Source organism: Rhea pennata, chromosome 3 (assembly GCF_028389875.1).
Source record: "Rhea pennata isolate bPtePen1 chromosome 3, bPtePen1.pri, whole genome shotgun sequence".
Classification (NCBI taxonomy): Eukaryota; Metazoa; Chordata; class Aves; order Rheiformes; family Rheidae; genus Rhea; species Rhea pennata.
The window spans coordinates 40,172,287-41,264,997 of NC_084665.1; the positions used below are offsets into that span (position 1 = coordinate 40,172,287).

At 39.7% G+C, this 1,092,711-nt stretch overlaps 10 protein-coding genes and 2 long non-coding RNA genes across 19 annotated transcripts; 7 read left to right on the forward strand and 5 right to left on the reverse strand.

The window, feature by feature from the left end:
- Positions 1-18,465: 18,465 nt before the first annotated feature.
- AHCTF1 (AT-hook containing transcription factor 1) lies at positions 18,466-74,120 on the forward strand. Of its 2 annotated transcripts, none has more exons than XM_062572107.1 (36): positions 18,466-18,542; positions 26,428-26,554; positions 27,765-28,018; positions 31,568-31,748; positions 32,525-32,732; positions 34,273-34,389; positions 35,962-36,046; positions 40,753-40,903; positions 43,733-43,865; positions 43,953-44,134; positions 44,558-44,619; positions 45,452-45,580; positions 47,903-47,993; positions 48,078-48,167; positions 48,329-48,469; positions 49,274-49,378; positions 50,197-50,290; positions 51,524-51,647; positions 51,773-51,829; positions 52,982-53,128; positions 53,876-54,063; positions 54,242-54,386; positions 54,476-54,607; positions 56,155-56,302; positions 56,390-56,540; positions 57,088-57,198; positions 57,853-58,042; positions 59,321-59,524; positions 60,772-61,201; positions 62,773-62,875; positions 63,791-63,897; positions 64,806-64,984; positions 66,369-68,226; positions 69,012-69,145; positions 69,585-69,691; positions 71,879-74,120. In XM_062572107.1, exons 2-36 carry the CDS (start codon positions 26,434-26,436, stop codon positions 72,069-72,071), a joined length of 6,852 nt encoding a protein of 2,283 aa, XP_062428091.1. In that variant the 5' UTR covers positions 18,466-18,542; positions 26,428-26,433; the 3' UTR covers positions 72,072-74,120. The 2 variants fall into 2 exon arrangements, with proteins under 2 accessions (XP_062428091.1, XP_062428090.1); XM_062572106.1 differs by lacking the exon at positions 18,466-18,542 and adding an exon at positions 18,618-18,706.
- LOC134138138 (kinesin-like protein KIF28P) lies at positions 73,484-107,534 on the forward strand. Its single transcript, XM_062571386.1, has 24 exons — positions 73,484-73,537; positions 76,109-76,297; positions 76,660-76,863; positions 79,611-79,646; positions 82,360-82,584; positions 84,659-84,813; positions 85,371-85,482; positions 86,579-86,646; positions 87,889-88,031; positions 89,361-89,482; positions 90,008-90,082; positions 91,091-91,181; positions 91,928-91,982; positions 92,357-92,480; positions 94,176-94,320; positions 96,492-96,610; positions 97,937-98,044; positions 99,830-100,104; positions 101,062-101,196; positions 101,836-102,002; positions 103,856-103,962; positions 104,781-104,928; positions 105,167-105,354; positions 107,373-107,534. The coding sequence occupies exons 1-24, from the start codon at positions 73,484-73,486 to the stop codon at positions 107,532-107,534; spliced, it is 3,207 nt and encodes a 1,068-aa protein (XP_062427370.1).
- On the reverse strand, positions 107,339-118,289 carry SCCPDH (saccharopine dehydrogenase (putative)). 2 transcript variants are annotated; one of them, XM_062572108.1, is made up of 12 exons: positions 118,063-118,289; positions 117,817-117,929; positions 116,870-116,950; positions 116,288-116,417; positions 114,794-114,843; positions 114,144-114,274; positions 113,401-113,518; positions 111,089-111,208; positions 110,945-111,001; positions 110,286-110,397; positions 109,373-109,454; positions 107,339-108,907 (listed from the first exon to the last, which is right to left on the reverse strand). In XM_062572108.1, the coding sequence occupies exons 1-12, from the start codon at positions 118,265-118,267 to the stop codon at positions 108,802-108,804; spliced, it is 1,305 nt and encodes a 434-aa protein (XP_062428092.1). In that variant the 5' UTR covers positions 118,268-118,289; the 3' UTR covers positions 107,339-108,801. The 2 variants fall into 2 exon arrangements, with proteins under 2 accessions (XP_062428092.1, XP_062428093.1); XM_062572109.1 differs by lacking the exons at positions 117,817-117,929; positions 118,063-118,289 and adding an exon at positions 117,510-117,810 and having other exon boundaries at positions 116,870-116,945.
- Positions 118,290-144,471: 26,182 nt separating this feature from the next.
- On the reverse strand, positions 144,472-205,570 carry CNST (consortin, connexin sorting protein). Of its 6 annotated transcripts, none has more exons than XM_062572111.1 (12): positions 205,485-205,570; positions 203,403-203,508; positions 188,263-188,700; positions 180,478-180,677; positions 175,677-175,707; positions 172,812-172,898; positions 172,224-172,338; positions 169,676-169,697; positions 169,402-169,498; positions 163,567-164,450; positions 156,382-156,517; positions 144,472-148,837 (listed from the first exon to the last, which is right to left on the reverse strand). In XM_062572111.1, the coding sequence occupies exons 3-12, from the start codon at positions 188,648-188,650 to the stop codon at positions 148,632-148,634; spliced, it is 2,166 nt and encodes a 721-aa protein (XP_062428095.1). In that variant the 5' UTR covers positions 188,651-188,700; positions 203,403-203,508; positions 205,485-205,570; the 3' UTR covers positions 144,472-148,631. The 6 variants fall into 6 exon arrangements, 5 of the variants coding, with proteins under 5 accessions (XP_062428095.1, XP_062428099.1, XP_062428094.1 ...); XM_062572115.1 differs by having other exon boundaries at positions 180,478-180,623; positions 205,475-205,562; XM_062572110.1 differs by having other exon boundaries at positions 205,475-205,562.
- A 162-nt stretch (positions 205,571-205,732) lies between these two features.
- TFB2M (transcription factor B2, mitochondrial) lies at positions 205,733-215,653 on the forward strand. The gene is made up of 8 exons (XM_062572116.1): positions 205,733-206,172; positions 206,856-206,944; positions 207,800-207,953; positions 208,314-208,462; positions 210,024-210,113; positions 211,985-212,047; positions 213,365-213,516; positions 214,919-215,653. Exons 1-8 carry the CDS (start codon positions 205,812-205,814, stop codon positions 215,103-215,105), a joined length of 1,245 nt encoding a protein of 414 aa, XP_062428100.1. The 5' UTR covers positions 205,733-205,811; the 3' UTR covers positions 215,106-215,653.
- A 9,913-nt stretch (positions 215,654-225,566) lies between these two features.
- SMYD3 (SET and MYND domain containing 3) lies at positions 225,567-639,415 on the forward strand. The gene is made up of 12 exons (XM_062573635.1): positions 225,567-225,755; positions 277,198-277,261; positions 284,315-284,422; positions 285,564-285,621; positions 291,953-292,089; positions 556,095-556,162; positions 558,645-558,747; positions 566,699-566,809; positions 585,498-585,585; positions 589,031-589,205; positions 630,544-630,652; positions 638,540-639,415. The coding sequence occupies exons 1-12, from the start codon at positions 225,592-225,594 to the stop codon at positions 638,639-638,641; spliced, it is 1,287 nt and encodes a 428-aa protein (XP_062429619.1). The 5' UTR covers positions 225,567-225,591; the 3' UTR covers positions 638,642-639,415.
- LOC134139224 (uncharacterized) lies at positions 369,098-382,702 on the forward strand. The gene is made up of 3 exons (XR_009958091.1): positions 369,098-369,122; positions 372,776-372,843; positions 382,518-382,702. It is a non-coding gene; the product is annotated as an uncharacterized LOC134139224 (long non-coding RNA).
- A 20,712-nt stretch (positions 639,416-660,127) lies between the features above and the next one.
- KIF26B (kinesin family member 26B) lies at positions 660,128-962,366 on the reverse strand. The gene is made up of 15 exons (XM_062573637.1): positions 962,304-962,366; positions 961,606-962,007; positions 868,331-868,864; positions 840,600-840,766; positions 766,446-766,629; positions 721,992-722,198; positions 720,257-720,350; positions 717,910-718,172; positions 714,792-714,975; positions 707,060-707,219; positions 681,535-681,697; positions 677,029-680,467; positions 664,609-664,811; positions 663,069-663,219; positions 660,128-661,162 (listed from the first exon to the last, which is right to left on the reverse strand). The coding sequence occupies exons 1-15, from the start codon at positions 962,364-962,366 to the stop codon at positions 661,014-661,016; spliced, it is 6,363 nt and encodes a 2,120-aa protein (XP_062429621.1). The 3' UTR covers positions 660,128-661,013.
- Positions 754,793-763,261, forward strand: LOC134139225 (uncharacterized). The gene is made up of 3 exons (XR_009958092.1): positions 754,793-755,102; positions 758,749-759,541; positions 760,391-763,261. It is a non-coding gene; the product is annotated as an uncharacterized LOC134139225 (long non-coding RNA).
- A 20,082-nt stretch (positions 962,367-982,448) lies between the features above and the next one.
- On the reverse strand, positions 982,449-1,015,027 carry EFCAB2 (EF-hand calcium binding domain 2). The gene is made up of 7 exons (XM_062573638.1): positions 1,014,993-1,015,027; positions 995,798-995,882; positions 990,808-990,880; positions 986,026-986,105; positions 984,305-984,347; positions 984,110-984,176; positions 982,449-983,085 (listed from the first exon to the last, which is right to left on the reverse strand). Exons 1-7 carry the CDS (start codon positions 1,015,018-1,015,020, stop codon positions 982,970-982,972), a joined length of 492 nt encoding a protein of 163 aa, XP_062429622.1. The 5' UTR covers positions 1,015,021-1,015,027; the 3' UTR covers positions 982,449-982,969.
- A 21,321-nt stretch (positions 1,015,028-1,036,348) lies between these two features.
- On the forward strand, positions 1,036,349-1,049,929 carry HNRNPU (heterogeneous nuclear ribonucleoprotein U). The gene is made up of 14 exons (XM_062572117.1): positions 1,036,349-1,037,317; positions 1,038,309-1,038,420; positions 1,038,555-1,038,628; positions 1,041,091-1,041,230; positions 1,042,623-1,042,722; positions 1,043,576-1,043,688; positions 1,044,097-1,044,360; positions 1,044,611-1,044,730; positions 1,045,237-1,045,365; positions 1,045,720-1,045,888; positions 1,046,416-1,046,655; positions 1,047,101-1,047,303; positions 1,048,321-1,048,392; positions 1,048,804-1,049,929. The coding sequence occupies exons 1-14, from the start codon at positions 1,036,564-1,036,566 to the stop codon at positions 1,048,855-1,048,857; spliced, it is 2,544 nt and encodes an 847-aa protein (XP_062428101.1). The 5' UTR covers positions 1,036,349-1,036,563; the 3' UTR covers positions 1,048,858-1,049,929.
- Positions 1,049,930-1,061,888: 11,959 nt separating this feature from the next.
- Positions 1,061,889-1,066,381, reverse strand: LOC134139228 (cytochrome c oxidase assembly protein COX20, mitochondrial). Its single transcript, XM_062573639.1, has 4 exons — positions 1,066,157-1,066,381; positions 1,063,602-1,063,716; positions 1,063,375-1,063,438; positions 1,061,889-1,062,797 (listed from the first exon to the last, which is right to left on the reverse strand). The coding sequence occupies exons 1-4, from the start codon at positions 1,066,187-1,066,189 to the stop codon at positions 1,062,656-1,062,658; spliced, it is 354 nt and encodes a 117-aa protein (XP_062429623.1). The 5' UTR covers positions 1,066,190-1,066,381; the 3' UTR covers positions 1,061,889-1,062,655.
- Between the last annotated feature and the right edge of the window lie 26,330 nt (positions 1,066,382-1,092,711).

Below are 1,092,711 nucleotides of genomic sequence, written 5' to 3' on the forward strand. Positions count from 1 at the left end.
AAGATTACACACACTCTCTCTCTCACACACACACACACACATACACACACATACGAAGTGAACGGAAACACAGGTATTCCAGTGTGCATGCCACCATTCATATTCGGACTGGAAAAGCAATATTCTGACAATTTGCTAGAATTTCGTTATCTTATTTTTTGCAAGCACTTGCTACACTCCAGTAGCAGGCGTGCTGTGAGAAGGCATAGGGAAAAGCATTACATGGCACATGGTATTTTAGAGTAAGAGATGGCGCCTGCCTTACATATAAAGAAATAAGGTGTACGTGATGGAAGACCACACTGAACTCGTGATCTCTTCCTGCCCCCACAGCTCATTTCATCAGCTTTCACCACAGTGACTGCTGAACTCTCTGCCTTGTAGGCAATTCTCCTCTCTCAGCTATTTATATAACCTCATCAGAGCCACATTTCCCTGCTATATCAAGCACACCATGCCTGTTTCAGCTGAATTTTTTTCGTGTTGCAGATGATACTCTACAGTGCTGCTGCAGCGAGGGAAGGCCCACCGCTATGCTGGGAAATGTCACATTTCCGCGCCGCGTGTAAAAGGCAGGGAGGCTGCCCAGCTGCTCGGCAGCCTCGCGTGGGCACGGACCGAATCCGAGCAGAGCGGGTTTGCCCTGCAGGGCGAGAGGGGGAGCCCCTCTGAGAGCCCCTCGCGCCCCCGTGCCATTCCCACCACCCCTGCGGCAAGGGCCCCAGGCACAAAACACTCCTCCTCGTGCCTGGCGCGGCAGGGCACAGGAGCGTGACCCTACGGACATCTTGTTGCCCTGATGGAAACTCGTGAAATGACTCCTGCCTCTGCTGCAAGAGAACAGCTAGGCAGACAGCTTGGAAATCTACCTCTATCAAATGATTTGTCTTTGCCATTTGACCTGAAAATCTGTGTTCAGAGCTGTAAGTCCAGCGTGCACCTGACGAGCGGTGGCAGTATCTTATTTTATTGCAACCTGGAGGACACGGAGGGCTGCTCATGCAAGAGCCGCACAGCATTAGCTCCAGTCACAAAGCCTGCGGGAGCAGATAGCCTCTGTTACAGTCCATATGAAATAACAGTTACAAACTTAGAAAGGGCTTAAGTAGAAGAAACAAAGAAAACGTTCAGAGTGGATTTCTAGAGGTCTGGGAAGCTGGCTCTGTCTACAGAACGAACAAATTTAAAATAGCAGCAAGCATCACTCCTAGAATAAAAAGTTTGTTTCAAAGAATTAAAATATGTTTCTATCAATGGAATAGCCTAATTTCTCTCCTAAATCTGAATCTAAATTCTCCATTCTCTCGGCTGGGAGTTCAGAACCAGCATTTTGGTAGTAAATATTGAAGTGTGTAGTAAATACGAAAGTGTGTACCAATGCTGCCTTCTGAGCAGCAGGGTGAAACCCTATTCTTGCAACTTAAATCCTATACTATAACTTAACCTACTGGTTAGTACGTTATTATACCACTAGGTTAAGTTATAAACAGCAAAACATGGTGACCACCTCAAAACTGCGATGGACGCTCTGGAGTTGTAGCAATTACACTGGACCAAATTCAGGCTTGGCGACTGGTGCTTCACAATATGTCAAATGGCAAAATTCTCCCTGGCTTTAGCAAGGCTCTAGTTTCATCTGTGTTTTAGCTATTCAGATATATTTGTCGCCAGTATCCAGTGATTTTCAACACTGTTCATCTCCAACATCCAGCGATGTGTTAGCCGTAACAACTTATACGACTTTTGTTTCCTAAGGGAATATTTCCGTTTCCACCATATCTGACTATCTGTTTTACAGGTATTTTCAGCATTTCTTTTCTGCCAATGTCTTGGTTTCTCTGTGTGTTATCTAAAAGGAGGAGTAGAGTATATTGTGTTTGTACCATCAACACTTTTCTCTGCTTTTGCTATCAAGGTAATGCTGCCCAGTCCATTTTAGCTACCTTCTTGGGCAGAGATAACCACGTGCGCACCTCAGCTGCGAACATCTATCCATTTAGCAGGATGGAGGCCAACTCACACAGTACTTTCTTCCCATAGCAGCTGGCTCAGCATCCTCTGATGGCAAAACCTTGGGCCATTTGACCGCATTTAAATAACTGAAAGTTGGCACTGGTTTTTGCTTGTTCATGGGGCAGACCAATCAATCTCCTTGAAGATTTTCCTCTCCAAGGCCTCCAGAAATAAGGGATGCAGAGTTTAGAGCAGTGTCAACATCTCCAGCTTCCCATTTCCAGACACCACCTGAAATGGCAGATCCTGAACTGTGACTTGGCTCTGTGGAGTTAGTGCTCCACTATCTCCTCTTGCCCCCTTGGGTTTTCCTCTGCTGCCCTTAAAATCGACTCTCAGTGGCTGTTTCCCTTCCAGAGGATTTGAGCTTGAGGCCCTCCAGGATGCTGTATTTGGGATTTTGCCACCCTGGAGAGGTAAGTTTGCAACCTACTTACATCTGTTAGGAACAATCTTTATCCTTTTCTGTCCAGCATACAGCCTATAATCCCAGGTGGCAAATATAAGCCAGTGGAGGAAAGAAAACTAACCAAGTTTCCCTCAGTAAAAACAAGTGAAAGGGGAGAAGAACAGAACGGAGCCAGATTCATGCTCTTCAGCAGGCCACGAAGGAGGTGGACACTGGGCTGGCTCCCTAAGCCACACATGAGGCTCAATGGGGTCAGCCCCTAGACCACTCAGACCAGGGTGCGGACCATGGATGGTGCATGGCCAGGATGAGCCAGCTTGAGAATTCAGCCTTGGTCAGACAATGAGCGCTGTGGGACATTCAATGGCAGCACCAAACCAGAAAACAGCTGTGCACTGCTGGGGACATCGCTGGGACTCTGAATGAGGAGTTTCAGGTAGCAGGTACGGAACAACAAGGCCAGTGCCCTCTGCCCAGAGGAGTCAACCCCCACACTTAGCTCTTTGGGCTAGGATAAAGGAGCATTTCTAACATCAACTCTGATGCATAGCACCAGGCAGCTATACGTGCACAGTGTGTCATCCTTGCTCTCAAACTGGTGTTACATCCTCTAGGCTGGGTTGATGCTAGTGGCCACTGCTTGTCTGAGTCGCCTGGGATGCCCATTTGGCCAAGCCTTCGTTTACACTGGTCTGTCCATGCCTTTTGTAGAGTGAATGAATGATTCTGGGCTGGAAAGGCTACCAAGAAAAGGTTTAATGCCTGGCTTTCCTAGAAGTAAGACTTTATAAGATGGTTCTGATGTTGCTCCATACTTTCCCACTTGCCTAAATTCCTACTGTTCCTGCAGTCCACACATAATCCAGTTACATGTAAGTAATCACTAGCATTAATTTGCAAACAATACTTGTAAGCCTGTGATCCACACACTGTTCTGGCTGAGCCCTGGCTTTACTGGTCAGCTGACACTAGCACTGTGTTTCACAGTTTTCCCTGCTCCGAGCACATCTTGTCTGAGGTCTGCTGCCACCATGCCACTCCTGGTCCTTGAAGGATGTGATGAGCTGCTCACAGCCTCAGCCATTCCTTGCTTCCTTTGGCTGAAGCAGGAATTGGGAATTGAGTAAACCAACATTTGAATAAATCAGAGGAATGGTTTAGATTATGTGGCATTAGAAGCCAGATGCCCAGGGTTATTACGGCATTATAGAGAGGAAAAGTTCTTAATGACAGCAGTGGGTCTGCCTGGACATGCCACAGGACGTTAGCTTTTGAATGCTTTTGATGAAAGCACCACACTTCCTGTATCCAACACACTTTTGTTTGGGGTTTCCTGCCTTGCTGAAATTCTGTAAAGAGAAACAGTCAAGGAGAGATGACTCACAGCCATGCTGGAGGCTGGGTGATGACTCAGAGGTGGAGCTGGCTCCCCAGTCCTCTGGAGATTTATATCGCAGGGCCTGTGTGCTGAACGCAGGCAGCGCTGGGGCTGGAGAGTTTCCCAGCATGCCCGATTCGCTAGCAGTTGTGGAGAAGAATATATGGACCTCTCTTTGGCATACGTTAGCTTATTCTTTGCCAAGAATATGCTGAATGTTCATCTGTTTCCATTTGCCTTAAGCTTCCGTGAACATGAGTGACCAGAGCTATTCACAGTATTCCAGACAGAGACCCGGCTGCGCCTACACAATGGCACCAAAACCTATGGAAAATACCTGGCCTGATACATCCTACAACTATGTATATAGGTTTTTTTATGGCTGCATCACACTGGGAATTCATCATAGTCTTGCAATTGATTAACACACTTGACTTTTTACCAGAAATCCTCACATTTCAGCCCCAACTCTTGCAATTTGGCAGCACAGCTGTGAACAGGATGGCAAGTTAGAGGCATAGAAGGTGTGAATCGGTATGCACAGCTTGTGGTACGTAGCAGGTGGAGATCATATGAGTATGAATTCAGTGGTGACTACTCATGGCACCTAGCTGGGTCTAAGGCTCTCCACAGGACTTGGAAGCTGAAGAGACTTCATCCAGCCCAGAGGATTGCTCAATTTTTAGTAATTTATCCCTGTGAGAAGCAGATCTCAGTGGCATATTCCAGACAGAGCTGTTGTAGGGAAGTTGTGGCAAGAGCAGAGGGCACCGTGGCTTTCATAAGGCAGAGGAAAGGGTCTCCCCTGTCAACATACTGCCCTGCTGCTGCTGGAGGAAATGGCAGCAAGAGCTACCAACTGCCGGCAGATGAGCTCAATGAGCAACACAGACTCCTTCTGGGAAAAAAAAAAAAAAAAAAAAAAAAAAAAACGCATGCACAGCCAAGGTAGGACACTCCTCCTTTGTCCTGCAGCTAAGGGAGATAAGGCAAGTAATGGTACATCATCTCGAGTGGAAAGGGGAAAGCAAAGTTGTTATGGGCCATCTCCCCTCCACAGAACGAGGAATGACAAAGGCAGCCAGCTTGAGAAACAGCTCACCAATACCACGTTTCCGAGTCACACCGGCCAAGAGGACAAAATGCTGCTCTTGGTGCTGGGTTTGAACCTCTCTGGTGTTGTCTTTAATTTTTTCTAATTATCAGAAGGACTTCCAATCACAGCAAAGTGTGTTTTGGTGATGTTCTTCTTCCCTCAGTCTGAGGAGATGTTGACAGCCTCGTTTCCTACCTCCTGCAATTCTTCAATTGCTTAATGAAGAGTATTGTCACATTATAAGTTTCTCAGACTGTGGGTTACAAGTTTCTAACTTCTCATTCAAAATGATTTTATGATTTTTTTTTTTTGTGATTCTTTTATTGCTATAGCCACAGACATTAAAAGTTGCACAAGTTTTAGGCAATAAAAAAAAAACTTTAAAAATATTACTTCAATAAAGTTATCATAATTAGTATCTTTTTATTTGAGAATGTATTCACACAGTAAGGAATTAACTGTTTTCAGGAAAAAAATGTTTATTGCCAGTAAATGACTATTATTTCGACTTGCACAAATAGTTGCTAATAATACAAGATGGGCAGGGAGAGGAGCACGTGTCTGTACCAGCTGCTATTGCGTTCTTTCCAAAAAGCATAAAGAAGTTTTTGGCAGTCCTTGCAAAAAGATTTTCTTTCTTCCTCTTCAAGCACAAGTGTAACAGCTGTTGCCTCTGGCAAGTATAATTTTTGCCTTATTTGTGCTCATCCCATGCAGAATTTTATAAAAGAACAAACAAACAAACAAAAAATGGTAAAAGTCATGCAATGAATCAAACTCATTTCACATGGCTGGAACAGCCAAGTGAGGAAAAGAACATTTGGCCACACAAAGACATAATGGCTCTGAAACCAGACCTGTCTGCTTTAAAAACCTAGAAAGAAGTCCAGCAGAAGGAGGAGAAAATATCGCTGCTGGTCACCGCACAGGACATGGCCTCGGATTTCCTTCAACTTCATTTCTGTTGCTGTATCTATAACTGTGCTTCTTTTTCACTTTGGCAGCAAGTCCCTTTCTCGATAGAAACTATTTATTTGTTCTACATCGAGCTACAAGAAAGCACCCGTCCGGCGCCAACTAAACGGCTCCGCAGGGATCCTCTGCGCGCGGCCGGCCGCCTTTCTACACTCCGCGGGTGACAGCCACTCGCACCTGAGCTGCACAAGCAGGTGAGAACACATCATTTTGGTGGCTTGTGCAGCTTTTTCTTAGAGTTTTCCAGTGTCACAACAGCTTCCTCACCGCTGGGGCTTTCTCAAGCTGGGGTAGTACTGCAACCAGTAACTCCTACAGCCCTAGCCACACGAGGCAGCTCAACCTTCGCTGAGTAAAGCAAAGTCACTCAGTACCGCAGAAAAAAGTCACCTTCTCAGAACAGCGAATGCCTGAGTTTCTGATTTTTCTTCTTTTTTGCAGCCAAGCTGCTCAGTCATCTTCCTTAGCATTATATCTGCTTCCCCTCAGTTGACTGTAAGATTTTAACAAAATATGTAATTTCTGGAGTTCAGTACCTTGTTTCTCTCCTTTTCGTTCAGAGGACCTCACCTTTGTCCTTGTGTTTGTATCATGGGGATGTTGCGTTATATTTTGGTGCTGTCCAAAAACACTTTAGACTGAGCTGAAATAATTTGGATCAGCTCATTGCAGAATAGTCTCAAAAGAGATATTGACTATTATAAAGGGCTTGGATTCCCTTGTTAAAAATGCAGTAGGCTAACCACAATAGAAAATCTCAGCACATACTTCTAAGTGCATGCATAGGGCTCAAGTATATAAATCTCCAGGGTTATGTTTCTCAGGCTACAGCAGTATCTTTTTTCTGATGCTCTTAACAGGCAACACTGTCAAAAGCAAATGCTAAACCTAATCCCCCTTCACAGGGAGCTGATTTTAATTAAGAAAGTGGAAGATGCTGACCAGCTACCATCACATATGCAAGCATTTTAAACAATTTGTGATTCTCTGGAAAGATTAATAGCAGCACAGAACTTCTTGTTCACATAGCATAGTGCTCTAAGAGAAGGTTTTTTTATGAAGCAGCTAAATAAGGTGTTGGAGATAAGGACTATCTATAGGTATGTGTTAGGGTACAGCACTGTTAATCAGCACCAATTCCCCCGCACCCCTCACTGCCACTGCTGGACATACTTTGTGTTAAAGTTTGGTGCTTAGCCCAAGAGCCAGCAAGAAGCGCTTTTATCTGAAAATAATCATTTGCTGAATGTTGAAAGCTTTATTCACCTATGCGTTAGCTCACTTCAAGAGCAATACTTCAGCCCAGTAAAATATTAAGGGTTTGCTGCCCCACACCCTTCCTTGCCAGTGCAGCGCGCTTTGGGAGCAGTGTACCTTACAGAATCATAGAATCAGTAAGGTTGGAAAGGACCTCTGGAGATCATCTAGTCCAACCTCCCTGCTCAGCAGGGTCACCTAGAGCATGTTAGACATGGTTGCATCCAGGCGGGCCTTGAAGATCTCCACAGAAGGAGACTCCACAACCTCTCCGGGCAACCTGTTCCTTGTGCCAGCTCCTGCCTGCCTGTGCTCACCTCATGCCGCGCGCCTGAGGGCGAGCCCACGGCACCCTGCGGCCCTGGGAGGAGCTTCGCCCTGGTGTCCACAGGGACACGGGGCAGCCAAGGGGGGCCGAGGGGCTTGGGAGGAGGACTCGTGCTCACATGGTTTAATTCCAGCTGAAATGCGGAGGAGCTCTGCTGGCATACAGACTACAGTAGGATAATTTGTCATTTGCCTAAAATGAATGATCTGGATGTGGGAATGACTGGGTGAAATTCAGTGGTCTTCTTTTATGCAGAAGGAGAGGTTAGAATACCAGACTGTTTTCTCAGCGGTTAAAAATCCATGCATCTTTGTTCCTCAAAGCCAGAGCCAAGCCACAGTGCGTATTTTTAGGTAGCACTTTCTGTTGAAATCAACAGTGAATTTGGATTGGAAGTCAATGGAACCATCTGGCCCTCTGACAGATCCTTGTATGCTGTTAGCTCTGCAAAATCCAAGGAAGGTAGCGTGACTCATCCAGAGAGAGCAGCTACTGCTGGAGCTGTTCCTCGGGTACAGTGCTAGCCTGCTAGGCACTAGCCATCCCTCTAGTGTATATTTAATTTAGCGGTACGATCTTTTGAGCATGTTTCTTAAGAGGCAGCAGCCACCGTTATGGATACCCAGATCCATTTCTAACTACCAGGAGCAAATATACCCTAACAAACAGTGGCAGGAACGGGGACACCTGGCTAGTATTTCTGGGTCAGCATTTGTTCTGTAGCATGACTTTTGGCAAGAGATTTCTTCTTATCATAATTGTTTCCCCTCCAGCTCATCAGGCTGCAAGCCCTTCATGAGAGGCTGAGTGTAATCCTGTCTTTTTACAAAGTCTGGTGAAACAGGACTCTGACTTCAGCCAGTGCATCTAGACCGAACTTACTCAACTGATTTTTAGCAAGGTACATGCAAAAGGAGGGTGGGCTCAGCACCCCAATGCCCAGTGGCAGCAGAGGTAGGAGCACATTGATGTGACTAAGAGACTGTGAAGAAATCCAGGCTCTCCTCTAGGACTGCAGGAGATGTCCCATGGCACAACTACGTAAAACTCACTCACAGTGATATCCCAGGCCAGAGCTGTGTAATTCACAACTGGAGATATGTATAACGACACTGCACTAGCTTGTCTTCCTTTCCCTGCAAATTCCTGTTAGCTTTTAAGTTTTCAGTCCTTTTCTGAATCTTATAAAGTTCTGGATGTAAATAAGCCTCCAGAGGAAGAAGCTCGGCACCGTGCAGCGCAGCCAGGCAGGGCCACGCAACGCGGGGCTCTCTCCGCATCGTCCTGCTGAGCGCGGCTGGCGGAGGCTCCCATGGTTGGAAGCTACCAGGGAGATCCTCTGGCTACGAGGACTCAGATCATTTCCATTCTGCTGCGTCCAGAAAGGTGCTTTTTAGCTTTGAAACAGTGAAGGAAGAAAAGCTAGAAAAAAAAGTATTTATTCACAGTAAATCTTTGTTGCAGCGGTTAGGAGGAGATTCAGCAGATTCAGAAGTGATGTATCCTTAAAAATCGTTCACCCCAGAGGTCAGAGAGGCTCTTTGCAGGGTGCTGACTTTGTGTCAGACCCCTCTGCATGTAAGAGGCTGGATAACCTTTGCTCTTCGGCATATGTGGGTCTGACCCAACAGGGTGCTGACTGCTTTCTGCCAGGCGCTAAGCACCCATTGACAAATGAGGCATCTTAGCGCCTCGCAGGGGGTCACTAGCATCTGGCAGAATGAAATGCAGCATGGCTGAACACAGACAGCCACACAGTAATAAATCAGATACGGTAGTTGCTGCGCAACTCAGCAATGCTTCTCACACAGCTGGGGACTTTGACATTAAACCTTACCTGTGCACGGAAATTACTCTTTCTCAAACCATTTTCAGGAACTGGTCTCTCACAGATGGTTTGAGGACACACGGATATCCTGTGCTCCCCAGCACGCTGCTGTGAGGAACTTTTGCAATTTGCTTTGTCTGCTCAGAGAGGGACTGTCGGATATTGCGTGCTTCTAAAAAATCTGTATTTAACAATAGTTTCAACATATGACCACATTCTCTTTGAGAAGAAGTCATACGATTTGTTTTTCTTCTTCAGATTATATTTTTCATCTTTCAGAGCTTCTCTACACAAGTCTGGATTTGATTGCTTGTATGTTTTCTAATTTACACCTTTTGCTATTTTGATCTAAGGCTGCACATGGAGACTGTAACTGCCAGGCAAAATGTGTAAAACAGCTTAACTTGATTTCTTCTGAGGTTAATTTATGTTAAATTAAGACACTACATGTGAACATGGCAGAAACAATCTTACACATGCACTATTTGGACTGAGATAATGAACAGTAGACACCAAACAGAGTGATTTTGGCGCCAATGAGAGAGTAAGCTGCCCTTAATTACTGAAGTGCTTTTTTTTTTTAGATTTCAGAAATCATCTGCAGGCTAGTTTGCAGCACATCAGCACAGCAACCTGGTTCTCCGTTTCAGTGCACAGCCTGTCGCTACTCTGCTGCATAAATTGAGTTCAAAAATACCTCTGCACCAGAAATCACTGGGAAACAGTATTTTAAAGCTAGATTTTAAGTCCTCACTCTTTAGGATTACTTTTCTTTTCACATAAGCAAGCCCATCCTTGCTTTCTTGCAATACAAAAGGTGATGAGGGTCTGCCAGAGCTGTAAGACTAACCCATGGAAAGTTCAGCATTCCCAGCACCTGTGAACACCTTCTTCTTTCAGGCCTCCTGATACGGTCTCTTTGAATCTGACAAAGAACATCACAGACAAACAAACAAATGACTAAATTTATAGGCAAATGGCTGATTTTAGAAAGACTGCCACACTATATTACATTCAGAAGAAAATCTAATCTGCCATCTATTCAGTCCTTTGAACTGCAAAAGCATCTGGTTTTAATAGCCATCTTTTGATAAACAATTTTTTTGTCTCTTTAGAAAGATTCCAAATAACCCTTAGAGGATCCTCCTCAGGCTATGAGCTGTACCAAACAATGCAGGCTGCACAATAACTGCACCCATCACTGCTGTTAGAGGGAAGGAAGGCAGAGAGATTGCAGCAAAGCAGATACATTTCTCTCCGGGGTTATTTTGTCTCCAGACATCCATCCTATAACATCAGCCACAGAAATGTGGTTGAGGAACGGCAAGAAGTAGCAGCAAGGTGTGGTGACATACTAATACACTTGAACCTTATGCCGAAGATTTAGACTCAAAGCACTTGCAAGGGATGAGGTTGTTAAAGATTATGAATACTCAGCTTCTCACTGTGCAGATGCCTACTGCTGCTAGCAGAGACACCTGAAAGCCAGTGGTGGGTGCACATCGATCCCAGCGGCCACTGTACATGTGAGCAGCTGGCCACAGCTTCACCTTCAGCCTAATAGACCTGAGGAGGTGATGCCACTGCTCCCTACTGCACACACTAGTAAAGGGTTGAAATTACCTGTAGGTCAGAACTGCAACTTCAGCTCAGAATTTTTGTTTTCCCCTTTGTCAGGAAAAACTCAGTTTTGGGCTAATAAATGTTGGGAGGTATCAACAAAATTGCAGACATAAAAAATACTGCTTGAACAGCAGGATGAGTTCAGTCACACTGCACACATGCTATGCAGGATCTTCTGTGGCCTTCCTGTGTATGAGAGTACCTGTTGTTTACATTGCAAAGGATAAGCCCTAATCTTCTTGTGCAATGTAGACCAAATGGTCTGGTCTACCAAGTGCCTCTGGAAGGGAGATGTTCCACTTGTAGACTGGTGGATACTTTCATCATGTGACCTTCACATCACATAAATATGGATATCAGTTATCAAAATGGCAAATGAAAGGCTGGTGGAGAACTCAGGAATCCCCTGCACAGTCAGCCGACAACAAGCTGAAAATCCATGTTGCGAACCCAACATAAGGTGCAGCCCAGGTAGCACAGCTTACCCTTAATTTGTTTTGATATGTTAGTCACTTTTGACACATATAAGCAATCAACTACCTTTACTTTTAGGAATGTAAAAAGAAAGGGTAAATAAGAGTGGATCATGAACTTCTCTACAAAGAATGGTAATACATAATTAGAAACTCTTTAATCTTGTGGAGTTATTTCGCCTTTCCTTTCATGACCAGTCCAGATAATTGCAGTTTTACAACTGTCTAGTAACGCAACATACAGGAGAACCTCATTTTAAGGATATTTAATTGGCTCTGCACTAAACAAGGGGTAACAACAGCAGCTACCCAGCCCCGATCAACCAGAGTGATTCCTCATGGTCTTCTATAGCTGCCCAAAAGCCAAGTTCCCCTTTCTGCAACTTGTCTAGGCACCTTCAAATGTTAGATGACAGACATACTCATGTTCCCATGTTATAATCACGCCAGACACACCTCAAGCTCCGTATATTGACTACTGCCTTCTTCACTTTTTACTCAAAATAGCTAGCCCATCCAGCCTTTTTAATTTTTCCCCACTTCTGCCACTCTCTCCTTGCCCTTCTCCCCAGGTCACTTACCATTAGCCAAGGGGCAACGTCTCTTCCAGGCTGCTTTCTGCCGCTGCCTGTGTTACAGTGGCTGCAAGAAGCCACCACCGTGTCTCTCGAGCACTAGCTGCCACGTCCTATTTTACACGCATCAGCAGTGTGGAAAGGAAGGTTGAACAGCAAATTCAGAGCATGGGTGTTACACTGCTGATTGATAGGTGATAGCCTGCACCTATGCAAAGTGTAATGTCAAACAAAATCTGAGTATTAAACTCTGCAGGAAATCCTGACTCTTAAGTGCGCACGTTACTGGACTCCTTCTACTCGAGCTGGTGGCAGCTAGGTGTTCCTCCGGCAATCGAGCTGTAACATTTCTTACAGGATGAAACTGAAATGTGACCAGTACATACTGTGCTGTCCAAGAATGCAATTTCCATGGTCTCTTAAGGTCCATTTGTTGCTTGAAATGCAGACATTTCTCTCTCTCTCTTTTTTTTTAATGGCAGCATGACTTTTTAGCAACCATAGTTCCAACCATCATTTAATTTCTTTCTCTTGGAAATTCTGGAGCACTCCCTTTATATTAAATTATTGCTGCTGTAGTGGAGAATATCAGAGATCATGTTGTACTAATTTTGGTTTATTATATTTCTAATCACTTTGGGTTTGATATTCAGAAGCACTAATTAACCCTTTTAATATGTAACACTAGTAATGCCCTATAATTGATTTAATAGAATTTTAAAAGAAAAAATATACAGTATTTATTCTAAATGCTTATAAGTAACTTAAAGGCAAGAAATATATAGAACTAATTGCTAGCATTCCACAACCAGGCACACTGAATCAAAAAACAGTTAAATTAAGATTAATCTTTAAAAACCCTGAAACAAATTGAATCAAGAAATCCTCAGTTGAAACAATTCATAATTAAACTTGCCACCCAAACAACATCAATTCCTATCTGCTGTGCCACCAAACTACCACTGAGGTATTTTGATATTTAAAGACACAGGATACGTTTTCACACACTTTCTCTCTATGTAATTACTGAAGGACAGAATTAAATTGTATTTATTTCTTGTGTTTAAACTGGGCACGTTGTATCTTTGGGATTATATTTCTGGGTAAGTGTAGCCACACCTCTGAGCTGCCCGTGTTTATAAATAATCCTGTGCTTGGAAATAATTATTACATCTATTGATTACTTTCTTTTTGTTTCACCTGTAAGTTCTTGGTACACACTCACAGCCTGAATTCCATTCTAACGCAGGGCTTTCGACTTGCTTAGTTTTGGTAAAGCTTATTGAAAATTTCAGACTGTGAGCAGCAATTAAGAAGTGCTCATAGAGAATACTGCCACATGCAACTCAATTATTTGAAAAAAAACGCTATCAACCTTAACGTCAGTTTTTATTTTAGTTTTTTAAGGCTGATTTGCAGATAGCTTAATGCAACATAGAGTTAACTGGTTAAACTGGACTGACAGCTGCATCGCAGTGACAGAGTGGCACAAAGCAGCAGGCAGCGTGAGCAAGTCTCACCCATAATTAGATATTGACTTATTGACTTGGAAGGAAGGTTGCGCTGCTGAGGATGCCATCGGGGAGCTCTCTGTAATTTAAAAAATGCCTCTGTGCTCTTCCCTTGCCTCTCCCAGGAGATCAGCTTTGGCAAGGGAGGAAGCAGCGTGGGGGTCGCGTGCCTGGCGGTACCAGGAACAGCCCCTGGCACCTGGTGCTTCCCCACCACCCCCGGCTACGCAGCTTGGCACCTTCTCCAAGAGCCGATGTGCTGCTGCCGAGGGGGCTCTACTTGTTGCTTATGCAAGCCTAACAGTTATATCTGGCAATCATTAACTTAGCTATGCAGGAACATTACCTTTTCAAATATAACCCGTGTGCTAGCTTTTGAAGAATTTTAGCAGCATGCAATCTGACGACATTGTATTAGTTGAGTAGCCTGATTTTTCTAGCTTACCTGAACAATTTAAATTTGGATACAATTTGTGTACAATTTCAGCTTCTACTTCTTCCCCTCTTCACTGCATCTTCCTTCTTCCCTTCTCTACTTGCACAGGATCTCACTGCTTTTTTTTCCATTTTTTTCTCCTTTGGCTTCCCCTGCACTGTCTCACATCTACTCTCACTTACCCGCCAGTTCATTGATCCTGCCACAGACACAGCACTTTCTCATCTGTTTTTGTCCTCTAACTCCTCTGCTTGCTCCTGGTTTGGCCATATCTTATCTCCCGAACCACCTCCTTCTTGTTTTCTCTCTTTAATCTCTCACTGTTCTCTGGCTCTTCACCATTACAGTGAATGCATCTTGTTAAGCCGCTTTACTTTTTACAAAAAAAAAAAAAAAAAAAAAACAACAACAACAAAAAAATAATCTTCATACACTTCTCTCTCTTTTAGCTAACATGCATCTTATTTTTTCTTTGATTTGTAAACTGGCTGGAAGCTTATTTACAAGAGGCAGCTGGAGTCCTCCTCCTCCTACTCCATCTCTCGCCTGGTGCCTGCCCCTTGCTGTCAGTCAGTGTTACTTTTGCTAGGGTTTCCATTGACCTCCTTGTCATCAGCTACAGCTCTCCCTCAATGTCTTTCTTCTCTCGTCGGCCACTGTTCACAAGTCAGCTGTGTTTCTCTTCCTGAGATGTTATTCAGTGTCTTTCACAATTCTACCATTCCCTTTTCCTTCACTCACTCATTCAGCAAGTCTTTTGGAGGATCCTCTTTATCTTTCACACTAGACTTCACTAGGGGTTGCAAAAAGCCCTCTCCTTGTTAAGCCGTATCACAGGGATAATCTCAATTGCAAATATAAATCCAGCTGGGACCATAAATCCAACCTGGGAAATTCCAGATCCAGTGCTCTATTCAGATTATTCTCTTAAAGTAGGATTAATCTGACCAAAACTGAAAGGAAGCAGTGTAGGGGTCTCCATCCGAACCGTCTGTCTAGACTCCCTTTACAACCAAGTGACCGTCATCTTATTCTATAGCAGATATCTAAAACAGGTCAGATGAACAGAACCCCAGAATAGCCTCTTTTTCTCCACTACCTGCAAAGGGAGCCCCACTGACTAGCTCTGATGCAGATGTCTGCACTGCAGATATTTAAAACTGGGGAAGATGAATCCTAGACCTTTTTTCCAAATGCAGGCTGTGTCCTTATTCAGGCCACATCTAAGCCTTGCAAGGTTTGTGCTCGCTAAAATCTCTGATATGAAGCCTTTCTGTCTCTGTCCAAACATCTAAAACTGTTGTCCAAGCTGTTACCATTTTGAATTATGATTATTACAAAAAAGCTTTTTCTGTCCTTAATACATGCCACTTTGTCCTGTGTATAATCACCCTCAATGATTCTGCAAAGAATATTTCTCTAGCTGATCCTCTGATGTTGCCATGTCTATCTTTGCATTTCTCCCTAGCTCCTTGTTCACTGTCATGTCAAATGTGAGCTGCTTGCCTTCACTTTTAAGACCTTTCATAGTCCTTCCCAGCTCTGCCTGTCTCACGCATGGTCTCTCAAGCATAATCAAGTCAGTTCTGCCATCCCCTCTGCCTGCGTTATCACCCACTTTGGTACGTTTTCAAACACAGCCCTACACGCTTCCTGTTGCCCAGTATGATTGCGAGGAGCTGTCTGCACACATCTGCAAAACTGACTCATCTTCAAAATTCTCCTTTTCCTTACTGCCTGCAAAAAGGGATAGTATTAGACTTGCACTTTTCACTTCATGTTTATTTTCTACCTTTCCAATGGCTAACAGGGCAACCTTAATTTTACGTTGAATGTGCTGATTTTTAACATATGTTTTCTTACTAAAAATAAAAGTGCAGCAAAATAACCTACCCCTTAAAATCCAGAGGGGTAGGTTGGACTGCAGAGGAGGGGAGCAGGCACTTATCAGGCCAGTTTTGGAGATTGGCAGGTGTTTCCTCTCCTGGGAAAAAGGAGGTGAGGAAAGATGTGGGTGTCTGCTAGTCATCTTTGAATCACACAGATGGTTTGCTTAGACTATATTCCACAGTGTTCACTGAAAATGTTTCATATTGAAGTTTTTTATTTTCTGATTTTTATATTGAATAAAACAGTATCCTTAGAGAAACTCCGAGTGCAACAGTGAGTCCTTGCTGTTAAGGGAAACAGAATAGTACTTGCTTACAAAAAGTTATTGTTTAGAAAGATTATATTGAAATCTCAGGTGAGATTATTTAGCGTGTGTGTGTTAGTTACCTGGTTGTTTTTCTCAGTAAGTCTTTCTGAACATGATTTACTGTGTCGTGAATTTAAACATTCATCTCAAAGTTTTGCTGCCCTTGCTCCAAAATCAATTAAACACATTAGAAAGTGCTGCTGAAAGAGGTCTGGCAGACAAAGCTGACATATTGCGATTTCCACTTTTATTGTTTGTAGGGTTCTCTAGGACATACAGGTAGGAGTGTAAGAGAAAAAGTAGGTATTAAACTGCCTGAGGGATGCTTAATAGCTTTGATATTTTCTGGACAAATTGTACATTATAATGAAAATAATCTTGAATGTAATGTACAATGAATCTCCTTGTGATGGGTAATACGTGAGTTGCAGAAAACGTAGCAAGAAAGTACAAATTTTCTCCTTTTGTTTTTAAAGGTGAAACAGAAGTCCTTGTGCCTTAATTTAAACTGTAAGGTGAAAAGAAATGATGCTGCAAGCACCACTGTGAGTTCAGTAAGTTTTACCTAAATTGCGACAACAGCAAAGCACTTGAACAGAAGAAATTAGGTGGCTGTCATTTAAGTGTGTTACTGACTGTACTATGCTCTGTTGAAGCTGGGAGGGCTAATGGATTTCTCTTACTTAGGCAATAGAGCCCTTTTGGTAACTGAATAAAAGAAATACCAAACAGACTTTTGCAGAACGATTAAGTGTATCCTGGATGTTGGTGGGGATTTGAAAACATGAAAAAGAACAAAAAGCCTTGTACTTGGCTATCTAGAGAAAAAGTTGGGGTCCTGAGTGCAACTGCTCGTTGGAAAGGAGGTTGGAACTCTCTTCTGTCACCCAGTTCCTGTCCAGTACAAGAAAGTAGGACTTTGCTCATTCTTTGAACATAAGCAGTACTGCACTAAAGGTACCTCACTGTTATCAGCTTCTCATCCTGAGTGAAACAACATCTGGAACATCAAAAATCACAAACTAAGATTGAAAGAATAGTAATTTAAGTGCAAGGTGCAAAGATACATCCTTCTTCTAATGTTGCTGATGTTCTACCTCTGAGTGGCAAAAACTAAACAGCTTAGTGTCTTGCCAAGATGCTGGTGATGTTGCAAAGGAAATGGGAAGGTCATAACTTACTGTGGCAAACTGACCCAAAGAACTATCATTGTAATGGCTGCAAAGAATAGTTTTGTATAGTTAAGTGCCTCTCGTTAAGTGCCTCTGCATTCAGTGGAGAATGTGCATCATAGTCATGGTTTTCATTTGTAAAGAAATGCTTATTTATGCTGGCATATAGGTATGTTTTTAGCCTAAAAAATATATCTAATATTTAGAGCTAATTCACTTTTAAAACATATTAACAAAGAATCAAAACATTCTTAATTCCCAGTATTATTTCATTAAATGCTAGCTTCTGCTTCCTTGTTGTTCAGACTTTTGCAGTCAAGTAGAAATAATCAACTGGATAATAAATTAGAAAATCCATCAAAAATCAAGCAGTTCTGGAAATATATTTTCAACAGGTAAGTCCTCTTCCCTCAATCACAGTAGGAATCAAAGAGAGACACTGTCTCTGGTTACGGTGTTTACATCAAAAACCTGTCTAGCACTACTTTTCTGGGGTCTCTGTGCTTGTCTAGATCTGATACTTATGTTTTCTTTCTGCTTTTTTGTAGGCTATTTCTATAGCTGAAGGTATTTTATTGGCACTCAATATATTTTACTGGCAAAATACTGCTGTCATAGCCCCATTTGTACTGCTCAAGCTTGGATTTTAACACAGAACCACCGCCATCACAGGCACCTAGCACAGTGGTAAGCAGCTCAGCAGACTGACTGCAACACAGCTGCCACCACCTTCGTGCTGTCGCTAGCACTGGTGCGACTGCAGCTGTCGCAGCTGCAGCTGGGCCAGTGCAAGTCTGCAGCAGGGCCTAAAAAACAAGCCCGCAAATCGCTAGTACGAAGCCAAACGCCCGCCGTGCGGAGGACTGAGCGGCCCGTGCCGTGCAGCTGTCCTGCGACCGCTGCTGCCAAGGGGTGGCGATGCCCCCGCCGCCAGGTCGCCAGCCGGCACAGGCGGCGGAGAAAATGGTGCCCGCCTGCGGCCGACTCGTGACGCCGTCCTCCAGGGACTGCATTTCCCAGCGTGCCCCGCGCGGGGCCCGCCCACGGCGGCCGGAAGCTGATGCTGCGGGGCGGAAGCGGCGGCCGCAAGGCACGCTGGGACGCGTAGTTCGGAGGGGGCCGCGCGGCAGCCCCACCCCTGCAGACGGCCGCCGCCCCGGGCCGAGCCCCGCGAATTTGAAAATTCCCGCGGAGGCCGCAGCCGCTCTCGCGAGATCTCCGCCCCCCGCCCCGCCCCCGGCCCCGGCCCCGGCCCCGGCCCCGCGCGGCGGGTGAGCGAGCGAGGCAGGCGCCGCGCGCGGGGGGGGGGGGAGGGGAGTGAGCGGCGCGGCGCAGCGCGGCTGCGCAGGCACCGAGCGCGGCGCGGTACCGCCGGGCAGGCCCGGCCAGGCGGAGGCCGCTCTTAGCGCTGCGGGAGATGTCGCCGCCCTCACCGGCACGTACCGGCGGGAAACGGGGGGAGAGAGGAGGGGGAGGCAGGCGGGAGCGGCGCCGGGAGGAGGCGGCGGTGGCCGGTGGCGGCGCCGCCCCCTCCCCCCGCCAACAGCAGGTACCGGGCGCTCCCGCGGCGCCTAGGCCGGGAGCGGCGCCGCTGGCGCAGCGCGGGCCCGGCGGGCTCGGCCGCCGCCGCCCGACCCCTTACGTAAGTGACCGCCGGGGCCGCGGCCCCGCACGTGGCCAGGCCGCGCCGCCGCCCGGCCCGGCCCGGCCCGGCCCGGCCCCGCCGCCGCAGCCGGGGCGCAGCACATGGGAGGCGGCGGTGCGCGAGGCTCCGCGGCGGGAGGCGGCAGGCAGGGGCCCGGGGGCGTGGGAGATGGGCCGACTGTGGCCGGCAGCGTCCCCGCCTGCCCGCACCTCTCGGCGTCTCGGTCTTTCGGTGGGTTTGGGGAGGGGTTTTTTTTGCCCCCCCCCCCCCTTCTGTCTCGTTTTCCAGGAGGAGGCGGGATGTTTCGTTGTCCGCATAGAGCGGGGATCGCGGGAAGAGGACGGGGTTTAATGGGGCGAGCACAGTTTTACAGAGGTCGAGTGCGTTTTGTAGGTCTCCCCGGCCTCTGCTGAGGGTTTGGGGGACCAGCCTTTCCTCCTTCTGTGGCCAGCCCAACTTTCTCTTGCGTGTTACTGAGCGTTTCTAGGGCTCTTAATTTTTGTATGAAGCATGTATCGTGCTGCAGAGTTGCTGACTTAACAGAAGTAGCTTGATTTCTTCCTTAGTAAACCGTGACTCCCGGTCTGGAGCACAGTGTTAGTCTTTCAGGTCTATTAACTATTGTCTGATAATGTTTGGTAGAATTATGCAAAATCAGGGAAATTAATTGTCTTAGGAACACCAAATCCCATTTAGAGCATATAGTGAAGTAGAGTGGTTCAAATGATTTTTTTCTTAGACTCCATCAGTCTAGACGATTGTATCAGTCTTGGCTGGTAGCTGTCATAGGCGTATGGGCAGGCACGCAGCGCTGTATCCTGTTTTGCTGAGGACAGCTCCTCATTCACTTATTGCATCAACTCATTTTGCTGCATTTATTTGCCTTGGAATTGCTTTTCTAAAACAGTGAAATGAACCTCATTAGGCTTCTATTAATTTCAGTCTTCTACCTAGTAAGCTGTCAGATGTGATACTAGAGAAATAATAGTGACAGACCTTCGGTGGTGTTTCATTTGTGTGGTAGACAGAATGCTTAAACTAAATTGATAGGAGAAAGCAACAGAAACTGTGGACTATTGTATGTGTTGCAAATGTTTTTGTAGTTCAGCCTGACAAATTACTACTCGTGAAGTATGTTTCAGACTCCTATGCTGGGAAGGCCATGTGATGGCATACCTTGATGTTACGCTGGAGATGCCCTGTTAACTACTACCTAGAGTAGTAGACATCAGCCAGGCTGGGTTTGGTGCCAAGAAAGTTAACATCTGCATCTGCCTACCCTAGCCATACCATGTCATACAAGAAAGAGCGTTTTAGCACTGACTTGAGGAACTGCTAGCTTAGCCACATTAGGGATTGCAACTCTTGAATAAAAGCATAGTCATGTTAGAGAATAACTGTGAGAACTGGTTGGGTAGACTTGGCTCTAGTGTCAAATTCTGTTTGATTTTTGTTTTTGTTCTTGTGTTTAAAAAAAGATCAAGTCTGTGGTCTGCGTCAAATACAGGTTCTTAGCTGTTGATGGCTGGGTGGTTGATGGATGGGAGCTGAAATTCTTTTTCTTTCTCATTTTCTGCTGTTCATTTTCGCTTCTCTGAGAGTTTATGGAACATCCAAACATTCTGCAAGGCAATCTGTTGGCTGCATTTTAGTGAAATAAGCCTGATTCTTGCATTCTGATGCAGATCATTTCTGTTATGCTATTGGCTTTTTTTTTTCTTCTTTGGACTAAAATTTATGGTTTGGATTAAAGGGGTTTTGCTAAAACATCGTTTTTTCTCTCTCTCTGCAGAAGTGGGGAAAAATAATCAAGTACTACTCACTAAATCACCTGCTTATTTTAGTCTTTCTGCTGGAGTAAAACATGGCAAAATTTTAATTCACTGAACCTGACTACTAAAGTGCAGGAGGTGTCTTAAATTCTACTGCTCCTTCTGTAGTTGTGAGTTACTTCCTATTTTTCTGAAGAAAATGTCATGGAACCAGTCATTACCAGTAATTCAAATAATTCCATACTTATCATCTATACCTGTTATCTAACAAAATAAGCTGTTTTTTTTTAAATACTGTTTTTCTTTCACTTCTTTTATTTGGTTGCTTTCCACTTACTTCCTTTGAAAACGTGACCTGAATAAGCATGATTCTGTGTCCAAATCCATTCTCAGGTCACCAACTAACTCTTCCGTGCAATTACTTTAGCTTGCACATCTGACTGAATGAAAGAATGATGGCTGTCAACTGCAGCCTTTCTCAGTGACATTCTCATCGTGATAGTGAGCCTCTACATGAAAGAGGGAGTTAAAAAACAAACCATTTATGTCTTGATATACATTATATATTAAAAAATCCTTGATCTGTATTTTTTAAAAGGAAAGTGTTTCTAGCTGTCTTTGCAAACTGTGTGTAGTTTCACAGGCATGTGAGCCAGTGTAACAGTTTACTGCTACAAAATAGAGATGGCTTAATTCCCTCTGTTCCACCTGCACTGTTGTGCCTGCTTTCTTCTGCGAACATCAGACCTCTCTGGGAACCGGTTTAACTCTCTAATCTGACAGAAACCATTTGCTTGTCTAGGTTAATTTCCTTCCTATTTAGAGAGTTAACTTGGCTCATAAAGTGGTCTGCATAGTGATCGGATCAATGCAAGGTAAGCTACAGGAATGCAGTGCTTGGACAAAGGAGCAGATGGAGAAATGGGAGGTGGTAGCAAGGCCCCTAGGCCTCTCTTTTGGTGGCAGTGAACTTACCATGCTTTATGAAATCATACCTTCAGCTGCATGTAACTGGCCCTATTTTTGTTTTTTTTTCTTCAGTAATCCAAAAAGGTTTTGTCTTTGAAGCTGATTTTCATGTATTTGTATCAGTCAAAATTTATTCCCACAACTCTTGCCTTGTCTATATACAGTTTTGCTAGAACATACAATTTCTAGAATGTTTTTCCTAGAGTCTGTTGATCCAAAATAACCATCATCAGACTTGGACTTGTTTCTTCAGAAATAGTTTGTGATGTTTGTAAGTCATAAGTACCTTGGATGAAGAAGGAATGGTAGTTTTGGCAACTTGCACACAGATCACTTTGGTACAGGAATACCACTGAAAGGTTCTGTTCCAGTTTACTCATGAACGTGGAGTAAGCCTGCAGCATTTCACACCTCTCTGATTTTTAACAGACAGAAATATGAATATGATTATCGTCATTATTTTCAAAGAAAGCAGAAATGCAGTTAGTGATGGATATATCATCTGAAATGAGAGGCTTCATGCTTTTAACCCATTTCAGGATGGGGTCACAGGATTTTTCTGAGCAAGTGTTTTTCCTTTTTTTGGTTTCCCAGTAGTCTTTTGTTTAACTTAGTAGAATGATGCAAGTAAAACATCCTAATAACTAGATCAATAAATACTGTTCATAATTTGTTATGGAGTTTATATGTCCTTGTTCCGTATTGTCAAGCCAGACGTCTAGAAGAAGCATGCAAAATGCCTGTTAGCTTACTAGAGAAAAGCTGGACATGGCTGATGCTCTGGTGCACTTTCTTGCACTTTGATATACTTACGTTTCAGTTAACGTAACTGCAGTATGTTTAAATTTAGAGTTACAGGAATGGTCCTGGTGTTGGAGTGTTGCCTACTTCATGGTTCTGCCTAGCACAATGCGCTGAATACTAGAACCCGTGACACATTTGATCCGTAACTTAGACAGGACTAGACTATGTCAAGGTGGGAGCTCTCCACCAGAGAACTGTTTCTGGTTTGCTGTGTTGTTTTTTTTTTTTTTTTTTTATCCCAAATCTCCTCACAACAGTATCTTAAAATTTAATTTCTGGTTTGGCTGCACAAAGATCAGACTTCTCCTTGCAAGTGTGCACTTGCCCTGTCCAGGTAGGCAGTAGCAAAGGAAGGATGACTCTGGAACTGTATTTGAAATCTCACTGAGAGTGTGCACTTAAGAAGCATACTTGAACATCCTTGATAGCAAACCTACCCCACTGAAAGCTTCTTGTTGGCTCTTTTTCTTAAATCCATCTTGCTGCTACTGTAAAATAGCGTATTAGTAATCCTGAAGTACTTTTTTTCATCACATACACTTGGATTTTAGATGCCTCAGCACTTATTTACAAAAAAAAAAGCTTTATTTTTTTCGCTATGACCATATGTTCTTTTCTGAATTTCACATTATTTTCTACACTCTACTTCTTTATTAAATGTTGTCAAAAATCAGTGTTTCCCTTAAAGGAGCATTGATGAATAGAAAATTTAAAAATTGGCTATTTTGTTGTTCATTTGAAGAAACAGTAAAAAAATATTCTGGAAAGCTTTTCTGTTCTTTGATTGTAAGCACAAGAATGCCATCGAATTGGCTCTGATCTGGTTCACTGCTTGCTGCTGCATCATCTCACTTCTGTGTTTTATGTTTTATGTTCTTTTTCAGCTTTTGTCATTGCTAATTCCTGCTGGAATTAGCAGGGGAAAAAAAAGTGATCTCTCTTAGAGCAGGCAACTTATTTTCCAGAAGATTGTCAGTTAGACCGTAAAGTGATTGCCAGATACAACATAAACAATGAAGAGGTGTTTGTTTGGCATAGTCAGAATCTTAGAAATCAGTTAAGATTCTGGAGATGACATCTCTGATGGACACTGGGACTTTGAACAGCAATCGCATGTTTCAGATTCTTTTCTTTTCCATTTATCTCCTTATCTTGCCTGTCCCATAAAAACAGTAGCGGTTGGCAGAAAGAAAATAAGAAAGGCATAAGAACACATTAAGTTGTATTAAATGAGAAATATTTTGGGTGAGTTTTCTTAATTTTGAGTTTTTTTCTAGTCAGGATGTTTTTCTGTTTTGTGTTTTTTTTTTTTTTTTTGTTTGTTTTTTTTTGGGGGGGGTTGTTTGATTGCTGCTGCTAATGGCATAGTCTACTTTTGGTATTTATTTTATCTCCTGCTCCCATCTGTTCCATTTCTCTCCTTCTGCATGTGCTCTGCTGAGTGGTCCTTTTTGTTTGTCACTCAGTATATCCCTATTGCTTTATCCTGCACTTATCTTGAATATGAATTTTCTGCTTGGTTGCCTCCTTTTTCTGCTCTTTCAGATATATTACCTGGCTATCTTGTTTTTTCTCCTCTGGAATTTTTCCTCCTGTGAAATATAGGAGGAATGTAGGAATGACCACTCCTCTTTTCTCATTCCACATCACAGTGGTGCTAAAGGCACCTATCGAAACAGCAGGCTGCTAAAGGCATTTACAGTGTGCTATTCACCAAATATTTCTGTTAGTATTTGGCATTATGGCTTATTCATAAAACATAATTATTAAATCATTACAACTGTGCTAGGTCAGACTGCTGGTAAAAATGTGGAGCTTTTTACTCCCTAGTCATCATGTGTACAAATGTTCATCTCATTATTATTTCAAAATGATGACAGTTACCAAAAGGAAAACCCAGCCTAACTATTGCAAATAATTTGTTGTCTCATTTGGAACTTCATCTGTGGTGATTGCGAATGCTGGCAGAGGAAACAATAGATCCAGAGTGGTCTGGCTGGCTGACGCTAGCAGTGTCCTGCCCTGCAACCGGCAGCAGTTTTTTCGAAATGTTGGCTTGTTCTTAGTGTGAGAACCTGAATTACACTTCCTTTGTTTCACACGTTAGTTGTTTTGATGCTGGCAGAAGATAGTGAAACTTTAACCTATTTTCAGATAGAGTTCTTATGACTTGGAAGTATAGTGAATTCCAGTGCTCAGCTTGTAGCATGATCTTTCTCAACAAAAGAAGAACAATTTATATAAATTACACTATATAAATGATTAAATTATTTATAAGCAGTTGTTTTCCTTTTAATGACTGTTTTATTGCTAGAGCCTAGTGTTCAGAACCGGTAGTAACTTTGTAAATTGTAGGGAAACCATATTGTTAGTGCATGTTGGAAGAAACAATCATAAAACTTTATATGCACGGAAGTGTATATGTTGCATTCAGTGCTATATAAGTTTACATGTACATTTAAATGGCCTCTGTACCACTTTGTAGCATAGTATAAGAGTTTGATGGCTGGATCAGATCAACACCTAGAAATAGTGAACTGCTTATACTTATGTCTTCCTTTTGAGATTTCATGAAGGAAGCCATGCCATTTTAACAAGATAATTAAATATATCTTGTCTTCCAGAGGCTTTTATAATAAGTCACAGAACTTGCAAAACTTTTATGTGAAGTAGTGTATATTTCCATGCGTATGGATTATCTCTTAGTCACCTATTTATCTCCAATTTTGTACATCAAGCTTTAAAGTTTTCCCACAAAAGCTCTGTCTTGACACACTGAAATGTGAACTCTGTGGCGCTCCTGTAGATGTGTAAAGACTTTTTTTAAAGGACTTTAAATTTTGCAGAGATGTGATAAGGAAAGTCAGGTAGAAGGAAGGGAATGAGATAAGAGGATTTACGTATAAAAAGAATAATGTTTTATAATGTTGCATGATTACATGTGCATTACAAGTGTATGGAAAAATACTTTCTAATTGATAAACTGTAAAAATCTATATTGCTTGTAGTGTAAAAAGTGGCAGTGTGTTTTCTGGAAAAAATCAAAATGAAGATAGTTATACACTTAGTATCTCTTCATTCCTCTGGATAAGCAAAAAGTGAACAAGATACAAATGATTAGTAATGCATGAAATTTGCTAGAAGATAATTGACAAAAATATAAGTATAAATTGGAGGGAAAGGACAAATAAAAACTTACTGAAAAGCCTTTTAAATAAGACTTTTCAAGATTCTGTTTTACTAGCCAGCATGAGTAGACTTCAGCTCAGTGTGTTTTTTTTTTTTTTTTCCACTTACCTGTCAATACCTGTGCATCACTTACCACAGTAAGTGGTAAGAGATCTCTCAAGCGTCAGAAAAGCAAACGGTCCTCCCTTTGCTCTGTTGTGAGGTTAAGAAATAACCTGAATGCTCTTGCCCAAGTTCACCATAGTTGCTGCAAGAATGGGAACTCATATTTGACAGATAATGTAAATAAAGAACATGTTTTAGTTGTTAGTATCTCAAATTGTACAGGAAACTCAAATAAGGGGTGTAGGACTGAAATGGGTGAAGGGATTCAAATATTTTGAAACACGTTTTAGAAAATCCTTTTATTAATAAGGTTCCGTCTTTATTTCTTCACTTCCTCCTCCTTTTCTTTCATCCTTTCTCTACCAGCAAAAGAGGAATGCTCTTTCTTCACGCGTAGAGAAGATAGAAATTCAGTTATTTATCCTGCTACTAATCAAAAGATTGAGCCTCTGAAAACATAAGCTATTTTCTGTTGTCAGAATTATATGTTGATGGATGCATATTTGGGGTAAGATGTATGGAGAAACATCTAAATGCCATTGATTACAAAGAAAAGGAGCTACAGGTGATGTATGGGAAATTGTGCACTGAATATTGATTAAACTCCTATAAATCTCAAAAATCTTTATGGCTAGAATGAATTTATTTTTTTCACTGTTTGTTTATTTACAGTGAAGAATGCGAGACCTAACAGCTCAGGTAACGAGCAGTCTCCTGCAGTTTCCAGAGGTGACTATTCAGGCACTTGGGGAAGATGAGATAATCCTAGATTCTGTACTTCGTGGGAAGTTTTCTGGAGGTGAGCCTTTTCCTTTAAATTTTGATCTTGGTCTTGACATGAAGACATTCTTGCCTGGAGATTACCTAAAGCTGGTAAGTATTACCAGCTCTATCAGGTTGGTGCTGTTGAGAAGCACCAGATTTAGAGAGAATTAAAAGGATGTTTTAACTATTAAAAATGCTATTGTTAAAACATTAACATAATTAAACTTTGAAACTACAGCAGTCTACAGTAAAGACTAAACCACTCTTGTGCTATTAAAAGCACTTACTTTAAACCATGCTGAATCAGTGAAGCCTTTTCAAATTTTAATTAACTAAAAGACATTTTTTCAAAAGATAATAGTGTTGTCTTGGACCATATTAGCACCAGCTCAAGCCTTGTGATCATCATGATGTCATATGCAGAAATACTTTAGTTCTTGTGCAGTATTACAGAGGAGCTTTACTTTCTTTTCCAACCTGAGTAAGAACAGAAGGGAGAGTATAAAACTGTTAAACACTGCAGCCATAATTCCAAAGTGTTTAACAGGATGCAGATGAGTATCCAGTGAGAGTTTCTGAAGTAGCTGAGTGGATTAGATTCTTGACTTGCCAAATGATCTGAAAAGAGCTGGATGTGCAGCTGGATTTCTGGGCATCTGTTAAGACCAGGTGGAATCTGCCTGGTCTTAAATGCAGTAATACAGTTAATATTTTCTTTGAACTTAATGTAGATCCGTGAAATAAAATAATTTTTAAATTCTTTATGGAGTCAGTATATGTAAATGTTTTAATTTACTAATGCAGTGCCCGTTTTAAGCTCATTTCACCCAATTCCCTACCCAAAGTAGACATATGCCCAATAAAATTAGTAAACCAGAACTGATTTGTTATTCATTATATTTGAAAAATACTTCTTAAGATTTTATTCCTGTACATGTTTGGATCTTTTTAATAAAACAAACCAAATATGGTGTGGAGATTATGGCTTAGTACATTGCAAACTTTATTCCAAACAATCAAAACCCTTTCTCAGTGCAAGGAAGACGAGTACAAATACAAAGTAATGAGGTTGTTAATTGTAAGGTCTATTGACTGAGGATTTCAATGGGTGGTTTTAAATAATTGATGAGAATTAGGTAAGTCAGCCTTCCTCTGCTGGGTTGTGAGTATTTTTATTGCAGAAAAGGGATAATGTCTTTTCTACTTGAAATATGCTTCAACCAGCTTTCTTCTTTTTCTTCTAGGGAGAAATGGCCTAGCGTGGTTGGCATGTGGTCCTCAACTTGAAGTAGTGAACTCTGTGACAGGAGAGCGGCTCTCTGCATATCGTTTCAGTGGAGTAAATGAGCAGCCTCCCACTGTTCTGGTGGTAAAGGAGTTTTCCTGGCAGAAGAGAACTGGATTACTAGTTGGGTTGGAAGAAGCAGAAGGAAGCGTTCTCTGTCTGTATGACCTTGGAATATCAAGAGTGGTTAAAGCAGTTGTTCTTCCAGGAAGGGTATGTGCTTCTTAATCTGAGAAATGAAGCTTTTATCTTGTTATGCCATGTAATCCCATTTCAAGAAAAGTTTCAGAGCATTGTTTTATAGGAAGGATTTATTTGGTAAGAGAGGATTTTTTTTCTGTCTATACTGCATTAACGTACTGTCACTTCACAGGATCCAGTCAAGAAGGTCTTGATGTAAGTATCTTCAATTTAATGTCTCAAATTATTTTTTTGAGACATATTCATAGTAAAACAAGTTTTCTGGTTTTACTGGAGACTATGTGGTTTCCTAATACTCTAATTCCATTAAAAATACATTGAAAAATAGCTTTGTTTGTTCTCTATGTTGAGAATGAAAAAGAAAAAAAAATTGCTTTGTAGTGTCTGTAATACACGTTTCCTAGATGGTTAGTTTCTGTCAAAAAAGTCTTTAAAATATTTTAAATTTCCACAATTGTTGTGTTGTAAAAGACTTAAAACATACATTCTCTTGACTCAAACTAGCAAATAGATGACTCTGGAACAGAATGTATTTTTGTGTTGGTTTAGGATACAGAAAAGAGCATTTAGCAAGTGAGTTATCTGACAGATTGTTGAGAGACTGGCTTGCAATCCAAATTGAAGCTTCTTTAAAGTAATTTTAGGGTTTGTGATTAGAATCTAAGATTAGAGTCTATTAAGCCAAAAAGGAATCATCTTTGATATGGGACATTTTAAAAATCTCACAAATAGGTTATCTGTTTGATATTTTTTACTGAGTCGATGGCTTTTATTAGTTCTGTCTTAAACTTTAGCTTCCCTATTTGAATGTTTTTCTACGTCTGCATCTCCGTTACAGTGGTTCCAGGTCCTCTCTTCCCTAGTTGTCTATTTGAATTTGTGCTCATTGAATATTCTTTTTGTATAGGCAAGGTACACTGATGTAATACTATTTTCTCTACTTTTTCTAACATATAAACTCAAATAATGTAGTACCACTTAGTCTCATTGTCTGCATTCTTTTTTGAAAAAGAGTATGGTTATGAGTATCAATTGTGTTAGAGAGTTCTTCTATAGCACAAAAAGTAATTCAGGCGAAAATGTGAGGGGAGGAAAAACTGGCTGTTCTGTGATAAATAGCACAAATTACGGAGTAAAGCCATATCTGAATTTTTACTGTTCTGCCCTGAATGCTCTTGAATTACAAGCATATTTGGTTTGTTGCTTTCATTTTGGTTCCTATTTTTTTTTACTATTATATTAGTTAGATTAGCGTGGACATGGGTGTTGCTAATTGGAGTATAAGTTTGGAGTTGTGAATTGGAGTAAGGATAAACAAAAACAAGTAGGTGAAACTTAAGCTTGCCCACTCTCCATTTCTTTTGAATTTAATTATTCTGTAGCTCGTATTTGCATGTTATATAATGTATGACTTGGTGTTTTAATTCTACCTAAATGTTTCTGTGATTTTTCACACTGATTAATTTTAAAAGTAAAATGTGGATCTATTCTTAGCTTCATTTTCTGCAGTTTGTGTCGTTTATTTTTGAAGACTTTAATGAGCACTTTAATTTATGGGCTATATTCCCTACAGGTATATCTTCTGGAGTCAGTTAAGCTGTACAGGTTAACAATAACTTAGAGTAACTCTGGCTGAAGGTGCCAAACCATTAATATATTAACACAGGGTAGTTATTGTGAAAATGTGACTACATTTTAGTTGTAAGAGTAGGCAGTAAGTCAATCAGAATGTCAATGAATGAGTTCAAAAAAAAAGCCAACAAACCTGGATTTTTTTTTTTTTAATGGAACATCCCTGATTGCTATGGAATGCTCATGCAAAATGAAGTGGAAATTTGAGTATGTTACTGCAATATTACTTGCAATAAATTCTAGTAAAAGCAACTCTAAATTGGAAACATTAGTTATATTAAACTGCTTTATAATGTTCCCACTTTTCAAAACTATTGAAAAGTATTTTCACTTTTTTTCCTGATTTATAATGAGGAGGCTGAAAGATAGCATTCAGATTCAGTGAGCTGAGAAAAGTTTTCTTTGTTTGTTCCCAGAATGAGTTGGCAATGGTGTAGGAGAATATGAAAAGCAAATGCATAACACAGTGGAAAAATATGCTGTTTCAGGAGCTTCTACATTGAAAATTGAAGTGTTAAAACCAAGAAACACTTTTAGAAAATTATATTTGCAAAAGCCAAAAAGATTAATTTGGAACCAGTTGAACAATGGAAAAAATCTGTCCAAAGAAAAAGAAATTAGAAGCAACACTTATAGATTGGATGATTTTGCAATGCAAGGCGTGCTGTATATCTCTTCTCCTAATAAGTCATCAAGACTTGGAGCAGCAAGAATTTGGATAATCAGAAAGTTTTTGATAATCCTTTGAGTAGCAGGATAGATGAGAAATTTGATTTGTAGGAAATCTGAAACAAAATGAAGTAATCTAGGTTAGTATAGACATGTCCGAGATCATTACTGTGAGCAAGATGAAGGGTAAATTGAGAACTGTGGGGCTTAGGGATTTGGTTATTTTTTTTCCCACCTCTGAAAAAAACAAATGCAGGAAGAGACTACCTTGTGATGCTCACCTCTTTTGATGTAAATTTTTCTGCTAGTTGCGTTGTGTTACAGTGCTTTACTTTCATATGAAGATGAAATGATAGCCCGTGTTCTTCCTTCGTATGGCTTTAGTGCAGGAGTCTTTGGTTTTATCTCTGCTGCTCTGCTGTCAGCATTGTCCTGGGATGTTGTAGATGCTGAAATGTTTTGCTTTAGTGTAAAATAGTTCAAAATAGTTGCATGCAGACTATTTTGAACATTGAGGAGTAGAATGCACTTCTTATTTGGTTAGTTAACTTTTTATCTAACAAGCTGCCATTCTTTTGTTGTTGTTTTAGGCTGGCTCTTTTTTTTTACCTTTTTTTAATTAATGTATGCAAAAGAACTGATGTGTGTTCAATATTTTTTTTTTAACTTAATCTGGTAGTTATTTTAATCTCTGTAGGGGACAGTATCAAGCTTAATAAGCCAGTATCCGTCTTCAACACTTGCTGGAAATATTTCATTTCTGTAGAAATGGTATGTCTGCCAGGCAACTGCATTAGTGCCTTTTCTGACTTAAAGCCATGATTTGACCTAATACAAGTTTGGCAAAGAAGGCATGAACTATCATGGCACTGATGGGCTGTGAGCAAAAGGAGAACTACATTAAGTTGCAAGTCTCTTATTATATGTAAAAAAAACTTCATGATATCTTAATTTTAAAGTTGTATTAGTATTAATTGTTTTTCTTAAGTAGGAAACTAAATTGCTAATCTGCAACAATAGAGCACTCTATGTTGAAATTAATTCAATTAAATAACTAAGAAATCCTAGTAAATTTGAGATGGTAATTTTTGTACAGGGATTTGATTTTCTTAAAGTAATTGGAGATAGTACTTTTCTTTCAAATCTTATGATTCTGCATTTATTTTCTTGTTTCTGATGTGCTAATTCTGGCTTAACTGTTGAAAAATTTCTGTTTAGCTTGTCAAACAGCTCAGGTATTAACTTACAATTTTCCTGTAGGTAACTGCTATAGAACCCATAATTAATCATGGAGGAGCGAGTGTGAGCACACAACATCTTCACCAGAGTCTGCGATGGCTCTTTGGTGTGGCAGCAGTGGTTACAGATGTTGGACATATACTTCTGGTTGACCTTTGTTTGGATGATTTATCTTGCAGTCAGAATGAAATAGAAGCATCAGGTGAGTTTACAGTTTTTAAACTCAAAACTCATTTTGAAAGTAAGATAACTCGAGTCTTCTAAATAAAGAGTATGTATCTCATTTTGAATATGATAGCATGCAGACATTTAGGACTGCTCATAACAGGTGATGATTTGACATCATAGAGCCCAAGTTGATTAAAGATGGAAGTGATTTAATACTGCTTATAAATTTATGCCCTCCTCCCTCCAAGATCCTTAAGCCATTATGATTCTTGTCAGTGAAGTTTAGGAATTTTATTATCCGAATCATTGCACCTGCCCATTAGGAAGATGTGTCAACCAGAGGCACCCTATTTCTTGGGAATGTTGTTCTGCTTCTGTTAAATGACTTGTGACAAATTGTAGGAATACTTTAAGAAGAGATTTCATTCATCCAAACGCATGATTTTTAAGTTGGAATTTTAAGTTTTGTATTCAGGTTGCAGCCACTGTTCTGCTATTACAGCAGCAGTTCCATGAGTTGATACCACTTCAAATGACTTTGTCATGAAGCCCAATGTCCAAGAAGAATCTGTCCATTATAGTTACACTCATACCTAGTTTAAAAATATGGGGCAGAATATCAATCCAGTCAGAGAGTGCCTATGTTCTTTGAATAAATAGGAAATGAAAATAAAAAATGGAAATCTTGAATAAGAGCATATTTTGCTGGGATAGTGGAATTTAGATCATGCATAGAGTCATTTTGAAGTGTTCAAAATGCATCCTAAATAGAATAACACATTGTTTTATTGCATGATTTTGTGTGTGTAGACCTAGAAGTTATCACCGGAATTCCTGCTGAAATTCCGCAAAGAAGAGAAGCTGTGACCAGAGAGGGGCGACATCTCTGTTTTCAATTACAAAATCCTTCAGGAACAGCAATATCAACCTTATGCTACATAAGCAGAAGCAATCAGCTGGTTGTGGGTTTCTCAGATGGTTATCTGTCACTATGGAATATGAAAACTTTGAAGAAAGAGTAAGTAGACCTTTACGTCTGCTCATGCCTGATAGTGCAGGGATTTCAATTTTTGTGTAAGAAAATATGTTAAAATAAGGATAACTTTTTTTTTTTCAAGGATTGAAATTCTTGAGTTTAATCTTGAAATACTTAGAAATCCTCTTCTGAAATAACTATTCAGTGACACTTGCATAAAGTGGACCTTCTTCTCAATGAACCAGGGTTGTTTTCCTTATTTATTGTGCCAGTGAATTGAGGAGTATTGGTAAACATACTGCTTCTAGTTATGTTAAACACGATGTGACAAAACTGTTAGAAGGAACTGTCTCATTTCCTTATATCTACAGTGTTCAGTGAAATGAGGAAACATATATTTAGAATAAACATTTTTTAAAATTATTTTTCAATACCACTTACTCCAATTAGGACATAACTTGCAAAGCTTCAATACATTAGTAATGTAATTTTGCTGATAATATTCTTAAAAGTGTCCAGGATGGAAATAGTGAGACATGAAAATACATAGTTGATAGGGGCCTGAGAAGGTATTTTTCCCTACATTTCAGCCTTGACTGAAATAGGAGATTGACCAGTTATAAGGCAAGGGTGTTCATCCTGTCGCTTTGTTCTCATCAAACCTAAATGAAAGTTTGCTTAGAACATTTGGAGATTAGCATAGGGACATGTAAATTTATGGGCAATAGAAAGATTAGGGGATGATTTCAAACCTGCCAAAGAACAATCTCACTTGAGATTTATGACCAAGGTCAGCTAGAGATTCACTAAGCAAATCTGCAGTGACTCACCAGAAATTATTAGGTGCGTAAATAGATGATGGAGGAATAAGTAGGTGGCAGGAATAGAAAGAAGATTATGAAGTTACAAATAAAGTTCAGAAGTCTAGAAAAAAAAATGCTTTTCTACGTAGTCCAAGTGAAGAAACAAGAAACTGTTTGTTAGATACTGTTCTGGGTTTGTTCAGAAGAAATTTGACGTTTTAAATTCTGTATTTAAGTAAGCTATGGCAGCAGGAGCAATCTTTTGCTTGGCAATTGGGATATTCATTTAGAAGAGGTTGGTGTGAGTCACTTCTGGCAGAGGAGGATGTAAACCCATTTTTTTTAGTATTTCATGGACAATAAATTCCTTATACCTCAACTGTTCCGTAAAAAGTAGTCACTTCCTTGTCTTGCTCCTTTGGGGTTTAAAATGGAAGTGTAACCTTCTGTCCTTTGAAGATGTGCATATAGTTGCTCTTCTCTCAGAGGATTCTTTATGCATTCACTTCTACTCCTTCTGGATTAAGATGCTAAGTAAATTATTCTGGATTAAATAAGATCAACCTGAATATGCATTGTTTTACATTTGTTTGGGCTTACATTTGCTTCTTACCACCCATTTCCTGAATTGTAAAAAATCTTTTATGATTAATGCTTTCTAAGTTCTCAAGTCAGGCATTTTCTAAAGAAGAAAAGCTGTGGCTTTTGCATACCTAGCATGATGCGAATAATCAGGGTGTGTAGGCTCACCTCTCCCCCTCTCTCCCCCCTTTTTTTAGGTACCACTTTCAACTTGAAGGAGGAAGGATTCCTGTCTATACTGTTACTTTCCAGGAACCTGAAAATGATCCTCGCAATTGTTGTTACTTGTGGGCTGTCCAGTCTACACAAGAAAGGTGACTAAAAGCTCTCTGTAACCAGTTGTTTAGTACACAATCTTCAATCCGTTCCTTTTGCCCTATTCTGTTAATTAGGAAATTGATTATATAATAACATTTTTCACTAATTAAAGTGTTTGTTGATGAAATCTAAAGATGACTGTAATGTCATGTTTACTCTTTTTGAGCCTGTGCAGTTTTTTTATTTCCTTCTTGGGCAAGCTTAAAAATTGTAAATATAGGACTGAACTCCATTTTAATTTTAGAACTACCACTAACAGATTCCTAAAAATGAGTAGTAATACTTCTAAGGGTACTGTTCTGCAAAATATATTTGCTTTTTAGAGCTGGTAACAATTATAGAGCTGGTAGAGTTTTGCTGAAGATTTAGCCATGTAGGGGACTCTCTAATACAGCAGGGGTTATGCTTACCATACAGCTTTTGCAGGACTTAGCAGATGTGAAGAAGGACCTTCCAGTTACAATAATAATGGCCTCAAGAATATTTTTCTAGAATAATTTTTTTTCTGTTTTATTTGTAGTTTAAAAGTTCTAAGAAGTCAGTCTCTAAGGAAACATTTATCATCATAGTTGTATTGTAGTCCCTTTTTATTGAGTTTAGGATTTAACAAGGTGCACAGTGTTGTTATATCTGAGCACTAGTGAATCTTTCTGTCTGTTTTATATACTTCCTCTTAGTTTGAACTGTGACTTTGAGATTTTGTATCTTGCATTTGTTCCAATTGCCATTGTAGAGTTATGTGCTTATATTTTCAGTGAGTTCACTAGAAACCTGGTTTTCATGCAGTTCCTGGTTTATTCAGAGTTTCTGAAAGAAGGCAAAGCAATAGTGGCTATATTTTTGTGCTTACATTCTGAAATTATTTTCATTATTTCTTGGTGATTGCTTCATAACTTGCTTGATACTTCCATGATGGCGTTTGATAGCATCAAGATACCATTAAACATACAGTTTAGGCTGTGCCAGTCTAGCAGCCTGCTGCCACCAAAGGAAAGAGGTCACAGTATTGCTGATTAACATGTGCCAACTTTGCAGTCTTTGGATTCTCTCTGACTCAATTCAGATTATCTTGCAGAAAACTGTGTCTGAACAGAAAAATCGATGGTTTCTTTCTGGGCTAATAAATCAAATCAGTATGTAGAAGAGTCTGATGTATGCAAGAGAGAAACTGGAATATTGTTTTTATGCCAAGGGAAAAGGAACAAGATCTCTCTATTCCAGTGTGAGCAAGCTATTTAATTCAGCTACAATCTTAGGTTTGAATTTAATACAGATTGGATCAAGAGCTGTGAAGAACTATTGCCAACAAGTTTTAGTCAGTGCAACACATTAAAGCTTTTAGATTATATGGCTAGCATTTGTCCTTGGAGCGTTTGTCAATGTCAACATTATCTCCTGTATGTTTTAGATCTTAATGTGACCAATTGTCGTGGTTTGAGAAATATTTTTTTTTTCCAGCAAGAATATGCTATTAAGGAAAATTTCACTCTAGACCTAATAAAATAGTAATTTTGCAGAGGAGTATAAAACAATTTTGTAATCAAATTTCATTATTTATACTATTTCAGTGAAGGTGATGTTGTGAGTTTACATCTGTTGCAGTTAGCATTTGGAGACAGAAAACGCTTGGCATCAGGACAAGTGATGTATGAGGTAAGATGTTCATTTATGTGAAAATATAATTTTCATTAAGTGATTATCAGTTAAAAATCGGCAGGAATAATATTTACCATCAGAATTATCATCAGAGCTGGGCCTGTTTAGCCTGGAGAAGAGAAGACTTTAGAAGAGATCTTACCAATGCCTATAAATACCTTAAGGGAGAATGCCAAGAGTATGGGGCTGGACTCTTCAGTGGTGCAAAGCAACAGGACAAGAGGCAACAGGCACAAACTGAAACCCAGGAAGTTTCACCTGGATATGAGGAAAAACTTCTTTCCTGTGAGAGTGGCAGAGCCCTGGCAGAGGTTGCCTAGGGAGGTTGTGGAGTCTCCTTCTCCGGAGATGTTTGAAACCCACCTGGACACAATCATGTGCAATGTGCTCTGAGGTGACCCTGCTTGAGCAGGAGGGTTGGATTAGATGATCTTCAGATGTCCCTTTCAACCTCAGCCATTCTGTGATCCAGAGATAACTGAATCTTTTTTGTGCTGAGTCATCTTGGGGCACAGCCTGTATCTGTGTATCTGTACCTTTTTGTAAAAAATTCATGTGATTTTTAAACCACAGTGCCCTGTGTTCCAACTAGGTTCATCTGCAAAGAGGTCAAATAAATTCAAGGACTATGGCCTTTGTTTTGACCAAAGGCAACCTCTTGAGTTTAAATTCTGACCTTTTTCCTCTTTACTTAGTGAAGCTTTTTTTCTCATTCGTAAATGTTGCTTCTGAATAGATAACTTCAGCTCTTTGGAAAAGATGATGTTTCTTTAAAACACGGTATCTATTAATATAGATAATTAATACAGACATTAATTATCTATATTAATATTAATAGATATTTGTTAATATAGATATTAATAATGATATCTATATCATAATATATACACTACTCTACAGCTCTCCATTTCGGTTTTTAACTTTGAAAAATACTTCCACTAAATTCACTTCTGCATCTCTGATACTGCCCCAAACACTTTGACAGGTTGATGGGAGAAAGTTTCTTTAATCTTCCTTCATTTTCATTTTTCATACTTCTTCATTGTTTTATCACCTGTTAAAAGTTATTTTTAGCTACAGATTTGTTCGTGGGAAAGACTTGTTCTGTCTGCTTGTTTGGAAAGAAGTTGTCTATGTATGTTTCTGTCATGGCTACTTTTTTATTTAACCTTTTACTATTCAGCAGTTCTTTTTCTTGATCATCTTAGTTTCCTGACAAGGTACGACAAGTGTCAGCTTTCCCCTCAAAGGATTGAAATGTTTCAGCACTTTGTTAAAATGGAGCCATTAGAAATTCCAGATGATGCTATCCTTGAAAAAAATCATACAAACTGATCAAATAATTTTCCTGTGATCATGATCTGAGAGAATTGCAGTGTAGTTAATCTAAGAGTTATGACCCTCAACAGACTTTGCAACTAGTAGCACATTCAGATTCCAGTCTCTGGATTTGTAATGTTCTGCTGCCACACTGTTTCTGGCTGCCTAATGACGTGTGCTATGGAAGAGTGAAGCAGGGACCAATCTTACAAAGCAGCTGAATAGAGAACTAAGCAGCTGTTCTCCTCTATGGGGAGAACAGACATGTTCTTCAGCTAGCTTACAGATTTGCACCTTACACGCATAGCATCATACCAAGACCTTGTAACACCTACTACTGGAAAAAAAATCACTAAAAGAAGGATCAAGACAAGACCTGTGATCCACAGTTGATACGAGGGACACTATTTTTTTAAAAAGCATTTCAGAGGTTTGTTGGTACTGCAATGTCAACTGTGCCTACAGCTACAACTGTGAAAAGGTCTGTGTGATTCCAAACTCACATATGCTGAAATATGAAGTACTTTTGAAAACTGTCTCAGGGTTATTTTTAGATTTTGATGGTGGCGCTTGAGAAGCCTAAGAAGATGCTAATTCAGAGAAATGGATATAGTTGAGACTATCGTTGAATTCCAGTTCTGTTTGCCCCTATTTTCCTGCTTTCCATCATCTTCATTACCGGTATACTGTACCGTTTTTCAGACTCTTGTCAGCCAAAGGATATTAATGTTCGAGGCAGTGTTTTGCTTTCAGGGAGATTCTGAAGCTTTTAATACTTAGGTCTGTCTGCATGGCTGACTGGATCAAGTTTCTTGACTATCTTCAAGAGCAGAAAATATTAAAAAAAAAAAAAAATCCAGTTTGCCGGGCACAATTTCAGTAAATGGACAGAAATCTATTATTGATAGAACTCAGAGGAGTTTGAAAGACCTCTCTGTTACAACAGTGCATTATTTTCCACAAGGTAACTTTAAGGCTACGAAACAGTGCATCTTTGACTTTGTGTCACGGCAAAGTCACCCTGAGGCTGTTGAAATGTGTTGGTTTGTCCAAGTTTGACATCTGTGTGTCAAGTTTCTGTCTCCATTGCCTTCAAGATTGGTTCAAGTAATTAAATGTGAAGGTATGTTTGGATTGCACTTTCAAAGATCTTTTTCATGTCATCTCAGTAATTACTAAATGTAATGTTTCAAATCAAGATTGTGAAGCTTATCTTCACCATAGTCCTATGCACTGCTTGTGGATGAACAGAGTATATAGTCTGCTTTCGTATCGAAGTCTTGGACCAGTGCAGCTCATTTGAAAACTATCTTTGTAGTTTACTTAACATCTTCCCTATAAAGGCGTTACTTAGCTTAAGAGTTTCTTGCACCAATGGAAATTTTAAAATACACTGTTCTGCTACAGGAGTTGCCTTAAGCAGAAATTTGTTTTGGTTTGTTTGGGGTTTTTTGTTTGGGGGGGTGGGGGGGGGAGGAGGGAGGGTGCCCCCCCCTTTCCCCGACTTCCTGGTTGTGGCCCTCTATATGTACCTACTGGTACATGGATGCTGTGTGGATGCTTACGCTGCTCACAGGTCAAGTATTATTTTCCTTGTTTAGTTCAAATGCCTCTGATTTCAAAGCTACTGAGTTCTTAGTTTACATACCATTTTCCTACGTTTATTGTAAAAACTGGTATCTCAGAACAAGGGGAGAAGTCTTTAACCTGACTGCTGCTCAAGTGATACAGAAAATGTATATGAGGGAGATGCAGATGGTTTTGATTAGCAGTTTTCTTTAAAATACCTGATACATGCGCTGAATGATAGGAAAAGGATTTATGCCTAAACACAATGAGAATTGCTGATACCAGGATATTTTGGATTATCTGAAATTCAGTTGGATTCATTTAGCAGCTCTATCTGCTTACCACTCACAATACTTTGCTTTAAATTTTGTTCTCAGTGGTATCTAAAAGTAGAAATTTCCAGCAGTTAAAATCACCTCTAACAGATTTATAGAGTTCTGTTTTTTTTTATCAGATAAAACAGTCCTTCGGAATGGTGAACCACTTGTATAATGAAATATCTTTCATTTAAAAATTGTTTTTAGTGATTATTCCCTCCGTAATAAAAGTGAGATTCTCTACTCAGGCGTCACACTACTTTTTCAAAGAGGTGGTTAGATATTTCTGTCTATTCTGTATTTGTCTGTTACGTTTTTCAGAGCCGCTTGGTAAAGTTGAAAGGACCTTGCATACTACCAAATAAGTTTTAGTATTATCCTTTTTAATAATGAAAGACTTTGAAGTAGCCTTGAAAAGTATTTGTAGCTTTTACTAGAAGGGTTAAGAGAATGCTGGTCTCTTCTCAGGTTGGATGACTTAGAGTTCTCCAATGAGAATATATTGTTCTGTTGCCAGTTCATTTCAAAGGTCTAACAGAGCTTAGAAAGCTTGGGCAGAACCTAGCAGAACTGATTTTTCTGAATTTGTGGAGCTGCTGCTTGTGCACGGTTCGTGCATTCATTAAACACTGTGTTGCATGGTAGACAATTTGAATCAATGGAGCATTTGGAAAGACAGTATTTAAGTTAATGTTTAATTAGAAAGCATTAGTGTCCGAGGTTCAACACAGTACTGCTGGGATTTTTGAATATCTCAGAGTAGTTTACCCACTCTGTAGTAACCTGTGGCCTTACATGGCTTGATATGTAGCACGTATCTTCATTTTCCCTTTCTGCTGATGTTGTGCTTGGTGAAGGAATTGAGGGATGTTTCACCCTTTAGTTTCTTTGACAGAATTAGAGGAGGAACTAGTGAAGAGCTTTCACGGTCTGAAAGAAGATTACTAATCAGTAAGGAGTTCTCATACCTGGAACAGGGGGATGCATGTTCATTGTAGTGGTGTGTCTATAGAAAGTACCTCTCAAGAGAGCTTTAACTGCAATAGTTTCATGACTTCTCTAACTTCGACTACTCTCTAATCAAGACATAGAGTGAAGAATTTCGTACGCATCTGTATTGCATACAGATCTATCTTCATAGATAAATGTCTTCTATCTTCTACAGATTTATCTTCATAGATAAATGTTGAGGTTTGTAAAGAAACCTTGATTCTGCAGGGGCTTCTACCAAATATTTGGAACCAGGTCATGTTAGGGAAACACTAAATTGTGAGGATAGGGAAAATCCTTATAGCCAAACTTTTCAGTTATCGTTTTACACTTCAAATTCTCTTGCACATCAGATGCAAGATTCTATTTACAATCACAAATAATCTCATCAGAGATCCAAAATATATCTCTTATCGTATTAGATGCATACAATCTTTCATATTGAGGTGTAATAATACATATTTTAATCTCAAAATTACCTTTTCTTTTTGCTGTTATTTTTCCTAGGGCTTGGAATACTGTGAAGAAAGGTACAGTTTAGATCTCACGGGTGGAGTCTTTCCTTTGAGAGGACAGACCAGCAATACTAAATTACTCAGCTGTCAAACTATAGAAAAATTTCGCAACCATGTTGACAGAGAGGATAGCGTTAATGAAGGTTTGTTCCATGTCCGTGTTGTATCCATGTTTGATTGTTCCTAAGGGACTTTTTTTAGAATCTGAGCAATGAATGTTATGGTCTACTTAAAATCTAAAAGTTAAATATCTGTATAGAGTAGCTGGTTTGACTTATTTTAAAAATAAATATTAAATGCTTGACTTGTGTTAAAATGCATAAATTGACAGTGCAGTCTGTCAGAAGAAATTGTTAGTGAGTGAATATATTAATGCCAGAAACTGTACATTTCTGTGACAAAAGATTTGTTTCACTAATGCTTAGTTACTTTTTATCCCAAAGTTTTAAAGATAACTGGATATGGTGTATTAAAGTGATACGCTGGTTAGGTCTTTTCAATAATTTTGACTTGTTAACACTGTTAACAGATGATTAAGTGTGTAGAATATTTTTATGTGCAGCAAGAGAAGAAAAAAAAGATTGTTTCTACAGGTACCATGATAGTTATGTTATCAGAAAAGGCAGCAGCAAATGATAAGCAATTCCTTTCTTTCTTCATTTCTTCATCTAGTTTTTTCTTTAAACTGGCACTAGTACATCAAATTCCTGATACTACTTTTTTTTAAGGAGGTGTCCATATGTGAAAGTAGCCAAGCTGTTTGTTTTATTAATAGTCAGAAAGGAATAATTGTTATTGAAAAACATCTTCAGTGTATTGGAAGAGTTAATGCCAATAATCTTATGCTTATGTGAAAAACTGATCTATTTGGGAAGAAAGTAACACTTTTCATTCGAATAAAATAATATGTGTTTGCTGGTGGAAGATTATCTTTTTGGCAGGTAAGATATGCTTTAAACGTACTAAGCTTGGAACTTTGTACTCTTTGTACGCTATCTGTCACTTCCTTTGCTTGAACAAGTAAAGATAATTACGTGATAAAAAGTTAGTACTTTTTATAATGAGAACATTGAAGTCAAGGTTTATAAAAGTGAATCTGCTCTTCCTGATCCTTGGTTAAAATAACACAAATTTCTTGATACGGGCTTGCCTGAAGATGTCATTTCCTGTGAATTGTCAGGTAGTTATGATTTTCTTGGTACTGCTTTTTAGGGTTTTTAGTCTATTTTAGAACAGTGAGTGAGTACCTTTTTATGGCCAACTTCAAGATCATAGAATGGGACTTCTTTGAGGGGAGAGAAAAAGATTTTATTTTATGCTAGTTGAAATACTGTAGCTGTGTTTGGCAGATGATCTGTATAATGCTTCAGCATAACTAAAATTAATGCTTTTCAGTTTTTGATTCCTCTAACTATCTCTTCTTTTGGTTGCTTTGAAGAATAAGAGGGTTCTCTCTATTGGTTAGGATTGTCCCCTGGATTTTTTTTTTCTCCTGTTCAGACTTACACTTGCATCTTCCTATCCAAATTTTTCTCTAAATCTCATAGAGAATTTCTGCATCTAACAGCTCTTAAGTAATGGTTTTCTTCGTCTATGTATGCAGTTGAAATTCCTGTTGTGTCTTTCACCATCTTGCAATAATTAAACATCCCTGGGTTTATAAATTCAGTTACACTCCCTCTTTGAGACTGCTGCTGCAATGATAGTTTTCAAAGCTTTTTGTTTTTCCTGCTTACTCCGCTTCGAAGCCTCTTTTCTTACTGGTCTTGTCTTTTCTGTAACATCAGAGTAAGTTAGTTGCATGATATTCCTAGCCTATTTCTCTGTGTTATCTTTGATTTAGTCCTGAACTGGTAATTTCCATCTCATGCTGTGATGCCATCCTTCCTCTGTCAACAGCCTGTTAAAGTCTAACAGGAATACCTGTGTTTTTTCTTCACTTGTTGTATGTTTCTGAGGAGAACTCCTTCTAAATACTTCTAAAAAAAAAATTATTGTTATCCTTATTTTCACTCCTTTTCTGCATGCCTCATGCTTCATAAAATATCTGTAATTTTTCTACTGGTTTCTAATTAGTCTTTATTCACCATCTCTTCAAGTTAAATTCTAGGTGTGGATGAGCTTTTGTTGAATGTGTGTCGAGGCTAGCAGTGAAGCTGTTTTCTGAATTACAAAAGGAATTGTTATCTTCAAAGATAATTTCAGCAGTTGACAAAACTGGAGCAGAAGTTCACAATAAAACATAGTAAAATAAGTGAGAGTCCCTAAACTGTAACCATGAATTCAGCAGAGTGGAACAGAGAGAACATTTTGCCAAAAATTGTTTTCTTGTTTTTCATGCTATTAGTGCGAATCATGTAGCACTTGCTTTGCTTATATCTAATGAACGCATTCTCTTTAGAGAAGACGCATTGTTCTGCTTATTGAGAGTACTGAAATATAACATTGTGAATGTTTTGCTTTTAGATTAAAATTTTTGTTCTAATTTCTCAGTGCTTTTATTTTGTGTGATAATTGTGGTCTTCTATTCTGAATATGCCGAAAAGCACTATTCTTAAAACTCATAAGTGAGGCTAATCTAGAAAAACAGTGCCAGCTGAGTTTTGCAACTGTATATGATAAAGTTGCTTATTCATATCCTTTCTGACAGTAGCAATGTATATGTTTCTAGCATAATTTTTGATAAACTTTTCATCTAGCTAAATATTTTGATCAGTTACTGATGTATGGAAAATTAATTGCAAATAATATGTATTTGATTTGGTTTAGAATTGATATGATTTTATCAGAAAAGGGAGCAGTATGACTGTAACCTATATTAAAGATGTTCAGCATTCTGCTAAATTTCTTATTTTTAGTAAGTGTTTAGTGAGTGGTATAACAAATTAAGCTAAAATACAGGTGATAGTGTTTAAAAAAATCAGAAATCATGTATTTTCTACAAATAAGAAGCAACATCTTGTCTCTTACAGTAATATCTCCTGACACCAGTGTATCAGTCTTCAGCTGGCAAGTGAATACATATGGTCAGGGAAAACCATCTACTTATTTGGGCATCTTTGACATTAATCGCTGGTATCATGCTCAAATGCCAGATTCACTAAGGTAGATTTTTACTAAGTTATTTTCAATATCCTCACTAATAACTCATTTGAATGTAGATGTTTAATTTATACATATGTTTCCTTTAAGGCCAGGAGAATTCCTTCATAATTGTCCATATTTTGCATTATGGTCACTGGATGCTGTAGTAAGCATGACTTCCCCAAACCTAATTTTGGACGTTCTGGTACATGAGCGGAGTTTAAGTCGCGGAGTTCCTCCATCTTTCCCACCACCTGAGCAGTTTTTTAATCCAAGCACCTATAATTTTGGTAGGTATTTCACTGCATTTAGTAGAAGTAGGGTTAAGAATTACAGTCAAATGTTACTTATTCGTTATTTCTCACTTAAAAAAAAAAACATAAATGCAGCTATGACAATGTTGTACTAACAAGGTATTTAATATTGGGAAATGTATCAGATACAGTCTGCTGAGTTCTGAGTTTCAGTACTCTTGTCATGTAGACTGTGAAGTCACGATTGTTACAGAATTAAATGGCTTTGAGCTGAAGCTCTTCTACCTCAGTAGGAATAGATAAAATTTGTTCATGCACGTAGTGATTATTTGTATAAAAAGCTTTTAAGTGACCTGATGAAGTAAGTGGTTACTCATCTTTTCAGGTGTCCTGTCTTAAAATGGTCATAATGTGGCTGTAAGAGTATAGAATTTTGTCAAATGATCTTTTTTTCTGCAGATGGTACTTGCTTGCTGAACTCTGGAGTGGTTCACTTGACTTGCACTGGCTTCCAAAAAGAGGTGACCTTTTATGTATATTTATTAAGAATAAATTGACATTGACAAGAAATTGACATTTTCTCAGTTTTATATTGCACTGCTTTCACTGTAAGAGACCATTTTATGCCTGTCCCACCCATCTACGTAACTGCAATTGTATCTTGCCAATTTTATAGAAACGGTTAAGTCCTAGATCTACATCTGGAACTATAAAACTTAGGTTGACCAGTGTTGAAGCAGGATCACTGTTGAATGCCTTAAAAGGAATACAGTGTTACTGCAGGTTCAAGAACAAAAATGTTGTGGAAGTCAGAAAGAAAACTGTTGTTTCTCAGTTAACCATCATTCAAAGAGTCTGTGTGGTTCTTAGTCAGGATTTTCATCCCTAATTAATTTTAAAAAGGAGTGTAGAGAAGGGACAAAATGTTCTTTTTTTTTTTTTTTTTTTTTTTTTTTTATTATGAAGATGAATTGGGTATTTGTTTTGTTGCCAGTGTGGCCAAATTGTAACTTTTGAGCATTGCACAGATCGTAACAAGTAATTCTTGGGAGGATATAGTGAATTTTTAGCTGACTAAATATTTGGGACATAAATAGTTTTTTACAGGATTACAGGTTTTACAGGATTTTTTAAAATAAACTGTAGCTTGTACATTTTGTTGCCGTCTTCAAGACTACACAGTCATTCTTACTCAGATGATTCAAATTGCTGATCTTCTAAAGCGTGTGATTGATGCAGCCTTTCTGACCGTTTAAGGGAGCATTTATATTTCTCTTTGTCAACAGTTACTCAGAAGTTCCACAGTTGAATAATAAGTGTCTTACCAGTTACTTTTTTTGGTTGATATTTCAGACCTTGAATTTTTTAAAGAAATCTGGTCCTTCAATAAATGAAGCCATTCGTGATAGCTACAATAGATGTCTTGTAGCTGGCTTGCTGTCTCCAAGGCTAGTTGATGTCCAGCCATCCAGTTTGAGTCAGGTGAGTGCATATCAAGAATCAAGGGGGAGTATATATCCATAATATATCTTACCTGACAGGCTGTAAAAGCTACAAGATGTGACAGTCTGATTTTCACATTGTTTGCTTGTTGCAGTGAGGCACAGGTGTTGAGTTGTTGACTTCAGTTACAGAAATAATAGTATACTTAGATTGAAACTACTGAGTTCAGTGGGTGCAGTCTTTGAATTCAGTCTTTAGAGATCCATCTATTAATTCTGGGCTGCAGATGAGCCCAAGGAAATGTGCAGTCAATGCTGGCCATGTGCAATGAAATGCCTTTTCCCTTGCGAACAGCCTTTCATCCCCGTGAGATGCTGTAACAAGGGGTTCAGTTTAGTAGCAGACAATAGGGAGGTCTCACTCAGATGGGAACTGCCGCAGATGTCAGCTAGCTGCACTGAGCGCATGATCACACTGTCTAGGCGGCCAGCTGCTCCACCTACAGAGGTGCTGTTGCTGGGAAAGTGAGAGCAGTCCTCTCCCTGCCCTCCCTCTCCTGTCTCTTGGATTTTTCAACAGATTTGGGAAAGTATGTTAGGGCAAGTAACACTTCTGTGCTGTGTGGCATCTGAAAGCAATTTCTTGGTAAGTTGACCTGGCCCATAGACTATTTATCTTGCAGACCTAATGTGGACTTTTAAATATGAATTAATGTTTTGATTACTCAACTTCAGTTTGGAAATAACTTGAGAATTCAAGAAATTCTTGAATAACCTTTGCTAAAGTGCAAATGTACTGTCCAGAGTCTTATTACAGATTTGAGTGGGTTTTTTGGTTTGTTTGCTTTGGAATATCAGTAACAAAAATTTCAGAATTATCGTGATTGAAAAGCTTGATTTGGAGTTTTCTTTGCCACCATAAGTATTGTCTGATGTGTTTCCTCCTCTGAAACGGTTCTGAGAAAAAGATGGAAAATAATGTTTATTCCAATTAACGGGAAAGTGCTTTGACTGGAATGGTATTACCTATGGAGTGGAAGGATAGTTTTGAATATCTTTTTTAAAAAAAGAATAGAATTCAGTAAAATGATACGAAGAATTCTTTCTCCTGAAAGAAGTATCAAAACACAAGCCAAAATAAACAGCTTCTTAATAGTGCATGGCTGTGCATAACTCTTAACTTCCTAAATTATATGAGTGGGAAAAATATAATTTCTCTATATTTGTTCAGTAGTAAAATGTGTGTGCGGATTAAGGTAGAATGTGTGTAGAGCAGGAGGAACAGGCAGGCACCTTTTATAGAAGGACTTTCAACTTCAACCAAAGATAGTAAATTTAGTAGTCATTGTGATGGCACTGAAGATAAAACTGCTACAAAATGAAGTAGATGTGTATCCAGTAAAAAATTTTGATGCGCTTCAAGCTTTCAGGGTTTTTGTTCTGTATTTGAAATGTCCTATATTTGCTTCTTCTGTTTTCTCCTTTAAAGAATTTTTGGGGGGAACACTGGAAGGCTAATTTTTAAACCTGGCTTGTCAGGATAGTGTGGGGAGGGGCACAATACTAGTAAATGGCAGTAACTGAAGAAGGAAAATGTATATATACTTTACTTTCGCCTTTAATCTCTCAATGGAAAGGTTTTAATTACGTAATACATATAACAATTGTAGTGTTCTTGCTTTGTCCAGCAGATCTGTGCCATAGAGATGTTACTTTATACTTACTGACTTAAGGCCAATTGCAGTATAAATAACTTATAAATGTCTTAAAATACAGAAAAAATTAAGTAGCAGATTTCATTATAATGCAGTATTTGAGCACTCTAAGCTTTAAATATTTTAAGATTTAATTTACAGTTTCACTTTTCTGTCACTTTAAAGGATTAGATCTTAACGTTTTGGAGCTGGAAATAGTTCATTGTCTTAGAAGTCTAGAAGGCTGGTTGGCATTAGCTTCACTGTTTCTGGTATGACTGTTGCTGGTTTGCGTTTGTTCTGTCCTCTTCGTGCATTCCTGAGTGAGGTGTTTTATGTAACAGCATGCATAATGGGTGTTAGCAAAGGATGTTAATCAAAATAGTTAATTGGATATCAGTAAATTAAGACTATAATGCAGAGACATGTAGAAAAAGATTACATTTGGCCTTCAGTAACTGGAAATGCCAGAGGAAATTCATGTGTTCTTCATAGCAGCAAACTCTTCAATATCTGGCTAGAATTAAGAAAAACAATGTGAAATTAGGTACGTATGTACTAATTGACTTTTTGATGTCTGAATATGTATACACTTAGACATTTACTGTTGACAGCTCAGATGCTGAAAGTATGTAAAATTCTCCATTTACTTTGTCTGTTATGTTTAGGAGGAACAGCTAGAAGCAGTATTGTCAGCTGCTGTTCAGACAAGTTCTCTAGAACTTCTGACTGGATGCATTAAACATTGGACATCTGAAGGTAATACTTAGACTTTCTTATTTTGTATATTCTTGGTTTTGAAAATGTTTTATTCATTTTTTTTGTTGTTGTTGTTATTTTTAGAGCAACCAAGTTCTGCTGCTAATTTGCGCTTTGTTCTTGAGTGGACGTGGAACAAAGTAATCTATACGAAAGATGAATTTGACCAAATATGTGAGTATTAAAGAGCAGTCAGTCATTTTGCAAGCATTAGATTAACCTTTCTGAATCAAGCTTATTCAGTAATATGACTGTATATTATATTACACACAATTTTTTAATTGTACTTTGAAATTGTTCTATATGCTAATGACTTAATATTTATCTCCGAAAAGGTGTTCCGCTATTTGATGGCACTTGCAACTTCATTGACCCACAAACTGTACAGTCTCTTCAGCACTGCCAGTTGCTTCTGAGCAATCTTAGCACAGTCTTGAACTGTTTTCTAACAGAAGCACAAGAACTTACTGAAAAAGGTTTGTAATAAAATTACTAAATATTTGGTATATTTTATTATTAAATTAGATTTTTGATTTGGGATTGTGCTTGGGTTGTAATCATAGATACATGAGCTTTTATTATTTTTGCTGCTTTGCTTTCATTGTCATGCTTGGAAGGCAATCGAGTTTAGCTAGGAGAAGGACTTAAATCTGAGAGTGAGGAAAAGTTGCAACTCCCTCTTAATATGCATTGATTTTAGGGAAGTGATTTGTCATGGAGTTTCTGCAAGTGTTTACATGGGGAGGTTAGATTCAGCAAGAAGTTATATAAATAGCTGGATTGAAATTACAAGAATTGAATAAGATAACACCGAAAATTGTTCTGAATTCATAGCTAGCAGTTGTTAGTGTTACACAAATCCTGTATACAAATGATTAGAAGTTATAAAGGAAGCATAAGTAAGTAATTTGTAAAATAAATTACTTGAGCTTCTCTATTTTTTTTTATATAATATAAATTTTTCTTGGCATATTTTTAAAAAGTGTTTCTGTGCTATAGTAAAAATCTTTGCTACATTAAAAAAGTCTTATTTGTGAGTGCCATTAAAAGCTCAGGCTTTGTTTTTGTGTCAACCTTTAGTCGGTTAGATGCTTTGTAGGGGATTGTTTTCTGTGGGTGGTGTTTTGGTGATAGTGTTTTATTCCTTCAAATAGGAAAGTGATTTAAAATGAAAATCAGATGATTTTTACAGTGTTATTTTGTTTTCTATATAGGATGATGAAAGGAAAAAAGGTTTCTTTAAAAAAGTTTTGCTTATAAAACATCACATACATTTTCAGGTTTTGCAGACTTGACAAACAAGCAGGTTGTGACTAGCCTCATTTCTTTGTATGCACAAGTGGTCATCTGGTTCTGTCGATCCAGTCTCCTTCCAGAGGGTTTAGGTAAGCTTAAACGGTGGTCCATTTGCAGCGGGGAGACTATCCAGGAAGTGACTCCTACGAACACATTCTTAGCTATGTTTTTGTAAAAGTATCATCAGTAACAAATAGTACTATTACAGAGATAGTGTATGCTGAAGTTCGGTTGGTGAAATTGAGATTTTTACAGGTTTTTTTTCTGTTTTGTTTTTTTTTTTTTTTTTTTCCTAATACATGATGTAGGATGATGCAGCCAGTTTCTTTCCTGGATATTCTGTAGAAGTAGCTATAAGCCTCTCTGACTTTAAGGAGTTACTTGTGTCCATAACTTGAAATATTTGGATTTCTTTCAAAAAAATAAAATAAAACAAAAAAAACCCCTATTAAACAGCAAATAGTGGAATGTTTGTTTTTTCAATAAAAACATTAGTTAAATATTGGAAGTAGTTTATACAGATACATTATATATTTCCATGTCAGCCTTAGTAAAGGCCTTACAAATGCTTATTTCACATACTCAAGAAAAAACCCATTCCCTTTTGAGATCTGTTTTTTTTTTTTTTTTTTTTGCTAGAGTAACAGTTATCACTGAAGTTAGCTTACACTTCATGTTCTGAAATTCCACATCAACCATAAACTTCAAATGATGCTTGAGACAAGAAGGAATTGAGTATCGTGCCTTACTTCTATTTTAGCAAAGGCAGTAATAGAAGGGGCTTCTTTCAAAGCTGGAGGTTTGCTTGTGCCTAGATTGTTTCACTTGTACAATTTTCTGTCTTTTTAGTCTTTTAAAGTTAATATCTAATTACTACTTTAACTTGATTTTACTTTCTTGCCTACAGATGATGATATGCAGTTATCTAGGCCTTTCTACAATTATCCTCTGATTCAAAGCTACTACACTGGTCATCGGCAGAAACTTGAGCGTTTATCAAGGTAAGATTTGTTCAAGAACTCTAGAGTGCTTCCACTGCAAGCTCAGAATTGTAAGTGAATAGCTTTTATATGAACAGTTGTTGTATATTTACCATCACTATTCTTAAATTCAGCAATGCATGTGCTCTGATGAGTATAGAATTCACTTTTCTGTGTTGGGATGTTTATATATGTCTGTGCTTAGTACCAGTGCCTTGTGTATTCATACATTCATGTGCATTTAAACTGGCTGTTGAATAAAAGTAACGTTCTCATTTAACCTCTCTTTCCTGAGCTAGCTAGCTTTTAAATATATGGTATGCCTTGGATTACATGATAGTAGATTTTTATTTTTTTTAACAAATTGTATTAAAATCTAAACACAGAAATTCCAATTCTGAACATCAAACAATTTTAGGCTGTGACTATGAACAAAATGCCACAAGATGAGCCAAGGTGGAACCTGCAATGTATTAGATACTTGATGTTACATTAAATCTAAGCTTACTTCTCAAAGTAACTTGTGTGCGCACATATGTATTCCTTAGAAGCATATGACATTTAGTGTACTTGGTCTGTTATTTGTTATTGGGACAATGACAAATCAAAAGGTGGCATCACAGTCAGTAGAGGACTCCAGTGTTTTGAGAAATATAGTCAAAATAGTTTGGATGTGTAATTGTAATTCTATATTTTTATATAAACTAATACTGCTTCTATCTATATACCCACCTTTATGAAAATAAAACTTCTGTAATAGCAGAAATGAGATGATGAAAACAAATTGCAAAGTTTCTATTGTTGTCTCACAGTTGTTTTGTTAGGACACTCCAATTTGAGGTATTGGATTTATGTAAAAAAATTAGTCCTGGTATTTTGATAGTCAGATTTCTTCTATTAGAGGACTTATTTAAGCACTTTAGTTTACAAATATTTGTTTACAGTTCCTTCCATATTAGTAATACAACAAAAATAAAACCTGACAGCCAAAGGTCATTGCAACTTCTGCCTTATTAAAGAAAACTATAGGATTTCTATTTTCATCTCCTTTAATAATTGAACACAACCTAATGAGCACCTCTTGTCTGCCTTAGAAATTTTCATGTGTATTTCAAGTGATGTTTACTTTTTTTTTTTTTTTCTTTTTTGACTCATGGGGCCCTTTTTTTTGTTTTCACTGGAGGGAATCTGTTATAGTATGAGGTTGGAGTTAGTGTTTTCCTCTATCCAAATCCTTGTTATCTTTTATTTCAGAGGGAAATGGGATTCTGACTGCTTGATGATTGATGGAATGGTTTCCCAGTTAGGAGATCAAGTTGAGAAGCTGTGGCGGAGGGATGAAGGAGGAACTGGGAAATACCCACCTGCTAGTTTACATGCAAGTGTTAAGGGTTTTTGTTGTTTTTTGTTTGTGGGTTTGGGGTCTTATTTATTTATTTATTTAGAAAAATAATGATTTATTAAAGCTGAGAATTTCTAAAGCTTTTCAAATTTTCATTACAGGCACTGCTGGATCTCTATTTGTTGGAAAATATTGAAGAAAGCTACAAACATGCGATTGTATCCTTTCCTGTTATTCTTATTATACCTTCAATACATGCACAGATGTTTTAAGTTTTTAATAATGTTTTTTAATCTGTGCTTCAAATAGAAGACAGGTGAACATGTTTCATTTAGAATTAAGTAGTAAATGGCACTGTTGCTTTATTTCTTCAGTTTTTTTCATGATTTTCATTTTTGTTGCAGAGCTTTTCCTGATGCTAGAAAAAGTTTTTCTAAAATTAAACATAAAAATTGTAGCTTTATCAAAATTTAAATTTTTTTGAACACCCATGTCTGTAGCAAATGGGTTTCTTTTTAGTATGATTTACTAAAATATACTGCTTCAGAGCAGAAGGAATTCTAGCAATGGTTTACCAATACACTTTTTTGCTGAAATCAGCGGTTCCGTAGCACAACTAACAGTGCTTGCTTCTGTTCTATTGAAAGTGCAAGCACACAGAATAATAAACAGATAGAAAAGTCATGGGGCAGAAACTCGATTTCTTAACTGCTGGATGTTTACACTGTATAATTACTTCTGTTCTGATATTGTCACTTAACCAAGCAGGGAGGGGAGCAGAGAGTGAGGGCTTGAAAAAACTGCTGTACCCTAGAATTGTTGTATTAGAATATGTCCCTAAAAATGGATATCAGAATGAGAAAATGGGCACTACCAAAAAACGAGGCAGAGATTGTTTTAAATCCAGATTTTCTCAGTCAGAGCTAATTTGTAGTCTAGGGACAGCATAATTTGTATTGTTTTGCATAGTCTGGAAATGGAAAAAAAAATCAAAACAAACATGGAATGTGTTTGTTTCGGTAATTAAGCTGTGGGCTCTTAAATGTTTTGAATGTCCAACTGGCAGCTCTGTTGACTAAATAGAGAGAGCCTTAGCTTATAATTGAGTTATTTAAATATCTAAAGTTAACCTTTATGAATACCTTGCATAAATCAGAAGTGTTTTTTTCTGTTTTTTCAGAACACATTTTTGTGTTTAGGAGCTGGCTTTCTTTGGGTTGCAATAGCTTAAAATGGCAAAAATTATACATTACTATTTTCTGCTGCCTAACAATTTCATATTCTTATTGTAATTGCTATCTTTTGTAAATGTAATGTGAAAAAATTTAGTCATACAAATTTATTAGCCTTAATCAGATACTTGATATCAGACAATTTATTTGCTGCTAGATATAATGCATTCCTTTCCAAATAAAACAGAAACTTCAATTGACTCCTTCCCAACTGCCTTTGCTATCCCTTGGGGTCTTGTTAAGCTAATTCAAGGTTTTTGGCTTCTAGATCATAATGATTACGAGGTAAGTATGTCACAGTTTTGTTAGACATACATTATGGTACAAACCTATAATCTAGAAAAATGATAAAAATTGGTGTTTAGCTAATAAGTGCTTAAAAAGTTAGAAGATTTTTGTAGTATTTATTGTAGTTACAACGTTCTCAGCAGCACTGGGCAGCAATAATGAATTGCAGTTTAAAATTTTATTTTAAATTATTTAAAATGAAATTGATTAAAATGAAGAAGAAACCAACTTTATTAGTGGTTGATGTTTGAATTTGCAAAGTCATCTATTCAGGTCATCTTCAGCAGAACAGTTGAGCACTTTCTCAAAAACAGTGTTGTGATTATTTTAAATAATAAAGCTATGAACATAGCAAGATGTGAGGCAGAAGACTGCAGAAGTGACTTTTTAGTTTAATTCATGTTCTTTCTGTTGCAGAATGTTGTTCTTTACCTGTTACGATGTTAGTATAATCTATTTGTCTGGGAGAATAACTTACCATGTAGTAAGTCATGTTTACAAAAAGTGATGTTTGTAGACAGATCTGCTTAACCTTAAATTCTTCTTTTTGAGACATCTATTTTCATCTATATAATTGAGTCTTTTTTTGTGCAAATACTTTACAATTTTATTTACTTTTTGTTAGTAGTAGTCATATAAGTGTAAGTAACATTCATATGTACCCTTCTTTGAGAAGCTCTTGAATGTTTTTGTTGTGGGAATGTGCCTCTATATCTTAATAAACTTAATTTCTAACTTCTACAGAATTCATTGGCCCTTCTCTTTCATCCAGCTACAATCAAAACTGTGTCATGGCAACATAAGAGAATTGTTCAATCCCTCATGTGCCAAGGAGAGCACAGGCGAGCCCTCAGATATATACAGATGATGAAGCCGTCAGTATCAAGTAGTAGTGAAGTGCAACTTTTCCTCACTGTGTTGTTGTCCAATAGGTAAAGAAACAGACAATATATACAACTATGTTGGCATCTGAATATGGTGAAAGGTGGAGAGCAAATAATACAAAATAAATCATGATGACCTTAATAGCCTGTACACTTTGATTGCAATAGTTTTGGGCATAGTCTTGGTTATACTATTAATACTCCTTTGCATCGCGAAAAATTGCAGGTGCATGGTGGAGGCTTGGAGTCTGTTGCGACAGCATACTACTAAGCTAAACATAGAAGAGCTGTTAAAACACATGTATGAAATCTGTCAGGAGATGGGACTAATGGAAGATTTATTGAAGCTACCCTTCACAGGCACTGAACAAGTAAGTGTGGGCAAGAAAAATCTTACTTGCCTCTTTAAAAAGAGGCAAAATTATAATAGTTTTTTGAAATGTATTATTTTTTCCCGCAGGAGTGTTTAGAGAGGTTTTTACAGACTAATGCTGGTGTTCAGAATCATGAATTTCTCTTAGTCCACCATCTACAGCGTGCAAACTACATCCCAGCGCTACAGTTGAATCAGTCAATGAAGGTTAATCTTATGGTAAGCATAGCATTTCTGTCACAGATGCAAGCTTCTGTTCAGTGTTGTTAACTATTACTTGTTAGTAATCAGTAAAAGCTATACTTTCAGCATTTTATATTCTTCTGGGCTTTTATACCATTATTTGAAATGTTATAGGTAAGTTTCTACACCTTAAGTTACAGTCGAATCTGAAAGTTGAACAAAAACTTTCCTTTATCCAAAACTACTCTGTGAATTTATAAACTAAATGTTACAGACCATTGCTCACTCTACTTACAACAGTTTGTTTAAATCTGAGGAATAGATATATCCTTTTTAATCTATAGCTATGAATTCTAATTTTCACAAGTCTTGCATTACGAAAGTGTCAGTTTTTATCAAATTCCTACCAGTCTAGGGCAATTTGCTTCCCAGAGAACAATGTCTGCTTTTATTGTAAGTGGTTCGAATTAGGCTAAAGTACAAAAACCTGCTTAAGTTTAAATGTACATGCAACATCAAGAGATTTTAACACTTGAAGAGCTCCAGTTCTAGAAATTAAGGAATGAATTCTGCATGACTGAGAGAGTAATAATTCATTATAATGTATTGAAGATACGAGGATATGAGCAAGTCAGTGTGAAGTGTGACCTTTATCTGTTTGAACTGTTTTTCTGTGGGTATGTTGTTACCACAGTATCAGTCAATCTTAACATTCATTTTTTCAGATACATGTGCTATGTGTATGTCAAATTATTGAAAATTGATTTGTTACTCCATTCTATGGAATGAAGGGTATGTTGTATGTAAAGTATTGTGTCTTGCACCCAACTTTACTTTTCTACCTCAGCACAGTCCAGATGCCATCCCACACACGAAATTTGTTTGCTGCTTTCTTTCTTCTTCAAACTAAAGCATGAGGTCTGCAATTCCACATCTTTCATGTTAGCACTTGAATGCCAGAAATTCTCAGTTTTCTCTTATTTTTGCGTCCCTAAATAGATTGTGTGTTACATGAACCTTATTACAAATCCGATGCATTTGCTGTTTTCTGGAACCATAGTTTTCCAAGGAGTAAAATTTATAAAGTGATCTTGGAAATTGTTTTGCCTTTGAAAACTTTTATTCAGGTGGATGATGTGTATATAAGTGTAGTTATTTTTTTCTTACCTATTTTGATACTCAAGTCGTTTGTATAAAGTAATTTGCTGTTGCCATGTATCCTGAAGTCATCCAAAGCTTTAGTAAAATACCAGAAAGTCAGCCTTTTATTCAGTAAGCTGTTCAGAGATCGGAATCACAGATGATAACAGATATATCAGAATAAGTTTCTGCGGAGTGCCAGAATTGTTATAAAGTTGCAGATTTTGTTACTGTGCTAGTCTTCTATATCCTATGCTAAATAATAGTAGGCAAAATTAGTGTGTGCTAAATGGTAGAATTTGCAGTTTTGTACAGTAGGTGTATCTTGCGGATATATCTGTAGAGAAAATCAAATTATTTACAAATTAGAATATCACAAATTGTTCTGTGCAATGTTTTGTTGTCATTAGTTGATTTTCTACTTCATTCTTTTCATTTATCAGAATGATCGTGATCCTCGCTTGAGAGAGAGATCAGTTGCCAGAAATTCTATATTAGACCAGTATGGCAAGATACTTCCTAGAGTTCAAAGGAAGTTGGCTATAGAGAGAGCCAAGCCTTACCATTTGCCTTCATCAGTCTTGAGAGAAGGTAAGCTTTAGGGGTAGAATATAATGGACAGCTAAGCTTCACTTTGATTACAAAAATCTGATATTTTTCCACGTCTTTATTTTACAGTTTCACGACCAAAGCCATTATCAACAGTGGCAAAACAAGCTAATGCAGGAAATGTACATACAAGGGCAACTTTCATCAGTAATGTATTGTCAAAAATAGGAGAAGTATGGGTAGGAAATGAGCAGAAAAGCAGTTTCTCACAATATGATAGGTAAGAAGCCTTTCACAAAGTTTTGTCTTTAGCTGCATGTTTGGAGACAGAGCTGAAAAACACTTGAGTTGTGTTAGTGACTTGGAGGTGAAGTTGACTTTAAAGTTTTTTTGGTTTGGCTTTTTTGCACACATTTTATATATATGTGTGTGTGTGTGTGTCTGTGTGTAAAATGTAGTAATAATTTTCAGAGAGAGAGAGTTTCCATTAAAACAATCTTGATTATAAGAATATTTTAATATAAAGGTAAATGTCTTTAAAGAATTTAAGTTGAAGGAAAATACAGGAATACTAAAAGTATGACTGCATCAGTGTGTTGGTGTACAGATTTTGATAAACTTGATTTTGTGATCAAACATTAATCTACCTCTTACTGCCCAGTTTCTGCCTTGTTTTAGCCTTTTTACTTTAAAACAGCAGAATTGTAAACTGCAGAAAATAGGTTAATAATTGTCAGACCACTTTCTGTAGATCGTATCATGAAATAATCTTAAATTTCAGACTGTAGGTGAATAAAAGTCAAATCACATTTTCCTTCTAATTCTAGCCCTAGAATTACAGAACCACCACCAGTCATAGCACTTCCTCTTCCTGATGCAGAGTTGCCTGATGCATTTGTTGGGACACCAGTTACAAAATTTTCACAAAAATGTTCCAGGTATAGTAGATTTACAGAATGAGTATTTCAAATAGATGTGAAAACAAGTTTTTTTATGCAGTCCTTATTCTAAATTTTAAAGTATTTTCAGTTTTATGTAGGTTCTGTCTTAACACAGTAGTGAGTTAGCAGCACTAATTTTAGTACTACTGAAGTACTATTCGACTAGAACTAAATTTAGTAGTACTACATATAAAGTGTCTTCCTAAATAATATGATTCTCATGCTTATGCTTTTCATGTTCCAAGTGTTTTGTTTTCATTTAGTTGTATTTCCTAAAGGAGAAAACTTAGGTGTACACCTAAGGGGAGAACTTGAAGCAGTCCTAGCATTGAAATGTACAGAAAAGAGAAATTCTCTTCTGACACAAAATTAGCATAACTTGCGTAACTTAAAACTGGATTACTCTTGCTTCATAGGTCCTGATTTAGAAAATTAAATATGAAATGTAAGGAAATAATAAAACAGAAGAAAATGCCTCCTATTCATGGCCTTGATGCATCACCCCCACAGTGAGAGCATATTAATCTGTCTTCACCCATATTTTTTCTTCATTGAATATTTTTGCTATGTATTGTCTCAACTCTTTTGAACCCAACTTGATTCTTATTTCCCCCCCCCCCCTTTTCATATTTTAATTGTGTATCTTGACAGGTTGCTGGATTTGGTGGTTCGTCCTGTTCCTTCATGTTCTCCAGCACAGGATGATAACTGGCAGTCACCATGCAGAGCTTCTGCTTCATACATGACATCCAGCCCTTTGCAATCACATGGTTCCATCTCGCAAAAGAAAATCTCAAGAACATCAGAGTTAAATTTACTAGAGACTCCTCTTGTGGTTAAGGTTTGTATTAATAAATAAGTAAATAAAGTATAAAATTTCTGATAAAACCAAAATCACCTTAGTATATAATGACATGGGATTCAACTTGTTATACATTTTCAATATATATGTGGTGGTTCTTCATATAATTCTTTTGGAAGCAACACGTTGATAATGATCTTGAAGAGGACAAGATAAAACAGATAAGAGGACAAGATAAGACAATTTAAATTGAACATTTAGTTTGAACTTAATTGCAATATGCATATTGTCCAGTAGCTTCATGTTGGCTTCTGGACAGAAATGGAACAAAGCATGTTAAAACTGGGCTTTTCTGCATATTTAGACACTTACAAATGTAATTGGTGAAGTAATCTTCATTATTTAAGTATTTAATAGCTCTGTACAGTTCGACTAACATACCTAGATTCAAGAATGTATGTGCTTCAGTTTCTTAATCCATTTAGATGAATGACAGCAGCTCTAGTTAGGCCAGATGTCAGTCTTTTTGTCAAATTCAGTGATAGCTTGTTGCAGTAGCTTTAGTTAATCATTGTTTATGCGCTAAAAATATATTTCCGTTCACTGCCATTGTACTGTATCCTGTAAGCAAATAACACTTGCCCTGGGACTGTTCTTCTTGCCTTCACCTAACTGAATAACAAAACGGTAGTCTCTGAATTACAGCCTCTTTCTTTTTATGACATATTGCCCATGTTATTAAGCCATCTTCATTATTCATCTTTTAATACTTTTGATACCTTCAAAATGATTTTTTGAGCTGGAATTAAGAAGACCTTGACACTTCCAGATGAAGATGTATTGGTATTTCTACAGCACACAGTATCATTTAATTTAGTCCAGTGCACCATATCACTTGATTTATGGAAAAATCACCGTTGCTCTTTTGACTGTTCTTTCATTTTCAGGGAGCAGTGTTTTTAATTCTTGGGTCCAAGATAACCTTTTAAGTCGTATGCCTTTCAGAAGAAGGTGCAGTGCAGAGATTAATGGGATGGGAGATTACACAACAGACAGCATGATGCTGTATCTTTGTTTCTTCAGAAAATGAGTTTTTAAAATAACTTTTTGTATTCGCATTAAAAAATGACAGCTAGCAGGTTATGTCATTAAGGTTGTGATATCTTCTGAAAAAGAGAACAATGCAGATGCTAAATCTTTTCCTCTTTGCTGGTACAAATCCAATTTGCAATTAAAACTAAGACTTTAGACAAATGAAGTCCTCAGTTTTAAAGGTTTAACAGGTTTTAAATCAGATAATTCTATTTTTTTCCTTAGAGAGCTAAAGTTTTGGCCACATCTGCTTCTGCTTCTGGTTTTCCTGGGTTTACTCCTCAATCCATTCTCAGATCCAGCCTTCGCACCACACCCCTAGCAACTCCATCTGCATCTCCAGGTCGATCAGTTACTCCTCCTTTACGAGCCAAGGAACCTAGAATTTCCTTCAGGGAAGAGAGCTCAAGGGCAAAATGGACTGCTGGGGTAAGCTGGGTTGCAGCTAGTGATTTTTACAGCACAAAGCTTTTTAAACTGTGATTTGGTTTAGATGTTATTAAAGGTTGAAAAAACATCTGTGTAACTCCTTGTATTGAGGATTGGAATGAAAATTAGAAAAAGAGCAAATTTGAATTTGGTGAAAAATAGTTATAGACCTGCAAGCATGTGATATTACAGGAGCCTATCTGTAATAAATATGAGCGACCTTGACAGTTCTGTTACTTAAGTGTTGCTAGGAGCTGTGACTGTTCAGAACTGCTAATTCAGTTTCCTGCCATACCTCATCAAATGATAGGATGGTAGGAAAGCTAGGAATTATAAATTGAGCCACTTATTTTTAAATGGCTTCTTTTTTTAAGCCTTGTGAATTACACTTATTTGAAAACAAAAGAAGTCATGAGCTGCATATATTTTCGATCTCTTCTTGTGAGGCTGTGGTTACTTAACTCCTACTGTTAAGAGTTGTACTGTTGTCTGTTCCCCAACCCTAAGCTTCCCAGTTTTAATTCCTGTCTTGCAGTAGGGATAGTATTCATATAACTGTAAAACGAAGTCAGACGAGAGTGATCTACCTGAAAGTTGTCTCCTTCTACTCCTCTCACATTTTTGTTTTCTTTGATTCACTGATGCACCTTATTGTGTAGTTGCAGAAGTAACGAGAGCACGTGCTGGTATCTGCATGTATTTTCTGTATTTTATTGAAAGACCTACCAAGACTGAGGGCTACTCAATTGTAACAGAAGGTTCTTTCCCCTATATAAATTGCTTACTAATCGTAGGGTGTGGCCAGATTAATTTACTTGTTTCATGCTACAGCATAGAGTATGTTGAAATATTTAAATTGTGCATACAGGTTAAAAGAGCAAGCAAAAAAGAAAGATTTGGAAAGTGCTGTTACGTGTGCAGTGTTCCATCTTTTTGAAAACATAGTAGTGAACCAGATCAATAGCTTGAAGGTGAGACTATAAATAATCACTAATGAGAATTGGTTTGATTTAATTTTCCAAGGCTGTGGAAACTCATTAGGCAGTCAAAACTGTAATCAACTTTTACACTCAGCTTTGAAAAAAGTGCTAGTATGACAAGTAATTTTTAAGTAGGTTGCTTAAGGTAAAGCTTCTAAGACTTATAAGTATTATCAGCATGTTTCCATTTCTTTCTTTTTTTCTTGCCTTAGTAAAGCACATGCATGTTATTGATTGTTTACTTTTTTTTTTTTTTTTTAAACAAAGGTAGTAGAAGATGATAAAAAGCAGTCTGGAGCTTCATCTGAGCATCATCATGTAGTGGTGGACAATGATGCTTGGTCTAAAAGCAGAGACAAAACAACTCTGTTTACACTGAGCAATCCTGAGGATGATCATGCTGAAGTGGAAGAGTCTTCAGAAAGCATAGTTGGAGATGGTTTGGAGAAGATGGAAGTCAGCAAAGAAAATAGTAGCTTCTCTGCCAGGTCAGACCAAACTACTTTGGAGTATCATGATGCAAAATCACCTGGCGATTTTGAAGATGATATCATCTTTATAGCCTCTAAACCAGCTAATTCTTCCACTGGAGAAGTTGCCAATTTTCAGGAATCGGAGAAGGAAGAAGACAATGAAACGGTTGAAGACAAACCTTTCCAGATGGAACAATTGGATTCATCAGAGCTAGGGAAACAAGGTGGTGTGTTTCATCATGTGATAACTTAAATTTTTTAATTAATTCTTCAAATGTCTTCTAAAGATGTCTTTGAGTGCCACAGTTGATACTGATAAGTGTTCACAATTTTTTTTAGGCACTTTTGATTGAAAAAGCCATTTATTTTGAATCATTTTTCAGGTATCTTGGTCTTTATGAGTGCATGATGCTTTTGACTGGTGTTTCTTGCGAGCAGTTGCACTTCCTTATTGCTCAGTTAAATAATTTCCTTTTGGAAAATGAATTTGTATGGTTCCAGCTGTGCTCCGTCATTCTGCTGGCTTAACATTTTATGCAGATTCTTCCCAAATCTATTTCAGTTGATATTTGAGCTGGATTACCATTTGAGGCAGCCCAGCTGCTTAGGCCATGTTCATATTAGCACCTCTGCTGGCGGATTAGAGGGGATGTAAATCTTTGTCAGGGGTGCAGGGATGTAGAGCTGTGAATGATCGTTTCTTCAGGTAGTGCAGAACAGGAAGACGATGTGCCAATATGGCTGATGTCAGTGTTTCACAGTGTTTAGTCCATCCACCTCTATAAAGTTTGCTACTTTGGAGAATGGTATGCAAGTATCAGCCTACTGTCACTGAGATGTTAAAACAGTTCATAACAGTGACTGTGTAGTCACATATCAGTGTACCATATGGCTGAAATGATTCTTCAGGATCCTGGAGAGAGATTGTCACTATTGATGTTTCTGAGCCCCTTTTCTTTGTGGAAAAACAGGTATTTTCAGGTATGGACTTGCACAAGTAGAGAGGATCTGAGTGTTTGTAATAAGTTCAGAACATGTATCTGTCTTGTTTCAGGTGTCTTGTATTTTGACAAGAAAACAAAGGTGCTTTCCACTAAAAGTAATAATGATAAGGTACTAATGATTAAAGAATAATCTTGTGAAGAAACTTTGTCATTTCTGGGCTATGGTAGAAACAGTTCTGTACAATTCCATTACTCTGAAAACGTTACAAGGTAGTCTATGTAGTTCTCATTTGGCTTGAGCTAGCAAAGTTATCCACATCTGAGTACTGCCCGCAAAGGTGATTGATGGACTTAGAGGAGGCAGGCAGTAGAAGCAAAAAGGATAAGGAGGACACGTCTAAAACTGAACCTGTAAACATAAAAACAGGTTAGCAAGCAGTTCAGAAACCAGCTTTTTCTCTGACTCGCGCGTGCTCTCTCAGCTGCTGAGTATGTTTTTCTCTTTCCATCTTCTGGGAGAAGAAAAACATTGCAGATGGATAAAATCATTTTCTCAGCCTTTGGAGAAATATGGGTGCTATTCTTTTCAAGAACAACGGTCAATTATTAGAGTTAAGAACGTTAGATGCATTCTTGTAAGAATGTAAACAAAATACCAGTAGTGGTCTTGTTTTCTTACCTGGGAACGTGTCAAACTCCTTCTTGTTTTACTGGAAACAACAATTCGAACTTTCTGTTGAAGTTTCATTACATCAGTATTCTTAATGTGTAAGAGGCTTGTTAAAACTCATGTGAGTGTTTTAAAAGAATAAGTACAACAGGGAAATCAACTGCTTGTCTTATTTTTCTAGGATTTTTGGAAGAATTGGATACTGAATGTCCTGCTTTTCTGGAGGATGGTAAATCAATGCTTAAAGCTGCTGAGGCTGCCACTTGTTGGACAGCAAGTGAAAGGTAAGTTTATAAAATACATGTATCTTTGACTTTGCTGAACTATGTAACTGCTGGCTTTCTTGTGTTTAAAAACTGTATGATTTTTGACCTGATATTGGTTCTTTCTTTTGTTTTTACATATAATGGTTTTCTTGTATCTTGCTGTCTGTAAGCATAATTCATTAGGCATAAGTTTAGTTTGAATTGACTAGCTGTCATATCTGTCATTTGTTTCTCAAATAGCTGCAGACCTGAAAGTACAATGGTGAAGACTTCTTTCATTCACTAGGCCGTGTAAATCTTGTTACAGATTAAGTCTTATGAAGCAGATATTGTGAATTTAAGTCCCACTTCTGTCTGAAAATGATGTAGCTAAAAGTTATAACTGAGATTCCTGCAACTTAAAAGGTTTTTTCTGGTATTTGAATTCTTTCTGGCAGTATTTTGTACATTTAACTAATGTTCTTTTGTGTGCTCATTTAAGCATTTATCTATGAAAAGGGTAGACGTTTCCTTACAAGATGCTTTAAGATCTGCAACTGCTTAGTGATAAAGAGAAAATCTGATAAATGAAATAACTCTTAATTGTGTATGGTAATTTGTACTGATAGGAACTTTTGTTCTAAATTTACGTTATGGTATTTGCAGTCTTTCTACAGAACACAAATTACATATTATTATTTAATACAACTCTGTAATTAAGAAACCAGTGTTACATAGCTGGGGAGAATGTGAAGTATCTAATTCGTTGAATAAAACAAGCCCCAAATTGAGTGTAGTTATGTTGGGGAATGAAATTCCAATTTTTCTTAATTAGTTCTATTTTGAGACTTAAGATTCACGCTATAAGATTCTATAGTGAGAGAATATTTTGTAAACCTAATTTAGGTTTGTTATGATACTTTAAGCTGAATTTTTCTTTTTCTGTTTATGAAGTGAAATGAACCACCAGGAGTCCAAAATGTCCTCCTCTTTGGAAGAAAAAGACATACCAATTGCAACAAATCCACAGGCCTCTGAATTCCTGGAGGCAGACAATGAATGTATGTACCATATTTTGAGGGTGTTATCTGAGTTTAAGGAGCAGAACTCATAAGATTAAATGCGTAGTTTGCCATATCACTAAACAAGTGTATCATATGGAATAGAGCTACTATATTGCTGCTAACTTTCATCAAGTTGTAGAGAGAATATGTTCCTTAAGAAAGTGCTCGTAGTGAATGTTCCTGTTTTTGATAAAGATACTGAGAAAACTGATAAAATCTAAAATGTTACTTAAAGTATTTTTCTTAATGTTGTATACCACTCCTAATGTGTGTGCTACAGGATCTGCTGCTTGAGCTATTTTAAATGATGAGGCATCCTCAGTATTTAGGGTCTGAAGAAAAACTAACAATCAGTGTGCCTTTTCAGCCATTTCTTGTTGTGTTGTTCTTTTTGTCTCTGAACTTGACAGCTGATTTCCCTTTCCTCCTTTTTTTGTTGTGAGCTGTGTACCAAGGAGATATGTTTGGCTTCTACTTCTTGGAGAAAGCCTGATACACGTGTCAGGAGGAAAAACAGTATTCTTTCTCTAGCGCTCTCTGTTAATGGCAGTGCATAACATGTTTCGTAATTTCAGCAATATTTGGAGGCATGAGTTGTTTGCAGGCAAACTTTCTTAAATATTTAACGCTATTCCACAGAAATAGATCTTCAGTTATTGTATCTGATATTTTAGGATAGTCTAGGTAGCTTTGTTTTCTTCTTTCTCTTAATATAATTTCTGGCCTTTATTTGGCACTAGAAGAACTTTCTGGAAAAGTTCTGCGCTCAGGCTGTGACAACCTTGAGCAATGCTCAAGTATAGCCACATTCAGGTATTTTTAAGGAGCATACCCACAGAGTATTTGTTACTTAATTGCTATATAAATGACAAAGTTTATGTTAAAATGACATAAATCTTTTTCAGCTGTGATAAGTATCCTTGATAGTGAGGATGTGATCAGTACTCATTCAGAAAACCACCTTGAAGGAAAGGGTGTGGATTTACCTAAAGAAGGTAACCTAGAAGAAGCTGAAGAAAACGTTCCTTTCCTGCAAGAAGAAACACCAGCTTCTAACAATCTTCCTAAAACTGAGGAAATTAATGTAAGTAAGATTATTCTTCCATTTCTACAGAATAGAAAGCACTTAGAAAAGTTAGTTACACCAAAACACCTTAATTTCTGTATCTAGTTAACATACATTAACTTAATTATGCAATGGCGGATGCCTTTTGTTGTCTGTGTGTTTTCTGTATGTACGACAGAGAAGAGAATCTGTTAAGACTTGGACCTTTGAGAGCTGAAGTAGTACAAAAAAAACCCTTTTGGTTTAAATAACTGTGTATTCATTTGGTTTACTAAAGCTTAAACATTTATTTCTTATTTGGGTTAATTTTTATATATATATATATATATATATATATATATATATATATATATATATATAAAAGATCAAGAAAGATTGAGGAGTGCAGTGTTTGGATACTGGATATCACTTACCAAATGGCTAATTATGTGGGAACCTAACTCATTTTCAGAATGAATTAGGTGCTTCTATTCTTTATTATTTATTCCTTATTAACACAAACAGAATTTCCAGTAATGAGCCTTTGTCCTTTAATTTGAATCAAGTTAAACAGGCAGTTACTCTTTTGGCTCTTTTCAGCTTTGGGATTTGGGAGAATGCTGTAGAAATCATTATATTCTTGGAAATATTCAAGTCACTTACGGGAGTAAATTGAAAACTTTTAATGATTAAAAAGGGAGCGGTGCATGAAACAGCCTCAAATCTTCTGAAGTCATTCATGTGGCATTACAGTACAGGTTAAGCTAGCTACTTTCTTGTTTGTGGGTGTGTAAGTGTGAAAGGGGAGTTTGGACAGAGTGGTACTTGAATTAAGTCTTGAAGTATGGCATGTTTCTACAATATGATGCTCTAGCAACTTTTAACAAGATATAGGTGCCAAGAAACTAAGCAGATTCTGTGGAGAATACTGTTAAATGGCTCCTTTTTTCTCCTGTATTTGGCTAGCACTGTAATTTAAAGGGTTGAACAAAGATCTTAACACCTTGACTAAATTGTCTTGACCTATTTGAATCAAGATAAGAGCTTCCTCTTGAAATAAATAAAGAATATTACTTTTTTGTTCAACATAAAACTTTGAAAATCTCATGTGGATTTAGAAGAAGGGAAGAATAATTATTCAGTACAAGAAACTTAAAAACAGGAGGTGGAGGGATTATCACAAATGCAGTATGTTATTGCATACACTGAATATTCTCTTTTCTGTTCCTTAAATGCAAGAATTCTATCTATACTAGTATAGATTACATTGTATATTCCTAATTTTACATTAAGTGGTGGTCTAAAAGGAAAAGCAGTGTTTCGCTGTCCTCAATTCCATCTGTGTCAGATTGAAATTTGTCTGTGTGATAATTAATGATACATTAACAGATTTTTTTTTTTTTTTTTTTTTTTTAAACTTCAGGTAATTGAAAACAGTGAAGTTAAGGCACAGATCTCAGAAGAAGCACCTGAAACATCTCCCACTAGTGAACTACATTCATCAGGCAATCTTAAGCTTCAATATAGCTATGCTGCTATAGAACAACAGTTTGCATGTGATTTGCCTGATAATAATGATGGTGAATGTGATGCAGCTGAGGGAGATGGAGAACTTTTTATATCTCAGAGTAATTTTACACTAGTGTTGGAAGGAGAAGAAGGTGAAGTGGAGATGGGAGACCCATCATTAGTAGATGCTTCTAAACCAGCTAGCACAACAGCAGAGGAAAAATCTATGAACAGTTTGGGGAATACTGAAAACCAAGAACATGTTAGAAACTCAGTATCAACTGTAACTAGTGATCAGGAATCTCAAAATATTGCAGAGTCACTCCCATATGTGCCTGAACCCATCAAAGTAGCTATTGCTGAGAATTTATTGGATGCAATCAAAGACACAAGAAGTAAAGAATTTACATCTGAAGTTGTAGAGCAGTCTATTCATGAAAGCATAGGTAAAAAGATGACCAGATTCCAGAAGTCAAAAGCTGTCTTAACAGCTGTGCCTGAAGGAATGGAAGATGAATCCAGCATGCATCAAGTAGAGTATGTGGTCACCCCTAGAACGCGTGCAAGGAGACAGTTGAATAGAAGTCTAATTATTCCATCAACAGAGGATCAGCAACTATTAAAACCAGACAAACCGGTTCTGTTGGGACTGTCTACTCGGAGAAGTACCAGGAGAACAAAAGAAACATCTGAGACTTCTGATGTTCAAATAGAAGATAAGGCTCAAGATGAGCAAACACCTGTGATCCCTGTTACTCCTAGAAGAGGTAGGAAGCCTAAACAGAGTAATTCAGAAAAAGTAGAAAGCAGCCATTCTGAGGGACAAGCATTGTCCATCAGTACACAGTCCATCGCTGTTACTCCAAGAAGAGGATTAAGGAGAGTAAAGGAACCTGTATCTGAACTTTTGGAAGAGACTAATGAGGAAACTTCTCTTGCTGAAAGTAGCTTTCTTGCTACTACTACTTCCAAAAGGACTAGAGGAGGAAAAAGTTCAGTAGGAGATCAAGAAACTGGCCAGATTGGCACTGATCATAAGGCAAAAATGGCAGTCAGTCCTAGTAGAAGTGGAAGAAAATTAAAAAACATTAATTTACAGCTTACTGAAAATATTGTCACAAGTCAAGAGGTGCAGCCTAGTGACCAAGTCCTCTTACCTGTGCCAACTAAAAGAGGCAGAAGAAGAAAGGTGAGTTCATCAGAAGTCTCAGAAAATTCTGAGCTTGATCTGTCTAGATCATCACTTCCTCAAACAGAGTTTAAACTTCCTGTCACTCCTAGAAGAAGTGTTAGGAAGGGGGCTCAGAATCTCTTGTCAGATACAGAGTCTCTGTCTACTCAGGAAGACATACATTCAGGTGACAAAGTACAAATCCTTCATACTCCTAGAAGATCAACAAGAGTTATGCTTGCTAAACCAGAAAAAACAGATACTTTTGAGAGAACACCTGTGCAGCCAAATGAGGACCCAACTACACCCAAGACTACAGTAAGGACAGGGCGTCGAGGCAGAAAGAGCAGACTCCCTTCAGTAGTGGAGGAGAGCACAGTGGAAGAAACCTTTTCCCAAGGACCTGATGGCAGTCCTTTGCTGCTTGCAGATATAAGTAAATCAGGACATGATGAAACATCAAGAATTTTAACAGATCATAGCACTCGTATTACAAGAACCAGATCCCGCAAACCTGGCATGCATCAGAAAATATCTGTAGAGGAAAATGAGTCCTTCTTTTTCTCTCCTCCTCTTACAAAGCTGACAAAGAAATTAAAAGGTAGGTGTGATATTTTCTTACACAAAAAAGGGGATATTATAATCTTGTCAATTACAGCATGAAAAAAATCCATTAATATGGATGTATGTACCCCTAAAGAATGTAACTGTGCAAAAGTGAAAATGTGTAATGAAAGAGAGAATTCCTTTTTTGTCTAAAGACTGTTCGACTGGCCCCTTACAGTAGAAGCAAATGAGGAAGATGAAATGTTCTGAATGAAGTGAAATGTAATCTGAATTGTCATGACATTATTTTCATCAAATTTCAAAACATTAGAGAGAGATTGCTTAATATGTGATTGCCCTCTCTTTCGCTTGACAGAGAAATAAAGGATGCATGCTTCGTGATTTTGTTCAGATTTTTAACCTAAAATGAGCTGCTGCTTGCAGCAAACTATACAGCTCTTAATTATGTGATTGTCTTTCATTGACTTATGCTTTTCTGGTGAAGTTATTACAGATAGGATTTTTTTATGTTAGATTTTAAAATTTCGAAACACGTAAAGGCAGTTGACATCTCTTGACCATAAAAGCATTTCTGATTATGTAGGTACAGGTAGGATCACTGCACTCCTTTATCCTTATTTTACAACTTACTATAAAATGATGGATTTCAAGAGGCAGCTCCTAGGGAAAAGTATCTCCACGCTGAGTGCTTAGGAACCTGATCTGACTGACCCTTTATTTTAGGAAGTTTAAGAAATTAATTATTAGCTGGAATTTAACTTCATTGTCCTGTACATGTAACATGCATGCACATTAACTACATGTTGTTGTCATTTTTAGCTGAAAAAGCAGACCATCCCGTGCAACTTAAGGATTTAGACCCAGACTTGTCATCTCAATTTGTCTTTTCACCCCCTCTTTTGAGGTCAAGGAAGAAACATGTATCTAGTATTTCACAAATTGTGGAAGGACTGGTAAGTTCTGCAGTTTCCTCAAACTCCTGACTTTTGCTTTGTACCTCTTTTTCAAATCATACTTTGTAATATCTTGCCTTTCTTCTTGAAAGTATGTCTAGAAAGAAAGCTTTTAAATTAGTCAGTTAAATAAGCATGTTCATTCTTGAAAACCAGCTACAAAAATCAATTATATATTTAAGTTAAGAATGAATAAATGTTGCCTTGCCTTTAGCAAAGGGCATAGTGGCTTTCTTTAAACTTACGTGATTTGTTGATTTCAGAATTTGAACTTTTGGGGATGATGTTATAATTTAAGATGGAAGGTTTGTTTTTGCAGAGGGGAGTTGTGCTTTTGCAAATAAGAACTTTATTTTTCTGCACAAAAGAAATACTTATTTGTATTCTGTGGAAGTGTGAGAATTTATGGATGTGAGACTTTTTTTTGGCCTTAATTTAGGAGCTTCCAACTAAAGATGAAGAGGATACCAAATTGATAGAGTCTGTCGGAAAGCAAAAGTTGAAGAGAGGTAGAACTGCAAAAGCGAAACTGAAGAAAGCAAGCAAGTATGAAATTCTCTGGAACACTTATTTGCATCTTTTCTTGTGATAATGATTCAGCTGGTAGCAGCCTAACTTCCTCCTCTGGCCATGAAGTTGAAGAGGATAGGATTAGAGACCTTCTGGGCAGGCTAGACATCCACAAATCCATGGGCCCTGATGGGATGCACCCACGGGTACTGAGGGAGCTGGCGGATGTTGTTGCCAGGCCGCTCTCCATCACCTTTGAAAGGTCCTGGAGAAGTGGAGAGGTGCCTGAGGACTGGAAGAAAGCCACTGTCACTCCAGTCTTCAAGAAGGGCAAGAAGGAGGACCCAGGCAATTATAGGCCAGTCAGCCTCCATCCCTGGAAAGGTGGTGGAAGAGCTCATTCTGGATGTCATCTCCAGGCATATGGAGGAAAAGAAGGTGATCAGGAGTGTCCAGCATGGATTCCCCAAGGGGAAATCCTGCCTAACCAACCTGATAGCCTTCTATGATGGCATGACTGGCTGGGTAGATGAGGGCAGAGCAGCGGACGCTGTCTACCTTGATTTCAGCATGGCTTTTGACACCATCTCCCATAACATCCTCCTAGAGAAGCTCTAGAAGTGTGGGTTAGATGACTGAGGTGGATTGAGAACTGGCTGAAAGGCAGAGCTCAGAGGGTCGTCATCAGTGGCGTGGAGTCTAGTTGGGAGGCCTGTGGCTAGTGGTGTCCCCCAGGGCTCAGTACTGGGTCCCATCCTGTTCAACTTATTCATCAATGACCTGGATGAGGGGACGGAGTGCCTCCTCAGCAAGTTTGCTGATGATACCAAGCTGGGATGAGTGGCTGACACACCTGAGGCTGCCATTCAGAGAGACCTGGACAGGCTGGAGAGTTGGGCAGAGAGGAACCTCCTGAGGTTCAACAAGGGCAAGTGTAGAGTCCTGCACCTAGGGAAAAATAACCCTAGGCACCAGGACAAGCTGGGGGCTGACCGGCTGGAGAGCAGCTCTGTAGAGAAGGACCTGGGAGTGCTGGTGGATGACAGGTTGACTATGAGCCAGCAATGTGCCCTTGTGGCCAGGAAGGCCAATGGTCTCCTGGGGTGCATTAGGCAGAGTGTTGCCAGCAGGTGGAGGGAGGTGATCCTGCCCCTCTACTCAGCCCTGGTGAGGCCTCATCTGGAGTCCTGTGTCCAGTTCTGGGCTTCCCAGTACAAGAGAGAGATGAGCTACTGGAGAGAGTCCAGCGTAGGGCTAGGAGGATGATCAGAGGGCTGGAGCATCTGCCCTATGAGGAATGGCTGCAAGAGCTGGGCCTCTTCAGCCTGGGGAAGAGAAGACTGAGGGGGGATCTCATCAATGTCTATAAGTACCTGAAGGGAGGGTGTCAAGGGGAAAGGGGCAAACTCTTTTCAGTTGTCCCGTGTGAAAGGACAAGAGGCAATAGGCAGAAATTGAAGCACAGGAAGTTCCACCTGAATGTGAGGGGGGATTTCTTCACTGTGAAGGTGACAGAGCACTGGACCAGGTTGCCCAGGGAGGTTGTGGAGTCTCCTTCTCTGGAGACATTCGAGGCCCGCCTGGATGCATCCCTGTCTAACATGCTGTAGGTGACCCTGCTGAGCAGGGAGGTTGGACTAGATGATCTCCAGAGGTCCTTTCCAACCTTACTGATTCTATGAGTCTACTGTCACTTCTTACAAGCCAGTCTAATCATCTTTGCTGATCTGACAAACTTTTTTCATGTTAAGAGTTAGTTTTCTAATGGAAATAGATGAAGAGGTAGGAGGAAAGGGTAGGAGGTCACTCCTCTTTTAAATTGTAGTGTACTCTTAGATTATTTATCGCATCTTACGAAACTACACTTACAATCTTTAGTTCCTTATTTACAGAAAGAGAGGGACAGGCAACAAGTAAAGAAAAGTTCTTTTCTTGGACATGACTTTTGGTTAGTTCTAAAAAACTACTTTTTGCAGACATTTGCTTCTTAAAAGCTTGGGGGACTCTGCAGGTTTTTGTGAATAAGCACTGAGAATAATTGAGATGGTCTGATAAGAGATGAAAACAAAAGTAGGCTTATTTGTGTAACTTTCTGTCTTGATGTGATACACAAAAAAGCCCATAAATAACATTCTTGGGAATTGATTTTTTTTTTTTAATACTACTAATTTTCTCTGATAAATATTGTTGGTAATCAATTTAGTACTTTCCATGTTCTTACAGAACTACAAGAAAAGAAGGTTCTTGGTCACCTCCACCAGTGGAGATTAAATTCATTTCTCCTTTTGGAAGTCCAGTGGATGGAACAAAAAGTAAACAGAAAGAAACCACAGATGCGGCAGAAAAGACTCTACGAAAGAACAAAAAAAGACTGTCTAATTTTCCAAAGCCAGTTGTGCGCCGGAAGATGCTATAACTGTTTTTTAAGTTTGTAATGTACACCACTGTTTGTAAAGTCATCAAAATTGTGTGGATTAGTTTAAAAAAAATCATCTAATTTGGAAGAGATTTTTATAAATTATTGTAAAATTTCATAAACAAATGGTCTTCAATAAGTAACTCCATATGGAGTGTGATTTCCTCAGTCAATGCAGTTTTCTATTTTATATTAAGACTTCATACATTTATATAATATGTAAATACAGCTTATTTTAGGAATGTTGAATAAAAATGTATACTTCACTATGCTTACTGTCTGATAGCTTTTTGAGGGAATAATGGGTTGAATTACCTGTATCACTCAAAGAAATTTTAATGTTGGTTTGCAAGAGTTGCTGACCCTCAAAAGTGAGGCCAAAAGCTTTTCAAAAGTTTGCTTAGAAATACTGTAATAAGTAAACATTTAAAACGTGTTAGTTGTTTAAATTTTATAAATGATGTTTGACCTTCTGGCACAAATAATTGGGCTCACAATACAGCTGATAATTCCTTATATTCATGGTTAAGTTGTACTGTATTGAAGTCAGAATGTAAACAATTGTATTTTAAGCTGTGCAATATTTTTTTGTATTTGTCTTAAACTTTGGGAAAGCTGCTCTTGAGTTTATAAAACTAGATCACACCTCAGATGTTTCATTTTCTTTTTAATTTATCAGCAGAAACCTAACTATATAGAGGGTTTGATGCTTACAGTAGTATATCATATTTGAAGGGATATTGCCCACATAATTTTGGCTCAAGTTTCAAAATATTTTCATATATTTAGATTAATAGGAATACTACTATAATTGAAATAATGAATTGTTGTCTGTAAACATATTTTGCAATATTTGAAGCCTGCATATCACAGCACCAAAAACCTGATGATAAAGCTAACTTAGTCTGAGAAAGGTACAAAAAATGTACAGAAATCTTAGTTACAAACCATATTTTTGAATAATTATTCATTATTAATCTTGGGTTATGGAGTAAATATCCCTATAAAGTTTCAATTTGTAAAAATAAATGCAGAAGACTATTCTTTTAAAAGCAAACATGGAAGTACTATTTTGATGTGCAGTCTTTTACACAATTAATGGCGTATTTTATGTATGTTAATTTATATATGGATGCAACTTTGAAGAATACAAAATGGTGGAACCTGACATTAAACTTTTCAATTAGTAAAAGCTACTACAATTACTTTAAGAAATAATTTATGGGGTAACTAATACCCTTGAACATAATGAATGAATGCGTTAATAATGGACTAAGCTTGCAAACAAAGTTTCTTCTGTGGCCATGACTTTTCTATCTCAAAACAGGGAGTTCTAGAGAAGTAGTTGCATGCACTTTATTGTTTTTCTTCTTGGGAATATTCATGACTAAATGAAAATTTAGAAAAAGAAAATGCCAAATGTTGACAGTGTGAAAGTGGCAGTTCGAGTGAGACCTTTCAGTCAGGTTAGTAATTATTTACTCTGAGTATTTTGTATTTGAATCTTACAAAAATGTAAATATGTTCAAAGAGGAAGGAGGGAGGAATTTTCAGCCATATTTTTAAATGCGAATTGTACAAAGATGCTGTGAATAGCTCTGAATATGAGGTAAAAAAGTAAACTTTAGCACTGAAAAAAGTCAAACCTCAATATGTGTTCTGTGTAGTGCACTAAAGTATAAATTGCTGAGATTCTTGATTAAGTAGAATTGACAGAATGCAATGCTAGTGAAGATTGCTTAACAAGGTTTTAACACATTTGTTGTTTATTCTGACTATATTTTTTGTATGAAAACTACTTAGAACAAATGAAAACACTTCTGCCAACTTACTGATCGTTTGAAGTCACTCAGTCTTTTTATTTTGTAGCCAGCTTAGCTGAACTATTTGCAGCAGTGCTTCTAAAAGAAAAAAGAAAGTAGTACTAATATATATTTTAAAGAAAGGCGTTAGATATTTAATAACTTCCTAAAGGATTGTAATCGTCCAATAACTTTTATTTTAAAGGAGTTTTAATCCAGTTATATTAAAATGTTTTCCTCTCTTTTACTCGGCTATTTATATTCGATGTGCTGTTTTTAGATGCTTACCAGGTTCCCCCAGGTGGATTTTAAGAAGAATGGGAGTATAAGCATAATGTGTAGCATGGAATGGGATTTAAGAAAGTTGAGAGACAGAAGGAAATGGGGGAAAAAACAGGGTTTGGGAAATTCTGTGTTAGAGCTTGAAAATAGGAAAGAAGCTGAGTGCTAGCCAACAGTGAAGATGGCAGCTCGAGGGTGGTTTTATAAGGAAGTGGAGAAAATTGATTTTACTTATTTTACTCTGTATAGCTTGGTTCCAGGTATGCAAAGGGAAGTGCGGAAAAGATCATTTTAGGGTGAGAAAGATCCAGTGTGTTGGCAGTGCTTTTTAACAAAGAGGATGAACAGGGAAGGAGACTGCCTTTTTAAAGGTTAAAAAATGCATCGGGGGTGGGTGGCTGAGCGTGCTAGGAGTCTTCATACAAAATTGCAGGTGGCTGCGGGTGCATCAGAGAAGACAACAATATTAATATTCATGGTGCCAAAGAAGACACAAGGGGGCTATGAAAGAAAGAGGGGTGATATATTAATTATTATGGTAAAGTATCCAGAAGGGTGTACGTGTACAGAGAAACATAGAAACAAATCTCCCTCTCCCTCTCAAGACAGCATAAGAGACTTTTTTTTAGGAGCCAGATCAAAATTTCCCAGGAACTACTCAGTGCAATTCATCACTAAATAGAGGAATTCTGGTTTTTTTCTGCAGAGCTGCTTGAGAAGACCTGGGCGATTTCTCTAGAATGTTTTGGTGCATCTGTTTAGACTGGATGTCAGTGACTGATAAAGGCTGAAACTAAATGATAACAACTGTGCAGCTGGGGCCAAAACAGAAGGGGCTGGGGCTTCTCAAAAGGAAATTTCAGTGGAACATGAGTTGCTTTGGGATAGTACAGTCTCGCCTTTCAGAAAATGGAATAACTAATATGCATAATGGCAGAATTTATTTCTAGGAACCATACTAGGAAGAGAGATTCATGAAAGAATGAACGTTACTAAGGTTAAGGGCCATAATTAAAAGGCAATTGGTCAAGGCAACAAATGTTTCAGTAAAAGTGTTTCCCTGAGTTATCTCAGATAATTGACACAAAAATTTGTAAGGATTTTTTTTTTCTTCAAAGGTATAGAAGCCAAGAATGACAAAATCCAAATCCATTTTATTTTTAATGGTTTTAAAATATTAATCGATTAATATTGACTTTGGTTTATTTGCTGTATTTCCTACGTGCCCAGTGTGTGAATAAGGCCACAAATAACAAAGTCATTTAATCTGCTATCAGATGTTCCCATGCGTAAGACTACTCTCAGAATTGTCAAGATAGTAAGAGCAATGCATGTTTTTTGCCACTCTTTCATCAATTGCAGTTTAACTAATCAGAAATAACTCAATAGTTGTTTTACAGGCTTTGTTTCCTTATTTGTGGAAAAGACAAACTACAGCCAGGAGCAAATCTGTAGTTGATCAAGAGTTGGCAGTGTTTGTAACCTGTTAGTCTAGGCCAATCTGAAAACACTATGAAGTAACAAGATAGCATTTATTTCTCATTTTGTTTGTACCTTTTATCTTCTGTGCAAAACCTCCGGTTACTGAACTGAATGCTTTTTTTCACCAAAGGAGTCAAGATAATGGGTCTCTTTGCTGTGCTTGGAGAGAAATGTACTATTGTTCATTTTGAATTAAAGCTGTTCTTACAGAAAAATGCATTTTCCAATGTACTTTGCTATGTGGGTGGCCAATACAGTTTTTATAAGGCAGGGGGGAAAATGCAAGGTCGGTTACTAATCAAGCAGTTCATTTGGATCACTTACTCCTTGAGAGCGTGTTTATCTGGCAGGGTTCAAGAACTGAGTTGATGGTACACAGCTGTTGGCTTTAGTTTAAATACAGACTAATGTGCATTTTTAGCGAATGATTGACTGTTGCCTTTTGACACTGCAATTGTAATTTTAATACAGAGGGAGAAGGATGCAGGAAGTAAGTGTGTGATTTCTATGAACTCCAACAGCACAAGCATATATGATCCTAGGAATCCAGGGCACATGAAAACCTTTACTTTCGATCTGGCGTATTGGTCTCATAGTGGCTTTCTAAAGGACACAAATGGTATGCTCGTTTCAGCAGGATCCAACAATTATGCAGGCCAGGTAAGACTTTATTCAAAGAGCTAATTAAAAGCAGTTTTAGCTAATACAAAATAGTAAAACAGTCAGTTTATATAAATAACATACACAACAATAGTTTGTGTATATTTAGTTATTAACATTCCCCTAAGCGGAATGCAAAGGACTTTCAATAATGTGTTTAACTGGTTTGAAACATCGCCTGGAGTTTATTTACATTTCTTCTTTCACCCTGGAACTCTCAATATCTCAAGTGTGTTGTAAATCTTTATTCTTCATTTAGATGTTTACTGGGGACACTCCTACTAGACAGCAACGTTAATGTATTTGCTTGTCCATCTGCTACAAGGTGACATATCTATCCGCATGTATTTGGTTATTTTTAGAGAGAGGTCTTTCGTGATTTTGGTGAAGGAGTGCTGGAGAATGCCTGGCAAGGTTACAATGCCACTCTCGTAGCTTATGGTCAGACCGGCTCAGGAAAGAGCTATTCCATGATCGGATATGGTGCAAACAGAGGCATAGTTCCAGTTGTGTGTGAAGAGCTCTTCAAAGCTATTCAGAATCAGGAAAAGAACAAGCAATACCAGGTGGGATTAGCACTAATTCTCATTTGTTACCAAGATCTCTCCAGACTGTACTTTCAAATAGAAATGTTAAAGACTTTGTTAATTCTAAATTTTCAGATTAGCAAAAACAGAAATTGTGACGCTACAGAACAATGACTGCACAAACCACAGTGCATTCTTCAAAGAAAATAGTGTTCCATAAAAGTTGGTGTAAATCAGCTAGATTTACAGATCAAAATATGAATTTCCATCTGCCCCAGTGTAATTGATCCTTGACATGAATACTAAGCTTTTATTGGTTTTAGTTTTTTTTTTTTTTTTTTTTTTTTTTTTTTTTAACAAAAAAGGATCAGTCTTTGCATGGTTACCTACTGTAAACTGAGCTGATCTGCAATCTCGGTTAGGCTTCCTAACCTCTGCCTTCCACAGAGTATTTATGAGAAAATCTTTCCAGCCCTTTAGTAAAGAAAACTTTTTCTTTACGCCTTTTAAAGGGTTTTAGATTGTCATACTTCTTGCATGCAATAGGAAAAATGTTTTTAGCTTTGCAGTAGAACTTCTGTAGCTGCTGGATGCTCCCATTTTATCAGCGTGCTTCTCTGCTTGTAGTCCAGATAACTTGCGTACAAGTAACATGGGCACTTCACAGATCTGAGCATCACAGTAAGTGCTGAGTTTCCCTCAGGGTATACAGGAGTGCCTGCTGTCTGCTAAAATGTCAACCGGATTACTGAATACTGCTTGTGATTTATTCTTGTGTTACTGCCCTTAAGAAAGAACACCTTGTTTTCCCTAACTAGTTCCTCCTTCCTAACCACTGGTGCTCAGCCTAGTGCACCTGGAGACCCAGAGTTTTCTCTACCTCGTGCCCATGGACGTGGCTGCTACTTTCCTCCTTGCCGGTTTGTCCCGTAGCAAGGCTGAACACATACGCTGGAGATACATGCATATACACGTGCGCAGAGGACATTAATGTGGCTGGCTACACAGGCCATCACCAACAGGGCACTGCTTTAGCAAGCAGAGACAGCCCAGGCCTCTTCGTCCTCTCCAGCCGATCAGAATTGAAGTTCATCCATGCAAACACATGCGCCTCACTCTCTAGATTCACCCATGTGCGCACATTTGCAGGTCCCTTGAATATCAGCATGGCCTTTAAGTCCATCTTCTATCCATGCCCTGACTCTGGGCTTCCCGGTATGTGGTCTCCTCCTACTTGCCAGCTTGTCCAGCTTGATGCTCGCTAGCAAACAGCTGTATACACACACGGGCGTGCACGCACACACACACACACACACACACACACACACACACACACACACACCTTCCATTGCATGGGCTCCCAGCCTGCCTGCTATCCATGGCAGGGCACTGAGCCCTTCATCTCTTTCTGGAGGCAGGTTTTCCTCCTCCTCAGCAGCAGCTAGCCCACATTCAAATTTACTGGTGAATTACCCAAACACACCCACATGCATTGGGATGCAAAGATATAAACACACTGTTCCCCCTGCTTGCAGGTGCCCTAGACGCTTGGGCCTGGTGGCCTGTGGTTTCCACTCCAGCTGCTGGCAGACACTCACTCTGGTTGCTGGCACTACAAGCGTGGGCCACTATCACACGGTGTCTGACTAGAGCTGCTGGATCTTAATTCAGCCCTGGGCCCCAATTTGCAGGACCCCAGTTGCTGGCACCCCTGGCACCAGGGCTCTGTGCATGTAGTCCCACCAGCTGCTGCCACTGAGACCCTCCATTGCTCCCAGCACTGGCACGGCAGACACGGGGCTGCTGTCGCCTGCGGTGCTGAAGAGTGGGATTCCATGGAAAGATGGTTAAGGATTTGATGAGCGCGGTAGACTGCAGTGACCTGGTGCAGGCTCGGTCCAACACACGTGCTGACTGGTGGCTCTTTGCATGCAACTGGCCCCTTTTATCCATCCTCCTGTCTCTCTCCCCTCTACCCCCTGTTTCTCTTCAGTCTTCTGCTTTTTCCCATCTTTGACTTTTTCCTTGAATGTTCCTTGATAAGTTTTGCACAAGTCCTCCTCAAATATCCAGAAGACTCATATTCATCATGTTTCTTCCTCCCGAGCAAGGTCCCCTCATTTAGTGGCTGAAGGGTTTTGGTCTTTGTTACCATCTGGTTACCGCTTGCTTGTCAGGTTCGTGTCTCTGGGCATTTCGTTTATCAATTTCCCCTTTACTTCTTATTTCCTGACCTGACTGACAGGGTCTTTGATATCATAACATTAATGAACTAGATGCTCCTACATCCACCTTCCCCTACATAGGTAGTATATGCGTGCAGCCATTCATTCAGAAATCACTAGTGGAAACATTGGCTTTTTCTGTATTAAAACGGCCTTGACTCACTGGCTGGGCCACTCTGCTAGTTAATAGTGCCATCAAAAATTAACGTTTGTACTTCCGGGATTTTCTACAGTGCTATGTAGGTATTTATAAATTCTTAATATCTCTTGATACAATTAAAATGATTTATTGAAATACATCTTGTAATGAGTCTACCTAGGCAGTGATAAGGATTTTGGACATAAGAGTAGATTAAAGAAACACTGGGAAAAAGGGTTGTGATGAAATGATATGGGTCTAGTAAGTAATTGCTTGAATTCAATTTATTTTGTAGTTTGGGATAAAAGAATGTTTTGATCCATGTAACCTGCATTATTTTTAGAATGAAATGACCCTCCATTAAAAGTTTGGGTTTTTTTTTTCAAATACATTTATCTTATACTTATTTATTGTCTTTACAGATTGCTTTCAGTATGCTGGAAATTTATAATGAACAGGTAATGGTTTTGCTTTATTTCAATATTATCAAATCTTAATGTTTTCTTGTACATTTAATTCTTTTTTGCTTTAACTTCTTGTACAAGAATGTGTGTGCACATGTGGGCCAGCATCCCAAGGATCTTTCCCCTCCTAGTTCTGGCAGCCATGTGCTGCTGCAACATTTGAAGTATTTCCATCCTTTCTCTCTCTTCCCTTTTCAAAATATTAACCTTATCGCAGGAAAAGCAACTGCCTGATGGTACAGTTCTCTAACTTGCTGCTTGCTGCTTCTGGATCCTATGCAGTAATGTGATAATCAGCCTTTACATTCTCTTAAAATGGCTCTTCCAGCCATGCTGTCTGAAGTGGGTCTGAAGTGATGGACCTAACAGCATGTTTTTGCTGGTTGAGCTAAATGACAGTCTGGTACCAAAAGTCTGTTCAAGTTCATAAATTGTATCAGTGACCTGGATGAAGGGACAGAGTGCATCCTTAGCAAGCTGGCTGATGATACCAAGCTGGGAGAAGTGGCTGGCACACCTGAGGGCTGTGCTGCCATTCAGAGAGACCTGGACAGGCTGGAGAGCTGGGCAGAGAGGAACCTCATGAGGTTCAAGAAGGGCAAGTGCAGAGTCCTGCACCTAGGGAAAAATAACCCTAGGCACCAGGACAAGCTGGGAGCTGACCGGCTGGAGAGCAGCTCTGCAGAGAAGGACCTGGGAGTGCTGGTGGATGACAAGCTGACCATGAGCCAGCAATGTGCCCTTGTGGCCAAGACGGCCAATGGTCTCCTGGGCTGCATTGGGAAGAGTGTTGCCAGCAGGTGGAGGGAGGTGATCCTGACCCTCTACTCAGCCCTGGTGAGGCCACATCTGCAGTACTGTGTCCGGTTCTGGGCTCCCCAGTACAAGAGAGACATGAAGCTACTGGAGAGAGTCCAGCGTAGGGCTAGGAGGATGATCAGAGGGCTGGAGCATCTGCCCTATGAGGAGCAGCTGCGAGAGCTGGGCCTCTTCAGCCTGGGGAAGAGAAGCCTGAGGGTGGATCTTATCAATGTGTACAAGTACCTGAAGGGAGGGTGTCAAGGGGACGGGGACAAACTCTTTTCAGTTACCCCGTGAGACAGGACAAGAGGCAATGGGCAGAAATTGAAGCACAGGAAGTTCCGCCTGACCGTGAGGGGGAATTTCTTCACTGTGAGAGTGACAGAGCCCTGGAACAGGTTGCCAACGGAGGTTGTGGAGTCTCCTTCTCTGGAGACATTCAAGGCCCGCCTGGATGCAACCCTGTCTAACATGCTGTAGGTGACCCTGCTGAGCAGGGAGGTTGGACTAGATGATCTCCAGAGGTCCCTTCCAACCTTACTGAGTCTATGAGTCTATGAATCTAGAGTGAGACAGGGAATTAAATTTGGAAGACCTCAGGCCAGAAGTAGGCTCCTGAAGTAGTGTTGTTTTTCACCTAAATCGTCATACAGAGGGCTTATGTTTTATCTGTACAGTGGTGGATAAATAATACAGCTGGGCTATGAGTGGATCAAGAGGGACCCAGGCAGCTAAACCTGGTGGTAGGTTGAATGGGAGACCTCCTTTCTTCTTCACTACCATCATCTGTCAACAGCATGACACGATTGTCCTGCCATCCTTTTGGCCAAGCTCTTTCATTCTAGGCAGTGCTTTCCCCATTCTATATTACACTTTTTGACTTATTATGATTGCTCTTTTTTTTTTTTTTTCAGTTCTTTGTGATGGTTGATATAGGACATATTGCTAATTGAAAATGGGTAATTTGTTTCTCTTAAGCAGTGGCTTGAAGATGGTATATGCCTCACAGGACCAAATTTTTAGCTTTCTTTCTAAGGTTTACACATTTTTGCTGCTTGTTCATGAGTTGCATTCTCCATACCTTCCTCCTTGTTACTTTTGAGCCATGTGGCCAATTTCAGTCAAATTTGATGAAGAAGGCATGAGGAAAAAATGAATATACAAGAAAACAGACTTCATTAGTTTTATCAGCTCACAGAATAACTTCTCATCTCATGTAGTAGAAAGAGTTGTTAAAATGTATAGTGTTTTTCAACTTTGATGTGAAGGAAGCAGGGAGATAAAGGATTGAAAGTGTCTTGAGTGTGAGATGAGTAGTAAAAATGGGGGAGGGAGGAACTGTCTTGTGTTCACAGAGACTAGAAGCAGACCACTGGATATACTCTCCTGACAGACTTCTTTCACAGTAGGCATATTTCCTTTTCTGCATACTTGAAAGTCCTATATTTCATTTCTGTTTGCCCTATTCTCTATTTTCACCAAGGTCAAGAAAACAGATTTTCTTGTTGTTTACATTTTTAAATGAAGCTATTGCATCTTTGTCATCATGAACTATTTGGGGGTACAGGATAGAAGGCAGTATCCTACTATAAATTATAGATAATTGGAAAGGTGTAGTAGATTAAAAGTTAAAGTGCATGCACTTTCATGACAGTAACAGAAGCAGCAGGAAATAATGCTTTAATGCTGAATTTTCCAAATGTCTTTAGTTTATAGATGTGGGCTTTTAATGTAGTTTAAATTTACCTGGAAAATGGAACTGTGTGGGAGTAAGAGTGTCTAAAGAGGTAAAGCCAGAACAACCAGCGGCTGCCATTCAATAGTTTGTCTTAATGTTTTTGTACTCAAGTGTAACAGGTTTTACTTATTTTAGTAAAAAAATTTGACTGTAAATCTCTCTCTGTAGGTAACAGACTTACTCTCTAAAACAAAGAAGCCTGGTGGGCTCAAGATTAGAGAAGACCAGCAACAAGGTTTTTATGTCGATGGTCTGAGGCTGGTGCCTTGTGATAATTATGCACAAATTGAGAGGTTAATGGAACAAGGGAATAAGATGAGAACAACAGCTAGAACCACCATGAATGCTACCAGCAGTCGATCTCACATGGTCATCACGGTCCGATTCAAACAGGTATGAAGGCACTGTTTCCCCTATTCAGTATAACTGTTCAGTACTGTTAATTAATTGGGCCTGTTAGAAACAGCATAAAATGGATTTGTTGAAGTTTACGCAGACACAAATTCAGGGTGGGCCTGTTTTACCTATGGTCTGAAGTGATCAGGACCACCATTGCATACTAGAGCCTCTAGTAGAGCCAGCAGAAGAGAAAATTTTCATCCCTTGGTTGCAGTCAGCTGTGCCAGCTTAAGTGATTGGCACACTGCTCACCACTGCTGCCCTCTGAGTGGTGACACCGAAGGCAGTGACATCCTAAAACACAGTGCCTGTCTGCAGATTAACCCTGTCTTTAAGATCCTAAATGCATTTTCTAAATATTACTCGTGGTCTTTGAAAATCTATCACTAGTAAGCTGCAGTCACTCTTTATTCTTGGTAGCTTCTATTTACATATTAGCATTATGCTTAAATCCTGGCCTGAATGTAACAAGCAGCCCTGTAGCTGGCAAGCTTGACCATGTGCTAATTTAGCACAGTATATGTATGTGTCTGTGGCTTTCTCTGGTATCTCCCTGACTCCTTCCAAAGGAAGGCCAGCAGGTCAGCTTTGCAGTGGATTGGTGAGAAGATGGGACCAGAGAGGATAATTTGGACCTGAATCCTGCTAGGAAGGAAGCTGTGGAAACATGATGGAGCAATGCTCTCCTCGTTGTTGCAGAGCTTGAGGAGCTGTGTGTGCCCACAACCAGGTAGTGGGTACTGAGCAACTGCAGCGATGCCACTGACACAGTAGTTTGATCATATCACAGCAGTTGTACTGTGAAAGTGCCAGTGGAGACTGCTCCTCACTGCTCTGAAAGATGGACCTCACTCTCCATCTCCCGAATTTTTTCCCTTGATAAACTGATACATCAACAATAGTTTGTGTTGAAATCACCTGTGACCAAGCCGTCTATAGAATAATGTATTCAGGATAAACTCATGGTGGAGCTGGTTGAAGAGGAGGAGGATCAGGCTGGCCCAGATGTTAAAGTCCCATCTGCGCACTAAAATCAAGCTCAGCTTCCCACTCCTGCCTCGATAGACAGCTCTGACAGTGGCTTGGCCCCATGACAGGCAGAGCCGGTACCAGGCACGTCCAGCAAGAGAACAGACGTGAGATGTCCTATTTACCTCATAAGTATTATGTTTGCATTTGTGGGAGCTATGGAGCCAAAGCCATTTCCATACTCTCTTTTCCTGTGAGTCAGGGAGTGAACGATATTGCTTGGAGAGAGACAGCAACCTGGAGAGAAGGTAAACCCCAAGAGTGGCCTGAGAGAAGGAGCAGCAAGCTGAGGGATTGAGAGGAGCACAAAATGGTGGTGGTGGGCCTGCCTGAAAGACGTCTCCACGGTATCCAAGCAGGGCTCACTGAAATGGGCATTTCAGTTCGCATGGAGGCGGTTCCTTGTCCTACCCTCCTAACTTTAACTCGGCGTCGAAGCACTGCGGATGTCGCTGGGTGAGCCACGGCAGCGTTCACCAAAGCCACGTGGGGCAAGAAGGGGAGAGCTCTCTGCACCTGCCTAATGCTTCAAGAGGAGTTTAGAGTTACCAAAGTCAAAATCCTGGCCAGGGGCAGGGGGAAGGCAGATCCTGTAGAGATGGAGAACCATTGCTATGGGCTTCTCTATCAACAGTCTTCATGTTTGCTACGTTTTTTGAGAATCAGCGTAATGATGTTTATTTCACTTGAAGTCAAACTGCTCCTGAGCTGTCTGCCTTGCCTGTGAGTGCTGCTCATCATCCTCACTCAGCAAGGTCCTTCAATATGAAGATACAGCTTCGTATCTCGAATTAAATTCACTCCCTGTTCTTTAGTCTTCTGAAGTGTTTTGCTTAATTCAGCGAGACAGAAGTTCATTCATTGTTGGGTACACCTTAGTGGTCTTCGTATTAAATATATTCATATATAAAATGTTTTAATAACAGTATATATTGCAACATATTTCCTTGAGTTTCTGTGGAGATTATCGTTTTCTATATCTTAATATCAGAACTATTGATTTGATAATCTTTCCTTATGTTGATACCATATTTTGCAGATTTTTCTAGATGAAGCAATCACTAAAGAGTCAATTATAAACCTGGTGGACTTGGCAGGAAGTGAAAGGCAAAAATCCTCAGGATCTGAAAAAGACAGATTGAAGGAAGGAACCCGTGTTAATCTAAGTTTAACCACATTAGGAAATGTCATCAGGTATTTTTAAAAAATCCCTTTCTATAAAGTAAAAAGCAAAGTTCTGTGAATTAAAAATATAAAAATAAAAAAAGAAACAATCTTCCCTGAGTTCAGATCTTCTTTGTTCTGTGGTTAATAAAATTATTTAATGAATGAAGCTTCACTGCATGCCTAAGATGTACCTAAGCATGCAGAAACATAAAATAGTGATTTTTTCCCCCCCTCATGGCTTCTTACCCTATGACTATTTGGACTGCCTGTTCATTTTTCAAATTATCAATAAGTTGGGCAGCTTTACAGGGTTTTTGCTGAGTATAACTGACAAATCTTGGCTTTTCTGAAGCTCTTGCACTGAGCCATTACAAACAGTTATTTCATTTTTTTTAAATCTTGACAGTAAATTTTTTAGGTGTTGTAGGAAGGAAATTTTTTGTTATCGTAATGAATACACTGAAGTAGTTAATCTGGTAACGGTTGTGAAAGTATGACTTTTTTTCCTCTCTTTGTAAATTTGCTCCTGATAATTATACTTGCATTGCTTACCTCTTTTCACTAAACCCCTTTTTTCTCCTTAGTGCTCTGGCTGATGTAGCTACTGGAAAGAAAGTATTGCATATTCCATACAGAGACTCGGTTCTTACTAAACTCCTGCAATCTGCTCTGGGCGGAAATAGCAGGACAATTATGGTAAATTGATTCTTACAATTATTATCCAACTTTTCTGTTGAAATAGAATTGCATGGTTCTAACATCAGTGAAAATAAATGCAATTTAAAAGTTAAGATTGTTTTCTATATAGCATAATGGTGGGAGCTTTTTTGCTGGTCAAAATGGACTGCCCAGAGCTCTCTAGCAGTACAATATAGGCAACTCTGAAGGCTCCTCTGCTGCTATTATCTTGTGGAAAGTTTCTTGTCGCTAGTAAAACAAATATGTTATTCAGAAGGTCAGCGCTTTTTTTTTTTTTTTTTTTTTTTTTTTTTTTTTTTTTTGAATAGAAATACATCTGGCACAAAATCTATCCATCTCTCCTTAAAGAGGTATAGAAATCGTTTCTTTGGAAAGAGTACTCTGCAAATTCTAAATAGTTAGCTAAAAATCTCATAGCAACCTGTTTTGTATAAAAAACATGTTTGTAACAAAACTAAACTACAAAATGAAATAATTTCTAATTTTTATGATTGTGCTGTCAACCAGGTGTTGCATTCCTTGGTAAAACAAAACTGTCACAGACTCTTTTCTTTGTCCCTGATAGATTAGCTATACACTCCAGCATCTTTGCAGAGGCATTTTTTAAAGAAAGTGCCGTTAAAAGAAACGTGAAAAATATGAAAAGAACACATGCCTGTGTGGCAATGTTGACTTTAAATGTTAATAGTCTTAAAACAGCTTACATGAGTTTCTTCAAATACACTTTCTTAATTCATCAATGATGCGTTGAACAAATGCAAGGCCAAATTCTGCAGCTGTTATTTGTGCAAATACCATCAAAGTAATTTTGAGAGGATTTTTGGAGTTGATGGCTAAGATAAGCCAGAGTTAGCAGGATTCTAGCTTCCTTGTTATTAATTTTTGTACAAACCATCTGTATCTTCTCATCCTTCCTTCTCATTTCTTGCAAAAGTTTTGAAAAGAGTTAGTTTATTTATAGCTAACTGTCTAGAACACTAGGCTTGTCCTTTTATGTTTAAAGACTTAGCAGTATGTTTTCCCATGTTAATCCGTTTTTTAAAAAAACTCATTCAAAATCTGATGTTAGTTAACATTTTTTATATGTTTACAGATTGCAGCTGTAAGCCCAGCAGACATCTGTTATGAAGAAACTTTGTCAACCTTACGATACGCTGAGAGGTATACTTTTACAATTTTTTCTCTCTGGCATTTGTGCAAATTGCAGTCAGTCAAAAACAACAAAAGATACCAACTCCAAATGTCAGCAGCTCAGAATGAGGAAAGCGTGAATGTGTGAATAGGTGCAAACAGCCCAGAAAGAGCTTATTCTTTATTCATCAACTGCATATGTTTCTACAGCTAAAGGTAACTCTTTCCTGAGAATTATGGTCCCTTGTATGTGTTTCTTAATTCAGCTTCTTTCTTTCTCTCTCTCTGCTGGTAATGCAGCACCTCCAAAACTAACCAGAGATTGGGGTCCCATTGACTAGACGCTGTTGAAATGCAGAAAATGCAGATAATCCCTGCTCCAAGGAGTTTGTTAATTCTGACTCCTGATCCCAGTAATAGTGCTACAAAGAGCCATTCCTTGCTCAGGACCAACTTGCTTGCTCCTTTTTCAGTCTATTGGGATCTGAGCTAGAAGTTGCCCCCTCCTGTTGTTTGTTCTCCTCTTTCCCTTTCTTAGGCTAAGGATGGAAAATTGGCCTCTGGGCAGTCCTTTCAGTGATGCTTTTGCTGTGAATCCAGCATTCATATGCTCTTATAGCAGATCCAGTTAAAGAGAAGTCAGACGGTTAATGTCCATTATCCAGAAGTGGATCGTAGCGAAGTGACGTTGTGGACGCGGCTGCCTGGCAGTTAGCAGCACCAGGGAAGAGTTAATGTTCCCAGCACCGGTTCAGTTCTGGAAACAGCTGAACTGCTCTGAAGTGCTGGGGAAGCTTGGACTAATAAACTCTACAACTCTGAGCCAGCTCCGTGTGGAGGCAGTGCATTTCTCAGCATGCTTGGGGTATGCCCATTCCTGGATGGGGGAAGTCCATTTTTTATGTATCAATTCCACATCGTCCCACACTCTAGAGGTGCAACAGCTGTGGCTATGTTGCTGTAAGTCAGGGTTAGCTGGAGAAGAGAGTAATTTTCTCGAGATGGCAGGGGCAAAAGTGAACCAGGCTGTGATTCCTGTTAGCAGTACAAAAGAGGACATTAGATGCTTTCAGCTCAGGAGCAAAGTGGCAGTGAGGTTTCTTCTCACTTGTAAAGTTTCAGAACTCTGGGGAATATTTCTGAACAAGAAAAAGAATTAAAGCAGGAAAAAAAAACACATTTGACAGGAAATCTTGTCCTGTATTGGGATTGTCCATGTAACTGTCTTTTTTTGGTTTTTTGTTTGTTTTTGTGTATTTTCATATTTAAAAGGACAAAAAAGATCAGGAACAAAGCAGTGGTAAATGCAAGTCCCACGGAGAAGCTTATAAGAGAACTGAAGGCTGAAAATAACCACCTACTGTCCAGACTGGCTGGGCTTGGGAACGCAGGCACATTAGTAGCTGATGGAACACGTATGTATTTCAACATAAATATAGCTACAAATAACAAGTAGATCTTGAGTTCCCAAAACATTATCAGGAGGACTTTTGGTAGTCTGTAACACTGAAGAAGTATGGAAGAAATGCAGCCAAAGCGTGTCCACAAGAGAATTTTTTACAAAATGGATGGCAGAGAGCATTTTGAAAAATCTCTGAAGTAAGCCTAGTGGTTATCTCATTTGTGTTTGGCGATATGCATTTGCACATAAAATTCCCACTTACATTTTTTCATTGCTATAGTACCTCTTATCAGAGATAATCAAAGAGTCTTTAGAAAATGCTAACCCCAGTGTGCCAGTTCCAAGCATTTCAAAATCTCAAGTTCATGTAGGTATAGAGCACTGGAGACCTAGATTAACTCTGCTCAGTCTGATAAATGTGCAAGAGCATCCTCATGGTGTGAAACACCACCCTTATCTAGATAAGGGCTCCATCTGCTTCTGCTATGAGCCATGTAAGAACCAAAAAAACTGGGAACCTTTTTTCGGATGAGCAGATGGTCTTTCCTTACCAGTGGGCTCCCCACTGACTAGCTTATTTGCTGCTAATTTAGTGAGCCTAACAATGTTGCTGTGTTTCTGTAGATACAGGAATAGCACTTGAGAGACTGTGGTTTGGGATTTTTAAAGTTATTCAGACATTATCAAAACAGATACTATTTTAAAAAACTTTTTATAAAGAAAGTTAACGTTGCCTGTGAGTATTAGTCCCTATACTCTTTCACAGCATGGATGTGGGCACGTCCAATTGCTCAAAGTCAGATCCTTCATCGAGTGTTTTTGGTTTGCTCAAATTAAAAGCCCTCCAAAAGTCTAAGTAAGGCCACTGCAGGTAGAGAGGAGTGAATAATATTTCATCTTTAAAAGTAAGGGATATTATGAAAAGACGAGAGTGGACAAACATCAGAGCTGAAGGAAGAGATGGGGCATTTGCAATTGGTTAGTAGTTTGCAAACTCCTTGAAAGAGAATTCACTTGAGTTGGTTCTTGAACACACTCTGAGGACAGAGTATTTTACAGTGATCACCTCCTGGTTAGGGGAAGACAAGGAAGATGGCAGTTTTTGTTTTTAGTTCTGCATGGCGACTGCAGTAACAAATATTTCAGCTATTCAGTGGCAGGGTTGGTTTATGTCACTGAGTGCCACACAGTCCCCACGAGTAGCAGGTAGGTAACACGCTCTGCAAGAGCCAGGACATCTACCAGCACGTGGTCCCGCTTGCTGGCAGTCCTTGTGTCTTACAGGGCTTTTGCTATTTTGCACGTGCATACCTTGGTTGAAGGTGTCTGTCTCTCTGTTCAGAAGAGCAGCGGTGTTTGCTGGCTGAAAACGAGCGGTGGATTGAGAGCGCTCAGGTGGCGTGGGAGGCTCGGCTGGAGGAAGCCCGGGGGGAGTGGGAGCAGCAGTACGCTGCAGCCGCTCAGGTGAGCGATCCAGGAGTGCACGCCACAAGCTGCTGACCAACTGCAGATGCTTTAATCTGTGGTCTTTTAATGACTATAGCCTTTTTTGTGGTCTTTAAGATTCATTGCTCACATACTTTTCTGCCAACAGTGCCATGGCAAGACTCTCCAGGGAGTTTTAAGCTTGAGTAAACCGGCAATAATGCAGCCCTGTATTGTACTGTATTAAGGATCTGCAGTATAATATCAAATATCTCATGGGCTTGTATAGCAGAATTTTCTGTCTATTTCTACCACCAAAGTACATTATAGTTATTTGATTTTTATTTCGTGATTATAAGTTATAAGGAATTATTATTGAAATAAAACATGCTAGTGAATGTACCAAGCTGCCAAGGCAGGCTTATGTCATTTCCGTGTTCTTGACAGAAAGAACCAAAGATTTTCACTTTTAAATCTGCCATGAGATAAACGCCCTGGAACTTGAGGTTCAGGACAAATATTCTTCAGCTGTCTTGTAAAATAACATTGCTTTTAATTTTGAAGGTGTTTGTGAAAGCAGGCAGTGTTGATATGAATCAATTAGCCATGCCGAAGTATGTCAGCAGAAGGCTGGCACACGTATGTGCCATGGGGTGAATGGTGGGCTGCTGTGGAAGAGAGGGCATCTGAGGTGGCTGGATTAATAACTCATGCAATGCACACCGTCACTGAAAGGCCATATGCTGTTCTCCTTCCAGTTTCTCTGCAAGAATCATTTCTACTGCATTGCATGGGGGTAACTGCCAAACGATAAGAGCCAAGTGGATGCCAAGTTTGCAACTATCATATTTGTTTTATACTAATAGTGGATTTGCATATTAAAAAGCATTTACCTCTGTGCATAGGTAGCTTGCATAAATAAAGATGTTCAAGGAAAAGTTTCCTGTTTCCTCCAGTCACTTCTGCCCCATGTGTTGTTATTCCTGCACGTTGTACTTTGTTGTAGACTTAGTTGTGTGGAGCAAGGTCTCTGAGTGCTCGTACTGGGCCTCATTCCCTGGGATCCCAGTCTGACAAAGCTGCTGGGCACAAATAATACATTATAATCTCGTATACAGGTTGTTTTGCAGAAAGCATGTCTGGGGATAATTCCAAAATAATTATTTTGTTTTGCTTTAATATTTTTCTGCATGGAATAAAGCTGAACCAATGAAAGACCATAAAGCTTACAAGACTTAATGAGTTTCATGTGCAAAATTGTGTGTTTGAACACATGCGTTTTAATAATCTCCTTAAAGGGGAAGGGGCAGGGAGCTAACACCATCCAAGTTGTGTGGTCTGTAATTGTAACAGAAACACTAAACCAAGCCTTTTTCTCTGAGTTTTTTTCACTTCATGGTCAGAGTTCCTATGTGTTTCTCAAAACAGGATGTGTTTCAGGAGTTAGAGACTGAGTACATTTATCAAAATGCAGCTACTTGTTGAGTGTTTGCCATTTAGATTTTTTTGGAGGATGTTTTTTGACAAATTGCTTTATGGTGATTATTTTCCTTGTACAAAGAAAGACCTCTGTGTATATTACTAGCTGTTACTTCAGGCTTTCAAATGCATCCCACTAAAATACCTTATTTCTGAATTCCTGCTCAGGAGAGACGGATGATGGAAACATTTCCTTATCTCTTGAATATCAATGAAGACCCCCAGCTTTCATGGGTTGTCAAGCACTTCATTCAGGATGGTAAATTTTTTTGGTTTTTTAAGTCCTGAATACAACATATAAATACTACTTTCTGTGTCTTAACATTGACATAGCAGTGATCTGTAGTACTACGTTACTTAGACATTTGAGTCATGATTATCTTCATTTTCCCTTAAGCTCTTACCTACTTTTTCTCCCCATAAACTTGTGCTGCATTTGTCTGAGAACAGAGCAGTCTGGAGAGTTACACATTGTGAAGCATTTCTACCTCACGAGATGTTAAAAGACAATAGACAAATAAGTAATAAGAAATATCCAGGTTTATTAGATGTTAAAGACACCTCTTCCCCAGAAAACTAATGATTTGACAACATGAACTTTTATTTTGCAAGCTGACTGGAGCTGCCATTAACAGAAATGCAGATGTTTGTAGATCTGCTATGTTATTGCACATGGGAGATTTACACTGGATTTTTTTTCTGCCATCTGTTTGACAGTAATGGATCGGGTGGATTCCTAGGGGCTCCCAGATGCCTCTGTAATTATTTGTGTGTACAGTACCAGTGGTTGCATAGAGCAAATCCAGGGCCTTGTCTCTAAAGATACAATAATTTAGTATAAAGTCTTTTTTTAATTGTAGCACTGATATGAAAGGTTTGTGCTGAGCAAAGCTCTTCAAACTGAAGAGAAAAGGTAAGACTGAAAGCAATACCTTAATCATCACAGACCTGTTGTTGTTGTTTAAAGCACATGTAATCTATACTGGAATCTTCATTCCTCCCTAGGTTCTTGCGATGTTGGTCAATCTGCCTCAAATGCAATAATCCTAAGGGGTTTAGGGTAAGTACCTCGATTTAAGGGAAACTAGACACCTGTGTTCTTGATTCTCTTGTTGTTTGGATTGTCTATTTATCTGTTTAGTTAGTTAGTTCAAGGAATTTTACTACACTGCATAAGTATGGGTTACGGTTATTTTGAACTTTTTATGATGGCTGGTTAGGAGCAAGCTAGAAAAGATAATTAATAAATTTCTTGTGTTTCTAGAAATTGCCATTTATGTAATGGTAAAAAGTGTGGAGTTAAATGGCAATTTATTATCTTCCAAATTACGGTATCATTTTCTGTGATGATTTTCCAATTAAAAAAAAAAAAAAAAAGAAAAAAGAAAAAGTGAATCACAAGAAAGGAATCACAAGAAAATTTATATCTTTCAGCATTTTGGACAAACATGCAACATTTACAAATGCTGATGGCAAAGTTACCTTGACACCAGGAGATAAGTGCAAAGTCACTGTGAATGGTGTACCCATCACCGGGAAAACAAAGCTGCAGCACTTGGTGAGTGTTTTCTGGGGGCATAAAGCTCAAGGTGGAAACAAAAATTCAGAAAACAAAACACTCTGAGGATAAAGGAAAAAAAAAAGTAGAATGATTCCTGCTCACCGAGTCCTGATCCTGAGGCAAGATCTTAGATGTAGGGAAGGTGAATTTTATATAAAAATCTTGTAACTTTAAAGAAACAGCGTAGTCTAGTAGAGGGGACTGTGCACGCAGCCTTAAAAAGGCAGATATCTTGCTGAACACAGGGTGTTTTGGGGAAAACACAGGTAACTGTGCGTCGGATCAGGGTGACCTGTCAGAGCAAGGAGGAGTTTCGATGCCCCAGCAGCATCGGGTGGGACCAGGGGTAGCCAAGCAGCCCCTTCCCGGGGAGCCGGGGTGCTCCCGCCGTGGGCGCGAGGTGGGGAGCAGAGCCAGGAGCCTGCTGTGGCCGAGCCAGGGTGGCCGGCGCGGGGTCGCGCAGCCCCAGCTGCAGCACCGGAGTCGCTGGAGCACGAGGGAGGCGTGCGGGCAGGAGCCGGCCCGCGGGGCTGCTGCGGGCAGAGGGGGGCCGCCCCTCCTGGGACAGACCCTTCCTGCAGACCTGCCTCCTACCTCGCACATAACCAGCAAAGCTCTCTGGAAGTGTCTGTCCAGGGAAACCCGGGGTTTGAGCTTAAAAGCTCTTTTGCTCTTTTCTGACAGCCTCTCCTTTGGGAAAAGGCAGAGGACCAGGCGAACAGAGGCCACCCTGCCGGTGTGGCCTGGGCAGGGCCCCGTCTCAAAGGGGGACGTATTTTAAATGGGTTCCCATCTTGGTTAAAAATACACCGCCAGGTTCAAGGTATTTTCTCAGCCTCAGACAGATTTCTAACAGAGATGTGGATAAACTCCATGCCTCTCTTGTACGAGGACCATTAAGTAGTTGGTTCTGTTTTTATCTGGTCAGACCACAGTAGTATGTGCGAGTCTGTGGTATGTGAATGTGACAGACCAAACGTCAGAGGAATCTCATCAGGGTCCGTATTCATCACAAACGAAAGGGCTGGTTAATCAGCCTTTCTTGCCAGACGACGCTGTAGTCTCTTGAGTTACTATTTTGCTTTGTAAAGGGAGATAATATCTCTTCTTTCATGGAAGATAAATCTGTTAAGGGCAATCGAGTATAAAATTACTCTGGGCACCAGGAAGACTTCCTAGAAACAAAGCAGCTCTGTAGTTTGTCTGGTACAAATATTCCTTGTTGGGACTCTGTCTCTGAGGACCAGTGTCACAGAGGGTGATGAGATAGATGGAAACCAGATAGATACTGGGATAGATGGATCGTTACTCTGGGTCAGTACATTTGCTTTTATAGTCTGGTATTTAACAGATTTTTCGTCTTGAGAAATGGTGCGAATCTGATATGGTGATCAACTTCCCTTAACTTTGGTTGCCATGTTAATGGCAGCAGTGATTTTTAAGTCTTTCAGCTGTTGCTGCTCTGTGGTGGGTTTCTGTTATCCTAGGTTGACTCCCTCCTTGCCCGTGGGAGCACACAGGTCCTTTCCGTCTCTCAAGTTCACTCCATAATCACTTCTCTTTGCAACTTTACCCACTCAAGAAGAGTTTGCAAGTACTTTACTACTCTCAGTAACTCTCAGTGTCACTCTCAGGTGACACTTGACCTGTCACTTGCATGAATTTAGCAGCATCCTTTGCTTAATCCTTCAGGATCGTGTTATTTTGGGATCGAACAGTGCTTTCCTGTACGTTGGGCCACCTGCAGAACGAACAGACGAGGACATGAGCAGATACGATTATGATTTCTTTCAGTCAGAGTTGGCAGCAGCGGAAGGCTTGAGCGTGGATAAACTTGGTAAGCATCACTGTTTGCGCGCTGGGTAACGTTCTTCAGTGATGGCTGATGTTTCATCACACCCTGGATCATTTGCAGGCGGCATCCCAAGCTGTGTTTTCCCTTTGTGGTTAGCATGTTGTTCCTGCAGTGGGCTGGAGGCCGTGCGGTGCCTTAGGAGAAAGCAGCCTGAATCACGACAAATTGCATCTTGCCTACCTGATGCATACTATAGAAAGAGACAATGGGTATCAGTTTGGGGAACTTATTGAATGAATTTACATATTGTTTCATGAAACCAGTGGCTTTTCTCAAAACTGGTACTTATGTGGGGTTATTTGCAGTGTTGCATTCACAAACAGTAAAATGTGGGTTTGCAGTATGCCTCAGAATGAGCCAACTGACAGCTGAGATCCTGGAAAATTGTTTCAGATTTTATTTCAAACAGACCAAATTCTTACCAAGATTTCACTTGGTTTTCCCTTAATATTAGAATTGCTTGTTTTATTTTTTAAAAAAAGGAGCAGTAGTTACAAGCTACATTTGAAAAACGACATCAGATTACTTTTAATAATACATAAACACTCCAAACGAGAAGGTCATACGAGACTGCAGGCTGAGAAGTACACATGGACAGTACAGTGTGTCACTGCATGTTTTATTGTCTGGATATTTTTTCTCAGAGAAGTCTCTGGTGGGCAGAATTACCATATTTGTACCCAAATATGCTTTCCCTTTGTTTCATTGTCCCTCTAGCAGCTATCTATAGCAATTTTATTAATGTGATCATATTAGGTAATAGTGGTATAAAATATAATTATATGTATTTTTTTGCTGCCATCCAAAACCTTCCCATTGCTTTTCTAACATTTGTTTCTTTTTTCCTCCCATTTTTTCATCTTCTTATAATTTTTCATTATATGTTGGGGAAATGCTACCCTCCAGGGCTTTCCTTAAAAGCAGGGTTTTGTAGTTCACTTCTGTACTGTCCATTTTAATCCATTCAGTCCAGAGAGTGAAAGGTTTAGTTTGTGACAGTCCAAAGGTCTTGAGAATATTTGCTGTAGGTCTTCTGCATTCAGTTGCTTATCCTTCTTGGAGGGTCTGGGCTTGTGTGTGTTGCTTTTTTAATCATGTACTAATCTGCCAGGTGGTTTCAAGTTTCCAGATGGCTCTTACGTTTCCTTTTTCAAATTGCTTCATTTCTATAGAAACGTGCAGTAATTATATAGCATTGGAGAGCTATTAGCGTAATCGCACCCCTGACTTCAGGCCTTTGACTGAGTTGTGTTTGAGCTCCTGTGATTAGAGGCTTTCCTTCCTTACCGCAGTCCCTGGGGGTGGATGAGGGCACGCAGGTGGTTCTCCGAGGACTTGACTTAGATGCCTAAGACTCAGTAGCACTGTCATCGCTCCTGCAAGCCTGAGCACTGCCATGTAACGAACTGTCATGACATCCAGGCACACATTCTCCAACTTTCTAAGAAAAACTAACAGCTAATGATGCTCTAAAAAAATAGATCTGCACATTAACATCACCATGACAGGGGAAAATTGTGACTGATCCTCAACTGCATAACTAAATGCTGTAATTCTTCAGAACAAGCTGAGCCGGTTCTTCAAATATACTCAATTGTTTATATTTAAAATCTGCATTTTTCAATCTGAATTCCTTAAAACAGACAAAGAAAAAACCCCATAGAATTAATGACTGAATGGTGAAATTCGGTTCTAAGCAGCACTGACAGTGCTGTAGCAAACTCTGAGGTCAACTGAATCCTGTAGTAGTTTGGGAAAAAACTCTTCACTCATTATGCAGGACAGAAGCTATTTTCTGAAGTCCAGTTACTTTCTAATACGAGCAACTAATCAATCCAGCGTTGGAAAAGGCCAACCCAGGTTGTTGTGAGCGGAGCGTGCGTTTCAGCTGTGGCTGTTCCCCTTGCTCGCGGGTGTCGTGCGACGTGTGCAGGTTGGACACCAACTATGCAGCTCTGCGCTGCTCCTGCTCCCACAGCGCCTCGTGGAAACGACGTGGTCGTGTAGGCTGGCAAGGCGGCTATTTCAAAGCCGGTTAGTAGGAGGAAGGTGGCATGGGCCTTTGACAGTCCAAAGGCAACTGCTTAAAACTACCCAGAAGTTAGACTGCCGTTTCTCCCTCTGTTCACCCTATAACGCAGGGTTTCTAGCAGGTGCTGCCGGCAGTAAGGACAGCAGAGCAGACCCCAGCGTCCTTGCTGTGTTCCATGATTATATCAAGCTCATGCCACTGGTAGCTGAAGTAAATCAGATGAGTGAGGAGCTGAAGAAGGTAGGTGATACTTCTCCCCCAACTTCCGCAGGTTAAACTTGGTTAGTAAGTTTCTGAACATGAATAAAAACAAATGGAGAAGTCTTTTTCCCAGTAGTGTTGCCCTTGCAGTTGCTCCATTCCTCGTGCTTCTCCCAGCCTTCCTCATCTCCTGACAGGCGGAAGAGGAAACGCGGTGTGAACACTCCCCCTTTTGTGCAGCTCTTCCTCTTTAAGAGTGTCTCAGCAAACAGAATTTGGGAGTACAGATTGCAGGCAGTGTATCAGGCAGTTGCTCTGTAAAAATAGGCAAACAGAATCTGCCTAAGTGTTTTAGAGGAAGGATGAAAAGTCCTAGAAGAGAGAATTCTTTTTCGCGGTCATTCTATAAGATAAGAACAATGAGATTAATTCAAAGGAAAATCTAGATAGACTATAATAATTTCCCAGCATTTAAATTAACTAACTTCTGAGAGGTTTCCTAAAGGAAAGTGGAAATAAACTGAACAGTATAAGGATTCTTCTTTCTCTCTGCATCATGATGGAGCAGTAGGTGGTGTGCGACTGGCACACCTCGAATGAGGGAATTACAATGCTCCAGATGGTAAGGATGTATTAGCCCTTGCTCCCAATAGGTTCTGTCCACAACTTTTTTAATGTCACGCTCATACCAAAAGTTCAGACAGCCATGCCTGCCATACTGGTATTTCTTCATTCATAACAGTTCATAGATCTAGGAAATCTGTTGCCTTCTCCGCTGGTTCCTACCTCATTGCTAAAGGGAGAAGCAAATTTCTTCCATCTAAGTGGCAGTAGCTAGGAGTGATGCACATCTGTACAGAAAATGTTGGATGAGGAGTGTGGATGATGGGTAAAGAACCAACTTGCTGACTTCCAGGAAAATTTCCCAGTGGTCTATAATGAGCAGAGCAATGTTGCATCAATGTAAGGACACAGTTAATATAAGATCAGCAGCCTTCTGAAGGAACATTGGAAATTGGATGTTTGTCTAGTCTGCTAGACTTAGCTGGTCTGCTTGTCTAGAAACTGGGACTGTTCATCTGACCTCTTTGTATACCACATAGTAGTTGAAAGTCTCAGACCCTCATAGTACTATGTCAGTACAGTGACACTTAAGGAAGCTAAGGAAGCATTGCATTCTAGGTGCATTTCCAAAATGTGAAATACTGGGGATGGCAAATTCTAGACATTGCAGAAAGATTATTATGAGAATTTCTTTTATAAACACTATCACATACAGCAACTTTTAAATTAAAATATTCCTGACTTATGCAGAAAAATGTGTCTTGGTTGTTAATGTGCTTAAGAAACTTTTTGACTTAATAGGATCTCACATTTGAACTGAAGGTAAAAAATCTAGCTTCATCGGACTCCAGAGGATATGACCTACAAAAGGAAATAATAGTAAAAGTGACGCACGTAACTACTAATCAGGTAAGAAGGCAGAACCTGAGCCAGCTCATGTGTTAGGAGGAGGTTGTAATAGAAAATAAGAAATGGCAGGTGACACGCTCATCCTCAAGGCGCACACGTGGAACCCTTGCAATTGCTGTCTTGGTGGCGTGTCCTAACAAAACCACGCTCCTTTTTTGCCCTTCCACTCTCTTTGATGCATTCTTTATGTGCCACCATACATGAAGTACCTGCCAACACCTAATCCTGAATCTGTTCACTTCTTAAAGAAAAAAAAAAAAAAATCTATGTACCGCCTGCAGCCATTCTCCAGGAAAAAAGGTTTGTGCCTCGAGGGATGCTATTTCTGCACCTGAAAGAACTGGGTCTGCCTCGCCTTTTCAGCATACTGTTAGACACTCTGAGGTATTTTCTCTCTCTGTTCCATATTTTGCAACAGAGATGCCCCTGGTGAACTAATGCAGGAGAGTTTGATATAAAATTCTCCTTAAAAGATGTCTAAGTGCAGGGAGAGATGGTCAGAGGACCTCGCACTAAGGTTCCTTTCTTGCTGAGATTTTATTGATGGTTCCCTGGACTCGTTATAGCATGAGATCAGTTTGATCAGTGCTAAAATGTTCCATCATTGAAACCTCCTTCAAATGCAGCTGATCACAGGCTGCTTAGCAGCAAAGCTTCACCTTTTAAATAATGAAGGAGAGAACTTGCCTTCTTCCTTTCAAAAAGAAAAACTTTTTCAAATGCTTGTCTGTTACCATTTTATTTCATATCTTTGGTGGAGCCACTGTTGGATAAAGAAAAATAGTTTTACATTTTCCCTTCAGGTATTTAAGAGTTTAGGTTTAGACACACTATAAATTGTAACTGTAAATTATCAGCTTACAGGAACATTTTGTAATGTATCCTCATTTTGGTCTAGCGTGTTTGCCACAAATGCTGTCAATTAGTCTTTGAAATCATTGCAGCTGCAACATGCAATGTCTTTTTTTTTGTTAAAAGATTTGCAGTTCCTCTTTGTGTTGTTCAAGTGTTGGCATGGATGATGCCTTGGTAATAGATAAGCTTCTGTTGTGTGCTGTTCAAAAATAGAGACACCGGAAACATAAGAGGGAGCCTTAAGAAGTAAACCAGATAATTTATTTAGATTTTTCAGTGGTATTTTCTTTGCTACTGGTTGTAAGAATTAATTATATTGAAGCTATAAACAAGAAAATATCTGGGAAAGAGGGTTTTTTAATGTAGAAGAAATATATTAGCAAGTAATACTGGACTGGGAGAAAATAAACATGAAAGGTAGCTAATTGTGTTTTAATAAATCCTTAAAATCTCCACTCTGCCAGATGAATGATCTTTCATTGGAGCACAGACTTAAATCCTACACTACTTTATTGTATATGAATGCTCCAGGCAATGGTCTGTAAAATAAATCTTCTTTTTCCTTTTCTTCATGCTTCATTTTTTTGTATAAACTTTGAGGTAGCTTGGTCAGAAGAACAATTTATCATATCTTTTAAATATGAAATTTTAAGAACTGCAAATTACTTCAGTCAGTATAAAAGGCTGAAGGAATGAGTTTTGTTTACTCTAGAAAGAGACGACCAAGTCCTCCTGCACATTAAAGACTGTTGCAAAGATGATGATCAGAGATTCTTCGTAGTCCCACAAGAAAGACTAGAAGCAATAGTCTTCATTCAGCAAAAGGAGGTTAGATATTAGGAATGGCTATTAAAATGAAAATGCATTTTTTCAGCAGGTGACATAACACAAACTAGACCAGTTCATTTCATCGCTTCTCTGCTTCCGTAGGTGTGGGTATGGTCAAAGGCCAAGTTCGTTAATAGGAAGCTCCTAATGGAGGAGCTTTACCAGCGTTTTCGGGAAGGTGGCGACACGCACGTGAATCAGGACAGTGATCCGTTCTGGGACCCGGTGGAGGTTGTTCATGTGGGGTCTGCTCACGTCTGGCTTCAGTCACTGGCGTACTGCGTGCAGCTGGAGGAGCAGACCGAGCTGCTGAATTCGGAGGGGCTGGAGGAGGCTGTCGTGCTAGTAAACCTGTCTCCGTGCTCCAGAGACGGGAGGTGAGTTCATCGCTTCCGTACTGGAGAGTTACTGGTTACCCTTTTTCAAAGGAATTCAGGAAGTTCACTTGTTGAAACACTTGATTAGCAGCAAAGGCTGGAAATGCTGAGCAAAATGTGAAAAGGGGAGAGATTTGGAGACTTTACTGGTGTAACAGGGAGCAGAAAACAGCTCCAGCATCACTAGATGAGACCTACGAGCATTCAATCCTGATTTCTGCCTGTGCTGAAGCGCTATGCAGAGCCCCAGGAATTGTGTATTTTTCAAGCTGTCAGCCCGGCTGAACAAACAGCTCTGGCAAACCACTTTTGTCCTTCCCTGCCCCCGATGGAGCTGGCACCTTGGACAAGAGCTAAGGGCCAAGCTGGGTAGTGTCCTCCTAAGCTTTCTGGAATGGTGTTGGTATACAAGTAGCTTCTGCTCCCATTGCTTGGTCTCTTTCTTCGTAACTACCCATCTTTGTAAGGTTGGGATATTACAGTAAGTTTGTTTTAGTTGCAGTCAACACAGAAGCTCGCTAGTTTGAGGGAGAAAATGATCATATAATCAAATAGTCCTTCTCTATTTTGAAGGATTTCTATCTCCCTGCACTCCATTCTTCTTTATCTTTTTGGCCTTTTCTGTGGACATCTTTCTGTCATTCTCCCTGCATCTTGTTTTTCTCTCTCCAGCACTTCTGCTCTCACTCCAGTAACATCTGATAATGAAGGTTACCAGACTTCTGTCCTAATTTTGCTACCTTGGAGTTCTGCAGAAAAAAAAAAAAAAAAAAAAAAAAAAAAAAGTAGCAAACCAGCTTTATAAAACTCATATTTTGTTTCCTAGTAATTATTAATTATCAAAATGCGCACGTCATGTAAAAGCAGCTCTGCTCTCCGGCCCCAGTATCCTCCTCATTTGCGTTGTCACTGAGGACCTGGGTCAAGTACGTTGCACTGTTCTTTCTGCCTTTGTAGAATCCTTGGGGAAGACGATATGGTCATTGATCCCTTGGAGCTGCTAGGAAGAAGGGTGGATTTCCAGATTCGCATCGTAGAGTGCCTTGGAGTCAAATGGCTGCAAGATGCTGCGGGAAGAGGCATTCAGATAGGGTACGGTGCTGCAGCAGTTCCTCGTCTCCCCAGAATACTCCGCTTTGTGTTTCTGGCGAAATCCAGAGCAGTTTTAGCGCTTCCCCTGTGGAAGTCCTGAGACTGCATAAACCATTATCTGTTTTGCTTGTGTCTTTAAGCTATATCAACAATTTAACTTTGAATCTTTGATACTATAGGAGATGTGCAGCGTCCTCCCACAAATATTACTGCAATTTTTAAAGCTCTGTGTTGAGCAAGGATTTTCATGAATTCATTTGCTCTCCACAAAGGCATGGGGGAGGAGGGAAGTCTGAGAAATGTCCCATGCATTAGTGAATAGGCAGAAAGCTCTAAGTCTCAGAATAAAAGATAGAGTTATGAATAATTTAAAGCTATTTGTGCAAGTGCATTTTTGACCGCATGCCAAACTGCTGCTCTCAATGAAATAATAAATACTAAGAATTAATGAAGCATACTAGTATTTTTATGTATCATGTGTGAGACTGCATAAGGCATTTTACTGAGCAGAGAAGAGCAGCTGACCTTGAAATGACACAGTAACTGATTTTGCTCACCTTTTGTGTCTGTTCAAATAGCACTTTCAGAAAGTGGATTGTTTTTTATTTAATTTTTTATACTTTTGTTTTATCTCTTTAGGTACAGAGTTTATGATCTTTCACGGTCCTTATATACAAAGCCTATCTGGAAAAATATGAATCCAAAGATAGAAGAAACAGTCCACTTTTCAGCTCTAAATGCATCCTACGAGTTTTTGAATTATTTACAGAAAAATGCTTTAATTGTTGATCTGTGGGGACTTCAAGGTATTTCTTTCCGTGATTTTCATTTTATATTTCATAGTCCTCTTCAGTAATAGGTTGTAGATAGAATCAAAAACTGTATTGCTGCATCCTTATAGATACAAAACTGTTTGCATGTTGAACTATGAGTAGCTTAGTTGTTCAAACTCTTTAATACAATATTAGTTTGATACGTGAAAAATTAATTAGTAGCTGCCTGGTAAAATTTTTAAATGAAGATGTTATCCTAAACCTCACCGAGCTGTATATCACTTGATACTAAAAGCAGGCTCTGTGGAAAAGGTTTTGCTTTATAGTCAGACAGTATATTGAATGTGGTGGTCTGTACTTCAAAAACATTGCAGCAGGAAGGCCTAATGCATCCCCATAAGCGACAGCAACACTGCTCCACTCATTTATTGGTGGAGAAGCTGAGGAACAGAGGGGCTGGATAATCTGGCCTGAGGATGCAAGTCAAGTGGCCAGCAAGTGCAAGAAACCTGTGTGCGGACTGTGCTGTGGTTTAGCCGCAACCTGTGAAATGTGAGGGCTGCTTGGGTCACCTTGGGTGCTCGAGGCCCCGTGGCGCAGGAGCTGCTACTGGTGCTGTGCACGGAGCTGATGCATGTGTCCACGAGGCCTGCGCGGCACCTGCAGGGAGCCGTGACAGTGCAACTGGTGGAGAGCCACAGCACCTCCCTGGAAAGATAGTGTGGAAATCATCTAGTCCAACTCCTCTGCTCAAGCAGGGTCACCTAGAGCAGGTTAGACAGAATCACGTTCAGGCAGGTTTTGGATATCTCCAGAGAAGGAGACTCCACAACTTCTCTGGGCAACCTGTGCCAGGGCTCTGTCAGTCACTCTCACAGGAAAGAAGTTTTTCCTCATATTCAGGTGGAACTTCCTCAGTTTGTTTGTGCCTGTTGCCTCTTGTCCTGTCACTGGGCACCACCGAAAAGAGTCCAGCCCCATCCCCTTGACACCATCCCTTAAGGTATTTCCAGACATTGATGAGATCCCTTCTGAGTCTTCTCTTCCCCAGGCTGAAGAGGCCCAGCTCTCGCAGCCGTTCCTCATAGGGCAGATGCTCCAGCCCTCTGATCATCCTCGTAGCCCTATGCTGGACTCTCTTCAGTAGCTCCATGTCTCTCTTGTACTGGGGAGCCCAGAACACCTCCCTTGTCTCTGGTACTGTTCACAATTTGAAAAAAAAAAAAAAAAAAAAAAAAAAAAAAGCTAACTACTGTTTCTGATTGCCAGCTTTATGTGGTAGTTCAGTGGGAAAGAATCACCACCTGTCTGGCCAGTCAGGGTGGTCCAGAATGTGCCAGGACTGTAAATCATGCATTTGCTGTCACCTGGAGCTTCACATTTACATTTGCCAGTCCTATGGCAGTCTTTCAGTGGCAAACAGGACGAAAGGACAAAATGTAGGAGAGCACAAAAACCTGTGATATACCTATATATCTACATATACTACAGATATCTAGTTGGAAAAATGAAATTGAGTAGAATAGAAGCTCCTTTTCAGGATAAACCTTAGACATAGGGAGTTATAAGAATGGTGTTGTCAGACCTAAGATGGCCATATAATATTCTCCAAGATAATTTGTTAATTTCTGTTACAGTTAATTGCTGTGAATATTATTTTAAGAAAATAATATAGAACACATTTGCAATGAGATTCCTTATACAAATACTACATTTGGTTGGAGTTTTAAGGAAAAGGCTAATTCTGTCATGAATGAGGAGTTTTGAAAAGATATGGTGTTTATTTCCACTTCAAAATATTGAATACAGTGTACATTAAGGGCACCAATAGCAAAGAGAATGTGATAGCAGGTTCCTAACCACGCTGTGTCTTTGCTCTGCTGCAGAAGGTTGCACAGAGATGGACTACTCCTTAGATGGTCTTCTGCTCACACCTGAGGGCACCGTTATGGTTGACAATCCTAAAGCTTTGACTGCAAACGATGCTAGTCTGGTACGTGCACTTACATTACTGAAACGACGTTCTGAAAAAAACACCTGACGTTTTAATGGGAGTATGCTGTGACCAAAGGGTGCAGAAAGAGGTCTAATTAAGCACAGACCTTTGTACAAGCCCGAGCGCCCCCTGTGTACTGCTCTGAACCGCTGTCATGGATGACAGGGCCTGTCGGGTGCCAAAAGCGCTATCACCCAGCCTCAGGAGGCAAGTGGTGGAACGGCAGAACTGCTTTGTACGCATTAGCTGGAGCATCACAGTCAGGTACTTGGGTTATAGGCAGTTCTTGACCTTGCCGGCTTATTTATTTACATGAGAAATTAAAACAATTATTAAATAGTAACTTTAACAGTTCTCTCTGCGTGTGTATGCAACCACCGGTGCGCATGCACGCACACACACACACACACACACACACGCACACGCGTGTGCACACACACGCACACACACACAGAGCGAGACAGAAGAGAGCACATTAAGCTAAAGGTTTGTCCATAGCAATTGGAGAATTTTTTTTTTTTTTGCCACTTTCGCTAACGAAGTATTGTGGCAACAGGCCAGCAAACATTGGTAGCTCGGGCAATAATAAATCCATGTTTATGTGTTTAAAGGACTAATGAAACTGTAAGGAAGGAAAAGATGGCCTCCTGAAGCCTCAGACAAGTTTGTTTTCAAAATTCCAGCTATGTAGAAGAATGTTATAGCTCCACTGTCCCATTGGAAATATCCATTTGCAGTTGTTTTTTTTTTTTTTGATGGATAGAAAGCAGTAAGGATTTGGAGACAATACTCTACACTGGATTTTTTTGAAATAGGATACAGCCAACTACATGTCCGAACTGTACCAGAAGCTGCTGCACATGGAAGAAGAGATGGAGCTGCTGAGAGAGATCAATAAAGCTTTAAGAGAAGAAAATTTACTTCTTAAGAACAAGCTACAGTGGGATACAAGGCACCATGCAAGTGAGTACCTGTCACAAACAATGTCTCAGTATTTCATGCTTTTGCTGCAGTTCTCTCTCATTTACCAGCACTGCCTCAGGACGCAGGCTGTAAAGAGAGTTAGCTTATAGCCCATTGACTTTTTTTCCCCTTCTGACAAAGGGACTAAGGCTGTCACTTTCTGTAACAGTAAATTCAGGATTAATTTTTTGCTTGTCAGTTTAAACTTTAAAAATAATAATCGTCTCTTGCATTTTAGAGACAAAATCAGAGTCACCTACCAATGCAGTTAAGATGAAACAGTCTCTGTCATTGAGAGAATCTGAAACAATCTGCAGTCCTCGGACCAGCTGCGATGCAGAATTTGCTAAGGCCCTTAAGATCTTCTATCAAAATATGAACGTAGTAAGACAGCAATTTCTTCAGTTGAAGCACTTCAGGCCACCGGTACATAAGCTTACCACAATGTTTTAAACACAGGAGGCCCCTTGCCGATTCCAAGGAATTTTGTGCTAGTCTTAGCAATCTGATAATGAAGGTATCATTGGTCTCATCTCCTGCTACAATTTTAGTCCTGGAGTGAGACTTCCTGTCTCCAAGCATTTGTGCAGCACCCAAGGTGCTGTCAAGGCCTACAGACTATATACTCTGATCTGCTGATTATAACATTTAAAAAAATGAGCATGCTCAGCTCAAAAAGGCAAGCTTCTCTATAGAAGTGTTTGCCTGTGTGAAAGGAACACTTTAATGAGGCCTCTTGTAAGGAAGGGTATTTAGCTGGGTAGCTACTTAGCGCTTCTACAAAGTTGACTTGCCTCCACCCTCTTCAAAGGATTGCTTTCCAGAATGGGTCTTTTTTTGTGTGTGTTTGTTTTTTAATCTATATAAGCCCTTATTTCAGGCTCTGATAAATTTTCTGTAAGTAGAAAATGAAGCGCGAGCAGCATGATGCAAAACAACTTTTAGCCTGTGACTGACTGACTCCATATTCAGTAAGTCTTCTTGCCTGCTTGAAAAGAGAGAGCTGGTACTTTTCTGAAGCTTGCAAGTGGGGACTTCTGGGCATTTCTAGGTTTTCCTGGTATCTTTTTCAAAACTATTCCAGTTATTGCTTTAATAGCCCAAACCCTCAATTTCTTGCCAGCAACACTGAAACAGTCAGTTTTCTTTCCCTGCATAACCAAATACGAAGTCCTCTCAGCTAGTTTTGCTTCCTATTAGCTTTCACTATCAGTTTACTTGGTTTCCACTATTGTAAGTAAGTAAGTTTTTCTGTAGGTAACAAGGAACAAAATAAAACATATCCTATAGAAAAATTGGATAGAAAAGATGTAAACATCAATTTGCTTTGGCCTCTGATCAGCATGTTAGGACACATAGCTAAAGGGACATTCTAAACCTCAGCAGTTATTTAAGAAAAAATCCTGTAGCTGAGTACAATGAATCTGTGAACATAAAAAAGGGCTTAGACATTTTGTTTCTTCAGGAAGTAGTTACAAAGCTCTTCCAGGCCTTCAGACTGTCATGGACAGAGAAGCATGAGCTGAATATTAGTCCAAAAAAATCTTTCAGGCCTGGTTGCATTAAGAAATTAGAACCACATATTATTATTTTCCCTGTTTATAAGTAAGTTAACACTTGATTGCTGTTAGTAATTTTGCTTACTCCGGCCTAATCAGAGCCTGCAGTGTTTATAATAGTAATTGTGGTGATGCAGAGTGAAACTTGTTTTGTTCTCAGAAGAGAAAACATTAAAAGTGGCATCTGTTTTGCATAACAGAAATTAATTCTAGGCTTTACGAAAATACTGTTCCAGTGTTTTTCTCCATAACTACATGTAATGCTTTGAGGTAGGCTTTAGAATTATTATAAAACAAGTGTCTTGCTCCTGACCCTGAAACATTTTCTGCAACTAAATTGTTACAATGTATATGAACAAAGATATGCTTTCAGACCATCCATTTCTAAAACCCACTGCGTAATTTTCTGGGTAACTAGTAGAAGGATGATTGATTACTTTAAGGACAACAGATGCTGTCAGTCACAAGAGCTGTGCTGATCATACATCAAAAATGTCACCACGTGGCACTAAAACTCAAAGTAAGTTATGCAGCTAACACACACAGTAGCCACCATGTGGCTCTTAGGCAGGACACAAGCTGTATAAGGCTTAATTCCTACAGGCATTCTTGCAGAACAAGCAGTGCAATTTGTTTGGGCAGGACAAAAAGCAGTGCTTCCATTTCCAAGCACATCATTCCAACTGCAATGAGTCTGGTTGGCAAGAGAACATGCTACTATGATCCTAATTTTAGTTTATGAGGTTGTGGCTTGTTCTGTCACTTGCCTTAACTTTTACTCAATTACCACCTTTGTTAACCTGCAACACATCAGGTAGTCTTTACTGTATAAACAAAAAATGTCACGCACATTGATCCCAACTCATTCTTTTTATTATGTTTTAGCAGGAAGATAATCTGCAGATACTACGTCTTTTTACAGAGAGACGGTCACAGCTGATAAACAATTTTGGGAAACAACTGGAGTCTACGATCTGCAAGCTTAAAAGTGATGTTGCTGTTATAGTTAAGAAGAAGCAGGAATACATAGCATGTAGCAGATCTTGAGGAGCCACTTCTAAGAATACAGCTGAGTACAAGCAAGTTCTAAGTTTGTCATTAAATTCTGTAATGAGCACAGGATATACATCATAGCCAAAGCAAATGTTTTACCCACTCCCGCAGCATGTTTGTTTACCATTCACCAGTCCTTTAAAAATCACGACTTGAATTCATTTTTGATCTTACATCTGATTTGATCTATAGCATTTCTGAAATGCCTCCTCTGTAACAGTGCTCTGATTTTAGCAAGTTGCAAGTTACCAGAACTGTTCTGATAACATGTACATACGTACGTGTGTGTGTATTTATATGTACATAGGAAAAAAAATGGTTTTTTGCTAGGCCAGTTATTGTTCGACCACATTACAAAGGCTAGGTATAGACTTACAAGAGGTAATTTAATATTTACAGACAAATGCAGAGCTTGTTTCAGCACAGTTCAGAATACCAAACAGGTTAATTTCTTGCAGTTACTACCTTGACAAGTATTCTGTTGGAATAGTTGTACTGCAACTGTGTTTTCTTGATGCTCCTTTGCACACTGAATGTATTCTACTAGAATGATTTGTTCTCTTGACAGGATGAAACTGCACTGGGTCTTTAACTAGCTGTATATTACAACGAGGTCATACTGACAAGCCCTTCCTTCTGTTTTCTCTCTCTCAAGCTCACTCAAGGAAAGCTAGTAAGGCTGAAAGTCAAAAACTGTAAGACAGCAGTATCGTCAGTTGATCTTTAAAATAACCCAGGGAAAAAAAAACACTCAAACGCTTAAAAATTAGAACTCTACTTTTGTTTCACTGTGGATGCTAAAGCTTTAAAATTAAGATCGCTACAGTAACAGTGCCTATCCCAAACAAGCATGAGGAGTAACTGCTAAGGCACTTGTTATCCAGGGCCTGCCTGCTTTAAATAGTTGGGGGTGATGGAAGAAGGCTGTGGTTAATTGTCAAGTCAATTTTATAGTAGTGGCATTAGTAATTTTAAATTTATGCTGCGTTCTGCAACTTATGGTGAAAGAGATTGATCAGGTGTCAGTTCTAGAATTTTGGTTAATCACTGACTTAGTATGTTCATGAATTAAAACTCAGTACCCTTTATGGTTTGACTCACTATAGCAACTACTATTACTATTCTTAACTCAATTTGTCTTCTGTTTCTGCTGTAAACAACAGCACATTTAAACTCATTATTTTATAATTAGGCATTAACATCCAAATGAGCTTTTTTGGAATTAGACCAAGATGTTAGTTTATGCAGTCAAACTTTGACTTCAGACTTCAGGTTTGGTAATAACCAAGAACTCCACACCACGTTTGTTGAGGCGATCAATCAGTTTTGTTTTAGAGAAGGCAGCTCCTGGAGAATATACACCACCTCTGTTAATGAAAATCAAATGAGAAAAACATTAGTGGCACAATGACTGAGCAATACTTTAAAAAAGGAAAAGATCTTTTTTCCTGCCTAGAAGTCACTTTGTCCCACAGGAGAGGGCTTATGAGAAACTTGGCTTGGTTATAGTCATAGGTTCATTTTTGCATCCAGCAAACTTGACAGAAACCTTGCCCTTGTCTGAGAAGGCAAATACTAACGCAACAGGTGCTTCAAAAGTGGAACTATGTCTTCATCCTTTCAAACTGAAAGGTTGACGAAGGAGTGAACAGTTTTAAAACAAGTTGTGGTGAAATATCACCTCTTGCATAGCAAAAATTGTGTTTAACAGCACTTCCATTCAGGCGAGGTAACACAGAAATCCACACGGTTAAAATCTATACTTTTAAAGAGAAAAGTGTGCATGGTAACTTTAAGTTAGAGCATGCTGTTCTGTACAAGAAAACACTTACTGTGCAGGCAGACAAGCTGCATCTTCCAGCAGAGCCACAGCTGCTTGAACCATTGCAATTGGTGTAGCAATATAGCCAGGCTCTGACAAAAAGAAAGGAGATTTGTACAGTGTGTTGAAATGTAGAATTCATAATCCTAATCTCTCTCTTACACATTGCATGCTGAAGAATCATCTTCTCTTTGGTAATCACACAGCCATCCTCATCTGAGGAAAATGTTTCTGCATGGCAATCATCTCCATTAGCTGTGCAAGTCCTTAAGAGCCAATCTGGACAAATGCCTATTTCAAATACAGGCCTATAACCATGCAATTACCATGAATGATCACCACACAGTGTCAGAAGCCTCTCTATTACGAGAAGAACTTTGTCCAACCTGTACTTGAGTTCAGCCTTTTTGATGCAAGACTGCTGCATTCAGTTACACTTCCAGATATTTAAAGTAGCTATGCTTCATTAACTCCTTTCTGAGCATCCATCCTTGCATCCAAACTTGCGGTGACCTCTCCTCTCAAAAGGATGATCTGAACACAAGTGTGATACAGCTAGAAATGAGATTGTATCAAATTGATCTAGGTTTGCTTACAGGGGACTGGTAATAAACAGGTAATAAACCCAGGTTGTAGCAATGGAAGACTACCCTTAAGACACTCTCCCTTTACTGCTCCATTTTGAGAAAATGAAAGTTTATGTGGGAGAAGCAGAAGGGAAGAGAATGACAAGAACACACACTAGTTAGCTACTCTGAAACAAGTCAGAGTCCATGCTTGTATCCAAGGTAATACTCTAAAGGCTGCTGACTTTTGTCTATGTTACAAATGCTCTACCAGGGGGAAGGGAATGCAACATAAAGCTGTATCACAAAAGGGAATGTAGAACTGCAAAAGCAGTTTGCTGTTACTAACATACTTACCTGGCCCTTTCACTTGGGTACAGATCTTTACATCTGGTTTGCCTTTCTGGGGATCTTGCCCCTCACTGTATCCCTCACCAAAAAAGGTCATTGTAAAGGAGGTTTCATCCATCTGCAGTAGACAAGAAAGGAAGTGCAGTCACCAAAACTGTAGCTTACACCTATCAAACAGCCAGAAGTAATAAATGCCAAGTACACACCTAAAAGTGAAAGTAACTATTCTGAGTTATTGCTAGAAAGGTACAAATGGATTTAAATAATTTGGATATAATAATCACTTTCACTTTGATGGGATTACTATTGTTCTATCTAAAGTCCATTTATTTTCTCAGTGCTTCAGTCTGGAGTTTTTGCTACTCAGTCTCTTTTTGTGATCACCTTTGACATTTTGAGTACTGTGAGCCATCCAAGTAAATAGAACAGGCCCAGCTATATGATCCATTTTTGTTATGAGTTTCACATACTTTAATGTCTGATGTCAGAGGGCATGACTATTTAAATATACAAAGCTCTGTAAAGAGGCATACACAATGTGTATTTAGAAATGATTAACCTTTCTCTTTTTTTGAGACTAAGTAGTGGAACCCAGATTACTAATCCACCATTAGCGTAATTTAAACAAATTTCTTCATTAACTGTGATATAAGGCAGACAGTTACCTGTTTCTGGGTTGGTCCTTTTCTTGTAAAGCGTCCAGCAGAGAAAAACTCTGGGTACTACGTTATAGGAGAGAAAAAGACCAATAGTAAATTAAAGGAAAAAATCTCAAACCACTTAAGTCTTTTGTGTTTTACAACACTTACTTTTATCAGAAGTTTTCTTCCAAAGCTAAATTTCACAAGAAGAAGAAATAAAATGCCAGCAAACATCAGCTTCATAACAGAGCCCAAACCACCTACATTTGCATAAGCAGCATACTGTACCTATAGCAAAAACATATTTTCAGTTACAGATTAAGAATTTTTACATTGATTCATATTTCTAAAAATAAATCCATCCCAAAATCAGAATGCAAATTTTTCATGCAATATATAGCTATTTGAAAAGGACCTTAAAAAATGTATCTTACTTCCAAACAACTCTTTGAATAATGTTTCATCTTTAAAATTCATTGTGAGAATATAACTATAGAACAGAGATAGAATATGGTAAACAAGAGTGGAAAACTTTCAGAAAGACGTCTTTTGGTACCTGATTTCAGACTTGTTTTAACCTATACTTCCTTTCTTCCTCTTTATGCTTTAGTTTAAGAGAAACTGAGTCCTTATTTTAGAATTCTGGAGTAAGGATGACAAGCCTTTCTTATTAATAGTCCCAAGCACATTTTTAGAGCACTGTTTTATCATCTATATTTTATTAGTGCCAGTGATTCTGCACTGCTGTTCTAGATGTCCTTGGTGCCTGTTTCCTCTCAGGAAACTATGGCAAACAAAAACCAAACATCCCATTTTCCACCAGCAGTGATGTTCTCTTCATGTTGCCAGTACTCTGCATACCAGAGACCCAAGCATTAAAGAGTCCAGATAAAAATGAGAAGCATATAACCTCTTTGCCACAATGTTTACTACACTATACTTAAACAGTATGTCAGGAACACACACTGCAATTATGATGCCCTTAAAAGCTCCACAGACATCATAAAAAAGTCTCTGCACAAGTACAGAATTAAATATGTTTTATTCTGTAAGGCTTTTTTTAAAAAGTATACACAATGTAGAAAACATGTATGAATATTTTTACTGTATATTCATTCATTTACAATAGTGCAAAAAGTAACTCACTTTTACTTCAGTCATGCAGTTACTTGTCGCACAGAACAACCATCTAGATGTTCAACATAATTATTTTAATTCTCTCATGTGAACTACTGCATATGCAAGAACTACAGAAGTTATTTGCAGTTTTCCAGGATTCAGTGGTATAAAAAAATCATTGATGTATACCTCACAGGTTCTTCTGAGAACACCAAATACAGATATCAGCACTGTTTTGGACATTGGGACAGGAAAAGAAAGGCTTCAGGTTCTGTTTCCTATTGTGACTATTGCCTGCAGAAGTGACACAGCATTTAATTTACAAATGGCTAAACTGCTATCCAAGCTCTCCATGGTAAAAATGAACATAAAGCTAAAGAAAGCTGAACATAAGTGATCACTGCAGGCACCTAAAAACTCAGCATATTAAGTCTACTCAATCTTGAATGTATCTTCCAGTGCTTCCACAAAACACTTGACTGTAATTGTACTAGAATTGTACCAGAATTGTAAAAATTGTGGTAATCTAATCTGTACAGAATTCTGATTCTATACAGAAGGCAGATAAAGCACTGAAATAACACCCTCAGAGTATACCTCATGAATCATACACAAATTACATTTTGATTTTTGTTCAGGAGCAAGCATACACCCACACAGCACGAAAAAGGTGCCTTATTCGACAAAGTTCATTGTTATGATTGACTACATGCCACACATCTACTAAAGCAAGCTAGTCCAGAGATGATAAACAACATGACAGACTTCAAAAGCTACCCTAGGTGCAAAATTATTTATGGTCAGTATGAGAATGCTGTATTATAAGGTAAGGTAAATTTACTAATATACCTCAGTGCTTAAAACAACTCTACTGTCCTTGTTTGGGCAAATGTTATGGCAAAACAACACTCAGCCTTTAGATTTTGTGATCCTATGCTACACTGCCATTCCCTAAAATTGTGAAGCCTACCTGTCACACATTTCTGTGCCCAAGGCTTCCATCCCCTACAAGTACCTACCCAGAAGTCAAACTGCATGAGAACCCTACAAGAAGAGGAGATTCTTAGCAACCAACATGCTAACAGCAAAAAGCAAACTCTTCAGGCAGCACATCAGGTACAATCAAACAAACTAGAGCACCCAAAAGAACTTGGAACACATCAGGTCAAGCAACTTCCAAAGGTGATCAACAAAACAACCCTCCTCCTTAACACCAACAAAAGCACATTGCATTTTGTTATTATTTATCTAACTACAGAAACCCTGTTATACAAATCCTGCATGAGGAACTGTTACCACATAAAGGAAGGATGTACTGAAAATGATAATGAAGATACAGTATACTAGTAACAGTAACTTACAGGCGTTTCCTGCAACTGTGTGTGCAAATAACGCTGAGACCGTTTCACAACAGAAACATCAGATCCCATGAATGGAACAGAATACTCTTTGAATTCCTGACTGTAAAACACAAGTCCTCTGCAAATAGGAAAAAAAAATAAAATAAAAAAAAATCAAACAATATTCAAATGTTCATGCAAACAGAAAAGGACATTCATACTGACAATACCAATGCCAGCTTTCTCTCAAGCATTTTTAAGACGTTATCTATTTTCACTGAGCTTAAGCAAAGCAATACAGTGATTCCAATTTATTCTTGACTCAACTCCAAGTCCACATGCTGTATTCAGGATTAATTTGATATTCAAAAGAACATTTTCCTCACGTTTGTTTTTCTCCATTCTAATAATTCTGAAATCAAACTCAAAAATTTGCCATATCTCTAAGAGGCTTTTAGAACAAATAGCTTTGAGAGACAATAAATACTAATGCACGTTATTTTTCAGTAAAATATAAACAAGTAAGTAAACCCAAACATATCTTCAATTCTATTAGGTAACTGTATACGTGTGTATGTTTTACTAAAGTCTTAAATGCATCTTTTTAGCATTTAGTAATATGCACCATTATATATATATAATGATATATATATACATATATATATTTTTACATATATATATGTGTGTATGTATATATATATATAATAAAATAAATCCTAGAACTGTTAGAAGACCAGATATTTAACATCTTAGGATGCTTATACCTTCTTTTAAGTTTTGCACCGACTACTGGAACAGGGGTATATCCTATCTGTTTTCGAAGCTTCTTCAGATTGTCTTGATCTGAAAGGCCATAAACAGCTGACTTCCAGGTCCCATCATGTATACATGATCCCTGGTGATATATTATGAAATAATAAGTAATTCAGTGTCTAAAAGTTTGAGATACTGTTTTAATAATGACCTGACACAAGGAATTATTTCTGCTATAATAATTTCTTATATTATGATTGTACATGCCTACCAACCATATCAAAAAAGCCCAAAACAAGCAAAGAAAAACCCAGCCGAACACTGGAATTACTGACAACACTTTATATATCTGTTAAGAGTTTACTTGTTTATGGATCCTTCCCACATCTTTCTGCAGTAAGTTGTCTGCAAAAACTAAGTAATTCTTGAAATAGCTTAACACAGCTAATTTCATGCAGACAACCTATGCAAATGAGGTTTACAAACAGGTGTTTGCTTGGGATACTTTTATTACCTTCTAAAAAAAAAAAGGGGGGGTTCTTAGACTTAAAGAGCTGCCAGTTTGTTCCTTGATCTGAATTAATGTAATGACAGTTCTTCAAAGGGGCTATGTGTTATCACAAATACTTCTGAGTTTCTAAAAGAGCATAAAGCAGCTAACCTCAGGTCCAGATTTTACTGCCAAGAAACTTTCAACAGCCGTTAAGGTACCTTTAACAGAGGAGAAAATATAGGAGGTAATTGCTTGGGATATACAGTTGTTCTAGTTCACACAACTGGAATACACTGACAGATTCATCTGGCAGAGCACTGACATCACTAGAAGAGGGAGAATCAAATCTTTATCTTCAAGTAAAATAAACTAAGATTAAGTTCCATAGCTATTCTATTCATCAAATTTCATAAGCAAAGTACTTCAGTAAGGGTCATTCATATTATCTTTACTCATCAAATATTGTAATCTTTTATCTAGTTAATAAGATAACATACAAAAAAAAAGACTATCAAGAGGTTTTGGCTGTGAGAGGTAGGCTGTGAAAACGTAGGTGAACTTACGGAGTTTGGTAACATAGCTTATGTTTTGCAAAGGATGGTCAGCTGATGCACAGCCAAACAAAACTCCAAATTCTGCCCAGTTTTGCTTTGCTCAGTTTCTTTTGAGATTAAAGAACTGTTCCTGTACTAGCAAATTTAAATATAATAACAAACTGGATAGAAAAGTGATAAATACTAGAAAGTCAAGTAAGAAAGAGGTAAGAAACACCTTTACTCAAAATAAGTATCAGATGTCAAATTATAAATCCCACAATCATATAATCATTCACCTGCCTCTCCTTCTCCCTCAAATCAGATTTTCCTATAGATTAAGTTTTAATAAACAGAAAAGTAGGTTTGCTTTACACTGGAGTATATCAATTAACAGAAATTTTAATAGTACATATATGCAAACCATACATTTGGATACTCTAACTGGTCCTTCCAATGGAAACTCAAAAACAGATGCATTTGGTGGGATCTAGAATCTAAGTATGCTTCTGCTGAACAAACTGTCTGCCTTTGGAGTTAGGATCAAGTACAATTTGCATAGAATCCAATCGTATCACATCTATTCTTAAATGTATTTATTCTCTTTCAGTTGCTGTCCAGCTGTTCTTATGGAAAAAGTCATTGTACAGCACTATCCATCTACTTATGCTTCTATATCACCTTCTTAGTACATGCAGTACAAGAAGATGACTTACAAAACCTGATTATCTGCTAATTTGCATTCCCCTTCCCTAGCCTTCCCCTGTCCCAACTCTCTCTTTCTTACAAAATTCTCACTGCACAGGAGGCAGCATGCTGAGGCTTGCCTAGGGGTGCCAGCACGCTGACTGAACTGTGCTCTTCAGACAAGTGCAGGTTCTGTTCTTTCAGTGAGTAACATTATTTTGAATCCCTCCTCTACCTAATCACCAGTTTCCTCAAATCTAATACCAATGTGATTTGCTTTTAAGTTTTCATTTATCAGATCTGCCAGAAACTGGTTAGCTGGTAAATGGAGGCTGAAAGAGAGACAGAAAAAGTTCCCCCACAGGCTTTACTGCTTTAGAAAGCCAGATGAAAAACAATCTATGCTTCGTTTTCAGCATAAGGTCACACTTAAATAAGTTACCTTTCAACTTGTCTCTGGTGTACAGTACTCCCATATCTGCTGGTATAGAGTCAAAGCCACAGCTTCCAATGACATATACTCCCTTTTCTGCAGCTTTTTCGTTGTATTTCAGGTACATTCCTTCCAGAAACTAAAACACAATCACAGCAAATATTTTAAGCAGAATCATATATCTGGCAATACCCAACATTAATACCCATCAGCACTTTATCGCAGTACTCCACGTATTTCCAACAAGCCTCTTTAAGGCAGAAACATATTACTCCTATTTTACGGTATGAAACTATCACAACAGTGTAAAAAGTATGTAATCTATACAAAATTCCTACACGCAATCACAACCAAGACTGATAGTACAATTCCTAGGGTTTTGATTTCCAGAGGATTTCTGCGCAGCTCTCATCTAGAAGTAATAAAACTATACACATAGTACATATTAATACATTTTAACATTAATGCATCTTAAAGCTGCAAATCAAGAGACAGAATTTGTCATGTTCAAAAACAAAAACATGAGACATACTAAACAAATGCTCCTTTACTACATCCCTAATAAGGTAGTATTTTTCTGATGTCACATACCTGAGGTTCTCCACTGATGTCAATGCAGCTTGCACCATTTTCAACACAAGCTTTTACTACAGGTTCTCCAAAAAATCTATACTACAGGAAGGAAAACACCACACATAACAAAACCAAAACAAAACTGCAACACAATCCACCTGATTTGTTTTATTTAACATATCTACAATAAGAGTAAAGATGGGAGAGCTGCAGCTTTCTAAATGGGACAAATATAACTGATTTTCTGTTTTTTTCAGGGGGTAGGGACAAAAGAGGGGAGGGGAGGAACAGTGTAAGCAACTTCACCACTGGTAACTGAGTTAAGCGCACAAAGTACTCAGCCACATTTTCCCCAGGAGGTAAGATCACCAAGAACCACTTGATATACCTTATCTTGATTTACGGCTCTTGCATTATTATTATCTGCATATTCTCTGCTTACCTACGCTCATTTCAGAGATGTTGACATGACCTGGCTGCAGCTCTTGTACTTTGGTTCACTCTTGAGCGAGCTGCAAATTCTGTCACTGAAAATTTTAAAGGGGCCACAAACATAGACCAAGAAGTCTACAGGGGAGCAGGGGCTCTATTTTCATCCCTAATAGCACTTCAAATAAAATATTTTGGCCAAAACCAATCTTTTTGAACGGTTTCTTACGCTGCTTGTGAAAGGTGAAGGCACGCCCGCTGCGCTGCTGTGAAAGTTTTCTGACCGTGAATCATCATACTAGCGCATGTGGCACGAAAGTCTTGTGATCACACTGCACGTAGGTGGTTGGGTTTAACGAGAAAACAAACGAACCAAAACCCCAAACCACCGAAGCCCTGGATCCTATACTGACGGCTCGTTAAATTCCAGAGACCAGTGACGAGGTTTTCCGGTTAGCGTCGCAGATCTCGCAGCCCCAAGCAGGCGTCGGGGAGCGGCGGCCTGGCCGCCCGGAGCCGCTGCCGCCGGCACTCACCGGGCCCACGCAGTTGAGCACCAGCCGGGTCTGCCTCGCCATGGCGGCCAGCGAGCCCTCGTCGCCCACGTCGCACAGCAGCACGCCCACCTCCGCGCCGAGCGCCGCCATCCCTGCGCACCGGACACCGCCGTCATCTTCACACACACACACACGCCCCCGGCGCCTCCGCCGCCCCCCGCAGCTCCGCGCCGCCGAGCGCCTCGCCCCGCCCCGGCCTGGCCTGGCCACCGCCGCGGCCCCTACCCAGCCTCTCGGCCGCCCGCTCCAGCACCGCCTGCAGCTTGTCGCGGCTCCGCCCGGCCACGGCCCAGCGCAGGGGGCCGCTCAGCTCGCCCCCGGCCGCCGCCCGCGCCACCTCCTCCACCACGAACTGGCCGGTGAAGCCCGAGGCCCCGAAGACCACCAGGTCGTAGGGCCGCTCGGCCCCGCCGCCGCCGCCGCCCGCCATGGCCACGCGCAGCACGCGAACCGCCGCCGCCGCACTGCGCCGCGGCGCCAGGCAGCGGCCGGCACCACGGCGCGGCCCCGCCCCCCGAGGGCGGCGCGCGGCGCGGGACCCGCCCCGCCCCGCGCGGGCGGCCGTTGCGGCCGTTGGCGCGAGGGGGCGCCGGGCTACCCCGAGCCCTGCGGCGCCCTGGGAGGCGTCCGTGGCGGCGCGGCACGGCTCGGCCCCGCGCCGCCGCCAGGGCCCCCGGCCGCCGCTGGCGCACACTCGCAGCCATAGCGCCGGCGCGGCCCCTCCGCCCCCGCTCGCCTCGGGGGAGGAATAACCTTTCCTCTCATTTCACCATCTAGAAAAGGGAGAGGCGCTATCTCCCACGGGCTTAGGGGATTTGTAACATACCTGGAAGAGATAAACGTCCACCAGAAGTTAAACCAGGGGGGCTGGCGGCTGACAGCTTAAGCAGCGGTGTTTGTAGGGAGAGGTCGCTGTTACGGGTCTCACAAAAGATGCAACTCCACGTGAAGAGCGGGGCTCCGCTATGAGTTACTAACATACACATTTCAGCAGGTAGAGCACAGACAGTGTGGATGAACTAAGGACTGTTTTCAGTCCAAAAGAAAACTTGGCTAAAGTAAAACACAAATGTCTTCTCTCCAAACAAGTGTTTTAGTTTTGCTCAACAACAAAAGCAGGAGAAAAAATCCCCAAATTGATGTTCCCCTTGGAACTTGGGGGAGGGGGGAGAACAAGGGCCCACCAAAATGAATTGCCAGTGAATTCGCAACTGCTCGACTCAGTGAATCGTGACCGTATCTTCTGTGCTTTAGTGGCCAGATTGCTCACCTGAATCCCTCAGGGTCTCTGGGGAGGGAACCTGATGAGCCCCCTCATCCAGCCCCTTCTGGGGAGGATCTACCATATCTAAAACAGCCCTGACAGCTGCTTATCCAGTCTGTTTTAAAACTTCTCGTGATGCAGTTTTTCACACCATCACCTGGCAATCTACTCTAGCACTTCAATATCCTTGCTGCAGGAGATAGTAACCTAGATCTCCACAGCCTGTAGTTTCAACACCAAGCGCTCTCTCCTGTTCCTGGTGGATATAAGTAAAAGCTTATATACACCCTGAAGAGTGTATTAAAAAGGTGATACAAAGCTGGCAAATTTCATTTGTCTCTTCTGTCTTCCACAAATTAAAAACCATAGGTTCTTTTGATCTTTCCTCACAGGTCACTTCAGAGATACATCCTCCAGTTGTTCTCCTCTGAACTCCCTCCAGTTAGTTTACATTTTTGTTGATTTTAGTTTACATTTTTGTTGATTATCTATTGCCCATTACTAGGCCCCATATTCACAGTACCAGTGCTAAAGAGACTGAAAATGCTGTATGATATGCTTCAGGATTTATCCCTGGCTTTATATATGCCAAAACATTTGCCTTTCTTGCAAGTGTCACACTATTGATGGACATTTCATGCATGTCTTTGTGATCTGTTCCACCTCAAAGGCTTTTTCAAATTAGTGTTGCCCTGCTAGCCTTCTCCCATTTTGGACTTGTGCTAAAGAGTAATGTGAAGCTTCCCCAAATGTCCTTCCTGAATACATTTTAAACATACCATTCACTGAGGCAGCAAGATTTGCCTATGTGACCCTCATTGCCAAGTATCAGCTCACCACTCCTTGAGTAGTGCTGATCTAGCTGTTTATAGGGCTCCACCATCAACTGTATCAATGAACCAGCTCAGTCTAAGGACAAAACACAGACTAGGGGAGGGAAGAACAAAGAAGGGTTTTGGTTTTGTGGTTTAATCCAGATCATTGTGTTGATCTGATTCAAAGAGCAACACTACAAAACCAGCTCCTTGTGTTTGAGATCACTGAAGATCTCAGTAGTCAAGCTGGTCTCCTACTACCATCCTGTCCTTGCTACATACTGGGATCGTTTCCACCTGTGCTCATAATACTGTCCAACTCCTCCTAGCTGCTTTCCTCTTAGGCTTCACTTTCCCTTTTGCTACTAATTCTCAAAGTCTGTTTTCTTTGAGGCCATTGTCTTTGATCTTCCACTCTCTCCTCTTTTTTGTAAAACGTTCTAGCACTTTAAAAAAGTTGCAATAATAAGCAAAAGATATTTTTTCTCCAATTTGAAGTAAACAGAAATTGTATCTCATTTCCTCAGACTTAAGGTTAATTTTTAAAATTGTTCTTTACAATTTAGAGTTAGAGGAGACCGTAAGGACGATGCAAATTGCACAGGGATTCTGATGTAGCTTGCAGGGTAGACCAGGATCTTCACTCCTTTGAACTCCTGGCAAACTCCAGAAGTTTGCCTCTCTTATTTTCTTTTCCTATTCCATATCACCCCTTTTCCACACCTAGTCCCCCTTTACTCCCAGTGACAAGGCAGTTTATAAACCTAGGACTGTGGCTCAATCTTTTATAAGGAATCAGGACTACGCAAGCTTCCTCGGGCCATACTTGTTTGCCTGCATTGCGCTGTGAGGGAATGGCTTAGCAAGCACTAGCCTGTATGTGCCGCCGCGAATCCTCTCTCCTCACAGTGACGGCAAAACTTTACAGCAACCCAGGCAGACTTACCTTGTTTAGCAAGACACAACATAAACTCTCGAGACTCCATCTACTGTTTCACTGTCAGTTATATTTCTGTAAAAAACACCTGCTGGAGCATAATAAGCCATGTGAATTTCAGCTTCCACAAACAAGAAATGAGACTTTTAGAGCTGCAGAGTGATACCTGAAAAAAGAGAGACATATCGAAAAAACTACAGGGGCACCAAAACTGAAGAAAATTTTTGTTCTTTTCTTTCTTTCTTTTTCTTTTTCTTTTTCTTTTTTTTTTTTTTTTTTTTTTTTTTTTTGTTGATTACTTAAAAGATCATTATGGTAGCTCTGACAGTCTTGAGACCTGTGGTTGGAAAATGGAAGTCTTTCTGTTTGTAGACATCTCCAGTTTCACTCCAGCTCACTGGGTTAAAAAAAGAACAAAAGTAAAGTCTCTAAGCCAGTTTACATTCCTGACTGTGAAATTTAAAATTAGATAGGTAGGTTTCAAAATAGCAAACATCAAGGGAATGCCAAAGTTCTGATTTTAAATGGGAGGCTTCCAGCAGTCTTCACTAAAGGCAAAGGTTAACCTGTCTCCCTAATTAGTTTTGCCAACGCAAGATTGCAACAAATTATTCTGTGGGAAAGCAGTAGGATGATTTACAGTTTCTCCTTGTCCAATAGGAAGACAAGAAATGCCAGGATCTGCTGCCAACTTCAGATCTGCAAGGGAGGTTCCCACCTTAATCAGCTTTGGACACGTACAAGAAAATACACCACTGTTTCTTTTAAAATCTTGTTTTTCAGGTTTGAAGATGCTGGCTTTCTAAAGCATGTATCCACAAAATACTGCATTTCAAGTAATAAGCTTTTTAAATAAGAGATTAATCTAGATTGAGGGGCTGAACTAATGTAATTGCTATAACCTGTATTGTTCGTAAGAGACTTCAGTGTAAGCAATAGCATTGTACGATGAGATAAAAATTTCAGCACTGCTGAAACTGCTCTGTGCAAAATAACTTGATTGCTAGAATTTCTTGCCAATGTCTTTGGGAGGCAGAAGAAGCACACACGTGCACATACACATGCACACGAGCTTTCTCCTTTCTAATTCTTTAAGTAAAATGGAGCTTGTAGCCCTCTGCTAGCTTCTCCTGTTCCACCTGCAGCCTCTGGCAGGACCTGAGGAATCCACACAGGTATTTATAAGAGTATCTGCATGTCCCTTGATTTGCTACAGCTGGTGTTCTCTTGGAGTCCTTCCTTTTTATATATTTCTGGGACACTGATCTTTGAGATAAAGTTTCTTACATCCATTTATAACTTTAGGGGACTTTTCTTTTACTGGAGTGGAAAATGAAGATGTCATTCCCAAAGTACTTTTTATTTAAAATAATAATAAGGTGGCAGAAAGAATGCATTACAATGTTAATTACACAATGCTGTTTAAAGAGGATTTTTTTTACCCTATCATGATAATTGTCTTGTACCTCAGAGCATGAAATAAGATCACTGGCTTGCATCATTGCAAAAGTTACTACAGAACACATAAAAATAGATCATGAGTAGGCAGAAGTGCTGGGAAATTGAGCTGATTAATAATGCATGGATAATTTACTGCAGAACATGAACAATTCTGGTGGTGAGTATATAAGTAATGAAAATGCCAGATATCTAGGTATCAACTACAGTCACCCAGCACTGTAAGACTGTGAGAATAAATGTTCCAGGAACAAAGCCCTCTCATGGGATATCTTATGCTTAATTTATGCAAAATATTATTTTATTATCAAGATGGAACAGGCCTCGAAACACCATGCCATATAGAACTTGAAAATTCGCAATAAACTGTTCAGACTGGTACAATAAAGAGGATCCTGAAACTAAAACTGTCTCTCAGAATTCTGTTCAACAGCGAGTTGTTTGCCACATGTGACAGTTCAGTAATATTTTATCTTCAGGAAAACAAATTTTATGGAATAAAAAATAATAACCAAGAGCACAAAGTAGAATGGATGCAAGAACTGAAATTTAGTAATATGGATATTATATGTAGTAATATGGACGATATGGACAGCAATATGAAAGTCAAGCGATGCAAAATATTTGACATCTTTTCACATTGAGATAATACCTAACCCTTTGAAAAAAATTCTACAGACCATCTTATCTGAAAACATATATATGTAGGAATTGTCTTGTAGTATGTTATCATATCTGGTTTCATTTTCAAGCAAATAAAATCAGGTTTAGGAATAATAAATAAAGTTATTCTCCTCCTATTTTGTTTGTTTCTAAATTTGGAGATTGTAAAACAGGACATGGTAACCCATGACAGTTACAATCCCTCCCACACACAAATTTTATGAGCTGTGTAGATGTTCCCATTCATACACAACTCTAAACAATGTGTTGAAGAAATTAAGGCACCACTGGCCTATAGAAATACAGCAGAGATCACTGCTTTTGATTGCTGGTGTGGTTCAGACTCATCATTCAATCCATGTGGCAATTGCCACTTCTGAGACTGAATTTGTAACACTTACAGGTATGGAAAGACTGAAGATCCTACAGTTTTTCAGCTACTCTCCTACTTTCTTTGACAGAGACCAACCAAGAAAGTGCAGGGGAATAGCACATTTCTCTGATGGCATTAAGTAGTAACCAACCTTCCATTAGAAAGCTCTAATAAAGGTCATCCTGCCGTAAATTAAGAGATTAAAAAACAGAGTGCCCTTACTAGGTACTGCAGAGCTCTGCCCTAACTGACATCTCACTGGTTGTTTTGATGGTAATAATTACAGAAATATGAAATTGGAAAAGTCCACCCTAAGATAAGTGCATACAATTTCTCCCATAGGTACAAAGAAGTAATTTAAAGTTAACTAAGAAATTACAAAGTGAAATTAAGGGTCCAGAAAATGCAAACTAATCTATACTTGAGAAGTGATCTGAGTTTCAGACATTCGGTGGTAAGTTAAAACCTGAAATGCAGTAATGCTAAAAGAAGCGGAGGGATGAATGTTTTGCTCAGGCAATGGCTAATATGAGAGATTTTGGCAATGCAGAAAGTACAGATCAGATAGAAAAAAAAACAAAAATCTCTCAGCATTTGAAAGTCTCATTTAAAACATCACAGTTCAGTTCAGAAACTTCACTATAATGAATATGCTGATAAACTGCAGCAGGTTCCAAGAAACAATGAGAATTATCCAGGAGTGGGATAGAGATACTTACCAGGAAAAATCCAAAACATAAAGTGTGTATTACAAGTGCAAGCTAAAATTAGCTACAGAGGCTGGACAGCATGTTGCAAATATCTGAGCCTGTAAACCCCTAGGGCTGGAGAGTGGAGGATTTAGAATAACAAAAGAGCTGTGTCCTGGAGCACGCTTGGCTGAAGGAGTGACTAGCACACCTCATTGCTCACAGCACGGGAGGTTTTGGAAGGAGAAGGATGCCAGAGGTTTGTTAACCTAGCAATGGACAGGACATCTAACACAGCATGTGGGAAGTGGGTAGGACAAAACACCAGAACATGAACTTTGAGGAAACAATAACAACATGTGGCAGCAAGAATAAGGGGACTATTCCTTGTATCTTATTTAAGCAAGATAATTATAGAGGAAAAGGATCTATACGCTCTTATTAGCTAAAACTGCTTGCAAGCACAAACATACAGTCACTCATTGTTATTCTCTGTGGTTTACCAATTTTATTTGCCTACAGAGCTGCCTGGCGAGCCAAGGCCTGGCCCCACACCTAAGTACCTCTGTTCAGAGCATTTAAATGCTCTGGCACTGTTCACGCAGAGTAAAGTACTTTTCTTCTTTCAGACTGTATAAAGTCAGTTCACATGCACAGCAGGACTCCGAGATTGCCCAGTTTTATACATGGGCAAAACCAGGACTACTAATTTTTGCCACATTTGTAAATCACAGCTGAACTACGTCGGCATTTTCTTTCTCAAGAGTCTTGTAATTTTCTTTGATTTGATAACATATTCCATCTTTTGGCCTCCAAAGAATCTGCTCTTTCCCAGAACTATCTTGAACAGCTCCTGTGTAACGCCATCTATCCACTGTACCTGTCTTCTTTATGTTAAGGGCTAAAAGGTCAGACCTCAACAAAACCCCAATCTTCATCCAAGAACTACAACTGCTTGGCACAACCTTCTCTCACATCCTGCAAGCAGAGCATACAGTTATTCCTACCTAACCCCACAGCAGGTCTAACACCTTTGCCCCATCACAACCTCCCTTGAAGCCAACCTCTCCCACGAATGCTTCATCCTCAGGAAGTGTCAGAGTGGAAGAGAAAGGAATTAATGAGCTGAGGAGAAGTAATCGCACTGTGATGGAGCTTGTCTCCCTCCTGCTCATACTGAAAGGGTGAGAAGAGAGCACACTATTTTGTTTCATACAGATACCCTTGCTGAGCATGGATGTCCTGTGCAGGAGAGCTGCTGCAGAGTTTTGGGAGTGAAAGCAGAAAGACAAATGCCAAAAGCCCATGTTCCGTGTCACTATACCCTGCAGAGGAATTTCTATGCTGAAATAGGGGTGGGAAGCAGCACTTTGAAGCTGCTTACGCATTTCCCATGTAGCCACTATTATGTAGCCCCTAATCAAGCTTCTCATACTATAGCTCCAACTGAATTTGGATCTATCTGCAATATGGCCAAAAGCAAGATGTCTTTCATCTTCCTTACAGAAAGGATGGATCTCTAGTATCTGCAAAATTGGAATAGGGCACATTTTCCAAAATCTGCAGCTCACGAATACATCCTGTTAAGGAGGTTTCCAGAGAACTGCCACAGGACTGATAAACATCCATTTGTTCATTTCTGCATAAAGCAGCAGGTCAGCTTACAGACCTTACCGCTGCCTTGCCACACGACTGAGCTTAGAGTTGAGCAGTCAGCACATGTAACATTTACTGTGAGGATGGAAATAAAAACACCGAAGGCAATGCAGAGCCAGCAAATTCCCCTCATTTTATGAAGCTGACCTGCACAGCAGCATGCAGGACCAGTAACTGAACTGTGAGGAATAATAAAAAGTCAAATGATCCTACAATGCAGAGAAAACCTGCAGTGCAGCACGTTTTTCTCATGTTCTTGACACACTTCTGACACCCCCAGCTGCCTGGTTCTAGAGCCCTGCATCAGTTGTGTGTCAGGACAAAGCATCACTTCCCAGAGCAAAACCAATTCTCTTCTACTTTTCTGAACTGCTGGGATAGCTTGAAGGTGTCTAACTTGGACTGAAAATCAGTTATTTAAGGTTTTACTTCAGTGGTACCATCTTATTTTTCACCTACCAAAGCATGTTTGACTCATATAAAATAATGAGTTGATAATATTAACAGCTTTCTCTATGTAGCTGAGCATGTACAGGGTGGATAAGAGTAAAAGGTGCCCTTCTGATCTTCTCTGACATTCCTGCAGAGCGCAGGGCCTAAGACTGCCCTGGATGGTTTGGATGATTTTTCTCACTAATGCTAACATTTTATTCTTCTCTAGCAAAGAAGTTCCCAAGGTATGAGAAACCATTTTTACAACATTTTTTTTAAAGAAAAAAAACAGCTTATGTAACTGCATTAGTAGATTCCAAGTCTGCTGTGCACTGACTCTTGTCTGAACAAAAGCAGATACCTCCACATGTGGCTGGGGAGCGACTGCCTGACAGCAGATTGACCTGACTACTAGGGAAGCACATTTATTAAGGTTCTTACCATGAATCATTCCTGAACATTAGGTAAATGCTTTCACAACAGCAGCTGCAGCTACTCTGCAGAACCAGGTTGCTGTATACCATGCATTAAACTGCTTCTCTCAAAATACCAACAGCAGGAGCCCGGGTGATGCCTGAACCTGCACTGCCAGCTCAGCATGGTGGAGCAGGGTGCTGGTGAAACCAAATATGCTTTGGATAGCCAAGAGGATTATGCTGGGGGCATGTGGTAGTGGGAGAAGCAAAAGGTTGGGATCCTACTGAGGAGAGCTACATGGACAAAAAAGTAGAGGGCCTGAGATAGCTACACTTGTCTGTGGAGAAAGACATGCAGCAAGTGGGTCCATACCTGGATCTGAGGGTCTAACGCAGGGGAAGGAGTGTGGTAGGAGAACAGAGGCAGGCAGGAGCAGAAGCACATCGTTTTGGACCCATCCTTATGGTCTGGAAAAAAGCATCCTGGTAATATCCACCGATGATGAAACCCAAAGAAATTAAAGTTTGAGACCTCCCTGCTCTGGTTCAGTCTTGGTTTACAAATCATCTGCAATTGTAAGCTCAGTTTAATCTTCATAATGATATTACTAGGCAGACTATAGCAACTGTGCAGAAACAGTAAGTAAATCAATGCAAAAAATTTATTAATAAAACCCAAGATGTAACAGCCTGAGGTGTAATGTCTCCTTGATGATACTATGCTCAGAAACTATCTCTGAGCTCCCCCTAGTGAATTGTATTGGTTTTCTATATGTCTGCTGGCTACCATATAGCTATTGTTTGAGTAAGTTCAAAGAACAGCAACAAAGGATCTTTGTTATCTACTACTGTAGATAACACAAATTGAATATTCTCTAATGTGGCATTTCCAGAACAGGGTTTGGTAGAGGGCAGAAGAGAAAGCCTTTGGTCATCATGAGTGCAAATACATCCATCAGAAACAGAAGGCACATAAATCAGTTCACCTGATATCAAATCAGCAAACAGTTGACTCACTAATTAAAAAAATTCAAATTGTCCAATTTTCTAAATGGCATTTGAGCTCTAAAAAATGGTCACTGTAAGCTTTAAAAGGAGAGTCTACAATTCATTTAAATATCAGGGTTTGGGATCCTCCCTAATAACATCCCCTTTGCAAACTTTAAAAAGTTTTTTACAGTTGTTCCATTTTCAAGCCAAAAGTTTTAAAACTGAAAATAAAAAAGTTTCATATTGTCTTACTGAGCATGTGACTTGAGACACGTATATTCATCTTGATGGCATTTCTCTGCCTGTCAGTTATTTATTCCTGGAATGACGAATGGGTGTTTTTGTATGCAATGAGCTCCAGCTGCAGAGGCTGTGAAGCGTTGCCCCCAGCTCCTTCACACGTGCGTCTGCCTGTGTTTTTCCCACAACGAGGGAAGAAAGGAATACTTTAACCAAAACAACACTTGACTATCTAGTGCTCAGTATAAGCATCTTCTCCAGCTCTACTGTGGATTTGCTATGAAGTCGTACACAGCTGACGTTACCTATCTCTCTGACTTGATGCAAGGTCAAGCATGCTGGAGCCCTTGTCTCAACCTCTTGTCTAGGCACAACCACAACAGAAAGCTATCATCACTGGCATTAATGTTTCCTGACATTACTGTTCTTTGGCTTGTCAATTTTACTATGTTCATGAGACTAAATTTTGTTGCATCATTCAGTCACAACCACAAATTATTTTCTGTTCATATATTCATCCTTTTTTCAGGATTCCTGCACTACCAGATAAATCCCTTTCTCCCAGACATATGCCAGTAGCAATCTTTTACTGTCTTATCCACTTCTGGCTACAGCAGAGAGGTAAATCCCTAGCAATTTCTGTCCTTGCACCACCCTGGCTAGACTTCATTTCTGGAGTTCTCAAATCCAGGTACACATTTAGGAGTGGGCATGACAGCAGCTGCAAAGTAGATTAGAGCAGGGTGAGTGGCTGTTATGCCATTAGCCAAGGGAGTGGAAGCTGTAGGGGAAGTTAACTTACCCAAATGAGGAAGAGAAGGAAGAGCTGGAGCTTTGTATTTAACATTACAGAGCAAGCAGTATTTTCCTGCCCACCGCACTGGCCTGGTCAGAGGCTCACAAAGAGGAATATTGTTTCTTTGTTTCTAATACAGACCTCAGAGGGAGAAGAAGCACCCACAGGCTGGGGTGGCAGGAACCATTGCACTGTTTCTTCACTTCCTGGGTATTTGATCATGCACTAAGAATTTAATAGTACTTTTCAACATAGTAACTCTGTCCAGCCTTATAAAAAAAAACAACAATAATTCAGGCTTCCTTGGAGACTCACAGCTCCACTGACATCTGTGCTCAATCACCAGCTCTAAATGCAGCCTACAATATGCAGAGGTTGGGCCAAGGTTTATTTTTTAGCTGAAATGACTAAAGCTGAATGCGCTGCAATACATAACAAGAAATGCATAGTGTGTGAAAGGAAACATGCTGTGCAAGAAATTTGGAGCAGCATGGTCAGACTCCATATCAGAGAAAGTATAGGAGGCTGAAATCATTTGGTCTGGAGCTATGAAAACATAAAGGAGACATAAAACCAAGTTAATGGCAGCTAAAAAACAGCAGCTATCACTATAACAAAGTAAGTGCTGATGTAGCACCACCGAAGGTCCCTTAATAGACCAGAGTACTGTTTCATTTAATTACATACCAAAAAGCAATACTTGCCCTCCTCCCCCCAGAAGAAAGGTTATTTCTAATGATCACAAGGTTTCGTTCCCTTGGAAAATATTAAGACCCCTGATTGTCCTTCTTGCCCTTTATTTTTTGTATACAATACACAAGATTTTGTCTTTTCATGAAAAATGATCTGTCTTCTTTATAGGAATAGATAACAAGATCCAACAGATGAAGCTTAAGCTGAAACTAGGACATTTTAGTGTAAAAATTACTCATTAACATTTAAGCATGTAAGTCATCTCTGAACATGGACCATAGATGCCCACAGCACATCATAATTACCAGTTAAAAACAGATGCTAAATCTGCATGCCTGAATCAGATAATATTAAAAATAGCCTAATATATACTCTCAAGCATTAATGAGGTAAGCTGGTGCTTCACCAATTTACCAAAATCAGCTGGAGTGGAGAGTTCATTCAGCCTTGCTCCGATCTGAGGGGCAGACTCGTGCCGCCCACCTGCTATTAGAACCACACACCACGGACTTACTTTCCTCTCATTCACACCTACCATCCTTAGCTGTGTTCTTGTATGATCAGTTTGTGACAGACACATCCTGGTAAAAGGAATATGATTACTTCAGCCGGTTTTGTTTCAGCTCTAGCCATTGGTCTGGCAGGCTGCAGTTACATGGCAGACATTTCTTCTTGCTCGTATGCGTCACCTACTGATTTCTGGTGAAGGTGTAAAGCCAGCAGATGGCACTGCACAGTTGTTTGATCTCTGCTTTCGACGATTTACTGTTTCACATAACTGCTGACATTGGTCTGTGGACTGCGAGTATATGCTCAGTCCTATTTAGGATAGCTTTCCGTCTTTGGGGTCTGGACTGCAAAGCTGTTGTCCTTTATTTAGATGTAACTAGGGAGAGAGTAGGAAAAATCCAAAGAAGGGCAAAGTGAGTAAAAAGGTCTATTTTTGAAGCAGCAGTTTGGAGAGAACATACTGTACGGAGGTCAGCATTAGCTTTTAAATAATAGAATAAAATCCCAGATACTCACTTAGTTTTGTGGTGTCTGCTTAAAACTAAGCAGAAGTGTGTATGATAATGTTTTACTCATTGTTTCCTCTGAGGTTATGGGTTAACTTTGCTTTTGTAGGAGTACCTAGTCCCAATACCCAGTGTTCTCAAGTCAGCAGCCTGCATGCATGCCCATCTCTCTCTTGATGGGATAGCACAGGAAATGGAAGGGGTAAAAACAAATTTCTGCCAAAAATAAGGCTGAAGCTGAAAATATACTTCTTAACTAAGCTAGACTAAACACAATGAGAAGGCCTCTTTATACCTGGCCTCTTACTTCAAGAAGATTGTCTCTAGCTTTCCATTTGCTCCAGCTACCATAAGCCACCAAACTGTGGGGGGTCACTCCCTTTCTCCCCCTCTCTCTCTGACTTGTGGCCTCTTCTAACTTGCAGTCTCCTTGCAGTCTCCCTGGTGCCTCTGAAAGCCCTTCATTTCCAAACAGAACATGACCACAAGCCATCAGGTGGCTACCCATAGTTTACTTTATGCTCACAATTGACAAGGAGGGAGAGTCCTCAACTTGACACAGTGATGTTTTAACACCTCAGCAAGAGCTAATTTTAATTCTGCGCAAGTATCTTTCAAAAATTTGAAGCCTAATTTTTTTTGTTTGTGAGTAACTAAAAGATCTCAGAGGATCCTCCAAGGACCTTTGGGGATAGGGTTTGATGTAAGACATTTTAATAGCGGCTCCATGTTTGCAATACATGTTTTGCTGGCTAAATGATTGGTCCAACACCATTTTAGAGACATGAAGTAACACTTGTTGTACACTGTAATGGATGATAAATACTGAATCTGAAATATTCAAATATTATGAATAGATTAAAAAATACCTTCTAGTTTTTGAGTCTTTAAGCCACAAGGGAAAAACTTTTATATTAAAAAGATTAGTCTCTAATAAGAACATGCACTCTTTAATTCCAACTACAGGAAAATACTGTAGGACGTGATAAAACGAAGAGTGGAAAATACAACACAAACAAGAGGCCCTCAGCTCTGATTGTCAGTTGCCTAGGGGCAAGTGATTGCATAAAATATCTGAAGCTCCAACTAAAATGCTATGTAATCACTTAGCAGCAGATAAGGATTCTGTGTCTCAAAGAGCATATCCCTAAACGATCCCTACCAATACAGCCCATGAGCAGCTTCTTTCTCATTCAAATCCAAAAGTGATAGTGGTCTCAATTTTGTTCCCTCACTGGGTCCCTTTGCTTTCTCTAGGCTGAGCCAGCCTCATTTTTAAATACAGCTGTCTCCCTCCTGCATGCAGACAGTTCACTACAGCAGCCGAACAATATGGCACAGGACTCTCGTCGCTGCAGGATATGGATGGCACAAAGGCTACAGACAGCTTCTAAACTTACTCTTACAGGGAAAAAGCAGCAGATACTTTTACAGTGAACATGTTACTACAAACCTTGTCATTAATCACTGAGCAGCTCCAGGAATGCTCTCTCCCAATTTTGCTGCCCTAGAAACCCATTAGAGGCACCTGTGCACTTTAGGGTCTGTCCCAGACTCCAACAACCTTCTGTCCAAGCAGCACTATTGCCATCTGCATCCAAATCTCCAGTGTACTCAAAGAAAGCTGATATTACTGGAATTTGTAAGTGGTGAAAATTTAGTCTTCCTTACCCATCCCAGCTCGGTTATCCAATACATTAGTCATGGGCTGATGGAGCCAGGGCAAATTCCCATGGTAGGTGGAACCAAAAAAGTCATAGTCATCTGCCTCACAGCAGTGATCTCTTATCCAAGGTAGGCTGGATACAGCTCATCCCCAAAACCTGCTACAAGCCAGATAAATTGTTGAAAAGCTGTGAGAGATTTGACTGCTCGTCCCATGACTAACAAAGTGAGAGCAAGCAAGAAAGAATCAGACATCTGGAGGGCATGGTGGGACAGGCAGGGCACTAGCAAGAACCTGTTTTTCTGTCTTCTACTTTTTAGAAGGGACACTCAGGCCTTTCAGTGTAGCAGAACCAATTACACAACATAGGTTTCAAATCTCTAATTATAGTGCATGCGTCTGCCTCAATATTGCTGGAGGGAAACATTCATGCAATGATGCCATGGTATCTGTGACACCAATATCATATGCCATGCTGGTCAGAAACTAGTTCATGTCCAAGTTTTAGTGTCACCATTCCTGGTAGTAATTATGCCTTACAATTAAAAAAGAATCATCATTAAGGCTGCATATAAACAGAAGTGTTTCCACATGAAACAAGGAAATAAATAAGCAAAATGTTATAAGATTTATTAATAATCTGTGACACATTTTCAAAAAAGTCTAATTATTTAAGGGTCAAAGGATAAAAATGCAGTGATAATGACTAGTCTAATCTTTCATAGCTGGAACTAGGTCAACAACAAATTAAATTACCCAGACAGTATGAAAAGGATGAATTACACAAAAATGAAGAACCACTAATAAAATAGAGTTCTACACTTGCTAACCCACCTTAGAGGAAAAAAAATACATCAGGATGTTGGTGTCATGAAAAGGAATTGGGAAATGTCATTGCTGAAATACATTATTGTAAAAAAGGAGAAAATTTACTCCAGGATATTAAGATACTGGAACAATGGGAAAGTTACAGCAGCTGGTTTTGGAATTCTTTCAGTATGTCTTTCACTGAGAAAATAGCAGAATACTTGAAGTTAATTCACTTTGGTGCTAAATCATAACAATACAATATTTTGCCTTTTCTTAGCATTTTTTTTAAATCGAGTGTCTTGAAGCATTTTACTAATCCTAGGTAGGTATCACAGTCCTATTGATGGTAAGACAGGTATTACTTCTAGCTTACAGTGGCAAACTGAGGTGTGTGCCAAATCTTTTGGAAATTAAATTCCTCAACAGGGCCTCACTGCAATGGTGGAAGGGAAATTAAACACCCTTATGCCTCAGCATGTCTTAGAGAAATGCCAAGCTTGGGGATCATGGCTGCTTTACACGGCTATTCCTTTTAGGTAAGTAAGTACAATGTCTGTAGGAGGTGGAGGAGGAAAAGCAAGGTCTAGTTGTGCACTTGATGGCTTTGCTTTACAGAGATATACCATATAGTGCAAGTGAAGCATATGCAGAAGTCTTTGTGGTATCAGGACCTGTATGCTCTCAAGTAATATGACACATGTGCTTTTAAGCAGCAAATATAATAATAATAAAATGCATACTTACAAAATTGAAAGATCATCATTAATAAAATTATAGAAAATTTTCTGTGCAAGAACAATTGTGAAGTTTCAAAAACTGGCTTTGCTCTAGCTAGCTGGAGATAATGTTGCAACACTGTCAAAAGGCTTTTTCCTATTTTGCTATGATTTCATTTTGGAAGAAAATGACCTGATTTTTGAAGTGTTCTGATTCTGATGGAACTGCATATTTTAAAGTAATGCAGCTCTGTTGCAGCTTCTCTGAAGAGCTCTGCTTGTTAAGGTTAAGTCAATAAGCCAAATCCCAGAAATAAGGCTGCTTGTACTTTGGCTTTTGGTGCATATGTATTATGATACTATCTTTAATTACATTAAAGTATGCTGTTGTCTCCAAGGATTGCTGTTCATGTGGTCACTGGGAAGCTATTCAGTATTCTTTCTGCCTGCCTTACTCAGTGAGCAGATCCAAGTTAAAATGCCTCCTCCACACCAGGTTCTGCTTATGAAATTATACACTTGAAGTGATGGATTAGCATTAATCTCACTGCAGCATTTGAAATTCTTATTGTAAATATTGAGGTATTATTTTAAAAAGGATACAAAGGATAGAAGACGATCTCTGCCAACAAGACTGCATAGTATTTTGAGAGAAAGCTACACTACCATGCATATTAAACTTCTGCAAGTTAGGCCGAAGATAGATATACCATGTACAGGCCATTTGCTGTTTTGAGGGTGATTTCGAACTTCAAATGTAGTTACACTGGAAATTTGGAGTGTACCTAAACCAAATGCTTCTTAGGAAAGAAGACTCAAAAGGAAGCAAGTAATTTCTTCTGATGATAACCTGCAGTTCTGGTAACATTTAAAGGCCAGTCTCTCAGTAATTCACTTGACAAAACAATGCTTCTCACAAAAACATAAGCAGCAGCAGCAGCACGCTGCAACTTTTCCTTTTTTTGTAAAGAGAGATATTTGGGGTAAAGAGACAACAAGAAACAAGAAACAGCCTGAAGAAAGGACTATGCAGTTACTGCCCTTCTGCCTCTCTCTCCTCAACCATCACATTTGGAATAAATTGGCAGTGATGAGTATTTCATTACAAGGAAAATCCCAGTTAAACCACAATTTTAATCTAATTAATGCCCTTCTAAAGGCATCTTCTCACTCTAACCTTGGAAATCACGAAGCAGCAGCTCAGTCAGGCATGCCCATGTAAGTAATTCAGTGCAGGAAGACCTTACACTGAATTTTAACAAGTAACTCGAGCTGACATGATCCATCTAACATGTTTATTCCTGTTTTTTTTTTTTTTTTTTTTTTTTTGTGCCAAGGGAATAGGCAGCATTAAATGCTAATTTTTCTGCAATTAGTACTCCAAGCATCAACCAAAAAGAATAAGACATGCATGGATCTGAAAAACAAGCACAGCAACGTGCCCTATCTACCTACCATGCCATCTGCTTTTCCTGTTTCACTGAGAAGCTATGATAGCACCACTCTTCACTGCCACTACCTGGGTACGTATTTAGAACAAAATCAGCAAAAGCTATAACCTTGACTTTCTGCAGAAAATCCCACAAGGGAGTTGCTTAAAACAGGGATATACACAGAACTAGCAGGAAGGATACCCAAATCTTTCTGCAGTTAAGGGAGCTTCCACTGCCAACATCTCTGACAGGAGGGTGCTGCACTAGCGACTTTCTAGGTTGCATTTAGACCAGAAGCTGTGACCATTTGGTCCACCTTTTCCTTTGTGTCTGCCTGTCTGAACTGTCTTCAAAATTTCCAGCTAATAGCTTGTGATGGGAAATTTCTCAGTGAACCTGATATATCTAAATTACTAAATCTCTACTCATACTGTCCTTACACTGAGGGACACAGTAGGAACAAACCTAATGTGCATAAAGATTAATAGTATGAGTGACAGATATTTTAAGATTTTCTCTCAAAGCCTCTAATATAATACTTTCATACATGGCCTGGTCACATTGTGAACAGTTTTTTTATTTTTCAGATAACCACTGATAATATGTAGACTGTTAAAAATTTTGCTCCATTGCAGGTGGATTAAAGTGGGAAGCACTGGCAGGCCCAGCAACTGCAGATACCAAATACTGAAAGCCATCAACCCACTGCTTTTAGCCCTCACTCCCACAGGGAAATGCTAAGGTGCAAAAGCAATTTGTAGTTCTGTAGTCTTCCTCTCAGCTAGCTTAAAATAACAGTAAAATCTCATAGTCTAGTCATTATGATGCTAAAAAAACCCTACAGAAAATAAAACCAGATGCAATTTCCACATCTGACAGCATAGCACAAAAGTTGGCTGGGATACAGTAGTGTATCTTCCTATTTTTAAATATTTCTTTCCTATGTCTCCCCTGAAAAAGCCATCACATTCATAGAAAATTTGATGCTGCTATTGCTTAAGATGTTTCACTTATGAGCTTACCCTGACCCCACTTACTATAAGGAACAGCAAAATGTGTACTGCTATATTGCCACAGAGAACATCAAAGGATAATTATTCCCATTACACATACGGTGTATTGAAACACAGGAGGATTAAGTGACGTGCTTAATCTCACACAGGAAATTTGTGAAAAAGCAGGAAATTAAATCAAAGTCTCCCAAGTTCCAGCTTTGTGTCATTGTCACTTAATCATCAGTGTCCCCCAAATACTTCAAACCATGTCACAGCACATCATAAAATATTTATTTATATTGCTATTTTTGCCCTAAAATTGTAGTGTCCCCATCTCCTGAAGTCATTTATCCTATTCCAGCTCATAGGTTTATATTATTACTTTTAACCACTTTCATAACCACTGTCTATGCTCTATTTGCTCATATACAGCCTTATCCCCAATTTAGCAGATAAGGTGACTGAAACAGGACACTATGGGTAGGATGTAAACCAGTGCTTTATAAAGTGACAGCACAGTATCCATAGACATATACAATATGCCTCCCTTTTAACAAACCCAGCATCTCATTAGCTGTCTTCACTGACGCTGCAAACAGGAGTGACAAGTCAGTTGCTGAAGTTACTGATACACCCTGACCCTTTTTGTCCACCATAGTAACTAGTTCAGCACCGCTTTAACTACGCTTACAGTGAGCATTATTTTGACTCACGAGCATCAGTTTACATGGAGACTCATTAAATGTGACGTTTCACTTCCAAGCCCATTAGTTCTTGGAAAACAGCCAGTTCTTTCTTCTCTTTGTCCCTCCTTCACTTTGTGTCATATATAACTTACCCCCTCAGTGTGACTTACATTCTCTTTGGTAAAATCCAATAGGAGATCACCTACATACCCATTATGTAACACAACTTTTTAAAAAAATTCCCAGCTTCAGCCAAAAATAATCTCCTCCTCCAAACTAATGCGATTTATATGACGTACATAAAACCAATGCATTGTCTTTGCAGTGCTAATATCTGGATGCTAATGCCATAATCCAAATTGAAAAGCCTCTGGCAAAACTGCTGCAGATGTGACAGCAAGTAAAGGAATGAGAAACCATTTTTGTCTCAGCATCATTTCTGTTCAAGTTCAGGAACAACATCCCGAGTCAGGACTGCAAGACTTGCCTTTCTGGCAGTATAAATGGCATTTATTCAACTCCCTCTTTACTACCTTGTTCTTTCCCCAAATGCTGGTTTATATCTGCTTGTTGTTTTTCATCTTACACTTCAAGATTAAGCTGTATAAATCAGTGAAGTCTTGTTCTCTTGCATCTGAGTAGGGTCCAAGCTGCAGCTGAAGGGCCAGTAGAAATGGGTTCTCAATGATCTGTATCACTAACAACATAGTAACAGTAAATTTGTTCCCACGCAGTACATTTGATGTGGTGTTCCTACTACAGCATACAGCATGAAGATTGTGCACAGACAGACTTTCCCTTTCCACAGTACTTTGTCCGGTTGGGAGTGGGTGGGTGGGAGGATGTTACAGAAACATCAGTGTAATGTTATATTCCTATAGTAGAGCATGCCAAGAAGATGAGAATGAGCTAAGGATAGAGCCTGCAAGAGAGAGGCCTTCTGTCACAGGGAGGCTCTGTCTTTTCCCTCCCTTCCCCCAAACCTTGTTAAACCAAGTGCCCTGAGTCAGTACAGATGTTCAGCAGCAGCCACTCTGTTACTGCTGGAGCTCTTCTGCCCAGCCCTCACATCGAACAGGCTTATTTGCCTTTCTCCACTGAATCCTTATCAAATGCAGCTGCTCAGGCTCTCTACTCCCTCACCTCTCTCTCCAGCTATGTCTTGAGCTCCAGGTATCAGCACAATCATCATACTCCTTCTGGTTGCAGATCTGCAGTCCAGCAGGCAAACACTCCTGCTGCAGTCCTGCCTCCTCAGCACTGACAGCTTGGTCCATCGGTCCTCTCATGGAAAGTGATAGCTTTGGTTTTCTCCAGCCTTGGTTAGACTAGGCACTTTGCTCTTCTCACACATTTGTAGGGAAGCTGCCAATTCTTATGAATTGAATGAAGTCCTTATTAACTATTTTATCTAGCTGTCTTCCTGCTTTCTCCCTCTGCTAGCTTCACTCTCGGTCAGGTCCAGATGAACTGTTCCTTATCTATCATTAAAAAGCTGAACATAGTTGACTGTCAGGAGCCACCAGCCACGTGACACAACCACACAGGCAAATCTCCAGACTTCACTTCATGTCTTTATTCTAGTACAGAGCCTGGAATTGCTCATATGCATTCAGCAAAAAGATTTCAAGGCATGATCAAGCTTAGCTATATTTAACAATTTGCATTATTGGAAAGACATGGCTACGTTCCATACATTGGTTCTTGGCAACTTATCTTCCACTTCTTGCTCCATATTAGTCCACTTATTCGCTTGTAGTATACTGCCAGATGAAAAGGCCCTTTGGTACTGCTGCAGTAGAACTAATAAGGATAACAGCACAATTGCTCATGCCATAATGAGCTGTCTTAAGCTGTGTCCTCAGAGATTTCACAAGGGTTGGGAAGCAGCTCTCTGAAAGAATGGTTATTAAAGACAGATTACTGAACAACAGTGAAACTAGAGATACAGTGCAATTCTGAGGAAGTCATCTACTACAGGAAAAGCTCAAGAGAATTACTTAAAGTATTTTCTTCTGTGAAAGCTTTATATTGGATTACACACCACAGCGTCTTGGTATCTCTTCAAAGAGGTCCTCATTGCCCAAGTAACCCCAAACATGGCAAGATGAAGGCTTTAAAATTATTTCAACATTTCTGCCTTAGTTTTGTTTCTGAGCCTCCAGACATGCTTGTGTGGAATTCCCCTTGGGTTGAGATGCCCAAAATCTTGTAAGATAGGTCTCCAAGCTCAATGCTCTCGATGCCTGGGGGGAATCTAGGGGAAAATGTTTCTTCTTCTGGAAGGTCAAGATGCTATTCAGGAAAATAATGTACACCATTACATTATATGTGCCTCATATGCTATGGTGTATATGTTTGCATCATGTGGCTTTTCAAATGCCAGTGACTTTCAGAAGTGAACAGTGAATCGCTTTCCTCACAGCAGGGTTTTTGGAGATGTTAATGAAAAAGGGCCTCTTCAGCCATGGCCATTTTTTTTCTGGTCATATAAAAAAATATAGAGGGCTTACAGGACTGTCACTCAGAGGCAGGACTGAAAGTATGAATAAAATAAAATAAAAATGAAACCTGGGGAAAAAATGAAAAGCAAATGGTCTGCTATTTAACACTATAATTTAGGACAAAAACCCTGAATTTTAAACTTGCCATGTCCCTGACCTGCTTTAACCTATGAAATCATCTTTGAATTCACGATCGTGATGACGAGTGCTCTGTGATTGTATGTGCCTTGGAGGACAGCACTTTTTCCTTAAGAAACTCCTTTTTCAAGCATGCCCTTCTTGATCTTCCTGCAATCCTGGGGCTGTCTTGGCAACACTGCATCCATTTGAAGCTCTTTTTGCAAGTTTTCTGTGGTTTCTATCATTCCTTTGTTCAGGCATTTTAAAGCCCTCAGTCCTTTACTAGCTATTCTTGATTAAGGAAGATCTGCAGGTTTAGATTCTTAAAACATTTTAGGGTACACTCAGGATAGCAATCACTCTGAAATTCTTTTCAAAGGATCAGAATACATACTGTGCACTTTCTTCTATGCTGGTCTGCAGGCAGTACGATCTCAATCCTAGTCCTGAAGGAGCTTGCTGGATCTCCTGCTAGGAGAACATTTTATTTGCAGACATGGCTGCTGCTCTCACCCAGAGGAAATAATGCAGCAATGGGGGCCATGGGGGTGGGCTGTGTAAGGCTTGCTGCACATTGCAAAATTCATTCAGTTCACTGAAAATATTGTTCTGTCATCCTACTGCATGAGTTGATATAGATGATTCTTTCTAATGGGGCTACTTTACAATACATGAGTCACTTATTGCTAATGGTCATCTATTTTGCCTTTGTAGGTAAACCATGGGCTATTACTCAGGAATGAATTGGCTCAGAAAAGCAATGCCCTATTTATAGAGTAATAAAAGAGATAATACATGCTAAGTTAAAAAAATGGTTTAACTGCTTAGTTTTCCTCTTTGCCTAAGTGAGACCGAGAACTTTCAGTAATATAGAAATTGTAAGGGAAAAAAGAGTAACTAAAGGCATTTTGAGGGATGCCAAGAACATCTGATATGAAACATCTTTCACATTTGTAGACAGTGATGACAACATCCACTTTGTGATCAAAACATTTTTGCGCCTCAGAAGAACTTCATTTTTGCCAGGAGGCAAAATCTGGTGACCACTACTACTTTCCACATCGTATTGTTTCTTCACTAATGATTTTGGCACAGTGATAGGTACTGTACGAAGCCCAACAGAGCTGTGAGATTGAGGCTTGATGGTTTTAAATACAATTCTCAATAGAGAATTCCTCCTCTGCCTGCCATTGTTACTTTCCTGGTACTTAACAAAGCATGAATAGTAAGTGCCAGACAGTGAAATACAAAGAGACTACAGAGAACTTGAGCCTCATTTTCTGATGACAGCAGTTGCCATTTTATTATGTGTTCCCATGTGGTCTGTTGATACACTTTGTTTTAATATATGTGAATATCACATAAAATATGTGATAGCTACTATCAGTATGATGACACCAATTACTAAAAATACCCGAAAATGGTATTTGGACTTAGTGCTGCATACTAGAAAGGAAATTCATTTCCTGAATCACTTTTATTCCTCAAGATCACCACAAAAATTACTAGTATATAAAAATGTCTTTAAAAAAAGTCCTCAAACCCATCTGAAGTCAAACATATCACAAACAATAGGCTCACTTATCTTCCCTAACCTATGTTGTCTCAGTGGGCAGCAGAGCCATACAAAAGATCAGAAGATAGGTTTTAAGACCTTTGGCCCCACTCTGCTTCCCTCTGCTTTGTGACCTTCCAAAACCATTTAAATTCCTCCTACAGATTCTTACAAAAAATTCAGCAATATTTTAACTATGAGTTCCTCTCCTCTCCACCCTCAGTAAGCTATTGTGTACTTTTTCTGTTCCTATAAAAGGCAGTTGGGAAAAATAAAATCATTGACAGATGTCTTTATCAGAAATATTTTTCATCCTTTACCAATAAAAAGTTTTGATCATCTTGTATCAAAGCTCTTTATTACATACTCTCTCCTTTTCTGAGTTTTTCTATAGGGCACTGAATTCCACTAGCTCTGGAAAAGTAGTGTGAAAATTTCTTTACAACTCTCATACCCCTAGAGAATTCTTTCTTCTTAGTATGGTTTTGACTGTGTGCATACAAGTTGCATAAATTCAGTCTGAATTCCTGCTATAAGTGACAAAGACTGCAAAATGTTCCCCTTTGACTGACATTTTGATTGAGATGGAGAAGAAGTTGCAATGAAGTTGCAATCATGAAGACCTGGAAGTATTAAGCTGTACAAGCATGAGGATTCTCAGCATCACCTACAACTGGCAGGATTCTTGCTATCTGTAGCAAAAAGCATCAACTTCAATTCTTGGAGAGGAAGCTGATGATTGGATTAACATCACTCTAATAAAAAGATATGAAGAAAAACTGATGAATGATTCTTAAATAAGGGAGAGTCAAAAAACCACACATTTTTAGGTTTAACATTTATACAGAAGTAACAGTATACTTATGTTGCTCAACCTCTTGTACATACTTGCCTTCACTGTCACTTCTGATACAAATATTACTTTCTCATGAAAATATACCAGTTCAGGAGAGAAGAATGAAAACTGACAATCTGAAGAGATGTACTATAAAAATGCTGCATTGGCCCTACTTTAATAGATTACAAATAGCAATTGTGAAATGAGGTAATGTTTCGTCAAACCTGCAAGAACCAACAGTTTTCTCACTGCAGTGCTGCGCACACTGCACTGGCTGAAAAAACTAACTCCCACTCTGAAAGTTGTTTCTGGTAGTAGCTCTAGAGGTGACCGGCCTATAAAAGCACAATAGCGGAGCTTATGTTCATTTTCAAAACTATGCAATGAAATGGGACGTGACCATTAACTGTCAGTTGATAGAAGTGTTCTTGGAAACTTCCCTAACAGCCTGACAAATGAGTCTCTCATCAGGGGCCCAGTTTGACTAAAAGATGACACTTTGCCAGACAGTTTCTTGGCCAAAATGAAAAAGAGAGAGCTGAGCAATCCGCTGCCATATGAAGCTGCATTCAAGCTTGATTTCAAGACAGGGCAGCTCAACAATTATAAATTAATAGAGGAATTTAGTCTGCTATTAGCCAGGCCTTTGAAAGTTTGGATGTGCTTCAATAAAAACAAGCTCAGGATGAACTCAAGTGCAGAATCAGACCTTTGGCTGAAATTCACTGATATCAGCTCCATAGTATCTTAGCTGCCACAGAGTAAGTACTATAAAACAAAGAACACATACACTCCCCATAATCACCTTCTTTGAGAGATACTCACAATTATTATACAATGCTGAATAAAGTGAATCCTAGCTCATGTTAAGACATAATCTAGAGAATTATGATGATATCTATTCCAAAGTAATAATAAGCTAATAAGGAGTTGCAAAAAAGCAATATCTGAAAAATTATTTTTTTAAAAAAGGACATAATAATCGAATACTTTAGGCTTCCTTATCTGTCTATTTTAAAGACAAATATATAAATATAATAAATGTTAGAGCACACAAAAGTTAGGATGTGATGCTTCAAATATCACCTGTTAATTAAGAGAGTAGTGTAGGAATCAGCAAAGCTTTAAATCACTGCTACACGTTAACAAATCAGTAGGAGTCACTGACAATTCTCAGCACAATAGTTCTCATTATTTCAGTATTGCCTGTGGTCCCCTTACAGATTTTGAAATCTTGATATTGCATTTGAGAGTGTAAGTTATAAGAGGAAAGGGAGAGGCATACAGAATCCCTGCTATTATATGAGAATGGAGGAGGAGGACTGTGGTCAAAAAAGTGAGGAGAAGAGTCACAATAACACTGGTAGACACAATGCATGGCTTGGAGAAGAGACACCTTTGGGAAATCCAGTAGCAGCCTTTCAATACCTATGAGGAGGTTACCAGGAAGATGAAGCCAGGCTCTTGACAGTGCTGCAAAGCAGGAGATCAAGAGACAAGGCAAACTGAAATAAGAGATGTTCAGATGGGATATAGGGAAAGTCTCTATCCCTGGAGAGTTTCAAGACCTGACTGGACAAAGCCTGAGCATCCTCGTCTGATCTCTGAGCTGACTCTGCTTTAAGCAGGAGGTAGACTACTGAGGTCCCTTTCTACCTCCACAACCTATGGTCTTTTGAATGGCAGAATACATACTATTTCATGCTGGGAAAGAATGGTAAAGGAGGAGTGAAACGGAAGGAATAAAAGGAGACTCAATGGGATGAAGGCATGGACAGGGGGACAGCAACTCCCTGTAAAACCAGGGGTGTAAGAGCGTTGCTGAAGATGAAGGGACGAAAGCAGTGACTGAGTTCAGTGAACTCAGTACTGAATCAGCACAGCGGTGTCTATACAGTTGAAGACTAAGACACAGCCTTTCTGTTTTGGACAAAAAAAGCTAACTTACCAGTACAGGAAGCCCATCCAGTTTCCCCCAGATTGGCAGTGCTCCTGGTCAGGAGTCAGATGGTGATTCAGAAATGAAGGATCAGCTACTTGCCCTCCTGAAACCAGACATTATTTTTTACAGAAGAATTGTTTACAACAGTAAATTACTTCTACAGAGAAAAGCTACTTTTAGACCTCATCTCCAGGTTGGCAGATACTATATTATGATTAGTTTGGTGCTATGTTATCTCACAAGTTTCAGTGAAGTTCTACCAAAATCTCTGCTTATTTTCTCTCCTTTCAAATTCTAGTTTTCACTCTTTTTTGGCTATAAAGAACAACTTCAGAACACAAAACCCAAAGATAACAGAAGCAGCTAATTTACTCTTAGGAGTTCACTATTTTTAAGTCAGTTCAAAATTCTGGGTGGCCTCAATTCACTGGCTTTTGGGAGAAGGCCAAGGGACTGGAAGTTAGAAAACATAAGGTTGGTATGCTCCTGTTCAAATCAGAAGCCACTGGGTTGGGCTGGGTTGAGTTGGGAGTTGTTTTGCTATTTTAATTGATTTCAAAGAGCAGATTGGCCTGTGGTCACTAACCAGGTCATCCACCCAGTTACTAGGATTTCTGTAACTTACCATCTGTTTGTTTTCAGAATGATGCAGTAACGTAACATTTTAGTATTTTAAACACACCTATCTAAACTAGCCAAGCTCTATGGTTTTTCCTTTAGCTATTAAAACAAAGACAATCCAACCAAAGAATCCAAGAAGCTTATATTAAAAACAAACCAAACCTCATGCAAATTATCCTCATTTACCACTCTGTTTTGAGTTCAATCACAAAATTCTCAGTGGAGATATTGCTTGTTTACTTGAATTTTACAGAATACCCTGTCAGTTTTTTCATACATTTAGAAATCACAGTACCCAAAAAGGTTCATATATTTTCTTTGGGACACTTTTTATTTTATTTTTTTGCTACAGAATTCAAATTACAAGCTTGGGTGACGGTTTCAAATACAATTATTACTCCTTTTGCTAAAGGAAGCTAAATTTGTTACAAATAGCTATCACTCCTTTCAGATGGTCTTGGTTTTACATTATGGTACAAATTAGGCAACCGTGTTTCCTTAGGAGTATAAACAACCCTTTTGGTCATTGAGTGGACTAGTACTCAGCCACATAAGAATTCAAAATTCCAATCTACTCTACTTGCTTGGTATTTCAAGCTTGTCCTTTACTCCCAGAAAGCCCTAAAAAAAGAGTCTTCCTTTTGGTTAGACTACTTCCCGCTGTTTATGACCAGAGTACATGTTTTCCTCCAAGTATGAAAACAAAGGTACTGGAAAAAACTTTAAAACACAGAGTGTTTTAAACAGTCTAGTGTTTGTGTCTATAGTACAAACTTCTGCTGACATACCTGGGCTGCAGAAAACACACCTTCCTACTGACATTGTTTAGAAAACAAGCCTGTGGCACAGCATGGCTATGCTATGGCAGAGTGCTTTTCTTGCTCTAGTTACGCTGTTTGGGAAGGAGTGCAATTATGCCATCAGAAAGCTCTTTTTTGGCTGCTTATGCTGAATCTACAGCAAGAATCTTGTTGGTTTTGCTCTACTAGGAGAACCACTCTAATATATCTAAGGCTCAGAGAATAAACTGGAAGGTGGGGGCTTCTACTGGAATGCTGCAGCTGATTAACTGGCTACAGCTTTCTTCTTTGAAAGTACACTATCAACTTGAAATGCAGTCATATTATATGGAATGAGTTTTAGCTACTGTTAAGTACTGAACCATTCCCTGAATTTTCCTAGAAGCTACAAATGGTTTTATAACGGCATAATATTTTCCCCCTACTGCCAAGTAGAAAACCCATAGAAACAATTGCAGGGAAGGGAACAGAATAAATGAAAACTGTTACACACAAAGGGCAGTAAAATGCAAAAAAAAGCGAGGGCAAATCCTTGTTCCTCTGACTGCTTCCTACCTACAAGTCTTAGCTGTTGCTCATCATTATTTTACAACAAAATACTCAGAAAGAGGAATTACTGTTCAAATTAACTCTTTCTTTTAGCTTGGATTTACCTGATTGTAAGATCGCAAGCACTCAGGTCACACATGTGGGAGCAATGTCACTAACAGAAGAGAACATAACATAGAGGAAAGCCCTGTCAGGCCGACCCGCACACCATTTGGAGTTCAAGGCAGAGCTAATTTGGTTATGCTGGTAACCACAAGTTTGATAATGTACTACAGATCATGCAAACCATTGCCCTGACAGACTTGTCACATGGAGCAAGAATTAGTACCGTCAGTACCCTTCTATAAGGGAACGCAAACGGAAGTTACATCCAGATTCAAGTACTTGGTTACAAGTGAGGAGTGAACAGCTGAGACCAGGAGCTGGGCAGCCTGTGCATACGTGCCCTTTCTGCTCCCTCGAATCCTGAGAGACTTTGCAGGTGTGGTACCTTGGCACAAGCTGGGAAGGCTGGAGAGATGCTCCAGGCGTCAGCACAAGTGGAAGGTAGCTGAGTTACTTGGAACACCTAGTGGCTCATTTTTCATCAAGTATGTGCTGGCAAAAGCAGTGCCCTATCTCTTCATGATCTTCTTGTAGACAGTTCTGCTGATATTAGTGATTCTTCGCACTGGGAATATAGCACAAAGCTGACATACCACAGCACAAGATTCGGACCACAGACTTTAAAATGAACTGCTTATTAAAAATTATTTTGACTTTTAATAGCTTTACAGTTTCAAATAAAATAATTATTTTTAAATAGTTTTAATAAAATGAACCTAGAAGTAGAAGGTCCTTGATCTTCATATTTGATATACTTCTGCGTAAATAGTTTTATCTATATCTCTTGATCTTTTTGGTGATGAAGTGCACAAAAAATAAAGAGTATTTTTAAGCTGAAATCAACAGTTACTGTTTTAGGATAAACATGATATCCTGAAACGCTCAATGCAAAGCTGCAGAAACCCAAAATATATTCTAACTGCACAGTCATAAATACATATTTTAACTGAAATCATGCTTTTTCATTACTCTTGAGTAAATTAACAAAAAAGAAAAAAAAATCTTTAAAATAAAAACTAAATAAATAAACCCAGACTTAAAGTAATAAACTGAACCAGTCAGTAACACTTAGAGATACAAAAGTGCCTTTTCCCTTTTCCTTTATATTAGCCCAGCATTATAACACTCTGATAGCAACAGACAAAAAATATACCAAACTTCTGTTACTGAAACTAATGTTTCATTTTGAAAGCAAAAGTTTTCATTAATTTGGGCATTTAAAAACTGCTAGTTATAATATAAAGCTGCAAATGAGGCTCCCTATGGTATAAATAGCCTCTGCTGGAAAACAAAGGAGAGAACTCACACATGCAATTTATTCTAGAAAAAGTGATTTTAACTTTAAAAACCCGTTAAGTGTAACAGTGCATTAGGAACAATCAAGCTCGCTAGAGGGACGATTTGCTTGCAAATGCCAGAAAGCATGATCATTTAATGTTTATAATTCTGAGCAATATCTTGAGGATTTCACTTCATAATATTTTACAAAATAATATTCTAAATCTGAACATACTGCGTCATACAATGTTAGAAAGCAGGAAATCACTGAGTGGAGTGAAGTGCACCCCTCAAACTGCTGTTTCCTGAGGTGTAAAGGAATCATTTCATACTAACACCTTCAGCAAGGCGAGGTCATTATTTGTGCAAGAACAGTTGCCACATCTTGACCACAACATGGGCCAAAGGCCTGTGTATCTGATTCTGACTTTAATAGTCATGTCAGTGTTTCTCTCATATTCCACAACACAGGAAGGGCTGAGCACCACATGATAAAAATACCCATTTAAAATGATTCTTTTTACTGATCTAAATTTGTTTGTATAGCAGATAGAAAAAGAGAGAACAGATTTTACAATACAGGTGTCAAAACTGAAGGGGCAAATAGATGCAAATGTGCTTTGTCTGCAAGAACGAGTGCCCTGGACTATCAGCCTACTGTGCATCTGAAGTGAGACTCTGAATTTCTTCTGTTGGATCAGTCCCACTTTACTTCGGTAATCACTCATTAAGAGAAACTGCAACCACATAGTCCAGTAATCTTGTGCACTCATCTGGGATGTAAGAGAATCAGACATGAGTCCCAATTTCAATAAATATTCACAGACAAAGGCAAGGATCATTATTCCCCATTTACAGAGGAGAAACCGAGGCACAAAGTGATAACTGCAAGTCAGTGACATAGCTGGAAAGAAAACCCAGTTAGCCTGACACCTACTTCCAGGTGCTTTTAAACTGGCAAAAGCCACTTTACTATTAATATGAATAATTTGCTAAATATCTTACTCTTGTTTCTGTGCTCAGTGAGACCGATGATTTTCCTTTTTAACCTTCTATTTCTAAAACAGCTCACACAATACTGTGAATAAAGTTCCAGGAAATTTAGTGAAATCTGCCAGCAGATTTATCCCACTCATGATATTCACCATAAGTTATAAGATACATAGTCAGCCTGTTTATCACAGAATGAGGGCTCACAGAAGAGCTGCACTCTTCTCACTCCACCCAAATTATTACACGGCTCACCAGGAGAATTAAAATGGAGAAAAATAGTACGACTTAGAAGAAAAATAATGTTTTCATAAAACACAGACTTATTGCATGATAGCTGGAGGCAACACCTTTGCACAAACAGCTATAAATCAAAGCTGTCTTTTTACTAAGCTTCCAGAGATTGCTTGCACAATGTGTGGCAATGGGAGAGCAGATAGAAGACAGTTAATTTTCTTCTTTCTTCTTCACTTGCTCAAAATGTTGAAAAGATGTTTGCCTAATCTCAAAAAGGTGAAGAGAATGACTTTTTACTCTCCCATATGACACTGCTACAGCTTAAGATGTGAACATTTCACCACCTGGTTGCTAAACTAGAATTTTTCTTGATTACTAAGTAAAAGTACATCATCAAATATACATCAGCTGAAGGTGGCAAGTGTTACAGAGAACTTGAAATCACTGTTTCTTTCTACCCTCTCCAGTAATCATTGGTGAGCTCTTAGTGTGCTGTCTCCACTCATTTCAACTATGAGAAGGCTATCCAGTGTTTAAGTTCTTCCATACGCTGCAATATCTGGGTATAATAGAAGTCCACGTTGGCTGCAAAATCAGTACACACAGGGGATTCCATGTCAGCAAAGCTGCAGTACAATGCAGTTCCTCCAACGCTAAGGAAAACCGTTGCTATGCACAGCAGGATCAGCAAAATACAGGAGCCACCAGCTACTTCATCTGTAAATGTAAGAGCAGAAAAGGTGAAAAAGGATCATATACAAAACAATATGAATGTGTCTGAGGAAATCTGAGATGAGTTTTGTCCAAAAATTAGTCAGGCTGTAGACTCGCCTACTGATGCTCAACATGTCAAAGCTGCAAGAATACATACCAAGAATTGTACGTGTCTCTACCTACGCAGAAACAAATCAGCCTTTTAAATCTAACTACATAGCTTCACTTCTGCAACCTGTTCACTTTTCCTTGTTGATTTCACCTGTGGAGTCATACTATACTAGAGCACAATAAGCTTAAATTTGAGAATGTCAGCACAGCCAAAGCCTCCTCTCATGGAAATACTTGAAATGAAATTAAAGCTTCAAAAATAAAACAAATGGCAAAATTGTTTGTTTGTTCCTATTGCCGCTAAATGCACTGGAGTGAGCAGTTTGTGTTTACTCCTATATTTTCATTGTAAGAATAGAGGCAAACTCTCCAGGGTAGACTACTGTGAAGGTTTTTTCTATATGTATCAGTTGTATTGTGGCAACTCCTTGCATGATTGTTTATTCCAAGGTAAGAGCAACAATCTGCTGCATCCTCACAACTTCATTTATCTTTGGTAACTTGTTTGCCTGCATAAACACATCTACATTTTCTGTCAGAATGAAGAGGCTCTAAGAAAAAAGACTTCTGAACTTCTTTCATCCTACATCAGGACAAGGAGAAAGAGAAGGATACAAGAAGAAAAATTCAACACTTTGAAAGGCTGATTTAAAAAATAAAAAAACCCTTTCCTTCTGAATTACTAAATCTGTAGACTATCCAACAAATTTCACTTAAGAAACTCTCACTAAAATTGTATTTAAAATATAAATTGTTTCTAAATATTTTCAGGAAGAAGATTTGATGAGCTCCCTCTTGGGCAGTGAATGGATTTTCCTTTCAGTGCTTGAGAGACACTTTATATACTTCCAAGTGCTGAAGACCTCTATTAATACCATTTATTGGCTGGTACAAACAGTCACAGAATGTAGAAAGTACTATTGTCTGTATCCAGAAATATTTTTTTGAAGTTCTTTTAATTTAAATAATAAGAGATCTTAAACTCCAGTCAGGAGTTTTCAGTTCAGGGCTTGTTTCACTGAAACATTTGGCCAGTTAGGCAGGTAGAGTGGTCCATGCAGATGCTCTTAATTCTTTCAAGACATCTGTTTTTTTTCAGTTGCTTAAAACTCCTTCATAGTTGCCAAAAGTTAAACCAAATGCACACTTACGTACAGGAGCAAGAGCACTCTTCTACTGGTATTTGTCTGTAATCACATTTACTGAGGGTCACTTCACCCTGTATCAGCGTAATTGTGCAAGCCAGTAAGCTTTCGCTGATGACAGGCACATAAAGAAGCTCCAGCTCCCTTTATCATGGTTAAAGGCAGCCATTTGCCAGAAATCTACCACTGAACATTGCTACCAGTAACCAAAATGTATACAACTTTGTCCTTAAAAAAATGAAACTTCTCTCAATGTTTTGATATGTTTACTTCACTGGGCAAAAAATTGTTCTTTCGCAGAAATAATGTGTTGCTTTTCACATGTTAATTACATGTGAAACATGTTCATTAACATAATTCTTATGTTAATTACAGAGATTTGCGCAGGAATATTTAACTGCTGGAGTGAGAAGGTTAGATTTGTATTTTTAAATAAAAGTTTTACAGAATTAGAATAATTTCACCACCACAATTTTACTGTTTACAGTATTTACACTTATGGGTGCTGCCTGTATCCCAGACAAAATGAAAAATAATAACCTGGCTATGGTTGTTTACACAAAAAGCAGAACATAAGTCTACCCTGGCCTTTACACTGAATAATTTATTAAGAGTTAAAATTCAGCTTAGTTTCTCAAACAGACTCTACTGAAGTATAATGAAACTACTCCAGTATTAGAGATAAAAACTTGGCATTAGTTAAAATGATATTATGGCACAACAGTACAGCATCACATATCCTTGCAATCTAACAACTCTTAGCAAATTTTAATAAAAACACTCTGAGAAAGGAAAAAACAGAGTTCTGTCTGAAATGACTCAAGAGCACTCGAGTGCCTCAATCATTACAGACTACTGCAACTAGATAGCATCTTCTGGTTACAGCTTGCAGGGCTGCAAAAAAGAACTTGGGTAATCTCAGCGGTTTCTGATTGTAAAATAGTTCTGACGCACTAGGAAACTCATGCCCACATTAGGAATATACAAAGTTTGACACCTTAGGAGGTGACTGTATATAATATATATTTGTATTATAAACAATATTTTAAAGATACTTGGCACTTTATAAAACTATCTTTACCTCCAAAATATCCATCTAACTTATGTGAATAGTTAGTGAAAAAGAAAAGGTAAAGATTGGCAGAAGGGCAAGAAAGGATTACAGTGATATCATAACATTCTTTTAGCGGGGGGAGAGGTATGTGAGTATGCATGCGTGTGTGTGTGTGTTATATGTACAAATACAGACATATTTACAGTTTGAAGCTTAAAACTATTATTGCATTTTGGTATAACATTGTAAGAACCTGAAACAATGTTTGTTGACTAATGGAATGTACTGCCTACAAGAAACAATTCCTAGAAATGACAAAGAAAAATTCTCTATTTTAATGTTTCAAAATTTATTAGCAAACTAGAAATGATAAATATTTATTTCATGCAATTTAATCATAATGTGAGCACCAACACTGCTACTCCTGAAAAAGAGATCACATACATTGTCGATCTTTATGGATCAAATCTGGTTGTTTCAACTACCTAATCTGACCTTCTACAATAACATGAATCATACAATGGAAAAAAAGTTTGTTGGTTCCTAAATTAAACTAAACTTATGATACTGACACACATACATACTGAGGTGAGTGTGCATACTAACAAACAAAGAAGGACTGGTTGGAGACGTGAAGGTTGGGGGCAGCCTTGGCTACAGTGACCATGAGGTGGAGGAGTTCAGGATCCTGCATGGAGGAAGCAGGACAGTAAGCAGGATGGCAACCCTGGACTTCAAGAGAGCAAACTCTGGCCTCTTCAGGGAATCACTTGGATGAAACCCATGGTTATGGGCCCTAGAAGGAAGGGAGGGGGGCCAAGAGAGCTGGTTAATATTCAAATATCATTTCCTCCAAGCTCAAGAGCGGTGAATCCCTATGAGTAAGAAGTCAAGCAAATGGGTCAGAAGACCTGTCTGGATGAGCAATAAGCTCCTGGTAAAACTTCAACAGAAAAAGAAAGTACACAGAATGTGGGAAAAGGGACAGGCCACATGGGAGGGATATAGGAATGTTGTCAGAGTATGCAGGGATGAGACAAGGTCCATTTGGAATTAAATCTGGCAAGGGATGTCAAGGACAATAAGAAGGGCCTTCTTCAAATACACTGGTAGCAAAAGGAAGACTAGGGAAAATGTGGGGCCGCTGCTGAATGGGGTGGGTGCCCTGGTGATGAAGGATACAGAGAAGGGAGAGTTACTGCACACCTTCTTTGCTTCAATTTTTACTACTAATGCCAGCCCTCAGGTGTCCCAAGCCCTGGAGACAAGAGGGGAAGTCTGGAGAAAGGAAGACTTTCCCTTGGTCGAAGAGGACCGCGTTATAGATCATGTAGGCAAATCTGACACCCACAAATGCAAGGGCCCCGACAGGATGCACCCATGAGCGCTGAGGGAGCTGGCAGATGTTACTGCTAGGCCACTCTCCATCGTCTCTGAAAGGTCACAGAGAACAAGAAAGATGCCTGAGAACTAGAAGAATGCCAGTGTCACTCCAGTCTTCCAAAAGGGCAAGAAGGAGGATCCAGGAAAATACAGGCTCACCTCCATCCCTGGAAAGGTGATGGAACAGCTCATCCTGAATGTCACCTCTAAGCAGGTGGAGGAAAGGAAGGTGATCAATAGTTGTCACCATGGATTCACCAAGGGGAAATCCTGCTTCACCAATCTGATAGCCTTCTACGATGGAATGACTGGCTGGGTACATGAGGGGAAAGCAGTGGATGCTGCCTATACTAGTTTAAGCAAGGCTTTGACATCACCAAGGCTTTTGACACTGTCTCCCATAACTTCCTCCTAGGCAAGCTCTGGAAGTGTGGGCTAGGTGAGAGCACAGTGAGGTGCATTGAGAACTGGCTGAATGGCACAGCTCAGAGGGTTATGATCAGTGGCGCAGAGGCTGGTTGGAGGCCTGTAGCTAGTGCTGTTCCCCAGGCGTCACAACTAGGGGTCCAATCTTGTTCAACTTATCCATCAACGACCTGGAGCAAGGGACAGAGTGCCTCCTTAGCAAGTTGGCTGATGACACCAAGCTGGGAGGAGTGACTGATCCACCAGAAGGCTGTGCTGCCATTCAGAGAGACCTGGACAGGCTGGGGAGCTGGGCAGAGAGGAACCTCATGAGGTTCAAGAAGGGCAAGTGCAGAGTCCTGCACCTAGGGAGGAATAATCCCATGTACCAGTCCAGGCTGGGGGCTGACCTTCTGGAGAGCAGCTCTGCAGAGCAGGACCTGGGAGTGCTGGTGGACAACAAATTAACCATGAGCCAGTAAAGTGCCCTTGTGGCTAAGAAGGCCAATGGTATCCTGGGCTGCATTCGTGCATTCGGAAGAGTGTTGCCAGCAGGTGGAGGGAGGTGATCCTGCCCCTCTCCTCAGCCCTGGTGAGGCCTCATCTGGAGTACTGTGTCCAGTTCTGGGCTCCCCAGTACAAGAGATATGGAGCTACTGCAGAGAGTGTAGCGTAGGGCTACGAAGATGATTAGGGGACCAAAGCATCCCTATCATGAGGAAAGACTGTAGAAGTTGGGCCTGTTTTGCATGGAGAAGAGAAGACTCAGAAGGCATCTCATCAATGTCTGGAAATACCTTACAGGAGGATGCCAAGATGATGGGGCCAGACTGTTTTCAGTGGTGCCCAGTGACAGGACAAGAGGCAACAGGCATGAACTGAAACACAAGAAATTCCAACTGAATATGAAGAAAAACTTCTTTCCTCTGAGGGTGACAGAGCACTGGCAGAGGAGGTCCAGAGAGGTTGTGGAGTCTCCTTCTCTGGAGATATTCAAAACCTGCCTGGACACTATCTTGTGCAAGGTGACTCTGCTTCAGCAGGGGTTGGACTAGATGATCTCCAGAGGTCATTTCCAACCTCATCCATTCTGTGATTCTGTGTGTGTGTATGTGTATATATGTATTTGTATATAATATATATAAGCACATTAAAATAGCTATAGCTCATCTTGATTTATAAATTACAAATGATGGAGAATTCTTTACTCTGAGAAACTTGTTTTAAGAATTAAATGCACTGTCAAAAATAGAATGATTATTTTTACAATGGTATCTAAAAACTCTACCCATGGCCCTGCTGAAATAGGTAATGTATTAATTCAGAACCAAATACTAGTTTTTATTCCAAGCAATTTACATGCAAAAATTATACAAAGCACAACAGTTAGACCCCCCAAAAAAGGGAAAGTAATGAGACAACATTAACCACAATGAAAAGCATTAATCTCCAGTATTAGTATAGTCCACAAGTAATACTTTGATTCCAGTTTCTTTTACTCACATTTGCATTTTAAGAGAGTCTGAGGATTTCATAATAACAAGTCAACAAGTACTTGGCCATTTCCTTCCAGACAGAAAACAGTATGTTCACTGCAAAAGAGGCAGCTAAGCAGCTAATGTACTCAGCTTTTATGTTACTTTAATATTCTAACTGCTGGATTGACTGATTTCTGTTAAGAAGTGTTGTCCGTTTCTTTTATTAATAATTTTTTCCACATTATGTAGCAATACCTACAAGAGAATATCCCCTGGTAACATCCCTATGATCATTTATAGCAGTTTAAATCTGCCAATAGCATTATTTTTTCTCTCTCCCCACCCAACCTCTCAATACACTTTTACTCAGGATCATCATAAGAGGAGACACTGACCATTGCACAACTCAGATAGTCTACTAAATAGGATAATTAATAAATGTTGTTCATTTGAAGGAACAATAGAAATCAAAGCTTATTAAAACTGATATTCCTATAAGTCTCCACATTCTAGAGTTTGGTAATTCTTAAGACTCCACTGTAGGTCTTGTGGAAGAGGGAGAAAATAAACATATTGATAGGTATGTCTTACTCCTTTGGAATTATTTGTTCCCTTTTGCTTCATAAAAAGCAGAAAATGCTTTATGTGTAAATTGGAATACTTCTCGTTCATGTTCAGTGGTCAGGTTTGATTTCCTCAAAGTTTCAGGTATATGCAGGATCCCTTCTTGCATATGCCCCCAAACATCCTACCAAGCAAATCTGAAAGAAGAAACCTCCCATTATAGATCAAACTTCTGCACTTCCTTTAATTTCAGCATAACCAGAATGCCTTAAGAAAAGCCCTCAATCAAGCAGAGAAACAGCATCACCTCAATCACAGCTTATACTGATTTAGGATGTTTGGAAACTCCCCCCTTACCAAGACTTACCCTCACTGTCCCCAAATCACCTGCAAAATCTCTTTTTCAGGGCAGGGAACAGGGGGTGAACCAGCAACCTTCAACACTGAAAGGGGGGGGGGGAAATGGAGACAAACTGTCTCCTGGGATAGCCCATAGGGAGAAGAACCAGAGCTGGTTATGCATGCCACTAGCAGTAATTACAACTCTAAAGGGTAAAAAACATGTAAGTTATTGCTTCATCATGACACATACAGTAGGGATTCCTTTGTTTGGTTTATATGATCTTGGCAAATATGATTTAGATCTAGTCTGGAAGGACAACATGATGAGAAGCAGTAATTTCTTCAAAGTAAGAAAAGAAAGTTCTTGGCTTATGTGGAAAACAACTTTTTCATCTGTCCCTCCTACTTAAAGACAGAATGACTTCTGCAGCTACTATTATATCTTCTGTAGTAACAGCAATAGACTATGCTAAGCAAAAGCACACCAAAATAATATACAGTATTTTATGTGAGTCTATTTAGCCTTTCAAAAGATCCTGAGGTGTTTAGTCAAATTTAACAATACTTTAACTGCTAGCAAATTCACATGGCTATTTAACTATAAAGCAAGGTTAAATTTTGAAGTTCTACAATCCCAGACTCTAGTAGAAAGGCCTGGAAAGCTCTCTATGACAAAACATAGCAGACCTATTTCTTTTGCATCCCTCTACCTACACTGATTAGATTCAGAGACAAAACCTGTACCTCCCACCTTTAAGTACAAAACATTAATGAAAGGACATCCACCAGACATCAGTCACAAATCAGTCAGTCACAGGAAAAAAACCTGTGGCTTCAGTCTGACTAAGCTTTAAAATGGAAATGTACTTACTGTATCCTTATGTGTCCTTGTTACCCAAATCAGATATAAAATAATCTAGCAGTCACCTGCATCTGTTTCTTAAGTTTTGAAAAGCCAAGACAGTACGTACATACACTGAATGTCCACTTTGCTCTTGCGAGCAGAAAGGTCAGTTTCAGTTGCACCCCAAGAGCATATCCCATGAGTTAATAGCTCTAAAATACCTTGATCTAATGTGTCTTCCATTTCTTGGAATCGCACTCTTCTCTTTGTTTGTCTTTGCTGGACTTGAGCAATTGTTTTCCCTTTCCTGTCATCTCTCTTCTTTAGTATAGATACCAAACCTTCTGCTGGAGCAATCTGTCAGGGAAGATTATCAAAATCATTTGATGGTGAGTGGCACAACAGATGTTAGAAGTCCAGGCCTAAGATCTATTTAACAATGTATTTTGGAGGAAATAAGATAAACAGCGGAAAAATGATTTCCATTCTACTTTTCTTTTAAAAAGTGCTATCGTAGTACTTGCGAAACTGTATCTTGAATATACATATTTCTTAACATGCAGGACAACTGCAGGATCATTCTGCTGTCTAGTAGGTGGCTAAGATGATAATACTTGTCCTTAATTAGCCTCAAAGATAAATACACACAGACTGACTCTTTGGATCTTGCTTTGTATTGATCGCAACAGTTCCCTTGTAAGCTCACATTATTAAATCGCATGAGCTGGGGCAGTGGTGAGGAGAGTTCTACTCAAAAATACCACCATCAGAGGGCAGTAAGAGGTCAGTGACACATTGCTTCTGCCTCTCTGAAGACATAATCCTGTGCAGACTATCAAACACTTATTGTGAGATTAATTTTTCAGTGTTGCCACTGATTCTTCAGGGTAGACAATAAGCTAAAATAGGAACACACAAATGAAAAGAGATAACACTCCAGCCTTGTAATCTAATCAAACTACGCAAAAACATGCAAAACAGCTTGTTTGTATAGCAATGATCAGAGCTAAACAAAAATAGAAAGCAAGTGACTTTAGAACTTATGCCCCTAGACTTGTTTCACACTGTAAGCTTATATAATGCATCAATGCATGCTATAATCAGAGTGATGGTGCTTTGAGCTCAGAAAAACTGATAGCACAATCCAATGTGCACTGTACCAGCTATGTCACTTGATGTGTGCAATGATTTCACTGGTAAAGGTAGCAATTCAATTTGCATGTTCCTATTAGGGCAGTATTTTATACCCTTCAACTGGGCAAGTAATTGCACTGAACAACTCACAGAGCTGGTCACTGAGGATATATGCCTGCAGTCTAACATTGTTACCAAAAATGCAACTGAGAGGATAAAATTCATCTCTGATTCATTTCCCCTTTTGGTATTTACTTTTCCATTCATATTTTGATTATCTACCCAAGAGCCTGAATGGTTTATTTAATGAAACAATGCAATGAAGAACATATATAATGAAAGTGTGGAGATGATGTAAAGAAATTAAGTCATTCTATATAGGACAACTATTATTTGGCACAAATGAATCAAAAATAATAGTCTGCAAGCTTCTCATCACAACAGAGGAGTGCACTGGAGTGAAGCTTCTACTGGTAATGTTAAATTAGCCTTGCTGAACTGTCATGAAAATTTATCAGGCCAGGCAGAAAATGAATACTTACGCTTTTACTTCTTTATTACGACAATGAAGGGGGTTTGTGTAGGAGTAGATTAATTTGACTTATTTGCTTATGAGTGTGGAGATGGAAGGGGCTCCAAATTATGTCCTTAGAAAAAGTAGTTTATTTTAGGCCTCTATGTACGCCATTGGTTTTATAAAGAGGATCAATGTTTCCTGCTGAACCACCCACGCAACAGGCTAGCCACCACCAGACACGCGTTAACAAGTGCCTCAGACTGTACTTGTCAGGAATGCCACACAGGGCTGGCAGGGCATTTTTATGAGCCTGTCTGAGGATCAGTATGTGGTGGTCCATTCGGTAAGCATTTGTTCAACTCTGCCTGTTGGCTTTCAGCAGTTTTTGAACGACCGGGTTTCCAGGTCTGTCTCAGAGGGCCATCTCTGGCCGCTGTGCCTGGAAATGAGTGTTTCAGTAATGCAGTTATGTAAAAGGCAGGCAAAGGGAAGTCTGGCCACAGCGAGGTTCGCTTACTTTTCCTGTTAGCCTGCAGTGACTCCGTTTCAGGATTTATTTCTGCATGTATACAGAACAGAATGAATCCACATAGCACAAGTTTCTCTACACTAAATGCCCTCTTTCCCTTAAAATGGAGGAGCAAGGGCTTTTGATTTTGTAATAAAAATCAATATGCCCAGTGTTATTCTCTCGACCCAGCAAATGCCATAGATTATACTTTTAAAACTCTCTCTGACAAGAACATCTCCTTTGCATGATACACAATTCAAACCTAGACTATTTCTGCTGCCTTTGAATTCACTAGTCATGTAATTCAGATTTTAGTTTTGTTCTGCCAGGCACCTACAGAGCTATGTCTCCTACTCAGGATAGAGCTGATTATTAAAATGCAAATACAAACATACGAAATTCTTAATAAATCAATATTTACATTTCTCTACCATATTCTCAACTGAAAATTCTGTCATGTGAATATCACATTTTTTTTCTTATATTCAGTCATTAAAATGTTACTACTGTATCTAAGATCATCACATAAGAACAGGGTCTGTCTTGCTACAAATAAAATCTCAGTCAGTTAAAGCAATTGTAAACGTATTTTTCTACTGCACCTTTCATTTAGGAAGATATCAAAGCAATATGTAAATTGATTGGATTAGATCCATCTCCCACTAATGAAACTGCCAAGGAAAGTAACAGGACACAGACTGTCCTAGCAGCCTTAGCAGCCATGCTGGACTACAAGTTTTGCATCACAATTTTTAGGAGGCAGAAGGAACTTAAACAGGCAGAATCCAATTATTTAAATTGGAATTTAACTAGAGAATTGTGGTTAAAACAACCATAAGTCAAGCCTCTGCTCAGCTTGAACTGCAGGAGGAAAAATGTAGGTTTGCACCAGGCAGCACTGCAACTACTGTGTTACATAAAAGAGCTACTACATAAAAGAAGGCTATTGAAACATGGAATTTTTTTAAATTCAAAGTTAGATAATTAACAAAAGATGCTGTTGGAGCATCTACATAACTGAGCTTACTCACTCAGCTCTGCTGGCCTTCAAAACATTATCTGACTGGAGCTTTTATAATTACCATACAGGAACTGAAAATGGCACAGAGGTGTACAGTGGCACTTTAACCAAGTCATAAAGAAAAGCAGCAGTGACTGCTGGTTAATCCAATCTCTTAAATATTTCAGCTTTTCTCTTTTTACCACTAGTAAGTGATTCTGCTTCACACAGGAAAGTTCTACACTTTATCAAAAAAGTTTAACATGCTGCCTGCAAAATTAGAAAAAATAAGTTCCAATGAGATTACTTGCCTCTTCTCTTTTTTTAAAACACTATTTGTTAATAAAATATTCAAAAATTTCTTACATTATCCATATTTTCTTCAAATATGACCACCTAAATATGATATTTATTTTTATAAGCACAACAGAAAATACTTTAAAAATATGGTCCTAATCTTTGAACTCTTACAGAAAACAGATTTGATTTTTTTACTATTGGAATCATTCATAGCATACAGAAGTAAATAAAGCTCAGAAACACTGCAAACTGAGATCTAGGAAGAAAAGTACATTGTATGAAGTATTTTGGTCTGAATGCAGAGAACCATCCAAGGAAGAGATTTGTTTGTATTTTCTTCTGTGGGCTTTTTTCATTAGGCAGTTACTTGGCACTGGCCTAATTTTATTTCTAGCAATACCAGATTTTTTTAAAGCACTAATTCATAAGCATACCACAAACTGACAAAAAGCAAGATTGCCTTGAGTTAAGCTGTGAGCAGTGGACAAACCTTTTTGCTACAGTAATATCTTTGACATGTGAATAATTCAACTTTGAAAAGGAGCTAACTTAGTAGATTCAGTAGTTATACTATAATTAGACTAACCCCTTCTTGTGGTTAAATGCCTACTATGCAAGTACTGGGGCTCCATGACATGGTCCCATAAGATACTGCATAAGCATTTCAGGTAAAAAAACGTAATTCTCGCAAACTTAAAACACAGGACCCAAATCATGCAAGAGAACAAGGGATCTCCACAGGGCATCGCCTCTAGACTTAGTACAGTTCAGTGGAAACTTCATTTCTGCTACCAGATCAGCTGCCAGTCAATAGATATTCAATCCCTTTTTCAAGTCTCACTGTACAAACGATGTTATCCCCATGGTTACTACCCAGTGCTGTGGTAGGCAGTCTCATTATCTTTGCTTTCTGAAAGAAATCTCAAAAGATAATTTTATATTTGTAAAAACATTAAGATTTTGACGGTCTTCCTAAAAACCTGTCATTCAAATACAAAATTTATGTTATAAACTTTTACTTCATACTTCAAAGCACTCCTGCTTACACTATGATTAGGTGAAATACAGACTGACTAGGAAGTCCCATTAGTTATGTCCCTTTATTAAGGTTTGTTTGTCCCTTTATTAAGGTTTGTTTGACTGCTGGTGTGTCACGTCTTCATTTTCCCAGGTACCATACCAAAGAGATCTAAGAAGAGGTTACATACTTAAATCAGTTGCTGTCAACAGCTGACTGCACTTTAAAGCTTCTTGTTAGGAGCTTTGTACCAATTTGTATCAATTTAGTCTCTACATAACCACCATAATTTTAGAGAAGTCATCATTTGCACATTGTTGTGCATGGTCTATGCTGGTAAAAAAATATCTAGTATAAGATTGCACAGTGTGTGATTGCACAGTATATGAAATACTATTTCAGTTTTGTAATTTTTTAAAGCCAGAGTCTGATTCTGATTCAGTGGATTTTCAGCCTTTAATTAATTATGGTAAATGATAGACTAAAAGCAAGTGATACAAGGGATCTAAAATAGGGAACTACATAAGGTGACTCTGTTCTCAATATGGGGTCAAACAAAACCTCCTAACTGTAAATACATGGACACAAGTACTTATCCTTCCCCATTTTCAATACATTGCTATTACATCTCAATTGCTGAATGTTAATGAACTTTTGTCCTGCCATCCTGTTATATCTATGCTATTTCAAAATAATCTTTGCTTCTCCCTTCCATTCTAATTAATTTGTGGTAATTTTGTAAATACTTCCTTCAAGACAGGTCTTATCATAGTCACATTGATTTATATTGGCCTTTATAATCCATATATTTGTTAGCTTGATTTTGTTTTTCACTGTCACTCGGCACCTTTTACATAAGGACTCCATGTTGTTCATGTGGCTGCCAATGCATTTTCTAGGTATTTCTTTCAAAGCTATTGTATGGAAACATAATAATTTCATTAAATAGTCATAGCCCAAGCAATGCAACTTCAAAGGCTTCAGGGAAACAAGAAAGAAAGAAATGTTATGGCCAGGTGGAAAGATCAGTCTACTTGTCGAAACATTAATGGAATCTTATTTTAGCACTAAAACAAAATCAGCAAAAGCAAGCTAAAAGTGGTGATTTCTCAGAGGTGCTGCACACACTCAATTCCTGGTGGAAATTGGGAAAACAAAATATAATGTGTAATGAACCACACCACAAGCTCCTGTGCTGTCCTTAGCTCACTCTGCTCCACCTAGCAATTTCAGGTATCGCAGAACATCACCAGATGCTGCATATTACAAATTTTAGTTTGTATAAATTTAAGTGTCAAGGTGAAGCCTTCTTCCCTTCTCCCTGATTTAAACCCCCTGCCTCCTGCACAACTCAAGCTTCTTGCTAAGAAAGATTGGAAAAGACTCCCACCAGCCTCAGCCAAGATTACTCCTCATATGGCCAGAAAGAGCACTATGGAAAGGCTCAGGGTACTTCTTCCCGCTCTTTAGAGACTCAGTTGTGCCATCACATTATTGCACGTCTAGAAGTAGTACAGTAAAATAGAAATGAAACTACATTCCTGGTAAAGCATCATTGTCAATCACTGGGCCAATACAAACATAATTTTTCTAACAGTACAAATATGTTGCATGTATACCCCATCCTCTAAAATGTAGGTGGCACAAACACAACAATTTAAAAATAGTTTCTATAGGATTAATTTAGGATTTTCCTACCTGAAACAGTTTTGTCCTGTAGTTTAAAATACTGAACTTCCAGAGGACTCAAAAGAAATCTAATCCTGAGAGATGGATCCTGATACATGGGATGCTTCCTGACATCTCATAGAAAGACAAAGTGTTTTAGGGGTGGATCACGGTGCCTGATCTTGAAACTGAAACAGGAAGTTGTTTAGGTGGGGAGAAAAAACAACATACTCCACCACTCTTGAGATCTTGCCAAAGATGTAATAGCATCAAGCATGGATCCCCAGTATTTAGTTCCTTCCTTGGCTGCAATCCCTGAGAGATCACAGATTCTTGGTCTCTGTGCATTAGCTTCTCATTTTTAGAGAAGTAATGATACTTTATCTCCAAGGGACATTGTATTGTTAAATGCATTAAAAATAAAGATGCCCTAAGAAGATACCTTTGTTACAAGTCCTCCCCTCACCCAGCATTTTGAATCACATCATTTCATAATAGTCTCTTTTTTTCATTTAAAGGAAAAGCTTTTAAGGCCACGTGGCTGCAAATGCACCAAAACTAGAAGACAAATAAAGCAAAGCTATCATCACACACTTCCTAAACAAGTCCCAAAGCAATAAATCTTCCATATTTTTAGCTTTAGAAGCACTTATCATTGTTGTGGTCTATCAGTAATACATTAGGAAGGCGGATGCAAACTTAGAAGTTCTTTCTTACTTTTGGCTGAACAACAAAATTGCCTAAACTTGGAAAAATTGGCTCATACATGCAGGTACACAGCTTATTATACATGTAGTTCCTCTCGCCTTTGTTATCTGAGGAAATAGGCAGGGCAAAACAGATTTTATTCCTTGAGCAAAAATGAACATGTTAAATCACTTGCATTGTGCAGATCTCTCACATAATGTTAAAGTTACTAGGAATTCTCAGCTCTTCTCCTAAAAATCTCTGTGAAAAATGTTTTTATATATATATATATATCCTCACACACACTTAGAGTGGTTCATACTAACATGCAAAGTCTGATTTTTAGAGGCACAGAGCACTCCTCAGCAAGAGGGAAGGCAAACAGGAACTTTTTTCTGAATTAGCTTAGAACAAGTAAATACGTAGATTTGTTTTCGTATTTTAAAAGTGCTATATGAAGAAATATTTACGTATTTTAATGCATATTTTAAAGATGACAATACCCTAAAATATATAACTGAGATAAAAGTGAAATAAATATGACAGGTTTTACAGGATTCACAGTACTTACCTCAGCAATCTCTATCCTTCTTGCAAGTTCATCAAGAGAGGAAAAGCTGTCATCTAATGATAAAGCCTCCAGTGAACTGTAAGATGCTCGATCAGGTGAAATATCTGGAACAGTGTCAAAGTCCTCTTGGTTTGCTAAGTTTGCAAATGATTCTTCAGAGTCTATTATGTTACCATTTAAAAATCTGAGGAAGAATTCTTCTTGTTCTTCATTATTTACCTTCTCCTCCTCCTGTCCTGCTGTTTTCTGTACTTCCTTGCATACTTGTGAATGGGCAGTACTCTCATGCTCAGACACTTTATCACTTCCAGAGCACACGTTTGATGCAGATCTGTCCTGTGGAGATTTTTCATCATCATCATTATCAAGCTGTTTCTGCTGCTGGTTTAAATCACTGTTTCTCGGCTGTTCACTAGCAGTTTCTGAAGAGCCAGCAACCTGTTTTGATCTGAGCAGATTTCTATCAGCCTGTACATCTTCATCAGTAGAAACCAAATCAGTAAGCATAAAATCAGCATCTGTCAAAGCCGAAGTATCTACCATCGGCTCAGCGGAGAGTTTCACTCCAGGCTCCCCAGCTGAGTCTTCTATTTTTCTCACATCCTTAGAGAACTGTCTTTCTCTCAGCTGCAAACTGTTATCTTTACCGGCATCCCCAGACGATAAATAGCCCGAAGAAGGCCTGCCCACTGTCCCTGTGGACTGGGTGTGTGGCTCCAATGTTGATTCAGCACTGCAGTGCTGCTCCTCCATGTGGTCCTTTCCTGCAGCTACCCGAAGACTCCCTGCCTCTGTCAGTCTCTCCCTTCTGCTTTTACCTGGAGAGCTAGCACGCAGCTGTTTATCTTCTTTCTTTGGTCCTACGCCAGGAAAAGTCTCAGTACCTGAACGCAACAGGAAAACAGTACCAGTGTCTTTATACGACTGAAAGCATGAGCCGACTGCAGAAGCAGCATACTGTGATTTGATAACGTTGTAATCAAATGCTTTAAAATGCACTCCTATGCAGGGTAGGTATTTTATGCTTCTGTCACACTAAAGTTTTGTTAGACCTAAGCAGCTTGACAGGTGCCTCCTGACTCAGCACAGTATGTGTTTACAATGTATACAATGTGTTCACTTATGTTCTGACAGGCTAAAAACATACACTTTGGTAAGCAAAACATGTATTTAACTGTTTTCTTGAACAGGTACATTCCTCCTAAAGCGTATTTTATTTAAGTGCATCTCATGGCTGCGTGAAGGACAGATAAATGCACTTAATTACAGAAAACTCTGTCTTGATGATAGTGTATCTAACACACAGGCAGCTATCTGCATCTGGTTTAAAGAAGATGAAATCACACCAATTTAATAAATTCTGAATTCAGGTCTTTTTAAGTGGGTAACTAGTTCGTTTGGCTAATACTAAAAAAAAATTGTTACAATAATTTTACATAATAGACCACATAGTAAGATGTTGTTCTTTGGATGCGTAAGTTAGTTTACATATTAAAAAAATGCAATTAGATTCAGCTTATTTCTGTATTCAAAATTACAATACACATGGAAAGCATTTTTCCTTAGCCCACCTTTCAGAGAAATGAGGAGAATTCTACACAGAATCTACATTGTCAGTTCTGCATATGAACTGACTTAGTACTGATGTGATCTGCTTAAAAAGTAGTAGCTGGTTAGTGTAAGCTGTCAGTAAAATTATTAGGCATTAGCCATTATAAGAATCTCAGAGCCAAACCCATCTCATTAGATTTATGAAGAGAGAAAGGCACTATTTCAAATCAGAATACCAAAGTTAGCTTTCTATGACAGAAACTGTCTTTTAGTCCATATTTTATTAAGAACTAAGATAAGGATTTGTTACAGTAGGACAACAGTTATAGTAATAGCAATAACCCAAAACAACAAATTCATACCTCTAGAAAACAAACATTTGCATTTTTGAGTCACAGCTGAAAGCAGAAAGGTCTTATGAATAGATTAATGAAGGGATCTATCAATGTCCCTATTAAGTGTATATGTCTCACAAGAATGACGGAGTATCTTCACGTCAATCTTATCCTTTCTCATCTGTTAAAACATCACTTTAAATCCCAGCAATTTATTTCACTTGGTATATGAAACAGGGTCACATTCTCTTGTCTTAAAAAAACAATTTGCATTAATTCATTATAGTAAACAATTTTATTAAATTCTCAATTATCTCATTTTAAAAGGTAATTAAATGCAAGCTAGTATAGCTTGCATTGTAGTTTTCCTCACTAGAAAACATAGGCTTAGAAATGGAAAGAGAGACCACAGCCATTTCAAAATGCAGGAAAAAAAAAAAAAAAACAAAAAAAAACCAGAGCATTAACAGATGGAACGGGTACCAGGAACCTAACTTACGTAAAATGATGAAAGAAGAAATGGGTATGAGACAGGGACTTTTTGAAAATTAGATACAGATGACTACATAGCTCAAGGGATTTGTAATGGGATACTGAGCCCATCGTGTATAGGTCATGAGTTCAGACACAGGCTGGACTGTTGGTACAAGGTTCTGTTACCATCTGTCATTTTTTCCCAGAAGATACATCCACATTACAACAGGCACCTTTGTTGGCAGCTTTAACAGCAACATCAAAGATAAAATGGAGATACAAATTAAATCAAATTCTTTACTATGAAAGATGGCTGTTGAGGTCAAGGTCCTATTCCTAAGAAAGTAATAAACGATCCTAGCAGATCCTATCCATCTACAGAGGTAAAGAAAGTGAGATATAAAGACCATGGTTACTTTCCATGTCAAATTTTAGGCAGCTTTCAATATTTTCTTTGTACTTACTTCAAAACACCTGCTTTGGGCAATCACAAATACTTAAACACTTAAATAAAAAAGATGTTTTTCCTACTAAATTAAGTGAAGATGTACTCACCAAGACAGAAATAATTTTTATCTGTCACAGATGTAACAGAGTGTCTAGTGAAAATTTTCTTGTAGCAAAAGCAGTTAAGGTAATTTAGTTTTTTTTCCAAACAGAGGTATCATAAAATTATCACTTGCTTCTGCTCATCACAGAAACCTGTAGCTTCCATTTGTTCATTCTTTTATTTCAAAACAACTCTCTACTGGCACAATGCCATAGGTCATTACCCTCTCTGCTAGACTGTCTTGACAAATCCTCATCCCTCTTCCTATTTAAAAACAATTCTCATATGACCTAAAAGAAAAGAAGGAGTAAGTAAGTTCTTCCTAGCTTGGAAATAGAGCTAGAGTAAACACTAGAAAGTTTTCCCAGGTTCTTTATTAAATACATCATTTCATTAGAAAAGCTTCATAGAACACAGGAATTTGGTTATCTTTAGTTAACACTAGGGCTATTAAAACTTTCAGTCAGAAGCTGAAGAATTTTATGTACACAGTATGTATGAATTCTCGCCTTTTACATATACACACACATTTAAGGGCGCAGTTCTCTCTGTTGGTAAGCTCTAGGAGAAAATCTGCCAGAGGAAGTACGTAGGACAGACCTTTCAAAATCCTCACTCAGAAGGGCAGAAAACTAGTTCAGTGACTCTCCCAGCAATCTTAACCAATCTCTTATGGAGGCCTTGATGGAATTGAAAGCTGTTTCCCGGCCACAGTATCCCCAGGAGAGAGGAACAGTGAATTCTTTTTAGGATGAACTGCTTACAGAGGCACCAACTGCATTCTGCTATACCTGCAATAAGCAAATGCAGCTATTTTTGTTTTAGATTAGTAAAGAACTGTGATTTTACTTGAAAGATGCTATCAGAGAGCAGTACTCTAATCTCTGCTACACAGTACATACTCCTACATATAAGCTAATACTTCTTCCTATTGCTAACAGCTAGATAAAATCTTAATTTGGTCATACAAATCTACATGGAGGACAGTCTTCAAACCACCTGAAAATTTTCATTTCCTGTCTTACTGTAAGGCATCATCAGATGAGTTAAGTAATTCTCCCTGCAGATTGGCAGACACTTTTCTAAGAGAAGAAACAATTGTTTACATATTTACTTCTCATTTTTCACAATGTGAGAAAAAAAAACTCCGAAGATAAGCATAATAAGTTTACATGGCACAATGAAAAGGCTCATATGAACAAACATCTGGGTTGATGCTGAACAAGTTAGTTTAAATATTAGCATAGAATTCTGCTGGGGTTAATAAGCTCAGGCAAAATAGTGAAACAGCTCAAAATGGTCACATTGCTTCTAGTCCTGAGCTGAATCACTCATCCACAGCTTGGATATGTTTTGCACAGCACCAAGTGATGTATACAAGTCCAGAGTTACAGACTTGTTTTCAACTTATCCAGAGTTACATTCCTCAAGAACTTGCTAATTTCATTTAAAGCATCTTTTGCCCACCTTAAGCATTTAATTTAATTTGGGCTTCAAATATTCATGTTTGTATTGAAAATTCTCAGCAGAACAACTTTCTATTGGAAGATACAGCTTTATTAATTTTCAAACATTTCAGAGAAACCCAATGATTTTGATGGCATTTTGACAAGATTTACATTATGGAAAAGGCCCGAGGGTTGGTGTAAATCTTTACATCATGATTTATTCTCACAGTAATTTTAAAATGTCTAGGTGTTGTACTAGTATATAGTACATATATAGAAAATAGAAAATGCTCTTTAACTCAGAACTTCCAAATATTCAGAATTTCTGCCCTCCTGAAAGCTTTGGTTCCAATTTGTAATTAAAACAATAAAAATTTTTAAATGTCAGTATTTTTTATGGGACTTTTTCAACCATCTAAAACTAACGAACATAAGGGTCTTCTAATCTGCTTTCTGAGTCTTAGAATACGCTTTTTTATTTTTAATGTTTTACTTTTAGCTAGTTGTTTTACAAGAACAAAAGATAGATAAGAGGCATTGTACAGCTCATAGTAAAAGAGGATGAGTATGTGGAGAGTGTACTTGTGCAGAGAACTGTGATTCCCTTTCTTCATTAACTCCTGATTCTCCTGAACATTCTGGCTGACAGATGGTTACAGGGTAATCTAGGTTGAAAGGGATCCCTGGAAGTCACCTAGGCCAGCCATCATCTTGCGAGAAATTCTAGATGTTTTGCGAGACAGGTGTTCAGTCTAGCCACTATTTGGCAACTGGGACATGGCTAAGGAAAGAAAACTTTTGCCCAAAGAGAAGAAAAATAAACCATAGCCAAGTAGTCTACCACTTATCTTTCTGTCTGCATTTTAACAATTCATTAACTTGCAAACATTTCATAAGAACCCAATGATTCAAATAAACATTATTCAAACAAACAAATAGCAAAGCAGGAGAAAAATGAAAATGACAAAACTTAAAAAATTTTCAGTGAAAAAGATTAACTGAAGTATGTTTTCCTCTTTAAGATTCCCCCCAAAAGCTACCTAATTTTCTGTGCTGTTACAGAAAAACAAGACTACATCATATGTAATTAACAGAAATTGTTCTTAATATTGTTAATGATATCCAGTGGCCACAACTCAAAGTATTTATCATGGGATTGTTAACCACAGATTTTATACATATGAATTATGTGTCTTATATCTAGCTTAACACAATTTTGTTTCCGTATGCTCATTTAAAAGTAACTTTTATGATGGAGGGTAGACTTGTTTTAATTACAATTCTGAAGATCAATGACTACCTAAAATTGTTGCAAATGAAAACTAAAATTTTCAAAAAGGGATGAATCTGTGGGAATCCAACAAAAAAGCTGTACTTTCAGATGGAATATCTTCACAGTATTTACAGGAATACATACTTACAGTATATCTTTAAAACAAATATATGTTTATATATATACACACACACACACACATACCTGATTTAAAAGATGCAGCTTCTCTTTCCTTTAAATTTTCTGATTCCATTAACTGGAGGAAACAACTGCTTTCCCAGGTATTTTCTGCAGCTACTAGCTGTAAAATACAATAATATTTTCTATAATTTCTTGACTTAGGCAGGAATAATGCAACAGAGACATTCAAGCTTCAAACATTTTCTATACTACACTGGTAAAAGTATATCTAATAATATTAAAAATATATTTATGAACAGTCTTTGGCAAAGCAGTGTTCACATAAACAGCTTCTTACCTTATGTTTGGATGCAAGTGGCCTGCAACAATAAAGAAAATAAAAATAAAAATAAATTAAAACACTCAGTAATAACATTCTTTATAACAAATGTCAGGAAAACAATGATTCAAATCATATTAAGTCTTTTCTCTGCTCTAATATCAGCACAGAACACTTCTAACACTGATCAGCACGCTAGCACAGTTTCAAGTACAGTTCTATACCGTATGTGAATATCATCAGAAGACCAATTAGCACAAATATTGCTCTAGCTAATAGAGAAAGTACTTAAAAAGAAGTTACTGCAGCACACCAAGTGATCTTAATTCCTGTAAAAGCTTATGCTAAAAGGAACACTACCAACTTTAAAAATCATGTAAGAGCACAGTATCTACTAGTATTAAAAATATTGATTACTATAACAGAGATTTAGGGAGGAAAGAAACACTTATTTCATTTCTCATGGACTATTTATGTTGGAACATATTTTCTGGGCATTGAAAGATTTAGCAGTTCCTATTGATTCCATTGGGATTCGCAGGCGAATCATCACCACTAATAATCAGTGTGGACTTTGCAAACTGTGTAAAGATTCAAGCACAATTTGTTTTATCATGCACAGCATGACACAATCTTGCAGTCTTTCATATAGAAATGAAGAGAAAATTCTGAACATTTTGCATAGAGCTACTGAAAAAAATCACAAAAGAAAGTAAAGAGAAACAAGAGGGAAAAGACTGTCATACTCTCTAACATAAACTTTTAAAACTTGTATTGAATTTTAAATTTTGCACTTTAAACTTTAAATAAGACACATCCGAAACTTTCTTTAAAGTAAAGGTTTCTAGTATTCAGCTCCAGACCTTGTGTATTATAAAAAGTTACATTACTTTCAGTCACAAAAGCAAAATGCTCACATTTGCCAAGACCCTTGTTATTTATTTAAAATGAAAGTATTGTTTTAATTATGAAGTAAATTGAGTTTAAAGCTTAGAGAAAATACTAAGCAATAAAAATAAATAGCCTTTTGGCTAAATCTAGAGCGTTTTGGAAGAGCAATGACACAGAGAATTAGTCATGGCAAACAAACACTATTCTTAATTTTGATCAAATTGCAGGGCTCCTCACAAAACGAATGATGCTACATAACTGTATTTTTCTATCTAAACATGAGGCTGCAAAGAATTAGAAGGAGAAAGCAGAGCTACTCTCAACAAAGTGACAGTTCAGTGCCTATGGAGATGCTGCTAGTTGCAAGTATATAAATCATAATAGATGTGAATCTTAATCTGTGAGCTTGCAAGGTCATGCATAATGAAATGTGAGTTAAGGAACCCTGCAGGCACTCAGTGGGCTCTCTCACTAGCAGGCTGTAAGTGCAAATGTGCAGCTACAGCTCTAGAGTTGCCTCTCTCCCTCCTGTGGAATTGCAAGCTTACACTTCTCAGCGGTTCCCTCCCAAACGCACTCAGGCTACAAGTAAACAATCTGTCCTGACAGTAAACTTGGATGTTTTTCAGCTTCTGTACAGTCACCCAGGGAAAACTCATTGAAGTCAAAGTACACTCTCCATGAAAAATGGGAGCATTTTCACATTTACTACACCCAGACTGACTAGGTCAATGCAAATGTATTTGAAAAAGTTTTCTCTCCTCATCTTATTGACATCTCTCTGTCACGGATCAGTCTTATCACAGCCTTTGAATGTGGTTAAATTCCTCATATTGTTGGCTGATCATTTTTCAGAAACAGATGGTATTTTTTTCATCTGTCCCTCACACTCCAATGCCCAGTAGAGAGGGCATTCACCCATGATCTGGATTCAGATCACTTCTCCTTCCTGATGGGTACAAGCCCGTATCTGTCACGATCCAGAAGAGCACCTGTGGCACTGCCAATAGGTTTGCTGATATTGTGATACTGTGATATACTGTCAGGACACTGCTGAATCAGAGAAAGCAGGTATGAACTAAGATTTCTTAACTTTCAGAAGACTGCCAGACCAGTGAACTATAGAGTCATAAACTCAACAGAAGACCACAAGAATAACCAAACCACAGTACTTAAAGCATAACAGTTAGGGAATTATCCTAAAATACGGAAGATTTGAGAATAAATTCCTAGAGGGTAGGTTGGAATGCTGGGGTGTGAGCTGCTGGACAACTGTATTTTAAAACATTGATTAAAACAACAGGGATTGCAAGTACCATCATCAGTTTTGTGATCTACCTGTTCTTAAATTAACATTAGTTTTTGCTTTGGCTGAAAATATCCCCAAACTAACTCAATTTTTGGCAAAATAATGATTTGTTGAAAACAAATAGTTTGGCTCTAGTCCCTATAAATTCCTCAAAACATATTTGTTCACTGTGAAAACTAATGGTAACTAAAACACTGGTATTATATATCAAAATCAGCAACTGCTTTGTAACGAAATTGTCTCAAGTCAAAGGGATGCAACTTTTATTTTGGGATCAACTATTTTAAAACATCTATGCTAGTAAATAAGCAACAGCAGTGCTAACATATTAGTACCAATAAAGTAAAAACATTTTCTTATACTTACTGTTGATGCGAAGAACAAACTTTAGTAAGCTTTTCCAACTCCTCATTGCTCAGCTCTTTAGCTGCATTCCTCACTGCTGCAAATGGACTAGGAACGGTTGCTTTCCATTTTCTTTCTAAATTTGATCAAAAAACATTTTTACCCAAAGTGCTTTAAATTAATATTTACTTAACATAAAACTTTTACATTAAAATAAGAACTGGAAAAATATCAACAGCTCTTCTGTGTATGCTCCATAATCTTGTATCAGACTATCAAAAAAGTATCATATTTTGTTACAGTATAGCTTATTTTCATCACGCCAGATTCACCAACCCTAAAATAAAAAATAAGTACAAAATAACTGTAGATCAATCAAAGTCTCAATTAGCATAAAGAATGATCAACTATTTGCACTCTTTTCACAGATCCCAAAGAAAGGAATCCAACGACGAAATACTTTTCTCATAACAAGCTCACAGAAATTCTGATATACATGTTACTTTTGCTTTGTAACAGTTTTAAGCGGGCAAAACATATGCTCTATTATGTAGAAATAAAGAACAAGTTAACTCTTCCTTCTACCATATTAGTCCAGCCTGTACTTACCCCACTGCTCCTGAATGGAAGAAAGATTTGCAAGCAGCTGCTCATGATACAGCCGTTCAAGCTGAATGAATTTCATTGCCTTCTCATCTGAATGAAAGGTTAAAGAAAAATACACATATATATGGACATATTATAATTTACTTATATTTGACATCACATTTGAAAGGACAATCATTATGTAAGTGAAACAAAATAAACACAAAAAGTCTTATGGCTAGCATGTAGATTTCCGTGCAGACAAAAAAAGTAATAGCAGATATGAACACAACAAATAAGAAATAACCAAAGTTGAAAAAAGTTCCAAAAGTGCAGAACCTACTCTCTTTAGCAGTTACCTCTTCCCATATACCCTGAGCTTAACAACACTGTATTTTTCCAGAAAAGAGACCAACAAAATGTTACTATGCAAATAAGGGTTTTTTTAAATCATGAAAATGAAATCTCTGCAAAATGAAAAGTAAAACAATTATACAAATACAAGCATATCTATCAGGAAATACAATTATATGTCAATAATGGTAACCATTTGAAAATATGGCTCCTTCTTACTGAGCAGTTGAAGACAACATTAAAAACAATTTTCTCTCTCAAACTTTCAAAAGACACTTTCTCAACTGTTGTGTCCATAACTGTTTGACCGCTGAGTTCACCTTTTATCTTTTTGTCTTTTTTATGAGGATTATGCTTACTGCGCCTCTATATTAACAACTCCTTCTACTCCCATTGAGTTATCAATGTATTCATAAAAGTGCCCTGATAGCCTGGGAAAATTCTAGTTCCACCAAAATTAAGTTAATAATTGTTCTATTTAAAGCCATGTTTTGCCAGGCAATTCAAATTTAATTCTGTAGTACAGTGGGGTTAAAACTACAGTGAATGAGGTTCTTAGTAATGTAGAAAAAATATTTTCCATTATTCATATCAATTAACATATGGGAGTAATTGCTACAAAAACACAACTAGTATTTGCTGTTCTTGTTAGCCTCGTGCAACCCATATATAGCATAGCTTATAAACAGTGATATTAATGGAAAGAATATTTCTTTCTCCTTCAGGAAATCTGTTATTAGAAACAGAATTACAGATACAGCCTTAGAGGATCACAGTAACAATCTCCAAATTATTGTTAATATGAATTTCTACAGTAGATAAAATGCTTGTCACGGATAATTAATAGAATGCAAAATGATCAAATAAATTCTATTTTAACCTCAGGAAAATCGTAGCAAGCACAGAAGAGATAGCCTTCATAAATATTTATTATATAATAGTGTTGAATTCTACACATCAGGTGTATATTGCATTTTTTAAAAATAATTCCTTTGATTAGCTTTAAAGACATCGCCTTTCATTTAAAGCCACTTCTATGAAAGAGAAGCTGTCTTTCTATCATATTGTTTAATGTAATCTAAATCTACAGTATTTCCCCATGTAGAACCATAATCTACTACAAATTTTTTCCACTCTTCTAATTTCTATTATAGTCTTCGTATTTTTCCAATTGGTATTTTTTGAATTGGGATGACCAAAACAGAAATACAGAGTTTCTAAGACAGTGGCCAGTAGATATTTTATTTTATGTATTTCTTTTATAATAATGTCACAGTTATTTCTCTTTGTTTTTGTAATATAATTTGGCTGGATTTCATTTTTTGGAAGGATACCTTTCAGGGTTTCTTATGCTATGCTATTTAACTCCCTTGATTGCCTACTTGCTCGTTTTTGTTTGTTTTTATGAAGGTAACAAATGACATAATAAACACATAATCTGTAAATAAAAATTTTGAAATTTATGGTCATAGAATTGGTAAGGTTGGAAGGGACCTCTGGAGGTCATCTAGTCCCACCCCCCTTCTCAAGCAGGGTCACCTAGAGCACGTTAGACAGGGTTGCAGCAACAAGGACCCCCCTTGCTGAAGCCCAGGCTTGAGCCAGGGACCTTTAGAACTTTAGTCTAAAGCTCTTCTAGCTGAGCTATTTCAGCCCCCAGTGATGTACCTTAGTGAACCACATACACCTTAAGGACTACCACTCTTGCTTCTTCTTTTTATAGTCCAATCAGTTTCCTTTAAAAACAAACAGAGCAAAACCAGCTTCCACCTTTTCTAAAAATATAGTTCTACTTTAAGGTTTAATACGATCATTCTCTTCCAGAAATACTGAAATATATCAAAGTAATTATTAGCAGTTCAACTACTGTAACTTTCTGACCAAATTTGTTTGCATTATCTCGGAACAAATCAAAATAACTTCTTATCTGTGCCATTGAACTAGCTGTTCCCAGAAGCGATTACTCCTAGTTTCCTGTGACAGTTCCTCAAACCATCTTGAAGTGACATTTGCCTAACAAGCAACTGACAAAGAACATGTTGCTATTGTTTGATGATTATTGTTCTTCCTTAGCTCAGAATATTTGGGGTTTTTTTCTATTCTAGACACTAACAGTACATATTCAAACCCACAGTTATAATAATGGTGTTCTTACTGTAATAGTATCCTTTTTTATATAATAGAAAACACATCTTATCTAGATTGGATGTATTCCTGGTTACTAATTGTTAGAACAGAATTTTTCCTATGGAACGTGCTCTTTGAAAATATTTTCCTACTTCCTTGTTTGTGCACAACTACGGATGATTATATCAGCACAGCTTTTGAAAGTGCACTTATCATTTAACTCATATTCCAGCAGTCTGATTAAGACTAGCTAACATACTGTATGTTCACTCATGGATAAATTACAGCTGCAGACTTCTTCCTAACCTGATCCACATTCTGTGAGTCAATGGCAGAGTATTTTCTTTATGTTTTATCATGCCAGATTATTTTAATAAAGCATATCAATTTTTACAAGTAAAAGGATACATTCTTCCTTTTGAAAATAGGTTTCAGCTATCTGTAAAGGAAAAAAGAGAAAAATTAGGATTCTCTTAATTTTTATGATAGTGATAATATATAGTAAGAATTCATTTTAAATATCTGTTTTGCAGGTTCATATTTAGTTCGGATAAAAATCAAATGCTCAGACTAAATACACGTATCCTTATTTTAGGAAATATGTTCAAAAGGAAAATCAAGCAACATACAAATAGTAAGTCCATTCACACAAATGGATTTGCCCAAATCTTAGTTGTTTTTTATCTCATACAACATTTATTTAGCAATTTTTTGAGTGATATTAGTTTTAAAATAACCTAGAACAGAAGTATGTTTTTGACAAGAAGGTGGGTCAAACAGTTTGCATTCTATTACTGACCACTACTTCCTTATGTTTGACAGAAGTAAGATCACCGCTGAGCTCTCTCAAGCATTACAGTGCAATGTAATAACAGGGAGCAGTGAAGATCTCCTAATGGAGGAGAAAAGCAGAACATTTGGATCAAAGACCCTAAAAATGTTGCCTATGACCAGTTCAGAGTAACTTCCCTGTTTACATCACCTTATAATGTTTCAAATTTTAAGTATTTGAAATTCATCAGAAAAATATAAAAGAAGGACTATTTTTTTTTAAGGGACTCATTTAATTTGTTTGGGTGTAACTTTCTAGTTACACTCCAGTCATATGCCCAAGATAACAATCTTGAAGCCATAAAGGCAGAAGTTTGGTTAAAACTAGACGACAGATCTTCACATGGGTTACAGGACTAAGATGTCTCCCAGTAGATACTATGAGGCTTACAAAAAGTTGCAACATCTGCAATTAAGCTGTATTACAACTAGTCCAGCTGCAGAATCTAGACAATACTTATTTCAGCAGCCTTCTGCCACTTCCCTTCATGAAGCTGCACCTCTGTGCTAAAAAAATATTAAAGATCCCGTATCTCATGTGTCAGTACACTAAGCCAAACAACCAATATTCAAAGTTCTTCAACAACAGAGCAAGTCACAGAATTAACCCAGAGGCAGTTCTTCAGTTTTCACTGTAGCTGTTATGAAACGGAATACATCTGAGGTCCTTCCTCTTTAACTTACATTTCTGTAACAGAACAATTAAAATTGAATTTGTAAAGAGATAGCTCTGCCAAATAAAAATATTAGGAGAAAAAAAACCCTAAAAGTCCTGACAATTCTCCAAGATTTGTTCTCTTAGACAGATGTCAAATATAGATATGTCAAAAGAAAACACTATCAGAAAGTTTTCGCAAGAAATAAACAAACTTTGCCTGTTGCATTTAGAGGTCAAAATGTGAAGGAAAAAATATGGAAATTTAATATGGAAAGAAAAAGCATTCCAAAGAAGTTATTGAGGACTAGGAAAACACAACATAGGAAAGCCTATTTTAAAATAGTATTTCACAGGAATATATAAAAATATGTAAGTCAATCTATAGCAGTTCTAGTTCAATCAAATAGGTAAGCAAATGCTAAATGCTTCTGTAACAGCTACCGTATTAGCCAATAGCTGGGAATTGAACTGAGGATTTCTAAATCTAAGCTCTTAAAATGTCTAGCTGTAACATCTTAACAACTTTTCCCTGGTTTGGTAATTTTACAGCTTGTATCTAATAGATCACTGCAAAAAGGAACAGTTAATATATGCTCACTCCTGGCCAATACAGTAAAACATTTTTCATATCAAGATCTTGAGCATGCAAACAGAAAATAAAATTATTCTGGTATATCAGGCTATTAATGTATCAAAACTATATATTTTAATTGCAGGCTACTGAAACAAATATACTACCCTCTTCCTAGTGATGCTTTGCTTTCAACTGTCTCTTTCAAAGCCAAAATTGCAAGCATGGAAGTAGCAGAACTTCCAGAAGAAAAATCTAGATGCCAGTTAAGATAACCCTTTCTGCATCAATCAAGTAACTTTTCTTTTTCTCCCTTCAGAACCAGCATAAAGGATTCTCTCTTGAATTTGAAGGGCAAAGACATCATTGTACTACAGTCCATGTAACCAGCTCAGAGAACGTAAGTATCCAAATATAGTCAAAAAATGAGTGTGTTTCTAAGTAGAAACAGAACTTCCCTTTGAGTTGGTGGTAGGGAGTATTACAGAAAAGATACAGCTGATTTCTGGAAACAAAAAGATGTAACACTGTAGAGGAAAGCTAACATGATAACTGAAATGTCTTACTTCCCATTCCTCCCTTTTGGCAAATAATCTTTGAGATTTGCAACAGTAAGAACGTTTTTTGTGCTTGTCAGAAAGCTGGGCAAACTTTCCCAGAGCTGAGGAATACAGAAGGCTTTGTTTATAAATGGAATAAAACACAAAGAAAAAATATAAACCTCAGAAATCAAAAGATTTCTCACAGAACTTTGTCTCACAGAACTTTTTTACAATGTCATAGACCTTTACAAGCACTAACTGCTCAATCTTCAGCAACACTGAATATTGGCAATCTTGCGGTACATGGTGTAGCTAGGGCCATATCTGCACAAAATATCCAGTAACTCCAGGTAGCTGATATTCCTGAACGTTCACTTTGAGGCATTTCATAGCTGATACTCCAATGACTCCACATTCAGAGTCTCAAAATCTTTTGGCCATATCAATTTATGCATTCAAAATTTGAAGTCTTAACAATGAATGGGCACTTTTACAAAACCTCCTAAGTTGATTGCTCAAAAAAAGAGAGCAACTTTGTGGAGCACTCTAGATTACAAATTGGGTACTCCTGACTCTCAATCTTATTACTAATCACAACATCATTCTGAGTCCAGCACCTCTGAAAGGGAATTGGTAAATGACTTCTAAGAATTATTTTGCGTATTTTGTCTGCTACCTTGAGTAGCTTGCTAAGGATTTCTGGAGCTGCCAAATAAGCTCTGTATTTATGTTTATATATATATATATTTACAATCTGTAACAAATAAATGCTAAAGGAATCACATGGATCTCACACAATATTGGAAAAAAGTTACATCGTATTTTAATTAAAAGATAACTCTACGACAGTCTCTAATATTCTAAAGACTTTATATATTTAACGCAGACTTCTCACTAACTATGCCGAATGTTAATACTCCAGAACATCTGACACAGCTCTTAATTTTACATTGCGTTCTCTCACAAAGAAAAACATCAGAATATGACAGAATAATATTTGCCAGACTTAATACAGAAGTAGGTTACTGTCAGGCTGTATTAGCAACCTGAGATAAGACTGAAGATGACAGGTTAATCCACTTGGAAAGAAAAAAAAAAACTCTTATTAGAACTCATTTCACATGAAAATAGGAATGTTCTCTTTCAGATTCTGTATTTTTTCCCAGATTAAAAGGTGCACTATGATACTCGTAAGTTAACTTTCTTTCAAACATTCCATTAGAAATAGCTTAATAATTTTAGGGGAAAAAAAAGGTGATGATTTTTTAAAATCTTTGAATCTGGAAACCCACATTCTGTTCTCAGTTCTATCACAGTTTCTGTATGACCTTTAAAAAAGCTTTTCCTTTGTGGTTTGGCTTCCTCATCTGTACAGCAGCAGACAGATTTCACCTCTATACTGGTGATGATATTCCTTAACATTTGTAAAACATTTTGAGAGTTTTGCAGGAACTGCACTGTCTTCCCATGCGGACCTTTGCACTGATTCATGAGTGACCACCGAATTACATCTGGTTACATATGCAAATGCCTAATCTTAATGCTAAATGGAGACTTGGATAAAAATCAAATCTCATTGATGAGAGATCAATAATTTCTCTATTCAAATTGAATAAATTTCAAGTAAGTTAAGGAACAGTAAGAAATAACTTCACTCAAATATGGATTTTCAAAAAAACCAAAATCCACTACATCAAATGTAAAGTATCTATAATTTGTTACACTGAAGAGAAACCTCTCTCTCAAACACCACATCTTACTTATACCAAAGAGAATAAAGATGCAGGAGTGTCATCATAGCATAAAGCTTAAAATGAGAACAATCATCTGATTTTTCACAATAAAGACAATACAACTTTCTCAGATCAAATAATGTGTATTAGACACCACAGCCAAACAAGAAGTCTTCTGCTCCAATGTTAGTCTGACACCACTGAACTATCTATTAATAGCAAAAGAAGTCAATCCATATATCTATCTTGCGTCATAATCCCCAGAAAGAAAAACATACTTGCCAATTAATAAAAAGAGAATGTTTTTCAAATCCTACAGGATTTCCTTTTTCCTTGCAGATGGTGACTGTGCTACAAAAAGGTATATGCCAAGAAACCTCACATCTTAGCATTCATGCTAGTTCATGCTAGGAAGAAGTATGTAACAGTAAAAATAATTCCAGATTTAAAATGTGATTTAGCCATCAGTTGTCTTGTACTTACACCAATGTCTAAAACCATGTTTAAGCTACTTTGAAGAGAGTTTTCCTAAGTTTTCCTGCCACACCCTAGAATTTCCTCATTTGATTAGACTCATCAAAATCTAATAACTGTCAAAATGCTTGCATGGACAAGAAAAGTCTGTTTCAAAATATATTAGATGTCATAGAAAACCTGTAAGAGTTTCCTTTTATTTTTCAAGGTGATTTTTAGTTTTAACATGTATTAGAGAATTTTAGAGGAGATATGTGCCTTCAACATCCTTTACATATCAGAACTGCCTGTCTAGATATGGGTGTTCATAGGTGTAGAAATAATGCATCTTTTTCCTAATGAAAAAAAGATCTCAAATAAAAACAAAGTTTGTGCAACAAGCCAGACACGTAGCAAGTACCTGGTGGAGACACAGAGGCAGTATCTTTGAATCCATCTGTTCAACCTCTTCACGGAGCAAAGAGAAAAGGGATGGCAATGTTTGTTCTTTCTGATGAGAGTCTTCATTTGCTTCATCAGCACCTTCAGCATACGCAGAATCAGTATCTGTAACAAGAGTGTTTTCTTCCTTGATTTCTGTGGTTCCCACTGAAGGAACTCCTTTAATAAGAACAAGTAATTAGGTTAGGATTGAAAAATATATCAAGTTGCATTTCTAGGAAATTTTCATTATAAAAGCTTTAAATTAAAACTTATCTTAAATAACATCTTGTAAGTAGATAAAATATTGTTCTTGTCAAAGTGAGTTGTAACAGATTTTTCTCAGCGTCAGCTCACTTACCTAAAAAAACACACTAAGATCATCGGCTATTTTTGTACACTTCTAACCGGGATCTGATTTTGACTTAAAACAAAAAAAAAAAAAGAAAAAGAAAAAAAGGAACTGTTCTATAGAATTGTGAGAGACCAGGCTGACCTAAAATGAAGAGTTGGGGCTGATATTACAGTTTCAACAGCTAAAATCAATACTTAAAATTCAGGTCTGAGTGGGCAGAATTCTCCATAAAACCCTGTGATTTTTGATGCAACAGAGACAGAAAGTGGGGTTGTTCACAATGCAGTTTGGGGCATGTCATAAAAGGGCATAAAGAAGAAGAGAAAGAACAGTGGGCTCCAGAAAAGCAGGAACAGTTTGTGTGTTATTTTAGTGCTGGCCACATACTCTAGAAGAGTGTTTGGGAGTTTGCTGGAGTAAATTAGTGTGAGGATTTACCAATTAGCTGCCTGAGATATATGAGGAGAACATGAACAGAGTTCTTGGCTTGTCTCTTTGCCCACACCAAGGAGCTGGAGTCTGTACAAGGACAAGCACTGGTGAAGGAATGGTTCTGCTGGAAAGGACGATTCAGATGATAGCACAGTGTCTCTTCACAGTGAAAAGAGGATCTTAGAGAACAGAAGGAAGTAGATGATGATAGCAGGAGCTTCTATTTTGGGACACACAAATAGATTTCCAAGAGCATCATGTGGTAATTCTTCAGCTGAACGCAAATGGAGATATCCTTAAATATCTGCATAGCTTATTTGGGAGTCCAGAGGAAGAGCCAGTAGTGGTGGTCCGTGTTGGTACCAATGACACAAAAAGTGTAATTCCAGTTTAGCCTCCAGAACATCTTGCTAGGTGGAAAACTGAAATCTGCACAGTACATTCCCTACCAATTCACTGTTGCCAGCCTAACTATTTTATAGAAATGCAAAATTAGGACATGTAGGTGGAGGACTGGCAATGTATGTGAAGGGTAGTATACAGCATAACAGCACAAAAATATTACAGGAAAAAATTTATGGGTGTAAATGCTACACTGTTGTTAGAAATGCAGTATTCCTAGCATACTGCTGATTAGGTGACAGTCATCAGGAGATATTAAATGAGATTAAGGAAGATATAAATGTAGAGCAGGCAGTGGTAGTGGGAGAATTCAACTACCCACATATACACTGGAAGAGTATCTCATGAGGATGAAGGAAAATATTAAAACCAATGAATGATCGCTTCCTAGAACAGAGTCTTAGGACTCATCAAAATGATGCCATTCTGGATTTGGTCATGGATAGTACAGAACCTAGGACCTAGCAGGACCACAACACAAGTAACATTAACTGCCAAACTGCTGGCCAAGTGTGCAACTCCTTATTGCAAAGGGCTACCTGAGGGCTGATGGAACACTAGCGTGACTCATCTACAAAAAGTGGCTTGAGAAGAAATCTCAGAGACTGCAGACTTGGAAGTCTGCCTTCCATCTTTAGTAACTCACTGGAGTCTGTAACATGTAAAATCACAGAGCATATGAAATGACATTAATCTGTTGGGAAAGTCAGCACAGCTGCTGTGCAGGGAAAGCCTGCCTTGCTAACCTGCTAGGTGGTCAATAAACATGGATAAAGGGGACTCAGGGGGTACATGCAATTCCGAAAAACCCTTTGAAAACATTCCTCTTCAAAAGCTATTACAGAAACTAAGCTGCCACAGGACTGAAGGAGAGGTTCTTAAAAGACTGAAAGGTGGGTTTTAATGAGCACTTTTCAGGATGGAGAAGGGTCAGTGGTGAGATTCTCCAGGGATTGTTGAAGATTTTTATTCAGCATCTTCACTTCCTTCTCCAAGTCATTGCTAATCAGTGAGATCTGTAACTGTGCAAACATGAGTGGACAAAAAGGTAGCAAAATGAGTTTCAATATAGGTAAACGTAAAACATCTAAGAAAATCATCTAAACTATGCCTGTACAGTGCCAATTTTGAACCAGGAGATAAAACTCAGGAAAAATCTTGGACGCAGCTCTGTGAAATCATCAGTCTATGTGCAGCAGCAGTCAAAAAACTCAGCAAAATATGAGGCATCATGAGGAAAAGTATTGAAAACAAGACAGGTATTGAAGAAAAAATATTTTTGCTGCCTTGGAATGGGGATATTTTGAGTAATGTGTGCATTTCTAGCCTCTGTATCTCAAGACAAGCATAAAGTATTAAAGCAGCTTTGAAGAAGGCAACTAAAATGATTAAAAGGACAGAGTAAGTTAAAAGTTATGCTTCAGGAGGAGAAACTACTAAGTCTGGATTCTTCTGTTTGGAGAAGAGACAGCCGAGTAGGAATATGATTGAGGCTTGTAAGATTAACAAAGGCGGAATAAGCTGAATGGACTGTTCACCAAATTTGACATTACTCAATTAAACTAGTACAAAATCACTTAAAAGAGGAGAAGAATAAAGCAAAACAACTCCTACAGTTTTTGAAAGTTGCTGCCACAGTACAAGCAGACAATCTCAGTAGGTTCAAAAGGACAAACTGATGAACAAAACGGTCAGAAATGGCTACTAGAACAGCAGGCAGAGATGTACCCCCTAACATCCACAATACAGCAGTTCTGGATGCTGGGGAAGTATGAACGGGATGGGCTGCAAAAAGTGGTCAGGCCTGCACGCTTTCACTAAATACTATCTCTTATTACCAGTGTCAGAAACCAAGGACTCTGCTAGATGGTCTAGCAGTCTGGCCCACCAGGGCAGTTCTTATTTCGTGAAAACCATCTTCAATGAGAATCAGCAAAAAGGCCAGGAATTGACTACCCCAGAAAATGAAACTGAACTACGCTACAAGCTTTGTTATGATGACAGTGCTGCTCAGCAGTGTGAAGAGATGTAATCTCTCGCTTACATAGTTATACTATCAAAAAGATCTGCAAAAGCGCCTTTAAATGTGTTCCTTTAATTAGAATAGTTTCAGTACAAAGCATAGCTTTTATACAAAGTCGGGATCATGTTAGATGCAGTTTACCTGTACGTAATATTCTATATTAATGAAGAGTCAGTGTGTGCCTTGTCTTAAAATTAGTTTATCCCTCATATTCATGAACACAGATTACTTTTTCACAGAATCATTTTGAATTTTATACATTTACATAGGGCAGATTTTTTTAAAAAAAAAAGAACAGATTTTTTAAAAAAATTTTGGGATCTGTTAAAATATCTATATTATTTCAGAACACCACATGTCAGGGTAGTGCGTAACATCCATATTACCAGTGAGATACGATATGACATAAAACAATTGGTAAATTTTTTTTTTATTATTACTATTAAGCCAGTACTGATAGTGGATAAAATCTTTTTGTATAAAAGCACATCTTGTTTATAACATTAATAAAGCAGCACATCTTCTCATCTGAAGAGTTTCTGACATGAGCAAGTTCCATTTTGCAAGCAAACGGGAAACTTATCTCCAATTTGGAGCAACAAAAAAAAAAAAAAAAAAAAAAAAGGAAGTTTTCACATTTCCCAAAAAACAAATTCTGAACTTTGTCTACAGAAAAGAGCAATATCCTACTGGATTTAATTAAAAATCTCAATCCTGTACATAAAACTGATGCAAGTACAACGTAAGAAAGGAGTAAATACAGACAAATAATAATAATTTAAAAAAGAGTAACGCCAGTAATATATCCATGGCTGGTTTTAGTCCTGTCAAATATATTTCTGGAATTTCACGTTTGTTTAAATTATCTTAAAAATGATTTAGGCAACATCTAAAAAGCAACCTGCACAGGTGCTTGATGAACTTTGTAAACTCAAGTTACAGTGAATACGTCCTTTCCTGAACTAAGCCCATTTTCTGAAAATCCTGTTAACATTGAAAAGCAGGACATGGGGGGGCAGTGTTTCAAGCTAACCTATCGCTGCCTCATTCTGTAACCATCACCCTCTGTTTCCATGGCTTAGGCACTCGGCCTATTTCACATACCTCTGTGTTCTTTTTAACTGAAACTCTAGAGCAATGATTCAGAGTTAAGATTCAGGGCTCAAGAAAGGTATTCACTTGTCTGCTGAGAACTCCACCATTACTTTTTTTTATTATAAACTCTTTATACTGTCCAGAGAAGGAGTACTAATAATCTCTACAGGTGGCTATTTTTGCAGGTCTTATTGCCAGATAAAATATGAGTGTAACTTAGCATTGCTTTTCCTGTATTAATTTATGTCTCTGCTTTTCGAGTATTTACTTCTGCTTGCTGTGGGCCTGAAGCAAAAACAGATATAACTGGTTACGGGATATTGACTGGGAAGTATTTTTAGAGATGGAGTCAAGGCTGCGTTCAGAAGAACAGCTTTCTGTACAGCACATGATCATGAAACCAGAAAAGAGGGTCTAAATCTTTTAGCAAATCTTTTGTCTCAGAAAAATTGTCACTAATATTAAGCAGTTAATGATCATCTGTAACATCAAAATATGAATATTGTTTGAAATACGCTCAATAGTAAATACCACGAAAAACTTCATTTTAATATTATTGTGGTACTATTGTTAACGAATAGTTTATAAACTGCATTTTATTCCTACATATAGTTGCACTGGGAATCACCTTGCCCTCAATTTACTCCAGTCATTATGAAGCAATACATTACAGTCATTCAAGCTACTTCTGTCTTGTTTTATTTTAAACTGAAGATAGCAGCTGTGCCTTAGTAGTACTATAACCAGGAACTTTTCTTGAGGCAATAACACTTAGTAATGCTATTTCATCACAAAAGTGTTAGTGGCTCTTTATTTCATTCTTCCACTTGCCCATTCTTCTGTTCCTTAAAACAAACAAACAAAAAACCAGCACACAACACTGGATTCTTCAGGAATCCATCAATTTTACAGTGAACAGCAGATTATTTTTTAATAAAAGCAGGTGTTTCATGCATCTTTCTTATATTTTAAGAATCAAAGCTGAATTTTTTTCACTTTGCAGAATACTGACATTAAAAACCATCTTGTTCTATACTAGAATGGGACCAAATCCTTTATGAAAATAGATGTGAAAAAACGCAGAAGATAACTATCCGATGGTCAGGGCATTCACTCAGAATTTAGCAGAGACCTCAGGTCAAGTCTCTGCCTAGCCAGATTCACAGTAGAAGTTTCAACTAATGTTTTGATGCCCAGTTGGTATGTCAGTAATTCCTATGATACAGGGAGAATCAAACTTTATCGAAGTTTTCTTAAGAGTTACACCGAAGCAGCATCACACTTGCAAAAAGTTCCCATTTTGACTAATAGAATTTGTGAATAAAAACACGACAAAGACGTTTATTGGTGTTTCACTTTTTATTGTTTTGTCAGTGCTTCAGGAAATATAAATTAAGGAGCCCTTGCTACCTGCCTGAGAATGAGTTAGAAGTGCAAGTACGCAATATTTGGTATGAAATAAAAATATCAAAATAAAATTATGGATATTGTCCTCTGTTTTTTAATTGAATTTCAATTACATTGAAGAGCATTAGTCTAGCCCCCCACTAATAACAGAAGCTGCTGATACAGAAAATATGTATTTTTAAGGCAGAAGTGTCTTGGGGAAAAAAAAAGAGATACAGATAAGTAGAGGTGTATCTCTGCAGACCAAGCTCAAAATCTTGTTTGGCAAAGCACAGAACCTTCAGTAAAATGACTTTGCCTGTTTTTTTCATACAATTTTTCATGCAATTTGACTAGTTAATGTTCATTGCTGCAATACCTAAACACAGCCTAACCACTTCTCCTTCGTCACCATCCTCAAGCTGCAACAGAAAGAAGTTAAACAATTTACAAGAAAATATATGTTGCAGAATTTATCTTGGGGAAAAATGATCAAGTGCAAGCTACCATGTTGTACAGTATGTTGGTGAATTGCACAGTATGATTTCACAACATTAAGTAAGCAATTATGCCAAGGTTGATCATTTGGAAGAAGATAAATTTATTTTCAAAGAACAGGGATAATTTGAGTTCCACCTTTACAAATGTATACTGCAAGCAAATGACGCTCCGTGAATCATTACTGTTACTGAAGGTAGCATTACTGCACTGAAGGTAGTAGGGTTCACTAAAAGGAATCCAAGTATTAGTTCTGATATGCAGAGACTCAGGAACAGCCAAGATTCTTTACTAACAACATAATAGGGATTGTTCATAGGGATTCAGTTTTTAATCCCAGCAAAACTGTTTTAAACTTTGTAGAGTTTTGTCATGCGCTGAGACAGACACTGTCATTCTTCTCTATCATAGTTTCTAGGTCTCTAGATTTTTCATCAAATTTTGTGTATTTTAGCTTTCTAATTTTTGCCTTAAAACTGCCATCTATTGTGCACAGCTGGTTTTGTGGTATTTCTGCATCAGCTGATTGCATTTATCAACAGGAATACAAACTAAGGAAAAGAGAATATGGGCAAAGACTTTCAGTTTTCAGGCAAATTTTTCCCTTCCTTCTTCTCATTTTAGTTCAGATACCTCTGTTCATATATCTGTATTATATTTTAGCCATTTTTTTTCTGTTATTCCCCTCATCACAGATGACTACTTTTCAATTATTTATTCCAATCATTCTTTGTTTTAATAAAATATTTTCTTCCATTTTTAAATATTAAATCTATTGCTGAAAGCTATACTTCTGATTTTCTGAACAGGTATGATTCAATGGCTCTAAGAAACTTTGAAAGACACCAAAGAGATAAGACATACTCATTTCAGTTAAAATATCTGCAGCACTACAACACATGTGCCTTATAGTCTAGGGCATAAAGCTAATACAGCTAACACACTCTGTTGAAGTAAACATATCCTATTAATTTACAAAGGAAAGAAACATCTCAAACAAGAATATGTTATAAACATTTACATTTTCCTTATCCAATTTAAAAGATCTAAAGGAGAAGTCGTATCAAAAATTTGCAAAGTGTATTTGTTGAACAGCACATTACTGAAAATGTAAATCCTAGAACTATATTTTAAACTTTGAAAACCCTAAGTAAATTCTCACAGCAGCAGGCCAAGATTAAGATATTTGGTACTGAAACTAAGATTTCAAATCTTAACATTATATCGGGACACCAAAATTATCTTGTATATGAGCACTCAAACGATCAAAAACGTATTGCCTGAAATTCCGGCCTATGTGAATCAGAATTCAGTGTAACTTCCATGCTGAAACTGTGTACCTCTCTCTATTCTAGCTTCCTCACATGTTGCATTTGCTAGACATCAGTTTAAACACTGAAAAACACAGAAAAATCTAAAACTTAATCTGATTTAGTACAATTCTGAAAACAGTATTTTAGTGAAATTTAAAAACAGTTAACATGGTAACTAAAATATGTATTTCTTATTAGTTCACAGCTTAGAAGCACAGCTTTATTATTTAAAACAAACTATACAAAATTTTTAGAAAGTACCTTTAGATTTTTTACTGGAGCCTCTTCTGCTTCTTGGGCTTCTTCTTCCACCTGCCTGTTTTTCCGCAACAGGCTTTTTCTCCAGCTGGGGGTCCACATGGACATTTACAGATCTCCTTTCAGTCTCACTTTCCTTACAGCTTGGGGCACAGTCTCCACTGTCCATATTTTCATTATTATTGATGCTGTCCTGCTCACCATCATCCTCTCTTCCCATAGCAATGTTACTACTAGTTAGAACTTCATTCCCGTCACAGTCAAGCTGATTCTCATTTTCATCAGATGAAGAAGCCAAATGAGATGCCAAACCTTCCACCCTGCAGTCAGCAGGAAGACTGTCCTTTGAGTCTATTTGTAAATCATTTGGTGGAAATTCTCTGTCATCCATTAGAGCATTACTTGTTGAATCATTTAATCTCTCTCCAAAGATTTTTAGATCTAAAATGTAAAACCAGAAAAAAAGCACTTATATATTATAGTGGATAAGTAACCTTGTGCTTAATTCTTGCCGATCAAGAAACACATTAGCCAAGTGATATAGCTTAAAAGTATGGAGATATTCTTTAAATCCATTGCTCCACTGTAAATTTTAAAGCAAAGCAAATGACATACAAAATACATATCTATAAATTGGTATTTTTATCTAATTACAATCAATTCCAGTTTAATTAAGGCATTTTAGAAAACCTGTTTTAATCCAGTTGATTTTCATTTTTCATGACCAATAATACACCCTTTACCTTCCCAACAGTACTCAAAATGATATGACTGAGAAAACAAGATAAACAAGACCCACCACCCCATATAAATCAATGAGTAAAACAAAAATAATAATAATTCTTGTTGCATAAGAACATAGCTTTCTTGGGGGGAAAAAAACAGCAAAGAATAAAAGTAGAGAAACTTCCATTTCTGTCACTCATGATATCACTTCAACTATGTAAATAGGTTAATCCTGTTACAAGCATTAGACGTCAGTAGAACCTGCTTATTGACTTAAATTATCACTTTAATTTCAAGAAAACACTCAACATGACTTCAGTATACATAACAGCAGATGGTTTGTTAATAAAAAAAGATTTAATCCACCATCTACTCACAACAGGGGTTACTTTCCCTTTTTGTGAACATGCAACTGTAATCAACACTGTACTTAGATGCATATTTACAGGAAAAAAAAAGAGGAGTAACTTAGCAGCATGTGGTTCTTACCGAGAACCGAGGGCTGCTAACACTTGTATCAGTTGTGTCTACCTTTAGCTTTTAGAAGCATGGCAATACTGCTTGTTTACCTTAGCAACTATGCTGATGACATACTGCTCCACGTATCTCATATTAGATGTATCTGATGTGTTTTAAATAGTAAAGCCCAAAACTGCCAAGCTCCTTTGTGCTATAGAAGAACTTAGACAAGCATCCTTAAGCAGCTTCTTACCCTCTTCCTTCAAAGGGGAAGGCGTTTTAGAAAACCTGTCTTAACCAGGTTTTCTTCAGCCTTGTATTGTGGTATATAATGCTGAAATAGATGGAAGACATGCATACTAAAACGCACGATGCTGTTTCATTTTACTTATTAGCATTCAGACTGCAGAAAAACAACAAAAAAAGCCGTAGAGGATAAGTAAGTTCTCTTTCATACACAGGACTGTTTTTACATTAAAGATTACCAGAAAGATTTTCACAAAATCATTTTCCTATGTAACTCCTACAGTTGCTACAAGGTCTAGAAGAAAACAAATGTGACTCCCATCTTCAAGAAGGGCAAGAAGAAAGATAGGGAAACTACAGGCCAGCCAGCCTCACTTTGATCCCTGGAAGGTGATGTAGCAAGTAAATCTGGAAACCATTTCCAAACATATGAAGGACAAGATGATTGGGAGTAGTCAGCATGGATTTAAGAAGAAAAAAAAAAAGGAAAAAAAGGCTTAACCAACCTGATAGCCTTCTAGGATGAGATTATTAGCTTCATGGAAGAGCGGAGAGCAGTGGATATTGTTCATCTCAACTTCAGTAATGCTTTCAACACTCTCAAACATCCTCGTAGACAAGCTGATGAAGTATGGTCTAGACAAGTGGGCAGTAAGGTGGACTGAAAATGGCTGAACTGCCAGGCTCAGAAGGCTGTGATCAGCAGCATGAAGTCCAGCTGCAGGCTAGTCACTAGTGGTGTCCCCCAGGAGCTGACACTGCAGCCAATACTGTATAACATCTTCATTAATGACATGGATGATGGGACCACATGTATCCTCAGCAAGTTTGCAGACAATACAAAACTAGGGGAGTGGCTGATACACCAGAGGGTTGTGCTGCCATTCAGAGAGCCTCACAGGCTGGAGAAGCAGGCCACTGGGAATCACATGAAGTTCAACAATGGTAAATGCAAGTCTTGCACCTGGGGAGAAATAACCCTAGGCACCAGTACAAGCTGGGGCTCACTGGCTGGAGAGCAGCTTTGCAGAGAAGGACCTGGAGATCCTGGTGGACATCAAGTTGAACATGAGCCAGCAACTACTCCTGTGACAAAGAAGGCCAGTGGTACCCTGGGCTGCATGAGAAAACATGACCAGATAGCTGAGGAAGGTGATCCTTCCCCTTCATGCCGCACTGGTGAGGCCACTCCTAGAGTACTGGGCCCAGTTCTGGGCTCCACAGCATAGAAAATATATAAAGGGACTGGAGCATCAGTCATATGAAGAAAGGGTGATAAAGCTGGGACTGTTTAGCCTGGAGAAGAGAAGGGGAGGGTGTCAGGTGGGAATCTTATCAATATGTATAAATATTTAACAAGAGAGAGCTAAGAAGATGGAGTCAGACTCTTCTCAGTAGTATCCAATGCGGCAAAAAGAGGCAATAGGCACAAATTGAAACACAAGAAATTCTGTTTCAACATAAGAAAAGACTCCTTTACTGTGAGGGTGGTTGAACACTGGAACAAGCTGCCCATAGAAGTTGTGGAGTCTCCATTCTTGGAGATGTTCCAAACTTGAATGGACATGCTCCTGAGTGTCTTGCTCTAGCTGACCCTGCTTTGAGCAGGAGGGTTGGTCCAGATGATCTCCAGAGGTGCTTATCAACCCTAATCATCCTATGATTCCATGACTGTGAATCATTACATAGACACAAGCTATACCATAAAGAGAAAACTCCTGCTGTATCTGACTTTTGTACATGGCTTAAAATATTCTTTATGAAAACACTTCATATTAAGAATAAAATTCACTAGTTCTAGAAACAAACAAACAAACAAGGTATAAATAATACATTCCTTTTCCAAGCAAGGACACATTCAGACCAATTCAAATGTGTATGCAGAGTATATCCAGGGGAAACGTAGGAAGATGCCACTGCAAATTTTTCTTCAATATCTTTTTCAGTTTGTGAGGTTAGGAGGGAACAAAAGGGAAGGGCACAGGACTGCAGAGGTAAAAAGGACAGCACTAAAACTACCCTGTGCTCACATTCTGGCTACCACAATTCCTGCTGACCACTTAAAACAGCTCTTACCAGGCACAGCCCATAGACCCTTTGCAGCATTAAACCTCAATTGTCCATTCCTTTCTCCTCACTATTTCCAAGTATTCTGTCCATCTGTGACTGCCATTTACACCTTTCCCAAAATAACCTTTGCTAGTACTCCTGAAGAGCTTATTTCTAAAACGCTTTATTCTCATCGCAACATATATATGTAACACACACATACACACACACACACATATATATATGCATTTTTTTTGTACTAAGAGCTGTCAGGAAGCATAATAATATCATTTTTAGTAGCCTGTGCCTCCTCAGCAAATGTTTATTTCTCCTCCACTTAAGTACTCTTGGGTCACTCACTTCATCAAATACTGTCCTACTGGTTTTACAGGAGTGGCAAGACCTGGGCAGCTACACCTACCCATAGATAGGAGTTCAATCTGCACATGCCCTGTAAAGATTAGGAATTGGAAAGGCTCAGGCCAGGGAACATTGCAGTGACTGTGTACCAGGAGATTTTCAGGAGTAATGTTCTTGGAGAACAAGAAGTACAGAGGGTGAGGAGCCATCAGGAGCTACATAAAGCAAGTGGAAAGCTGGCATCAGATAGGACAACTCTATTTCCATTTCCAAATAGAAGAAATCGAGTGTCTGAAAATTTGTTCACCTCTTCCAGCTATACTAGGTTAACAAAAAACACTGCCTAGCCTATAAAAGCTATCCACCTTTTTCCCAAATGCCAGTCTAGAAGATCAACAAATTTCACACGTGAATGGGAAATATGCAAACTGTATTTTTTAGCAACCAAACCCATTTCTTTGAGCATCAAAAAGATAAAGAAGGAATCTCAATTGGAGGTATTTAAGAGAATGCGTCTGCTTATTAGAAGAAAGCTCCTTATTAAGGTCTTTTCTCTTAGTGAAAGTTAAATATGAAATGAAAGGCTAAAAGGAGGACATAACATAATCAGATCACCAAGTTATGTTTATAGATGATAATCATCCTAAAGTTAAATCTGAAAAGATTCGCTTCTTACTCTTCTCAGCTTATGAAATAGTAACTACTGCCCCTTCTCCAACTCCTATAGATCAGAGGGTACACCAAATAAAATAGGCTAAAGCTATTTGCCCAAAGTCAATGAAGTCTTAGTTTTAATAGCAATAATTAAAAAAAATCAGGAAGTCCTAAAATAACTCTCATTTCTATCAAGAGACAACAGTCTGTCCTTTCAATAGCAATCACAAGGAAAACAGAGACCTGAATGCATTTGAATACAGTGTTTCCTATTAGATTGTGCAAAATGAAGAGAAGATGCTTTTGACAAGTGACATTTTCTATAGAGGAAGTTAACATTTTGATAGAAAATATTAAGTCATTTCCTTTTAACATCTGTCTGAAGTGACAGAAGCTCTCCAGCTGAGACACTGGAGAGCATATGCAGCTAACATAGATCAACATTTCTTGGTTTATGGTTTTGAACTCTATACTTCTCGGAGTAAAAGTATCCTTTAAAACTACTCCTTTCTACAACTGTTATGACAGCTTACAGAATGAGAATCCAAAAAGAGTTGGTTAAAAAAAATTAGAATAGCCTTGTCCTTGATCTTGTAAAGGCAAACTTTTTTCCCCTTGTTTCAGTCTTGCTATCTGCCTTTGACTTTACCAAGGCACAAGGCAGGTACAGAAGTGCAGCTAAATTCTGTGAGCACGAACTTCAGCTCTGTCTACAAACAGAAGTAGGAACACTTATTTATAAACAAAAATGGAATTAAACCACTGGTGCTTTGAACTACATTTAACAGACCATTAACATGCTGTTAAAATGTAGTGATTATAGCACAAGTCCAAGATAAAAGGGAAAACACTCTGCCAAATGGCAAAGAGATAAAGTCTGTAGAGAAGAAATAAGCTGTATATTTGTTTGCTTGCAGTCTACTAGCACATGCATTAAAGAAGTATCTCAGTACTGTTTTAAGTAACTTAATTTCAGTTTTAAAAAGTCCATGCTCTGCAGTGTTCTGTTGTTTCATATAACTTCAGAGACTTAGTTGCTCTTTTGCGTGTGTGTGTATAGTACTACACTGCTTTTCTTTTGTCAATCCTTACTACAGAAGTATTACCTTAAAAACAATTGCTTGGACCTCTTAAAAGAGGTAAGAATTGGAAATTTTCCTGACCTGGCACAGCAGAAGTTAGAAGAAAGCATAAAAAAGAAAGACATCTTACTGACACTCAACTGCTCTATCCTGGAAACCAGATAGGTTTTGTGAATGTTTATTGAATATATAGCATCGTATTTTATTTGCTGATCTCAAAAATATTTCACAGTATAGATCAGGATCCTCACATTGTATCTGCTAGCAAAAGGCAAAATGTTTGAACATTCAAGAAGCTCATGACAAATCATTTTTGTATTCCACTTGACTGCCTTCATATAGTTCCTATGCCATAGATAATATTTTCCCTCCCTCATTCTCATGGCACTTAAGTCTATATAATTAACGTAGAATAATTAAGTCTTTTAATTCTTCTTTGAAAAGTTAGTTTTTCCATCAGATCACCTATATTCCTCTACTCAAACTGAATGGGCACTTCAGATTGGTTCTCAGAGTTGATTCTATCCAACCTTTTCATTAACTTTTGTGATGAACCAAAATTATAAAATCTGCAGTTAAAAGCAGTCCCAAGTACTTTTGAAGACTGAATTCATAATTAATTGTAGAAATGTAAGTGGTTCAAAAGGCAAAAAATGAAATTCTCTAAGACAAATAGAATGTACTGTGTCCAATTTTCTTCTAAAAAATGCATCTACACCAAATTGGAGTATATCTGGTCAGTCTCCTGTTCCACTGGAAAGCATCCCAAAGACAGGAAACAGAAAACTGCAGAAGTCAGTGATTTTTTTTTCAGAGACAGAGCACAAGAAAAAAGGCACAAGAAAATTCATAATGCCCTATCAGAAGCTAACAAGGTACAGCCAGGTATCTAGTTTTTGCATAACGCATACAAAAAAGGTTGTATACAAATAAGAATCTAGATCACAGTGAGGTAAGAATTTTAGAAAGAGAGTTTGTTTCATATTGATACAAAATATTTTACAAATCAAATACAAACTGATATGAAAAATATAGCACCCATGCAAAATGAAAATGTGCACTGCAAGTTATTACTGCAAATTAATTTCTACATACATGAAAGAATGTTGATCTTCTTTAACGAATGATTATTTTTACTTACAATTTAAGATGTATAGCAATGGGCAGGGAGCTCTAGACAACCTAGTAGAGTAGCTACATGGCATAATCCAAGAACAGTAAAGCTACATAAAATATACCATTACCAGTTTACTATCTTGCAGTAAAAATGACAATATCCACTATGTCACCACAAGAACTATTAAACAGGGAAAATACATTCTTTTGAGAAAGTACAAGGGTATTTTTTCTACAACTGTTTGCTTCTACCACTGATGTGGAATGCAAAACATCCCTAAAGCAAGTTGCATCATCACCAGAATGCTTCAGAGTGGCCTCACCTCATCATAGCCCAGAATCAGGGAAAAGCACTAACTGCTGAAGGTGTACTTGACCATCATACAACTTGCTGCAGAAGAAAGAGAAAGCAGATAAAGAGGATAGACATTTCATTCAACTATCATCATCTCACAGGGCAGACCACTTCCAGCTAGGAGAGTTTAGGCAAATTTGGCACCCACAAATCCATAGGCCCTGATGAGATGCACCCACGTGCAGAGGGAGCTGGCAGATGTTATTGCTAGGCCACTCTCCATCGTCTTTGAAAGGTCACAGAGAACTGGAGACGTTCCTGAGGACTGGAAAAAAGACATGTCATTCCAGTCTTCAAAAAGGGCATGTAAGAGGACCGAGGAAACTACAGGCCAATCAGCCTCACATCCATCCCTGGAAAGCTGATGGAACAGCTCATCCTGAATGTCACCTCTAAGCAGGTGGAAGAAAGGAAGGTGATCAGGAGCAGTCAGCATGGATTCACAAGGGGAAATCCTGCTTCACCAATCTGATAGCCTTCTACGATGGAATGACTGGCTGGGTACATGAGGGGAAAGCAGTGGATGCTGCCTACACTAGTTCAAGCAAGGCTTTGACATCACCAAGGCTTTTGACACTGTTTCTCATAACTTCCTCCTAGGCAAGCTCTGGAAGTGTGGGCTAGGTGAGTGCACAGTAAGGTGGATTGAGAACTGGCTGAATGGCACAGCTCAGAGGGTTATGATCAGTGGCGCAGAGGCTGGTTGGAGGCCTGTAGCTAGTGCTGTCCCCCCGGTGTCACGACTGGGGGTCCAATCGTGTTCAACTTATCCATCAACGACCTGGAGCAACGGACAGAGTGCCTCCTCAGCAAGTTTGCTAATGATACCAAGCTGGGAGGAGTGGCTGATCCACCAGAAGGCTATGCTGCCATTCAGAGAGACACAGACAGAGTATAGAGCTGGGTGCAGAGGAACCTCATGAGGTTCAACAAGGGCAAGTGCAGAGTCCTGCATCTAGGGAGGAATAACCCCACGCACCAGTTACAGGCTGGGGGCTGACCTTCTGGAGAGCAGCTCTGCAGAGCAGGACATGGGAGTGCTGGTGGACAACAAAATAACCATGAGCCAGTAAAGTGCCCTTGTGACCAAGAAGACCAATGGTATCCTGGGAAGGGTGTTGCCAGCAGGTCAAGGGAGGTGATTCTGCCCCTCTCCTCAGCCCTAGTGAGGCCTCATCTGGAGTACTGTGTCCAGTTCTGGGCTCCCCAGTACAAGAGAGACATGGAGCTACGGGAGAGAGTCCAGTGTAGGGCTACAAAGACGATCAGAGGAACAGAGCATCTGCCCTATGAGGAAAGGCTGCAAGAGCTGGACCTGTTCAGCCTGGAGAGAAGAAGATTGAGAGGAGATCTTATCAATATCTGGAAATACCTAACGGGAGGGTGTCAAGAGGATGGGACCAGACTCTTTTCACTGGTTCCCAGCAACAGGACTTTAGACAACAGGCACAAACTGAAACCCAGGAAATTCCACCTGAATATAAGGAAAACCTTTCCTCTGAGGGTGACAGAGCACCGGCAGAGAAGGTCCAGAGAGGTTGTGGAGTCTCCTTCTCTGGAGATATTCATAACCCGCTTCGATACAATCCTGTGCAAGCTGCTCTAGGTGATCTTGCTTGAGCGGGGGGGAGGGGGGGGAGTTGGACTAGATGATCTCCAGAGGTCCCTTCCAACTTCAACCATTCTGGGATTCTGCAAGTTATGCTCTGCCTTGTATCATATGCACAACACTTGATGGCTGGCGTGCGGCAAAAAGGCTATGTCTAAAGAAGGAAAAAATAATTGCGTGCAAGATTTCAATATCTAACTTGACATTCCTGCAAAAAAAATATTACCAACCTGTTGTGTTATCTCATACCATTGCCTCATTAGTTATTTATCTTATCACAAGATAATCTGATGTGCAATCCCATTACTGGATAGCCTCACTATGAGAGAATCTCATTAACATCCTCCTGATTGTGTTCAGTTTGCCCTATGTTCTGCCTTGAAAGAATGTACTAGGATAAAAATATTATTTATTTTCTGTTTCCATGTGCCAGATAAATGGTTTAGAAGGTCTATCTCTTGAAACATGTTAAGTCTGGCATCCTCCAGGAAGTACTCAGAAACAACAGTGGTTTATCTAATTTCAACGAATTTACAAAAACATCTGAGCAGGAACAGTTTGGTGGTTTGATACTTTCTGGCCTTAAAATAGTATTTCTCAAATGACTCTGGCATTTAAAGGCATGATTATCTTTACATTTATAAATAACAGGAATAATCGGGTTCTAAAAGGAAGTTCTGCATGCTATTTTCAACTTCTAAGCTTCATACTGCTTATTCATAGCTTTAATATACAGTGATGAAAATACACAATCAGACATAATCTACTCTTCCACATTTACCATTACTGTAAAAAATACATTTCAGTCATCAGCCAAACCCAAGTGTTTTGTCTGGGAACAAATAATATCCTTTATTAGAAAACTGACAGAGTTGGGGGAAAATTTTGCACAAACAAGCTCTTTTTAAGTACTCAAACATTGATCAGTCTTCTCAAGAACATTATAAGACATCGCATACCAATTTGGGGTATTAAGCTTTATCTGGATAAATTTCACATTTGGGTACACTGAGCAATATGACAGTAAAATTGGAACTCATCGTTTAATGTGTTAATTTTTATTTTTTATAGTCTGCAGCAAGATCCTGGAAGATTTCTCAGGTAGAAGTAGCAAGGCAGTTGAACAGATTGTTGTAAGAGAATAAAGAACCTTTATCGCTGCAATATTTGATAAACAGGCTAGAAAAACACGGGTTAAGAATGACCCATACGTAACTGGTCCTGCTTTGGGGTATATGCATCTCCCTTTAAGTCTTATGAGCATAAGTAATTTTCCTTTTGTACTCATTTCTGTTTTACTTTCAGTTGAATAACTCCCAGATTGTCTTTACACTTTTGAATAGGTGCACAAATCTGGTAACAAAGCATAATAAAAATTAAAAACATGACACTAGACAAATTTACGTAAGTATCTCATCCATTAGCAAAAATCATTATCAGTATAATTTCTAGCTGAAAAAGAAACGAATACAGACAAACAGAGTGAGTTTGGCACATGCCTACTAAACAACCATGAACAACTGTTTTGTATCAACCAGCAGTGAAAATGAAGTTTTCGGTCACCTATAAGTGAGGTTATAACTAAGAGTTCAAAGATCTTCATAGGATACCTTCTTCTCATAAAAAAAAAAAGTCAGATCAATATAATCCATTTTTGAGAACTAATCAACTCAGCTCATTCTTAGTCAAATTTTAACCACGTAATAAAGCTCATAAAATCTACTACCTCAGAAGAGAAAGCATAATCCTATAAACCAAAAAATTGCAGTATGATACAAATGCCTCACCATCTCTGGTAACAACTTCAAACATATATGAAAAAGCAGAAATTACAAAATACAGTCCCTTGAATAGAGTTGCAGAAAGAACCGGGCAATTACCTAAGACCTGCCCATGTAAAGACACAGAACATTCAACACTTCATTTACTGAGGCTGAATTTCATAATTTATACATGAGGAGCGAGCAACTGTAATAGCCCTGAAAAATACAAAAAAAGTTAGCATGGTCAAAATATTTTATTAGCTCCTAAATCATATCAAGGCCAGAGCAACTACAAATAGGAAAGAAAACTGTCCATAAAAATCTATGAAACGATGCATGTTTGAAAGTATTATGTGATTGTCACCTGTTTGATATCAAACCTGCAGGTCCAACAGGAAAGCTAACAACAGTCAAAGCTTATTGTTACAGAGCTTCAGTAAATGTCATTACTGGAAAATAAGAATACACAGCCGCTCTACAAAAAATTTTCACTAGTTGATTTTATATTTTAGAAAATAAAGAATGGTCCATGGATATGAACTAAGATCAAATCCTTTCTTTGCTCTGAACTTCCTGCATGAAATGGTTAAACTACTAGGTTCTCTTTAATTCTTTCACCATCAAACACACGAGCGAGAACTCAATCATGTATAAACCTAAACAGGCATATGTTAAACAGATCACAACCCCCCAGAATTAGTCACTGGTAATAGCTTGTCTGAAATTAATGAAACTGTAACCACTTAGCCCAGTGATGAATTTAGCCTTTAGTGCTGTTTTATTTCTTCGTTTGTCAAAAGCAAGTTATTAAGGTAGCTCATTTCAGTTCTCGTTCTGTAAATAGATGCTGGCTATATGAGCTGTCACTAATAATTTGCACACACTTTTGATTAAGTCTTGGAGAGGTTTTCTGATGTGCACAGTTATCAGTTTTTCCTATTACAATTTGAACATATGTTTGTAATACTTGAACATGTAAAGAGCCATAGAGTTAATCAGTTTTAAATCAGTTTTTTGAGAAATGTCTTATTATTAAGAACACTTTAAGTAGTTTCCATTTAAAAAGCATCTTTCAGTTAAAAAAAATCCCAAACTATTTCACAAAGACTAGTAAAACTTAGCATCACTATTGTAAGAAGAAGACAATAAAACTAATGTCACTTCAAACAAACAAATCTAGATAGTTTAAATGATATCAAGACAGAAGGCCAATCACAACCTAAAGACACACTGAATGATTTGTATTTCTTTCCTGAATTAATTTTGCTGTATTTCAGTGTAATTGGTCCTCCTTGAGAAAATATAAATCCAGATAAGAAACTAAGCAGCCACCAAGTTCACAGTCGGATAAAGAGTAACTTTATATGCCAGCTATCTAAAACCCTCCTGGGATCAAATGTGTAAGCTCTGCACTATAAACCTCATTTTATTTACAAAGACAATGATAAAGGCAGATGCTAAAATATTACCGAACTTCTAAGTTCAAAATTACTTCTAAATTTCAAGACAGACGCTCCCCAATTTATTTTGCCATTAGTCAACTGTAAGACCGTAACAATAGAACGAACAACTGTCAAAATGCAATGCGCACACAACTAAAATGTTGGTGTACAGTACCAGAACATTCTACCTTCATTTAGAGGCTAAAAGCACACAAAATCTGAATTTTAACCATTAGGAAAACCCCCCAAAACATATACTACAAATGTCACTACTGTTTTATGACATATTTTTCAAGTGAGCCTAAAAATCTTCCTAGCAAATGCCCATGTTACAAAGATACACATAGTAGGATTAATTTCTTTTAATCAAAGTTATTTTTTAATTAAACTTAACTTGCCCCTTAGTGTAATATTCATTTTCCAAACAAAACAAAAGAAGAAAAATTAAATCCATCCCATAGGTGGACAAAAATAGTTTTAAAGCTCAGATTATCAGGTCATATGTTAGAAACTCAGTTCAGAGAGAAAATGGAGTAGAGTATGAGAAAAACAGTAGAAGGAACTCCGTGTTCCTAAACAATTATGTTCCTAAAAAGCAAACTTGTAACACACCAAAACTCATCTGCACAGATATCGTACATATCATTTCTCCTATATATTTTCCTTATTTTATAGGTCAGCAATACATTTTCAAAGATATTACAATAAATATATTAAGTAGATAAATAAAAAGACTAAAAAAAATTGTTTTGCATGACACACACTGGAGGAAGACAACATTACCAGACTTTCCAAGATGAAAAAGATATACATATGAAGATGGGTTGAGTGAATTTGAGAGTCAGTGTGCTGACATGTACTTAACAGAAGTTAACAAAGAGGAATTCTCTGAGAGAAGTAATCAGCAGATGCACTTATTTTAATGTCTTTTACTCATTATTATAAACAGTTTAATATGACTTCTTGCATGCACACAAAATACATTTGCAGTAAATTTAGTGCTGACGGAAGATGTCACATTGATAGCCCTAGAGACTGAGTTGCTCTGTATACACAGAACAGATACAGCACAGAGTGAGAAAGGTTGTACCCCTGCCAAAATGCCTTACAATACACAGCTTATGCAACGGTCTTCAAACTAAAAAACTCCTTAGCCTCTCCACTGAAAATATAAAAAATATTGCTGTTTAGTGTTCATTATAAGGCAGAATAGATGTTGACAATATTAATAACATCAATAGGAACAGAACTCAAGCCACCAGCTCATTCAAGAAATGTGTTTTTTTCTTCTTTTTTTTTTTGTGCTGAATGGCTCTGTTATCATCTGCGAATTTCACTGCAGCTCTTGTAACTCTACAAAGTCAGAATGTACCTGGTGTGAAATATTTATTTTTAAATACCATGTTATTATAACAGAAAAATAACTAAAGAAGGGTGGTTTAACAAAAAGTTTCTTCAAATAACTCATTTTAATGAGCATAAATATATATCTAGTACTTAGAAATAATCTCAAAAACCAACAACCTTAACAGTTCCACTTAACTGGTGCCTGAGCACTCCCCAGTTATCTGTAAAATTGATCTAGCCCTTTTTTTAAAAGGCAGTAACTCCCAATTAATCAGGTTTTCAGGGTTTCCAGTGCCAGGCTGGAAGCCTTCTATACTGTCGTATGGAGCAGGCAGGTTTCCAAGCAACCTAGGACTCTTGCTTCTCCTTTTACTAGTAGTTTGGCCAAATAACAGAAGAAAACTCCAGCCCCCTAAATCCCAGCCTCTAGCCATTTCTCACTGCTGACAGACTACACATTAAAAAAAAGCAGTAACTCAAGGTTTACAGACTAAAGTGGCTTTAATTGCAATAATGGCTGACTTCACTATAAAGAATGATTTTCCTTTAGTAGGCAGATATCCAATAAAATCATCAGGTTGCAAACTTTCTGGATCTCAAACCCGCTTAAGGCACATGATTAAATGTTACTTCAGTCCTCAGGATTTTTATTTTGCGTTATGTGCAGGGAAAGGGAAAACAAAGGAACAGGACAAATAAATGAGGCTACTCCCTGGATCGTTTTCAAAAATAATTCATTCCGGAGATTATTTCCAAAATTTTTGATTGTATTTTGCCACCTCTTGAGTGCACAATCCTTATATTTTGAAGCTCTTCCCAATCCTCCACTATTTTCCTAGGTTAGCATCCTAAGTATTATAGCAAGATGACTTCAGTAGACTGACATGTAAATTAACATGATAATTCTGTGACATTTTGCATCGCAGCAAGGCACAGAGAAGTTTCTGTTGGTTCAAGTGTATAGGAAGTGAATTAATTTTCTTCCCAGTCTCTAAGCTAAGACGCATAAGTGATTCTTTCAGCTCATTTTCCAAACATAAATTCTGTTGTAAACTTTTTTTTTAGTTACATCAGAGATGATTTTTGCTCACAGGTAAACTTTTCAATATATGCATAATTAAAAAAAAAATCATCAGTATTAAGAGTAAATTCTATGGGTAAATTTCACAATGATTTAATCGTTAAATGGAATAGAGTGAATAAAATGGAAAGATAAAGAGTTAAGTTTCAGAAACAATGAGGAACCAGCAAATTTAATCTGTGTTCTGAGCCAAACAGTAGAATCTGCCACAATAAGAAAAATTATGATCCTGCACATTTCTATTCTCATACTATTTGTTTTTTGTGCAGGAGAGTACTTCTGCTGATCACAACGTATGTACTAATGCAATTTCCCCCCTTATCTAGCTAGCTTAGCAATATTTACTATTGCTAAGTGCTTAATACATAGCAAAATAATACTAAAACACTAATGCTTAAATTTTAATTTTAAAAATAAACTCTAAATGAGGCCCTATAAAGTAAACTAAATACAAATAAATTTAGAAATGAGGAGAAGAAAAACATCTCTTTATTCATCTGTTTGACCTGAACAAATAATTAGCACTTTTGGTTCAAACATAGGCTGGAATACAATCATTTGGGTAACCTTTTTGTTTTTTAAAAAAATAAATTGTCAGTTAGAAGGAAACAATAATTTCAGAGCATCCAACAACTAACTTAAATTACAAAGACATCTCCACAAGGTAAAACTATAAATTCAAACATTTGCATGTGGCAATAGCTGGATTAAACTAGACAATCTATGCCATGTAATCAGCCGTTAACTTAAAAATAACCCCAACTTAATGTTTAAATGTCCTCGGGATACACACTGCTGTGTGCTGATGACCTCCTGCACTTTAGTTTCTAAATAAAAAAATGTACAAAACTTACATCTTCCTAAGGCTTCAACAGTTTTTCAGGGACAATGACCAGATCTGAAAGAGGTAGTTCTTCATGCATGTAAGATTCAGCACACAAATGCAGCCAGGTTCTTCTTCTAGGGGAAATAAGGAGAATGATAAATTTATCCTTGAGAGATCCACAGTTCAATACAGGCAAGTGTTATGCTAAAGTGAATGCAAATGTGAACAAAAAATGTATCATTTCTAGTCTATGAAGAATATCAGGATATGCCTCTGTGCTTTACTCAGCCAACACTCCACTGAACAGTGGAGTGCTCAATTACTCTAAGGAGCTCATTCAAAGAAAATCTGAACACTCCTGAGTGCTGTAACTGGCAATAAAATGAATTATTTTTCTAACATTTCTGTGGCCATAGCTTACTGATAAACTTTGATAAGGGATGCTAAATCAGAGCATTACTAAAAATTTTCTCAAAGAAAAACCAAGTTCTTCTTGATCTTCTAAAAGACCTAAGAGTTACTGAACTACCAGACTAATTAATTATACAGGGAAAAAAAACTATTTAAAACATAGAAGTCCAGTTTAAAAATGAATTGAGGTCTATCCCATCATCCAGCTGAACAGTCTGCCCATTTCCCTTAAGAACCAAGGAAGACTATTACAGAACTCAGTATAAAAAAAACCAGAGTATTTAAAAATAAATCACAGATATAAAGAACAGCTTCATGCAACAAGGCTTCTCCAATGTTTGTCAAATTTGACCCAGCTCCGCTTCACACTACATACAGATATAGCAGGCAGCAAATAAAAAAAAATCCATACTTTTATTTGGGTCCCAGGCTCTGTTTAAAATATATGCTAAACAAAACTGCATTTTTTTAATTTAATAAGTGGTCAAGTGCTAATTTTCCATTTTACAAATAGGGAAAAGAGACATGGGAAATTAAGAGAGTTATTCAACATCTTAAAGAGTCTGCTTCTGAGCCATTAATTTGAGGACCACCTTGTGACTGCCAGATCACTCTTATGTTTGTGTAAACTACACAAGAAGTGAGGAACAATGTTTTTTAAGATCTTCTGCCCGCCTTCCCTAGAACTCCATCACACAGTGGTCACCCATCTGCCACTGACAGTTTTAGCACCATATCACTAAAGGAAGAACTCAAGTCACTCCAGGTTTCACTGAACTTGAATATTTTTTTAATATGGCCCTGAAGTTATTTCTTATTAAGGCATCAGAGATGATTGACAGGACAGTATTAGTGCTACTGAATTACCACCTTCTGGCTTTACATCAAAAATAACTGCACCAAAGTACCAGGCAGGAACAGGCCAACAATTGATTTTGCGGCAGATTTGCTGGGGCAGGATCCTGCAACTGCTGAAGGCAGCGAGGATGATACAAAGAGCCAAGTCCCGAAGTGACTACTCAGCAGCAGACGCAAAGATCAAAGAACTCCACGAAACGCGGAGACAAACCTCAGCCTAAATAACGTAGCTTCTGGGACTCTGACAAACAAACAAACAGAAATCGCTCCACCAGCGACCAGCAAAGCATTTCTCGAGGGAAGAAGCGGTGTCTCCGCAACATGGACTTTGACACACCGGGCGGTGGTGGTGGGGAGCCTCATCCACAGAGTAAGCGCCCTTTCCCGACCCGCGCAGGCAGCTCGCTCCGGAGCGGCAGGAGCCGAGAACCTGCTCACGCACCCTCGCTTCCCGGGCCGGGCACCTCCCCCCCCCCCCCCCCCCCCCCGCCTCAAGCGCAGCCCGCCCGGTCGCCGCGCGCCCCGCGGCCGTTTAACCGCCACCGCCGCCGCGCTCGCCTCAGCCGGGCCCCGGGGAGCCCCCGCGGGCTCCGGGGCAGGTCCCCCCGCCCCGCCACCGTGCCCGCTCCGGCGGGCGCTGCGCGGGGCCAGGCGGCGGCGCCGCCGCGGGGACGGCTCCTTCCCGCCGACCGGCCGTGCCGCCCCAGCACCCTCCCCGCGCCCCAGCCTCCCCGCGACGCGGCCGGGGCGAGCGGAAGGCGGCGGCGGTGCCCGGCACCAGGGCAAACGTCTCCTCTCCAGCGCCGGCGGCGAGCCGCCACCTCAGCTCACCTCAGCTCACCTCAGCTCGTCTCGGCTGCGCTGCGGCTCAGGCGCCCGCCGGCGGCCGGGCCCCGCGGCCCGGCATCGCGTGGGCAGAGCGGGGGGGCCGCGGCGGGGGCGCGGGGGGAGGGGCGGCCTCTACGCGCCGCCGCGGCAGGCTCCGGCGGTGCAGGGCTGGCACCATAGAGAGGAAAGCTGGCAAGAGGGACCTCCAGCACCCCCGGCGACGATAGAGCGGAAGGGCGCTAGAAAGGCCGGGCAGAGGCGGAAGTGACGCTCCGGTTGCCGCGGTGATCGCGGCTCAGGGGTCTGCCGGTGCTGGCCCGCGCGGTCTGGTGCAGTCGCGATGATGGCGGGGCGGCCCCCGCCGGGCGCCGCGGGCTGCTGCCGCCGCCTCCTCGCGGCGGCGCTGGCGGCGGGGCTGCGGCCGCTGCTGTGTGGGCTGCCGCCGTGCTGGGCGGCGGCGCGGCGGGCGGCGGCGGCGGGGTGGCCGAGCTCGGGCCCGGGCCCGGGCCCGGGCCCGGGCCTGCGGGTGCCGGAGGCGGCGGAGGCGGAGCAGCTGGTGCAGCAGGTGCAGCAAGTGCAGCGGGCGAGGGTGCCGGTCCGCCGCTTCATCGCCTGCCCCGAGCTGGCGCGCACCGTGCAGCGCTGCCTGCAGGGCGACGCAGCCGCCGGGCCCCAGCCCCTCCTGCTGGAGTGCGCGCCCGGTAAGCAGCCCCGCGGCTGCCCCCTCCCCCCGCCCCGCCGCTGCGGCGGCCCCGGGCCTGCGCCCTCGCCGGGCGGCGCGGCGCGGTGACCTTGCCGGGTCAGCGGCAGCCGCTGGCGCCAACGGGCGGGGCGGAGGTGCCAGGTGCCTGCGGGGCTGCTGGCTGCGCCTGGCCGGCTTCCTTCCGGGATCGAGGTCTGGCGACCGGCAGGACCGGCCTGGGCTGTCGGCGGGGCGTTAAGGCAAAGGGGGTCTCGGGTCTGGTCATGCAGCGCTTTGGAGGAAGCGAGTTCGTGCTTGCTCTCGGTCTTGGGTCAGTAACTGCAGGCCCTGGCTGAACGAGTGTTCCCGAGCTGCGTAGAGTTTTCTTAAAATAACCAGAAATAATGCTAGTAAGATTTGAAAATACATTTCTATTGGCAGAACAAAAAACAGTGGAAATATGAAATATCTTTAATGTTTCTGCACATCAAAGCTGGATGCTGTGTTTAATTTGCTGAGTAATCTTAGGGAAGCTGTGTAAATCCTTTTATTTTTTTTCCTAATTTTTTTTTGATATATGTTTGAACGAACACAACTTATTTCATTACTGAAAGTGATATGCACCAAGTGTTGTATTGCAAAAACCACCAAATGAAATCACTTAGCAAAAAAAAAAAAAAAAAACTTTTCCCCCCCTTTCAGGTCCTGGAGTCTTGACCCGGACTTTACTCAATGCAGGTGTTAGAGTTGTTGCTCTAGAAAGTCACTCGGCTTTTCTTCCAAACTTACAGGTAGATTTTTGATTTGCTACCATGTTTCTAAAATTAATCAAGGGGAAAATGAGAAATAAAATATTGTGACTGTTGAATTAAGGCGTTATTCTGATCATTGCTTGTAACATTTGAAGTAACATTTTAAGAAGGTAAGTAATATTTTGATTAGCACATTTAGCAAGAATCTTACTATTTTATAATCAATTGATTTGACATTGTGTGTATATTGGATTTTATAGTCTCGCTTTGAATAGATTCACTTATAAAGCGTAATATTCATCAGAATGATTGTGATACTGTATGTTTAAGCAAGATGTTTTGAGTATAGCAAATAGTTTGATTATTTTAATTATCTCACAATATTATTTAATTTATTGTCTAGCAATTGACTCGGAGTATTAAGACACTTACAAGTGTTACCCTTTCCTGTTCATCTTGGTGTCCTATGGATTCCAAGGTCATCATACATAGAGTCTTAGAAACTACATCAGAAAGACTGTGGCACTGTGGTTTGAAAAAGAGATCTGGAATTGAAGATGCTAACCTGATCTAAAATGTATATAAAAGAATTCTCTTTGCCCATGTGAAGAATTTCAGTTGTAAATTGTTAAGTCCTCAGCTGAATATAGTCTTCAACTGTTTTACAAAACATTCTTGCTTGCTTTAAAGCTGTAGCTCTGTGGCATAAAAATGTCAATGTCTTCCATCAGAGGAAGCTGCTTTTTGTGTGAGCTATGAGAAGTGACTCTGAGTTGACTCTTGTTGTCTGGATTCTGTTTTTAAGTAGTATTTGAACTCTTTGTTTGGGATGGATGTTTTGCAAGACAGCGTACTGTATCCACATTTCTTTAATTGAAACTTTATTTCCTTCAGTCCTTAGAAAATAGCCTAGATGGACAATTAAAAGTAATTTATGGTGACTTCTTCAGACTAGATCCTTTGGTCACTGGACCAGTGAAACCACCTGCTGTTTGTTCTGAGAAACTTTTTGAATCTGTGGGTGTAGCACCAGTTCCTTGGAGAGCAGGTAAATGCATATATGGCCACACACATTAGTGTTATGTTTAAAGGTAGCTTGGGTATATGTTCTACTTAATACATATGCTGGGTTTATACAGATTATATGCTTGTTGCCTAAATTTCAGTTTTATTCAGGTAACTTAATACCTTTAAAAAAAGCCCTTGTGGTAATACGAAATCTCAGCTACTTGCATGCCTTTATTAAAGGTTAAGTCTAATGCATACTGGGCTTGGCTTTGAATAAAGTTTGTCTCAAATAAAATGACCTAACAGACTTTTAAAATTGTTTTCAACTTACACATTTGCATTAGATTGTTCAGTCCATTCCGCAGTATTTTAAAGATATTTTTACTCATTACTGATACAGATGTACCTGTGAAAATTTTTGGAATCTTACCGCAAAAAAAAGAAAGAAACCTGCTATGGAGGCTACTTTTTGCTCTTTATGAACGCACTTCCATATACAGATACGGAAGAGTAGAACTCAACATCTTTATAAGTGAAAAAGAGTACAAGGTATGTGCAAAAGATTTTACAGGTAGTCAAGAATTGCTTCATAGACTGTCAGAATTGTTACATAGTTAATGTTGTATCAGAAAAACAAAATCTTGTGCATTTCCTTCTCGTTTTGTTTAACTTTTTCTTTTAACTGTCCGAAACTGTTCTGTTGTCACCTAACCAAAAATCCTTTAAATTTCAAGGCTGTCATTGTGAAGGATGGGCAGACTGGTTGTTTCCTGTTCTAATTTCTGAGGTGCTTAAATTCTGTAATGTACTTTTGCAACAAAACTGTTTAGTAGTTGCAGGTAGTAGTCAATGAGAGAGGGAATTCAAATGGCTTTGTGAAGAGGATCAGCATTGCTAAGTAACATACTCAGTAAGATGCACTTGTCTATTTGAGCTGATTTTTCATACAGTATTGAAGAAAATGAGGCAAAATATTAATGAATTACACATCTAAGTTCTGTACACTTGGCTGCAAATTAGCTTTCTGGGTTGTTTGTTCCCAAATTATTTTCTGTCCTAGGACTAGGACTAAAGTTCAGGGATTCTTTTTTTTTTTTTTTTTTTTTTTTTTTTTTTTTTTTTTTTGTGAAACTGTGAGGTTTGTACAGAGCCGCTAAACTTTGATTATTGGGGTATGCAAAGACTTCCACGTGTGCCTACACAATCTATAGTCTGTCCAACACAATGCTTTAAAAAAAGAAAAAGTATTCTTCTGGGCATTGACAGGCGGACACGCAGTTAAGTGGTATCTTTTTAATGGCCAGATTTTGAGCAGATAGAAGGCAGTCAGCCTATTCCTTCTAGGGCAGTCACTATGAGGCTTTTAGTTTTTTTACGAAGTTTCCCGGTTTTGCTGTGAGCTCTCTAAATATGTGTCAAATGTACTTAAGCAAAAACAATTGAAACCTCCTTCTAATGGGTACTGTTGGTTCATTTCTTCTGGTTGATAGTATGGAATGGCTTTCTAAAACTATTGTGTGAAATTATGTATACGTGTTACAATTTACTCTGCCTTGTTTGAGAGTAGCCGTGAGATTTTTGGGTTTTTTTGCCCTGAATGTTGCCTGATCTGTAATATTGATCAGGATAATGACTGCAAGCTGCTTAGGGTTCACTGTGAACAGTGAACCTGATGCTATTTTAACAGTCTTGGTTCACTGTGCTTGTATCTTACTGAGAATATTCTCTCATAAATGTAGAGGTATTCAAGAGCTGCTAACTCTGCCCACATTATTCTTGTACAAAACATGATGTCTGCTTCTCTTCTGTATGAAACTCTACTCCACCTTACGAGGGACCAGAAAGTGTAAGCTGGAAATTCCTACACAACTCAGTTATCGAAATAACTGCAGCAAAAAGTATTTAGACTGCTATAATATCTTCTGATCTTGTTCTCTGATGAGATGTAACAAGAGAGCACACGATGTGTATTTGAGGCCTGACGTAAATTTAACTTGGAATTTCAGACTTCACTGAACTTTTTTTTACCACTTCTTATATGAATTTTGCTTAGATAAAGAGCAGTCTTGGGTTTTGCAACAAAAAAGTTCTTCCTTTGCCATTTTGTCAGGTATTAACAGCAAAACCTGGAGATGTGAGGGCCTACCAAGCGCTTACTGTGCTTTGGCAAGTAGGATGTAAAATTGAGCTTCTGCACATGGTAAGTATTTTGTACCAGCTGACATGATTAATGCTATAAATGTATTTATAGAAAACTAAACTGTTTTACTGTTAGAGACTACCTGGAAGCTAATTTGACAGCTAAATTAGCTGGCAAACTATTGAAAACCATTTCATATACAACTTAGCAGCAGCATTATTAATTACAATTATTTTTATTACAGGCCACTGTACTCAGAGGGTTTATTCTTAGAAGCTGGTAGATAAGGAAGTGATTTTAGGGTAACAGATGGGTCTTTTCCATCCTGCGAGGTGTTGCGTGAGACTCAGGCTCAGAAAGATTCTGCTCTTACAATCTGTCATTGACTGCTCTTTGTACGTCCTCTGCATTTTGCCATCATGTATGCTTTCCCCTTCTTGAACAGTGTTCAGCAGAATTTTTTTTCAGTTAGTGCTTTTATATTAAAAAATAGGCCTGCCTGTCCTGCTAGTTGGTATCTTACCTTCTCAAACAACCTTTCATTTGGTTTTAAGCAGTTTTTTGATTGATTGTTTTTTCCATCCCACACACATGGTTGTCAACTTCTGCTTGCTTTAAGTCTTACAGAATTGTATTCCTCTGTGTGTTGTTTTTCTAGGAATCTACTTTCATAGTTTAATGTTGTGCTAATCTAGAATTAAAAGTTTCACAAGGTATCAGCTTCCAACAAGCTTTTACCAACCTTGCATTTTCTACTAAGACAATATCCATAAACTTAGCCTGCATTTAATATTGGCACTATCATGTTTGGTATTTAAAACTTCATGTCATTGTAACAATGTGTGTCTACTTACTGACTTCCACGGTCTGGAGGCTGCTTTTTTTTTTTTTATTTTTTTTTTTTTATTTTGCAGAGAAGGATGACTAGACATGGAATAGCTTATATATAAGGAATGATGAAATTTTCTAAGACTCTTTGAGAGCAAATTAGGTGCCTAAATATTAGAACTAGTCACATTTTGGATGTCCATGGCTGTCCGAGACACGCATATGATGCAAGCAGATATGGCACAGGACTTACTTGAGACAAGTTGCCTTTGTTGGGCAACTGGAGGCCATGGTATCTGAAATTGTATCAGATTTGGTATCTAATTATTATCCGTGCAGTGGGGAAAGTAATTCTGAAGGGCCAGAACTCTCACAAATCATGGAAATCAGAGAGCGAGCGAGTAGGGTTTAATTGTTCACTGTCTCCTCCAGTGTAAGAAATTGCAGGCATCAAGTGAAACTTGGAACAGGAAGGTCAAAACCAATGAAAGTGTAGTTAAGCAGTAGAACTTCTTGCCAGGTTTTTCTAGGTTCTGAAGATTTGTGTGGCTCACTGGACAAAGAAATTTATTGAGGGTTACTAAATATATAGAAACCAGGTGTGGCTCAGGACATTCCTAAGTATTACATAGTTGGAGCCTAACAAGATACTGAGAAACCATCGTATACCCTTGCCCAAGTTTTATGCTGTTTGATATGTATCTGCTTTCAGCTACTGCTGGAGTTGGATTAGCAAGGTAGTGGGACTTTTGGTCAGACCCACTACAGAGGTGTTTCCTGTCAGTTTCCAGTTCTGGTTCAACTTCTGAACTTGAAACCTATAAGTAGCCGTGCTAATTTATTGTAATGTATGCAGATTATTTGATTATAAGTAGTACTTTGCTAAGTGTGTGACTAAATAACATTCGATCTGGATTTTGTGTGCTTACTACTTGAAATTTTTACAATTTTTCCTATTTTTTTACTATTTTTTCCTATTTACACAAATTTAAAGTAAATTTTAAAACAGGAGTAAACTTCTAATTTGACATGATTGATGATAAATATTTTCCACATTCCAGCAAAGCACTTCAATTCTGTAATTTATTTGTTCTCTTCCATAGGAACCTTGGTCATCATTTTTAACTAATTTGAAAAGTGGAGGACTGGGGGTACCAAAGACCACGGTAAGATCATTATGTGGGCTTCCCTCCTTTTAAATCTGTAGCTAAACCAATTTTAATTAAATATAGGTTAAAATAACTTTATAAAAGTATTTGCAAATATATCTTCTGACTGTGAATAGTGTACTTTCTAAGAAATGTTCTTCTAATTAAAATACAAAGGCAATGTGTAGATGCACATGAAGTGAGGTGAGGAATTGCTGTTGAATAGGAACTGAAATAAATTATTGTCTTTTATTGTCTGTAAAGTAAAATAGAGAGAGAGAGAGAGAGAGATAAACAACAAAAGTGAATGTGAAGTGGTAAAGAATTACCAATAGGTTCACATCTACTTGCTTGATCAAAACAGTTCTTACCACAATTAATAGTACCATGAGGATGTTGTTTTTGATAAAGCTAGTTGTTCGTATGTCCAGCATAGAACCACGTGCTAGCTAAGCGCTGAAAAGTGTGGGTCTCAGAGCTTAAATTTGAGATATGTAAAATACCATTTTTTCATCTAAAATTCTTTACTTTTCTCTTTTAGAGAAGTACTGTTATTCTTTTGTGTAGTAAAGGAGCATTTCTATTTCAGACCAATAATATAAAAGCATATTTTTAGTTTTACCCTCCCCATAGAAACATGCTACAGTAGTGTATTGAATGTTATTTGAAATGCTGTTGTATAATGTGACTATCAGTGAATATAAGTGATGGTGTATGCCTTATACACTTAGTGTGTTGTTGTAATGCCATGTAGAGAGGCATCTCAGCTGGAGTGTGTTAAGCTGTATTGTAACCTCTTACAGCCTTAGGAGAAGTACATATAGGAGATCTATTGGATGATATATCCATTGCTGCCAATACAAAAGTACCTAAAGACTCCATCCCTTCCAAACTTCATAAAAATCCTCAAGTTGCAGTACTGTCTTCAAGTGTTGCCCTCCAGCATTTCCATATTTATATACAAAAGGCAGGTAATTGAAATGACTTGATCTGAAACCTTGCATAATGCAGGCCACAAAATCTCTTTTGAAAGTTCATGCATCAAGCCTGTGTTATCTGTTTGAACTAAGTTCTAATCTAAGAAAAAAGGAAGATATATCTGTTTTATTTCCTATGTATTTCCTATTTCCTTTCCTGTTTGAAAAAAGATAAAAATATCTTAATTCTAGAATAAAATCTTACTAGCCTTTGCTTCCAATGAATTTTTTTGTTATGACTTCTCTTGTTAATGCTCTTTAGGAAATGTTGTGTGGCACAGATGAAGTGCTTGCTCTTGCCTCAAGAAAGATATTGCCTTAAAAATGACTTACTTGCAGTGACTTGTTTTTCTTTCAGTGGCTGCCAAATGACCATTTATGTTTGGTACGACTGACTCCCCAAAAAAATCTATTTACAGGAGGCATGGAGGCCGCAAATTCATCTACCTTTATTTTCATGGTGAAACAGTGTCTTGCTAAACCCAGGTCTAGACTTGTACATAGATTACGGTAAGTAAGGAAGAAATCTATTGCATATACTTTTTCTTCAGAGAAATATAGAAAAATACGAAAAATATGTTCTCAAAGCAGTATTTATTTGTAGTTTAAATACAGCTTGCTTATTGGGGTGAGGAGGAGGTTGTTTTTGTTTTGTTTTTAAATTCTAAGCATCTACTTGTAAAATAAAGATTTCATTTTTCCAAACCCCAACTTATTATCTCCAGGAAATATTCCTGGCCTATATTCAGAAGTTTGGCAGGAAGATAGGGAAGTATTTACAGTATAAAGATGCAGTATTTGGCTGTATCTCTAATGGAAGTGATTGCACATATCTGCACAAAGCTTCTACTCAGCTTAAAGACGTACTAATCAAGTCACCAAGATTTTCCAGGTATACAAATTAAAAAGTTGGAACAGAGTTTCAGTTTGTAAGAAGCATCAAAGAAAGGCTAATGAAAATGACTGAAGGCTATGGAGTGAGGATGTCTTCAAATGGCTTGCTGTTATCTGATTCAAAAATTAGGCCTTAGACTTATTTACTAGTTATGCAGCTGTCTTTAACTACTCTTTAATATGACGTGGGAGCTATTCACTTGGTTTTACGGTCACTAGATTTCTGCTCAGATAAACAGGATGTGTTTGCACACTGTGAAGCATTGGCTTTAACTTGTTGAGGAAAATAATGATCATAGAATATTTCTCGTACGTTGGTAGTGGCTTATGGATGTTAATTTCCAGAATGGAAAAATCTCATATGCTAGCAAACTCCTGTAACTCATTTTGCAAAGACAAGGGCAAAGAGCCTTAATGGATTTCTTTTTTAAAGCTCAGTGCTCTACATAATCTCCATTCGCTCCTTCAGCCAGGAAGTGGAGCTAACCTAAAAGGCTTCTAATTTACATCCTCTGTGGTTAATGTGTATGCACATGCATGAGAGATCTAGTTTTCATTGTAGTGATGTGCATGAGGTGACAGTGGATGAATATACATATACAGAAGAAAATATGTGGGTAGTGTAAGTCACACTATCTCATGCTAGACTGAATCATCTTCTTGAAGATGACCTTGGCTTTAATTTCCCAGGCATTGAAATATAAATCCATTTATGCTGTAATGCCTGATACTGACTTGTGTGTGTGTGTTGGGGGGAGCGTCACCCTCCAGTGAGAGGTGTTAAGTGGTTTGCTATTGTTTTTGTCTGCTCGGAGTTTGTTTGATATTTACAAACCTTATTAGCAGAGGATTCCTCCCATTTGCAGTATGATTGAAAATAACTTATATCATAGGCAGAAAATGTAAACTTCTTGAAGCTGCGAAAGAATGAAATGGACCTTCAAATACTGTTTCTTGTTCTTAATCTCTTTTTTTCACAGAAAGAAATGCTTCATTATGACTTTGTTTTATGTTTCAGTTCATGGAGCCTGTACAATGCCCGCAAATTATTGAGAGAACTGGAGATTCCAGAAAATGCTGAAACAATTAAATTGTACCCGGAAGACTACAGACGTCTTTTTGAAGCTTTGCAAAACTCTAACGTGTTTACTGAAAGCTGGTTCCATGATGAAGTCTTGGAAAGTATAAGAAATATAAACTTCTAAATCCAAAGCTGCTGATAGTCGGAAGATTGTCTTTGCTTCTGAAGTTTACTATGATAAGAAATAACTTTAAAAAAATTGGAGATACCATTAGCTAGATGATTTCCTGCCCAAACAGGAAGATAAATGTACCAAGAAACAAGAGCTTACACAGGATGCAATTATAGGACTTACAGTCATTTGACTACAATCCTATCCAGAGTGAACAAATTTTTGCATCTTCTCTGGGAGCATTTCAGCAAATGGCTGCTTTTGGGTAAACCACTTAAACTGAACTTTTTGTTAACACTGCTGTGGATTTGCATTATTTGAAAAAACAAATCAAATACAATGATTTGTATTTGTGCAGTTTGTATTTTAGTACTCAGTGATCTGAGTGCTCTTTCACAGATTCCCAAAATACATAGCTCTTTAAACATTGAATCTGTTTTATCTTCTCCTGATCTAAATGCCTTGCAGTCTAAAATTAATATAATATTAATAAATCAAGGCAGTGGGTTAATAGACAAAGTGATGATAGCACAATAAAACATCCAAAGAGTTTTGTTTAACTAGAGATTTTGTCATGTCTCTGTTTGGGGAAAATTCATAGCTATCTTTTCTTTGGAAAAATCAAAATGACAAAACTAATTGAACTTTGGCCAGTCTCTTCTAATTTACCATATGCAAACACCTATATGTGCATAGGCTTTATCCTTAGGTCTGAAAACAAAGTCACCAGTCATTGTATTATATAAACTGTCTTAAAAAAAAAAAAAAAAAAAAAAAAAACCCACTTATTTGCAACTTTTGTCAGTTCATTGTATATTACCTATATATAAAACTTGATTTAAAAAACAGGTGCTATTAAAATTCTCTTGTTAGCCATAGTCTTCCATAACGTAACCTGTTCCTAGTTCCTCTTGCTCTCTTACCATGTAACTTTTCTGTTCTTTTCTGTCTGACAGTGCTAGCAGGTACTACTGGTTCTGTTTTCTATGCTATCTCCTATTGGAAGCAGTGTGGCCAAAAAGACTTTTTTTTTTTTTTTTTTTAAGGGGAATATAAGTTAATAAAATATATTTTTGGTAAAGGCTCAGCTTTTTTTCAGACTTTGGAAAACAGCAGTGACCAAAACAATGCGAACAGAATTGTATTTCTTAAGCACAGCATGAAGTATGTTTGTGATGTTCATTCATTTCTGTCTTCCTCCTTCCATTCCTGCTACAGAAGAAAAATTCACTTGCAGCAGCTTCAGTTCACTGCCCAAGCTAGGCTGCTAGCCCTCACTGCAGTGTTAGAATCCCAGCTGTCTGCTTAAGCTGCTGCTAAGCTTTTGTAATGATAAAGCTATTAGAAAGACTGAGGTTTATGTCTCATTATGTCTCAGAATGTTATTTGTGCTTTGGTGTGTATCTTGCAGATTTGAAGGCTTTTTTGTGTGTTCAGAAGTCTCTACTTTAGCTAAGTTGCATAGCAAAATAACTATCAATGGCCAACTTGCTAATGCAGGAGCAGTTCCACCTCTTCCTCAAGCTCAATAGGCAATAACTTTTCCAATCTACCAGTTAGGCCAGAACACACTGTTTTTTTTTTTTTTTTTTTTTTTTTTTTTTTTTTTTTTTTTTTGGGGGGGGGGGGGGGGAGGGTCCTTGAATCAAATACTTTGCTTTTGTTGCAGCAAGATATCCTAACTCAATAGATTAGAAGTATTCAATGCATAAAATAAAAAAGACCACTATCTATATAAAGGTTCTTAACTGTGTTGCTAATAGCATTTAGGACATGAGCTGAAGAAATAAAGCTATTACTGTAATTTTTGATGCTGTTGGCAAGCAGTGTTTACTGAGCCACTGCAGAGACCCCTGATGGAGAAGAGTCTAAAAGTGAAAGGAATATTGTATGACTGGGGGCTTGAAATGTGAAGACTTACTGCTAGCCTGAACTCTGTCATTAGCTCACTGTTTGAATGTAAGCAATATATTTAGTCCCACCTCACAAATGAGAAATGAGAATAATGCCTGCCATTAGAAAAGTGGTTTTGGTATTCTAAGAGATGGAAAAAGGTGAAAAATACTGGCCTGCACAAATGAGTATGGCGGAGTAAAACTCAAGTATGTCCATAGATTTGTTTCAGTGATACCACACACTCAGTACTGTTGTCACAAGTTTACAACTTTTGTAGGATTATGTTGAATACAAACTTTCACTGAAATTTTAAATTATATGAAAAGGCTTTTCTTGTATTTTTGTTGTGCTTACTGAACAATCATGTATCTTCACTCTACTTACAGTGTTCCTTTTTTTAAGTGGTATGTTTTATTATTTTTTGGTTGATAATTTTTTTTTCAATGATTTGGTTGCAAGACCCCTTGACTAGCAATTTATAAGTGATATTTTCACTATAGGCTTTTTGAGACTTCTACACTTCTGATTTATTATCTTAATACTTCAGACTGCTTCTTTATATGGAGAGCTTAAGCAATGTGTTTGAGCTTTTCAGCACACATGATAGTGATGGATTTAATGTCTTTCATACTCTTCAGTGTGAAGATTTAATTTCTCAGAATTTATGTCTATAAAGTTAGTTCTAAACAGGGTTTTGTCACTTAGATTATAACCAACAATCTTGAGTAATTATGGAATAAGGACTTGTACATATAAATTCATAGTGGAGGGCATTCCAGCATTTTTCAGGCAGCGCTGAGTGTTGTATTCATCCTTTACTTAGTGGGTATGCTGTTGCTTGGTACACACTGATTGCCCTGTTACACTGTAAGGAGTGTATAAGTCCAGAAACTGATTAGTGGAAATACTAGAGGGTACAGACAGATGGTCGAGGATGAGTTGAACCCCAAATCTTTCATGAGCATTACTTTTTAGATCGTACAGGGAAAAGGTAGCTTTGTCTATGCCACTTAAAAAGCAGTAAGATGGTATTAGCATCACTTTTATTGATGAGGTAGCTAGTTTGGAAAGAGTAGAAAGATAATTGTGAAAACAAGATCATATTTGGAGTGAATATTGAATGCTGATCCATGTCCTTAGTCACATTTTTTCAGTGTGGAGTAGATGCAGCTTAATGAGGAGGGGGAGGTCAGTATTTCTCCTAAATGGTCTGTGTACTATGGAAGCAGCAGGCTCAATAGTTAAAGTATCTTGATCTACTTAATGTGATGAGAAGGACTCATATGGCTGATTTAGAAAGAAGAATTAACTTATTTACCAATATGGTAGCAAGAGGAGGAGGAAGCCCATTTTTGTCTTTTTAGATTGAGGGAATGTGAGAAAGGGCAACTGTGGAAGATCACTTCCAACTTCTTGTGCTTTATCTTTTGGCATATGCATCCATGAAACTGTTTTCAAAATGGAATTTTATTTAGAAAGGAAAACTAGAACTACTTTGACAGAATATTTGAAATAATTCTACCCCTGATTCTTAGAATTCTTTAATATAACAAAAGCGAAGCTTTTGTTCAGCGCTGTTTTATTCTTAATGCAGAACATTTCACACAAAAGCCAGTTCTAAGGAACATGATACGTTAAAAAGGAAGAGAAGGCAGGATTATAACATAACTTTATGATTCTCTTCTCTATAGTGCTGCAGTAATTGTGGAATGAAAAAAAAAGATGGCCTGTAGATGTTCTGTCAAGATGAACAAACAAACAAGTCTGGCACAGTTCTTTATTTGTAGATGAATTAAATTTTCATAAACTGGTATTTGTTACTACAACATTTGAAATATGTAGATAGTTTTTTCACTCAGTTATTATCCAATAGTTCATCTAGAAAAGTGTACCGAAATGAAATGGCAAAGAGCATAATTGAGCCTTACATATCTAGTTAGAAATGAATACTAGTGTGAGGGTTTTGGATGTTTATGTTCTACTTTTAAAAATATTTTAATGATGCTTTGGAAAAACAAGGCCTTTGTGACATTGATTTAGAGCTCTGCCTAGGTCTCTATTCCAAAGATGCATAGTTTAATATCCTGTGTGTAAGAGAATAGGTAATTTGATAATCCTACAGGCTTAAGGCATTAGAACGTTTGTTGTCTTTGCAATATGCTACGCTATTCCAGGCTTCCAGTTTCGGTATTTGAGAATTACACTGTGACTTTTCAGAAGGTAAATTGACAATTTTACATATATTACCATTTAAATCACAATGATGAGAAAATGGTGTATTAATAAAATCTTAAGCATGTAAACTTTCACTTCTAACTACAGATCAGTTTTTTATGAACCAACACAGCAATAATCATTTGTATAGTGCCTTAAATTTTCACTGTGCTTCAGAAATTCTGACCTGCTCCAGTTTAAGAGGATTCCTTCTTCATTTCAAATGCACATAATATAGTTGAAAACTGTAAATTACTATAGCTTGCCACTCCAATTCTTTTGTCGCTGTTACTAAGTAAAAGTAAGTAAAAGGCAAATAAGAATAAACCTTCTACATTGGAGTGTAGAGAGACCCTAAAATTAGGATGTTTCAGAGCTTTTGTTTTCTAAAATGCCTGGCCTCCTGCATAGATTTGAAGAAACGAGAAAGTACGCATCCCTTGTTTCTGCAAGTTCAGTGCTTTGAAACTTGATTGCATGGAAACCAAATTCTAAAGAGTTGGAGGTTTTTTGTCTGTTTTTTTTTTTTTTTTTTTTTTTTTTTTGTGGAACTTCTGACTTTCATTTTAAACCACTTTGTGTAACAATGCAGGCAGCTTATGGTCAAGTCCAGAGGAAACAATACAGGTGTAGATGTACCATATAGCATGGTGCATTTGCCGTACTCCTCAATATGTTCATGGGAATTAGCCAAAACCACTTCAATTATTTTGATGATGCTTGTAAATGCAAAGAAAGAATTTGCAACCAGGAAAACTATATAAATTTAGTTTAATGTTCACATTTTAATAAACCACCAAAATGCTACACAAAGAGAAAACAAAACTGCAGGAGGGAATTCACTCAAAACTGCAAATGTTAGACAGTCTCTGAAGAGAAGATCTTAATGCCAAGTTCGAGACCAAAAGGTCTCACACTCTACTCTTCTACTATTCTTCTATCATGGTGATATAGTGAGGTTCCCCGTTTCTGAAAGTGCATTGCTTCACAAGTTACTTACTGTACCAGATACAGTAGGTAAAAGTATTTTGAAATGTGCATCATTTTCAGAAGCTGGTGCAAAATTCTGCTGTATGTCACATAGCTTTGTGTTATGACACTTGCTTTATGAGAGGTATAAAATAATAAAATTCTAAAATTACATTGATTTTTAACTGTAAGCTGCTTGGGCAGTCTGTTTTGCTGTTTTGATTCTGTGATCTTGCATAACATGAGGGTTACAATGTACATACACTTAATAGAAAGTCTACCATATAGCATCTTTATTTGCATTATTTCCAGTCTGTTTCATTTTTCAAAGGTGGATTTAATTCTTGAACCTCTACAAAATGAACCACTCATGGTTCATCTCTCGAGTGGAACTCTTGCTTTAAATATTGCCTTCACAGTTCAGATACTGTTTGTTAGAGGAGTTGCCAAGCAAATTCCTTTTACCATTTTAAAGTACTAATATATCATAGTTTGCATATTGATTGTAACTTCTGAAGTCATCATTTGTGCCATCCATTTGCCTGTAAAAGAAAATTGCTTGGCAATGATAGCAATTGCCTTAAGTTTTACTACTTAACTATATTAATATTTTAGTAAACACAAGTGGAAAGAAACCTCGTCCTTATGATGCCTAGTTAATGAGCAATTTTGCCATTTGGAATCAGGTAATCAGTCAAGTTTGATTATGTAGTTAGAAGCTTGCTTTTGATTCAGAAGAGGGTTTGTGACCTTGCACTAATTAAAGCAGTAGATGATGAGATAAAGTGCTGTTAAGGTGGAATGTATTTACACTGACTACCAGGCTTGTTTAGCTTTAGACATCTTAGTAATATCCAGCTTAACCTTGAAGGTAGTAATGATAATGGTGATAGAAATATCAACACAAGATCCAGAAACCGATTGTGTGGTATAGTTTAAAATACGTCCATGTGACAGGAAGAACCTGAGGCTTCCTAAGATGGTGAATTAATTGTTCCAGCAGGCTAAATACAATTTGTAGTGCTGTAGATTGAGAATTCCAATCTAAGCTTTGCAAAACTTTAATTAGCAAGGCTGTAAACTCAGAATATATTTCTTGTGTAAAAATGGAGAGAATAATGAGTAACTTTCTGACAAATGACAAGAAGTCACGTGAGATGTTTATTCACTCACATTGTGTCCTTCTCAATAGCTATTGCATCTTTGTCCTTGTGTGTGGTGTGTTTTACCTGTCACTGCTAAAAATAAACGTTCGCTGTCCCCAGCTGACAGAACACAAGAAACAGCAAACACAGGAAATCCAAGTGAAATTAGGGGTAGCTGAGACACAGCAAATGGAACAGAGTCAGTTACTCACAATGTTAAGCAAGACTTTAACATCTGATGTAGTTGTTCCTATTGATAAAACACCAAACAGACCAACAGTACTACCTATTTACATAAAGCTTTATGGTTGTATAGCGTTTGGTATGGTTCATACATTTGAATGAGTTGTAAGTTTTCTTTGCTTAAGCTGCCCTTAATATTTTTCTACAAGGTTGTTTTTGTCCTGGTCTCTTTGTTCATGGGATCTTATTTTTATAGTGATTGCAGAGAAGTCTGATGTCATCATTACCCTTTGCTGCTCCCTGTTTTCAGCTGCAGAGTACGGTAGACATACGCAAAGACTTTCATTTCTCTGCCACAGAATAACACCCTGAATGTAAAAGAAACCATCAGCGAAACTGAATTGGCAATGATTTTGCTTGATTTCTATGCAGATCTCAAGCATACATTCCAGACAGACTCAGGAATATTTGCCCACGTATAACATAGCTGCTTAAACTGAAGACTCAGATTTTAAAGAAAAGCAGGAAATACAGGCATACTGCACTATAGGCGTAAGAATTTTGGAAGTCTTTGCTAATAACATCCAATGCTTCCTGCGAGAAATTTGCAGGAAAAAAACAAATTTAACTATTTGATTCATGCTTCCCTGTAAAGATGCAAGATTATAATTTTTTGTGTAATTATGTCTCAAGAGTTATTTTCATATAAAGTACACTTACAATTCTTGTCATTCAGTTAAGAAATTATGCTGACATAGCTTCAAAAGTTTGTTTATGCCATCCAAAGAAAATGTTTACGTTTGAGGCAGGGAGAAGTCAAGACTAAAAAGTTTTTATAAAGATCATAGTAAAAAAGCTCAAACAGGTGAAATCTGTCTATGTATAAAATGTATTAAGAATTTGTGCTCAAAATACTTTTGCATTAAGTTTTTTTTTTTTTTTTTTTAGATCTAGGAATCATTAATTTTTAATTAGCTCACCAACAGTAACATTGAAGAGACTCTTATGTGTTCATAAAAGATCCATCTGTGCCTACAAGCTTTCAGCTAAGTTATTTGATACCTACCCTACATCTTTAGTGATACAGGCTTTGTATAATTTCAGAACTTATATTTTTTTATTTAGATCCATATTTTGTCACTAAAAAAAATCATTTGTGTGTATTGCTGCTGGAATGGGTATTGGATATTTATGGCTAAAGAGCAGAATTTGTATAGCTCTGTGGGTTATTTCATTACTGCAACTCTTTCAAAATTCACGTTGTGGAACACACCGTCTTGAAATAGAAGAGCTAAACTTTAACTACAATGTCTCATCTACAGACAATAAGGAAGTATGACTAATTAAGCAGCAGCAGCTGCAATTAAGTGATATTTCCCACAAATATGCTTCCATTACGTGCATAGACAGTTGTCTGTGTGACGAATGATGTCATGCATGCTCAAGTAAGTATCAGGAAGTCTGACCTGTTTAGGTCAGTGGATGACAGAGATTAATTGAACTAAATGTGCTCAATTGTCAGTTGAGCATTTATTGGGCCATATTAATGAGCATTTAGAGACAGCATGCAATTATGGCTTGTTACTTCTTAGAAAATTCATACTGATGTTTCAAAAAATGTCTGGGTCAGGCATTCAGTTGTTCTCCATCGCTCAGACGGATGTTGAATGGCTTGACCTAGAGACCAATCTATAAACTGTTGGTGTAGATATTCAGAGACAGCTGTCAAGCCTCTTCTTACAAATATTGAAATATCCATTATTGCATCAGTAATAACATTTATACTGCCCTTCAGAACTTACTGCAATTATACTGTCGTATTAATTGAAATACGTGAGCCAAAAGTTCTTTCTTGGAGAGTTCTTACTCTCCAGCTTAGGCCAAGCTGAGGAAAGCCCCTTTCTTCAGGAACAGCTGCATTTGCACTTGGATATTGGGCAGAATAGCTGCCCTGGCTAGGGCTATGTTTTTTTTTTGTTGTTGTTGTTGTTTTTGTTTTTTGAAAGAAGGGATTTATTGCCTTAGATCCATTTTTGTAATTTGTGAGATTGTGCTACCATATGGGACATATGAGAAAATCTGAATTTTCTAGAAAACTGTGAAAATAATAAGATCTACATCCTGTATAGTATATTTGTATTAGCCCCTTCTTAAGTACACATCTTGCAGTTCTTATGTAGGATTTTGTTTTCTGCATATGTATGTTTCTACGTATGTTTTCTGCATGTATTATTTGATCATTCATCTCTTATCTACCCAAGAGATAGACATTACCTTTTGTTATTATTGGCATTACATTATGGGATTTGGGCAAGGTCTGTTTACATTGAGACAGAAGGAGAATGAATAGGGGAAGGAGAATAACATACAAGTTGAATACAGAAGTGGTAGTTTAATATTTTAGTAGCTTTTATGGATAAATTTCAAGTGTCTCACTATCACTGTAGTAAAAAATATGTTTTCTGACAAGTTTGCTTGGAGGATTAAAGTTAAGCACAGTGCACAACTATTTCATGGAAAGCTATATTATTCTCAGTTATTTTGCTAATGAATTACATCACTGAGCATTTTGGAGAATATCTAAATACATTATTCTATGAAAATCCAGTGGCTTGACCCACCTTGGTTCTTCCCAACAGCAGTACTTTGGACATGCACATTGTCAGTTTTGATTACCCTATTGCAGCTATGAATGAAAGCAATTGTAGAGTAAAATAATTGTTCCTGAGAATAGAACTGAGTACGTTTTAGAAAAGGAAGCTGTTTTGCCGGACTGTTACGTCTGTCTTGTGATGTTTCTTTGACAGGATGACTTAACGCTCCTCTCCAAAACAGAAGCCTGAACTCCCTCTGTTGGCATCATAAGGAAAATCAGACTAACCCTATCTGCCCCGCACAGTGTATTCAGCCTCCACTACGAACTTGATCTCTGAAATGAAGGACAGCTAGGTAGAAGCAGATAGGGAGCCCTCAACATCTCCTGCGCTCAGGCCATTTCAAAGCAGTGCTCGTAGTTAATTGTGCAAGTGATTTGCTTATCACCATCTCACTTATTTGGCACCTGAGGCGTATGGCACTGAACGGCTTCTCCAACGCAGGTGGCGTGCAGGCCTGGCTCCCCAAATAACCCAGAGGAGGTAGAACACAGCGCAGGGCTGTATCTAGCACTGCTGGTTTGTGATCGGGGCAGAATGACATCTACAAATGGATTCAGCAGCCAAATCCTGAGGAAAACGTCCCGTTTTAGGAGGGTATTTCACAGAATCATTGTAATCTCTCTTCCTTTGTGAGCCAGGCAGTTTAATGTTTCAGTTACACCATGCAATGCACAGTTAACGATCTGAAAGGTGTATAGTCTTCTACAGCTGACGGGTTTATACACGGCAAAGGCCCTGCCTAGGTGGTCCAACTTCCCTGTGCTGTTTTAAAGCAACCTTCATAAAGAAACACAGCACTAACAAACCTTGGAGGGGTGCTACAAAATAAGCACGATTTATTTCCCTGCATAGCACGCTGAAAGATGCACTCAGCTGCGTTCAAGCCCAGGGGTTCCCCGGGAGGCTCCAGGTCACTTCATTGCTTTTTCTCCGTGTAAAACTACATTTCCTGCTCTGTGTATGCTCACGTCATTTTTACTGCTGTACTTTGTTTCCACTTCCATGTCACTTTTAAGGCTTGGTGGGCACTAAAACGGAGCAAAAAATGGTGCAGAATGAGCCCAGCGTAGCACTTACAACTTCATTATTGCTTGAAGCTCTTTCTGAAGGTGGACTGTTGAGGGTGTAAGATTTAAGTGCCAAAAGCCCATTTGTAGGATTTCCCACCTTTTTTTTTTTTTTTTAACATGATTTATGACTAGAAATTCTCTTTCACGCATTCCCTTTAAAAGAACTGGAAAAGAAAAAACCAGCATCCTCTCAAATCGTAATTGGTCGCATCCGTTGTGATTGATGAAATCCTTCTTCCTCTCAGCACCGCGCTCTGCCGCCCCAGCCCGCCCGGTGCCGGCTCTGCCCTGCGCTAAGATGGCGGCGGCGGCGCCGCATCACGTGGCGCCGGGCGGGAAGCCGCGGCCCTGGGCGGGAGGCGCGATGGTGCCGGCGGCGCTGCAGAAGTTCCCGAGCCCGGGCAAGGGCAACGGCCTCCGCTCCCTCCGGCGGCTGCCGCCCGGAGAGCTGCTCTACCGCGCCGAGCCCTTCGCCTACGTCGTCGCCAAGGAGCAGCTGGGCGGTGTCTGCGAGCGCTGCCTGCGCAGGTACCGGCCGGGGCGGGGCCGCGGCGGCCGCTGCTCCGCGGCGGAGGGAGGAAGGCGGTAGCGCCGCGCCGCTTCCTCCTTTCCCGTGACTTCTCCAGGCGACAGCGAGTCGGTCGAGGAGGAAGCCGCGCGGTTACGGCGCCAGCGCGGTGCCGAGGGGCAAGGCCGCCTCCTGCGGCGGGTCCCGGCGCTTCCCGCGCTCCGGGGCGCTGCTCCGTTATGAGCGGCCGCGGGGCTGGGGCCGCCTCGTCGGTGCCGCTGCTCCTCCCCAGGCCCGAGGGGCGAGAGCCCACCCCACCCCCCGCGGCAGCTTTCCGCCTCGAAACTAAACTAAACTAAAACACCCCAATCCCCCTCCCCCCTTTTTTAAAGCTAATCTGGTATCTTTGAAGGCTGACTCAACTTCCGAGCGCTTTGGGGTGGCGATTGGCTGCTCCTTTTCAACCCCAACTCATTAGAGAAAACTGGAAAGAGAATGACTGAGCGTATTTGGATATAAAAATGTAGTCAGGGCGAAGTTTGTTGGGAGAAGTAGCAGTTTTACCAACTGCTAGATCATGAAAAGTTATGTATTTGCAAGCTTGTCCTCTTAATACCAATACCAGTTAAATTAAAAAAAATAAAGTTAAAAGTTAAATTAAGACTTTTTTTCCCCACCAGCTTAGCTTCCATTTTAAAATCTGGCTAGAGAATTTATAGATCAACAGTACAAACTGCTTGTTTTTTTATCCATCTCATTAAAAGCGGAGGCTTTTTATTCAAGAGATTGTATTAGATTGCTGAGAAATGTGAAGATCCGTACTTTTATGTCCCTTTTTGAAACAAAACAAACAAACAAAAAAACTAAGTTAAGAAAACAGAGCCTGCTGAAGTGGCAGCAGGTGGCAGTACAGGAACACGCACGCACGCGTGCTAAAAAACCCCAAACTGGTGTTATGCTTGAAACTTTCAGCATTTCAGCAATCTTACTAATATTCGAGGCTTTACATTAGAGTGTAATTCTGCGCTGGTTTCTGTCTCCTGCCTAAGTGTAGTAGGATGCAGCTTTTGGCAGTGTGAGATGTGTTGGGTGGGTGAGAAGATTGGTTATAATGTGCAGAATCTTTTACTTTTGGATTGCGTGCTGAGAGACAACACGGTCTAGACTGGATTTGGGGTCACAAACTTGCTTTACTGCTGGCTTAACTTCAGTTGAGCCCTTCCTGAGTGGGTTTGAGATCTTGAAGCAGGGTTGGGAAGGCTGCTTGGTGGCGGGCTTTACTGCTGGGGTTCAGAGATGCTCAGCTAATGCAGTAGTCCTCTATACGGTCATATCTAAAGTAAAGTGAATTAGTGTGAATCTAAAGTGCTTCTATACATACTTAGCACATTTACTTCTAGAAATTATAACATCCCTTCCTCACTTTATTGGGCTGTTGGTTTCAGTTAAAACTCTTGCTGTTACTAGAGTGTGTAGACCAGATGGTGGATTTTGGTAGCTGTCTCTCCTTTTGTGGTTTCTTCTCTCTTTGGAAATAATTCTGTTTTCTGATGAATGTGTTCATGATATATATGTATATATAATTTTGCCCTGGCGTTCGATTAAAAAAAGTATCTGCTATAACATTTAATATGATAGCGGGTAGTGTAGTTGTTTTGAATTATATTCCATTAACAATTAAAAAATTTATCATCCTAAAGTACAATACATACTAAAGACTTGATCAGAAATATAATTTTTGATAAAGAACACCAGTGTTGGCAGCTTATGCTTCCATGAAAGAAATGTCCTGAAAGAAGATATAGAATTGTGTTGCATCACTTTACTCTCTTTACAAAGAGAGTAATCTATAGTACTAGCTAGGAACAGTACTCCAAACTTGCTGAAAACCTGCTATTTGTGCTTTTGTGGAGTTACGGCAAGATCTCAGTGGCCAGCATCTTTCCCCAACAAACTTAGGGAGAATTTCTTGTGTTGCTTTCCCCAATATCTCATCTATTAACCAAAGATGCTTTGTATAGTCTTTCTTCATGCTTTAGTACCTCTTAAGGTGAATTCAATGGCAGTTCTCGTCTAATGCAGATTTACGTAACGGGAGATTGACTTAATTTCATCTGCAAAATAGGGAATTTCTCCGTTTTTTCCTTCTGCAGGACATTGATAAAGATGTTGGGAAAAAAAATTGCCACTCATTCTGGAGGGTTCTGTCACCTTTCTTTATAGTGACCATTCAGCCTTATTTCTTTTTCCTTTGTATCCTTTAGCCAGCTGTCAACTTATAAAGGGACTTCTTCTCCAGTCCCTGATTACTTAGTGTTTTTTTTTCCTTTACATACACAACTGTGTTATGTCCACTGAGTACCTTTTATTCATCTGTGTATTGATGCCCTTGCAGAACTCCTGCAGGTTGGAAAGACCATCTTGCTCTTTGTGGGAGCTGTGTGTGCTCTTTCCCCAGAGATGCTATTCATCCCAGTGATTAATGATCTTACTCTTGTAGTCTCTACTGTCTTGCCTGAGTTCGAAGCCAGACTTGCAGTTCAGTCAAGTGGGTGTGGTGATTGAAGTTTGTATGATTTCCTTAAAATAGTAAGGTACTGTGAATGCAGGAATATCTGAGAGTTGTTTTCGTATTTAGAATTCTGAACACAAATGTTACATGAGATTATAAAGGCTACATCAGAAGACACTGATGTTCTCAACTTTCTACCCAAAACTTTAAGGGAAAAGGCTTTTATTTGGACTTTTTTGCTGTTAATTGTTACTATTTTAAACATTTTTGAATCTTATTGTTTATTAGAATATGCTTTTACATAGTTGATCAGAAGAGAAGTTCAGTTAAAATCTGGATATAGCCATATTTTTATTGATTTAATTTATTAACCCAGTTTGGTACTGATTTTTTTTTAATACAGGAAAATATATCATTGCCAAATTTGCTTGCAAACACAGATTTATCAACTCTAGTTTTAATTAGATTGTTCATTTTATGTGGTGATATTGCTTAGTTTGCTAAGCTAGTTAAATTTTTATTTGGGTTTTAAAGGTGTTTCTTGTCTGAAAAGTGAATGTGAAAGGGGCACCTCAATTCTTGGCATTTTTTTCTTCTGTGTATTCAATACCATATCAGCCATTGATCTGTTGATTGGATGTCCTGCGAGATTCCACTGTGAGAGGCAGTGCTTAGTCAGGAGCTTGGGTTGACTTTCAGATTTTAAATTGAATTCTAGGAGGTGAAGGGCTGTATTTTAAAATTGTGGACTTACCCATAATTTAGAGTAGGAGTCAAAATGAATTTGGAAGTCAGCTCTGGTTCCTCCCCTCAGTACTAGCTCCCATCCTGTTCAACTTATTCATCAGTGACCTGGATGAGGGGACAGAGTGCCTCCTCAGCAAGTTTGCTGATGACACCAAGCTGGGAGGAGTGACTGACACACCTGAGGGCTGTGCTGCCATTCAGAGAGACCTGGACAGGCTGGAGAGTTGGGCAGAGAGGAACCTCTTGAGGTTCAACAAGGGCAAGTACAGAGTCCTGCACCTAGGGGAAAAATAACCCTAGGCACCAGTACAAACTGGGGGCTGACCTTCTGGAGAGCAACTCTGCAGAGAAGGACCTGGGAGTGCTGATGGATGACAGGCTGAGCATGAGCCAGCAATGTGCCCTTGTGGCCAGGAAGGCCAATGGTCTCCTGGGGTGCATTGTGAAGAGTGTTGCCAGCAGATGGAGGGAGGTGATCCTGCCCCTCTGCCCTGGTGAGGCTTCATCTGGAGTACAGTGTCCAGTTCTGGGCTCCCCAGAACAAGGGAGACATGGAGCTACTGGAGAGAGTCCACTGTAGGGCTACAAAGATGATCAGAGGCCTGGAGCACCTGCCCTGTGAGGAATGGCTGTGAGAGCTGGGCCTCTTCAGCCTGGGGAAGAGAAGACTGAGGGGGGATCTTATTGGTGTGTGCTAGTACCTGAAGGGAGGTGTCAAGGGGACAGGGACAAACTCTTTTCAGTTGTTCCGTGTGACAGGACAAGAGGCAGTGGGCAGAAATTGAAGCACAGGAAGTTCTGCCTGACCGTGAGGGGGAATTTCTTCCCTGTGAGAGTGATGGAGCACTGGACCGGGTTGCCCAGGGAGGTTGTGGAGTCTCCTTCTGTGGAGATGTTCAAGGCCCGCCTGGATGCAACCCTGTCTAACATGCTGTAGGTGACCCTGCTGAGCAGGGAGGTTGGACTAGATGATCTCCAGAGGTCCCTTCCAACCTTACTGATTCTGTGATTTTTCACATGCTTTACAGTAATCTAGTGCAAGAAAACATCATTCTGGTTGACATTTAGGAACAAGCAAGTACTTTCTAGAATCTGGGTCCCAGAGAAAGTGACCAAGGTGACCAAGAGGTCACCTTTAAGGGAAGGAGATGCTTTAAAAAAAAGAATTTGAGAAATTTGTGCTCTAGATGACTCTGCTTGAGCAGAGGGGTTTGACTAGATGATCTCCAGAGGTTCTTTCCAGCCTGTTATGCAATGATTCTGTGCAATACGTTATGCATCATTTATAAGCTGTGAAATAATAGACAAGTGTTTTGTCTTGGTTATCATCTGAGGCCATTTAGACTACAGTAGCGGAACAAGAAGTAGTACAGATGAGTGTTTCTGAATGAATACAACTACTATCAACATATCTAGAGAGAGAAAGATAACCTAATTTAGGACTGTTGCAAGCTAGCTATGACAGCAGAGGTTACTGCAATCTGAGGAACGTAACTGAAAACTTAGGTAAATAGCTGGGTAACTAACGAAGTATTAAATGCTGAGCAGCAAGCTTATGGTCCTTGCTGTGCTTCATCTGGCTTAATTATCATGATGAAAGTCAGCATACTGTTGTTTAACGTGGACTGCTTGGGTTAAGTGTCCTGAGGGTACAAAATACCATTACATTGTAACCCCGTAGTAGAATATAACCATAGTAGAATATTGTACCCAGAGGTTGGTATCGGTTCGGAGAGTCGCAAGGTTGCACCTAGAGGTTGAGATGAAGGTTGAGCTCCTTTGTATCCGCATGGTCCTGGTTTGCATTCATGCAGCTGTCACAGGACCGTAAGTCCTTAACTCTCCAAGTGCACCTTTTTCACCAGCAGCTGCAGGAACTGGGTAGGAGAAGAGTTTGTTTTTCTGGCTCTGTAGCCGTGGAGATTTCTTCCTGGCGGAGCTGTCGCTCACTGAATAGAGCTAAGACATGTCCTTAAATGCCAAAAAGAGCGTTTCCTCTGTCAGAGTGCTCCACATTGTGCTGCGTCGCTCTATCAAGAGATACAAGCTAAGAGAAGTGCTTTCCTTGCACAGCAGAAAGCCTTGCACGCGCAAGGCCTCCAGCAACATCTGAGGGGATGGGATCCACGATCTCCAAACGTATCACTGAAAAATACTTCTAGTGCTGTTTAGTATAGAGAGAGCTTCAAAAATATGCTAGCCTTACAGTTCTAGAAAACAAACTATTTAGTTGCTGGTATGCTTGTATTCTGTTTCATAGGAATACTGAAATGTCAGATGAAGACTCATCAAATGCTAATTCTCTATGACTTTTCCTGATTTTCTCCACAGATGAAGACCATTTAAATATTATTTAATTTTTTTTACATATTATAATGGGGACTTTTATTGTTTGTTTATATAAAAATATATATATATATTTTTTAACTGTTTTTAAAAAAAATCAAACCCCTAAAATCTCCACCCTCTGACCTATCACACAATGAATTAAAAGTTGTTAATCTGACTTGATACCCTGTCATGCTCAAGTTTGCTAGTAACAACACATTTAACATGCAATCTATATGGAGTGTTTTTCTGTTGTTTCAGTGATAGAGCTCCAACCAGATTTTCAGTAGCTTTAAAGATCTATAACCTCGTATGGAGTAGGGGAGTATAAACAGATTATTTGATTAGTGATAATTTTACTGTGGAAGCAGCATGAGTATTAAGATTAGTTTTTTTTTTTTTTTTTTTGCTTCCGTGGTAGGATACTCCTGGGAATTATGTGCTATAACTTCTTTTAGCATTTCTAATCCATAATTTAGAATGGATTTACAAAGCATCTTTTAAAGAAGACACTCCCCCCATAATGTCTGCTTGCATTGATAGTGGAAGATGAAACAACCTTAAAAAGAGAAAAATGGAAATGCTTGTTTCTGTCCTAATGCCAGCTGGCATCACCTGCAGTATGTGATGTCGCTTCCATGCTGCTGTTGCATGCAGCCACGAAGTCTTCTGCAAGAGTGAAGAGGATGGGCTGCCAGCTGTGCTGTCCCACAGGATCTCTACAGAAAAGGCTATAAACTGTCTGGTCAAGAGGAATAAAGCCTATACTAGAAGTGATGTTTGTAGACTTCACTTTCTTTTCCTTCTGCTGAGAGGCAGGTTAAAGGTGGTGAGGGAGGAAGATTTGTTGTTTAGGGTAGGATTCATAATAAGTTCTCAGGGTCTGCCCTTTGATTTTGCTTGTTGCTCACAGCACCCTGTTGGGTGGCCAGAAAGTTTTTTGTGCCCCTATTAGCAATATTCCTTGGTAGGTTTGCTTTGGGAATGGAATGTCTGCTATAAACCCTCTTTTCCTTTTGGGTAGCACACCCCACGTTCCTTCAAATTCTTTGGCCTTAGTGTAGGCAGAAGGGTGCAATGTAAGGACATTTCCCATGTCCTTTTTGCCTTCCTGCCCTGCTTTGCAGTCTCAAGGCTGCTGCTGATGCCTTCTGCTAACAATCTGGTTTTGCTCTTCTTAATAGTATAAGAGTAGAAGTAGAAAATGGACAGGCATTCTTGAAAATAAATTCTCCCAGGTCGACTGTTTATTTGCTGTGTCTGTTGCTTATGAAAAATGAAAATTTGAGTTTAGACATGCTTTAAAAGTCAGTAAGATCTTACCTTGTTGTGATTCTGCATTTACAATTTCCATGCTGATACTGATCTGTAATCTGAAAAATATTATTGCAAAATTGTTGTCTTGCCAACCTGTGACTGACAATTTAACTTTTCAGCTTTCTGGTAAATCTGAATTTAGGCTGTATTATTTGAAATCCATACCTGATATATTTTTTTTCTCTCCATATAGTGTAACCTGTAACATTACTGTTTTTTAAAAGTGGTTTATTCCACAGGGAGATTATCTGCGCATGGTAAATGATAAAGCCACAAAAATAAGTTTGTGAACTAGATTAATATTAATTTTCTCAAGGTAAATTATAATTATGCAAGCACAAAATTAAAGGTAGTGCTATGAGGAAAAACATAAGTGATTTAAAAAGTGGATAACTTCTAGCTATTATATGTAGTGACAAAATTAGTTTCAGCTAACTCCTGAGAGTGTTTTTCCCTCCATTTTGCAGAAGTCGCTGAGAGTTTTATGCTGCATTAGAGCTTTTTTTCCTAATTTTTATTAAATAGTTCTTAAATTATTTAAGAACTATTAATGATATCCTATCCACAGGGATTGGAATTTGTTCCTAGTGATAACCTCCACTGTAATAGTACTCAAGGCGACTTTTTGTTTTTGGCTGTATAGTACATGGGGTGGTACTGTTCTCTGTTGAGACACCTGCAGTCTGGATCATAACCAGATGCAACAATTACTTTGAACTATTCAAAATAACATAGGTAAGGATTACAGAACTTTTGTCATGTCTGTCCATGCCATCTATTCATGTTTTGAAGTTATTTGTTAATTCGTGAAAGTTTTGTAGAGGCAGGGGGTTAAAAGTTGGTTAAAGTACTAGAAGTTTAATGAAAATAAGTGACCATATAGAAGAGAGACCCAATAAATGCCCTGAGAGAATTGGTACCAGAAGAGCTCATCCTTGTTATATACCTTCTTGCCTTTCCATGATATGGGAGACATTACAAATGCCTGTGTTGCAGGACAGACTTCAGCCTGAGCTTGCATTTCTTTAGACAGTGAAGGTCCTTTGAGCACAAAATACATCACAGTGTGGAAACCAGACCTTGTTAGCTCAGGTGCTTGAGAAGTTACCTATTAGAAGAGTATCCACAGATTCCCTAGTACTCTGTCTAGCGACGTATTCTCTCGACCTCTGTCCCGAGGAAGGTATAAAAGAGAGGATAGCATTATGGACTTAGTTCAGGGTCTTTGGTCTGTGTCACTGGTGTAATGTGGAAGAAAATGGGAAAATGCTTCTATGAAGGACCTCTGAAGTAGTGTAATATTGTTGATGTCTAGATACAGTGGGAGGATGTCTTTTCCTTCCATATTATTTTTTTTCTCTTTATGGCCTGTTGAATGAACTTAAGGAACCTAATGGAAGAGTTGAAAACTGGGAATGGTGGGCAAGCGTATGGGTGCTTTGGAACAAAGATAATGCAGTAGTCAGTGGGACATGTCCATTTGAAGCTACCTGGCATTTTTACTCATTCTTTTAAAATAAATGCAAATTTAAAGTTATTTTAACTGGCTTCCAGCTTTTTACCTAGGCTGGCATGTGTTGATCAGAGGGATACTTGTATTTATTTTGGATTTCATATTCTGCATACATTTTATATGTGTGTGTGCACGTATATGTGTGTGTGTATACAAATACAATGACACTGCTTTCCTGTTTCTTTTGATGGCCCCTGTCTCTTTTCAGAGACTGTGCAAAAGAAAATGGAAGAATACATTAGTCCAGATACATTTGGTTTTGAGAAGAAGGAAGCAAAAGTGTTGTTCTTGGAGATATCCAAAATGTGACTGGAGACAGTCTTGAGTAACCTGCTGCAGTTGACCCTCTTTGGAGCAGGAGGGTTGAACCAGAGTCCCTCTAGAGTCACTTCCAACTCCACCTACTCTGTGGTTCAGTGAAAAGAAGATTTAATAGAAAAATGTAAAATTTTAGGATATAGATCTGTGTGACAGCCTACCTAACGTGTTAGCTACAAGCTGCTGAATGGAGAGGTTATTCTTAACAGTCCCCCAAGTCTTTGCTGTCCTTACTATATGCTCCCTTTGCTTCCCCTTTGCCAACTTTGCTGCTTTCCTGATGTGTGTTATAATTCCTTCTTATTTTACTCCTCAGAGGCATTTCCTACCACAGTAGGAGGAATGCTGCAGAAATTTTCAGTTGTTTCTTGTTACAAAGAAAATCTTGGTTTTAGCTTTCTAATATCTTGGTTATGGAGAAGGGTCATGAGTTTTTTTTTTCTTTTTATTTCTGCTGACTTTATTGCAGATTGTACTGATTTAAAGGACTGTGCTTAACTTCCGTAATCACGGTTCTCACTGTGTCTCTCTGCAGCTGAACAGGAGTTTCTAGAGACCGAAAGTAAAATTTTGAATCTTGTCCAGTGGTGTCCTGATGACTGTAGAGAAAGAGCCAAGTGGAAAGCTAGTTGAACACCAGGGCATAATTCCTATGCTAACTCCAGCCATAATCATCTGTTCATAAAATATTTAACTTTTCTATTTATCATGTTAACTAGTAGCCACCCTCAGCTCAGAATCCTATTAGTTTGATTGTTCAAGCTTAATTAGAGTTAAAGGATAAATATTTTCTGAAATTGACTGTTTTCTTGATCCTCGTATATCAGAACACTTGATCCTGCAGGTTTAGTGTGCTGCACATCTCGTTTGCATGAACGAGAAAGTAGAAGAGTATGTTGATAGCTTAAGAGGGCATGATTAGGAGTGGCTGCGATCTGGGAATGCAGAAAAGGGACAACAGATAATCACTGAGAAAGATGAGGTAGAAAAATACTTCTATCAACTATAAGCCCTAAAAAAAAAAAAAAAAAAAAAAAAAAAAGGCGAATAGTGGAATAGTGTCTGGCTCCTTCAGCTGTTAAGAAGGTATGCTAGTGATCTGAAAAGACAATTTCTGTGGCAGGGATGTTCTTGCCAGTGGGGGAAAGCTCATGGTAAAATCGGGGAAAGAAATTTGGACAAGATTTTTGGTGAAGCATGATTTTGAAAGAAGAAAGATATTTGTCTTGTGGGAAATGTTCAGCATGAAATAAAAAAAAAAACAGTGTGTATGTTACCTGTGCGAAATCTTTGCTCAGTGTAGTCCATACATATTGAAGGCCAGAAACTCGCTTTTATTTATTTGTGAAGAAAAGCCTGAAAGCAGGTCACTTGAAAATAAAGATTCAAACTGTAGTGCCATCTTGCTATTTTTTTTTTCAGACTCCTAAGTTGCATTTAATAGCAGTAGTACTTTTTTTTATAGCAATGTATTTATCAAGTGCAATGTTTCCAGATATCACAGTGGGGAGATCTAGAAAGGAATGCTGGAAAGATGTAAGGTGCTAATATAGAGAGAAATGTTGAGACACTGGTTTTCTCAAAACCTGAAGCAAAAGATTTTCTCATTGGGTTAGTATTAAGAAATTCATTGATTAGCTCTGAAAGGACAGCAGGTATAATTACTACAAAGCTAACGGGGATTAAATTTAATGCTTTATACAATAATGTATCCCCCCTGTTTGGTACTTTAGCTTGAAGTGAGTGGATAAAGGAGTATGAGGAAGGTGAAAATTACTTCCCCAGTGAGAACTGTTGCTTAGCCTGTTTCCGTCTGGGTCCTTGATCCGTATATAAAAATTGACTGGCTCTGGCTTGCTGGAGCTGCAGTGCATTTGTTCATCTGGGGATATGCTGTATTTCTGTGTCTAAAGCAGTTGCTTGTCCTCTTTTAAAATGTGGCAGCCTTATCCCTGATAGAGCAAAGTACACGTCCTCTTCTTCTGCCTGCTGTGGCCTGGCTGCTGTTCAGTGTCACAGCAATAGCACTTGGAGCTCCCGAGATAAGTGGGATCAACTTGAGGGACACTTGCTGCATATGAAAGTGTGTCTGAAAAACGTTGCTGCCTCCATTTCATTGCAGTTTGCCCTTTCTCACATTTTCTTGCACATGTTCTTGAAGCTCTTCAATATTGTCTGTGTGTGAGGGGTGAATTCAGGAGGTACTTTGCAGGTGAGTGTGCTAGGAATATTTATTGGACATGATATAGGATGAGAAAGGCTTGTACCAGGCCAATGCACTGCACTTAATTGCCTTTTAGAGATGCTGAGATTTAAAAAAAAAGAGAGAGAGAAAAAATCAAACTCTGTATCCAGATATTTTAAACATCGTATGAGCTTTGACATCAGTCTCTGCTTTATATAGCTTGTCTTGATTTCTGTGGTGCACTGACTCAAGTCCTCCAGCTGTTGACAGTATTTCAGTTTAGATTTCTGAAAAAGCAGAAATGGACTAAAACCTTTAAAAAATGAAGTGGCACAGAAATCCATTTCATATATCTCTTCAGAGATACAGATTCATAAGTGTCCATGATGTTTTAGCAAATGGGACTGGCTATGCATTCAAAATCTTTATCCTCTTGTTATACTAAAACTGTCTCATTTAGTGGAGATTGATGTACAACAGATGGAATAACTATGGAAACATTCTTTTTTTTTTTTAAATACTGTATGAAACTCAACAATGTGTTGATAGATATATCTGAAATTTTTGCCTGAGGAGAAAAAAAACAAGCTGAAAAATAATCTGCTTAAGATACATATGACATCAACTGTAAAACAGATACAGCAATAAAGTATATTTCATCTAAAATAAAATGTACTAAAGAATTATAGGGCTCTTCTGTAGCTTTTGGTTTTATTCTCCCAAATAAGTACAGAATAGAGTCTCAATGCCATTTTCCTTCTTTGAGACAATAGAAGAATTGTCCTAATTGGCACCAAAAAGAGCAACACGTTTCAGGGATAATAATAGCAAGATAGTTATAAAGGTTCTTAGTTTGCAGCCCAGTTATTGCAAGAAGTTATTCTTGCCTCTTCCTGCTAATAGTTGTCTAGCATTTTATTAGTTGTGCAGTCAGTCAGTATATTGCTCATATGTGGGTTTTGCTGTCCCTTAATGGCCTTTGCTGCTTTGGCAGTCATTTTGATTGAATTACACTTCAGTATTTTATGTGGCTAGTACCTTGTTCCATATTCTGATAAGCCAATACTACTTAAATTAGATATTTTAATGAAACACTCAAATGCGTTCTTACATGCTGAGGCTTGTTTGCAAAGTAATTGGAGACCTCTAAATTTGGGGAATTTAGGGTAGGGCAGTTTTATTGGATTTATCGTTCTACTAAAGAGCGTGCTGAGTGGAGAATCTTGTAGCAAATACATGGAATATAATGCAGGCTGGATTTACTTGTACTGAGTTAATGCCCCCTTCATAGGATTTCATAGTAACAAATTTGTTTTAGAGATAGATGAACATGTAGGTGATGGTGTGTGTGTTTTTACTGAAATAAATAGTCTGCTAATTTCTCATTGATTGGGAAATTACTGGGATTCAAGTAGCTTTATGATGTTTTATTCTGTGTTGCAGGAAGCTCTTACTTTTTATTCCTGTTTTCCACCTTTATAGAAATTCCACCTTTATAGAAATTCCCTTTGCAATATTACATGTCGCTTTATTTGATTTAATGTTCTTTTCTATCTGAAGATGCTGTTGTAAGATTTCTTGCTTGTAAGGATCAGTTGTTTTTGTTGCTTTCTGCTACTGGACAAAGCCTTTATAGAGCATTGTGTGCTCTTCGGTCCAGATGTTCAGAACAGAACCTAGAATAAGGGGTCAATCAAAGTGAAGAATAGCAGTGCTCACCTCCTCCTTAATGCGTCCTGCTTGTGTATAAAGCTGAAGGTATTCTCAGCTGGTAGCTAAGCTTTAACGCGTGGATGAGGAACTCTACTGGTAAAGGATGATCTTGGAGTTCAGATAATGTAGTTGGAGGATTAAAGCCCTTGTTTTGTCACTGGTTTGCTCTGAATTTGAGTAAGGTCTTCCATTGCTTATCTGTATGAGGTGTATGAAGCTTACTTCATTGACACATATACTTACAAGTTACTGAAAAAATATTCTTCCATTTTATATGTTAGTATATGTTTGTATATTACCTAGATAGCAATATTTAGCCTGTAGCCTGCTTGAACATCTTGAACAGAGATTATAGACACCAGAAGGCGTATCTGCTGTAAATTTGTTTAACAGTATTAATATGAAGTCCAAGACCAACAGTTTTATATATACCTTTAGAATTAACAGAGCTTTTTAAAATTGCAAAAATATTTCCTAATTCAGCCAGAACTAAAGGCTTTGCTTTGTGAAATTTTATGGCTTACGCAATTTGCCAGGTTGAAATTTTACTCTGTTAGAACATATAACAGTTCCTTCCAGCTACTAGAGCTGTGAAACCTTCTTGTTCTTAGGCTGAGAAAAAAGTGCATATGTAGAGAATAAGATGCTTAGCTGATACCATAGAAGGGGCCAGTGGAATCTAAATTAGAGCAGGCGAAAGAAAACGTCAGCCTGAAAAATTGTTTGCCTGAGATGGGTTCAGTAGATGTAACCCCGAGAGCTGCTCTGAGCAGAAAGGATATTCGGTATTTTGGGGAAAAGTAGTTCCAAAAAAAACTGGTCACAAAGGAGGAAGAACCTGTCATTAAAAAAAAAAAAAAAAAAAAGACACTAGTCTGCCACAGATGATGCTGTGAGACTAATCACTTACCAGCTCAGAGAGACTTTAGCAGATGGAAGCTAAAGTAGCAACATATGTATGGTATGCTTACTAAAGGGTTATGAAACATACTTTCTCATTTTGCATGTATGTGTAAAAATCTCAGCAGAGATTTTTTGCAAGGAGATATCTGCGCACCTTATTCTCCTTGGAGAGCTACCAGTTTGGCAAAGCCATGGCTCCTCTGTGACTCCTGGGGCCATCTAAAAAGAATGAGAGGGAAGTGGAAAATACAAGTCTGGAAAGAGTGTCATATTTTCTGTTTAAGACCTGAATTTACTGAAGTTGAGAGGCACCTGAAGGAGAGGATAAAAGCATTTTAAATAAATGGGATTTCATACTGGAAAAGTTCTCTAAGAGCTTGTATGCAAACTGATGTAGAGAGAGAGAGCCAGCTATGGGACTGGGCATTTGTATTTGTCCAAGAGAACTGTGGACTGGACACACAAAAACTGTAAAGGAGGCATTTAGATGGAGAGTCTGGGGCTGGATGTATGGTAGCATCAGAGTTGTTGCACTTAGCTACCCCCTCGGTGTTACAATGGTTATAACAATCAATACTGAGTAACAAGAAGATTAGCCAAGATTTTGAAGATCCCATTCAAAGCTGAGTTTTTAACTTATCGGCTTGGTGCTGAACCTCAGGAGGATCTCTATTAGAGGACATATTTTGCCTTTGAACAGGTAGCTTGTAGCAACATCAGTGTTTCACATGCACAATATATAGTGATATTTGGCTTTCTGTTTTGGGTGAGGGGGAGCTGTCTTAAGATTCCAGTCACTTTTCTTTTTCCTTCAGCATTTTTTTTCTAACTTTGGACCAGATGGAATAATTTACAGGACTCTCAAGTGCTTCAGAAATAATTATAGAGCCGAATTCTGTGCCCTTGGGAATTTTAACTTTGGGTATTTGTCTGTTTAGAACAACTGTACTGTAGGCTTGTTAATTTTAATTTTTAATTTTCACATCTTTTTAACCTTTCCCTATGGAGTCTTAAATGTAACTGTGTACACATTTTATGATCCTTGTAGTTAGGGCTGCTTGTGAAGCATGTATGTGGTACTCACTCTCATGTGTTCATATAGATTTTAATTATAAAATTCATTTGTACTAAAAAAAATATTTCACTGGTAGCTGTTATTAATTGAAAGATTATGCTTTTCTGCTCGATAGCACATGAGGATTTGGCATCAGTTTTAAAATCTGCATGTGTTGGGACATCTCAGTGTTGATCCATTTTACATCTGGAAGGTAACAAAATTTTTAATTATTCATTTTATTTTCCAGATATAAAATCACCTGCGTTGTACATGTCCCACTCTCCACTTTGCTGTAAATTCTTCGAGGCATGAAATAGCCTGCCAGGTGTCGGTTGCACTCTGAAGTTAATGAATGGTTATCAGCATATAATAATTCAGCTACAAACTGTAATGCATGCATAATATCATTGGGCAGAATTTTTGCCTTCAGCCAACATCTAATCAATTGCTGTAGATCTAGCAAGGTCATCCTAGACTGTGCTTTCCCCCAAGCATCCAAAAAGGAAATTCAGAATCTCTTCCCCTGCCCTCCTGTCCTGTTCTGTAAGCAAATGAAATTAGAAACTTTTCGCAGCTCAGAAATGTTTGCAATTTTACCGCAGTAGCTTTTAGTAGAGCAGGTATTTTGGCTTTATCTTGTGACAAGTCCTTTATATTGGTTCTGACTAGTGGAAATAAATGACTTCTAGTTTCTCCTGGGCTTTTTCCCATGAAGTTGAGTTTATCCTTCATGTATACACATCTTGTTTACTGCTGCTGTGGATGTGAGCCCACAGCTAGGAAAAAGACCTCTGTGGACTCAGTCTTGCAATTATCTTCTGGCAGAACTTCTAATGAAGCCAGAACAATGTTTTTATATTTTTAAACACAGCTATCAGGATTAGTAATTTCCAGAAATGCATTTTTTGTTCATTTGTGTTTTTTTTATGTGTATGTGTCTATGCTGCTTACTCAAGAAAAGGATCTATGTTAAAATTAACTGGAAAACTAGTATGTTCTCTTAAACTTAGTTTTCTATTTATTTCATCTATAAAATATTTTGGGGGAGACTAAATGTTTTAACAGTCTCTAAATAATTCAGTTCTTAGTTTTGAAAAGTTATTTTTAGTAGTTGTTGGAACAAGATTGTAATAAACTTAAGCTATTTTTTTTTCCTGCCTTGCAGTAGGCTTTTCATCTCTTTGGCGTAGTTGTGTTGACAAAACCTCATCAACAGAAAGATGAGCCTGATTTTACATCTACAGAACGTAAGTGTTGTATGCTTATGTGATCGTACTTTTTACAGCGCTGCCGGCGAGGAGTGATGTTTTCACCTTCGCAGCTGAAATCCCATGCCTGTGTCAGCAACAGACTCGCTTGAAAGTAATCCTCAGCCCTCGAGAGCAGCCGGACCGTAGCTGAGCCGCAGGGCAGAGGGAGCTCAGCAGAGCTGCGCCGCGCCGCGCCGGGGGCTGCGTTTCACGCGCCCCAGCGACGTGGGAAGGCGGGTGCTCCGCGTGGAGGTCGCCCGCTTCGCCCGTCCTGTCTCCGTCGGGCACCGACAGCGGGGTCTGGCCCCGAGTGTCCTCAGTAGGTTTTGCTACGGTCTGGTAGCAAAAGCAAAGCCCCTGTGGGGGTGAGGCGCCTCCCGCCCGCTCCGGGGCGCGTTCTCGCGGGGCACCCAGCGGCCGAAGCATCCCCTCGGGGAAGGCTGGTTTCCCACGTTAACGGAGTTTGGGTTCCCGAGAGCGCTGCTACCGATCCAGTGGAGTGAACTCTCGGGGGAATGGGCACAGTTCGGAGAGAGCGTAACTGGAAGTGGTTGTGGTAGATCGTATTAAAACTGTTCTGTGTATTGCATTACAATAAATGCATGCGAACCAGTAGATAAGTAGAAAAAAATATTGCCCCGTGACGCTCGGCAGCATCACGGCTGAGTTGTGTGCTGCTATGAAGGTAGAAGCAAACATGCATTTATTTCCAGAATGGCTTTTGTGTGACTTTTCCAACATTTGAATGTTTTCTATGAGGAGAGATCTTGTTTAACCTGGGAACATAATCAACAAAGGCTAAGATGGCAAAAATAATAATAAAAAGAAAAAAAAAAGCAAGTAATGGGAAAATTTTTGTTTATGATTGGAAATGAAATGCTAAAAACACCTTTAAAAAAAGCTATCATCAAGGTATCATCTCTGATATAAGTAAGAAAATGCCTGCTTAAATAATGTGATTTTTAAGTCAACATTTCTGTGGAGAAACCAGCTCTGTTTTATTCTTAGAATTAGCATAATACAAGGATTAGCCAGGAAAAAAACTTTTGTCAGATAAAACAACTGTTTAACAATCTTTAACTCTTTCTAAGCAACAATTTCTGGCTTGTTTAGTCTTGCTCACTTTTCCACTAAGCTACCTTTCAGATACTCAACACAAAGAATGTTAGTGGGTCTAAAAAAGCCTAATGGTGCTCTTAGGTTGTTTAATTGCATCCTTGATTTCACTGAAAAGATACAATGTCAATGCCAGGCAAAGAAACAAAATTCAAATAGGATGCAACAACATATGAATGTAGGTGGCACCTTAGAAACTAACTCTCAAGAATACGAATGGCCAGTTGGTTGAAAATACTGTCATGTGGTTCTCATTTTTCTACTGAACTTGCACTGAAGCCATTGAGTTTAATTTTGCTCAGTTTCTGGTTTACACTGTGCAGGTGTCAAATGTATAGAAACTGGCGGTGCTGCAGAAGTCTTTTTCCCTCTGTGTGGAGAAGACTTCATGGTTTCTAAGCTTGTTTTTTGAACTATTTGAGTATTTTTTCATTGCATCAGAAATACAGGCTACAAATGAACTGTATCTGGGAAGAGAAAAGCAATCCACAAGGGTCAGTATATAGTTAATTTGCTATTGTGCAGATATTGAAATGACCCCTCCAGTTAGCAGGCAGCTCTTTAGGCACTGTTATGGTTTAAGAAAAAAGCTGTTACAGTAGCACAGTTCTTGATGTAAGGCCTAATGTTTCCATAATTGTGAGTGTAGTAATTTGTTGTTTCAGTTACAGTTTCTCTAGGTAAGAAATAATCTTCAGTCATTGTGTGTGGTTTGCTTGCTTGTTTATGTTTTGTTTTTCCTCAGATGATAACTGATCTGTTACTTAGGGCTGCAAGATCTAAGACTTGGATAGAACAACTTAATCTTTCTTGATAAGTGTTGAATTTGTGTGCATATATATGTTTTTGTATATACACATATAATTTGTGTTAACTATATATACAGATAAATAAAAGCTTCCAGAATAAAAAGTGAAATAACAAATGAAGTCTGTCTGCCCACTTTAAAAATGTCTAGCAACAACATAAGCAAGTGAAAATGACCAAAGCTAAATTCACCATTTCTTGAAGAAACTTTTTTTTTCTTTAAGCAGCCAGAGTACAGATACATATTTCTTACCAAGGCAACGGGAGCTGGTGCTCTGCAACATTAGTTTTGATTGACATTTTTGGCATGCCTTAGCTAGTTGGAAACTTGAAGTTATGCTCTATTTTATAGTTATTTTTGCAATGGTAAATAGATTTTTAGTGAATGTTAAGTATGTAGCACTTCTTTCCATGCAAACATGAGGTCTGAGCTTATAAGGTAGTAAACGGGCATTGGACAAAGGGGCAGGAGACTTATCCTTTTGTAGGACTGAACTCTTTAATTTTGTTTGTGACCTAAGCAAAATTTGAACTCAAGTTTTTGAGAAATTGGAAAATTATACTTCTGAAAACATAAGAATTCAGAACAGCTCTTACAGCACTGGTGGAAATCTTGTGAATTTCACGAGCCTGGTACAAGCACAGTAAACCATTTAAATCTCCAAATATTGTGCCACTGCAATCTTTATTTAACCTTATGCAGTTCCCTCATAAATTTTTCTTCTCCTTTATTTACAGAAGATCTGAAAAAGTAAGCCTATAGCATATTTTCCAGAATTGTCGTTCTTTTGCCAAAGTTGCTTATTTTTGGTTAGAAGATAGTATTTGGATTTGAATTTAAGTGTTTGAAAATGAAGCTTTAATTTTAAAGGCTAATTTCTGTACAGTGCATATATGAGAAAGGTGTACTTTTTGTTCTGTTCTTATGAGCTACTCCGTATAACATGTTGTGGTGCAAAGAGATAGGGAACGTTTTGGTACCAAAAGGCACTACTGTGTTCCTCTGAACATTTCTGTGCTAACTATTCATATGTTGAGAGGTCTTCAGTTATGGAATAGGTTATATCTGTGTGTCTATTTTTTTTTTTAAGTTTTACTGTTACAATTTGCTAATTCAGAATATGAAAAAAAATATTCTATTCCTGCTAATGTTGCTTCCAGGGGAAGGTCAGTGGCAGGCTGAAATTGGAGCAGATCTGCCCTCTCCCTTGAGCACTAGCAGAGGGGTGTCTGTGTCTGTCTGTCTCATCCTGGCTCTCTTACTAAAGTTGTGCCTGAACCTCAGGTGAGCCACATGGCTTCCAAGGGAAGGACTGATAGAAGTTGTTAAGCTTTTATAGAAAGGTCTTTGGCACTAAAGTCATGTAGATGCTATGAAGGGCTTTTACAAAAACTACCTCACGTAGATCTCATATTAGTGCGTATTGATACAGATCTATAAAGACATAGGGAACCTGATGTCCTCCAGAAGCTGAAGTGGATTGCCAGTTGCATTTTAAGACTTCCTCTTTGATGTGCAGAAGAACGTAGAGGAATGTGTCTTTGTTTCTATTAAAGCAGACGTTTAATTAGCAAAGTCTTTTCTATATTTGAGAGCCTACTAAAACCCAAATGTCTTCATGCATTTACTAAATCTTCATCTTGTTTGATGTTTATATTGTGCTTGTGTCTAGGCTTAAAGCATCTGCCTTATAAAGTAGAGAGGAAATACTCTCTACTTTAGAGAGAATGGGAATAACTATTAGCTCTTCTGTAATGAGCTGCGTTGGCTAGCTTTTCTCCCCTTACTTAGCTTTTCTTACAAAGCTGTTTTGGCAGCAAGACAGGTTAAGTCTGTGATATGCTGTGGCTTAGAATATGATCTTCCTTGTTAAAGCGTGTGGGAAAAGCTCAACATATCTTTCCAAAGTCACCAGCAGTAAAGTGTGTTCCCGTGTGGCTTTAGGAGTGTCAGCCTTCTTCTCTAGAGACTATTACTAATTGTTAACATCTGGTCCAGTATGAGAGTCGCAGAAAAATCTGCCACCTCTGGCGATTGAATTGAAGTAACCAACGTCTCATCTGTGTCCTTGTCATCTCAGAGTGACCTTAGGTCTACATGTGGTACAGAAACTATGCTGTTGCTTTGGTCAGTGGTGTGGGGGTGTTTTTTGTGTTTTTGTATGTTTGTTTTTTTTTTTTTTTTTTTTTTTAACAGTAGCTGAGGATTTTGAGGATGGAGTTGCCTTTTTTTATTGTTGTTCTTTTTTTAAATAATAATGCAGTAGTATTTAAATCTCTTGTATGGCTTTGTTCATTCTTCATGATTGATCTCATCCTATGATTAACTCATTTACAGTGCTAAAGTATTTTATGAATTATCAATTTTATGAAACCTTAGGTGATGCTTTTGACCATTACCCTGCTAGTGAAAAAGTGAAACTGATACTGAGAAATTAAATGACTATTAAGAACAGAAAATATACAGGCTGAGTCAGGCTGTGGAAAGGTATCTGGAGTACTGCTTCTGTGACAATCAGAGGCTGTGCAGATTCTGCTTCAGAAAACTCCCTCTTGAAAATGTGGTACTGAATATAAAATTACATCCTGTGTTATTACATGGAATAACAAGTGTTCTTGTGACCTGAGGAGAAAAAAAAATCTCCATTTTAGATTTTATTGAAAAAAATTCAGGTGGTATTGCAGTCTTCCACATTCAGTTGTAACAAGCTGTGCATAAAATCTGTATATATCAGCTGCAGTTGCTATGAATAACAATGTTTTACATCACTCATCTCTATGTAATCATTTCTAAGATCACAGGATTTTCTGTAAAATGATTTTGACAGCTCAGAATTAATTTAAAGCATATATACTATAGTGGAAAAGTAATCTGATCATGTGACATACACTTGCAAGAGGAAAGATTTATTTGATTAAAAAAAGACTTTGCCAGCTGTTTTTCTTTCTGTTGACTGATCTCTTTTGTGTGTGTATGTATTTTAAGGGAGTTAAACTTTATAAGAATTCTGTCTTAACTTGTGCCAAAGTCAATTCAGTGTCATTTTTAGTTAAAAGATGTTTTTTCTTCATTGTTGTGTGTATATATATGAGATGGCAGAAAAATCACTAGCATGCCATAGAGAATGATAGAGACTTTCTTTAGTTTTAGTTTTGCATTTCAAAACTCTCTTTAATCCTGCAATGACATCTTCCTTAAACTATTTTGTGTCGTGAAAGAAGAATCAAATTGACATCAGATCATTTTCAGCTATTCTGTGGTAACGAGAAACAAATCCTGTACTGCTGGAAAAACAAAAAAAACAGTAATAAATTCCTGGTGAAGGAAATACAAGGTTAACTAATAAGTTTAAAGTGGGAGGGTATCGTTCAGCTTTTGTTCGTGATGTTCTGCAAGTATAGTATAAAATAGGTCAAAATAATGCAGAAACAATCTTGAGTTTGAACAAAATAAAACATTTTTGAAAGAAAACATATCTGGCTGCTTAAGGCAATATTGTGGGGGGAACAGAAGAGGGAGATAAAAATCTGACTGGGCGTAATGTGAGAAGTAGTGAGCTGCCGTCACTCTCTGCCTTGGCAGTGGGCAGGTGTGCTCTCTTCCTCATTGCCCAGCGAACTGCCTGATTTCATGAAGCAGTGGGATGCTGTGCCCTGGGGAGCTGTCCGAATCACCCTTGCAACACGCTGCCTGGTGGCATCCCACATCAAATTGTGCTTTTAAGGAGGGGAAAAAAAAAAAAAAAAAAAAAAGTGAGCAGAATACGTTATTGAGCTCCTGCTATTTTGTTCCTCCATCTGCTTCCTGTGTCCTTTAGCGATCTGCATTAAAGATGCACCTCAAACACACACATATTTTAATTGCAAGCCACCAGGCGATGGCTTGCGTGTCAGTTGTGCTGTTCCAGCATGCTGTATTGTTTCAGGATCGTGTGATGGGCAGAGAAAAGTTAATTCTGCAGCCTGTCTTTCGGAATAGCGGCAGGATCGTTGCATTGGTCTTGGCTCACTGCACCAATTTCCAGTTGTCCGTAACTGCATCCAGAAATGCTTGGGAAGCAGGGCGGTCGATGAAGTGGACGTAGGCTGCGTGCCTGCAGCTTGGTCCCCTTGGCAGCTAGGCTGCAGTATCCTCAAATAACTGAAACTTTCAGCTGGCCTTCAAGAATAGCACTCAGAAAAATTTATTGCAGTAGATTAATGTTGAAATTACGCAAAGGAAATGGTTGTAAGGAGGTCTAAAGAGGCTGTTGTTGTGGGGGCTATTACTGACCACAGCTGCAGATCTGTGGTAGGGCCCTGACTGCTCTTTGCAGCCCAGCAGCAGCTGGTGGCCCAAAGGCAGGGTGAGAGCGATGCTTTTGCTCTGCTCCTTCTATCCCTTGTTTCTGTCAGCCACAACATTATTAAAATCCAAAGATCTCCTGTTTTATCCAAAACTGTATGCATAGCTAATCCTAAAAAAGAAGCACAAAGCAAACCCTCTTTTTGTTTTTTTCTTAATTAGGCTATAAACCTGGGAGTTTAAATAAGCAGGATGTTGGACCTAGGCTCCATGATGCGCAGATTGTGCTGGGTTTGCTTTTTAATCCATATTTGAAGATTTATAACTTCCGTAGCTGTATCTGATGTTACACGGTTCTTTTTTTCCAGGACTCGGCTAAGTGGGTTTTGAATATGAATTTTTATGGTAGTTTCTGCGTGCCTTGTTTTAAACCTCATTAAATTACCACCTAAGATGATGCTGAGTTTGTCTTCTTCCTACAGGACAACCTAAGCCAGTGAGTTTATATGTGAAGGAGATTATGGGGAGCCCTCCCAAACGTGGTTATACTTGGAAGTGATCTGTATTCATGGACTGTCACCTGCAGTGATTTTACTGAAGTGTGGATACTGCCCTGCTCAAAGAGAGGTGATTTCATCGCCTCTAGGACCACCTAAGGATTTAGCTCGCTTTTTCATGTTACCGCTGTTAATCAGCGGGCTTTCTCATGAGAAACTAGTGGGATATTGTCTTGGTTGTGTTGGATTACGTCATGTGGGCTATGCTAGGCACCAAATGCCTATATTGCAGTGCTTAACGGGCTTCTGAGATGTTTCTGGAGTATGAATAGTGACCAACAGCGTGACTAAGGTTTCCAGTTACTCTTTCATATTGTGTTTATATAGCAATCAGATTTAAAAAAAAGAAAATCTGATAAAACTCAAACTCTGTTAGCTCATAAACTTGAGATGGATATTTATGCTATAAATTTGCTTCTGAGTGTAAGCAATAACTATTTTAAATGCATATGAATATGGGAACATATTTTTAAGTGCTTGAAATTCAGGATATTTTGGAAGCTGGAAGTAAATGACTGGTAGAAATGAAGTTTACTACTGTTACAGAATTGCATAATTGAAGCATTTTGAACCTGAACTTGGTTTGATCCTAAAAGGGATAAAAGAGTTCTGAAGTAGTTCTGGTAGTATAAAACTGAAATTTCAACAAGCAGAGGCTGGCCTAAGTTGTGTATGATACTAGGAATAACATTCCTTTAAAACTTGTAATTAATCTTTTGCCAACGTTAGTTCATTCACTTCTAATTATTAAATCCTGAGCTTCTGCAGTTTTTCAGCACTGAGCTACAAAGCTGGTGTTTGTCGGGAATTTGTGGAACGATGCCACTGCAATGGCATTCCTGTGGTGCTAATCACTGGGTTGGATACCTGTGTCACCGCTTCACTGAGCGGTGGCTGATGACATTTCGAGTACTGTGAGCATTGAAAGTTAGAATTTATTTATGTATTTTTTTTTATGGGACTGCCATTTCAAATATAGTTCTGCATTAAAAACAGCTGAAACAAATTTAGCTGTTTGAGCTAAATTTGTCTGTAGTTTCTGGTGAAAAGCCACCTATTATTACAAATGTAGAATTTCTTTGAAGAATATACTTATGTTAGGAAAAGATCACTGACTGTTTCAAATTAAGCTAATTTCATTAACTGAGAGTAATAAATTTATCTAGATCTAGTGTTCTTTTAATTTCTTTCATTAAGAAAATCATCTTTGAGAACTGAATAACTGACTTTCTAGTCAATGTGAAATATCTACAGCTCTTGAACTGGAGCAGCATTTTTTTCTTTAAAAAGCAGATATAAGCTTGTAAATGGTCTTTAGAGTATTAAACTGCAGCAGTGATTGTAGGTCAAATTTTGATGGACTCTTTCTAGGTGTTCCACAACTACTGCCATCATTGTATAATCTATTCCAAATAAATATATGTAATTCCAGACTTCGAGAGTCTAAAATACTTCTGAATACTTTAAATAAATAAATAAAATATATAAAAAAAATAATGATGGTAATACATAGGCACTGAATAGTCTTTTTGCTGCATGCTCTTAGTTTATTTTTAGGAGATGCATTTTATTTTGGTTAAAATAATCAGGCTTACATATATATTAAATATTCTAAATATGCCATAGGCTTGGTAGCAGTGCATTTTTGAGTGCAGTTAATAAATCCACATACAATTTTTCTGTAAGGCAGATTAGAAAAAGCATATTCCTAGTTGAATTTTTCCTAGTTGAATTTTCGTGTACAGAGACCTACTGTTATGTGTTGTGATATTAATTAAGAATGGCCTATCTATGATACTTAAAGCAATCTAAAGGTGCCTAAATGTGTAAAGGTTTTCTTCTTTTCCAGCCCTAACATTACACCCAGTCAATGTCAGTAAATCTGTCTTGCGTGGACTGATATGCAGTGTAATGGCTCTCATAGCTCTTTCTCTACCTTAGACCATATACCTTAACTTAGATTCTAAAGGTTTTTTTGTAGTTATTTTTCTTGAAATACAGCTTGCAGTTTGAACACAAAAGCCTGTTTTGCTAATTAATAATTTTATATTTGCTTGTGTAAACTTATGTGAATCTATGTTCTGCTAGGCTAAGGATGTGCTCAGCCACTCTATGTACTACACAACTGTTGGGATGCACAACTTGAAATTGTGTTAGGGTGCTTTTTCCTTTTATTTTTATTTTTTTCCTCTTTCTCCTTAGTGGCACCTGTGCACCACCTTGCACTTTGTCACATTGGCATGCTTACGTTCTTACTGGCACTGCAAGGTTTGGTAGTAAACCTGTAAGATTTTTTTCTTTAAGAAAACTCCACTATGAATATGTGGCTTTCTGACTTTCAGTATGTGTTTATTTGAGTCTGTTTTCTGATGTCTTTTAATCCAAGTTTTCGATCTGTTGTAAAGTCCAAACTCATTTTTCTAAGTTAAAAACTCCAAGGAAGCAAGCTGGGTTGAGAGATGCATCTGGTCTTTTAGAGGTCGGGGTGATGGCACTAAAGGAATGTTAAGACACTGTGTTGTTTTTTTTTTTTTTTTTTTTTTTTTTTTCTGTAAAGGCAGGGAGGTTGGTTGCTCTCTACATAACTTACAATGTCGCTTGTGCATTTAGGGGAGGAGGAAGAGTATATCAGTTTAAAGAAAACCAGCATTGGTTCTGCTGTGAGGTAGTGAAGTCACAGCAGACAAGTCTGTGCCCATAGTATTAGTTCAGTTACATCTGCAACTTTGCAGCGCTTGCGTGACGGGCTCCTCCTACTAGAACTTTTCAAATTTCAGATTCTACGTTGGCTTCTTAACTCCTCCAGCATTTCTGTGTTGATGTCTAGCTCAAGTGTTTACTTGATCTTTGAGGTCTGAATATCTTTGCACGGCTTCCAGTTCCCAAAGTGCATCATACCTGTGAAGGTTAAATGTTTAAGCTGTTGATGAACTCTCCGTCTCTTGCTCTGTGTGTTATGTTACCTATTATTAACTATCCAACCGAAGCAAAAGCATTCCACAGCATGGACCTGTCCTTAAATAGTTCTAAAAGTTCACCATAACCTTTTGAACTTCTAGGTTATTTTCAGTCATTCTTATACTAATATGAAAAAACCTGATAGCTCATGCGCTTCTTGCTTCCATTTGCCCCATATCCTGCAAGTATGACATTTAGCTAAATAATTTCATCTGTGTATCTTCTGTAAGCTCATTCTGTTTGTACTTGGATAAATCCAGCAGATTTTACAGAAACCTACATAATAATGAAAGTAGTTTCTATAAATAAAACTACCTGGATTCTTCTTTGGAGGAATGTCCAAACTGTAGAAATTCAGCAATAGAATAATAATAATAAAAAAGGATTAAAGGTAAACTTTAATGTCTTTGTTGTAGCAGTGCTCTTTGTTATAAGAGGTCTTGTGTTTTTCTTGTGAAGATTTTATGTTGTTGGTCATTTTTTAATATGTCTTAAAATTGTAGATGAGCTGAATAGTTGAGCAATGCTAAATTTGTGTTACTGAGCATTGTAGATAACTTAAAAAACAAAACAAAAACCCCAAACAAGAATTACAGGGTGTTTGAGGCCAAGCAGTTTGGGGTTTCTAGGTCTCTTAAAAATGGTTAACCCATGCAGATCTTTAAACTTACTAGTAAATAGCATATGCTCTCTTGATAAATATTGTCCTTTTTGTTCCTTTGAGCAATTTTTAAATTCTGTAAAAGAAATATTTCTTACTGAAGGTAAATCTTGGAGCATATTAGAAGACTTAATTTGCAGAGTGAGTTGATGACTTATTTCTATATTTATTTTTGTGGATCATGGTACTTTACAAAAGATCATGTACAAATTAAACAAAATTCTCCCTCCACCTGCCCCAAAGTGTTTTCTTTTTCTTAGAGATTTAAAATGACTTTTCTGACTTTTGGTATAGAATGGGATGCAGTTGATTTAAAGGGAGGGGAAAAGCCACCTTGTGAATTTTATAGTTTAAGTCTGATTAAAACAAAATGCTTATACATAAATCGGTCTCTGCGTTCTTGATCATTGTGAGCAGTGGTGCAGGCACCAATTCTAATAGAATTTGCGGAGAAGTCAATTGAGTTTTGACAGAGGTCATGTAGTGTCCGCGGACTCCAGCGGGGCCCTTAGCAGAGATGTAGCTGTACGCAATGGAGCGTAACAGAGTTGACGCCTTTTACTTACTGACTCTTGATTGAACGCTTAATTTGACAGTGGTCACCATGCGCTTTGCCCCATCAGATAGACTTGATCATACAAACGATCTTACAAGACGTTTACGAGGTTCAAGGTGATTTTAAGTTCACAAGTAATTCTTCAGGAAAGCTTGTTAGGTATTGATTATCAGAAAACTGCCCTGTACCTTTGATTTCTAGGATGTAGTTTGTAGTCAATATGTCTGTTCTTAATGCTGTTACTGTTTGTGTATCTTTTTATTACTTGATTACTGGCTGTTTTCCAGTAAACAGGGCAAAAAAGTCTGATTATAATAATCAGGTATAGCATTTACTAATATCCCCTGCAAAAATTCTTAAAAAATAGAAATATTTGCCAGTTTATTTTGGGGCTGTTCATCTTGACTGTTTGTGGTTGCAGCTAATATGTGCAGGTGGTTATATGTCTATGACTGCAACATGAATGCAGTAACTACCCTTAGAGCAAAAAGAATATAACATTGATTATAGCTTTCAGTCTGCAGACCATAATTCGTGCAACATACTCGCTCTAAATTTACAAGAGTGATGATAAGGTGTCTCATCCCATTCAGTGTTTTGAGCTAACGTTAATATTGCCCATTGCACCTTTAGACAGGTAAGGAAGCAAGAAACAAGGAACTGTGCACCATTTTCAACTACTATTTTAACAGACTGCCTTTTAAATTATTTTGAGATCTTTTATATGTATAAGGTAGTTCTGGCCAAGTTGGACGGTTGGATGATAAATATTTGAGAGGTACTGGTAGACCTATATGTTAAAATATTGAATGTTTTTTTTTTTCTTAAGTGACAAAGTAACTCTAGTCATTTCCAAACCTGTATATAAATTCCAATAATCATTTTCTCTCCTTTTTGGAGTAGGAATGTAATTATTCTGAGACTAGTCTTAAGTAGCACCTGGGTACTTAACTTAGTTGCATTCAAAGTGCAATTTAGTTGCAAATCATTCCTTTGCTCCAAAAAAAGAATCATGTCTTTTTTTTTTCCTGACAAAAGCTTGGGCTTTATCACCTGGAGTTCTTTGACTCGTCATCAGCTTTGTGAAATACAACTCCGTGCAGAAGCTTGAAGAAAGATGATCAAGGTGAAACTAAACCTCCGCAGGACGAAAAATGGATTAGCGGGATGACCGGCTTCACAGCTGAATCCTGTGCGTGAAAGGACCCTGCTTCTACATATACATATATGAGGGGCGCGTAAGCGTATAGGTGTTGTCATGCCTTGTGTGCAGCCTTCCAGATCCCCGGCTCTGTGCTGCCGGGGCGTCTCGCAGCCCGCCGGCCTCATGGCCGCTCGTGCGCCTCTGCTCCTCCACCTCCCCTGCTGCTCGTGGCTACGTAGAAGGAGCATCGCCAGGCTTGGTGTCAAACGCATCATGGAAACGGGTAGGAAAAGAGTAAAAACCCCCTTTGCGGCTGGGAGGAGCCATCCCTGGGGTCGGGGTGCCCGTGAGCCCCCACGCGGCTGCAGCCTCCCCGTCGATGGTGCAGCGGGCACCTGGGCAGGCGGGCAGCTCCACGCTGGAGCCCTCGGCGGAGCAGGCGGCCCCGGCGCGCCGGCTGGCTCTCCCCGCGAGGCTGCTCCGGGCGCGCCGGCGGCCCTTTGCTGCGCCGCACCTCTCGGCCCGTTTGTCACTAAACAGTGCTGAAATATTCTGGTTAATCATGGATAGTTTTTTTTTTCTCTTTTCCCCCCCAGAAACTCATAAGTGCCCCCCCCAACTTCATACAGTCATATTAATAATTTCAAAAAAGAGAAACCGAAGAGGAAGATCGTTCTGTAGTAATGTTAGCTCAATCACAGAATTGAATTCTGCTACCGTAAATAATTTGTTCTTCAAAGTATACTATAGGACACTTTTTATTGCTTTCTAATGGTATTATAATTTTGAAAAATATTTTAAAATACAATTTTCCTTTTCGTTCCACTAAGACTATGCTTTTTCTCAAATAATGAAAGCTATTAAGAATATACTAGAGGCTGCATATTACACTAGCAGAGTAAGACTAAGCAAAATATTTTAAAACTAAAATGTTGAACTCTTACCTGGACATAGTTGTTACTAGCATTTGATGCAACAGTTTTCTGCATACTTCCAGCTTTGTGTGTAATTGTTGACATTGATGACTTCTGGATTGTTGTAAATCATTTTATGTAAAAGGAATAATGTGAAAATAGCAGATCTTTGTGTAACAACTGTCTGTTGCTGTGATCTTAAGCAATATAATGGCATCTTAAAATTTATGATGATTCTTCATATGGCCCCTAGGTCAAGGTTATCTCTGACAACCCTTGCATTCAAACCTATATACATAAGCAGTAGATGTGCAGTTCCTCTCCTTTATCTGACTAGAGAGAAGAAAGAAATTTTACTCTGGATTAAGTCTTGCTATCTGTGATAGCAAACAGTTGTAGACATACCAGAATTTATACTACCAAGGTACTCTCTTTCCATTTGTGGTAGCCTTTTATTATTCATTCTTCCTAAACCATTTAGAAGGGAATATGGGCTAACATTGATTACTCTATAATTAGTGCTCACAGACAGTAGAGTTGGAGCCATGTTGGAGGGGAAAATTTTATCAGCTGTGAAAGGCCACCTGACTTGTGCAGAAGACCCTAAGCGGAAGCTCTAAAGTGTATTTAAATTGCCATGTTTATCATCTGCATAAATGATACTGTCAGTTCTCCAACTGCTTTGTGTAACTGTTTCTCAAAGTGAGGCAGTAGCATCATGCGTTTTATTCGTAGCAGATTGAACATGAGGCAATTATCAGCAAGCCATTTGATTATAAAGCTTATTTCCCAAGTCAGGAAACTAGGAACAGGTATTCCGTAACAGATTGGACAAGAGCTTTTTGAAATGACCACATCATCAGCGCAGATGCACAACGGAGCATCTGCGCAGCCTTCAGGCAGTCATTTGTATACATTACTGAAAGCAGTGGTCTTTGTGTGACTCCTCTGGGGCACCCAAACACAGCTCCACTGTTATTTTGCTAGAAAATTTTCTTGCCCAGTTTTATTAAAGTGCATTATGAGATAATGTACAAGTGAAATCAGATGAAATGCCCCCAAAACCTATTTGCAAGCCTGCTTTACTAATGTGGCTTGTGAGTGTTGTTATTGGGCTAGTCTTCTGCTAAGGTTCAGACCTTGTGGTTAACTAGGTTTGCCTTCCTTTAAAGCGTTTCCCTTGATGCTGATCTTGTGCCTTTTTTGGTCTGACTTTATATTTCATGTATTTTTCTTCTGCCCTTTTAAATGTCTCCTCCAAATCTCCTTTCGCCTTTCTGTAGTTGGTTTGCTGCTAGGTGTCTCTAACACTCTTTTTCTCTGCCTTACACTTCATTGAAAACTATTGAGTCTCATGAGATTAGTTTCCTGCACTTCAAAATCTCACTCAAGCAATTCACAGCATTATGAGGTTGGGATTCAAATGAAGGTGTAATCTGTGCTGTGGCTGTATGCAATGATGTAATGGGTTTAATGTTAATTGACTCAGATATTTCCATATCAAGTGTACTTGCTTGCAGGCAAGAAGAGGTGTCTGTGGGGCTGTGTTTTTTTTATATTCATCTGTATAGCTATACTCAAATGCAAACTTCAAAGGCTTCTGAAGAGAACTGAGTTGATTGGGTAGACTTTACAAGCTTGCTTGGACAACTTCTAGCTGCTGTGGCACAGACTGAGCCATTCTGGTATTAGATGGACTGGAATAATATTTTGAAAATTTCCTCCCAACCTGAACTAGTGATCTGATGAGCAGCTGTAAAGCAGCACGCCGCCTTTGCGATTTAAATTTAAAAAAATTTTTTTTTCCTTCCTCCCTCTCCCCACGCTTAATATTTGTGCATGAACACATGCTTGCTATAGTGTAACAGTAATTATAGTGGGCTCTGCTGAAAGAAGTCTGTATTTAGACCGGGTAAAGCAACTCTGAAAACTAGGTATCTGCCTAATTTGTAGTAAGAAAGACATTTAGTATTGCAGTATTTTACTGAGGATACTTTAACTAAGAAAAGAAGAATCCTATGGATTCTTCTTTACCTTTTTGGACAATATTAAGGTTTTTTTCAAGGAAGGTAGCGCAAACTACCTATGTTGGTGTTCTTACTCTGTTCTGGGAACTGTAGTAAGGCCAGTTTAGCACAGTGTCCTATTAATTTGATGGAGCTGTTGTTTTCACACGGTGATTACCAGGTTGTTGCATATCTAGTTCTACACTTTTGCTTTAATTAAAAGGTCCATTTCCTGCTGAACGTGTAAATGGCTCTTTGTATTCATTCGGGATCTGAATGCATCATGATCAGGTCGCCATAGGAGAGACAAAATTATTGTTCCGGTTGTGGGGAAAAACGCCCAAACGCTTCTAGCAGCTTTTGCAGTAGCTGAAAAAAGGGGCTGCCATAGGCCTGCTGCTGGGGACTGCTCGGCTGGAGCAGACGGCATAAGCGCAGGCACAGCACCGGAGACTGTGGCAACACTGCCGGGATACCTTAAACATTTACAATCTCATTAAAATTTCAGTATTGGCCCCTGACAGAAACTACGTTGTCAGAAAAGGCTATTCGTGAATTGTTCTTAGGAGTAGTTTTGAATGGTGAGCATTTATGTGCTCTGTGTGTGCATGTGTGTATATATATATATATATATATATATACACACACATGTATATATATGCACACATGCATACTTTACAATTGAATTACTTAAAGTTCTGGAAATAGTACGTATTAAAAATAAAATATGGTTGATTTGGTAACTGCAAATGCTAAGGAAAATGAAATTGTGTTAGAACCTAATTTTTATAGACAGGTTTCTAGAAAACAACCACTTACGCAGAACTCAAAACAACAGAACGAGTGAAATTCCCATATACCTGTTTGTTTAGAGGTCCATTTGCTCAGTGCATGGCAACACTGACTTCTGAAAGAACAGAACTTGGAAGCGATTTACTGCAGGGGGAGAAAACAAAGAATTTCTTTCCTTCCTCTCCTTCCCTCCTTTCCCAAGAAATGATTGCAGATACATCAGCAAAAATAACACTTCTGATAAGGTAGCGGTTGAAGTTGCACCTTGTAGTTGAGTTGTCATTGTGTTTGAGCTGCTGTAATTAAGGATATATCTGCCCTCTGCTTGTTAATGTGAACTGAGAGCATCTTACTGTTACGTGCTTTAATGAGGATTTATATAGTTGGAATTTATCTTCGTAGTTTTGTATCTTGAACATGAAGAAAGCATTGATTCGTACAGACTTTCCAACAGCTCAGTGATCGTAAGAGGATATTGTGTGTGGAGTGAAATGCAGGAGTCGATTACAGATACTCTGTCTCTATTAACCCGTATAACCTTTCCTTTCCTTTTGGTATGATGGATAGAGGAATCTCTGCTGTGAACTCACAAGGGTACCTATATGCATGTTTCATCCTCTTTCCAGACGGACTTGCTAACTCGCTGCAGTAGATAAAGACCTACTTTTCTACAGTATTTGTGTAGCTTATTGAGTGGTAGATAATGGATCTGTTATTAACATTTATTAAGTCTTGTACACGGCAGGTTAATAAAAGCCTTTTGGCTTTGTGTTAAACAGCTGAATGTCCTCAGCTTCCTGACTTTGCCACACAGCATTACATAACCTTGGCTGTATATAGATAGAGAATTGTTTTTCAAGTAAAGTGTTTATTAGTTTTTTATAATGAGGGATTTAGGAAAACAGTGCATGCAGGAAAGCTTTTTGTATTCCAGCTAGCCAGCACATTCATGTTGTTGTTTTTCAAGCCTTTGAATTTTTTCTGGTTTTGCAGCAGCATTGAATGTAAAAGAAGTGTGTGATAGTTAGGTTTTATTTTTTCTGTTTTTCCCCTATTGTATTAACTTAACTGTTAACTGTCCCCTATTGTATTGTCTTAACTGTGTTTATCATCAAAATGTGTATGCAAAAGTACCTGCCTCCCACAAAAGATTTTCTTTCTTTGTTGTGTAGAAAGAGACCTTGAAAATGTGAGCAGTGTCTGCTTGAGCCAGTGTTCTCTTATCGGGTCTTCAGACTGTTTGGAAGAACTAGATTTTCAGGAGATGCGTAGGTCATACTGACATCCATATACTTACTCATGCTAACTAATGACCTCTTCCATGCTCGGACAAGCGTTATCTGCTCTGTGCCTCTTTGCTCCCTCCTGGCACTGGAACCTACTGATGACAATTTCAGTGTCAACATTGGTGCTTTCTGTTATTGAAAAGAGTCAGGGACCCTACTTGTGTTCGTAGCTGCTTACTGGACAAATAAACAGTTTGAACTCAGTACACAGATCTATAGACACCTAACAAAACTAGTGCAGTTAACAGTTGGGTTTTCACTGACAGTCTCGTGTAAATGTAACATCTGATTACGTTACACTCAACCTGCCTTTGATGTTAGCCCTGCTTTGGGAAGGAGGTCAGACTGGTTGACTCCCAGAGATTTCTTATGACCTAAATGACTTCATGTTTCTATGATTTCCTGTGCTTGTGGGCATGTAAGCATTTCCCTACAGTTGCATGCTGCTTTATCCCATGAGTTCCATAGAAGTCCTGAAAACTGTCCCCATAAAACTAAAACTTGTTAATCTGAATTGAAAATCTTCAGATGTCTCCTGTTTTTAGGCTAATGTATCCCTATTTTTTTTTCCCTTCTGCTCTCCCAATCCCTGTACCAAACACATTCTTGCAGTTTTAAAGTAGTTGTTGATAAACATATCAGCTATTCTTAAATTTGAAGGACAGAGTACTTGCTGCCCATCACTGTGTAGATGGCTTATTTATGAATAGGGTTTGCTGAAATGGTTTTCCATTAGTGCTGACCTTTTTGTAGAAAAGTTTCCAAATGAAGGTTTGGGTCTTTTTTTGTTTTTTGTGTCGCACAGTGTTGGTGTGACTGTGTGTCTGTGCTGCAGGACAACGGACCAGAGAGTAGCGCAGTTGCCTGAAGGTTTAGACTTGCTAGGTTGAACTCGGGACATCTCCTTCAGGACAAGGTACTACAGCTCATGAATTTTCACTGTTCATAGGACAAGATTTCCTTCTGGAAGAAACCCACCCAATTGTGTAACTTGTTGTTCTGTTACTGCCTTGCTCCTGTGCTATCACAGCTGGTGACAATTTTGTCAAAAGCTTCTGTGGTACAAGATAGGTCCCTTGCTGAGTGGTATTATGATACTGTACTGTGTGAAATTTGTCTTCTGGATTTGGAATTCAGCATTGGCGAAAGCATCAGTCCTCATTCCTAGAAATATATGGGATTTTTTTTCTCCTTTCAATTACATAGCTAGGCCTTTTTGTCTAGTATTTCACCTGCTGCCGTCCACTCACCCAACAAATCTGTTTTCCACTTGAAAATGTCAATGAGTAAACGTTTTAATGTATGCATTGTAAGTATGCTTTCATAAACAGAGTTTTCATCATTGTAGAGAATGTACTTGAACAGCTTTCACTCTAAATTAAGCAAGTGTGTGGGCATTTAAATGGTTTCTGCAAGTCGCAGTGTGAGAGTTGTCCTGTTCGTTAGTAATTACATAATGAGCAACTTGAATTCTAGCAACTTGAAGAGGTCTAAGAATGAGCAACTCCTCTTTTAAAACAAAAACACCCAAATCCAGTGCAGAAGTGGAATTCAGCTTTTTTGGTTTTTGTCCTTAAAAGAATTCCAGTTAAACATTACATGATGGTAGGATGCTTCATCATGCCAGTCTTTCTGTTTGCAATTAGTTTGGTGTATGCTTAATGCTATTTTAATGCTTCATAAATTAATGTAATAATGCACAGCATTTGAGACTTTTCTTGCCAGCATTCGCACTTGTCCTGGACTTTTTTTTCTTTACATTTACTTTTCAAAGTCAGTGTTGCTGTGTAAATCAATGCATCTCTGATGGCCTTGTAAATGTGTTAATAAATTGGTAATTCCTTATCTGTTCTTATCCTTAGCTAATGCTTTGATCTCGGAGTCATTTTTTAAGACATCTTTTGAAGAGTCCAAGCCTCAAAATGTTTTCATTTTTTTTCTACACATGAATTTTTCATATATGCTGGTACCATTAAGTGTATTATCTCTTCACTCTAAAATAGTCCTGACACGTCCTTTTACTGTCCTGAAACAATTATCTTATGTTAATCATATCTTATGTTAAATAATTAGCTTATGTTAATCTGTTTGGTATTTTCACAGCATATATGCTTTGCTTTGGGGTTATGTGTTTATATATATTTAATTTTACCAGATGACTGCATGTTTATTTGTTTTGGCAATATCATTAATTGTTCAGAATACTTTTTTCCCTGAATCCTTTAGTTTTTCAGGCAAACCTAGAACATGTGTTTGCAATTCTGTCTTGAGCATTGCCAGCATAAATTAGTCTTGCAGACTGTGGTCATATTTCAGCTTACAATATTCACAGACATTTTCAGAGTTCAGGAATTTTACAAGAGCGATTAATACCAAACATGCACTAATGAGGATTCCCACCTGAGAGATTTTAAAAACTCTCGCAAATACAAGCCTTACGATTTCCCAGATAGGCAGATTAAGAAATTTCTGCTGTCCCTTATGGGGTGAAACGCAGCTGCTGTTCAGGTAAATCACAGTTTAGGATGGAGAGTGTAGAAAATTGATTAAAAATGAGGGCTTGATCCACTAACCCTTGGACTATCATGCCCCTTTTAGAGGAGGAGGTAGGATGCTATTTTTTTTATATATAACTATTATTTCTTTAATGCAATGGTCAGAGCCTTGGTTTTCTATGTCCCACAGAAGGCCTCATCTTCAGCAGTGCAACAACCTACTGTCATGCTGGGAGCTTTTTATCCAATCTGATAGGAAAAGTGGCTTTATATGTGGCACTGAAACATGGTTCTGAATCAACAAATTATTCTGTCAGTGTCTTATGTATGTCTTTTATTTACCCAATTTAAAGTGGCTTAGTTTGGAAAATCTGGCAGGGTCACAGCACAAAATGTGGCATAAATGACAGCTTTTCAGTTTTTGTGCAAGATTTTCTCTAATTTGAAAAATTCCTACAAAATCCAGGTTTACTGATGAGAAGTTAACTGAACTTTGGTTATGTCATAAATTTCACTCAATCAGTGTAGCCAATATAAGAATTTTATTAATTACAGCAAGCAAGATATAGGCAAATATCAGCGCTGGGCGACAGGGGAGTCTTCGCTCTGCCAACTGCCGCACCGGGTGGGTCCCAGCTCCTCTTTTTATATCATTCCGTCTTCCTGTTGTAGCAGCATTCTGCGCATGTGAGTCCTGTTGCTAGGGTTCTAGTTTCTTCTCATTCGTTGGAGGTCGATCGTTGACCTTTTAGGGTATAGCCAAGTGATTGGCCAAAGTTCCTTTAATCTTTTAAACCGGTTAGGCAAAGCATCTTTTTCAGAATACATATTACTAGGTTCTTGTTGTTTTGCAAAATGAAAACAGGATACATATCTGGTTCTACTACAGTTATATGATAGGTAGCTAACAAGCATTTCATCTGTTTTCAGTAATGCTAGAGCATAGCAGAGAGGATGCCACTATCCAGGGAGCTACTTGGCTCCCCAGGTTGCTTTTTAGAACACCTGAAATGCCTATGTAATAGCAGACTGTAAATTCAATCTGCTGTTAAGAAAAAGAGAGTTACTTGTAAGACTGGAACTTGATTGGAATATGTATTTTTATAATAGACAGTCCTGAATAAATACACTTTCTTTCAAGATAACATATTCAACGTGGGAGCCATAAAACTAGTAGAAAATGCACTACATGTAAATTTTTGAGGTGTAACTTGCTTGTAATCTAATCAAATAACCAAAAGCAATATAAGATGTCTAAGTTGTTAATCTCTGGTTTGAAACCTGTTTGGTTCCTTAGCTGATGGGAATTTTGTTCCATGGTCTGGAGCCAGCCCCCAAGAAATCTTTTCTCCTCCAAAAATGTAATAGGTAGCTGCACTGTGTTAACTTAAAGATATTCTTCAGCTTTTTGACATTATTTTTGGCCTTTGTTTGTCAGAATGTTTTCATGATTTTTATTTTGCATTGGCAGCGGTAACTCCCACAAGCAGTGTTTATGAATGCAGAGGATTTTTGTTTTCTTCAGATAACTATTTTAACAGTAAAACTACTTTTGGTATACGGCAGAGCTATGTCCGCTTAGAAGCATCCCGTCTTTTCAGTGGGTGCATTCATATTTTGAAGCGTCCGCTGGAGGCAGAGACATGGCTCTTCCCCGTGGAGATGTTTTGCATTCAGCTTAAACTGGGAGGTGTCTCTTGGGTTCTCTTAGCTGCCTGATGATCGAGGGGGAACTACTCAGAGGCTTCAACCCAATTATTAGCTGAGAATAACTCAAAAATATCTGAGTGGAGAAGCCAGCCTCTTGCTTCAACATACAAAACTAAAGCTGCATCTCCTACTGTCTGTACTGACGATTCACTTTGCTTTTTCTGTTAAAACCTTGAATACCCACTTCAGCGAGCGTTGTGTTCCTGGACGGTGCAGGGAAGAGGTCAGATGTTTGCCTCGTGGTCCCTAAGGTCCTTGTTCTTGTAAGCAGAGGAACACTTTCTCTGTATCGCCGTTCTACAAATAAAGCACGTTGAAGCTGGTATAAGAAATACTCGGATCAGCTGTAATGTAGGCGAAGTGCCCACTGCAGTCGTGTAACAGCAGCAGGGCCATAATGTGAGCTACTTGAAGTTGTTGACATGCTGTAACATTTTTGAGTGAAAGTTGTACAGTAGAAGTAGGTAGTCGAAACAGTTCTTTCTCTGTTTACAGTGATAAAGCCTCCGATTTGGATGTAAATTTTGACTGGAAGGCAATAAAATCACCTAAACGTAGCATCTAGGTAAATCCTTAACCACCGTACTGGTCTTTCGGATACGCAAGCGCCAATACCAGGAGAGCTCTGAGCAGGCAGGTGCTAGGGCTGGCATGGCAAGTCTGGGTTTCCAGTTCTCAACAATATCCTATGTCGGAGGAAGAAATATTTTTAAAAGGCAATGAATTTGAATGCAACATTTTCATAAGGCAACAAAGGGAATGGTGATATGTAGCAAATATTAGATGAACAATTTGGAATAGGAAAAAATGGAAATTATATATAGGCATACGCACACACTTGAAGAAAACCTTCTTTTTGGCAGTCATAACAAAAGTGAAGTTTTTGCAAAACGGTATGGTTATGATAGATCATTCCTTCCCATAAGCTTTTCTCAGTTCGTTGGATTTGGGCATGGTTGACTTTAGGAATTACAAGAGGCTCACGCCCTTCAAACATGAACTGCTGATATTTCTCTTATTCTGCACAGCATAACTTTGCTGCTGATTTTAACATTTTTATTTAACTTCTACAGATAGATTTTTGTAAGCCACATCAGCACTGACATAAGATAACAAAAACTCCAGCTCTCTCCTAGTATTTGTCCATCACAATAAACCTTTGCTCTCTCCCTTTGCTAATAGGGAAGAACATATTTCTCATTCTCTTGTGCTGTGCTCTACAAAGTCTCATTCCATGGTTGTTGAACTGAAACAAATAATCTGATTTCACTCACAACCTATTGCAGAAGCTACAGTAGGATGATTAAAGGCCCGCTTTTCTTGGCTGTGGAGAAAATGAGATTTAACGGAGGCTTAGTGATGTAAACGTAGTATTTTCTGGAACATAAAAAAAAATTTTAACTGGATAATTGGGCAAAATCAATTTAAAAACCACAGTCAATCCATAACAATTTGTCATTTTTCATATTAGTTCAAACCTTCTTGCAGAGTTCATGCTTCTTTGAAGCCTCTTCAATACCAGTAGCAATTTTGAAATGGAAATGCATGCACTGATGTGTTGTGATTGGGCCAGCTGAACACGGAAGTAGATGACGATGTCTCATCTTATGACAGATATTGTGGCTTTGCAGCTTTTGTTGTTTTTAAACACTTGCCATTGAACATTGTAATTGATAGCAGAGGATCAGTTGCTAGGTGTAAGGAAGCATGTTGTATGTTGAAATTCCAATGGTTTCTTTAGAAATTTGATTCCATTAATGAAAATAAGTAATAGCATCAGATTTTTTTTGAAAATAACTTGGTTCTCTTGTGAATGCAACATCCTATGCATATTGCATGATGAACTGAGCGAGAAGTAGAGAGGATTTTGTTTAAAAATACCTGTGATCTTTGTATTAAGAATTTAAGATTGAACAATAGTAGTTCATAAATTACCTGGAGATAAAACTTGGGTAGTTTTTAGAATTCATTTTTATTTTTCTAATAAAACTTATTGAAAACATCTTTCGCAAGTATGAGCTGTGCTCCGTGCCTAAAATAAGGAGTATTTTCTTGGACAAAGTAAAGTATTCTAAAGTTTCCTTTTCTGAAGGAAGTGTCTGTTGTGTAGGTAGCTACTACAGTTAGAACCAAAGCAGTACGAGTGAAAAGAAGTAGTGAGGGAGGGTTGCCATTTGCAAAGAAACCTAAGCATGTGCGGGTCTTCAGGCATATCAGTACTGCTACTGAAATATTCACAGTTACTCCCAGGGTTGAATGCCTTCCTGGTCGAACTAATTTTTGAGGAGGAAAGCCTGTTCTTAAAGATGCTCTGAATCGAGTTCTAAAATATGCTTTGAGATTTACCCAATTTATCTTTAAAGGCCTTTCCATTGGAAATCAGCAAATTTGGAAACCACATATGATTTATAGCTTTTGCTTTCATAACTAATTGATCTGTAAGATGAGTGGGAAGTGCATGAAGGCATCTTACGCTTAGTGCTCTTGACTGTTAAATTATGACTACTTTTTTCCCCCCAAAATATATGGATGTTGCTATAGTTATACAGGCAGACTTTTTTTTTTTTTTCCCCTTCCCTATTAAATGAAACTTGGGAAAAGAGAACCTGTGATGCATAGTCTGTGAAGCTGAAGAAACATCTATTACATTTTTAGCCATAGGATGTCACCAGAGTACAGAGAGTAAAAAATTAAGTGACGTGAAAGTGGTTTATGGCTTTCTTTGTCTGTTTATTTTGGAGACTGAAGAATCCAGTCATGCAAAGGCTTGCTTAGATCGGTAGCACAGCATCTTGATCAGCTCTATAATGTTTGACTGGGACCAGATTTAGAGCGTTGAACAGGAGGTGGGTTTGGGACCCTATCCTGCTGCTGTTGGGTGGCTGGGGCACCCCCACTGCATGAAGTGGGGGCAGAGGCAAGCAAGAGATGAGCATATCACACACAGTTCAGTCCTGGTATTTCTGTGATCTTGCTGCATTGCAATATTTACCAAAAGCATTAGCAGTGTCTAAAGGCTTCACTACATGTGTAGTCGTGGAGGTGCTTTTTGGCTTGCTGCCAGTGGGATGGGGCTCTGCTGGGAGCAGGTGCCTGGATGCTACTGCTTTTGCAAGCAGCACCAGGCACCATGTCCATATTACTGCAGCTGCCTGCGAGTGGGATTTGAGGCAGAGTTTGGGGACGTTTGCTGGAGTTCGGTGCAAACACGTTGACTGAAGTGCAGAAACACCTGCCAGCCAAAGGCCTTTGAACACAGGCTGGAGGTTCCAACCAGTCTTTAGCTCTAAGGCTTTTTGTGGTCAATTTGGCAATATAAATAGAGTTTAGGGCAGTTCTAAGGTTTATTTCTATTCTTAGATACAAGGTACACTTACTCCTGGTTGAAGATCTTGTTTGCATCACTAATGGTGTAAAACAGCTTTAACAAAAATTAAATTTGACCTTACCTGTCTTACAGATGTCAACAATAAATATTTTGAAAATAAATATTCCATGTTTTCTATAGCATTTTTATGTAACATTGCTGTCCCAGCACTAACATGAAATGTTACACAGAATAAATTCAGTATTGTTGCACATTGAGAATAAATTAGCAAAACCGATGAAGTTGTTCAAGGTTTGATAGTCTCCCAAATCCCATCTATACTTAAATTTGGGAAGAGAAGTCTTTGTATCTGTGGTATGGGGGAAAGGGACAGAAGGAGTAGATGAGTAAATGTAATGAGGTGGCCAGGCTCGATGTGCCAGCTGTGAACTAATGTTTATTCATAAAATACATTGGTCCCAATTAAGAAAGATACTTATATTTATAAACTGGAACTTCTTCAGGTAGTTGTCCTACTGTCAAATTAGTTTGAGCATAGGGACTGATCTTTTACCTCAAGCTGTTCCTGCTGTTTTTTCCTTATGCAGATGTATTAGTTGGATGTTGTTTGTAGAAGACAAGCAGACCTAGAAAATTATATGGATGACTTAACACCTAAAATAGGGAAAACTTCAGTACACTATTTCTTCTCAAATGCTGAATATTTGTGTTGTCCCACATTTATGTAAGTGCCTCTCTTAAGGACTTGATTTTTATTGAAGAGAATCACGTAAAATAGATACTTCAGTCAATGTCAATAAAAATCTTACTCGTTTGCATGTTGATGGGGCACTTGGTTTAATAATGGGGGCTGAGGAAGAAGACTACATTAACAGAGGGTCCACTGCTGCCTTTTAATTCCCTTTTAATTATTACTGTTATTGCCTAGCTTTTCTTCCTAATAGCGAGCATGCCTCAGTTAACTATAAATGGAGGCTTCTGCTTGAATCATAGTTACTTATCATGAAAGATACTTTTCCAGTGTAGTGGTAACTTTAAGCGATTTTTTTTTTTTTATGAATCTAGAATTTGGCATACCTCGTTTAGGGGACTCCTGTCTGGAAGCATCCAGCACTTAGTGCTGGAGGCTAGGCAGTGGGGGAGGAAGGCAGTCTGAAAGTTAATGGGGAAAAAGAAAGAAAAGTAAGAAAACAGCTCTACTTAAAGCAAAAGTAGAGGTTTGGACAGTCAGTCCATCCTTGGATACACAGAGTCAGTTTGCTGACTGAAAATATTTAGCCTCTTGCTTGCACCAGTATGGAAGCTAGGCTATTTTATTATTTTATAGGTGATGAGTTTTTATGGAGATGGTGCAAAAAATACTGTGATACAGAAAGAAGTTGAATATTTATAGCTGAACAAATACTCTCTAGTTTGTTTAGTGGCATAGTGAGATTCTAAATGAGCTTTAGCAAGAAGCGGTACCTTTGGCAATTTGGTGTTCAGAATAGTGAGTTTGTCAGAATCTACATAGCCTTTGGTGGGAGATGGGAGAGGGTCACAAAACCAAACAGTACCAATCAACACTCACAGCTGTACATCTTTTGAGAAAATAAGATATTGTTAAAGGTTGAGGGAAATCAGATTTCTCTGTTACTTTGTTTTATGCTTACAGGAGTTATACATGCAGTGGTCCTTTTCTTCAGTACAGCAATTGCATGTTTGCTCTCCCCTCTTCCCCCCACCCGAATTTATCTAATGCTACAGTATTAAAACTGTCCAGTTCACGTTTTATCATCTCGGCCTTTGCAAAATGTGCTCCAGCTCCCATTAAAACCTGTGTCTCATCATTAGAATAAAATAACTCCATTTTTTATTGACTAGTATCTCCAAAAGTAAGCTTTAAAAGTAGGACTTATTAAATCAATGACCTACTTCCAATGATCCACTAATGGCAAAATGCATGATATGTAAAGAAGGAAGGCAAAGGGAAGATGCATCTTTATTTACATGTGGGATCTATTGGAGAGAGAAAGTGAGAGATGTATTGTGTGGTTTTTTTTTTTTTTTTTTTGAGCACTTGATAGAAACTCTGTAAAATGTTCTCAGATCAAGCTGCTTGGATACAAAAATCCTGGTGTAAAATGAAAATTGCCGTAAGGAGTGTAAAATGTAAGGACATCGCTGCAGTGATTCAGTAAAGGTGCTTGGCACTGTGCTCTCTTCAGGTGTTTCTGAGCCAAGTTCTGTTGAATTCTTGGGCAGAAGCTGTGGGCAGATAAAAATCTTCTGGGGCTGGTGGGGAAGGAAGTGAAGCTTCTCCATGCAAAAACCAAGGCCTTTATAATTGAGAAAAGGGGATGGAAATTCCCAAACGGGAAACATTGAAACATGGAGGAAATTGGGTGGAAAAAAACAGGAGCAATGGTAAGAAAACCAAAATATGTGCGAAGCTGGAGAGAATAAAATGACAGAAAAGAACTGTTGAAATACAGAAGATTTGAAGAAAGAAAGATGTGTTGGAAGGTGTGTGCTTACAGTAATTTCAAAGGCCCTCCATGTTGCTGGGCTAGGAGAGCGCTACGGTTAGGCAGATGTTTGTAAACTTGTCGCAGGTGCTCGTAGATCTGCTAACAGTGATCTTTCTTAAAGGCTTCCCGTAGTGTCTACCAATTGTAGAGACTTGCTTAGGAGAGTAAACAGCAGTATCGCCAAAAATGGTCTGCCCTTCAGAAAGGTGAAGTTCAGACTCTGCATCGGAAATGCTGCCGTCCACGCAGAATTGGCGTCAGAGGAAAGCTCGCGTGTTGGGTGCGTGAGCGGTGCGGCGCGGGGCCAGGCGCCCGGCTCTGCTGCGGTGCCGGGGGGCTGGCAAGCAGCACAGCACCTGCCAAGAACCGTCTGAATTTTGTACGTCCTCCCAGCGCAGACGTCCGCAGCAGGGTGTTAGGAGCATTCGGTGCATTATAGGAATACTCTGTGGATATCTTGGAAGACCTGATGCTGTCGGGTTGCACCTGAGCAAGGGAGGAACAAGCTGTTTCCCTGGGCCCTGTGCTGGTGTGTGGGTGAATCTCTTTCTTTGTGTTATCAGTCTTCTCTGCTGTCTGATACAAATACAGGTTTCCTGCCCTTCACTCCTTTTTTTCTAGCTTGGTGGGCTCTTCAGAGTTACGTGAACAGACCTTATCAGAACTGACTGCCCTATTCTAATAAACTGTATTAAGCATCTTGAAGTAGCTTAAATTGAGTGTGATATGAACATAAGGGTTAAGAAAGTGAAAATGAGGGCTTAGTTTGGTGTGTACATCCTTACCAAATTCCTAATCTACAAAACATAATGCACCACGATTCATTTTGAGCCCAGCTGTAGTGCTGTGTCCAGGTTCTTTGCTTGGGTTATTTTACTTTTTGTTCAATGCTTTCCAAAAGTGTACCATAAAGAATGGAAGGTCTTTGGTGTTTAACTGTTAATAGGTGGAAAAAGCAAAACAAGTAAGAGGAAGATACCTAAAAAGCATTGTGGGACCTCTAATAATTATTTGTCCTAAAAATATAAATATGGGCAAGAAGGGAATATAGAAAAGGACTAACAAATAAAAAGACTGATAAAGACATTTTTCTGAGAGGATCAGAGGGGGTTATGTTTCAGTGAAAATCAGATCTGTGTGATAAGAGAGAAATATTAAGCAGGAAGTAAATGTTTACTGTAGTGTGTTTCAGAGCAGCAGCTTTCTTCCTGTGAAATGCTGATCCATAGGTCAGAGAAATAAAATACTTGACATGGAGATGGAGGAGATAAGTGAGTAACGTGCTTGTTATTTTTATAAGGAAAAAAGGGGGGAGCAGTGTGTTATTTTGTTATGTTTTGCTTTGTTGGATTTGTACCCGCATGTTCAAGAAATAAGTCTATAAGACATACTGAGCGTAGCTTTTCTTGCATGTGTTTTTAAGTTACAGGTATGGCCTTTTCGTATTGTGAAATGCAGTTTCAGCCTTCAGTGTTTAGCTTTCTTTGATTAAAATCCCAAGGTGTAATGAATGCACTGTGTGACCGAAATTAATCCATTTAAGCTTTGAACTGCTGTAGGCATGTTGGCATGCCAGCTGCGGCAAAGCGCTGTAAAGGAAAGGGCAACCTTGATTTGAGTGAGATTGTGGCAAAGTAGCCTTGCAGGGTAAGGAGGTTTAAGAGACAATTTGAAGTAGCTGTGCTGGGGTCTCGGAGCCAAGTTTTGCTGTGTTTCTGCTTCAGTGCTTTCCATGGGGGGTAGCAGGGAGTTTCTCTAGGATAATTAGAGCATTTTCACAGTTACTGATTTCTGGTGCGGCAGCATTTGTTTTGCTCATCCGACGTGTTGTGTGCGTGTATATCTATCTATTTAAAGGTAGCTGATATTTTATTCTAAAGGCAGTTTGTCTTGTAGCATAAAATTTATTAAGAATAAACTTCTTGCCTGTTTGGCCATATTGTTAGGTATTTCTTCTTTTAAATTCCTTCCCTGATTTTATTGGAAAGCACTGCATGTGAAACTTCCTATCAGTCACCAGTTCAATACAGAGTCATGTAACTTTTCTGTTCTTAGTTTTATCAGAATACATATGGTACTTCCAAAACCTACATTTTCAGAAAACATTTTTTTTTTTCGGTTTAAGAGAATCTTCTGTGTGTGACCCTAGATAACTGTTCAATTTCAGTAGAGAGTTTTGCACCATTCTGCGAATGTTGGGATATTTTAAAAGATTATATCTTTTTCATAATAATGTGAAAAAGTTTTTGGAAAAATAAATATTTTCTTATCAGGGCTTAATAATTTTGCTGTCACTGCATCAATACAAAGACTAACTGCTGCATAAGAAAGTGAAAATCTACCACATGGATGTCTTCTGCTACTTGCTTTATTTTTGGCCTGCCTTTAGCCCTGTCTCCTTTGACCCTCAAAAGAAGAGGAAAAAACCTAAAAATCCAACATCAGTTGTATAAGAAAAGATGATACTGAAGTGGAGAAATGATGGGAGACCACAACAAAGTTTTATTTAGAAAAGTGTTTTTCAGTATTTTTAGACCAGTCATTCTTCAGAAAAAGAATTAAGATGCAGAAAAAAACTATAGGAGATAATACCCAACACACAAAACTAGACAAAAAATACCATCCTTTCTGTCAGGTGAATTAATATGACACAGCATGTTCACTACTTAGTGTATGTATTTCTAATTCAAAAAGATAATACCTAGGCAAGGATGATTATAAAACCTGAACAGAGTTGAGACCCACTGTAAGCAGGATTCTCTCTTTCTTCCTTAATCTATTTAAGTGTATCCAAAAATGTTTTACAGAGCTGCATGCAAAGCCAGATGTAATAGAAATTTCAAAAAATAGCAGTGAGCTACAGCGTTGAGTGGCACATCAGACTTCAGAAGCAAGAGTTGAGTTATGAAATATCATCCTGAATAAACTCTATTTTTGTTTGTGTTATTAGATGCTTTGCTTTGGAGGACAAATGCCTTAACTAAATTTTCACCACAGGCCAAGTGTATTGGTTATTCATGTTCTCTTTCCTCCTGCTGCCCCTGGATGATGCAGTGCCACCACTGTAGTATGGTCAGATATAAAGTGGGTGATTATTATATTTGGGAATAATTTTTTTTTCTTATATAAAAAGGTCCATCTTGGGTCTTCCCTGAAAAAAGTGACTCTGATCCCTGATGGTTAAATTTAGTTACTATTTTTTAACTCTAAATTTTTGATGTTCCTGCTGCTCTTCAAAGGGTGCTTCTCCCCAGTGCTGCAGTTATAAGAAAAAAAAAAAAGTAATTCTTGTAACTTATTCAACACGGTAGAGAGCAAATGAAGAATATGGGAGATTTCTGTAAGACTTCAAGGTTTCTTAACTTTATACTATTACCCCTTAAACTCAAAGGATTAAGTCAGAGCTGAGCAGCCATGTAAATACCTACCTGACAGCAGGTAAGCCCAGTGGCTTTATTTCAAAGACAGTACATAAGTGGGTTCCTTTTGGAGCCTATTTCTGATGAAAATCAAGCTTCTGTACAGGTCTGCTGTATTTTAAGCTATATTTTCTGAATACTCTGGGTTCTTACCAGCTCGTGGCACCAGGCACGAAAGACTGAGCGGGCTTGGCTCAGCGCCCGCTGGAGCGGGATGCGGGCCCTGGGGTCGCATGGTCGGAGCTGAACAGGCTGAAGGTCCTCCTGGCAGGGCTGTGGGTGCGCAGATGGGGCTGCCAGTTGGGACATGAGCTGCAGCGTTGTATCATGTTATTCTTCTGGTGGGAGAGAGGTGAGGAGAGAAAGTGGCAGTTGCGTTTATCTGCTCACAGATCCGCCACGTTAAAAATACTGCATTAGGGGAATCTTTGCTATTAGAAGACAGGAATAGATCAGTAAAATGCTGAATAACTTGTTTGCTTATCAGGGGTATTGATTGTTTTCACTTCATGACAGGTCTTAAATGCCCATGCTAAAAAAAATCAAGGTAGACTTTGTGCTTGACATGTTTGACTGAATCTCACAGGTCTAAGAAGTAGTTTGGGAAAGGGGTTTGGTGTGACGCACATCTCAGAGAGAAGCTCTTCTTACACGTGTTACGGGGCTGGATTACCCCTCGAAGGAACAGCGTCAACCACGCATCCAGCAAGGAACTGGTACGAGAGATTGCCTTTCTGTCCTGCGAGTTGTGGCAGACGCTGACGTGTGAATGAACTCCTGTACAAAGGACTGCTAAGGGCTCTGTGGTAACCAGATGTGCTGTTAGATCCAACACTTAGCTTGCGAGTAGGGGCTGAGAGTCAAGGGCCTGTAATCACCAGGGAAGTGTAGATGTGTTTTCATTTCAAATTAAGTAGCCTAATTGTGTGTGTTTGGATTTTGCTGTGTTTTTTAATTATATTAGGCCTTTCCTGGCAAGCAAAAGTATTTTTTTTTTTTTTTTTAAGGCTATGCATTATCAGGGTGCTTTGACTAGCTGTCAATCTGGCATTTCTAAAGGGCGACGTTTTGGGCGTTATAAACGTGCAGATGGGGCACTATAGGACCTGGCAGCGCAGGCAAACATGGATGAACTCTTTGGTCTGGTACATGATTAAGAGTTCGTCCTTTTCTCTGGAGGTTTTTAATGGTGGTGCTTTTTTCCTGCATTTTCCTGTGCTGCCGCTCATACGTGTGAGGAGCTCCCCCTAGACCGGGCCACCCCGTTGTTCTTCACCTCCTCCTTAAAATGCTCTGCTGCTACCGTACCTTAAACAAAAAGGTGGTGGGGGGAGAAAAATGGAGAGAGAGGGCAGGGGAGAGGGGTTAAAAAAGGCTCTTTCATCCATGTGTGTCACTTCCTACTGAACAACCTTGTTTATTATTTCTCTGTCTCGTGGTTTTCTTCTCTCTCTTGTCCACATCCATCTTTTGGGGCTTCACCTCCTCAGCCCTCCAAAGCTAAGGTTTATCTCTGTCATGTGGATACATGGGGCCACACTCTGCCAATGCAGCTTGTAGCCAGTAGTAACAAAAATAAGTAGTAATATCCAGCTTCCTCTGGCTAAGATTCTGCACCCAACTGTAACACCGCACTGGCGGAAGATTGACAGCTCCCTCTTTATTGTTGTGGATTTATCGTAGTACGGACTAAAATCCTTACTTATGCTTGCAGTTTGATGGGGTGTTTAGAGATGGAAAATCTTGCTGAAGTTGTATTGGAAAACTAATAATTTCTTTTAAATTGCTGTATCTTAATTTAATTTTCCTTTGGAGCAAAAAACCTTTTCAGAGACTCAAGTATTATTGCTGAATGCATTAGTTCAAATTCTGTGCATTTTATCAGCCATGAGACTAATCATGTTAGGTGAGCTGCAGTAGATACCCTGTGTGTAACCTGATACTGTTTCCAGATGATACTTGCAGTTAATGAGAAATACATGGAAATATCATGGAAATGCATGGAAACACCTCTAACATTAGTGAAATATTGAGAAGGATAGGAATAATCTAGGCAAATTGTCTCGCTTTTAAAAATGTTATGAAGTACGTGAATTCTTTGTATAGGGAGTGCATGAATTTTATGCCTGAATTATTTATATTCAAATTAAGTGTTTTGCTACATTGCAAGTTTAAAGGAAGGAGGTTTGGGAGGGAGGAGAGGATCAAAAGAAAGAGCGACGATTTCATCGGTAGCTTTGCCGTTCAGCTCTGCAGAACGCATCCTGCATCTGTTCGTCATTCAAAGAAACCCCCAAAGATGGGCAGATAGTTCATTCGTTATACAGTGCCAGCAGGGAGTCGCCTTATTCAAATAACCTGTCTGGAAACGTCAGTTTGGCAAAAACCCAAGTTTTGAGTGATGATCCTTAAGTTTTTGTGTATACGTGTTTGTTGCTACTTCAGTGTTAACCATTGGGGACAAAAGATAAAAGAGAACTAATCCGGTAATGTGTTGAAACGTCAGTGGGGACTAAGTGGTGCTTTGTGGAGAGTGCTTCACCAATTGTTTTTTCAGAAGAGAGAATAAATAAATGTTGGTGCCCTTACTTGTAAATCCTGGCATCTCATGGAAGAAGTAAACCAAGGCAATCTACATATGCAATATATTGTAATATATTAAGGTCATCGTATCTAGCCTTCTGAGGTAGGAAAATGGTACTTCAAATGGTACTTCTCTGTAGGAGAGAGTTCTGCAATGGTTATGGCATTCATTCATTTAAGAATATACTCTGGTTTGTGGATCTGTGATTTACCTGTTGTTGCTGCAGCTTCTTGTTACTTTAATGGGTATGTGACTTAAATTGTATTTTTTTTATTGAAGTTGTAATTAAGGTGTTAGGATTCATATATATATATATTTCCCCATCTACAGTAAATATTCTGAAGTGTGTTTCTTCCAAATTACTCTGACCTAAGGTCATAATCTAAAATGGGAATTATGCACTGCTATATCATAGGCTGGTTAGTTAAAAGGCAAGAAGCTCTCCTCTGCAGGCAAAGTGAAGTTTTCATACTTGTTTCTAACTCTGGATTATCCTTGGGCATCATATGTTTAAGTTAACCTATTAATTTGAGAAAAGTTTTAGGTCATCTTTGAAAGGGCTGATAAAAATTAACAGTTTTTCAGTTCCCAGGCCTGCCTTTGCAGGTAGGGAAGCAGGAAGGCACTATCATAGCATGGATTTATGATCTGTACGTATTGCTTCTCTTAATCTTTGATGAATGCAGCCAACTAAACATCTCTAATGCTTTTGAGAATCTTGAGACATTATTTTAGTTATTCAAACAGAGCAATAATTCCATATATTAGTGAAATAATTTTCCTTTTGTGATATTTAGGGAAAGGAGAGATTGGTTTGTGCTAGAGATTTTCATTGGTGTTGCTGATGTTCTACCTTTACTTCAGATAGTTATGATTTCATGGCTAAGGTCAGTGAACTAAATTTGTCATACAAAAACTCTAGATTGAGGTTTGTGGGTGATTTCTGGTTTTTCTGCTTTGAGTGTTGGCTTTAGAGATTAATTTGCAATTTTAAAGTCATACATAGAAATTAAAATTTGGAGATGAGCAATTTTAAGAAGGAAGGATGGTCGTGCGATAAAGCAGATTTACTGGGAGTCAGAATACATGTGATGCAGTCCCTAAACTGTTGAAGAGCATCGATGGAAGCCCCGGGAATCTTGCAGAGGAACATCCTTAAACTAAAACCTTGGACTTGCCCTTTTGGTTTGAAACGGGCTATGTTAGACACTTAGTTGTTTCAAAAGTGTATTGGAAGGCTGAGTTAATATTTGCAATGAGATTCTTAGGCTGCTAAATATAAGGCATTATAACAACATGATGGTGCTTCCTTGGGATGGCTGAGCCACGTTTGGCTATATGCGCCTTGCCAGGGGACCGTGGCGCACACTTGGGTGCTGTACTTCCTTGAGGTTAGAGACTTGGCTGGGAATGAGCCTAAGGTGTAGTAATAAGAATTATGCCATCCAACTTAGTGTTATATCAATAATGTAACAGTCCTTCCTTCGATCTCTCTCTCTCTCTCTCTCTCTCTCTCTCTCACTCTCACACACACACACACACACACACACACACAACGTCAAAAAAGACAGCAAAAAGACCCCAACTCAACAGTAGTATATGCTGTTTTCTCAGGGTTTATGTATGCCCATAAAGCATGTAGGTGGCTTTGTAAGTTAAAGTATCAAAGTGGAAACCTCTCAGTGGTCATGCAGCACAATATTCGTTACAGGGAATTAAGAGCAGAACATCAAAATCTCTTCCATGTTTCTACTGCTCTGAAGTATTAGAGGTGTAGGTAGTATTTTCTGTGTACTTTAATATCCTCTTAGTGTCTAAAAATTTACAAAGCTTCATTGATATTTTCTTACCTCATATAATGGTAAACTGAGACAGCATCAGAAAATTATATTTGAGTCAGAAGATGCTTTTAACCCTTAGACTGTGTTGTATATCTCTGATAGTTACCTCAGGCTTCTCACTTTCAATAGGTTAATTTTTTTGTCTAACTGATTATTTTATTTCAATCTTACTGTCCACCCATCAGAAGAAATATTTTTCTAAGACAGAAATTTCTGCTGAGATTTCAACTTCAGCCTCTATAATAAAGTTATAATTTGATGTCCCAACTTGCAGGTTCACAGCAAGTCTTGCTTAAGGCGGATAATGACACCTGCTTAAGACAGGCAATAAAAGTATTAATTAGCTGTATTGCACAGTTCTAATTCTCTTGGTATCTGCAAAAACAAATTCCTCAGAGTTATAGCTGTAAAGTCAAAAAGAAAAAGCATGTTTGATATCTCTACTGTTGATGCAAAGATGCTGCTGTTGTACTGAGTCATATGAGCACTGAGAACATACCTGTGTATGTAACAGTATGTAATTTCTATGTGACAATGATTTTCAGATTACTCTTGTTTTTCAGACATTTCTTAGCTATTTGATAATTGTTAATTATGCAGGAAGGATAAATACAGAGCTTAATTTGTATTTATATATTTTTTTTAAACAGGAATGAACATCTGTACAGATGCTCTCAGTGCAAGGTTGCTAAATACTGCAGTAAATCCTGTCAGGTAAGATGAAAAATAACAGCTATTAGGTGCTGAAGAAGAACAGACATTTGAATACTTGATTTACAGGATCTTCATGTGTTTTCCTCATTGTCATACCTCCACATTGTTTTTCTTTTATTTATAGTTACGGACAGAGAATGTAAACATTTTACCTTGTTTTATTTTTTGACTTTTTGTAGCTACAAGTACAGGATTGTAATCAGTGAGATAAAGCAGGCAAAATTAAGTTGAAATGTTTAGTGTTTCATTATGTTTGATTAGAGCAGTAAAAGTTCTTCAGCATTGCTGGCTGTAGACTGAATGCTGCAAGTCAATTTTGTAGTAAAATACCTTGTATTTCAAGAGTGAGGTTCATCATGGCAAAGCATGTATCGTAGTTTTTAAGAAGAAATAGGATTCAGGAATCTGCAGAGTGGAGAAGGTCTCAGGGCATCCTAACAGCAGCCTCTGGTACCTCTAAGGAGGGTCTCGAGAAGATGGAGCCAAGCTCTCTGCAGCGCTGCATGGCAGGGGGACAAGCAACAAGAGGCATAAGTTGAAACAGAAGAGATCCAGGTGAGGTATAAGGAAAAGATTTTTCACCCAGAGGATGGCCAGGCAGTGGAACAGGCTGCCAAGAGAGGTTGTGCAGTCACCTCCTTGCAGGGTTTCAGGACCTGACAGGATAAAGCCCAGTCTGACCCTGGAGCTGACCCTACTTTGGGCAGAGGGTTGGACTAGAGACCTCCCAAGGTCCTTCCTAGCCTGCATGGTCCTGTGATAATATCCTGTGAAACAGTACTTAAAGGTGTTCAATCCTAAAATCTGAATTTTAAAAAATATTTGGTTTGTATTGGCATGCATGTGTGTGGAAGATGGCCCAACATGGTACTGAAAGGGAGCGATAGCCTTGCACGTGGATAAATGTCAGCATAAGGTATAAGAAGGTATAAGATATAAGTGAATCTGCCTTCTGAGATCCCAACCATGAGGCTCGCCTTACAGACTCTTTGATACAAATTTTTAAATGATTTCTCCTAGCTTTGCATTGTGGTTTGTTTATTTTTTTATATAGAAAAAACTGAAGAGAAAAATGAAAACCTACTAAAGTTCAAAGTAGGCTGGTAGTAATACTGTATTAAATGCATGCAATTTTAACTTTTTAAGTAGTCTCATTGACCTTCAAATCATTTTTTTTAACATTATATGCTTCTGTAAATAATTCTTCCTTAATATAATCTGTGGCATTTTTAACATGCCAAAGGCCTTGCGTTTTGGGATTAAAACATATGGAGGAGGAAAGGAAGATGATGTGTCATTTTGATTCATTGTACAGTAAGTATGTGTAGTGTACATTATATGCTTACTGTAGCATTAATAATAAAGCCACAGGTAGATTTATTATGGAAAATAATAAAGAAAATATGACTGTGAAGAATATAAAAGATCAGACTATTTGTGAAACAGAGCCCAGAGATGTTGTGGAGTCTCCTTTTCTGGGGATATTCAAGGCCTGCCTGGATGCATCCCTGTCTAGCATGCTCTAGGTGACCCTGCTGAGCAGGGAGGTTGGACTAGATGATCTCCAGAGGTCCCTTCCAACCTTCCTGCTTCTATGAGTCTATGATTTTTGGTGGTAAAGCTGCTGGTGGTGTCTCCCCACTGTGAAATTAGATACTTTGCAGCACTCCCTGTGCTGGCATGAACTGCGTAGGAAAGTTTGGAAGGACTAATTCAATAACGTATTCTGGTTTAGGTATAGCAGCAGTGAGGCTAGGAAATGGGTCTTGTTCTTCTGGGAATAGTGCTGCATGAACATGCTTCTAGGATTCATGCTGGATAGCCTGAAGCCATCTTGGGTGTTTTTGCGTTGTGCTTCTAGCCCCATGGTCCTTGTCTTACCAACTCAGATTTTTCTACATCCAGAGTTGTAGGCATTGATTTCAGTGAGATGAGCTCATGCTACTAGAAGCAGTGTGTGCTTAAATGCTGTGCATGTTTCTAGTTGGAAGTAAACTGCTATATGTCTATATAATATTAAGTAGCAATTAGGCACATCTGGAAAAGAAGGCTGTTTTTAGTTATAATGGTGAATTTTTGGGGTTGACTACTCAGGGCAGATGATCCAGAAAAATCTGAGACCAACCAGGTCTGTTTTCTTTTGGGGGTTGTGCTCTAATTCATATTCCCGTTGATAGTCTGGTCTAAACTACTTTGCTGCTCTGTTCTTGCAGCAGTTGTGAGCAAAGTTCTCCTTGGCCAAGCCAAAGGCTTTGGGTTTTGCCTAGCCTCTGTATCCTTGGTGCAACTCATTAATACGTGCACTTCTAATTGAACTAATTGCTGAACAAAATAAGCAGCTGGCTATTGAATCAAATTGCTGTTTGCACATTTAAAAAGGTGAATTTTAGCAAAGCAGGATGATTTTGTGTTTATAAATACAAATCAACTTAGTAATGCAAATTTTGTGGCTGGGTTTACAATTTATGCTTAGTTGCAGAATGATTTGATTAATTTTAGATGTTTAAGAAATTAATCCTACAATACTATACACATAAGTAAAGCTTAAAAAGTCTTACTTTTTTAGACTTCTGCTTAATATAGTACATGAAATTAGAATTAAAGTAGAAGACTTTCACAAGTGTTTTAAAACTGATCCCCGCCCCCACCCCTAAATGTTTGATCAATCTGAGAGTTCAGCTGAACTAGGTTTAGGATAAAAGTGGACTTTGTGAAGGAAGCTCCGAAATACCAAACTTTGAATTACCAAAAATAAGTCATTCTTAAAGCTTCAAATATCCTTTAAAAATCTTCACCTGATTTAAAATGTCAGGTAATTATGAAAAAAATGTCTTAGTGCTAACCTTATAGGGAAAGAAACAGTCTTTTGAAAAATATTTACGTAGTTTACATTGAGAATTATTATCTTTTGAGGAAATAAGCAGGTAGAACAAGGAATGTTGAACAAAATTATATAGGAATTAGAATTTCCAGTTTTTTGGAATTCTCCATATGATGTCAAAATTGAAAATTTAAAGGGAATTGTATCAGATTTCAAATTTTCCTGTGATCCTTTTTCAGGCTATTTGAAACAATTTGTTTTCACTTTTAACACTTTAACTTACTTCAGAAAAGGCTTAGAGCTGTAGTAGTGGAAGCTATAGCAAGAGCGCCTTCTGGCTTACGTCCTCCACTGAATCCTGATTTCACAAGCAGGTGTATCTAGGCCTTTTGCTCCTAACCATTTTTTTAATCGGTCCTCATTGCCTTTTTTTTTCCTTTCTTTCTTTCTTTCAACACTTCTCCTATGCCTACTGTCCCTTATTTCCTAGTGCTGTTTTCTAGCAACCTTATGTCTGTTGAATGTCCCCCCAAACCTTTAGAGTTGCCTCATCTGTCTCCTATTTCTAGTCTTCTCTGTGATCTCCTCTAGGAGTGTTTATTAATCTGTGTCTGATGCTGCTTCAGCCTACATGGGACCAGTAATTTAGGTAGTACCTGACAAATGGGAGGATTGTTTCAGATAGAATTCACCGTGTACCATTATCAGACATCACTGAGGTGTCTTCACTAAAAAAAGAAAACAAACTAGATGACATTTGGTAAGAATTTAAAATGATCCTTTGGAAATTGCAAATTGTCTTCATAACAGAGTGATACTTTCCAAAGGAAAAAAATCCCACTTTGAAATTTTTTTGGCAAACTCCAATCTTTAAATGCTTTTTGTTAGCACATAAATTTGGAGGAAGCATTCATATTTTTTGATGCTGCATAGGAGACAAGGGAAACCTTAATTTTATAAACATTGGATTAGGGACTATTTGGAGATGGGGATAGCGTATCTCATAATCAAAGAACAGAGTCATTCTCTTGATTTGGCAAAATAACTTAGCTAAAAATATATGAGACTTTGCAGGCAGATGCAAGTGATCTCTACCCATGCTCTGAGCCCGTAGGAGGTGACTGTTCCTGGGACTGTTGTCAAATGAAATGCATTGGTGCTGGGTCACAGGGTGGGTCTGTCTGCATATACTGCAGTATTTTCTAAGCCATATTAGTTCTGACCCTTTTCTATTAGGTAAAGCCTAAGGAATTGCCATTTAGATACATTGAGCTTGAACGAAAAACTGAATTTGCAGCAAGGTGAAAGGAGGGTTTTTTTTTTGTGTGTGTGTGTGGTGTTTTTTTTTTTTTTTTTTATTTTTTTATTTTTGGGTTTTTTTTGACTTGTTAAGGGTAGTGAAGTCCAGAGGAAGAGTGTTGGGTACTACCCTGTCTTTGCTTCCTTCTAATAGAGCTCCTTTCTAACAGGAAAAAAATTCAATTGAAAAATTGGAAGAAATTCCCTAGTAGGAAAAGAGAGGAGTCCCTAAGGAGAAGAGGTGACCATACCTCTACTCTGTACAGTTTACTGGATATGAGATATTAAAAATTCTGACTGAAAGCTGGGACATGCAGGGTTAAGAACATTTCTCCTGTAGAGAACTGTGGTGCTAATATAATCCCATCAATAAGTATTGTTAGAGACTGACTTAAAAGTAGGTCTCTCCAGTGCCACAAATCTTTGCATGTAGTTCTGTAATTTCCATCCTTGTTGTATTGATAGTGAGAAGAAATATTTTTGAAATTCATTCTATTTGGAACTTAATTTGCCCCAGCAAATCGTGAAGACCTGAATGGCTATTCCCATTCCAACATTCCTTTAGCAAAGGAATCATACTAATTCCTTTCGGCATGAGTTTCGATCTAAGCACTCTTTTTAAGAAAGCATGTTATCTAAACATTGTTCTGGTATAGAAATACATATCTAAGAAATGTGGCACATCATGCTATGTGGTACCACATCTTTCATCTTGTTAGTGCTTTACTGGCTGGGTTAGCTATTAAGCACTTTGATGCCACTTTTAGCACACAGAATTCTGCGCAACCTTTGTGTAAGGAAAAATTTTGACAGATAAAGGCTCACTCTAAAGAACAATTTTAGTTTAAGTGGGATAAAAATGTCAATGTAATCATATTATACAGAATGATGCCTGAATATTTACAAGCACGACCTTGTTTCTTACGGACAAGAGTAATCCTATTCAGCAGTAGATACTTAACTTTTATTTGTCAGACAGTGTGTGACACTGACTGTATTTGGATTAATGTGTTCTTGGTGTCGTTCTCCCATTGTAGAATTATAGGTAAAGGAAATGAAATCACACATGTCCTGAGTACCTTAAAGAAAAAAAAAGTCCAATTTATTTATTATATGTAAGCCAAATAAAAGAAATCGAAAAAGTGCTACTAGTGGTGAAGCCTAGATACCCCAATGCAGCTTTTTTTTTTTTTTTTTTTTTTTGCAAAGGCTATCATACAATTTTTAATCTTTATAACCAGTGTGCCAGCATCCGCAGTTGTGATGTACGCTTCCATATGATACTGTCCTTTTCTTTCCTCTTTTTTTATTGCTGTACATAAAAGAATTGCTTCGTACTGGACTCTATCATTTGGTGTATGGCAGTTAGTTAACAGAAGCTGTTTTTCTGAGTTAGTTGTTCTTGTCCTATTGCATTTCTACGAGAAAATATGTCACCTTCAGAAGGCCTTGGCTATTTTGCGTTCTTGTCACTGCAGCAATTTCTTTGTGTCCTGATTCTTCAATTTGCTTTTACAAAAGTATTTGAAACAGCCCAGTGGCTTGAAACATCTACTGTGAATATATGTATTCGTATATATATGTGTGTGTGTGTATATATATATCTATAAAGACTTATTAATTAAATGGGCTTGGAGTTTATGTGAATTATAAAACAGAATTTTGAGCTTGTAAAGGCAGAAGGCAAACCAAAACAAAACACCAACATCAACTTAACCAGAAATGGACTCTCTTCCAAAATGAGCTTCTCTTAGCTGAAGACTCATTCTTGTTACTTTTCCATGCTGATTTTGTAGAAAGATATATTTCAGTGTGCAACTACTTTCCTTCGCTTGCCACTCCACCCCTTCTCTGCTATGGAAGTGTCATTCAGTCTCTGGTACATAAATAGAGAAGTAGTCTCTGAAACAAAAATTGCAACTCCAGGTATGAAATAAAGCAATATTTTTCGTTCCTCTTTCTATTTTCATAAATTTTGGTCACAGCAACCATTTCTTGTCTTTGAGCTTTGGACATATCATCACCAGTTCTCCCAGCAGTGGGTGTTAATGCCTGATCAGAGATCTTTAGGAGACAGGTTCTGCAGTGCAGGAAACTTGCTTCTTTCTGTGAGCAGCTGCATTTTGCTGAAGTAGAGAGACTCTGTAGGCCTCTGTGTTCTCAAATTCTGAGTAAATTGTTGCCTATGGAGTTGTTTATGTTGGCAGAACTAAGCTTCAGGTCCTATTTGATAATAAAAATTTCAGTTAACTGAAGTGGTAGTGTCAATTTGAACTGAGTTATGATGCTATTTATAGCATGTTGCATGAAGGTAAAAAAAAAATCCATACAACAAGAACATACAATATAAAGTGTAGTTATTTCTTCTAGGGTTCTGTACATATTTAATTCCATCTTTGCATATTCATTTTGTGCAGTAAGGAAGCAGATACAATGTCTGAAAAAAGTATAGTGTGACTATATTGTCAGACAGCACCATGAAGCATACTGAAGTAAGAGGTTTAAAGTTTCTTCAACCCTTCTCTTTGGATGCCATCAAATACTGGATCCTGCCAGAGTTGCTCATTTAATCAAATTTCAGGTGACCTTGCAAGTACTCAGAGCAAGATTTGTTTGCCAGAAGGATGCACTTAGTTTGTGTCAATATTCTAGAAAACTATTGACCTAAATTACTGCACAGAGTAGAGCAGAATTTTACACCTGTGCTGAGGTTTCTCCCTCCCTCACCCTTTCTAGCCAAAGGGCAGAGATGTGTTGCAAACAGTGAGGAAGAGGTTACAAGATGAAGAAAACAGTAAGAAACCAGAACGTCATACGTATATTCTTACATATATATGTATGCACACACACATGTATATAGTCTATCTTAGTAGGATGCATATTAATAAAACAATATGTAATTTTTCTTTTCTCTTCCTTTAAAAATCCGTTAGAAAGAAGCGTGGCAGGACCACAAGCAGGAATGCAAGTGTCTTAAGAGCATTGAGCCTAATTTTCCTCCAGACTCGGTCAGGCTTGCTGGCAGGATTGTTTTTAAACTGGTAAGTGACGTTGTTAGGTGTATTCAGTGTCACAATTTCAGGGAAATACTTTCTTACTTTATATTTTCAGTGTAATTAAGAATGAGAAAGCAGATGTGACTAAGGTCAGTGAAGAGAATTGGACCTGTATATTACATTACAAGATAGATTAATTTGCAGAAATGCTGAAAGGATCAAGAGATACTAAAATGGACAAAATTAAGGTCAAGAAGCTTGTTTATGAAGTTTCTTTCCTTGTGAGTATGTGGTAGCATCCTAGTTTTTTTTTTTTTTTTTTTTTTTTTTTTTCCTACCTGGAAGTAGATCAGGAAAGGGCACGTCTCTTGTTTGATTTGTTTGTTGTTTGATACTACTGAAATTACTGATGCTTTTCCATTACCTTCAGCTGAATTCTAGTTCAGCCACACTTATGTAAAAGTCAGAAAGACGTGTGGTAAGGACAAAACACTGTTAGCTAGCACTTCCTTTAGGATGCACAGTGCCATACTTTTAATGCTGGGTTAGCTTAACATCAATTAGATTTTTTTCTAAATACTCGTGGAAGTCCTGGGTGTTTGACATTCCCATAGTTTAATTTACATGGACTAAATCTTTGTTAGGTTAAGCAGCTTATGACTGTGAAGGTATAGATAAAAAAGATTAGTCCTTTTTTGCTGACCTTCTCATGATGATGTCTGTCTTGAACAAAAATGTGTGCATTTATTGCGATAAATGTGTGTGTGCATATATTATGATAAAATATGATGTAATACCTTAATTTATACAGTGTCACAAGGTATATATGCATATAATTGTTTTAAAGGTCAAATATGTACAGCTATAGTGTTTATTAATTATAATCACATGAAATCTGAGGCTGCAAATGTTAAAAAATTCCTTTCAGGTGTAGTGTGAAGGACCAAAGTAAATTCTTAAGGATAAGAAAAGTCAAGAAAATACATTAGAAGAAAGTGCCATAACACCATAATATTGTTATGCTAATTTACAGAACATATGGATTAAGTAAAAGAACAGATTTATGTTAATGCTACTAGCCTTACCTATCTACCTTATTAGCATATGCTATGGAATAATTCAGTACTATAGTGTTTTTAGGATAAAGCATGCTATGTGAGTGTTAATTATATCTTTTTCCATACAGCTTAGACAACCAGTATGCATTTCAGAGAAGCTCTACTCTTTTTCTGATCTTCAGTCAAGTAAGTAATAATTGCTGACTATATTGCAGGAAATGCTTCCAAGGTCTGGTTTATGGAATGACCATCCAGTTTTCTTGTAACTTGCCTTCAGAGAGTTTGCTGTGTAAAATACTAGAATGCAGTGTGAAAAAGGCAAGACAAAACTGAAACTACTAAAATCTGTGGAGAAGAGCAGGTTTTTCATAGGTCAAGGCAGAAACTTGTGCCTCTTTTTTTTTCCAGCAAAATTTCAACCTGATTGTTGCTTTTAATATTTCTCTTCATTTTACAGTATATATCTTGCCTGTCCAGGTTCTAAAATTTACCTAGTAACTGCCTTATTATATACAATTTCAAAATACATTTTTATAAACAAAATATTTATATACATTTTTTCACTATTTGTATCTTTTTGCTTAAAGCTTCATAATAGCTTCATGAAAAAGGAGAGAGCTTTGCAATTCACAAGGACTGTGTGCCTGTCCTTTTTTTCCCTTCTCATTGAGAAGTCATATAGAAGAAAAGTGTGCCTATATTCCTGTGATTTGGCAAGTTTCAGATGCTTGGATGGGAAAGGATCACCTTTGTAATCTCTCAGCTGAGCTTGTATTAAAATAGAAAATATTTTTCTAGAGTTTGCACTAAGTTAAAATTTTAAGATTTATAAGAGAAGAAATACATACTTAGTTCCATGCTTAGTTTATTCTTGCAGCAGAAGAGAAATCTTATTTAAAGGGATTTTGTAGAGTAACATGAATATTTTGCTTACCAGCAATCTTACTTATATTTTGCTTACTTGGCATCTTTTTTGTGATGTTTAAAGGTTTGGATTTAAAACAACCTGATATATTGATATAGTTAAAAAAAAAAAAAAAAAAACAAACAAACAAAAAAAAAAACATACAGGCAAACCTAGAAAGTACAGTATCTATAGTATGTTGTTCTATTGCTGTGGATCCTGACATTATGTCACCTTCTCCCAAGCTGCAAGGGCAAAAGATGCTAATAAAGCAAAAAATTAAGAAGGACAAAGGGGATGGTTGTCTGAAATTTCACACAGTAGGATTCACTGCTCAATTACTTTCAAATTGTTCATTGAATAACAAAGTTTTACAGGGAATTAGATGATTATTTGAATTAAGAGCAACAATTCAAGTTGCTTCAAATAAAGTTACTGGCTTTTATGCTTCAGGGCACTACTGGGATCCAGGAGAAAAAGACTTATGGTTAGCTATTGTACCAGTGGCTGATTGCAGAGTGGCAGAGGAGGAATTGGAAGGAGGGAAAAAAATTTTGTAAAGCAAATTTGGCTAATGTAGACATAATTTTTTTGTTGTTGTTGAACTTTTAATTCCATACAAAATTCATCTCCTCAGGAGATGCTCTGTTTCCCTTTAGAGACAAAGGGAAAACAGTGATAAGTTGCTGTAGAGAAGCTTGTCATTGAACGAGACTGAGCTGCAATGGACAAATGGTACAAAAGTCTGTAAAATGCCAAAAGCTTGTAGTAAAACTCATTCTGAAGGAAATGCAGATGCTATACAGATGTGAGGGCTGCTGTATCACTGCTTTAGAAACAGCAGTTCCATAACCAGTCACTTCACGAGAAGATAAGAGATCCACATTGCCTGTTTTTACACTAAGAGCTTTTCCTGTGTAATCTTTTTAACTCCAAAATGCAAAATGTTCAGGACTTCTACATAAAAATCAAAGCTGATACTCTATGGAACACAGCGCTAATGAGTTACAACACTTGCATAAACTTTCGTAAAGGTTTTGGCTAATTGTTTACTTTTGTTGTTTTTACAACTTCCTTGCTAGAATGAATAAGGTATGTTTATAATTTTGCAGTTGGACAGGTCTTTTTGGGATGGTAAGATAATTTGTAGTACCTATGATACTTTGCTGGTCCAGTATCCTCAAAAAGCTGCTATTTCATTTACATTTTTCCCATTTACTGTAATTCCACTTATGTTTTTCCCATCTCCTGCACAACTTACAGATGGTGTTGATACAGATTTGGGATTTATTTTCCGTTGATACTTGGCAGAATCAGTGTGAAAGGAAAGCTTCTTTATTAGAGACTGAAATAATATAGGAGGAAAAATATCATTGGAGGGGGAATCACATGAATTGCAAACATGTGACCTTCTGAAGCAAAAACCTTCTCGGGAACTAGCTGTATAATATAAGATAGTGTTTTAACACTGTAATCGTAAGTGTTAGATAGAATGATTTTTAGTGATACTCCTTTATCTTCTTTTGGAAGTCCAGAAGATTTGAAAATTAATGTTTTAACTATGCTGTCTTAGTCTCCTTTGCACTATGACTTTTCAGTGTTATCTTATACAGTTGGATGACTTTCAGTGTGGGTGGTTTATGTGCTTTAATTCAGTTTACATGATATTTTACACACGGAATCATTATATGATAAAAATATGTAATACTTTCTATTTAAAACATTTGGAGGAGCTTAGCCCTTTATGAGGTTTTATTATCAGTTCCATATTTCCTTCAAATTCATTTTGTACTCTGAAACGAAGATTAAGGAGGAGTTGTGACTGTGTGCACTGGTACTTTTGCTAGACCTCATTCATTACAAGGCTTGTAGTTATATATGTGATACTGTAGGCACGGTATCCTTTAAGACCATTCTGAGATCAACTGTGGTTATGCTTACCAAGATTCAAAATACAGAAAGGAGTTTGTGTGCAATATTGTGGGCAGATATTTTTCTGTGTTACTTGTATGAGTATCAGAGCTGCATAATTAAATCCCCATGCCTTATTTAGGAAACTTTCCACAGACTTTTTATAGTACATTCTCTCTCCCACACCAGGGTTCTGACACAATTAAACACATTCCTAAAAACACAAAGTAAAGGCATTTACAAATTTTGTTTCATTTTTTTCTGCCTTGTTTTTTTGATGTGTTATGAAAATCAGGCCTTGAACATTAGGCATTAAAGATCTCATGGGACTTTTTGTTAGGATTTTTAGGTCTGGTGTCCTGGACAGATTCCAATTTGGGTGACTGTATTCTGCTTCTGTCTCTCTAAATTCTTTCTGAAGTTACGCTTGGATTCAGTAGTCTTGTTCACATTTGTCCTAAACTGTAGTATCCTTTTACAGTGTGCTGTTTAGATGACTCTTGCTGTCTCAGAAGCATTTTTATGCACAGAATCACAGAATGGTTGAGGTTGGAAGGGACCTCTGGAGATCATCTAGTCCTCCCCCCCCCCACTCAAGCAGAGTCACCTAGAGCATGTTAGACAAGAGTTGCATCCAGGTTGGGTTTGAATATCTCCAGAGAAGGAGACTCCACAACCTCTCTGGGCAACCTCTGCCTGTGCTCTGTGACCCTCACAGGAAAGAAATTTCTCCACATATTCTTCCTGTGTTTCAGTTTGTGCCTGCTGCCTCTTGTCCTCTCTCTGGGCACTACTGAGAAGAGTTTGGCCCCATCCTCTTGACACCCTGCCTTCAGCTATTTGCAGACATTGATAAGATCCCCACTCAGTCTTTGTCCAGGTCAATGATGGTTAATTTGAACAAGACTGGACCCAGTGCTGACCCCTGGGGGACACCACTAGCTACAGGCCTCCAACTGGACTCTGCAGCAGTGACGACAACCCTCTGAGCTCTGCCTTTCAGCCAGCTCTCTATCCACCTCACTGTCTACTCATCTCACCCACACTTTCTGAGCTTGCCTAGGAGGATGTTGTGGGAGACAGTGTTGAAAGCCTTGCTGAAGTGAAGGTAGACAGCATCCACTGTTCTCCCCTCGTGTACCCAGCCAGTCATTCCATCACAGAAGGCTGTCAGATTGGTGAAGCATAAATTCCCCTTGGTAAAGCAGTACTGACTACTCCTGATCACCTTCTTTTCCTCAGCATGCTTAGGATGCCACCCAGGATGAGTTGTTCCATCACTTTTCCAGCGATGAAGGTGGTCTGTAGTTTCCTAGGTCCTCCTTCTTGCCCTTTTTGAAGACTGGAGTGACACTGGCATTCTTCTAGTCCTCAGGCACCTCTCCTTTTCTCAGTGGCCTTTCCAAGATGATGGAGTGTGGCCTAGCAATAACGTCTTACCAGCTCCCGCAGCACTCGTGGGTTCATCCCATCGGGGCCCATGGATTTGTGGGTATCAGATTTGCCTATGTGATCTCTAACACAGTCCTCCTTGACCAAGGGAAAGTTGTCTTGTCTCCAGGGTCTGCTAAGGCTGGCAGTAAAGTTTGAAGCAGAGCAGGCATTCAGTAACTCTCCCTTCTCTGTATCCTTCTTCACCAGGGCAGCCAACCCATTTAGCAGCAGGCTCACATTTTTCCTTATCTTCCTTTTGCTGCTGATGTATTTGAAGAAGCCCTTCTTGTTGTCCTTGATATCCCTTGCCAGACTCAGTTCCAAATGAGCCTTAGCTTTCCTTGTCACATTCCTGCATACTCTGACAACATTCCTATGTTCCTCCCAAGTGTCCTGTCCCTTTTCCCACTTTCTGGATACTTTCTTCTTCTGTTTTGGCAGGAGCTCCTTGCTCATCCAGGCACATCTTCTGCCCCATTTGTTTGACTTCTTACTCATAGGGATGCACCACTCTTGAGCTTGGAGGAAGTGATGCTTCAATATTAACCAGCTCTCTTAGACCCTTTTCCTTCTAGGGCCCTAACCTATGGGATTCCTCTGAAGAGGTCCCAGAAGAGGCCTAAGTTTGCTCACTTGAATTCCAGGGTTGCCATCCTACTTACTGCCCTGCTTACTCCGTGCAGGATCCTGAACTCCTCCACCTCATAGTCACTGTAGCCAAGGCTGCCCCCAACCTTCACATCTCCAACCAGTCTGTCCTTGTTTTTTAGTACAAGGTCCAGCAGCACATTTCTCATTGGCTTTTCCACCACTTGTGTCAAAAAGTTATCATCAATGCTCTGCAGGAACTTCCTTGACCATTTGTGCCTAGCTGTGTTGTCTTTCCAGCAGCTGTCAGGATGCTTGAAGTCCCCCATGAGAACCAGGACCTGTGGTCATGAGGTTACTTCCAGCTGTCATTGACCTCTTCCTGATCAGGTGGCCTGTAGTAGACAGCCACAACAGAGTCACCATGGCAGCACAACCCTCTAGTGTATCAGCCACTCCTCCTAGTTTTGTATCATCTGCAAGCTTGCTGAGGGTGCATGTGGTCCCATCATCCAGGTTATTAATGAAGGTGTTTAACCATATTGACCCCAGTGTCAACCCCTGGAGGACAGCACTAGTAACTGGCCTGCAACTGGACTTTATGCTACTGATCACAGCCTTCTGAGCCTGGCAGTTCAGCCATTTTCAGTCCACTTCACTGTCCAGTTATTTAGTCTGTACTTCGTCAGCTTGTCTGTGAAGATGTTACGGGAGACAATGTCAGAAGCCTTACTGAAGTTGAAGGAAACAACATCTACTGCTCTCCCGTCATCTACCAAGCTCATCATAGAAGACTATAAGGTTGGTGAAGCATGATTCCTTTTTGGTAGTCCATGCTGTCTACTCCTGATCACCTTGTTCTTCATGTGTCTGGAAATAGTATCCAGGATTAGTTCCTCCATCGTCTTCCCAGGGATCAAGTTGAGGCTGACCGGCCTGTATTTTTCCGGATCTTCCCTCTTGCCCTTTCTGAAGATTGGAGTGATACTTGCTTTCTTCTAGTCCTCTGGTATCTGTCCTGATCACCATGAGCTTTCAGGTCATGTCAAGTTTTTTGGCATCCTGTGGTCTTGTGTACATCCTGTTTAAGTGTTCCATAACCTAATTCTCCACATGAAAAATGGTGCTTCTTTGTTTAATATAGAAATTGTATTTACTTAATATTCCTTCATATCCTTTCTATTTTCCAGTTTCTGTGATGGAAATCCCTTTGTCTCTAAAACTGTCTCACTTTTCATCTGCCAGCATAGTGTTGCTGACACATCTTATGGAGGATGCAATATGAAAATACACACTTCTGCAAGGAGGAAGGAATTGCTGCATGACCTCTCTCTAGTTCACCAAGTGAAACACTTTCTTTAATATTACAAGTCCAGATGTCTAATTTTTGTACCTAATGTTTACATGTGCCTATACATCTGCCTTATTGACTTTTGATCTTTCAATCAACAGCATATTTATATGCTTCAGTAGTAGCAACTTTATAAACTCTACTTTCTGTTGATAGGTAGCTGTCAAAAAAATGACAAGTGTCTGGCCTCTGTCAGAATTGCCCTCTGTCAAAATTAATTTTGAGGTGGGAAATGTCTAGACTGTATGGCTGCTATTGGATACTTTGAAGATGTTGGTGAAAGATTCTTTTTACATCTTGGTATACTTTTGTTTTTAATTCCCCTTAAGATACTGAGCAGCTAAGTGAAGAAATGAAAGAAGGCCTCAGGCACCTTGCACTGACATTGCAGCTGTATTTGAAAGCAGAGATCCAGGATGCCTCTCAGCTGCCACCTGCAATTGACTTTTTTCAGATCTTCACAAAAGTAAGTGTTAAAATATGATTATTTGACAACTCATAAATAATCCTTTCTTTGTGTTCATGATTTATTTTTGAGGGGAAGTTCAGTAGCTACAACTAGAATATGATATGTAACCTAAAGTGAAATCAAACTATGTATTTTTTCTCATCAGTCAGTGTTTGAGCACGACTGACTGACTGAAAAAGGTTTAGCTGTTTATATAAATGTAATACTTAAATTTTAAAGTATTAACCAAAAGATACTTTTTCTATTTAAATTATCATGTTAAAGCTCTTGGGAGGAAAATAATGTTCCAATGAAAACATAGGTTGGTTGAATCGACTGGTTTTTGAACTTTTTTTGTTTTTTTTAATAGTGATAAAGACCACAGTGTGACTAAAATGTTTCCATGAAGTGCAATGTCTTGTATTTATAGATACATTCAGTCTGTCTGTTATTTGTTAATATTTACTAATGGGTGTTTGTAGTAGTACTGTGTTCCACGAACTGTTTTCTCGGGATCATGTGGGTTCTCTGTTCTGAAAAGGCTGCATGAAATGTACTTGAAATTCATTTCCACAATATATAAAATGTTTGTTATGTTACCAATTAAATATTATTGGCTTTTCTCTATTTATTTTTTTTTTTACTTTCGCCTGAGAATGGTTTGAAAAATGCTAGTAGAAGTACTTCATATAGAGATTACTCATAGCTTTAACTTACTTGTTTCTGGTTTCTAATTGATTAATATATTCTAGCATAAGATTTCTCTTAAGGATGTTTATGCATGTTTTAATTGTTTTATCAAGTGTTTTGTTACAATATGTATCTTTTAGATTTTTTTCTGATATAAACAAAGGGTAGAGCTTCTTTTAAAGAAATGAAGAAGTGCAATACATGACTTTGTATTTTTTCTGTCTGTTTGCACAGTAGTGGAATTTCTTTTGCCATGGGTGGAAAATGTAGAAGTAGTATAATCAACTGTACTTTATCTGGAATTTTTATAGGTGATTGAACTATTGTTACATAGTTTACAATTTTCCCTGACAAAACATGCAGGTTGAAACATTCAGTTAGAAGGACTCAGAGGAAAAATCTTACGTGCTACGTATTCCCCACTCAAACTGTTTTAGTATCTTATGTTGGCACTGTGGTTTGGCCTGAGCTTTACCAGATTTCTTATGAAATTTTCATGCTCTGTTATCTAGTGTAGAGGATTTGCACTGCTGAAGATAAAGCTGAGTATCAGAAAGTGATCATTGCTTAACTGTCATAAACTGAGTCACAGCTTGCGAAACATTCTTTCCGTATGATTTTTTTTTTCTCCTATGGAATTATTAAGCTTAAAATGGAGGTTGGTCATGGTCCTTTCATTGATTGCTTTTAGATCATTATTGAATGTACAATCCAGGCAGAGGAGGTGCAGTATGTGATGCTTTGGTGCAATCTCACAGAGGTGTTAATTGCCCGGTTATTACCTGTGATAAACAGCAATAATTTCAGAACTTTATCGATCTTCTGAGTAAGGAAATTAGTAGAGAACTTCTGAGAGAAGTTGCATTAAATCAAGTGAGCCAGTGTAACACCTCAGAGGTACTGGGGTGGGGTAGCATGAGTCCTGCTCTTTCCCTCATCCCACCTGAGTGCCCTGTGGTCACCTACATTCTGGCTCTGGACCTTGCTGTATCTCCTTTGAGCTGACTCCAGGCACCAACCTTCAAGAAACTTTTCTCAACGAAAGAAGTGGCAAATTTTTCTCCAGTTGACCATACTGGCCTGGTTCAACAGCATCTGGCAAATGCACAGAGGGGGCAGCGCTGCCTGGGTCAGGGAGAAAGATTAGATTAGATTAGATTAGAACTGTTCCTTTTAATGAGTTGTTCATTAGCTCTCCCTATTTCACATGTCTTCAGCCTGAGGGGAGAGATATGAAGTTGGAAGATGTGGTGGCAAAACACAAACAGTGTGATGGTCACTCAATACATCGGAGCACCAGAGAAGAAAATATGGAAACTTTTATTATTTTTATATATGAGCGCACATGTCCCATGTCTTTTTACCAACATGATGCAAGGGGACATAAATGGCAGGATTAAAGTTAGAACTTTTCTGCTTTGTATTCTGTCAATTGGAGAGCTATGAATGCTTCTGTTAATGACAATATTTGCTGCACTATTGCTTTGCTGTAACAAAGATATTTTTAACTCAATGTATTCCTTATTTTGACATGCCTGTTTCTCTACCCCATTGAACATACTGTAAAGTGTTAAGTTTTTAAGTTATTGTTTCTCCCCCCCCCCCCCCCCCCCCCGGATATTCAGAGGCACTCAGACCATTGATATAGGTCCCACTGCCTTCTTCCTTTGCTTATGTTACTCAGTGCCTATGATGGCTTGTTCTAGGAAAAGGGAAAGAAAGTGACATAGACCTATCATGGCTGCTGTTATTTAAATAAAGCTGACACCAGGAAGAAGGAATCTGACTAACCGGGTGACTTGGATGGGAGGAAGGAGTTTACTAATATATCCATGCGTATTGCATGCAAGTAATATTAATAGCTTGTTTGGAGTTCTGTTAGGCACCATATTTTTTGGAAGGCTCTGGTGTTGCTCGATGTAATTTTTCATGTTTTAGTTTACAGCTTTCCCAGTTGGTTGTCAGATGAATATATTATGCAGCATGGCATTATATTAAAATGTGATTTTAATATGCCCCTAGTGAGCAAGTGTTTTCTGTCACTCTCGTATAATTTTTCTTGGAAGATAGTAGAATGTCAGTGCAAAAAGTACTATTTTTTTTCTTAAGTGAAATAGGGAATGTTTATTTCCAGCAGGTAAAATTTAAGGCTTTAGAACTGTAAAGTCTCTGGTTAAAGACTTATGTAGTCTCTTTTCTGTTGTGTAACTTTGAAAAAGACCAGCTGTGATGACTTATATGTGTGGTCATAGAATAAAGAAATACTACAGATACGTGATTGCAAGATGTAATGTTGTTTTCCCAACCCCTTCCAACATTCCTTTCAAGTTCATTAGGTGCTCTTTCTAACACTGAACTTTTTTTGGACCCGTTCTTTCATTGCATGCTACAAAAAGCTGTGGTCAAAGGTCATTTTTATTCTGTTTGATGCTGGATCCTCAAGAAGGAAAATAAGCAGACAGCCAGACAAAAGAGAAAAATAGACCTGCAGTGTGATGACTAAATACCAGATAGTCCTTGGAAAATCTCCAACTTGATTTAGGTCAAAAGAGCTTCTGAGAAGCCCTTTTAAACAGTCTCCACTCTCTGCTGGCTACTGCTCTGCCCTTAGTAAAATTCATTGTGGTTTTATTCACTTGCATGTAACACTGAATGGCCTGAGAGTCTCCCTGAGTGCAGGCTCTGGGAAGCTTCCCATTGGAAGTCAAAGAAAGTTTTACCATTTCTTTGAGTGGGGGCAGGATTTTGTAATGATGTACTTTTAGATCACATAAAAGCCATTGGAAAATATCACCTGTACCAGATGGGGAGGTGTTTCAGGAGGGTAATCTACTTTTCTTCCTTGCAATGTTGCCCTGCCCTTCCTAGACAATTTGCTCTTGTATCAACTGTCCTCTGAGCTGGAGTTGGATTTTTCATGCTTGTCATTTGATCACTCTTTGGAAGCTCCAGTATACTTGACATGCCGTTTATCCAAGGTTGTGACTGTTTTTAAATTCTGATCCTCAATATTAAACACAGAATTATCAGCAGTTAATAATATGATAAGGCTTTAACTTCACTGAGACATATTCTAATGTCAAGATAAATCTTTGACACTATGGTTTTATTGTTTAGTGGTGTTTCCACATAACCTTGAGATAAATTAGTCCTTGCTTTTTATTCTTTAGACTTTAACGTGTGAGGAATGGTCTGGAATCCTGTGAAATAGTGGATGAGGGATAAAGACTTAAATATTTTTGTGTGTGTGTATATATATATATGTATATATATATATAGTATATGTACAATACATATACATATATGTATGTGTATATGCATAGTTCTTTTAATAATAGACAGAACCACTTAACTACTTAAGATATTGAATGAAATATCTACCTGCTCTATTGATTGTGAAACTGTGACTCCACTGAGTGAAATCAAGCCCAAGATGACTCCGTATTGAACCAAATTTAGACCTGCTGTCTTGCATAGTATTGCATGCGCTCATACTATGTCAGAAGTCACTCAGTGTTTATAAGCATTTTGAAAGTGTCTGAAACTTTTCTAAGTAATAAAAGTTGTCGATATTAGATAAAATAGTAACCCTTTTAAAGACCTCCTAATTTTAAATACTCATGTTTCTTAGAACAGTAAGAGATATCCAGGCGCTGTCATACTAAATAACACTAAGATGAAAGCTGACATTTAATGGACTGTAATGTGGCAGATTTCTTAACAGTTCAGTAATCTTAAAACAGACTTTTATTAGAAAAGAAGGGATTTCTAAGGGACATTTTGATAAGACAGTTGATAAACTTCTGGGAAACGAATGCTGTGACTGCAGATTCTTGGGACTCTCGTATAGCAAAGATTATACTTTTTTCCTGAAATAGCAGTCTTCCTAAGTTTTCTGTTGTACAGAATTTCTGATGTGTAGCTAGTTTTCCAGATGGTATCTTAACTGCATTTGAGGTGATAAGGATTATAGAGAAAATACTTATTTTCCAAAGAGTTTAATTCTTTCTTATATATAAATTCTACTTTGAAAGGGGATGCACAGATTTCATTAAATTCATTGGAGAGGTCACATACATGTATACATGGGAGCTGATTACACCCCTCTGTATAGGCAGTAATGCTGCATGCTACCCTCTTCTTGGATGTTGTCCTGCTTTTTCCTTTTCAGTTCACTTTAGAATTGACACAGATCAACAACAGAGTAACAGCAGATCTAAGTGAGGGTAGACCTAGGTGCTCTCTTTTAGAGTAGGATGAAGAAGAAACTCAAAGCCTATATAAAGTGGAAACTTGTATGTATCTTTCATATATGTCAAACTAAGTTTTTTTCCTACCAAAATTTTTTGAGCTTTATGAAGTTGCAATTAAAGTGAGAGAAGAAGAGACACAAGTTTGATGCAATATGGTAGTTTCTGTGTATTAGTAGATTGTCTCTTGAGAGATGTGCTTGTGCACTTTACAGTACTGTCCTTTCTTCTTCCTAAGTTAAAACAAAATCAGTTATATCAACAGCCTACATGGACAACACATCTGTCAGTTAAAGTGGTCTGCTCTCTTGAAAATCCTTTGTTTATTCTTCCTATCAAACTTTAAACACTTGATTTGTACCCTCACATTTTCAGTAGTTGGTTTTCATTCCACTCAATATTTTTGAAAGAGTTTCTTTTCAACATAAAAGGAATTAGTACCAACTAAAAATACTGCTATCATTAAGGGGGGTTTTTGCATGTATTGTGTAGGCAGAAGAGAACCAGGGAGTTGAATAGCGTCATTAGTCCTTTGAAAAGTCTGTATACTAAATTATGATAATCTGTGTGAGTGTCTTTTTAAGTGCAAGTAGAAGCAAATTATATCACTTAATGATATGACCGGAAAAGTATGTTTGATCTTTGCATTACTCCCTCAGATCTTGTTGGCACCAGGCAGCATTGTTTTTGGATTTTGGAGATCTTTGAGAACAAAATATATCTGCCTTATCAATGCAAGATATTTCTTAGCAGCACCTACAATACATTACTTTGAATTAGGATTCATTAGTCAATTTAGTAATCTATGTTAGCAGAATAAGGAAAGCAATTTGTGTCAACAAACAGAAGAAATATTAGGATAAAGTTAAGAGTAAAATCTTCATTAAAATGCTACAAGTGTAGGTTGATTTCCAAATATAATTAACACTGGATGCATTTGTTCAGCTTCCCTATGAGTAGGAGGTCATGGAGTTCTATTTCTGGTGAGAATATAAGCAAGTGCATGTTTATTCATAATTGCTGTTTATGTATCTCAAGCCTAATATGCATTGCTGCATTCCATCTCATACAAAACTGTGTGCTCAGTTTATGATAAATTGGGTATCAGGCCAATGCCCACAAATTTATTTTTAGTTGTGGCCAGGAAAATATTTTGCAAAAGCCCTTTCATTTTCATAGTTCTTTTTTCTTATAAATTAAAATCATAAAATTTCCTGAATCATACCTGAAAAAGGTAGGTAAGCCTAAGCACTTAATGTACAGTTACATTTTAAAATTAGGTTCATGTCAATTTTCTTTACTTTTTCCTCATTTCTTTGTTTTAGAGTTGGAAGGGTAAGTATCTGAAGGGAAGGTGTCAAGGGGATGGTGCCAAACTGTTCTCAGGGGTGCCCAGAGAGAGGACAAGAGGCAGCAGGCACAAACTGAACCACAGGAAGTTCCGCGTGAATATGAGGAGGAATTTCTCTAGTCTGAGAGGGACAGAGCCCTGGAGCAGGTTGCCTAGAGAGGTTGTGGAGTCTCCTTCTCTGGAGACAGATATTCAGAACCCGCCTGGATGCAGTCTTGTGCAACATGCTCTAGGTGACCCTGCTTGAGCAGGGAGGTTGGACTAGATGATCTCCAGAGGTCTCTTCCAACCTTACCGATTCTGTGATTCTATGGGTAGGTTTCGTTTATAACCCCTTTTCCTGACTCATGTCATCTTCAAGTCTATTGCGTGAGATTTATTGTAAGCTTTATATATAAAATACTACTGATATGTCTTTTTGTTTGTAAAAGTGTTGTTGGGTGGATATGTGGATATGGAGTGTCCTCTCCCTGTTCACTGCCTGTGTGTGAAAAGCCATTGAAAGCTTCATGCCTGCAATTGTGTCAAGAACTGCCTTTTGATCATCAGAAGTACCGTGCTCAGTTATTGCCTAAACAATTTCAGGAGAACTTGTCTCTTCCCAGTGTTTTCTATCAGGGCATAACAAAACCCATTCTAGCAGACTTTTGTATTTCTTTATAGAGGACACAAATTATCACTTTTCTAACATTTGCCTTTGTTTCTGAGGAGCTGTCTTATCTAGCAAGAGAGGAATTAAGCTAAGGTCAGTCCATGCCTTTGCAGGACATAAAACCAAAAGAAGTGGGAAAAGTCGAATGTAAGGAGGAGCTGAGCACCAGTTACAGTTCATGCAATGCAGCTAATAGCCAAGATATGTTTGAATATTGAATTTTATCATTCATGCACTTTGACTTCAGTATTTAACATTTTTTTTGTGGTCACCCAGTCACTGGGACCTTAGAATCATCTCTGCCTACTTGTCAAACATGCTCAGTTTGGTTTGCTAAACAACCGTGTAGGTGCCTGAATGAGTCTGTGTGAGCTAATGATTAGGGCTGGTTGATTCTCAGGCTGGAGATTTGAAATGAGTACAGGATAACAGTATAAGAAGTCCATGGTGTAGACTACTTTCTGGCGTAATTTTTAGTCTACATCCTAGTTCTTTTGAGGAAGGGTAATATTCATAAGTATAGGGAGAGGGAAAAAAAAAGGCAGTTGTCATGCAGCAAGGAAATGTAGGGAATGTCTTGGGGCTATTTAACAATTAATTTACTTGGTTTGCGAGACCGCAGGGATGTTTGGTATACCTTATTCCCCCCGGAAGATTTTCTTACTGTGGAAGTAAGCAGAAAATCTGAAGCTGACCCTACCGTTTTTATTTTGTCTCTGCCCATGGTTTCATTATTTTCGCTACATGGTAATAATGCTTTACATTTGCATAGTGTTTCTGACAGGACTCAAGAAGAACTTGAAGAAAATTTAGCAATGATTTTTTTTCTGGTTTCCTTATGTGGTAGACTTATCGCTAGGGAAGAAAACTAAGATTAATAGTGAAATGCCATATGACTGATTTTTTAAAGTTGTTGGGTACCACAATCAGAAATAAATCAAATTTCTTCTGCCTTACAGTGTAACACTAAGGTCATACTGCTTGTTTCACAATGTAGCCTGGAGTATGAAGTAAAGTGGAATATGAAGAGCTGTGAATAAAAACCTACATTGGAAATGGTTTTATCTTTTTAATTTGTGCAGAAATAGCTCTATAAGATTCTCACTAAGTTTAGTTTCACTACATGTTTAATTCTTTCTTTAAGTCAGGATTGCAGAGGAAGTAAAAAACACTGTGCATGAGCTTCAAAAGCAATCCTATAAATAAAAATTTAAAGAATAGTAAAAGCATTGATAAAATGGGAAGAAATTTAGCAATAATCTAGAGTAAGCATGATAAATATTTTGAGAGGACTCCTCTGTCAATCTCTCTCTCTCTCTCACTCTCTCTAGTTCACCAAGTGAAAGTTGTATCTTTACAGGAAGTGAGAGATTTTTGTCTTACATATATGACTTTACCCAATTTAATCATTTTCTGTTATTTCTCCATTGAGTTATGTTTGGGGAAGAGAATTTTCCATAGCACTTATCTTAAATTTTGGTCATAACAATTACTTTAAAGAGCTATAGGGTATTGTACTAGAACATGAAACAAGTTTTAACCATTCTGTCTGATTTGAAATTAGAGCAATATGGTTACAAGTAAAATACAAGTTTTCCCTAACAAAGCTTGGTGTGGTGAATGGAAGAACCATGAGACTACAATCCTTCAAAACTCAGTTTATGTTATAATTTGGGTCCTGTCACGTAATTATTGTGTGCACCATCTGTTTTACAAACTACCTTGAGTATAACAAGCAGCAGGTGTAGAAAACAGGGTGGAAAAAGTTTTGAAATGGTTAGGTAGAATTGGCTATAATTCAGTTGCATATGATGGGAAAGAAAACTTTGTAGGGAGAAAAAAGAAAAGAGGGTGTGTAAGCAGGCCAAATTAGCTTTGACTGAAAAGCATAAGCTTCCAGAAAAGTTACTACCTTGAGTAGGCCCTAAAAATAAATAAATAAGTACATTATTCAGTAGATCACTTTTCCTTCTCAAGCTTAAATCAGGAGAAATAAGAACAGAGGAGAGTCTGGAGAAATAAATGGTTTGATAGATTGTTTTGTACTTCTCAGTGCTGTTTCTGCTGGTTTTCTTGTAGAGCTGTGGTAGTGCCCTGTAGAGCTCAAGGGGATCCTGGAGATTTTGCCTAATGCTACTTGGAGCATATCCGCAGTGCTTGGAAAGCTAATGGTCTCTAAGCCTTGAGCTACATGAGTCACTTTTTCTATCACCCTTGTGGAAATGAACTGGAAATGGTAAAGATGAAAAACTTTAATGGTTGTGGCAGTTGCACTACATGCACAAAAATATATGGGGTGGGAACACCTTCAATATTAACTAAGAGCTGGCATAAATTAGATCATGGAGACATTTAGTAAAGATTTGCTTGCTAAATGGAAAACATTTGTATCTTCTATCAGCAATTTTAAAGACTTTAATTGAGGAGGATAAGCCTTTTAACTACTTGTAATGCAATGAACTATTCTATTCCTGTCTTCAGGATGACCTGCAATGGGGCCACTTGGAGCTTTTCTGTTTATTTGTTTTGGCTGTCAGCAAGGCTAGAGTTCTGTGTGGCAGGATTATTAATCAGCTCTGAGACTTGTTTTGTATGTTTAAAAGTTGAAAAGGAAAAAAAAAAAAAAAAAAAAAAAAGGCTTCCTTCCAGAATGGTGTTGGGGTAGATTGATGTTCTGTTGAAAAATGTCGTGCTCTTTGATTATAGCATGGGGAACCAGGAATTTGTGGCCTTACTGTTGACTTGCTGTTATCTCAGCTGCTTCAGTCTCTGTGAAAATGAGGATAATTTTGTCTGTCACAGGTATATTACAGAGCTAAGTCTAATCTAGGTATTGACAGAATGTGTGATGACTTCTGTCCCATGCAAGCGTTTCAGTGGGTGACAATTAAATTATACCTACCTAGGTGAAATTCAGTTTAAAAAACATGCTCCTTCTTTTCCCCAGTATGTGGGGGTTTTTTTGTTTGTTTTTTTGTGTTTTGCATTTTATTAATATTCCAGTGTGGATGTTTCTTTTCTTTTTGTGTGTTTACCATTTCAACTCCTAAGACTTAGGAGTGATTTTAATGTTGTTCAAGTATGCAGCATGAATTAGTTTAAACATTTTTCATGCTATAATATGATGCCAGCAACTATTAGCTGTTGGCACCAGATACTTGGGAAGATGATGCAAGAATTCTGGCCGTGATTCTGGCATGGTGATTTGCCACAGCTTCTTGTCCTTCACCTCCCTACGTATCAGTCCTGGAAGTTCTCATGCTATTCCCAAGTATTTGGAGTTGATTTGCACATATTGAAACAGGAAGTTTCCAACTTTTTTTTATTATTCACCTTACATGGGGAGTTTTATTATATTGATATGAAGGAACTAGCTTTTTTGTTGGGATGGGTTTTTCAGTCATGCGAAAAAAACATTTTTCCATTTAGGTGAAAAACCCATTATGCAAATTTCAGCAGTTGGCCCACACTACTCCTGTTGGCTATTAGTATATATATTGTAAAGATAGGTTTTTAGAGATCTGTCTATGACAATTTTGGAAACTTGAGGGTTAATCCTTTGAGCCCATTGTGAAATGCTGAGCAACTTGATTTCTCTTTGCATTACAGAGGATAGCATCCCTGACAGAGAAGGCTTTCAAAGTTTACTTACTACTGCATGGCACACTTAAAAGTCTGTCCTGTATATATTGTTGATTATGTAGTGTTAGGAGTTAAATTTTGACATCATAAATTTGTCTCCATACATATAAGTATATAAGCCTCAAATGTGCTTCAATATTTTGAGTGGCAGAGTCAGATACAGGAATATTTCCAGTAGGAGCACACCTAATGAGCCTCAGTTATTATTTTTTTTCCATATTTACCTCTTTCTTCTGAACAACATAAATATATTGACTAGATTTTTCAATGCTCAGACCATCAATTCATTACTTTTCTTCTTGCAGATCCTTATATACTTCCTCTGTTGGTTGTGTTTTTTGAAACTTCATGCGTGCGTGCTCAAATTGTCCCTAATATTTTAAGGATTTATGTAGATGTGGATGATTTAAGCATATCTCCCTTATGAATTTAAAGTGATTGTGAGCTGTTACTAAGGTTTTTATAATCACTTTTGGAAAATTGGGGGTATTATTTCTGGTTTCAAATAAACTGTGGGATCAAAGCGTCCTTCCATTTCCCATGCCAAAAGAATATGTTTCAGTACATCAGTGAACTTGCGTTCTCCCCCTATTCACAATTAAGTCTTCACCTTTCTTCTTCTGTAACTGTCCAGGCCAAGGTTTCAGCTTTCAGAGGAAACAGGATTGGATACCCACTCTTTGGTAGAAATTTCTGTATGCTGCAAAATTACTGAAATCCTAGTTGTCTATGATTCTTATCTTGTAAATAGGCAGGATGCAGCTACATATTGCTACTTGTACAGGTAGAAGTAAGGAAGTGTCACCATTCATTCTTCATTGTGAGTGAAAAACAATTTACCTAAATTTGCTTCCAGCCTAAGAATGTAGTAAAGAGAGGAAGGAAATACAAAAACTGCTTGCTTGCTATAATATTAATGTCTTGTGATATGCAGAAATTATATAGATTAAATAATGCTGACATATGTCTCATTCTGCAGTCATTTCAGCCTTACTGAATAAGCTCTTTTAAAAACTATAAAATCCTTATTTAAAATGGGAACTCACAGCATGTGCATTTGTGCTCTCTTATCTAATCTTTTGAATAGTTGTATTTGCTTTTATATTTTAGAGTACTAGGTAAAAATCTGTAAGTCCATGGCTGATAGTGAGAACTCTTGTACAGCATAAAATTGCTTACTCTGCTTTTAATCTTCCTCCTTTTTTCCTCCCCATTTTTAAAACTTGATATCCATCATTCTGGAAATATGTTTATATTTAAATATGTTTAAATGCCATGAATCTAAAATGAACCTAGAGAGTAGATTTCACTTTATATTTAATGCTGCATGTGTTGAATATATTTTTCTGTGTATTGAAAGGTAGTCTACGTTTAGGAAAAAAAATATATCTTAAGAACAGAAAGATACCGTTGGCATTTCTATAGGGGATATGGAACAATGACAGATACTAATCTGGCAGCATTAACTGTCTTCGTTTTGTAAGATTATTCTGTTTCTCATTCCATGGCAGTTCCTTCGTCATATAACTAGCTTTTCAGATGTATCAGACAATCATTTCTGAAGTAAACTCCAGGTCAGTTGGTTAAAGAGCCACAATTCTGAAAATAATCCCCAGTGGTAAAGCCTTGTGCTACACTTCACCAGTTTGCCCCCTTTCTGTCAGTTTGCCAGCAAAGCCACCATGGGCCAAAAGTTGTACCGTTAGCTGGTGCCTTAACTAGACAAACTCCAGAGGAGCTAGGGAGCAGTTCCTGACTGATGCTAGGAATGACGAGGAGAATTGAGCTTGTTGTCTGAATATCCATATGCCTGTTGCTTAGAACCAGAAAAAAAAGTGTATTTAACCACCTCTTGCAAAAAGATGAAAAGATGAGACTTGAGATGAATTATCAGAGGTTCATACCATCATCTTTGGCATGCATAAGTTGCAAGCTACAAAAACAAGAGGTAATTTGGGGCTAATTGTGTTAACCACTTTTTCGAAATGTTTTTTCCTGGTCAGTTCTAAACTGCTCTAGAAGACAATTTCTGTAGCTGAAGATGTCTGTTGATATGCTTTCTATCCTTTATTTATTTAACTGTCCTGCTAATATCTTGGCATGGCACAAAATTAGGGAATATAAGGAACAAAAAACTCAGTAACAACAGGATCTCATAAAATGTTACTGGTTCTTTTTGGCAGTACTTGCATCTTCTTTGAAAAAGCTGAATTTGGGTAGATTTGCTGATGTCTCACAATGGCTCCTGCTGCTGCGGATGGTATAGGAGATAATGAATCACAGAAGATGCTTTTATGTCAGGAAGTGAAAAACAAATCAGTACATGGGTACCTCACACTGTTGTAAGTCTCTAGAGACAAGATCAGAGAGCCAGCTTCTCTCCCTAACCACACAAATTGTGTAAATATAAAGAAACTATCAGAAGAGTACAAATGTGTTGGTTTGGTAGCTCACATGTCCTAGAAAGAACAGGGCCTAGCTGATATTTCAGTGCTGTGATCCATGTGTACAACTGTGCTGGAAAAGTGGATCAAAAAGCCGAGAGCACCCAGAGTTGCAAAAAGTGTGTTTTCAGCAGAAGATTTTTGACTGTGGAACAGCCTTATGTTTGGGCTAAGCGTAGCACTTACACATCTGCTTTCCAAGCATGTTGCCATTTTTTTTTTTTTTGGAAGACTTTATCTGCTAATCAAGAAGTTGCACCACAAACAACCATAAGCATATAAATTATGCTGACAAACCTGTCCGTGATAAAAACAAAGAAGCAAACAAAAAAGCAGTTGAATGAATACAAAGTTGTATGATTTCTAGTAATGGTATTTGGTACTGTCTAAATATTGTAGATGCACTAGAAACTTTCACGCTCAATTTTCTTGTCACTGTCTTTCTAAGCAAGAGGGATGAGGGAGATGTGGAGTCTCGTGAGAAAGGAACAGAAAGGGGAAAACAAGTCCAATGATTAGGAGAGAATATAGGAATTTCAAGCTAACACTGAGACCACCTTCGATCACCACTTTTTGCTGCCAAAGTATCTAGCATTTCTCCTGATTGTTTGGGATGAGAAGATAGATATATCGACTGAGTGAAATTTAAGGATATTTGCCCAACTGTGAGAAGTGAAACTGATAGGAGTGTGGGCTTGTGGGTTTCTCTGATTGAGCAAACTTTTGTGTTTTTATTGGTTACTTCACCAGAGCTGATCAGAATCAGCTTTCCAAGGCAGGGAAGTTTTGGTAGGATTGTACCATATTTGGTATCTGTAGCAGCTGATACTTAGTTTAACTAGGAGTAAGTGGATAATAATGGGTTTGCGTAATGGTAATTTTGCAATTAGCATCATTAGTAATTAGGAATCTCCTTGGGTCTCATTTAATGATTTATTTCCATATAGTAGTATGAAATAAAGTTGAGGTTGCAATTTGGCAAGTTTTCTCCCAGGGTCCAATCTTTTCAGTGGAATTTGTTTTACATCTCCTGCCATTTCAATGGGGAGACATTAATTGTCTTAGTTCTTTGCATCAGAGAAAGGAACAACTATTTTAGACCAATAAAATGTTCTCTGTCCAGCTTAGCCTGTCATTACAATGCTGCTAGCCAAAATACTCATCACTCAGCAGATGAGAAGCTGAATATATGAATATGTTTGCCACTCTTGAGGATCAAAATTGGACATAACTACTGGTAGAAGTTCAAGAGAGAGGGCAAGTGGCTGTTCAACACCATTTGCTTGTTTGAGCTAGATTAAATTAATGTAATGATAAATAGTGGGATTTAGAATAATGAGGTATGATGACTTTTGATCTATTGTTGCAAGGAAAGCTGAGTTCTTTAAAGGGGAGGAGGAGGTACAATGAAAGAGCTGAGCATGAGGTCCTACAAAGTTAATTTAGTCTTATTTCAAACTTTAACTAGCTTTGCTAAGTATTCTTTCTTTTTCTTTCTTTCTCTCCCAGTAACACTAATTTTATAATTGCTTCCCTGTTTAGCCTAATGGAAACAAAGAAAAGCAATATATTTTTGTATCCAAATTGCCTAAAAGATTTTATAAGTTCAGAGATAATGTTGTGAAGTGATATTTATCTATCATTCTGGCTGAGATTCCAGGTTAATTTGCAATCCCAGTTGATCTAGTCTCTGAATTTTGAGAGGTTGGGGTGATTTCTGTTTCTCTCTGCTGTTTTTGCCTATGCTTTTAAAACTTTTTTACCTTCAAAGTATCAGTCTTGGCAGATTGTATTATGCCTGTACAGCCTTTCTCCTCCTCAGGAGCAAACAGCCTTTTCTTGACAAAATTCAACCACCAGTGGCTCCCACCAATGATAACATGATTACATGCGTCTCCAGGAATGCTCAAAACCTGGAACAGGGTTCAGGTTCTGTCTTCCCTCAGGTGGCCCCTCAAGTCTCATGCTGTTCTGCCATCTGCTTTGAGCCTCTGCACTAAAGCTCATTTATTTCCTGCGTTTACCACATAAGATTTTATTTTCTCATATCCCTTGAGCTAGATGCAGACGCAGGTCTATAATACACTGATCCCAGCTGCGCAGGGTCCTGGAGGATGTGGAAGTAACAGTGTGGCTCTGCAGCTGGAGTAGTCTGCTGTCCTGCACATGTTCCAGCAGCCCCCTTGCACAGGGGACCTTCTACCATGCTGTGCTCCCATGTGCCAAGGCATGAGCCTGTCACAAGACTGTATGCCCAAGCACATATTTGTCATTTGACCTAGGTATCCATTCTCACTGTGTTAGTATTATTTTAGAGTAGTAGATTTATTGCAGAACTCCAAAGCATTTTAAATGGATGGGTTTCCAGTTAAAACATTGTCTTCCACACAAAAGAGAAAGACAGCCATTGCATTACATAAAGCTTTTATAAACAACTTCAGGATTGCTCTACAGAGCAGGTCTGCAGTCAAGAACATTTCCTGCAGGCTAGAAGGATTAAAAAGAGCAGAACCAGCAATCTAAAGGTCACTTGAGGGTTTTTTTTTTTTTTTTTTGAGAGAGATTTTTTTTTGACTTTGTACAGCTTAAAATAAATGAAAAGAAGACATTTCGCTACACCGTTTATTTTGTCTTCTTGCAACATTACTGCATTACCAGAAAATCCCTTGTCAACTTTGAGAGATGTGCTTGTATTCAAGTGGTGTGGTAGAAGGAGAATTGGGTTGTACCGTGCAGGCAGTGGAGCTGCTGCGGGTCTCTGCTCTGCTGCAGGCGGTTTGTGTGCTGGAGGAGGCTGCTATTTGCAGGCTGGAAAAAAGACAAGGCACTGATTTCTTGTTTTCTCCATTCTCCATTGCCCCACTTCTCGTGGGACTAGAGGATTTTCTACTGTGGAAATCAGTAGGAAAGTTTACTTTGCAATATGTGAATTAATGTGCAGCTTGCTGCTGTAATACATGCAGTGCAGTCTCCGGCTGCAGTGATTAGAGCACTGGAAGAGCTGGGAGTTTTTAGAAAAGGAGTTTTGGAGTTGGATTGTGGGTTTACCTTGGTTTGTTATGGAAATCAGTGACTTCTGTGGCTCAGTTTCTACAAGAAACAGAACAGTATTTTCTTCTCACAAATACTTTTCATTTTTTTTAGCATAAATATAAATATTAGCATTATCTGTAAGTACTTTCCACTCTTTGGATAAACACTACCCCAGGTATGTCAAGAAATCACAATACAGAGATAAAATAAGATAAAAAGAAAATGATGGTTTTATCTTTACCATGGTTTGGTATTAACTAACTACTGTTGTGAAGATAGTGTAGACAGGTAAGTCTAGACAGGATGTATGTAGATTTTTTCAGCAAAATCTCATGAGTTTTGCAGCTGCAGTGGAGTTATTTCTGCCCTCTAAAACTGTGTTGTCATGTATATGTTTAAAACAATTTGTTTGTAATAATAGATTTCTCTCTGTGTCCTCTGGATGTGTGTTTTGGGGGGAAGGCTAAATAATCTTGGTCATATTTGCTTTTTGCCTTCAGTATATTAAGTAAAATACAGTTCTGTATTCAGTGGCTGTCCTGCCCAACCTTGTGATATCCCAAACTGACACAGGAAGACAGAAACATTTCAAAGTCCAAACACCACCTGCTTTCTATCTAAATTTGTAGTGCAACCTCAGTAATCTTTGAGATTAAATAAACAAGAGAATCAACAGTCTGGTGAAGAAGGTCCTGCTGTTTCTTTAACTTGGGACCAAATAACGTAGGCCTTAATGGGTCTCTTCCTCCTTATTATTTAAAATGTCATTGACTTCTAGTGGAACTGAGGTAGAAAACAAGAAATGTTGATCATGTGTGAAATGATCTAGGACTGAATTGTTGGCAATGTTTTTGTTCTTTTTAGCATCTGGTATTTCTCTGAACTTTGCTTGTTGTAGCATTATGAAACACAATGAAAAGTAATCTCAATACAAAATGATTATAATTGGTATTTTAATGTAGGCTGAGCTTTGTCAGCAAACTGTTATGTAATTACAGGGTTGGGATTGCATTTGGAAATCTGGATGTCATAGATTACCATGCACGACTGTTGAAAGTTGGAAAGTTGGCAGACTTCTTGGCTTTCTTCAAAGGGCTGCTAATGATGATGGCGCTTTTTTTTTTGTTTGATTAAATATAATCCATTTGATAGATTAGTTTTTGAGCTCATTTGTCTTTATTAATAAGGGCCCCTGCCTACTTTTTGCAGGCCGAAGTGGATTGTTCTGAATAACGTAATCGGTGTTAAATGCTGCCTCCAGAAAGAGCTTTGTTAGGGGAGGCTTTATTTGCTCTTGTTCTGTCACTGAGCAATTGGCCTCCTTTGAAGGGGGAAGACTAATTAGTTCCCATCAAAGCTCCAGTGCCTCTAATGGTCGGTTAACGTGATATAAATTAAGCTGAACTGGATCAGTATAGTGTGATCTAATCATGTTAATGCAGTGATTTTTTTCTTTTTTTGCTGTAATTATTGTTTAAAAGATTGGTATTTCAGCTTGGCAAAACAAACTCCTCTGTGCTTGACTCCAAGCTTTTTTTCTCTGTTTTGATTAGGAATATGCTAACTATTTTTAGGATGAGAATAGGGAACCTAGTGAACTGTTGGAAGTACTGAAGAAAGAGAGGACTGCTAGTTTTGAGGGAAAAGGAGGGGAGCAAGAAAAGCAGAACTAAGGGGTAGACAGCCTTCTCCTATTCTCCAGTTAGCATCAGGTAAAGAGAGATCTGAAAAAGGAGAAAGGTGCCAAGTTCCAGTCACAGTTGCATTTTATCCAGAAATCAGCATTTGGCAGTAAACAGGCTTTGGGTCTCACCGCAATGCTTTTAACAAAATCCTGTAAAAATTGGATTGAAGTGTTGCATAGTGGTAGACACTAAGCAAGTTCACTGTTTTGAGCATGAACATTTTCACTGGCTTGCCAAGGAGCAAGAGATTTATCAGAGTTTGAGAAGCTATAGAATATTTTTAACTGTTTTTACTTACGACAGTTTTAGATCACGATACAAAATAAATTTGATCAAAGCTGAGTCTCTTGTTTCTATGTTGCTATAACAATATACAATATTATAATATACAATAGAGTTGTGGATCTGTGGTGATTAACGTTGGCTAAAACTGTAAAAGAAGAATCCATTAACAATGCCGAAACAGCATCTCTGGCTCTCAGTGTCCTTGAGAAGCAAATCGGCGAAGCCTGGGAAAGTGCATCAGAAAAATCTCACTCGGAGTACTGCCTGCCCTGTCCGCATATTCCTCCCCTCGTACCTGCTGTTGGCCACTCTTGTGTCTCAGACTGGAGCTGGGAAAACGGGCTTGATGGACTTAGAGTCCGAATTTATGTAGGCATGAATGGTTTTGAAGGCCAGGTGCTTGGAGAGTTGTAAGCGGTTGTGTTTTGCCTTACCTTGGACTGGGGGAGAGCAGCGCAGAGGCGCCGTGGCCAGGCTGCGCTGCGGGGAGGGGCTGAACCCTGACCGTCCCTCGCCCTGAGGTGAAGGGAAGGAGAGGTGGGATATGGTGAGTGAATGTGACCGATTCGGGGCGAGGGAAGTTGTTGTGTGCAGGTTTTGGGGGTTGCTTTATTTTGTGTTTTTTGAGTATGCTAGGGATCCAAGATGCTGGGTGACTGCAGGGATGTCATGGGCTGGCAGGTCAGTGGCAGGCGTTAACACTTTGGGGTGTTTTCTGTGATTAGAGGTACCAGCTGGCTGTTTTGATCTGATCTTTCCATTTCTTTAGTCTTTTGTAAGTTGGGTGGAGTTGTGAGAGCTATTTCAGCCCTTTTAATGCTGCGTTGCTGTTGTGCAGGTAGTTGCAAGTGGAAAGTTGAGAGAGCAAAAGGTAAGGCGTGAAGGAGGACAATTACGCCCAATTTGTCATGTCTCAGACTAGTGCTTTGGTACTAGCCCTGTGTGAATTGTAAAAGAAGCTGCTGTGAATTTAAGACAAATACAGCCTGAGCCTTCGGCTCAGGAAGTTCTTCAGGCTTAGGTTGGTGGATGCTGGGATGATGTGTCAGTGGAAGAAGCCCTCTCTGTGTATCTGTGCTGTCATTACACCCTTTCCCAAAGAATTTCGAAGCACGGTACTGTGCTGCGTGTGGACCTTTGGTTTAACTTGGAATAGCCATTCCTAAGAGATGAATTGCTTGTCCTTGAGGCAATCAGAGGAGAAACCTGACTATCTTTGTCTACTTTTGAAATTCTTCAGGTCTTTAAGAGCCTCCCTAAGAGAAAGGAAAAATGATTTTTTTTTTCCTTATTTGAATGACTGTGACAGAATGAAAAAATGAGATGTGATTTGGAAAAGTTACCTGGTTCCACTGATTCCTGATCCTGGCCTGTCTGTGCTTGCAAGATACAACTGTAACCCTGTCTTTGGACTATACTGGTGCCTCTAGGTTGGGCTGCTTGCTTTTCTCTCCATTTTGTACCTCTTCCACCAGTGTCTTTTGGGGCAGAAAATGAAATGTTTTAGAATATTAAATTTTCTATCTTGAATTTTAATCAGAATAGATTGAGGCCTGTTGAGTATCGCTAACAAACAAAAATACCTAAAGGAAAATAGTTAATACTTCTCAGCGCTCAGTTCTCAGTGCTAGGGTTTTGTGCCACTTCTCAGCTCTCATGTTCTCAGTGCTAGGGTTGTGTGCAAATCTGTTTATTTTAAAAGATTGTTTCTGTATAAAATTGTCAAAGTTGCATTTTATTAGTGTACTGAAAAGAAATGATCAGAAGTGACATGATCTACTTTTGCTACTGAATTTCAGGGGAGAATTATGGAGATATATCTATTTGTATTGGAGCTCTCACTTGTAGAAAGTATATACTGAGTAAAACTCCTGGCCAGAGTGAATGTGAGTTTTGTGTACTTCAAAAGCACTAAAAAGATTTTTTTATTTTTTTTTTTAAGAGGTTACATTATGGAAACTTGAGGGAAAAATAGAGAGATCGCTATAAATATTTATACTTATGTTCTGGTCAGTTTTGTACTATAATATATCTGTATGCATGTTGACAAATCCTTAACTGATGTAAATTTTAATAGCTCCACTGATTTTAGTGCATAGCTATAACAATTTGCATAAAGAACTGCTCTTGTATATTTTTTTCCTCCCAGAAACAAAGTATAATGGTCACTGGCAAAGGTGCAGCTGATTAATGTGGGTCTTATGATCAATGGGTGGAAATAATTTACATGTGATTTTTTTTTTGTATACATTGGAAAGTGAACAAATAAATTTGTCTATTCTTTTGGTTTCCTAGGAAGCATATACATGCCTGTCACAGTAAGCTTATCTTGCATTGAATATAGGGAGCTGTTGTCTAAACTATTAGCAGTTACTGTTGTATTTATTAAAAAAAAAAAAAAAAAAAAGGAATATTACACTGCAATACCAATTTTTATGTATGTGGTCTTAAAAAAAAAAAAAATCTGTTTGCCTTATCTTGATGGCACACTATCTTTTTATCACCCTAACATGATAAATTCCATTTAACAGGACAAAATAGTGTCTGGAATGTTAATAATGGTTTCCAGCTCTCAGAGTGGTGAATTTTTAGAAAACTAGACAAAAGATGAAGTTAAATCAGTATTTTAAAAGAACAAATCAGCATGCATCAGACAATTATTTTCCAATTTGTCCTGATATTGTATAGACAAAATAATGTCAGCAACAAATACAAAATACTCCTAATGAAGACAAACATATGGATAAAATAGAATTCTTATCAAACCAGTGTTGACTGACCTCATGGAAAATTGTTTTTTGTTTAAACTAATGTATGTTTTTCTGATGAGTTTACAGGGTTGGTGGAGAATGACAATATTGACATTAAGCCAATTTTTTCTTTTTGCTTGTCATTTTGCTTTGAGGAAAAAAATTAAAATCATGTACTGGCTCAAAGCTTTGTAGAATATTAAATGTATTTCAACATCATTCTAAATGAGTGAATATTCACTGTACAGTGTGACAGCTGTTTTGATGACTCTCTCACAGGGATAGCTTGTGCCATTTGATATTTTTGTCAGCGTTTTGGAGACTACAGAAAATGATTATCATCTACAAGCTTTGACGAAAGACTCGGGAGTTACAGTTTTGAGGAGGACAGATCAGTTATTTTGAATGACCTATATTGCTTGGTAAAGTGGACACAAGCCAACTGTTCATTTCAATGTAGCCGATATTTAGTGTATAGTTTTGTTACCAAGTAAATCACATCCTTGGTTTACCAAAAGAATATATCCTTATTCACTGTAACAGGAATTGTTTATAGGCTTGAAATGAAACTCATACATGAATTTTTATAGGATGAGGACTAAAATCTTTATTGTTCTACTCCTGTGGTGATGGAAAGACAGAAATTGTTCTAATATCACTTACCAGTTTTTAGCAATGTTTGCATTTCTTTAGTTTCTTGTAAATAAAAATGTTGAAGAAACCAAGAATCTTTTGTAATAGAAGAAATTATTTAAACCAGACAGTACATAGAAAACATTTTATTCTACTTCAAAAGCTAGTATGAAAGAAAATATTTCCTCCCCTCATCAAATAGATTACTGTAGTAGTGTACCTTATTACTTTTGAGTTTTTTCACAATGCTTGGAAGACCTTTCATGCTACTGTCTTTATTCTGGTTTGACAATGTTATTGTTACTTTTCTTTATAACAGGGACAAGGAGGTCAGAAGCTGCATGCTACTTACCCTGAAGCAAAAGTTTTAACTTAATAACTTCTTGAGAAAGAATGAGAACATTATTCCTTTTTGAAGAATCTCTACATGTTGTGAAATAAGTATATGAAATTTTTGATCCTTCTAAAACCTCCATTCAGCAGAAATGTTCGGTTTCTGTTCAACATACTTCTGCAGCGATGTAAACTAAGGTGTAAATAGGAAATAATACTTTCCTTTCTGTGCTTACATTACTACTCCATCCTTTGATTGTGTTCTTGTATTTGTCCTTTGAAATGCATCGTCATGATAGTGCTGATATTTTTTTAGGGAATGCAGAATTTGCAGTAGATTACCATGGAAGACAAATAATAAAAAAAGCGCCTATTCTGAGATAATGACGTAATGATAGAATGACTGCTATTTTCAAGGTAAATGAGAGACTGTAGAATTAAATAAATTGCTGTTTTCAAAGCTAATCTGAGGTATCCTAATACTCATTGTGCATTCCAAATCCCCCTGAAACATTTCAGATTATCTTCTGTTTTCCCTCTAAGGCAGACAAATAACTGAGCTTCCTGAGTTTCAGTAGATAGTATCAGCAAAGCAGAGTATGGTATGATGGATGTGCCATGAGGAATCCTAGTAACTTGGGTAGATTTTTGATTTTTTCACTGTCAAAAATATTGTTATAGGCAAGATTAAATCATTTTCCTTGATCTCTCCTGAAGCTACAGAAAGACTGTTTATTAGAAAGAGCAAAATATTGTATATGTCCTAGCAGTAGTAGCTGGGACACTTTCCTTCTTAAGGTGCTCTCCAGGATTTAAAGATTTCATTTTGGGGACATGGGAGAAGACCAATGGTGGGCAGTGTTAACGCGTCTAGTTTGCATCTGTTTAACTTTCTTCACATCGTGTGTGCGTTGGGAGGGTGAGCATGAAGGTGGGGGTGTCTTTCCATGGAGAGCTGTAAGGTAACCTTTCTGGGGAGAGCATAGCGCTGCTTTCAGGGCCGCGTCTTATGGTTGGCGCAGAGGACGAGCAGGTTCCCTCTCCTGTAACGCAGACGTGAATTTGTGCAGGTGGGGAGGCTCATATGTGAGTGGGTGATGGTACCGCGAACCTCATTGTCTCTAAAAGATGCCAGAGCGGAGAAGCACAGAGACTAGAACTTGACACGGGTTGGTGGGTAGCTGTGTTCGTTCCTGGCAGGATTGCTGCAGTGATAGTGGTCCTATCCAAAGGGATGGTCCTGATCTGATACCTAGATGTTGTACTGTCTAACCAAGTCTCTTCACAGACAGGTATACATTTTGGTCATGGTTGTTGCTGATGAGTGTTTTGATGCCTTTTTATGTCTTTCCTTTAGTCATTTGCCTAATATATTATGTAGTTCTGCGTGGAAAAAAAAATTTAGTGTTGATTTTCTTCTCAGAGGTGCTCGGTCCAGGCTAAATGTGCCGTTCCCTCCACAGGTCCTCCCTCCCTTTTCCATTCTCTGTGAGCAGGTTTGGTGCTAAGAGCATCAAAACTTCTTAGCAGGGTTGTGCCATCTGAAGGTTGTATGAGCAGCGCTGGGCATCTCCCAATATAGACTATGTAGGATGAAGTGCAGTACTCCAGTACCTCCCTGAGTTTTTTTTCTCAGAGAGCTTGAAGCAATGGTAGTTTGCGACTGGATAGGTCGATTAGATTCTGTAACTGTTTGGACAAAATCCTTATGTTGTTTTTGCAGTTCAGCAATGAATTGAAAATTGAAAACTGATCTGTTCTGTTCTTCGAAGTTGCAGGGACTGATTTATTTAGGACTCTATATGTGTGAGTACAGATTCTTCATCCCTGTAATTTAAGGCCAAAAAACCACAACTTTTTCAGTTGCTACTTCAGTTTAATTTTTGGATCTGAATAGGAGAATGTGCATTTTTTCCTTTGCTTCATGTCTGTGCAGTCTGAGTCCTTTGGAGGCACTCCTAGGATGCCTGAGGGAGGAAGGAAGAAGAAACGTGGCTGGGCTTCTCTTGGCTTCTTTCTTTCTTTTCTTTTTTACTTTCTCTTAAATCTTTTTTTTCTTTTTTACTTTTTTTTCACTGCCTGACAAATCAGTGGGAAGTGCAGAGTTGCAGCAAATTTTGTTGATACACTTAAGCTAAATAAATGTATTTGCATATTATAACACTGAGATAGCACTGAAATGGTTCTGACATGAATATTTGCAACAGACTTTCATAGATTTCATGAATTTTCAGCATAGAAGTTATAATTGTATCACAGAATATTGTGAATGGTCTTGATTTAGACGTTGTTTTTAAAATGGCATTAACATTTTAACGAGGATTTTTTTTCCCTTAAATGATTTGTTTGCAGTTCTTCAGATAAGATTATCTGCTGTTTACTTGCATAACTAGATGAAGATGTTGTCAGAAATGTTTTATTTGGCATAGAGTCAAATGTTCACTTCTAGTAAATGAAAACAGCTAAGACTCTGCAAAATATTTAAGTAACTTCTCTTCCAATTATTGTGATAGGAGATCATGGGCTCATGCAAATGTAAACATTTTGTATTTAGGAAATCACAAAACTGCCTAGGAAAAAGAAATTTAATAATTATATAGAAGTTTAGCATAAACTTCCAAATTTTGGCTGGAAAAGAAAGATAACATACGAAGAAGTCTCACAATTTCTTAGTAGACGAGAGAGAAAGAGGGAGAGAATCTTCAGTTCTTACAGATGACATTAAATTTATGCTGAGGTCATACTTGGAGGATAACTGATCTTTTGATGTTCTTCCTGATAGTCAAATTCTCTGGCCGTTGTTTAGGTTATCATAAATCCGTGTCTGTACAGTTATTTTATGCAGGGAATTAAACATGTATTCCTCTGTGATGCTCCCTTCTCACTTCTGAAAAATGTTTCCATTTTTAGCAGGTTAAGAAGCTACTTTTTTTTATTCCCTGCATAAAATAACTGTACAGACGTGGAGATTATTCTGCTTTAAAATTCAACAGGCAAAAACTCTAGATGCTTTTACAAAATGTATACTACATCTTCACTTCACATCCTCAGGAAAACCTTGATACTCTCATGCAAGAGTACTTACTCAGTTTCCATAATGTCCTTGTGACCCTTACTCCTTCCTATGTCCCCCCAAAAAACCCTAAAAAAAAGAGAGAGAAGAAGGGGAAAATTACTGTCCTTATCTCTCTGCTGATGGTACCCCATATTTGTGTTTCCGATTCTGTTGAAAGTGTACATTTTGTGCTAGTAAAGTTGACTGCCTTCTGCTGAAATGAGAGTTCTGGAGTCAAAGATACTTCATGGAAAACATCTAGTTAACAGTGCGTTTTCTTTAACCGTGAGAGATGCTAGCTGGGGAAGGTGGGGTAGAGATTTACAGGTAACCAAATGGTAATCTATATAGAGCTTTAATGAGTAAATGCCATCCTAAAAGCAGCATCTAGCAGTAGCCAGCGGTCAGTCTGCAGAGAAAAATTTTATTGTCTTACCAGTATAGAGCAAAATTAAACAAGCAGCTGTGTTCTGCACTGAATTCAGCTTTTAGCCAGCCTCATGTGGTCTGGCTGGATTATATTACAGTAATCTGTTCCTGATGTGATAATCTTGGGTAAACATAGCAAAGAACGTATCTGTAAGAAAGGACATCCAGTTTTTTTGGTAGGAATAGACTAGACCTAAAATAGTATTTATGACTTCTGGCTATCCATTTAAATAGGAGTGTCTTGAGAATTAAGGAAATCCTTAATTGTGAACCTGTTCAAAAGAAAACGGAGTTTAGTTCTGCCCCCAGTCATATACACATGTACCACTTAATCCAAATTTAACCTTCTTCTGGAATTTCTTTACTAATCACTTAAAAGTTTTACAGAAGTTCAGTTGTGTATGTAGTAGAAGGTTTTAGTATGTCCCATTAGGAATTCACTCTAAGAGCTCCATAATAAGGCTGTTCTCAGCAGCATTTTCACTAGGCGTTTGCTACTACCAAGTTTTTCTTGGTGGAACCCATGGCACTGTGTCTAGATTGCTCTACCTCACTGAGTGACTCGATACTCTTACTACGTTTCGTTAGTGCTGTATGAGGAACCAGGCTGGCATACAAAACTACTGAAATAGTCTCCCACTCTCCTCATTGATTTCTGCAGTTTTCTGGTATTACTTCAGTTTTGCCTCCAAAACCATGGCCAGCTGCATGTGGTCTGGCTTCCAGCTGTATTTGTCCCCCTTGGTCAGTAGTTCCAGTGAGCAAGGTAGGTCTGATTCACGGGCTTCCAGGCTGAAGAAACGATTATGACCCTCTGGTCTTCTGCAAAACAGTCTGGTGGACCAGAGGATTATGTGATACCAGCACAGTAAAAATGGGACTGACTGTAATTCCTTTCAAACCTACCAAATCGTTAGGTCTATTTATTGAACTGAAGGACAGCATAAAAACTTCACAAAATACTGTTGAGGGGACTGCAGTTTTCTGTACTTAACTCATGAAAATTTCCAGGAGCAAGTCTGATTACCCCCTGCTATGAACTGTTTGTATATCAACAATTTGTTCTTTATGGTTTCCACTATTTAATGCTTCTTTTAAAGTGCTGCATTGTATGTGTCCAGATCAATTCAATTTGTCCTTCTTAACAAATGTTTGCAAATGCCCTGGTACTGATGCTCGCTCTGAAGTTCATCAGATCCCTGCAAGACAGAACAGGTTTAATGAGTATTGTGAATGAATGTTTAATTTTTATGGTGACTTTTACACAGTTTTGCCTTTTGTTTCTTAGACTACAGAGTGGAATCTGAGTCCTCCCTCAGATTTTTTTTTTTTTCCTTTCTAGTGAAAATATTCTAATAAAATATGTTTTAGGAGATAGGATGCAAATAATGAAGGATTCTTAAGATGTGGTCATAAGTGGAAAGAGTAGGGGATGCTTAAAATATAGTCGTAAGTCACAGAAAATCTGAAACAGAGTACAGAAAAATTTGCCCATTTATACTTGCTGTGGGATTTGGCCAAGTATTTCAAGTTTTGAGTTACGGCAGAGTTCCGCTGTGCTGCTAGCATGCTCACTAATAGTTTTTTCATGCACTGCTTCATCATAGATTATAGAAATAAAACTTAATAGCTGAAAGTGAAAATACTGAATTACCCTCACTCCTGAATGGTAGTATTCCTCTAAGCCAAGTATGCAATGCACAGTAGAGTACTATCAGACATGTACTCCAAGATATGTAGGATGTTAAAGACATTTTTATTGAATAATAATTTGAGCTATTTTCTACCTTACATTACCAGTTTTCACCTCAGATTTTTAGCAAGTGAGAAAGCAAAAAGTTTGTTATTTATAGTTGCATAAAAATGAACTTGTGGACTGACATAATGAAATATGGATATATTTCATTTAAAAAAATAGCCAAAGAATAGTTTGTAATATTGAAGCTGTTGGAAATACAAAGTCCTAAATGTTCTGAATTTAGAACTTGTCTAAAACATGACCAGTTTTCTTGCCACAGAGGAATGCTAATATTTTTGTATTATATTCGATTTACATTTGGAAGAAAATCCTACATAACAGTTTTATTATAAAGCATATGAGGAAATAACTTCATAACCTTGTCCTGACCCTTTTACATCTGTAAAGATACTGAGGCAGAGGTTTCGTCCAAATACTATGAATATACATAGTATACATTCTCCCCCTCAGTCCCCAGACACCCTCCGGCAGTCTGCAAAAGACAAAATGAAGGTTTTATCTAAATATTTTATATAATATATACACACACACACACACACATACATACACATATGGTATATGTTCTCCTCCTGCTCTCCAGACACCTTCAGACGGGGTGCAAAATGCAAAGTGTAGACACAAGGATTAAGTGGTGTTTCTTAATTTTTCTAGAAACGATGATTTACCTTTGGGAGCTTTTTACTATAATATAAACTTTTTTCTTAGAAAATCTGAAAACTGGAAGACAAAAATGCCACCTGCAGTAGCAGATAAACCTCAAAATGCTTTTGCATATTCCTCAAATGATAAGTTTTCAGAATTGCTTTAGAAATGACTTCTGTAAATCTTTTTCAAGCTTTCTGATCTCTCGTGATACATTAAATGTTGTGTTGCTCTCTTGAACTGAAAAAATCACCTAGAAATTGTTGTGGAAATCAGTGCGACCTAGACCGCTTCCCCTCCTACCTCAACCTCCCCACGAGAAAAAATGTGGTGTAGTTGAGAAGCACTATATGATTTATGAAAAGCAAACAGAGTTAAAATGGCACAATAGCCTTATTTTTTACGTTATCTAGTGTTTCAAGTCCCTGACAACAGAAGTTCATTCTGGAGCAGATGTCTTTTTTGGTTCGTTGGGTGGCATTTTTAAATTAAACAACTGAAGAAGGAAATTGGAATTAAACTATTAGTCTCTGCAACACCAGATCCGAGTTGCTTTCAGGAAACTAACCTGTGCTTTCCGGAGCGGCGTGGTTGCCCCGCGCTGCACTTGCAGTCGGTGCCCGCGCTGCGGGAGAAGCGCTGCCTCCAGCGATTTGGCATCTGCCTCTGATGTGAGGATGGTGTGTACGAGGAGGCAGAACTCCGAACAACTTTCACTGTTTACCAGCTCCCTTTTCAAGAGGCACGATGACAGAGATGAGGATTTCAGCTCAATTAGTAATGCGTCTTTTGTATAAAATACAGAGGGATTTAAATGTGTGCCTTTGATGTTCAATCGGTAGCAAACATTGTAAGCAGTTCATATGAAAAAAAAATCACATTTATGCTCAGGATGAGTGAGCTTTTTTGATTTAAATGAGAAACTGGAGGTCTTGTGTATCTTGCCATCTTTCGAACTCTTGAAAACTCACTCCAAGAGCTCCAAGAGCCTAATCTTTAGCACTTCATTTCCCCTGGACATACACCTCTTTCATCTGCCTTTAATTTCTTCATGAGAGGTAGAAATAATATAAGACTTTCCCTTCCCTCTGGATATTTCTTTAGCCTTACTTTTTTTATGACATTACCTTCTGGTATTTTCATTTGATTCTGCATGAGAGGATCCAGAAAAAACCCTTGCCATCTTCTATGTAGATCTGATTTCAAGTTATTTTGAATTTTTTTTTTTACAGTTATTTAGCTTCTCATGTTCTTACTGCTTCTCTTGGTGGTGTTTCAGAATATCTTTGTTGTTCCCAATCCTAGGTATTCTGAGGTGTGCAATGCAGTCTATGAAAGAAAACACCAGGAAAAGTGAGATCTAGGGAGAAAAATAGACTATTGAAATCAGTCTTGGGCAGACAGTTGAAAGAGTGCTTTGTTTTACCCATTAATGTTCTTTCTGTTAAAAATAAAAATATCATTCTTTAAGCTACCTGTATTAACTTTATTTCCTGTTACAGATAAAAACTATACTTCAAAATTTCTAGCCTATTACAATTTATACATGCTGTATTGATTTATGTGTTTCTAGCAAATGCAATCAATTGTTTTGATATAGCAGAGACAGCAAATCATAGTCTGCACTCACAATCTCATTTCTAAATCTCAAATAACAAAGTGAAACTGTTGGAAAGCACATTTTTCAATTAGATTTCTAATGCATTCACTATAATGAAAGAGTCTCAAGAGGTTTCAGGTGAAGGCAGATATTATAAAAAGTGCCAGTCTGCTACCAAATGAATATTATTTTTGGATACTGATCTAATGTTGTTTAATTATATCAGAGTGGAATTGACAGTTTTCAATTATCTTGTTATAAGAATAAAACAACTTTGCTCACAAGGGATTAATTATCAGTATGTGTTTCCAGATGGACCTGTACTCAAATCACTATTGTGGTGTCATATCAAGACTTTTTTTTTAGGTCTTTTTATTTATTTATTTATTTATTTATTTTTGTAGATGATTGTAAAATCACGAAGCACTGAAAGATTGATGAAGTCTACCATGGAGAAACTATTTAATCTTTTCTTGATAGTAATTTTGACTCTTAAGCACCCTCAGAGTTCCTTGTACTGGGCTTGTACTGTATAAACAAAGCATCTGACTTGGTTGTTGAGGTTGCATAGTTGACTGTAAATAGTAAGCTGTACACTGTTTTTATATCTGAATATTTGCTACTTTTTGAATTTTGGAGTCATAATTTTAGTTGGGCCATGCTGATGAAAAGGATGGTGCTATCTGGTGAATTTTGTGTGACTGGACTAGGCACCGAAGCCAGAAGTGGAGATGACTGTGAGCATCGTGGTGCTGTTGCGTTAGCGCTAAGCTGGCATGAGGGTGAAATATTGATGGTGGGGCCAGCTCAGTCACCTCCTCCCTATGCTCCCACCACTCATAGTGTGCAGGACCTTTTGGAGTGTGGCCTAATCCTCCAAAACAACAATAAAAAAAGTTTGCTACTGTCAGCTGGCTGAATTGACTCATCTCATGCTTACAGGATTGCGAGATCCTACAGAGAGTAAAAGGAGAGCTGGAACTTGCAGCCAAGGTTGGGCTAGGGGATTGGGTTGGAGTTGTTTGCTTCTCATGGTCACGCTTAGCTGTAATGGCTTACTACAGCTGAGAGTGTGACTGCCAAACTAAGGTGGGCATGTTCATGGTTTTCCATTCTTGCCATCCTTGGCCTCATAGTTGCACCTTCTGCTTTGCCACTGCACTGAACTCAATAGAGCAGGAGAGAAGGTCCTTCATGAGCTGAGCTGCCTGAAAACTAATCCAGAGAAAGAAAGAAGTCTCAGCTTTGTGTGGTGGAAAAGCAGGTCATAAAATTTAGCAACGTCAAAGGTAATAAATAGAAAATCTCTATAATGAAAGGAAGAATGAAGTAAGTCATCACAGTACATTGAGGCATGGCTGTATCTTGATGGTTCTGAATTATTGTCACATTTGTTTTTATTGCACTTGTTTTTCCACTATAACTGAGTTCTAGGTGAGCTTTCAATAAATTAACTGGTCTAATAAGTTTACCTCTGTTTTAAATCATAGGGCATTCTAACTGTTCTTAGAATTCCTCAGCAGGTCTGCTACATTTCTGAAAGGACAGTGCAATTTTGGGATGTGATTCTAAATGTCTTGGTAAATGTCTCACTGACTGTGCTGGTATTTCTCAGTGAAGTACAGTGGTTCAGGTGTTGAGAATTCGTTCTTGTTAAGACTGGTTGCTTTTAGACAAAACAGACTAATCAGCAATTATGAGGTGTCAGAGAAAAGCTGATGCTTGCAAAACAAATGCAAGGAGAAAGGGAATAAGAATTTGGGACAGTTTTTGGCCGGAAAAAGCTGAGAGAGTTTTTGAAAGCAAAAGAAAAAATGCTAGGCGTGACAATTTTTTAATGAAGGGAGCATTCATGGAGCTATTAAAGATTGGACTGGTTAAGTAGAACCTTTTGCTTGAGTAAGAGGCTGAGGTTCAGGTTCTTCCCTGAACTTGCTTTAGAGACAGAATTTGAACTATAGATAGAGTATTCATAAAAAGAAATTAAATTTAGATTTAGTCATACTAAAATTAGTTGTAAATGTTGTTTAGATAAGTTTTTTTTTCGTGTTTCTGTTGGACCAGTTTTTGTTGTGGAGTGGCAGCAAGTGCAGATAGATTTCTATCTGCCATCCTTACTCTTGATGGTAACCAAAACTTGTAAGGAAAAGAAATTCTTGTAAGTGAAGTTCCATGTGGAAATAGTTATAAACAATAATACATCTAGAGACCCTGTAGTCTAATTTGTGTGTTTGCCCAGGGCCTTGGTTGCTAGTGCACTTTTACATGCCAACTATTAATAATGCATGCTGGCCACAAATTTATAATACTGGCAAAAAATATGTAATAGTTTATTCTGTTTTTTTTTTAATTGTGATATTAAATGGACAGAAGAAAATTAAGACACTAGCTTTGTTTTCCTTCTTGAAGAGAGCAGTTTCTCAGCTGAATACATCTGGCCTTTTGACAAAACATACTTTTATTTGATTACCTACTGAGAATGTAATACAGGCGCATTCACGTTTGATAAACATACTGAGCGGGCAGTTGCCTTACCTCCCAGGAAGAGTGTGCTGCTTTACAACTCATTTTACATAAAATAAAACTGATGCAGTTTCTGTCAATAAGGAGCTTTTACCAAGTGATTAATTATTCATATTACCTTACATGCTGTACTTTTGCCAAAATATGATGTTATGATTTAAATTCCTGTTTGTGAATGTATATACAGCACAGCAGTGTTTTTTATAAAATGCTGGATCTTTTTATAAAATACTAGGATTATGCATTTTCTGTGTGTTCTGCTTGCAGATGATGCAATTACTCTGCATAAGAGTCTGCACAGAAAAGGGAGCTAGGGTATGCGGAGAGTTTAGTGAACGTTTTGTTGACCCTATACTGCTTACATGAGCAATGCCCACACTGGGAAAAAAGAAAGCCTTTTTTCAACTGATACAGTTCAGCAAAGTACATCTGCAATATTTTTCTTTAACATTCCTCATTATGACAGTCATGAGAGATTTCTGTTGCTGCATCAACTGTTCTTCTGTTACTTACCATGATTTAATTTTTTAAGGGGAAAGAGAATGTATAACTAAAATGTAATGATTTATATGATGAATATTTTTAATCTAACAAAGAAATTTAAATAAGGCTTGACAATTTGAGTTGTGATGAATGACAAAGAGAGGGAAGAATGCTTTAAGGGTACTGCACTGCTCAGAGACATTCAGAGGGCTCTGGAAATCAATGCTGAGAGTGACGGACTCATATATCAACCATGACTCTGCACCAGCTTGAATGTAATGAGAGCTTCATAATGGCTCTGTTATGGTTGAATGCTGCTTTTGGTTGAAATTTCATGAGCATGTTAAAAGTGAGAGTAGGCCTTTTCAGCCTCTTATATCTCAGGAGATAGAGGCAATTTTAACAATAGTAAGACTTGCCCTAAAAATAAAACATGTTTGAAGAGCAAACTGTAGCTGTAAAAATATGAGAAGTGTATGCATTACACTTCAGCTGCTTATTTCACCCTTTTCTGTAGTGTTTTTGAGTTGTAAGTTCCTTACAAAATAGATCTGAGCAAAAACCTCTAAATTAAAAAGTTAATAAAACTAATAACATTCAAAAAATGAGAAACTCCTGAGGTTTATATTGCAGGTTATTGGAATAATTCAATCTGTGGGAGATTAGGAAGAAAAAAAACCCAACAAGACCCTGAATATCTTTACTGCTTTTGGCCATGCTCTCTTTATGCCTAATTTACAGTAAGAAGTGATGTGTCTACTTGGTTTTCTAGCTGCTACAATGTGAAACTTTATAGCCTGAGATATTGCAAAATAAGAAAAAGGATTGTTTTCTTGTTGATAATAAAGAAAAAAAACTGGTTTGGGCTGGAAAGGTCTTTTTGACAGTAGATTTAGGTCTTGTCTTTGCTTTAAAAAAAAACTTCTAGTGTAATATATTACGACTGCATTCTGATAAGATTGGAATAACTTACAAAATATATTCTTATTTGTGTACCAAAATGAATCTGAATCAGGTGGCATTCAAGAGCCATTCTTTTACATGGAGATGACGGTCTATTAGGGACACTCCGCAAACCTTAAGGAGAAAGGTTATTGACTGCCGTTAATAAGCAGATGACATTTAGCTCTCCATTCTTTCATCTTCCTATTAAAATTGCTCTCCAAATTATTCTAGTGTTTCCAGAAAGCAGGTTTTCAAGCAAAGACAAGCTACGTTTTTAAAAACTGGCAGGAAGTGCCATTGGGGTGGGAGATCACTTTGAATGAATGAGAGGAGTTATGTTTTTTCCAGCGTGTTGAAAGCATCTCTCTGGTTGCCAAGCTGTGTCTCGTATCCTGTGAATTTCAGTTCCTCCTTCCAGATATCCAAATGGTCACAGAAAATTATAGAGTTTTTTTTCTACTTCTTTTTGATCCAAAAAGTAATATCCTTCCTTCCTTTCCTTTCCAACATGTATAGGGGTGTGTGTGTGTATGTGTGTATATCTATCTAGTGATTGATTAATGCATGTCTGTCCTTTCCACAGTGCACAACTGCAGCCTGAGATTAACTCATCTGGCACAATAGGAAGCTAAAATTTGTCTATTAAGTTTAGAAATGGTCAGAATTCTGAATTTTCAGAAAACGAAATAATAATTTTTTAAATCCAAAGTAAAACTAGTTTACAGTTTTCTGTAAAGCAGCTCTCTAAAATGATTAATGATTTTTTCAGCAATTTTAAATGATATTTTAAACTTTTTCATGTATTTGCTATTTTCCCCATAATGACATTAATATTAAAATATGTAATGATAGAAAAATACTTTATTACAGCATGAATGAGTGACACTTAAGTATTGAAAAGACCTTTAAATCAGAAAAAAGATTACATGAGAACTTCTGCTTAATTTTAATTTTGAAAATGGAATTATGAAGGGAATCTCACACTTTAGTTTGCTCTGAATACTGCTCCATGAAAAGATCTCTTCTGAGGTAGTAATCCTTAACTAGCTAGAAATGTGTAGCAGAGTAAAATCACTTTTCTTGATATCTTACGTTTCTTTTTGTCAGTCTGTGCAATAGCTGTGGTGAATATGGGCAGAGTCTAACATGACCACCTCTCAGTACCAAGAGGAGAAGTTGAGGACATTGAGCTCCAAGGGACTAAAGTTCCAGTGTTTTTAGGACATGTTATAGTATTGTTTCTAAGTGATAAATTTTTCCAGTAATAGTATTTCAGAATAGTTAGTGTCATCCTCCTGGAAGACACCTGATTAAATGCTCACTCGCTGAGAGTGGAACAAATCAGTTAGGAGGAGGGAAGAGATCTTTGGCCTTTTGGTGCTTGTTTTTTTTCTCAGTAATGCAGATGGAATTTGCATGCAGCAATGATAGATGTAATAGAAAAAAAATGGATGGGATTTGGCCCTGTTTCAGCCAAAATGCAGAGGTAGTTAATAGCATAAAGAGCAAACGTGACTCCGTTAGACAATTGTTCAACACATTAGATTAAAACATGAAACTTGGACAGAAATAGTAATCACAGTGGAAGCTCTTGGGCTTTGGCAGCATGAATGAGGAAGATTCTTAAAAGTTGAATAAAAATTTGAAATGAGGAGTATTGCCATCCTCATAGACAAGCTGATGAAGTGTGGATTAGGTAAGTGGACAGTGAGATGGATTGGAAAACGGCTGAACTGCCAGGCTTAGAAGGCTGTTTGTCAGCAGCATGAAGTCTGGCTGGAGTCCAGTCACTAGTAATGAACCCCAGGGGTCATCACTGGGGCCAATATAGTTTAACATCTTTATGATGTGGACGATGGGAGGACCAAATGCATCTTCAGCAAATTTGCAGATGATACAAAACTAGGGGGAGTGGCTGATACACTAAATGGTTGTGCTGCCATTCAGAGGAATTTCAGTAGGCTGGAGAAATGGGTAGAGAGGAACCTCATAAAGTCAAACAATAGGAAATGCAAAGTCCTGCCTCTGGGGAGGAGTAATCCTAGGCACCAGTAAAGGCTGGGGGCTGACTGGCTGGAAAGTAGCTTTGCAGAGAAGAACCTGGTGGACATCAAGTTGAACATGTGCCAGCAATGCACCCTTATGACATAGGCAACCAACAGTCTCCTGGGCTGCTTTAGGAAGAACATTGCCAGCAGGTCGAGGGAGGTGATCCTTCCCCTCTATTCAGCATTGATGAGGCAACTTCTGGTGTGCTGGATCGAGTTTTGGGCTTCCCAGGACAAGAGAAACATGAATTTACTGGAGCAAGTCCAGTGAAGAACTAAGATGATTAAGAGACTGGAGCATCTCTCATATGAGCAGAGGCTGAGAGTGCTGAGAGACTGTTCAGCCTGGAGAGAAGGCTCAGAAGGGATCTGATCAGTGTGTATAAATGTCTGATGGGAGAGTATAAAGAGGATGAGGCCAATCTCTTCTTAGTAGTGCCCAGAGAGGCAATGGACATAAACTGAAAAACAGGAAATCCCAGCTAAATGTAATAAAACACATCTTCACTGTGAGGGTGACTGAGCACTGGGACAGGGTAGAGACTGGTTAGAGTCTTCATCCTTGGAGATATTCAAAACCTGACCCTACACAATCTTGGGCAACCTAGTCTGGGTGGCCCTGGCTTGAGCAGGGGGATAGGACAAGATGATCTCCAGAGGCACCTTTGAACTCCAGCTATTTTCTGTTTCTGTGGTATTGAATGTGTTGTCAAAGAGCTTCTTTCCAAAGGGATATCCCAGCTTAAAAGTAATTTTGAAATTGAGAAATATGACGTAGAAGAAATGAGGTTTATCTTTAAAGAATGAAATTTTACCTCTTTAATTTTTCTATCTTTTATTCCTTTGTTTATCTATAGAAGACCATCATTGTATGACAATCATCTGTTCCATTTATGCCACCTGGTAATTGTTCCCAAAGTGGACACGAGCTTGTCAGCATCCAAGACACAATCCCTTGTTCATTAGAAGTGCTCTGTTTCAGGCACTCTGAAGTTATCCAAACAGTGGGGTTTGTCTGGAGAAGTTTGGGTTTCTTGTGCCAGGGATTTTTTCTTTTTTCCTTTCTTTTTAGAAAGGGTCTACAGACTTTTCAGCTGAGAATTACTTTAAGAGATATTCAGAGTAGTCATTCTACAGAGAGGCTTCATTAATAATAATTTACATGACCTTATCACGATGCTTCTTTTACAAATAGCTGTTGCATGGGTAGATTAAAATCTGTTGCGGGATTTCATCCATCCCAGTTTCCTATGCTACCTCATTTTTGACAAATAGGTACCCAATCCTGATGGTGAAAATTGAGGACCATCTCTCACAGATCTTTACTGCTGGAAGAAGCTGTGCTGCCTCGCTCTTGTTCTTCCTGCCCAGAAGCTCGTGTTGGCTCTGTTGGTGGTACTGGTCCCACACATGGTTTCTGTGGCTTCAGGCACTCTGATACAGAAAGGGAAGTGGTGGCTGGCCCAGAGGAGCAGGCGCTGTCCTTGAGGTTCTTGGTGTACTTCCCAGCCAAAAATTTCTCATTGAGCCAGTGCTTCGCTGACCTCTACAGTGGGCTAATGCCACATGTGCTGTGGTTTTAGTGATGGGGGAGACCACTTCCCACTGCCTGGTGTTCTTCACTCTCTTATGATTAAACTACCTAAGCGTGCTGAGCCAAAACTAAATATGAATCAGGCTGTATTAATAACTCGGGGGAGGGAGCTGACCTGTTCTCATTTGTTTTCTTTTAAGTGGTATGGGCTGAAAGGTTGCTGCTTGTCAGGCATCTATCTTCCAGTTCATCAGTGTGCAGCTCTTTGATTTCCAGTCCCTCGTGTTTTGTGACAGATTTGTAAGAAACTAATGCTGCTGTGACTGCTACAAAAGGAAAAGAAGTGACGTTATCTAGAACTGTACAGCAAACATACTTTCACATAAGGCCATTATTATGTTGTTTACAGCTTTTATTTTCCACCACGTGCTTTGTATTTTAATCAGACCATGTCAAATTTAGTTTTGGAGCTTTGTTTCTTTTATTCAGCCTCTACTGGAGAAGAAGATGAATGAACAATAGGTGGGTTTTTTTTCACCTGCTGTGTATGCAGTGCTGCATGCCATTGCGGTTCGCTTCTTCTTTTCATACCTACTGGAATGACTGCCTTTCTCCCCCCTCTTTCCTCCCCCAACCTCTACTTTGGCTTATTTGTACCTTCTGGGAATATTTAGCCTCTCAAAAAGTTTGTGCGTATACATACGTAAAATACATGTACACAAAAACATATGTTTACATATTTGTTAATTTAGATGAGTGTCCAGTATTTACTGATCAAATACAGTAATGTTTTTAGACATTTAAAAATTAATTAAAACAGATCTTACTTGTTTATAAAAACACAAAATAAAACAAAGACCTACAATATTTCTTTTTTTTCCTATAATAACCATTCCCATAAAGATTCAAGTTCATAGAATATTCATCTCACAAACAACTCTTCCTGCAGTTTTAATTCATAAATAACATAAGCAATTAAATTCCAAACAGTCTCTTGGCAGACACAAGAAAACAAAAATGGTCTAGTTCTGTAATGGGGAGTCTGCTGTCCTATGAGACAGGTCTGAGAAGAGATAACATGCATATGGGGCTGATACGGAGGTCATGTAAGGAGGAATCCTTTTAATTTAATTAAAAGCATAATTAATTCCAGGGAGATTTTGCAACTCTCTACAGTTAGATGTTATGAATCTGCACTGTTTATAAGCCAAAAAGCAAATGAATTTTTGACATTTTTAGATGAGAATGTATCACTTTTTTTTTTTTTTTTTTTTTTTTTTTTGCCAGGAAATTTATCTGATGGAAAAAAACGAACAAAAGATTAAATGTCAATTTACTGGCAAGTATCAATGAGACAATACAAAACTTTGCCTCTTTCAGTGAGAAGCTAATGGTATATACTTTTTTTTTTTTTTTTTTTTCCCCCAGACAGACTTGTTCTGTTAAGTTCTGCTTTAAGGATTTCCCACAGTGGTGTTACGCACTTCAACATTTGTAAACGTTACTTATTTTCCAGTGTTTGCTAAAAGCAAAGACATTGGGAGTACAATTTAAAACAAAATGACAGTGCATTAAGAATGGCAACAAAGTAATGTTCACTCTTATGCTGCTGTGTATTTGCTGTGAACTTGCTAAATATAATATAGTTAACTCTGTTTTAACAGAAATAATTGCATGTGCTTAACTGAGAAATCTTTTGCTTGATGAATCTTCATTTTATTGACTGTTAATCAGCCTGGACTGGGTTTCCCTAGCTGAGAAAAGAGAAGGATTTCTGTGGGCTTAACGCGAGTACGCATGCTGCTGGTTCAGTGTTTCTTGTAATTGAGATCGGCATTTATGATGCCGCTGTTCGTTGCCACTGTCTTACCAGAATAACATCAATTTCTGTATTTACTGTAAAAGTACTGGACCAGCAGTTCAAGACACTGATGATTTGTTTCAATATATCGGCATCCTGGGAGGTAAGAAATACTACTTCCTGAATTTTTCAGATGCAAGAATCCTGAAATCACAACTAGTAAATTGGGATGATTCTCATCTGTTTTGTTGCCTGTGACTTTTTAGGGATTGCATTTACATACTTCATTCTGCTGCAATAAGCGGTAAAATCTTGGGTTTTTTTCAGGCTTTAATGTGACACACTGATTACTCAGAAAAACGACTGATTATCTTGAAACTAGCTTCAATTCATAGAACTGAATAGAATTCATAGAATTCATAGTTAACAAGACTGTTTGAATAAGGCCTGTATGACAGGCTGCATTTCTCAGGGGTTTCTGGCTCAGCATCTTTAACTCATTATGGGGATTCCATTGTAACGTCGGCTTTTGTAAGATTGTCAAGATTAAGCCTGAATTCCAGGCACTGAAGGTATGAACGCCTGTACTGATCAAGTGAAAGGAGAAGTACTCATTAGCTATGGACTGGGAGATCTGGATCACCCCTTCTCTTCCCCCACAGTGTGTTATGTGCTCTTCCAACTTAAAGAAATTATTCTAAACTTCAGAGGTCAATAAGTATTTTATTTTTCTTTTGCATCTCTTTTGAGGATGTTCTGAATGGATTATTCTGAATTTATCAACTAAATCTTTTATTCTATGTCCAAATATAATTTTGTATTTAAACTTATGGTCCCTGTCCCACTAAATAGCTCTGCTAACTGAAGCTGTTGCAGGCTCATCACCTTCTATATACAGTGTACAATCTTCATGAGAAATGAAGTTATAACATTGTTATGCAAATAGTTCAGCATTCTTCAGTTTTGGGCAAAGGTGAAAGTGTGTGTTGTGGAAAGGTTGCAGAGCCCTGATACTTAAAGCAGCCCACTATAGGATCTCCTCAAAATTTGTATATCAATGTGATATCGCTAGTGGTACGCTTGCATAATCTTGCAAACTAAATGTGATGTGAAGGAAAAGATGGATAGGACACAGTGGAACAAATATTTGACCTAATGATTTTCTTCCAAATACAGCAATGTATGTAGCTAGAGAAAAGTTGTGTGTATGTATGCATGTACATGTGTGTGAATCTGCCAGTGGGAACACTTTCATGCTCCCAGCTTTTGAGGAGCGAAGCACACTTCTGCACCTACACTTTATTCCTGACTCATTTATTTAGATGTACTTGAAAACCACAGGGTTGGTGGTGCCGGTGCTGCTTCAGCTTCCTCTAGCGATACAGGTTCAATTAACGTTTCTCCCTGCGTACCTACTGGTAATACTCCTCTTGTCAGCCCTTCCTCCCCTGACTGAAGTGGAAGAGGGGGAGCTCTCCCAAGTGCAGGAAAGGGAGAGCAATCAGGGGCTCCACTTTTAAGGAAAGTAAGAGCATGACCTGTTTTGCTAACTATTGATTTCACAGCTATGATCATACAAAAGGAATGTAGAGTAGCTACATCACCGTAACGGTAACTCCAGCTAATTCAGAGGAGTCCGCAGTGGCACACAGCTTAAGTGCTCGCCTGCATATTTCGCGAAACTCGAGTATAAAATGTCACGGCGTAAGCTTAGAAGTAAACTAATTTAGCCTTGGAAAACACACAAGACAAAGCTGAGTTTTTATTTAACTTGCTTTTTGTTCTTCGGATGTTTTTTAGGATTCTGCCCTGAGTGGCATTAGCCAAGTTCCCGCTGTCCCTCTTCCTGCCTCTTCTCAGTTTCCTTCACACCACATATCTTAGGGGTTGGAAACGAGTCCATGTACTGTCAGCGTGGCGCAAGGCTTGTGTCTATGCTTCTGTGTCAGCACAGCCAGAGATGGTTTGGAAGGAAATAAGGAATGACTACTTTATGTTATAAATGGAAACAGAAACTTTGCACAAAAAAAAAAAAAAAAAAAAAAAAGAAAATCAGTACAAGGAAAAGTATAAGGTCTCACTTTTGTGAGGTGCTGCAGCCTGGTCTTCGAACAGATTGTACGGGCTATGGTATTTGTAGTACATGTCATGTTTAGTTGCAAGTATTCCTTTTTTTTTCTTTTTTTTTTCCCCCCAAGGTCAAGCAGCAAAGCAAGACCACAAATCACACTGAAGTGTAGGTCAGCCACAGCCAGCCAGCCAACGAGAGTGGGATTTGAGTAGGTATTTGAGAGTAAAAGAGGTTGCTTGGCAGAAAAAAAGAGATGGTTTGAAATACAAGCAGCTGGTGGGCCACAGAGAGAAAAGAAAAAACTGTGCGTATGGGGCGCAAGAGATAGAGGCAAGAAGAGATGATATGCAGTTCAGAGGCACAGCTGTGTAAATGCTTGAAGATGATGTGAAAAAGGCAGAAAATAAAATACTAGTCAAAAAGGCAGAAAATAAAATACTAGTCAAAAAGGCAGAAAATAAAATACTAGTCAAAAAGGCAGAAAATAAAATACTAGTCAAAAAGGCAGAAAATAAAATACTAGTCAAAATGATGAAATTGGGAATGTGGGCACAGAAATATGAAGTAGCTTTAACAACGAAGGTGGCGTAAATTGGAGGGATGATCCTTACTGGTGACACATGCAGGGGTAGGAGTGCTTAGCAAGTTTCTCTCTTAGGCCACCCTTTTCCAAAACACTTACCTGATTTGCATGCTGTGTATGTATTTATTCTGTAAATGTGCTTTGAATTCTAAAAACTCAAATGCCTTGATACATTGAGAAATGCCATCCCAAATCTTTAAAGAATATGTTTGAAAGCTGGGAAAAGCTTAAAGCTAAAAAGCACATCTTAAAGTGCAAAAATGTACTTCAGTAGTGAAATTTGTGAGGAGATCTGTTTTGAAAATCTCTGTGCCTGCTTCCTTTGAGCTTTGCTTTTGTTCTGCCTTTCTGAATTCAGATCCCTCTTGTCCTTTCCTCCTCCTCCTCCTGCCCTCCCTCTTTGCCTGTCCTCTCGGTTGTTTCACAATTTATCTTTGCTGCTCAGGGAATCCAGCTATCTTGGTCACATGGCTTCATCCTGTCTTGCTGTCAAGGTCAAAATCTTTTAATTTTACAGGTAGAGCGGGTGCTGTGACCCCAGGGTCGGCGGCTGTATATTTAAATGCTGTCAGCTTTCTCACATTGGCGATGTCTCTGTCAGTTCCTTTATTGGGTTCTTTGCCCATATTTTATCTAAATTCTCTTGACAGAAATACTACATTAGAAGTCTGTAAACATTGTGATTCAAAATTGATTGTTTTTGTAGCAATCTGACAGAGTATGTACTGGTATTTTCTTGTTAAAACAAAAAGCTTATGGCATTTAAAAACTTTCAGCCAAGTAAGAAGAGCTAAACAAGGTTCTTATTACAGCTGTTAAGTTGAAAAATGTCTCCCAAGAAGACAAAAACAATGTATTTTTGGCAACACAACAGAGATTATTTTGCTTCATTTGCTTTAGGAATTTAATTGTTCTCTCAATTTCTTATTATCCCCCTTCTCGCTTTTTTAAAGTCAATGTTTGAAATGTTAGCTGTGCCAAGGATGTCTTTTATGTATTTCCATTCTAGGAAAAGTCACTGCAAAGAGGGAGAATATTAAGTATTGCTTTTTGTGTATACAGGGCTTGCACTTTTAACGGTAGATTAAGATTTCACGTACTTAGTTTTTACCGGTAAAGAGACTAAATACCTAGACTTTGTAGTTGGACTTGGCGATCTTTGAGTAGGGAGTGGAAATTTAACACAACGTAGTAGGAAGGTAATCTGACACATGATCTTTTGTTCGTTTTTCATATTGCTTGAATGTTAACATTGATTGTGATCTGTAGGATCTCACTGGAACAAATGTAATAACAATTGCTCTTTTGCACCAATTCGTGCAACATATTCATGTTACTGGCTTGACACGTGACCTTCAGTTTACCCACCTTGCCAGGTTTCTGTGCCTGCCTTTGCCTAGACACTTTTTCTCATGATTACTGCTTGTGGTGCAAACACGTCTAGGAACATTGCTTTGAATAAAACGTTGGCTTTGGCCACAAATCTGGCTTTAGCCACTCTAAAAGCTTAGGTAGAAGGAAATGTTACTTTTTGTGTCCATCACAGCAAATTTTTCATTCTGAATTAAAAGCAGGGCCTGGAGCTGATAATCCTAAGAGGCCTTTCCATCCTGTGCTCCCAAGTCATCAGTGTTACTCAGAATGGAAAACACAAGCAGAGAGGGAAAATCCCGTCATTTTGCCATCACAGATGAGCTCCTCACTGCCTGTGTCCCACAGAGTAAGAAAAATAGTTCAGGTACCTAAGTACCACAGTGGATGTCCTTCAGAAAGGTTGAGAAAGGGAAGTATTGACATGGGAAAATGTGTAAAATGGAAAATACTCATTAAACTGAGTGAATGACAACTTGAAAGATGTAGTTAGATTAATATCCTGTCTAGCCACCTTTAGAAGGGGTAGAGATTCCTTTGTGCTTTTTGTGGTATATTTTGTTGGTTTTGGTCTGTCTCTTGTCTTCTGATGTTCTCAGGCCTGAGAGTTTGATTTGTGTCATCTGCAGAGCATATAAATAGTCACCTTGTGGTTCAGCTACTTCAGTCTTAACATTTTGGGGAAAAGAGCTGATTTATGTTTCCTATCTCTTAACTGTGCAGTTTACATGTAGATAGTTACAGATGCTGTCTATGAATGAGCTTGGGAATCATGGCCCCCTGTTGCTCAGTGCTGCATGACTTTGTAAATACAAATGCAGGGAAAAAGCACAGTTTGGATCGTAGCTTGGAGATTGGACTGTTGCAGGGCAGTCGTTGGCTTGACTCCTATCTTTCTAAAATGCAAAAAAGACCTATAGGCTTATAGGTGGTTTATAGGCAAGCAATGCGGATGGGCCAAAAAACCTAACTCCTTCTACTCAAAACAGGAGCCTGAAAAAAAAGTGTTTATTTACCAAGGTTTCATTAGAAGTTTTGACATCAGCAAGAAATTCCTGGTGGGCATTTTTATTTGATTTTCACTCCCTGTCTGATACAGCTTTTGCCTTACTAGCACTTATGTCAGGCCTGAGTACCACCACAGAACTCCAGAATTCTGGGCAGTGAAAGGTGTTGGAGAAGAAAGGTAAGCACCCTTATTCTCTGTTCTTTTGCATGTAGCAGCTGTAGGCAAGTCGATGCTCACCCTAGTATGGAGTTGACATTTTGGCTTTCTAAAATTGGCAAATAAACTCTTTAGTCATGCATAGAAGTTGAGAGGCTAGTGCACATTTTGAGGATTTTTGCTCAGCTCTAACTAATTTGTACTAAAGTTTGTCAAGCTGGTGTTTTTCCAAGCCTTATAAACTTGGTTTCTCTTGGTTTATTTTTCAGTAGAATGGAAAAAATCTATGTCCTAGACACCTCCTACAGATTAATATTATTGCTCTAAGCTGCTCCAGTAAACCAACAGAATAATTCTAAATGGTTTTTTTCTTTTTATTTTATGGGCGAAAGAAATATTTCTATCAATCTCAAAAATACTTGAGACATTATTACTTATATCTTTCACTTCTCTGAAATCTCCTTATTCTTTCCTGAAAAAAGAATGTCTGAATTGGAAAAATTCAGCTAAAGCAGATGACTGGTTTGGAGGAATTATTAATCTCTGAGAGCAGCTCATATTTTCTTTGGCTTCAAATCTGTAGTTCTGCAGATTAGATCTTTATCTTTTACAAATAGCAAAAGTAAAGCAAACCTACAGATTTCTTAAAATTGTTTAGATGCATAGTCTTCTGGTTGATATGCTGTCGGAACAGAAAGCAAATAGTTATTTATCCATTACGTGCGTTTGAAAACTACATTAGGCATTTATAAGCTCTAGCTGAGTGAATGTTTTGCAAATTTGAGGATAATCCTTCATATATTGATGTCTCTTCTCTATTCTTTCCATTGATGATCTGTTGAATAACAAAATGATGTACTTGTGGAAACTAAGCAACATCTACAGGATGCAGCTGTGAATTCACAGATCAGCCTTTCTCATTAGAAAGAAAGAAAAAAAACCCTGCTGAAATGCATTGAGTTTAAGAATAGGTGAAAGGATGTACTAGGTAACTGATATACTAAAGTAAACACCAATAGGAGTACTCACAGTAAACCTTTTACATCTGTTTATCTGTTTTAAGTGACTTGAATGCAGAACAAGAGATAGGTGCTGAAAAAATTAAGGGAGTTAAATTTGTAATAAGGCTAATTGCTTAATGTAGTTGAAGATTTATTGGATTTGGTCTGTCGAATTCCAGTCTTTGGCACTGAAAGTAGAGGTGGCAGTGTTCGTGCCAGATCAGCATAGAATCTGTGTGCATCCATAAAAGACCAAATCCTGCTGCTTTATTCAGTTAAGTAGCTCTGTTGATTTTTAAACAGTGTGGCATATTTATGTGGATAAGATGAATTATTTATGGTCAAAAATGTTTTTGTATCTGCTTAGTTTGGAATAAGATAGATTACTCATGCTGTATGCGCAAATTATGCTTATACTTGGTGGTCGAGACATATGGGCATTTATGTTGACTAAGCTAGTACTGCTGTTATCAACTTTGTCAGCAAAAAGTTTACCTATCTTAACCTAGTAGTATTCCAAGTTTCTCAGCATTCTTCTTCCTTTCTTACCATCTGTGAGCAATATTACTACATTTTTAAAAGAATTGTTATTTAGTAGTTTTCATTTAGGAAACCACCTTATCTGAAACTGAGCTGATGTCCACATAGAAATAAGCAGCAAGAACCATATCATAAAGAGAACCAGATGCAGTGGGCCTCTTACGCTCCTAACAGCCTCCGGACATGTGGTGTAGTACTTCTGGCTAAATGCAAAGCATAGATCAGGCTCTCAGTGCAGTTTTTGTCATTATGTGTCACTGATCTGAAAATGTAAACACATTTTACGGAACAAAGCATCAAAATGAAATACAAATCTATGTGATGACAGTATTTTGTGCGTAGTCAACAGTAGAGACAAACTGCCACAGTTTGTTATGGAACAACTGTGTTTTAAATTATGCTCTTCTAAATGTGTAGTGAAGAATAAGCTATTTGTGCAGGAATCAAGCATGCTAGGAAACATTACAACTATACTTATACTTGTGCTAACTTTCTGAGATGTGTCTGACTCATTTGTTAGATGTCTTATCTTGGGTTCAACGAGGTACTTGTCAGAGATTTGATTTTTATTTATTTATTTTTTTAATTTCAGAAGAAGAAGTGATTCAAGTTTGTTTGCTAACCTGAGCAAAACAAGTATTTATGAAGAGGTGATTCTTAGCATTTTGGCAGTGTTTTGTAGGCACTCTTGAATGTACTGTGGCAGAGCTCTTGGCTAACCAAGTAGGAGGCTCTGTAGCCACGACCATTAGCGTGGCAGTGAGCCCAAGGCATTCCCCGAGTGCCGCAGGTCGCCTGGGACGCGGTACCCTGCTGATACTGGCTGCAGATGGGGCTGAGCAGGAGCACGGGCAGTGTAAGCTTGCCTTTGCTTTCGGATAACAGTTTACCTTCTTAGGGAATAGGGCTTATGAATGTCAGTAAAGTGCTTACACCTTAATACAATACTGTAGCTTGCTTTCTCAACTTGAAACAGCATAAGCAAAATATCATAAGCAGAATTGTTTTGTTTCTGTAATTCAGAAAGTAGTCTTCCTCTCTTATATAAGCCCACGTCCTTACGTATGTATTTGGTCTTGTGGCTTTTTAAAATTAGCACGTGATTAAGAAAAGATCCAACATGACAAAGCAAGGGCAAAACCAAAAACTGGTTTCTATTACAGAGTGGTTTGAAACGTTCTTTGTGTGTTTAGAATATTTGTTGTTAATACTCGATTGCTGTTGCAAAGCCCTTGAGTGTTTTACTTATTGTTCAGATGAAGAAACTGAGGCACAAAAATCATAATTTTATGCTTTGAGTAGTATAGCGAATCAGTGGTGAAATCAGTAAAGCAAAGTAAAATTCTTGACTTCTATCTCTGACTTGTTAGGTCATTCTGTCTTTAATTTATGCAATTGTTCAAGATTTTAACATGGAATTAAGTGGGGTTGGTTGTTTTTTTTTTTGTAGCTTATCTTGCTCTGCGTGTTAACCTGGCCTTGGCTTTTTCTTTGAGCTACAGTGGTTTATTTTAGTGTATTCTTAATTCATTCCCTTGTAACCTACTGGTTTACTTGAATGCTCAGCAATATAAAATATTTGCCCTGTGGAAATGAGGTTGACACATGGCTAGAAGAAATTTACAGGTGGTAAGTGACAGCAGCAACATTGTATTACACCCTGTGAGGAGGTTCACAGGTTTTCTCACTTTCCTCTGTTGCTTTGGTTGGTGGTATTGCAAAAACCGCAGAGCAGCACATTCACAAAAAGGCACTTGCTCCTGTATCTATTTTCTTTCCGACAACGCAGCTGACTGAAGCGTCAGGCCACAGGTGGCTCCAGTGCATCCAAACGCAATGCTAATCTGAACCCTCTGATCTTTTTAGTACTTCTACATACTTTGCAATCAAACGGCGATTTTTTTGTGCTTAATTATGTTGGCATTTGCCCAGGAAAATCAGAATCCTTGAGGATATTCTGATTTGCTGTAGTTATAAAGTTGGACTAAACATACAATATTGTATGTCGTATCAGATATATATATGTCTGGTAGTACTATGGTTCCTATGGTAATATAACTGGGGTACACCTACAGTGTTGTATGTGGAACTGGATGTGTTTATGTATTGGAAATGTAATACTAATTCCAAAATGTGAAAGTAGAAATAGGTCCCTTGAATGAAGAAGTATATATAATTTTATCATCAACTGGCTGATAACCTCAGTGAATGAAACTGTCTTAATATGTTGGTATGAACCATGCCTCTAAAACTGGATGCTGTATCTTTAAGTGACAGCTTGAAAACATGCTGTCTCAAAGAAGTATGATATAACAATTTAATAAACTGTTTTTTATTAAAGCATTTTTGATCTGCAGGAGTGACCTTTGATTTAAGAAATATTTAAGAAACATCAAAAAAACTGTAATCAATTTGAGATGCTAAGAAAGAGTTGAATAGTTATATTTAAGTGTGTATGTTGGGACAAGTTGCAAAATGGTGGAATAGAACAGATTTTTTACCCAGAAGAGATTTTCCTCTTTAAATAGTTATACTTGAAGCTTGATTTTACATAACTGGGGCCAAATGTGGAGTGGGAAAAGTCCCACAGGCTTCGGAAGCATCACAATTCTGTAACCAAAGTGCTGTTTTCTCACTTGTTTCTCTTCTGACTAAAAACACAGATTCTTTTTTTCCTGCCTGCATATGCACTAATACACAGCCTTGATATCTAATATTGATTATATTCCTCAAGGAGAAAAATAAAGGTTACACTTCAATGGCTTTTGTATAAGTGAATGAGATACCTTGGATTTCAAGAGCTAACTTTCATTTAGAGAGTTCACTGAGACATAAATTGGTATGTATTACTTATAAATTGATATAGTTAACTAAAGAGGTATTTACCAGATATCAACTAAAAATTCAGTTAATTCCATCTCCCTTTCATCACTCCCCAAAGGAAAAAGAAGGGCATTAGGAATAGGTATGCAAAACCTGAAATTGTCACTCTTCCATTTCTATCTACTGAAACATCTTATGTCTTGCATGCTGAAGCCATCCACATGTTTTCCATTTAAAATTTATAAACTCTTAAGGTTAAAGTGGCTGTTCTGTATCCAGTCTAATCATCTGAATAATGAAAGCAACGGAATTTCACCTGCTTGTTTCTGTGTTCATCCTCATAGCTTGTGTTTGGCTGCAAGACATACAGTCCTACTGTGAAGACTAAATTCAGTTTTAATGGTGCAAGGCATTTCAAAACTAGTTTTCAAAAAAAGAGCCCTTATGATATGCAATTACAAATAAGGATGAAGGATCTAAAAAAATCCTCATTAAAAGTTCTTGCTAGATTAACCTAATAATTTCAAGGTAGCATTTCCCAGCATGAATGGATATTAGTTCTGTATTGTCAGCTTTAATATTCTTAACTGTTAGATAAAAGCAGGTAACATTTGAGAATATGCAAACACAAATGTGATAACCAGAAGATAGCAATAAAAAAAAAAGTATAAGATGTGACTAGAGTCTTTTTAAAACTTGTTTATAGAGTTTTGGTCATGTTTTGTAGCCTATATCTGGGGATAGTTTAAATGTCTGAGCAATTGTTGGTTATCAGAACTTAGTATCTGCTTTGCATTATCTAAAATATGTGTATATCCATAAATGACACTTCATCGATCACAGTGATCCAAACGTTTCAGATATCTTCTCTAAGCTTTTTATAATTAATGCATTGCACACACGTGCATGTGACACTCAAACATATATACAATAGCTTGTCTATATGCTCTTAGGGAGATGTGTGCACATATGTCTATAATAATCTATCCTGAACTTGGCTGGATACATCAGAAAGGAATAAAAGACTATTTCTTACAGTTTCTTTGTAAATGTAAAGACTTCTTCGTTTCCTAGTTTTCCTCGAGTGTCATTGGAGAGTGTTGGACTGTATTCTCTATTAAATTAAATGTCATCCTGCATCTTGCAGTTCTCATTTTTTTTCTTTTCATGCATACACAGCTTTGCTTGTTACAATCACAATTGTTTGAAAAGATTAAAAATATCATAAAAGTAAAGAGACTGAGCTTTCTTTGGCAGTCAGAACACACATAAGCCATGTACGTTGAAAAGTGGGGTGCTGTCTGACCCTGTTTTCCCAGGACTGTTATTTCACCATGTTACATTGCTTTGTGCATTAACCTCTTTGTTTAATTATTCTACCTTAAGAAAAAACATTTCTTTCTAGCTCTTCTTTCCTGTTATTGGCTTCCTCCTTGCTTTTCTCTTTATCTCTGTTTTCAGTTCCCTTCTACTTTTAGCCTGATTTCCTGAAGAAATGACGGAGGCAGTCATGCTTGTATGGTCTGTCAGGCGTTTCTGGAACTGCTAGCGGCACAGAGGGTTCAGGGATGTTTCAGCAAGTTTTACGAAAACAGGTGCATAGGTGAGAATGAAGGAGACCCAGATTAGTGTTTCCTTTAAGGAAACGGTCATCATGATGTATTAATAGACACAAGATCATTCAAATAGAGATGTTATGAATGGAAGGCAAGGACACTAGGCTTCATGAGTTCTGGTGTTTTGTGGATGCACTTCTTTTTGTCTAATGTGCAGTTTTCAGGATCAAAACATGTAGAAAGCACACATTCCTGCAGGCTTCTTTCTATCCTGGTGACGTGTCATCATGGAACTTGGAAAAAAGAATTAGATGCCATACATATATGTATACATGTGTGTATATATACATATATATGTAGATGCACAAACACACACACAATATATATGTATATTTAAAGATGTATGGACCAATATATATACCTACATATTTGTGTGTATGGAATTGCATTAGCTCTGGTTCTCCTTTTGGTGCTTCCCACAGCTTGCAATTTATGCGACTGGGAATAGGGACAGAGACGTGTTGGGAGAAAGGGAACTGGGGAGAAGTACGGTCAAGCCTAGTAAGAAGCGCTGTTAGGACTTATAGGAAAATATGATGATGCTGCTTCAGCTTTTTCATGACCTTTCTCATGATGAATAATTTTACTTGCATGAGGCCTTGAAGGCTGGCTCGGCCCACAATATCAGCTTTTCCTTTGAGTTAGCGTTTCAGAGAAAATTCTGTGATGCAATCCATGTGAACACTCTCTGATAAAAATTAGTCTAATAGAGGAAAAAGTCTTTGAGAAGAAAGAGCTTGCTGTTAACACTGTACTTTACATTTTGTGTAAAAACAAAAGAGAAGTTAATCATCTTAATCTTAAAATAATGCAACTACAAAAACGTGGAATTATATCTATTAACTTTTTTATTTCATAATTTTTTAAAATATGATTTTGTTATGAAGACTTTATCTGGTTTAAGTTTGGAAAGAAAGTATTCTATCTTTTAGTGCATGGACTTGCTGATGGGGGAGCCACATAATCTTAAGTGTTTGTCCTCATTTTTCCTCTCTATTCTCTGGTTACTCCTGTCTGGGTCATGTCAGGAACTAATTTTGAGTTCCTTGGGTTGCAGAGATTTGTATGGGGAGATGTATTAGCACACTTTTGGGTGCAATTAAAAAAATTGTTTCCATCCTTGTAAACCTTTTAAAAGACCTGGATGTCTTCAACAAGTAGAACTCATGCCAGCAGGGGTCAGCTTCGTACCAGTGGAAACGGCAATTGCAGGATTCTCATACCCTGGAGTAGCTGGAGCCGATGTGAGGCTTCTCTAGTCAATGACTGCAAATAAACTGTGTGTGTAGCTGGGGAGACAGCTGCTAGAACCATCTCTGCAATTCCTATTAGGTTTGGGGTTTGAGCCCTTTTATTAAACATAAATGAGTAAATAACTGTTTCTAGAATGTGGCTGATTTCATACAGTATTTTCAGTGTCTGGACTATATGGCATTTTGCAAATGAGATCCATATTCATTACAAATAGCATATGAATGATAGCGTGGGGAAAAGGTTAAAATCCATAATGACTGTCATTTGAACTGAAAAATTTGAATCTGATGCAAGTTCATTAAAGTCTTTCAGTCAAGTTCTTTCAAGGTAGAAAGACTGGTACGTGTATAGTGGCTACCCACCAGCTGAAGATTATTTCCCCACCACCACCATATGCCACATGCCACATTGACTTCACCAGACCCACCGTTGTGATTTTTGCACATCCAGTGTCTTCTTTATCATATGGCTGTATCATATGATATGCATATTATCATATGGCCCTAGCCATTCAGTAAAGTAAGCATGTCTAATATACAAAATAAAGATGTTTGTATGTTATGTCTAACATACAAAATCAGGAGGCAGGAGGAGGATGAAATAGGAAAAGTAATAAATGGGTATCTGATAAGAAAAAGAGAATTCTTGTTAGTTTTACATTTCTCTTGCAGTTGCTTTTTCTGCAGGTATCTATCTTTTTTTTACCACTATGAGGCATGCTGCATGGCTACCTAAATACATTCATTTTTGGATCTTTATAGTCCAGAGAAAAGTAAAAGGCTTTATATATCTTTTATAAAGAGTTAATTTTTCTTTGTTAATTTAGTAACGATATCTGTAGAAATTCTTAAGTTGCTTTTGATCTGTCTTACTAAATAAATACATAAAAGGTCCCCCCTCCCACTCTTGCCACGAATTTTAAAAACTTTGAATGGCAATTAAGCAACATGTGGGATGTTTGAGTTAAGTAAGATTACTAAACTTAACTTGTTCTATATTGGTTGATAAAGGAAAAGTGATATGTAAGCCAGTATTCTGAAAAGAAGTAACTACCTTTTTTTTTTCCCCCCTCCACCTTTTTGTCCTATTCTGGTTCCTAGTGACAATAGTCAAACTGGTTTCACTGCTACTTTAATAGCATAAAACAACTGATGTAGTATAATGATATAACAGAGGTATACTGCACCTCATTTTAATGATGGTATAGGAGGCCCAGCCAGAAAATTGAATATGCAAACAGATAAGATAGAGAATACTCTTTGGATCAGGCTTTTAACCTTTCAAGATTGAAATGATATGGAATTATTGGAAAGTTATAAAGCTTTGTTTACATCAGAATCAAATGTAGTAACAGTTTGAGTCCACCTTGATTTTTTTACTTTTAATCCCTCCCCTTTTTATGGAAGCTGTATCTTCCTTCCGTCATTCTCTGTACTTCTGTTTCCATTGTATTACAGTCTACAGTTTATGTAATTAAAGCTGATATGACTTTATTCATTATTAAAATATCCCTAATGAGATTACATAGAAATGTTCAGGGTGAGGATGTAACTTCTGTTTCTATAGGTTATTTCTTCTTAGAGATTTGTCCTCTTGATTTTGAACTTGTATGACATCTAAAACTAGTGCAAGACTCCCCAGACTTTGGGACTGCAGGTACAAACGCTGGATAACTCTCTCTATGTATATATTTCTACAAGATAAAGTAGGGGCTCACCCATCTTCCTCTGGGTCCTCTGGAAAGAGGATCATGAATTAGAACACAACATTAAAGTATTTAAAAGTAGTAATAAAGGGAAACATTTTCTAGTTAGAATAGAATATTCCTTAAAACGATCTTCAATGAAGTTTTGTTTGATTCCCATGGAATAAATTAGTTGTTAAACATCTTGTTTCAGACCAACTTTTTAGAAGAGGGATTGTCAATTCCGTACCTTCTAACTCTATGTTAGAAAGTTAGGCTTGACAAGCTTGCAAAAAATTGCTGGTTGGAGAGTTGCTAAAGCTTGCAGGATGTTACAAGTGTTGAGTTTGTTTTTCTTCCCTGTCCTACACGCAGTAGGTGTACTGATAAATCTTACTTCAGACTTATCAGCTAGGAGCTGCTACATCTCACACCTGTCCATTTTGGGCTGTTATAATTCAAATTCAGTGTGTTTATTTGTCTGTATTGGCACCTGCATCTTTTTTGCTAGGCAGGCAGCAGATGAATACCTATGTTGCTGACCTAGCTCCCCTGGGATGGGTCTACTAGCATGTCTTGGACATAGGTCCTATGTCATTATTCTTTCTATTTTAAGAGATTGAGAGTTCCCTGTATCTCATCAGTTCCTTCTCCTCTGTTATGCTCTTGCACCAAGTTAAGAGCACTGGGAGCCTTTTATGGTCCATCCTCATATTCTGCGTCCTCATCTTTACTTGAGTCTTAGCAACAGTACTGCTTACACAAAACTGTCTGTGGCTCACCATTTCATCCTCTGCACTTGGAGAAACCTTTCTTTTCTGACTGCTGCTGTCTTTTTGATTGGGTTAAGTTTACCCTGTAAGGACTATTTTGATTTCAGCTTTTTACTTAGGAGAGGGCATTGCATGTCTTGAAGAAGCAGGGCTTTGCTTTAAATAATTCCAGCAACAAGGCTTCTGGGCAAATGTCTGTTGTGCTCAGTAGATCCAAAATGGGTCAATGTATGCCAGCATTCTGTATTAGGACTTCTGTAATTTCTGCAGATGGGAAGTGAGAAAGAGTAGGGAGTACTCTGAAGCACCAAAAGTATTAAGACTCTCTTGATACTGTTATTTCAGCCCCCGCTAATACCTTTGATGTCTTGCACAGGTAGTATGAAACTGAGATATTCCAGCAGAGCTCTGCTGCAGAGATTTTTCCTGTGTAGAACATACATGCTAGGCATATGGTGTAGAGTCTGCAAAATGTGGTAAGTGGTTAAAGAGGAAAATATAGTGTAAGATTGACAAAACTCTCAATGATATGGAAGTAATTTACTCTAATCAGCGAGTTTTCTATCACAATTGCTTACTAATTGTATACTTCGAGGCTCATAACATATAGAGACAAAGAGCAGGAAACCACTACATCTGTAAGAGGAAATGTTGCTTTAAAATGTGTGCAAGCCCCAAGTACATAAAATGCGCCACAGAAAGGGAGGTAGTAGGTGGGAACTTCTTGTTTTGTTTGTTTTGAAGTCAGTTGTAACCAGGTAGGTTTGCTGAGGGACAATTTGCAGAACACTCAACGATCAGAAGATTCTCAGGAGTTCGGTGTTTCAGCGTTAGTCTAAAAAACAAAGTGCTTCTATATGAAAGTGTTGCTAGGCTAGTGAGAGTTGCCCCAAAATCTCTGCTGCTGACTGAAACAAATGTTGCGCAAGAAAACAAAATTCAGTATGATAATACTTACGCACATTAAAACCAAACTAGCCCCCTGCCTAGCAATACACTCCCTAACACCTTTGCAACCAAAAGGTGGCTCATTTCAAAAGACTAATTTCAGCATCTTCCAGTGACTAAGGCAGGAGGTGGTCTGTGCTTGTGTAAGAGGACCTACGGGGCAGCAGGAGCAATCGGCAACTATTACAGCTATTAAAACTTCATTTCCCAATCTTCATCAATTGTATTTGCCCTAACAGTCAAGAAAGAAATTGTGTTACTAGGGAGCCAGAAAGCAAGTCAGATCATCATCTCAAGCAGGTACCAAGAGTCTTACTGAGTAGAGAATGTTTGTAATGTTTTTACACTGATATATCAGGGTGAACTTCCCTCAGAAAAGCAAGGAAACTAAATGCTGATCAACATGTGGAGGTAGGTGCGTTAGAAAATGATGAGCAGACCAAAATGATGAGGGTATTTGCAGTCTCGTTGGTTGATACTGCCAACGGTCCTGCAGTTTTGAATAGGACAGGATACCTGAGAAATAACCCCAAAGAAGAGAGAACATCAGGTGCCTGATGTTAGCATTCAACTAAGCATGTACCCCTCCCTCTAAATAGGCTGCAAAGGTACCTGTTCAAGGAAGGGACACAACAGAAAGAGACCATAGAGACACATAAGTAAGAGGGAGTCTAGTAATGATGAAGAGGGCATGCGGACAAACACTGCCTTTCAGGTAGGATTTTCAGCAGTTCTGCTCTGACACTGACAAATTTTGCTAAGAAGGCATTTTGATTTTGAATTTATCTTCTCTAAAACAAAGTAACCTCTATGACCACCTGCATTCAGAAATAAGGTTGATCAGCTGTATTGTTACGTGACGTGACTTCCAATAAGTGGTTCACTGTTCATTTCAGAGCAGTTATGGCCTCTGGTAGAGCCAGGAATTAAGCAAAGTCCTGCGCTTTTCGGCCTTGATTTGAGTTGGAGGAGCTTGTAGTTATACTAAGGGTATCTCAATTACAGGCAAAAATAATTACTCAGAGATATTGCCTAATGGCAATCTCTAATAATGCCTATGTTGCCTCTAGCACATACTTTTGACAGTATTTTTAAGGCATTTTTGGACCCAGTGTTTTAAGTACGTGGATGTTGTGGTCCCTGTAGTCTGTGCAGTGCAGAAGGGCTTACTTGCCCAGAAGCTTATTGCTTTTCTCCAACTATTTTATGTTGATTTAGAAAAGATATCATTTTTCTGTACAAATCTTGTAACTTTAATTGCGTTTCTGAATTTATATAAGTAAAAGATAATCTGACCAGTTTCTTTAATTTGGAGGTTGCATACTGGAAAAGGTAGGCAAAAATTAATAGAAGTTTAGAGTTAATTTTAACTTAGAGAGTATCAGCAAAATACAGGAAAGCATTTATTCAAAGAGAGAAAAAAATATAATAAAATTTCTGGTCTGCCAAATGTACAGAAGGAAGGAGGCTGAAGTCTGTTGAAGTGGAAGAGAAGAGTAATAGGAATAAGGAGGAGGAGGAGCATTGCTGATTGACGCTTCCCAGAGTGCGACCATTTTTTGCTGTAGGACCTAGTTTCTTGAACACTTTCCCTGGCAGGAAAGAAATGTCCTCTCTTCCCACAGCTGGCTGATCAGCTCAAAGCAAACATCTGCACAGCTGAGCAATGAGCTGGTTCTCTGATGCTTGTTAAGCTAAGTGAAAGGAAAACAGTTAGGTTTTCTCCCTGCTTTAGAAACATGATTAAACTAATAATTTATAGTCAGCTTTCTTTGAATATAAGAAAATATTGCTACCAGGACATCCTACATGTCACCCCACATCCTTCAGAAGTTTAGCTTGAAGAGAGACACAAGTGACAGAATCCAAAACTATCTGGTGTAGCAGCTAAAAAAGAAATGCTGACAGAATCTGCAGCCTTTGGGGTAAGCTCCTTATTAAAAAAGATCCTTTATAGAAAAATGCCCTTTAAATTGTTTTTTGCCTTCTGAAGATTAGAATTTGTTTTTCTAAACTGGTAAGAAAGACTCTCACATTAATGTGAAGCTGTACATGTGTTCTGATTGCCTTTAATTTCTTATTTTGCCTGTAAAATAATAATGTTAACAATTCTTTTAAAAGAATTAGTGTAAGTTTTATTACTAAGGCAACAAAAAAATGTTCTAAGTTTTTTTTTTGTTTGTAAAAGACATCACATAATGGTTAAAAAAGAATGGTTAAAATAGCTTTATTATGAAAAAAAACAATGTCTTTGGGAGGAGGCAGTATTTTAAGTAGCATTAGAGGAAGTTTTCAGAAGAAAATCAATAGGATACTGCTCTATTACTGGCAGTAATTTGAATGATCTTGTTTTTTTCAGAATTTGTCCGTACTTCCTTCGAACTAAAAAAAGCAAAACCAAATCTGTCTAAGGGGAACTTCATTACATTGATTATATTAGTTGTTTCTACCATTAGAATAAATTCACAGGAGAAATCCAATGATTTGTTCCATGGTTTATTCAGCTATACAGGAAAGGAGATAGAGACTAATAATGAGTATAAGCCTTTACAGACCACAGGCAAATCGAAGAGATCAATGGAAATAATGACCTATTAGTTTATAAGAAAATTTAATAAGAAAAAATATTAAAACATTATTAATCCAGTAAACCAGTCATTTTTCAAGTTCATTCTTATCCCTATTTTGTGCCTATTCACAGGTTTTCCAAGTGTAACCAATCCAAGTGTTAAACAGTTTGAACTTTTTCCTTCTGAATTCTTTCAGAGGAGGAAGGAGCTGTTCCATTACGATAGTCGTTGTCATTCTTCCAGTTCTGCAGGTGCCAACTTCTACCATGAAGTCACGTTAGAAGAAAAAGAATAGCATGGATGTTGTGCAAGTTAGCTAAAAATCGCTTTATTTAAGCTAGTAAAAAAAAAAAAAAAAAAAATCTTTGAGCGCATTTAGAGGGTTTCTTTACAGTTGACATGAGCTAGATCAGTATGAACTATGTTGTACTGATTTAGTTCTGATCAAATTTTTTTTCTTCAGTTTAATGAATCATTTTAAAGCTAAATGTAGTCAAGGAAGTGCACTTGGATGCTGATGATACATAGCAGCCTGGCTCTGCCTCTTTTGTTCCAGTGCAGTTAGTGGAGAGATATGTCAGGTGATGAAACAGTTTTCATTTTCTCATAATGTTTTTCAAGTTGAAATATCTTACTGATTTTATTTAATAAAGAAAAACAGCTAACATCAAACAAAACTTGTTGAGCCATTTCAAACTGTATGAGTGTAAGGATTTAGATATATGAGCAAAGCATCTGTTATTGACTGCTCTATAGTGACTGTCCATAACCATACTCTCCGGCAACTTAAGGTAAATCATTCGTAGTGAGCTCCTACTCCTCGAGTGTATAGTAAGGATGTGTGGACAGATGAATTCTCCAGTACAAAGTGATGCTCTTTCAACTTGTTCATCTATGATTATTAGAACTGGAATTACAAAAATAAATAAATGTATTTTGATGCTTTAGAAAGATGAAACGGATATGATACCTCAGTTTGCCAACATTTATGAAGGCATTCTGAAGAATCATTCCCTGTTACTTTAAATGAAGGTAAGAAGTTGGCTTCTTTGCTTCCTTTTCTTTTTTCCCTTTTGGCCTTTGAGATCCTACAGTGAGCATGGGAAGCGATGTCTGCCTGAATCATGGGGAGAGCCAACTAGTTCAGATCCAGTCTGTCCACAGCAATCACCCAATTCTGAGAGTCATCAACTCTAGATACAGTCCCAAGTGAACTTTAATAGACAGATATGAAATATTTTGAACATATTTGCACACAAAATTGGTTTAAGTTTAAGAAGGGATAACATCTCTCCAATGAATTAATTGAAAATCCTATAGATACTATTGATAAATGCAAAAATGTCCATTTCTACTTTGAATCCTGTTAAGTTCTCGTTTTCACTTTTTGGTGGAAATAAGTTTAACCATATAATTTGGGGAAAGTATTTGTCTTCATCCGTTTTGAATTAGCTGTAGTTTGAGTATTCTCTTTAACTGAGCATCCCCTTGTTCTTACATTGTGAGATGCTTGTGACTGATTCTAGATGATTCTTTATTTCATGTGCTTTTGTTAGGTTTTCCTTTCTAATGTAAGAATTATGATTTTTTTCATGTATGTGAGCTGAGGTGGTTTTCTTCACTCTCCTCTCTTTTGTTCACTAATTCAGTAGTATTTTTTACATTTTCTGCATGTGCTTTGCCATGGTCTTCCTTACACATCATCTGTGATTTTTAAGCACAACTGCTTTTTGAGTAGATATTTTTCTCTACCATGGCTGGTAGAGAAAAATGTGGTGCCAGCTTGCTCAAGTATTTGGATGGTCATTTTCTTCATTATTTTGCATTTGTCAACATTCAGTGTATTTTGTCATTGTTCTGCTTATGCATTTTTTGTATTCTGAGTGCCTCACTTTACTCTCTGGTCCTGTTCACGGTAATAACTCTGCCACTGGCTGCTCTCGCTGCCATTTTTACTTCCCGTTTCCCATTTTCTTCTTTCCCTGTTCTAGATCACTGATGAATATGCTCGTGATAGTAGATCTAAGGTATGTCTATCATCTGTGCTGAAGGGTGCTTCACTGCCTCTTTCTACAGCCTGTGTTTCATTCATGTTGGCATAGTATTGCCGATGTTGAGTCAAAATTTTAAAAGTGACAGAATTGACTGTGCACCAAACTATTTGACTTATTTTGGTGGTGAAATGTATGGGAGGGACAAGAAATACGAGAGTAACTAATGCTGCCAGCTTCTTTCTTTTATTTCCAAAGCATGAAGTAGGTAACTAAAATAATGTGTTTTAATCTAAAGTTCATAATTCACCATATGTAGTTACTGTATTGCAATACCATTTTTTAAAGCTCAATTTAAAAAGGAAGAGAGTTGCATTAAACACTGTCAGTTAATGAATTTGGACTTGAGGAATTGCTATGTTTCTCATGTTTAATTTCTTGCATCAATTCAAGACCACCTACTTTTTGACATATTAACAATCTCTAAAGTAATTAATGGTGATGTCCCTAATGACAAACATGAATTTAGATGAAGATCCAGGTTGCAGGGAAAGAAGAGCTGAAGAACAACTAAGATTCTGTTTTCCTGTTGATACCTCTGGCAATAAAAGAGAAAATGGGGAGGTTTTACAGAGTTTTCTGGGGGGCATCAGTAGCCATTTTGAAGTTTTGTTTACATGTTACTGGTATGTAATCTGTGAAGAGCAAAAAAGATGATTTGTTTATATTTCCTAAGGTCACCTCATGTCTCTCTAACTCTTTTTTGCTATCCCTTCTCTTCAGCATCATTCATTTTTCTTGATTTTTTTCCCTAATTTTCATCTCTTCCTTGATTATTTCAAGCACGTTTGTTAAAACTTGCAGATTGATGACCTTGCTTAATTTAGTGAATGTCTTTCTTTGAAGATTATATAGCTTTGATGGGAGAAAATAGAAACTGTATTTCTGTAAGTAGCTTTATTGGCCATATCAAGATCAAATGATGGATTACTGGCAGAATGTGGCTTTAAAAATTTTAATTTTATTAGAGGTACTGCTTTAGTCCATGCATTTCAGAATCAGTTATATATTCAAACATTAATGCTATAATGCATAAAAGATGAAAATATAAATTTGCTCCCATGTTTCTGGTGATACTCAGTATTAAAAAGTAATTGATTTAGTACCACCTCTGTCAAATTGATCTACTATTTTGAAATCCTACTGATTATAAATTCTACATATTTTTAATGCATGATATTGTTGATTTTGTGTTAGATATTTCAGGGTGGTTATCAAATAATCATTTATTTGTATGGCTGTTTTAAGCTTCATTGGTAAACCATTTTAAGAACTTCTTTTTTAAAGATCATCAAGGATGGAAATTTTCCAGCTCTGGTTGTATTTACTGTTACAATTTCTACTGATGTTTCTACTCATTTTCATTTTGCATTTATCTTACTGTCTTCACTGATGCCCTATTATATTCCTATTTTTCCTCTGCCATCCTAGGTATTACAGTGAATCACACTGTGGTATGGATTGACACTCTTCTTTTAGAGGAGGATTCAAATGCATGGCTTCCCTCAATAGCTCCATCTCCTTGTATGATTTTAATAAGTTATCGTTTAAAAATTGCATGAATTGTGTGAAATTACACACAATTATTCCAAACTTTTCACTTGAATTCTTTCTGTGAAGCTTACTTATTTCAGGGAGAAGGAAAGAGAAATGGCATTGGTGTTATGGCCAGAAAGAAAAAAGTCTTTGAAATTGTACATAAGCATCACTGGCTATTTGGATGCGTAATATGGAGGATGTCCGACAGGAGACTATGCTCAGACTGCAGACTTGAGTAATTGGGGGAATGGCAAGGTTGTGCAGAGGGAATCAGAGGGAAACTTGGGTAAAAAGAAAAGCTAAAGAGCTTGGTTGTGCAGGCTGGATAGCGTATGCCGTAAGACAGCAATAAGAAAGTCCCATCCTGTCCTGTCCCTCGCAACCTTTCTATCACTTTGCCTGCAACATGTGTTTGCCCTGCTCTGTAACGCTTCTGGTTCTGTTGCGTTTCCTTTGAAATAGGGTGGCCACAACTGCATGCTTCGCTAAAGTGGGTGCTCTGCGGCATTATTCATGGTCATATTGATTTTTTTCCTATTTTCTTCTCTGTTTTTTTTCTAGTAACTCCTAACATTTGATTTGCCATTTTCACTGCTGCTTGGCTTTCAGCTGTATTTTCAGAGAAAACACAAAATTCTCTTTTCTGAGTGGTAGGAGCTAATCTGAAGCCTACTATGGTGATGCCTTGTCACAGTTGGTTTTCTTTAAATGTGTTACTTGGCATTATTCAAAGTTGAATTTCACCTGTCAATTTATTGCCCAGTCCCTCATTTTAGAAACTTCCATCTACAGTTCTTCAGTCAGTTTTCACCTTTATTATCCTGAATAATTTTGTGTTTTCAGCAGACTTTGCCAGCCCACCTTCTTTGGAGCTGTGTAGGTTCCAGCACAGATTCCTGGAGACTCTAGTGACATTTTACCCATTATGAAAACTGACTATTTCTACCATTTGTTTTGTATCTTCTACTTGTATTAATTTGGAAGAGGATTCCCCCCCACCCCATTTAATCTAGTCCCAGCTTTTAGAGAGATTTTGATGAAGAATTTGATTAAAAAAAAAAAAAACTTATTTGGAAATTCAGGTAAACTGTGTCAGCTAAAACCCCTGTCATCTGCTCCAGGAACTAACTGATTTCTTTGAGGAAGTCTGGTAGATTTGTGAAGGGTAATTTCTCTCCAAGAAAGCTATGTTGACTCTTACCATATTCAGCTCTGTACCTATTAATTCTATTCTTTGGTTATTTCTATCATTTTACTTAGCACAGAAGTCAGACTTGTAGTGGATAATTTCATGGATACTCTCTGAGGCTGTTTTGAAAACCTGGTTTCAAATTTTTCACCTGTCATTTCCCTTTTCAGCATTCTGATGTTGAAACAAAAATTGGACCTGCCACTGTGAGGCATTTGCCGTTTCGTGTGCGTTATATCGTTTCGGAGAGCAGCAGTGACTTGCTTCCAGCGCGGCCTCCGTGACCACGAGGAATAGCTTGGCGGCTGCTCTCTCCTCTCCTGGGAGCTGGGGTGGCTGTAGCTTGATACCATGGCTTTGCCAACACAAGGTTGTGTTCCAGCTTAGAATTCCTCCTCTTCATCTGATATTTTTAGCCTGAGTCTTTTCTCTGTTCTGCTTCATAGTGCTTTACATCTTGTGCTATATGATTGAAGGTTATGGCAGGAAACAGAAGAGAGTGGGGAAAAGGTGTCTAAGATGGTACTGACATTGAAGTCCCTGTCTTGTCAAGCCACAGCTGGTATGAGTTGTGGTCAGGAGTGCCTGGTTGGGAAAAAAAATACATGGTTTATAATGGTATGGTGATGAAGAGATCATGCTTTTTACACCTCACCAAGAGGTATAGTGACTAATAAATGATAGTTACTAATAAATGATATAGCTCACTATTTGTAAGCAGTTTCTTTGTAAGATTAGCCTGAATATTCAGTGTTGGAGTTGTAAAACATTATGAGGAGCCGTGTCTCTAAGAGTGCTGTGAAATACTCCACTGAGCTCTAGCATCGGCAAGGCACAGAAAACTGTGTTGCTGGGGGATGTCTTGGTCCGAGTCTCAGGTCGGGTGGCTGTGCTGGCTGTCTGCCTCAGTGTCAATAAAAGCCTTCCTGATTGATGTTACTCATTCAAGACTTGACCACTAAGTTGGGGAAAGATCAATATTACTTACTTTTAGATTCCCTGGGTGGTGATGGATTTCCCATAACTACAGTGTATTATCTGTGCAAAGCTAGATGCTGTAAAGCTAGTTTTCATTGTACCGTACACTGTCTGAACTTCACACTGCATAGCTGTCACCTGCACAGCACACAGCCTACTGCAAAATGCAGAGCAGTTTTGGGGAGGATTACCAAACGGGATTGGCAGCTAGAAGGTAAATGTGCCTTGGACACATGAGTTCGCCCTTCGGTGGGAATTCATTAGGCTTACAAGAGAACAGTTAAATCAAGCAACAGCATTAGCTGACTAAAAAATGTTTTCAAAAAAACTTGTGGTCTGCTCTGACTGCAGAAATGAATGTTGCTTTTGTATGTCTACAGTGATTGTAGTACTACTTGATAAATGTTCATAAAACAGTTTCTAAGTATACACTGAGTTTTAAATTACATCTGTGTTTTCTTGTGTGTGCTACTTTTTCTGCTTTCTGGTACTTACTCAGAACAGAAAGTTGATTTGAAGTTAGCTTCAGGTCAGGTTGCAGTTTGGCTTTGACATGAAATGAAAGATTTGCTTTGAAAAGTGAAATGAGCAGAGTGAGGTGTGATGTGTCACCTCACCCTCTCACTTTTTTTTAATCTATTTATTTTAAACATCACCATACCGTGGCTTGTGGGCAAAGGAGGCTGCCCCAAGAGTGACTTTGAGAACTGCTGCTCCTATGGACTGCACTTCCAAGCACTGTGGGGTAGGCTGGCCTGGAAGGTTGTGGCTGGAGGCTCACAGCTGCCTTGCACGAAGCAGAGTTTTTCTTCTGACCATCAGACCTTAGCAGGAGCTAGGAGTCAGGAAGTCCTGCGTTTCAGAGACAGCGTCCTGCTACTCAGAGCAGCAAAGACTCCCCTGAAGGTTTGAACTGGCTCTGATGGGACACTGGCTGCTGGTTTCTCTCACTTGCTGCATTCAGATCTCATCTTGTGTTTTCCTGGTCATGGAGACCAGGAGAGGCTGTCATAGAGCTGAGCATAGATTTTGCTCTTCAAGAAGCAGTGGCTTCTGGCTTAGCACTTCCCAGCCGAATGGGGTTCTCATCCATTGATCAGCAGATCTGTATCATATCTCTGGTAAAAAAGTGAGCATTTAAGTTGGAAACAATACTCCATTTCTTGCCTCTCTCCCTCCAACATCCAGCTTCGCGTGCTCTAGTACCACCATGTCAAATTCTCACATTACACAGCTGCAGGATTTGAAAGAGATGCAGGATTTGGAAGAGATGAGCTGTTCTCATGAGACTCCTGGTTCTTGCAGAATGAGCACCTGAGCAGTAAGTAAGAGGCAGAGAATCACCAGGAGGCTTGTCGTGCTTTCGGGCAGGGTGTACTAGCCTGTCCATTGCACTAGCATGTTGTTAGGGTCCTGTCTATTCCGTGTTGGGTTGTAACAAGATCTCCATTGCTGATCATTTGTTTATTGCACAGTGGATGTGCTAATGTGTAAAGATGACATTTAAAACCTTTGTTATCTATTCCTGCTTGATAGCATTTGTGATTGCTGAGTGTTGATTGCTACCTCTTTGTGCTGTAAGTGCTACTAAAACTTCCAAGGTCTGACTGCCATATTACTATAACTTCTGAAAAACTCAGTCTTTCAGTTTGTGGTGACATGAATGGGAGCACCATGATAGAGAAGTGGCTTTTCGGGTTCATTGATGAGGATCCTCTTGGCTGGGGAGAAAAAGAAAATGCATCCCGACTAGTACACTCCAAGCCTTCTATGCACCAGTACATGATTAACTTTTACTGGTATGTTTTGGGGAAAGTGTTATTCTGGGCTGCTGAGCAGTTACTCAGGCTCACAAATCATTTAGAAACAAATACAGGTCTCCATGTAGAACTCTTTTGGCTTTGTAGCGAGAAATTGTCTCAAAGAAATATTCTGACTATATAATAGAAAATTTCATTTGTTTGTTAAAAAGTAATGGCATGCAGAAAAGCTGAATTTTTGGGGGAGGGTTAGCTGCTTGGTTTTTTTGTTTGGAGGTGGTTGGTTTTTTGGAGGGGGGTGATCATTCGTGGAAGATAAACATCAGAATTAGTTGAACCATTATCCTACATAAATTTTATAAAGATAAGGTAACAGGATGGTAGGATAACACATGTTCAACTTCACTCTCAGATCAGGACAGATTATTCAGGGCTTGACCCAGGCGGGTCTTGAAGCCGTCCAAGGATGGAGACTACAGCTTCTCTGGGCAGCCCGTTCTATAATCTGTTATCTGAGGCGAAGCTGCTATTGCAAATGCTCTGGCAAACCTTTTCTTTTCTCTTTTATTGCAGAAGGATATCTGTTTAAATTTAGTTAATGTTAAGCTGCACCAGTTGCTGTGCATTTGTGAGCTCCTGTGTGTTTTACTAAAGCTCCGTTACCATTATTCTTAATTACGCACGGGCAGTGCAAGTCAGAAGTGAGGCAAGCGTCACATTTTCAATGCAGCCAAAAGGCATTTATCAGCCTTTTCAAATTACAGGATGTCTTGCTCGCCCTTCTGATGTTTCTAATAAAGAGATACCATCTTCTATACCTCTGCTGTGAGCCTGAACACTGCTCTTCTGCAAAGTTAAGTTGAAATGAAATTTAAGGATTGATCTTCTGTAGGGCAGCTGAATAAGATTAATGTTAATTGATGGTTTCTGATAAACATCAGTGCTGAATAATACAGCTACGAAGTAACCTGTGAATTGCTTTCTGGCTGGGAGTTGGCCATACCAAACAAAGTGAATTTAGGATAATCTCCTGAATATGGAAATATTTACCTATTGATAATGGGGAGAATAAATCCTTAAGTAATACTTGAATAGGAACTTCGTTGTATTTCATCTCTCAAGTTTCATTAAAATCATCACAATCAAATTCTAAACGAGAGTAAAGGACAAATAATTGTGATATGTTCAAGTGACCAAAACCTTCTCCTGTAACAGAATCAAAATGAAATAGAAATGGCTGGAAACACTTTTGTCTAATTAGGAAAAATACTGCAAATATGTTTTATAGTTCATTTTTTTTCTGTACTACAGAAAAATTGGGCTCAATAAGAAAAAATCCCAGGCTGCTGTGCAGTATGATGCAGGTGAAGACTGAATGTTAAACTGCCTGAAGTCTGAGTAAAAAACAGAAGCATAGATAATGCTGTGAGGATTAGTGTAATTTTACACTTCTCTGCATACCCAAGGATACGTACTCACTAGGTGTAAATCTTCTTTAGGAATCCTTTGGCAGGTGGAGGCAGTGGAGAACTGCGGGAGGGACCGCGAGTGCCCAGCCGCGTTGGGGAGAGCAGCCGGGAGGGCGCCGGCGCGGAGCCCCTCGGGGAAGGGATCCCGGCTCGCGGGCGGTTTGCAGCCGTCCCGGCAGCAGCCGTACACGACGTGGAGAAGTTGGTTGTGAAGGGGCGGTTAAAGGGATAAAAGCGCAGGCAGGGTCGGGGCGGCGGGGGCGGGTGGCCCCTTTGGCCCCCGCCACCCCGGGGGAAAGGCGGCCGTCGCCGTGGTGGATGCTGATGGTGGAAGGGGTCGGTGGAGCGAGTCCAGCTGAGACACCCGTCCGAATATGTAGAAAATGGAATTTTAAAAGTAAGCTGCTCGATAGGCCTTAAGTAGTTTTGTTATTTTGGAAAGTAAGAAAACAAGTTAAATTATCTACAAATGCTATCAGGGAATCTAGAGAAAGAATGAGATTGTGAGGCTTTCAGGCAAAGCATCTACTTTTTTTTTTCTCTCTCTTTCTGAAAGTGCGCCTTGAAATGCCATTACCTGCTCTAGCTGAGAAGAAGGTAATTTGTAATGTGGAACAGCTAATTTTTCATTCCAGTTCCACTGGGGCATAGTGCAAAACAATCCAGCGTAGCTACAGTGGTAGTGCAATAACCTGAATTCAGAGCAGGTACCGTATCAGCTTGTGCCTCCTATCACCCTTGGGCCAATAATAAAGCTATTTACAAAATTACTTTAGGCATTTTAATTTATTTGGCATACTAGACTTTTTGCAAAGTATGTAAGCAAATGCTGGAAGAGAAAATTGAGCTAGGCCCGTAAGATACATATGTGTATATGTGTGTACACAAACACACACACACTTTATATATATAAATATACTTTATATATTATATATATACACTTTTACTTTACATATATATATATATAGAGTGTGTGTGTGTATATATATTGGAGGTCTTCCCCAAATCTAAGAGTCTTTATTATGTTTCTTAGCCAATTTTGTGAATGCGATAGCAAGAGAGATGTTTTCAGAGCCAGCTTTGCCAATTTTCTGAGATTTTTTTTTTCTGGTACTGCTGTTGTAAATTGTGGTGCATATGGAGGAGCTGGGAAAAGCTGGATTTTTAGGGGCTGGCAGCACCATGTTGTCTTTGAGAAGAATTCAGCTTAGAACCAACTTTAAATAGGACAGTGAGCTTCTGTACTTAAGTGTCAAAACACAACTGCAGCAAAATTCATGTGGAAGCTTAATTCTCTGGGAGCTCAGCTTTCATTTGCAAAAAAAAAAAAAAAAAAAAAAAAGCACTTCGATTTAAAGTATCCCGACAGTAAATGCCTGTATTATGTAATTTTGCTGGCTCTGGACTATGAGGATTAAGTGTCAAGATGCTCACAGAGCTCCTGAAAGAGTAAAATTGAGTTCAGGCTTGGTCTGATATGTTATCATTGACCGGGACTTCCCTTTCCTTGAGAAAGCGTCTTGATACAAACTTAAAGATGAGTTGTTTCTTCTAGAGCTCAGCACTAAAATATATCCTAATAAACCTTGTTCTGGGTGCAACCTTGGTGCAAAGTTGGAAAACCAGGTTTTGAGAATTAAGTCCTAAATTCCTGTGTTGCATCTTTGGGTCTCTTCCAGGCCATCTAAACATATAGGTAAGAGGCGGCATGCGCTGCGTCCAGCCAGAGAGCTGATACGGTCATTCTGCTGACATTCCCTCAGTGGGACCCTTTTTTATACTTCTCTCTTCTTACTGAGCCTCTAATTTTCATGAAAGTTGTGGGAATATAATGTCTTCCAAACCTCTATTCCACTGTCAAAGTGAGCTGAAATTGGCCAACAGATTTAGAGCTTACTTGGAGGTAGTCTGGTAGGCAGCTTGACTTAAGTCTGCTTTATGTATCTTGGCCAAAAAAAAAAAAAAAAAAAAAAAAAGGCAACCAAAAAATCCCTTAATCTTGCTACATAGGTGGTGTTCAATTGCTCTTGCATGTCAATCCATGAATTTGGATTCAGCAATCAAAATATGAATGTACGTAGCAGTACCTATATCATAGCAGTACCTATATCATTAAAACCTTGGTATTCTGCAGAGGATTTTTCTTCTCGACAGAGCAAATTTAGTTCTATTATATTGAGCTCCTAAAGGATCCCTGAAAGGTGATTTAAATTTTAAATCTTGAATTGCATCATAGTTTCTTCCTTATGAGACAAGGAAGCACATCTGTGAAACTAGATTCTCTCTCTTTTACACAGATAACAGGAAAAATAATTTTCTTGTGTAATGGCAGTCCTCTTACAAGGCTGTCTGAATTAGCAGTGCTGGAATCTGAAGTAGTGTGGTTCCTCAACCACTGTATTTGCAAATGATATGCAAGGCTTGCTCCCTGAATCAAAAACAAGACGAACTCATCTCTTCCCAGTGAAAATAATTCCCAAATCTGAAATCTCTCCATTGTTTTTTTAATACTGATTCTGCTGTTGTGTGAGACTGATTCCTACTTTCATGGCTTTAATTAGGGTTGCATTATTCCTGATATTATCAGATACAAGGAAGAAACTGAAAGCTCTTTAAAATAACGCTAATAAAAGGTGAATTCCAATTATAAGCATCACTCAAAAATTTAAGTTAAAATCATGTCAGTTAGCATGCCTTAGGTAAGAGTCTGTCTCATTAATCTCTGGACTGTAATGAGAACACTAAGCTACTATGTAATGCTAAGGGACATAGGTGTGACATAGTCTCAGAGAAGGTGGAAGCCCTAAATCCCATAGGCTATTAAATTATAAATTGCACTGTCTAATTATTAAGCAATTTCTTGCCTGAGTATTGAAAAAGCTGAGGTTTTCAGCAGTCTCTGAAAAACAAGTGCCTGTAGGTGACAACTTAGCATACATGGAAGGTAGCACTGAATTTCCCTGTTATACTAGGGAAGCGTGGTGGAGAGGAGTCTGTGACACCACTTTCATAGGTGTCGTAATTCATACACTAGTGTAAGAAGTCCATGGAAAGTTATATTCTCTCTCTCTTTTTTTCTTTTTCCACAATGGATTCAAGACCTCCTGGACTATGCCAAAGTAATGCTGAGAGTGCGTTGCTCCAACTTGGAAGTCATTAAAATGAAATGTGACAATTACAAGAGCTTAGGTGGAGGGCACCCATACGGAGGAAATTACAGCAGTAAACCGGATGCTTGCTTTAGAAAAGAAAGGTGTATTTGCAGTATACAAACAGTACAGTGTTCTAAGCTAACATTTTGTTTTCAGAGCACTACTCTTTGTGGGAGTTTTCTGTTTTTCTATCACCGTGTATCAATGTGTTAAGAAGTTGCGAGGTTGAAAGCTTAGGTGAATTCTCCACAGCTCAAGCATCCATCAGCTGGTCTGTGACTGACACTCAGTAAATGATGCTGTTCAGACTCAAGAAGGAAACTCAGTTTGCTGTACTTCAGCTGTGTTCAGGTCTGAAGGGACAGATGAGGAAATAAGAATCTGCTATTGCTTTCCGGGATAATACCAGCTGAGAGGGGTTTGAATACTCGCGGGGAGCATGTTTACTCTGCTTGTGCTCCTAGACTTCGCAGTGATGGATTCCATATAAATAAATAAAGATTCAGGAGATTTAGTAAGGTGCCATAGTGAAGTGATCACAATTTCTCTTTGCTAGAAGGTTTGTAGTAGCCGCATCCATAACTATATGCTGATAGGTTGCTCTTCTCCCATCTTCCTCCAATCCCCCTAACTCGGGCAAATTAAATAAATATTAAAGACGAGGGGTGGGGGAGCTTTTTAGGTGTGAATGTCTTTTCCATATTCTGCCTGCTAGTGTAGCTGTTGTGTCAGTTGATAGTTCTTAGTGAGTCCTCTGGTGGTGGAGCAGAACTAGAGTGGGAATGTGCTGTGTACGTTAAACCCACAAGAAAAGGGATTCTGTTGTCTAGAACAGAAGAATTATTTACATGGTAAACTGTACAGATGGCTTCTAAAGGAAAATTACTCTTCCTTCCTGAAAAACCACTTGATAAATCACAGACTTCTCTTTATGTTTGCTTCTCTCTTAATGTCTAGGAAATCCAAAAGTTATGCAAATGTGTAGCACTCCAATCACACTAAACACCTGGCAAAACATAGTAAGTACTCTTAACAGATTACTTCAATGTGCACTTTTTTTACTCCTAGCATTTGTTGAAAAACTTGTGAAGTCCTAGGCAATGTTTTCTATTGGAAGTAAGTGTTCTGTGTATTATGCAGTTCGTGTGTTCTGCATCTTTTGTAACTGAGTGAACCAGCCTTTTTGAATGGTTATGTTAAGGTATTGGCTTGTAATTTTTTCTGTAATAGGTATAACAATAGTATCAGGGAAAAAAAAATCCTATTTTTTTCACTTCTTAAGACTAGACTCGGATTTGATTTACAAGTGATGCACAGATTGATTGGACTTTTAGGCAGGACAGAGATCAAGCCCCTAACTCATGATCTTCAGCGGGCACCACCAACACTGTTGCAATTCTGTGCTGCCTGTTTTGGGGAAGAAGTGATGTGCACTTGGCGCTCTGCACCAGAGCTTACTGATACCATGAAGTTGGGCAGACACACTGCCTTACTTTCTAGTACAAGGTCCTAACATTGTGGCCTGGCTATTCCTCCAAGCTTTAGAGAGCAATGTGGCAGGTTGTTTCTTAGGACTACTTTCTTGTGCATGCTGGATTTCTGTAGTCTCTTAGAGAGTCACTTGTCACTGACATGTCAATTATGGCTCCATCCTCTGACGTTAATTCAGCATTAATTTTTGTATAAGCTTTCTCAAAAATGGTAGTTAGGGGAGGGAGTCCCAAAGTGTTGCCCAAACTGAGGCACAGGCAATGATGTGAACTGTCTATGATGGTAGATACCAGTGAATCAATGTGAACGAGGGCCTCAAAACTGGGCTTCATGCTATCTGCTGCCCAGGCAGTTTTTTGGGATGTTGGCCGTCGAGCAGTGGAGCAGACTTTGCAGGTAAGTTGCCTCCTCCTGGTTTGATCCAGCCATCCCATGTGCCAGTAGCAACCTCCTTCCCACATGTCTCCATCCTGAAATAATGATCTGCTGAGGTTAAACCAATGCTCCTGGTGTTATGGAAGTGAGGTGTAGCAGACCTGGGTTTGATAGGGCATGTACGGCCCATTCCCTGCCCCATCTGTCCCCAATTGCCCCAGCCCGGTGTGTTCTGCACCTGGCATTCCTATCCTGCCGTTGTCACGGAGGTTGAACAAAGTTGTGGTATCCAAAGGGGCACATACCCTAAAAAAATAAACAACCTCAAATACGGTTATTACTTGTTGAAATGTCTTTCTTTCTCTTCAGTAAATATTTCATTTTAATGGCCTTGTAAACAGCTTGCTGTTTGCATTTGAGGGGAAAAAAAAGAAAAGAAAGAATCTCATGAGAACAATATCAAATCATTTGTAAGTGAAAAAAGCTTTAATGCTTGTTAATTGCATGCTTTAGAGTCTTTTGTTATTAGCATATCTTGTTAAAGAGGAGCCTTTCCCTTTATTATGTGGGTTTATTTCCTTTCCTAAAAAAAAAAAAAAATACTGAGAGCAGGGCAGTGTCACATCAAAAAAGGATGGGTAATGAAAGTGTTGGTGGCAATGTTAACGTTTGGAAATAACAATGCAAGAAGCAGAGTGTCTCTGCTTACTGTAGAGTAAGATTGTGAAAAGCTTTGGTGTGCTCTGTACCAGCAGGTGAAATGATTCTGGTGTCTTGAGGATGGGATTAAGCTCAGTAGTATTAAGGAGTGGGAGTTCTTACTAAATATAAACTACTCTTAGAATAATCACAGATTCTCCCCCCCCTCCCCTTTCTATTTCACCACCGGTTTTGTGTGTGTTAGTACCTACAGGGAATTTCTTTCACTCTTAGTGGGACAAAGTGTGGATACAGGGATCTGTCCACGTGGAAACTGATGGGGTTTAGGCTTCCACTTTTTAAGTTGTATTTATTTATTTTTTAAAGCTCTTTCATGAGTATAGGAAAAGCTACGTGAAGATCAGGGCTGTAGTGGATATCAGAGTACTACCCCATCCCTGACAGCAGCCACACATCCTATGATTAGTAGAAGTGAGATCATTTCCCAAATTTTTTTAAAATAGAAATGGCTCATGCTATTTTTCGTAAAACACTCTGAACATTTTAAAATCAAATTTGTTTACAGGACTCAGACGTTGATACAACTCAGTGTTGGAAAGTGTTATCTAATTCCCAAGTTAACAGTGAGGGGAGAGTGGCCTTTACAATCATTGGAGATTTCAGTCACATCTGCAACAAGAGGAGATGGATTCAGTTCTAATCAGTGCCAAACCTGACTACAATAGCCAAAAAATGGGGGCTGCCTTTTAAAATGGTGGCTAATATTTGTCAGAATTGGTAAGCGTATTTTTCTCATGTAGCTCAAGGAATATCTAATGAGATTTTTCAGTATGTTCAGTGCTGTGTGTAAGGTGTCACTTACTGATGAAACTGTGCTGTTTGCAAGCAGCTTTAGAAATAAGAGGTTTTAGTAATCTGGTGGAATTGATAGGATTACATTGAAATTCAACATATGTGAAAGGTGTCTAAATGTCCGTATCACCCTGTGAACGTCACTTTTTAAGAGCTAAGCACTTATATTCAGCATTTTTTTAGGATTCACAGACCTAGGGCCTTGAGTCAAGTCAGGTCCTGATGCAGGAGGATACCTGCTAAGACAAATCCTGCATTTGACACACATCACTGAAATCACACCAGAGTCCTCTCAGTGGCATGTTGCAGGCTGCATGCAAATCTTGCTCAGGCTAGCTGGGTTTCTTAAGAATGAGAGACTTTTTTTGCTCTGCTCCTGTTTTCTGCCGGTTGTGCGAGTTGATCTGAGCTTGGCCTCCTACATAATATCAGATGGCTGGAAACGAAAGTCAATGCACAGCAAATGGTCGTGGAGTGTGACTGTTGTTCTGTTGTGTGTTTTTTGTTTTTTGTTTTTTTGTTGTTTTGTTTTAGACAGGGGGCAGTGGGAACAGGGAGTTTCGGTGGCAGGTTTGTCACATGTCTTCCATTTCGTATCTTTTATTAGAAGGCCCCACACCTGAACCATCGTGCAGCTATGGGGAAGTATGAATCTCGGCTTTTATCTCATTTGCCTTTTGACCCCTAGCCATAGCAGCTTTCAGCTAGATTCTGCAAATGAGTCTTGGGGGAAAGTCAGGCAGAGATCTGGATGTGACTGTAGCAGCTCACATCTTCCTTCCAAGTGCAGATGAAATGCTTATTTCTTAAATACTACATAAATAGTGGTTTCAGAGGAGTTAGCATTTTTGTACATATAAGCTTGTTCATCTCTTTTCCAAGATGAACTGTATTATTATGATACATGCTCTACTTGCCCAAATGTTTTTTTTAGGGTTTTCTACTTCTGATGAATAGCTAATTATCACTAGAACTACATTTTATACTAGAAGCTTATATCAACCTGCATTTTCATCCTATTTTGACTTTTAGTCAACATCTTAATGTTATCTTCTGCAGCTGTTATAATGAAAACACAGTAACTCCTGTCCAGACTTAGAAACATCCTCCCAGTGAAAGATTTGCTGCAGAACACGGCACTTCTGAACAAATATTTACCTTACAATGGTGTTCATTTTGAGAGCAGCTAAACACTTATTGTTCTGCAGGCCATATGCAACATTCAGAAATGGAGAGAAATATAATTTCTAAGTGCTAAAATGCATACCAGCATATACAAGCCAATAACCAGCACAGTGTGATTTGAAGAAATGGCTTCCCCTTATACAGTACATATTCTTTAAAGAGAGCAACTACTGCTTTCCAGCTCATTGTAATTCACACTGCGTCCAGCACTACTGGAAAACTAATGAAAATGCTGGGAGTACAAGGCTTTATTTTACTGTTGAGAATTCTCAGTGGTTACAATATTATGTTGTGCCTAATTCTCCTGGTATCACATTTTTTTAACAGTGATTTTTATTTTCAGCCCAGTGATCCATTTCATGAATTAACCCCCTAACTACTGAATATACCATGTAGCACAAAGGAGCTTTCAAACCAAAAGGCTTTCACTGGGTTAATTATAAATATGAAAAATCTTCTCAATCAGCTAGAAATCTTAAATGCATGGTCTCACAAGCATGGAAATCTGGGAAGCGGGGGCTTTTAAGTCTGCCTCCAAGAAAATCAAAGTACTGGGACAGGAGGAGGAGGTGCTGGTTTTATTTTTTTTTCATCTAAGATTGTGTGAGATGAAGTGATGCAGCTGTTGCCATAGTAAAATTTTATTAAATTGTCTAAAAGCCAGTCAGCACCACTGAGGAAAAATAACAAATCGGAGGTGTAAACACTCTTTGAATAATTTTGTTTGCTCTTGTTTTTGTAATAGAAAACTGTCCTTAAAACTCTCTGACTCTTTGAAAAAATGTTAAGTACTAGCAGTGAAAAGTTAGTGAATATATTTGGGATTTGAGGTATAATGTGTTTCAGACATAATTCATATATTTCCAAAAATTTTCATTTGTTCAGTTGTCGCCTGTGTGGTAAAAGGTCATCACCCCAGTTAACTGGGTGAATATTGAAATGCAGAAGATATTATCACGCAAGTATAATAAATGATATCACCTCACGTTTGTTTAAATTTCAGAGGAATTCGCTGGCATTTTTGTTGTCTACTTTTGCTTTGTCGTTCTTGAGTAATTTAGAGCACACCTCAAGAGGAGCAGTGTTTTCCACTACACAGCACCCAGCATCTGCGTACTTGGAGGGACTGCAAGACTAATAGTAGCATCATATGCCCTGGCTTCTGCTTCGCTGTCTAGTTTAAGGGAGACATTGGGTGTCAATTCACTGGGTGTTGATTCATTGAGTGTCCATGAGTGTGGCAAGGAATAAGGAAAAAAATAACTTTTGGTTGTTTTTTGGTTGTGTGAGTGTTGGCACTTGCACACTTCAGGAGTTCAGGAGTTAAAGGTATATAATACAGTCAGCTTCTGAAGCATCGCTGTAATGTTAAAAAAAAAAACCCAAACACCATGACTTACTGTGGCCGGAGCAGTCACGCAGGCAGGCCGCTGCACTTTGGGTGTTAAGATGTCTTTCAGAGATTGCCCTCCTGCCACGTGGCAGGTGGAGGACGAGAGCCTCGTTGCAGAGCTCATCTCAGCCTCTCCCTTTAGGGGTTCTCAAGTTCCTCCCATTATAATGCTTGAAAATGCTGAATAACATGTTAAGGGCTTTATGCTGCAGTGTGAGAGTAAGTGTCTACGGCCATTTGAGGTGGTCTTGAGTTATCCCACCTGGCCTCCAGTTGCTGGATCTGTCAGGCCCCGTGTCATATCTGCCAGCCCCCAAGGCTGCTGCAGACACAGAGAGCATCTCAGATGGCCCTAAGTTTGAATAGCTAATCCTACTTCAGGCAACTAATACCCTCACTAAAGCAATTTGCTCTTTCAACTTTGGCTGCAAAGCAGGTGTACATTGAAGGGATTTTATTTTATTTGAAGGGCTTCACATGTTTGCTTTGTGTTGCGGCTTTGGGAGAGGAGGTATATAAGCGTTTTCTTGCCCACTAAAGGCAAGGAGGCAGATGTTGCTCGTCATTTTGCAGGGAATTGCCTCCCTCGTAGCTCTGTTGCTTGGACAGGCTTTACTCCATTAGTGCAGAGAGCTGTGCCATGACGAGCGGCTTGACCACGGCCTTTGCTCTGGAGATTAGGTGATACTTTAGGTGTCTAGATTCTCTTGAATGTCGAGGTTAAAATAAATAAATAAAAAATTAGTCACCTATTTTCAAGTGAGAACTCTGACAAAACCCTTACTAACTTAGGTGTCTGAGAAATGACAGGTATTCACTATTTTGGCAATAAAGTTATGCAGGTACTAAGAGACACTGTCACCGAGATGGGGCTAAGTATCTTAAATCAAGCAGCAAGCCAAGTCCCTCATTAAAATTAGCCCCAAGACCTTGAATTTGACTTGATGCTCTAAAGGGCACAGACTTAAAGAACGGATTTGTTGTGGTACAGTGTCTTAAATTTACAACATAGCTTAGAATCCACGCAACATTCGGTGAGAAACAACAGATAAAGCACGTAGTAATAGGAAAAATGGGCCTGGGAGAAGGGGAACAGTGCACAATGTCTTCTAGCTGGGGTTCTCCCGTGGGGAGAGCACTGAGGCAGTTCTGGGCAGCACGACAAGTAGTGGCAGCAAGGCCCTTGCAACTAACCGCTGCTCGTATGAAAGTGCGTATTTGAAAATATAACAATATAGGAAGAGAAAGGAGCTCACCATGGGCTGAGTGAGGTACAGACCGTGACTGATTGAGAGGAATGAGGAGAGGCCAGAGGGGGACTTGGTAGTGAAGGTGAGAGGAAAAGGGAAACCAAGGTGAATCCAGAGAGGAGGATGGCAGGGTTAGAGTGAGGGGCTCTTTAGCGCCATTTGGGAATGGGTATGAGTAAGGAACATCTGCATTTGTCAAAAGTAAAGAAAGTTGTTTCTGCAGCTTAAGCTTTTACATAACAAAAGAACAAAGTTTCTTTTTGGTGAAGTCTGCACATACTCGTAAGGTGTCTGCAGTGAAAGTATATAAATATGCTTTGAAAATGATCAGCCTGAGTGTGTACCCATCTCAGCTTAATTTGTTTGGAGCAAATATCTGATAAATATTTTTTTTCCATATTTTTTCCTCCTCTTTGTTAAAGGAATCAAAGCTGTGGTTACCTAATGTCATCTCTCCAAGAAGTGACGTTCTGCAGTGTCTGAGAGCACTTGTCCAAGTGTTAAGCGTCTTTTGGCAAGGAGTGAGGATTCCCAGATGATTGCTTGTATTTAATCTATTTTTCAGTTTTGTACAGTATAGTGATTTCATCAGTGAACACATCTCATGTTTTGTCTTTGCTAACACGAGTTTTCATTTTATACCTGTTTTTTTTTTCCTACTGCTTGTTTTTCAATTAGGGAAGGAAGAAAAGGAGATCCAGAACATCCTGCCCTGAGGGAAAGCTTGTTTTGAGCAAGCAGGTACAATTCCTCTTATCTAAGTGGATTTGTCTGAAATAATTTTATGCTTCAACATTACAGCAGGTATTTCTTCTCCTGCAAAACACAATGAGAATAGAGAGTTTGACATGAGCAGTAAGGTGTAGTACAGCGCTGTCCCATTTCTTCATACTGCTACCTTGTAATCTGCTAAGCAGCTTTTTTATTTACAACATTGCCTGATGTGGTTATACTAGTGAGATGGGTATTGCAATAATAGCTGCTGAAGAAACATCTGATAGCTGAATTGTAGTGACTTCTCACTTTTGATTAACAAGCACTTACCGCGGTGCTTGTTGTAAGTTGTGCTAGTTATTGACTACCTTTGCTGGACTGGATTTTTTAGGGGATTATTTTATCTTATGGCACCCTCTGGCTATAACTGGTAGGACAAAGTCTTTGTATTTAAAAACAAGCTCATTCATTATTTTTCATTGTCTTTGCTGCCATTACCTACGCAGCCAGTACCTAACATCACTTAGATGTAGTAAAACCCATATTTATAGGTGACAGTTCGCACCCATCTGTTACACCTCTCCCCAGCACGAGAAGGCAAGACTGTTGTTCCATCTTCAAGGAGATAAAAGGAAAGAAAAGACAAAACCCTAAACAAATCATATGCGTTACAGAAGCAACATCATATATAACATTTCTTTAAGGAGAAATGTGTACCCTTAATTTCAGTCATGGAAGTGCAATTGATGTAGCATCATTAAAATCCGTGTTGTTATACTGGGCAGATACTGGATCAGAATCTGACACAAACTCGCCTTCACATGAGTAAGGGGCAATGATGATGCAGAATATGTATATTATTGAAGGGATTTGCTTATCTTCATGGTTCGGATTATATTTTAAAGATAATGGAGTCTCTCTGTATAAAGAACTGATCCCACAATTTAAAAAAATTGCAATGATCTTATTGACTATTTTTACTGTTGCCTTTTTAACTCTTTTTAGGAGGGGTTATATGCTCTCTTCTTCTCCATAGTTAAACCTTACTGGATTTAATCCTCATGTTCTGGCCTTATGTTTGGGAAGAGAGAGCATCAAGAGAAGTCAGATGTTTGTATTTTGTGGTTATTGCTAGGAGTTGCATTTTGGGTGATAAAAAGCGGGGGAACTGCAAAGGGTTCTTTCATTAAAGAAAACAGCAGGAACGAATCTGTTGGGGATTGTCCCCTATCTGTAGCTGATGTGGAGAAAGCAGACCTTGCTAAGGCCTGTCCATAAGTCAGAGTTTCCTCTTGGCCTGAGAACTAGTAGCAAGAATCCATTTTCCTCTCCAGAGATAGAGAAAGGAGGGTGAGCTCATTGGCCATTAAGTGAATATGGCTTTAAATGTAGACAGGCATTTTAAGCCTTCTGCTATTTAAATTAGATTTGCTGCTGTTCGATCATATTTTCACAGAATTTTTTTCTTCCTAAAAAATGCAGGAAGCCTAAAAGCCATGCTTTTCTTTTAAATGGTGTTTAGAAAGGAGTGTTTTGTTCATACGAAAAGAAAGAAATACTGTTTCTTTCACAGGTCCACTTCAGCTTTTCAGTGGCTTTCTGCATTTGCTATTTCATTGATTACAGGAGAATGTGATTTGCAGCAACTTTTTCTTATGAAACCCAAAAAAGGAAATAAAAGATGAGGGCTTTTCCTTTTCTTGTGAAGTGATCTGGAGAAAGAGTATTCATTGGTGGAAACTTCAGACAATAAAGATAAAAGAGGAGCTATCGGCATCATTGATTTGTGATCAGTGATTAAGTGACATTGATTTGTGTCACTTAAGTGAAACTAATGGCAGCAGTAATAGCAAATGGCAATGTAATTTTTGACCACTGAATGAAGCATCTAATAAATAAAAGTAACTTTTGCCAGGAACGACGGAAGATTAAAAGTTTTTTGTCTCCTTTATAAACAGTTATTGTATCATTAATTCAAAATCTTTATGTGACAGCTCAGCCCACATATGTTATATAAGAAAAACTTGCCAAAGCTTACCAGGAAGCTCTCACACGCTCTCCAGATGGAGAAGTGCTGTAACAGTAACTTTCTGAGACCAAAGAGCTTACAAATATATGCTGCATATGTTTAAGATCCTTGATGATCAATAAAGAATTATATCCTGCTTCTACAATTTTGTCCTTTATTTTACAAATGTCTGGATTTGGTGGAAATATTTTTTCTGTTCTAATCTGAGCGCAGTGGGCTAAAGGCTTCTTGCCATGCAAGGAGGGCAAAGAGAGGATAGCGTAACTTTGGCTGGCCAGCATTTCCCACCTACTGTCGTTCTGGTTCTGTTGGTCTCTGATAGTCTGCTTTTGCAGTGTTTCTTTCTGAAATTTCAGGCTACAGGGCACTATAATACTGACAGCTATTTGAATGAAGTGGTATTTTTCTTCTTGTTTGCTTTTCCCATGAAGCGTGATTTTTCTTCTCTTGGTTTTTTTTCAGTGCTAGTGAAGGTAACACCTCATGTAGTGTGCTTTAGGGATTATGATTTGAAACCTTGGGAGTCTTTTGAGGTTTGAAAAAGAATGAAATATTCAGTAGACCAGAGAGGCTAAGAAACAATTGCCTATACATTACAATGATGGCTGTTTATCCCAAAGCCTCTGCCTCTTTACTTCTCCAGAATTCTTTAAGGTGACTTTCACGATTGAGTGGCATTAGCCATTTAGAGTAGATGGTAAAATATTTTTGCTGTTGGGTGGATAAGCCTGAGAAGTGAGAATTGAAGTTACTGTGAGTGTAAAGGCACTCTCCTTATATCTATATATAGATGCAAAGGATAATTTTCTTATGTAGGTCCTTGTCCTCAGAGAGAAACGAGGGTTGCTGTGGAGCTGGTACTCCAGTTTAGTAGCAAGGTGGATGGACAGGCGTTATATGAGATGGCAAGAGCAGCTGGTGGAGCCACAATGTGTCCTACTCAGGCAAATGAGAGAAGCTGAAGCAGCACAACGAGGAGAGAAAGAGAGAGAGAGAGAAGATATTTTGCATCCAGTTCATATTTGGCAAACTAAAATATTTCACAAACTTCCTGCAAATTGGAGATAAAATAACATGTAACGTTTTACTTCAGGAAATTTAAGCATTTGCTTCAAATGGAATTTTTTGTGAAATGTATTTATTTTTTGTATTATTTTAGTGTCATGAAAGTAGAAGCAGTTCATGATGTGTGCTTGATGGTGACATACAGACTAAATGTTTTGCTGAAATACCAAATCGATGGTTTATGGCATTTTGTCATTCTGGACCATCGATGGGAGTCTACTATCAGTGATGGTACCAGTTAATATAGGGAACATTCAGGACTGAGCAAAATAAAATATATATTAGAACAGACTTTGCTTTGAAATAAAATATTTTGATTTTTAAAAAGTGTAATTTTAAATTAGTCGATAATATTTAGCAAAAACACAGTCACCTCAAAGCCACACGGCAGTAGTAAATTGTTTTAATGGAAATTTTCTGGTCAGCTCTAGTAGCAGTTTTCTCCTGCAGGAAAGCTCTCATGGCAATTAATACATAGATAGTGAATCTCTGGAAGTCAGGAAGATATGACAGGTTAACAAAAGAAAAGCAGTGCTAATGAATAATTATATGCATTATGGCATTAATGATCATTTCTCCTTTACAGCGTAGGAAAATAAGTGGGAGGCCACCAGAGAGAAAAGAGAACAAATAAATGAACAACAACAACAAAAAGTAAGCCCTCCGCTCTCCCTCCTCCTCCAGGCATCCTGTGTCTCGGATCCTTTCTTGTGTAGGGAAACCAATTATACCAAGGTTGCTAACCCGTTTCTCTTTTAAGTGCTAAAATCATGAAGAATCTTTCCTAGTCTAGGTAGCAATTAGCAGTCATCTAGCCATACGGCAGGCATAACACAGTTAACAGCCTGCTCAATGAGCCCTTTCACATTGATTTGGATGGGAGCAGACTGCTGGCAGCAGAAAGGTACCAATTACTACACGAGTAAATTTTTGTAGTTCTTACTCAGAGGCATGATTTTCCTCATAGTACGCTGCTTTTTCTTATGCCACCTATCACTGCACGGGCTACCGTCACTATTTTCCTACCTGTTGTGCAAATTCAATCACAGAACTCATAGCTGAGCAAGGTATTTAGTCTTTTCTCCCTTTTCAGGCTTGCATACACAACATTAACACTTCTGCTGAAGTCTATGGGTGAAGTAGCTCTGAGAGAGAGGGACCGGCTGTCCTACATGTTTCCTTCATGAAGTGTCTAGCTTGCTCTTGGTACTTCATGTGGTAGCAGATAGATAAGCTACTTTAAAAATAAGTTTTAGCGTGTAGCCAATTCACCACAGTCTAGAAGACTGTTCATAGTCTAATGTTTTTGGGGAAGTCAATGTTTTGGGGGAAATTTCTTCACTGTGGGAGTGACAGAGCACTGGAACAGGTTGCCCAGAGAGATTGTGGAGTCTCCTTCTCTGGAGATCTTCAAAGCCCACCTGGATGCAAACTTGTCTAATGTGCTCTAGGTGACCCTGCTTGAGCAGGAGGTTGGACTAGATGATCTCCAGAGGTCCCTTCCAACTTTACCGATTCTCTGATTCTAAGCCAAAGGTTTATTAACTGCATTCATCTTTGAAATAAGAAATCTCTGCAGCTGCTGCCATAAGTATCTTTAATTTTTGCATACTCCAAAATCAGAACTGTGTGTTGTTTTTGCTGTTTATTTTGAAGTCAGCTTTTCTGTAGCAGCATCTATTTTAATTAGTTTTCTGAAATGACATTGTTATAACTATTGTTACAGCTAAACTTGTTAACCATAAATGGGTAATAGATTTATTCCAGTATATCTGTTCATTTGCTCATTCCTTTCTTCTTTACTAATAGACCATCAGTGGTTACTAGCATGCTCATGACAGGAAGGAGTTTTTACAGGTCTCCAGGACTGCCCGTGTGTCCCTGTATGAAAGTAGAATTTGGTATGCTTTAAATCAACTTCATGAATTTCTCAAAATTTTCTAGTAGGCATTCTGCAAATACGACCTGCTTGACAATAAAGTAAAATATTAGATGACTTCTTACAGTCATGTTTTTTGACCCTAATGGTATAAGAATCATTTAAATGAATGAAAATTAGAACATTTCTTACAATGTTTCTGTTAGTTCTTAGCATTCCATTTTGAACAATTACATATTTCTGAAGAGTCTATGACTGAATTTGGCATTAGTAGGGAAGCACATAACAGGGAGAGAGACTGTAGGCATGACTGTGTGTTCTCTAAATTAAGGTAAATCAATTTTCCAAATTAAGCCATCTATGTTTATATAAAACATATGTAGTACTTAAAATAAGTTTTTAAAAGAGTAGGTATAGCTTAAAGAAAATATATATCTGGGAAAACAGAAGTTAGTATCTGAAATGAAGGCTTCTAAATACAATTGATTTTTTCCAGGGTAAGTTCTCACTGACAAAGTGTTTCTGGGGTGAGATGCTTCACAAAAATGATTATTACTTTGTTTTTAATTGGAAAATAGTCTGTTCATCAGTGATGAGTTCTGAGTGATGAAAAGTAATTTAAAATATTAGGGATAACATTTTCCTATGAAATTTCCCAGAAAAGAGTTACTCGTTTTTACAGAGTATTGGGATAATTTTTTTATATAATCAGTAGCCAAACCTGCACGAAAATCATGTCATGCCCTAATAATACAAGTAGTCCCACAGAAATTTGTAGCTCAGAACATAGTCTTTTGTGGGTCTGTTATGCATCTTCACATGCTCAACTTTGCACTGTTCAGCACTGGTCCTTTGGAGGACAAATAAAGAAAGAGAAGGGAAATGTGTGCTGCACTTAAGAAATTAGAAGTCATTGAACAATTGTTTGCAGCGGTTCCTATTTTTTTTTTTTTTTTTTTTTTTTTTAGGACAAGACAGACCCAGGTACTTACTTTGTTATTTGATTTGAAATCCAAAAATAATTGTTAATATCTCTTCATAAATGACTCCTCAGGAAGTCAAGGGCTTCTCTCTAAGCTCCTTGAAGTGTAGACTACTTTATGGTAATGCTTATCAATAAAAGCCTGATTTAGATTTTGTCTTATTTTATTCTTCTTATCATTGTTTCATTTCATCCTATTCAAACCAATAAGTTACAATTCCCAATGTTCCTTTTTCAGAGCCTGTGGAGGTCTGTTTAAAAATATTTGGAAAATTGATCTAAACTTTTTAGGAGAAGAGAGAGGAAGGGAGCAGGTGATTTCATCAGTACCAGGATTGGCTGTGTGCAGTATGACTTACATGCCTAAGATCTTGCATTTCTATTGTAGTATTTGTCCATGGAATTGGTCCTATTTGTCCATAGATGTAAACCTGGCAATTCCTTTTGATCCATGTTCTGATTTTGAGTATCCTGCAGGCAGGACTATGTTGCATCCGTGCAGCAGCAGGGTGCAGAATCAGCATATGCTGGTAACAATGTTCTTGGATGATTTTCTGATTGCTTATGTGAAATTTCTGGTCCAGATTTCAGTGTGTAGGTTAACATGTAGCTAACAAGGAATGCATTAGTCACTGTCAGTTTTCCTGTCAACCTGCTGGACATGGAAAGTGATCCATTTCTAATGTGTCTAAATATTTCTTTTTCAAGAGTTGTGCTTATGTTTTATTCATTTTTATAGAAAAATACATGCAGGACTTTAAAGGAAGGTTGTCCTACTCCTCCCATGAGTAGTACTCTTATCTTAACAGAGAAAACACCTTTATTCGTTAAGTTAGTTTAGTACTTTCTACTTACTCCTTTGGGATCTAAAATGTGTGACTTTGCATGTTCTTTTGTATGGAAGTAAATAGTTGTGGTGATTGAAGTTTCTTTTCATCGAGTGGAAATTTTTCATTTTAACTTTGCTGTCCATAAAAATTGATACAATTTACATTCTGTGCTATCTTCTGCTTTTGGTGTTCTCTGTGGTTGTGTGGGCTTTGGGGATCAGCTTTATGCCACTGCAGTTGTTGGCAGGTATTCAAGCCTTAAAATAATTGCCCATCTGTTTAACTTTCAGTGGAACATTAACCATTCAGAAATAGTAGCTGTGACATAATGTGAAGTCTGATTTGACAATATGCAAGATAACAGAGGAAACTGAAAGGCAACATAATCCACTGTCTATCGAGTAAGAATATTTGTGGATCTCTCAATTCATGATTCATGGAAATGTCAAATTCAAGAATCAAGAGCCAAAAAAATCCAGATTGAAGTTAAAGAAAACTCTGAACATTAAAGAAAGATGTAACTATGCATTTCCTAGCAGAATGAACAGTATGGGGAAGAATTCAGGAAGTATACGAAAACTAGTGCAAAAAAAAAAAAAAAAAAAGGTTTTGAGAGAAATAGTGGAAGGAAAAATATGTTGGGATTTTCCCAATCCACTCTGCTCTGCATCTGCCAGATCAAGATGGGGCTTGAACTGGCAGCACGAAGCCATGCCTGGTTTTGTGACGACTGTTTAATCACAGCCCATATATGTGCCCTTCTGACCCTTGTGGTCTAACTGGAAATTCATTGGGAGCAGAGGGGATGATTTCGTCCCCTTAGCAAATAATTTGGAATAATTTGGGAAAGGTATCGTAGGAAAGATACCTTCTAGCTTGCAAGACTAGTTTTCCTGCAGTATTACTGTTCTGGGTTTGGTCTTCTTCCAGAAGTCCTTAGATTAGGAACATCTGTCATATGTGAATGACGCACTAGTTATTTTAGTGTGTGATATAGTCCTACGTATGAGTCACATCCAAGGAGAGCATATGTTCATGAAAAGGCAAAGAAAAAAGTTATTTGTTAGCTCAGTGGCTACCTTCAGAGCTACATGTCCATCTACATTCTCCCTCATTCTCTTCAGCTTTGGTTAAATGCTGTAGTATATTTTGCCTCTGGAGGGGTGTGTGAGTGTATGTAGATATATATGTATTTATATGAGTATATGTGTGTGTGTATGGACATATAGCTTATACATACATATGAATGTATAGGGGTGTGTGTGTATATATATATATATATCCATAAATACATACATACATACACATCTTCAGTCCCAGTAGGCAGCCTTTATGGACTGACCCATTGCATCTAGAAAAATCACTCAAGTAGGACACAAGAAATGTGTTTTTTGTATGCTGGAGGGGAGGAGGAAGAACCTCATTTACTTAAATAAGCAGTAATTTTGTCAGTCTACCGATTAGTAAATTTTTCTGTTATTACTAAACACCAAATCTCTGAATTTCAAACAATATTTTCCCACCATTTAACTTACTTTGTTAGCCTTTTTAGGAAGGTTAATCTGTTGCACTAAGTGATCAGATTGAGATGCTGAAAGGAGTAAATAACAGAGATACGAATGAATATGTGTTACGGATGAGTAACTGGAGCTCTGATAAGACACTAAGAACGAGAAAATGTAGCTCTTTAAAACATCATTACATTCTAGATGCTTTGATCCGTGTGTCAATTCCTATGAGAACTTAAGTATCTTGTCTGTGCGGAGGATATTGCAAGGACAGCATGTAGTGAATAGGCTTGTAGTGTATTAATTTAAACATTGCTACCTTCTTTTCCATTTTCCAGGAAGGTACTTTGTGGACAGTACAGATTACAGTGGAACAGTAATTACTGGTTACTAGTTCGTTTTGCCTTCTTAAACAGTTTGAAAAGTAGTATACGTAGGTGATTTTTTCACTACCCACTGAATCCAGGGGACAACGCAGCTGTGCTGTTACTCATAATTTTTCTCATCATTTTTCCTTATTAGCAAATATGCAGCATGCACTAAGCCAGCTGAATTGTTGCCCTAGTTTGACATAAAAGCCAAGCAAACTTTTAAGTGTGAGCAGTTCTGTCATTAGCTGGTGATGACATTTTGAACGAGCGACTTAGCTATTCCCGATGTGGCTAGAAGCTCTACGCGTCCTCACAGTGACTATAACCTCGTGAGCAGCTTAGCTTGATACCGAATTTGCTTGCCTTCGCTTACTTTGAGAGCGCGTGGCCACGTTCGCTTCGTTACTCGTCTCTCTCAGGAGCAGGAATGGTGCTTCTGGGAAACTGTAGTCCTCTAAGCTGTCTGCTTTTCACCATCTATGGACATGACAGAAGCCCTGTGAAGTGTTAACTCTATCAGCTGGTATTTGAGATAAATTGGAAGTATAAAAAGTGAACAGTGGCGTTTTTAAACTTCTTAAATGTGCAAAGACTATCAGGTTTTGATAAAACAAGCCACACTCCAATTTACGGAGGAACGACACAAACAGTGTTGTAATATCCGCTTCCAACAAGCACCCACAAGCTTCCTCGTGGTAGCACAAACAGAATCAATAAATCAGAGAGAAGCTTTCCTCCTGGAGCAAAGGGAGGATAACGAAAGTCCTCGGATGCTGCACTGTATCACGCCGCTGACAAGTAACACCCTCTTGTACTGTGTTGCACTCGGAACAAAGTAAACTGATAATTTAGTTAGAAAAGTATTTCTTTTTCTTCCCCCGGTATGTTTATCTTGAGCCTAGCTGAGGTCAAGAACCACACGTTGCGCTGTATTTCGTAATCCCACTTCGGCAGCGGAGCTTCCCTGCCCGGTGCCTGCGTGTCCGAGGGCAGCGCCGTGCCCCACGGCCGTTTTCCAGCCGTGCCCCACCGCGTCCCGCCGTTGCCACCGCCGGGGGCTCGGCCGGCAGCGTGCGCCGGCTTTGCGCGGGGTCCAGGCGCCCTTCTGGTGGGTGTAAAGGTGAAGCAAGATACTGTGAAACGACTAGAGAAAAAGAAAACCCGGCAGCTCCTAGGAAAGCACCATGCCGTTCGCCTTTCTGCAGCTTTATTTTCAAGGCAGCCAGTAAAGGAGAATTTCCATGGCCTTTCTAGGCTTTTGTCTTCTTCACGGTCCCTGTATTTTACACATGTTGAATAATCTGCAATGTAATATTTTACTAACAGATTAAATCTTGGATCACCTACATATCGACATAGGAGATTTTGTTTTTCTTTTAATTGTACTCCAGAAAGGATGGTGAGAAAGCAATGCCAGATCAGAGATTGCTTGTTAAAATGTACAGGGAAAATCAAGTGTGTGAAAAGTGCTGGATTAAAAGAATAAGAAAAAGCTCATAAAGAGATTAGTATAAATCATTATAATGAGGCAGTAAAAAAAATACAAATCCTGTAGAAGTAGCTCAGTAACACTTTTCCTAGATATAATTATTCCATGAGAGCAAAATAAACTAATATCGTATAAAAAAAAAAATGTGGGAGGCTCCACAAGGGGTAGGAACAGATACTGTAAAAGTATCTAAATTACTTTTTAGAGGAAATTGCAAGAGAAACTGTTGCAAGAGTAAATTCGTTTTGTGAAATTATAATCCAATACACCATCTGGGAAAGAGCAGAGTTCCAGCTGTGTAAGAAGTGTTAGCGGTTTACTGTGGTAAATACTAACTCATTGTAAAATCCCATTTTCCTGATTCTATTAATTTATTTCTTCAGCGTCTGTGGGTAAATACCTATATATGTCTGGCTCTCTGGCTGTCTATCTATCTATCTATGTCTCTATATAAAAATACATATATATGCTTCATTTCTGAAAAAGATAACAAAGGTAGAAAATATATGAAAATATATTCAATATCTTAAATTACTGAAAATTTACCATTTGACAAGAAAAAAATGTCTTAACTACAGTACACTACATGAACTATATTAATTTAAATGTTGGAAACCAAATGTATTTTTATCTATATGTTTTAGCTTCAGGTGATGAAATTTATTTTAAAATGCCCTCTGCAACACTTGTGATTTTCAGTATATGAGTGGTCCAGCAGAAATCAGTGGGCCTGGATGTTAGTTAGTTAGTTAGGACTAAGTTAGGTTTAAATTAAGGTTAAGTAAGGAATAAGATAGGTTTTGCAGATGTGGGCTTTAGGATGCATTTCAACCAGAAATTAGTTGCTATTACCAAAGCAATTCCTTTTGCTCATAGGTGAACAAGTTGAGAAGACCTCAGAGTTATGCCGGATAAAAATAACTTTAGCAACGAAATGCGAGTGTCTTAGTGTGTGCTAATCATTACACAATATGCAACTTAATTTTCTTTAGTACATTGGGCACACAAGGCCAAATTGTATTGTCTATAATCAAACAATATGTTTATTAATCTTAACAGGAACTTTGTGGAAGTTCTAAACAGTTTGTTACATATCTCTGTATCAGTGTCCTTGAAAATCTATTACATTAGTAAATAATTTTGGGGAAGTACAACCATCAAGCTGCCTCCCACCAGCTCTTTTGCTGAGCCCTGTGCATTTTCAGAGCTGCCCCAAAACTTTGTGCGCCACATTGCCATAGGTTTCCATGGCATGTTGGTGCTTGCGCTGTCATCCTGGGTTGGAGTGACTTTCTTCTGGGGCCACTAGCAGCCACCCACAGCGGAGTGATTGTATGGGGGCCCATCACCAGCACAAGAAGAAATCCTTGTCGCATCCAAGTCAGATGCTTTTGTTCTCCAATGTTATTTAAGCAAAATACTAAACAAAATGGATCCTCTCTTTGTTCTGTCTGCTCTTCCTGCTTGCTTGCTTTTCATGGTTTCCTGTCCCAAACTCTTTCGTTTTGCATTTGTCAGATCCTGCAAAGCACTCCCATATTACATAGTCTCTTGCTCTATTCCTGACTGTATCTGATAAATGCTGCAGATCAGGGTTGGCTCGTCCTTGACTTTCCATCTCGCAAAGGGAGAGATGACCCACTTCTCCCTCATTACAATCTGGGAGGAGAAGAGGTAGATGGGGAGCTAAGTGTGGCCTGTCTCACAGAGGAGGTCACATCTGATGCAAAGTAGGATACAAAATGGCAGGCTGACTGGCATACAGTTGTCAAGCACATTAATGTAAATATTAGGACTGGAATTAGTTTCTACTCTGCAGTATATTCAGTTAAACCTGTAAATGAATACTTTTTAAAAAAAAACTTTTTGGTCAAATTTTCAGTTGATACTAGCTCACAGTGATTTCTAGCAACCGTACTGAATTATGCTGAGTTAAAATCACTACACAGAGAAGAAAAGCAAGGAAAAAGATTTTGAAAGAGTTGTACAAAAAATGTGACTTAAACATCTGAAATAAGGAGTTCTGATTTTGTTGGATCTTAGTTTTCCCTTCAGTGCAACCGGTCCAACTTATCTTTCAAGTTGTTCTGAGTGGAAAACTGTGGCTTATTTGAAATTCTTATTTCTGTGCATAGAAAGTTAATGAAAATGTAAAATAATAGAATTACAGAATAATTGAGGTTGAAAGGACCTCTGGAGATCATCTAGTCCAACCCCCCTGCTCAAGCAGTCTCCTACATCAGGCTGCCCAGAACCCTGTCCAGTCAGTTTTTGAGTCTCCCCAAGCATGGAGACTCCACAACTTCTCTGGGCAACCTGTTCCAGGGCTCAGTCACCCTCAAGGTAAAGAAGTGTTTTCTTACATTCAGCTAGAATTTCCTGTGTCTCAGTTTGTGCCTGTTGCCTCTCGTCCTGTCACAGGGCATCACTAAGAAGAGTCTGGCCTCATCCTCTTAACATCCTACCATCAAAGGCTTTCCTAATACCGTCACTGCATGCTTGGACAGTGTCTCTATATTCCTTCCGGATTACCTGTCCCTGCTTCCACCACTTGTACGTTTCCTTTTTATACTTGCGTTCTGCCTGGAGCTCCTTGTTCATCCCTCAGGGCCTCCTGCTGTCTTTGCTTTATTTCCTGCTTATTGAGATGGGCTGTTCTTGAGCTTTAGAGGAAGTGATCCTGCTCTGCTCCTTCTTGGCAGGATCCTCAGCTCCACCATCTCATGGTTGCTGCAGCCTCGGCTGCCTGCAGCTTTCAGATCCTCCATCAGATCTTCCTTGTTTGTAAGTATGAGGTCCAGCCCAGCGTTGTCATCAATGCACTATAACAAAATTATATCTATTTGCCTCTTCAGTAGGTTTGCATCAGTCTTTCCTAGGCTCATGATTATCAGAACTAGGTTAGTGATAAATCTGGCTCATCATTTCTTTCTTTTTTTATTTCTTCCTGCTGTACTAGGTAAGAGTCATGATTATAGACAAAGACTGCAAGGTGCTAGATATATAAAAATACAAACCAAACCAAACCAAACATGAAAAATACTCTATTATATTGCAGTCAAAGCAGTTCTCTTCTGTGTTTCACTCGCATAAAATAAGCTCTTAGAATACTAATGTTGTTGGTAACAGTTTTTTAACTGCCTGCTAGTGTTTGGAGATACATGAATGCCAGAAGAGCTGCAGGTAAGGTAAAATTAATAATGAGCCATCTGAAAATATTTAATTACATAAAAAAAAATCAGATAACAAGCCTCTCTTTCTGTGTGCAGGGGTGAATGGAATTGGTAGCAACAGCTGTAATCCAAGATACTTCAAGTCATACGTGAAGAAAAATCTTTTATTTGTAAACATTGTCAAGCCCAGGAGGAAGCAGTTACAGATGAAAAACAGCTTTAATTCTTGTCAGTCTCATCATGAATTGTTTTTAAATGAGAGTTGCTTTTTGTTGTTGTTGTCGCCAGCAACTGACAGAAGTGACATGCAATGTGATGTGGATTGAAGAAAAAATGCAGCTGTCAGCTTCAGGAACAAATTAGTACTCATTAAGTAAGGAGAGGTCTCTGAACATATTTCTTGCAAAACAAAGAGCTACATTTTGTATTTTAGAACAGCTCTGAGTCAGTACAGCTACATAAATGTCACTGGGCTAGTAAAAGCCTTAGGAAGTAGTGTTCCCACAGAGATACCCCTCTGAGCTACAACTGTATCCCATTTTCTCGTGCTGTGCAAGTGTGTAGTAGCTTGCCCTTGGCCTATACCAGTCTCGCGTTACAATCCCTCCCCTACTATCCCAGCTGTGATGGCTGTCAATTTTGGAGGGGTAAAAACTTGTCTCTAACTATCCTTAGCCACTGGCTCACGGGGCGAAGCCTCAACAGCTACCTGCTCCTTCCTTAGTCACCTCTGCACCCTCTGGTACTTAGTCCAAGCCACAGTCCTGCCGCAGGGGAGAAGATAGAGCCTGCTAGGGCTGGTTAGAAAGAAAAGTAAATATTTGCTAGTAAATAGCAAAGTAAGTAGAAAAGTAAATATTTTTTTTTCAGGATGGGTAAGTTCTCCGATTGTGTTACAGCTGGTTTGTGTAGCATGGAAGTGTTTCTGATGCTCTATTACATTAGGTAAAAGAATAAAAAGCATCTTTGCAAGTTATTAGTGCTACCCTGTGTCTTTGCCATAATGAATCTGTGACTGGTTTTTATCTCTCTGCTCATTCTGAGCTTTACTGACTCTCACATATGTTTATGTGTATATCTTTATATGAGATGTCTCTATATGGTATACATTTAGCTGCTGTAGGGCTACTTAGGCAAAATTTTCTTTGGTATTTGAAAAGCATGCTAGTGGGTATTAGCTGCAAGTCATTCTCATTACAGGAAAGATCTGCCTCAGATTGAGGAGCTGGTAGAAGCAGTTGTGGGTCAGGTAGGCAAAATTAGTGGGACCTCATTACTAGGAATGCAAGGAAATAGCTGAAACACTTTCTGTGTCACGACTTGCTTAAAATCACTTTGTTACTTGAGGACTGCAAGAGGCTAATGGCATGCTGGTTTAACCAAAAATAAATGGGAGGCAGAGGGAGAAAAGTTTACAGACTAATAATCCTCATAGTTTACTGAGGAGGTGCATAGGAACTGAAGTAAGGAATGGAATTTATGGGCATGTCCTATCCTACCACCACTGCATTTCAGCTGTGTCAGAGGCCTTCTCACTAGGGACAGTCAAAAAGCTGGTTCCTCAGCTTTCTGTGGCCCATAATTTGAAGGGATTTATAGGCCATATAGAGAAAGAGTCAACACAGCATCTTTTCATTAAAGAAAAAAAAAAGACCAAACAAAACAGTTCTGAAGAATTCAGGTATGATTTCTAAAGTATTTTTTCAATAGAATAAGCTCTAGTACTTCTGCTGAAGGAGCTGCAGAAATACTGCCTATTTTAAGAGAAAGAAAGCTGGTGTAAACGCAGCCAGTGCTAAACTGAAGTCACTGTGTGGTGCAAGTCTGCAGCGGTGTTCTGGGAAGGGTCAAAATTCTGCCTTGTGTCCTGCTGTGTCACTGGTTTTGTGCAAATTCCTGACCGGGGGTAAAACGTTGTCGTGTTCGCTCCTTAAACAGAGACAACTGCAGCACACAAGTCCGGGGGTTGCTCTAGTTAGACTTGGGGTTGATCTCAGAGCGCAGGGCACTGTCGTGCAGCGAGAGGCCATTCGGGGTGTTCTGCCAAGCAAAGGCCTTCTGCTTCCCCACCTCCTTAGAGCTGTGGTCAGGACAGGCAGCAGGCCACCGTCGTGGTCCAGTCGGAGATAGGATCTGAAGGAGCTGCGTACAATTTAAATACATGTGGACAGCACGTATGGCTGGAAGATGGAGAGGCAGGGGCAGCTGCAGCAGATGGAGGAAGTGCGGACTCCTTGGGGCCGGCTTTACAGCCGGGCATTAGCTGTCTCAGATGCAGGCCTGCTAAAAGTCAACGTCCTAATAAAAATATGCTGTGACATAGCGGAAGAAAAGAAGTGTATAGGGACACCTGGGGCTTACGGACCTGACTGAGCATTCCTGTTAACAAAGATAGTTGTTTTCAAAATGAGGTGAGAACGGGACCACTAATTTTCATTGCTTGTCAGCTGTGAGTTCTGGCCTTTTTGGCTCAGGATCTTCCAATAAAGCCTTTTAAATCAAAATTGCACTCCTGTTTCAATACAGTTGGGAGTAGAACTTGCTAAAACCTAATAAATAGGCTGTATCAGCTTTCTTTGCTCCACATTTGTTTGCTTTCTTCCCTCACTTGTGTAATGTCTTTAATGTCCCAGATACTTTCTTTTTTTTTTTTTTTTTTTTTTGTATGTTGAGATGCACTTCACAGCACATGTTCTGGTACTCAGATATTACACATATGATAAATGAGCATTGTCATGTCAGGCATATAGAAAATCATTGCTATTAATATACAAGCAAGTGACAGACCTGTAACCTCTCTAAAAGAAAAGCACTGCAATAACTACAGGAGTCGAAACCTTTACAATTTTGCATTACCTTGTGAAATTTGCATTCAGAATGATAATTCAGGCTAATGGCTTCAGGCTCCCTAGGGGCAGTTGAAATAGAGTCTGAAATGGCGGAAGAAAAGGGTATAGTAAATAAACTCAATGAGCTGTCAAAGAATATTTCTACATCAAACAAGCCTGTGAACCTTTTTGTGCTTCATAATCTGACCTTTCCTGGCTGCTCCATTTTCTGACTGAGGCAGATCATAAAATGACACACATTAAATAAAAAATAAAATAAAATATTTATATAGCCATTAAAACATAAGGTGTTAGACTATTGTAGGGAGATTTCTGTTAATCTACAGTAGAATGGTGAGGGTAAAATACACTTTGATTGCAGTTGCTAAGCAACCTTTTTCATACCAGATGTACATATGATTCCTGTTTGTTTAACACCAGGAGTACTAGAGTCTATCAACAAAATATGCTACAGCAACAGAAGGGAATAGCAAAGAAAAACAATTCCAGAGTCACAATGCCAGAGTATCTTTTTCTTGCATCCTTTAGGAGTGAATAATACAAATTATATTTCACTGAGAAAGTATGATGCATTATAAAAAGTAAGCTTGTACTAGTTAGGTATAAGTTTGTACCTGTTGGTCACAGCGCTTTATATAGAAAAATGCTCTCATTCCCGTTCTGCAGATGTGGAAACAGGGCATGGGAAGGTTAGGCTTTTATATGAAAAACATTGCTTGTCAGGCAGCAATACAGCTAGAAGCAGAGCCCAGATTTTCTCAATGCCATGCACGCTGGGCTATGCACCGTTTACAGGAGACATTGTTCCTCGGAGTGCTGTAGTCCATCAGCTATTTAGGATGGTATTGTGGCTTTTTTTTTTTTTTTTTACAGGAAGCATCATTCCTGTTCAGAGGACTTGTATCAGTGCTTTGAAAGAACAAGAGCACTGTGATGTATCCTTCTGTATAAACCCCAGTGTAACATATATTTTCGTCAGTTATACTTAACTCTGAGAATGTGCTTGCTCATGTTATTTACTTTGACAATTAAAAAAGTAAATATATTTTCTTTTGGACGAGGACTGAGAGAGCAGTCTTTCTGGTTTGGTCATTTGAATATTCACATTCAGTCTGTTGGAATTTGGTGAGTTCCTCTCAGAAGATCCAAACTTAAAAGGCCGAATGTATGCAAAACCACTTCTACCACTTTTGCAACTTTGTGCTGTAGCATCTTTTCTGATTGTTGCTGGTAGAGGGAAATGAATGAGGCAAAGTAATAAAAGATGAAAAGATTTAATCCTTCTACCTGATTTTTAAATTACGTTATTTGAATATGTAATTTAGAGAATATAGGGTCAAAGCAGTAGAGCTGACACTGACTACAAGGTAGTAAAAGCTGTGATTGTCTTCAGTTTGTGGTAATGTTCATTTGATAGCTGTGAGCACACCTCCCAAATAAATCTCACAGTGGAGCCTCTGGTAGGGTGAAAAAGGCTGCTTCTTTTCTTTCTTTTTTCTTGCTGTGGCAGAAGTCCCCATGCATTTTTGGCCACAGATGTTCTATTTTGATTTTCCTAATTGATCTGTGTGTACCAGATGTTCCCCCTAACTTTGCTGTTGTTGGAGGACTTCTGCCTGACACCGATGAGGATCCACTGGGTGATCTTTGCTGTTAGCACCACACAGCAAGCATCGTGGTGAGCGCTTGGGCACTGTGGATGACCTCTGCAACACGCCTGAGCTTCTGCGCTAGTCAAGAGGGGGGAATTTCCAGCACTGAAGTCTAGCATACACAGACATGTACACACAAGGTTATTGCACAAAATGACTAGCCTGGAGTTGCATAATGTTTCTTACTCAAGCTTTTCATGATGCTAGCGTTTGCAGTTTTTTCTTTTTAAGTCAGTACTAATAATGTGAGCCATAAACAAAATGGTTTTGTCTGGGAATTCAGATGTTTCGAAGTGGGAATTGCATCTGTGGTAGCTTTTTAAGGCTTATGCAGCTTCAGAAGAATGGATTTGACCACTCAAGTAAGTTTACAAAATAATATCTGTCTTCTTTGAAGAGAAATGCATATGCTAATAAGAAATGAGGTTTCAGTACAGCTGCAGCTTTGCTGACAGAAAATGTAATTTTCTAGGGAGCCACATAAGGGCCAGTGCACATTGACTATTAACTTGCCCATCAGATCATTATTATACCTTCATCAGAACTGACTGTACAGATTTTTTATACGTGTAAGTGCTAAAAAAAAATTATTAAGCAGGCCTTGCAATTTATTTCTGTTAACAACAATCCTGATCTCATTCTTTATCCCTTATAAGAGTTTTTTTTTAGGTTCCTTTGTATTGCATAATATCTATCTTCTCTTTGTTTCCAGTTAAGGACTGTCGCGAGTTGAGTTTAGTTATACTAATCAGGTATAAGAATTAGTTAGTGTGCTCTGTAACGAATATGACTTATGTTACTTTCTTACGTTGTAAATTTCTTCTTCCCCTCCGCGTCCCCACCGCCAAGAACTGCCTTTGAGATAGGACAAAGAAATGACTGTGTATTTAAAATAAAATGATACATCTTTATATTTACGAACTATCTTTTCTTTAAATTGGCACTTAATATATTTCAGTCATGAAGCTCAAGTGAAGAAGGCCATTATGTCTAAGAGAACCTTTCGGTGCTCATGATCCCAACTGTAAAAGCCCTACGAAATGAACTATATCTGCTCATAGAGGCCTCAAGAAAATGAGCAGCTCTGAAGCATTGCTTATATAGTGTTGGTAAAACATAAAAGAAATGGTCATACTTCAGTTACTTAATATGAGTGGCAATAACTTCCCTTTTACTGTTCGGGAATGGTTATGGTGTTATGCAGCAGTGCAGCACTTGGTCTCAAAGGGTGCAGTCTTCCCTTCTTTCATACATGTGCTTGCTGTTAGTATTAATGAGTATTACACATGTGGGTTACGGTCAGAATATTTTGAAAAGACATCCAATAATTTCTGTAGTGAATGGTTATTTACTGTTTCAAGCAAGTTGAAAGGGACATTTCAATCATGAGAAAATGAAAGGAATTGTGCTGAAATTGACTGTTTTCAATAGTTTATTTCCACTGAAAATCAGGCAATATATTAAAAAGACACAATAGTAGTCTTTCTCAGTCCTAAATGTCGTTACTGTTTCATAGTTGTTGAGTGACTTATGTGAAGTGTGTTGGTGATCTTAGTTGAGTTTCTAGTGCCTAGATGTCTTCACATCACAAAAATGATAGTGGTGCAGCTTTTTTCTTGGTGTTTGGAGCTTTTCTCTTGCTGTTTGGTATGCGTATGGACAGTGAAGCTGAGGAATTTTACTTTTTTTTTTTTGTCAGAATTCATGTAGAAAAATCAATCTAACAGGAAGATTTTGTCTGACACTAGTTTCCTGTCGTGTACCATCTATTGGTAAACAGTAGGTGCCATTTTCCAGTGGTGTCAGACTACCAGTATAATTCCTGCTAATCTTACCTAAACAAATCATCCTGACTTCCTAGAATTGCATACATTCATGTGACTGAGGTTATCGTGATCTGAAGACTGAGATTTTTGCAGAACTTTCAGAACTTTGCACATTTAAACCCTGTGTCCCTTAGCCTGTGTGTTAGGAGATCATACAGGCTCCCAGTGCGTGATGGGCACCAAAATAATGGGATCATCACATTTAGAATGTGCCATGTTTTGCTGGAGGAATTTCATATGTTTCATTTGTCTGCACCAAGCATCCATCAGACCTCATTATTTACTGGCTTTATTGTTTGCTTTGGCCTCCTTTTTTTTTTTTTTTTTTTTTTTTTTTTTTTTTTTTGATTTATTTCTTAGAGTTCTTGGTCATGCTGATGTTTTGGTTTCTCTGCCAGAGTACTTGCTCCTTGCAGTTTCAAATGAACTTCTCTAACTCCCCAATGTTTGGTAACATTTTAGTTGGTGCTTAGGTATAAGACCTGTTTGTGAGTGCAGACCTTGTTTCTCACTAGAACAGAGAGCTAAACAAGGCGCTTCTTTTCTGCATCAACATAGATGATGTTCGGAGACTAGAGGGAGACATGAAGAAGTCCAGAGGTGCCAGTTGTCATCATCCCATTTAAAAGGAAGTACCGAAGAGGGAACCGTGGCTTAGGAATAATCATAAAAGAAGGGAGCACCTAAGTTTGATGTTAGCTACTGTGTGTGGTTCATGTGACACGAATGGGTGCATAAATTTCCGTCTCTGAAACTGTTCATTTTTTGCCTGACTAAAAGGCCGTTATTACAGTCACAACTTTTGTCACAGTTAGCTTTGTTTCGTTAGCATTATTCTTAATGCAGAATATTCTAATCAGTCTGTTGTATTCTGGGATGAATGATCTGCCGTCATATCCAGATTGTTTTTGTTCAATTACACGTCCATTAAGAAAAGATGCTTTGGTAACGTTCTGCCCCTTCACTAGGTCCGGTGACATTTGTGTATTTTGTCTAAGTGTCAGAAATACTGGGTCAGCTCTCTGTCCCTGAGTTCATTCCCACTGCAGTACTGGAGACTGGATGGGACTAATGCGTCCAGCTCTGGTCGGGCCCCAGCCGCCTGAACCTTCCTTGCATTGCTCCAGGTCGCCTGATCCTGAACTCCAGCCGCTGTATGCTGTGGCTGGAGAGCCTTAGGACAAGGGACAGGGCAACACGCTTTTAGATGTGGCTGCTTATCTCCCAATGCTGTGTTAAGCACCTTGTCTTTGTTTTCCTGGGTGCTGAATTTGTTACTCTAAAGCACCTCGTATCTAACTCCCTCCTGGTTTTATTTTTCATTGATTCTAATGTATTGGTTTTCCTTCTTACTATTTCTTATCATCTGGATTTTTCTGTGCATGAAAACATACCAGGTAGATACTGCAGTCACCTGCTTTCTTTTACTTCTTGTACAAGGTGAAAAAATGATCCCCCAACTTTCTAGTCATATGTTTCAGCCCACCCTTTATTTAAATACTAGGCAACTTGTATTCTTCTCCTTGCTGTTCGATGAGGGTTTCTCTTCCTGGAGCTGTGACTAATTTGCCTTATAGTGAGTTATGATTTCAGCTGTTTCTTAAAAATAAATAATTTGGCAGTGCACAAACTGTACATGCATCCTACTGACTGTGGAGAGCAGGGGAGGATGGACGCGTGTTCGTGGGGACCAGAAAGAAAAAGGCAGGAGTCAGAGATAGGCAAAAGGGGAGCCCTGGCTTGGTTATTTAGGTGCCATCAGCGCGGGTAACACTGTTCGAAAGATAGAAGCCTACAAGAGATCATACTTTAAAAATTCCTTTTTTTAGGAAGCAAATCCTTAAGTGAGCCCAAAGATGTGGTGTGATATGCTGCCTTGCAGTGACAGCCCTGAGCGTGGGAGCTTACCATTCCCAAACTGAGCCAGGCGCCTCTTCCCAGGGAGGCAACTGGGAAGAGCAGCTGGAGGTGAGGCAACGGGCAGCTGGACACGCTGCTGCACCGTGGTGCTGCTGGCCGCAGCCGCAGGGCCACTGCTGGCCCTCTCCCACCAGAGCCCTGCGGGGCGGCAAGCCTTTGGAGAGACTCCCTGGCGCCTGCACCTTCCCCTGTCTCTGGCAACATCTTTCAGCCCCTAAGTTAAAGTGGAGAAATCTGGAGAGCAGGACCCTGGGGCTTTCCTTGAGGGGAGGAAGGTAAAATCTTAGAGGCATGCATTACGCCGCATCAACTGATCTCTTTTAATTTCTGTAGACCAGTATAAAGCTCAGTCTCTCTCGTTTGCACAGCTTTAATCTGCAAACTGCTCTACGTGGCTGTCACAGCAGCAGGACTGTGCAGAGTGCTTTGGAGCACGCTGTGGTCGCACCGAGTTGTGGGACAGTCATTTAATCATGTTGCCAACCTTTCTTCCTCATTTTCTGCTTACAAGTTTATTAAAAGCCTGTAGACTTCCGCAGCACAGGTGGTTTTGCCGTCATTTGGTAATGGGCGATGCTCTTTTTGAGTCTTGCTCTTTCTAGCATCAGCCAGTAACTGTATTTTTTTCAACAAAAGTTATGTTAACTTTGTGGTTTAGTTATATTTTTAAGGGGACTAACCACAAAGCAGTCTTGATTTGCCACCTGTGATCTGTTGTTTGTCAGAGGGAATGACAAATCTACTTGTCTAAGAAATGCTGAACTAAGGATTCGGTGCAAACAGGACCTAAATTGCTTTTGTGCACTACAGTGGATAAAAATCTAGAAATAGAATTGAGTATTGATTTTCCTAATCTGTTTTGTGTTTGTATCAACAAACAATGCATACACATGCGATACCTATACCAAAAAAGCCTCTTGTCCTTTAAACTTTCTTATGTAAATATATGCACAAAATATATGAAGATCTCACTTCTCTCACTTTTGAGTGCTTTACATTAAATCCTCATTTATTTTGGTATGGAAAACCATAAAGCATTCCCTTAAAGTTGTTACAACTTCTCTTACCATCACCAGACTTTAAAATCAGATCTTAGATTTTGCCGAGTCCTTTACTTAAATAATACACATTTGGCTCAAAGACCAAATTTCAACTTCTGCTTCTATTTGTGTTTGATTTTTTTTCCTCATGCTGAGTCAGGAGTGGTATATGGCAATGCAAATGATCTGGCATTGCTAACGCAGAGATAAAATAGAAATAGCTGCACTTTGAAGAAGTATTCCTTAAATATCTGTGCGCAGCTAAACAGAAAGCGCCTGTTTTGGTCAGTAGTTTTATGTATTTCTACATTGCTGTAATATAGAGTCTTGCTTTCACCCAAACTGTGGTCATGAGTAACCTCGCTTTTTGTGGAAATTCCTTTAGAGATTCCCCCCCCCCCCTTTTTTTTTTAATTTTATTACGATGGGACCCAGCAGCTGCAGTCAGGGTTGGTGCTGCCTTGTGCTTAACTGCACAGTAGCTTAACTGAAACTTAGTAGCTGATAGGGGCAATTTAGGCTTTAAACAATTTTAAAGGGAATTGCTAGAGCCACTTGTGCTTGATCCGGAGGCCAACGAGAGCGGGTGGAAGAGCTACGAGAGGAAACCAGCGTGCTGGGAGCGGTGAGCCAGCAGCTTGTTGCAGCAACCCTCTGATAACGGCCTGGTGCGGGGCAAGCTGGAGGGAAAGCGATCCCAGCGCCTGCGGTGTCTGAAAATCCTGAAATAAGGACCCCCGGCGGCAAACAAGCCTCCATTTCCGAGGCAGTTTGGATTTGCTTTTAAATGTTGCAGCTGCAGTTTAATGTTTTACATCGCCCCTGCAGTGTGCTAAACGCGCGAGCAGAAGCAAGACACCGGCAGCAGTGCCCGTACGTTAGCGTACGTCCGTCCTGCAGACGTGGCACCAAAACGTACGCCCTGCTAGCTAGCGCGCTGAGCGGTGTGCGTTAGGTGTCCCTCGGCAGGCAGAGTGCGAGTCCTCTTCCACTAATTGTTTCATGCTTTTCCCTTGCAGAAATTAAATTTTGCTCTGTCTCGTCACACTTTTTCCCATGTTTCTTTTAATCTCTGAGTTGCTGGGAAGGGAAGCTTCCAGATGAGAAAAGCAAAACCAACTGGCAATTATTTGAAGCAAAAGGTTTTGTGAAGGGTCCAGATTTACTGAGTCTCCCCAAAGGCTTGGGGACTTTGATTTTAGGCCAGGCTTTAAAGCGTTTTTTATTGTTGTTGTTGCTTACAATGAGCTGAAAATTGTGGGAGTTATTTTGATCTCAGATGGGTGTAAATCAAGAAAACCTTTGAAGTTTGACTAGGGTGAGAAGCAGTGCGAGTCCTGCTGAGGCCCCGGCTCTCACCGTGGCTCTGGACCGCGTAGGGGTGGCATGCGTGGACGGACGAGCCTTCGCCGCAGTCTCAACGCGCAGCCACCCGCCGAGAAAGCGGGTTGCTGCGGGTCCCGCCTGCTGACGGGCGATTTCTCTTCATTGCACGTAGTTACGTACACATGCGTTCGGCACGCGGCTGCAGAGAGCCGGAGAAGAAGCTGAAGCAGTGCTGACGTTTCTTCCTTTCCTTCTGTGTTTTTACTTCCCCCCCCCCTTTCCTTTCCTTTGCTTCTGACAGCGCAACCGGGACAATAGAAAAAAATTCGTAGTTTTTCCTGTCGAATGGCTCGGGGGCTGAGGGACAGGCGTTCTTCCCAGGCAGAGTTAACCTGCAGTTACAGGGCAAACACCTGGGGAGTGAGTCACTTGGGGAGCCCTGGTAGCAAACGCGCCGAACCTGGGTGCACGCGGCTGTGCAAACGCAGCCCCGCACTTGGTGAAGCCCTCTGGGACCCCGGGGAGATGAAAGGCTATGTAAAAGTGTAAAATACTGCAATTAGCCGAGCTGGGTTGGTGTCAAAAGCCTCTTGTTGTTCTAGTGTGCAGGAACGTGTGCTGCTCTCCTAATTTAAAAAGTCGTTCAGATGGTTTAAGGAAGGGCTTATTGGCTCAGCGCGGCAACGTGGGAAGCACCTTTTATTTATATATCGTGATGTGCCTCGTGCTTCTGACTAGAAAGCCTGGCCCAAGGGCTCTGCCTCTCCGCTTTGCCCAGCGGGAGATGCTCGCAGGTGGCAGAGCACGAGTCTTGCTTTCCCTCACATTCAGGGACTGTAGGTCTTTACTTGGCTTTACAGACAGCATGTAAGAAGGATGAGGTGGATATTCCTATTCTACCTGTCCAGCACCCATAGTTCAAGAAAGGAGGCTTATGATAATTTCTTTGTAGATTCAGCTTAAATAATTGTCTGGAGCCAAATTGTGGTCAGAGTTAGAGCACTATACCGAGATTGGGCCATAGGCCCCATAAGGATAGTAAGGTTGGGGAGGCTGCATCTCCACAGGTTGCATGGTTTTGCTTCCTTTAAGTGCTAAATTCATATGTGGGTGAGGTAAAATATATAGACTGACTTTTTTACATTTACAGTGCATAGACTCTGTGATTTCCTGCTTTTAGCAGCTTTTTTTTTTTAGCTTTTGTAGCAGTGAGACCAAAGGAGGATGCAGGAGAGAATAGAGAAGGTAAAATGATATGCATCTCTTCTTCAATGTTATCTAAACTCCACCAAGGTCAGCAGGCCAGAACAGCTGGTACTACTGTACCTTCTCTGGCATAATGAAATATTTTGCATACAGTTCATGTACCATCTGTTAGTTGTTTAGTTTACTGCCAGGATGACCAAAATTTGCACTAGCACCGTGTAAAATAGCCTGATGGAAGTTCAGAAGACTTAGCTGCCCCTCTTTGAGTCAGGAGCAGTTTCCATTATGTAAAAAAGCGTAATTTCAGTAGAGATTGATGGTCAGTGATTAGTGTGAAAAAAAACCTAACAGTGCAACTCCTTAAACATGTGCTATTGGGTTGTGCCACTATAAGAGACCATGTGAGAACGTGTTTTCCTAGGGCTGCCTCTGTTCTCCGTGTGTGCTGTTCAATATTATGTGGTCTACGTCTTCTTGAAGATCTCCCTTTTAAGGCTGAACTTTTCCAGGCATGATCAGCGTTTTAGGATGAGTTTAAAATGCATGCACATAAACAAACCCAAATAAATCCAGCAAAGCTGGTGCAAATAAGTCATGAAGATGTAGGTGAAGTTGTGACTTTGTGACTGTAAAAATGACTTCAGGACTAACACCAGTCTCAGTACAATTCATACTGATGCAGTTTTGCGGCTGTCAGTGCTCAAAGGAGCTAGATTAATGGGTTGCTGCAGAGTGACTGCATGTTGCTGCAGCATCTCTGACCACCATGTCCCTCTCTTTGCTTTGCAGGGCTTTGTCCTCACTCTTCTGTAGATGCAAGATTGCCTGAAATGCAAGATTCCTTGTTTATTGTCTGTACAGTTATTACTAGCCTTTTGGAGGACTGCATAGCCAAGTTTTTAGGTGCCAAGCATTCAGGGAGATGTATGCACACAAACATTATGTATCTGACACCATCATCCAATAGGCCAGATATACAGAAATCCTTGGCTTTCACAAAAGTGCTTCACTTAAGACGGTGTTTCCAAAAAGCCGAGCTTCAGCAGGAACTCTTCCTTTCAAAAACCTGGCTATCCAAAACAAAATATTTTGCTGCCTAAAATGAAACAAAGTTTGATGCCTAAAATGAAATGAATTTGCTTCTTGACAGTGTCTACAGAGCTTGGGAAAATTGTGGCCACAGTAGGTAGTGACAGAGAGCTGCTTATCTCTTAGATTACTCATTTTAAGTATGAGCACTCAGAGCCTAAGTTTTTCCAGAAGCCATGACCTCCAGGTTGAACTTTTAGACATGGTGTGAGGGGAACCCGGTATGTATGAAAAGAAAGTGGAAAAAGCATTTTTTTAAGGCTGTTGCAGATAATACAGGTTCTTTGTATTGTTTAGGCAAATGTAGGGCTTGTCTTTTTAGATTCCACAAAACAATTTTTCCTCCAAAAACTAGGAGATTTTGTGCAAACACTGTGTTAAGCGAAGGCTGTCTTCAGGTGTCCACTGAATTATCAGCAAATGCCAAAGTTAATGTTTATATGCTAGAGCTTAATTCTGCCTCCTTGAGCAGTCTTTTTAAGTAGACCTGCTTCCAGGAAAGAAAGATTCAGTGGTCATAGCCATGCCACTATCTCAACTTTGAGTTGAGTCAAAGCCGGTTGGCCTTTGGCACTGGATTATTTGTTCCGCTATTCCAGTTCAGTCAGAGGTAACAGAGAGGCATTAGAGGTCATCAACATTAATGAAGGCATCCCCAGTCTTTTCAGAAGCCTTCCCAGAGGCTTGCTGTACATGTTGAGCTATGAGATGACAGCAGAGGATCTTCGGAGCAAACATAAGAAACTGTTTTAGGCAGAAGAATTACTCAAGAATTTTATTTCTGAATTTCCAAGTGAGCAGAGACTATACAATTCCTCAAGAACAAACTCTACATATTCTTCTGAATTGGTATGTCCAATCACAGAGTCATAGTAACAGATTGTAGGGGACAGGATGGGCAATGCAAGTGATAAACTAAAATCAATTGGTATAGTAGTTTACATGGGTTTGGTGGGAAACTGGACAAGTGCAAAGTACTTGGAAGGCAAGTCCCTGGCTGTTTCTTAAATACACAGACCATTTCCAGCTAAGAAAGTCCCTAGGCTGAAAAAGAGCTGGGAGAGTATTAGGAGGAAATACCATATATGCTTACAGATTCTTACGCGTTCAACTTAGGAGTGCTTTTGGAGACAAGGTCTGTAGGTTTTCATTTGACCTGGCATTGCTATTGCATCGCTCTTCTGTGTTTTTCAGCAGGCTGAAAGACTCGTCTTGAAGGACTGTTCTGGATCAACAGACCTTTAATTAGCCCTTGTGTTTCACTTTTCCCACACACAAACTGGTATTTACTTGGCTGTTATGCTAGAGGATTTCCTCAGAAGGAAAAAGCAACTGAGCCCTATTTCACACAAGTTCTTCTGTACCTCCTCACCTGATTTAAGATAATAAATGTTAGTAATTTTGAAATTAGTATTTGCTTACTCATAGCAGCAATTTCATGAGATCTAGAAACAAAAATGAGAATATGTTTAAAGTGTTTTTCTGTTTATTTGGATATTGATCCAGAATAGCTTAATAGTGATTTCAAATAAACCTGTGTGTGTGTTGTTGGTTCTATAAAATCCCAATTTACTCATGAAAATTATAGTCTTTGACAATTCATGCCCAGTAAATTATTTTTCTGTTACACTGAGATGAGCACTTGCAAGTAGAGTGTTAAAGTTCATAATTTATACATGCCAGAGGCACTGGCAGGCTACAGTGGCAAGCCTTCTAATGATTCTGATAGGTTTGATATTAAGCAAAGTCACTGGAAGTACCACATGAATATTCATTTTAATGAAATACATGTAGGCAAAGAATTGGAACCCACATGATATAGCAGTCTCTTAAAAATTAAATGGACATATGGTAAACCATAGGTGTTTTAAAGAAGCTCTAAATAGTTTCGTTACATTTAGTTGACAATGATGAAATTAAATAACAGTTGGAAGAAAAATAAAAGCTTTCCTTCTATGTGTGGACTAAAATCATGATTATATTGGTATCACATGTATATGATAAGTGAGAAGGTACTGTCCGTACCATCTGAAATTGCTGACAGCTGTTAAAATCAGGCTTGAACCATGTGCGTCGGCATTAATCATGTTGCTGACTACATCTGTTCTTGGGAAAGAGGATATGTCTTGCCTTTGAGGACAGCTACCTGGCTATAAAATGCTAGTTTTCAATTGTTATGCAGAACAGCATGTCATGCCGTTACCACAGACTGCTAGCTTGTGATAAGAACTAATTGACTAGCAATTCCTTATTTGCATCCCATTTTTGATTCCTGGAAATCAATGAGTAACCTGAAAGTCATGACATTGTAGAGGTCAGTGTGTGTCTATACTCTGTCAATGTGTTCCTAACAAGCAGCAGAATTTGATTAGTTGAAACAGGAACGTGGTTTTGTACATTTTTTTAACCTTGGGATGTACAGTACAGTCAGCTGAGGTAGGTCTGACTAAGAAGTGTTCACATAAAATCTTTTTTTCTGTTAACATAGACCAGAGAATTTTACCCAGATATCATTAAAACTTGTACTGCTGATGTTAGGTGGTGATTTTGGAGTTTCCAGTGTGTCATGATACTGATGAAGCAAATTTATTTCTGACGCTGTTCCTATATTAGCTAAAGGGTACAGAATTTTCATGGCAAGCCTAGAAAAAGAAAGTAGTCCACTGAGGGAGGTGTTCTCATGCCTCCAGAAGGTGTGCTGAAAGCCTGGGGAATACGTTTTGTTCCTCCAGAGAAGCAGTCTTTACTTTATACAGACCAGGATTTCTAATATTCAAGTTCTGTGATGCATTTTGCAGTATTCTGTAGGAATAATGAGTACTTCTCAAAACCCCACATTCCCTAACTGCCCTAAGATCCAATTGGGTTAAACATAATGTGCTGTACATACATCGTCATAAATGATCCTGGTACCACTCAAAAGGGTGATACCTTTCCGCGCAGCTAGTTTTCCTTAACAAGTTGCAAGAGGAGAGGAAGACACTCAGACATTGCTGTGTCTGTAAACTGCACATTAGAGCACATTAACTATGCCATGTTTTTTAAGAGGGAAAGACTATTTGTTTATCTCTGTTGTTGATAATATGCTGAATAGAATATTAAATAGACTGCAATGAGGTGGCAGGAGACAATGAAGAGAAAGAAATAGGAGTGACAGAAAGGAAAGGAGTGAAACAGAGAAGAAGAATGGGAAGCTGTGTGCAAGTGCAAAGAGATTGAGACAGCTACAGAAAATTCAGGCTAGATGACAGTGGGGAAACGCAGGCTTTTGAGGTCTTCTGCTGGGCTTTTGTTTCTTTTTTCTTTAACAAGAAGTAGAAGAAAAGTTAAATAACCCCCTGCAAAATATCACCAAATATGAGAAGAAACATTGAAGAGAAAATAAGGAAAAGACAAACAAAAAAGGGGGAAACGCTGTGGGGAAGAATGCAACTGTGTCCTAAACAGCAAAAAATGTTGCTCCTCATCTCCCCTCCTGCCCCCAAACAAAAGGAAATGTGAGCTAGAGAAACTAGTTATATGAACATTGTGCTAGGAAGAGCTGCTAGAGCAGAATCTAGAAGGAAGGATGGGTATTTGTGGTGTGTGCTTACCACTGACAAAAATACCCTCCGTATGAGTGCCTTGATGACTTTATATCGCAATGCAGTAATGGTGGGTAACATTCAGGAAGCTTATTTAATTATAAATAAACAAATTAGATGCAGATGGATGCTCCAGTTTTCTGAAAAACTAGAAGATTTTTCATTCTGCGAAACCACAGACTGAGAAACAGGCTTCCTTGTTAGACCTCATTATGTGTTGCTGCTGATACCGCCTGAATCTTGTAAGAACATCCTTTCTTGGCCTCTGTCTCTGTATTATTTCTGTTTCTTGCTCCATGTGTGAAAAAGTAGTGTGAACATGAACAAAAGTGTAGCAACCTGCTTTGTGTACTTGTTTCACTAATATTTTTTTAAATCTAAAACAATTTGTAGTTTGGATAAAAATCAACGTTTATTTGGTCTAATCTAGTCCATGCATCTGCTTTATGATGTACTGTTGAGCAGTTAGAGCATATCTATTAAACAGTCACATGTGCACTGCATGTTTGTCAAATGTATTAACTTGTGAAGCAAGTAGGTCAAATTTGCAGTTAGCTACAAACACCAGACAAGTATTGGTGGTTTCTTTATAGCATCTGATTTGGTGTTTGTTCTAGTTCTGTAGACTTCCTTGTTTCATGTCATGCTGCTTGTTTTCCAAAATTGATCAGGATCTTAAGAAAAAGAAGGCAAATTATTTTGATTAAAAAAACAAGAAAGAAAGAAAATTCTACCATCCATTTGAAATGGAGTGATGCTTATATTGTGCAATATGCATTAAAAGGGAGGGAAAGATGAAATACTTGTTGCATTCTAACAAATGGCTAATGTGTACTATGAGGACTAATCTTGTATCTTAGTCATTTTCACTATTACATTAATATGACTAGAAGTTATACATTTATTTACTATTTAAATTATTCTTCTTTAGGGAATGAAAGATATCCATATTAGCATGGTGGAAATTTCCCCTGAAGAATGTTAGAATTTTACTTACTAATTAGTAAAGTCTTTTTCATCCTGTAGACTGAGAGGAGACCAGAATGTTTTTCATCTAAGTAGATAGCCATGCACAAAATGTATGTTATCACAATATAAATAGCCTTTTTTCACACTAGTTATTTGTGGATTGCATATATAAATACAAAAGTATCCTTACCTACTTGAATATTACATGCATGTAGCAGAGAATGTCATATATTTGATGAACTCTATATGAGCACAAAGTATAAACATCTTCTTAGCACAGCTACTGATATTCACCAGCTCTTCATGAAAAAAACATAATTCTGTATGGATTCTGACTTCTTTTTTTAATACGGAATACTGTTTTCTCATTTTGTTAGTGTTTTTAAGTTCATATGTATAGAACAGCTTCAAGCAGAATTGTCCTTATTTTAAACAGTTAAAAAAGTCTGGGAGATTGAGCGGAGTGCGGAGAAGCATGCAATGGTTTTGTGATACTACACAAGCCTTCGGGCTCTCGTTGTTTGAGGAAACATCAGGGATGGCAAGGCTCTGAGCAGGCGCTGGAGCAGGAAGCCTTGTGTAGCTTCTCGGTTGTGGAAGCATCTTACCATATTAAGTGGACTTTCAGAGGACTAGGAAGACTAGAAGGATTTTTAAAATACTTTTAAAATAGAGGTACCTGGTATTATAGGAAGACTAGAAGGATTTTTAAAATACTTTTAAAATAGAGGTACCTGGTATTTGATAGAGTGAGTACCACTGACTCAAATTTTAACATGCTGAAGGTTGTTGCCTGACACATTCCTCGGACAGACCTTAAGAAGAACTGAGAAAGTACCTTGCGCTGTCTTTATCACCCCCCACCTCCCTTGGGTACCTCATTTTTAGGAGCTTAATACAAGAAAGGTTTTGCCTCATCTCCGAGCTGCCAAAGATCCTTCCTGCTAAACAAGGCCTATAAGAGACAGAGATGATCAAAACATGGGAGGGACCGAAGCAACGCTCTTGTGCAGCATCCCGGTGGGTCAGGTTCTTTGTGTGGAAACTGTAACTCTCTCCTGACCCCTCAGGAGTTCACATGTGGTCAAGTGTGCTTGCTCAGAAAACAACAGGACAGGTTCGAATAATCTCAAACCAATGCTCATCTTTTGTAAAAGATAGCTTTTTTGTTCCATTTTGTGTTTTGGACAGTGTTGGCATGATAATCTTTCGTTAAATACTTTGATAATGAATTTGTTTTAGAAACAGAAAATTCGATTGTGCAAGCTGTTGCTCTTTTATTCAGTCCTGCTAATTTGAAAGTTTTTTCTGCTATTCCAAACATATTAAAGTTGAACAGATGCTTTCTGAGCACTGTTCATAAATGTACCACAATCTACAGTGGGTTTTATTGAATAGATTTTGAATTCAGAATGCCCTAAATTATTAGTATCGGAATCATGTAATATTTTATTTCAAATACATAAAATACCTTTCTGTAACATGAGAGCTGTTTTCAACTTTTGTAATGCTTAAAGCATCTGCCTCGTAAATAATGCATGTGTGTTTTACCTCTATTCAGTATTCAGTCTATTGTTTTCTATTATCTTTCTTCTTTATGCAGCCTTTCTGATGCAAAATAAAGAGGATTTTGGACAGTGTTCCCACAGGACAGGAAAACTATTAGTAAAATTCAATTCTGTCTCCTGCGGAAATTTGAATATAATCTAAATGCATTAAAATTAATCTTAAAAGATAACATTCTTTGTGGAAAGGTATCAATAGTCATTTCTGTAACAAGGTAAGAAAGTATTCCATATGTCCTAGTAGTTTGCTATTACCATTCTGCAGTCATAAAACTCAAAGAAGTCATTCTTTGACTTCAAGGTGACTTTCAGAAGTCATTTTACAGTTCGTTAGGATATTAGTATAACTGAAGTTTTATTTGTTGCGAATAAAACTTTGGATAAAATTTTGCAAATCAGTGCACCCTATATACTGCTGCAGTGTATGTTGAGAGAATACTTCTTGGGAGTTTCTGAGAAGGAAGTGCAGTTTGGATTGGTTTTCAATGTACTCTTTCTGTGAAAATTCAACATTTTAGCACTATCAGGTTCTTTTTTTCTGGGAAGGGCTCAGCTGAGAGGCATTCTTCATCTCATGGCTGTGCATGCTCTTACGTAAGTAGTTTTCTCAAAACATTGACATTTTTGACGTAAGAAGATCCTCCGCTGAGGCTCAGACTGGCATACCACATTTGTCTAGTTAGTTCTTTTGCAGCCTTTTCAAATAAAGGCCACACAACTTTGTGCATTAAAATTACTCATCTCTCTGAAGTTTGATGGAGCAGGCATCTACGTTTACACTGTAAAAATGGCAGTAAGAATGGAAATTAAATGTCAAACCAATTTATACACCAAAAACAAGACAAAGTGAAATAAAACAAAATTAATCCATTTTCATTAGACTTTAAACTGCCGCCAGATGTAGTCATATAAAATAGTAAAGCCATAAGGGTGATACAACACAACTGAGACGAGGTTCGGTATAACAGTAGTTTCCTGAATAAAATAGCAATAATGGCAGATTCTTACAGTCCATTATTCACAATTCAGAAGACAGCTTGCTAAATAATTTTAGTTTACAGCATTCTAATAAATCTTACGGTAAAATAATTATATGTCAGGCCATATGTTATTGAGCTATTATTCTGTGTGCGGGGCCTTAAAGATCCTGTATCACTTAATCATTTTGTAGATGTGGTTTCACTGAATGTGAATGTTACACACAGTAACAGCCAGCCCTGTGAACAGTCCTAAAGTGATACATACTACAGTAGTAAATAATCCAGACAGATGAGTATATCTCTTCAGGTATACTTATCTATCACACTTAGAGTTATATCAAACAGTTACAGCTATGATAGTTTAGTATCTCACATATTGGAAGTGGACTTTGACTCAGTTTCCACCAGTTACTATTATGTCAAAATGTGAGCACTTTTAAACTCACTAGTAAATTGTTGGCTTAATAGTTGGCAGTCTTGTTACTTTATACCAGGGTCTAAATCCAAGTTATTTATGATTATAGCTCAGGCACTAAAAGTGATCAGTTTTCATCAACTGTGAGTTAATTCAGTTTGGTGGATCGACACACACCCGGTCACATACGTGGAAGAAAGGAGACTGGAGCAGTGACGGAGAAGTAGCTGCACAAAGAGTGCCTCTTCCATGATAATGCAACAGCAGCAACAGTTGCATCAGACACCACAAAATATCAACTAGGTTTTTTTTAAGATATGGTAAAAATGATGTATGGATAATGGCAAATAGATATGATATTTAAATATTCTAGATATTTAGAAGGAGACTCCTATTTTGCAGCCAGAATTACTTTCAGTAGGACTTCTTCTCTGTGCACACATGTGTGTATGTGTGCATGTATGTAGGGTTCTTGACACCATATAATAATTGGTCTCAAAATTCATTTGGGTCTTCTGGTTGGAGGTTTCAGGGAGAATTCGGATTGTCTAAGGTAGGTACCTGTCTCTGTTCATTCACTTCCTGGTATCAGGTGGAGGGAAGAGCCAGGCAGCCTGTCCCTGGCTCATCTCATCCAACCAAGCCTGCAGTCACGACTAATGCCTTGTTCAAGTATTTTGGAAGAAGACCAAAAATGGGTCCAGGTTAAGGTCTGGTGTTTCTAACTCTGAACTTTCTTTCTCATCATTTTCATCTGAGAATTGCACCATAGGTTTATGATCCTAGCATTAATCTGACCTTCAGGTTCAAGCTGTAATTAAGCTAAGAATAACAAAGCTGCTTCTAGTTTCATCTTCTGCAGTGTCTGACTGCATCTAAGATTTTAAGTTCTTGTCTTTAGGAATGAGTACAGAAAATTCGTATTTCCTTTTGACATTTTTTCTTAAGTCCCTGAATAAACGTATTTCATGAATATTTTAAATTGCAGTCTATATCTAACAGTACATAATTGGGAAATCTCCATGAGTTGCATGAATGTTTAATGGATTCTTATTAGAATTAATTAAAATTTGGATGAAATTTTATATGTAGATTGGAATCCCAAATTTTATAAAAATTGTAAATGCATTATAAGGTGATAAAAGCCAATAATGTGTCCAAAAAAAATCTATTAAAGTATTAGGTTTTATTTAGCTTTAATTAGTGTCAATTATAAGCCACTGGTGATTCTGGCTTGAGTTCTTCTCTTTTAAGCTGCAGCCTTTTAGCTGATCTTATGTGGGCTGAATTACTCTTGGGACATGCCTAGGTCTGAAAGGAGAGCTTATGGTGACTTTCCTATATGAAATGCCTTGGTTGTATTCCTAAATTCAGGTGGAGATGAATCTGCCCTCTGTCTCATCTCACTTTTTGTATTCATGCAAGTGTTCTCACCACAGCTAAATGTGTTGAAATAGAGTCAGAGAGGAAGAATAATACTAATTTTTATCGATAGGCTGTAATCACATGTCATATATCAATGTTATAAAAGACTGTAGCCCTGCAATATGGCAGTGAGCATATGCTGCTGACTGCAGCGCCTGTTGTTGTAGGTACTATTCTTATGTGCAAAGCTATCAGTCTTGATCTTCAGTCTATTTAAAAGATGCTTTATATATGTAAGCACACTAACTATACAAAATACTGCTTCTTTAGGTCAAGCACATGATCATTAGATTTCTTAAACCAAGCAAAACATCAGATTTTGGTGATGTGATTGATATCTATGATTAATCTCTGCTTTATTTTTCAAATACTGAAATATAAAATGAATGTGGCTGAAGAAGCGGCTTTGGGTTGTCTGGCTGGCTGAGCACCTTTCAGTTTTACTTCTGTTCAGTTGCAGAGGTGTTGTCCATTCCACTGGATCCTACATGGTCTAGCTTCCTGTAGGCTCTGCCTATTCTGGAAAATGGAAATAAATCTACCAGATTTTCATTTAGGCCAAACCCGCTGTGTTTTTTGCACCCCAAAAGTTTGTGCCAAACTAAACCCCATTCCTGGTCTATTCCCTGTTCCTTTTATTCACCTCCAGATAACCTTTCCCAAGACCAAAGAGAAGAGTAGGAAAAAAATACATGTGTAAACACATTTTTAAATCTTACCTTGCCAAAGAGGTGAGCCAATGTTCAGCAGTGCTTAACAGGATGTAACTGTGAGAAGGTACTGTGTGCATGTTTAGTGGCAGCACATTTTATTGTTACAAACAAAATCAACCTCTGAAAATAAAACCCCACATTATTTTGAAATATTGGTTAACAAACCTTTCTGCTTTCCTATTTTTAAATACAGCAGAAAATCATAAAGAAAAACCCAAACCCTATTCCTATTAGAGAATTCATAGCAGGATCTCTGACAGCATGAAGCGTTAATAGAGCGTGGAATTTTCATTATAGAAATTATTTGATTTCAAAGTTTCATCTTGAGGTGTAGATGCAGATGCCTTAAATCACAGAAGCCAAAGACAGACCGCGTTTTACTATATTTAAACTTCAGCATGTACAGTTATGCTGCTGTTGCTTGTAAATATGCTAAATACCTCCTGTAGCGTCTTGTAAATATGCTAAGCACCCCCTGTCATTGGATCCCCCACTACCATTGTAAGTGAGAGCAAAGCAAATGTACTGCTTGCAAGCTAGCTTTTTTGTCGGGTGTAAATCAGCTGTTCTATGTGGCTTTAGCAACTCAGTGCCTTGACTGACAGGCTTTGGAGTTTACCGTAGTTGCGAACTGTGCTCTTCATCACTGTGCCTTAGAGTCAGCGGGGAACGGTACTGCGTGTTCTTTTTTAAAAAACAAAGGGCATTGCACTGCCAAAAATCTAATGAGCTTTGAAAGTTTTTCTTTTCTTCTTTTTTCTTTTTTCTTCTGCTTCCTTTCTCTCTTGATTTCTTTCAAAATGCGGCAAAGCCAGAGTTGTTTTTTTTATTGCAGCACTGCCGTAGTTATGATGGTTATAGCGCTTCCCTTGCAAACCTGAGTTTCTCTGCATGGTTGAAAGGAGTGTTGTAGGTCTGCCTGACAGGCTGTCTGTCAAACACTGTTCTGTACTTATTTCCCAGTATTAATTTGAGTAGCAAAACAGCATGGGTAGAAAAAGAGAAAATTTTGGTGATCTTGGGGTCAGCAGGGAAAAAAATAGTATTTTCTTTATGCCACTGAACATGCAAATCTGGTTTACCCATTGAGTTGCACAGACCTGCTGTAAGTTACCTGGTTAAATATGCATTCCAAAATCATTTCTAATGGACTAAAACTGGCATATCCCTATTGAGTAATGGCCTGCGGTCAGCAGGTCCTAGCTTTAACCTTGAAATTCATATTTAAAGAACTGCTGTTGCTGTCGAGATACAGTTTCTGATAATCCCTGATTGGCACATCTTTATTTTACTATAGTGTTGAGAATTTATTATTTTGACCATGAGTGGGGTTTCTTGTTTAGCAAATGTACAATACTGGCTCTCTGGGCAGATCACACTCTTGCAGTCCCTCCATTCTGCTCAGATGATACCATATTTTCCTAATTTTGTTCTTTAATGTCCATAGCATACTTTGTGTGCCTATTTAAATACCCTTTTTCTCCTTATTACTTTAGATGCTGCTTTTCTGTTTTCAGCACAAGTAAATGTAGTGGTCTTTTATGCACTTTCAGATGAGGAATGGTTTACTCAAAAAAAAAAAAAAAAAAAAAAAAAGAAAGAAATTGGGCATAAATAGCTTCCCAACAAGCTGAAATTTATTACGTGGACAAGGGAGAATGCAGCTTAGGATGAGAGCAAATATTTGCAGAAAATAGATTACAAAAAGTGCAGCATATGTCTAGAGAGTTTTTTAAAGCACAGATCTATTTGTGGTGCAAGGAATGAAGAACTGTGAAATATGTGGTAAAGCGTAAGCGTGCAGAGTGATTTTTACATACCAGAGGTACTGATGCATATTAAAAATATATGTGCTAAGGAAGACCTGTTTAAATGTTCAATAAAATTGTGAATAAATGGGAAAATATTCACAAAAATACTTTTAAGGATTAAAAAATTGAAATATTATGTCTCTACATCTTTTTTTTAATGTGTCAATTAATGCTTTATTTACATTTTTATATGCTATATTGTCTACCATCAGTTTTCTAGAAAGTACTTCTATAAAGAGGAGGTGTAAGTAGAAATGAGCTAAATTGAACTTTTGAACATTTTATCACCATATTTGGTCAGGAATTTTGATATAGCCCCATGAACAGCTTTCATGCAGTTTGCCTGTTGAACTAAGTCTGGAGTGTGTAGAAAATCCAAATTCATTTTCTTGGTATTGTCACTTTATTAATACAGAAAGCAATAAGATGGTAACACTGGCAGAAACTGGGTTTTTTTGTTTGTTTGTTTTGTTTTTTTTAATTGAGGAATGGCTGCTTTTGGGGTTTCTTTTGGGGGACTGGTTAGATCATATCCTTTAACTCCACAGACATTATTTGTGTATCACTTTATTAATTTCTGAACAGCCTCTTCTGACAGCTCTCTTCTTATTGCTTTGTTGTTCAGCTAGAAGTCACACATTTGAGCAAGAAGAACATATATAACCTCTTTTCAGCTGAATTGTGCTTCCTGAAAAGGATGGAGTATAGCAGGAGAACACCACTAGTTTGTTAAAATACTTTTAGGCTTGGAATTCAGTGTCTTTTGAAATTTGAGAATATTTCTTTCAGGTGATTTCAATATAGATAAATACTGATTTGTTGTATGTTCTTGAGGATATTTTAGTCAAAAGCAAAGGTGAGGTAAGAAAGTAAAAGAATATTCCTCCCTTTTTGCTGCATTTTTTAGGATCATCTTACTGTGGCTTTCAATTTTATCACTGATACCGCTATTATCTCAGATGATTCTCCATAACTTTGGAGTTCAGTGAAAGCCTCTAAAAGGGGTGATAAAACCCAGGCAATATGTGTTATGTTTCAATGTATTTTCATTTTTCTGTGTGGATGTTTTTATTGGTTGCTAGTCTCAGTGCTGGATTTTTTTGGTGGGTTTTAGCTAATCTTATATTACACTTCTGTGCAGTTGCCTAATGTAAAACTCTTTCTTCTTTGATTCTGTATTTCCATTCAGTCTTTTGTCCACATGCTTAATGCCTTTTTCCTTCATTTCTTCTGAGGTTCTTCATGGAAGCATCAGGCCTTGTTGTAATACCTTTTATTACCATTCCAAAGTGAGTAAACATGTTATTATTCCAGCTGCTTTTCCCGCTATCTTGGCACAGGTCTGCTTAACTGGCGAACAGTAATTTAAAACAACTTGTCAGCCATACCCAGTGAATTCTGGCAACCACCATGCCATTTTTTTTTCCTTCTAGTTATTAAGTGTTCAACAAACTTCATATTCTGGTTTCAGAAAGCTTATACTGTCCCTACCCTTGCAATAGTGCTATGTACTCACTCGGGGTACAGGTGTCAGGAGAGAGATTTCAGCAATTTTCTTTCCTCCATTTCCATCCATCTCCCTTTCCTTCCTAGCTAGGAGCACATGAGCATTTGTACCCTTCTTTGGCCCTGCAAAGGCTAAATGTCTCGTTTAGCCCACCTTTAATTATCCAAAGCCACCTTTGAAGGTTCCCTGTCATCCCAGGAAGGAAAATACCTTTTCATACAGCCTTTGGCTTTAGAGGGGGACTTGTTTTGGCTCAGTTTTGCTCAAATAACCAGGAGATTGACCACAGGGGCTCTTTCAGGTAGTCTTGATTTGTAGGAATTGTCTTTTTGTTTTTGTTTTTTTTTCCCCTAGGACCCAGGCCTTGGGATCATCCTTTGTATTCTTATTTTTAGGGAACTAGGCAGCAGGCTTTGAAGTCTGAGGGATGATGATAAGTATCAACTTCAAAGTCTTGACCCCTCCAGTATCTGAAGATACTTTCTAGCCTCTAAGAGAAATACTACTAAATATTACTACTAATTATTTACTTGACAATAATTCTCAAAGTGTGTTAAATGCTGTATCTGCTTAGAAGACTAGGGCATGGAAATATATCGATAAAATTATCTTGCATGACATGATCATGTTATGTTACATATTTTATAAACAACAAATACTGGGCATGCTGAACAGCTTACTCTCCCTCCCTTCCCTCTCCCAGTTTTCTTTTTAAAGGTTTTTAAAAAATCTTTTTTAAAACAGTATCTCTCAGGTCATTGTGACTATTAGGGAGTTTGTTTGTTTGGTTGGTTTTTTTCTTTTTAACTGACGAGTATCAATTCTGGCCTGCTGATATGATGGTAGCAAATGTGATATAAAAATTTTAATTGACAGTCTGTGCAGAATCACTTTGCCTGCTAGCTGACAGGGACAACCTGCTCCTGGGGATACTCCTGCTGCTTTGCCGGGTGCCTCAGTAGTTCTAAGGACACTATGGTATCTCTGCCAAGTCTTCTTTTTTTTTTTATTATTATGTTTATCAGCATATAAATTGGCAGGGTACCAAAGTCCAATTCCTTTCTCTTTCTTTTTTTCATTCTTTTTTTTCCCCTCCCTGTCCCAGATCGTTTAGTCTTATTTTTAGTGTTGGTTTCTTGGCTTCATGTATCTCTGCATCCATGAAGGAAAAAAAAAGCAGTGAATAATTTCTTCTTCAGTGCTTTTATTTTGATTTTCTAATTTATGGTACTGTGCCCAGGCCAGCAGCTTTAAAAGCTGCTACATGTTGAGCCTTCAGTCTTCTTCATGCTGACACTTTGGGCTCTAAAATTCTCCCTTTTCTTTCTGTCCTTCAGAATCTGAAACCTTTTCTTTGTAGTTTTTCCAGGGTTCCTCCTGCATCTGGAAGTTCTGCCAAAAGGACAGTGTAGACCTGAAAAATGCAATTTCCTTATCTTGCATTAACTCAGTTTTGCTACTTTTTTGTGCGATACCTGTATCAACGAAATGGATTTAGTAAGTAAAGCTAGCACAGACTAGCCATTAGAATGAGAAAATGTGTCTTGAAGTCTTCTTTTATTTATTTCTTTGCAAATATATTGTCAATTGTTCTAGGCAAAGCCACCTGGAAATTTCTATCCCAGGTGACAAATGAAAACATCACTGCCAGTCTCCTGACCTCTCAAGTGGTGTGAGCTCTGAGCAACTCAATGCTATTTTACCAAGTACTATGCAGAGTCTGTATCATTTGGCTCATAGGGTAAAACTGAGTATCTGTTGCTGTTTGTAGATTTCCAGGAGCAGGAAATTATAACAGATTTGTAGGAAATTATAACAGCAACAGCTGATATAATCAAGTGTCGGGATTAGGACCTTTAAAGTTTTGTTGAATTGAGGTCCTATACAAAATCAGACCAAATTGTCAGCTGTAGGATTCAAGTACATCTTTATTAAAATCTATTAATTTTACCATATTACATCAGCAGTAATAAATTCTCTAATCTCACTGTGAAATAGTTAACAATGTGGGATTATGACCTCTGTACAGCAAAGCTGTAAGAAAAGATTCAGAGACAGAAACTGAAAATTTGAGGATAGCATTAAAAGAAAAACCCCACAGATAGGTGAAGGAAGTGTTAGATTGAAAGAGGTATCATATAAATGGAAATGCGGTAGAAGTGTATAAAGAACTGGTAATGTAGAATAAGGAAGTGAAACGTAGGTGATGCAAAGAGAAAAATATTTTGTGACACTGGGAGACAATTGAAACAAAAGTCTTTTTCTTTAAGGGTAACGAATGTTATTTTACAGAACACATAATCTCTCTTGGTATTTACTGCCCCTGGGGTTTTGGTATTTAAGTTCAAATCAGCTATATATATATATTTATAAATTTGCATTGCAGAATGAATGTTTGTGTGCTCTCACATCTAGCTTCATATAAACACATTATAATGTCAGTGAGGTTGGGTGGGAGGAGGACTGAGAACAAAAACTGTCAGTACACATAAAAATAGCAATAAGGAAGGAGATACCCTTGTACCTTCTACTAAAGATAAGGACATTTCAAATTAAAGGAATAATTCTTTCTTTTGACTTCAAAGGTGTTGGGTCTTTGTATAGCAGATCTGAGTCTGGTCTGTGATGCAGAAGAATTCAGCTTTCTTGTAGTGTATTGATGTCCCCATAGTTTTCCTGGGTTGGACTCATGCCAGGCCGCCATGGGGCTGCTTGATCCTGCCTTGTGAAATGCATTGAAGTCTTTTCCTTTTTTAACTTGGCAGAAACATTTTGTTTGCAAAACACGTAGCTGCATATTCACTTCCACTTCCTGAGCATGTGAACGCATGGGGTGAGATGGATGATAGCAATTTTCGCCGCTTAAGTCACCACTTTATCACGAGGAAGCAAATAGAAGCCATATGATGTACATGGTCTTGCAGAACGTGTTCTTCGTGCGGTAACCGACTGCAGCAAAAGCCCATCAAATCTCCTTTACGACTCCTCACGTTACATTTCAGGACTCTATTCATGTCACATTTAGAGTGTGTATTTCACTAGTTGCTGCATTCAAAGCAACGTATTCCAGATAGAAAACTGGATGCCGATTGCTCCCGTGTACGGTCAATCTGTGATGGAAATTCAGGCTAAGAACATGTGCATGTATAAGCAGGAAAAACTTGAATTCCTAGTGCTAAAGGAGAGGTCTGATACAGCAAGGAGTTTTGCTTCAGTAATTCTTACCAAAGTCCAGAATACACTTTGTTAATCTGAATAGATCAGACCAAGTGTTCTACTTTGTGGCTTGAAATTTCAGTATTGAAAACATTTGGAAGCAGCTGCCATTTTCACCTGCAAGAAAGCAGGGATTTTAATTCTTGGGGAAATAGGTGTTATGTTTGTACCTGCTTGGAGTGTTGGTCAGGGTCAGTTTGGAGCTCCCTTGGCCGTGCCAGAACCATTATTGCTTGATTTGAGAATTGTGCTGGGAAGACTGGAGTTATGCCTTAAAGAAACCATCATTTTGATAATGAACTTTCCAGGCTTCCTACAATTGTACGCTGGTTCTCGTACTGCATGCGTCTGTGCCGTAGTTTTAATAATCAAGATTTTGAATGCATAGATTGGTATATTCTGATCAGTGTGCATGGCATCACCTCTGTGCCTGAGGAGATGAGTTTGCTGCAGCTGCCAGCTCAGAAGCTGTGCCCAGGTGTTTGTAGCTATTTAGGTGTCCAAATTGCTTTGCTTTCGAGAAAAAGCTGTACCTTAGTCATTTCTAATTCTCCTACGATGACTGAAACAATAGTTATTAAAATAGTTATTAAAATAAAAAAATATTAATATTAAAATATTAAAATATAGCTATGTGCAAATATGTCTGATATTACTGGTATAACATTGCAGGATCACTTTTAGTAATCTGATGGAGGTGCAGCTGAGCTGTATTTCTTCATGCTGCTGCTGCAGCTCTTCTGAGTAGACATTTTAACTGTAGGAAGACACAGAAGGGGAAAATAGTCGAGCTGGTTGGTGGTCTTTCGCACAGGAGGCCTAATATCTTACCTATCAGTGACTTTAAGGAATGTTGGAGTTATTCTACAATATAATATGCTGATACATCTGAAAAGCGGTTACTATAACAATATGATCTTTTTAAATAAAAGCTGCCTGTCTGCTGTGTTTCAAATCTGCCACAGCTGAAAGCAAGCCTAATGTGATACACAGCCAGCAGTGATGAGCTTTTTTAGGAGGATTTATTAACTGGAACTTTTGCTACAAAAAGATCTTACAGCTGTCATATCCCTAGATGAGGGTAATCTATAGACAATACATCCCTGTAATCTAATTTTGCTGAGACTTTTTTTTTTAGCCCTATGTGGGCATATATAGTAATCGCAATTTACAATTACTCCTTTTTTTTTTTTTTTAACCTTTTTACCAGTACAAAAATTTAGCATTTGCTTTTGAATGCCTTGCTAAACTCTGGCTTTGGATGACAAAACAGCATGGTCCTTTCAAATCAAATACTGCCCTTTGCTTTCATTCTGTAGTGGCTGGGAATAGCGGACCCAGTTTTGCAGTCATCATGCCTACGTGCACCCAACAACGCATGCTGGGAGACCCCAGTTGTACAGCACTGCATGGTGGAAGCCATTAGGCTCTACCAACTACTTTGAGCTGTTTTGTCTTAACCAATGTAGTTAGATAGGAATATGTAAGAATATAATTTGTTGGCAGTAAGAGTTGCAACTTTTGCATTATTTTCTCACTAGTTTCTCACGAGTTCTTCCCTGCTGCTCCCAAGAGTCAAACTGCGCCCGCTGGAGAACATCTTGGGTAGATAATGAAAGATCCAGTATCTTCTGTGAGCTAGTTTTATGTGACTGTCATTTGTTCACGTTATCACACCAGCTTTAAATGTCATTTATTTTCAAAGTATTTGAAAAAGCCAGTAAACTATCTCCATTCCCTCCCACACGCACTAACGCACGCACACGCACTCTCACACCTGCACGTGCACACACGTATACGCACACAGCCTTGCGGCTGCACAGGATTGACTTCATGTGGTTTTGAGCTGCCTACCAGCTCCAGACAAATCAGGAGTATGAAACAGTACTGGGACTGATTTTGGAGAAATCATGAAATAGAGATTTTTAGCTGAAAAGAGGGTAAGTGGGGGAGACAGTCTCTGTTAGAAATATGAATACTCAGTAAAATGGAAGGAGTAGAAAGAGGAGGGTGAGAGGTGCCTTTGGATATACTTAGAATAGCAAATTACAGATAACATTGTGAAAAACAGATTAGGAACTGTTCAAGGAAGCAATAATACAATAGAAAGAAATGGTACAATAAAACCTTTTTCTGCATTTAAGGAAATAATCTTACCTGCCCACCTGAAATTACGTTCGATTTTGTATTGAATATTTTCTCACTTACACAAATTATGTGTTATGTGATAACAGGGGTTTTTTGGATACCTTTGGCAGTGTGCACCACATCTTAGTGATAATCAATGACAATTTGTTTAGAAAACCTTGTAGGCATGGGAATCTTGAATAGAGATTGCATTGCATCCTCCTGTAGGAGGGTACAGTCCTTGTCCAAGAAATGATGGCATTGAGCTAACTATGTAATTTTCATTTCGCATTTCAGTGGAAGCTGAAGAACGGTTGAAATATTTCACAACTCTAAGAGCGGACGTTATGTCAGTCCTCTCTGTGCTTCTTAGTGGGCTGCAGCGCTGCCGAAAACGTCCTGATGTGCTCAGCTCTAGCAGATCATGGCTTTGAAGGGAGTATCCTTAGAAGGCGGTTGTGAACAGAAGCTAGTTCCTAGTTGGAACAGAAACTTTTCTACTCCCTCCTTATCTGTTTGACCACTTTTCTTGAAGAGGCTGAGCTAAAAGTTTGCATAAGACAAATTTGCCTTCTTGAGGGATGCCTGAAAAGATTCATTCATGACATAAAATCCATTATATCTTGTGCAAGTTCTGCATGAGGATGGCTTTCAGTCAATGTAAAATGATGTTTTGACTAGGTTGTGGGAGTATCCAATAAATATTCATGGATGAATAATTACAAATAACAGAAAGGGTATTTACTGTGGGCTTTAAGAGTAAACAATTGAATGCAATTGTGTTAGCTACGTATTTGCAGTGTTTGTTGATCTGTAGGCTTCAAGCCAAGACATGCATTTGGAAAAAAAAAAAAAAAAAAAGGAGTAGGATAGGAAAACACTAGATGGGAATAAGTAGAATATTTTGAATAATAAAATAGAACATTTTAAAGTTGTCCTATATTTTTCCTATTTTTTTTTCAAAGACAGAATGGAAGAGGTAGAATTGATCTATGTAATTATTTAGGAAATTTGATTGTGAAATTTTGGGCCCAACTTTGATATAGCAAACTTTCTAAACTTCCTTTAGCTCTTGTACCCTGTATGGAGTACTGGAAAGTTACTTTTTTCATTTGCAAAATCAAGTAAGTATAATTTGTTTGGGAAAAAACCCTCATATTGTTTCTTCTTCACCATATGTTTTTTCATAGTTTGTTAGTATTACTCATGTATTGTTCTGCTTATGGTAAGAAGTTTCTGTTGTAATTATGATTTCCACTACGCCATCTGTGTCATATTTAGGTAGTGGATATGTCCTTTTTCCTGGGAACACACCAAAGCCAACATGCAGCCCAAGCTGATTTGCTAATTTCTCAACTCTGAATGTTACATTTTGGACCAAATTCATCCCAAGATTTCAGTAGGCTTCCCTGTTAGCTACAAATTGCAGAGAGATAAGGGTGTAAAACCTGCAATTTATTTATCATTCAGATTTGGACTCCTCTAAAATTGCTGTTCTTTTAGGATGGGAGCGACTGAGGTGGGTACTCTTGGTGACTGCGGCTGTCTGACAGTCGGCCTGAATCATTAGATTCATAAAAGCATTCAGCTCTCAGTTTGTGCAAGCACCTCCTTGGCAGCTGAAAAAGTACCATCCTCTTAAAAGAGCATATTGCTAGCAGGCAATAGGGGATGGTAAGATAGACAACTGTGGTATATTACAGTTCATTGTCATTCTTTTTACTGAATTACTTTTTTAAAAATAGAACAAAGGCTTTAATAGCAAGTGTAGTTTGAACTTGTGTTAATTTTTGAACACATACTGTGGAACATGCTAAGAATCTGTAGGTAATTAATGACTTTTTAAATTCGGAGTGTAAGTACTACTGGGGAGCCATTAATTTTGTGATAGACATACACAAAATAATCTTGTACTTTTTAGGAATTATTTAAACCAGCAGATAGCCCTCTGTTTTCTTAGATTCTCTGCTAAGCTAGTGCTTTAAATACCTCAGAAAAAAAGGTTCCTGTAACAAATTTTGGGAATGTAGGAATGCTTTAAAATACGTGTCAAGTCACAAGTAGAAACTTACGGCGTTCAAAATTGTTTGCTGCTTTGAGGACCGGCCAAGATTTTAATGCAGGGTCTCAATATGCATTCTTGGTAAACAGCTATTTGTGAGTTATGCAGGACAAAACTGGGCTGTTCAAGCAGAGTTGCTGGTGGCTAAAAGGTCCTGGCCAGCGTAAAGCACGTCTCTCTTGCAGCATGTGCATAGACCTCAGACTGGTGCATGTCCAAGAGCAAAGGAGCAGGTGGGGATTCTTGTATGCTCAGCGGTGTCACAGTGACATCCCCGTGCCGTGTCCCGTCCGACACCTGCCTGTGCCTTGCTGGCCTTGGGGTGACTCGGACCAGCTCTTGGGCTGCCAGGAGCATGGGCAGAAAGTGGCCCTGGAGCGAAAGCTTCACTTTGCTCCTGAGGCAGCAGATCTAGCTGCCTACCGGCAGGCAGCTGCTTTGCTGCAAAGTTTCATTTTAATTTGAATTGAATTTTTGGAGTTGTGTGTCCTTGCCCTTGCCCAGTTTTGAAACATGCAATAATGAATATTGGGAAGAAAAAAATAGTTAGACATCATTTTGAGCACTGTACCAAAACATGAAGAAAATTTGTGTCAACCCATTTGATAAGCACTTGCTGTGGTGTTCATGCAATAAAAGCTGGGCTGGTTTGTGGGTTGGTTCGGGGCCAGGAAGAAGTTATCATCTAGGAGAGATCTTTGCCTTTATTGATTTATTTTTACCATGACACAGAGACTGGCCATGTAAAATGCCCTCACATGCCTTTAGTGTGCCCTGCTCAGTACCAATGTTTTCAATAATTTGCAAATCTCACTGTCAGCTGAAACAAAGTGGCACTGATGCCAATTCTGAGTTTATTGAGAAGCCTCAGATATTTAGTGCTCTGTTTCTCGACATCATCTTGTGCGAGTCACCTGGGACACATTCTTGAGAATTGCAAGAGAAAAGGCAGACCTCTGCACTGTGGTAAGAAAATGCAGAGCTCTAAGGATCTTCTCCTGCCCAGTAACAGGCAAGTTCAGCTAACTCTTTTTTTTTTTTTTTCCTTTTTTCTTTTTTTTTTGTCTTGATGAAAAGTTTTGGCCTTTATGATTCGTTGGGAAGCTTGGAAGTGTTGTCCAAGCAAACCCTTGTGTATCAATAGCCAAATAGCAGGAATCCCAGGATTAATCATAGAAGAATCCTTGTGATTTTTATCAAGTGTCTTCACCGGTTGCCTTTTAGGTAAAATGGGAAAACAAATGTTTTAGTGTGGTGGTACTGCAATTGTTGTTTCTCCACGGCCTTTTGGGATCCAGGCAGATTATTTCATGGTCTGCCCTCAAAAATGGAGACCCAGACGTACAGTTGAGAAGTCCTAAACTGGGACAGTCCTACTACACACTGTCTACTCTTTGAAATGAATCTAGGGTGTCTCCAGGATCCTTTCTGGGAATTCTTCTAAAAATGGCAATGGCAAAGATTGCTCCAAGTACCGTTTCCAGCCAAGCCAGGTTACAGTTAAGTTGTGCAACACTCTAGCCCCTTCTGAGTTTTGAAGCAAACAGTGGGTTGAAGTTGGGCATGTAGGTTCGCAATAAACATTAAGCACTTTAAATAAAAATGGACTTACAGAGGATTTGGGTACTGTATATTGTACCTTGACTATTTTGCAGTGTGAACATACTGCCATACTTGACTGAGCTCCAGTCTAATAACTCTGTGAGCTTAATTACATTCAAGGTCATTTTTTTCTTATAAATCAGGTCAATTTTATAAATGTCAAGCAGTCTGGGCCTATGGAATCACTCCTAGTTTTCATTTTGTGCCATTTTATCTCTCTCAGTAACTACAATTACGTCTTTCTTAGCTGCGATCAGTTAGAAAACTTGAAAACCAACGATCTTTTCAGTTTAGGCAAGATAGTACTGCAGAAGCATTTACTAAACCTTTAAGATTTTTAGACCTAGAATGGTCTTAGGATCTCATAATGACAAAGGTTTACAGACAGACATTGTAGTGAAAATGATGTAAAAACTCCAAATTAAGCAGGATGCTTCAGTTGCATGTTGGAAATTAAAGATGCATTTATGCTTTTTCACTTGCTGTGCACAAATGTTACCGTCTATTTTTGTTTTGGGCTGAGCTCCGTGTTATTAAGTAGAATTCTCTCTGCAGGGAAAGAGATCTCTATGTGCGAGAAGTGAATGTTAAGCCAAGTGAATAGAGTTGTACATGCAATTCTGTATGCACTGCCTGGGATTACCTTCGTATGATGCTTGTGCAAAGGTCAGCTGAACCTGCAGATCCTCTTGTGAAGCACATCAGAGGCATTATGTTCTTAAAAACTTTGGCTAAGAGACAGCAGCTATAATATTGCACACTGTAGAGAGAACATCACGTGCAAGTTAAACATTGGTTGTGATTTGTGTTAAAAAAAAAAAAAAACACCCAACGAACCAAACAAACGCACACCCAAAAAAACCTTACAGTGTAGGTACTTGCTGTAGTACATTTGCTATCCTATCTTCTAGTACATTTGCTCTAGCCAAGTTTCCTTAAACTCCAGTTTAATGAAAGGACAGAAGATGGAGTAAATTCCATCATCCTATTGTGCAGTTGGACCCGGCTGTGTTTTCTGTTGTGCAGTGCTCCAAAGTGAGCAGAGTATAACATTGATTGTCATCCTCTGTGATTTCAAGGATATATTCCAGAGCTCGATCTTTCTCTGGAATATCATGGAAACCCTGTAAAATTATTTCCACTAGATGTAGTATTATAGATTTCAAGATAGGAGATATGGTGTTACCTACTGAAGAAAAAAATGTAGTTTAGGGTAATGGTAAAGAGGTGAAACAAGACAACAGAACATGTGTTTTCTTCTGAGGGAGCTTGGACAATGCATTTTCTCTCTCCTTAGTGTGTTTCCCAATTCTGTTTCTCAAATTTTGTCTCATTGGAGAGCAAACTTTGCTAGATCATCTTGTGACTGTGTAGTACTTAGCACAATAAGACTCCTGTTTATAGCTTGGTGGAGGGAATGGAAGGAATGATTCAAGAAAACTGGTGTGGGGCACATTGAATAGAGTCTTGCTTTAGTGTTACAAATGGCTTAAAAGTTCAATTAGCAAAACTAGTTTTGATAGTGAAATTTGGACTTTTTGTTGGGTGAAAGGGAAGGAATTAAGAAAGGAAAAGCAAAATGGACATGCAGCACTGGTTAAGTCTGGTGAACAAAGGGATATCTATCGAATGTGTCTCACTGGTTAGAAGAAATTCTCCCTTCTCCATAGTTTCCAAAAATGGACATCAGCATAGGAAAGATTTCAAGAGTTATCCTAGAAATGTGTTGGTTGAGGAGAACTGAAGTTTAAAGTCGCTACCTGTCGTAAGGAACTAATGTCTGCAGACTGAAGCTGGTAGTCTAGTAGTGTATGTATTCATAGACAAGCAAGTCCAGATGGACTTCTGCTCCAGTTCTGCTGCTCCAAGTAACAGCTGATTCTTTAAGAATCCAAAAATAATTCTGCAGCATCCCTGAAGGGGGAACAGAAGAGCGTCCTGTGCAGATTATGGCCCTATCTCATAGCGAAAGGAGCAATAAAAGACTTAAGTAGAGCCCTACAAAAATCAATTAAGAAACCATGTTAACTAACATTAGAGCAGTTAAGGTCAAAATCCAAATTTGAGATCCCGCCTCCACTTCAAAGTGTTTTCTCAAATGACTCACAATTACCATTAAAGTCTTTATTGTGTATTTGTATTGTATTTTCATTGTTAGATGAAGTCAGAGATTGGAAATTTTGACTGACTAAATAACTGATCAACCATGCTTATGTTAGGAGTCTAATGTACTGATTAGCTGTAGTAGCTGAACTGATTAGCTTTGTAGTAAGAAAATGATTCTTTACGAATTTCAGACCATGGGACATCTGTTGCCATCTCTTAAACACAAAACAAAAGAAGGGGGTTATAATGGACATTAGGCATTTTCATATTGTGCTGATTTAATTTTACTCTATAGATTAAGCTGAAGCTTTTAAGCTAGTGTCTTTTGAGACAGGTGACAAGTGTGTAGACTCAGTGAGGTACAGATGTAAAGTTTGACAGCCCATTAAAACAGCTATCCAGGGTACCAGCAGCAAATCTGATGTGTAATTTTGATTTATACATTGCAAAAATAGTGGATAGGAATAACTGTATAGTCTTGGAAGTTGCTTGTTTAAAAATAACCAACTCTGTATTGCAAGTAAGTGTCAGCAACTGCTGTTCAAAACATGGGCAAATACGAGGACTTGTATCTGAATTTTGTTTTCGCTTGTAGCTCTCTTCATTATTGCACTGCAATTCACATGGCTCTCTGCCCTTCCTGTCATTTCTGAATGACTGCACGCTCCTTGCTGGTTATGCAGGTCCTGGTTCTGCTACGTTGATACCATTTTGGTGAAGGTCTGCTCAGACTATTTGTGTCTTTGCCACTAATGCATAAAATGGTTGTTAAACCCGGGATGCTAAGTGCAGACAATAATACAGTATTTCTCTTCCACTGTTCCTACTGCATTTGTACAATATATCAGCAGATACTGGTGCCCCTGTGTCGGGCTCTCTGCAGTCAACGTGAAGAATCTCTGTTTTGGCGTGGTGGTGGCAGGGAAAGGGGCTGACGTGGGCTGGAGTTCTTCCCTCGATGCCCTGGCTGTGCCACGGCTCCTTTGGGCTGTGTTGCTGGGAACTCTGGCTAGTGTGCAGGAACCTCAGCAGATCAGACCGATGCCTCCACTAACCTCCTGCTTCATTCTTGCATCTCCAGGTGGTCACCTTGAAGTGCTTCAAAGACAGTCTGAAGAAATGGTGTAGTCAGAGGTGCAGATTTTTGTCTTTCTTTACCAATGTGCCTGTTGTAGTTGACTTACAACCTCGGTGTCTTTGTTGTCTACAACTACACCCAATTCTCTTGTGTTTTTTGACAGTAATAGTATTTTGTTGCAAGTTCCTCAAGTTTAATAAATGCTAAGATTGAAATAACAGTCAGAACTATAAACCAGAAAGTTTCCTCTCATCTATCTGCCTTCTATGTACTCCTGAGATGAAATAAATAGAAATATGGAAATACCGTTTTGGAGATCAGCAAGGTTAGGATTGTTGACTCTATCCCCTCTCCCTGTCAAACTCTCAACCGCATCCCATGTGTACAGGTGAAAGGAGGAATTGCCCAGGTTAGAGAGTCAGCAGAAACTGCTTCACATGCTTGACAACTGTCAACACCTACTGATAGGCAATGTCTGTTGTACATACACTGCCCTCCTGACGTGCTGCTATTTCTTTCTTTGGAAGTTACTGACTGAAAATAAAACTATGCAGCAGAGCCATGACATCAGCGGGCATGAAAGAGTTAATACTTTTGGAATCACTTTCCAGCCTGTTCTTTCTTGACTGTGTTGCCAAGTTGACCAGTTAATCAATAAGCCTACAGTATGTTAACATGTGTGTGTTAACATGGTAAGAGCTAATGAAGAATTCAGCAAAGTATAAGATGAGTTGAAATTTTTCCCTCCGAAGTGCAGTGTCCTGGGGGGGTTTTCTTTGCTCATTCAAGAGTCCTGTGCAGTTTTGAGTCCTCTAAAGAAGTTATTATTTAAAAGCTACCTGTCTAGAATCAGGTAACAGTTTGAGTAGTCTATATAAATTCTCTTAATATAAACAGGAGAGGGGGGATTAGACAGTCTTCCCAGCAACAGGCTGCTAATGCCTGAACTGAAGGGGTAGGCAGGAGATGACTCCAAACCAGATAACATTCTGAAATCCACAGGTAGAGAAATCCACAGGTAGGGAAGGAACTTCTTGAAGAGGTTTCCATTCAGAATACCTTGAATTCTTTTGTCATTTCACTGTCCAATGTTGGTTTTTGTTTTTATTTTTTTAAATGAAAATCTGTTGCTTCTTCCAAGTCGCTCACAGTTTGCCATGATGAGCATGGCTGGATGCCAGACGGGTACACAGCCTGACTTGCTGTGAGACAAGGCTGGGGATTGCTCCAAAGAGCTGGCAGCTACACGTATCTGCAGAACAGAGACAGGCACCCTTGCTGCCAGCTGTCTCTGTCTGACACAGTGCCATCTTGGGTTACATCTCAGGAAAAGAATGATTAAAAAGAAATACTTTTTTCTTTAGCCAGCTGAGCTAAAGATTCCTAGCTTTGACAGCTTATATAGAATTTATAGAGGGATATACCCTAGGGCTCATGCTTCCCTCTTTAAAAGACACATTCAAAATCTTTGTAGTGATCTTTACCAAAAAGGGACTGTTACTCCCATTTATGCATATAATATATCAGGTAACAAAATTATTTATGTGCAGCTTCCCCATAATATAGAAGATGTTGACATTATTATGGAAAAAATATGGAAAAATTATTATGAGAAAAAATGAGGGAAGGAGGAGTTAAGATAAAACGTGTATTAAAAATAAATAAATACTGCTAAGTGGGAGGCTGCTCTCATGACAGTGTGATTGTCTCCTAAGATGCAGAGAAATCTTTTCTCAGCACCGAAATCATTACGGAATTCTGTTTCTTTTAAAAATTAAGTATTTTTTTAATTGAAAACAAATTCCTTTTTTGTTAAACTATGTTTAAAAACAGTTAAAAATGTTTCAAGAAGGTCTTCCCCTGGTGGGAGATGTTGGTTCTTCATGTAATTGTCTACTTCCTACTTTGAAATCTAGTCAGAGGGAAGTCTTCCATTTCTCAGGAAAAAAGAATGAGTCTAGCCCATTCCCTAAAACATTTGTTTTGATAGAAAGCATTTTTGTCACTGCTTCTGTTCCTTTTTATTTTATTTTATTTTATTTTATTTTTTCATCTGCAAGGTTACTTTCAGGAGAAGATGTTTAGGGCTACACTTAGAGTAGGAACCAAGGGGTAACTAGAGGCAGATATATAGACATGGTGTAACATAGAACTGTTATAATTGAAGCTCTAGAGGGCAGAAAGCTTTAGTTTTCTAAGACAGGTACATTTTTAAACTGTAGCCCCAAGTTTCAAAATTTTAAAGAGATACTCTCTGGAACATAAATAAGAAAACTTTAGATGCTGCAGAACTCTATTGAGCAGAGCATAATTTCTGAGGATATTGGATTGGAATATTTTGAAGACTGAATTCAAAGATCCCACAACTTTCTACTAGCTTTTTTTCTGGCTTTGGACTTGAGCCAGATCTTGGATTAATGTCTCTCCCTTGAACTGGCCAACTCCAACACATCTGAAGTGTGAGGCTATATGAAATCCAGAACCAAACTGAAATTCGAAACGTTTCATTTCAGCCCAGCTCTGGTGTTTACTGCATTTCTCTTTCAAAGGCCCGTAAGAGATGCTTTTCCCCCTTATATACAGGAATTCACAAGATAAGACCATACCACCTATCTCAAAGTAGTCAGATGGAGTCACCCTCTGTTTAAAATTGTACTTTCTGACCCTGAAGTGTTACAGCTTTGCTTATCCAGAAGCTCCATATTATTGCTTGAACTAACAAAAATATAATGTTCTGTAATGCTAGTGTCTGAGGAGTCAAGAAGGCTATGAAAACTCCAATATATATGGTGTGAAAGCTCCCAGATAGAGCTGTCTCTTGACTTAGCAGCAGTGCAAACAGTACTGATTTTATTGCACTGCAGATGGAGGGATAGGACTGGGCTGCCTCTGCCACAGGATGGAGATGAAAAAGAGAAATGGAGCAGGAAAGGAGAGCCCTAATGAGTTGGGAGAGGTGCGAGTACCTGCAGGGGAAGTTTTCTTTGCTGATGTTGACAGCATGTGCTGTCCCTTATACAGGGAAACATGGAAGACCTAAATTATCATCATCAGTGAAACCCTACAAGCCATCAGAGGAGAGAGACATGAATAGGCAGGATAAAAAGATTAACAAGTAACCTCCTTGCCTCTATCTTCCTTTCCCCTGGGGAAAAACAAACAAGAACGAAAAAAACCAAAACCTATAAACCCTTTTTTACTTTGCTGATGTAATTTCTGTTTCTCCACAAAACTCAGAGGACTTGTGGTGATCCAGTTAGGTGAGAGATGGGACCTGAAAGTAGATACGCAGTTCTCTTTCTATTTGCTCTCCAGAGAACTAATTTTTCAGGTTGGTTTGTAGTCTGTAATTTATACATAACTGTGCAAGATGATAGAGAAAAGGGTGCTGAGTTGTAAAGAGCTGTTCTGTACAGTAGCACTGATACACACAGTTATATCAAAAGAGAGAGAAAGCAGCTGTTCTCTGTCCCACGCAGAGGCACTGTCCTCTTTGTGGTATGCCTCCAGTTTCAGAAAGACAGAGACAGAAACATTGATGCCAAAGTTTTATCTCAGTTGTTGTTTGCATGCGAACGGCGTGTTGCTTTGCTTGCCTTCTGTCCCTGATTTTTCAAATAATGCAATAAAAGTAAGTGCTGCTTGTCTGAAACTCTGCTATTGTAAAAGCAGGTGATGCATGGTAGCATATCTTGTCTGAGTGAAATGCAGCCTCTTGTTCATGACAGGTCAGATCCTGCAGCCCTTCCTCAGCCAGAGCCCCTCAGTGGGTCCTGTGAAGCACAGCACAAGCAGGCTTGGACCACCCGAAATGAAGAGCCTGCTGTATGATGATTGAATACGTGTTTTGTTACTGAATTCAGGATTCACTTGGAAAGAAGAGCAAGAGAAGGTCATTTTCAGACATTTTAAGGAGAAGAAAATTAGCTGAGTAAAGCTGAAGGTTCCTGTTAATGTAGAAAGGTGGCACTACAAACTGTGCTAGTGCTAAAAGCAGTGACTGATGCCTTCTCAGGAGCAGCACGACATCTCCCAACAGCATCAAAATGCTAATTGTGCTGTTTTACGTGTCAAGACAACTTTCTTGTCCTATGGATCTGCTCAGCTCAGTAGTGGAATCCATAAACTACTTTTTCTTTCTTTTTCTTTTCTTTAAAGCTGCTTCATTTTACACCAGGCATGAATAAGATGTAGTGAGATAATCTCTTTCTTCTTCCCTTTCATCTCTTAAAAGTGGTATCACTCAAGATGAGATTCTTCACTTGGGAATCCATCTTACAGAGAGTTGCTTAAGGATTCTGCTTTACTAATTCATGCACGGATTATGAGAAAAGAACAGCTTTAGGTATATATATCCGGGGTAAAAAAAAATAAAAATAAAAAAAATCGTGTGGAACAGTTTAACCCTCCAGAGGGTCTTGTCTTTTATGAGAGGGCTTTGCTTAGATTAAGCTAAACTAGAAAAGCACGTGCCCTTCTTTCAGCGTATGGGGCACAAGATTTTCAAATTGCTTTGGTTTTCTTGGGGCATACGAGATAGCTAATAGCCTGTCCTGCTGAGTGTGGCATTTGTGCAATCAAGTTAGTAGCTTGGATACCCCTGATCTTACCAGAGCCTTAAATATTCCGGATGGAACTGGCATGGAAGGATCTTTCCTTGTTCCTTGCATGAGGGAGAAGATATTTTTTAAGCCCTCTACACTAATGCGCACATTTAGCATGAAGGAGAGTTGTGTGCTAAGGCTCCTCTAGTTCTCAGTGTAGGGAATTGTCTGGCAGCATGTTGCTACAATTTACTTTCTGCTGAATCAGGAGTCTACCTGCAAAAATCTTGTACTTAAGAATTATCTTACAGATCTCTGATACTTCCCAGAGGGAGGAAAAGGAGGTTTCTATAAACCTTCACAGATTTCTTCGTTTACCATTTCTATTGGAGACAAATCCACAGAAAAAAATCTTTTATGTGTATTTTTCACAGCTCTGCATGTGGGAGATAAATCAAAATGGAAAATGATTATATAGAATATTTCAGTAACATTAGTTATACATATTTTATTGCTAGGCAATGTATACAGAATGTGATTATAAGATTTGCAACTAAAATGAAAGGAAGAGACAGGTACCATATTGCATTAGTGATTACATCATGTAAGTGTTCTGGTTTTAAAAGTTGAAGTGATACTTGAAATTAAAATTTGAAATTCTGCAGTGCAGTTCTTTTAAAGTTTCATTTTTTTCAGTTTTAACCTTGACTTAACTGTTTAAATCAATGTTTAAAGAAAAATGGTTCATCCATCATTTCTCCTTCTAACTTTGGAATAAGCTGTTTGCAGATTACTCAAAGACTTTCAAAATATTTGAGTACTTCAATGCAGAATTTCCCATTAAATTTTCTCAGCATGTGAAAAATGGGTCAGAATTTGTACCTTTGATGTCATCTGAATGCTTTGCTGTGGTCAGATAGGATTGCAAAAAGGATGGTAGCGCCTGTTTTCTGGTTCTGATGCAGGTACCACTTGAGATGTTTTCTTTATGTTTCTTTGAAGTATGGTGATGTATTTTAGAAAAAAAAGATGATGATTATAACCAAGGGAGATGAGGAATAGGGGTTATAATGAACTGACTATTTCAGTTCATTATATTTCAGTTGTCTGAGGCAAGCGAAATGTAGACGGATAGAGCATGAAATTGTTCTTTTGGTGATGAGTGGTAAGTAGTCCCAGATAGTCACTGGGAGTGATTAAGGAATAATGTGAATATCTTGCAAAATGATAAGTATCTGAGGTTTACTCCAATGAAGCATATAATGTCAAAATGCTCATATTCATAAATTTAAGCACATGCTTATGGGCTTTCTTGAGTTTGTTCTTGCATGTTCTGTTTTACATGCAATGGGTACCAACCTTTTAGGTCAAAAATGACTAACTACGAGCGAGGACTTGAAAATCTAGCTTTCAAGTCCCTTGATAAAACGACTCTACAGAACCGTGCATTATTGCATTATAGTGCAATCCTGAAACAATGAATGGATGCAAAAGCAAAATTCCTAGAGAATTCAAGGAAGCCTAATTTTCACACAGTGTTCTTTGAGAGCTGTGTAAGAAACTATCTAGGATATCATAGCCTTTGCAAATTAGAGAATTAGTCTTTCTGTTGTTTTCTTGGTGGAGTTCTCACAATTTGATTGACATTTTTAATTTTTTAAGTAGTCAAGAGTATTTTGACAATTATGTTTGGATAAGACATGAGCAGAGATGAAAGGCTAGGTTTGTATAGCCAAATATCTATTCATTGATGATTCTGACATGAGTAGTATAAGGCAAACTCTTGGTGTTTTCCTGTTTGTCATCTTCAGAACAGCAAATCTTAAAAAGCTGAGATTAGGAAGCTTATTATCTGATAAGAACTCTAAAAATTATCATTGGGTTTTCAGGTCTTAATACTCCCTTCTATTTCATATGAAAATTAACATGTTCAGCATTTTGCTCCCTATTGAAAGTCTAGTATTTGATAGTTTAGACAGAGACTTTCTTCTTTTGCAATATGTAGTTTCACTTTCTGTACTAGAATCTTTAAAATACTCAGTTGGCAATTCCTATTATAGTTGCTTATTTGGACCAGGCAAATTGCCGAATAAAAGGTTTGTAAATTATCTGCTTTATATTTGTGCTGTCCTCAAAGGGCTGAAATTTGCTTTGGGGAAAAGCAAAGGACCAAGTAATAACATTTTCTTTTTTAAAGCACTGCCAGAAACTTAATTTCAGAGAGCTTTTTTATTATTAAATTTCCCAGCCTTCCTTTCAAGCACCTTATTAGGAACATGGCTCATTTATTTGGGAGGGGGAGGGAAGCATTGAAGAAGGGGGAGATGAAGGTGAAAAGCAAGCTCATTAATTCATATTGTGATCTAAGTGTAATGTTCATGTTGGCAACAATTTCATTTTTCTAATATGCAGTCATTGTAAAAGGCTGATTTAATGTGGAAACCTTAAGGAAGTGGAGAAATTGTTTCTCTTGTACTGTTTTTTCTTTTGAACTCTTTTATACCAAAAATTTTAAGGCTTTTGGCATTTTTTAAGTGATTCTCCTACAGCAGGTGAGAGAGACAGACCTTCGCTGCTTTATCAGCGAGAACAAGAAAAATCCTAGATTTCCTTGTTTTAATTATAAGTGAGATGATGCAACTGAGTCTCCTTGGCCACGCGGAGGAGGGCTGGCAGGAGCGGGCGCACATGTGGCCACGTGCTCCTGCATGCCGGCATGGGAGCTGCCTCGGGCTCCGTGCCTGCTCTATCAGCTTGCCTGAGTTATACGGCTCCTTGTGAGCGACCGCGGGCCCTGCTGCTCCTGACTGTGAATCTATATCCCCGTCTAAGGCTTGGATGCTGTTAAAAAAAGGCTTGTAAAAGGGAAATCCAGGTAGTAGATAAAGTGTCAGGAGAAAGTAATCAAGGCGATGCAAGGTGGATGTTGTTGGATCAATAAATTTCTTTAACAGGTTGTGTTCTGCAAACATCTTTTTGTTCACCGACATTCAAGCCTTTGCAGATGGACTGCGGCTTTTAAAAGGGAAATATAGGCTGCAAAATAAAGCTGTCCTGCTAAGATGCAACAGAAGAGGGCAATGGCTGCGATTAGTTATATAATAAATACTTAAATATTCTCTATGGAAGACAGAAAGGCTGTGAGCCTACTTAAAATAAATATATTGGGAACAATCCAAAGTGTCATTTGTGATCCATATATGTGATTTGATTCTTGGCGAGGTGAAGCCCGGTTCTCAATGCAGCCCTTTGATAGCGGAGGCCCATAGCAAGGGTTTTTGTTGGTAACACCTGGACTGGGACATCTAAAAACAGCCATTTCTAATCCCCAGGAAAGCTGAGCATTTTGAGATTTTCTTATCATTTCCAGTTTGAAGCAAAATGCTGACAATTTTGTAACACCTGGCAGAATGAGCATTCAGTGATACTCTGATTTAGAAACATTTTAGGCTTCATATTGTCCAAAGAAATGAGAAACCATCTTGGTTTGTTTTTCATTTTTTTCCCCTATTTAAATAGTTACAGTAAAGGACCTATTTAAATTTATATTTTTGACAGCAAGCAGCTCTTTCCAAAAACATCTTCCCCATTTGATTATTTGAGAGCCGAGGACACATTCCCCTGAGGGAATTATTTTGGTAATTTATACCTTGACTCTTTGCCCTTTGAATCAAACTATCCAAGCTGGGTCCTGCTGATGCTCTGAGCCCACAATGAGGTTCTTCTTTCCAGGCAGCTGCCACTGTAGTGTGTGGGTCTTGTCAAGGTACACTTGGAATAAATTTCCATTTTCCTCAGAGCTGTTAGTGAGTTGTTTCTAGCTTCCCAAAAGTAAGGCATGAGCAGACCTGTTAAGGAGAAGTGTGTTTCTCTCTCTGGTGCTTTTTAGAGCTCAGGATCAAGAATGCTCTTTTGATCTTTTCTATTCCTTTTTCTTTATTTGCTTTAACTCTGTTTTAAAAGAAAACCTTACTGATACAATTTGCCAAACCTCTGAATGTGAGGCCTAGTCCTTCCGCAATTACTGAGTGCTGAGGTTAAGGACAGGGTTGCTTTAGAATAAGTAGTATTACTTAATGGGAAGAGATGTGCCAGTGATGGCATCTGGGTTGAGAGTGGTGCAAATGATCTGTTACTTCCAGGTGGCACATTGCATTTTGTCTAGGCTCTAGCAGCGTGACAGACTGCAGAGATCTGAAGGAATACACTACACTTTTATAAATTACCCATATAATAAGTGTCAGCTGAGAGGAGGCAGCTGGGCCAAGCTGAATGGGTACATCCTCCTCGCTCTGTCCCAAAGAGCTTGCGTGGGGCGCAGCAGGAGATGAGCTGTCACCCCTACCTTGAGGTGCCTGCCAGATGCACCGTTAATGTTAGTGTGGAAATCAAGAGGCTACTGGCACTTTTGCAAGAAAGAGAGGGGGAAAGAAGCTTGTCACTGCTATCCAAGACACTTTAAAAAAAGGTTTGCAGATGTTTGCTGCAGAGAAATGCAGAGAGAAATGCTGGATAACAGTCTGATGATGCTAATATGTGGCACATACGTAGAAATTTTCTTGTTGAAAATCCAGTCCTCCAAGTGAAGGCCTGGGAGTGGCCCACTGTTCCGTCAAGTCCTCTGACCATGACGCTTTTCTGAATTTTTCAAACCCCATTTCAGATTAGTCAGACCTTTGATCCTACTAATTTAATGGAAGGGTTCTTTTAGAACATTGCTGTTTCGATGGTTAGATGGTTTTCCTGTTTTCTTCCTAAATTTAACCTCTTTTCAGCTTAAGCAGCTCTTTCCCTTTTGGACTGCTTAATTGGATAATTTGATTAATTTGCAATATTAATCCTTCCTGCCCTAGTTTTGTTAGGTTGAGAGCAAGGTTCTTTAGTCCTGTTTCACAAGATTGATAAATTTTGAAGCCTATTTCTAAGCCTATTCTGGTTTGAATGACTCTTTCTTGAACGTGGCTGGCATTGTACGTAGTATTCCAGCACAGGTTTTGTAGGGGCCTTTACCATGGAAATCAATCTTCCTTATCTTTCCTGAGAAGGCATCACCTGATGCATTTACTCTTTTCAGTGCTACACATTGCTGATGATTTGTAGGCATCCCATATGCTACATAATACTTCTTCCTACTTAGCTCTTCCAGCTGAAAACCTCATCATTTACAGCAGGAAGTCTTCTTACTCGTTCTTAAGCTTATGACCTTGCACACTGTACTGCTAAATTTCATCCCATTCTTATAAGCCCTTGAGATAAGCCAGCTCTTGCTCTGTGAGCCTCCAGTCCTGCTCATCTTGGCAAAACCTCTAGACATTTAGACCTCAGAAAATCTATTGGTTTGCATATACATTTTGGTGTCAATGTCATTAATACTAGTATTAAGTGAGGTTGGTCCCCACACCACTGTTGGAGGATTTTCACTATTGATCTAACTGCTGCAGGCCATACATGCCTTTTGAGGGCTGAAGGGAAACTGCCCTGGCTGTTGCACCCCTTTTCAGTGGGTCTCTTTGGGGACCAGGGCAGGTTGCTGTGCCCCAGCACTGCTGAAAGTGCTTGTTGAGGAGACACTTGTGGAGCACAGGTGACAAGCACATGCAATGTGCCACAAATCTACAATGAAAGTGCTGCTGAGAGACACACAGACAACCTTTAGGGGTGACAGAAAGAGAATTTTACTAAGGCTCAAGAAAGATTTGCAGAGTTTGTTTTGATCCAGCAATATCTAGATATTGCTCAGCTGAGAGCCAGGCTGGAGAAGAGGACCTGTCCTTCAATGGCACACTGGTTGGGGGAGAGACTTATTAGCAATCCCTCTGGCTTTAATTCTTGCATTCGGCAGATCTGAGGATATACTTTTCTTCTACTTATAATGTATACTGTTCTAGCTGCTGTTCAAACAAAGCTCATCTTCTGAAATGTTGAGGTGCTCACTTTAAGCAGTAGATCTTGGCACTTCCTCCTAAAAGCTCTCGTTGCTTTATGAAATCATTACAATTATGAAAGAAGTTAAAAATTAGAAAGTAGAAAACGAAGAAATAACCTCCCTTTCACCACTCTTATAGTTTAAGGCAACTGAATCTGACAAAAGACGTTTTAACAGCACAGCCCCTTCTTAGCCTTGCAGTTCCAGATGTACCAATTTAGTGGGTCCAGTTGCTCAATTCATTGATGATGGCACACATTTTGCCTTTTGGAAAAAATAAATTGCTCAGCCTAATGATGTCCATTTCTCACTTATTTTTTAATGCGCAGAAATGATGTAGAGACACAATATGCTAAATGTTACCTTTTGTGGGCAATACTTGTTAGGTTTAAAATGTCTTTTCTTTTGTTATAACAGTTTTGAACACAGTGAAGTTAATAGAGTATGCCGATGCCTGTGCTGACACTTAGAACTTTATATGTTCATAGCCTTATACAAACATCAATGAATTCATTTTCAAAACATGGCTTATTATAATAAGGCCATTCTGAACCTTGATTCACCTCTATATGCTCAAGGGATTGTAATTGGTACCTTTGTGCCCATGTAATGAAGGCTATACCAGTCATTCACCCTCTTCCATTCGCTCTTTTCCCGAATAGTTTCCACCAAAGAGGAAAGCAGCTTTGATTTCCAGCAGGGCTCCAAACAGACCAGGCCTTGATTTGTCTGGCTCTTCCAACTTGCTGTGCTGGTTTGCTCCGGGCTTCTTCGGCTACACCGTGGTACCATTGCAACCCCTCCTTTTTTTTTTTTTTTTTTTTTTTTTTTTTTGAGTTCTTTTTGAGTAGGTTTTCCCACATCTGGAACTACCTCTCACTTTCCACTGGCAGGGATAAAAGCTCACCCGTGTTTCGAAGTGCTTGTCTGCTACACTGCCGTACACGCTTGTCAGCAGTAAAACACTATCCGCGTTGTTTTACTTTTTCAAATGCTGTCGTTGTCCTTTTGCTTCAAGTTAGAAAGATGTACCTATAGATTGGCAGCACTGTTTCGAATAGCAGGTCGCAAAAACTCAAACGTTAAGCAGCGCTTGTTCTCGGGAGCTGCAAGAGCCAGGAGCAATCGCATGTGAAATTAGCCAGGCTAGAATTAAGTTGAGGAAAATACTGGTGGGCTGGAGTCAGTTAGGATTACAGCAGAAAGTGTAATGCATGGACCAGCTCTCCCAGGGTCGAGAGTGTCCTCAGAGAGAGCTGTGAGCGTAGAAAGCATCCTGCCTCCCGCGAGCGGTGCTGAGCGGGATACCCCAGCGCAATCGAAGCTGAAGTGACCTGTTTTGCAGAGATTGCCCTGTAGCGCCCAGCTGCTCTCAGGGAATAGCTCTCCTCGCGCAGAGGTGGAATTGGCCGCATCCAGCGCCGTCAGAGGGTTTGTCGACCCCACAGCGAGACGAGGCGGCTTTGCCCTGATGCCTTCCTTTGCTCTCGGGGGTTGCTAGCTTCTCAGCCTGAAAATTTGAGGTGAAGGGGGTGTGGGAGATGTGTGCATGTGCGTGCGTGTGTGCGGTGAACCGAGCAGAAAAAATTTAAGCCTCTGTCCTTCAGTTTGCTGAGAGGAGACAGGCACCTGACAGCTGGTGGAGCCGGGCATTTGCAGCTTCGAGGTGCAGATCCTCAGCAGTTCTGAAGAGCGAGCTGGAGCCGAAGTACTTGCATTATTCAGCGCGAATGCCTGGCTGTTAGTCTCGTCATTCATCATTGCTCAGCCAGCACCTGTGTTCCTACAGCGCATCATAAATACTGCAAAATGAACATGTAATTTTATATTCCTTGAATACGACTCTGATTCATAGCCACCTAGTGACGTACACAACAGCCATGCCATATTACTTGTCAAATATATATTGGAGAATGATGATTGCACCCAATTATTTCCTGTATATGGGAGATTTCTTTACTTAATAGTCTGTGTGCCAGCAGGGGATAGTGCTCTTTTAAACCTACTTTAGGGATGGCAGGAGAACATCTGGGAAGGGCTTCCCGCTAGTGCTGTTTAAATTAAATGATATTAAACAAAAATGAAATTAAACAAAAGTAGGTTTGTATTTTTTTTTTCCCTAATGTTGAAAGCACATACTTTAAGGAGTCTGGTGCATGCAGGTAGCTATAATGAAGAGCTGAATATGGAACAGGACTCATAATCTATAGGTCAGAGGTACAAAATCTGTGGAGAACCTAAAGCTTTGTTGTAATGATCAGGGTATACAAGAGTAAAATGAAATTGCCAAACTTACTCAAAGCTTTCAATAGAAATATAGAGAGTACTTCATCTGTATCAACAGTAACAGTAACTACAATTGTCATGAGATGGCTAAGGATTAATTCAAGCTAATAATCAAGATATTGAAGACAAATATTGGACTGTCGGTTTTAGTAAGGATTGTGAGGCTAAATATAGAAATAAAGATAGGATACATCCTAGAGTGAGATGTACAAATGACTACAGTAACATCACAGATGGAAACATAATTTAATTTGTTCTAATCAGAAGGATGGATGATATCCATCCCTTCATTCTGAATAAGCTATCATGTGATTATTGGTAGCAAAATTTTTTAGTAAATACCTTGTTGTATAGGAGACAGTCTTAAATATTTGTTAGCAGTGACTTCAGAAAAAGGTAGACTAGTGCTGATGATATTTGTTGGTGGCACAATTGGGAGTACTCATCAATAGAAATGAAAAAATCAATTTGTGCCATTCATCATTCAGGAGAAACTGGCTGGTTAATTGACTGGAATTAGAGAATCCTAGAATAAATTAGGTTGAAAGGGACCTCCAGGGACCATCTAGGACAACTGCCTGCTCAAAGCAGGTCTGATTACATGACATTGCTCAGGGCCGTGTCAAGTCTTGAACACCTCCAAGGATGGCAATTCTGCAACCTCTCTGGGTAACCTGTTTCAATATTTGAGCACCTGCTGATAAAAAGATGTATATTTTTCCTGTTATTTATTTGAAATTTCCCACATTCTAACTTACGTCCATTGCCTCTTGTCCTGTCACTGTGCCATCTCTGAGAAGAGCCTGGCTTCAGCTTCTCTGTAACATCCGATCAAGTAGTTGTGGACAGCAAAAGAAATGAGATTAAATTCAGTTGTAGCAGTTGAGGGCAGGTAACAAGAACCTTGTTTGCAGAGTGGGAGTCAACAGCTGGAAATGACAGACCAGTAGATACCCATGTATAGTGCTCAGCCATAGCATGGACCACCAACACAGACCACCTGTGAGATGCAGCCACAAGAAAGGTAAATGTGCTCTTGAACTTTAGCAGGTCAGGAATTTGCAGGGATGGTTATTAAGTGTAGTTCAAGTCCCATTAAAGATAGATGAACTCAAAATGGAGAAGATACAAAAAGGGCTACAAAAATGATTTATTATGAGAATAGGGAGGAGTAAGAGAGTTTGATTTGTTCAGACAGGTAGAACGAAGAATGTGAAAGGCACCAACTGCTCTCTGTAACTGCATTAGCACTAGTAGATACAAGTGGGAAGGAATAGGTGGAAGCTGTTAATTAGAAAAAGGTTTCAAACGTTAAAGTAGTGAGGCTTTAGAGTAGTCTTTCAGTAAGAATTGTAGGAATACATGAAACAGAAACAAAACCTTACTGACTTTGACGTGGGGCTCTGTGGGTGCGCTGTACATCAGCCTTTTCCAGGGTACGCCTTTTGTTTTTTCAGGGTAGACATTTTATTCACGAGGAATTTGTCTGGGTTTGCTGTACATCTGTTAGCCCAGACAGACATCAGGTTTGGATGTGCTGTCATGCGGTTGCGTGCCAGTGCATTTCCAGGGTGCATGGAAATCCAGGGAAAATCCAAGGAAAATCCTCTGAAATCCTAGGGAAAAGAAGTGGTAGCCTGAAGCATGAAACATTTGTGAAAGAGACTGTAGAATGACCTTGGGTCCCTGTGCTTTCAAATCCAGGTCTTTCTTGTTCTTGAGCAGTTACGGTATTTTCCATGACTAAATAAAAACAAACATTTTCTCAGAATGTTAAATGTAATTCAATTACAAGGTTAATATGGCAGTATTATACGCCCTTACGAATGATTTAAGCCAAATCATGAAATTGAAAGCTGACTTAGCTTTTTGTTAATCCTGTTAAGGATTTTGTTTTAGACATCCTTGTTCTAATGCAGACTTCATAAACGTAGAATACAGAAATGCTACGAGAGCTGAGAACTTCAAATCCTGGCTTATGAAGCACATAGTGATATGCAGCTGGAATTCTGTTTGTTTTTGAAAGTGTTACGTGTTTTGTGACAATAGATGGACAGGGTAGAACACTGAAACAAAAAGACATTTAGGTCTAAATTAACAGGTTAGTAATAAGTATACCAGAAGTAACATAGAGAGTGCTTGGGCAGAAAAGTATAGAAATGCTAATGAACAAAACAGCAAATAAATGAGAGGCAGTGACTGACAGGGAAGTTAAAATCAAGAAAAAGCATGGAAAGTTTAAAGGGTTATTAAAGGGAATGTATTTGGAAGAGGAAAGTATTAAAGAGGTTACTGAGAGAGTAGTTTCATTTCTACTATTTGAAAATCGGAAGCAGACAGTGGGAAACGATAGTGCTGGTGAGAGATGGCTTGGAAGAGCAGAGCCTGCTGAAAGAGCACCAGAAGCTCTTAAAGAGGGCATCTGACTGGTAACCCGCCGGCGTTTGCATCAAGGTCAGTCACTGGCTGTGACTGCAGTGTCTCTAAGTTTTTAGATAAAAAAATCTTTGAACTAGACTGATCCTTCGTGTGTCTGTGCTGAATTTAATGGAATTGCAGACCTGATTCGATGTGCCCTCATTGTTACTTTGCTTAGATCATTTTTTGTCTAGCAAAGCTCTAAATTATGGTATTTTGTGTCATTGGGAGTTCTTGTTAATGTGCAAAACTACAAATAATCACATATATACTTAAAGAAGGATACCTGTGCATTTCAGCTGTCATCTTTTGGCACAAGCTTGGATTTTGGATCCCACAGACATTGTGAGCTTCTGGAATTACTCATTTGGATGAATGTCTTTCCAACCCCTATAAAGAATACGGCAACTTACAGAGCAAAACTTTCTTGTAATGTAATTGTGCATATGATCACAGCTCTTAGTGTAACTGCTTGTAAGTGGTTTTGTGACAATAACATGAACAAGTGTTTGATGTTTGAGCAGTATTTTCGAAAATTTAATGTGGAGCTGTTGCACTGGCATACTGGGAAAAGGTGAAAACAAGAGGATCAAACATGCTGCAGCTTTCATGTGACTGCTTTCATCCTGACACGATGATTTGCTACACGAAGGAGGGGACCATGTTTATACGGAAGAGGTGCAGATGTTCTAAAGCTGATCAGCTGAGTTCATATCATCAGAAATAAATGTTGCAAGACGTGAGAATTTGCTCACAGGAAGTCACACACATGACATGCAGCGTGAGATTACTTAAAGATTTACTGGCAAGAAGAGTTTTCCTAGCCAGGTTCCTTTCTGCATTTGAGGCCAGACTCTGCAGTCCTTGATCAAGGACAACTAAGTAAACAATTTTTCTCTGTTTGAGTAAGAATTATAGGATTTTGCACTGTAACTTTGAGGTATAAGGATTTTTAGAAAAATGTGGATTGTTATGGTAAATGTTCAGGTTTAATGAGAGTACACTGAGATCTACATTTAATTTACAAACACTTTGTGTTTTTTAATACAATTGGTCAAGAAAGACATGAGGTTTGATATATACCTTTTTAGCTATTACAAGTATTTGGATAACAGGAGTTTTTCACAGTTTATGGATGAAGAGAACAATATGATAATTGTTCATTGTTAATATTTAAACTTCTGATTCATACTGAAACACTAAGATGTTGGATACAAGTTCACTGACTTTTTTTTTAGGGACCACTTAAATCCTGGCTTTTTGTTATTATTTATGGAAAATTAAGTTTAAGAACATAGTGCTAGAAGTGGATTAAAAGTTTTTGAGTGCAGTGAAATATAAAAAAAAATGCTGTGCTTTCTTTGAACATCAAAGACCTGATCCAAATGCAATGTTAAAATCAGTGAAAGTTTGACTTCACTGAGCTTTGGATTAGACTTCAGTGTGTAATGTGTTTAAGGTTAGGTGCATCTTAAATACCTTTGCAAATTGAGATGTAATGTTCAGAAAGTGAAAAAAAGCAAACTTTTTGGGCAGTAATTCTTTTTAGTGTGCATTAAACTTTGCTATAACCAAGCACATCAGTTAAAGCATACATCAGGTGGGTGGTGGGAGGGCAGGGAGAAGAAATACAATATCCTAACAAAGAAATAACATGCACACATTGCATAAATATACGTTAAAACGGACTTTGACCCCTAAGTATTTATATTTTTTGGCCAAAGGAATACACCTTCTCTCTGGGAGCATGACGTGGAAGCATGACATGGAAGCATGATATGGAAGCATAGGTATGAGAAACAGTCTCAACTAATCCAGCTGCAATTGCTTGGTGCTTCCTTGTGGTATCTGTAGGGCTCCTTTGGCACTATAATACTGTTAAAAATTCATGTTTCAGGTACTGCTCCTTGTAACCAAAAGACATTTTCTTTGCAAAATCAGCTTATAGGATCTCTTCTGGGCTCCAAGGAAGTTGTTAGTCTCAATAAGGGATTTTTGGTAAAGTTCCAATGTTGTGGATTTACATTGGAATTACAGTAGAGATAGTAGGAAGTTTAAGGAGAGCTACAGAGGTGCCCCTTACCCTTTATAGGGAAAGCTTTTCTGCAGATATGTTATTAGGCAAACAGGAGCATCCCTGTCTGGGCAGACATTGACATTTTCAATGTCATTAACTTGTACATGTAAAAACCTGGAAGGCAGAGACCCTTCTTCATGAGATTAGCAGTCTGTAGCAGTGCCAGTGTGCCATGCCTGCTCAAAATTTAAGGAGACATTTTGATTTCTTGCAAACGGCAAATGAATTACAGCCTAATGACTGAAAACATCCTTACATTTTGTAGCCACATTCAGCCATGTCAGTGGTTTATGTAACTAGCTAGTTGTTCAGTGAATTAGTGGCTTAAAAAAACCCCAAAAACAAGGGAACACCTACAGTCTTTGTGCTGGTTTCCCCTCATTCTGAACCTAGTGTAAATACAACTTTTGCTGATTTCCCGAGGTTGGCAAACACTTTTCAACAGCTCCCTATAAATCATTTAGAGTATTATATTTCTGTTTCCTAGGGGAAAAAGTTCATGGTAGGGTTCAAGCCAGTCATTTAAGTGATCCTCAGGGACATGGCATCAGATTGCACTGTTGGTGCCTTTATGTTGTTGTACGAAGGCAGCAACTGCTGTAAAAATTGATTTTTTGTACTAACAAATTCTTGAGGACAAATCCTGACTCTTCCTATGGCCAATTTTGAGCAGAACTTGTCCAGTGTGCATAAGGGAAGAACAGGACGAAAGGTGCTACAAAAAAAGGCAGGTCTAAGAAGGCTGAGAAACCATGTCAAGTCCATTTGATTGCTCTTGGCTTGAGCAGGAACAGATGTAGCACTGCAAGTCAGCTTTCTTTCATATGATTTGTAGAGTCTTGGTACGTCTTTAAAGCAATATGTCGTAGAGTAGGATTATTTGCAAGTAGCCTGTTAATAATGACCCTGTGAAAACGTCAGTGAAAGATCTCCTGGGAAATAATGGTTGTCTCCATAGTTTACTTACGTTAGAGATGGTAAGGTATGCACCTTAAGAACACTCCCAGCCTTTTATAGCAGTTTTTCCTTCCCTCTGAACTGGTTTGTGAATCCTTCTGTGAAGAATTCTAACTTTTCTAGTTCCCCTAAGACTGAGCAGGACCAGGGTCTGTAGAGCTGTGTGACCGTGCCACCTGGGGACCTCACCATCACTTGCTAGGTCATTTCTTCATCGTGCCACGCTTCCCCACGGGAGTATCTGTGCTGGAGTCGGCAGCCAGCGTTGCAGCCCTGGGAGCTGCAGCTGTGCGGAGCCTCTGGAAGCCGTTTGCCCAGGGCTGATGTTGGGAGCTCTGCAGAGCTGGGAAGCTGAACTTCTCAGGGCGTGTTTCTATTTCTTGTGGTAAAATATGTTTTTGAATACTAATTACCTTTTAAAATTATTTTAATGTCTTCTGAGGGATTGAGCCTTAGGGAAATGAAAAGATGATTGTAATGCTTTCGGAAGAGTACAAAGGCCACATTTTTAGCAAAGCATTGACTTGCTTTACATTAAACAGGCAAGTTCTGTGTTTATTTTTAATATATTAGTCCTGCAGCTTCTCTTCCTCCACAGTGATTTTCCCTTGCTGAATAAGATCGACTTAGCTTTCGTTGTACCAGAGTTGTCAGTCCTAAAGATTAAATTGGCATCATCCCAGCTCCAGCTGTCCTTGGTTTCCTTGAAGTGTCAGTGTGCTCAAAGTGTAGTACACTTGTACCCGCATATTTTAAAATCTGTAGCATTTTTGTTTCTTTTGGATAGTAATCAGTTTATCACCACATTTAAAATCCTTTCTGGCATCCATTGGAGATAATTACCATGTGTCATAATATTGTGAATAGTGCAATGCAGTAATCTCCTTAGATCACCAGGGGAAAAGCGGATATAAAAGAATAACTGTTGGGTCTGTAGTCAGAAGTCTAAAGACTACCTTTCTTCTAATACTTTTGTATCATGATTGATTAACAATTTTGGCATAAATAAAGAACACGCCTTTTCTGTATTTATTTAGACCACACATAAGACCTGTTTTGAATTTTGAGCTGAGGTGAAATACATTGAAGAGGAATCAACCTGATCAATAAGAACTCTGCAATGGCAAAGTGGTCAGGGTGAATGTCTTCCCAGTTCTTAAGGTTGCGCTGCTGATGCCAATTGCTGATTCTGCCCCAGGGATAGTTTCTTTATTTTTCTTTCCAAAATATACATTTTGTATTGGCAACCTTTTTTGTTTGAATTTTCACTCAATTCTAAATTATCAAAGCAAAAGAGATCGTTACCATGATGGATTGTAATAGGTGGTATTTCTGAATAGTTTTATGGTCCACTAGTCACTGTTCTCTGTTACAGAAGCTGCCAGGAGCTCACTATGAATGCGGTGTGGGTTTATGATTTTAGACCTTGAATACTGTATATATGCAGTAAAAATATGAATTTGGTACGTGTGACATGTAGACATTTTCAAAAGCTGTGTGGCATCTTCGTACTATGTTTTTGGGGTGTAATGAATAAATAACACATTATTTGATATAGCAGTGCCAAGCATGCCAGATGCCAAAGAGTACTTAGGAATTCAAACAATTTGCGATGAACTTTGAGTTACCTGAACAACCTGTTAACTCAATTTTCCTCAGTCCAATGTGTTTGTGTGCGAGTACCACAATTAATAGAGTGTCTGTTGTAAAAGGCTGCAGTGTCTGGCTGTAATCTGTATTTAGAATTGTTTAATTACACAATTGTACCAACATAACATGGGTTTTCTCTTTACTTAACTCTTTGTTTGATATTTCTATTTCAAAGAACACTAAAATCAATAATTTCTCTAACATTATGATAAAGCCTTGCTCACAGAGGAAGCTGGACTTGATGATGCCCATAGGTTTCTTCCAGCCAACATTTCTGATTCTGTGATTAAAGACATTCTCCTGATGTCTTCCAGCCTTACAGATTTGTCACCTTAGCTGAACCCAGGGGTAGATAGAAACAGATATTTCATTTGTAACTTTTGGAAAGCGAAAAAGGTTAAGTGGCAGCCAAGAACAGATTAGGAAAAATGAGGTCCAAGCTGTGGCAGCATCAGATCCGGTCATGGCAGGGGTGCCCCGACTCTCACTGAGAGCGTGCAATGCCTTAGGGACTTCACGAAGATTGCTAATGACTTTGTGGTTAAAATGTGAAATTCTGTGTAATCTAAATGTTACTGGTTCGTGGTTCTCGTAAGCTTAGCCCGGGAAAGGAACACGTGTGTATCTGGTGTGGCAGAGGCTCACATTGTGCAGCAGGGAAGCAGTTCCTGCGGAGAGCCAGAGCAAAGAGACCTTTGTGTGAGATCTTCATCTCAGAGGAGGGTCTCACCAGCGTCCTGGAGTGGCGAAATTCATGTCGTAAGGGTTACTGCTGAGACCGAGATTTGCACAGCCCCTTGCAATACTCAAACTAGCATTTGTAATTTGTGTTCCCTTCTTACTAAATCCTTGGTTCATTCGATTCTGGCATCTCCCTCTGGCATTGTGTGTTAAAAATCCACTCTTCCATATAGTGTATGGAGCATTTAAGTAGCTTACGGCTTACAGTTTGTTTCATTTGTTTTGCAGGTAAGTAGCACCTGTTTGTTGGAAAGACAATTTATGGTAAGTGTGTTTAGTATTTAGCAAGAACTGGAGTTCATCTAATGTTTTGCACTTTAAAGGTACAACATGAACTTGGAAGTTATTCACATAGTAAAATTTGTTTCAAATGCTATTCTGTGCCCCAGAATCCTCACAGATATTGTGGGTTTGCAACAACATTTTTCTTCTCAAAGTTTTATTCCTCTGTTGCAGGAGGAAATAAATTCTCAAATAAAAGCAATATTTAAGGAGCTAGAGCAAACGATATTTACTTACACAAAATAAACAAATGAGGGCTTTTTTATTTATGTAAACTTCTTTCAGTTATAGTAATCTTGAAAATTGTAACCAGAGTAAATGAAAATGTCACATAGAAACCAGTACACGCACACTTGGTGTTCCTTTGCTTTTAGAAGTTGTGCTACAGGCTGTTTCTCAGACCTCTTCTGCTAATCCTGTCTTTGGTATGATGAGAATCACAGTAACACTTAGTTCTCATACATCTACTTTAATTAATAGAGCTTAGTGAGCTTCCCAAAAGATGCTGGTGTTATCACCCTTATTTTTCAGTTGGGGAAATGGAAGTGCAAAATATGAGGAGGAGACATTTCCCAGATCACCCAGCAGGGCTCTGACAGGGCTCAGCAGCCTCTGCAGGCACACAGGTGTTCTGAAATAAGTCTGATTTTTCTAGCATTCATAACTTAATTAATTTAAAGTCTAAATATGATTTTTAGTTGCTGGCCAAACAGATTTGAAAATTTGAATGTCCGTTATTAGCTTTTTCTTTTCTTTTCTTTTTTTTTTTTTTTTAAAAAAACTTCTCAGTCTCTCCAGGGAAAATTATACTATGCTTTCTCCTACAATGTTTGGAATTTAGTAAGTGTACATGCTATGTTTTTTCTAGTGATAGGACTGGTAGATTTTCAGTACTTGACAAGGATGCTGTTTGAGCATTTGACCCCCTTAGAAAAAGTCACTTTGTTTTTCCTTCTTGTAGTTTTAACTTTGTAGTAGACTTTTTGTTATTGTTAGACTATGTACAATTCTTACTTTTTTAATATCTTCTCCTGTCTTCTCTTCATAGGTCCTGTTTTTTCTCTTGGAGCATTTTGAATTCATGTTGTTCTATTCAACTGATCAGACAGCTCAGTCCTGCTCAGTCACAGATATTTTTTCTTTCATCTTTACCATGCCTGGCCAACAGCTGTAAGTTTATGATCTGCTCTGTATTTGTTTTGAACTCTAGCCATTCAAATATGTTTGTGATACCAGTGCCATAGTTGGTTGGTTTTTTTAAATACATTTCCTTGTTTTCCCATGGCATCTTCTCCAGAGGTTTCCATTTCTTGTGCTGCCGGCTTTCTGTCGTTTTTTGTAGAATGTTTTGTCATAGGATTATTGCTCTACATTAACTCTCATTTTCTTTGCAAAGTTTTTTCTACTGTGTGTTCGTGCACACATAAGTGTTCATGCACACGCAGGAGTGAGGTAGACTGTGCCGTGGTATTTAAGCATAGGTCAGTAAGCAGAGAAGATGGATCTGCTAGACCTGTCTCAAAGCAAATCTGGACATCTAATTGATCCCCAGAGGTCGACCCTGAGTTCCTTCTGCACCATGTAACGCTGTTATCATCTTGCATCCCCATTTTATCAGTTGTATGTTAAGTTGGTTACACTGCTGTATTTCCCTAATTTATTTTTTTAAGGGCACGTGGCAGGACTTGCACTATTGGAATAAAGAGACTGCTTTCTGTTCAGCTGTTTCTTTGCTGTCCAGTGTGGAGGACGCCTCTTGGCCTTACAGTTTCCATTTGTAGAGACTCAGCTCATAGCCTAGTTGCAGGGAAGTTGCAAGAAGTGATTTCCTAGATTAAGTCTAATGCCTTGTGTTAGACCTTGAATTAAGAAATCCTGGATGGAACTGCTGACCACGCTGTGGCTGGTTGGAGCACTAGCAGTCTTTTTGATTGAAAAGGTTACTTCTGTACAACATTAAAAAAACTCTGGTTGACTTGGACATATGTTATTTTGGTATTTTTGAGTATGTTTAACAAAACTTATTTTCAATATGTTTTTCTAACATTGTCCATATTTCCTAACATATTTTTTTCATCCATTTCATTCCACAAAGAATAGTATAGAGGCAGGTCATACTGCAAAAACAAATCTTAGGATATTATTGTCTCAGAAATTTGTTGCACATAGCTCTGCATGCCTTTTCTGAAGAAGTGTTTTCAGGATTGTTATAGAAATAAGACTTGAACTTTTTAAATTAATCTTCCGTTCTTGGAAGTAGAAGCATGGGAGACTTCTTTTCAGTGTAATATGCAGATAAAGAATAATTAGAGTAATAGAACCATCCTTATTAATAAGATACCATTGTGGCTGTACAATTATCATGAAGAGTTTTACAGTTAAAGTAAGGACTCAGAGGTATCACATGGTTATGGTTGAAAAATATGCTACGTCACTTCAAAACAATATTCCTTACTCTTGAAGTGAATACACTCCGTGCAAATTTTCCAAAGGATTATAGTAATGGTTGTTATTGAGGTTGAGATAAAATTTATGTTTTAAAAGTACATATGGCAAGAAACTTCTTATACCTTGAACTATGATTTTTGTGGTTGTTGCAAATGATCTTAGCGCATGCTGGTTCTCAGAAGTGTGACCACTGAGTATGCCTGTTCAGTTTTTGAAAGAATTGCCCTCTCTAAAAGTATTATTATTATTTTTTTACCCGCTATTCTGGCTGAGACTAAGAGCAGCCTCAACAAAATGCCCTGACAGAAAGATCCCCATCTATTAATCCATCCCCTGTGACGCCGGGTGGGCAGCGCTCGTGGCAGTGTCGGGAAGGCAGTCCCACTGGTCCCCATTTCCACGGGCAGCAAGCAGTGCCCTTGGCCACCCAGCCTTTCACCATATAACTTCATACACTATTTATCTTGCTGTTTTGTTTTTGGTATCTGCTTTGCTGCTGTACTCTTTGTTCTGGAACAGAATCAATCTTGGTCATAAATACGGCTTTGCATTGTCCCCAGTGTATTGTCGCTATTACCTCCCGTATAGCAAGGCTTGTTAAATACTGAATGTTGATGGAAAAAAGCAGTCCTTTTTGCTTTATCTCAGCAGTTGTATAGTACCTCCCTTTTACAGGCCATCGAAATTCAGATTCCTATTGAGTTTATGGCAGGGATTTGCTCTGATATAGCAGCAAAAACCATAAGCAGGATGTTTCCATAGAAATGATAACACTGGATCAGTGCATCCCATTTCGTGCCTTATCTAAGTAAAGCAGCTAGATTATGAATTTATTAAAATAATAATAAAATACCAGTTCATCTCTGTGTGACTCCATTTTAACATATAACTGTCACATTCAGGATTTTATAACTCTTTCGTTGCTGTAGTTTCTTCTTCATGTGAAAGAATAAGAACAGTGTGTCTGTGCTGTTATGAGTTACCTGTTCTCACAGAATTACTCTGATACTTTTATGTTTGGAAGTAAATATGTTAGCTGTGATTAAAACATGCACTTTATCTTTAATGTATACATGGCCCTAGGACTGTTTTAAATAAATAAGTTATATTTCATAGCCATGATACATCTGTCTTGCTGAAAGAAGCCTTGCATTACAGTTTATGTAAAACCTGTGTGAACTGCAAAAGATATTTAAATTCATTTATGATAATATAAAGTCTATTGACATTTTTTCTCCTGACATTCAGTGTTTAAGTGCAGTCTTCTATAGGCCATCTTCTTTCTTGCTACATTCTTCTTCATAGATTTTTACTAATATAAGTGCAATGAAAAAGTGTCTTTAATAGTCTTGAGATTCTTCCCAAAATTTATTGCAACCTGCCTTGGGGAATATGTAAGATGCAAATTCACATGCTATCTTGGAAGCCTGAAAGGGTTAGACACCCTGCCGTTTATCTCAGAAGGATCTGGGCCATGAATTAAATATCTAGTGTACATATGGCACCTTTGCGTGCTTTATCAAGCTTTTGAAAACTTCACAGTTATACAAAACTTCGTCAGAGTGAATTATTAGATTGCTACAGTTTGGGTGATCACTAGGACTCTCAAGCTCTTGTTTTTACTAGGCTTTCTGAATTGTTTGGTAGAAGGGATGAGAGCAGAAGGGATATTATACATAGGAAGAGGAGAAGGCACTGATGTCTTTCATCCAAAAATTTAAAATCCTGTTTTCATACCAGAGGATAACTTCTGTGGGATTTGTTCATGTAAAAAATGATAAAAGGTTTTGAAGTTCAGTAGCTGCAGAAATTTAACAGGTAGCTACAACTGTTGCGATTGTTTCATAGTATTTCCTTAGCTTCATTTAAAACTAATCTTGCTTTAACTCGTTTAAATGTTAAAACTCACATCAAGCAGGAATACGTGCTCTTTGTTTCCTGAGAACAGGAGGGTCTAAATACAGTATTACTTGAGAGTTCGTGCTTGCCACAATTAAAGGAGCACACAGCATGTGTAAGATAACACAAGTGGCAATTTCTCTGTGTTGTTTTGTCATCAAGCCTCAGGAACTAGATCTGAGGGACCCCGTCTGGGTGTATGAGAGGACGTCCCTGGTTTTGTGCCTTTCATCTTTTTTTTGACTGCAGACCCTTTCCACAAGGTTGCAAATTAATGCTAGCTTCAGCGGTGGCTTTGATGCTGTTGGGTGCTTGTCTACAGGCTGCACTGATCCTGCCAAGACAGTGTCACTGAGCAGGGAGGTGATGCTAAATTGCGGTGATCAAAATGGTTTGTCGAGCCAAACTCGCACTAATAGCTTATGGAAGATACTCTGTTCCCGGTTGCCGTTTCTTTGAAGTGTTTATTTTTTCTTGGGCTTCGTAATGCTTTCAAAACCGCAGCCATTTTGCTAAGTTGACTTTGATGCTGAAAAGCCAAGCGACAAGCTAGGCTAAACGTAGGCAGTGTCTCCGCACCACCGTAAGGCAAGAGGGCTGCCGGGGCGGTGGCGCAGTGCCGGTGCTCTGCTGGTGCCACCGTCCTGGTGTGTGACGTACACGGGAGCAGGACCGGACGCTTGGCCGAGGGCTGTGAGCTGGGTGCCGAGTGGCAATGCTGGCATGGGTCATACGTGTAATTTTGTCTGCTTTATGACAGTGGAAGTAGAGGAATCTCAGAAAGGGGGGGGGGAACAGGGGGACGGTAAATAGTTCTCATGTAGGTGCACCTTGTGACATGAAAAGCTGTGTTTAAACCAAGCCTGAAAATTGTTTAGATTTTTGTGGTGGGAAACAATTTAGCACAAAGGTTTGAAGTTCTGGGCAGGGGATTAGTTGCCACCTTTTCTAACTACAGAAAAATTACAAATTCTGTTCCTGCAGCAAGCTTCTGTGTGGTTATTGCTGAGATATTCTCATCTGTCAAACCTTAATGGAGCACAAAGCACTGGAGCGACTCAACAAGTGCAGCCACATTCATGTTTTAGTTCAGACCGGGAGCGAGTGCACCTTGGAGGCACCTTTCCCAGTCAGTCCCTCTTAGTGTGGTTGGGATTCATTGAGGAGCAGTCCTGGGGCACATGAACTTGGCATCTTTTATTTGAAGCTGACCTGGAAGATGTGCTCTGGAGCCCCTAAAAGCACTGCAGGTGCAAGCGAGCGTTCAGCCCAGGGGTCCAAATGTGTACAGTGGGGGTGTCAGGTCCTCGGCACTACTTTTTGTTCTTCAGATCTGTTCTACTGCTCTGTTATACTGCCTAATGTATACCAAGCCAATGTGACCATACACCTTTTGAGACCTTACAAACTCATGGAGTTAAAATATCTCAGTTTTAGCCAGAGGGACTGTATTCACTTTTATGACTTTACAGTTCCTGCATAAAATCTTCAGCATTTCTTTGTGCTTGATAGTCATAGCATACCAAAGAAATATGCATTATAGGATGACTGTTAGTAAGCAAGAAAGTGGTAAAGATGAGAATTTTGAAATGCATGCTTCTGCTCAGTTTTTAAATGTATTCATACATATGAAGCATTTCTTCTTTTAAAACCCCGGATTGTTGATTATATCAGGATTATATCGACCTCCTCATTTTAACATTAGAGATGTGTGAAACTCTTTCTTCAGTTGAAAAGTGAGTGCTGTGTATTGAACACTATGGAAAGCTGTGTACCTGAAGAGTGAGTCCAAAGCAAAAGTGCCTGTTTGGGATTAATGACTGAAAAATAGACCTTAGCCATCATTTCCTCCCAGGTGGTCACTACTCAACGTAGCTCATTCTGTTTGTTCATTGTTGCTGTGTCTGAGTCTTTCGAATATTTTCGAGAATGACGTAAGCCTTCTTCTGTGGGGTTTGATGATACCCTACTCTAGGCACTGTGCAAAGTTTCAGCACTTTTCTGTATACAAGCTGAGCCTATTTGATAAACAACATAATGATTCAGCTCGTGAAATTCCTGAACAGAGTGTTACTTAATGCTGGGGGAAGATGCCATGGAATTGCTGGTGTGACAAGTGTAACCCATTGTGGTAGTATTAAGGAGGCTGTTACTGAATGAGAGAGAAAAGCTGACTGGAAAAACTGGGAGTAAGAGAAGTAGAGGACATGAGCACTCTGTAAAAAGATATTCATAGCCTGTGCAGAGTTTTTTCAATGCGTAATATTAAAGATGGGTTAAAAATGCTTCTGGACCGTTGTCACTCACTTTTGTAATGAAGTTCCTGATAATTTAAAACTACAGCATTTACATTATTATCTTACAAAAATGTAAAACTGCTACATGAAGAAAGTTAGCGTCATTACCTCCATCCCTAATGAGCGGCCTAATGAGCATGGAGAGATGCAATGACTTAATCAAGTTCGTTAGGGAAAAGCAAGGGGTGGCCTCCTCCTCCTCTTCCTCTCCGAGGTGGCCAGTGCCATCCAGTCGCTGCTGTGGTTACATGCAATCATGCAGAGTCTGTATGTAATCTAGCGCTCTACTTGGAACTGGTTAAATGAGCTACTGTGATGTCCAGATTTTGTGGCACAGCGATGCTGTCAGTGAGTTGTTCCTTGTTGTTTTGTAGGTAACAGCAAGTTCATTTTGTGTTCTTTGATAACACTTATTATCTAATTTATCTTAAATGGTTTATGTCAGCTCAGTAAATATTGGTTCTGATTTTAAAAGCATTTTCACAGGTGCATAGCTGCATTTGTATTCAAGAGGCAGATACTGCTTTTGAATCCATTGGATCTAATCACATGTATACATCATGCAGCTATTTTCAGAAACAGATGTTTCCATCTACGCACTGATGGATTTCTGTAAGATGAAGTAGAGGCTTCTCTATCAGAGAAAACCATTGTCACTGTTGAAATCTTTGGTCTTGTAGCTCTCCTCTGCCTTTAAAGCTTTAAAGTTGGTTCCAGAGTGTGCAAATGACTTCCAGATGGGAGGAGAGGCGATAAAACATCTCTAGAAAGCCTTTGTGATTTTGGAACACGATCCAAGGGTTTCCTTCTGTCAGGGTTGCTGGAAGCTAGATAATGTGTGTAGCTTGCCAAGCAGTTTTCAGGCTTTAGTTCACTGTATTCCTGTTAGACTTCAGATTTAGATTGTATTCATGGCTTGGTGGTGTGATATACGTTAGTTGTCAGGATCTCTCACCTTTGGATTGGGTGAAAGTAAAGTCAGGATGTAGGAAAGAAGACATTGCAGTATTTCCCCATAGATCTGACAGTCCCTTTTACTGTCCAGGTGTTTCTTTGATCTTGTTTCTGAGCTGTGTTCTCTCTCATATCCAGTAGATGGTGATCCTGTATTAAAAATGGTGCTTCATCCATATTTTGATCGGAGGAAATACAGATTCCACGGTCCTAATATGGTAGGTTCCCAGGAATTATGAGCCACTAAATCCTTTTAACTTTTTTTGGTTTTTTTTGAATCATTTCTGACACGTGAAGCTTCATTTTTAATAATTTTCCTTTCATCTCTTCTAAGTTATTCAAGCTGCTGGGACAGCAAGGTATTGTTCTGTGTTGTTCACTCATAATATTGCACTTTGGATGTTATTCGTTGCTTTCACAGCTGTCACTGATTCTGGATTATCTGTGGAACTCCTATGAAATGGGATGATACAGGAGAACAGGCTACATGATGTAATGGCCCCTTCTAGGCATCAAAATTTATGACCTCTCCCCGGCCTGTTGGAAAGATAATGAGGATTTCTCCCCCATGCTAGAAAGGAAGAACGGGAGCTTTTTGAGCAAAGACTTCCAAATGCATTTCTCCTGCGTGCATAAACGCAGGGGCAACAATTTTGGTGATTGGTGTAGGCATTTTAATTTTTCTTAATATGCAGGGAAAAACTCTCTCTATTTTTGTGGCCTTTTTCTCTTACTTTAGCAAGACCATGGGCTAGCTGCTCTCAGAAATGACTTTTAACATACAGTTTCTATGTAAGTATCTAAAAAGCCTGGAAGTTTGGAAATGCGGGATTGTCCAGGTACTGCTTAACTGCATGAAAATTGTGCTACATTTTTGCAAGGTTTCTGTAGAAACTGAAGTTTCTATCCTCTAAGCACACTAATATGTAAAATATAGACTTAATTGCTTAGCACTTGAATAGAGTGAGAACAATTTTTAAAACTAAATGTATTGCCCCTGAAATGTCTCTCTGTCTGTATATTTAGACTTTTTGGTACCTTCTAACAGCATAAGCCTAAGCAAATAATTTAATATAAAATGAGCATTATAAGTTTGCTGGGTTGTGACACCTGCTCTAGATCCTTGTGCTCTTATCTAGTAAAAGATATTCATGAAGGCACCTATGTGTATGCACTGTGTATGCACCAAGGGAGGTGTTTTTGACTTCACTAACTGTTAGATTTTTTTCAAAACTGTCAAATTTGTTTTTGTAAAGCAGCTCTTGTACAGGTGCTCTGAAAGGAGGTCCAGTCACCATTAATTCCTGTCTAAATTAAGTATAATGACTGGGAGAAGAAACCCTTTATTTAGTGAGTTTAAAGCTCATTATACAATTTCGTAGGGGGAAAATTACCATGCCTGTAAATTAACTGCATTTCCTAATGAAATAACTTGGCAATTTTTTCAGCTTCCTTTGATAGGAGTAAGAATTAGAGTGGCACTGGAAAGTAAAATCATGCTATTCCTACTGGCAGTTTTCCCAGCTGTAGAAGAAATTGTAACTGTGAACACATTTTGATTCAGATTCAGCTCCACATGTAACAAAAGCATCTTTTGTCACGGCTGTATTTTCTGCTCCTCTCTCCCACCTCTTTTATTAGCGCCTAGGTAAAGCACCCTTGCTCGTCTCTTCTCACGCAAATGCTCTGGGGGCACATGGCCTTCTCAGACAGCAGAGCATCATTGCACTCTTCATTTCCGAGGGCACGCTATTTCACGTGCGAATTGTGTGTTGCGGGGCAAAACAGTGGAATTCGCCACATTCGTTTGCCTCAAAAATATCCCATGAAAAGTCTGTAATACTTTTTTTTTCAGTTTTTCTGATCTCTAACCTGAATGCTGCTACACTGTTATGTTGTTGGGGGCAACTGTGTGTCTAAGGGGTGGTAGTAAGTCTCCAATTTCTGTTTGTCTATTTAAAGGTAATACATTTTTACTTAAGATTTACAGGAGGGTTTGTTTATACAAACCATGAATGACAGCTCCCTGACTTTCAGTGTGAATTGGGTACTTTTTGTTGTCATTCTAAAATCTTGCTATTCATTTGCAAATCTAATTCCAGAATATAACTGATGAAAGCAGATAAGCAGGAAAGGATACGGGATGGTCCATAGCTAGTATGGCACGTTAATAATGTTTGTAATCAGGAATTCTTTGTGTTGGACTGGGAATTCTAATTGATTTAAAAAAGTCACACAGTAAAATTTAATTCTTATAATACAGATATTAATTATTTGTACTCCTAGAGAGCGCTTTCTCTTTTCTCTCCTTTGGGAAATCTATAAATACTTTAATGGCCTACAGATTGCAATCCTTTCTTTCTTCTGTTCCAACTTTGGACAGTTTTCATCTGCATAAAATAAAGGCTTGAGAAGCGTTTGGCTTTGGAAAGTTACATCAAGAAAGATGGATCATAAAGGAGTGTTCAGAAATGTCTTTTGCAGCATATTAAAATTAATGAAAGATTAAACAGGCTGGTGTTACATTTGTTCAAAATGAAACTTTCCGTCAGTGTAAACAATACTCCTTAAGTAGTTAGGAGCTGCTACTGAAATTCTGTTATTGATCAGTGCTTGTGGTTTGGGATACTACAGAAAGCTGGTAGCGATGGTTTTGGACTTAGCTGTGCTCCAGCATAGAAAAGCAAGGCTGAGTCTAAAATACCAAGTCCTTTTATTTCTATGTGGAAAGAGGCTCCTCATACTTTTGAAACAGGTCATTAGGGTAAAAAATCATATTTCTCTTTTGGATTGCTTCTGGATTTTTTTTTCTTAAAAAAGAAGTTGAGGCTGAAATGCTTATTTTTGACAAAAATGGAGGTTTTTTTTTCCAGCCTTGAAGCATTTTATCTTTTTTAATTTACAAGTGGAAACAAGGTCGGTTGTCATTTAGCACCAATAATTAACACTGATGTCATGAAAAATGCCAGCTCAAATCAAAGCATAGAGGTTACAGATCTATATTAAAGAAGGGACAAGGAACACTTATGTTAGCAAAGCTATGGGATGGAGGGAAGGGAAAAGAAAAATACGCAAATTCTTCGAAAAGTGTGCTGCGAGGTGTAGGGTTTGTTACTCCATCATTGCTCTGATAATTAGAAAGAGTAAATTAATAGTTGTCACAGTGTATCTTAAATATTAGAGTCTCTTATTACATTCTTCCAGGATGTAATTAATCACTTGCAGCTGCGTATGTTCTTTGCTTAATGGTGCACAGTAGTAGCTTTTCATTAAAAACTAGTTCAATAATAATGGGTCAATCAAACTGTCATTGTCTCTGGGAAAGATTTGGAAGCTAAACGTGCATTGCTTCATCTGATCTTGTTTGCTGTCAGTAAGCTGAGCTGGAGAGAAATGGGGTGTTGGGAAGGATTTGGGCACCAGGTGGGCTGGGTGGGCAGTCTCCTCCTTTGCCCTCTCATGGGGGTCTGAACCTCCCCTGGTGAGTGACCACATCGCTGGGACCTCAGGCATGCAGTCATGGCAGCTCAAACATCCCACTGAAAGGTGCCGTAAACCCATCACCTGATGGCACGTGCTTCAGCTGCTCCAAGGTAGCTGTCTTCTGCTCCAGAGCCAGGAGAGATTGTACATTTGGCCACGTAACGGTGCGTGAGGCTGGATCTGTTCACGTGTTTTGTCTCCTAGTGGAGGTATTGGTGACTCCGCGGTCAGGCACTGGGGGAAGGATGTTGAGGGTGATCTTCATGTGCCACTGCAGGGACTGCTAGGTTCGTACCCTGCCATGCCTGGGTTGTGTACTTCAGAAACAACAAACTGTGGTACTGTCAGTTGAGCGTGCTGATGCTTATTTGTTCTTGTTGTGCAATTAGATTAGAAACTGAGAAACATTTCTGCAAACCACGGCTCTCGGGAGGCCCAGATATTGCTGGTTTTGTAAGTGAGACGGAAGAAAATTTTGGCAACTGCTTTACAAGCTCATAGTTTCGTTTTCACAGGTTATAAGCTCCCTTATGTTTGCAGGATCTTTGGGTTTGAAAGTGAAGAGAGGGGAATAATGTGACCGCTCATGAAGTATGCAGTAGATGAAAGATGTTTTCCCATGCAGCTGAAGAAATTTTAAGCTTTATCCTGCATTGTCTTCTACTTGTGTTGTGTAGTCTGATCCTACTATTTTATGTTTTGCTTCAAGATGAGTCTTTCACAATTAGTTTGTCACTGAAGTCTGCGAAATACAACCACAGAAAGCAGAATGTTTTGGGGAGGGAGGGGACCTGTCAGTAGCTGATCAAAGATTTATTTTTTAATCTTAAACATGATTTAACACTCTATGAAAAGAATTAAGAATCCCATTTTACACTGAAATGTGCTGTTAATGTGCATATAAAAACCTCAGCAATTTTATTGATGGTTATAAATTCACAGCTGCTGTTGGCAGATTTTTTTAAAAGGCTGATTTCCTTTCCCCATCATTCTTTGCAGACCATTGTCATAGTTTGCTATTAGCTAAGGCAGAACCTTATTTAGCAGAAATGTATAGGACTTCATTTTCACTGTATCCATCAGGAAAAAAGAAGATCAATGTGAAGCCCAGACTCAGTCTGCTGATGCCAGAGATGACTATCTGTAGAATATAGAAAGACAAACCAGGCTCAGATTTTTTCCCCTATTCTCAGCATGTTAAGAGCAACAAAAAGAGGTTACTGCTAGTAGGAGTTATTAGGAGGATTATTTTACATTCAGATTTGGGGTTAAGCCTGGAAACTGTCAGTGCGTGTATCAAGTATGTTAAGTTCTTAATATTAATTTTTGAGCTAACTAATGGAAGGATGACTGTTAAGAAATAACATGTCAATTTGCAGTTTTTGTGTGTGTGTCGCTCATCCATTGTGTATGTGGGCAAATGATTTCCAAATACACAGGGATATGTGTGTGTTAGGTAGGGGTGTGTGTTTGTGTGTGTGTGTGTGTGTGTGTGTGTGTGTATGTGTGTGTATATGTATACACACCTGACCTTCTGGTCTATTTATATATGAGAACATGGGTCTGAATGACTCTTTAAATTGCAGATCAGTAAAAAGTCTAAATACCTAATCTTCAAGAATATACAGAGATGAAGATCGTTTTTATTTTAGAACAATAAATTTGGGAAAAATGGAAAGGAGTAAAATATTTTCATGAACTGGTGATTCCACCAACAATCTTAATTCAGGTCCTGTTATTCCAGACAGTGATTATTTTGGGGTACACATCATGGTTAAATGGGACGAGAAACGTGCTCCTCTAAGGGTATTATTTTACATGATTGGACTTGGCACCTGCTGAGAGCAGCTTGCGGAGCTGGGACCCAGTGGAGCTTTACAGGTGTGGACTCTGTGTCGTAGACTGCAAACAAAAATGCAGCCAGAGCACTAGTGACCTAAAGCGGTTGATAACTGATATTTGTGTGAATTTTGTGCAGTGCTGTTAATGGTTGGCCTAAGTCCAACTTTCAGTAAACTGGTTGTCCCAAAAGTGGATCTTAAAAGGATATTCTTAAGGTTGGTTAAAAACCAGAAACGGGTTTTTAAAACCTGAAAGTTATTGTTTCATTATATTCAAAATATACTTGTTTCCTTTTTGTATAAATTTTCTCATGATATTTCTTACAGAAATTTCTCTTGAAATAGTTTCTCAGGTGTGTGTTGGCCAAAAATCTTCTTCCTAGTAAGTGATAGTGTTTGGTGGTAAATGATACTCTTCAATGAAATATTAGGAAAAAATTACGGAACTTTTATGAAAATTGAATAGTTTGATTATAGCAATTTTGCTTTAGGAAAAAAACAATTAATTAATATTTTTTTCCTAGCTTTGCTAATGCTGTTATTCTGGCCTAAGGAAAATGGCACTGACTGATGTTTCCATGAAAATATGCAGATAGTCTTTATAAATCTACATTGACAAGAAATTTAAAGTTCACAGTAATTTGTTTCTACTGAGCATTATATTTAACAAGATAAATAATCTCATAGACTTATAGAATGTTATTGCCAATGGTTATAGTTGATATTTTCTTTGTGGGATCAGGGCCTGTGAGTCTTATATATTAACTTGTCACTTACAGCTGCCAGTGGACTCTTTAAAGTAACTGAATTCAACAATTAATTTTAGGGGAATTTTGAGCTATGCCCAAACTCATTTTGTGGTTAAAAAAAGAGACTTGGGTTTGGAGAGATGTTAATTCAGTGTACAGTAAATTTGTTTGTAAGTTCTTAATAAAAGCAGAGGAACTGCATTTTCAGATATGCATAGATGTGCATAACTAGACTTGAGAGCCCTGCTAGAAACTGGAGCTCCAGTTCCGGTCTCTGCCCTGTCATCCCTGCTATTCCTCAATTATTCTTTATTCATTCCTGTCATTCTTCAGTTAGTTCATCTGATTTCTTTGAAGTGTCTTGGGATCCCTGGAAAAGGTGTGTATGTTGTTGTTTGCGTCCAATCTGAAATTATCCCCTCAAGATGCTGTGATCATTCAGTTTTTAAGAGAAGTTTAAGATACTAATATGCTTTAGATAACTTCAGTGTGAGAATTTTTTAAAAAATTATTCCCTATTGTAACTTCTTCCATTCAACTCATGTTTCTTTACAAAAATCAACATGCAGTTTTATTTTCTAAGGCAATCGTTTTTTAAAATCCTTTTGGCGTGTTTTTTTCTTTTTACTTTGTTTTTTAATGTTCTTGTGTGATGGAGAAAAGTAATGCAATGATTGTATCACACTGTGTAAGACAGAGATGACTAAAATACTAAGTGAAAATACACTTAATTTGAATGCAGTGATTTAAATTTGAATAACAGTCATTTACCTTATTCTAAGAGTGATTCAGTCTTGTGAGGATGCTTCTTTTTGGTGAACTAATAAGATCTAATCTCACTTTATATCTCCTTTGACTTTAATCAAGTTCCTCTGGCCAGATAGTACTCTATTTCTTTCACTTCCAAATCATAAATGCGTTTATGTGTTGCAGGGCATGTATGGTGATGCTTGGTCTTGCTTGTTTGCACTAGCCCCAGTGTTCTCCCATTACCCTCCAGATGGGTTTTGATTCTCACGATGATCACAAGATAGGAGTGAACTTCTGCCATAACAGCTCTTACAGAAGTTTTAAGAGTGGTGCAAATAAGAACAAAATGTACTGTGTTCATTGCAAGCTACTATGTGGGATTTAGCCTTGAGGAAAAAAACTATTTTCTGCATCTAGATAGGGACGTTTTCACACTATTTCAGAGCTGACAAACTGGGAGGGGATTTATAATATTCTCCACCTGTTTCATAGAGATTGCTTCATCTTTACAGGATGAGTTATGAGCGCATCTGTGGCGAACAGGAAATGAATCAAGCCTCTATCTAATCTGTGTATCAGAGGAAGCTCCCTCTGTACTCCAAACAAGTCTGCCGTATCTAGTTTGAAGAGCAAGAACCTGGAGGTTTTAGGAAACTAATGTCTTAATCAGTTCCTCTCTCTTTACTATTCAAGCACCTTAATTCCTGACATACAAGCGGATTAAACTTACACTAAATGAGAAAATCAACTTCTAAAATGAAGAGAAATATAAAAGTCTTTGGCAACATGATCTGGGAAAAGATTAAATGTAATCATGACAAATTACAGCACGAGATTAATCTTTGTATATAGTAGAAACACTCCTAAGTGTAGATTCTGCTAATTGAATCATCGAGGAGAGAATATTCCCAGATCCACAGCTGCATCCAGACACTGGGTCACATGTAGTAATTGTAGTCGCATAGTGCAACACACATGGTTGTGATAATATGCTCTGTGGTAACGATGCAGTTTACTCGTGTTTGTGGATACCATGAGAAAGTCCTTGTTCTGCAAAGAGCCTGTCTCTGGATGCTGGCGTTTCCTGGGTGCTGCTGCTCTCCTGGAGATGTTGCGTGGTGCTGAGCACTGCTCTAGTCCTTGCTCTGAGCAGTCCCTCCTGCTGGTGCAAGCTGCGGGATCCTGCTGAAATGAGGTTGCATTTTCGCTTACTCTGAATTAGTGTTGTTTTGCTGAGTAGAGAGTTATTTAATTTTTTTTTCCTGAAAGGGTCAATTTTGCTTCAGGTACCAAGTATCCAGTAGTTCCCCAACAGGGATTTAAACAAAAGCATTCGAGCCCTAGGAAATACTGGGCACCTTCCTGAACGTTTTAGAGTAGCACGATTCATGTCAAGCAGCTGATGGCCCTGAAGGATGGCTTCACTTTTTGACATACTCAATTAGTTATATAGAGCCATTTTTATTAATATTGTAAATAAACTATTAAAATAAAAAGCCTGCAAATACAATCATTGCTGTGAGGATCAGAGATTCCGAAGAAAAGTCTTTCAAGGGGGTAAACAGCATAAAACCTTTCTTCCCCAGTTTTATTTTTCCTTCATTCCCTTTGTTGTCTGCCTTTAATGTTGGCAAAGCTTTTAAACCCAGTGAATCAACGGTTCATTTTTTTTAATTGTCTTTTCAGAAACTCTTAATTGTTACCACAGGGAGTGGAATTAGACTGAACCTTTAAAATGAGTTTTAAAACCCAGACAGCTTCTATTGTAAAATATTTTAAAATGAAACTTTGTGGAACTTCTGTACCAACGAGTGAACATTTTCCTCTTTTGTTCCTTTCTGTCTCCAAAAAAGAAAAGACTACCTCTGAGCAGTGTTTCAACTATTAGGTAGTCTTATGTTTAACTATTTGTTTAAATCTATAGCCCACAAGTGCTGAGGGAGCTGGCAGATGTTATTGCTAGGCCACTCTTCATCGCCTTTGAAAGGTCACAGAGAAAAGGAGAGGTGCCTGAGGACTAGAAGAAAGGCAGTGTCACTCCAGGCTTCAAAAAGGGCAAAAAGGAGAACCAGGAAACTGCAGGCCAGTCAGCCTGACTTCCATCCCTGGAAAGGTGATGGAACAGCTCATTCTGGATGTCATCTCTAAGCATATGGAGGAACAGAAGGTGATCAGGAGTAGTCAGCATTGGACTCACCAAGGGGAAATCCTGCTTCACCAATCTCATAGCCTCTGGTGATGTAATGACTGGCTGGGTAGGTGAGGGAAGAGCAGTAGATATTGTCTACCTTGACTTCAGCAAGGCCTTTGACACTGTCTTCCATAACATCCTCCTAGGTATGCTCAGGAAGTGTGGATTAGACGAGTGGACAGTGCAGTGGATTGAGAACTGGCTTAAAGGCCAAGCACAGAGCAGGGGTCAGGACTGGGTCCCATCCTGTTCAACTTATTCATCAATGACCTGGAGGTCATTGCTGATGACACCAAGCTGGGAGAAGTGGCTGATCCACCAGAAGGCTGTACTGCCATTCAGAGTGAACCTGGACAGGCTGGAGAGTTAGATGGAGAGAAACCTGATGATGTTAAACAAGGGCAAGTGCAGGGTCCTGCACCTAGGGAGAAATAACCCTGGGCACCAGTACAAGCTGGGGGCTGACCTTCTGGAGAGCAGCTCTGCAGAGAAAGACCCAGGACTGCTGGTGGACAGCAAATGGACCGTGAGCCAGCAATGTGCCCTTGTGGCCAAGAAGGCCAATAGTATCGTGGGGTGCATTAGGAAGAGTGTTGCCAACAGGTCGAGGGAGGTGATCCTGCCCCTCTCCTCAGCCCTGGTGAGGCCTCATCTGGAGTACTGTGTCCAGTTCTGGTCTCCCCAGTACAAGAGAGATATGGAGCTACTGGAGAGAGTCCAGCGTAGGGCTACGAGGATGATTAGGGGACCAGAGCATCCCTATTATGAGGAAAGGCTGCAGGAGCTGGGCCTGTTTAGCCTGGGGAAGAGAAGACCAAGAGGGGATCTCATCAATATCTGGAAATACCTTACAGGAGAGTGTCAAGAAGATGGGGTTGGACTCTTTTCAGTGGTGTCCAGTGACAGGACAAGAGGCAATGGGCACAAACTGAAACACAGGATGTTCCATCTGAATATGAGGAAAAACTTCTTTCCTGTGAGGGTGACAGAGACCTGGCAGAGGTTGCCCAGAGAAGTTGTGGAGTCTCCTTCTCTGGAGATACTCCAAACCCACCTGGGTGCAATCCTGTGCAAGGTGCTCTAGGTGACCCTGCTTGAGCAGGGAGGTTGGACTAGATGATCTCCAGAGATCCTTTCCAACTTCAACCATTCTGGAATTCTGTGAAATATTTTTCCATGAATAATATCTGCTAGGTAGTAACAATTTAATTGAAAGTATCCAGTGTGCTAAAATGCTACAAAAAAGATTTTGTGATGTCATTTGCATGGGAATTCAGATGTTTATTTTGATCTTGATGGAGGCCCAGTTTCGTTCCTACTAATGTTTGGGTTAGATCAAGTACTAAGAGTTTAAAATGGCAGAACAGCCCTGCAAGTGAATAAAGGATAACCTTTACCAGTTGTATATTGCATAAGATATATACCTGATGTGCTGCACAGAGATTTTCTTTGCTGCTGCAAGACACTTCCTTCCTTCCTTAAGGATCAGAGGCTAGCATTTACTCCAAAGTTGATTTTTCAAATACCAGTTTGTGGATGGCAGTGCACTATCGTTCTTAATTTGCAAGCAAGCACTTTTCCCCAATACAGCAGCCTAAAATGTGCTTGCCTATTGGAAAGAATGGAAGACAGCCTCAGCCTTCCAGCTTTTCCTGTGGTTTTCTTCATTTCCTGTCCTCTAACAATTTCTGAAGAAGTGCTGATTGATTTCTCTATTTGTCATTTCCCACTTCAAAATTTGAGTGTGCAGATCCACTAAACAGGTATAAAGTTTTTTTCTCCTAGACAGCTTATGTTAGTGGGTCACTACAGTCACATACTCCCCTGACCTGGGGAGGGAAGGAGCAGTTCCCCGTGTCTGTCATGCTGGTCACGTTGCATTTAGATGATTTAATTGAGTTAGAGGCAGGCAGCCGCACTGGGGCCACTGGAGGCTGGTTGCCAGTGGCTCAGCAATGCTGGTTCTTGTGCAGCCCTTGGCAGCGCTGCAGCTGCGGGGACCTGTGCAAGCGGCCGTGTGCTAAGTGGCACAGCAGGCTGTTTGCTGCTTTTCCCCATGTTCTCTCTGTTGTCTCTGCAAAGGCCACAAAAACAGTGTGCAGCTTGCAGGCGCTCTCTGTTTCAGCAAGGACCACTCTTATTTGTGTCTCTTCTGAGAACTGACATGTGCCATCTTCCTGCTAGACACTTACGGAAGAATCTTCTTCTATCAGTGATGAGCCTGAATTTCTTGAATTGAATTATCTTGAATTGCTTGAATTTTCAAGCACTGAAATGAGGTGTTTAACTGAGCAATGTGCAGTTTGCTCTCCAACGTTTCCTAGATGGTATGTCCCTTTTTTTTCCATGTTACAGTGCAGTGCAAATTTATCAGTGCTTTCTGGACAGTGCATCCTGGTGAGAATTATGTCATTATTTTAGGAGGTGATGCCGCCTGAAAATAGCATTTCACCCACTTGCGCTTTGTGTTCAGCTTGTCATTACCAGTGTCTGTGCAACTGGAAGTATTTGTGCAGTGATAAAAATATCTCTTAATTAAGCAAGAAAGAAAAGATTAACATTTTGGCATAGGGCTGGTAAATGATTTCCAGATGAGGTAGATGCTCACAATCACATTCAAGAACAGCTTCTAGTTAAAGAAGTACTGAAATGTTGGGTTCTGTGAATACATCTATTGCATAGAAATATCTATTAGAAATAATGGGAAAAATCTGTGTATACAGTATCTGATCGGTAAAACAGCAGGTTAAGAAAGAATGGAGGGATACTTTGGGGCTATTTTATTTCAAAGAATCATGAAAATGCTGTTTTGAAGGAACTCTGGAGGTCATCTAGCACCACAACCTCTTAGGCAGCGTATTCCACTTCTGCACTATCCTGACAGTGAAAAAGTTTTTCCAGCTGTCCAACTTGAACCTCTGAAGCTGTGACATGTGCTTGTTGTCCCTGTCACGTTGTCTGGAGCTACCAAGGCGAGTTTGGTGATGTCGTCTTACTAACCACTCTTCAACAGTTGTAGACAGTTATTAAATCATGCTGCAACCTCCTCTTCACCAGAATAAATGTGCCCAGCTCCTTCACACTCTCTGCATGTGGTATGTGCTTTAGGCCCCTGATCACCTTGGTGGCCCTTTGCTGCACCCTCTCCAGTGTCTCTGCATCCCTCTTGAACTGAGGTATGTAAAACTGGCTCCTGTCATTGCTAAGCAGGGGTGTAACAGCTTCCTTTGATCTGCTGGCTGTGGTCATCCTACTGTGGCTCAATATGCAATTTTTTTATTCACAGTCAGGGCTCACTGTTGCAGCCTGGTATCCACTATATCATCATGGTCATTTTTGTGAGAGCCACTGCTTAGTGAAGCGTTTCCCAGCCTATGTCAGAATATGAGATTTTTCCACTCCAAGTGCAGATGTCTACATTTTTCCCTATAGAAAGTCTTGAGGTTTCTTCTGGGTCAGTCCTCAAATTTATTGAAGTCCTTCTGGATTGAGGCTCGGGCTCCATGTCACCTCAAAGTCTGCTGAGTCTGCTTGCTTCCTTTCTAAATGGAGGTCAGCATATAAAATCCTTCTGATAAAGTTCATCCAGTTGTTTTTATTTTGATAGCCTCCTTACTGCTCAGTAAGGCTTTTTGGAGAAAAACCTCCATTATATGTAAGATTGTACTCCTACTTTTCTAAGACAAGGAAGGGCTCGATTAGTAGTAAAGCAAAAGTTGGTATTTTATTTCTTATTGATGTAGATATAGATGATGTAGACATTTTTAGGTTAGCATATGAAATTTTATAATCCTTTACTGTTTTTTCAAGCACAGCTGAAAAAATACATTTTTGTTGTCTTTATTTCACTGACTAATATAAACCCTCTACTGCCTCTAGATCAGATACAGTTTCTTGTGGCTGTTTTGAACAAGAAATGTTTGGTTTGTGACAAAGCACTGTGATGTGTGCTAAGAAAGTTTTTTGAGTTTGATTCTATAGTCTCTTTTAAGTGAAGAAAAGCTCATTCCACATTTGGCCTTCTAAAATCTGTGTCAGATGTGTTGTCCTGTTCCAAGGAAATGTATGAGTTTCTGTTGCCTCAGAGACTATTTGACAACTTTAGCCTGAGTACGGGACACTGGTTGAATTCTGTGTAGCATCTTAAAGATGAGGTAAGAGTAGGTTTTATGTACCCTTGCGCTATTGTCCTGTGGTTAATTGTTCTGCACTGCATTTGTTCGAAGTTACTCTTTTACTACATACAATTTGTCGAGCAGCTTGTGGAAGCATAAAAACCTTAACAAGCTATTTTACTGTATCTATTTTAGCTGAAATTTCTGTGTGTGCTTGCATGCTCAAAAGGAAAAAAAAATGTTGCATGTTGCACAAATGAATATATATTCAAAAAAACATCTTATCAGAGTATGCATTGATTGATGCTGGCTAAAAGAAACTCAGTGTCTTCTCCTGAAAAATCTTGAAAGTGAAGATATTTCTATCATATAACGTGAAGAGTGTAAGCTTCTAATTTGTTGCTGATCCAACTACTGAGCGTGTATGCAGTGTAAATTTGCAAGACCCGCACCTAGAAAAAAATCCCAGCACAAGAATTATTATTTCTAGTTATGTATACAATACAGTTTTTTAAAAGTGTTCCCTATATATCTTCATTATTTTTATAACAAGAGTGTGTATATAATGTACAGGGTCCCACAAACTAAAGCTTGGTTAATTTGGCATAGTTCCAGTTTGCAGCAGAGAGTTTTACTTGGTAATACAATATGAAATCCAGTAAGCCACAAGATTTTGTACTGGGGCAAAAGAATGCATCTTTGATATATTTATTTGTGAGTCATTGTTTATCTTATATGCTAGCCCCAAACCAGACATGCATTTATTAAAATCTTTATATTTGCAAATTTTAATTTAAGTTAGGGTAGAAAACCCTGGCAAAACATAAAAAGCTACTTTAACTTAATGTGTTTATTATGATGTGTTTTTTGTTGTTTAACTCTCATTATTTCAACCCATTAACTAAATGACCAACTGGTTCCAGCTCTCAGTTTATGAGCTAGGTGATGGATGTGGTAGTATCATAGCCACTATTTTGAAATAAAGTGTTATTTTTTTTGTAAGTTAGAAACTGGTACTTGTGACTGTAAAATGGTTGTACATCATGAGCATGTTAATGGAGTTGGAGGGGAAAGGAAGATCTCCAGAAATTTAGAGGAGGCCTTTGAAGGCCTTTCAGAGGAGCTCATGGACCTCTTCCTGAGCCATGGTAGTCTTCCGTGCTCATTGTTCATGACTGATCCTACTGGGCCACATTATGAACCAGTGATCAGGTATGTCTACAGAATCTAAGTGCTCAGAGTGGTGGTTGCTGTCCAGTATTTTTATGCGTTTTGTTTGTGTGTTAAAGCAAATCCTGATGTGAGAATTTTATTACTGTAGAAGACTGCAAATTCAAGCAGATGGCAGTAATTATCCTAGAGAAAGTCTATTTTCATCATACACAGCAAAGCTATAAAAAACCAAGCCAGCCAAAGAACATATTGTTGTCTTTCCTGGCTACTGAAATCAACAAAAACAGCCATCATTGTATAAGTTTAGATAGCATTCCCCCCCCCCCCCCAAGAAAATATAACCTCTCACCCTTGCTGTAGAGAAGGCAGTAGAAAGGGCAGTTTTTTCATCTGGAGACTGGCAGTCAGTTCAGACGATTTCTCACAATTATTCCTTTGCTGACAGCTATGCAAAATCATTGAGAAAATAATGGCTAAGAAGCTCTGATACTAACTGATTCTTGACAGCACAGCTTCAGAGCAAGCGAATGGGAGCAAGCAGGAGGAGCGTTAATCACAGGAAAAGGTTTGCTCCGTTAACCTTGCACGGGTAGATAGATGCCCAGAGCTCGGTGCTTGTTCACCTGTAAGTCTTTGCAAGCACAGCCCCTGCCTTGAGCGCTAAGGTAAAAATTTACAGGTGGGTCCCTTTGCTTGCCCAGGCAGCTAAGGTGTATCCCGGTCCCCAAGGACAACGTGTTTGCTGGTGGCTGCTTGCTAGGACTCCATGATGTCCTCATGTCGTACTTACTGCATTCCCCTAGCCGTCATGGAGTGGGGAAAGCAAAAGCGGGACTCCATCCGCTCCCTGTTCCTCTTACCTAGTATTAGCAAAGGCCTGGGGAATTAGTATTCTGGCTGCTTTCTGGATGGGTAAATGGTTGGTGCAATTCTGTAGTAAGAATGCATAGTCCTGCAATAAGAGTCATCTTGATGAAATGGAGGGAAAAGTATTTCTTACATTAATGTAACAGTAGTACTTTTTCGGAGTATTTTATTTGTATTTTAGTATGCTGAAAGGGATCACTTTGCAGATTTGCTAGTTAGATTGATATTCTTAAAATGAACGCATTTAAAGTTGCATGAAGTTCATATAATATTTGAGTTTGGTAGTTTCTCTTCTTTTATGCATTTATAATTAAACACAGGCAAACTATTTAGCTGAAAGTTTGCTGTTTCTCCATCAAAGAAAAATGCAAAACAAATGAGCTCTTTTTGCATGTTCTTCTCTTGCCTTCCAAATACCAGTTTTGTCAAATGCTAGCCCTTTCTCTTTTTCTTCCCTCAGATTAATTTTGACTTCATTAATATTTTTATTGATCCGTGTCTGTGCATATGTTTGTGCACTCCAAGCATGATGGGGCTGTAACTCAGCTGGGGGGTGGTAGCCACAAGATCTAGAGGGGACATGTGTGATCCTCTGAGATACTAATAGTAAGCCGGTTCGCTCTTTTGGATTCAGATTCCAGCTTTTGGGTTTTTCAAACCTTGAGAAACTGGAGAAGACAAAGTATGGTAGAATAGGTTTATAAATGCATGTGCCTGACCCTGAATGCCCGTAACAATTTCATTATTTTTGCTGGCACAGAACTGATTATAAGGACTATTAAAAGGCATTTCAAGGTGTATTAAAATCTTATGACTTCGAGTGACATGCATCACTGTCCTCACACCCAATCACAAAGCTATAAAAAGTCTTGCTACGTACAAAAGGCGATTCATTTCTAGTGTTACTGTTAGTCATTAGCTTTATTGTACTTCAGTGTCCTATAAGACTTGTTTTATTAACCTCAAAACTAAATGTCTGTAAAATGTGCCTGCATAAAACTGGATAGTTTACAGGGGTCTCACAGGTAGGTGTGTTTGCCTGATGAATTGATGGTGTTTTTTAATCCATGCTTCCCTCAGAACTGTGAGCTAGAGCTTCAGATCAGAAAAGCAAAAAGTATCTCTCCAGTATTAGCAAGCATTGTACAGCCTTTGCAATAGCTACAACTTCCACTTTTTCTGGAAACAAGCAATAAAAGGCAATCTCCATGATAATGACTGTTCATGTAGCTTTTTCATGCTACATGGAAAAAATCCTTCTGTTTGAGGTAGCATTTCTATTTATCTTGATAATGCTTCCCCCATGGATGCAGAAATAATTTTTTTAAAAAAATTATGTACAATACTAGTGTAGATTACATGCATTTTACCATAATTACTATGAAGTGAAGACTATTACAGTCTCTTTCCTGTATGTATTGAAGTCCTATTTATAGTGAATTTGTTCTATTTGCTCTTCCAAAGGCTATTTACAATTTGAACCTCCTCTTTTTTTTGTGTGTGTGTGGGCTATCGCAACCAGTACTGCTAGGTATGTGTTTGAGCTGCTTTGAGTTTAATCTGGGTTCCCAGGCAACTACTTCCCTTTTATTTCCTTGTCTTTTTGAGGTGCTCTGAGAGTTTGATGGAGGCAGGATCAGTAGCACAGAGATAACAATGCATCAGTTGATCAAAGACATCTAATGTTTCTGCTGGACATTAGATATTGCTCAGTAATGGAAGTAGTTCACAGAACTACATGAGTCTTTGCAAAAGGAAAACATTGCAATTTAACAAGTAAGACACATGACATTTCTCCTAGAGGCACATAGGTGACTTGCAGGTGCTCTCACTGATGGAAAGATAGTTTGTCTTTTGGGTTAGATTTACCCCAAAAGTGTGTGTTTGTGTGTGTGATGTAATTTCACAACTTTCCAAAGGTGTAGTTGTCCTTTGGATTCTCTGTGGATGGTTACATTGTCCTAGGCTCAAATTGGGAAGCTCTTTTCTCAGCTCGAGTCTGTCCATATCAGAGATGTGAGGTGGCAACTGATGCTGTGAATAATACTTACAATTAGTATGGCACTTTCTTACAGTAAACTTCATCTCTGTCAGCATGGGCTGTTCATATCCTATGATTTCAAACTTGTTCATAGCTGTCCCAGGATTTTTAAACTATTACTTGCTTGTATTTCTGGGCAGCTCTATTAAGTAGCAAATTAAATTTCTCTTTTTTAATTTGTTGGTGTTACTTTTTTTTCTCCCATCTATTTGGCTCTTGCCAGAACCATTTCCAAATATCAACAACATGATTTAGTGGAGGAAATCAGCTCAGCTGGACTGTAAAAGCTTCATGAAAAGGGCTGTTCTCTGCATGCGGTAAATACTTAATCATTACCTTTATTTTCTGATCTCGTTTTCAATCCAGTGCATTCTACTGATTTGAATTATAAAAAATAGCAAGCATATGCTATTTCTTCTTTCTGTTTAATGTTCCTGTGATAGTCTCATTTGAATTAGTCACTGAAAGAGTCTTTTACTATTTTCAAGTTGTTTTTAAGAGTCCTCCAGAGTCTCAGAACGAATTTTAAGGTCAGTCTTTCTAGATATAAAAGAATACTGACAGAAATCTTAATGCTGTTGAATTCAAGAGAATTTTTGCCACAGATTTTAATAAAGCCAGGATTTACTCGTTTATTTTCAGGTAGGTCAATATATCAGCATAAGTCCATGATAATGCTGGGTGTTTAATGAAAATTACACAATGTTTTGCATTTTCGATTAGCACTCAACTTAATAAATAGGTAGTACCTACTTGTGACTATTCAAAGCCACAGGTCTTTTAGCCATAATTTTTGGATTTGATTTATGGATCACTAGCAAACAAAATGACTTGAATTAACAACTTAGGAATTGAAATTCAGTATATGTAATGTAGCTTAAAGATGTATTTTTAGTGTTTGTCATCTGATATTTTAAGAGCCGTCTTTTCTCTCTCTTGTTTCATCTGAAATGTCTTAAGCTATGTTTTTAGTTCAAATTACTGATTTTATGAGATTTTACTGATAACTACTTGAATTATTTTATATATATATATATATTAATTTTAAGACCTAGAAAATTAAATTAAGTCACTATGGAAGATGGCATGAGGTCTAATTTAACACAACCTTTTCTTTTGTAGTCTGTAAGCTCTTACCAGCTTTAATGTTCACAGGGGCCTTTTGTTCATCCATGACCTAGCAAACTGTATGAATAACAAATCAATACATTCAGTTAAAAATGGTGATTAAATAAATGATCAGATCCTGGAAACATTTACATAGAGATTACTCTGAGTCAGCTCCCAACAATTAGCGAACATTATATCCATCAGAAAGAATTTGAAGAGACTTAAGTCTACATGTTGAACTGATTCGTGCTGGTAGGAGCTGTTTGATTACTTATATCCCAGGACAACATCACATGTCTTGGTGAGAGGAAGAGCAGATAAATTTCAGTTTCTGCTTCCTGAGGTTTCATACTCTTTGACATAAAAACATTTTTTTACAGTGTCTTACAGCTGCTTTTTTGTGAATCATTTGTAACAAGAAAACTTTAGGATGTGGATGAAGAAGGCAGAGATCGGTTATCAGCAAATGTCAATGCATATGGATCTTGAATTGCTTTGTCTGTCTCCCTGTAGTCCAATTCATCAGAGAAACAGTCCATGTCAGCAATTATTTATAGAGTCAAATGGGCTGAAAACTCATTAGAAATAATTGTTTGGTAACTCAGAGTGTCTATCTGAGGTCAAAACTGTTGAGTTTTAAGATTTGGCCCTATATATTTTTAGATGAACATGTGGAAGCAGCCAGTAGATGAACACACTTGCAACCTTTTCTTTGTGATTAATCTGCACTTAGAGAAGTATCTTCATCAGCTTCAGCGAGGCGAGGATCACACAACTTATTTTCTATTTGTTATAAAATTTTATACATGAGCTCAGACGATGCATTTTTCCTAAAAACTATTTGGTGCAGCTGTGAGGTGGGGACAGTGAAGATGACTGCACTTCTGCAGCCTTCCCCTGTTCAAGATCCTGTTTCACACTGGATCCTTGAAGTCCAGGGGAGTCACAGAGGTTCCAGATTTCACGTAGACCCACTGGTCCTCCTGTTCAGATACTCCTTGTGCAGGCTCCAAAGGTTGTTACTGGAGAGCTCTTGCAGAAGTTAAGCTTTTCTCATCCAGCAGTGGCTGCATCTGTGCACTTCAAGATACTTTACATCAGAGCAGTACCAAAAAGTTACCTGCCCCCACTAGTTTGTCACATTCAGGATTTTTAAAGTAATGTTAAGCAGCTGTGAAAAGAAAAGTGGAAAAAAAAGAGTATGTTGGGAGCAGAATGGGTTTTAAGGGTGCTGAAGCTAGATTGCACATAAGCTATTGTGAAAACATATAGCTACCTCTGGAGTATTTTGCGTCATGAAATTTGAAACATCAAAATAAAAGCAAAGGCTTACTGGGAAGCCAGATGATTGATTATTGATTTGTTTTTATTATGAGCATTTAGGCTTATATCCCTGGGTCACTAGTAACACTGGCAAGTTCTCAGTATCGTGGAATTGAATCAATAATTGCTTATTTGCCCCATATAATTAATACAAATTCAGGTATTGGAAGGTTTTTTCTTTCTTTCTCTTATCTCCATGCATTAGTTTATTTCTAAATTTGACACTTAACAAAATTAGAATTGATCCCGATGTGAAAACATGCTCGTATTAGCAGCCGCTGATGATACTGAAGAACAAAAGCTGTTAGTATTGCTTGTAACTCTTAACCAGATCTAATTGGAGATTGGAACATCCTCTTCCTGGGAAATTGAACCATGATATTGTTTTTTTGTGTTGGAATTGAAATGTATGGAAAAGACATTCTAAAATTTTTAAATGCAAAAATATTGATGTAAATTTTGTGAACATAAGGGTTCATATTGTGTTAAACCTGGTAATGCAAGCTGTTCCACAGAACATTTTTCTGATTAGTTCCTCTGCTCTAATAATACAAGCAGTGTTGCATGTTTCATTTTGTGTGGAGAAATACTATACATATCAAAGCATGATGTGCTAATATTGCTGTGAAAAATGTTGAATTTATAAATACATTTCACAGCATCAATTGTAGTCACAGATTGCTTCAGGATGAAGGCCCCTCTGGATGTCATCTGGTCCAAACCCCTCTCAAAGCAGGGCCAGTGAGATGAGGTTGCTCAGGAACTTGTCCAGGTGAGATATGATTATCTTCAAGCATGGAGATTACATATTTGCACTATTTCCTTTTTGGAAATGTCATTCAGCTTTGCTTATTTGAACATACTAATATGCTGAGGCAAATTATGATGAAGAAAGTCAGATTTCCTTCAATAACATCGTTGTGGAATGATTTGATAATTCCAAAGCATTTATATTAAAAAAAATAGATTTGAGAGTGATTGCTGAAAGAGTGGCAAAGCCCAACTATGTTGTATAGCCTGTAGCAAACCCCTCTTCCCGTCACAACCTGAGTGATGAGACTGTGGGCGCCTGACCAATGTTTTGCACTGGAGGGAAGGGACACTTTCCCTTCTACTTTTGCCTTGATTCAGAGGAGGCAAAGAGGAGAAAAGGGATCCTGCAGTTACTCCTAGAATGGCTTTAGGGTTCTTGCTACCTGTTGCTGCTGTCTGACAGGAGCAGGTTAGTTTCTGGACATGGGTGGCACTAAAGCCCTTAACCTCAAGAAAGTCTTCTCCTAGCCCTCTTTGTAACACAAAAGCCCAGAAGAAGACTTGTGGCTTCATGGGTTAGAGCTATGTGACAAGATGAATGCATCAGTGGCCTGAGTGGTATGTGTGGGTTTATTTGTGCCTGCAGAATTGGAAACATGGGGTGAGAGTTCTCAAGCCTTGTGTTAAACTACTGTTAAACTAATATTTGCAGTCGGTCTCTATCATACCTGATAAGTAAGAGAACTTATTACAACAAACTTTTTTTTCTTATTGTAAGATTGGTCCTGGGCAGTAGCAAATTTTCTGGTTTTAGAAATGGGTTTTGAGTCATATATGATTACATATTCTTCAAGGAGTTACATGTAGATATTTATGCATTTTGGATTGCTGAACATCACGGTGTTTCCCCAGTGCCAGAACTCCACCAAACTGGGGCAGTTATCATGTGATTTCTGCACTGTGTCCAAAGGCAGGGCAGCAGAGAGCTGGAGGAATGAGATTCTGTATCCTTAGTACAGATGAAAGAGACACAATACTTTAATGATTAGCTTACTGAAATTAAAATGAGTATTTATAAAGTAATATAAATACATGGACCTATATCATAATTAAGATATTAAGCTACTAGGTGTTAAAATGCATGTTATCTCAGAGAAGGCCAGAATATCATCTTGCAGCTACATTTGAAATGCATAGTAGTAGCAGCACTTTCTTAAGTTCTGAGGCATAGTCCAAAGAAAAACACACTGGTGGAAGAACATCTGTCTTATTGAAGAGTATGCATTTTGTCTGAAGTTTTACATATATGTGGAAGCCTTGTGATTGCAAAAAGAGAAAAATTAACTATTTTAAATTTCCCATTGAACATTTCATATGCTTCAACACGTAACTCAGACACTGGTGATTTTAAACACCAAGTAAACATTTTTTTTTTGTTTATATAAAAAACATCAACATGCCAACCAAAACCATGCAGTTGTAAATACTGATTTTATAGTTACATTTCATTTGCATAATGTTTTAAAAAAGAGGTTTTCTTCAGCATCAAAAAACTTTATGAACTTAAATAGTATATTTATTGTGGACACAAAGCAATTAGTTTTTCTAGTGATTTTATGTATTTCACATTCTATTAAAGAATTTGAATCAGATGTCTTTAATGTAATATCATTGTATTGTTGTGGAGTTATTCCACAATTTAAACTGGAATTAAATTAAATGTGGAATTAAATATGATAAACATACTTATCTTTCACCTTAGGAGATTTAATGAAGACCTGTTTTGATGTTACTAAAGAAATGTCATTCTTTACCGTGCTTGACCCAGTTCTGCAAAAGTTTAATTGTATACTTCATTTTTAACACTTCTGAAGTGAATGAGACTATGCTTGAGTGCATGAAGTCTTGAAGTATTGCACACTACCTCTGCAGTCTAATTCATTTGATTTTAGCTGGTCAAGAGAGAACGTTTAACACTGATTTTTTCCGTTCATGACTGTGCTATGCGGAAAGTAACATTGCCATCTGTTTTGCCCTAGACTGAATTTTGGGTGCTGAACTGAGGTCTCTTTGCACATGGGATTTTCTTTTTTTTTTTTCTTTTTAATTGACCTTACTGTGATATTTTGCATAACTCTCTGAGATAAGGCATAGGACTATTGTCTCTGCCTGTTCCTGCAACATAGGTGTGGAGTCAGGTCTTTAGGGTACCTTTATGTTGTAGGCATTAATGAAGCAGAGCACTGGTTGCTATTTTTCTGGGGTAAAGGGAGGATTTAAAATGAGCAGAAGTCATAACAGAAGTTTTATTAGGTTTCTGCATGCATTTTTCATTACCTGAAAAAAAATCTGTCTTTGCAAACTAACTTTTTAATGAGAGCTTCTAGCGTTGCTTGTAGCAATGAGTAAGTGTCTCACTACATATAGCACTTCATGTTAGTTCATTAAAAGGGTAGCCTCCCTAATTACATTTGCATGCCTTCCCATAATTTGTATAGACCTCAATAATTAAATAGGTGATAATCCATCAGCAGAATTGCAAAAGACCTTGATCCCTAAATATGCATTCCCTTTGGCAGTATTTACAGTTATGTAACAGCGTGTTATCTTTTCTACCCAATTTTGAACTGAATCTTAGAAGCTGTTGCTCATGTTATCTTCACAAATGCTATGTTGTGGAATGGGTAAAATCCACAAAAGTGGACTTTGTTCCTGTGTTTTGGGCTAATACAGGTGTTCTGTCCTCCTGGTCCCCAGTCTTGCCAAAGACAGATCTCATTTCTATTTTAGGTCTTTGAAACTGTCAGTGGCTCTATTTAACTATAAGTTATTTTGAAATATGGAGCGAATGCCATTTTTCCTTGTTTGAAATCCAGTTCTCTTTGTGATTTGGATGGCCAAAAGATGGTGAATAAAGCTCATATGAGGCACCTGCAACCTAATTTCTAAAGGTGCAGAGGTGACGCGAGGGAACTGGTGCTCAAACTCTGAAGGTCAGGCCACAAATTGAGTTGCCTATCTGGAAAAGCTCAGGGCTCACAGAGCTGTTCTGAATACATACACCTGCTTTCTGTTTTATTTGTTCTTTACTTCAGACGAATAGAAAAATAAACCATCCTAATATATTTTCATTTAGCTTTTTCCCTAGTCTTCAGTTGTAGAGCAATTTTGCCTCTTCCTTAGTGAATTAATAAGTGCTCTATCCTGATATTTTATTTGGGAAATGCTTCCATTTAAATATAATAGTCACAGTGTCTTTCATATGGAATGAATTAGCCTTTTCTCTGAACATTTAAAGCAAATCTGTCACCAGGTGAATGTCGTACGTGCTTGCCAGTGTGCTGGGTCTCTTCCTGACCGTCAGAAAAGGCCTCAGATTTGCCCCTGTGAGCCGCGCGGTCCCCAGTGCTCAGTTTCTGACCGAGTGCCCCCACATGCATGGACGGCATGCTCTTGGCTCATGGTGCTGAGCTCTGGTGGTCCCCTCACCACGTTTCCCTAGAGCAGCACACAGTGATCATCCTTCTAGCTCATTTTGCTTCAAGACTGAGCTTGAAGAGCAAGGTCACAGCTGCATCATTATCGTCTGAAAAAAAATAAGTGTGTCTTCTTAACACTACGTTATACGTTCTGTCCTCAGAACAAGGGATCTAAACTGGGACTGAGAGAAAGAAAAGGAGCTGCTCTGTCTGAAGTTAGTGTTCATACCTGCTGGGCCGGAGGGTCACGTGGTGGTTGTGAAAGTGGTGCACCAGGACACTTTGTTCAGGTTGGAGAGACCCATCGCAGGCTAAAGGAGTGTTTTCTAACCACCCTGGGTGGTTTGGCAGTTGTTTGCAGCAGCATCTTTAAATTATTTCGGTTTATTTACATGAGATGAATAAAAATAAGCTAGGAGAAAAAGAGAATGAGTATCTTCCAGCAGAAAAATGTAACCTATGACAGATTCCCCCAAACCATTACTCTTTCACAAAGAGGCAACCATATGTTGTAAATAACACACAATGATGATAAAATGGCTGAGAAAATGTAGGTAAGACCCATACGTTGAAGAAATGCCTTTAATAAACTCTAAGAGTGTTCATAGTGCGCAAAACTGTGCATTTTGTAATTCATAAAACTTGATTTTAAATTGCATTACATGAAAAAGTTGATTTATTATGATTGAAAAGATGCATCTGCAGCTTATTACACATCTCTGTCTTTAATTTTGTGAGCCTTTGTGTTGCATTGGGTTTCCTGTTGGATTGTTATGCAGTGTCACAATTAGCTTTAAAAAAAATCTTAAAAAAAGATATTTTTTGAAAAAGCACAGACTATTGGCTATTAACTGTAATTAGTAGAGGTCTTCTACATCTCTGACAGGCTTTATTAATTTTCCTATTATTTTTAGGCTTACACCCTTTTTTGCTCTCTTGTATTGAAATGAGCATATCATTGATACATGGCTGTAGGTGTCTGGTCAGGAGCTCCTGTTTGCCAGCATCATCACAGCTCACCTGCATCCCTGGTAGGAGAGCAGAAAGAAATTCAGTCTTATTTCCTATGTAGTATAGATAAATGAATAACAAAGCCTGCCAATGGCTGGCTAATATAACATGGTATAAAAACTGTGATGTTAGGTATAAAGGGTAAGTTTGTCAGGTTTTATTGAGTATAAATCAAATGTCTTGTAAGCAGATTATATACAAAATACAATATTTTCCCCAGCTCTGACATGGAAGTGACAACAGAGATCTTGCACTTCAGTAGAGGCATTTTAGAAACTTGCTTATCTTCTTACTATCAAAATATTGGAGCGAGACATTAAGATTGTGTGACAAAAGTGTGAAAAGGATTGTTTTTCAAACAAACCTGGGATGATGTGCAGTGGAATGTATTTCTTAAAGGGTTGAGTCAGAGGTAAAAACTAGCTCAAAACCATAAGCTTTTAAATAAATGTTTGTGTAGAGAATACTTTCTTTTTTAGTCTTGTGACTCTTCGCTGTGCTTCACACAATGACAGAATGAAATTCAGATAGAAAGAATTCTGCTCAAGCTTTTAGGAAATACTGTCACCCAGGCTAACCCGGCCTCCCAGCACTGGGATATCTATAGTACAGCAGGTCCTCATATAAAACACTTAGAGCCGCTCAAAGTTATTCTTCTGGAAATTGCGATAATATTGCATAGTTAACATAAAAATTTTCTGGCAATTTCTAATGATTTTCCTTCACGACTATCAAGGAAGAAACTTGTATTTCAGGTTCCTTAGTGCAGTAAGTATTTACCAAGGTAGATTTAACAGCTTATCTGTGTCTTAATAGAAAACAACTAAAGCTTGAATACTATTATTAATGGTTTACCAAGGGAGTTGATACTAACTAGGAGCAGCTAGAAAGCTGAGTTTTGTGCCTTGAACTGACTTCAATAATACTGTTTTTTGAAACTTGCCCACCTTCAATTTTCTTTATATTGTTCTTTTCTCCTTGTTTGGTCAGGCTCGCTTTATTTCCCCAGGAGTAGGAAGAGCAGTGCAGCTGGTGCCCTCCCCGGGGAGGGCTGGCATTAGTGCCTGCTGGTCAGTGGCACTTGGGTGGTCCACGTGGTCAGTCCCATGCAGCACGTTATTGTAGCCAATGCTCCAAGTTCATCATTTTTTTTTTTTTTTTTTCTTCCTAAAATTAATCCAAGGCATTTGAGAAACTTATTCTCAAGGGCCTAGTTGATTCATTTGAGAGATTTTCAAGACAAGAATGGTACTAGTGTGCCCAAATGCTATTTTCCTTTTTTGGGGAATTGGGCACTGAGAGAAATCTGTGCTGCTGAAAATCTTTGCTTTTAGATCAGAAATTTATTTTGGTTTTGATTGCTTAATTATTGCCCACAAAATATTGGAAAACAGTAGTCCTTAATTGAATAGGAGGGGCTAAAAAAGCACTGTTTTTTATGTATTGGTTTCTTGGTGGCATTCAGTAGTGCTGATCTGATTTGTAAAGTATACTTACAATTTTTTCTTGGAGTTTCATGACATCATCACATCTGTAGATTTAGTGGTCTGATGCAAATGATGATCTGATTCTGTTAAAATGATTAGTTTGCCAAAACATTAACACTGTTTTGTATTCTGTCCATCTGCTGTATGCGTAAATACATTCTAGTACTTCTTTTATGTAATGAGTTTCGTTTTGAATTATGTTCTTTTGCTGTTTGCATTAAAGTTTTATGAAACTTTCTTCTGGTATATCACTATTTGGAACAGCTGGTCCTCCCTTCATTAGGCACCTGATACTTTTGGAAATCTATTTGTTTCTTTGAAAGAATTGTATTTCTGTTGCTTGAAGTCATTTTGATGACATATCTTTTGTAGTTAACTTTCGACAGATGTACAAATGTATGAACAGGAGCTTGGATGCCAAACAGTTATTGGCATGAATTCATCCCTGTTGAAATATCGTTGACTTAAATGCATGTAGGCTATAGATCAATATAGCCTTCCATTTTGCTTTGTGCCTACATGTAACCAATCACCTCCTTATACACTGGAGATTGACTTACTTGTGTTTCTCCTGTGAGCTCTAATGGGATTGACACAGAGAAGTTCCTTGGATTTCATTGCAAGAATAGTCCTAAAGGACTATTGCTTGACAGTTGCATTCAAAACACTAAAACAGATAGAAGATAAAAAAACCTGTTTACCATGCACTCAAATATTTTGTTAAGTGTGTATTTTGTACTCCTACTTCAGCACAGAATGTAAGAAAATGTCTTTAGATTGCTATCAGTACCAGTGTGATGAGCCTCAAAGAAGACCTATTGCTTTCTGGTCAAATCAGAACTCCTAGCAAAACTGGTGAGGATTAAGGATATCATTGATTACTATATGGACAGAAGGCTTTTTGCTCTTTTGCATAAAAATCAGCCAGGGATTCTGTTGAAAAGATTTAACTCGAACACTAGCACTGAGATACTGTACTTAAAACGTAAACACATGACTTCAGAATGGCTAAAGTAAATGCAACCTTTATTTATGCTTCAACATACAATAATCTTAAATGAGATATTTTACTGAATATTAGTAACTTTGGGGGCTTTTGATTTCTATTTAGGTCTTTTAAGTAGGAGTTTCCTTGTGCAAAAAGATGCTAGCAATATAAAGAAGGTGGAATGTGTACCAAGGGATGTTTCTGAGTGCTTAAACCCATTTGAGATTTATTCATTTTCTGGATTTGGGTTAACATGGTTCCGTGAATAGGCACAAGGCGTGGAGAGTGGGATTAGGAAGGTTTCCAGAGGCTCTGAACTCATGTCAAGCAAAACTGTCATGCCACGCAGCTAAGTCAACTGAGTAGGGAAAAGCCTTGAAAGTGCTTTATCAGTGCATAATGTTTGTAAATTTTATTCAATTAATTTACAGCTGCAGGGCTCGTGAGACTGAAATGAAAGTTTTGCAAAGTTTTGATAAGGAAGCAGCCAAAAACAGACAAAAAAGTTTGATTAGCTCTGGATGTTTCTAAGCAAGTTGGCAGAGGAACAAATTTGCAAGGAAGTGTTGCAGAAGAAGATGCATCTAGTCTTACAAATTACTGTCATCAGCTGGACCAGCAGCAGGATGCCTACTAGCACCACTCAAGAAGTGTCCGCAGGCATGCTTTCTGTTTGCTTTCCCTTATACTAGCAAGTGCCTCAAGGAGTCATATCCCAGAGAAAAGCTCCTATCAAACATACTTGACAAATAAACCTTTCTTCTTAACATTAGTCTTATTTCTATGACAAGATTAAATGGGCTCTACTTTAGGCAGTACACAATAGTGAAAAAGAGGATACACTAGAGAAGAGGTGAAGTACTTAAACTGCAGCTTTCCCAAAACATCAGTGCCTCTGTTTCAGGTTTGAAGATGATTGAACCATTGAACAGACATGTTTGCCATACTGCTGCTTTCTTCATTTTATTTTATTTATTTATTTTTAATTGGGGCACTCAGGGAACCCTCAGCTTCCCACAGAGCTCTTAGAATTTCCCCTGGGAAGATCTGAGTCCGGGCTGCCACCCCGCAGCTCTGCCCCTCGAGGGTGAGTTCGGAGAACTCATGTTGTTGCCCACCAATATCCTGCTTCTGTCACTCATGTGCAGCCAAGATGGAGCAGACTTTTGACACCAAGCTTAAGGCTGGTCTTCCCTCCCATACACCGTGCAGGTCACTGAGGTAGGTGTCTATTGTTTTCTGTCATGTGTATTTATTATTTTAAGTAAGGTTTGCATTAGGAGAAAGGGCAGTATTTCTGTTGTTTTCTTACATGCATTATTAATTTTTAGAGTACAGTTCCTGTTTGTCATTGTTGTTTTGGAATAAGAAAGCCAGCAAATGGATTGTCCAGAGGGTTTGTTCTTTCCCGATAGTGGCACAGTTCATATTTTATTGGGAACCTTCTGTCAGTGTATCTACAATGAAAATGGAAATTCTAATAATACTAAATTTTCACGTATGAATTTAACAGAAATACTTTGCTTTACTTTGGGAAAATCTAAACAAAACACTTTGACTTTGGTCAGGTCACTTTAGAAGTATGTATCACGGTTTGCTGACAGCATCTGTTGCAAAAGGGAGTGGTATAAGTTTGATGCATCCCAGTCATGTCAAAGTTGTGGCAGATGGGCTCATGCGCTGCGGATCTGTGTGGAAATGGAAGCCCTGCCTGTGTAAGTAGCTCTGTCACGTCTGGGCAAAACGTAAGCTTCCTTTCTGGGAACAGGGCAGCGGGTCGAGGGGAGAAGTGCGGACTCACCTGTGCTTGACTCTTTACTGTGTCCATCGTTTAAGTTCTGCGATTTCAAGAAAGACTTAAGGATAACAGGAGGTTACTGGGACTGGTGGTGGTGGTGGTTGGTAGCACCTTTTCTGTAGGAGGCACAGCTCCCTGCCTGCCCTGGGGAGCATCTGGGGGGCCAGCGCTCAGGAAGCTGCTGTCCTCACCAGTCCTTTTGCCGGCAGTTCACTGGGTCGATAGACGTTCATGCTGCAGGAATCCTGGTCGCATCTGAATGTTGGTGACTTGATTTCAGAGCTCGGACTGATTTCTGAAGTTGCAGGAACTGTATCAGATTGCAATCTTTCTGTTGGTCCGGAAGAGCACAAGGGGCTTTGTAAGCGTAAACCAGGCCAGGTGCTCCTGGTGTTTGAATTTGAAGTCATTGATCATGGTTAGATGCTAGATGTGTTTTGCAATCTTATTTCCCTAAGTATTTGAAAACAAGCAAGTCTTAGTTTAATGTTTCCTTCAGAAACTGCAGATATTTTTAGGACTGGAAATTGGAAAAAACAGCTTTCAGTGAGACTTTCTTCCGATCTTACGTGGATACTTGGACTGAGCAGTCCAACTTTCTGAGGAGTTTTGCATGCCTTCCAGCCAGTCTTCTACAGCTGGGCAGCTAGTAACAGGCACCTGGCTTTATACTTGGAGCATTAATACAAAGCTTTGAAGGACATTTTTAAGGTTCTAATGTAACTTCCTTAATTTTTCCCATCTCCCATGCCCAAATTCATGATTGTGAAATACAATATAAGTATTCATTTGCGATCAGCTGTATAACTTATCTCAGGTTTTGAAAATGGTTATTAAAATTAGACAAGCACAGAAAGAACCTTGGCTATCACAGGATGTTTCCTTTTTGTATAATAGTAATAATTCCCACAGAAATATATAAATAAATAAATAAATATATATATAATTTGTTAACTGAAGACTGGGGCTTGGCTTCACTTTTAGAAGCATATTCTTAAATTTATAGAAGTTAATGGGTTTTGATTACAGACTATTTCTGCAGTATAGAAGAGACACAGGATGGTTTGGCATGACCATTTTTGGTTTTATAGGCTATTTACCTGGTTTAATCCTGATTTTTCCATATTTCCATCTTCAAATCTGTATATGGATTGAGCCAATATAATTCTGGAGGTTGGCAAATCACTATATTAAATTTGAAACCTGAAAGTTTTGGCACAGTGTAACAGCTTAGCCATTGCTCTCTGCTATTTGTCACAGCTACGAGCAAAACAATTTTGCAATACTATAGAATTATATACTAAAAATTATGTGCAAGATACTTTTGATTTCATGCTATATTTATGTGGAGCTGTACCTGACTTGTGTTATCATATACAGTATCAAACTTTGGACAAGAGTCACATTTTTCTTTCCAAACTTTTCATGGAAATATGAAGTAGAAACTTTATCTGAAGTCTCTAAAAATATTTGGTTGATTCATGAATGTTTGCATGAATATATAGATAGCTTCTGCACTTTACTAAAAGGCCCATAAACCATGTTTCTTTTGAGCATTTAAAATCAACATGGTTAATATTTTACTCAAGTGACAGTAAGTTTTTCAAAAAGCAGTGATGACATCTTCACTCCTTTATCTCAAAACTGATGGCAGATGATTTTTCAGTGTGTTATGGTCAACCTGTTTATTTCTGTATCAGAAACATGAATTCTTTCCATATAGGATTCATAAATGATGGTAGAAGAAATATGCAAAAGCTCTGCAATAACAGGCATCTATTATTAAGAGTCTCAGAGTATTAAAAGCATCAGAATAATAACTTGTTACAGAAACCTATGATTAACCTAAACCTTCTCATCTTAAAGTGGAAAAAGCCTTGATTCATCACCCAGGAGTACGTATCAGCCGCAGAAGTTGGTTATTTGATATTATATGGTGTACAGTGACTCTGAAATAAAGAGAATCTTAAAATTAAAGATATCTCAAGAAGCAGGTTATTAACTCTTTGAAATAGCAGGAGTCATGGGAGAGAGGTGCCATTCTCACAAACAGTGATTTGGTCAGGACCTTAATGAAATCAGTTTATAGCAGAAACACTGAAATATTTTGTGTATTATACTGAAAATGTCATGGGATGAAAAATTTTCTATGCATATGCAACATACTTACTTTCTGATAGCAGTTATAACTTTTTTGTCTATGATCTATGCAGTTATTTATAGTCCATTTTTAAACCGTCATATTGTTGCTGATATCACAAAATGTTTATATAATGTTAGTTTGGGGTTTTTTGAAGAAAAGTAAAAGCTATCTAACGGTCTAAAATTAGAAGCTTGGTAAGCATTTCTGAGCTTTTAATTTGATTGTGTTTGTCGGTAGTATTCCACATGGCTTCAAAAAATGACGGCTGGGGCAGAAGGAGCAGCATTCTTCACAGCCTGTCTCCAGGTATGAGCTATGTGTCCTGATGAACCTTGTAATTCAACTGGAAGAGACCGGTCATATGGCTCAGGGCTCCCCAGCTCTCGGCTCTGCAGTTCCTTCCACCCTTAGGAGCAGCAAGGCCCTTTAGGTGTACTTTTCCTTTACACGTGGAAATCCAAGAGATGAGGGTTCAAGCACCTGTGGCTTTGGATGCTTGCACTTGCTCTGCCTTTACCCTTGTACCACATAGGTACTGCAGTACCCTGCAGGCTCTGCACTGCCCGTGCGGCTGCTGCTTGCCTAACTCTGACCCTCAAACCATGGAGATGCCTGGGGGATGTCAGAGCTGCCATGCATGCCAGCCTGCCCTTCATGTCCCCAGCCCATCGCTCAGCAATTCTGGCCAGTGCCGTGCTTAGAATTATGCCTTGGAAAAAGTAGTGACTGTCAGAGGTGTGGTCTGAAAATGGTTTATTTAAAAGAAGGTAAGGCAGGAGAACACTGAACACGGACACTGCTGCCATAATCTGTTCTGTGAGAGCAATATCTGATGGAAACTGACTTTCAAAACTTGCTTCCTACTCAGTGTGGGAGGCTGCCCATTTAAGATTTTCCATCTTAGGGGAAAACAAGAAAGTAGTAAAATAAGCAAGCAGGCTGATGGTATTGCAGGAAACTGGTTTATTGGTTAATGGTGGCAATTAATACTCTAAATGAAATAAAATTGTGTTGAGCCAAAAGCAAGGCTTAAGAAAGCTGTCTTTCCCAGGGACGTCCAACACATGGAGTTGAGGTGTAATGCTTGTACTTGATTGACTTGTAGCTGGGATTTCACCTTATTCTGTAACTTCTCTTTAAAGAATATTGAGCTTTTTGTGGGATTTCAGTAGGTCACTGTGTTTTGTAGCCATTGTTTTAACTTTTTTTTTTCTGTAATCTGCTAGTACACTCTTACTAAAAAGTAGTTGTCCATGCATGGTAAATAATGTGAGGGAGGTACCGCTGCTTGCAAACTTTCTTGTAGAGGAATTTAACTCTGAGTTCAAGGAAGTTTGAATGAAAACAAGATAAGTCATAGTCAGAGTTATATTTATGAATACAGAGATCTTCCTGCTACAGGGGCACTTGACAAGAACCAGAGAAGGCATCTGAAGAACCAAACATGCTGAAAGATTGTTTACATCTGCGTGAATACTCCCTCGTGCCTGTGCAGAAATCTCCAAATTCTTGGTCTTTATTTTTCTTTATGATTTTCATAGCTTAGTTCAGTATCCCTTGCAGCAAGATATTTTCTCTTTCTAATGCAATTGGTTTTAGTCTATATTTACTAAGACACAAATTTTCCCTACTGAATTATTTTCTTACCTCTATGTAATCCTAGTCCTGCCTGAGATGGGAATTAGTGGAACAAATATACCATATGCTTTTCATGTCTGCCTGCATTTTTTTTTTTTTTTTTACGTTGCAGAGAAACTCAGTGTCCTGGAATAGTACTTTTGTCAACTCTGTTGGGAAAAGGAAAGCAAAGTTTAACAAAAGCTTTATTCTTAACATTATCCCGTAAATTGCCTGGGTTTGTTGGCATCTCTCTTGACATTAATAGTGGCATCCTAGCTAGAGCAAAACCTTTGGCTTGTTTTCAAAATACATCTTGTCTCCCAGCTATAGAATCACTTATGGTACTTCCTTAGAAATATTAGATGAAAGCTAGTCCTTGGAAGGCAGTTTGGAAAAGAGTTGTCTTCTCTCTAGCACATTAGTGACAAGATACTGCAAAATTTAGCTGCATCCAAACAATCAGAGAGAACTTCCAATTCATTGTGGGAAACAGAAAAGTACACAATACTTGGGAGATCTTCCTGTCACTAACTAACCTATGAGATCTATTAATTGAAATTTTAAATTGGGCCTGTTCCCGTTTAATCATGGGTTAAAAAAAATAAAACAGCTGCCAAGGACAAAGAGTAAAGCCTCTCCTTCTTCACAAAGCACTGTGTGCGTGCGCTAGCTCGTCAGACCGTAGGGCTTGCAGCGGCGGTGCCTGGGTCTCGCGGTTTGCCATGTGCTCTTCAGAAGGAATCACGCGCGAGTCCAAGGATGTTTGCTCTACGTCGTGCTCTTGCCATGAGGCAGCGGGGCAGACTTAAAAGGCATAGTAATGGATGCACCCAAAAGAGAGCTAGATTGGCATTCGAGAGGTTAATTGGAATGGGAAAGAACAATTAAAGAGACTTGAGGAAAAATTCATAAAACTGTAATTGAGCGTTCTTCATTCTGAGGAGCTCATTAAACTATGTATGGGATTTTTTTTTGTTGTTTAAATTTTGAACCTCCCATTAAGAATGTCTAATCAGCTTTCTGGAAGAATTATTATAATACTGTAATTTCTGAAACTCTTTTGTTGTTCTCAAGATACTGCTGTGCATGTTTTACATGGATATGTTTTCCTCAAAATGTGGAATTGGAAGTGAAAATGTTGCTTAGGTATGAATGTCACGATTCTATTTTGATTTGCCCAACGTATGAGACAAATGAAGATTTAGCTCTTAGTTTCAGTGACTGCATCATTGTGCTATGTATATTGTGTGGTAATTGCTATTTCCATTTTTAAATGGGTTGCTTTGCACTACACATGCAGAATACAAATCAACACCTCAAAAACAAGTAACAGATGGATGGCTTCTGTGAAAGAATTTTGTTGTCCATTTATTGATTGCTGTTAGTAGTTTATTTTAGCAAAGACATACCATAACTACTGGTGCCAAAATAAACATCAGTTTGATTAGTGGTCCAATGAGAACAGGTTCTTGTTGGTTTACTTGATAAGTGCAGTAGTGTCAACTGCTAGACTGACTCTTGGTTGAACTTAAATAGCCTGCTGGGATTCAGAAATAAAAAAATACCAGATGCTGAAAGGAAGCTGATGAACATTCCATTTGTATTGGTATAAAATATCTTAACTATCATAAAGAAGTAAATTATTTCACATCACAGCAAATAAGGCCTGTCAAGGAAACAAATCATTTAAAAAGAAACTCTGTGAAATACTACTGATTTAAAAGCCAAGAAACAATAAATAAAAGCTTTATCTACTCAAGATGCCATTCATATTCCCTCTGTAATTGACTTGTGTCAATGATTTCTGTTGTTTTGCTTTTCTGCCTCCCGGTGAAAGACCCACAGAACCATAGGAGCACGTGTGCATGGAGGACAGCTAAACTCAGTGTTCACAAGCTATTGTTGATGTAGAAAGTTGGCAAAGTGAAATCAGAAGGAAGAAGAGTCGTGTTTCTTTGCTTAGCACCCAGGGTCACTATGAGGGATGTGTTGTAACAGTACGTGCCCACAAAGTCGTTAGGTTAAAGAATGATTTTGAAGTTACTGCTGTCCTTCCAAAAAATCTTTTGAAGCTATAAACATGCGTGAGTGTGCAACACTCACCTCATGGGTATGGTGTACCTTGTCATTTTTGTTTGCTCTCTGTTTTGCTCCATGGCCCAGGCTCTCTGATTGTCCGGTGTTGGTTATCTTCTGGCCTCCTCTTGGCACCAAACCAACTAGTTCTCCGTTAGAGGAAATCCTGGCTGCTTAACACAAATATGTTGATATATTTTCCATATATCCACTGAGGTCTGCTTTCTACAGAGTTGTATAAATATAACCAACCTGGAACAGTATGGATGCCAGCCAGAACATGCCATTTGCTGCCAAGATTTCTTATATATATCACAAAAGCAGTCTAGAGGCACCCGCAGTATACCTTTACTGTAAGCAGCATTGCTCTTATTAGTTATAGTAATCAATGTCTGTTTTTCTTAGATGGCCTTTCGGGGATGTAAAGTAAAATAATTAACTTTGAGGATTTGTGAATCCACATTGTGTTAACTTTTTTTCTATTACCAACATATGTACTTTATTAAAAAAGATATATGGATGGGAGAAGCGAGAGATACTGCACAGTTTCAAAGTGACAGGAAACTTAGTAGCTTTTAGTCTCAGAAAAAGGTCTAGGCATAAACAAGAAAGAAAGGATCCAGTTGAGGATTCTTTCTGAGGATTTTGAGGAGAATCCAGTTGAGGATTGAGGGAGCCTTGCCTGCATTTGCTCTTGCCTTTTGCTCTTGAACACCAGCAGATATCATTTCTGCTCAGTTGTGTCCTGGCAGCTGCATTGGCTACGTTTGTATCCTCAAAGGTTTGGAAATAAGGGAAATTGTAAGGGGAAAGAAACAGCTGAGAAGTATATTAAAAACTTTCTGTCCTCTTTTCTTTCGGCATTTATACCCATAATCTGTTTAATTTAAGCTAATACCTGTAGGAACTAGGCTTATACAGACTCATCCAGACCAGCTAATTGCACTGGAAAACAGCTGTGGCAAATTCAAACAAAAAGCATAGTACGTGAGATCTTACCCTTTCCCATGGATGGGGCTGCTTTTTAGGGTCAAATCCTGTGGCTCTGGGAGAGGGCTAGGGAGCTCCTGAGCACCATGGAACTGGTGCCCTGGGTGTGTTCCCTACTTACCGGTGGCCAGGGCACAGAACATGCATCTACCCCATGTTGTGGGCTGTGTCCTAGATCAGACATTGAAAAAATACGAAACGTTACTCCTGTCAGCCTGCATTTTTTATGGGAGACTTCCACCTGCAGGGATGTATCAGGAAGCTCAAAGGGAATGCAGTGGGTTAGCATGATTTGGCATATGGAGGTACCCAGCAGAATTCAGCTTCACGTAGAGATCAAGTCCAAAGGGAGAAAAAAACAAAACACAGAAGCTATGGTTTGCATCATCACTGTATTATGTTGTGAATATATTGTGAATATTGTTTATATTACTCTCATAGCTGGCTGAATTTGACTTAGAAAGGTGATTGGCATTGCACTTGCTCTTGGTCCTTCTTTATCTTTTGATGATGAAGAAAGAAACAGCTACTCCATCCTTGAACGGAGAGCTTGAATGTGTGAGGAAGAGACATAGAACATATAAAAAATTGGATGATTATTATAAATAAAATTTAGTACTTTTCCTTTTTCTGAATGCCCTTGCAGACACCCTTTGCTGATGCTTTGCCAGCTAATTAGCATCTTGTGATAGTCGTTTCCTTTCAGGGTGATAAAAAAGCTTAATTTGTGTTGTTAATTACTTTCCATCAATTTTCATATTTTTGAATGGATAGTATAATATAGTATCTATACAATTACTGAACAGAAAAAATCCTCATAGATAAAATGAAAAATAAAGGAAATAAGTACTTGTCTTCTCTCAAAAATTTGCATGCTTTTCAGCAGAATGAGGCTGTATTATGACACAGATTTCATTTTAAGTATAAATGCTAATTCAAATCAATTGCATAATCTAGCAAAAACATAAAGGCAGTGTGTAACTCAGAGAAGTGTTTCCAAATTAAATTCTGGAATTTCTTTCTACATGCCATTAGATCATTAAAATGTTTTAAACTGTCTAAAAGTAAAATGTATTGGCTCAAATAATGAATCTTTATTTAGTCATTAGGCAGAAAAAAATTCTAAAACAATGAGATCTGTATAATATGACCTATTAAGGATATCTAATGGAAATAATTGAGGAGAGAATGTAATGCAGCTAGACAGTAAATTCCCTGTAATATCTGATGGTCTTAACATTGAGGACCTGACAAGCTGGATTGAAGAGCTGTATAACATAACTTGACTATGGAGTGCAGACCTATCTGGGCAATTTCTTTCGTTGTAGGTTTTGATTTAGCTCAGCTCAGCTCTCATCTGTGCCTGTGCTTTTCGATAGAGGTAGATGTAGCACTTCATGAATATGGGTTTTATAAGGGTCCATCTGACTACTGCTGTGCTGATGAAAAGTGGGTAGTTGGGTGTAACTGAGGAATGGTTTGAGGAAGACTGCTGAAGTGATTTTTGCTGATGGGATCATTACAAATCTTGTGGAGGCTCCTGCTGAAGTGTTACCAGGATGGTTGCTGAAGTGCGTTTGGTTCGTGCTGTGATGTTTGTCAGCAGCACTGAGAGGCGAGCACCCAGCTCTTGCACTTTCTACTGCTTACTCTGCAAACTTGCCAAACTGCCGTACAGCTCCAAATCTGAGGTAGTGCTGATTTCGCTGAAGGGTGAAGAGATCTGCCTACGGCATGCTCTCACTCAGCTCCTGAGGGAGGAAACTGCCCAGCACCAGAGGACAGAGGGACACAGGACTGGATGTGATCTCTCCCAGTAGGGTAGGCCAACAGCGTGAAGCACTCAGGAGTGAGCTTGCTGTACGAGCTGAGGGAGTGAGCAGGCCGTTCATCCTTGGCCTGCTACTTTGAACGGTGTCACCAAGAACTTACCATGTGGTGCAGAACCCATTCAACTGGTGAGAGGTCCTCTCGATTTCACGTAGGTTTGGAGCAGTCCCTTAGCAAAGCAGGCCCTTGTTTTTTACAGGTACATTTAGTATTCCTACCATCTGCTTCTAATATTCTGTAACTCAATAAAAGATGCACGTAACCAGAATTTCTGTCTGTGCACACTGCAAATGCCAAAACTAAATAAATAGTAGCACAGCAAATAAACTTGGCAAAAGCCAAAGCAGAATCTGGCAAGCGGATGGTAGTTCAGGGGTCCTCAGAGAAACAAACTTTGGAGAAGCAATTGATTTGGATTGCTTTGCTATTAGCTATTTGTCTAATTCAGCCAAATCTAGGTGAACAAAGAGGAGTTTAGATTTCAACAGTATTTATCTTTCGTAAGAGCATTATAGTTATCAAATGATGGTGGAGGATATCAAATAAAATTTGCAGGTAGTCATTCAAAGCAAACACAAGCAGCTAGTTCTCTGCATGATATATAGTTAAGCAGTGGAAATCTTTGATACAGGACATTGTGATTATTAAAAGATTGCATAGGTTCAAGGAGAGACTGGACAAATTCTTCAGAGATGTCTGTTGAGAATTAATAAATGCATAAAGAAAGCAAGCCTCTAGCTGTAAATGTTTAGAGAATAAGAAAGTACTTGGAGGAAGCATAGTTTATCCTCTTCATATGCTCTTTCCCTAGGCTTTCACTTAGAGCCACTGAGAATATGACTATTCTTATGGGGGTTTTTTGAATGTCTTGGCTGCTGGATTGCTCACAGACTTTCTTCTGTAGTTATTTGCTTATATAGTGTTGTGTATCCAATTGTTTCTAGTCCTAACCAGATGGCTGGGTTTTTTTGTTTGTTTGTTTGTTTGAAGTAGGGTAATTTCCTTTCCAGATGAACTGCCTGAGAAACTAAATGAGAATTTGAGAGACTTGCTATCCTCAAAAGTTCTAGAGGAGACAAGTCTGATTAGGAGAGCCTGAGAGTAGCAGCTGTACTCAGGTGCTGTTTGGAAGAGGAAAGCTGCGATGGAGAGGGCTCAGGGGCTCTCGACACTGTCCTTACACAAATACTCTATGCAGTTCTTACCCTTACACTTGCCACAATCTGGCCCCCAATATAAAACCAAATAAAAAGACTTTGCAAGTGGTAATCAAACTAGAAAGTATTTTTGAAGTATTCTAAGTATTTTAAGTATCTTGGTTGCACCCTCTCACTTAAAGAACTAAGCTTTGATTTCAAATTATATTATCGTAGAACTACATGAAAATACATGAAAGAAAATAGAAGTTATTACAGCCTGTGGCCAGCTGACCACTAATTTTGCATTCCCAAACTCTGTGTGGTCTTAATTGAAATAATATTTTATCTAATGTAGCAATAATTTCAGTCAGTTTCATTTATGTCTATTCATTTATATGAAGACACTTTTTGAGAAGAAAGTTCTCTTTGCTTTGTATTTATGTCTGGCGGAACTGAGCTATCCAATAGAGCATACTATCTGGTCGAGCTGGAATAATTTTACGGGCTTTTTTGTGGTTACTTCCCAGCCCTCCTTCCTAAACAAGGCAGTTTTTCCCTAGCTTGTGATAAACAGGCAATAGAACCATTGATGCCAGCTTGTTTTATCATCTGAATCATTTGCTTAATAATAAATTTGGAGTATAACAAGGGAGTCATTTTCCTTTTAAAAAAATGCAGTCTCTTTGTTAAAATAGTTGTTAAAATATGCTATTTTATCTCTCTCAGGCTAGCAACTTAAGTTGACATTCAGATTGATTAAGTTTTCTTAATATTAATTAAGAAATTGTTAAACAGAAATTATTAAATAGCTATGTCAGGCCCAAGGATGTGTATCTGAATTATAACACATCTTTGGAAAAGATAACCAGCTTTGTTTTAAAGACTTCAGGCAAATGTAAAGTCTCTGCATTTTCAGTATGTTGTTGTAGTGATTAAACTTGTATCTTGAATTTGTTTAGTTTCAGTTTCCACTTACGTGAATTGTTATGACTGTGTCAGAGGAAGAAGCAAAGAATCTCTTCCACGCTGAGGCTATGCACAAATAGCCTTCTTACCTTATCTTAAATAAACTAAATAGACTGTTTAAAGTAGATGTGGCTACAATGTGAGTAGTCTGATTAAGGCTACTGAAGCTGGCTAGGGTGAGAGGTATCATTTCAGTCTTGTTGGTGTGTAAGTAAGTCAATGTTTGTCTGCTGGTGACAGGGAAACACATACAGCTTGAGTCCCATTTTGTTAGACACCACTGTGGATACAGAAGGCCCTCAAAGGTACAAGTGTGAATTAGTGGTGCCAAAGAACTGCGGAGAGTGGAAAGGAATTTCCCCAAACCACACTTTTCCGATAGATTTTCTGATGCTGGAGCTGTTAACAGCTGTTTTCAGTAAAGTAGGGTATGGTCATGTGGCAGGACTCAGACTTTTGCCACTATTAAAGTGTGAGACTGAAAGACTCGTGCAAATTTTCTGTCTGGAGATTACCCGAAGTCGATACTGCGCTCTGTGGACCTCCTATATGATCTGCTTATTTTTCTATTTCCTAGCTGATCTAATTGCTTTTGCAGTGCTTATCCAAACCATATGGATTCCACTCAAAATCAATGCTGTGACAGTGCCTGAGAGGAGATGGTAAAAACCATGGCTTTTGTCATCTATATGCCTAGTCCTCGTATCCATCTTGTCCTAGGAACAGACGCATAAACTTTCTCTAAGTCAGAGATGATGCCAGCTGTGCTGCTTCTGCAGCAACTATAATTTGCCTTTATCCCAGGTGAATCCTGTTTCTTAATTGCTCTGTATTTCCAGAGCAAGGTGCAGGATACAGTCTCTGCTGGCCTCATTCACTTCCTAGTGACTTTACACTTACTCCCGTAAAGAGATCTACTGATATTAATGAAGATATGCTACGTAAAGGCTATATAGCTATTATCGTCTCACTTGTTTATAGTCATTATCTCATGTAGCTAATGTTAAACGTTTGAGGGATGGATACTGACACTGGTTTTAGGGACTGTGTAGCCTTGACCTGTGACTGAGAAGCAATTGGGCAGTCTTGGTTTTTCCTTGGTATTGATAATAAGGAAAGAGATTTTTGGATTTCCGTTTGTCCAGAAGTCACAGTGGTTCGATCTGGATCATCTTGAGTATGTATCCATGAGATCACAGGTCAGTATGTTTGATTGACCTGGCATAAGGGGGAAGAGAAAACAACCTGCAGAAGCTGACATGAGTACAAATGTATATGAATGATGTTCTGTCACTAACTAGTTAGCTTGAGCAAGGGCAAGTAGCTGTTCCTTCTTCTCGCAAGTCCATTTGGTGGCTCAAGTACCATCTCTTTTGATGAATTAACATACCTATGCTTTTGGGCTATATCATTTCCCTGCTAGCCTTATGGCAGAGAAGAGGTGGCTCTTCAATGTTCGCTTGTCCTGGTAGACTGCTGCACTTCAGCAAAAGTTAGCATTGACCTTTATTTTCATCTGTGTTTTCATCTGGTTAAGCTCATCAAGTGGTTGGAAAAAAAACATACACTCTTGGTATCCTGGTGTTTCAGTAAGTGCGTAGAATAACATATGTAGCAGAGAGGCTTAGGCACATCTCTTGGCTCTTGAAATCAGATGTACATGGATAATGTTGCAGTGTCAAAATACCCTGTAACTTAAGTAGATTGTACTCTGCCTGATGCGTACTTGCTAAGATCAGTTGTAAGTTCACAAAACATTTTTGTTTGTTGTACTTCCAAATGACGTACTTGACTTATATGTTCTCAGCGGAGTCTTAATTTTTATAAATGTTTATCCCATAGGCAGTGCAAAGTGTCTTGCAAGCAGATCTATCTGTGCTCTTCCTGTTTTTCATTCCTCTACAGAGCCCACTCAAGCCTGGGTCTCAGCAAAGGAAACGCTCAAAGTGCACAATGCTCCAACAATGTATGAAGTGTTTATCTTTAAATTTGTAGTTTTGTGTCTGTTTTTTGTGGCACACTGAGGGAAACAGATCAAAGGGGCAGATTCTGTACTTCCATTACCTTTATGTTGCACGAATCCTTTTTGTGCCTGTTCTCAATAGAATTAGCATCGTGACCAAAACGGGGGTTTGAAAGATCTTTGAAGTTTTGAACATATGGGAGAAAGAAAAAAATATTGTGACGATAGACTGTACTTGAAAGAAAAGCTGGTAATGTAATATACAGTCTACATTATGAAAACCACTCATGTTTAAAAGCATGGACAAAGCATCAGTTCTTAAACAAAATCCAAATTTTGTCTTAATTTGCACAAATTTTCTGTTCTTATGTTGGCAGTGAATGAACATGGAGTCTATATTAAAGAACATTGTTTTCCCCAAGCCAGACTGAATCATCTTTAATCTGGGGAGAGGAGTCAAGGGTCTTTGCAGAATGAGTTCTTCATGAAGAAAAGCAGTTCTTCTACTAAGTTTAGTGAAAATGAACACATGTAGCTGATGAACCTAATTTTCTTTGAAGGAGAAAGCTAGAAGTGATGTTGAAAGTTATAAGGAGTCTCCTCCCCATCCAAGGGTCCAATTAGATTTTAATATAACCTTTTTTTATCCAAAATCATCTTTTTAACATTTCTTAGTGTTTTCCATCCTATATAGTTATTAGCAACAAACTTCATACCAAGTGGCTGAGGAAATGCTGCCAGGCCAGAACATGATCTCTGTTTAACTTCCTTTTGAACATAGGTGAATGATATACAAATCAGGAGGCTTCCAGTTCGGGTATCATACTGTCACATCTTTCTGAGTCGAACATTATTCATTTTGAGTTCTTACAAAGCACAGCAGGGTATACAAAGTGAGGAGGAATCCTGAGTGTTCAATGTGCTTTTAATTGTCCTTGAAATCAATAGTGGGCATTAAAGGTCGTGTTTTCAATAAAGCTGGATTTTCTTGGAAGCCCAGATCCTTGAATTTGTGGTGAGATTTTCATAAACAAATGGACTAAACGGTTTTTGAAATTTAATTTCTGATTTTGGTTTCTTGGTTTCTCTGAAAATCAAATAAATATAATTCATAAAGTAGTATATTGTTTAATCCATACATTTTGAAATATGAATTTGTCATTTAGAAGTGTGGATTTATATTTTAGAATTCCTAAATGTAAGTTAAATATATAGTCATTTTGATGACTCTATATAGACATTTTTGATGACTTTTTTGAGTATTTCTCCAGGTTAAGTATAAAGCTAACTGTAAAATCATATATGTCGCTTCAGCTCATAGTGGAATAAGTGAATGAGATACAAAAGCAACAGGACAAGTGATGGTTTACCATTTCTAATAACACTTAAAAAATAACTCTTTATGGATCAATAATTGGTTTGACTCAAAATGTGTGATTTATTCCACCAGCTTCATTGAAACTAGATAGCCTACGTACAGTCATTACAAAAGCTCAGAGAAAGTTTGACCTAAAATGAGGAGTGAGTTAAATGAAGAATTTGAAAGTAGTCTTTCTCTAGTCAATGTTAACTTCTCTGTTTTGATTCAAGGTAAAATTTTATATTCAGGTGTGTGAGTTGTTCCAGTGAGATCTCTTTATGTCCAGAAACAGAAAAACTCTGAAACATTCGATTTATGATCAGTCTTGGCCAAAAAAAAGGTTATTTTCCATGCATGCTGCTTTTAACTTTCAAGAAAAAAGAAATGTTTTAGTTTTGAAAATATTAAAGCTGCAAATAGATGTAATTTGGCAAGCCTGATCCTTATTCTGATCTCATTTCAGATTACGTTAGAGCTTATGTTAGAGCTAACTTTAATACAAGTGCTTTGCCTGGTGATGTGTTTTGAAAAGAGCAGTTTGTCCACGGTACGTTTTCCCATTTTGATATTTCTGAACGTAGTTATATGGTGTATTGCAATAAGCAAATTAGATATTACGTATTTTCAAATAAAGAAATTAAATCTTATGTATCCTTCCTAATCATGGATAATTCTCTCTCCATGTACCATAGAAAAATCTAGACTACTTGATTATTATCTCTGTGAAAAGAAAGACTCATAAAATCATGTTGTGATTCACTTAGCACCTAGTTTAGTGATCTGTAGTCCTTTCCATTCACAAACCTCACTGTCTTTCCACTCAAAGGATATTGTCTCTTTCAGAGCATGTAGGCCACCTCTCTCCACCATCTCCATAGCTCTGTGTCACCTCATACAGAAGCAGTACAGTGATGGCCATGAAGTATTCAAAATAGTCATGAAAGTACCTTTGCCTTTAGCTAGAGGTACCACCCAGAAACAGCAGGGAGCTCTCCAGTACCTTTTTTTGGTGGAAAATAAAGAGTCCATCCCCGCTTCCTGTGGAATAACGAAATCGTTGCTTGTTCGTAGAGGGTCAGCCAATGTGCAGGCAGTGCCTTATTTTAAAGATCTAAGTGGGATTAAAATGGTCCTATGTCTTGTGTTCTGTCTTTAAAGGCAAATGAAGGTTTGAGCTGTCTCCTTGTCTTACTTGAGTAAGCCCCAGTACTCTCATTAGGGATCAAATTGAGAGACACGTTGTGGGTTCTAGGTTCTTGTCTTAGGTCAGGCAGGTAGCTGAGCTGCTTCTTACACCTATCCAAAATGGTATCAGACTCCCTCATTATTTACTCTTTTCCCTACCACTCATGCCTTGTTTTCTGGCTGGGTAAGAAGTAGGACACTTCTGTCCCTCATGGGGTTGTTGTGAAGATGAATGCTTTTGCAGGATTATGATGCACTCAGATATCTGAGTACCGAGGATGAAGGAAGTAACTAAGATTAATCAGTGATCATTTATTATGTAAATGTTTGGGTCTATGCTGCATATATTTTACTTTCTTGTTTATACATACTTTGCCTGTCTTCTTGATACGTTCCCTGTGCCCACTTCCAAAGACTTTGTTCTTTAAACAAGTGACCCCATTCATTTTGCCTGGGCATGCCTCTTGCTGCACCATACGGGATACCCAGAACAGCAGGTACTGTACCCAGAACTACAGTATGTGTCTCAAAGTGAATTTTCCTGTTCTTGGCTCTTTGAAAATTTACAAAATGCAAGAATCCACCGTACAGTTGTAAACAGATGCACATTCTCCCCATTGTCATGCCATCTAACATTTACCTGCTTTTATGAGTTCATTTGGATGCATGCATGTGTGAGATGCACACACGCCACACATCTTTTAATTTTTACTGGCATATACACACAAAAATATTCAACAGACTGGGGACCTCAGCTTATGTTCCATAAAGTCGTGTGGCTTATCACCTGCACAACAAAAAAAAAATACGCACTTGAAGAATTTTTTCCAGATGCTCAATTTTTAGTTTACTTTGTAAATTCTGTGTTTATATCTGCACTTTATGTTCTAGTCTTGTTTTGATCTCCTGGGCCACTCCACTGCAATGTGATTTTGATGTCTGGTTTCCGACATGTCTGTACATAGTTCTCAATTGTAGATACAGCTAGTAAAATATATACAGTTTGGAAATTTGGAGACTATTTACAGATTTCTTAAGACTTCTAAAGAAGTCTGTCTTTTGGCAACAGTTTTGTCCTCTGGCAGTTCTAGCCTGAATGGAGGAAAATAGAGATGAGCATATAAACTTGGAATATATTTTCAACTGTTACATTTACTTACTAGTTATGTAGGAATTATTCATGCTTATTTAGTTCCTTAATTTCTGGTGCTATATTAATAGCTAGCACTTAACTCAGTTAAATGCCCCAAAACTTTTAAACATTTTGATTTGGATCTGAATAAAATACAGCCATCATGACTTCCTGTCTGTCCTGAAAGGAGCTCTTTATCAGTGCTAATGTTAGCTCAGGAAGGCGGATTTCCATCAGCTCCATCTATAGCCAATGGAGGAGAGGGCTTTGCTCCTCTGGAGACAGATTCAGAGCAGCTGAATTAGGCTTCACTCATGGAGTTTTTGTCTCCATTGACTGCAGAGGCTGTTTAGACACTTTAGCCACACTTGATTAAGTTGGCTTTGAAGGTATTGGAAGGTATTGCTTCTGATGGGCTGATCTAAGGACGTGCTTTTCAGTCATTAGGAAAGCTGTACTGAAGTGATATCTTTGTAGCTTGGACAACATAACCCGAAGGAGGCAAAACTAAGCAGCATTGTAAAGTGGTTAGTAGATCATTTTCTATTAGAATTGCGTATCTCATAGTGGACTTTGACCAATAGACAGGACAGTTTCCTGAACACAGGAAAAAAAGAGAAAGAAGTATTAAAATCGTGGGAAGATGACAAGGAAAGAAAACAAGTTTCCTTGAACCACTGAGTTTCTGACACAAGATCTTCAGTTTGTATTTTTTATTATTAAAAGAGATGTCCATATAATTTTCATTTATTGAGCAAAAATGAAAAGATGGCAAAAGTGCTCTGATAACTGAAGGCCATGTTTATGTTGGGAAAATTATCTCACTCATGTTTGGAAACACTTCAGGTGACAGCTGCCCAATATCTGACAGTGCCGACCTTGCGTGACTACGTGGATTACAAGAGAGCTTGTAGGAAATAGAAAAGCCTAGAGTGCTGCATGCTAAGGGAATGTTAAATGTAACAAATTAAATTCGTGCAACAGGATGGCTGCAAGTAGAAAAACAAAATTAGAAAATGCAATACAAGCTCATTCATAATGCACATATTACACATTAGTTACATTGTTTTGTACTGCTGATGATATATTTACTTGTTACAATATCAAAGAAAAGCATGTTTTATCATTTGAACTTGTAGTTCCATGGGGAAGAAATATTTACATTTATGATTTTTTTTATTTAAAAGTTTGTTACGTAAAACATTGTAAAAGAACAAGTTTAAGCAACTCAAAAATACTCTGTTTCTAATCAGTTTAAAATAAATGAGGTTGTGTTGTTCCGCTTGATATGATATTTTGACATTTTCTGTCTTAGAGAACAACTTCCTTCATAATGCAACGTGGCACACCTTTCTGAGGGCCTTACAGGATCCATATGCGCCTGGGGCTCCCTGGAGGCATACTGATGTTTAGTCTTGCTGGGAAGCCTGGCTCACTCAGGAAAAGGAGAATGCCAAGTTCCCAAACCACCGCTCACACAAAGCTGTGCACCACAAGAGGAAAGAGTGGTTTGATACTTGTGCAATATCCCAAGTTTTGGTTAATGGGGAAAATTGTGTCAAATCTTGTAACTTTAATATAGTATAGTATAAACTTGCAAATACTAGATCTGATGAAAGGATGAGAGGCTGAAAGAGCACTACAGATCTTCCCTGAGAGTGTTAGCATACTGGAGAATGACTCCTAAAACAGGTAAATACCTGAATGCCTTGGGAGGATCGGGATGCCCTTAAAGGATCTGGATACCAGTACACATTAAAGCTGACTTGACATAAAATATTTCAGATCAGTTAAAGAAACAAATATGGAATGTTATCGCTGTGGGAATGCCCCATTACTTTGTTTTCATTAGAATTAAGCACTCGTTACTTATTTGGAAGTGCTTTGGAGATTATATAATACAAAAATATCAGAAATTATACTTCATATTTGTACTCAAAAGAGTATAAATATGCTGTTTCTCTTGCTCTTTCTGTGTGTGGGAGAGTATGTATAGGAAAATGTTTGCAATTTAGTGACCTTAAGACTTGATAGATGCTGAATAGTCTACTATTGTTCAGCAAAGCCCTAAATTACATGCTTGAGCTTTTGCTGGGATTACAGCAAGAACATTCAACACCTTGCAAAGATTTTTTTGGAGACATCTAGGAATATTTTGTAGAGCCAAAGTTTTATATAAAAGGGTAGCCAGTGCACACTACTGGGAAAGGTATAGAGGGCTACCTGTGGTTCATGCTCTCTGCATGAGGTCCTATGAAGGTCATGTGAAGCTGGTCCATTGACTCTGAAAAGGAACCAGATGAGCAGGATTTTTGCTCTCTGACATTTCTGTCTTCTACCATTAAATAGCTATATTCTCACAGTTCTACAATATTTCACATGACTGAATATTTCACCCTTTTTGAGCGATGACTCAATATATTTTGATTAAAAATCAGAAGGGCAGGAAATGAGATGAGAGAGCTAGATCTCAGCTCTCACTATGAGGAGGGTTTCTTGTTTAAGAAAGGACTTCTTCCTTGTTTAAAATATTTTCCCAAGACAAACAGTTTAGAAGAAGGGATAGCTATATAAGCAGATTTACCTAAGCAAATGCAGTTCTCTCCCCCTCCCTTCAAAAAAATGACAGAGACTGATGAAGACATTTCATTTAAAAACACATGAAAGAAAGCTGAAATGTGAAGATGCTTAAATTTAACATTAGTTCAGATCACACCATTCATTTCTCAGAATGCTTTGTAAGATCATTTGAAGTATTCATCAAGCAAATATATAGAGATGTAAAAATTGTTTTCCCTGTAAAAATGACATTATACAAAATGTCTGCCATGAAGAAATTGAAAAAATAAATAGATTAAGAAATTAACAATCTTACATCTTTGCAACAGTGATGTGTTGGAGGGTTCATTAGGAAGGAGATGGCGACATTCAGAAAACATTGCTGACTTTTACTTTTATGGTCTAATTACATTACAGAAGCGTCTAGAGGCTTTGAGTTCACGGTAGTGCCACACCATGCTAGCACTTCCCAAGCATCTTGTGTGAGATGGTCTATGCCTTGAAAATACTATGGTAATAGGGCAAATAACAGATGGAAAGAAAAAGAGAGGTGCAGGAAGGTTAATAAATTTGCTGAAGGTAATGCCAAATGGAGCTAGTGCTGGGAAGTAAATTTAGGTTTTATAGTTCTCTTTCAATGCTCACTCCATAACCATCCTGCATCCACTCTCATTCCTGTTATTTCTTCTGGAAGTTCAGAATTTTAATTGTAAGATTTTTGATGCTGGCTGAAACTCGCACGAAGAACTTAGGTTCTCAGTGCAGAAACGCTTTGTGAAATAATTCGATGGCTTTTCACAGAAGACAGCCGCAGCAGTTCAGCTGAGATGCTAAACACTAACATCTCAGTTTAGTTCACAATATTGTATTTGAATGTGCATCCTCTTAATAATACGTTGGACCTGAGACACCCGCATCTTAAAAAGAGCATCATTATAGTCAGAAGGCAAAGTTTTGATTTATTTTCTTTAAATTCTTCAAATATATAAGGCTTTGAAGGCAAGGGATACTGTTTGTGTCTTTTTAGGTGAGAATATATGCAAGTTCTTACAAGTTAGACTTATTCCTTTTTCCTGTGTGAATATTATCTGCCAAGAGTCTGGTTTTCAGTTATCACACTTTGATTTGATATAATTGGATGAATGATTTGAAAGAATTTATATTTTTCCATGCAAATACCTGCAATACTTGTTATTCATAACAAGGGTTGCTTTTCTTTCCATCAAGACACATTCCACTGAGACATGCAGATTCCTCAGAATCAGAATTTTAATAGGAAGCTATTTCATGTATTTTTGATTATACTTTTGTACCATCAAAAAACATTTTGTGTTGACTTTTATATTATAATTTATGTAATGTAAAATTATTCTGTTTTTATACCGTAATAGATAGACACAATGAAAAGTTAAAATGAAACTTTTTGATGTTACTGATAAGAACGCTTAAAAAATAGTCTGCATTATAACAATAATCTCCAACATGCCTAAATAATGACTTGATAAAGAGCAAAAAAGAAAGATTGCCAAAGAAATATTTCAGAATATTTTATAAGTGGCTCCGTTTTCACATGCAAACACTTGCAGTGATGAATTCAGAATTTGTCTAGAGTGAATAATATCTTAAAAATTCAACTTGGTGATGTATTTCTTAAAATGTTTGTAGAAGTAAGCATTTAGGATATAGGAATAAAACTTAAAAATCTAACCACATATTTAGCCCTAATTTTGTTCTTTAGGTGTCATTATCCTTTTTAGCAAAGTACTATTTTTAGTCTTTAATAGATTTTTTTTCACTAAGGTTCATGTAAAGGAGGTCAGAAAGGGAATCTATTTCCTAAATACAGGCTGTAGATTAATCCTTGAACAAAGACATGCTCTGATTCCATGCTGCTTTAACGCAGGTTAGAATAACCCAGGAATCTCTGTTTTCAGACATCTAGAGAGGTTCATTTATTATTTCAGGGTGCCGAAGACTCAAAAGTCTTATACATGGTGGTCCCCGATTGTCCTTGTTACAAGTCAGATTACAGATGGCTACTGACACTGATACGGTGCACAAGCCGTATCTGTCAGTTTGATGAAACATATGAATAAGAACAGATTAAAGCACAAATCAAGACCTCCATCATCTGTGCCCACTTTGCCAATCCAAGACACCCCTTGCCTTTATATCCCAGAGTGTCTTGTTGTGGCCAGTGTGAGGCTTTCCAGGAGGACGGACAGGATGACTCGTGCACTGCGAAGGTGTCCTCGGGACACTGCTGCAAGGCCTTGCGGGGTGGACTGTGGTGGGCTGGCGCTGGCTGGGCCTGGCTTCACTTGTGCTTAGCCTCTGCACCAGGAAGTTAGGACTGTGGTGGAGCTCATTTTCTCTTCTCCTGTGCTAGCTCCATCATTTCTCCAAAGTCAGTTCCTGCATGCTCTCAAGCCCTCACCCAGTTTGGATGGTAGGCAAAGCTGAGCGTAAGTATGGTTCTGGTACGGATCTGTAATACAAATTTATAGAACCCGCCTTTTTGTCTTACTTACTTGAAAGTAAGAAAGTGTCAAGTGCTATGAAGTGCTTCTTGATACTATAAATATTTGAAATATTTGTCCTAACCTATCTCTATAGTCTATGGCTTACTGTGAAAAGCATTGCAGTTGCCTGCAATCTGAATTATCCTTCAAAGTAATCACCTACAACCCTGTCTGACCTTATTTTCCCAACCCTAGGTAACAGAACTCCCGAGAGAACAAAAACTCTGCATGCAGTATTACAGAACCAGCTTATCAGCTGACTCTTGGACTATTAAATTTTTATAGCTTTTAGAACACTGCTCTTCAAAATGCAGCATAAATTACATGTAAATACTGATTTTAAAATGTTGTTATTCATGAATATGAGAGCATGAATAGAAGTATGTTATGGTTAATCTCTGAACTTAATCCTTTGAAGGAATAAGAAGTAGAAGGAACTCAGCATTATTTGGCTCAGGGGTCATTCCTGAGTGTTCCTGTGCAGAAACTGGCAGCCAGGTATACTTTTTAAACTTTTGTTTTGTAAAAAATCAAATGGACAGTGAATAAATTCTTTAAGGTAGTGCCCCTTCTTGCTTATCAAAACATTCAGCAGAATAAAAGCATGGTACTGGGAAATCTTTAGCTTCTTTATATTGTATATCAAATGGACATTAGTGATACTGTTCATTTAAACAAAGCCAATTGCTATGTTATCTCACAAGTAAAGTTGTATAGGGCCTTCTCTTACAGTATTTTTTTTCATAATAAATTATGAATATGGAATTCACCTGCTGCTGATCCTCCCCTTGTTTCTCATCCCTTTTCCTACCTCCAATATAAATGCGTTATTATTTTTGACATAATGCTGCTGCCCCATACAATATGCAATAGTATACACTACTGCAGTTTCCCTAAAACTAGATAAAGCCTTTTAGAGCCTTTAGTGCTGGAAAAAATGGGCTTATAATGGATTGAGTGTCAGACTGCCTTCAGGTACCTAGCACTGTGTTTACCCAAATTCACTTGAGGCATTATTCATATTTATTTGAAATACTTATCTAATCTCTCTGAATTTGGAATCTTTTGCTTTTCTCTGGCAACTTAGAGTGTTGAAGAAGTCTTTTGTTCCCAATATGTTATGCTATTCATAGTAATACTTGTTCTTTCACTTGAATATCAGGTTGGTTTCTCCTAATATTGTGATATTTTGGTGCATGAGATCTTGCTCTTTAAAGATGGATCATTTGGATTTGCTTCAGATCAATCTTTTCTTCTCTAAGCTTCGACGGGAAAAAAGGGAGTAGGTTGGCTCGATCGAGAATTAATACTATCTCAGAACTGAGGGATGCACAATGTCATGTCTCCTTGTGATGAGCTGTGAATTTTTGGGCTTTCCCCCAAAAATAGGCAGAGTCTTGAATATCTTCTAGTCAGGATGGATTGCCCTCTTCCCAGGACAGTAAATCTTCATTAAGAACAGGATGAAGTATGTATTAAATGCTCTTTGACCAACTACATTTCTTCTTCCAATTTCTCCATTCTGAAACCTGTTCTTAATTATGGTATGTGATCTGAGACTGCAGAATTAGTCACATATTCACCCTGAAGTCATAGAAAACTTACTTTGATGTCATTTGGAAGTTAGCCTGATTTGTCCACACACAGAGATCTAAATTACAGGATTAAAGAGAGATTTTGAGGATGCTGGAGCTACCACATGTACAGCAAGTATGCAGTCTCCTGCACGAAATGTGACCTTTGCAGGAATTATGAGTGTAAAACTTGAATACGACTAATTTTCACATTCTGAAGTTGAGCTTCCTTATTACTGGGATTGCACATTATATCTTTAAACATACCAGTAGCAGGTTCAAAACCTTCATTTTAATTTGAAACCCTCAGTAAATTTTAGAGTCTAAGTATATTGTTTAGATATGTAGTTCAAAAGAGGAAACATCTGACACTGAGATGTTTCAGTTAGATATTTCTTGCCATCCATATTATCCATGGTGAGACATGTACAACTGAATATTTTTAGAAGTTAAACTTCCAAAATGAGGACATACTGGGAGACTCATTTCTGCTGAAAAAAATAAATGGGATGAATTATGGACTTTCGTGAGATACCACTGCTTTTAGGAGCCAACTGTGGGCAAATTGCAAAAGCTGTCAAACGTTTTGATGACCCCATTCAACATTTAGAATAAACTTCTCTTGCTCACCATGATGTGCATTGACTTTGGGGTAGAATCTATCATATGTCATTTTAGATATTTAAAATATAGATATTTATTTCAGAGCTAGTTGTTTTGACTCCCTTTACAGTCAAAGGAGAAAAGAAAGCCTTTCTTGGATGCAATTTATCAAATCCAAACTATACAGATGAATCATGGCTTGGAAGGGGCTATTTATCCCCAGTTATTCCAAACAGAGGTTCGACAACTTTCTGTGGTGTATGTCTAGAACTGGCTTGACTAACCCTACACTGGCTTATTAGTTACCCATGGTAACTTGATGCTTGTGTGTGTGTGTGGTCTAGCTGCCACCAAAAAAGAGCTGACATGAGAAAGCTCACCTACACATTACACATCTTTATCTCCTCACATGTATGCTATGAAATTGCACATGCTAAAGGAATGACTTTGGCACTCTACTCAAACTAATTGACTGCCCTGGCTTCCTACTTCTGGGAGTTTGCCCCCTCTTCCCCCCTCCCCCCCCCCCCAAGTCTTTTCCTCTAAATAGTATGCTTCCTCTGCAGAAGTAGCCACATTTGTCTTGGATGTTAAATGAGTCTTTCTGTATTGATAAAACAGAACCCTTTGGAGGACTGATCATCTCTTTGTGTCTACAACAGGAATACCAAGCAGGGCCCTAATCTCTTCAAAAAGGAACCCACAGTGGATCTCTGGCCTTATAAAGGAACATTATCAAATTGCAGACAGGAAAGGTGGACCACAAGCATTATAGATGGTGTGTCACCTGCACAGCATCCCAGTCATGGGCTGGGCAGCCACCTGGAACACGAAGTTTTACCAAGAGTGACACTCTCCGTTTCACGAGTTATGCAGCACTTGGCAGGGCACGTCCTTCAGCTCAGGTCACCACTCTGAGGATCCCCAGCCCCGCCGCCTATGTAATAGTGGGGTGCTGGTTGGAGTCACTCACATGATGACCATTCGTACAGACAGGCACTTGAAAGCGAAGAACAGGATACTTGCTTGTATCTCCTCTTCTTTGAAATGTGCCCGTAGTGTGTATGTTTGCAACCCTTTTTCCTGCTAGAGTTTTGCTGTTGATAAATTTGGTCTCATGTCTGAATTCTCTAGCCAACGAAAGTGAGGAGAAAGGATCACTCTCTTCTCCCCCTTTTTTTCCCTACGTGAAGGGAGGGTGGCTTGGCCTATGTCCTCTGCATATACTGCAAGGATTAAAATTCTCCAAGCACCAGCATTATCCATTCCGAGAGTGTGAATTACATGTGAAATCACATCTCAAAAGAACAGTTAAAGGTCAGTGACATGTATTTTTTTAGCCTGGCACTTACCCTAACTTTTACCGTTCCATCCTGACCCATTATGGGCAGGAGCCTTTGTGGGCATGTGAACTTGATGGTCTGAGTTGTCAGTTCTTGTGTAAAATCCCTTAATTACAGGAGGATCCTATTGTCTGTGTTTAAAGAAATTAGCCATCTACGGATGATATTCGTAATCCAGACAGCTATCTAGGATTGATTCTGCTTTATTTCAGAAATTAAAATCTCTATCTTTTGTTTAACCGAATACTGCACAGAAAGAAATCAAGAGTAGTTTAGCTAACAAGTAACATCAGCCCAACTGAAATTTGAAATACCGAGCCTGTGAAATGTCTTTCACGTCTTGCATTTTGACTCTCATAGTTGTGTGTGCACAAGTGCACAAACACACGCACACTTTAAATTGCTTGGGGCAGCACAGACAGGCGGCAAATGTCTGTCCATACTATGTCTGTCCATAGTATTCACTCCCCAGATTTCTTACCTGAGAGTAGAAAGTGTTTGTATCCTTTGCTAAACCCCAGCATCTTTAGGGAAGCAATGTGAAGGATATTTGGCTTGTTACCACATTATGCACTTTGACTCTTTACTGGCACATTTTTCCTGTGTAACACATCTATAAAACACTTTCTAAAATCCCAGTCGTTTTGCATTTACTCTGTTGCAGAAGTTTGCTATGTACGTATGTTTTTCAGAGGAATAGTATGGGCTGGTTTGAATCATGTAATTTTTATAATTTTCTTGTTAATGGAAATTATCTACTTTAAGCAGATTCATGGCCAGCAGCAATGTCACCTCCGTTTAGTATATTTGGAGGCTAGTTCCTTGTTCTGATGCCTGGAAGGCCTCAGCACAGAAAAAATGCTGACTAATCTTCACCAGAAGTCAGAAGTCTTACTGAGAAGTTGAAACAGGATTAGAAATCTCAGTATCTGATCCTTTGAGGATAGCTGCCTCAAAGCAACTGTGCAAAATTCGGACCAGGGAGTGAATGAACAAGCTTGAACCTTTTGAAATATTTGTTGCTCAATGAATTTACGGAGAAAGGAAGACTGATGAGGCCTTCCTACTCCTTACCTCTCCTGAAAGTTGCTAGCATCCTCTCATTTTATTAATAGAAAAAAAATACTACTACACTGGCACCTCTTTTGTTTGATAAAAGTTAGAGATGCTTGTCTAAGTATTATACAGTGCAAGTGAAAGTGGTAGAAGGAGGCTGTAAGAGTTGCATTACTTTCTTAAATATTACTGGTCAGTTTTTTTTTTTTTTTTTTTTTTTTTTTTTTTTTTCTTTTTTTCAGAAACTCTTCAATTCCCTGTAAAACAACTACCTGGATCAGTAGCCATCATACATTGAACATGAAGCATTGAAATCATTCTTTTACAAATATAGTTCATTTTCCTATTAGCAGTTCATCCCAATTTCAAAGTGCTTGTGGTGAGTTAGCTTTTGTTTTAGCTGTCTGTGTCAGATGTAGTTCAGAGTTCTGCATGCTCTAATGAAAATTCACGTATGAGAGAAAACTAGTGCCCTACAGAGCATGTACCAGTTCTTGCGCCTGCATTTTACACAACTACTATATGCAAAGAGCAGCACAATTAGTCTCCAGTACCTTCCTTCCTGGTTTCATTTCTGTATTTTTGTTTTTCCAGACTTCAAATTTTTGTTGGTAAACTTGAATATTTTCATAATGCATTTTCTTATCTCCTTCCTCTTTGAAAGGTCTCGTACATGCTCACCAGCTCCATTTCTCATATCGCTGTTAAACTATAGTTGCATAAATCATGGGCTAGAATCTTTCCAGGGCACCATTTTCTTATCAAGATATCTTTCCAAAGGACTCACTATGAGAATACCTTAGTTATTTTGGGGACTCAGTCAGCATTAACCATGTAATGCTGTTTTTATTGAACTTCTAATTGCAAAGATAACTTAATGATTTTTCAAGCATAAAGCAAACATAATTTGGGAGTTTTGTTGTTGGACTTCATTGAATTACTATATGGAGCGAGTAAAGCTCCATATGGGTAAACAGCTCATGCCAGCTCAGTATGAAACTGAGGCTTCCAGTAACCAAGCATGGGCTGCCAGTATGTGTAGTATTGTTTCTTTAATTGCTTTTAGTGTAAATGTAATCAGAGTTTGCTAATAGATTTAGGAAAAATAGTTATTGAAAAGAAAACTCAGTCCTGAGTCAAAAGTTCATTGGTTTTGAGAGGACTATAAAAACATTTCTGGTCAGACTTTAAATTCTTGAGTGCGTTGCTATTTACCTATGGTCATGCACATATTAAATAATGATATTAAATAAATTACTGTTCTGTTGTGTTTTCTAATAAAGCAAAGCCTTGCAGCTATATAAACAGCACTTTATTTTTCCAACATTATGGGGTGAAAGAGGGAGAGGTGGCCTTGTGGGCTGATTGTCTGAGGTTCCTGACTGAACAGTAATTTCCAAAGCTGAGCCCAACTCTGAGGATCAGTTGTGCTTTTCTGCTATGCTCACTCATGCAAATCAAGGCAACTTTCGAACAACCTGTCCATGTTAAATTTCATATTTGATAAACCTTATGTGTTTTCCATCATGTTGGATGGAACTGCCAATGTTTTAAAAAAAGCAATTTATTTTGCCATCTTTGAAGTAGCTGATGCATTAGTAACCCTGCCACCTTTGAAATTAAACAGGGTTTTGTCTGCAGTTTAAGCACTCTGAAGTGTCTTCTATTTTTTAATCTCATATGATTATTGGAAATGCCTTCAGCTCTCTTGCAAATGGGTTTTGTTTAATGATTGCTGTTGTCTATAAATGGGTCTTGGCATTTTTAGTCAGTTTGTGGTGAAGCAATTATTTTTGCTAATTGAATTTGCAGAGGAATGACATGGGAGGGGGAGCAAACAACATGCATCGTAATGGCCACTCAAGGGTTGCGGAGGTCATCCAAAATGTGGGATAGTTACCTTTTTATTACAGCATGTAAGTATCTCCACATATAAATAGTTTTAACGTCTGTGCTCCACAGGCTTCATTGCTTCCTCAAAGTAAAAGTGAAATATTTATTTTATGCACATAGCTTGCAGCATAAGTGTCCTCAGTGATGTCTGTCAAAACACACTGCTCGTTTTCATTAACTGCTCGAGTCCTACATTAATGAGTACAAACGCTAGAAAGACAGATATGTTGTCGGCTCCCTCTGATCACCTGAGCTTCACTCACCATGAAATCAGAGCAAAAGAAGGAAAGATGGCTTTGAACCAGATCAGTAAACCTCAAATGCTTGCAACAACAGTAGGTATTATTCATGCATACAAGAAATATAGAAATGCCCCAGTCTTTCCTCTCCTGGTCCATTGCAGACTAAATTAGCCTAGACCAGTGTTAAAGTGTCTTACATTCCTGGTGCCAGCTCTTTGGACCTGGATCATCACCCGTCATGGCATTAAGTAAGTTTTGGGCTAGATCAACTGTCTGATCCCATAAAAGAGGGAGCAAAACGTACTAAATTCTGCTGAGTTATGTCAGTATCAAAAAAATGTAGTAAAGAAGGGAGCTTATTAGTAGCATAGCAATTGAACAGTGAGATACAAAGCTTTGGAGAGAATATAAAGTTAACAAGCAAAAACTGAGCTGGCTTTTAGGGAAAGCTCATTCACTCAGTTGAGATAGTGCTGCTCTACGGACACCGGGGTTGCCAAAAAAGGAAACCAAATAGGTTATATTTAGACCTGCATAATGAATACTATTGAAAATACCATAGAGCTAATGGACAAAATGAATTATGAGGTTAATCCAGAATGGAAAATCTCATTGATTATGTTGGTATGTGCCCCACAACATCGGCAGTCCAGAAAACAAGGGAAGCACAGCTAGGTTTACTCCAGTGTTTGACATGAGAGACCTGGAGCGGTCAAAAAATCTGGTTACTGAAAGATACATAATACACAAACAGATATCATGTATTCACTAAAACAGCATGTGCTTGACAGAAGATTTCCCTAATTTCCCTATATAATGACTTGATTTATGTCATGGCGTGTGCATCACTAAATTTTCTTACATTGCAAAGCAATCTGATGAGCACTGTTGGGGAGTTTCTAAGTGTCACACATTGTGAATTACTGATTCTTAGAAACTGCCAGAAAAGAAAGTGATAGAAAAGCTATATAATCCCTTTAAAATATGCTAAAGAAAGTGAACAAGAAAAAACATCAGCTGACAAAAATTGCATTTATTTTTGGGAGAGGCAAAAATGAAATTTTGCTTTAGGCAAAATGATGCTTTGCTATCGCTTAGTACTATTATTGCTGCCGTAACATTCCTTGAACAAACTCTCTTTGTCAGTGAGTTTCTGCTAATTTGACAGCCTCAGGTAACATTCAGATCTCTCTTGGGATGTAAATATATCCTGGGATAAAATGAATAGTGTGTGTAAGCATGGTTTGTAGTTGATTTTAAATAGTTCTTCAGGAGGCAAAGAAGCTATGCATAGTTTGAAACCTCCACTACCCAGGTATTGGAGGGTGGAATAAACTCTGAAAGTGACTCTGCCTCTCTGTGCAGTGCTTTACGGCGCAATGTCTGGTTGCGGAAGGGCTTTGATACTTGACTGTAGTGCCTCATAAATGCAAGAAACAACACTGCTGCAGAGTAAGCCTCCGCATAGGCTCAGGTTAAGGGTGTCAGTGTAGAAAAATTTTGCTGTAGCACAATTTATCTGCAGTCTACATGCAGATGTCAGCGAATCTCCAGGACTGGAGGTGAGTGTTGAACGGCTGCTTTGAAAATGCCAGTAAAACTGGGCTGAACAAGTGGACAAGTCATCACGGTCTTAAGCAAGGAATTACAAATAATGGTTTTGTCTCCCATCTGATAATCGTGCTCTCGCTCTTTTGTTCAATTCCCACATTGTCATGAAAATGATGTCAGGATATGCACAGAAATCCATTGTCTCTACTTTTGAATTCTTTCCAGTGTACTTTTCATCTACACATCATGGAGCAGAAAATTAGAGACTTGCAGTAGTCCAATTCTCCGAGGGGATCATTAGGATTCCCTGCTGGTGGGTAATCATGTGCTGTCCTCTTGATGTGCAGTCAATTGGTAGGGTAGTTGTGTCTTGTGCAGTAGATCTCTCTTGAATGCAGCCGTGTTTTGTGTTCAGCTGCAAGGTGAATCAGATAAAGTTTTTAAGCTTTTAAAGCACAACGGATCCTTCTTTGCTTAGCAAGATAAAATGAGGGAGGGATTAAGTAATGGATAAACAGGCATTTAAGATGTATGTGTTTGTAGATGGGCTTTGGTATAGAACAAGTAAATTAGATGTGTGCCAGAGCAACTGAGTTTTTAATTTGCATGATGCTGGAAGTAGTTTCCAAGATGCAGGTCCATAGGGGCACCCGCCTGGCAGTTGCGGTGGATCTATCACAACATATTCTGGATTCTGGGGAACTGAAGTCAGCACCCTGAGCCCTGTTGGGAGCTGCAAAAGCCAACCACCAACAGAGTAAGCTTGTAGCAGGGTGGAAGAAAAGCTATCATCTCCATGAGCACTCAGCCCAGCTGTTTGATCTGTCTTCGCGAGTGTGTAGACTGTCTTTAGCCCATAGTGGGCGAGAGGAGGAGGAACATGGCTGAAGCTGTGCTAATTACACAGGCCACACTGGTTGCACAAGCCTCTTTTTTCATGCCACTGCAAAGGTTTTTCCACAGCCTCAGGGAGCCCAGGATGCCATATTCAAATTTCTGTGTACATTAAAGAAAAGAAATCCTCAGCACAAAGATAGTTATAGTGAACCCCACCACGCTTAACAGGCATCAGGTCAGCCTTATTTCTAGAATAAAACTTTTTCTCCACGAAAGCACAGATGAAGGTGATTCAGGGACATGTCACTTCACACATGTAGCAAGTGTGCCAACCCTGCCGACTACAATCATACAGTCTCGAGTGCAGGCCCCGGGACCGCTTCTGCCTTGTAGGGTTTCCCACGAGGGGCTCTGCAGTCTTGCACGGCCACGGCCCTCCCGCCTAGCCAGGGTGCCTTTGGGCTGTTGTTCACTGCCGTCGCCTTGGGATACGCTGTTCTGCTTTACTTTGATGCTGGAGATACTATACAGAATTAAGTTGCCCCATGAACCTCTTGCTCGTGTAGAAGTGGGGACATCTCTCCAGTGCTGCAAGGCAACGCGGATTAGCCCCCGTGTGAACCTGAGAGTGGTGGCGCTGGAAAGGTTACCTGATGTTGTTTTGAGGCAGCACATATGTTTTGCAAACTGCTGCTTTGAAGGTCAGCCATTTGTGCATACCATTTTTGCCAGTTTTCTTGTCCCACTCCAACTGCGGTTGGCCACGGTTCTCTCTTTAGAGCTATTTTTTTGAGACTGTGTTTGAGATGAAGGCAAGAGACAAGGCACGCTGTCATCAGTGATAGCTGATGAGGTTGTTAGGATGAGCCATTAGCCAGAGAGAGGTGAAAAGTGAGATAATAACCCATTTGCGTTCTTGTCTCCTCAATGATGTGCCAGTTTCGGTGTTTGTGAGCGTGTGTCGCTAGTAAGTTGGCATACTAAGAACTACTCATAGAAAGCTTATAAAGCCTGCAGAGCTCTTCTGCTTCTGTTTTAGACTGGGATGCAATCCACAGAGTAGCCACAGTCTGAAATTATGAAATTTACTTTTAGCAAGTTTTCCTTCCACTTCTCTAATGTGCTTTGTATGCTAATGTTCTCTGTTATAAAACTCCATTTTCAGTGGCCCATGCTTTTTCTTTTGATGTGCAGTGTCCTTCTCAGGCAAGACAGGCACAATTTTTTCCAAATGTTTCAGCAAAACTAGGAAAAAGAAGTATGTAATGACAGATTTGGTATACAAAGCTCAAAACATCAGAAAATTAGCAGAAGTGAAACTTAAATAAGAGCTGTGTAACCTATATATAAATTCTGTTTTGTCATTTTTCCTCCTTTTCTCTTTCATGTGAGTTTTATTCCCTTTTCCCTTAGTGCTTTTTCAAGGATCCTGAAATTCATAATAAAAGATGCATGTGAGCATAGTCTGACTGTTAGTGCACGGGCAAGACTGCCATGACATCCACATGCAGAATTCCCACAGCCCAGTGAAAGTACTGTTCAAAAATGTTTTAGTAAAGGTTGGGGGACTGTAATGGTCCTGTAAGATTAAGAAAATTACATTACTTTTTTTTTTTTTTTTTTTTTGTAAATTTAAAGACTGAATAAACAGATGCCAAGAAAAGTTTTGTGCAAAGTGAAACAAAATCCTCAATCTGGCTATTAAAATTGACTTGTGAATTCCTTAGTGAAGTTCTTGTTACTGCTCTAAAAGGTAAAAATGTAGTAAATGTTATTGTAACATCACTGTTATATGTGGAGGTAAAATCACATTATTATTATTCCTGCTTTAGGAAAAGGTGGAGTAACAGTGGAAGAGACTTGTAAATATTATTCTGTATTTCCTTCCTTGACAGAATTGTTGAAAAGATGTGGCATTACCATCTGGCTTTGTATTAGAAAACACCGGCTTATGTGCCAAATAGAAACATTTCCTTGGTGTTCACTGTGATAATTTCAAGGCAACCTCTAAGTCTCCATCCCATTCACCACTCCTATTGTCTGCAAATAGCTTTCCTAACACATGGTGAGTTATCACCTGATTTCTTAATTAAAATTGTTAACTTGATGTGTTTGGGGCTCTTCTTGCCAAGAGAACTTGGAGGTTTACAGATTTGTCAGAAGTTGTACATGTTTTGTTTTCAGACTATGGTTTTCACCATTCTGTGATTCTGTGATTCTGTGATTTAGTGTTATAAGGATGAAGGATGTCAACCATTACTGCCTCGTGACAGATAACAAAACCAAGCCATTTAACAGGGGTGGCTATGTATGTGAAATAGCTGGCATCCTCTAATTACCACTTTCTAGATTTGGGCAATTCCAGAATGTTTATCAAATACAAAATACCAAAATCAAAAACAGTCTGGTGTTTAACATTTTCACATTACTGTCTCCACTGCCACTGTCACTTTTTAAAGTCGTATGTTACATGACTAGTTGCAAACAGGAGTTGGTTTTCGTTGTGAGAACAGCTGGTAACAGCAGATTGAGAATGCAGAAAAACAGAGATGAATTGCCCCGGCCTATCACTTGCACACCAGAGGAACAGAGGAATTAAAATGTCACTGGTGTGGGCCGGTGTGATCAATGTGATTTTGAAGCCTGCCTCTGCCTCACTTCAGATGACAAAATATTCTAACATTAGTATTAAGAAAGACACTTGTATTACATCACCTGTGAATTGATTGGACACTTTTTTTACATGGAGAATATTTTGATATATCATCAGCTGGGATTCTCATCAGACTCTTATAGGAAAATTGCAGTATTATTGATGCAAACTCACTGAGACACAGCAATTTATAGTGTAGACCAAAAAAAAATTGGAAATCTCAAAGGTAGACTTCTGCTTCAGGGAAGTGGCTAAAGGCAGCTGAGCCCATCTCACTCTGAATGTAAGGATGCTCGGGCTAGTCAGCACTTATGGTCAGAACCTCAGTGTAGAGGCTCGAGTGTGTACCCAAAAAACTACCATCTGCTGATTAGGAAAATATATAAAAAAAAAAGTGTGTGTACCCAAAAAATTACCATCTGCTGATTAGGAAAATATATAAAAAAAAAAAAGATGTGAAGTATTGGGCTTTGCATAAAAATATATCAGAGTACCCAAATTTATAATTTGATATCTTACTATACAAGGAAATAAAAAATATATTAGAAAAAGTCTTTTCAAAATAACTGTTGCCTAGCCTAAATCAGTTGCATGTTATCCATGTAGAATTAAGTATTTCAAAAATCATTAAAAATCGTTCCTCCTGTAAGAGCTAGTAAACTTACAAATATTTAATCTTGCGTGAGGTGTGTGACTACTGACCAGAATGCATGACACGTCATGCATGCCATCATTGCGTATTTCTTTTAGGTGATAACTGTTTGACTGATATTACTACTTCAGTGTAATTCCACTGAAAATCATGTACCTTTTATTTTTTTTTTACCTAAATTGACATGGTGAAAAAGATGCTCATGTATTTCACCAACTGATGGAGCCATTTGTTCAGCTGCTAAAGGAAAAAGAGCTCTTTTAGCAGTTAGTTATGTTCAGATAGCTATAATATTACTATTGAGAGTAATTTCTTGATGCCTGTTCCCTTCATACTTTGTAATACAAATGCTAACCATAAAACAGAGCACAATATCTACTGGCCAAAATAAACCATCCTTGTGATACTCTATTTTAATGAAACTCAGTAGAATAAACAAGTTTTTGAAATTATTGAAAAAGCTGATGTGGTTGAAAGACTGATTCAAAGAGTTGATCTCTTGCAATGGAAAAAAAGCAGGAAAACCTTCCAGACATCTCCAGTTACCTCTTTGGTGAGGACAGTGCTTTGGGTTCCCGCACAGTGGAAAATTGACAAAAACATGTCTAGACCTTTTAAAAGGAAACCCTGAGTACGTATGTCAGTAGATTGGATTGGATTGAATATCCCAGAAAAGTACTGGTCAAAGGTCTGCTGCCTTCGAAAGACCAAAACGATTTAATTAGAAGTGAAACCTGCCCTTCGCCCAGGTTGATCCGAACACCAAGGTTGCAGTTGCTTGTGCATCAACAGCCCAGGAGGAACGAGGAAAAAGGGCAGTTACAGGTCACTTGCCATGAGCTGGAGAACAACAAAACTAGCAGGTCAAGCTGGTTTCTTCTCGAACTACCAGTCAAATGATTTGCCCCTTGGCAAGGACTCTACTGTCAGTCATAACGTCTGTGACCACCAGTGGCTCCTGTGCAGGTGGTGGTGAGGCTGAACTACCATCATGAACCAGCTGACGCTGAAGGTGCCCCAGCGCTGCGGGTGAGCAAAGGACTCTGGGCTTCAGCGTAGGTCCTGAGGGCCCTCCAGAAAGTACTGTCTCTGCACATATAATGCAAGTCTGAAAATAAAACAGGACAAAATCACAAACATACAAAGACTGGGTTGTATTGCTGTCCTGACAAGCAGATAATTTGCTCTGGGTCTATCTTGTTTTGTTGCTTTCTAGGCACTAGATGCTTTTAGAAAATAATAATTTGTGGAAAGTACTGCTACTCTTTAAACATAACTGTAGTTTAAGTGAACAAGTAGTAGGGATTAGTATGCTCACAAGAAAGAGGAATTACTGTGTTCGCGGTTTGGAGGCAATACGTTGCCTACTCATTAGCCTTTAAGGATTAGACAAGTCACATTTAACAAAATACTGCTGCTGTCACTTCATAATTATAAATAGTGTTTAGAATTATGAATTTTTAAACATCCAAACATCTTCATTAGAATTAAAAAAGGAAGAAAGTCTTTATTCAGCATAGGGATGTTTTGCCTAAAGTATTTGTGCCAGTAAATATTTGCCTAAATATTTGCACCAGTAAAATTTCTCCAGATGTCAGCAAGGATTTCTGCTTGATATGGTCTTACTAATACCTATAAATTTTGAGGTATATCATTGTTCCATTCTGCAGGGACTTATATTGATGGTAACTCTCCATGAGCTAGCCAAAGTATGTACCCTGAAATGCCCTATTTTCTGTGAATTACTATTGTATGCTTACTGAAGTATCTTGTCTTATGTTTCCTAAGTTGAAGGCAAAAATCCTGTACTTTTCAGGCATCTATTTCAAAGGTCAGCATGGAGTTCTGCCTCATTTCATTTTTAAGGAAGGAAAAAAATTATAAGGAAGTCCACAAAGCTAGCTATTTCTATTTACAGCCTAAGATTTCAGAGTGTAAAGCCAAAGTGGACCATGACATCTGCTCATCTCACTTGTGTGAAACAAGCCCTTAATTTTCACTTAGCCATTCCTTTGTTGTGCTCCTTCGTTTATATTTGACTAAAAGATTGCTTTCAGTAAAGCATCTGAACTTGATATGATGTACTTGGAGAGGAAAAAAACTGTCTGTTAATTTGTTCTGAGTTCCCCATCTTTACTGTTAAAAACATACATCATGTAGAAATCTGAATACCCCTGGCTCTGGCTTTCAGCTGTTGGTTCTCGCTGTCTAGCAAGAGTTTGAAGCCATGGTAAAACTTTTGCTGGAGAGGAGAAAGAAACATAAATATGATTTGAATGCTAATTGACTTTAGATTTTTTAAGACATCTTGCTGTAAGCCTTTTTTACCATCTTGCATTTAAGTCCTTTACCTCATTGCATTTCTGTTCTAGTATGACCTGAGCAAAGAGAAGGAAATCATAACTTCACTTCTGCTGAGGGACACGTATCACTATTTTTCTTACCATTATTGGAGCCTCTTAACAAGAATTAGATTTGGTGTTTTGAAGACACATGCGTTTAATAACAGGAATATCACGTGTTGCGATCTCAGTAGCCATATGTAGTCTCATGGAGATCAGAAGCAGTGCACAGCTGCAGATATTTGTGCACATGAAATGCCTTACAGGATCAGTGCTTAATTGCATGCATTTTACATGCTTTCATTCTGATATGGATCTCAAGCTGCCAACAACAGCGTGGGAGCAGCAAAAATGAAAAGGAAGGAATGTTTTCAATAAAACTCTGCCTCCCTTGCATAGTCAAAGTGACAGTAAGCATTCCAACTTTGAGGGCTTTCAGTTGGCATCATATACCAAAATATTTCAAACTGGGAAGGAAAAGACAACTATAAAGAGAAGGAGGAAAGGACTGCGGCAGCACTGGGCTTCATTCAGATTTGCAGCCAAGACTGTGATGAGGGAAGTGTTGACAACTGCAGAGCTAGATGTGCGTAATAGTAAAGTTTCCCACACATGTTCTCATCTGTATCACAGTTTAGGGTGCTTGGTAACTGGGGCTTGGGCTCCAGCCATTAGGAAGGCAAGGCCAACCATGAAGTTCAGGTCTGGATCCAAACTGCTTCATGATTGGGAGTAGTTAGCCCTCTGGTTTGGAATTTTACTTATCTTAACTATGCACAAAAATAAGTAAGAAACTTGAACAAAGATGGTTTTTGAATTGCTTCTATAATACTGCAAAGCCCTTAGCAATTTTGATTAACCAGGGGATTACACAAATTGTTTCTTTTTTTCTTACTGTAACAGATTTACTTTATGTATGCTATTGTATGCATATTACATTTTAGTCTCAAATGAGCCTGAAATTAGGTTTTGAGTAAGTGCCACTTGTGCCGCCGAGTAAAATCTTGTGCTTTAAGGAGCACCTGCTTGTCTGGAAAAGAGAATGAGCTCCTGTCCTACTCTAAATCCATCTTAGATGATGGAGAAGAGCCTGGCTAGGAGCCGTTGTGCTGGCAGTGGTCCAGCCATTGGCCGGTCTCCCCAAGACATTTCTCCGGCTGTGGAGTGAGATGGATATGTGGAGGTGCAGCATGTTGAGGGGCGCTGATGCCTTTTCCTACCCAGCAATCCTATCTGCCGCAAGAGCCAATTGCTACCACGTTCCTGGCAGCAGAGTCCAGGATAAGCATAAATATGGGCATGTTAGGCATGTCTTCCTGACCTGATCCTATGAGGTGGAGTTTGTAGGAGAAAATGCTGGAGACTGCTTAATTTGTTTGAACTTGAGGGGATGGCTTTGATTGCTGGAGTTGGTGTGGCAGCTGCCTGCTACCTTCTCCCTCTCACTTCTGTTCTGGCAGGAGCTGCTCAATTTTTGGACGTGCTAAAGGAGCCCTGTTTCGCAAAAGGAGACTCACTTTTGCCAAAGTTTCACTACTTGAAATCCTTAAAGAAAATATCCCTGTGCACACTGGAGTTCTGTCTGATTTGGAATCCAAAGCATGTCCAGTTGCTTACTCTTGGATGATTATAAGCAAAATCAGGCCATACCTCTCATATTCTGACCTGTTCAGAGGACACTGGGTGAAAGAGGGACTGAGTTCATAGTTTCAAGGTTTCCAGAAGTTTATCCCAAAACAGCCAATTATGTTCCATATATGACTTCTGTAAGGAGGCATTTCAAATCCAAAATGAGATCTTATTTTAGTAAACAATGTTTATTAAATGCTGAAGGAAGCCCAAAGTATAAGCAGCCTGAGATACATAGGTCTTGAATTCTGGATCCTGTTGCTTAGGCTACTGAGACAGAAAGGATATATCTCAGTAGATACATGTATCAGTAGTTTGATAAGGAAAAGTCCTTTTGTCTTTATTTAAAACTGTGAAGAAACTTGCTTAAGAAGTCCTAAGGCTGACCAGCGGGTATAATCATTCAGCACTATTATTTTTTTATGCTAGTTCTTTAAAAACATAAGCCAAAGAAGTGACGATAAATGAAAGATGAGATTAGAGAAATTGGAATTGTGTCAATCACTTTTCATTCCATTTCATTTAGATCACTGATAAAACCATCAGTAATCTATGTAAACAATCTCATATGTGTAGATTGGGCTCTGAAATTTGCACTATACTGAGTGCAATAGCTATAGTCATGGCTGTTTGTCAAATGTAACATAAAATAGATAGATTTTAAAGATATGATTTACTTTGTGGTTGTTTTTGTCATAAAAGGACATAGCAGCCGTTCTGTGTAAAAACTTAGTAAGTAACTCAATGAGGGTCCTAAAATGGCAAATGTTGTCTGCCCTCTAAGTGAGATTGTCCCTTGATCCTCATGTCCTGGTGGTTAGGTCACATTAAACAGGCAATCAAATAAACATACTGCCAAAGTGTGACAATAGATAGTTGTTTGGGAGAAAGGGTCCATGGGTTAAAACAGTTTTGGAGAACGCGTTCTTTTTAATGGTAAAATGAAAGCTTTTTTCTTGTCATTCAGAAATAACTCATGGAAGTAGTCATCATGCTCCTCCTAATCATGCTAAATTCTAGATCAATGCAGTTCATTCCAATACAGACTGTTCACCTTAAAATACAACTGAAATCAGAATGATCCTATCTTATGAATACTACTATACATGGTATAATTTAATTAGGCAGTAATCCCTTTTGAAATCAGTTATTAGCATTAGTTGGCATTTTACTTTGTTTGCTTCAAAAGATTAATGCTATAGCTATGGTAAGCAATAACTAATTTCATGGGGATTTATTGCTATTAAAATGTATAATCAATCTCTGATTGCAATACTTAATTTTTAAAAGGCTGTAGGTTGGCTGAGAGCACTCAGATTACTTTAAAATGGGTATTTTTTTGGCAGATGAAAAATTCTCTGCTAGTCAAAAATCACTTTTGAGCTTTCAGATTTAACACTTCAATTATGCATTCTCCATTTGTTTTATTAATTGTTTGGTTATATTTGACTATGCTGAACTATACATGCATGCATAATATATGACATATTCATGAAATTTTCCAATATGACAGGCTCCAGTTACTCATGAGTAATACAGTATCTGTCACATAATAAATAGAGTAATGCTACTCTATGTAAGCTTATTCTAAGTTCTTAAACACAATTATCTGAATTGTTGAAAGGAAATAAGTGTTTAAATTACTCTGATGCACGATGTAGTAATTTGAAGAAAGAAATTCTTACGAGTCAGGTAGAACTCTCTTAAGCACATTTATAATGGAACAGTTGAAATAAATAGAGATATTCTTTATTTAATACCAAGATTGATGCTGGCTGAGATTATCATGTCAGCCCTTGCTCTTACTAATTAGCAGTTCATTCTTTCTGAGCCTAATTATCTGCTTCTGTAAATTTATGCACTTTATTAGTTTCAGTAAGACTGGATCAAATTACACAGGCATTGGATTTAGCTTACGAAGGAGTTATTACTTCTGCACAGAGCTGAAGTTCCTGCAGGATTGCCCTTTTGTGATAGGAAACATGTAACTGGCCAATTCTGTAAGAAGCAAAACTATAAAGCCTGGTTTCTTAGTGTATCCTTCAGTCACCACGTGCAATGATCTTAAGCTGTCGCTCGCAATGCCTTTGTGCGCAAATACGCCGCCGGGGAAAGCAAAATGAAACATTCTGGCTTGGTTTGAATCAAACGCAGCAGAAGCGTTTCAGCGTGCTGAATTGCGGGGCCTCGTTCCGGGCGAGTCGGCCGCTCGCCTGGGCAGCGCGCGCAGCCGCGGCGGCCCGCGGGAGCGCTGCTCAGGCGGGGCGCCCCTCGGCCCTGGCCGCGTACCGCGCTGCCGGCCGGGGCCCCGGTTCTCTTGCTGCTCCGCGATTTGTGTGCATTTGGCAGGAAAGCAAAAATCTGGCCACCGAGGCCAATGGGCAGAGGCAGAAGCAGAGGTGACAGCTCCCAGCAGGCTCCGGTGCTCGAGGAAGGCATGGTTACAGCGGAGTTGAGCGGGTCTTCCCTCAAAGTTGCATAGGGCCTCAGGGAGACACAGTCCAGGGTCAACGTTAAGTGTTTTGAGGCTTTAATGTCAAAATAGCTTTGTCTGAATTGAAAGTGCTGGAAAAAAATGAGAAACTTCAGAACATTTCATTCTGTAAAATGTTTTGATTAAAATGTAAAGAAATCAGATTTCTCTTAGGGTGCCTAACGTTACGTTGATCTTGCTTCTGCAACGTAAAACATTTTATTGTGATTTGCCGGATGATATAAGGCATCTTGTGCATGGAAAGAGAAATAATATTAACAAATCTTTCCACTCACTGAATTCAGTAAAACACGTATCTTCATGCTTTGAGCTGAAAGAGTCACTTAAAAGTTATTTTTAAGATTTCCAGATATTTTGTTAATTCTTCCTTCCTGTTGCATTCTTTTCTCTAATGCTTGCATTTGCATTAATATGCAATACCTTAGCACTTTTGTCCAGTTGTTTAAAATCCAGTAAAATTTTCAGATAATTTTTGCCTTGAAATGGCTAGCAGAAATTAATAGAAAACGATGTTTTAAAGTGGAATCATAGGACATAGTGCAGTAATCAGCTACACTTTGTTATCTGTTTCTGGATGACATTAACTTCCAGAGCACTAAGTTACCTCGCAGAAGAAAAACAGACTTCAAGTAATCTGTTAAGGACAAGGCTTCGCTAAATCCACTACTTTTAGGAGAGTAGTACAGCATTCTTTTTGACACTGTCATGCTTTTTCCATTTTCAAATACTCCAGCTAAACATGGTGTTAGTTTAAGGCTAGCTAAAAAGATTGGGATCTGTTCTTCAGTTATACACCTTGGTGGTTTTAATTGCCCCCTCCCCTTGTGCTGACCAATAAAAACAAATCTAATTTATTTTTTGCTGATAGATAAGATACAGCATTCATTGTATCTGTTCCTGATTGTGGTTTCTGTTGTTAATAGGCGAAACTTTGGCTGAGCAATATTACAAGCCATCAACTTTATGCCCAGTTAGACTTAGCCCATGTGGTTAGGCTGTATCACTGGTATAAAAATAAAGCACATGACATCTTCTCATCTCACTACCAGTCCTCAGCTTTAGGGCTGAGAATTTGGCTAAAAATGTCATTTCACCACTGAGAAGAAATGCATCAGTTAGGGGCAGGCAGTTATTGTCAGGAGGGGCATGGGCTAGCTGCAGCTGCACTGCGGGTATATCCCGAGTGCTGTTTTTCTTGCTTCTTGGGCAAGATTTGGGGTGCTCACTAGCTCATTTTTCTCTGCTGTACACATATGCTCTGGAAAGCATACAGGTAGGAATATATAGAGATACACTCCTACTTCATTAAGGTAAAGTGAACACAGTAGAACAATTCATTCTTGTGTTTCTAAAAAAGAACAGGAAAATTGTATCCATTCCTTCCCTTGTAAATCTTAAAGTCTTACGAAGGAAGAAAAGCACTACCAAAAATGGTTCATCTGCGGAGAAAATTCTCCAGCAGAGAAAGATTCCAACAGCTAATCATTCAGCAATTTTAATTTTGGTTCTCCTTCTGGACTGCTGTGTTTAAATGACAACCTGACAACCTTCAAAATGAAATATAGACATGCAGTAAATTGTTATGGCTGTAATTCATGTGCATTCATTGATACTGGAAGTTAGTTTTGGAAAACTTCAGACATATTAAGATATCTTCAAGCACTGTTGAGATATGCTGTTATTTATGTTGTGTTCTCTTCTGGTAGTAAAACTACCTCCTAGGCTGTAAAACTGCAGTACATTGTGGTGTTTAATTTTGCCTTCCTAGTGCAATATAGAAAGAAATCTGCCTGTCTCCAAAATTCCTTTTATGCCAAGGGACTTTTGAGATACTCTAGAGGGAGTTTAGTGACTTTTTATAATCTTCATTACATACTCCATCACAGAATTACACAGAATTACAAGAATGTTTTTAGGCATAAATAGGTGAAACTTGTAGCATGATGAGCCGTAGCCTAGGAGGAAAAATTATGCACGAAAATTCCCTGCAAACATATCTCCATTGCCTCAACTGGTGTGGTGCATTTCAGCAGAGTGAACAGGCTGCGGTCTGAGAAGGTAGCACTTCATACAGCACAAATGATGTGTGTTTCCAGTCTAATCTTACTATATTAGATACATGATTTAGCCAACATATGTGCTTTGGTTTTCACCCTATGGAATGGTAGTGTATCAGTTCCAGTGACAAATATGTGCCAATGTGTCCGGTATCTCGACTTTTCTGACACAAGTGTGTATGTAGTTGTGGAGGGTTTTATTTTAAAGAGCATATTGTTCTATTTGTCATGAAATCACACTATTGCATTGCGTCTGTTGTTTTCCAGAGAAGTACATATGAATGAAACATGCTGTTGGTATTGAGTAAGTGACCGTCACTATGGCAGTTTTTCTTTATCCAGAGTATTGGTTGAGATCAGTCTTTCAGTAATCTCTGAATAATAATCCTGAAACCTATCAAATTCCCAGTAGAAATGCAATTCCTAGAGCTGTTCTCTTATACTGAATGCTAAATATCCATCTTCTTCTCTCTTCTTCTGAGATGGAAGAATAAAATTAGTATTCCAAGAATATTTGTATTAGAGGTTTTAAAAGATTTACGTTCCCTTCACTACCAGCATTTTTGATCTTACATTTCTCACCTGTTTACCTACAGAGTTGCCAAAGGGCTTCACTGTGTGCCCTCTTCCTCATGCAAATGTGCTGGCTAACAGAAAACCAACAAGAACATTACTGCATTGATTTTCTTTCGTGCCTACAAGCCGTAAAGTTTCCATGATGAATATAAATCAATATTTGTAGTAGAGCAGAAGGTGATCTGCATAATTGCTGATGAAAGGGATAACACTGAAACTTTCGTTCAGCAATCTTGGTTACTTGTAAATATCTATCTTCGGAGAATTCCCACTGCATCAGGCTTCTTACCATAGAGCCTGAAGTTTTTAGTGTGATATTGGCAGAATTCCTCAGCTCTGACCACTCAAAAGATTTTTTTTTAAATGTAAATTACTAAGTAAGAATCTAGCACCTGACCCAGATCCCCAGCTTTTGCACTGTTTGTTAGAGGGGATAGGCCACAAAGGCCGTTAAATCATTTCTTGAAGACTGAGAATTGTGTACATAACGATAATGCTGGGCTTTTGGCAGGCCAGAAAGTTGCAGTCCTAGCTATTCTCCAGCTTATCTGGTCTCCTCTGTGATAAGAGAAGACTCCATGCACTGTTATTTCCTTTTAGCTTTTCTCACTTGGCTTTCTTTTTGCTCTCTTTTTTTTCCAGTGCTCACCAAAGATATTAAAAAGCAACTTCTGTGAACGTGAAAAAACCTGGCATGATACACATGGTATAAAGTTACTTTGAAATATTTTATTCACTCTTCCTGACTGGCTTACTATCAACAAATCTACATTTTAAAAGGTCCATATGTTTACATTTTAAGCATATAAGTAGCTCAGCAAAAACAGGTCTCTATGGGCTAGTAGCTGAGCATACTAGAAGTAAATATTGGCTCTGTATTTCTATAAAGTTGTATGTTACTTCAAGGTAAACCATATTACAGCTTAGCTCCCCTATGTAGACATCTTTTCTAATGGAACTAATTATCAAAGAAAAATTTTGGTTCTTTGTCCCTAGTGTTGGAAATGGAAATTTGGTGCAAGTAGAATACATTATTAGTGTAAGAAAGTAGTGTAGGTATAGTTAGTATTATTTGGTGTTCGTAGGATGCAGATTGTATGTTTCTGGATACAAATAAGATCAGGAAAAGCAGAAAGTCAACCCCTGCGTGCTAATACTGCAAGTGATTGCACAAGTTGTGAAGCAGGTGAGTTATACATTACTTTAGATAGCGATTTTTATCTTAGGCTTTTCCCTCCGGCAGGTCCTCTGTTTCTGGAGTGTGTGAGAGAGCTGTAGCAACTGTTGCAGCAATGTTAACTGTAGGCTAACAATTTTGCTTGTGGATGTATGATCCAGCATCTCATGCAGGATAACTGTGCATCTCAGTGTCCTGGGAAAAAGTCATTGGTGATCTGGTGTAGAAAGAAGTTTGTGCAAGTCCCAACAGTCTGCACCAGTGGTTTGACCACAGAGACACCTGCAGTTTCACCATTCCGGTCCTGTACTTGTCTTTTGATCGTGATATTCATCCTCCGCCGCAAATGTTTGTCAGGCCTGTACTTTCCAAGACCGCTCTCTTACCTTTTGTTGATAGTGAGGACCGGTGGCTTCACAGTTTCCAGGCGGGAGAGAATTCTTGTGGATTGTGCAGGACTTCTGCCTTGCCTTAGGCTGCACTGTGACACATGGTAACAACCTGCCAAAGTCATTGTTTCTTATAAAACACATTTCAAAGGGCAAAACTATCAACATGCCATCTATAAGGCCTCTGCAGGAGTCACTCTTTGATGATGATGAGGTTTGGACCATCATTGTAGGATACCTTTTTACGATAAGTTTTCTTTTATTAATGGACAAAATAAAGTAATTTAATATTCTCTTCCTGCTGCCCAGCTGAGGCAGCATTGTGCACTATGCTTCATTTTTGGATGCACTCTATTGTTCCTTTACAAGAAGAAAAATCCATTTCAGGGATAGTATTTGAGTAATCTTTGGCAACACACCAAAAGTATTAACATTATCTCATCAAGACTCCCTAGCCCTACATGTACTTTCAAGTCTAATCTTATTTAGCAAGAAATTGATTTTATATAATTTTCTTAAGTACTGATCTTAGTGGTCATGGAGATGACCTGGAGCCTAGACATGCCGTCGACAGAAGTACTGTAAAGACTAATGATTTATATCCTACCAGATGATAGTACAATTTGTAGGTGTAATGTATGGAATCAGGTACTGTTTCCTCACTAGACAGTGATGTGTGTCCACCAACATTAAATCAAATAGGTAAAGTGATTTTCTAATGTAAAACAGGGAGTGTTTGTGTCACTGTTTATCCTCAGGCCTTCAGGTAAGGAATCATTCATCATTTTCAGTTTTGAGAGGATCATTGTAGTAATTTTTCTTCTGCAATTTGACCTGATTAGCAGATTTCAGTACAGAAAACCTTTTCTTTTTGAAAAGGTCAAGTCATCTGAGAGTATTTCTGTCTTACAAGTGAAACGAGCAGGGAGGTGTCAGCACTCTGAGAAAGTACTCAGCCATTTTATAGCTTTCTACATTTTCTGTTACATATTTGTATAAGAGCTCTGTACAGCTCTGTGAGATACTATTTGATTTCATAGAAACAAGATGAGCTAAATCCCCACCTGGTATAAATCAGCTTTGTTTTGTTGAAGTCAGTAGACTTACGCATTTGCTTTACATTAGTGTTGTTACAATGTGTATTAGTGGTAATTATCAGTAGTATCATTCTAGTGGCTCCAGGGGATAAATTAATAAATTTTAAAATAAAAATAATTAAACAAGTGAAATAAATAAAAAACATGTAAGAACATAGTTATGCTCAGTTTCTCCTGGAAGCCCAAATCTGATATGTGTATTAGATGTATCACTCATTCTGTAAATTAAGTCAAACTTTGGTTTTGTGCTTACTCTATGTACTGGGTAAATTGTGTCTCTGTTTTTTGATTGAATGATGCTGTAAATAATGCTTCTGTTTGTGATCAAGAATCTTCTGTAGTCTCATATTTTGAGATGCTATAATTTTACCTGGTATTATTTCTGCAATACATAAATTCAGTACTGGGATGCTCCTGCACATACACAAAAAGTTCATGTAGAAACTTGTACTTTTTCTTTTTTTCAAGGTATTATTGTTTTATGTCTGTAGAACAGATTTTTTTCATCACAGTAGAGCATTGCATATATTGGATATTAAACAGATGTTTTAACATATTCTGATCATCCTGTCATCTTAATACTGGTTTTTTTCGAGGAATAGCAGACAGTTTGGCATGGTAGTGGAGAAGACCACGGGAATGATAAGAGGAGTAATCTGTTTTCTGTTTGGTAGCAAGGCTGTTGAAAGTCTAACATGCAATGATAGTAGGCATTGTAATCCTCCTTTCCCTCCTTTCTTCCTCCTAATGAGGGAGATGGGGTCATGTTTATCCGATTTTCCATGCCATAATAAAGAGTAGTGTACTTAGCTTAATAAGATAGCCTGCATGTCTGGACTTTGAAAAAAACTTCTTTCTCCTCTACCATCTAGCCTCAAGTAGACAGGTTTTACTTTTAAAGTGCCTTTCCTTTTGAATCATTTTTTCAGTCTGAGTTAGAGAGGACTTCATACACTTAGAGTGGGGGATATTGCTGAACAGTAGAATCTTGTCTCAAAAGAAGTTAATGCTCACATCATGAGTGCATTGCAGTGTGTTAGTTTTCTTAAAGCATTTCTGAAATGGAGCTATCTCCTACCATCCACTGATACAAAAAGCACAGTTCAAAGACTCTTGATATGATCTTGCTTAGAAAATGCATATGGGGAATCTTCCTTCTTGCCAATAGCTCCTCAGGAGTAAAACTCTCTTCTCTTCTTTACTGGGGAACTCTTGTGCACCAGGCCACTTCTCAAGGCCCGATGTCATCAGAGATGCAAGCCTTGAGGAAGAAATCCAAGCTCACCATTTTGTAGAAGACTGGTTTGATCATGTCATGGGTAAAATTTCCAAAACGAACAAACAAAAATTAAAACAAAACAGGAAGTGTTGGAGAAGAGTCAGATCACATTTCTAGAAACTCTTATGTACTTTGATCTATTGCCAAAATGCTTTAGGTACTTTGAGAATTGTAAGTCTCTTTTTTTTAGCTCATCAGTCTGCCTCATGACTCGTTAGAGAAGTGAAAAAGGTTACCAAAGCCACCACTAGTGACATGAACTTCTCAATATTGTTGGAAGTCCCTTCTGAGAACTCTATCGCTTTTAAACAGTGATGAGCTTATCATAAAATCCCCCGTCAGTGTACAGTGTATTGCCTGTTGCCCACAAAACTCTAGCTTTTGCACAAGCTTAGAGAAAGCGTTAAAAAAAGGAAGGAAAAGGCAACAGCTGTCATATTTATGTGGTTTTCCATGTATTCCTAAGATTAGTCTAGATTCAGTCTTCTTCGTTCTTCTCAACAGCAGTGGGGCGTTGTGAGAGTTTCTTCATGGAACATTGTGTTCAGGCAAAACACGGTCACTCTTGCCTCCTCCCCAAAGGCCCGTTCCTCAGAGCACACCTGGGAAACATCTCTTGGCAGCATATGCAATTAATTGTCTCAGCAGAGGATCTTATCCAACAGAGAAAGATACCATTTAACTATATAAAAGACTATTATATCTAGCAAACATTGTTTCCGATAGTCATTGTCATTGCCCTGCCTTTTGGATTGATACACAGGTAGATTAACTAGAGAGCTGATGTGAGGTGGAGGTGACTAGAAAAAAAGGAAGAAATTGGTGCAGATACGATAATAAGGAGCAGGACACAAAAGGAGAAAAATGTGTGTGTGCATGCACTGTGAATTAATAGCAATAAATCTGTGCAATGAACTCCATGTGTTCAAAGATGATGAAAAAATACTTTAAATATTTTTCAGTTTCCCTATAGAGTTATGCTTTTCTTATGTCAAACCTTAATCTACAGTTCTAGGGTCTGAAGACGCATTTGCAGTGTTAAAATGACCTCTTTCACTTAAGATTTAAAGCAGAATGATGGAAATCTAAACATCGTATTAAGCAATATTGATTTTTTTTCATTTGAATGGAGTAGGGAAAAGTAATGAGGAAATCTGAATTTAGGTTCAAAGCCACCCTTCACCCTCAATCTGGAAGTTTAGTCTTTTATGAGAGAGAAGTGCCAGCTAACAGTATTGAGTGCATTAGTCTATAGCAAATCTTCTATTGAATTAAATAGAGCCACGATTTCATCCCAAGATATCAAAGCAGTTCTTTATATGAGAGCTCATTTGATTTCCCTTTTAACTTAAATTGAAAACTTTAGAACTGCATGGTATCTTATGAAGTTTTTAGATTATGCTGGGGAACAGATTAATGATTGCAATTTGGCATGGACTTTAACAAGAAAAAGTTAGCCACGCTGTTTAGCCCTTTTCCTGGAATAGTTTGGATCATTTGCTTGATCTTTTCTGAAATTCATTTCTTCTGCTAGAATTCAATTACTTCTGCTTCAGGTTGATATGTTTTGACCTATGCCTATTCTGAGTCATTTCACAGTAAATTTATAGATAACGTTGTTTATCTCTGTAAAAACATCACATAAAACATATGTGGGACTGAATTCAGCAGGATAGCTATTGATTGCAGCATTCCCAATGGAGGGCTACACTGATGAAAAATCAGGGCAGTGTAATTTGCTCACAACCAGTCTTTCAAAGAGCAGGCGGAAAATGTCATCTAGAACCAAGTGTCCAAGCAAAAGCATGTTTAAGCAGCAGACAGGTTTGCACAGGTGTTTAGATCCAGCTGAAAACTATGATATATGCTAGGCAGGTATTTCTTTTCAGGAAAGAGAAACATAGTAGAGTTACCAATCCACATTTATTTTCTGTCTGAGAGTCCTCCCACCTTGAGAGCATCCTACATGCCCCTTCCCATTGCCTGGGGTTGTAAGTTAAGCATCCTTGATCCATCCCATGTACATATAGCATAAAGTTGTCTTTATGATGTTTCTACACGTAGCTGGGAAATATGAATGTAGCACCTGGCTCAAGCAATGTAACTGTTAGAGCATATACTTGAATATGGGCTGTATAAGCTTACTGGCACATAGGTAGCTGGCCACCATCCCAGTTCACCTTCTCTGGCTGGAATTGAAAGGGAACTTGCCTATTAATTGTTGAAATGAATCTGCCTTGCTTAGCTGTACCTGTGTGAGTTGCAAGCAAGATAGTTCAGCAGAAGAAGCATGAGAGCACCTTTGGCAGGGTATGGTAGGTAACTGTTACAATGGGGCTGCCTCCTTGCTTGCTTAGGGCACTCTTAGGAAACATTTAATCCTAAATCTTGGCACAGAAACCCCATTGTAGTCACAGATCCAGATGAAATGTTGGAAGATACTAAAGAGTGCCCTAATTTATACTACAACACTGTATTCTGTTACTGAAATCAGGATTCTGGTCGAATTTTCTATTTCAGATACAAGCTGTACAACTCACTGTTAGAAATAGTGTTACAGTTGCTAAACTGGCTCTGTGCTTAGAGGATGACAATTGCTAGTGAAGAGACTACAATAAAATAATAAGTAAATTAGACAAATCCAGGATAATGAGGATTGTGCTATTGCTGTAAATACAGAAATAGCTATTGTCAAAGACAAGGAAGATTCTCTGAAGGTATGTTCTATCTAATCAAAACATTTCTCACATGGAGAAATAGCAAAAGCAATAACGTGATAGAAGAAACAATAAGCTATACAAAGATGCGATATGTAGACAAGAGCCACTCTAGAAGGAGGGGTTCCAGTTATGCGAGACACAATTAGGGCTGTTTAGTCCTCTCCAAGTTCATGAAGAATCACTTGGGAGCACCGATTAGGGCATGTATCTTTGTTTTTCTAGTGGCATAACAAAAATAATTAATGGCAAAAATGTGAAAAGATTGACTAAGAACTCTGTACTGATTCTTAGCTTTAAGCTAATTAAAGGGAAACTCCATAAAACTCTGCAGATCCTCATCAGTTGAAAAATTTTCTCCTTTATGTCATTAAGAAGCCATTTAATAATGCAGATTATTATAAGGGAATAGCAGAATGGTTATTTAATATTTTTACTCCCTTTGCTGAACAAGTGGCCTTTGAGACTTCACTGATCTAGATCTTTACAGAGCTATCAGAAGCCACAAGCATTAATTAGGTATATTTTTCCTGTCTGTTATCCTCTTTTAGCTTCAGAGATTGTTCAAAAATGGCCAAAATGAGAACTCTGATTTAAGTTTTTTTACTAAAAAGAACAACACCAAAAAAAAAAAAAAAAAAAAAAGCAAATTTGCTTAAGATTCTCTTCAGTTATAAAATACTTGTGCTTTTGCCTGTGCAGGATGATCATTCTGTTATCAGTATGCGTTTTCCCATGGTTTTTGTATTTCTAGTAAACCACAGAGAAATATTCCCAGACCACAGGTAATCTTTTAAGACCATGTCAAATTAAACCTAGCCCATAATGATTATTAATTATTTTAATTGCTTCCTCTTTAGACTTCATTTCCAATGTTCGCGGGCTGTATTTGAGCAAAGCCAGTGACCTGAATACCAAGAAACGTTTGCAACTTAAAACTGGGGAAATCGGCAGGGTTATTGCAGATCCAGACTGTGGGCAATGTCAGTCTGTTTCGCTTCAGGAATTGGTCTGTCTCTTCCCACGTGGTCTCGGATTTTGAGGGCCTGACTCAAAAAAGCCCCTAAGTCAACAGGTTCGTGACCAAATCTGAAGGACTTGAACTGTGCTACTAGACCACAGATATGTCCTCACATACATGGTTATTGCTACAGAAAGAGGTGGTCTTCCCGGAAAGTGTTGCCTGTAGAAGAGACATTAATACTTGTCAAGGGCATCCTTGCTATTCAGACCTGTCTCTGCTGTTCCCTTTGCTGCCACCTTGAGAGAAGGACAGACTTTATTTCCTTAGTATCATAAAATAGGTGTTAGACGTAGGAGTGTTCGTGCAACTGGCTAAGTAGGATGGCTGCTCCCTCGGGAACAGAAAGTTCCCTCAGTAAAATAACTGCAAGTTGCTGTTATTATGAGGCAAGAGTAAGGAAAATGGTAAGTCAAGTTTAGGTTAGATATTGAATTAAAAAAAAAGCATGAAAAAAAAAGGTTACACAAAGGAAAAAAAGAAAAGGTATGCTCAGGTATGCCTGTAATTTATTTCTGTTCTTAATAGTGTCACAAGACTTTTCTGAGACATCTCGCCTAGATACAAGAGCTGAGGGCACCATGTGTCTGAACACACCATCCCAGTGTCTCACACTTCAGCATTTAACCCAAAGAAGGTTTCTTAGCAAAGCTAAAAAATTGTCATTTTTTTCCTCCAGGCTGTATCAATTGTTCTGATGAAAGACTTAAAACCTTGCCTCACTTATATATTTATTTATATACGCAGAGCATTGGTGATGCCACTCCTTGACCTCAGAGCTTACCATTTTCCTTAGTCGCCACTTTTGGGTTTCGGCTGGAATCACTTTGGCTGTTCTCGGATTTTGGTAGCTGGGCGAGCTGCAGAGATACCTCCTCTCCGCCGGAGCGGCTGCTGCTCTGAGCTCCGCTCCCTTTCGCTCCCTTTTGTTCCTCTTGGCATCCTTGTTTTCAGCTTCCTTCCTAGAGCTTTTTCAGCAGGAAGGCTGCCTTGGGACTTGCACTAAATCGAGATGTGAGGGATCGGTGTTTCCCTCCCCTGCTAGCTGTGGTAGGGCCCTGGGATATAATATGCAAATCTAGCAAGGGATGTGCTCCCTCCTTCCTTCCTGTTTGGGGCCAGATTTTTCCCTTCTCCGTATCTGGCTTCTTTTAACTTGCATTTCGCTTGTAGTCTTTAATTAGCGTATTCCTTCTAGGTTGGCTGACTTTTTCCTGTTTACAGTTCCGCAATTGCTACTCAACTTTACAAATCACAGACTTCAGGAGCTGTATTCGTTGTCAATACACGTGCTACTCGACTCAGCAGTTTTAATTCACCATGAGCTTTAAGTATAAATTACATGTCACGTATTAATAATGCAGAAAATAACTTAGTGCTGACAGTGATTTCCTGAACAGTCTTCTTCTTTACCTCTTTTTGGGGGTACTGTCATACCTGAGTGGGTATTTCTGAGGAACATGGCGTTGCCCAAATGTAGAGGTTCAAATTAATTATAGTGGAAATGGAACTACTAATTTTGCAAGATTTGTCTGATGAAGGTGGCAGGGTTTGAGGAGAAAACAGAGGAGCTGCGGTGCAATCCATCCGAGTCTGCAAACAGGAGCAGAGCTGAAAAATGGAAGGGAGGAGTGGGAATAGGGTAACGCTTTCCAACTGAGCGCACTGCGTCTCCTGGCCAGGCCGGCCCCCGTGTCCGTCAGTTTTTCGAGGTAAAGGAGCCTGGTCAACGTCAGTTAATGCGGTGCGCCAATAAATTCTCTTTAACAAGTTTCATATTCGAGCACAGGACATGTGAAATAGCCTGTGTTGTGAATTTTGAAATAATTTTGGATGGAAGACTGTACAAATGGTAGATGGATTTATACTTCTTTAAATGATGTATCAAGATTGTGCAGAGATCTTAATAAAGTCACTGAGTCTTTATATACAATCTAGCAAATTAGGAAACTAATTTATGTCTCAGAATACTGGAACCTTTTTGAAGGTAAAGCTGACTTGCGATTTTATCTGAAAATAATTGGAAAAATGATCAAAAGTTTATCTGTTTTTCCCCCTAATATCAGCCACACTTACGAAGGATATTACTTTTTCCTACAAACCTTTACTATTGTATTTATCTTTCTAAATGTAGGGGTTTTTTTTAAGGATAAATATATTCTTACGTCATGTGTAGTTTTTAATATTGATTACTTGAGACAGTGCATATGACACAGATAATGCACATAAAGGAAGGAGCTTTGATGAGTGTATCCATGTAGTTTAATCCAGCAGACTCTCCAGGCTGTGTTTATATAATACACGTATCTCTGATGTGCTGAGACTGCAGTGAAGTGGCTGGAACTGGATTATGTAGTGGCAGGAAGATGCATACTAAAGGTTTTGAACTAAAGATTTAATTTTGAGGCAACAACCAAAGCAGGAAAAGAGGTTAAGGTTTTGTTATTCACATTCTGAAAAATCAGAAGGAATCTTAGGAGACTGTAGTCATTCTTTTTGCAAAACACAGACCACAAAATTTTATTTCCAATTCCTTCATCAAGACCAATGATTTAAGACTGAAAAAAAGCAGTATATTTTGGAAAGATATATGCTCCAGATCTAAGAGTGCAAATGCAGGAGAATTTATCCGTCCCTCAAAATTTTTCCAAAATTGGTTCTGCTGACTTGAACTTCCAACCATTAGATATTGCTGCATCTTTTCTCCTTCGATTGAGAACTGCCCAATAACAGAGGTTTTTTGATAAAATAAATGGTGAACAAGTTGCCTTAAAATTTCTGTTCTTTGTGTGACTATAATTTTTAGCACAATGATTTTTAGTAACTTCAACCTGCACTTGTGCAATTGAAGCTCTAATCTCTACATGAAATACTTGCATATTCCAGAGATTAGTCTTGCTGTGCTGCAGATGCTCTGGGCAGCCCAGATATTCATATGATGCCAACTATATGGGAGATACTAATGTTAATTGGTAAAGCAGTAATGCTGCCTATTTAAGAGCTGCGGTCACCCTCAAATGTTTGGAGGTGTTGAATTTAAAGCATGCTGTGCATTATGGGCTCGACATGGATCACTGGCTGGACTCCTGTTAATTTTAGTGCTTTTTCCAGTGCTAGAAACATTAACTTAAAAGTGTTATTGTGCTCAAATTTTCAGCCTTCTGGGGACCAAGACTTTAAATTGTTCTTTCATCGTGCTTCCCAGTTACCAGATCTTTCTTGAGATCTTTGATAGTCTGGCATTTCTTTTAATGAAATAAAAATAAAGAGGCTGTATTATGATTTACAATTGCATATAGCATTATGAACAGAAAGAAGATGTTGAAAGTTGAAGCCTTCACAGCTCATTTGAATGTCCTATTTGGTAGCTGAGTGTATGAGAGTCAGTTATGGTCACTTCCTTTCCTCCTGCCCTTCACACACCTCATCACCCCCATTTCCCCAAAAAGTAATTTGAGAAATTACATGAATTTAAACTTAATGAACAGATCAAAAGTTCTCTGAAAGAAGAATAAGCAGACCATCATTTAAGAACTTTGAGGAAACGTATTTTACTGAAGCAACTGAAATAGGGAAAGATCATATGGCCCCTGACAACAGGGAAGTGTGACAGAAAAATATAACAAGACCAGAAAAATACGTGAGTAGATTTACTCTAGATTTTGAAAGTTGAAGAAGAGATGTTCGGTCCTACCAGAGGAAAGATAAGAGGTGGTAAAGGTTTTACATGGGGACAATATGCAGGCATACTGACAAGAGAAAACAAAGAGTCTTTCATAAGAGAGACAACCAATAAAAATGAAAATAGATATTGCATTACAGAGAATACAGAATAAAGTAATAATCATTTATTGCCTTGATTTAACCCTCAACTCAGTATAATGGTCCAAGTTTACCTTCTTAACTCCTTTGATGTCAGTAGAATTGTGTCCAGGATTGACTTTGTCTATATATTTCTCTGCTAAAATTCACTGGATAAAAGGGACAATAAATCAAGGGTTTTTGTTTTTAAGCATCTGTATATGCACTACTAGGTATTTCATAAACACGTATAGTTTGATGTAACCAGCTAGAAATAGATCATTTAATGAGTCCAATATGATTCTGCTGAAATTTATTTATGTTTAAAGCATAAAGAAGCAATCAAGCTCCAAGGAAGATTAAGCTATTTATGCATGATGTGGTTGTTGTAAGAAATCGCTGTCACTTTAGCGGTGATGCAGAAATGGAAAAGCTTCATTCACTTCAATCATACACCCTTAGTGTCTCAGCTCACACAGATGCCGAGAATCACTTGCAGCACTGTGGGTGGGAGATGCACTTCATAGGAGAAGGAGAGGAGTCGGCTGCTTTAAGAAGCAGTCGGCAATGACATGGGGAGAGGAGCAGAGATGGCAAGTCAGTATAGTTTAGCTGTGTGCTACTTTAACTTGAGTAAGAGGAATTGTGGAAGAGCTGTGAGCACTTGAGAGCATAGAGCAAGGCAATTTTTCTTAGTTTGTCAGTACATGGGATAGTCACATAGTTACTGGCCCTTACTGTACAGGTTAAGTGACTATACAGTTCTATGCAAACTCCTGCAGTCTAATTTCCTTTAATAGCTGTTTTACGCTCCCATATTTTGTGGTAACAGACTTACTTAACCTCTGGGTCTCTGAGGGCCATTTTCCATCAACCAGAACCCTGGGAAAAATACTATGCAGTTAATACCAATGCACCAGTTCTACTAATGTCTCAGGATATACATGTGAATAGGTGAGTAACCCAGTTAAGGTCCCATGTTCTCCCTGCATCCGTGCAGCTGGATGAAACACATTCCTAGGGCAGAAACTTACCTAGAGCCATAACTAATAAGTTAAAAACCAGATTGTAGGCGAGCGGAGCACAGTGATGAGAAGACTGAGAACATGTTGCAGCATTATTCAGATCAACATGCTCTCATCTGCAGTCTACAGTTCAGCAAGCTTTCCTTTATCTGACTGAGTTTTCTTGCCTTTTCTCAGTGACTGTCTTGCCACAAGCAATCAAGTAAAAAGAGTCTAGAACTTAAAAGCAATGCTGTAATCAGGAGGAGTAAGTTTGAACACGCTCGTCAGAAACATTTCTAAAACGAGCATTTTCCTGTATGTGTGTGTAATTTATTAAGCTGAACCAGTAGCACCACCTGACATGAGATATGCTCCTTACAATTTTTAACGAGAGCAGATGTTCAAAGTGTAGTTGTGCTAGTCTCAGTAGTTGACACTATGGCATGCAGAAAGGGACGGTAGAGTTGGACCTTATATATTATTTTGATATCTCCCCTATCAAAATGTCGGGAGTTGTCTTGGAAACTACTGGTGATCTTCCTGGTGCCGCTTTTTTGTATTGAAAAAAACTTTGAATGGACCTTCCACTAAAATAAGGGTGGAATTTATGAATGCACAGGCAACTAAGTATTTCTTTGCTTAATTCGATAGGTAATTCTAATACTGCCCTAAAATGCTGCTGAGAATGATTTTAACCCAGAAAGTTTAATTTTTCAAAGAGTTTCTCTATACATGATTGTTTTTTAAGGAAATATTATTTTATCAACAGTAGTGGAAATGTTATTTAATAAGATAGCAAGTATCTTATTAAATAGTAGTTTTTTAAAGGAGGACTACTATTAAAATGTAAAATAAGGTTTTAAAAATAGTAATAAGAGAAAAAGTCCTTATGAAAGGGGGGAGAAATCCTCCTTTTCAGAGAGCAGATGTTATTCTGCCAAATAACTGAATAAATAATATTATGAAAATGTATTCTCTTTCTTCATTTTCTGCAAATCGTCAACTCTCTCAGGCTTGTCTATGAAACCACTGGATCAAAACACTTTGAAATCAGGGGGAGTTTTTCCATTGACTGCCATGAGCTTTGTATCAGAGACACTTGTGGCTCAAAACTTGTGTTAATGCATTGGAAGTGGGGAATATGTTTCTCCACTCCTTTGATGCTAGAAATGGAAAAGCAATGTTGTCTTTCTATATCGTGGGACATAGAACAGCAAACAGCTTGTACCCAGTTCTGTGCTGGTGACCAAGCTAACATTTTTTTGTGACTGCTTTCAGCCTGAGCAGAGACCAAGCACAGTGTTTGTCCTTTTAATGCCAGCACATAATATTTTTGAATATCATAGGCCAGATGCTAAAGGCAGAATGAGCTCAGTCATTACAGAACTGGGCATCTGCCTATGACAGCAGATGTTGTTGTGCCCTTCCTTACTGCTTCTGGTGGCGTTGCACCTCTTGTTGGAAAGACCAAGGATGAAATGCACCTTAGAGACAGAACTTCTCAATAAATGAGCTGGTTTTGTTGAAATCACATCTGGCACACATTAGTAAGCAATTCCTTGTAGGAATGCAAGTCCAGCCCTTCTTACTCACACCAAACTCAATTAAAAATGTGAAACTTTGCTCAGTGAAGACATTGTTTTTGCATTTCTTTTGCATTAAGGGCAAAGGAACTCCTCATTTCAAATGGTTTCAGGCAAGCAAAATCCCAGCAGGTATTCAAGGACTGTTTGGAGAGAACTTTCATTCTCATTTTCATTGGAATTCATCTCGTAAACCACTGATAATTTCTTTAAGCCCACAATGTTTGACATTTGTAATTGAGTTAAAACAGTCTTTTATTGGTGAGTACTTCATTACAATAGGCATAAGTGTAGTAATTTTATCTATCATTCAAGATACTGCTACCTTGTAAAGCTGCACTTAGGAAACTTGCTATTTTTTTCCCTAGACTAATTGGAAGTAACAGTTGGTTAAGCAGCATTACAAAAGGTCATCATTCTTAAAAATAAACAATAGAGGACAGACTTATTCAAAATTGTTGAAGAAAAACCTCTGAATATCTTTTTCAAATAGGAGTAAGTTTTTATAAAACAATGAGAATTTGACATCTGGGCGTCTAATATATAAGACAATTTAAACAAAGACAGTGAATTCTACTTAACAATTTAGGTATGTTTGAAACACCTAATACTTTGTTTGTTTGTGTTTATGTCAGAGGAGCAGTTCTTGCATTCAAGAAGGATTGACCTTAGCTTGATTCAGGGTTTATTTACTGCAGAAAACAAGAGTTTTACTTCTAATAGCTAACAACTAATTCTTTATGACAGTACTGTTTTGATAGGCTGTTTGACATTAGGGCCAGGTATGAGGAACAAGATTAACCCTTCAACAAATAGGCCCCATTTCTTATCTGAAAGAATGTATTTTGAGCTTTTTGGGGCATTCTTTTCATTGCAGTTGAGATTTTAAAATTTGCTGTGAATTACAGCATGGCTATGATTTTAATTGTTGTGAATAAAGGGTATGAATTAATTTATTGTTGCTGTTGCATTACATTCTTATGAAATGCCATTAAAATCCTCATAAGGCAGAGAAGAAGAAAACTGAGATCCAAAGCAGTCGATTTTGATGATAATATTTCTATTAAAGGTAGAGCTTTGGGTCAAGAGAGGGTAAGTGATTTGCCCAAAGCCACAGAAGAAGTATGTAGCAAGTCTAAATTTTGGAATTTAGTGTTCACATTCTCCGTTACTCTTCCTTAACCACAAGAACCAGTGAGCATTCCAGCCAAATGACACCATGTCTTCTCTCTCACTCACTCTCGGTCTTTATCGTTCTCTTTCTATATTTGCTACCTTTTTGTTTTATTTTCTTACATGACACTGCAAAATTTTGCAGGGAAGACAGTATCTGGTATATTTTTACTGATGTGCCACGGTTTCTGGAAGCTCTATATGCATGTTATGTATTCTACATTCTGCTCCACTAGAATAATTATTTGTGACTCAGTGCATAGCCAAGGGCTTGTCTTAATTTGCATTATTAAAATTTTAACTAATACAATAATATCCCTGGAGGTCATTCGCAACCTGCGTAATCTATTTGCTGAAGCAAAGTCATGTAAATTAGAATTATGAGTAGATGATTGTAAATGATTAAGTTAGCATGTCTTAAGAAGTTACCACCCTTGAGCTGAGGTGCAGTAATGTTGCATGCTTCTATTTCATTACAAGGAAACCTTGGTTCAGTTAAGACTAGTTTAAGTCACTGTGCAGTGCGTGATCACCTGACTGTACCTTAAAATCGATTCTTTTAAATGCCCGGGTTATTTTTTCTTGTGCTGAAGTCTGGTGTGGTTTACAAAGTTCAGTATCTGAAACTCAGAGTCATCTGACAGTGTCAATACAAAGTCACACACTTGATGCTTGAAAGTTTCAGTAAACGAATTTTGTACAGGGACAAATGTATGGCACTGGGGGCTGTTGCTGGTGTTAGATCCTGTTTCCCATGCAGGTAATGGCAATATGCTGGACAGCCCGGCTGCTCTAGCGCAGGCACTGAGCACTCTGCCTTTGGCCTCTGGACGCTCTCTAGTGTCCTTGAGTTTCCTGTTTATTGAGGTCAGTGAGGTGTTTGATGTTGACATACGTTATGTTCAGTAAGTGATATGATTACAGCTGAAGCATGGGAGAATTTTCTTGGGAAGTCTTGGAAGTATTCATATTACTTATGAAGTGGCTCTATATACATACAATTTTGGCCCATTTTAGAAAGGAAGAGCTGGAAAGGAGACCGAATGCTCATTTAAGACTCAGGTCAGGGAAGCACTGTACAGTGCAGTACAGATGCAGCACTCCCTCCTAAGGAAACAGGTTTGCAGGATGGGGACCATAAGCAGTAACGTCCTTCCCGGGCAGGGGAGCTTCTAGGACAAGAGGGAATTCCAAAATCCAGGGTGCATGCTGATATGCGGAAAGTCCTCAAATAGTGAGTGCTGCCAAATAGGGCTCCAGCTAGACAGTTTAAGAACTGAGACAGAGATGGTAGCTTTTTATTTTCAGAAAATAATTCTGTACATTCCTTTGAATATTTAAAATGATGGTGGATGCTGTTCATTCATTAGGCATTTTGATTTTTTTTAAAAAAGCAAGAGATGGTATTAGAGCCTGAGAACAGGGACCTCATATCTTTGTGAGAGTTTCACAGACACTTGATTTTATTCATCCACCCACACAGTCTGAGATAAGCATAAGAAAATTGTTGTTATATTTCAAGACAGAAGGCTAACTGTTATGAAAAGCTGTTTTGGACATCAGGTTAAGGGCATCTGTGCTAAATCTTCTACACTTTTTATTTGATCAATTTGAAGATGTTTCTTAAAGTCTGTGTAAAGTTGATTGGTTTTACGGTTTAATGTTCTCAGAGCAGAGTGTTCACATTTTGGCAATTGTACTGTTATACATTAAAAAAAGGAAGCTATCATGAATCTGATGTCATTACTAGTTAGTTTCTTACTGCCATTTTCTTTCTTGTGATAATGTTTAATTCATGCTAGCCTTAGCAGAGATTCCTGTCAAAAAGAAAAGAGAGTTGAATCTCAGGCAAAAAGTTTTCAACAAATGAGTTGAGCCTAGGTAGGATATTTAACATTACAAAGACAGCAAACAGCTTCCTCCCTAATTGTGTCACATTTTCATCATTATTTGATGGATCCTTTGCTGTTATAAATTGTCACATTGCCATCTGAAATCTTCTTGAACTATGCCGATATACATCAGCTGAAGCGATCCAGTACTGCAAACATCTACTGCGTGTTACAAGTTAGATGAGCCTCACCTGTTCAAGCAGGGCTACGTAAGTGCAGGGGTTTCCTAGTTGTTCGCACAGCTGAGAAATTAAACCAGTCCAATAATATTATAGGCAGATTGTTTCCAAACACTGTTGGAAACATTTATTGTAATTTATGACAATGGCTTTATATTTGTGGTGTTGGTTGGGTGTGTTTCTTCGCGTTCGTGCTGGTTGAGCTCTAGCTGCCTCATGGCAATTTACGGTGAAACTTCATTTTAAACTTTTCTTACAAAGAGGAAACTCCAGGGAAAGAAAAAAATGGAAAAAAAAAAAGAAAAAAAAAACAGAAAAATCCCCATACCTCATAGAGGATATTGCTCAAATTAAATGTGCCCTCCAGTGTCATAGCAGTAGTTGTATGGGATTTCTGCAAAATACTCAGATTACGCAACATGACATTTTCTGATAAAACACGAACTGAATCTAGTTTGCAGATTATCCTTAAGGTATTCACTATGAAACCCGTTCTTTCCTTTCTTTGGAGGCTGTTCTCCTATGACTTGGCTAAGCCAGAGCTGCTTTCTCTCATCATCTCCAAACCAGATACTGTCTGGGTAGAACATCTGATGAGGTATTACAGTTCCATGATAATTACCTTTTGTGTGCCAGTATTTTTTCTCCTTCACTTCTACGGAGGAACAGTTGGCGAGCAGTCCTATTGCTGCCAGTGAGACTGTGATTTGTGTGAAGCACGATTCAATACAAGAATTGCCCTATTTTCCTGAAAACGTCTTTACTTTTAGCCCTAATAGCAAAAGGCTGGATAGCATGCTTTGACAGCAGTTAGCATACCTGTAAAGCTGTCCATGAGCAGAAATTTAGGGCACCAGGAATTTGTTCAAATTTTCATTTTTCTGAGATATGACATAAAATTGAGCAAATGGATATGTAATTTGAAGCCAGAACAGGCCAGGTATTTTTCTCGTGATTTTTTAAGAAGTTGTATGTGAATTTGAATTAAGAAATCCCCACTTGAGGCCTATTGTGAAAACAACCCGTGAAAATAAGTTATTCAGTCGTCCTAGCCTGCTTCTCCTGAAGTGGCAAATGTCATAGATTTCATGAAAAACAGCTCATATTACCTATCCACTGGAAAAACAGCTCATATTACCTATCCACCGAAAATGAACAGCAGCAAATACTTTCCTACATACATTATTTTCCCACATGCATTAAGTTTTCCTATGTACATTGAGTTATACATGCCCTATATGCATTAATCCCCTTGCTTTCCGGACTAAAAAATGCTTTTTTTCCCTAAATTTCATTATAGACAACTTTTGGGGGAGCCAGAAATTTCATATGCTTTCAATAGAGAGAAAAGAGGATAATTCTGAAAAATACACAGGTTCAAACACATCTCCATGTGCTGGGTTGGCTCCTGCTATCACTCGTTCTTTAGGGTGTTTCCTTCCTGATGTGCAAAGGAGGTTTAAACATTTCTCCCGTGGTGCTTCCTGAATGTATGCTGCTGCAGAGGTTTCTTCCCAGTCCTTGTCCTGCAGCCCACTTTGCTGTCCTTCGTGCGCTGAGTTTGCTCGGTAATGAAAATCAGCAGAAATGCAATAATCTGTACAAATGCACTAGGCCTAGAGAAGTGCGTCAGAGCTACCAGCCTACCAGCATTACCCAGTCGAGGCAGGAGACGTGAAATGATACCCACTTCCAGCTTGCTGTCAGAAGAGCTGAAGTGCTAAAGTGGTGGTCACGAGAGACTGCAAAGAGAAAAGGTTCTCCAAAGGCGTTATTACCTTTTTTCCCCAGCCAAATGCAATGTTCCAATATCTTGCTGTATGGGTTTGAAGTACGACTATTTTTTGATACTGATACCCCTCAGAAAGCGCTTAGAGAGTTGTCACTCCAATAAGGAGAAGATAATGGGAGAAAAAAGAAAAAATACCCTCCCCCAATATTTAAGATCATAATTCTCAGGATTCTCTGGGTGGCAATTTCTGTGTGGGCTGAAGATGCTATCATGAAGTAAAGAATTAATATTTTCCAAGATTCATGGTTCTATTAATTTGTTATCTCTCCTTAAACTTTTACTGTTCCAGGACAGGGCACTTCTCCAGAGGCTTCTTCGTCTTTGGGATAAAATTTACATTCTGCTGCAATGCAATCACAATAATATCACACAGTATTTTCAGTTTTTAAGTCACCAGATGTGCCTTCAGGCCCAGCAGCCGTCACAATTTCAGCATTCAGGTGTGAATTTCTACTACCTAGTTCATAATTGGTAGTAATAGCAATAACAAAAAAGACGTTTGAGCTGATTTTGAATGAATTCTGGCAGATAAATAATCTACTTCCAGGCATTCCATAAGTAAAGGCAGAAGCTGCTTTTGTGGGGTAAACGATTTGGTGGAAATGATTTACTGAGCTCTAATTAGGATAAACATTCTTATTCATGCAAATGACAAAAATTAACAGGCTCTGATGTTTATTAATTCAAATATGTAGCTGTTTTATTTCTGAATAATTTTGAAACTGATAAATGCCCAAGTTCAGTTACTGTACAGGCAGTTACTATGGATACTTGGATTGCAAAATGTGTGGCTTCATGGCTAAATTTCTGCCAAAGACTATGCTGCTAAATAATGTGTCCATTTTTTGGCAAGCACATGAAGTGGCGTGATAATATGTTCATAGTCATAAACACAAAACCAGCAGATAAAAGTCAGGCTGGCAAAACATCAGTGAGCTTTATTTTGCAATTATCTTTTTGCATGTCTCCTTGGAGCAGATTCGTCAGGTTTGTGTACATAGAGTTTGTTTAATAATGGCTTTTAAAGAGAAGTTCAATGACTATTTTTGTTCTGACAAAACCACCCCTGCTTCCATCTGCCCATATGCCTATACTGATGCAGCTATCTCCTAAAGCCCGTCAGCTTTCCTGCCCTTTACTGATGCTACCTAGTCTCATGGACGTCGTCTTATAAGCAAGTCATCCTTTGGGTATCAAGATCGAGTGTGTTATACTCAGTTTCTCACTTTAACATATTTCCTCTGATAATGGACCTTTGCATTTGATTTATTAAATATTGTCATATGTTACTCAGTGATACATTTTCCAAAAAGAAATGTGTACAGAAGCAGCCACATCATTATGACTACCATGTCCCATCTCATGTGTAGGTCCTGGGATTCTCTCTGGCTCCTACGATTTGGGAGTCCTCCCAACGGCTAGATACTGCATGAAAATCAGGCGGCTGTACAATGAAAGACAGGTTTAAAATTGGTTTTTTGCAGTAGTCATACTTTTAGACACAGTAAAATGAAACTGGTGATGACCAGAATCTGAATACTCAAGGGAAAGGATGAAATATTTGAGGGACTGGGTTGGCAGGGTGGTTTTCTGAGGCAAGAGAGAAGTGAGAGCAGTGGCCTGTGAGCCACTCTTCGGAGGCTGGTAAGAAAGCTCATGTGAAAAATGAGTTTCTAAGTGCTCACAGTGGTAGGGCTTGTTTCTCAAACAAGAGGAAGAGGGATTTATGTCTTTCCAAAGCGTCAGATGTTGAGCTGTTTGTACAAAGTTAGGTGGCAATCTTGAAAGAGCTTTTTGCTTGTAAAGCAGCCAAAGAGAATCAGTGTTGGTTCAAGGAAGGTATCGGCATTCGTTCGTTCGTTCGTTCCTACGATACGGGGACTGAAAACTCACCCTGCAGCCGTAGGCCCTGGCTGCATGGGAAGCGCTCGGCGGAGGGACGGCTGTACTCACTGCAGCGCCCTTTGCAAGGCAAAGCTGATGGCTTACGTCTGCTTGACAACCAACGCTGCATGAAGGAGCCCGTGGTTAAGCAGCAGCTCCTGCACCAGAGCCGCCTCCTCACTTGGGGATGAGGAGTACATTAAGATGCTGTAGCAACTTTTAAAGCAAAATTACATATTTTGCTATATTCTAGTGCAGCCTGTGTATTGTACCACTTTCAGGAAATAGGTTGTGGAAATTTTGCACCATTGGCATTGAGTGGCATTTTGCCAAATCCTTTCCACCATATTCTTTCCACTTTTTCTCGTTTACTTTTTATATGTGTTATTTCCTGTAGTTTGGATTTCTATTTTATTTATCTTTACTTAATTCGGTCATTTTATAATTTTAGTGGCTTTTTCCTCACTTGCTTCTTAGCTTCTTTAGTTAAAATCATGAGTTTGTAACTTGAGGCTTGGCAATGTAGTTTGGAGAGACAGATTTAGAAGTATGAATTTGTCCTTGAGGAACAACTTTCTTATTTTTATTTTTAATATCTTGTGCAAACAAAGTGATTGATTTAGATGATCCCCAAAATGGTAATAGCTGAATGGACTGTTCAATGTGATGCTATCATCACAGTGAATACAAAATGTTAAAAATGTAATAACAAGGAAATTTAGGGGAAGTGGGTACATCCTTCGTGGAAAGCAAGAGCCTAACCAGTGAAAAGGGTACCTCTTTCACCTTTGCTAAGGCAGTGATGTTACTGACTCTTTATGGGAATAGACTCAGACTCAGTATGGAAATACTGGTCACAAAGCCTACATCATCACGCAAACTTTCTAAATGTATAATATTTTCATTGGGATGAAAAAAAGATGTACAGGATTCCTAATTCTGGCTTAGTATGAGCCAGATATGTGAAATTCATCTTGATGTGAGATGGACCAAAGCTTATAATTTTACTATTAAAATTTCACTCAACTGATTTATATTTCAGATGAGTGGCCAAAAGTAGCATAGCATTTAAAATGCTAACAACATTTTTTAAACTGTGATTTAAATAGTAATTCATGGAATAAGTTACTCTTTTATGGCATAATGTGCGAAAAAAAAAGAATTAATTCCACATTCCCAATTCCCCAGTACAAGAGAGACACGGAACTACTGGAGAGAGTCCAGCACAAGGCTACGAAGATGATTAGGGGACCATAGCATCTCCCCTATGAGAAAAGGCCATGAGAGCTGGACCTGTTTAGCCTGGAGAAAAGACTGAGATGGGATCTTATCAATGTCTTCAAATATCTTAAGAGGAGGTGTCAAGGGGATGGGGACAAACTCTTTTCAGTGGTGCCCAGTGACAGGACAAGAGGCAACGGGCACAAACTGAAACCCAAGTTCCACATGAACATGAGGAAAAACTTCTTTCCTGTGAGGGTCACAGAGCACTGGCAGAGGTTGCCCAGAGAGGTTGTGGAGTCTCCTTCTCTGGAGTATTCAAAACCCACCTGGATGCAACCCTGTCTAACATGCTCTAGGCAACCCTGCTTGAGCAGAGGGGTTGGACTAGATGATCTCCAGAGGTCCCTTCCAAACTCAACCATTCTGTGATTTGCTGATGAAAAAAAGATACAGATTCACTTTATATGTTCTGGTATGGCTCTCACCACTAGCAGTCGGTGAAATTTTACCTAGTGAGACTTCGTAATTTTTGTTTTAAGTTTGTATTGTTTCATGAATTGAACCTTAGGGTAAAACTCTTTGTTTTGGTAATCACTTTATATTTTTGCTATATTTCTATTCATGGAAATACAACAATTTAAAGGTGAAATTTTCATAGGCAGTCAAATCAGATGAGAGACACTTCCTAGATGAAAGGAACACGTGCTTCTAACTAATGAGTGCTTAAATAATCATAGTCTAGTGAATTTTAAAGTATTTAATACATTAAGTAAGGATGTGGCCATGTAGTTTCCTGCTAGTATGCCTGTGTGAAAGCAGGGTGATCGTAAGACAAAGACTCAGTCTCAAAATGCCAACTGTGAGGAGAAACGGAACAGTAGATCTGCACTAGCTCATGCCCTGTGGTTTGTATTTCTGATCCAGTTCTCCACTGACTTTAGTTTTGTGCTGTTTTTAAGAGAGCTTTGAGGTATAAACTAAGAGTTTATGTTGGTTGTAGAGCTAAGGAATCTGCTGGGATCCACTAGTACTGTTGTGACCAGAAATTAATATGTTCTTTCATGTCACCACTGTTTTTTGTCAGATGCAATAGAAGTGCCCGTTGCTCCTTGTTTCTCAGTGGAAGTCGCTATTTGTCTACCTGACTTGCCTGTCTTGGGTATAACTGAATTATATATATACATGTAAAGATTTAGTTTGTACAAGATGAAGAAGAATGGAGGTAAGGGATATGAAAACTGTAGCTGAAGATTTGCTGAGAGTGAATCTGCATGTCAGTAACAAACAGTGTGGAGCACTAGGAGTGTTGTGAATCGGAGAGGTTTTATATTTTCTAAATTTGTGAATTATATTTATAAACCCAGCACTGCCGTTTTACATCCCTGAAATATATTTCAAATGAGTGGCCAAAAGTAGCAAATCATTGTTAATTTTCTCAGATTGCAGTGGATGTTGGGATTTTGAAATGCAAAGATCATGTCTATTCTTAAAGTTTTTGATATCATAAATTGCTTAGGAAACTATTGAATTGGCTTAAAAATCATAAGATAAAAAATTAAATGAAAATATACTGGTATTCATCAGCCTTCTAGGGTTTACTACTGTCTGAATACAGACAGAAAGATGCAACTTTTCCTATAGAGGAATTTTTATTCTTTTTGGTAGGCGGAAGTCTCACTTTCACGTGAAGGTTTACAGGATTATGGCAGTCACCTTGCAGATGGCAGTAGATCACCTAACTGCTAGGAGAACACAGGCATTTTTGATAAATGCAAAGTTTCAATCCTTTTCAAGTTATCTCGAAATAGGAAAAAAGAGGAAAACTAAATTGCTTGTTATTTTTTAAAATGTACACTCAGACTCTACATTTGACTAGTCAGGTTATTTAATGATATCATCACATCTACATTTTTTTAAAAACTTCTGTATTAGATGAAAGTTTGAGGCATTTGTGGTTAAGAGCTTAGGTTAAGAATTAAGCAACTCAACATTTGCAGATGTTTAATGGCACAGATTTGTTTTGTCTATAATGTACAGAATTTTAACCACACTGTCTAGATCAGCCAATTTCAATGCTCACAGCAATTTTAATTCTAGTTCAACTCATAAGCTTTCTTCCTACCTAATTCTGGTTTCATGTAACTCATCTGATGTCACTGAAGTTTCTGCCAATTTACGTTAATGTAAGTGCAAATTTTGAACTCTTACTCAAGTTAAAGGGTTCAAGAATGAACACGAAGTGGATCATTTTTTCTCAGCTTGGGCCCATTTATACACAACTATATCCTTTACCAGTTAATACTTGCTAAAATCATGTTTGAGCTGTTAGATTCCTGGCTGTTAGATTTAGTTAATCTCATGGAGGGGGGACAATTCTGTTCATCACAGAAATGCACTTAGGATGTTTCTTTGCTGGCGAGTATGTGGAAGGGCAAAGGTGAAAGAGTGAGGAGAATTATTTCTTTAACGTAAGTATTTCCTGTAGACAGTGATTACATGCAGGTCTGTGAACTTTAGTCAGCTGCCCACAAGCATTTGAACTGTGAGCTCAACTTAGTGTTTGTCTAACCTTGCTTTTTTTCTGTATTTCCAAGACATCTGGTAGAGACTTTTAAAAATGAAATTCCTTTTTTTTTTTCTCTTTGAGGATGAAAGATCTAATACTGTAATTCTGAGGGTAGGCCGTCTTTTTTCAGCATGCTTATTATTATTATTTACAATACTTTGTTTCTGTTTTATTTCTTCAGATACTTGTGCATATTGCAAAGGACAGATAGATGAATTCGAATTCCATATTATTCTTTGAATTACTGAAATACATGTTCCCAAATTATTTGCAGATCTCTCTCAGTTTTTCTTTTTTTTTTTTTTAATTTCTTGCTTAGTACTCCAGAATAGTCTAGATTATTTTCATCCATTTCCTTTCCTTGCATCTCAGAGTCTTTTTGATAAGCTCCTTTTTTCACTGCTTCCATTGTGGGCAATCAATTATGTACGGCCAAAGTTGAAGCTCTGCCCCCTTAATTCCACTTGATTCTCTCTCTTCTGCTTTCTGGAATAAAAATTGTATGTCCAAATATCAAAGTGAATCATCTGCCAATTTCCTCACTGACTTCAGTGAAAAGTTAGACAGTAGGATCTTAAATGTTGTCTCTCCTAAATGGAAAGCACAGGGGGCTGGATTTGTAAAGAGACATGAGTGTAAGCATGGAGAGGACTTTGCGTGACTTGGACATTCACCACATGAAATGAAGCAATTGTATCTAAAGCCCTTTTCTGTGTGCCTCTGTCTTTCATATATCAATAACATCACAAAAAGTTGTCCTGCGATGGTTTTCATTTTTCAATGCACTCTGGTATTCAGCCTTCTTAAGGAGGCATAGCAGGAGCAGTAAAAATTCAGCAAAAATTTGTTGTCTGATGTTTAGTGTGGGTGTGGAGAGAAGACACAGAAACCATTGGCAATCTCGAAGGCAAGATCATTTCATTTTCTAATCCTCTGCCTCTCACAGGAGAATTGTTTCTTACCAGTAGATTGCTTAATTACAAACTTTGTAAATAAAATCTCAGAAAAAAAAATGGTGATTACATGAGAGGTAATACTTTCTTGCACTTTTTTCTGTAAAACAGGAATCTCATACCAAAGAGGTATGAGATTTATATTTATATACAAAGAGTCTGAAATACGTTATCATGAAAATGAGAAGTCAGTGGAGATGGAGTCACAGAATCACTTTGGTTGGGAGAGACCCTGGCAGATCATCCAGTGCCACCTCCTGCACAAAGCAGGGCCAACACTGAGTTCAGACCAGGTTGCTTAGGGCTTTGTCTCACTGGGTCCTGAAAAATACCAATATCCTGATATACCAAAACTCCTGATAAACCAATTTACACTACCGAGCAGTCCTTTAGTAAATTTTGTATTGACCTTGCTTTTTTTGGAATTGAGGAAATGTTTATGTACTCCAAGTGGCAGTCCAGGAATGTTGAAGTAAGATCATGGGAATGAGAAAACTCGTGGCATGAGCATGAAAGCTATGCCTCACAGTAACTAGAAGCTTATGTACTGTATTGAGACTAAACATATCCAGTGTTACAAAATTCCAAAAATTAAATTGTTTAAACTGTTTCCTGATCAGAGCAATGTTTGAAATAGTCCAAAAAGTAGTGTTCTAGAAAAAACACAAACAGTTGGCTAGAAACCCTTGGGGAGTCGGTTTTCAGAGATACTAAGAATGCACAAGTCTTACGGAAATCTGTAAATTCTTTGAGTATTGCGTACTTGAGTAATACAGGCCTTAAAATCACTATTTTGGTTTTAATTTGTTCCGTGCACCTCCTCTTTACCTTACACTTAGCAATTCTATTTTTTCCTGAAAATGAAATGGAGCTTAACTTAGTGTTTTCTGCCTTAGTGTAACCTGCTGTTTTCCAATATGGTCAGATACATCCTTTTGTGCCAGCACACCTACTCACACTTCAGTCCGTTTTGTCTTTCAGCCAGGTAAGGGTCTAGAACTGTGGTCTCGGTTTCACCATCTCTTCAGTGCCTGGATTTCTTAAAACCATCTTTAATAGGCAGTTTCCTTTTCCTTCCCAAAGACATCTAGTTAGAGCAATCTGCTGAATATTTCAAAGTTTCAAGATCAAGCCTCCACACAGGAGGCTTTTTGTTTTCACAGTTTTGCTGCTTGTTCTTAGTACGTTTGTTGACTATCAGCTAATACTCCGCTTTTCACTGACCACAGACTGCTGTAGCCTGTCTTCTACAGGACACCTTGGGAATGTACAATGCAGTGTCAGTCGTCATATCTGATAACCTTATTCTAACACTCTCTGTGGAGGAAAGGGCTGAGGGCGAGCTCAAAAGCATTTTGCGAGCAGGTGGTAATCGACTGCTAAGAAACTTTAAAAGGAAAGGGTTTTATTTATGCAAAGCTGCATTGGTGTTTTGTGAGCAGCTTGTATAATTTTTAAATTATTGTTTTGCATGTAATTAAAAAATGACCTGTACCCGTTGGATATCTGATCTGTCAACTATCTGGAAGAAAGAACATAGTGCATGCCATTGACTGACTTACTGATTTCCAAAGGCTTTTAATGAGTAGAAAAGGTTTAGACCACTGACAGTGATGGATTTGCATAAGGGATATGGCTGGCGCACTGGTCTTTGAAAGTAACAATGTCACCTAATTTGAATAATAAGAAAAATTAAAAAGAAAATTGTACGTAAATAACTCTCATGCTTTTTTTTGCTTTATTTTCTTATTTGGTCTTTGCTTTAGTAGTTTGATAAAAAGAACAATAGTTATTCCTTTTTTATAAAACTGTGTCATAAGAAAAGCAGTAGTAGGTAATCTATAGAGGAAGGGTGTAAGAAAAAGGAAATGGCAGTGATATCAGTATCTTTTTGGGCCTAGGTGCCCAAACTGTGATACCCTGAGATTTTGTCTGGTTAACAGAAAACAGAGCAGGCAGTAGTTAGCCTTATTTTGCAGTGCCCGTGGACACTGACAGCTCTGTAGTATCTTATGCTGACACCACTTGTTTCCATGTATTTTTTTTATCATACTAAGGAAGAAAGAAGGTCTTAGGTTCAGTTCTGAAATTCCCCAGTCTGTTCCCCTCTTTAGGATGAGTTCCTCTGTTTTAGGAAACAATTTTAAAGAAATGGTATGAAATGAGTTTTCCTCACATTTTATCCCTCCCCCCCCCTTTTTTTTTTTGCCAATAGAAAAGATACTGTTGGGTAGTAGGTAAAGAGTGAAAAGAGAGGAGGAAAGTGAGCAAAAATCCATCAAGCATAAAAGACCAAATCCAAAGACCTTTCATTGAGGAACTTTAAGAGGTAAATATACTTGAAGGTCTAGCTCAACAAGCACCTCCAGAAGGAAGAGCAATTATATTGCAACTGTGAAAATAAAGTCAGCAGACCCCAAAAATGTAGATTGGGATTCATCTCTCCTAGCTTAAGCTGCCTAGCAGTAAGGAGTCTGGTATGAGGAAATCATCTGAGTAATGGAGAGAGATGCCAGAGAATCATTTATTCCACGCATACTATTGGCTGAAGTTATAAAGAGTTAATTTAGAAATGTTTTGATTTTGCTTATATCTTTTTCATATCAGCAACCATAGCTGAATCTCGCCCTTATTTTTCCTATTTAATCCCACATGTACTTTGTTGATTTTTCCATTGCAAAGCAGATAAACAACAATCTGTAAAACAAATCCAGGTAAAACAGATACAAAGACAGCTAACCATTCCTGGATATCTGTGAAGTTTGATCTGATTTGTTAAAACAATTTATTTTGAATGGGTGGCTGTCGAAATCAAGTTTATAACTCTACCACACTTCAGAGGAGTGGAGTTACCAGTAGAAAAATAAGGAGGAAGAGAAGGATGCCATGCCTCTGCCCCACTCCAATTAATAATGCCAAGTGCTGCATGCATACTGTAATGTGATCCATTAGTGGCTTTGTAGCTCCCTTTCTCCAGTCCTGTTTCAGAAATAGATATATTTAAGTTCTGTTCCAAAAAGTAGTAATAATAGTAATATTCTCAGGAGCAGGTAAAAGCTAGAACTTCACCAAAGTGAACATGAGACTTGCTGATTGTTGTCAGAGGAGAAATTTGTGAAAAAATAGGACATAGTTTACATGAATTTTTTAATGGGAGTTCTACAAAACTTCAACGTATTTCATTTTACCTCCAGAGTGTGATATTTTTGTATGTTTCAGGCTTTAGCACTTATTCTGTTAGGTTTATAACTACATCTTGCAAATACCAAAAAAAAAAAGTGCCCATAGCAAAGATTTTCTGTAAACCCCTGTTTTTCTCATGGGGGTTTGCCATTTGTCCTGGTAATGATGGCTTTGAAATTCTTTGTAATCACATACATTTAGCTGCATAGCTAAATATTTTTATTTTAAAAATTGGAGAAATATGTGCAGGGTTAAGAAGAGAGGGTAATTTGTCATGACCTATTTTCATTCCATTCCAGTCAAAATTGCACCACTTAGCTGAGTACTGAAAAAGGATGCCCGAGGCATACTTGCGTTAAATCATCGGCTAATGTCAGGCCAGATTTCTCTGTTTTACTGGCTTAGTTTCAGTAACACCTTTCTGCAAGGGATACCTGTGTGCTGCACACCAGCCAGAAACTTTTGTGAGCTAAGATAACAAAAAAGGGCTGAAATATTTGCATATGATATGAGGAAAGATCTTCAAAGGCGTCTTTGCTGTAGCTTGCTCTAAAGTAATGGTAGTCTGCATTCAGCTAAAATATTGATGATTTTGTGTGGGAGATTAATAGGCTGCATTGTTAAAGTAAAATATAATAATTGCAAATTCAATCATGGTGTGAAAGAAATGTAACTCCTCTGAACTTCTTACTATTGCAGCAACATCTGGCTTCTGATCATGTATCACAAACAGTTAAGTACTTTGTCCCATTCCTTAGTCTGAAAACATAAATGAGATAAAAGCTATTCTAGTGTATTTTGATTTCAGTCTGGAACAGAACACCAAAGAACTATTTTTCTTCATTTACTTTGATCCTTTCAGCAGATCCTTCATCTGCTTTTGGTTGTGTTGCTCCTGTGGAAGCAAACAAGTTGGTCCCTAGTATGATGGAAGATGGAGTCCAATTCAGAGTTCCTGATTTAGTAAAATTGCAAGTGTTTACAGAAGCCACACGCTGGTAGCAGACACCTTCCCACCTTGCTCTGCCTCCCACCTCCCTCCTCAACACCCTGCCTGTTGGGCAGGGCTGATGAGCTGTGCCTGGTGCGCAAGGCATTGCAGTGAGAGAAGTTCAGCCTACCGGGAAAGTGTGAGTGGCCGTGGCAGGGAGCAACCGGGTAAAATGCCCTCCAAAAAGCTCTGGCCTGGACAGGTCTGTCACTGGTGTGGCGTACTAGGCATTTACAGCCTAACACTGTCTCCTCCGCTCTAGCACTCCATGTGCCAAATTAAGTCATTAGGAGATTTGAGGTCTATCAACCATCTGTGCCTAGTATCCGTCCTGAGGTGGGAATGAGCCATCAGTGCAGCACTGTAATGGGGCAAGAAGGTCTCTGGGATATGTCTCAGGCGTTCGGATCAGTGTGCCCATGACTCTGCTGGATGCAGTAGCACTTACCATCCACCTCTTCCAACTAGTTAATGTTTGAGTCTCTTGAGAAGTCTGTAAATAAAGTGAGACCTTTTGTTGTATTTTTATCAGTGACTGGGAATAACCAGCAAGCTTTGTTGTGATTGAGAAATTTAATAATCCATAAAGTTCTTTTATATCTTTAATTTATGTTGTGTTCATAAATCAGGAAAAACAGCATTAGTTATGGCTTTCTTCCTGGTGGTAGGTTAGAATACAGCGGCTGTGATGCTCCAGTTATAGACACGATTGGATTCATTCTAAATCCAAACTGAAAATTATATTGACCTTATCAGAGGAATATGCCCTTTATTAAATCTTCTTGTGGGGGTTTCTTTGTGTTGTAAGAGCTACCTCACAGTTTTGCAGTAATGTACTTGGAGATAAAATCATTGATTATTAGTCCTGCTGTTTGCAAGCAGTAAGTATTAACCAGTAATGATTTCCTTTTTTCCCCTTACCTCCTTTATTCAAATTTCCATTATCTTAGTGTCAGAAATTCCTAATCTAGAATGTCCCATTATCAAGTCTGGATCTGCTTCGCCTAACCCAAATGCAAATCTGCGGTATAGACCGTGTGAATAACATCTGAATAGGGGCTGTAGTGATCCTACAACCAGTGGGATGTCTCCAGATTAGGACATAGAGATCTGAAAGCAAATTCAGCTTGCTGTTTGCCAAACTGAAACCCTCTGTCAAACGCAAACATCAAAGCAAATCTGCGTGGCTCTCCACTGGACTGTTGGTCTGACATAGACAGAGATTGCTCAGACGGGAGCTCCAGATATCTTTGGTACAGAAAGTTCCTTACAAAGTAAATTACAGAGTTCTCATAAGCCATTCAGAGAGGAAACAAAATTTAAAAGATTACAGCCATTTTAGTTTGCTGATAATGTCTGAAAATAATGGTCAGTCTCTGACATTGATTTATTCTCAGTGTGTTCACTAGTCTGGGAAAGATTGTATCTTTTACTTGTATTACCTTTACTTAGTATAGGATATCTCTCTAAAATATATGCAATCCCTGAAAAGAGCAGAGTTTTTTATTTAATGCAGTGAATTTATATAATTGATAAACAATCAATTTATATAATTCCTTTTAAATAAACTTGCAAGACTTTTTACCATAGAGAACCAACTCAAACATAGAGAATGGCTGCTTCAAATTGTTAGTGGATTTTTTGTCCTATTGATCTATGATGATAAGTTTTAAGAGTATCTAGGATACTCCTAAATAAGTTTCACTTTATGGATATGTGAAAAACCTGTGAATCTCCTTTGAGAATGTTCCCTCATTTCTCCTGGTGTGAGATATGCTATTTCTGAAAATTTTAGAAATGGCAAGGAATTTGACTTTGCAGCTCCCAAGTCCTGGAATCTGTGGGTGTAACTTTTTGACGTAACTCTCTGATGTTCTGTCTCTGTATGTGAATACGCATTATAACTGCTATGGGGCTGGATGAAAAGGACTAGAGGAATCAGAAGGGACAAGTTGAATAACAGCACAAGTGAAATAACAGAGATGAATGCTTTTAAAGGAGTTAAGGAGACAAGGGTGATGATGGTCTTGCTAAGGAAGGGACGTTAGATCCCTAGATCAACTGATATTGTTTATTTTTTCTTAATTTAAAATATGTGATCACATAGAATCAAAACCTTGAAGATCATAGTATAGGGAGTAAGGTGGGCCAATTAAAATGGAAGGAAGACTATGCAAGCTGATCATGAAACCTGAAAGAAATATCACAATATGTAAGAAAGATGGGGTTTGTTTTTCCATAGAAACTGAGTTAGTTAAGCTCCGGGCACTCTGGGAAAGTACATTTGCTATTATTTAGCTAAAAGTTAGCTATTAGCTGAGCTACGCAAAAAAGTCTGGAAGTCCTAGGAATCTAGGAAAAAGGATTTTTCTTCAGGCATTCTGTAAAGAAATTCCTTCCTGCTTTTGGTTCTTGGGAGCTGCAGTCTACAACATCACCTTTTTGGAGTGGATTTTTGGATTGAAATCTCAAAGTCATCCTTGGTAGGGCTGATTCTTAACTTTGAGATTGGAAACTCTTTAAAATTTCACAGGAATAAAAATGTTGTAGAAGATATTCAGTATATTTTTAGAATCTTTGCAAGTAATCTGCAAGACTGAAAACAAACAGCTGACCCTCAGCTGCAATGGGTAACTATGTTGAATTTGTATTTGATACTTATTACCAGCCTTGAACTACTAGTGAGAGATTATCATTATATCAGAATTTCTTACCCTGTGAATGATGAGGTATTAACCACCACCTCATTTTTTCTTCCTCTCTCTCCGCGTGTTGAAGACAGAAAGTAACCACAGCAAAGGCTAGTATCGGCAGTACACTTTGTACGTGCACCACTCTCTGTGCTTTTCGTGCCTGTTTAAAAGTGGGGAAAGATTTTCTCCTAGGAGGTTGGCCAAACCCCAGCGCATTGATACCCCTTATGCCTTGGTAGAGCAGTGAGCAAAATCGCGTAGGGTTCCTAAATACCCGTTCAGATCTGGCCAAGGATGCTTCTGGGCCTCAGTCTCATATCTGAAACTGTGAATAATTAGAAATTAGATGGCATTTTATTACCTCTTTGGAATATGGAAAGGCAACTGCACACTACGAAAATACCTAAAACAGATTAAAAAGGGCCTCACAGAGAGCTACTCTGAAAGGCACTCTTGATGTTTGCAGCTCAGAGCATCCATTCATCTCATGTTTTTCTTTACATATACCCTGGTATGAAAAGTGAATGCATGTTCCTGAAAAGAGCAAAGTAAAAACTATTGGGACTTCTGCATATAAAACTTTCCACGTAATAGAGTACCTACCTTTACTAGAAAACAATGAAACAGTCTCTCTACAACTCTACAGTGATCAAAACTCAGTATTGTTAGTACAAACAGTTTTATGGTAATAATAGCAGATTTGCAAGGAAAAGGGTGTCGTTTAGTTCTAAGAGATGTTTGACCTCTGCTACTTCATAATCCATTAGAGAGAAATAAGGACCACACAAGCTGGCTTTCTTTTTCTCTTACCTGGAAGGCATTATTTTTTCAATAAATACCAAAATAAAGTTAATATTTTTAGAACCAGTATAATTGCCACTTAAAATGGACTAATCTTAGCTCAGTTGTCTGATACTGTATATCCAATGCCAGTAGGAAAGAAATAATTAAGATATATATTTTTTGTAATTGATCAAGAACATTTGAATGGCTTACATAAATAATAGACTAATCAAAGTATTGTCTAAGCACTTAAAAGAAACACATGCCCTACTGCATGTACATTTATTTAAATTAACTTTGCTGTCAGAGTTTATGAGAAATTCTGAAAGAGATTTTTTTTTCACTTTATGCTTAATGCTCTCATAAATATTAATTTGTCAGTTCTATAGGGTAAGACGTACAATTAAATTGTTCAGTGTACATCTTTAAAATAGAGGTGTGCGTTTACTGTTCTGGATAATTACTCTATGGAAAAAATAGCCACTTTCAAATCTCATTTTCACATCTGCCAAATGCTACTCTAACTCATTTCCCATTCTACAGAGAAATAATGATATTAACAATCTAATGTTATGCAGAAGATATTTGAGCCTTTTCTCAATATACAGGATCATGCAATGTTTTTCTACATAAAAAATTAGTATGTCAGTGGTAACAGACACAACAAATGATCAAAAATGCAAAAAATACAAAACCAGAGGTTCCAAAAAAATTCAGATGTATTAAAAAATCATTAGGTATTGGATTCTCATTGTTTGAAGCCCATGAAAGTGATACTTACTAATCATTTACATAGTACTAATCTGATCTTGGATTTGAACACCAAGAAACTTCAGTCTGAGAGTTTGGGGTTTGGCTGTATCTACCAACAAACAACTTCTGTTCTTCTCCACTCTTTTCTAAAACCACTTCAGCTTTGTACGATCATATGAAGGAAGGATATACTATCAAGCTGAATATTTAGTATGAAGTGAATGATTGTATTTCCCTGTACTTGCGAATTATATTTTGAACATGATTTGTGTGTGGTCTTTTACATGCAAACCAAAAAACATATAACATGAAAGATGCACCATTGCAGTATTTGTATTTACTTATACCCCTGGCATGCTGCTGCAGTCAAGGCAGCTATTTACTTCACAGCTGTCCCAAGTATATTCTTGGGACTCTACTGGTACTCATTAAATGATGCTCTGACAGCCTGGCATCAGTGGAGTCCTTGTACTGAAATAACCATCAGCAGCCACTGTCATCTGCTGTGCTGTCGCTGGGCTGAGCTGCCCGTCCCTGGGATGGGTTCTCAGGCTTTGTGTACTTTTTTTTTCGCCCTCTGGACAGGAAAACAGGGCCTCTGCATGTGTTTAACACCACATTTTTGCAGGATACTAATATTTCTGCTTTTAATTGACTGCAGTTTTACAGGAGAGTGTCCCCCAGATGTGACTGCTCTAAAATGAAAGAGTGCCAGTGTTGGGCTTGAATGTTTCCCATCCAGCTACCAATTGCGCCTTCATTTTATTTTGAAAGTCTTTTCACTTGAGTACAGGGTTTCCAAATGACTCTGGTAATCCTGGATTTTTTCCCTTGTTTTTACAGGTGACTTGTAACTGTTTCACCATCAGTAATGGAGAGATGCAGGATGTTGGTGTTGGCCTGTATCCCAGGTACTGTGGACACTGTTTCATTCACAGGCAAAAGCTATGTTAGTTTTTTTCCCTTTTTCCTAGGTAGCTGTAAGGGCCATCAAAGCAGCAGGCAACATGTCCAATCAAGAAACTGGAAGTTGAAAACATTCTTAATAGTCCTCCTAATCAGAGATTTAAAGCAGTTTAAATGGGATATTATTTGGTTTTGATTTTTATGGCGATGGTAGCCTTTTCCTAGTAAGGATAAGTGCTGACATCAAAATGTGTGACCAGGGCTTCCTAAAAAGTAAAACAAATTTGTTCAGTATTGCTTTAGAAGATAGATATTTTGTAGTCAAGAGTCTTCTGAGCTGGCAATTGAAAGGAAAAGATTGAATGCCTATTTTAGAAAATTAAGCATAACTGAGAAATTGGTAAGGTGGGCAGATAAGCTCCTTATGAGATGGATGTTAATATTTGAATTACTTCTTATTTCTTGTATTAGCAATACATATCAGGGAATTTGGAATTAGTTACCTGTAATAATGTGTAACATTACACCTGTAAAAACATATAACATTAAAATGTATTTGAAAATTGAAACTGAAATTGAGAATTTGTGGTTAATGCTGGGTTAAATCATTTGTGAATATCTAAATAGGCCTGTCCCTATTACTTCTTTTTCTAATAATGTCGCTCATGCAAGATTTGAGTAAGGACACTTAATATGTTGAAGCCTGCTTTGTGGTAAAGATGATGGACCGGCTGTTAGGAGAACGTGGGAATCAGTGTTATGAAAAGTGGAGAACAGTCGTTTGGTTTCATGATGGAATAGAAACAAATCCTTTCACATACTTTGGGAAAATGTAATATTATTTTGGAACATTATTATTACTTAAATATTCCCATTCAGATGAAAAAATTCTGCCTGGGGAGAAAGTGGCTCTGTATGTCCTGTGGCAAGGTGCTGCCAAGGAATATAAGAGACAATCCAAGTCAGTTCAGAACAGTTTAAATTTTCATATACCATGAGTTAGGCTGAGTGTGAGCTTAGACCGGTGGTTCCCAAACCCTAGGCAAGTGCCCTTCCATCTGGGCTGTAGGGTGTAAGAGGATGAGAGTGTCTGTGCTTCCACATGGAATTGTCATCAAAACCTTAGTGTTTGCACAGAGTGAAATCTGATTGAAGGTGCTTTGTTTAGTCTCATCAAAAGGTTGTGTATTGCTGCATGGCTTGATAGCTTCAGCATCCCTATATACTTTTAAATAGATAAAATCCTGTGGTTGTTCTCTTCCTCATCTTGCAACAGCTTTGGGAATGAGCCCTGTAATCTTTACAAGTGAAATGGAGACAAACCTCTCCAAGTGCACATTACAGTGTTCATGTGAGATTAACCACAGATATTTTGTTATGCCCAAAGGGATATCAAAAGAATCAAGGTCCTTTTGATAACCCTTTTAAGAGTCAAAAAGTGAATAAACATGGTTTGGTGCAAGGCCCTGACCCTCAGCAAAATCTTTTATTTCGCTGACAACATTTGGGATTTTGGGCTGCTGAATCAGGCAAGGAAAGTAATGAAAAGCAGCCAGACGGTGGATAAGCCAGAAAATCTTGTTCCAGCCTAATGATGCCAGTATTATTCATCCAATGGGCTATTTCCATAGGAGAAAAAACATTAGCCCTGAGTCTGCTGTGAGGTTGATGTTGGTCTGGCAAAGTCCATTGTTGCTCAGCTAATGAAACATGGGAATAAAAAATACGTAGCAGATGTTATTCCTAAAGTCTCCTTCAAAGAAGAGCAAAGGGAGTGCGTGTGTGTTGGGAGATGCACCAGCACCTCGGTGTCCTGCGGATGGCTGCAGCTCCATGATGAGCTGCGCTGTGTCAGCTGTCAGCGCCACCGGCACAGATGCGAACCAAACCGTGTGAGAGAAACGGAGGCGAAGACCGTCTCTTTTCTTTCACCGCCATACCCAAGTTAATGGGTACATGCTACAGTCCGTTTCCTACCTGCGATAGAGTGGTCTTTAGCTGGCAGCCCCTTTGCGCTCCCCTTGCGCTGAAGGTCGCTGATAAGGTGGGTGTTCCTGCTGCCCTGAAACTGAGCAGAAGGCAGCGCAAAGAAAGTACGCTTTGAAGGCGCTCACCTTTTCTTCGGGGCTGCCCCACGCTGCCTTGCCCCAGCTCACCAGCGTGGCCCTGTCCCCTGAGACGAGCCTCTCGCGGAGTCACCGGGGGGGCCGTCTCGTTCCTCCCACCTACGGCAGCGAGGAGGCAGAATCAAGCGAACAGACCCACGCATGGCTCTTATTAGCAAGAAGTATAAATCTTCGAGGCATTCATTTTCCTAACCAACAGCAGCTGGTTTACCAGGGGTTTTATTTGTTTGGTAACTTAATTGCTTGATACTCCACACGTAACGGAGTTAGCTACTTTGCAATGATTAAAGAGGTAATGGCAGTGGAGGCTCCTCCGTAAAGTTCTTTCTCTCTCTTCCTCCCCCTCTCCCTCCCCTCACAGCATGTCTTTACTGAATCACAGTTGTGACCCAAACTGCGTGATCATTTCTGAAGGATACCAGCTTTTACTTCGCTCCATCCGAGAGATCCAGATCGGGGAAGAGGTAATTAACTTGTCCTCCCTCCCATCACAGACACCTGCAACAATGACATCTCCCTAAATAAATTCCAGACTGCGGGGCCACCAGCTTAATATTTTGATGATGTATTGATGCCAGTTTCTAGCACATAGCTATCAGGGAGAAGATGATAAATAGAATCATCTCTTCACACTGCCTGGGCCCCATAATCATTACTTCTCATAAATCACTAGCAGTCTTGATAAATTCTTGTTCTTCCTTTCCTCCTCTAGGCACTTCGTTTTGTTTGTGTTTGAACGTCTTTACCCTGATGGAAACACTTATAATATTTCTAGGTGGAATGCAGTGTTCGCTAAGTCATTGCAACAATAAGCATTTCTCGGTCTGCAACCATGTATTGACAGTGAAAGTAGCAAGGCAAGATCTGTTCTCATGTCCACTGCGTTGAAAGTGATTTCAAGATACCCCTGTCAATAGATTTCTGATTTGATCTAAGGTATTCTCAGCTTTGTTTTTAAGGCAGCATTTTTATTGATTTGAAAATAATAGTCATTTGTGGCTTGATTAAGCCTTTCGAAGTAGCCATCTTTTACAGCAATCCAAATTTGAATTTGCTTAGTAAGACCTGCAAAGTCATGTATATGCCCATAACTTTACATGCACCGATGACCTGTGCAGCTCCAGTTGTAGTATGCAGTTGTTAGTCATTCCGGATTACTGACCTAAGGTAAATATAGTTCAAGTCTGTGCATCAAACTCTGGAAAGATCAAGGGCTTACATATTCTAATTTAGAAGTGATGTCTGTTTTCCTCCCTATGAGGTGTTTTTTTTTCCTGATGAATCCTTTTTCTAAAATGCTAGGCCATGAAAGTAAGTAAATCGTGAAATACCTTATTAGGCAAAATAATGTGATTACATGAGAGAACCAACAGAAGTGCCTTTGCATGCTTCTTTTTTTTCAGATTTACAGAGTAGGAAGGACACTCAGATAGCCTTAGGGCAGTTCTGGAATGCGAAATAACATGGAATTCCCTTGCTTGTGTGTCCACCATGCTAAATGTACTGAGGCTGTGAAGCTGTGACCAAATTTTAGATTTGGTGTTAATGGTCTGCAACCCCTAGAAGCCTCTAGACTAAAATAAATGGTGAAACATATATGGTGTAAATTACAAGTAATTTGTAAGGCAATCAGAAAATAATATAAGTTGTAAAGCAGGGCAGCTTAAATATTTCTTTGCAAGACTTTGGCTGCAGTATGAATAGGTGCTTTGAAATGACTGCAACTTGCATAGATATGTTGTATTTTCTAAAAAGCTTTGCTTCCAGTTAGGCAGTAAAATAAAGTCAGAATTTTCCAAAGAGCTCAGGTACTGTTTTCTTTGCTGAGAGTATTGCTACTGGTTTTGGCACCTAAAGGAAAACTTGCTGTAAAGAAAAGGTAAGATAAAAGGAAAAATCCTACCCTGTGTTAAAGCAGGTCTCCTCTTGACTTACCTGAAAATAAAAGTAGCAATCAGAGGTACGTGCTTCTTTAAAATAAGGATGTGTCTCAGGAAGGAAATGAGCATAAGTGAGCAAGTAAAGACCTTGTTATTCAGTGCAGATTGAAAGTGAATATTAGTTTAGACCTGTTCTGGGAAGAGGAAAGAAAAGAAAACTATTTTATTACAAGGGTAAGAACAAGTCAAAGGTTTAACATTATTTTTAACGCTTGATTTCTTTTCCTCTTCCACAACTGCTACCAGTTTTCAGCCTGTGTTCTGCACAGCAGCTCCGATGCAGCTGTGTCCCCAGCGCCTCACTGCTTGCCCACAGCAGAGTGGGCTCAGTGCTGCTACTAGCGGTGTGTCAAACTGCCCCAGCCACATGCCTGGGCACCGCTGCCAGCAGCTGGGTTTACGAGGGTGTTAGCGAGGTCGTGATCGGAGTTAACGGGAGAGAAAATAAGGAAGAATCCGATGGTGTTTTTGAGTAAACGGAGCGCTCTGAGGTGCTGAGACGGACGTTGCTTTGAGTAATGAGGCAGCAAGAAGCCCCCAATAGTTCCAAACTTTGATCCTAGTCCTAATGAAATTAAACTAGATGGAGACAGAAAAAGTAATAATGAGCAGAAAGTGAGTAAGCGTTGAGATTTGGTAGAAAAGAGGAGCTGAATAACAAGTCAAGGTCAGATTAGGAGAAGAGGACTATGCTGTACCACTCACACGGGAGCAAAGCCGGTAGAGTTAGGTGAGGAGGAAAGCCCAGTAGACCAGCTTCTAGCTTCTAGCTCTAAACCAGGAGGAGAGCTATTACTACGTTGAATGTAGCTGCTTCACGGTGATACAGATTTATTCTGGAGTCACGCTGACACTCTAAGCGTGCTTGAGAGCCTTTGTACTGCATGTTAATTATAGTGACCAAGTCAGTGTTAAAAAGGGGGCCAGATTACGTGAACCTCAATAAGTTTTCCTTTCCTGATGGAAGCTGTCTCACTTCAGCTTTAGCCTCATGTCCAGGCAGACTTTGTTAGCTTTGCGTGATTTTGACAGGAAAGCATGTGGCATTTAGTGGGTTTTAATTGAATTTTGGTTTGGGTTTTGAAATGTATTCAAATCCCAAGGCCAAAATGGATCTCAGGCAGTAGGAAAATATGAATCTTGAAGCAGACAAAAATGTTCACTTGAAACATGTAGAATAAAAGTGGTGAATTTGATGGTGGTTTATATTTGGAAAACTAATCACCTAAAACCACATGCAAAAATGGCAGCCGCCTAAGCCTTTTCTGTGTCCAAGACAGTGTTGCCAGTCCTGAAGCATTAAGAAATCATGAGTCATGAATGTTACCTTTTTTAAGTATTGAAAGAGCTGATTCAGGTAGAACTGCATGCTTTAAGAAAACAAAATGTATTGCAAAACCTATAATAAAATAATTGAGAGTTGACTTTTGCCAATGACTACTTTATTCAGTGTTCAGAAGAACAGCTTTCATTTCTATCATTATATAACTGGTACATCTGCTTAAATAACATTTATAATTCTCACTAAGTATAGAATTTTTAAAGTAAAAATTTGGCTGTGGTAGGAAACTTCATTTAAATATTGTACTCTTTCTGTTTTGTTTTTTTTCCTCCATATCTGCTTTGGCTCTGTTAGAGATCCATACAGCCTTAAATGCAGTATACTGACACCCCAAATCCTGGGGCTTGACCAGATGATAATGATCACTTCTAAATTTAAATAATTTCTGCCTTGCACCTAGTGTGCATGGAATGAAACAGAAAGGGAGCACAAGAGAGGACAAAAGAACTGAAAGGAAGAGAAGACTTGGGAACAACTTCTGATCTCCATGCATGGAAGGGGAAGTTCGAAGAGGTCTCCTGACACTCTCTTGACTAGTCTATACAGGGTTTCTGCGTATAATGGAATCTCAATAGCAGGAAGAAAGAAATGGTGATATTTTGTGGATTTTAATCTACTGTAATTAGCATACAGTACAAAGATTTAATCCTGCTTAAAAGACTACAGGACTTTCTGAAACTTGCTTCCAGCTGCTCAGAACTAATTGTAAGACCTTCTCCCTCATCAAGATAATGTTAGGTGTACTACTAATTGCCACAGCTTTTGTTACTTTAGGTAATGTTACTTTATGCAGATTTCTTTACCTACCCCTCAATTTCATTTTGGCAAAGAAGAAAAAAGTATTGCAAAGAAAGTAAGGTATGGGGAAAGATTATAAGAAAGCAAAGACTGTTCACCTCAAGATCACCAGGGCTCCTTCAGTGATAAGGTAGCCTATCAGCTAATATACTTTATCAAAAAAACATGCAGAGCAGCCTGTTCTGGAGAGGTCTTCATCATTCCCTGCCCTGAAGTAAACCACTTTAAATAGCATCAAGATTTGTGCTATAATTTTGTTTGAGTTATTGTTAATTACTGTGTCTACATGGTACTTTGCAAGCAGACATGAGCTCATTTTGCCTGTTCTCCCATCAGAAGTTGTACAGCAATGGTTAGTTTAGTGTGTAGCTCAAATCAATTAGTCCTGCAGAGAGACAGGATGTATTAGCTCAGGTATCATTCTGCTGCAGAATGGGTACATGGCTTCTCATCAGCAAATCTCTTCTTTCTGCAGAAAGTCACACAACAGACCGTCCTCTTAGTTGAGCAGCTATTTTTTTAAGTTCATACTAAACACAACACGTAATTTCTTGTGACCAGCAATAGTATCTTCATGACAGATTTTTTCAGCCAAGGTATATTGTATTTTTGTTACTACAGTTCTATGAGGGGGTTTATCTGTGAGTGTTTGTCATATTATATTTTTTCCTTGAGTTATAAGGTATGTTTATCATATATGCCAAAGCAGAAAGTTCACAACCTGTTCACCGCTTACATAACTCAAAATAATTATTTAACTCAGTCTCAGGAACAGATTTTTGGACAGAACTCTGCCCAAGTCCTTGAGGCACAGGATTTCAAAAACAAGATTCATTTTTTCTGCCATTTATATTAAAATAATTGAGTTGAGTTTAAACTTTGATAGAATCCTCCATCTGGAGATTTTGTTGCTTAAAGCCAATTACAAAAAGAATAAATTAAGTTTCACTGCAATATGGCAAGACTGGAGAACCATGTCCACTTCATTTGGCTGATGAGGAACATGAGAAACTAACCATCAAACCTATGGTGGAAGAATTTCGGCATCAGAGCTAGAAATAAAGCTCAGTCAGTGATGCATTTCCAAGGAGAAAGCCTTGAGAGTCAATAAGTCTCGTGGCTGTTAAATAATTCCCTGCATTCATAAATGTTGTTTAATATATTCACCAGTTTGGAAGGAAAGATTTACTGCATTCTTTATAAGAAAAGAAATAAAGAGGCAAGCTTTGGTCAGGAAAATAATGTTTTAATTAATACCATACATACCCCATGCAAATACCCTCAAGACAACCTTTGATGAATGGGCATATTTCATAAATATGTACAAGTTAAATGAGCCATGTATCTAACGAAGGGAATCAAAATTAAAACAAGTGTAGAAGAGAGACTTGAATACCAGAATTTTTATGTTTAAATGATTAAATGGTTAGTACAGATCTAGTCACTCTTAGGCTGGTCATGTTTCTAAATATTCTAATTACATTTTCCCACTCAGGCTGCCAGCAACAAACATTCTTTTCGCTTAAGGATGTTTGTTGGCAGGAGTGGGAATTTGGGCCTGGGTCTCTAATGGCCAGAGAAACGCCAATTCTTTAAAGTGCTAAAAGGAGATTTCAGTCTGGCAAGGCAGCTTGTCCTTCTCCCCTTCTACCTCATCATATATTCTAATGTAGAGCAGGTTATTAAATAACTGTTAGTATCCATAAGTGTTCAGTAGCCTTTAAAAAAAGAAATTATTGGTTTCCAATTTGTGCCTACTTCCAGTTGTTTCTGTGACACCTATGAAAAGAAGAGATAAGAATGGAATGGGGAGAAAGGAATGAAGCCTGGAAGTTGAAGATAGATAAAGCTTATTTCCTGCTATGAGAACTGAACCCTGCCTAATGATGGCTTCAAGAGTACTGAAGGTGTCTCAACCCTTCTGTAAGCATTTTGTCAAAGAACAGATTAATCTTATGTGAATGATTTTTTCCCAGAGGATTCCTGCTGCCTTGCACTGTGCCTGAACCTGATTAAAACCTTTTCATTTTTGGATGCCACATAAACTTAAAGCCTAGGAGGACCCATCATTGGTCAGAACCAATGACGTAAATGCAAGGAGGGTAAAAGATGTATGGTAGGATGGGATATGATTTACATAGGCAACACTGAAAGTTGCAAAGAGATATTCATTTCAGAGGCTAGGAGAGGAACTGGACTTGGAATTGCTGAAGAATATGATTAGGACTGTAGATCAACTGAAAATGAGCAAGTAGGTAGAAAGGGAGACAGTTCCTTCTTACCACACAAAAAAGGATGCAGAATAGGACTGCCTGGGCAAAGAAATTAGGACAAGAAGTTGGAAGGGTCACTGAAGGTGATGACTGAGAAACCAGAGGTGGGCAACAGGGATTGTTAACTTGGAGAGGAAGACTGTTGGTGGTCACATATTGTGAAAAGGCAGCTCTGGGACTGGCTGGATAACAAAACCAGTCCGTTGTATTGGAGAATAACTAGGAATGGCTGTGTGAGGGACTGGAACTGAGAGCTGGAAAGTAGTAGTGGATAACTAGGTGAGGGGAATAAGACTGGAAAATGATTCTCATGTCCAGGGACAGAGAAGAGAAAGAGAAGAGAGATGAATTGGAGACTATGGGGCAGAAGACATCAAGCTTGGAAGAAAAGACTAGGCGGAACAATTTGCATCCATTTGCTGCAAACAGCTGAGAAATAAGCCCACAGCTCACGTGTGCTGCTGCCAACCAACAGCAGTGAAACTTTCCACCCAGGTTGTCTCATCCCCAGTGAAGCTAGCCATGTAGATTAATAAACAGTTATTAAGCTCATGAGGCAGAAGTCAGAGGAGTAAACATGAAGGTCTGAGTTCCTCTGGCAATTCATACTCGTGTTCCCATCACATAATGTGGCAATAAGGAATTCCCATTTTCCTTTTGTTTTCATTAAAGGCTCCACTCTCATACACACAAAAGCTATGACAGAAGAACATTATTAAGAATTTAAAATCTAACAATCAAAAGTTAGAAAGTTTGAGAATTAATTTTATGTCTAGAACTTTAATTTGACTCTTTCATGAATTATTCTATTAATCTTCAATTATGAGACCATATTTTATTTTTTTCATGGGCTTTCTACTTATGATCATTTTACATGCTTGACTTTACCATCTCAGTGATCTTTTTAACACCGTCCTCCTTCAATAAGTAATCAAATTACACTTGTAATAATAAACGAGCAAATGCAGGCCTTACTTATGTTGCTTGTTAATTGCTTGTTTAATTATAATGCTCAGTAATTTGCAAAATGCGGTGTCTGACAATGCAGTTCATAGTCATTAGCACAAATTGGTCAGGTTTTCCTGTAATTTCTTTGAGTGGACTCTCATGATTTAACTGGGAAGCATGTAAAAATTCGCCCAATTAGCTAAAGTGTCTCAGCTCAGGATGAAATAATGTGACCTGATTTTTTTGACCTCTCTGGAGTGTTTCAAAGTATGTTGGGCGTATAGTGTAATCACTCTATAATGCATGTGAGTGAATGCTCTGAACTGGGCTGTTACGTTGTTTCATTTTGTTTTGTTTCTTTCCCTTACCATTAGTTTGTGCCTGCACTGCACTGCTTAGCATATGAAAAATTCTGCAAATGGTTAGCCCTGTAACATTCCTGCTGGCAAGCATAAAAGCGAAGAAACTTAAAGCAGTTCTCTGCAATTCGTTGGAATTCATTCTGTATCAAATGAGGAGTTTTTAAATGGCACAAATATAAGCATTTTCTTCTACTGATTACAAAGGAAACGTCAGAGACATACCCAAGATCAGAATGACATAGCAGACGCTTTCCTCAGCCTCAAGTACAGCCCAAAACATATGTTTGCAAGGAAGTGGGGTTTTTCTTGAGACAAATCTTTGGAGATACTTGGATATTATATTACACCAGCACTAAATACACACGTGAGATTTAGAGCGGGACAGAAAGTGAGATTTCATGAACAGGAAATTCAAGTGCTGAACTCCTTTTCTTTTCTATTCTTTCTTTCTTTCTCTTTTTTCTTCCAAAGTAGAATGAAAAGCTGAAATAATGGTAATTTCTCCATGATTCAAAATTTTGAGCAATATTGATCTAGAAATCTAAAAAAAAGTGTTTCCTCTGTGAAGCCTTTTTTGTCTTTTTTCCGATATTGTCAAAATTGTGGGTTTTTTTCTAGGAAATCATCTGTTAAGATATAATTTCATTTCAGGCAGCAAAAATATTTTGTTCAAAAATGTTATCTTAGATATACAAACACTGAGTATGAGATTTTTGTAAAATATATTCTGCTTTTTCATTTGCTGCACCCAGCTCACGATCTGCTATATTGAATCACTGATGCCCACCAGTGAACGCCAAAAGCACCTGATGCGCCAGTACAGCTTTGAATGTGACTGTCTTCTCTGCCAGAATCGAGACAAGGTAGGTTGCATTCAGAAATTCCTTACCAGTAAAACAGAATTTTCCAAGGCCTGTCAGCAACTTCCTTTCCTGTAAGTACTACTTATCTTTTGTTACTAACTGAATGGCCAGAATACAGAAGCAAATGACTTCTGACCTCAGTGCTGTTTATGTTGCTATGAAAGACAAGTATGAAGGAAAGGAAAGCAGGAAATGTCGACCACATGATAAGAAGATTTTTTTGCTAAAATGCTCATTGTCCATAAAGCTAGGAACAGTTTTCTGTCCCAAGTTGTGGTTCAGATCAGTGTGAGACTCAGGGACATCTGAACATGAGAGTTAACATGAGTTTAAGCTAAAAGGAAAGTGTTTTGTTTTCTTTTTCTTTACTATTCAGAAGAAAAACCTTGGAACTTTAACTAAAGCCACTTGTCTAATGCTTGAGGCAGGCTATATTTATCCTCACAGTAATGTTAAAATCATTCGGTAAAACACCTGCATGAATAAATTCTCAAGAACTACCATCATACTCATCATCTGTTAGAGTTAGTCTACACCCAGGGTGGTGAAACTCTTTGGACAACTGTTTGAAGCTTTTATATGCTCTTTCTCAAGCTCATGGAGCTGCAGGTCAATAGCTGTAGTAGATAGAAATTCTCTTCAGCTTTATCTTTTACTCAGATTCAGTTTGACCTGAGTTCATTAGGTTCTGCATGGCTTCCTGTTTGCACAATCTGACCAAAATAATTCTGGCTGCAAGCTTAATGGGAGATCAAATGGTGTATGCAAAAAAAAGGCTGGTTCTGTAGCGCCGTATCTGCTTCATCTCTCTAGTTATATGAACACCTCCATTTGTAAATGCCTGTTTTGGGTGAGTCACAAGCCATAGCTAAGTGTGTTCCTAATAGATCAGAGAAGGCATGACAGAAACTAGTGAACATGTGATTACAAGGAGCATGGTGTGATTCATGAAGTAATTGCTGTACCACAAAATGGAATAAAAATTCAAAGTTTAAACTCCAGTAAGTGTATCTTTGGGGTAGGACACTTGTCTGAGTGTGTAGTTTTGTTCAGGCTATCGTACATTCATTGAACACATAATGTATCCTTTGATATGTCAATAAGCAGTTCAAAAAGGGACCACAGAAAAGTCTCTGGCTTATGGCGTAGTGCTAAATCACTTCCTATCAATGTGTAGATGTTGTTGGCTTTCTGTGCCTGATGAAAAGTTGCTGTAGTGCTACTTGCAGGCAATAAAGGATAGCAAAAGATCTCTGTCCTTATTTTAAATAGGGAAACTCAAGTGCCATGAAGTCTCAGACTGGTTTTGGGGAATGGTATTCTAGCACAGATGCAGTGATAATTAGGAAAAAAACAGCAGTCTAAGGAGCCTTTAAGGACTGCTTAACAGACTGCAAAAGGATAGACAAGCGGTGTAAAGACCATTCAGCATGTGGAATGTGTTATGAAACAAGATCCACAGGTTGGAATACACTTTACTTTGAGAGTCAACATGTTGCATCAACAAATATTGTGGTGGAACTGTATGTGCATGTATTTATGAATACAATGGTGTCATAAATGGATTAGAATTATTTTTTTTTCTTCAGAAGAGAGAAACTTTGAGTTTTATACATCTTGTATAAATTTTTTTCTTATTGGCAAAATTCCCTGTGGGAAAGGCAATACAAAATGTTTGGATAGTTCCTCCTGGTTGCAATCCGAAATTCTCTAATGTTTCCTTACTGTTACCATTTAAAGACACCTGGGAGGGGCAAGGAACCTCATGTCAGTGTTGTCTGTTGATGCCAATGAAGAAGACATCTTTCTCCTCAACTCAGATCTAAGACGATTAGATGTAATGTGCAGCAATCTTCATAGTACTGTCTTTGGGACAGATTTAATAAATATAACTGTTTACATGACTAGCTTGGAAACGGAAGTATTTTTCTAGCATTAGTCTCAGTCGCTGATGGTAAGCGAGGAGACAACACTGCAACTACCATGGAAGAGAAGAGAGTATTTGGGGAAATTCTGTTTTTTAAAATTACAGAATGGCTGGATTTAGATGCTTAAAAGTTATCGATTGGCCAAAATTATCAATAATACCACTTCTGAAATACCGCTGATATCAAGACAGGTTTTTAAGACATCTTGAAAATTTTTGAAAAGCAAAGCCTTTGTCAAAATAATAGGCAACTACTGCCAGGCATATTCCCATGTGACAACACTGTTTTGGAAATATGATGGCCTAGTCAGCAACAGTTTAGTTCATAAATATTTCTTATGGATAAAAATGCAAATTCCAATTTGATTAAGAAATGCTTTATGTTTTCAAGTCTTGCATGTCTTTCTTGTGTTGTAGTTATCTCCCCCTAAAAGCAAAATTTTCTAAACAAACAGTTATGGAGATTGTAGCTTCTTGGTACTCCCATGCTCCAGTCCTGCTGAACATGCCTGCCGGTTGCTGAGCACCTACCAGGAACCAGTGAAAGCAGAAGAATCAGTCCTAAGAGGCACACAAAAATTTACAACAAAACTGCATGTCAGATCATTCCCACTGCCATACCATCAGGCTGGCCAGGCACTTTCTGGCAGCCTTGCTGCTGGGATGACAAGGGAAGAGTAGCATGTGCTAACGTGTCAGTGTAAAGGGGATAAGGTAAAATTAAGGTGATCCTTTCGGCAGTATAGTTACTGCCAAAGTAGCTGGCACTAACTACAAACCTAATAATTTTAATTGATTTTGGCCCAAGATGAAAAATAGTTTAGTAACTGAAAGAGGGAAAAAAGACCTCTTTGAAAAATTCACTCATAAAGCGTTTGCTGACTGTCAGGTATTGCTACTGTAATGCCTTCAGTTCATTGTATCTCTGACAACTTTACATTATTATTTGTTCCAGACATTTTAAGATCAATCTGTGCTGTAATTCGGAAACATATTCCTTCCTAAAAGCTAAACTCTTGGCAAGGTATTACCATTCCAGCACATAAAAGCCCTTTACATTAATTATAATTAAAGATGGGATTACACTGATGACAAACATTTTAAATGGAGAACAGTTTTTCCACTGTCAAGGGCCAGAGTATTGTTCATGTTCCACATTTTCAGCCAAGGATTTCAGGGAGATTTGTGCTTATAGAATCACTTTGCTACGAGTCGTCTTTCTCATTTGGAGCCAAGAATTAATATTTTAGTCTAGCTTGGTTTTTGGAAAGCTTTTATTTAACACAAGGTCAAAGCAATGGATTTGAACCTGAATCATTCTTACATTTGGTCGGTGTTTGATAGTTCCCCAAGCTAATAATAACATAATGCTAATAAGTAATTTATTCCTTTAATCAGTTTATTGCTGTGCTTAGTACTCACTCATATTGCACCCTGAGTTTTAGCAGAGAACATCACAAGTCCAGTTTCCAACTCAAGGACTCTCAGAATTAGGTCATCTAAACAGCAGCCAAGCCATCTACATCTACATGAAAATACCACCTGCAGTTCTTTAGCTGGTATTGAACATGAACACTTTTATATAAACCACTGAATAAGATCCTGAACCTACTAGAAGTTTTGAGATTGTTTTTTCAGTCATAGCAAACAACACAACCAGATTTGTCATTCAAATATAATTCTCTGCATATGTCTGTGGTTGATTTGCCTCACTGAGGTTTCTGGGAGATCCTTGAAGATGCCCAAGGATAGAATTTACACAACATTTGCACCTTTGATCTTTATGTTTGGTGTCCCCAATTCCATTGAAGAACGTGCTTAAATCAAAGAGGAATGGTTACATGGAGAGTATTATTATTGGCTGCTCTTGCAAATTAGTATGTAAAGGCTCTGTGCAAGATCACTACTGTTACTACAGAAATATCATCCCTACCTCAGGGATCATATATTTAGGACACATAGGAAATACCAAATGCTGTGTTAAAAAGTGCCTTTTAAAATTGCTGACTTGTGATGTTACAGAAGTTGGTGTCCCAGCTTCCTCAATATTTATTTATTTTGATATATTTACATTCTCACTAAGTTCTCCAAGTATCAAAAAAACAAAGAGTCGGAAGCAAGGAGTAAATGAGATTGTTGAAAAAAAAATCTGTGTATACAGATAACTGAACATAAAACCGTATCAGCAAAACAAAGGATAAAATAGGAACATCTGTGTCATGATTTTAAAGTATTTGCTATTAGGGGTCAGGACTCTGTTCCAACAAAACACTGGTTTGAACAACCTGCTATCAGAAGTTACTCTGTATGACAGCTCATTCCACAAATCCTCTATTCATTCCTCATTTTCTGTTTGCTGGTTTGCCACTACAACTGCCCTTCTTACAGGTGGAAGTCAAGTCACAGACATTAAAGCTACTGATCTTAAGATACCCACCAGCACTCCAGCATAAGATGTAACATGCTCCAAAGATCAAGCTCAGTCATATTTAACCCACCCACCCTTTCAGCCCAACATTAGTATCACAAGTGCCTACAAAAGCCAATGGCAGTAATTAGCAGCCCATTGCGATTCAGTGTTTTTATTCTTTTCTTGGGTGATTGGAAGATTAACAGTTCCTTCCTTCTGGCAAGACATTTAGTAATGAAATAAACCCTGGATCTGTGCCTGAAATCCAACAATCGATCTAGCAGTCTTCTGTTCCCCTTCAGGGGATCTTACCCTCTTGGGATGTGTTTCCACATGGCCAAAGACAGAGGGCTTTTTGTTTGTTTGTTTGTTTTAGTTTTTTTCTGGTGGCAAAATTGATGCTGAAAATCAAAGCAACTATTTTTAATTTCTGGGCTTGTTCGCTTGTTCTCTTGTTCATTCAAAAATGACATCAGTTCTTCAGCCTCTTAGCGTTCTTCCACGACTTCTGAGGCTTCTTCCATCTTTCGACATTGTATTTTTTTTTCCTGTCGAAGGACAATCCCACAGTGTTGGACTGTAACAAACGAACTGTGATCATTTTACCAGGACAACTTACCTCTCCCAGTTGCATCAAGACCACTTCAGTGTGCTCTGGTCACAGCTTGGTGGCTGCAGCTCACATGGGTTGCCAAAGGTCACAGAAAAGATAATGCTGTTCATATAAATTGACTGGAATTCAGAGCTGTATGCAGGTTGTCTTCCTGTTCAGGGGATCCTTCATAGGGAAATCAGTGTTAATTTGGTCCAGCAATTTCGTATTTGAGCTGAAGTAGGAGTTGGAGTACGACGCTCTCCTGGGAGTCCAGCTTTCCATTTATCCAAGAGTAGCAAAATCTCATTCCTTTCAGAGCCAGCCTTCTGAGAGGAAATGTAAATCTTCTGTTAATCAGAACCATTTGTCTCCAAAGGGAGTAGAGCCTGCTTCCATCGCTGTTTCGGGCTGTAGTGGCTACATTTTAGCTCCCAGCTGGCAGGCTTCCTCCTTTCCGAAGGTCCAGCTTGCTTAGAACTGTAGTTAGAATCAATTGCTCTTGTTATGATTTCTTTTTTCAGACAGTGCCATTCATGTAGCATTCAGCACTTGTTCTATGCTTAGTAATACACAAAAATAAGAAGTGTCTCCGTGGATTAGCGCTCCAAAATAAACATGCAGAAGATAGAACATGCTGTGGGAAACAGCAGTAATCTAAAACACAATACTAGGTCTGAGAAAACATTTTCCACATACCTTTTCCTGGAGTGATTATGGGGAGACTGGTTCACAGATTTTATCCAAAGAGATCCCGAGGTCAGTGGCTGCTTTACCAGATCTTGAATCTCTCATAAACTCAGATACTCTATTTAAACCATCCAGTTTGTACATTTGATAGTGACATGAGAATTATTTTTGAAGGCCTCACAGTATGTAATAGTCCAAAAAATGGGGTGAATTTTGAAGGAATTTTTTTTTTTTTTTTTTTTTTTAACCTTTAGTGGAGCAGCCTGAAGGCTTTCTTACATGTTTAGGTTTCCTGAAAAGGCATTTCCACAAAGAATTATGACTTGACCTATGCTAAGACAAGCTCTCAATTCTCTGTCACTGAGGTTGCTATAACGTCTTGTGTATATCAGCTTTTCAAGGTGGTTTCTAATATCAGTAGGACTTGATGGAATTAATTTCGAGTTTGGTTGCTTTTTCTTGGTTCATTTATGAATTAGTTTCTAATGCTCTGCAGAACTGTGCATTGTGTTCTCTCTGTACTGTTTTGTTGCCTTTTACAAAACTGAAATGGCTCTCCAAATTATTCTTTCCTTTTAGTTGCTAAGAGCATATCTTTTCTTTCTCTTTGATGTTACCCATTATTTGTCCTCAACTCCTGTGAACCCTCTGGCAAAAGGTTCGTATGTCAAGAAACCCAAGACATTCTGTTCTTACAAGATACGAGAGCCAAGGATGTCAGACCTCTTAATCTTTCTCTTTTGGAGCTCCAGTAAGACAGGATGAAATTTTCCAACTTGCTGCAGCAAATAGATGTTTGGTTGGAGAAAGCTGGTTTTGTTGGCAAATCAAAAAACAAATGTCTTTTATTTGGTCATTTGCTGAAATTCTTAGCACATCAAAAAATCTCCATGAATCTTTTTTGTTTTTTGTTTTGTTAAGGTTATTTTAAGTGGAACTGAAAAATATGGGTCAAAAACTAGCAGAAGAAAAGTAACATTAGTCTTCTTAAATCCTAGGAATTAGAAGAGTTACTTGAAATATGATAGATTTTGATTCAGATCTTGTCTAATTCATTTAGAAAAAATGATGTTGCAACATTAAACTGCAGAGTTTTGTGGACTGACTTGGACTCAGTTTTCTGGATTCAAATATCTCTCCTGTTGAAGTTTGCCTACTTTGGACAAAATATTAATAGTCTTCGAGTAAAAACAGCTTTCTTTTCTAGTTGTCAGAGCACTCCCTGTGGGGTAGGAAGACCCTGGGACTCTTTCAATGCTTCAGTCAGTGGATAAGATTCAGGTGGGTCTGAGACAGATAGAGGTCACGGTAACCATTATTTAGATTTCTGCTCTGGAGCAGGTAGAAACAGGAACTTGGATTTTTGTCTCCTCAAGTGAATATTGTAAATATTGGGTTATGAAGTTTAAAAAAAAAAAGAAAAGAGAAAAACTGGATGGAAATACTTCTTTCTCATCACTTTGGTGGCTCTAAGCTGAATTCCTTTGTGACAAGGAAAGAAGGGCTAAATGCATAGCCAGTAGAGATTAGCATTTATGCTCGAAACACCAAAGCAGGGCATAAACAATATATGAGCTGATCACAACAGCTGGCACAATGTGTATTTTATCTCCTCCACTTTCTGGTTTATTCTCCAGCTAGACTCTCAGATCTTTGAGGCCAGTACTCTCTTTACTTGCACAGAATCTAAAACCCTGCAAAACAGTAGGGCTGCGGTACTGCCAGAATTATAAATAATAGTGACAGCACAGGCTGTCACCAATGTACTGGGACAATCAACATGGAGAAAAAAAAAGCACTCTCTATCAGCAAATTTCTGCGTAACTTGAAATAGTACACATACATACAGCAAACATCACAATTAAAATGGGATGTTGTTAAAAAGTGATTTTCTGCTATTCTGTTTCAGCTGTTGGAAAGGCTATATTTAAACTGTAGCTGAAAGAAAACAGTGGTATTTGTTGCTGCTTAAATCAGACATCATCTTTGCAAATTGGTAATCTACTCATCTATAGAACAAACTAATACATGTCAGAGCTCTTAAATTGCCAATCTAATTTTCATTTCTTTTAATTACGATAGAGATACATTTTAAATAGTGGTACCCTGAGGCAAACTGTTTGTGTTATGGGTGAACATCACAGATGAGATATCCAGCATCAAACACTGATTTGTGAATATATTGTTGGGTCGGAAGAGGCTGGGATTGCATGAGATGTGTGTAAGTCTCTAGCTAGAGGAGGTATGTTTTATTTTGCTCTGGAATACAAATTAGGTATTCGTGGAAGAGAAGTAGCAAAATGAGAGAGACAATAGGAAAAGTGTAGAGTAAATGAGAGAAATTAATTTAAGAGAGTATCATCACTATCTTTCAAACATGTACTAAATAAGCAGCAAGCCAGTAGTAGGCTGAATTTAGAGAAAAAAGAACTTGTTGAGTGCAGAAGTCTATTTTAATTAATATCTTAATAATCTTTCATTCTAATAGTCCAGAATAAAAAGTTTTGAATATAAATCAGTTTTTCAGTAGAGAAAATTCTGGATTATTATGAAACTAAGAATAATTTTTATTTAAGTGAACACTCTGATCTGTTTGGATTATTCCATTCATTTCTTCAAGGATTAAACATTAAGACAGAGTTATAATGAAAAAAGTTTTACATTTTTTTATTGTAAAGTCTGCTAGCAACTATGAGTCAAAGTAAATGCATGAAGAAAACATGTAACATTTTTCCATATAATCAGCAGCTTGAAATCCAGGCTAATACAAATACTTCTATTTAAACAAGACATAAATAGGTAAAACCTTGCAAAAGGAATTTGTATGATACCAGACAAGTGTGGTTATTTTGACTGTATTTTTTTAGGAGACGAATGTAAAAATATTTAGTGTTTATATTAAGATATGAGGAAGCTATTAATTATTCACTACAGTCGGAAGCACTGTAGGGTCTCACACATTTATGCAGGACATAAGAACTCAGGGTCTCCTTCACTACGGGATATCTGCAGACCTTACAGATGCATTTTTTTTTTCTTTTGAGTAGAAAAGCCTGGTGAAATTGCAACCAAAGCATTTCAGTGGTTCTGGAAGAGCCAAACCAGCTGAAGAGCCATGCATGTGGAATTCTTTAAAAAGCAACAACAATGAATGATCCAAAAGTCCTTAATCTAATTCAAGAGTCTTTACCTCCACATTCTGCTGCACGCTATCAAGTCCTCCTCTGAGTCCTGATGCCAGCCTGACTATATACTTTCTTTGCAATGTTGAGTTGTTTATTCTCTTTTTGTCCTACTTTCCTCAGCTGGAAAATTAGGCCAATAAAGCTTACCTGTCTCACAGTATACTTGTTCTGAGGTTAGTTAGTGTACATACAATGCCTGGAAATCACCAAAGTGCTGCATACACCGTTGGTGTAAATGTTTAGCAGGAGAAGAAGGTTGGCTTCATTGCTACTATCCTTGCTTTCTGATAATGCCAGTTGGAGGGGAGGGAGAAGGAGTATTTTGGTAAGGTACTTGTCCCATCATCAAATCTATGGTCAATATAATCTCATTAGCCTGTCTACTTGTTAAGAGAAAGAGTGTATTCTGTTCTTCATTTCACTGCAATTACTTTTCCTGGTGAAGTGGACATGTACCTAGAATGGATAAAAACAGATCTTAAATGGAAAAGCAATATTGTATACATATGTGTACATACATAGGCATCCAGGCTACAGGTCAGACAGTGACAATTTTAAAATATATTATACCCTTTTACTGAGCAACATGTTAGACAAGCTTAGCTTATGTTGGTTGGTGTCTTTTACTGCTACTTGTTTTGTGATCTTTGGCAAGCAATGTACAGCCCTGTTTCATATCATCATCAATAAAATATGTACGAAAATGTCCATTATACAAGACACATTAAAAAGATTATTCTTTAGAATGGTGGCGTGGAACACACTTCAAAGATTCATAATTTTATTATTTTCTGTTCCGTATGCTGGAAGTTCATCTTGCACTTATTTAAGTGAAGAAAGATGGCATCCCTGTCAGCTGTCCCTTAGCTTTTAGGGGCTCCTTCCAAGCCAAATGGTCCCAACTTTGAGTTTCATGTTAATTTTTGAAGATTGATAGATTGATTTATTTAGGACCCTGTGGTAAGGTCAACAGGTATCATGACTTCATTCTAATTTCTTTTTGACAGTATGATTTTTCAAGGTTTGGAATTCTGGCTGAGTTTATAGGAAGCACCACAAACTGAGAAAGGCAAAATCAGTGTTTAAATCAGTTCCCATCCTTAACTAATATCCTAAAGCAAGTATGAGCTCATCCGAATAGCAAGGAAGTCTATAACTTTTGAGATTGTAAAACTGCAGACTGGCTGCTTTGGAGTTAAATATTGCTATAGAAGCAGTGTGCTATATTATTTTCTTGCCAATAATTTAATTAATATTGCAAGGCAGTAACTAAAACTGTAGTTATAAATTTTGCATTTTTGAGCTTTACTTTTAGCCACAAATTGGAACATTTTTTTGTTTAAAGGTAGCAGGCTTGAAAAGGCTGGATTTACTCCATCAGAGGAATGTGTAAGTCGCTGACCCATTGCAGAATCTCCTGCTATTTTCCACAAGATTGCTCAGTGAATTGTATTACCAAAGCTATTGATTGCACTGAAAAGAATGATTTGAATCGGGAAGTGTAGTAAAGTGTATCGCAACTCTGCCCAAGATTTACCTGACCAAAATCTTTAAGAAAAATGTATTGCTGTGTCATGTTGCTTTTGAAGACATAAGGCATAAATCTTTGTCTTGATCAGGGCTGACAAATGTTGGATAGAAATGAAAGTTTCTGCACTTCCTAACAGCTTAGCTTTTACTCTCATAATATTTTGATGTAAAATACTACATTAGGGATGCATCATTTCAGGGCACAAGAGGAATCCTTCTGAGCTCTGAGAGCTTTTAATATGATGCTAGCTACTGCCTAAAAGTACAGTAGTTTGAGTCTATAGCCATTTGGTATGGGGAAGAAAGATTGCACTGCTAAGTTCAGTTACTAGTACATTGTATTTGGTTAATGAAGGTGGTGACCCATGTATAGAATGCAATGTAGGCTCGTACTCCACCACCCCAAAAGAAAATTTTAAAAAGGGTTGTTGAGATACCACGCTTTCCAGAGGGGTAAAACTCATCCATTTGAGAGAATCACAGAAGTGCTGAGGTTGGAAAACACTTCTGGAGATCATCTGGTCCAACCCCCCCTGCTAAAGCAACTAGAGTAGTTGTCCAGGACTGTTTCCAGGATGGAGACTCCTCTCTCTCCTCTCCAAGTGGTTATTTGTAAGAGCTCTAGCTGTAAGAACTTAACTCAGCCTTCTTAAATGTGTGAATTCTAGAAACCTTGAAGATTGGTCACTATGTTTTTAAGCAAATCTTACATTTGACCTTGAATATTCAAGCAACATGCTAGTGAGTTACATGGTCATTTTTTATCTACCCTCCAGGAATTACAGTTACAAGTTTCACATTTGAGATTTGTGAAATGTTTTCATATGTAGAGTGGATAGATGAACTGAAATGTTCATAATGTATGTGTTGTTCTAAAGCCTAAATTCCCTGTATTTCATACCCATTCTTCCAGAAAACAGTATGCTCCAGTAAATATTGTCATTGTTTATTTTCAATTACATTAGAAACATAATTACTATAGCTACCACTGTGACATGTGATATATCATACATAAAAATATTAAATTGTTTTGATATTAGTGTTAAAAATAAATATCATGTCACTATATCTTCAGTTAGAATCAATCATTTGATGGGCATGATTTCCTCAAAGCACTGCAGCATAAATTGACCTTTAATACACAAACAACTACACTTCTGTTTAGTGAAGTGTTTAGATATATGCATAATACTGACTTCAGAGGGATTTATGCATGCATTTAAACTTACGTACATGTTTAAGTGCACTGATGAATGTGGATAGGATTACACCTGTGAATACCTAAGTTTTCTGACAAATTTGGACCTATTCTGGAAGGCAGCTCTGCAGAGAAGGACTTGGGAGTGCTGGTGGATGACAAGTTGACTGTGAGCCAGCAATGTGCCTTTGTAGCCAGGAAGGCCAGTGGTCTCCTGGGGTGCATTGGGAAGACTGCCAGCAGGTCGAGGGAGGTGATCCTGCCCCTCTACTCAGCCCTGGGGAGGCCTCATCTCGAGAGAACTGTGTCCAGTTCTGGGCTCTCCAGTACAAGAGAGACATGGAGCTACTGGAGAGAGTGCAGCGTAGGGCTACAAAGATGATCAGAGATCTGGAGCATCTGCCCTACAAGGAACGGCTGCGAGAGCTGGGCCTCTTCAGCCTGGGGAAGAGAGGACTGAGGGGGGATCTTATCAATGTGTATAAGTATCTGAAGGGAGGGTGTCAAGAGGATGGGACCAAACTCTTTTCAGTTGTCTCATGCAACAAGACTAGAGGCAACGGGCACAAACTGAACCACAGCATGTTCCACCTGAACGTGAGGGGGAATTTCTTCACTGTAAGAGGGACAGAGCACTGGAACAGGTTGTCCAGAGAGGTTGTGGAGTCTCCTTCTCTGGAGATCTTCAAAGCCCACCTGGATGCAACCCTGTCTACCATGCTTTAGGTGACCCTGCTGAGGAGGGAGGTTGGACTAGATGTTCTCCAGAGGTCCCTTCCAACCTTACTGATTCTGTGATTCTGTGATTCTGAGCCACCAAATGTTCTCATGACTGACTGTCTGTCTTGGCAGGTTCCAGACTTAAGAGCAAAGGCAGATTTGCCTTATGGTTTCCAGTTTGGTGGTAAGATTGACCTAAAGATTGCCTTCACATGTGGGTAATGCCTAGAACAGTCTGAAGTACCAACTGCATGATTGTAGGGGATTAGGCTGAACAGTATCCTTCCTCAGGTAACCAAATGATTCAATTTTTTTTTTTTGGACTGAGGCTGGAAATTACAATGGAATTACAAACATGCCAAGACTTTTGGGGTGCTCTAGCATAAGGCCCTATTTCTCTTATGTTAAGCTGTAAATGCTCTCCTTTCCCCCGATTTTCTGATCCCCTAGCTTTTTATGAGTTGTTAAGTAGTCAGCTTCTATTTACTGCTCTGCCTATGGTCCAATCAAATTTTATTTCAGTTTGTAACCTGTATAGTTGGACAGGAATTTTGTAATCAACTCTAAACTCCTGAAGTTAGGAGGCTTACACCAGCAGGACTGTCACAAACACACAGCTTGGTCATGCTGCTAGTGGAGTCACCAAGACTTCCATAGCTGTTCATGGAATGAGACACTGGGGTCCTGGACCCACAGGGTGGTGAGCACACTTCAGGGGCTCCAGTGGAGACATCACAAAGCTGAGCTGTGTGAGACGCAAGGATTTTGTAAAAGGGTATGGACAATGCAAATAACTGGGTAGTCCATGTGTGATAATGACTGCTGTTTTACCAAAAGGAAGAGTAGCGTATAAGGGACATATTTTAAAAATAAATATATGCGGAAAATACGTTGGTCAGCAGCCAGAATAGCTGTTTACCACTGAGTACCAATAGCACTTAACTGAAATCCCTTCAGAATGTGTTAAATTCACATGCCTTTTACTTGAAGAGTCTCTAGTTGCAGGCAGGGCGCTATTGTGAAGTTTAGGTGTGCTCGCCCTACGTAGTATATACTGACAGATTTCTTTAGCTAATACCTTGTTTTCTTGCCAGGAAACCTAGTATCATTGTATGTTGCTTTTTGAGAGAGGGAATACTGTCCATAATATTATTGGCTTAGGTTTTTCACTATATATAAAAAACAGAAAAGCTTTGTAGTAACACTTGATCCGTGAGCATTTATGGTATTAGAAGATCTGTTGGGCTGTTCGGCTCGCGGGTAATAAAAAGCGTTGTGCTTTTTTGTGTCTTTTGTATTATTTTACAGTGATTTACACATGTATGCTTTAAAGATTGATCTGGCAACAGGCTTAAACATGTAATCACTGTAATCATCGGTTGTACATAATGTTATCAAAATAGTTTCAGAGTGGGTCCATAATGACCCTGTTTCTATAGTATCCAGCATTTTCATCAATGAATTGAAAGTAATTGTAAAATCATTGCCAGCAAAATTTGTAGATGAAAAAAGAGTAATAAATGTTTATGAAGACAGGTAAATCATATTGGGATTGTTTAGTAAATTATACACTACCACTGCAAAGATAGAACACACACTCCACATCTGAAATGAGGATCTACAACTGTGATTTATTTATCAAACCTCAGACAGCTACAGTGTAAATGTCTGCATCTGAGCTAGTTACTCTAATCTTCCTTAATGGCTAATGGAGAAGAACAGATACTTTTCAACTGCTATTCATCTGAAATATTTTAGAAATCTGCGTTAGAATAATAGAAGTTGCACCCTGAGTGTTTTCTCTGTCAAATATAAGGGTAGCCCAAGTATCTGCATTGGGTCAGATGAATCTCAGCATGGCAGTCTGAACAGAAATGAACAAAACTGTGTTTTTCTGTGGCAAAGGCAGCTAGTGATCCTTGAATTGCTAAGAGGAGGAGTCATTAGTAGGAAGTGGGATTCCGGTGGAGAAGAGTCATGAGTCTGACAGAAACACATTTACTTTCTTAGTTGCAGTATTGTGCACCTGACAGATATTGGACTTGGAACTGGAAGAGTTTGAGAACTATTGGTCTGTTTGCTCTTCACTTACCTTAAACTTCAAGAATTGATTAAGGTGATACTGGGATAAATTTATCTTAGTTCCATTTCATTTTGTTGGATTAAATTGACTTCTTAAATGTACTTGTTGATCTTAATTTTATCTTTGTCAAAAGCATCTATGTTAATAGCTTTCTCACAGTTGTTTTTGATGCTTCTTTTTAAATTTTCCCAGTAAACATTATCATATTATAACTAAGCTAGACAATGTTAACAGACGGGTATTCCTACTACCCTGTGCAGGTGCTTGTCTTTCTCCACTGATTGTACACAGGCTTTGGGGAAACTTTCATTTTGATTTGATTGCCTAAGTACTTAAGCATGAATCGTGTGAATGATTGTTAAACTTCCCAATATCAGTGCAATTTAAAATATTACTAGTCTGTGCAGGTCCCATGCCCTTCCAGACACCAGAGTCAGTAATCCGTGAAGATAAGTGCTATATGAACAGATGATATCAATTAGGTAAGGTAATGTAGCCTGTCTAATACTGAACAATCTACTGCATAATTGCAATATGGCATGCAACTGCAATACGTCTTATTTTACTTTCAAATTCAAAAATGAAAACCCCTTCAAGAGTAGGGTTCCCCCCACCCCCGCCTTTGTCTTATGGGGATCACAAAATTGATTTTTCTGCAGGCAAAGTTGCTTTGAAATTACCATCTGTCACATCTACTGTCTTCAGAGCTGTTTGACAGGAAACACAGGGTCTTATCTTCCAGCAGCTCAGCTGGTGAGGACAACCTCGTGCAGGTTGGAAAGGACAGTTGCATTGGTATTTAGGGAGCTGGCATTATTTTTCACAGGGGGAGGCAGAGGGGAGCTTTGGAAACTTTAGAAGTCAGATGAATCTCGGAGCATGGTAGTTCATTAGAAGTGTCCTCTGTGCAATGATCATTTTTCATAATTCTTAACAAAGTACATTCACAAGGTTAGAAGTGAGCAAAATCCTAAAGTAAAAATCTAATTCTGCATTTAAAATTAAAATTCTGCAGTCTGATTCTGCATTTAAAATTAATCCGATGCACAAATATAAAGCCAATGCAGGTTTCAGTGTGGAGTCAAATTCTTGTGTCATTTCTTTCACAATCTTCTGTACTTGCCAGTGAGTATGTTTTTCTTCAGCTATACAGTCCTCTGTTACAAACTGCTACCCCACACATCTAAATGTGTGAAACTTGAATTTTAAAACATACCAATTTCAGCCATCAGAAGATTGTCATGTATTTATGTGACTAGATTACTTATTCAAATTATTTAGCTGATAGATTAGATCAAGCAACAAATATTTATTTTTTGAAAGAACAAATTCTCATGTTCAGTGCTGATGTTAGCAATAGGGGAAGTAGTTAGACATCACATTATATCATTAGTCATGTCACTAAATCTTCCTTCTTGTTCAAAAGCCTCTTTCTTTCCTTCAGCAAGGGTTCTCCTTTTCCATAGATGGAAAAAACTCATGTCTTCCTTTATTGTTGGCAGTTCTGCACACCTGGAGATTTGACTATGAACATCTTCTGAAAAGAGCTGCTTTGAATGGTTACTTTGTGGAAAGCTAAATTTCCCATAGCTGTTACTGCCATGCTCTTAGATCAAATTAAATAGTTTGGCATAATTATTAATCATTTCAGTTATTTTCCTAATTCCAACTCCAAGGCAGCTTTGTATTTTTAGCGGGCTTAGTCATATCACATGGCCATGACTTTCAAAGCATTGTCCAAGGGAGAGACACAACTTACTTGGAAAAAGTAAGTTCTTATTAGTTCTTATAAGCTTACTTATTAGCCTGGAAGGCAGACGTCTTCTCAATGACAGTTCTTCCTGGTGATTTTGCAGCCTCTGTCTGGCTGTCTGCTCTGAAGCAGCGTGCCTTGAACTTGAGTGTTTATGATAGGACAGGAGTTCTTTGGTGTAGGAAAATCTGATGAAAAACAGTAGGTGTTTAAAAGGCCAGCTAACCACTGCTTTTCTCGTTCTTACCTATGCCAATCCTCCAAACGCCTCATCTTGAAAACATGGAAAACATCTCATGGAAACCTGTGACTTAAATCCTTCTCAGGGCTGGGCGTCCTGCCCAGCTCCCTCCATCGGAAAGTCTCTTGCAAAAGAGATAAAGGCCATGAATCCAGAGGGAGATTATCTGTCCTGTAGACACACTCCCTGTTCTCCACCTGATACAAAGCCAGTGATCTCCTAACCCAGTGCACTAGTGTAGAGGCTTGAGGAAACCCCAGCTCTGCACTCCTTTGTGTTCCTAATGACGTGCTAGAAGAGAATGGAAAGCAACCCAAAGGATGGCACAAGAAAGCGTAACGTTAATCCTGTGTCAATGACAGCTTTAACCTGATTCATCCCTCAGTCCCACTGTGTACAAAGTAAGTCCTAATGATGCTTTGCATCAGTAGTTGGCCTGTAACTTGTATAGTTTTTTCCTTTCATTTATAAATCTGTCCCAATCCCCATGCTTCTTAGTTGCAAGGCTTACTGAGCGTTTACAGAAATATTCAGAAATGTATTTGGGCCTGTGAGAAAATATACTTTAATAGAATTTTTCTTTATTTTAATGTTCTCCTTAAACCTAAAATTTCATGGACATCGTTATTAGTATTTTCCAGGCCAGATGTATTTTTGAGATAGATAAGTGCAGCAACACTTCAATGATGCTTGAGAAACAGATTATTACAGGATAGTAGGCTGAGTTCAGCCTCCTAGAAGTGATGTAGTCCCATAAAAACTGAGAAAGATTGCACTTGAAGCTAACACATTCAATGCAAGTCTATTACAAAGCTATGACAAGACTAGGTGTGCACATTAACTGTGCTGATAAAACTTCTGGAATATGAGCTTGTTGTTTGTCCTAACATTCACCTTATGCCTTCTGGTGTGAAAAATTATTTCCGGGTGAACTTTTTGATCAGAGAACCGATCGTATGGGAGGTACATGTGCAAAATGCAGAAGGGTCAGGCTGCCCTCCTCGGTGCCTTCTGCAGAACGGTCTCAGCTGGCACCAGAGACCAGTCTTGATCTAACCGTCCCGGGGATACGCAGGAGCCAGCTGTTTTATGGCGCGGATGGAGAGACACCACTGCAAATTAAATGCAAAAGTGAGCACTGGTTCACACTGTAAATATTTTCTGCTTCAAATTTGGAGTAAGTAAGGAGCAATGAAATAAGAAAATCATGTACTTCAAGACAGATACAGATTATAGGCTACAGATTATAAAAGCTTTTTAACAGAGTTGCTCTTGTGTTACTAAGTGTCTAGTGGTTGTGAAGTGCTTGATTAGATTCCAACACAGCTTCTCTGTTAATGTCTCAGCCTCCACCCCTGCTGAAGGCTGTTTTTTTAAGGATTGTTTCTGAAATAATTTGCTCTTATATAACTCTTTTGAAAGTAACAGAGCGTTTTACGAAGAGAGGGAGAGAGATAATGAGCCACAGTGTCTTAAAGGACAGATTTTTAAAGGTATTTAAGTGCTTATAGCAATGGAAATATAGAAAATCTAGATGCTTATGAAAATCCCTCGAGATGCTTAGTTGTGTCTGTAGATACTTTAATAAATTTGTTCCAAGTGGTTTGCCTCAGGTGCAGTTAGTTACTGCTAGAGAGTTGAAAAGAGAAACTGTTTCTCTTACTACTGCAACTATTAATCATTTTTGCTTTCATTATGATAAAGTGATAAGAAAATGTAATTGTTTGTACAATCAAATGGAATATGGAAAAAATAACAATAAATTTTAAAACAAAACAGGAGTTCAACTTTGTGGAGTAGTAATTTTCCTATAAACTCATGCTTGTAATTGTAGTGAATGAAGGTGGCCTTATTCCTTCTATTTGTAAAGTCTTTATTATCAGAACGTGGTTCTTCAAAATTGTTTGCTAAATCCTTTCTACAAGTTGGTGATGGGTCTGTGAAGTATTAGGTTGCAGTCCTTTGAGAGAATTTGATTTGCTCAGCTTATTTCTGTGGTAAAAAGTCACATACTACTGTTTCTCTTTTCCAGATGATCATAATTCTTTTTATAAACTTAATGTCTTCTATGAGTATTTAATATTTGCAAGTTTGCCTTCATTTTCCGTGATATCATCTCATATACTCACATCAGCAGTCCAAGAATGAACTAATTAACTAGTAATTTTCTGTCAAGCAAACACAGTGTGAAGATGACTGTCAAATAAAATAATTTTTTTGTGTATTTGCAAATACAATAATGATACAATCCCCGGAATTTGCTTTTGTCAGTGTAACCCTTTATAGCCTGTTTTTCATCATTATGTATACACGTAGATTACTGGTTTTCTCATCAAATGCTTTTGTTTCCATTAATCAGGATGCTGAGAAACTGGCAGGTGAAGAGCATGCCTGGAAAGAAGTCAAAGATGCTGTAAATCAAGTGAGATATCCAAAATCAAAAGAAGGTATCCTTTCAGTGACAGGCTACAGTCTGTCATTCAGTTTTGAAAACAATCCAGAGCACCCTTTAGTAAAGATGTTCATCTTTTGAGTGTAGATGACTATTTTCCTAAGCTTTTCCATTTTATGCTGTTTTAAAATGAATTTTTAACTCATTCAGTGCTTAAACCATGTAATATTATTAATTGTGTTAATAATAATAATTACTTGGGCTGGAACTGTGTCCAGGTAGAGAGAGGAGAACTGGAGGAGACATTCTGGCTCATCCAGTTTAGACTTCTGCCATCACAACCCACTACTTCATATAATCCCATCTGTGAATGTAGCAAAGCTCAATCAGGAAACCTGTGAAATTCTTTCGTCCATTACTCCTTTTGTGAGCAGTTCCAGGATCTCATTGCTTGCACAGCAGTGGCAATAGCAAAGGCATAATCACAGTCAGGGTCACTGCAAACATTATAGAATCATTAGGATAAGTTATAATAATTTATAACAATCAAACTGAGTAAGATGATCTTGTGATAATAAATAGGATTGGAGCCTAATGGCCATCATGTAGGCATTCCATCAAAAAAACTGGTGAACAGCAACAACAACCAAGGAAAGATGAGTAGAAGGACGGTGGAAATTTTTACTGGAAGAACATAGGCATATTGATCTGTATTCAGCTCTCAGCTTAATCTATTCAGTGGAATTTCACTGACCATGAATTTGGTGATATTGTAGCAGGATGCCTTACTGTTTTCTGTCACTTGGAGCTAGAGAGAATAAAATCTTCTGGTCTTTCTTTTCAGCAGCACTGAGAGCAAGTATGCTTAGTGACGTCCTGGGTTGGAAAGCAGTAATCACAAACTTTTTTGTAGTAAACAAACTGAATTTGTTTCAGTTTTTTAACAAAGGGACTGTTATTAAGGAAAATACTAATCTCATATAACATTAATTTGCTTATAGTTTGCAGTCTAGTTTAAGTCCCTGTGTAGTCACTGGGTTGAGATAGGCAATACTGAACTAGATCTTCAGGCATCCAGTTACAGTTCTGGGGCTGTACTTTAGTCTGAATATTAAATTATAGATATGCAACATGCAGTTGCGGTCATTTTGATACCTGAAGTATGGAGCCAGAGTGCTGCAATGTAATGTTCCTGTATTTAATTGCAGGAGAAATTGCACATAGTGAGTTTTTCTTAAGGTCTTTAATTAAATTTACTCTTTTAAATGAAATTTTAAAATGGATTGAACACTCGGTACTACAAAGAATCAGACTTTGTTGTTTATTCTGTTTTTGCTCTCAGATATGGGCTATTAGAAATGTGGCGCCTTTCCTTCCATTGCCGCACAGTGCCAGAGCAGTGCTAATTGGCATACACTGTCTAGTGCAGTACCTGAAACGGGGCTTGACATCTGTCAGCTCACCGAGAACGAACAGAAAACCTTCCTTGCTGATTGAGACACTTAGTCATAAGTTTCAGCAAATGTAATTTTTTTAGCAAATTAAACCAGCAGTTTCTATAGTTTAGAAAGAGAGTGATTTCCAAAGCCTGAGCTGCTGAATATAACTAGTACAATGTTATCTTGCTAAATCCGCAGATAGAGAACTTGAAACAGTGCATCTGGGTGAAGTGTCTCGTGCTCAAAATTCCAGTTTAAGCATGCAATTCAAGAAACGAAAGCCAAGTGCAAGGGATTATTGTGGAGGAAAGTATTCCTTGGTATCCCGGGCTGTTCAACAGCGGAAGAGCTGCCTGTGAGCTGCTCCTCTAGCCTTGGGCACAAGTAGGACAGCCAGCTTCTCTTTTATCCTGCTGCTGGTGATGCTGGATTTTCTAGTTTGCAGCTTCTGTATCTGAAAATTTGGTCCCAACAGGCTTTGCAGTTTAACACTTTTGCTGTTAGACAGTAGTGAATAAATGAAGCAATATGGTGAGAAATTAAAGTATACAGAGTAGCATCATGCATCAGCTAAAATGATAATCTTTCAAGAATGTCAGTACTTTGTACTTAGCAAGAAAATTGTATCAAGTGGAAATAATATCCCTCATTCTTCTGTTTGTCCATCCTTAATCAGTTGTAAAGAATACATGGATGTTTGCCAGAGATATAAAGGTTAAGGTGCAATTTTATAATAACACATTCCTTCCCTTATATGGTTCTTTCAATCCAAGGGCATGAGAGCAGTTCACAAATAATTAGTTTAGCCTTGTAACAACCATGCTATAAATCCTGGCCCAGCCATATAGTAGTCACATTCTTAAGAGTTAAGTGTATAAATATTCCCATGTTCAAGAAGGACTAATTACTTAGTCATAGGATTATCACTGTCTGCTCAAATGCTTTGCTGGTTTGGAGTGAATAATATTTTTCACTAGTGTCATGAAGATAATTGATGAACTTCCATGAGTTGATTCTATTGAAAATATTATGATGCAAACAATGTTATTACTGCTATAATAATTATTATTTTTATTGTTGTTTCTATTTGACTTGAACTTACTGGTGTATATGCTGATGTTTCTGGTGTCAGGGGATTGCTTGCATTCTGGAACTCCTATAAAGATGCTTTGCTGGACCTATTTAAAATATGGGAGAATTTGTTGCGATAAAAGAGGGAAGAATCTGATTCACGGAGAAATTAAATCAGTTTAGACTGTAATGAAAATATGTCTTGCAAGAACAAACATCCAGCTAATGCGAATGTTCTTTGTCTCCAGCTCACTTTTTATTTTCTCTCCAGCTCACTTTTCCTCTTCCAAACACGCAGAAAACCTTTTTGTAGCATTGGAGGTGAAAATCCTCTTTGCTGCCAAGATTCTTAAGCCTGAACTGCAACCAGACATGGGAGCTGTGATGCTGTTCATTCTTATGCATGAAACGTGTAGTAATACTTGTTGTAAGCAATTGATGATGGAAGAAAGCCTTGCTCTTTGCAACTATTTCAAATACAAAGAAAATTCAGGAACTGTAGGAAGGGCTCTAACTTCATAAGAAGTCTAAAAAAAATCTTGTGCAGCTTAAAAGTATGTGTTGTTATTTTAATATATAGCATGAAATTTCTTTTTTTAGCTGCTGAAACATTTTGTTATGTTGCATAAGATTTGGAGGAGTATTTTAAGTAAATAATATTTCAGCAACCCCCCCCAAAAAAACCCTTGAATTTTGGTTTGTTATGTATTAAAATAACCTTTTATCTTGTCACCTTTCTTTTACCCCTCATTGCTGGAATACTACGTTCTCTAGAAATTGTTTTGCTAAATGTAAACAGAGTATGGTTACCTAAGCTGCCACTTAGGAGTTCAAGCATGTTTTCAAGAACTGAAGCAGAGTCTAGAATAATGCTAGCTTTTTTTGTTATTATTATCTTAATGCCCTGCAGCTCTTACACCTTCCTAACAACATTTAAAACTTATATTTTTGTTTGATTAAAGATATTTCCTTAACTAAGGCTAACAACAGAGTGGGAGCAGATTCTGGCAAGATGCCGGAAACTCTTAAGGAGCCATGCAGGTTGTCTTCCAGACACAAATATCTATCAGCTGAAAATGCTTGACTGTGCCATGGATGCCTGTATTAACCTTGGATCCTGGAAAGAAGCTTTGAATTATGGCAACAGGACTCTCGAACCGTACAGGTAAGAGATGCAGTTGATTCAACTGTTTCCAAAGGTGAGGACTCTTATTAAAAGTAAAGATTATGTTTTCTCTGGATGCTGCTTACTGCTTTTATTTGAAAAACTATCTTGCTGTACATCTTGCTGTGCTTCCTAGATCAATAGGTGAGGCAGAATGCTCATTCTGCTTGCATAATCAGTGTAAGAGCAAATAAAATGATAGCAGGATCTATGGAAAGAATTGGTTGTCTGCAGTACTGCTTGTCAGTGTTCCATATATCTGGATGCTGCCTCCATCTCTAATCCAAAACTCTATCTCTAATCCAAAACTTACTTTCTCATTCCTTACTCTGGTTTCTTGATTTGTTGCCATGAGTGTATCAGTGTTTTATACTGAGCTGAATTTAGTTTTAAGGACAGGGAGCTAGCCGAAATCAGCCAGCTGGATGATTTCCTAATAAAATCGTCTTCATTAAGAAGAGTGTGGCCAGCAGGTCGAGGGAAGTGATCCTGCCACTCTACTGAGTCCTGGTGAGGCCTCATCTCATCTCATAGAGACATGGAGCTACTGGAGAGAGTGCAGCGTAGGGCTACAAAGATGATCAGAGATCTGGAGCATCTGCCCTATGAGGAACAGCTGCGAGAGCTGGGCCTCTTCAGCCTGGGGAAGAGAAGACTGAGGAGGGATCCTATCAGTTTGTACAAGTACCTGAAGGGAGGGTGTCAAGAGAATGGGGCCGGACTCTTTTCAGTGGTGCCCAGTGACAGGACAAGAGGCAACAGGCACAAACTGAAATACAGGAAGTTCCACCTGAATATGAGGAAGAACTTCTTTCCTGTGAGGGTGACGGAGCACTGGCAGAGGTTGCCCAGAGAGGTTGCGGAGTTTCCTTCTCTGGAGATACTCAAGGCCCACCTGGATACAACGCTGTCTAACATGCTTTAGGTGACCCTTCTGGAGGGTTGGACTAGATGATTTCCAGAGGTCCGATCCAACCTCAATCATTCTGAGATTCTGGGATTCTGTGAAATAGTGTAGGAACTCTGTATACATAGAGTTCACAGGAACAATAAAAATATATTCATTACACAATGCAGTTTCATTTGGAATTAAAAATTCAGTTGGAATTAGAAAAGACTGAGTTGCTTATTTTGGTAACACCCAAAGGCCAAGGTGGTGAAGCACTTCCTTTTCTTTTGTCCTTGCTCTTCTGCTAGGTGCTGGGTGAGTTTCTGACACTGTTGGCCTTTTACAAGTCAGTGAAAGTGCTCTAGGAGATCCCACTTTATGTGGTAGGTCTTGGGATTGATTGGAGCCTTGGAGTCATAATGCTACTTGGGTCATCTTGGGGAAGATGGAGCTGGCGCTGCCTGCTTTGATCAGTGGTTGCCCTATTTTAAAATCTCTAAAACTTAAGTTTAGATGTTTAGATTGTTGGTAAATAAAGGTTAACTTGTGCTGAACATCAGTAGAAAATGTCGCGTGTACATGAATGATAATTTTTTTGTAAGATATTTGTTAGAGCATCCATGGATTCTCTTAAGTTCTGCTATACCATGTGATACTCCAGTGTACAGTGTGATGCTGTGAAATGTGAGGGGCATGCAAATGCTAAAAAGTGTGTGCTGCTGTGGATGCAAACACCTCAGATTCAACATAATTTCCCTAATCAAACCAGGCTGTCATCAGCATTCAGTATTTTGCTTGAGGAAATTTCATCTGGCAGCCTGTTCCTGAAAAAAACTCTGGGCAGCAGTTGGGATACAACACAGCATTTCAGCACTTTCACCGTAGTGTAATTAGCAAGAGATCTGCATAGGCTGTGGTAGACCAGAGCTGCAGAGAAGCTGTAAGTTCATAACAACTTCTCATACAAGGGGACATGGGTGCCTAGAAAGTCTCAGATTTCTTATGGGTGAAATTCACACCGTGCTTGTCCCACTTAACCTTTCAAATAGGGCTTATGTAGTACTGCAATAGTACATGCTTCCTGCCAGCTGTCTACCGTACGGCATGTTCCACATGAGCTGAGGAGACTGCCTGTTTCAGTATTGGCATATTTAAAAAAAAAAAAAACAAAAACAAAAAAAAAAAACTCGCTTGTTTTTTATTTCATAACCTGTTAACTCAGTTCTTCATAGCAGAAAACTGAAGAGTTTTCTATAGAGGTTTCACAGAGGAGAGATTCCAGGGAGACCAAGTGCAATTTTATCAGATAATATAAAAAAGCTTTCTCTGTCTTGCTTACTGAAGTGTACTGAAGTTTTCAAACTGTTTAATGCAGGAGTTTTGAGGTGAAGGAAAGGCTTCGACTTGTGCATTCAATTAGTTTCTCTTAGGAAATGTTATTTGCCTGAGAAATTTGACTTTTTCTGCACCTTGAAGAAGTTACCCATATTCTCTTCTGGTCCAAAAGCATTATTTAAGAGAGATTTTCAGTTGTAGTTTTTTTTCTATATGCTTTCAAGTCACCACTATAAGCTTTGACATACCTGAAACGAAATCCTCAGTTTCTCATTACAACAAATTGTGCCTGAAGCAGCAGGAGAGCAAATCCTAGGAAATCTTTTGGGATGCATTGAATTTCTCCTGTTGAATCAATCTACTGCTTGGCTGCTCCTGCAATTCCATTATTGCTATCTATTTTCATTTCTTCATCTCTGGAAAAAAATATTCATACTGCTCTCCACAGGGAATCACCTGAGAATTTAAGCAGTCCATATAAATAGGAAATCATTGTAACAACTTTAAAAGGCTCTAGAGAATTGGTCCAAAAAAATCTTAATTTCAGGTAATGTGTTTATTGTGTATTTCCCATTTCTTAAGCAGCAGGATTAATTTTCACTGCCGTGTGACACGTTGTGTCATCACGTATGGTTTCATCATGACAGTTGCTGATTTTTCAGAACCGGCCTCTTTGTGTAACTAGTGGAGACAGTTGGTTAAACCACATAAAACTGATGTGTCAGCGCTACCTCCTGAATACCTACCTCTCTCTGCTTTAAGTAGAGACAATTACATTCTATGAGGAACATTGCTTAGGACCTCTCAAATATTTTCAGATCTTCTAAAGGAAAGAGAGAGCTGGTGGCTGTCAAAACGAAAAGCTGCCTACACTTTTTGCACTGAACTATAATCATCCATCATTTGTTGAAACCTACAAGTACTCTTGCTGAATAGCCTAAGCCAAGTGTATTTTTCCAACTTTTCTTGTAAATGTCACTGTAATAGTTTGTCTGTCCAAGAGCCTTAACAAAAGTTAAGACATTTGCCTACATGATGCCCTGCATCATACTCAGCACTCAACAGCTTGCAAAAAATAAACTTCCTCCCCAAAATCCCTCTGAGCCTTAACCAAAAAATAACAGAATATCTGCAAGAGTTGTTACACGGGTTTGTCATGTCTCAGTTAACACATTCACACTGTGGATTACTGCTGCTCATGAGGGATCCGGCTCAGAGATACTGAGTGAATCAGACTTCCCCGAGATCACCTCTGAGGAGGGACTCCAGAGCTTAGCCCTTAAATTGCAGGCAAGGCATATATCTTCTGGGGGCTTGGGGATTTGGTTAGTCTTTTTATTATTATTATTATTATTATTGTCTCAAATATCCAGTGCTTACATTGCAGACAAATGGTGGGTTATAAAAATCTGCAGGATGGCCTCAGCTATTGCCACATGAGTAACAGGTGGGAAAGCAGCAAAGTGGCACCTTGGGCCTGTTGGATTTAGACACCAAGATGGACTCAGTAAAGCCCCAGTGCCTCTCTGGGCTCCAGTGGTAACAGATCTGGTGAGATGCTGTTTTGGAGAGGGCAAAAATGTCTAATTCTTTTCTGCACAGCACCTAATCTCCTGCCAAACTATTAAGTCTCATTGATTTTTGGACGGGCTGCTTTAATTAACAACCCTTCATCTGCTCTGCTACAGCCTTAGGAGTTACTGGAGGGCTCCAGCATTAAGGGAGGAGAGGAGATTTGTGTTTTCAGCCCTTAAAGAAGCGTTGTGCAGCAGTGTGGTCCTGCCTCTACCCCGGCAGCCCTCCCTGTCCGTGCTTCCACCGATGTCCTCCCTGCACGGCAGCAGCACCGGCGCGGGGCTCGTGCTGGCCAGGCTGTGCTTCTCCTGGAGCGCCGAGCAGCGGGACTGCTGCCAGCATCACGCCCTTCATGCAGAGCTGCAGCGTTTGCCTCTCTCGCCCTTCCAGGGATCAGGGAAAAAACCCTGGTCAAGAGAACTTCAGGGTTTTTTTTTTTTGCAAACGGCTGGATTAGAGAGCAGTGGCTGAGGCATGCCATATGTAGAGTGCTTCGCACAGCCACCTGGAAAATACTGTTACACGTGAAGGAGGACACAGCAGCACTTAGCATATTTCCTGAGAACGTGGTTGAGTTTTCATGGTGTCAATGAAATGTCAGCCACGGATTTTAAATTTAGAACTCTTAATTCAGTAGATTTGCTGGATTTCAGATGCCAAGTATGTAGACTTTAATCAGAAGCCGGATTAAGAACTGATGGTCACTACAGTATCTTTCTGTGAGTCTTTTGTAAAAAAGTCAAGTAGGGAAGAATAGCTGCAGAACCTAATATTCTTGGAAGATGCACGCAACCCGTTTTCTCTTCTTCAACGAGGCTCTCCAGTAGAGACTTTACAGTAAAAATAAATCTTTCTTTTTGCTTATTCCCCCCCCTTTTCTTAACTTGTTTTACAAATAATCCCTACTATTGGAGGTATGTTTTATAATAAACACATGATAGTTGCAATGACTGAAGATAAATTAAAAAATTCCATCTTTACTCTTGGTCAAATGTATTTGGTTCTTTGCTGAGGGGAAGAAGAGTCCCTAGTGCTGCCTAGTTCTGAGGCACTTACTTATATTTGCGTTGAAAATTAAATTGTCTAGAAAACTCCAAAAAAGGGAAGTGCAGTGATAAATAGGGCCACTGGGGGATGCTAGTGATTAAGGGTTAAAGCCGAGGGTCAGCGCCAATGGGCACCATGGCTGTGGGAGGTCCCCTAGGATCCCCCCCGAGGGATTTCTGAACTCACTGATAGTAATGTAGCGAACAAAGTTCAGTGTCCTGAGCATAAAACATCACTAGTAAACATAAATCTTACCTCTGGCATCACCTGAGATAGAGACAAAAATGTGAAGGCGGAGAAAGCAATTCAAAGAAAGAGTGAATCGAAAGAGCAGAAAGAATAAAATCCAGCACTGCTGTTGTTCCGAGGGTTTTGGAAAGTGGCCAAGGACATTTATCTCTGATGTTTAGAGCAAAATATGTGGGAAGAGGAGACACACAAAAATCTTACCAAAGAACTGAAAGACATTAAAAAATACAGCTTGGGGAAAAAATTCTGAATAGCAGGGGTATCCTTTCTTTCTATTTTCTAAATAATAATAATAATAATAATATTACCTCAAAAGGACAATTTTAATCATGTTTTGCAAATGATTCCGTTGGTTTGTCATCTAGAAATGGTAAAAAGGTGAAGTGAACATCGAGGGTTTGTGAGAGGAGGAAAGAGGTTCCTTTGCTAGGAGAGTAGGCTGCCTCCATGTGAACGTGTGAGGCTGGGAGCATCGCAGCACATCAGTGCTTCAAGGAGTTACTGCTGTAAACTGAATAAATAGGGACCGAGTAGCCTTGATGCACCTTCGGGGAAAGGAAGTTAGCAGAGAGAAAAGAGAGCTTGATAGTAACAAGCTGCTAAAGCATGAGAAGTGTTAGACAGCACCATAAGCACCTCTGCTTTCCCTTATTTCATCCTACACCAGGTTATTGATAGCAGATCACAGTTCACGGTTTGTATTTAGTGGGTTATATGAAATAAATTGACACTATTAGCATAAGTCCATGGAGGCCCAACTATCTTTACAAACCACATGCGACTCGTGAAGCAGTTAGATGTCCTCATGAGAGACCTTTACTGTTACAGGTTATATTTTAGTCTGACAAAAATCTTAAAATATTCTTCACTTGAGGATCAGTATCTCCTAGAGTAAATCAGACCTTTTTGTAAGCTGTATTTGTATATTGTCATGGAACCTAGCATTTCCAAAAATTGAGATCTACATAGACAGGCTAACTATTGTCTTTGTTCTTAGTTTATCTCTTGAATATGGAGATAATACAGGCCTCACAGCAAAATTTAGTGTTGCAAATTTGTTATCCTAGTCAGAAATTTAAAGGTGATTTGTGTTCTGGAAAATTTGGGGTATCTCTTGTGCAGATCTGAGAGGACAAAAGTGTATACACACACAAAACAGTCAAAACTGTAAACTCTAAGTTGGTGCTTTTTGTAACCATCTGAGCAGGAAAGCCCAGTATAAATTGAGGACTGTATTGTCTCTGGATAGTGGTAGCAGTCCCTCCAAGAGATATATTTCTGGCAATATTTGCACAAATTCTGGCTTGATTGTACCTATTTTATAGATAAACAGGGGCTGTGCTTGTCCCTGGCTGGTATCTTTAGGAATCCATAAAAGCACTTCAGCATCCTGCTCACATCCTCCATTTCTCCCTACTTCCTCTCCACCACAGACCTCCGATCTCAGCAGCTTTTTCCAAAAAGGAAATAAATGTTTTGTGTGCAAAGCCGGGTGCCTAAGTTATCGATGCCCTGATCAATCCATTTCCCCCACAGGAAATGCATTTTCTGTTTTGTTGCTTGCTTGCTGTGTATGTCTGCATAGCATCAGCACCACAGAATCCCCTTTTCTAGATGTTTTTCTCATATCCATGTGTTTGCCCCCAAAGTAATACCAAGCTCTGCAACTCATGCTGACTTACATACGTGCATGCGCCAGTAAATGCTCTGTCTACTATTCCCAGTTCATATATGTGCATATGAGCAAAATTTCTTATTATTACCTCATGTCATGCCAGTTGTTTATATCAGAGGTGGTTTAAATATCTCCAGGTGGTCCAGTACACTTTTCTATTCAGCAACACTGCTTCTAATTTGCTGTGCTTTGTTCAGTATATATCACTTTTCTAATCAGATAGCCTAAGGTTGTGTCTTAAACAACTCCACTGCTGCAAGATTTTTCTAATAGTGCTCAGCCAGTAGCTCTATATCTATATACTGCTGCTTTCTAGCTTCAGTTTTAGTTTCTAGTTTCACCTTTTGCTTCTCCCAAGAGCTATGTGAACTTGAATTTGGCTGATAGCGATCTCCCTAGCTAAATCACAAAGTTTCACAGAAATTCATTTTTTTCTGACACAGCTGCAGGTATTAATTTCTCGATGTTTCCAAGTTGCTCTGAGATGTAGTTCTTGAAAGAACTGGATTCCCTGTCAATGGCAATTTCATCTGCAAAAGTTTTCTTTTGGCACTGCAGGATCTCTTTCAGATTAAGATTTTAGACCATTTAGGACTTCAGGCTTTATCTAGAATAAGGATTGCAGTCCTGATCTACTTTCTTGCTAAAACTGGGAGATTCAGTTTGGTTTTGCTACCCTTAAGCAAAGTGGGCAGTGTCTTTCAATTGTAATCAGGGGATCCTTTTTTTCTTTTCCTTTGGTGCTTGCAAATTAACTGTTGTAGTACTTACCTGAACTCTTTTCTTAGTCTGCTTGTTGTTATATGCCAATTAAAGGACACAAGTGACAAAAATAGAAGTGAATATTAAACATTATGCATGTACTAAGCAGGTACAGAGCTCTGATACATTAAACTAAAAATGCATGAGCAGGTATTAAAGACCCATGAGTTGTGAGACGTATATTTAGTTATTCAGCTGGAACAATTTGGAGAACGATTTATGGGAAATTCTCAATATTAGTGTGAATTTAACTAAGAGAAATAGGAAGTGTTTATGGCATACAGATTCTAAACAGAGGTTTGGTTAGAACCTGAACTGAAATGGGATTACAAAGTGATGCCAAGAGAGATATTAACTGTTAAAAATAGAGATATATGAAGCATATGTTGAGTTCTGGATTGCTTTGATAGCAACAGAGCATTGCTTTGAAAAAGCTATTTTAGAGACTGAAGTTGTGGCGGAAAAGAGAGAAGGGGAAGGGAAATCTTTAGGAAAGAAATACAGACTTACAATACTATCTCTGATGAAAAAGACAAGAGAGAGAGCATCTAGAAAATAGAAGTAGAGAATTTGTAAGGATAATTCATTCTCTAGGGGGAGAATTAGGAAGAGTGATTTTAGTCGGAAAATATCTATTTGTATTTTGGAATAAATTGTCAGTTAGACTGGACACTGGGCAGGACTTTTAAGGGGGGACTCAATAAAGAGTTCCTAGTGGTGGAGATCTGAGTGCTGGTGAAAGGGAAAGTTGTAGTATTTAAACGAGCAAACAGTCAAAGCAATCTTACATCTGATGGCTGAAGTAGATGAAAAAGTGGAGTGCAGGTAATGTTGCTAAAAAGGAAAACACAGTTGTGAGAGAGGGGAGATGAAAGGAGCAGCACATAAGGGGAAAAAGGTACAGAAGAACATGGTGGGCCAAGGGAGAGGGAATGAAGGAAAGACAGTGCTTGGAAGAGGACCGTGCTGAACCATAAAATCAAGGGAACTAATGTCAAACCAGAACCAGCTCAATGAGTGATCAGGTTCTTGGTGAGATGATCCATCCATCTGGGAAACCAGAGAATGAGGGTCAGAGAGGGTCTGCAGCAAAATAGATAATGCAGAGTAAAGCTGAAATTTCTCAAACTGATGGAGAGAGGAAAGAAAGAGAGAAAAATGATTATCCAAGAGAGAGGAAAAACATAAATTACTGCAATGAACATATCCTGGAGACCACACGGTTACTGGTATGATGAAACATTACAAGCACACAAGCTCTTAGATATACCAGACATTGAGGAAAATGGCCAAAAAGTAATGGAAATTCTTGTTAGGAATACCTTAATTAGATGTCTCTGAAAGCCAGCAGTATCTTTACTTTCAGGTCCTGTTTTTGCTAAGCTTCTACATAATGCTAGTTTGGTTAACAGGCTCATGCATACTTCATGTCTAGCATGTCAAATCTCGGTGAGCTGCATCCTCTGCCAAGGTCTGTTAGTCAGTTTTCTTGCCATAAAAATAGAAAAATCAGTCCTGCTATGCAGGGAACATTTGGAAGTATCAGGACTTAATGATCTAATCCAGCTATGAGAAATGTAACAGCCATGTAAGCATAGCACTCTGCCTCATTTAATTAGCAGTAGGATTGTGCCATAGGGGACCACTCAAGAAAATGCTGAGAATATTGACTGTTATGTGAAAATTAGTTGTACTACCTCATAAATACAACAGTTCCTGACCTTCAGAAATTTAGTCAACGGCTAATCTTCTCCTTACTTCTCTGTACAATGTCTGAATGTTGAATTATGCAGTTTAGAGTGAAAGGCATGACAGTGATGGGATGTATGCTTACCTGCAAAACCCTCCTACCTGTGTTCCCTTGTTTGCCACGAAAGCTTCTCCTTGCTTTCTTTCCACTCTGCTTTTCCAATTAGAAAATCTCTTCACTTGAGCTCAGAAACCCAAATGCAGTCTACTTCTATCTAACCCTCAGATCTCTACAAAACCCCAAATAATCCATTTCCGTAGTTAAACAGGTGATTCACCCTGCCAGCCCCCTCCCAGATGTCCCTCTGTTCCTGGAGAACACTGGCAGCTCTTTTCTCTGCCTCCGTTTGTCATTTCCTCGTCAAGGATGACACAGAAGCCTGAAGCACCTTTAGGTAATGTGACTTTGAAGATGAAAGCAAGAAGGAGGCAACAGAAAGCAAGTGGCTGTGGCTGGGGAGCCAAACAAAGACAGTAACTGATTAGAGAGGTTGGGCAGGCTACCAAAAGACAGGCCAGAGCACTGCTAAGGGAAAAGGCTCCGAGAAACAGAAAATAGGCTGCCCAGAGGACCATAATAGCTGACAAAAGTGACAGGAAGATAAATATATCAGACAAAAAATTCACCTTCAGAAAAATATGCAAATCTACTAGTGAATAATAAAAAGTACAAACCAAATAAAGTCATCTGTGAGGAAAACTAAGGAATGCAATGCACACATGACCAGTAAAGTGAGAGAGGGAATAGTATAGGAAACCAAAGAACAATTAAAAGAAGCAATAGAAATACCAAAATTAGAGAGGAAAAGCCTCCTACCCTTCCTTTTAACTTCGCCCATCATCACAAAAGACAAAAAGAAGAGTGAGCAAAGAAAACAGATACTGTCACAGTTACAAACACTTTTCTGAAGAAAAAAAGCAGCTTTCTCTAGCGGGCTAGCAGTTTAATACACTCTTAGAAGATACGGTTGATGGGTTGCCAGAAGTGAAGATAAAGTTCTGGAATCAAAGTGTGTTCATTGCAGCCACATCATGAATATATTTCCATATTAATTCAGGTATGCTGAATGATGCACACTAAGGATTTAATGTACATTTAAGACTGGCCAGCATTTCAGAAGTCTTTCAAGAACTGGCAAAGTGACAGCCAACAAGTAGAAGCATCCTAAAGCAGGCCTTTCCACTCCATTCATTCTTGATGAAATAAAAAAGAGAATAAGAAAATCTTTTAATGCAGTAGTGTGCTTGGCAGTCTCTGAAAAATTGAGTTAGTTCCTACATTGCTACAAAACAAAAGGCTCAATATATGCAGTCATAAAAAGGGAAACTATTCCCTTTCATTTTATTCATTTCATTGTCATAGAATTTGCAAGGTTTATCATTGCGTTTTCTGGAGAAATTCTTTTTAGGTAGTGAGACAAAATGCATATTTTAAAAATATTTATGTAAATATGACTGGAGATCTTGTTTGGTAAGAAGGGAAAATTACTTTATGTAGTACTGTTTGCAGTGTTCTGAAACACAGACATTGTGTCCTGTGAAATAAAGCGTAACTTCTCAAATCTTCCAAAAAAATCACACAAAGTCAATTATGACCAGGGGAATGTCATAGTACTTAGTTGCTTGCTCTCATGACAAGGATGGCTAGAGATAGTTATCTTAGAAATTTGTTTCAGTAGTGGGCAGGAGTAAGGCCTCTTATTTTTCAGTGGATTTCAAAATGTGTAGCCAAATTGGGTAACATTACCTCTACAGATTCAACATCTGAGAATTTTCAGATGAAAAGCAGGTTTACATGCTTGCAATGTGATAACATCCTGAATGCATACTCGAGCCTTTATCTGTTGCTGCCCATCTGGATTGAGTTCATCTGTGTATTGTCTTGCTGGCATGTTTGCAGCACAGGTGAGCACTACCAATGCTGGATATTTATCAAGAGATGCTATCAAGTTGTGCAAGGCTGCTTGTGCCAGTACAGAAAAAGAGAGAAAAAATATAAAAAGTCTTTTTCCTGTAACAGAGCATCAACATTAAGCTGTGAAACAAACAGAAGTATACTGACTTTCAGTACAATTGTTATTTTTAAGTTACTAGAAGTATCCCTTCATGCCTTCAACTCACTGCCCTCCTCTGGGGGTAGTGTTGACCTAGGCACTTGGGTCTTGGGTCTGCTTGTACTTGGGACTAGTACTTGGGTCTACTGATACCTTGAAGACAACCATGAATGAAGTATAGTGGTTATGCACCTCTGATGGGTTAAGCTGTGACCAACTCCAGATACTGCAGTGGGACGTGACCATTCCCTTCCTGTTTGCAGTGACTAGGATTTTCACCGTGCCTTGCATTTTAAAAACACCAAGAATATGGCATTTAACACACCCAGTGACATTAATAAAGAGCCGCAGCAAATTGTATTCAGACCCTACTAAGTGAAGTGAGGGAAGTGTGATCAGCAAATTTGCTGATAAATAAAAACATAGAAATCGGTGGTGGTTTGTGGATCCTGATTTCACTGAAGGTCTTGGCAATGCAGGGAGTTCAGCAGGGTGAGGCCTTCACTGGTGGTGATAGTGGTGTTGTGTATGTAATGGGAGGATTACAGTCTGGTTAGGGAATCAAGCACTACGTTTTCTTGTAACTTGTTTCTTTTGGAGGTCAGAACTGGACACATATTTGCCAGATTTTAAATAAATGAAAAACTATGTCAATGGGGAAGAAAAATTATCTACAATTTCTGTGATAGTCACCCTAAAAATATATACCATCCTTTTTGTGTCTGATGTTTAAACAAGGTCTTACATCCGTAAGACAAAAGGTCCGGTTCTTGGCCGTTCTGAATGGATCAAGCCTGCTTTGCAGCAGGTAAAGATCTAGTTCAAAGTTTTTCCGTGAAACTCTTGCCTTTCTTCCAGGCGCAAATGCAGTTATTCACAGTGTGTATTCATATACCCATTCCGTATGCCGGTCCTCTTGCTGTTGCTGCCTCTGAGCTAGGTAAATTCCCAGCCGTCTGGATTGCTCTGGGCAATGACTTTAGCAAGCTGACTTGTGTTTAATTTTTGTTGTTGTTGTTGCTTTTTATACCTGCCTGTTGTTCCCTGTCTTTGCAACTATTTTATCAAGGTCTACTTGCAATGGCTTACTTGAAACAAATGTGTGCGTGCTAAAGCCAAACAACTTGCATTCCAGTAAACAAAGCAAGCAGCCCCTTTGGTCACTCCTGAACACTCTTTACTAGCTCATCTCTAGCCCCCAGGCAGGGGATGCCCTTTGGCAAATTTTTGTGTGGTTTTGTTTAGTTGAGGCATACAAACATGATTTGATTTCCAGTGTCTTTGGCAGTGCAAGTGACAGCAATGGCTTATGTAGAGATACCTTAGTCAGTTCCTGAAACTAAGTTAGAGCATTGTATTCAGTACAATAACTCTAGCCCAATGTGTGATTAAGTGCTTAGTGAGTTCCATTTCCTTATAAGAACATGTGTCAGAACCCAAGAATGTATGCCACAAGTGAACTAAGCATTAATCTGTCAGCAGCTTAAGTGTGTTTGGGATAGTGCAATGGAAATATGCAGTATAGTGACACAGTGTTTGTTCTCTGGGAAGCATTTAAGAGCAGATGGAACCTGTAAAATAGACTGATTCATGAAAGAGAGCAGCTTCTACCAGCTTTGTTGGATGCTTCATTGTTTTAACCTGCGTAAACACTGGCCACATATGCCTGCTTTGTCAGTAAGGTTCAGTAGCACCAGGTGTGGAACCAACGTCAGTGTGTGCACAGGACTTCATCAGGGAGGGTCTTTTACTTAGAAGTGTCCTTTCTATCATGAGATAGGTTTAAAGTGTAGGATCTTTGTGTAAATATCCTAAAGGACTGAAAAAAGATTACGGATTCTACAACAATACATGGGAATAAGAGGCTGGAGTCTCTGTAGAATTCAATGGAAAATTAAGTCCATAGCAGGCATCTCTTAAAATTCTAGCATAAACCAGTAGTATTCTGTAAAAATGAGGTTGGGCTCTACAGAAACAACTGAAGAAGTCTATAACATTCAGTAGAAGGATGCTAACTGTCCTTCTGATCTGTTTAAGCATACTGTAGGACTGACAGACAATCGCTATGGTTGTGAGTTGAATTCTACCAGAGCATGTATGTAAAGGAGACATTACATTTATATCACTAGTGGGGACTTTCTGAGTTCCACCACTTGTTAATCAGAGGAAAAATAAACATCATGAGAAGATCTGGAAGGCCCCTGTGTCTGCACAAATCTCTACTAGCAACATTGATCGTTTTACAGATTTTGAGCTGTGGGCCTTTGTGGCCACAACAGTAGTTCAGTTACAAGTAAAAACTCTTAGTTTTGGTGTTCTAAAATTTGCACTAAATGAAAATCAGCATGGAATTTGCAGACTTCCTACATTATCATTTATGCTATTTTATGCTAATAACAGAATCAAAAGAAACAATAGACTTTCAAAAAGCTATGTTTTGTTTTCTTCAAAACAATCAAATCAATATGTTAGCAAAATGAAAAGAGGATGTGGATTTCTAACATCTTGCATTCTGTGTAATGCAGAATTTACTGTACCTGTAGCACTGATATTGTTTCAAAAGGTTTGCGTGGGTGAGCAGAGTAAGAAATAACTAAAAAATATGTCTCTGGAAATATAATTCTACTCATGTGAATTGTATGTGCTGTAGTCTCTTGTTAACCTTAAAATTGCTACACATATATTCTTTGGGGTATAGTATATAATATTCTGTGGAGTCAGCTTGTATGTGCTTCTGTGTGTTTGGAGGAAAGCACACTTTCAAAGGGCTTAACAAAGGTCAGTCCTCTTCAAAAATAAATGAATCTTGACTATGCAAAGAAATATAGCAAGACCTGTATAGTTGAAATAATCCCAATTAAAAAAACAAACAAAACAACAACATTTTGCCCTGTAATATTATATTGTGCATATTCATGCTGCCCAGAGCACAGGAAAGTAGAACAACAAGGGTTAGGGACATACTGGAGGAATGCCATTTATTGCCCCAGTAAGTGCTTGGTCTTGTAGCAACAGCTAGAAAGTTAAATCAGTGTTTTCCTATAATTACAGACAGTGTAAATGCAGATTGTGTTGTCTGTGTCTTTGCTTGTTAGTGCTACCTAGCAACTTGCATGAAGACAGAGATCTCAAACATATGAAGTTCCTACAAGCTTTGGGGAAGTAAGAGGCCAGATGGAGGGGTGCCTCTAAGGAGAGAAAAATTGAAGCTCGTCTTCAGGCACCAAACTGACCACATGGCCAGGAGCTGTTGTGAATGTCCTAGTGGTGGGAACAAGCTGCACGCCTGACTTTAATCCAGTAGCATAATCCAGCTGTGAGCCATGGAGAGTTTGGTGACTTCTGGTGCTCCTATGACTGGTTGTATGCTGTCATTCAACTCTTCACTTCAAGGACACAGCTATGGGGGGAAGCTCAGCCCTCTCCCAGTGCCCTGAGCTGAAGGGGGAAGTATAAAGAAGGTGAAGGAAAGTAACAAAGAGCAGCCAATGTATTTGTTTATTTTGAGGCCCATATTCTGCTTAGAAATGATGTCATCAGAGTTCAACATCTGCGTTTTTACAAGCATTGGGCTCTCTGATATTACATCTCAGTGGTTGCTTTAGATTAGTGGAATTTACACAGTACCAGTGGATATGTTCGCTTTCATTCCTGCTTTTTGTGCTACAGAATTGTTGTTGATTTGGTCTGTTTCATTTATTTTGTTTTGTTTCTAATATATGGAGCAACAAAAATGACCACAGTAAAAATGAGGGCTCCATTTTGAAAACAAAGGAAATCTTGAATCGTATCTTCAACTTCAATGTTACTTGAAAGTTACATGAAAAAAAGCTTTGCGTAAACAACCACTTTTACTGCACTGTCTGGACAGAGACAAGAGACTTGCTCAAGTCTGCATTCTTTTATATGTCAAAGCAAATATAATCTTTGGCTTATACATTTGGAAAAACTTCAAAGCCATCAGGTGGAATGCTTGGCACTGTCGTGATTGCTGGCAAAATTCTCTTTTACTTCATTAGGGCTAGAATTTCATCTCTTGTATTGGTTGTAGATCAGCAGTTGCAGATAGCTAGCAGACGAGTCGTGTGGAAGTGTCCCCGGTACCTTCAGAGCTGTCAGGTCTCACGCACTGGATGGGACACGCGCTCTTATGACCGCTCCCTCGTACTCCCCACGCTGGTGCACTAACTGTTGCCTGTCTCCCTCTCTGTGCCTGTTGCGTCCGACAGTGAGGATCCCTGGGAAAAGTCAGCTGGAATAATTTGTTGCTAGATGATCCAGCAGCAGTGCAGTGACAAGCCCTCCTCTCTCATGTACCTCGGTGCAGCAATCGCATGCTCCTGCTCCAGTCACCTAATACATGACTCTTGCCTACGTGGATTCTATAGTTTGTTTCTCTTCTTCAGTTTTCCATGGCTAAGGACACTTTCATAAATTCAAAACCCAACTCTCTTTCATTTACCTATCTTTTAAGTTAGGAAACGTCTCTGTAAGTAAGAGATCTGGGCTTATAACTTTTGTTCAGTGTACCAGTTTTTGTTATGGTATGTTGACAGATGTTTCTAATTCTCTGTGAGGTCAATGAAGCATCATCTGCTCTTTAATTTTAGCATATCCATGTTCTGCAATTTTACTTTATTCTCAGCAGATACTTGCTTTTCATAGCCTAGTGGAGATTGCAAATTATATTATCGCATGACCCAGCGGTTCAGAAAGCAAAGATAAGATTTCACAATGGATTCTTTTTCTAAGCACAGAGACTCTGGATACTGCAAAAAAAAAAAAAAAATTGTCTCTCTTTAAGTTAACATCAATAAAGAAAACTGCTAAGTGAGAGATCAAGGAAATGAAAAAAAGAACTTATAAATAATTAATAACTTTGAAACTGTCCAATATCATTACTTTCCTCTATTTCAGGAGCATGCTATGTACTATAGGATTTTTTCAGAAGTTTAATCCTTTTGCAAATGGACTGCCTCAACAAGCTGATACTATGTACTTGAATAACACTCCTCAGAAATTCTTTTTACCTCTGGGATCAAAAAACTTTGTAAGATTCTGCATCGGATTTGGTGAAGATGTGAGTTTAGGTGATACTTACAGAACTGTTGCCCTCTTCTTTGCCATTTCACAGCTTTCATCTTTCTCTAACTTCAGTATGGTGGCTCGTGACTTCAAAATATTTTGAAAGGGAAACCAGAGATGTTGGTGGATCAGAGAAAGCTCAGGTAATGCCAGCATCTAACTGGAAGTTAGAGAAAATGAAGTTGGTTTGTACTCTAAGTGTAAGTCTAAATAGTGCATGAGAATAAAATTTAGCCTCTGGCTGACACTGACTAAGATAGCAATGTATTTGGTCATAGAAGTGTTAGGAATGGTTTGTCATAGTCTGAAGAAGCAAGCCCCAAATTATATTTTGCTTTGCTTTTAATAGCTTCCTCCATTGTTCCTTTTCTGGTGTGAAAATATCCCTAATTTTGTACATGATCTGCCTTCTCTGTCACTACATGTTGCTGTGCTTCATCCCTGACAACAACTTGTGTGCGCCCTTTGGCCAAGCTATTACTAGCTTTTAACCTACAGCAGATATAAATCATACCAGTGATCAGAGTCGAGTAGTTTCTGTGTAAGATGCATCTAACCTTGTATAACTAAAAAGAAGAATGCATTATTTCATAAAATTATTAACAGTTATTATTATTGTGGACAGTGAGGTGGATTGAGACAGACTGAAAGGCAGAGCTCAGAGGATTATCATCAGTGGCATAGTCTAGCTGGAAGCCTGCGGCTAGTGGAGTTCTCCAGGGTGCAGTACTGGGTCCCATCTTGTTCAGCTTACTCATCAGTGACCTGGGTGAAGGGACAGAGTGCCTCCTCAGCAAGTTTGCTGATGATGCCAAGCTGGGAGGAGTGGCTGATACAGCAGAGGGCTGTGCTGCCATTCAGAGAGACCTGGACAAGCTGGAGAGCTGGGCAGAGAGGAATCTCCTGAGGTTCAACAAGGGCAAGTGCAGAGTCCTACACCTAAAAATAATCCTAAACACCAGTACAAGCTGGGGGCTGACCTTCTGGAGAGCAGCTCTGCAGAGAAGGACCTGGGAGTGCTGGTGGATGACAAATTGACCATAAGCCAGCAGTGTGCCCTTGTGGCCAGGAAGGCCAATGGTCTCCTGGGGTGCGTTAGGAAGACTGTTGCCAGCAGGTCGAGGGAAGTGATCCTGCCCCTCTACTCAGCCCTGGGGAGGCCTCATCTTGAGTACTGTGTCCAGCTCTGGGCTCCCCAGTACAAGAGAGACATGGAGCTACTGGAGAGAGTGCAGCGTAGGGCTACAAAGATGATCAGAGATCTGGAGCATCTGCCCTATGAGGAACGGCTGCGAGAGCTGGGCCTCTTCAGCCTGAGGAAGAGAGGACTGAGGGAGGATCTTATCAGTATCTATAAATACCTTACCGGAGGGTGTCAAGGGGATGGGGACAAATTTTTTTCAGTGGTGCCCAGTGACAGGACAAGAGGCAACAGGCACAAACGGAAACACAGGAAGTTCCACCTGAATATGAGGAAGAACTTTCTTGTGAGGGTGACAGATCACTGGCAGAGGTTGCCCAGAGAGGTTGTGGAGTCTCCTTCTCTGGAGATATTCAAAACCCACCTGGACACAATCCTGTGCAACATGATTTAGGTGACCCTTCTTGGGCAGGGGGTTGGACTAGATGATCTGCAGAGGTCCTTTCCAACCTCAACCATTCTGTGGTTCTGTGATTAAATATAGATACTTTATGGAATGTTGTCTGGTTTATTCTCTTCTTGAAGCCAGCTAGCTAACAACAGGCTCTCAGGAGATCTGTTCTTTATATTTTAAGCCACAGATTTCCCTGAAATGCTGTCCGTAAACGTACAAGCATACACCAAAGTTGACTGACATAGACAATAAATATACTGGAATTTCACAGTGTGGACTCTTCAGATATTGGCAGATTTCAGAGCCTGATGCTCAGGCTAGCTCAGTACGTTGCTTGTAACCTCTCACTTCTTGTTAACACAGAAAGGTACTTCATGATAGCTGTGAGCATAATGCTAGGACACCTTCTGGCCGTAGGAAACTAGGGATAGTGGTCTGTCAGCGCTGAAGTAAAAATATCACCAGCGTTCTCTAAAAATTCATGGATGTGCTCAACAGATGCAGTCTATAAGCAAATTCCTATACACAGTGACCTCTGTTCTATTTTAATGTATAATGACTTCCCTCTAGTGTAACTCCAATGACTTGTTATGAGTTCATAATTTATAGCTCTGAGGAGCTCTAGCCACAAGCATACTAGGGTGCTTGGAGCAATGCAGGCACTGGAAAAAATGATTTGTTCAGTGGTCTTCAGAACTAAGGGAGCTTTTTTCCATTAGATTTTTGTCCCTGATAGACTGACTCTTTATGCTCCTTGACCAAATGATAGCCATGCTGAAGTGCCAACTCACACTTATTACACATCAGAAATTCACACCAGAGAAACAACATAATGCATAGTACGTAAACTGTAAAGCATTTCTTGTGTTAGGACAATTTATAGTATCTTTCCTGCTTGCATTCCCTCATATCTAGTAAGAGGCATGTTTAAACTGTGTTCTTTACCTTGGGGAAAGCAGTGTTGGAAAAATGCTTTTTCTTCTGTTTTCTTGATTTTATGGGAACTAAAACATCTATGAGATTTTTACTCCTCTGTCAAAGAACTGACAGACTTGTGATGGTTCCATAAATCTTTTTGCCAGATTAAAAATAGTTCTTTTCACAGAGGAAGACAAAGCCAGCAGATTTGGAAGGTCAGGCTAACAATAAGACAGAGTATGACTCAATATCACATCAGTCCTTTCCAGCCTTAGACTGTCTGACCACTGGTGGGCATGAAGAGGTTACCAGTTCCCTCATCATCTGGCCGTTCCAAGAATTTGTGACAAGGAGGAGTTTTAATGAGGAATTTGCAGAAGGCTAATGAAATAGATTGGGCAGCTTGAGAGAAAGGATAGCAGGGGTAGATGGAAAGCTTACACTTAGAGGGAAATTTTTCTCCTGTTGATGTAACTGAACAACGAGAGTTGGACATCTCAGTTTGCTCAGACTCTAGTACTGATTAACACTAATAGTACACTAATTAGCACACTAATACTCATTTCCCTGTCTAACATGCTCTAGGTGACCCTACTTGAGCAGGGCAGATGAACTAGATATCTCCAGAGCTCCCTTCCAACCTCAACCATTCTGTGATTCTGTGTGATTCTGTGTGATTCTGTGATTAGATAGCTTTAGCTAATCAGTTTACTTACAGATTTAGGGCAGTCAAGACCATCAACTTCTTTTTGCAAAGACTCGTTAGGCAACTGCCAAATCTCCTGGTGTTATTCTGTTTGCCACCTGGCCTTGGATACTGATTTTCCTTATCTCATGAACTGTCAAACACTACCTTCCTATTTCCTCACATTCCCACCCATCTCAGGACGCCTTCCCGCCCCTTCTTATCCAACTTCAGGCACTTATTCCCTTTTCCAAGTGGCAATCTTTTTCACTTAGAAGTCAGTTACAAATGATGGGCAGCAGCAAAAGACTCTCCTTCTTGCCTCTATGTTTACCCACAAATACTATTTTCCCTTCCACCATCAGAATGATGCCCCTGCTGCACACAATGTTCATCTTTGGATGCTTTCCCAACATCTAGAATTGAGATATTTGATTCAAGGGGAAAACTTCTGCATAACCAAAGCAATTATCAGGGGGCCACACCCTCGGAATCACTAAATTGGGATGTATCACCATATTGCATTTTATAGTTCCCTAGTACTGACTTTTCAGTATTGAAAATGTGCCAGTTCCACACAACATGACTGAACTCAGTTAAAGGTTATGGACCTCCATCAGTGGTGTCAGGATTGGGCTTGAACAAAGTAAATTACAACTAGAGCTCAGCAAGCAATGAATAACAGCTAATTCATTTCACAAATTTAATTTCTTCTCTGCTCTTACAAGAGTCATGAGCAGATTTGCACTTTTCTCGGATTTATTTTTAAGTGGAGCTCTTTAAATGAATATATTTTAGAATATTTTACTTTGTGACTTCATTGTGAACTTTTGAAACCCAGAGCTCTGTTTCTATCCCTGCGGTAAAATGCATGCTGTTGTTTCTAATTCCATACTAGCCGAGCACTAAAACGCTTCCAGCCAAGTAATGGCATTAAAAAGTGAAGATTATGGTTCTGCACGTTTCTGCACAAAGACAAACCCATTTTGGGATCCTCACTAATGGCTTTAATTATGGGAATCAAACTTTATCATTAAAAATTCACACATATGACTGGATTATGCATGCTGTGAACATTTATGTCAGAAGAATTCAAGTTGTGAGGACTGTGGAACAAAGTCAGGGACCTGATAAATTCAATTAAAAATGCAGGCAAATATGTTCCACTTGATAGCAAAGGGCAGAATATTCCATGCTGCTTCTAGGACACTTCTGAAGGTTGTTTTTTTTTTTTTTTTTTTTTTTTGTTTTTTTCTTTTTTTTGTTTTGTTTTGTTTTTTAACATATGTTCATATGTTAAAAATGGTACAGTGGTACCTCACTCTTCTGAATGGTTCTGAGTTCTCTGAGCTGCTTAAAACATGCCATCTAAACAGTTCATTGTGAAACAAAGGCAAGAAAGTAGTAATATGATTTGTTTGTGCTGGATTCAGTGTTATCCCTAGCAACAGTGATTAGAGTCAAAATCCAGCTGTTCAAAATTTCTTGCTTCACTTCTGAGTGAGGTCATGGCAGTAAATGAACCTCTCAAGGCTGCAAAACCTGGTATCAGAGAGATACTGTTTCGTTTCACAGGTTGCACCGAGTACCATGCAAGAACACAGACTCAGGTGTATTTTGTTAGCCTGCCTGCCTAAGGAGAGGGAACTGGCAATGTGCAAGGGTATTTATGACCCTGTAGAAGAGAGCTGATTATGGCTGCTAGCATAGTAAAAGTAGTAAAGCTAGCAGGGCATGATAAGGGGAACATTTTAGGAAGGAGCATGAAGTGTTTTCACTTTAGGGTTTAAAGATCTACTGAAACATGCTGTGAGACGGTGTGAATCATTACTTTCCTTCTAGCATCCTTTGGTTCAGATTCTTCTTTTTCTCTTTGCCTCAGTAACTGACTTTCAGGAGGTCTTTTGGATCAGGTTTCTTCCATTCTGAGATTCTTCTCAAACTCCCTACTTCTTCTCTAACTCTGACCTGTTTGTTTTCATTTCTTTGACTCCTGTCTCTATGCCTTGGTGAAGAATGAGTTTGGGGGAACATTTTTGTAATTTCTTAGCCTATATCCCCCAGCATCACAGCAACCTAAGCCAATAAATGCAGTGTCATCACTGGTGGCCTCTACTCTTACAGGCAAAGAGGGAAAAATTCCAGTAGCTCCCATGGAGAGAGGAAAAATGGAGAGATAACCACCCTGGCACTTGATCAGAGGGAAGTGAAAGTTTGTTAGGATGTAGTCCAAACTCCATTGATTTCTGTGGGCTTTGGATGTAGCTATCTGAAGACTGAACTTTACTGTGGATTCCCCCACCCAAAACATCTGCAGATTGTCCTAGACTCCAGACTGCAGACATCACCTAGCAGAGGTAGAAGAGCAGAGAAGAGAAGTTTCAAGACTGGCATTATTTTGGAGAGTAACTTTACCTGTGTTACCCTTCTCTAGTGTTCTCTGCTCCAGGTCCAGGTCTTGAAAAGACAAAGAAATAATAATAATAATAATAATAATAATAATAATAATAATAATAATAAAAAGCCATTTCGTATAGAAAGGTATTTCATGTGCTTAGCCTTGTAAAGCAAATTTTGGTGTATGCTGCATCCCCTGCAGATTCTGTGCATTTTTCACCATTACTTAGATTTAAACGGACCATCTGCTCCCATGGAACTTGCAATCTGTGGCTGCAGTTTAAGCGGTCTGGTTGCAGCAGTTCTGTGTGCGCCTCAGCGGATGATGGAGGGGTAAGGGCGTTCCCTTGTGGTACGTGCTTTCTTATGAGCTTTAAGAGTTTTCTATAAAGCTATTTTCTTTTCGCCTCTTTCACCTATTTGTTGTGTATGCCCACATGATACATACAAATACAAACACAGTCTTTTATTTGCAGAGCCCACTATCAGCCTTATCTTTAGCCTCATGATAAAGGTCAAGTAGATTTGTTAGGGAGGCTCTTGCCTTTCTAAATCCATGTTGGTTATCTCCTTTTAGATAATTACTATTCATGTACTTCTCTAACATGCCCCAGGGTATAGTTTCCATTCCTTGAATACTGCAAGGTTAAATGCATCTACTTTTGACACATTTTGCTGGTTTTCAACCATTTTAACTGATTTAATACCGGTGCTTTTGTGATTAGTCATCCTGGACAGTAGAAGTACAGCAAGTGCTCAGGAAGAATATTATTCTCAAATGGAAATCCTCCAAAAAATGCTTGTGCTGCACCACAAGCTCATATAATAGTTCTTTAGTTATCCATGTTCTACCCTCTTCCTTAACTGTTGTATTGGCTAGGCAAGTTCATACTGTGTACAAAAACCTTTGGGAATAAAGGAGCACAACAGTAAGAAAGTGATGATGAATATTCACCTCCCTGTAACCTTTAGTCTGTCTGACTTTAAAATGCTACAGAAACACCAAGGCTTTCCAATGTTTCATTTTAAAAAATAATATTCTGCTATTAAGAAGCCAACATTCCATGCCTGTCAGGAAAAAAAAGAGAACATAACAGATTTCTTTTACTTTGCAATCTGTCTTCATGATGAAAATTGCAGTGGAAACTTGGGGGCTTTAAACGTATCTATACATGCAAGATGTAGCTCAGAATTACTTGCTTCCAGTGAATGTCCCTTATCTACTAAATTATCAAGTTGAATAACTATGCTTTAACAGGTGCTTTATCCATAGCTAAGCATATGCCTTTGGCCTGGTATTCATTATTACTCTTCATCACAACAGGACATTGAAAATGCCACACAAAATACTATGGTGAAGCAGTATGGAGAAAATGCACTGTTTCTTTCAAGTTCTTTACTCTCCTCTGTAGTTTTCAAATGAAAATAACCTGATTCTGTTTCATTTACACTTTCAGTGTAATATTGATTCCTGATGTGATAACAAAGTGGAAGCATTCTGAGATTTCAGCCTTGACAGTTCTCTATCTTTGGAGGCCAAATAGTTTCTTGTCTGATGTATCTTCTCAGCAAAGCAGTGGAGAGGATTTATCACAATGAGGAATGCTGTGTTCTTCATCTCCAAATAATTCATATCAGGCACTGTGTGACAATTTCGCTAGATAACTCTTCTCTTAAATAAAAAAGCATTGTAATAATAACTAAAAAAGCACATTACTGTGCCTGATACAGATTTACCGGAGGTAAAAATTCCTTGTCCTAGGAGGGTTATTTACATTTGCAACTAGTGCACATTTTTTAACCTGGGGGTCAAAATACATATTTTGGTAGGGAACACAAAGCTTCACACAGACATATTCCTTCCATCCCCTCTTAAGAGAATGGATAGATGAATGATTTCTCCCTGTCACACACTTCTTGTTCTTGGTAATTCCCTAATGATATGGTATAGCATGTATTGAATTAAATAATTCAGCAATACTGTTATACTTAGGAAATTCTCCTGTGCTTGGTATCAGCATGAACAACAGACATTGGGGCCAAAATGAAGTCATGCTGTTTGCCTCTGTTTTCCCATGACTCTAAAGGGAAACACGTTTTTTAATGTAAATTTGTTCTCAGTTATGAGGAGAGAAAAATTAAGCACTAGAGATATTCAGTGAAGAATAGAGATAGATTGATATCGCAGTGGAGATATCAATGACCATTCCTGACCATTTTCATTGGAAAAAGGGAGAAGAAACACAGATTTGTAAGATTACACATTTTGTATGCTGTTCAGGTGCCACTGTATGCAGGGTGTGGTACAAAATCCAGGCTAGACTGCTCTCTATCTAGCCTAACATTTCTCGTTGGTTATATGTCCTTTTAATAAAATCCTTTAAAATGCTGGTATGTTTTTGTTCATTGTTTTGACTATATAGACAATATTCTGTGTTATTCCTTGATGATTGTAAAGGCTCTGTAGAAGAAATTGTGGTAAATATTGCAACATACAGAATATTTTTCAAATGCTAAAGATATGACCTTATAAAACAAAGAAGCAACCTTGAGTCAGCCAGCCAAGGGCTTTTTATCAGTTTAATGTAGCAGAACTCGACCAAAGGGGCAAATTTTCGCATTAGCTTGACACTGATGTGAATGCTGCAGCTGCGTTTATATATCCATATTCATTATTGCTAGTGTTCCTCCTGGATTATGACTGATCCAGAAGAGTTTGAATCTTCTTTTTTATTTTCTAGTCTTTTTCTTTTAATTTTTGTAGAAGTAGACAGAAAGAATACTCAGGGCATCCATTATTTCTTTCCGCAGTTTGCTGGAAGTGGCAGAAGCTATTAAAAAATGAAGGCATACATATCTCATGCTATTCAGCTAACTGGTAATTAAAGCGCAATTAAATTTTTCATGGTGTAGATTGTGTCTGTTTTTTCAAAGAAATTAGAAGCTGTGGCCCTTTGAGTTTAGTGCTCTTAATCTGTAGACATTTACTGCTACAGCATTTATTAAGTACAATCAGTGATGAAGTTTACACATCTAACATACTTATACAGGGAAGTTTTCTGCTAGGTGTCATCTCTTTTCGGGAGTGCACTATCTCGATAGAAATGTACTGTCCTGAACCATCCCAAATATGTCAAAGATTAGTGAATTACAAGCAAAATCAATTTTGTGATCCCATTTCAATTTGAAGAATCAAAGTACAGTGCAAATCATCCCCATGATTAGGAGTCCGTGAGTCAACGTGATAGAAAACTGAGCTCAAAATGTGTTACTGAGTTATTAATGCTGGGGAATATCCAGCAGAATATATTAGGTATTCTGATTTCTTCCTCAAGAAGCTTTTGCTCCATACTGACTATCTTGAGATCCTGGGAAAATTAAGCTTCCCATTTGGGCATCTAAAGTTAGGTGTCTGTGGACTGACAGTGTGAATATCCTGTTAGGGTAATTCTACTCTTACTGACACATACAACTTCTCTAAAGTCATGTTCAGATATAATAGAAGAATGGAGTATTCATTAACTATTTAGAACCAATAGCAGGTTGCTGTGGAAAGGATTTAGATATGTGCGTAAGACCCACAGAAGTCAGCTAAGCAGCTGTTTAAGCACGTCTTTTAAGCGCTTTCCTGAATAGAGATGGAATTAGTGTTTTAATGCTTAGCTAGTGCAGCACAATGCATTGTACGAAGGCATGAAATAGCTGCAGAGCTCAGTCTGAGAGGTGCACAGAAGGCAATGTTTGCCAAAGAAATCCAGATATAAGGATAAGTAGATGATTCCTGGGGTGGCAGTGGGGGATAGGGGTTGTAACTGTGCATCCTGCAGGCATTGCTATTGCAGAACATGTAAATTCCCAATTTACATGTTATTTTTGCAGTTTCGGATGAGGGGAAACATATGGAAATGCAGTAGAAAATGCACGGGGGGGGGGGGAAAAAAAGCTTCTCAAGTCTGGTATCATTTGTAGATCAGATGAGACCTGATAGGGGAAACTCTGCAGAACTCTAGCAATCTGCAGGCTTTCAGTGCAAATTCCACATCTGGAGTATCAATGTTTTTCCCCATAGCGTTATGAGGAAAATGCTTCCAGTAGGCCTTCCTTTATTTTGTAATTTAACATAGATCCAAGTAAATGAATCTTGCCAAAAGGTTTCAAATGTCAAATAAAAGAATGGTTTCTGTTCAATTCTGGGAAAAAGTAGAGGTTCTAGCTTCCAAGACATAGTCTTCCTTAGAAATGACAGGCTAACTCAGAAATTTAGAGCAACAGAGAAACCTGTAATTACTAAGAATCCATGAATCCTAAATAATTGTTCATCATTCAAATTCTTTAGATACTGCAGTTTAATCATGCATTTAAAGTCTTACATTTATGTGAGCAACACAAGTAATCGAAGGTGTTGTATTTTGGGAGCTTAGCACAGTCTTTGTCCTGCCCTGCATTTCCTGACCTAAAAATAGATTTCATTGAGTACCACTGTCACCTTCTCTTTAAAGAGAAAGAAACAATCTTATTCTTCAGAAAGTGCTGTCCATCTTCTTTTTTAGGGCATCTTAAATATGAAAGTTAAGTACTGTAATGGCAGTTGCTTGCACTTGCGTACAACTGCTGTGTTTTGCTGTGAGAAAGGGAAGAGTGGCAACTGAGGTGGCAATCTCTGAGAATTTTGATTTTGATTTGCTAACAACCTCCTTAATGTTCAGATTTCAGATATCTTGACAGCTATATTCATAGAGGATGAAATTTGCACGCAGACAGACAGCCTTAGGCTTGTACACCACATAAATCCTGTCTAAGCCTTAGAAATGTGGTTTAAGTGGGCCTAATTAATGTACAAGACCTGTACTGGCCCTTTACATGTGGGAAAATTTCTCCCAGATTTTAGGCTTGCAGTAATTAGCTATTGTACTTTACTTTAAATAGCTTTCTTTTTCTTTTGGATCTGCTTCCATTTTTCCTAGTGCCACTACTTTCATGCTGGCTTATGTGTAAACATAAATATAATAGAGTATTTGAGACTGCGATACATGTATTAGATATGAACATAAATTAAATGTATAGTGGAAGAGGTCAGCATTCAATAAAAATTTAAATCAGATATTTAGATCTAATAGGACATTGTGTGATCTGTGTAGTATGTACATGGGAATTGTGTAGAAAATCCACTAGCCATGATTATGGGAAAGCACACATTCTGTAAAGGACTAAGTTCACCTTAGCCCTTAATGATTCTTAAGGCGTAGGTGGAGACAAGAATTACTATAGCAACTGATTATGCATTTGCTGATAGTTAAGTATTTGCTAGTACATTAAGCACCGTCTGCCATTTCTAAATAATCCTCCATAATTCGTATTTATTGTTGCATCAATTTGGGGTCAAAATGTAGTACAATCAGCCTATTAAGCTAATATTGCAAAACATATTTTTGTATCTAGTTTGCACCTTGCCTCATTTTCACTGACATCTGAATGGACAGTTCTCTTTTTTTCCCCCCCACCTGAGCTAATTTCCTAGCTACCTCTTTTCCACTTAAAGAAAGCCACACAAAAAACATCAGATATTGCTTTGAAAAAAGGGATGTTACATAGTCTTCAACATGGGATTCTATCTTTAAATACAGTTTGGAATGATGTTTTTGAAAATACATATGTCTTTTGTTTTTAAAGGGCACCACTTCTGCTTGAGCAATGCTTTTGCCTCAAGGCTAAATTACCAAAATAGATTTTAAAGTGCTTTAATTGATCTTTTCAAATATCTGTGTTTCTCTCGATTTAACACTACATTGTTTAGTTCACTTTGGAAGTGAATCAAGCTAAATTTGAAGTAACTCTGTATTAGTTTTCAATGACAGCATTTACACCATGACTTAAGTGAATCACTTTAAATTCATACCTTTAATAAATACATATAAAATGAAAGACTGCAATGTAAAGAACAGCCCTAAATATCAAGGACTGTGGTAAGGTATGTCACAGTTTTGGCCCCAAAAAGCCTGCAGAAAGCCAGCAAGCAATTAGCAAAGCCCTTTGTAAGAACCTCCCAGTTTAGGTGTTAGTCTTTCATATGAGTCAAAGTTGCTGGCCCACTGGCAGAATCTTTTGCAAAAGGGGAGGAGATGGACTGAGAACGGGTGTATCGGGTGTACCACCATGAGCAGAGAAAGAGATAAAATATAACTACAAATAAAAGAATTATAGAATCACAGAATGGCTGAGGTTGGAAGGCACGTCATTTGGTAAAACCCCTCTGCTCAAGTAGAATCACCTACAGCAGATTGTCCAGGACTGTGTCCAGTCGTGTCCACAACCTCCCTGGGCAACCTGTTTCAGTGGTCAACCCCCTCACATTAAAGAAGGATTTTTTTATGTTCAGCTAGACTTTCCTGTGTTTCAGTTTGTGCCTGTTGCATCTCGTACTGGCACTGAGCACCACTGAAAAGAGTCTCTCCCCATCTTCTTTACACCCTCCCATCAGATATTTATACACATTAATCAGATCCTCCTCGAGCCTGTCCTTCTCCAGGCTGAACAGTCACATCTCTCTCAGTCCCTCCTCATATGAGAGATGCTCCAGTCTTCATCATCTTTGCAGTCCTTTTTTGGTCTTGCTGCAGTAAATTCTTGTCTTTTCTGTACTGGAGAATCCATATTTGGACCCAGCACTGCAGGTAGGGCCTTGCCAGTGCTGCATAGAGGAGAAGGATCACCTCCCTCAACCAGCTGGCAATACCCTTCTTAATGCAACCCAGGATGCTTTTGCCATGAGGGCGCATTACTGTCTCATGTTCAACCTCTCCACCAGGACCTTCCAGGTCCTTCTCTGCAAAGCTGTTCTCCAGTTAGTTGCTCCCCCAGCCTTTACTTCTGCCTGGAGTTATTCCTCCCCAGGTGCAGGAGGTGGCACTTCCCTCTGATGATCTTAATGAGGTTCCTCTCTGCCTGTCCCTCCAGCCCGTCCAGGTCCCTCTGAAAGGCAGAACAACCATCTGGTATATCAGCCACTCCTCCCAGTTTGTATCAGCTGCAAATTTGCTGAGGGTGCATTCAGTCCCATTATCCAAGTCTATTAATAAAGATGTTAAACAGTACCGGCCCCAGTATCAACCTGGGAGACACCATTAGTGACTGGTATCCAGTTACTAATCTCCAGTGGCTTGATAAATAATCCTTTGATACAGGACTGCAAGTTGGCTCCAGGAAAGAGCTCCATGTTACTGGGAGAGAAAATGTCATCGAGATGGAAAACTTCACATTTCATAAGTAGAGGTCTTTTTTTTCTAGAGAAATAGACCTGCTCTAGCACCAAATGCAGACTTGAAGTGATGCAGAAATCCTCAGAATGGATGCCATGAAAGCCAAGAAATGTCTAAGCCATATTTCAGAGAAATCTCCAATTGACAGTCAAATGGTGAGGTCTTGTTGTGCTACAAGCAAAATCAAGTGGGACTGTGACATTTTGTTTTTGCTTGAGGCAAGTAAATACCATTTTAGATTTTGATGCCTGCCTCATGCCATGGATTCATATTTAGCAGTGAAGCTCAGTATGTGGTTATCCTACATCTCACAAAAGGGTATTGACAGATTTTCTTCATGGCTGCCTCCTGCACCAATTTAGAAAGATGCCCTTTAGGCTGCACGGATTAATGGACACATCATAGATCAATGAGTAGTTTCCTGAGGCTCTACACACAGTACACAATTACATGTCTTAACATGTTGTAATTTGCAGGGACTTTACTTTGAAACAATTGTTAGTTGTCTAGCAGTTGCTTCAAAGATGTGTATCTTGCACGGAGCCCAAACAAATGAGCAATTATACTCCCCAGAACAGAATGCTTTGGTTATGAGGGAGAAGGAGACATAAAAAAATCACAAATAAAAAGATGACAGAGGAGATCAGAGGGCAAAAAAGCAACTCAGTGCAATAGAGAATGGTAGAAGAAGAAAAAAAAGAAGAATGAATTGGGAAAGAAAGATATCAAAATCAGATGAGAAAAAGGAAATAGAAGACAAGTAGCTGGGAAGAGGGAGGAAAGAGAATTTCTTCTTACTACTAGAAATAAAGGCTTGTGAGATAGACAGGAGGTTCTGCCTCAAACATAGCTGGTGTGTGTAATGGGAAACCCGTAGTAAATACCACGTGAAAAGGTTTTAATAAAAAAGGGGGTATAACCTGGGAGAGAAGACGATATTGTAGATCAGTACCTGAGGTCAGTTACCCCAGCAGCCTTGCTGCACTTGCACAACAGCTTCCTGGAGCTCTTCCCAATGCGTTGACTGTTATTCCAAGCTAGAACTGTGAATCTGCTCTCATTGTGCAGAAATCATCTATCGAAAACTGTGGGCCAAGTATTACAGAGTCTTTCTTTAGCTCAGTGGGCCACAACTAACATTTGATAGAAAAAAATATAATTTGATAGAGTCTACCTGTGCTTCTTTTGCTCATTTCCCTTCCTCCATTCATCCATAAATGAAAGTTCTCTCTCAGTGAATTCTCTTTGTGAATTCTCTCACTAAGCGAGAAGTGTGAGGCTGATCCCTGTTTTGTAGTTTTAGACTGTTGCAAGATTTACATTTGTGTGCTTTAAATATGATATTGCAGTTGTAGTTCTTTCTTTGTGCCTGCTACCTTTAGTGAATGGGGTGTAAGGTAAACATTTATCACAGAATCAGGGGAGTCATGTCAGAAGTATGCTGCACTGACAAGATGCCTTCCCTGTTCCCTCCAGGGAGAGGAGATCAGGCAGAAAATGTCCTTGTCTCAGTCACTGTCTGTGCAAGGACCATTTTGAGACCTGGATTGAGCAGGTCCTAGTCAAGTAACTCTTCAGAATTTCCTGTGCAGTTTCCAGTTTTTCTTTTCTTTTTTTTTTTTTCCCTGATGGCCTCGTGACCATATTCTTCACTGTTGTATATTGCCGTTGCACTTCTGGTCTGATCCTGAAAGGTGGTCCCTGTTGGATGGCTCTCCTTACAAGAACTAGAGTTCCTATGATCTGATAACATATTACTCAACAAGTCCATCATGTATTTTTGTATTCTTATGTAGCAGCCACTAAAATGGAGAAAAAATAGCTTAGTCCTTGGGAAACTGTATTTCTGCATATTGCACCCCTTATTTTCGAAGACCTTTGCAGTGACCAATCAGCAAACTGTTTGTTTCTGTTTTCACTAAGACATATATTCAATAGGTCCCTGAATGCATTGCACTTTAGCTTAAATGAATTGTTCATTTCAATCTGAGAGCCTTCTATGATGGCCAGGTAGATGAGGGGAGAGCAGTGGATGTTGTCTATCTTGACTTCAGCAAGGCTTTTGACACTGTCTCCTATAACATAGGCAAGCTCAGGAAGGGTGGGCTAGATGAGTGTCAGGAAGATGGATTGAGAACTAGCTGAATGGCAGAGCTCAGAGGGTTTCTTGGATCTATTTCCTTCTCAAGCAGTCTTCGACGAAATATTTTTTACCCCTTGCCCATACCTTCAAGGGCCAAAAGTACTCATTAATCAAGGTGTACAACATAACTTGACTTTACTTGAAAAATGCTTGCTCAGCGAATATACAACTTTCAGTTATAGATAGAAAGTTCAAGTGTGCGTTTATCTGCTGAAGTATTGCACACTTTCATATGCCATGAAGAGGCATAGTGGTGTTATCCCAAAAAAATCTCTCTTTTGAATTCAGGCAGCACTTCAGGTAGCATTTCCAGGCAACTCAGGAGAGATTATTGCTGATGATTGCTGTTCATAAAGTTCATAGCAGGTCTCCTTTTTTCTGTGCAATTTTCCTCCCAACATCTCCACCTCTTTCTTCCAGATTATTTTATTTCTGAGGAAACTCATGCCTTTTGGGTCATGCAAGAAATTTTCTAGCCAATTGAGTATCTGGATGGAAGTTGTGTTCTCCCCAGATCAGGCAGATGATCTTGTTTAGCCATCACATTTTAACTGTGTAGCTAACCAAGGACCTATAATTCTGTTTAGAATTAATGCAAATATTTTGAACTTCTACAGAAAAGCTTATCCTCATATCAGCTCTGCCAAGTAGGTCAATATTCTTACCTTAAGAGGGAAGCACTGAGACAGAAGGAGTAAAGCCAGATATCCAAATGGTTTTTCTGACATCAGGCAATGGCATTCCTGTCCAGGCATGCCAGTAACGAGGGATGCAGAAGAATCTCGGTAATTATGGTTAATACTGCTTCCACAGACCTGATATATTTTGAAAGGTATCAACACTGGGGGTGAGAGAACACAAGGTTATAAGAGAAGTGAGTCTGGGAGGCTATTGGGTGGTGAAAAAATAGGAGATGAGTCATCCTGGGGTTGGCAGGACAACTAACCAACCAAATCAGAAACCTTTACACATGGAGTTGTGTGAGATGCCTGCTGCTGAAGTAGCAATGAACTGGAAACTTGCTTTTGAAGATGCAGAGGAACATGGCAGATCCTGTTTCACTTTTTTCTTAACACCCACACTGTTACGAAAGTTAAACTTTACTGTTACACACAATGCCACTGTAGTTGTTACTGTGAACAAGCAGTTATTTACTCAGAGAAGAACAAACAGTCTAAATGTGAAAAGAACCATCTTGCCAAATGTAGGCAGAGTAAATTCACTTAGCTTTACTAATAGGTATGAATATGGTACCCACCACGGTACCCACCCCTTCCAAAGGAGAAGTTTTGCTGAAAGAGCATCCTCAAGTCAGAGATGGCACTAAAATATTGAATAATAACAACCATAACATCTGTGCTTTAGAAGGGGGAACTAGAGGGCCATCACCTCGAAGCTTTAGGGCAAATTTTGAAGGGAGACAAATTAAAATAATGGAAAATACTATAAAAATTATGTAGGATTACCAAAAATGCAAGACTGTGTTTTGATATAGCATTATGATCTAAACAAAGGAAAATACAGTAGAGCTAACCTTCAGTAAATCAGTGGATAGAGTATTATGGAGTTACTGTCGTTCTGGATGGATATTTATATGAAAATGATATGATAAATAAGGAACTGGATAAGAAAGAAGCAGATTTTGGAAGGTATCAGGAAGGAGGGAGGTTCCTATGAGTTATTTCAGAATCTTCCACCTCTGTTAAGCTGGAAGTTTATCATTTGGAAATGGTGGAGAGGGAAAAAAGATTATTACAGGATGACTGTACCTGGCCAAATAATGTAGCCATGAAAGAAGAAAAGATGAACCTGGAGTAAGTTTCCATTTCTTTTTGATCAAAAATCAGATGCATCTTGAGGTACTGGGTTAACAGTTTAACAAGCATCTATGTGAGAAAGAACATCTTTTTGTTCTGAGCCTGCCACTTGGCTGGTTTCGTCTGATATCTCATAGACATCCTAGATCCTAGAATGATCAGACAGTGATCATTCCTTGTTGGCCTTTTCCATTCTGCCTGTGATTTTATAGGTCCGTTGTTACGTCCCTCCACAAACATTTCTTTTGCAGGCTTGTCCAAGTCTATTTATTTAATCCTTCACTGCATTACCTTTGACTATTCTCATCACCCCTCTTTATACCTTTTTACTAAATCATTTTGAGATGACAGGATCAGGATTACATTCAGTTCCCAAGGTGTGGGGGTGCAGTGGATTTTTATAGCACTTCTGTGGTTTATTTTCTGAAAAAAAAATATTTGTTTTGCGCTTTTTACCAATAAAATTCACAGAGCTGATGTGTGGATAGAAATATCCATTATAACTCCCAGATCACTTTCCCAAATAGTACCAGATGCTTCAGAGCCCGTAACTGTATATATAAATGCTTACTAGAACATTGACCTACATGTAGAAAAATAAATAATAAAAATAGGATAACTTTCTCATCTTTCAGAAGTGGAATGTGACAGAAATCTAGCCAAAGGATATCAGCTTTGATTCTTTCCTGACCCACACCTACCCTGAGAAAATGGCTATGTAGCTCCACATTTCAGCCATCTTGTCTGAAAACACAAGAAAATTCCTCGTAGTGCAAACTGTCATTTCTAATCTCTCTGAAGTGAGATGATCATTGCCCTGCACCTGTCACTGTCTCTGGAGAATTATGCAAAATATGATAAAAAGGGGGGGGAAAGGGAGTTTGATACCATTGCTTAAACCAGTGCTCTCAGTCCCTTCATGCCAGCATACGCTTACCCACACACGTGCGGCCCCTCTGAAGTTTCCACCAGCACTAATGGCAATTAGATGTGTATGACTTTGGTGAGAATTGGTGAGAATCCTGCAGAAAGGCAATCAAGTAGAGGAAAGTTATCTGCAGCTAACGTAAGGATCCAGCAGTGCTTTTCATTTTTTTCTGGTCACTCTCTGGTGCTACTGCTGAAGAGGAGATGTCACACAAGTGTGTGGGCCCATGGTCTACTCTCAGAAAACTCTTTGAACTGGCATTGCTTGTGTCTGTAGCCAGTCTTGTACTTGCACTGTGAGCTGTGTAACATACATACAATATTTTTCTTAGCATCAACATCTAATCATAGCTTTGCAGTTGGAGGAGAAGGTGAGCACCAAGGCCTTCGTCACAAATTGTAGCATCTCTCATGTATATTTCTCTTCCATATTTTAGTTCTCTCCCATGCATGTTCTCTTCAGCTGAGTTTCCTAGTCTTTCTTCATTGTCTTTCCTACACTTCCTGTGTTTTCTACCATTCTTCTAACATGCTCTATTTGATCTTTTATATCTTTCTTTACATATATATAAATCCTTTGAAATAGACTGCTGACCCTAATCTGTTTTTCTTCTGGTTATCCAAGAACTGAGACAATATGTCCCTCCCTTCGGCAATGATCCAGCCTACCATCTTAAGCTACCGTGGTGACCTCGTGACAAAAATAACAAGAGTTACAGGATATTCTGAAGATCAACTAGAACTAAATATATCTTCTCCTACCTCCATGCCAGAGCAAGCATTTCTTTCTTAACATCCCTTAACATTGGAAGATTAGACATTTGAAGTGGACTCCAGACTGTGTCAGGATTTTAAAGGGATGTGGTAGCCAATATGAAAATTGAAGTAGATATCGCTTTGTCAATTTATTAAAGTTTTCATTCAAATCTTGGCAGAGCCAACATCTGGCACAATATTCATTTTAATGGAACATAAATTATCACCATAAGGAATATGGCAGAATGATCAGAAGCCAGAGAGAAATAATTTCTGAGATGAATAGCTGACATTTCTTGTGAGTTCAGTTGAATAGGAATTGTAATTGTTTATTTGATCACATTGGTTAAATTACTGAAACAAATAGTAATGGGACAGTATCATCAGCTCCAAATATGATGAAAGGAGATTTTGAGCTGCCGTTTAGCAGATCCAAATTCTGGCTTTGTTTCAGACTGTGGGACACTGTGATGAGGACATAAAATGGACAAAAAGCATTTCAGGGCAGCTGGCCTATATCAGCTTTTCCACAAGCAAAGGATTCAGTCTAGTACTCCAAAATGATATGTTTGTGGCAGAGATTATTAGGGGAATTGTAAGGACCTGAACTGTTTTAATCTTATCTGATCATCTGTGATAAACGAAGAGTTGTTACAAGAAAAAAAGGAGAGACAGGAAGGGAAGCCAGCAAGAATAACACTTTAAGAACAGTTTTATTCTAAGAATAATTCCCCCAGAATAAACACATTATTACCATGACAGTCAAGCCAGTATTCCTTTGGAAGGCTTTCACAGGGAACCCTGAAAATTATAAATAGGTCAATATAGATATGTGGCCCATGGAATTATACAGTTCCATTTAGTCTTCTAATACTTAACATACAAAGCAAAGTAATTTTGTCCAGAATCAATAACATTTCCCTACTTCTTCCAAAACTAACTCTATAACCTTGTTCTGTCGTGGATGAAAATGTTGCACAGGGCTGGTTGTTATTAAAAAATACTAAAATTGACCAAATTGTGTACAAAGCTATTTAAGAATAGTTTCTATAAATAGATCATTGTGGCTATGCACTATTTCAGCCTCAAGTTGCTCATTTTGGTGAAGGAATAGGTAGGTGAAATTCTGTGTAGGAGATCAGACTGAGCAATCATAGCACAGTCCCTTTGGCTGTGAGCCCATAAATCAGCGCGCTTAGTTTACCCATCTTATTTATTTGAATATTCATAAAATAGCTGATATCTCCCTGGAAATGTTGATAGATACTAAATGTTATGGACTTTTTTTAGCATAAATAATAATTTGTCCTGAAAATGCTTCTCATAATTCTTATATTTAGAAACCCACTGATCACCTAGTCAAGGAGTGGAAAAACACCATGTGAATCAGATGGCCCGTGCCACCTCACTGAGTAATGAAAAACAAATAATACAAAACAAAAAGATCATTCCTACAGTGCTGTTCCGTGAGCAGCTTTAATGAATGTGCTCAAAGACTGAATAGTTCACAAATCAATAAAAAGTCAGAAAAAGAAAATAAGGTGGAACTTATTGGGTGTTTTATTTCTAGTGAATACGTCTATCAGCTTTCGTTAGTGCATTTCTGGCAGGAGGCTGACGCTATCCCCTTTGCATTCGGCTCACCACGTTTCCTGAAGCCTAAGAGCTTGTTCTTAATTCCTTCTCTGTTGCTAGGGCTCCTAAAACTGCTTTATGTCTTTTATGCTGTCATATTTACTTGCACTAAAAGATACTGCAAACCAATTTACAATCATGTATAGCACCACCTTTTACTTGTCACCACATTAGAGTCCTGTAATATTTCCATTTTAAGCCCTTATTTCAGGTTTTATAAAGCCTGTCTGCTTCTAATTATATCAGGCAGTCGTGTAAATGTTAACCCTGCAGATTGATTTACAGGACATAGTAGGAGTCTGTTTTAAAATAGGAAGTGTTGGGAAGGATAGTGATTTTGCATATTCTCTTTTTAAATACTAGGTTTTAACTCACAAGAGAACAAAAAAGCTCTGATTATTTACCCTGTAATGGGAGAGAATTTGAGTGGAATTAATGGCAGTATGGTATTAAGAAATAGAAGGAACATGGCTAATATTTGTCAAAGGTTGCCTTTTTACAATGTCCTATATATGAGAACACAAAGGACTGCTTTAAGAAATTAAGAGCTGATACAGATATATAAAACAAAGAAAAATATTATTTTCTTCATAAAGAGCATGGTTAGTGAGTGCCCTGAGGGTTAATCAAAGAAAATACTGTGGCTGAATTAAAAATAAGAGCTATCAGTTTCATGCTGTATTAAAAGCAGCTATTGCTTTACAAGGTATGGATCGTATCTTTGCCAAGTGAAAATTGGTATCCTTCTATTTTGCAAATGAAACTTGGGAACTGCCAATTCCTGGAGTAGTGAAACACTGGGACAAGCTACCTGGAGACTAAGAAATATCTTTCACTTGAGGATTTTTTTAGTAAATAGGTAGGCAATGCCTCAGCCTTTACCTGCAAGTTCTTCCAGGTCTTCATGCTTTCTGAAAGGATTCAAGAAGAAGAACTACCAGCAGTGGATGAAGTTCAAGTCAAGGGTTACCCAAGAAAGCACAGTCTCTACAAACTCATAGGACTTGCTGGGCTGCATCCAGCAAGGCCACTGGGAGGGCTGGCCAATATCCTTGCATGGCTGCTCTCTACTATCTTTGAAAGGCCAAGGAAATCAAGGGACATCTCTGATGACTAGAGCAAGGCAAATGTAGCACTCATCTTCAGAGCAGATCAAAAGGATGAGGTGGGAAAATACAGGCCCATCAGTCTCATTTCATCCTAATCATGGAGCCAGTCCTCTTGGAAAAGATTTCTGGCACATGGAGCAGAAGGTGGTGACTGGGAGCGGTCAGTGTGGATTTAGCAACTGTAAATTGTGCCTCACAAACCGGCTTGCTTTCTGTGATAAAATGATTGGATCTGTGGACAAGTGAAGAGCAGTGGATGTAAATTTTCTTGACTTTTGCAAGACTTCGGACACAGTTTCCCACAATATCTGTTTATCAAGTTAGAGTGTTATGGTTCCCCTGTGTGGAGAGCAAGACAGGTAAAAAACTGGATGCCTGGGCTCAGAGGGCCCTGGCTAATTGCTAGTACCTTGCTTGGAGGCTGGTAACAAGTGAGGTGCTGCAGGGGGTCTCTCCTGGGACTAGTCCTGTTTAACGTCTTTATCAATGACCTGGAAGAGGTGACAGAAAGCACTCTCATCAGGTTTGCAGATGGTACTGAATTTGGGGGACCAGTCAATAGTCTTGAGAGTAGCGCTGCCAGCCAGAGGGACCTGGGCAGGCTGGAGGGATGGGCAGCATGGACTCCATTTTTCAGAGACTGGAGCAACGCTCTGCTGACTTATATGAGCAGAGGATGTGCTACAAAATTTAAAGATCTTTCTCCACCTATTGCAGTTCTCTTGTTTATAGTGCAGCCATACTTATTGTATGCTATTTAATCTCTCCTTGCAAGTGGACTATTGAGCATTGACCAGGGCCAAGGGACCGGAAACATCACTACCCAAAACTATCTTCCTTTATTTCAGTTTTCAGTATGTTACTGCTCCCCTTCCTGTCTCTCAGGCCTTCGTAAATCTCATAAAATCCTTTTCAGACTGAAATCCTACTCTTCCCAAGCTATAATATTTTTTATAGTAGGTATTTCTGTGTAGTTGTCTTAGTCTCTTGTTGGCAGACTTTACGTACCAGTTCCCTGTCTGGTAAATGTCTTCCTTAGTCTTAAATTTATCCACTTGTTTTGTTCAGAGCAACACATGGGGATAATATATTGGCTCACTACTACCTGACACTGCTTCTTAGTTCTTTTCACTGTGCCAGTTTTTCATAACACTGAATCATAGGGATGCTTGGAAGAAGCCAACAGCATTTTGCCCACTTATATGTCTCCCAGAAGAGCTGCAAGCTGCCTGGATTTCTTTAATAAACTCACTCGATAGATGTGCTTTTACAAACGGTGTTCCAATAGTTTAATAGATTTATTCCAGAAAATAATAATAAATAGTGTTTTGTCAATTTTAAGGCTCACAAAATGTAACTATATACATGCATAAGATCAGAACATAAATCAGCACAGTAAAACGGCTTTGTAAATATTTATGAAGACAAGGCTCTTTGTTTCATGCTTACTCCTCCTGTGTCCTCATCTTAAATTTCCATTTGCTTTAGTTTATGGCTCATAGTAGTCTTGGCTGGATACCTGACGTTGTTAAATTGCCTCCTGTTTTCTCTGGTATCACTTACACCATAATCCTAAATCTTTATTGACTGCAAGTGAATGTACACTCTGTAGAAAGAGATGTGTGTGCATGCAGGGGCATATTCTGATTTCTGATGAACCTGAATGAAGTTTAGGAAGCCCCACACAAGCTAACTGAGACATAGTCCGGATTTGTCTACATGAGCTGCCATCCCTGAGGTGGCTGCAAGGAAGACAGGACCTGTGCATGTGGCACAGTTAATTTATCTCTGCAGTCTCTATCATTTTTCAGTAACTTGCATCAACATCTCTGACTTAATTGTATTTTCTCCCTATTTAACTGGTAGCAGGTAGCACCATGTTAATTGATGTAATCATCCTAAAAATAAATCTACCAATGATTTTCCATGTTTGTTTAACTGGATCCTTGTAGTTCTTGACTGCTCAGTTTGGACTGAGATACATACTTCTCTGTAGTCTGCTGGCTCTCAAACCCTCAAACCTTTTTGGACTGCATCCCACAAGACATCTGAAAATGTCACTGTGCATGTCTTGCAGTTTTGTGGCCTGAATACATGGTGCTTGTGGCAGTCCAGGATGGAGTCTTTGCACTGAAGAGTTGGTCTTTGCTGCTTCATGAGAGGCTCTGACAAATTGAGAGCTGTTGCTCCTGAGATCCTGCCAGGCAGGCTTTTCATGTATTTCAGCATGTCTTCAGTGAAAATGTATGGGATCAGCAAAAAAGGGGCCTGGGGGTGTGAAAACATTTCTCATGATGTTTACATGTCTTGGTTTGAGCTTTAGAAGAGCGTGACACTCTGCCATTTAAACAATTGCTTGCATTTACTTGTGACTGCATTTTCATCAGTGAAAAATAATGAAGGAGAAAGATAATTAATTCCTCTGCATGCAGGCTTATCAGAAGGCCTCTATATATTGCACATATTTAAATCATTTAATGTTTTACTGTGTATTTAATTATATTTATGTATATTTAAGTGCCTTTCTGACTACAGTGGTGTAATTTATTAGTAATTCCCCTGAAGTGAATTCCCATGATCATAGATCTGGTGTAAGTGTAAAGAAAATGCGTTCAAAGAGTAGTTTCTGGAAAGCTTATTGGCTCTTCTTCCTGCAGTCAGGACAGATTTTGCATTTTTTAAAAACATTTTTCAAGCACACCACTGCTGTACTGGAGGAAATAAAACACTATTTGATCAAATGGGACAGTTGTCTTTGGTGAGTCATGTTGGTTTGCACAGTTAGGGAAGAGCTAAGATTTTTTGCACTTAACTTCCACATGTGTCCCTTCACCTCGTGCTGTTCTGGGCAAGTTGTGTTGCTGGCTTCCTACAGACCCTGGACTGCTTGTCAGGGACATTGTGCTCTCCACAGCCGGGGCTCAGGCCTCTAGGTGGGATCCAGGTGTTGTGAACCAAGGACAGGTCTGACTTCGGCACCATAGAGTGATTGCCAGGAAAGCATGGACATCTCACAAGCGTCTTGAAAGGAATTAACCATGTCATTACTTTCCATCTACTTTCTAGATAAAAGAGAACTTAGTTCTATTTTCATCTCTACAAATGTAATTCTGAAGTAACTCCACAGAGATTGATAGAAAACTTCTGCCTCTGTGAAATCAGTTGAATGAGAACAGGAGTTTTTCCTCACACTAACAGATACCTTGTCTGAGTGCAAAGGGGAGCAGCTAGCGACCCCTCAGAAATGATGGCCTCAACATTACGTACCTGGTTTCCCTGCAGTCCTTCTCCTTCGTCCTGGAGGATCCAGGACTGGGTTCCCTACTGAACCTTCCTCTTAAAATTATACCTCTCTGGGGACACTGGGATTGTGAACGACCTCTGTTTGCAGCACTAAGTAGAGTAAATGCTATTGTATTATCCAACAGTAGCAAATGAAATAATCCCCCTCCCGTCACTTCCTAACAGGATAATGTTAAAGGCATTCCTCTGAGATGGAGAGTAATAATTTGTTAATTCCCCTCAGTATTTCAGGCTTCTCGATAGTGCAGCTAATTTTCTCTGAGTGCCTTATTAACATTCACAGTGACTTTGCGGTCCCACCCTAATAGCTGTCCACAGAGGCAGCAGCTGTGAAGGTGAGAGCTGAGTGACACATTTTTTCTCCTTTTTCTCTGCAGACTGTATTATCCCGGTTTTCATCCGCTAAGGGCTGTCCAGCTGATGCGAGTGGGCAAGCTGCAGTATAGTCAAGACATGTTCCCTCAAGCCCTGAAGACCTTGAAACAGGTCAGTATTTACAAACTGTGTTTCCTCTCGTTCCCCACCTCCCTCTCATCATCCGGACCCACCGTGTCCTCTTTCCCCTTCCACACTGACTGTACTTTGTACATCTTTGAATACTCCTCGGCACGTTTCTGTCGGTGCTATTTCCACAGGCTGTAGCTGAATGTGGTGATGGGTCGTTGTTGCTTGCAGTGTTTCAGGCACAGACTTCTTTAGTATCAGTCACTGCTGATTACAGTTCAGTAGCTCAGAGGAGCATGAATGGAAAATAGCTGCTAGATCTAAAGAGGTGCCTTATGCTCTCCTTATTGTAGCTGAGTGTGCCCTGAGCTGGTCACTGCTAATATGAGCGTAAGGGAGAAAGGTAAGGAGAAGAGGGTAATGTTAAGTGTCTGAGTCCTCTCTTTTCACTGGTGCTCTAGGAGACAACGTGAATCTAGGAACACTGAAAGCAGAGCTGCACTTCCTGCTCTCCCCTTCCCTATCAGAGATCTGGGATTTGGGATAGAAGAACTTTGCCTTTGAATGCTCAAGTGTTATTGTGAGGCAAGCTCAAATCAACAGGCACACTTCTTGATCCCTATGATTTTTATATCATTCATGACGTTTTTCTTCATTTGATCTGATTTTGAAGCTGGTGCTTTGCTAGTTACATTTCAGCTTTAAGTTCTTCCTGTTGTACCTGAACTGAGTCCTATATACGCTGCCTCCTCCCTCAAGCTCTTCCCTGTCCTGTCGTTTATTGCTGTTAATACCATCTTAAATATATTGAAGAATCCCTGTCCATGTGCAACTTGAGGATTCAGGTTCTCGCTTGCTTCCCAACTCAAGCCCTAACTCACTTTTAGAGTATTTTGCTCCCACAAGAAGATGTGCTGCTTCAGGTTCCCCACACAGAAGTCTCTCGCTTATTTATTTGTATTATTACTGCTGCCCTGTGTTGAATGTGGCCCGAAGACAACACACGCTCTGAGGTTCCCCACTAGTCTCCGTTCCCATCTCCAGTGCCTGACACGCTCTCCTGTTTCCTTCACTCAGTGCTGCAGAAAGCCATCTGGCTCCACCACTTCTCTTTTACTGCCAGGCAAGAGCAGGCCCCAGTGTTGACCCCAGAGTGAAGGCTTTTTTTCTTTTAATGTTCATGTTGTATCATAAACCCCAAACAGTCCAGCACCATGGCAAGTTGAAACAGTAGTGTGATTTCCTCTAGTTCTTCTTGGGTCTTGCACTGACAGTGGGTCAATGACATGGCTTTACAGAAGCTGCTTGAGTGGATACTAATGGGCAGCAGTAGCTGATGCTTTACTTTAATCTGATGTTGCTCCTCCCAAATAAAAGTACAAATACAAGTCTTCTTCCTGAGCCATCTTGCTGTGTGACAACAGACCCCAGTCATGGGGACAGCACTGGCTGTAGTTTTAGCATTAAGCAGAACCGTGGCACATTTCAAGCCTTTTTGTCCACGATGACAGGGCCTTCGGGAGGGCCAGGATGGTCACTCAGGAGCCCAGCCTGTGTGTACACAGCCAGCCACAGCTACAGGCTGTGTATCCACAGTTCCCCTTGAAGAAAATGTGAATGTTGTACAAATCTCTGATTCCAGGACCTAGTGCAAAGGGTGAAAATCAGCAAACCAGAATAAACTTTCTCTATTATCTCTATGTCACCAAAACGTCAGTTGTGTGAAGCTCAAGCCCCTACCTCTCCAGAGGTTTTGCTAGGAGTCTTCTAAGGGGATCCTTATCTCCATGAGCAGTGTCATCAATGCAGATGAGCGTTAACCTTTAAATGGCCAAGAGAGCAAGGTGTGCAGCAGTTAAGGTGTCATTAGTAGGTGCCTTTAATATTGGAGTTTGCCCAGTGCAAGGAACTTTTTATGGTACTGATGCCTTCTGGGTATTTCACATTCTTACATTGTATTTATCCATAAGACAACAGTGAAGAAATGCTATCATCTCCATTTTCCAAATGGGAAATTGAAGCACAGGGAGACCCAAGAGCATCTAGCACTAGCTCTCAGTGTTTTCCCCTCCCTCCTCCCTTCTTCCTGGATGTCTGAAACTGGATGCCAGAAATTGCTAGTTTATGCCTTATTAAGAATAAAATAGTTGCAATTTACACAAGCCTGGAGTCTCACAGGAGCCTCCTGCTTCTCCATTTGCACTATTATGTTGTTTTAGTTCTAACAAAACAAGGGTATTTTAACCCTTTGTTAGTGCAGAAGTTGGCTGTATGTCCCCTTAGTTTAATCTTCGTACTACATGAAGAGCTGCTTATGTTGCAAAATATTAGAGCAGCTGCTTAGGACAGAAGGCAAGGAGTGTCAGTACTGCTGGACGTGGGGTCGGAGGGAGGACTGATCCTTTGTACCTGCCTGAAACCCCTGCAGTGTTAATATCAATCATGACTCTATAGATAGCTTAGTATTTGGTACTTACTTTTTTAAACCCCAGTACTTATTAGATCTTAACATCCGATTAATTATGCATACTGAATAACTGATAACTTCCAGATATTTTAATAATAAATCAGTATTTAATATGATGTCTGTCTTACTAAATCTTAGTAACTTAAATCATCACTTGATACAGTTAACTTAAATTGTGACCAATTCTGATCATTAAAAAGCTGATGGAAGAGTAATCAATCCTATTTCTTATTCATTATTCGGAAATAAACCATATATCTGTCATGTGCCAGTTAATCTGCTCTGCTATTTCCCCTGTAATATCTATAACTTTCAAATGTTCAGACTTTTTTTTTTAGTAGGTGGAGTGAACCGTTAGTCAGAGGAGTTTCTGCCTTCGTTGGTATTTCTGCAGTGTATTAGCAGGCATACATATATCTTGCATACTCTTCTAATTTGATACTGTGTTACATGAGTGAATTTTCTCAGCCACCTGAACATTCTCCCTCAGTGAAGGTGGAAGTTGGGATGGGTTTTTGTATGTGTTTAGTGAGGTTGCCAAGTTTAAGCCAGATTACTACTCTTTTACCTATTGAATGCAGAGCAATACCTAACAGAAACATCTTTTCAAGCTTTGATCACCTCTTTCTCTGGAAAGGGAGAATAATGAGCTATTTACCGTCCTATGCCATACCTCAGTGCGTCTCTATCCATGGTCTCCAAGACATTAGTGGTCCACAAGGACACAGTAAGTGCTTTGCAGTGGGGATGCAAGACCATTTACAAACTAATCCTATTGCAGCTTTGTCTATTCTGTGTTCAGCCCCCCCTTTTCACTCACATGTGGGAGATGGGAAAACTGAATTCCCACTCTCCAGTACTCCCATCCTGCTTCCCTGTGCAACTCGTAAGCATAGGACACAAGGCTTCTTTGAATGGGATCTGAAGTCATTTCTCTTTGTTGCTGCCTACACTTGAGCAAATTAGAGCAAGATACAATTCGCAGTTTGTTGTGAGTAAGGTTGTGATTCCTAATAAAACTCAGATAATGTCCTAGAGTTATATCAGAAGTCTGTTTGGCCCCGTGTGATTAGATGTGTCAACAGAGCATGCCACATGCTCAGAGCAGAAACTCGATTACCTTCTCTGCTTCATTACTCTTCTTAATACGCTCTGACACTGGATAGCACCCTGTTGGAGCCCTCATCAGGCTAATTTCAGCGTGGCGCTAAGGAGAAGGATGTGGATGGTGCAGAAGGAATTGAGATCTGAGTGAATTGATATGACCTCACTCATATCAATCCTGTTTAATCAGGCACAGCCTCTGAGCTGCTGTGGATTGACAGCCTCTTCTGTGTCAGATGTGCAGGGTGCTAAGAACTGGCAGATCTTCCTACACAGGTTGGTGGCCGGTGTCTCACTGCTCTCCGTGTCGGCTGAAAATGAATCACTGCCCCAGCCACCTTGCTGTTACCACCCTTCAGTTTTAGCTCTCTGCCCTGCACACCTAAAGAAGGTTTAAATAATGTGAAGGGCTTTACATTACCCATTAAGATGAAATTCATCCTCTTAAAGTCTATTAAGCCCTGCAGAATGTAATTTGGCATGTTTTGGAAATGAAAGTGTTGCAGGGAGGCAATAAGCTGGAATAAAACCTGGAGTTAGCCCTTGCTTTGTTGTCCAACCAACATATTTTACATATATATATATATTTATATATGTATGTATGTATATGTATGTGTGTACACACACACATACACACACACAAATATATATATATATATAATTAAAATGTAATAGTGGGAAGACAAATGGAATTACGGATCAGGAAAACCTTTGTCACCAAAAGACTGGAGCTGTAGCCCAGTGTGACAAATCGAATTTGAAGAGCAGGGGCTGACTGTAAAAAAAGTGGCAGGAACGAAAGGTACAACAAGCTGCTTTGTGAAGAGAAAAGCTTCTGGACTGAGAAGCAGCTCTCTCACAGGGGTCCAAGAGCAGCTGGGTATCGCTGCAGCTAGTGGAAATCCCCTTGCAAGTGCATGTGATGTGGCCTGAGGAGCACTTGTTAACATAAATACCTGTTAGATGTCATTTGGTACCTTCATGGTGCTTAAACTCACCTGTGTGGTTGCCCCAAACCTGTGTGCACCTGTCCTCCTTGGGAGGACAAGGAGGGGGCAGAGGGGAAGGCACGGGCTGCAGTGCATGGTCCCAGCTGCTGCTCTGTCCTGCAAGTGGTGCCCACACGTCCGACCCGCCGAGTGGGTCGGCAGTGCCTGGGGCTGAGCAACAGCTGATGGGGAATGGGGGACACCTCCACGTCAGTGTAGGAGGGTCCTGGTGCCTCATGAGCACCTGCAGCAGCAAGGCCATGCCCCCAGCACCGGTCGCCTACCTGTGGCCCTGGGCCCACCACAGCCATGTTTGGCACAGAGGCCCCACACGTGTGATCTGCCCGTGACCCACCTTGAGCAGCACTGAAGCGTCCATGGCACATGCAAGTGCTGGTCTCTTCCTTGATCCACAGAGCTCAGACCTTGCCACGTGATTTACGAGCACAGAAACCAAGTATTTTTTAAGCAGCCACCGTGGTGGCCAGTTGTTCCAGTACCATATTGTTCCTCTTCTTGTAATCCCTGATGTGTAGGCGAAAACACAGGAAGTGGGGTTAAAACCCTCCTTGGCTTCACTGCAACAGTTAAGAAATCTAGGTGTTTTCTTCAAATGCTGAGAAACACTAACGAGCCATGGTTGACAGTAACTGGGATTGCATTTGTTTTTCCTGTGCCAGCACTAACAAGTGTCCCCTTCAGTCAAGAGAGACGGAGAAGCACCGATACTTTCTCAGATGCTGGCCTTTACTTCATGCCACCTTGGTGTGGGGCCGTTTGCTCTCTACTTATGCCGTGATGGAGCAGTGCTGTCCTGCGTTTGCGCATGGGTCTCTGCAACCATGACGCTGGGCACCCCGTCCGATCGCAGTGCAAATCAGGCACAGGCGCGCAGCGGTGCCACATTTCATCTGCACTCATGTGGTAACAGTCATACCGCTCATCTGATGGGTTTGTGTTCTTGAGGGAGATGGTGTGTGGCTGGTAACATTATGGTCTGTGTTGCTGTCTTGTGATTAGTGTAGTCTTTCATAATTAGATTTGTTCCATAAGCTGAGAGGAAGACCGCACAGACCACAAGACCCTGCTCAGCCTCAGGTTTGCTGCTTAGCTGGGAGATTTAGAGGAACAGGGTAGTGCTCATCATATTCTTGCTTCTGGCCAGGAAAAAAAAATCATTACTTTGAAGGTGAAGTTATCCCAATTTTGCACAGACTTTTGCAAAAATGCCTATATAATTTAATGCCAGTTTAACCTGGGGATTATGGAAGTCAATATTCTGAGCTTCGATATATCCTGGTGCTGGCTCTTACTGCAACATGCAATACAGAATACTGCATGAGAATGAATTTCACCCTGAAGGACACAAGGATAAAGACTGGGTGCGTTTATTTGTCGTACTGAAGAATGACCTCTGTCCTGTAAGTGGGCTGAAGATCAAGGTCTGCTGCCTTGGGACTGTGACCCAGGTATGCCACAATCAATTCACAACAAATTTGTCACCTTTCTTGGCCAGGTCATGCAAACACAGTGCCCCAAGCGTGTCTGGACCTATGACCAACTGGCCTGGTCACTTTGCTCTAGGGTGGTCCCACCGCTGCCTAGCTAGCCTGGACACAGCTGCTGACTGCTAGACACTGACTCTGTGGGCCCGCGCTGCTGCTTTTCCACAGAGCAACGTACACGGACCCTGCCTTCAGTTCTTCTGCTCTGCACCACGCAGGGATTCCTTGCGATGCGTTTGTCTCTCTCTGTCCCGTTGGGTACGCCGAGCGAGGATGGGCTCTTATGCTTGTGCTTTACACTGCTTTTTCAATTATATACTAAAAAGAAACCAAACCTCTGTTATTGTACATCTGATACCTCATGCTCAGCTATGTTGAAGTACTTTTACAACTTATTCTTTACAGCAGTTCCCCAACATGTTGAATTAGGAAAAGCAAAACCATAAAAACAATTTGGCAAGCCTTTTGGGGGAATATAATTATGACTTTACTGCAAACATTTTGCAAAATCATGACCTGTGTTGTATTTCTGCTAAACTAGAAATATGCAAATATCAAGTTTTTTTTAAATTTCATTTCATATTTCTTAGGCATTTCTAATGGTAATGAAAGGATTTCTATTTTTCTGTTTGACTGAGTATTTTTTCATTTAGTAGTAGGGCATTGTGGTAGCTCAGTATGCATTTCACTCTTTGTAGCGCTCCTTGCACACACTGGTTTGCTTTGACTGCTTTTTCTACTTGATCTTTCAATCTTTTTTTGTCTCTGTGTTTTAAAAAAAGTAGCTAATCAGAAGCAAAATTAAAATATGCCAGAATTTTCATACATTTGTCAATCTTTAGTAATTGGAAATAAAGTATCATTTATTGCACCAAAGAATACTTACATTTATTTGCATCTTTCCAGTTTAAAATGAGGTTCCTTCCTCAATGTGTGTTTCCAAAAGATCCTTTTTCTGCATTCCAAAGTTGATTTAGCTGGATTTGGTCAGCTGACTAGACCAGGAACCCATTGAAACACAGCCCACATTTAGTTCTTGATGATTCCTCAGTTTAGGATAAGGAAAAATCTCAGATGTTTTTTCTCCTACCACTACACTTGGAGCTGCCTTGCTCTTTCTTCTGAAGTGTTGAGTCCCGTTCCATCTGGTACTTATCTCTTTGCATGTGAAATTCAATAGAAGGAAGAAGCAGAACTGTCATATGAAAAGTGATGATCTCAATGTGAGCTGGAAGAAGAATATTTCAGACATATATGTGGCAGAGAATCAACACCACAACAGGCGATAAAAACCTAAATTGGCCTAGGGGTGCAAGATGACTCGTAGAGAACTCATTCCTCATGGAATGGTCCTTCGCTGCTTTTCCCAAAGGGATCATTTTCTATGTTTGTTGGTCCTCTTACACCGCTAGGCCAATTTACAGTGAAACTTTTACAGTGAAACCATTAATTTACATATTTGAAGCTGATACAATTTACAGCACTTTAGGGCTACTAACATGAGTATCACCATCATCTTTTAAATAATATATCATGATCTTGGGTGTCATAATTAACCAATCTTAAAAAATCTTCATCTTTCAGTATGTTCCCCAGCTATTCCAAACATCCAGCTGTGCAACATATTAGTGGATTTTAATTTTTTACCACCTAGAAATAATAAGCAAATGCATCCCCCTCTGTTAGAGAAAAATTATTACACACTTTGTGACACTTTTCTCCTACTTCTGCTGTGGCATGCAGAAAAGCTTCCTCCTACCAGTCCCTAGCGGACCACTGCTTATGTCCGTGCCCACTGCTGTTACCAAATCCTTCCTATAGTCTGTGCAGTCACTAATGTGTCCCTTTCTGCTCTCTTCTCAAGGCTTATAACATTATGAAGGTGACCCATGGAGCAGATCACACACTGATGCAAGCCTTGATGGAACTAAAGGAACAGTGTGAGGCCGTCATGAGAGTGCAGTGAAGAAAAGCTGCTGTCTAGAATACAAGATATTCAAGAGAAAAGGAAAGCCAATGCTTTTTATTGCATTGGAAAGCTTCTTGTTGATTTTGGAGTCTTTTCATCAGGCCCTACTTGCTTTACAGAAATGTGTAATGTTTATTAGTTTTGCTGTATGGTCTTCTGAACTGAATTCATGTTTTGAGGAATATCTGCCACTTTCAGAAGGATTTTTACTACTGTGAGGCAAATTGGCAGTGGGTAAGTCTTAATATTTTATCATAATAACGTAAAGGTAAAAATGTACACTTACAAATATGGACAGAAATAATCATACTCTTTTTTGTTCAATAACCAAAACCTCTGATGCAAATACCTCTGAATATAGGGAAAAAGATTGGACTTGAATTCCAATGTGATATTTGGCTAAACTTCCTATTGGGCTTCTCCCATGCTCTTTTAGATATGTATTTCTCTATCTGCACTAGCTCTGAAATTATCATGAAGTCTCACCTTACTGGATGTCTTATGTCTCAATTTACTAGAAAACATGTTAAGAGTTTTTCCTACCAAATACCTCATCAATAAATCGATAATAAATATTGGGAAGTGTGTGCTAGATCGTTATCTGTTGCAAAATAGTATAATTCCATTGAGATCAGCAGTCAATTTTTTAAGTCAGTTTACTGCAAGACAGAGAGAGAGAGAGAGCATATTTGACTTATTATTAGGTGTTTTTTTCCAAAAGCCTGATCCAGTGCTCTTTGATATCAAATAAAAGCTTTCCAATGCTTTAAATGAGATTTTCCTCACTCCAAATTTACCTTCAGGGCTCTGACCCTCTTCTTCTTGCATCTCATGTTATTACAAAAAGTTCTAATATTGAATATTAAAATGAACTGAATGAAAAGTTTAATCAAATGTGTATCTAATGTGAATCTATGTTGAAAATGCTTATTGTTCTGATATTTCCCCATTTGGATTGTTTCAATGGACACTATCATCAGATTTTCTCACTTCATAGCAGCTTATAAATGAGATAGATTTGGACACATGATCTCTAACCTTCTGCTACAGATCCACACAGAGCTTTTGTGGAGCATCCTCAAGATCTGAGGTTGGGTACTTGATGCTTCTGACCAAGACAGAGAAAAAGGGAATATGGATAACAGGGTGACAGGCTAGTTCATATCTGGTCAGGTAAAAGAAGTTACAGCTTCCCCATCACCACCTTGTTTGAGAGGAAAAATTACAGAAATTTACAGAAGTTACTGAAGACCGAAGGAGATACAGGAATGCTGTCAACAGGATTAAGTATATACAGTTGTGTTTCTGTAAATGTAGTGCTCCTATATGCTAACAACACTTTTGAAAGGGGGGCATGTGCCCTTTAGAGCATATTTAGACTACTTCTTAAGTTTTTAGAGGTGAATTTATATCTCGCGTTGTCTGTCTAGATTTAAGAAAACATTCAAGAAGCAACCTGAGCGAGCTACTTCATCAGTAACCTGGCTCCAGAGGCATCCTTGTATTCAGATGGAGTTCCTTTAGGGCTGAAATCAAATCACAAGCTTACGCCCAGAGGTATTGTTTGCCTCTGAACCTCCAACATCTCAGCTCACCTGAGGAGACAGCTTTGCTTTTGCACAGATGATCTAAGCATGTACCCAGGAAGACATCAGCATGGTTTTAATTTTTATATTTCTCTTAGGACAGTTATATTCCTTTCCCTCTTTTTTGCCTTCCCTTTCCTCCCGCAGATGCAGGGGGCACTAGAACACAGCTGTGTGGTGAATCTCTCAGCCCTGTGGATGGTCACCGATTTGAGAGATCGTTCCTCACCGTGTCCATGAGGGAAGAAGAACATTTCTTGGAAAACGTGTGCGCCGTTTCTCCATGCTCATCAGCATGAGAGGTGTAACTGCCAGTGATGCTGACTTCCGTGTTTATCACAGAAACAAATGTTAACAAAAGCCAAATATTTATGAGAAAACTAAGTAATTTAAGGTCTTTGAAAGTATCACTTTCAGGTGTGTCACTCCTCATTAACAATTTATTGCTGCTATTCCAGCCCTGACTGTTATTTCATTAGTCCATAGTTGTTGTAAAGTCAGGGTTTTTTCACAACAGTAACTTGACACCATTAATTATTATGAGATGAGAATGGATTTAAAAAGAAAGTGAACATTCTGAGCATAATTTACAGCCACCACACATGAATGCCAATGCTGAGGTAGATATCTTCTTCTGAGGCGTTTGAATTTGTTCCAGCCTATGGAGTGCTCACTTGCCCAGCAGTAATATTCGAGCAATAATCTCTGAAATGCAGCGCGTTTCTGGAGTACGTAGCGTGGCTTGAGGCCAGAGGCCAAGTCACATCAGCGACCCAAGAAGTGCAATAATCCTTGCAGAAATTCACTGCTTGGCTGTGTCTTCTTGCTATTATGAAAAGGAAATTACCTGAGGAAAGGGTCAGACCTTAGCATTTATTGGGATTGCTGACAGAGCAGAGGCATCACTGAGGGACAATCGGAAAATCTGAAAGGTGCCCAAACTTCAAGAGTTATTTTCTGGACATATGCATATTAAAAATCATATGCTTTCGCATAAAGCTGATGCTTGTGCAATCTTATTATCACAAATCTAATAAATTTGCAAATGGAAATGATTTCAAAATGTGAGGTAAGATGATACATTAGTCTGTGCAGGGTAAGTTGGGAGATGGCCACCAACTCTCGTGTATACAGGCTCATCTCTATGTCTGAACCACGACGCAGCCTTCTGGAACCAGAACAGAACAGCTCTGCAAGTGCCATCGCAGGAGAAGCTGCACACGGAGGGGAGAGGCAGAGGGGCCTGATATCGCAAGAGAAAGGCCGCATTCCCTTGGCTAAAGGGTCAAGTACACCAAAATACACCAGTATTTTCCTCTCCAACAGTGGCCTACGGCAGATCCTAGGGAAAATGTACGAGCAAAACAGTACAGTGACTGTGTCTCGGGAAATAGCAAAAACCTGTAATGCTGGCTGTGACACATCATGAAGGCTAATGTGCTGCTGTGTGCAGCTGGTCAACCTGACACCACCACCACCCACCACCCCTAGTGAAGCAAGGAACCAAACGGGTGGTTCCCATGCACCACCACCACCACCACCACCACCAGGGCTGCTGGGAGTGTTATTGCTGACCTGTTTTCTCTCGCAGTGTTTCTGTTCCATATTTTCTGGAAAGAAGGCTGGCCTTGACTGCAGAGAGATCTACCTAAATGTAAGAGTTCAAAAGTGCAGTCTCAAGCAAGTGTGTCAGGGAGGGAAGAGCATTGGATAAGCACTTCAAGTTGAGGAAATCTTGGTATTTTAGTTCGAACTCCATGTAGTTAGACTTGTCTTTACACAAACATAGTGTTTTGGCCCTCAAAAAAAAAAAAAAAAAAAAAAAAAAAAAAAAAAAAGACAGATTTTTCAGGTGGAATCAGTTTGTTAAGTTAAAGATGTTAAAGTTAGAAAGAGGCAGACTGCAGCATTATCTGTAATGCTGGCAGGCCAGCTGCTTGCTTTTAGCACTTCAGGGACTTTTCCAGTATCTTTTGAAAAATAATGGCAATTTAGGTTCACTTCAAGGTTTAGAAAAAATTCTGAGTAACTTTTGATTTCTCATTATTTCTTAAATTAGTCCTGAAGAAGCAGTGTTAGATTGTATTTAGAGGAAGTTGAACAGCATCGTAGCACGTTTGGAAAGAAAACAGTAGAACACACAGGAAAAAACATGCGAGGGCTATGCAGTTTTGCTGAGAATAATTGATTCCAGTTGAAGGAAACATCTACCTCCAGTAAATATATATGAAAATATTATATATATATAAATAAATAGGATATGAATACATATATACATTAGTTTCCTAAACAGTATTTTAGAGCTGTAAGCTCCTTGAGGTCTGTCACTTGTGTGTGAATCCTGTTGTGCATGGGTTTATGCCAGCAAAATTCTCCCACTGCTCAGCCTTACCATTGCTTCTAGCTATTACTCTGTTCAGTGATGGCTGTTTTTTTAAGCTAGCTTTCTTAAACTGGTTATTTTTGTACCTAGTATATTTATGAAATACAGAGGCTCTTTCCCTGCACAGTGTATTGCACATAGTCCCTGGCCACTGGAGCACTCTTCATTAAGAGAGCTCGATTTCTTACAGAGATCGTGCCAGTTATGGGGATTGGGTTTTTTCTAATTCAGAATTGAATCAGAAGGGGAAGAAAGAAGGTCTCACAGCTACGGCCGTGGAGCTCTGGGTTGTCAGCAGCACCAGAGACTGTGCTTGACCTTGGGCACGTCACCTAGGGTTAGTTTGGTGTGCGTAGTCGGGCTTTGCTGTTGCTGAGCCTTGGGAAATTTCTCCTCACTGTAAAAAGCACAAAGGACCAAAGGAACTGGGTATGACACTCTCCACACCTCTGCCTGTCTACTTATCTTCCTATAAGGGCTCAGAGAAGCTATGTGCATTCCCATAGTGCATTATTTGTAGAACAGTAGGAGAGCCACTCATAGAAAATGATGTAGTTCTTAAAATACCTCAAAGTACTTTAAAAAGAGGGCTAAGTATTATTTCCCTGTTGAGGAAAATAAGGCCCCTAGATAAATGAACCACTGTGTTCAAGTTCACACTACGGCAGCACTGCAGAAAGCCCTGGAGCAGAAGCTGGTATCAGAAGTCTCTGGGTCAGTGACTTCTGCTGCAGAAGAAGGTGTAATATGAGCAGTAGGCTCAGGTGCTCCACAGAGAGGCCTGTCACCAAGCCAAACAACAGTTACAGTATTAATTATAGGAAAGAAATCTTTGGCCAGCCTAACTTCTGGTGAAGAGCAGCAAACAGCTGACTGCTGTGTTAATCTACAAGTGTTAACCATGTCATGTGTGAACTTGTCCAGAGCAGTTACAGAGCTGCGGTTGCGTGTAATATCTCTGGTCTCTTCCTGCCCTCACCGCTTGTGGGATACATGTGATGAAATGACCTCATCGTCTTTTCTTGTCATAATTTGCATGCATGACCTGAATGTTCCTCCAAAACGGAGTTGTGACATGCTAGTAGAGCGCTGTGAGCTGCCCTCACCAAAGCTGCATCTCCTGCACAAGGGAAGGGCACCTTCTCCACCCCATCAGGTCAGCACACACACAGTCAGAATAGTCCCAGACAAATGCTCTCAGGCATTTGAGATCAAAACTAAGTTAGAGACCATTTTTTGTTTTTTTAAAGAGCTATTTTTTTTCTTTCCTAACAGTATATATCTTCCCATACAGAAGTCCTTTTCTCTTTCATGTCTGATTTATACAAAGTTAATCAGTCTGAAAATGTATTTGGGAAGGATGGTTTGTAAAATGACCCCTACTAGAACCTGTTTGTTGTGCATAATAAATTTATGAAATACAGAAAATATTTCCCATCATATCTAAAGGTATATTTTTCTTGTCCTAAATATGAAATATGCACGTTACCTGAAAATCTGCAGTCTTTTATTCCCAGATCTTGTCATTCAACACAGTGATTTCTGTTTATCCCCATAACAGTGATGTGTAAACCATACCCATATGACCCTCCATTAGTATTTTGCAGGGTGAATTCAACATTTTTATTTGCTCTGTGCTTGTGATCAACATGGACAAATCAATTCTAATTCCATCATTCTTTAGAATTTTTGTAGGTTTTAATAAGGACCTTAGAGATTCTTTTCCCAAAGAAAAAGAATAACTCAGGCTTAGTAATTAGACTTCATACAGTCACTGCTCACACAGAGGAACCTAACAAGTTCTTTATAGTTCCCAGGAGACCAATTAACCTTCTTTTAAATATATCTCTATATAGCTACAGCTACACACACGCACAGAAATGCACATACACACAGAGCTCTTCAGTGGTCTCTGGTGCTCCATATCCTTGTTAACCAAATCGTGGTGGGGCTCACGGCAAGAAGGCAGGGCTGGGGCAGCCGGCCTCAGTCCCTTTTAACTCTAAAGGTGCCAAAATCCCCAAACGGAAGGAAGGGGGTAATCACGGATCCTCCTCTTTGCTTAACGCTCCCCTTTTCTCCTGGGCTCCAGCAGCCTCGCTGGTCTCCATCACTGGCGCAAAGGAGCCCCGGCTCGGGTTCGGCTAAGGGCGGGTGTTGAGGGGCTGATGAGGCTGTAGGAAAGAGCAGCATTTTCTTCCTCCGCCCCTCGATTCAGTGACTCTGATTCCCGGTCCCCAGGGGCTGTGAGTAGGAAGGCAGCAATCTTACATGCCTCTTGGAGGAAAACTGCACTTTAACTCGCAGGTGATGCCTCTTGACAATCCCACTTGACTTTCAGAGCAGGAGCCAGGAGATGGTGATGGAGAAGGGTGTCTGATGAGAAAATTAGCCGAGCTCTCCTCCCTCCCTCCCCCAGGTCCTTTGCTTTATTCTTTTCTGTACTTGCCTGCTTACATTTAATGAACTCTTTTTAACAAAGCCCTTTTAGTGTCACCCCCCTGTTGCAGTATGTGCCAGGCGCGGTGTGGAGCAACCTCTGAAGAGATGAGATGAGGCAAGGTCTGGGGCTTCCTGCTGGTCCTTGCATTGCTGGGGACACCCAAGGACTGTACAAAACACTCATTAATTCACCATGCTCCCATGCTCGCCATGAGGGGTGGTGAGACCACCATGGTCTTGGAGAGAGCCATGGATGTTGCTGTGCCTTGGAGGTACAACTAGACTCCATGCCTTCTGTGGGAGCCATAAAGCTGGGAGAAAAAGACAGTGATCCGGAACCTGTCTAGCAGCAGTAGTGGGGACTACGTGGAAAACAGCAGGCACTGGCTGTTGGGGTTTGCTTTCTGCTTCGCTCAGGGAGCCCAGTTTCTCCCCTTTGACTCTCTGGGCCCTTGCTGTAGTTCAGTTTCCTTTTCAAAATCACATTGAGCTCTGGGGAAAAATTCTTAGGTGAGAAGAAAGGCAAATGCCCAGGCAGTGTTAGGCTTCTGGCACCCAGTTTATACCCTATATAAGTCTGTGATCAAAATACCATTACTGGGAAATAGTGTCCCCCATCTTGCTGACAGGAATACTGGCTGAAGGCAATTCTTTCTGTTCCCTATCATAAGTTAGGAATGTTAATTTCTCAACATTTGTGGCCAAAGGCGCCAGTAAATAATGATATTTTAAAAGGTCAAGTAATGAGACAGTACAAAGAAAAGAAAATCCCTTTCCAAATGTTTTCCATGGGGATTGTTAAGGAATTTGTTAAAAAAGATGATCTGTCTGATTTTTGCATTTTCTGCAAGTAGATCTGTGCTAATTGCTGAGCTTTTTATGTTTGTTTTGCTCACGTCCAACTGCAACTCAACATGAAGTTAAGGGACTCAACAAAGCTGCATTAAACGGCCAAGAGAAAAGCCTCCGAGGAGCAGAACCATGAGAGGACCGCAGACTGCTGGGCTGGGCTGGGGCAGTCTGCCAGTCACCGCTGGAGGATGCTGCCTTGCTTTGTGCCTGGCAGGTGGGAAGAGTGACGACAGTCCTTTAGACAGGCATGGGCTGATGGGCCCAGGGTCATTTCATCACAGTCACAAAGCTTTTCACGTGATCCATGCACCGTGGCTGCGATACACCATGGCCACCAAAGCTGTTCGCTTTACCTTTCACAGCTAAAACCTTGCCAAAATGTGTCCCTCCAAGATGGTGAGGAAGCTCCTCAGGAGCAGCATCTTCTGTGCTGTGTGACAGTCCTTTGAAATATGCTGATCGGTTGCAGGAAATCACTGCTGGGGGTGCGGATGGGGGGATTTGTCCCATGAATGCCTTAGAAAAAGGCCAGTTTGATGACAGGCTCTTGGATGAAGTTTGCAGAGCTGCAGAAGAAACTTAAGTTTAGAGCTCTGCAGACATACAAACCACTTTGAAATCTGGCCAAAGCCCAGACGGGCTTTCACCTGGTCTGATTTCCTCTTGAACACGCTCTGTCTGAAAACCATTTAGCTGGGCAGGTATCTACACTTGCCCGTAGCCAGAGGAGGAGCCGAAGGAAGAGAGTCTGTTCAGCCTGCAGGTGTGATGAGTTCAGCTAACACCTTTCCTTCATGTGCAGGAAACGCAGCAATGTGCCAAGGTCAATCTCAGAGTATTTTCCAGAGTAGATAGCATTTTTCATAGCATGGGAAAAGAGGTGCCCCAAGGCCTTCCACTTCCTGCTGTCTTGAACACTCTGTGAGCAGCAGGATACTTCCCGCTTCCCCACTTCCGCACCGAGAGAAACTCGTACCTTTGCTCAACGCACACTGCAGCTTCTGCTCTGCCAGCGAAGCAAACTCTAATCAGGAGCCATCACACTTGAAGCTGTAGAGGTGTAGAAAAGATGTCAAGTGTTCAGCTTGTGCCGGGGGGCAGGGGAGGCCCAGAGAGCAGAAAAAATCTCTTTAAAATATTCAGAAGTTTAAAAATAGTCACTTTTGAAGAAGTATGAAATTCCTTAGCTTGCTGCTCCATTCTTGGCAAGCATCAGAGACCAACAGCTAGGCAAAAGCTTTCAACTACTAAATCAGGTTTGGACCATGGCTGCTTTTTTGCGCCCTTCCCCTTGTAGTGCCCGTTGGAAACAGGCCAGTGTTGGTGCTGCGCGAGTACCTTTCTCCGGTGCTGTGCACCCAAGTGGCCGTGAGTTTCGAGCAGCTCTCACTGCAGCGGTCCTTGCTGCCTTGGCCAGAGTCCGTGTGGGGCTGAGTTCTGCAGCCCAGGGTGTGTGGCCTTCCTGGAAGGAGGGGGTTTGCAAAAGGTGCCTGCGGAAAGCAAATCTTGGTGTCATTAGACATGAACATCTGCAACTCCACTGAAAACTCTTTAGTGCCTTGCCAATTTGAAGTGGTGGAAACCGTAGCGTGCCTTGGGCCTGTCAAGGATCACAGGAACAGCTACGGCTGGGGGAAGGAAGGTGGCAGTGACGCTTTTTCTCCCCAGGAATTAGTTCCCATATCCTCCGTGCCGCCATAAACGCACCCGTTCCCACTGCACTGCTGTGGCTTTGCTCTGCCTTCGGGAGGCCACATGCAAGACCAGCAGCACAAGGCACGCGGCCATCTGAAGCCCAAGGGGAGCTGCAGCACAAACACAGCTCCTTGCGCCACGGCCTGGCATCTAAGCAGAACTTCTAGCATATGATCAGGTATATGATCTGGAGAAAATGGTTTACAGATTTTCCAACAGAAACACCTTATTTTGAGGATGAATTATAAGTTACTTCAGTGCATGCTTTCTGGGGAAAAAAAAAAAAAAAAAAAAAAGAGGGAGAGAAAAGGACAGACTTACTCTGTGTTACCCAGGGAAGAATTTCTAAGGTCATAGAGGTAATTTAAAGCTCAAAGGTTTACAAGCCCAGCAAGATAAGGCCATATAACAGCCTCCACACTTTATGATAGCAGCTTATGAAGAGATCAAAATGGCTTAGCCTGAGGGTCATTTTTACACAAAATTCCTGCTTGGGGAAGAAAACAGAAACCCTAAAAAACTTCATAGCTAGTTTTGACATTTGCTATTAAATTACAGGGCTTTTTTCCCTACTCATCCCCTCGGTGGGCTTTCTGCTTCCAGTGTGACAATTAAATGAATCAAAGAAATGGGAAGACCTCTGTGCCATAGGCCTCCATGCAGCATGGTGCCACTGCATGCCTTATGCCTTCCTGGGGCAAGCTGGGCACCTTCGCATTCACCCCCAGAGAACTGCTCAGCTAGGACTCTGCAACTCACCTGGTACCTCACTGTATTTAAATACAAAATACAAAATCATCAAAAAAATGAGGAGTAAACTGGTAACAGAACACATAAGCAAACTAGGAACTGTTCAGAGGGGCAATACATAAATATTTCATAGTCACCAGGTCCAAGATGATGTTCTTGGGTGAAGTAATCAGTCCTCAAATAATTTTTTCACTATGGCACTAAGTATTTTAGTGCCTTAGTCCTCTAGGACTACCTGCACCTCCCCCAGAAAGATTTCAGGTAAGTAGCCTTCTTGGTAGACTAGGTTTTATTTAGTATGCACATACTGTTTGGTCCTGTGACTAACCCATTTTGTAGATCACTTTACACCATTGCAATGCTAATTGTCAAGCAAATAGAAAAGGATTTTCTGTTTCTATTGTTTCGGCCCTGTAAACAGAAAGAATAAAGTCTGATGGATGTCAAGTCTGCAATGCCGAGGCTTAGATGCTTTCCAGATGCTTTTCCATGGATTTCACAGTATCTTAAGGGTTTTAAATATAACCTTCATAAATGCTCTTGGAGCCTCTGGAAACTCATGGCAGGCATGAATCCAAGCTACCCTAACCCCCTGTGGCAGCCTGAGTCACTGACTGCAGGGTGAGTAGCTGAACAGTTATCATCTTCCTCATGTCGCGTAATTGTGATGCCTTCCATTGTCCTTGGAAATTAGGAGAAAATGATGTTTACAGTGGCTTGTTTGGCTCCTGTGGTGCTGCTTGCTGTGTACTGTGAGGCTTCCATCAAATATGGAAACAAGCAGCTTGCTCTTTAATAAAAATAAAGCTGTGAATCCTCCTACTGCTGCTATGACTCTCTTCCATGGTTGTGTCCCTGGCTATCTGGCTAAGAGCACAGAGTGAGCTGGGCCACTGCACATAACTAGGATGGAAAGGCAAGGTGGGGAAGAGCACCCTGCTCCTTCAGAGCCACATACTGCTCTGTTCCAATCAAGCTCTCCAGGGCAGTGCTGCAAAGGGCCATGCTGGGTGGCGCTGAGCTTCTGCAAATGCCAGCGCAGGAGCAATGCAGAGCACAGTCCAGCATGCTAGGTGACCTGCTTGCACGCTCCCTCTCTCCCTTAGTGCAACTACAATGAGCACTTTGTCTTTTGGCAGAATGCATGTAGAAAAATATCAATTTTCCTTCCAGCTCCAGTCCTTGAGAGAATGTAGGTGTGCAGGGATGAAATAGGGAGATGGGTAGTCCCTTCTCCTTTTAAAATGAGCTGGAAATGTGAGACTTTCTTTCAGCAGCAAGCCCAGGAGTCCTGCACCCCACACACATCTGGCCATACTTGATAGCTGGGAGACACAGAAATGGAAGCATGGATATGTGCCAAATGCACACAGCTGCGTATGTTCGGATAGCATGAAATCTTCAATCATGTCAGTGGGCTGGCATGAAATCTGCAATCTGACACGAAGTAAGGGTGCCAAACCCATGCAGCAAGGTGCCACAGGAGAGACACACAAAAAAAAACATGTATGAAAATGAACCATAGAACTTCCTCTAGACAAACTCCCGGGAATGGACCATTTTTGGTCTTCTTAGGGCCATTCCTAAGTCAGTACTTGCCAGGGCTGTTCCTGAAGGCAGAACAGGTAGGCCCTCCAAGCTACTCACTTGATTTTAGAGGTGATGAGAGTGGTCTTTGGAGGTGGTATGACCATTTGCGAGGTCATACCCTGTGTAGTGTTGCTCAGTGGTTAAATAGCAGATGTCAGCCTCCGAAACTGCCAGATTGGCAACTGTCATGAATACTAACAGACATAATAAAACATAAAATCCAATCACAGATGGCCTTTCTCTAGAGGAACTAACCATTGATTTTTGTGTTCATCTGAGATACAGTGAGCTGAATTTTCTTCCCTCTCCTCCCTCCTCACTGACTTCAAGGCAGCTAGAGCTGCCAGTGAAAAAGAGAGTGATAACTTGGTAGCCAAAGAGTCTCTGTGGGAGAGGAATCAGCTTTAGTAACCTGCTCCTGGTTTCCATTAGCAGGGGCCTGCTTCAAGATTTCCATAGCAGATGGAGACTGTCAGGTTTCCACATTAAAACCTGTCTTGATCTATACCTTTAGTTTCACTGGCAAGTTCCTGGCTGCAAGGATAGGATAAGAATTCGTCATGGTCAGGGCATAAGTTTACAAGCAGAGCAAACAATGCCAAACAGGCCTCCCAGGGACACTAGCCTTTGGCCAGGTGGGCTCCCTACTCCTGTTTCTCTCTAGAAACCTTTCCTGGCTGTCTTGCCCCAAACCAGACATGTGTAACATCAAGGCATGCAGTCAGAGTATGTAGAGATGCAGCGAGGAAGGCTAAGGCCCAGCTGGAATTGAGTCTGGCAAGGGATGTCAAGGACAACAGGAAGGGCTTCTTCAAATACATCAGCAGCAAGAGGAGGACTAGGGAAAATGTGGGCCCACTACTGAATGGGGCGGGGGCCCTGGTGACAAGGGATACAGAGAAGGCAGAATTACTGAATGCCTTCTTTGCTTCCGTCTTCACTGCTAAGGGCAGCCTCAGGAATCCTGCAGCCTGGACGTGAGGGAGGAAGTCTGGAGAAGGGAAGACTTTCCTTTGGTTGAGGAGGAAAGGATTAAAGAGTTTCTGGGCAGGCTAGACATCCACAAATCCATGGGCCCAGATGGGATACACCCACGGGTACTGAGGGAGCTGGCGGATGTTGTTGCCCGGCCTCTCTCCATCATCTCTGAAAGGTCCTGGAGAACTGGAGAGGTGCTTGAGGACTGGAAGAAAGCCAGTGTCACTCCAGTCTTCAAGAAGGGCAAGAAGGAGGACCCAGGCAACTATAGGCCTGTCAGCCTCACCTCCATCCCTGGAAAGGTGATGGAACAGCTCATCCTGAATGTCATCTCCAAGCATATGGAGGGAAAGAAGGTGATCAGGGGCAGTCAGCATGGATTCCCCAAGGGGAAATCCTGCTGAACCAATCTGATAGCCTTCTGTGATGGAATGACTGGCTGGGTAGATGAGGACAGAGCAGTGGACGTTGTGTACCTTGACTTCAACAAGGCTTTTGACACTGTCTCCCACAACATCCTCCTAGAGCAGCTCAGGAAGTGTGGGTTAGACGAGTGGACAGTGAGGTGGATTGAGAACTGGCTGAAAGGCAGAGCTCAGAGGGTCGTCATCAGGGGTTTGGAGTCTAGCTGGAGTCCTGTGGCTAGTGGTATCCCCAAGGGTGCAGTACTGGGTCCCATCCTGCTCAACTTCTTCATCAATGACCTGGATGAGGGGACAGAGTGCCTCCTCAGCAAGTTTGCTGATGATACCAAGCTGGGAGGAGTGGCTGACACACCTGAGGGCTGTGCTGCCATTCAGAGAGACCTGGAGAGGCTGGAGAGCTGGGCAGAGAGGAACCTCGTGAGGTTCAACAAGGGCAAGTGCAGAGTCCTGCAGCTAGGGAGGAATAACCCTAGGCACCAATACAAGTTGGGGGCTGACCTTCTGGAGAGCAGCTCTGCAGAGAAGGACCTGGGAGTGCTCGTGGATGACAGGTTGACCATGAGCCAGTAATGTGCCCTTGTGGCCAAGAAGGCCAATGGTCTCCTGTAGTGCGTTGGGAAGAGTGTTGCCAGCAGGTCGAGGGAGGTGATCCTGCCACTCTTCTCAGCCCTGGTGAGGCCTCATCTCAAGTACTGTGTCCAGTTCTGGGCTCCCCAGTGCAAGAGAGACATGGAGCTACTGGAGAGAGTCCAGCGTAGGGCTACAAAGATGATCAGAGGGCTGGAGCACCTGCCCTATGAGGAACAGCTGCGAGAGCTGGGCCTCTTCAGCCTGGGGAAGAGAAGACTGAGGGAGGATCTTATCAATGTGTACAAGTACCTGAGGGAGGTTGTCAAGGGGATGGGGACAAACTCTTTTCAGTTGTCCCATGTGACAGGACAAGAGGCAATGGGCAGAAATTGAAGCACAGGAAGTTCTGCCTGAACGTGAGGGGGAATTTCTTCCCTGTGAGAGTGACGGAGCCCTGGAACAGGTTGCCCAGAGAGGTTGTGGAGTCTCCTTCTCTGGAGATCTTCAAGGCCCACCTGGATGTAACCCTGTTCTAGGTGACCTTGCTGAGCGTGGAGGTTGGACTAGATGATCTCCAGAGGTCCCTTCCAACCTTACTGATTCTATGATTCTATGATATTTGATTTTCAGCCTCTTTTCAATTAGTTTAAGAATTCCAGTTGATATACTTTTTTTTAATTATTATTATTGTCACTTATTAAGGTCTCCAAGACTTTAGACCTCTAAGGATTTAAATCAGCCAACAGGTAATTGATTTTTTTTTCAGCTCAGATGATAGAGCTCCTCACCATCAGTTCTGTCTTAGACAAAGTCTAGGACTTGCTCTAGCCCATCTTTCTCTGGTTTTGTCACTGTAAGGCACCTCGGGCCCTTTAATACTGATGTAGCGGCATGATAACAGCAATGAAGATAAATTATCTCAAAAATAGGCAATAAGCCTTTAGCTCTTTAGAGCAAATCACAGCTATTCTGAACAGCCCACAGACAAAAGAAATGGCCATTTATCTTCATTTACAGATACTGTAGAGAGACAGTAGCATGCAAATTCACTGGCCGACAGGCAAGGGTAAAGGTAGTGTACTGGAATCATAGAGTTTACCTCCGGGAGAGGAAAAACTCTTTCTTCCCCTCTGCCACATCAGTTCATTACCTGCCAGATGTTGCCTCTCGTGATTTTTTGCTCCAAAGCACTGGTCACTGTAGATGGCTGCGTTTCCTCCTGTTACCGTGATTGCTAGCCCTCATAGCAACATAATATAGCAACAAGATAACAGAATGGACCATTTTAAATGCCCACAAAACTGTTAATAGACTCCTGACACGTTAACATATTCCCTACAAATAGTAAGGCATAAAAGGGAATCACCTCCCAGCAAAGAATGTTCCTTAAAGCAGATCTTAAAATTGTTTCAATTTCCCACAAAAAGTATGATTCTTCTTTTTTTTTTTTTTTTTTTTTTTTTTTTTTTCCTCCCAGTGGGAAGAACACATCCTGGCTTCCCCAGTGGTCATACTCATATACTCATACTCTGTGACTTGCCCAGAGAGCTAATTCACATCTTGCCCTGCAAGAGGCACTCTCTTCATCAGTGGGGTATGCTGGAAATGTGAGCAAAAGGCTTGCAGATGTTGCAGACAGCCTTAGCTGAGGGATTGATATATCTGGAGTAATGGACACAAACATTTTTTTATTACTCTTACATTGTGTTATGTACCCGCATGGTGGCCAAAGGAAATCGGACACAATTGCCACAGATGATTAAAAAACCCTTATAGTTACGAACACATTTTTATCATCTGTTTGGTCCTGATTTTTGTTTCCCTCTCTCCAGATGCTGATCGAGCAATCCGAGCTAACACAGGGACGCATGCAGGCCTAACCAGATTACATAAAAGCAGGACTAGTGCAGGCTCTGTGACGGTATTTTCCTTCTGCTTCTGGACAGCAGCAGGGGAGAAGTGGATGGAGCTATGCTAGGTTGCAACATTTCTGTCATTGCTATTGAACCCTGCAATTCCTTACAGTTGTTTTCTGCTGACTCTGCTTCCCCGCTTGCCTGGCAGGGCCCCTTGTGTTTTGACCTTGCACACTCCCACAATTACAGCAGCATGTCATCTTGTGGGTCAGAAGCACCATCTTCTCAACCATTTCATAAATGTTTTCATTCAAAGTGAAATAGTCAGGAGTGGGAAGCAAAAGTATCAGTAAGATAAAAGTAAACATTTAATGCCACTATAGTTTGATTTTTTTTCCAGACATCATATTTTTGACAATGTTTCACACCTCAGATACCACAAAAGGGATATTTTTTAGCCAGCAAACAATAAACTTCACAATTTTAATGGCAAAATGGTCAATGCATTTGTTGATCAGCTTGGAAGTGGCTGTGACTTTCCACATTTTAACTTGTCCTTATGTTGTTCTATATTTTTTCCCCATAAAATTTAGTTGAAAATACATGTATCTACCACTGACACATCCCCTTCTGGAACTACCCACTGGTAGGACCAGCAGAAGTTTTGTATCTATCAGTTTGTCTCCTCCCTGGCTCTATAACCACTGTTACAATGAGGAAGAACGTAGCCACAGACAGAATGAAACGGATTTAGCAGACATACACTTCAATGCATAGCACTTAGATAAGCATTTCCAACCATGATGTGTAAATAAATTATAAAATACAAGCAACTCTATAAAACAAGAACATCCTGAGTTTACAAATAAATTATATCCTTCATACATAGAATATGATGTGGATGTTAGTTACCAGCAGTTTCAGCTATGGGAGAGAAAGACGTTAAACTTAGAAAAGTTAATATCTATGCATACATAAAACATATATGTATGTGTGCTGTATGTAAATGTTCACACACATACATATAGCATATCGAGGGTGAATACATCCATATCTATAGTATATAGAGTATATGTAATATAGCTGAAACTGCTTCAAGCACCATTTTATTACCATTATTATAAAGTATGCTCAATACTTAAGTAGGACCACTCAAAGGCAAAAGGTTTGGGAGGGGTCTTTTCTTTCTTTCTTTTTTTTTTTTTTTTTCTGTCTGGGAGTGTTTTGAGGGTGGTTTGAAATAGTATAAATGAAGGCTACTACTTCATTTTCAGTACCTCCACTCTCAACAGAATAAAATCATCACCCCCTCTTTGTAAGCTCCAAAATGTTACATAAATGAGCTTCAGTCTGCTGTCAGTGAAGCTGGTGGCAAAATCCATATTGACTTCAACAGGGTCAAGATAAGTGTGCTACACTGTTAAGGGAAACTGATTTTTTTTCCTTCCCCCCCCCCCCCCAGTTTACTTGAGGAGGAGGAAGAAAAGATAAAGCCAATAATAAAATGGTTTATTATTTCCAAGAGCATGTATGGAAGCTCAGATAACCCTGTGATGAGTGCACAATAAATGCAAGAAACAGAGATTATTAACTTTGCATTGACAAATCATTCACAGTTTTGTTTGCCATAGGTATTTGGAAATCTGTTCCAAATCTCGCAATAGCTAGCAACATCCAGCCTTGCGTCTCCAAAAACTGCTGGGTGTTGCCAATGCAGAAACCTATGGAGTAACAAAACAAAGAGGAGGAGGCCACCAGGATTAGGCGGGTCTGTCACCCATCAGTGGATCTGTGCCTCTCTGTACAGCTACCGCTTACTCCTATCAGTGTGCAGTGATATGAGCACTTTGATCTCTGCAGTGATTTGGTGCATCCCTGACACCGTGTGTCTGTCCCTCTCATACAAGCAGGCCATCAGATGGTCACAAAATCTCCAGTTTATGAGAATTATATTTGCTTTAGGCAGTCCCCTGCAACTCAGAAACTTCAGGTTACAATTTTTATAACTCTCAGGAGTAGGCAAAGGGCTTTATCTCACAGGACACTAAGAGTCTGGGCTTTCAACTGGCACGACTAAGAGGTATGTCTCATATATATGCACAAATTGATGGTTGCTGTAAGATATCTTGCCTTAAATTCATGATATGATATATAGAGGAGCTAGTCTGGATTACTTTTACAGGCTTTAACATTTCAGTAAGTGACAGCCTCTACATGGGAATTGCAGCAACTTGGCTTTATAAGCTGGAAATCTGGGGGAAAAAGGGATCTTTAATGTTCAAAGATTCAAAATGTTTCAAATATAAGTCTTTCATATAGTGTGACATACATAAGGCAACTTCATCTTGCTGAGTGATAGGAAAAATGCTTTATAGGTATTTGCTGGGGAAGGGGAAGATGATGCTGTTGCAACTACGAACAGGCAGCTATGTCACTTCCTCACACAAATGTGTGCTGGGGGTCTCTCTCAGGCTATGTGCATATGCATCTGTTGGCATGTCTATACAACCCTCCGTAATTATTTTTAGCTCCGTGAAAAAAAAAAAAAAAAAAAAAAAAAAGATGACACAAAATTAGAAAGCTTTGTAAAAAGGTCTGTATCCCTATATCCTTCAGCTGTCAGAAAATTTGAATTCCAAGCTATGGATAACAGTTGTTATTTTAAGACAAACCATATTATTGAGATAAATGGAAAAATAAAATAAAATAAAACCCAATACTTCAAGGAGGACTGAGCGTCTACCCTGTGAACATACCTGAGACTTGATGTGCATTACTCTCAGCATCACTCCTAGCTTTCTGCCTCTATAATTCCCATATTCAGAGATGAAAGAAAAATATCTTTGTGTACCTTTCATCCTTTTCTGTACATTATCTGCATCTCTCACTTAGCTTGCTTGGTGTAGAGGACCACGCCATTGCTCTTCACCAGTTGGCATTTTGTGTAGCTGCAAGTTTGGGAAGTTATGTTGTATGATATTCAGTGTTTTGCAACCACTGATGCAAGCCTGCAAATACGGAGTGGAAGCACAGCACAGAGCCTTTAGACAAAATGAGGGAGAGCACCCAGGTAAGAGGATAATATTCTTCCACTGTATAACCATCTGCACAGTAAATACCTAAACTCATAGCAGCTGGATTAATTTTTCCTCTTCCTCACAACTGGGTGTACCCTGCTATTAACTCTGCTGACTCTAATGCAATTGAGTCTCAGTGCAGGTGAGGCAAGAACCAGGCCCATCACAGAGCTAAGAAAGAGCAGCTTTTGCTTGTGTTTCCCTCAAACAATACTTCTGCTTGCTTAGATCTAAGGAATTGACCAGAGCTTATTTTGAGGCAAATGCAAGACATGCATGGTGTACGAAAAGACAAGTGTAGTTATGAAAAAACTGCAGGAAATGAAGCAACCCAGCCCTCCCAGGTGACCCTGGGCTTTCTGTCCACCCCAAGAGTTCACAGAGACCACAGCAATGTCTGAATTCAGATCACAGTATAAAACAGTTTCTGCCCATAGTATAAATAAGGATCAAATACATCAAGATGAGCAGTTTTCAGAATTAGGCCCAAACTATTATAGCTGCCTAGACCTGAACATGCCTATGGTAATGCAGCCTAATGGATGGCATTCTTCAATCATTAAACAACCTGATAATAAAGACCTGTGATCATCTAGTACACATATGAATGAAGACTTAACCTTCAAACCTAATTATGTTAACATTGCTGTTTACTACTAAAGCTGATCCAGGAAAATAAGATTGACTTCTGAATATGCAAGTGATGAAGCATTCCATTCAAGTTGCTCCTGTGTATTTTGTGTAACTCGATGCCTTTAAAAAAAAAATCAGGATAAAAATAGCATTGCACTGGCAATTGCTAAAGAACAGGCCTCCCTGGATTACTTGCCAAACTATGTGGATCTTCTGGAAAATGCTGGCTTCTGTAGACGAAGGGCAATTTCATAACAAGGTCATGGTGCTTTTAATTATCTATTTTGCATATATCTGAGTTATAAAAATATAAATTCCAAAAAGCTACATTCACCAAGAAGACATTTCACAGATGTTAAATCTCAGTTAATTTTCATTCCCTTTCACGCAATAAGCCGTAACATCCCCCCCAAAATACAGTGGCAAACTTAAAAATGCACTGACAGAAGTCAAAAAGCAAACGATCACATACGTTTTAGGATATGAATACTAGTATATGATGGGAATGTCAATGGCCACTATAATTAAGTTCTCAGAAATAAAATATTTGTAAGGATTTCAATTATGCTCAGTCGATACTTAATCTGAATATGCCAGATTTATCCTTGATGTAATCTGTCTGGTTTCATGGATAAATTTATGTCCATTATGATAAACATGACAAGCACATGCTGTTATTGTTTAAAATAATGGCTACACAGACACCTCTTCGTTATGCTTCATAATCTACAGTAGTACCAAATCTAGAGAAGTTGATTAGTTGAGTCTGTAATGATGCTGATGAATACTCTAAGTAATACTAAGTAATACTCTATTCTTTACAATAGCTCTGAAAATTTGCCCTTTATTTACAGAAACATTACCACATCTGTGTAATATGTATCAATATGTAAGAATATGCAAGAGAGCAACTCTTGTTAAAAATGCATTCTGTGCAAGAACCATTTACTACGATTTCACTTTGTTTCCCTCAAGTATCTGCTTGCTTTTATTGTACCATTTGCCATTTAACCATCTCACCAGAGCTCCCCAGAGCACACGACATCCCTATTTTGGGCTGCTTACTTTCAGCGGAGGAAGAACTATGCATCTAGTTACCCCAGAGACACTTTCTAATAAACACATGTTCAGAATTGCTCAAGGCCAAAGAAGGCGACATTTGATTTCACATGCACGAGTTGGCGGGTCTTCTTTGAATGTGGGAGAGGGGCAAAGCAGGAGCATCACAGATGCCTTCGATACAGACCTACCTAGGAATGCAGGTGAGTGAGAGAGAGGCCAGTTGTGAGCCTCTCTCCTAAGGGTGTGTGACTTGACAGGGCGCATCTAGGCTCTGCAGGACTAAGTCCACAGGGAAGAACGGACTCTGTACCCCAAAGATGCTAGATCTTCATTCAGCATAAAACAGCACTGGCAATTCCCATGGTTCAGTGGAGCTATGTTCATGGGGCTCTGTGGAGAAGAGATGGGCTCAACAGACTGGGTACACAACCAGCTCCACTGAAATAATTACAAGGAGAAATAAAGCTAGAGAAACACATTGCTTGAGGGGTTTTTTGTTTTGTTTTGAGAGGAAAGAGAAGACAGTGCAGACCTCTATCTTTTAATACTTACTTGGAATATGAACAAGTTTCCTAACATGAAAATGCTGTGGAACAGTGCAGAAAACAATTTTTATATAGGATCTTTTCCTTCCCCCACCAAATAATCTTATAATAATGGATCTTCTACAGAATTCAGTGACAAGGCTGATAGAAGAAATAAGATTTGTTATTACATATTTTAGCGTATTAAAATAAAACTATATTAAAGTTATTTCTATATAATTTGCAGGTTTTCCAGAAAACCACTAGAAGAATCTAACAGTATTTTTGTATTTTTTTTTCTATTGGGAGTTGCAGCTTGGGATATTGTAATACGGCATTAATGTGGTACTGCAGATAAAGCAAGAGCTGTGTTTAAGAACAGTAAATGATGCACACTGAATATGTGTTAAGTGATGGTCTTGGTTTCACATAAGCAACAGGAAGGCTGCATAAGTGTATATGAGAGAGGAATTTTTGTGCATGAGCTTCTTTCAATATAAAAGAAGAAGAAATCCACACCGCAAAATAATTCTGTATGCTCACACATAATAGAAATGCAAATTCCACACATTTCTTTACGTAACACAAAGGATGTTCCTTCCCGCATACTGTCTGTTACAAAGATAAAGACAAAAACAAGTAGAACATCTGGATGTGCACCGAGGCTCAGATCCTCATACTTTTGACGCTAATGAGAATTTTGCTGTGGCTTCAATAAGGGAGTTTTGATAAGGAAATTGTCATAGCTAGCCTACCTGGTGTGCTTCATCCTCTCGCTCACAACCCATGGTTATTTCTGGACTAGTGAGAACTGAACAGAGAGTATGCATGTCTCATACGGCTGTGACTACAGACAGAATGGGCCAGGGAACAAAAGCTGCCAAAATATGTACTGAAGTGGTATTAGTCAAATATTTTATCAGTCATATTCTCAAGAAAGAAAGAAAGAAAGAATAAATCACTCATTTTTGGACTGATAAGTATGGGAACCCTCAGCCTTTAGAGTAATTTTCCAACAAGTTATTAGCACCAGAGAAAGGGTTAGGATAAAAGTGCCCTCTCAGCCATAACTCTAGCTAGTACAAAGCTAAAAATAAACGAAAAAGAAAACAAATTATGGGGTTGGATCAAATGGAAAAGATACTTACTTCACAGTAATCTCACCTCTCTTCTTTCATATATTGTAGACTCTACAGGTAGGGAAAATTACTGTGTCCTCCAATATAAGATAGTACAGAAGAGCAGATAATCAGACCTCACTCACAGCTAGAAATATTTTTGGGGTCATCTGGGAAAGTTAAATTTCTCTTTGAGTGGCCTTACTCTGGTAACAATAAAAGACAGTTAACATTTATTCATATGTTGTACTGATTAGGAAATATCTCTACAAACACAAGTTACTTAGAAACAGCAAGTCTGAAATAGGAGAAAACACCAAGAGAAAAACAGGCTGTAAATACATTTCAAAAGTGTGTTTGTTTTTTTTCCTTTTTCTTTTCTCGACTAGCACCATCTGTACACAAGAAAGTATGAACATAAATGTTTGGATAATAAAGATTTGCAAGGCACTTAAACAGTCTTTCTGGGTAGTTTTTTTTTTTAATGAACCTCTCAGTGGAAGTCCTACAACCACCTTTCTCCTCCTCCCTCAGCTAATGTAGGGAAAGAGTCTCTTCTGCCAGCAGTTCTTATTTACAGACATGTCCTTAAAGGTTCCTCAAAGTGCTCTTTTATGCTAAGAGAATCAACATCCTTATATCTCCGTTTTTTCGTGCTCATCCTTTTTTTTTTAAACTGCTCTTCAATATAATAAAGCAAATCTCTCATACACACAACTGAGACTTGACTCGAACCTTCATCCTCATTCTGTTGTCTTTGGGATGCTAATCAGAAGGAAAAAGGAGGATGGCAGAGATTTGTGTTGAAATTCTCCTGAGCTTCATTCTCTATCGGCGTCTAGAAGTGATGTCAAAACAGGTGATCATCATGAGGTGGGCCTTGCAGAAGTTGACACGATTTTCCAAACGCTCAGTCACACATTCCAGGGCCTCCAGGTATTCCAGAGAATCCAGCTCAAATACCTGCTCCAGATCAACTGTGGGAAAGAAAATATGCAGATAGAAAAAGCAATCAAAATCAGTTCCGGGTGCTGTGAGAGGCTTAGCTCAAGCCTTCAAACTCACTGGTACTGTATACAAAATTATCTCTGACTTGCTACTGTCATTAAGTTACCTTTTCTATTTAATGGCTATTTAAATGACACAGTAGCTTGTTGATCCTGAAAAATCCTGTTAGTGTTGCATTGGATCCTTTCTTGAGTGATGTTCTCTGCCATCCTCTCCTGAGCTGCAGATGCCTTTTGCCACACTGCCACCTATTCATTCCCTCACAAAAGCCACTAGAGCTATTCTCCCAGCAACCATGCAGCTCTCTGCCATTAAACTGGCATGAAGCACCTGCTGGCTTCATTTTAATCTTTGGTCCATGCGGTTGAACATGATGGGGAAATTCAGCAGTGAAGTGTAAATGAGAGTAAGTTAAGTCTGTTTGCATTCATTTTGTTTGTCTTCATTCAGGGCCTGCTTCAGCACCGTCCTTTAGCAACTTGTTAATGCTAAGCACATAATGCTCACCCCTATTCGGGCCACGTGTATAAGACATACCGACCCTACCTCACTCATTCTGCTGAACAGAAAGACATTGTGCTTTGCCCTCTGAGAACAAGTCCTTTGCTGAATTCAGAACTGAGAATCAGAAACCACCCCTCGACCTCCTTCCACTCGTCCCATTTTATGTGGTTCTCACTAGCCCGCTCAAGAGTGGTACAGGAAGGAGTACGTACAAATAACTCCAGCTTAGTTCCTGCACACAGCCAGAGACCAACTCCCATGCGCCCTGACTTTGCACTACACAGCCTTTGCCACTATTTCTAGTCCTCTCTGGGCTCTGCACTGTCCTTGCAGATCGCTGCACTTCTCACACCAGAGTGGGGAGTAAAGGCATCGAACAAATCAGACTGCCAAACTCTCTGCTCCCTTTAAATTTGTGCCTTTCACCTCTGTTCCTTAAAAGTGTTTCTGAAACATACACTGTGGTTGTTTTGCAAGATGGACCAATGTAGTGATAATTTATTCGTGGCAGCTGTCAAAGGAAGAGTGAGGATGTGTCAGGAGAACATAGCAGATGATAACCTCCTTTTACCACCTGTAGGTAGACATACACTAAATATACTGAAACTCCATTTTTTGTACAACTCTTTGTTATTCAATCATCTGCTTGCTAATATTAAAATTATTGTACAATTGATGCAATTCTCTGTATCTTTTTCCTTCTACGTGCTGAGGTCTTTCTTCATTTGAATGTGAATGTCCTTTAATCTCTGTCATCTACAGTTATAAAAAATGGGCCAAATTCATTCTTCATGTAAGCCCACTGGTGCCACAAATTTGCACAGTCTTATTTTGTGGAACAGATCAGATTTATAGTATCGCTTATACGTCTGAGTGATCTGAGGCCAAAAAAAAATTCATTTTCAGGAGCTGTGGACTGAAATGCGTGAGCGCTAATGTATCGATGGCAATATTCACCACTACAATGCTGTACTATTTCAACATTCAGCTCTCAAGCAAAAAGGATCGTTCAGTTCTAGTGTCAACATTTAATAAGAATTATAGGAAACAGTTCTAGAAATACAGTCAATCTAAATTTTACTCTTAGGTCATATGCCAGTTCTTTTTAGTTTACAAATACCGTAAAGACATTGTGCTTTGGCCTGTGAGAACAAGTCCTTTGCTGAATTTAGAACTGAGAATCAGACACCACCCCTCGACCCCACTTGTCCCATTTTATGTGGTTCTCACTAGCCCTCTCAAGAGTGGTATGGGAAAGAGTACGTACTGTTCATAGCTCATTCTCAGCAAACATTTCTGCTCCCCTCGCCATCCCCAGTGAAGTTAACCAAAGGACACCTATGAGTCCAGGCAATAAAACAACATTCTTACATTCACTGAGCCATTTATTCGGATCCAGCATCAAGTACTGTTTGGTCACCTCCAGTTCTCTCATTAACCACTCATACTTGGCCTTGACCTCCGCAATTCTCTGCTGGCGATGCTCCAGGATTTTCAGCTTGGCATTGAAACATATCATTTCCTGCCAACCAGGAGAAAGGAGCAGGGAAGGAATAAGTGAAGAGGAGAAGAAATACCCATGCTAGATTCACTGAGCCAAATGATCTTCCAATCAATAATTGTGACAATGAGCCATTTACACTGGAAGCATATGAATCACTGCACAAAATCATCTATCATCTGTTTTATATTTATAGCTTTTGTTTGGTTTTGATGTTTCCCGTCAGCGAGCTTTGGAGACTTTGCAGTGATAGTTAATAATAAACCATAATAATTAATAACAGACAGCATCTTGAAATCAGATTAACTCTAGCAAAACATTTCTGTTATTTGTCACCAGAAGTTTTGGCTAGGAAAGAACCAAGCACTTGGGAGAAGGAAATCCATTGTTTGATATATTAAAATCTTAAGTACATTTCTGCTTTGGGCATAGGAAATGCAGTAGTCATACTATTTAATAAGAGAACTGGTAGCAGTATCAAATTTAAAACATCCTTAAACAAAAGGAGTATGTTTCTATGAAAAGCTCTAGCAGTTCATAACCACCACCAACAAAGAAGTATTTTCTGCAAAGGTCTGGGGCACAGCAGCAGGACAGGCTGCCATGTTGTCCAGAGAAACCCAGACTGACTTTGTATGACTTCTGAATCATGGCAGCCATCGAGACGTGCAATAAGTGAACCTACAGGCTGTGCTACCCTGGTCAGGTTGGGAGCAGTCCTAGTAGCAGAACTAGCCTCCTCCAAGCCTGTGTGAGGGTCTCAACACTACTCTGCCTTCTGCTATGGAGATAGATATGCTGTGCGGGGGAAGTGTGGTTGAAACCACTCCTACCTCACCAGCTGGAGACTTTCTCCAAGATAAAACCATATCAGATAACATCACAATTTGCCAAACCAAATGACCAGGGCCAGGAAAGAAAATGCCTTAAAATAATAATTAAAAACACTATATACAGAGTTACTGCAAAATTGCTGCTATCCTATCAAATTCAGATACCGTCTCCAAACACGTCTCTCAAGAGCTGACCTTTACAATTCTCTAATTTTTTCTTAAGCTGGGAGGGGGGAGGTTTGCAGAAACAAATCTGTTAATGAGAAGAAATTAGCTATCCTGAGAACCATACCATCAAAGCACTTGAGGCACCATTGCTGCCTTGAAAGACAGATGTGATGAGAAATGCTGGAGCACAGGAGCCACCAAGACATCAAGGCCATCAAAGGCAAAAATACAAAGGACCAATTTCTGTGGGCTCCCACTGAAGAAGGCATGACTTGAATTGCAACTGCTCTTAAATGATACGGTTTTGCTGCTTGTTGAATTAGTATATACAGTAATGTACCCTTCTGACCGCATGATCTGAATACCCTGTCCCAGGAGAAAGGAGACAGATTGTACGGATTGCACTCACCTTGCTGTCCCCACCTCGTCGCCGTTGAAGTCGCTCCACATCATCTATCTCATAGACTTTGATCTCAAAGGGCTCACCCAGCCCCCTCTGTCCACTTCGCAGAGGTCCATCCACCCAGCGGACCCCAGGGCTATTGGCAGGCTTCCTGGCTGGGGAAGCTGTATCAAGTGATAAAGCTGGAATAATTCTCCGTCTCTGTGAACCTACAAATGCAGAAAGTGTCATTGCATTCGCACACACAGAAGAAAACAGAGATCCCAGAGAGGCCATGGACATTTGGGCTGCCTGAAGATGGGACGTGAGGTACCCTCTCACCACGAGTCAGAGCCTATCATATACCTAGGTATCTGACCCCAGGAGTTGATCTTCAGAGGCCACACATACAGAGTTTGTGGTTGCTTCACTTTGCTTAGGTCTCAGTGTGTATGAGTGTGCTGAAAGACCAAAGCACAGGTTAGATCTGTGCTAATATGTCCTGCTTTGTTTTACAGTCTCTTTACTGACACTGGCTCTTATAGCTAAAGGACAAGAATTAGGCAGCCTCTGCACAGTCCATCTTGAGATTTTTTTAACTTTTCTTTTGATCATAGCAAAAAAAAGCACTTTGACACCCAAGTTCCACTAGTACACTGGCACTGAGTACCACTATAGCATCATCTAGTCCTTTCCATGATGCCTTTCTAAGGTGGCTCAAGCAGTAAGAACACTAGAGAGGACAAAATGCCTGCACTAAGCATGTCCTAGCTCAGCAATTGGTACCAAGGTTGCATTAGCCTTGTCTTTGTTCCGTAAAATATTTGTCTAAACATCTGCCACTCACACACTTCCTCTAGAAGTGGTAAAGGTCTAGACAACAGCAGCAGTGACTAGCTGGTAAAATGACTAGTCACTGTATCAGCCACAGTACCGATGGTCATGCATGTGTCATCTGCCTTATAATACCAGCATAGTGGATAGGAGCAGTGCAATAGCTGAAAATACAGCAGGTTGACAAAGCCTATGCCACACGGAAACCATCTGCCTTGTGAGTCGCCAAGTCAGGGCCTACGGCAAAGCAAGAGAAAGAAAGAATGTCGCTGGCCTGATGGCAACAGTAAGGAAGTTGAGGTAGGAGCATATGGGTTGTTAGGAGAAAGCAGACGTACAGAAGAAAGAAAACAAATTGGTTTCATTTCCCTGCTCAGAGAGATTTCCCATCAGAGAGATGGCTGGGTAAAAAAAAAAAAAAAAAAAAAAAAAGGTTGAGTTTGTAGCTGAAGACTCCTGCAGGGCTCCCCATAGGAGACAGCAGGAGAGGAGGAAGAGATGGGAGAAATCAAAAACAAAAGCCAGAACCAGCAGGCTTGAATGAAACTGTTGACTGACTCTTTCGGCAGCAAGAACAAAACCTCATGCCAACAGGAAGGGATGCAGAATGATCATGCAGATCTTATTTTAAAAACAAGATAAAATCATTTAAAGAAATCTCTATAACTACATTCATTGAAATTTCAATGTAAATAGTTTCAAAATGTCTGCCAAGTTGGTGTTTAAATGAAATAAAAATAAAAAAAAACCTCCAGAAAATCTACTGATTGTCTAGTTTTTGGATTTTCAGGTAACAAAGCCATACCTAGTTTTGGTCATGGGCATCTATTTCTGTGCTGACTTTGCAAACTATCACGTCTTGTCCCATTGATTTCTAAGTGCAGCAATCTACCAGAAACCAATAGTTAGCAACTAAACTAACCTGTATATGCTAGCTTTAAAATGGATGAGAAAGTTCTATCTTGCTATCTATTTGAAAAAACTAGCCTACAGACCTTTTATTTCCAATGCATTTCTTGGCATCTCAGATCACTCTGTGGAAAATAAGGAGAGCAAAGTCAAGTCAGGCAGACAGAAATCTCTATAAGGCCCATTTATACCAAATGGCCTGAGATTTAACAGCACATCCTGTGACATCTATCAATCATACTTGCGTTGCTGCTACAACTGTAGCCCAGCAAGCAAGTCCACACCAGAACAAAAGAAGCCTTACAAAACCCAGCAAGTAGAAGTTATTTTAGACCTGTTCTAATGCCTCCTTGAAGTCAATGGCAGTCTTCACTTACTTTCACTGTGCTGCAATTAAGCCCTAGATGAAACTGCCCTGTCACAAGGAGAATCAGAAGGATGGCAGAAAGAAAAGCAAGAACTGACCCATTACCATAGCTAAAGGCTTGTGGCAATGAGACACGCGTTCTTTGAGAGACATCAACAGACTGAAATGCCAAGGGTGACTCTTGTCAGTGATGCTAGAGAGAAGCAACCAAAAGACAGGAGCAGCTGTGAACTTCAAGGGAGGTGAGACACAGTGGTAGAGTATCTTAATACTTGTCTTTTTTAAAGACAGATAGAGATCCTGCAGCAAAATCCTCAGCCCCTCCTGTTAAACAAGTCTTCCACTTGCTTAGATGCAAAGGTATATCCCAAGTGTCACTCAAACTCAGACCAAAAGGATTCAGGCACTACTTTTAAAGATACTTTTTAAGCTCTTGGTCATTCTTGGTCTTTCATAAGAGCAGACTTTCAAATTTTCTCAGAGTTAAAAACGATCTCTTATCTGTCTTTGCTACTCAGCATTTTTTAGAGCCAGCAAGGTTTGTACAAACATCAGCTCTGACCTCCTGTGTAATACAAAGCAAAGACAGCTAGTTCTTTTTATATTGTGCCCCTGTGCTAATGGTCACATACACTTTCACGGAGGTGCACACTAATAATGACTACAGACTTGCTCTGGCTAGGAATTTGCTATTTGTTCTGTCCAGCTGTGACATGCATGGCAGAACCATGGCTAAGGTTGTGCCCTTCCTGTGATGTTTGACCTGCCTCCTTTTGTTTCATTTTTTTCCCACTATGGCTGTTTTTCTTAACACTACTTTCTTGTGTAGTGGAGAAGTTTTAAACCATTCCCACTGGAAGAACTGTCTCTCCAACCAGAGTCAAAGCGCAGTCCTGAAGGTGCTTGGCAAAGCGCAATTCCTCTGAATGCAGTGAGATGCCACGAGACCAAAATCAGGCTTTTATTTGGAGCAAAGCAAAATAGATGTAATCTCCCTATAAATTACAGGGATGACGGCAAATACTCCTGCATTCAGCTGCCATGCATATTCATTTGGCTCTATGAAAAACAGAAGCTTGTGGTCTAGATGGAGGGCTTCAACCTGAGGCTCTGGCTAATAGTGCTTATCACTCCGTGGAGAGGCAGAGGAGCCTGCCATAGTCGCAGTAGCTATACTAACACGAGCTCATTATGTTTTCCTAGTCAGAGTTCACATCTGGATTGTCTGTGGGTTATCACAACACACCGAGCCTGTTGGGTCTTTGTGCCATGAAAGCGATGAGACTGGAAAGGCAGAGAGACCTCGTGTAGGTGGACAGACTCTCAGGGCTGCCCAGAGACTCACTGAAGTAATTGTGCTGCTTTAGAGACCCGGTGGGTGTCTGTGCAGGTCTGATTGCAACATCACAGCAGGCATGTCAGTGTGTAAGTGAGAGAAGAAAGAGGAAGAACTTCTTTTTATCTGAGCCTTGAATGCTGCTGACTCAGGATGATTTATCTGAGGTTTAAGGTGCTTTGGGGAGAAATGAAATGAAAGATCTCCTGCATGTTTGTAGTGAAGACAAACAGAACCTAGTTTATTCTAAATATGCACTGCCTATTAGTCCAGGTACAGAAAATAACAGTGCCTCTTGACAGGGGACTCCTGCTACTGGTCTCTCCATTTATTCTTTTTTCTTTTTTCCTGATTTCACATTAACTGGGATCAGTAAGGAAGACAGAGCCAAAGCAGAGTTTCAGGGTGAACATCACACAGCAGTGGACAGCTTGCTCATCCATGATAACGTACACAGAAAACGATAAAATTTTTAAAATGAACAGTTTTCCATTTACATGCAAAATACCCATTTGAAGAGAAGAATTTATTGATAGTGTTTGATGGGGTTAGGAACTCATAAATTTTGACTGTATAATTAATAAAATGCTTTGTAGGAATTACAGCGAACCACTCCTCTAGTTCCCTGCACATCTCTTACGACGGCAACAGTCAGTCTGGCAGGTCAGCACACAAGTGGCACACATTCAGGTCCCTCGTGCCTCTTTCCCACCCTTGGGAGTGGGTGTACGTTCACCTTCTCCCAGCATCCATGGCAAACTAGCTGTCCTGCCACATAAGTAAGATTCACTTCTTTTCCATTAAAAAAAGTACCAAAAATTGATCTTAAAGAAATATAGTAAGCTGAAACCAGTACCAAATAACAACACTTCATTTTTGATTATATGCAAACCCATGTAAAACAACATGCTGTCTGCTAAATGTCTTCTTCATCCATCTTGAAGGGTATGTTTTTCACTTAGCTTGAAGTTATCCATATTCCGAATAATCCCTCTTGAGTTAGCCTAGCTTCAGCACGAGCAACCACACTATGAAATAGCACTGGAAATACACAGAATACAGGATCTATCTTAGCAATTGATGAGCAGTGCTACCTTGAGCTATAGGTTAAGCCCTGACAAAGACTGGCCAATTTAAAATTACCATAAAAAGGAGTAACACAGCATTGATGGTGTGTAGTGTGAGAGCAGATCTGACTGGAGAGTAGCACTGAAGCTATAACATATTTCAGCAAAGATAAGCCCAGAGAGGCCTTCATCCTTAAGGTATTAGAAACATAGACCAAGCTAGCTAAGTCTGCAAAGGTAACTTTAAGGATAAGAACAGACTCACTGAACTCAGCAAATTTGCCCAACTGCATAAAGATGTGTGCTCATAAAAGCATGCGTTGACCACGGCAGAAACCCTAAGAGGTCTGGTTTTGCTTAAGTACTGTGTATTTTGGAACATTTGCTATATATTGCTTTCCAAGCATGCATTCCAGTCTGAGCATCTTTTCTGTGAAAAAGGTAAAGCACAGAGTATAAATGCAAAATCTCCATGAAAAGAAGTACAATGCATACTTATTTAAAACAGGATGCATATGAATGGTACGCAAAGCAACTGCTATCCTTGGAATTTCGAAGTGCTGCAAATAGAAAATGAAACTGTAACTTGATATATCATAAATTTAGAAGTTTAGAAGTTTATAGTGTGTGCTCAAAGGCTCCAAGATACAAGGCCCAAGCTATTCTCCACTGCACTAAATATTACAGGAAGTACAATTGCCTTTGTGTACAGAACTTACTGTTCAGCATGTTGTTGTTTTCAATAGACAGACCACCAGAACTGAAGGTGACTATAAAAATCAATCCTGGCTAAGTAGATCAGAACCCCTAATCTCACATCGTTTCTCCTGTGGCTTCATTTCCAAGGAACACCCTCCCCGCAGCAGCAATAGCTTCAGCCTCTCCTGTAGCTTCAAACTGTTTGCTTACTGGCAAAGATGATCAGTCCTGTTTCCCCTGCTGCTCCTCTGTATCTCACAGCTGTGCTCCTGCTTTGGTGGAGCTGACGATTCCCCACTGACTTCTCTGTTTCTATTTCCTATGGGATCTGCCCTCATGGTCAATTGTCCTTGACAGGATCAGCTCCTCCCTGTTCTTTTGACCTCCTTCCTCCGAATTCACTCTACAGTGCCTTTCCCCAGTGCAGAGCACATAGCTGTTCACTCCTCCTTGGATTTTTGTGGTACCCACACAATGCTAAGCTCTCCTCCCAGTTTTTCAAGGTATTGTCACTGCTTTCAAGTGGAAGGTCCTCCTGAAGGTCTAAAGATTTCATGAAAAGCACTCAGGGTGCCCATCTTGAGGTCAGTACTCCAAACTCCAGGAGTATTACCAGAACACCTAAAAAAGCATTCGTTCATCCTGGCAACTCAGATTACTTAGGAAGGAGCATGTTGCACCTGAACACTTGGCATAGGGAACTGTGACAGGCTTCATAATTCAAAAGACAACCTTCTATGTCCACCTTACTGTAAAATATTTCAGACCATATTCCATATTGACTTACATGCAATCCTGCCTTTATGAATCAATAAGCAGTACATAGGCATTTGAGGCTAGAAATAACTTCTAGCTGTATGTAGGACTAAAGCAACCCCTGTTTACAATCTTCTGGTCATGCCTACAAAAGATATATTGCTTCTATACTGGTGTAAACTCAGGGAACTCTGAGCATCCGGAGGTGCTGCCCTCTTGCAATGCTTTCTCCCCGTCCTGTCCCTCTCCTAACCATACCTCCTAAATTACTCCCTTATTATAAAAGGAGCTTTGCAGGGCAGTTTAGAGCCAGTGAATCAGCTTTGCTGAAGCCAGATCAGGAAGCAGCCCTCCTGCAGTGTGGCAGCTTGACAAGCAATCTAGGAGAAGATCCAGGGAAGATGCACATAACAGGTGCTGAGCTTTCAGCACCTACAATCCCTAGCAAAAATGGAGCAGAGTCTCTTCTAAGTATTTATCTCACTTTGGGCTGCATTTTGGTTTAATGGGTATTTGTCAGTTTTGTGGTGTTATTCTGTAAGGAGTTGTTTACTGTTACTACTGCACTGCAATAAATAGATGGACTCTTGACTAACAGATGCCAGTAAAAGCACAGGTTGGAGGGTGCAGGGGATTCTGCAGCAAGAGCATTAGCTCCCAACAGGATGGTGGTAGAGACATTCCAGTGAGCTAACTCTACACCAGTGTAGGCACCAGGTTTTATTTACACCCAACCTAATGGTGTGCAGCTCAATCATGCATGTTACATGGAGCCTTCACTGTGCACAATAGCCTGCTGCCATTTCCTCTATTAAATCATTCCTATGTTCATGTGGCTGAAAGCTCAGTGCTGGCATGCAGTAGTCAAGCGTGTAAAAAATGATTACTCTGATCCCTTTCAACACAGATTTGCTGCATGAAATGGCCTGGCTTTGACCTGGGAAAATCAATGCTGTTGTTTTAATGAAAAAAAAAAAATTGTAGCCGAAGCCCACACTTCTCCTCCCTCTGCTACTCACAGGGTGTCCAGTCAGCAGTTACATGCATAGAGGGTTCACCTGCATGCAAAGAGCATTTTTCTCCATAATTTTGAACATCCTTACTCACACTAAAGCTACAATGCAGGAAATCAATTAGTATCTCTGTTAGTATCAATGTCACTTGCAAGTAAAGTATAAAGGTTGGTGATGCCCTATGGCCTTGTGATACAAAGAACCATTTTTAGTTCCCTACATTATGCCTTATGCAGTCTTCACATGAACCAAATTCTTTTTCACTTGAATTCAACAGGCAGAGCTCAGGCTCTTTTCGCTCATGCTTTGTTTCATCATTATCATTTTGGTCATGTTTCAAAATGTGATGCTGCGTAATATTGGTTAGAGATGGACTCTCATAATTTATGATCCACAGGTGGTCCAGCCTCTGGCTTTTTCTACTGTTTTCAAAGGCTGGACTAAGTGTTCTGAGAGAGCAAATGTGTTTGAATAGGGAGTTTTCAGGGCTTTTCAGGAACCTCTAAATCTCCACCTTCAAGGCTGTGACACCAGTGAAACACCAGCGAAACCTAGTACAGTGCTAAGACAGGAAAGGGACTCTAATTGTAGATAATTTTTGTCATGTCTTAACAGTCTGTCTTTTTATGGAGGTGTTTAAAATCATGCAGCAGTCTGCCCTACTTCGGTGGTGAAACTCGGCACTGAAGAAGAACCACAAGGAGTCACGAACTTTATTGCAAAAGGCATAAAATGCTGCAGCAAGAAACTGTAATTATCTATAGCCAGACAGGTTCTCTGTGACAAGAAGATTTAAGCTTGCACATGAGTGTGTGTGCGCGCACACACACACACACACACACACACGTGTCACATCTTGGATTGGTAGGGGCAAGGTCCCATATATGCTGGCAAAGAACAGCTTCAGCTCAGGGCACAGGTTTAAAGCTCAGGCAGTCTGCATTTTGAAACCATGACTTTCTCCCAGCTTATACGAGTTTGAATGAGGCACTGCTATCAACATCGTCCCTTAGATTTTTGTTTTCCAGTGCTCACTGATATTCAGCGTTGAGGAAGGCTGAACTGCCTGAGTCCTTGGTCTCTCCCGCTGTGAGCCAGCCCGGCGCACACCACGGGCAGGCGGGCAGCAGCAATCACTGCTGCGTTATGTCTGTGCACAGGCTCCGACAGTTATAAAACATCACAGGGGCAGGAACCAATAACCAACGTATGTAAGAGACGGGGTTAAAAGGCAGAAACAAGGCATTCGTGCACACTACACGGGAATGCAAACAGTGCCTGGCTTTACTGGGTAAACATAATTAGAGACTGGTCTGGTCTCTTGTTCTCAGCTCGCAGCTGACAGGATCCCGCACCTGGATCGAGCAGTAAAGCTGTACCTCTGAAATCATTCAGTTAGATTTTGCACTAAGAATTAATTTAATTAATACCATGTATACCCATACTAGACCAAGGAAAAATGCTACCAAACAGAGCAGAAGAGCAGTAAACCAATATGTAACACTGCTCATCTAAGGAGCCCACCGTTTTTTTCCTTTTTCCCAATACTATTATCTAGTTTTATGAGCTGGCAACCAGGGAACACAGAAATCACATGAGTAGCCCAAGGTGATACAGCAAGCCTGCAGCACAGCTGAGAATACAACGCAGATCTTGCAAGTCCTAATCTGCCACCTTGCCTGCATCTCTCATACCTGCTGTGTTCCCAGAATACCAAGAGGGCTTTGTTTAAATGGAGTTAAGCCTGAATGCTTTTCCCCGTCACACAGAAGAGTACGTGTTATAAAAGCTTGCTTGTCACTGACTTTCCACGGAGCAGCGCTAGGGCATTGCACTTGAAATCTCTGAGGTATTAAAAAATAATATATAATCGATGCTAGTGATTACTGTACAAACTGAGCCCTAATACTTCAGAGTCGTCTTCAAGCCAGTACTGCCTACCAGAAAGAGAGGGGACTAGACTGAAAGTCAGGCAAATGGTTGAGGTGCCAATTCCTGCTTACAGGGAAAAGGGTGATGGCATGAGCGAAGGACGCAGAGAAGGCAAGCTTGCGTGGGTGCCAGGGGCAGAGGCCAGGGGGGAGAGCCTGCCCTGCTGCTGGGCAAGGGCAAGAGCGGATGTGTGGCTGAGCCAGCTGAGGCTGAGGTTAGGAGTCAAGGGTCTCTGCACTTAATCCTGGATCTGGCTCTCACTTGATTATAGGCTTTGGGCAAGTAAGAAAAGCCCTCTGCCTTGATTTTTCCACCTATGAAATGGGGTCTATAATACTATTTACACCACACGGTGGACTAAAGAGCAGGTGTACAAAGCTTTGAAATGTACAGCTGTAGATCAGGGCTAAATAGTTTTGTTTCTGCCATAAGCAGCCACTCTGAGACAATATATGATGACATTATGTTATAGGACCAATGTTAAATGCTAGAAAGATTGGAATATTTATTAAACTAATAGGTTAGCGGTAGGGAGAAGGCTTATGTGGTTCATGATGTAAACATGATTTTTCAGTAGGTAAGGGGAAAATAATTTTCCTGATTTTTTTTTTTTATTTTGTACACAGAATACTGGGCTGTCTGCGAAGTGCGCATGTACCCATGTAGAGCCCAAAATTTAACCCAAGGCTAACACTGATGAATATGAACTCGCTTTATCTTTCAAAAGCTGTCAATGCAGGTCTGATGCTCAGTGTATGATGAGTGCAGAAGCACCTACACGTACAAATAATGCATTTAACAGCATTGAAAGACAAGATCTTAATCTCAAGAAAAAAATTATGTCTCTCCAATGTGTCAGAACTTCAAAAGTAATTGTGAAATCTGACAGGGCTGCTGGTGATTCTCTTAAAGACTCTTTATAGCTTCTCTTAAAGGGGCCTTGGGCTGATTCATGTTGATCGTGGCTGACAGCTAGCATTTCTGTTAATAATAATCATAAATAAAGTGGACAAGGTTGCTTGACCTGAAATGAGCATATCTATAGTGCCATATCCATTACAGCACAGTGGATCTATGAACACAAATCAGGAAAGGTCCAATGCTCTTGACATCCCATATTAAAATAATATCCATCTTTTAAGAGCTCAGAACCTTTGTATGGTTTATTTTTCATTACAAACCGTTCCGTAGGAGAGATTATTCAGACTAGAACAAGCATATAGAAAGAAGGCATTGGAGAACATGCAAATACCAAACCATAATATTTTTCTATTTATTATGCAGTAAAAATACATTTGTGAACAACTACATTCTCCCTTATATCTCAGCTCCTCCTTCACATTATCCTGCACTGAAGTCATAATCCTGGTTTTATGCCATCACAAATCTGCTGACATGTGAAAAATTATACTATTATCAAACACATCAAAACAGAATTATGATTTCACTGCTACAAGCCGAAATGCAGACAGGAGCTGGGTTATGAGAAAGTGAAGGCTTATTAATTCCTGGGTAGTGGTTTGATGCTAAAGATACTGAAGGTAGTAAAGACAGTTTTTTTAAATTCGTGTTAAATCCCTGGTTGTACTGATATTTAAAGGCATATAAAACTCATTCATAAAAATACAGGAATTACTTGTAGCAAAGATTTAAGGAAACATTCACAAAAGTAAAATGTCAAAAATAACACACACTCTCTCTCCATATCTATGTCAGGTGACAGGCTGAGTTAAGAGACAAGCATTGCAAAAATCCTTAAGGGAGGTCAACATGGCAGGCTATGCTGAGGCTACCTGGGCCGGCAACTCCCAGGGACACAGGTGCCCCATTAGAAACCTGCCACCTCAGAGAGTCAAATCCAACAACTCCTAGATATCTGCAACACTGCTAACCAAGGAGAAGCAAGAAATCTAAAAAGGCAGCCAATTTGGCAGCCAAAAGCCAGAGAAAACACTGGCTCAAAATGACATAGTTTGGTGAAAAAGACAAGGAATTCATGTCAGATTTTACACAGCAATAAGAAGATGGCAAAGCTCACACTCCACATTTTCCTCGCTAAGGAAAGTGTCCCGCTTGCCTCATCACTCTCTACCTTCATGTACCAGCATGGCACAACCCAGCGTCAGCACGACGCCGGATAGGATCAAAGGCTCTCTAGCCCAAGGGAAAACCTCTTCTCCCCAGCTTTGTCCTCCAGACTGTTGTAAGAGTGACCAGAAATCTGAGTCTCCAGTGGTCCTCTCTTCACAACTCCCTTCTTCACAGGTGCTGACACAACATTCAGTCCTATAGAGGGACTATAGAAGGTCAAAGTTTGTAAGTCAAAAGAAAACCCTGGTATAAAGAACAACAGATAGATTTGAAGCTCTTCCATAATTGCAATACAAAGATTGTATTTTCCTCACACACAGTGAGGTCCAAGCCCCAATGTGGTATCACAGTAGAGAGAAGTAAAATGAAACAACTAGTTTTATATGTGTCTCCCTTGGGGAAGGCGTTCTCTAATGCCTAATAAGTAAACTAAATAAGTAGTAAGTAAAGTGAAAAATAAGTAATAAGGAAAAATAAATAATAAGTAGATCTATGTTGCAGTTTTCCTCTCTGTTCTCTCTGCTGCAGAGCTGCCTTTATTTCACAGAACTTGTTAAAATTTTGCATCTATTTCTGGGTCAAATTTTGTTGAAATTGGCCAACTACAGACTGTCATAAGAGAGTATGACTAACTAAACTTTTTTTCTAAGCCACATGTAAGGAATGCAACCCTTTCAGAGTCACTTTTCTACTGTAGATGAACATCTCTCAAGGACTGTTACTGGATGCCTTAACCTTCTCACTACTAAGGCAGTTAGAAAGCAAGACACCCAGGTTTCATTATAGCATCCAAAAAAAGTAAATGTCCCATGGGCAAAGCCCATCATATGGGCAGCTTTTCCACAAGACATAATCTGGTACGTACTGGTGGTACACTCCCAGAAATGCACTCTGTGTGGTTAGTTCTGTCTTCCTTTTCCAGAACACACAAAATCATCCTTCTTTTTCTTGCCAGTCACCATTAAAAAGTTTAGATTGGAAGGGAGCTATCTGAGGAGCAATTCCTCTAAAAAAAAAATGCATGCATACCTAAAAGGGAGTCTGTGCCCATAGTGCTTAATCATACCAATTACATTCCACTGTCTCACAAAAGCATCTTTCTGGAATTAAATCAGAAGAATATTTGCATAAACAAATACCTGAAAGTAGCTGTCATTGCCAACATTAACCAGCTTTATGGATTAATTTTCTGTTAATGTGAAATAAACCTAAGTGAAATGGTTCAAGTAGGGACTTCACTGCAAAGACAATGCAAACCCATACAGGATTGGTGCATGCTGTGGACAAACTGAAGTAACTCAGAGCTTAGGACACTTACCCTGGCCTCATATCTCTGCTACTGGTATGTTTCACACTGAATTAACTCTTTAGGGCTACCCTCCCACTTAGGAAGTAGTTAGCCCCTTTGATCTGTATTCCTGTTTCATATCACCACAAGCTTACCTGCATTTGATCGCTTCTTTGGATTTTTAAGACTTCGGCACCTCCCGCTAGCAGAGCTGCTATTCTCACTCATAGAGTCTTGTGCTGAAGAGGCACTCCCTGTTGCTTCACTGTCCCTTATCATGCTCTCATAGCCACTGCTTCCTCCGCTGTGGTAGAAAAGGGCTGTTTTCCCCATGGCTGGGGGCAGCTCACCACTCAGGACACTGCTGTTGTCACTTCCATGACCACTGCTACAGCGGTGAGGTTTCCGAGGAGGGGTGATCTTGCTGTAAGGTGAAGGTAGCATGTGAACAGCTGGTTTCTCCTCTCCATGAAGTCCTCCACGCTCATCTGCCTCAGAGTTTCCACGTAGCTGTAAACCTCTAGCACTTGCGCTCCCTTGCAGCAGTTCTGAAATTCGTCCATTGACAGCTCGAAGAGGCAGTTTGGAAGCAAGACTGGAGCCTCGGTTTCTGCTGAGGGATTGTGTTGACCAGGACATGTTCTTCCCACTTGGAGGCAAATTGGAACTCTGCCCTACGGACTGAGGCAGAGACTTGGTGGAAAAGCTTAGCGTTTTGGTGGCAGAGGCAGACAGACTTCGGGCTTTGGGACTTGCCAATAGGAGCTTGCTGACAGCAGAGATCTTAGACTGGCTGGCTTTTGGGGAGGCACCTGCAGACTGAGACAGGCCTGAGTTAGTTGGTGAGGACATGACACTGCGGCTGAGGCTCCTTCCAGCCCTAGGCATAGTGGTGTCTTTGCCAGGGCTCATTTTGGAGCTCACAGAAGATAGGCTTTCTGCTCTTTCCAGTGACAAACACTCATAGTGGCTTCCTGTGGACCTCCCAAGGGAGTTGGTCCTGCTGGCAAGCTGCTCGAGTTTGGCACTGAATAACTTGCTGCTGCTGGTGTTGCTGCTGCTGCTGTCAATGCCAGTGCCCTTCTGTTTTCCATTCAGCTCATCAGGAAAGCTCGCCAGGAAAGACACAGGCTGGCTGGAGGGACTGCTGGTGGTGCTGCTGGCAGCGCTGTGCTGGGGGCTTGCTCTGTTCTTCTGATCCAAGCTTGACTTTCTCACTGGAGGCAGAGGAGGGGTCCCTTTAGGACGAGTGAGAACACAGTGCTTGGGAGAGGCCATTTTTTTGTCTAGGCTAGCCTTAGAAAACTGGTGAAGGGCAGGAGAGCTGATGCCACTGTTGTCAGTGGCAGTAGGATGGAGAACACCTTCAGGCTCCTCCAGCTTGCTTGCCTTCGGGAGCCCTTGAGGGAGACTGCTGTTCTTCAAGTTGTCAGTGGAATGAACAGGGCTTTGGGTTGCAGAGCCAGAAGTTGCCATCTCACATCCATCCACAATCCTCTTCAGACTGTCAGAACTGGGGGAGATAGAGGTGTCCCCACTGCTGCTGCTGCTAAACCTGTCTGTTGAGGTCTGCTTTGTGCTGTGCTCAGGCATGGCTGAAACTGTGGCCATGTCAGGCTTTGGCCCATCACTGCTCCCAGAACTGTCCTTTTTTGTATCTTCTTCTCTCTTTAGCCAAGGGTCTTCAAATTTGATATCCTTTTTAGCACTGGATTCTTTCACTTCATGGGGATGAGCAACTTTTGGGTCTGTAGCCACTGCTGATACAGTGTCATCAGCGTCTTGTGCTTTAAAGGGATTAACAGCAATACAGGGATAAACAGTAATGTTTGTCTTCATTGGGATGTAGCCTTCACAGCTGCTGAGGCTTGCAGTGTTTTTGATTGTGACAGTCGTTTTCCCTAGAGCTGATATTTTACAGCCTTTGATCGGTGGCATTTTGCTGAAAGCTTCCTCCCCCATTTCTGACAATATGAGCATGTTGTCAGTCACTGGCTTCTGTTTGTCATTTACACAAATCATGCTAGCACTTTGTATGGTGCTTGCAAACTCAGAGATAGGGGGCTCTGCCATTGCTTCCCCATGACCATAGCATGCCTGGGCTATGAAACTGTGGCATGACTGTTCACCATCGCTCCCTGTGCTCATTTCACTCAACCATGAGCTAATGGATGAGCGCCTGCTGCCATCATCCTGGGATTTTTCATCCAGTCCCAGTTTTGGAAGTGGAAGTAACTGTGTGATACTGACCTCAGACACAGGAGCTGCACTGGAGTAACATTCAAGATCTTCACTGATGCTGCTGATAATACTGACTGGCCTAGACCCAGAGGCTAAAGCCTGCACAGAACAGTCACTGTTAAAACTGATGATACTGGTTGGGCGCCCATTGTCAAGGACCCCACTAATGGTTAGTTCTTCTACGAGGGTGAACACCAGCTCATCCTCTCCATTCAGCTCTAGTGGCTGCTGCACAGTCACCATGGTGGTGCTTAAAATCTCCTTTTTGGATTCTGGTGAAATGTCTTGTTGCTGATCTTCATCAAGAATGGTATCTTCAAATTCCTCATTGCTGGAGGACACTGACTTCTTCATGATTTGTGGGCTCATTCCTACAGGAGGGGTCCGGATTTCTGGCTGCAGTGAAGAATCACTAGACCTCATCCCAGCATCCTTACTCAAGGGAGTTGGTGGGGGAGTAGAGCTGGGCAGAACTCCTTTCTGTGTATAGACCTTGCATCTCTGGGAAGGAGAAGTTGGTGGCTTGTACTCAGATGTCTTGGAGAGGCTTGCAATGCCAAGACGAGGCGAACCCATTGGCCTAGGTTTGCCTTCCACAAAGCCACAAGTGTTGAGACCTTCTCTGCTACTCTGCAAGCTTGTGCTATGTGCTAATTGGGAAGAGCCAAGCTCTTTACTAGAGCTGCCTGTTACACTCCTTGGAGAAGAAGGAGTTGAAATGTTAGTGAGAGCTCCAGAAGGAACAGGTGAGTGAATCCTCTTTGTTTTGCTGGGTGTTGCATTTATATTTTCCTTGGCTTCTCTCTCAGGACGCTGACATTCTGGCATGGTATCTTCCTTATCTGACTCTGGCAAGTGGCTAAGCTCTGCCAATTGGCTTGAGACAGAGCACTTAGACATCTGGTCTGAGCTAAATTGAGCAGGCATCTCTTCAAAGGGAAATTTGTCAGTCTCTTCACTGCCATCTATGCAATCCAGCCTCTCCTGGAGCTCTGCAAAGGTGTTGCACTTCAGGCAGTCTCTTTCAGATGTGCTGGGCCCTGATTCACAAACTTCTTCTAACTTGCCCTCATTTTTGGTTTTCTGCAGTGCAGGAACTATGGGAACAAAGTCAGGGGGACCCTCATTATCTGTCAGTTCCTTATCAGAAAGGGCAGTGCCATTAGGGCCAACATAAATCACTGTGTCACATGACTGTTCACTGCTGGATGAATAATCAGGATCACTTGATAGATGCAAAATCGGGAACTCTGGGTCAACAGTGTTTCTAGAATGGAAAGGCCTCAGTTGGGTTGGCCTCCGCATCCTGCCTTCCTCACAAGAGCTCTCTCCTCCGGAAGAACTGGATGTGTACTGTAATATGAGAGAGAGACAGAACTATGATATTTTAGCATTTCAAATGGCACCTTGCTTGAGGCACATGTGCAAAAGAGTCACAATTATATCTGAAGTTCCCTACCCACAGCCTTACAGAAAGCACACAACAGTGTTCAAAATACAAACCAATGCTCCAGTCCTCAGTGTCCCACTCTAAGTCATAAGACTTCCAAAAGGAGTACTGAATAAATGGATCAGTATCTGTCCCTTAATCAAGTCTGAACAAAGAAATCAGACATCTGTCAAAAGTGCTGCTGATTTTTTGAGTGCATGTGTGTGAAGAGAAACAAGAAAACTTATAAATAAATAAGGCAGAGAAAAATAAATATAGTCCCCTTCTGATCATGCTACCAGTGAGTGGAATTGTATATACGCACACAGTTCTCTGTAGATACATTGCTGTGATGCTGTGTAGACTGAATCCCTTCACTTGTCTCTATTAAAAGTTTTGGTCAATCCACAGGCGATCAGTATGATCTGAACACATAAAAATTCACTAGTTGTACCCAGTTTATAACATAAGCTACACAGAAGCAACTAGGATTCTACAAATGTAGAGCCTGCCACTACTCTTTGGAAAATCTATCACCCATATGTATAAGCAGTGGGAATAAAAGAGGCAAGAGCGCCTGCAAAGGACACACTGCATTGCATTTATTTTGCTCCTGCTTTCTCTGAGAAACAGAGAGAATTTAATTCTTCATTAATCCCAATTTCCTTTTAACTCTTACTATTTCATGAGCATTAAGAACATAACTGAAAATAAAATGCTCTCTGACAGCCATATCACTAAATGAGGCCAGCTTGCAAACCTGATACAACAGATATGCTAAAACTCACTCTTCCGTATCTGAAGCTCAAGCTTTTATCTCCTTAGTCTCTGCTATGTGCTCTGAGTCTAGGACAGGATACATACAATCCATTCACTTTGAAATTATAATTATTGATTTTGTTATATGCTGCTCTACCTCATTAAAGATTCTTCAGGGTCCTTCTCCCTCCCTCCTTCACCGTTACAAGAAGGGACTTATACACTGTCTTACCTTAGTTTTCTTTTTCTTCATCCTGAGGACCCTTGATGCAATCTGGATGGTGGACAGCGTCTCAGCATAGTTCCCCGCAGCAGCTGAAATGTGAGCTATCATTGTGGTGCGGCAGTTCATATTCCCCAAGGATTCCCGAAGCAACATGGTGAGCTTGCTGTCTCTGCAAAATAAAATGAATTAAGGCTACATTAGTGAGCGAGGTTTCACTTTGACGATTGTGATGTGACTTGGGTCTCAGCAAGATTTTTTTCTCCTCTTTTTAATGGAATCCTAATTAGTTTCATTCCTCAGGTTTGCATGTTGTGTCTGCAGCTGAGCAAGCTGAAAGACCCTGACTTACAATTTAAACTTCTTTTCTTTTCCCAGGTCCTTCTCTCTGTCCTCTTCTGAGTTCACTCCTTTAGCACTGTTACCACTGTGAATACAGATGCACAGACCAGCATTTGAGACTAACTGTTAAGAAACACTGCATCAATCAGCAAACTGCTGTCCTTTTTCTTTCTGTTCAAAGTAAACAGTGTACAAGCAAACTCTGGTCTAGCTCTGGAGGACAAAAGTGTATTGGGCTAATTAGAGGATCCAATTTTTTTTTCTTGCTTACCTAGGTGTTTAGCACTAGTTAAGCCACTGGAATTAATCTTGGATGATGATAGTGATGAAAAACAAAACAACCAAGTCTTAAGATTTCACATCATTATTCTTTCATATCACATCTTTTTTTCCACTAAGACAGGAAACGTTTTTTATATTCTTGCCATTTACTCTGTTGTTCAGAATAGGATAGCTGTTGAAATGCTGATGCATTACAGTGGGGGTGGCTGTGGTGGGACTAAGAATAGTAATTGTAAAGCATGACAATTTTAACAGACTAATGATGCATATACATCACTTCTGTTGTGGTCATCTTAATCCAGTAGTTAGAAATGCACAACATAGTTTTTAAAGGAATCATTAGCTCTGACGTATATGTTGAGTGGCTTGTTATTTGGGAAATAGAGTCCTCCTGAAGAAGGCTCGGACATTAAAGGATGTTGATAAAATTATATATGGCTGAAAACAAGAGAGCAATAGCCTGATATTTACTTATAGCTAAAGGAATTGCATTCACTCTTCTAATGACAGGAATTCATGCTTTCAGTCTTGGCAACACCTTCAGTGGCTTAAGATCAGATTTTTGGGGCTCACAGTTCAGTATTTGCCAACGACCACATGTGTCTGTGCTAAGATATCCATGTAATAGTCCCAACTCATGGAAATTTTTCATAAAGCTCCAACTTCCGTGAACTGAACTTGTGTCTACTGGATGGGAGTGACAGACAAACACCAGAATTCTTGAACCTCTCCCTTCGACTGAGTAAACAACAGCATTTTGGATGCATCCCGCAATGAGATGGGGGGGTAGCTTATAAGTTGTGCTTCTCCTGGAATTTACAGTACATGTAGTTTAAGCTAAGCTAGAAATACTGATGGGGAAACATTCTCTCTTTCAGAATTTCAGCTTTCTTCTGCTCTGGACACACTGAAGACTGTCTGCTAGCTTTGAGAAGCAAACAAACATCCATAAAAACTACCCTGAGACAACCTCACTCATTTCAATTTAAACCTAAAGCTGCTTTGAATCCACAGATCCAGAGTTAATAGGCTGCTGTATCACAGTTTAGTGGCCCCCTCCCATCAAAGAATAATTAAGATGTCAAATTTTGTACATCAGTTACTGCCACCCCAATGCAGAGTTACATGGAAATTATTAACATCTGCACAGAAATCAATAACAAGCCTTTCATTTGCTAGTGCTTCTATCATAGCAAAACATGAGACAACAGGGAAAAGGGTAAAAGAATACATTCGAAACATGTAGGGCTCCAGGGAATACATAACCCAGGCAGCCAACATCAGCAAACTGTGGCGTGGCTCTCCTTCAGATACATGCATTATGAATATAAAATAATCTGTGCCATCTGCCTTGTACTGAAATACACACTTGCAAGAAGAATGATGATACAGAGGAAATTCTGTTATTCAAATGATCCTCTGACATAAATCTGATAGAAACTGAAGGGCAAGTATCTTTGGGATTAAAGTCTGAAATCCAGGAAAAAAGCCTAACCAACACCAGTTTCTAATTTCACAGTTTGCTCATTCAACATTGTCTGTATCTTGACCATCAACTTTGCTTTACACTCAGATAAAATAACTAGCCTCGTGTCACTATGGTACACTGAAAACTTGAATAAAGAGAATGAAATTTGCTAGTTATGGGTTTTGATCAATTCTTGACATCATTGTCATAAGACATGTTCACCTGTTCATGGTTCACCAATCTCTTCTAATAGAGCTTAGTAACTTTTAAGGGAAAGAAAAAATATCAAAGAGAACATAGTAACACAAATGTATGGATTAGTAACTACTAGTTTTTAACTCACTCTATCCTGAGCAAGTAAAATCGTTAGTAAAATATTTTGGACATATCTCACTGAAATTTGCTTGACAGACTTTGTGAAACACAAAATAGATGCTTTGTTCTTCTGAATGCTGACATGGCATTTCTGCCTGAAAAAAATAAAAGCTCTGAACTGTTTCATTATGGAAGGTGAGCTGATATTTTCAAAAGCAAAATTTCCTGTGAAAAAGCAAGTTTTATAAAGAGAAGTTCTGGACTGGAAGAGCTTTGAGAAGGAAGACCTCTGCTGATCAACATAAACTAAGACAGGAAAAGTGAAGAAGCTCAAAGAAGGGCTGCTGCCCTGGGTGCATGTTGCCAATTTTATTGAGCAGGGACTTGTATACAAAAGGTTACAGCATTTCTCACAGCAGCAGAGGCAAATACATCAGTTTCTTTAGCAGTGAATTTCTATATGAATTCTCTAGCACAGGGGGAGGGGAGATTGCAAGGAATGCAAATGGTCCACTCCTATTCTGCAGATAAACAAAAAAACAATCCAGAGCAACTTGATTACCCCATTCTGTATATCTATCTTCATTTTTAAATATCTTTTTGTCCAATCCACTAATGCTTCTATAGTTTAAGAAATTTACCATCCCATGTTATGAATGCTGAACTATCACACACAGAGAACAGTGAAAGAGGACAGAAGGATGCCACACTTCACACTCCAGAGCTTATATATCAGCTGGCCCATTCTGAGCCTTTGCAGTACTTAAAAGTTGTCTAATTTTTCTAACTGCATCAGTTGATCTAGTAAGATATATTACCCCTGCTTACAATTCTTTTCTTGCCTAGCTCCTCTGATCATCATGGCTACAGTAAAATACTACTAAATACTATTCATACATCCCACACAGATAGGAGCCCAAAATAACTGCGCAAAGCTGCATCTTTGGAAAAAGCCACAAGGAGGAAGGACCAGTGTACTCCGTGATGTACCAGCCATCCACATGGAGACGTGTTCTCTCTGTTCCATGCTGCTCCCTTAGCTTCTCCATACTTGCACCATCCCACCTTCCAGGAGCCCCTGGAGGACCCATATGGCCATTTTATAGCTCTTAAAAGCTGCTACTAAGGAACTCCAGAAGGTATTAAACTTCCCCAAAAGACAGATGTGGTATTGCTGGAGTGAGCACAGCATTCTCTCTATTTTCTCTTCTGAGACTTCACCATGCAAACTGAGATCAGTATAAATTATTGTCCTTTCTCTTGCTCAGTAAGAAGGAAAAATGTACATCTCTTCACTCCTCAAACACATATCTGTATTTTCTCTCCTCACATTAGAAGAATGAAGCGCTGAAGATCATGATAAGTTTGCCTGGACATTGCCTAAATCCCATTTGTCTATACACATTAAGTCAAAGTCTTTAATTTCATGACTGGACGTGCTTTTTCCACTAGATCCTCGTCTCAATCAGCACACAGGACAAACAGTGCTCACTGAACAAGAAGTTATTCAATTTTTCATTTAATCCTCATCATTTAATGTGTAGGCTTCTGCCTTTTGTCTGTTAAGACTATATAAACTCAGCTCTGAATCCAGAATGACTGATTTCTTCAAAGGCTTTTTCTTTCTGTGTAGCTCATCAATACAATAGAGCTGATGAATGTTTAAGAGGTGAGATATATAATACCCTGATAATACCTGAAATGTTGAAGACTTCACCGAGTTTAGGCATTTGGTGTGAAGCACTGATCTTTCAGAGTACTAAGCATTATACAGCATTTTATATTCATAGTACAGCTTCCTTTGACTTCTGTTGCTGACATTTTTTGCCATGCTCTTTTTCACACCCAACTTCTCAAACGCATTTCCTTCAATCAGTGTCTGCCCCAGGCTTTTCCCATACAACCTTCTTTCTTGTTCTCATTCCCATGCCATGCTTCTCTTACCCCAGCTCCTAACTTAAGTAGTCCAGCACAGCACCATTTCATCCTGCTGAGGTCTAACCATCTCCACCAAACTTTGCCGTTCTCTAGTCCTATTTCTAACCCCTCTGCCATAACGGGTCTCCTCCTTCCCGACCTCTTGCACCAGTCAACACCCTCCACTGCCACTGTCTGACTTCCAAGGCTCCTCTGCTCCCTCCAATTCTCCAAGCTGTTCACTGTAACCCAGCATAGGGATCCAGTAAACTGCCATACATTGCTACGACTAACTGATCAAGGCTGAGTAGATGAGGCACAGGCAGAGGCTAAGGGAGCATAATTAGTGTCTCCCCTTCTTCTGTCAGGTCCTTCTGCTTTATGAGAATCAGTGCTAGCAATGTATTCAAAATGCTTTATGCAGAAAAGACACAAACAATAATTATTTTTGTTTAGAGCACTAATACAGAGTTCATGAATAGAGTACAAAGCAGCAAGAATAAACATGCTCAGGAAATACACAATCTCTATATGACAGAGGCAAACTCAGCACGGTTCCCCAAATAGAGGGAATACTGGCAAGGAAGATCCAACTGGAGTCCCAGAACTATTATTTTTCTGGGGAATTATTTAACCAATCCTGTTACGAGCACTGTCTTGGGAGGGGGGAAAGTTTCTGTCTTATTCAATCATCACATTTATTTTCTTTTTGTTTCCCCTCCTCTCACTCTACTGCTATGGGGATAGCACTGGCCGCTCAGTGACAAAAGTAGGATCATCAGGTACAGAAATAATACTCCACAAGGGACATAATAGAACTTTTTATCTAAGCTATATGAAATGGAAGGGTGTGTGTTAGTGTTCTCTATTAATCATACACCTTGGCGTCTTCGTAGGCGCTCGGCCAAAAAGAGAATGTTGTCAACTTCCTCATGGTGTTATTGTTACAGGGTAAGATAATGTATGCCCTTGGGTATCTCATAATCTATTTATAGAGATATGTCAAATGAAAAATTCGTGAAATTATGGCAGTTATTTTTTTATCATGAAGCCCTAACTCGACTCCTTTGTTCTGATACACTGCTTTATTAGTAGTAATAAATGTTTATATAATGGGAGAACCATAATAAATACTCCATTTGACTTTGGCTCTACTTACATTGAAATCATCTCTATTGAGGAGAATTTATAGTTTGAAAGACACAAAACTAATAGTGGATACAACCTGTATGTAACAGCTGAGCTCATCAGAAGAATCAGTACAGTTTGCTTGGCTATGTCTTTCCTTTCTGTTAATAATTTTCATAGAGAGAGAGAGAGAGGAAATAGGAGCAATACGTGTAAGCACAAGCAAAGGGAAGCCAGGTGGAGCGATAAAGCTCTCAGTGATTCAGCCACATAGGCCCAGCTTTGTAAGCACAACAGAGATACATTCTACTAAGGAAGCTGGAAAAAGATGTGCAACGTGTTGGGCCTTTAACTGGGGGAATCCTTCATCTGGTGAAATGAGGCATAGGGGAAATCATGAACTTGTTCTAGTAACTCTAAAGGGAAACTTAAGCAAAGCAGAAATCGCCTCTGCAGTTAGTCATTTTGCATGAGGTATATTAGCATAAAACAGAAACTTGTGCTCACTATGCAGGGAAGCGAGGAGCCGATCGAAAGGACTACAGTGAGGAAATACTGTGGTCAGACTCATATGCCAAAAAAATCACAATCACATCTGGAAGTGATGTGATGCTGCAGCAGTCAAGGGCAGAAGAAAAGAGTTGCTTCAGTTGTGTATGAGATGGTAGGGGCTTACATTCAGGAACTGCACTGAAAATGGACAAAATGATCACTTTCCCCCTGTACTCTAACTCCTAGCACAGAGCCAAACATCATTCACAAGCAATCATTAAAAATACACACACAAAGCACAAAGATAATGACAAAGAAGCAAGACTTGAGTGCTTTGTCTCATTACCGTGTCAGCACCCAATAAATTCTCAACTGAAAAAATAGATGCTAAGTTAATCCAGGGAGCTAATTAGACTCTACAACCATATGTTGGAGTTAAAGCCAGCTTCAGCTACACAAGCAATACCACTGTGTAAAAAAACGTGAGCAGTAAATGGTGCTGTAGGTTGTGATTTACTGGGGAAAAGCACCCCCACAATTAAAATCAATAATGATCCAGTTTTTAAATCACTCAAAGACCTTGTACGTGGTCAGGCTCTCTGCTAACCTTTACCAAGGGAGGAAAACAGTCTTTCCTCCCCCTCTATCTTTTCTTGCTTGTTTCCCTGATTTGGAAGCATTATGGTAACTGGAAGTTTGGCACAGCTTCTCTCTACAAAGCCAAATGGCTTTTTATGAGCAGGCAACAGTGGTATCTGCTGCTGAATGGCAACAGAAGTAGCTTAAGAGCCTGCCTGCCTCTCCTCTGGGCTGTCTGCGTCCTGGCAGTGCAGCAGGAGCGCTGGCAATGAAACAGGTGGAGAGCTGCTGGTCAACACGTATGTCCACATTGCAATGACAGGAGAAAACACGTAGCAAGAAAGACACATGAGAAAGCTCCTCTGACAACCCACTAAGGACACATATTAAAACCCACCTTCACATTAGCCCTTCTGGAAGCCAGTTTGGCTGGATGGTGGCTTGAGCACAGCAAAGACACTCTTTGAAGGCATCATCACAACACACTCTTGTCAGTGTTGAAGTGGGATTCAGCCCCACTGCTCAGCATCTTTTCTTGTAGTGCTGCTTCCCCTCACCTCCCTCTGTCTTCATTGGGTCACTCAGAATTTTGCAGGATTAGGCCTTCGGAAAAGGCAGGGAGGTGCAATTTTTGAGCACGGCTGATTAAAGTTAAGTTCCCCAGGCTGCACCCAAGGGGCTAACCAGGGTCTTTTTTTCCTCAGAAGGCTGAACACCTCAGCTCCCAGCAGCCCCAGCTCAACTGCTGCCAGTGCTGTCCCCTGGGTGACACATGCCACCATCAATGACAGCCCTGCAGAGAGGGCAGAGCAGTGCAAGGGCTGCCTCATCTCCCCATGCAGTATAAGCAGCAAGCACTTGCTGACCTAATTGGCACGACTCCCTGGTTACTTCAGCCCCAGGCCCCTATGACTCCCTTCCTGTGGCCTCCCCTGGGAATACAGTGCAGAGTTTAGAAGGGAAGACAGAAGGGCCACTCGCTACCGCCCTGCGCACTCCTGCACTGCCCACTCATGTGCAGCCCGCTGCTGCTCATGGGGCACCGTTTAGCTTGAATAACAAGCAACAGTGCTTTGCCCTTTACTTTCAGAGTGTTGTGATTCATGCGTACTGAGAGTGGAATACCAGGGTTATTTCCTCAAATGAAAATTAACTTCAAATGTTTGTAATTGATCCATGAATATTCATTATCTTTTGGGAGGATTTCATAATTACTTCATTTTGGTTAGACTCATTTGATCTACAGTAACAACAGCAGTAGTTTGCACTCCTTCATCAAGATGCCAACAATTCGGCAGCATGACCTTCCCAGTTTCCTGTGCTGGAGAGCAGCTCTAGTTATCCTAATTGCAATTTCAAATGGAGTGGTACCTGAAAATAAATTGACTGCTGTTTAGTTTTAGAAACCACTCCACTTGGAACTGCTACTAGTGTAAATAGATGACATCTTCAGGAAATTGGGAAGGTCACTCAACAAAATACTTGGCACTCTGATAAGGAAGATTTTATATACCAGCCCCTCAGAGTGTTCAACCCACAGCATTATACACAAGGCAGGGAAAGTGCACACATTCCTGACCAAAAAAAAAAAGAAAAAACTTGGATGATAGTGATATGACTTTGGCTGTCATAAGTATTACAAAAGAAGTTATATAATTTATCTAGGGCACTCACTAGATCTGTTGCAGAATAGTTAGAATTCATTTTGCCTATATATCTATGCACAAGCCTGACTCACCAGGCTTCAAGAATAACCTTTTAGCTTGTTGGCCAATTTTAACTAACTTTGAGAAAACAATATAAAAGCCTCAAAGATACTAAATCTCTGCAAGCATAGTGAAAACTGATGGCTGGGTGGATGGAGAGAAATCTGCTTTGTGCTCCCACAGCAACAACACTGAAACTTTGAACACTGAAAAGAGGGTCCTAGCTATAAACTGTCAAAACACAAAGTAAAGCAGTGAAAATATTAAACTAACAACATGAAAGCAAAATAAACAGCCACAGGCCTCAAGACTTACTATCATTCCTGGTAATCATTTAAATAACTTTTTAAAACTCCTCTTCACATACAACTTCAAACCCTACTTCACAAGGAAGCACATAACTGCTAAAAGCTGCTAAAAGAAGCACAGGCCTGCGTTGCTCAGCCTTTCCTAAATTGCTGCTTAGGAACTCTATCTTGACCTCTACAGGTATTGATCCAGCTCTTAGACATCTGCAAACTCTCACTGAACTCAGCTGGTTCCATGAGTGCCCATCTCCTCCCCAAAATCTGGGCAAATAATAAGGTGGTTAAATATGGACTCAGTTGTCTTAACTTCAGGCATTCTTTCTCTTTCGAGAAGAATAAGAAAGCTGAGCTTCTCCTTTACATCTATATCAAAGAATAAAAAGCAGAACGGTCCAGAAAGCAGGTTTCACTTTACAGATTTCATTTTGCTTTATTATGCAATATATAGATTCAAGGTCAAAAAAACTTTCTTAGACACCTGCAATGACATTTGCAGAATCAGTGTTCTCTAGCCTGTAAGTCCTTGGCCTCTATATTTGTACTGCTAGTAATCAATAGGGATGGGGTGTGCTTGTAATACGAACTCCTCTAGGGACTGGGGAGAGACCAAAAACTCATTTCACATGAAAATGAACGGCCATCAGATAGTAACAACTTTTATCCACAGATGGGCAGAGCTGCTCTCACAGTGGGCTGATTCAGAGGTGTGACGAGATAAACTGAGAGACAATAGTAATGATGTTATCTTGCATTGGAACTGAGGCTCCTAAGTGAAAAACTCTCTACCAACGCCTGGTTTTGGCGATGCCTGAATAAAAGCCAGAAAATTGAGATTTTACAAACTGAAACGCATGGCACTATGGTCCAAGCCCAGTTGCCACTCAAATCAGCACAAAGGCTCCTATAAGCTTCAGCAGGATTTGTATTTGGCTTCTACAGATTCAGTGACCAGATACATGAGATGGTGAATAAAAGGATCTTGTCTGAAGTGAAATACATGATCATGAACCATGGAACCACAGGCAGTTTTATGATATGTTTAGAAATTTTTGGCAGCATAGGGCCAAATCTAGCAGCTGCTGCAGGGCAGTGGGAATTTTGTCACTTATAAACACAGGCACAAGAGAACTAACTGTTTGGTTCTTTACTCCTCCATGCACTTCATCACACTTTACTCAAGAAGACTCCAAATAAACCTTACGAACTCCTCTCTCCATGCAAGTACTACTCATTGTGTGTAAAAGTGGCCAAATCAATGTATAATGCTGATTTTTAATGTATATATATTTGCCATGTAAACCACTTGGAAATAGAGAGTATTAATTATATTTATCTTCATTTATGCAGCAATTTAAAATATTAATGAGGCACATACATTTTTCATGTTATCTGAAGTTTCACTTCGCCTTTAAATAGATTTGTGTACTTACTTTGCCCACTATAATGCCTTTAATTAGACAAGTTCCTCAATAGACTCTTCTATCTCTGACACTTCAGAGATCTCTTAATAGCCTGTGACAGCAAAGAAACTCTCTTAAAGTTGCTATATAGTAATTGTTATGTTGCAGTTTTACCTGATGTAACCAGAGCATGTTTTAGAGTTCAGTACACATCTATTATGTCCAGAAAAAACAACTACAAGTTCTACTATTTCGTGTTAATAGCTGCCTCTCTGCAAAATTAGTGGTTAGAACAGATTTGTGAGTGCCAGAAAGCAATATACAACTACTAATGTTTGCATGTGTTTAGCTGTAAATGATAAAAAGATAGCTTTAAAGATTTAGCTATTCGAACTCCCAGAAGCATTAAAATAATGTTTCAAATACAAGCTGAGTGAGTCTTTCACAAAAGCTCCTTTCAACCTCCAATCATCTTCAGGAAGTTTCAAACTGGACTCACAATGTGCCTGGGAGGTCCCCACTCTGTCTACAAAGTCAATGATGACAGGCTCAGGAATTCCTGCAGCTGAAAAAAGTTGAGGCTGAAAGAATATTTTGGCAATATACTTGTTCTAGTCTTACATGGTCCTCTAAGCATCTGCCATTGACTACTGTCAGAGGATACTCGAAGGACATTTGGCCTGAAATCAGTCTGGTCACTCTTACGGTCCTACTGCTATGTTATGTTGCAGTTTACAGTGGGGACTTTGCACCCTCCTTCCCACATTTCCATCTGTATGTCCACTGCACTCTCCTGAAGATGGGGAAAGGTGCCCCTCAGGATCCAGTAAACCCAGTTAGTATGTCTGGATACCCCAAGAAAGCTTTTCTGTTGAGAAGAGCACACAGACGATAACTGTATGAGGAGGAGGGAAGAGAAAAGCACTGTCTGTTCTGGTGAGCCTGATCCCTGTGAGGAAGTCATCAAAGGGGAAGTGATGCTTGGCATGAGAAAGAACTGAATTATCAATCCCCATCCCTACCAAGTACGGATAATCATACCCCCCCGCAACACACATTTATCAAGATGCATCATGAAAACAAGCAGGGCTGTATAGCACCCACCCCATCACACTTCTAGTTCAGAATGGCACATCTCTAATCCTTATTAACAGCTATCTCCTTCCCTGTTTGTCCAACATTCCCCCAATGTCCCAACATTGTCCTTCAGTTTAAATTGTTCTCACTCTCTGGGGATGTTAATGTTCCTCGTATATTTTCAGACACTGTTTATAATCCTTCTCATGTTCCCTCTGTTCTTTAACTCTATTCGGCTATGGAAGGCAAATCATTTAATCTTCTCTCACAAGAAGAGCTCTTCAGCTCCTCCACCAACCTTTCTTGCATATGCTTCAGTCTGAATTGCGCTTTCATCTACATGGGTGACCAGAGCTGCATCTAGGAGAGGACTCACTCATCTCTGGCACAACAGCATTAATATTTTCCTGCTGCTATCATTCCTAATGCCTCCTCAGACTTCATTACCTTTTCACTGTTACATCAGTTGTGGACTCTCACCCTCCTCCTTGCTCCCCTTTTCTAGCTGATGAGCTCCCAGATTTCAGTAGAAATTGTGAGCAGTCCATCAGGGCAAGCCCTTGCACTCTGAACGATTAGATATGCCACTAACACGATTTTCTTTACTCTAGTCCTCAAGATCCTACAGCTGCTCCTGTTTCATGCTCTGACCCTCCTTTGCACAGGTGTCAGCTCTCAGCCTTGTGTAACAGCCAGTGTGATTAGCACACTCCTGCTTCATAGACCAAGGTTGCTCCTAATAATACTACAAAAAACCTCTCCCCAAACTGATCCTTGAGGAACTTCCCTGGCAGCCTCCCCTCCACTCTGATAGCTATCACTTCAAATATAAGCTACTGCTGTCTCATCAGTCGGCACTATCTGACGCATCTTACAACTCCCTGTCTTCTTCAGTGTAACTAATAATTTCTCATGAAGCACCAATTAAATTATTTATTCAGGTCTAGACAGATGACATTACCACTGTTCTTTCACCTAGAAAATCAGACAATAGATACTATGTCTGCATAAAAGAGATGATTGTGAGGGTTGTGTCCAAAGTTATAATGGAGGAATGTGGAATTTAAAAGCACAAACAGATATGCCAAATTTCCCCATCTTGTGACAGTCAAGACATTTCAAGGCTCCCCCTCCATGAAGACATTACTCGATATCCAGACTTACTCCAAAGGGCATTTTAACTCATGCCTTCAGGATTTGTTCCTCAAACATCTGAATACTAACACTGAATTTTCATTCCAGCAGGAGTTTCTTACCACTTTGATGTTTACTTTTACAGTTAGTGAAACAGCAACAACTGATCATTCAGACAATTTAGCAGTGAACTCATTTAAGCTCCTCTCTTCTCTCTATCCCTCCTCCTGCATACACACTGATGAGCAAAATTATTTAGAGAGGGGTTTGTCTGCTGACTGTATGGATTTTACTCAGCAGGAAAATACATTTATCTAATTGCATTTCGAATGGCAAGGATCAGAATAAATGAACAATTTGCTCTAGGAATAGAGGGATTAATGAAGACTGTTTTCCAGCAGGTTTGTGTTCCATGCTCTCTCACTTCTGACACTTCAGCTGCCCCCCTCACACACACCTCTTCTCCATAATCCTATGACCTCGACATTCTGGCAGTATTTCCACATCCCCATATCCCATTTAGCTCATCTTCTCCAACTTCAGCTTCTTCCTCTAGCTGCTGGCTTGTGTGTGCTCGCTGGCTCACCTTAGGTCCTCCCGGTTGGCAAGCCAGCACCTAGGGAGCAGGGGACTGCTGGGCTCAGCCCAATCAGGGAACCAGCATCAGTCTCCTTCCTTTCCCAAACACTATTTTCAGGAATCTTATGTAGACTTTGAATTCCTGAAGTCCTGACCCTCTGTCAAATCTGACTGGAAATGGTCAATTAAATGGTCAATTAAAAAATTCATTGAGATGACTGACAAAAAGATAGTGTGATCATTTATGCTTCAGCACTTTAGCAAACGTGTAAGAATGTCTTGCAGCACATATTTCAGAGCCGTCCTGCTGTCTGAGCTTCTCAGACTCCACGATTTTGAAGTACATCATTGTGCATAGCAGTCATTCCCACCACTAGCTACTGAGGACAGACAGCACATTTTCCATACTAGTATTACAAGAGTGATTAGAGCCAGCTAATTACAGCTGTGCAGCAACCAAAATAGTTCACAGATTTCAGGTTAGCTAGGTTTTAAGTCCTTCAAGTCCCGTAGCTTAGATTAGTCTGGCTTTCTAATTTTTTCAGATGTGTTTCTGCTTTTGTATTCAATTAATTTCACGGGAGGAGAACAGTTCTCAAATGAACGTGATAACACAATAACAAATGGACTTTCATGGGAGTTCAAGTCATTACTGCTTTATTAGTATTTTCCAAAAGTTCAGATTTAGTTGCTTCTTTATGTGATGTATGACTTTTATTAAATACATAGCAAGTGGTTAAAAGCTCCTGTTTTCTTTTCAAGTTGTTACTGTATCTGTTTCAAAAAAGTAATAATGACACAAAAGGGACCAAGTTTTGACTACATATGCATCCTCCCTTAGGGCAACAGATCTGCATTTAGTGTAGCTAAGAGGAGTATTTGACCCAAGCATTTATAATTAACTCTTAGCTTGTCATGTATAAAGAAAACCTTTATTTTAATTCTAGTGTTTTTGTTGCAATGTAACTCCAAGAAATACCAATTAGCTATAAAAAGCTGACAACTTGCACTTATCACTGATTAGGGCTAGATATAAACTATCAGCCTAGCACATTATCATAGTGCAACAGCTCATTACCACTCTAGCTTTCCTAACTAATCTTTTCTACTAATTTTTATTTAGGGACCTTTTGGCTAGCTCATCTGAAAATGATTTGATCAGAATTCTGAGCTTTAAACTGTAACATAGAGGAACAATAATTCTGTTTGTTCTCTTTATGTTATGATAGATGTCATTTAATGAATTTAATGAATTAGCACAGCATAGCATAGCAGCACATATAATTCCATTTCAGACCTTCCACATATAAAAGAAAATATATAAAAGAAAACAAAGGGTGAGAGCCTCTCTAGCCCTTCTCCACCACATGAAAGAACATCATACAGGATACCAGAGCACACTGAGTAGTGGAGGCACTGAGACAACAGTCAGGACACTTTTTCATGTGGGTCTCCCATAAGTCTAGAAAAATGATCACCAAACATGTAACTAAAGATAGCAGAGGGGCCCATCCCATTTCCTGTAGTCTAACTGTGCTGGAGTTTCTTTTCTGAAGACTATGAGATTCAACACAGTGATCCTGGCATTGCACCCTGTATTTACTGGACCCTGCTCTGAATCAGTCAAAGATAGAGATGGAAAAAATACACCACAATGCCTTGAAGAACACAACCTAGTTGTAATGTAACCACTCAAAACACATCCACTGATGGACAATATTTGTGCAATTCAACACCTGAGTCAGAGCAGAGTACAGTATGCTGAGCCAGTTGACAACAGTCATCTAGGCCTCTGACCTGTAAGAAGCTGGACTTTTTCCCCCTAAAAGTAGTGGCAGTAGAAAACTATCCTCCTCATACTAGGGGTCACTGGAGCAAGCACTGCTCAGGACTCATCTTCCTAGAATCTGCACAGCAGGAAGAGTAAAGAATTCCCACTCTCTTCCCATCTTTCTAGATCTCCTGAAAGAACTCAGAAAAGCGTTGTGTACTTAAACCGCTTAAGCTTTGCAGATTAGACTACAAGAAAAGTTTCAGTATGAACATGATCAGACCACAGGGCTGAGATGTTCATTTACTATGAAAAAGGAGCTGGAAAGAAAAAGCACCATACATATTCCTACTGGACGTTATGAAATTAGCCAAGGAGAACTTGCTCTTGCACTTAGTACTGCAAATGATGGGAAAGATGATACGAGCAGCGAAGTGTCAGCAAAGAATAGTTAACTCAGTCCCTTTGTATTTAGGACTATAATCATTGCTAAATGGTATTAGATGGCTTCTGTCAAAATAGAATTGCACTTCCAAATTGTGCAGCCTTGAAAGGGAACTTACATGAAAAAAGCTTCAGTTATTGGCACAATTAATGGATAATGAGAAGATAATACACAGAGAAGAGCATGGAATTCACTCATTTGGTTTGAAATGGATTGAAAAATGAGGTATTAATAGAAAAAATATTTTTGTATTTCTGGGAGATGAATTAAAATGAAGTAACATGCACTGGCAATAAAAAGCATGCAGTTATCAACTTTACATCTATATGGTTAATAACTTAAAATTATTAAGACAGTTATCTGTGTTCTGAACTTAAAGTTGTTTTCAATATAGAAAAACAAAATAGATGTGCAATGTATAAAACAGATGTGTAATTGCCAGTCAAAATGTTTCTCACATAGCCACACTATTACTGTTACATTTGAATATTACCTTATTGCAATTTCATACAAAGCCTACAACATTCTTTATTCTTAGCCCACAACTAAACATTCCCTATTGAAAAGACCAGGTGTTTTGTTGTTACTCTCTTGGGTTATCTGTTCTCTTCAAAGTAATGGCCTTTGACAAAAGGGACCCTTTTGGCAACAGGAGAGTTTACCCTCTGATTAGGCAACTATATAGGTATTAATGTACAGCAAAGATTTCTTAAAGGAATCAGGTATCATTCTACAGGGAAGTACTACTGATAGATGGAACCCAGCCAATGCATTTAACGAGATATTTTCAAGGGTTATAGTATCTTTTGCATATGTGTGATACAATAGCATTATCAGAGAAAATTCTAAATCATGTTTATTAAACAGTTGACTTCTTTCTAATCAAATGATCCAATTTGCAAGGAAAAGGAAACTCTACTTTGTTATTTGTTTGCAATTGTCCGCTTACTGCTGAAGTTATATATTAACCTGCTTAAGATTCTTTGCTTTCACTGGCTTATCTCCCTGTGACAAAAGATTTCTTCAGTAGAAAAAATTAAGTTAAATCATGAACTTTCTTGGAAGAATGAAAAAATCCATTTCAGTTTTCAGAGTATGTCTAACAGACATGGGTCTATGACACCAGCAGAGACCAGGGGCCTTCTGCATCCTGTGCAACACCAGACTGCCACAGAAGCACCGTGGTCCTCACTGGACAAGCCTTGACCCTGCTGGGAGCACCAGCAACAGCCCCAGGAGTGTGTGCAGCAGAGGCTGAAAGCATGCCACTCAGATTCACAGCAGCTGGAGCATTCCCCAAACAGCCCTCATCGCAACAGTGCTTGTTAGACTGAGCTGAGCCCAGGAGAATTGATGTGGCCCCTAAGAATGGACACAAAAGACTTTGCCAGTTGTGTTAGCTACCTGAATGTTATGTTTGATGCACAGATGATTGCATGTGAAGGAATCTAGAGGACTACAATTAAGTGTAGCACAAAATCAGCCTAAGTCACTGATTATAACACCATTGCACAACACATAGCCATCCAAAATGGTAGTAGTCAACCAACAAGAAGAGAAGATAAAATCCATTGCAAGTTTCATGTGCTAATTTTATATTGTGTATGATGCAAAGATCTTAAAGCATATCCTGACTTTTTCTGTAAGCTACACTCCACAGTAAACAAACTTAACTCTTAGCTGAAAATACACAAAGGAGGGCTTTACAACTGGAACAAAATGTGATAGCCTTCAACTGGTTCTCTTTCACACGTTCAGAGTCAAATTTTGTTCACCTTTGATCCTCTATCAGTTTCTCTTTCACACCAATATTAACCTACAGCAGAGTTACCCTCAGTTCCCTTTGCTGTAAGAACAAACACTCTCAATAGCTCCATGACTCTGCGCATGAGAAGCAGCAGGATTCAGCAGGTCCCCTTAGACAATGGTCTGACCGAGCCCACACAGCTCCTAGCACACTCTCTCCCTCTCTTTCTGCAGAAGTGCAGCTATTTTTCTAACACGGTACATTTGGGAAATATTTTTTTCCATGTGCTATATGCCAATTGGGTAGCAGATCTGGATACTGCATCTAATTTCTGTCCTCTTGCATAGGCTCATAACTTCAAAGCACATCATACAGAGCCTGTGAACACCCTTGCTTGCAATAAAAGAGCAACACAGTCAGGAGCAAAGAAGATTCTGCCACTCTGTTTATAGCTGGAGGCTGACATGAAAACCACATTCATTCCTTAAAAAAAGCACTTCAAGGAACTCAGGTTCCACTTGCACAGAGATGGTGAGGTGCTTTTAACAGTTCGCATCAAAGGTGGCCCCCCCTCATTTGTTCTGCAGATGACTTTGAGCCTAGCTGCACCAATGCTTAGCGTTGTCTGAGTCGCCTCGAGGGACTGGCACAGTCCACACCGGAACTATAGGGGACCCCTGCTCATCTGGAGCTCCTGCTGAGGGCGTGTGGGATACCTGGGAAGGTTTCAAGCAGTGCAAGATGCCTATGGTGCAGGCAATGGGAGAGAAACTTTGATCAGTGAGAGCATCCACTACTGTGAAGATTGTAGTTGTATTATGCTTCCTTTTCTGAGCCCTGAATCCCTTTATATCCATTTCATCACCCAGCTAAAAGGTCTTCTTCTGTTCTATCTAGAGACATAAGACTATAGCTCCCTAGGTCCCAAGTGTGTAATGGCACTTGAAATAGCCGACAGTGTGATTCTGCTGATCCAGCTTGCCACTCTCAGGAACCTGCCAGTCCAAAGGGAGGCAGAAGGGCTGATATTTTTGACATTATTGACAAATGAGTTTTGTCACTGATTTTCCAAACGATTTTTTTTTTTTGCCTAAGAGCACAAACTAAGGAACAAGGAATTAGAGAAACAATTCAGTAACACAAGTCCCTCCAAAAATAATTTCAAAAATAAGTTTAAATATGGCAGGTAGGGCAGTTTTGCTCATGAGGTAGATGTTACAAAATACATCTGTCAAAGTTAAATCTGCTTTCTGAAATTAATTTTACCGAGTCTTGTCCCACTTGGTAGCAAACATATCAACTGATGGGATTTATAAACAAAATTAAAAAAATTAAAATAATCTTCTGCAGCAGAAGAGGAGCTATTTTTAATATTTCAGAAGTTAGTTCTAACCAGCCTGCTTAACTCTAAAAAGTCAATGCATATTTTAAAAAATTCATTTCACATCTGTTCATTGTGTACAGGCCTGGAGGAAACCACCAGCCAGAAAACTTTGATCATTTGGCAACAGCCAGTTAGTATCTGAAGGGCAGCAAGAGGATTGTCTTTATTTCTTTCGTCTCAAACATGCTATGAAAATAAGAACTTCAATAAAACTTTACATGGAAAAAGCGATCTTGCAGTTGCGATGCCACTCAAACGCTCCTGAAGAGGTAAGATAAACTGGTCAAAATATCTAGCATTTACAACCACCTAATTCTCTTCAAAGCTTCTAGAGCCTGTCTTAGAGCAAAATCCTGATCTCAAAATAAAGGGAGATGTTCTATCATCAGGCACACTCACATAAATCCAGAATTATGTCATTCCACTCAGGGGTTGTATTAAGTTTCCCACTGGTGGAACAGTCTGAGAAGAGAGTCTGAAGAAAAATTGTTCAACTATTTCCCCAGAAAATGCAAACAAAGTTTTTGTTTATTTTTAAGTTAAGGTCACAAATACAACTTACATCCATCTCTGACTTTGAAGAGAAAAATCAAATAGCCCTGCTTGTGCCACTTCGGCAATCACAAATCCCTATTTATGCAGCAAGTTCTGGGATAGCCTTCTTGAGCTCCAAATTCAGTCACAGCCTCATCCACAGTAATTCCTTATAGGACTGTACATTTCCAGTTTTCACATTCACTGATTCCATCACTCTCATCCCTAGAAATCCCTAAAAATCCCATCGCTAGGTAACACTTAACCACATACTGCCTCTTTCAAAAACTAAGCTGTAAATCATCAAATACTGAACATGAACCACCATATACACAATGTGAACCACAATATCCCTTAGCAAGGATTTGAGGATTATCTCATCTAATTAGATATAAGCATGTTTTCTAATCTGTGGGCTTAAGCCAAAGCCCACTAAAGACTTCCATTGACTTCACTGATTTTTGGATCAAAAACTGTGAGAATTTGATTATGCATTTCACGAGAAAAAACCCTTTAAAAAGTGTACCTAACTGAGGGAGGAAGGAAGAAACGTTAACCGAGCTAAATCATTTGGCACAGAAATGGACTGGACATCCCATGCCACTGCCAGGGCAGAGTCCTGAGAAGGACACCAGTTCAACTCTCTGGATTTCTTTGACTTCTTGCAAGTGTAATAATCCAGCAGATTGTTCATTTTCAGACTTCTAAGAATAAGAAGAGATCCTAGTAGACACATATGAACATGTTTTATTATTTGTTTACTGCCTGTCAAGTGCAGGTGATCTTCCTTCTTCCTTCACTTTCCTAACAAGTATGAAGACATATTATCAAAATGGAAATATAGCTATTGAAAATTCTTAGAGATTTTGCCCAGAACTCTGCATCCATATCTTTTAAGCCTAGCCCACAACCAATGTTAAACTGCTAATGGCAGTGTATTTGGCAGTTATCTGTTTCTTTTGCTTTTAAACCATTCTACCAAGGAAGGGTTCATTTCAGCTCTTGGGAAGCTATTCCATTATCTAACAGCGATCACTGTTAGCACACTTTCAAGCTTATATCCCTCTGTTTCATTACTTAAGGATAAAAAAGGATAAAAAATCACTCTGCCACTTTGTCTCACCAGCAACTATTCTTTCCTCCTGTGTGCATTCACATCTTTGAAATACTACAGAGCAGTTGTCATCTCCCCTCTCAGAGGTCTCCTTTCCCCTGCAAGCAATGAAGGTTTATTTCTGATACACTGTTCTTCCAGGTGAGTCACCCTCTCATCTCAAACCTTTCATCGTTCTTCTTACTTCTCTTTCAAATTGCCTTCAGCTTGTAACCTTTTCTTAGTGTTGGGGTGCCCAAATCTGAACAAGGTATTGTAGGGGCTACAGGGGCTCTAGACAAAGAAGAGCTATTTTCTTTGGTTGTCTGCTGCGGGATTTCTCTGCCTTTCTGCCATAAGTCACACTGGTTTTGTGCAGGGATAGAAGGATCAGCAGGGAAATGAAAGTTAATTTCACAGATGGTATCTGTAAGTAACTATTCAAGGAACTGGAGATAACCAAAACCCAAAAACGTGAAACAATAAAAAAGAACTTATAAAAATCTCAACATGCTTTCTGCTGCCTTGCACAAGATCTAGCCATTTCATGAATGCGCCTATTTAAAAATTGTTCAATTAAACATTAAATGAATTATCACCACATTTGCATGGGAGAAAATGTATTAATGTTCAATTGAGCCTGAAATAGTTGTGGAACAGGTGAGAATAAACTGCTGAAAAGTCAGACTGAAGCACTATTAAGGTTCAAGATAGTATTTTAATGAATTAGGTACAGATTAATTTGTATATGAAATCACTACAACTGCCTATTTGGGTCCCAATCAAGTTATATTTGAGCAATAACTGCACGCTACTGGATTGCTTGTTCATTACCCGCTACATTTATGCTGGCCCTGGACCAACCTAGTGTCCTGCCCTGACACAGCTATACACTGCTGACAGAAATGGCTATTTAAATGCAATTAGTAATTGCTATTAAGTCTGGCTATAAACCGCAAGCACTTTGCTTCTCATTTTATTTTGCAGTCCATCATTATTTGCTTGTTACAGTATCTGTACAGAAGTAATTTCACTGCGTGGTTTGAAGAGCATCAAAAGAGCTAGTTCACGAGGTCTGCTCCTTCCCTCCCACACACTTATGCAGAGAAGAGCCGTGTCAACTGAGCTCTGTTGTAAACATGGTGTAACAGGGGATCATGTCCAGTGAATGCAACAGATTCACTTACATCCTACACCCCCCACGCCTGCACCTACCTCTGTTCCAATTCTTACATCTGGCAGGACTGAGCTGAAAACCCAGTGCTAGGGAATGGCACGCTCTGACTTCGCACTCCACTGAGGCTTTCCTTAAGGATTTTGCCCATTATCTCTTGTCAACTTGAGGATGAAACGCAGTGGGGTGAGAGATGTGCAGATACAGTTCAAATCTCTACTATCAGCTGTACAAACTGTCCTACAGTAATGCATAGCACTGATGAACCCTACAACATTTACTGCTGGAGCATGTAACAGTTCTTATCCTCCTACTCTTGAGTTGCAAATTAAATTTTACCCTAATAAAATATAAGGATATGTTTTCCAACATTCACAGACTGTGCATCCCTGATTCCATCTCTTTGATGGTATTCCCTGGAATAAAGAAGAAAATTGTCAGGAATTCAACATAGTAAAACTGTCAGCTACAGAAAAATTCCGAAAGTGATTTTTTTGAATTTTTTTTTCTAGTTCAGTTTTATGAATGGGAATAAATAAATTCTATGATTTTCTACGCAGCAAGAAAGGAAGGATCACCACACTGTTTAAGCACTAGACTAGATCTTAAAACATGGTGGTTCTGCCACCAAATCTCCTGTGTAACTTTCAGCAAATCACTGAGCATCATTTTATTTTCCACAGATAGAACTGGAAAAAAATAGTAATACCAACATGTAAGATCTGAGAGGAACAGAGAATAAGATTCATGCTTTTGACTCACATCTGTCTGGCTTTTGGACAAGACTGCCCTGGATAAGCATAAGCATCTAGTTCAAACTACAGAATGCCTCCAGAAACACAAACACATGGGATAGCACGTTAAGAAACAAGCCTATTAGGTAAAACACATAACAATTTCCAAAAAAGAAATTCATATAGCCTTGCACTTTTCTAAACAGTTTTCTTACATTCTTATAGTCATTAAAATGTATAAAAATGATTATTTCCAAAACAGCATTACCATGAATTATCACCACTCCTGTTGCCTAGCAACTGGAGTAATTTTTGAGTAGCGAGCTACATAAATGGGTATCTGGAGTTTGTGCAAATGGGTATTCATTTGAGAGTTTAAAATACATTCATCTGGGAAATCACAGGCAGATAATGCAGCATTAAGGTATAGCTGAAATGCTTTAAAAAAATAAATCGGCATTAACAATTACTGCAGCTTTGCAAAACCTTCTTCCTACAGCAGATCTGAGCCCTGTCAAACTTGGCTAGGATTGGAGTTGAGTTCTTTGCTATTCTTTGGGGTTGCAAGTGCCCCTTTCCAGTTTTCATGAAGATATTTTACTTTCCTGTAGAGGAAATCATTCTCTCCCAGTCTTCTGAGGGATTTGCTCCTAACTCAAGAGCAATGGAAACTGGTGACACTAAGTGGCAATGCATTTAAATTAGACAAAAAGTAAATTTCATTTTCAGATGATCCATAGTGAGCTAGAAGAACTTACTGGGTCATATCATGACAGAATTATTTGCTTAGTAAGGTTCAGAAGAGGTCTGGACATCAATAGTGACAAAGAGATAACCCATTGATATATTAGAGAGATATTATAAGTACACATATAAAAGATAAACTGTCATGCATCAAGGCACAGTCATTTGTTAGCTGCATGTGGTTGCCTGTTACAGGGATTCTTGCCCATTCCTCAGAAACATGTAAAATCTAGCTTTACTACGAGACAAGATCTCCAAACAAATCAATCTATTTTGTTTAATGTGAGAATATTACTTTCTTACATCTCTAATAGACAAGTTCATGCTAAAGCTAATATAAATATGTGTTACTGCTCTCAAACTTTCCCTCTTCCCCAGCGGAAAAAGATTGCAGCTTACTGGCTTCTAATGCTCCATAGCCTTATGGATAACAATAGAAAACAAATGCAAAATTCCTGGATGCCAGCATGTGTTTTTCATAGAGACTGCAGACAGAGGGACAAATTTACCCCTGGCATAAACACACTGAAGGCAATGCAGTAGCATCTGCTCATACCAGCTATGAATCTGAACCATTTTTTTCTACCCCAGCTACCGGCAGATAGGAGGCTGGATGCAGCACTGAATGGAATTTGACAGCTTATAGCATCTCAGAGTTTAGAGAATTAAATATTTGCAGTAAGAGAAAAATGTGATGTCTACATTGTTCTAAAATACTGTGAGTTGTAGGCTCCCAGGAAGCCATACAGTGCCTACTGACAGACAGCCATAAAATACTTAATGGCTGTTTAACAGCTCAGATAGAGAAAAATGCTCCTTTGTGTCTGCTGCTCTATGGAAATTTCCTGAGATCCCAAACACACTGCACAGCACTGTCCCATGAGAAAACACTCATGGTGTTATTCTTCAGTGCCTCTCAAAAATAGTAGTTAACAAAGTTTTTATTTTACCCTTCCCAATGAAAGAGAACGTCCCTTAAAGAAAGGGAAATGATCTCAGCTACCCAGGCTAGCAGTTGCTCTAAATAAGAGGCACTATTGAAATCCATCACTTGGCAGCTTCTCAGGCATGAGAGCAGAGATCGTGTCAGGCTATGGGACGTGCAGCCTCCTCCAGCACACAGCACGCGTGCCTGCCTCCTTCCTCTCCTCTCTGCCACCGAGGAGCAGCGCACACCTCTGCAGCCACTTCACAGAGCAAACCGTGCTTGCGTCCACCTAGGCACCCAGATTTCCACTGCTTGTGAGCAGATCATGCAGGGGAAAAAATGCTTTCTGCACTCTTCCCGGCTAGAAGCAGAGATAAACTGCTCCAAAATTTGTCAGCGTGTTTTTCAAATTACATTTTAAAAGTCCTCCTTAGAAATAGGGACATTGTGCCCGTTCCCCGGATGATAAACCCTGTCTTATATACCGCGCTCGTCTTACAGCAGCAGATTCAAGAGGAGATGTCGACCTAAAGAGAGCTTTTATCTTTCCTCTACAAGACAGACCGAGCGATGAGCAAGCGTGCTGGCACCTCTGCTTGTGCACGCTCAGAAGCACAGCAGCTGCGAACCCCCGCAGAAGGACACGGCTGGGGCACCAAGTGGCAGACGTCTTTGGTAACATTTTTCTCCCGGTCAGGCGCTGCCAGGAAAGACAGCTGTGGTATTTGATAACTATTTGTTGTATGTTTAGTTGTAGCCTAGAGAGTATCGCTAACATCTTTTCTTTATTCCTTCAGTCTGCCTTCCCTTTAATCCTTAAAAACTGATAAGAAGAAAGGAAGATTTTTGATAAGCGTAGTTTAAGCTACATTTTGTTAAGTGCAGAGTTCAAGCTATCTTCACACTACAACTAGGCAAAAATTTGATCCACAAAGTAGTTCATGAATGTTTTTATGTGCTTTTGTTTGGCCCTTAACAGGATCTGACTGAATTCCTGAAATAGAAATATTTCTGAAGAGCAGATTTTAAGCCTGGACTGCCAAACACTTTGGAAAATAAATGGTAGATTAGCCTTCCAAATCAGTTTTCCACTAAGAGCTGAATATATTCAATGACAAAAAAAAAAATTATAATCAAACTCAATCCATTTTTATTTCCAAAACTAAGACAAAACTAAATAAGCAAAACTTAACAGTATCTTACAATCTTGAATAAACGTAAGAAAATAATGACCTGTTTGCACCCTTTAAAATAGCAAAAAAGGTGAAATTTATGGAACAGAATATGTGCTGTGAATTACTTTCTTGGTTCATTTTTCATGTCATTGTATTGTTCCCACTGCCAGACTTCATAAACACGTCCTTCACAAACAGTGACATTCATTAGGACTTCCATTACAAGATGCTACTGAGAGCTACGGCCTGTGCTGCTAGCTGCTGCTCCCTAGACTTCAGCCTAGAGAAAAGCAACGCTGTTCACAAAACCAGAATCTATTTGAAAAGGAAGGCTGCACGACTGTCTGGGTTGGGTAATGAATTCACACTTGCTTTCAGACCTGCACACATGACAAATTGGCTGAGACAACAATGAAGAGAAATGTGGACAAAACGTTCCCACATTTCCTCTAATTTCACAGAAACTACCTGCAGGAGCAAAGGCTACTTGTCTGGTGTGACAAATGAGGCCTACTTCTTTTGCAAGCAAAAGGTTGATACTTAGATTCAAACCAGACAGAAAATAAAATGTAGGGTAACCTTGGATCTCAAAAGTAATATCATAACAAAGATGTACATTGATTTTGATATATACTTTCAAGAAATAGAATAAACACCAAAATAATTTTCTCTATAGTGTGGTATTTCAGGAGTAACTTTTGTCGCAGTGTAGTAACTATGAAACTGGATCTCAGGTGCCTTGAGATAATAAAAAATCTTTATATATCCCTAGAAAGCAAAATCCCAACATGCTTAATCTCAATTCTTAAGGTCTGTAAGACAACCGGGTTCAATTCCAGCAGGCTTCCGCCTCTGAAACCTGAATGTCAAACACAATGTTGCTAGCAAATGCAAGGTTAGATCCTGTGGCAACGAGCCTTAGACAAGTTTTGCTATTTACCTCAAGAGGACTGCACTGACCCAAGTATTTCAAGACTGTCTGCCATCCACCTTGATTTACACAGAACTGCCTTGGGCCCAAACAAGCAAACAGCTTGCATGCACCCTCTCATCAGGTGTAATACAGCGTATCACTTACTTGTAGGGGATGTGCTTGCTGCCATTGACGAGGGCAAGGATGACGTTGCCCAGTGCTGACAAGGAGAGACACAGGCCTGAGCTCCCCTCTCGGTTTTTGCTGAGCACTTTCACACAGCTCCCCAGGTCAATCAGGTGTAAGCGGCTGCGACCTCCGGACACTGCCATAAGCAAAGGAAGCAAACAGTTAGTAGGTGCCTCTTCTCAACTATTGTAAAAGGAGTTTCCCAGGAAAGCAAAAGACTTGATACTACTTGCAACAAGGGGATAATCCAGAAACCTCTCATAAGCAATGCTGGCAGTAACAAGCTGTAGGGATCCTGCTAATACCCTTCAGGCTTTATTGCTGCACATTGCTGTTTGCTACTGACTTGCTTAACATTGCTAAGGCTTTCTGTGCTCGCAGCTCCTGCAGGTTTCACTCTATGGGAATCACCACTGTGCCTTCTTTTTTAAATATAGCTCTATTAGCCTTTATCTTAGTTGGTGCTACGTTACTGTCTGTGATTGCTGTGCATCTGTCCAGGAAAGTACAGGCTCTTCTCTGTGATATTCAGCTTTGCTTTAAGATGATATACTTGTATATTATCATTTGTTTTAACAAAAGGTTTGCCATACTTATGTCATCTCTGCTCTCGCTAACTTTTTATTGTTTCTAGAGGGTATTCAGAAAGACTATTTAAACCCTTCTAGAACACCAAGGGAATCACAGGCTATCAGCTGATAAATTTTTACTATGTGATACAGAGCTAAGACATATGAAGAGCATCTTTTCAATGAATTTTTATAATATTTCATATGATTCACTAAAACTGTCAAGACTTACTTCTAAATCTTCAAACAAGTTGGAGACCATAGTTCAGCTCTATCTTTATATTACAAGCTCAAGAGTGATGCATCCCTATGAGTAAGAAGTCCAGCAAAGGGGGCAGGAGACCGGCATAGACAAGCAAGGAGCTCCTGGCAAAACTCCAACAGAAGAGGAAAGTACACAGCATGTGGAAGAGGGGACAGGCTACTAGGAGAATCATAAGAATGTTGTCAGAATACTTAGAGATGCAACGAGGAAGGCTAAGGCCCATTTGGAAATAAGTCTGTCAAGGGATGACAAGGACAACAAGAAGGGATTCTTCAAATATATCAGTAGCAGGAGGAGGTGGGCCCACTGCTGAGTGGGATGGAGGTGCCCTGGATAACAAAGGATACAGAGAAGGCAGAATTACTGAATGTCTTCTTGGCTTCAGTCTTCACTGCTAAGGGCAGCCCCCATGAATGCCGTTGCCTGGACGTGAGGGAGAAAGTCCAGAGAAGGGAAGACTTTCCTTTGGTTGAGGAGGAAAGAATTAGAGACCTTCTGGGCAGGCTAGACATCCACAAATCCATGGACCTGGATGGGGTGCACCCACGGGTACTGAGGGAGCTGGCAGATGCTGTTGCCATGCCGCTCTCCATCATCTTGGAAAGGTCCTGGAGAACTGGAGAGGTGCCTGAGGACTGGAAGAAAGCCATTCCAGTCTTCAAGAAGGGCAAGAAGGAGGACCCAGGCAACTATAGGCCCGTCAGCCTCACCTCCATCCCTGGGAAGGTGATGGAACAGCTCATCCTGAATGTCATCTCCAGACATATGGAGGGAAAGAAGGTGATCAGGGGCAGTCAGCATGGATTCACCAAGGGGAAATCCTGCTGAACCAATCTGATAGCCTTCTGTGATGGAATGACTGGCTGGGTAGATGAGGGCAGAGCAGTGGACGTTGTGTACCTTGACTTCAGCAAGGCTTTTGACACTGTCTCCCACAACATCCTCCTAGAGCAGCTCAGGAAGTGTGGGTTAGACGAGTGGACAGTGAGGTGGATTGAGAACTGGCTGAAAGACAGAGCTCAGAGGGTCGTCATCAGGGGTTTGGAGTCTAGCTGGCGTCCTGTGGCTAGTGGTGTCCCCCAGGGCTCACTACTGGGTCCCATCCTGCTCAACTTCTTCATCAATGACCTGGATGAAGGGACAGAGTGCCTCCTCAGCATGTTTGCTGATGATACCAAGCTGGGAGGAGTGGCTGATACAGCAGAGGGCTGTGCTGCCATTCAGAGAGACCTGGAGAGGCTGGAGAGCTGGGCAGAGAGGAACCTCATGAGGTTCAATAAGGGCAAGTGCAGAGTCTTGCACTTAGGGAGGAATAACTCCATGCAGCAGTACAAGCCAGGGGCTGAGCTTCTGGAGAGCAGCTCTGCAGAGAAGGACCTGGGAGTGCTGGTGGATGACAAGTTGACTATGAGCCAGCAGTGTACCGTTGTGACCAAGAAGGCCAATGGTCTCCTGGGGTGCATTAGGAAGAGTGTTGCCAGCAGGTCGAGGGAGGTGATCCTGCCCCTTTACTCAGCCCTGGGGAGGCCTCATCTTGAGTACTGCGTCCAGTTCTGGGTTCTCCAGTACAAGAGAGACATGGAGCTACTGGAGACAGAGTCCAGTGTAGGGCTATGAGGATGATCAGAGGGCTGGAGCATCTGCCCTATGAGGAACGGCTGCAAGAGCTGGGCCTCTTCAGCCCAGGGAAGAGAAGACTGAGGGTGGATCTTATCAGTGTGTACAAGTACCTGAAGGGAGGGTGTCAAGGGGACAGGGACAAACTCTTTTCAGTTGTTCCATGTGACAGGACAAGAGGCAATGGGCAGAAATTGAAGCACAGGAAGTTCTGCCTGAACGTGAGGGGGAATTTCTTCCCTGTGAGAGTGACGGAGCCCTGGAACAGGTTGCCCAGAGAGGTTGTGGCATCTCCTTCTCTGGAGATATCCAGAACCTGCCTGGATGTAACCCTGTCTGAAATGCTGTAGGTGACCCTGCTGAGCGTGGAGGTTGGACTAGATGATCTCCAGAGGTCCCTTCCAACCTTACCCATTCTGTGATTCAGTGATACTCTTCTAGAGCTTGCAAGCATACACTGCATGCAATTGCAAGGTTGTTATCGCTGTTGTTGTCTTTAAAAGACAAAATGGTTGACAATTTGAACCAGGAAACAACACAAAGAAACAAATATTGTGAAATTGAATTACAGAGGGATGCTTAGGCATAGAGATGTGAAGGAAGAAAGGAAAGAGGAGACTCCAATATTGGCATTGTCAATCTTAATAGTGCCACTTCAAAGCATGGGTCTACCCTGGAAAGCAAATCAATACAGAAACTTACATTTTTCTTGTTTCACAGTTCACTGTTTCTCTCTCAAATGTGGTTTGTTAACAAGTGAGAAGCTGCATTTTCTACCTGAAACCTCGTGGCAATTTACATAAGGTTGATTCCTTTCTGGTATCAGCATCATCCTCAGTAATATCCCACAGATACTTTTACCTCTTCATATTTGAAGCTCTACTGTCTTCACAGGAAACTCTTATTTATTCTAGGAAAACAGGGTAATTAGATGAAGCGTATACCAAGGAGAGTACCAAAAATGAAGAAGAAACTCTATTCCAGTGAAACACACTGAGGACTGAATGCTGTTTGTTTTTCGTTGCCTGGTCCAGTTTAAAGGATTAGTGGTTCAAAGGTAACATCATGTCACTTAAGTGTAGTGTTGTTGATACAGAGTAATCAGGACAAAAAAACAAGGAGCCACTGACAGTTTTACAGAAATGATTTTCAGAACAGCTTTCTAAGAAATCCATTTGAAGTTGTAGTAAAAGGACTGTTTGTACTTTCCCTCAGATTAGTCATGTGCAGTTGCCTATGTTACATCAATGTTGTTCAAGGGGTGAGAATTTATATTTTGAAATAATTAATGTACTGTGAACTTGCAACATGTGCAGAAGATTCCAGTTTGGATATCATTTATAAATCTACTGAGCAACAAATTGTTTAGGTGAATATGGTATGTAGAAGAGGCAACCTTGGCAGTATCTCTGTGTGGATACTTGGGTCTGGAAGACGTGGAAAAATCTCAGTTGCCAGCTAAGTGCAGCAGGAGTGTAAACAGCCTTCTTAACTGAAATGAACTATAACTTTCTACGTATGGAGAAAAGAGGCTACTTCTCTTCTTAACAAAGATGAACATTTGGACATGAATGGAGAAATGTAGCAATGTTTATATATAAAAATTAGTTAAAAAGTCAGAAAGATCAGTTTTCCAAATGGATGTTTAACAGACATTTGCTCTCATGAAGAATCCAAGGTTCTGCGATGAACCCAGGAATGAGAACTATGCAAACGTGAGAAAGTGCTTCTAATTCGCTATTATCTAAGAAGAGATAGTTTTATTTTTAGGCTCACAAGTCAAGAGCTCCTTAAACAGGAGCTGTAAATACTTTCACATATGAGTTTACCTCTATGCAAATAAATTCACAGCCATTTTGAGACAGCACCTTGAGTTATGCATCGTGGTATGGTATTGGGGTGGGAGGAGACCCATTCATAAGCACAGATGGCAATGGGAGTCACTACATGATGGTGACACTGGAAGTATCTGAGGTTTGCAAATACTACTCATTGCTTTTGTCTTGTCTTCTTGTCACAGACATGCTTCTTCAATAACCCATTCAGTAGCTGTGATACCCAGCCATACTATGTGGGCTTGCAGCCTACAGTTGGCAGGTGCCAAAGGAGGTAAAAAGAAATCCACAACGGGAAATAATTGCATGTGACTATGTGAAAAAGACATTTGGACAGCTTCTACGTATTGACAAGAGGGTGATATATGATCATGCCATTTCACAAACCTCTTTGTAGCTAGAAAGTCTAATATGAATAATAGAGAAATATAGAAATCATACAGCTACTGAAGATGCATGTAACTGTTAGCTGTAACTTAAAAAGATGTTAACCTACATTGAAAAACTAAGGAGAGAGAGATTCCATTTTGCAGCCCTGCAAAGCACAGAGCTCACTGCTTACTGCTACTACCAAGTGTCTTGCACGACCCACAACTTTCCTTACAAATGTAAAACCTTTCTGCACAACGTGTTAAAAACAGTGATGAAATTCAAATGACTACAAATCTATTTCTACTGCAGGTGGGAGATAATTAAAAATAATATAAAAACCTACAAATAAATTTTAATCATGAAAGAACAAAAAAAGTGAAAGACATGCATAAAGAGAAAGGAGAAAGAAAAAGAGAGAAAAGAGAAGAAAGAAGAAGGAAATAGAGGGAAAAGAAACTGATTAGATGTTAATCTTGGTAGCCAAACATTTGAAATGCTGTAGTAGTTCCTAGATTACACTCCAACCCGTTGAACAGGCCATGGAAGTTTAAGCACCCCGTTATCGATGGTGCTGAGCAGGAAGTATCCAAACATGCTACATGCTACAGAGCTGTGCTGGGGCAGAAAGTCAAACTTCCCCAGGGAACAGCCCGGGGCAGCTGCACCCTCTGGACGGCCATCGCAGGGCCTCTGCCTCCCACTGACTAGACAGGGAATCTAAGACTGCTAGAAGTTATCTTTTGTGAGTATTCCTCAATGATTTTCCTTAGAAAAACAGAGAAATATGCTTAGTTGCTGATGATGACTGCCAATGGCTTTACTGATTTATATATAATAAATATGTCTGTTGCTAAGATTACTAGACATTGGGGAAACAAAAGAAAACAAAAGAAATCACTGTCTTTCAAATTTTAGTCACATTGTTTGCACACATGTTCCTATAATGTAGGCTGAGGAAATCCAGAACAAGAGAAAGCAGCAAACGTTTCATTCCTATTTAATTTACAAGTCAAAATAAAGTATGTTTTTAGGATGACAGATCCACTTGCTGGATCTGAAAATTAAGTTATTTGTTAGGTGAGTTCTCTGCTAATGTGCCTGGCAACTACAGAGAGAGCAAGAAAAGTGGAACATCCTAGCACTTGTTTTTGTCTGTGGCCACAGAGACTTTGCAGAGCTGACAGCTGAAAAATGAATGTGCCAGTTCTGCCACAATTCCATTTATTTCAAAGGTGCTAAGTCTGCTTCATGACATTCCTGGTAATGAATCTTACCAAGAAATAAGTACAGTACCAACATGTTGTTCTCACAGTCACTTTTTTTTGACCAAAACCGTTAAGTTAGCCAGTCCTTCAATCTCTGACCCTCTAGAATCTGGGTTTCTTTCTTCTTTTTTAAAATCCTTTTACTGGAATCTGTATCTCTACTATCTCCACATTGTTTTCTGAGAAGTCCTTCGTTACAGCGAGAGACACTGATAATCACTAGGCGCCCTTTCCGAGCAGCTGGAATTCCCCCTCATTCAATTATCAGAGAGATCTGACCCTGCCTGGCTTATGAGGCCACTCAGAGATGGAAACTTGAAGACAGGAGGTGGTATGGTCAAGAGACGAAAATGTAACTGCAGGCTGCAGGCAGAGTATCTTGCATTATAAGCCTACAGGATCATGTCTTCTTTTTTTTTTTTTTTTTTAGAATGAGTCATCATAGCCACAGGAAAACAGTTTTTTCCCTTTAACTAATTGCATTTGAAAATAGTAAGGAAGAACTGTGTGCACATGTACTTGCATGTATGTGAAAAGCCTGCAGTATTAAGTAACTGTAATAATGATCCCCTCAAAATCGGCCATCTTTACTCCTAACAACCAGTCAGTTTGAGCATTCACAGTCTTCCTTTCCACCGCAGGGTGGTTAATTAATAAACCTTTAGTTAATTGAGTTTTCTGGCTGCCAATTCCACAGGGGTTATTACTTAAACACATGAAAACTGCATTTCCATTTAGAGCAACTTTCTGTTTTTCTCTCTTATATTATAAATACAGTCAATGTAAATTTTCTACATTCAAACATTAGACATTAATACTGCAGTGGTGTCCACCCACTACCCATCACAGCCTACAGTCTAATCCTCATTACAAATAACCTACACAGAGCCAGGAGCTAAAATAGATACTATTTTTGCGGAACTGTTCAAGCCCACAAATTTGAAAAAGCAGAGGTCTCTGGTGCTCTTTAAGCAAACGTTTCTTCTGTGAAAAAAACTGATTAATCAAAAAATTTTTTTTCAATGAGAAAATCTGGCTTGGGAGACTTGAAAAAGAACATAAATATAACAAAATTTAGAAATCTAATAACGATCAGTGTAAATCAAATGAAACCTTGGAAAATTATACGAACATTTGAGTAGACATGGCAGACAGGGGAAGCATCATTCTCTTCATTTACAAAAGGAAAACTGTCCTACAGACTTAGACGAGTTGGCGAAGGCATGTATGGCAAAGACAGCGAGCAGATCCACAGCGCAGGGCCCTTCCCAAGATCCACGGGTGAGTTCTGCATACCTGTAGTTGGGTCAGCAACTAAATTATTGTGCATCTCCAAGTAAGGCTCCAGTCTCTGCACTGGCCTCAGCTTCTGCACACTCTGCCCTACTCAGGCGCTGAACTAGAACAGCTAACGTAAGAGTAGCAGGGAATTCCCATCTCCACAATATTTTAATCTGGAACCTCAGCACTGAAGCTATCAATAAAAGTGATATTAAAAGCCAGTTTGAAGGGCAGTTCCTTGTGCGTATGTAGAGGTCCGCACTGTGCTGACAAGCAACTGTTAACGTCTCCACAAAAGCAACTGAATTGTCAACCGATATTAATAATCTTCAGTCATTTGTGGCCTTTGCTAGATCTTTCTAGACAGGTAAATAGCGTGCTGGTGTAAACGGGCCTACCCCATTCTCAGAGGGGAACTCTGCTAATTTTCACCCCGAGAGAATATTGTTTAAAGGCAATTTCGAGGCAGCTGAGGAAAGAGGAGGGAAGGAGGGAGCAGCTTACTTCCGCCTTTGCCACTCTTCTCCATTCGGTACTGGTAGATGTGCAGGGTGAAGAGCATGTGCGAGTTGCGGTGATCCTCCTCATCGCAGTCTCGCTGGCTGCTGCGACGGGAGGCGATAGCTGCGTCAAGGAAGAAGGCAGCCTTCTCCGCAGTCGGGGCCCGGAGCTCACTCTGATTCTGAAGCTGCAGGTTAATACAGAGAAAAAATCACCTGGAAATCTTGGCAGAATTCAGCACTATCAGAAAACACATTGCTGTCAAAGCACACCATAGATACTGGTTTCTGGTGGGACTGAAAAGGAGGAAATGTGCTATCAAATCAGACTTGCTACTAATGCCTGCTGACACAGAAAGTGATGGTACCACGTCCTTCTGGAGCCCTACGAATGAATCCAGGCCTTTGAGGGTTCCTACTCGGGGTATCTCTAGTGGCAGCTGTCATGCATAAATCTAACAGCTGGAAACTGTCCTGGGGGCTGGACAGAGAGGCATAAATTTGCTCCTTCACTAGAATTTTAAGTCATTCACTGGAGCTTATTATTTTTGCTGCTGTTTTTGTTTGTTTGTTGGTTTTGCTGCACTGCCTGCTGTGGTAACCACTGTGTCCTTATGGTTGAGAGAGAGAAATAAATAATTGTGGAAGACATAAAACTCCCAGCCACACAGCTGGTGCAGGCAGGCAGGGGCAGGAGCATGTGTCACCCTTCAGAAAGCGTTAGGAGGGAGCACTCTGCAGATTAACCTGCAAAATAACAGGACTGAAGCTTGTGTTTAGCCTCCAGAGCATGTGGGGAGCAGCACAGAAGAGAAGGCATTTCCTTGCCCCTTCATTCCGTAAGCTCACGCACCTACTCATGAGACAGGGCAATCCATTAAGTGGAACAAGACAGGTAACGTACATACACTCACGTTTGCTGGACCTCAATCACAGTCACCAGCCTGCTCTTATCTCTCCAAAGTGATAGAGAGCATATGAGGGCAGATATTATTAACCCATGACAATGTTTGGTATGCATGTGTGCTTCATGTCACCTAAGATTAGTCTGCCTGCGGAAGGGACATGTGACGGCATAATCTGATGGCATTAGCTTTCAGCTTTGGCGGTACACGGAGCTGGCCCACAGCCCATAGGATAGACTTGTTTTGTCTGGCTCAAATTCAGTGAGGAATTCCCATTCTGGGGGGTTGTTTCTGTGCTATGTAATACAGCTAAAAATTAAGTTCTCCCTACAGAAGGCCGTGCTCCTGTCTTCTCCTCATGCTCATTAATCAGCTTGAGAAGGGATATTGCTGAGATTCTGCAATGAATCACACAATAAAACTAAAAGCTGTTTTCTTTAAAAGGAAAAGGGACAAATAAAGAGTTAAAAAAACAAGCAGAAAGCAGGCCAGTCTTTAGAGCGCTTTCACTAATGTAAGCAACAAGAAAATGTGCATACTTGGAAAGCCCAATGACAGACCAAATGGCATATGGTGATTACTCTTTGCTATACACACTGCTGATTTTGCATATTTGTATTGCTATAATATAATATCTTGCCTTTCACAGAACGTTTCATCTCAGGAATTTGAGAATTCCATTGTAGGACCTATGACTCTAGAATGTCACTATGTCTTGTACCTTTACATTTCTAAATAAAATAAACAAATAAAAAGGCCTTTTTGCTCCCACTTTCATTCAATTATATTGCAGAGAGACAGAGATCTCTCATGGAAGCTATTTTTTTCTGCACTGATCTAAAATGGTTCATTTGTATATGGTTGTTCTGTCTGTATGTATGTTAAAACAGACAACAACGGACTATTTTTTATTACAGCTATTGTGCTTAAGTATCTCAGTGAAGAATTAAGCTCTAAAGAGGAGATAGTTGTTACAGTTATGTAACATTGATACATATGTTAATCCAGATCATAACTGGCCCATGTATCTTCCCAGTGGAAACTGTGAAGACTTAAGCCTCTCCTATGCTCACTGAACTGCACTCATGACTGGATACCAGGGGGTGAGATCTGTAATGATACTGTAAGTATTTTGTAAAGCATTAACACCAAGAGTCAAACAAGAATGAGAGTCCTAATTGTTACTTAAAACCTAAAAGCAACTTTATAGTTCCTGGGTAGAACACAAAAGATTGAGACTACCATCTAAATATGTCCAAAGGCTTACAATACAAAGAGATAAAACACAACGTTTTTATTACTTGCTTTTCAAAATCTCATGATTCATGATTTGGGGGGATGTGAAACATGATTTCTAGATTCTCAGAGCTGGAAGTAGGGTACATCATCGCATAGGTCTGTTCCTTCCTCTCTCCTTTTCCCCATCCTTGGATAGGTAGAGCTCTACAGTTTCTGGATGAAAGCAGCCATGGCCTTTAAGGTTGAAGGAACGTGTCCAAACTCCACCATGCTAGTTTGCCCTCTCTTCATCTACTCATATAAAAACCAGACTCACTCTATCACAGACTGTTAAAGGAAAGAACAGACCTTTTGTACCCCCACATCAAGAGAAAAAAAAATTTAGGGCTGCTGAGACTTTCTGGTGTGGTTACCCAGGAAATACATGAGCCAGTTAGGCATTCTTGCTAAACCTCCAAACCTGAGGAGAGCTGTGAGTTATTCTTGGCTTGCCCAGCTCAGGAATTTATTTCTTGGCAGCAATTCATAAGTAGCGATTAATGCTTCCTACAACATTACTAATGCAAGTGCTATAAATAATGTAGTTTATAGAGAGATAAACAGCCATATAAACGGCCTTCAGCTATTTGTGCAGTACTGTAAATATTTTAGCTTGTTGTTTTACAAAAGAGAGATCACACTTCTTTTTTTTTTTGAAGGAGGTAGATTTTTGTTTGCACTGAATGTTTTCACGTTTTATTGCAAATACAGGCCCCTGCTCAACATCAGTTATACCAGAGGTACAAATATTTAGGCCAGGAGAGCAGATGGCCCTGCAGCTGCAGGTCATAAAGTTCTTGTATGTTTTAAAGTAAATACTTTCAAGTCTATAAACTTTATGCTCTGGGTAGTTCTTGAATTTGAACCATCTCAGTAGCTCAAAAAAAATTACATTGCTTGTTTCAATGTGCAAAATGTAAATGTAATCCTCAGAATCACCTGCATGCCGCAAATGGGGTCCTCACAAAGGTATACACCCGGGGACTGACCATCTTGCAGGCTGCCTGTAGCCACTTCTGACAGCAGGTCTCTCAGATTTTCTTCTTTCCCCCACACTTCTACTGCAGAAATTCGGACCGAGAAACGAGCTCCTGTCTTCTCTTTGCGCTCATTAATCAACTTGAAGAGCCAGGATATGGCACAAGGGATTATGCCGAGGTTCTGCATGGAATCATCCTTTCCAATCATGGTGTATGACTTCCCTGTCAGGAATGGGGAGGGGAGAAAAGATAACAACATCACTCCCAGGGCCTTCATAGTATTCTGCCAAGTGAGATTATCCTACATAGCTTCAGCAGAGTAACTCCTTTGCTACAATAAGAACAGTCAGAAAGAGAAGAAAGACAGCCAGGTAGACAAGGAAATAATACACAGATAACTGGTAGCATTTAAAACGCACAGATGACATCTTGAGCTGCATTAGAAACCTTCATTTCCTCACGCTGTTACTACATAAGGTGGAAAGTCCTATGATATCCTCAGCTCCCCAGGTAGAGTACTACAGGTTCTATGCTGTAACCTCTTGTGTAGGGGGAACAGCGGGATGAGCTGAACATAGCAAGAATGTCCAAGTCTCTAAAAATCCCTCCTTTAAATACTGTGGGTGTGGTATACTTTGGATACCATTTTACTTGAAAGAACTATATTGCACTGAATTTGGGACTGATGTTAATCTGGCCCCAAGATCATAGAGACGCAACTTCACTCAGGAAAAAAGGTCCAGGTAATTATTTGGCACAGATGTGGGTTGCAACGTGACATATTTTATCTATGTCAAAACCTTCCCATAGTTTGCTATTATTTGACTCCACAGTCATACTTCTGGCTTGTCTCTGCTGCAAAAGTTTGCTGATTAGGAGCAGATAGTGTCATTACACATAATGTACTTAGACAAGTTTTCCAAATCTGCCACATTTATAAACCAAATGATAAAGGTATATATAATTTTAGGCAAGTACTTCTAGGCTTTTCTACCTTGTGTCAGTTCATATATTGAATCTAAGTGGAAAAAGGTCAGCGAAGAAAATATTTTTACACAGGTGTCTATGACAATGTCTGGCTGTGTCTACAGATGGAGGAATGGTGTTGGTGGGGTTAATGAAGCAACTGCACAGAGACAGCTAATGCGCTGCAGCAAACCTCTATTTAGGCTGCCATCTCTAACACTTGTGAGATGCCATTATCTGGTGGCTTTGCCTGCCTTCTCATTTGCCATTCAGTGCTAGGCAGGTTGCAAGGGTTAAACATCTATGTGCTCATATAAGTGTCATTAGAGAGCAGTCCAGGAGAGCCTTATGGTTAGCCAGACATGTGGCTCTGCTCCATTTGCTGTACCAGAGCTAGCAGCACTTCAGCACTCAGTACTCCATAGCTTTCGCACCTTTAATTTGGGTTAACCATGGCCTGATACAGTCTGTCCTTTAGCGTGTGAAAAATAGAAGTATCCTTTAAAGTTGTGTGTGCACATCTGTGATTCTTTGAGGGAGAAAAGGATAGGTACCATTTCACACATACTTGCAGTGCAGCCCTTTTCATTAAAGAGCCAGTAGTTTCAAAATACTTCTACATAAGGATTAACAGAATATAAAATAACTCTAGAAATGCAGTTATTTCAAAAGAATAATGTGATGAGTGAGTCATCAGATGATGATGACTGTCCCTTTTATTGCCTTTCTATGAGCACCTGAAATGCTGTTGATGCAAGCATTTGAAAAAATAAAATTTGATCCATTGGTACCATTTAGTTAGTGATTAGAATAGTAGTTGTTGGATATAAGAATACTAAAGAGTTAGTAATGAGTGAACTGTCTGAAAAAGGAAGCAGAACATACATCATAGTACTTGAATTAACAGTCACAACACTCAAACAGTGGTATCACAAACATCATATGCTTGAGTGGATGCTCACACCTTTATACAGCTTGATAAAGTGTTATTCTGGCAAACAGTCTCCAATACAAAGCATATTTATAAAACTGTAGAACAGTATGGGATCATTCATTAACAGCTGAAGAAAATACTAAAAAATGCTTCGTAAACAGGGGACTGACCAAAGCAACAACTCAAAAACAGTCTCTGTTGCAAAGAACAGCTGTCCAAGATTTAAGTAGTATCCAAAACAAAGTGAATAGATGTCCAAATGAGAGGTGAAGGTGTAGTACAAGGTCATGCACACCATACCACTTTCAAATGTAATTACGATGCACAGACTGATGAAGCTTTGTCCTTCCTAATCTAAAGCATTAGCAATCTTGCTCCTCAAATAGAGAAATTTAACAATACCAACCAAGTTTGGCATGGCCAAAGCAGAACACACAGCCATCTGCCCCATTGACTACCGACTGGATCACCTCAGCCACAGTCCCAGCACATACTTCAGCCTGTCACAGGAAATTAAAAAAAAATACTGTTAACAATAATAAGAAAAATCAGCAGAGTATTTTCAATATGAATGGTCATGTCATTAGTGCTCCAGACAGAATTGATGAAGTATCAAAAAGCCTAATCTTGCTTGTCTCATTCATGTGACCTATCCTGTTGATAGTAATGACATTATTCGTAAAAATATATAAAGCAGGACTTTTGCCCTGCATCAAGGAAGTTTCATTTGCTGAAGCATCAGAATCTTTTGTGGGGTTAGACAAAATACACATACTGTAAGAGGATGTGGCTAATTTATTAGAACTACCTACTAAGGAAACTTTAAAAAAACCTTTTTTTTGGTTAAAAAGAATCAAATATGGAGAATTTTTAACACGCTCAACTACTTCTGAATTATGGATTGAATTCATTTCCACTAGCAGATGAGGAAGGAATGTAAGGAGAAAAAAAAGCACCTTATATATTATCTAAGTGACATTTCTTAATTTTTATCTATATTATTATGAATCTTAGCTTTTAGCAGTAGCAGGTGCCATCCTGGAGACTGTACCAGTATTTTAAAAGGTATGTCATACAAATTTACCCAGAGCATTCTTAGATTTAAGATTCAGGCATGCTGAACTGTATAGAGTGGTTCTGCATTAACAGCCTATCTGTACTGTGTGGAACTGAATCAGAATTAGCAGTGTTTAGGCTTTTATGTAAAGCAATTTGTATTTGATAATTAATCATGTAACTTCTCCAAGTTCATGGATACTTTTAAGCTTGGCTCTAATAGTAAACAAAATGGGTCAGAAAAAGGATTGTTCACAGGCCAACTAGTATGGCATGGCTCTTATTTATAATCTGAACTCTCTTACCTCCCCAAAACAGGGCCGTCCAGCAAAACAGCCTGTGGGTGACGGTCCTTATCCAACCTGCTCCTGATCTGTGTCCAGACGTTAGTCTGGCAGAGTGCTAGCTGCCTGGGCCAAAAGTGGGTCAGGGACTGAGCTAATGATTTGATGGCATGCCAATGCTTTGGCTGGCCCTGCGTCCTAGCTCTGTTTAGCTTATGAATACAGAAGCAGTCTTACAGTACTGTTTTGTAATTATATTTCGCAATGTTATTTTACTCTTGTATTGTCCTCCTCATCATATTTGGGTAACACAGTTCATCAAACCACGGAAGGAGTTTCATAAAAACAAGAGATCAGAACATATACATGTGAATAGGCACATATGGACTAAAATTCCCATCCTCCCATCATGAACTACACAAGAAAACTCTCTAGAAATAATTCTTGACTTCTTAATGAATGGAGGATTGTATTAAAGAACTGAAGTTGCGATCAGATCATCATAAATACCAAATAATAAATTTAAAAGATAGTGAGCTATTGATATCTAGGATTCACCTACTAGATGCCATTTATATCATTAGTACAATTTATTGCTCAGGCACTTTTAGGAGAAATTATTTACAGTAAATATTAAAGAAAGCAGAAACTCAGATATGATTTAATAAATTGGTTTCATTACCAATAATATTGGTAAACCAAATTCAACCTTGGTCTAATGCCACTGAAAGTAATGCTATTGTAGAAGAAATGAATTTGGCTCTGGAGTTTAGACAACTATTCTGATCACACTTTGCATACCTGTGATGCATCTTGGGGGAAAACGGCATCAAAAGCAAACATCTTGGGTGGAACCTGGTTGCCCCTTTTCTGGAAGGCATTCTGACCTCCACAGGTCAACGGGTCATACAGTGTGATTTGCTTCTTACGGGGATCAACCTTTAAGAAAGAGCTGGACTCCGATGTGTCTCTGGCAAGTGTGGAAGAAATGCGCACCATAACTTTGACCTGTCAGCAAACAAACAGAAATATGACCGCATTTGATTAGCATGTTGGATGTATTAGAGCCTGGTATACTCAATGAACTTTCCAATTACACTGAGCCAAATCTTAACCTGCTTTACCATAGCTAGTGGCTCAGCAGAAGCCAGCGAAGACACAGGAGTGATTATAGACAGATTTTGGCCTATAATGCACAGTGAACAGAGCCAGAATTCTTCTGTGTCTATTTCAACAAGCAACTTGTGTATTTATAATTACGAGGTACATCACTGTGTTTTAGTGCCCATGTTACCCAAGTGCAATGATGAGGTATTACATCACCTTGTCTTACCCTCGATATAAATTGAAAATTAACTGCACCCCAGTGGCCCAATTAAGAAAGCTGAAAGGTAATCTAGACTGCTAAACTACCAGAACTGCTGTGGTTTACATGAAGCAGCCTGATCAATAAGGCAAGCACATAAAAGCCAGATCTGTAATTTACACCTTTCCAATTCTAATTCAAATGCAAAGAGATGAAATACTCAGTTCTAAGTGTCATCATCAAAGAGTTGTGAAAAGAGTCCTGTTTTAATGGTTAGCTTTTGAAATGCTCGTCAAAGGAGTGGAATGTAATAAACGATAAAAGATTTGTTAAAACATGTTAACTCACAACTCATTAAATGGCTACATAATAAGGTGTTATTTCTAAGACTAAGATACATGTTTGGGGATTTAATAAGGTTATACTGCATCCTTAGCCCAGTTAGTAAGCAATTCAGATACAAGTAAAATTGAAGATTATCATTCTGGCTTTGGTTCTTTCCATAAATTTATTACCTGCGAATACCTGAGTTCCTGAACTTTACAGGGCAAACATCACTCCTCTGTCAACTCTCATCTGCTAGCCACAGCTGTACTTACTTTATCCTAGAGCAGATTGACTTTCATGACAGCAACCGATAGAGCTCACAGTAAAAGTCTCCTTAACCGTATGTCACTTGTATCAAACCCACACAAGTTTGGCATGGAGGTGACCAGGAAGGGTCACCTCACCACAGGGCAAGAGTTCAGCTGCTGTTGGATTGGCAGATTCATGCTGGTAGGAGGTTGTAGACCTAAAATTCAGACAAGGCTGCAGTTCCTGTCAGCCTTGTCAAGGCTTGTGCTCTTTGCAAGCAGGTCTCCTTTCATGCTTGCCTAAGCTCATCCAACATGAAAATGAATCAGCACCTTTGAGAGGTCAAACCTACACAAATTCATTTTTGACACAACTCCTCTGAAGTTGATGGAATGAGACCAGAAATTAAATGAGATTATTCAATATTTTTGTGATCTCTATATGCTTGTGAGTCAAAGTGGTAATTTGACTCCAAATATTTTAACCCAGGGAACAACGTTGTGTCATTAAACGGTGAAATGGTCAAGAATCTGCATACGTGATTCCAGTTACGTTTGTTTTATGCCATTAGTTGAGGGAAAGCAGAAAAACGCTGCTGGGAGGCGGAAGTTCTCAACTGTTCAACTCAGCTGTTTATGAAACCTAATCCCTGATCCCTAACTGAAAAAGTCACTTCCAACATTTTACCAAAAGCATTCTTCTAAGCCCAGCCTTAAGGAGAGGCTACTTCTGCTGCAGACAATGGCAGCAAGGCCCCCCAGTAAGTCTGTCAGATCTTGGCCCGGTTTGGCAGTTCACTGCAACTCCACATCTGCTGGCAGTGCAGAAGGGAGGCACTAGCCAAGTTAGCAGGGAAAGAAGGGAGCACAACACTGAGTCTTAGAGAAGTAAGAAAACAAAAAGTAAAATAAGTCTTGAACTGTTTTCTTATTTTCAACTTTGGATCCATTTTGCCTTTTCTACCATGTCTTACATTTTTAAACAGATGCCAATATCTGGAATATGCTGAAAAACAAAACAAATGTAATACTTCAAATAAAATATTTGCTCTGCTTTAGAAATGTATTTTTCCTAGACGTTTTTGTGTGGTTTTGGCTGCTATGAATCCATGTCCTGCAGACCCCTGATAATTGTGTGAGCAAAGCACAGTTAACTGAATACCCCAGGGCTAAGTGTCTTTAGGCTCTATATAAGGGAATGTGGGTGAAATTTAACAACCCATCATATACAGGCAGTCTAACAGTCCTTTCTGGCCTCAAGTTGTGTGGACATTAATGTTATCTTCAGCTACAGTTGCTTTGTACCAGTAAAACATCATTGTCTTTGTTCCTGATTTAAACCTGTACACACAAAATCAGAATAATACCTGTCACTTCTTATTGCTGAAGTAATACAGCAAATCCTTTTCACTTCTAACAGCTACAGTGGTAGAAGCTCTGGCATCAGCTTTCTCTTTCCCTGGAGTAAAAGACCAATAAAACCGAAATCCTAAAGATTTGCTAGCATCAAATAAACTGGATGAACCACTATAACAAAGAGTTAACTCAGAGTTCCAGGAGATGTCTAACAGCATAAACTTTAGGACCATTTGGCTCCTCAACTCAACACAGACATTTTTTAAGAAAAAATCCACTGTCACAACCATTTGTATTTCCTGTGCATTGGTGATTTATGTTTTGAAATTTAATGCTTTCTATTTATTACAGCTGAGGAATGTTATATTAATTATATGAGGCTACTCTGATAGGTGGACCACTTCTGGCTGAGGCTAGCTTGTTTGCAGCTAGTACGAAGATGTCTGTGCACTTTACCCCAGCTATATCATGGATGATTCCTCTCACCTCAGTTCAGACCAGTTGGCAGTAATGTCTCCATCAGAGCCTACTGTCTAACTCTCTTTGCAGGCAATATAGAGAACAAGGCCCTTTAGCACGTAATTCACACAACCTGGTTTATACACCTGTGTTCTGGATAAGATGAGTTGCCTTCCCAGAAGTGCTCCTTCCTCTCTCAATACTACTGCAGAAATCTGGATGCTTAGCTGAGGTGCAGGTATCTACACTGTAAGCTGCCTAAAGGTAGCAGAGAATTCCACACACTTTAAAAACTTTATTCTTTTTGCAGTAGGTATAATAAGACACCCAAAATGGATTGCAAGACATCTGAGCTAGAGGTACAGTCTGAGAAGACAAGCAGGCTTGAGGCAAAGGTTAGGTTTAGCTCAGTTGGTTAGAGCATGGTGCTAATAATGCCAAGGTCGTGGGTTCAATCCCTGTACAGGCCACTTGCTTGAGGGTTGGACTAGATGACCTCCAGCGGTCCCTTCCAACCTTACCAATTCTACAAGAAAGAATCAGATGGAGATTCAGGAGCTATGACCCTTCCTTGTGGATCCATTTCAGTTGCAGTACCTTTCTAACTAAAGTGATATAATCCCTCTCTTTCTTTCATATTCCCCATCTCTAAAACTGGTTGAGTCACAGCTTACTTCACCGCATGTGAAAGTACTGATACACTTAGCCATATTGTTAATGGGCTTTAAAGGACTGCCAGTTGCCATCAGATACCCAATTCATAATTAAATATTATTATGCATGTAACCTAAAAGGATTTCATGCAAAGCATTTCCCAACAGTGGTTATGAAAAGAGTAAATCAATTAAGCTATAGCAGTAGAAACGATGGGAGAACATGGCCTCTTATTCTCCCATTTCACAGCTTTTTATGCAATTTATGAATGGGGGTGGCAAGGGGAAGTTCAGAATCAGTGCTGGCCCCTGCAAACCACTCCATGGGGGAGGCACTGTGAAGACGGGAGAGTAGTAATTCACCCAGCTATGGGGATAGCACAGGAATTTAATGGACTTAGAAGACTTTAGTTCAATTTCAGGAACAGACAGGTTGAAGATCAGAGTGCTGCTCCAGGGAAATCAGAAATACAGTACAGTTAATTTGAAACTAACTGAACAGTGAAGTTGAAGAACTCTAATACTTTATGCTTGCAATTTATATTTAAATAAACTATAAATTGAACTTCTCCTTATAAAGAAGAAAACAGGTCTTATGCTTCAATTCCTATGTGTCATTACTCCTTTAGTTCAGTGCTACAATTCTCCACTAATCTCCTGTAATTGAAGGCTTTAAGAAATACTTGTGATTATGGGACCACTCAGTCTGCCAGAAATTCTTACTTGAATCTCACTGATCAGCTTTAGACGCAGCCTTAGACATACCTCTGACTGTTTTTACAGGAAAACATGAAAGCACACTCTTGAGGCATGTGCTGCTGGTAAAACAAACAAACTGGGCATAATTTTGATCTAATTTTACACTTATGCAAATCTGGCTGAACTCAGCAAGAATTACCCTATCTTAAGAGTGGAGAGAGCAAATAAAGGAAAAGGTCACTCGTTCTGCATCATTATTGCGCCTATTCTAGGACATAACTTCACCTCTCAATCTGCTCATGCTGGAAGTATTTTTTAATGTGTTTTCTCTTTTGAATTCTTAGGATTTGATTTGAGGACTATTCAGTCTAACGACACCCCTTTCATATACTTCTCTGGACTTTGGTTCCTACCTATCAGGATTTATTCTGTTCTTGAATGAGTTTACAGTCACTGACTTCTAGAATATTACTCCTAATAAGAAATAGGACAAATGAAAGTGGAATCAGAAGTATACTGTTTAGGATTTATCAACAGGGTTTCTTTTTTCTAATGAAAAATTTATGTGTCTATAGATATATGTATTTCACAATATTCTCTCTATATGGTAATTACTGGCACTAAAAACTCACTGTTCATTCATAGGTACCATTTAGTAGCATCAAGGGAACATATAGAGAAATTGCTGTAATATCACTGTACTTCTGTATGGTAAAAATACACACAGACCTTTTACTTGTCTCTACTGCAATTTCAGGTGCTGAACCATGCTTCCTGGCTTTCTGCTTCTTTACCTTCTGCATCCCTATAAAGACATCCACTATTTCTTGAAGAAAGAATTGGCTAACTGCAGCACTTTTCCCTGGTAAGCTCAGTTTGTGACCTGCCATGGCCCTTTTGCCAGGTTCTTACTCTGCAGAGAAGGACAAAGCTTCAGCAGGCTTGGGAAGCACAACTGGTGCCATCGAAAAGGAAAGAAACCACAGTCTGGCCCCAGCCACTGATGCTCCCATGACTCCTGTGCCTGCAGAGGTCTGTCTGGAGGATTGGGAGCGAAGGAAGCATGGAAGAGGGGAAGCTGCGCCAAATGCTAATAACCACGAGCAGAGGCTGGAATGAGGCGACACAAGCAATCAGAGATTGACGGCAGTGATATTATCACTTCCTTCGACTCTCGCCTGTAAGATTTCGTTTGGGGCTCATTTATCTAATTATTGCAGGGATGGGGCTCGACAGCTGTTGCTTTGGGCACTGTGCTTGCCTTTATGAGCCGCTTTTCTCATCAATCATTTCAGCACCTTCTGTCGGACGTGTGCTGTGTAGTGGTGGGAGGCAGGGAGTGCGCTGCATTCACGCGAGAGACAGGCCGGCCAGGGCTATTGAGCTGTATTAGCACTCCATCAATGTAATGGCAATCACTGGCTGCAGGAACAGCCTTATTGGAGGTTAATGAAGAGTGGGTTTTGTAATTTCTCACTGTTACAGTTGTAAATAATGGTGGCAGACATACATTTTTGTTGTAGTCAGCCACAAAACACTACGGTGCAAAACACTCTTTAGCCTCCCAATGCCTATGTGCATACATGCTTTCACATGATGGATGTAGAGCTAGAAGCTTTTCTACAGTGTCCACCCAGAGAATATGAAAACCCTCTGTTAAGCATTTTAAAGGATCTGTTTTCCAGATCATGAGAGATTTAACTGATAATACTAAAACAAAATTCTGGAGGGTCAGGATAAACAGACTGAACCAAAACGAGACAAATACAGAATATGTTTTAGTGCAAGTCTCCCCGTCACACTCAGCAAAAAAAACCCTAGGGAAATGTTGCTGGATTTAAATTGGTCAGTAAACTACGTGTAATTGGGCCTCATCCTCCTCTTTTTCCATTTTTCACAATTCTTGCAGGTTTCAGTGCTTCACACTAGCATAAACTGGAAAAGAATCAGGTCTCATCACTCACATTGTGTGGAAATGGCTTTTACTATTCCTATAAGTAGCAAAACACTATTTTTCAAAAGTAGTGAAAACAGTTTAAAAAAATACTCTGTTAAGGCTCACAGGTCTCCTCTTTTTTATAGCAGTCCCTCTTTCTTTCTGTGCAGTTGGTAAAAGGAGTAAGGAAACATTTCCTTTACTAGCTCATCACTCTCACCCTGCACAGCAGTAAAACTAATTTGCACTTCTGGCAATAATAGGAATTAGTATACGTGTACTGTAACCAAACGCCAGCAATATTATTCTAAGAACTTATCCTTATCAAGATTGTATCCTGTTTAATTAGATGATGTAATTTAATAAGCTCAGTAAAATGTGGTATGAAATACGCTCAGGTCACAGGGCACGGCTCAGTGAACTTTGTCTTGTTTGTGTCAGCAATAGCTTTGAGTTTTGTCATGGGCAAAAGCCCATGCTAGCTACTCATACTGTCTGACTCCAGCATGTACATCCACTCAGCTGTCACACAGCTGGTTCAGCATTTGTCAAGATTAATAAAGAGCACTGCAACTTTGGTCTGATCTGAAAAAAAAAAGGGGGAGGGGAGAAAAAAGACATGGGGATACCCCTGCCATGGGAACAATCTTTCCTTAAGTTTCCCAACATGCCACAAATGGATTTTATGTTCCTCATTTTCTCTTTGGTTCTTTCTGACCTCTTGAAGAGATGTCTGCACTTCAGACGTGCATGATGGGGCAATCTCTGTGTTGCACTTTCCAAAATCAAACAGGTATTCTGCTTCACTTCAGTGACCTATTAGAGCAGAGTTTCTCTTTTTCCTCCATCTAGTATTGAATGGGAAACTTCATGCTCCTTTTTCTGCACAGAATACAGCCTTTTCAAAAGTGTCTTTAGATACAGAGGTTACATGTATACTAATAAATTAAACATGGTCAAGACTGTTACCTAGCACAAAATGATCAGCATCCACACCATATAACTCTCATCCTCTGATACTGTGTGGCCACATCCAAGTAGTCTACTAGGACAGTCTTTCACCATGACAATTTTTCAATCACACTTGCAAATTGTTTGGGAGAGTAGTCCAGTGGCCCAACACCACACCAGGCACTATGTACAGATGATTGAATCTCAAGGCACAAGAACTACTCATGCTCCTGTTTTACAATCACAACCACAGAATACAGCACAGCGTGATCATATTCCCCTTGCTGTAAGTTAAATACAAGATGGTGTAGTACTGGCCTCTCGAGCCTTTCATGTGCCAACTGTTGTCGCTGTTCACATTGTAGCCAGGCTGGGAATCTCCATATCTGCGGACAGGTCAGCAAAACCGAGCACCACACACGTCCGTGACACCAACAAGGTCAGCCTTCCAAAGGGAACTTCTCTGCTCTTGAGATCCACTACAAGGCTGCCATCGCTCCTGCAGGCTGCAGTGGATCCCCATCAGCCCATCAGGAGCGAGGGCACCAGCCAGCAGGGAGTCACTTGGCTCTTTCTCACAGACCACACTTTTATCTGTTGCAGTGCAAAAAGACTTAAGAGAATTTTGCTCTACTGCATTCAACATTTCCACTTATAAACCTCCTCTTCCAGCAAAACAGAACTGTACTGATTCTGCTGGCACATGGACTTGGTGCTGGTGGAAAAGATCTTATTAATAGCAGCAACATCTCAAACACCCTCATTGATAATTACATTTAGTACATAATTTCTAGGAGCTGCAGTTTCCCTTTTTCTGAAGCTATGAGAAAGGTGCACAGGATGTGGCTTGGTAAGTTTAAGTAGGCAGGTTACTCCACCTCTAATCAGAGAAAAGGTGGTATCTAGGGCTTCGCATTACACAGTCTCAAGAGAGCAGGAACTCCCAGATGAACAAGACTGATTTTTGTCTAAGGAAACAACAATTTCAGTGAAAAGAATGAGAATAAAAGACAAAGTTTCTTTTACACATGCCTTTGAGATGTCTTTTCAGTGTTAGAAAGACAAAGGATACACAGGTATTGCACAGAAGATGTATAATCACAATTGTAAGCTTTTTCATTATTTATAAAGATGATCTCCATAACTGCATACAAAAGAAAATTCCCTAGTCTGCACATGACATTGTATGGCACAGTACCATAAATAATGAGCAGCAGTGCAATCAGATAAGAAGGATTTACATTATTTAAGCCAAGCTGGAAGAGGTGACAAATTGCAGTTTAATGTAGATAAGTGTGGAAAAAGATGTGCAGAGCCTTGGAGTGGCAGCTGGTAATGATAACCAGTAAATAAAAGGGACAGTTCATGGTACTGAGTAGAAGAAAGATTTGGGAATTCATGGGGAGAAAAAGAATCCCAAAGCTCTAGATCATCTATTAATGATGAAAGCAAGGGACCAGCGTTGCTACAGAGAGTCCATACCAATGGAATGAGATAGAATTACCATTTTAGGTGAGAGACCTAATATGTGTTTGGGTATACAGAGAAGAAATCTAGTCTCTAGAAAGGAAGTATAACTCTCCTTCAGTGCCAGTGGCATGAAACAATCAGCAGAGATTTCAAGGATTAGAGCAAGATGCTTTAGCAAGAAATTTAATACATTGCTTTCAAAGGAAAGAAACAGAAGTATCAGAAGTTAGGTTTAGGTTCTGGTCTAAAATGGCAGGTAATGTCCTTCTCCTACGCAAATAAAGAGGTCCTGGCCTCATTCACGCCCACACAATGTCCTGAGCGCATTTATGTTATTTTCCTCCTTGTTCATTGGTAGCTATTTTTGCTATGGTCAGAAGAGATTGGTGAAAAAACACCACAACTAAATGAGGCTTCAACTAGGGAGGATAGGATGGCAACAGAACAGATTACCAGTAAGGTTGTGGAGTCTTCTTCTCTGGAGATACTCAAAATCCACCTGGATGCAACCCTGTCTAACATGCTCTAGGTGACCTTGCTTGAGCAGGGAGGTCAGACTAGATGATCTCCAGAGGTCCCTTCCAACCTTACTGATTCTGTGATTCTGTGAATAAAAAGGCTAAGGGAGGAGGAGTATCCAGAACCTCAGCAGGAGGTTCTGAGGAAGCTGGAAGAGGCAGCCTGATGCACTCATTTAGTTGTGGTTTATTTCTGTTGTTGGAAAATGAGCATAATTTGTAAATGTAAATATATGTTACGGTCCTCAGAAGCCCTTGTAAAGCAGTCTAGGATCCTCAGGTAGAAGGTACAGAGAGGAACAATAGCTACAGAGCCCAAGCAGCCAGTCGCTTAGAATTAATGAGATCCATTTGTAATGCTATATATTGTTTATAATTAAAAATACATTTGTTGAGCTTTAACTGAAATCTCTGGAACAGATTTTTATGGTGGGCTTGATTCTGCATGCCTCTGAAACAAATGGGATTATTTACTGTGCCAGGGACAAATGAACAGAAGGTCCTACCAATGAATCTAAAGGTTCACTTACCTTGGTAGCAACCCATCCCCAACAGAGACCAGTCTGCTCTATGAGCCTCGCCAACCGTTACTCCTTCTGCACTGCTGTGGTAGCTGTGCTGACCCCCAGCTAGTGAGTGTCCTAGCTGTGCCATGCCAATGTCTGCATGGCTTACAGGCCACTTGGTCCACTTCCTTGACCCTGTGTCCCAGCTAGACACAAAAGGGAGAACTCATACTATTAAAGAGAGAGATGTGGCCTGATGGGCTAGTTTATTCTCTGAACCAAATCTGCAGTCCACCGGGGACATTACTGGGCTTGGGCATATTCACCGTGTCATCTGTGGGTTGTCTTTCCTTTGCAGGGGAGTGCCCCTGAAAAGTCTCCTCTGTTAGGGACCTCTCTGGAGATCATCTAGTCCAACCTCCCTGCTCAGCAGGGTCACCTACAGCATTTCAGACAGGGTTGCATCCAGGCAGGTTGTGAGTATCTCCAGAGAAGGAGACACCACAACCTCTCTGGACAACCTGTTCCAGTGCTCCGTCACTCTCACAGGGAAGAAATTCCCCCTCACGTTCAGGCAGAACTTCCTGTGCTTCAATTGCTGCCCATTGCCTCTTGTCTTGTCACATGGAACAACTGAAAAGAGTTTGTCCCTGTCCCCTTGACACCCTCCCTTCAGGTACTTGTACACATTGATAAGATCCCCCCTCAGGCTTCTCTTCCCTGGGCTGAAGAGGCCCAGCTCTTGCAGCCGTTCCTCACAGGGCAGATGCTCCAGCCCTCTGACCATCCTCGTAGCCCTATGCTGGACTCTCTCCAGTAGCTCCATGTCTCTTGTACTGGGGAGACCAGAACTGGACGCAGTACTCAAGATGAGGCCTCCCCAGGGCTGAGTAAAGGGGCAGGATCACCTCCCTCGACCTGCTGGCAACACTCTTCCTAATGCACCCCAGGAGACCATTGGCCTTCTTGGCCACAAGGGCTCACTGCTGGCTCATAGTCAACTTGTCATCCACCAGCACTCCCAGGTCCTTCTCTGCAGAGCTGCTCTCCAGAAGCTCAGCCCCCGGCTTGTACTGCTGCATGGAGTTATTCCTCCCTAAGTGCAAGACTCTGCACTTGCCCTTATTGAACCTCACGAGGTTCCTCTCTGCCCAGCTCTCCAGACTCTCCAGGTCTCTCTGAATGGCAGCACAGCCCTCTGCTGTATCAGCCACTCCTCCCAGCTTGGTATCATCAGCAAACTTGCTGAGGAGTCACTCCATCCCTTCATCCAGGTCATTGATGAAGAAGTTAAGCAGGATGGGATCCAGTAGTGAGCCCTTGGGGACACCACTAGCCACAGGACTCCAGCTAGACTCCACACCACTGATGACGACCCTCTGAGCTCTGTCTTTCAGCCAGTTCTCAATCCACCTCACTGTCCACTCATCTAACCCACGCTTCCTGAGCTTCTCTAGGAGGATGTTGTGGGAGACAGTGTCAAAAGCCTTGCTGAAGTCAAGGTACACAACGTCCACTGCTCTGCCCTCATCTACCCAGCCAGTCATTCCATCACAGAAGGCTATCAGATTGGTTCAGCAGGATTTCCCCTTGGGGAATCCATGCTGACTGCCCCTGATCACCTTCTTTCCCTCCATATGTCTGGAGATGACATTCAGGATGAGCTGTTCCATCACCTTCCCAGGGATGGAGGTGAGGCTGACGGGCCTATAGTTGCCTGGGTCCTCCTTCTTGCCCTTCTTGAAGACTGGAGTGACACTGGCTTTCTTCCAGTCCTCAGGCACCTCTCCAGTTCTCCAGGACCTTTCAGAGATGATGGAGAGTGGCCTGGCAACAGCATCTGCCAGCTCCCTCAGTACCCATGGGTGCATCCCATCCGGGCCCATGGATTTGTGGATGTCTAGCCTGCCCAGAAACTCTTTAATCCTTTCCTCCTCAACCAAAGGAAAGTCTTCCCTTCTCCAGACTTCCTCCCTCACGTCCAGGCAACGGCATTCATGGGGGCTGCCCTTAGCAGTGAAGACTGAAGCAAAGAAGACATTCAGTAATTCTGCCTTCTCTGTATCCCTCGTCACCAGGGCCCCCGCCCCATTCAGTAGCAGGCCTACATTTTCCCTAGTCCTCCTCTTGCTGTTCTTAGTATCTTAGTATCTCCCCTTTTTCTACATTTTTTTACCCTTTAACCTTCTCTCCTCTTTTTTTTTTTTTTCATTTTTGTTCCCAATAATCATTTCTTTTCCCTCTTCCTCAGTTCTTCTTTATTCCCACCTACATCTGGGACATTTAGGTTGGGAAAAAAAAACAGTAAGAATAGTGGTTAATGACAGATATTGGGGAAGAACCTAACTAACAGAGCATGTCTGGAACGATATTACTTAAGAATATTCTCCCATCTGCCAGCAGTTTGCAACTCACAAACTTTTTAAGCCAGTCATCATCTCTGTATTTAATAGGCCTTAAAGAATTTTGCTTCCCTGAACACTCACCCAGTCACTTTAGATGCTTTTTGAACCTATGCAAGCTTTTAGCACCCACATTTTCTGGCAAGGATATCCATGCCTTACTTGCTTATTTCATAAAGAACCTCTTACTTTATTTTGTTCTGAGGCTGCTACCTGCTTATTCTATTTGATGATGCCTAGTATTTTCGGTCAGAAGTGATGATACCTACTTAATTTACTTCTCTAGGTCACTCCCAGTTGTACAGGACTCTGTCATGTCTCCTCTCAACTGCCCCTGTTCTAAGCCACGCCTGAGCTCTTCCTCATGTCTTTCATGTCTTTTGCTGTCTCTGCTGCTCCTCTCTGTCCTCTCTATTCTACTTTGCCCTTTTTGAGGTGATAACAGATGCTCATTAAATTACTAAATAATCAAGTAGCATAAAGAGCTTTTCTATTTTCTCCTTTATTTCTGTCTTCACTTCTAACCTATAACGAGTACTCAGCTGAAATTTTCAGTAGCCACTAGAAGGCAACACAACCTGATTCTTACCCCCAATGTCATGTTAATCCAAGGGACTCACATGCCAGAAAAAAATTGTTCATAATAGCTTAGGATCAACAAGCATGGCTTCTGATCCAAAGAGGCTCTTATATAGGACATATTAACTAGCCCTACACTGCTAATGCAAGTGATCTCTGCAGTGTATTCCACAGTATTGGTTCCTGGTCACACACCTGAGATGGCTATGGTGCAGCTCATTGCCACTGCATCCTGTGCTTCCCTGTAAAGAAGCAAGGAGAATGATAAGGTGTGCTTAGTGCCGATCCTGTGTGTGCGTGTAATAACAGAACCAAAACTTCAGGACTGTAAGGCTTTCCTTGTGGCACGGGCACAGTCAATGTGGTACCCAGCTAGCCTACTGACAAAAGGAACTGTGAAGAACTAGAAAACCCCACTTCGTTGAGTCTTGCAAACATGTTTTTTGTATTCAACTTAACTAGCAAGATAACAGAAGCAAAATGATATCCGATCAGAAAGGCGGGAAAACCAAAAAGACATGTAGAAAACTAAACAGAGATCCTGGGGGAGAACTAAAGAGAAACAGTACTTTGACAAATGGAACTTGCCTAATGTCACAGGGAGCCACTAACTTCTTTAACTCTCAGTTGTGGTTTACAGAGTAACGTTGCTACCGACTCTCCTGCTTGATGAATACAATCCTTGTAGCAAAGAGAAATAGTCAACAAAGTACCCATCTGCCTAGTGACTCTTACCACTAATGATTTCATACACTGCTTGCTGTCTTGTTAAATGCCGTAATAAACAATGCCAGGGTCTGCGAACGGAACGGGTAGCTAACCACTTGCCCTAGAATGAATATCCAGTGCTTGCTAGCATTCTTTCTATATGTCCTTAGCAGCAGTACTGCAATCCTAATTCAGGCAAAATTCCCATCGTCTTCAACCTTAGCTGCCATTTCCTGACTTTAGAGTGCTTAACCATGCAACTTTAACATTCCTTTAATGTAGCTGTTCTTCAATGGAATAATTCATTATGTTATTTGTAGGTTAGGGACTATGTAATACTTTCTAGCAGCAAGTAGCAGCCTTTAATGAATGGCACCTGATCAATAATGCAGAATTCAACATTTGAGAATAAAGAAAAAAGTCTTTTTTCATGAGGGGTGTCTGTAGGAAATGTCAGAACCATTTATCAAGGGTCCAGACTGATAGCCTGCAGCTGCTGTCCACAAGGACTATAAAACCCTAACTTTGCTGAGTCCTGCAAATATGTCTTTTGTATTGAGTATAATTAGCTTTTCCACATCCAAAACACAAAATAAGGACCTATTGAGTATGAATGCAATGGCATTACCAGAGCTTTTTTAAAGGAAAACTTTGCTATAATAGTACTTTGTCCCTAAGCTGCTAGTTATACAGGGTTATTTTATCTTGGTTTCCAGGCGTACCTTTAAAACAATTCTCTTTGTAACTGTAAATAGGCTGAGCTGTTTAATACAAATCAGTTTGCAAAATGCATTTATATTTGGATTTTAAAATCTCAGATTAACAAGTCAGTCGGAAAAACATTACAGACCAAGTGAATAGCATGAACTTTACCTCTTCCTGATATCTGGATGAATCATGTATAGAAGGATTAAGTAGATCTGATTGTGCTTTTATTTTTCTTAATACATGATCTGACACAGAAGTATATGGCAATTCCAGGTCCTTTATTGACATTTTGCATCCAATAATAAATAAAGAAAAAAAGTAGTCATCGTTAAGGACCATAATCAACATTGACAGATGTGAGCAAGATGATGAAAACAGAGGTTTAATGAAGAACTTCGGAAAACTTCATTGTAGGGGCCAAAGCGATCCTGTCTTGTCAAATCCTAAATCCAGTGTGATCAGTTTTCTAGACATTTTATTTATTTAAATAGTTAAGCCTGTAAACTCATTCTGGACACTCTACATCCAAGCAAGGTCCCTTCTACCACAGCTATCGCCAGAATGAGATCTGCATCAGCCATGCAAGCCTGTATTCTAAAGGTTATGCTCTTGGCTGCTTAAGGGTTGCTCAGGTAGCCTTTACCTTTAACTAGCCTGAACTACCCTGACAACTGGATTTCCTTTTCTGATGCAGCCTGAAAGAGCGATCTGGTTGTGGATAAGCATTTGGTGCATAATAATTACTGCAGTGACACCGCAACTCCACTAACACTACTGAAGATATCCTAACCACTGCACTAATGAATTTGCTTCTAAATCAACCTAAAGAGTTCTTTTTCACCTAATATGATAATTTCTATTGTAACACTACTATTTTTTCACATGTGGCACAGAATGCCAGAGAATAGTTATGAAAGTAGCAGTCAGTGCACAGGTTTCACAAATGATTGAAGCAACTTGCCTTCTCTTGAGCAATAAAAGGATCTTTCATTTTAATATAATTCATCTTCCACGTCTGTCACTACTGCAGCTTAGTATCAACGAAAAAAATGATTTTTGATGCCTGATAACTTTTTGTCACCCAGCAGAAAGTAAAAAGATTAATGAGGAGGGAAAAAAAAGTTGTTTTTAAGAAGCATATTCCCACAGTAGATTAGAGCACAGGTGGGACAAGTAATCAAGGTAATATATATCAGAAAGAGAAAAGAGAGAACAAGAAATAATACTTAGATGGTGATTTTTAATGTGTGAAACAGAATGAAGCTTGATGAAATCTTCAAACTTCAAATATAAATATGATCCTAAATAAGCACTGTGCAGTAGGACAAGGAGACAGCTCTACAACCTGCTTGTCTAATGAAGGATGGTTTTATATCCACAAAACCTGAACAAGGTATGTCCTGAAGTAAGGTGGGCTGCTTGAGTACAGACTGAGCATATACATCAGTATGAAATGTGAGAGGCACAGAAAAGAGTGTGGCCAGGGTTAGGACAGGATCCAAACGAGAGTCATGCCAACCACAACAATATTCAGATTTTCACCAGTGGAGCCAAAGCCAAAACTTGGATCAACTTGGTTTTTCCCCACTTCTTTCAGCACATAAAATCCTTCCAATCCTTCCAGTTCCTGGAACTGACAGTACCACATTTAAACAGAATGGACTACAGCTGGAAAGCCCCAGATATAGTCACAGACATGAAAGACAATTATTACACTGAAAAATTAACAATGTAGGTTTTTAATTGAACTTTTAAAGCTGCCTTTATTACTTGTTGTCCAGTACTACAGCTGTATATTAGTCCTTATTTTAAGAACTGTCATCACTGCAACACTCTGAGGCAAACTGTGCTTACTTTTTTTAATAGCCGACCATGACCATGTGGGAAACAAGTATCTTTCATTCTTATACAAGTATCTTTACTACACAAAGTAAAATTAAGATATAGACCTGGTTTTGGATAGTGTGTATTTCTACTTTATACTTAGATCTTGGATTTGGGGTTAATTCTAATTATTCATAGGTTATTCAGGTTACTTAGATTTCTTATGAAGCCTAATAAATGGTAATCTGTCATAGTTCACATGCAGCTTTGTCTATACGACTGCTCTTAGTGTACTTCTATCAAATCCTGCACATCCTACCTGACTGCATGTGAACATTCATTAGCTAATATTCAATACAAGTTACAATAAGGTGAATATTATATATTCACCGAAGTAAAGGAAATTCACCTTGTCATTAATTCCTACCATTTTGCCTACACACTCTCTGTCTAGACGCTTCAGGATATATCCCATTCACTGTATAGTAACAAGACAGAAGAGGGTACATTTCAAATGAAGTCACTAACTCTGGATGTCCCTGGATAGCATGGGACTCCGTAAACCTCTTAATACTATTTTAATTAAGCTGCTACAGTCTATCATGTCAATTCATAAAAATACAGATTATATAAAACTGCATTAGGGGACTTTATAAAAGCCCTGATTAATGGCCTGATAGGTTGTAAAATGAATCCGAACTGTAAATTTGTACTGAGGGCTTTTCTAAAATGTGAATTATTGATTTAACAGATTGTAATAACTCTTTTCTGAACTACACTGGTCTATGGTTCAAATCTTTTCTGTATAGCTCACTGACATGCCCAGTAAGTTTAATTTACTAGGTCTCCTGCTTCATGACTATCCACAAACTGCAGCATCCTCTAAAATGTATTCTGAAATAGTGTAAGTGACCAGCTAGACTAAGCTATGAGGAAGATATCATTTACCTATAATGACTTCCAGAAAAAAGTAACTCAAAATCCTTCCTACTAGCTTACCTGTTAGAATGATTTCTATTATTAGCAAGGTACATTGGATGCCTGAATATGACAGGTGGAATCTGCTTTATGCACCAGCTACCTTGTATCCCCAGTGATTTCCACTAAAGAAACACAGTTTATCTGCTATGCTTCAGTATACCATTATTTTTCCTTAGCCCTAACATAGGAGATATATCTAACACTTAGCTGATTACATCTAAACTGCTACATTAATACAAGTCTCAAAAAAACACAGAGCCCAAAGTTCTTATTTGGACATATTTCAATTATCTTTCATTACCTCTTTAGACTGGAACGAACCTCAGCTCATCAGGCAGGAGTGGGAGAAGAGTGCACTCTGGACCACACTGACCCAGCAGGCAGTACAGCTGTGACTGGCCCAAGCCACCCAGTTCTGGAAACAACACTGTTGCAAATAGCTAAAAACAGCATTAAAAATGTAGCCCCAGATAACAGAGAGCAGGGATGGAGCTCAAAGCCTATTTTACATACATCCTTGCAATGCAGCATATATTTCCCGAAGTAAAAATTCCAGTCTTGGATCTGACAGCAAATGTTGCAAAATGCATTCTCCTTCTATTGGTAGGAGAAACGTCCTCCCTTACACAGTCCTAAACTGACAATTTGTATCTTATTACAATATATGCATGAAGCTCTTCCGGTTACAACAAATCACATTTTAACAAGACAGTTTTCAATTGCATTTTTAAAAAAAACAAATACTTAGAATTTCTATTTTCTCAAGGCAAAAACTTCAATATTTCAGAATATTATTTTGTTCTTAGTAGAAATAAAAGTTCTCCAAACTGAAATTTTCTGTAAAATGCTGAAATCATTTAGGATGAATTAAAAATGTCTGTTCTGATAGAACAAAGTACTTTCTTCTCACTGATGCTAAAAATACATTCTAATGCATAATAGAAATGGTATTTTCATAAACAAAAGTTATTCTGAAATGAAAGTGAAAATATTCCATTCCTATGAAATACTGTAAACGCAGTTTTGTTTTCTGCAGAAAAATAAATTGAGTGAACATTTTCAGCTACCTCTAGCTCAATCATCAGTTCAACTTTAAATCAATTTTAACAGTTTTAAAATAAACAGATTAGATGAATATTGGAGACTAGAATGAAATCAGGCAGCATTTACCCTGAAACATAGCTACTAATACAAAAAATTACTTATGATTATGAAGCTATTGCTTTAGTAGAAGTAGACACACTAATTGAACATGTGTTATACCAAAGTACCAAAAGAGTTAAGCAAATCTCAATAGAAAAAATTATTTTTAAAGTCTTTACATAGGACTTCCTAAAATTGAGGAAAATAAGGCTGAGCAAACTGATATATATAAAAGGACTTCAAACCTCGTAATTATGCTATCTTTTTGAAGTTGTGTAAAATGTATTTTGTCGAGCTAATCTACACTTCATTACTCTCTCTAGAGATGCAGACTCAGAGCAAAGTATACATATATTCAACACATTTCCCCATTAAGCAAAATAATTTATCATCTTAAGATGAAGCTACATGAGTTAAAAAAAAAAAAAAAAAAAAAAAAAAGAGGAAAGAAAAGAGAAAGCCTACTCCCAAAATCCAGCCTAAAAGCCAACATATTTTTGTGCAGAAAATGAGTAGGAGCAGGCACATACAGCACAGTCACCATCTTGAACTTACACTCTCCAGTGAGTCTGCAAAGAAAAAGTAAGCATGCTTCTCATCTATAAACCTAGAAAAGCATGTAGAAATCTGTATCTTAAACCCTCTGTACATATACAGAATACAGTATGCAGTACACAGAACTATTCCCAAGAAAAATAATGTGTAGATATTTCAAATGCTGACTGGCCTATAGTTGCCTGGGTCCTCCTTCTTGCCCTTCTTGAAGACTGGAGTGACACTGGCTTTCTTCCAGTCCTCAGGCACCTCTCCAGTTCTCCAGGACCTTTCAGAGATGATGGAGAACGTCTTGGCAACAACATCTGCCAGCTCCCTCAGCACCCGTGGGTGCATCCCATCCGGGCCCATGGATTTGTGGATGTCTAGCCTGCCCAGAAACTCTTTAATCCTTTCCTCCTCAACCAAAGGAAAGTCTTCCCTTCTCCAGACTTCCTCCCTCACGTCCAGGCTGCAGGATTCCTGAGGCTGCCCTTAGCAGTGAAGACTGAAGCAAAGAAGGCATTCAGTAATTCTGCCTTCTCTGTATCCCTCGTCACCAGGGCCCCCGCCCCATTCAGTAGTGGGCCCACATTTTCCCTAGTCCTCCTCTTGCTGCTGATGTATTTGAAGAAGCCCTTCCTGGTGTCCTTGACATCCCTTGCCAGACTCAATTCCAGCTGGGCCTTAGCCTTCCTCGCTGCATCTCTATATACTCTGATATTTGTACACAGACATACCAAAATATAGAAGATGGAATCCCAGCCCACTGACTTAATCAATGAACTATTTATTAGACAGGCTGGGTAATCTTAGGACCTCAACTTGCTTCAGTCAGTCCAGTTCTTGAAGACCAACAGAAACTTTTTAGGCTGGAAAAAAAGTTTCACTAGAAATTCTGAACAAATATAAGAAAGGGAAATCGTGGGCAAAATATCACAAAAAGTGGGTCCTGCTCAACAGATTAAAATCTCAGAAGAGCAGTAGTATACAGCGGGGGGTCTACCAGCTGGACTTTGCCCGTGAACCTCCTCTGCCTCATCCATCATCTTTTGCTCAGGAGAGAGAGTATGGCTGGTTAGAGAGTGCTATTGCCTCAAGAGTGCAATATCTCCTCCAAGGCTTGCACACAGCCAATTGCTCATAAGCCCAGCTGATACCCTTGGGGAAGAGAAGGTAGAAAAGCCGATGCATGGCCAAACACTAGAACAAGTTCAGCACCAGTATGAGAAAGTTGGGCCTGTTTAGCCTGGAGAAGAGAAGACTAAGAGGGGATCTTATCAATGTATACAAATATCTGAAGGGAGGGTGTCAAGGGGATGAGGCCGGACTCTTTCCAGTGGTGCCTCGTGACAGAACAAGAGGCAACAGGCATAAACTGAAATACAGGAAGTTCCATCTGAATATGAGGAAGTTTCCTGTGAGGGTGACAGAGCACTGGAACAGGTTGCCCAGAGAGGTTGTGGAGTCTCCTTCTCTGTAGGTATTCAAAACCCATGTGGACACGATTCTGTGCAGCGTGCTCTAAGTGACCCTGCTTGAGCAGGGGGGCTGGACTAGATCATCTCCAGAAATCCCTTCCAACCTCAACCACTCTGTGATTCTGTATGATTCTATAATCAATATGGCCAGTAACATAATCCTTCCCAAATGGGATTTCACTCCCATAACTGTTGAGGTTCAGCTATCCTCCAAATACATTAGAAACTTTGCTGTTGAAATACTAGGAACTAGAATAAGGAAAAAGTTTATAAGTGACAGAGATGAAGCAGGCTTTTCTGGTTCTAATATCCCATGACATATGATTAAATAAAAATTCCATTTTGAATTCCCAAGCAGGGAATGATAATACTAACTCTAGGAATGATAATATTGAGCACTTCAATATGCAGTATTCATGACAGCGTAAGAGTATTAAGGTAAACACTGTAATTGGATTTTTTTTTTTATTATTATCTAGATGATGGTGTGACCTTAAAAAGATTTTTTTCTGCTGTTATGGTTCTAAGGGGATGATATGAATAATCTAACCTCCTGCTATGCTGCATTACCTAATCGTCCACAGGTGTTATGAAAAAAAATCCTTCCTCCTCTTCTCCCCAGTGAATGCTGTTGCACAGTTTGCAACTTAGCTTAGCATGTCCTCTGAATCGCCAGGCAATGGCCTTTGATAGAGGCAGCAGGAGACTGAACTGTACAGGTCACTGACCTGATCTTCGCCAGATACTCGTAGGCATGTTCATAAGTTAGGATGGATCTATTAGATGTCCTTGCATCTCAACCTTGACTAAAGGCCTTCAAGAGCAGGATTTCCCCTCATTCCCTTCACTTCATTATGTATTCACATACGACTCATTTTACACGTCCTGCTAGCATGACTTGTTAGCTGTATGCTATTAATCACTTTGTAAGGTATTCTACCATCTTGAGGAGAAAAGATCTGCTCACTGCCCTTAACGTTTGTCAATCAACAAATCCAACACCTAATCAGACTAACCACTACTCTCACCTGATGAATTCTATGGAATGACTTTTGTAAAACTAAGGTATTGCTCAAAATAAGCTCAGATTTCAAAATTAGCTCTTATATTACTCAGAAAGAAGTGTTAAGTAGTCCCAGAACTTGCAGAATCTCACTTTTCTTAATATACAGGGGAGGCACAAAGGTGCAGAACTATAACTTTGCTTGGAACAAACTGCACTGCAGTGAGTTTCCAAACAAGCACCAAATGTTGCGTGTGATTGATGGTATTTCTATTCATCCTCCACAGGCACAGTCTGAACAACTCTCTTGCAATTCTCTATCAACGCTCTTCATTTCTCACCTGGAAGAGCTCTGCTCTATTCCAGCCCTAAGCCTCTTCTGACTAGAGATGGAGATCTGCCAAAACATGCAGGAGTACTGTGAATGAGGTGCACTAAAGAGTCCTCTGGGACTACAACTCATTTTTACATAAGGTCTGCGCAAGGGTGTAAACCCAGATGTCTAGAGGTAGGCTATTGCATTAAACTACTGTGCCATTTTTCTGTATTTATAACAAACTCGAACTATACTTCATGTGAAAGGCTACACTTGCCTTCAGCCACACAGTGACAAAAGAAGTGCTGCAATACTAATCTGGACAAAATAACAAAAAAAAAGTTCCATATGGACCATCTTTTTCACTGACAGAGGATTCATCCTGTTCACCTGACACCTTAGGAACAGTCACCAGATGTCAAGGAAATTTTCAAAAGACTTTAGTGGCCTAATTAGGCTGCCCCTGAAGCCAGAGATAAAATTCCTATTGCCTTTAGAGGAGCAGGGGTAGGCCCACTGCTGTGCTCTTCCAAAAGTTCTGCTCTCTCAGCCATGTGGTATGCCACAGCTCAGACTACATTTTCCTCTGGTCATTTGGACCTGGGCCACATCCTGGACCTATACGTCATCTGTTTTGCCAGTTTGATTTAGAAGAGAAGATCACTGAAGCAGCATTGAACAAACTGACGGCAAATGTAAAAACAACAACAATAACTAAAGATCAATTTTGCACTGCATAATGGAATGGAAATCTGTCTCCTCTGGGAGCTGCGTAAAGATTTTTGAAATACTGTTCTATAAGAATATGAAGACTGGTTGTTGGTTGAGCATTCCTAGTTTGTGACCAACTGGTAAAAATATTTATCCAGTGAATTCATTGCCATGACCTTAAAAAGAAATAGACTCTTTTTTTCCCCCAATTTCAGCCCACGATAAATTCCTCTTTTCATTTTACTAGCTCTCTCACATTGTATTAGCAGAACTTTATGAAGTGTTTGCCAGGCGAGAGGCTAATCTAATTACATAGATTTTTCTGGATCAGCTCCATTTGTTATAGACTCAGTGACTTGGCTTCTGTCTGTGCATGTATTTGTCTACACAAAATGATAAAATCAATTTTATCTCCCCCAAGCTGTGAATTTTCAATACTTATATAAATAGCCTTCTCAAAATGTTCCAAATGTATTAAACAAAAGAGAAAAAAAGAAATGGGGAGATTATTTTCTAGCATGAGTTCATCTGAGATGATAATCATTTGTGCTGTAAAATTACCGTGTAGCTATTAAATAATTCCCCTCCCAGCAAAGTCCTTAAAATGCTTGTGTTCATTAAGACAGCTCTGTCAAATGTAACTTCTTTCTCTCTCCTTACTCTTCCTCCATCCTCTGATTCTTAGCTGCTTAAATCATTATTATTTTGAGATGGAGCCAAATTCATAACTGATGTACAGGACTAGCTTAAGTGCTGAAGAACTGTAAGTAAGTACTGAGAGAGTCAAGAGAAAACCTAAGTGGGTTTGGTACCTCTTGAGGGTGTAAAGTATCTATCAAGGGAGTCAAAAACAGATGTCGGGTTAGATTTAACTTTCTTCCACTCCAGTTCAAGAAACTCCACGTGCTGTGTCACATAACAGCATACACTGCTTTTGGGACAGCTGTGCATCCACTCGTGTGGTGCAAGAGCCCCAGAGCTAGTCCATGAAACGTGTTCTTCTCCAATTCTCTCTCTCCTACTCTTTGGCCCTATGCACCAGGCACAGCTAGCACATCTGTCAGCAAGTCAGAAAGTGAGAAGGAGGCTTCACTAGGCTTCAAAAGCAAGAGATGCAGCCCTGGCTACAGGGGATCATGCAATGAGCTTCAACTGCAGTCAGTCTCATACATATTGCATGAAACCCGACAAACTTGCTTCAATTCTCAATTTCAGACCCTAAACCCAGTTAAAATTGTTTGGCACATCTCTGGCAGTGTAACCATTTTAAAATGCTACCTGACTAGCTGTAGATCCCTAAATATGGGGAGAGTCTCTGGAATTGCTAAATAGGAACAAAGTTGGTAATGTAGGAAAACCAACCACCTTTGAAGCATTCAGCTAATCACAAACACTAAAATCCTCTCAATATCTATACTGACAAATCCAAACACTAACAACTTAAGGGTCATCTGTTGAGGTTCTTGAGACTATATTAGCCATTGGATGCCAAACATTTTCCCACACTCACTTACAACATAGACGTCTTTCAGCAATCCATGTTGATGAGCAGTTTTTTATTACAAGAAAATTTCAGCGCGCTAGTCTGCCTGTATTCTATCAAAGTAACATACTACTGCTTCTCTTGTTCCATTTCTCCCTCTCTCTCTTTTCCTCCATCCCCTAATTACTTTGCTATAAACTTGATGACCAAAAGGAAGAGAAGAGAACAAAGGTGCCATTACCAGAAAGTCAAGCAGTTGCTGGCTGAAGAACATAATGACATCTGGGGAAGGAGAAAAAGTGCTAAGACTGACAGAGAGCCCACCCTCCACTACTCTCACCTTTAATAACTTCCTTCTTGGATTTTGTTAAAACATGAAAATGAAACCATTCAACTCAGATGGCTGCTGCCGGTCTGTCTGCCTGTCAGTCTCGGAAAGCAGTCTGGCTTCTGTGTTTCTCTGCAGCAGCACAGCAAAGTCATTGAGCTGCTGAATCCAATCTTCACGGAACACCCACAATGTCAGGGGCTGCCTAGGCAGAGCAGCGTATCTGGGAAATCTTTGTATTCCCATTACACAGCCCCATAGGAGATCGCTGTGCCAAAAGTGTGTCATGGGCAGAGGAAATACGCCACTCCAGAGCTTCAGCAATGGCTCCTGGCAGGGTCACTGAAAGCACACGTGAGAGCAGCCCTGCGGCTGTTCAGCTCCGGCTGCAAGTGAGTACAAAAGATAATGCAAACACACGAGGAGGGTCAGGAACAGCCTCTAGCCCCTGTTATCCCTCACATTATTCCTGTTCGAGAGGCACCTAAGGGACTGAGAATGCGGCAGAGCACCTCACTTCTGCAAACTTGCAAGTCTAAGAAATGGAAAGGCGTAATCTGGTCATCTGGTTTCTTGCAACATCCAAACTACTTCTAACCCAACTTACGTCCCTAAGGACATACATCCAGTGAAAGCCCCACACAGATGTCCTCAGGCATCATTCAGGTGGTATATTTGAAAAGTTTACTTTGGATTCCATAAAGCTAAAAAGGGATTTCTGAGAAGCCACAGCACACAGAACAGAAACCAAAATGTTCTAATTAAAAGCCTTCTCCTGTTATCAGGGGATATTGGATTAGTACAAACCACATCAGAGGAAACTAGTTAATCCATGTTTGGTTGATTTGTACGCTGGGGAGGCCAACAGATTTTAGCAGTCAGTATTATTTACAGCAGCTATAACATCCTGTCAGTTTAATGACAGAAAATCCAGCATTACTTTTTTGGCTGCATGATGAGAGCTTTCTTATTAAAAAAAGTACACATTTCTAACTAGCTGACTTCTAAACCAATATTATAAATAGACTTTGATTTGTAATGTTAACTTCAGCAAAACCCATGACACATGAATTAACTGTGTTGATAACCTCCAGAGAGTTGCAAATATGAACATAACGTAACAGCCACGGTTAAGTGATTTCAGGAGTACTTTAATTCCACTTGACAACAGTTCTCTGGATGGAGGGTGGGTTGGAAGAGGCCAGGATTTTCATGGAATACTCTCTAGGATCACTATGAACACCCTCTTGGAACATCTACAGTTATGTTCAACCAGAAAAGCAAGAGCACTCAGTCATGTCACATTAAACAAAGATTTGTCCCACCATGGTTATAAGCCAAAACAGCCTATTCACCTTTTGCATTGCTTTCTGGATGAACATACTAATTAATAATCAGCATACTCCTAAACATAGTCTTTGTTAAAGTGAAAATGGGGGTCTTCATTTATGGTCCCAAAATCTCCACATTCCAGGTGGGTTGTTTCTGGTCTTTTTCTCCTAGGCATACTGTTTAGACAAAGAGGGGTTTGTGTGTTTCTCTAACCATCACATCCTATGAAGTCAAGGCCTGAACTTTTAGGCTAGGTGATATTTTTTCCCCTTTTCTAAATGAATGCCTTGTTGAACACTTTGTTGATACAAGGCTGAAGAGAGGTATATTATACCATAAGGGACCAGTTTGCATAGAGCAATACACTGATTTTTTTTTATTAATGCAATCCATCATTTACTCTACCCTCTCTGTGAACAAAACAAAAGGATCAAATTTATATGCAACTGCCCAGCACAGAGATTTTTGTAAGGCTTGTTTATGAAAAGAGAAACCAGTATAGGAGTAAAACATAATTCATAACATATAAATATATCCGAAAGGTACAATAAAGATCACAGCACCAGCAGAAATTAAAAAAAAAAAAAATCTTGGGGAGAAATGGGAGCAGATCATCATTTTAGAAGGCAGCAGAGACAGGCCAGGAAGGCAGGGCAATTAGGAGCAGGTAGCACCACTCCAGTCTGCACAGAATAACCAGCAACATCAGCTGAGCGGAAGGGCAGAGACTGTGAAACTGCTGTCCCTTACAAGGCTGTTAAAATGCTGTTCCTACTAGGGAACATCTAAAGTATGAGATAATACAGACATTTTTTATTGCATTAACAGCATCCAAATCAATTACGGTTCTTCTGCATGCCTTTTTTCTCATAACCAGACTGAAACCAAGTACTTATCTTACTTGTTCTATCTGTTTATAAAACAAGTAAGACTGAATGATGTAAGACCGAGATTCAAGCTCCTAAGATTTTATGTACCAGGTCTTCAGCATATCTAAATCAGTACTGATAGCCGATCTGCTCTCACTACCATCTGGAGCTCTGCCCTGATCTGCTTGATCATCATCTTCCACTATAGCACACAGATATTTTCTTCCTCTTTCATAATGAAGTAAGGTCAGTGGGACACGTGGGAAAGCTAGATGGGAGTGAAGACACTGTCTGCCTCCTGTAAGAGGAAAAGGTGAATTCATTGAGGTGAATGTGCGAGGGTGAAAAGGTGCCTTTGAAGATGATGAGATAGCTAGACAATGTTCTTGGAGACAAAGAGATGAGACAAGGAAAAACAAGCAGTAGTCAGGAGCTATATTCTGCAGAGTACAGTAATATGATCCAGAAAACTAGACACAGCCAGCAAAGAGGCTGAATAGAAGAGTTAAATATCACAATCATTAACAAACTGAAACTAGATTACAAATCCATTGGGAACTGTCACCCACTGCAGTAATGATCTGCTGCCCTTCCTCTTCATTTCACCACAGAGACTGTTTCTGCTTACAAGATTGTAAACAATTAGAACTAGAGTCCTCACCATCACAAAATATAGCAGAAGATACATAGATCTGATCAATATATCACAAACTATGTATTTGTGGTGCAGCCACTACAAAATATTTAAGAAATGCAAGAGGATATCATCTCTCTGGCAGCTGCACTTTGCTTACATTAGAAATAGGAAAGACAATAAGCCAGAAATCTAGAAGACAAGAGGCTGTAATTGCCACAGCTAAAGTTTCTTATTAGGAATGGAAAGGAAAGGAAAGGAAGATAGTGCTCTACTTCACTTAATCAGCAGGTGGTCACTTCTCTCACCGCTGGTATAACAGGAAGCAATCCTCCCTGTGAATGTCTGGTTCTGCTCAGTTTTCATATATTCTGGACGATCCTGTGAAAACAAGCCTTACAAGAAAATATGCCAAGAGTTTAGAAAAAAGCAGAACTTTTTACAGCAGCAGAAATAGCTATTGCCGTCCAGCTTTGTAGCACTGATGTATTGTGGGCTGGCAGCTTTCAGAAAGAGAAGCCTCTAGATCTGCGCTTTGTAAGCAATTTGCCACACTTGTCATCCTTGCTGTATAAAAGCCTTTCCCGGAGGATATTGTTCTAACAAAATTATCCACTGCAAAGGCCAGCAGCATGCTCATCGTGTCTCAATCAAGGCAGCATAAAGAGGAAAGTCAACCATGCATGTCTATCATTTGGACGATTAGCCTTTCTGACTGCAGACGCTATTCTAAAAGGCTAGTCCTCAGAAGCACCTAATTTCTCAGTTGGAAATTATTTCTCTTTGTCTGTCAAAGGCACATAGCAATGAATCTCCTCTGAGAACAACATTCAATGGCTTAAAGCAGAATCAATGCAAATACATCAGAAACATCCAGGTAACCTCTCTATGACCAAATGAGAAAACTTGGCTATCTGTGATATGGAACAGCTGAAAACAACAAAAACGAAAAAAAAAAAAAAAAAAAAAAAAAAAAAGATGAACACAGCACACTATTCCTTGTGCATCTCCACTTATGCTTTTGATACTGCTGCTGTCAGTCTTATTTGCTTACCAGTACTCCCTCTGGATATCATCAGCCATACCAACTATAATTACTTTTAAAGACAAAAAAAACACATGGCCAAAACCAAAAGGAATAATTCTTTCAAAGGAACCCTTCATAATCACAATGCATTGTTTTAATCTTCAATCTGTATTCTATATCTGCTCTATATTAAATTACACTACCTTTTATTGTCAGCTAGGTTCTTTATTATTCTCTTGTACTCTGCTTGTATTCCTCAATTATCCAAAGGAAAGAAAAGTTATGAATGATTTGCAAGTGATGTCCTTACATACCCACAAATATAAAGGCCTGATGAACGTAACTGATAAAGTAAAGCAATTTGCACAATAACATCAAAATTATTGCTTGGCCTGTGATAATGCTTTATCTGCTACCTTGTGTAGTTTCTGCTAAGGCAAAGAACTCATTCAGGCAAGGTCTACAAATCTTCAGTTCATTCTCAGTTCCCTTCCACCATTCTTTTGTGATGTTTTTTAACATCTATTCAAGAGAAATTCTTCAAAGGTATCAAACTTGAACCACGATGACAAGGCATGTCTAAATGGAGCTGGGAGTAAGACTGGGTTTTTTCTTTTAGTTGGAATTGAAAGGAACATTCACTTCTTTCTCTACCTGTCCTATCTCTAAAATCAGTAAAAAACAGACAATCGGGCTTTTCAATGATGTAAAAAGTACAAATAAAAGCAAAAACATTTTTATACTATGGGGCTGCAACATCCTTTATTTTCAACCTCAGCTAAATATCAGCAAATGCTAATTAACGTTTCAGTTAACACGAAGCTCTGCTTGCCAGACTATAATCCTCCCCATCCTTCCTCCTTCTCCCCTGTACTCTTGAACTTGATGTGGTCTCTGGCAGCTAGTTGGGTTGTATAAATTAGAAAGCACCACTGCATGACAGAGGTGTTTTTGTTTGACTTCTGCATGCACAGACTGGGTTTTGAACTGGAGGCATGATTGCTGTGGGACAGCCAGCCCAATATACATAAATCAAGATTTATTTCTGTAATTTTTTTTTACTGAAGTGAATTAAACACTACGGAAGACACCATGTTGACCATTTTAGATGCCAAAATCTTTCACTAAACAGAGCAGGTATTACATAAACTGTATTGAGATCAGTTTACTTATTAACATACCTCAGCACTATTTGGCTAAGGCCATTTCAAGCGGCAAGAGGATTGTTCAGTGTCTATGCCTGTTTAATCTTGGGCTCTCAGTCAAGACTGCTAATTCGCATGCTGGTTTTCCTGATCTATTTGTCTATTCACTGAGAGACCACCAACAGCCTTCCCTCTACTGCTCTGAATTTCCAACTGTCTGGATTTTCAAAATATCAGGTCTCAAAATTCTCCTATACTACTCTCCTCTTAAGAGAGTATCTTTCCTTCCCCCCCCCCCCCCGGCAGATACAGTATAATACACCAAAATAAAACATGTCCCCCTAGTTTCTTTAGAGAACTGATTTTCCAACATAAGATCTCTCTGAGCATGTAAAGAACAGAATTCCTGCATATGCCCACAGGTGAAAAGACAGCTGTCCAAGAGCCTCCTGCCCACCACTGGGTAGTTACCATTCTAAATAATCCTTAAACTCCAGTTAGCACACATGCTGCTGTTAGGCTTGATGGCACTGAGCGGATTCAAGGGGAGCAGATCTATTTGGTGGATAGTTTTCTATCTCACAGTAGTAAAGAATCAAAAAATAAAGGAAGAAAGTATTGAGCCATGAGAAAGCAAGTTAAAAAGAAGTGGAAGGGTGGCTGAGAGAAGGTAACTGTAATTTGCAGAAAAAAGGAAAGCTGGACTTTGTTCACAATCTGGTAAATTAGACCCACTCACTAGCTAGACTATGTCCTCTCTATGTACATTTCCACATGCTCTAGGAGTACCTTGTAGGAGAGAAAGTTTGATGTAAATAATTTTTTAACACACACACGCACACACAGAGAGAGAGAGAGCAAATCACACACAAAAACATCCAATGAAATGCAAAGGTTGCTTATGAAAACTTGAAAACAAATCTGGAATGTATTTTTACCTCTTAAAAATCTTCCTTGAAAAAGTGAAAAAATAATGCAAGGAAGGCACCCACCGTTTATTGACTGTCTAGACAATAACTTAGAAATCTTTAAGAAAATATTAATAGTCTGCCTTTGTAGTACTCTTTGCAGACATGTTTATTCCCCTGACCAAACTCCACAGTCCAGCTCTAAGAGATTGTGGATGCTGACAATGCCTTAAAACACGGCTTGTTCGATTAATCGTTGTTTTGTGATTGTTACCTGAGAATTTAGTGATGGGTAGTCCAGACACCCTAGAAGAGCAGTTTTAATGCATACACTTTAACTCTAGTTTTAGTAATGGTTGTACATCTTTTAACACACAACCCCCCCCCCCCCCAGATACAAGGGAAAAGGAAACCATTTACTGTTATGTAAGTAAATCACACTAAGGGGGAAAAAAAAGACTCCTAAAATGAGAAGATACATCGACATTTAGGGTGCAGTGCTCAGACTGGACCATAGGTAGAAGGATTGCAGATTCAGGAGAGCAGCCACCTAAGGGCAGTGATGGCCAGGACAGCATGCCAGCTAGTGGAGGTGCAACAGTGTAACTGAGATAGAAAGCAAAGGTCACTGACCATTGCAGAAATATGATGCATACCAGAAAAATTCATGGGCAGATAGAAAATATTTGTGAATCATTTCTGCAAAGGAAATGAAAGGAAGAGGACCTGGATATGGAACGATGGGCTTAATGGGATGAAAGCAGTTATTTTAACATGGATGCTTAATCTGTTCGCCAATGCCAGAAAAACGGCTGTGAACTCCGTAAGTTTCACCATCTGCGATAATTCATGTGCTTAGAGTATTTCAGACATCTAGTTCAAGAGAACAGACGTTCCACACAGTGGAACAGTGTCAAGAGCAAACACAGATAAATGGAGACTGCCCACTTCTCAGTTAACCAGTACAGATTTGAAGCACTTCCCACTGTTCCACCTGGAGCACCAAGCTGGTGAATTTGCTTTGACCTACATAATTTACATTACTGGCTGCACAATATGAATGATAAAGAGTGACCATCCACCAACATACCACCTCTGCTTCAGAAATTACCCATCAAACTTTGCTGAACAACTGTGAGTCCTAAAGGCATGTAAAGAAAGTTTAGGACCAGCATGCAGATAATACATCAAATCTTGTCCTCACTAGCTCTCAACTCTCTGCCCTCAAAAAGGACTTACTTGCTAACGACTATTTACTGTATGAGGAGTTTGACTTGAGCTAGCTAGCACTACGCAGCACCTTGGATGTGATAATCAGCTGAGAAGAGGAGATTCAGCTGCATGCTGGCTCTCAGGTGCAAAACAGAGAGAGATATAGGCAAGTCTTTGGCCTCACTATGCTCTGAGGATTGGAAGAAAGACCAAAGGCCTGCTGGAGGCACAGACAGGCAGTTTCTGCCACCATCTTCTCCCCTGCAAGGGTTCGTGTAGCCACCCTGAGGGCAGCCTTCTTCAGCCTTGAGCTGCCTTGGCCCCAAGGAGGCAGGACTGAAGGTTTGAGGGATACAGTCGCTCTGGGGCTAGGAGAGGCCAGTCCCAGTCCTCAGCCGCAGAGAGGATCTTCAGCATTTGGCATGGCTGCTCCGACTGTGCGTGCTGGGGCAGGGATCTGCGATACTGTGCGCTTTATCTCCCCTTACATTTTAGCTGCTGTTACTGAGGAAATTAACATTTAAGCAATAGTTTTCTCCACCCATTTAATTTGCAAATCATAGAGGATATTCCTGCGGCAACCAAGTGTAATGGACTATTCTGTAAGTAGATTAAATCCTATGGTAATAATAATACTACATGATGAAGCTCTTTGGTCTGCTAAAACCATGTTAAGAGCAGGACGACAAATGATTTACAGTGTTTGACACTGAGCTCCCATATTGCCAGTTTCACAAATGGTGCTGCATTCCAGAAAAATGGGGAGTATTAGGCATGCTGCAGCTCTTTGCTAAGCCTCCCCTCCATCACCGTATCAGGCACTCAATCAAACGGGCTTCCCTTGATAACCTTATCTCTCAGTGGGCCAGCGTTGCTTGGATCGAGCTGCGTGAAACGGCTGCACATTGCACTACGTCCATTATCTATTTCATTTAAAGCACGATCTAAGAAGGTCCTGAAACTGCTTAGCAAATAGGACACGCAACCAAGAAGATTGCAGTCCATGCCCTGAGTAAAGACACGTTTTGGTGACCAGAGAGTAGTTCTGTTGGAGTCTCTATCTTAATGCTATTGAAATCTACCATGCAGAGATTCAGCTACATCAGTTAAAGCCCTGCCAGGTCAGCGACAGACAGGCACCGGGCAAGCAAGAGAGGACTGGGTGAGAGCACAATAATCTGGTGCTGGGGAACCAGATGGACACACTCCTCTCTCTCCTGCACCACAAGAGATTTGAGGATTCTGGAGATTTCATACCACACTGAACCAAAAGCAGAGTTTACAAAGCTCCATGGAACAGCATGCTTAAATTTGCCTTAAAGCCTGAAAAGTTACCACTTGTAATGTTTTGTCTGGCTTTATATTGTGGGCTGGGAGTGGGAGGAGAAAATAGTAAGAGGTTTATGTAGAGAAAGGCTAATAATCAGAATACTATTCTTATCCAGTGTTATTAATCCCTACTGAATTAGATGGATCAGCAACAGATACTTCATTCCTTTGGAGATAAAAAGAAAAAAAAAAGTAGTCTAAAATTGTGAAGAAATATTGTACCTATTAGTCCCTATGTTAAAGCCCTAGAAATAATGCTCACAGAGATAAGATGACAAGCAAGAAAATAACAAAGGCAAAACAGCAAAGACAAATTTCCTTGTATGTGCTGCTCTGCAATTAACTGTTTGAAGCAATTCCCAATCCCCTTAATCTCAAAAACTCTGCTATCTGACCATCCAGTTATTTTTAATTTGTTCTTCTATTATTACTGCTGCATTATTAATACGCCTCGATAAGATAGGCAATAGCTTGGTGGTGCTCTGTTTCAGCAACGCCTCGCACAGCAGAACAGTCCTCGTGATGAATAACTGCCTCCCGTCTTCGGAGATTCATGATTCCCACCGCTTGCAGCACACAGGTCCCCGGGGGAATCCCATTTCCTCGGCTGGGCTGCGATTCGGTTTCCCAAAAGGCGCGGGGGCCTCCCTGCGTTTATCACATCTGCACCCGCTGTGATCAATCAGCGCGCATGCCTTCACCTTCTGTGTGGCCAGAGGACACCCCGTTCCCCGCCAGTGCCTCCGTCAGATCTCCTGCCAGCGCATACCTTAGCACAGCTCCTCGGCGCTCACAGAAACGCAAAGGCAAAAGTGCAATGTTTAAGGTATTTTCCTGGGGGGGTGCAGGGAAGCTTTTCTAGCCACGCTGCTCCCAGAATCAGGGCTCAGGTGCCGTGGCCAATCCAGCCAGGAACAATTTCTGTATTTGGGTAAACCTCCAGCAATACACAATGGTGGAAAGAAGGGGGCAAGAGATTAAAACAAAAATTTTGCTCACGCTGTGTGCAGTTTAAAATACGTATGTCATATTTCCTGTGGGAAAAGGGTGAAGGGAAGAAGTGATAGTTTTCCCACATCTATGTTTCTGTAATGGAGTACGTGCTGTTGCAAAGGTTAATGTACAGCTTTCTTCCTGCCATTCTAATAGGCACCACATTTTGACACCGTATCTTTTTCTAACTAAGCTTCTCCCCTTCAGTGCAAATATTATAAATTGAGCAGATCTGTGGAAAAATTCAGCAGCAATTAATATGAATGAGACCAACTGTGATCTACAGAAATGTAATAGCACCTCACAGATACCTAGAGAATTTAATGTAAAATGGTGCTATTTGTATGAGCATTTTCAGTCACCTCATAGGAGAATATAATGTTACGTGTAGGATGACTGAGCTGAGCAACAAGAAGGATATTATTTTTGATTAAATTCCACAAGATGTTACTGGAAATGTCTTAAGGGAATGTGGAATTCTTCCTCTTTTAAAAAAATGACTGGTTTATAAACAAAGGCAAGTCTATAGCTAGCTATCTTTTCAATTTTCCAGATAACTTGTTTGGCAACTCCACATATAGCTCTTTGCTATATATTCACACTGTACTGGGTGGCGGGGGAGATGAATGTATGTATACATATATGCAGATATACATATGTTTATAGATACATATGTACAGACTATACATATGCTGTGTATTCTACATACATATACCTACCCATCCACCCACCGCAGGTGCACTCATTCCATTTCTCAATTCTCAGTCCTACAAGAGAAGTTCTGTGGGTCACAGACCTTAAAAAACATATTAACCTACCTCCCGCTTTTGCAGGACTGGTCATGTCAATGATTTCAAACTTTGTTTTAACCTTTACCTTACAGAAAAAAAATCTATTTCAGAAAAAAACCTGTGAACATTAAAATATTGCTTTTTGTACCTGGCATTTCATATCTCACCATCCAAGGAAAATGCCTTTTAACTGTAAATCGCATCAGCAACAATATAGAAGAAAAGGCCTATTTATATGTGAAAAATTAAACAGCATTTGGATATCAGGAATCAGATGATTCCTAATGTTATGATCCCATCTTCCGCACCACAGTGCCTCATCAGTTTGTAGGTAGGAGTCCGCACTGGAAGCAGCTCAGTTCTGCTCACACAGCTATGACAACACTGGGGGATCTGAGGGCCAGCAGCTCTTGTGCAATGGGCATGCACATGGTGACTGCTTATACAGGCAGAAGCACACCTGAACATATGTCTTTAAATCAGTAAAGATTAGTTCAATCTTCCTTTGGTTCACGGAAGGCCAAATGTGTGGCAAGAAAGTGCAAAAGCCATTTGAGTCCTTTCCTTGAAGGACTTAGTTGTTTCACGCATAAATGGCAGAGCCTTTGCTGTCAATGAGCTGCCTCGAGCCAGGACTGGGAACATTATGGTGAGCCTGTGATGCTTCTTGGACAGGACAGTGGAGGATATAGATGTCCACCTGGAGGATGGCAATAACTACCTGGAACTTTCTACAAGCATTTTGTTATTACAGCTCCTGGTAGCTGGTTTATGTTACAGCTAAAGTTTCAGAGCAGAACACAAGAAAAGGCTATGTTGCTAGTCAGAGAGAGATTGATTTCACCTTACTTGTGCAGCCAAAACACACATATCTGATTCTAAGTTGGCTGTCTAGGTTGCCTTTGTAATCAACTGAAAAAGAAAAGAACTTCTGGTAGGCAATTCAGTCTGTCCTAATACAGGTAGCACTTCTCCCCACTGCGGATGGGAGGAATTCCAGCCCAGATCAGAAGGCCATCAGCTGGCTAGAGTCACCGACATGAATCCCAGCCTAACGAAGTGCAATAACGAGGCACTAAAGATTGAGGAAAAAGATGGAGAGATAATGACTCCAGAGCAGGGAGAGACCGGTTTCTCATAAAAGAAGCAAAAGAAAAATGGTTCAACGTCTCCAGAGAGATGTTCCCAAAAGATGAGTTTGATTCTTAACTGAAGAGGAGAAGAAGGGGAAGAAATAGGGAATGAGAAGGGCTTCATCTACATGGTGTTCTCAGTATTTAAATGCAGCTCACACACTGCTCAGCTGGGCTGGTTACCTATTTAAGTCAACATTGTATAGAGAAATGAGGTGAAGCCTAGACCTTTTGGATATTGGCAAGCAGAAAAATCTTGTAGCTGAATTAATAGGCTTAGCCCAGTCGTTAGTCTGTTGTTACAGCAGTGCTATACTGGAGCCACCTGGAGCATCCCCATCCTGTCTGTGCCAGAGCACTGCTCCTGGACACATGCTGAGAGGAGTCAAACACCAGGGGAAAGGGCTGGGAGAAGAGGAGCTTTCGGAATTTTTACCAAAAAAAAAAAAAAAAAAAAGTCTACAGTGAAGCCTACAGTTACGTGTTTAATGTACACTGCCCTCAATTTGAATAAGATCTCAGAAAACTTACCAAGATCCCAGGTTTAATAAACCATTCAGCATTAAAATTCCTTGCTCAACATTGTCCTAGAAAAAAAAGTTTCTTTCATGTTGACTTTCCAGATTTAGACTGACCTCTTCTTCAGGGATTTAAATGTGAATTTAATGGTTTGGGAAATCTGGACAGGGCAAGAGGAATAAGAAGACATTTCAAAAAGCAGTACCAAAAGTCTTAGAAGTTAAAGGAAAGTGATAAACTAGAGCTATCATAATGTCTGAAAATACAATATGCAATACGACTTACATTAAAAAGCAAAGGACATGAAAATAGAACAGCTCAGAAACAGTTTGAAGAAATCAGAGTGTTGAAAACAATGAGCTTTTATACTCTAGAAAAATCCCACTAATTTTCACTCAAATTGCATTAATTTTAAGAAATTTAGAAATGTGGTTCACTGTACTGTGATACCATTTCAACAACATAAAGATATGTTTAAAGTAAAAAAGCATACTTAGTGCGTGACCAGATATTAAAGATTTCTGTAGCATTTTTTTTATTATGTTGACTATACTGGAAGAGCTGCATTAATTGAGAAGTGTCTGTGTATCAAGGCTTCTAGTCAACTCGAAGTCTCCAAATTATGCTCATTCGCTCCACTAAGTTACCTCATACAAGAACACAGTGAAGTATCCTAAAAGCCACACATGAGTGGGCAAAATCAAACATCAGTGGCAATGTGGATGAAACTTTATAAATAAAGTCACTTAGGAATGTTAAAAACTTAGCAGCACCAGCTTGTAGTGATTTGAGTGAGCTAATTTGCCTTTGATCCTCAATATTTGAAGGAAAATTCAACAGAACAGCAATATGAAACTAGGCTTTACAGCTGTTTACCTGGGTGAAATCTATTATAAAAGAATCACCTAAAGGATTTACTCTTCTGACACAGAAGTAAGAAAAAATATTGTCAAAATGAGGTATAGTTTTTTCACATTTCCTCTGTCTAGTTCAACTCTACCTGAAAACTTCCTCTACTCATCTCTTTTGTTCTCAGGCTTATCCATAAGAACATGTAGGAAGATGTAATCGAGAAGAGGAAGATCATTTTTGAACCTTTTGAGTTAAGAAGAAATCTACCGAGCAACAGCCTGTTATCCATATTTGCTATCATCATCTCGTAGTTAGTGCCCATATTAGCAGTATTTTTGGAGAAGTCTATCAGTGTCAAACATGACCACACAAGTGCCCAGACGGACAGATCACTCTTTATGCCATAAAGCAAACTTGCTCCATTTTGTGGAGTCAGGTGTAAGGACAGCAAACATATTCTTATTCTGCCTTTGATTTCTGCTTTCCAGAAATACACCCATTGCTTGGTGTCTGCCTCTATTTACCTGCCTGCATCTGCAGTACTCTGGGAAACAACTGCACTAAAAGCCATTCACCCTCAGCCCCTCCTCCAGTTCCTCACCAGCTGACCTTGGGAATCATTTTACCAGGAGTGCCAACTCATCACACCAGTAACCATGGAGCCACCTCCTAAGCTTTTAACAACTTGCCAGTGGGCCAAAATGGACCTATTTCCCCTTGGTAGACTCATTAATACATATGGCTGAGACCCAATCTCCCCCTGCTGTGGCTGGCTACATTATATGGCTCAAATGCAGCCCTACTTTTCCTACGTGGGAATTCTGTCTAGTATGGTGTAGGATGGAGGTAATGAGCCAAGTTTTCCCTTGGCAGGCTTGGATGGTACTTATTACAAAGTTTCCATGAAGGAGCAGCTTCTGCGCTGAGAGAGAGACGGAAACGCAATTATGGCCATCCATTAAATTGTGGAAACATGAGTAGGTAAAAATTTCTTCCAAATATGTCTTTCCTTATAGCTCTCGGGCAACAAAAATGCAATCTAACCCTCTCCTCCAGCCAGGGAGGGCACTTACACAACCAGAATAGGCTTTAGCTCAGAGAAGGACAAACTGCGCATAGAAAATATGATAGAGGGATCCAGGACATTAACATTGTTTATAGCAATTTTTACACCTTTTGTGAATTTCACCTTTTTCTTAAAGCAGTTTGATGCATTAAAAGTCCTCCAAGAAAAGCACATTTAGCAGGACTCTAGCCAAAGTACATGAAGGCCTCAGCAGACCCAACCAATAACTTTGCTGAGGAAAATCCCAGTTATGAGCAACTCTGTAGGGAGGGCAAAAGGCCACCTGGATTTCATTCCAAGTGGAACTAATTATTTAATTTATAGAACAGTCACGTTGACAACAATGATGAACACATATGTCTCCTTTAAATGCCTCATGGATTAGTCCTTTTTTTTTCCATTTCAGTAACCATGATGACTTCATCAGGAAACAGCTTTGACCTTAGAAATTGTTTTCTGTGATAAAGGGTTTAAATCTGATTTGCCATCTAACAATTAACTTTATCTCCCTATATACCTGCCTGATGAAAAGCTTTAAGACGGGTGGCAGTGAAGTGAATAATACATACTTTGCAAGTTATGCTTGTTTTCTTTGCTGACTTTAACACGAGTTTTCATTAATATTTGCTAATGCATACAGTAATGATTCCCCTAGAATCCTCAGATCTGCAAATCAGAGTCAAAATGCAAACACTCAAAGGGGGGGTTCCTATGTCTTGTGGGCCTAATGCATGCATCAATTTTATTCCTCTCAAACCAGCTTTGCAAATCATGCAAGTCTAAGAACGTCTCTTCACTTTCCACTGATACGAAGCGGACACACTGACATACTTTCCACTGACACATACTCTTCACAGATGACACTGCTACTGAAGACATATTTGGACAAACACTATTCAGGTCGCAGGCAAAAGCCAAGAGAATACTTACTCATTGTTAACACATATTCCGTACTGTTATAGCTTGGATTAAAGCATGTCAAAGCCAGTGCTTATAATCACTGCCCTATCTTGTAAGAAGTCCAATAGACTATTTTAAGGTAGCAGATAGCTAAAATAGCGGTGTGCAAATGCAAAACTGGAATATACTTCCATTCCCCTAAAAGACATACAAGTCTACTCAGAAATCTGAACTACTTGGGCAGTAGGGGTTTGTTTACTGTTAGTTTTGGCAGAGATATATATAAATAAGAAACAGCTCAAGTGGACAGCAGGGACAGAAAAATCAAGACGGTCAAGAAAAACCTGGCACCTGAACCAACACTGGTATTGCAGAACACCTAAAACTGGAGAGGGAACAGGACATAAGGGTCTTGGCTGAACAGAGCTGGTATAGTAAGCAGGAAAACTGCTTTTGGTTGCTTTTCTCCATCTGCATTCAAGATTTTATATTTCCTCATAAAGGAATTGAATCGCATTAATAATACCTGATCCATTCCTTCACAGTTTCTTTCCCTACCTGGAAGTAATCTACAAAGCACTGCATGTTGACCAACCTCTTGGGTAGATTATACCATCAATGTATAAAGTGGGGTGGTATGACATAAGACCATCTTTTGATTTTTAAGAGCACAATAATGCTTTCTTTAGGCCAAGGAGGTAAGACCCTGCCAGCTAGTCATCAGTGGTACCCTGCCTCTGAGGACCTGCGGCCTCATTTGAGTGTCTCTGAAAATCCCCTGCCATTTTGGCAGAGGCAATTTCAAGTCAGACAAAATCTTTCTGACATTTCTAGATTGAGGTTTATGGTCATGAAGGTGATGATAAGGTAGGCTGTAGAGAATATAAAGTGAAGAGTAAATTTTAGGCTTATTTCAATCAAACAGTTTGTGTTTTAAAGTAAGATTAAATTACTGGAGCCTGGCACAGAAAATAAAAGACTTTTAACTGAATCTTTAGTATGTGGCACAGATACTTAAAGAAAAAGCTGTGTACCTCAGGAGTATCTGTCATTTTGGGGGGCACTGCTCAGCTCCTGCTCATGGCCTTTCCCAGCCAGGCCCCGTGCTCAGCCCCTGCCAGGGGACCCGCTCCTGCGTCCCTCACTCACATCCTAGATTATCAGAAACACCTCCTTTGTGCTGCTTCCTACCCTGCCGTACACACTCCCAAAGGGCTCCTCAAAAGCGTCTGCAATGTAACCTATTACTCCCCCTTCAAAGATTTTAATAATCTCCTCTTCTGCAACACCTACAAATCTTGACAAGGGGTATCTAATACTAGATTGCTGATGTGTTGAGGACACTGCTATCAAGATGACTGATAACGCTGCATTGTTTCTTCTGGTTTCCTGTCCCTCTGTCTGGTCCTCCTCCGTACACTTAGCCTGTAAGCGTTCTGGGACAGAAAGAGATCTTTTGGGCTGCATTTATACATCATCTAGCAAAATGGGACTAGGCTCTGCAGCAGGACTTCTGGTGCTACAGAAAAATAAAAAATAATCACAGTATCACAAAGTTTAGTTGGCTTTGCTACTGCTTTGAATTGAATTCCAGAAGAAAGTCCAGTGATGAGTTGCTTTTCCCTGGTGGAAACATTTTACATAGGGACGATTTTAAATGCACAAATATTGCTATATTATGTTAAGACTAATAACAGCCAAAAACAACAATTCACATCAAAATATAACATGCAAGTATAAAGCAATTTAACCTCTGCCCAAATACAACCAATATCTTTTGGTGACAGAAATCTATAAAGCTACATAGAGAAAAATAATAAATGAAAGAAAGCTCAGAGATCACATCCATTCATTCTAAGCCCTGTGTCATCTGAACACAACCTATTTATTAAGACTGGCAGAAAAATTTTATTTAAAGTTGGCTTTCATGAGAAATGTGGTGTTCAGCAAAACACCTTTCACAAAAGGAATGTCTCAGGCTTTCAACAAAAAGCAGTTTTTGTCCTGTTTCTGTTTGATGGAAAATGGGTGTGAAAAAGGAGGTAAGCAGGTTGGGGGGGGGAATCTACACAAATCTTACTAGAATGCCCTCACACTAGTTAATCTGAGCGAAGTCATGGAATAATTTGTTATTCCTGCACAGAAAGTCTTTTTTGCTCTGTTTCTTGGCTCATTGTCAGAAAGGACAAAACAGCCTGAAGGAGCATGTTCCAGAAAATGACGGGACTTGGTGAAACTGCACGTACAGTCATCCATGGTAGCTGCACTCTGCGTATATGTGTAAATCCAACCGGAGCAACCTGCCGCTCTCCTTTGGAGAATAGCTCAGAGTAGGAAGATGAAAAGGGAAAAACAAGGAGAGAAGGAAAAGTAACATGCAAGCTGTTGCAGCTTATGGAGCACAACTATCATTCATCTCGAAAGAAACCTCTCTGTTATCAGGAAACAACAGTGCAGGGTCAGCTTTTGCTAGGAAGAGCAAACCCAAAGCACGTGGGCACCTCACCTTTTACTTTACTTCAAGGAGAGTATTTTGGAAATGAGTCTAACACAGGGTTCAATCCTTTACTACTTCATTTTAGTTTGAGACTGCTGTATTTCTGCTAGGGTCAGTGACGTATCTAACATTAAAGTAAAATGGTGATTACATAGTCCCAGCATTTCATTATTAGCATTCTCCTCCTCCTTCTGCAAAGCTGAATGTTAGTGTTCACGTAATATTTCTTCCAAAATCCAGGTTGGTACAGTTTGGTTTGCAAGGCCTTGTGTGGGAAAAGGTATGAGGCACGCAGCCTGAACAAACCCTCTCTAATTCTCTTCTTTTGCCTGTTTAGATTCTTTGTTTGTACCCATACTAATTGAGCTGATAATTAACCTAGGAATATGTTGGTGATAGTCAAATCCTCCTAGTTTAACTTGTAAAAATTACATGCCTAGACATGACAGTTGACCATCGCTAAGAAAGTCTGGAATTGTCTCAATTGTCATCAATTTTGTAATGAAAAGCAGAATCCTTGAAATTTCCCGTGGAAGTGGAAATCTAAAATGGCAACTGTTTGGAGGCAAGTTTTTTTCTAGAAAACTTTGAAATTACATCGAGCCTCTAAGTCTAAGCTTTGAAGTTCCTAGCTTCCAGTCCTGCAGCTCCTGGATGCCCATGCACCCTGGCAAACTGTCAGGGAGCTGCGAAGCTATGGCTCAGCCAGTAACATAAAGCTTCTGTCCCGGGGCTCCCAGCTCCAAAGCAAAATCCATCACTTCTAGGAAGCGCAGAACAGCCTGTGCTGGGTAGTTAGTATGTGACGGTCCCCAGCGATCCTAGAAAGCCAGATGCCTTAGCAATTGCCAGCTTTTCAATTCTGACAAACTAGACTTTCAAAAAAACCAGACTCTCATGTTAGAAAATGCCAAGCCAATTCAAACCCAAAATTAACCAGATTTTTATCACACTGTGATTATTGGTAAAATGTTATTTCTATCCAAACCAGAGAAAATCCAGGTCACTGAAGATAAAAGTTTAGCTCTTCTGAACCATCTTCCTCCACACTGGCCCACATTTAATACATTTTAAGTCTTATAGAAAGTATTATATTAAAGAAAATGCTGGGAAAATTAGTATAACTTTTTGCATGGTCATATCAAAATATATGCCCACCAAACCAAACAGGATATATGTAAATAACAACACCAAAAATAAATTAAAAACAAGCAAGCTGAAAATTCCATTGCTTCATCTGAAGTTTTCCCAGTCTGACAGATAAATTACATTTTTATCCCGCAGTTACCCACTTATTATGCCTCACACCTATCTCTGACATATTAAAATGTAAATTATGCTACAGAGGTAAACTGATAGAAAGAGTTCAATGAAAGTATATGAGCTTTAGGTCATAATTATAGGGTGATGCCTAGAAGAAACAGAAGAGGAAAGAAATGGAACTGAATTCCTCAAACTGCAGGCTATACATATTTTTGCTAATGGAAATATTGTAGAAAAAAAGAATTTTCCCTATTTTGATTATATGAATCAATCTGATTTGGTTCTCCTACTTTGGAGTAGCATGTGTTAAAAATATTTTTTAAAATCTCTTAGCTATCTTTTACATACTCTGGTAACTACTAGATGGTAAATCTATTAAAAAAAATAAGTATCTTCTTGACAGTAATGATTAAGCTTCAAACTCCTTCCCAATGTTTCCACCTCAAGTTATTGACATCAAGTCACAACTGGGGTGAATTTGTCAGTATATGTAAATGTGATCCGACAGCACACAGGATGAATGCAATACATCTTTTTATTTCTGCAGACTCTATTCTGTGCTTGAATTAAAGTGCAGGTTGCAAAACCGGCCCAAGGCATACACAAAGTGGGAAACTGTCTCCAGCAGCCCAGTCCCACTTCAGTAACAACAGAACCACGCAAATCCCTGCTGCCTCTCCAAAGGGAACAGCGATGGTGTGAGGGGCAGTATATCCTCCCAGCAGCAACAGGGACTGATGCCATCCTCACTGTTACCTTGGCACGGGCAGAATTGTCCTTCAGGATTTCCCCAGCAGGTCTCTGTTCTAGCTGTCTTAGCCCTTCCCCGCTGCAGAAGTGGGCTGGCCTTGACCTGGCTGCCAGTTGTACCTCTTTATCTGCTGGGCTGCAAAATTTCTGTTTTACTTAGACAGCTGGAAAGCCTAGAACCTGCTCTAGCATATGGTGTTGATGGAGAAGCAAACCATAGCTCTGTCTGCTGCCTAAGCCCTGCCCATCGGAAATCCATAATCAGAGGAGCAAGAGACGTTCAGGTCAGATCTGCAATGTTTTGACACTGTGTGTGTGTGTGTGTGTGTGTGTGTGTGAGAGAGAGAGAGAGAGAGAGAGAGATGGAGAACTTTCTCACAAGTCAGAAAAGACAATTAGGTCCTTGTTTCCATGAACACATCCTTCATTATTACTCAATGGATTTTTTTTCCCCAGATATAAGCAGTCTCAAGCACAGAAATGTAAGAAACCTTAGTGCAGAGCTTCTGCTGTAAATATTTGCCATAGCAGATGCCTAGAACAACTAACAGGTACAAGTTTACTCTCTCTCCCACTGAAATCAGTGTGCGCATCTGTACTAACTTTTGCAAAACCCTGACAGATTTGTACTTTCCTTCCCACCTATCAGTTCAGAGGAAAGGAAGGGAGTCTGGGGCAGAGGGAATCCTGTGAGCCCTTTCCAGTGGACATAAACTACCTATGGAAGTAACACCTTGGTTCTTTGAAAGAACTGAAACTGTGCGATTTCCCAAAGTGAGTATCTAAAACCAGCAACAGAAATAACGAAGCACGTCCTGTGCCCAGTGCTCCTAGACAACACAATGTGATTTCTCTCCTAAACAGAAGGACTTTCAACAAATTCATTGTCTCCGCTTAGTATTCAATGAATATGAAAAAGCAGAGCACACAGATGCTTGCATAAGAAACTACTTTGATTAAAGCAAACTACTATCTTTGGCAAGTGCCTGCATGTATTCCTAGATGTCATGTGCCAGGCTCTCCATCTGTGACAGAGAGAAATGAAGGGCTTAAGCCTCACACAGGCAAACAGCAAAGCAACAAACTATACAGCCACCTTCTCTACTGCCTCAACCAGTTGCCCTTATAAGTACATACCCAAAGAGTATTTTAGATGTATACCTGAACAGTATTTTAAGAGGGTTTGATCATGGAGAATGGGAGGAAATACCCTAACCGAAGGAAAAAGGATCAATTCACCATTATCAACATAGTAAGTAATTTTGTCAAGCTTTTGAATGCATGCTTGGGGGCAAATTTCAGTAAAGCCAACCAAGAAGTACAATGGTCTTCCTTAATGTTTATCATGGAAAAAAAATTTCCTCCCAAAGAAAACAACTGTTTTAATGATACTCGCAAGGCCTACCTTGCCTACACCAGGAGTGTCCTTCACTTTGCTGACTGCTCTCAACAAACATGGTGGTGCAGGGGGTGGAGAGGTCTGAAGGATACTGCTGAAGCTGGTGGAGAAGAGAGGAGATTCAGGAACAGTAGATGCAGAAGGCCTATGCTTCTTCTTTTTGGAAGACAGGTTCAATTTCTGAGCAGCTCTGTAGGAAAAATGACAAGGGTAAGCTAAAAAAAGCCCCCAAACCAACATTAGAAGCAGTCAAGAATAAAAGACTGTATTTATGAGGTTCCCTTTTACGTAGGATCTCAGTTTTGCCCTCACTGACCCCAACAGCTTTATAATTCTGGTTCTTTACTCCTTATTACTGGTTTAATTTCATTGACTTTACAGAGTTTCTCCAAATTTAACCAGTCTGCATGAAGCAGGGTCAGAATCAGGCCTCTTTCACTATCTCATCTACTGAAACAATTCAGGGTGCAAGAAGGCAACCAAATCTGCAATTAAATTAATGAGCTATACAGCAATTTTTGTTATAAAATTAAGCTCAGTCACTGAATGGTTCACGAAGAATTGTTCGTCATTCATAAGCCTTTGATTAGAAAACGAATACCTGCGCAATGTTTGGAAGTAAGCAGCCACTGTTATGGTAATTAGTATTAAATCCTCACGTGAATCTGCTGAGCTGTGAGTAGCCTTGCACTCACTATTTTGATATTTTATCACCTGTTAAAGTATAAGGTAGTGTAAAAACTGAACAAACAGTGACCAAAGGGAATTTTGCAGCCTGCAGTGAGATGGGGACAATCGCATCAACTACAGCTGTATTAACCACTAAGCAGGGAAAATAAATTAAGATTTAGTTTTATTAATACAATACACTTGGATAAGAATGCTGAAGTTTGTATGAACATCAGATAAAAAGACAAACTTTTATGGAACAGAACTGTTCAGTACTTTTGTTTTGCAAAACATTCTTTTTTATTTTCTTGGAGAGATAATTCAACATTCAGCCTTTGTTGTAGCTGTTTTATTTCAATACATACGCACATTCTGCTTTGCCCAGTGATAATGTTGATATTAATCATACCATCCCAGAGCTTTTTTTTCCGTAAAATGGTCACTTTAAACAGAGCCAGACCAACGGGGTAAAGGAGCATCTCAAAGTAGAGATGGATACAACAGTTTGGGAGGTTGCTTTAATGTTGTTTGCTTTGGCAGACAAATTGTGACTTAAGATCAGTAAAAAAGCAGTCTGTGTTGATAGTAGCTCTCCTTACCTTGCTGAAGTGTGACAAGCAAGACTAATAATTCTAAATCCTCCTAAGTTTTATGAAACTCTGGCTCCACTGCACTGGTATTAATGCACGTTACCCAACTCTGAACTTCCAAAAGTGATTAAATTAATTTAACTGAAGGTGTTAGGGAAAAAAAGTTGAATAAATAAACTTTTATACATATATACAACACTCATTTCAATATTATGTATCTTGTGTTTGTATTAGACGTCTCAGACACATGAACAAGTTACCACTAGGCATGAAGTTGCCATATGTCAGCTGATTGTGGGTGCACTGTGCACATTGCCAATGTGTATTCGTTTAGCCTGTGGCAAATGAAAAACTGTTCCAGACAGATTAGTTTTTAATAAACGAAAAACATTAGGAGATTTTAATTGACTTGACACAGAATTATGATTCAGAAGTTTCTGTACCACCTCTTTGTTCTTATCCTTCCCCTTCCCTCTGGCCTACAAACTGCAGTTCATAACCTAGCCCTCTGTTTTAAGATGCCCTGCTTTTTTTTTCTTTTGAAAACACAATCAAAACGTGTTGGCCAAAACCACAGCAAAAAGTATCATTTCCTCCTTTTCCTCACAACACTTCAGTGCCTTGAAAGGGTTTAGCGATTTCAGCCTTCACGTTGTCCATCACTAATGCTTTGACAAAGTTGTCCTCTCTGAATGAAAGTCTTCAGTATGCAGTAGCTGCACTACAACATCATTTTAAGCAAAATCTTGTACTGTGTGTAATAACTGAAAATACAAACGCTGGCCAAACACACTCAAAAACATACCACTGCATTTATATGGTCAGGCTCAGTAGTCCATGGCTCTACCCACTTAGGCCTTACATTTTGTCTCATTAACTCACCTTGGGTGAAAATACAACTCCTACAAAATATCTTCTAAGTTGCCGGAGCCATCATCTCTCTTGTCACTATACGCTTTCCTAACATTATGCTGTTCCTGTTTCTGAGCTGATAGTGTAATACAAACCACTTCTTGAACCAACCAAGTCTATAGCTGACATTTTTCTTAAAGAAAAAAAATTGTTGGAGGATATCTGGCCTTTTCAAAACCTTGGAACTATATTCTAGTTTGACAGTTATAACCTTTGAGATAACATTCAAATAGAAGAACATGAATTTTATTTTATATGTTGGGCCTGCAACTAGCAAAATACACGGAAAAAACAATGAACTACATCTTACAGCTTCATGGGGTTTTGTTTTTCCCTAAGGACAGAAAATCAATGGATGGAGGGCTAGAAAACCATTTATGAACCTATCAGACTTCACTGAATTTCAAAGGGGATCAAAAAAGGCAGTAGCCTCAGGTAGTTCCCAGGGCATTTGATTGATAAGAGGAGGATATTTTAACCAGCTGTGGGCTGCAAGATGACACAAACCTGCACAGAGTGGCTTTTTGTGAGCACATTTCCATGAGTTTAAAGTCATTTAGCCTGGGTAGCTAGCATTGCTCTGAAATCAGTTGATCATGCAAGTTGACACTCATTTGGCCCCATGATCACAGCAAAGGAAGGTAGAAATTCTCACATTTGATTTTTTCCAGGCAAGTTATGGGTCTGCATGCTCTCCCATGGGGATTCTCTGGACAACCCGACTGCGCAGGCAGGAGTTTTGGAGACCTGATTATTGCTCCAACTCGCTGCTCATCCAGCTCAGCCAGCATCTGACTCTGCTCTATGTACAGGAGAAGCTAATTAGTTTTTGTTTAATATCTAGTATAATAGGACTTTGATTTCCACTTGAGACTGTGCAAACTACTGCAGTAATCGCAATGGCAATGATGGCAGCATGGTTTTACGTACTGGCGAGAAGCTGCTCACTCGCAGAGTTACATCGCGTCTGTCTGAAGCCAAGCGATGGCAGTTACAGCCTGAGCAAGGGTGTGCAACAGGCTCCCGTTCGAGGCAAACCACGCCGGGGCTGCGTGGAGCACAGCTGCGGCAGGGATCATCTCCACAGAGGCACACCGGAAACCTGAGCCAAATTCAGCTTTCGCAGTGGGTAATTTGTGCTGTGTCAGGCCTCCGTGTGGACACACTCCTTCACAATTTAAGTGCCTTTAATTTGATTTAAGTTAATTCACGTCCAGATTTAATGCAGTTTAGCTAATACACTTTGGATTCACACCTTTAGTTAATTTGGATTATGTTCCCTGAGAGTTTCTATGTAAACAAGCTGCTAGAGACACTGTGAAAGCTTAAAAGATTTGTGGCAGAGGAAATAATTTCAAGATAAAGGTTTGAGACTGCAGATTGGGTGTTAGAAAGCTGATTAAAGTTCAATCCAAACAGAACAGATGGATCGCTGGCAGGAATGGAGAAATGCTTTGAATACACCGCTGATTGGTAGCTAACACTGAGTCCACTAGTTGCAGAAACATGTTTTTTAGGTTTTGCTTTTTAGAACAGAAGTTTAATAAGGTGCAATGCTGGGCAGTCAGAACGCTTTGCACCTCCCACGTATTCAGAAATGGTGATAGATTTTGTACTCTTAAAACTCCATGGACAGGCTGCGATTTTCAAAAACATTCACTGCAGAGCTAACTTTGCTCCAAATTATCATTGATAGGAACTTTCTGAAAGCCTAGGACCCTCTATAGAATTTACGAAAGAAATGAAAATAAACCAGCTTAGAAGCAATTCCGAGAAGTTAGCGGCAAACCACACTTTTTGGAAACTTATCTGGAAAGATCAATGGATAGAAATGGATTAAATAATACATTTTTAACACAGAACAAGGTGAGTGCTAGAGTGCTTTACTGATCTCTGCTAAGAAAGCTATTCTTACTAGTTATAAGCAACCCATGAATGAACCATGAAGCTGACAAAACTCTAGACAAAATAAAAGGCATTACGGAAAACTGTAGAAATACCTAACTCAGGTAATGGGGCAAACAGTTAAAGTACAGTGACACATGCAAGCAAACACAGAGGAAGGCACAGTTTGAACATTCATGGCTTCTAAATTAGCTTCAGCTGCTCACAGAAACTCTGAGGACAACTCAATAAAAACCAGGCCCACTTGCTGCGTAGCAATAGTCAGGGGGAAAAAAAGAACAAAACTGTTGGTGTGTTACACTACTTAAAAGCCCAATAAAGCCTCCCTGCAATAAATAATGGTCGTGTATCTCCAGCACAAACAGAGTGGACTGGGACCTCATTTGGCATAAATCCATGTAAGATCATGTATTTCAGGAAGCCCAGGTATGCCAGCTTGTAGAATATTTACTTCTTCTCATTTAAGTAAGAAAACAGGGACTGTTAATCAAATTCAAGGGCCACCTATTTAAGCTGCTAAAAATATGTATTTTTTAACATGTCATCCAAAGCATAGCTAAAACTTTGGGACTCACTGCCAAAACAGAGATCAGTAGGATCAGAAAGTTTGTTAGATTCAGAAGGCAATTAGACATTTATATGAATAATAAAAATATCACTTGCACTTGTGTTAGCAAAGATAATTGCTGATAAGAACACTGACTCTTATGCTTCAGTACCTGATACAGCCCTTCACCACTGACATCTGGAAAAATTTCCTTAGGTGTGTATCTTTGTAAAATTATTCATTATTGGAGTTTTGTATTACACTCTGATGCATGAAGTACTTCTCAGCCTTGGAAACAGAAATCCAGATTACGGAGGTAATTGAGCTGATATACTATTTTTTCCTGACAAAATAAAAATTGAAATAAGCTCACTTTCAAATTCTATTTTATACTGAAGAAATGGCTCTCAAGCTGTGGAGGCTAAACTATCATGCACTAGCTAACTTTAAATTCTGTCTTTGCAATGTTCATTAAAACTTAATATCTATTTGTTATCTAATAATTATATTGGTATCTATCTTCATTATTTGGAAGCATAAATTTCATTTTGTAACACAAATGCCTCTCTGCTAGGTGCATTTTTCAAGGAATAAGATATGTACACTTCCTGTGTGCAAGTGATGTCTAACCAGAGGACAGGCTGACTTTACAAGCTCAGGAATTAAAGCCTAGTAATCAAAACTCTAACTTCACTTATCCAGAACTGCCTTGCCTGTCGTATCCTCATGCTGGCTTGGAAAATGGACAAAAGTCTCCTGAAGAAATTTCTTAAATATATTTGTCCAGATATGTAACTAGTTGAAAAATATACTTACATATCTGACCAGCAGTGTTGGTTACCCAGCCACTGAATGAAACACTGATATATGATAGTTCCTACAGTCTCAGGTTGGGCACCTAAAGCATAAGACACCATTCCCCAGCCTCTTCCTCAACACAAAAAGGCCTAATCATGGTACAGATTTTGGGGGGTCTTTTGTTTGTTTGTTTTGGTTTTAATCTGGACCATAACTCTTTCCTGTAGCAAAAGGAGAAATCATCATCTGTCACGTAGTACAGAAGCTGTAACCTGCAAAGTATTCTTGTATACCTTTATTTGACATTACATCAATTAACTGGAAGCCTGCCATTAGTTTTGATTTTTTCCAACTGAAATGTTTGCAAATACGGGTTCATGGTGTATTTTCTGTTTGGGATAAATGTGTTTGTTTAAACTGAGTCATCATATCACACAGGTCCTCATGTAGCTGGAGTTCAGATAAGAGCCAACAGTATACATTAAAACTATAAACATTCAGGCTTCATGTTTCTCCTTTTTTGAGTGCTTAGACAAAGATGAGCTTCTTCTTCTTCTACCATTATTATTCGTATTACTGCCATTTCTAACTGTTACAATTAAGAGTAAGTAATTCAGAATAAGCACTCTTTCTGTCAGGTGCAGTAGGAAGTGGGTTCCTTTAAGTCATATATTCTGCTGGCAGTTTGAATGGCTTTGCAGGCTGGCAGTTTCTCCAAGTGGCTAAAATTAAGGGTATACAAAACCCAGGACAAAATATTAACCTTTCACCTACACAAAATACATTTTTTTCCATAATAAAATGACAGTTTTGATTTTTAGGCACACAGGATCACTCAACACTTGCTTCTTCTCCAGGGTTTTTAGATACCAAATGGTATCAGTTACATGCAGCCTATGCAAACTGTAAAGAGGACACTAATGAAGGTGTTTACAACACCTAATTTTAGGGATCTAACCTAGCAGCTTTGAATGATGATCTAAAGTGATTCAGCCAATCATCTATACTAGTCATGTTGGATCACTAAGGTGACATTACAGCTGAGTTGACCTATAAGGTACTACCACTGAAAGGGGAGATCTCATATCTGCCTTTGTCCTGTCTACATATTTCCCTCCTCTCCCTCACTCCCTTCCTCACATTTTGGTTTTTTTTCTGGCTTGGGTGCTACTGCTTTAACCTGCTGATCTTACTCATGCCGCAGGGTGCTCTACCTCACATTTACTTGATGTGATGATGATTCAGGCTGATACATCTGAATTAGTAGGACAAGCACTTCCCCTACCTTAAAACCTGAGGCAGATGGCACTAAACACAGTTTCAGGCCTGACCTCATCTTTCTGTTCAGAGCGCAGTGACCCGGGGGTGGGAGCCTTCCTTTGCACTATGCCTTTCTTTGCCTCTGCTAAAGCAAAGGGAATAGAGATGTTTTACAGCATGTTTAACCAGCAAGTGGACAGCAGCCAGAGCCCAAGGGGCTAGACTGCCTCTCCACCATCTGCTGCAAATAGAGGCTGTCACCTGCTCCACCCGCTGCAAGGAGGACTCCATGGGCTTATTCTCACACCTTTACATCGAACAGTATTTCTCATTCAGACTGAGAGGGAGAAGACAGAGGTACAACACTGTGCGGTTGGCTAGCCATATCCCTTCCCGGTCCATCTTCCTTGCCTTCCGACAGGACTGATGAGCTAGGAAAGAGAATCGGGGCAACTTCACTCCTCTGCTTTAATTCTCTGTGTTGCCAAACCCAGAGCTGCGGTACTGCAGCCTAGTGAGACATGTAAAGAATGAAATCAGAATCCTCAGAGGAACATTTCCTGGATTTGTAGTTCCAGTAAGATTCTTAATATTTGTGTTTAATTATTTTACAATGCCTTTAAAATCTGGAGATAATTTGAGCTTTCTGCTTATGCTGTAGAAGGTATAATAAGTATCTCTCTAATGCCCAGTAAACACTTGCCCCTTATTGTTCTCTTTATTTTTATGTGTGCATTCAATTTCATAGCAACAATAAAATTATCCCAGGCTGCAATCTTTTACTTCTTGGGTGGTTAATGCAGTCGCTTTGGCCATAGTGCTTTAGTGAATGGGCTCTCCCCTGGAGCTGTGTTATAACTGCCCAGAAATTCATTATTTTTAACTTATTATTTAATTTTAACTCACAGTAAAAATAGGGCTTCAATCTTCATTCTGCACATGTCTTACAAAGCCTGAGGCTTGTTGGACGCAGGCAATCTTAGTGGAATTAACAGCTCAGACCTGTTCTTATATCAAGTTCAAATTTGGGTAAATTCACTGACAACAGGAGCTGATCTTGAGTTGCAACAAGATGAGGAAGATCAGTAAGATGCTTAGTAAGAAGCTCATAGTCCTACACAAGCACATATTGCAGGACAGAGGGCTTCCAGTCTACACTGCTGTTACTTGAGTGAAACTCCCAATTTTGGATAAGGATCTGACAAGATACCAAACAAACCACTTCACATGCCATTACTGTTTGATCCATAAGATTCTTTTCACCAGGTCTTACTGTACTGCAGCGAAAATCTTTTCACCTAACCTAAAAGTTCCTGAAAAACACTGATTCAGTGACAAGACTTCCTTCCATCTTTGGCAACAAGATCATTAATTAGCTGTCATGCACAGAGAGGAGTTGCCCCAAAATAGTAAGAAATCAAATAATCTATCACATTTGAAATTTTTACAGGAATCTTTACTCTTGTCCTTAAGAAGTATCTATCAAGAAAACTACACCTTGATTCAATAGCTTGATACATTTACTAGGAAAAAAGATCATTTCTACTTTCTTCCATTGCTTCCTATTTCTTTTTCTCCTCCTCTTTCTCTTCTCAATACTATTCCTAAATTTCCAGCATTGCTGACCCAGCTTACCACACAAACTATAAAAATGACCATAGTATCCTTTCCTGATGTGTTACTGACTGCAAATGCACATAAGCTACCTGCATTCCTAGAGCAAAGAGTGATTTGGGTGACCAACAGAAGATCCAGAAGGATCCAACACTAAGAAGATGTTCAGCACCCATACGCAGAAGACAAATCACTAGTCACTTAATTTTTTTTAACAACTGGGGAAATATATCATTTATAATTAATTTAGCTTATTTTCTCTCTGAAAATTTTTTTAAAGGTAGTCACACAGATTGCAGTGCTCAGCACTGTTTTGTTCTTGGAAAGCTTTGTAGATGAGCTGGATAAGTGTCATTGCATGCTTAATACATGAAGCAAGTTGAACCATTGCACTTGGATAAAATAAAATCAGATGTTTAGCACTAGTTTAATATGGGAAGAAAAACAGCTACATTTACTGTAAATCAAACTAATTCAGATGTAAGCACATACCAATTACTTCCATCGTTACTTGGCAATGCATCTTCAAGTCACATGGGAAAACTTCTGAGCCCGGAGCCTGACCACCACACATCAGAGTAGCCTCAGTTTCTACTGCCCCGAGCTGAGGGCAAAGGCACTAGCATTTTTCAAGGAAAAGTTACAAACAAGCTCTGTCCTGCCTAGGCTTCAGATGTTAAGAAGTATTTTTATCTACTTAAAATTTATATCATAAGACTCCAGCACTGTCATTAAATAGTAAGGCAGAAGACACACACTGTTTTATATTTGCACTGTTATTGTGTAAAACAGGAAACATGCACAGAACTGTCACTCTTCAAGTGTTAGCTGGAAAATATTTAGGCACACGGGTGTACAGTTACACTGTTGTCTCCTGGAAGTACCACCAGGGATGACTGGCGAACAGATATTCTCAGTATCTAAGAAAATCTGGCGAGCCTCAGACCGTGGGAAAGGACTCCTGGTTAGCCAGCCCATAGCTGGTTCTCTTCATATTGGGAAGTTATCACAGTGGTGACAACTCAAAGATGTGAGTAACCCAAGCTCTGCAATGAGAGGCCCACAAACAACTGGCCATTTAATAACCAGTCCTTAAAATCACATAAAGCAATTTTTTTATTTGTAAGTTTTATGGGGCTTATAAGATTGAGGTTATTCCATTACCTTGGATGCTAAAGTCTGACCACACACTGTGCAGAAAGCTATTTTGCTTCATCTCTGGCCTATTCAGCAAAAACCTTTCATAACATCAGGAGGAAAAACAGCCAGAACACTGATTCTCAGTCCATTTTGCCATTGTTTAACTCTCTGGTTGGCAGGAAAATAAAGCAGATACAGAAGACCACAAGGGCAGGTAAGCTTTACATTTTCCTTGCATCATCAATATTTTTCAGGCCATTGCATTTGAAATAACACCAGCATGCATATGGTAAATTATTCTGACAAAATGGATACACTGAAATTCGATGCACTTACCACCTCAGATGGGCAAGCTCCTGACATAGTAAATTTAAAAATATTTCTTCTAACAGCTCCTGAAAGTCTTGCCTTAAACCTATCTAAATCACCACTATGAGACAGTGATAATTTTTTGAGACTTGGGTTCTGGGTTCTTGGGTGGTGGTTTAAAATAGTCACTATGCTAGGAGACTATTTTAAAATGTACCATATTACAATCATTGATTTTGTTTTTTCTCTAACATGTATCCAAGACTCTACATCTTGCATTTGTCCTCAGGATTCTCTTTTCAAATTCACTCTTCTTCTGCTGACCACAGCAGAAACATATTGGAAAGAAATAAACTGCTCAGGGATGAATAAAGCAAACGGCTTCAAGGAGAACAAAGCTTAAAGCATAACCTACCTTTCACAATATATGATTTGTTTCTAATAGATTATAATCTATTTAAAAGAAGCTCCAGATGGGTAAGAAAAAGGCTTCCCAAAGTACAGCTTCCCAAAGTAATTTAGCTCTTCAAGCACTGGACACTATCACCATCACTGTGTATATGTTAAGGTCCAAGACTATGGTTGCTATTTTAATAGCTTGCACACATGCTAAAATCAGTCCAGCGACAACAGTTCATAAACAAGTCAGACAAAACAGAAGAAAGAAGTGTTATGATCCCGCCATCATGGAGAAATGCTGGAGCACACAGAAATTCACGGACTCGTTCCAAAGACAAATAGTGATTTATGCTAGATTTCCTGAGCAGAATCATGCAAATAGTTAGTGTGGTATTGGGGGAACCTAACAGCAGCCCCCGGTACCTCCGCGGAGTGTGTGGAGAAGAACAGAGCCAGGTTCTCCACAGCACTGCGTGGTAGAGGGACAGGGGACAACAGGCATAAGTTGAAATGAGAGAGATCCAGGGGAGGTATAAGGAAAAGCTTTTTCACCGAGAGGACGGCCAGGCAGCGGAACAGGCTGCCAAGAGAGGTTGTGCAGTCACCTCCTTGCAGGGTTTCAAGACTTGACTGGATAAAATCCAGAGCTGACCCTGTTTTAAGCAGAGGGTCAAAGAGGTCCCTCCTAGTTGTGTGATCCTAATAGACTATAAAATAAATGTTACTGTAGTTCTGAGAACAATAGAAATATTATTTGGGTTTCTTTTCTTTCAAGGTATCTTTTCTCTGAAAAGTATCAACAAATAGCTTAGGATCAGTCTGAGCATTTTAGTCATTTTAAAATGAAATATCCTATTTTTAGAACATTAATTTAAAAGTAACTATAGTGAAATAAACTTAAAACGACAATTTCAAATGGAATAGATTAGAACTACTTCTTTTTGCAAGTGTTTAACCAAGCCACATTTAAAGAATTCTTTGTTCTTGTTTTCTTTCCAATAGAAAACAAACTAAATCACCACAAGGTGATGAAGTGATCTATTTGACCAAAATCTACATTTCTTGATGGGGAAAAAAATGGACAGCGATTTCACCCCAGTCACCTCAGAGCTTTGTTACAGGACCTTCTTGCTCTGTCTGCTGAAGACTGAGGAAACAATTCTACAAGGCACTGAAAGTGCTTATGTCCAACCGACTGCAGTGGAAATTGTATGTGCCCAGCCTCTTGCAAGAATGCTCAGCATTCTGCTAGCTCAGGCTTCGCTTCCTTTGGGAGCTGACCTTAACGTTTAGCCTGTTTTAATCATGCTGCAGATTGAATTATTGAGAAAAATCATGAAACTGGGAAGCACTATTACTGCTGGCATTTATTGTTATTATTTAAACAAATCTTTTCTTGTTGTTTTTCTATTTCTGTGCAAGTAAAATGAAAAATAACATGAAATTAAATACATCCCACTAAGTAGTAAGTCATTGCTGGAAAGCAGTGAGACATAGAAAGGTGTGACATGGACACCAACAGGCAGAATTTGTAAGAATTTGTATAAAGCCTTTCATCTGCAGCTTTTTGTTTATTACCTGTACAAAGTTTTATGAAAAATAATTAATTTTCAGTTCTGACGGCACTTCTCATAGAGTTGGTATGTTGATAATTTACAAAGGTATTTGACAAATATTTTTGTTTCATAAGTAATTTAAAAAAAATCTAAAAAAAAGAAAAAATAAGTTTGTTACAATGGTTCAAAATTTTAGGTCAAAAGCCTTCCTTTAAATGCATCTTGTCACATGTAAAAGACTACCCAGAAATGGTTTTGCTGTTTGATATGACTCAGAATTCAACTTCAACTGATCTATTGATAATATCCATATTCATCCATATAATTTCCTCTGGCCCACCCGAATAAAGTGTCAGTAACTTGTGTTCAATATTGATAAAATACAGCTGAAATTGATGGGAAAGGGGAGGGGGAGATCAGAAGAATTAGGAAGGAGTAGGTCTGCTCTTTCAGATCTTCAAAGTCACTGCACTCTCTGGATCCTACTGGGTCCCTTCATTGACATGACAAATCCAAGCAGCTATAGTAGCAAGAAAAATCTCCATTTTAAGATGAATTGAAAACTGATTATCTTCTTTCTTTTTAGACTCAGAATTTGCTGTGGCTATACATTTTTGTTATCTGTAGGCTGGAATATTGCAGTTTGCTCTAACAAGAACTAGGTCTGTACGTTTCAGTTGGTACAGCCTGAACGAAAGCTCACTTCACAACCAGAAAGATTCAGACATTCTGTCATTTCTTCTTGCCGTTCTATGGTCTTTCTCCACCATTCTCATTTCAAGGCTTAGGTGCATGATAAACTTTCTGTTCTTTGTCGTTCATAAGCTAAATCATGCTCAGTAAACAGTAAATACCCCAAGCTTTCCCAAGATGTCTGCACTAGAAGATTTTCCTCCTTGAAAACTGCATCTCTCTGCCACATGCCTCCCTCTCCTAGGACCCATAGGTTCCTGACCCACAACACCTACTGTTTGGTGCAATTCTATCAAAAGGCGCATCTCTCACATTGCTGGATCTTGGTACAAAACATATTCTTCTAAAAATCTTGAGCCTCATCCTCAAAGCAACCAGTAGGCTAAAAATTACCCCTCCTTCGTTTTTGTTGTCCACAACCGGACGGCAGATGACAACTGAAAGAATGCTTGGAAAACCAATAACAAGATTACTCTGGCAAGAGACCCCTTACTTAGTAACGACGTTCTCTAATACAGGAGATCAGGCCGTTGCATTGCCTTGATTAGAGCAGAATTGTTTCTTTCTGAAGGTCCTTCTTTGATGAAAAGGTGTGTAAAATAAGTTCATAAATATCCCATAGACATGAAATCAGTATGTCAGGTTAGGAATCTTATGCACAGTGTTTTCTATTGGACTTGGAAATATTTCTAGTAATTTTTTCTTTGGGCATCTACCTCAGAAATTCCTAGTAAGACCAAATAGAATAGTTGTCAAAGTACAAGTATACATTCTACAGTACATTTTATGCTGTTCTCCCATTTGCTGTATAGGAAAATCTTTTGAGCAGTGGAAGTAAGATGCAGGACAGCCTGCAGTCAGACCCTACCATCTCCATTCTCTGTATCACTGTAATGAACAACTGCAATCTGCCCTTGATCATCTATCACCCTAAGTATAATAAAAAGTAGTGTTTTTACTACAAATTACTTTTATACCAGGCAGAGGAGAGAAGAAGGAGAACACAAGAAAGGCAACACCTGGGACAATCAGCACTGTGATACTCTTGTTTTACAACTGTAAATCTTTCTTTCTTTGAATGGAATTACATCAGCAGCAACCTGGAATTCAGTGGAGGTAAATCATGCCCTCTGCAATTAAGAGAGCAAAGTGATTCATTCTGTAAATGTCAGCCCCTGAAATAGAAGATAAAAATGTATAGGCAATAAAAGCAAGACAGAGACAGGGGGAAACATATCACCTATAAAGGTGCAGATAAGAAAATAACATTTCTGTGGTGTCACAGCTAGAAACATGTTAGGTAAGTTTTTGTAAATTAGTGGTTGACCCTTGCTTCTTCCATTAGTAAGCACACAGCTGGACATTGGTTAGGCATCTCATTAAAGGCCCTTGATCAAATACTGTAACTCAACTTCAAACTGTTGTCAAGTGTTGTTTAATATAATGAGATACAATTCCAAATCTGACGGATGTCTTTGTGCACTACCGCAACACAATAAAGCAACACCTTGGTCATACTAGGGATAGTATGAACTGCCTCAGAGCAGAGAAACATGGGAGAAAGTCAGCAAATAGCTTGTGCGTCATGTCAGTTCCTAATGAGTGACATGGATGAAGGACAGTGGACAGTGTCCAAAGGAAAGTCATCTTATCATTTACTGTGCTTCCACAGCACACAAGGGCTTATAGTTTCGTCACATCTCTTCCAGTTTTGAATAAGGAAGTTACTGATCAAAGATCTGCATCCCATTATAGGGTGGCTGATGTGGCAGCGTACTCTTGAGAAATCTACCACTAAAGATGTTATGATTCAAATAGTGTAACACTTTTATAAGATTATCTCAAAAAGTCAATTTGATTTTGCAAAAATTGTGTTACTGTTGACCTTTAGACGTGAAGCATTTTTTTTCCTTCCTATTTACACAGAGCAGATGGATGCTATTTTCTTTCAGAGTTGCTCATCTTCTAAGCCCTGGTTGCCTTATCTTTGCATGGATAGGACTTCCTAGTCAATCTTCTTTCATCACATTTCCTATCAGGAATGTAGGTTCACCTTTTTAGAGCATTATTCAGAAAAACAGTTTCATGAAAGAAGGTCTGGTAAATACTGTACAAGGAATCAGTGTGGCCTTGGGGAGGGACCCCCAAACCCATCACCTAGTACTAGAATTGTTATCCATATAATATGACATTTCCCATTTCATATGAGTAAATTATACTTCTTGGATGAAAAGTATATGTAATAGGTCTTCTCCTGTACCACTGAGAAAAGTGATTTTGTATCTTAACACCCTGCAGCCTGGGTGCCTGGCTTGCTGAGTGTCTGGAAAAAGCAAATTCTGCACGCAACCAAACTGTGGGTATACTTTGCTTTCCAGATCAGGAGGTTAACAGAGAGATAGAAGTCTTCCCTTTTGCTGTATTGCAGCAATCTGTAGTCCTAGTACTCCCTCATCTTGTCCTTTACTGCAAAAGAAGCCTTTGTTTTCCATTCTGAAAATGTGATCACACCCAAGACATCTGACGTATCAGTGATTTCAAACCACTATAAACCCTTTACACAATGTTTAGCCAGAAAATAAAACTTGGAATTCAATTTCCCATATCACAAGATTCCATACTCACTTCAAATACTTTTATTTGATTTAAACAAAAGAGGTCTGAAACCTTATTGAGTGGGTAGCCTAGTTAAAGTGAAGGAATCCAGCTGTGATCTGGCACCTCTGGGGCTACCTCCTTGCATTAAGGAACTGTCCATTTCATCTAGAGTAAAATATTCTCCTGCTGAAGCTTCAGATCAGAATGAAAACTTCATTCTACCTGTAAGGTATTGATCCATTCGAGACTTATCGAAGCTGCCTAGCTTTATCAGTTTAGGCCTTCTGGGCTCAAAACAAAGCCATGCAGTTCCCTCTGAGGAGCTCCTGGCAGTCTCTCCCTTCATCTTCCCACCTTGATTTTCCCATGTTCAAATGCTTAACAAATTCGGACTGCAATCAGCCCTTCCTAAAAGACTGCACATACCAGCATATTATAGCACTTTCCCTCCTCATCACCAGAGAAAGCACTCTGCACCCTCCCACAGAGCCACCTTTAAAACCAGGCATTTGGCTTTCAGAGGACACAACAGATTTGCAATGAAGAGGGAGGCTAACAGGGCAGCGTGGGGAACTTGCATGAACAGCTTTGCACACAGCCATACGGCCTCCCAGGCTCTCGGGACCACATTTATTTTTAGTAAATCTTCCTTCCATTTTGTCCACTTACAACATCACCACAAACTGGGGGCATTATATAACTCACTAAAGTAGCCTCACTCAAATAGTCCTTCAAGAATGAATATTTTTAACTCAGTAAGTTATACATATACAGTAAGTTATAAATATGGGAGGAGAAGTACTTTCGCTTTAAGTAGCTAATAACACAACCTTTTGACCCCACAAGAAATATTTCATCAGATTTTTAAATATAAATTTGACTATTCTTTATGACATGGCGCTTAGGTGTAAAAGCAGTTACTGTAGCAAAACCACTGTAAAGTTGATACAGAGAGACAGCCTGAAATTATGCTTATGCCATATAAATATGTATTTTTTGTCCCTGTCTAAATGTAAGTGTTATACCACTGTAATTTCAGCAGCATCGCTAAGGCAAATAACCTTTTTAGTGTAAAGGTATCTATCCTGGTACAGTTTCTTCTCAAATAGCAAGGGGAATAGCATATACCAATATAAAGTACCACTTACTGGTAAAACTGCAATTGCACAAGAGCAACTGTACCGATATAATTGCTTTAGTAAGAAGAGATAATGCCTTCAACAAAAAGGGCTGTATTATACATATCTGAATAAACACCTACACATGCAACATACAGCCAGCTCTCACTTTTCCCCTGGACAGCTCAACATCGCACCAATTCTGCATGCAAAAACCAAGGGACAGAAATGTAATGAAGCCCCGGAGAAGGGCCAGGAGTGAGCTTGCGCAAATGCGACTCCAGACCTGAGCTGCAACAGCACAGCACTGTGACACACAAAGCTACCAGCTCACAGATCTCTCTTCTTCACTGTCATCAGTATCACTGACTTCTTTTTTCTTTCATCATATGCTCTTGCAATATGCTGTTGATCTTTGGCACACGTCATGCTACCTACTTTTTGCTTTCTTCGGTTACTCTCTTATTAACTCATTTAATCAAATAATAGTAGAAACATAGCATGTAGATTAAATGCACTAAGTTCATCACTAACCCACTGACGGCCATTCAGGGGTGATACAGTCCTTAGTCTATTATTAGCTCCTACCCACCGTACTACGTTAGACTTTCATTTGCCATCTTGCTCCAGGCTAGAGTGCATTTATATCCCCTGCTGAATTTGTTTTCTACTCTAGATAACTACCTCTGAAAATGAAGATATGTAAAGAAAAGCCATGGATTACATGACACACAATTAGACAGCATTTTGTACCAGGAGAAGCAGTGTATCAGTAGGACCTTTTTCTGTGGTTATATTTCACATCTCTAACACTGCATGGGGACACACTCTGATCACATTAAATGCAAATCAATAATGTTAGGAGCAATTTCAATGAATCTCAGGAGATAAGATCGTGCTCTGAAGCTCACAGAGGCCAATCTAAGAATTAATTGTTTCTGAATGTATGCTAAATTTGCTGTGCAAGCTCAGCTGTGCAAGGATCTATGCCCCCTCCTGTGATGTGTGCTGAATGCCTTTAGCTTCCCTCAGACCAATGGCACCTTAAGGGGCTGAACAACTTGCAGGAAGAGGCACTTTTTGAGTTACTAAAGTGATTCCTCTCTGTGGACCTGATCGCACACAATGACACATACTCTCTGTTGCTGCTGAAGGAAGTAGAAGCAGAAAATACTCAACACCCTGGAGCAGAAGACTGCAGAAAGCCCTTACGTTAGAACAGAAGACAACCAGCTGGTGAACTACGCTGGTGAAAAGACGGAGCTGTTATGGGGCTCCCGGGAAACCTGACTGGTTGGACATGCAGCCCAACTGAGGGTACCACTCTGTATGTCAAGAAGGCAAGACAGGGCTACGCTATCATAATCTACTAAGCTAGATGCATATTTTTTCCAGCATGGCTGAACTGCAGCAACCCTTGAAGACCTGGCTGGGGGTAAAAACAGCTCTCCAGCACACAGATGCTGCCCATCTCTGCCACAGAAAAACTACTGCCAGGAGAACTCTGAGAACAACATATTTTGGAATTAAAGGAGTATAAAAACAGGGTATATGACTGTGCCATCTCGCTCTCTCTACATGATGCCACAAGAAAAGGTAGAATTACAAAAACAAAGTTTATTTTCATGTTCTTTTTCACCAAGCATAAATAAGATTACTGCCTAAGCAGAAGGGCAGTCACACTGGCTTGGATGATGACCGTACTGTGATACTCTGAAGCTGGACGGGAAAGAAAAAGCAACAACAAAATCTCTCTCAGTAGTCTATTTTAAGGAGTCATCTTACATAACAGGAAGCAAGCACAGTTATTCTGGATACTCGAACACCGTCTGTCACATTGCCATGAGCAAAGGAGGTATAAATAAGTATGTGTGACCATTTGAAGATTATTCATTTTAATTAGTCTGTAACAATATTGGTTACATAAATTCTTGCAGGTTGAATTAGAGGAAGAAAGTGGCAAAGAGATTAAGCCTACATAGTGTCTAAATTGTTCCAAAGCTAATGGGAAAAATGGGTCTTTCCTCATAAATGGCAAGCTTGGAGGTGAGAACAGCTGTGTGCAGCACTATCCACTAACACTGGTCTGAATTTCTGGGGGGCAGGAGGATACACTTTCAGGGATGCAGGAGACATGTGACTAATCCTTGAAAAAGGAGCACTTTTCTGCCCCAAAGCTAACATGCAAACATTAGCAATGTATGTACAATTTTAGCTGAAGACTCTCCTAAGGTTGTGGTGGACCAAGTGGCTCATAAGCCACCACCCCAGCTTAGCTACAGGGCTACCCAGAGCTGCTGGTGCAGACGGCTAACGTGCTCCCCCCATCCTGTCTCTCTACTAACACAGACAGGTAACATGGTCCTTGATTTCTTAGGCTTTTAGCTCACGAGTTCTTTTATTTCACTTACTGTGTTGATTTGATTTGTTTTTACTTCTAAGTCAACAACTGGAAACTTGAAACTTATGAGCACAAGACATTTGCCAAAGGAGCTGGAATATTTTCACAGTTTGGACAAATAACTAGCCAAGCAAAACGGAATTTGGCTAATAGCTTTGGTCACAGAAAATGTGAAGAAGGACCAGCTGCACTAGAATTTTGAAAAGTCCAGGGAAACATTTCAGTGCCTTAAAATCACATATACATCATTTCTTTAAGCTTTAGCATACATGGAAAGAGAAATGAAACCTTTTGCATCAGATGGAAAAGAATGATTTAACTCAAAACAGAATTTTGATATTTTCAGTTCTACTGCCAAACCAGAAAGAAAAATTGTTTATATAGCTATAGTTACTAAACCTAATCAGAATTAACTAAAGAATTCTATGAGCATTAACCAGGTGCGGGGAGCTTTACCCTAATAACCACTGTCTGCTTCTCTCAAGGCTGCTCAGGTGTGCAGGCAGGAAGGCCTATTGTATCCAGAAATGTCACGTCACAGAAACATTTTGCAAACTTTAGAAAAAAAAATCATATTTTAGACACTAACATATAACCATGCGCAATACAGCTGTGGCAAATTTTCAGCAAAATTAATTTGATGTCCCTTCACATACTGTTGTCTGATTTCACACCAGCTGCCTCATGGAAAGCTTGGAATTTGTCCCATTCTTTATCCTGAATTAATATGAAATTCGCTCCTTAGATATGAAACTAAAAACCTACTAATCAACCAATGACTTTTAAAAAATGACCAAAAACAGATAAAAAGATGAAGATTAGAACAGCTAATTAAAATAAAAATAAATATAGCAAATTAAAATAACAGTGATTATTAAGAAAAACTAATGTAATGTTTTACTGGTTTTGATCCATTCAGTTCTCACTATGCCTGATTCAAAAAGAGAAGGACCCATTTAGACACATTTTTCACATGTATTACTAAGTCCTCCCTTCATGAAAAACCATCTGCATATCTCAATAGTAGGAACTTCTCATAGTATAATGTATAAATACTATACTAATGTATAAACCAAGGAAACATATTGTTTGGATTATACTTTAAAAATGGGAATATTGAAAGTTGTAAAAGAAGCAAAAAAGCAGTAAAACTCCTCTGATTCATCATTCAAATAACTATAATCACATTAGTTATGTTGCCTTCCAATCTGTCATTATCATTACTGCGTTAGAGCTAGATAATCAAATGCAAGAAACCTTTCTTCATGTCTGATAATAAAATGTTTTGCCCAGATGTTCCTGGCAGAGCTGCAGCTTTATTACAGAAGTGCAAAGCTATGGAGGTGAAGAAAGACAGCCAGAAAAGTCCACAAATCCACAGGGATGGTGCAAGCCCCGAGGGAAGGGGAGAGCCACGGCTCCCCAGGCACACTAACACTGCAAACTGACTTCATCCCAAGCAGGCAGCTCGACTGAACGCCATGCTAGCTTCACAGCCCCTACAGTACCTGCTCAAGCAGTACGTTTCTCATCTACAACAGGTTTTGAACAGCCTGTGGCAAGCTCGTCACTGCAGCTTTCTGAGAGAAGCTGCATCCATTTCTTTCTTCTCTGCTCTCCACCAGTGTGTGAGTGCGGCTGTGAAAGAGCGAGACAGATAGCATGGGGGCAACTTGGAGAGGAGAGAAAGAGATGGACACACTTTCTGGGACCACACCTAACCTGGAGCTCAGGAATTCCCTTGCAGAGCTGCTGAAGAGGTTAAATATTTAAAGCATACACTGTCTTCATATGTACTCAGGCACTCAATGTACTTTTTACTTCTGTAACAAAATTTGCTAAGCAGAATCTACATAGCAAAGCACGCACAAACATAGATGGCTGTGGCACACATTTAGCTTGCAAACATGAAAACCTGAGCTGCTGGAAGGGCTGATGGAAAAGGCAGGTCCAATTCCTTTGGTGCAAATGCCAAGGCTCACACCTAAGAGCAAAGCTCAATCACAATCACCCCTCTGCTGCCCAGCTGGTAGCAGCTTGTCTAGTCCTGACAGTGTTACTGTGTGTGCAGCCATTCCGTAGAGAGGATCCCTAGAAGCACACCCCAGAAGAGCCGTCTTTTTAGCCCACCGGTGATCCAGTTCACAGCACAGGCCCACAGTTATATCACCATAACATGGGGAACAAAGAGGAAGAGTTAGTGAACTGTGATATGAAATCAGGAACATGTAGCCAGAGGTGGGGTGAAAGGGTGACCCTGTGATTTTAGAATCACCGTTGCACGCTTCCTCCTTAACCAAATCACGACGATATCTGCTCAGGGTTGATGATATACTGTAGAGGGCTGATGACTTGAGGCCCTATTTATCCCTACCTTGCAACCGCGTTAATTATTTACAACTACATAAAATTCAAGTGTAAAAGTATTTTATTCTCACTGCAGAAGATGCAGAACATCAGGGCAACCTAAGGATGATTTGCCACCAGCAAAAAGACATGAAGCAACACTGCAGCACCTTACTGCATAGGTGAAGGAATCTACAGTCACGGCATTTGTGCAAGCTCCCAGTAGTATCACACCACATGCTGCGCAGATGGCAAGCACACCACAGTCCACTTAGAAGAAATGCATTGCCAGCAGCATCACCAGCACGAAGAGGACACAGGTGAAAGCAGGGTCACGAACTTGTCCTTCAGGGAAAATCACGACAGTCTCTTCCAAAGACATAAGCCACACACTCCTCAGAAGCAACTGTGGCTTATACAAGCAGAACCATCTCAAGGATTTGATGCTGCTTATAATTTCTTTGAGGCTCCCTTCTTCTCCAGGAAAAAAAAAAAAAAAAAAAAAAGTATTACACAGGTTCTGTTCAAAGTAAGAATGTGAAGACCTAATCAACAGAAGAAAAGACACTATTACTGTATATATTGCTAGGTGTGCAGGCTGCTGGTAATACTAACCAGTACTTAGAAAAACAATAATGCCTTTCATCTTCCTGAGCTTGTTCATCATCTCATACTTTTTTGTAAGACAAACATGAAAAAAAACATTCTAATCAAAACTATTGAAGGTTCTCTGACATGTATTACAGGCTCTGAGCAAAACTAGACCTAAACTGTACAGGGTAATTCACAGCCTCTCTGGGCTGCCCGTTCCACTGCCTGGCCATCCTCTGGGTGGAAAAGCTTTTCCTTATACCTCATCTGGATCTCTTTCATTTCAACTTATGCCTGTTGTCCCTTGTCCTCCTGCCATGCAGTGCTGTGAAGACCCTGGCTCCATCTTGATGACCTCTTCCTAGGGATGGGCAGGCTGCTGTTAGGACTCACCAACCCTTCTCCAGGCAGATCAAGCCCAGCTACTCCAGCCTTTCCTCAGCACAGGGCAAGTGCTCCAGCCCCCAACCATCTTGATGCCCCCATGCTGAACCCACTCCAGTTAATAAAAGTCTTTCTTGTGATACAGTATCTAGATGTGGTCTAACATGGGTTGACTGGAGGGGGATAATCACTTCTCTCCATCTGCTGGCTACTCTCCTCTCCAAAAGCCTAGGATGCTTTTGTCCTTCTTTGCTGCCAGGGCATGCCCAGCTCCCTGGCCTACATGATCCCAGGTCCTTCCCCACAGAGCTGCCTCAGCATTCAGCCCCCAGCCTGTCTTGGTGCAAGAGGTTTGTCCTTCCTGGGTCAGCAACATCTGTATGTGTATAGCTGCTGATGTACTGTGAAATTTTAACTGATTACTCAGTTGGAGTCTAGTTGGAGGCCTGTAGCCAGTGGTGTCCCCCAAGGGTGCAGTACTAGGTCCCATCCTGCTCAACTTATTCATCAGTGACCTGGATGAGGGGACAGAGTGCCTCCTCAGCAAGTTTGCCGATTATACCAAGCTGGGAGGAGTGGCTGATACAGCAGAGGGCTGTGCTGCCATTCAGAGAGACCTGGAGAGGCTGGAGAGTTGGGCAGAAAGGAACCTCGTGAGGTTCAACAAGGGCAAGTGCAGGGTCCTGCACCTAGGGAGAAATAACCCTAAGCACCAGTACAAGCTGGGGGATGACCTGGAGCGCAGCTCTGCAGAGAAGGACCTGGGAGTGCTGGTGGATGACAAGTTGACTGTGAGCCAGCAGTGAGCCCTTGTGGCCAAGAAGGCCAATGGTCTCCTGGGGTGCATTAGGAAGAGTGTTGCCAGCAGGTCGAGGGAGGTGATCCTGCCCCTCTTCTCAGCCGTAGTGAGTCCTCATCTCGAGTACTGCATCTAGTTCTGGTCTCCCCAGGACAAGAGAGACATGGAGCTACTGGAGACAGAGTCCAGTGTAGGGCTACAAAGATGATCAGAGGGCTGGAGCATCTGCCCTATGAGGAACGGCTGCGAGAGCTGGGCCTCTTCAGCCTGGGGAAGAGAAGACTGAGGGGGGATCTTATCAATGTGTATAAGTATCTTAAGGGAGGGTGTCAAGGGGACAGGGACAAACTCTTTTCAGTTGTCTCATGTGACAGCATAAGAAACAATGGGCAGAAATTGAAGCACAGGAAGTTCTGCCTGAACGTGAGGGGGAATTTCTTTCCTGTGAGAGTGACGGAGCCCTGGAACAGGTTGCCCAGAGAGGTTGTGGAGTCTCCTTCTCTGCAGAAGCAACCCTGTCTACCATGCTCTGGGTGACCCTGCCGAGTAGGGTGGTTGGACTAGATGATCTCCAGAGGCCCCTTCCAACCTTACTGATTCTATGATTCTCAGCAAAAAATCTAAGACATCAGGGGAGAAAAAACAGGTCCAGGAATGTTTTATACCTTCAGAGAATCTAGGAGTGGTAGGCCAACAGTGATGCCACCTACTCTCTTCTCTCTTGGTAAGATTAAGATTTTTTCTTGTTGTTCATTTCTGGTATTTTCTCACACAAGTGTTGAATACACTGAGAAGTCAGGCTCCCACACTTTTTTGGTGCAATTATTCCATGGGGTAATAGCACTACTCTCTTTCAAGAAATCATTCCCAATATTCAGATTAAGTTTTTATTTTATTTTCTCCACTTATTGACAGCTCCAACTCATCCTTTATACCAAATAATAATTTTTATCTCCCTCTTTGAGGGAGTTACAGCCCTTAAATATTTGCGGGCTGTTCTATCCCTCAGGCCATATTAGTCACCACTTAGCCAAATGATAGATATTTAGCCCTTTTCTTAGCACTTACTAATTATTCTTAATCCTCTCTTCTGAACTCCCTCAGTTCTCAGTCTTTCTCACAATAATGGAGCTAGTATTCCCATATTCTTGCATAATAACACTAGAGTGAGGAACTCCCCTTCCTATATTCCAGTGTTTCTGCAGTGGCTAATTTAGCTGTTGCATACTGCCTCTCTCTGTCCCTATGCCTTCTTCAGCATTACTGCTTCCCAGTGCCAAAGTCTGCTTCCCTTATCCACATGGCTAGCCCAACTGGAGCCAAGCCCACAAACAGGATTAAGAGCTGGCTTTCTCTCTCCCTCTGAATCTATGTTTACTTCTCTATGTCTTTTTTCTTTTAATTCATTGCTCTGTCTTTCAAGGTTTAGTTCAATATGTATTTTCATAGTAATAAAAGAGTCTGATTTTGAATGGTTTCTACATGATTTCAGTAGCATCTAAAGCTACTGAATGTTAAGCATCTAAATACCTAGAAATCTGTGTTAAATACTATTAATAATGTATTGTGCTCAAGCCAAGCAAAGCAAATATATCTGAGACAATTCATAGGCTGATATTTAGGAATCAATTTTCTTTCCAATTATTGTATTTTCAGAGCTGTATACTTCAGCTCCAAAAACAAGGTAGCCATCTCTCACTACTATCCTACCTTATTTTTAGAAAGGCAACCTGTTATATCCACAATGGGAGCTTTCTGTAAGTGCTGACTGAAAAAAACAACCTGACTTAAAAAAGAAAAAAAGAAACGGCAAATACTAATGCTTTTAATAATCAATTAGTATTAAAAAAATACTGATTTTGAGTATTCTACAATTAGTGTGGCGCTGTCTCACTGATACAATAGATGATATTCACACAGAATCACAGAACAGATGAGTTTGGAAGGGACCTCTGGAGATCATCTAGTCCAACCTCCCTGCTCAAGCAGGGAGCACCTAGAGCACCTTGCATGGCATTGCATCCAGGCAGGTTTTGAGTATCTCCAGAGAAGGAGACGCCACAACCTCTCTGGACAACCTGTTCCAGGGCTCCGTCACTCTCACAGGAAAGAAATTCCCCCTCACGTTCAGGCAGAACTTCCTGTGGTTCAGTTTGTGCCTGTTGCCTCTTGTCCCGTCGCTGCGCACCACTGAAAAGAGTCCGGCCCCATCCTCTTGACACCTTCCTTTCAGGTACTTACACATTGATCAGATCCCCCCTCAGTCTTCTCTTCCCCAGGCTGAAGAGGCCCAGCTCTCGCAGCCGTTCCTCACAGGGCAGGTGCTCCAGCCCTCTGATCATCTTTGTAGCCCTGCACTGGACTCTCTCCAGTAGCTCCATGTCTCTCTTGTACTGGGGAGCCCAGAACTGGATGCAGTGAACTAGACACAGAACTGGACGTAGGACCAGTTGCTGTCGGTGTGAGTGGTTTTGGCTCATAACATTAAAAGCTCTGAAATGCTATGCAGATGCAGAGGCTCTGAATCCCACTAACCTAGGAAGCAAGTGCAAAGGTAAGGACTGGGGAGCATAAGCATCATGTTTCATGGGGTACATCTTATCTCCCACAGAATCAATCCTTCCCAGTGGGCTGCAGTACATATAAAGAGAGTGAGTGAAGAGCCTATCTTCATCCCTTTCTCCACCCATCGGGATGCCTTGTACCCCCTGGAGAGATCAAGAGGGAGCAGAGAATGTGTTCTTCTACTGTTTGAGTCTATGAAGGCAAAGCAGCAGTTATGTCTCATTGCTCCCCAGATGCCTCACTACACAGATGCCTAAATGAGGCCGAAGCACAGACCTATTCAACCTAAGCAGCAAAAGAAGACATGGCACAAGCCTGGAAAGACAAGGGAAGTGACAAAAATACTCATCTTCTGCACAGCTCTAGTGATTATTGGAAAGTGTTTATCAGAAAAAACAACCCCACAATCCTATAGAGTATCTTTGACTAAGCTGCACATTGCGACTAAGCTGTATCTGAGAGTTGTATCTTGTTCACAGATGTCAGTAGCTACTAAAGTCTCTGGCAAGGATGAGATGATGTAGTAGTATCTAAGGACAAATTCAGTACTTCAACAGCTCTAAATTCACTGCCAGATCAACATATCCCTTCTCAGGTGCTATGATAGCAGAGCATGCCAGACACACGATACAGTTCAGAGGAGCTGTGATTCCTCTGTCAGTGAAGGACCTTATTTTCAAATGACACTCTTACCATTTTAATCACTGTTTAATAGTGGGTCCAAAGATCATCCAAAAAATCCTTTTCTACTAGCTTTCTTTCTCTAGAAGAAATCTAACTGTTTTGGCCATTTATATTACAAAGTTCAAACGCTAGCCACATATTCTGTGTTCACTGACTAACCTGACTTACCTTGTGATACACTCCACATTTTAACTTTCACGGGCTGTCTCTCTGCTAGTCTCTGCTTCTGTAAAAAATCTCCCAAGGTTTTTTGAGATCACATCATTCACATCTATATTTATTTTCTCCAGTTTGAGTAGAGCTGTCTACACCTGTGGTGTGGCAGACTGTAACACATATTGTTGATACAGTCCAGAATTCATTGAAACATTGTTTTAATCTTACAACTGGCTACAGCTGCAGACCTCCTTCACACAAAGGGTCTGGGGCTTAATTTTTGTTTAATTTTTTTTCCCAAAATCTTTTGCTCCACCAAACATTTACAGCTTTTTCCCAGCATTTTTATCAAAACTGTTGCTAATCTCTTTACTGAAAATCCAGTGTCAACTAGAATACTGAACGATGAAGGTTAAACCATAAGAAAAGAGAAGGAGGAGGGTAGTCTGGAAGGTATTTAAGTCCTGAAATTTCACAGCTTAACATGTCCTCTAACGTTGTGCAGCTAAAATGCCACATCTTGGTCTTAAATCCAGACAGTAAATGTCATCTCAGCTTCACCAAGGTCTCACATACAAAATACTTCCTTTATTTCTGCAGGGTATTTTTCTTTCCTTGCCATGGCCTATTGGACAACAGTCACAGCATGTAACCAGGTTTCAGTCATGAAGACATTGTATACTGCTTGATGGGCCCAGCTGATGTACTGCTTGCTTTTTACTCAAAAATCCCATATAAAATGAAATAAACAGTTCCGTACTAGGAGTCAGAAGATCTTCTGATGTCTGGCCCCCACAGAACTTCCTGCACTTCCTCAGAAGCTGCAAGCTGCCGGTTACAAACAGGACATTGAACTAGAAGGAGCATGAACTAGATCCAGAAGTTATCTTTGTTTTGCAACTACTGCTGCTTAATGCACCGACGCATCTCCAGGTGGTCGTGTGCCAACACACTTCCTGTTGTACAATAATTGTTAGTATTTGATACAGCTTTGGCTCTGCCTAGTGCAATGATGTGGTCTTTGCTTTGTTAGCAGATGCAATTTTTGCCTCCTAAGAGCCTGGCTCTGATTTGGAGTGCATCCAGTATGTCATAACTATGCCATGACGGTGTGGCTACCACTTGGCTACTTAGAAACGCTGTTCTAAGACACTATTTGTAGAGGACCTATGACTTTTTATCATATTGCGTGGGAAATAGGCAGTATTTCATGTTCACCAATCAGGCCAGATTAAAGCTGACATGTAAGGATCTTGATCTTTTAGTGAAAGGTGCTGTTACACACCTTCTCCTCAATAACATGACCAGGATGTGGTTTGGAAAACTCTAGGGCCAGAAATGTGTCAGCCAGAAATACCAACGGGAACCTATTAAAGAGCTTTGTAGTAAGAAAGGCATTCTACAGAAAGAACACAATCCATTAATAATTAGATTAAAATTTTTTGCTGACAAACCCCCTGAAAGATGAAAGAGGAGAAAACAAAGAGGAATGTGAATTTGTATTCAAAAGAAATCAGAAAAATAAACAGAAGTTCAACCTAAGGCAGTGCAACATACCTGACTGTCACTTGCAAAACAGTTTCTTCTAAATTGACAGAATATGAGGCAAACAATTATAATAACCTAAATTAATTTACATTCTGAAAAGAGCATAGGAAAAGAAAAAAGCATTTATATAATGATTAATGTAGCAGCAGGCAGAGAAGACACTGTTTAGAGGCAATTACTCTAACTACAAATCGTAAAGAATATTATTTAAGAGAGTTTTCATCGAAATTGATAACATGTTGGTTTGAGCATGCATTAGATCTGAAACGCAATTACAACATATTACTAGGTAGGCCTAGCAACTACTTGAATGTCACTCTTTTGGTGAATTCCTGAGCTCCACAATTCACTAGAGCATCCGAATACAAAAGGGTAAAAGTACTGTTTGGGCCAGGGCTGCATATATAACTAGAGGAGGGCCCCGGGCCTGGACAAACATGCTCTAAGCCACAAAGGAGCCCAAAAGCAAAAGTCACATTTAGGCTCCTTTTAGAAGAACAGTTCTGACAGCAGTAACTAATAATTCAAGTGGCAAATACTGAATCAGTAACTTTCTTCTCTTTTCCCAGACCTGCATATAAATTCACATTTATGTCATTTCCAGTGAAAGGAAGTGCACAGAAAACAATTGGGATTATATGTAATGCCATACTACAGGAACCTTATCTATTTGTCCACAAAAACAGTAACCCTAGCTTCTTATACAGTTGATGGAGGGGTAGAGGCTCCTCTAAAATATAATTGAGAGCAGCTATATTAGGTTCCTATTCTAAGCTGATCCCCGCAGGAGTTCAGCTTCTCTGTATTTTGAGAACTTCAGAAGCTGGGTATGAACATCACATACAAAATAGTTTAATGCTACAGTACACAACAGACATGCTTCTCTGGAAACTTGCAGAAAATCACAAGGCTTTCACTTATGATCTTAGCTGCATATCCAGGTTTTCTCTAGGTCCTGAACTTGAGAGGCACCTCTAAGTATCTGCTGCCTTTTAAAATCACTTTTCCGAAAATTTACCTTCCAAGACTCAAAAACAAATTTCTTCCATATTGGCTTCTTTACCAAACATATCACATCTCAAAAAGTAAAATATTTAGTTTTCATAATTAGACAACTAAATATTTATTTGTCAGTGCACCCATCAGGAACAGAAACACATGTAATCACTAATTTTTATGCTATTAAGTATTCCTGCTCCTGAGACACTGACAATTAACCGGGGAACTTTCAAGTGAGCTCTCTAGGACTTGAAGTGTCAGAACAAACTATGCTGGTCTCCTTCCTCTTCGGCATGTCTTTCTGCAGCCTGACCCAGTGCAGCCGAGCTTTGGGCTGTGGGATTCTAGTGCTGGAATCATGGCTCCTGAACATATTCAGGGGAAACACTGGGAGAGGGGGTAACGTTGTGGCATCTCGGACACTAGTGACAGGAGGCCTACTACACAGGGACCAGGGAAAAGGAATAAAGGCAAGGGGAAAACAACAGCATATGAACAGAATGACACTAGACGTGTGGTGACACAAATTGTAAATTGTGGAGGAGGCAACCAAAGGTGGCTGATTGAAAAAGAACTCAAGAAGGAGCACTGCAAATATGTCAAAATGCAATTCATACATAAACACCTTGCTGTTCACTGGAACTGCCATTACCTTCCTGATCCAGGATGATTTATCTGCTGAAATTGTGATGTATATTGCATTCACAGTGAATTCACTGTTAGAAGACACTTCTGATGCAGAGCTTTCCCAAAACAGAAAGAAATAGAGCAGCGCCTCTGTAGAAACTCCTTCACACAGAAATCTTTCATCATAAACTCCCTTTGCAGATGGAAAAGCCTTTAGCAGCAAAATCCACTCACAGTGAATGAACGGATTTGCCAAAAGTTTGCAGAAAATTCCATTTCAAATTATCTGTATCACTTAAATCATTCTGTGTCGACAGCCATAGTGTAAAACTACTCAAAGCTAAATAAAAATTGTAATAATGTTATTTTCAAGCACAGGTTTCCCTCAATTACAGCCTCATATTCCAGTCACTTCACTACATGAATAACAGTTTCAGTTTCTGTGGATAGAACCTATCTATTTATTCTGTATAGTGAACACATGAACCAAAAAATTTGGATCTTCTCTGTATCAACACATCCTAAGTTTCCTGATCACAGCTGACCATACCCATACCTACGCCATTTCTGAATGATGTCTGTCTACTCTGCTCTTAGAGAGAGCCTGTGATGACAACTCTACAACTTTCTTAAGGAATCTATTCCATTGCTCTATTATCCTTATTCTTAGGAAGTTTTCCAAATATCTTATCTGAAATATCCTTGCTATAATTTGTCCTATTCATCACAAACATGGAGAAAATACTCTCTTCTTTTTACTTATTTCAAGACCATCACCAAACTCCTCCTCAATGTTCTCTTTAAACAGCCCAGTTTCTTTCAGTCTTTCCTTCGAGATCACGTTTTCTAGATCCAGTCCTTCAAACGGCTCTTATCCCCACTGGCCCACTTCTTGCTGGAAGCAAAGAGCCCAGACACAAGAGTGCTCTTACCATGGCCAGAGGTTTGGTTGTTACTATTCATTTTTTTCTGCTGCACTAGCAAGGAGGAAATCCCTATCATGCACCCTGTTGTACTGACTGTATAAGCAAAGAAAGAAAACACAACAATCCTCTTCAAATTTGCAAGAGAGAGAAAGTAGTTGGTACTAAGTATGGATGCCACGGTTTTTCTTTTTTTTCTCTAAAAATGCTTAAGCAGGCAAGGCACACTTGTACTCATTTTTATTCTGCTTTGTTAGGTACTTAAATCTTTACAAATCCAGTCCTTATCTTTTAAGCAAAGCTCTCTTTCAGCCAAAGCATTGTTTCATCTGTTTTGCTGAACATCAGCAGTTGCTAATGATCAGTATGCTTATCCCATACCTGACTATTGAAGAACACCTTGAAATTCATTTGGAATTTTTTAAAAAATCCTCTACTAACAGACATGACAGATGAGGGTGTTATTTTCAGCTTTTGGTTGTGGTCCAATTTTGCTTCCACAACAAGGATAAAAAGAATTTCATCAGTGACTTCAGCAAGAGTCAAATCAGCCCAGGACTGTCTGATCAGTTCCAAACCAAAGGACGTCTCCTGTGGCACATGAGAAAGGTGCGTCAGAATAAGACTTGCAGTGTCACATATCAGTGACCAACTGAAACCTAAGGCTATGGCTATCCTCACAATAAAATGGGCCAGGAATCGTCTTGTAGCCTCAAGGCTGTATGATACAGCATACAGTTAAATGCTCTCATCCTCCAAAACAGCTTGTCTGTACCAGAACACTGTCTCTGCTCCATGCTAACCTGTGAAGTGTACCTAGGCGTTCTCCAGGAGAGTGCTAGTTGGCCTGGGCCAAAAGACCTCACTAACTATCGAACAGCACAGGCAATCGGTTACCACTGCCAGGCCCTGTGTCTGTTTATTTTATAGTCAGGAGGTCCAGGAGGAACAACAGGCACCGGGAGATAGTGGTAACAGCAAGTTTTAAGCATTTGCTAATGTACACGTAAGAACAGAAAGACAGACAATGCTTTAAAGCAGGTGAAAATATAACTATTTTCGGTTCAAACCAATTGAGCCTGATCCCAGCTGCTTGCCCACAGAGAGTGACAGAAAGGGAACATCTGCTGCAGCTCTGCATGCTGCCTCCTCTACCCCAAAAGTAGGAAAGCTGCTCCTTCCGGGAGGGCTAGGGAAGGACAGGGAGGAACAGGGGGTGGTAGCTGCCAGCAAAGTCACCCACAGCACCAGCACCCAGTTGCGTGCCCCTGCGCTGGGAAGCTGGGCTCACCACCAGTGGGCACAGGAGGCCAGAGGAGCCTCAGCGCAGGGCAGAGGAAGTTTATACCCCCCTATCAGTCCTTAGTCTTCAAATAACACTGAGCAAAAACCCTAATGCCTTATTTTTTCCATGCTGATTTTTTTTTCTGTACTTTTCTTCTTGCTCCCACTTCTGAGGTGTTATCTTACTCTTTCAAGCCAGACGTTTTAACTCGGGAAATACTACCTACACTGTCCAGCACTTTAAGGCAGTAATTCTTAGAAGCAGAGCACAGTTGCTGCTATTAAGATTGAAAAGACCTCTGTATCTTTTCCCTCGATAACGTGTCTATAAAGCAGGCATGGTGAGCTTAAACTGCTGCATGACCTACTACGGTAAACTCTCAGTGTTACCTCCATGGATTACATATTGTTTCATGTTTCAAATAAGTCATGACACCACATTTTCGAATTTTTTTTAACATTTGTAAACAGAGAGCCCATTCGTTCTTATGACCTGTAAGTTGGCACTCAGCAGTCCTTGAGTAAGTTGTGAGCCAAGTCAGAAAGCCTTTACATTCAATTAGTAGCTTTACTTTTCCTCTTCGATTTGTAACTGTAGAAGCCAATTTAGGATGAGAATGAGCAGAATCCTGGGGCTGTCACTTGTGCAGCTGCGAGCTAGGCAGAACTCCACTTGACATAAACCACACAAGGAAAATAAATCCTGAACTTGCTTCCCCTTTCTTGGCTCTCCCAGGCACCTTTGCACTCAGTGTTCACAGGATTCCTCTTTGTTTCCAATTTCTCATCTTCTCATATCAGCCCTGTCCTCATGCTTGATGGACAGCATAATCAACTGCATTGTAGGAAGGGAACTAACTGGAGGTATGACTATTACCATCATCATCTTGATCATTTTTCTTATATACTTTTCGTGAAACAATTGTCTGTGCTTTGTTAACTTTGAATTGCAATCTCTCTGAAGCAGGTCAACCTCTATTTCGTATGCTAAGTACGTGTGGGTCTACATCAGTACAGACTCAGAGCTCACAGACTATGTGCCCTGGTAACAACAGAAAGAAAGGAAAGAAAATAAAAGCTGTTTGGATTACCCTTTTAATTTTTCAAAGTTTAAAATACTCTCTTTGGTTTATGTTTATGGTATTGATGAAGTAGTAATACAAGCATTTTGGGGAATCTTTAGCCGTAAGTCTGAGAAGATGTTTTCTGTCTCAGACGGAAATATAATAAGGAAGGCCTACGTCGGTATTAATTTTTATCAAGCAGTCAATCTAGCCACTTACAGAATCTATCATATTAGGCCTTGGTGTTCTAATCCTACCAGTATCTAAATTACATTACCTCTAAATGGAATAGCCAATAAAACATATCATTTTGCTCTGGTTATTTTTGAGGATAACACTAATTCATGTTTTCAGAATTCCAATTACATCACTAGATCTCAATTAACTAATGAATGATCCATAACATGCAGATGGATAAATGATCTGAAACACCTTCATTTCAGGCCAAATTGCAGCCTTGTTCCTCTGAACAGTACTGGTAGGATCCTCAGCAGTTATCACTGAGTGGAAGCTCTCCAGAACAGCGTGCTTGTGCAGGGAATATCCAAAGAATCAAGGACTGCCAAGGACCTAACAAACCTCTGAAGTTCTCAGAAGATCCTAAAGACAGAGCTCCTTACTCCTACCCCTTTCCTGCAATGATGAACTATTTGGTACGGAGCTTTCATCTTTCCTTGCAATTAAGGAATGCTACAGTTGGAAATTGTTCTTAAGTGGACCCAGAATTATTTCTGTGTTTTCACGAGGACGGCTGTTTAAAACCAACTGCTATGGAAGGCATCTAATAGAAAGTTTTATTTTAACAAAATGGAAATGGATGGGGACTTTTACTTGACATCTTTCCTTCACAGAAGGGACAAACAGTATTGTACTATCAGTGTCACCTAGCCTGCGAAGAAGCTTAGGAGGAGAAGGGAGAAGTTAAGTAAGTTTCTAAAGAAGCTATATTCAAGAAGAGATTTGTTGGTATTAAGGTCAAAAGCATCATTCTGCAATCCTGTCTGACCTTCTGCATTAGACAGGCCACAAACTCACTCAGTAAGTACTATACTCAGCCCACGCCTTCTGTTGAGATATCATATACCTTTTAAACACGAGAGAAAAGATTTCATTCACTGCAGTCGTCTCTTGAGTCCTCTAAGGCAGACTGCTCTAAGCCTCTTTCTTTCTACTCTGCGCAGCTACTCATAACATTTATGGGGTACATACATTACCAGGTAACTAATTAGCATGTATAAAAGCTAAACTAGTAACAATATGACACTCCTAAGAAACACAAGTACTACCTACTGCACTTCGGAAGGTGACTGTAAAATTCAATTTTGCTGTTCACGAACTGTAACATGCACTATACATCTATTTAAACACGCTCAAATATTTGCCTAACATATTTTATATGAAGAAATTCCATAATTTCAACAATAAAGTGTTTATGTCCAAATAAAACTTAAGGGCCATCTATATATGGTCCGTAACAAAATATACTGAATACATTTATGCATAGAATGTTTTCTTCTCCACATATGGGATCTTTTACATTAAATGGAAAAACTCAAAAACTTGCCAATAGGAAGGGAAGAGTTTAATTTAAAGTCTCATTAAAGACATAATTTTCATAGCTAAGAGCAGGGAAATTGGCCCGTAGTCACAGCTGTGTACGTACCATGCAGCATGCAGTAACAAAAAAAAAAAAAAAGAAAAAGAAAAAGAAGAAAAGGACATGCCAGTGAAGCTGATGTTCCTGGCATCCACTGGACACACTCTTAGAGAGAACGAAGGAATTACCTTCTCTTTCACTTGGAGCTAGAGCACCCTTCATGAGCTCATGAATGCTTGAGAACATAATATTTTAGCTTTTCTAACTCAGTATTATCCCAAAGCTGGACAGGAGCCAGTCTCTGCAATGATGGAGTTTGAGGACAACATAAGGCTCAACACACTCTTGGAGATTTTCTGAGGGTTCTAAAAAAAAAAATCAAGTCAGCTTTGACAAGCTGCTGGCAATAATTCCAAAAAGCACCGCCAACTTGCTCAAGGCTTTCAATATGTTAACAGGTAGTAGACCAGATGCTATTCACATTATTTCTGTCCAACTTGGCTTTCATGTTATTAGGAGTTCAGCAAAAAATATTCTCCAGTCATCATTATAATCATCCCACCACCATCATCAATCCAGAAAGTTCAAAAAGCCTCAGAAAGAAATGATTCCCAAAGTAACAGCACGCATCCCCCCACAGACCACAGGCAAGGTCCAGGCTGTCAAGACAATTCAGCCCACCTACAGATCGTTCCCTGCCACCCTTTTTCCTGAGGGGCTTCAGCCTTGGACAGGGAGTGGGCTGCAGGAAGACAAATTGTTCTGGCATCATCAGTCAACTCCTGGTCATGCTCTTCCCCAACGGCTTTGCCACCTCTCCCTGACATGTTGCCTGAGGCACATCCATTACGCGAACAAGATGCAGATCTGCACTGCAAAATGATGGATGCAACCTACCAACTGATCTTGTGACAGACTCATGTTCAGTCATGCAAGGAGGGATGCTGCACCAGGACCCAGGTAGTGCCAGAAGGTGCTCTGCAGCCCACCCCCACTGGAGGAAGAGCATCGCTGCTGTACAGACACCAGTATCACATGAGCTCCATGCTTCTGCTTTCAGGATTAAAGCTTGCCTGCTTGGTACAGAGCTGTTTTTCTCAGACTTCCTCAAGCTGGTGCAAAGGAAGGGATCACAGAATCTCTCTGCAGATTAACAGACTTTAGCTAATATTCATGAGATGTTTGTAATCAAAGCTGTCTCTGGAAACAGAGACATACTTCTTCATGAAACTAGTAAGTTCAACTGCTTTAATCAATTAGTGGGAAGAAAAACTGTAATTTCTGATCTCTCCAGCTTTAAGTATAATCAACTTTTCTGCACTGGGGCTAAATAAAGGTAATCTCCAAACAGGGCTTGGAGATGCATAACCACTTATTTTGGGCAATATTACTTAATAGTAATCTCAGTGTTACAAGTGCAAACAAAAGACTGATTTTGGAGATAAGGAATAAAGAATGAGTGGGGTTATTACTTCTTATACTGCCTAGCACAATGCAATTGTCCAATGTCTACTCATCATAACCTTGCCACCAGGCCTCTGTTCACCTGTACTGCTCCATGCAGAAGAAAAAACATCTTACCCCCTCTATTTTGGTATGTATAAAAATGCTCCCATTAAAGACAGTAGCTGCTTTAGCATTAGAAGTGAACTGAATTTGGATATCCAAATCAGATACCCAGCCCCGGCTACTTAGGATTTTGAAAAGGCATTTCCTGTGTATTCAGAATTGCTTCATTATCTAACAGTCTGTGCTAAAGGAAAATGTGAATCTCCTGCAGATGCTAACGTACACCAGAAATCTGCCATAGCTAAAAGCCAGTGAGAACTGTTCCGGCAGCCTCTTTTGCATCCACTGGCTAGTGATTCTAATTAAAATCTGCCTCTTTACCCACAAATCTCCCTCTCCCCATCCAAGCCATTACAGCTTTCTTAGTGATTGCTCTTTACCTGTCTGTTAGCTCTATTTAAATAAGTTATCTGATGTAAAAGCATTGGAGTAAATCAGCAGCTGAGGGTGAAAATGCAAATGCTGCGGTTATCAGAACTACCAGAGCCAGCCTGTCTGCCAGCCTTTGCACGCACCTCGCAACGACTTGCTCACTGAGGCTTCGGAAGGCTCTGCCACTTCAGGCCCCAACACGCTGGGTTTCTACAGCCTCACAACAGTGAGGAGCGCAATTGAAGCTCAGGATGTTTTTTAAAGGTGATATGAACACACCTGAATGGGTAAGATAGAATTTTTGGTCCCCTAGTTGCCAACGACGAACACAGCACGGTGGAAGTTGAGAAGCTGCATTGTAAAACAAGGGCTTTGAAGTGTCTTAGCACCCTTGTAGTGAGGAAAATTGCCCAACCTCATCCATAGTCTGTAAATACAGAAAAGTGTTCATCTTGATACTAGATCTCACTGTTTGCAGTTAGACACTGGCTCTGCAGTGCACTCTCTGGTTTCTGGTTGGTCTTTAAATTCTTTGTTTTAATGAAAAAACAACTGTTAGCAGCAAAAAAGCATAATGGCTTGAAAACCATTCCTTCCTCCCTGCCACCCCATAAACGGCTAGTTTCAACAGCTCCACAGAAATAGCAACTTAAAATTCAGTATTTCTTTCACCCAGTGCATTGCCAGCCACAGCATTTCTCTCTCCTCACTCTTTCCAGTGGTTGCCCCAGATAAACAGGCCTTAGTTATGGTTCACAGACTCCCGTTTGCCACATGCTCCTCTTCATCACAGTTTCATTTCTAATGCAGGTTTTGACATTAGTTGAGTAAATGATAATCTGCTACTCAACTTCTAATTAAGCATGCAGAGCTGATAGTGATAACCTTAGCATCTCTAGCTGACTTTTCACTTTCGAGGCCCTTGAGGTTTCCAATTCAATTTCTAGTTTCTCCGATCACACAAGAATAATTAGATTGAAAATGCAAGTAGTGCACTAGAGCACACGTTCTCAGCTGCACTGCAGTACTGGCTGTAAACCTTAGGTGGCAGGAGCAAAATGCTGTCAAAGGAGAATGCCTTTGACGAAAGGACAAAGGTGCTTTTGACAAAAACTTCAGTCAAGAAAGATTCGGAGGCATTTTGATTTTAGTCTCCCACTTGAACCATACTAAAATATCAGAAGGCATCGCTACCTTTCCCTTTGTCCAAAGACCTTATTTTCCATTAGAGAAAGTGTGCAAATCATACTGCTGATCTTTCTCTGCTTGGTTGCTCTGTACTGGCTCGAAACAGTACTTTACAGTTTTACCATCTTACGTGTTTAAAAGTCTCCATATTCTCCTGTAGATTCTTTAAAGTTTTATGATGCTAAAACAGCTGTAAACATTTTTTTCCCTCCAAGATTAATTGGCCACAAAGCCGAACACTGTTATCTGAAGTGACTGCGACGTACGCGAGAACACCATCTCCGCGCTGTATGAAGAACTGTGTTGAGAAACACGGGGTCTGGAGTCTCAACATAAACAGAAAGCACAGGGAGGAAATGTAATGTTTGTGGCTTTCCCTCTACTACATACGCTTCTATAATCATAAAACTGCTGAGCGCCCTGCCAACTCTAAGCAATCTCGATGATGAGCATGATAACCTCCAGTGCTCAGGTTTGTATTTGCAAATTCTAAATTTAATCGGGGAATGCCATACTTACCCAGTTCAAAACAGTTAGGATGTGTATATTCAACTTGACTTCAACACACAGGGACAGCCAAACGGTTGGCTTTGAACCATAGCCAAGATGTAAATAAAATTAAAGCAACTTTTGATAAGTTCCCTTGAAAAGAAAGCAAAACAAACAAAAACCCCTTTTGTCTGGGCTTCTATAATAGCAGTATATAAAATATGACTGTAACATCCTATATCAATGGAAAACACCAACTATTGCACTGCAGATATCCCTGGCTGGGATGAGTCAATATATGTGAAAGATTTTAATAGAAAACACTGACTTTCGCAGCTTGCAGCTCCAGAGACCTAGTTTGGTCATACGTTACCTGAATGTACAGCAAAGGCCCATTTTAAGTCACCAGGACAGGCAGGACAAAGTATATTTGTATCAGGGGGCTGCAGGGAAATATGATAAAATTCTTCTTTTTCACTCTCCATCTATAATCCAAAGCTCATACTAAATTTGAAGAGTCAGTAACAGCTACAAACCGGAGAGGAGAATAAAGGCTGTGCTTTTAGAATTTTAGAGGAAATTGCAAAGATTTTTGCTTTTGGAAACAACAGTCTCTAGATCTACATTTATATTGAAATGTATAGTAAACAATAAGTGATATTAAGGGTATAGTGCTAAGATCTGTGCTGTTATCCTGCCTTTCACTTACTCTGAAATCATGTTCTATTTTACAAAGTACATTTTGATTGTACTGTGGCACATTTAATACCATGATGCAAATTTGAAGTTCAGGAAGTAAAGGAGAATAGCGCAGGCACCTCAGTACAACAATATGGATTTTTTTGTTTAAAAGGTTTTCGCTCAATAATACAGTAAGTGTTTTATAATTTAAAAAACATTGGTAATTTCACATTTTTTCCAAATACAGTTTAAGCCAAAGAGAGCACAGGCAGATACATCAATTTATTATGTTACCAATTAAGGATACAGTTCTGTATTTCTTCTAAAAAGAATGTATACAACTAGAGGGTTTTTTTTTTAGGTCATACTTCATTTTTTCCCCCTCTTCTCATGGGAAATTCTCATCAAATATAATAAGGATGAAACCAATAAAAGTTTAAAAGAAATTAAACAAACTCTACAGAAATTTCTCTAAACACCAAATGGGTCATAGGAGAGTTCAAAAAATATTTATGTAACTAATTGAATTACTCTTTTAAATCCTGTGGGCTGCTCTAAGAAGCCTATGAATGGAAGATAGCTCTCTACCAAATTCTACAGGACGTTTTAATCAATAAAGCAGGCAACTCCAGCTCTTCTTGGTAGCAATTTAAAAGAAGCACGCATGCGTGAGTTTTCAGAAAAAGAACTCATTTTAGCTGTCTATAGTAGGTTCTAATAAACAGGGGGGAAAATGAAGGCAGGAGGGAAGCAGGGCAGAATAACAATTATGAAAGTGCGCTTTTTACACCCTGGTTCATGATAGGAAATCGTGAAGTACATAGCAAATGAATGAATAATTTAAAATATTCTTACTATAATAAGCCACAGGATGGAAAAAGATCATCAAAAAGGAGGACATAATGAGGTATGTGGTATATTTGCATAAGAATATAGTGAAATAGCAAAAAACAGAGGCATTAACGCTCACCCTCCTATGTTTCTCAATTAGATAAAACTGTTAGGGAAAAATCAACAGGTTTGGTTAACGGTTTGTGTTTAGGCAGGGAGGGAAAGGGGGATGGGAAGTTCATTTTTTAGTTTGTTTTTTAATTGAAAAAAATATGATTGGCCATCCACTGATGTACTGATGATCAATACAACCAAAAGGATATTTGAAGTCAATTAGTGAAAGACACCAGGAAGATAACTAATGCAGAAGTGGAGCTGTTTGAATGAACATTTCTAAAGGCTTCCTTTAAAATGCAAAGCGCTTGTCTTGGAAATGATAAATTGAGACAATACTTTCAGGCTCCTTGGTGCCCTTACACCCAGTCTTACGGGTGCCGTTTCTTTGATTTCTATTCCAAGACTTCATCATGTCTTGTGCAATTTCCCACCAAAAAGAAATCAGAAGGGAATAACTCAGTTAGTATACATATTTTTCTGCATCTACATCTCTGATCCATATATATTAACAATTGACGTGCTCATATAAGCTGACATAATGATCAAGCATTCTCATTTTAGCCTCTGAATTTGAAAATCAAACTGCAGTCTTTTTTTAAGTTATACTTTAAATAAACTGTGAGTAAAATTACTACAACCAGAAACACAAAAAAACCCTCATCTGATAATTTTGGTTCTTCAGTGACCTCTCTGTGAAATTCTGACTTAGCCAACACAAGCTGTCTATGCTGAACTTGGAAGGCTGAGTACCAGGAAATCTGCATGGTAATACAGGTACTTTCTCCTATCTTTATTCAGAATTAATTTTACCTACTACAGGGCTCCTGAGTCAAGAAGCCACTGGGAATAATCAGAAGTAGAGAACTCTGTAAGGTGAGGTCTGACGGCAATACAAGTCTCACTACTATGGTATCATCATTCTCTTTCCTCTGGATAACTCTCAGAAATGCATTTGAACAGATCCCTTACCCATTTTCCACTAAATATGCTTCCTGCTTGAATACTTCATTGCCTCTTGCATCCACAAGGCAGTTTTGTATTGTGAAAAAGGAACTGTGCTATCCATCTTCAAAGCTTTTGCTGCATTTTTCAAAATCCAGTGAAGAAAATATTACAAAGGAAAAAATGTAAAGCAAGAACACTGTGCTAACCACCAACACAGTAGGGCTGCAATTCAGAGCAGATTACGAATTCTTCAATGCTGCCTTTGCAACCCCTGTGTCTTACAGAGTATTAGGGTAACTGTTCTGAAACCATCACAGTCAAAAGCAGACATTATCCTGGAAGTAAAATGCAAGTCATTTAACAGCTGAGCTCCCCAGTACAAAGGTTCACTCTTTACCAAGGGGGGGGGGGAACCCTCATATATCTTCACTCAGTTTTTGCCTAACTGTATGTCTCAGTGTGTATTGATTGTTCTGCTTTTCCATTCTAACATCCTATCAATTCTGCACAGCAGCTTCCACATACACAGTTCTCTTTTACCAGGACTTATAAAGCACTCCTACTATGATAGCAGCAGACCATGACCCACACCAAAGAAAAAACACAACGGTGTGAAAGCTCATAATGTCAGCAAATATCCGTAATGGTATTGGTTTTCTCACCTTTTTTTCAGTCAAGCTTCACAGATGCTTCCTCATCCCACAAGAGTCAGCCTGCTGATTCATCAGCATCCTTTTACCCGTGCATTCCTCCTGCTGCCTCTAACCATGCCAGTGGAGAGCCCATATAAAAGCCTGACAGATTCCTTAGTCTGGGCTTTGCTACATTCCCAGCATCTTGTGTTAGTGTGTACTACCAGGATAGCATGCAACCCCAGCTGGCAACAGGTGAACAACAGAGAGGTTTAAGCCAACTCATCAGAGATTTGTTTAAGACCTATGTCATAACTGAGCCTCTGTGTTTTCCTACTCCAGCAGTCATGGTTCCACAACCATTACTACCCGATCTGTTTATTCCCAACTTACCCAGCTGTACAAATTTTGGTCTGACTGGGAGAAAAGCATTCAAATGCATTTTTTCTTGAACTAGCTAAAGCACTAGATACAGCGCTTATGCTGGCACTTCCGCAAACTGTGGAACAAATGATGTTTGATTGAATTGAAAAAGCCTGCAAGGGCAAAATTAGCCCTTCACATATCTTAAATAAACATGAACTGGCAGAGTGGCTCGGCATCATTTCAATAATTTACACCATCTATCTAGGGTTTTTGATCCAGTTCGGGCAGTCTCCAAACAAATTTACCATTTTGTAAAACCATGGCCTGAGTTACATTTCCATTTGATGGTCCCTCTTGAGAAATATGCCACTGATGTTAAAAGAGCCTCGTTCAGAAATCACTGAGGCCCATACCCAACATTTCTGAGTCCAAATACAAACTCCAAGTGCTTAGTATAAGTACATGCTTTAGTACTTTTATTAAATAAGGTTATTTTCATGACTTGCAGCCTGAGGTATAAAAAATAAGTAGTGCCTTACTGACTGATGCAGAGACTGCTTCACTTCAGAAAATACTGTAAGAACAACGAGCTTTTATTCACCTACCTCTCATATATGCTTATGCTAAGTAGAGAACGGGGAAACCAGGAATGTAGATACTTCAGTGTGAAACTACTATAGAGCCACAAGGTAAGACAGCTGCAAAGGCAGTGTACATGTATCCCTGTTTTCATCCGAACATGAGCACATATAGAGAGAAGTTCAAGTATTTTAGCTCAATTCCAGCAATATAACACAGACCCAAAGCACCGTCTTGTGTTTGCATTTGTCATCCCTGTTCCATTAACAGGGAATCCTATGGACAGCTGTCACTGAGAGAGGTACCGAATATATATTACTGTACATTTTATTAAAAAAATATAAAAAAAGAAATCTACATCAAAAAAGTGCATTATTATAGGAAACATTCCTCTCCACAACTTTCCCATGGAAAATAAGGGTGAGAAATCTTAGTTTGCAAATCAGTTTTATACTGTAAGTAGATTGAGATGGTAACATATTTGACTCTACAAAATTAAATCAGGGGAAGCTGTAAGGCAGAAGAAACAGGAGAGAAAACAGAGGTGAGATACTAGCAGAAGGAACATCAGGTTGTTTAAGAAAACAGAAGTGGAGCCGTTCTGCTTGGATTCAGGCTCTTTTCTCTGACAAACCCAAAATGTAGGATGCCAAAGCATGAAATCCCTCAAGCCAGACAGAGCTACAGACAAACAGAAGCAATTGCCCAAGCAAGAGCCTAAAATCGTTATATGGAGAGCACAGCAGCTTGTAGTTCTGGGTGTCCCGTGAGCACTAGGACAAGCTGAGTGGAACTCTGAAAGACAAACAAGGAAAAGGGAAGGCTTCAGTATGAACACAGACAGATATCTTTTGCTGTTTTCCTCCTTTCTTCCTATATACCTCTGAGTGAATGAGCAATACACTTGTTCAACAGATGCCTTTGGATCACAGTCAATCCATGCTCTCAGACATAAGATGGTTGACAGGTGTCAAAAACATCCCTCTATCACACTCAGCAGCAGCTGGGCTCCAGCCCAAGGAGCCCCTCCAAGAGGAATTGAAGCGTAGGATCCCATCTGAATACAGGCTAACAAAGCCATGTTTGTCACCAGACTTATGAGGTACCCATCTCCGGATATTTCTTAACAAGAGTATGTTTAACAGTGTTCAACTCTGTGTTCCTCTTGCTATTTTAAGTATTACTTTCTTCAGGATTTTGCACTGCCTTATTTCAAAGAGAAAGAATTAAGGGTGGGATAGGGGGAGGATATTCAATCACTCGGAGCCAACTAACTGTTCAACATAGTAACTTTTTAAAGGACATTTTGAAGGCCAAACATCACAGGAACCTGAACAAAAGTATTGCTGAAGTGGGGCTACACCAGGGCAGCACCATGTTGGTGTCACACTAGTGGCAGTGCTGCTAGCGCCCGGTGCTGAAGGAGATCTGACTGCTGCAGTCCTGCCTTTCCTCCCACCCTAGCTTTGCAGTCCCTCCCCTTCTCTTTCACCCCCTTTAGAGCTTGTTTGACTCACGCACACAAGCAGACCTAACTAAACCATGGCAACAGTTTTCTGCTGACATGGCTCAATGCTAGGACAGAAGCCATTAGAAACAGAAACGATCACAGTACTTCATACTTCCAACCTCAACAATTCAGTGATTCCATGAATCCCAACAATCTTTAAAAGGCTCAATAGCCTGAAACATTTTTTTTTTAATGGCCTGAACCTTCACAGATTTGTGGGGTTTGAGTATACATCTGAAACTAATCTTCAGGCACCTTCTGCCCGTAGAGAAGAAGATTCTTTCCAACCCATCACCTGACACTGAATCAAATGCTGAATTTGATTACTTCAGTAGTGGCTGAAATAATATACATGTTGGTCTGCCAATACTGGCACATCAAAGAAGTATTCTACACTGTCTGGTGGATAGAAAAGAGTACAAAGTACAGCATGTTTGAATTTTTTCTACTTTATACATACAAGTGATCCAGAGTGTCTCAGGCTCCGTTAGTTTTCTCTGCACGTCAGAGAGACTGGTAAATCCTAAACCCTCCAACTGTTTCCCCCTTGAAATGTTGGTAAAAGTGGCAGCATGAGGGTCTCTTTTTTACTGTCTTTCAACTATCCTGAGCAAATTAACTCTGCTTCCAAATTCACAAGATCTTTCTTCTCCTATTGCCAGCCTAGAACATTCAAGCTGAAACGAAACTGTGTCCTTCCTGGCTTACACATTCAGCCCCAAAGAGAGCTTTGGCACAGGGGGCTTCCCTGTGCCTCCAGCCCTCACGTAGAGGAGGCCCATGCCGCCCACACCTTCTGGAAGAAAAGAGCCCGTAACTGCACTGCACTTGACAGTAGCGTTAGTAATGCATGGGCCAAAGAAATTCTCCCCCACATTGCTTTATAGGTTCAATAATGCTAATGGGAATTTAAAGCAGTAAAAGCCTATTTCCACCTTTACAGCTAATGGCTCTGATCCGAAGAACACTCAAAGAGCAGAACTGTGCAATAAGTAAGAAAATCCTGTTTTCCTCAGTGACTTTTCCGCACCTTCTGTCAAACCTCTAGATAAACCAAAGAAGGAAATCTCAGATTAATAATTAAGTTTATAGAAACAATCACAGCAAGTAGATTCAGGACACAATATTTCCTTTTCTAACTATATATTATTTCCCCATCTTCCTTGCAATTCAGTAACATGATGAAATAGAAGATTCTTGGAAGACAGACTGGATGGCTTCTCTCCACCTTGTTTATATGCTATATTCTTCTGCACTTTCAGGATCCTTTCCATCCTATAAAATTTTTGTAGATGACAAGTAAAGGAGAGGTGAGTAAGAACAGACAAGCTCTCTTTGCCAAATGCAGGAGAACCCAGTTGAAGAAGGAACTGATGTCAAGAATGTACCTTATCTAGGCAGCAACAGTCATAGTCTCAGTTCACTTGACTGGGCTAGGAAGCAAGTGTCCTGGTTATGAATCTGTCTTCCCCATCCCTCCCCCTAGACTAATTGCCTAGACTTAGGATGGATCAATATCCGGTAAACACTCAACTGGTTTTAGCCACTTTTAGGCCAAAAGCAGAAGGAGCAGGAAGTGTCCAGGATGAAGGCCTCCCATATTTTCTGGAAGATGCAGTGCATTTTTAGCAGCTGAGGCTCTGATCCATCATCTTCCTTCATTAAAATCTCCTCTTCCAAACCACTAACTCATGTTATGGCATCAAAGTACCTGTCAGTGCTACTGTATTCAGCTAACAAGTATCTGGCTGCAGTTTGCCTGGCAGTTTATGGCACTTGCCCACATATTCCCACAATAGGTGGCAGCCACAGGAAATGAAAAACAAAGGTCAACGTAGAGGGCAAAATTTGATACTGTATATCAAATTCAAATCACAGAACAACAGAAGGTGGAGACCACTGATTTATAAAAATAAAAAGATTACAGTTTAATTGGCCAAACATTGAAGAAGTCCATCAAGAATAACATTTATTGAGGTATAAGGACAATATACCTTATTAACATAGGTGGGAAAATCAGATTCTTGTTATCTTACATGATAAATCTATTGATCATGTTTTTCAGGAGTGTCAATCACATACGGAAAACAACAGTATTCTCTGTTTGTCACTCACAATCACTGCGTGAATATGAAATTTGTAGCTTGACGTAACCTATGATGTTTTAAGGTCATTAAAAACTACAGGCTCTAGAATTGCAAGAAAATATTGTATATTTGTAAATCGACATAGGATCCAAACAGCTCTTTTGTATAGTGGTCTCAAATTTGATCACTTGCAAGCCTGCTGATTCTGGGTGGAAAATGACCCCTAAAATAATAAGTCATCTGCCCAAATTCTGATACTTTGCATTAATTTCCACTTCAGTTGACTGAACAGCCAGAAATTGGTCCACAAAACTGGATATGAGTGCCCAATTCAGCAGAAGACTGCTCATAGTTTTAGTCTTAATTGCAAGACACTGCATTTGAAAGTAACCAGCTATTCAGCTGCTCCAGATTTAATTCGGTAAACCCTGTTTTGTTATTCCAACCCTGCCATCGTTTCCTGCTGCTCAGTAAGTCACCTCCCAGCTGCAAAGGAGCTCTGCTGAAAGCCTGGCTGATAGACATAGCGCTGGCTAGAGCGGCCTGCAGAAAGCACTACAGAAGGTAGGTAGGGGTCTATCAGTTAGTAGAGCAATGATGCACAATTAATGTATCAACAAGGGTAGAACTATATAATCATATGCAAATAGCACTCCATTTACTATACTCTAGCCCCTGGGCAGACAGACAGCAATAAATCCATAACATTTTTCAGATCTTATCTGCATAACTAGAATGCGTACATGGAAGCCCCAGACACCCAGCGTAGAGCCATGAACTGGTAGAATTTCACATTTCAGCAATAAAACGATGAATAAATAAACAGCAAATTGATAAGATGCCACACAAGCAAAATGTTACACAAAGCAGTATTTGTATTTAAATACATAAATGTTCTTTTTTTCAGAGCAGAAAAAACCCTAGGGATGCTGGGACTGAGATTCTTCAAAGCTTAGCTGATGCTAAAACCAGAAGGAAATTAAGAATGACCTTGTACAAGTGAACCAGCAGATGATGCTCATTAACAACCAGCCCTAGTAAGGCAATGTTGGAGGTAACTTAACGTACTGTGAGTGAGGGTTACCATGGCCACTGGTTCAGGGACATTTAGGAGGAGTGTAAGAACAGTAAAGGGAATTGTCTCAACAGCATTAAATATACGTGATGAAAATCACGCATTAAGAAAACACTGAGCTAACATTAATTTAACACTGCTCTCCACTAATGTTATTCCAAAGTGCTTTGTGCATAGAAGCATTGATTTGATACTATTGCTTAGATAACTCCTTCATCTCCAGTTGTCAATAAAGATCATAACACAAAGGTTTTGTATACAAATGGTGCCAGAACACTCTTGTGGCAGATTGATTTTCTCTCTTTCTTACTGACAGATTACGTCAACTGAAATACCTCTTAATAATTTTAATTAGTTTCTTTCCTTTTTTAGGTCAATTGAAATTTAATTAAAATTATCTCCATAAAGGAGCAGGACTTGCCTAATAGTGTTCAGCATCATTTATTCAGAGTAAGCTACACTCAGATGACTGTCCAGTGGCCCATGACATGTGTACAATTTATAATCCAAATGCCAAGAGAAAAAGAGAGAGAGAAAATAAATTTGATTTTAATAGGAATATGTAGTTAATGAGTATGAATTCTTCTTATGTTATTATCTAAACTACCTTGTCTGGCATCTGGTTAATTATCAGCTATAGCCTGAACAGAGAGAGCTCTTTTACAAGATTTCTGTAAAGCTAAAGCCTTCTTTCTCTATAAATTAAAAAAAAAAGACTTACTGTATGTAGGTTAAAACAGAAAATGAAAGAAGATGAAGCCCTGAGCTAAGAGGTTACCTCTGAGGTTAAAAAAGGCCACAAAAACTCTTCATACTAGATAGTTCAGAAGAGTTAGCAGATGGTTATAGAAATGATACCATCTCACAAACACACTGTCCTTTTTCTGACACAAATACAAGAATGAGCCCTTCTATGTCAAGTTATAGAAGCTCCAAAAGGTTGAGAAATGGAGCAGCACAAGAAATCCAGTTCAAGATCTCTTCACTTCAACTATCCCAGGGACAGAGATGGAAAGGAATGCAAGAGTCCCTTTCACTACTAAGCAATTCCTTTCAAAGCAGAGCCACCTCCTTGGCCCAGGTATACTGACTTTGCAATCAGATCGTCTTGGCAGTGCAATACAAAGCAGTACAATGGCAACAAATGAGAAGACATGGCCAAAATTGTATGTGAAGGACTGATAATTTAGCAAAACAACTACTTGGTCTGTGATAGTTCACCACTGCCAAAAGCCAGACTGACTTCTATATTCTTTTATATAGCTTTCATATACTTTATACAGCACAGCAGACATTATATGTGCCTTTATTACCAGAGGTATTCATGAGGACTGTAATGCCCATTTCCTTGGCATGAGAAAGGCTCTACTCCGCCAGTCCCAGTTATCACACACAGACAAGATGGACAATCTGTATAGAGAAATACCAGATGGCAACACCTGCAATATTTCTGACTAGCTTGTAGTTTTGTTCTCTTTCATACAGAATCATAGAATTGGTAAGGTTGGAAGGGACCTCTGGAGATCATCTAGTCCAACCCTCAAGCAAGTGGCCCATACAGGGATCAAACCCACGACCTTGGTATTATTAGCACCATACTCTAACAAACTGAGCTAAACCTCTTTGTTCATTCCTTGAACTGGTTGCCCACTGCTTCCTGTCCATTACAAAAAAAAAGTCTCTATATGACTAAATACATGTCTTAAAAAAACCCAGTATGGAACAGGAATTCCTTTGTGTTCTTTGCCAGCACAAAACTGGTTTGTTCTGATACTGAGGTGTGAGCACTGCATTTGAATACAAGTCATCCCGTGAATCATGATTCACAAACTTTGGAGATAGTTAGATTTTTAAAATATCTTCTTTATCTGAGCCTATTCGAAAGTGTATTTTTACATGTGTACCCTAAATTACTGAAAACTACTGGTTGCTTTGATTTTTTTGACAAAAAAAGAACTGACTAGTGACTTCTTGTCCGACTTCCAAACACATAAGGAAGGTTTCCAAGATATCTACTTCTGTAGTAAACACATACGGGAACAGACACTCTTGTTTTTGTGAACAGTTTTGCAGACAAATTCTGTACAAATATTTATCACAGCAAGTTAAAGTAGCTTCAACTAGTATTGAAGCAAATTTGCCAAAGAAATGCAGTATCTGTTCAATTTAACTTAAACTGATAAATATCACCAAATGGTTACCAGATAACTTGCAAAGATCTTAATCCAGCTTCCATCAATTTAAAGACTCTTACTGGCTTCCGTGGGAACTGGATCAGCCTCTAATACTGGTACATGTACTGCCAGAAATAATCTGTGATATTCATTCCATTAAAAACTCTAAATTTTCCTAAATAAATAGAACAACATTTATTCACTTTCCACACAGGAAAAATGCATAATGTCTGTGTTCATATTAATATGCCATGCAAACAGAAATGAAGTAGTTGTAATTAGTGGTGAGGTCAATGATAAAGAAAATGTCACCAGTTACACCACCCAGAGAGTTGGTTCAAATCTTGTCCTAGTTATTTAGTTATCCAGATACCAGATGTCTAGGTTCTGCACATTCTTGGAGTGATTAAAAACCTTCAAATAAAAATAACAATAATCAAACAAAAATACTAAACCCAGTCATTTTTTTCCTGCAGAGATAAAACGTTCTTGTGCTACAGTGCCCTAGATAAACAGTTATTTATGAAAACTAACTGAAATGTACTTTTTGTTAAACTTCAGCATTTTTCTATTTTTTAGAAGACTGCAGCTGAATCAGCTGTCAAGAATGCCTCTATATGCATATGCTACTGAGAGATTAAAAGAAATAGGTTTCTAAGGGCTACATGGCTTATTTACTTTTTCAGGTTGAGACTAGAGTCTAATATAAATTTTTATAGAAACTCTTGATGTGCAGAGCCCCAATGGAACATTTCTGCTCCTTTTTCTTATGGAGGTAAGTGCAGAATACCTTTGGACAAACTGCTACCTGCACATATGCTTGCCGTTTTTGTCCACAGCTCTATATGAAAGAGAGAGAGAGAGCTTATCTTAATCTTCTTAGCTTTACTTGGGAAACTCCTGGAAGAAAGATTTAAGATGGATACCGTGTCCAAGTTTGAGTTGATTATTGATGTTTTAATTCATTCAGTTGAAGAAGGGACAGATACCGTGAAAGTACCTGGGGAGCAGGAAAAATAACTGAAAACATCTCAAAACTGATCTGACTAATTGCCTACATTTCACCTCCTCCTAAGCTTAAAAAAACTGTCTTTACAGGAGATCTTCTGAATCATAAGCATCAAATGGCAGGGAAATGACAGCAGTAATACAGGACCAGTATACAAGGCAATTTGGCACGCGAACTGAGGTAGTACCTAAGAAGGACTTAATCCTTCCATTGACTCCTCATTGATTCCAGCAGGAGAGCCCCTAGTGGAACAAATGAGCTGCAGTGATAAAACCCATTTTAGTTTTGCAGATCATCTTTCCACTGATAGATCCCAGCATCATTACTCACCTTGTTCAGCCAGGTGCCTTTTCATTACAATCAGTATAACTGTTTGTAGATTAAGGAATGAAAGCACGGGATTTGGCCCCCTCTAAGGTTAAAACTTGGCCAGTGAAGCTGATGGCAAAACTCCCACTGATTTCAAAGAGGGACAAGATTTTACCTCTTAATTGTCATTATTACTAATAATCTGAATTACTAATAATCTGAAGTTGATGCTGGCCTTGGCCTCTATTCTGCATATGCACAGTAAGAGATGGAGTTGGCTTTCGGGCTCTGCTATAGGCTCTGGAGTACACTACCGCACTTCTGCTAAGGTGCCTGCAGAAGGCCCTCTGCCACCCGTAAGGCAGGGCACCACCAGCAGCAGGGCAAAGGGGTGCAATATTTGGGTACATGAGAGGAGCAGGAGGGCCTTCCTAAGGCTTAATATTTCCCAGGAACTTCAGTCTGGCAAAGTTATTATAACCAATAATGAAGAAAGGTTTGGTGCCATTTCTGGGTTCAAACCTGACCTAATGAAAGCTGTTTCATAGGCCCACAGCTGAGTGAGCCTTTGAATGAAGTTGCTTGTATTACTAAAAACCATGTTTGTTATCACAGTGGGGAAGATAACCCACCAAAAAGAAGAAGAAGAAGAAGAAGAAAGAAGTGCCCAGAAGAAGAAGAAGAAGAAGAAGAAGAAGAAGAAGAAGAAAGAAGTGCTCAGGTGGAATGTATGACACTGAAGTGCTGAACTTGTTAAAATGGCAAACATACAGTAAAGTATGCACAGCTGACATCCTCCCCTCAAAAATCTGAGTAAAAAAAAAGTAAAAGGCAATCACACTGAGTAAAACAACACAACCATCCTATCAATTTGCATTTTTAAACATCACAGTTTGCCTTCAGATTCTTCTTGACACAGTAAGACAGTCTGCAATTTTTATAGTTTCCAGGCAGCACACACAGATTATGCCAGGTTTGCTCCTGGCAAGTCATCTATATGGCCTCACAGTCATGCAAAACAGGATTTGATAACAGAAACTTCTCCTGTTGGGAAAACTTCACTCTTTTTTTTCTTTCTTTTTTTTCTTTTTCTTTTCTTTTTAATATTGGTATTTTCATCAGAGCTGACCCTCTTGCATCTGAGCAGTTGGGCAAGGACTAGATAGGGAGAGAGAAAAGGTTATTTCCTTGACTACTCATCCCTTGCGTGTCAGTCAGTGCAATTGAAATGCTTAACGGATGTTAAAACGAGACGTTGGAAGTTAGTCGGAAGGAAATTACAAGCTTCTAAATCTAACCTAGAATAAGGGTGTAGAAAGGAAGGAATTGTGCCTGAAAGCAATCTCTGTGCCCCTCCCAAGCTCAATTCTGCTCAAGCTTATCCTAAGGCAAAACACTTCTTATAACTATTCTTGAGCTGATGAAGCTTGAATACCATTCCTTACTCAGACTGATGTCTTTCCACATACTTAAAAGGTTCATCAGTAGTGAAAGGTACTACTTATTGTAAATAAAAAGTAGCAGCAGCCAAATACTTAGGCCTGTGATTTTTCTTTTCTTTAGTTCAACTGGTATGTCCCTTGTTCATGTTCAACAGAACCTTTTTATAAAAGGGGATCACTCAAAAAGAAAAAAAGGAGGTTAAATGATTAAACAACAAGCACTATGCATCATGAGAACATGTGGAAGAATGAGACTCATTATTTTGCAACTGATAATTTGTGTATTACCAGGTATTTATGAAAAAGATGTAACGATTGTATATTTCATAAATTTTAACATAAATGCCTATGCATTCAAAAGCATATACCCAATCTATAATTGATCAAGTAAGGTAAAGACCTAAAATCTATGTGAAGGTATTCTTCTGTTTGTCAGTGTGTACACCAATGTTTGAAACACACACACACAAACACAGAGTGTGGCTGAATCCACAATGGTTGAATGCATCCATCTAATGAATTCCAGCACTTCAGAGAGGTCTACTGACTCTGAGGGGAAGAAAAGAAAACCAAAAGCCTGATAACTGTGTCCTAGTAATCACCAGAATCTTTCTAAAACTCCTAAATATACAGCTAGCTTCTCAAACATTTACAATTTTTACCAGTAATTTTTAGCACACTTCCTTCTCCTGCAGCCCTGGATTATAATCCACAACTGTTCTTTCTCTGAAGAACCATTCAGCTGTGGGGAGAAAAGGGGGATCCTGAGACAGGGATATGCTGCTTGAAAAGAGTTTGGAAAGGGTTGAGGGTGATGCTACGGGGAAAGGAGGCACAGCAATGGAAATGCTTTGCGTGGCTCTAAGGAGGTGGAGGAGTTAGTGCAGTGACCTGGGGCAGGGGGAGTTCACAGCTGCGGGAGCCAGTCAGCCTCTCAGGCTAGCTCTCAGGCTTGCTGGGAGAACATCTGAGAAGGACTCCTACAGCTCCTAGAAACCAACCCTTCTTCTGCTCTCCGTATTTCCCACCTTTCCTTCTAGTGCCCACCATCTCGGGTCAGCAGGCCCCATCCCTGACTCACAACTACTTTGCTGATTCTCCCATAAGGCGCATCGACCGTCCTCCTCCCCCAGCCTTCAGTCAGTGCCTCCCCACCTTGAGATCTCCCGGTTTATACACCCAGGAAACAGCATCATGATCACCAGGTTTGCTATTCTGTATAACAGGCCACCTATATGCATTGTACATCATTTTTAGAAATCACCATTTATAAGCTTCTACTACACTTCAGTTTGTAATGCTTAACTGTCTTCATATTGCACCTCATTTCAGCTCTGAGCTTCTCTGTCTTCATTTCCTAGCCATCACATCTTTTTACACACACAGCATACTGAAGTCCTCCACTACCAAATTTCACATCAATGCAATTATATTTAATCAACTCCACTTGATATTTCTTTTTGATGAGATTACAAGTCATTTTGACAAGAGCTACTTTCCATAAATTCATGTTGATTGGCATTAATTATATTGCCTTATTTTAATTCTTTATTAATTAATCTTTATTAATCTCAATATGCTGCTTTGTCTTAGATGGTGTATAACTGGAACTGCATAAGCAATAATGTGTTTTCAAAATACTAGAGAAGTTTGAAAAAACAGCCAAAGACTGTTCTGTAGTACCTGCAGGTAGGTGGTCAAAACCAAACATGAGGTGGGTGAATCCTTTCCAGCCCACACTAAGCTTGAAGCACACTGATGGTCCCTGGGGGCTCAGGAGGACAAATCTGTCCCCCTTACCACATCCCTGCAGCAAGCAACTCCAGCAAGGTGCTGAGCATGTGCACAATATGACCCAAAGGTCTGTGATGGCATATACATGACAATCATGACCTTTTTATAAGGCTTTGCCATTGCTGGCTAGTACCCTGCTGGATTTTGGGAGTGAGGGGAATCAGGAAGGAACTAACTGCTGGTGCTAAAAGACAGGAAATTTGAAGCTGTAGAGCACTTGATGCCACTCTAAACACCTCCTGTAGCTATCTAGGCATATCACATAAATCATTTAAAATATTGCCTTTTTTTAGCAACAATTAGGGTAACATTGTATTGATTGATGTATTAAAAAATCCTCTACATTTACCATATACACAGTTTGTAGTGACTAATTCAATAAGGTCTGTGAAAGTATATACAGAAGTACCAGCTTGCTCTTCTCTCTCACCACTCATCATTTAGGGACCTGTTTACACTTTGTTATTTGCACACATTTAGAAACCATAAATTTTAACAAGCCCACAAAAATTTGCATGGGAGTCAAAGCACCAGTTTCCAAACTTTATTGCTCCTGGTGGCCTGCAAATTCTTTGGAACAAATAGAGCCAAGGTAGCCTTTTTTTGCAAATATACAAATTATCGGGCATTGTGGAATTCAAATTTGAGTTACTTTGTGATCTACACAAGCCCAAATACTAAATTGGAGATTGGCTAACACACTTTTGATGCAGCTCGTGTCAACAGTTTAAGCAGCTGAGTGATTTTCACTTCACTTTAGTACTTAAATGAGTAGTATTTCTGTTTTGAGACATACAAATGCCTGCTCAAATGTTTGTTTTCCTTTTACAAAACAGACAACATCATATGTTTTGGCATATGGTACCTCTTGGTCTTCATGCCTTAAAAGGTACAACACTGTAACTCAATGTATAGTTACAGATAATATGCCCTCTTCTTTCTCACATGCTTCTCCTTTCCCCCCTGCTGCAGCCTCCTGCCCCTCTTAGTTGTGCTGAAATAACTGTTCGTGGGAGTGCTGTCAATCAGATCACTGAATGACTCAGATTAAAAATACTAAATGTTGCTGAAGAGCTATTCTTAACTTTGGCCATTCAACAGCATGCAGGCCAGGGCTGCAGTTTCATCAGCACAATCGACGGGATTATGTAGAGCCACACCACCGCAAGAATAAGCATCTGGGAAAGATGAGGGATAGCAAATCCTTAACTTGGTTTCACCCACAAAAATTGATTCTGAGTGTCCAAAAGTTCATGAACTAAGAGCCACGTAGAGGCAAATGCCAATGGGGGAATGAGCCAAGGAATGATAATATGAGAGCAGTAATAAGTAGTTAGATGAGCTGGGAGACAACTGGGGATGACCGGAGACAGGAAGCCTTCAGAGGTAGGAATTCCAGGAGCTAGATTTATGTAATGGGAGTATCATACAAATCAGAAAAGATCAAACTATTGCACACCTGTATTGGGCTCTACCAAAATATTGCTGCCCACATCCCTCACAAAAGTCATTTAGGAGCATGACAGAACACTGTGAACTCCAAATCAATGTTTTCAAAGTAGTGCAGAAACATCAAGGCAAAAAAGTCATTCTCTGCCTACCAAAGCATAGAGAAAGGAGTTGGAGACCAAAGAGCTCTTTTGTCCTCGAATCTCCAGAACACAGCTTTTACAGAACTCTAGGTCTAGGATAATGTAAAAGTCCACATCCTCTGATTGCTCCTCAGGATTTTTAAACCTCTCCTTTACTTCATCATGCTTTGCTTTTCTTTAAAATACAGGGAATATCATGGCCAGAAGACGACTTATTTCGCAGGAGCTGTATCCTACATGGAGAGAAGGGGAGTGAGAAGCAGAACACCCTCGGCACATTTCCCAGGGAACACGTGCATTACAGGATACGAGACTCTAGGCCTTGCACAGCTCCTCTGTTGATTCACCCTGACAGCCACGCTGGGTGGCTCTTTCTAACCCTCGTTCGCCTCTCCAGACCCTCTGTGCCATCATCCAGACCAGCAGCCTGACAAGAGCACTCTGTGCTCTCTTACTCCCATCGAGGACACCAGGACCTGGGGAAGAGACGGTGCTGGCCAGGTCTCACCGCCACACGTACAACTTCATGCTCCAACATCAACTTTGAAAGTAGACTGGAGGAGGAGGAGAATTTTTTTTCCCTTTAGGGAGAAATTCTAAATAATATTATCCTCATTATTATCCAGAATCAAATTCCAGTTAAAGGTAGGGCACTGTCTAAAGATTCGTGCATTCATAAAGATGTAAAAGCAAGTTACAGAAGACGGCAGCCTGCCTGAACTGGGGAGGAAGAGAACCCAGGCTGAGCACAGACACTCTGCAGGCACCTCAAGAAATCAGCATTTGTTTTCCTGTACTTCCCAGGTCAGAAGCATAGAGCTGGGCAGATCCAGCTGGTCAAAGCGACTCATTGAGCAAGCTAACCAATTTCCTATTCTTATATTTGCCTTTCAGAGGAAAATCTGAAATCAATCTATAAACAAGTATTTGCATGATCCAGTATCCTCTTTGTGTCTCCAACTATGTGGGTGTGAAAGGAATTTGCCATTTGCAAACAGACACATGAAGAGGAAATGCTCAACTTAAAACCTGTAATTAGCACTTGCTGCTGTTCTTCTGTGGCTTGTGTGCAAAATGAAATGTGTCTGGGCTGAATTTCCTGACTTTTCTCCATCCTCCCCTTTCACCAATATCTCAAGCCATAAGGAAACTAGGACAGTGCTAGTTAGCTCCCAACACATTAAGGTTACTGCAGATTAATGTCACTACTGTATTTATCTCTGCTGACCCTCCACAGTGAGAGTCAAAAAGTTGGAAATTCTACCAGTTTCAATGTAAAAATAAAGAGTGCTAAGCAAATTAAGCATTCCAGTGTAAAATACAGTTCAGACAGGTCCAACTATATAGCTTTTATATATTTATATATATATTTATACAGACACATACACACTACAGAAACAGAATTGAGATTTGCTCTGAGAAGCTGAAAGATGTTTATACTCCGGTAATTTTGCAGGCAACATAGCAACTCCTCTCTTCCCCTGCATCCCTAGCCAGAAAAATTTCTATGGAAATAAGTGAGGCAGAAATTCAGGGGAGAAATCTTGTTCTGCAGGGCCTTTCCCACCCCCATACCAGCTGCAGGTGTAGGTTTTTTCTTCCTCCTAAAGCTAAAGACAGGCATTAGTCTCTACTGACCCCTCACCCCCCAGCCACATAAACAAGCTCAAAGGACATATCTTTCTGCAGCTGCTATTAATCCCCATGCCAGCTACAGCTCTGGGCATTCTTCCTCTCTTAACCCGAACCCTTAGGCTGGCTCACCCTTTTCCCCCAGATCCCATGCAAAGGCCTACATGAAAAAATTCTGGAGAAAAATCTTTTTGCAGCCTGCACCATCCTCTGGCAGTCCCTTTGCAACCCTACATTACCTGGAGCTCATGCCTTTGTCCTTCTCTTAACACTACCCCTAGCCCTCAGCTGAAAATAAAATCCAAGGCCCACTGGAAAAAGCTCTCTGGGGAGAAATCTCTTTCCAAAATACACCATCCTTTTGCAGCCCCTTTTCAGCCCCATACCAGCTGCAGCCTTGGGCTTTCTGCTCCTAATCCTAACTTCAGGCCTCAGCTGACCCTTAGCTCCCCCAGTATCCTTTGGCAATTCCTTTGCAGTCTCACATCACCTGGAGCTCATTGTTTTGTCCTTCTCTTAACCCTAACTCTGGGCCTTAGCTGTGCATTAAACCAAAGAGTCCCAGCATTAGACCACAGGAATAAGCTCTCCAGGGAGAACTCTCTTTCTACCCCACTCTATTGCTTTGCAGCCCCTAGCCAAGTACAACACTGGGCTTTCTCCTGACTTTGACCTGTAACTCCACAGACCCGCAGCCAACAGTCCCCATGAACAAGCTCTCAGAGGAGAAACCATTTTGCACCCCTCACTGTTGTTTTACACTCCCTTTTCAGCTCCACACTCACTGCAGCTCTAGGCCTTGTCCTTCTTCTTACCCTAAGCTTAGACCCAGTTCTAGGCCTGTCAGGGCCATGAGGGCACTATTAGGCCTTTGTGGCCCTCAGCAGCCTCACCTGAGGGTTGGAGCTTCATCTCCAACCGAACACCTGGCCCATAAGGAGCTCCAATTTCAGCTCAGCCTGGGGCAGTCAATCCCTGCCCCAGTGATGCTGCAGTGGTACCGGTTTGCACTGTACTTGCCTCAGCTGTGCCCCTGCCTTGCCACTGACCCAGTTGATCTGGACCCTGACCTGTGGGCTGATTGTCCAGTCTGGCCTTGGCCCAGTCCTGTCACCACAGCCCTGCCCAGCCATCACAGGGCTGTCTCTGACCCTGATTACCATCACTGGACCTGATCCTGACCTGCAGATTGACTTCCTGGCTTGGCTTCAGACATACCTCATCATCATCCATCAACCTGCCTGAGGACCTAGACTCTTAGCTGAACCATCCCTAAGTCTGTTCTGCTCATCTTGCTCAGGTACTGCAAGACAAGCCCTAGCTGGCAAGGACCCTGCCATGCCAGTCTTGACACCACCTTTGGCTCCTGGCTTCCCACTCCTTTAGGAGTGGAGAGCCCTTGCTGCTCTCTGGCAACACTTCGGCTTTGGCTGAGCCTTCACCCTCCTTGACTCACAGCAACAGCCCCCTTGAAAAAGCTCTCCAGCAAAAAAGCCTTCCACAGCCCACACAATAATATGTTATCCAAATCAGCAGAGTTTGTGATAACAGTTTTTTCCCTGAAATATCAATGTCTAATGATTCCCAAGCACATAAGCAGAGGTTTGAGTTGCCAACATTGTTTGACTCTCAGACAAAGGCTTTGCAAGGCAACACAAATGAACTGCTGTGGGTGTTCCACAGTATTACTCATATTCGCACTGAGAAGAGCACAGAAGATACTAGTTGTAGAAACAACTACTCTTAACACCTGAAATCCTGCATCTTCTGAGCAAACTTACAATCAGTTCAGTCTCACCTGTCTATGTATTGTTCAGGGGAAAGCAATGACAAATATATTCAGTTTCAGAGATAGAAATCTGGATCTTAAAGTTCAGGTTTGGAATGTGATCTCTAAGACAAGTCTCGGCCTAAGTCCGAGTTGCACCATAGTCAGATTTCCAAGATAACAGGTCAAACATCGTCAAACTGAAAGCTGATCTCCACATTACGTCCAGAAAGACAGTTATTGCCTTGTCCACTGAAATAAACATTTTAATGTTTATTTTAATAAACTGGGTTTATTTAACATTAGAAGAGAAGGTGAAGAGAAGATCTTAGTGAAGTCTACAACTATCTAATGGTAGCATTTAGAGAAGACAAGGGCAAACTTTTTCTTGGAGATACACAGCGAGACGACAAGAGGCAACAAGACCACTGTAATACGCAATTACCACAGATATAAAGAAAGTTTTTCACCATGAGCACGGTCAATCACTGTAATAGGGATCCAACAAAGTTGCAGAATCTCTTATCTGTGAAGATACTCAAAACTCCATCAGAAACTGCCCTGAGCAACCTGATATGATGGAGCCTGCTTTAAGCAGGCTGTTGACTAGGTGACCTCCAGGGGTCCTTTCTGACCTGAATTATTCTGTGATTTTATAAAAATTAGATTTTAAAAGGCATGCAGAATACCACTGTAGAACATTTGAATATAAGGCTTTAAACATTTATGTGTTTGACAAACACAGAGCCAGCAAGGAATAAAAACAGATTCTGCTATAAATTAAAGAGGAATTTTGTTTCCATGAACATCTGGGATATATGTGTGGAACCACTGTACTGCTAAACAAAGAGCTGGCATGACGAAAAAGAAAAGGATCTGTTTTCATTTAGAATATTGTCGCTTGGAGCTAACATACTGTATAATGTGTTTGGGGTTTAAGTGTAGTTATTTGTTAAGAATTCAAAATAAACGTAATTTTCAAAATACAAGAATAGTGCTTTATGACAGAACCAGGTATAAATCAGAATCAGAACACAGATGTAAAATTTGCCTCCTGGAAGCACTGAAAATGCTGCATTCACTTCACAAGTAAAATTTTCAATAGTTATGTAGACCAGCAGAGACCTAAATTTCAGTGATACTGACTGTGACTTAAGCTCATAAATGCTTGAATAATTTTTGAAAATGGGACCAAGGCTCCTGAATCACTCCCACTCAAGGTACCTATAAGCATCTTAGTGCTCTTGGAAACCTACTCTCTTCAGCAATTTTGAAAATGTTATCTCAGGAACTCACAGTTCACAATGTACTTGTTATTTGTAATACAAATTATGGCTGAAATTCTGAGTTTGAACACATTCTTTTCATATTCAGGTGTAAACTTCAGCCTAGATCCATAGGTACTGACTCTAGCAATGGAAAACTCAGAACCTCACATTGGGGACTTAAATTCTATACACTTAATAGGAAGATTCAGGCATTTGATTCAGCAAACCCCAGCCTGGCATGCCACAGACAAATAAGCTCACCCATAGGAAATGCCCAAGAATGCCACATTTCTGAAACCACATCTCCCTTCTAGAACCCACGGCACCTTTGCAGCACTGAACTAGGACCAAATGAAGCCAAATCACAGATCAAAATTTATTTCTGGATTTAGCAGCCTAAATCACAAAGTCCTACATAATGGATGGCTTCTCTCCTTTCTTTTTGGTGCAGCTGTGGCTGCTGGAGGAGAAGAGCAGTGGCTATAGCACGTGCCCCAGGAGAAGGGAACAGAAGCACTGGACTCCACTTCCCAGACCTCGGAAGGAGCTCTCCCGCTCTCCCAGCTGCCCTGTGGATCCTATTCCCTTTTCTACACCATGGAACATCCTCAGGTGACATTGCTGGAGTGAAGCCCTCTTCCTCTCTTGCTTATGGTTTTGTGGTTTAAGGTATTCTTTTGGGTAGCAGGAGCTGTGGGGTTTGATTCCTTTCAGGTCCAGGGGACCCTAAAATCCAGCTCTCCAGTTTCTTGAGCAGATTTACTAAGCCCAAGGTTACCATACCAAAGGCAAGGATGATCATACTGTAAGATGCTGGCTACAGTGGTGGTTCTTTGGGGCATACAGGGTATCTGCTATCATCTGTTCTGTATGTATGTGCATAGGCAGGTGTCCTGGGATGAAGGTAAGCTTCTACTTAGGTGCACTTTGAATTTGACTCTTATTAAGACTGAGCCCATCTCCAGCCATAAGAGAAGCAAAATATTCACAGATCCTTTCTCTAGCATATTATTTGTTAACCAACAATAATATGCTGAGCGTGACGTAAGCCACAAAATCAGTGCTGTGTCTGTATCCATGGCATTATGAAGTTCTTGCTTTCTGTGACACCCGATGTCAATACTGTGTAACAAACCCTTACCACACTGCAATATTTCACATAAGCTAATATGACTACTTCTTACACACAAATCTCATTTACAAAATGGATAAAGAACTACCTCCAGAGGTCCCTTCCAACCTTACCATTCTATGATTCTATGTCATTAGAACGATGAATGTGCTAAAACCAGAAATAACTGGCAAATTCTGCATTCCTTCATCATTCAACAGTAAATAAAGCCAACGTGATTACTCATAAAAGTAACATTTGGCCCTTTGCATTTTCTGTTCATCTTTGTTGACAATTAGTTCATCAAACCTATTGTTTGAACTCTCTGTGAAGGATACAGCAACATTTTAAAGCCTCTGTGAAAACCGACTGACTCCTCTTGGCTTAGGTATGCCTTGCTTACCTTCTTGACTGATTAATCCTATTGACTCAGGTGTTGCTGGCTTATCAGTCCACTCTTCACACAGGTGAACAAAGGAAATCCTATGCAAGGACTGCTCCTGTTGCTTATGTTAATCAAACTGTATTGATTCAGATTTCACCTCCTCCTAGCAAACACCCACATCTTTCTAGCTTGCAGACAATTACATTACGCCCTGAACACTTGTCTGAAGCATGTATCTGTGCTGTAGAGCTTCTCTGCAGCAGACAGCATGCTGGTGCCTGTGGAGTCTCTGAATTCCCAGAGATGGGAACCAGATGCTACCACAACTACCCATACAAAAATAGTGTCTTACTATAAAAAAGCCCTTGAAGGACTTTATTCAGGTTTTATGAGCCATCAAGTGGAACAGCTGTATATATACATATATATATATTTATATATTTTTTTTTTGCCTTGGTTTCATCCCAGTAATTTTAAAGTACCAGACATTTGCCCCAAAGCCTTTGCCTTCAGCTACAGTATGCTCTTTATTTTAACTCAGGCTGCCAACTTCTCTTCTTAATTTATATGTCAAGAGATTAGGATACTCTTTTCCAGCTCATATGATTTTACTGATCTACTTACGACAGTGACAAACAACTATCACCTAGGCTGACTGGCATCCTCAATCTGAGACAAAGGAAGAAGTAAAGGATTTATAACTTCAGGAAGTTATAATATATGCTGATGTACTTTCCATTTCTTGACTGTTTTAGAATCCTCCCCAAAAAAGCAGCCAAAAAAAACCCCACAGGAAAACAATGCACCACTTAAGCAGATGCATGCCCTGAGGAGCCAGGAAAAGAGCAAAAGGATTCCCACATCTTGCTGCATAGCAAGGTAAAAATGGAAGTTCCAGAAACTGGCAGATGAAAAAAAAAATCCCTCTGAAGTTCATCTATCAAAAAAATACATCAATTAAATGGTATTGATCAATCACTCCTACCTAAGTTAATTAAGAAAAATATATAGTTCATTCCTTTCTTTATGACAATATAGTTTATGTTTTGTTAGATCACTTCTGGCAGAAAGAGAACCAGAAATAGTATTCCTAATTACTGTATCTTTGTACATAAATGAGTAAGTCCTCCCAGATTGTAAAATGAGGCTATTATGACCATCTCATTAAGTTCCTGCACAGCAAATACCATGGGTTTTTCCTATGTTAAATCTCTTAAAGCCCCCAAAGGGTGGTTAATAACAGCCTTTTCTGTTCAAATATAAATTTTATTTTTAAAAACATGCATTAAAAGAGAAGCCACCACTACTCCTGTACATTTCAACAGGTCATTGCCCTTACTTAAATACACACATTTCATTAAGATTCTGAGCTTGTCTAGATTCAACTTCCTGCCATTAGATCTTGAAATGCTTTTGTCTGCTAGACTGAAGAGTCCTCTAGTATCACGTTTCTGTTCCCTGCAGAGGTTCCCTGCACATTGTCAACACATCTCTCTCTAAATCTGTTTGATAAACTAAAGAAGTCAAGCTGTCAGAAAGCATGTTTCCCAAACTTTTAATCATTTTAATGTCTCTTCTCTAGGGCTTCTCCATACTTCTCCATAGCTTTCTTGAACTGCAGACGCCAGGACTAGTTAAATATTCTAGCAGTGGCCATGTCTGTTCCAAAGACAGAGTTAAGTACTTCCCAAATTCTCTCTCAGTAAGTTGTTATTCTTACAGATATCCAAACGTTGCAGTAGCCCTCCTGGCCACAGTGTCCCACTGTGAACTCACATGCAACTAATTACACACCATGACACACAGATCCTTTCCAGCAAGCGCTTCTCAGTACCTAAGCCTGTATTCTGCAAGCATGATCTACAGTCTTTATTCCTCAATTTATGATGTTACATTTGACAGTGATGTAACAGATAATGTTGGTCCAGATGACTAAGCAATCTGTGAATAAGTCTTCCCACCACCATCATTTCAGCATCACCAGAAAGGTTTAATAATGCTTTTTTCAGTTAATACCCTAGAGAATAAGAAACCACCTCTGCAGAATCCCAGCAGAAGCACAGTCATTAAACAAAATACAGACTTTCACCAAATTTAGTCTATTTAATGCATTCCCAATTTGTTTTGCAGTGCTCTAGAGCATTAATCAAAAATTTCACGACTTAGTGAAAAACTTTTATTTCCTTTGCAAAGTTTTATTTTATTTCTCTTCCATCTAATCTTATTCTTATGCATAGCTTCATGCAAAAGATATACTTATTCCTCACTCCTGTCGATTCTCAATATTATTTCATGAGTTCAGTCATACACGATGTTTCTTAGACTTGTGCAATCACATAATTACTGTATCTCAGCTTTCATTAGGCAAGTATGCTTCTGACCCTCATGCATACAGAGAGGGAAAAAAAGCAAAATCTTGAGCTGCTGAAACATAAAGGCTCTTAAGCAGCAGAGAGGTGATCTTTTGGATTAATTTATGATGATTTGCATCTCACTCATGGCAGGTAATAGTCAACGCCTACATAAATACTAGCTTTGGAGCGTGCACTGTACTCTGGAGTGTCCTGAAGAGATATCCAAGATGAATTAGAATAAGCAAGCTCCAAATGGGAAACTCCTACGTTAATTAAGCATCTTGACCTTAAAGGCCACAAGGCCCTTGGACTACCCTGGACTCTCTGCACAGTCCTATACTGTGCATTTTAGAAGCATGTAGCTGGACATAGTTCGGGCATCTTTCACCTTGCACAACCAGTCAGATATTTCTACAAAGTTGCATAGCTGATTTAAACTGGTCCTGTCTCAATAAAGGGTTGCTGCTGCTGTGTAAACAAAATAAAGAGGCAAACTTCGTAGAAGAGAGTTGGAATAGGAATAGCTGTTGTACTGAGAAAGCTTAGATTCATATTAAATTCATATTCATTTGTACTTATTTCAGTAACAAAAAACAAAAGCAGAAATAGCAACTGTGACCTTTCGTACAGCGTCATTACGCTCTGTTCAGGACTTAGCCTGCGTGTAGACGGCTTGAACAAGAGATACAATGCTGTTGAATTTCTCTCCATGTACCTTTTCTTTTCTAGTGAAAGACTGTCAGATTTCTCCCTATATTTGCATACAAAGATGTACTCAGAAAAGAAATGGGAATAAATAATTTCTGCTAGTACTGTCTTTTCAGTCTTTGCCTGTTTGGTTTTTTGTTTTTTTTTTTTTTTTTTTTTTTTTTTTGTTTTTGTTTGTTTTTTTTTTGTTTGTTTGTTTTTTTTGGTTCAAAGAGATTATTGCTCTAACTCTTGCAATAAAATAACTAGCTTAGTTAGTATCTTTCCCTTACGATGGCTGGGGTAATAAAGCCAAGGATTACCTCACTACTAGGAGCAGTAGTTTTTAGCCTAGTTTTTCAAAGAAATGGGAATGACTAATACACAATCTAAGTGAATTTCTCTGTCTATACCTACAATGACATTTGAATCCATTGGCCAGTTTTAACCAGAGGAAGAGAGCTCTTAAAAGAAATTGAGTTTCTATAGATTTTCTGAAAACAAGCAGCTGAGGAGAAGCAGCAGACCCCGTCAACACCTTGACTAAGGGAATGGCTGCAGTGTGACACAACTCCTTATTAAACAACAGAAAAAAAAACACTTGAGAAAAAGCCCCTCAAAATTCCCCAATCACATGAAAACCTCTAAAGCTAGACCTCAGAGGAAAGAAATCTCAAGGAACGGATCCGCAGGGATAGCAGTCTTCGTTAATGGCAGTGCTCCCATAATTGTTTGCTCCTTAAATGGATGCATTAATTTCTTATTTTCTCCTTTAACAGGTCTCTCTCCCAAAAGGTATTGAAAAGAGCCAATCACATATGCCTGGTAGAAAACTCAGGAGCCACTATCCTGCTCTTACACATGTAATCCTGAATTTGACTTCCTCAGAAGAGACCAAAGCAATATTTTGGTTGAAATATGCCAGGAGATAGCAGCTGTAAAATGGCCATCATGTTAGTTGACCAAAGAGCTGAGGTTCTCTATTTGCAACAATCCACCTAGCCCTGTAAACTGATGTACTCGCGTCTTCTTGCATTTTATAGCCACACCACAGAGATGGACATAGTCAAGCCCAGGCATCACTTGTCTACCTAATGTTAAATTCTTTAGCGATAAACAAATATTTCAACATTTCAAACAGCTTCCCTGTTGGAGTTTTTATTCTATGAGCAAAGAAAATAAAAACCATCTGTATTCCTCAGTAATTGTAAGGAAAAGTCATTCAGCTGTTGAATAAATTGTTCTCTTAAGGTTAGGAAAACATTGACTCTCTAAGCAGGCAGGCAGGAGGACTGTGCAGACAGGGTAAATCACAGCTGGAATTTCAAGGCTGCTGGGGTAGCACTGTAACAGTCCTTCTTGTAACACGAAAGCAGTAATGTGAATAAAAGGTTTGCCACCCTGAACTTCCAGGTGTTTAGGAAAAGGTCTTGTTACTTTGGATTTACGATCTGAGTGAAGGTTAGTTTGGTGGTGTTAAAAACAGAGGGAAAAACAACAGGCACTGTGTATAATTTTCTGCTACAGATAGTACAAATACATCAATTCACCTTATTCTCTTTGCAAGCCAAGATAGAGACTCTATAAATCAGATCTCCTATGTCAAGGTTTAAAGGAAGCAAGAAATATGCAAAACAGTAAATCAACAAGAGGTTGCCTATACTATAGTTGGCAGTCATGACTATACTAGAAGTCAGAAGATTAATGCTGTCCATTTTTATTTCCACTGGCCTAAGAGTAAAAGTCGAGATTAAGCACCAGGAGTCTTCTGTAACAGGTGCCGAGGGATTACTGCATATGTTGCTAGCCATTTTTCTCAATATACATGTCAGGCGCAGGGAAAAGCAGAGTTGGGGGGAATGGTGAGGGAAGGAAATAGCCTTATTTCCTTTTACATTTTCCCCAAATCAGCAGGGAGTGAGTGTTCATGCAGCAAATATGGTACTCCAAAAGCCCTCTTAAAAATCAGAAAGCCAAACCCGTCCTCAGTTAGCCTGAGGGGCATCTCCTTGCTTAGCAAACCACAAAAAGAATCGGGGATTCAGAAACATATCATCAGCATCCAGTCTCCTTCCCTGCATCACAAACCATTTATCAGTCCGTGTCATCAAAGACACAGAAGTTGCAGCATAAAGAGGCGCCAGCACCAACATTTACAGCCTTGGAGCTTCTCACCTGTAACAGCAGCAATCAGCGACGCACAGAGAGAGTAAACTTTAACCTAAGGTAACGCCTCAGAAACACGAGGCAAAGGCCATTGCTAGCTACAGAAGCCAGAAGGTATTTTGGTTACTTCTTCTGCCTTGACAGGGAATACATAATACTTAGAGCTTCTACAAAGCATGTACAATGCATAAAGTAGATTAAGTAGGTTTGCATTATTGCCCCTTTTCATGCGATATAATCAGTTACTGACTCTAGGATCTGAGGGAGATGAGCAGTGTTTGCTTAATAGCTAACGGAGTCCCTGGTTACCATAGATTTTCACTGCATTGTACTTGAGAAAATAAGCAGACAAAAAAAAAATAAGGGGGGAAATTATTTAAATGTATTGTATTCCCAAGTGCATTTTGTAAATTTAAGACAAGAACATCATTGATCATATTAAAATTAATTTAACAAATGAACTCGATGCAAGTCCACAGACTTATATACAATTAAAACTAACAAAGGGAAAACTGAAAGAAATCATGCAAAGCACTTATATATGCACAGAAAAAAAGCTGCGGTTAAACACCACAGATTCCTACAGGGATCAGAAGAAAGTTAAGACGTGCTGTTTTTCAGGCAATATACATTAGAAACAATGAATATAATAATAATACATAGGAGACAAGACATCCATTTTAAGAAAATCTCTTAATAAGAGAACTTTCATGGTATATGTATCCTTTGCTTTATAGAACCAGATATTCATAAAATGAAACTGTGGATTGCACCACAGAGAAGCAACATGATGTCCAAAGATTCTCCAAAGAAAAAGACAGGAATCAGGAGCTTTACTCAGAACATTACTATGAAGATTCCTCAGGGCTGTGAAAGGCTAGTTACCCAAGAAATTCCAATTCATGGTGACCATTTCTGTAACAACATTATTCAGTAACAACTTTATCATCAATAAAAACACATCAGATGTGGGGCGAGCACAGTTCAGAAAATACATTCCCCATGGGTTGTATACAAAAGCAGGGCAGGTGCAACGTAACATCAGAGCACCATACCTTTCATGGCCAGAAGTTTTAATTTCTCTATTCAACAGTCAGTAAATTGTTCCTAGATAAGTGCCTTCTACTTATGAATCAGTTCTGAAGAGTTATTTTTAAAACATGCTCAGTCCAGAAAACTAGATTTATTAAATTAAGGTGAAGCCCCCTGTACTTCTGAAGCGTATTACTTCGATACCAGGAACATAAGGTAGCTTTACATCCTTTTCATGAGTTGCGTACTTTGAGGACAAACACGGCAAATCCCTGCAAGTACAGCATTCTGTGATAATCCAGGGGTAATTTTAGCATATGTCTTTCTATAGTCACGCACACCTACTCCCAAAATCCTGTCTAATAAGCAAGGTCCATTATCAGTATTTTAATCTGTGAAAAGTATCTATTTACCTGCAGTCAATATAGTGTGGATCTATTTGGAATGAAGTTTCAAATTATTTATCTACATTTATTGCACAATGCAAATTAAATTTATCACAACTAGATTTCCAAGCCAAAGTTAATTTTGCATACATTTTCTTAAGTTTTTGTTTAAATAGCGATGACGTGTGAGTAATGATGCAGCCACTGAAATTTTGGACACCTACCTTACATACTTCCTCTTAGAAACAGAGGCGGTCTGAAATCTTTTTATTAAACTTTTCTTTAATCAAAAGATATGAACTGATCCAAACAAAAGTACCATGGGGAATGTGTTAGCTTTGACAAGACTACCACTGGAAATGGTTTTGGATCCAAGATAGAACTTCCTGCAAAATTAGAGATCATGCAAACACCTTTGCTTTCCCTGATCCGAATGTAGCACTTAACCCCTATTTTTTTTCTGCATACCAGTTCATTGCCCTGACTACTACAACACTGGCTGTTCTTGCACATAACACATACAGCTTTCCCGCAGGCACATTTTTATTTTGCTTACATTGAAGCTGAAAAAGAGAGAGAGAGTATTCTGTATGCCCCAACCACTAGTCTTGCATGGCTTTGGAAGAGTCAAGATTCTCTTTCATTTGATATTTACTTTATAACATTGAATAACATAAATAACAAGATGACCCATATCCAGGTAGAAACAGCCTGTTTGTTAGGGCTGTCACAGCAACGGGGAGCAAAGAAAAGCTGATTATGAATGTGGATCTCCCACATTTCTGAGGAGTGCTCAGCAAGTAAGAAAAATCAGACTCTAAAGTTGTACACTCAAATTTAGGTGCCAGTTTTAAATATTTGGTTCATGGACTTTCAGGCTGACTGAGATCACTGTGACTGAAGTTTCCCCTACTCAGCCCAAGACAGACTTTGAAGGTAGTAATATCTGTGAAAATGATTTACAGATGTTTAAAAACTTGCTGCCAGCATTCCTACTGAAAGACAGTTTATGGATCTTTAATCTTAACATTCTTCATTTAAGGTATTTCATATGCAGTTTATTACGAGGATGAGGGAAAAAGAGCACAAGCTGATCAGATTGGTTAATACGTGTTTTTTCAAAATATGTGGGAAACTGACCACAATTTAACCGTTAAATTTAGTTTGTTCAGCTAATGAAAGAAAATTCTGTTAGTTTCTGCATAGTCTGGTCAGCAAGAAACCAAAATATGTTTTCACGTAAGTCTCAGAAAATAATTTTCTCTCAAGGATGCTGAAGTCAGCACTTTTGACATCTAGGACACTTCAAGCACTGCTGAACCAGGGAACTGCCACATGGCTTAAAAGAGCAGTGGGGCTTCAGCAGGAGGAAGCACTGACACTCTGAATCACACTCACTGCACCCAGACCCTTTCAAAACATTCAAAAGTTTAACAGGACACTTCAAAAATGGACTCGGGAACGGGACAAGCAGCTTTTGCCTTCTGACCAACTTCCCAGACTCTTTCCTGCAAGGCATCTCCGGTCAAGGATCACCACCCCACAGCACGTGCCCGCACAACCCGCTGGCACCAGCGCAGGCTCCTGCAGGACCAGGAAGGGATTCTTCAGCTGGCTCCACACTAGGTGGTGGCAACCTGCATGAGCACAGACCCTAAGTCAGCTTTGTGCAGCACCTCAGTTAGAGCAGACACAGCCAGACAGGCCATTGATACAAATCTAATGTTTCTCTCATGGAGCTACCCAGCCAAAGCTGGGCTCTGTGATATAGGAATAACCACTCTCACCTTTTTCCTTCTCCACTAGCTGCTGCCTTTGTTTGTTGCATACGTCTACTTTTACTGCACATGTCCAGACAAATGCTCTGTTGCAATGCCAAAATAAGTCCATTTTTTTTGAATTTCCCCCAGATCTCCAAAAAATGCAAGCCAAAACTTAAAATCACATTAAAAAAAAAAGAAAAAGAAAAAAAAAGAAAAGAAAAAGGAGAGAGAGAGAAATAAGACCCAAAACGCCACAATCTTTAAGGAAAAGAAAAGCCCTTGGACTCTAAGCCTTTGGGCTTCAAAGCTTTTCCCACAAGTGGACAGATTGTGCAGGCTTGCTTCCTATTTTACATTTCAACAAAAGTTACAGAACTATTGCACCTATAAGGAAAAACACCAAACATCAAAAGCCGTGTGATAAGCTGGCTCTTTGTCATATGTGGAAAAAACATGGGCTTGAGATTCAAAATTCTGGGGCCTCTGGGGTAGCTAGATCAGCGAAATAACACAGCAGCTTTAACAAGAGGGACTACAAATACTGTCCTCGTGTAAGCTTTGTACTCCATGCGATATGGACTAGAATTTCATGAATTTGATCACTGAACGATTTCAAAGGGATTCTCGGCAGTGGAAGGGAGATCAGTGGAGTGTTCACTTCAGCGCAGCAGCAGCTGAAACCCCACGCTCGCAATACTGTGTCCCGGTCCAGCACTGCCTCAACCACCAAACCACACGCGGATGGGCAGCCAGCATGAAAAGGATCACCAATGGTTTTTCCGAGAATCGGGAGAACTGTAACTAGAGCTTACTCCCATGTTGAGTAGCTGCATGTCAGTTATATATGAAGCTAAGGACTTTTATTATTATTTCTTCTCAAAATAACTAGTATTTCAAAAATCTGGACACTTCTGTGTCTGAACTGAAAAACACGCTTTGCTTCATGTACAACAGCAGTATTGTGTGGTCCTGCCTGGTGTTTAAACAGTATAAAGACATGGAAAATGACCCCCAGAACAGATTTTTTCAGACTACTTTCAAGATTATCTATATTCCCATCAAGTTCAAATAATCCAAACATGATTATACCGGCTTTCAGACTGAGGTGGGTTTTTGTTTCAGGACACACTGTTACACTTTCTGACCAATGACAGGAAACAATTTTCAAAACTACTGTTTAAAAATATCTTCTTCTCAAAATTTTTTTCTTTTTTCAAGGTCCAAAGAGAAACAGGCATTTCTGTTTTCCCCTTCTCCTGAAGCAACGGAAGCTCTCCCTCTGCCCAAAAGCAAGTTTACTGTGGCAGGGCAAACAAGGAGCTGTACCAACATCCCAACGGGTTACTGTAAGGACAACTGAAAGACTCTGGTCCAGCTCAGAGCTCCAGCCTGTGCTCTCACGCTTTGAGAGACTACCGAGATACTCTGCAGCTTGGATCACAACTCACAATTTTTCCTCAGAAACTAATGACAGAAGGCCTCTCTTTCAGTTCTTTGGCAGCATCAGCACTGGCATCCTTCAGTTGGGGTGACACACTCCTACGCTGTGCTTGGAGGAAACAAGGCAAGAGTACGTCTTAACCTGCCATGGCCTAAAGAAGTAATGCATCTTATGATAAAGATCCAAACAGAGGCCAAAATTAACTAGTGTACAAATCCTAAAATGCTCTGGGAATATTATTTTTTTGTGTAAATGTCTCTTAGTATTACTTCAGTTTCACTAAATGAGTTATTTTTGTCACATATATTATTAGTAAGAAGCAAGATGATGCTAAATTAGCACAGAGTGGAGGGTACTTGAGACTAGAATGAGTGATAGCCTCTAACAGGAAGACAGATTTGCTGTTTCTAATTAAAAGTGTGATCAACTGAATTTGGTTTCTATGTCAAATTCACTATCTGAAATTCATTATTCATACCTGTATCATCTAATATTCATAAGCTTGCCAGCACAGTACTTTGGACAATTTTCACTGTTTGTTCCTTTAAAATATTCACATACTGTCCCACGGGAATTCTGACGTATCGTAAGTTCTCTTGCAGCAATATCCCGGCAAATGACAATTCACAGAAGTTGCAGCCCTTTTAACAGGCTCGGAAATCTGTCAGGCATAGATCACGAAACATGACAGTTATGTATTGAGATAACTGATAGGTCTCCTGGCTTTTCAGAGGATTGAGAGTCACTGTGGCCTTCAGACGTTTCTCCACAGCTCGCTGCCAGCTGCAGGCTGGTCAGTGAGTATCACTGTTGGACTAGGACCGCCTGAGAACAGAAAAATTATGAGTTCCCAGCTCTTAATCCAGTCTGCTCCTGCCGCTTCTCAAGTAATTACAGCCAGAAGTTCCTGTGGAGGCCTTGACAGTTCCTCCATACTAGCACATTTTAGTTAATTGGGTTTTTTCCTGACAATGGGTGACTTACATGTCTCATCTGCAGTTTGCTTTGCTTGTTAGGAAACTCAGTTACAAACTTACAGAGTGAAATACAGTGGTATATTATTCAAATTTTAGAAGAGTATTTTCCACAATTCTACTTTGAACCTCAGCCTCAAATTAGCAAATTTTCCTGGATATTTGATAATTTCTTATTTGTTGTTCATGAAAATATCTTAAGTGATATGTTCAAAAAACCAAGCTAGCTGGTAGTCACCACTCCATGTGCCACTTATGACTGGAAAACTAAAACTTTAGAATTCACATGCCTGGTATGAATGACTGTTTCGTACTGTAACAGAGCACCATGTTAGCAGATCTGATAACCACTACCTTCTACTTTGTAATTTTATAATGTCAGGTACACAACATATGGGTTACTTGGGGTTCTTACCTGAACTTTACAAAAATGCAAATAAGCATATAGGATGCAAAACAGAAAGAAATAAGAGTTCTGCATTTTGAAAACAAGTAGTGAATTTTCTTTTTGAAGGTCAAGCAGCAAATGACTGACTTGTATTTGCTGGTTTAACTACCATCAGATGATAGATATAATTGGAAGTCCAGAACAAAACTGATTTGTATAAGTGATATTATCTAATTATGCAATTCTCCAAGTGAAACCAGTCATTTTTGTCTTGCAAAGTACAGTTTAAAAATAAACAGCTTAAACATATGGGAACTCTCTGTTGGGACAAACATACCCAAGAATTCATACCATTCGCTAGAAACTAACAGAGTTCTACTTAAACTGCTGTGATTTACACTAGGGATTTTGAGTAAATTTAATTAGTTTCCTGCATATCAGCAGAGTATATTAAGAGAAAATGAATTTTCTCAGCATAAAACAGTGAAACAATGAAGAGCAAATGAGCTAAGCCATCTTCATAAATCAATTTATGCAAGTCATGCTAAAATATGTGCTAATCCTAATCTGTACTCTAGTCCGACATTACCATACGAGTACATTCAGCAATTTTAATTTAAATAGCCTGTAGTTAAACAGAAAAGGGCAGCAAATCAGGACCTCTGTCATCATCAATATTTGCTGTAGTAGCATCACATTATAAGGAAAAAATGATTTTTTTCCCAATTCCCAATTGGGAATCTGGGAGCTTTCCCAATTCAGAGGTAAACAATATGCACTGGCTCCTCTGAAATGCTACTCTTAATCCTTTTAAATGCAGCATGATATTGGTTGAACCTATACAGTCCTCATGGTGGAGAGGAACAACCAGGAGAGTAAAATCTTTCTTCCAGATTTATCGTTTTCAAAGTTCAGCAACCTTGTATGTTTTCCATTTTCCTTTAGAACGAAATAAAATCACGTGGAATTACTAATAGCTGGCTCACTAAAGGGTAGGGAGGTTAATCTGGATATGCCTGAGGTGTTCACTCAAAAGTTCACTCAATGTTTTGAGATTCAAATATCTCAATAGATTGAACTGGAAGTTCTGAGAAAATAGCTTATTCTCATGTTATTTCATTGCTTCCACAAGTATTCCCAAGTCAATTCCTGAATTATTGGGGTTGCATTAAAAGAAAAGGATTATTTTAACTTCTTCAGTTACATCATATTTCAAGCAGGCCAAAAAGATTATGTTCTGCAAACAGCATATTTTTGCACAGAAAAACTTTCCCTTTGTTAGCGGAGGATCTTTCCACTTACTAGCTGCTATGCCCATTTAATTTTGGCCAACAAATTAATAGAGATAGATGTAAGATTTTTTATGAAACTTTAACTTCTTAGGTTTGTGGAAACATTGACTCAATATTTAACATAAAGGAGGTTCTGAGGCTGAGTTTGGATGCTGAAATCAAATCAACAGCCTGACAGGAACAGAGACTCAAATAGTAAACCTTAACTTTTCAGGCTGGAGGTAGAAATAATGATAATTTACCTCCATGGAAATAAAAATCACTAAGAAAACCAGAAGGCTGCCTGCCAAACAGAACTGTTCACCTCCAGCTAGTTCTACAGTTAATTGCTTACCTCAGAAATGCACTTAGATAGGCCCTTCTCATTCAGAGAACTACCTCTAAAATCTCAGCAAGTCAGGTATTACTCTGGAATTACAATCACATTTTAATCCAAATCAAGAGTTATTTCACAGATGAGGCTGGAAGCATCATCCCCATCTTACAGACAAAGGCACGCAGGTAGACTAAACAATGTATTCACCAAAATTCAGCCAGCTTCTGGTAGCCCTACATCTATAGCTATGTCTTTCAACCACAATATGCGCACTGTAGTTTGTCTACCACACTACAGAATCATCTCATTTTGGAAGAAATTCTGTTTCCTGATAAAGGAAATCCGAGAAGTCTCTCTTACCTGGCAAAAAATGATGCTGCCACCGAGGTGCCTGTGGATACATCACTAGCAACATATGTGCTCTGGGAACCTGGGAAGCTGTACAAAGAGGGTTTATCTGCATTGTAGCGGTTCAACGCTGCTTCAGTCAGTCCCTCTCGACTAGTCTCTGTCATAAGCTGAGAGATCTGAAGACAAAAAAAAGAGAGATCAGTGTCACCAGATAAATCCCACTAGCTCGCCTCTCCTCAGCCAGAAGTGCTTTTGGGTTGCAGACGGAGTAGGAGGGCGTTCCAATCACCACATCTTTGCAGCTCTGTGAACAAGGTTATTGCTTCTGTCATGCTACAGCACTTGGGCTCAGACCTAACCTTGTTTGCATTAAAACTAATAGGATAAATTCACCCCATCACTAGAAACATCAATAATGTCAGTGTCTTCCCCTTCATACGGAAGGGGAAGTGTAAACTATAATCCTTGCTCAATTTCACCTTAGCTGACAAAAGAGATGGCTTGGAAGTGTGTAAGGTATTTATTTTTATCTCAGAAAAAAACACCTTTCTTTGCTTTTGTAAAATAACACAGCACTAGGGTATTAAGTATTTTTGCTGACCTTTCTTCAGAAAAGCCAACACAGAGAATAACAAGTTGTCCCCTGGGGTCCCAGACTATTTATCATCTCTCTGGAAATCAAGATTATTACTATCCATTTTCATTGGCTTTCTTACAGGGTTTTAAATATCCCATGATTTCGTTCTTCTCATGGCCCATTTAGCACTTTTTCCGCATTAGGAAGCCACATCCCAGCATTTAGTTGTCAGGAAGAACAAATGCAGTTCAACCAGGACTGCACCCAGGTCTCCTCAAATCAACTGAAAGAGTCTTACTGACTTCAGGGAAAGCTAGGTCAGCCCTTTTTAAAGCACCTCTGCAAAACTTTGATTTCATTTTCTGGAATTCTCCTTTTGCATTAATCTACCATGGCATGATAAGTCATCTATTGTACTTCATTCAGCTCTTAACAACTTCCCTTTCCTCTTTCCCTCATCTCAACCACAAATTAGCTTTTGTTCACCTGTGTGCATCAAAAAATTGCCACATATTGCTATAAAGAACTCTCCCAAATTATGGCTAGCCATCTTTCAGCGCATAACTTCTTCCTCCCGGCAAACAGTCCACTAGAACTAGCCTGTCATCCATTTGACTTCAGTTCTCATGCCTATCCTTATCACCACAATAGCAAGAGTATCTTTGTGAAGCATATCAAGTGAAATATTTATCTCTGTCCTATAGTTCTATTTTTTTTTCTGGATAGGCTTGCTTTACTTCAGCTGTGGTATGTGTTTCAGTTACTAAATACAAAGTTGAGGAACTATGTTCTGCCCTTCAGAGGGAAGAACTGATAAGATGTGGAGATGTTTCTTCTGTTCCGCAGAAGATTAGTCCATAATCTTTGTCAGCCAACCACCAGGCCACCTCTGTTGCTTGTATGGGAAGTTTTACCCTTTCTAATTTAGTCAAGAAGATAATCTAAGAGTTTATCCTTATTTTAGGCATTTTGGAAACTATCAGCTGTAATACCTTGAGGTCACGCATGCTAAATTAGCTACTGTATTCTATAAGGAATGAGCAAAATTGTTGAAAGTACCCTGATCATCTTAGTCATGTATTCAGCCTTTCTGGTTTACTGATTTACTACATTGCAAAGCAGTGCTCTCAGAAGGCTATTGCTGAAATCCTGGACTTAAATCATCTAATACTACTTTTAACACTCACTATTTTAGTTTGGCTGCCAGGATACCTCCCTACATTTCCACCATGTGGGCAACCAGACATTTTTTCCCCTTCAGTGTTCTCCTAACCAGCATATATCCACTTGGGCTATCCAATACACTTGAATTCAACAAACAATATTTTCCTCGAGTTCTTCACAACCTTGCTAAATCAGCCATTTGTATTTGCAATGAATGAACTGGATCAAGATTCTGCCCTGTTACCTCAAAGTATCCTGAAACCAATCTCATCAACTACCACAACAGGAAGTACTGAACAAGCAAAGATTTATGAAGCTCTTCCTTCAAAGCAGAGTGCACACATGGACGTAACCTCATCTTAGTCCATCCACTTCATATACCTGATGGTCCATCCCTGAGGTCATTAATCAACTGCCAGCACTGACAGCATCACCAGGGAGTGACCCTCACTTCCACGGCTACTTGATGGCAATTAAGAAGCCAGTCAGTTGACTTATCTCAAGGCAATCTTTTGTAATCATAACTTCTCCATCTACTGCCAAATGAAGGTTCACTGCTTCATTTTCAAAGCCAATGTAGCACATTTCCATTAGCGTCGGCATATCCTCTGAAGCTACAGGATGATGAGGCTTGAAAGAAGCATATCAACCAACTGCATAAAAGGAAAGGATTTGTTTGCCTTGGTGTTCAGGATACCCCCAAAGTATCTATAATGCCATAGGTATAAAAGGAGTCAATACACAGTTTCTGTAATTATGGAGACTTTCAGGTGATCCACACTCATATCCACAAGTGCTGTGGATGTGAACAAGCACAGATCAAACATGAGAAATGCAGTCTCAAACTGGTTGAAGATATTTCTTGAAAGGTTTTACCTTTGAGCTTCCTCAAAATCTGATTAGACACTTGGTTTAGGAGCTTTTGAATAAGTTCTTAAATACAAGCACTCCAAATTAATCATACAGTCACTCACCAAGAAGGCACGAGATTCTTTTGGGAAGATATGAAAATAGACCATTCCCCGTCACCTACGCACTCAAACAGAAAAAGACATTAGTCAGCAAGTGGAATGTTCATTTTTTAATAGATGGAAATTAAAATCTTAAACAGCTTGCACTTACATCACATTTTCCTATATGAAGAACTCAAAGGAACTGAATAAGAAGCTGGAAATAATCTAATGTATTTACAAATCCTGTATTTGTGGAATACCACTCTAATCACACAACAGAGAAAAAAAACAGAAGAGATAAATAATATTCATATCCTATAGACAAATGCAGAAGAGGCTTGTTTCTATCTAAATGTAGGATTTTCGGTAATACTGCTATTCTATAGCATGTCCTGTACAACAGCCCAAGTGCTACAAAGATAATCAGCTGCTTAAACTTCAAGCTGTGCAACATCTGTATGGTACTGACCACCAGATCCTGATGGAGTGGCAGCAGCTCTTCCCTGCTCTTGTTCCTGTTAATTCACACAGTTTGCTTTGTTGCAGAAAACAGGAAGCTACTGCTGACATTGATATTGATGTATTATCTGTGAAAAACAGCATTCTAGTGTAAACAGCCATCTCAGAGCGCCTTCCCAGAGCTCCCCAAGCCCAACATACATAATGCAGCACATTGGGACTTGGTAAGTCCTGAGGGTCCAGCACTACTGCCCATTTTCCTTATCCATGCTCGCACACTTCCTGGGCAAAAACCTGTCTCTCCAAGTGAACTCTATCAGAACTAAGTTCCCATATGCATGTACTCTCTGTCCCTGACCTCCCTCAATTTATTGTTTGCTTCAGCAGGGACACTTCTTAGTTGACAGCATTTAGCAAGGACTCCAAGACCCAAACAATCTTTGTTTTACCTAGCACAAGATATACATAAATTAAGACAAAATAAGAAATAGCTTAACCTAGAATCCAATATCTCCTAATCTAGGAATGGTTTCTTCTCCAAGTTTTAAAGTCTGCTCGTTTTCTGTGGCTGCTCTCCCTTTTCTGAGTTTCTAATTAGACCAGACACAACTCTTACGCTTTTAACAAATTTTTAATTTCTAAAGCAGTATTTTGAACAGTGGAATGTCTCCAGAAGCAATGCAAGATGAAGTATTTCCCTAAATTTCAGACATCTTCTTGTTCCTTATCTGGGAAATATGCAACACTACTTGATGTTATACAGGTATAAACAAATGGAAGTACACAGTGATACAGCAACATCACAGAATCATAGAATCGGTAAGGTTGGAAGGGACCTCTGGAGATCATCTATTCCAAACCCCCTGCTCAAGCTGGGTCACCTAGAGCATAATCTGAAGCAAAACTCATCAGGTTTTGCTTGAATGGGTTCCTCAAGTTACTGTGCTGCTATCTTTTCCTTATACTAAGCAAGAGCAGAGAGCAAATTAAAACTTGACACTTGATACTGGAATTGTCCCTTTGAATATATAGCCAAGAGAGAAGAAGGACAAAGATGGTGCTAAGCCAAATTCTGTGCCTGGCTTGGAGCCTTTTTTGTCTCCAGTACATATTATCACTTATACTGCCCAAACTTGCGCTTTTGGGTCAATCCATGGGCTGAGCACCTCACTTGACACCTAGACACATACCCACAATATTTGACCACTAAATCTTCATTTATTCCCTGAGTTTAATACATATGCATGAAGTGGCAGGGAGAGAGAAGTCTAAGGAATTCATATAGAAGTACCTAGAAACTACTGATTTAAAATCCATTCTGCTGCATTTCTTTCATTTGCCTCATAGGTTGGAGTATGTAGAAATCATTTAAATTATCGTATCAAACTGAAGAGCAGGCTGGAGAGATATCTTACCATCCCATTTTCTTTACTCTTCAGTCACACTATCAAATTATCTCTTTCTGCTCTTGATACTTCTCACTGAAGGTAATACAAAAACAGACAAGTAAAATAAACATTTTTCACTGGAATGCACCAAGGATACATCATGCTTTTAAAGAAAAATACTCATAGAGCAAGCACCACCAAAGCGCTTACAGAATTTCTCCCTTTCCCATCCCAGTTCAAAAGCCCCAGTTGAAAATTGTGCTTTGAACATTAACAAACTCAGACTTTCTACAGAATAAGGTAAGTGGAAAGTACGCTTCACATAAATTCGTCTCTTCAGCATGGCTGTCTCTCTATTTACTGACTTTCTTCATTTAAGCGGGAAAAGAATAGACCATTCCATTTTCTCTCCCTTCTCTTCTTCAAGTGCCAACATACCATATACATGAGGTTTAACATAGGTTAATAAGATGTATTTTGAGAAATTCCTTTATTGAACTGTTGGCAGCACATCACTGCCTGGATAAGCAACAAAAAGACAAAGCATGGAACAATGCAACCCTTCATGCCTCAGAAAAACCTTTTAAGTGCACATGGAACAAGACAGATGTCCCTCGCAAGGCCCCATTTTTTCTCCTGTCTCATAAAAGCTAGGCACCCATTAACCTCCTCTTTCACTGCTTTCTGACAGCATACAGCAAGAGCTGGAGATACATCATGATTTAAATTCCCTGCTTCACAGGAAAAAAGATGGCCCTGCAGTAAAACCACAAGTGTCAGTCAGCCCAGATTCTCTTACTATACCAATTAAGAGTCACTCCGTGCATATGACCTGCCATCTACAGTATGAGGTTAATGATATTTGCGTAAGGGCATTTTAAGGACATGAGCCAAGTTCATTAATGTTTCTGAAGTTCTTAACAGAGGATTCCAACTGGAAGTACTATAGAAATGGAAGTTAACATTTAGGGTAGACGTGTAACATCCTTTGCTCTGGAGAAAGCGAAGCATTCAGGAACACCCTCAAAATACAGTTAACTTCATTGACTGATAAATGAAGTAGACACACAGACATGTATGAAATGCATCCACATCTGAAGCTAAGCTCTAAGTAAGAATCTGTGTCCGAATTCTCTCTGAAGCAGTCCTCAGTGTCCAGAGATCCTGATGTTGGGAGACAGGTTCACTAGCAAGAAGAAACTGATAGTAGAAATCTTTTTCATAAACACACAGACTCATCCATGACTTCTTCGGCAGAGTATTCTTGATTTGGAGCAGCACAGAATTTTCTGCCCAATAAATACTGAAGAAATTACTTTGTGGCTTATTTTACCTACATTATTCCACCCTCTCCCCAGAAAAAAATCTTCTTCTCTAAGGCTTCCCTCTCAAAGACAATGCTTTAATGAGGGAAAAATCTAAAGCCCCAAAACTGTAGCACACTAAAAACATCATAAATTCATCATAAATCTGCTGAGAACACAAGTTGAGCTTCATTTCAATGTTTCCGTTCCCGTAGCGTTTCACAAAAATGATGAAATCATACACTAGTAAGAATTACTAAAGTTTAAGCATTACATGCAATCAGGTGTTCTGGCTCTTCTGAAATATTGATATTTTATCTTCTGTCCAACTCCTTTTGACTCATCAGAATTTACTCTCACCCCTAAGAATATAAAGTTATTCTTCCTGCTTGGCTGAAAAAGCCTAGCTTCTGGTCTATGGGAGCAATGAGAAAGAAACTGGAGAGGCATTTCACAGTGTATTATTCTCTTGTTCAAGCAATAACAAGTAATTCCAATTCTATTAAGTTAAAACTGAGATATTTTAATTTCATTAAATAAAAAATGAACAAAAACAGTACTTTACCTAATTTCATGATTTTAATTATTAAGGAGGACATTAAGAGCTAAATCAGCACTGATAGCTTACGATTCAACTCAGCAATATTTTTATAGTGGCATTGGACAAATCAAGGCCATCAAGGCAAGTAAAGCAAGTTAAACATGCTGGAGAAGGACTTCTGGAAATACTGACTTCATCCCTTTTGCCTGACATGTAAATTTAGCATTGCACAAGTACACTGCAATAGCAAAAAAAAAAATGCAGCAAAAATTTACACCATGGTAGCACTCAAAGCACAAGGTAACAGTTGGGATCCACTGTGCTCAGCATTACAAAGAAGAAAAAAGAAAAATGTGGAAAAGTTGCTGTTTACTTCATTTCATTTTTGTAATTTTGGAGTGTTTGTTAAGAGAGGTGATCATGTGAAAAAAAGGAAAGGGAAATATTTAACAGACAGTTTCAAGCATCATTGTTAAACACAGTTTCAAGTACTTTGAAATAAATCTGGTAGCAGGTTTTTAGATGTAACTTGTAGATGCAGAGAAATAATCCAAAAACCCCCCAACTGAAGGGGAGTTTGGGGGTGAGTGAGCAAAGGGAAAGAGGACTCTTGTGCTTCCTACACAACTTTCTAATGAATTTTAAACACATCCTTCTCAGGGTAAAAAGGAACAACGACACTATTCAATCAGAGCAACTTGAAAGTGGTGGGGATTTCCTAGGTCAGTTATCTTTAATATGCAACAGAGAACTGAGGACATACTCTGCATCTGTCACAAACCACATAATATAATAAAGGTGACAATTCAGGAGTTATTCAGGACAACACCTACCAGCAGAAGAAATAATTTTTGGAATGGTAACAAGTCCCTGTAGCTAAGAGCACTGGCATAGTTTTATAGCATCCCACCATTCACTTACCATAGCAGAATATTAAGCTGCTATAGCACATGATCATTGTAACCACTGATACAGAGAGCGAGTGAGCAAGAGCACGACAGCAATTCCTGATAGTCCTTTACTGTCAAAAGAATGTGTTCTACGAGGAACAGGCTAAAAAAAGGACATGCATAATATCTGCTGAATTCAGTCTCTTTCTTGACTACATGATGTAGACAGACTGCTTACTGGTTAGCAAAGGCAATTATTCATTCAAAAAACTGAAACTCTAAAGAGGGTACATGGGCATGCTTTCCTTCTGGCTTTACTCAAATTTTCACAAAAAGCTTAAAACACTGATCTAGCAGAAGGGGCTACACAAAACAGTGTACCTTTAAGAAGAGTGAAATTTTTCAAAGAGGGATCACTAGGATGGCAAGAATGCTGATTATACTTACCTTCTAATGAACGAGAGATGGAATGTATTCAGCACATAGTATTTTTCCTTATACATTACTTATGCACCATGACAGCACCTAGAGCTTAATTACAGCCTCCAGCTCACTGCTGTCCAAAAGAAAGATGACCTTTGACTGTTGCAGCCATATCCCATGTCCCTCTATAAATACAACAGCTATTTGACACAAATCTAACGTATTCTGCAGCACAGATGAAATCATGATTTCTGTGGACATGGTATATCTACCCATCAAAACCGCTATGATATAATTTGTTCTGTTTCACATTCAAGAGCCCACACCATTACATAAAATATTTTACAACAAATCACTGCACTTCAGGTCAGCTGCTCAGAAGCAGAATTAGTTGGTTTCACTGCTATTGTAAGATATTCTCCTCTGATTTCTGTTCCTAAGAATAATATCATAGGAAGCAGTAGTTTTGAAATGTTATTATTGTTATTATTATTAAAAGTTATTTCTATTTTTTCCATGATTCCACTGCTAAAGGTAAACAATGAAGCCATTTGCTCAGCCAGCATCTCTCCCTCTTACTTTCACACGTTCACTCAACAGTGAATGAACTGAAAACAAACAACAATAAAACCACAACCATATAGGGCAATGGCACTGCCTGAAAATCTGTGAGTTAATACTTAAGAATACTCTGTTCAAAAACAATACCAAATAAGAATTGCATGTTTTTTTCTGGCAAAGATGAAAGCTTTATGGCAAACAGGAAATCTGCTCTATTAAGCCTGTAGCAATGGTTCATTCCCTTGATCAGCAAATTTCCATACAGAATATAGCTTGGTAAACATAAGCTGAGGCATGTTCCCAAGCAACCTCCACCACTGAGACATGCGGTATATAGGCACATTTTGATTTTGCTTAGCAATGAATTCACTTCTCTCAGTTTGCCAGTGAGATTTCTCCTGAACTAAGAAATCTATGGACAGAATAGTTAGTACTCCAAAACTACCTCAAAAGGAATTGGTATACTGAGACCACACATGGCAATCTGTGGGACAGCTGAGGCTGCCCTCAGCTTTCAGAATTTTTTAAAAATCTACTTTATTAAAGTTAATTCTCTTAATTACCTACAAATTCTCCTGCTGCATTTTAAAGCTGTGCAACTTGAAATTAATTGGACTTTTTTCTACTGTGAGTTTTATTTGCTATCAGATTCGTGCCTCATTACAAGAGAAAAGGACTGACTTTTGTTTGGTTCAGTTAAAGTGGATTTCATACAGCCAGATTCAGCAATTACACTGTAATCCTTTGCTGCATCAGATACCTTTGGAGACCTCCGTAGGTAGGCTAGCTGAGCTAAAGTAACACAGACAGCAACGTAAAGCGGGGGCAGACCCGTGGCAGGGGGCTATGAAAGCCAAGCCCACGCCTGCCTCTCTGCACGCACAAGGTAGCAAAGGGAAGAGCTGAGGAGCTGGAGCTGAAGCACAAGGCTTAGAAGTTCACTGTGTGCAGGAGCAAGACAGCTGTTATGAACACAAACTTCCAGTTCTCTGTTACTATCCTGCCAGCAACGTCAAAACGCCGCGGAAGTTCAAATCTTACCGTAGGTGTTTCCCTATCACAAACAGGGATCTGTAAACCACTGACCTTTCATTTGCCTCTTGACAAGAACAGCTCTAGAAGCTGCCAGTGTGTCAGCATGGGGGCTTAACTTAAATGGCACGACTGACCCGGAAAGCAACCTCCTTCTCTAGCTAGGAAGAGAGTAAACAATAAAAAATACCTCTTTTTCCACATATAGATATGTGAACTGAATCATTAGTCTTTATTTAAAAGACAAATAGCAGGATCAAATCCTGCTATTAAAACATTGAAAGAAAACTACTTCATTTCCAGTGTGAAAAAAAATCTGACAGAATTAAGAGATTCCTGTAATGATTACCACATAAAAACATAACCTAACACAAATTCAGCCCACGCTTATTAGCGCCTCGAGATCTCACCTTTGGGGGAGGGTGGGGAGTAAGATCAGTACATGGCTCACGTGCCTCTTAACCAGCTGCTCGCAGGAGGCTGAATGGGTTTGGCCCCAAGGGATCTAGCAAATGTCTTGAACCTATTTAGAACTTGGTACCATTCCACCGGCTTCCTCATGGCAGAGAAACGATGGATGTCAGCTTTTCCGTCAACTGCTGCCAAAGGTTGAACTGGAGCCGTGCTGGCAGATAACACAACAACACGAGTTGTTTTCGCTGTGTGCTAGATCACATGGCTACCAGCACGGGAATCAGCGGGCTGATGAATCTTGCATCTGATGTACGAGCTTTTGAATAAACACAGAATAAATTTTCTCATTTCATCTTTTCTCAAATCATCTTTTCTTAGCAGCATTTTTTTCAGATCAAATTAATGTTGGATAATAGTTTTCAAAGCAGTAAGTGATTTAGGAGCATAATTCCCACTGATTCTCAAATAAGTCTCAGGTGAGGTTAGCTGATGTAAGTCAAACTGTCCTAGTTAGAAAGCAACAGCTCTAGAAGTTCTTTTGCCTTATCCTAACAGCAGTGAAATTATCCCTAAATGAAAGCACAACAAGTTTAGCTTGGATTTCTTTAGAAAATGAATAAAATCATTTTGAGAAGTCCGTCATGAAGACCCAAACCTTGTCAGGAGACTTTCTATCTCTCTCCAATTTTGTAGAAACTTCAGCCCATGATGGGGAACGTAAAATATTTGTGACCATTCAAGAGAGGAGTTCGCTGATTTAGCAGCCAGGTATATTTTGGGCCAAGTAATACCCAAGTATAGGAATTTAAAGTTGAAGAGAGACCAGGAAATCATTTTTGATCTATCAAATATTCTAAGTTAGAAGATTTATTCTGTAGTATTCTCTTCCAAACACTTTTCCAACTTATCTTCACATAGAAGCACATATTTAAAAACTGATTAAATACGAGTTAACCTCTGACACAAGTGATAATTAAAACTGCTTATGCAGCTATCTCTTTTGCTGCCTCTATGAAATATCTGAAAGGATGCTGAGGAGAGCCTTGTATATCCTTACCCATCCTTAAGTGGAATTAAATTTAAAGTGCACATTTTAATGCTTTGTTAAATTGGCATCCTTGTCCTAAATTGGCACATTTAAGGACAGGTGCGAGGCTCCAAGTGCTCTCAACTCCTTTGATTCATTGAAAACTGAAAGCAGCAAAGAAAGCTTTAAAAAGAAATGTTGTACTGAGATCTTGTGTCTGGGCATTATGTTGACGTGTTCCTTCCCTCCATTTGACTTTAGCTTAACCAATCTTCCAGCGTGTTACCTGCATTCCACCAAGATCTTTCCTTTTCTTAAAATGAATTTCTGTCATTCCTGAAGTAAGCATCCTCCCTCCCTTCCCTGTTCATTTAGTCTTAGTCCTACAGAAAACATTTAGAACTGTGAAGTATCTGGTCTTTTTTTCCTGGATGAAATTTGTATCTTAAAAATGTTATCAACATAAGTGCTCACAGTGTGATTAACATTGCTGAAGTTGCACACATCCAGGTGACCCATTCAATTCATCATTTGTAATACAGACTGGCTGTTATTTAGACCAAAAGTGCACTGAAGATGTGGCAAAGTGGAAAGAGAAGTGCCAACGGTGTGGTGCTGTGTAAAAGGCTGAGGCTGCCCTTTAGGGGGCAGAATTTCCAGGCAGAAAAGGCTGAGAACTGTGAGCCATGCATGTGCCTGCAGTGAGCTGGTCCTATTTCATTCCCTGAGTCTGGATGTTGACATATTCTTCGTAAGTCAACATTTCCTTCCAATGCAAACAAATTGCAAGACCTTAATACCCACCAACTGCTTGACTAAAAAAGCATGGCAATATTGTGTTTCTTGCCTGTAGAGAAACAGCATTTAGCCCCAACTTCCATGCCAAAAACTTCCATCTTTCAGTGAATTGCATGAACTACGAACTGATCCACTGTCCCTCTATGTGACAGTCATGCTAAATTACATTGCCCTTCGGCTTTGTATAATTGCCTCCTCTTTTCTGTCCCTGCTATTAATAGACCATTGCAGGTGTTCCTTCTTTCGTGGTACCAACACAGAGTTGGTAGTAGCTAATTTCACAGTTATCAGTGCTAATAGGAGCTGCCATGAAATTGTCTCATTTCCAGATGAGCTGCTAAAAAAAGTCAGTTCTGCAGAAGCTATTTATCAGCAAGAGTGACCTCTCTATAAATTTAACAAGGCTGGCCCTTCTATTCTGTCACAATACATGAACACCTGTCTGACTTTGATGTTAATAATAAAAATGTCCTGTTGAGTTTTTAAAATTATTTTATGACAGTAGCAACCATCAATTTTAACAGTAATACATGAAAAGAATTCAAAGGGTGCCAAAAGGGCATTGAAATGAGACCACTAGCAGGACAGAAACAGTTCCTTCCTGGCCCTGAAGGTGAATGCCTTGAGTCATAAGACTTGATTGCCTTATTACTTCAGTTTGCATAGCTACTGCTGTTATTAGTAGTCATAAAAATTACTCAGCCATAAGCATTTGACTTGGTGGCCTCTTCCTGTAGTGAATTCTATAGGTTGACTAGGTGCTGAGTTATGCTATATTCTCTCCTCTTCGCTCTAGATTTACTGCCTTCTCAACTAATGAATGCAAAAGGAGGAGAAGGAGCAGATCCTCAAATGAACACCAAATTAAGCACTCCCTGTAAACCGTTAGGGACTGGGACTCTCTCTGTTCTGGTCCCCTTCCAGCAGGGAAACCAACAAGTCAACTTGTGAGCTCCAGACTACACATTTGCTACAGTGCTCTGCCAAATGGGATGGATCTTTCTTATAGAGAGCCTAACATAATCTCAGCATCTTACATCTATTTCTTGTTCACGTCTATGTTTTCCAAGCTAATTGTATTTTTGCATCCTCTCATTTCATACAAGCTTTGTCATATTTTCCACCACAATTGTCTCAGTTGACCAGTTTCATTTTGCAGCTCTCTTTCTTAAAGGTATCAAAGTTGATCATGGTTTTCCCAGAGCTAGCTGAATATTAGCAGAAGCTGATCTAATATTCAATTTAAATGCAAACTATGATCTTTTCCCATTATATATAATCCACATTTTGGTTTGCACAAACCATCACAATCCATTCTCAAAGTTTTATAGGAAGAAACTCACACTCCCACTTTGCCTCTTAAGGTTCTTGTACATTGGGAACTGTAAGCGTGCTGATGATCCATACTCAGCTGGGATTTAGTGCACATTCATTTGAAGACTGAGTAATCAATACCAATCATCATCTTTCCTGACCAGCTAAATGCAATCAGATGAAGAAGAAAATTTTCTCCTTGACACTGACTTTAGATACCTCTGTTTTTTAAGCAATGCTTTGATACACCTAGCTCCTTCACTTTCTGCAGGAGGCCCTCAAAAATCAGTAACAATTTTAGAAGACTTTAAGTACAGACATATATATTTTAAAATCTGTGCAGTTCTGCAAAGTGAATAACACAAGGGAAAGGAATGCAGCTTGTAGCTACAATGAATGTAGCTTGGCTGTGTTCTACAGCACTTTCTGAAAAGGCAGGAAAAGGAACAGTTGCAAATTTATGAATTTATGAAATGAAACCTGCAATGCTAACAAATAGTGTACATTCCTGAAAGAAAATATTCTTTTAAAACTCAGTCAGTATAGCCTCTTATGAAAATTTTGAATGGACAAGTAATAACTGCTTAATCCATCAATTACATTGCAATTAGATCAAGGATTACTTTCCAGTATAACAGAACGCAGGACTATCCAAAGGTAGACTCCATATAGCTTTAATGACTTCTTATCAGCGATTTTCTGACTAGAAGAGCTTTAGAAGACAAGCAAATGACAGAGTCATGCGCAAAATCTTATGCATTTAACTTTGGAATGCAATGTGCCCAGTAAATACTGCAAATTTTGTCTTTCATTTGAAGGTACGCTTTGCTTTGCCTTTCACAGCAAAGCTGATTCACAGTATACAGACAGCATGTTCTTCCAGTTCTTATGAATTATTTTTGTTGGTCTTCGAAGGAAATTGATCTCAGGTAGACCCTTACTTTGTGAATAATCTAAGTCCCTCATGATTTGCTTAATTTCTGCCTCATTGTAGGTTTACTATTTCCTATTTTTACCATTATCATCTGCTTATTTTTATTCTTGCTCCTTTACATACCCTAGTCATTTTTCCTGTTGGCAGCCTAAAATACAGGAGAGAATAACAAATAAATCACTTGGAAAAATTTAGAAGATCTTAGCAGTCAAAAGGCAGAAGCTTAAGACAAGATAGCAGCCTAAGAAAACTATCTGGGAATATACAATCAAGTCTTACAGTGACATTTATTTCTCATAAAAGTCAGAATACAGGATCTTCAAGAGGCCATTTCTCTCTCTTTTTTACATGAGAACAGTGAATATATGCTTTCTTCTAAATAAGACACAGAGACAAAAAGTCATGGCCCCAAAGAGTTTGCACAGTAAAATAAACTGACAAAACACACTCCACTAAGATCTAAAAATAAATAGTGATTAAAATTAGTGCAGAAACTGTTAGTTGATATTTCTTATAAGCAAACAGCAAGATTACATTAACTGGCCCACTGGGTATAAAACAGATTTACAACAGATTTAATTAAATGCACTTTAATGAAGTCCAAATATAACAACAACAAATAGGTTCATCATATGAAATGGTGCCTATATTCTAGTAAACTGGTCTGAACTGTAATGAACACTTTATGGTTATCTTCAGTTTTCATTTTGGCTTTCTGCACTCCACAAAGAATTTTTATTTGCTCATGAACCATTCTGGATTTTTCTCCTTCAACTTGTTTACTCAGTTTTGTGAAGTTTCAGAAGTTACTTTTATATCAGTTTTTGAAAGGAAGTCTCTGTTTTACTTTAATTAATTTTTAATTGAGCTTCATGGGCTGAGTTTCTGCTCCACAATGACATGCCAAAAAAGGATCACTGCCTAGAGGTCAGTGAAAGTGCAGTGACATAGTCTAATATAAATGAGGAAAAAAAAAGTCTCACACTTGTCTCCTCAGAAGGTGCCTTGTAGGCATTTACTAAGTCATTTTGCTCTAGGACAAAGGGCATCAAGATGGGCATGAACTAGTTCCAAATGGTAGAGGACCATACCATATGCAGCATAACAAAGAACCAAGCTTAAAACATTGTCCTAGAAATGCTGCTTAATATGCGTTCTTAAGAGGGAGGCCGGAACACTCCTTTACTATAATACTAGCTTTCAGAACTCAGTGTACTCAGATTCTTAGTTTCTTAATGTCAGCAGCATGCCACTAGAAGGAAAAGGCATGATGCTGGTCTGTCACACCACTGGAATGAACCTGACTTCAAATTGATTTCAGATCAGAATCTATCCAAAAGTTTATCTGCAATTCTCTTTGGAAGAATAGCAAACGAAGCTTTCCTAGAAGAAAAAAATGAGGAAGAAAAAGATGTATATGTGTATGTATGCACATATTTGTGTAAAAAAACACCATGTGTGCACACACGAAGAAATCAGATTAAAGGATGCCCAAAAGATCAGAAGTAGCATGTATTTATGCATTAAAGCAAAAATTCAGGAGATTATTGAATACTTCTCCGAACACTTTTTACCACCAAGCTGCTTTGCTAATGATGGCTGTAGTTATAGAAGCCATGGAAAATGGCTGAAGCGCCTCTCTATGACTTTCACACAGGATTAGACCTGTGAAATATTCTTTTTTGCACAGTGTCCCTTGCAAAACATGGGTTTCATGCACACAGGGTCCAGTCCTATCTGACAAAGATTTCTGACAAAGACTTTGAATATGAAAGATCAAGAAAAAAAGTTTATAGTGTCAAAGCTTGATTTGTAAACAGATTAGCAGAATGGGATATGCCCTATGAGCAAACAGAGCAATGTATATAGGATGACAGAATTTCAGCACTTGCTGGAACTACTTCGTATTATGAGTTAAGGTAGAGCAAACAGCAAAGGAGATACACCCTCAGCTCAGGTACTTGTTGAAAGTATAAGATTCAGTGATGCTAAAGTTAAAAAATTTCATAGGTCAACTTAAAACTTCCAGTCTTTTTCTTTCCAAAGGGCGTGCTTTCAAGAGACACTCTCTAAAACAAAGCCCTTGTTTTTAAGTTTTTTCCTTTACAGAAAGCATAATAGCAGCTTGTTCTAAGTGGTAAAGTGTATGGATTGTGCAATTGATAAAAATTCTAGCTCAAGCCATATTTCAAGACAAAAAGTAATCAACTTCAGCTTCAAGAAGCTGACTCTGCAAGATATTTTTTTGGCCAGTCTCTTCTGTCTCTAAAGACTTTTCCAAGATTCTGTGAATTATTGTAATTTCTCTGTTTCATAATCCACTCTAATGTTAGACTCTTCCAGGTAGTCACAGAAAAGTCTGACTTTCACAAACAAAATGATGAGCTGGCCCTGTTACATTTTGTTCTGAATGCAGGTAACAGAAAGAAAGGTTATTTTCTCAACTCTTCGCAAACTGCAGAGCACCATCTCAGGCACATTATTCCATTTCCCTGTACATCTGCTTCTTCACATGTCAAGCATAGGAAAAAAAAATACTTGCTTCCTTCAAATGTATTATAAGCTTCAGTTTTGATCCTGAAAATACTTCAAGTCCTTTTACAGGAATGGACTGTAACATATGCAAAAATGTTACATAATTACTGCTCCAGCTCTTTCTCAGCCTAGTTTATATTATATACTTTCTAGTAGTGTTTCATTACATTGGCATTACATTACATGAATGTACATTACATTACATTGGCATTATATTACATTAAACAGTGTAATGTTTAGAAAAGAAAATCTTGGAAACAAATTCTGGAATCAGGTAAGCACAAACCATTCTCTGATTGTAGAGTTACAGATACTGACAGGTCCTTTGGTTTTCTGTAGCAGCATCTAAGAATTCTCCAAGAAATTACAAAGAGGCATTTCCACTAAATGCATTCAAATTAGGCACAAAGATACTGCAGCAATAATATAAAGGTATTAAGCATAATCTTTTCTCCTCTCAGACGACATTATGAGGTCCATCAGATAAAGTGGAAGTCCAAACAGGCGCTCTCTCTCACTCACACACAAATGGAAACCTAGCTATAACAAGCCTCCAGTGTCACAGTTCAAAACATCTTTACTGAAGTGCATACCATACCAGGGATAAGGCGCTATATTATTTATACTCATTATATCACAAAATGCCCAGAGGCCCCAGAATTAATGGTTCCCTTACACAATGCAGACAGTCCCTGCTTCAAAGACAAAGCATTGAGGGGACAATAAGAAGAGTCACAATATACGATTAAAGTCCATCCGCAGCATATTGAAGAGCATTGAGCTTCAACGATCTCATAACCTATACAGCTTGCATATATATAGCCCCTCTCCCAAGTCCTTTTATACAAATCTTGATCTTGCCGTACCTGTCATCAGGCCAGGTGTATACATCTCCCCTACTTTTATTTAAATAGGAATAAATCTTGTTAAGCTGATCTCTGGCAGTGTTTAAAGGGATCTTTACATGAGCTCTGAAGTACAAGACAACACTCAGGATCACTACTAAGTCCTGGCTGCAAATGACACTTCCAGACATTTAGGATTACAGAGATGAAGTCGTTTGTGCTGACTGACTAGGTAAGAGAATAATGAAACTGGTAACACAAGAATAGGTTTTTCTCTTCAGAGCATGAACTCACACAAAAATAACTTAACTGTAGCACTTACATCTTAAAAAGAATAAAAAATAAAAAAGGTTAGTTTTAGAACACTGATGTTTTCATAATTTGTCACAGAGGCCTGGTAGTCAGGAACCCTTAGCTGTACTGTTCTCTTAAGTCAGCTGAATAGTAACTGGTTATACTTTTTGCTGAACAGGACAAATGATGATAGTTTTGGTTTACATTATTTCAAAGCAAAAACATAAACAAACAAAAAACTCCCCCAAATCTTGCAGAGTAGGCCCCAATTCAACTTGCATAACATCGCAAAGGTCTTCACAATGCCTTTCGTAGAAGCTGGGCTAAAACACAGACACAGCTTTATGGGTACATTTGCCTTCTGAGTCCTGTGATTGCTGCCATGATATACCCGAATGTGATGTAATCCTCAGTTGTACCATACACCTTTTACTTCCTGCACATTGACAGTGAAACTTTGAGAAAATCTTCAGCTATCAGAGAAGAATGGATGATATCTCACTGTTACACATTTTCTTTTGATGTATTCTGTGTAGCCTCTTTTCATAATGCTTGAGTTAATTTCCATCTTCTTTGCCACACTGCAGTAATCAAAATATACAGGAATAAAACACCTAGGGCTATTTGTGCTCATAGTTTGTGTTTAAATTCTGCAACACTACCCAGCTCTAGTGGCCTAAGACAGGTCAAGAAGAAAGAAAAGCAATTAAAAAAAAAAACTTGAAATTTTCCTTCTTAGTGCTGCTTGTATCTTGAAACTACTGCATAGATGGAAAAGTTGAATACTTCCCTCCGCAAAAGGCACAGTAGCCAACAGCCACTCCCCGTACTTTTGATGGCATCATACTGCCCTCTGACACAACTGAATATTAGCTTTGCTGGCATTCATCCAAACCATTTGCCCTGCTACCCACAACTGTACGCACTGCTCTGACCAAAAGTATCTCAGTGAGGCCAGAAAGGAAAGTAAGATAGGAAGACATCAACAGTGATTCTTTTATCAAAATGGAGGATTTACTTTTCTCTAATTCTTGAGGAAATACGTTAGAGGAAAAAGAAAATGAGTCTCAAACTGGCCTATATTTTTCTATACATCTATTGGCTAAATTCCTTTCTCTTATGGAGAGGACAGTATCACTCCATATGCTTTAAAATAGAGATCTCTTTTGCAAAATGTAGCCTAACTCAGCTTTTATTAATAGCCTTGACCTTCTCAAGAACTGAGAGTGCAACAAAAGGTGTAAAGGAATTGCAGAATTCACATTGCAGCAGTATAATTATCCAATGAGGAACCAAAATGCACTCAGTTGAGATTACCGGGGCCACAGTGAAGTCAGAGGAGCAGAAGAGAGTATATAGGAACATCAAGTATTCTAAACTTTTAATTCTTTTTCCATTTTTCTTGTTAGCCAAAATGTGCATATATTTAGCCAAATATTGAATATATGAACATGCCACGTTCACAAATTCAAAAAAAATTTTGAAATAGAGGTTAGCTACAATAGACAAATGTATTTGATTCAAAGCACTGTCACAACAAAAACATTTCACTTCACAATCCTATCTACACAACTGATACCATGCACTGATTGCAGATCAGTCACTGGACACTCACATCTATCAGTCAGATACGAGACATTTTTGTCCTGTAAAGCCAAGGACCTCAGATAACATCAGAATGAGTGATGGTGACTAGTAGGCTCCCTTACAAGGGAGTTACAGAGGTTCCTGCTGAGATTTCCTATTGATGTTAAGCCCAAGAGGTTGGTTTGTGCTTCTTGGAAGAGTAGAGCTCATGACCCTCCATTCCCTTTGAACTTTTGGAGCAGTTTAAGTTCAGTTAGAGCAGTTAGTGGGTCTGAAAGGTGAACTAATAGTCTCATTCTTCCTCAGAACAGACTGAATTTTAAGAAATGGTTTAATTAACTGGAAGTGACTTTTTCTCACCTCAAGACATGTGCAACCCTTCCTTACTCTATAGGAAATACATCTAAGCAGGTCCAAGGCTCAAAAACTGCTGGACAATCAGCCTTCTGCTTTCATTTGTCAAGAGATGGACCTCCAGCACACTCTTCAACTATGGGTGTGCAGAAAAAGCCAGCCTCTCCCTCTGCTAGCCCAAAGGGAAGTTGACCCCCACCAAGTGCAACACACCGGATTCATTCCCATCACCACAGCTGTTCTCACACTCCGGTTGATCAGATATCACAGGGTTGATCTCCATCTCATTTTTATTTGTTTTACACTGTTCTAACCATGCTAACTGCAAGGCAATTATCCTGGTGCAAGAGAGAAAAGTCTGCTGCTGAACGAAGCTCCTCTGACAACACCCATCTCTCAAGTGGAACACAAAGAAACAACCGAACATTTTAACTCAAATCCACTGAATTAAGAAGAGAGCTTTCCCAGTAGAGAATTTGATACTCCATTTCTGAAGCAATTTCAGAAACATTTTACAGAAAAGAAAATGATGGTTTTACATGATTCTGTTGAATCACATTTCCAAGTTACATCGGCCTCTAGCTATTTATTCTTTACTTCCCAAAAGCATAGCATAGCATCCATGAAAAAGGATTTGTCAGTTTATTTTTTGCTTAGTAACATTATTCCTCATATTTTAAAGCCTCGCTCTTCTTTTAAGCAAAATCACAGGGTAGGATAGCATTTCACTAAAAGAAAGCAACATATATTATAGATAATCTTCCTAAATCTAATCTTATTTCTAAGACTCATTTATGTAAAACAATGTGAAAAATCAAAACACCTCAGTCAAGGTGACAACACATTGATTTCTGTCTTGAGTGGTACTTTTTGGGAATCGAAAGCAAAAATCCTGAAAATTTGCTTTCTCATTCTTTTCCTCCCTTCCTCCCTTCCACACCTCAGTTAGAATGTGTTACCTTTGATTCTGCACAAACACATCTATCTTCTCTCTTCTTGCAACACATGTGAAAAATAGCAAGATGCAGAAGGAGTATCCGCCACAGGACTGAAACTTTATGAAGCTTTAAAGATGAATATGTTGCTCACATAGATGAAACAACCCAAGAAAGTTTTTAAAGGCCATGGTTCTTCACATATTTGAATAAGAAATTGGGGGGGGGTCTGAAACGTGCAATAGTTTTGTCGAGCTCAGGCAACGCTGCTGAAACCCTGTTGTAAAAGTACTCAGCACTAATCTGTTTATTACAGGCCCTCATCCAAAATACAACACTAGTCATCTGGTGTTTATCTTTCACCAGGTTCAGTCGTTTAATCCAGGCTCTCTTTCCAGCTGCCACTCAAGGGCCAGAACAGAGGGACAAACAGTCTAAGGGCTGACAAAGTACATCAATCCCCTTCTTCCAGTCACCCAGGTTCACTTGTACTGGAACACTTCAGTGGCAGTTTCAGGAATTCTAGTCCTTACCTATATATTGCATTATTAAAGGAAGTCTTCTCCATAGAATATCAGTTACCAACTGCCTTACACCATGCAGTAATTTATCCCTTTTTTTTAATCCTACGTAATATCAGAAAGAAGGTATCTTATTTCCCACATAAACACCTAATCCTTTTATGATTTTTTCTAAGCTCTTTGCCTCAATACTATTCCCATGGTAAGGGGTTCCACAGAACTGTACATTGCATGAAAAGTATATTCCCTCTTCTCACTTTTAAACCGGTTGTCCTAGCTTTTGAATCCCTATGTTCTTGAATTATGAAATACAGCATAAATAGAAGCTGATTTGTTTTCTCCCTGATTTTCTGCCACTTTATTTACAATGTGGAAAACAAAAGAGAAAATTTCCAGTTGATGTATCAGTTTGTTCTCTCCCTCCCTCCATTTCATCTCTCCATAATTTTTCACACTGTTAAATCATACCACTTTCTCTCAGTTTATACTTCGATGATGCAAGCATTCAGTGTAGCTATTACTTCAGAAAAGAAATTGGTCTCACAATTGGACAAAATCCTTAAGCTACAGAGCAGAGGAGGAAACCAAGACTCCAAATCCTCACTAATTGTGATCTTTTGGCTTTTGCTAATTTAGAGGATTAACTCACTCCACTAATAGTCCACAGATTTCTTCTTCACATCACAGCTGAGTCATGGGGTTTTCATACTCACAGGATAAGCCTACTTAGCTCTTTTCAATCTTTTCAATCCATGGGATACCCTTTACCTCTTACTTCCCTTGGTCATCCTAGTACCATGAAGTGGAAAAATAATGGTTATTAAGCCATGCATAAAAATGCCGTAAGAGATCAAATCACACCAGAAAAATGCACCCCCCCAAAACATAAAAAGCTCTCCTACAGTTAGTGTGGACTTCTATTTCCTCTCTTGATGGTATCACAGAATCAGTATACAACTATACTGTCACTTGAGGGGGTGGAAGGAAGAACAAAATACAAACAGCCAGCTCCTATAATACATGAATTGAGTGATTGAATGACCAATGTAAAATGTCAGTCGATGACATTCAGTGACTTTAGCAGGGTCATATCTAATTATTAGAGATGTGGTTTAAAAAAGCTTTTAGTCAGAGGAAAGCTATTTCAGAAATAACAGAAAATGTGTGAGGGATATGGGCAAGAAAAATAATTAGGTGGGAATATTAGTCTCAGTGCTAACAAATTTGTTTGACACACTGTTCCTTGTTCTGGTCAGACAAAATCAAAAAGTAAAATTCTTGTACTTTCAGTCTATGCTCTCAATGTAGAGTTAAAATCAGAACGAAGAAATAATCAGTGCAGGAATTTGCACACATTTGTTCAGCACGATCATTTATGAGCTTGCAGTAATGGGAACCAGTAACGTTTTCACTTTGTTCAGGGACCCATCATACTCCAGTTTAGATGTCAGGTGTTCAGACACTACACTGCTATTAAAACACATGAGCCATACAAAAAATTCTGGACTAAACCCTAATGGCATACAAGTATTTTGACTGCATTAGGTATCTTATACTGACTCCTATGTGGTCACACAAGAATATGGTACTGAAAGAGACAGTATGCAAATCTCCTTTTCCCTGGCTGCCAAGATCCTTTAGCAAAATAGGTCTGGCTCTAGGAAGCATGCAATATTTATAGAAGACACCTGTTAGTCTGCAGATGGAGCAACTAACATGATTTTTGTACCTTGCATTATATGCTTTAGAAGCTACTTAAATTACCCTGGCACTGTTGTAGCCATCATTAACATTTCAGCTTTATCTTCCTGAACACTTTAAGAAGCAACAGCAGCAAACGGAATAGAAATAAATTAGAAAGCAGAGACCTGGAAAAAACTTGGAATCCTGGATGCGAATATCCCACACACAGGCTTTGTCTATGTATCTGAACTCTCCATCTTGTGCCCAACTCTAATCATTACCAGTTTCTTTTAAAAAGGCTATGCCTGAAAGAACTGATGTGTTATGAGACAGCTGTGACCTAAGTAAACTCCAAACAAACCATTCATCATTGCAAAGCTCCAGAACAAGCTGGTACTTTCTCAGGGAACAGTGTTCTTCTAAACACACGTTATAAATAAAGAGGAAACAAAGTACATACTGTAGGCTTTCATCAATTATATACAAAGCCTTTGATAAGTCTTTGAATAAGTTTGGGATCATTATGCCTGGGGCCAAAGGGCTCTTAGTAGTTTAAGATCTCCTTTTCTAAACTTCTAGTCAGAGAGATCTTTTCAAGCATCATGGAGAACAGAATACTTTTTCCCTCACTAGCATTATGATCACAATACCTTTACTCAAATCCTTTCATGCACTGTATTTTCAGCATGAAATTTAAACTTCACAACCTCAGGGCATGTGAGGACAGTACTCATCCTGCCCACCGCTAGAGCCACACTTGCCATTACTCATCTCTCCCTTTCATGGCCCATCTTTTGCCTGCAAGAGCTGGTCTTCTCTCTCTTTCTTGTTTTCTCCCACCTTTCTGGCACTCAAATATACCAAGTTGAACTATCACGCTGCATTGATCTCTTAAATAATCTACTTAAAATATAAAGTCATGGAAAGATTCTTCTGCAGATCCAGGAAGGGAACTAGAGGTGGGTCCACAGCCCAAGAAAATGTCCTCCATTTAAGTTCTGCAGTTCACATCACAATGCAGTTAGTGATACGCTTTTCCTTTTGAGGCACACTAGCGAGGGAGAACTATTCATAGTTAATTTATATTGGAGTGGGTCAATTCTAAGGAGGAACAACTATGCCTAAAAAAAATGGAATGCTCTTATTCCAGAATAAGTTTTTAGTGCAAACAGCTTAATCCAGTCACCTATTTTCAACTCATTTCTCTTTGAAAGTAGACTCTAAATCAATCTGAGCTAATAACGACTCAAATCTTTCTCATTCTTTAATATGATGCTTTTGTTTCAACTACTTTGGCAGCTTTGTATAATAAAAGTAATAAAAACGTTATGCACTCAATTTAGTATCACATTCTTCATAAAAAATGAGAAAAAGCAATTATTTTATCAAGATATCTGGATTTTGCAGCTCCTACATTAGTACTCCAGGTCTAAAAGTTTCTTGTTCTTTAGAAGTATTACGTGACAATTGGTAAGCAACAGAAATGTACTTAACACTGTGGTATGCTTTAAGGTATATTAACAGCTGTACAAATAACTAGAGCCCTTCTCATGTAAAACCTCACCTATTTCACTCGGTTTTCTCCTGAGCAGCAAAGGAGTGAAATTCCTCTGAGTGGACAAGAGATCAGTGAAAGCTTTTACAAATGTTAAAACAAAAGTTATATCCTCAGGGAATACAAATGCTACCTGCTAGTGACTGAAAGAACACATTTCGCAGGCTTGCATCAAATTCTGCTGGATTTTGGCTGGTATTTTCCTACATACATTCAACAGAAATCTATCACTTTTTCCCCAACCAAGTAACCATTGCAGCACTTGAATGCTGGGAAGAGAGTTTTAATGGGGTATGCTTTTCTCCTTTAAAAAAGAAAAAAATAATTAAAAAAGCTTAATCAACCCAGTTCCCTTTCCCTGCCTCTGATTCCTCATTCTGTAAGAGACCATTTACTCTAGAAAAACTAGAGATATCAACATTCAATCAGGATTTTTGATTCAGCCCTTTACAGAAAACAAGGTCAGCTGTTCATTTGTGAACCAGACCTTAGGGAGATCACAGGTTTTTGGATCCAAATCTTTTTCTTCTTCCTAATCAATGGGGGCCGATCAGGGAATCCATGAAAACAGAGCTGTGATGGAGACTGATTGAGTTATCCAGTCCATCTCCTCACCTCAAGGCAGGACCAGTTGTGCCTAAACAGTTCTTAGCAGTTATTTCTCTGCTTTATTTATAGAAGGCTTCAGTGATGAGTTCCCATAACATCTGCAGGTAGTTTAGGTCAGCGTGGACTGTCCATAGCAATAGAAAAGTTCTTTTATGTCTGACATGCATCTCCAGTTAAAGACATTATTACTTTTTCTAACTTTTAGGCTGTAAGCATACCCTAAACTACTAAGTCTAGTAGCACACAAATTTACTGTTGTTTTAGTTACTTCTAGCAGCAATTGTTTACTCTTTCTGCAAAGAACAGTAGACTAATAAGATCTCATTTTAGATTCAGCCTGCACTACTGCAGCAACAAAACATCACAACAGTCATTTTGTATCTATTTATTTTCATCAGAACTGAAACACAAGCAGCAATTCATTCCCCATAACAAGGCTCTGGATTTAGGCAGTCTGAAGGGGAAGAGTTTAAGGGAGCACCATCCTAGAAATGAAGGATATTTCTTGGTGCCTAAAATGGCTGAGAGTCAATTCTGAGCCACAGAATGGTGCTTCCCAGCTAGTGTTTTCTCTTTTTGGTAATATTTCTGGAAGAAAACACAGTCACTTTTCATCCATTTCTGTCAAGTTATCTAGACTGTCTAACAAAAGCTAATTTACAATGAGAGGGCTCCACAACAGGCTCCATTAAGTCTAGAGCCATGAGACTGACTTTTCCCTGGACATAAATTCGAAAAATTATGATGTAGAAGGGCACTGTACCTCTGTTGTGAAATGTAATGCTTTTTATTTCAAGATTTTTTTTTTCTATTCCTGTTAGCTAATGCATAGGGAGGCTTTTCTGATCACTATTCTTAAAGAAAAGCAAGAAAATTTAATTAATATATAGACATTTGCAAGCCAATAGCCAGCACCTTTTCTTATTTTTTTTTTTAATTAACCTTCAAGTTAAGAAAAATAGGGTTCAATTAAGCCAGAATAACTGATACATTCTCCTAGTGCTCTTTCCCAACAGCATTTTGTAACTGTAAATGCATAATGAGAAATATATTTGTATGAGGGAGAGAGAGATCTAAAATGTTCTGAAAATATGTAGTAAGAAAGATTTGTTTTCTGCACACAAAAGCAGAAAAAGGAATGCTTGCATTTCCCTACTATTTCAAAATACAAAGAAATGACTTTTCAAAGTTATTCTTAACTGATTAATTCTCAGTCTGATTCAGATACAATATAACCAAATGCTAAAATCCCTTCAATGTGTTAGAAGACAAAAGCTACCACTACTATCCCGATTGGATGATTAAACATGACCTTTGATTAAAGTGAGAATTTCAAAATTTAAAGGTTATTCTTAAAGTAAATATAAAATTTATTATCAACAAACAGTCCACCACAGACCAGGGTTCTCAAATTTTTTTTTTTTTTTTTTTTTTTTGGGGGGGGGGAGGGAGGGAAGGGATTATTTTGTTTTGACTCTGCTAGTAGATTCCAACTACCATCTCTTCTATTACAAGGTTATTGAAAGGGGAGGAAAAGGGTACGTAACAGTCCTTAAGCTAACTGGAGCCAACTTAAGCTAACTGGAGCAGAGAAAAAAGTTTTGAATATTAGATTTAGCTTAGTGAATATTTTTAAGCTTAACTGAACCATCCAGGAACTATCAACATTATTAAAAAGTAAACTAAACATATTTTCATGGAAGATGAGACAAAGGATTGCGAATGCAATACAACTAAAATAATTTTCCTAATACAAATACTAATTATTCTGTTCTTTTTAAATGTGCATTCTTTGTTAAGGTTTCTTCTGAGATAAAACTTAGATCAGATGTTTTTTTCTTACATCAAACTGAGACCACATACTGACCTGCACAAATGGGATTCAGGTTCAATAGAGCATAGATCCCACAAAACCAGACTCACATATTTTCCAGGTAAAATAACCATAATTCACTTTTTATTTTAGCTAGTCTTCTTTGGTGCATGACAGTGTCTTAATGCATATGAATAACCTTGCTTTTTTTCTGGCTGTAATTTTAGTTGCTCTTATACCAATAAATGTTTAATACTAATTTAGGAACCTATCTGGCAAACTGTTTATAACCTGGCAGAAAGACTGACTTCCAAAGATATTTATGTGCCTTAGGAAGCCAACACAGATGCTAGGAGAACTTGAAAAGAATAGATTTGTTTTGCAATCTTTGTGTGCTCGGGCATTCTGAAAATCTCACCATCTGCAAGTAAGTGCCTTGGAAAGCCCACCTCCTGTCATAAAAACCCTTCTCTGTGAGTTGGTCTGAAAGGATTCTGTTATGGGTGTGGATGCAAAGAGTTACCAGGAAACAGCAGGGAAAAGCAGTATATGAAAGACTCCAAAAAACTGGTAAGCTCTGAAGACTAATGGTCCAGTTGAATCCACGAGAACTGATAAAATCAGAACACCAGGAGGCAGGTGAATTGGCAGAAGGCCACTAGCACAAACTAGCATCCACGAGAGGGTAAGTAACTTGGACCACATCCAAGTAGGTTATGTTAGTCTATGTTAGTAGACATAGACTGTAAGATTACTTATGCACTTGATGAAGCGAAGGACCCTCTGGGTACTTCCTGAATATCTACCTAGAAGCTGCTACTGCACCAGTACAACCTTCCACTTTGTAGTAAAAAGCTACAATTCCCTCCAAGCTGTTGCTCCAACCAGGTATTAGGAGTGAGAGTGTGCACGTGTGTGTGTGTGTGAACTGTGCAAGGGAGAACATATTATGTTTTTAGTAACATCTGCTTTTAATAACAGCAACTCAATTCGATGATCAATAATGGGTGAATTAATAAAAGGTGCTCTAATAAATATTGGTTGTGATCTGTGCCCCCATCCCCAACTTGTTCCTCTATCAGGAAAAAGGGAATTTACAGTAGTCCTTGTCCTCTTGCTCACTATGCGAATGGTTCTATTTCTCACCAACAGCAGCAAACTGTGTTAACTCACCCTTCAAGCTTCTAAGGGAATAAGGAGGAGCATGGCTTTTGTTTTTAAATTACTCACTTGGTAGGGATATAGAGTGACGCCATTCGTTCTTGACAAAGACCAGGTGCCGTCAAGGTATTGATGAGCCTGGATAGCCACAGAGTTGAGAACATTACCATTGCTTGGGCTGGTGGCCATTTGAAAGCTGACCTTGGCTTGGTGTCCAGGAGAGCCATTTTTCTTCTCCACCCCATTAACAATTCCCAGACTGCTGGGTTTCCCACTGTGCTTGTTGGCCACAAAGCCTGTATAATTAGACGTAGCATAAGGAGCAGGCACGTATGCCCAGTCCCTGGGCTGCAGGCTGCCCATGTGCCGGGAGCCCACTAAAGTGGGGATATTGGAGAGTGGTGGAGGGGAGCCTGGAGAAGCATCGTAATGTTCAGAGTTGGCAGCGTGCTCTAAGGTCAGCACCATCTGAATGGCCTCTTGCTTCAGCTGATTCAGGTGGGTGGCACAAACATCACATCTGTTGTCCTTCTCATTCCATGCCTTCCGAATGGTATTGGGAACCTGGAGTTTGTCATGAATCACCGAGGAGAAGCCTGGGTCCTAAAAATCAAACAGAGAAGGGAGGGGAACAGGAGAGAAATATTTAACCACGGTCACTGCAGTGAAACATAACTACTGCTGATCGTGCATTTCAAAAGTCAATTTATGAGATAAGCTTAGAATGCAAACAAAGGCCATTAGATACAGTCAATGTATGCCAGCAACAGAGTTAAATGAAAATGAGAAACTAGATTGTGATGGGAAGAAAAACTTCTTTTACTTTTACTGATAAATGGCAAATATTATAATTCCACTGCAAGCTTCAACGCATGGCAGAGAGAATGAATTAACCTGCTTCACCCCAGTGCACCTAATTTCTGGCTTGAATGAAATTACTCTTAGTTACACAGTGAGATCAAGAGCAGCTTCACTAAACTCAGTGTGCTGGTAGCAAGGTTCACAATCTATCTACTCATCAGTACCAGCCTTTGGTACCAAGAAAACCCAGGATATACTCAGCAACAAAAAAGCAAAATTTTAAAGTCTGCTTATAATGAAAAATGAAAAACAAGAATATCACCACCCTCCCCAAATTTTTTTCAGAACTCAAAACAGGTGGGTATTTGATAACATTTTTAAAAGCTTTTCAGCATTTCATTTACAATGTTTTGCAGCCAGAAAACAACCATTTCTTTAATGGAATATTCTACCTCTCTTTTGGGTATTTACTAATAGCATAAAATAAAATTATAATTTTATTTAGAAAATGCAACTCGTAAAGGATCAGCAATTTATAACGAACAATTTTGTGTCTTGATGACATGATGAGATTTAAAACCTCCTGTCTCACGTAGAATTACCCTACCATAAACCTAACTTACCTCACGGGCAGATATTTCAATGTCTGTGGTGCTCTACATAGAGAAAAATACCACCCAGTCTGACTACAGTCACTCAACACTGGCCCTAATTGCACAGTGCTTCGGGAAGCTGCGAAGCCTAATAGCAGCTTTAGCAGGGGCTTATCACCAAACTTGCCCAGTTCTTCCAACGCCAGAAATTCTACAAATGCACAGCAAAAATATTTGTGTCACACACAGCAAACCATTACAGCTACGTGATGGAAACTAATATTTCCTATGTAGCAGTCTGAGATCCTCCCTTTCTATGCAAAGACAGAGGTTTTAGATTTGCAAGGCTAAAAAGCATTGTGTATGGTAGTCTATGGAAGGAGGAATACAGAGATAGACAGATAGGGGTGGGTGTGCGTCACACACACATGCATACACATGCTTCCTTAGGGTAGGTAAGCATATGCAAAGAAACAGTCACACACAATTCACTGGTAACGGAAATTTCAAAGACAGACCAGGCAGGGTTTTAGGCTTTTACAGGCCTGCATGTGCGGGCTTCGCCTTCCCCTCCTAAGGTTTTGAATACTTACTGGTAGCTTTCATGTTATGACTACTCAAATATAATCTATGCTCAATAGTACCAACTGAGTAGTACCAACTTTATTTATTTTTTTCTTCTTCGGGGCTTTACCAGCTTCATAACCAAAGTCATATCAGACTGGAAGAGCAGAAAAATCACACAAATGGAGACCACCTTTATCACGTAATTTGATGAACCCCATGCCAAGACAGACAAATACCATGTTTTGATATTATGGCTGTGCTGGGAAAGAATGAGTAGGGAGTATAATATAAGGAGGGAGACAATTCAAGGGAGAGAATTCACTGGTAGAGGGTCATATTCATTACGATCCGTCTTTATTATATACTCAAGCATTTTATTTTCACTGTTTAACTACCCTGAACAGCTCCTCAGCATGCAGTGATTAATTGATTCATAAATCATGGTGCCTCTTTATGCACAGCAGCAAAAGAACAGTTGTAGCCCCAGAAGCCCAGGAGAGCCGTATAAGCTGATGGGAAACAACAGGAGGCCAAGATTTGATCAAGCCGCAAGCTGGTCATTCCTATTGCAGGCACCCAGGGGGGCAGAGCGGCACAGCGTGTCCGGAAGGCAGGAACCGGATTCGGCATCAATGCTCCCCCCTGTAACCTTGGGGAAAGAGATGGGGGGAGCCAGGGGGGAATTAACAAGAGGCAAAAGACGTCAAATCTTATTTTCCATCCGAGACCGTAACTAGGTCAGCAGATCACATCAGATACTGGCGCCCCATCCACGACGGCAGGTACGCAGGGGGAGGACGCTCTACCTTTCCCACAGTGCACTACACAAAAGCTGTCTGTATGGCTGAAGCGAGGTGCGAGACTTATTTCCAAGCTGCTCCACGTCAGTCCAGGAAAAATCCTTGCCAGCTCTTCCTTCAGCTAGCTAATGCCACAGAGCTGGTGGTTGTTCCTTGAAAGCTAACTTTCTTAGGCGACTGGGCTTGAACCCAGGTAATTATACAGAACATCCAGATCCAGCAGCAATTCAATGTGGAAATTCCTGGATACTATGATAAATATTCCAAGGAAATAAAGCCTTTCCTAAAGTAAGCAAATGTCAGCATGATATAAATATTCAAGTAGCACACCAGCTTTAAGGAGTGCTGGACAGCAGTGAATTCAGCTTCATCTCGGTGTTAAAACAAACATCAGATCATTCTCTGATACAACAATAAACAGAGAGAGAGGGGAAGGAAGACTGGTCCTACTCAGAGGTAGGAAAGAGGAAAACAGACACAACCTGAATTGATTACTCCTACGAATGGCCGTGCTAATCCATCAGACTCCACTAGATGGATAGTTCAACACTGCATCCAAGTCTGGAGAATGAAACAGAAAAGGCTACAGGACAGCAAATAAATTAGAAGAAACCTCAGGCCACAGAAACATTAGTCACACTTTGTTCTTAAAACAAATCTATCTTTAAACTGATAGAGCCCAAAAGAGAATTTCCTTTGTTATCTTGCACTGGGCAGCTCCACTATGATTTCATAGATGAATTGGCTGACAGACTTTCAACACATCTAGCAGGAAGGAGGCCAAAGCTGGACAGTCGCAATACCCTCGTTTGAATAGCAGGGAAATGCAGTCACATGACAATTTAGTATTTTATCTGCAAGCAATCAAAGCAAACATCTGCACATCTTCCCCTGAGAAATGCTTATCAGTTCAATAAACAGTATGTTGTCCCATAGGTCTATATGAAATAGTGATGGGGAAAGCTCCATGGATAAGCAGTTTGTGCTAGCTGCACTAAGCAGCAGGACTTGGAAAGGTTATACTTACTACTGAAACTTGTGAGGTCTAAGAGACTTCACATTAAATCTCATGAGAATAGATTTGCTTGTGAAATTTGAGGTTGACACTGGAAATACCATTTGTATTTTGGCACTCATTTCCAGCCCTGACAGAACAAAGTACAGTAATACTAAAAACTGAAACAGAACTTTGAAAATAACAAAAGAGTTTGGTTCGAGTTCAGGGCAAAGGTTCACAGTGGTTTCTCTTGTTGCTGTAATGGTTCACGCATCTTTAGTATAAGCACCATTACTATAAACTCCTATTCCTAAAATAAACAAGGGAAGGCATGTGAGAGGTCTGAAAGCTTCAGGAGATCACTCGCAAGACTAGCGCAAATGAGCGAGGCAGGCAGTGAACTACACCGAGTGCCCACCGAGCTTCCCTGTGAGGAGCATTTTCATACCACCTTTGAGTTTTCAAGCTCCAGTAAATACTAATTCCAGCTGTTTGCGTATTCATCTTATCCACTACGATATGCTATTAATTAAACCCTATAGTGCTCAGACCTGAGCTAAAACAGAGAAGAGGGAAGGAAGCATTGCTTTTTAGCAGACCCTTCACAGACAGAGCTGTCAGGGACGCTGAGGAATTCTTATTTTACGCAGTAAGAACGCACCCAGCAACCAAGCACTGATGAACTGCCTCTGCAGCTCAGTCAGCTGCGCAAGGGCAAAGGCAGTTCTGACTTCATGGAGTGGGGGTGGCTACGCAACTGTGTGATCACCTAAAATAACGCAGAAGCATCCTCTTTCATTTAGCTCCCCTTCGCTCCTTGCTATATAGTTTTGGTGATGTTTTAATTCCATCACTAAGAAAGCAGCCCACAAGCAGAATAATCCTTTCCTTCCTGCTACCCAGATTTACACCTGTCTCCCTCAATAGCGAGAGCAAGAGCAGCTTTCAACACGAAGCACACGGTTGCACTTGTGCACTTGCACAAAGCTCACAAGGAGACATGATGCAGGCAGACAGAACTCCACAGGTAGAGAGAAGGACGGGCAAAAAACACGACGAGCTACTTGCACTATCACTTAAGTTATGTGGAACCTAGCTGATCATAGGTTCATAAACACATACCTCATACGCATCCCTACTTTTTGCACCTATATAGCAGGCAGACACTAATATAGGACATGCAGCTGTGCAGAAAATCTTTAGAAGTATTTGATCCAGTCAACAACAGTCTACAAGTTAGACACTGTAATCTTACGTCATTATGTTACTTCATAGAAAACTCAAGTTTACAGTGAATCCAAAAACCTTCCACCAAGTTGTGTTCTTCACTGCTCTACAGGGAAAAATGAAGCAGTCAGCACTCGTTAGATCACAGAGGTCAGCTTCTGCTTGCAGATGCTCTCAGAAGTCTCATGGACTTCTTTTGTTTCCGAAAGGGTCCAGGCAGCAACGACTGCTGGTATGTAATCCATCACACAAGGTGATAGGAGAAGGAGAGAAAAGCAATGATCAGTTCTGCCCTGAAGAAATGCGTTTTCCAGACTCCTGATCTCCACAGGCAGGGAGTAGAAGAACTAATTAAGAAACATTAGTGGGAGGGAAGCTTTTACCCTGATAAAAAGCACATGTTTTTCATGACTGTGCAAACACCTCTGCTCTAAACATGATCCTGCTAGTCTATCGTTGGTCCCTGTTCAAAATATGTCATCTCTTCTGTTCACTCTTCTCTCTTGAGAATGTACTTTCTAGCCTAATAAAAAAGTTATACTCGTAAATTTACTTTCCAGAGGCACTTGAGCTACTTTCCAAATGTCTCTGCACCCTAACTTAAACATATTGCATCTTCTAAGGCTATATTTCAGAGATTTGCCGGTTTTAGTATTCCAGAGTCCCAACAGTTGAAAAACAGCTCCTCACTTTACAATGGCACCACTTCTGTTAAAGCCAAAGAATGTTCAAATAAACTGAAATCAGTGGGAGTTTTTTCCTCAAATAAGCACGATAGGATTTAGACACTGTGACTAAAAGTTAGCAGCGCTGTACCATCAAACTGTTCAGAAGGCCTTTGGATAAAAATCAGTTGCTTTTGCTAAGCAAAAGACTGAATCAGCTCAATATTCTCAAGCGGCAGGATCTCCAATAGCACAAGGTGTGTGATGGTAAGTAAAAAGCAGAAGCTGCACAGGAGTGAGACTAACAGGACGGTGAGCTGGGCCTCCCTTTTTCTATTGCTCCACACACAGGGACTGACACCTTATCTGTGCAACACCACACTGCCTTACCTTCTCTGTCATAGAAGACTTCCCTAACATCCAACACTTCTTCACATAAGTCACCCTTTACCACTCCCAGCTCAGCAAATGAAACCAACTCAACTCCTGTGCTAGAAAGGGAGAACATCCTTCCCTCTTGTCCTTCTGGAAAACCTCTCCTTTCCGCAGCAGGAATTCCCCTTCATAAGCACCACTAGTGCACACTGGGGTAAGAAGAAACACAGATAGACAGGGAGAATCCTGGACTGGAGAGCTGTAGCAGGGAACTAATGTAAAGGGAGAGATGAAGGTCATGAGAAAAGCACAACAGAACAAGGAGGAGGCTTTTTATATTAGCCTGCTTTCAGTAAGCCCATGCAAAGGGACCATCTCACTCACTGCAGTAAAAACCTCCACAAAGTTATCATATCCCATCTCTTTAGCAATTACCACTTCTGTTCCTCAAGCTTGAAGAACTGCTTTCCACTGCTGACTTGAACCTTCACTTTCACAAAGCCGTGACAGTGATCCCTTTCCCACAGTCAATGCAGTATGTCCACAACAAGTCTGTGGGACCTAGGAGCAATTCTTTTTAGAGAGATGAGAAAAAAAAGAAAAATCAGATCCTAATCCTTTCTAGGGTAACCTTCACAACATTGCTCATTTTCAAGGTATATTTCTTGAGCTGGCGCATATTACTGACATTTGGACTTCTGTAATTTAATGTTTGTCAGTATAAACTAGCCACCCTGCAGAGAGAAAATGTGCTCCTTTGGTTTAGACTCTCCATCTTCTTATCGGAAAGACACAGATAAAGTCTCGGCAAGGCTTACGTCACAAACCTGCAGCAGCAAGCAAGAAAGAGAAAAACATGGAAAGATAGGAGGATTAAAAGAAAAAGGTGAAGGGTAGAGAAGGGACAGAAGAAAGAGAAAAAAACAAAAATTGTTTTTTAATTGCCTCATGCATTGGCTTATAACTCTAAAGATGGATCAGCACTGACAGACTTGCAGCTGTACACATCTGGTACACAGGTGTTTGTGTTAGCATTTAATAGCTAGATAGCAGCCAGATTTTTAATTGGGTTCTGAACAGGAGATGGAATAGCAGCAGGAAAACCTAAATATACATTCAAAGGTACAAATCGAAGTCTTGCCCAATGAGCTCTGCTATGCAGTTGTCCGGAGCTCTGCTCTGCAGCCCACACTGAATCTGCAGCCACAGCAAGCATAGGGTATCCTGGCGGGAAGCTTCTTTTACAGCTATGTGGTGGACAAACTAAACGCTTGCCAAAGGGGCAGAATTTGCCAGCACCTTTTTTATAGCACAAAGAATAGAAACAAACACAAACTCCCAGAAGCAACCTCATTTGTGCAGGAAAAGCAGCAACTCTATTCTCTCGTCCTTGCTTGGCGTTTTCCTGCCTGCATGTCAAAGGACTGCATTTGCTGTCTTAGCCACCAGGGCACACTATGAGCTTGTGTTCAACTGATCAACCACCTTGAACCCTCAATATTTTTCTGCATCACTGCTACAAGCAGTCCAGTGTCACACATGACACCTAGATATACCGCAGGCACACCTGGCTCAAGTCTCCAGGCACTCCACAAAGCTCACTTGGTATTGTAGCCTCTTCACTAGACTAGGGGTCAGCTACAAATTTACCTAACTATTGTTAGTATGAGATGCTTTCAAGAGCTTATGAACTATTCACTTTATCAACAAAATATTTAATCTCGCTCTTCACCAAAGCAGCGTACAAATGTGATGACACTCATTTTTCATAAAGTCTTTCTGATTGCCATTCATAAGGCCACTGTTATTTATTCTTGGTATCTTGTAACTGCCTTTTCAAACCCATCTGGGAGAAGCACAAAGCTTGACTGACTTAGCTATAATTATATGGAACAGACCTGTTAAAATACTGGAATAACATTAGTTTTTCTTTGATCTTTTCAAACTTCCCTATTATTCCAAGCTTTGATAAGCATCAAATCAACAGATCATTTGAACCACTTTGAGTAGCAGTTACAAGTTACAGTTACAGTCGTAATTACTCCTATGACATACTTCCACATTTTCAAAGTTTAGCTTGCTTTTCCTGTAAAAGCATTATAGTTCTCTGATGAATGCCAGCACTGAGCTACTATTGACACTGTAACCAGTGATTTCTCAAAGAGCTGTCATACCTAAAGAATAGTAACTAAACATCACAAGTGTGAAGGTCAAGATAGTATTTGTGACACATATAGACTTACTGTTCTCCTGATTTTTAAAGGGATTTGTAGCAAGCTGAAACCTCTTGTAACTTGTTTAAACACCAGAATCATATCCCTTTTAAGTAAACAAACATTAGGAAAAATGTTCTTTTTATTTCACAACTTTCTCTTCTCAAGGTAACTATTCAGTATATGACTTTTTTAAATCAAATCTATTCAGTTTAGCAAATCTACAGTTGACATGCATCCAAGAATCCAAAATGCTGTGTCCTATTCAGCTTATCTGGTTTTTTTTAAGACATTCTCACATGTTCAGTTTATGCTTTTCTCTCCACACAGAAACATCAGCATCCTTAAGGTGCATATGAATTAGTGGCTAGATCACTGTTTTGGGGAAGAAAAAATTAACAATAGATTGATACATGCTATTGGTGACTTTTACAAAGGATGAAGAGTTTTGCCCACACATTTGATCTTCTTTCTTCCACTTGGTTTTCTTTTCATTCATTCAGCTTTTGGAAACAATTTTACCAATTCCTCTGCTTCACAAAGAGTTTCCAAGGTGATTTCATTCACATTCATTCATCTTGGATATGCTTCTAGAAACTCTCTGATCAAGGTCTTTTCTTTAGTTTCTTTTCTGCCACTGTCAGATTTCTACCCTTCTTCCCAACTTGACTGGTGAGGAGCTGGAAAGGTCAAGGATAAGGATTGACTAGAAGCAGTACACTACAAATTAGTATAGCACTAATTAAGGTCAATTAAATTCTGAAGGGCCCATCTATGTAGAGTTTTACTGCAGTTTTAACAAAGTCATTTGAAATTCACACTTTAATTTAAATTGACTTTCTTTTGGGTCCTTGAATAATAAAATTCTGGACAATCCAAGTAGTCCTAATCTTAGTGAAATCACAAGTATAAGTAAAATCCTGCCCACTTTAGTCAAATCATATGGAGCTTATCTGCAGGCCATCTGCAAAAACAGAAAATGAATTGTGTTTCTAACCGTTAGAAAGTATATCACAAAGACAACAGTCACTTCCACAGAAATAATGAAATCTCTCATGTACATTCACTGTCAGAGGCACATAAAAAATTGAAATATATTTGCCTCTTCTCCATTTTCATTTTGCACTATCTAGATATATGTTAAAAACATGTAATTTGGAAATAGGAACGAGTCTGATTCTCAAATCTTTGTATACTTGGAGTATTCCAACTGCACAGAGACCTACTCTTATCACTCAGCATTAGTCATATCTCACACGAGAACTGACTGGAGATTTCCACCAGCTTTTTAACCCAACTGAACTAAAAAGCATGCAACTCAACATCTGCAGAGTTGTTACATGCCTTCTGTAGAAGGTATTTCCTTGATGTGAATGCACCCTGCATCAAGTGGACAGTGTGAAAGCTGGAGGTTAGCTAAGACCACACAGAACAAATGCAGATCACCATCCAACCCTCAGCTTTCTACACATGAAGAATAAAACAATTTAACTGAACACAGACCAAGCAACAGTACTACCACTGTGCAACCAAACATACAAATAACCTCACATTGGATTGAAGTAATGGGCTGACACTTTGTTCCCTGTCTCTCAGAAATAACTACATACTGCAGAAGCCAAGAAACGGGGGAAATGTCAGTGAATGAGCCCTGAAATATTTTTTTCTTCACTAATTTCTGTTACAAATAATTTGAAGATTTGAAGTCTTGTCCAGCTCATGGGTTCAGCAAAGATTTAGAACTGCTGACCTAAAAGAAGGAACACAGTATCTCTGTTACCATGTTGTAGCCCACCCTGCTTTCCCAAAAGGCTTTATGGTGCATCTCAGGTGAAAAAAAAAATGCATAAAAACATCCTGTGGTGACTTCCGAAGTTTAATAGCACCTCTTTGAAATGTCCTCCTTGACACGTACCAGGCTTGGAGTGGGCTACTGCTACATACAGTAGCCACATACCAGGTAGCGACAGACGCTTGCTTCACAGGCAGCTTGTGTCCCCTTCTGCCTACCTGCCCAGGCTCTTACAGTCTCACTTCCATCTGCTAAGTCTCTTCCCTTCAGTAACGTTTGGCCTTTTATCGTTCACCACCCCCTTCCCACCCCAAGCTATTCACCCACAAACAGGCTGCCCTGCTCAGTCCTGGCTCAGGATTCTTCACCAGCTCCCATCAGATCAAACTATGCATCAGTGACTTTGTCTGGGATATCCCCCGTTTTTTAGAGGGAGGAAACGCCATTACCCTGCTCTCTTCCTCACAGCAACGCAATACCCACGCTGCCTCCCCTGGCCTGCACTGCTCTTTACAGTCCTGCCTCAGGCTACCTAGGCCTACCAGGTGCACAGATCCCAAACCAGCCAGATACCCTCTGACCCTGCTCTTGCCCCTCAGCCGTGAGGCATCTGCTTCGCTCTTAGCGCTAATCCCAGGTTCAGGGTAATTAATATCGTACCTACCACTTTGGACACGCACGGCATTATTCACTGTTGTTATTAGCACTGGTATTGTTTTTACAAATAATGTGAACTGAGCAAGAAAAATCCCAGTGCGACATGCTGAAAATTTATCCTAACACTTTAAATCATCCCTGGATGGGTCACACTCGCATTTGAAAGCTGCTCATCTTTGATGCGATACCAGAAAGTAACCAGATACAGATTGTAGCTGCTTCTATTAACACAATTACATTAAGAGCTTGTTAATGATCCCATTATCAAATTGTCTAATTACATTTTTGCTTGATTTCTTTTGTGTGCACGGAATAAATTGTAATTATTGCCTGTGATCCCTGGAACCCCTAAAGTAAGATGTGACATATCAAAGACATTTTTCTTCAGAAGCAAAATTTTTGTATGTAAATACACTTCTCTCTCTCCCTCCCACTTTACATTTTTATCACTTCTGATGCCTCCAGCAAATCAAAGAGATTCCCATATTCTACACATTTCTCACATGAAATGTTTTAAATAGGTAGTATTTTTCCTGCTTGGAGAAAAATTACAGACATATGAAAACAAACTAAAAACAACAGAAATAAGCACACAAGTTACAATCTTTATCCTAAAGGGTGCCGAGTGCTTTCAACACCTGGGCAGTCAAAGTAATCTAAAGGCATTAGAGTAGTCATGAAAGAGTATTTATTCTACCTACTATGCAAGGCAGGAAAAGCAAGAGTGCACCTCCATCTTTCAGCTGGGAATAATTTCAGGGGCAAAGTTGTTTGCAGGTTTCCATTCCAGTTGCAAGATCAGCTTATGTTTGGTTAGTACTGTATAATTATTTGGGGTATGCAAAGGAAGAAAACATAAAGTCCCCCCAAAAAGAAAAAAGTAACAAGAATCTGCAGGTTCTCAGGGGGATCAGAATTACACTTTCTTGACCATTTCACATACTGTAAAAGAATAAACTGTATTGCAGGGAAACCTTTATATCGGGAAAAGCTGTGTTCTCGAGCCTTAGGGCACTTGTACTATTTAATATGCCAGCATAATTGAAGTGGCAGAATGTGCGTTATGACAAGCCTTTAACACACTGCCTTTTTCTTTTAAGTCTCATTAAAAATGTGCGTGCATGTGTGTGTGTGTGTGAGAGAGAGAGAGAGCAAGAGAGAGCGTGCACAAGTGTGCAAGAGAGCGAGCGTGCGCACACAAGAGCACACTCCTATATGGACTATAAGCGAATTTACACTTCAGCTCCAGTTCAGCAGACTCGGTCCCCATCTGCAGAGGCAGGTTCAGGGTAGGGTTGCACAGGCCAAGGGTAGGTGAGACTTGGGCTGAGAGACTGGTAAATGCTGGAAGATGCAGAGTGCAGATAGGAAGCTGTGGTCAGGATGGGAGCTGTCAGGCTGTGGAGCGCAGCACCGCGTGGAGCAAGAAGAACGGAGTCCAGCTCCGGTCACCGTGCCTTTTGCAGATGTCACAGGACCCACCTCTGGCTGCTCCACTGCAGCACGATCTGGAAGGCACCTACCACACCAGCACTAACGCATGCTGATCCATCTGCAGGGTGCAAGGAAACTCTGAGGGAAGGTTCTGGCTTGGGTCCAGAAGCAATTGGTCACTTGGCAGCTGATGACATGGGTATAGCACAAACATTCATGGGTCTGAAGCCAACTGAAAAAGCAACTATGTGGACAGAGCAGTCAAGGACAAGAAAGTGTCATATAAGTTAAGTAATCTTTATTAGCCATTGGTACCATTTCTGGCACCTTCCACTGAAGCAGGACGTGGCCCTTTGAATTACTAGCATTTTGCAGCCATGTTTTTGGGGGTGGGGAGAAAAGGAGAGAACGTTAGAAACGCCTTATTCAAAAAGATCCCTAGGCCTTCCCGCAATCATTTTGTAACCCATCCATACTGCTATTACATGGTATACAGTGCAATAAGATTCTGTGGCCCTTGATCGGCCCACTGGGAACACTGCTGCTTCCGCAGACTTACAGTTGGGAGTAAGCAACATGGACAAACTACTACTGCACTCCGCATTGGTACATGTTCTGTTTCAATACATACCTTTATAGTCACAGATTTGTGATATTTGGAGTTTTGGAGTATTTGAATACCATCTTTTGATTTTACTGATTAAAAAAACACCCTCAAAAATTAAACACCACATCAGTTCAGCACTGATATGTTTGTTTGAAAGTACTCACTTTGGCGGTAAGGACCCCAAGCTACCACAGCCTGTATCCCATCCTCCGCACCCTCATAAAATCCCAAGCAGTTCAAATGGTGAAGGATGTGAAGGGGCTCGGTTGGAAAGTGCTCTCTCATCAGGGTCTCAATGAAGGCATTCAGAGCTGAAGGAGACCAAGCACTTTCCTCCACTCCCCTTCCCTCCCCTCCCACATTCACACAGAACAGAAGCCTCCAGCCTCGGTTGCAGGACAACAGGGGACAGACATATAATGAGTCCTCCCTGCCAAACAGCACGGTGTTGCTGGCCCCCCGTGACACCGATCTACAAGTGTGGGCTAAAAACATACCTCCCCCACTCTCACCACAGCTCATGTTCTGTCCTGAATAAGCTGACTGCTGACAAGCCCAAGAGGGGATCGGCCTCTTGACTTGTGTGGTCTGATGAAGGCTAAGATTACAAATCTTTTTCCAAATAGTCCCCAAGTGAGCCACGCTACAGAAAAGAAAGGGGGAAGGGGGGAGAAAAAGCTTCCAGTAGAGCCTGGTAACATTAGCCAGCCTCAAATCCAAATACACTGTTCCTTGGGTTACAGTGTCAGCTGAAAAGCTGGCTAACCAGCGGGGAGGAGATGGACTTCCAACCTTTGTAAAGATTAAAGACACCGATCATGACTTCAGACTAATACAGGGCTGCACAGCCACAGCATAATCCATGGGGAAATGGGAATGGCATCTGAAAGGAAGAAGCTGTTAGTGGCAGGGCTAGCTCCTGGCACTGCGGCACTGTCCCCAAATACACGGCTTGCAGGTTCCCCCTCCTACCTCCCCTCCTGCGATCAATCCATCAGCTGGAGGCAGCAGCCCTCCAAACTCCAGGTTCTGCTTTACTGATTCAGCTCTATAGATTCAGAAATGAAACATGGCACACACCACCCGATGGAAGGAAACTGAGACGTACCTCCTTCAACAAAAATGATTTGTGATCAGTGAAGTAAACCAGTGGCCTCCTGAAACACCTTATAAGAATGCCAGCTGCCATCAAAGAGTAATCGTATGTTATAGAAGCTTACATACCTGCAGAATGTATACATCCTGAAAGAAAATGTTTTGTTTTTTATTGACAGACAAGCTGACAGCTGCATTTGGATCCCAAAAGGAAAAAGAAAAAAAAAATCAGAAAAGTGTCAACACCACCCTGGAGAAACCTTCAAGGAACAACAGTGTGGGGAGGAGAAAAAACAAGGAGTTGTTATTGTATTGGCTTAAATTTCTTATCACTGAAAGTTAGATATCCAGAAAGAAAACAGTAAAGAAATTCAGCTTCATTTGTGAGAAAGCAAGCTTTCCAGCTACTGCATTATCTGCCTTACGCTTTCATTTCCAAAGTGTAGGTCACCTGAATTAATATAATATATTAGTCTCTATTTACCTCTCCTGCATATCTTAGCTCCTTCTCATTCACTCAGACCTGGACAGTTCTCCCAGAATTATTTTCTTTTGCAACAGATTGCTTTGCTCTTCTCTGAAGCAGACAGAAAAGGACTAAGGAATTCAGCGGACTGGAATTAGGACCAAACCTCGTTATTTCTAGCGCTGTAGCAGAAGAGCTGCACTGAACTGGGGAGGGAGTGACTGCCGGCAAGGAGAAGGGCTCTGAGCAGAGCAGCAGAGGCGAAAGGGGCCCCTACAGCTTTCAGCAGCATTCACAAAGTGGCAATGTTAACCACCGTGCTTGGCCTTTGCTGCTAGCTCCCACAGCAGTATCTGAAACCTGGAGTTTGGTGCCTGAACCCCTTCATAAGCCATGAGAAGTAATGCAGGCACTTCCAAAAAAAAAAAAAAATCATTCATTATATTTTATTTACTCTTTTTTATGAACGCAGCAACACAGGCACAATAGCCCGAGGACACTGCATGTTGTGAGCTAACTACCCAAGTTTGCACGAGCACTATCTGTGTTTCGTAACAAAAATAATCCGCACTTAAAAACTGGGAGCTGTACGTTTTACCCATGCAAGGACCTGATTTCTACATGTCAAAAGGCCATTTTGCAAGCATACTCCAAATCCACATAACACGTTTAACTGGAGGTTTTTGTTTTACCACACTTTCATTTACAGATGGAAACAAAGTTGCAATGCAAAATCGAATCTCTCATGAGATTTTTAATTAATCACTTTAGCTATTTTTCCAAGCATTTGTATAGTTTAATATTAGTAATCAGATCTATGGCTCCAGCTAACAGCCTGTATCCAAAATTATTGCACATGGTTTATCAGTTCTATACAAGCTATGAATAAGGTCTTTGAGACTTTTCCAGGAGAGATACTAAAACATTAGGATCTTTTTGTTTTATTAACATTTACAGAGTCTGCCTTGAGGTCTCCACTGATTACCATAGGGACCAACAGGCTAGAGTTACTGGGAAGCCTGACTCTCCCTACCTCCCCTTCTTCCCCAATTTTAAACGTTTTTGGTTCTCTCAGCTAAACCATACATTTAGTGTTGTAATTTAACTCACTCTTCCGTGTTCCCATCCATAGAATATTTTCTAGGATGTTCACAAAACTCCACCAGAGACCTTTTTTAGCATCCGCTTCTGTAGCATTTCGCCAATTTATTATCTTGCAAAACTTAAGGGACGTGAAAAGAGACACCACTTGGAATTCACTGCAAATATAACTGTTATGAAGTTCAATGTGTGCATACACATTTAGAGTTTTATAGCTTCTCTTTTAAATTAAATATTGACTACACTACTACGTATTAAGGTTTTTCTTTCAGGAGAGAGTTAAACTTGCACAGCTAGAACACTGCACACCATCTTCTGCAGTAAATGTGAATCTCCAATTCCTCTCTTCACCTCTTGCCCCTTTTCCCAGACAGGCTTTACACGCAGTTGTTTTCACATTTATTCTTGGTAGCAACAATATCGGCCATGTCAAATGTGTAAGGTGTTCTGAGCACTCTAACACAGAAATAAGCACAGAACGTCTCTGTCCTGAACTCTATGTTACAGTTAGCGCCCTCACATTGACATCAGCAGTCAAAAAGACTGACACAGAAGATCTCCTATGCTGCCTCATAACATACAAAGTCAGCTTTCAGAAGACAATACAAAAATAAATCCCAAAGGTTGGAATACAGTGCAAGTTATTCCTTTTAATCACGCTTAGAATTGTTTAACCTAAATAACAGAACTTGTAGTTCAATGAAGAATAATTCTGCCTCCTTCCTGTCAACATGAAACCAAACCGAAAATGCAAAAACATGCATTTCCTTTATTCGCCTTGCCAGAGTCCCTAAGCCTGACAGGGCCAGGGAGTGTTTGGTAGAAAGCAAGCGAGGGAAGCAAAGTAATGCTTTTTCTCATTTCTTCTGGAGCAATCCAGACCCTCGCACTGGCTTACAGTACCTGGCAGAACAGCCTCGGCAAACTGGGCAGGGTACCAAACCTCCATCTGGGAGGCACCAGAGACCCTTCTTTAGGCACACTCACTATGCTGGCACCTAGGAAGCCAATGTGAAGAATCAACACAGCAAGCAAGATTTCTAAAAGTCACTCTTCCTCCCTTCCCCAGAAAAGGAAATCTTCTCACTTCCTTTACAGTGACAGAGCAGAAAAAACCTACTGCACAAGTATCAGCTGGGCACAGAACAGTGATGCTTTCTGTGAAAGGCACAGAGGCATACTCCGTTGGAGGAGCAAATGTGGGAAAAGGTGCAGCACAGCCTTTTGGCAGATACTCTGCCTGGGTGGGAAGTAGCCATAGTTCTGTTGAAGATCCCAGTAGATCTGGGACAACACCTTAAAGGTTTTTAATCTATATCTTGATTCAACACATTGAAATGCCTTTAGGTCTCATCCCAGTAAGTGATTCTTTGGTTACATTTCATTTGCAGCTTTTAGTACCTTACTCAGGAGATGAGTCCAGAGAAGAGGCTGACTAGGCATTGCTAGGAGCAATGTCTAAAACAGAAAGAACTTTTAAGGGTAAAGCAAAGAGTCCACCGTCTGATGGCTCCTGATGCAGCACATACAAGGCTGCAAAGCACTTCCATAGGAAAGGAGGTATTTCACTTGTAATGGTTTATAACATGCAGTAACCTACAGAAATAGTGTCCCTTTGCCTTCTGCAAAGGTGTCTTATTTCATGTTAAAAAGATCCGCACAAACAAGAGCAAATAGAACAAGAAATGACAAAGATGATTTTGTCAGTGGTGTCACAGCCATTTTGGGTGTGGAAAATCCCACAGGAAAGACGTGGCAGTCACACCTGCCACTGAGCCATGGAAAGGCCCAGCTGACAGGCACCCTGCCCCAGTGCCCTTGTTGCAGCCCCTCTACATCCCCTTCGCCGCTGCGGAGCTCCCTGAACGGCACCAGAGAGGGTCCGACTGAGCCTCCACACCGACGCAACATTCAGTTTTCACATGTTAGCTACTATGCTATTCTACCAATTCAGCTCTCGTGCAAGCCTATGGAGGCACCATGCGGGCAAACAGGGTGCTGAGCCTCCTCTCCCCCGGCAGCATCCGAGCTCCCTGTAGGGCACTCTCCTTCCTTCCTAAGCTCCCCAAGGATCTAAGCGACCAGCTCAAGATACCACTGTAGTATGTAAGCTACATTAAAAAAAAAAAAAAAAAAAAAAAAAATGTAGATCATTCTCACATGGGTTGGATGGGAGAGACGGGGGAAAATAATAGCATAATAGCAAATCCAGATATTATGTGACTTGCCCCACACATCTTTTTTTGATTATGCTTATTAGCAAGCTCCTACTCAAAACTTCAAATTACCTTAATTTGAAACACATTAGTGTCTTTTTTTTTTCAATATAAAATACTGACCCAAAGAAACCAAAGCTTGCAAGAACAAGTTCATTTTTTTTTTTGCCTCTAAGCATAAACAACTCGCATTGCAGTCAGGCAATAAGAGAAGGTTTTTAGGTGTTTAAATTGTTCAACATCTTTTTAAATGCTCAAGGTCTGGTCCTGCTGACACCAATTCCACTAGGACCAAGTTCCAAGACTGCCTTTCTTTCAGCTTTTCCCCCTCACAAACTCCCCAAGTTTGTCTCTATGCCTTCACTCTTGAAGAAGTACTATACAAATACACCTCAAGTTTACTGTATTCTAGCTTTTTGTGATTTTAAAAAACCTCCCATCAAACATGGCATCGCTTGGTAGATGGCACTTCAGACTATTATCAACAAACGTAGTGCATGGCCACCACTAAGGAGATGCTAGAAGATCACTGCACGCTGCGACTTAACTCCCTTTCCCCTGCAAAGGGGAAAAAATCAGGTTCTAATTCAAAATTACATCCTTCTCTTTTAGTAGGCTCTTCTTCCATAAGCAACCTTTGATAAGGTATCCAAGCAAATTAATACTATCCAGTTAGTTATCTGTTTCTCCCTTCCTCAGTATCTGCTTCTTCAAAACAACTCATGTCTATCAGCCTCACAACTGAGGCATAGCTTGAAAGTCTCTAGGACTTTGAAAGCGCTGGCTGCTGAAGATTTTGAAAGTTTTACTAATGGAACTTCTAACCAACCTACTATCAGCTGTGAGTACAATAAAGATTTTAACAGATAATTTTTTGACATTATGGAGGAGAAGCTTGACCATTAACAGACGGAGAGTATTAATCTAAGCAAAATGTGAACACTAGTGAGAAGCCATTATGAAAGTGGGTATTTTGTTCTGCAGAAGTTTTACTAAATCACAACAGCTGTATGCAAGCATCTTCCAGTTGTGAACTAAATGCTGTTAGTTTCTGTCTTCTGACAGATGGAGAAGCACATGAAATAGAGCATCAGCATTTATTTTGATAGACCAGGTATTTACATCAACAGAAGTCAACCACAAATTTACCTGTTAGAGGAAAAACAAGTCAAAGAAATGACTCTGCATGTGGAGCAGGAAACAAGGAGTCTTGCAATGACTATTACTGCAACTCACTCAAGTTGGCCGCACAAGGGCTCCGTCTTCCTCAAAAACGAGCAGTTTTTGTAGTTTCATTCTGAACAATAAGCTTGTAGCTTCAGCTTTTATGCTAGAATTTTCATCAGTCTTTTCGTTATGCTAAGCCCAAGCATGGAGCTACTCAGGCTTGATTGCATATTTCATCCGCAGTCAGAGGCGGGAGGACAGGCTGCATTGCCGAGGAGCTGCCTGTGCTCCAGCATCCTGCAAGTGGGGAAACGCTTCTATCAAGCTGAAGGCTTTGCGCACTGCGCTCCCTCTGCGCATATCAATTTCACCTTTTAATCCGAGGCAAATCAAGCCGATATATGCCTTAACGCTTTAAGACATGTATAAATAATGAAAGATACAGATTCCTGCCTCCCAAGGTATTTTCCATACAGTACGGACTAGCTAAGAGATAGCCGTCAAATTCTGCCATTTCCTCTACTGGATGAACACTCTTCAATAAAATACATCAATAAATAAAGTTTTAGTTCTCTGCTTTGATCTCACATAACGTTAAATGCATTACAAATCTACAGACTAGCAAGTGTGCATGCCAAGTTCTCCCCTCTCATGTTACCATACAGATCATCGCTACATTTGACAAGCCACTGGACTCCAGACTGCATCAGCAAACAGGGACTGAGACCATACAAAACACGAAACTAGAAAATCTAGCCCAAATACTCTGAAGCAATTATGCTTCACCAGAAAACCAAATCCACTGCTACCAGCTGGCAAGTCACATCCCACTCATGTGTGGAGTGCATTTTTTTCCCTGCCAAGATTCCCTACATGAACTGAAAAGATATCCACTTTTCTCCATCCAGAGTGAGAGTTATAGTGTCTTATGAAGCAGTTAACATAAGACCAGAAACACAGCAAGGGAGAAAAAAAATAAATATGCAAGAGTGAACAAAATGGATGCAAGAAGTTGAAATAAATGGAAAAGAAAATCAAAACAGTCAGCAAGGTGAAGCTTTTATTGATGAAGGGGAGGTTCATCCATTACATAAAAAGTTCAGCATAGAAAATACTAGTGTTGCTGACCTGGAACTTTGTCACAAGCACCTTCACTTAGTGATCCCTCAATGACAAATCTATCTATTTGGGGATATGATTTTATTTTATCAGTGTAAGTGCTACTAAAATGCAAATACTTGGGACTGGCTTTTCCTAGTGCAAGCACACGCTAAAAAGAATCAACACTGAGTCTATAACAACCACATCTTCACATCATGGCAGCCCACATGCTTAGCCAGCTTTGGGGCACACTCACAAGCCATCAAGTTGAATGATTTAGTGACATTTCTAGTTCTGCTGCCACAGTTTTCACCTCTCCAGGAGGGCTGCCAGCTACACACATCCTCAAAAAGACACAACAAACAGTATTAGCAGTTCCTCAGTGACACAGCTGTATAACCAAGAGCCTCACACTTGTAACGTTAGGCATTAAAAGAGTAGATATGATCCAAAAACTTTCATGTCAATTCATACCTGAATGGCATTTGGACAGCATCATAAGGTCATGAAAACAGAGGATATACAAAGATGGGGCACTACATAGTCACTTGAGCCTGGTAGGCTCACATTATAGATAGAGGAGGAAAATGGGTTACTTTTAAGAGCACATCTGAGCTTGTAGTTTACCTCCTGCTTTGAATCACCTTTGGAAGATTGTGTATTTCTCTGCTGGGTATCAAAATATCCTAAAATTATCAAACGGTTTGAATGAACATAATACTGCAACTAATTTTTGAATATAGAATAACTAAAATACTGGAAAACAGTCTAAGCCATTTGCCACAGAGAAAAAACAAAACGGAACATCAGGAACTGCCACTGGTGGTTCATTTGCATGCATTCCCAGCGCAAATCCCTATGTCTGGAAATCCTGGAGCGCACAGAGCATAGCGAAAGCAGAATGACCTTGTTCTGACCGACTGCTTACACCACCCCAGAAGTAGGACCACTGTACATGATTTCTAGTGATACCTATGCAGAGGCAGTGTCAAAGGTGATACAAGAAAAAATAAGAAAAAAAAATTAGTCATTTTATTTCACACGGAAATGCTCTACAAAATAACAGTATAGAAAAAAATACTATGCCTTTTTCTTCCAGAGGTGATTTTAAAGAAGCTTGGATAAAACTTTAAGCATCAGCCTAGCACCTAATAAAGTCAATGGACTATGCCAATTTATTTCTGTTCAGACTCTGATCCTCCAGTTCTTAGGCCATTTTTCACTTTGAAAAACAACCCAAGACAACAGGGCTCTTGAGATCACCTCTGCTACACAGATATTTGTACTGTGAAGGACCTTGCAGTTCTGTGAAATACAAATCACAGAGGCAAACACCTGACTGAGTTTATGTATAAAAGCAATATGTGGTTTCCACCTGCTAGCTCTCATTCTCTGAACCAGCTTTGGCAGTAAGCATAACTCCGCCTAACACACAGTAAAAAAAAAAAGGCTAACAAGATGGCTTATGGCAAGGCAACTTGGCTCGCTTACCTGGCCCCTAAATGACCAGAAGGTTATTCCAAAAACTGACATCAGTAAGAATTCAGAATATAGTTCAAAATAACCAACATCCATAAGAAAAGCAGTGTAGCACCCCTGACATGGCAGGAAAACACCACACTTTCAATTGTTTCTTTTTCCCATTAGCCCACAGGCTGAGTATCACCCTTGCACTTCCCATTGGCAAAAGAGTTTGGAGAATATCAAGTGTGGTCAGCCATCCTTGCTCCCCTGGTCCAAGTAATCAGTGACGAGCACAGGAGAGGGAACGCAACCTCTGTCATGGCAGCATGAACCCCCCACTGCTCTGACAGCATTATTTATATCCAAGAAACATCTAGAGATCAAAGGCGGATTAAACTGACAGCCTGGACAGAACCAGGAACCAAACCCATATATTCCAAATCCTACACAAGGTCATCAGTAGTTTCAGCTAAGCTGGGAGGATGCCTTCAACATTATTCTTTTAATATTGAACAGCAAGAAAAGCGAGTGTTTCTGTTCTGTCTTCTGTATGTTTGCTGTTCCTTAATTTGAAAGATATTTCATTTACTAAAATGAAATTACTATTGTGTAAACAGTAAGGACCTTTAAAATTAAACATAGAATTCTGAACTCTGAAATGAAGGATAACCTCCTGCAAATCTGAAGTATGAAATGCTTATCGTTCTCTGGAGCGTGGAAGCATGATACTAGTTATACAGGTGCTACGTAGGAGTATTAAAAAAAGTAATAACAACAATTGAAAACTCACGGCAATTTACAGACCGGTATGATTAAAACTTCTAGGATAAACCCAGATCCAAGCAACACGGAAGTAGCCTTTCCTGTTGTCTGTGTGTTGAATTTCCTTGGGCTTATCCTTGAAAGCAATGCATCTTCCTGAATAAGCCCCCCCACACACACACCTGTCCCAAATTAACAGTCTATCATAGTTCTTAGGCACAACAAAACTGCTTCAGCCCTTGTATCATTCATAGCATGGGCCCTCACAGACACTGGAACTTCAACTTCTGTTTACAGAAAGACAAGAACTGAGCTAGTATTACACCCTGATATTCACTGATCACCTGCTTCTCCTCGCCCAACCTGCAAACACAAATTCAGCAGCAACGCCCAATTTTCTCTCCTAGCTGTAAAAAGCAAAACCATTCACACAACACTTTATCACAATTTAGGCAACCCTGTTTCATAACATATACATCCCTCTAGCTATTCCTAGAGGGTCACAGCAATGAAGGTGAAGTATTTATGTCGTCTGAATGCTAACAGCACAGGTATTCACAGTGACAAAGACTGTGGCAGCATGACCTTCAGCCTAGGCTCATCCTATCAAATCTGGACGAGTGCACTGGACTACTGAACACAGTCATCCCAGGTACCCAAACAACCCACAGAGATGAGGGGTCAGATGAACCATTTTTCAGGAGGTAGCTTAAAATATTCAATCTTCCAACAGACATATTCCTCCCCAGTGACTGCAGAAAGCCATAATGTGACCAGTTTACTAATGCAGGCACAGAAATCAGTTCTGTGCCTCAGCTCAGTATGATTAATAGACCTGCACGGTATAACCAGGGAATCGGGGTTAGAAGGCCAAGCACATACTAGGATCCCCCACCTCTGGGCACAGAGGAAACCACCTCTCAGTTGTTGTTTCCCAGGTCGGTTAGCTCAAAGCCAATGTAGGCGCACTACTACTCCTACAGCAGCCACACCATCATTTCACTGCACAGTCACCACCTTAGCTTGGCCCCATGTATTTGTCATTTGTTACTCTTTAATGTAGGATCCAGACCGGGGTGGGGGGAAGCTGGAGGTGCAGCTAGCCCATCCCTCCTCCCTTAGCTGCACATCACTCCCTGCCCTCAGTGTGATTTCTGAGCCCACAAGCGTGGCTGGGAGCCCTGTGGCCCATGAGTCACACGGACAGGTGCCAGCACTCCTGTGTCTGTGCTGCACGAGTACTAAGAGCTGATGCCCTTCAGAATAGACTTAAGGTTTTAAAAGCTTTTGAGATTAGGTCCAAGAGATGAATATCCATGCATCTTGGACAACTACAGCATTGATAAAGATTTGAAGAAAGTTTAGCTCATGAGAGGATTAGATCATCCTCAAAGGCAGGATGCCAAAGTAGGACTCCACTTGACAGGAGAGATCAGAAAGACCAAACTTGAGTTTAACATGAAGGGAACACGGGAACTTGCTCTAAATTCCTTCTTATGCATACTCTTGTCTGGCACTGCTTTTCTGACTAATATTGGCATTTTCCTGTTTCTAGGAAACAGGAAATGTTCCAGCAGCTGACCATTTATGACAATATTTTTATCAGCTTCTGAATACACAGAACACACTTCTCAGGTCACTAGACTTTTTACTCCCTCTCCTTGCATTTTTCTACATCCCCACTCTGATTTAGAAGCATTTTATCTCTTTGGTGCAAATCTGATATTGATACTAGTGACAGTGATCATATACAATGCAAAATAAAAAATAAAAAAAAATAAAAAAATAAAAAAAAAAAAAGAAAACTATTTCATGATGAGGAAGGGGGAAAGGTAGTTGCCACCCTGGGTAAGCTCAACAGCTTCAGTTAAAACTCAGGTGAGACCTGCCCAAAGAGATGTTAAACTTACCAGCCTTCCCATACTCCAAAGCAATTCTGAAGATGCCCTCAGTCCTCTCTTACCAAAATGAGAAGATACGTTCTGCCCGGTATTTTTTAGGTGTTGGATTCTTTCAACAAGTTCTTAAAGCCTCCAATCAATACATTTATTACTAGTCATCTTTTGAAGAGCAGACAGCTTTATCGTGGTAACACTTGCCTAAAATGAGGCTGATGCTAGTTGGCAGAAATAGCCACTCAGTTTTTTTTTTCACAGTGCCACAGCATCCTTGCATTAAGCATGCTGAATAATGAAGCTTGGCCTACATCTCTTAGGTGTTTTGCTCCTACAGTTGGGGTGCTATTTCTCAAACTGTATGCAGTTCTTCAGTAATTCAGCCTCACAGCAGAATGCATCTGACAGTTTTGGGGGGCAGGGAAGAGTGTAGCGTATTTCTATTATTGGGTAGTCAGGAGTAGAAATATAATAATCAGAAGGTCCCAAGCCACAAGCAATTGTTTTTCATAGAAAATGAGGCACTCTGAGGTCTTACTACAGAACTGTAAAAAGCACCATGTGGAAGGCTTTGGTGAATCACTATTAGAATATACTGGCTGTGCAGTCACCAATATTCCATGCATGTACGTGGCTTTAAAGACAAGGGTCTTCAGGTGCCAAAAATAAGAAAGTAAAGGAGAGGAAGAAGCAGAGGAGATACAGTTCTAGCGGAAAAATCTTTCCCCTCTCTGTTTGGAACCCTCTTCAAGTCATTTCTGTTGCCTTTAGCAATACGTACTGCAGTGGGCTGAGAGCCAGCCGAATTGTTCACAAATCCCAGCTGGACATGGCGATAACAACAACAAAAATCTGGGGAAAGGGAGGGAGGAAAGTGGGAAATAAAAATGGAATATCACCAGTGTGGTCTCTATCATTCATCACTAAAATCTCATTTGTTCCAAATTGTCTTCTCCCCTAATGGTGGAGAGTTAACATTCAACTTTGCAAGCACAAAGCAATTTCTGTAGAGCAATCAGGCTGCCTCTCAGCAGGCAGCCCCTTCACATGAGGTCGAGAGAGACGTCTTGGGAATTAGATCTGGGAAGGGTGCATGGAGCCTGGTGGATGTTCTTTAATTTGCCCTGTCTGAGTGGGCAGAGAAGCAGGCTGAAAAGAGTGCTTTCAGGCACAAAAAGGAAATGTTCTTGCTCCTTGTAATCCTGTTAAAGGGAGTCACTGTGTCAATTTTCCTTTTCTGTTGTGTTTTTTTTTTTAAACAAAGTTAGCATAGTAATTATCTACAGAGCACAAAAGACATTATAGTAAAGAAACCTCAAAATACAGAGGAAAAAGAAGAAAAAGAAAACTCTCAGTCTTTGGTGCCAAGTTGCTTTCATGGCTGGCTGTTATGTCTGGCATGTGGCCAAAAAAGAGGACTCTTTTTGCTATGAAAGCTGAGCAAGTGGCATAGCCAAGTGACACACTGTCTCCTTCAGTTAAACAGGCTACTATTTACATTGAACATCACATACTAGCACAGTAAAACTCTAAACCCCACCCACAGTCTAGGTGCAGTAGATGCGGCAGGTCCTGTCTGATGTTGCCCTGTTCTGCAATCTGACTGGAAGGCTGCAATGGCCACGATTTGCCCCACAGCCCTCAGGTGGGGTTTATCCCCCCCCTTTCCCACAGTGACACTAAACCATCTGCGCTAGAACGAAATGGCTCTCTGCCTCTGAGAGATAGCGCTGTTGCTGCCCCTGGAACGCACGAGTCGTACCAAAGGGATGCCAGCTGAGCGTCACCATCCCTTACAATTTTATTATCACCTGGCAGCTACGGACTGTCTCTAAAGTGGGAGGAAAAAAAATGAGTACAGAAACATGCTTTTGAAACAGAAAGATTAGCAGTAAAATGTTTTTGTGGGGGATTTAACTGGCAGCCAGCCTCCAAGGTTTCTTCTTGTAAGCTTAACCAATAGACTTCCACTTTTCAAAATAGCAGTGAATTATCATCACCTTTGAGTTAAAGAAAATACTTTACAAAGAGTATTGCAAGGGCCCACTGAACCCATTTTCCAACACGTGCTGAACACAGTCGCCCACCTGCGGCTGGGTCTCGACCTCAGCAGGCAGGGGGTCTCTCCCTAGCCCGGGGACATCAGGAAGTGGCAAAGCCATGGGGAAAAGTCAACATGTTTCCTGCAGTCTGCAAAGCTGCAATCTCATCCCCACCACCAGCACCCTGCATAGATCTCCCTGTTCAGCCATGGCTCCTTTAAAATTGTGTCTAAATGTGTACTTATGTACTCTGGTCTGGTCCTTTCTACCTGTCTCAAAACTGTGAAGATCGAGGAATCACTGTTGCCCTGGCACAGGGTAATAGTTACATCAGTTTATGATTCACAGGCCAGGAGTTAACTAGGTATCAGATGGGTTCCTCTTAAGATGCACTCACCAATTACAAATTTAAAGAAAAAAATCTCAGTAAATAAAACTCTTAGTTTACACAGAAAAGCATTCCTCTAGTAGATGTGTTGTATGAAACACTAGATGGGAACAAGGAGGAGGTCTGGAGAAAACCAGCATAATGCTGCCTAGACATAGGCTTTCCAGTTCTTCAGCAAATGTTTCAAACAACAAGTATCTGAGACCAAGCTGCCGAAGACGACGAATGACTACAATTGTATTTTAAGCATCCTTGCTGGCACATCACTCACTCAAAAAAGCAGTTGTAAACTCAAGTTTTACCAGCTAGTTAAGCCTGGTTTATGGCTATGCATCACAAGAATAGTATAAAAGTGGCCAGACGCAGTGGCAAATCTAAGCTGCAGTGCGTCTCTCCATTAAGAACAAGATTTTCAGAAGGACACAGCAAACCCACCCCCATTCAAGCCAGTGATAAAATTCCCAGTGACATCAATGACTAAAGAGTTTTATTAACAGTAAAATTTTCACCTTACATATCTCTAAACACAACATATACTGTTCTTGAAATCTGTTCCTCTCAGGAAAAAGAAAAAAAAAAAAAAAAAACATACCCAACATTTCTCCATCCCAAACATGCATTTGGAGGAGAAATACAGACTCCAGTGACCCCAGTCAGAGAGGGGCAGGTTCCATGGTGAGCGCTGCTTCCATCACTGCACAATTTTAGTCAGCAAAACATGGCCTGCTGGTCTGAAGAACAGCTCTGTGTCACTGCTAAGCTGGGGACATGAGAATTCCTCCGCAGAATTTGCAGAGAAATAGCTGGATATTTTAAAAACCTATGTGCATGAGAGACATTTGCTTCCCTGTCTTCTGCTCCCCCAAGGCCCCAGCCACAGGCATAACAGTCTGGGGATTTGTATAAGGAATAGGCATCCCAGACGCTAGTCTCTACTATCACCCTCTCACATTTGGAATAACATTGTCTGAATGACAAAGCAATACAAGCTGTTGCTCACTCACTCAGAAAGAAGAAAAGTTTATCCCATCATATAAAAAAGGCTCCTAAAGGAAAGCCTTACTCCAAAGCCTGGTGGTGGGTACTCTGCTGCGCTCAGGGTAGCGATTTGAACCTCGTTTTGAAACGAGCTTAATGCCCTGATAATGCGCATGATGCTCTAGGATCTCCCTTCTTTTTCTCAGACACTGTGCCTCAGACTCCAGAGGAAGCTCTTCCCAGTGAAAGCTGTGGGAACACTTCCCACAGAAAGCACGCTCTGACGATGGCACTATCCAACAGAAAGTTTGCTCAAAACCCCTTGGCAGCTCTGGCCAGGCCGAAGGGAATCGGCAGTCCCCCCTGAGCCGGCACCCGAAGGGGTGTGCGGGAGCCGCGCTCCCTCCGGCGGCTGGCCACAGCCCGCAGGAGCAGCGGGCCTCCTTTCGTAAGTCCCCGCTGAAGGGCCTGCGGCAACCTACCAGCTCCTGCACACGCAAGGTACGTTGCTTGCGCCCACTCACTGAAGCAAACAGCAGTGCTCACATGGAGCGTATTTCCACGTGCATAGGAATATTTGCAGGATCAGGTCTTCAATATCTAAAGAAAAACAGTATTTTCTAAAATGTCTCTTCTTATTTCATCTTAACAAGATTCAATTTCATTTTGAACATTTAAAACGCAAACAACTGCTAATCAGATATTACTTTACATCTGTTTTTTTGCCCATCCCCCTCATAAATTTATTCCAAAATGAGAAAACTCAGCTAACCTGATGGAAAAGAACACCATAACAGGATTTGATCTCACTTCCTTTGATACATGAAACAAAAACAGTTACTCCAGGAGACTTTGAGAAACGCTTATGGAAAATTACAGGTGATGAATAACCCACAGGAAGGCTCATTTTGTTCCTTGAATGCAATACTGAGAATTAAAATAGTAATAGACTACAAGATCAAATCATATTTTGATTCCTACCAAAAGCTATATCCTTTCCAGTTCCCATGATGCTTTCCATCTGTTTACTCCAAGCTTTGCTTCAAGTAAAGAAAAAAAAAATCCGATGAATCCACAAGTAGATCAGATACTTTCATTATTTTTGCTGTAGCAATAAATAAGTATTTCTGGTACAAATCAAAGAACAAATCTTGTTTGTCTGGCTCACAGACGTTGTCCTGCTGTTTTCCCTTGGACTAGTCAGGCGAATAAAGAAAACAACACTTGTTCCAAAAGGAATACAAAATCGGTACTACAAACACCCTACTAAGTTTAATCTCATAAGAAAATAGTTTGCTCTTATTAATCAAAATCTCTCTTCCTTGTCCTCAGCAAAGAAACCATCAACATTCCAATGAATTGCTGCGAGACGAGAACCGTAATTGATTATATTTGAATTACCAGACACTCCCGCCTTTCACCCTGACTGAAAAGAAACAGATTCGGGGGCCAATTTTAATGTTCCAACTATAACAACAGCACAGCTTTAAAAAAAAAGGGGGGGGGGGAAGCAAATCCCAAAGTTCCCAGCAGGACTCACTCCTGTTTGATGACACAAGAAGAAAATAGAAAGAGGGGGAGGGTTATCTCGCCATCCCTACATCTGCTCGTAAACGGAGACGGAGCGTTTTTTCCTGCTGACGTTGTCTCTGGGAGCAGGGGATCTCTGCGGGCGTCATGTTGTTATAAAGCAATGAACAGTATCACACCCACCCCAGTAGCACCTTTCATCTTTCTTTTACCCCTGCGGGCCTCTGCTTTACCCACTCTGCCCGTGTTAGCACGCTCCTGCTCTCCATCTGTATCAATAGTGAAAATTAAGATCTAACTCAAATAATCAAACTTAAGTAACGTCACTAAACTTCCAGGACCTTTTCAGCTCACACTGCCGATCTTGGAGTAACCCCAGTAATACGGCGAGTACCAAGCACAGCCCTCAGGGGACAGGCACAGGACAGCATTATCCTACTAAATTCATTTAAAAAGTGAAAGCCAGCTCTCTCACAGTAAAACTGCACCCAAAACCTTTCTTTCTTGCTCTGTCACATCTTTATATAACGTAAAGCATGGAATCGGTGCCGTTCCCACACCCCAGCTCCCCTCAAGGAGGCACGCAAAACAGCCACCACCAAGAACCAGAGAACAAGTAGCTCTGGCCCCGTGTTGTTTCCTGTCCTTCAGGAGAAGCAGATCCATCAGCCCAAAGGAGCAGCAGGGCTTTACTGAAAGTAATAGCAAATGCGCAACAAGCCTCTTCTCTGCCTCCCCCGCTCAAGAATGTCTCTGTCAACAGATTTAAACGAAAACCTAGACTTCAGTCAGACATTTTATGCCATTTGTGTGTATTGCACACTGCTGGATGTGCTACACATTTCCAGTGTTTCTCTCCTTATTAAATAATCTGGTAAAGGACTGTGCAACAGTATTTCCACCACAAGAGAACAAAAATCCAAAACAAACCCGATCTATTCGGGTCATATATCATTTGCTTGTAACAAATCCAATATACTGACGTGACAAAGTCATCCGTTACCAAGCTTGTGCTGAAGAATTCAGGGATCACCTTCATCACAGCAGCTAACAGCTGAAATAAATCTTGTGGTGAAACACACAGGAGTAAGTCTGGTAAAATACTGTATCAGAAGAAACACAAAAATGTAGTAACGCAAAGCTTCCAAAAGGCTTCCTCCGGGCAGTCCTGGGATACCAGGGGGATCCTGAAGACACAATCCCCACCAGCTCCTACTGCACAAAGCCTGCCCCTCCAGCGATGCTGGTAGCTACAGACTGATACTGGGCAAGCGCGTCAGGCCTGTGGCTTTCTCTTAACGTAAACGGCAGCTGCAGAGAGGCCCTGCCACAGAACCAGGCAGCTCCCCTCAAACCACAGCAAGCACTTTGTGAACCGCAGCTCAGGAACCACTCTCAAATTTATACCCAACAAAAGCAAAGGGAGAAAAGAAAAAAACGTTAAGACTACCGTGTCATGCTTCGCACGCTCCGTATGTTTTAGATCTCCTGTGATCTTAAGACAATGAACTAACATGTTACGCAGACCTGCATAAAAATAATAAACTAAACTGCGTTGAACCAATTTGTGCACATACATATTTGACAGAAATCTAGCCACAGATATCTAACAGTATAAAAGTCAGGCAACCAGCTCAACTTTCTTTGGCTGCCTTAGATGACGTTGTACCCACATGTCTCCCGACACTGCTGATGCCTCCACTACCATAATCACAAGTGCCCATCTTAAATAGCACTGTGCAAGAATGTCACAACAAAACCCAAAGCAAAAGGAAAACACAAGATGCAGAGCTAAGGCTAAACTGTGGAGCTCCACCAGTTTTTCCAAGCCATTTCAATTCCATTAAGAACCCAAAGTCAAAGCCAAACCCTTGGCTTTGGAAGCCTCCCCCTTGGGAGGCTTGGAATAAGCGTCTTTTTACGACTGAGGTTTCAGTGTCATTTTAGTTTTATCACAAGCTCACGCAAACAGCTCTTGTGAACACTAGGCAGATTAGATGTTTTACCGGTTCTCCAGCTGGGCTAATCTCTCCTTGCATGAAGTTTTGGGCACAGCAAGCAGACCACAGAATCATTTCCTTAAAACACAAACAACAAGAGAAGGCGCACAGAAAATTATTAAAAGAATAAAAATATAGGAACCCTCCAATCTATTCTCCCTTCAGAGAAAAATTTTGTTCCTCAGTTTCACGGGGTCTCCTGCCTGACACCCTGCTGCCAAGTTACAGAAGGAGAACATAGATTTCTACTTCCAGTTTGTATTTCAGAGGAAACCACAAAACCTCATGAACACAAATACATAAGCATAAAGCAATACAAAGGGCTATGTAATTTTACTCAAATCTTGGTTTTATTGTGCAGGTTCACACACAGTGAGTAAAAAACCCACTGAAACTAAACTTCAGAAAAATTCAACAATATCCATGTGAATATTTATGCAGCTTTAAAACAACAGGTAGCAGCCTGGAGAAAACAAAAGATGTGAGTCCCCTTAAGGAAACTTAGTTACAAGGTATACCTTAAAATAGCTTTTTAAGAAAATTATTTTTAACTTTTAAAAATGCAGAACACACGCAAATTAGTTTTCAAACCCTTTTGAGTAAATTCCCCAGTAATACAAAATGGCAAGCTTCCAGATTAGCATTCTTTAGCAAAGCACAGTTATTCACATTACTTTATTAATGATTTAAGATCTAAACTGGTTATACACATCTTCTCCAGTCCTAATAAGTGAGAGCTAAAATGGGGGCTGGATAGCTAAAACGTGCAGCTACCACCACAGACAATTCAAAGGACTTTGAGAATGTATCTCACTTCAGTATTTCCATCTCTCAAAACAGCAGTAGTGAAATGAAGAAAGTTGTTCCTAAATTACTGTACTGATAATGATTTGCTGTCTGTGGTTAAATTCCAGTTTCCTTGGAGAATTTGTTGCTTAGAGAATAAACTCCACAGAGAGATGCTGTGAGCCAGAACGCAGGGTGCAGAAAACTGTATTCTTGGCCACATGATTTGCTCTTAGATTAAGCTTTTTCACATCACCTCCCACCAGCCTGTAGCTCCATTGGAAGCTTTTTGCTTCCCATTCGCTGTGCCATTTACGCTATCTGTTGGGGCCCTCAGCACCAGCCACCCATCTAAATACTGCGATCTTCAACCAGTTTCAGCAGAGACTTGCTCAGAGAAAGATCAGCTACCTCAGCTGGTTGATAGCTTAATACGAAAGATAAGAAGTCTTATAAAGAGGGCATGGAAACAGCAGCTAAACCAGTGCTAGTCCAAAGAGCTGTAGGATACACTAGATGGCATTTTTTCCCCTACTTGCATACAGACAAAGCTAGCGCTGAAATGATTTGTGACTAAGGCCACGGTGCCGTGGTTTCATGGCAAGTAAGATTAGTGGATATAAACAAGCAGTTAGGATGAATTTTGGAACATCTTCACAAGAAATACAGGCTTATCCACAGCCTGTATTTCGTTGCAAAACGAAACTGTTCTGGCTTTGTCCCCTCCTCACTGCTGCGTCTGGATTGTATCGACGTTCATCACACACAGACACCTTCCCAAATTCTAGTGCTCTTACTCAGATGCAGTTTTCAGTTGAAAAAAAATTGATAGCAAGTCACAGCCATATACACAAGCAGCAGATCTACTATCTGCTATACCACACTTATTCTATTATAATTAATAGCAAAGTTTTGTCCTTGGAATTTCAGTGAAACTTTTTTTACAGGTAGAAAAATAAGAAATGTCTGACCAGCACTGACTAGAAATAGGTGCAGTATTAGGAAAAGATATTTAATCAATCAAATTTGACATTGCATATTATCAACAAATGTTACCTAGCTAATTGTCTCTAGATAATTTTCCACTATTAAATCACGGCAACAGACTAATTCAGAACAGATATAATTTGACAAAACTACTTTTCATTTTTCTATGGTAAATCAACCAAGATTTTCTTTTAGAATTTATTCTGTCATGTTTTATCTAGATTCCTACTCCACAGGATAATCACAATGTGTTCACTGTATTTGATATTCAGAGACCAAATTCTGACCCACACTGGCAAATAAGGATTGGCTAGAAAAGTCACTTGAGATACCTTCTGGTGTCTGACTGGACTGATATTTAAGCATTCCCAGCATGAGCAATCATGCTCAGGAATTTCAAATAGGGCTTCTGAGAACTGTTACATATGCGGTTTTGAAATTGATGCTACATTTAAGCAGAGAGCATGTTAACTAGATTATTTCAGCGTCCAGAGACAAATGCCACACCAGTATCAAGAAAACAGCATCAAGCAAACAGTACGAACAAGCTCGTTTCAAGTGCTGGTTGCACGTTTTACATGATAAGAATTAGGACTAAAGGGGAGAAGATTTCTGTATATTCATCTGCCTTTATTTCTGATGAGGATTTATTTTTTTCAGAGCTTTGGGGGAAGATACATCTTCCAAACACAAAAGAGAAGACCAGTTCTTTCTTTATGCAGATAGTTGGAAAGAAAACTGAAATATGCAGTGAACCTATAAATTTCTATCGCTGTTCTGAAGTAGACTTTTAAAAGAAATAGGATTTCTATTATTACCTGCTGAAATACCAAGTTTCAGACCCAGAGAGTAGGTGAATTGCATAGGCAAGACAGTGTGGGAAGCTTTAGAGTTTTACTAGTCCACTCCTTCCTAGCGCAACCTATCTCGAATCCCTTGGTACTAAACAACCAAACCAAAGCCTTCACTGCAGAGCAGGCCAGAAGCTTAGTTAGCTGCCATACTTTCTGCTGTCCTCCTGCACAGTAATTTTCTCTAAGTCAAATTTTCCCAATGGTTTGTTCGTTCTTGTTTAGCTTTCTCTCTCTTACCTTCATCAGAAACTCTGCCTGTAAGACAGAGAATCAGTACTGCAAACTCTATTTATTGCTTATTCATCATTTTGGCTCCAAAGGGACTTGAGTTCAGTTGACTGATTTTATTACTTTGCATAGCTGCTCATGTGTAAGTACACACCTAAAGGGAATAACGGAGTAACTCCAAAGAAGGTCTTCTAACAAGGCTGCTTTGCTCCTCAAGATAGGTACAGTTGGAAATGAAAGCAGGAGGAAACAGATTCCTACAGAAAAAAAAGAGTAGGACCCCTATTAAAGCTTAACATCAAAACATATCACTGTAATGATACGCAAATGTCAACTGGAGACTGCAGTCTAATTCTGGAGGGAACAGTTCATGGAAATACTACCCCTATATTGAAATCTTCCCCACTGAAAATTGAAATCATTGAAGTAGCAGAATCTGCTGCTGTTCAGTTTTGGATTATAAGAAGCAGAATAGCATACAGCCTATTGGGGAAATACCAGGAAGGCGAAGAAACAGTTAAATAAAATTGAGCAGTTTACCAAATATCCTGAAAAGATAAGCATTTGTCAATAGAGTAAATGAAGGGAAAAGAATTCTGGAAACTATGCTGGAGTATTATCCCAAAGAGATGAGGGGGGAAAAAATACATATATTAAAACACACGCAGAGCAAGTGTAACCATCACCGTAACATTACGGATGAGTTTAGTATCTTCCATAGGGAATCTGAGTTAGTAAAAAAAACTGGTTTAGCAACCATTAAAAAACAAGAAAAGAAAAAGCCCAAACCAAACCCACATCACTTTATAAGAACAGTAATAAACACCAACGACTTTCTGCATTACACAAAAGGGAAAGCAGCATTCCAATACACATCTGTGCTCAGAGAGCAGAGCCTGCTATTACCTGCTGAACTGCAGGAGAGTGTGCCCTTGTTTTTCAAACATTGAACTTAATTCACTACTTATGTATAGCGGCTTTGAATATCAGGAAAAGGGTAATTTTACAGAAAACTGTGAACATTGTTTGCATAATGAACTTATACATTTTTCCAACCCAACTGCTGACTGAAGTGCAGGATGCAATCTTCCCCTCTTTCTTAAAATCTAGTGTCCTAACTTCTGATGTTCTTTGTAGTGACTATGGCTTCAGCACAGTGGAGCGATAATGTTTAAATGATCCTGTAAAGATGTCCTGTGTGTGCTTTCAGGAATCAAATTTTTCCCTTTGTTCAGGGACATCTAGAGGCTACTTCTGCAGGAGCACAGAAACTGCGTTAAATTCTAAAGCCACGGAGCTAAAAACTGCCACTGCCGTTAAAAAGAAAGAAAGAAAAAAAAAAAAGTTTGCGAACTGAGAAATCTGGGCAGAGCTGGGAGTGTCTCACAAAATCGAAGAAATGACTCGGCTGCAGTGCCTTTCCCAAGGTGGAGACGTTTATGAGAAATCATCTTTGCTACTTTATCCCCTCATCAGTCTCCTACCCTTTAAAGCTGGCATGGTCTTGATCCCTTCTGGTGGGAGAAGTCACACACAGTAATAACATGTCAGGGCTGAAGAACAAAGCCAAAGGAAAAGCTATAAAAGGAGTAACAGCAACCCTATACCCTGACCCTCCTTCCCACTGAAGTCACTTCAAAAACAGCCTTACACGTCTCAAGGGACAGGTTGGAACACAAAAGCCTTCTTATTTTTCCAAATATCTCCATCTGGGTACCATTCATGACCTAATATCAGTCTAGTTTCATGCTCAAGTCAAGAAGTACAGCGTAGTCGTATTTCCTACGATTCAAACTGTAGGATTCCAGCAGAACCATTACAATCACAGCCCAACACAATAAGCACTTTCTGTGCTGCAGCAGCCATGGCACAGCAGCTACACTACAACAAAACGTATTCTTGGGCGTTTCTATAGAAATAGCTGAATGCAGCAGATTCACACTGAGAGACCATCCCAGCCAGATGATGCATTTCTCTGAGAGAAACCTCAAAAGGTACAAAGTAGAAGGAATAAAGTAAACAAGGTTTTCTGTGACCCTAAGGATGAGATTATAACATCTTTTTTTTTAAGCTTGAGCAGGAAGCCTTTCTAAATTGCATTTCTTGGATTTTATTGTATTATCTTCATGGCACAGTTATTACACATTAAAGGTAATGACTCTCTTCTGCAAGTAACCTAATATTGAACATGATTGATAACCCCCTATCTGGGTCTTGGAGAACAATGAATTTCCTAAATGGAAGGAGGGAAGTCTCGTATGAAGTGAACAGGGAGTAGCTTGAGTGGATTATGTGCATGCATATGAAAAACTGACTGCTAGGTTTTCACTAAAACACCGTATTTTCTTGAAAACACCCACTAATGGCAAGCAAGTAAGAAAACATCCCCAGATCTTCTGTTCATAGTTAATTCCACTCACACTAGAAATAGGTGTTTTTGTTGTTTTTCTTAATCCATCTGATGATTTTATGAACACACATTTATACATAAACACACATGCAGGATGTATACATACACACATCCATGGCCAGGAGTTGATGGAAAATTCATATTCAGAATCAATACCCCAGGAGAAATGCATGTATTTTTATTTCTGTTGTTCATTCAAGTTCTCTGTATGGGCTAGATTCTCTGAACAGACTGCTAGTGCCCAGTAGTACTGGGATATGCTAGAACACTGGGTTGCTTCAGGCACAGAAACCACAGGGAAATGTAGGAGACACCCCAACCAGAGTGTGTGAAGGGAGACCTCCACTGGTCCCCAGAAGTTCAGAAAGATCCTGATCCACCTGCCTAGAACAAAATGCCTATACTTAAACCAGAATAAATTTCCAGTTTAGGATGATTGCCTGACTCGCACTGTGAATACTTAGATACTCAAGAGAAATACCTCCAAAAGGAAAAATATTCCACAAATGTTTTCCACTGGAAATACCATCGTTTTTCAGAACTTCTGCTAGAAGATTTCACTGACTAGCTCCAACACATGCCAACATAACTCAAAACTCATGTTAAAACATTCTAGTCCTAGAAGCTGAAGTTGCAAGGAAATGCACAGGTACCCTGGGAATGGTCATTTCTTGATGCTTAAATGAGATTTTTTGTTTCCTGCTTGTGGACTGGCATGTAACTGATTTATGCTGTGAACTCAATTTATTTGCTAGATGTAACAGCTTCTGTCCTTTAAAGGCTGGGTTAAATATCATCACTAAGAAATAAGAGGCATAAAAAAACCTAGGGCCTAAGAAGGAACTGCACTTGGTAGGAACAGGTTTTCCCTTCTTTCACCTGATGTTAATAAACCATGATCTGTCCTGGTATTCTTCCTGCCCTTGGCAATTTCCCCAAGTAGTTTTCTGACTATCTGGCCCATCTACTTGTTAATGAAACATCTCACTGCAATCATTATGTTGCTTTTAAACTAGGAAAACGGAAGCTCAAAAGCAGTAAAAATGTATCAAAAGGCAACATTTACATAAAGAAATGGTTCATTACAGAACATCTGACCCAATTCTTCTGAAAAGAGAAAGAGTGTCTTTACTGTTGTTGTTAAAAAACATCTTTGAAACACACGTTTGACCAGAGAGCAGATAATCCACAAAAAGTACAATACCATCAGCTATAGCCTTGGATCACGCAACCAAGGCACACCACTGACAACCAACAGCCTCCAATGAGTTCTGTAACTGTGAAGCGTTTCTGGCTGCTATCAGATTTCTGTAACACAGTCTCGCAGTAATTTTTTTTAAGCTATTTTATTTATTCACCTACTCACACTGTTGTTAACTCTCCTGCCCCCGTTCCCACACCCCCAACACACTAAGGCAGGAGAGGCACCTTAACCCAGCAGAACCACCTGGCTCGTGGCCTAGGCTTCAGGAGGTGCATTTCTCCCATCCTGCAGAATGGGAGAATTCACTCTGGCCTCCCCTACCTGGCAGGGCAGGCCTGGGAAGCAGAAGGATGGGAGATGCCCCAGAGATGATCCTCCTCTGGCCAAAAACAGGGCTGAAGAGGACCCCGCACCCAAGAGAAGGAGCCTGCACAGCCTTGGGGGTAGCACTTGACAGAGCGGGGTGGGGGGAATGAAGCAGCACCCCTACCTTGACACCTCTAGAAGGCAGCAAGAGCTATGTTAGGGTCACCGCACTGATCTTGTGGAAGACATAAGCACTGCCCCAAGCCCTCCTCCACACACAGAGAGATGTTGATAAACAGCAAGCTTTTTTAAATATATGCGAACAAACAAAAAAATCATCTGAAGGATGTAGGCTGCCAGCCTTTTTATTTTTGGTAAATTTGCAACTTTTGTAACTGCCACCATGACACTAAGCTGTGTAAGAATTCTGTCCACTTAAAGATGTCTTCTGGTGACAGTTTCCTAAAAGCAGCCCTCATCAGCAGTGCCCCAGAATATTTCTCTCACTGAAAATTTTAAGGAATTCTTTCTCCTTCATTCTTAAGTTCTGTCAGCTGCACGTCAGGGCCTCTAGACTACCACAGAGGGTATTTTCCAAATCCCCTCAAGTTTTAAAATAGAACAAGCCTATGTATTCAAGTACTAAAGAAGGGAAACAATTAAAAAAAAATCAAATACAAATGCCAACAGCATGGAACTATGGACAAGGATGTAAGTCCCTGCTGCATCAAGCAGCTCTTGACACTATTCGTTCCCTCATTCACTGTGCAAAAGTGTTTAAATACAATCTATGACCTTCAGTAACAGATCTAGGGATCATCCATTTTCACGAAGAGTGTCTCTTGTCTTATCTTAACACTGGTGTTTGAGCTTTCCATCCTTACTTTGCTGTCCTCACATCCTGCAAAATAGAGCGATTTATTTTAGAAAAAAGTATTCCCTTCAAACCTAAGAGCAGGACTCCTCACTTTTTTCCCCTCTCTTTTTAAACCACAAAGATTTTTTTTTCCAACTTCAAAGCTTCACCAAGAGTAATTGTCCAAATAAGTACATCAGAGGAAGAGCAAGGTCTAAAGTCAAAAATTCTGAATGCTCTAGGTTTACCTGGGCTCCTAAATAGTTAAGTATTTATTTGTGCAAGAAGGTCCAATGAAACCAGTTTAGTGAGAGATGTACTAGAGATATTATGAAATACAGTTTGTTATTTACCTGTAAGGCTAGCTGGATGTTTGAAAAGGAATGAGTAGAATAAACACAAAACATTACCCACTGATAATGAAATCACATAGACAACTTTTCAATCATGTAAGTTAAGTGTTATGAAGAATGCTTCATAAAAATTTATGCATAACAAGGACTGTGAAATACAGTCTGTGGCAGTAGGTTGAAAAATTACAGTATGTTAATTCAGTAATATTTCATCCTTTGTTTTTTCCTTGAGCTGCTTTCAGAACCATTTTTCTCCTGATACAGCCTTTCTTTTTCAGACTTGAACAGTCTCACTTTTCTTCTGTACTGTCTATCCAAGCTTCTGTTCCAATGCATCAAAAAAAGCAATGCAGAAACATGCTAAGTAATCTTCCCAAAGCACACGCTTGCTACTGAAATTAGAAATAAATATATACTGTTGAAATATAAAAGAATGAGGATAAACCCATATTATTGGGATATCTAAACTAACATCTAATACTGTGCTAGAAAGTAATCAAAACCTTAAATTTATGTAAATCACTAAAAAAAGTCTCATAGTTAAAAAAAAATTAAAAAAAATACAACCCAACACCCTACACCACCCCACACACTTCTATGAGAAATAATCCCATTTGATACAAAGTGGCAATAAATCAAAAGCATCAAAAGCATTAAACCTAAACAGTTTGCAGTCAATAAATAAGAACTGTTCTCAAATGCAGATCAGTCCCAGTAAGAGAGAAACAGGAAAACTAAATTCAGTGGCATTACCTTTCCATTTCAGACACAAACTGCGCTAACTAGCAAGAGCCTGTGCTAGACACCCAAACAACTGTGGAACTTAACAAGGCACTTTATTACTAGACTCTATTACTAGACTAGGCTCTGGAAGACTACATATGAGCTTGCAATCCTCAGAGGGTTAATTTGATTCAGTTTGACAGGTATTTCATTCAGATTAAGAACTACTGTAAATTTCAAATAGACTAGAGTATTAGAACTGACTTACAATTTGGAGGAAAAAGAAGCTTAGTTTTGAAGGGAACCAAAAGGCTACCAAAACTAAGTTAATCGCTTTAGCTTTCATTTCCCAGCACAATTTAGCAAATTCCTCCTTATCATGCACAGACTGTGTATTTGTAGGTAACTCAAAGTGAGTTGTCGAGCTCTCAAGACTAAACTAGAAGTGATAAATGATAAGAAAGATTTTGGGAAAGGGTAAATTTGTCTTTCTGACAGCTAAGTTAAGATAGGGGTCACTGAAGTCTCTCTCAGACCTACAAATTAGCCTTCCACCCTCAGATACAAAATTTCAAGGTTAAATCTATTGAAGCCAGTATAGTAAGAACTTGGTAGAATCCTTCTGTTTGCATTGCTGAGGTTTTAGTAAGTATTTTTTTCCACCGTGCAAATCAATAGTCATCTTCTGCTGAGAAGGCTTTTGGGGTGGTCAGAGGGTTTCTTATGGTAGGGTCCCTCCTAGCCTACCTATCTCAGCCAAGGGATCCAAGACATGTCCAAATGAGCCTGAGCTATTTTCTTTGGAACATTGCTCCCAAAGTCACGTTGGAGACTCAGCCAAGCTGCGCGCATGAACTTTGATCCAAATGTAAAGATTCAAACAAAAGCTCAAAACAGAACTGGTACCCACAAAAACAGGGTTTCAGTGCTCAAAGGTGGAAAACCCACAGCCTGGTAAAGCACAAGCCAGAGGGCACAGTGGGTCTCCGCAGTGAGCAGCCCCTCGGGGATTGTTCCGTTTGGGAAAAGAAACCACTGGTAGTTCGTAGACTTGCAGCCACTAACACAGGAAGCGCTGAAATTCTCTCTTCAAACATTTCCACTTCTGATCAAAAAATTTCCCCCAAAGCCCTGAAATCACCTGCTAAATGACTTACGTTTTCAGGTGCAACATTTTGTTGTATCCAGATCTTTACCTCCCACTCCAGATACCGTATCACAACTATTCACTGGGGAAGGAGAAAGCTAATAAAGGGCAAGGCTGAATGACCACAAATGAGCTACCCTGTGGTCTCTCTTCACGGGACCCCTCTTACCTCACCTGTTAGGTGTAACTCATCCCCTTTTCCCTGAGAGATAAAGCTACCTGCACTGCTCACAGGGTGCCATGGGCAGCAGAACACACATGCAACATCACAGAGCAGATGACAAGTAGTAACTGATTAATATGCCAAAGCCTGTGGTGACTGGGATCACTAATACTAAGATACAGCATTGAGAGAGTTAAAGGCTTTCTACAAGAAAAATCAAGTAAGCTTAAGTAGTACATCTGTGACTTCATCTAGTGGGTAGTTTTCTCCTGTATAAAATATTCACCTGATCTATTGTACAGACCATGAGCTAAACCAATCAAACCATAACACGGAACAAATCTTATTTCTAAGCAGAAAATATCCTGTTAGTTGGAGGTTTCCGTTTCCTCACCTAAAACAAAGGTTTAACTGAATTCTTTATGAGAAAGTGCCCAGAGTTTAAAGCAAAGATCTGGAACAGTTTTCTGAGTGATAAAAACATTACTACAAGATGCAGTTTCTTGTATGCGATCTTTAGAGGGCCTACACCTTCCCCCATCACTACGCTGGTGCTGGCAACTCCTTGCTGATACCTCCAATAAAAGGAGTACAACTCAGAAGCATCAGTTCCAAAAATCAAACTCTGCCAGGTCATCTAATAGAGATTCTTCATTAAAACTGCTAGCTTACAGATCCTCTAAGCCCAGATCTACCAGTTTTCAGCTCATCATGAGCCTAAGTACCTTCGTGAATCCATCATAACGAGTTGGGCAGACTTAGCACTTCAGCTAGAGGGGTCCCCTCCTTGCACTCACTCAGTTCATTACACGTGAATGTCAGTCCCTGGGTAGAGATACACCCTCCATCTAAATTTGTTATTTCTAAGAGGAGTGGAATGATGGTGAAAGTAAATGCTGTAAATGAATGTTTCTTTCAAGATACTGTCCAACAGAAACACATCCTTTAATGCTCTGTGACCAGAGCTTCTCACAGATTTCCTGTGAATGTTTAAATGTTGTTTTCCACACTGCTTCCTACCTTTTTTTTCTGCAGCTTGTTACTTAAAATAATAGGTACAGTGCTATAACAGCACATTATGTACAACATATCTTACTTGCATTAAACCTATCTCAAGAATGCTCTGAACTTGTGAACCTTAGGGAAAAGCAGCATGTAGTTTCAAATAGCTGACTTCAAAACAACTTTTCATTATCCTGTTTGTTACATCCCAGCAGTTATGTTGAAGCGTCAGTACCAACAGGCACAAAACTGTACCTAATTACTAAACACATCTAACAGAAAACGACATGCAAGTGGGCATTTGTATTCTCCATAGCAATACAGTTGCTTCAGTGTGTTTTCTGACTTAAAAATATATATAAAGCTCATAGGCACTAGTCAGATGAAATATCAGACCTCCAAGATATTTTCTCTCGCTTCTCTCTGGTGATCTCTTCTTTGAAAGGTTATGAATAGCAACTGTTCTAAACAAATGAGAATATTTTATGGGTTGCTACAAGTCACGTTTTTAACTAGCAATTTTTTTTCCATGCAAGACATTGCCACTGCATGGTAGATATCTCTGAACAACTATGAGTACATTTAAAACCCTACAACTCCACGTATTTTATTGCTTGCCTTCAGATCTTCATATTTTTCCTTCAGGAAGTCAAATTCATCTTCAGGATTTGTTCCAGGCATGGACACACAAGTCAGAAGATAGATCCATCGGCAGCATTTCCCGCTGGATCACAAGTTGGTAGTTATGTTTCAGTTAATGGTACTTCTCTCCGTTCTAAAAACCTGTATAGAATTGTATCAGTGAAAGAAAATCTATTAAAACTCATCCATTGAACACTTCCATTATGACCTGTCCCTGTATCTGCTAATAAAGGCCAAACTATCTTAAGAAAAGGGGGTCTGCAAGAATGGTGACTGTTGCAGTGGTTTACTTTCTTGAATGGCAGCAGGCAAGCCTTTGGGATACTAAAAAGTTCCTGATATTCCCCAGTGATACTCCTAATAACAGAGGATGAAGAGGCATAAAGATAGAAATTCGTTTCTGAGTGTTTTTTTTTTAAACAAGACCATCACCTTAAAAAAAGAAATCTTTTTGCTTAGTAATCAACACCAATATTCCTAATGCAGAAGAGACTAAATCTCTTCTTATATAATCAAAGATAGATAATGATCTCTGGAATTTCTATTTAGTGCCAACAAGCTACAAAATTGCAACAAGTCTTGCTAGGAAAAGAACCCTATAGCCTAGACTTTCACAGAACACGTAGATTTCTCAAAGGAGGCAGAAGGCATGCCAAGCTTGCTTCAGAAGGGCAAAAAAAACCCAAGGTGGGGAATTTAATAATAATTACACCAAATCAAAAAATAATTTTCTCCCTCTATAATTTTAAGGAAGAAACAATGATGAAAAATCTGAACTGTGCTATGCTGGTTTTGAGGTTTCACAGGAAGATCAATTTCTCTGAAGGGCAAGCTGATGTCAGAATAATTCAGGAAGTAGATTTAGGAAGTAGAAAGTCCAGGTAAAGTCAAATTTTATTTCTAGAAGGGACTCCAAGAGTTGCTTCATGCAGTTTAACCTATCATGTTTGATATTTTCATTTCTCTTTGTACACTGATTTTCATTTCCCTGCTAAAGATCAGAGCTTTACCATGGAGGTCATTGCGGGTTTAGCGCATTACCCTAGGTCCTACTCCTGGATTTGATGCTGACTCTGCATCGCATTATCCACTGGCACTGTGGGATTTTCACAGCTTTCTTTTTACTGTTAAAAGTAACAATTGCCTTCACAATGATAATCACATCTGCACTACACAGACACCTCAGATCAAGACAGGTAGCAAACAAGGAAATACTCCTTGTTAGCAGCTTCGGACATGGAGATCTCCACCAACGTAGGATAACATTCATTACTGCTCTGGTCGACGCACGTGTATGCCATTACCGTTTAATCCATAGCAGAAGGAGACTAGAGGATGCACTTCCCACACATCACAACGTGCTAGTCAGGTGTAGGTGCAAGACCTACAATTGCCATTATTCAAATTCTTCAGCATGCAAACAAAATAGTGAATTAATTGCAAACAACTTCTATCTGTTTCTAAACCACTGTCAGGAAAGTTCTTCAGAAGAGGTTATTAAAGGAACAACTGAATTACAGACTAAGACGTAAAACATCTTCGAACTGCAATGAGCCAAGAGACAGAGAGAAGGCAAAAAATAACTAGTCAATTCCTCAGAACAGCACAAGATCACCTGTGAGTTTTGAACAAGTACCTCAGCTTACTTTGAAGTATATTTCCATGCAAGCAAATCTCTAGAATTGTATTTGGCCAACACTGTCTTTTGCTACCCTGAATGCTCAGTTCCAGAATCCACAGGACCTGCAGCTTAGTAGTTCCACGTGAAACAGGTGAAGCCTGGAAAGAGGCCCGCTGCTAATCAGGCAGACATGAAATGACTAAAATGAATGTTAATCTCTAGTCACTGACCTGTTCATTCTTCACCCATTTAAAATAGAAAAAGAGTGAGCTTTGATCCAGCTCCAACATAAATACTATTGTTTGCATACACTTTAGCAGTGTTCAATACATGCTACCTTGATTATTTCAGAGATTGGCTGTATACTTCACAATTCTTGTTATTAACACCCAAGACTCTTCTGGCTCAGAAATGCTGGACTTACAGGTAAATTAATGTTTACCTGCTAGAAAGTAAGAAAAACATCAGCTAACAGCTGCTGCCATGTCTACCAAAAAGACTTTTAGTAATAACCTCTCCAGAGGTTAACAAGTGCAAAGAGATGACTGGCAACAGTAATTTGTAGAAGCTATTTTTAGTATTACAGATAAAAAAAAAAAAAAAAAAAAAAAAAGGAGTGGGCTTGGTACCCAGTGTTTGTAAAGCTGTATTGAAACAGCATTTTTTCCCCTCCAATTTTATGAAACATTCACTTCCCTGTGACAGAAACACAGCACCAGTTAGAAAGAAGTAAATATTTTACTTTACTGTTGGTGTCTTGGCGTGGCAATCTTCAGTGTAGCTTTGCATTTTATAGGAACCACTGTAAGGTTGGATGGCTATCTACTATCAACAGTTACTACTGCTTGCAGGAACAGAATACACACTGCACAGAAAAAAGAGATGAAGGGTTGCAAGAGAAAGCCATTTCCCCCATATTTCTGCTCTAACTGAAATGTACTCCACTCAACTCAGCATTCACTGGAGAGTGAGATGTGCTTCCCAAAGATTTGGGCCTAATGCCATTCTCCCGCACCAGAAGACAGAGGAAGAACTCTGCGGGCATGAGTATCAAGCAGACAAGTAAATAACCTCTCTAAGGAGGGGCCATTTCCAGCCACAGTAACTGGGTACTGAGGGAAGAAGGAAGAATGTCTTGGAAAGATTTCTATGACAAGTCGAGATTTAGACAGTTGCTTGGAAAAAGCTAAGCTGAAACTGATGCCAAAAAAAACAAACAAACCAGTGAAGTTTAAAGAAAAGAAAAGGCATATGTAATCATATAGCAGTCCAGACAGTCTGAAAAGTCACCTAGAGACAAATCATATTACCTGGCAAGACTACCGCAGCAGACACTGAAATCTGTTCATGTGAATGACAGACTTCTTCATTCCGCATCAGACAGGCATCTTGCAGTACATAGGGTATGGGTTTTTTTCAGTGTAGTAAATTATCTAAGCTAGCACTGCCGTCGCAATTTTTCCCCTAAGACGATGTAAAAGAGAATAACCATTCCTGAAACAGTGCAGGAAAGCAGGTGATGCTGAGGGAAGCAGAGAGTCCGTGCAGAGCAGTCTGTGCTGAGAACTGCCCCAAGGACCTCCAGTTCCTTAAAACAACCAAGAGCCCCTCGCTCTTTCTAGAAGTGTCTGCTGCCAATTAAGAGTTGTACATTTTTCAAAAGACCCTGACACAAGGCTCCCAGGTGGGGTGACATGATAAACTTCTGTCAGCCCAAGTTGTCTTCTGTGCCAAAGGTTTGCATGCACCCACAAAGAGATCAGACACAAGCTGATAAAACCCAACCTTTCTGTATCTTAAAGAAGCCACCTTGGGAGCTGGCACACTCTAGCAACACAGATGCATCAGCAGCTTCAGCCAGCAGAGATTCTGGCAGTGGAATCTTCTACCATGGGCACAGTCCCAAAAACGAGAGCATCCTTCTGCCAAAGGCTTGCTTTTTTTTTTTTTCTTCCCCCCGCCCCAGGACCTGCCAGTCAGTTCCCACAACAAAACAGAAACCTGTGATCTCCAGCTGGGGATTGCTGGCATCTCTTTCCTCCCCTAAAACACACACAAGTCCTGGCAACTGCACAACAGGAAGACTGGCTTGCACAGGGGCAAATTCTCTGCAGAAACATGACTCTCCTCTTCCCAGAGGCAAGGCCCCTTCCCCACCTCAGCCTTAAGATGCCAGTCTCATAGCTAAAGGTCTTGTTTGTGTGCCCAACTATAGTAAGAAATTTTAGGAAAATAGCATGAATGCCTCCATCAGAGCACAGGAGCCAGATGGTAAGCTGACCATTAACTGTTCCTTCATACAGCTTATTTATAACAAGGAGTCCACAAGACACAGTAGAAGGACAAAACCAACCAGCAAAAAGCCAATTACTATGTTCCATCTCTAACTGCACCTAGAAGTGTACTTTCAGGGTTTCGGTAAGAGAATTCTTCCCATTACCCTGTGCCTCCTCTAACATACATTGACCATCTGTGGGAACATACCATTGTATAGCACCTCACCTACTCACATTAACACTAAAATATTTCATAAAGCACATCACAACTCCCATCTCTCCTATACCCTAAACACACACACCTTGCCACCACCTATCCTGACTGCCATAGACATTCATTAAGAAAGAAAAAGGTTTCAGGTTAGACTGCCAAATGACATTGTATTTTTTTAAACATTCATTTAACACTACTGTTCAATTAAATTTTTGGATAAAGCACCTTTGACCAAGATTTTAAACTTCCAGTCTCTCATTTAACAAAACACATTTCCACCACAGAACGTACACTCCCACACTTGGCTTTGGTAAGAGAGCTCAGAAGTTCAGTATTCCTCACACTACACAGGAGTACGTAGAGTCAGGACACAGAAGAGGAATGGGCAAACTTTTAAGTTTGCACTTCAAAGCAAACAAAGAAAATAATAATGAAAAGGCACACGTTCCAATTATTTAAAGACCACTTCCAATATCTATTCTGTGTTTAGAAGCGCCTTCAAACAAAAAGCCAAGCATACTGGCTGGTATTCAGGCATAGTAAGGACAGATTTAATGCCATCTTTCTCAATACCTGTGTCAGGGAACCACTTCAAGTTTTAAGAAAAGCTGCTGAAGTTCTGGATTTAACTTTTGGGTTATTTCATAAGAGGATAGAGGTCAACAAGACTTTAAACAACGTTAAAAAAAAAGAGGGGGAAGGAGGGGAGAGCCATGCTGACCTCTTATACTTCTTCAACCAAACACAGGATGTCTGTTAGATTAGCTAAGGGGCATGCTGCTTGTTAAGTACACAGTGTTTTAACACAACATGCCTTTATTCTGTTATAAACACTTAATAGCAAGCGTGCATCACAAGACACAGCAGAGGAGCTCCCCTACTGGGCTGACTGCTCACCATTCAAAAGCTTACAACCCTGCTGAATTAACTGCTAAATAAATCAGTATACCTACCCCTTCCCTCCTCCCTCAACATCATACCCCTTCAAGTGCCTGGCAGCAATCCAAGCCAGAGCTTGAATTACTGCAAAGCCAAAGAACCTCTTCAGCTCATACCCTCCTTTCTCCTCTCCTCTCTCCTTCCCACATCAAGCTTCCAGGCCCTCCTTGAATTTCACTTAAAATATAAGAGGATCAGCATGGTGTGATACAAGGTGACAGTGAACCCTTCTGCAAAGTGCCATTTAACAGACCAAATCCATATTACACATCCAAGCTCTGTAATGTAACTCCCTTGCATCAGGGTCTCAGCTTGTATTAGAACTAGTCCTGGTACTTAAAAAGAAAGCACATGCTGCAGTATTTCTAACGATTTTGTCACTATCTGACATCTATTCAGATCTTCCTCTACCCTTCCTTCTACTTTTACATTAGTCTATGGTAGCTTTGGCCAAGACATGCCCCGTAGAAATTGAAGACAAGTCATAGTACAATTTGTAGAGGAATCCACAGAGGAAGAAAATCTGTCAGGCCTGTTGCAGAGTTTCAAGGTAGCTCTACCAGAAACTGTTGTGTGTAAGAAGCCAGGAAAAAGCAGCGAGGAGTATCTCTAGTCTTAAGCTTCAGCTCTCCAAAGGCAGCAGTTACCCGTATCAGTGAAGCTTAAAAGAATAATGTGGCACATAAAAACACTACACCACAACATGGCACAACTAAGTCTTTTGCTCTAACAACTAACTCTTCAGACGAAGCTGTAAAACCCTTGCAGCCCAACCTACAATACACCAGAAGTCATTTTTTCCTCCCCTCCTTCTCTAGCCACTAGCCTGTCTACTAAAAAGGTGAGGACTAACATCACTTGACTGATTTAAGATCGTTTCCCCCTTGACTACTGCAACTACAGTAGCAGCTTCTTTTACATCAAAGGGAACTGAAAGTGCATCTTCAGAGATTTGTTTCAGCATTGTACCCTTATAGCATGTTCCATAAGTTACCTACTGCAGGCTTATTGGTGATTTCCTCTCATTTTTGTCTCCTTCACGGTTCCATAGTTCAGAGGAGGTTGGCACAAGAGATGCATTTTGGTGCTGGGACATATTTACAAAAAGCACTGGGGTGAACAAGGCAAGGACTAGGAATGCAGACACACCAACAGCCAGGAACAGTTCCACACTGTTCTTTACTTTTCCCCATAAAAGCACAAATACTGCAAGTTCTCCTGCTTCTGCAAACCTGCCCTCACCCCAATCTTCAGCACACAAATACTTTGTCAAGACTTTAGTTGTAGCCAAATGGCAATAAAGGCAAGTTTGATTATGTCCTGAGACTGACACAGGCAAGGTTTACCTCCCTATATAAATAAAATCCTCTGTTACTCCCTATATTCCCCCACAATTGGGGGCACTCGGATTCAAGACACTGGCCAGTTTCCACTTTCTGCAGTCAGCAGTAATTAAAAGAGATTAATATGACATAGTTAATGAAGTTGTAATGGGAACACATACAGTTCTTGCCTGTGAGTCCTGATTTATGACATGCAAGATAATTATAGTAGCACAAGATCATTTTATAAAAAGCCAGGCCAAGCTTTTTTTCTCTTCACCAATAGCACAGACCTGCTGATATCAATGGAAATATTCCTACTATTGGTGTCAATGGGCTTTGGATTTAGTCCCTTATTACCAGTATGGTGGCAAGTTGTCAGAAGGGATCATCAGCAGATGGCAGAACTGACTGCAGTCTATTTTGTGCTTGGACCACATGGCTGTATCTGCATCTACCAGGAGAAAAAAAAAGCTTTGTGGGGGGCAGGGGAGAGACCCACACACAGACCAGATTCAGACGGTTCTACAGATGGTTTTCCCCCAAAAAAGGTACAAATATGAAAGCAGATAGCTACATGTGAGCTACACAAAAATGTACTGGATGGAAATAACGGCCACAGCCTACTAACATGATACAGTAAATATATCAGGAGACTTTCTTCCCTCTTCCCACTGAAGGGTATGTTCCTAAATTTTACAGAATTGCTGTAGATGTATTCCTGATCAATGAGATTATTCAGGCCTTACCTCCATTTGCGCTGGTGTCTGCAGTGATTACGCAGCAAGATTCCCAGGACACAAGCAGACTCCCTACAAACAGCACACAGCACAGCTAGGGTTCCAACCACCATTCAGAGCAAAAAAGGGGTGGCTGCACTAGCTATCTGCAAGCAGGGATTTCCAAGTCTCATCTTTCCCTAGGTGATCCTTGTTGCCAGAGCTGAACCAATGGATGTAAGCTATTATCATCATCTGTATTACGATTTACAGACATCAGCTAAAGCCAGCAGCACATGTGCTAGGTACTGTTTAAGTGCTCAATTAAAGACCATCCCTTCTTTGAGTAGCTTTCAATCTCAGTAAAATAAAATGGACAATACATACTTTATCTCATCCTTTTTTTCAGTTTTCCACAGATGGACGAAATAAGGCTGAGCATCAAACTCGTTTTCTCAGCATCACAGCCTGTCAAGAGAAGGTTTTACTCCCAAGTCGCAGTTGCATTGCTGAGTTGCAAAGCCATGCCCAAACCAAACTCAGCAGAGCGCAGAGGGCTGAGCCTGTGTCCACTGAATGGAACACCAGCACCATGAGTAGTTCCAACACAGAAAGAGCAACAGCAGGTATAAAAATGAGTGTAATAGAGGAGAATCAAGTGTGACAAAGGGGCAAGACTGGGGTGTGGGGAGAAAATCATTAGCAACTACTGGCTTTCCTTAAACCCCTTCCCAAAAGCTTCAGCTGAAATTGTCTAGGTCAATGTTTTTTAGATGAGGTAACAAAATCTTGCAAAGCTAGGGATCATAAATAGTCTTCCACTAGCTAGCTAATTTATGTCGTTATTTGCAGTTTTAAGCTTAATCAGCACCATGTGGCCCCATGAGACGAATAAGTAATACTGTACAGGGTTAGACCATCTGGTGCTGGGGTTTATTTTCTTTTGATTTTTACTGTTACCACTAATTCTTGTGTGCCAACTGTCTCCCTGAGCTTCAGTCCTCTCTTCTGCCAGATCAAGATCCCATGTGTAGACATAAATACAGACACAGAATGTTTTTGCCTCCCACCTCCACATGTACTTACAAGCTCATAATTCTCAAATACTTCTATGCCTTATGTGGAATTCCCTTCTTTGCTTTGTTCAGTTCCCCTCCTTTTCCCTCACTGTCTCTTCTGTCCTGTCAATGAAGCAGCCCAACAAAATAGACATCACATCTTCTAATGAGAGTCCATGTTGACCAGAAGATCCCTGCCAAAAAACATGAGCAAAGTCCTGCCTCAAACATAGCCATGACCATTTCTGTCCTTATTGCTCAAAAAAGCCTCCAGTGTCTGCTTACAAATACTGAACATATTCCTTACTCAGTATAAGAGCTGCAATGAAGACTGCAGACTGCATCCACACTTCTCTCTCCTGCTTGCTCCTGCAAGCATCAGTTGTTGGAATTTTTTTGTGTTACTGCCACCACAACTCCATGAGTGAAAAAGTTTAAAGCAATGTGTTGCATGTTCTAGAGCAGGACTTGATACCTCATCCAACTGTTCCTATCAAAATAGGAAAAAAAAATTCAGAAGAGAAAATGAAAAGCTGCTCTTTTCTACATGCGGGTAATGTTAAAAGGCTCGACAGCAAAACCTTCTTATGAGGATGAAAGTAAAGATGTATAATAGAGCCCAACATGGATTCTTCTGAATCTAAAACCAAAGATATTTGCACTGGATATAAAACAAGCAATATGAAAAGTCTGTGATAAATTGATTTTCCTTGCCTGCAGTATAATCTGCATTTAGCCCCTTAGTTAATCTTAATAAACAAGTTACTGATTAAAGTAAAACAAATTAAACACTTTGCCTTGATGGACAGTTTTACCTAATAGTTTGGTGTTACACTGACAGAGCATATGATCCATCAATACAAACATCTGTTGTTCTCTGGAACACTCTGAAAATGGGTGGTCTGTCTCCCTCACAGTGGACTATGTTTAAGCCACCTAACACCCCTTCTGCCACAGCAATGCCCCCCAAAACAGAGGAAAACCATCTTGTTCATTGGTAAGGAATTCAGAAAGAAATCCCCAAACAGAGAGCTCCTGTGAAAAGCAATTTCCTACTTTCCAAGTCTTGTTGTGTACTACAAAGTAAGTGGTAGATTAAAAAAAATAAAATAAATAAAAAGACAATCTTGAGACTTCAGATGTTAAAGAAACATGATTTTATATAGTTTTTTTTAAAAAAAATCAAACAGCTGAGGACTGTTGGTTCTTTTCTAAGGCATCAGAGAGCTTTATGAAATAACGAACTTCAGCATGTTATTGTGGCTGAAGCCACCATCTCTGCTTGCCACAGCACTCCCAGCCAGCACAGAAATGACATCAGTTGAGGAGGCTCAGCTTCTCTATGCTTCAAATACTCATGTACCTGAAAGTATCTATGACATGAACATCATCAAATAGATAATAAGCATGAGGCTAATCATGCTGTCTAACACGGAAGGAATGTGCCATAGACTGGCTGTAACGTAAGGACTACAGCATCTTTAATTGCCTTTAAAGACCCTACTTCTGTCCCTCCACCTATGTATTTGCTACATAGGTCTGCATATATTTCATTTACAAGCCAAATTATTGCAAGGATAAATTTAAAAATAACTCCACCAGCCTCAAAGGAAAATTCCTCTCACAGAATGGTTGAGGTTGGAAGGGACCTCTGGAGATCATCTAGCCCAACCACCCTGCTCGAGCAGGGTCACCTAGAGCAAGCTAGATAAGATTGCATCCAGGAGGATTTTGAATATCTCCAGAGAAGGAGACTCTAAAACCTCTCTGGGCAACCTGTGCCAGTGCTCTGTCATTCTCACAGGAAAGAAGTTTTTCCTTATATTCAGGTGGAACTTCCTGTGTTTCAGTTTGTGCTTGTTGCCTTTTGTCCTGTTGCTGGGCACCACTGAAAATACATCTCAACGTACACCACTATTAGAGATGCTGGCATCTGATCCCATACGCAGCTCACACATACCCATATGAAATAATGCTCTATCACAATCAGTGGCAACATTGATGTTATTATGATTAAATAATCCTTGTCCCAAAATACACAGATATTGAAAGACACTGGAATAAGCAATTGTTTTCTGCCCTCTTTCTGACAGATGATACACCAATCTGCCACCCCTCAGGTGGCAAAGCACAGAAATCGTTCTATCTGACCACAGTAGTGGTCCATTCATCTCTTATATACCAATTCGTTTAGGGGTTCGTTTGTGCCCTGATGCATGAGAGTTTCTCCCCTTCTAGATATTTAATTTGATTTTGAGTAACGTGAGCCCTTCCAGGCTCAAGTTTCTCCTCAGCCTCTAGTCACCCTGGTTTGTCAATTAAAACAAAATTAGTGATCACATTTGTAACTGCTTTTGCAACAAATGCCTCTAGTAGCCAGACTTTAAGGATAAAAGGCATTTTAGACTTAAGCGATCCTGAAACAACAAGTAAGGAAAGCAGAAAAAGGAGAAGGGGAGTTTGCAATCCCATAGGAAGGAATTCAGAAGAGAAAATGAAAAGCTGCTCTTTTCTACATGCGGGTAGTGTTAAAAGGCTCGACAGCAAAACCTTCTTATGAGGATGAAAGTAAAGATGTATAATAGAGCCCAATAAGGCACCAAGAGCTCTTTCAGGATCTTAAAAGTCAGAAAAGGAGTGGTACAAAAATGCAAACAAAGATACATTGATAAGGGTGAATATAAAGAGAATAGTAAAAGCATAGAGACAGAAAATCAGAGAGACTAAGGCACAAAAGTTACAACTATCAAGGGAAATTTTAGAAGACCATAAGGAAGATATATTACTAAGTAAAAGGGTGTAGAATATATAGATCCATTACTGTAGGAAAGTCTCTGTTAAGTGACAGAGAATGTGGAGAAATACCTGATGGCCAAGCACAGCCAGAATTCTTTTTGCTGTAGTCTTCACTACTTTACTTTTTTTTTTTTATTTGAATCAAGAACCAGGGATTGGAATATAGGGTGAAAAAAAAGAAAGAAAAGTCAATTAGTATTTAACACACTTAATATATTTAGGCTGGCATAGTCTGATGAGATGTACCCAAGACTACCTGAAGAATCAAGTTGTTAAGAAATCATTCAGGATATGCAGAATCCCTGAAGGACAAACACAATTGGTACCGGTAAAAAGGAAGCAATGAGAAAGCATGCTCCGTACAGCTTTGATACCCACAAAGATACAGAAATGAAGTAAGAAAACTCAGCTTAGAATCAACGCAGAGAATAAGAAGTAGTCAACAGAGAGCAAATAACGTCACGCCAATCCATGACTTTAAAGATAGCAGAAAAGCAGTAGATCCGTGACTTAACTGCCTTAGTATAATTGAGCTACATCACATGATATTTGATTAGCAAAGTAAGGTCTAGATTAAATCTCAAGTAAAGAACCACATGACTGGCTGAAAAAATATTCTTCAGCAATAGCTGTCAGTAGCTCACTGAGAAGACATGAAAATGGAAAGCATGGCACTGCAAAGGTTTATTCAGAGTCCAGTGGTAGACAATATTTTCAACAGCGACTTGATGAAAAACAAAGTGCACTTACAGCTCTTGCGGAATTTATCAAGCCAAGGGAAGCATTTACAAGCACCTTAAAGGGCAGGACTGATATGCAACACTTATTCCATTTGAAAATACAGACATTTCATTATTTCTCCAAATAAAATAATTAATCTCCTAAATGGAAAAAGAAAACCTTGTATTTGAGACAAGTGCTTAAGCAGTAGTTTTGCAGTACTTAGAAATGTCTAACATATTCTAACACTCCCTCATCCTGTTGATTTGATGCTGTTCTTCCAGCTGCTCTGAGAAATACAATATTTGACAGGCTTTTCAGGCTGAGCCTCAAATTTTCAAATTTTTAAATTTGAGGCTCAGCCTGAAGAGCCTATCAAATACTCCATCAGGGAATTCCATCAGGGAACAGTAACCCAACTTATGCACCAAGTCATAGTTTACTATGAAAGTTCAAATTTCTGAAACAGTTTCAGAAATTTAGTAATCACTGATCCTTGTATTGATAAATAGGTTAACCGCATAGGCCCAAAGACTTATGTATTAAAAGATTTGTTATCGGGTTGAACAGAAATACTCAGGCATAAGCAGGTCCATGACACTTCTTAAGCAGTGAGAGTTTAAAGTCTCCAGAGATATCCAGACATAAGTGTCATGAAGTGGTTGAAACTGGCATCAAAAACAGCTCAGAAGGGCACACAAAAGTATGCTTTGAAAACCATCTTTCATGTACTCATTTTCCCATAAACAACGCTGACCTTGGGCAAAGAGGATTACCTCACACAGATTAAAAAGACCACTTGGAGTTGACGTCGCAAAGCTTCATTTCAAACGTCAACTCTGCCTAGATAACTGCTAGTGCCCTGGAAACATCTCATTTCTCAGCCATTGGTAGCCACTGTAAGCACTGCCGTAATTCATGAAACATGTTACTGACCATACTGCTAGAGAAGAGTAGCCAGAATAAAAGAACAGGCTTTGGAAAGACAAAAATTGGTGCAACACCCAGAGCTCAAGATTGCAAGCTGGTGAACCAGCTGCTACCAGACAAAAAAGACCAGCATGAAATGTCAGCTTCTGGAAAGGTTTTGTAAAGATTTATTTGCTATTACTCTGTCTGCCACATCACTTACTGCTCCCGAAATGAAACAGCAGGGATAAAAATATCAAGCTTCTTCAGGTAAAACTGTAATCGAGCACGAGAGTTTTGCATGGCTAAGCAAGATCTGCACATTTCTCTTCCATCATATATACATTTAAAACATTGCCCCCTCCCCTCCTAATTACGGAGGGTATAACAAATGAAGGTCAGTCCCTCCTTCACTCATGTAATCAAATTCTTTTCAAGGTTCTATGTCTCCCTTGGGGCAGCAAATAAAGTAGAGGAAAAGGGAGGGAAATGCTCTCTGTATAAAACGTCACAGCTATAGGACAAATATACAATACACTGTCTCGGTAAGTAAAGGCAGAAGTGATTTACCAACTGGCTCTTCCATGACAGATTTGGGCTCTTGAAAAGATTTGCAATTTAAAATTTTAGAGAAAGGACATATTATTTTGCAATATTAATCTCAAGGCTTCACTGAACCACAGTTTGAAAGAAAAGGAAAAAAAAACAACAAAAAAGCCTTAATCCATAGAATAAGAAGAAAAACAGACTATAAAAGGAAAAAAAAGTGACTAAAGCTTTTGAAGTTAACCTCATTACCTTATATTGCTCAAGTACAGTAATCAGAAGCAGCAGGCCACACCAGGCATTTTATTGCTCATGCTACAGCTTCTCAGGTTGTTGGGATCAGTCCGTCTTTAGAGTAACCAGCTCGGATGAGATTCCTATCCAGTGCTGTTCCTTTGGTTTCAGATGCTGTACCTCCTAGGCAGCGCCAGCCATGCTGACTTTTTAAACTTTAGAGAAGATGTTGTCATCACAAAATGAATAACAAAAAAGAATCAGTACACTAATATTGCGAAGAAGCCATCCACTCCAATTGTTCTTCCAAACAAAAGAGTACAACAGCATCATTATCCGGGAGAAAAATCTTGCTTCAGAAGTATACATGTGAGACAGTATGAAGACTAAGGAGAACATATGCCCCTAAATCCTGATCTGCTTATTCACTTTTCTACTTCTCTCCAAATTTGTATCGTCACTGCTAACAGCTTAACTTATGAATCCAAGCACCCAAGGAATTAGATTTTAAACACACACACACAAAATAATAAGGAATGTTTTGCAAAGTGAACAGTGCATAACTTACCAAGAAAGAATTAAATCCCTCCTTATTTCTGATTTCAGTCTCATATGCATATCCAAACACAAGCACAACTGGAACAATCTTGCAAATATAAGTAAGTTTCTAGTTTTAATAATGAAACATTTTCCAAATTTGATGAGACATTACATTGGATGACCAGGAATTTTATTCTCAGGAAGAAAATACTAGTATTTTCTATGGAAAGGTATAGACTCATGAGTCAACATATTAGCTGACTTGATTCCTGTTTGAGTTAAAACTAGATGATTTCCAGAGGTCCCTTCCAACCTCAACCATTTTGACATCTGCCCACCTCCTGAGGATACTCATGATAAAGACTCTTAAAATCAAAAATGAATATACGTATATGTGTCTAGCAGTCCAGACTAGTCCACAGACAACTACTAATTGAAAGGATCCAACTCACAGTTTACATGAAGATCAGAGTATCAAAGCATCAGTAGTCAGCAAGGATTCAGGAAGGGAAAAAAAAAGAAAATCACACTTCACCAACCTCATAGCCTTCTGAGCTGAAATGAATGGCTTGGTGGATGAGGCGAGAGCAGCAGACGTTGTCTGCCTTGACTGTAGTAAGGCTTTTGACACTGTCTTCTTAAACATCCTCACAGACAAGACCAATAACTACGTGCTTACCAAATATATAGCCTTTGATGTCTTTTAACAAAAATAAAGGATTTCTTGGATACCAACATTGTTTCCTTTAAAACATTTCAATCCTACTTTCCAGTTAGCATACACTTTTGGAAAGTTAAAAATAAATGTTTGATGGGAAGTTATGCTTACAAAGTTATTATCTGAATCCAGTTCTCCCCTCAGAAACCCTAAAATTGTTCCCAAATGACAAAGATGGATCTTTACAGAATGTTTACAGGAATAAGAAATGAATAAGACTTCCACAATAAACCTGGGGGGAGGGGGCTTTGGTTTGCATTTTGTTTGTTTTTAAATATGGGATTAATCCCACTGGTCTCCTGCCCCTTTCTGCCTAACATCTCATCTTCCAGCCATCACAGCAGGTGTGTTCTAGCCCATCCATAGCTTCAGGGATTAATTAGATAGTCTCTGCACCTGAAACAGGTTTCTTACTCCATGATTACTATTCACAGGGCTGTTTGATTATAGGTCTGTTTGAAAGCCCAGTTTCTTCAAAGCTGACCCAAGGAACAAAAGCATTTCCCCTGTTGCTATGTACAAAGTTGAAAGAAAACCTTCATTTTTGCAATTACTGGAAGAAAAAGAAGGAAACTATGATTAAACTAATAAATCCAAAAAGTTTGACTAACTGATCACTAGCGTCAGACTTGTGAGCTTTTGATGCTTCAGTCCGTTCTTTCCACCAGTCCAGTCACTTACAAGAGCTACAATTTTGCACATTCAAGATCTACTTGTTCTTGAAATCCTACTTAAAGGAGAAGAGAAGGGCCAAGGGCTGATAAAACACACTGCTAAGAGACATCACAAGAACGAAATTCATCAGCAAATTTATTCACATATTCACAGACAAAAAGAAATTCACAGCAAATCTTTTATCATCAGCTTCAAAGACGTAACAACTACATGGAACACTTCCATTTTGAGCAATGAGTTTCTGAATCCCATATTTCTGCTCCTCTTGAGCAAGTCAGCACAAAGGCAAAGCTAGCAGCAGCAAATGGAGAGTGAAAAGGGGGAGACATACCTTCCATACTTAATTGCACTGGGTAGCATCCGTGGAAACATTCCTGTAATTCATCAGATAAACCAGAAATTCAACTGCCTGCATAGCTATTTACCAGAACTGCACAGTGACGCATCCTATTTGCACCTCACTGGAAAAAGCAAGAGAGACACCCTTCATGTCTTTCTCCTCGACCTATGCTACCAAACTTGCAAATTCCAGTACAAATAAGGTATCGGCTCCTCCAGCAGAAGCTGGGGAACTTCAGATCCCCAAAGGTAGTTTTCAGTTACCTTTACAAAGAGAGACAGGCCAGAACTGAAGAACACTCAGCAACTAAAAGATCTGTGTCTGAAATTTTCTGCATACTCCTTCTCCTCTATAGGGTCAAATCAAGACCGTGGATGGAGTTCCTCTAGCACTGGATAAGCATCTGTTAGCATGAGGATTTCCTAACAGAAAAATAAACTGCTTACTGAAATTCCCCCCCACACACCTTTTCCCCCAGCAGTCAGATAAATCATTATTATACAACACTTACCACCACCTACAGGAAACAGGCAGTAATACCTCCCCAAGCAGATAACTGATTTATGGGAAGGGGTACAAAAACTAAACCAGAACTCTCTAAACTATATGTATTTCCAACTCAACCTTTAACAACTGGAAAAACAAACAAAAAAAGAAAGCGTGCTTCAAGGTTTTCCTCCATTGTAAAACAAAAAGTATTGATCAAAGGAAAAAAATGTGCATCTTACTTCCATCTTTCTGTAAAAGACTGTTTCCCCACACCTATACTATACTGAAGTATCTATTGAAAGAACAGATGCACATAAAAGCCTTCCTTATTGATCTGCCAGAGCGGAACGGCTTTTCCAGGTTTACTAACCCTAGTAATTACTAAGACTTCAACCTATAATAAACTTTCAAAAGCAATGCTATGAAAAGGGAGGGATTTTGTAAAACCTGCTCCTCAGACTAGATTAATTCAGCATCGCCAGAGTACGGGGGGGTGCCCAATAGGGCTGGGCATTAATTCAGGAATAGGAAGACAGTCTGCCTCAGGTTGGACTTGATGGGCCTCAGGAGGCCTCTGATCCAACCTCCCTCCCAAAACAGGGCCAGCTCGTGGGGCTACATTCAGCTAAGCTGACATCTCACTATCACCAAGTACATATCCTGCACCAGTCTGGACCAAGGCCCCTTACGGACAGCATATCTATACATTTGTTGCAAGGATAGAAGGAGGGGGTTAAAGAAAAAAAAAGAAAAAAAAAAGGGTGGAGGAAGGGCTTAGTGAGCCCTGAAACCAGGGGCATGTGAAGGATCAGCAGCAGTTACCCCTCTGCCCCATCCGCAAAGCAAACTGAAAGGTGGTTCAGGCCTTGGAAAAAATCGTTTCATTTCCAGAAGAGAAGATACCTTTTCAAAGGAAGAAAAGTATTTTACAACTATAATAGTTCTCTAAGGTTGAAGACAGTAGTAAAGACTAACATTTTATATTAGTGATAAGATACAATTTGAGTGGTCAAGCCTCATACCACACCACAAACTGAGGAGACTGACAATAAGTGGACAAAACGTAAGAAGGACCCTGGGGGGTGAAAAAGAGGGGAGCTTCATGTTCTGCCCATCTGTGAAAGTTCATTAGGGAACGCATACAAGTTTTGACTCAGGAGGTGATCTGTCTCTCCACACATATGCATACAGCTTACACACAAACTTAGTGTGTTCATCATCTCTCATCTTAAGCAAGGCAAACAATTACCTCTGTTCATCACACTCATTGCAAGCAACTAAGTTTTTATTCCTTGACAGGTTTGTAAATTTTATATATTCATGACCTTACCTTATATGCAAGTGCCTGTTTGGATTGTACATCAACAGGCAAATTAAGAATCCTCCCCTCCAACACCGTTAACAGTAACTGCTACACTTGCTCCTCCTTCCCACAAGCAGGGCCAAACTTCACCCTACATAAATATCAGAATTTAGAACTTTCCTCTATGTAATATTTGCTCCCTTGATTTTCTTTACAGTAAGTTCTTTACTTATTTAATTTGTTTCTCTGTAATATCACTGCGGCTATTTAAAGTAGAGAAAATATGTAAATCTTTGCTGGATCAGGACCAGACATATCTCTACTACTGTTTCATGCTATTTAAAAATCACTTCCCTGTGATCAGCTTTAGCACCGTTTTTTTTTTATTTTTATCAGAATTATTCTTGGTGCCTGCAGCTATTCCTAAAACACAGGGAAAGAAATGCAGAATAAAAGCTCTACTTATACCTTGGAAGAGGCTAATCAATACAACTCTAAACTGTGTGTTTATATCCACTTCTTTATAGGGAAACAGCAACTAAAAAGCAACAATTTGTATCTGGAGGATGGGTAATTATGGACAGCAAGTGTCATTTCAATATAAATAGAGGAAATAAATGCAAATTACACAACACTTAACTCTTACCAACTGGCTGTTAAGTGAGACAATAGTCTACAAGATGTTGTTTGGAGTATCTCATTAATAAAATTCAAAATTGTTTTCAGTAATTATGTGCAATCATTGTCATTTTATCAGTGGCCAAAAATAGTCCCTCATTGCATGCTTCAGCGTATAACTGTACCACAGATTGCCAAGAAAATCATACTGTCTATAGGAGAGACTTGGAACCGTACCACACTGACAGAGACATCACACGCTAGACGAGACGAACTCACTGCTTGGGAAACCTAGTAAATGTTCTTCAGAGACCAAGGACAGCACTGTACACAGAGGAACAGACTGCTTTCATAAACACATTTCAGCAGGCCCAGAAGAGGCTTTTCTTTCACTTGCAAAGTTTATCGTATCTGGGTTTTACTCACAGAAACACTTGTACCTGAATTTCAGCTTTCTGTTTTGCTACATAATACCGAGCACTGAACAAACATCTGAATTACTCTGGCAAACTGCTCTGCAACAGCCAGGTAAAACCCTGACTCTGATGCAGCAGGAGAAAATAACAAGCCCCCGCTGCTCAGTCCATGTAAAGGCACGCTTGGAGGGTAGTGCACAACTCATAAATGACAATCCAGCAACCAAGTTTAGCACACCTTCACTGTAATCCCTCAGAGTGCAGAGAAGTTATCCAACCAGAGCAAATATACTTTTCTTGAATATTGTGGAAACTGTACCACAATCAGTGCTAGTCTACTTTTACCTATAGCCAACCGGCCCAGAGCTCAGTCTGGGCCATGGCAATCCAGGCAGAGAGCAGAAACAGCCAGAAACCTCAAACCAGCACCTGGGAGGTCCCTCTGCTCCTGCTGACACCCTTGCCTTGTCTCCCCATACCCTGCATTCAGACCTAAAAAAGCAAGACTCAGGTCTGTGCTTTACTCCATCATTCCAGGCAACTTCCAGCATAAGCCCATCAGCCTCTTCATAATCCCTGAAGATCCTCACAGCCTATACACACACCCTCACATCCTACCTCCTCCTTGTCCTTCCCTTCACACACGTCTCACAGGCATAGGATTAGCAACAGCCCAGTCACATTTGTGATTACAGTGCAAAGTTGGAATCTCCTCAGTTGCAATGTGTCTCTATCCCTTTTTGCAGGGAGTTAAGCCTACCTAGATGGAAACAGCAGCAGTAAAAAGGAGCACAAACTCACATGCGGGCAGCAGGCCATTTCTTCATCTCCTGCAGGTACATGGGCACACACAGGCTTATCCATATCACCAGTGGAAGCTAGTCTTGACTGCCTGCTAGGTAACAGGCTCCAGCAGTCACCTGAAACCTCTCAGAGCGGAATGATGTCGCTGACCAGGCCTAGCAAATTTGATAAATGCTTCTTTGGGACCCAAATCTGCCTATGCTTTTTGTATGTTTTGCTATATTTTTTATTCTTTATAATATAATCTGCCCATCTCTGTGCAGTTTAGAACTGAAACTTCAAGTCACTCTGAATTCAACAGCTGCAAGTATCTCACTTTCAGGAGAAAGTAAGGATATTTTGCTTTTCAGATGAAAGGCATAATTTTCAGGCAGATAGACACAAGTAATATATTCATAAATGAATGCTAAAGCCCTCGAGTTTGTAAGTGAGATCCCAAGACTATCAGCAAACATTGCCCAAAAGCTCTACTTTCTGCATCTAACTTTTTCATCACCAGTAAAAACTCCCAGACTTCGGCACCCATTCCTTCTGTGCTGATTCCTCTCTGATACAACCTGACACGTGAAAGAGTGCAGGGGGTTTTTATTCCACGGTTACCTGTTAATTTTCAGAAATAAAATCTGATCTTTAAAATTTTAACCACGATGAAAGTTTATCTTTGCAAACATGCATTTAAATATTTTTAAAAAATACACATTCAACAATATTTACTTATAGGAAGACTAAACACATAAAATGTGTTTTTTTAAACAAAAATGTACATTGCTTACAAAAGAGCACTGCAAAAAAATTAAAGAGATGAAAATAAGAAGACAATTAAAAGGGACACATGAAATAAAGGAAGAGATTTGTCTCTCTTGTCAGTAATAACTCAATGAAGTTAACCAAATCATTCAAGTAATGAGAAAATGTGATTGACAGTCTCTCATTGAAGATGCACAGACCAAGACCACCTGAGTCTTTGCTCATTGATAGATTTATCCTCAGCACTGCAAATGAAGCTCTCATCAAAATTCAATCAATACTTTTCAGAAGGGGCAGTATTAAGCAGCAGTTGAGACGGAAATCCAAGTCAGCTATGCTGTATTTCCCTGGGGGAAGGGAGCAGACCAAAGCAGGAACAGACAGAATAACTGCCTTACAAGAGAAATGACAGGTAGTTTGACAAGCACCATACTGACTTTATAAAATGTTTCACACACACAAATTATGCAACGCAGCTAATAACGTGACGTGGGTGGAAGGAGGCTGGAAAAGCAGAACACTGTTCATTCATCCTCACGCCGTGTTGTTCATATGCTGCAGAAGCGTCTGTGTTTTGACAACCTGCCAGTCCATCACTACCTAAAGCCCAAGACTTGCTGTAGGCAGTTTGACCCTTTTCTTCCTTTCCTACGCCCTCTTGCTTATTCTGTAGACTATAGGCTCTCCATTATTAGTATTTGATGTTTTCAAAGGCAGGCTATCATTCAGGATTATTTTGCATGTTGAGAAAGCCTACAGGCACACTCAGTATTTTTATGCAATTGCAGCTAGTTGTCTGTTAGCAAAAGAACAGTAATTACAATGTTGTTATTCAGACATTTTTCAACCTTAGAGTTAAGATGAGCGTGGTTCCAGAACTTCACCCAAAATAGCTGCTTTAAGCAATTCGTGGTACGTGGATTAACTTAGGGTGCCTTGTGACTTTAATTCTACTTTTTCATATAAAATTGTGCCTTCAAATGTAAGTGTTCATATGCATTATTTTTCCACGGGTAGTTGTACACAGAGTAAATGGCCAGATCAGGATATTTGTACTAAGTTCTTCTGTTGCCACTCAACAGTGATGCTTAGAAATGTGATGTGAGCTACCTGAAGTAGAAGAACTAATAAGGAAGAAATAGAGGCAAGTGACTTAATATTTGAATGTGGACAGGAGGTACAGAGATGAGAGGTATCTTTGCTGCCTTTACCTTTGTACAAACCAGGTGTCTACAATCTATACCCACCATCGGTCCCAGACAAAACATACTCCAGACAAAAAACAACATGCAGGTTTCTTGCTACCTTTCCTCTCCATCTCCTACCTCTGGTTAAGCATTTGCTACATAATTTCCTTTTTGTTTTGCTAAAAATGCCCATCATACAAAGCAAAAGAGAGAAACAGGTTCCTAAAACCGTACCGCTTTCAACAGCTTGGCAATCTTGAGTGTTGACATTTTTTTTCCTCCTAAGATAGCCCTCAGCTAAACCATAAGGTTATTGCACTGTTAAATCCAGCGTCCATCCTGTTAACTGAGTGCCAGTCCCAGTAATGGGGAAAGATGGGAGTGGGGTGCACATGCAATTTAATGACTTGTCATCAAACATCCAGAAAATATCATTTGTTCAGTAGTACTGACACACATTTTGGCCTGATTTGGAGTTGCCGCTCAGTCAACATACCCTTTTCAAATGAACACATAGCCTGATAAGAAATTGCTTCTTCCTTCTCCATGCCAAGTAGCTTTACAAGGGAGTTGTTACAGTTTGCAAGTGCTTAGTGTCCTGAAAGGTGTTAATATTTAGCCCACACTCAACACCTGATTAGTGATTCACAGCAAGTCAAGTCAAAGCTTTTTCTATTAGTCTGTTTAACTCTGCCCCCACACCGTAACAGCAATAAAGCACTTAATGCTGTTTTCAACACAGATAATGTTGATAATGTGCACAGTACTGCATCTGAAGTAGTCTTTTAAACAGCACAGATGAAGGCAACGCATCCCTTGCTCATTGACCGTTCCTCCAAGATATTTATTTTACAGCTATATCCACCAGACTAAATTCTGATGTCCTCATCCAAGCAAACTTGTTCTGAAGTCATAAGAATTTCTCCCATCATTGTTTGAGCAGTAGACTGAGCATTAAGCTCAGCACAGTACTGACTTCAGTCAAAAAAGGCTTGATTCTGTAGGTGTTTGAAAGAAGAAAGTAATATAGAAAAGCCATCAGATTTGAATATTAAAGTCTGACAGAATTACACGACACTATTGATGATGGAAAGCTTTCTTCATCAGCTCACGTTCGAAACGTAGTGTGCTACACTCCTTGCATATTACGCAGTCGCTAGGACAAGGCTGTGTCAAAGAAAACACAGAACAATAATTTCCACCCACTTGCATTCATTTTGCTCTAGCAGAAGAGATCACAGAGAATTAAGAACCAAGCTGCATTCCTAAGTCTAAATAACACTGGTCTGATTCACGAATCAAGTATTCTGCAGTCACTGTACTATAGGTTTTAAAAGACTGAGGAGCTCCTATGCTTCCATGAACACAGGCTACAGAATGTAGCTGAGACTTCATACACTGGACTGCGCGAAGGTGGGAAGCAGGAGAGGGGGCTTGTGCATTAACATCACATGAATGACACGCATGCCATTTACTGACACACCAGGTGACAAGACAGATGCCATAATGCTACGCTGCCTTTGAGCACAGGGTACCCGACTGGCGTGTATGTGCGGATAAAACCAGCACCACAGTGCTTCCTGGGAGACCACATACATTATAGCTAGCCCAGAGCCAGCAAAATCTATGGCCCTTCTTTATAGCAGCACTACTTAACTACCCTTCTTAACAACTTACCCACTACTTGGGTAAGCTCCATGTGCTGGAGCAAGGAAGAGGAAAGACCAGGTAACAGCCAGCCAACAAGTCAGGCTGACACGCTCACAGCATGAGAACCACTCACCTACAACGAGGAACCATCACTGACCTTTGCAGACATACTGGCAAAGAATCAGTCTGCCAGTTTAAGCATTTGCATGATCAGAGCTACAGCCATATACACAGACTATTTACTTATTTAAAGAACAATCCCCAGAAAAAGTCTGTCACAATATGAGCACAAGGGTTTGACTGTGTTGCCACTTTTAGCTAATCTACAAGCAAGATAAAAGCAACCTGTGAGAGCTGCTTTTCATTTCTCAGCCTAATGGTTTCTTCCTACCAGTATCCACAGAGGACAGCACTGAGCACAGGGCAAGGTGAAAGATCTAAGACCTAGAATTACAGGCCATTTACCGCAGTTACTTCCCTTTGCCTTTAGGTAGAAATGTCCTACAAGTTAGTATTATAATTATCCAGGTGGCGAATAATTCTTGCAGGGTAAAATTTCCCTATGGTTATAAAAACAGCTGTCTAGAGAAAGAGAAAGAAGAGTGGAGATGTCTGAGGAAACACTTGTTTTCTTTCCCTCCAAAACCCTTGCTGCTGGTAGCTCAGGGCCTTCGGGGAAAATTTGTATGAACATAGTGGCATTTCCTCTCATTTTCTCCCACAATAAAAACAAAGTAAGCAGTTGTGTTTACAATCTGCAACTTAGAACTGATTTTTTTTTATTTATATGTCAAATTATTCAAGGTCACTTAATCATCAAATCCATTCAAACTGTTTCTGCTGTGGTGATAACTTAGAGTGATAGTACTGCTTGATCACAGTTTGTTGAAGCTTTACAGTCCGTTTCACCTGAAGATTTCTGTAAAAAACATTAAAAGTACTTAAGTTTATTCTGGCCCTTGTATAAACATGTCCTTTGCTTGTAGTACTTTAGATAGGGAAACACAGCCATTGGTATTTGCAAGTTAGACGACAAATCTATGAAACTCATCTCTTCATCCCTTGGCCTCTCTTAAAATCCTTCTACAGATCTTTTGGCATGCTCTGGAAACACCACATCCTGGGCTTGATGCCCCTTCCTCTAGGAATACGTAGCAGTGAGAAACTAAAACATATTTCAATATAGAAAATTGTCTAGGTGAATGCCTGCTGATGTTAACACGCCTCATCAGCAATCCCATGTCACAAGCAAGAGACTAATATTCAGGGATACATCCTTAGTCTGCCTGATTAGTTTAAATCTTTTTGTTGTTTAAGAGTAGAGTGGTCCCTTCTTTTGTGTACACAGACACACCATAATAGGACCATGTTTTTTGCAGATACATAGCATTTACTATCAGATGCGAATAAAAACATACAACAGTCAACACAATGGATTCTGTCTGAGAGGCATGCAACAGCAAAACAAAGTAAGCCACAACTTAACCACTGCTAATGAAGCTGGAAAGAACATGATACTGTGCACAGCAAAACTTTAGCAATGAGCTGTATTTTTTCCACTACAATCCTGCCATATTATGAACATCACATAATCTCATGTAACACATTAAACAACATTAAATTTGGCCTTGAAAATACAACAATATTGCTAAGGACTCAGTTATTTCTCTTCAATTAATGTACTACCATCTCTGAGGCACAGCGGATGTTCAGAGGTGACATCAGAGAAGTTCAGCTTTGAATGCTGGACAAGTGTCAGCAAATAATGATTCTTAACAGCAAGCAAAAATGAAAAGAGAAACATCATATTGATTGAAGAAAATTAGCTAGAAAGCTTTGCAATGTCTACAGACTAGGATGCACTACACAAGAATCTGAACATACACCAAAAGGAAGACACTAATTTTGTCAGTTATCCCCATCCAAAAACAAGGCTTCAGAGGAAGGTATGCATAAATTAATAATGCTGTGTGAATATCACTGCAATGTGCAAGTCCAGCCTCAGCCTAACTCCTGATGTGAGAAGGCCTGGGTCCTATGTTGTATTTCATCTCCCACATTCTGTCACAGAAGTTTTCTCACTTGCTTCCTTTTACCTCACTTGCCAGAAAAGGGGTAAGCATCTGCTAGCCCAAACAAAACTCAGTTACAACCCAAACATTTCACATAAATAAAGTACAACTGAGGTGTAACTGTGCAACAGCAGAAAACAAGACAGTCTCTTTATAACAGCAGGTCCTCCTAATGCCACAAAACAACAGCCAGCTCAGTAGCAAACAGTATGTTTCTCTCAAATGCAGACTGCTGATAAGTCATCATTCCATCAGAAGGCTTTCTGACTTAAGTGACTTTTAAAGATGGTAAGTAACAACCACTAATCATCATGTGGATGCTTTTCAACCATCAAAGTAGAGAAATTTATGGTGATTGAATAAATCTGCTATCCACTCAAAAGACAAGGAAAATTCTCCATTTGCTGTTGACAAGGCCCCTAAAGTTTATCCAAAAAAACCCCACTCGTTCTGCTTTCCTCCAGCCAGCATTATTCTCTGCATCAAGTTTAGGATAATTTAAACAATAATTTAACTCACGCTCTATTCTATATGCCACATTAGCTAAACTTGTGATCCTAATCTATCTGCTACATTTTACACTGAAGAAAAATAGAATGAGGCTGAGAAAACATATCTTGCCAGATAGAAGTAGAGCTGTATTATTGACTTGTCACCTAGAAGGAGTCCTGAATTTAGCTGATCCTTCTGCTTGAAGAAACTTGCTACTCAGTAGATCTGTAGCTAAATACTTTGCTGACAGTGCAAATATGCCATTAACTCCAGTACATGACAACCTATTAGAGTACACAAAAAGATACTAACAAACTCATCAGTCTATAAAGATAAATAATGATGCAATGGCCTTTGATAGTCTGGAACATAATACTGATTTCATAAACGTTTTAGAACTCAAATTCTTAACTCTTCTTCATTGAAGAGCATCTGATCAAGAACTTTGTGCATCAGAATATCCTCCAAATCCAAAAAACTTGCATGCCCCTCTCTTAAGAACTGGCCAGTTGGGCAGACTTATTTATTCAATTATCATTTTTCACAACTAAAAGAACTCCCGTATCACTAAGCTGAGTTAAAGTATAGAGGTTCAAGTCAAAGCAGTCACTGTTCTTTTTCCACAGTGTTTATCACCCTGAAAGTGGGTCTATCCCTCCCCCTCTGGCATGCCTCTGATCTTTCTTGTTAGGGATGCAGGCAATATCAGAGTGCTGAAAGATTATAAACAGATTTGGACTGTTCCACAAACCAGAACACTGGAATTAATAATGCTTCTCTACAAGGTACATAATTTGCAGGAGGCTGGACAGCTTGGGAGACAGGCATCTCTGTGGTAAATTTTCCACACCTCTTATAAAAAGCATGGAGACATTTCCAAGTTTTTAGAGTAACATATAAAGAAACATAGTTTCTAGTATATACAGAAAACCCACACACTAGTTGTGTTTATTAGTTATTCTGCAAATGATTTGAATGTTCAAACTTTGATTAACTCTTGTTTTTGCAATTAGGTACTGGAGAACAACTCTGTTCAAAATATGGCTTGTATAGATAATAACTGCTCTGTTGTTTTAACATTCATATAATATAAAAGCACTTAAAAACTGTTATCTGCACAACTGTCATCAGAAAAAAATGTTATTCTGTGCTAACTTCAATGCTTTTTCATTTACAGAGCTCATTCTGCAGTCAGATGTGGTAGACAAGGCAAGACGACTAAAAATCAGGCTTCATTTGTGTCCATCTAGTTCTCTCAAATCCAGTTTCCTCACCTACAAAATGAAATTCTCCTTGAAATATTTACATGGCTCTGGGATGAAAAAAGTGCTCTTAACACAAATACAGTAGTTTGTATTTCTCCGTATTTTAAATGCTGTTTTACAATGGGCTTTCTACTTCACAGTAAAGAATTAATCACTTCATTCAGTAACATCCAACCTTCAGTTAAGAAATACCTGGGAACAAGAGTTACAGGCATAGCTCATTGAACTATGCCAAAGAGTTTCTGCGTAGATGTGATCATTGCTGTAATTTCTCTGGAAAGAAAACAAAAATACCCAGACTCACTTATGCTTACAGGGAAACATCTAGGCCTCCTCTGTACATGGCTTTCACATCACTAAGCAAACTGAATGGACACATGTTCCACTGACACTGACAGGCAGCTGGCCTGACGGGCAGGCTCCCGCCATCCTGCTACAGACCCACACTAACATCATAATCCCAGCCCAAGGACCAGCCCTTCAAAACTGTGTTCATACATTTGTTGTTACATGGGCAATATTCCACTGAAGTCCATGAAATAACTTATGGTTGACTCATTTGTACTGCGAGATCTTATTATCTAGCTGAGGAGGAATGAAAAGAAAAAATGAAACTACTGTTAAAATTCAGAATCAAACCCTCTATGATACTACCAACTACTCTTTGTTGTACCATACTTCTCCTCCCACAGTCTTCTCCCTCGCAAAGACAGATCTTCATGTCCAGCCAATAACAGATCTTCATTTCTTCATGGCCCAAAAAAAAAAAAAAAAGAAAGAAAAAGAAAGCTAGAAATTCAGAAAGAATTCACAAATTCACTCTATTTCTCAGTTTTTAACACAATTGTAGAAAGTAGTTTTTTTCGTGTACAAAAAATCACTAGTCTAAGCTCCTCTTCTTGCCTGAAGTTCTTCAGAGGGAATTCCTTTTAACCTCATGAAGAAACCACAATACTTCAAATTAACCTTTTTATGAACCAAAGTCATCCCTGCCATCTGAAAATACTGTTTTCCTTATTTGCTCTCTCCTGTACAAAATTGTTACTTTATGAAACCTGGGTCCTTAGGGGCCCAGGTTACTACACTGCCTGGAAGGCAACTGGCCATGCTGGATATCCTGGCCTGCAGAACAAAGTTTGAAAAAAAGAGGATCTGGAGCAAAGATGTTAAAGAACTTGAGAAAAGAACAATAGCAACCTCAGTGTGTTCCTCCCTTGGCCATTACATCTCTTTTTAAATAAGAATATCAACTTGCTTATGAGCATCACTGAGAAAGTGATTTTTTTACTTCCTTTTTTTTTTTTTTTTTAAGTATAAACCTACAGCTATCACTGCTAATAGATCTCTCTAACCATCTCCACCTTGAACTCTAGAGCAAAGCAAAACACTAAAAACAGACAGATACTGCTATCATCATATATGGAGTGGGGCACAGGGCAGTTATAAAGAACATTAGCTCAATTAGGGAAGTTTGAGTGTCAGACTGTTGAATTCCCCATCATTTCCTGGCACCACTGCCTTTAATTAGGCCTTGGATTGATTACTGCCTTTGTTCTCCATTGACCCACCGCTGACTCTGACAGAGGTTGTATTTTCCCCTGCTACAATAAGAAGAAAAAGTTTTGAGTGTCAGCAAGCATTACACAGACAACCAGTCTGCTTAAAACTACAGAGCCTTTAGAGAAAAGCTCTGTTAGTGACATTAATGTGCACACTTATTTTTTTTTAAAGGACACGGTAGGCTCGAGTCAGCTCTGGTCCAATGCTTAATCACCACTGAGACCAATTTAAATTTGCCAATGTCTTTATAAAAAGAAAGAAACTAGGAGCCAGGCAAGCAATACAGAATCTACCATAACTGTGGCCTGTCTGTAATTTAACAATGAGGGGAAGGTAACAAAGAAAATGGAAGAGCACTTTCAGAGCGCTCGAATATTTAATTTGTAAATAGCAGCAACTACACTGGAGAAAATAATTTTGTTTGCAAGTATATAAATACAGAACATCACAACAATCTAGAGCGCTATGGGTATCCACAGAGATAAAGAAGCACTGCAAAAAAAAAAAAAAAACATTTAAAGAATGCAAACCTTGAAAAAACACAACATTCGGCAAATGCGTTTCCACATTTATTGTCTATCTTTCATATTTCAGCACCCCTAGAGGCAACAGCTAAAAACAAAGCTCCCTTATGCCAAATACTGTTTAAAGATAGAGAGCTTTTTCCGAAAGAGAATTCAGTCTTAGTAGAGAGGAGAAAGAATCTGGGTGTAAAAATTAGTACATATAACTTGAAGATAGCATCATTTGTTCAAGGCCATGTGGTCAGTCTGTGCTACTGCAACAAAGAGAAGTTTGGATTCCACATATAAGTTTAGCAACTGTTCACTAGGCAACTTCACTTTTTGTTGTTAAAACACAGGTCTTGAGAACTGAACTATCAGACTCCTTGTGACTGTGTTAAGTCATTTCACTTCTCAATACCTTGGATCTCTATTCCTATATTTCCCAGGGCATATAAAAGGCTGAAGGATAATTCATGAATACTTGTGAATTATTTAGGTAAATTTTCAAAATTGAACTAATGCATTTACTACTTGAACTAAGTACAGATACTAAAAAGTCCCAATGCATTTTGAATAATTAAATTGTCTGAACATGGGAAGCTTCTTATTAAGGAGCTTCTTATTTTCTATGATACTTTCTCGGTGATACAAGTAGGCATCTCAGAGGAAATGAAGATGGAAGGAAGAAACTGATGCGGGGAAAAAGCATTTTGTTTTGTTTTTTTCTTTACTGGTCTTTTTTCTTCTAGTCACTCATACCTGGCAAGCTCCCAGAACGCAGTGCAGCAACTACCTGTGGAAGCAGAACAAGGTTAGTCAATTCCGCCAGGAAACCCTGGTTTCCAGCCTCTGGACAATTTACTCAGGTAGGAAATAGGCGTCCAGCACCCATATTCCTCTTACCCCAATGCGCCCACCACTGCACGCATATCCATCTCTTCTCATAGAGGGAAAGCCAGGACTCCTTTCTACCTCACCAACCCACAGATATCATTTTGACAGCTGATGTAAGTGAGCCTGCAAAGCTCTCTGACTTACTCCTTGGCACTGGCTGGGGCAGGGCATGCTCAGATTCACGTGAATTCAAAAGCACGCTTGCTTGGTGTCTGGCAATCAGGTACGGAATTTGTCCCACTCTCACTTTAAAATTTTACAGTTAGAGGTGTGCGTTTCTTTTTACCAAAAAATGCTTTCTTGTAAGTTGAACAAAATAGATACAATTCCAGAAAGGACTGAGAAACAGTCACTGGGTATACAGGGGCAGCAGTATTCATAGGAGGGCAGAGAATGAGGAAAAAGAAATAGAGTAATGTTTACTATACTCCTAGGATTCCTTGAACTTGTTGAAATCCCTCTAACAGGTAGGAGCAGGCTGGATTTAGCACTGTATTTGTTTTAAACCTCAAACTTTGAATACCAATCACAGCCACGGACTTCCAGCTAGTTCTTTTTCCACCAGATCAGAAGCAAGAGGAAGTGATTCAACAGCACAACAGCCAGAAAAAGAAGGAAATCTTATTTCTCTTCTTATCTATGCTCTGCATCAGTGGAATAGCATGAGCTTCAGCAGAGCAATCTTGGCCTACAGCACCACAAGATTAGCTTCAGGTCTGCGGATACTGGACAGCTGTGCGAAAATTGAGTTTTGCAGCTCAGTAAAGTGCCCAGGATACAATTTTGACAAGTGCAATGGTATCCCATAATAAGCTTACAACCCAGGGAGAAACTGGTATTACTGGGACATCTCAGTTTGTTGCTAACAGGTTGTTTTTTCAGTAAGTTCCCTGTAATTAAAATGCAGATGAGTTAAATCTCATGGAGCTTCAGCAAAAGTACTTGTCCATCTCTATGTTTAATACGAATTGCTAAGCCAATGATACTTTCCAGCTGGCAATCCCAGATCCTAGAGATTTCAGACTTGCTTAACCCCTAGAAGATTGGGCAGAAACATCATATGAGTACAGATTAGTAACTAATGCTGAATTTCTGCTGTAAGAGCTCAGACAGAACGTGAATTCACTCTGTTGCAATGCAGATGTATGGCGTTTGATTCATTAAGTGGATATTCATCTTTGCTAGCAGGCACAGCGTGGGGGAATGAAGGAGAATACTGGATAAATAAGGCATAGGACTCATAGGAGCTTAGCAGCCAGAAATTCAGAATTGAGAAGAGCCCCTTGCACTTGGCGCCACAGTGCCTTCCTTCCAAGGCAGGGAGCACTGCAGCAGACTCGCTCCTTTGGCATTTAGGAAAAGGAGCTCAAGGTGGAAAGCCTTCACCTCGTACAGCTGCAGAAAAGAATCCTCCTCCTGCCTTGGGCGGCCCATTAAGAAGCTGCACAGCAGGGCAGCCCGCCACACACACCTCCGTATCAGCAGGGTTACCTCACATCTCCTCACTGGCTCCACAACACTGCACAGGAGGAACACAGCTGTCTCTGCAAGATGCACTTCCCTGTTTTTCAAGCACCTTTACCCTCTTATAGGCTTGCTTCAATTAGATGGTATTTAATCCATTATTTGTCACTGCAAGTGGTAACCCATGGCCACACACAAATAGACCATGAAATACTATATTTAGACAGTTACTACTGTCAATACAGTGCTTGTCTGTCTTCTTGCATTGACTTACTAGATTCACATGCCTTTAAACCAATTCTTAGAGTTGGCATTCTGTTAATCAAATTGGCATCTCTGCCTATTTTTCTATTGCCTGCCAAAACAAAATATGGAAAATGCTAACAGAAGTGTAATAAATAAGACTGTGATATCAGAAAAGGCTATCTCATTTCTCCCTCTAATTCTGAGTATATTTTTTCACAATGTAGTCATAAACTGTAGAGGAAAAAATACCTTGCCTTTGGCTATATGCAGTCCTAGTATTTACAAATACTCTGATGTCAGATGAGCAGCTCATGTCTTAATCACTCAGCTGGATGTAGATATTTGGCTCTAGAAAACACAAGTATTTCTAGACTGAAACAGAACAAAAGTGAAACAAGGACTGATAGCATTTCAGGCACTGATCTCCTTTTCTGCTAGTATTAGGGGTTTGAGGCTTCCGTTTTTGCCAGGCTAGCTGCCTAACAAGCTTAGCACAAGGTCAGACAAGTAAGTGCTGGCACAAGAGTTAAAGCAGGCAGTTTGGAGGACAGGACTGGCTACAGCAACAGGGGCCCAGAGAGGCTGTGGGATTTCTGACCTTAAAGATGCTCAGAATTTGACTGCACAAGGCCTGAAGCAACCCATCTAATGCTGAGGTCCACCTTGCTTTGAGCAGGAAGGTGGGCTACATAACTTCCAGAAGTCCCTTCCAACCTAAATATTCAGTGATCTACCACCAAGCCTAGCAGCACTTCAGCCCAGTTACGAAGCAAGCTGTTCCACGCAATATGATCAGTGAGTTTGTTTTGAATTTTTCCTCTGTGCTGCCTTTTGGTAAAAGCATTATTAAAGGGGCTGATGGAGATACAAAAACAAATTGTAGCTTTACTGGCCCTGTATTTGTAGACAGATCTGAATTTCTCCCATGCTGCCAATTCAACAGGCTGCTGTTAGCCCTATAAAGATTTAATTGCGCTATGTAACTCCAGTTCACGTGGCTTGTTTTTGTTATCACCTCTGGTGCTAGCTGGGAGGTTTTCTTTGAGAACACCTGGTATCCAAATTGAGACCTGCTTTGAGATACCAACTTATGGACTACTTATTCATATTTTAATCAATGTTCAAAATACTTGTTTATGGGTCTGCTTTTAATGTGTGAGCAAGCTTGCTGAAGACAATAGCATATTCCCAAGGCCATATCTTCATTTAAAATTGTATTTTAATGACTCTTCACTACCAAATGGAAGACAATTCATTTGGCTGGGCTAAACACCGTTGTGAAATCAATTCTAACATGCAGAAGAACAAACTGTTAACAATGATACTGCTTCCCATGGTATTTCTGAATTCCTTTAAACTAGACTTAGGAAATGTTGTTTACAGAACCACCAAAGCCTCTGCAGTTTGCTAGGAGTTACACAGCATTCACAGCAACTCTGAAAATCAATTCAACAGATTTTGGAATATCTTAGCCAACCTAAAAATTGACAAGATTCTTCACAATAAATTGCTTTCCTTGCTAACCAATAACAAGATTAAAATGAACAAAAAGTCAAGTCTGATCCATTCTGTTTTACCAGCTCCTGTAGACTCTGGCTGCCAGGCAACACAGCAAGCTGTTTTCTTAGGGTTGGAGTTAATTGCTACAATTGCAGAGCCAGCGGCAATCCTGTCCAGGTGAGACGTTAGCTAGAAAAAGAATTATCAAAAGAGCAGAAAATGTGGTAGAGAGGTTAAAACATCATATAAGTTTTTTTAAAGGCAAGAGGGATTTAATGCGTGTTTGTTAGTTACAGCAAGAGAAGTAGAAGTATGTAAAGCAAGCACAAGGCTGTAGCCAATTAGTGATTCCATGTTTTTGGTGCTCTAATGAGCCTCAGACTGCCTGACAGGATCCTTCAACATGCAGTGATGAAGGGAAGCACAAACATTACTGCTTCACTCAATGTGGGGGAGGCCTTTAACAAACATTGGAACACCTACAGATACATTTCACCCTCATTTTACATCCTGTAATTTCACTGGAGTCACTACAGTTGCCAGAATGAAAATGAAGATAGAGTCTGGTGCAGGATGCACAGAGTTTAAAATGAACACAATTATTTTCCAAATAATTGTACATACACTTCAATGTGCTGCCAGTGAATTTTCTAACTTAACTCGCATGCTGGTCCTCAGCTCATTCACAGCTTGCTGCTGGAAGATTGACATAAAAGTAGTATTATAACAGAGCATGCAGGTTACTACAGATGGTTTGAATTAAAGGCAGCCAAATAAGCCATTCCACCAAGAGGCAGCACACCCAGTGTTGCCCACAATGAGAACGGTCTCTCAGAACATGCCTGACTCAAGCTACACTCCAGAGTATATTGCAAAAGTGATGCCCAGTCTTAAACCTCACATTCACTTGGCTCACATCCAGGTACATGAGCTACAAGACTAGACTCTCAGGGCATCAGCTGAGGAAAGCAAGCATGTACTTGCAACCCAGTCATTCAGCAACAGGAGTGTCACCTTTAAAGAAAGTTACTCCTTTGCTTTAGGTCTGCTTCCCAACAAATTGCTAATGGGAGCATGCAAGGTAGGGCACACAGATGTGACACAGCAGCTCTAAATTTGGCATTCAGAAGCACCTACAAATCTCCCTGCCCTCATTAGCAGCTCTTACAGAAACAAGATACTGCTCTGTAATGTCTTGCTTGTAGTAGTGACAATGCCTCTGATAAGGGTTGAGCTCGGTGGGAGCTCCCAACTTATACAGCACAGTGCTTCCCTCCCCGAATCCATGCCAGCCAGTGGCTGGAGCATCCTGCTTGGATAGGGAAGGCTACCAGTGAGATCAGAGGCCTCAGACAAAAGTAAGGGTATGAAATGATGTTTCCCTCTTCTAAACAAGCATTGCAATCCTGTTAGCAACAGCTATTCTCCCCCCCCCACCGCGTCTGTTTTGGGTTAGACATTCAAATCCCACAAGGGAACGATTGCTGTGAGGATTCCAGCAAGGCTGAGGTGAGAACCAGATACTCAGCTTCTCAGATCTGGCAGAAATTAGACTGCATGTGCACTCAGTGTCAGAAGCACTTCAAAAGACCCTCTGCTGCCTACAGGGCTATGCAACAGTGTTATGAAGCTTAGCAATATGTAGTGAGCTCTGGTAGACACCAAAGAAACACAGGAAGATATATAGCAGCTGAGAGACTCTAGGAAACTTAGCCAAAATTTCTACAAAAAATGTTGGGTTTAGAGCAGCAGCATGCACCCAAACACTGTTTAATGGCAAATCATGAAAAATAATGAAATTACCTTTAAAAAAACCAGCTGGTTTTGATGTAGCAGTCAGCAGGAAAGTAGGCATTAAGTGATATACCCATGATAGAAAACATCATTATTTCTTGTTCTTAGTATGGTGTTTTTCAGACTTTCTCAGAAGGGATGTTCATCCCCGAGATTCAATCCCTACAGAAATGCAGTAAAGTACTAGCCTAGCACTTTTTCTTTTAATTACACATCTGCAAGATGTGTAAGGAGGCCTTTGCCCTGGCCTTCCCAACTGATTAAATCCTGATTTCCCATCCACCTGGCAAACCTGCAGGCAATGGAGAAGCTTGGGTTTGTTTTCTGCCTGCTCTTCAAGATCTCAACCTAATGCTCATGAGGATTCCAGAGGATCTAAGTAAACATTTTGAATACTCATGATGATGCTTACATTTGGAACAGAAAGGATGTAATTAGAAAAAGTTAGAGATGACTTTCTTTGCCTACTCAGAGACAAGTTAAGAGCTTTTAAACAATGTAATCCTCAGTAAAGAGGACAAATCTTCTGAATGTAGCTTGAGAAACAGAAAGAAAGAATTAAAATTGGAAAACTTATTTCTGCAGTTTAAACCTTATGAATAATGACACTAACAAACAATGTCTAGGGATAGAAAACAGAGAGGGGACACAATTGAGATACTGTCTTATAAGCCAATACAAACTATTACTCATACATTCTAGACATGTTCTCATGATAAAATTTTCAAAAAGCAGAAAAATACATTCATAAACATTTATTTCTCCACTGGAGAGAAAAATACTGAACAATCTATTCCAATTAGTGTTCTGACTAATGAAAAGACAAAGGTCCCCTTTCTGTTGCAGTTTAATAGCGTTTATATGTTGTCAAGCCTTGCACCATCCATTTGATCTCTAGAAAGGCAGAGAGGCATAAAGAATACAAAACAAACATTAACAAATACCATATGAATACAGAATGCCTAACAGCATGCCATTCACAACAGCAGACGACCACGGACAATTAAATTATTCATAGATATGAACTGTCCAAGGTAGGAGGAAAAAGAAGAAAATACGAATTAATAAACACTCTCTTAAAATCGCAAAAAAGCTAAGCTAACAGGTAGCTTTTGGTAGCTTTGCTAGCAACCACAGAATCAAAGTCAAGGTCTTTTTAAAAGACTGTGTCATAACTAAGTAATTAGTTACTATATATTCAACTGCCATACTCCAAATCCCTTTAAGGCTGACAGTTTTGAAATGCAAACCACAACTCCTTTTTTCCTTGCAGTATAGAGTCAAAGAAGCCAATGCTGAGCCAGTATACAGAGCTGCTGCAGAATGAGATGGGCAGTATTAGCAAGAGAGGAAAAAGCCCATTAGCTAGGAACCTAAGCCTATCGTGTAAGAAACGTGGGTTTACTTGTATGTAACCAGTTAGTTCACGAAGTTGCTCTATACCTCCTTTCTTCAGATGTAAAAACAGAAGCAATAGCCCTGCTCTATGTTATGCTTAGAATAGATTTACACATGTGCCCCAGTAACAGGTACACAGGCATGAGTATTTGCCACTGTGACTTCCCTGAACACCTGAGGGTTACAAACGACGCAACTCCATCTCTATGAGCATCCATCTTCCATATTGTGCAATTAAAATAAGTCTTTTCTAATTGAAACTTTTGGAGGGAAAGTCCAATTCCATACCAAGAGCAAACAAGCAAGACCTTGCAATCCTTCCACAAAGCAGAGCAGGAAACTGATCTGGATCTGTATGTATTGGGAACCTGTGCTAACTAGCAAACATTAGTTAGTATCAGCTTGTTTTCTAGGTTGGCTAGAAATGCCACCCTAAGCTCTTAAAAAAAAAAAAAAAAAAAAAAAACTTTTCATCAAAGCTTAAATTATCTCAGTTTCTGTTTCAACTACACCTTGTTCTAGAAAATCACCCCAAGATTCCATGTCCAAAGAACATACTGAAGAAATACATTGAATATATTTAAGAAAGTGATGTCTAGTGGTAACACAGAAAAGGCAAGAGGCTTTACTTCAGTGCAAAACAGATTTGCAGACTGTCTCATTGCCCTCTGAAGACAGCAACTGTGATCTTTCAAAAAGGAAGAGAAAGAACCCAAGAACCTTTTCTTCCCCAGCCACCACAGCCTATGCCAAAACAAGCACAACAGGGAGGGAAAAAAAAAAAAGGCATGCTTTTTACATACCTTGATTGTATGAGTCTGGTCAAAGAACAGAATGCATTAGGACACATTTTGTTTTAGGTTTCCAGAAGTAAAAAAGCCTGTACTTTACCCTGAAAGCCATTTTGTCCCATTTCAAAGAGCTGTATGGCTAATCAGCAAGAGGACACCAGCCATCACTGAAGATGGTAAGGTAGGAAAAGAAATGTACACATACACATATATGAAGAGAGCAAAATCACATAAAAGCTGAATTGAAGCAATGAATCCTATCCTTTCACTTCGTATGGAGGTGGGTAAATAATGGCTCAACAGAGATTTCATTCACACAGAGTTTTAAGGTATGCTGGGAAGTTTCAGTCTGACAATTTGCTGCAGACACTTGGCTTAGAGGAGCCATTTATCAGTGTCACCCATGTGCATAGCTACACACTGCTTCCTTGGCAGTATGATTCCACATGAGCTTCCCACATAGTATACTCTGATCCCTAATATTTCAGGCACAGAAATAACCTTTATCTGGCCTTCCCAGTGTACATTTATTGAAATTATTCCTATTATCCAAAGTGTGTGCATTTGGAGTGGGAAAGGTGAAGAATTTGTTTCCTTTGCTGATAAAATGAACAGTAAATTAAGAGAAGTCACAACAGTTTTCCTTCCCCTTCTTCCTCCCTTCTTTATACCCATGCTTATGAACAGTTAATACAAGTAATCACATCAGAAGAGCTGACTTGTGGAGGATACAGGCATCTTGGATGTTTTATCTCTTATTATATTGAAGTGGAATATTGAACAGGCAAGACAGAGACAGACCCAGCTAGAAAGAAATAGTGGCAAAGAAGGTGGCTAATTTAAAACAATATAGTCTGTAAAGTGATTCATTCAGAGCCAGCAGTCTCAGTGCACTCAGCCCTTGTGTGTGACTCTCCTCATGCCTTGATCTTCCTTTCATACCTTAAGTCTTCCCTGTTCTGCCTGTAAGGTATCTGGGGTACATACTCCTACCAAACAGCACACTCTTAGTATATCGAATACAGTAATACTACAAAAATTAGCAAGCTCAATAGGTTTCACCATAAGAATTCAAATTAATCTGGAAATCAAAAACTCTTCCCTTCAGAGACTGGCACTGTGAAAGCAGAGAAGAGGTTGAATTCTTAACTACGCTCAAGAATGTCAAGTTCTACACTCTGCTGATGCACTAGAACATATCATTTGCTGTGTTGGGCAAAGTTGTTAATGCAATGAGTTGAATCTTTATTTTACAGCAAGCCCCAAATTGACAGTATGGAATGTACAGATTGTTGTAACTAATAGGGAAAAAAAAGAAAAAGGGGAAGAAACATGAATTTGATGCAAGAAAGAAAAGCTAGTTACATCTTGGATCAAAAGAAATGTCAGTACCCAGTCTTTGGAAAAGGTAATTTGGAATTAAAATACTGGCAATTTAACCAAAGGCAACTCTGTCAAATGCCTTCTGTTCTTCTGGCTGCATGCTGATTTCTAAGTGGATGTTAGTTTGAAAAATGAGAAGGAAAAAGGTACTGATGCTTAAAAAAAAAACCCAAAAAACCCAAAATATTCATATGAAGTATTTCCATAACACTCTAAAGGTCGCAGAATCAGTAAGTTTGGAAGGGACCTCTGGAGATCATCTAGTCCAAACTCCCTCCGCAGCAGGGTCACCTAGAGCATGGTAGACAGGGTTGCATCCAGGCAGGTTGTGAGTATCTCCAGAGAAGGAGACACCACAACCTCTCTGGGCAACCTGTTCCAGTGCTCCGTCACTCTCACAGGGAAGAAATTGTTCCTCACGTTCAGGCAGAACTTCCTGTGGTTCAGTTTTTGCCCATTGCCTCTAGTCCTGTCACACAGGACTAATGAAAAGAGTTTGTCCCTCTCCCCTTGACACCCTCCCTTCAGGTACTTGTACACATTGATAAGATCGCCCCTCAGGCTTCTCTTCCCCAGGCTGAAGAGGCCCAGCTCTCGCAGCCATTCCTCATAGGGCAGATGCTCCAGCCCTCTGATCATCCTCGGAGCCCTTTGCTGGACTCTCTCCAGTAGCTCCATGTCTCTCTTGCACTGGGGAGCCCAGAACTGGACACAGTACTCCAGATGAGGCCTCCCCAGGGCTGAGGAGAGGGGCAGGATCACCTCCCTCGACCTGCTGGCAACACTCTTCCTAATGCTGCCCAGGAGACCATCGGCCTTCCTGGCCACAAGGGCTCACTGCTGGCTCACAGTCAACCTGTCCTAGCTCCTGGCAGTGAGTTCAGCTTTTCAAAAAACTTGTGTTCATCATCTATTCCCCCCACTCCTCTGGTACCTTTTCTGTGGAACTAACGCTCCTTTGCTGCCCAGTCCCTCCAAGGCACACTTAGTTTCCTGCTTCATTTCCATCTCTGTATTCCTCCTCTCGAGCTCCTACATCCATCCCTCCAGTCTGCTTTTACTGTTCTCACAATTTTTTAGACCTCTTACCAGAGCTACCATTTGAATGGCTTCAGAGATCCTTGGTTGACTTTAGATAGCCAGACTCTGACCCATCTGGCAGACATTTTGGTTTTGCTTCAACCCATCATCAGTACTGTGCATAATGGCTCTATGGCAGCTATTGCTTGGTGTCCTCTTCAGCTTTGTAAAGGTTCCTCCTTTCCTCTGCCTTCCCTTTTGAGTAAACAGTTTTCTTGAGCTTTAAGGTATCCAGAATAACCATGTGAGGCAGTTCCCCTAACTACCTACAGGAAACTACCATTTCCTACTATTACCACCTTGTGGGACATGTATATGCCCCACATTTCCTTTACCAAAAGAAAGAAGAATTGTTATCAGCATTTGTCCTCCAGCTACCACAGCTACAAGAGAAAACAGGTAAATTACCCAGAATAGCGGGACATCAAAATTCCTTTAGGACACTAAAATGCATTGGTTAACTTGCTCTAAGTCTTACAATGGGGCAGCGATTTGAATGCTCAAGATGCTCAGGACCTGCCTCTAACATAGTGAGCACTGACAAATCCAAGTTGAATGACTGGATCTTATATAACTGTACAAATCATTCGAATTTCTTGATGTATTAAGCCAATAAATGCCTGATACAGACATTAAAGACTAAAACAAAATACTAAACCTTGGCTCCAAATATAGACACTCTACGAATCCAGATCTGTTTCTCTCTGTTTAAGAAAGGAGACCTGAGCCCCTGCCACTTCTCACAACTTTAAATATTGTTGATGATGATCTAAACCAAACATCCCACAGTTTTCCAGTCAAGAAAACGATAGAGGAGCGATGTGATCAGTTACCGCTAACAATTAAAAATGATTGCAGTGAGGTAAGCAATTCTAAAAAAAAACTTTCATCTCAGAGTTCTCATCAATAACTTATTAGAATCAGATCCCAGCTGTTCATTTAAAATGAGAAGACATTTCAATGAGCTGTCCCACGTTCTATCATATTCCACACCAAACAGTCTTTTTGCAGAAACACTGGATCAATGACTTTACAAAAAAAAAATCAACTCTGCAAAAATCCATGGTCTTGTTTTCATGGTAGTGAGAAAATGAACCCACAAGCTCCCTTTAGCCAGCTTCCTCTCCTTCTTCCCACCTATTACTTCTACCCTCTCCCAAAAACACTAAATCAAAATCCACAGAAATTTTGTCAAATCCATTATTCAAAAATGGATCTGACACACAGGAAGTCTTATTAGGCATGCTAAAAGAGCAGCTCTGGATTTCAGTTTACCACCCATGCTGCAAAACTGCTTACAAAGCCATCACTAATGGCCTTCCAGCTACCCGTCATTCCCTCAAGTTCAGTCTGCCAGACAGCTAGCTATTCCTTTCTAACAAATACCATTTTAATTGCATCTCCCACTTTGTTAGCCTTCTTGACCTCCTGTAAAAGCCATCTATGGTCTAACAATCCCTTAAATCTGACACTCACACTGACTAGCACACTGTATGCCTTCCTGCTAGGTTCACATGTATGCAAGGCTTATTGTCAAGGATTTTCTCTAGGAGTCTAACATGTATGAAGTGAAATGACAGCTTTAGGACTAGAAGGGAGAGAAAGAAGATGGGGGGAGGGGGTTGAAAAGGGAGAGGTGACTAGGAAAGAATTCGTACGTGTATTACGAATGCCCCTTGTCACCAAAGACTACATTGTGCCTTTATAGTGCCAGGGCTTCTCAAGTCCCAACACCTCCCTCCAAGCAACAAATGCCAGCCACATAGCCTCAGCAAGTGTTAAGTCTTCCTGTGGGAATGCTGCCAGCAACTTCAGTGATATTAACCCTGGGAATTCTAACATGATTTAGATGACTTGTTAAATTTTAATGATACCCATTAGAAGAGAGGAAAACACACGAGTCACAACTCCCAATTTGGTGTATTTGGCTGCTGAATAGGATATTAATGTTTTTCTTTGCCCAGCACTATTAAATGAGCAGTGAAACTAATAGAGAAATGAAGAGTAATGACTTCTATTCTTGTTGTTCAGTGCCTGCTTAAAGCCAAGACTGCCTTATTGCCCACTAGGCTTTCGGCTGGAGTCCATCAGGTGGATGGAGTAAACAAGTAATTCCTTCAGCATTTGACACTTAGCAGGTCAGAGGTTCATTTAACTAAGAGGCATGGAAAAATAAAACTGTCCGATTGAAATAGCAGCATATAATCATTCAGGCTACTGGTTAGAGGGAGAAGCCTACTCTCCTGAAAAAGTTCAGTGTAATCAAGTCTGAATTTACCTTTGATAGGGCAGAATTTTGCCTGAGTGACAGAAACATGCAAAGGCAAAGTTCTGCCCCATTTCTGGGCTGCTTCTGCAAAGGAATCTAGTTTAATGACCACCCTCTTCAGTGTCACAGACATCTCCTTCAAAACTTGGACAAGTCTGTGGTGGTAAGAGGAACAGTCATCTCCCAACAGAACCATATGATGAGCCACACAAAATGAGGGGTTGTATTCCTCAATGTCATTTACCTTCAGTTAGCTAGGTGGGCAGAGGAGAAAAGGGGAGTGAAATACATACAACTTGGGAAAAAATCATTCCTCTGCTGAGACAGGTCTGCTCACACAGTTCTGAACAAGCCTGAATACCCCCAAAATTATTGAGAATTTTCACTTTTTCTTCAGAAAAATATTTACTGTGACTGATGTCAAAGTCCACTTTCATTTGCTTTCCGCCAAACATTTGTATGAGTGGGATTTTGTTCCCATGCAAGTCCATGGAATAGAGAAGCTTTTGTGAATACCCAAGTGCAAACAGTCATGCCTAAGTACTTATGATTTAGGTGGCATGGTGAAATATAAACTTGAGTAGAGGTTTGCTATTAATAGATCACAGAAGATCTGCAGATTGAAACACATTTGTACACAGCAAAAATATACAAAGCAAATCTTACTTGAAGATAATTTGGAAAGCAAAACACTTACATAGGCTGTATTCCTAATTTAAGATTTTCCTACAGCCACTAGAGCTGGATGGTTGCTTCACATCATTCACATAGCACTGGACACAGACATCCTATCTCCAGTACACACAGAGGTCCTTCAACACACACCATCAGCACCAGTTTGACATGTTTTCCAGAGCCACGCTCATATTGGCTTGCAGGGTTTTTTTTTACTAGAATAAAATTAAAAAAATAAGTATGATGGTATTTTCCTGAATCACTGAACTCACTGAATAAGAATATTCATCAGCCATTAACAAAATAGACACCATAGGGACTTTAAGTAAATTTCTCCAGCTTGTAGGGAAGCAAAAAGAGCACTCAGCTCTACTTTGTTAAAGAGGAAGGCACTGCTAGTCTAAATAGGCAATACAAAAATCTTATACCAACACATTCACTTATGTGAAACCAGAAGTGTTGATTTACTTCTGAGAAGAGTACTGTCTTCCAATTTCATCATGTCCAATTTAAGACCGTATTAGTTTTCTCAGGTTTCACAAACAGAACTCTCTTGGTAAAAGAACTGTTTTGCACAAAGATTATTACTGAACACTGTTTCAGAGGGAAGCTGAGGAAAGGGAATTCATGGTTCTGCAGACTGAAATCTTGTTTCCTCCCTCCCAAGAAATATAGAATATCTTACAGCATACAAAAGAATGCAAGATCAGCCATGTGCTACATGGTTTAATAGTACGTATTGAACTGAACAGTAGATTTCAGTGACAACTACAAGTAAACATAGTGGAAGATCAAAATAAAATTCAAGGAGCAAGTATACCAATGCTGAAATGGTAAGTAGCTTTCACCAGCTCTAATCAAATAGCAGTATTATTTCAAGTAAGATAAATTGAATTTTAAGACTATGACAATAAATCTAAGGTGCAATTCAATATTTCAACTTTTTTAATTCCTTCTTTTGTATAGTTGGTATCATATTTGCCTTTAATTTTTCTTTTATAAAGTAACTAAAAAATAATCCCCAAGTTCTGTATTAGTTACCACTTACATTATGGCTGGATGCATTGTGCAGCTCTCATCAGTACCTCTCTCAGCGATTACTGCCTCCTCACATCTGCTGTTGTAATAGTACATCTAGTCACTCCCTGACCTTCAATCAAAAAGATCTGAGTTTAGAAAGCAGTGCTACTGAAAGTGTTTGAACTAGCTATCATTCTGATAAGAACTAAGGCAGGGAGCAACACCGTGTATTCACACAGGAGATTTGCACGGATGCTAACTTATGACCTTCACATGGAGAGGAGGAAATAAAAAAAAAGGCATGTTAGGATGCCCACAAAGGGCCAGGAGCTCCTAGGCCTACTCAGTCAGAACAGCATGCATTTAAAAGAGTAGTCAGACATGAAGATATTGAAGATATTTCTTGATTAGAGCCATACAATACATAGAGCTCTGGCCTGAATGAACTCCTGCAGATTTCAATGAAGTCAGGATTCAGTCACCAATCCAGCCAATTTCACATAAGTCAATGGACAGACAAGGTTCAGATCTCGACCATCATCTCCCCTCTTCTCTTTTCCCACCCCTCCTCTTTGCTGGTCTTATAAGTAACCAGCAGTAGTTCATATTGTACAATAAAAAGAGTTTTCAATATCCAATAGCTCTTACAGGATCTTTTAAACAGCCCCCACCCCAAGCTCAGAAGAGTCCAATCAACATTACAGTGCCCTATGAAATGTCCTACGTGGGTCTGTGCTTTTATTGTGAGACCTCAAAAATGCTCCCACTAAAACAATACTAAGCTTTACTTTAATATCCTAAATAAAGAGTGCAACAGGAAATACTGATCATAAGCAAATGTAGATTCTGGTTGGAGATGCTATGAGTTATTTCAACTGTATATAAAGGTCTCTGATTATGTACTCCAGGTTTAAATTTCAAGTTTCAAAATTGGAGCTCTAAACACAGCTTTTAGTAGCCTATGTTCACAGATATTTATTATTTTCTATAACCCTGTTTATAGAAGGTTGTATAGAAGGCAATTGAAAATAAAACTTGGCAACACAAGCTGCTGGGGGGTTGGAATCCCATAAGCCTACAAATACAGATGCAGCCATGGCGTGATCATCTGAAGCTCAACTCTGCTCCAATGACCAGCCCCTGTTAACAGAACCTGTTAAATGAAACAGTACTATTTCTTTCAAACCTGCAAGTTGAAGCTTCCAAAGAAAAGTAGCATTTCAGGGCACGAATACAGCAGACTGTTTGCAACTATTACCTTATCACTGCTTTCTGGAAGAGTAATACCCAAATAAATCATTGTGACTTCATTCAGCATTACAGCGCAACCAAAATTAGGACTCATAATGGGAAAATTTTTGAAAGACACTTCTAGAACTTTCATCTCTTGGGATAGTATTTTATTTATCAAATTGTTGCTACATACTATAGCTTGTTTAATTCAAATTCAATATGCAATCTGCTTTTCTGCAGTTAGGAATACTTCTTGAATTGTGGCTTCAGCAATAACTTAGGCTAGGAAATATTCAACCAGTGGGGACAGAAAAAAAACCACATGGCTGTATTCCTCACACTTCACTAACATACATGCGTCTCAAGCTACGTGACTCTTGGCTAAGATCTAAGCTAACAATTTAACTTAAAACTTCTCTTGCACTTCTGATATGTGGACTACAGGCCATAAAATGCTGCAGTTCCTACTGCATCATTATGTAGAGCATGACAGTCAAGTTTATTGCAGTGGTGGACTGCGAGTTCAGTGCTTGGAAGCACCCCAATTACATGATGTCAAAGGCTATGTTCTGCTGATGAAGCAAAAATCCCTGAAAATGTCTTTCAATCCTGCATACACAACATTGCAATGTTCTAATAATCTGCTGACTTAGGCATGAATGCATATTTGTAATGTGTGACATTTTTACTAATATTGTTAGGGGAATTCAGCACGGGCTACCTTTCCTTCTCCTCCTCTTCCTCCCCCTCCTTCCAAAATTATACAACATTCTACGCTTGTTATATAAGATTGCTACCTATGCTACAACATTTACTTTTAGGAAGATAATAAAACTGTATAAAGATATAAGATGATTTTACAAGCTGATGCAGTATCCATGCCCTGTATGAGACACCTTGAAGAATTTTTGTTGATTAATAGCTCTGCAGGAAAAAGCCAAATACAGGGTAAGTACTGCCTGCATATTTCTGAATACAATGTTTTTAGATGCACAGCCAGGCCTCAATGGAAAGAATAGTTTTGATCAATATTTTGCTCCTCCTTAGAGATTTACTTCAAATGAAAATTTCAGAATATTTTTCCTCAGCAGCTCAGTCTATGGTCTTCTGGCAGTATTTTCTTTTCTGATAGGAAAAACACTATAGCTCAATTCATTGAATATAATCATAGGCCTGTTCCTAATTTCCAGGGCACTCAGTAACAGTGAGCCTTTGTGACCCTACCAAGAAAGCTCTGCAGAGCTAACAGCCTTGACAGCTTCCTTAAAAGGACTCTTTAACACACAGTATCTTCACCTTTACCTCCAAGACATTCACAAGCTTGAAAGAAATATTTACATCATTTCACATGTTGACACCATGGACTGTGGCAACAAGACAGGTGACCTGGCAGCTGCTTTCAGAAAAGGGTTTACATTAATTTGTCAGAGGTGAAGGTATATCCCTTTGTCTAATCTGGACCACTGCAAGCAGCTGTAATGCCTGGGCAAACAAAGCAGCTTGTGGTTTCCCAATTTGCCAGAAAACATACAATTGTAAAACGATTCACAGATGAGTTATGCTAAACGTTTGGTATTGTGACCTGTGATGCAACACAAACGAATAGTTGTTGTTGTCTAAACTTTAATGGAGTTAATCCTTCTAAATGCTGACAAATTACTGCCTCGGGCCATTTAAAATCACATTTCTAATGCAATAATCCTATCTGCATTACAATGAGTTGGGATGAAATGATTAGGTGCCTGAGATTTTTGCACAGTGAATTAAGTCACCATACAGACTGGCCGTGCTTGTTCACAAATTAAAGGTCTAGACGGAAATGAAATTCTATTATTCTGCCACTTGCTAAGCTTTGAAGAAGGGTTCATTACTGTCCCGTCCCTACTGGGAATGTTTCTAAAGTAGTTACGAGCTAACAGGAACCTATTTTTCATTAGGTCAGCATCAGGGCTTTCTTCATTATTAATAATTATTAGTCAACACCTCTGAAAACACCTCTGAAATAAAAAAAAGGTTAATTCAACAATATAGAAGTGAGCTAGAATTTCAGAAAAAATATGAAACAGAAAAAAGAAGTTGTATCCTGAATGCATTCCTCCCATCTCTCATTCACAGAGACATTACACTAAACCAGAACTTACCCACTTTCTATATGCTGAAGCACAGACTTTTTAGAGAAAGGACAGTCAGGAATATAAGCCAACTAACAATGTCAGTGTTACCCATCTCTAGAACTTAAATCAGTGCCACTACTTCCTGGCCCATTCACAAAACGCCAAAGCATATTAATGCCTCTACATTCAAATCACCTCTTGGTATAAAGGCTGCATTCAAAATTTTTTGAATCCTGTACTAACAAATCCATAATAGCAAACTTGAAAGTATTCTTGTTATCAATGTTTCAACTGATTACTTACACTCTATATAAGGTAACACGCATAAATACAGCAACTTTTCAATTAAATTTAGTGATCACTTTTTTGGTGTCTGCCTGTGAGGTTACTGTTCCACTGATGCCAGAGGATATTAAAAGCTTGAACTCAAGGCAACTAGATTACACTCATATTTTAATACACATGGAGTATGATGCCATAAACATCTATGCTAGAACTTTGTCTGATGTCCTGAAAGGATAGCCCAAGAAAAAGCTTAAAATTTAAAAATAAGAAATCAAAATATCCAACATTAGTATTTTTTGAGACAGTCCTTATTGCCGTGCTAATGTTTGACTCTGTAACAAGAACCCCACAAACAATGGCTTATGAATGCTCTAAGATACTTCCAGTTATACTACAATATGCAACTATAACAACCACTCATGCTAGTCATTTCCCATAGGCGTGCTTCACACGGGGCTACAATAATATTAACATATAACCCCTTGTATGCAGGTATTGCTGTACATCATTTATTCACATCTGTATCACAAGACAGAAAAAAAAACCTAACCTTTAGCATTTTTTCTTTTTGTAAATGTTAAAGAATACAGCATTTTAAGTGGTTAAAATGAAGTAGTACCTCACCTTTGTGTCTCACAAAGAAAACTCAAACCCCAAGTTTTCATCCTGTTGACATATTAGGAGAGAATGCTTCTATTTAAAGCCAAAAGCTCAACAGCTCAGCGTTAACAACAAGCTAGTCAGAGGCAGTTTGCTCCAGGTTAAGTGTTACTTTTCCTGTATCAAACGAAAAGCTTCAGTGCCCAGCTTCATGTATAAGGCTTGGTCTGTTTATGCAGCAATTAATTGTGCTATCGCACTTCACAGATACATACAAACCTTCATATGATTACACACACTAAAAACCACTAGTGTAGGTTCACATTCAGACAGCTTACTGCAGATTCCAATGTCCTCTGCTAGATTCATGTCAAAACACAGATACTCTCAGATTCTGCTTGTTCTGCAATACACAATTCCCACAGTTACAAGCATTTTAAAATAAAATATAAATTTGAAATAGGTGTCATTGATGACAATGCTCATGAAATTTCTAGGCTGCTTTCAACAGTTCCAACAAAAAAATGTCCCATAAGCCAGCTGGACCTATAAAGGGTGACTGATGCATTTTAAATGCTTCATTTAATTGTTCTAATAAAGATGTACTACCAGTTAGCTATGTCCTTACTGGACTCCACAGTCTTGAGCTATAAGATACTCAGCAAGTTCTACTGAAACATCCAGGCCCAGGAATTTGAGCTGCTCATGCTTCCCCTGAAATCAGTGCTGGATAAAACCTATTCCCACAGAACAAATAAAGAGCGTACTTCACAAGACCCTATAAAAGTCAGCTACACTAGCATAGCATGGTAGACTCCAGCATCAGTCCAAATCGCAACCCAATTTTGCCCAGACACATGACAGTTTTCTGCACTTTTCCAAGAGACCCCGTACACCTCTCGCCAAGAGCAACCTCAGTGCATGACTGCACCACATGGCTGCAAAGGCAGCACACAGACCCTTGATGAGCTGGAGAGCAAAGGCTAGCACCCTGCTTTCCACTGAGCAGAAACTGCTAAGGCTACTTAGTGGATACCAGCAACAATGAACTTGCAAGACTGGCACATCACATTTGGCCAGAGAAGTCACTGGCACTAGACATGATATTCATATCCCGTGTCACTTAAACCAAAGCTTCTTTGTGCAGAGCAGTGTCTGCTAAAGGCAGAAATCACTGGCCTCAAAAGTTCCTAATGTCTGTAAATAAGACAAAGAGGATGCCAGTGTTGTTTCTGCAAATAGCCACAACCAGGTAGCACCAATCTGTGGAAGGGAGTTGTGTGCAAAAGCCTGGATCATCCCAATAGGATTGAAAGTTCAAATACTATTGAGCAAAGCTAATAGAGTAGGGGGTCGCCATAGCCCTCAAAGACTACCTTATTTCTGTCTCTTTCCTTCTTTCTAAATCCGTATCTACACATTGGATAGTAATGGCTTTGTAAACAACACTCCTGCAGAACTCAAGGGTTGGGAGACGAGATGTTAGAAAAGAAAAAGAGCACATGGTGAACAGGCTAAAACTGGAGAAGTAAGGCTTACTACTGATACTAATACAGATTGTACAAGCTGGCCTGCACAACAGGCTACCTAGACTATGTGAGCAACAAAACAAGACAATTGGCAGTAGTAACATGAGGGTAACACCTGTGGAGGGCTAGGACAGGCAATGACTACTACTACTACTACAGGAGAATCCTGTACAAATCTTCACATCACTGCAAAATCTATCCGTTCTTTGCTATGTAACAGTTTGTGAAAAACAGAAAGCCTTGTTGCTTACACATTATCTTCATCTATCTCAGTTATTGTTATGGTCCCCATATCTGTACTGGCAATTTCTCACCTATACCCACAGTGGGTAATCAGTGCCAAATCATGCAGCCTGAAATCTGTAAAGATTCTGATATAGGGTGACCTTCCAAGTAATCAACTATGTATTAATAGTCAATTTAACTGTATTAATACTCAATTTAACTGTATTAATTTTTGTTGGTTCCCCCCTTTCCTTTTCATGAATAATTCAGTTAAGCCAGCTGAGACGAGGTTACAACCAGCCTTTTAGTCTTTTGTTCCAGACAACACCAACTCCCTCAGTAACGGCACATAAATAAATACTGGTGAATATAACACAACAGTAATGCCAGGGACCCTTCCACAGCAATCAGCCTTTTCCATGATACCTCTTTATCGTAACCAGTAATGAAAACTCTTTGAAGTGGAAGAGTAAATATTATTCTTTGATAGTACCTGACCCAACAGGGCAAACAAAATTGCATTGTGTTACATTCTGGGAGCTTGAGACCCATTCACAATACAACACTCACAGGGTTGCTATGGAGGGGCTCAATGCTTACTACTTTGGTAGCACAGGTACAGCCAAGAACTGCCAATCACTTTGTATAGCCATTAATCTTTATATGCAATACAAACGAGGAAAAGAAAAAACAAAATAAAACAAAACCAGGGAATTTCAGAGTATGCCTTTACAGGGACTAGCTTCTCAGAGACAGAAAGCACACTTCTCTCTCCTACCACATATAGTCAGCTTTCAAAACCGGGGGGCAAGATTTCAGAAATGCTTGCTAGCTCTTTAGGCACTGTAGTTTCCAACCCAATACTCTGGATATTTTTAAGGTTTCTTCCCCCCCCCAAAAAAAAAACAAAACAAAAGAACCTAGCTGCCTCTCTGCAAGAGCGAACCAACACCAAGTTGTCCTTAAGTTAATGAGATCCTGCAGATCTGGGTTTAATGCCATGGTCTGCCACAGCCTTCCCAAGTGACTGTAGGGCTCACTATTTCCATGCTTCATTGAGACCTGGAGCTACAGGAGGGTCGCTGTGACACCAGGCCCCACAAGGGAATTACAAACTGTGGAGGTCAGACCATACACACCTTGGCTGCCAAGACTTGGACCATTTTGCAAATGCAGCTTTTAGGGATGGAGGAGAGCAATGGGGGAAGGGACCAATGTTCACATCCCTGCCTGTCCTTCACGGGAAACAAAAAAACACGGCAAATCACCATGCAAACTACCACCAGCGCAAAGCCGGGGGAGAGGCCTGGTGCAAGCCTGAGAGTCTGCCACAGAGGCCCCAAAGCCCTCCAGGGACGGAGGGGCCCCGCTCCCCGCGAAGGGGGAGCAGGGGCTGGGACACAGCGACGAGGCAAAGGGCCAGCCCAGTGACCCCGAAAACCCTCCGCGGCGGCGGCGCGGGCAGAGGCGCGCCCGGGAGCCGGCAGCGCCAGCCGCCCCCCCCGCCCGCTCACCTTGCTGCTGACGGGCCCGGGGATGAGGAGCTTCAGCGCCTGCCTCTTCAGCTCCGCCAGGCGGGCGTTGCAGTGCTCGCACCAGACGCCGCGGTCGGAGCCCGGCGAGGAGCCGCCGCCGCTGCCGGAGCCCGGCGAGCCGGTGCCGAAGCCCGGCGAGCCGCCCAGCGAGCCTGGGGAGCTGGTGCCGATGCCGGGCGAGGCGGGCCCCGGCGAGCCCGTGAAGGAGCCCGGCGACGAAGTGCCGGAGCCGGGCGACGGGGTGCCGGAGGAGCCCAGGGCAGAGCCGGCTCCCTCCGGGGCCGGGCGACTCCCCGCGCGGGACTCCTCGTACGCCTTGCGGTACCAGCTCTCCGGGGAGAAGGGGGCGGCGGGCTTGGTGGGGGAGCAGGGGTCAGTCACCTGGAGCGGCAGAAGGAGGGAGGCAGCGGGTCAGGGCCGCCGGCGCTGGGAAGTTTCACTCAGACGTTCGCCGCCCGCGGACGCCCCGCGCCTCGGCGCCCCCCCCCCCCCCGCCCCCGCCGCGCTCCGCCGAAGTTCCGCCGGGGGGGGGGCTGGCGCCGCCGCATGCGGGACCAGCGGCCGTTGGCGGCCGTTGGCGGCCGTTAGCGGGCAGCGCGCGGGGAGGGGCGGGGCGCGGAGCCCTCCGCACCGCGGCAGGCGCAGCCGGCGATGCCTCTCCGCCGCGAACAACTTACCCCGTATTTTCTGCTCCGCGTTGTGACTGCAATCCGCTCTTTATTTCCAGCCACTGAATTCATGGTGGCTTGACAAGAGGAGAATTTCCCACAGGTTTCCCAGTTTACATCCAAAGGGAATTTTCGGTGCCACAGAAATCCCCCGGTGGCTGGACAGGCAGCAGCCTCTGCTCTGGATGCAGCCTCCTCCTCAGGCAACGCTCAGCCCCCAAACACCATCAGTTCTCAGGAAAATGTTTAACATTTGGGTGTTCTTCCAGTCTGTTCTTCCTCATTGTCTTCTCTCTCGTTCACTTACGATCCGTGTTTTCACAGGAACAGCCGCATCCAGAGTATCAGCATTTCCCCCAGCAGGCAGTACGGGTTCCCTCCTCGAGTGAAACGAAGCATCCAGGGTAGCTTGGGAAAGGTGAGGGAGAAGCAGCGTGAGCGGCGCTCTCCTCGAAGCCGAGCCTGCTCCCCCTGCTACTGTGGTAACTTGTTTCCTTCGCCAAGGTTTGTAACTGAGTTAAAAGAAATCCTCCAAAAATATCGGGAGCCAGTCTCTGGGAGGAGCCTCTGAGTCCCTCGCAGCCAATATCCTCCTGCCCGTTTGTGCCTGACAGTTTTGAGAGGGAAGGGAAAGGAAGGGAAGGGAGGCTCGGGCTCCGCGGCTCCGCCGCGCTCCCCGGCCAGCCGCGGAGCTGCAGCGCGCCTGCACGGGCGCCCCCCAAGGCGCCGCACGCCCCACCGGAGCCGCGCTGCAGCTCTGCGCCGGCTGCCCACCAGGATCCATTTTATTTTGCAGTATTTCTTGACTGACATTTGCGATTTTGCCCCTTTTCTTGAAAAGGGCGGAGAAGGGGGGGGGAGGCAGAGGAAACCTTGTTGCTTCCACTGCAGTTATTGGTTAGTTGCCTGTATTCAGGGCTTTAATGAACACGATTTCTCAAAATGTTCCAAATCCTCCCTAAATAACTGTAAAAGAAAAGCAAGCTTATCTATGACAGTCACTAGCATCTCTTTTCCATGTTGTAATTTTAGATATATTAATTTAACTTGCAGTCGAGGGCACAATAAAATGATCTCTTTGACAATAAAATTCTACACACTTTCTTCCTCATTAAGCTTTCCCTTTTAATTATGATTTCTTTTTGCAGATTATATGTATTTGGTTTACTGATCTTTATTTATTTCAAATACTTTAGATAGCGCAGTCATCTCTAATAAATCTTCCTCCTCGAAACAAGTTGCTGATTTATTTCTTCAGAAATGGATGCAATGAAGAGCTAAATGCCAGACCTCTGATATGGTCAAAATGCAGGGTGATGCAAGTGAGAGGGCAGAATGCACAGGGGACTTAAATCCATCTTTCTACCTCCTATTGTTACTCCAAGTAAACACACCCTTCCAGCATCTGTAACGTCTGCTGGGCTGCAGGGGCCGTGGGGAACTAAAACCATTCCACTAGATCACTGAGTTAGGAAGCTCCTGGTACCTTTCAGTTTTCATAACTATTCTGCCAGTATTAAAGGTGCATAAGATGCTCTGTGATGTTTTAACTTCACTGGATTATTGCACTTACAGTGGAGCAGCCATTCCTGCTCTGGGTAAGAAAGCTTTAGTCCAAGCTGCAGAAGTGGTGCAGCCCGAGGTGCCAGATTGCACCAGTAGTGCCTTATGCGTTTACGTATGGGCCATGGAAAAGCAGACAAACAGGCAAACAAAGGAGATGTGTGCTAGCTCCTATCGCATATGAATGGGTTTCACGTAAATCCACGCGCAAAGATCCCGCATTTTGTTCTGTAGACAGATGTGATCAGGATGACAAGGTAATGCAGAAAAATGCAGTACCGAGTGGGTATACACTGTGGGCCCGCAGACACTGACTGTTGGCCACCACGTGCCATTTTCTCCATGGTCTGTAACTTTTAATTTTCCGGGATTAGCAGTCCTGGTGGCGAACTGGCAGATTTGCAGTGTTTTTCATCAGCCCTTCAATGAACACGCCGCTAGCTCTGCCTGCCTAACCACAGGGGCTCCGTCGGTGGCCGTCCGGCGCAGTGGCCCGTCCACCTTGGGGGACGACGCCCGTACCGCGGGCAAGGGGGCAGCCGACGAGCACCGGGCCGCCGGCTGCTGCCCCGCCGGGCAGGGATCCGCCCGCACCTCCGCGGCCGCCTTATCTCGAGGGCAGCGGGGCCGCGCCGCGGCCGCGGGAGGCCACAGCCCGGGCAGCGCCCGGCGCGGCGCGGCGCGGCGCGGCGTTCGCGGGCGGCGGGCGCCCCCTGCGGGCTGCCGCGGCGGCGCCTCGCCGGCTGCACGGGGCGGCGGGAGCCCTGGTTTTCCTTGGGGGTGAAGCGGGGGGGAAGGGGGCACCTCTCGGGGTGGGGGTTGAGCCCGGGCAATTGCTTGCCCCCCTGGTGAGGGTCAGCAGGGAAAACTTAACCATCAGCACAGCAGGAGCTCCGAGGGGTTGTCCGCAACCGCCTCGGGCCTCGGCCGGTGACCGATGGGATGGAGAACTGGGGTCATGACCAGATGAAGAGAGAGACCACTTCCAGTCAGGAAAATAGGACCTTGGGAAGTGCTGAAATTATCCTTTGAGCTGAAGAGTTTCAGTAGCTCATTTTCTTATGAGCTGCAGCAAGGTAGCTTACGCTCTGTGATCCCAAGTGTAAGTTTATTGTGATGTGATTTATTAGAATAAAATACCCAGAAGTCATGGTGGCTGCAGAGCGTACAGTAGTAGGATTATGAAGGAGGACTTTTTTGTTCTGTAGATATTTTTAGATTTATTCTTCAGTTAGGAGTGTCCTTAATTCCAGATACAGAGACAAAAAATGGGGTTGTTCAGACATTCGTAAGTAAGCGAGCAGGAGCCAAAGCCTTGGATCTAGGCGTAAGTATCAGACAGAGGTTCAAACACCATCCTGTCTCAAAGCATTGAGGGTGGACTCTGATCTGGACCTAGATATTCCTCTTCTGTGGAGTGTTATGATCTGTCTTTTAGCTAGTATGTAAACTTCCAGTTTCTTCGTCACATGTGTTTGCTCTGCTCTGCTGTCACTCTACTGCTTTGAGTGGATTTCTTCTGAATGTGTCTCAGTGTGGGTGCAATTAAATCTGACCTAGAAGTTCACCTTCATCATTCAAATCTGAGACGCTGGCACAAGCCCAGTTCTATCAATAAATAGCAGTTTTTGAGAGCTAGAAATGCTGGTTGCATCAAAGAGATCCTTTGAGGTATTCACATTTATAATAAATCTCAGGATAAAAAAGGTGACAGCAGCTGTAACTTGAGGAGTCATCACTGCCTGTACAGAAGCTTTGTTTCCAAGTTTGGTGCTAATAAGTCTCAGTATCAGGTCTTACTTACAATTTTAAAAAGCTTCCTTGGGGAGACTTGAAATGCATGACAGCTCCAATACTTGCTTAAAGCTGCATATTAATGAGTTGGAATCCATTGAGGGACAAAGAGGAAATTGAAGAAAATTTGTAATAATAGTGACAAAGAATTAATTGTAAAGACAGAATCAGCTAATTATTGAGGGCTACAAACAAAACCACTAGCACTTTTCCAGTTTGATATATTTCTTCTCTGAAACCTTTCTGGTTCTTGTTCTGTTGTCCTCGCAAAAGTTTAGGATCATATCAGCAAAAAGCCCTGCTAAGAGCCCATTAAATCTTTTATCCCTTTGTACAGGACATCAGCATAAACACACAGATCCACAGCCTGAGTGCTCTACAGGACAAGGAATTCATGAAATAAGGATATCAGCCATATAGACTGCATTTGTACTTCTGATGCTGTAGGTAGTGCTCCTCTTGTGGTACCTGGGATATAGTATACTTCAGGGGTGTGTTTTTCGACTTGCTCTTGACAATAACGAGGTATAAGATAAAGGAGAGTTAAGACTGGGCTTTTCCTATGAGGGAGTATGAGCTGGCTTCTGAGGCATTTGCTGTAGCATAATTTCTAAATCAATTCCAAGATATACCTTGTGACTGAGCATAAGAAAGACTGACCTTGGAAAATCTGTGCATCCTCATGTATTGTTGCAGTCCCTGGTTCTGGGTATTCTCATACAGATAGAGCACTCTCTAAACAGTCCTAATTACAGCTTGTGCTTCTTGCTGTTGCCAACAGATCTGCATCACCGTACTTCAAATGCGCTTTTTCCTACTATAAACAACATCAGAGAGTTTTGCTGTCAACCTGAAAGGACTACATCTCCCTGTATGCTTAGCTTAACCTGTTTGGGTCAGGGTCATTGCACAGATGTTTAGCCTGTTCTTTCATTGCTTTACTGAGAGCTTATATTACTCTCCGTAATATAAGAGGAAGCCATTTGTGTTCAAATTTGGCCAAAGAGTCTCATTCTATTGCAATCCAGATGCCCTTCTCAAATCTTGCCTTTTCCTCATAGCAAGAGCAATCTACTTTTCGCAAAAGACTCTATTTTGGATGGAAAATTTTTCTTTATCTCATATATAAAATACTTCATAGATTTTTTGGAAATTGCTTTCATAGTTTCTGCCACTGTCTACTTTCATAAATCTTTATGTTCTCTGTAAAAATCAATGCCTACTTGTTAATACAATATTGATACATGTTTCATAAGTTATAAAGGATTTGGTGTCATGCATAAACATATACTCACAGGATAGAGTTGCATGGAGAAGTTTACAGTCCTTTTATGCAGTGGGATGCATTGCAATGACAAGTCCACAGCCAATTTCTGTTTAGTTCATAAATTCAAATACTGAAATTTGACAGAATTCCATTTTCTGTTGCTCAGACACAATATGCATTCATTATACCTACAGAACTAGAAAGAAGTCAGAAAAATAAAGAATATGGTGAAGACCTGTGAATCCCAATCTGGCAAGCAGCACAGCATCGGCTGTGTGTTGTGGCAGGCCTGGTGGAGTCCCAGCCAAGATACTGCTACCACAATATACAGGGCCTGAAGGAAGCCTCCAGAGAAGGCATCTGCTGGCCTTCTCGATCAGGACATCCATGAGGGAGGCCAAGGCAGCCTGTGTTGCTGGGACATGGCTTTGGCACAATACTGGTGGTTCAGTTGTCAACACAGTGATACTGGCTGGAGGTTTTAGATTTAGGTTAATGGTATTAACAAATAATAGTGTTAACAAGGGGAATACAGGCCAACATGTGTCAAAGTTAGAAAACGGGCCAAGTGGCTGTTGGAGGGAAGCAAGAGCAACATGAGCGTGCATGTGCCTTGCGCTGGGAGCCAGGGGCACAGCAAGCAGTGCATGCTATGTGAAAGGGGGTAGGAAGAGACAACAGAGAGAAGAGGACAAGCAGCCCTAGAAACAAACAGTATAGCATTTACATCATTGCATTTTTATGCTGCATCCTTTCTTGCAGCAGCAGTACTGTATAGCGGTACAGACCTAACAGCAGAGCTGGCATCACAGTCAGTAGCGTGTCATAGGCTTGATGTTACACAGTGTAAAAGGCAATAGCCATTTCTTTTCTGCCCCCCACTCATCTGTGGTGAAATAAAGTCAGTGCTCAGATATCTAACAGAGAATTACATTCATGATAAGCTGAGTCAAGGATCTTACCCCGGTATGTTCCTAAGGTTTTTGCAACTGTAGGCAGTCCAGATCTGTGAGCATCTGTTTCATGTGAAACTCTTTTTCAACATCTGATTCACACATTTCTTTTATCAGCAAGGTTAGGGTTGAGTGAACCTTGCAGCAAGCAGATTTCCAAAAGTGTTAATGTTTCATTTCTCTCTGATATACATTCACTCCGTGCTGATTATATTCTTTATAAAGCAACTGCAGCAGGCTGATGACTGGCTTATCTGCCTGCCATTTCTCTCATACCTCTTTGTTACCTGCCTCTGGTTTCTCATCACTCTGAAAGGCACAGGTTGGTCCCTGTATCCCTCTCATCATCAGTCTGCTGACAGCTGGGAGGCAGAGCCATGGCTGGAGCCAGCATCTCCCGTGGGCAAAGCTCCGTATTGCCAAAGAAGGCATAGAGCTGCTCTCTTTACCTTCCCCATCCACTACCATGGCTCTTCCTTGGGCTTATTCATGCTCTCTTGCTCTGGCTACATGACTAACCCATGAGTCCAGAAGGATTTCTGAGCAGACATAATCGCAGTAGACTGTAATTTTTGTGTCTGCCGGTAAAGTAATGTTCAAACTCGAGAGCACAGCTGCAGGGTGCCCAGAGTGGGGGATGCATTAGCCATGCCTGTTCCTTGGAGGGACGCCCTGAGACTTGTGCCCTGGGTGGGCACAGCTGATCTGCATGGAAACGTCTTTCAGATTTAAACAAATGAGCAGTCTGGCCACCAAGCACAGAAGTCAGCATGGAGGAAATGCCTCTGAGCACCCATAGCTGTCTCCGTGCCCTGGCTGGCCTGGGTAGGGAATCTGTACAGGATTTCAGGGCTGGCATGTTTGCAGCTTTAGGAAAGTTTCAGGCTGTTCCCTTGGGCTGTGCCCTGTTTCTGGAAGCAGAGGAGCAGCAGCAGCGTCACACTGCGCTTGGCAGCATGTTCCCACCAAGGTTGTAGTTATGTGGCTCTTTTCTGAATCATAACTATCCTCTCAAACACTGTGACAGAGGGAAACCATCCCATACCTTGACAGGTACCTACAGAAACACAGTTTCAACTTAATGTAAGTGGAAATTAGAATTGTTTTAATGAAATCACTATAGCCTTGTGAGTGGTTGTTTGTTTGGATTTAAAGGTGGATTATAATGGCTTAGCCTGCACCTGTTTAGCTTATGCCCCTGTATGAGCAGGTGCAAGTTCAACTGGATTGAGCCAGCTTCCAGCTGGTAGCAATGTTCAGACACAGAGCTACATCAGTCTGACAAAGCCAGTTTAACATAGTAGTCGTAGCTGCACTGTAGAAAGATGAATACTCTGCAGACAACTGTGCTGATGGAGGAAGAGTCTCTTAGTCTGCCCCTGCTGCTGCTCACTGCCTCTTTCCCAGAGGTTTCCTTCACTTCAGACCCATTAGGATGATTCCTTATGCATGGAGAGGGTTTCAGAATACTTACAATCTCCCTACTTATAATAACAACCTGGATAAGGTTGTTTGGCCTTGTCTATATTAAAGAAATTTTCACCCATGCCATTAACATAATTGGATATTTTAAACAGTGTAAGCATCACCACTGCCGTTATTGCACTGTGTCTGGTTCGCAGTGAGGTAATGACTTGAATTTACAGTAGTTTAAATACGTCCAAATCTCCGAGTGCAGGCAGGGTGAGAGCCTGGAAAATGGCAGATGGTGTAGGAGTTTCTTTAGTCATGCTGCTGTTTTGCAACCAAGAAGTTTTGGCCAGCAGTCACATATTCAATGTGAAAATGTGGCAGGTAGATGAAAAATTGCTCTGCATTGTTGCAGTGCTGTCTGAGATCGTTCCCTTCTAAGGATACTCAGCAATATTCCTAGATGAGCACTGCTACCTGAGGGGGCACTTTTGAATGATTTTAATGTTTATTGAGTGCCAGTAAACTCACACAGTTATCTCTTTAGTGAGTCTGCAAGCTGAAACAGACTTTTGCCCGAAAGAGCTGGCATCTGTGCCATGGAGCTGTAAGATCTCGGTGCCTGTTTGGAGGGCCATCCTGCGCTGCCATGGACAGTGGGAGTTTCCTTACTGACTAATAGGAACAGAGCAGAATTGGGGAGGCAGCCTGAGGACAGGATCCCTTTTGGATCCCAAAGGCTGAGGTGATTTTGTATTGATCTGTGCTCTTGTTGGCAGAGGGAGGCTGCAGTCTGCTGCGACATTTACTCTGCATTTAGTGTATGTGACAATTGTATCTACTAGGTGGAGGAGATACTGCAAGCCTGGGAGGAGTGTTCTTTTAAGACTGTTTACCTACAAATAAATAAACAAACCAGTACGGGAGAGAAACAGAGAAGAGTGGAGTGCTTCTGTGGCGTATTACTGCAACTTAGACCAGAAAAGGAGCGTAGTGATTCTGTCTCTTTTTTTCTAGGAAGAGCAGCAGTCTGCCTGGGGGTGATGGTGAGAGTTGATGTAAGGATCACTGTCTGGAGAGGAATGTACATAAAGTTGTTTCATTAAGAGATGCTTCATCTTATTTTAGCTTCAAGCTGATGTATTTATCATGGAGAAAACACTTTCATCACTAAGGAATACAGAGAAAGCTCCAGAGGGACTGGAAGGAATATTGCCAAAATTTCTAAAGTTGAAACTGTACTATTAAATGTCACACAGCTGTGAAGCTGTGCACTTAGCAAAGCTGTACGGGATACACCCAGTTCTGTCAGCCATCCCATTCCCAGCTGCAAGAGTTGATCTTTGAGGAAGCTGATTCTCAGAATGGCACGGAGATCACACATCCTAGGCTGACAAATATAGATGACTTACTTACCTTTTTTTCTGTGCACATCAGGTTTGTCCAGTTGTTCACATTCTTCCACATGCTTGACTGGAATAAATTTTCTTTTACTTCAAAAGGGAAGTTGTAACCTCTCAAGGAAGTGCTTTAGAAAAGGAAACTGCTCAAATGCTGACTCATCAGTGGTGTTAGCTCATGGGAGTGAAGAAGCTTTGTTGCACAAGTTTCTGACAAACCAGGAAGAAAAAATATCTACATGTAGTTTGAGTCAGTCTGGGAAAGAACGGGCAGCTAGGGCCATAGAACAGAGCCATAGAATAGGGCCATACAGCAACTTCAGAATTACAAGGAGCCATGCCAATCATGTACAAATAATTGCAAGAAAACAAAGGCTACAGCACGATTGTAGTCCTCTCCAAGGGAATGTCACGATGACATTCAGGAGCCTGGCAAAGGGTGTATGTATGTGTCTTTGTGTGTTAACCATTTTCTGTGTTGAAACAGAAACATGCAAGTCTCTTCCTAAGATGAACTGTTTACTATAAAGGGGATGTACTTGCCTAGACACCTATTGCTCTTTTGTTTATAGCATACTAATGAAATGAAACTTGGGTTAATTAGGCATTAGAGTGATATTCAGATTTTGTATTTACTAAGGAGATATTAAAACTTTAAGAAGTGAAGCAGGAAATCATTACAGATACGTACAGTAGTTATTTTACATGTCTGTTAAGTAGAAGCATTAACAGTAATGATTCTGTAAACTGGTCTTGAATAATGGTCTATTCACATCCCTTTGTGCAAAAGGGTCAAGAAGGTGTTTTTTTAATGGATCACTTAAATTAAGTTAGTTTGCTAACTAAAAACATTTGGTACATTCAAGATGGCTCTCTGTGGTCTAGCCACCTGGAATGCTGATAAGAGCAAATGCTTAAAAGATAAAAGCCTTAAAGCTCTTTTCTTCCTAAATGAGGATAACACACACATCACAACCCAAGGCATATTTTATTCATGCAACAGGAGTCTAATCCTAAAATTCTTCTTCATGCCCCTTTTAAGCAGATAAAAAATTCCTTGCTTGTAAATGGGGTCTACATTTTCTTATTTGTGGTACCTGCCAACGGGATGGAGCCAGGATGTGGCTTCTTAATGAGACATGTTTGCTGGTGCACTATGACCCCATAGCTGTCACTATAAAGGGCATAGGCTGCCGATCTTCCTTCTCAGGACCAACTTCTTTTTGAAAGAAGAATCTTGAAGATGTCAGTAAGGTAGATAAGTACAAAGAGCCTGTTCTAAGGAACTTCACTTACAAGGAAGTAACTTCCTTTGACCCCTGCATTAGTTTGGCAAGCATAGACCCTGCAGGAAGGTGGAATGTGGAGGCATAATTAATAAGTAATGGAAAGACTGTTCTACAAAAAATGGAAACCATTTCTAATCTGTGAATGTAGCCATGCGTGGCAGATCTGCAGACTTCTGTAATTAGCAGGCATCCAAAATATGCTGTTGTCACCACCAGAACTCCTGCAGAATGAGGCCTTCTCTCCAGGAGGAGGAAGATGGCAGCCAAAGCATTGCAATCATCGAGACAAATCTTTGACCCACTGAAGCACAGCTGAAGAAAACACAGTTTGTCTCTTGCTCTTTCAGTGTTGGAAATAATAATACCCCTTGAATGCACCAGTATGTGAGGATGGATTGGGATAAGATGAAAGAACAGTTTAGCACTGTTGGCTCAGCTTTTCCTACTTGCATATGGCTGGCACATCCCTGGAATGAGAATAGGCAAAGATGACTCAAAGAACCATTAGCACAGAGTCCAAGCTGTTAGAGTGGTGAGAAAGAGAGATTTATCTCCACAATACCATGAAATTGGTCAGGTTAACCACATTTACCTGTTTGCCTCCAGAGCAGTATTTATCCCCAGTAAAGTGCTCTAGCACAGCACAGACTTAACAACCACACACTAGATTAGGCTAAACACCTTGCAATTCTCTTAATTTGCACTTGTTCACATTGAGTTGGCTAGATACACGAGTACAAGTGAAACTGTGTAGGTACTCTTCCTGCTTTCCGTGGTACACAACTCCCTTCAGCAATAGCCTACCTCTGCATCCAACAGCACAAGTATTAATGTGCCAGAAAGTATTTCCATGTACAGGTCATACAGAACATACTTCCCATTTTGAGGGGCATAACCAAATGACTTCAGATTTATATGAACATAGAGCCTATGATGTGAACACAAGAGACCTAGAGCTTGCTGAGTATGGTCAAAGGAATTGCAAATACCTCTTAAAAAAGCAGGGAGAGGGAAATTCTGAGACCCATCCTGGCAGCTTAAAGAAGATGAAAACCACAGTATCAGTGCTGTGAGCTGCTCACTTAATGTGCAGTGAAGCTGGCATCTTACAGAGTGTGACTGCACATTAGTGACGTGATTGGTAACATGAAGGTAGTAATGAATGTAGAGTTTAACTTACTTTTACAATTCTGAATGAGAAGAATGTGTTTGCCACAAAGCCATTTGTTTGAGATGGAAATATGAAATATCTTCTGTAAAATAGCAGTGGCAGTATGAAAGCTTTTGTCAACAGGGTCTGCTGGAGCAGCTGCAGTGGTGGCTGTCAGGGGAGAGTGACATGACTTTCTCCTCAGATGCGGTACAGCAATGGTTAGCAAAGGCCACTGTTCCGAGGAACACTCAGTGATCAGCAAGAACTGAAGTTGGCCATTTCCAAATGAATTTATTTAATCCATCTGCTTTTTAAAAATGACCTGCAAACAGAGTCTTATCTGTTGTTTTTAAACAGCTATTGTGGAGCTCAAAGGTTTTGTAGGCAAAGCAGAAGCTCAGGGTGCAAGCCTTTTCCCTTATGGTTTAATATCCAGTTCATAGCATAACCAAAGGAGAGTTGCAGTTTCAGCTCACTGCACTTGAGCGCTGGACAAACATAAAGTGCTCCAATAAAGAAAGAGGAAGAATGTCCCATTGTTGCCCTTTTTATTATCCTTATTATGAATTTTCATTGCTGAAGGTTAAATTACGAAGTTAAATTTTAGCAGTGATGAATGCATTGTTTTTTCTCTTGCTTCTTGCAGTACAGTCATTAGCTGATTCACAGATCTGATTCTGAGCCAGCGGTTTAAAAGGTTAGGCAAACTCTGTGTGTGTGTGCAGACATGCTGCCTTTTTCCACCACTACTCAACCTGTCGTTTCTGATGGTGTACCTCACAGACCCCACTGATTACAGAAACATGAATCATAATGGAACAGCAATAACCAAAATTTGATGTTCATACTATCCTTTGTTGGAAGGCAAATATTGTTAGAAAGGCATGCTGCAGTCTTCCAACACTACTTATTTAATATTATTTTTTAAGCCATTACCAGAAGTGAGGGAGGCAAATTTTATTTAAATGAAAATTGAGAGTAGATTTGACATTTACTGTAAGCTTCTAAAACCAGAACCTTCACAAATTAAGAAATGGGCATATGCATAAAACAGAGCAAAATCTTTGTCCCAAGTAGCTGCTCATAAATGTCAGTGAGAACACGTGTTTTGTTCTGGAGAGGGAGTTCCGTGTATTTTTTCAAGAGTTCTCCAGTTATCATTGCTTCTTTGTTCTGAATTTGCTTAAATATTTATTCCTTTTACTGATATTTCCATGATATGGGTCTCTTGAAGTTGTCAAATTAGCCCAAGCAGCCACTGTTTCTCTGCATTCCTCAGTCTTTGAATACAGGTGTTGGTTCTTCTCATTTAGTATGGACCTTATTTGGCAAATCTCACTTGATTGGACTTTACCTCACATCTTGATTTGTGTATAAAGAATTTGTTCACTGAATTTAAATGGTTTTCCTGAGCTCACTTTTTGTAAGCATGTTCAGAACATGATTGATGTTAGCTCTCCTGGGTGTGAATTACACGTTAGAGGTGTGGAGACTGAACACATTTACCTACAGATTGTTCTTTTCTAATTTTTGTTTGTCCTGAATGTCTAGAGTTTATCGTCCATTATTTCCTCTTGTGACTGTATCACTGTCAAGCCTTTGTTTCCCCAGTGAGAATAGGAAGGGACTAAGCAATGTTCCTCAACTTCTGTGTTATCCTGAGATAATAGAAGAATGTCATTCTCTGCGTTTTATAGCTTTAGGTTTCCAGCTAACATAGCCAGAAACCGTTGCTAACAGAAGCAATCAAAGGCTTGCTAGCATGGCATACAAAATGGCCATGTTCTTCTACAGTTAGAGAGTAACACCTGTAAGTAGGGCTCATTCTCAAACATTTAAATGGCCCCTCACCCACACCCCTTAAATGGCCAGCTTCTGAAACAGTGCTGCTGCAGAGAAAGCTTATTGGGCCTGTGGAAAGTGCTTGTTAAAATTCTGCTGTCTCATCCAAAAGAGTTATCATCATGCCCTTGCTAGAGCTCATTCTCTCTGTGGGTATTGCTAAATCATCTCTGCCAGACAGAACGTGTCCCAGGCAATTAGAGAAGTCCATATAAAGGGATTTATTTCTTACCAAAAAAAAAAAAAAAAAAAAAAAGGCAAACAAATTCTGCAGTGCCAGCTACTCTCCCTACAGTTCATCTATTTATTTTAAAGAGCAAGTTCTGGGAAAGATCCTCTTCTTTAACTAATTCCCCACTGGAGAAATGGTGCATTTTTGAAGAAAGCACACTTTATAATATGCTACTTTGCCAAAAGACGTTGCATCCCTTCTTGGTTCAGAAGATAAAAAAAAATATTTCAATCATTTATAAGAGAAAATCCAAAGGGCAGATTTCCACATGCCTTCTTTCTTCATGGCCACTAAATTCTACCCCCTGGAGCCACACTATTTCTGTGAGAACATATTCATGAAATCCAGTCACACGTTGCCAACAGGAAATAAAGAGGATGAACACTGCCTTTGCATTAGTGTAAAACTAATGGTTACATGCTTTGAATTCAACAGTTACTTATAGTTCTGTTTCCAGTACACTTTTACAGATGCTTTCAGGGTATGTACTTTGGTGTGACATCAAAAAGAAACCTGTCTTGGCAAAGGAGCAACAGAGGAAAATCATAACTTGTTTATATGAATTGAAAAATACTGTAATTAAATAAAATAGTATAACTATAAAAATAGAGTGTAACTTGTTTTATTGTCCTCCCCACCCTATGTTGCATCTATTCTTAGATCAGAAACTATTTTTAGAGCCTACACCATGATGAAACTGTTCCTGATTTGAGCCTCCTAGAGCTACTGTGATAGAAAAGGTGAAAGACACCAACACAGCATTGCACCTCCAGAGGAGGAGATGCCAAAAGATACTGTCAATGAAAAACTGCCTTCAAGCAACTAAATTTGGGATTCAAGCAGGATCCTGTAGACTCAGTGAAAGATACCTCATGCAAATAGGCAAGTCTTGCAACATGTCCTCAAAGTCGAACACTGGTGGAGCAATGGAGCTCTTCCTCCCCCCTCCTTTTTCTTTCTTTTAAAAGGGGTTTAGTCAAGGGCGCTCTATATAGAGTGGTCTGCTTCCCACTACTAGTCATATCACCCCTTAAGCAAGTTCTCCCCTGCTGATCCCAATAGTAGTAAACTGTAGTTCGATAGTTAAGCTAAATATTTCTCTCTGCAACTTTCATGAAGCTCAAAGAACTAGAGACAAGCTTTCACTTCCGCATCAAGTCTGAGTTGAATTTGAATGACCTATGTGTTTTGGAGAAGCACTGCAGAATGACATTATTTCTCAAGGCAACAACCCAACACCATAAGAAAATTGACTACTGTGGGGTTTTTTTGTTTGTTTTGCCTCAGCAATGTTGAATGAAACTTAACCATGCAAATGGCAATTTCAAAGGTGTCCTTAAAGTTAAGCTCTTGAGGGCTTTTTGGCTGTTTCAGTCTTTCCTACTAGTTTCCATTTTGAGTGTACCACAAGCTTACTATTCCATCATGCTAAGCCTTGACTATTGTAATGCATAAAACTTGGACAACTTACAAATACAGAATGTCTTCAAATTCTTGCATATCAGCTTCCAAACCAAACCTCCATAAAAACTCCACTTAAATTATTTTAATGATGAGGCTGGTTTCTAGGGAAAGGTATCACATACCCAATGACAAAGCCTAGAAACCCTTCTGCACTGGAGGATGCTGCCACCTTGGCAAGAAAGAGACTATGTTGGCAGGAAATAGTCAAATGCCTTCCTCTACCTGAAAGTATCCTATTCCAAACTGTTCCCTTTTTTGCTATCACTTTTAATGGGTATTTAAAACAGGAAAGTCCTTTCTAAAAGGGCTTCTAAAAGGAATAATTAGAGTCTAGAATAAAAGGAATTGGTTTAATATGTGAAATCACAGAAACGACATGTTTCAAGGCTGCAGTGTTTCTAGGATAATGGCAGGAAGAGGTAGTTGTAAGCCTCTATGCAACAGCATCCCTGGATTTACTCCTCAGGCTCTGTTCGAACACTACGGAAAAGTTCTGTCTGCAGACTCTTGTTGAATCTTGCTTGCTTGTGTTAATATGAACAAGATTAACTACCTGCTCCCATGGTTTTACATTTCTGGTCATTTCAATGACAACTTGCATGCTGGTTGTACATCTCTGTTAGATATTCCATAAATGAGACTTCTTAAAGAGACTAAAAGGTTTTCACAGTGCCTTGTGAGCCACTACATCACTATTTCTGAAGCTCTTCTGCAGACAGAGCTTCCTTTGAAGTCAATGGGAGTTCTTTCTGAATAAGGACTTCAGGATTTGGGCCTCAGGATATAAATGCTGTGATCAATCTCCTGAGCATAATGAATAACATTTTCTTGGCTTTCAGAACCATATTAAGCCAAATAGTAGCCCCAGGGATTCAAAATGGGTAAAACAGGAGAATCTGCTTTGTTTCAAGCTACATCTTTATTTAGCTTTTTAACCAGGAGTCCCCTTGCCTAGTAACATTCCTCTGACATCCCCTAAAAATATAAAAAATAATAAAAAAAATCCCTCCAACAATAAGACTAAATGTTTCAACAGTTACTTTGACATTCAAGCCTATCACAGCATGAGACACTATGAAACAGAGTTGTGTTCAATAAAACAAATGTATTTGCTCTAGACTGACCTGTTTAAAAGTTGTGACCTGAATATACAGCCTCAAACAAAGGACTTGAAGGCTGAGAACATTTATTAATTATATGACAGGGAGGTCCACAGGCACCGATTTTGGTCAGAACATCATAGCACCGGACACTGCGCAAACATCAGAGGTAGTGATTCAGAAAGTTGGCAGTCCAGGTAGATAAGACAGATATTCCTTGTCTCCTATTCTTATAATTACTCTAACTTTATAGATGGAAAGTTCAGCTGCAGAGAGATTATATGACTTGCCCAATACCTCTCAAAACCTAGAATGAAATCTGACTGCCAGCCACGTGCCTGGAGACTATGCCCCCCACCTTTTACACAGCATATTACAGAATTAAAAGAACATCATAGTGTCCCATTCCAGTCCCAATCTTGGCTTGGCTCAGCATTCACCACTGCCTTCCATCCTGAAACCAAAGGCCTACATCCTTCCTATTATGGATGACAAGAGTTTTGCCAGTGTTGATTTCAGCAACAGCAAGTCTAGATCCAGTGATAAATGACAACCCATGCAGCACTGTGAAGAGCCTGGCTCCATCTTCTTAATAATCTGCTCATAGGTACCAGGGGCTGCTGTTAGGTGTCCCCTAAGCCCTCTCATCTCCAGGCTGATCAAGCCTAACTCCCCCAGCCCCTCCTCACAGGCAAGTGCTCCAGCCCCAACCACATTAGCAGCCCTCCACTGAGCTGCTTTTAGTTCACCTATGTCTTTCTTGTACTGGGAGGCCAAAAACTGGACTTCTGGTTACACCAGATGTGGTGTAATGAGTGATGCGTGGAGGGAGGTAATCACTTCTTTCCACCTGCTGGCTATGCTGCTCCTGTTTGTTCATCCCAGAATGCCATTGTCCTCCTTCGCTGCCATAGTACACTGCAGGCTTATACTCACATTTTTGGGCACACTGCCCAAAAAAGACCCCAGGTCCTACTGCACAGAGCTGCCCACAGGCAGTCAGGCCCCAGCCTGTACACTGTTACTGAACTTGCCTATCTTGGGCTAAAATTTATAGGGAACTGCAAGGCAACAAGACGACCTGGACTGGTTAAGTTCAAGGAGCTTTAACACAACAGTTACTTGGGGAACATTTTGCAGGCTCTTATCTCTGAAAAATGTGAGTGGAGGGAGCATAGGTCACCAGTCCATTTCCCTTCCTCTTGCCTCAGGTCTGATGCTGGCCCTTTAGCATTTTGGTGAAGGAAGTCATGCAACTTTTACTTCTACCCATGACCTATGAAGAGTTTGAAAGAGCTGAAAATACCATGCTGGCATGTACTACAATGGGAAATCTTCCAGCTTTCAGATGTGAATATATATGGGACCATCAATAGTAGACAGAGAGATGTTTTTGAGAAGCAACTCTAAAGCTGATGAGAAAAAGGTAAGAAGCAAAAAATTACCTGACATATGAGTAACTGGACTCTCCAATGTGAGCTCAACAGCTGGAAGAACACCTCTACAGTACCAGTAAGACTGAGGAAGAAGTCTCCACTATATACCAGGTATCTCCTAATACAGCTGAAGCTAGTTGAGGTTTTAAACAAGTGCAGTCTTGTCTATTCTACAACTTGCAGCAGTGATGTAAATTACCTGCTGATTCAGTTGTATTTGTAGATGGTTTTCAGGGTTTGTTTCTTTGATTTCTTTTTTTCTTTTCTTTCTTTCTTTTTTTTTTTTTTTTTTTTTTTTTTTTTTTTTTATGCCTGGTTAATGAGTTCCCTTCCCTCTCCCTCCTTTAACTAGGTCAAAATCCCTCTGACTTCCCCAGTTTCTTCAAAGCCTTGGCTCTGCTTCCCTGTGTGGATTTATTCCAGGTGCTAGGCTGCCTTCTCCCTAGAGGCTCCCTGGTGCAACCCATTCACTTATCTTGGTTCCTGATCTTGAGGGAAGAGTCAAAACCACCAGCATGGAGAGGCATGCAGCAAGAGACAACTCAAGACTGCTCAGCACCAGAGATGAAATTCAATTTCTCCACCTCAAAGATGATGTCAAAATAACATATTTTTCCCTTCACATTTAAAACAAGTAGTTCTTTTTTAGAGACAGCAAAATGGCTCCCTAAAGCCCCTGTTGGGAAGGTTCAGTAGAAGTTTGGAGGAAAAACTGGGCCTGACAGAGGTCCAGCTGCCAGAGTCCCTGTGGTGGGGGGGGGTTGTCTCTGCACTACTGGCTGCCTCATGTGGAGACCCTTCCTTGGGGCATGGGCCCTCCCTCCTGCTCATTCAGAAAGAGCAGAGAGACTCAGGGAGCTCACAGGGCCCGTCCCAGAGAGATACGAAGAGTCTTCACACACAGCCCACCAGCACAACAGGCAGCACAGCAGATGTGTTGGCAAGTCCTGAAAGACAAGGGGCAAAAAACACTGCAGCCAAGCACTGTGCTGCTCTGCAGCTTCCTGGTGGACCTACGAGGAAGCTGCTTCACAAGCACGTCAGACTATTGCTGTGTGACTATACTCAACTTTTGAGATCCCACAGAGTCCGAGATAGGTTTTTGACACTTCCTTCAGCTCTAATATGGAAACTCTGCAGGCAACTGAATTTGCTTATGCCCAAAGTGAAGTCTGCAACTTGTTTTTTATCTGTCATATCTGCGCATATCCATAGAGGAAGGTCTAAGATGATAGGATCTGGAGGATCTGCTGTGATAGATTCAGCTGCAATCCCACTTCTTACTTGCCAGGATACTTTCTTCCCTTGCATTTGAGGACTATAGGATAAAAATGTCAACAGATATATGCTAAAAGCCTACCTGTACTGTAAATTGCAGCTGTGCTGTACTTGGGCATTCTGATTTGATGCGGCAGTAGCTGAGGCAGGCGTCTGGGGTCACTCCGCCACCGACACAAATTGTGCTCTCTCTGGAACACTGTGAGCTAAGAAAGAATTTCCTGACATGAGCATCCTCCTGCTGACAGCCGCGGTGCGGCTGACAGTGGCTCCCACACTGCAGAATAGGAACGAGACTTGTATTCACACCAGTTGTGTTAAAGATCCAGTAATTTGCTGTATATCAAACAGAAAGACCAACCTAGGGAAAGTAACTGTAATTTCAGCTTCCAAAGGCAGACTAAAGAAAACTAATAAAAAATAAAATCTTTCTTTAATGAGTCATTGTTGCTCTTCCTCTAATCTTTAAAAACCTGCACCTTCACACATTGTAAGATTAATGATTACCTATGTTTTTTCATTATCACTGACAAAAAAATGAAATATATAGTAAATTTGTTAACAAGAGTGGATAGTGAAGTGTCTTAGGACCAGAACAACAGCAATTCCTAGATGTAAACCCAGCTTAGACTTAGGCAGATATTGCTTACCTGCATTAACTCTTTGCTGTGCTACTGTTTAGGGAAATGTCAGTGAAAGACAACTTGGGCTAGAGAAGTAAAAAGAGGAAAAAAAAAATCTATCTCAGATTGCTTCTGTCTCCATGTTTAGATTGTCCCTTCTTTGTAAAGCACAGCAAGCAGCTCTCATGCAGATCTGTATGAAAACAGCTCCTCTGAGTTTGCAGATCATCAAGAAGTGAAATAAATGAGTAGAACAAAAGACCTGACATCAGGATCCCTATGGTCTCTTCTCAGCCCTGCCTCTAGAAGCACATGAGATTGGGTAAACACTTCATTCCTCTGTGCATCAGCGTACCCCAGATTTCATCAGCTGATGAGGTCTGTTGATGACACAGAGTTGGGATATGCAGTTAATACAGAGGAGTGGTAGGACACTATACAGGGTGAAAACAAACTGGCTGGGAATTAGAAAAATAGAAATAGGTTGGAAGTGTGGAGTGCAAGGTGCAAGATGGTGACCTTGGGTACAAGACCACAGAATCTTCTCCCATAAACTAAAACCTTATTAGTGGAGGGCAACTGCTAGTCAGTTATTAGAAGATTATGTACCAAAATTCCACATGAAAAAAAAAAGCAAACACAAAAATCAGGAGGCCTCTGGAAAGCTATTTTGTGTAGAAGTATGGAAATACTAACAATGTTCAAGGTGCTTCTACAGCATATCTGGAATTCGTGGGGAATTGTATAAAATTAATCTAGAAGTTCCAGAAACTCACAGTCAAAAAAAAAAAAAAAAAAAAAAAAGATACATTTTCTCTACAGATTAGAAAGGTCCTCCAACCCCAGGCAAAAATATTTTGGCTCAAAAAAGAAAGCTGTGAGGGGATATAACTATCTCAAAATGGTATGGGACAGACAACAGGGAGGGAGAAGAATTCCTCAAGTTAAAGGACAACAGCACAATAATAGTCAAGAAAGTAGTTAAGCTGGCAATAAGAGCACTAAGGTCTGCAGTGGCCCTCTAGTTAGGGTAGTTGAAACAAGTAATACAGTAATATCTTTTAAAAGATGGTGCCTGATCAGTTCATAAAAATCAAATTCCAGTCCAATGTTCCTAAGCTTTGAACTGTTTAGGATCATGATTTTCAAACTGGTAAAGAAATGGGAACTTTGGGGGAACAACTGTCTATACTAACAGGAATGTTTTCAAGGATTGCTTTGTTTGTAAATATGACACTGGCAACAGTTTGAGTGGTACCTGCATGTTTAAAACAGAAACAAAACAGTATGTTTAAAACAGAAGCAAAATACGTATGTCAATGTATGAGAAAAAAGAAATATTTAATTGCCTACAGTAAGCAAAAGTTGGACAGAAACTAAAAGCTTATTTGAGCTATACTATTAGTTAAAAAGTAGTAATCCACCCAATACCTTATCAGTTAAACAAAAGCAGGGATTACTTTTAGATATAAAAGCAGTATCTTAGTAGCATGCCTTCACATTTTCAGTCATCTTAAGGTACTCACCAACTTATTTTCTGCTTTCACAGGTCTCATTTTTCCATTAGTTTTTCAAAGACAATTGTAAAGTAATTTTTGTCTCCATTATTTTCCTGATATTTTTCAAACCAAATACCATGATTTATTTTCCAGCCCTTACATAATATTTCTGTCAAGAGCTCTTTTTCAAGGTGTGAATATATTTCAATACATATGCAGATCCCAAGGAAATACAACTACACAGATTTTATTTTAATTATAAGCATAAGGTCACAAGCAGAGCTTTGCTATACTATGCTTCACATATTTCAACTAACTGCCAAGCTACCCTGCTGTTACCAAAAAGTAACTCAAACTCTATACGGGAAGCTCTTAAACATCATCTACTATCATCAGCGTAATGTAGTCTTTGTAGCGAACAGTATTTGTCTCTGGATCTAGAGCAGCAGAGAGCATGTCCTCCATTTCTTCCTGAGTAAAGGGCTCACCTGAAAGAGAACAGAAAGCAACACTTTATCTTGACACATATTCTTTTAGAGTTGCTAGATTATGCTGCTTTTCCCTCGCAGGGATTTCCTTTCAATCCTCAGACAGGGGAGAAAAGGAGAAGTACCAAGAATCTAATTCCTTTACCTTCAGAAGTGTAAGTCCTGCACACCAAATTGGCTGGCCTATGGGAAAGGAGATTGAGGGCCGGGATCTTCTTATTTCCATTAAATTCACAAACTCCAAAATTTGCAACAGGAATTGCAAGACAACTGTTTTTTACAGTCAGAATGAATTCTTACAATGGCCACATTAGTACTATTTTCTCTTTTTCCTATCCTTTCACTTGTGAGTATTAACATCATGAAAAGCTTCTGATTCTTCCCTTTTAGGAGCTTCAAAGCTGCTGGTGGCCTACTGCAACCTTCTTTGAGAATACAGTCCCAGTCTTAAGACAGGTCTTGTGCAAAGCATGAGTGCCCTTTTGTACTTGAGGCAGGCATGCATGAGTCAGACATGCAAGAAAAGCCGGCTCTTCAATGAGTATTGAGGAGTACATGATATACAGCTTAAATCTGGTCTTTGAATCTCTTGGTTTGCACAGGGTACTAGAACTAAGATCAAGATAATGCAGGAATGAATGAGCACTGAAACTACCTGAAACATCTGGAAATCTAAACTACAAGATTACAGGAGGAAAGAAAAAGAATCGCATCCTCAGGAAGCACAAAGATGAGCACAGAATCATAAAATACCCACATAAGATTGAATTATAATTCCTAATGACAGCAAGCTCTATCTGAAAATATCTGCAAATAGGCAGGTAAATGTCCTTTCCCTGCATTATGCACCAGTGGAATGTTTTAGTTTGCAGCCACTCATCAGGAGAACAGAATTGTCTGAAGACAGTGAATCTGCTCCTACAAGTTTTGGCATGCAGAATCGGGGCCTCAAGGTGCCATATACCCATATAATGTTTATTTTCTTAAGTACTGATATTACAAGAATAATTAGTCAGCATGTTACCTTCTTCAGTCATATATTTTACCAGCTCCTCTTTAGTAAGATATCCATGTTTATTCTCATCTAAAGCCTTTAAAAAAAAGAAAAAAGAAAGAAAGAAAAAAAAAGAAATAAAATTGTTGTGGTTTTAACCATATAGAATCAAGAATCAGCAAATTCTTTCCAGCAATTAGGTAGTTCAATCTTTTAATTACAGACCTCAAATGCATGTAGAAGAACATCTTCTGGAATAGGCCGGTAACTGAAACCATTGGATCAGAACAGTTAGTATCACTGTTTGCAAGGCTGCTCCACTATTTTAAAAGACTAAAACAGAAGCATTAAAGGAAAGGGAAAAACCTACTTTCTATGAGAATTTAGTAAGTTTCTCAATCTAACATTTAATTCCAGCTTGACTTCTTGGAACTGTCCGTATGTTTAACTCTTATGTCTTTTGCTGTGTTCCTGCTTCATTTTTCTTGTGCTGAAGAGCCAGGTGAATGGCTTCTGCATGTCTGGGCTGGCTGAGTGAGGTTAGTAAGAATCAATACTAGTTGAATCATTCCACGAAGCCAATACACTGAACAGGAGAAGGTAGCCAAACCAAGAAAACAAAGTTTTGTCCAGGTAGGTTAGTAACTAGGCAACAGATCACCTAGTGGGACTTTGAAGGTGTAACGAGCTAATGATGAGCTATAAAAGAAAAGGTCTGTCAGTAACAATTTCAGGCAGAAAGCAGAACTGAGTACATGCAAGTGCAGGTGCAAACAAGTGACTGATTCCACTGCTGGAAAAGGAAGCCATGTATAGCAGCGGAGACCCTCCATCCTAGCAGACTTTCACCAAATCCCCAAAATACTAACGAGAAGTAAAGACGTTGAGGCCAGGGAGGCTCTAAATGCTTGATTGTTTTGTCGGGACCCGCCTCGCTCTTTCACTATCTCAACATCAAATGTGCTAGAAAGAGTCCATATTTTCTGTGATCCAAATCTCATGTGCCCTTGGGTAAATAAACTATAGACATAATGCCCCAAAAGATAAAGTGGTCCTGAAATGCTTGCAGCAGCCTGAAGAAATTGTCACACTGGGACCAAACCCCACTGGCTGCTCACGGTCCAGGCAGCAGAGCAAAGCCCCAAGCTGTACCCACAGCCCCCAGACCCGATGAGGCAATTGTGGGCAACCTCATAGTTATTTCATATGTGACGCCCTCTTACTGAGGCCAGTTGGACTTTTGTGTGCAAAATAACTTACCAGTGTTGGACAAGACTGAATCTTCCAAAACCCTGGGATACCATTTTTAAAAAGAAAGATAACTTCCCAACAGATAATACTGCTTCTAGTGCAAAATATCGCAAGGTCCTGTGTGCATGCAAAGATTTCAGGGTGCCTCTGAATAATGCAGAGCTTTCTTGTTCCAGTCTTGTTTAGACTAGCAGATCTTTTAGATCAGCAAGCTTTTAGAGTGCTAAATTGTGTACACTCAACTGTACCTGGCAGTTATTTTGAGACACAGATATGAAGCTGATTTATACAACTTATTAAAAATACACTGTAACTGACTGTGCTTCTCAGTAACTGGAACTCATTTGTACAGAAAAAGCAATGGTTATGACCTTAATTTGCATATAAAATATTTTCAGAGATGCACAAAACATACTGAATAGCTGGTTAATTCTCATTCACATTAAAAATACAGAAGCTACACGTTATCACAATTCATGATTATAAGCTGGCATTACTTATACCATCACCTGAATATAATTTTTTGTAGACTAAATCATTTTGAACTAAAACCTCACTGTCAATCTAAGGTAAATTAAGTTTAAAAAATAAAAATAAAATCTGTACTTCTTCTAGTTACATAAAATCATCGTAGATATACTCTTTCTTTAAGAATCAGTCCAGTCAGTACGGAATAAAATTCCACTTTCCATTACCGTCTTTCAAGTAGTGCTCTTGTCATCACTGGAAGAAAATTTTTCAAATTAATGTATCCAGTGGGTTCTTCTTCTTCTACCTACAAATAAAACTTAAGGAAGGTAGGTTAGATAGTTCATTAACAAACTCACAGGAAAACCAGATAATTTGGAGGGGTCCTGCATTAAATTTACAGTTAGACTTTGAATATTTATATCAGGTCCTTAATATCATGCGGCACCAAAACATCAGAGTGAAACGCTTCTGATCAAATAGAAAGAAATTGGAGAAAGAAATCCTATCCCAGGCTAAGTACAGTCCTGCTATTACAGAATCTTTCAGCAACTCAACATTGCTCTCTTGTGGTTAGAAACCATTCACACAAAAGCCTCGGACACAGTAGCTGCTCTTACCTTCCTTAATAACTCAATAAAACATGCAAGTGGCATCTTGCTAGTAAAGCCTAGCATGACCTGGAACATCCCCAAGCAGTGTAAAGCGATCACCCAGAACAGCAGACTGTTAGCACCTTCCCTGGCAGGAGTTTGGCACATGCCAGCTAATGCTCTCCCCGCAGCCGCCAGGCCCAGTTTGGGCCTTTGGACTTCAGTGGCTTCTCCCACTGGCAGTCTGCAGGAAACATTTACCAGGGTAGACATGGGCTGCTCTGTGCCAGCTGGCTTCAACAGTCAAAGATGTTTCTAGGCACATTTAAAATGCTCAGTGGGACATAGCCCCAACCTAGTATACCTCTAGGATGTAATCTGTTGCCTCCACATGTTTCATAGCCAGGTAGAGTTGAAGAGGGAAGGACCAAATAGGCAGACCAACTGAGTCAGGCCAATCTGAAACTTTCACAAGGCAGCCCATAAAATGCTACACAAAGAAAAGCTTTGTCCTGCCTCTCAAATTAATAGGGGACTAGCTCCACAAAAGCACTGGGGACTTCCAGCAGCATCCTCACTGCATTCCTGTACTTCCAGAAGAGACAAACATGATCAAAAACTGTACCAGCGCATCACTTCACTGAAAATTTCAAGTTTCATTCCCCAAAGCAGTGCCCTTAATGGAGCTAGCCTGTTTCTGTCTGCGTTTAGGCTGGATGCATGCCCTATAGTCTCACATGGCAGCAGTGACACCCTGCTGAGCTCTCCGCAGACACAGGCCAGATTGAAAGAAGACTCAAGTAGCACAAGTTTGAAATCCAAGTGAGCCAGGGAAAGACTAAGGTAAGAAATCTTCCTCTTAGGAGATGGGTAAGAGCAGAAGGAGATGCCTGCTATATCCAGTTGCTAAATGGGGATATGCTGCATGCTGTAACTGGTGCTGCATGCACTCTTCTATATGTTCCTGAAGGATTTTGACTGACAGAGGCAGGTAGCCATCACCTCTTGCTGCTTTAGACTGGAAATAGGCTTGAAAAAGTACTTTTCCTCTCCTGTCTGCTAAGCCTAGCAGAAGGGATCTTTAGCTAGGAAATGAAGCTGTTGCATACTTCTTCCTAAATAAAATGGTACTTTTTACCATTACAGGATCCTTTGCTTTACTGCTTAATCAATTGAGAAGATGCAATAAAATACTTGGCAAAACCTAACTTCTTCCCAATGACATAACAGTAAGTCACTGCACTGAACTATTACATGCATCACAAATATTGAGAGAAGTATCACTAGGAAGGATGTTTTATGAAGTGTCTATGCTTCAACTAGTAGTAGGCAACAAGTCTACAGAGACAGAAAAAGAAATGTGGTAGCTATTTATAAGTAATGTATAGATATGTCTTATATAAGCAGAATAACCAGAAGCAAGGACCCAAAGCATCCATAAAGAGAGTAAGTTACGCAAATCACATTTAAGAGCCAAAAAAACCATTAGATCTGCTCATCCAAACAGTTGAACAACATCCTAATTTTCCTACTAGAAGAACTCACTGGAGGTGACCTCTTCAAAGCTCACCATAACATAAGCATGTGAAAGTGTTAGCTCTCACTGGCAAATATCCAGATTTCTCTCTGTTGGTGTGCTGTTTGCATTTTGCCTTCAGAAAAAAGTCTGTGGAGAAGACACATTTCCTCCCTGGCAATGGACCTAGTCCTGGGAGAGAATGAGCAACCTCAACTCCCACTCATCTAGAAAGAGCAGCTACCATTTCAGTGTCTCTACAGACCCAGCAATGTCTTAATTTGTTAAAAGTAATCCTATTTCTAAAAACTGATAGACAAATGAGTGCACTGAATATATTAATCTGGCCTAAATCAGTAAGCATTCAAATTTTCAAGTATATCTTTCTCCTCATGCTCATTCCTGTTGTTCTATCACCTCGTTTCTCAATGATGCTTTCATTTGTCTGTAATTCCTCCCCTTTTCATAGCAGCTGCGACAACAGCAGCATTTACTAGTGCAAACTCCGTAAGTTTTGCTCTATTTCTTTCCTTTGGGTACACAACTGCCACAAAAACTGTACTGCAGCACCTCATTATGTTTTGTATCTTTACACTCACAACCATACTATCATTACTCACATAATGTTTGGGGAAGTGAAGCACAAAGAAACAAAACCATCTTCCAGAGTTACCCAGGAGGTCTGGGGCAGAGCAGTACGCTGAAGCTGGGATTTCAAACCCCAGGCCATTGTGGTAACCCTCAGATCAGCCCTTACCATCTCTAGGCCTATCATTTAATCTCAATTCTTTTAGTAGGGCTAAATATATGATATTAAGTATATTTTTTAGCATAAGGTAATACAGGAAACAGTATATGATAACTTTAGAGTTAAAATAATTATATAAATGCTAATTTTTTCAGCTAGAAATAACTTGGAGGCAACATATGCTGGTTTAGCTAAAATTAGGTTAACAGGAAGATGGATGACTGGGACACACAGGAGGCGAGAGACAGAAATGAACCACTGCTTACAATGGGCAGAAATATTGGAGAAATAACTTGATTACAAACTGGCCAACAGATACAATTTTTACTTTATTCAGATTACGATAAAATGGTCAATAGTAATGGTACCTTATATAAATTAAGATTGGATTATTGATTAAGATAATAAATAAAGGGTTCTGCAAAGAGTGTTCTTCTGGTACTACCTATGCCAAAGTTTCATTTACAGACACAATGAATCCTTTGAGACTTAACTTCCAATTTAGTGTTATTTAGGTCAACTAGTATTCTTAAATATATTCTTTCTTCCTGCATTTATTTGTATTTTAATTTACTACCTTTATAATCAACAATTGCATGCATGCCATATCATTGTATCTATCTCAACAGTCTTCCACTCCTAGCTGCACTGTGTTGTACTTCATTATATTATGTATCTCAAATCTACAGTAACACTAAAAATTGAAATAAAAGAAATCCAATCTCTTTGCAGGGAGGCAGATGAGGAAGACCTTCAAATCTGCTGGTTCCTTCAGTCCAGGGATGGTGGAGAGTGTCAAAGCATCCCCTTCTTTTCCTCAATTGTTTCTCTTGAGACAATTGCACAGTTCATTTACTGCAACCAGCAATCTCTGTGGCCTACTAAAAATATCATCTACATTAAGCGCTATAATTTCTCTTTCCCATTTTGTCCTGTTTGTCAGAGGGAGCTGGGACAATCTGGTACTGAGAGTACAGAACCAGAGGAGACAGATTGCAGTATCATGTTAACAGATCTTTCCCCTCTGATGGTTCTTTGCACTTCCTCGTCTGAAGCAGCTGCGTCATTTTTACAAGATTTACAACAAGATATTTCACACTAAATACTGAACTAAAAGAGACCAGATAAGCCTACTGAGGAGAGACAGGGATGAAATAATCCAGATTTTTGCTGGGGACAGGAAGAAAAGAGAAAGAGGGACCAAACCTCAGTATCCCAACATATACTGGAAAATGAGAAAATCTTTCCCCCACCTCCCAGCCCTTGAATCTTTCACTCCTCCAGGCATCATTTCAGTTTGCAAAAAGAATGTAAAAACTCTTTTTCCCACTCCTTTTACCCCTTTATTAACCATACTCTGCCAAGACACCATCACACCAACCTTTCTATTACAAAATACCAGTATAGCATGGGATGAGGAGGCACAAATTACAGTCTAAGAACAAACTCTTCAGAAATGCAATGGAAGTTCCTTTGCCTTCATACCACTGGGAGCACGGGAGGATCACAAGACCTTGCTAGGCTTCATGTCTGAATTCGGACAATTACAAGCTGAAGTGATCAAGTAAGAGCTACAACTGAGAGATCTTAAGATTGAGAGAGACATCAGGAAGGACAGCAAATGGAGAGGGCTGGCTATATAAGATGCAGCAATAACAGGTTCACTGGAGAAAACATGTCAGGCCTTCCCTTGGCACATTTTTTCAATTAGATGTACAGTTTTTAACATCAGTTCAAGAATCAATTTTTATTAGTTAGCCATCTAGTGTGTCCGTGACACATCCAAAAAAGTAACAGTGTTAGGGTTTGCAGATCCTCATCTACTTGTGTTTAGCGTGTCCTTTTTCATCAGCCAAAACCACATTTTTCCTCCATTTTCTACAACCCCTCCCCCACACTGCTGGCACAGTGTCACAGTGACCTTCTGGGAGAGCCCACGACTCCTCATTTTAATCTATCAGTGTTGTTGCCGTATCAGCCTAAAGGCTTGCTTCAGGGCAACCTAAGAGACTGCCTGCCTGCCTGAATCACTTCCATGATGCTCCCAACCTCTGGGAAAAGAGCTTAGGCTTCCTACACAGCAATGCAAAAGCTCTAAACTTCTGTAAGTTTAAGACGGGGGTGGGGGGGAAGAGACATCCGAGACATTTACCTCTGCAAGCAGTTCGTGTAGTTCTGCCTCAGTCGGGTAGCAACCCAGTGACCTGACAATTGAGCCGATCTCTCTGAAAAAAAGAGCATTTCTGTTGGTAATTCTGTAATGTGGGAGTGTCTGCGGAGAATGCAGCCATCGATTCAGAGTTCACAAACAAGTGTGTGCAGGTACTCATGCGCAAGCATATTAATATGGACTTTTAAGATAATGTCTTAATGAATAATGTCAATTTTTGCATATATTAACGTCTTGGAACTTTTTGGAAGAGTATCATTGTGCTTGTGGCTTTTCCCTTAAACTTTTTTACCATTGTGGTGCAGTATCTCTGCAGGTTTCTTTTCAGTTGCTGCCCTCTAATTCAGTGATGCTTCATTTCAGCAAAACCTGTATTTACACAGTTAACAAAACACTTTTAAATCTATTGAGATGAAAGATAATAAATTAAAAAATATATATTTATGTTGAATGATACAAAAATACAAATTCTAACTGCCGTAGGGAACTATTACGAAAGGCCAAGCAGAATGGGGGCAGCCCTGCTGTGTTCTAACAGTTGCTCAGACCAACGCACTGGTTTATCGCCACCCTGTTTATGCTGCAAAATATATTCATAGTTTGCATTTACTCCTGAACCTGATGCAGTTGTTCTGAGGTTCTGAATATAATTCTGAGCAAACTGGCATTGCTTTCAAAAAGTTAAAGAGGGACAAACGATATCCTGCAAATTTAGAGACTGGCACAGTATGAATCTGAAGTCATCTGTCAGCTGTGACAGATACGTCTGGACAGTTGGTGCAAGTTAACAACTTAAGTATTCTTTAAGTTTTTCCACATATTTTGCAAAATAACATTAATTTGGACTTCCCAGCGACATCACAGACTAGAATCAAAAGCTAAAAAACTACAGAAAAGTTTTAAAAACTATAAAAAAGCTACAAAAAAGAGTACTAGTGAGACTTATAGTATGATAACATAAAGTAATAGAAGCATCGTATTTCTTCTACTTCTATTCCACAACACAAAAATTCAAGTGCATTTGAATAAATATCCATAATGTTGTTGGCAGCCATGACTCTGGCCTCTATGGTTACTTCACCTTGGCCAGTACATTTGGTGGAAAAAGACTGTGTAATAAAAATGGTAGATAGGAGAAGAAATGGCCTCCATAAAATCATCTTACAACAGTAACGTCCCAAATGTGACACACGAAGCATGGATAAAATTAGATGGGCCTCCTCAGGCAGTTCTGAGGAGCTTCCATTCAGACTGAAAACATGTTGGAAGCACTACAGGAGACGAAAGCAAGGAAAAAGCTGCACAAAAATAGTTACAAAGCAAAACACAACGTGATGCATACAGTTGTTATGAAGCCCTAAACCTAAACCATCTACTCCAATAACTTTCAGTGAAGGCTTGCTCTCTGTGGACATTAATGGAAGTTTGGCCATTGGCTTCAGTGAGGTCAGACATTCAATCCAACTTTATAACCCTTGTCCATGCATCCTATTTCTAGTATAGATACAGCGTATTTGATGCTTGCACGCCTGCACTTCCTCACCTCTTCCACCTAAAAGATTCTTGTAAATATTCCCTGCCTCCCCAGAGAAACATCCACCACAGATCACGTTCCCCCTCCCCCCCCAGTCTCACTTTATTTCTAATACCACAATTCCCAGCAGAGATGGGAAGGTTGCCATCCCACCCTGCAAATCCTGGTGCTGCTCGATGCTGCTTCTACCAATCTGTGCATGTGCCAGCATGAGGATGTTGTTTTAGGTGTCTCTGGTCAAAAGAGTCACCTGCCACATGTGGTAATAACAGAGGGTTTAAAGGACCCCATAAAGGACCCCTGGCTGATTCCTCTCAGTTAGTTCAGCGGCTCCAGCTTCTGCTGTGCAGTTTCTAGTGTCAGAAGGTGATGATTAATCTGAGTTTATGCTCATATAGGTTTTATAATCCAGATACAACAAAAATCTTGCGACATGGTTTTTACCCAAGATGTACTATTTTTAATGACAAGATTTGCAAAATCATGGAAGTCCTTGCTTCAGGGCACGTTGCAAGCAGAATGGAAAAGTACCTTCTTCCCCGTGCTTAATTTCTTACTAATTTGTATTTGCATTAGGAGTCACACAACACTGGTGTTGGCCTGGTGACGAAAGTAATCTTTCCTTTTCTTTCCAGATAGCCAGTATTTCAGGAACTCTTATTTGTACTTCTACGATCTTGGTTAAGAATTGTGCTGTACTGCCACCTTCTGATACCAGATAATCAGCCATTAATAACCACTTTAATGTGATGCAACCTTGCAGTATGAACCGAGGAATGATTAGACCGTAAATTGTTCATGTCAGTAACTGTTTCAGGATTAAAAAAAAAAAGTGTGAAATAGCCCATTTATTATGTTAAATAGACTTGTGAACATCCTGTCTCATAGCTGAAGGCTTACTTCATAGCTAGTTTGTCTGGACCCCAGCTATAGGTGATAACTGAATAAGCAACTAGTAACATCAGGGGGCCAAGCTGGGGCACCTGGGTCCTTCACCCCACAGGTCAGGGCCAGGGCTGGAGCCGGCACCGCTGCATCGCGGGGCAGCGGCTGACAGTCCCAGGCTGGGCTGAGATGGAGAGCTCTTCCCAAAGACCCCTATAGACAAGAGTAAGGTGAGTGTACTGAGTATGGTGACCTAGCCTGAAATTCTCCCTAACTGAAAACTCTTTTTGTATCTATGAAGGTCCCATAATTTCTTAAATTTAGAGACATTAGTAAGCATGCAGTGCTAAAAATCAGAACATAAATAGTTTGCACCTCTCTCCCCTCTGTTTTTTGCTTGGGACACTTAAAGATGTTTCCCTACTTGGCTTCATTATATAACATGAGGAATATTTTATGAAAAGATAATTTCACTCTAATTTCATAGTTTTTACAGTCAAAAATTGAAATATAAAGACCTGGTAAAATTCTTATGAAAATAGTAACTGGAAATATGAAAGTTACTTTAAGGAAACTTTAAACACAACAGCTTACAACAAATTCATAACCTGCTCAGTGAGTCATAAACTTGCCTTTTTTGTATTTTATACCAAAAAGATATACTATTACATGTATGCATGTTTATGTTAAAGTAACAATGTCAAGTATTACAACTTACAAAAATCAGAATTAAAGTTATTTGTAAATTTTTTAATTTGACTTCCTTTTGCTCTGTATCTGGTATCCAATATGCCTTAATCGGTGTAACTGTTCATGTTTCCATCTTAGCTCTTTCACTGAACTTTTTCTTACTCCTTAAGACATATTTTTTTGTATTTCCATAATATTGCATGACAAAGGTAAAGCGCATACAGTTCTCCCTCCTGACCCATTCCCTCAGTTCTGGTCATAACATTTCAAAAGGGATTTAGTTGAATAAGCAGGAGCACAAAAAAAAAAAAAGATCAGAATTGTGGAATGGCCTCTTTTAAGGGATTATTTATACATTAGGAGTCTTCAGCCTGCAACTGCTGTGATGGAGGAGGAATGCAACAGAGAGCTGTGAAATCATTAATGGTGTGAAGAAGATGAATAGGGAACAATTGTTCACTATCTATCAAGACAAAAACCAGGAGTCACTCAAATAATTATGTGGCAGACTTACAATAAACAACAAGAAATACTCTGTATTTCTGCAATTCTTTATATTCCTTCCCCAGCTAATTATCAGCAGCTTAGATGAAGGGCATTGGGCTAAATGGACTTTTGGTGCAATCAACTATGTTCGTTATGAGGTAGTCCTTAGTTATAAAATCAAATTATAGCATAGAATCATAGAATCATAGGATCAGTAATGTTGGAAGGGACCTCTGGAGATCATCTAGTCCAACCTCCCTGCTCAGCAGGGTCACCTAGAGCATGGTAGACAGGGTTGCATCCAGGCGGGCCTTGAACATCTCCAGAGAAGGAGATGCCACAACCTCCCTGGGCAACCTGGTCCAGTGCTCCGTCACTCTCACAGTGAAGAAATTCCCCCTCACGTTCAGACGGAACTTCCTGTGCTTCAATTTCTGCCCGTTGCCTCTTGTCCTTTTGCGTGGGGCAACTGAAAAGAGTTTGTCCCCATCCCCTTGACACCCTCCCTTCAGGTACTTGTACACATTGATAAGATCCCCCCTCAGTCTTCTCTTCCCCAGGCTGAAGAGGCCCAGCTCTCGCAGCCGTTCCTCATAGGGCAGATGCTCCAGCCCTCTGATCATCTTTGGAGCCCTACACTGGACTCTCTCCAGTAGCTCCATGTCTCTCTTGCACTAGGGAGCCCAGAACTGGACACAGTACTTGAGATGAGGCCTCCCCAGGGCTGAGTAGAGTGGCAGGATCACCTCCCTCAACCTGCTGGTAACACTCTTCCTAATGCACCCCAGGATACCATTGGCCTTCTTGGCCACAACGGCACACTGATGGCTCATGGTCAACCTGTCATCCATCAGCACTATGCAAGTTTCTGGCAAGCTTCCCCATCCTGGAAACAGGGGTTGCCTAGAAACACCTCCTCATCAGCACAATATCCACCTCTCACAGTACACTGTAGGATGCACTGCAGTCCAGGATACCTGCTGGCAGGTAACTGTGGCATGAGCTCCCAGGACTGCTCCTAGATGTGCTGCGACTAATGTGGCAGCAGTGATTCATGTAGGACCCAAGGACTGTATTGCCACATGAGCTATTGGAACAGATACTTGCCAGTGATAACTGCCGCCTTAGACTACTTGCCTAGTTTCATTTTTCCCTTGTCTCTTTGTTCACTAGTCCCAGCATCCTTCTCTCAAGCCAGTCTCTACCTTTAAGCTATGAACAATGCATAATGTAAATTGAATGAGCAAAGATACTTTGTTTGAGCAGGGCCACAGGGCTGTTTCAATTACATTTTCTGGTAAAGCAAGTCCAGGTTTCAGGCATTATTTTTCTCTGTACTAGACCTTGCAATATTTCTGTGTGAAGGTATTTACGAACCTGACATCCACAGTTTTATTGCATTCATGGTCAAACACCTCAAAAGCTTCTACAATCTTTTCCTCAATTTCAGGTACTGAATGATCTGCAAAAAGAAACATAAGAGAAGCAAAAGAAAGATTCACTGAGGTGCTGCAATCCATTTTTGATTTGAGAACTGTGACAACAGAATTTCCAAAACAAGAGGGACAAACACAAAAATAACTTTGAAAAAGCAAATGTTATTTTGAAAAAACAAACAACAACCAAAAGACCCCCACTAAAAGCAGAATCCGTCATCTATATTGACAATATGCCATGTTATCCTTCTGCAGCTATGTCAAGTCCAGGGCAGTGGTATGCCTCAGCTGCCAGAGCACCTAGTTTTCCAGGTGTAGACCCTGCTCAGAGAGTGCCGCAGCTTTTCCCCAACAGCGTGCTTGAGCCCTTCCTGGACATCATGGTGCCAGTGGGACAGGAAGGGCTAACATGGGCCTAGGACCTTGCATGGGGTAGAGTCACCTCATCCAGGTTCCTGCATCCAGGAAACAGAAGTGGTCCCATGTCCAATAGGTTAACCATACTGTATGAAAAGCTGAGACGCAGCAGTAAAGAATGGCTAAGATCTGGGCACAGTGAATGCATCTCATGATAACTGATCATAACAACTTGGAAAGGAAGAAGATCTCAGGGACGGGAAAGTACTAGTCTGCTGCATTTGGTTTATATACTTCAATATCAAAAACTGGGAAAAGAATCACCACAGTTATATCTGGTTAAAGCCTGAAATGCCATTCCTGGTGTAAGGAGAGTACCAGGAAGTAATTTCTGAAGGAAAAACAAACAAACAAACAATCAAAAAAACACAAAGAGAGGGAGGAGATCCATCTCGAAGAAGATGTGTCCTCAGGGAGCTTCACAGTCAAGGAAGCCAGGGTAAATAAAATAAAGAGTGAACAGGTTAGCCTATTAATTAATCTTATAGTCTGACTGCAAAAGGTAGAGCGCAGGAAGAAAAATGATATGGAGCTGACATTTCGATTCCTATGGCTAAATACAGCCCCAGACTCCAGTCTGCAAAATGGTACTCAGGAGGCAGATTTCTGTGAGTTAGCCTCATTGCCTTCACACAGACACCACAGTGAAAATCTGAGCTACAGCCAGAACAGGAGACTGATATCAGATGTACTCTAAATCAGTTTTCTCACTTTCACACTTTTCTCCTGAATTTTTAATGTAGTAATAAGAAAAAATGTGTTTTCTTCTTTAGGCTCATCTGGAGTTAAAACAGTTTTGGCGCAGCCCTGACCAACACTATACTAGTGGACACTTTTCCCCCAGACATAACAAATTCACACTGGGTTTTCTGCAATCCCAATGGTTTGAGAATCCTAGAGGCTGCAGCATGCAACCATTTTTTTTTTCTTTTTGATTTGCAGCCTTGCCCTTGTGACAGAAATGTCTGCTTCCTGGCAAAAAGCATCAGAACTCAACACAGCAAAACACAGTGCGTATATTTTCTTCAAGTGCTTCAAGATAGTACGGGATAGAATCAAATACAAGGAGACTCTTTCTTTCATACAGAAGAGAAGGACATCCCCTTATAAAGGTGCCTGCTGCTCTCTGCCAGTGTTTGGTACTGAGCACCCCAAGAGGATACAAAAAGAGAAGAGCAGTAGCAGTAGATTCTGAATTCCTCCCTATGAGGTTATTCTCCTGATGGAAGCAGCAGCAGGAACATGTATCACATATCTGTAATTACTATTTACCAGAGGTTACTAATGAGGAAGAGCCCCCATTCAGTCCCCAGATACAGGGAAACCTGTATATTTTTCATAAAAATACAGCTGCCTGCCTTTCATCTGCCTAAGCAGTACCAATCACCTTCAATTCGTTTTCAAAAAATACACTCAAACCTAAGTGAACCTGATTCCTCATGAAAGAGGCCCTAAACACTTACTGTAAACCTACTGAATTTGATAGCAGTCTTTTCAGTGACTTCCAAGAATCTTGGATCCAGTCCCCAGTACACACTGCTGGTGTTTGGTTCTTCCTGAGATCAGGCACTTCACTTGTACACTATGTCTTGCAACAGAGAAATGCTGAGGGAGTATTTATAGCTGAGTATTCTTGGCTTGATGTGTGAGCCTTCTGAAGAAACAAAAATTAACCATGAGAAGGCAGGGAAACATTTCCAGTGTCGGAACTTTGTAGACATCTATCCTTTTCCAGCTGCCTTCCGTAGATATAGTCTGTATTATTTGACTGTTCTGTTTCAAGAGCCCTAGGAAGGAAAGGTCCTGAAACTAAATGAAAATGATGATTTAATCTAGAGAACATATCATCCATATTTCTTCTGAAAAGTTGTGATCGAGAATCAGATCAATGGAAGAAAGTACAATACACTGCAGTGCTATTAAAGACTGTGTAAGATGAGTGAACACTTAAAAACACATCTCTCATTGTCCATCTAGAAAAGAAAGCCAAAGATGTTCAACATAATTCAGGATGGATAAGCTAGTTATCTGAAGATTTCTGTGATCCACTCTAAACTTCTCTTTCCAATGGATGAAAGAAAAAATGAATTCCTGCTCTAAGAAAAGTAATGGATATAGGTCTAAAATAATACCTTCAATAAAGCCATAAAGAGATCAATGGCACAGTTAACTCGGCAAATGTGATGCTTCCTAATGTACTAAAATCTACCTGCACAAGGAGACTCTCCTCCATCTGGAGAATGAAGGTTTCATGTTGTTCTGTGGAACATTTTTTTAACTATTTTTTGGACAGAAATACCCAAGCTTTGATCAAATAAAAAACTGCACTCATTAATTCTACCAGTAATTCCACTAACCAGAAAAACACTAAATATCAAAGATATAAACCATCCGATTACCTTTAATGGCTTAAGAAAATAAATACTGAAGTATACTAGGCCAAAAAAGATTCTAGTACGTGCACTACTTATTCCCTCAAATGTATCCTGTAGAGATGATGTACTATTTCCATTATTATGGTACTAAAATGCTTCATATATTGTCATTTTTCTTATTTCCTCACCTTCAGCTATTGTTCTACCATATGAGAAACAAGAAGACAGAATGGCTCAAAATTAATTCCTCACATACAATAACAGAAAAGTATATTCACTATCGTTTTCCTTTCCTGTACTATCCTTGGCTTTTTTTCCCTCAGTCCATCCAGTGTGAACTAGCCAAAGCTCTAGACATTGCCAGTTAAGTAAGAATGGCAGGGAGCAGGGATTCCCAGATTAATTCTTCTGGTTCTCTGAGCCTGCATTTTTGCTCTTCAGATGGTCCAGCCTGTTCCCTGGCATTTTGAGGCCCATTTGGAGCCAATCTTTAAGCACCATACCTATCCCAGTTGTGACATTTCTTCTCTAAGACCATAGTTTCAGCCTTTCTAGGGAACAGAAGCAATTAAATAGATGTGGCTCTGCCAGACTCTGAGTAATGCGCATTTCAGAAAGTGATTTCTAGTTGATCCAATATGCTAGATTCTACCGTTCATTTAACAGTATGAGCTTGCTTTCTTTTCTTCCTCAGGGCCAGTTGTTCTGATGGTTGCTTCTGCAATGAGGTCATGACAATTTCAAAGCCAGCTCTTTCTTTCAAGGAACAGGAATTATGTGAAGAATAAAAGTGGCATCAAAAGAATAGATAGGCCAACATTAAACACCCCCTAAAATGCTAGGGAGCAGCAGATGTCAACTGCTCATGGGAAAAGGTTAGGTCCCAAAGCTGCCTGATGACCTTGTCATACAATGTGATACTCTGAAACTCTTTTTGTGCTATGGAAAGGGTAAAATTAAGGGCTGATTCACAAAAGAGCTGAGCACTCATGGCTTTGCTTACATTTTTAATTGGTATCACTGCTCAATACACCTGAAAGTTAGTTCATTCATTTGCTTAATTAAAAAAAATAGTCTTTATAAGCATTAATCTATGTATATTCTAATAACTATAGTCAATTTTGTATTTAAACTCCTTTATGCATAATGACACCTCATTAATTCCTCCATCCTGTCTGCATGGTACTATCTTAGAGTTACAAGCAGGTTAAGGGGACCCCGGAGGTGTCTGGTGACAGGAACTCTTTCTCACGCTGAATCACCTCACTGAACTGGTCAGGCTGAAAGGGCCATGAGACACAACCAGCTAGTCTCAACTCAGTGACAGCCAGTGAACCTTCTTCTGCTCTGTGACCCAAGCTTCAGGATTCACAGCCACCTGCCTTACACTGCTCCAACACTCTTCCATAAGCCCCCTATAACCTTTCTTAACAAATTCTAGCTTTTCCTATCATCCCCAAATTACAAACTTCATGCTCTGTTTTGCCACCCAGTGCCAATCAGAAAGGAGAGGTGAGAAGGTGGGTGGGTTATGGGGAGTCTCTGAGACAACTGGATGTGAGAAGAGCACAAAAAAAGTAAGTGAACATGGCATCATGATTCTAGTAATATGCTAAGAGGCAGAAACAGCACCCGAACAGGCAGGGAGACCAGTGCTATTCCTGGACATGTGACAAGTACAGCGTTCCCCTTAAGGGAGGTGCCCCAGTTTATTGGCCAGGTGCGCAGGGCTAAAGGATGACAGAAATGAAGTGAAAACAAAAGCAAAAAAGATTTGTATTGATCTCTGAAACCACTGCTTCATCTGACCTACTCTAAAACCCTTCACAAAATTGCTAATGGAAATAAAGACTTAAGAATTGGAAGGAAAAACAAATCTGTCTCTAGCCCTAATATGAAAAAAAGATACACTTCAGCTTAAATCTGAAGCAAAAAGAAAGTAAGGGACTTTAAATTTGCAAGTCTGGGGAAGTTATCAATTAGCTCTTATAAGATCTATTCAGGCTTTTAAGCAAGTGTCATTAACTGGACTATCACCTAGGTCAAGAAAAAGCAATGGTAATACCCAGCACCACCAATACAGGTGAAATCTCAAACACTGTCAAACAAGCCCATCAATTAAGTTAAAACACTGTGTTTCCAGAGCAGAAAGAGAAAGATGATGTGTTTTCATAAGATGAACTCTTTGTGATTATATCAGTGAAAGGTGTTTCCATACTACTGCCTCTCTTTTCCAACTCCAAAGCTAAGTATACCATTCCTTAAAGTGTTTTGCCACAAATGCCTGTGTTGCCTTCATATTAAGTGTATTGGGGAACTTGACTGACTTAAAAATTATTCAGAAATCTCTCCTCACCCCATAGAAAATCTTACAGCATTCAACTCATTCTATTTTAGGGAAATTTCTGAAGAAAAGGAACACAGGGAGAAAACAATTGAGGCCACTTCAATAAGATCTTTTCGCTCTATAGAAGAAAAGGAATACATTAGATTTTGTCTAGATGACCTTCTTAATTCTAGAGGAAGCTTAATGTACAGTCAAACTAATATGCTGAATTAGTAATTGTATGCCATGTGCTAGAAATAGCAGGGCAAGAAACGTGTTTTCTTCTCCACTCTGAGCCTTCTACAGCATCAATGACATGAGCGTATTAGGTAACAAAATAGGAAGGAACAAGATGATTAAGATGTAAGCTTGTGGAATATACGACGTTATATCTTTGTGTCTTGTGATATACAATGAAATAAATTAACTTTAAGATATGTGCTCATTGGAAAAAGAGTTCTAATTCTGAAAAGACAAATCAAGCGATTTTGAAGAAAAACAAGAGGTTTAAAAAGCTCCTCGATTCCTCCAAAGGGAGGGATAAACCCACTGCTATATTGCAACCTGAAGAAAACAGGTTGGCTCACTGAGTAGACTTACAGAAATAAAAAGAAAAAAGAAATCAGCACTGTTCAAAACATAAAACCCAGTAAAGTTTTTTTTTTTTTTTTTTTTTTTTTTGCCTGAAGAAAGGTTCTTTGTACCCAAAACTAAAATCTAGTGACTTCGAGGATACGTAAGGGTATCCTCATCTACCGTTGAAGTGATCATCCACCTAGACACTAAGTTAGGAGGAATCTAGGAAATGTTTGTACCACCAAACAATTACAACAAATACTTCAGTTGCCATCTGTGAGGCAGGACAGAGAAAGGTATGATAGTAAGCTTTTCCTTATAATTATATACACTTCTACTAAGCAATTAATGATTCCCTGTTAAGCCCAGCTCTAGCTGTAACTGCAAGTCTTTCTGAACATTTAGCTCCCAGGCAGCAGATTTCTATTATGGAGTCAGGCCAAGGGCACCAAGTCAGCAGAGACATCACACAGCTGCCATGTAAACTATCCAGCATTAAACCAGACTTTCAGGTTCCTCATCACCCTCAAGCAAGTTGGAGTGATAAGGGATCTTATCAAATTTGTAGGCTCTCAGGTTCCCAGAGAGACTGCAGAGCTTCCAGCCTTGGAGGTGTTTAAAACCTGACTGGACACAGTCCTGGGCAACCTGCTCTGTGTGACCCTCCTTGAGCAGAGAAGTTGGACCAGACCATCTCCACAGATGCCTGTCAACCTCAACTATGCTGTTATTCTATCTCCTGTGAAAATTGTGATGTAATGACTGGAACATGAAACTACCCAAAGTATTAATGGCACCAAAAGAAAATGTGTCACCTGAGTTTAGTCGTTCAGACCAAATGAAGAGATAATACATGCAACTCATTGAAATTTAGTGTATGTCAGTCCCCGAGAAATGATCACGCTACGGTCTATGCTGAGATGGTATTTCCAGCTACTTAACAGCTGCTGAACTGGTACTATAGAAGCACAGTGTCTGGGTTAATCATGTCATGGATTGCACAAAGGATTTCTCCACCAAAACAAGCTGGTGATTGAAGCCATGGTTTGCAGGACAATGCTTATATCCTAGCTGAGTAACATCCTATCTGACCACAGATGATACTCAGCCAACCTGAATTTTAGTCCGTCTCCCACAAAGAAGAAGGAAGCTTAAATGGTTTCTGCAGAGGTCACTTTCAAGCACTCTCAGAGAAGTACAAATGTAATCTCAAGAACAGTAAAAGCTTCTTCTTTCACGTTTTTCATAATCATTGAGAACCAGCCATATGATTGCTCCCTATTGTTTGCTTGTCAGAGCATACACCATGTGGTATCTTGATAACCTGCTCAGGGTGAATCAACAAAACCAAAACCCTATGTTCACCATCACGTATGCAATCAACTTCACTCTACTGTTACACTTGTTTTCTTAACAGCATTACATGTGAGACATAAAAAATTATCTAGTTGTTCCCACCACAGTTAACTGCCTTATGGAAAACTAATAGAGAATAAAAATAAAAGGGCTATATTTAAGAATAAATAGACAGTATGAAGATATCCAAGTGGAGCAATCAGAACAATCTTTTCACAGCCACATAGTCTGTGGTGCAAATAACCATGAGAACAAAGCCATCAGCAGCAGATAAGATTTTAGAAAAAAATCATATTAATTTGATGTCTGGTAACAAAATATAGGCTGTCAGTTTGATGAAGGCTGTGGCAAAGTTAGCAGTAAAAGCTACTTCAAATTCTGACACAAAAATATTAAACACTATTTTCCGTTATGTATTTATGTCCTTTATTGCCATAAGACAATTGTAACATGGGCAAAATATACAATAAACCAATATGAAAAAATCAAGTGCTCTCTTGAATTCAAGTTTGGCTACAGAAATGAGACCATTTTATAGAATGATGTTAGTAATAAAAAAACAGAGTTCTAATCTACCATAACAGAAATATTTGAATTGTTTCACTTAGAAGTTGACAAATTCATTAAAGATTTTTTTTAAAAGGATGTAACAACTTGTGTATTTCAACTTCACAGTCATAAAATGCAACAATTTTACACACACACACACACACACACACACACATACATACATACATACACACAGTTTGTGATAGCCCTTTGGTGGCAACTAATGGCACTAGAAGTTGCTAGTAACTCTACCTGATGAAACAAGAGATCCTGGATATTATCTGAGACTTTGATCATTCAGTAAACGGCATTCTAAATGCATAGATTCAGAAGTTTTAATACATTTGGGAACCAGAACTAACAAAACTAATGGGACAATTAACAAAGTAATTCACCCGCTGAGAAACAAATTAAGTATAAACAGTATTGCTGCCTTGATAAAAAGTTAAATTCCTAGCTGCTCATAAAATTCTCAAGCTAACTGACACTACTAAAGACTTGGAACAAAACATGCACCAGAGGATGCCATGTCAAGCTGGAAAAGAAGCTACAAATAGTGTTTTTGGTCACTTAATACAGCCTAAGATGTTTAAGTCCATAGTCCATACTGCTTCCAAAACACACTGTATCACTTTTGTTAAGGTATCAGTGACTTGACTGATTAACCAATGGTAAACAGCAGAAATCCAACTGAGGACCAGATAGATGGACAATTTCCTAAGTAGAAGATCTTGAGTTACAAGTCAAGGCTCAGCCCTTTTATGATGGATGTAAACTAAATTCTGTACATGTGAGAAATTAAAGCATTAATAATGTGACCTAGAATGACAGGATTGTCGGGATCTCATATCCAAATAAACAAGATGACTCATGATGTATCAGTAAATCCTCAAACAGGGTCTTCAATGCTGATGAAGCTGTTTTATTTAACTTGCTGTACATCATAGGCTTCAAGTGGCAAGATGATTTAACTGTTTAAGAACGTGTAGTCACTGACCTGCAGTCAGTCACCCCAAGGAAAAGAAACATCACCACAGCACAAGCATTTGTGCCTTTCCTCTGAACAGCAGCTAGATGATACTGGCAGTAGTCACTTAGCATTCACACAGATGTTTCAAGAAACCCTGTGCCATAAGCAACCTTTTCTGCTCATCACAGTCAGAAAACTGTGGGAGACAAAGAAGGCTGAGATAGCGTTACAGAAGGCCTATCTGTCTGTACTATTAAAAATCCCCATCTGTGTGATGACCACACATTCTGTACATCATGCAGGATCATGGTAAGAGCAATGGACTGACAACTGGTGTGCTGTGAACATACAAAGATCATTAGTGCAAGCAATATTTCAGGACTAGGAAGATGTAGGTTATAGATACCTGTGTAAGTTCACTCCTTGACCGCTGTAGAATATGAGTAACATAGTCATGCTATTGGTGAAAGACAGCTGTTGCCATTTAGTTCACATTTGGAAAGACAGTGGCTACAGAGACAATTTGAAAGGGGATATTCACCAGTTATGAAGTTCTTATCCCAAGTTACCGGTCACTACCAAACATATAGGATATCTTCACTTGCATCGCCTTCCACAGGTACATGGTAGTAATCTACGGGTCGCATTTATCTACTTCTGCTTCCGGTCAAATATGATTCTTCTTCAATGGATTAAATATTTCTTTCCCTCGTGGTGCACATCCTTGTAGGTCATCAAACACATTCTACCAGATACCATTGCTTCGTGTGGTGTGTGCTGGCCAAACAAGCCCCACACCAATCCACACAGATCAATTTCTACTCTCAGTACTTGATAACTCCTATCTATATGCCCTAATTCGTAATGGTCTTGCACTGGTGACCTGAAATATCACCAGCACCTTCTGACATACAGCCTGAACCACTGCTGTATGGTTTAAATCTGACTTCCACTTTCTTACCAGCATTCTTTTGTTTGCTCTGTCCAGAGATCATGCAATATTTCTTAGTGCAGATACAGATGGTAAAATATGTCAGCAAGAAGCCCAAACGGAACCGTAACCACTTTCTGGGCTTGCTGAAGATAAATCATTTGCCTCTGGGAATGCAAAATGAGGGATACCCTTGTTGTCTCCGCAAAATTCTTGACAAATGTTTGTTTTGAGATAAAATTTACTGTATGTTGGAAGGGAGCAATAAACCATTATTTTCTGCATCACTTTCTTCCTATCTTACAGTCCCTGACAGCCTCCCTAAGCCCACACTTCCAGGACAGAGACATTAGTTTCCTGGATTCCACACAGTTCTTTCTGAAGGTCCCCAGAAATGAGGATTGTAATTTGTTTGCCAAAGAAAAAAAGAGTATAACAATTCCCAGCGAAAAAATTGCTATGAAAAGCAAATTAAACAGCCCCTAAACTAACTGAAACTATTTACAACAAAGTAGAACTTGAAAATGAAGGAAAGGAGGGGCAGGACATGTTGCCATATGGGATTGGGTCTCCATAGGAGCTCTGCTAATGTCATATAGTGCTTTTTACAGTCTGCAAAACTCCACTAAGTGATCTTTACAGCTGGACATGTGGTATGTTTGCTGGTAAGGATGAGGCTGTGCCTGAGATGCAGCATGCATCATGTCCCAGGTCAGAGCAGTTAGGGCAAGGTGGACTCTGGAGGCAGGGAGTACTGATTCAGGGCCAGCCCAGCCAGTGGCTCCTGGAAGAACCCAGCCAGAGACACTAAGACAGCCCAGTCCAGGCCTTGGAAATGCAGGTGTGCAGGCAGAGGCCAGGATTTGGCAAGCAGCGCTAGATTCTCCTGTTGAAGTGTTCAAGACCTAGCAGGATGCCCAGGAACAAGGCTCTGAAAAGAAAACCATGAGCTGACCTAATTCAGATTGCATGGGATTCTGGTATATCTGCCACTAAGTAATTTGTAAGCCATGCTAGAGCATTCCTTTCATATCTGAAGGGAAAACGGTCCCCATGAAGACAATCATCCTCTGTACGAGTAGGCAGAAGCCCTTCCATCAGGAAACAGCAATACAGGTTGAATTCCCGCATGTGTAGTGGTGAGAAGTTTAGAGGTATGCTCACTGCTCTCTGTTTTGACCCATCAGGATGATGCCATGCAGGAGGACCGCTACCTGCAAATAGCAGGGAAATGCACAAGCAATTGCTTAGCCCTCAGCCCTCCTCTAGCTGCAATCTACTGTTCTGCTGCTGCTCTTGGCACTGTATGAGCCTCCACCCAGTCACAGCACTGAGCCCTTCCTGCCAATTCCCACCCTCCCCTCCACCACAGCTGAAGGCCAGTGACAAGCACCTTGCTTGGGCTGGTTCCCAGCTCTGTCTTGCACCCTTCCCTAGAGCTACAGCTTACAGGTTTTCATCATCCTGACAGTCTCCCTGAGCTCTGAAACAGTCAACAGTGAGAACTAATGCCCTGACTTACTTTCCTAAGTGCCTTACTCCTTGTATCCTAAACCACTTTTGCCCCCCTGTATTAGTGCTGGACCATGCTATGAACAATAAGATACAGTTTATTGCCTCTAGAGAAAACACTACTGGGAACAAGAAGGAATGTGTGTTGGGTATGCCCTGTGTATGCTCAAACCCCTACATAAAAGAAAAGGAAAATCTCTCGGGGCTTGAAAAAAATTGAAGTCATCATTACTCAAAGCAGAAATGCTTTGCAGTCTTCCTGAGCATCTCCTTTCAGAATTATGGTCACCTGGAGTGACCATAAAGTTCCTCTCTTCTCAGCTTTCATACAACTCTGCCCACACTTAAAGTATTTGCTGTTACACAGTCCTCACAAAAAGTCACTTTCTTTTTTTCTAGTATCAGGTCATGTATTGAAATGTATTTTGCTTTCTGTTCTTCTTGGAGGGAATGATTGGATGAGACAGGCCTCAAGACTCTGGCAAGGAACACTTACAGTGATCTCAAATTACAAAAAAGACTACTGAGGAGTCCTGGATCATAATCACAGGCATTTTCATTTGATAAGCTGTTAAGTGTTTTCTGTCATGAGTAGGATTTTCAGATCAACAATCAGAACACAGTATGAAATAGTTAGCTATGGTTTTCAGGATTTGGCCATATCTGTCTCTGTAAGAAACTGGCCAATGCCCTGTTGCCTTAGTTCCATGGTAGCCCCCTTTGCCACCTGCTGCTCCCAAACCATCTACTGGATTTCCACAGCTATGGTAGGTATTTCTTCAGAAGCAGCATGCAATAGGCATTTTCAGGAAGGAATAGATGTCCAAACTGGACATAACAGGCATCAGTTATGACCTAGATTTCAGCCAGCCAAACACATCATCATTCTGCAGCTACTCAAGTGGTGGCTGAGTCCAACTTCCTGAAGCCTAGGGCTTCTCGAGACAAAGAAGCAAGCTCTGAGTAACACCATTCGCCCTGTTCACTTGCACAGGTCTAGCTCTGAGGGCAACGTTCTCCTGCAAATCGATGTCCACACACAAGCTGCTGAATGCCTGTCGTTGTGTACAAGTGACACTGAGGGCAGTGACATGGCATGCTTATCCGTTTGCAAAATGATGAGGGAAAATCCTTGATTATCGCTGCAAAGATATTACACACCTGCTGAGCCGAGGACATGGAGCTATGCCCCCAGTCATCCAAAGAGAAAAAGGAACCCCATCTATGCCTACACCTGGATTACCTCTGGTACACCTGTGATCTACAGATAATATTGAACAAATATCCTATACTCCTCATGAAGAAACTCACCATGTGCCTATAGTGAAATGAAATACTGGCAGTTGGGGGTTTTTAGTCTGCAAAAATAATTGCCACATTCTTTTTTTAAAGTCAATACCAGACCCTGGTAGTCTCCCTTTTTGTCATGCAGTGATAAGCTCAACATAAATCTCCATTAGGGATGACTTGCACATCCCTGAATTCCCAGCTCTGGCAGTTATACCAGTTAGCCCTCCTGCGGCAGCTCAGAGCCGGCAATAAACAGTAATCTCCACTGTGGCAATTTGTTCCATATCTTTCATCTCAGCCACACCTGGGAGATAATGAAAGAGCTGTGTCTAGCCCACACTTAGATTATCTTTCACCATCAGTGGCAAACTGCCCTGCAAGGATATATAGCTCTCCTGGCAATGCTGAGATTCTTCATACACCTCCAGCTGCTGCTGACAAGTAAGAGCTTATGTAGGCTGCGACACCAGTGCAACGCAGTGAATGGTGCATACTGCCGTCCTGTGTGGTCCCAGGTGGCAGTTGACTCAGTACTGCCTGGATTCTCCATAGTGCTGATGTGTTAGCAACAAAGATAAAATAAATAAATTTAATATGCCTTCTAAACTGTGTCTGCACTGCGACTACCAAAGTGCTCGTGAATCAGAGATCAGAATCGAGTGGATACTAGAGCTCATAGAATTAATTTATTTTAAAATATAAGCAACTATGTTCTAAGAGGTTTAACTACAGCAACATAGTAGCACAGCTAAAATACAGCAGTTTATGAACTTGCTTCATCTGAAAGATCTATATAAATTTAAACTCTTCCTCAAATTCCAGAAGACATACTGTCATTGTCTAAAACATAATGGGAGAGTGAGGGTTTTGTAAGTATGACTTTTAATGCATGCTATTATTATATAACGTATCAAAGCCCTTTATTTTTCCTGACAATGTCTCACAAGGGTTAATATATATATACATATAATTGCAATCAGTATAGAATTTATCTGCACGCTTACAGAGTGATGACTTTGACCATTCAAAGGAACACTACGTGAAAGCAAAACAAAATGACAAGGGATCACTGGGTTTTGTTGCAGCCCTTTGTTTATAAGGAGTTTTCTTGAAAGTATCTCTTACAGAGCTAACTCACTTTCTTTACATATCATCAGTGAATAGCAGCCTACATCTTCCTTTGGCCTGCATGGCACTAATATTCTGAAGTTGTACTGCATTTAATCTGACAAATTTAAGATATTTGCATGTATCATCAAGACAGGATAAGACTTTGCTCTATAAAGATTTGAGGAATGTTAAGCTAAAGGAAAATGTTGTAAACAGAATTAAAAAAAAAGAAAAGAAAAAAGATACAAACTGACCATGGAAAACCTCCAGAATTCATGTCTAACTTTCAACCTAAGCATCACAGCAACAAGAGTCTAGAACCTCGCTCAACTTCAACCAGCAAGACAAAAATCCAACATCTTTAGCATGAAGCTTGGTCAGTTTTTGAAAGTCACGGTTGTACGCAGCAACAGGCTGGACTCAGTCAACAGGCAAATTCCTTCCAGGCTCATGTAGTCTTTCACATACTCCCCAAATCTACCTAATGTTGAACTATACATATTTCATATTGCCAAAAAGTTGGAATTTGTTGGGGGATTTTGGGGGGGGGGGGGCTGGACCCTTACAATTAAACACAATTTACAAAAATACCCCCTGGGATCTGTCAGGTAGCACTGAGGAGTCCAACCTCAATAGCACCATGGCCAGATTTAGGCGTTGGCGGGGCAGAGCGGAGGCCTGACTGCGCTCCACCACGGCAGCGGGCTGCGCAAAGCCCAGGGACACGGGCTGCAACAGGGCCCTGCACCCTGCTGCGGCCTAAGATCATGTTCCTTACGTGACCTTTGCTCAGCCACATTTCATTACCAATAGCAACGAAGCAGGATCCGCTCACACAAAATAAAAGTACTCCTAAATTGAAAAAAAGGAAAAGAAAAAAGAAAGAAGAAAGAAAAATATAGTTGGATCTCAGAATAATTAGTATGTAGACATGGAAATTCTTAATAACATGTTAACTATTGTTGGAAAGATAATTTGTGGGAGTTTTCTAGCTCCCTGTCAGCACTGCTTATCTGCTGGTTGGTATTGTTTAAAAAGACAAAAAGTTTAAGCTTTTCTGCCAACCACCTATTTTTTTTTATTCAATAAGTCAGCTAGAAGTAGAACCAAATTGAAAAAATTAAAAAAGACTTCTGCACTTTTATGCACCATGGAAACAAGAAAGCTATCAATCTGCAACTACCTAACTTAAACCCATTTTGAGATGAACAGCTTTTGCTGCAGCAGTGTAGCCAAGAGGATCAGAGATGTACAGCCTGTGCTTGCCCATAAAGATGGGCATACTTTATTTTTTGCTTCAGTCTCAAATGAGTACAAATGTTAAAGCATATTGGACATTGATGTCAAGGTGCATGTTAAACAGCATTACAATCTAATAAAAGCTACAAACATTTCTTCTCAAGTAATTTCTTACAGCAATGTCAAAAGGAGGAAATAAAAATAAAAATATTCATAGTCTTTGTCTAAAATCTACTGGGATAAGACTACACATTGATTTCCTAAGTGACCTCATACCTTCAAATTTTCTTCTTAAGCTGAAATATTCCTTGCTTGAGCCCTACACAAGCTAGCTAGTTTTTCAAAATCAAAGATTCAAGTGGTATTCTTTAACAACATATACTAATTTTATTTTTTTTCCACAACGAAAACATAGTTATTTTTTAATGAAGTTATTTGTCTGATGAACTACTTCAGCTCACAGGTTTATAATAAGTGTTCAGTCTATAGCTTTTGTACCTTTCAAATGTTGATGCTCACTTGTGAAAATGCAAAAAACGCATTTTAAAATCCTCAGTATAGCAAGACCTTAAAGTTACCCATGTGCATAAGCATCATATGCGTCACATTACCCCATTCAGTGGGATTCCCCAAAGCCGGACACAGCTTAAGCACTTTACTTGTCAGATTTGAAACTCCCATGTTAATTAAGGTTGCTCTGAGCGGAATTAATGGTTACAATTGCCTAAGGTGCTGATGGCAGCCAATGGCCTCTCTAAGTTTGGACTCACAACTTGACTAAAATAGACAGACGGAGTAGGTATAGGATATTTTTAATATCTCTAGTGAATACAGAATCCAAGTTTACCAAGATAATACAGAAAACAGCTATCCTAATCACAGATGCAGGAGGAATCAGCAGGGCAACTGAAGCAATGGCAACTCTACTTCTCTGCAACAGGCTAATACTCCTACCCTTGGAAAACAAGAATTGGATATGCAGCTGGTTCTTACCAGAAATAAACTGCAGTTAATCTCTGACTCATTAGCATGACAGACTACAAACCAGGGCAGCTAAAGAGCAGAAATATATGTATGATTCAGTCCACTCTGTTATTATACTTACATAACGCACTAAAACCAGAGTGAAAACTATTTCCTATTTCTACTCATGTCACCCCAACATGAGTGCTTCACAAGTGGGGAAGAGGACCTGTGAGAACTGCCTACGTACTGCAGCTGTAACTCCAACTACTCAGACCAACTCCAAACTATCTACACAGAAAGCTATCACCACAGAACAGTTATTCTCCACCTCCTGAAGTCTTCACATCAGAATAAGGTATCTTTCCAGAGGACATCTGTTATCCAGAAGTAGTTACTTAGTTTTGTATGTGTGTAAGTGTGTGAAACAAGAGTTCAGACAATTTAATATACTTCCTTTCAGACTAAAATTTGTGGAATTAATTGCATTTTAAACATGTGCTAACTGGCACAATGAATATGGTCTTAGAAAAACTGTAATACTGATCAAGTACATGACATTACCATAATGATATAGGCACACAGAGCGTTTTTTTTCCTTTATGTACTTTCATGTAATTTCTTAAATCCCAGCTGGAGAAAAATATGTCTTGTCTTCTGTCTAGTTCTACTTCAGGTACTACCAGTCTGACATTTTGCTTTCAGGTTCTTGTAACATCAGTATTGAGATCAGAGATATTAAAATTTAGAAAATCTGACATGTCAAATTATAAAAAAAAGTATCTGAGAACAAATGGAAGAACAGACAGACTGAATAAAGATGCAGAAGAAGGGGAAGAAACAGAATGATGGGAGAGAAAATACAGACAAATATAAAAAAAAACAGACAGATGAAGCAAACAGTCTAAAAACATTAAGCATTGTTGAAAAATAAAACAGAACAAATATAGAGCTATAAATTCATACATAAAACATATAAGCACAGATACTATCAGCATGATCTACTAACATTTCTGCACAAGAATAGTACAAGAGAATAATACTCATGTGAGTAATGTCATGCACAAGAGGTTGTAAGATTTGACCTTTCACCATTTTGTGTGTGCGTGTGTGTATATCTGTAAAACAATTAAGCAGGCATTTTAACTTTGAAGAAGACAAAACTTGAAAATAATAGGACCTAAGGGAAACCTTTACCATGAAAGCTGGAGGAACTACAAAGAACTGAGAGGAATACCCCACAGATTAATTATTTGACAATACAACTAATGTTTTTGTTACAGTTCTGTTTGAACCATAATATGCAAACTGCAACTTTTACTTTATATGCGGAATGCCTGTTGGAAGAAAGCGTGACCAACACGTGACCTTGAATTTGGGGAATCCTAATTAACCCTCTAGCTGCTATCTGGAAGAAGTCTAATAGCAGCTCCAAAATGGGTAGAAGCTACTTGCCCTTGAGGGACTCCTGTGGTTTCGTGAGACACTGGCTGCTCGTTTGCCTCAAACCTGTTTATAATAATGAGAAACTCTTATGAGGAAATAAGCAACGGGTGCACCCAACAGAAGAGTAGAATTCCCTTGAGTGATTAAAGGGGAGCTAGATGTCTTGCCTTTGAATCATCTACGTGATACAGCTTACTGTCCTCATTTTACGGACAGGAAGAAGCTAAAGCCCAGTGCATTGCTTTCCTACGATCAATTGGGAAGTCTGGCAGGGCCAGGAATGGAGTCGAGGGGACAAGGTCGCTTAGGATGACAGTGTAGACCATTTTCCTTTAGAAGGAGGCATTACAACATTTGATAGCCTATTAGGAAGTGTTTTACAGGATGCTAGAAAACATGAAGTAAAAAAAAATCCAAAATTTGTTTCTTCATTTTACAATAATTAAACTTTTTGTATTAAAAAGTATCCTCACTTTGAATCTACAAAACCTGCATTAAAACACATTAATCAAGCAATCTAAAAAACACAATCTTCCTTCTCCAAGAGCTTCTGCCTGTGGATTGCCAAAACGATGTAAAACCACATGTATATATGGATGCCCAAAATATGTGGAGCCTGACATTCCCAAAATTACTACCATCCTGCTACAACACCAGATTGCCTCATCTCGGATGCTTCAGCAGACTTGTAGACTCTTACACTAAATTCTCTACCTATCTCTAGCACTACTGTGCTTCATCTTCACCTGTAGAATTAGAACAATGGAAAAAATAGGCTTTAGCAAGACTAAACATAGATGAAAAACAGTATTCAAGAAGTAATACCATTAGCAACAGTCCTCACTGAAACTACAGTGGTCTTAATTTATGCAAGACTGCAAAGTCTGTCTTAGAAATACTTCTGGCAAAGTCAAATTACTCCTTCAGCACCATTCATAACAGATGATTATACAGGACTTCTCTGTGGAGAATATTGTTTTTCCTAAATAATACAAAATAATTATTTAGATTAATTCAAATATAATATTTAGAATTTGCAAAATGTTGCTATGTACGTAAGTTTATGGAAATGAGAGATGAGCTTTAAGAGTCACAATATTGTGGGTCTTACAGGATTACAGGAAGTACATTTGTTTTTCTTGAAAATATTCTTGCAGCAGGAGTTACCTTTAGCCTATAAAACATAATTTCTCCTCACACCTCCTAAAGTAGAACATGCTTGCCTCTAAAAATAAGTCATGATGCTATCAGCAGCCCAGGGTACTTTTTTTTTTTTTTTTTTTTTTTGGCAGAGGGAGCCTGATGCATCCAAAAATGAAGTAAAGGGGCGACGACCAACTGGCTGAAGCAGCTGGTTTAGCCCCCCTGCAGCCATCCCACGAGGTGGCAGCGAGGCTGGCCCCGCTGCGCCCACCTCCGCGCGCCCACGGCGGGACCCCGCAGGGGTCCTTCCCGCCAGGTAGCGCAGCAGAAGGGCTGCCAGCTCCTGCGGCCACTGCTGGGGTGGCATCACTGGGGGCATCGCTGGGGACATCGCTGGGGTGGCATCGCTGGGGGCATCGCTGGGGGCATCGCTGGGGTGGCATCGCCAAGGGGACACCCTCCACCTCGGGGAGTGCTGGGGAAGGAGCCCCTCACCCCGACGCAGGGGCAGGCTGGGCGCAGTGGGGGGCCTGTGTGCACGCGTGTGTGCGTGTACCATCGGGCGTGTACGCGCACGGACGCGTGTACGTCTGTTTGTCTGTGTCCGCGTGTGCCGTGCGTGACTCTGAGTGTCTCTGTGTCCCCGCACACGTGTGCGTGCGCGTGTTGTGTCTCTGCACGCGTGCGTCTGTCAGTCTGCCTGTCACTGTGCGTGGGAACGACTGCGTGTGCAGTGACTCCGAGCCTGTGTGCGCGTTGTCTGCGTGGGGTTGTGCGTGCGTCTGTCTGTCCGAGCTCCCGCGCGCCAGGCCGGCAGCAGCCCCGGGCGGCGGCCGCCGCTCCCGGCCCGGCCCGGCCCGGCCCGGCGCCGCGGCGAGGGGCTGCGGGCGGCCCCCCGTCTCGGCGGGGCCCCTCGCCGCGGCCGCGCCTTACCCTCGCCGCTCCCCGCCTGCTCCGCCATGGCGGCAGCTCCGCGCCGTCGCCATGGCGACGCCGGCCGCGCGCCAGCCCCGCCCCGCCCCGCCGCCGGCCGCGGGCCCCGGCGCGAACCCGGGCCGGGCCGCGCCAGCGCAGGCGGGCGGGCGGCGAGGCCGGGCGGGCTCCCGCTGCGCCCTTCTCTGAGCGTTTTACGTCGAGTTTCCCCAGCAGCTGCATCATTTCCTCCGTATCTGGGCTGCGTCCGAGCGAAGGAGCGTTTCGCTGCAAACGCCGTCGCTCCGAAACGGCTGCGGCGCCCCCGCGCTCCGGCCGCGCCGGCGGAGCCGCGCAGCTCTGCTCCTCGGCGAACCTCTGAGCAGGCACGTCCGCAGTTCGCGCTTCTTCAGACGCTAAAGACCGCTGCGAAAGTAGAGAAAACACGGCTAAAATAAGAAGTAATACTCCAATATATTCGGGGGGGGGGCGGGGAAGTTTTAATGAAATCCCCACAGCCAGAACCTTGTCCGTGCCACAGCGGATGCTCATTTGTCGGATGTTTAAATTTGGCACGCTCGAGTGGGTGATTCCTCCTCACACACACTTCCCACCTCTCAAAGAGACCCTCGCCGTGGGCTCCGCATTCGTGGAAGCCTGGCGTTCCAGACAACCCACCGAGCAGAAACGGGACCGCCTCGCTCTAAAAAACAACTCGCTTTTTAACAACGTTAGCTATTGGCAGGAAACAGAAATCCACAGTGCCTTTCAGCCGTTCATTTCTGCGTTTTTATCGAAGGTAGCTCAGAATAAAGTGGGTTTAATAGATACCCAAGAAGAGCACACAATTACTCCATTGGGAAAACAGCTGATCACGCTCCCCGAACAAAACTGAATCCCTCTGAATGGTCATCTGTAGACTTGAACAGTTTATGAAAGTAACTACGTATTTCAAAGTACATATTTGACAGCATAGGGAGCATGGATTTGGTTCCTCACAGGTTTATAGAAGCAGCTTTGGTGAGAGTAGCATGGCAGTAGGAAGAGGACCTAGCATCAGCAGAAGGAAGGGCCGTTACCTCTCAGTCTTACAGTGGCCCCGTTTCTTATTCCCTCAGCCTGTGTGCACACAAAACCTTTGCCTCTTCTGGTTGTGTGTCTGTGGTAGATGAGCCACATTTTTGAAACTGAAGAAAAGTGCAAAATACGTTGTCAGACAAGCTCAGAGCTTTCTTACCACTTCCCTCCCCTGCCCCAACTGTGAAATTTCATGTTCTCCAATACTGCTCTCCAGCATTAGATTTCTGTTGTTATTTTCCATATTACCTGATTCAACATAGAACTTTCAGAGCTATTACACAAATGCCAAGTTATTCAAAATGTTTATCAGGCTCTCCTCATAAATGCTTTTAAAAATCCTGTTCCAATCTCATTTAGGTTTTCATGCCAAATCCATACCCAAAATATGATCAACCACCAGTTTTAAAATAGATTTAGATATTGCTTATTGGGCTAATTTATTAAGAATCTTGTGTTTTTATAGTTGCCTTTGATGTCTCAAAGTGAGTTCTTGCAAATATGAAGAGCTAAAGCAGTAATTCAGTTCAGGCCAGTACTTTTAACATCTTTCCAGTAATTTCACCAGGGCCTGTGCTTGGCCTACCTCGCCAGCCCCAGGGTTTGAATGCATGTCTTCTCCCCATGCTTGCTTTAACTTCCTCTGAGAATGTGAGCAACAGAAGCACTGTATGAAAGCTAAAAAGAAAGGGAAAATCTTCACTTCCAGCAGGATATTGCGTACTCACAATGTCTACATCCTATCGTAGCAGCTGAGCCAGACCTTCACCAGCTGCTACAATAGCTCCCTTAGGACAGCATTATACCAAGTATATAAAGCTACTGGTCAAATCCTAGATTTCTGCACTCATTCAGTGTGATACCTTTAACTTAGCTGCAAAATCTTCTGTCACTTACAACTATTATTAATATCAGCAAACAATATTTTGCCCTACCCTGCCCATGTTGTTGAGATTCCACTCATGACATTTACTGTAAATCAAAGTGCTTTGTCTGCATCCCCTACCCCAGCCTAATATCCTTTTGCTTTGAATAGCTTGTGACCAAATGTCAGCACCTGTTTCCCCTTCTTCTCCCACCTCCTGATACACAGAGTTGAGGTGTCTCGGCTGTCTACAGAAATAGAACAAAATACAGAATGAGAAAGCACTTCAAAATGAAAACTCACTGTTTAAAATTTCCTGGCAACATATCTCAAAAAATGAAGGAAAAAATGTTAACAATTATGATGCAGATGAAATATTGGACCTGAACCACATGATTGTTTCCTTTCTAACTTAATGCACAGACTCTCAAACCAAGGGTATGAGTGGGCTGAAACAACTAATCGTGTTTTGGCACAGACAAGTACAAAAGGAAACCCAGAACTACTAATTCAACAGCTTGGAATATCAGCTGCTACATGCAAGATCTTTAAAGAGCTCCTCTGAAAAGAACATACCCTTTTAAACTTGTAATTTTTCATATAAAAATGTCCAAAAAAACCTCAGGGAAAAATACAGAAGAAACCAGCAATGTTGATACTGTCTGAATCCACTGAAGCCTAACAGAGGTAAGGTACCCATACTTCTGCCCCTGAGTAATTTCATTACATACATTCCTCTCAAATATCAGGAAGCTATCACACATTTTGTATATTTTCTGTGCATACATTTAGAAACTCTGGTCATTAGAAAAAACAGCACTAAAATGGGAAAAGTGATGTAAAAGATCAGGTATTTTCAGGAGACGTAATAATGTCCTACAAAGTGCTGACCCTCCGTGGTTTGGGGATTGCAGCATTTTGACACATCTTTATTGTGAACACTTACTGAACATCTTCACTGTGGGACTTCCTCTGTGGAGCCGTACAGACCAGATAACTGAAGACACAAAGATGTGCATTCATTTGCCCTTCACAGAGAAAGCAAAGTAATAGCTATGATTCTGTAACTAGAGTCTACCTTTACTCCTCTGCCTAAATCCCTACTGCCAAAATGTGTCTCTGTGTGGCAGTGCCCTTTTCCATCAATCAGTAGAACATGAAAGATCCCAGTGCATTTGGCACCTTCATTCCACTGTTCTTTTGGGATCAGCAGTAGATTCAAGTGAACAGCTTCTTCAAAACAAAGTATTAACAAAACATTATCTGTTAACTCAAATGACACAGAGCAACCAGATAAAAAATGAGAAAAAGACTATTCCTTTGTATGCTGTGTCTTCCCTTCAAATTTTGGGTAAATTCCATTGAGAGCAGATACCTCATTCCTTGATATGTGGGAGGGAAACATCTTCTCTTCCTGCTTGTTCACTTTCTTACCTTAGAGTCTATTGATCCTATACTTGGACCAGATGAAGAGAAGCCTCACAGAGTGGGCAGAGCCAGACAATAGGCAAACCCAGCACTAACAGCTCTACCATTGACCTCTTCAAGACTGCTGGTATTTTCATCACGGCCTTATCAATATATTTTGTTTTCTTTTTGAAAAGGAAAGAAAAGCCTTTCTAGTGCAACTCTGACTAAATTGACGTGACAGTTCGTTCATTTTCCATGTGGGTAATAAACAAGTACTTAACCCAAGAAGCCCAAACTCCGTCCTCCTAAATAAGCTATTTGAAGGTATGATTTCATGAGACATAGGGAGTTCACTGAGGTTGAAAGGGGAGAATCGAGGTCTTCTATTCTTGCCCTTTTTTCTCTATTGCTGACTGCACATTTGCCTTTTGCTGGCTCTGACATTCATTGTGAGCAGATTTGACTCACTGATGTAGCAAAAGATAATTCATCAAAAGAAGGTTGTTTTCTGCCATGTTAATAAGTTCAGCAAAGGGTCTGACAAGCACCTGAACCTGCATAGACAGGGAGTTGGACCGTGCAATTAGAAGTGAGGAAGAAATATGGAAGAAGAAGGCAGAAAGTGTGAGACATTCTTTTGGAAGGTGAAAGCTCAATTGTTGGCTGAGTCTGTAAATCAAACTCAAAAAAAAGGGGGAAAAAATAGGTTTAAAAGCAGTTTATAATGACAGCATTTCAAATCCTTCTCAGTCCACCGGATGGCACTGGAAGTGCCCAGGCATGCTGCCCATGTATAGGTATGATCCTATGAATCTTCAGGTGCTCCTCTCCTGCCTCAGCAAAGCTGGATTTGGGGAAAGTAACTGAGCATACATTAAAAAGATTTACTAGGAAAAGGGAAGCACCTCTTCCCCTCAGCAGTATTCCTCAATGTCAAAGTACTACTGACAGTTCTTAGCCTCTGGGATTATATACCTAAAGAGCTATAGCAGAAAAGAAAACTTTACTTCTATATCAAACTGCCTGGATGCTGTTCTCCAGCCCACCCAGACACAGAGATGGCCCTGGGGATCCACATATTTTAACCTTCAGACTTTATTAACATTAATTATATCTAGAAATGAAGCCAGAATCCATGAGAACACTCTGGCAAGAACAAAATACAATAATCCATCTGCCTAGCAACACAGGTTGCCATGAATACTTCTCCCTGTGCTCCACACTCAGCATTGGCTCTTCATTGAATACAGAGCCAGGTTCAAGAGTCCTGTACTGGTAATGAAAGCCTGTTTCCTTGCATGAAGACCTTGGTATCTATATCCAAGACACCTGTGTTCCTCTGGAGTCTAGAAGTTGGCAGCCAGCAGTGTGCAATTCCTGCATGAGGGAGACAGGACTTTCCGAGCAGCGAGACTTTGTCAGTGGAAGCATGCTTGCAGGAGACAAAAGTGATGATGTTGGCAGCCCCAAATAAAAGCAAATGCCATTTTTCCTTTCTATTTCTTTTTCAAAAGTTCTTCATACTCATTTCAGTACCATAGCAAAAAAGCCCCAGATAAAATACTACCACATCTTTCAACTTACATACTGAGGAGGAAAAGAAGTAGTGTAGTACATGAGTAGTACTGAATACATGGAAATACTGTGTGTAATCCCTGGCTTAGGAATTCCTTGAGCTACAAATCATCTGCAGGAAACAGAAAGAGTATTTAGGATAGCCAATTGCCTTGTTCTCTACTTAGCATCTGCTTTAGGCCACAGTTGGAAATAGGATACTCAAAGAGAGAGACTTTTGATGTGACCCAGAAGGCTTGCTTTTATGTTCTTCAAGAGGAGAAAGACTCTTCTTTTTTCTTTTTTTTTATTTTTAAGAGAGGCCCTCTGATAATATAGTCCTCTAGAAGATGTAGAAAATATATTAGAAAAAATAACCAGAATCATGTTTCAAACTAACATTTAGACAATTACAGTTGAATGGGAGTATCGAACACAGGTGTTATGTTAGTGTGACAAACACTGTGAATCTAGCCTTAAAAAAAAATCTCTTATTTTGTTGTTTGTTATATGATTAGATTCTATTCAGGGATGTAAAGGCCATGCCTTAGGTAAATATGCCCAAAGTACATTCTGCAAAGCCATCAGCCACAACATGGGGTCAGTTAGCTTTGTGGTGTCATAGAGAGAATTCCTATTTCTGTTAAGAAGGGAGGAACTAAGGGGTAAATATTACACATCTGAATGATTGATTATGGCACTTAATGGGTTCAGATAAGGCATAATATAATATTTTTTAATATTCAGGAAAATCACTCCAGTGTATTCATAGCAGAATTACTTTCTTTTAGAACTTCTGTTAAGATTATTCAGGTGTCAAGATATTGCTGCCCTCACAAGGTTAGTAATTATCAAAATCAAAATGGATCTGGGCATAAGAAAAAAACACAGATCTAAGCATCATTTTGGATGTTTATGTTTTCTTCAGAATGCAAGTTTTCATTTATTAAAAAAAATCAAGACCATCTGCCTGTGAAGATATGTTTGGAGGATTTCTGTAGCATCCTTTTAAATCTACACTAGGATACTAAAGGGAGAAAATCATGTTCCCTCAGAAGTCCCATTGGCAATGTGTTCAAGATTTCACTTTACAAGTCTGACCCACTACCTGCTCAAGTTAACTTCAGAATTTCAGTAGGAGTAAGGATCTGTGCGCTCCAGCTTAGTTTGATTCACAATTTGTTCACCTTCTGCTAACAAAATGGCACAGGATTAAGACAAGTATTATAACTTCATCTCAATGCTCATTCATCTCAGCATTTTTTTATTCAAAGGATTACTTGCATTGCTAGCTTATTTTTCCGGGTTCCTGACATTTTATTATTGCCTAAAAATAAGCTTTAACTTTGTAGAGGTTAAATTCATTTCCCTACTTAAATAATGTTAAATTCCTGATAAATGGAGATATTAGCCAAAATATCTGATTTGTAAACATTCCTGTGTAGACTTACCACTGTGAAATGAAACACATTTTGAAATAAAAAATATAAAGCCTAATACTTTGTTGCTAGAAGAGGCAAAAAAACGAACAGAATTAAGACACTTTCAAGGAATATTACTTCTACCTTTAGAATAAGAAAGAAATTGAACCCCTTTTTGATTCCTCAGGAGGGTCAGAAAATAGATAACTATTGAAAATCTAATCTATTTTCAGAGATGTGGCATGCTGGCTATGAATGTAAAATATTCATACCACAATAGACTTTGTTACAATGTCAAAAGCTGAAGTTCAGCCTGTTTTACTAGGAAGAGTTGACATTTTGGTGTATTCTTCATTCTAAGGAACTGGAAAAATAAGCTATTGAAAGTGCTTCTCTTGTTGTAAACTTTACCAGGGTAACTATTTAGATATATCATAAATCTAGAAAAAGAAATCATTTGTCTACTGGGCCATTTAGACATGGTAACTCAAACTAAGAGGAGCTAATTAATACTCAGGATTAATTAAGGGTTTTCAGGGGTGCCATGCCAGAGTAGGCAGGGGCACCATCTGCTTTTGTAGCACCTTCTCTGCCCTGCCCCAAGAAGAACACGACCCTGAAACGATGAAAGCAGGAAACCAATTCAGCTAAAAGATGTTCTTTTTTGTTGTAGTGGTTGCCAGGTTGTGAGCTGGGCTAACGCAGCAGAAGGGACAGTGTTAGAACAAGTAGCCAGGGACTATGGGAACCTGGAGTGGCCACTGAGCATCAGCATGAGGCTTTCAGCACAATCCTCCATCAGCAAGTGGAGGGGACTTCTGGTTTGTAGCTGGTTTCTGCTTTTCCAACTCAGATACGTGCCATCCTGAACTAGCTGCAGTCATGCTCTGCTCACGCAGAGGCACACAGAGGAAGCAAAAGCAGGGCCTGAAGGAGAAAGAAGCATCATTTATTAGACTACCTGACAGAGCTGGAGAAAAAGAGACAGGTTTTTGGATATATAAGCCCCTTTTCAGGTCTGAAATAAAATTTGCATTCCTTGAACAGAATACAGTGGTAACAGTTTTCAAACAAATTTAGCTTTATTATGTTAAATCATTTGGACTATTGGAGAGAAATGGTTAGTGGGTACCCACAGGGTAAAGGTGAATGTTTGCAAAGAAAGATGTGGTAAGGATATTAACCTTGTGGGGCAGAGGGATAAAAAAAAATATTACTTGCAGAGCCCTAAGGGGTGGGGAAAACTGAAATGTGCTAAAATGTTTCTAATAGATAGTGTATGTAGATGCAGATAAAGGGCATTCAATAGGAAGAGGCTACTTACATATCCTGATAAATCCATTTAAATTCTCTTAGGGTTGGACATTCAGAGCAGGGTTTATGCAGCTGTACAGTGAACCACAACCAGGAAAATGAAAAACAACCTGAAAAATAACACAGGAAAAACAGGCAACAAAATATTAATGGGTTGTTTCTCTACCAGGTAAGTTCTGGTTTGCTGAGTGGCCACACAAACATGCACAATACAATGCATGGAGTGACAGCAGCTTAAGCCACTGTTGTTGCTCTGACAGTTGCCCTATGCACAGTTAGTTGTGAAACTGTCCTCAGTACTCTTTATGCTATTTTTGGCTATTATTTTTTTTTTAAAAAGGCAAATTTGGAGAAGGAATTTAGCAATACTGAGGAAAATGATACAATTCTACACAGAGGGAATGGGCTGAATAATGCTGAGGACTTCTTTTGTTCCTAATGATCATTTTGACTTAGTCCCGTGGACATTTATATCCTTTGTATGTGTAGTTCCATTTACTTCTGTAGATTACTCGCATGTGCAAGATTACTCCAGTGTGTAAAGATTTGTAATATTAGGTCAGCTGCAATCAGTTAAAGAAGTTATGGCTAACAGTTATTCAGGACAGTGAAAATGGAGTGCCTAACTTATGTACAAGTTTTAAACTGCTATCTGAACTTTTACAGAGTGGAATACAAGTTTAATAATCCAGCTTAAACTGAAGATCAGTAAGCTCCAGGTAGATAACTTCTTCCCAGTTTTATGTCATTAGCATCATGGTTTACTATCAAGGATAGCACAGCCATGTAAGTAAGTTTAAACATGGCATTTTTCACAGTTTGAGATAGTTATTTTCTTATAATTGCTAATTGAAATTACAGTTAAATCAGAACATTTCTTTTATCTGCTTTATGTATGCTTTCACAATACAGCAGTGTTTTTGGCATTGCTGAATACATCATCTCCGTCTTGAGAGGCATAGTTACTGTGAGTTTAGATCAACTCAGCTAAACACAAACGCTAAAAGGGAGGGTAAGTTTTAACTAAAACACAAGATCTGGAAGCCTGAAGAACAAACTTTGCTGCAATGATTTGAGGCAATACTTTTTTCTCTTGGTGTGCTTACCTTCCACTGCTAGTTGGCATCTCCCCTGCTCTTTAACACAAGAATCAGAAAAGGACAAGCAGGGGTGCTCCAGGTACATCTTCTCCCTCCCTTTACCTCACCCAGGTTGTTCAGTGCAGCACTGCACACTTGATACTTTAAATTGATAAACTAAAGCTGTGGCTCAGGGAGTTATACATCCCATTTTGTCACTTCTCATACAGTGCAGCTGCTGGGAGAACAAGGTCTTAAACCATTGCAACTACACCAGACAGAATCTGTCAGTAAAATTACTTATGTGTTGTTTTTCTGTTCCTAGACTTCAACTGTAACAATAAATCTTTTAACTCCCATTTTGCAAACACACAGGTAAGTGATTTTGCATCTGTAATCGCTTGCAGGATTGAGATCAAACTTCCAAAAGCTTCAGATGTCACTGAAAAGTGACATTGTATCATCTTTCTATTGCATATGGACTGAATAAGCAGTGTACAGTTTTGTACAGTTTTTAGAATAGTATTTATACCTCTTTCCCCATTCCCTTTGCAAGTAGACTGTCTCTTCAGATATAGTGTGGAACATCCAAAACATGTTGGAAATATGAGATTGAAGAGAGAACTAAAACAAGATATTAAAGAGTTGGAGTTTAATTTGTAGCCACAATTACAAGCAAGTGTAGCAGCTACCTACAGAGCACATACCAAGAAAGGTGTGTGGAAGGAATGTGTGGTCTAGGGCAGATGACATACCCAGCGACGACTGGGCCTTTTGAAAAGGTTCTCCTTTTGTGTGCTTTGTGCCTTGTAAACATCCAAAGGTGAACTTGGAAGCAGGCACATCCCTGGAGCCTTCCCTTCCATGGCATCTGCACTCCTCCTCTTTCTCATAATGAAATTTCTGCATGATAGGAGAAATCCAGATTTCAGAAAGATGTAAGTAAACAAGCCTATGGTCTCCTCCAAATCACAAGACACTATTGAGCCATCGTGTTGATCTCTATTGAATAGGAAGGTGGTGCAGTAGCACGTTCTCCCTTTTGACTGATGGTCAAATATAAACACTCCTGGTCTCACTAGTAAGCCTACATGGCTACAGTAGTTTTTTCAGTTCAGTTTCAGTAAGCAGTTCATCTGCAAAACCTTCCAGAATGGCTACCAGAAATCTGCCAAGATGCTCAAGAACTAATCTGGTAGCCATGGAGATAATATACATGATTCTTCTGATCTAAAATTTTAGAAGTCTGAGAATTCCTTGTTCTCCTAAACAACTCTAGCAGCCAAAATTTTCAGCACATGTTCAGAAGTCCGGTTTCCAGAGAGACTGAAAATCTCCTCAGTAAACATGACACAGTCCCAGGCAGATTAAGAGAAGTTGTCTTTGTGGGATTACCTTGATTCAACAGTAGAAGGAAGAAGCTGATTTTTAGAGCTCTCTTTTTATCACTTTCCAACTATATTCATTGCCATAAAATAGGAATGCATAAAGTTATCACCTTGAGCTACTTGCTTCCCTAAAGATTTGAGAAATGAGAAATGCAGAGGAAAACCTCTGATTTCAGACTTTAGAAATAGTGAATACCCATCTCTTTTTCTCAGTAGGGACAAACTACATTAATATCAGAGTAAAAGGGGAAAAAAGCTCCATAAATTCACAAATCAGTCAGAGCTCCAGGCCTGGCATCTGGAGCTGCATAAGATGGTTGTGAAAGTCTTGATGCCATTAGCAGCAACCTAATGGTTCTTCATTTTGGGAAGATGTCTTCTGCTGCTTTTGAGACACCCATCCCCAAGTCTTTTGTTCTTTCTCCTAACATCCTTTAATAACCTTGTGATTGTATGTAGTAGATAAAAGTTGATTTTATATTAAGGATAACATTTCAAAGGAAAACCTGGCATATAATATCTGCTTTTGTCAGCTTGGCAATTGCATATAATCACATGGAATTAATCCATTTAACCTTGTATCATCACTTGGAAATCAAGAATAAAAGTTCTGATATCTGGAAGCAGGAGGAAGAGTATGTGTGATATTTCTTGAGAAAGACAAATAACTGCACTGGGAAGAAGAAAAGATTTGTGAGATACTAGTTTTAGAAGAAGAATTAGAATGAAAGGGAGGGTGTCAAGGGGACGAGGACAAACTCTTTTCAGTTGCCCCGTGTGACAGGACAAGAGGCAATGGGCAGAAATTGAAGCACAGGAAGTTCTGCCTGAACATGAGGGGGAATTTCTTCCCTGTGAGAGTGACGGAGCACTGGACCAGGTTGCCCAGAGAGGTGATGGAGTCTCCTTCTCTGGAGATCTTCAAGGCCTGCCCGGATGCAACCCTGTCTACCATGCTCTAAGTGACCCTGCTGAGCAGGGGGGGTGGACTAGATGATCTCCAGGGGTCCCTTCCAACCTTACTGATTCTATGATTCTATGATTCTATGATTCTATGAAACCTAAATGAGAGGATTTCAAAATAGATCAGAAATGAGGAACAGACGTGAGAAAATACAATCAAATGCTTGAAAATAGGAGCATTAGAAAACGAAAAGATGAAAGAAAAAGCATATATGGATTATCTGATAGAAAAGTTGTATTTGTCAGCTTTGGAGCTTTAAGTTTTGAAAAACTGAAAAGAGGAGGATCTGGTGAACCCAAATATCTGCAGATCTAAATAGCTAACAGAAAAATCCGAGTCTTCAGGCATATACTTGAACTCAATTCCAGTCATGAAGCATATACATATACTTAGCTTTACCTCACACAAGTAACACCAATGAGTTCAGCAATAAGCTCTGGTAGTGCAAGTCGCACTTCTCCCTCTCTACACCCCCAGTTTCAACAGATGTAGCCACAGTAAAGACTAGAAAAAAGAAGACAGAAATCAAATGTAATCTCCAATTCAGAGAAAATATCAGACTGCTAAAAATACTAAAATAAAATTCCTCTGTATTTTCTTTAGAAACATGGTTCCAAATATACCTAAAGAATAGAAAGGGAGGAGATAACATACTGTCATCCAGTATTAACAATGTTATTATAAAATATAGGCTGTTTGTATTTTAATAAATTTCTGTTCTCTGCAACAAGCAATGTCATTGCTCATTAAAATACTGTTCCATGATTTTCCTTTTCTTAATTTTAAGGACTTTCCCATTTTTATTATTGCCTAGAATAACAAAATCTCAGAGGAGATTCCAGGAGAAACATTAATAAATTGGTTTAACAAACTTAACCAAAGAAGCAAAGCCACTTTCGAATTTCAACAAAACTGATTAAAATCCAGAACATGCTCTGGAAGAGCAAAGTGTTATTCAGTGTATTTGTTATCTTCACGTTATTCAAAGCTGTTTTGGATATCACCCAAGAAAGTGCCCTCTGGTACTGCTGCACTTTGCTGCTGGCAGCACCTCAGCTCAGGCACATCAACCCTCCTTGCCCAGCCTGCCCAGGTGGGCGCACTTTCCTCCTGCCTTTCTGCCTGTGAGCCAGGGGCCAGGGTGCTCAGGCTCGGCCAGGGGGTTGTCCATGGCAGTGTTTCTGGAGCAGCCCTCACTGGCTTGGAAGCAGATCAAAATCCTCCCTGTCTTGCAAAGGCCACCGCATGTCTGTTAATGACCCTTGCCAGCATCAATCAGGGTCAAGACACATCGTGGTGCTCCAGCAAAGGGAAATTCTGTCTACTTATGATATTTTAATATCATACTATTGATATGATTATGATCATAATGATATGCCATCATAATGATATGGAATTACGATAAGCCAAAGTACTTTTAAAGGTAACCCCAGTGAGGCTACTTGCAGAGAGAAAGTATTTGAAACACATGCAAATAGAGGAGGGAATATATGGCAAATGATGAACACAGTACGGAACTACAAAGGAACAGTGAAAGAACAAAAGAAATAATGAGTGAGAAATTACCAGAAGCATCTCTTCATAATAAGGATTCTTAAAATAAACAATGGTTCAAATTCACTAAAGCTAGTTTCTAATTTACTGCTGGTTGCTAAAGCACAGCATTAAGTACAAACTTGCTTTGTCAAGCCTAAGGACTTGGACAGTGATTGCTAGAGCTAGTTTCTATGGAGTTAAAAAAAACTCTTGGCTTTTGTGATGAGTCCAGCTTCACTCTGAGATTAGACAGAGAAAAAAAAAAGATGAAGTAAAAGTTAGTTTTCAAAATTCACTTAAAGATTTGCCATCTGAAAATCATATCATTTAAAGCTGATTTAAACATGAAAATCAAGTATTCATATCAGTTACAGCATTATTTTCTCATGTAATTGCTTCTTTTTCAAGTCCTTTTTTAATTTTATTTTTACCCTTAATTGCCTTTTGTGTGTCAGTACATTATAATTTCATAGTGTTGTCCATAGGTAGAGTATCTGAGCACTTTCCACATAAAATAGATCAGCAATAAAAAGATCCTTCTGTATCTTGAGGACATTCTGATTCTTCTCTGTTTTGAAAGTGTGAGAGCTGTGCATGGGGTAAATGTGTCTTTTTTCATTCCTTTTAACTGTACTCTTGGTTTTAAGTCTTGAGTTTGTAAATGTTATGATAGACAAGTGCATTATTGTCACTTAGCAACCAGCTTTTATTTTATTTCAGAAACCATGTCCTGTATTTGATAATAGATTGCTAAAGCAGTTCCTTGTTATGACTAGCATGCTGTGCTCTCCTTGCCTATTTATTTGTTTTTATTTAAGTTTTGCTGTAGGGAATCTCTTTGGTAAGAAGTGCAGAGAGAGGGAAGCAGGAAAACCAAGTGAAGATGCCTTCTCTCATATAGGAATAGTCAGGCAGTTTTGTTTTCTTTTGTATGAAAAAGAACTCGTAAAACCCAGAATCTCATTTAGGCCCTGACCCTGTACTGAACTCTGCAGAGTCACAGGGGTCCTGGGACACGGGAAAAGCTACAGGACAGACTTGGACTGTAAATACTGCCAATTTACACTGCTGCAGAAAACAGTTTGGTCCAACGTTATTTAAAATGATACTTTGCATTATGTTCAGTACCAGAAAACTTTACCCAGATGGCTTAGCAAATTGTTAAAATACTGGAACGAGGACCTTTGAGAAGAGGCTAACCAGCAAACCTCCTCCCCTGCCGCTGCCCGCGGTTTTGCCGGCACTGTTTCTTTAAAGCAGCGTGACCTGACGGGATACCCAGCGCAGCTTTAAAATACCTGCGGCAGGGGCTGCCCTCCTCCTGCAGGAGGGCCTCCGGCAGGGTCCCTAGGCTATGGATGGGGAGCAGCAAGGTTAAGTGCCACTGCTTTTGTTCTCGTGGTTATTGTTAAGCAGGACAGTGTGCTTTGTGCTGACGAGATTAATTTAGGAGGGGGCTTGCTGAGCTTTCAGATATTATCTAGGGAACTACCTGTAGCTGTTTGCTAGCAGTCCATTTACTGTTCTCACAGAAGAGCTTCTGTTACTGCTGCATCTGTTGTATGAAATGATGCTAGTTTTTGCCACCCTGAATATAAAGAGAGTCTGAGCAGATTTACTGCAGCAGAGTGAGTTAAAGAACAGTCTGTGAAAGTTGTCCTGGTACAAAATGTTTTTTTTAAGTATACTATTTCATGGGATAAAATGCAGTTTCCTAAAAATCTCTCTGAACTCTGATTTCTTTATACTGCTCTATATTTCCTTATTTAAAGATGCTATTGCATATATACTCAAAGTTATATGTTGTTAATACTTGTGCTTTTATTTGTTAATACGCAGTTAAATTTGACATAGCTTTCTCAGTTGACACGTATACACCTGCAGGAGAGAGGGTGGAAAGGGTAGTTCTTTTTTCACCATTGATGCTGTGTAGTTTTCTTCCTGTCTTGTCTGTGTTTACTTATTCTGGGGCATAACAGGGAATTGTAGCTAGACTTCTGGATTGCTATTTGTAAAGGTGAAGGTGAAGAAATCTAAGATCAAGACTGTGTGGAAAGGTGGCTTTGTGTTTTTCTGGCTGTAAGCTTTCTAGAATTACCTTAGTAGCCTTCAGGATCTTGTAGCAACAACCCTGTAGGGCTGCCAGAGCAAAGACTATGTAGAGAGAGCTCTTTGGGATCTAACTATTCATTTTTCCTGTATTGGGCAGGCTTCCTATGTAAAAAAAAAAAAAAAAAAAAAAAAAAAAAAAAAAAAAAAAAGTAGGGCTGAGGAGAAGTTTAAGAGGTTGCTCCTGTCTATGTATTCTTCTGATGCTGTACAATTTAAGAATAGATAAACTAGCATGTTAACCTGTATGAAGGCATACTTGAAAATTGCTTGCTTACTCAGCTTTGCTGATGCCAGGAGGTATGGGGTTGTACAATGGTAGTAACTTGCAATTAGCATAGAACATTCTTGTAATTTTTAGGGGGTTCATGTGTTTACTTAGCAAGGCCTTTCCAGTCTGGAAGCCATTTGCTCTGAACTGAAGAGCAGGGGATGCTGTAGACAGCCTAACACCCAGCAGTGTCCTGGTGCCATAGAAGGTGTATGGCAGGTTCCCCTTTTTGTCCATAGCATAGCAAGAGGGGAAGGAGAAGGACATATTGAATAGACTCAAAAAATATAATGATAGAAAGAGCAGTGTCTGGTGAGCAGTATGTGTATGAGCAGTATGTGTAGTCTAGAGCATGCAGGGGACTAGAACATGAGGAAGCAAGGGAAAGAAAATGGGAGAAGGCAGTCACCTGAACGTTCTGTTTTTTGTTGTATTTAAAAAGGCTGAACAGAGAGGCTGTGTGAGGCAAGAGCTAGTCTGTGAGGTGTCAGCTGGGTTGTCCTGCCACCCATACCTCTTGCATCTTTCTTCTGAGATCCTGTAGCATTAGTTACATATATTGGCCATATGTTCCTTCTGGTATGTGTGCAGGGAGGTATGCTGGAGCTGACACTGTCTTTTAGACAGTCAGAAGTAGGCTTTAAAGTTACTTTAGAGAGAGTAATTGATATTCTTAAGAATTTTTAAAATGCTGCTTTATCTCAGGAAAGCAGTGTTTTTTTGAAAACTGATTGTCAAATATTGCCTCCTCTTTTCACTTTCACAGAGTGACCTTTGTTCAAAGGGGTTTTATTCAGTGGAGACTGCAGCTAGGACATATTGAATTTAGTATACCTAATTCTCCTGAATTTATAGGCCTGCTCTAGCGAATGAATGTGTGTGGCAGGTTATAAGAAAAATCTCAAGATATTACAGGTACCTGTTTTCCAGAACTGATAACATCTTATGAATTAATTCATATGTAACACTTTAAGCAACCACATGGTCACTAAGCTTCTGAATGACTGAATAAAACCAAAATGTTTTCTGGATGTAGTGTAGGAGAATGCAATCTTTCTTTCCAAGGCCAGGTATGGAACTTCTTTGCAAGTCTTTGAATGCTTTGAATTGAGAAACCTTTTATCAAGAGTTCGGGTGTTTTAGCAAGAAAAGCTAAAGCTGCTTGAAAATGGTGAAAAGGGATTCTTTTCTCTGGGGGCTTCTGTCTACAGGGTCAGTGGGTGCTGACCCTTTGAAAGGTGACAAGCAGGGGTTATGGGTTGTGACTGGATTATATGACAAAAATGCTGATTATGTGATGAAAACACAGCTTCCTTAGTCAACTGAAGCATTCCTGCTAACTCTGGGGAGTGCTTCCTCATTATTTGTAACAAACATACTCTTATTCCTCTTTTCATATTACTGAGGGTATTTTTTTCTGTACCATCTCCATCCTTTTCTGCTCTTTGACTGTGACTGTGGTGGATGTGGCTGGACTGTGAGCATGTGTGGAAGCTGGTAGTCCCAGAGTAACTCTGCAGCCCTTCATTCTGCTGGGTGGAATTGCTGAAGTGTATTAGATAAACAGAACTTCATCTTAATTCAGCACAGCAAAAGCAAAAGGACGTTAGGATCTTGAAAAGGATTTGTATACTGAAACTTGGCTGAGAAACCATCTGGAGGCCCAAAGGGTACAATGACAGGAAGGGCACACAGAAGTACTATAAGAGAAACAAAAATACTGCTGAGGAGAAATAGGCATATTCCAAACCAATGCCAGAAACCTGAATTTCAGTCCATTGACCACTGTTAGTTTTATTTGAAATCAGGCACTAAACATCTGTATGAAATAAGAATTTAGTTCCTCTTCAAATAATGGGCACTACTGCAAATGGCTGCCTTACTTCTGAGGTGAATTAGGCCTTATTTGATATTAAAACATCATGGAGATATTGAAGATAGTATAAGGCAAGGCCTATCTATCTTTGTAAACTTACTCTGACAGTAAGCAGTAGTGAATGCCATGGGACGAGGAGTTCGGGGCAAGTAGGCAAAGATTTCTCCAAAAAACACACTCAGCTTCTTGGTATTTGTTTCAGATGAGTGTATGTAATACGTATATGCACATATGTGTATATATTTGTATTTATGTGTGTGTGTAGTGGCAGGGGTGAACAATCATCAGAACTGATCCTTTGCCATGAAACCTCATTTGTGACAAATTACCATTTTAAAAATGTTTGAAGCTTCCTGACTAGCCCTAATAACGATTAATGAGGATTTTATGAGGAGACTCAGAGAGACTCACTCCACATGCTCCCTGCTATTGTAGAAGGCAACAGAGTATTTCAAGAATGATATTTTCTTTTAAAGTAACAGTGTGCTGGGTGGCAAACTCCAAAAGCAGTGTCAACTGAATGTGTGTAGGTTGAGGATATACAGAAGAAACCCAGGAGCCTACTGTGATGGTCAAAAGTAGAGTAAAGCATGAGAAGGACAAACAAGGCAGAAAGAGAGCAAACCTAGGAAAAGATAAATGTTTGTGTCCTGCAACACAGAAGAAAAGGTTTAAATAGCTATCTCATCTCCAGGGAATTACTACTATTTGATAAGCTATGTGATATAAACATGGATTTGTCTGATGTGTGCTTGAGGTAAGAGAATTCCTGCAACTTAGAGGTAGTCTGAAGATGCCAGACCAGTTCTTACAGTAGTCTGTATGACTGATCTTGATGTGACTCTGAGCTTCCTCTGAGGAAGGAATGGGCAGTGCATTGTGCACCTGCAGAATTGCACAAAAGTCCAGGCAGGGTGGGCCCCCTGGGACCATCTGGTCCCCCTGTGAAAGCCTGTCCTTTTTGTCATCCCTTGGAAAAGATGTCCATGTCCCCTACCCAGGGAAGAAAAGAATTTTTGCAGAAAGGGAGGCAGTGGTGGGGAAAGAGCTGACCATTCTTGGCAAGCAGAAGAGAGACTAGAAATGGTCTTTCCAAGGGGAATCTGGAGTGCTTAATGGGAATAACATTAGGGGTGAGAAGTGGAGGTTGGCTAACTGAAATCTGAAAAAGCACAAATAAAAATGAGAGACCAGAGTAACTGATTAGAAGGGATTGCAGACTGAGGATCCCAAATTGCTTTTGAGAGGGGAGCCTGGTTTGGAGTGAAAGATATTTTAACTTTCTAAAGAAGTAACAGGGACATGAATGACAGATAAGTAAGTACAAAGGAAGCAAAAGGAACTACATGTTATTTATGGGTAGAAGCCACTTCTAATTAAATTAAGGGAGGTTTTTTGTTTTGTGTTTTTTTTATGGTACATTTGGTATATTTTGAGACCAAAAAGGGCAATTTGAGGTAAGAGGATTTGTGGCTATCAACAATGATGCTAGGTATTTATAATGGCCACCACTATAACACAGGTAGGAGCTTTGCAAATTGAAGCTGAAGTGCTTTAACTTGAACCTTCATGTTTCAGGAGTTTGTATTACTAAAGGTTTGTTTTTATGATGTGGCTGGTGTCTGCATGATCTATGAAAACCTGAGTTGAAGGATCCCCTATCTGAATTAAGGGAGGGCATAGCAATGGAGAAAGCATATTCCCTTAACTTCTCTCCCTCCTTAAAGTAGGAATAGAAAAGAGAGATACTTCTGAAAGGCAGGACTTGAGGAGGACAAGTGAGCTCTTAGAGTTTTTCCCAAACTGGAGCATTTGTGCAAGAAACATGTATTTAGCATATACAGCAGAAAACTTAATTTGCTTTTACTGTGAAAATCAGTTGTAAGGTTCCATGTCTATTTCAGCTGTGTGTATTGTATGTACTTAGTTCTGTGAGAAAAGCTCGTCTCACCACAATGAAATCACTTGATAGCTGGAAGTTAGCTGGGATCTCTTGCTTTATAATAATAGGTAGACTGTAGACTGAAAGCATGCCCTTACTACACTTGTGAATATCTGTTTGATAATGTAATTAATGGTACTATATAACCAGGCACTTACTACTATGGTAGGCATTAATCTCCTAAAAGAAAAGATCAGCCTTCTAAGTGGTTCAATAAGGAGAGGAGCTTTTTCAGGATAGTGGTGGTACTTTTTTTTTCTCCTCCCCCCTCCCCCCCCTCAAAAAAAGTTTCTATTTTAATACTTAAAACAAATTACAATTCTTATTTTAGGTACTTGAGCCTTATATACAGGCTTGAGTGCTTTGGAGTAAGTAAGTAATCTCTTGATGTTCCACAAAGTCATTAGCTGTTTTGTTTCTCCATGGTAACAGGAGTATAAAGCAGTATGAGCATGTTACTGAAGTAGGCAGACATGACATTGTTTAGGAATGGGATTACATGTGAGGACTGTAGCTCTAAGATGATTCTGAACAGGGCAGTTTTTAACATAAGTGTTGTAAATGTGTGCAGGTGTGCTAATTCAAGGCAATACTCGGGTATCAAAAATGGCTGGAAAAATCTATAAGCTCTAAAGTTTGCTCTGGTAGGATTCTAGGGTGGTTAAGTTCTGGAAACATGGCTCAACATGTGATGAGGACTGTGCTAGCACAATGTTTAAATGTAGGGCTCTGTCAGGTTCAGATGCACTGTAAGTCATAAAGATTCAGTGGTGTGTGTTTCATTTAAAATTTTTAAATTGAAAGCTCACAAAACAGAGGTAGGAAAGGCAAAAGATATTTAAATTTTTGTGGAGTTTCTGTAAACTTCAGTAAGTAAGTTTGCAATATTAACTAGGTAATTCCCATTTACTTTTTTTCTTCTCCAAGGGAGAATAGCATATAGCAGACTAGATAGATCTCACATGAAGAAGTGAAGAAAGGTAGTTACTACATTAGTGCAGCTTGATCATGCATTGACCTCTCCTTAGCACTGATGCCCTTCTTCTTTTTCCTCCTTTTTCCCCTATTTAGATGACTCTGACCTACTCAACTGAGAAAAATCTACCAACTTGCATTTATATAAGCAAAAGGTTGTGATAACCTCTTTCTAATCTGTACATATTGCATGAGGGAATTCTTACTGTATCTGTTCCAGCAAGACTTATGTAGCGATGGGTTGAGCTAACCTTGCAGACTGAAACGTGTTTCCTCTGAATGGATTCAGCTTGACTGAAGACAGACCAGTGTGTGTGTGCTTAAGAGACTGTTTAACTTTCCTTCTATAGTTAAAAACAGTATGACTTCCTTGTCTCTCCTCCCTTTTCCTGAATACAGGTGAACTCAATATAATTTGTTCTGTTTCAGGCAGCCATGGGACCTGTTCCAATACAAGGCAGCTTCATGCCAGTACACCTTCCCTACAATAGGGCTTTATACTGATCTTTTGGGTTGTTTAACTTGCATCTTTTTAACTTTTAAAATTAAGTGAAAATGAACTTTTTACTCGGGCTCCCTAATGAACAAGACTTGTATACTAATGCTTACCTCCTGTTCAGCTGTGCTGCTCTCTGCTGTTTCTTCTCCAGTAACTTTTGACCATACTGGAAATATTCAATCAGTGCACAACTTGGCTGAATAGAGAGAGGAGACCCAAATTAATGCTCTGCAGCAGGAAAGCTGGGAGAAACAGCAGCTTGATTGCAGTTAGTTAACTGATCAGCTCTGCACTCAGCCCCAGACCAGTGCTGTTTGTCTGGCAGCGTGTTAATGCCCTGGGAAAACCTTAGTTAGCCCTGTGGCCTGCGGACCAGCTTGGTCGAATTACTGATCAGGCCAGTGCATGCCTTGTACTGCTGTAGCCTGTGAAGAGACTGCTGTGTAACTCTACTTTGTCCTTATGTAACTGTGCTAACAGGGTTGTACCAGGGTGACTGTTTTGAGTAGAAATGTTTTCACTTTCAGTTGAAACTGAATTTTCAAACCCTTTTTCTGTTCAGCACACCGCGGGCTGGGCCTGCGGAGGGTGCCCTGCAGTGAGGGCCGAGGGGCCGCCGCGTGTCGAGGCTGCGCCCCAGCACAGGGCCCTGAGACAGTGTGTGGTGGTAGTGTGTGTGGGGGGGGAGGGGGGCTGGGGCCTTGTCGAGGGAAGAGCTGCGGCCTGCTGAGGTGCCGCTGCGGCTGATTTTCCGTCCGGAATGGCGCATTCCGCCGAAAGCGAGCGGGCGGCCGCGGGCTGTCTCGCCCTGCTTCCTGCCGCCGCCCGGCCCAACATGGCGCAGGTACCGCGGTCGGCGCGGAGGCGGTTACGGCAGCTGCGGCGACTCGTCCTTCCCTGTAACTCCGCGGCGTAGGCGCGAGCGGCGCGGGCTGCCCGGGCCCCTCCTGCCGCCCCGGGCCCCGCGCGCGGCAGAGCCGAGGGGCGCCGCGCAGGGGTGCTGCGCTCGGGCCGGTATTTACGGTAGCGGTAGTGCGTGCGGCGGCCGTTACGGTAGCGGGGGGAGGAGGGCCTACGTGCGCGGGGGCGGGGCGGGCAGTGCTGCGTGCTCGGCCCCGCGAGGCGCGTCTCCCTCGCGAGCTCGGTGAAAGGATTTGGCGCCAGGCGGGTCCGCTCTGCAGCTGCCGCAGCCGCACGAACCAGCCGCGCCACCCACCCACCGCCTCCCACCGGGGCCTCGACCCAGAGCCGTCACCGTCCGCTCGAGCCCAGAGTCGCCCGCGCGCCGCCCAGGGACCGAGCCGCCGCCGCCATGAGCTGCTCGCCCGTGAACGTGAAGAAGCTGAAGGTGTCGGAGCTGAAGGAGGAGCTGAAAAAGCGGCGCCTCTCCGACAAGGGCCTCAAGGCCGAGCTCATGGAGCGGCTCCAGGCCGCGCTAGACCAGGAGGAGGCCGGCGGGGGAGGCCCCGCCAGCAGCGCAGTTGAGCCTGGCAACGGCAGCATGGAGGGGGAGGCAGCCGAGAGCGGCGGGGGCGCCTCGCAGCTCCACCAAGGAGGAGGCCCCGACCAGGCCGCGGCCTCCACCGCGGAGGACGACGACGAGGAAGGGCTGGAGGCCGCCGATGGCGACGCCATGGAGCTGGGCGAGGAGAACGGCGAGCGGGCGGGGGCCGGGGGCGGCCCCATGGAAGAGGAGGCGGGCGGCGAGGAGGAGGAAGAGGAGGAGGAGGAGGATGAGAACGGAGACGACCAGGGTTTCCAAGAGGGGGAGGACGAGCTCGCCGACGAGGAGGAGGCCGCGGCCGGAGACGCCAACGGGCACGGCGAGCAGCAGCCGCAGCCCCAGCCTCAACAACAACAACAGCAGCAGCAGCAACAGCCCCCGCCGCTCCTCCAGCCGCGCGCGGCCGCCAAGGAGGCGCCCGGCAAAAGCGCTGGAGGCGCCTCGGGGCCCCCGGCGGCGGCCCCCGGCGGCCCGGCGGGCCCTGCCAAGCAGCAGCAGCAACAGCAGAAGAAAGCGGAAGGTGGCGGTGGCGGCGGCCGCCCCGGGGCTCAGGCCGCCGGGGGTGAGTGTGCGCGACGGGTTCGGCGAGCGGGGGAGGGGGGGGTAGCGGGGGGGGGGGGAAAGGCCGTTAATCCCGCCGCGGAGGGGGGGAGGGGGGGCGGGCAACGGCCAAGAGGGCGGTTTCCGGGGTGCGCGATGGAGGGCGTTCGCGGCCGGCACGAGAGCGGGCGCGTCAGCGGCGCCCCCCCCTCCCTCCCCCGCGGGGGGGCTGGTGGTGTCCCCGAGGGGGTTTCCAGGCCCCCCCCCCCCGCTGCCCCGCACCGCGTGCTCCGCGCGAGGCGGCTGCGCCGGGCGGCGCGGGCGGGGGAGAAGGGCCGTTGCGCGGGGCCGCAGGAGTAGGAGGAGGAGGGGCCGTTGCGCGCGCGGGGGGGGGGGGGGTGGAGGCGCGCGGGGGGTGAGGGGAAGGGGCCGCCGCGCCGGGCCGCGCGGGGGGAGGGGCGGCTCCGGAGGGGCCGCTGGGGCGCGCTGTATTGTGCAAAGGAGCGCTCGGCGGCGTGACGTCACTTCCGGCCTGGGTGCTCGACGGGATGGCGTTTGGAAGGCCTGGTACAATGGAGGCGGGCGGAGGCGGAATCCCTTCCCTGCGGCCGGGCGGCCCCGCGCGGGGCTACCGCCCGCCGCGCCCCGCCTGCCGGGAGGCGGCGCACTCGTGCGGAGCGCTCGGCGTCCTTGTGAGCGTCCGGGAGTGCCCCGCGCGCCGCGGCGCCGAGCACGGGTGCTTTCTTGGCCGTTTTTTTTTTTTCTTTTTTTCTCTTCGCTGCGTGAGAGCGGTACGGCTTTTCTCTGTGCGTCTTCTCTTAACGTCGAGGACTGCGCCAGATGTGGAGATGCAAGCTTTTTGTCTTAGAGCAAAAAAAGCCTGCCGACCTGCTACTGCTTGCTCTTTGTTGCTGAGGGTTTTCTTCCAGTTTCCAAAGTTGGAAACGTTGTGGATGGCTTTATTCTTAGCTAAGTGAATTGTCTTATTAAATAAAATGTTAACTCTATTACAGGAGATGCTAAAACGGAACAAAAACCTGGTGAGAAAAAGAGGGGAGTAAAGAGACCACGTGAAGATCATGGCCGTGGATATTTTGAGTACATTGAAGAAAATAAGTACAGCAGGTAAGGAAATCTCCAATGCTGGGCAGCATTTTGTGAACGAGAAGGTATAGGAAATATTTCCTGTACCACTACTAAAATACCACCAGCAACAACTTTTTTTTCCTGATTTTTTTTCTCCTTCCCTTCTTCTCCAGGGCCAAGTCCCCTCAACCACCTGTTGAAGAAGAAGATGAACATTTTGATGACACAGTGGTTTGTCTTGATACTTGTGAGTAAACATGTTTTCCTGTACTCTGGAAGATGGAGTGGTATACTTTTAAGCCTAAAACTACACTTTCTGAAATGCAGGGCAGATCCCTTGTTTGACTTTCATTACTAAGTAATTTTTTAAAAAATGAGTGTTTCTGCTCCCTTTCAGTATAAGAAAACAACAAAAGGGTGCATAGGTATTCATGTTAACAATTATAAACTTGGTTTTTCCAAGAAATATGTAGTACCATATGGTTTTCTGAAGAAAGAAAACACTAGGTATGTAAACTAAACTGTACCAATATATAGTAAGCATAAATCACACTAAAAACAGCTTGAGTCATGAGAAACTAATTTTTAAAAAAAGATATATATATATATATGTATCGTGAACATTTTCAATAAGTTTCAGGAAGAAACAGTAGAAGGTTAAGGTAGTACAATCTCTGGAGTAAGCTTTGTGCATAACTTGCAGAGGCCCTCTTCAGCGCCAATCCAACGTAGATTTTTTCTGATTTCTAATAAACTTCAAAAGAAAAGGAGTAAAACCTCCTGGAAAATGCTTCATTCATGCAGTCTGGGAGGGTGCAGGGGTAGATGGTGTGTGCAAATGGTGTGGCAGAGAGAACTGGTTCAAAGGACATGAGAACTACATAAGAACTGGGGTTTTTTTTGAAGCAGATTATAGATGTTACTGTAATCATGACTACTTCAGTCATTGGTTTAATTTACACTTGTGTTCTTGAGGGTAAGTATAAGGAATTACTGCAGAGTTACTGGACTTGAATACACAAAGTACTAACTTAATAGTGCAGTTGAGGGAAACCTTAAATTTTAGGTTTATCATATTTGGTAGCTGTTTCAGATTTTTTTCTTCCTGAGAAATACTTTGATGTGGAAGGAGGCATGAATTTGCAGCCTCATAAATTGCTGAATGTGCTACGTTTGACCCTTCGGTAATGAAATCTCAAGTTGATTATCTTTTGATTTCTAAATGATTGCTTCTTGGGGAGTTACCTTTGTAGGAACTCCTAATTTGCCAAATAACTGTGACTAGTAGCTAATTCTGAATGCAGAAAGACCATCACTTCTACTAGAAATAATACTAAAAATGTTGAAGTTTGATTACTTTGGACAAACAAAATTTTCAGTTTAGTTTGAAGTGTTTTCAGGCTGCTCATAGCACAGAATCAATTGTAACTTTAAGATTGAATTGCGTAACAGCCTTTCTTTCTCTTGTCTGGACTGTACTGATCCAGACATAAGAGGTTTAGCGCTGGTAAGTGCTTTAATACGTGCATTTGGTAAGGAGGCTATAACTTAGAATTCTGTTTCCATTGTTATTCTAAAAGTAAGTTGCACCAAATGGATTTCTTAGGTGTGTTACTTTTAGTCCTTGCATGAAGAGCAAATAAAGCCATTGAGAAAACACTTGAGTCAAATATTGCAGTTGTAACTAGAGATGGTTTTATGCAAACAAAACAAGATGTTGTATATAAGCATTTCCAGTAATAAAGAGGAAACTGCATTTTTCTGTAATTGGGTAGCATGCAGAGTTGTTTTGTTTTGTTTTTTTTTTTCTTTTCTTTTTTTTTCTTTTTTTTCCCACTGAGCAGAAGATATTCACTGCTTGCTAACCTTAAACCTTGTTTGTAACTGTCATGTAGGTTTGGAGTTGCTTCTGTGGATCCCTAGCTCTTGGGGAATTCAAGGGCTATATGCTGCACGTCATATTGCTATTTTGAATTGCCATATTGAAAGCTACCAGAAGAATAACTTGAAATTTCATGGTGCTTCAACTCTGAAGATGTAATTAAAGCAAAGGTTCTACTTATGTTTCTAGGATTCACTTAGAGTGATAGGCAAATTCATAGTGCAGATCATGTTTCTTATAGAAGGAGGCTGTCTTGTCACATTCTGCCTGCTTGCGCTACCTGCATCTGACTTAACAGACTTTATTTTAATTGGTTTAATTGGACTTGCTAAATCATGGTATTCACCAAAGGTATTGCTACTTTCAATACTTAAACAAAAGCACTTATCTTTCTAATTATTTCTTAGCTGCCCTTAGACTTGCACAAGGGAATAAGAAAATGTAAAATCTAGTAAATCTGAAGAGCACTTTCCATAGTGCTGGAATGTCTCAGGTAACTGGCTAATAAAGTTCAAATAGAAGAGCTGAATTTAGCCACTTTGGTCAAAATAGGTCTCTGTTCTAGGTGCTTCTGCAGAAATCAAAAATTTGATAGGAATTTTGGGACAGAGTAAAGATGGCACCTAGGAAATGCTGGCTAACTTTCAGATTTATCTAGGCATTGATACAATTGATCTCCTGAAAGATACTGAACACTTGCCAGACACCAGCAGTTTGTCTCAAAATCAGTGGAGGTTTGCACCTTTGAAAACTGAAATTGCCTTTACTGCATAAGACAGTCATATTTTATTTCGTAATAGGGTAAACAATGATTTTTATGTTAACAGATAACTGTGACCTGCATTTTAAAATCTCAAGAGACCGGTTTAGTGCTTCCTCTCTGACCATGGAAAGCTTTGCTTTTCTTTGGGCTGGAGGAAGAGCCTCCTATGGAGTTTCTAAAGGCAAAGTCTGCTTTGAGATGAAGGTGAGTTAGACTGATGTTTTGGTGGGAGGTCATTCTGTGTGCTTAAACATAACACTGTTCATTCTTCTCTATTCTTTCAATCCAAATTTTCTTTATTTAATTGCAACCTATTCAGGTGAATAGACTACAAGAGCTTTTAGAAGGTCTTCCATTCTGGGCGTGTGAAAGTATTTTCAATAAAAGACATCTTAATTAGCAAAACCCCTTCCTCTTTCATGGACTTTCTCAAAAAAAAAAAAAAAGAACTTGCATTTGTGTGGAATGTGCAACTTCTGGTCTTAATTTTTGAACCAAGAGTTTTCTGTTGGTACCTACTGTATTGAGACTTGATGAATTTTGGTACTTGCTAATCAAAGTTTGGTACTTTCTGAAGGTTCTAGAATATGCATGTGAACACTCCCACACCCTCCCTACAGAGGTCCCTTCCAACCTGGATAATTCTATAACTTGTATACATAATGAATATGAAATTCTGAGAGTAAGAGTTCTAAAGGAGAAGAATGGAAAAGAGAAACAGTCTTGGAATAATCAGACTTCTCCCATTCACTGAAGGGGCAAAAATGGAAGGTGCAGAAGTTGATTTAACAATGTTTAAGCCTTCTTGCACATGATATGCCTATGCATATACATGCTTACTCTGTTCTGTTCCTCCAGTATTTTCCAATCTAACCACTGCCACAAGGAGTGGGTAGCGATTCCCTTTTTCCACTTTTCACTGAGCGATTTCTGTCTCTGCTGGTACTTGTAACTTTGGAAGGCCAGTGAAGGGAAACTGATGTCATTGTTTTTCCTCTTCACTTTCAAATCAGTTTCACTTGGGTCACCTGACTCGAACAGTTATGGAGACTGGGATACTGGTCAGGGCTTTTTTTTTTTTTTTTTTTTTTTTTTTTTTTGACTCTGCTTATGTTGCTTGGAAGTTGGCAACTTGCCCAGAAAACTACTTACTGTGGAAAAGGATGAGTATGATATTTTCCTAGGTCTTTCTAAAACAAGTTTTTCACATACCACATTTTATTGGCAAAGTAATTCATTGCTAAATCTCAGTATTATGGCAATGTTTAAAAATGTGTATCTATCATATGTAATTTTAATATGATCTCAGAAAGATTCAAGTTTCTTGCCATTAACAGGGACTGCTGTGGCTAAATCCTTTGATTGAAGTTGCAGGATATATTGTGTCTCCATTGCTCAGTCAATTCATGTAAATATTTAGTGACTGACCTGTGATTCCACAGGGCTTAATTTCAGCATGCCTCATTTTTGCTGAAGATAATTACTTGCACTTAGCAAGGATTGAAACAAAGTACAAAGGTTCCAGATGTTACCTTTGTGTTTCCCTCCTGTTGGAGTCTAATACTACATACCTTTTAATGAATGATTTAAAAATAGGTTACAGAAAAGATTCCTGTTAAACACCTGTATACAAAAGACATTGACATACACGAAGTGCGAGTCGGCTGGTCACTGAACACAAGTGGAATGTTGCTCGGTAAGATTTAAACATTTGGTTATTTTTGTGTTTGTGGTTGAAGCTCTCATTTCTTAAGCACATTAAGAAAAACTTTGTAGTCCAGCTGTTTCGAAAAGTAGTCTTGACTTGAACTGTTTATTGGACACAGTGAGAGAAGATGCATCTTTGGGATCAAAAAAGCTGTTAGGAAGAGGATTTTTTTAAAAAGATGCAAGACCAGCTGTATAAGAAATTTTCTGGAAAAGTACCCTTCTCGGGGGGGCAGGGGAGAATCCACATTTCTGAAAGTGGCTAGGAAGATGTATTGAAACTGTTCATTACAGTATTGATAACCAATACATGCTGCTGAGATGCTCCTTTGTGGGGAATGTGAATGAATTGTTATGTTCTTAACATGAGCAGCTTTCTTGTCAAGTATTTAAGTTCCTCCTCAGCTTCATGACACTTCTTGTTACCTTCATTATCAGCTGTCCCAGCCTATAAGATGGGGAGAGTTAGGTGCTACTCAAGATTAATCTGTAAAACCTACCCAGATACTTATATTACAAGTGTATGAAGGCATAAGCAGGTCTTAAGACTTCAAAAATTACTTTCTCTTGTTTTCTTTATCTAGCAGTTTAGCTTTATGCAAAACTGAATCTGGAACCAGTAGCATAAGACACTTAAACCTGGGAAGGGGGCAGCGCTGCTGCTTGATACTAAGTGAGAGTGTTAAGTTCTTAAAAGAATGAACAATAGTTGTTCTGGTGGTCAGAGCTTGTTCTGGCATAAATAAAAGCATTCTGAATATCAGTGTATTTAAGTAGTTGTAAAGTGACTGTTCATGAAAGTTGGACAAACTACATACTTTTAGTTAAAATCATTTCTTTAGGTGAAGAAGAATTTTCGTACGGATATTCTCTAAAAGGAATAAAGACATGCAATTGTGAGACTGAAGATTTTGGTGAGAAGTTTGATGAAAATGATGTGATTGGATGTTTTGCTGTAAGTTTTCACTTATATTTTCTCCTGGGGGAAAAAAAAAACTTAAATTTTTCAAGCTGCTGTGGTGTGAGAAGGGGTAAATGGGATCTATAAAAACTTGGAGCAGGACAAGTTGCTTAATGTAGGGAAGAGGCAGAAATAACATGCATAATCAACAGGGACTGCTGTCAAGGTTTTAAGATTGCATATTCATAGACAAATGTCTTTAAAGCCTTTTTTTATATTTATAAAAAAAGCTGTCATCGCTGACAGTCACTCACTTCAAGAGGATGCTTTTAAGGAATTATGTTATAACAGTGTTACAGAGGAACTTTGAGTGAATAGAGTTAATACAGTGTAATTACTAATATGATTTTTTATTATGAGGTGAGTAATTTCAAATAAACTAATGCTTTATTTGAAAAACAGAATTTTGATGGTGATGAAGTGGAACTCTCATATTCCAAGAATGGACAAGAGCTTGGTGTGGCATTCAAAATAAGTAAGGAAGTCCTTGATGGGCGACCACTCTTCCCACATGTTCTTTGCCATAACTGTGCAGTTGAGTTCAACTTTGGTCAGAAGGATGAACCTTACTTTCCTGTACCTGAAGAGTATACCTTCATCCAGAAGGTCCCCCTGGAGGATAGGGTCCGAGGACCAAAGGGGCCCGAACAAAAGAAAGATTGTGAGGTGAGGTTCTTGTTTATTATCTCAAAATAGTAGAGGCAGATGGACAAAAGCAGTGGCATTCATGTAAGCATATTGCTGTACAACGTGTGACCTTTTTGTTTAGGGAATAGCATTGACAGTTCTCCTATGACTTCTCCCACTACCAGTATTTGCTATTTTAATTGGGCTTGCTGGCATAAGTGGCAAAGTTTCTTTTGAGTATTAAAGAAAAATTGAATGAGTATTCCAAATACATAATTTGTCATAATAGGTGGTGATGATGATTGGCTTGCCTGGAGCAGGCAAGACTACCTGGGTTACCAAACATGCAGCAGCAAATCCTGGGAAATACAACATTCTTGGGACAAATACTATTATGGACAAAATGATGGTAAGTGGTAATGTGACTTCCCATTTGTTGATATATTACACACTTTATGTAAGTCTGAGGATTTTTCTGCTCCTAGGCCATTTTTTTGTATATACACATAAGAAGCAGCTTCTAGTTACTTGACCATTAGTGAAGATTAAAGATTTAGTCTTACTGAATTACTTCTTGCACACAGCAGAATTGTAAAGCTTTTGTGGTGCTATGTAAGAAACGCTGCTGCTGTTCAGGTATTTCAATTTCTGTTTATGTCGCTGTCTCTAGAACAGCATATGCAGCTTTGACTCAATAGTGTCTTAGAATTGTGTCTTAGAATTGTATTGCTCCACCTGTATTCTTTGTTTATAAAGATGCATATTTTGTGAAGGCTTTGGGAATTTCAGTTAGATGAGTTTGTAGTCATTGCCTTGACTTTAAGAATCCTTGAAGCCAGATGAAAAGCATTTAGCAAAGGAAAATGGCAGCCACGTGGATCAGGGCTGCTATAACTCTGGGGAACTTTTCTGTAGGTTGCAGGTTTTAAGCGGCAGATGGCAGACACCGGAAAACTTAACACACTGTTGCAGAGAGCTCCACAGTGTCTTGGAAAGTTCATTGAGATTGCAGCTCGTAAGAAGCGGAATTTCATTTTGGATCAGGTAGAGGCTTCAGTGAAAAACTGTTAAGGAAACTTATTATAGGCTATAGTACAGTAATTAAATGGGATTAAAGTTGCATTCTAATAGCAGTTGTTAATTTCATGTGATGACTTTCACTTATTATTACTACAAATGCTTTATCTGAACTTCTCTGGATGTATGGGATGTGGGAGGAATAGTATTTTAACACTTGAATATGAGATTGTAACTTTTGCATTATGCAACATCTTTATGTCCAGTTATTTGTAAACTTCATTGCAAGCTCTTGTAGAGGTGAAGTCTATACACCATAAGTTGACTTCCTTAACTCTTACAATGACAGCTACGTGTAGTAAGTTACTGCATTTTTTTCAGACAAATGTGTCTGCAGCTGCGCAGAGGAGAAAAATGTGCCTGTTTGCAGGCTTCCAGCGCAAAGCAGTTGTTGTTTGCCCAAAAGATGAAGACTACAAGCAAAGAACACAAAAGAAGGCAGAGGTGGAGGGAAAAGATCTTCCAGAGCATGCAGTTCTCAAAATGAAAGGCATGGAACATAATCCTATACTGTGTTTTAGGATGCTGAGTATCTGTTTAAAGGATTTAAGTAAATCTGAAGTTTAAAAATCACGTTATCTTAAACAGTCTTACTTAAGCAAAACTGGAAGACTATTGTAACTTGTAGGACAACACTATATTGTGTTCCCTCTGCTGCAGTCCTTAACACTACTCAGTTATGCTGATATGCTTCATGCAGATGCACAAAGCTGTCTTGGCATAAAGTGCCCTATATAAGTGACATATTTGGCAGAAACTGGTACTCTGAGTGGAGGTTTAAAAAAAAAAGATGCAGGCAGAATGTTTTCAAGGTTTGGAACAATACTGGCAACTCCTTGGAGACACATTTACTTCTTTTGTCACTCTTGCATTTCTTAAATGTTGAAGTTACTTAATTTTGTCCCTGTGTGTTGGGTATGCAGGGAGTGGGAGGAAGAATGGGAGAAAGGTGGCTAAATACATCTTTAATTATTGCTGAATGAAGATGCTGAATACTCAGTGTTTTTGCAATCGTAGGGAACTTCACACTGCCAGAGGTAGCAGAATGTTTTGATGAAATAATCTATGTAGAGTTGCAAAAAGAAGAAGCTCAGAAGCTCTTGGAACAATACAAAGAAGAAAGTAAGAAATCTCTTCCACCGGAAAAGAAACAGAACACTGGCTCAAAGAAGAACAAAAAGAGCAATAAAAATCAATTTAATAGAGGTCAGAGAGGACGTGGAGGATTTAACATGCGTGGGAACTTCAGAGGAGGAGGTGAGCCTAGAAATAAGCCTGTAAGCCTTGGAGATCACTGCTGCTTTTTTTTTTTTTTTTTTTTTAAATGTTGGTAGCATTTGAAGTCCAGTCACTATGTTGTGGGAACCTTGACTTCAACTCAGATAAGTTTAATACCTTGACCTTTATTGCGAAGTTACTTCTAAAAATCAAAAGTGAGTCACCAGTTCTTTTCAAATCTGAAATTATGGTATTTGTGTGGCTTTCCTAGGTTTGGTGCTTACTTGTGTACCACACTGTATTAGCGATCTTTTGCATATTTAAATCAGTGTTGCTTACTGACCAGACTCACAGCCAGGCTTGAGGGGGGAGGGGAGTGCTGAATTTGAGTGTCTTCATTTCTATACAATTATTAAATAATTTCAATGTGAAGATTATCTTTCAGAATAACAATTACTTGATTCAAGCAACTTTTCCCTTACAGTCCCTGGCAATCGTGGTGGATACAACAGGAGGGGAGGCAATATGCCTCAGCGAGGTGGTGGAGGTGGTGGTGGTGGCGGTGGCAGCAGCGGTGCAATTGGCTATCCCTATCCTCGTGGCCCTGTCTTTCCAAGCAGAGGTGGTTACTCAAACAGAGGAAACTATAACAGAGGTGGAATGCCCAACAGAGGGAACTACAACCAGGTAATGAGTGCTTTTTTTTTTTAGTTGAACTACAGTACTTGGGACAACGTTTTATGAAAAGTTTGTTACTAATGGGTAGCAGCAAACATGACTGTTAATATGCTAATCCCATAACAAAAGGCCTAACCGCAAGTGCCTAGAGTTCTGAAGAGCACCTGAAAAGAGCTAGTGCTGATATGGTGGTTCCACATTAAGACTATTTCTCTGGCCTATTAAATCTGAAGATTTTCAGGGCTTGTGCTCCATGGGAGGTAAAGTAGCAACCAGCTAGTTTTAGGCCTCTGAGAGGCTAGGGTTGCATTTTTGCAATTAATTTAGATACAGTTAATCTAGATGCAAATGCTCAGGTGTAATTTCAAAATGAAATGCCAAACTGGGTGTTTGTCTTTCATCTTAACTAATGAGTAGTGGTGGAAATACTTGAAAATGTAAAATATGAAATATGGATTACTGAAGAGCCAGCAGATGGAGCCCAAGCTAATAAACATTCCTCAGGTTCATCTAATACTGATAAACAGAAGAAAAGCAGTGTTTTATCTGCTTGTATCAAGGTGTTTTCTTGGTACCATAGGTTTTATTTGAAGTTTTGTGAGCTAGCTCTTCTCTTCTCAGTTCTGTGACCCATATCCTTTTGTCTGATCAGATAACATCCTTGTAGCAACTACAGCCTTTCCTAACTAAAAATAGCCAAGCTCTTGTATTTTTAGTTGTCCTGGTGCAGTTTAGCAGCTGGAAACAGGGTGAGTCAAAACTGGATTAGTCAGCTTCCAGACCATAGTCAGCAGCAGTTTATTATAGAGCTGGCTTATTTGAAGGGTTTTGCCCCATGTTTAAGAAGCAGCTGCTTGGAGGTAGAGACTCTCAGTACTTTGTGTGGTAATACTAGATCTGATACCTTATACTGGAAAGCTTGTATGTATGATATGTCATCTTTTGGTAAGAATAGAAATACCGGCATTAGTATATTTATGGAAAAAATCTGTGTAGATGAAATAGTTCAAAACTGTTGTCTTACAGAACTTCAGAGGACGGGGAAATAATCGTGGCTACAAAAACCAATCTCAGGGCTACAACCAGTGGCAGCAGGGTGTAAGTAGTAACTTAAACTTTTTCTGTTTATTAATTGTTAACTTGAGTATTTCAAAATGCTATCTGAAGTAATTAAAGTGGGTGCGTAATAAACTGGATAGCAGAATTTTGTATTAGCCAGGTAACGTTGCTATAAATAGTTGTCTCTAAAACAATCTGGCTTGATGGTCTTGGTGTATCAAATTTCAGCTATGACTTATCAGTCTTAATGGTATGTCGTATTTGGCTTCACATTAGTACTATGAAGTGCACTCAGTTTAACTGCCTTCAGTTGTTTAAGAACTTACAGCTATTTGAGAGGCCTCTAGTCATATGCTCCAGGGAAAATAGATATTTTTTTTTTTAAAAAAACTAAACTGTAATCACATCAAGGTCATACTTCTTAATTAACTATTTATCCATTTATTGCAGCAATTCTGGGGTCAGAAGCCATGGAGTCAGCATTATCACCAAGGATATTATTGAATACCCAAATAAATGAACTGATACATATTTCTCCAAAACCTTCACAAGAAGTCGACTGTTTTCTTTAGTAGGCTAACTTTTTAAACATTCCACAAGAGGAAGTGCCTGCGGGTTCCTTTTTTAGAAGCTTTGTGGGTTGATTTTTTTTTCTTTTCTTTTTTTGTACATTTTTAATTGCAGTTTTAAAGTGATTCGTAAGAGAACCTCAGCATTGTGCACGATAAGAGAATGTGTCAGTATTTCAGGGTTCTACATTTTATCTGTAAAATGTGACTTTTTTTTTACCACAACAAAAGTAAAACGTTGCTTTGTACCTGGTGTCTTTTTATTAAAGAATTTTCTCCTTTTTCCCCTATTCCCCAATTTCTAAGAAACAGTCGTGAGTCATGTCACAATATGACAGAAATGTTAGCAACCAGATTCGTATAGAGACTCCTTAGTAGCCCTCATGAATATCATGAGATTATGTAAAGCTCCATATTACACTCCATCGTCTCTGTGAAGCTTCTGGGTGGGGAGGGGAGGAGGGGGAGGTAAAAGTTTCTGGCAATAACTAGGACTTTTTTGTAACATTTGGAATTCAATAAGATGTTGGGGCAAAGAGGAAACCTGGAGCTGAATAGTGAAGGTGGAGTGTATGTAGAAGCTCTTAAAGTTGTAAAACTTGGTTGCATTATTTGTGGAGGCTCAAACTTGTGAAGGTACAACACCATAATTTCTTTTCCATTTGTTCTGCATTTTGATTCTGAAAAGAAGCTGGCTTTGCCCATTTCTTATTAAACAAAACTTGTTGTAAATCCAGTTGTCTAATGGGATCTATATGAAGTTAGCTGTGTGTCTGTATAACCCTTTCCCTACAAAATACTGTATACCTAGTGTGCTTGTAGTAGTTACTCCACCATTTTGTAAGCTAATGAAACTGTGAGTCACCCATTTTATATCTAATTTTTAATCATGTCAATTCTCAAATGGGTGTATCTCCTTAGCCTGCTGATTCCTTTTCTCCTTTAAAGAAAGTGGGTGGAGAAATTTAACTCTAGACATTTGTTTGCAATAAAATAAATTCATTTTACTCTTGTTTTGGGATTGTTGCCATCAAGGTCTAAAATCCCTTTAAGCCTCTAAAGAGGAAGAGAATGTATAAAAACAAATGATGTTGGACAGTTAAAACTCATTACTATGTACATGCTGAAATACTTGTGTTTCTTTAAAAATCTAAACTGGTGGTTGCTCTGTTAGAGATATCACATGTATAATCTCACAATTTAACATGGCTATATGTGTAGGGCAAAAGACTTGAGTTGCATTTATGCATCATGTAAATCCACTATTTATTGTAAAATAGAAATTAGTGAGGAAAGACTGGAAAGGGAATAGGACAGAAGGAGGGTGTCACGAAGAATGAATTTCAGAATTGAACAGACTTCAGATTTGTTTTAACTGCTATTTTGTTCAGGTATATGCTTTTGTAAAATTGTAGTGGCAATGTTAGCTAACAACTTGCATTTTAATGCCATAAAAGACAGGGAAGACATAATTGTCATAAATTGAAGTTATGGTATACATGTGAACATGCATGTTACTGCCAGGATCTGGACTTCTGGGTTTGTGTGCTGAGTTCCTCCTGGCAGTGTGCAGACTAGCAGAGGCTTACCAGTAGCAGTGTAGATGTAGAGTTAATGTAGTTGTGCTTGAATTTTTTTTTCAAATGTTAGTCAATTTCTAATAGTCTTTGGAAGTAAAGATATAGTTGTGTTGCTCTTCTAGCCTTTATAGCCGATCCATACTGCATATTGACATTAAACATTCACAGCACCACCTCCTTGTTAATATTGCTTTAAGTCATCCCTCTGAACAAGTGTAAATTGTCTTTAAAGAAACACTATTTAATGAACTAGAAATACAGGAAATCTAAACCTGAACCTGTTTTGCTGAAATGGAATTTTCTTTAGATTTGCAGAAAATTGTAGTGTAATTTGAATTCCTTCCTCCCCCTACCCTCCTCCCAAGAGCTAACACTTTGTATGGAGTGCTGATCCTTTGCTTATTTTGGTACTCTATAAAATAGTCTTAAACTGAAATATAAGAGCCTACACTTACTATGTGGTTGTAAAGTTTGTATTTTAATTCAAAAGTCTGGGGGAGTTGTTTAATTCTTTGAGGTGTGATGTTTTTTTTAAAAAAACAATACAACCCTTCGTTTTCAGCTTGTGGCAGTAGGTGTCTTACAAGGAATTTCTGTTTCTACTAAAAAATTTCTATATAAGAAAAGCTGCTTTGATAACAGTTTCTGAGTCTTAACATAAACATGAGGCACACTTAGTTATGAAATAAGACAAGAATCAAAATACTTGTCTTTTCCCTACTTTTTGTTTGTATTTATTACAGTAGAGCAGAGACCTCACTTTCATGAGGCTTTGTTCAGCCTGGATCTATCCATAAAAAATTCCTTTATTTCATCCTATTCCATTACAGAGGGTACTTGGTATGTGAAAATGGCTTGCATTTACATAGAAAATTACTAATAATCAAAAAAAAAGAAAATTGCATTTTGTGCTTAAAATGGCAGTGAGAAGTTCTAGTTGATGGCTAGAGAACTACAAGAGAAGCACAGCTGTATGTTATCAAAATGAGAGGGCTTGGCTGTCTGGCATATTGAGTAACTTTAGCAAGCTCAGAAGGGGTTGTTTACGTGGAAGAAAAAGCACCCATATTACAGCAGCTGCACTGCTGGCGGCGGTGGTGCGGATGCTGGTGAGGTACAACAGACTTCTGTTATGAAGTACAGACCTGGGGAGCCTTAGGGCTGGTCTGGTAGCCGTGGAAGTGTCAAATTATGTGTGTGCATCCATTATCAACAGTTGTAGTAATAGGTTGCTACCAGTATTTTTTTTTTAATTTTTTCTGAAGTCCTTTTCAGATAAGTTGCTTAAATCCCCTCCATGTAAACAGTGAGGTCATAGCCATGTTATGTTGCCTTATGGACCCATGAGTACTTCAGCTGCAGGAAGCAGACAGGTCTATGCAGGGGAGCTCCCATGGGGGAGAGGGGGGAGGGAAAGAGTTGTTCTGGCTTTGTTAGCAGCAGTAGCTGGGATACACAAGACTTGGCTGCATAGTGCCGGTGACAGTGGAACTGCAGGTACTTTCCTGGCACACTGTGGTACTGGCAGGAGACTGTCCTAGGGGCTTACAAAGCAGAGACTGCGCGGAGGAAAACGGGCTAAAAACGTGCTGCAGCCCCCTCTGGTGTGGGGGCTCGGTGTGGGCCCTCGGGTGCGGGGTGTTAGGGCCAGCTCGTGGTCTGAAACGGCCTGTGAAAGTCCTCGTCCCCAAATCCAGGCTGTCGGCCTTGGTGAGCCGGCTCTTCTGGCGGGCGGCGTTGCATTGCTCGGGTGCTGCGCAGGAAGTGCTGAGCAGTGGTGTTGGCATGCGTGTGCGTGCGTGGGAGCGCAATGTAAATTGTACTTCAGTTATGGGACACGCTTCTTCTGGTATGTGTTAAGAATAATTCCTGATCACCAAGAGATTTTTCAGAAAATAGTCTCCTTTGACCCCCTATTCCTGATATTGGAATTCATTAACTAGTACTTTGGCAATGCTACATGCAGGCCATGACATTTGCATTAAAAAAAAATCTTCCTAGGTGGTATAAGCCACTTTTTTTTTTATTTCTTATCTCATTACTGTAATAATGTTTTACTTGCATCTTTAATAGAAGTAGCTGATGAAGCCATCTTACAAGATTTTTTTTAATCATGACCTTTTAGAAACTAGGTCAATGCTTTCTAAAAGCATAGCTGCAGACTAAGCCACAAGAAATCAAACAGAGTATTATAAAAGGACAGGAGTTGCTTCAATACTACTTCAACGTATAAAAGCCAAAAACTGAGCTCTCACAAGTGGAAGAGTGTGCCTACACCTTAATTTTGAACAAATGAAATCAAAGTAAGTCTATTTTGAACAGTTTTAGCCTGAAAGACTATGGAGGGTGGGGACAGCTATAGGATGCCCACCCCCCCCCAAAAAAAAAAATAATAATAATGCTGGAAAAGGGGAGCGGGAATTCAGAAGAGCTGCTTTGTAGCTTGAGCATTAAAACCCCTTGTGAAGTTAGAGAAGCACCTTGTTTTGTCAGGCAGAGTTCACCTAATCCTAGACAAAGTGACACCGTTTGGATGGGGGGCGGGGGATGTTTTTATTTTAACTGCAGGTTAGTTATTAGTGCTGTGCGGCTTTTCCCCCTTTGCTCGGCGACTGAGGCACCAGCTGTCTCCTCTGGTGCAATGAGCCTTTCCAGGGCTAACAGTTGTATGGAATCAGTCAGCTGAAATAGGGACTTGGCCAGAAGTGAATCTAGATTGGACTCTTGCCTGAGTTTGTCTTTCTGCCAGTACTGGGAGTGGCAGGAAGATTTGGCAATGAATAAACAACTGCATAAACACAGTTACTGTTTAAAAAGATGCTAAATGCTTAATAATATTGTAATTCCTTTTTTTTTTTTTTAAAAAAAAAAAAGGCAAAACAAAACTAGTAAAATTAAGTTTCTCATGCAGATGATATGGATGTTAGTCATTGTTTACCAGTGCTAGTATTTTAGAAAAGCTTTTTATTTTCATTTCTAGTTTAGTAGGAAGTCTTTGATCCACACAATAATATTGATCCTAAAAGTTACTGAAATTGAAATGATGAGTAAGGGAGCTTAGCCAGGTTTTCCTCAAACTTTGTCATGTTTAGAAAAATGTTATGACTTGGTAGTGCCAAAGAAGATGCAGTTCACAGTAAATAACTTTATTGGAACTACCTCTTGGTTAGCACACAAGGACTGAAAGGATACTTGTTTTCTCAGTGTTACTCCTCCCTTAGCTAGGATCAGATGTCTGTGTTCCAGGACCAGTTCTGAAATGGTGCAGAAATGTGACAAAGTTTTTATCATTAAAAGGGGTCAGAATAATACTAAAAAACTCCTTAGGTGTAATTGCATGCTTAAAATACCAGTGTTTTCCAAATGTGAGACATATGAAAGTCCTGATATTCTTTATTTTCTACATCTACCCTATTCAGAAACAGGTTAAATCTGTGTTTTCAAAAGGCTCGGGTGAACTTTCAGCTTCGTGGGGCTGTTAAGTTGATAAGATAAGCCCTTGTATTATAAAAGGACTTTTGCCTTTGTGGTAAGAAGGTAGTAAGAGATGGGGGAGAGGAAAAGAGTAAGATGAGCTGGAGGCATTTTTTTTCTAGAAGAAATGACACTTAGGACTTGTTTACATTGTTCTGTGAAGCAAGATTTGGAGATAGCTGAGCTAGCAGAGACCTGAGCAAGCAGGTCTGCGTACAGCAGCCCGGCGTTAGGTGCAGGCTGCGAGTCTGACCGAGCCTGCGTTGTGAGCTTCCCTCTGTTCTGTTTCGTATTCCAGCTGCTACGAGAGCACACGCAGAGCTCTAGCGCAGCCTGCGAGCAGTTCTGCGTACTTTATCGTTATGGATTTAACTCTTTGAAAACTAAACAGACTGTGATTTGTGTTGTCAGTCGTCCGCACTGTGTCCTGTGGCTTCTGCCTTGGATCTTGGGCAATTTCCCAGTAGACGACAGGATTGTGGATGTGTTGTTCACAAGGGACCTCTGAAGATGATCTGGCCCAGCCTCCCACTTAAGTAGGACTGTCACTAGCACTCGATCCACTCAGCTGTGGTTTTGACTAGCTGAATCTTGAAACCCTGCAAGGATGGAAATTATGCAACCTTTCTGGGCAGCCCATTCCGGTGCTGTACTGCCCTCTCAGTAAAAACATTTGCCCTGCTGCCTGGTCCAAACCTCCCAAGCTGGAGTCTGTGGCCACTGCCTCTGCTACATTATCTGCCACTGCTAAGAGGAGTTTGGCTCCGTCTTTGTAACTCTCCTGCAGGTAGTTTTAGGCAGTTGTTAGATCATGCTATAGTTGCTCTTCCTCAGACGAGTCCTGCTCCTTCCACCTTCCTCCAGAGTACATGCTCTTGGCCTCTGAGTGCCTTGGCAGCTCTTTGCTGGACTTTCTCCAGATTTTCAACATCCTTCATGACCAAGAGGCCTAAAGCTGAACAGGAGAAATCCATGCGTTGCCTCAGCAGTGTCACATGGAAGGAGACAAGCACTACCTTCGATTTGTCGGCCCCATAGGTCCCGATGCAGCCTAGTATGTGGTTTGCCTTACGTGCGGTGAGAACACTCTGTTGGCCTGTGTTCAACTTGGCATCCATTGTAAGCTCTATCCTTTTCAGCAGGGCTGCTATTCAGTTAGTTGGTTCCCAGCCTCTATTGTACATGCAATTTTTATATAAATAGCTGCTGTACAAGCAGCTATGCTGTAATAAAAATAAGTCATTTATTAAATTGCTAAACAGTAAGTCAAGCGCCTATATCTTGTGTATTTTGCCTGTTCTGAGAAAGCTCAGAGAAAATTGTGATAAAGCAACTAGAAACTACTTTAATACTTGCATATCAGAAAACATACTAGTGTTACAAAAATATACTTGTGCTCCAGAACTAAGACATTCTTTCCTTGTAGTTTTTGTAAGAAATTGAAAGCTCCTTTTTGTAAAAAGAAGAGAAATATCCCCCTTATAGAGCAGGGGACACTGAGCACTATGCAGACTTCCGGTATCTGAGCTGAACGGTTTAGTCTGATACGTGGTTGCAGTAGAAGCTGCTTGCTCTGAAAGAACAAGGTGAAATCAGTTGCTGCAATCCAGCACTAGAGTGCACAGGGCAGCCTGCTGAGCCCAGCGCGGCTCGGCGTCCCTCTCACCTCACTGGTTTGGCAGTTGAGAAAAATCTCTGATTCCCTCTGAGATGCAGAGGAATGTGGAGGCCACATGCTGGAAGTGGGAGATGTTGCCAAAAAACAGTTTCTGTGGTGACTCCTGGACGTTCTCGGGACAGGGGCTGCTACTGTTACTTCAGCAGTGGTGTTGGCTGAGCCCTGGGATATTTATGTTCCTCTATTATTTGGCAGTCTGCCTGTGTGTGTGTGTTTTACTTAACATCCATGAAAGGGAAATAGAAACTTCCAACAGTTTCTCTTGGCAGATTCTATTGTAGAAAATGGAGATGATAGAGGATTTCAGGAATAAAGTTGTTCTTTACATATAACGTGTTATTCAGCAAGTGTAAGCATCATTCCCAGGTTCCACAATGAAACGCTGAAAGCTCTGCTACTGAAAGCAACCAAAGGCTGGTGGGGAAAAAGAGGGAGCAAATAGTTTCCTCCTTGGATGGCGGCTGTATCTTAAAAGTTCTAGCTAACGTGGATCCTACTGGAGATGACTAGCAGCTGGAAGGTGCTTCAGTTGTATCAGTAACTGTACTCTTCCGCATTTAGCGTCAGATTTACTGCCATACCAGGGATATGCAATTTAATTAAAGCCTGTGGTTTGTTTGCATGACACAGCCTTGTAGTTCTTAGAGACTGACCATTCCTGAAAGGAAGGGAGTGCGCACACGTGTGTACGTGCAAGCCTCCCTTGCTCTGCTTGCATCTAAATTGCTATCCCACGGGAGAGGCTGGCTGGTTGTGCGGTGGGTAAGCAAGAGCGCTGTGACCCACATAGATCCCCTGTGACAAGACAGTGTGGTCTCCTCAATGGCCAGGTAGAGCCACAAAGGAGCAGCTGGAGCAAAGCGCCTACTCTTGAGCAGGGCATGGTGCCCACCACCTCCAGAACACGCAGACGCCTTTTTCCTTGTATCACATGGAGCTTGGAGAAAAAGGCTGCTGCATAATTGATTATTTTAGGGGATGCACTTGAAAGCATGTGATGGTGGTAAGGGGTAAGATTTGAAGTGTAGCTTGCGTCTAGTAGAAGGGTATATAAAATGATCAGTGGATTTTTTGTTATGAGATGACCATCTTGTTATCTGGAGTACAAAGATGTCTGTGGGAGTGGTTCAGAGGGGCAACATGGGATTTAGGAAGAAAGGCCTGAACCTTTTTAAGCAGGCAGTTGAGCGGGGGTAACTGAAGAAGATCGCGTTTGGATACTGTCAGAGTCAAGAAAGAGAGCAGAACAAGTTCTGTCCTGGCTTCCCACTATTGCTTCAGGGTGACCCTGAAGGGCTTTAAAGGCTGGACAAGAATCTTTTAAGCAAAGTATGTAACGGTCACTGGTAGTTCCAGATTACTTCGGGCTGTCTGAACAAAGCATATTCTCCATTTTGAGGAGCAGACTGTTGGAAAGCATCTTACTATATATTGGATCTATGAAAAACTCTACAACAGCCATTTGTGGTATCGTATCTGCCCAGTAGCAAATCAGTTACTGGCTCTGTCTTCAGCAGTGTTGCTGCCATCTCATCCAGAGCCTGATCATTTCTTTACTGAGGAGGGATGTTAGCTTCTCCTTAATCGCTTATGTAGCATATCCTGGGTATTTTGTTGGCTGGGATTGTGGGCCCCCAACTGTGCATTTTTTATCAGAACAAGGCAACCATATTATAGGCCAGCCTAACATCAGACGCTCTCACGTGGTGACACGTCAGTAACTGTGAGTGTGCTCCTGCCTCTGTGCAAATGGGTCAGGTGGAGCCACTCCTCCTGTCTGCACAGCTTCTCTGCCAAGTTTTGTGGCGCTGAGGTGGGAGAGAAAGACTCCGCTCCTGGGGTTTGGCCGTCAGCGAAGGTAAAGGTGGCGAGAACTCCTGACCTGGATGATGTAAAGCACAAATATTGGCCAGAGTCAAAAAGCCTGAAGGGGAAGTCAGGCAGGTACATGAGGTCCTGTAGGCCAAGACTGCTCATAGATAACCGCACACCATGATTGCTGGAGTTAATTGCAAGTCATTTGCTATCAATAGGGATGACCAGAATCTGTCTTCTGGGGAGAGAATTCGTGTTGGCTGAGAGGCACTTAGTGCATCTGTGGACACGGCTGTTTTTAACAGCAGTGTAACATAATAAACAAGCACTTACAGTTTAAAAAGTAAGCAAAGAATGTACTTCGCTCTCTTACTAACACCCTGTGAACATTCAGTTATGGACAGCTGGGGCACCTTTGCTTTTTGCTACAATATACAAAGTCTAGGTATTGTCGGTGCTGTGGCCAGTCTAAAGAGAGAACCCTGTAATGGTAATAGTCTGCTCCCATGGTAAATTTTATGTTTCCAGTGGGCTCTTGACATGTTCAGAAAAGCTGAAGGCTGTGAGCTACTCTTGCTCATGATAGACAGAAGCTTTCACTGCCTTGAAATACTAATAAGGTTAAAACCATCCACTTGTACACCTAGAACAGAATTGCTGTTATTTAAAACAAGAAAATACAGAGTGGCTTTCAGAGAACAGGCTTTATGAACTGCCTTGGGGGCCACAGACTGCACTTACACCTGCATATTTCCTCCCAGGAAGAGCTGATGCTGTTTTTGACTTCAAGCTTTGAATGATACTAAACACATGGCTTGGTTTGGTTTGGTTAGTAACGGACTAGAAACAAATGTTGAGAGGCAAAATACCCAATAGAGGTATGAGGATTTAAAAACCATAAAGCTGGATGCAAATTTATGGTTCTCTTCCCAGAAGGGCCTGACCTGCTTCTGCGGGAGCAGAAAGACCCACTGCTAGCCAGTTCTTGGGCACACTAGGTAGAATCGAATGGAAAAATGAGTTGTGCTGAGGAAGTATATACAGGATAACAGAGAAGGTAGGACCTAAGAACACGCTTAGTCAGGGGTTTTGATAGCCATAAATGAAAGTCTGCGTTTACTAGCATCTTCTTATCCAAGGCTCTGCCTTCACTTTTCCTCTTCCTCTCCTGCCCTACCCCCATTTTAAGGTTTAGCAACCATCTTGCTTAATGTAGTATGTTCAATAAAAGTAGAATAAGGATACATGCTCCAATACCTTGAGTGACATTAACTAAAAGTCAAATCCATTTCTGACAATTAATTCTTAGTTCTTCAAACACTACACTTCATCACCTGAACATACTGTAAAAACTTTGTTTGGATCAGTTTCTCAAGGCAATAACATATTTGCTTCAAGCTTTAAATAAAACAAACCAAATACCTTTCAGCAGTCATCACTGAGCTCTTGAGTTAAACTCCTGGATATAAGAATGATAGAAGTATGGGAATTATTCTATAAAGCTGAGGTAAATCTTTCACCTTGGAGCTCATTACAATGAAGTTTATATTCACATAAAACTTGTTACCTGGGTTGGCTATACTAAAATTAACAAATGTACTCCCATCATCCTACCAAAAGCCAGACTCTTTTCTAAATTTAATTTAATTTGTTAATGACAGGAGGAGGTCACCTTCCCTTTGCAGCATAGGAGGACTTGGTGGGGGGGACACACAAATTAGCTGGGAAACCTGAAAAATGAAGCAATAAGAAAATGCCAACAATGTCTCCCAACAATCTCTGCTTGGGTTAAGATGCAAAGCAGGAGTTTGAGATGGCAGTTGTAATTGCCTCTGTTGTCAACTTAAAAAAAAAAAAAAATTGGGCTGTGAGCCTGTCACAACTGTAGATGACTGCAAGCATTAACTTTGCTTTAGCAGAAAGTACTGAAGAGCAGAGATGATCTAATCACACAGATTTCTATTAACAACATTGGTAATTAACCTTAGATTGCTGCATTTCTGCCTATTGCCTTGACAGTGACTTTTTTCCCCTGAAAGGCTTGAAAGCTGCATGCCCTTACTCTGTGGGCACCTGGTATTGTCGGGAGCCACGTGCATACTCCTGCTGGAGGACAGCTGATAAACACCTTTTCCAAAGAATATTGCTACTGCTAGGAGTGGCAAGAGTAAGGTAACTGAGGAATAGATGGGGCCATATAACCACTTATTTATTTTGGTGATGTTTCAGATTGCTTTAAAGAAGGTAGAGTTTTATCAACTTCAGAGATAAAAAGTAAGTGTGCCTCTCAGTCGCTGTTTAGTGACCACAGTAATAAACGTGCAATAAATAGGACTTTTCTGTGGTCTCTTGAAGTTGTTACACTTTGCTCTCTCCTTTTTTAAGGCTTGTTCAGAGTGCAGGAAAACAAAACTTTTCAAAATTACTCGTTGCTTTTAGTAACTCTAAGTTTTATATTGATGAACCTAGATAAAGTAAGAGCTATCACACCTGTCACAGCTGCAATACTTAAAATAGAGATATCAAGTCCAATAATAAAACACAGGTGGATACTGTATGTTCCTACTGGTGAATTAGCTTTAAAAAATTACCCTTAATAGGAATATAGCTCACTAATTTAAGATGTAGTTAGGAAATGGATTTTTATCACTATACGTATTTCCATTAACTTACTATAATCTTTATTTTTCCTGTGAATTTATCTTAGTTTACCCCTGCTTTAAGAGCTTTGACATGCCTATTTTTCTGTTCCTCACAAAGCAGCTTGCTCTTTCAGCAAGGGTTTGTAACTCATCATTTTCAATCTATTTTCCAAAGCTACTGCAGAAGCAGCTGTAACAGATGCTTTGAGGAATTATGTCAGTTTTCTACATGTTTAACTATGGACATTCTTTCCTCTGCTATTCCAGTCTGCCCTTTATGCCAACAGGTTCCTTCTTTCTTCCCTTCAGCAAATATTCTGACTTTTGTTTAGCTCAATTCTACATCTACTTTTATTAAGTAAATAAGTCCATCATGACATTCAGACTGCTTGCATACTCTTTTTTTCTTCATTTTTATGTTAACATTCAGCATACTCAATTTACATTTTGCACAGCAGTAGAAGTTCACTAGATGTTAGATCAGTTATCTAAGCAACACAGATGTAGCTAGAATTGGATACAGTTAATTGCCTGAATTGCTAATACTGTAGTAGAATTGTTACTGAGCTAATATCCTTAAATACAATAGCTTAAAACAGCAGCCAATTAACACTGGAAAGAATCTAATCTTACAGTTTCTTCAGATTTTTTAATTTACCCAGTATCATGATGTTTCTGCTTTTTTATTGTCAGAGTTGCATAGTTATTCATTTTGAAGGATGTGCTTGCTAACTTCTTCCCTATCAGCCCGAAGCAGCATTCTCTTCTTTCTCAACCACTGTGCTTTGCCAAAGAGTAAATTTTCATCTGCGTGCTTTTGTTTTCTCAAGTCCCCTACTGAACTACGACCTCTTGACCGAAAGACTTCCTCCCCCTTAGGTTGTGGTTCCTTTTCTTATGTCATATAGGAAAGGACTCAACCGTGAACTAAAATAGGGACTTGCTATGTACTTGTTCACAGCTCATGCACTATCCCTCTGCCACTCCAAGGTCTGTGGAGGCAATACCTCCTAACCCATCCAAAGAGAAGGAGCCTCTCTCCCCACCCCACTCAGAGCTACAAAAAACAATCTCTTCTGAGTTAAGGCTAGCTATGAGTAACTGCTGAGTTTTAGATTTTCCAGTGAGGAAAGGAAAAGTTTCATCATATTAACTCAAGCTCCCCAGAGACTTTTATATAAAAACTGCTGAACTAAAAGTCCTCCACAAAAATCCTATCATTATTGTGCTTCCTGCAGAAGAAACAGGAAGAACAGAGAACAGAAGGAAATGGAGAAGAATACAGGATTGTTTTCTTCTTGTGAGAGGCTAATCCAGAGAGTAAAGTTTAATTATCTTAGTGTAAACAGTATGTTTGTTTAGTGCTCTCAAGTATATTTGCAAATTAAAATATGTAGTGCAATGGTGTTGTTTACATTTGGACTCCAAACCTCCCCACACCAACCTAAGACACCAACAAAGCCTCTCAGATTAAATATGGGGTTGGGAGAAAGGACTGAATTTGCTCAGTGAATGGCTTTAGACAAGAAGTAGTTTATAACATAATTTTGAAATCTGATTGAAGTAATTTTGTGAAAATAATAAATATCTTACTGGTGTAGACAAAAGTATATAAGCAAAGGAACACTATGTCATCACTCATCTTTTTTACCAATATACAATTAGATAACACAGTATTTCCAAATAAGAGAATGCTTCCTTGAAATTACATAGCAATATTTCTTTCAAGCAAAGACTTACAGCAAAATATACAAGTAGCACATGATTTTTAAACAAATAACTGACCATTACTGTTTATTAATAATGTAAATAATTATTTCACCAACTGAACAGCAGACGGTAGTGTAAGGAAATTCCTTAAACAGAGAGCAGGATTTTAATTAAATAAGAAGAGTTACATAAATAGCTGAGACTCCTCCTGAAGTGCAAGTGATTTATTCTTAGTTTCACACAGGGAGAACAACGATGGAATTTTTTCAATTTCACAGTGCATATAAAACTGCCCGCTACACTGCAGTTGAAATCTTAAGAAGGCTACTGATACTACCCATCTTGCACAAGCAAACCATTCACCTACTGTTTCAATGTCCCTATTTTAAAAACAGCACAATGAACAGCAGCACTGAAGGATACACTTACTCAAAGAACAGCTGATGAAAATATTTTCCTATATTTAAATGAGATGTAATTACAACTTTGCTAAAATGAACTATTCTGTTTATAATAAAAGTTAAAGTAGTCTCAAACCACTGTCATTAATAATTTGAGAGCCTGCAACAGAACGTACCAGTTCCTAAATGTTTAACAGGGCAAAACCAAGGAGGTCATTCCTAACTGTGTACATAGTCATATATACATACATGAAACAAAGAAAGGCTTGTATACTAATTTAACAGATTCATTATGAGTTTCTTACTTGAATTTGCTAGGAAAAACACCATGATTTATCAGTCTCAGCCACCTCCCATGTTTACAGGAAAGAGTGCCATTTTTGGACCACCTTCCCCCAAAGCTGTGTTAGACCACAGATTCCTCCATAGGAGACTATGAATCACTTCTTTCATTGCTGGTTTGTTTTCTTTCTGGATCAAGAGAACTGCCTTCAAATAAAATTTTGTTTTTCATTCCTTCTCTAAGCATTCTTTGCCGGATCCTATGTTGGGCAAAATTGTACCTGCAATAAAACCTAGGAGAGGGGGAAAAAAAAAAACATGATTCCTTGCTACATATTAGTGACAATATCAAATCAGAGCTATTCAACCAGCTGAAAAGTTGATAACACATGCAGTAATGCCAATAAAATTAATTAGAAAATAATGTAGGTAACTGCTGCTTCTCTAAGGCAAAGATTATGCACTACTTAGGAGACTAAGACACATATCCAATGAGAAATACTTATTTCTATAATTTGAATCTTAATCTCATGAACACTGAGCATGCTGCCTTTATAATTAGGGTGGAAAGATGGTACACATACAGGAAAAAAAAAAGAAAGAATTAAGAAAGAAGGAAAGAACTGGGTTATTTCATCTCTTAAAATTTTAAAAAAATATAGCAAGTTTTTGAAACAGTATATTAACATTAAAAAGTCAAGGTCATTTAACTCCTTCTGCTTAAAAATATTTTTTGGAAGAAAAGAGAGGACACTTTGCTAGACAAGTCTTTTATGACATTCCAGGAACAGTGTGAAAGGTCAAAAGTGTATCATATTATATGAAGCTGCCAACACAGGTCTGTGAAAATTCAAGAAATGTTTTACATACCAGTATCCTAACATCGTGAAAATAAAGCCACCAACTGCAACGTCGCAAGATCTTCTAACTCTACCTGAAAGAAAAAAACAAAAATCCTTCAAAAAAAAAAAAAATCAGAGAAAGAAACTTGAGTGACTTGCATTCCCATTGGTTCCCATTACGAGAATAAACACCAATTAACAAATAGGAACAAATTTCTCCTTACAAATAAGCACAGAAAAGAAAGAAGTACTTACTGGTTGCTAAAAAATGTCCAAGACCCAAAACTAAAGATCCCAGTGAACCATAGAGTACTGATTCTCGTGCACACGGGACATTTTTAACATCAAGGAATCCTAGGAGTTTAAAGGACTAAAAGAAAAAAAAAATCTAATTACAAAAACATTTATGATTTGGCTTAATATATAAAAGCTATACTGGAACCCACCTTGCATTCCCTTTTCTAGTATTTCAGCAAAATAATATGAAAGGTTATCTTCTGAGTTATTACACATAAGTCACCTTGATTTCTGCTCTGCCTTAACTTTGTCACTTTATTAGTTTCAAGTGCATTTGTACCTGCACAGATAAAGCACAGCTATATAAAACCAATGATGTGTCAACTATCTTATTACATAAATTAAAAAAAAATACTTTTGTAGAAGTCTGTGATGTCACCTTCATTGTAAAACTGACCTGTATTCTTAGCAGTTAAAAACAAATACTCAAGGCTTTCCTATTTCAGAGGTTATTTTAGAGTAAAAGATTACTATGCACAGCAAACATGGACAGCTGTGTCAAGAATGGTTTCAAAGGAGTTACAAAATGATGTCCATAAATCAGTTGTTATAAACCTGGCAATCCATCCTCCCTATTTAAGTTTATAAAGAACTGCTTCCTTTCTTCCTTTATATTCCCCAAAGAAGGGAGAAAACCCTTAGGAACCTAATATTTGTTTAAAAACAACACACATCACAAAAAACAGGTAAAGTTACAATCCATTATGCAATTAGTTATGAAGTGTCTGTGCTAAAAAACACCTGAATTTCTAAGTAAGCCTACTTGTAAAAATTACTCAAGTATTTCATACCCTGCCCTACATTTATAATCTATCCTAACTTATATCTACTGATTTTCTACTAAATTCTTAAATGGCAATTACAAGCAGCATTCATAAACACAGCCCTGGGCTGACAAATGTTTTTTTCTTTTGGATGTGAGCAGACTAGCTTTAATGCAATATAAGCTTTCTAACCTGAACACAACTCTTTATTTTGCACCTGACAAACATCCTTATAAAAATGTGTTTGCACCACAAGCAGGAACAGGAAGCTACATATAAGAAAACTTCAAGAGGACACGTGTCAGAGTTAAGGTGGCTGAACAAGAATAACATCTGCACTTCCTCCTGTGAATAATTCTTTTGTCAGTAATGGCGAGAGAATTGCCTTCAACCATTTTGTTGTGTTTAAGTCCTTAGACCATCATACACCATGTGTGCAACAATATCAACTAAAATCCAGAAAGACGACTTTAAAATGGTTGTAATTTTTTGGTAGAAATATTGTACTTGGACAAAGTAGATGTTCTAGATGGAATGCTGCAGCAAAGCATACGTGAAGAGTAGACAAATCTGTGAGACAAATCATTATGAAATACGTCTGAGTGGCATTAGGGATGGCAAGCATTTCACAACAACTGGATTTGTGTGCAAGTATGGCATATCCCCATCAGTAATTACATCTAGGCTCTCTGTGGACAACCATCAGCTGTTCCAACACAATCCCTTTTTATAAAAGGGACAAAAGGATTTGGTCTATATTGGTCTAATCGCCTCATGAATAATTTCAAGTACTCTTATATGGAAGAAGTCATTTGATATGTTGCTGTTGTTGGCTAAGGTACCCATGCTACAACTGTGCTGCATGATGCCTATTTTTAAAACAGTGTTTCACCTGTTGCTATAGTTGAAATCATTTGTTACAACTCTACCTATCGGTATTGCAAAGGCTACAATGTCACCACAGTGTTTCACCCCCAAAGAGAAAGCCCCTGTAGAAGGGTCTGCAGCAAAAAAGAAAGGTCCTAATTAGCCATACAGAGCTTTAATTCTGTCACCTGAAGCATTATGTTTCATATCTCATTCCTTAATTATTTCCACAGCGGCAAAGAAGCCTTCTAACCGGGCAGGTAACAGCGGCAGTTCACACAACTGCTGTAAAACAACCGCAACCTGTGAGTGTCCCGCAGCGGGCTGGCCATCGGCACCCGTCCCCGCCTCGGTGGCGGGGACCTGCCTCAACACCGTGCGGCTTTTTAACGGCCGGGCTAGCTTCAGCGGGGCCGCCGAGCTCATATAGAGAAGTGCCACCGGCAAAAAAAAAAAAAAAAAAAAAAAAAAAAAAAAAAACGGGTCAAAGGCCCCACATAGCCAGAATCTCCCTTGTCTTATATATATGCAAAGGATCTAGCGGAGCCCACGCCGCCCGCGCAGACACAACGGTGCCACCGGCCGGGGAGGAGAAAGGAGGGGAACGGCGCCCTTGCTGCGACTTCCCCGCCGCCCACACCGGCGGGGCGGGGCCGCGCGCGGCCACTGCCGCTGCCGCTGTCGCTGTCGCTGCCGTCGCGGCTCCCGCGGGCGGTTCGGGCGCTGCCGCCTGCCCGCTCCCGCCCGGCTAAACTCAACGGCGGCCGCTGGGGAGGGTCGGAGGGGCGGTCGTGCCCCGCGCGGCTCAGATGAAGCGGGGGGGAAGCAGGTCGTGGCGGCGCGCGCCGCCCCTGCCCCTGCCCCCCCCGCGCCCGCCATTACCTTCTCCGGCTCAGAGTCGCCCTCGCCCGCCATGATGTGGTTCGCAGCGCCCTTCTCAGCCCCTCCCCCTCCTCGCGCCAGCGAGCCCGGACTACAGCCGCGTAGAGAAGGTGCGCGGAGGAGCCGCTCTAGCCGCCGAGCCCAGCCCCTTCTCTATGGTGGCTGCGAGGTGGGCGGGGGAGGGCGAGCGCGCCGGCGCCATTTTAGGTCTAGCGCTGAGATTCCAGCAAAATCCTTTGTTCAGTGAAATGGGTCACGGAGCAGGGCGCGCGCGCGCGCACGCGCGCACGCACGCGGGGGCGCGCGGCCACGCCGCAGGGGGGGGAAGGGGGGGGGGGAAGGGCAGGTGGAGGGAGCGCGGCGCCACCGCTCGCGCACGCCCCACCCCCCCCGCTCCCCCCGCGGTGCGCGCGGGCGGCGGCGGGTGGGGCCGTTGAGCCGTTGGCGGCCGTGTCCGCGGGGTGCGGGGGGACGGCGGCGGCGCTGCGGGCCCAGCCTCCCGGCTCCCCTCCTCGCCGCCCGCGTGTGGCGCAGCCCGAGAGGCCGCCTCGGGCTGGTCGCTGTCTCGGCAGCGATTGCAGGCCGCGCCCTGAGGGCCCGGCGCCACGCAGGCTCTGGGCCAGGGCACGCTGGCTCCTTCCCTTCCGCCCGTGCTGTTTGCCTCTGCACCCCTGCCACGGCTTGGGATTTTTTTTATTTGTTTCTGTTCTGTTTTTTTTTTTTTTTTTTTTTTTTTTTTTTTTTTTTTGAGGAGTGATACGGCAGCCAGGCTGCTCTGCCAGCTTCACAGCCTTGTGCCATGTCGTTTGTGTACTGGCATTTCATGCAGAGGGAGTGTCACAAGCCTTCCATGTGTCTCCCTCTTGCTTTCTAGATCAGGATACTCCCTGCCATAGACAGCAGCCCTTGTTTTGGGGTTAACTATCAAAACAAGTGCCTGAATTTAAAAGTTTACTATGTGCTGAATACCCTACCATAAATGCTCAGAGAGAGGCCTTAGAGAGGCCTCATGCAGTCATAACAGCATGATCTAAGCCCCAGCCTGGTTAAGCTGAATTATTAAAAACAGGCTAATAACAGGACATAAGAAGTAAAAAAATAAACACTGTAAACATGCTAAGCAAGTAGCACCTAATGGGAGAAGGAAGCTATAGGATACTTCAGTGAATGCAGGTGCTTAAATCACACCAACATCGGAAAGGTGGAAAGGTTATTTCCAGTGACAGTGAGGGATAAAGCAGAGGGCTGGAATATGATTAAGAGAAAATCACACTGAACTGGGAGAAAAACATGTTGATAGGAGAAAGTAGAAGGAGAACTGTTTTAAAGGATGTGATCTTGAAAATAGTCTCTAATTTAGGACATTTGTAACTACATTAGATAAAATACTAGTGTGTGTTCCATAGGAGTAAATCCTGTGTTAAATCCAGTAGACTTACTGGAAATGATGTCTTATAAATTTAGCTGTATTAACGTCTGAAGAGGTAAATGGTGATATGTAACATAAGGTAAAATTTTGCTGCAAGAAAACATGTCTATATTTCCTCAAGTAGTGAATTACAGGGTGGGTTCAATTTAGGACCTTTTCCATCTCAGCAATGAAGTTTAAGAAAAATGAGAGATGCATTGCCTTTGATTTAAAAAAATATCTTGAAACACAGTATTTTTCCTATGTTTGGGTGAGGGATGAGATGTCTTCAGAGCTTTTCCTAGTGCTATTTTTGGATATGTTTTCTTTTTAATTCTTCTGAATAGAATTGTCTTTTTCACACACTGGAATTTAAGCCTGTTTGATATCTTTATCTCTTTTAAGTTAATGTGTATTAGGTCTGGAATGCTACAAACAGTATTCATTTGCTAAAATAAAATGTGTAAAACTGAAGATCATTGGCATATTCTCTTCCTGGAAGTGTTTGTAACATATTTTTGTATTACTTCGTTTAAAAATATGTAAGTGAATTTTATTAAACAACTTCAAACACTGAGGAATATAGTAAGAAATCTCAGGACTATGCTAATATATATGAGATTGACAGGGCCATAGTGGGGAAAAATAGATGCTACTTTTACTGTTGGTGAGGTGGCCTGACCAACAGAAGTGAGTATTTCAAAAAAAGAGAATATGAAAATCTTTTATTGCTTTAAATCAGGAAACTGTTTGCAGAATTACTGTGTTGGAGAGTACAGTACACTAATAGAGCATCTTCTGTTTTTTGCAAGCTAAGAATATGCTAAGGAAAAAACAAGTATTTTTTCCCCAAAATTCTATGTGTAATTAATCACATAAATTACACTGAAGCATCCACTGGCAATAAACAACGTTATCATTTTGCTCTCTCTCTGATACCCAGTCATTAATCTGTGTTACTGTACACATCATAGTTCTGCTTCTTCTGTTTTAGAAGTTGTTTTAAAATTAATAACTATAATCCTTTGTAGAATTAAAAATTCACAGAGGACTGCTTAACATTGTTTGGTATCAGTGAAAATGCTTAAACTGGATTCACTTCAGTTAAGAGTGGAGGGGCTTCTGACATGGCGCTTTTTGTGATACCCTTGAGCATACAATTCACTTTCCTTTTTGGTCTATAATTACCTGCAATCTTATGACATGCTTTGAAACAATGTAGTTTTCTCAAGTTCGTGAGGTAGACAGTGCTTTTGAAGTGAGAACTTCTGGTTCTGTTATTTTTTCCTGGTATGTTTTTAAGACTCTGAAAGTAGAAAGCTTTTTTTTACAGCATTGATTGAAGTGTGTGTGTGTGTATGTATATGTATTAGATGTAAAAAAATACTAGTTACAGGTTTTAGCCTGTTAAAAAAGCTGGAATTTAACATGAAAATCACATTGTTACTATATTGTGAGTATTATTTATTGTGATTTCATTTAATTCTGATAATTTTACAAATATCCTAAGTATGAAGAACTTTATAATAATTTTAGGGAAACTATATCCTGTTAATGCTGTATGGGGGAAAAGTGGAGCAATGACTCAATATTATTAAACCAGTGCTGGGCAAGGCATCTAGGCATTGTTTCTGGTAGCAGCCAAAATGAGGATGTCTGAGTGTACAGTATTGTTAGAAGAGGATGGTAGTCCAAGAAATGTGAAAGCTGCAGAAATATGCCAGCTACCTCACCAAAATAATTTGCTACAAGAGCTGGACCAAGCTTTCATGCCTTGCTTTTCACAAATGCTTGGTGCAGCTGCCCCACCAGGGGTGCATCCCAGAACATCTTCCATCATATCCTACATGTGTAGCCTGCCAGGACCCGTGGAAGGTGGTTGGCAGACTCTTGGCCTACATCTGTTTCTCTACTGATAGGGCATGCCGTTACAGGAAGTCAGGCACCTTGCATATGCATTTGGGATTGCTGCCTTGGTTTTCTGACCATAAAGGCCATGACTGACATAGAAAGATACCTCTTCCCTTCATGGCGGTATCTGGAGCTAGAGACCCTTGAGGCAAACTATCTATGCATGCTCAATTTTATACATAATAACATGCTGACTGACTTCTCACTGATTTGAACCTTTGTATTTATGCAGGCTTTATTTTTGTTTGTGTGGTTCAGTAAGGTGTAACACCTGTTATTCTGAACCTGCTTGCCTGTGTCACTTGACCCTGAAATCACCCATTTGGAAACGGTGTGGGTTGGCCTTTGGCAGCAGTCCTCGTTCTTTCCCCTCACCCTTTACCTCAGTGCCTAAAGGTCAGGCCAAACAAAACTGTTGGTCTGGTAGTGGGAAAGAGGCCGTTACGTGCAGGATGCCGGGCACAGGAGAAATGCCAGTCTTGTTCCCTGCACACAGGAACCTGGCCTTGCTAACTTCTCCGGTGCTTATTGCTTCCATCATAAACAGCATTTTCTTATGAGGTCTGAACTGACAAACGAGAATCTTTTCATTTCTGGAAAAAATTACTGTACTCCCTAGAAAAATAAGGCTATCACACAAACACAGAATTAACATTTCCTACCTTTAGCAGCTATTGGACACCTAAGTAGTTCCTATAGTGTAAGCTATTTTTGTAGTCTTGTAGAGAAGCAAGCACCTGCAGAAGACGAGTGAGCCTGTCCTAAGAAATGTGTTTAATAGGTCTTATGAATGATGACAACTTTCGGTTGATGGCTGCCACAGATCTTTCAGATAATTAAGCTCAAATAAAACAAATTCAACTTCAGCTTATGGTAATAAGCATCATATGATCTGCCCAGGTTGTTTGCTAAGGCTTTCCTCATGATCTGCCCACAGCAGTTGTTACCAGCAAGTGACTAGTGCTCTCTGTGTTGGTACCACTAAACCACTCTCTCTGCTCCATCTTTCTGCTTCCACATGTAGCTTAAACTGTTCAAAGGTGGGCTGCTGACACGAAAGGCCTTACATCTTACTGTGCAGTCTTGTCTCATCTCTTGTACCACCACCTCAAACACGTGATTCAGCTGAAAATAACACTAGAAACAACACCTTCCTAACCACTAAACATGGGGGAAGAAACATGCTGCTCTTCTGAAAGCAGTGAAGACTTAGCACAAGTGACTCATGAAGTTGCTCTGTGACAAGTACTGTTTGGTGTGCAACAGGCCATTAGCTTCCTGGGCTAGTAGTTGAGGCTGCCTCAAGACCAGTGTTGAGGAGGCTCAGTGGGTTTCTTTATTTGTCTTCACGATCAGCCTGAGGCTACTTAAATAGACAAACAATTGGTTGTGGTGACCACATGCTGTTTCATAAGCCATGAAAGCAAGGTGCTGTGAGACTTACCAGATGTCAAGAGGAAGGTGTTATGCCATTCATTCTGTCCTCAGTTTTCACGAGAGTTGTTTGCTGTTCAGAAGAAGGATATTATATTATGGGATGCAAGTGTTTATGATTTGTGTATTTTGATAGTTGGGTGGTGGCAAATATTTATTATGATGGTTGTAGAGATACTGTCCAGGCGGTTATGTCAGAGCAACTACCCGTGTGGGGACAAAATAGAGCACAGTAATGTGTAACAGAGCAGGTACGCTGTCTGCTGTTGCTGAGGCTGTCAGCATAGACATGCTTAGACAATCAAATAAAAAAAGTAACTCCCTGTTTTTTTTAGCATTAATGCTAATGCAAATTAAGTGCAAGACACTTTTACTTTGGGTTTGCTTTGCTGATTGTTTCTGTAGGCTGACTTTTCCTAACATGTTCTTAACTATCTGAATAAATGAGCTTTTCAGATACATCACGTGAAAAATGCTAATTCAACATACTCCTCTCTAAAAGTCAAGGAAACGAGTGCAGGCTTTATTTCTTCTGCCAGATCTTTTAATCTGTTTATCTTATTAAAGCACCTGATTCAAAAAGAATGATGGGTTTTTATTAAAAGAGAAGAATTCTTTACATAAGAAGAACTCTTAATATAAAACATAAGAGTTTTAATTTCAGTTTAAATCATTCAATGTAGAGGTACATTTAGAATTTCATGACTTCTTAGCAGTAATTGGAGTTAAGGATGCCTGTGACTAAAATAGAACAGAATGTTTCTCAATTAAGCAAACATTTCCATATGATGAAAATGACTATTTTGTCTATAAAGCATGTTGTAAATGCATTAGTGGTAAGTACTGAAAGACCATATGCTTTCTTTTAAGTCTCTCTACTGCATTTCAAAGAGGTGATGGGAGTATTTATTTCTGTTGCTTTTTGGTTTGGCTTTTTAAGTTGCAGCTTTGTAAGATGTAGAGCTTATTTTCTGAAACTGAAGACATCCGGAAATGCATTTTACAGCTGAAGTAATTAAATCTGTATAAATAATGACCCAATAATCACAGGGCTATAGAAGAAGACTGTAGAAGAGAATTTGAGAGGTTAGCTAGTCCATTCTTTTGCCCCAGAGCTGATTTATTTATACCTGTGTTATTCCTGACAGATCTTTACCTAACCTTTCTCTAAAGACTTTCATAGACTGGGACTCTATGACTCCCCTCAGCAATCTGTTTCACAGATCAACTATTCTAATGATTGATGAGTTTTTCTTCCAAAATTGTTATTTCAAAAATCTCTATATGGTGATCAGGTGACTTTTCTGGTCTGGTTTTATGTGTAATATTTCATAATTTTCTATCAGTGAAATCATAGTCCTTTTTGTTCAAAATGGTATTTTGTCATAGTGCTAAACCTATGAATATTAACTATATGATTCTTCAAATCAGAGTATTGCTAATTTTGTTCCTGCCAGAGATGCCCAGAAACATTTCACATCTTAATTTTTTGAAATACAGTGTCTTGCAATTTCTATCATGAACATTGTGTGTGTGGGGGGGGTATTATACACTCTAAGCGTCTTGTGCCGTGTTTCTCATATGAATGTGTCAGGTTTAATCTTTATTAATTCCCAAGGGAAAACTGAAGACTAGAACTAATAGGATGTTTGTATGGTAATTGTTTCTTATGGGATGTGATTTCTGAAAATTCATAACAAACTAAAGAGGGTTGTGCCAGCAAGAAGTTTATTTAAAAATAAACTATTTATACCACACAGTAGAACTACAAGATCCATAGGGAAAAAAATTACTGACATTTATTAAATATTCAGGCACTCTCTCAGGCTTAAGAATTCCCTCTCTGACCACAGATCACTGGGGGCTGTAAGAGTGTTCAGACTAAGTGTCATTGCATGCTTATCCTGTCCTTATGCTTTTCCCTGTATATCCAGCTTTGGCCAAATGGCCTTTTTCCATTCCTCACTGTGGCTATTCTTGTATTTTTGCCAAAATTAGGTTGAAGCCTGGAGAAGGGAAACAACCTTTGTGTTGCCCATACTGTGGACTGGATAGCTGGTTCATTTTTAACACAGACGGTGCTAGAATATAATGATACCACTGAGCTGAAAGGTAAGAAAGGAGAGAAGTGGCGTTCTAGGAGCCACTTTGAAGGAGTGTTTTGCATGCAATGCACAGTTAAAAGTAGATTAAAGAACAGTATACAGGGAAAGAGGGAAGTCCTGTTCAAGGAGCAGAACATATCGAAGTCAACACTCGACTCAGACAACTGGAAGAGATGCTCAGAAAAGATAAAACAGCTAGAAAAAAAGACATATGGTGTATCAGATAGATCCCATTATATCTTGGATTTTTTTTTCTTGGTAGTTTTTTCTGCTTTTTTTCCCCTATTTTGTAATAGAGTACCAAACCTTTTAGAGTAAGTTTCATTGACTTATCTCCACCTTGTCTGGTGAGAGGACTGACCTCTAGTAACCTGCCAGAAAGAAGTGCTATGTTCCACTGGAAGCAGCAAATACACAGAAGTGCAGGGTATGTGCCTAAGACAGCTGCCAACCAAAATATGTTTAAAGAGTTAGGGAAGACAGGGTATGATTTTTCTTATTGTGCTACAAATGTTAGTTTCAGTATACTAGAGCAGCGCAGGAGAATCTCCTATAGAAAACAATGTGCCTTTGGCAAGTGGCAGAGGAAAGCAAGCTTATGACTTCAGAAGAACCTTATATAGGACCTTATAAGAAACAGATAAAATCTGCAAGGCTGAGATTTGACAGATCAAAGATTTAAGCTATATCTAAAATACAATCATTTCCTAACAGTTGTTCTAGATTTTCAGACACCTCTCTGGTCTCCCACTGTGGCATCCAGATTTCCTGGAAAGAATTCAAGATTTTTCTAGTTAAGTAACAGGAATGACTTACTGTCTTGCACACTGAGAATGTTAATTTAGTACAAAAATATGCCTGTATTTGATGAAGCTTCTGCTGCATTCTGAGAAAGATCAGAGACTAAAAATACTTCCAATCTTGTTGCTGGTGTTTATGGATTCAGTGTTTCTTGCTCTTTTCCTGACACTCACTGTGACTTGGCCTCAAGGCCGTCAGTCCTTTGGTGATTGGCTACCAGGAGCCAAACCTTCTGTCGGATTTTGGTTTTGGAGAATCCTAATCTCCTGCTTAAAGCATCAGCTTCTGGGCTGAAGTTACTTATTCGTAAGAAATAATTCTGCAGCTCACCTGAGACAGGACAGCCAGTAGGATGTGGAGGGCTGGAAGCTGTCTGTGCTCTGAGGTTTTGGAAAATGGCAGGGCAACTGGAGCGCTCCCTGTTCCTGGGCAGTTGTTCTCGGGTGGATTGGCTGGATTTGGGTGCACCCTCTGCACAGAGCAGTTAGCTTGTGCGTGCCTTTATGTGCACAGCAGTGGTGCAAGGGAATCCCAAAGAATCTCCCTAACCTTTGTGTAGGGTCCAGTGCCATTATCTGCACAAGCACAGCAGGTAGCTGTTCCATAAATTTGGTTACGGAGCTTGTGAGCATGGCACCTGTCCTGAGGCCAGTGATCTCTGTAGAAGGCTTTCTCTTATTTATGCTGATAGTTTTATTTTTCCATACAAATTCTAACATGTCAGACTGGTGCCTTCTCAGTACCTCTGGTGGCAAATGGTTACTGAGGATTAGGTAAGATCAAAATGGTTAAATCCTACTGATCTGTGCACAAAAAACCCTAGAATTTTTCAGAGGAAGATCTAATAAATGGTGAGAATTTAAGCATTTTGATCTTATTTAATCCTCTAACCATTGGCTCCTTGGTTGCTGGGGGTGTGTCTGCTAAGAACAATCTGTCACCTGTCATTGTGCTTTTAAGTGACTTTGATTTCAGATCCAAAGCTAAGAAGGGTAATTAAGGAAATCATAAAGGCTTCAGTTGAGAAAAGCACAAAATTTTGATGTTATCGTTAACCACAAGTGTGCTGCTATTTTTTTCAATTGATTTCACATTCTTCTCATACAGCTTTGGTCTATAGGTATGAAGAATGACATACTGGACTGATTTTTAGCAAATAACTCAAGATTAAAAACATATTAGCTACAAACTATCCACATGCTAAAGTTATATAAATGCTGGTTGAACCTAAAGTTTTTGTAAGTAACACATTTCAGTTTTTTAGAACTCATTTTAACACATACACACCAGTATTTCACCAAACACTAAGCTCATCAGATCCCTAAAACTTACTGACAACCTCAGATTTGTTCAAGTTACTAGTAAGATTTTGGGTGAAATAAGTAGGTCAGTGTACAGACATTGTAAATTATAACATGTGCTAAGCTATCATATAACTAGGACAAAACAGCATCATTTAATAAAATGTGTTTTCTTATTCAGAGGCCTCTATCCCAATAACAACAAAGTTAAGAGCACCATGAACTTGAGAAAAATAGGTCTGGAGTGGATCCTGAGAAGTCATTTTGTCCAGCTTCCTGTCCCAATGAAAATGAATTACATCTGCAACACTGATGACAGCTCTGTCTACTCTCTTCCTTGAGACCTCCAGTGAGACTCTGCAACCTTCCCACTCTTCTTACTACAAGGAAATGTTTCCTCTTGCCTTTCTTTAGGACCTTTCCTTTGCCTTCTTTTCTTTCTCATAACAGATATGGAAACTCAGGCTGGTTTGTCATCTTCATCTCTGTTCATTGGGAAACATATATAATTGATTCAGTTCAGGTTCAGACTCAGTCTGGAGGGCACCTCACACACACACAAAAAACCAACAGCCTGCTGGTAATATCCAGAAAGGAAACAGCCATTTCTTTCTTCTTGAACTTTGATTGGTTATTCTTACATGGTAGGAAGTTCTCTTTTTCCCATTGTTACAACTGGGGAACTGAAGAACAAAGAAGTTAATAATTTGCCCAGATTTATGTAGGAAGTGTGCGCCAGAAGAAAACTGAATACACATCCTTTCTGTCTCTACCATCGTCCTTGTATGTGTACAGTTTCAAGTCTTCATTATAAATGACTACCTCCATAAAAATACTGATGTGAAAAAGACATTAAATTTCATGTATTTAATTTTTGATACCAATATATATGATCCTACTGAGGCAGCCTGCTTTCATATCCATTTACCGTATCTGATCAGAATGAATTAAACATCTAGGAAAGCTGTGACTTGGAGAGTCAGGTCCTCTACCTTGTATATCTTCATTTTGAGTCAGGTTGGTTTGAGGTTGCCTGCATGGAGCAAAAATCTGGACAGATCTGGGCAGAAGAGCTGAAGGAGTCCCCAGTGTGTGTGTTTTGCTAGTAAGATCCACAGAACAGTACCTGTAGTAATGTAGATATCCGCTTCTCTCAGAGGGAGCTGCTGCTGACTGCTTTGACAGTCTTCCTACTGTCTTCTAGGTAGGGTATTTGCTACAGCTGTACTTATTCCTGAATAATTTTTGTGCTACTGGAGCTATGGCTGCACTAGCAAGTAATTGAGTGCGATGGGAGTGGATCACTAGACTGACACAGCTGATGTTCGGGCAATTCACTTCTCATCCCCCGAGTTCCACTGCAGGTATGGTTCAAAGCTGTCTGAAAGAGAGAAATCCTGCAAAACACAGTATCTTTGATTGTAATCCCTTCTACAGGCCTCTGTGGGAAATACTATGCTGTTCTTTTAGCTGTCTCATGCAGATGATGCCACCATTCTGCATATCTGATCTCACAGATAAAATCTTTATTGCTGTTCTGTGCCATAGTGCCCACTGCCTGACCAACCTCCTCACTCTGAGTTTGAGCAATGGCCACGGCAAGGAGTGATGAGAAGGCATGATAGACTTAATCCCAATGCTGCAGAGGCTATTCTGCATGACTCTGTGAATGTACTGTTACCCAGCCCCCAGGACCTCCTTTTTTTCTGAGGTACTGGTTATGCAGAATGACTAAGTGGGAGCTGCTCCTGCAGGTATTTTGTCTGGGTTGATGAAGGCTCTGGGCCTGGAACACAAGCTGCAGCTGGTGAGACGGTACTGCCCTGGGGACATGGGATGACCAGAATGCATACAAAACTTTTGTAAAGATGGTAGATGTGATCAAGAGCATTTGCTGGCATGTGCTGGCACCACTTCACCATCCTTACTTTCTTGTAAGGAGCTTACTTCCTTGTAGAGCTTCCCTCCCTACATTCAAAATGGTGGCTGTCAACTTATATAGCCTAACTCCAGCTGGCCAGTGACTAACCAGTTTGGGGCATCCAGTGTGAGTAAGGTAGTAATTGAGATATCCAAGGCCATCACCCAAGCTTCCTTTGAACACTGCATGGGAGGTAATCACAAAATCATCCTGGTCTTTAGTCTTTATGTGTTCTCAAATTGTGGGGGAGCTGGTGGTGGAGTCCATATTCCCACTATATGCCTGACTCAAGGCAGCTATCAATATGTAACCCACAAGGGCTACCACTCCACTACTGTCCAGGGCCTCAGTGGACAAGTGAAGCAGATTTATGGACAGCTCAGTAGGCACCCCTGAAAGAATATCTGACATTCACATCTTTCTTAATCCAGCCTTGAAGTCAGTGAGGGTGCTAACAACTTTTCTCCACGGAGAGACAGGATTTTTTTTGTGTGTTTGGGTGCCCTCTTCCATCAGAGAAGATGCCACTCATTGCCTTACATCTCTGGGTTCCAAGGCCATGCTGCTGCGCACAGTAAGCAACACCTATGTTTTGTTTACCTCTGCCCTTACCATATATAGACCATGCATTTTGGTGGTCTGCCTGGAAGAAGATGGTTCTTGGACAAAAACACAATGAGAATCTTCCTGATAGCCTCTAAATTATGGCCAGTTGCTGTGTCCTACACTACCTTTGTGAATAAGCAAGAAACCTCCCTGCCCATGTTGGCAAAGTGGACCAGTTCTCTCTCCAGCTCTGTGCACAGCCCTCAGCAACTCTGCAGGTGGTTGGGACCCTCAAGATAGCACTCGTGTCTGAGATGCTCTCTGCTCCTGTGCTAGCAATGACCAGGAACATGAGACACATCTAGGAGCAGAAGAAGAGGGACAGGATAACATGGTTAAATGTCTGTGCCCTTTTCAAGTGTGTGCATGAAGTGGAATCTAATCAGCAAAATGTAAAGATGAAAATGAAATAAACTCCTGACAGCTCTGTGTCATCTGTTTGCCCTCTTTTCCTTGGAGCAAGGAATGAAGGTGTCTGTGCTCTCTGTAATTTTGCCTTCTTCACACACTCACTTTTGGCTTGTTATCCACCATCCCTTTTGAACATCGCAGTGACTCTCATTATGTCCTCCATGGCTGTCTGTGTGCTTTTTAACCTTTCTTCTGTGATAAGCTGGGTAAGAGCCATGTCTGGCATCTCTAGGGCCCTCAGGAACCATCCTGCATTTCTCCAGAGCTGTGGGCCACCTACCCACACAGGTGTTGTGTAGGCTGACTTGCTTGAGAGAGTAAAGCAGCCAGGATGGCTCCTATATGCTGCCCAGGAGAAAGTGGTGGTGGAAGAGGGTTTTTTCACCACTTTATGAAGTGATGACAAGACAGGGGAAGGGTTTTTACAGTGGTTTTCTTGGATGCTTCTTTAATAGGAGTTTGCAGGAAATGGGGTGGTCAGAGGGAAGAGAGGTGCTGCAAGCAACAGCCATAGATGGGAAATGCGATAAAGATTAGGGAGGTAGGGAGTAGAGCTGGCAGCTGCTGTCCAGAATGGCATGAAGGAACCCTGTCAGCAAACAAACATCTCCTCTCTCTCCACCAACAAAAACTTTCTCGCTCTTTGCCCCTTTTCACCTCTCAGAAGTCACCCATCTATCCACTGCGAGCTTCACAATGGGCCGTGACCCATTCTCCCCCCCCCCCCCAAAAGATCCTCACAGGCAGACCTCTTCTGGCCCAGAAACTGTTTTTGTTTCCTGCTGGAAAAAAAACAAAACCAAAAACAAACAAACAAAAACCCCTACCCTTCAGGCGGCATGCAGAGCTCTTGGCCTCTTGTCTTCCATGGTGAAATATGGGAGGACGGCTATTCAAACTGTAACCATGTCATCAGGGCTCAGTGAGGCCATCAGCACTCATTGATGCATGCTCTCTGCCCCCTTCTTGTCTCCCAAAGAATACCAAAGCTGGGTAAGTGTGCAGCTTTAGGCAAAGACCAGACAGGTAGCTAGAGAAATGGGTCAGCAAAACTGTAAAACTGTTCAAACACTTACAAAACTTTCTGGCACCACGTACTATTCTCATTCCACCCTAACAGTGCTCAGCCCCTCCTACAAATTTTGTTGTTCATATTCCATGATTAGGAGATAAAACCCTTATTCCAGGTTTAGTTGATTGGTTCAAAGATACTCATTTTCGCTCCCTTTTTGAAGGTGCCCAGAATATTTTAAAATCCTATGTAAGTTTTTGCAGGCTACCTGCTAGCATATTCTGACAAGTTCCATTCTGGGGAGAATTCTTCCAATTACTGAAAGTGAAGTTGTTCTCTTCCCTCAGACAGAGGGCATAAATCAGATTTAAAAAAGAAAAAAAATCCATTGTTTTATCACTCACCATCAGCATACTTGGATTTCATACATTTCATTTGCTCAGTTTGCCTGCAGCAATTCTGAATGTATGTCTACCAAACCCATTTTTTTCTCACTTTGCCTGGGATTTTCAAGACTTACGACTACAAGACAACAGCTGCATGACAGCGTCAATGAACTAAAAGAACACCTCAGTGTTGCAAGGGAAAGCTACAAATAAAATACTCAGTGATGCTATCAAAAGCCTTCAGTATTATGAGACGGGCTAGAGTTCAGTTATCACTGTGTAATTTGGATCAAATTGGATTTATCAATGTCTAGGACAATTTTCAGTTAACAAATTGCACTAGTAATCTTCAAGATGCACTTTACAAGGCTGATAGGTAATTTTCATGTACTTTTTGTGCTGCTATTGAAAAAGAATAGTGGGAACCAATTTTGAAACTCACCATCTCCCCTCCCATAATGGTTGAGGGTCAAGCAAATTTTAATCTAAAAATTGGTTTGAAAGTTGATGTGTTTTGCTGAATAGAGATAAAAAAGAACAGCTGAACTGGGAAGTCAGATAAGAGCATTCTTGTATATGTCCTGATCTGAGTGTCTTGACTATCTTTGTGGCAACTAGAGGCTTTCGCAGTGAAGAAAAATGTAAGAACTTGCATCCTTGAACAACCGGAATGTGAGTCAGCTAGCACTCTGAGTTAATATGAGCCAGCAGTGTGCCCTTGTGGCCAGGAAGGCCAATGGTCTCCTGGGGTGCATTTAGGAAGAGTGTTGCCAGCAGGTCGAGGGAGGTGATCCTGCCCCTCTCCTCAGCCCTGGGGAGGCCTCATCTCGAGTACTGTGTCCAGTTCTGGGCTCCCCCGTACAAGAGAGACATGGAGCTACTGGAGAGAGTCCAGTGTAGGGCTCCAAAGATGATCAGAGGGCTGGAGCACCTGCCCTATGAGGAACGGCTGTGAGAGCTGGGCCTCTTCAGCCTGGGGAAGAGAAGACTGAGGGGAGATCTTATCAATGTGTATAAGTACCTGAAGGGAGGGTGTCCAGGGGAGGGGGGCAAACTCTTTTCAGTTGCCCCACGCAAAAGGACAAGAGGCAATGGGCAGAAATTGAAGCACAGGAAGTTCTGCCTGAATGTGAGGGGGAATTTCTTCACTGTGAGAGTGACAGAGCACTGGAACAGGTTGCCCAGAGAGGTTGTGGAGTCTCCTTCTCTGGAGATGTTCAAGGCCCGCCTGGATGCAACCCTGTCTAACATGCTCTAGGTGACCCTGCTGAGCAGGGAGTTTGGACTAGATGATCTCCAGAGGTCCTTTCCAACCTTACCGATTCTGTGCTTCTGTGTTTATTCCCCACTTCTTTTTTCTCATGACTATGCCAAAATATATCAAATGCATCAAAAGATCTCTAAGGCTATGTTTTATTAGAACAGAAAAGTAATAAATGAAAAACAGAAAAGTAATAAAGTAGGACAACACAACTTTCTAACCTACTGTGGGACAGAATAAAGAAAATTCTGAAAACCTATCTATGCCCTACTTAGTGGGTGAATATCCTTTCCTCTAGTTTGTTTTGCAATTTAGCATCATTCAGTGAATTTTTACATTGTGGAGTTTCACACAGTCCCCCTGGGACTTCTTTGTTTTCATCATTTCAGAGATTTTAGTCTGCATCTCTTTGCAGGCCAGCCTACTGGTCCTCCCAGGAGCTGCCTCACCTCTGCTGTTACTGCAACCTTGCTGCTTGCTCTCTTTCTCCTTCCTGCCTTACCCTGCACTCTAAAAGTATGCCTCAGTTGAGCACATGAAGTTCCTCTTAAGAAATCCTCCTTCCAGTGTATTTCATCTGATCCACAATACCCAAGAGAACTCCACCTGCTACACCTTTGTGCCCCAAATCATTCTCTTAAACACACAAACCTTACAGGTGTGAATAAACAAGTCAGGCAATTCTGCCAGGCATCACACTTACTCATCCTGCTTCTGACCACCCTGCTCAGCCATGCTCCACTCCAAAAGATACATGAACTCTCAGGAGAAACAGGTAGATGTCTGCTAAACATGGTAAGTAACTTAGATCACTCCTGCTCTTGGACATTCACTACCAAATAGAGGGAAGTGTTTGGCTTCTTAGATTAAGTCTCAGGGGATCCAAAGCTCATTCAAACCCACGGCAGATGATAGATCTGTTTCCCACAGCCACAGGTGAAAAGGAACCCCTTCATCTTTGACCAGCAGGGATGGAAGTCAAAGAAAGGCCATTCACAGAAGGCAGTGTGATAAAGAACATTTTCCCTTCCTCCTGCCACAGTTGCAGCCACAGATGATGTAAGAAACTGGGAATAAAGGAAAGGACATTTGAGACATGCTATGGAGAAAGAGTTCTCACTTCAGGAAGTCAGCAGGAGTCAGCAGAAAAGACATGGATGTAGCTGAAAGAATGTATTCCTACAGGACACAAGGAGCTTTGCTCCCTTGTAACCTCCTGCATTTCCTGCGGTTGCTCTTGCCCTCATCCCCCAAACTCTCGGGCTGTGATTTCACAGTGGCAGCTCAACAGCCTGCTTTAGGCCTTTCTTATCACACATCTCAGAAGGGGAAGGGAGGCATTGTATGCTCCTGCATGAGATAACACCACACAGGCTTCTTTGTCAGATGCCACCAAGCTCTGCCTGGGCTCTCCATCCTGTCAGTTGCCTTGGAGTTTAGTAACTTGACATTTCAGCTAGCAGAGCAAGAGCCAAGAATGTGCCAATGAGTAAGGCTGACAGTTCACCCAATTAGCAAGAAATTAGACCAGTCCATGAGTCAAGCAGCTGTGTGCTGCTTGATGTCTTATTTAACTTCAGCTATGCTGTGTGGCATACAGCCCTAGTTCCTGATCTGCCTGGCTTTGTTTGAGTCACTCTTGTCTTCTGTCCAGGCTTCTGCCTTGTCTTCTGGACATTGACCTAGCTTCTGACCAGACTTTCTGCCAAAATCCTTGGTCTGATGCAACCCCTGGATTCTCTTGATTCTTGCCTGTCACCTTTATTGATGGTGGTACCATCTGCTGACTCTGCTCTGACCCAGCCATTTAGACACTCTGTCAGTGTTCCTCCTAGCACTTCCTAAGTGCTAGGCCATGGTTGGACAGGCCAGAGCAAGAAGCTGTACACTCTTCAAGCTCAGCGGGAGAGTGACTGAGCTTTCCTTTCAAGGAGCTCTAGCAACCTGGGCAGGTGGGTTTGAGAGGGTAGAGTACTTTGATGCAAATTGCTGTTCCAGGAAGGGAAGAGTTGGGCAGAAAGCTCAACCCCTCACATCAGCCTCTACCCTACCAGAAAAGACTGCAGAGTATCTGAGCCTCTTCTGATGTGAGCAAGGAGGAAGTTCAGAAGAAAATCTGGGAAAGGTAACATGAGAGAGAGCTTACTCAATCCTGCAAATCTTGTTCATGCCAACAAGTTGCTTTTAAATATGTTTGAGTTCATTAGTATCATGATAGCTAGGACAGCTAAATCAGCTAGGGAAGGGTTTTATGTTTGGGTGGTTAATCAAATGAGACCCAGTGCCAGTGTTTAGGCAGCTAAATCATACCCTAACCATCCAGCTTGAATCTAAAGAACTCAAACCATAGCTCTCCTTTCTGTATATTAGATCAGTACCTTATACATTACATTATGTATTCTTCTGTTGCTCTCATCTTCTATGGCGTGACCAGAGTAAGCTTTTCAGTCGGTTGTTGGTTAATCGCTTTGTTCACTGGCAGCACCACAGGTCCTGTTCACACTGTGACTCTTCAAATGCCATATTTAGACATTTTCTGAACTTTCCTCCATAAAATATCATACCTGTCTGCTGTAGGACTGTATTACCCCTTTGATGGACTATAGACCATCAAATCTTGCTTCTTAATTTAGCATTTCATAGGATCATAGAATGGTAAGGTTGGAAGGGACCTCCGGAGATCTAGTCCAACCCTCAGCATAGCTCATACAGGGACTGTACCCACGACCTTGGCATTAGCAGCACCACGCTCTAACCAACTGAGCTAAGTCTGCCCCCATTTAATTGCTTATTAGCAGTACTGTGAAGTTCTTTATGACTTCAGTTACATGGCTACAGTAATTAGACTTTATATTCCTGGGGCCTGCATAGCAGTGCTTTAACACTGTGTAAAGAGATGAAATATTCAACAATTGAGCAGGAATTGAACTCCTAGGATTTCTAATTTTTCAAGTTTTGTAGGGCCTTGCTATGGGAGTCTCTTACCAATAGGGCCATGGTTAATTCGGGATAGTCATTTTGAGTAAATTTCACAATAGATGCAGAAAAATAGTTCACAGAAAGCTTATGAGATCATGAAGTTTTCACTGTGCCAAGGAACATGGGAACTTTTCAGTAATAGAACACTTGTTTGTAAGTGCCGTGCTCGGCTCTGATATTTGCATGACTTGAACTAAAATATTTCTTGTTTAATTTGGCTGCCTTAAGCATTTCTGGCTTCTTGATAACATTTTTGTAAAACACTGGAGCAAATTCTACAGAACTTATCAAAACTCATATTAAAAATGAACTCCATGCTGGTAACATCTGTCTCCAGCTATTTCCTCTCAATTGCCTGATTATTAGCCATTCGGAAAGCTTTTCTTCCACTGAAGTGATTACCTGCAGGTGCTAACATTGCATTACTTTGAACAGGTGTGGAATACAATGCACATGGCTGTTCTGCTTTCTCTCACAAGAGACACCAACTTGTGTTGCTGTGGGCCCAGCTTGTCTTCATGCTACCAATTCTGAGTGTGGAACGTTAACCACAGATCATGGCATTGCTATGAGGCTAAATGCTAAGAGGCTAAATGCCTCTTTATATTTTCATGGACTCTTTCCAAATAGAATTTGATCAAATTATTAATAGTATCATATTCAGGAAGAGATAAGCTTTTTAAATTTTACACTTTCGCCTGCCAGTTATTCCATGAAAGACTGGCTCACTTTGTCACTACAGAGCTTATGTGCTGGGCATGACTTTGGTTTATTTAGTAATGCATATATTTCCTCAGAACAACTGTGGAAAGCTATGCCACTTTTTTCCCGAATGCAAGATCTCGTGCGTGTGCCGTCCTGTATAAGAGGGAACAAATTCAAACAACTTACATAATAGCTGGAATATCCAGACTTTGTCTTCAGACAAGGCTGATTTCTGACCACTTGGTGGCCATTTCAAATCTCAATTCAGACACTGAATAAAGATCCCCTAATTCCCAATTTGAAAACTAGATAGGAACAGTAGCCTCACAATAACCACACTGCTCTCTAACCTGACATTGCTGCCTTTGCTCCTTCAACTTGGGATACTACATGTGCTCTTTGCAGCCTCTTGGAGATGTGTCCATATAAGTATACATTTCTGCTGCTACTTCTACTGCCTTGACTTCTGCAATGCAAACAATAGATTTCAGCCCGCAGAGACAGCATCAGCACTGCCTATTGTATTGATAGGCGCTGTACTCATCTATGCCTGCAAGGAACTAGCAGGACGTGCAACAGCTCAGGCTCTGTTTCCTCCACCATTCCTCTTCCCTCTCACCTCTGCAGGTTGTCAAGGGCAGAAGGGAGATGGCACAGAGCCTGTTGGTGGGAAGTGTCTCTGCAATCCCTACAGCTGGTCTGAAACTGGCTTGATGCTACACACAGAGCAGTACAGTGCTGAAGCCCCTCTTCTCCTTAGAACTTCTCTCAACCTAGTTTTAATCTTAGAAATCTTTTTCATAATATAATTTCTACAGCAATCAGTTTCCATGGAAACCAAGGAACAACTCATAATGTTGTTCAGTTTTCTTTACTGATGACTTGTGTGTGATGTAAAAGGTGGAGAGGGCTGTGGGTCGGTCTGGGAGAAGCTCATGTCCTGTCCCAGGGTGGGCCACTGCCCTACAATACTGTTACAAAAGCACTTACTGAAGAGCAGATCAGGCTGACTGAGAGACACTGGTTTATCATGACTATTTCAGTATTTTTAAAGAGGATGATCTAAGCTCACCTGAGCTACAGTCCAAACAAGTGACATTTTTCAAAAAATCTTTTCAAAAGCTATGTGCAGACTTCAATTTGTTCAACTTACAGCTGGATGAGTGCAGGGCCTCTCTGTTGTACTCTGCTGCTAGCTGGCTGTGGCCAGGGGAGGAAGGCAGGGGGAGCGCAGGGCTTTAGGGGTGCCTTCGCCTTGGCCCACGGCTATTGTGTGGGGCTTCCAGGCTCCAGCAGAGATGGGAGGATTTGCAGTAACCTCTTTTGCCACCAAGCTGTATCCAGGGCTGTTCTTGAACTGGCTTTTGCTTGACCTGGCTTGGAGGATGATTCTAGCTTTCCTGAGAAATTTTGAGGGAGAATGGAGACCAGAGACAGGGGGCTAATCTGCCCAGATAGAGCAAACTGACCTGTATTTGCCCTGTCCATGCTTCAAGATGTTACTCAGTCTCTCTGCTGCTGTTCCCACCCCAAAAGTACCAGCACCAGACCATGAAAGAAGTGGCAAGAAACGGGAGAACTGAGCTTCTGTCTTGTGCAGGTTAATGCCTGGGGTATCCTTACACTATAGTGCTTCATCTTTAAATGCAGCTGAGCCAGATGGATGCTTACTTGGACTCAACAGCTATGTGATGACTTGTGACCTTTCCATAATAGAGACCCATGACTTTGACTTACATCAGGAGGATTAGATAGTGGTACCAGGCAATACTTTTTTATAATTGGATTATGGTCTTCTTCTCAAATGGTAGCCAGAAATGAAGTTTGGGAGTTACACTAGTCATCTATATTTGCTGTTAAGGAAACTACCTATTAGAGCTTCCTAGCAGTGATGCACCTAAATGGCACCTAAATTTTAGGCACCTCATGAAGTACTCTTCCGCTGATAAGAAGCCAGATTACCTATAGGGTCCATAACAAAAAGTAACTGTTTGGGATGGCTCTGGAGGAAGGATGCTGTTTGTACCTTGAACAGACAGAGTCTTCATCTGGATGCCTTCAAAAGCATCCACCGCCCTGGAGACTTCTGGAGGACAAGCATTTTGTAAGGACTGGCTTAATACAGATGGACGCTCATGTGCTGGATTTACAGTTAATGGGCAGGTCTTCTCTTTATTTTTTCTAATGATCTGCCTTCAGTCTCCACTTCCGTGGTGGGAAGACAATGAATCAGTTGGTTGTCTGTGTTTCTCAGTTATTTTTCTTACAGAACTTGAATTTGAGTCCTCTGGGGAAGGTGCGAGTCCTGGAAACAAGTAAGGAGTTCCCTTCTGTAGTAGGTCGTGCTGTGGTTGGGTGCCAGGGGATGGCACCACAGCACGAGGGCTGCTAGCTCTGGCAGATGGCCACTTCTCATATTAGCACCAAGCAGCTGGCCCGGTGCTGGTGGGATAGCGTGTGCCACTGTCAGTCTTTGCTGGCAGGTCTCGAGTCAGTGGAGCAAATACACCTTTTCTGAACGCAAGGCTGCATGAGTGTGTAACAGCGGTCAGACACCAGCAAAGACAGCACAGAGGCTAAATTTTCTCCTCACTCGCTGCTCATCCCTTTTCCAAGTAATTGGGAAGCACGAGCAGTAAGGTTAGTTTCTCCAGAACATTTCCAAGGAGCCGGTTTGAGCCAGCTTCCCAGGCTGGAGAAAGGAGGAGGTCAGAAGCATGGACTTAGTGAATCGCTGCATTTCAGGGCGCCACCTGGTGGTATCTGATACTGCGGTCGTGGCTGCCCAAACTGTCTGTCTGCAGTTTCTGTTATTTTTATCTTACCCTTTATCGACTTTCGTCGAAAGCGCTGCATAGTCTCTGCTGTGTAATAGTAGCAACTGTCTATGCCCACAGCACATTTGTCCCTGTCATTTTATTTGACTTTTCCCCTTTGCTTCCTGGAAGAAGCAAAAATCACAGGCTAAAATCACTAGGTTTGATTCTCTGTGCTTAGCTTGGGTGGAAGGAGCAGTTCAGCCATACCAGCTTATTTTACTCATGTTGCACGGCTGTCAGTGGACCACCAGGCTTTCCAGACCAGACAGGTCTACAGCTACAATTTTCTTTTGACTGGATACCAGGGAGACCATTCAGTTGCCTTTCTCCATTAAATGTGTCTTAATATAACTGCATTCACCTGAGTCAAATCTCTGTTCCCAGAAGTGAGAAAAACAACTTGAGGCTGTGCTTTCTTTAACTCCATGGCTACAGGAGAGAGCTGGGGAGTCCCTAAATCTAGAAGTCTACTGCTTTGCTGAGAAAAACAGTTAATTCCTCCACATTTACTTTGTCCTAAACTTCATATAAGCTCTGTGTCTGAAGCCTCCATTAGAGGCCAAAAGAGCCTCGCTTTTTATTTGAATCGGAATATAAACATTAGGAAAAAAAATCCCTTAATTTATTCGCAAAGTATAAACTATAAGGGCCAAAGTATTTCTCTTTGTTGCTTATCCGAGTGGACATTGCAGCTCATATACTGCCTTAAGCATGTCGTTATACTGAAACTGCCGGTAGCCCCTTACCCATCCCATCCCATCCACTGTGCGAGAATGTGTCACGGACCCAAACTTACTGTGCAGTTTGGTGGGACAGCATTTTGTTCCCTCTTTGATTTCTATTTTATAGCCTAGCTTTGTTATTTTTCTGGAAGGACTGGCAGGCGACCCCCTTGGGAAGAATAAAGTTCCTGCATCTACTGCCAGGCGACGTCTGCGGGCTGGGGCTGCTTGTCCTCCCTGTCTGCTGCTGGGCACTCCTGGAGGGCTGGGTGCCAGCGAAGCACCAGGACACCCCCTTTTCTCCCAGAGCCTTGCTTGTGCGGGGAGACCCTGCGCCACTGGGGAGGGCTCCTGGGAACACTTCTATGTCATGTTTTTGTCCCATGGCCCAGCAGGTGGGAGACAGTAACGAAACCTTACACAGGGGAAGGGTGGCTAGGCTGTTTCAAGCTTTCCCACCTTTATCTCCCACCTAAGACAGGTTTTGTTGCTTAAGGAACTGCAAACCCAAATCACTATCCTACGTAGTTAGAGATTTTCTCTGGTTAGGAAGAGGAAACCCTTCTGACTCAAGCATGGCTGAAGCTTTTGGTTGCATTTCTGCAAACACTATAGGCACCAGTGTGGCTGCCTTCTAAGCCCTGTTTAAAATTTAAAAGCAACGTTAGCCCGTCAGGTCAGGGTGGCAGCCCTTCCTCACACTGAATAGGAACTTAGGCTAAAACAATTGCATCAGATATCTTCTTGTGTACTAAGAGCATCTTAGTCGATGCTGCAGATTGCTAATAGGAGAAGCAAAACTAGATCGGGTCCTTGAAATCCCTTTCTGGGTCTCAGACTCCATCCTGCGTGTGCCTGCACACTGCAGCACTGTGCACAAATGGCAGTAATTTAACCTTACAAATAATATATCCCTGTGGCTTTTGGCCCAGAGGCAAGCTGCTCATGGGAAAGCAGCACTAGTAGCAGTGCCCCAGGCTGCTGGGCAGGAAGAGCACAGGTTTCCTTGTGAGATCGTCGTGGAATCGTGAGATCATCAGCACAGGCTTCCATAGCTGAAGAAGCAAAGAGCTGTTAGTAAGTACTGCAGCTGCCCATGTGGCATGGTGTTTCTAGTATTTCTCAAAGCTTAGCAATTAAATCCAACTGCTGATAGTCATTAGAAGTATACTTGCAGGGTTTTTTCCTATTCAACTAAAAGATTATTTTTTACCGAGGTGATAATCAACTTTGCACATTTTTCCCCCTTGCAGACACAACTTCAGTTCAACAGCTGGTCCTGAAAGCTAGCAAAATATTGCAAAGGTGAACTTAAAGATATGGAAGGACAGTCAGAAGAACTCCCCAAATTAAGAGGAAATTGGAGGAAACTGAAGAACAGAATCCAGCTTTTCCTGACTACCAGGCATACATTGCAAAGACCACCTCCAGTGGAGATAAAACAAGAGCCCATGTCTGCTGGTTGCAGGTACTTCAAGACAATTTTCAGGAAACAAGAACACATTTCTGTTGGTTGCAGGTACTTCAAGACAATTTTCAGGAAGCTTCCCCAGAAAATAAGGAAACAGAGGAGTGGGAAGGACAGAACAGCAAATGACAAAGTCAGGGAAGTGAGAGACAGGGAGCAGAAGGCACCTCTTCTGAAACTGTTTAGGAAGTTGAACATTTGCAGAAGACTGAGGGAGGGAGAAAAGGATGAATCTAAGGAGCTGATTGCTTTGGATTTATTACAGATATCTTATGCCATAGACTAAGACGACGAAGGTACACATACACAAACACATTCCTGTTCATTCTTGTTTTTATTCTGCAATATTAATACATTATAAATAAATATGTTGGTATATTCACTATGAAAGCCTTTCTTTTTCCTTATCAGATGAAATCTCAGCAATATTAGCACTAACCCATGCTCTAAAATGTATTTTTGGCCTGTTAATTTCAGTTGCTTACATGGGAAGTAGTTTGGGTTTTGCTGTTGTATATTTGTAGGGAGGAAAAACTGCTACTGCTCAGCCTTGAAAGATAACAGGCCTTGGGCATGAGGGTAATGGAACAAAGGTGTAAGACAAAACTGTCACCAAAAACAATTGCAAATGGTAGCACTGCCCTGGCCCGAGGCTGACACCGCCTGCTGAGCCTGATGGGTGGTGGGGTGGCAGCCCCTGGAGATGGCAGCTGACCACCCTCGGGGTGCACAAGCACCTTCCTCTGGGTGTTAGCACCTGCAGCACCCACAGCGGCTCCGAGGAAAGCGTGTGGGCGCAAAGCAATGAGGGCCTAAACCAGGGTGTTAGGAAAGGGGACCAGGGCTATCCGGGTCCCTAGAGCTCCTGGGCACAGAAGGCCCTGGCAGACTGCCGCTGTTCTGCTGCTGTCCCTTCTCAAGTGGATTAAACAGGCTTGAAGTAAAGGACAGTAAGTGCTCCAGAAGCTGTTGAGTGCTTCCATGCGAGCTGTTCCTTGCGTAGCAGAGCCACAAGCTGTATGCGTCCCGCCCTGGAAGCGCCTGCGGGGCCAGCCCGGGGGTGCCCGGCCCCCCCGCGCTCGCTGCCCACAGCAGGGGACTGTCACCTCGCCGTGCGTGTGCTGCAGGGCGGCTGTCTCACCGGGGGAGAGTTTGTACAAGGGGAGACGGTGGGGACAGAGGCAGCGAGGCAGCAGTCTGGGTCACCGAGACGATCGCTCCTTTAAACCTCTTAATGCACGTGGAAGCCTTAAGGCTCCTGCAAGGACAAAGTAGCTTAAAGAAAACAATTCCAGAGGTGAGACCGTTCTCCAAAGCTTCATTGCAGCCAGCGCTGAAAACCTGGAGAATTTCTTGAGGTGTTTCTGTGCTCCTGGCGAGCTGCCCGCGGCTCCGGAGTGCCTGGGCGAGCACCTGCCCCGAGCAGCCTCCACTCGGCCGCTCACACCAAAGCCTCCCTCCGCCGGGGAAGAGCTGCGAGAGCTCAGCTGCACTGCTGAAGAGGTGCTGTACCTTGATGTTTTTTTTTTTTTTTTTTTTTTTTTTTTTAACCTGGAAGCAAAAGCTGGAAGAACTGCAAAAATCGATCTCACCCCTCATGACTCTTCTTACTTCCCAATCCTATTCAGAAGAGAGAAACAGAAAAAAATGCCTGCTGGCACAGCATACTGGTAGACATACGTTTGGTTTGGTACCTGCAGAAACCTAGAAACACAGGCAAATCAAAGAAGGTGATGGTGCAACTTTGAAGGCATTACAGCCAGTAGTCTGCTTTTAAGGCACGGATTTAGGCAGTGCTTTATTGCAAACTGAATTTTGCTAGGCACCATAGGCACTTTTATTTCCACTTGTTACAAAAAGCCAGACCAAACCTCTATAATAGCCTATGGCTGCAGGAGCTATGCAGGCTATTTCTCCATCAGCTGTTTACTATTTTTACTAAACTTTCTAAGTCTCTTTGACAAAAAAATAATTGGCCTCGAGCTGGTTACTTTATCACCAAATCTCACTAGTGTTTACTACTCAGATCATTTTTGTCATGTTTGGTTAAGGGAATGTGAATCGGTTCGTTGGAAGGACTGTTGTTAGTGATACTAACACAGGGCTGGTGTGTGAAATTCAAGATGCAGCGCATCTCTTTGGGGGAAAAAGAAAAAGGATGGAAATTCCAGTCCTTTGGGAAATCCTCGCTTTTGGGCTGCTATGACCATAGCAATGAATGAGCTGAAGCGTAGAGGAAAAACAAACTCGATTCTGGTGATTTAAGCACTCGGCAGTTCACTCCAGGCGACCGTCAACACGCTGGCGCGTCCTCGCGCTGGCCAGGGCAGGAGGCGGCGACGGTTCCCACGCGCAGATGAGGAGGGGGAAGAAATGGAACCAAACCGGCGAGCCTCCGCTCCTGAGGAGGGGCCGCAGGGCCTGTTCCGTCCGACACGCTCTGTGTTGTCGTTCGGTGGGTTTTGTAGGGCTTTATTTCCGGGACGAAAGCCCCGGCTTCACCTGAGCTGGCGGTCGCGACCGCTCAGACCCGGGAAACGCCCGGGAGCCCACCCTGACCCGCGTCACGCAAAAGCCTTCGGGACCGGCGAGCGTCTCCCCCCCACCACCACCTCGGGAATCGGACCAGATTTGAGCTACGGCACAAGAAAAGCTTGGTGTTTGCCTGGCTTTGGCAGGAGGTAAGGGACCCGCCTCGCTCGCGTTGCGGATAAGGAAGCCCCGCGTCGGCCGTGCCGGCGCCCGGCGCCGACCCCAGAGAAGGGGCCTTTGGCCGCTCAGTGTGGCGGCCTCTGCTCGGCGCGGCGGCAGCACGGCCCCACCAGCCGCCTCGCCCCGCCGCCGCGTCCCGGGCCCTTTCCAAACGCCCTCCCTGAGCTGCCTGGCCAGGAGCCCTAGCGAGAGCAGCTCAGCAGCGCGCTCGTGGCTTCTTGAAGTCTGGGGCTGGGCCATCTTATTTCAGCTTGCATAAAAGCGACATGGGATAAGGAGTTGAGAAAGGAAATTTGCCATCCCTCTGCTCCAAAATCTTAGAACTGAAAGCCACGACCGCCAAGGGGCATGCAAGGTCCCTGCTTCAGCTTCTCCGGCTCCTCACGCAACCGCAGGCTAGAAACCGCAGGGGGAATCGCCAACAAGTGCAACAGGCCGCCTGGTTGGGGGATCACAGCATTAACACGCATCCGTGGAGAGCGAGCGCGAGAAGCAACCGGCACCCGCGCTGCCGGGGCTGAGGGCGAGGCGGCGGGCTCGCCCCCGGGGCGCTCCGCTGACGGACGGGCACCGAGAACCCGTCCCGTGCGAGC

What these genes read in the sequence shown, in the direction of transcription:
- AHCTF1 (XM_062572107.1), top strand. Translation starts at nt 26,434, where the DNA reads ATGCGAGACCTAACAGCTCAGGTAACGAGCAGTCTCCTGCAGTTTCCA. An exon ending in GTCCAGTCTACACAAGAAAG is followed by an intron (nt 34,390 to 35,961) that starts GTGACTAAAAGC and finishes ATACTATTTCAG; the next exon opens with TGAAGGTGATGTTGTGAGTT. An exon ending in AGTTTCTCACAATATGATAG is followed by an intron (nt 56,541 to 57,087) that starts GTAAGAAGCCTT and finishes TTCTAATTCTAG; the next exon opens with CCCTAGAATTACAGAACCAC.
- LOC134138138 (XM_062571386.1), top strand. Translation starts at nt 73,484, where the DNA reads ATGCCAAATGTTGACAGTGTGAAAGTGGCAGTTCGAGTGAGACCTTTC. An exon ending in CCAACAATTATGCAGGCCAG is followed by an intron (nt 76,298 to 76,659) that starts GTAAGACTTTAT and finishes GGTTATTTTTAG; the next exon opens with AGAGAGGTCTTTCGTGATTT. An exon ending in GGAAGAGGCATTCAGATAGG is followed by an intron (nt 101,197 to 101,835) that starts GTACGGTGCTGC and finishes TTATCTCTTTAG; the next exon opens with GTACAGAGTTTATGATCTTT.
- SCCPDH (XM_062572108.1), bottom strand. Translation starts at nt 118,267, where the DNA reads ATGGCGGGCGGCGGCGGCGGCGGGGCCGAGCGGCCCTACGACCTGGTG. An exon ending in ACATCAGTGGAGAACCTCAG is followed by an intron (nt 116,418 to 116,869) that starts GTATGTGACATC and finishes ATTGTGTTTTAG; the next exon opens with TTTCTGGAAGGAATGTACCT. An exon ending in GCAGCTTGTCTGCCTGCACA is followed by an intron (nt 108,908 to 109,372) that starts GTAAGTGTTTTC and finishes TTTCATTAACAG; the next exon opens with AGGTGGTGTATATTCTCCAG.
- CNST (XM_062572111.1), bottom strand. Translation starts at nt 188,650, where the DNA reads ATGGATGACAGAGAATTTCCACCAAATGATTTACAAATAGACTCAAAG. An exon ending in TGCCTCTGTGTCTCCACCAG is followed by an intron (nt 175,708 to 180,477) that starts GTACTTGCTACG and finishes TTTCCTTTACAG; the next exon opens with ATAGCTGAAACCTATTTTCA. An exon ending in GGAAGACACATTAGATCAAG is followed by an intron (nt 148,838 to 156,381) that starts GTATTTTAGAGC and finishes TTACATTTACAG; the next exon opens with ATGAAGTAGCTGGTGGCTCC.
- TFB2M (XM_062572116.1), top strand. Translation starts at nt 205,812, where the DNA reads ATGATGGCGGGGCGGCCCCCGCCGGGCGCCGCGGGCTGCTGCCGCCGC. An exon ending in ACCAGTTCCTTGGAGAGCAG is followed by an intron (nt 207,954 to 208,313) that starts GTAAATGCATAT and finishes TTACTGATACAG; the next exon opens with ATGTACCTGTGAAAATTTTT. An exon ending in TGGGGGTACCAAAGACCACG is followed by an intron (nt 212,048 to 213,364) that starts GTAAGATCATTA and finishes TTTTTCTTTCAG; the next exon opens with TGGCTGCCAAATGACCATTT.
- SMYD3 (XM_062573635.1), top strand. Translation starts at nt 225,592, where the DNA reads ATGGTGCCGGCGGCGCTGCAGAAGTTCCCGAGCCCGGGCAAGGGCAAC. An exon ending in ACTGCAGTAAATCCTGTCAG is followed by an intron (nt 277,262 to 284,314) that starts GTAAGATGAAAA and finishes AAAATCCGTTAG; the next exon opens with AAAGAAGCGTGGCAGGACCA. An exon ending in AGATCCAGATCGGGGAAGAG is followed by an intron (nt 558,748 to 566,698) that starts GTAATTAACTTG and finishes TGCTGCACCCAG; the next exon opens with CTCACGATCTGCTATATTGA.
- KIF26B (XM_062573637.1), bottom strand. Translation starts at nt 962,366, where the DNA reads ATGAATTCAGTGGCTGGAAATAAAGAGCGGATTGCAGTCACAACGCGG. An exon ending in ACCCCATTTGCGGCATGCAG is followed by an intron (nt 714,976 to 717,909) that starts GTGATTCTGAGG and finishes ATTAACCTGCAG; the next exon opens with CTTCAGAATCAGAGTGAGCT. An exon ending in GAATAAATGGCTCAGTGAAT is followed by an intron (nt 661,163 to 663,068) that starts GTAAGAATGTTG and finishes TCTTTCCCACAG; the next exon opens with TTGATCTGGAGCAGGTATTT.
- EFCAB2 (XM_062573638.1), bottom strand. Translation starts at nt 1,015,020, where the DNA reads ATGGCGGAGCAGGCGGGGAGCGGCGAGG. An exon ending in GCAGGCGGGGAGCGGCGAGG is followed by an intron (nt 995,883 to 1,014,992) that starts GTAAGGCGCGGC and finishes TTCTTTTTGCAG; the next exon opens with ATCATTCAGTACCTGAAATT. An exon ending in TACACGAACTGCTTGCAGAG is followed by an intron (nt 986,106 to 990,807) that starts GTAAATGTCTCG and finishes TTTTATTTGTAG; the next exon opens with GTAGAAGAAGAAGAACCCAC.
- HNRNPU (XM_062572117.1), top strand. Translation starts at nt 1,036,564, where the DNA reads ATGAGCTGCTCGCCCGTGAACGTGAAGAAGCTGAAGGTGTCGGAGCTG. An exon ending in TGCAGTTCTCAAAATGAAAG is followed by an intron (nt 1,045,889 to 1,046,415) that starts GCATGGAACATA and finishes TTGCAATCGTAG; the next exon opens with GGAACTTCACACTGCCAGAG. An exon ending in ACAGAGGGAACTACAACCAG is followed by an intron (nt 1,047,304 to 1,048,320) that starts GTAATGAGTGCT and finishes GTTGTCTTACAG; the next exon opens with AACTTCAGAGGACGGGGAAA.
- LOC134139228 (XM_062573639.1), bottom strand. Translation starts at nt 1,066,189, where the DNA reads ATGGCGGGCGAGGGCGACTCTGAGCCGGAGAAG. An exon ending in TGGACATTTTTTAGCAACCA is followed by an intron (nt 1,063,439 to 1,063,601) that starts GTAAGTACTTCT and finishes TTTTTCTTTCAG; the next exon opens with GTAGAGTTAGAAGATCTTGC. An exon ending in TTCACGATGTTAGGATACTG is followed by an intron (nt 1,062,798 to 1,063,374) that starts GTATGTAAAACA and finishes CCCCTCTCCTAG; the next exon opens with GTTTTATTGCAGGTACAATT.